General features: G+C 43.4%; 1 protein-coding gene across 1 annotated transcript; it reads left to right on the top strand.

Annotated features, from left to right (window-relative positions):
* The first annotated feature begins 214,107 nt into the window (after positions 1–214,107).
* On the top strand, positions 214,108–1,098,536 carry POU6F2 (POU class 6 homeobox 2). The gene is made up of 9 exons (XM_085607439.1): positions 214,108–214,361; positions 554,761–554,852; positions 561,842–562,070; positions 774,309–774,673; positions 944,779–944,928; positions 1,026,771–1,026,977; positions 1,064,462–1,064,630; positions 1,080,047–1,080,215; positions 1,093,527–1,098,536. The coding sequence occupies exons 1-9, from the start codon at positions 214,178–214,180 to the stop codon at positions 1,094,029–1,094,031; spliced, it is 2,070 nt and encodes a 689-aa protein (XP_085463565.1). The 5' UTR covers positions 214,108–214,177; the 3' UTR covers positions 1,094,032–1,098,536.
* Positions 1,098,537–1,153,433: the final 54,897 nt, after the last annotated feature.

Below are 1,153,433 nucleotides of genomic sequence, written 5' to 3'. Positions count from 1 at the left end.
TCTGGGCGGCGCTGGCTAAGTTTGGTTTTGGACCTGGATTCATTGGATGGGTGAAGTTGTTATACGTGGAACCGCTGGCGCAGGTGGTGGTGAATGGTAGAGTTTCTACCCCCTTCGGGCTTGGGAGGGGCACGCGGCAGGGTTGCCCCCTGTCCCCGCTTCTTTTTGCTCTCGCGTTGGAGCCCCTGGCGGCGTGGCTCCGGTGGGAACCCTCCATGACGGGTATTCGGTGGACACCGACGTTTGAGGATCGCGTGTCACTCTACGCAGATGATATTTTGCTCTATCTCACCTCCCCGCGGAAATCGTTGATAGTGTTATTTGATGTATTAAACTCCTTCGGTCGCAATTCAGGGCTTGTCATTAATTGGGTGAAATCCTGTGTTTATGTGCTGGTTGGCGACCCCCCCCTTCTCCCTCGTGACTGTCCGATTCCGATTTCACATTCTGGATTTAAATATTTAGGTATCCACGTGTCCCTGGATCCGGCGGTCCGTTATGCTCTGAATCTACTGCCCCCGCTCCAGCGGCTGCGGGCCGATGTTGCTCGTTGGCGGAAGCTCCCGCTATCGCCGCTTGGCCGGGCAGCCTTATTCAAAATGATGTCTCTTCCACGCTTTTTGTATGCATTGCAGAATACGCTGGACGTGGTGCCCGCCCGATATTTTAGTGAGGTAGAGAGCCTACAGAGGCAACTAGTTTGGGATGGGAGACCGCGAATTGCTCTCGCTAAATTGACCCTTCCGTGGTATGACGGTGGCATAGCTCTTCCTGATATTAGAAGGTATTATTGGGCGTCCCAGTTGGTGGTGGTGAACCATGGGACATATGGCCCGGCGGTGAACCCCGCGTACGAGATGGATGAGCTACTGTTGCCGGGCAGAGATTTCAATAGAGCGCTTTATTCTACGAAGGGAGGCACTACATTGACAGGTCCTACGAAAAATGCAGTACGTGCCTGGCACTGCGCCACCGCTGCCACGGGATGGACGGGTCGTCTGACTCGTGCTACTCCACTGTATGCGTCTGATGCGTTGGGTGGTTTATGGCGTACTAAGGGCTTTGAAAAATGGGATTTGATTGGAATTAGTCGTGTGGGGGATCTCTGGACGAAGGGCACTTTTAAAACGTTTGAAGCTCTTCGGACGGAATATAAGCTGAGCGATAGGGAGTTCTTTCGCTATGCGCAGATGCGCCATGCGCTACTTTCCGCTTTCCCGAATCCTGCAGATATCCCTGAAGCCTCCCCGCTGGAAGATCGTTTACTTGATGGTTACCTGCCGGATAGTACTATTTCCCTGATCTACAAAAAACTGATCAATACTCGAGCGGACCTCCTCACACATTTGCGAGAGGTCTGGGTCGCCGATGGCCTAGAATTGGATGATGAGGACTGGGTCGCGGCCGTAGCCTCACCGAGGGAGGTAGCCATACCGGCTCGTCTTCGATTTGTGCAGTTAAAGATATTACATAGGGTCTATGTCACCGGTCCCCGCTTGCTTCACATGGGCTACACAAGTGATGGTTTATGTCGGCGTGGTTGTGGCCTGCTTGGTACTTTTCTTCATATTCTGTGGGAGTGTCCGAAGGTGCTACATTTCTGGACTGGTGTGCATGCAGTGATGGAGGAGGTTACGGGTGTGGCTCTGCTCCCTGAGGCTCGGCGATGTGTGTTGAATGTGTGGGAACCGACTGACTGCGATGTGGCACAAGAACGCTGGGTGACTTTGGGCAACATGATGGCTAAAAGAGACATTGCACAGCTCTGGGGCTCCGGTAGGCCTCCCACAGTTACGAAGTGGAAAGAGAATATGGATTGGTGCATGTTCCGAGAGAAAACTGTTTACGTGGCCAGAGGCAAACCTAAGAAATGGAGTAAGATGTGGGGTCCCTGGAATTCCTACCGTGGGGATATATGCACCCCCCCCTTGGTGGTCACACCAGACGCAACGATGTCCCCTTGACTTTGATGTTCCTGGTCTTTTTCCCCTTCGCCTTGCAGGATTGATGACTGATCTTTTCCCTGCCCTCCCCTGCCCTTCTTAATGCGAGTTACTGTGTAATGGGCTGCATTGTCGCTGTTGTCCCCCGCTCATGAGAGAGCAAGTCCCTGCTAATGGAGTTCTTCTGCCTGGTCTAAGTTTCCTTTTGTTGTTTTCATTTACAAAACAGTTAATAGGAAACCTTTCTGTAGTGCTGGGTTCAGTTGTGGGCGGCTGCAGCCGTTACGCGTGCGGTTCGCTCCTGCTCTCATGATTGCTGTATTGTTGTGGTCCTCCCTTTTTTCTACGTTAGCGGCCGGCCCGGACGGTTGTAGGCCCATGACTGTGAATATTTGATGTGTAAATAAAGGTTTTTAAAAAATAAATAAAAAAGTGTAGGTTTGCCTTTGTCAAGCCTCAGTATAATGCTGCATGTGAAGTTACTGCGTACTCTATTGCTCTCGTAATGAGGGTTTAACTATGAAAAATAATCCACAATGTTGCCTTGCACAGGTTGTTGTAACAAAGGGAAATTCTCTGTGTTGCTTCCAACTATGAACACCAAAATGTGAGTGGCTACACTCCTGGATATCCGTTATCTCAAAGTTTAGCAATAACATTTTGCGTAATTATTACAATGTTTAATTCTACAAATAAGCTAACAAAAAAACTTTCTAAAGTTACATTTGACTGTAGGGTTATCACTAGCTTGGTAAGAAAAGCGGCCATGCGAGTCTAAGAAAAAACTCTTCCATACAGTTGCACATTTGTATTTTGTAAAGCACTCAGACACGCTAAAATTTCAATTTCCACTAAATAAATGCTGCACAAATTATAACATACACATTGTAAATGTGTGGAGACTTTGTTTAGCATTACATGCAGTGCTTAATTTTCATAAACATAAGTGCTGGGCTCTCGTCAGGAGGCCATTGCAGCTTTTGCCACATATTTCCCCTGCCATGCTGCCAATGATAGTAACAACTCACGTGCTAACATTGACATTCGTATAAGTGTGACGATTCACCCCCAAAGCTATAAGAATGGCTTGGGCGGTAGGTAATATTCATTTTTAATGTATATTAAGTTAATAACTAACTGTTGTTGTGGTCATCTCTAAATTAGCCAGACAACGCCACCATGTGGCAGACAGTCACATGCCCCAGTGCTGACAATTAAGTGCCGGTACCGAGCACCGGAAACCACTTGCTCAAATTAAGCACTGATTACATGCTTTCCTCTTCTGGAATGTGGAAAAATGTTACTAATGCTCTAGGTGGAAGTTTAACAGTTCCAAGTCCTTAGTATTCAGCGGCTCTCCATTGTACACACAAAAGGTCTTTTCTAGATTTTGGAGGACAGTGTACTTCATACTTTATATGTGGTGAAGTTCCCTATCTGCCAAATAGTTCACCCATTTCGGGTAGTGGGAACTTCCATGTTTGCTTCGGAGGAGCATCAACTGCCTCTGCCAGCAGAAGCCTTTGACCGATGGCCTCAATGACATTTGGCTTCTGGTCAAAGTATCTCAGAAGATCTGATCTATTTGGGGTGGATGTTCGGATGTTTTTTTCCTGTTTGGGACCCCACCAGGTAAAGCCTGGAAGCCCACAACAGGAAAACAAATAAATTACCTCCACATGCAGGGATAAAATTCCTAGGGCCAGATTTACAAAGATAAACTTAGACCTGAAGTCTAACTTTAGACAGCAGCTTTAGCCCCAGCCTTTTGGTTTTGGGCCTCCTGCTTTTTTACCCTGTTTTTTTAGGTTTTAGGACTCTGGGCACTCTACCACTACTGATTAGTGCTAAAGTGAATATGCTCTCTGTGTAAATTGTTATTATGGATTGGTGTTACCATGATTGGCTTCTTTGATTTACCTCTAAATCCCTAGTACAGTGCACCTTGCGTGCCCAGGGCCTGTAAATCAAATGCTGCTAGTGGGCCTGCAGCACTGATTGTGCCACCCACACAAGCAGCCTTGCAAAAGGTTGTTATACCTGCCACTGCAGTATCTGCGTGCAGTTTCAACTGTCATGCCAACCTGGCAAGTGCACCCACTTGCCAGGCCCTAACCTTCCCTGTTCTTACATGTTAGACACCCCTAAGGTAAGCCCAAGGTATCCCAGTGGGCAGGGTACAGTGTATGTGAAAGTTAGGACATTTACTGATGTGTAGTGAAATGCAGTGTATTTCGTTTTTCACTATTGAAAGGCTATCTGTCCCATAGGATAGAATTGGAGTTTATTTATAACATCTTATAAGTATAACTTCCCATTTGGAAAAGATAGAAAGATTGAGTTTAGTATGCCTGAACTGCATCTTTTAGTAATGATGGTTTTTATATTGTGTGTTTGAAAATACCACTTTTAGAAATTGGGTATTTTCTTGCTTAGCCATCCTGTGTGCCTCTGCAGATTTGCGGACTGACTGTCTGGCTTTTGAGTGACAGGGGCTAGGGATGTGCATTCACTGTAGACAGCCACTGCGGGGGTGGGGGGTTGAGGTGTATCCTGCCTTTCCTGGATGAGTCAAGGCTGAGCTGAATAGACCTGGAGTGCATTTAGAGTAGGGGAGGAGATTTCCTTGCACCTGAATGGGCCTGGTCTGCCTTACACAATGCTTTCTTCACCTCCTGCCAGGAAGCTGGACCAGGGAGGACAGAACTTGTTTTGACTGAGCACAGAGCCACTCTGCAACAAGAGAACTAAGAGAAATTGAGTATAAATATTGGGGCCCAGACATCAAAACGTAAGAATACTTCTGGACTCAAGAGGAACCTCTGCCAAGGAGAAGAGCTGGAAAAGCTGAAGGAGACGTACTGCCCCATTGCCGTGTGCTGTCTGGGGTTGGCCTGCAATGGATGTTTCTGCCAAGGAGAGGACAAATATTTTGCAAAACAAAGCTCAGGATGAGGCCACTGGAGTCCTCGTGTGGCCTAGGCCACTAAGTATTTTAGACAGCGTTAGTCAGGTTTCTACAAAGTAAAGTAGTCCAGGCAAGAATGGTTATGTAATATATGGAGGGACAAAGGGTTTTAGTATGAACTCACATTTATTAACAGCATAAACGGAGTATCATAATATAAATCTGGTAATAGTTCAGGTGCACCAGTGCGTGAAGTGAGGGGTGTTTGTGACATTAAAATTTACATCGCATTGACAACAAATGATGTGCAAAACTCCAAGTTAATTAGTAGCGGTAATAGAGTTTTGGTTGTAAGGGTCGACGGTGTTTCGATCTCATGAGTGTGAGATCATCATCTGGACAAGACAAGTGTGAGCAGGTAGAATCTATTAGAGGGAAAACAAAAAATCAAACCAAGGTCCCAGGAAGAGAGACAAATTATGTTAACAATTCTAGGAGTCAATGCCTATACGTTAATTGTCAGATCAATCAGTTCTAGAGAACTTACTGGTGATTAATTAAAGCTGTAATTAGTTGCTGCAGAGCGGACATGTACAAATTAAGGAGGAAAATAGAATCATGATAGGCGACTTAGGAGGAGGATAAGGATTGCGCAAATTCCTCACATCGATGATAATAATGACTGAAAAGTGAAGAGTAACTTAAATTAGTCAGAGCGCGTGTACGAGCGGAGAAGTCATACCGGTGACTTAGTTGGTGTACACGGGTATACATACAGTCATGGACACGCAAGAAGGAGGCATAGTGAGCGCAGAGGTGAAGCATTTAAAAATCCGTAAGCAGTGTTAGTCTGTGGCTGTGACGGGTTCTGGCTGGGGTGTGGGGTACTTTGCCAGAGTTTGTAGTCATGCCCGTTTACCCAGTGGTCTGTAGAGTCAAGATGAGACGTGGGATAACTAAGCGCCCTACTGTGGACATAGGTGTATGTGGGTCTGCAAGCTAAGGACGCGCATGGGGGCCTGGTCAAGAGGAGCACGTGAAGTAGAGTGCTAGCATGCGGCTGTGGTGGGAGCAGCCTGGATTGTATACTTGCCAGAAAAGACCTACCCATTCCTCCTAGACGATTATTTCACAAACCCCCAATACTCGCAGAGACAACAGGCAGGTACCTGGGGAAGTTTTAAAAACAAACAACCAGTGTCTTCTGACTTCTGCAGACTCGCACTCCTCGGACAAAGGAGCTGGTTCCAGCTCCTCCGCTAACAATCCCAATTTTTTAGGCTGAGGCCAGACATTCCAAACAGAGAGAGGGAGGGGGAAGCCACAATACAACTTCCCTCCAGGAGAGCGCCAGACACAGCCGAAGTTCTATCAATGGGTCTACCAGTACTAGACACTTCTGTGACAGGCGACCCTCTTCCCAATAGGGAACCGGTCCCCATCTTTAACTTGTCTAACCATTAACTAGTTTCCACAGAAATCTCAGTCTTGAGCAAAGGACTCTCTTATGTAATCACAGAGAAACCAGATTGGTTCACCATACAAACCAAGCTTTTTCAATTGTTTTGAAAAATAAGACTGAAATTTATTTTCTCGACAGAGAGTCACAACCTAACTATGACACGAAAGGTCTCTGTCCTAAATCCACTTTTAATCCACCGTTTGCCACACTACCGCCAGAGGTCATCACTTTTGAAAACTTAGTCCTGAAGGACTTAGACAAATTGAAAAACCAACATGACTTTATCCCTTACAATATCAGCCTGGAAGAAAAGAAAAGTCTCCAAAACTTTAAAAAATGGACAATATCATAATTAAGCCATGTGACAAAGGAGGGGGTATTGTCATCCAAGATAAAACATCATATGACAATGAGATTATACGCCAACTCAACAACAGGACCCACTATGAACTACTGAGACACAATCCCCTAGATGAGATAAAAAACCTCATCCAGACATCCAGACTACTACTAAGGAAGCGGAAGACCTAGGCTACCTCAGTCATAACGAATTTCTGTATCTCAACAATATAAATCCCAGGACACCACTAATATATACACTTCCTAAAGTCCACAAAAATCAAGATAACCCCCCAGGAAGACCCATCCTGTCAGGCTGTGGTTCTATCCTTGAGCCGCTAGGTAGATACATCGACTTCGTCATTCATGACCTAGTACTGGACACCATAGCATATATGGAAGACACCACACACTTAATCAACTTGGTTGAGCATGTGCAATTTGACCCCACACAAGAACTCATGGTCACATTGGATATAGAATCCCTTTATACCAACATCCCGCAGGACAAGGGTACTACAGTCATTAAAACCCATTTAAATACTAGACCGAGACCACACAAAGTACCGACTGAATTTATCATCTCTCTTTTGGAGATAGAATTAACAAAGAACTATTTTATGTTCAATGACAAGTACTATAAACAGTGCAAAGGTACTGGTATGGGGGCTGTCTCTGCCCCAAATTTCGCCATTCTCTTTGTAGACGCCAAAGAGAAATCATTTGTCTTGAATCAAGCCAATTCACACCGTAACCACATCAGAAGTTGGCACCGATACTATCTATGTTTAAGGGGTGGGCCTCTTATCGGGGTTTTTCCTTTTTTTCTGAGTCAGCGAGAGGAGTCGCACTCTTTCTTAATAGGAGATTAGAGGCGGTGTTGATTCAAACTAATGCGGATACTCAGGGTAGGTGGTGCTGGGTTACGTGTAAATTAAAGAATAGACCATTGCATATTACCTTTGTAAGCTTCTATGCCCCCTTGAATGATCGCCCTGCAATATATGATGAGATGTTTCAGTCCCTACTGATGGTTGGTGGGGATATTGTGATCGGAGGGGACTTTAATATTCTCATGAAACCGAACTTGGATTCTACTACCGGTGGGAAAAAGCAGTTGAAACCTAAATCACTTCAGACAATTATGAATAATGTAAGGATGTTCGATCTTGTTGATCCATGGCGCTTTTTAAATCCTTATAAAAGAGAATATACCTGTTGGTCGGGAAGGCATAAGTCATTTTCACAGATTGACTTTCTTTTGGTTTCCTCAAAATTTAAAATCCAGCATTATCGGATGTTACACAATGGCTTTTCCGACCATGCGATGTTAGCGGCTGAGTTTGTGCTGGAGGGAAGCACGAATACTCAGAAACGATGGATTATTAATAAATCTTATCTCTCTGATGAAATATGGGTTACTTCTCTTAAAAAGGAGATTACGGAGTATATTGAACGAAATATGGAGACAAACCCCATTCATGTTGTATGGGACTCACTGAAGGCATTTATACGGGGGGCAGTTATAGGAAGGGACGCAAAGGAATCAGTCATTTATAGGGCTACAAAGAATCAATTGCAACAAAATATACAGGTTTTAGTAAATCAAATGTATCATAATCCGTCTCCTAAAATACAGAATCAATTGAATGCCGCAAAACGGGCATTGAATGCACATTATTTCGCTAGAAGTGAGGAAACTTTTTGCAGACAAGCCCCAAAAATTTACGAGCATAGTAATTTTACGGGTAAATTCTTGGCATGGCAGGTTAGAGAATGGGCTGCAGCTAATATAATTCGATCTCTTAAATCTCCAGTTAGTGGCGTGGATACCTTAGATCAGGGAGAGATTGGAGCAATTATGTTGTCCCATTATGAGAATATTTATACCTCATATCACACTATGGATCAGGGGAGATTGAACGATTTTTTAGATAAATATCGGCTTCCTACTCTCCCTCAACTGGACCAAGAAGCAATGGCGTCATTATTTACGTTTGATGAATTAGAGTCTGTTGTTAAAAGCCTTCCTCATGGTAAGGCCTGTGGTCCAGATGGACTTCCCGCGGAATTTTTTGCCACGTTCCTCAGTTCTTTTTCTGCGCTCCTTCTTTTACTAGTAAATTCTATGCTCGATGGTGGCCCAATTCCAGCGTCTTTTTACGATGGAACGGTGGTCAGTTTCTTGAAAAAAGGGAAACTAGCCCAAGACCCCAACTCATATAGGCCCATAACATTACTCAATTCAGATTATAAAATTATTACAAAATTGCTCTCTATTCGTTTTAACCATGCTGCCTCGCAATTGATTCATGCAGATCAGAATGGTTTTATTGCAGGCCGTCAGTTAATTACTAACACACATTATCTGATTGAGGCTTTAGACTATTTTGAAACACGTAGGGTTCCGGCTTTGGTTCTCCTTTTAGATGCAGAAAAGGCTTTTGATTTGGTGGTTTGGGATGCACTTTTTTCTATTTTACAGCACTTTGGTATTCCCTCTCAAATCATTACCCTAATTAGGAATTTATATCATGGGGCAAAAGCTCATATTCTGGTTAACTCATTAATTGTCGGCTCGATTTCAGTGCAAAGAGGGACGAGGCAAGGATGTCCATTATCCCCCGTTCTTTTCGCTTTTTTTATCGAGCCCTTAGCAGTAGCAATTAGAAAAAGTAAGGATATTCTTCTACCTATTCCCTGTATGGACAAAATTAAATTATACGCAGACGATATTATGTTGCTGCTGAAACCTGAGATATATACGCAAATACAGGCTTTTTCTGTCTTTACAGAATTCGAAGCATTGGGGGGGGTATCGAATTAATAAAAAGAAAACTGAAATTTTGATCTGTGGTAAGAATAATCCTGAATTGCATTTAGATATTCAGAGCTGTGTTAACAATAGACCCAAAAAGTATTTGGGCGTTCTTTTCTCACCTTTAGTACCTGATTTGTATACATTGAATTTCGAGCCTTCGATTCAAAAAGTCCGTGATATGCTTCTACGATGGAATCCATTGCCTTTATCCATTCTGGGTCGGGTGGCTTTAATTAAAATGTCAGTACTTCCTTTATTTAATTTTCTGTTTTCTACTATATCCTGTTCACTCCCAGGCTTCTTTTTTTCAAAAGTTGAATCTTTATTTTCAGCCTTTGTCTGGGCTAAAATAAAAACCTCGAATAGCTATTAATACTTTATATTTGGATAAGGAACAAGGAGGTCTTGGTCTGCCAAATTTGAAAGACTACTACTTTGCATACTTTACACAGTATCTCTCAAGATTTAAACATTCAATACCTAGAGTCGCTCTGTTTACAAACTTTTTTTTAAATTTAATTTGTAAAGAGACCAAAATTCCTTCTCCTCTTTCGATATTTAAATCACCCAAATTAGTCAGATATAAGGTTCTGAGCTGGTTTTTTTAAAAACGTGAAGTAATGCTGAAAAGGTACTCGCTTCCTTTTTTGAGCTTAATAACTCCACTGTGTGACGCTGTCCTGGGACTCGGGATTAATATCGGGCCAGAAATTATATATAATGGGGCCAGATTTGGGTTTATAACTTTATCGAACTTTGTGAAAGATGGAGCATGGTTGACTATTGATGAGATGTCCATCTTAATTCGTGGAAACTTTCTTCTTATGGGTTCATATGGTTTATTGTATAAATCTTTGGCTCAATCCAATTTAGCACAAAATAGTCAACTATCACATTTAACAAATGACCTTTTCTGGTCCCCACTTTTTAAAAATCCCGGAAAATGGAGAAAAAGCTTAGCACAAAGCAGGGAGGAGGATGTGAGCGCCAAAGCAATAAAAATGTGGCAGAAGCAGGAAAGCATTAAAATAACTGATCATTTTTGGAATACTTTAAATAAATTTAATTTCACGGTTTTGAGAGGTGTCAATTGGCGACACATGCTTTTTTTTAGTAAGTGGCTTTTATATTATACTCCTGCAACTTTGGCTAAAATGAAATGAAATGAAATGAAAAGAAGATTTGTATAGCGCGACTGCTGCCCGAGGGCGTCCAAGCGCTGAGTAGAGACAAAAGTACTCTAAGGCGGGGGTGAGGAGTTTAGTTTCTGAAAAGAAAGGTTTTTAGTTCTTTGCGAAATGAGGAGAGAGTCTGGATGGATCTTAAAGAGGGGGGAAGGGAGTTCCATAGCCTGGACGCATTGAACTCGAAGGACCTACCTCCGGCCCTGGATCTTTTTATTCGGGGAACTATGGCAAGGCAGGCGTTAGAAGATCGGAGCTGTTTGCCGGGGAGGTATGGAGTAAGAAGGGGGTGGTTGATCTGGGGGCCAACTCTGTAAAAGGCTTGGTGGGAGATACAGAGGGCCTTGAATTTTACTCTTTCTCTGACAGGGAGCCAGTGGAGAGATCGAATCCCCGCCTTGGCTGATTCTCTGCGGGGTATCTGTAGTAGTGTCCTGGCTGCACAGTTCTGGGTCCGTTGGAGTTTTTCTAATACATATTCTGGTGCTCCTAAGTAGAGGGCATTATTCAAGCCGAGATTGAATGAGGCCCTGAATGACGATTTGTTTGGCTTCGAGCGGTAGGACCGGGAGGATTTTTTTCAGCATCCGGATTAATCCGAAGCAAGTTGCTGAGGTCTTGGTTGCCTGGGTATTGAGAGTCAGGGATTTATCAAGCCAGACTCCTAAGCTCTTTATATCCTCCTTTGGAGATGGGGGAGGGCCCAGGCTGGAGGGCCATAGCTGTGAGATAGTGGTTGGAGAGGGGGGGCCGAGGAACAGGATCTCGGTTTTGTCCTCATTTAGTTTTAGAGAGGATGCCGTCATCCAGCTTTTTATCTCTTCCATGCAAGATGCAAAGTTGACTTGAGGGAGCCTGCTGTTCTTCTGTACCAGGGAGACCACGAGCTGGGTATCGTCCGCATACGATATGATCTTGATATCGTATTGATGAACGATCCCAGCCAGCGGTCTCATATAGACATTAAACAGCGTGGGGCTCAGGGAGGAGCCCTGTGGTACCCCACAGTTTAGAGGTTTGCTAGTGGAGCAGAAATTGCCATCGAAGACCTGGAAGGTCCTTCCACTCAGAAAGGATCTTAGCCATGCAAGAGCATTTCCAAAGACTCCAAGATTGGAAAGTCGATGTAATAGAGTTTTGTGGCATACCGTGTCGAATGCGGCGCTGAGGTCGAGGAGGACCACTGCCACTGATCCTCCTCGGTCCAGGATCTTTCTTGATTCTTCTACTACGGCTAGGAGAGCTGTCTCCGTGCCATGTTTTGGGTGAAATCCTGTTTGGGAGATATCCAATAGGAGATTTTCTTCGAGGTGTTTAGTTAAGTGGTGATTAAAATACCTTTCCAGTATTTTACTTGCCCAGGGTAACAGAGAGATAGGACGATAGTTATTGGAGTCGTTCGAGTTGAGGTTGGGCTTTTTTAAAAGTGCTTTCACCATGGCCTTTTTCCATATGGGGGGTACTATTCCCTTTTCTAAGGAGCAGTTCAGTAGCTCTAAAAGGGTGGGGAAAATTGTTTGGGTAGCCATGGTCATCGTGAGGGGGGGTGCTGGGTCAGAGGGTGAGCCGGATTTTATTTGAAGAGCAAGGGTTTGAAGTGATTCCAGGTCTAGTGGTGGGATGTCACTCATGGTTATTAGACACCGGAGGGTAGTATCTGTTGAGAGCTGGGAATTATTGATGATTGGGTCGGATGCAGAGGTGGTGAAGGAGGAGTATATTTTATTGATTTTTTGGTGGAAGAAATCAGCTAGATCATTGCATCGGACGGTAGGGTTATCGGCTGACACTAAAGGGGGGGAGATTTTGGAGAGGGTTTTGACGATTTGGTAGATTTCTTTGGGTTTGGATCTGTCGGAAATAATTTTTTCATTGTAGTAGGTGGATTGGGCTTTAATGATCCCAAGTTTGTATGCATTTATGGTTTCCTTGTATCTGACTTTGTCAGTGGTGGTATATTGAAGGCGCCATTTCCTTTCCATCTTTCTACACTGGCGTTTGAGTACCCTTAGTTCATCTGAGTACCAGGGAGCAGTTTCCTGGACTCTTTTTTGTACTGTTTTCCTGATGGGAAGGACGGTGTCAAGGGAATCCTTGATCCACTCATTGAATATCCCACTATCCAGTAGGGGATCCTGAGTAAAAGAGGGTTTCGTGGCCATAAGTTCATTGCCCCATTGCTCTAGAGGGAGTTTTGACCAGTTCCTCTTTATGCGTGGGGTGGAGTTTTTAGGGATATGTTTATGGGTAGACCAGGTGAGTGAGATGAGAAAGTGGTCTGTCCATGGGAGCTGAGTGATAGGCCTTACTGAGAGATTGGGACAGTTACTGAAAATGGGGTCTAGCAGATGACCTCTGTTGTGGGTGGGATTTTTAATTAGTTGCTCCAGTTGGATGGCCTGTTAAGCTATCATTCGGAGTGAATTTCAGGCAGAAGGACATACTTTCGCAGTCCGGGATTGGATTTGGTGTATGGTGACACTGAATTGCGGATTTGTGTATAACAGCAATCCCTCCTCCTGGTCGTTGAGTACGGTCTCTGCGGGCAATCTGATAGCCAGGAGGGAGTGCTTGAATTACATCAGGGTCGCAGTCAGGTGTTAACCAGGTCTCAGTTAGTAAGACAGCGTCGGGTTTTTTCTCGTTGATTAGTAGAAAGATTTCTGCACTATGTTTTGGCAGTGATCGGCAGTTTAGAAGTAGTATGGTGAAGGTTTGCTGCTCAGGGACGTGTCGGTGTGAATGGAGACTGGAGTCACAGCGGGGGCAGGAGGTAGGAAGGGACAGAGGGTGGTGGAGGTGGTGACAGCAGGCTTTCTTGGGAGGTTTAAGTTTGTAAAGGTCAAAATGTATAGCACTACGTCGCCCACTTGTTTCAGATGTACTCAACCAGACTTGGCTAACTGGTCTCATATAATGGCTTTATGCCCTAAAATTAAGTTATTTTGGAAAGGAATGTTCTCTTTGTTTTCTCTTCATTTACATTTTACGATTACTAGATATGAAAATCTAATTATATTTGGATTGAATCCAGAGTTAAAATTGGTTGATTCTATGGCGCAACTTCTGTATATTTTAATAGCAGTGGCTAGATCACTGATTCTTCAGTATTGGAAGACAGAAACAGTTCCACTGTTGATGAATGTTATCAAAAAATTAAGAAAGTTAGGAAATCCGAATTTATTTTTGCACAAAGGACTGGGGCACTGCGTAAATTCACCAAAATCTGGGAATCTTATTTTGACTAAAACTATCTTTGGATTGTGGTAGATCAATTTTGATATTTGTTACTATAATTTAAATCGTTGAATTTTCTCTATGTATGTTTGTGGGGGTCTCTCTCTTTTTGTTTTCTGTTGATGTACTATGTTTAGATCCAGCACATTATTTATGTATGATAAATTGTATTATCTGCTCTAATGGATTGCCAAGAACCCAATAAAAATTATTTAAAAAAAAAAAGAAGTTGGCACCGATACATCGATGATGTGTTCGTGATCTGGCATGGCACTATAGATTAATTAGATTCCTTCTGTGTATGGCTAAATAGCTGCCAACCAGATCTCCGGTTCACCTACAATTGGAGCAATACACAGGTAGACTACCTTGACCTCACTGTCAAACCCTATGAGGGAGGGCTTTACACGACCCTGCACAGGAAGCCCACAGAGCACAACACTCTTCTCCACTACAAAAGTGCCCACCCTAGAGCGCTCAGGGATGGCCTCCCCTATGGCCAATTCTTAAGGATACGCAGAAATTGCAAACTAAAAGATGATTACTTCAGGGAAGCTGACATCCTGTGTGACAAACTTATGAACAGAGGCTACCCAAGATGACTGGTGAAAAGATCCATGAAACGTGCTTGGTTTTCACATAGAGAATTCTTACTTGAAACCAGACCCAAAAAAAACATTTCCTGCATTACCTGCGTGACCACTTTCTGTCCTGCCAGCCACAAAATAACCAAAATAATAAAAAAACACTGGCCCCTGCTCACGTTCATCAACATCACAAATGAGGCTCCCCTATTCTCTTTCAAACGTGGGCGCAACATTAAGGACCACTTATTTCGAGCACATAAACCATCCCGAATTGAAACCCCCCTTATATTCATGTTTCGGTCTCCCACCTGTATTAGGCAATTTTAAGTGTGGAAACTGTGCTAAATGCCCACTCACGAAAGACACCAAAGTATTTGAATATGGCACTGTTGCGCACAAATTGAGCTTCTTTTCGAACTGTAACTCAATGAATGTCATTTACTGTGTCAGTTGTCCTTGCTACCTTATCTACATTGGTCAAACAACTCAAAAGGTCAAAGCAAGGATAAGCCAACATAAAAGCTGTATACGTTGTCGAATCACAGATGCGCCGTTGGTGGAGCATTTCCTGGAAATAGGACACTCTGAACAAGACCTACGCTGGCAAGTGATTGACATCGTTCACCCAAACATCAGAGGCGGTGATCCTCAGGCTATCCTCAACAGACTAGAATGTAAATGGATGTTCAACTGTCGTTCCATTGAAAATGGATTGAATACCCTTGATGAATGGAACATGATTCTGTAATAAGCCCTCCGGCTTTAGTGTATACTCCTTATGGAATTCCTGTGAACACGCTTCTGTATTCCCTGATTGAAGATAGAACACCATTCACTATGAAAAAATGATGTAATTTTTACCCCGTGTTCCTTACCATGGTTATGCACATAATTTAATTTATGCTCCTTGTAAATATGTTGTACTCTCGCTCTTCTGCTTTTATCGATGTGCATATTCCTTGCTGCACCTCTCTGCCTACAGACTAATCTTACACGGCTCTCCACACACTCTTTAATCATGGCGGCTCCAATTTAGCCACTACTCTCACTCACGGAACTAGGCGCGCAGTCCATTGCACAGCAGATGGTGCTGGCTCTGCGCATGCGCGTAACTCTTCACGCACCTTTTAACATGATCCACCTCCTTGGAACAGCACTTGGTGAATCGATCCCGAGCCTTGCTGACCTATCACGCATCTCATGCATAATTAGTACAAGTAAGTTCCGCTCTGGTTGCTCACTCCACCATCCGTAATCCCGTTCCCTGATTCTGCCTCTAATTGTACCCGTCATTCCTTGTACTTCCAGGGATTCATTGAACCGCACTTGATCCCTTCAGAATTCAACCCTCGGCACGGCACTTTCTGATTCATTCGGCTGTGCCCCGCGGCCTCATAAGTAAGTTCCTTTTTTACACCCTGTCCGTGTGCTATTCCATACGGCCCACTACCCACTAATCACCATTTTCCCTTTTCAGTACGCCCACTATTGGCAAACCGATTCTGCCACTCTCCGGGCACGACACAATTCGCTCCCTCACGTCCGGATTAGCATCTACAAATGCCTGCCTTCACAGGCCACTGGCAAATATCCATTCCAGTCTGCACCCACCACAGCCGCATGCTAGCGCTCTACCTCACGCGCTCCTCTTGACCATGCCCCCATGCGTGTCCTTGGCTTGCAGACCCACATACACCTATGTCCACAGTAGGGCGCTTAGTTATCCCACGTCTCATCTTGACTCTACAGACCACTGGGTATACGGACATGACTGCCGACTCTGGCAAAGAACTCCACACCCCAGCCGGAACCCGTCACAGCCGCAGACTAACACTGCTTACGGATTTTTTAATGTTTCACCTCCCGCGCTCTCTATGCCTCCTTCTTGCGCGTCCTTGACTGTATGCATACCCGTGTACACCAACCAAGTCACCAGTAGGACTTCCCCGCTCGTACACGCGCTCTAATTAATTTAAGTTACTCTTCACTTTTCAGTCATTATTATCATCGATGTGAGGAATTTGCGCAAACCTTATCCTCCTCCTAAGTCGCCTATCATGATTCTATTTTCCTCCTTAATTTGTACATGTCAGCTCTGCAGCAACTAATTACAGCTTTAATTAATCACCAGTAAGCTCTCTAGAACTGATTGATCTGACAATTAATGTATAGGCATTGACTCCTAGAATTGTTAACATAATTTGTCTCTCTACCAGAGACCTTGATTTGATTTTTTGTTTTCCCTCTAATAGATTCTACCTGCTCACACTTGTTTTGTCCTAAGGATGACCTCACACTCATGAGATAGAAACGACGTCGACCCTTACAACCAAAACTCTATTACTGCTACTAATCAACTTGGAGTTTTGCACATTATTTGTTGTCAATGCGATGTAAATTTTTAATTGTCTCAAACACCCCTCACTTCACGCACTTTTTTCACTCGTTGTGTGAGCACCTGAACTATTACTAGATTTATACTATGATACTCCGTTTATGCTGTTAATAAATGTGAGTTCATACTAAAACCCTGTGTCCCTCCATATATTACATAACTAGTCTTGCCTGGACTACTTTACTTTGTTGAAACCTGACTAATGCTGTCTAAAATACTTAGTGGCCGAGGTCACACGAGGACTCTCGTGGCCTCATCCTGACCTTTGTTTTGCAAAATCCTTAACCACCCATGGTCATAATACTGGGGTACCCTTGTTCTTTGATATATGAGGAGAGGACAAAGACTTTGCTGTGTGCAGTGTATCCTGCTTGAAAAAGATCTCCAAGGGCTTGAAGTAAAGCTTGCCTCCTGGTCTGATTTGTCAGGAACACTCTACCAGCTCTCGTGAACTTCCTTGCTGGGTGTTCTGCACTGCCAAGAGGAGCCTGTTGCTGTGTTCGGCTTCTTGAGGTTGTTCCTGCTGTTGGAAAGAGAAGCAACTAAAGAAGTGTGAGGCATCTTCACCTGTTTTCGACGCAACATCACTGTGCTGCTGAAGAAATTGACGCAGCGCCTGCTCGCGGCTGGAGAATTCGACGCACACCCAATCTTGTGCACCAATCTCCGAAGTCCGAGATCCCCGCACCAATTCCGAACCAGGCCCTGCTTGCTGTGCGACTGCAAAAACCGACGCATTATGGGACCATGGCTGGAGAGATCAACGCAGCGCCGTAGCCACCGCCGTCCCATCGAGAACCAACGCATCCCCAAATCCCCATTCATCACACCAGGATTCCAAGTCTACAACAATGCCGGGCCGCAATAAGAGACCGACATATCACCTCCCCTTACAGTAAGAAACCGACACATCACCTCCTCTTCAGTAAGGAATCGACGCATCACCTCCTCTGGAGCAAGGAACTGACACATCCCCTTCCCTGCGTGTAAGGAACCGATGCATCACCTTCCCTGCTGACATTTTTGTTGATGATTTTGATGCATCCAAGAAACTTTGTGTTGAAAGTGTTGCATCTATAGTTTGTTATGGACAGAACTGTTTTTACCTTTTAAAAGTCATACTTTGATAACTGTATGTTGGATTTTTGTCGTTTTGGTCTTGCTTGATTTAGATAAAGATTACTTATTTTTCTAAACTGGTGTGTTGTCCATTTGTTGTGTTTTCACTGTATTACTGTATGTGTGCACACATGCATTACACACTTCCTCTGAGATAAGCCCACTTGTGCCAAGGTACCAAGGGGGTAAGCAGGGGTTGTCTAAGGGCATAACTCCCCTACCCTTACTAGAAGCAGGGTCCTTTACCTGGACAAAGGTGCAAACCATTGCCAACTAGAGACCCCCATTACTAACTCAAAGGGACTTAGGAGTAGTATCTTTACTCCTGAAAAGATTTTGCACTCAGAGCAGAACCTCCTTGAGCTTAAAGGTGCTACTCGTAAGTCCCTTTGTGAATACTGAACTGAGGGCCGGATTCACAAAGGTACTTACATGTAGTAAAGTTATGATTGCGGAGTCACCGCACTTGTGGTGGAGTATCCGCACTCTCGGTGGAAACTCCACATTTGGGGCAGAATCTCCGCACTGCAGTTCTCAGTGCGGAGATTTCGCCCCCAGTGACCAGACTACACATACGTAACTTTACTACACTTAAGTACCTTCACGAATTGGGCCCTTCACCTTCAGGTCTAAAGTAAACTTTAGGTTTAAACTTAGAGTGCAGGTCTAAGTTTACCTTTGTGATTCGGGCCCCCAGTGTGTCGGGCCATTTGGAAGTTTGTTTTTGACAAACAAAAAACAAAGATCTTTGCTACAAGGATGTAATGAACATGCCCACACAGCAAATCGTCACTGCCCTCAGTGGAACTGCCGTGGCCGAGGTTCTGTCGAAGGACCGGGGATGTCAGCGTGCCTGACTGATATCTCTAAATATGCGGGCTGTTCCCCGCCGGAGTTCCGGGGTATATGCCTCAGCTGACCTTGCAGAATCAATTAAAGCCCACCAAACTTTAAATAAGGACCAAAGCCTTGAAGAAACCCCCAAAGTATGTGTTTATTGTCTGTATAATACTAGCTTTATTGTATGTGATTTCCAACTAGGGTTGTATCCTCTGGTAATGCACCTATTACTCATTGATAATCTTCATTGCTATCCCTGCAGAAACATACCCACTGATTCTACGACTGCTGATATACCATTAAGGTGTGCCTATTGATGCTTCCTCCTATTGAAAATGTCCAGAAAGGTATTCGAAGACAATAAAAGTAAAAAGTTGCACCGTCCCGGGCTCCTCATGAACAGGGGGCTGCCAAAGGCATGCAATTCTCACTCTCTCATAAGAAGCAGATACTTTACTAAAAGCCTGTTCCATGCTGTGCATTTGAAACCTCTGAGGATCCCGATCATAATTAGGAATCATTCTATCAGTCATAATGATTGCAACTCTGTACATAAGTGCAAGAGTTTACTGCCTGTAGCTCTTCGAATAAAATGTTCTATGCTTCAGAAATGTAATGCGTCACTGTAATTGTTGCAGATATTTCAGGAGTAATTTAATATGCATCAGTTTCCATAAACATTTAAATGTTGCCGATCCCCCCCTTTACTGATGATGCGGTTCTGCTCTTGCGGTCCTAATCTAGATTGCATTGTCAACTGAAGGCTTTTTGCAGATTACTGTTTTTTCAGATCTTTAATAACAAAAATCATCAAAACTAAGGCCATTGGTTGTGGAGAAGACCTGTGTTCCCTGTATAGGCTTTACAGTTCATGATTCTCCTATTGGCATTATCTTCCCTTTTAACTATCAAGGTTTGGGATGGAAGATATAAGTGCTAAAATCTTGACCCAAAACTCAGGGCCAGTCATAAAAGATTTAATAAATTCTGCAATCCCTCCGTGTCTTAACCACTCCAGCTAGCTATATAATGCTAAAGTTGTTTTGGTATCAATCCCCGAATTAAGGGGTCATACAAAATGGTGGACTATACAGACCACCGAAAATACATTTTTGCGGAGGTTTATGTGACTAGGCCTGGGCACTCTTCTGAAGGTGTTGCAAATGAAACTGGATATATTCCTGGTAGAGCAATTGATTGTTCTAAAACCCTTGTTATTCTGGGTCGGTTTATGGATTAATAATCAAGCAACAGTCTTCCAAAAGCTCTTTAGTGACATTTGTGCTCTATCGGGTATAGTGAGCATTTCTTGGCTTGCTGCAAATAGGACAACATTTTATGAATTCATCCTGAGGTATCTCTGGGATTGAGCTTTTCAACCTGTGAACTCAATGTAGTAAAAGATGGTTTCACATTGTCAAGTCAAGATCGAGTCACTGGAGTAGTTGTTTAACTTTCGCCTGGTAATCTACTGCCTCCCGGTAAAACATGGTTATTGGAAGCATATTTAGATCTCATGCGATCCAGGAACATAGAAAGTTATATTTAATGTTGGGGACTCTACCGCTCACAACAAAAATGCCCGGATGCAACAGAAGAAATTGCTCACTCTTGTGCAGCTGTTATGAGGAATCTATTAATATGTTAATGCATGTTCTTCTTGTGTTGTCCCTGATATGAGCCAATAGAAGAAAGTAGTTACTGAGGGTAATCAAAAACCAAGATATGTGCCGTGTTAATGAATCCCCTTGTTAACCATACAGCGCTCTCATAACCCAATCAATGTGCTGAGGCTCGAGCCCTCTGGAGGGAAGGATTACGGAGGCAGAGGCTGAATGCAGAGGCATGAGTGGGAGGGCGATTTAGCTTAGGCTACACTAGTGTTAACAAGTGTGAAGTAAATCATTTAAAGCTGTTATAGTTAGTGGAATTCGATTTGCATCCCTGTGGATTATTTTTACTGACTGCGAATTAATGGAGCTTTTACTTTTCTTTTTCTTTTGTGTAATACCCTGTTTTATATTTGGTTGATGCAGTTCATTTGTATAAATTAGTGATTTTTTTCCATTGTAGCGCACAATCCTCAAATAAGAATGCTGATGATGATGCAAGCATTTCACACTGCGTTTAAAGTATGACAAATATGAAATATGAACAGTCGTGTTGTACAGTTTAAGGCTATTAACAGCACAAAGTAGACTAGAAGTTCAACCGTTATATTTGCGTACAGTCAGTGTCTTTTTAGCTTGTAGATCCATTGTGTTGTTCTGTACCATGCCAGAAAGGACCGTTTCGGGCCTTACATGGCCCACTGCTCTAAAATGTAAAGTTGCAGTGTTTAAATATTACTATTAGATTAAATATGGTAATCTGCTGTGGTCCAATCAAGCACCACACGCGTTCTAAAATCACAAACTGACCCTTTCTTGCACCCCAGATTTACCTGTGCTCACATACACTATATGTCCACATGGCAGAACATGCTTACGAAGGCAATGGATGCAGAATAACTCCTATGTAATGTTTGCCATTTGCAGGTTCTTTCATTTTTTGTTTAAGGACTACTTGACTGCGTGGTGGGGCTTTATCTGGACTTTGGCAAACAGCAAGAAGTGTGGGAACTGGTGCTTATTTAGTGTAAACAGGGCTTTAATGGATGCTCCTAGGCTGTGTTATGGCAACATGTAGTGAACTGAAACACACATGTGAACACCTTCATGTGTAAAGTAGGGGCTGGAGAGCTCTAGAAATGGTCATAGGCTACATGTATGCTATGATTGTGCTTTGCTCGCAAAAAATGCATGCCAAAATCTTGCTCTCAATATTAATACAGAACAAGGGGAAACCCTTAAGGTAAGAAGGACCTGGGGTACTTACTATTTTGAAAAACAATAGGTCCTTCAAAAACAATTCAGAATAGGAGAAATAAATATAGACCAGAATCGGCTCTATATAAATATGCAATGTCCAGCCGGACACTCGAATTTAATAATCAAAGTAATGAATGATTAGACATACAGACAGATATTGAGTGGGACACAGTCCTGCGTCCTTCAACAAACAACACAATTACGGACAATAACACTTAAAAGACATTTTTCAGGCTAAAGAGAGAAGCTTATCGCCGATAAAGAATGAAAGGGCAAGCTTTCAAAACGGTAAACAATCATGCACAAGTTTTTAACACATGTGTTTAACATGCATGTTTGTACAACAAGTCGACGACGTTTCGATCTATTCAAGCAATACATAGATCATCATCAGGACTAATTAAATGACAAGCCTGAGAGTGCACTTCCACGCGTATAGACGGGCATGTGCGTTGCTTCCAACCAGGGAACGGGAGGTAACCGGGTAGGGTTGCTTCAAGGGAGTCCAGCGACAATATGGGGGATCCAAGGATTATGCGTACGCTGGGGCTAGAATCCGTGAATGTTGCCACAATTCAGAGAATTGCGTGGCGGGAACTGGTGGCGTTAACAAGGTATACACTGGATCTATGGCATCACCTTGGATCAACAAGTTGCCTTACCTCAACTCGGACGCCCAGTACCTTGTTAACGGCGCCAGTTCCCGCCACGCAATTCTACCCGGTTACCTCCCGTTCCCTGGTTGGAAGCAACGCACATGCCCGTCTATACGCGTGGAAGTGCACTCTCAGGCTTGTCATTTAATTAGTCCTGATGATGATCTATGTATTGCTTGAATAGATCGAAACGTCGTCTACTTGTTGTACAAACATGCATGTTAAACACATGTGTTAAAAACTTGTGCATGATTGTTTACCGTCTTGAAAGCTTGCCCTTTCATTCTTTATCGGCGATAAGCTTCTCTCTTTAGCCTGAAAAATGTCTTTTAAGTGTGATTGTCTGTAATTGTGTTGTTTTTGAAGGACGCAGGACTGTGTCCCACTCAATATCTGTCTGTATGTCTAATCATTCATTACTTTGATTATTAAATTCAAGTGTCCGGCTGGACATTGCATATTTATATAGAGCTGAAAAATCTTGCTCTCAGTCACAGGATGTATGTTGGGGTAAGGATTCTGAGACCAGGAACACTATATTAACAAATAAATGATTCAAACTGTGGCTTCCAGGGGTTTATTGGTACTGATTCCTAATTCTAAGGCAGTAAGGTATGTGGGAATCTAAACATTTACAGGACTGGTTATTACATTTAAGGAGTCGTCTATGACTGGAAGTGGTAGTTTTACCCACATGGTAAGAGTGGGTGTTTTTCGACAGCAGAGTTTCCATCAGCCGTTGCTGTTTAATTCCCCCCTCTGCCAGAAACGATTAATAAAATGTGACAAATTTACGGTTATCCATTCTGGCACCAAGGTTTCTCCAACATATTAGCTGTATCTGCTTTGGGAGGAGCAATTTTAGTGGAGAACAAAAGTGGAAAATCCACTCATTTCTGTCACTGCTGGTGGAAACCCCAATATCAAGCTATACATTTGGAAACAGATTCCTAACCGTAACTAGTATTTGTAGTGCCTCGTGTGATCTGAATGGTGATGCTTCTTTCATGATTGACAGTGCGTTGAATGCTGGGTGTGGAGTATTTCATACATGCGAGTGCTCTACTCTTGAGATTTGAGGTTCTTGGAAAAAGGACGGAACTGACTAGATCTGGGACTATGCGATTTGAATGTTGCATATGAAACTACCTGCAATAGTTTGAAGATTAAATTAACTTGAGTGTACCAGCGATGTCTGGTTTATCTGTCACCTTAACATTGGTGACGATGTGAAGGCCAGAAAAGGAAACAAATGGAAAATGAAAAACAGGGCGCACCAGAGTAGAAAAATTCAGATATCACCAACTATACATAGCTGTGCAGCCTTGCCGACATTTTACTTTTCCAGTTATGAAACAAAAGGGGTAACAGGACATCTGACTCTGTGAACTGTGCAGAAAACCTGTTTTACTGAAGTGCTCTGTGGTCCATTGATTAAAGCTTGTAAGGTGTCTTCAGTCAGATGGTTCTGCTGTCTGTTTTGAGTGCAAGAGAGGTTGTGAGATCCAGACTCTGGGACCAGATGATGAGAGGCTTATATTGGTTAGCCTGGAAAAAATGCCACCAGAAGGACAAAGAGACTAGGAGTTGCCAAAGATACTGTTCAGGAGAGAGATGTTCCAAGTCTCTAGCTGGGACCAGGTGCAAGCTCGCTGTGTTATATCTGACTTCAGTCCACCCAGAAAGGGGCTCATGCCAAGGCGTGGTAAGGGCAAATAACTGTTGAATTGCGATATCCATGAAGGACAGAAGGGCATGTTCATTGAAAGAGGCAAAGGTGAAAGGCATCTTTTATTGTGTGCAGTGTAGGACCAGAAGAGAAGATCCATTGTGTTTTGGAGGAGGCACAAGTCAGTGTGCTGCATTAACAAAAAGCTGCAGAAGTGTGATGCTCAGGAGAAACAAGGATTGTGTATCCAATGAGGGATAGAAAGGCGAAGATCTCAATTTAAAAACTGTTCAGTAGAGAACAAGAAGAAAAGGTTCAGCAATTTCATGTCTAGTGTTGTACTGTAAACTAATCACCACCATGTGAAAGAGCTTTGACATGTCCATTGCTTCAGGGACCAAAAAAAAGGGACATATATTGCCGTTCCCTGCTGTTTGTTGCATTCAAATTAGTAAATGTAATATTACGATTATTAAGACAATAAGGAAGTACATTGGAATGTGATATTGAATCAGTTATCTTTTCTATGTTTAATAACTTGGAGTACATTTGTTTTCCCTATACTTAGATGTGAATGTGTATTGCCTTAATAACTCTGTATAGAGAAATAAGTGAATCAGAAAATATGATAAAGTCTGAGTTATTAATGATAGACATGTATTATTTGTTTTCCAATGCAACAAAGGTAATTGAAATAGCTTTTTAGGTAAGCAGAATATGGTATTACTTCTAAAGAGAAATTAAGAAGTAATACTGATCATTGAAAATATTTTAGCAGTGTAACATATATAAAATATGATCAATTGTAAGGAATATCAAAATACAATGACATGATTATGCAAGTGATTTTTTCTGTAATGGTCGACTCTATATGTAGTTGGCTTATAATAAGAGATTATTTAAATCATTGTTGGTTATTGTCCTGTTTTAATATATCGATGTTTTAGGGATCAGTGATTGTATGTTTCTGATGTTCTTTTATACTTGAGGAAGCAGGTCTCAATGAAAAATGTTTCGAATGTGGCCGTTGATGTATTAATGTAATCTCACAAACTGAAATTCATCTTTTGTAAGAACTTTGTGAAAGAATGAAAAATGAGTCTTTATGGAAGATGAAAAACATTTAATAAGAAGAAAATGAATTGGGTTTGAGTGGGTATTTGGCCTCTGATTTACAGTGAAATAATCATCCCCATCGTTTTAGATTTTATAACTTTGATGGTAGTTACTACCTCAACCATTGCTGCTTGAGCTCCACTGATGCTATATTTTCAGCTATCGCTATCCGCTTGCTATTAAATTATCTTCAAATTATGAGTGTTCTTCTTCACCTCCGCTTTTTGCACCGAGGCAGATTACCCTCATTGTTTCACAAACCACATTTGGCAGAAGCTAAGGATATAGATTTAGGCTCTGTGATATTTATGAGTCCAGCAAAATATTTTTATGTATCAGAGTAATAAATAATCAATTGCTAAAACTTTGTTGAGTATTTGAAACACTTACTTTAGTCTGAGTGATTACTGAAGTTTGGAGTACTTTCAAATGTACCTTTATAAATGTTATGTTGCTACTTATTTCAGTTACACCTTTGCTTCAAGGACATTCTATTATATCAACAACACAATTGTCTCTTACAGTATCATCATCAAACAGCAGTATCCATGGCAGAGCTACTTCACTATAGCATGACTCCTTCGGATTTGGTTACTACATGACGGGTCCAAACGGGTATGGGAAACAGTGGGTGTCTCATATGGGAACGTATGAACTATAACCTGGTGGAAATTACTGATGAATTTCACCAACAGACCTGTAAAGATTGTTTTAAGTCCTAATGCTGCACTCCAAGTTACGCAATAAAGCCCAATCCTGATGTGTTTGTGCCTTATCTCTCCCACTACTGGATTACCTCATGCTGGCCATGATGGGTGCCAAATAGCAACTTCCGCATCTGCGCTGGAATAATTGTGGGATGCCTGGTCTGCCAATTTGGAGCCCACTCCAGTTGGTCCCTGCCGCCAGTGTCATTGGCATCTGTTTTCTCAAGCAAAACTCAGCTGTTGGGGTTGTCCATTTACCCTTAATGCACAACACTCATTAAATGGGCTTAATCTGCATTTAGTGTAATTATTAGACCCAGCAGGTTTCTAGCCAGTTGGGACGCATCAAAGCCAGACAGAATCCACCATCCTACATAGGATGAGTATGATACCCTTGTCCAATAATGTGTGCTCACCCTTGGGTAGCTTGGCACCGAGCAGTCAGTCTCATCCTCAGGGTCAAAGTGGCACAACCCTACCCTTGCAACACACTGCGAACACCACAACAAGACTCCACACCTTAGTTATAAAACAGTGATCTTTGTATTATACACACATATTGAAATCAACTAAACAAACCCATTGCATATTTACTTTACAGTTATATGCTATTGTAGAACCCTCCCATTAGCAGCAGAACAGCATCAACATGTATGCACTGGTCAGAGGTAGTAATAAAACTCGACATTCCCAATATTACATACCCCATACAGTTGCAATGGTTAAGAAATCTTAGGTTTCGACTACGCCTTGTGACCCAGCCCCTCAGCCAGCACCAGTCAGCAATACGCGTTGGCCCTGCTGGCAACACTGTGATTAGAATATTGGCACCACTTAAAGCGGAAGAAAACAGTGACTTGGTTTTGTCGCTCTAGATTAGGCCTTAAGGCACCAAGCTGCAGCTTCACGATTGTGGGATCACTATCTCCCCATAGGCAAAAGACTATGACACCGGAAGCTGGTGTGCTTCCCATTGGAGAAATGTTTTCTCTCTGGTGGAGGTGCACGCTGCAGTTGCTCCAGTCAGCCAGCCTTGTGTGCCCACAAGGCACAACAAGTCCCCTCGGGTCCATTCACAATATGCTCTGCAATAGAGTACTTTGTGGTGTGAGTCCGGGGAGTGGGAGCCAGCTACCACGGACTGAGGCTGTGTTGTCAGGCACTGTCATCCTCCTGATCTGGAAGCCGGAGACAGTCTAGGATGCCAGCGCAGGGCCTGTGGACTCGGCAAAATCCCCCAACAACCTTCAGACACCACACGCTACGGAGTGCAAACTAGCACAAGTTTCCAGTTGTAAGCACAGGTCCCTCAGGCTTGGCAAACTTCCCCCATACTCGTCGAACTCCTCACCCCAGGCAGGCCACTGATCTTTATGAGCACACTCTTCTGCACAATGTGATTACGGTGTATGTAAGAAAGGTCCTTTTCCCAACTGACAATCACTTCCACCCGTTTCCGCTGCACCATGTGCGGTCCTTACAATCTTGTAGAAATGGGGAGATACTTTCTGTCCCTGCGATCTCGTGGACAGGAAGCCAGCTAACTAGCCCTTAGAGAGTGCTTAGGGGCCCAGGCCATGACGGTTGGCAATTAGCTGCAGTCCAGCAATATCCAGGCAAAATCCACCAAGTGATAATCCCCTTCTTAGAGCATGACAAGCCCCAGGCCACCACAATTCTGCTGAAAATCCAATTGCAGTCCCTCCTGCCCCAATACTTCCTCTTGTCGATATCCCAGCATCGAACCAGTGTAGTATGGTTCCAATTTCAAAAGCTTCTCTCCCTCCAGAGGCCAGAACCCCAGTAGTTATACCCACAATGACCTTTATAGATGAGACCAGTTCAAAAGGCCACCTTTGAAATACACAGGCCTTCTCTAAATGCTGTCCTGTCTGCCATCCTACCCTGGGAGGCTTGATGAATAGTTTTAGTGGGGCCAAGACCCTGCCCCTTGGAATGCATGTCCCAATTCCACCCAATTCCAGTCCCAGGATTGTCCCTCAGAGTCAGAGGTCTGCAGTCTCCTTTATGGCTGTCTAATCAGGAATGCACAAATGTAGCTGTCCCCCCCAGCACCCAGATAAGGATTGGAGACAGGCACATAAGGCCACGAGCACAGAAATGCCCACTTTCCCGAAGTGGTATTTCCACGTTAGTAATGTCGAATCCACTCGCACCACTGGAGAAGAATTGCCATTATGAACTTATCAATATCAAACACTATACTGCCTCTATTCTGCACGTAGGAAATACAGCTAAATAGCCTTTCCACAACTCCTCATGTCAATCAAATGTGAGAAGAAGGCCCCAACGTACCAAACACACCATCTGGGCCCATTCACTACCAGAGCAGGTAGCGCACATGCCCAACCTATTTCCAACAGCGCACACTGTCCCCAGGGAGTACTCACAATTACAAATGCTAGATTGAACACCCACAGGAGCCAGGTCTCGAAATCATGTTGTGAGAATTTCCCTTTAGACGACAACAGCGGACATTGTGAGTTATACATCTTTTAAGTGTTGAGCTGACATTAATGAGTTCAAGCAGACACATTTCACTTATGAATCCATTATCTTCAACAGTTAGTTTCTTGACAATAGCCAACACTGATGACCACAAATTATGAATGTGAGCAATCACATGTCCCATGTAGAAATGTAGCTTCTAGTGTAGAGCATTATGGATAAATGCGTTGACAGTAGTTCACACTATTACATTTCCATTAGGAACAAAATCCTGGTAACCTACCGGTAATTTTCATTACTCCAAGTCCAGGTATTCCCCGATACAGTCCAATTCACCCTCCTGAAATGTGTTATTGATTATATTTTGTTGTGAACCTTTTTTTGATTTAAGCTTGAGTAAAAAACAGGAAGTGATGATGAAAGTTCTTCCCTTTTCTATTGGTTTTTGGCTAATGGCAGCCATATTTGGGGAACTATTTTTGTCAGCTGGGAACAGCTTATGCAGGACGTAGATACTTTCTTGCATCTAAAGACTGGATCGGGGAAGACGGACGAGGAGATAATAAATCATATACCTGATGAAGCAATTCAATATGCAGCAAATCTATGCCTTTATCTCAATGAAATGTTTATTTGTCTTTCATGGATCATCTAAAATGGCATGTCAGGGTCTAGATTTGTATTGGAGCATCCAGTGGACAAGAGGAGTTCCTTTCTAAGAAAAAGAGACGATGCTTATATGAAAAGTATGTGTTCAGAATTGTAAGGATGGTATTTACGGCATTTTATTCACATTAGTTGCTCTTAAATTTTCCTGAAAGTTGCTCATTTGGTGACATAGTTTTCACATTTCTGATGTTACTTTACACGTTTGCTTAACTGAATCAGACATGTCCCTAAAGCACATAAGTACAAGCACACAAACCATCTTTTGCAACAGCAGCATTCACTTGCCTGTTGCCTGTTAATGTTCTCTACGCTGCGGTCATCAACACCATTTTAACATAATTCACTTTTTAAAGTCTTTTACAGACTGGCTCTTTTTCATGCACTACCACCTGATTAAAGTGTAATCTTTTTTATTGAAAACAAATATGAATAAATATGTTAACGCCATGTTTTCTGGATAATGGGCACATAATGTCTCCATCCGCTGAAAAGTGTATCCGTCTCTCACAGAAAGCAGCATTCTGTAGAGGGGATGCACCGCTGTGCTGATAGTTGAAGAAAGCACAACGTCCACAGACTTCAGTTATTCACACTTGTTTTTTGAGATGATAAGATGCATGAGCGACGGCAAGTTGGGTGAATGTTGTCATATAAAATGTAGTTTAAGTAAATTCCAAATGTAATTTGCATCTGCAAACCTCAGAGCATGATTAATCATCTAATGCCAGTATTACGAATAGCTTCTCTTCTGATTATTATAAATTAACTTACTATAGTCCAATCAGTTGTTTGGGAAAGGAGCAAGGTACCCAGGCACATCTTAAGGATTTGGGGGCCCTGGGCCAAACCTATATTGGCGGCCCCTGTTCAGAGCAGGTTTGAATTTATGATTCAGTTTCAGCTCTTTCATACCCTCTTCGGCCAGGTCAATGACAGTATACAGGTGCAATTGTCCAAATTCTAAATGTGTTTACATCTAATATTCAGGGATAGTGATGTATGTTTTCAATAGTGTAACACATCAGCAGTTCACTAATATTATTACAAATAATATCTGTGACACCCTCCAATTTCTCATATGTTTGGTCCTATTGCGACCTAAAAGCACCCTTTTTATGGCTGTTGCATGAAAAATAAACACAATATTTCTCTGCAAAATGTCTGTACTAGACTCTCACTCTCACACATCACCCACTTCCAAAATAAATGAAATGAAAACGGTATTCAAAACAGTCTTTTTAATAATTATTCAAGGTCATAAGGGCAAAATTCTCTGCAGAACAGAGCTGGCTTTATCAAGGGGCCTGTGAAAGGCTGGGGCCAGAGCCCACTTTGTCCATGCCTTAAAACCTCTCTGAAGGTACATCAGGAACAACTTATGTTTAAAAGGGACTTAACTCGCAGTTACTATGCTGCTGAAGTGGCCGATATGAAATGAGAGACCAAACCAGATGGAACTAATGGGAAATTAAAATCCTTCCTAATCAGAATTTATTTTCGGGACTGCACAAGTATATTTTGGTGCTGGGTCTACTTTTCACCTCTACATCTGTACACGTGCAAATGGGTAGCTTCGCTCTCTTTTTTAATTGCATTCTTCATAAAGAGGGCTAATTGCAGGGGTTGGTTGAATGAATGCATGCATGAATGAATTTTTCAAAAGACAGTGGCTGAGAGGGTGAAATCCGTAATGTTGATATCTTTGGGTGACTTACACCTCGTGAGTTTGAATCATGACTGAACCAACTCAGCTTTTGAACGTTCAAGGTCATTATGTTCAGTACCATCAATTTTAACATCCGGGGCAGGTCTGTACAGCAGCCCCAAGAGGGCAGGGGTGCACCAGTAATATAGTCCGTTCTGTAATACCCGTTGTGTGAAAGCACAGTTCACACATACTCATTGTCAAGGGGGTGTTTCCTCATTTGCATGACAGCATCACCAATTTGAAGTTGGTGGTAACCCATTCACAAATGGGAACGGGTCCCCAAGGGCACACTTCACCTTTGAGAATGGTTGAAAAAATATTTTTTAAGACCAGTTAGTTATCCCATGGACCACTACTTACTCTTAAAAAATTAAAAGAAAACTTTTCATTTTTTTAAAAATGTATCTTGTTTTCCTTTAAAGAAAATGGGCTGCATTTAAAAAAAAAAGATTGCTGTATTGAAAAGCACTACACAAAATAATGATGGACCGAATGCTGAATAAATCATACATTCACCCACAATCAACATATCTGTGTTAAATCCATTGCTCTTTTGCTCACCATGCCTTCCCAATTTAGACCCAGCCATGTGCAAATCAGCCTTGACCCTGTTCCTTATGGGAACAGTCCAGTCCGAACTGCCATACCAGGTCCTCTTTGGACTGGGAAACAAGCATCCTGGGACCTGTTTCGATGTATTACCCCTCATCAACCAGGCTGGCTTGAATCCAGTGGCACAGTGAGCAAGGGATCCATGTCTGGGCATACCTATCCCACTTAGGGCGAAAAGTGCTACGTAAACAAATGATGGGCGAAATGCTGAATAAATCATACATTTACCCCCAGTCAAAAGATCTGGGTTAAATCCATTGTTCTTTTGCTCACAATTCCAACCCAGTGTAGACCCAGCCGGTATGTGCAAATCAGTCTTGACCCCGTTCCTTATGGGAACAGGCCAGATATACCTACACAGTAATGCCCAGGAAATGCATAGTACAAATTTACAATTTTACAGGACTGTCAATTTTCCCCATGCCATAGGCCCCATATGTCCCCCATCCCATCTGGAATATGTATTCAGGAAAAGGAAAAATACATATTCCCTCAACATTCAAGTGGTATGTAAAGCCCACAATATCATAACTGATGTTGTGTCGCAATATCCAGGAAGCACCCATGACCTCTTCATGTTTAGACACAGCAGAAAATACAGACGGCTTGAAAGAGGGGACTTTGATGGTGGGTATCTATTAGGTACAGAAAAGAAATTTACAAACCGATATGTGTTTGTTGTCTCCTAGTCAAAATGTTATGTAGCCTCACATCTATGTCTGTTTTGCAGGTGATAGTGTGTATGCCCTACATCCATGGATTCCCCCTCTTCCCAAAATGAATGACAATATAAATTGCACATCATCACACCAAGAGTGTGATTGAGCGGACATTTGGCCTACTGAAAACTTGTTTGCTGTGCCTGCACCAGAGTGGGGCTGCATTACAATATGCACCAGAAATTGCTTGTGAGATAGTAGCAACGTATGCCATCCTACACAATATTGCCACCAGGAGAGTCCTAGAAGATCCTGTGCAACCAGTCCAGCAGCCTACAGAGGAGAGCAGAGCAGTGAAGGGGGAAGGTGCAGGGACCATACTGCCACAGATTATTTTGGGAGGTAAGTCAACTATAAAAATGCATTGTGTATGTTCAAAAAACACAACACCATGTTGATGCATGTAACCAAAATATCCTTTAATGTCAGGTCTGTATTTTGGAGTGAAACAAAAGAAACAGTTGTAAAACAAAAATGCCCTACTGGTTATGTCAACAGACATGAGTGAACTGAACAATCAAAAAGCAAATAATCAAAATAAACTCAATACTTCTTGCCCCTATTGGATGACAGTCTACTTTCTTGTTGTGTTGCAGCATGTGCCGGCTGCTGCTGCATCTCATTGACCTGGCATCTGTAGTGGACACACTGCTAATACTTGATCAGTACTAGCTATCCTGACCTTCTCTGCCTGTAACACCTGCAATGCAGTCAGTCTACATAGCCTCAACTGCAGATGTGATTTATTGCAACCCCCTTGATACATTTTGACCTGTAGATTAACAGACCTTCTACACAGGGTTGCTGCTGCATGTCCTAGTCGCCCAATAGACCAGTTTATGGTGTCCATTCTTGGTGCACTGTGTCTTTCTCTCCGTTTGCGACTGGAGGCAGTGTCTGCAGGTTGGAGACACAACTTCTCAAGAGTTGCTGTCATGCTGTGGTCCATTTATGTTTGGTTGTCGACAATCTGTCTTGCAATGTTTTCAAATCCCAAGCACATATTGTCTTGCGTGCTCTGCAACATCCGATTCATAATTTACATTTGTTTGTATTGCAGGTGTTAAATGTATAACATGGGCTTTTCCAGACATCTGAACACCTGTGAATCCTCTGCTGATTGTGGGATTGATGGAAGTGTTTGTGGCACAGGTCTTGCCCGACATCTCTGTCAACCATGTCCCAACAGATGCAGCTGTTGTGGACTCACTACGGGAGTTATTGAAGGACTCAGTTGTAGTTGGCCCTCATCCTCCTCTTGTGATGCAGGCTGGGGTAAAAAAACAGCTAAGGCGGCTGTGAGATGTGGGGACTCAACTGTAGGTGTGAATTGGGTCTTCCTCCTGATCCATTGAGCTGCCTTACCTCGCTCTACTCTGCCCCTTCTGTGTGTTGTGCAGATTCATCTGTGGTGCAGAAGAACATGTAAATTACTCCTTTTGTGTATGATTGTGAACCACCTAACATACCTTTGTTATTTAGTCACAATATATTTTTTAAATCGCTATTTTCCGTGTCCTACATGTCCCATTATCCACTGATATGCCTGCAGTCAGTGCTACCTTAACATGTGTCTGTAGATTTATGATAAAGTTTTAACAGTACAATGTACATGCTGCACTTACTTGGATTGGGTTCTGAAGTCAAGGTGTCTATTTGTCCAAATCCAGCAACTGCCTCTGCCTCAAGGATGCCTTCTACCAGTGTTTCAGTGACTGTGGGTGGGGGTACTGTGGAAGGTCCGCATCCTAGAGCACGGCTCTCCACCAGGCATGTGGCCACATTTTCTTAGGTCATGATGTTGTACTATCTTTTCCGAATTTCCTCCACAGAGACCTCTGTGACTTCAACAGCATTTATTTTCGCCTGCATGTCAATCCAGATTATTTTTTTTGTGTCTCAGGGACAGTCGTGATTGCCATAGACGCTATTTGGAAGTAGTCAGGGGTCGCAACTGTGACCTGTAGCTTGCTCCCTGCTACTCCTGGCACTTCCTTTGTGACCCCTGGCCTCAGAGGTGTCAATGACGTCCATGGTGGATGCCCTCCCAAATAGCATGTCATGGTGAGTGCAGCATTCCTCAGTTACGATCTCAATCGCCTTCAGAGAAAATCTTTATTTTATTTTCCTTCCCCCTGCCTACTTATCTCCTTCCTGACTTACCATGTTGTTTTTTTGATTGGGGTTGTCCAAGGCAAAAGAGTTAATGGCATTCACAAGCAGCTTGCAGCACCTCCTCTTTCTCTCTGTGCTTCACTGGCAGGCAATGAAAAGCACTTCCTGGGTCAGGGGTGTGAGCCTCAGGGTGTGGCACATGGCCTAGGAAGTGTTTCTCTTCATTTGGTATTGCAATTGCAATGTACAAATGCATTTACAATTTAGGAAATCATAAAATGAGATTCCTAAAACTGCGACTTAAATGATTTGCGAGTCACAGAACAAACCAGTGTTCCCTACGTACATGCCAATTTGTGATTACCTAGTTGCAATTCACTAAAAATCGCAAATTGGTAAACGCAAATTTCACTGTACGTGCATGTGACCCTTAATACTAAAAAGAAGACAAATTAAAGCTTCTTAAGCTAGTGGACAGTGTGAGAACTTTCCATCTGTGGCAGAAATCAATTATGTTTTCATTAGCTGGTACAAGTAAACATGTACGGAAGTCTTCAGAATGGAAAATAATGGTAACTAAAACTCGCACTCTCGCCCTGCACTCCTAATTACTGCACACATTACATCACTCGTGACATCTTCTATGACATCACTGATAATATCACTGCAACATTTGCAAGGAAATTGTTGATAAGAAACTGTGCATGGTGGGGACTGGAATTATAGTAACCTTAGGGCACGAGTTATAGTTGCTTAAATTATCTATAACTCTATAACTGGTTAATTTCTGTGGTTTGTAGAGTTTAAAACCTTACGTTGTCACTGAACATTTCACCTAATTATAACATGATTTTAACGTTTGATTTTTTCATTAAAACAAAAAAAAAATATATATATATATATATATTACCTACTGGCGGTCGCCAGTAGGTAGTTATAGTTAGGACCCTGTTTCCATAGGAAATCCGCAACATTCTATTTTGAATAACTTTGGCGCCGGTCGACGAATCCTCGCGAATTTTTCAAAATAGGTGGGGCGCTCCGCTCCGCTCCTTCCCTGAAAGTCTCGGGGGGATTCGTCAAGCGGGGGCTGAGATAAAAGGGGGGTCCCAAAACGCGTTTTTCTCATGCATTTTTCCATAGGACCTTTAGACAGGGCTACAGCCCGAACGGCTGAACAGAATTACTAGAAATTTGGCAGAGAGGTAGTCCTCAGGTCAAGGAAGTGCCTTTTGTAGGTTTGGTGTAAATCTGTTCAGTAGTTTCTGAGAAAATAGCCTTTAAATCAATATATATATCTGAGCCAGCTTACGGTGCGCTTACGGTACGCTTACCGTACGCGTACGGTGGCGTGCGCGAGCGCAATTCTGATTGGCTCTTAGATCTTAGTAAACATTCGAATCGGTCGAAACCAGGAAGCGGCGGCCGCCATTTCGTGTGTTTCACTCAGAAAAAAAAGAGTGATAACAAGAAAAGGGGGCAAGGAGGAGAGTTACAGACCCCCTAACATTTGTAAGGGGGTCTATGAAGGACAGAAAAGTACAAAGAAAACATTTATTGATTTTTAAAAAAATCGCGGGGTACGCGTACGGTAAGCGTATGGTAAAAAAAAAAAAAGAAAAAAAGAAATGAAAATCAGATTTAAGTGTATAGATATTAGGGGGCTCTAAAAAGAGCCGTTGTGTTTATGAAGTGATTTTTTAGTGGTACCTACAAGTAAGTACCGATGCAGAGTCTAAGGTTCAAGAGGAAGACTCTGTTCCCTTCATCATTGAAGTGCACACCATCTCCTCTATAAATGTCTTGCATGTCATAACGCAAGTTGTTGTGGTAAATGGAACCCATACCATAGTCACGGAGGAAAGCAGAAACAGATTTGTTGACGTGCTTTCTTGCTTTGTCAATCTGCGGACAGAAATGATTGGACCAGTTCCATTTTTGCCTTTGGCATATGTTAGAAAACACAAAGGCAGTTTTAGGGAAAAGTGAAAACAGTTGTGCAAAGGTGTCCTTCATAAGCATTTCCAGACCTACCCCAGTCAAAGTGCCTAGGTCATTGCCACCACAGTGCACTATTATGAGGTCAGGGTGTTGGATGTGCATGAAGGATTTCACCAATGGCATCAATTGGTGCCACTTTAACCCTCTCTGACCAATCCATTTAATGTCTACATTTGGCAAAGCAAGGTCTCTCACCATACCTGTTTTCTCTGCAAACTTTTCACTCCAGAAGACATAGCTGTGCCCTACAATCCACACTGTGAACATCTTCAAAGGAGAACTGGATGCACTCAGGAGGTGTAATTCAGTAGAATGGCAATATGAAAAGAAAGACAGTTTGGAAATGGAGGCATACATATTTTTTTCATAAAAAAAAGAACTGATTGGCTGTTTCATACCATTCTAGAATAAAAACTAGGCTGTATGTGTAAATTAATAGAAGCATGTTTTGTATTGGTACAGAAAAATGTGTTACCAAAGAACAGTACTATGGATTTGCTGTTAGGTTTGAAAAGTCAAGCACTCTTGCTCTGTGGAATTGAAACATTGTTTGGCGAACTTCTGACCTGACTCCACACAGCAGTGTTCCATGAGCTGTTGCTATGGTAGCAGGCAGAAGTCAAGTTGGGGGAAGGGTACTAGGCAGAAGTCAAGTTGGGGGAAGGGTACTTTTGGAAAAGGGTTGGTTTTCAACCAATAGAAATGTGTGATTACATTTGAAAAAAAGGGGCAAGCACTGAGATTTGAAACTAACATGTATATGTGTGGAAAAAGAGAGGGAAAGTTTGCCATTATCTGGTTCTGCTGAGAGGAGAGAGGTGTAAAGAACAGAGATCCTGGCTCTGATAATCTGCTGTTTGAGTGCCACATTTCTTTCACAACTAACTAATTTTAAAGGTGAGTTTAGAGTTTGAGAGGGGATGTATATGGTAAATTAAGAAATGAATAATAGAAATGCAATTCTTTTTGTTGAAGTTGTGTTTATTATTTTCTGTTTTGGGAGAAATTTAAATGTGAGGAACAAGTAAAATAATATGGACTATGTTTTCACAATAAATTAAGGTGTACTGGTATAATAAAAGAATAGTTTAAGGGTTTGAGGTTGGACTCAGTAATGCAAATACATTCAGCATCACTAAGGCTGGTTGCCCTTGCTGGAGTGTAGGCAGACACCCAGGTTACAAATGGTGCTGGTCTGAAAAAGCAGTTTGGACATGTGCTTTTTAAAAAATCTGAAAAGTGGATTCATAATGTGTCAGTCTGTAAAAGTGTTTATCACTTGCCAAAAAAAAGAGCAGTAAGTGTGCTTTCAAATTGGCAAAGAAATTTCGTTTTGTGACTAATGTGAAAACATGACTCTGTGTGCAAATAGGAATTACAGGCAGAGATTTATTGCGTATTGCTCTGGTGATTTCACAGTTGCATTAGATGGAAAGGGGGAGCCATTTTTTGGTGCAGAAGCTGACTCTTTGCACACAGCCAGCTACTTACCATGTGGAATCATGCACAGTATTCACAAGCGAGTGGGGTTTGAGGTTTCAGTCAGTAATGCAAATACATTCAGCATCACTAAGGCTGGTTGCCCTTGCTGGAGTGTAGGCAGACACCCAGGTTACAAATGGTGCTGGTCTGAAAAAGCAGTTTGGACATGTGCTTTTTAAAAAATCTGAAAAGTGGATTCATAATGTGTCAGTCTGTAAAAGTGTTTATCACTTGCCAAAAAAAAGAGCAGTAAGTGTGCTTTCAAATTGGCAAAGAAATTTCGTTTTGTGACTAATGTGAAAACATGACTCTGTGTGCAAATAGGAATTACAGGCAGAGATTTATTGCGTATTGCTCTGGTGATTTCACAGTTGCATTAGATGGAAAGGGGGAGCCATTTTTTGGTGCAGAAGCTGTCTCTTAGCACACAGGTAGCTGCTTACCATGTGGAATCATGCACAGTATTCACAAGCGAGTGGGGTTTGAGGTTTCAGTCAGTAATGCAAATACATTCAGCATCACTAAGGCTGGTTGCCCTTGCTGGAGTGTAGGCAGACACCCAGGTTACAAATGGTGCTGGTCTGAAAAATCAGTTTGGACATGTGCTTTTTAAAAAATCTGAAAAGTGGATTCATAATGTGTCAGTCTGTAAAAGTGTTTATCACTTGCCAACAAAAAGAGCAGTAAGTGTGCTTTCAAATTGGCAAAGAAATTTCGTTTTGTGACTAATGTGAAAACATGACTCTGTGTGCAAATAGGAATTACAGGCAGAGATTTATTGCGTATTGCTCTGGTGATTTCACAGTTGCATTAGATGGAAAGGGGGAGCCATTTTTTGGTGCAGAAGCTGACTCTTAGCACACAGCCAGCTACTTACCATGTGGAATCATGCACAGTATTCACAAGCGAGTGGGGTTTGAGGTTTCAGTCAGTAATGCAAACACATTCAGCATCACTAAGGCTGGTTGCCCTTGCTGGAGTGTAGGCAGACACCCAGGTTACAAATGGTGCTGGTCTGAAAAAGCAGTTTGGACATGTGCTTTTTAAAAAATATGAAAAGTGGATTCAAAATGTGTCAGTCTGTAAAAGTGTTTATCACTTGCCAAAAAAAAAGAGCAGTAAGTGTGCTTTCAAATTGGCAAAGAAATTTCGTTTTGTGACTAATGTGAAAACATGACTCTGTGTGCAAATAGGAATTACAGGCAGAGATTTATTGCGTATTGCTCTGGTGATTTCACAGTTGCATTAGATGGAAAGGGGGAGCCATTTTTTGGTGCAGAAGCAGACTCTTAGCACACAGCCAGCTACTTACCATGTGGAATCATGCACAGTATTCACAAGCGAGTGGGGTTTGAGGTTTCAGTCAGTAATGCAAACACATTCAGCATCACTAAGGCTGGTTGCCCTTGCTGGAGTGTAGGCAGACACCCAGGTTACAAATGGTGCTGGTCTGAAAAAGCAGTTTGGACATATGCTCTTTAAAAAATATGAAAAGTGGATTCATAATGTGTCAGTCTGTAAAAGTGTTTATCACTTGCCAAAAAAAAGAGCAGTAAGTGTGCTTTCAAATTGGCAAAGAAATTTCGTTTTGTGACTAATGTGAAAACATGACTCTGTGTGCAAATAGGAATTACAGGCAGAGACTTATTGCGTATTGCTCTGGTGATTTCACAGTTGCATTAGATGGAAAGGGGGAGCCATTTTTTGGTGCAGAAGCTGACTCTTAGCACACAGCCAGCTACTTACCATGTGGAATCATGCACAGTATTCACAAGCGAGTGGGGTTTGAGGTTTCAGTCAGTAATGCAAATACATTCAGCATCACTAAGGCTGGTTGCCCTTGCTGGAGTGTAGGCAGACACCCAGGTTACAAATGGTGCTGGTCTGAAAAAGCAGTTTGGACATATGCTTTTTAAAAAATATGAAAAGTGGATTCATAATGTGTCAGTCTGTAAAAGTGTTTATCACTTGCCAAAAAAAAGAGCAGTAAGTGTGCTTTCAAATTGGCAAAGAAATTTCGTTTTGTGACTAATGTGAAAACATGACTCTGTGTGCAAATAGGAATTACAGGCAGAGATTTATGGCGTATTGCTCTGGTGATTTCACAGTTGCATTAGATGGAAAGGGGGAGCCATTTTTTGGTGCAGAAGCAGACTCTTAGCACACAGCCAGCTACTTACCATGTGGAATCATGCACAGTATTCACAAGCGAGTGGGGTTTGAGGTTTCAGTCAGTAATGCAAACACATTCAGCATCACTAAGGCTGGTTGCCCTTGCTGGAGTGTAGGCAGACACCCAGGTTACAAATGGTGCTGGTCTGAAAAAGAAGTTTGGACATGTGCTTTTTAAAAAATCTGAAAAGTGTATTCATAATGTGTCAGTCTGTAAAAGTGTTTATCACTTGCCAAAAAAAAGAGCAGTAAGTGTGCTTTCAAATTGGCAAAGAAATTTCGTTTTGTGACTAATGTGAAAACATGACTCTGTGTGCAAATAGGAATTACAGGCAGAGATTTATTGCGTATTGCTCTGGTGATATCACAGTTGCATTAGATGGAAAGGGGGAGCCATTTTTTGGTGCAGAAGCAGACTCTTAGCACACAGCCAGCTACTTACCATGTGGAATCATGCACAGTATTCACAAGCGAGTGGGGTTTGAGGTTTCAGTCAGTAATGCAAACACATTCAGCATCACTAAGGCTGGTTGCCCTTGCTGGAGTGTAGGCAGACACCCAGGTTACAAATGGTGCTGGTCTGAAAAAGCAGTTTGGACATGTGCTTTTTAAAAAATATGAAAAGTGGATTCATAATGTGTCAGTCTGTAAAAGTGTTTATCACTTGCCAAAAAAAAGAGCAGTAAGTGTGCTTTCAAATTGGCAAAGAAATTTCGTTTTGTGACTAATGTGAAAACATGACTCTGTGTGCAAATAGGAATTACAGGCAGAGATTTATTGCGTATTGCTCTGGTGATTTCACAGTTGCATTAGAAGGAAAGGGGGAGCCTTTTTTTGGTGCAGAAGCTGACTCTTAGCACACAGCCAGCTACTTACCATGTGGAATCATGCACAGTATTCACAAGCGAGTGGGGTTTGAGGTTTCAGTCAGTAATGCAAATACATTCAGCATCACTAAGGCTGGTTGCCCTTGCTGGAGTGTAGGCAGTCACCCAGGTTACAAATGGTGCTGGTCTGAAAAAGCAGTTTGGACATGTCCTTTTTAAAAAATCTGACAAGTGGATTCATAATGTGTCAGTCTGTAAAAGTGATTATCACTTGCCAAAAAAAAGAGCAGTAAGTGTGCTTTCAAATTGGCAAAGAAATTTCGTTTTGTGACTAATGTGAAAACATGACTCTGTGTGCAAATAGGAATTACAGGCAGAGATTTATTGCGTATTGCTCTGGTGATTTCACAGTTGCATTAGAAAGAAAGGGGGAGCCATTTTTTGGTGCAGAAGCAGACTCTTAGCACACACCCAGCTGCTTACCATGTGGAATCATGCACAGTATTCACAAGCGAGTGGGGTTTGAGGTTTCAGTCAGTAATGCAAACACATTCAGCATCACTAAGGCTGGTTGCCCTTGCTGGAGTGTAGGCAGTCACCCAGGTTACAAATGGTGCTGGTCTGAAAAAGCAGTTTGGACATGTGCTTTTTAAAAAATCTGAAAAGTGGATTCATAATGTGTCAGTCTGTAAAAGTGTTTATCACTTGCCAAAAAAAAGAGCAGTAAGTGTGCTTTCAAATTGGCAAAGAAATTTCGTTTTGTGACTAATGTGAAAACAAATGTAGTAATATATTTAAATAAAATAAAGGAATTGTTTTTTTAGTTTTTTTCAGGTATTGCTGAAGAGCAGTGAACAAAATTTAAGATGCCTACAAAATCCAGAGTAAAAAAAGACCACAAAAAAAAACTATATTTGAAGACAACTGGAGGACCTAAGTTAGTTGAAGATGCTCATGTTGGGAAGAAGAAAAAATCTTCTGGTAAGCAAACAAAAGATTTTCTAAGGAACATATTCAAAAAAAGGAAAAATGTACAAAATGTCTGTACTGGAAAGAATGATTTCAATCGAAAAGGACAGGAAAAAATTGAGAATTTAGTTAATGCAAATATACCTTCTGCAACTAAAAAGATAAACTTAAACAGAAAAACAGCGTTTAAAGAGATACGTAGAAAAATGTTTCAGAGGAGAGTTATGTCCAATTTGATAAAGGATGTGAAGAAATATAAGCAAAAGGCAAAGTTTTATAAGAGAAAAAAAGAAATTGAAGCCATTGCAGCAAAGGCATTAGAATTAAAAAGGAAACTATTCATTTTAATTTTGAATAGGATGCGTACATTAGACAAAATGGTTAATGTACTGAAATCACATAGCAAAAGGAAAAGAGTAGTGAACAGAACAAACTTTTGTAAAGTGTTTTTAGGAAAATGGATGCATAGTTCAAGTAGTGAACCTTTTTTTAATGAAGAGAGTTATTTTCAAAGTAATAGTTTGCTGCATGCAGTTGACACCAGAGGTCGTGCTTATGAAGTGAAAAATGGTTGCATAATGGAGAAGGAGATAATGGTTCCAAGAGATGAGGTACAAGTGATGGCGGATGAGGCTATGGGGAGACGTCCTAAAGCCCCAGTGTACACTTGGAATTGTAGTAGTATTTGCACTGTGCGTCAGGAATCTATTGATAAATTTCGTGAGTTTCTAAGAGAATATAGCAAAAAAAGTGTGAAACAGAAGATTAAGGTGCTTCAAAGTCTAGATCCATGCAGAGTGAGAGAGAATACTGGTTTGCAGGGTCATTCTCTGGCTTGTCTATCTAGAAAAGTGTGTAGTAGTAGTGTTTTCCATCATTTTAGGATGCTGGCTGTTCATCATACTGAAATGAGAAAGTTTGTGAGACGGTTGTATTTTGCTAAAAGTCCAGCAATAAAGTTAGATGAATTGAATAGGGCTCTGTTCCGTGGAACGGTATCAGATGTAGAGAAGGTTGTTGATGAAATTCAGTTTTGTTACTTTGGTCCTGAACAAAACAGTGCAGAGAAGGACACAGTAAATGAGGAAGAAGTGGAAGAAAATGTAGAACCCTCTGTAAGTAAGACATTTAATGATCACATAACAAAATTTGCAATAATCTCTAATGAAAGACCAAATATTACTTGTATTTGTTGCCGCAGAACTCATTATAGAAAACAAACCAGGTATGTTGATCTCTACAGAAAGAGTGAAAATGAAGATAATTATAAGTGGAAGGATTTTGCCACATATATATTTCTTGAAAATTGTTTTGAATTGGGTGAAGTTCAGCGTATTTGTAAATACTGTTACAACAAGTTAGAGGAAAATAGAATGCCGACCAGAGCTGTACATAATAATTTAGAATTGGATGCTATTCCTGCTGAACTTTCTGAATTAAATACATATGAGTCTATACTCATTCAATGTGTTCATCCGTTCCAGACCATAGTACGTATGGAGCCCAAAACTGGTAAATTACCTCCTTCAGATTTACTGAGAGGTTTAAAAGGTAGAGTGGTGTATTTGCCCTTGGATTTGAAAAAAAATATGGAAACTATTGATGCGGATACTTTGGAAACTGAACCATTAATTATTCTGGTTAATGGTGTACCTACAAGAATAAGAAGATTTGGCAGGAGCTGGTAGATGTACGGAAAGTACAAAGAGCAAATTTGTATTTGAAAAGGAATAACAAATGGTATGAATCAATTTATATAGAAGAAGAAGAAGAAGAAGATTTACAAGAAGACACAGAAACACCAACTGGACAAATTGAAAAAGTGGACAAGTCAAAGGAAGAAGAAATTTATGAACATTTTAGCATACATCCTCTTCATTCAAAAGAAGTTATGGGAGACAATATTGATCTGTTTCAGATGAAGAAAGCAAAAGGAACTCCCGTGAGTGTATGGGAGGAGAGCTTGGAAGCTCGATGTTTTCCCCAGCTGTTTCCTAAAGGAAAAGGAGGACGATACGATGAACGTCCGGAACAGATTCCAGCTTCTGAGTATCGGACTACAAGACTATATGCTGAAGATACCAGATTTCGACAAAGTATTCCTTATTTGTTCCATCTTTTATTTGAAAGCGACTTGTCTGCACTGTCTTATGCAGTAAATCACATTTTAAAAAGTGGAGTACATTTACAAAATGTGTCTGCTAAGGATTTTATGGAGAAAGTGCAGCACCGAGATGATCATTTGGAAACACAACTGATCAATCTGATGGCTTGTCAGCGTGGGACAAATGAATATTGGTACCGACGCCATGGTGAATTAAAATGCATGTTACGGAATTTAGGAACTCCAACATGGTTCCTTACCCTAAGCTGTGCCGAGTACGCTTGGGATGATTTACTGGATTTTCTACGAGAGGCAAATTCAAACATTAAAAACATCGAATACAAGACAGCAGGAGAACTGTGCTCATTGGATCCGGTTAATGTTTGCAGATATTTCAATCATAGATTTGAGGCTATGATGTCCTTCATCTGCAATAAAAAAAATCCACCTCTAGGAGAAGTAGTGGATTTCTTTTGGAGAAAAGAGTACCAGGCAAGAGGTGCTCCTCATATTCATATGCTGTTGTGGATCAAGGATGCCCCAAAGTTTGGAACAGATACTGATGAAGCAGTGTTATCTTACATTGAAGAATATGCAACATGTGCTATACCAAAAAGCACAGAAGAGAAAAAGTTAAAGGAGCAAGTTTTACGTTTCCAAAGTCATCGGTGTGGAAAATACTGTCGACGGAAATACAAGAGCAAAGATAAATACTACACTAAATGTCGATTTGGATTTCCTAGACCTGTTCTTTCAAATGGAAGAGTTAACAGTTTTATGTCATCTGTGAGACATACTATCACAAGAAAATCACCTAAGAATACCTACAACCTTAAAAGAAAAGAAGAATCAAAAAATATAAATGACTACAACCCAGTGATTTTATCCATGTGGAACGCTAACATGGATATACAGTATGTAGCTGACAATTTCATTGCTGTTGCTCGATATGTAACGTCTTACATTACGAAATCAGAAAAAACAGAATTGAAGGAAATGTGGGAAGAGATTTCTCACGAGAAAACTTGGTTTGGAGACAAATTAATAAAGCTTTACGGATAATCTCAAAATATAATTTTTATACACCCATCTGTTGCAATATTTCATTATCTGGTATTTCTCAAGATATCCCCACGAATCGATTCCGTCTGGGACAGATTCATTCAATTGGGCAACTGTACCAAAATGGGGCTCTAATGTCCTTTTCCAAACTTCAAGATATATTGGGTCTCTCCAGAAACGAATTTTTTAAATACTTACAAATTCGTAGTTTTCTGGAAAAAAAAAACCTCTTATATAGTGACGCAATGGAGACCAATGTTGTTATGGAGAGCGGCAGGAGGGATAGTCGCATTGGTACAATCTATCAACTAATGGTCAACAGGCTGCATGATGATCTCGACCAACAAGCCCAGAAATGGGAAAGGAAACTGTGTATAGAAGGGATAGATCTGGCAAGGGCGTTTGAGATTAGCAATAAAACATTAATCAACAGTTCTCTTAAAAGTCAACATTACATGGCATCTCTAGATCTTTACTATACACCGGCAAAACTGGCCAAATGGAAAGCTACGAAAGGTATCAATTGTAGTCGTTGTGGAACTTTAGCAGCAGACTCATGTCATATGTTTTTTAGCTGCTCTGAACTAACTGTATATATAAATAGGATAGAAAAGTTTTTGACTAATTTGCTTAATACTAATATCAAGTTATGTCCATCTGTGATTATTTTTGGCTTATATGTTCCAACTGAGAGCTTATCTGCTGATCAAGAACATTTTCTTTTTATTGGAATGTCCATTTACCGTTTTTGTATTACCTCAAGATGGTTAGATGCTGATCCACCATCATTCGAGCAATGGTTGGGAAAGTTGTTAAATGTTTATAGAATGGATAAAGCAGTGTACAAATTGAAAGGACACAGAAAGAAGATATTTGCTAGGAAACTATGGTCTCCTATTGATAACTGGATTTAATCTAATAACGACCACATCTGTAAAAAGAGATATCTTATGTTTTCTATGTCTCACCGGTTTATTTTCTCTTTTTTTTCATTTATTTCTTACTTGGTTTTGTTAATAATGTATCAGCAATTATGCGAATGATTGTCATTGTTTAAAATGTTTTTCTCATCCTTGTGTTTGTATGCCTCTGCCACTGAAAATAAAAAAAAATAAAAAAAAAAAAAAATAAAACTGTCAGTAAGAAGCTGTACAGTTTCAGTTTGAAGATGTTATCGCATCGAGAAATTGGATTCTACGAATGTTCAGATAGGTTATCTTCTGCAAGTCTCTACTCGAAATCAAGAAGAATAATTTGGGCAAGTTTAGGCCTTGCAGCAATGAGAAATCGGGTACTGAAATCTGTTGGAGAAATTGAATATTTGGCCGAGAATGACCCAGAAAGTACAGATATTTTGAAATCAAACATGTTGGACACATATTACCTAAAGAGAAGTCATCATCTGGAGAACATGTGTCTCTATGAAGTGCTGCAGAACTACATTTATTCACGGAAAGCCACAGAAGACATCAACAATGGAAAATATAAAGTCATTGGTGAGGAAGGATGTTTGGTGAAGCAAACAAAAGGAAGTTTGATAAATCACCGGAAGCTGAATTGCGACACTACTGACAAAAAGGAATTTTACTACTTGGCTCTTTTACAGCTGTTTAAACCATGGCGTACAGAGGATGAACTACTGGGAGAATTTCAAAGCTATGAAGATTCTTTTATTGCTTGCAAAGACAGCATACAATGCAATACATTCACAACTTATCTGCAAATGTTAAATGAAGAAATTGAACAGGAAACTACAATTGCAGCAGAAATAGCTAGAGACAGTTCTCAGGACAGCCAAAGTTCAGGAACACTCAGTCAAGATCCCCTAGGACAACCAATCGTTGAAAATGAAGCATCAATAGCCATGAATGAAGTGGAAACGGCTATGAATCAAGCTCAAGGAGAATTTATAGACTTACAAAATTTGGAAAGACAACTGAACGAAGAGCAGCAACAAATTTATGAAGAGATCAGAAACAAAATTGATCACGGATTTCTACATGAAAAAAAAGAGTGCTCATGCACATCATTTCATCCAATCAGGATGTATGTAAGCGGACAAGCTGGAACTGGAAAAAGTTTCCTAATAAAAGTCATCAGAAGCTACCTACAGCAAAAAACGGATTCTACTTTGTCTTGTGTGGTTACTGCTCCAACTGGGTTAGCAGCATATAACATAAAAGGAATCACTTTACATCGTTTGCTATTGTTACCAGTGGAGCATGAGAACAAAATACAATACAACAAGCTAACTGGAGAAGCATGCTTGGAAGTTTCAAGAGTATTGAAGAAGATGCAAGTTCTCATTATTGATGAGGTGAGCATGGTATCGAACTTAATGCTTGCCTTTGTGCATTCAAGAATGCAGCAAATTCTGAAGTCAGACTATGACGTGTTATTTGGAGGAAAACACGTCATAGTTTTTGGAGATCTTTTGCAACTTACTCCAGTTAAAGGACAACCAGTGTTTAATACTGTGACACATGAAGACACGAAGAAGTCATTGGGAAGCATCGGTAATACAAATATTTGGTCCTTCTTTGAGTACAAGGAACTTACAACTAATATGAGGCAAGCAAACGATGAAGAATATGGAAGTATTCTGAAAGATATCAGGATTGGACTACTCACAGAAGCTGGCAAAAAAGCATTACAGACTCGGCTGCTACATAATTTATTTCCAAAGGAAGAAATAGTTGCAGAGAAGATATACAAGAACATTGCAGAAAACAAAAGTGTCATCTGCTTAATGCCAACTCTACGTGAATGCTCAATATTCAATGAGGAGCTTTTGAAATTGGAAAAGGAAGATATCAGGAAATTGGAAGCAGTGGACAAAATTGAGGATGGAAGAATTACTGTCACATTAACAGGCACACTGAAAAATAAATTGGATTCACTAGAGAAGAAGATTTCCAAAACAGCTGGATTAGAAAAAAATCTATATGTTTGCATGAATTGTAGAGTATTTTTAAGGAGAAATTTGGATGTTGAAAAAGGTTTAGTTAATGGAGCTATGGGAAGAGTTGTGGGTTTTATTAATTATCAGAAAAAAGATGGAATTGAATGTTTAAAAATAAAATTTGATCAGATAGAAGAAGTTAAAGACATTTGTCGTTGTAAAGTTCGTTTCATGCTTGTGAAAGACTTATATGTACGTAGGAAGCAGTTTCCGTTTTCGCTAGCATATGCTGTAACTATTCACAAGTCTCAAGGATTGACTGTAGATTGTGCATTTGTGAACATTGGTTCAACTGTGTTCAAAGAAGGTATGGCATATGTTGCTTTGTCACGAGTGAAAACATTATCAGGTTTATTCATGATAGACTTTGATGATTCAAAAGTTAGTGCTGATACAAATTGTGTAAAGGAGTATAATAGATTAAGAAGAAGCTATGCTCCTCATTTAGGTCAGTATCCTGTGTTGGAGAAACGTGTAGTTTCTCGTAAAAGGAGAAATGAGAATATCTGTAATGAAGATGTAGAGAGGAGGAAAAAAAAGAGGAGTGATGTAATTGCAAGCAAAAAGAATAAGGAAAATGAAGAACAGGTTGTAGGATGTTATTTTGAAAATAGCTCTGGTGTCAACTGCTACGCTAATGTAGTGCTGAATGTTGCATTTTGGAAAGTTTGCAAGAGCAGATAATAGTAAATCAGGGAAAAAGATTCTGTACTGTGCTGAGTCTCCTTTTTGAAAAGCTGAGTAATGATAAAACTCAAATAGAAAGTGCTACTGAAATTAGAAAAGTTTTAGATGTATGTTCAGGACGAACACAGTTTTCTCAAAATGTACAGCAAGACGCACAGGAATTCTTGATTTATTTTCTTCAGGTACTGGAAGAAGAAGGGGTTAACATTGAAAATTTATTTGGTCTCTCTTATAAATGGGAACATAGTTGTGAAAACTGTTATAATATATGTGGCTCTAATGTTGATTCTGAAAGGTTTATTTATTTAACATTGCCAGAGAGTAAAACAGTCACTTTTGCTAAATTAGTTAAAGATGCTAATCATAGCATGCAATGCGGTGAGTGTAAATCTGACATGTTTTCAACATTAATTTTAAAGGAATACAGACAGTATGTAATTTTAATGATGCAACGATGTAGAGCTGATGGTTCAAAATTGGATACTTTAATAAAGAAGTTTACAGGACAGCAATTATCAATTTCAGGAAAAACTTTTGTAACAGTTGCAATAATTTTCCATGATGGACCTACTGTAACTTCTGGTCATTACACAGTTTATCTTAAATGTGAAAAAGGCTGGACACTGTGTAATGATTCCCAATTGATTTTTAAGCAACGTTTGCCTTTTGATTTAGCAAATTCCTATCTAATCTTCCTGAAACCTAAATTTTAGAGAGATTTGACAACATCTGGACAAAACAATTTTACCATTTTATTGGATTACCATTTGGAATTTACAAATAAAAAGATTTAACATATTATCATTTGGCCTAATGGAAAGGTAACCAATTGTAATGTGGAATTTTTCCATTTTTTAAGGAAACTTTGGAAAACCAAAAATTTAAGAAAAATCGGTAACATCTGCACAATTTAAATTTTGGAATGTTATTCGATTGTCATTGGAAATTTTTTCAAAAAAGATTTTTAAAATTACTATTTGGCCATGCGGAAAAGTAAACAATTCTATTGTGGACTTATTTAAATATTAATTAATCTTTCGGAAACCAAAATGTTACAGAGAATCGGTGACATCTGTACAATTTAAACTTTTGTTTTTTATTGGATTTCCATTGGAAATTAAACAAAAAAAGAATTTTAAAATTACTATTTGGCCTAAAGGAAATGGAACCAGATGTATTGTGGAGTTATTTGACATATATTATTGTGATTATACTTCTGAAACAAAAATATCAGACGGTATTTTAAAGAAATAAGTATTGATATTAGATGATATTTTTTAAGAATATTATGCATTTCTATAAAGTTATGTTTATGCAAAAAGAGATTGTGGGCTTTTTTAAAAACAATCTTTGAGATTGTTAATTTTTTTTTGCCTGCTGTTATATGATGAATGCAATTGCTTTCACAATTTATAGTGAAATGCAATATTTTCTGAAAACAGCAAAAAAAAGGCAAAAATATTTTTTGAAAAATATGTAAATATGTGTACTGTATTATTAAATGTTTTATTAAATATTAATACTTTTTTCTTTTTTTTCAGATTGAGATAGAAAATTTTCGAAAACTAGAACCATTTTAAAAGCAATTAATTAAAAATTAAATGAATAAATCTTTTTTTGAGTGGGTATGGTATGTCAATAATGTCATGGTCCCTTTTTTCCACTTCTCTACAATCACATTTGCAGTTTTTAATTGTAGTCTCTCAAGGACCTTGTAATGTGATAATTGATTTTTAGTGTTTTTAAAAAAAAAAAAAAAAATTACGCGTACCGTACGCGTACGGTAAAAAAAAAAAAAAAAAAGTTTTTAAAAACATATATCAAAAATAGATGAAAGGTAAGGTTGGCTCTTAAAAGAGCCGTTGTGTTCATGCAGGGACAGAGGAAAGAAAGAATGGGAATATTAGACGGTACGACAAGTGTGCTGATCTATTTTATTGTTCACTAGGGAAATACTGGTCTCCCTATAAGTAATTAGATCGTGACAAGTGGCGCACCGTACTTCAACCCTCGAAAAACGAGGGTTAATTTCCAGAGGACCAGAAAAAGGAGATGCTCTCCCCACAGATGAAGGGCTCACCTGACCTGCAGAAGAAGGACTCGGCTCTGCAGATGATGGTCCAGGCTGAGCTGCTGTGGATGTGCTTGGTTGACTTACTGAAGGGTTACCTTCAGTAAGTCGAGCATGTGTCCTTCTGTGTACATCCTTAAGGTGTCTCATCATGGTGTGATTCCCAAAGGAATACTTCCTGTCAGGATTACCTCTTGAAAGTACACGCTTACACAGCTTGCAAGTCACTAAGGGTGCATTTACCTTTTGCTGGCCTTCTGGAAAAGTAAAATACTCCCATACGTAAGAGGTCTTTTGTTTCCTCGCTCTCTGCCTCAAGGTAGTGCTGCTAGCCTCACTCTCAGAAGAGCTCTGCTGTTCTGCCATCGTATCACAAAGACAACCCAGCTCCTTCTCCTAAGGGATCACAAGCAGAAATGAGGGGAATGGGTGTGGTGTAGGAGAGTTCTAGAACTGAAAGTAGTTTCAACCAATCAAAAGTTGTGTTTCATGATCACATGACCTACCGTACGCTTACGGTACGCTTACGGCAAAAGTACGCATGCGCGTAAAAAAGACACGCGCTCGCGCGCATGCGCATAACAGTCACTCCCCGACACTTCCGCGTAACGTGCGCGTGTAGCGTACACGCGTACGCGCCCCACACGGAGTACGCGCGGCTACGCAAATTGCGTAACTATACGCAAACAGCGTAGATAAATTACGGACATTGCGTAAACCGTACGCTTACCGTAAGCTTACGGTACGCGTACTAAAAAAAAATTTAAAAAAAAGGAAAAAATGTATTGCTAATAAATTTTACCTGTTTTTTTTATAAAAAATGTTAAAAAAAACATATTGTAGAATTTTAAAAATTTAACCATAGTCTTTAAAAAAGGATAGAAAATTAAAATAAAAATATGTAAAAAAAAAAGAAGAAAAAAAAAATAATTAGCATTTAAAAAACCTTGCAAATTCACTGAAAAAACCATGGGTTTCACACACGTTATAGTTAGGAATTAGCATTTAAAAAACCTTTGAAATTCACTGAAAAAACCATGGGTTTCACACACGTTATAGTTAGGAATTAGCATTTAAAAAACCTTAGAAATTCAATGAAAAAACCAAAGGTTTCACACATGTTATAGTTAGCTGGACATTTCACTCGTAAAAAACCAATGAAATTCCCCCGTTATAGTTAGTTCAGCTAACTATAACTCGCGCGCCCGCAATGCACTACTGATGATGTCACATATTACATCACTCATGACATGGTCAGTGACATCACTCATGACATCACTGATGACATCTCAAATGACATCACTGATGACATTATCCAGGTGACAGAGTGGTAGACCTCCTCTCACCCTAATATAACCTTTGATACAAACATTCAAAAATAGAGACTAAAATTTTCAAAACAATGGACATACCAATAACAGTTACAACAACCTATTCAGTAATTCTAAGATCCACATACACATCCACTCATCCACCAACAATCCTATACAGTCACTCATACATGTACTCACACATCATATGTACTCATACACCTAAACATCCTGTAACACAATCCCACTCATCCATAGAGTTACTCACACATAGTCACTCATGCTAATAAAGAATCAAACATCCATTTACTTGCATATACAGTTATACACACACCAGCACACTTACTTCTACAGAAACTTACACATACTTAGTCTTTTTAACAATCACTTATAGAAACACATACTTATTCATACAGGAACTCTTCCAATCTCTCACTCTCACATATACTCACTTTTAAACACCAATAGTCACATATACTAGTTTAAAACATATGTAGTTACTTATGAAGACACTATTGAGACAGTCATTCACTCACTAACACACCCATGCACACACTCATCCACCCATACAGTCCTGCACACATGCTGTCTTCAACACATACAAACAGTGAGTCACTCATTCATGCATCTATGCACTACGTAATACCCCCCACCGCACCATGAAGACACTCAGACACTCATACTGATACTCAAAAAACCAACTATTAACCTATATAGACACTCATGTAGCTACTCACCAACCCATGCAGCCACTTATATACAAAGTGAGAGACTGATACAGGTATTTACACATTTAAACATTACTCACTAAGCCATGTATTCAAAAAGATACACTTAATCAGTCAGTTATACAATCAATTTTTCAGAAACAAATCATCAATTTAGACACTTATATACTCATTTATTCTTCCATCGACCTTGAGATATACATATATAAAACATATTTAATTTTCAGAAAAAAACACATTCACTGGATGATGTCATCAGTGATGTCATTTGAGATGTCATCAGTGATGTCATGAGTGATGTCACTGACCATGTCATGAGTGATGTAATATGTGACGTCATCAGTAGTGCATTGCGGGCGCGCGAGTTATAGTTAGCTGAACTAACTATAACGGGGGAATTTCATTGGTTTTTTACGAGTGAAATGTCCAGCTAACTATAACATGTGTGAAACCTTTGGTTTTTTCATTGAATTTCTAAGGTTTTTTAAATGCTAATTCCTAACTATAACGTGTGTGAAACCCATGGTTTTTTCAGTGAATATATATATATATATATATATATATATATATATATATATATATATATATATATATATATATATATATATATATATATATATATATATATATATATATATATATATATATATATTACCTACTGGCGGATGCCAGTAGGTAGTTATAGTTAGGACCTAGTTTCCATAGGAAAAGCATTTTTTGTTTTTCCAATAACTTTAGTGCTGGTTGACGAATCTTTGCAAACTTTTCAAAACTTGTGATCAGCTCAGGTCAGCTCCTGTCTTGAAAGTTTTGGGGTGATTCGCCAAGCGGGGGCCGAGAAAAAAGGGTGGTCCCAAAACGTGTTTTCCCCACATTATTTTCCATAGGAAACTTTCGACGTAGCTACAACCCGTACTGCTGAACGGATTTACACCAAATTTGGCAAAAAGGTAGCCCTTGGTTCAGAAAGAGTGATTTTTGGTAAACGGTGTAAATCCGTTCAGCAGTTCCTGAGAAATTAAAAAAATAGAGGTCGGAAAATCAATTTCCCATAGGAAACTTTAGCCAAGGTTACAGCCCGAACTGCTGAACGGAATTACACCAAATTTGGCAAAAAGGTAGTGCTTGGATCAGAAAGCGTCCTTTTTTTAAAATGGTGTAAATCTGTTCAGTAGTTAATGAGAAATTCAAAAAATACTGTTTCGATATCTAGGGACGCGGTGGATTCGTGAATCCTCCGACCATGAGCTTCACTGTGATTGGCTGCCAACACTCCAAACCAGGAAGTGTTGGCAGCCATCTTGTGACTCGGTAGAACCGAGTCACAAGAAAACAGTAAAAACAAAGGTGAAAAACAAGAAAAGGGGCAGGATAGAAACACCCTGACCCCCCAGGCCTGCTCAGGGGGTCCCACAAGGACGCCCAGGGCCCCAATTTATTTATTTTTAAATAATTTTGGCGAAAATTGCGTTGGGGTCGCGAATCCCGCCGAAAATATATAAAAAAACAAAGTGTGGGCTCCCGCGCTACGTTTTCTATAAGCCCCCGGCCAGGTCTCGGGGGCATTGTCTAATGGTTAATTTGTTATTGCGGGAACCCGCGGGGCCCCCGCAGCTCCGGGGACGGCCACCTCCCGGGGCTTGTTCTTTAATTTGTGGCTGGCGGCGGGACCATGGGGGAATTGAGGCTCCCCCCAAGGTCCCCAACGGACAGGCCAAGCCCCGGGGGATGGGGTCCCCGGGGCTAGAAGTAGCCCAGGAGAAGGGCCATGCGACTTCCCTCCTCAATAAAAAAAAAAAATGAGGCAGAGCCCCGGTGGATGGGGTTCCCGGGGCTAATAGAGGCCTCAGGAGGGGGGCCACGCAGCCCTCTCCTTAAAAATATTAAAATATATGTATATATATATATATATATATTACCTACTGGCGGTCGCCAGTAGGTAGTTATAGTTAGGACCCTGTTTCCATAGGAAATCCGCAACATTCTATTTTGAATAACTTTGGCGCCGGTCGACGAATCCTCGCGAATTTCTCAAAATAGGTGGGGCGCTACGCTCCGCTCCTACCCTGAAAGTCTCGGGGGGATTCGTCAAGCGGGGGCTCAGATAAAAGGGGGGTCCCAAAACGCATTTTTCCCATGCATTTTTCCATAGGACCTTTAGACAGGGCTACAGCCCGAACGGCTGAACAGAATTACTAGAAATTTGGCAGAGAGGTAGTCCTCAGGTCAAGGAAGAGCCTTTTGTAGGGTTGGTGTAAATCTGTTCAGTAGATTCTGAGAAAATAGCCTTTAAATCAATATATATATCTGAGCCAGCTTACGGTGCGCTTACGGTACGCTTACCGTACGCGTACGGTGGCGTGCGCGAGCGCGATTCTGATTGGCTCTTAGATCTTAGTAAACATTCGAATCGGTCGAAACCAGGAAGCGGCGGCCGCCATTTCGTGTGTTTCACTCAGAAAAAAAAGAGTGATAACAAGAAAAGGGGGCAAGGAGGAGAGTTACAGACCCCCTAACATTTGTAAGGGGGTCTATGAAGGACAGAAAAGTACAAAGAAAACATTTATTGATTTTTAAAAAAATCGCGGGGTACGCGTACGGTAAGCGTATGGTAAAAAAAAAAAAAGAAAAAAAGAAATGAAAATCAGATTTAAGTGTATAGATATTAGGGGGCTCTAAAAAGAGCCGTTGTGTTTATGAAGTGATTTTTTAGTGGTACCTACAAGTAAGTACCGATGCAGAGTCTAAGGTTCAAGAGGAAGACTCTGTTCCCTTCATCATTGAAGTGCACACCATCTCCTCTATAAATGTCTTGCATGTCATAACGCAAGTTGTTGTGGTAAATGGAACCCATACCATAGTCACGGAGGAAAGCAGAAACAGATTTGTTGACGTGCTTTCTTGCTTTGTCAATCTGCGGACAGAAATGATTGGACCAGTTCCATTTTTGCCTTTGGCATATGTTAGAAAACACAAAGGCAGTTTTAGGGAAAAGTGAAAACAGTTGTGCAAAGGTGTCCTTCATAAGCATTTCCAGACCTACCCCAGTCAAAGTGCCTAGGTCATTGCCACCACAGTGCACTATTATGAGGTCAGGGTGTTGGATGTGCATGAAGGATTTCACCAATGGCATCAATTGGTGCCACTTTAACCCTCTCTGACCAATCCATTTAATGTCTACATTTGGCAAAGCAAGGTCTCTCACCATACCTGTTTTCTCTGCAAACTTTTCACTCCAGAAGACATAGCTGTGCCCTACAATCCACACTGTGAACATCTTCAAAGGAGAACTGGATGCACTCAGGAGGTGTAATTCAGTAGAATGGCAATATGAAAAGAAAGACAGTTTGGAAATGGAGGCATACATATTTTTTTCATAAAAAAAAGAACTGATTGGCTGTTTCATACCATTCTTTAGAATAAAAACTAGGCTGTATGTGTAAATTAATAGAAGCATGTTTTGTATTGGTACAGAAAAATGTGTTACCAAAGAACAGTACTATGGATTTGCTGTTAGGTTTGAAAAGTCAAGCACTCTTGCTCTGTGGAATTGAAACATTGTTTGGCGAACTTCTGACCTGACTCCACACAGCAGTGTTCCATGAGCTGTTGCTATGGTAGCAGGCAGAAGTCAAGTTGGGGGAAGGGTACTAGGCAGAAGTCAAGTTGGGGGAAGGGTACTTTTGGAAAAGGGTTGGTTTTCAACCAATAGAAATGTGTGATTACATTTGAAAAAAAGGGGCAAGCACTGAGATTTGAAACTAACATGTATATGTGTGGAAAAAGAGAGGGAAAGTTTGCCATTATCTGGTTCTGCTGAGAGGAGAGAGGTGTAAAGAACAGAGATCCTGGCTCTGATAATCTGCTGTTTGAGTGCCACATTTCTTTCACAACTAACTAATTTTAAAGGTGAGTTTAGAGTTTGAGAGGGGATGTATATGGTAAATTAAGAAATGAATAATAGAAATGCAATTCTTTTTGTTGAAGTTGTGTTTATTATTTTCTGTTTTGGGAGAAATTTAAATGTGAGGAACAAGTAAAATAATATGGACTATGTTTTCACAATAAATTAAGGTGTACTGGTATAATAAAAGAATAGTTTAAGGGTTTGAGGTTGGACTCAGTAATGCAAATACATTCAGCATCACTAAGGCTGGTTGCCCTTGCTGGAGTGTAGGCAGACACCCAGGTTACAAATGGTGCTGGTCTGAAAAAGCAGTTTGGACATGTGCTTTTTAAAAAATCTGAAAAGTGGATTCATAATGTGTCAGTCTGTAAAAGTGTTTATCACTTGCCAAAAAAAAGAGCAGTAAGTGTGCTTTCAAATTGGCAAAGAAATTTCGTTTTGTGACTAATGTGAAAACATGACTCTGTGTGCAAATAGGAATTACAGGCAGAGATTTATTGCGTATTGCTCTGGTGATTTCACAGTTGCATTAGATGGAAAGGGGGAGCCATTTTTTGGTGCAGAAGCTGACTCTTTGCACACAGCCAGCTACTTACCATGTGGAATCATGCACAGTATTCACAAGCGAGTGGGGTTTGAGGTTTCAGTCAGTAATGCAAATACATTCAGCATCACTAAGGCTGGTTGCCCTTGCTGGAGTGTAGGCAGACACCCAGGTTACAAATGGTGCTGGTCTGAAAAAGCAGTTTGGACATGTGCTTTTTAAAAAATCTGAAAAGTGGATTCATAATGTGTCAGTCTGTAAAAGTGTTTATCACTTGCCAAAAAAAAGAGCAGTAAGTGTGCTTTCAAATTGGCAAAGAAATTTCGTTTTGTGACTAATGTGAAAACATGACTCTGTGTGCAAATAGGAATTACAGGCAGAGATTTATTGCGTATTGCTCTGGTGATTTCACAGTTGCATTAGATGGAAAGGGGGAGCCATTTTTTGGTGCAGAAGCTGTCTCTTAGCACACAGGTAGCTGCTTACCATGTGGAATCATGCACAGTATTCACAAGCGAGTGGGGTTTGAGGTTTCAGTCAGTAATGCAAATACATTCAGCATCACTAAGGCTGGTTGCCCTTGCTGGAGTGTAGGCAGACACCCAGTTTACAAATGGTGCTGGTCTGAAAAAGCAGTTTGGACATGTGCTTTTTAAAAAATCTGAAAAGTGGATTCATAATGTGTCAGTCTGTAAAAGTGTTTATCACTTGCCAACAAAAAGAGCAGTAAGTGTGCTTTCAAATTGGCAAAGAAATTTCGTTTTGTGACTAATGTGAAAACATGACTCTGTGTGCAAATAGGAATTACAGGCAGAGATTTATTGCGTATTGCTCTGGTGATTTCACAGTTGCATTAGATGGAAAGGGGGAGCCATTTTTTGGTGCAGAAGCTGACTCTTAGCACACAGCCAGCTACTTACCATGTGGAATCATGCACAGTATTCACAAGCGAGTGGGGTTTGAGGTTTCAGTCAGTAATGCAAACACATTCAGCATCACTAAGGCTGGTTGCCCTTGCTGGAGTGTAGGCAGACACCCAGGTTACAAATGGTGCTGGTCTGAAAAAGCAGTTTGGACATGTGCTTTTTAAAAAATATGAAAAGTGGATTCATAATGTGTCAGTCTGTAAAAGTGTTTATCACTTGCCAAAAAAAAAGAGCAGTAAGTGTGCTTTCAAATTGGCAAAGAAATTTCGTTTTGTGACTAATGTGAAAACATGACTCTGTGTGCAAATAGGAATTACAGGCAGAGACTTATTGCGTATTGCTCTGGTGATTTCACAGTTGCATTAGATGGAAAGGGGGAGCCATTTTTTGGTGCAGAAGCTGACTCTTAGCACACAGCCAGCTACTTACCATGTGGAATCATGCACAGTATTCACAAGCGAGTGGGGTTTGAGGTTTCAGTCAGTAATGCAAATACATTCAGCATCACTAAGGCTGGTTGCCCTTGCTGGAGTGTAGGCAGACACCCAGGTTACAAATGGTGCTGGTCTGAAAAAGCAGTTTGGACATGTGCTTTTTAAAAAATATGAAAAGTGGATTCATAATGTGTCAGTCTGTAAAAGTGTTTATCACTTGCCAAAAAAAAGAGCAGTAAGTGTGCTTTCAAATTGGCAAAGAAATTTCGTTTTGTGACTAATGTGAAAACATGACTCTGTGTGCAAATAGGAATTACAGGCAGAGATTTATTGCGTATTGCTCTGGTGATTTCACAGTTGCATTAGATGGAAAGGGGGAGCCATTTTTTGGTGCAGAAGCAGACTCTTAGCACACAGCCAGCTACTTACCATGTGGAATCATGCACAGTATTCACAAGCGAGTGGGGTTTGAGGTTTCAGTCAGTAATGCAAACACATTCAGCATCACTAAGGCTGGTTGCCCTTGCTGGAGTGTAGGCAGACACCCAGGTTACAAATGGTGCTGGTCTGAAAAAGCAGTTTGGACATGTGCTTTTTAAAAAATCTGAAAAGTGTATTCATAATGTGTCAGTCTGTAAAAGTGTTTATCACTTGCCAAAAAAAAGAGCAGTAAGTGTGCTTTCAAATTGGCAAAGAAATTTCGTTTTGTGACTAATGTGAAAACATGACTCTGTGTGCAAATAGGAATTACAGGCAGAGATTTATTGCGTATTGCTCTGATGATATCACAGTTTCATTAGATGGAAAGGGGGAGCCATTTTTTGGTGCAGAAGCAGACTCTTAGCACACAGCCAGCTACTTACCATGTGGAATCATGCACAGTATTCACAAGCGAGTGGGGTTTGAGGTTTCAGTCAGTAATGCAAACACATTCAGCATCACTAAGGCTGGTTGCCCTTGCTGGAGTGTAGGCAGACACCCAGGTTACAAATGGTGCTGGTCTGAAAAAGCAGTTTGGACATGTGCTTTTTAAAAAATATGAAAAGTGGATTCATAATGTGTCAGTCTGTAAAAGTGTTTATCACTTGCCAAAAAAAAGAGCAGTAAGTGTGCTTTCAAATTGGCAAAGAAATTTCGTTTTGTGACTAATGTGAAAACATGACTCTGTGTGCAAATAGGAATTACAGGCAGAGATTTATTGCGTATTGGTCTGGTGATTTCACAGTTGCATTAGAAGGAAAGGGGGAGCCTTTTTTTGGTGCAGAAGCTGACTCTTAGCACACAGCCAGCTACTTACCATGTGGAATCATGCACAGTATTCACAAGCGAGTGGGGTTTGAGGTTTCAGTCAGTAATGCAAATACATTCAGCATCACTAAGGCTGGTTGCCCTTGCTGGAGTGTAGGCAGTCACCCAGGTTACAAATGGTGCTGGTCTGAAAAAGCAGTTTGGACATGTCCTTTTTAAAAAATCTGACAAGTGGATTCATAATGTGTCAGTCTGTAAAAGTGATTATCACTTGCCAAAAAAAAGAGCAGTAAGTGTGCTTTCAAATTGGCAAAGAAATTTCGTTTTGTGACTAATGTGAAAACATGACTCTGTGTGCAAATAGGAATTACAGGCAGAGATTTATTGCGTATTGCTCTGGTGATTTCACAGTTGCATTAGAAGGAAAGGGGGAGCCATTTTTTGGTGCAGAAGCAGACTCTTAGCACACACCCAGCTGCTTACCATGTGGAATCATGCACAGTATTCACAAGCGAGTGGGGTTTGAGGTTTCAGTCAGTAATGCAAACACATTCAGCATCACTAAGGCTGGTTGCCCTTGCTGGAGTGTAGGCAGTCACCCAGGTTACAAATGGTGCTGGTCTGAAAAAGCAGTTTGGACATGTGCTTTTTAAAAAATCTGAAAAGTGGATTCATAATGTGTCCGTCTGTAAAAGTGTTTATCACTTGCCAAAAAAAAGAGCAGTAAGTGTGCTTTCAAATTGGCAAAGAAATTTCGTTTTGTGACTAATGTGAAAACAAATGTAGTAATATATTTAAATAAAATAAAGGAATTTTTTTTTAGTTTTTTTCAGGTATTGCTGAAGAGCAGTGAACAAAATTTAAGATGCCTACAAAATCCAGAGTAAAAAAAGACCACAAAAAAAACCTATATTTGAAGACAACTGGAGGACCTAAGTTAGTTGAAGATGCTCATGTTGGGAAGAAGAAAAAATCTTCTGGTAAGCAAACAAAAGATTTTCTAAGGAACATATTCAAAAAAAGGAAAAATGTACAAAATGTCTGTACTGGAAAGAATGATTTCAATCGAAAAGGACAGGAAAAAATTGAGAATTTAGTTAATGCAAATATACCTTCTGCAACTAAGAAGATAAACTTAAACAGAAAAACAGCGTTTAAAGAGATACGTAGAAAAATGTTTCAGAGGAGAGTTATGTCCAATTTGATAAAGGATGTGAAGAAATATAAGCAAAAGGCAAAGTTTTATAAGAGAAAAAAAGAAATTGAAGCCATTGCAGCAAAGGCATTAGAATTAAAAAGGAAACTATTCATTTTAATTTTGAATAGGATGCGTACATTAGACAAAATGGTTAATGTACTGAAATCACATAGCAAAAGGAAAAGAGTAGTGAACAGAACAAACTTTTGTAAAGTGTTTTTAGGAAAATGGATGCATAGTTCAAGTAGTGAACCTTTTTTTAATGAAGAGAGTTATTTTCAAAGTAATAGTTTGCTGCATGCAGTTGACACCAGAGGTCGTGCTTATGAAGTGAAAAATGGTTGCATAATGGAGAAGGAGATAATGGTTCCAAGAGATGAGGTACAAGTGATGGCGGATGAGGCTATGGGGAGACGTCCTAAAGCCCCAGTGTACACTTGGAATTGTAGTAGTATTTGCACTGTGCGTCAGGAATCTATTGATAAATTTCGTGAGTTTCTAAGAGAATATAGCAAAAGAAGTGTGAAACAGAAGATTAAGGTGCTTCAAAGTCTAGATCCATGCAGAGTGAGAGAGAATACTGGTTTGCAGGGTCATTCTCTGGCTTGTCTATCTAGAAAAGTGTGTAGTACTGTTTTCCATCATTTTAGGATGCTGGCTGTTCATCATACTGAAATGAGAAAGTTTGTGAGGCGGTTGTATTTTGCTAAAAGTCCAGCAATAAAGTTAGATGAATTGAATAGGGCTCTGTTCCGTGGAACGGTATCAGATGTAGAGAAGGTTGTTGATGAAATTCAGTTTTGTTACTTTGGTCCTGAACAAAACAGTGCAGAGAAGGACACAGTAAATGAGGAAGAAGTGGAAGAAAATGTAGAACCCTCTGTAAGTAAGACATTTAATGATCACATAACAAAATTTGCAATAATCTCTAATGAAAGACCAAATATTACTTGTATTTGTTGCCGCAGAACTCATTATAGAAAACAAACCAGGTATGTTGATCTCTACAGAAAGAGTGAAAATGAAGATAATTATAAGTGGAAGGATTTTGCCACATATATATTTCTTGAAAATTGTTTTGAATTGGGTGAAGTTCAGCGTATTTGTAAATACTGTTACAACAAGTTAGAGGAAAATAGAATGCCGACCAGAGCTGTACATAATAATTTAGAATTGGATGCTATTCCTGCTGAACTTTCTGAATTAAATACATATGAGTCTATACTCATTCAATGTGTTCATCCGTTCCAGACCATAGTACGTATGGAGCCCAAAACTGGTAAATTACCTCCTTCAGATTTACTGAGAGGTTTAAAAGGTAGAGTGGTGTATTTGCCCTTGGATTTGAAAAAAAATATGGAAACTATTGATGCGGATACTTTGGAAACTGAACCATTAATTATTCTGGTTAATGGTGTACCTACAAAGAATAAGAAGATTTGGCAGGAGCTGGTAGATGTACGGAAAGTACAAAGAGCAAATTTGTATTTGAAAAGGAATAACAAATGGTATGAATCAATTTATATAGAAGAAGAAGAAGAAGAAGATTTACAAGAAGACACAGAAACACCAACTAGACAAATTGAAAAAGTGGACAAGTCAAAGGAAGAAGAAATTTATGAACATTTTAGCATACATCCTCTTCATTCAAAAGAAGTTATGGGAGACAATATTGATCTGTTTCAGATGAAGAAAGCAAAAGGAACTCCCGTGAGTGTATGGGAGGAGAGCTTGGAAGCTCGATGTTTTCCCCAGCTGTTTCCTAAAGGAAAAGGAGGACGATACGATGAACGTCCGGAACAGATTCCAGCTTCTGAGTATCGGACTACAAGACTATATGCTGAAGATACCAGATTTCGACAAAGTATTCCTTATTTGTTCCATCTTTTATTTGAAAGCGACTTGTCTGCACTGTCTTATGCAGTAAATCACATTTTAAAAAGTGGAGTACATTTACAAAATGTGTCTGCTAAGGATTTTATGGAGAAAGTGCAGCACCGAGATGATCATTTGGAAACACAACTGATCAATCTGATGGCTTGTCAGCGTGGGACAAATGAATATTGGTACCGACGCCATGGTGAATTAAAATGCATGTTACGGAATTTAGGAACTCCAACATGGTTCCTTACCCTAAGCTGTGCCGAGTACGCTTGGGATGATTTACTGGATTTTCTACGAGAGGCAAATTCAAACATTAAAAACATCGAATACAAGACAGCAGGAGAACTGTGCTCATTGGATCCGGTTAATGTTTGCAGATATTTCAATCATAGATTTGAGGCTATGATGTCCTTCATCTGCAATAAAAAAAATCCACCTCTAGGAGAAGTAGTGGATTTCTTTTAGAGAAAAGAGTACCAGGCAAGAGGTGCTCCTCATATTCATATGCTGTTGTGGATCAAGGATGCCCCAAAGTTTGGAACAGATACTGATGAAGCAGTGTTATCTTACATTGAAGAATATGCAACATGTGCTATACCAAAAAGCACAGAAGAGAAAAAGTTGAAGGAGCAAGTTTTACGTTTCCAAAGTCATCGGTGTGGAAAATACTGTCGACGGAAATACAAGAGCAAAGATAAATACTACACTAAATGTCGATTTGGATTTCCTAGACCTGTTCTTTCAAATGGAAGAGTTAACAGTTTTATGTCATCTGTGAGACATACTATCACAAGAAAATCACCTAAGAATACCTACAACCTTAAAAGAAAAGAAGAATCAAAAAATATAAATGACTACAACCCAGTGATTTTATCCATGTGGAACGCTAACATGGATATACAGTATGTAGCTGACAATTCCATTGCTGTTGCTCGATATGTAACGTCTTACATTACGAAATCAGAAAAAACAGAATTGAAGGAAATGTGGGAAGAGATTTCTCACGAGAAAACTGTCAGTAAGAAGCTGTACAGTTTCAGTTTGAAGATGTTATCGCATCGAGAAATTGGATTCTACGAATGTTCAGATAGGTTATCTTCTGCAAGTCTCTACTCGAAATCAAGAAGAATAATTTGGGCAAGTTTAGGCCTTGCAGCAATGAGAAATCGGGTACTGAAATCTGTTGGAGAAATTGAATATTTGGCCGAGAATGACCCAGAAAGTACAGATATTTTGAAATCAAACATGTTGGACACATATTACCTAAAGAGAAGTCATCATCTGGAGAACATGTGTCTCTATGAAGTGCTGCAGAACTACATTTATTCACGGAAAGCCACAGAAGACATCAACAATGGAAAATATAAAGTCATTGGTGAGGAAGGATGTTTGGTGAAGCAAACAAAAGGAAGTTTGATAAATCACCGGAAGCTGAGTTGCGACACTACTGACAAAAAGGAATTTTACTACTTGGCTCTTTTACAGCTGTTTAAACCATGGCGTACAGAGGATGAACTACTGGGAGAATTTCAAAGCTATGAAGATTCTTTTATTGCTTGCAAAGACAGCATACAATGCAATACATTCACAACTTATCTGCAAATGTTAAATGAAGAAATTGAACAGGAAACTACAATTGCAGCAGAAATAGCTAGAGACAGTTCTCAGGACAGCCAAAGTTCAGGAACACTCAGTCAAGATCCCCTAGGACAACCAATCGTTGAAAATGAAGCATCAATAGCCATGAATGAAGTGGAAACGGCTATGAATCAAGCTCAAGGAGAATTTATAGACTTACAAAATTTGGAAAGACAACTGAACGAAGAGCAGCAACAAATTTATGAAGAGATCAGAAACAAAATTGATCACGGATTTCTACATGAAAAAAAAGAGTGCTCATGCACATCATTTCATCCAATCAGGATGTATGTAAGCGGACAAGCTGGAACTGGAAAAAGTTTCCTAATAAAAGTCATCAGAAGCTACCTACAGCAAAAAACGGATTCTACTTTGTCTTGTGTGGTTACTGCTCCAACTGGGTTAGCAGCATATAACATAAAAGGAATCACTTTACATCGTTTGCTATTGTTACCAGTGGAGCATGAGAACAAAATACAATACAACAAGCTAACTGGAGAAGCATGCTTGGAAGTTTCAAGAGTATTGAAGAAGATGCAAGTTCTCATTATTGATGAGGTGAGCATGGTATCGAACTTAATGCTTGCCTTTGTGCATTCAAGAATGCAGCAAATTCTGAAGTCAGACTATGACGTGTTATTTGGAGGAAAACACGTCATAGTTTTTGGAGATCTTTTGCAACTTACTCCAGTTAAAGGACAACCAGTGTTTAATACTGTGACACATGAAGACACGAAGAAGTCATTGGGAAGCATCGGTAATACAAATATTTGGTCCTTCTTTGAGTACAAGGAACTTACAACTAATATGAGGCAAGCAAACGATGAAGAATATGGAAGTATTCTGAAAGATATCAGGATTGGACTACTCACAGAAGCTGGCAAAAAAGCATTACAGACTCGGCTGCTACATAATTTATTTCCAAAGGAAGAAATAGTTGCAGAGAAGATATACAAGAACATTGCAGAAAACAAAAGTGTCATCTGCTTAATGCCAACTCTACGTGAATGCTCAATATTCAATGAGGAGCTTTTGAAATTGGAAAAGGAAGATATCAGGAAATTGGAAGCAGTGGACAAAATTGAGGATGGAAGAATTACTGTCACATTAACAGGCACACTGAAAAATAAATTGGATTCACTAGAGAAGAAGATTTCCAAAACAGCTGGATTAGAAAAAAATCTATATGTTTGCATGAATTGTAGAGTATTTTTAAGGAGAAATTTGGATGTTGAAAAAGGTTTAGTTAATGGAGCTATGGGAAGAGTTGTGGGTTTTATTAATTATCAGAAAAAAGATGGAATTGAATGTTTAAAAATAAAATTTGATCAGATAGAAGAAGTTAAAGACATTTGTCGTTGTAAAGTTCGTTTCATGCTTGTGAAAGACTTATATGTACGTAGGAAGCAGTTTCCGTTTTCGCTAGCATATGCTGTAACTATTCACAAGTCTCAAGGATTGACTGTAGATTGTGCATTTGTGAACATTGGTTCAACTGTGTTCAAAGAAGGTATGGCATATGTTGCTTTGTCACGAGTGAAAACATTATCAGGTTTATTCATGATAGACTTTGATGATTCAAAAGTTAGTGCTGATACAAATTGTGTAAAGGAGTATAATAGATTAAGAAGAAGCTATGCTCCTCATTTAGGTCAGTATCCTGTGTTGGAGAAACGTGTAGTTTCTCGTAAAAGGAGAAATGAGAATATCTGTAATGAAGATGTAGAGAGGAGGAAAAAAAAGAGGAGTGATGTAATTGCAAGCAAAAAGAATAAGGAAAATGAAGAACAGGTTGTAGGATGTTATTTTGAAAATAGCTCTGGTGTCAACTGCTACGCTAATGTAGTGCTGAATGTTGCATTTTGGAAAGTTTGCAAGAGCAGATAATAGTAAATCAGGGAAAAAGATTCTGTACTGTGCTGAGTCTCCTTTTTGAAAAGCTGAGTAATGATAAAACTCAAATAGAAAGTGCTACTGAAATTAGAAAAGTTTTAGATGTATGTTCAGGACGAACACAGTTTTCTCAAAATGTACAGCAAGACGCACAGGAATTCTTGATTTATTTTCTTCAGGTACTGGAAGACGAAGGGGTTAACATTGAAAATGTATTTGGTCTCTCTTATAAATGGGAACATAGTTGTGAAAACTGTTATAATATATGTGGCTCTAATGTTGATTCTGAAAGGTTTATTTATTTAACATTGCCAGAGAGTAAAACAGTCACTTTTGCTAAATTAGTTAAAGATGCTAATCATAGCATGCAATGCGGTGAGTGTAAATCTGACATGTTTTCAACATTAATTTTAAAGGAATACAGACAGTATGTAATTTTAATGATGCAACGATGTAGAGCTGATGGTTCAAAATTGGATACTTTAATAAAGAAGTTTACAGGACAGCAATTATCAATTTCAGGAAAAACTTTTGTAACAGTTGCAATAATTTTCCATGATGGACCTACTGTAACTTCTGGTCATTACACAGTTTATCTTAAATGTGAAAAAGGCTGGACACTGTGTAATGATTCCCAATTGATTTTTAAGCAACGTTTGCCTTTTGATTTAGCAAATTCCTATCTAATCTTCCTGAAACCTAAATTTTAGAGAGATTTGACAACATCTGGACAAAACAATTTTACCATTTTATTGGATTACCATTTGGAATTTACAAATAAAAAGATTTAACATATTATCATTTGGCCTAATGGAAAGGTAACCAATTGTAATGTGGAATTTTTCCATTTTTTAAGGAAACTTTGGAAAACCAAAAATTTAAGAAAAATCGGTAACATCTGCACAATTTAAATTTTGGAATGTTATTCGATTGTCATTGGAAATTTTTTCAAAAAAGATTTTTAAAATTACTATTTGGCCATGCGGAAAAGTAAACAATTCTATTGTGGACTTATTTAATTATTAATTAATCTTTCGGAAACCAAAATGTTACAGAGAATCGGTGACATCTGTACAATTTAAACTTTTGTTTTTTATTGGATTTCCATTGGAAATTAAACAAAAAAAGAATTTTAAAATTACTATTTGGCCTAAAGGAAATGGAACCAGATGTATTGTGGAGTTATTTGACATATATTATTGTGATTATACTTCTGAAACAAAAATATCAGACGGTATTTTAAAGAAATAAGTATTGATATTAGATGATATTTTTTAAGAATATTATGCATTTCTATAAAGTTATGTTTATGCAAAAAGAGATTGTGGGCTTTTTTAAAAACAATCTTTGAGATTGTTAATTTTTTTTTGCCTGCTGTTATATGATGAATGCAATTGCTTTCACAATTTATAGTGAAATGCAATATTTTCTGAAAACAGCAAAAAAAAGGCAAAAATATTTTTTGAAAAATATGTAAATATGTGTACTGTATTATTAAATGTTTTATTAAATATTAATACTTTTTTCTTTTTTTTCAGATTGAGATAGAAAATTTTCGAAAACTAGAACCATTTTAAAAGCAATTAATTAAAAATTAAATGAATAAATCTTTTTTTGAGTGGGTATGGTATGTCAATAATGTCATGGTCCCTTTTTTCCACTTCTCTACAATCACATTTGCAGTTTTTAATTGTAGTCTCTCAAGGACCTTGTAATGTGATAATTGATTTTTAGTGTTTTTAAAAAAAAAAAAAAAAATTACGCGTACCGTACGCGTACGGTAAAAAAAAAAAATAAAAAAGTTTTTAAAAACATATATCAAAAATAGATGAAAGGTAAGGTTGGCTCTTAAAAGAGCCGTTGTGTTCATGCAGGGACAGAGGAAAGAAAGAATGGGAATATTAGACGGTACGACAAGTGTGCTGATCTATTTTATTGTTCACTAGGGAAATACTGGTCTCCCTATAAGTAATTAGATCGTGACAAGTGGCGCACCGTACTTCAACCCTCGAAAAACGAGGGTTAATTTCCAGAGGACCAGAAAAAGGAGATGCTCCCCCCACAGATGAAGGGCTCACCTGACCTGCAGAAGAAGGACTCGGCTCTGCAGATGATGGTCCAGGCTGAGCTGCTGTGGATGTGCTTGGTTGACTTACTGAAGGGTTACCTTCAGTAAGTCGAGCATGTGTCCTTCTGTGTACATCCTTAAGGTGTCTCATCATGGTGTGATTCCCAAAGGAATACTTCCTGTCAGGATTACCTCATGAAAGTACACGCTTACACAGCTTGCAAGTCACTAAGGGTGCATTTACCTTTTGCTGGCCTTCTGGAAAAGTAAAATACTCCCATACGTAAGAGGTCTTTTGTTTCCTCGCTCGCTGCCTCAAGGTAGTGCTGCTAGCCTCACTCTCAGAAGAGCTCTGCTGTTCTGCCATCGTATCACAAAGACAACCCAGCTCCTTCTCCTAAGGGATCACAAGCAGAAATGAGGGGAATGGGTGTGGTGTAGGAGAGTTCTAGAACTGAAAGTAGTTTCAACCAATCAAAAGTTGTGTTTCATGATCACATGACCTACCGTACGCTTACGGTACGCTTACGGCAAAAGTACGCATGCGCGTATAAAAGACACGCGCTCGCGCGCATGCGCATAACAGTCACTCCCCGACACTTCCGCGTAACGTGCGCGTGTAGCGTACACGCGTACGCGCCCCACACGGAGTACGCGCGGCTACGCAAATTGCGTAACTATACGCAAACAGCGTAGATAAATTACGGACATTGCGTAAACCGTACGCTTACCGTAAGCTTACGGTACGCGTACTAAAAAAAAATTTAAAAAAAAGGAAAAAATGTATTGCTAATAAATTTTACCTGTTTTTTTTATAAAAAATGTTAAAAAAAACATATTGTAGAATTTTAAAAATTTAACCATAGTCTTTAAAAAAGGATAGAAAATTAAAATAAAAATATGTAAAAAAAAAAAGAAGAAAAAAAAAATAATTAGCATTTAAAAAACCTTGCAAATTCACTGAAAAAACCATGGGTTTCACACACGTTATAGTTAGGAATTAGCATTTAAAAAACCTTTGAAATTCACTGAAAAAACCATGGGTTTCACACACGTTATAGTTAGGAATTAGCATTTAAAAAACCTTAGAAATTCAATGAAAAAACCAAAGGTTTCACACATGTTATAGTTAGCTGGACATTTCACTCGTAAAAAACCAATGAAATTCCCCCGTTATAGTTAGTTCAGCTAACTATAACTCGCGCGCCCGCAATGCACTACTGATGATGTCACATATTACATCACTCATGACATGGTCAGTGACATCACTCATGACATCACTGATGACATCTCAAATGACATCACTGATGACATTATCCAGGTGACAGAGTGGTAGACCTCCTCTCACCCTAATATAACCTTTGATACAAACATTCAAAAATAGAGACTAAAATTTTCAAAACAATGGACATACCAATAACAGTTACAACAACCTATTCAGTAATTCTAAGATCCACATACACATCCACTCATCCACCAACAATCCTATACAGTCACTCATACATGTACTCACACATCATATGTACTCATACACCTAAACATCCTGTAACACAATCCCACTCATCCATAGAGTTACTCACACATAGTCACTCATGCTAATAAAGAATCAAACATCCATTTACTTGCATATACAGTTATACACACACCAGCACACTTACTTCTACAGAAACTTACACATACTTAGTCTTTTTAACAATCACTTATAGAAACACATACTTATTCATACAGGAACTCTTCCAATCTCTCACTCTCACATATACTCACTTATAAACACCAATAGTCACATATACTAGTTTAAAACATATGTAGTTACTTATGAAGACACTATTGAGACAGTCATTCACTCACTAACACACCCATGCACACACTCATCCACCCATACAGTCCTGCACACATGCTGTCTTCAACACATACAAACAGTGAGTCACTCATTCATGCATCTATGCACTACGTAATACCCCCCACCGCACCATGAAGACACTCAGACACTCATACTGATACTCAAAAAACCAACTATTAACCTATATAGACACTCATGTAGCTACTCACCAACCCATGCAGCCACTTATATACAAAGTGAGAGACTGATACAGGTATTTACACATTTAAACATTACTCACTAAGCCATGTATTCAAAAAGATACACTTAATCAGTCAGTTATACAATCAATTTTTCAGAAACAAATCATCAATTTAGACACTTATATACTCATTTATTCTTCCATCGACCTTGAGATATACATATATAAAACATATTTAATTTTCAGAAAAAAACACATTCACTGGATGATGTCATCAGTGATGTCATTTGAGATGTCATCAGTGATGTCATAAGTGATGTCACTGACCATGTCATGAGTGATGTAATATGTGACGTCATCAGTAGTGCATTGCGGGCGCGCGAGTTATAGTTAGCTGAACTAACTATAACGGGGGAATTTCATTGGTTTTTTACGAGTAAAATGTCCAGCTAACTATAACATGTGTGAAACCTTTGGTTTTTTCATTGAATTTCTAAGGTTTTTTAAATGCTAATTCCTAACTATAACGTGTGTGAAACCCATGGTTTTTTCAGTGAATATATATATATATATATATATATATATATATATATATATATATATATATATATATATATATATATATATATATATATTACCTACTGGCGGATGCCAGTAGGTAGTTATAGTTAGGACCTAGTTTCCATAGGAAAAGCATTTTTTGTTTTTCCAATAACTTTAGTGCTGGTTGACGAATCTTTGCAAACTTTTCAAAACTTGTGATCAGCTCAGGTCAGCTCCTGTCTTGAAAGTTTTGGGGTGATTCGCCAAGCGGGGGCCGAGAAAAAAGGGTGGTCCCAAAACGTGTTTTCCCCACATTATTTTCCATAGGAAACTTTCGACGTAGCTACAACCCGTACTGCTGAACGGATTTACACCAAATTTGGCAAAAAGGTAGCCCTTGGTTCAGAAAGAGTGATTTTTGGTAAACGGTGTAAATCCGTTCAGCAGTTCCTGAGAAATTAAAAAAATAGAGGTCGGAAAATCAATTTCCCATAGGAAACTTTAGCCAAGGTTACAGCCCGAACTGCTGAACGGAATTACACCAAATTTGGCAAAAAGGTAGTGCTTGGATCAGAAAGCGTCCTTTTTTTAAAATGGTGTAAATCTGTTCAGTAGTTAATGAGAAATTCAAAAAATACTGTTTCGATATCTAGGGACGCGGTGGATTCGTGAATCCTCCGACCATGAGCTTCACTGTGATTGGCTGCCAACACTCCAAACCAGGAAGTGTTGGCAGCCATCTTGTGACTCGGTAGAACCGAGTCACAAGAAAACAGTAAAAACAAAGGTGAAAAACAAGAAAAGGGGCAGGATAGAAACACCCTGACCCCCCAGGCCTGCTCAGGGGGTCCCACAAGGACGCCCAGGGCCCCAATTTATTTTTTTTAAAATAATTTTGGCGAAAATTGCGTTGGGGTTGCGAATCCCGCCGAAAATATATAAAAAAACAAAGTGTGGGCTCCCGCGCTACGTTTTCTATAAGCCCCCGGCCAGGTCTCGGGGGCATTGTCTAATGGTTAATTTGTTATTGCGGGAACCCGCGGGGCCCCCGCAGCTCCGGGGACGGCCACCTCCCGGGGCTTGTTCTTTAATTTGTGGCTGGCGGCGGGACCATGGGGGAATTGAGGCTCCCCCCAAGGTCCCCAACGGACAGGCCAAGCCCCGGGGGATGGGGTCCCCGGGGCTAGAAGTAGCCCAGGAGAAGGGCCATGCGACTTCCCTCCTCAATAAAAAAAAAAAATGAGGCAGAGCCCCGGTGGATGGGGTTCCCGGGGCTAATAGAGGCCTCAGGAGGGGGGCCACGCAGCCCTCTCCTTAAAAATATTAAAATATATGTATATATATATATATATATATTACCTACTGGCGGTCGCCAGTAGGTAGTTATAGTTAGGACCCTGTTTCCATAGGAAATCCGCAACATTCTATTTTGAATAACTTTGGCGCCGGTCGACGAATCCTCGCGAATTTCTCAAAATAGGTGGGGCGCTACGCTCCGCTCCTACCCTGAAAGTCTCGGGGGGATTCGTCAAGCGGGGGCTCAGATAAAAGGGGGGTCCCAAAACGCATTTTTCCCATGCATTTTTCCATAGGACCTTTAGACAGGGCTACAGCCCGAACGGCTGAACAGAATTACTAGAAATTTGGCAGAGAGGTAGTCCTCAGGTCAAGGAAGAGCCTTTTGTAGGGTTGGTGTAAATCTGTTCAGTAGATTCTGAGAAAATAGCCTTTAAATCAATATATATATCTGAGCCAGCTTACGGTGCGCTTACGGTACGCTTACCGTACGCGTACGGTGGCGTGCGCGAGCGCGATTCTGATTGCCTCTTAGATCTTAGTAAACATTCGAATCGGCCGAAACCAGGAAGTGGCGGCCGCCATTTTCTCTCTCGCACTGAGAGTGATTTAAAGCCCACAAACATGTAAAGGGGCTGTTTCGACAGCTCCCACACACATAGGCATGGTGAGGGAGTCCCCAAAGATCCCCCAAGGCCAAAAACGCAATTTTTATTTTTTCGGTAATTTCGCCGATTACGCTTACCGTACGCGTACGGTTAAAAATTCAAAAAAATCATCCACACTCTCTCCACCCCGTGTGCAATTGGTGGCCGAACGCCAGCAATTGTGCATGGCTCATCAATATTAAGAAAAACTAAAATATAAAAAAAAAAAAAAAAAAAAAAAAAATATCCACACTATCTCCACCCCGTGTGCAAATGGCGCCCGAAGGGCACCATTTGTGCATGGCTTATGAAATATACGAAAAATTTTAATATTACCAAAACGAAGTACATCATATGTCCTCCATGTGCGCACGGTGTGCGAAGCGCATCGTGCGTACATGGCCCATCTAGCGTAACGTGGGCACGCGGTGCGTGTAGCGCACCGCGTGCCCACCGTGCGTGCATGGCACTAACTGCGTAAAGTGGGCGCGCGGTGCGCGAAGCGCACCGCGTGCTCACTGTGCGCGCACGGTGCGCGAAGCGCACCGCGCGCGCACAGAACGAACTGCGTTAAGTGGGCGCGCACGCCACGAATGGCGTAAAGTAACTTAGCATTTAAAAAAACGTACAAATTCACTGAAAAAACCATAGGTTTCACACACGTTATAGTTAGGAATTAGCATTTAAAAAACCTTGCAAATTCACTGAAAAAACCATAGGTTTCACACATGTTATAGTTAGCGGAAATTTTACTGATAAAAAACCAATGAAATTCCCCCGTTATAGTTACTGCAGGCAACTATAACTCACGCGACCGCAATCTTCTGCTGATGACATATGTGTCTTTATGAAAAAAAAATATTTGTAATATATGTATAGCTAAAAATGTATGGAAGAAGACATGGGCAAATAAGTGTCTAAATACAGTATTAGCATCAGCAGAGGATTGCGGTCGCGTGAGTTATAGTTGCCTGCAGTAACTATAACGGGGGAATTTCATTGGTTTTTTATCAGTAAAATTTCCGCTAACTATAACATGTGTGAAACCTATGGTTTTTTCAGTGAATATATATATACATATATATATATATATATATATATATATATATTGCAATTGCCTCGAAAAACCAAGGATGACGACGCCGTGTACTGGCTCAATTTCATTTATTGTCCGTTAGCCGGTTGAATGCGTTTCGCCTGACCTGCAGACTTGATCACCAACAGGCGTGATCAAGCCTGCAGGTCAGGCGAAACGGGCTCAACCGGCTGACGGACAATAAATGAAATTGAGCCAGTACACGGCGCCGTCATCCTTGGTTTTTCGAGGCAATTGCAATGTTATGCGGACTTTGCTAGGGTAGTCCACGTTCGACGACGCACCCTTTGATTTGGTGAAGCGGCGGCAGTTTCCCAAGCGCGGAGGAGAAAATATATATATATAAATATAAATATATATGTATATATATATATGTCTACTGAAAAAAACACAGTTTTCAGAGACGTAATAGTTAGTTGGCATTTCACTCGTATAAAACCAGAGAAATTCGGCCGTTATAGTTAGTTGAGCTAACTATAACTTGCGCACCCGCAATGCACTGCTGATGACATCACATATTACATCATTCATGACATGGTCAGTGACATCACTGATGACATCTCAAATGACATCACTGATTACATCATCCAGTGACTGTGTGTTTCTGTAAAGTTTAAATATGTTTTATATATATATGCCAAAGTGTATTGTAGAATGAGTTGGTGTATAAGTGTCTAAATGGATGATTTGGTAGATGCGTGACTGACTGTATAAGTGAGGGATTAAACGTGTCTTACTGAATGCATGGGTTAGTGACTAAACCGTGTGAATGTCTCTATCAGTCTGTCAGTTGGTGTGTAAGCGGCTGCATGGTTTGGTGAGTAGCTACATGAGTGTCTACATGGGTTATTGATTGGTTGTCTGAGTATCTGTATGGGTGCCTGAGTGTCTGTCTGGCTGGGTGGGGGGTGTGTGACTGTGCATAGATATGCGAGTAGGTGATTCACTGGGTGTATGGGTTTAAGAGTGCATCTGTGAAGGGCTGTATGGGTAGGTGAGTGTGTGTATGGGTGTGTTGGTGAGTGAATAGATGTCTCAGTGGTACATGTGTGAGTAACTACATATGAGAGAGGCAGTATATGTGAGTGTTGAATTATATAAATGACTATATGTCAGGGTGAGTGATTGTGAGAGTGGCTTGATGGATGAGTACGTGCTTGTATCAGTGATTGTATAAGAGAGTAAGTATGTGTTAGTATCTGTATGAATAGGTGAGGTGGTGTGTGTATAACTGAACAGGTGAGTAAATGGGTGTGTGATTGATTCTTTGCATGACTGACTGGCTGTGTGAGTATCTCTATGGATGAGTGGCGGTGGGTGAGTGTCTGTATAGGTGTATGAGTGCATATGATAGTGCTGTATTGATGAGTGACTGTATGGGTGAATGAGTGGATGTGTGTGTGTAGACCTAGGAATCAGCAAGTGGGTATGTAGTAACTAGTATTGGTGTGTCTATGGTTTCGAAAATGGTAGTCTGTATTTTGGAGAACGTGTATCAAAGGTTATATTAGGGTGTGAGGAGGTGCATCAGATTACAACATGGATGTTGTCATCAGTGATATCATTTGAGATGTCATCAGTGATGTCATCAGTGATGTCACTGACCATGTCATGATGTGATGTCATCAGCAGTGCATTGGGGGGGCGCGAGTTATAGTTAGCTCAACTAAGTATAATGGCCAAATTTCTCTGATTTTGTACAAGTGAAATGTCCAACTAACTATAACGTCCCAGAAACCTGTGTTTTTTTTTCAAGTGACTTTCTAAGGTTTTTCAAATTCTAATTTCTAACAATAACATCCCTGAAACCTATGCATTTTCAGCGAATCTCAAAGCTTTTTAAATGCTAAATTCTAACTATAACATCCCTGAAACCTATGTTTTTTTCAGTGAATATATATATATATATATATATATAGCCATGACCCGGGGGATGGGGTCCCCGGGGCCGAAATTGGCCATGGGAGGGGGGCACACGCGGCCCCCTTCCCGTATTATTTTTAAAACAGGGGTCAGTCCCTAGGGGATGGGGTCCCCAGGGCCCAAAAAATGGAAAAAGAAGGGGGGCCACACAGCCCCCTTCAAAATAATAAAAATTAAAAAAAGAGACCGCCCCCTCCCAGCAACACTCTATAAACGCACCCTGTGGTGTGTTTTAAGTTGGGGAATTAATTCCCCTTCAATCTTGAGGGTCCCTGGGGGCCAACTAGCCCACCAGGTTCCTCCAGTAAGCGCCACAGGGCTGCGTTGCAGAGAGGTGCTCTGAGGCCATGCCCCTTTTTACACCTCTCTGCAACGCAGCTCTGTGGCGTTTACAGGAGGTACCTGGTGGACTAGTTGGCCCCCAGGGACCCTCAGGATTCAAGGGGACTTAATCCCCTAACTGCACTTACAGTGGGTTTATCAAAGGTTATATTAGAGTGTAAGGAGGTGCATAAGATTTTCACGTGGATGATGTCATCAGTGATGTCATCAGTGATGCTATTTGAGATGTCATCAGTGATGTCATCAGTGATGTCACTGACCATGTCATTAATGATGTAATATGTGATGTCATGAGCAGTGCATTGCGGGTGTGCGAGTGATAGTTAGCTGAACTAACTATAACGGTGGAATTTCCATGGTTTTGTAAGAGTGAAATGTCCAGCTAACTATAACGTCCCTGAAGCCTATGGTTTTTTCAGTGAATATATATATATGTATATATATTCACGAAAAAAATATAGACTTTACAGAAGTTATAGTTAGAAATTTGCTTTTAAAAAACCATAGAAGTTCACTGAAAAAACCATAGGTTTCAGGGGCGTTATAGTTAGCTGGATATTTCACTCGTACAAAACCATATAAATTCCTCCGTCATAGTTAGTTCAGCTAACTATAACTCGCGCCCCCGCAATGCACTGCTCATGACATCACATATTACATAATTTACGGCATGGTCAGTGACATCACTGATGACATCACTGATGACATCTCAAATGACATCACTGATGACATCACTGATGACATAATCCAGTGACTGTGTGTTTCTGTAAAGTTTAAATATGTTTTATAAATATACCAAACTGCATTGAATAATCAGTGGGTGTATAAGTGTCTGGATGAAGGATCTACGAGGTGTGTGACTGATTGTATAAGTGACTGATTAAATGTGTCTTACTGAATGCATGCATTAGTGACTAAACTGTGTGAATGTCTGTATAAGTGTGTCTGTTGTTGTGTAAGCTAGTACATGGGTTAGTCAGTAGCTACATGACAGTTTATATGGGTTACTGACTGTTTGCCTGATTATTTGTAGCAGTGTCTGAGTGTGTGTGTGGGTGGGTTGGAGGAGTGTGACTCTGTGCATAGATGTGTAACTAGTTGATTCACTGGGTGTATGGGTTGAAGACTGCACGTGGAAACAGCTCTATGACTGGGTGAGTGTGTGTATGGGTGTGTTCAAGAGTGAATGGAGATCTCAGTGGTACATGCAAATAGCTACATATGTAAAAGGTAGTTTATGTGAGTGATGGTGTATATCAATAACTATATGTGACAGTGAGTATTTACGAAAGTGGCTGTATGGATGAGTGTGTACTTGTATCACTGATTATATAAGAGAGTAAGTATGCACTACTATCTGTATGAATTAGTGAGGTGGTGTGTGTATAACTGTATAGGTGAGTAAATGGGAGTGTGATTGATTCTTTACATGACTATCTAGGTCTGTGAGTAACTTCATGGATGAGTGGCGGAATGTGACTGTTTGAATAGGTCTATGACTGCATATGATAGTGTTGTATTGAGGAGTGACTGCATGTATAAGTGATTGTATGGGTGAATGAGTGGATGTGTGTGTAGACCTAAGAATCAGTGAGTGGGTATGTAGTAACTGGTATTGTTGTCTCTTTGGTTTCAAAAATGGTAGTCTGTATTTTAGAAAGGGTGTATCAAAGGTTATATTAGGGTGTGAGGTGGTGTATCGGTTTATCACGTGGATGATGTCATCATTGATGTCATTTGAGATGTCATCAGTGATGTGATCAGTGATGTCACTGACCATGCTATGAATGATGTAATATGTGACGCCATGAGCAGTGTATTGCGGGGTCGCAAGTTATAGTTAGCTGAACTAATTATAACGGTGGAATTTCTATGGTTTTGTACAAGTGAAATGTCCAGCTAACTATAACGCCCCTGAAACCTATGGATTTTTCAGTGAATTTGTAAGGTTTTTAAATGCAAATTTCTAACTATAACTTCTGTAAAATCTATGTTTTTTTCAGTGAATTTCAAAGGTTTTTTAAATGCTAATTTCTAACTTCAATGTCCCTATACCCTATAATGTTTTTTAAGTAAATTTTAAAAAGACATGTATACTTTTTATAGTGAAAACTAACTTAACAGTAGACTTTTATAACTTATAATTATGGCTTCTGGTTTTATGATATTTATTTTTGGGGCAATTCCGTCTGTATTTATGCAGATTTTGTTTTTAATACTTGTATCTGTATTTACCCATATATATTTTGGGTTTTGTGTAAAAATGAATCTGAAATGAGTATATTTCCACATTTATTTGTCTGATAAATATGCACTCATGTCTGAAGGACTGATCATTTTCAGTCATATAAATACTCTCAGATGATAAAATATGCACAACCTTGATATTAAAATGTGCATGTTTTCTTTTATGAGCATATATGTTGCTGTTTAAGGCTCTTTACTAAAATTCTTTTATTGTTTAAACCCTTTTACTTTTAGAATGACAGACCTATTGGCCTGATAGTCATGATTGACAGCATTTAGAATAGCTTTAAAAAAAAAATCCGTTTTTATGCACATTTTAAAATAAATACAGAGAGGAAAATAAATAGTTTTCTGCCTGTATTTATCTGTAAAAATCAGTAAAAACGGAAAACAGGAAGCCCTACTTATAATTTAAAAATGTTTACAACTTAATTAGCAGTAAATAACATATAAGTGTAGTAAAAGTGTGACGCAGCGCCTATAATACCTGACTTTGAACAACAGTGTTCACAGTTCGATTCCAAGCTCGAGCAGCATGTTAGCCCACCACTATCTCACTATGGGCAACACCTTGCTTAATCTTCCCAACGCCCCCGAGCGCCGGCACACCTTTCCGGGGATAGATGTACGCTTTACAAATGCTGGAATTTTTTTTAATTTAACAGCATAGTGATGACAAATATTAGCACGTATTATTTTTTCTTCTATTGTGAACAATATTTTTTGTATGTCTTCTATTTAGATGCTTTTAATCATGAGAATGCAAATGACACAGTTTGCCGGGTGACAGTTTTTAAACTCTCCAACATATGTACATATTAAGGACCTTATACGTGTTACGATGGAAATCGAAACCTTTACAGCTTCATATTTTGTAACTTTTACCGACACGTGCACAAGTTAAACAGTTAAAACGTGAGCATGTGTAAACTAAAAAACGTGACATCTAAATAGGCGGAGCTGCATCTTCCTTCCATAGACTGCTCAATAACCAAAAAGTATATAAACCACACCCGTTGTTCGATTAGTTTCGGTTTCGCGAGTTATTTATCCGTGTCCATTCTGTGATGCAGGTTCCCTTTTGTTGTGTCGGATTCTTGTTTTGCGGCAACAAAACATATTCCGGAGTTGTAAGTTGTTTGATTATGGCATAGTAGATATTTATAATACATAGCTATTTGTCAATATTTAAACATTTTTACCTAGAAAAAAGTGTTATTGCATGTTTTTGCCTTTTTTTCTGTAACGGCAGCAGCTTGTTTTTCAGAAACAGACAGATTACAGCAAACATTGCTCCTTTTCTGGCTTCTTTCAGCTTATATATTGTGACTTTCGATATTATAATATTGAGACTGGACTTCACTTCAGAGGTGTTGGTGATCCATCGGCGCAAACCCTAAAGATTTATGATTAACATCACCAGCTTCCAGTTGTTAGTCTGTTTTCCCCTGGGGATCCTATACTGTCAATATGTATATTATAATATGAATATTCATGGTGATCTCAGAGGAGTTCATGACCCGTCGGCGCAAAGAGTAAAGATATATAAGTAACGTCAGCTTCCAGTTGTTAGTCTGTTTTCCCCTTTTGATCATATAGTGTAAATATGTATATTATAATTTTCACAGTCATAATGATCTCAGAGGAATTTATGACCCGTCACCACGAAGATCAAACATTTCGAAGTCCCGGAGAAAAGAAGCTCTGAAAATATTCACCACTCGAAAGTATTTCGTTATTCATCTTCTGTTGTATTCATATTTTTTTTTCCTTTTCTTTTTACTGTAACAATGGTGTCACTCGTTATATTGTAATAGACTGTCCTATTGTTACAGAAGAGGAATTGGAGACTTGTCGGCGCCATCTGAAATACAGCTTACTAAGCTTTATAACATACTTGATCAGATATTTTTTCAGTGAGCATATTTTACGAACTTGCAGTCTAAAAAAATATAGCTTTCATACATACTTTCTTACTTTAAACATTTGATAAACCCTACATTTCTGAATGTTATTTTCTAATTTCTATTTTTCTCAGTTGCGGTTCCTATTCACCTTCTCCCTATAGAATATATAAGACCAGTACTGTATATTTCAATAGTACTTTCCTATATATTCTGAAATGAGTACGTGATTTGTTAGAGGAACAGTGTGCGACCTCTAAGCACTACGACAGAATGTTTCCGAATTCTACAAAATACAAACTTGAAAAATGATAATGCATACATTTCTATGTAATATGAAGTCATTTGTGATAAACAGTTTTTACTTATTGTTCTGACCTCAGATGATGTAGTGCGGGAGTGTTTGTTGTAGCACTTCTTTTCTACTTTATCAAAAAGTAACTGATGCCCTCTTAGATTATCAAGAATATGGGGCAACACTTTTACAAACTATAGCAGAAAAAGGAGGGTGTGGCCACGCTTAAGTGATATTTTATGAAATTCCATTTTTATTTGTCACCCCTTTAATATATACAGTGTCAGTAAGAAAATTCATTTGTAATTGCTAAATAAAAACTGTTTGAAACCTAAACTCAAATTTTTGCTGCACAACCGCACCTCCCCGTCAGAAAAGTAAACACCACATTATAAGTAAATAGTGCTCCTGGGAAGTATCCCACACGCAAACTTAATAAAAAGAAGACCGCAACACACTCTGGTTTTTTTCCGCCATGATTTGCACACCCCACGGCAATTATATAAATGGTCCTTACAATATAAATAAAACAATTTTTACCTTCACAATCCCTCTCCACCACCTTGTGACCACTGTACAGATTTAATAGTGTTCCTACCCTCCCCTCTACTACTCTTTTTTCCCGTACTCCTTTGGAAGTGCGTCACAAAATGGCTGACGACAGTGAACCATTCCCACCCAATAAGGAGCAAACTTGTACTCGGAACACTTTAGCCAATAAAATGTCCATGTTGTTGTGCAGAGGAGGAGGGAAATGCTGTCAACACTTCTACTTTTAATCCTTCACAGCCAATGAAAATTAAGCTTGGGAAGGTCCCGCTTGGAACACGTTACTCAATGAGATGTCCCTAATACTGCGCGGAGGAGGAAGGAATCGCTGACAACACTTCTACTTTCAATGGTTTACAGCCAATCAACATTAAGCTTGGGGAAATCCTCCTTGGAACACGTCACCCAATCAGATGTCCCTCCTACTCCACAGAGGAGAAGGGAATACCTAGCAACACTTCTACTTTCAATAGTTCGCAACCAATCAACATTAATCTCTGGAAGGTCCTCCTTACAACATGTGAGGCAATTAGATGTCCTTGCTACTCTGCAGAGGGGAAGTGAATGGCAGGAAACACTACTACTTTTGATGGTTCGCAGCCAATGAACATTAAGCTTGTTGTTTGAACACCACAGCCAATTAAACGCTAATTTTGTTCCGCGCACAGATACAGAACACACCCTCCCACATATTAATACATTTCCTGTAACAAAGTGACTCTATCCGTGATAAAAGTGAACACTGCATAATCAGTAAACATTATTCCGCATTATATTAAAGGAAGGCCGCACTACGGCGCATTGTTGTTTTCCCAATATAATTTCCACAGCCTACTGCACCTCCTTCCAACATAAGTGAAGATCCGGGACTGCGTGGGCCCCAGCAAGCCCCCGCTTTTATTTTTTTAAGAAATACCCCCGGGACCTAACCCACCCAGGGGCCTCATTAAAATAAAACGCGAGAACCCGCGACCCCAGCACGAATTGCACATTTTTTTAATGCTTTTTTTGGCCATGGCGGTCCTTCCGGGACCCCCTAAGCAGGCCTGGGGGATCAGGCTGTTTCTACCCTGCCCCCTTCTCTTGTTTTATATCTTTGTTTCTCAGTTTTCTGGTGACTCGCTTCTACCGAAATTGGCTGCCAACACTTCCTGGTTTGGAGTGTTGGCAGCCAATCACAGTGAAGCTTGTGCAGGGGACTTAGGCTCCACCCAGATATCGAAACTTTTATTTTTCTCAGCAAATACAGAACGGATTTACACCATTTAAATAAAAAGTTGCTTTCTGATCCAAGCACTACCTTTCTGCCAAATTTGGGGTAATTCCGTTCAGTAGTTTGGGCTGTAGCCTTGCACAAAGTTTCCTATGGGAAATTGATTTTTTCACTTTTATTTTTTCAATTTCTCAAACACTTCTGAACGGATTTACACCATTTTTAAAAAAGGTCGCTTTCTGAACCAAGCTCTACCTTTCTGCCAAATTTGGGGTAATTCCGTTCAGCAGTTCGGGCTGTAGCTCATCGCAACATTTCCTATGGAAATTAACATGGGGAAAATGTTTTTGGGGATCCCCCTTTTTTCTCAGCCCCCACTTGACGAATCACCCACAAACTTTCAGGATAGGAGTTGACCTGGATAGACATTTTTGGGGGAGAATTTCGCAAAGATTTGTCAAACGACCCCAAATTATTAGCAAATAAATAAATGCTTTGCCTATGGAAACGAGGTTGTAACTATAACTACCTACTGGCGACTCCAGTAGGTAATATATATCTATATGTATATATATATATATCTATCTATATCTATATCTATATCTATATATATATATATGTATATATATATATATATATATATATATATATATACATACATATATATATATATATATATATATATATATATATATATATATATATATATATATATATATATATATATATATATATATATAATATATATATATATATATATATATATATGTATTTCACCACAAGTTGCCCTGGAGGATGAAAATTAGGTTGAGAATGAACCCCAAATCCCAGCATGCACCACGCAATGAACTGTGGGAGTCAGGAAATGGGTGCAAACAAAAGCCTGTGATAAAGGCGTGTGAATGCTTTGAAACGTGCCAGCAAGGACTGAAAACAATCGGGCTGGCATGCCGGTTTCTTTTTCAATAAATGGTTTTGATAAACCTATCTGTTGGAGGAGTGCATCCTTAATGCAGGGCAACTTGTGGTGAAATATATATATATATTTCACTCCAAAAATAACAAAGGTTACAGAGACGTTATCGTTAGATTCACATTTTACCCACACAAAACCATAGAAATTCACCAGTTATACTTATGTTAAGAAACTAGAACTCATGGCCTAAAGGTACTTAAAGGCATGAGTTATAGTTTCTTCAGATAAGTCTCACTCTAACTGCTGAAATGCTATGGTTTTGTGTGGGTAAAACGTGAACCTAACTATAAAGTTCCTGTAACCTTCATTTTTTCTGTCTGTTTTTTAACGTGAAGTAATATATAATTGGATCCACTGGCATCCTCGGGTATCCGTGGTTACTCACGGGTACTTGCGGGTACCCGAGGATCCGTGCCCCTTGATATACAAAGTTTTATTTCTTTATTAACTCCAAAACTAGTGAACCGATTTACACCAAATTACACAAGGGCTCTTTCTAGACAAAAGGGTAGCTTTCTGTCAAATATGGTGTAAATCCATTCAGCAGTTCAGCCTGTACCCATGTCTAAATATTGCAAAGTCCCCTTATACATTGCATGGGGAAATATCATTTTGGGACCCCCCATTTTTCTTAGCCCTCTCTTCAAAAATCACTGCAAAACTTTCCATGCAGAACCAGTTTCTGTTGCAAAATGTTATGAAGAATCATCAAACAGCGCCAAAGTTATTAGCAAAACAATAAACACCTCATCTATGGGAAAAGTTGGTCCTGACTATAACTACCTACTGGCGATAGCCAGTAGGATATATATATATATATATATATAGGAAAAGCATTTTTTGTTTTCCCAATAACTTTGGCGCCGGTTGACAAATCTTCGTGAAATTTTCAAAACTAATGGCCCACTCCGGTCAGCTTCTATGCTGAAAGTTTCGGGGCCGAGAAAAAAGGGGGTCTCAAAACGTGTTTTCTCCATGTTATTTCCCATAGGAAACTTTAGACATGACTACAGCCCAAACTGCTGAACGGAATTACACCAAATTTGGCAAAAAGGTAGCCCTTGGTTCAAAAAGAGACCTTTTTGTTAAATTGTGTAAATCCGTCCAGTAGTTCCTGAGAAATTCAGAAAATAGAGGTCAAAAAATGCATTTCCTATAGGAAACTTTAGACACTGCTACAGCTCGAACAGAATTACACCAAAATTGGCAAAAAGGTAGTGCTTGGTTCAGAAAGCGCCCTTTTTTTAAAATGGTGTAAATCCATTCAGTAGTTGCTGAGAAAATAAAAAAATAAAAGTTTCGATATCTATGGTCGCGGTGGATCCGCGCACCCACCCGATCACGAGCTGCATTCTAATTGGCTGTCAACACTCCAAACCAGGAAGTGTTGGCAGCCATCTTGTGCCATTTGAGATGTCATCAGTGATGTCATGAGTGATGTCACTGACCATGTCATGAGTGATGTAATATGTGACGTCATCAGCAGTGCATTGCGGGGGCGCGAGTTATAGTTAGCTGAACTAACTATAACGGGGAAATTTCTATGGTTTTGAACGAGTGAAATGTCCAACTAACTATAACGTCCCTGAAACCTGTGTTTTTTTCAGTGAACATATAGATATATATATTCATACATATATATATTACCTACTGGCGGTTGTCACTAGGCAGTTTTAGTTAGGACCTAGTTTCCATAGGAAAAGCATTTTATTGACTTGCCTATAATTTTGCTGTCGTTTGATCAATCTGCATGAACGTTTGCAAAAAAAGTGTCAAAGTAGGTTCTGTGTATCATGGAAAGTTTGAGGGTGATCCTTGCTTTGAGGACTGAGAAACAGTGGTGTAAAATAAGGGTGCCTTTGTAATGTTAATTTCCATAGGAAAGTGATTTTTGTCATTTGGTTACAAATTCATTCAGTAGTTTTTGAGAAATCTAAGCCCAAAATTATATACAGTTCTCTGGACGCAGATATTTCACATCAATTTCGCAATTAATCATAACAGCGTGCGCTAACAGGAATGCTGTTATTAACTGGATGCAACCTGAACAGAAGGTTGCGTCCGTCATTTTATCTATCGGTAACCGTTCCAGGGGCAAAACATTTCTGTGGAAGCAAATATAAGGGGTCAGTTTCTAGGTACTCTGACCCCATGTTTGAGAAATGTAAGTGTTAGTGAGACAAGTTATGTGTCCAAAATACATTTTTTTAATCACGCACAATATTCTTGATGTTGCCATGACTGCCAGCGCAGCCCATCTGTTGAGAATATTGGGGGGAAAAAAATATAGATAGATAGATAGATAGATAGATAGATAGATAGATAGATAGATAGATAGATAGATAGATAGATAGATAGATAGATAGATAGATAGATAGATAGATAGATAGATAGATAGATAGATAGATAGATAGATAGATATTCACTGAAAAAATATAGGTTTCAGGGACGTTATAGTTAGTTGGACATTTCACTCATACAAAACCAGAGAAATTCGGCTGTTATTGTTAGTAGACCTAACTATAACTCGCACTCCCGCAATGCACTGCTGATGACGTCACATATTACATCACTCATGACATGCTCAGTATCCAAAGTTAGTGAGGTCACAAGGAGTCAAACATTGGAAGAGAAACATGAGAAAACAGAGAAAGGCATGGAGGACAGCTCCACCAGTGTCATTCTTACTTACAATACCAACTCTGAAGGAATTTTTAAGGTCCTCACTAACAATTGGAATATACTGGCAAGTGACCCAACGATAGGACATAGTATGTAATCTTGTCCTAGGGTCACTTATAGAAAAGGACATAGCCTGAGGAACATTCTAGTGAAAGGAGACATCACATTGAAACATTCTTTGACACAACACAGTTTACAAGAGTTTTTCCCATGTGGACATTGCAAGGTGTGTTGTAACAGCTATATGAACATAATATATGAGACATATATGGCAAAAAAGACAATCACCCAGTTCCTTACTTGCAGCTCCACTTTTGCAATTTATGTATTGGAATGCCCCTGTGACCTAAGATACGCACCACCCTTATAGTTAAGAAAAGCATACTTGAGCATATGAGGGCAATAAATAACAGAGACATACATTATCTCATAGTTAGGCATTTCCAAGTGTATCATTTATCAAACAGTTCCCTCTTGAGAAAATGTGCTATTGAAGAGGTACTGCAGAACCTATGGGTGGCAATAGGGATGTCCAACTGAGTAAGAAAGAATCCAGGAACATTCAGGATCTAAAGACCAAAAGCCTTGGGGGGGGGGCACAATTTGGATGAGTAGCTAAGAATACACCTACATGAGAATTAATTTGTAGTTTTGTATCCCAGCAGAATCTATGATTGTATGTAATTTTGGTCCGTAGATTATGAATAGCTGTTTTGATTGGAAAGATTGGTTTCATTAGATCCATGCTTTGTGGATTTGCTATTCTTGACTCGCATGTATAGCAATGATTATGGTATGTTCTATTTCACAATTTAGTTTTGAAATTTTCTATTTGTTTTTACCTGACATTTGTCTGGTTTTATCATTTAGGAGGAAAGTAAGGGGCCCACTCTTGGTAGGAGGCATCAACAGGGGTCCCTACCCTTTTCTCCAGAATCACGTCTCCGTGATGAAGGGTTCACAACAGATAAGACTGTTTGATTTTCCTTTCGAACTTTTGGATTTGGGTTTTGAAATTAATAGTATGTTTATTCTAATCACAACGTATTTGAAGTGTGGAACTTTGACCAGTTGGTTTAAACAGACAACTCGAACTTGGTAATGCTAACACAGTAGGAGTATACACATGACCACTCGATACCTATATTATTGTATCCTGACTGTTGAAACGCGTTGCGTATGCATTCATTGACTACGAGGAAGGATGTTTAAGAAGTTTTCTTTTCTATATCTCTCTCCACTTTTAAGCCACTTGGCATGCACAATGCAATCTACACATTAACAGATCGCTATTAAGGATGTACTGTTAAGCCACTCGGCATTCATTTATACAAATGATCACTTGGTTTGTCATGAATGTACTCAACCAATATATATGCATACTTCACATCACAACATATCTGCATTTGGAGGTTGCAAGATGGCTGCCCTAGATGTTGATAGGTGTTCCATACGAATTTGTGGAACACAATAGACATCAGTCTATACATGATAGAGAGAGTAATATGTGAATTAAAGAAAAGAATCCTTGCACATACACGAGCCACAAAAAATAAAGACAAAAACAATGCAGTGGCTAAACAGATGGAGCTACACAACAACAGCAACTGGAAATCCTTGAAATTTTATGGATAGAGACAATGTCCGAGGAGGAAATCGAGAGAAATTACTGCGACAAAAAGAATTACGCCATATTATAAACTTCAGGAGCATGACACCGTATGGCTTAAACTAGTCTGAAGAGTTATATATACATAGGCTTTCCTGTTTTCAGTTTCTATTTTTGGTAAATTCTGGTGGGGTTTTTTCAGTGTTTTCAAGTGATTTCAATACCTTTAAAAAACAGTGGTTATCAGTGGTTACACATTTTCGCGCCATTAAAAACTACAGAAACAGTGTTTTTCCAGTGTTAATGGAAATTTTTGCCTTTATTATTGCTTGCTTTTTGCACTGATAGCACATGGTATATAGACAGTGTAAGTATAGTGTATATGAGGTCCAAATAGATTTTTGCAAATTAAACTTATTGTAGTACACCATACAATACTTCTTCAGTGAGTCTTTGGTTATGTATGCACGCTCTTTCCTTCCCATGTAAACTTCTGTGAAAAGGCCCTCTCAACATTGGCACTTGAGATGGGCAACGCCAAAACAGCCAGTACACAATTTGTTAACTCTGGCCACTGACATTGCTTTCCATGCCAATACTGGTTCACTTGAAGAATGCAATTCTCAGGGCAGGTTCTGCAGCATTTCGCTGATCTGGGCGCTTATGCTCTCAGAGTTAATGAAGGGGTCAAAAATGAAGCAGCACTTTTTGAAACTACTGAGGAAATTCCCCTTTACAGAAGGGATCTAGAACAGAGTACCACAGTGAGGTTGCATTGACTTCAAATGCCATTGGTGGTGAAGAACATTTCTATGCATCATTGCAAGCCATTTCTCATACATTGCAAAATAAAAGTTCCTGAATTGCTCTTCATCATTGCTTTGCTTACCAAGTGGCAAGCACTCTAACACGGAACATGTTGCAGTGCCAAAGTCCCTAAAGGTGTCGCCCAGCCTACTCTCAAGGAGATGTTTCACATCTACACCAATTATGATGAACACTTGGCAGACAAGGGTGTTTTCAGACTCTAGTTTGTATTATGTCCACTACAGCAGTTATGTTTTCCTGTAAAAATCTAAGAATGCAGTAGAGTGTCGTTTTTTTCACATCACTATCAATATGTGACGTGACCAAAAATCCTCACATTTCTTGCCTTTGGCATCATCACTTAGCAACAATTCTGTAAACGGTTGCCACATGGATAATGTAGGATTCATAGCCCCTTGGACTGAGAACCATCAGCTAAGGGAGACAGATGGGAAGACTCTTTCGTTGATGCCACACAAAGCACGAAATGATAAATATTTGCGTTTTAGTTCCTGTGCATAAGAAAACAGTGCACCAGAATGGACTAAAAAGTCATTAGAATTCCTCATTAACTCTGAAGATTGTTAAGATGCTTTCAGCATACCATCTAACAAGTGGCAAGGCTCTCTTACAGGGAAGCACTTCAGCTCAGGCATCAATTTTGACAGGTCATCACACAACTTTTTCATATACATAGCTGAATCACTGCAAATACAAACAATATCACTCCAATCTTTGTTGAACTTGGAAAGAACCTTTTTTGCAGCGCATTCTAAGTGACACTGCGTTCCATGTTTCCAAAAGTCTTGTGTCATGTTTTAACCACTATCCCAGATGCTTGGTGATAGGGCTCTTTTCACATATACTCGTCACTATACCTTGCATTGAATGTTTAAAGCCTGAGGTGTTGGCAATTTGCCTACTATCAATACTGACTCACTAGAAACTGGGGGCTGATGTATTAAGGGTTTTTACCCCTTCTCTGTGGGTAAATGTGATAACACATATTGGAAAAGATTCTTATGAAACCAGCCATTTTACCTATCAGTGAAAGAATCAAATATGATTTTGATATTTCCTGATTCTCTACAGTTTTTAAAATAATTAAACAACACCTAAAACATGCTTCTAAACTCTGCATCTTGAGACCAAAGACCACAGAACTGGAAAAACAAAAGGAAGAAGAAACAATATTTTAGTGGCATCCCTAAACAACAAAACTCAAGCAGAATAATGTTAGCCCAGACTTTCTTACTGCTAGCTTGTATAACAAAGTTACATTGAATTGGCCCCTTCAGGAAGGAAAAAAATTACTCCTTCACTCCCTTTTTCCTTTCTTTGAATGGCATTTAGTTTGTGGTTGTGCAGGTGTTTTTTCAGTGTTTATATGTTTTCACTGGTGAGGGCTATTTCTCTTTCAGTGGGTTTTTTTTTCAGTTATTATAGGTTTAAACCTAAAACCGGACAGCCTATATATACATCTTTAATAAACTGAGGATCAACACAGCAGTAATGAAATTATGGAATTAAATTCAAAAACAGAAAATCACTATGATGGAGCCCGAGAAATTGATCAAAGAACATGGTAGGACTATCTGGATCATTGAGATTGTCTCATAATTCCTGGCAGCATAATAATATAATGATGTGAAAATCAACGAAAGGGTTACTATTAACTTAAACTATCAGGATATGCCCACTGGAGGGCGGAATCATTGGATAACTGTGGTCTAGACCTCATCCTTACGAAGGTCAATGAGAGATACTGTAATTGGACCTAAAATTATGTTGTGCTCAGAAAGTAGACCATGAAAAATATTAACAACACGAGTCTCAATTTTGAACTTGATGTATCTGTGGCATATTGCATACAATAATTAATTGCTGTGTGTAAAATAATAATTTGACTGTATGGAAAAGTAATTATCCATTGTCAGTATTTTAGCACGCTCTCAGAAAACGAGTAAATTGTAAGGGGACTACGTCTCCCAGGAGTCTGTAGGTAAATACCCTATTACTCACAGGAAATGAGGTCATAGCATTTCCTTTGAAATGCATGTTTATAACCCAAGGGTTTTGTGCAAAACAGACAACCGTGATCAAGTTAACGGAGTGAACGAAACGCGTTGGTTGGGTCTGTGTTTGCGGATTTAGAATGATTGAAGAATAAATGAATTATTGATTGATAACCTCTGGAGTGCGACCCTAATTTTCTTTGTTGTGGAGAAATTGTGGCAAAAGTGCTCCGTGCAACACGCCCTGTATTTAAAGGAGTTATTGTTCTCAATTCCACCACCTGTTTCCAGCTGAAATACATTTCAACATTTACCAATCTCAACCAGGCTTACCACATAGGAAATGATCTCCCAAACCAGAACTCTTTTCCTGCCTTCACTGCGTGTGTGAATGTTTTTGTTGCTTTCCCCTCATTTTGAGAAATAATTATTTGCAGAGGAGGAGAAAGAGGGCTTACAGGCAAATGATCAATATCTTTGCCATGAACAACGAAGCTGTCATTGGCACCTGATGTGATCTTTGACATGATTATAGGCTAGGAGCAGGAGCTTGATTCTCCTACAGCTCGCTTCCAGTCTATCCTTATTCTCGCTTAACTCCATGGCTACTGGATCTATTAGAGGATCTCCTCTGACAACATTGGCATCTCACAGGCACGCTCATGTTGCCTGCATAAGGTACTGAGGTATATCAACAGAAGAGTGCACCAGTTTATCACCACACCCCAGTCACCAGTGGAAAGGCAAAGGTTGGTAAAGGAATGCTCTGCCTTTGCCCACTTCCATCATGTACTAGGTGACATTGACTGCACCCATGTGGCACTACAGCCGCCTTACCACACAGCACACCTTTTCTGCAACAGACATCACTGCCATTGAATCCACATGCAAGCTGTCTGAGATGCCAGGGGCTATTTCACTGATGTGTAGGCTGCATTTCTTGAAGGATGCCTAGCAGCTTCATCTTCCAACTGTCACTTCTTGCAAGTTGGTTTGTTCATGAGAATTCTTGTGGCTTTTGGGTCATTGTTAAGTATAAACACCTCACACTGGGGCTACATGTGCATGGGGTATACCGTTTTTAGACTTCTCAATCATCATTATAGCGCAATACACACAGATTACCCTCAGATCTACTGCATGTTTGTTGTCATGATGTATTATAGATAGAATAGAGGTCAATTTTCACACTTTTGACATTCCTTGTTGCAGATGATGCCGAGTATGCTCTCGCACCCATCTTCTCACACCCTACGGACAGCCAAACACAGAACCTCAGCAGTGGTACCATAGGACACACATGCCCACACGAACCAATATATAATACACTTTTGGGATCCTTAAATTGGGATTCAGATGTCCTTACTGTACAGCGGGGTGCTGGTGTACTCCCCAGAAGTAGTGGGCAAGATTGTTGGGCCAATTGCACATCACCGCATGTATTGGCTATTTAACCATTTTTTTCTTGAGCTGCTAGTTTGGTGCTGCATTCCCTCTCACATGTGGAGTCTCTGCCCCACCTGCAAAATCTCTGTCTTGTATATGGAGCAGTGACTCTGCAGTTGGGCGGAGATTTCCACCTACCCCTACAAACAGGAAATGGCATACAGGACGAGGAAGTCAGACATTTTGTGCTCATTCTGATTCATACTCTCTTTTCACCACAACACAATCCTCCTCCATTCTACTGTTTCTTCCACTAATCCTGACCCCAGCATGGCTGAAAGACTTGATGAGAAGGCCCCACATTCACTGACATGCAATTAGAGACAATCAGCGAGGGGGTCATTGACAATTACTTTCAGCTCTATTGTGACCTTTAAACCTAGCTGAGTAATTCAGCGTGGGCCCGAATCTGGCGAGATATAACCATGTGCTAAAGTGCAATGGGTGTCCACATCTGTCAGGGGAATTTCTACTGCAAACACTAGAAGGACCTTCTTTACTAGTCCAAATCAAGGTCTGGTACATTATGGACTTGTCCTCCCAGCCACATTCTTCGCACCCCTGCACGATACCACTTTATAGGAGGCTCCTGAGAGCTGCCTGTCACCTCACTCCTTACTAAACACAGCTGAAAGAGTTTGGGCAGAAGAGAATTGTTAAAAGCATATTAGAAAATGCACTTAAAGGCGTATGTGCTTTGAGAGTGTTATGTCATATGTTCACTTTGAACTTTGTTCTAAACTTCCATGTTGCATTTAACATGTGCTATTTGTGAAAGGTTTGTTAATTTTGCATTGGTAACATGGATGTATACATCTGATCATGACATTTTGGAACTGCTTATAGATTTCTCTGTTTTATGGCAACACAACAGTTAAAATCCATATTACACAAGTGTGATCTGTTACATTTCCAGTTTCTCAAGCTTAATTTATGTGGTTCTCACTTTGAGCATGTTTACTTTACTTCCTAACCACCATATATTTGTTACCTATTGCATTGCATTCCAAATTCACACATGTGTGAATCATATGGTAAACAATGATCATAGTTCATAATCCTTCATGTAGCTTGTTGTCTTATACGAAAAAACTCTCATTTCATATAACCAATCTGTGGAAAATGTTGAAAAACGTCTTTTTCAGCTTTCAACACAGGAATAGTCAACTACATAAGCTTCTATTACAACATTTGCTCCTTTGAATGTCGTATTCCAAAGATATCTTAACAAATATCATTTATAACTATTTGGAAGGGCACAAAAATTGGAATCAAAGCATAGGATTGTGACACGATTTTAAAGACCACACAATATTAGCACTTGTAATACAGCACAAATTATCGCTTTTATCTAAAGTTGTGCTGGCATGCATATTTGAACAGAAGAATTCAAAATATCTCTCTGTTCCTACATTCCTTTGCAGTGGACAGGGCTGGATAATCTTCATCCCAGCAGGAACTGGGCAAGCAAGAAGGTTCTTGACTGGGAGGCTGGCTCAAAGTCTTTACACCACCAATGAGGGGGTGGAAGCCACTACGAGCAGGAATAGTGCGCCTGCCTGGAGACAGACTTGATCTGTCACCAAGATGCTGCAGAGACTGAAGAGGCAATTGGGGGTGTAGGGAATGTGAATACTTCCAGCCAGGAGCAAGCAGATTTCAGGTCTCTTTCTGGCCTTGAGCAACAACAGTCTGTGGTATTTAAAAAGCAGGACCCACCACCATCTGGGCTGGCACCTAGCCTCTTTTTAATTCCAGAGACTCCCATTCCATCGGGACCTCCAGCTACACCCCCTCCACAGGTAGCATTTCCTCCTCCTTGTAACTGTATATTTACTGTAAAACAATTAATATTCTAATAACTTTAATATATTATAAATATATAAAAATTAACAAATATATATATATGTATATATACACCTATAACATAAAATCTAATGAAAAAACATTATATTATTACAATATTTAATAATGTTTAAACTTACATTTTGCACTCCATTGACTGCAACAGTAGCAAAAGTGTTGGATAGCATAGCGGTAAAAATTACTATTCCCACTCCAGTGAGTGCAACAGTAGGGAAAGTGTCGGATAGCGTAGGGGTAAAAATTACTATTCCCACTCCAGTTAGTGCAGCAGTAGGGAAAGTGTTGGATAGCGGAAGGTAAAAATTACAACTCGCCCTAAGTGCGCCAGGTATGACCAGACGTAGGTCCCGGGCTCACTGTGCCACTGGATTCAAGCTATCCTGGCTGAAGAGGGGTGAAACCCCGAAACCGGTCCTAGGATTCTTGTTTCCGGTCCAGGGAGGACATGGCTTAGCAGTTCAAGCTGGACTGTTCCCATGAGGCACAGGGTCAAGACTGATTTGCATACGACCAGGTCTTAACTGTGGTGGCATGGTGAGCAAAAGAATGATGGATTTACCCCAGATCTCTTGACAGGGGGTGAATGTTTTGATTTGTTCTGCATTCCGCCCATCAATTGTGTGTCATTTGCTTCCTCGCCCTAAGTGCGCCGGGTATGCCCAGATGTGGGTCCCGGGCTCACTGTGCCACTGGATTCAAGCTATCCTGACTGAATAGGGGTAAAATACCGAAACTGGTCCTAGGATGCTTGTTCCCAGTCCAGGGAGGACCTGACTTAGCAATTCGGGATGGACAGTTCCCATGAGGCACAGGGTCAAGACTGATTTGCATTTGGCCAGGTCTAAACTGGGGTGGCATTGTGAGCAAAAGATTGATGGATTTAACCCAGATCTCTTGACTGGGGGAATGTTTTGATTTGTTCTGCATTCTGTCCATCAATTGTGTGTCTTTTGCTTCCTCGCCCTAAGTGAGTCGGGTATGCCCAGACGCGGGTTCTGGGCTCACTGTGCCATTGGATTCAAGCTATTCTGGCTGAAGAGGGGTGAAACCCCGAAACCAGTCCTGGGATGCTTGTTTCTGGTCCAGGGAGGACCTGGCTTAGCAGTTCGGGCTGGACTGTTCCCATGAGCCACAGAGTCAAGACTGATTTGCATATGGCCAGGTCGAAACTGAGGTGGCATGGTGAGCAAAAGAATGATGGATTTAACCCAGGTCTCTTGACTGCGGGTGAATGTTTTGATTTGTTCTGCATTCCGTCCATCAATTGCGTGTCTTTTGCTTCCTCGCCCTGAGGGCGTTGGGTATGCCCAGACGTGGGTCCCGGGCTCACTGTGCCACTGGATTCAAGCTATGCTGGCTGAAGAGGGGTGAAACCCCGAAACCAGTCCTAGGATGCTTGTTTCCGTTCCAGGGAGGACCTGGCTTAGTAGTTCAGGCTGGACAGTTCCCATAAGGCACAGGGTCGAGACTGATTTGCATATGGCCAGGTCTAAACTGGGGTGGCATGGCCAGCAAAAGAATGATGATTTTAAACCATATCTCTTGACTGGGGGTGAATGTTTTGATTTGTTCTGGATTCCATCCATCAATTGTGTGTCTTTTGCTTCCTCGCCCTAAATGCGCCGGGTATACCCAGACGTGGGTCCGGGCTCACTGTGCCACTGGATTCAAGCTATCCTGGCTGAAGAGGGGTGAAACCCCGAAACCAGTCCTAGGATGCTTGTTTCCGGTCCAGGGAGGACCTGGCTTAGCAGTTCAGGCTGGACAGTTCCCATGAGGCACAGGGTCGAGACTGATTTGCATATGGCCATGTCAAAACTGAGGTGACATGGTGAGCAAAAGAATGATGGATTAAACCCAGGTCTCTTGACTGGGGGTGAATGTTTTGATTTGTTCTGCATTCCGTCCATCAATTGTGTGTCTTTTGCTTCCTCAACCTAACTGCGCCGGGTATGCCCAGACATGGGTTCCGGGCTCACTGTGCCACTGGATTCAAGCTATCCTGGCCGAAGAGGGGCGAAACCCCGAAACCAGTCCTAGGATGCTTGTTTCCCGTCCAGGGAGGACCTGGCTTAGCAGTTCAGGCTGGACTGTTCCCATGAGGCACAGGCTGAAGACTGATTTGCATATGGCCAGTTCTAAACTGGGGTGGCGGCATGGTGAGCAAAAGAATGATGGATTTAACCCAGATCTCTTGACTGGGGGTGAATGTTTTGATTTGTTCTGCATTCCATCAATCAATTGTGTGTCTTTTGCTTCCTCGCCCTAAGTGGTATGCCCAGATGTGGGTCCCGGGCTCACCCTGCCACTGGGTTCAAGCTATCCTGGCTGAAGAGGGGTGAAACCCCAAAAACGGTTCTAGGATGCTTGTTTCCGGTCCAGGGAGGACCTGGCTTAGCAGTTCGGGCTGGACTGTTCCCATGGGGCACAGGGTCAAAACTGATCTGCATATGGCCAGATCTAAACTGGGGTGACATGGTCAGCAAAAGAATGATGCTTTTAACCCATATCTCTTGACTGGGGTTGAATGTTTGGATTTGTTCTGCATTCCATCCATCAATTGTGTGTCTTTTGCTTCCTGGCCCTAAGTGCGCCGGGTATACCCAGACATGGGTCCCGGGCTCACTGTGCCACTGGATTCAAGCTATCCTGGCTGAAGAGGGATGAAAGCCCGAAATTGGTAATAGGATGCTTGTTTCCGGTCCAGGAAGGACCTGGCTTAGCAGATCAGTCTGGACTGTTCCCATGAGGCACAGGGTCAAGACTGATTTGCATATGGCCAGGTCTAAACTGGGGTGGCATTGTGAGCAAAAGATTGATGGATTTAACCCAGATCTCTTGACTGGGGAATGTTTTGATTTGTTCTGCATTCTGTCCATCAATTGTGTCTCTTTTGCTTCCTCGCCCTAAGTGCGTCGGGTATGCCCAGACGCGGGTCCTGAGCTCACTGTGCCACTGGATTCAAGCTATTCTGGCTGAAGAGGGGCGAATCCCCAAAACCGGTCCTAGGATGCGTGTTTCCTGTCCAGGGAGGACATGGCTTAGCAGTTCAAGCTGTACTGTTCCCATGAGGCACAGGGTCAAGACTGATTTGCATATGGCCAGGTCTAAACTGGGGTGGCATGGTGAGCAAAAGAATGATGGATTTAACCCAGACCTCAAGATTGGGGGTGAATCTTTTGATTTGTTCTGCATTCCGTTCATCAATTGTGTGTCTTTTGCTTCCTCGCCCTAAGTGCGCCGGGTATGCCCAAACGTATGTCCCGGGCTCACTGTGCCACTGGATTCAAGCTATCCTGGTTAAAGAGGGGTGAAACCCCAAAACCGCTCCTAGGATGCTTGTTTCTGGTCCAGGGAGGACCTGGCTTAGCAGTTTGGGATGGACTGTTTCCATGAGGCACAGGGTCAAGACTGATTTGCATACGACCAGGTCTTAACTGTGGTGGCATGGTGAGCAAAAGAATGATGGATTTAACCCAGATCTCTTGACAGGGGGTGAATGTTTTGATTTCTTCTGCATTCCGTCCATCAATTGTGTGTCTTTTGCTTCCTCGCCCTAAGTGCGCCGGGTATGCCCAGATGTGGGTCCCAGGCTCACTGTGCCACTGGATTCAAGCTATCCTGACTGAAGAGGGGTAAAATACTGAAACTGGTCCTAGGATGCTTGTTCCCGGTCCAGGGAGGACCTGGCTTAGCAATTCGGGCTGGACAGTTCCCATGAGGCACAGGGTCAAGACTTATTTGCATATGGCCAGGTCTAAACTGGGGTGGCATTGTGAGCAAAAGATTGATGGATTTAACCCAGATCTCTTGACTGGGGGAATGTTTTGGTTTGTTCTGCATTCTGTCCATCAATTGTGTGTCTTTTGCTTCCTCGCCCTAAGTGTGTCGGGTATGCCCAGACGCGGGCTCACTGTGCCACTGGATTCAAGCTATTCTGGCTGAAGAGGGGTGAAACCCCGAAACCAGTCCTGGGATGCTTGATTCTGGTCCAGGGAGGACCTGGCTTAGCAGTACGGGCTGGACTGTTCCCATGAGGCACAGGGTCAAGACTGATTTGCATATGGCCAGTTCTAAACTGAGGTGGCATGGTGAGCAAAAGAATGATGGATTTAACCCAGATCTCTTGACTGGGGGTGAAGGTTTTGATTTGTTCTGCATTCCATCCATCAATTGTGTGTCTTTTGCTTCCTTGCCCTAAATGCGCCGGGTATACCCAGACGTGGGTCCCGGGCTCACTGTGCCACTGGATTCAAGCTATCCTGGCTGAAGAGGGGCGAAACCCCGAAACCAGTCCTAGGATGCTTGTTTCCGGTCCAGGGAGGACCTGGCTTAGCAGTTCAGGCTGGACTGTTCCCATGAGGCACAGGCTGAAGACTGATTTGCATATGGCCAGTTCTAAACTGAGGTGGCATGGTGAGCAAAAGAATGATGGATTTAACCCAGATCTCTTGACTGGGGGTGAAGGTTTTGATTTGTTCTGCATTCCATCCATCAATTGTGTGTCTTTTGCTTCCTCGCCCTAAGTGTGTCGGGTATGCCCAGATGTGGGTCCCGGGCTCACTCTGCCACTGGATTCAAGCTATCCTGGCTGAAGAGGGGTAAAACCCCAAAAACGGTTCTAGGATGCTTGCTTCCGGTCCAGGGAGGACCTGGCTTAGCAGTTCGGGCTGGACTGTTCCCATGAGGCAGAGGGTCGAGACTGATCTGCATATGGCCAGGTCTAAACTGGGGTGGCATGGTCAGCAAAAGAATGATGCTTTTAACCCATATCTCTTGACTGGGGGTGAATGTATGGATTTGTTCTGCATTCCATCCATCAATTGTGTGTCTTTTGCTTCCTGGCCCTAAGTGCGCCGGGTATACCCAGACGTGGGTCCCGGGCTCACTGTGCCACTGGATTCAAGCTATCCTGGCTGAAGAGGGATGAAAGCCCAAAACTGGTAATAGGATGCTTGTTTCCGGTCCAGGAAGGACCTGGCTTAGCAGATCAGTCTGGACTGTTCCCATGAGGCACAGGGTCAAGACTGATTTGCATATGGCCAGGTCTAACCTGAGGTGGCATGGTGAGCAAAAGAATGATGGATTCAACGCAGTTCTCTTGACTGGGGGTGAATGTTTTGATCTGTTGTGCATTCCGACCATCAATTGTGTGTCTTTTGCTTCCTCACCCTAACTGCGCCGGGTATGCCCAGACGTGGGTCCCGGGCTCACTGTACCACTGGATTCAAGCTATCCTGGCTGAAGAGGGGTGAAACCCCAAAGCCGGTCCTAGGATGCTTGCTTCTGGCCCAGGGAGGACCTGGCTTAGCAATTCAGGCTGGACTGTTCCCATGAGGCACAGGGTGAAGACTGATTTCCATATGGCCAGTTCTAAACTAGAGTGGCGGCATGGTGAGCAAAAGAATGATGGATTTAACCCAGATCTCTAACTGGGGGTGAACGTTTTGATTTGTTCTGCATTCCATCCATCAATTGTGTGTCTTTTGCTTCCTCGCCCTAAGTGTGCCGGGTATGCCCAGACGTGGGTCCCGGGCTCACTCTGCCACTGGATTCAAGCTATCCTGGCTGAAGAGAGGTGAAACCCCAAAATCGGTCCTAGGATGCTTGTTTCCGGACCAGGGAGGACCTGCCTTAGCAGTTCGGGCTGGACTGTTCCCATGAGGCACCGGGTCAAAACTGATTTGTATATGTCCAGGTCTAAACTGGTGTGGCGGCATGGTGAGCAAAAGAATGATAGATTTAACCCAGATCTCTTGACTGGGGGTGAGTGTTTTGATTTGTTCTGCATTCCTCCCATCAATTGTGTGTCTTTTGCTTCTTCGCCCTAAGTGTGCCGGGTATGCCCAGACGTGGGTCCCGGGCGCACTGTGCCACTGGATTCCAGCTATCCTGGCTGAAGAGGGGTGAAACCCCGAAACCGGTCCTAGGATGCTTGTTTCCGATCCAGGGAGGACCTGGCTTAGCAGTTCCGGCTGGACTGTTCCTATGAGGCACAGGGTCAAGACTGATTTGCATATGGCCAGGTCTAAACTGGGGTGGCAGTGTGAGCAAAAGATTGATGGATTTAACCCAGATCTCTTGACTGGGGTGAATGTTTTGATTTGTACTGCATTCCGTCCATCATTTGTGTGTCTTTTGCTTCCTCGCCCTAAGTGCGCTGGGTATGCCCAGACGTGGGTCCCGGGCTCACTGTGCCACTGGATTCAAGCTATCCTGGCTGAAGAGGGGTGAAACCCAAAAGCCAGTCCTAGGATGCTTGTTTCTGGCCCAGGGAGGACCTGGCTTAGCAATTCAGGCTGGACTGTTCCCATGAGGCACAGGGTGAAGACTGATTTCCATATGGCCAGTTCTAAACTAGGGTGGCGGCATGGTGAGCAAAAGAATGATGGATTTAACCCAGATCTCTTGACTGGGGGTGGACGTTTTGATTTGTTCTGCATTCCATCCATCAACTGTGTGTCTTTTGCTTCCTCGCCCTAAGTGTGCCGGATATGCCCGGGCTCACTCTGCCACTGGATTCAGGCTATCCTGGCTGAAGAGGGGTGAAACCCCAAAACCGGTCCTAGGATGCTTGTTTCCGGGCCAGGGAGGAGCTGCCTTAGCAGTTCGGACTGGACTGTTCCCATGAGGCACCGGGTCAAAACTGATTTGTATATGGCCAGGTCTAAACTGGTGTGGCGGCATGGTGAGCAAAAGAATGATAGATTTAACCCAGATCTCTTGACTGGGGGTGAGTGTTTTGATTTGTTCTGCATTCCTCCCATCAATTGTGTGTCTTTTACTTCTTCGCCCTAAGTGTGCCGGGTATGCCCAGACGTGGGTCCCGGTCTCACTGTGCCACTGGATTCCAGCTATCCTGGCTGAAGAGGGGTGAAACCCCGAAACCGGTCCTAGGATGCTTGTTTCCGATCCAGGGAGGACCTGGCTTAGCAGTTCGGGCTGGCCTGTTCCTATGAGGCACAGGGTCAAGACTGATTTGCATATGGCCAGGTCTAAACTGGGGTGGCAGTGTGAGCAAATGATTGATGGATTTAACCCAGATCTCTTGACTGGGGGTGAATGTTTTGATTTGTACTGCATTCCGTCCATCATTTGTGTGTCTTTTGCTTCCTCGCCCTAAGTGCGCTGGGTATGCCCAGACGTGGGTCCCGGGCTCACTGTGCCACTGGATTCAAGCTATCCTGGCTGAAGAGGGGTGAAACCCCGAAACCGGTCCTAGGATGCTTGTTTCCGGTCCAGGGAGGACCTGGCTTAGCAGTTTGGGCTGGACTGTTCCCATGAGGCACAGGGTCAAGACTGATTTGCGTATGTCCAGGTCTAAACTGGGGTGGCATGGTGAGCAAAAGAATGATTGAGTTAACCCAGATCTCTTGACTGGGGGTGAATGTTTGTTTGTTTTGCATTCCGTCCATCAATTGTGTGTCTTGTGCATGGTGGGGTGGCTGCCTGCGGGGGGCGTTAAGTGAAGACCGTGGCGTGAAGACCGTGGCGTGAAGACCGTGGCCACAGGCCAGTTCATGTGGCCAACCGAGTGCTGTAGATGGTTGAAGGTTGTACATGGTGGGGGTTGGCTGCCTATGGGGGGTTGGCTGCAGGGCCTGGCTGCAGCCACTACGATGCTGTTCATGGCAGAAGGCTGTGTGCATCGGAGAGTGGCTGCCCAAGGGAGGTTGGCTGCAGCCGGGAGGGGGGGGGGGGTTGGCATAGTAAAGTATGATAATAAAATATTACTTTGTAAAAAACCCTAGAAATTTATTGACAAGGTTAAAGTGAGGTTATAGTTATGTATGGTAACAATACCTTACTTTGCATTACAAAAACCTTTGAAATTCACTGCAAAATCAAAAGGTTAAAGTGACATTATAGTTAACCCTGGGCGTAGTTCGCGTAGTAGCGCTACGTGTAGCTATGCAAAGTGCACTTCGCTCTACGCGAGATACTCGCAGCACTACGCGAGCTGCATAGTGCACTGTTCGCGATGATTGCACAGTGCCGGATGCTTGTCTGCACTGTGCAATCATTGAACACGGCATCTTGCACAGTGAGAGCTGTCGTTTTCTGCTGCTTGAGTAGATTTTTACTCAAGCGGCAGCTTTCTCAATGCGGCCTGGTAGTTTCTCATCGCGAGCCGTCGCGAGCATACGCGACCACTCGCAATGAGAAACCTGACCTTCCCGCGTTGAGAATCTCACCGGGATGTTTATTTTCCACGCTCGCGATCGGCAACTTGATGTTGCTGTTCGCGAACGAGAAAAAAGTCTCGCCGGGATGTCATTTTGCTCGCTCACGGTCGCCAACTTGCCGTTGAGGACCGCGAGCAAAAAATTCCAGCTACACTACGCTGCGCGTTTTTGCACTGTGCTAAGTGCAATTCGCGTAGCGCGAAGTAGCACAAACTACGCAAACTACGCGAGCATAGCATAGCTGTCCACCCAGGATTAATTATAGTTTGGTGAGAATGTTAGTTTAATCATAACCTTTTAAACCAAGAACACACTGAAATTCACCAGTTATAGATATTTCAAGTAACTTTAACTCTCGGACTTGTCATGCACTGCTTATTACCTCACATCTTACATCACTCATGACATGTTCTATGACATTATTGATAACATCACTAATGACATCATTGAAGACAACACTGTGCATGGCAAGGGTGCGAGTTCTAGTTACTTAAAAAATATAAACTAATGAATTCTAGTGTTTTTAGTTTAAAATGTTACATTCAAACTGACATTTTCATCTAACTATATCATCACTTTAACTTGTTTTTTAATTTTATATATATGTGTATGTATAGAGATAGATAGATAGATAGATAGATAGATAGATAGATAGATAGATAGATAGATAGATAGATAGATAGATAGATAGATAGATAGATAGATAGATAGATAGATAGATAGATAGATAGATAGATAGATAGATAGATAGATAGATAGATAGATAGATAGATAGATAGATAGATAGATAGATAGATAATAGAAGTAGTAAACTCTGGGTAGTTCCCAAGTTTTAGGTAGAGAGTGGCTCCTTTATATGAAGCACTCTAAAACTGTGCACCTAAAATGTCTGTTTTTCTAGCAGAGTTTTAAGCATGGGATTAGCATATGCCATCCACACAAAGTCATTTGCCATTTTTGCAGCAAGGTCTTTAAGCATAGGATTAGCTAGTGCCATCCATGCTGAGATGAAAAATTACAAAAGCATTTTAACACACTCTCTGCTAGAAAAACAGACATTTGAGGTGATTGGTTTTAGAGTGTCAGTGTAAGAAAGTGGCTCTGTATATACTGTTCCAAAATAGGTATAGTGTGCACAGAGTCCACAGTCACCAGAGGTTTGGCAGAGGCTAAAGTTAGATATAACCTTACTCTCTAAAGTGGTAGCTTGGTCGAGCAGTAAGGCAGTATCAGAGGACAGTGTAAAGCATTTGTTGTACACATTCAGTCAGCAAATGGTCTCACACACTCAAGAACTGAACTCTAGGCCAATGGTTTCTATATAAAAAAATATATGGTTGTTTTATTTTTAGAAACAACAATAGGTATCAAAGTATACTTTCTCAGAATGAGATGCCTTAGTTAAATACTTTTCAATAGGCAATAGACTTTTGAATGCAATAGTTACAGTTGTTGCCATAGGCAACACAATTTCAAACACAATTATACATTGAGCTCAGTGGGACTTTCTAGTTAAATGCAATAGATTACTTTTTAGAATACTTTTCTTACCAAAGGACTGGATCCTAGATTCAGTCCTGGGACATCTCCTGTAACCCCTTCGCTGCCAGTCCTTTTCTCCCTCCTGTGCCATGCCCTTTTTTGGCTATTTGGGGTAGAGTGCGCTGAGGCCCCTGTAACTTTTTGACCACATAAGGTATCCACGCCAAATTTGCGTCCTTTTCTTCCAACATCATGGGGATTCTGAAGGTACTCAGGGTTTGTGGAATCCCCTGGAGGGGTCACAGAAATGAGCCAAAATACAGCAAAATTTAGTTTTTGGGGGGAAAAATGGGGAAAACAGTGCTGCAAATGAAAGCATCTGGGTTTCTCCCTGCAAATGTTATCAAAAAAGGGTTTGTGGGGCTGAAATCACCATTTTCCCAGCTTTTAGGGAATACCAGACTTTTGTCAGAAACCCAACATTTTTTACACAGTTTTGGCATTTTTCTGGGACATAGCCTATTTTTGCTATTTTTTGTGCTTTCGACCTTCTTCCAGTTAATGGTAGAAATGGGTACAAAAGCAATAATGGGTCCTGGAAAGCTATACATTTTGGAGAAGTAGACAAAATTCTGAATTCAGCATGGGGTCATTTGTGTGGATCCATCAAGGTTTCTTTATAGAAACTAACAGTTAAATATAGGATAAATTGAAAATTTGTTGGAAAAAAAAAACCTTTTGTGTCAACGCTTTCACCTGTAACTTCTTCTAATTATGACAGCTCTTTGAAAGCAATATACCGTTACATCCGCTGGACATTACTGGTTGTGGGGATATATAAGACTTGTAGGTTCACCAAGAACCCGACGAACCCAGAGCCAAACACTGAGCAGCAACTTGCAACGGTTTTTTATTATGTACCGGGTATATAGTAATTATTCTGTAAAAATGTGTACATGGAAAATCGGTATGAAAGACACCTATGTATTTCTGAAATGGGGACAAAATATAGAGTTTAGAAACAGTAGATATTTGCACATTTCCGAAATTGGGAATACTCATACTAGCATGAGAATTATCAGTCATTTTTTAGAATGACTTCTTTTTTACACAATGTCTTTCATTTGGAAGGCAGAAATGCATCGCAAGTCAATAGGTAATAACAGTTCCTTTACAAATCTGAATTACCCTAAGTCTCCCGATAAAAATGGTACCTCACTTGTATGGGTAGGCATAGTGCCCACCACAGGAAATGGCTCAAAACCCAACGTGAACACACCACATTTTCACAATGCAAAATTACTCATTTTTAACAAAGTGCACACCTCAATTTTGTAGCGAAAAATGACCCTTTTTTGGCAAAGTGCCTAGCTGTAGTTTTTGAACCATAGCTCTGCCGGCACCTAGGGAAACCTAGCAAACCTATACATTTTTGAAAACTAGACACCCAGGGGAATCCAGGATGGGGTGACTTGACTGCCTCCCACCAGGTTCTGCTACTCAGAATCCCTTGCAAACCTAAAAAATTGCCAAAAAAAACAAATTTTCCCCACATTTCTCTGGTGGAAAGTTCTGGAATCTGCGTGAATCCACGACTTTCCACCCACCCCGCGTTCCCCAAAGTCTTCCGAGAAAAATGGTACCTCACTTGTGTGGGTTGGCCTAGTGCCCGTGACAGGAAACGGCGCAAAACGCAACGTGGACACACCTCAATTTCGCTGTGAAAAATGACCCTTTTTTGGCAAAGTGCCTAGCTGTAGTTTTTTAACCATAGCTCTGCCGACACCTAAAGAAACCTAGAAAACCTATACATTTTTTAAAACTAGACACCCAGGGAAATCCAGGATGGGGTGACTTGAATGCCTCCCACCAGGTTCTGTTACCCAGAATCCCTTGCAAACCTAAAAAATTGCCAAAAAAAACAAATTTTCCCCACATTTCTCTGGTGGAAAGTTCTGGAATCTGCGTGAATCCACGACTTTCCACCAACCCCGCATTCCCCAAAGTCTTCCGAGAAAAATGGTACCTCACTTGTGTGGGTCGGCCTAGTGCCCGCGACAGGAAACGGCGCAAAACGTAACGTGAACACACCTCAATTTCACAGCGAAAAATGACCCTTTTTTGGCAAAGTGCCTAGCTGTAGTTTTTGAACCATAGCTCTGCCGGCACCTAGGGAAACCTAGCAAACGTATACATTTTTGAAAGCTAGACACCCAGGGGAATCCAGGATTGGGTGACTTGACTGCCTCCCACCAGGTTCTGTTACCCAGAATCCCTTGCAAACCTAACAAATTGCCAAAAAAACACATTTTCCCCACTTTTCTCTGGTGGAAAGTTCTAGAATCTGCGTGGATCCACAAATTTCCACCCACCCCGCGTTCCCCAAAGTCTTCCGAGAAAAATGGTACCTCAACTGTGTGGGTCGGCCTAGTGCCCGCAACAGGAAACGGCGCAAAACGCACGTGGACACACCTCAATTTCGCTGTGAAAAATGACCCTTTTTTGGCAAAGTGCCTAGCTGTAGTTTTTTAACCATAGCTCTGCCGGCACCTAGGGAAACCTAGCAAACCAATACATTTTTGAAAGCTAGACACCCAGGGGAATCCAGGATGGGGTGACTTGACTGCCTCCCACCAGGTTATGTTACCCAGAATCCCTTGCAAACCTAAAAAATGGCCAAAAAAACCACATTTTCCCCACATTTCTGTGGTGGAAAGTTCTGGAATCTGCGTGGATCCACAAATTTCCACCCACCCCGTGTTCCCTAAAGTCTTCCGAGAAAAATGGTACCTCACTTGTGTGAGTCGGCCTAGTGCCCGCGACAGGTAACGGCGCAAAACGCATCGTGGACACACCTCAATTTCGCAGTGAAAAATTAACTTTTTTTGGCAAAGTGCCTAGCTGTAGTTTTTGAACCCTAGCTCTGCGGGCACCTAGGGAAACCTACTAAACCCACACATTTCTGAAAACGGACACCCGGGGGATTCCAGGGAGGTATGGCTTGCGTGGATCCCCCAACGTTTCCTTACCCAGAATGCCCTGCAAACCTCAAATTGAGCTGAAAAAATCTCCTTTTTCACACATTTTTTTGTCGGAAAGTTGTGGCATCACCGGGCTGACACAAATTTCCTACCACCCAGCGTTCCCCCGGGTCTCCCGATAAAAACGGTGCCTCACTCGTGTGGGAGGCCCAAGTACCCATATGACAGTCAAGGGCCCACAATGTAGTAAGGCGACATGAAAATTGCCTATCTCAAAACGACCTGGTTTTGCAAGGGGGGTCGCTTGGGTTTTTGGCCCGGTGCTCGGCGACCACCTAGGGAAACCTACCAAACCCACACATTTCTAAAAACTAGACACGCGGGGAATTCCAGGGAGGTATGGCTTGCATGCATCCCCCAACGTTTCCTTACCCAGAATGCCCTGCAAACCTCAAATTTAACTGAAAAAATCACCTTTTTCACACATTTTTGTGTGGGAAAGTTGTGGCATCACCGGGCTGACACAAATTTCCTACCACCCAGCTTTCCCCCGGGTCTCCCGATAAAAACGGTGCCTCACTCGTGTGGGAGGCCCAAGTACCCGCGACAGGCAAGGGCCCACAAACAACGTAGTGAGGCGACATGAAAATTGCCTATCAAAAAACGACCTGGTTTTGCAAGGGGGTCACTTGGGTTTTTGGCCCGGTGCTCGGCAGCCACCTAGGGAAACCTACCAAACCCACACATTTCTGAAAACTAGACACCCGGGGGATTTCAGGGAGGTATGGCTTGCATGGATCCCCCAACGTTTCCTTACCCAGAATGCCCTGCAAACCTCAAATTTAGCTGAAAAAATCACATTTTTCACACATTTTTGTGTGGGAAAGTTGTGGCATCACCGGGCTGACACAAATTTCCTACCACCCAGCGTTCCCCCGATAAAAAAGGTGCCTCACTCGTGTGGGAGGCCCAAGTACCTGCGACAGGCAAGGGCCCACAACGTAGTGAGGCGACATTAAAATTGCCTATCTCAAAACGACCTGGTTTTTTAAGGGGGGTCACTTGGGTTTTTGGCCCGGTGCTCGGCGGCCACCTAGGGAAACCTATTAAACCCACACATTTCTGAAAACTAGACACCCGGGGAACTCCAGGAAGGTATGGCTTGTGTGGATCCCCCAACGTTTCCTTACCCACAATGCCCTGCAAACCTCAAATTTAGCTGAAAAAATCACCTTTTTCACACATTTTTGTGTGGGAAAGTTGTGGCATCACCGGGCTGACACAAATTTTCTACCACCCAGCGTTCCCCCGGGTCTCCCGATGAAAACGGTGCCTCACTCGTGTGGGAGGCCCAAGTACCCGCGACAGGCAAGGGCCCACAATGTAGTGAGGCGACATGAAAATTGCCTATCTCAAAACCACCTGGTTTTGCAAGGGGGGTCACTTGGGTTTTTGGCCCGGTGCTCGGGGGCCACCTAGGGAAACCTAAATAAAATCCATCACCCTAAAAAAAATTGCATGAAAAAAATACCTGCCGTCAAGTGGGCTTTCCGCACCCCCTGAAGGGGCAGATTAGGGGCCAATGCCCCATCTGCCCCCGGGGGGGGCAGAAAGGTGGTAATGATGGTGGGTGGGTGGGGGCATTGGCGTGCCCGTTTCGGGCAGCCTCCACCCTAAAAAACACCTTCTAAAAACAAATCCCTTGTGTTTTGTGGGCTTTCTGCCCCCCCGAAGGGGCAGATTAGGGGCCAATGCCCCATCTGCCCTCCAGAGGGGGCAGAAAGACTAATGATTGCGGGGGGCATGGGCATGCCTGTTTTGGGCAGCCCCCACACTTATTTGTACTTTCTAAAAAAATCCCTGGTGTCTAGTGGGCTTTCCGCCCCCCCGAAGGGGCAGATTAGGGGCCAATGCCCCATCTGCCCCCCAGGGGGGGCAGAAAGACTGTAGTAATTGGGGGGGGTGGGGGCATGGGCCTGCCCGTTCTGGGCAGCCCCCACCCCTATTTTTATTTTTATTTAAATTCCCTGGTGTCTAGTGGGCTTTTTGCCCCCCAGGGGGGCAGATTGGGGGCTACTGCCCCCATCTCCCCCCCAGGGGGGGGCAAAAATACTCAATGGTGCCAATTTTATATAGGGGGAGCAAAGGACCTTGCCCAAGGGGCCGCTCCCCCCTCCCTGGTGTCTAGTGGGTGGATCCCTGCTTGGGGATCGCCCTCCTGTGGCGATCCCCAAGCAGGGATCCAACGATACCTCTCCCGTCTTTCTACGTGCTCAGGGGGCTGAGATAGCCCCCTGAGCACGTAGAAAGTGAAACTGAAATGAGCCTCTTGGCTCATTTCAGTTTCACTTTCAGTGTAATGACGTCGGCGCGACGTGCGCGCTGATCGTCATTACACTGAAAGCAGGGGGGTGCCTCGGAAGCTGGGGAAGCTCTTCCCCAGCTCCCATGGCTATTTTTAGTGAAAGGGAATCCCTCTGGTGCCCGCACCAGAGGGATTCCCCAGAACTGTGTGCCATGACGAGTCCAGCTCGTCATGGGCACACAAGGGGGTAAACAGTTGAGTAAACACGTTTTGGTTACTGTTGTGATTTTTAAGGAATATTATTGTATTTTAAAAGTTGACACTTTTTTACATAGAATCACCAATGTTATCCTATGGGAGGAAATTCACATAGCAGGTAAGTAGGGTTATCGTTACTTTTTCTAACTCAGTGTTGGATCCTGGATCCAGCACTGGTGCATCTCCTGTAAACAGTTATACAGGCGATTTGTAGCAAATATTTGTAAGTTTCAAAAATCGACAGAAGAATTTCTGGCAAAAACCAGGCAATGTTATCCTATGGAGGGAAATCAAGTTAGCGGTAAGTATGGTTTTAATTACTTTGCAGGGTCAGTGCTGGGCACCAAGATCCAGCACTGGGATCTCTCCTGATAGCAGGTGAGTAAATTCATTTTCGTTATTCGGCTGATTTTGGATGAATGTTTTAAAGTTTAAAGTTTCAAAACTCGACACTTAAAAGTATTTCCAAGTGAAACCAGTCAATGTTACCCTATGGAAGAAAAGTGAGATATCGGCTTTTGGGTAGGTACTTGACTGGCAGAGTTAAGGTTCTGAGCATAGACTCAGGGGTCTCCAAGTGTCAGGTAGGTAAAGTTGTTACACCCTCAGCGGCACAGGGGCAGCCGAGTGCAGAATGAGTTAGGCTCAATGTTATCCTATGGGAGGCAGGGGGCCCGTGGTTGGTGGCTGCTGGCTAGCAGGCCACGTGGCTGTGGGAGCTGGGCTCCTGGTCACTTACTCAGGGCAAGTGGGGAAGTAGATTAGAGTAGAGGTTGCGCTGCCAGGGGCACTTGGGCTGCTGAGTGCAGGGTGCTTTTGAGCCATCGGGCACTATATGGATTTCAATGGAGAAGCTCAGTGACGAACAAAGGCTGCAAGCTCGGGGAAAGTTGTGGCATCACCGGGCTGACACAAATTTCCTACCACCCAGCTTTCCCCCGGGTCTCCCGATAAAAACGGTGCCTCACTCGTGTGGGAGGCCCAAGTACCCGCGACAGGCAAAGGCCCACAAACAACGTAGTGAGGCGACATGAAAATTGCCTATCACAAAATGACCTGGTTTTGCAAGGGGGTCACTTGGGTTTTTGGCCCGGTGCTCGGCGGCCACCTAGGGAAACCTACCAAACCCACACATTTCTGAAAACTAGACACCCGGGGGATTTCAGGGAGGTATGGCTTGCATGGATCCCCCAACGTTTCCTTACCCAGAATGCCCTGCAAACCTCAAATTTAGCTGAAAAAATCACATTTTTCACACATTTTTGTGTGGGAAAGTTGTGGCATCACCGGGCTGACACAAATTTCCTACCACCCAGCGTTCCCCCGATAAAAAAGGTGCCTCACTCGTGTGGGAGGCCCAAGTACCTGCGACAGGCAAGGGCCCACAACGTAGTGAGGCGACATTAAAATTGCCTATCTCAAAACGACCTGGTTTTTTAAGGGGGGTCACTTGGGTTTTTGGCCCGGTGCTCGGCGGCCACCTAGGGAAACCTATTAAACCCACACATTTCTGAAAACTAGACACCCGGGGAACTCCAGGAAGGTATGGCTTGTGTGGATCCCCCAACGTTTCCTTACCCACAATGCCCTGCAAACCTCAAATTTAGCTGAAAAAATCACCTTTTTCACACATTTTTGTGTGGGAAAGTTGTGGCATCACCGGGCTGACACAAATTTCCTACCACCCAGCGTTCCCCCGGGTCTCCCGATGAAAACGGTGCCTCACTCGTGTGGGAGGCCCAAGTACCCGCGACAGGCAAGGGCCCACAATGTAGTGAGGCGACATGAAAATTGCCTATCTCAAAACCACCTGGTTTTGCAAGGGGGGTCACTTGGGTTTTTGGCCCGGTGCTCGGGGGCCACCTAGGGAAACCTAAATAAAATCCATCACCCTAAAAAAAATTGCATGAAAAAAATACCTGCCGTCAAGTGGGCTTTCCGCACCCCCTGAAGGGGCAGATTAGGGGCCAATGCCCCATCTGCCCCCGGGGGGGGCAGAAAGGTGGTAATGGTGGTGGGTGGGTGGGGGCATTGGCGTGCCCGTTTCGGGCAGCCTCCACCCTAAAAAACACCTTCTAAAAACAAATCCCTTGTGTTTTGTGGGCTTTCTGCCCCCCCGAAGGGGCAGATTAGGGGCCAATGCCCCATCTGCCCTCCAGAGGGGGCAGAAAGACTAATGATTGCGGGGGGCATGGGCATGCCTGTTTTGGGCAGCCCCCACACTTATTTGTACTTTCTAAAAAAATCCCTGGTGTCTAGTGGGCTTTCCGCCCCCCCGAAGGGGCAGATTAGGGGCCAATGCCCCATCTGCCCCAAAAATACTCAATGGTGCCAATTTTATATAGGGGGAGCAAAGGACCTTGCCCAAGGGGCCGCTCCCCCCTCCCTGGTGTCTAGTGGGTGGATCCCTGCTTGGGGATCGCCCTCCTGTGGCGATCCCCAAGCAGGGATCCAACGATACCTCTCCCGTCTTTCTACGTGCTCAGGGGGCTGAGATAGCCCCCTGAGCACGTAGAAAGTGAAACTGAAATGAGCCTCTTGGCTCATTTCAGTTTCACTTTCAGTGTAATGACGTCGGCGCGACGTGCGCGCTGATCGTCATTACACTGAAAGCAGGGGGGTGCCTCGGAAGCTGGGGAAGCTCTTCCCCAGCTCCCATGGCTATTTTTAGTGAAAGGGAATCCCTCTGGTGCCCGCACCAGAGGGATTCCCCAGAACTGTGTGCCATGACGAGTCCAGCTCGTCATGGGCACACAAGGGGGTAAACAGTTGAGTAAACACGTTTTGGTTACTGTTGTGATTTTTAAGGAATATTATTGTATTTTAAAAGTTGACACTTTTTTACATAGAATCACCAATGTTATCCTATGGGAGGAAATTCACATAGCAGGTAAGTAGGGTTATCGTTACTTTTTCTAACTCAGTGTTGGATCCTGGATCCAGCACTGGTGCATCTCCTGTAAACAGTTATACAGGCGATTTTTAGCAAATATTTGTAAGTTTCAAAAATCGACAGAAGAATTTCTGGCAAAAACCAGGCAATGTTATCCTATGGAGGGAAATCAAGTTAGCGGTAAGTATGGTTTTAATTACTTTGCAGGGTCAGTGCTGGGCACCAAGATCCAGCACTGGGATCTCTCCTGATAGCAGGTGAGTAAATTCATTTTCGTTATTCGGCTGATTTTGGATGAATGTTTTAAAGTTTAAAGTTTCAAAACTCGACACTTAAAAGTATTTCCAAGTGAAACCAGTCAATGTTACCCTATGGAAGAAAAGTGAGATATCGGCTTTTGGGTAGGTACTTGACTGGCAGAGTTAAGGTTCTGAGCATAGACTCAGGGGTCTCCAAGTGTCAGGTAGGTAAAGTTGTTACACCCTCAGCGGCACAGGGGCAGCCGAGTGCAGAATGAGTTAGGCTCAATGTTATCCTATGGGAGGCAGGGGGCCCGTGGTTGGTGGCTGCTGGCTAGCAGGCCACGTGGCTGTGGGAGCTGGGCTCCTGGTCACTTACTCAGGGCAAGTGGGGAAGTAGATTAGAGTAGAGGTTGCGCTGCCAGGGGCACTTGGGCTGCTGAGTGCAGGGTGCTTTTGAGCCATCGGGCACTATATGGATTTCAATGGAGAAGCTCAGTGACGAACAAAGGCTGCAAGCTCGGGGAAAGTTGTGGCATCACCGGGCTGACACAAATTTCCTACCACCCAGCTTTCCCCCGGGTCTCCCGATAAAAACGGTGCCTCACTCGTGTGGGAGGCCCAAGTACCCGCGACAGGCAAGGGCCCACAAACAACGTAGTGAGGCGACATGAAAATTGCCTATCACAAAATGACCTGGTTTTGCAAGGGGGTCACTTGGGTTTTTGGCCCGGTGCTCGGCGGCCACCTAGGGAAACCTACCAAACCCACACATTTCTGAAAACTAGACACCCGGGGGATTTCAGGGAGGTATGGCTTGCATGGATCCCCCAACGTTTCCTTACCCAGAATGCCCTGCAAACCTCAAATTTAGCTGAAAAAATCACATTTTTCACACATTTTTGTGTGGGAAAGTTGTGGCATCACCGGGCTGACACAAATTTCCTACCACCCAGCGTTCCCCCGATAAAAAAGGTGCCTCACTCGTGTGGGAGGCCCAAGTACCTGCGACAGGCAAGGGCCCACAACGTAGTGAGGAGACATTAAAATTGCCTATCTCAAAACGACCTGGTTTTTTAAGGGGGGGTCACTTGGGTTTTTGGCCCGGTGCTCGGCGGCCACCTAGGGAAACCTATTAAACCCACACATTTCTGAAAACTAGACACCCGGGGAACTCCAGGAAGGTATGGCTTGTGTGGATCCCCCAACGTTTCCTTACCCACAATGCCCTGCAAACCTCAAATTTAGCTGAAAAAATCACCTTTTTCACACATTTTTGTGTGGGAAAGTTGTGGCATCACCGGGCTGACACAAATTTCCTACCACCCAGCGTTCCCCCGGGTCTCCCGATGAAAACGGTGCCTCACTCGTGTGGGAGGCCCAAGTACCCGCGACAGGCAAGGGCCCACAATGTAGTGAGGCGACATGAAAATTGCCTATCTCAAAACCACCTGGTTTTGCAAGGGGGGTCACTTGGGTTTTTGGCCCGGTGCTCGGGGGCCACCTAGGGAAACCTAAATAAAATCCATCACCCTAAAAAATATTGCATGAAAAAAATACCTGCCGTCAAGTGGGCTTTCCGCACCCCCTGAAGGGGCATATTAGGGGCCAATGCCCCATCTGCCCCCGGGGGGGCAGAAAGGTGGTAATGGTGGTGGGTGGGTGGGGGCATTGGCGTGCCCGTTTCAGGCAGCCTCCACCCTAAAAAACACCTTCTAAAAACAAATCCCTTGTGTTTTGTGGGCTTTCTGCCCCCCCGAAGGGGCAGATTAGGGGCCAATGCCCCATCTGCCCTCCAGAGGGGGCATAAAGACTACTGATTGCGGGGGGCATGGGCATGCCTGTTTTGGGCAGCCCCCACACTTATTTGTACTTTCTAAAAAAATCCCTGGTGTCTAGTGGGCTTTCCGCCCCCCCGAAGGGGCAGATTAGGGGCCAATGCCCCATCTGCCCCCCAGGGGGGGCAGAAAGACTGTAGTAATTGGGGGGGGTGGGGGCATGGGCCTGCCCATTCTGGGCAGCCCCCACCCCTATTTTTATTTTTATTTAAATTCCCTGGTGTCTAGTAGGCTTTTTGCCCCCCAGGGGGGCAGATTGGGGGCTACTGCCCCCATCTCCCCCCCAGGGGGGGGCAAAAATACTCAATGGTGCCAATTTTATATAGGGGGAGCAAAGGACCTTGCCCAAGGGGCCGCTCCCCCCTCCCTGGTGTCTAGTTGGTGGATCCCTGCTTGGGGATCGCCCTCCTGTGGCGATCCCCAAGCAGGGATCCAACGATACCTCTCCCGTCTTTCTACGTGCTCAGGGGGCTGAGATAGCCCCCTGAGCACGTAGAAAGTGAAACTGAAATGAGCCTCTTGGCTCATTTCAGTTTCACTTTCAGTGTAATGACGTCGGCGCGACTTGCGCGCTGATCGTCATTACACTGAAAGCAGGGGGGTGCCTCGGAAGCTGGGGAAGCTCTTCCCCAGCTCCCATGGCTATTTTTAGTGAAAGGGAATCCCTCTGGTGCCCGCACCAGAGGGATTCCCCAGAACTGTGTGCCATGACGAGTCCAGCTCGTCATGGGCACACAAGGGGGTAAACAGTTGAGTAAACACGTTTTGGTTACTGTTGTGATTTTTAAGGAATATTATTGTATTTTAAAAGTTGACACTTTTTCACATAGAATCACCAATGTTATCCTATGGGAGGAAATTCACATAGCAGGTAAGTAGGGTTATCGTTACTTTTTCTAACTCAGTGTTGGATCCTGGATCCAGCACTGGTGCATCTCCTGTAAACAGTTATACAGGCGATGTTTAGCAAATATTTGTAAGTTTCAAAAATCGACAGAAGAATTTCTGGCAAAAACCAGGCAATGTTATCCTATGGAGGGAAATCAAGTTAGCGGTAAGTATGGTTGTAATTACTTTGCAGGGTCAGTGCTGGGCACCAAGATCCAGCACTGGGATCTCTCCTGATAGCAGGTGAGTAAATTCATTTTCGTTATTCGGCTGATTTTGGATGAATGTTTTAAAGTTTAAAGTTTCAAAACTCGACACTTAAAAGTATTTCCAAGTGAAACCAGTCAATGTTACCCTATGGAAGAAAAGTGAGATATCGGCTTTTGGGTAGGTACTTGACTGGCAGAGTTAAGGTTCTGAGCATAGACTCAGGGGTCTCCAAGTGTCAGGTAGGTAAAGTTGTTACACCCTCAGCGGCACAGGGGCAGCCGAGTGCAGAATGAGTTAGGCTCAATGTTATCCTATGGGAGGCAGGGGGCCCGTGGTTGGTGGCTGCTGGCTAGCAGGCCACGTGGCTGTGGGAGCTGGGCTCCTGGTCACTTACTCAGGGCAAGTGGGGAAGTAGATTAGAGTAGAGGTTGCGCTGCCAGGGGCACTTGGGCTGCTGAGTGCAGGGTGCTTTTGAGCCATCGGGCACTATATGGATTTCAATGGAGAAGCTCAGTGACGAACAAAGGCTGCAAGCTCGGGGACGAAGATTCTTCAGGTGTGACCACCACTTCTAGAGGTAAGTTGGGAAGGTGTAGGATAGGTAGGCACACAGGAGCTGGGCACAGGAGGCCGCAGGGCGCCGGGTGCAGGGGTGTCTTTTCGCATCAGGAAATCTTACCCTCAGCTGGTCGCGGTTGGAGGGGTCCCTGGTTCTGAGGCTGCAGGCGACGTCAGGAGCGTCGAGGTGGGTCCTTGGGTGCTGGATTCAGGGTCACAGTCGCTGGGGGGACGTCCTCATGGTGTTTGTCCACTCAAGCACAGGCCAGGCTTGGCGGGTGCAGAGTGTGCAGGGTTCGCGGTTCCTGGCTGGTGCCTGGGGCCAGTTACTTGCTTTGAGCAGTACCACTGCTCGTGGGAGTCCCACTTGGTTAGAGTCACAAGGCAGTCAGGTCCTCTGGGGTTTTTGAGGTTACTGGCCACTGGAGACGCCAGAGTTTAGCAGGAGCAAGTTCGAGGGTAGACAGGCCTGTAGGGCTGGGGCCAAGTCAGTTGGTGTCTTCCTCTTGTTAGCAGCTGCACGGCAGGTCTTCTTTCTTCTTGTTCTTCTTTCTTGTTTCGGTATCGGGATCTAAGGAAGGAAGGTTCAGGGTGCCCCTAAATACTAAATTTAGGGAGGTTACAGGTGGGTAAAGGGCAGGGACCAATGGGTCCCTTCCCTGGGGTAGGTACACCCCCTATCCTGCCACTCTCCTGTGGGAGGGGGGCAGTAGCCTTGTCATGATTGGGAAGGGCTCCCCATCTTCAAGATGGTGAGAGCCCGGAGATGTGATTCATCTCGCCTCCTCCACCTGAGGGGTGGGGTTGGCAGAGGCTGGCACACCCCCTTTCCTTCCTGGGGGTTTTGCGCCAGTCTTCCCGCAAGAGAGGGGGTCAGAATTGGTGGGGGCCAGTTGCTGGGTACAGCAAGTGGCCTGGGGAAGCTCACAAAGGCAGCAGGCCTTTGAAGCTTCTCCTGCCCATCCTGGGGGAGGAGACCTAGCACTTTGCCCAGGATGTGCATTGTTGCAGGCCCAGGAGAGCGGATGGCTCTCTACCCAGTGGTCCAGCAACATGTCTGCTGTGTGGCAGCCTAGACAGCCCCTCAGACAGGACGTGGATTGTAGGTTAGGTTTCAGGGGGCAACTCTAAGTTGCCCTCTGTCGTGCATCTTACATTAAATCCCACACTGGCATCAGTGTGGGTTTAATGTGCTGAGAAGTTTGATACCAAACTTCTCAGTCTTCAGTGTTGCCATCATTATGCTGTTGAGTTCGTGTTGACGACCTCCCAGCACCATATACTCTTAATGGCAGCACTGCACTTACAGTGCCCAGGAATGGACCTGGGTACTGTAGGGGCCCAGGTCTCAAGCACCTGTGCCCACACCACTGGCATAGGGCACCCAGCTAGAGGGGTGACTGGGGTATGCCAGAGCAGTGTGTGTTGTGGGCATGGCACACAGGGATGTGTGCCATGTTGACTCTCTGTTTAGTTCTGCACCCAGACACTCAGCCTGCAAAGGCAGTGTGTGTGTGTAAGGGTACAGGGCCTCTACGGGTGGCACAATAAGTGCTGAAGCCCTTAGGGGCCTTCTCTGGTCACAGTGCCCTGGGTACCTATGGTACCATTTACCAGGGGCTGACCTGTGGCCAGAAATGCCAATTGGGTTTAGGCTTCAACACAGTTTTAGGGAAGGAACACAGGCCCTGGCCACCTGATTGGCAGGAGCCCAGGGCACACTCAGTCAAAGTACATCATCAATTCAGCAAAAAGTGGGGGCATACCATGCAAGAAAGATAGCACTTTCTCACAGTCAGTGGTGTTGTAGAGTGTTCCATATAAAGGTGCCACTCTCCACCTAAAACTTGGGAACTACCCAGAGTTTGTGTGTGTGTGATATAACATGTTACAACTCAAACATTAATTTCTTTCTTGCTGTTTACAAATTGAACAATGGATTGTGTGTCAGCCAGAGGAAATGTTTAGTTTGTCAGAAGATGCATTCTAGGCTAGAATGTGCTTTTTTAATGATTTACACTTAGAAGGTCAACAAAGAACACAACATAAGTGAAACTTTCCTGTATAGTAAATGCAACATCAAACATTCAACAGTGATAACAATTTGAAACATGCTTTGTAGATTTAAAATGTACAGATTTTTATTTCATAAAAATGGTTACAGTGAATGTGTTAGGGATATAGGAGTAATTGGTGACAAAGCTACTATAATGTTGAATTATTTTCTTTCTACTCAATGCTGGTAAAGAGCATATTGAGACTGTTCTTGTGTTGTGTATGGGCAAAGTTCTGTATCTTTATTCTATTTCTTCCTTAAATCACAAAAGTGTACACAATAAAAATATTACAATCATAAAATGAGTGAAGCACTCTAAATAGCGCCACTATAAATAAAACAGAGCTGGTTAATTGTAACAATGTGAGAATAAAATACTTTAAAACACGCATACTATAAAATATCGTAAATTGCTCCTGAAAAAACATTGTGCAAACATGGTTTATATGGTCACAAAAACAATCAGTTTAAACATAGAAAGAGTGGTCATCACCAGTGCCGAATCCCAGATAGGAAGCGAAAGATAAAAAAACATAAAGTTGGAGATTGTAACAGTTGAAAAAACAGAAAAGCGCTCCTTTGCCTGACGTTCAGAGGAAGAAGAAGCAAGAGGATATACTGATAATGTAAGCTGTTAAATCTTGGGCAGGTCATAACGATATGAAAAGTGTTGGAAATAGAGATGGTATCACAGGAACATGCCTGTAAATCCAAAACTTTTGACCAAGCCCCTATAGACAGCAACAGCTGATAAAAACAATTATAACCTGAAATAGGTTAGAAACCTACAGTAGAAGTTGGATATCCCCAAGTTTAAATACAGTTCAATCTCGGGACTGTTTAGACCATGAGAACCTGACGCATAGAGCCCTTGTGCAGGGAAGAGGCCTCTTGCTCTGCTGCCACCCTAGAGAGATAGACCTACTTTATCAAAGGAATATCTCCCTTCACAATGCGCCCATGATGTGCAAAGATTTCTGGGGGGCCCAATAAAGTAAGAGTTTATCTAATGTATGAGAATCATGGAACATATGATCCAGGCCTAAACAATCTTACACTACAGACCTATTACAATTCAGTTCCTCCTTTACCCAAATGGACAACCAAAATATGTGGGGACGTAACCCGATAAAATCCGAAATGTACCCGAACCCTGTCTATTCTTGGACAATCTCCCTAGGTGTGCCCTCAGGGACTTTTAGGAGGCCTTTTGAAAAGGAATTCTTGATAAGGTGTGATTGGGCGACAGGCACCACACCCCAAATATTGTACCCAAAACAGACTGCAGTGATGCACTTAGCCTTGTATACTTTAAGCATAGACTCTAAATGTGTGGCCTGAGCAGCTTGAGAAGACGCTAATGCCATTGATGGCTCTTTTGAGTCTGAGGGTGGTTTTTTGAAGCAAAGGTTGGCAAGTAAAGTGGATATCCAATCAGATCCAAAGATGAGCGAAATGCTCAACCCCAACAATGCAATTGCCCTCTATCACAAAACTTTTAGAACGGGTGTTTCTGGGACAACTACCATTACATAAGTCTTGGAATAATTGGTGGTTAAATCCAGACCATTCATAAAAGTAACAAAAAAATCAAAAAGGCACCTTAGACCCTTAGCCGTGTGTGCAATTAAAACAGCATCATCTGCATATAAAAGAACAGGTAAGGGACGAGTGCCCACGTTCAGGACATCTAGCCCGTGACCCAATACTGCTGATTCCAGGCTATTAATATAGAGAGTGAAGAGGAAGGTGGACAGAATACACCCCAGACTCAAAGGCTGGGAGCATTCTCCATTTGGCCCGTATCTCACAGAGGCAGAGGCCCTCACGGAGGTTGTCCAAAAAGGAGACCAGAGCTGGCTCAACCCCCGTGGACCCCAGCACAGACCAGAGATTGCCTCTGTTGACTCTGTCGAAGGCTGAGCTGAGGTCCATAAAGACCATGTGAACTGATCCTTCTTTTGCCCTAGTGTATTTTGCGATTAGCAAATAAAGGTTTAAGTTCTGTTCAACAGTACCCCACCCTTCCCAAATCCCATATTGGACCTCCAATAACACATTATTTTCCTTTGCCCAGGTGATTAGGTGATCCAAGAGGACTCACCCTAAAGGTTTGACCTCATTAGCCACCAGAAAGATAAGTAGTTGAGTTGGTGATGTTGGAGGGTGAGGTGCTGCAACTGAACATGATACTGGGTGGAGCTGGCAGATATGTGATATTGGCAGGAGTGTCTCCATTTAAATGCCTCTATAGAATCTCTGCAAAGCATTGCCTGTGAAGAGGGAGATTGGCATTTATCGTCCCACACATTTGTCTGCTCATAGAAAAACTGAGCCTCCCAGACAGCAGCATTAGCCATGTTTATCCTCCTCCCACAAGCGCGGCCATCTGACATGAACAGCAACGTCTCCAGAATGTAGAGGGGTGCTATTGATAGGGATCAGGGTGTATATAATATCCTCACTTCCACGGATAGAGTAGTTTCACAGTTACACGCACCTACACTCATCACACACTAGGGCCCATTTCACTAACATACGCTCAAATACTCTACCAGCATTGAACCTGTAGAAAGAAAACTCCTAAACACCCCGCATCTATATCGAGGTCGATAAGACCTGGTTATTGTAACTGTCTAAACATGATCTAAACAATCTATACAACAATAATCAAATAGAGTACTCAATAATTGACAAGAAATAATAACCAACACCGTATTCAAAGTTATGGTACTTTATCTAAAATTAGTCAAAGTAAATCAATCAGAATAAATCATCATTCTCATAATTACCTATTCTAGCTAAATGTCAGAATGGGTCAGGACAGGTCTCTCAGTAAAGTCTCTCGAGTCGCCGTCCTTTCAGCATCGATCCACACCAACGCAGGTTTGGGAAGAAAATGGCAAAGTGGCCTAAACCCCTCTCTAGGCTAACAATTTTTATAGTATTTTAAACAAAGGAAAGAAACAAAAGTATTCATCGCGTCCGCTGAACCTCTGAGCAAAGCGAGAGGGAAAGGATGTAGCATCGCTACATTTGGAAAATCTCCGCTCAGGAAAAATCACAAAAATAAAAAGACAGAACAGGAACTGAATATTAAAAGTATCTTCTCAACAATCACATTTCCTCTGGTGAGCTCAGAGTTCAGAGTCTTTCTTTAAGGCTCCTTTGTTTTCCAAGGCTGCCAAGGCTGTCCCAATGCATCTGGAGATTTGCCCAGAACTGCTGCTGTCCTCACGGAAAGTTTTAACCAGGCAAGGACTGTGGACAGATGACTCGCATCCATATTCAGCAAGGCCTTTTCCATCACAAACTTTCACTCGAGACTAGGCTGCAAACGGCGGCCATGTTTGGTCAGGCCACAATAGGCCACAATAGACCATCTTAATTGAAAGAGACAAAAACAACGTTACCACAGCATAGTGATTAAACAGTGTTAACCCCACTAATACCCTTATGTGTCTGTAATTATCTAGCCTTTGCAACACAGAAAAGCATTAATTCAAAAGCGTTTTGTGCTTTAAAATAAACAGCACTCAGCAACATTTAAACATGTAAACATGCACGTTATTATTAATTAGCACACATACGCGTTCCCACGTGTAATTCTCTCTTGTTAAAACACACATGTTGATCAGTATAAAACACTTACACAAAACAAGTAATTAATAATTAATGATTAGTGTTAGTTCGACAAATAGACAAACCAGAGCTTTTAAAACCCGATTGATTTTCAAACAGAAAATTCTGCTCTAGCAATCCCCCCTTTGGTGATTTTATCACCAAATAACCCAAAAACACACAAAAAAAATTAGTGAAAGTTTTAGTCCCATTTTGGGAGAAATCGGAAATGTCTTTTTCTCCTTACACAACACTACACACCAGTCACTCTTTCATCATCCTTCTTTGTTTCTAAGTAGACACTCTCCCTCAATTCTTCTAATTCAATTTCTTGTGGTTCTCTTTTCAACCTTTTATTTCTCTTTTCATTATTTCTTTTGATCAATTTCTTTTTCCCTCCCCTGTTTTTACAACACAAACACACTAATCTAAGTATCAATAAAGCAACAATTATATAAGATAAAGGAAACAATATCTTACCTATAATAGTACTACCTATTTTTGCAATAAAACTCTTAACAGCTATCACCTTATTAGCTAATTTAGTCCAGATATTTTCAGCTTCAAGTGGTACTAATTCTTCATGCAAATCAGTAATATTTTTGATATAGACCTTCAGGTCTTTGCTTTCGTCAGGAATGTAAGTGCAACAATGTTGAACTTTCAGCATTCCACAGACTCCACCCTCCTTGGCTAATAGAATATCAAGGGCAAGTCGATTTTGCATTGACATGGCACGTACGGCAATCAACTCCGTATTTACCAAAAGAAACCCTCCAGCAGTATTTGTCGACAAGCGATCCACCACTGTTGACAGTTTCCGAATCCCATGAGCATTTAAAGAAATCCCCACTGCTGGAATTAAAGCTCCAAAAATGTCACCTACTATTTCAGACCAAGTTTCTCTCTTGAAACGCATTAGTAAATTAATATGTTCTACATCTTCTATTCTATCTATATGAAAGATCTTTGGAAAGACCAGGCCCACATAACACGTGCCATACCAATGTCAGGCAACTTGTAATAAGCCTTGTTCCCACAAACATAATACACTCCTGGAAAAATTGTATCTTCTCCACCTCTGAAACCCCATCCTGTTGCAATGAAGTATGTATCATGACATTCACTAGTCCCAACAAAGTATGTATCATATTGAGACTTCCTTCTTGTAATGCACAGCTTACCCTTCTGTGGTGCATCTAGAGCTAAAGTTGGACTAGCCCCATTTCTCAATTCTTTTCCCATCTCAATGTCCCAAATTGTCTCACTCACTTTATATTTCCCTGCTTTCTCATGCATGCTCAATCTCCTTTCCTCTACCATATTTAGAAAAGCTTTCTCCTCTTCTTTCAGACTGCAAGTTAAATTATTCTTAAAAATGTAATCTAATGTTAATTCTTCTTTTTCAATAAAAATCTCACCAAAAAATGTTAGCTTCTTTAGCTGGATTCAGCTCTTTGTTCATTGGCAAGTGCCCAAAAATACTATCTTTGTTAGACATCTTATAATCTATTTTCCCTAACAAATAAAAAACACTACTCAACACACTACAAGAAATTCCATACGTAGCTGGTAAATGGTGATAAGTAACACCCTCTGAAACGGATGCAGACAACTGCAAACAGACGTAGCAATCCCTAACTTCCATTGTCTTCACATATTCGTATAACAGCTTCGAAAAAACATTACTAGAAAAATCATTAATTGACCTATCTTTATGTACGTAAGTATTACTAATTCTAGTCGGAACTACTTTTTGTGAACTCTTCTCTGCAAAAGTCACATTCTCAGTGTGTATTCCTAAAGTGTCTAATGTAACCCTAAAGGTAACTAATAAAGCTAAAACACCCCATAATAGCATTAATAATCCAGTACAGCAGCAGCACATTCTACACCATCTTCTTAAGAAGGCACATCTACTTTGGTTATTCTCTGTGTTAGCCATTTTACTACTTTGACCGTGTCTTTTGACTTAGCCTCTACTACTCCACTACTTGAGACTTTATAATTTGGATTATTTCAAACAATCAATTTCAGTTTTTCTTTTTTCCCACTTTCTCCAAGTAATTTCTTCTGTTCACTCAGTTTGGATATTCATCATTTTTCACTCCAACTTCTTCGACATCAAATTGTATTAGATCTCCAACAATATTATCCTCAGTATCCGACTTTTCATCAATGTCAGTCAAGATAACTTTCAGGATTTCACCAGTATCTTCCTCAACCACTTCTCGTACGGTCTCCTCTGGATTTCCTTGACTTTCTGCCTCCTCACCTTCAGACAGTGCCACGTACGTCCATTCCAGCGACCTATACTTCTGGTTAGGTTTTCTTATTCTCTTGATCCCTTCTGGTTCTTGTTCTTTTGACTCTTTTCTCTTTTCACCTTTTACTGGATTCTGACTCGATACTTCATTCACTTGTTCAGCTTTCGAGTTACTCGCTCTTATCAGTCTGTATCTCAGCCTCTTTATTCTGTTGTTAGGCCAAAGATCTCCTCTCACAACCTTTTTCGGTCTTGTTTCTGTATTATTTCTCTCTCCAATCCAAGTCCTTTTCCTCAGAACTCGACCCTCTGATTTCTCATTTTCATTTTCATCCGATTCTGTTTCAAATGCCTCTTGTTCTTCAGCAGTTCTCTTTCGCTCCACAGTCTTTTTCACCACTGTTTGAGACTTCCCTACTTCTGTCCCTCCTCGGGTCTCCGACACGCAATCTTCTTGCTGTCTACTTGTCCCTTCACCTAGCTTATCAAGAATGTTCCCTACACCTCCTTGGGGGTCTTCCGCAATCTGTCCCTCTCTATCTTCTTCTGACCCTGCTTCTTCAGGTACAATCTCAAGTGGTTCTTCAATCTCCTCCTCTTCTGATTCAGGAGTAGTCTCTGTGGAATCTCTCTTTTCTTTTCTTTTTCCTTCACTGCTTTCCGGAACTTCAAGCTCTTTCACAGAATCTGATCTTTTTCCCAAGACTTTCAATGGTTCTCTTGAAGTCTTCTCTGACTCTTTTACTGGTTCTGTTTCTTCATCATCACTGGAATCTGACTCTTCAAAATACTCCTTACCAGTTCCGTCTTTCGGGTTTGGAACTCTCAGAGTATGACTCGCATGCACCCAATTTTTCACACCAGCACACTTTACTGCAGTTGTCGTAGTTAGAATGACTTGTCTCGGCCTTCCCCACCTTGGAACCAAGCAATTTCTTCTTCTGTGCACTTTAATCCTCACCCAGTCCCCTGGACTCAGATCATGAGCTTGCTTCTTCTCAAGTGTGGTAGCTTCTTCTCCAACCTGGTGAAACACAGAATGAACTGCGTCAGCCAGGCCTTTACAGTAATCCAAAATCATGTCATCAGTTATTGTCATCAACTTATTTGCAGGTACATATGCATGTCGCATTGCACGTCCCATTATGATTTCGTGCGGACTTAAACCAGTAATTCTATCTGGAGTAGATCTAATAGTCATTAGCACTAGAGGCAAGACATCTGGCCATTTCATGCCAGTGGCTAAACACATCTTACCAATCCTGTTCTTGATTGTGCCATTAATCTGCTCAACCACACCAGAAGCCTCTGGCCTGTATGCACAGTGTAGCTTCTGCTGTATGCTCAATGCTTCACAGATCAAACTCATGAGTTCATTATAGAAGTGTCCACCTCTATCAGACTCAATCGTTACTGGAAACCCGTACCTAGGAATCAACTCTCTTAACAGTAACTTTGCCACTGTTATTCCATCATTCCTCCTAGTCGGATAGGCCTCCACCCATCTCGAAAACAAGCAGATTACCACTAGAACATACCTCAGTCTGTTCACTTGGGGCATTTCAATGAAATCAATCTGCATTCTTGTAAAAGGACCTCCTTCTCTGCCTATTGTTCCCAGACTCACCACTGTCTTTTTCCCAGTGTTAAATTGCTGGCAAATCAAACATCTCTGACAGATGCTCTCTGCAATTGTCCTGAACTTTGCATTGTACCAGGTCTGCTTAAACGACCTGATCATCGCATCCCTTCCCAAATGTCCCTGTCCATGATACATTCTTGCCATTGACGACAGCATGGAGTTCGGCATTACTGGTCTGCCATCTCTATAGACCCAAACATGGTCTGTTTCTCTCGGGGCACAACCTGCCTTAATCCAGTCTTTCTTCTCTTCCTTTCCTGCCTCATCCTGCAACTGTTTCACTTCATCCCACGTCTCTAAGACATTAGTAAACATCACAGAACAAAAAGACATTTCACCTTCTCGTTCCCGATTAATGGACTGGTTGTTTTTCGCGCAATATTGCGCAATGTCATTGGCATAACGATTTCCAACTGTCACAAAATCATTTCCTTGTCCATGAGCAGCACACTTCACAACTGCTAACTCTTTAGGCAACTGTATCGCTTCAAGTAATTTCCCAATCATTTCAGCATTCTTTATTGGAGTCCCACTCGACGTCAAGAAACCTCTTTGTAGCCAAAGTTGGCCAAAATCATGCACAACTCCAAATCCATACTGACTATCAGTCATCACAGTCGTCCTCAAATCTTTCCCAATTTCACAAGCTTTTGTCAATGCCACTAATTCCGCAACTTGTGCAGATTTCACTCCTTTCAATGGTGATGCTTCCATAACCTCTGAAACTTTGCACACTGCTTATGCTGCACATAGCACACCCTCATCATTCCTCAGGCATGATCCATCCACAAACAACACATGATCACTCTCATGCAAGGGAAGATCCCTTATGTCTGGTCTCGGTTTTGTACAGTAATCAAGCACATCCAAACAATTGTGATCATCTTCTGTTTTCACACCCACATTTTCAATATCCGGCAACAATGTCGCTGGATTCACATTCACACATCTTTCAAGAGTCACATTTGATGCTCCCAGAATCACTTTCTCATATTTAGTCAGCCGACTATGTGACATGTACTGGGTTCTGCTTCTTGTCAAAAGAATTGCCACATTATGAGGTACGAATACCCTTACAGGATATCCCATTATGATTCCCTCACTCTGTTCCAGGCTTCTGCATGTTGCAGCCACAGATTTCAAACAACCTGGTAAACCTACAGCTACAGGGTCAAGTGTCGATGAGAAGTACGCAATAGGCCTCCTCAGCAATCCATGCTTCTGAATTAACACTGAAAGTGCACATCCATTCCTCTCACTGCAGTACAATTCAAACTCTTTTTCGTAGTCAGGCATACCCAAAGCTGGGGCCTCACACATTCTGCTCTTCAGCTCTTCAAATGCTGCCATTTGTTCCCCATCTAGTTCCAATGGGTCTGTCATCTCACTTTTTGTCAGCTTAATCAGTGGCTTTGCTATCAGAGAAAAATTAATTATCCACTGACGACAATAACCCACCATACCCAGGAACATTCTCACTTCCCTCTGGGTCTTTGGAGCTTTCATTCCCCTGATGATTTTGATCCTGTCATCAGTCACCTTTCTCAGACCTTTTTCAATATTATGTCCAAGATAATGCACCTCTTTCTTGCAAAATTGCAATTTAGCTGGAGATACCTTTAACCCTCCATCTGCCAGATGATTCAGTAAAGCTATGGTATCTACTTCACAAGCTTCATGCGTCTTTGATGCCACAAGCAGGTCATCAATATACTGCACTAGTACTGAGTTTTCAGGCATGATTAAGCTCTCCAAAGACTTTTTCAATAACTGATTGAATATCGAAGGACTCTCTGTATACCCCTGTGGGATACGACACCATGCTAAAATACGCTGGCCAAATCTAAATGCAAAAATCGGCTGGCTGTCATGATGCAGTGGAATTGAAAAGAAAGCATGACACAAATCAATCACTGTATACCACTCAGCATCATGTGGAATCTGATACAAAATCACTGATGGATTTGGCACGATAGGACAACACGCCACCACAATTTGATTAATTTTTCTCAAATCCTGCACAATCCTAAACTTTCCATTAGGTTTCTTTAGCCCCATTATCGGCGAATTACACGGCCTACTCAGTAGTTCTCTCAGAAATCCCTGCTGAATCATTTTCTCAATTATAGGAGTTATTCCTTCAATTATTTCTGGTGTCATTTTATACTGAGGAATGTTAGGATACGTAATTCCCTCTTTCACTGAAATTTTCACAGGATCTACATTATTCATCAATCCCACATCCTCTCCAGTAAAATCCCAAACTGCCCTTTTCAACGTGTCTCTCAGCTCTTGAGGCAAATCCTCCGGATTAAACACAGCAAATGCACCAACCATTTCACTTTCTCTATTTCCTAGAGTCATTCGGTACAAAACATCCTCATCTGGTGTCTCAAAAGCTATTCCATCCGGTGTACAGAAAATTGTGCAGTTCATTTTGCACAACAGATCCCTACCTAACAGGTTCACCGGACTAGTGTCACAGACGATAAATCTGTGCATGTCTGAAAATTTCCCTATTTGTACTCTTACCGGTTCAGTAAGACGTGTCCTGATTTGTGTATTAGCTACACCAACTACTTGGATTGCTTCATCCGAGAGAGGAAGATTTCTAATATCTGTTGACCTGACAGTTGATCTTGTCGCACCTGTGTCTACCAAAAAAGTAACACTTTCTTCATTTATTTTCCCATCTACAAATGGTCCTGCCTGGTCTATTTCTAGAGTCGCACCAAGTATGCACTCTTCCTCCTCTCTTCGGCACCGTCAATAATCACCCTCAGACTCACTCCCTTCATTCTTTAACAAGTACTGTTGTACCTGGTTAGAACGCCTTGGTTTGTTTACCTGTTCATCATTGTAGAATCCTGAATCCTGATTATACTTTTGTGACCCTCTATTCTGCGGCAAGGGCGGTTTTGGCTCTTGACTCTGCTGTCTCACAACTTTCAGTTGTTGCTGCTGTTGATTATTTCCTTCGTTCTGCACCTGTTGATTTAAGGATTTTCCCTCATTATTCACTAATGGTGGATTGGTACATTCTGATCTCCAATGTCCCAGTTGGCCACAGTTGTGACATGGGAACTTTTTTTTAGCTTCCTCAAGATTCCCCTTTCCTTTTCCTGCATATCTAGGTCTATTCCCTGCATTATTTCCTGCACTATTCGCCTGTTCCACCAACTGTGCTTCCTGTCTTTCCGCAACCTTCACTTGTGCCCACATTGCTTTCTCTTTCAGCTTTCTCTGCTTTGCTTCAATTTCATCACTGAAGTATTTCGCATGTCTCAGAATCTCATCTATTTTCTTACTCTGCCAGTCCACTGTGTGTTCACGAATTCTCTCACTAATCTCAGGTCTCAGGCCATATACAAATCTGTATACAAAATGACTCAAATCTTTGTCACCCAGGTGTTCATCTCCACTGAATTGTTTAAAAGCCAGTATCAGCCTCTCGTAAAAAGCATGAACTGATTCTTTTGCTTCCTGTTGTGTTCGATCTATTTTAACCCAGTCTGTCTCTTTTGGAGGTACTTTACTCTTCAGGTATACCATCACCTGATCATACATTCTCATTACCTCTGGATCTGGTGCTCCTGTTCTCGGATCTCTTGGATATTCCTCAGTAGGCCAACTCACAACTATTTTACTCTCAGTCCACAAGTCTGCTGGAACAATTATATCAAACAGACTATTCAGGTCAATCCACAGCACTTTTGACAATTTCACAAACCTGTCTACCTGCCTATACCACTCGACGGGCTTTTCTCTCAATCGAGGGAAATCATTCGTAAATGATAAAATATCCTGTCTGGTCCATGGAACATGTACATATCCTCCTCCAGGTATTTCTCTCATAGGATAATTATCCACTGGTTTCTCCTTTTCTCTCACAGGAAATGCTGAATAAGTCCTATCCTCTGATTCTTCTCTCTTCTTGTACCACCTATCCTTCCATTTTCTACATCTCCCCATCTTCGCAATAATGCGACCATTTCTTTAATCTGTCCTGTTCTACCAGCACCATTCAGATTTTCTATGTCTTTGTCTGTAAAATCCATCCTGTAAGTTTTCTGCAAAGCTTTCACTTTATCGATGTCAACTCCCTGTTCATTCGCTATTGCTCTTAACCTGTCATATGTATTTCTCGCTCTCCAGGTAATGTTTTTACACATAAACAACAGCTCACCTTCATGATGATTTTTAAGAATCTCTGTTGGGGGGGAGGAGCCTAGCGCGCATCCAAGATGGTCGCGTGAGCACAGGGCTCCCCGGACCCTTTCTGCTCCTCGGAATAAATCCTGAGAATATCCTGATTTGGTGTATGGAATCTGAGAGATGAAGACCAGCTGACTATATATCTCTTTTCAAAACTCTAATCGGACCTGGGAATCCTGAGTTATCGTCGCCGGAACTTTTGGGACCCACTCGACGGAGGTGGCCGGGGTGAAGGTGACCCGTGGGGCCGGGCTGCAATTGAACAACAGCGGCCTCAGCGCGGTGCCAGTTACCGATTCAGCACTTTCGGTTTCGGTTTTGGCCTTCAGGAGATCAGCTGGCGTGCGTGCTCGAGGTGGCGAGGTGCCTCCTGGGCCTCTGCCCGAGGTTTGCTTTCATCTGCTACTGGCGGGTCTGACGCCTCCGACCCCTACACCGACAGTTTGTGGTCCTTTCGCGGGCACCCGCGCACCCCTTGATCGGAGGTCCCATTGAGTGACTGCGCTCACATGGCGGGCAAAGGGGGTCCGGAGGGGCGCAAGACCAAGGCTTCACTGCGCGGGGGAGCGGTCCAGAGCAACAACATGGACCGCTATACCCAGGGCAGGGGGTCCCCTGGCGCTGCTGGCCTTTCCCCGGATGCTGCGGGGGGAGGCACGACCGTCGCTGCGGAACCTTCCCTACAGGACATTATGGGTGCCATCGAGGGCATCAGGGAAACTATCGCGACGCAATATGAGGCCCTGGCCCGTAAGATCGACACTGTCGCGATCGACGTCACCCTGATTCGGGCCGACCTCTCTAAAACCAACGAGAAGGTCCAGGCCCTTGATACACGGACCTCCACCCTGGGTGCGGAGGTGTCGGATCTGCGGGCCGCGCTTGGGGACATTAGAGTGGTCAACGACCATATGGCCCGGCGGCTTGAGGACTTCGAGGGACGGGCCCGACGCAACAATATCCGCATCATTGGGGTACCGGAGTCCTCCGACAGCCGCCCGGTGGACCTCGTGGTCGAGGAACTTATCCTGCAACAGTTGTCCCCGGTTGGCCTAAGCAAATTCTTCGCTGTGGAGCGGGCCCATCGAGTTCCGGGCGGCCGGCCGCGGCCGGGGGCCCTCCCGAGGCCTATCGTGGCTAAACTGTTCCACTACAGGGACCGCGATGCTATTCTTCAGGCTTCACGGACCCGTGGCCCGGTCCGCTACGAGAACTCGACCATCAACTTTTACCCGGACTTCACGCAACTGGTCCAGAAACAGCGGATGGGATTCCAGGGGGTGAAGCGCCGTCTCCGCGAGCTAGGCCTGAAGTATTCGATGCTCTACCCGGCGAAACTTCGAGTGGAGCATGGAGAGCGGACAGCCTTTTTTGACACTCCTGTGGCCGCAAGTGACTGGCTGGACTCGCTGCCGGACGGGGGTGGCTGGCCCGGGCCCTCTGGGGGCACCGCAGGTGACGGGTCCCCTTAGACTGACCTTTGGTCCTTGCTTTTGCGGTTTTGCACTGTACAGTTGGGTCTTACTTCTTTTGCATACTGTGTTTTACCAGGACCCGTGAGGGGTGCGGGCGGGTTCGGGTCCCTTTCCTCCTCCGGGGTCTTTTTGTAGAATGGGGTTAGTGGGGCGACAGGCACACTGCAAGTTGGGGGGGGTCTTTGGCCCGCAGGGGTGCAGGGTGGGGGGCGTTGGACTTGGGGTGGGGTTGGGGGGGAAGAGGGGTTGTTTAGTTGTGTGTTTTTTGTTTACAGGGCGAGGTATTGATTTTTATCCAGATTTGGGAGCGGTGCTGCGGGCTGGGGGCCTCTTGACCCATTGGAGGGGATGGGGGGAGACGGGTTGAGGCTTATGTCGTGGAACGTCAATGGGTTGGGGGACCGCATTAAGCGGGGTGTTGTACTGCAATATTTGCGTCGTTTGACTCCTGATGTGGTGTTTCTCCAGGAGACGCATTTGGTCGGCAATGTCTGCCATGCGATGAACAGGGGGGGATACCGCCTCGTAGCCCATTCTGGTTTCACAACTGGCTCCAGGGGGGTGGGCATTCTCCTGCGAGCCTCCCTTCCGGTGGAGATCACGAGGATAGTCTCGGATGACAGAGGGCGCTATGTGTGTCTGATTGGGAGGTGGGAGGGGCAGCCCCTTACCCTGGTTTCAGTCTACGTCCCCCCGGGCCTCCAGAACTCCACCTTTACTGACTTGGGTCGAATGCTGCTTGACCTCCCGGACGGCCTCCTGCTCATGGGCGGGGACTTTAATTCTGTGGTTTCGGGTGAACTGGATCGTCACCCGCCGAGGACCCTCCCCGCTGCCCAGTCATGGCTGGGTGGGATGTTGGAGACCTTCGGCTTGGTGGATAGTTGGAGACTAATGCATCCGACCCAGTGCCAGTTCACCTTTCATTCGGGGGCGCATGGGAGTCTCTCCAGGTTAGACTACTTCCTTATGCCCGCGGCGCAGACTGGTCGGATTCGAGAGGTCAGACACCTGGCGCGTGGTATCTCCGACCATTCTCCGCTGTGGCTTGTCTTTGACACCGGGTCGCGGTCCGCAGGGCGGATAGCTCCCATTAACCCCTGGTACCTGCGGGACCCTGTGATTCGTGACAGCCTGGTTAAGGCCATGGACCAATACTTCAGTGAAAACGAGGGGTCGGTGTCGTCTGCGTTGTCCCTTTGGGAAGCCTTTAAAACTGTTATACGTGGACACGCCCTCGCCCAGATAGTGGTGGCCAAGAAGGTTAGGAGCGAGGCGGTGGTGAAGCTGGAGACTGACATCTCGGGGCTGGAGTCGGCCTTGGAGGCGAATGTTACTCCGGACGGGCTACATGCCCTTAGCCTGAAACAGTTCGAATATAGGTCCCTGGTCACTGACGCGGCCAAAACTATGTATAGGGAGCAGCAGGGCCGATTGTATGACGCGGGGGACAAGGCGGGAAAGTTGATTGCATGGCTGGACAAAAAGGAGAGAGTGAATCGTGTGGTCCCCGAGTTGCGTGCTGCGGATGGTGCGTGTGTGACTGAGCCGGATGAGATTGTGGAATGCTTCGCTGACCACCTCCGGGCGGTGTACTCCCCGGTGACTGACAGGGACGAGGATGACTCTCGCCTCCTACTGAGAGATATTGCTCTGCCCGGCCTGTCCGTTGAGGACCGGGAGCGGCTGGACGCCCCCTTATCGTCGGATGAAATAGCGACCGCGATTCGTTCCCTTCGCTCGGGCAAGGCTATGGGTCCTAATGGTCTGCCCATTGAACTATACAAATTGCGTCCTGATAAGCTTGCGCCCTTCCTCAGCCGCATGTTCCGCGACTCTCTTGCGGCGGGTTCCCTCCCGGCCGACCAGCGCTTGGCCACTATAGTCGTTCTCCCCAAGGAGGGCAAGCCGCGTGACCGCTGTACCTCTTACCGGCCTATTTCACTGCTCAATGCGGAGCCTAAAATCCTGGCGAAAGTCCTGGCCAATCGATTGTTGAGTGTCGTGTGCGACCTTATTCATCCGGACCAATGCGGCTTTATCCCGCACCGCAACACCGCTCTTAACTTGCGGCGTCTGCACGGGGTCCTCGCCAGGGCGGAGCTCCTCACCGAACCGGCCGTGCTGGTTTCTTTGGATGCCACGATGGCATTTGACACTATTGAGTGGCCATTCCTCTGGGCCGTCTTGGATAAATTCGGCTTTGGAGAGGGATTTATTGGCTGGGTGAGGCTCCTTTACACGGGACCCATGGCTCAAGTGGTGGTGAATGGGCGGGTCTCTCGGCCCTTTGCCCTCGGCAGGGGCACGAGGCAGGGGTGCCCGTTGTCCCCGTTGCTTTTTGCTCTCGCCCTGGAGCCACTCGCTGCCTGGCTCCGTTGGGAGCCCTCGCTTGGAGGGATCCGGTGGGGCCCGGGCTTTGAAGATCGGGTCTCGCTGTATGCGGACGACATTCTCCTGTATCTCACCTCACCGCGGCAGTCACTCAACGTCCTCTTTGACGTTCTGACCTCCTTTGGGAACAATTCGGGTCTCACGATCAATTGGTCTAAATCCTGCGTTTATCCCATCGCTGGTGGTCCTCCTCTCCTGCCGCCTCGGCTCCCGATTCAAATATCTCTGAGCGGCTTTAAGTACCTGGGGATATACGTTTCGCTGGACCCGGTGGCTCGCTACGAGCAGAATCTTCTGCGTCCACTTCGGCGACTGCGTGAGGACACGGCCCGGTGGTGCAGGCTGCCCCTGTCCCCGCTGGGTCGGGCCGCGCTGTTTAAAATGATGTCCCTTCCCAGGTTCCTCTATGCACTCCAGAACTCCTTCGACGTTATCCCAGTGGCCTACTTTCGGGAGGTGGAGAGCCTGCAGAGGAGACTGGTGTGGAACGGCCGGGCGCGTATTGCTCTTGCCAAGCTCACTCTCCCCTGGTATGACGGGGGCATCGCGCTTCCTGACATTCGCAGGTACTATTGGGCCTCGCAGCTATCTGCCATTAACCACGCCACGTATGCGCCCGGCTTGAATCCGGCGTATGAGATGGACAAGTTCCTGCTTCCCGGCGGGAACTACAACAGGGCACTTTATTCCCGCCTGGCTGACCGGACCCTTACGGGTCCTACTAAGATTGCTGTGCGGACCTGGAGGGCTGCCACTGCGGCCATGGGCTGGAGTGAGCGAATGACATGTGCTACTCCCTTGTTTGCCTCCGACCGCCTGGGCAGCTTGTGGACCACCAAGGGGTTTGACCAGTGGGACACGATTGGTATTAGCACAGTGGGAGACCTGTGGCACAAGGGCGCGGTCAAGACTTTCGCGGTGCTCCAGGCCGAATACGAGCTGACCGACAGGGAGTTCTTCCGCTACGCCCAGGTTCGACACGCCCTGCTCTCGGTCTTCGGGGAGGGGACCAAGATCCCTGTTTCCTCGCCCCTCGAGGACCGCGTACTTGACGGACATGTCCCTGATAGTACTATTTCTTTAATTTATAAAAAATTGATTAATCACCGGGCGGATCTCCTGGTGCGCCTTCGGGAGGCTTGGACTGGGGATGGGGTCGAATTGGACGACGAAGACTGGCAGTCTGCACTGTCGTCCCCCAAGGAGGTTGCCATTCCGGCTCGTCTCCGGTTGGTACAGCTCAAGATTCTCCACCGGGTGTATGTTACGGGTCCGCGCTTGGTCGCGATGGGATTTTCCGACGACGGGCTCTGTAAACGAGGCTGCGGGCTCAACGCCACCTTTCTTCATATCCTTTGGGAGTGCCGCGAGGTGGCGGACTACTGGCGCCGGGTCCACGCGGTTATGGGACAGGTCACCGGGGTTGTGCTGCTGCCGGAGGTGCGTCGCTGTGTCCTGAATGTGTGGGAGCCCAATGACTACAACGCGGCTCAGACTCGGTGGGCGGCCCTAGGGAACATGATTGCCAAGAGGGATATAGCGCAACTTTGGGGCGCTCAACGGCCGCCCACCGTGTCAGTATGGAAGGAGAATATGGACTGGTGTATGTTTCGGGAGAAGACAGTGTATGTGGCCCGTGGCAAGCCGGGGGCATGGGGTAGAATTTGGGGTCAATGGAATGCGTATCGCGGAGGCATCTGTACGCCCCCCCTGGTAGACACTGATATCGCCATGTCCCCCTGACCCTTGACGGCTCCTGGCGCTTTTTGTAACAACTACATATGGACGTTCATCTCCCTTGACCCCCTTCCCCCCCCCCTCCGTCCCCGGCCTCCCGGTACTCCTCTCTTTAGCGGATTGCTCAAATGTTCTGACTGGAGTTTCCCGGGGGGAGCCTGAACCGCACTGGTATCCCTCGTAACTCGCCTTTTGTTTTTATTGTTTTTCCTTTTGTTTCTGTTTTTGTTGGACTGACACTTGCTGTTCTTCGAGAACTATCTTGAGCCACTGCGGGGCAGTGCCCTGGGAACTGACTGCAGCCTTGATATGTGTATATTTCCTTATGTACCTAGCGGCCGGCCCGGGTGGTTGTAGGCCCATACTTGTAACCGAATTATTGTTCAATAAAAACTTTTCCAAAAAAAAAAAAAAAAAAAAAAAAAAGAATCTCTGTTGGAACTGTCCCTGCAACAAGCTCTTCTAATTCCACACGTAACCTAGCCACATCAATTGCTTGTGAATCTTTATCCCTCTTTTGAAGAACTTTCATCCAATCATTCAAATCTTCAGCTGTAATTTCAGTAGTTTTTCTCACTGGAACCACTTTCTTTTGCGGTTCTAAAATCGGCATCCCTGAACAACTAGCTTCACTAGCATCCAGTCCTTCGCTACATGTGTCATGTCTGGATTGTCTCAGATCACTACTCTCCGTCCTTCTTCCTGAATCTCCTGAGGGACCAGCTGAACTTGTTAACTTATTCCCAACATATGGAATCACCAAACCGTTTTCACTTGTTCTCTGGTTATCAAACACAGGCATTATCGGACCTATAGTTACAGGTACCGTAACAGCTTCCAGATTCTTTGTTAACTCCCTAATCTTTTCAGTTAACTCTGATGTAGTTCTGGCTAATTCTCTTGTATTCCCATTACCACATCGATTCTCTCTCTCCCTGAAAGGATTACCACTTCTTAACTCAGGTGTCACATTTTCTGTCTCAGTGATACACACTGTATCTCTTATCGGAGAAACAATTGGTGTACTCTCTTCTGGTTCTGGTCTATATGGAGGTGGTCTCTTGTAAATCATGTCATTCAAGACCTCATCCTCATCCTCATTAACTCCATATCTTCTCACTTCTGACTCAGGAACCCTCTCTGCTCCCCCTTCAACTGTTCTCATCGGATATAATCCCTCTGACATACTAGCATCTCGCCATCTTTTCATTCGATCATGATGAGTTTCACGATCATGTCTCCTCCCGAACATGTACCTGTAATGTCCTCCAGACCTCTGCTTTTCTCGCTCATGTACTTCCTCTTCCCATTCCACTAAAGCCTCAAACTGTGTCGGCCTTGGTTTTGGTTCAAGACATAACATCTTTTCCTGTAAATTTCTCAACACGGCCAGATTAAATGAACCATGTTCTGGAAATGCTAGAACACCATCCTCTTTGGTATACCTAACCCAGTTCTCCAACCATATACAGGTATGATACCCATATCTTGCAGCCATGAAGGATGCAGGTGTTTTCGCTGGAGGTAACAACTCACCCTCTCTTGTCTTAACATCTTTATCCTTGTCAAACCACCTTTTGATTCTTCCAAAAAATGTTTTCTTCTTTTTCTCTTCTTGGTAATACATTTTAGCGTTTACCAAAACTTTCTAATCCCTTCCGTATTATAAATATACAATACGATTTTTAAGCCAATAACAGCGCGACTCACACTAACGCACCAATCCTGGAGCGTCTACGTCACTAGAATAGCTCTTCCAATCCTTGCGCGGCTCACACCAACACACCAATCCTAGCGCGAGCACTATTCTGATCCACTATCCAATCAGAGCGCGGTCTCTATGACGTCAGCAGCCGCTGCAGTCTCTGTCTCCTGTCTCCTGTCACTCGTCTACCCCTCCTTTACAAAATCTCCCAGTAGACTTCGTGTCAAAACTTCTACAAAATCTATTAGTTACAACATATAAACATCTCCATTGTCTGCTTCGCTAACCACAGAATAGTAAAGAAAATCTATTTCACAAGAATAACGGACTTTCATACATTCCTTAACTGATTCCTCTAGGACTTGTCCAAAGAGTCTTACAATCAACTAAATGTATATGCATTCACGCACATTCATACAAGAAAATATAGTACATACACACAAAATCCTGCTTCCCGAGAACAGCGAACAATCTGTCCCACTACAGAATTATAACACACGTCAACCAAGCAGCTTACCTCTGCCCAGTTCCTCAAACAAGCTCAGAGAATACCTATTACTTCTCCCGCGATAAGCTTTAACGGTGAACCTTACAGATCCCTGGGACTTAAGACCAGAGTTTCACAGATAACCTTCGCTACCATACGCACTCCTTATATACCAGAAATATATCTAATAGTAACATACGACAATGTCACTAATTCCGAACCCAAACAATTTGACGCGCAACTTCAATTGTCACACGTTTTCCTACAATCCCGTCTTTCCCGAGAGCAGCATATACTTCCCTCTGCCCTACTACGGAACTGCTACTAGCTCCCAAATTCCAGAAGCACTACATATAACTCAACATGACGACTCCAACATATAGTATTAGTACATATACCAGCATCAATCAATAATCAATAATCAATAAGCTAATGTACAAGCAATCTAATCAGATCAAGACAATCATCAATAACCATCCTCTGCTACCAGGAAATTGATAGGGATCAGGGTGTATATAATATCCTCACTTCCACGGATAGAGTAGTTTCACAGTTACACGCACATACACTCATCACACACTAGGGCCCATTTCACTAACATACGCTCAAATACTCTACCAGCATTGAACCTGTAGAAAGAAAACTCCTAAACACCCCGCATCTATATCGAGGTCGATAAGACCTGGTTATTGTAACTGTCTAAACATGATCTAAACAATCTATACAACAATAATCAAATAGAGTACTCAATAATTGACAAGAAATAATAACCAACACCGTATTCAAAGTTATGGTACTTTATCTAAAATTAGTCAAAGTAAATCAATCAGAATAAATCATCATTCTCATAATTACCTATTCTAGCTAAATGTCAGAATGGGTCAGGACAGGTCTCTCAGTAAAGTCTCTCGAGTCGCCGTCCTTTCAGCATCGATCCTCACCAACGCAGGTTTGGGAAGAAAATGGCAAAGTGGCCTAAACCCCTCTCTAGGCTAACAATTTTTATAGTATTTTAAACAAAGGAAAGAAACAAAAGTATTCATCGCGTCCGCTGAACCTCTGAGCAAAGCGAGAAGGAAAGGATGTAGCATCGCTACATTTGGAAAATCTCCGCTCAGGAAAAATCACAAAAATAAAAAGACAGAACAGGAACTGAATATTAAAAGTATCTTCTCAACAATCACATTTCCTCTGGTGAGCTCAGAGTTCAGAGTCTTTCTTTAAGGCTCCTTTGTTTTCCAAGGCTGCCAAGGCTGTCCCAATGCATCTGGAGATTTGCCCAGAACTGCTGCTGTCCTCACGGAAAGTTTTAACCAGGCAAGGACTGTGGACAGATGACTCGCATCCATATTCAGCAAGGCCTTTTCCATCACAAACTTTCACTCGAGACTAGGCTGCAAACGGCGGCCATGTTTGGTCAGGCCACAATAGGCCACAATAGACCATCTTAATTGAAAGAGACAAAAACAACGTTACCACAGCATAGTGATTAAACAGTGTTAACCCCACTAATACCCTTATGTGTCTGTAATTATCTAGCCTTTGCAACACAGAAAAGCATTAATTCAAAAGCGTTTTGTGCTTTAAAATAAACAGCACTCAGCAACATTTAAACATGTAAACATGCACGTTATTATTAATTAGCACACATACGCGTTCCCACGTGTAATTCTCTCTTGTTAAAACACACATGTTGATCAGTATAAAACACTTACACAAAACAAGTAATTAATAATTAATGATTAGTGTTAGTTCGCCAAATAGACAAACCAGAGCTTTTAAAACCCGATTGATTTTCAAACAGAAAATTCTGCTCTAGCACTATCTGAGTGGTATTGGGAGAGAGAATGATGAATTGGGGAATACATTGTCCTGACCCAGGTTGTTTTGTCCCTTAGGTGATTGAGAGAGAGACCAGAGATGGACCGTGGTTTAAGAGCTGCGTGAAGGTGTTTTCTGTGAGAGCGGAAAAAGCAGCTGTGGTTGCTTAGCTAATGAATGGACACTGGTAGTCCTCAGAAATTATTTAGGAGGAACACTGCTGTCCAGGAGTGGAATTGTGTTCTTCATGATATTCTGTGGGGGGGCGACATTGTCCTGAATGTAGTTCAGGTCCTCCTCCTCCACATTGGCATGGTTCTGCTACTCCTCATTCTCTTCCCGGTGAGTAGTGCTGGCCGCTGCCATTGTTGCTTGAAGGAGGATTGCATTCTCGCTTCGGATTGCCCATCGTCCTCCGTTGTAGATGGTTCTGCATTATCATCCGTCACAGTGTCCCCAGTTCCTGGAAGAAGAAGATTTCAACAGTTAAAGCACATCATATCCAGTTTGTCAACATTTCATCCCAGTACTTTAATGAACATTGTTCACCATGTGAACAAAAGAAAATGAAAAAAATTAAGATTTGATATAGGGATGGAATTATTATGGCTCGACAATGTGGTCACCAGCTTCAGTTACAGATCTGTGATTTTTGGAGATCCCCTGTGAGGCCATCTGTTGAACCTGTGTCCTTGTCATTGTTTTTCCAAAGTATCTCCAAATACTACAGCTAGAGAGATAGAAATTATGTACAATGAAGGTTATTCATCTACAAAATTCTTCAGGAGCTGAAATACTGATACATTAGAGATACATACATGAAAGGAAAATAAATATTCCCATTAAAAAGACTTATAACAGTCAATAGCATTACAATACAGAGCCAAATGATGCATTTAAAGGGTTAATGAGAACCGAAGTAAAGAACATAGATTCTCAATCTGACAAATGTTAGAGGGCCTAATGGCTGCAACAAAGATGTCCCCTGATGACATTGTCGTTGATGTCGTCAAGGTGAGCACCAGGGGCATCTCTTTGACAGAAGTTGAGAGAAAAGAGACTTGCATAAAGAAGTAAGCTATCCAAAATCATACAAGAAGATTCTATATAAAGGGTTAAAAGAGTTGTTTTAAGACACACAAATATTAATCTCCTACAACTTAAGATAAGATAAAACAGATATCCTACAGTACTACCCTTAGATTTGCAAGTCTAGGTGCCATCTGAAAAGACGATATATAACTGAGATCAAAAAAGCAAAAGATCAGTCACTTAACATAACAGGATCTACCCGCTGTTTGCTGTGTAATGACAGTCTTGGTGTTGCTGCACTACTAGGAGCAGAAGTTGCAGTTGTGGCCAGTGGTGGAGTTGACAACAATACAGGACCATGAAAAGGTTTTTAAAATGAGAATATTATAGGATGAGAATATATGTTAAGGCTTCATTTGACTACAATTAAAAGCCATTCAAAAACACTGTTGAATATATATTGTTAGGATTTAACTAAACAAGTGATAGAAATAGGCTATGCTGTGTAAGTGAGTTTGTTAGCTTAAAGACATACCTGTGTGTGTAGGGGAGTGACTATGCAAGACCTTCCCTGTGTATTGCACTGCTGCAGCTGCAATCACTCCTCTCCCAGATGAAGCTAACATTCAACTTGTAAGAGATGCTATATGAAAGAAGTGTATAAGAAAACAAATTTAAGATGTGATAATTGATAGGTGTTATGTGAGAGGGTGGTTTAGCGTAGTACGTGTAATGTGTGCCAAACAGTGCAGGTATAGTAAAAGAAAGGTGTAGGTGAGTGACTGTAGATTTGCTTTCACTGAGCAAAAGAGAGAGAGAGAGGGAGAGAGGGAGGGCAAGAGAGATAGAGAGAAGGGGGGGTTGGATTCTTACCTGGTAAAACATTAGTGTTATTAGAAAGAGGCAGCCTATATAGCAAGTGAGGGCGCATTGTGGTGAGGACAGCTTCCTTGAGCGGGGTGAGATAGAGACGGGCTCCAGGTGTCCCTTAAGACAGAAGTTTAGCCAGTTGAATCCAGGAGAAATTCTCCTTTATCTGCCTCTCTCATCTTGCCATTTGTTTTAAGCCGGCCACAGTGAGGACCTCCTTCCCCAATGCGTTGACAGTCTGTCACCTTCTGCCATAAGGCTGCTTTCTTTTTTTTCACTGAGGGAGAAGGGAGAAAGCCCATACAGTTGTTTGCTGTATTTTGCAATAAACTTAATTACAAAGGCTGTCTCCTACTCAGTGTACTTTCTTTTCTTCTTGAGCAGGGTGGTATGCATACTCATGTCTGAATATCGGTAAGACAAAGAGGAAAAAGGAACATCCTCTGATGTGGACAATATTTATGTTGTTAGTAAGGAATAAGTGTCAGGTGTATTCAATTGTTTTAGGTGCATATAATTTCCCATTTTCATCCATGCAGAGGTTTCTGCCCAGTAGCAGAGGTGCCGCAAAGTGTGTGGAGCACTCTGCCTGAGTGTGGAAGTTTCCGTCTTGAATGTAGAGGTCCCACAAAGTTTGCAGAACATAAAATATGGTAAAGAATTTACTAGCAGTAACTTTACCATCGTACATTATGTTTTTTCAGACTCCACCCAACAAACTGAGGTGGTGGAGACATGCAAGTCTACACTTTGTAGTAAATTTTACACTCATATATGGTGAATATTTTTAAAGTAATACATTTATTGAAAAGTGTAAGAGTAAACTTACATGTGCAGATTTATTCGCATGTGCATTTCCTTTTGTAAATAGCCCCCTTTGTCACCACTATGGCATATAAACTCATGGGGCCCGATTCACAGAACAAACTTAAGACTAAATCCTAAACTTAGTGCCATTCTGGTATTGACAGAATGCACCTAGTACTTCTGGTATTCACAGAATGAACTTACTACTTTTGCTATTCACAGAATGAACTTAGTACTTTTGCTATTCACAGAATGGATTTACGACTACTAAACTTACGTCCGCACTCGAGCCGGAAAAGGCGGAGCTTCCGGGCCGGAGGCGGAGCTTCCGGGCCGGAGGTGGAGCTTCCAGCCCGGAGGTGGGGATTCCGGCCGATTTAGCTATGGCCGAAATCTCCGCCTCCGGGCCAGAAACTCCGCCTCCGGCCCGGAAACTCCGCCTCCGGCCCGGAAACCCCGCCTCCGGGCCGGAAGCTCCGCCTCCGGGCCGGAATTTCCGGCCCGAGTGCGGACGTAAGTTTAGTAGTCGTAAATCCATTCTGTGAATAGCAAAAGTACTAAGTTCATTCTGTGAATAGCAAAAGTAGTAAGTTCATTCTGTGAATACCAGAAGTACTAGGTGCATTCTGTCAATACCAGAATGGTACTAAGTTTAGGATTTAGTCTTAAGTTTGTTCTGTGAATCGGGCCCATGCAGTTTTTTTCAAGTACCTTCATCAACAGTGTTGGACTTGTCATCCTTGGTGTGGTTTTCCCCCTAACTTTTTTCCTTCAACCCTCCTGTTTACTGACTTCATTTTTGCTGACTTTAGGATTCTGTGCATAACCAGCATTGTGGTAATTTGTGCTCTCTCCCTAAAACATGGTAGAATTGGCTTATACCAAATTGGCATATTTACTTTACTTGTAAGTACCTAGTAAAGTGGCATTACCTGTGCCCAGGTATTGTAACTTACATGCTACTTGTAGGCCAGCAGCATTGATTGTGCCACCAACTTAAGCAGCACTTTAAACATGCCTCAGGCCTGCCATTGCAGCCTGATTATTCTGTTTCAACCTGCCATTTTGGACCTGGCAAAATAAGCCTTTTTCCAAGCCCAAATCTGCCTTTTTAATATATGTATCTCTCCCCTAGGGTAGGCCCTGGACAGCCCAGAGGGCAGGGAGCAATGTATTTAAAAAGTTGTGCTGGTAGTGAAAAACGCTTTAATTCGTTTTCACTACTGCAAGGCCTACCTCTCCCAATGATAATATTGAAGTTACCTTATTACCTTGAATAAGCTGTAACTTCCAAATTGGAACAGGTAACAAATTCATCCTTGGTGCTTGTGGAATTGTAATGAAAAATCCTAACTTTTGGTGAAGTCCGATTTTAAATTAGAATTTTGAAAATGCCACTTTTAGAAGGTTTGGAACAAGGGGTTGGATCTTTAGATTCAGCATGGTTAGATAGCATAAAAGTATACAATGGAAATTATACCTTGTCTGAAACAGTTTAAAGCTTAAACTTTTTCCACATAATCAGTAATTTATTTAGCTTGATCATATTGGTTTATTATTCAATTCAATTCAATTCAATTCAATTCAATAAAAGCTTTATTCGGAAAGCAGGGCACATCCATAAAAGCAAAGTACAAATACAACATATTAAAAATTCCAATTATAATATTACATTCGGGTTTTTAACAAACCGATGAATTCATAAAGGAAATCTCTTTCAGTGTAAGAACGATTAGACACGGAGATAGCAAGACATGTCAGATACAAAATATCTTGTTTATGAACAGAATTCATTTGCATATTCATTTGGAAATATAGTAATAACACGCAGTTTTTAAAAAAAATTAGTTAGGATACAGCTGCCAATCAGAACATCAAGGTGTTAAGATTAGAGATTTGCTCTGTGCCTTATACAAAATTTTAAGAACTTTGCAATATTAAAGCATATTGCAGGGGAGTCCAGCATTTGTAATGCCAGCAGAGCTGGACGGCATTCACGTATTGACATTTGCTGCAGAAGAGGTTTCAGCCACCGTTTTCTGGGTTCAGAAAAGTATTTACAGAAAAAAGTGACATGTAAAAGGGACTGCAAAGAGATGTCATCGCAGGGACAGGTGGAAAGATCCCTTGACCAGTCATTTGGGTTGGGGAAGGTGATTAATCGGTGAAAATTATTGAATCTAAATCTAGTGAGTAAAAAAACATCATAGATTGGGAAATTTGAAGTCAGGTAGGGCTCAATTTTAAAAGAAGTTTGTATTAGTAGAAAATGCTGAACAGAAGGTTTGTTGGCTTCTGTAGCCAAACGGAGATCGTCAAGATGTTTTAGACACTCCGCCTTAAGTAATTTTCGGGGAGTCCTTAGCATGTCATGTCGATCAGAATAGAAATTGGGATGGCCCAGGTCATTGAGGAATTTTTGGACATAATGTAGCCAGGGAATTTTTGGGGAATAATCCAGTTTTTGACAATCCTTAATGATTTCTTTGGTTAAAAGCAGCTTTTCTGAGGTCCAAATACGGTGCCACAACAGGATCGGTTGCAGTCGAATAAGATCGGTGATGAATGGCAAACCGAGTTCTTGGTGGCAGGAATAGGTAGGTGAAGATTGAGGGACTGATAGTAAATATCTCAGAAAGCTGTTTTCAGTTTTTTGGATGGAATCTACTCGGGCGTAACCCCATATGCCCGCACCGTAAGTGGCGGTGGTAATGCACTTTGGGCGGAAAATTTCCAAGATTTCTTTCGGGGATCTCTTTCCAAGTCTCCGGGTAAAAGACACAAGAGCCATTGTGGCCTTCAGGAACTGGTGGTTTCTAGTCTCAATTGCCCTTTTCCAGGTCCCCCTTTCGTCTATCATCACTCCTAAATAGGGATAGGTTGTTGTGTGTTCGATCTTAGTAGTGGTAATAAAGGTGCCTGGTCCCTTTAGTGATTTTTTGCCAGCGGTCATAATGAATGTTTTATTTGGATTGATTTTTAGGTCTAGGTTGGACATAAAGTTGTAATAGCGGGTCAGGGAGCGTTGTAGATCTAATGGGGTACGTGCGAGGATTACCGCGTCGTCAGCATATAATAATGCAGGAATTGGGCGGTTATTGATCAGAGGTAGGTCCTGGCTCCCTTCCAACATGGCTGCCTCCAAGCCGTTAGTATAGATCTTAAAAAGGAAGGGAGCCAGGACATAGCCCTGTCTAACTCCCCGCTCTACCCTGAAGGGTGAAGATAGTTGGCCCCCTGTGCCGAACCTCACTCTTGCAGTGGCGCCAGAGTAGAGTTCTCGGATGTAATTAACTGGGGTCTTGTCCACCCCTATGTCTGACATAATGGACCATAGTTTTGCGTGTGAAACGCAGTCAAACGCTGCAGAGAGGTCGACATAGGCCATATGGAAATTGCCTCCCTTTGCGTTAACGTATTTCCCTCTTAGTAAAACTAGATTCAGGACCTGGTCGATGGTACCCAGGCCCTCCCTAAAGCCGTATTGAAGGTCGGAGATGATGTTGTTATGCTCCGTCCAACATTGTAGCCGGTCAAGTAAAACACGACCCACCACTTTGCCCAAGGAATCAAGCAACGAGATGGGTCGGTAACAGGACGGGCTGTTGCGATCCCCCTTTTTGAAGATTGGAACCAAAATGGACTCCGACCAGGAGTCCATTGGTCCAGTCTCACTAGTGGCTTCCAGCACACTAAGTAAGAGGGGGGCCCATAGATCAGTGTTGGACTTATAAAGGTCTACGGGAACCCCATCCGGCCCTGAAGCCTTCCCTCCCCGACTGGCTTTAAGAGCTAGGATGATATCTGCCAGGGTGAAATCAAGAGGAGGGATGTTGGATGCATGAGTGAGGGCTGGGGTGATCTGAACAGAAGGATGTGAAGATGACGAAAGTGGGTGTGTTAGACTGAAGATATGCGAGAAGTGATTGATCCATTCGTGCTCAGTTATTGCGACCTCTACGGTGCCACGTTCTTTTGGGCCTGAGAGGAATGATGAATTAATGACCTCCCAAAATGCTGAAGAATCCTTTAGTTTGGAGCTGGTTTGTAGGGCAGACCAAAGTTCTTCTTTTAATTCTTTCTTGCGGTTCTTTAAACACTCATTATAGAATTTTCTGCATTGGGAAACCTCAGTTTTGTCTCTCGGGTCTCTCTTTAGGGCCAATTTGAGTGCTTTATATGCATTGGAGCAGGTAGAGTTGAACCAACTAACTGTTAAATTATTTTTGGATTTAGGGAAAATAGTCAGAGCCTTGTTTATCTCGGTGATAATGATTTTAAAGTTTGCTACAACTTCGTGAGAAGAAGAGGACTCCGCCAGGCAGGTTGTGAAGGCTGCCCTGTTCCCTGCTATGATCTCTTTCAGAATTTTTTCAGGATTAATGCGGGACCATTTTAAGGCATAACCATTTGGTCGGTTCATTGACATATTTTCTTGGTGAAGGGAGTTTTGTACGTGGGTGGTGGAGCCAGGTAAATCCAATGTAATAGAAATGGGGAAGTGGTCACTGTAGACGCAATCATGAGTAGAGAAGTTTGTAATTAGATTGACTGCACTAAGAGACAGTAATATGAAATCTATACAAGTCAGAGCACCTCTGCCATGATATGTAGGGCTTATCTTGACGGTTGGGGTTAATAATTCATTAGAAAAAGTAATTTGTAGGAGGGACATAGTTTCGTTCATCAACGAACCTTTGATAGAATGGGAGAAATGAATAGAAGGGGATTCAGTGTGGTCCATAAACCCGCAAGTGATGTTGTTTTTCTCGCATAGTGGTAAGTTGAAATCTCCTCCCCATATTAAGATGGGATTTTTAACTTGGGGCTGGTTGTAGTACTCTATAAGGAAAGCGCGGATTTCTTTCAACATACCAGTCAGTTGAAAATCCTGCAAGTTGTTGTAAAAATGTATAATCAAGACATGGGTGAGTTTATTGAGTATTATGGATATGATCTGGTAATTAGGTTCAGATTTTAAAACACTAATGAATTGACCTGAAATAAGATTCGAAATATAAGTCACTAAACCTCCCTTGGCCCGGCCTGAGGGTGAGGGAAGCGCAGGAAAGAAAAAAGTCCTGTAGCCGTTTAAATGAGTGGAAGAAAGGGCCCAAGTTTCCTGCAGGCAGAGAATGTCATACCGCCTTACAAATGCTAACCAACCCTCATGGTGAATTTTGGAGTGTAGGCCTGCATTGTTCCAAAAGGTAATCCTAACTGAGTAACGGACAGGAAGTTTTACTGTACTTTTTAATAAGGTAGGTGGGAAGGATTTTTGGGCAGGATAAGAAACCTCAGGGATAAGGGTCAGTTTAGAATCTGAATGAAGTATAGTTTGTGGGTTAACTTGAATATCTGTGGGAATTAGGGGAGGGACTGAAGTGACTTGTGAGTATGTGGAAGGTAAGAAGGGTTGGGAAAGGAATGGGAATGGTGAGTGGCTCAGTAAGGAGAACACTCCTTCTGGGTTAGGGTTAGGTTGGGATAATATTTTGTTGTTTACTTGTGCGAATTTTGGAGTGTAGGGAGACTTATCGGTCATGAGTAGTCAATCTACTTCCTCGATTTGTGACAGTGATTCAAATCTGTTTTGCGTTAGAATTGAGCCGTTCGATGATTTTATTAGATGAGTGGGAGGGCGGTAGAAAAATCCAAGTGGGACAGAGGAAATTGCAGTTAGATTGGGCGAGGGATCTTCCTTTTGTGCTAAGATGGAACGAGCAAATCTGGGAGATCTAAAATTAACGATGATACAGTCGCCCTGGATGGTTTTTTGTGAAGGACCAATCCAGGCTGCTATCCGTGCCATGATTATTTGATTTGTATTAAGCACATTGAAGTGTCTATGTTTGACTAGCCAATCCACCACTTTGTTTCGCAAAGAGGGCCAGGGTTCTGCCACTCGTTGGTCTAGGGGAGGAACACCAGTTAAAACTACAATGTATGGACAAGTGGCAGGCGGCAAATTTGGGCGATCTAAGTGTGAATGAGAGGTTGTGGTGGAGTTATTGGAATAGCTAGTTGGGAAGGCTTTGTTTTGTTGAACGTGTATCATGGATAAGTTCTTGTTTATCGTACTCCTGTTTACTAGAGGGCTGTTGGGTTGTTGCAAAGTACCGTTGTGCGGAATGTTTTTCTCGGGTTGACGAGATGGATCAATCGAACGGGTAATGTCAGTAGAAGGAGTAGGAAGATCATCGGGTCTTGAAGCTCGTAATCTAGGTGGATCTTTAGCTTCTAAAGATTGATTTAACTTGAGCTCGAAGGACCTGAGTGTATCGTTCAGTTTGACAAGGAGACTGGAGGCCATGGCGTCAAATTTATGATCAAGAATACTTTTTAATTCTTCTGCTAGGTGGTTAACATTAAGTTGTGGGTTAGAATCAGATAAAGTTACGTTAAGGGTGGGCTGGGGAGTGGAAGAAAGTTGCCCTTGGTCTGTTTGGGTGCCGTGAGTTAACATTTTTGATTTTGTAGGGTTGTTGCGTTGTTTTTTTGCCCTGCTCTTTTTCTGGGTAATCCCTGAGGTCGTGTCTTGAGGATGTTTCGCTTTCCCTCGAGTTTGTGGACCCTTCGTAGAGAGTATGACGGGGTGCGGGTGAGTGTCACTGGTGACAGATAGAATTTGTGTAGTAGGAGGGGAAGGTATGGGTGGGGAACTAGAATAAGGTATTTTGGTAGGGGAGAGAAGGGTACTGTGAGCCAAGTGACTGGGCGGGAGCTGTTGGGAAGGGTCGATGGAGAGTCTGCGTTCTATGAGGTGTATCTCTTTGCTTATTATTGAGTCGGCCCGAAGGAAGTAAGCGTCCAAAGTCCCCGCGGAACAAATGCGCTTTTCCATAGTTTTTACACGGATAGTAATTCGGAAACAAAGTCAAGAAGATGACCAAACCTAATGATACAGGCAGAACGTAAACCAAAGAGTACTCACAGAGGTATAGCCTGTGTTGTATGACTGCAGGGAGTGTGGGTTGCCTATAGTCACGAAGCGGCATGGGTGGGGAACAGCAAAGGACAGACTCCTGGCCCAGCCCGCCCTTGTCCCGGGCTTCTCCCGGCACGTCCCGCGCGCGTCCTCGCGGGAGGAGGGACCAGTCGCGGCTTTGTAGCGCCTCCTGACGCGCTCCAATGGCGCTGGCGGGAGCGTCGCTGCGGGGCTGCTGGTCCTTGTGATCCGGTCCCGGTCAGGGGGAGGAGCGGCAAAGCCCGGCCGGCACTGGAGCCTGAGGTGGAAGTGCACCTGTGCCTCAGCGGGGCTCTGCCGAGATCAAGGTTGTGTCCCTAAAGATGCGTTCGGTTTATTAACAGTTTGCTATCATCGTATTAAATAAAATTTTGACCAAGAGGTATTTTGCATATCATACACTCATAAACATAAAACGCAAAAGGCATTTCGTACTGGGAAGTTGAATGCATTAACTCTCATAAGGAGTCAACCCTTAAAAATATGGGTTTCTCCTTTTCTCAGACAAGGATTTGTTTCCCCTCCTGGTCATGATAGTATTTAGGAGTATGGACAGTTCAAAAATATATATTTACTCCTTACCATGGTGCTGTTTAATGAATTGAACTGGTGAATTTTGATGTATTATGACTTTTTTTGATTTTTTCAAATTTGTTTTGGAGATTTATGCGTTGCACAAACATAATTAGTACTGTGGGATAAGCAAGCACATTGGATATTAATTTATGGTTATCAGAACTCTCATATTTTTGGTTGAGACCACCCTGATGGATCCACCCTGCCAGGGTGTGGATAGGTGCCGATGATGAAGCATGCCAGTATTAAGTGGGTGAGGCGTCTACTCCAAAATCTTTGGATTTATTCCAGGACCTCCTTTTTGGGAAAATTCAGTCTATTTCCCTGTATGTGGTTGTGAAACGATCTCATACCAGCCACAGGGTCCAAAACCTAAGCATGCATGTTGAGGACCATTAATGCAACTGTATTACCAAGAGGATCAACTTTTCAACTAAGAACAACCTTCACCTGCTCAGAGTGTCATCCCCAAGGGAATTAGTGCCAGGGGACCACTCGACACAAGGGCCTGATTCCCAACAGGGTCACTGGAGTCTCCCATGAGGGTCACACATAAGGGTCTGAAATGAAATCCTCATTCTGAAAAGAATCCCATATTTCGAGATACATAGCTCGGAGATGCTCCCCTGGCTCAATGTGTTATCTGGATTCTTATTCGTCTGTGTATTCTGTAGTCGTATTCATGGGATTCCTTAGAGAGCTACGTCCATAGAACATCAATTCTGCGTAAAACTTTCACCCTACACCGTCTAATCAAAATGTTCATTTACTATTTGATAGGAAACGGTTCATAGAATGCCTTTTTCGAAATTGCCTTTTACATGTATTTTTAAAGGTGAACGACAGCTATTTTGAAATGGGTTACCTGCTGGGTATTATACAATAATTTGATAGATTGTGTTCCCTTCACCCCTTCCCTTCCAACATCCTCTCACTGACTGAAGTTCCACTTTTGATGGTAAATTGATCTTTGTGGAGGTTAACCCATGTTCCCTCTTTCTACCGCTGTTTTTTCCCTCTAACATTCCTTCCCCTCATTTCGTGCTTAATCTCTTTCTCATTGTTTAGGGGGCATGCTCCCCAACAACCCTACTTCACCGTTTTTTTTAAATTTGTTTATTTACCCTCATCAAAGTGTTTCTACTTTCTTCTTTTGGGGGTTGTGGAACCCTCAGTGTCATAATTTTTCCTCCAAACCATTCCCATTCCCTGCGTAAATCTACCATTGTCTACTGGCTTCCTTTTTGTGCTTTAATAGTAAAATTACTGTCCCCTGCTGGAATATTTTTCTGCGCGTGGGCTCTCACTTTAAAGATGTAAATTAAACACTTCCCTTCAGTTGTTTTGAGGCAAAAACAGAACTCCAAGATCGATCCAGTTAAAATATAAAGCTAACTTGTGGTAAAATGACACTTTTATGGAAGTGTCATATAGTGAGAAAATATAGCCAGTTTGTGGAAGAAATGTAAGGGCGTAAATGTACGAAAAGCGTGAAATTAAATTGCGAAGGGCAGTAAGTATAATCTACAAGAGACTACTTTCTGAAAGAAAAAAATCACTATAGAGCAGAACACGTCTTCTAATAAACCAATCCTGGAGTCAGCAGAGTGTGAGTAAAGTTTGTTTTAACTTTAATACATAATGCATGCATTTTCCAGTTTATTAAAATAATATGAACTGTCTAAAATCATAAAAGTAAACAAAATGAAAACATATAATTTAAGAAAACATGCACATTGTTTAGGTTATTAATCTATCACTCACAAGTCTTAGACTTGCAATTCCATGCAGACACTCTGGGAAATTTGCCCGATTAAAGTGCTGCACCTGGGTGAAAAACATTGGATTAGCTTCAAGGGCCGCTGGATCTGCCTGTAATGACCAGTGTCTGTTCGTGGTTCTGAATAAGCATGTAAGCACTTCTTTAATCATCTCTAAACTAATTATATGTCTATGGATAAAGGGACTTTACAAGAGTTCACTGATACAGACCCCTGAATTCCTTTCACTCTCCAGAAGTAGCTTTTAAGTTCACATTGAAGAAAGTTTGCGGGGTATGAAGAACTGTCTAAGACCGTGGTACTCATAGTACGGCCCGCGGGCCACCAGCTGCCCGGCAGGCCTTCCTTGGCGGCCCGTGGACTTTACAGTCAATGTAACCATGGCCCCCCATAAACCCAATATTACCAATGACAAAAGAGAGTGAAGAGGGAGAGAGAGTGTAGAGAGAAGAGAGAGAGAGTGAAGAGAGAGAGGGGAGAGAGGAGAGAGAGTGGAGAGAGAGAAAGAGTGGAGAGAGAGAGTGGAGAGAGAGAGTGGAGAGAGACTGACTCACTGACTGACTGAGAGGCTGAGAGACTGACTTAGAGAGAGAGAGTTACTGACTGAGAGAGAGTGACTGACTGACTATGAGAGAGAGTGACTGACAGAGAGAGAGAGACTGACTGACTTAGAGAGAGACTGACAGAGAGACTGACTAACTGACTCAGAGAAACTGACAGAGAGAGAGGGAGAGAGAGACTGACTGACTGAGAGAGAGAGAGACTGACTGACAGAGAGACAGAGACTGACTGAGAGAGAGAGAGAGAGAGAGAGAGATAGACGTCAGTACTTTGTGAAGTCAGTACTTTGTTCCAGAGGGAGAAAACAACAAAAGATTGCTGTAGGGGAGAAGCAAGGGAAAGAGCACGAGCTAGAAAAGGGCAAAGTGAAATAAAGAGAGAAATATTGAGGAAAGGGCAGAACATGCACTTCTGTGAGTGGTTAACACAAATGGTAAAGAAATAAAAAGAAAAGTTGTTTGCTGATATCAGCATTTTAAGGAAACAACACATTCAGTCAGGGTAAAGCTAAATTCCTCTAGGAGTGGGACCAGCACAAGAATAGAGAGGAAAGACAAAATCAGGATCTGGCAATGGAATGGACAAAAAGCCTTGCAATCATGAGCAGGGGGCTGAACCAAGGCCCACTTTATGTAATATTTTATGCAAAGCTGTGAAAGACTTCTGAAGCTGTCTATAGCGAGCACACAAAAATGATCAGAACAGTCAGCTACACTGATAGTGCCTATGGGTAGTAGATCCAGGGCGTGTGATGGCAGTGTGGTAGCGTAGATATGAAGGTGTCCTCTCTGAAGGATGCTATGCCACCGGAACTCCAGCCAACAAAAAAGTAATCTGTCATTTTGCTAATTTCTAAAACCCTAAAGCACAAAATACTTCAATGCATGCTAACAACTATTTGTTATGTATTTAAAGCTTTTATTATATGATAGCATATCACAGATGAAGATGCAGTAAGTAACATTAATATTTGACATACAGCATTACTATTGACAAAAATAAACCCTTACACATATCAGGGAGAAAGGATTAAGTAAACGGAGAAAGAAGGGATGGTCTTCACCACCATGGCAGTTTGTCATTTGTATTGCTTCTGCATGGCTGAATCACCACCCCGTCCTTCCAGCAATGGCAAGGGTGTTTCTTAGAGTCTGCACTATAAGAGCGTAAAGGGAGGATGGCCAGGTGGAAGGGGAAGAAAATCTGGGGGGGCCCTCTCAGACTGGCCTCAGCGGTCATGGAGGATGCTCCATGAAGAAAAAGTAAACTCTTGGAGTCCTCTTGACTTTCTTCAGTTTTTGGTCCTTGCCTTTCTGCCATTGCATTTGCAAGATATTGCATACTATTGTGGGGTTAAGGGTTGGGCCAAAAGTAACCCTCTGATGGAATTGGGGTCAAAGTGTGTATGAAGCTATGCAATGCCTCTTAAGATTGCTATTGTGTGCTAATAAAAATGTATTAAATGTGCTCTTTATAGTTACATCTGCTTTTGAAATGCAGCATTGTCGCATTGTCTAATGTGTTGAAACAGGTTTAATTATTTTTACTCTAGCCCCGCCCCCCCACTGACCCTGCCCCCCACTAACTCCACCCCTACCGGTGCAGCCCTCAGCCGCAAACCACACTGTAATTTTGGCTCCCAACAGAAAGTTTGTGAGGACCCATGGTCTAAGAGATGTTGACAGCACCACTGATTTTACTAACATCAAAATGTATTCTAGGCAAATTGCTTCATATTAGTCACGCTTCAGCCCTTTCCTCTAAAATGCTTCTTCAAAGTGCTCATACTTGTAGGACTGCACATGAGGTGCCAGTGTCTGTCTAACATACTTTTAATATTTTTGAGGATCAATAATTTGCTCATACGTGTTACTCTAATGGACTTTGGCCTTCACCTTAGATTTGTAAGACAAAGGAGAACTTTTTGTCTCCTATAAAATCTTCTGGCTGCAAAGAGAGAGACCATTTAATGAGGAATGTGATTTTCAGATCAATCTTACCCCTGAGAAGTGGTACCAGAATGTCGTTGTCAGAATATCATCTGACATAAATATTATGTCCTCAATAGCATCTACAAAAATTATCATCCCGTTTCAGTTACTAATAGAAAAGCTACATCGAATGAGATGATACTTTTGTAAACAATATTTAGTTCAAGTTATTTATGTCAAATTATATTAGTTAATACGATATATAACCACAACCACTTTAGCTGTCTGCCAAATTAGTGAGATCTTCGTATCTCTCCACCTCTTCTAAAGATCCTGCGACTCACACTCTCGATTATATCTCCCACTGTCTCTGTGCTTGGTTTTGCACATTATCCCATCTTGCGGTATTACTTATGGGCTCTATTTATAGAAAATTGCTTCTTTTTACAAATATGTGGCTTCCTGTCATCTGAGGCTGCTGCACCTTGATGAGTGCAGTCTGAGTTGTGTTTTTGTGGCCGACACAAAAAGCAGGCAGCATCAGGGTGGACTGACCATAAGGGGCTTCTGGCGTTTTCCCGGGAGGCTTGAACGGTGGGGTCGATTTTGGTGCTGAGGACCAGTTTTGCAGCCTTGCTGCAGTATCGGCCCCCAATAACAAAAGCAGTAGCGCTTCACACTTGTATCTTCCCCCCTGCACATCTCCCTCCCCCTGGTGAGTGGGCTGATCCATCAAAATTGCCAGGGCTGCTTTGGGTTTCCAGTCCGGCCCTGGGAAGCATGCACACGCACCTGAGTATTTTTTTGTTTTTTGTGTAGAGAAGAAAGAGTGTCTTTGCTTCCTAGCTTCCTATTATATGCTCTCTTGTATATTGGCTATGTAAAGGTAAGTAGATTTTGAAATGCTGATTAAAGTTTAATTTACTGAATGGTTGTTGACAGTCTGAAGCTGTCATCTGTGACCACCTGAGTGTCTTTGGTGCCTATACCATACTTTGTTGTAACCTGCACCATGAGGGCCGGGCTCAGCCCAAAGGTCATAAATAAATGGGCTAGTGGTCGCTCGTGGCCACTGCTGAGACTATCACAGAGTGTACATGTTTCATACTGCATTGCAGCGCATTCTAGCAGCGTTAGGCCCATGCGTATCCTCGCAGCTGAGGACATGAAACTAGCGACGAGAAAGACGGTTCTTCCTGTGTGCTGGGAAACCCGCTGCTCTGCAATAGTCCGCATTGCACTGCGTGGTACAAACTGAAGGGTTTGCGGCCTTGAGGCTACGGAGCCACAAAGTGTTCCTGTGATCAGCCAGCATCGAGTGTTTGCCCACCTGCTTGGAGAGAGGTATTTGTCCCAGTCTTGCAGCCACCTCCATTCCTGCCGTGCACCATTCACTCATCAGCAGTGTTCCTGTCAACCAGGTTAGACGTATTGCTGCTGTACAACAGCACCACCTATCGGCCACTCCCCTGCACCTAACCCAGCTCTTCCTGTCAGCTGAAGAAGGACTCATCTCTGGAGAGGGAGTTGCCACGTGCCTGCAAGGCCCCATGAGGCTGATTGAACTGCTGCCAATAAGACCGGGAAACCATACTGTGATAAGAGACAATGATGAGAGTTACGTTGTTTCCATCTGGAGGGCGAGACCCCGTTCTGAGCAATAGGTGTGACAGCTGTCACCTTCATCACTTTGGTCCCTAAGGAAAAAAAAGCTTGACTGTTCCAATATATTAAAGGAGGGAATACAGGACGATAAGGAGAGAACAGCAGTGCAGTGATATTGCCTGAGTGACTGTCCAAGGCAGAATTACAAGAGAAACAGGATACCCAGGGTGTAAAGAAATACCAAGTACAACCGGTTTACATATACAGAAACTGCATCTGAACACGTCACGATGATGGACCAACATCAAGGCCCAGAACCAAAGCGCCTAGCCCCATATGCACATGGCTCAGTAGCAGCGCTATCACCATTTAGCAAGCTGGCTCACCCCACTACTGAGGTGCCAGGATGACATTCATGGATCGGACACTTACAACACTATTTACGCACCACCCCTGAAACTAACGGAGTAGTGATAGGGTCTTTGCTGATATATTTTGGTGGGGCAGACCTATACAAATATTTTGAGAACTTAACCAACAAGGGGGGTGCTGATTTTGACACAGCAGTAGCAACCCGAAATAGACACTTCGACCTGCTGTTGATTTCAGATTCCAAGCACTTCAAACTATGCCAGGCTTGGCAGGGGGAAGATTAATCTGTCGAAATGTTCTACACCTGGCTAAAAAAGTTAGCAAGCACATGCATGAACATCAATCAACCAGAAAAGATCCATGCCCAAATAACCCAGGACTGTAAATTGGCAGTGCTTAGGCGACTTATACTGAGGCAACTGGGAATCTCCCTGGATGACATCCTAGCCCGTGCTCATGTACTGTCCAATAGCAGGGCAGATGATATAGAGTTAGCCCTAGGAAGGAGTGCTGTCTCGGGAGGGGCCTCAATAGCGGTAAAGGTGAAGGAAGAAAGTTGATGCGATCCAGAGATGCCAGGGGCCTACCCGCCTGCGAGTAAGTCAAAGATGCAAGGTAATTGGTGTGGGAGCTGCGGTCTGGAGTATTGGGCACTGAATGCCTGCCCTGTGAGAGGGCGAGCCTGTTCTACGTTTCTACACACGGAAAGAGTAATCACTCTGCTTTGGTGTTTAGAAACAAGCTGCAAGGGGCCCGGGGAGGGTACCTGAGCAGGACATTTGTGGCTCTGTGCCAACTGTCTCTTGATGACAGGGGGACAGAAGATACACCGATGCAGGCACACAAGGAGGTCCCTGTACTGTAGTGCATCGTTTTTCCCACCTTCTACTTAAGAAAGACAGGATATCTATTATCCGCATGTTATATATGACGTGTGTGACATATTATTGCCACACCCACTTAGCGCTGGGACACTCGTCTGAGTAGCTGCGCGCTCTACAAATACCCTGTTAACATAACATAACATAACATAACATTATTATTCAGCCACCTCTTTTGAGTCAGCATAGAATTGAAAGGCGTTTGGAGAAGAAGAGGGCCATTGGAATCACAGATATTTTTTGTCCAATGCAGCTGCTCCAGCTGCAAACTGCAGAGAAGCAAATTTGAACTCAATGCGCTAGCTAGCACACTTCCATTCATTTAGCACAACAAGAATAAAATACTCCATAGTGGATGATGCCTTACTCATTAAACAGAGTTATTTATTTTCTTTTATCCAGACAAAGTGTCTATGTGGTGTACTTTTTTTTTAGGAATCTCAAACAAGAAGAAAGAAATCCCTCTATTTTTTAGGCTAAAGCCGGCTCCTTTCAGCCAGTCAGTGCTTATGTGAGGCATGTGTTGTTAAAAACATGTTCCTGTGACTGCCTTTCCTAATCACCAATAGACCTAGGAGACCAGCAAATATACTTATACTGTGCCACTATATAATTTTAAAGAACTGTTTGCACAGAGCATTCTTTACAATTTTTTTTCTTTTTTTTCTTTCTTGATATAGCAACTCCTGCTGGTTCATCACCACCACCGACCCGGCAGGAGATCGCAGCCTGGCACCAGCAGCAGAGACAGGAGGCCACCAGGGAGCACTACCAGTGGCTGATGGACAAGGTGGGCAAATTGCTTCATATTAATCACGCTTCAGCCCTTTCCTCTAAAATGCTTCTTCAAAGTGCTCATACTTGTAGGACTGCACAAGTGGTGCCCGTGTCTGTCTAACATACTTTTAATATTTTTGAGGATCAATAATTTGCTCATACGTGTTACTCTAATGGACTTTGGCCTTCACCTTAGATTTATAAGACAAAGGAGAACTTTTTGTCTCCTATAAAATCTTCTGGCTGCAAAGAGAGAGACCATTTAATGAGGAATGTGATTTTCAGATCAATCGTACCCCTGAGAAGTGGTACCAGAATGTCGTTGTCAGAATATCATCTGACATAAATATTATGTCCTCAATAGCATCTACAAAAATGATCATCCTGTTTGAGTTACTAATAGAAAAGCTACATCGAATGAGATGATACTTTTGTAAACAATATTTAGTTCAAGCTATTTATGTCAAATTATATTAGTTAATACGATATATAACCACAACCACTTTAGCTGTCTGCCAAATTAGTGAGATCTTCGTATCTCTCCACCTCTTCTAAAGATTCTGCTACTCACACTCTCCATTATATTGCCTCGCATATGCCCCTGCCCCTTGGTCCAGTTCCACCAGCCAACCACCTACACCTCAAGCTTCCAGGCCACACCATCGTCGCTGGCAGTTTGAAGCTGCCATCCCCATGCCGCCCCATTTTGGGCCACTCCCCCATCACCATGCGCTGCCCGAGCTGGCACGCTTGGTCCTTAGAATGGCATGCCTCTAGCCCTGCAGCTAACATCTGGAGACCCTCTTAGAGAATTCCCTCTTCTAGCTCTTTTTTACATTTTTTGTTTTGGTGGGAGCGAGTTGTTGTGGGTGGAGAGGTTGGGAATTTGGGAAGGGCATTGTTGGACAATTTGGACATGATTTATATTTATTTTGGATATTCGTTGGGGATGGGGAAAGAATGTGGGAGAGGGGAGGGCCTGCTGTGGGTGGAGATAGTGGTTTTTATTAAATATATGTTAGTAAAGGGGAAATCTTTATAATTCACTTTATGTCTGAAGTTTTTTTGTGTGTTTTAGCTCAACTTTGCACTGATGCCTTTTCGTGCAGCCTATCTTTACTATTTCTTAAAGTGTCTGCGAGTTAGGAGGGTAAGCTGCCATTTCCTATGTTGCCAACAGAAACATAGATAAACAATTAAGTTATCACATCTGCAGTGCAAGTTATTTACGCACTGAGTAAAGTAGTTCACTTCACCTCGTAGTTCTCTTATGTGAATAGATGCAGTGATGGCTGGCAGCTGCCTCCCTCAGTCAATCTTCCAATACCTTATTGTAGGGTTCTCCAAGGTGCCTTCTTTATGGTAGTGGTAGTGCTCTAACAGAGAAGGCATCACAGTGAGGTCCCACTCCTACCTAGGTGATCTCCATCTGCAGGAATAATCAAAAGGATTACACGAAACTAAATTGAAAGAAAAATAGAGAATTAGTAGGTTATACATATACATTTATAATACTGCTTTAGAAAGACTGACTACTACCACCATTGCACATCAAAGAAAAGAATAACAGATATTATAACAAAAACCAGCAATAATAAATTATTCTGAGCAATGGTGACCGTGGAATTTGGAATCCTCAAGTCAGGGAAAATATACTCAAAGTCTGTACTCTGTAGTCGACAAGGTTCAGTGTTTTATTTATGCATAACAAAGGCCTGAAATGTTGACACTGAGGAATGACATTCTTTGTGGTTGGGTAAGTAGGGCAGGTGTGGTCTATTGCTCAGGAAATAGACAAACCCGCAGTGAGTTGGTGTCGCATTTAACCACATCAGCCGAACCACGTTTGTGATCTATTTGGTGAATAATAAAAAAAGACACACATCCCAAAAAATCACACCGCCCGGGGAAGAGGGTTAAGGGTTTGACAAATGGATGGGAAAGGGGATTTTGGGAAGGTGTTACAAAGACAACAAACACAACACATGAATAATATTCATGAGGGCAATTTGCAGCACACCATTATCATCAATCTGCTGTGGAAGGAAACGAAGGAATGAGTATGACACAGTACAGTTAAATGCATTTGCAAATAGTCCTTCTGCCCCAGAGACACAAGTTATCAGAGATAGCTAAATGTTCTGTCTTCAGCTGTGAAAATATTAAAATGTTCTTGATAAAAGAAAAATTATACTGTATTGCCAAATTGGGTGGCTCATCTGCATTCTCCTCGGGAATGTCCATCACTCTTGGGCGCTTGTCTGGACCTGTCCGGTAGGTAAGCGGGGGTATTGTGCTCAGCTTTCACCTTTTGTTTGTGCAGGAGCCATGAAAGCCTATGAATTGTAAAACAAAAACTGTATTGTAGAGTCAATGAGAAGGACATATGGAAGGTAAGGTTCATGAGGAATCTACCAAGAAGAATCAGAAACAGGGCAATAAACAAGATATCTTGGAGTTTCACTTTTGCCACCAGTGCAACACACATACTCAGCAGAATTTCCCAAATCATCATACCTCTCTCCATACCACAAAGCTGAGCACTAGGTCCCAGAGTCATGGCTTCCCTTTGAAGTTGATAACTTCCTTCTTATAGCTTTTAATGAGGTAGTCACACCCTGAGTCCTTCCAATCTCCTCCTGAGTCCAAATAACTCTATCTCAGTCCCGACCCAAGCATGATAGACGTGTAGTGCACTGCTTTTGAAGAACAAGTAGACAAACAGAATTGCAGTATTTTGTATCTGCTTGCGTTTGTTAACTAAAGTGATTGGTCTGGTCTCTGAAGAACCAGCAAAAAGGAGTGAACCCTGCAAGAATATCGCTTAGTGTGAAAGGGCCAATCACCTAAAGGAAAAAAGGTCACCCTTCAGGCCCCAAACATAGCAAATTGTCAAAATCAAATTTACAAATTAGTTGAACACCTTCCTCACTGTCTGCCACCACATGAATCATCATCGTTCACAATCACTCAATAACATATCACTCTTTAGTGCAATTATTAACTGTTCCAACCTAAACACTGTGGTAGGTACACAATCGCATCTCCTCTTTGATGCAAGCAACACATTGTAATTTGGCAGTCTTGTAAATCAAATGCTATTCTGGGGCAGCCCTTCTAGGTGATAAAAAAAAGAAGGATAGGAGTGTACCATATAGGTTAATTTTCTCTAGGTAAGTTTGTAAAGGCCAAACACCTTCAGGAAATATGATCACACATCAGGCACCAAACATTGCAATTTGTCAAAATCAAATTTCTATTAATTGAACATCCTCCCTCACTATCTGCCATCACATAAATCATCAATCATCACTCATGATCACTCACTCATTGTTGTAATTACCTCTTCCAATCCAAGCACGGGTAGGTTAGGTAGTAGGTACACATTGTATCTTAGATGCAGGCAATACATTGGAATTTGGTATTGGCACTCTTGTAAATCAATGATCTTCTGGGCAGCCTTGTTAAGTGATGCAAGAAAGGATAAGCATGCGAGGGAGGCAGGCATTGTCTCCAATGTCATGAAGGAATTATAAGAGCTTCTTCACTGCACACTGGTCTCCAATTGCAATTCCGCCATATATGGGACTAAGAAATGGTGGGGCAGCATAAATCTGACACAAACATAATGTTCCGTCTGCTACTTTTTTTTGCATATAAAGAAGTTCAACTAATAATAATTAAAAAGTTCTATGGTGGCACGGCATACTCAGTCTGGGAAGTAGAGTTTGTCCTTAAACTCAGGTGGTTCACCCATAAGTTGGTCAGCTAACACACTTGATTCTGACCAGGCCTCCTCCTGTGCTGTTTTAGGAATGGTGTAATTGTGTGGTATGAAAAGCTGGTTCATTTTGATCATGGTCAATCTTTCCATGTTTTGAGGTGAGAGACTGGTCTTTCTTACTGTAACAACTGCACCAGCTGCGCTGAACACATGTTCAGCAGACACACTGGCTACAGGTCAAGCCAGATAATTTATTGCCAGCCCTCTGAGCTCAGGCTATTGACGGATCTTCCCATACCAATACATCAATGGGCTTTGGTCCACATAAACCTATTTTGGATCATCCATATACTCCTGGAACATCCTCTGAATAGTCATTGGTGCTGCCACTTGCTCAACCTCTTTTGCCATTGCCTCTGCACTGGACTAGCTCAAATGCAGAGGTTGGGTCCGATATTTCTGTTGCTGTTGTTGGTGTTCTGATTGCTGGTGTTGTCTGCTATGATATGAGACTGCCCTTACTGGACGTTGATGGCAGCACCCCTTACCTGTGGAGTGGGACTCTAAGTTTCAGCCATTCTTCTTCCAGGTCTCCGGTTTGCTCACCAATACACCTCTTGTATTTTGAAACATCCAATTCAGAAAAAGGAATGAAAGTGGGCAGAATTTTTTAGACTGTTGCTCAAGTAGTGTGGCACAGATGTGCTCTTTGGACGAGATGATATCATGTTGCAGCCTTGTATTACAAGCCAAGAGAAGGATTAAGCTCTCAACCAGGAGGGTTGGGAGGGGCCAGGCAGTCCAACATGGCGGACGAGTCCCAGCCTGGCTCCCGTAGCCTCGTCGTAATCCTACACAATCCTGCCGGTAAATCCTGAGTCCGCAACATATCTGTTGTCCCGATCCCTGCGTACCCTGGGCTGCGTTTTGAGACCCCTGGTGCTGCAGTTCACGCTGGACTGTTCCCATGAGGCACAGGCTGAAGACTGATTTGCATATGGCCAGTTCAAAACTGGGGTGGCGGCATGGTGAGCAAAGGAATGATGGATTTAACCCAGATCTCTTGACTGGGGGTGAATGTTTTGATTTGTTCTGCATTCCATCCATCAATTGTGGGTCTTTTGCTTCCTCGCCCTAAGTGTGCCGGGTATGCCCAGATGTGGGTCCCGGGCTCACTCTGCCACTGGATTCAAGCTATCCTGGCTGAAGAGGGGTGAAACCCCAAAAACGGTCCTAGGATGCTTGTTTCCGGTCCAGGGAGGACCTGGCTTAGCAGTTCGGGCTGGACTGTTCCCATGAGGCACAGGGTCGAGACTGATCTGCATATGGCCAGGTCTAAACTGGGGTGGCATGGTCAGCAAAAGAATGATGCTTTTAACCCATATCTCTTGACTGGGGTGAATGTTTGGATTTGTTCTGCATTCCATCCATCAATTGTGTGTCTTTTGCTTCCTCGCCCTAAGTGCGCCGGGTATACCCAGACGTGGGTCCCGGCTCACTGTGCCACTGGATTCAAGCTATCCTGGCTGAAGAGGGATGAAAGCCCAAAACTGGTAATAGGATGCTTGTTTCCGGTCCAGGGAGGACCTGGCTTAGCAGATCAGTCTGGACTGTTCCCATGAGGCATAGGGTCAAGACTGATTTGCATATGGCCAGGTCTAAACTGAGGTGGCATGGTGAGCAAAAGAATGATGGATTCAACGCAGATCTCTTGACTGGGGGTGAACGTTGTGATTTGTTCTGCATTCCATTCATCAATTGTGTGTCTTTTGCTTCCTCACCCTAAGTGTGCCGGGTATGCCCAGACGTGGGTCACGGGCTCACTCTGCCACTGGAGTCAAGCTATCCTGGCTGAAGAGGGGTGAAACCCTGAAACCGGTCCTAGGATGCTTGTCTCCGATCCAGCGAGGACCTGGCTTAGCAGGTCGGGCTGGACTGTTCCTATGAGGCACAGGGTCAAGACTGATTTGCATATGGCCAGGTCTAAACTGGGGTGGCAGTGTGAGCAAAAGATTGATGGATTTAACCCAGATTTCTTGACTGGGGGTGAATGTTTTGATTTGTACTGCATTCTGTCCATCATTTGTGTGTCTTTTGCTTCCTCGCCCTAAGTGTGCTGGGTATGCCCAGACGTGGGTCCCGGGCTCACTGTGCCACTGGATTCAAGCTATCCTGGCTGAAGAGGGGTGAAACCCCAAAACCGGTCCTAGGATGCTTGTTTCCGGTCCAGGGAGGACCTGGCTTAGCAGTTTGGGCTGGACTGTTCCCATGAGGCACAGGGTCAAGACTGATTTGCATATGTCCAGGTCTAAACTGGGGTGGCATGGTGAAAAAAAGACTGATTGAGTTAACCCAGATCTCTTGACTGGGGGTGAATGTTTGTTTGTTTTGCATTCCGTCCATCAATTGTGTGTCTTGTGCATGGTGGGGTGGCTGCCTGCGGGGGGGGTTAAGTGAAGACCGTGGCGTGAAGACCGTGGCCACAGGCCAGGTCATGTGGCCAACCGAGTGCTGTAGATGGTTGAAGGTTGTACATGGTGGGGGTTGGCTGCCCATGGGAGGTTGGCTGCAGGGCCTGGCTGCAGCCACTACGATGCTGTTCATGGCAGAAGGCTGTGTGCAGCAGAGAGTGGTTGCCCAAGGGAGGTTGGCTGCAGCCAGGGGGGGGGGGGGGTTTGGCATAGTAAGTATGATAATAAAATATTACTTTGTACAAAACCCTAGAAATTGATTGACAAAAGAAAAGGTTAAAGTGAGGTTATAGTTATGTATGGTAACAATACCTTACTTTGCATTACAAAAACCTTAAAAATTCACTGCAAAATCAAAAGGTTAAAGTGACGTCATAGTTAACCCTGGGCGTAGTTCGCGTAGTAGCGCTACGTGTAGCTACGCGAGATACGTGAACTGCATACTGCACTGTTCGTGATGATTGCACAGTGCCGGATGCTTGTCTGCACTGTGCAATCATTGAACATGGCATCTTGCACAGTGAGAGCTGTAGTTTTCTGCTGCTCGAGTAGATTTTTACTCAAGCGGCAGCTTTCTCAACACGGACTGGTAGTTTCTCATCACGAGTGGCCGCGAGCATACGCGACCACTTGCAATGAGAAACCTGACCTCCCCGCGTTGAGAATCTCACCGGGATGTTTATTTTCCACGCTCGTGATCGGCAACTTGATGTTGCTGTTCGCGAACGAGGAAAAAGTCTCGGCGGGATGTCATTTTGCTCGCTCGTGGTCGCCAACTTGACGTTGAGGACCGCGGGCAAAAAATTCCAACTACACTACGCTGCGCGTTTTTGCACTGTGCTACGTGCAATTCGCGTAGCGCGAAGTAGCACAAATTACGCAAACTACGCAAGCGTAGCATAGTTGTCCACCCAGGATTCATTATAGCTTGGTGAAAATGTTAGTTTAATCATAACCTTTTAAACCAAAAAAACACTGAAATTCACCAGTTTCAAGTAACTTTAACTCTCGGTCTTGTCATGCACTGCTTATTACCTCACATGTTACATCTCTCTTGACATGTTCTATAACATTATTGATAACATCACTAATGACATCATTGAAGACAACACTGTGCATGGCAAGCGTGCGAGTTCTAGTTACTTAAAATATATAACTAATGAATTCTAGTGTTTTTAGTTTAAAATGTTACATTCAAACTGACATTTTCATCTAACTATATCATCACTTTAACTTGTTTTTTAATTTTATATATATGTGTATGTATAGAGATAGATAGATAGACAGATAGATAGACAGATAGATAGACAGATAGATAGACAGATAGATAGACAGATAGATAGACAGATAGACAGATAGATAGACAGATAGATAGACAGATAGATAGACAGATAGACAGACAGATAGACAGACAGATAGACAGATAGACAGACAGATAGATAGATAGATAGATAGATAGATAGATAGATAGATAGATAGATAGATAGATAGATAGATAGATAGATAGATAGATAGATAGATAGATAGATAGATAGATAGATAGATAGATAGATAGATAGATAGATAGATAGATAGATAGATAGATAGATAGATAGATAGATAGATAGATAGATAGATAGATGTAGTAAACTCTGGGTAGTTCCCAAGTTTTAGGTAGAGAGTGGCTCCTTTATATGAAGCACACTAAAACTGTGCACCTAAAATGTCTGTTTTTCTAGCAGAGTTTTAAGCATCGGATTAGCATATGCCATCCACACAAAGTCATTTGCCATTTTTGCAGCGAGCATTTTAACACACTCTCTGCTAGAAAAACAGACATTTGAGGTGATTGGTTTTAGAGTGTCAGTGTAAGAAAGTGGCTCTGTATATACTGTTCCAAAATAGGTACAGTGTGCACAGAGTCCACAGTCCCCAGAGGTTTGGCAGAGGCTAAAGTTAGATATAACCTTACTCTCTAAAGTGGTAGCTTGGTCGAGCAGTAAGGCAGTATCAGAGGACAGTGTAAAGCATTTGTTGTACACATTCAGTCAGCAAATGGTCTCACACACTCAAGAACTGAACTCTAGACCAATGGTTTCTATATAAAAAATATATGGTTGTTTTATATTTAGAAACAACAATAGGTATCAAAGTATACTTTCTCAGAATGAGATGCCTTAGTTAAATACTTTTCAATAGGCAATAGACTTTTGAATGCAATAGTTACAGTCAGTTATTGCAATAGGCAACACAATTTCAAACACAATTATACATTGAGGTCAGTGGAAATTTCTAGTTAAATGCAATAGATTACTTTTTAGATTACTTTTCTTACCAAAGGACTGGATCCTAGATTCAGTCCTGGGACATCTCCTGTAGACAGTTGAGAAAAAATGTTTTGGTTACTGTTGTGATTTTTAAGGAATATTATTGTATTTTAAAAGTTGACACTTTTTCACATAGAATCACCAATGTTATCCTATGGGAGGAAATTCACATAGCAGGTAAGTAGGGTTATAGTTGCTTTTTCTAACTCAGAGTTGGATCCTGGTGCATCTCCTGTAAACAGTTGAAAACATGCGTTTTTGTTATACAGGCGATTTTTAGCAAATATTTTTAAGTTTCAAAAATCGACAGAAGTATTTCTGGCAAAAACCAGGCAATGTTATCCTATGGAGGAAAATCAAGTTAGCGGTAAGTATGGTTGTAATTACTTAGCAGGGTCAGTGCTGGGCACCAAGATCAAGCACTGGGATCTCTCCTGATAGCAGGTGAGTAAATTTGTTTTCGTTATTCGGCTGCTTTTAGATGATTATTTTAAAGTTTAAAGTTTCAAAACTCGACACTTAAAAGAATTTCCAAGTGAAACCAGTCAATGTTACCCTATGGAAGAAAAGTGAGATATCGGCTTTTGGGTAAGTACTTGACTGGCAGAGTTAAAGTTCTGGGCATAGACTCAGGGGTCTCCAAGTGTCAGGTAGGTACAGTTGTTACACCCTCAGCTGCACAGGGGCAGCTGGGTGCAGAATGAGTTGGGCCCAATGTTATCCTATGGGAGGCAGGGGTCCCGTGGTTGGTGGCTGCTGGCTAGCAGGCCACACGGCTGTGGGAGCTGGGCTCCTGGTCACTTACTCAGGGCAAGTGGGGAAGTAGATTAGAATAGAGGTTGCGCTGCCAAGGGCACTTGGGCAGCTGGGTGCAGGGTGCTTTTGAGCCATCGGGCGCTATATGGATTTCAATGGAGAAGCTCAGTGACGAACAAAGGCTGCAAGCTCGTGAACGAAGATTCTTCAGGTGTGACCACCACTTCTAGAGGTAAGTTGGGAAGGTGTAGGATAGGTAGGCACACAGGAGCTGGACACAGGAGGTCGCATGGCACCGGGTGCAGGGGTGTCTTTTCGCGTCGGGAAATCTTACCCTCAGCTGGTCGCGGTTGGAGGGGTCCCTGGTTCTGAGGCTGCAGGCGTCCTCAGGAGCGTCGAGGTGGGTCCTTGGATGCTGGATTCAGGGTCACAGTCGCTGGGGGGGACGTCCTCGTGGTGTTTGTCCACTCAAGCACAGGCCAGGCTTGGCGGGTGCAGAGTGTGCAGGGTTCGCGGTTCCTGGCTGGTGCCAGGGGCCAGTAACTTGCTTTGAACAGTACAACTGCTCGTGGGAGTCCCAGTTGGTTAGAGTCACAAGGCAGTCAGGTCCTCTGGGGTTTTTGAGGTTACTGGCCACTGGAGACGCCGGAGTTTAGCAGGAGCAGGTTTCGAGGGTAGACAGGCCTGTAGGGCTGGGGCCAAGTCAGTTGGTGTCTTCCTTTTGTTAGTAGCTGCACGGCAGGTCTTCTTTCTTCTTGTTCTTCTTTCTTGTTTCGGTATCGGGATCTGAGGAAGGAAGGTTCAGGGTGCCCCATAATACTAAATTTAGGGACGTTACAGGTGGGTAAAGGGCAGGGACCAATGGGTCCCTTCCCTGGAGTAGGTATACCCCCTATCCTGCCACTCTCCTGCGGGAGGGGGGCAGTAGCCTAGTCATGCTTGGGCAGGGCTCCCCATCTTCAAGATGGCGAGAGCCCAGAGATGTGCTTCATCTCGCCTCCTCCACCTGAGGGGTGGGGTTGGCAGAGGCTGGCACACCCCCTTTCCTTCCTGGGGGTTTTGTGCCAGTCTTCCCGCAAGAGAGGGGGTCAGAACCAGTGGGGGCCAGTTGCTGAGTACAGCAAGTGGCCTGGGGAAGCTCACAAAGGCAGCATGCCTTTGAAGCTTCCCCTGCCCATCCGGGGGGAGGAGACCTAGCACTTCGCCCAGTATGTGCATTGTTGCAGGCCCAGGAGAGCGGATGGCTCTCTACCCAGGTGTCCAGCAACATGTCTGCTGTGTGGCAGCCTAGGCACCTCTCAGACAGGACGTGGATTGTAGGTTAGGTTTCAGGGGGCAACTCTAAGTTGCCCTCTGTCGTGCATCTTACATTAAATCCCACACTGGCATCAGTGCGGGTTTAATGTGCTGAGAAGTTTGATACCAAACTTCTCAGTCTTCAGTGTTGCCATCATAGTGCTGTGGAGTTCGTGTTGACGACCTCCCAGCACCATATACTCTTAATGGTAGCACTGCACTTACAGTGCCCAGGAATGGACCTGGGTACTGTAGGGGCCCAGGTCTCATACACCTGTGCCCGCACCACTGGCATAGGGCACTCAGCTGGAGGGGTGTGAAGAACCAGGGCATTATGGGCCTGGCGGCGCAGGGCACACCTTAATCTCCTGAGTTCACCTGCTTTGTTGAACAGAGACACAGGACATTCTGTTGAGCGTAGAAGATCAGGTTTATTAGCTGCAGCTAAGTAGAGTTGTCCCAGAAGTACACTCAGTATGTTCTTAGGAGACTGCCACTTTACTCCGTGGCGCACAATCTTTTATAGCACATAGATTTACCAAGAACACTCCCAATGCATACATGGTTATCCAATGAGAAGAGTTTGAAAACAAGATATAACCAATGAGAAAAGTTTGAAAACAAGATATCAAGTAACCCAAATAAACCTCTCTTCCAACTGTTTTTGTCACCCCTCCCCACAAGTTAATCAGTGGTAGTGTCTACAACTCAACTTGCAGGTGGCAGGACATTCTGTATGCTTTGGAGGACAGTTGTGAAATGAGAGAATACAAGTAGAGAATAGCGAAGGCCAGAAGATAAGATAAAGTCAGGGAAGAATGGTGTGAACCGACAGACAGTTGAGACAGGGTTTAGTCAAACCAGACGAGGATTAGTGGACTCAGCCAGTCCCTGACATCAGTCTCGTAAACAGAGGCAGAAGGTTATTTGACACGTTGCAGTAAGATCAGCAGAAAAACGTCGTTCATTGTGCTGCCTGAGTGAGGGCAACACAAAATGGCGGTGGAACACAAAATGGTGGCTGAATACAAGCGAGATCGAAAATCGAATTTCCTCAGGTGACTGAGGTATGCCAGGGCAGTGTGTGTTGTGGGCATGGCACACAGGGATGTGTGCCATGTTGACTCTCTGTTTAGTTCTGCACCCAGACACTCAGCCTGCAAAGGCAGTGTGTGTGTGTAAGGGTACAGGGCCTCTACGGGTGGCACAATAAGTGCTGAAGCCCTTAGGGGCCTTCTCTGGTCACAGTGCCCTGGGTACCTATGGTACCATTTACCAGGGGCTGACCTGTGGCCAGAGATGCCAATTGGGTTTAGGCTTCAACACAGTTTTAGGGAAGGAACACAGGCCCTGGCCACCTGATTGACAGGAGCCCAGGGCACACTCAGTCAAAGTACATCATCAATTCAGCAAAAGGTGGGGGCATACCATGTAAGAAAGATGGCACTTTCTCACAGTCAGTGGTGGTGTAGAGTTTTCCATATAAAGGTGCCACTCTCCACCTAAAACTTGGGAACTTCCCAGAGTTTGTGTGAGTGTGATATAACATGTTACAACTCAAACATTAATTTCTTTCTTGCTGTTTACAAATTAAACAATGGATTGTGTGTCAGCCAGAGGAAATGCTTAGTTTGTCAGAAAATGCATTCTAGGCTAGAATGTGCTATTTTAATGATTTACACTTAGAAGGTCAACAAAGAACACAACATAAGTGAAACTTTCCTGTATAGTAAATGCAACATCAAACATTCATCAGTGATGACAATTTGAAACATGCTTTGTAGATTTAAAATGTACAGATTTTTATTTCATACAAATGGTTACAGTGAATGTGTTAGGGATATAGCAGTAATTGGTGACAAAGCTACTATAATGTTGAATTATTTTCTTTCTACTCAATGCTGGTGAAGAGCATATTGAGACTGTTCTTGTGTTGTGTATGGGCAAAGTTCTGTATCTTTATTCTATTTCTTCCTTAAATCACAAAAGTGTACACAATAAAAATATTACAGTCATAAAATGAGTGAAGCACTCTAAATAGCGCCAGTATAAATAAAATAGAGCTGGTTAATTGTAACAATGTGAGAATGAAATACTTCAAAACACGCATACTATAAAACATCGTAAATTTCTCCTGAAAAAACATTGTGCAAACATGGTTTATATGGTCACAAAAACAATCAGTTTAAACATAGAAAGAGTGGTCATCGCCAGTGCCGAATCCCAGATAGGAAGCGAAACATGAAAAAACATAAAGTTGGAGATTGTAACAGTTGAAGAAACAGAAAAGCGCTCCTTTGCCTGACGTTCAGAGGAAGAAGAAGCAAGAGGATATACTGATAATGTAAGCTGTTAAATCTTTGGCAGGTCATAACGATATGAAAAGTGTTGGAAATAGAGATGGTATCACATGAACATGCCTGTAAATCCAAAACTTTTGACCAAGCCCCTATAGACAGCAACAGCTGATAAAAACAAATATAACCTAAAATAGGTTAGCAACCTACAGTAGAAGTTGGACATCCCCAAGTTTAAATACAGTTCAATCCCGGGACTGTTTAGACCATGACAACTTGACGCATAGAGCCCTTGTGCAGGGAAGAGGCCTCTTGCTCTGCTGCCACCCTGGAGAGATAGACCTACTTTATCGAAGGAATATCTCCCTTCACAATGCGCCCATGATGTGCAAAGATTTCTGGGGGGGGCCCAATAAAGTGAGGGTTTATTTAATGTATGAGAATCATGGAATATGGAACATATGACCCAGGCCTAAACAATCTTACACTACGGACCTATTACAATTCAGTTCCTCCTTTACCCAAATGGACAACCAAAATATGTGGGGACGTAGCCCGATAAAATCCGAAATGTACCCGAACCCTGTCTATTCTTGGACAATCTCCCTAGGTGTGCCCTCAGGGACTTTTAGGAGGCCTTTCAAAAAGGAATTCTTGATAAGCTGTGATTGGGCGACAGGCACCACACCCCAAATATTGTACCCAAAACAGACTGCAGTGATGCACTTAGCCTTGTATACTTTAAGCATATAATCTAAATGTGTGGCCTGAACAGCTTGAGAAGACGCTAATGCCATTGATGGCTCTTTGGAATCTCAGGGTGGTTTTTTGAAGCAAAGGTTGGCAAGTAAAGTGGATATCCAATCAGATCCAAAGATAGGAGAAATGCTCAACCCCAACAATGCAATTGCCCTTTATCACAAAACTTTTAGAACGGGTGTTTCTGGGACCAACCACCATTACATAAGTCTTGGAATAATTGGTGGTTAAATCCAGACCATTCATTAAAGTAACAAAAAAATCAAAAAGGCACCTTAGACCCTTAGCCGTGTGTGCAATTAAAACAGCATCATCTGCATATAAAAGAACAGGTAAGGGACGAGTGCCCATGTTCAGGACATCTAGCCCGTGATCCAATATTGCTGATTCCAGGCTATTAATATAGAGAGTGAAGACGAAGGTGGACAGAATACACCCCAGACTCAAAGGCTGGGAGCATTCTCCATTTGGCCTGTATCTCACAGAGGCAGAGGCCTTCACGGAGGTTGCGCAATAAGGAGACCAGAGCTGGCTCAACCCCCATGGATCCCAGCACAGACCAGAGATTGCCTCTGTTGACTCTGTCGAAGGCCGAGCTGAGGTCCATAAAGGCCATGTGAACGGATCCTTCTTTTGCCCTAGTGTATTTCGCGATTAGCAAATAAAGGTTTAGGTTCTGTTCAACAGTACCCCACCCTTCCCAAAACCCATATTGGACCTCCAATAACACATTATTTTCCTTTGCCAAGGTGATTAGGTGATCCAAGAGGACTCACCCTAAAGGTTTGACCTCATTAGCCACCAGAAAGATAATTAGTTGAGTTGGTGATGTTGGAGGGTGAGGTGCTGCAACTGAACATGATACTGGTGGAGCTGGCAGATATGTGATATTGGCAAAGGGTGTCTCCATTTAAATGCCTCTGTTGACTCTGTCGAAGGCCGAGCTGAGGTCCATAAAGGCCATGTGAACGGATCCTTCTTTTGCCCTAGTGTATTTCGCGATTAGCAAATAAAGGTTTAGGTTCTGTTCAACAGTACCCCACCCTTCCCAAAACCCATATTGGACCTCCAATAACACATTATTTTCCTTTGCCCAGGTGATTAGGTGATCCAAGAGGACTCACCCTAAAGGTTTGACCTCATTAGCCACCAGAAAGATAATTAGTTGAGTTGGTGATGTTGGAGGGTGAGGTGCTGCAACTGAACATGATACTGGTGGAGCTGGCAGATATGTGATATTGGCAAGGGGTGTCTCCATTTAAATGCCTCTATAGAATCTCTGCAAAGCATTGCCTGTGAAGATGGAGATTGGCATTTATTGTCCCACACATTTGTCTGCTCATAGAAAAACTGAGCCTCCCAGACAGCAGCATTAGCCATGTTTATCCTCCTCCCACAAGCGCGGCCATCTGACATGAACAGCAGCGTCTCCAGAATGTAGAGGGGTGCTATCTGAGTGCTATTGGGAGGGAGAATGATGAATTGGGGAATACCTTGTCCTGACCCAGGTTGTTTTGTCCCTCAGGTGATTGAGAGAAGACCAGAGATGGACCTTTTGTTTTAGAGCTGCGTGAAGGTGTTTTCTGTGAGACCGGAAAAAGCAGCCGTGGTTGCTTAGCTAATGATTGGACACTGGTAGTCCTCACAATGTATTTAGGAGGAACACTGCTGTCCAGCAGTGAAATTGTGTTCTTCATGATATTCTGTGAGGGGGGGGGGCGACATTGTCCTGAACGTAGTCCAGGTCCTCCTCCTCCACATTGGCATGGTTCTGCTACTCCTCATTCTCTTCCTGGTGAGTAGTGCTGGCCACTGCCATTATTGCTTGAAGGAGGATTGCATTCTCGCTTCGGATTGCCCATCGTCCTCCGTTGTAGATGGTTCTGCATTATCATCCGTCACAGTGTCCCCAGTTCCTGGAAGAAGAAGATTTCAACAGTTAAAGCACATCATATCCAGTTATGTCACCATTTCATCCCAGTACTTTAATGAATATTGTTCTGCAACTAAAAAATAAAGTTATCACCATGTGTACAAAAGAAAATGAAAACAATAAAGGTTTGATATAGGGATGGAATTATTATGGCTTGACAATGTGAAGTCACCAGCTTCAGTTACAGATCTGTGATTTTTGGAGATCCCCTGTGAGGCCATCTGTTGAACCTGTGTCCTTGTCGTTGTTTTTCCAAAGTATCTCCAAATACTGCAGCTAGAGAGATAGAAATTATGTACAATGAAGGTTATTCATCTACAAAATTCTTCAGGAGCTGAAATACTGATACATTAGAGATACATACATGAAAGGAAAATAAATATTCCCATTAAAAAGGCTTATAATAGTCAATAGCATTACAATACAGAGCCAAATGATGCATTTAAAGGGTTAATGAGAACCGAAGTAAAGAACATAGATTCCCAATCTGACAAATGTTAGAGGGCCTAATAGCTGCAACAAAGATGTCCCCTGATGCCATTGTCGTTGATGTCGTCAAGGTGAACACCAGGGGCATCTGTTTGACAGAAGTTGACAGAAAAGAGACTTGCATAAAGAAGTAGGCTATCCAAAATCATACAGAAGATTCTATGTATAGGGTTAAAAGAGTCTTTTTAAGGCACACAAATATTCATCTCCTACAACTTAAGACAAGATAAAACAGATATCTTACAGTACTACCCTTGGATTTGCAAGTCTAGGTGCCATCTGAAAAGACGATATATAACTGAGATCAAAAAAGCAAAAGAGCAGTGATTTAACAGGATCTACCCGCTGTTTGTTGTGTAATGACAGTCTTGGTGTTGATGCACTGCTAGGAGCAGAAGTTGCAGTTGTGGCCAGTGGTGGAGTTGACAACAATACAGGACCATGAAAAGGTTTTTAAAATGAGAATATTATAGGATGAGAATATATGTCAAGGCTACATTTGACTACCATTAAAAGCCATTCAAAAACACTGTTGAATATATATTGTTAGGATTTAACTAAACACGTGATAGAAATAGGCTATTCTGTGTAAGTGAGTTTGTTAGCTTAAAGACATACCTGTGCGTGTAGAGGAGTGGCTCTGCAAGACCTTCCCTGTGTATTGCACTGCTGCAGCTGCAATCACTCCTCTCCCAGCTGAAGCTAACATTCAACTTGTAAGAGATGCTATATGAAAGAAGTGTATAAGAAAACAAATTTAAGATGTGATAATTTATAGGGGTTATGTGAGAGGGTGGTTTGGCGTAGTACGTGTAATGTGTGCCAAACAGTGCAGGTATAGTAAAAGAAAGTTGTAGGTGAGTGACTGTAGGTTTTCTTTCAGTGAGCAAAAGAGAGAGAGAGAGGGAGAGAGAGAGAGCAAGAGAGAGAGAGAGAAGGGGGGTTTGGATTCTTACCTGGTACAACATTAGTGTTGTCAGAAAGAGGCAGCCTATATAGCAAGTGAGGGCGCATTGTGGTGAGGACAGCTTCCTTGAGGGGGGTGAGATAGAAACAGGCTCCAGTTGTCCCTCAAGACAGAAGTTTAGCCAGTTGATTCCTGGAGAAATTCTCCTTTATCTGCCTCTCTCATCTTGCCATTTGTTTTAAGCCCGCCACAGTGAGGACCTCCTTCCCCAATGCGTTGACAGTCTCTCAACGTCTGCCATAAGGCTGCTTTCTGTTTTTCACTGTGGGAGAATGGAGAAAGCCCATACAGTTGTTTGCTGTATTTTGCAATAAACTTAATTACAAAGGCTGTCTCCTACTCAGTGTACTTTCTTTTCTTCTTTAGCAGGGTAGTATGCATACCCATGTCTGAATATCGTTAAGACAAATACGAAAAAGGCACATCCTCTGATGTGGACATTATTTATGTTGTTAGAAAGAAATAAGTGTCAGGTGTATTGAATTGTTTTTAGGTGCATATAATTTCCCCATTTTCATCCATGCAGAGGTCTCTGCCCAGTAGCAGAGGTGCCGCAAAGTGTGTGGAGCACTCCGCCTAGAGTGTGGAAGTTTTCAACTTGAGTGTAGAGGTCCCACAAAGTTTGCAGAACATAAAATATGGTAAAGAATTTATTAGCAGTAACTTTCCCATCATAAATTATGTTTTTTCAGACTTCACTCAACAAACTGAGGTGGTGGAGACATGCAAGTGTACACTTTGTAGTAAATTTTACACTCATATATGGTGAATATTTTTAAAGTAATACATTTATTAAAAAGTGTAAGAGTAAACTTAGATGTGCAGATTTACTCGCATGTGCATTTCCTTTTGTAAATCGCCCCCTATGTCACCACTTATGGCATATAATCATGCAGGTTTTTTTCAAGTACCTTCATCAACAGTGTTGGACTTGTCATCCTTGGTGTGGTTTCCCCCCTAACTTTTTGCCTTCAACCCTCCTGTTTACTGACTTCATTTTTGCTGACTTTAGGATTATGTGCATAACCAGCGTTGTGGTAATTTGTGCTCTCTCCCTAAAACATGTTAGAATTGGCTTATACCAAATTGGAATATTTACTTTACTTGTAAGTACCTAGTAAAGTGGCATTACCTGTGCCCAGGTCCTGTAACTTACATGCTACTTGTAGGCCAGCAGCATTGATTGTACCACCACTTTAAACATGTCTCAGGCCTGCCATTGCAGCCTGATTATGCTGTTTCAACCTGCCATTTTGGACCTGGCAAAATTAGCCTTTTTCCAAGCCCAAATCTGCCTTTTTAATATATGTATGTATCCCCTAGGGTAGGCCCTGGACAGCCCAGAGAGCAGGGAGCAATGTATTTAAAAAGTTGCCCTGGTAGTGAAACACTCTTTAATTCGTTTTCACTACTGCAAGGCCTACCTCTCCCAATGATAATATTGAAGTTACCTTATTACCTTCAATAAGCTGTAACTTCCTCATTAGAACAGGTAACTAATTCATCCTTGGTGTCTGTGGAATTGTAATGAAAAATCCTAACTTTTGGTGAAGTACTGGGAAGTTGAACGAATTAACTCTCGTGAGGAGTTAACCTTTAAAAATATGGGTTTCTCCTTTTCTCAGACAAGGATTTGTTTCCCCTCCTGGTCATGATAGTATTTAGGAGTATGGACAGTTCACAAATATATATTTACTCCTTACCATGGTGCTGTTTAATGAATTGAACTAGTGAATTCTGATGTATTGTGACTTTTCTTGATTTTTTCAAATTTGTTTTGGAGATTTATGCTTTGCACAAACATAATTAGTAATGTGGGATAAGCAAGCACATTGGATATTAATTTATGGTTATAAGAACTCTCATATTTTTGGTTGAGACCACCCTGGTGGTTCCACCCTGCCAGGGTGTGGATAGGCACAGATGATGAAGCATGCCAGTATTAAGTGGGTGAGGCGCGTACTCCAAAATCTTTGGATTTATTCCTGGACCTCCCTTTTGGGAAAATTCAGCCTATTTGCCTATATGTGGTTGTGAAACGATCTCATACCAGCCACAGGGTCCAAAACCTAAGCATGCATGTTGAGGACCATTAATGCAACTGTATTACCAAGAGGATCAACTTTTCAACTAAGAACAACCTTCACACTGCTCAGAGTGTCATCCCCAAGGGAATTAGTGCCAGGTGACCACTCGACACAAGGGACTGATTCCCAACAGGGTCACTGGAGTCTCCCATGAGGGCCACACATAAGGGTCAGAAATGAAATCCTCATTCTCAAAAGAATCCCATATTTCGAGATACATAGCTTGGAGATGCTCCCCTGGCTCAATGTGATATCTGGATTCTTATTCGTCTGTGTATTCTGTAGTCGTATTCATGGGATTCCTTAGAGAGCTACGTCCATAGAACATCAATTCTGTGTAAAACGTTCACCCTACACCGTTTAATCAAAATGTTCATTTACTATTTGGTAGGAAACGGTTCATAGAATGCCTTTTTCGAAATTGCCATTTACATGTTTTTTAAAGGTGAACTACAGCTATTTTGAAATGGGTTACCTGCTGGGTATTATACAATAATTTCATAGATTGTGTTCCCTTCACCCCTTCCCTTCCAACATCCTCTCACTGACTGAAGTTCCACTTTTGATGGTAAATTGATCTTTGTGGAGGTTAACCCATGTTAACCCTTTCTACCGTTGTTTTTTCCCTCTGACATTCCTTCTCCCTCATTTCGTGCTTAATCTCTTTCTCATTGTTTAAGGGGCATGCTCCAAAACAACCCTACTTCACCGTTTTTTTAAAATTTGTTTATTTACCCTCATCAAAGTGTTTCTACTTTCTTCTTTTGGGGGTTGTAGAACCCTCAGTGTCATAATTTTTCCTCCAAACCATTCCCATTCCCTGCGTAAATCTACAATTGTCTACTGACTTCCTTTTTGTGCTTTAATAGTAAAATTACTGTCCCCTGCTGGAATATTTTTCTGCGCGTGGGCTTTCACTTTAAAGTTGTAAATTAAACACTTCCCTTCAGTTGTTTTGAGGCAAAAACGGAACTCCAAGATCGATCCAGTTAAAATATAAAGCTAACTTGTGGTAAAATGACACTTTTATGGAAGTGTCATATAGTGAGAAAATATAGCCAGTTTGTGGAAGAAATGTAAGGGCGTAAATGTACGAAAAGCGTGAAATTAAATTGCGAAGGGCAGTAAGTATAATCTACAAGAGACTACTCTCTGAAAGAAAAAAATCACTATAGAGTAGAACACGTCTTCTAATAAACCAATCCTGGAGTCAGCAGAGTGTGAGTAAAGTTTGTTTTAACTTTAATACTTAATGCATGCATTTTCCAGTTTATTAAAATAATATGAACTAAAATCATAAAAGTAAAAATGAAAACATATAATTTCAGAAAACATGCACATTGTTTAGGTTATTAATCTATCACTCACAAGTCTTAGACTTGCAATTCCATGCAGACACTCTGGGAAATTTGCCCGATTAAAGTGCTGCACCTTGGTGAAAAACATTGGATTAGCTTCAAGGGCCGCTGGATCTGCCTGTAATGGCCAGTGTCTTTTCGTGGTTCTGAATAAGCGTGTAAGCACTTCTTTAATCATCTCTAAACTAATTATATGTATATGGATAAAGGGACTTTACAAGAGTTCACTGATACAGACCCCTGAATTCCTTTCACTCTCCAAAAGTAGCTTTTAAGTACACATTGAAGAAAGTTTGCGGGGTTTGAAGAACTGTCTAAGACCGTGGTACTCATAGTACGGCCCGCGGGCCACCAGCTGCCCGGCAGGCCTTCCTTGGCGGCCCGTGGACTATGCAGTCAATGTAACCATGGCCCCCCATAAACCCAATATTACCAATGACAAAAGAGAGTGGAGAGGGAGAGAGAGTGTAGAGAGAAGAGAGAGAGAGTGAAGAGAGAGAGGGGAGAGAGGAGAGAGAGTGGAGAGAGCGAAAGAGTGGAGAGAGAGAATGGAGAGAGACTGACTCACTGAGAGGCTGAGAGACTGACTTAGAGAGAGACAGAGAGAGAGAGAGACTGACTGAGAGAGAGAGGCTGACTGTCTGAGAGAGATTGACTAGGAGAGAGAGAGAGTGACTTGCCGAGAGAGACACTGACTGACTGAGAAAGAGACTGAATGACAGAGAGAGAGCGACTGACTGAGAGAGAGAGAGACAGAGAGACTGACTGAGAAATAGAGAGACTGACTGAGAGAGAGAGAAGGAGACTGACTGAGAGAGAGAGACACTGACTGACTGAGAGAGAGAGAGAGAGAGGTTGACTGAGAGAGAGAGACTGGCTGACAGAGAGAGAGACGGACTGACAGAGAGAGAGTGACTGACTGACAGAGAGACTGACTGAGAGAGAGAGTCTGACAGAGAGACTGACTGAATGAAGAGACTGACTAAGAGAGACTGACTGACTGAGAGAGAGAGAGAGACTGACTAAGAGACAGAGAGACTGACTGACAAAGAGAGAGACTGACTGAGAGAGAAAGAGACTGCCAGAGAGAGAGACTGACTGACAGAGAGAGAGACTGACTGACAGAGAGACTGACTGAGAGAGAGACTGACAGAGAGACTGACTGAGAGAGAGACTGACTGACTGACAGAGAGAGGCTGACGGAGAGAGACTGAATGACTTAGAGAGACTGACTGACTTAGAGAAAGACTGACTGACTGACTGAGAGCGAGAGAGACTGACTAAGAGAGAGAGAGAGAGAGAGAGAGAGAGACTGACTGAGAGAGACTGACTGACAGAGAGAGACTGACTGACACAGAGAGAGACTAACTGACAGAGAGAGACAGAGACTGATTGACTGAGAGAGAGAGACTGACTGAGAGAGAGAGAGTTACTGACTGAGAGAGAGTGACTGACTGACTATGAGAGAGAGTGACTGACAGAGAGAGACTGACTGACTTAGAGAGAGAGTGAGAGAGAGACTGACTGACAGAGAGACAGAGACTGACTAAGAGAGAGAGAGAGAGAGAGAGAGAGAGAGAGAGAGAGAGAGAGAGAGAGACGTCAGTACTTTGTGAAGTCAGTACTTTGTGCCAGAGGGAGAAAACAACAAAAGATTACTGTAGGGGAGAAGCAAGGGAAAGAGCACGAGCTAGAAAAGGGCAAAGTGAAATAAAGAGAGAAATATTGAGGAAAGGGCAGAACATGCACTTCTGTGGAGTGGCAAACACAAATGGTAAAGAAATAAAAAGAAAAGTTGTTTGCTGATATCAGCATTTTAAGGAAACAACTCATTCAGTCAGGGTAAAGCTAAATTCCTCTAGGAGTGGGACCAGCACAAGAATAGAGAGGAAAGACAAAATCAGGATCTGGCAATGGAATGGACAAAAAGCCTTGCAATCATGAGCAGGGGGCTGAACCAAGGCCCACTTTATGTAATATTTTATGCAAAGCTGTGAAAGACTTCTGAAGCTGTCTATAGCGAGCACACAAAAATGATCAGAACAGTCAGCTACACTGATAGTGCCTATGGGTAGTAGATCCAGGGCGTGTGATGGCAGTGTGGTAGCGTAGATATGAAGGTGTCCTCTCTGAAGGATGCTATGGCACCGGAACTCCAGCCAACAAAAAAGTAATCTGTCATTTTGCTAATTTCTAAAACCCTAAAGCACAAAATACTTCAATGCATGCTAACAACTATTTGTTATGTATTTAAAGCTTTTATTATATGATAGCATATCACAGATGAAGATGCAGTAAGTAACATTAATATACAGCATTACTATTGACAAAAATAAACCCTTACACATATCAGGGAGAAAGGATTAAGTAAACGGAGAAAGAAGGGATGGTCTTCACCACCATGGCAGTTTGTCATTTGTATTGCTTCTGCATGGCTGAATCACCACCCCGTCCTTCCAGCAATGGCAAGGGTGTTTCTTAGAGTCTGCACTATAAGAGCGTAAAGGGAGGATGGCCAGGTGGAAGGGGAAGAAAATCTGGGGGGGCCCTCTCAGACTGGCCTCAGCGGTCATGGAGGATGCTCCATGAAGAAAAAGTAAACTCTTGGAGTCCTCTTGACTTTCTTCAGTTTTTGGTCCTTGCCTTTCTGCCATTGCATTTGCAAGATATTGCATACTATTGTGGGGTTAAGGGTTGGGCCAAAAGTAACCCTCTGATGGAATTGGGGTCAAAGTGTGTATGAAGCTATGCAATGCCTCTTAAGATTGCTATTGTGTGCTAATAAAAATGTATTAAATGTGCTCTTTATAGTTACATCTGCTTTTGAAATGCAGCATTGTCGCATTGTCTAATGTGTTGAAACAGGTTTAATTATTTTTACTCTAGCCCCGCCCCCCCACTGACCCTGCCCCCCACTAACTCCACCCCTACCGGTGCGGCCCTCAGCCGCAAACCACACTGTAATTTTGGCTCCCAACAGAAAGTTTGTGAGGACCCATGGTCTAAGAGATGTTGACAGCACCACTGATTTTACTAACATCAAAATATATTCTAGGCAAATTGCTTCATATTAGTCACGCTTCAGCCCTTTCCTCTAAAATGCTTCTTCAAAGTGCTCAAACTTGTAGGACTGCACAAGAGGTGCCAGTGTCTGTCTAACATATTTTTAATATTTTTGAGGATCAATAATTTGCTCATACGTGTTACTCTAATGGACTTTGGCCTTCACCTTAGATTTATAAGACAAAGGAGAACTTTTTGTCTCCTATAAAATCTTCTGGCTGCAAAGAGAGAGACCATTTAATGAGGAATGTGATTTTCAGATCAATAAAACCCTGAGAAGTGGTACAAGAATGTCGTTGTCAGAATATCATCTGACATAAATATTATGTCCTCAATAGCATCTACAAAAATGATCATCCCGTTTGAGTTACTAATAGAAAAGCTACATCGAATGAGATGATACTTTTGTAAACAATATTTAGTTCAAGCTATTTATGTCAAATTATATTAGTTAATACGATAAATAACCACAACCACTTTAGCTGTCTGCCAAATTAGTGAGATCTTTGTATCTCTCCACCTCTTCTAAAGATCCTGCTACTCACACTCTCCATTAAATCTCCCACTGTCCCTGTGCTTGGTTTTGCACATTATCCCATCTTGCGGTATTTCTTATGCGCTCTATTTATGGAAAATTGCTTCTTTTTACAAATATGTGGCTTCCTGTCATTTGAGGCTGCTGCACCTTGATGAGGGCAGTCTGAGTTGTGTTTTTGTGGCCGACACAAAAAGCAGGCAGCATCAGGGTGGACTGACCATAACGGGCTTCTGGCGTTTTCCCGGGAGGCTTGAACGGTGGGGTCGATTTTGGTGCTGAGGGCCAGTTTTGCAGCGATGCTGCAATATCAGCCCCCAATAACAAAAGCAGTAGCGCTTCACACTTGTATCTTCCCCCCTGCGCATCTCCCTCCCCCTGGTGAGTGGGCTGATCCATCAAAATTGCCAGGGCTGCTTTGGGTTTCCAGTCCGGCCCTGGGAAGCATGCACACGCACCTGAGTATTTTTTTGTTTTTTGTGTAGAGAAGAAAGAGTGTCTTTGCTTCCTAGCTTCCTATTATATGCTCTCTTGTATATTGGATGTAAAGGTAAGTATATTTTGAAATGCTGATTAAAGTTTAATTTACTGAATGGTTGTTGACAGTCTGAAGCTGTCAGCTGTGACTACCTGAGTGTCTTTGGTGCTTATACCATACTTTGTTGTAACCTGCACCATGAGGGCCGGGCTCAGCCCAAAGGTCATAAATAAATGGGCTAGTGGTCGCTCGTGGCCACTGCTGAGACTATCACAGAGTGTACATGTTTCATACTGCATTGCAAGGCATTCTAGTAGCGCTAGGCCCATGCGTATCCTCGCAGCTGAGGACATGAAACTAGCGACGAGAAAGACGGTTCTTCCTGTGTGCTGGGAAACCAGCTGCTCTGCAATGGTCCGCATTGCACTGCGTGGTACACACTGAAGGGTTTGCGGCCTTGAGGCTACGGAGCCACAAAGTGTTCCTGTGATCAGCCAGCATCGAGTGTTTGCCAACCTGCTTGGAGAGAGGTATTTGTCCCAGTCTGGCAGCCACCTCCATTCCTGCCGTGCACCATGCGCTCGTCAGCAGTGTTCCTGTCAACCAGGTTAGACGTATTGCTGCTGTACAACAGCACCACCTATCAGCCACTCCCCTGCACCACACACAGCACTTCCTGTCAGCTGAAGAAGGACTCATCTCTGGAGAGGGAGTTGCCATGTGCCTGCAAGGCCCCATGAGGCTGATTGAACTGCTGCCAATAAGACCGGGAAACCATACTGTGATAAGAGACAATGATGAGAGTTACGTTGTTTCCACCTGGAGGGCGAGACCCCGTTCTGAGCATTAGGTGTGACAGCTGTCACCTTCATCACTTTGGTCCCTAAGGAAAAAAAAGCTTGACTGTTCCAATATATTAAAGGAGGGAATACAGGACGATAAGGAGAGAACAGCAGTGCAGTGATATTGCCTGAGTGACTCTCCAAGTCAGAAGTGCAAGAGAAACAGGATACCCAGGGTGTAAAGAAATACCAAGTACAACCGGATTACATATACAGAAAGTGCATCTGAATAAGTCACGATGATGGACCAACATCAAGGCTCAGAACCAAAGCACCTAGCCCCATATGCACATGGGTCTGTAGCAGCGCTATCACCATTTAGCAAGCTGGCTCACCCCGCTACTGTGGCGCCAGGATGACATTCATGGATCGGGCACTTACAACACTATTTACGCACCACCCCTGAAACTAACGGAGCAGTGAAAGGTGTTTGCTGATATATTTTGGTGGGGCAGAGCTATACAAATATATTGAGAACTTAACCAACAAGGGGGGTGTTGATTTTGACACAGCAGTAGCAACCCGAAATAGACACTTTGACCTGCTGTTGATTTCAGATTCCAAGCACTTCAAACTATGCCAGGCTTGGCAGGGGGAAGATTAATCTGTTGAAATGTTCTACACCTGGCTTCAAAAGTTAGCAAGCACATGCATGAACATCAATCAACCAGAAAAGATCCATGCCCAAATAACCCAGGACTGTAAATTGGCAGTGCTTAGGTGACTTATACTGAGGCAACTGGGCATCTCCCTGGATGACATCCTAGCCCGTGCTCATGAACTGTCCAACAGCAGGGCAGATGATATAGAGTTAGCCCTAGGAAGGAGTGATGTCTCGGGAGGGGCCTCAATAGCGGTAAAGGTGAAGGAAGAAAGTTGATGCGATCCAGAAATGCCAGGGGCCTACCCACCTGCGAGTAAGTCAAAGATGCAAGGTAATTGGTGTGGCAGCTGCGGTCTGGAATATTGGGCACTGAATGCCTGCCCTGCGAGAGGGCGAGCCTGTTCTACATTTCTACACACGGAAAGAGTAATCACTCTGCTTTGGTGTGTAGAAACAAGCTGCAAGGGGCCCGGGGAGGGTACCTGAGCAGGACATTTGTGGCTCTGTGCCAACTGTCTCTTGATGACAGGGGGACAGAAGATACACCGATGCAGGCACACAAGGAGGTCCCTGAACTGTAGTGCATTGTTTTTCCAACCTTCTACGTAAGAAAGACAGGATATCTATTATCAGCATGTTATATATGACGTGTGTGACATATTATTGCAACACCCACTTAGCGCCGGGACACTCGTCTGAGTAGCTGCGCGCTCCACAAATACCCTGTTAACATAACATAACATAACATAACATTATTAATCAGCCACCTCTTTTGAGTCAGCGTAGAATTGAAAAAGTAGTTCACTTCACCTCGTAGTTCTCTTATGTGAATAGATGAAGTGATGGCTGGCAGCTGCTCCCTCAGTCAATCTTCCAATACCTTATTGTAGGGTTCCCCAAGGTGCCTTCTTTATGGTAGTGGTAGTGCTCTAACAGAGAAGGCATCACAGTGAGGTCCCACTCCTACCTAGGTGATCTCCATCTGCAGGAATAATCTAAAGGATTACAGGAAACTAAATTGAGAGAAAAATAGAGAATTAGTAGGTTATACATATACATTTATAATACTGCTTTAGAAAGACTGACTTCTACCACTATGGCACATCAAAGAAAAGAATAACAGATATTATAACAAAAACCAGCAATAATAAATTATTCTGAGCAATGGTGACCGTGGAATTTGAAATCCTCAAGTCAGGGAAAATATACTCAAAGTCTGTACTCTGTAGTCGACAAGGTTCAGTGTTTTATTTATGCATAACAAAGGCCTGAAATGTTGACACTGAGGAATGACATTCTTTGTGGTTGGATAAGTCGGGCAGGTGTGGTCTATTGCTCAGATAATAGACGAACCCGCAGTGAGTTGGTGTCGCAATTAACCACATCAGCCAAACCACGTTTGTGATCTATTTGGTGAATAATAATAAAAGACACAACTCCCAAAAAAATCACATCGCCCGGGGAAGAGGGTTAAGGGTTTGACAAATGGATGAGAAAGGAGATTTGGGGAAGGTGTTACAAAGACAACAAACACAACACATGAATAATATTCATGAGGGCAATTTGCAGCACACCATTATCATCAATCTGCTGTGGAAGGAAACGAAGGAATGAGTGTGACACAGTACAGTTAAATGCATTTGCAAGTAGTCCTTCTGCCCCAGAGACACAAGTTATCAGAGATAGCTAAATGTTCTGTCTTCAGGTTTGAAAATATTAAAATGTTCTTGTTAAAAGAAAAATGATACTGTATTGCCAAATTGGGTGGCTCATCTGCATTCTCCTCGGAAATGTCCATCACTCTTGGGTGCTTGTCTGGACCTGTCCGGTAGGTAAGCGGGAGTATTGTGCTCAGCTTTCACCTTTTGTTTGTGCAGGAGACAAGAAAGCCTACGGATTGTAAAACAAAAACTGTATTGTAGAGTCAATGAGAAGGACATATGGAAGGTAAGATTCATGAGGAATCTACCAAGAAGAATCAGAAACAGGGCAAAAAACAAGATATCTTGGAGTTTCACTTTTGCCACCAGTGCAACACACATACTCAGCAGAATTTCCCACATCAGCATACCTCTCTCCATACCACAAAGCTGAGCACTAGGTCCCAGAGTCATGGCTTCCCTTTGAAGTCGATAACTTCCTTCTTCTAGCTGTTAATGAGGTAGTCACACCCTGAGTCCTTCAAATCTCCTCCAGACTCCAAATAACTCTATCTCAGTCCCGACCCAAGCATGATAGACGTGTAGTGCACTGCTGTTGAAGAACAAGTAGACAAACTGAATTGCAGTATTTTGTATCTGCTTGTGTTCGTTAACTAAAGTGATTGGTTTGGTCTCTGAAGAACCAGCAAAAAGGAGTGAACCCTGCAAGAATATCGCTTAGTGTGAAAGGGCCAATCACCTAAAGGAAAAAAGGTCACCCTTCAGGCCCTAAACATAGCAAATTGTCTAAATCAAATTTACAAATTAGTTGAACACCTTCCTCACTGTCTGCCACCACATGAATCATCATCGCTCACAATCACTCAATAACATATCACTCTTTGGTGCAATTATTAACTGTTCCAACCTAAACACTGTGGTAGGTACACAATCGCATCTCCTCTTTGATGCAAGCAACACATTGGAATTTGGCAGTCTTGTAAATCAAATGCTATTCTGGGGAAGCCCTTCTAGGTGATGAAAAAAAGAAGGATAGGAGTGGACCGTATAGGTTAATTTTCTCTAGGTAAGTTTGTAAAGGCCAAACACCTTCAGGAAATATGATCACACATCAGGCACCAAACATTGCAATTTGTCAAAATCAAATTTACTATTAATTGAACATCCTCCCTCACTATCTGCCATCACATAAATCATCAATCATCACTCACGATCACTCACTCATTGTTGTAATTATCTCTTGCAATCCAAGCACGGGTAGGTTAGGTAGTAGGTACACATTGTATCTTTGATGCAGGCAATACATTGGAATTTGGTATTGGCACTCTTGTAAATCAATGATCTTCTGGGCAGCCTTGTTAAGTGATGCAAGAAAGGATAAGCATGCGAGGGAGGCAGGCATTGTCTCCAATGTCATGAAGGAATTATAAGAGCTTCTTCACTGCACACTGGTCTCCAATTGCAATTCCGCCATATATGGGACTAAGAAATGGTGGGGCAGCATAAATCTGACACAAACATAATGTTCCGTCTGCTACTTTTTTTTGCATATAAAGAAGTTCAACTAATAATAATTAAAAAGTTCTATGGTGGCACGGCATACTCAGTCTGGGAAGTAGAGTTTGTCCTTAAACTCAGGTGGTTCACCCATAAGTTGGTCAGCTAACACACTTGATTCTGACCAGGCCTCCTCCTGTGCTGTTTTAGGAATGGTGTAATTGTGTGGTATGAAAAGCTGGTTCATTTTGATCATGGTCAATCTTTCCATGTTTTGAGGTGAGAGACTGGTCTTTCTTACTGTAACAACTGCACCAGCTGCGCTGAACACATGTTCAGCAGACACACTGGCTACAGGTCAAGCCAGATAACTTATTGCCAGCCCTCTGAGCTCAGGCTATTGACGGATCTTCCCATACCAATACATCAATGGGCTTTGGTCCACATAAACCTCTTTTGGATCATCCATATACTCCTGGAACATCCTCTGAATAGTCATTGGTGCTGCCACTTGCTCAACCTCTTTTGCCATTGCCTCTGCACTGGACTAGCTCAAATGCAGAGGTTGGGTCCGATATTTCTGCTGCTGTTGTTGGTGTTCTGATTGCTGGTGTTGTCTGCTATGATATGAGACTGCCCTTACTGGACGTTGATGGCAGCACCCCTTACCTGTGGAGTGGGACTCTAAGTTTCAGCCATTCTTCTTCCAGGTCTCCGGTTTGCTCACCAATACACCTCTTGTATTTTGAAACATCCAATTCAGAAAAAGGAATGAAAGTGGGCAGAATTTTTTAGACTGTTGCTCAAGTAGTGTGGCACAGATGTGCTCTTTGGACGAGATGATATCATGTTGCAGCCTTGTATTACAAGCCAAGAGAAGGATTAAGCTCTCAACCAGGAGGGTTGGGAGGGGCCAGGCAGTCCAACATGGCGGACGAGTCCCAGCCTGGCTCCCGTAGCCTCGTCGTAATCCAACACAATCCTGCCGGTAAATCCTGAGTCCGCAACTTCATATCTGTTGTCCCGATCACTGCGTACCCTGGGCTACGTTTTGAGACCCCTGGTGCTGCAGTGGACTGCTGAGAAGCGGTGCTCCAGGCACCCAGGACCAGAGTGGCATGTGCGGCCTGACTCGTGACTGCAGTGGTGAGCCGATGCTGGAGTGTGCTGTGGTCCCGGAGTTGTGAAAGGGCCCGGCCCCCCGGGCCATGACCTGACAATATCTGCAACCCTGTTGGGCGACGGGGTGCCATGTGCCTGTGCGAGCCTTGGCCTCGGCCTCCTTGGTTTTTTCTGTCCTATGCCAGGACCGCGGAGGAGGGCGGAGGTAATGCCCGGCCGCGACACGTGGACGTGGGTGCTGCTGGGCGCCCGTGGGCCGCTCGCGGCCTATGAGCCATGTTAGACATTGTGCAGCACATGGTGGCAATTCCTATCCTCCTTTCATCCACGAACTGGGACACGATCCGGAGACCAGGTGAAGCAGGTGAGGAGCGGTGGGGACCCAATGCCCAGAGTGGTACAGAAAACTGTCTGTTGTCTGGTGTAAGCTACTGGGATGCAGGCTGACACCGATCCACCTCAACAGGCCATTATCCTGGAGTCCTACTCAGCAGCAGTGTAATAAACAGCAGGTATTGGCTACAAAGGGCCCGGATCACTAAACAGATCATATAGATCCCTGCTCACTGCTTTGTACCCATAGGGCCATGCCCAGCTGCTGAATCACGGTGACCAATCACACTCAACTTGCCTGACTTTAAGATGGCTGCCAAGCTTCAAACCCATTTCTCTCCTACCATCCTCGTCATCTCCTCCCGCCCGTCTCTGGACTCAAAACCTTTGGTCACTTCCTGATCTTCACTCATCCGGCAGAGCCCGAACCACTTCGCTGATTTCCGGTGGAGCTACACCGACAGCTATAGGGGAGATTGGGTCTGGCACACCGTTATGGCCGTCATCTACCCAGCCGGATTTCGGACATATTTTCTCGTCGCTTCCTCCGCTGTTGTTTTCTTACTATTGACCCTTTGAACCTTTGGCCCTGGACAAGTATGTCAGTTTTGATGCCTATTTGCAGGGAACGAAACGTTCCACCGGCTGTGGAGACCTAGCTTTTTGACCTTTGCCCGGTGGAGCTACCTTGTTAGCTATAGAGGAGTTGGGCTGCGGACTTCCCCTTGGCCGTCACCTACCCAGCCGGACACTGGGCAGACTTTCCTTCGTCTCTACACCGTATCCCCTTCCTGTTACCCATTTACTTTACCCCTCTCACTCTTCTACGCACCACTAATCAACAGATGTAACTTGTAATCTTATGTATTTTTTTGTAACAATGTGTTTTGTAACCGTTGTAACTTTCCTCATGCAAAGCGCTCTGATACCTCCGGGTCTAGCCAGCGCTATATAAAACTCCAGTAAATAAATAAATTAAATAAATAACCAAGGCACACGCTTCTTTGTTTTAGTTCACACATGCGAGTGAGAACCTTTCAGACACCTTCTTTAGCTGGTCCTATAGCAGATGCAACAACGGAATAGCTTGGCCCATTGTTGCTTCCTGTGTGAAAACCTTAGAGGGCATAGCATCTGTGTCAGGCATTTGACTAGGCCCCATATGTCCACTTCCATGGTCATAGCTTTCCCAATTGCATCCCCTTCTCTTTGAATGACATAGTCATTGATCCGTTTGCACTGCTCAAACAGACGTTTGCAACACGTAACAGGTCAAGATCCAATGTGTTGGCAACTCCTGTTTCCTAATCCGCAATTGCTTCCGGGCTTTAAAAGAATGGCTGAAATGAGTGCCAATTCTTCTTCAGGTGGTCAGTTTGTTGATGACTATGTTTTCTTTTTTGAGAAAGTCTTGCACCACCAGGTTGATGCAATGCATCAAACACAGGACCCTGAAATAGCCACCATCTGCCATGGCCTTGACAATGGTACTGCCATTGTCCACGGCAACAAATACAATTCTGAGACCTCTGGGTCACAGTCATTCAGACATCTTGCTGTTAAATTCGGGCATGATATTTGCAGCTGTATGTGATTTCTCCATGGCGCACATGGCTACTGCTGCATGCCGCCAAGCACTTTTAAAACTTTCTTCAGGGCCAAGACCTGTAGATGGCTTTTGCTTTACCCCCACAAAAGAGATCCAGTTTGCAGTGATGCACATGTAATTAGTTGCCTGACAACTGATCCACATATCTGTTGTCAGGTGGATAGTGTTTACAACACTTTGCTGCAAAGTTTGTCCAACCAACTGCAGCACATCGTGATGCAGCGCTAGAACAGCAACTCTGCAACAAAGGTCCGACTTGGAACCTTACATTTCGAGCAGATGGCTGGCACAAATTCTAAGAATCCCACTCCTTCCACAAAAGAAAATGGGAGGAGGTCCAACACTAACAATTTTGCCAGCTTCCCATTGTACAAACGTGCCATTGGATGGTTGCAGTCGTAAGGACCCTCCTGCCTAAACATGCCCATAAATGTAACATGTATTTTCTTCTTTTCTGGAGCCACTGACACAGGAGACTTTTGAGAAGTAGGTGGGCGTAGACTCGGTGTACATCATGGTAAGACTGTCACTGTATGCCATGGTGTATCCACCTTACTCTGAGTCTTCTTGTGCCATTGTGCAGTCCCTGAGGTGGATGATTCTGCTGTTGGACTAATGGGGACAGGGCCGCTTTGCGTGAGGATGTCACCCTCTTCTTCCTCATCATCACCTCCCACTGTGATTGGACTTCTAGCTGATGTTCCCTGGCTCTCCTCACCTTCACCAACACAACCACATTCATCATTGTTTTTTAAGGTGCTTCTCCTACTGGATTGCGTAATATTTTTTCATGTGGGTCATTTGGCCTCAAGTACCGCAATGTGAACCAGGCTTACCTCGATGAACAATTGTGTGGCAAATGTTGCATACCGCTATGTGCTCCCCAGTGGGCTAACCGTAAACAAAGCCCCAAATATGGGAGAATTACTTTTTTTTCTGGGTCACAGCCAATTCCTGAAGGACAACTGGAGGTAGGTTGGTGTGTCGTCGATTGGCTCTCAGCAGTGCATACTTCTACTGAGGTAGGGGTTGGTGCAGGTCTCAGCTGGGGCTTTGCAGATATGGGAGCTGGTGGTGCTTCCTGTGCACATCCCTCGTTGCAGGTTGAATAGTATTGTCAGACTCCTCTGTGCCACCTTTCACAATTACTAGATCGTCGTCACCCTCCTCATCATCCCCTTCCATAGTTCTAAGGGTTTCAGGAACTTTTCTTTTCCCTTGCCTAGCATCTCTTGGACTCTGCCAGGTTCCACTCCAATTCCCTTTCATCATAATCAAAAGTGGTGCTTAGAAAAGATTGTGGAGTAGTACCCTTCCTTTTCTTAGCTGAAGATCTGGGAGTCAATTATTATAAAAGAGGAGATTCTTGCTCAGCAGGAAGCTCGACCTCCTCTTCTGCTCCAACTTCAGGAAGATATACTGTTGCTGGATTCGGCTGCTGTCCACTTTGCTCTGGTTCCTGAAATGATTGAGTACTACTTTGCGAAAGGTACAAATCCAATTCAGCGTTACCATGATTGCAATGGCTGCCTCACTGACAGACTTTGTCTTGGGCTTAGATTTGGATGGTGCTGTAGTTGCGGGAGTGCTGCTCCCAAGTGACTCTCTAGAAGACGGTCCGGCAGGCACACGTCTCCCGAAAAAGGTTGTGGTCAGTAAGCCACTGGTGGAAAGCTGCTTCTTCTCACAGACCACTTTCTTGGGACCAACTTTCTTTGGGGCCATCTTAAAGCTCTCAGTTGGCAGTGGCACTAATCTGCATAAGTTGAAGAGATTTGAGTATTGCTTCACTGTATAGGCCTTCTGTTTGGCAGTACTGTGGGTGATGTGTTTTCTTCTCTTATGCAACTAAAAGCAAACAAGCAAGAAAAAAATCTAGTGAAATGTGGCATTGTTGCAGTTTGAGTTAGTATAGACAAAGGCAATATTAGTGTGGTTGGTTACTTAGGTAATATTAAATCAGCCACTTTAAAGTCAAACCACACAACCATAGCATAAAATCTCATTTCAAATCAGGATAACACAACATACAGAAATAGCTCTTTGCTTTATATCCATATATTCTGAAGAAGACACGTATGGCACTCAGAGAATGGCATGGGTAAATGGAATAATAAAAACTTTAAATAAAAGAAAGGTTAGTATGCACCTATGCCAGGTAATGTAGTCCAAGGGAATATGGAATAATCATTAAAAAAAAAGAATGATGCCGATGTGTCTGCAGTGCACTGTAGCCAGGGTGTCCCGGAGAAAATGGAATTATACCTAGAAAACACAGAATGCTGTTGTGCAGCTGTGCGCCTATGGTGGATGGATGGATGGACCAACTGAGGCAAAATGCCCCCGAAAAAAACTATTGTCTACAATTAAAATTCAAAAACAAAAAATTTTAAATTACAATAAATTAAAATAAAAAATTAAATTAAAAAAAAGATCAATAATTGGCAATGTTTGCATGGGTGGTTGAGACGAAGCCTACTGTGAGGCAAGGAGGTGCAAGCAAAATGAAAAAATAGAAAAAAATGCATGTAATATATAAGCACTGTTCCTCCAAATTATATTCTTAATATACATGTACTACTATGATCCTCAAGCATATTATTAAACTGATATCACATCCATCCATACAAGCCTATGGCAAAGGCACACATGCTGGATGCAGAAAATGGCTGCCAGCTAATGCCACATGGTCAAATAACAGCAGCAAGCAAGGAGGCATGGGGAACAAAGAACACATGCAAGCCTATGATAAAGGCACACTAGCTGGATGCACAAAATGGCTTCCAGTCACTGAAGAGTGGAGTGAGGCATGGGTGAATACAGGCACCCTTATTATTTATTTTATATATTAACGATTTAACAGCCCATTTATGTTCCTCTCATCTAGACATACCTAAAATCGCAGACAACTCCTGTGCTACTGTATGGTAACGACGCGGTGTTGCTAGCCCTCACCCCAAATGTGTTGAGACATCAGGTGGACTGTTTTGCTTCATTCATGCAAAACCTGAAACTAAACAACAACTATACTAAGTCACACATTATGTCTTGTGGCTCGGGTAAATTAAGGCTAAACAAAATTAGCATCACCTGACAAGAATTGACGGGTGTTGATAACTTTTGTTATCTAGGGTTAACCTTCAGCGCATCAGGGTCATGGAATCCCCATCTTGCTCAGGCTAGCCTTAAACTAAGCAACACTGCCAGCACAGTCTGTAACCTTATTAGACCAGACATGAGGGGGGCAGTCCTACCACCATTGATGGTATATAATTCACAGTGTATCAGCGTACCCATTTATGGTGCAGGAGTTAGGGGTTTTAATAAATGTTGTTGCTTACAGGCTGAGGAAAACTGCTTTTTGGGATGGTTGCTGAGCTTACCACCAACCTCGAGTCTTATTACCCACTTTGAGTTAAACCAGGGATTCATAGAGGATAAGGTTCAGCTGGCACCGCTTCTACTATGGGATAGCAATTGGTTGAACTCAACAGCTAAGCTTTGGAGGACATTATACTCGACTACCTAACTTTGGACAAGGTCTATTCTAGACCAAGGTTAAGCTATATACGGGACACTTTAGGATCCCTGGGTTTATCTTCCTGGTTCAATGAACCTAGTCGTATTCCCAAACATGCTAAGGGGGTGGTGAACGTTTTATCCAAGGACCATTGTGCAGACACAAGATTGAAAAATTAGGTTTCGGATTATTGCAGTCTTTTATAAACAGGCGAACCTCCCATGTACTTATCTTTGGATTTGTCAAAATGGGAGCAGTCACTTCTCTTTTGCTTCAGAGCAGGGTCAATTCATTGTTCCTTGTTTTTTTTTTTTTATTTAAACCCAGAGGGAAACATAGTATCCACCTGGCCATGTGACAATTAATCTGCACAATCACTATTGCCCTTTATGTTCTTCTGCAAATTGCACAGCTCAGAACGAAAGCACTTTCTGACACTTTTGTACGGAGGCTAGCATTCCGACACTGTAGACTAGGTCTCCTCCACTTACAATTCCTATGTTTACCTGAAACTGCTTACTGTGTCTGCGCTTTTCTGATAGCAGCCATTAGGGCCAGAAAACTATGATAGGTTAATCGTTTAAATCATATGTGCAATGAGGGTCAGTATTTTAAGTTTGGCTGATATTTTTTGGTTTAATTTCGGGGGATAGCAGGAGTGCATAGAGGACCCGATCAGAGGCTTTTGTTCTCTCTCCTTTTCCATCATTTTTTTCAAACCTTGGCCAATTTCTGTATTAGAGTAATGGTGCTTTAAAATCGAATCACGATTTGCACTGTTTTCTCTTTTTAAGCATGGTTATATGATGTACTGTGGAATTTTAAAGCTATGTATGTATATATAACTTTTTTTTAACTATTCTTAACTCAACACAAGATAATTTTTAAACTTTAGGTGAAATCATGGTCATGTGCAATATTTCTATGTACTTTTCTGGTATACTTCTAATTGGACTAAATAAAAATATTGAATTGAATAGAATTGAACTGTACAAAGCAAGGAGGCATGGGGAAGGCACAACACATGAAAGCCTATGGCAAAGGCACACGGGCTGGATGCACAAAATGGCTGCCAGCCACATGGTCAAACAACAGCAGCAAGCGAGGAGGCATGGGAAACGAAGAACACATGCAAGGCTATGACAAAGGCACACTGGCTGGACGCACAAAATGGCTGCCAGCCACATGGTCAAACAACAGCAGCAAGCAAGGAGGCACGGGGAACAAGGAACACATTTTAAATATAATCCAATGCCATCCTAGCCCAAAATAATGTTTAAAACAACATATACCACAGAAACATCTGTTTGATGAACCCATGACTAGTATTGGCCTGGGCATACTGACTGAATGGCCCCTTGGCAGACTAGGCCACAGAGTAAAATAAATAAATATTGCAAATTTAACAAACATGGAGAAAATCTACTTAACTGTGTAACATTGTTCCTTAACAAAAAAAGAAAAAATAAATGCAAAAATATAACTAGGCCCCTACTGAAAATGCAGGCCTCCCACCACAATAAATTTGAAAAATTCAAATAAAAGTTCAAATAAATACTGGTGCATGCTCTCTACCCAACAACCCCCTTATATAAGAGTTTTTTAACTTACTTGTGAAATCTCAATACAAAGTCTTTATATTCAATGTTATATATGCAAAGAGAGGGATCCTTCCAGCTCCATATCCAAATGAAAAATGGCCAGGCAATGGACAAAGCACTGGGAGGAACCTGCTGGACAGGAACAGGAAGTTGGAGTCTCTGTGGCACTTCCTTCCTGTTGGAAAAAAATAGTTTATAAAAAGAAAGGCTTCTCACATGAAAAACAACTTGAGCTGTCCGTTGAAGAAGAAAACCCACTTGAAAACATCTTTTTGTAGATTTAGCTGCTTCTCGAGCACAAAAGCTACTCGAGTGGTGCGCTTGCGAGTGGCTCTACATTGGCGGCCGGAAACCGTGTAAGTGGACAAGTAGTCTCACATGCGCTCGCTAGCTGCCCAAGAATATCATGATGTGAGTGAGCGTCAAATAAAAATCTCAAGCGAACAAAAACAAAAACTCCTCTTTAGGCCCTGAAGGTATAATCCAGGAACTCCGTGCTCCGCCACGGAGCACAGAGTGCCCGAATTCCAAAACCTCCACGAGCAGAGCAGAGTTCACTGCCTGGACCTAAAATTAACCTGTGCTCACCCTTTGGTAGCAGGGAGCAGTCAGGCTTAACTTGGAAGCAATTTGTAAAATATTTGTGCAACACTTCAAATGTTAAATCAGTGAAAACAACACAAAAAAAGATTCCACACCAGGTTAGGAAAATAGAAATTGATTTAATAAATTAAATAAGGCAGAAACAACAAAAGTCCAATAAGTACAACTTGAGATATTGAAATTGAAATTCTATGGGGAAAACTAGTGCCTAGAAGCAAAAAGAGCTATTTGGGATATATTGGTCGCGCCGGACCGGGACTAAGCCAAAAGTTCAGGCAGACTAAAATCAAGGGCAGTCCGCCTATTGGGACGCAGTTAGGCCCACTGTACCAAAGTACCATAATCCTGGTTGTGGATCGTTCGCATTGATCTGCATCGAAGATGTGTAGCGCAGCTGAGGTGATGCATCCGTTCTGAAGTGGGGCAAGGCTGCTGTGCGTGATCCTGATGCTTCAACGTTGAGCATCTTTTCAACGGGGCTTCTGATGCAAAATCCAGTGTTGAGGATGTGAGGCGCAGCAGGAGCGATCCGTCGGTTCTGATGAGGGGTGAAGCTGTGATGTTGAGATCTGGCATCATCGTCGAGGCTGCCGTCAATGAGGGATGTGAGGATCTTGCAGCAGGTAGTGTGTCGTGCAGCAGCGGTTCCGAAGGCGATGCGTCGGTCACAGTGTCAGGAGGCTGCAGCAATGTGAGTCTTTTGCAACAAGTTCAATCCACGCAACAGCTGCGATGCCTCGGTTTTGCTCGAAGATGCGCCACTCAGCCAAGGAGATGCATTGGTTCTGCTCAAGGATGCATCACTCAGCAGAAGATGCATCGGTTCCACTGGAGATACACCTCAGGCCCACTTCCAAGGAACCAGGACTGGGGTGGCATCCCTTGGCAGGGCAGACTCACAAGATGGAAGGGTCTAGGTGCAGCGCTAAGAGACCTGTCGGTATACATGCGCTATATAAATTCCCCTACAAATAACAAAATAACAAAGAAGCAGGTAGGTTGGAAGCCTTTTATGTCCTTTATACTTCAGATCTGATGGCCAACTAGGTAGCCCTTGGAGTCACTTTGTGTTCAATTAATGTAGGTCCAGTCCTCTCACCTAGACAGGAGAGCAGCAGACCAGCAGGTCAGCAGAGTGGCAGCCCTTTCAGCAGCACAGTCGTCCTTCTTCCTGGCAGAGTCTTCACAGGTCCAGAAGTGTACTGAAGTGGTGGTGTCAGAGGTCCAGTATGTATACCCAGTTGGGCCTTTGAAGTGGGGGAGACATCAAAGACAGACCTTTGAAGTGCACAGAGGCTGTGCCCTTCATACCCTGGCTCCAGACCCACTACAGGGGGGTATGCAGCCCTTTGTATGTGGACCAGGATACCACCTATTCAAGTGAAAAAGAGGCTGGGTCCAGCTCCTCCCTCCCATCCTGTCAGGATGGTCCATCAACTCACACCTAAGCTCCCATTGTGTGTGGCTGTCTTGGGGTATACACAAAGCCCAACTGTCCCTCCCCCTAGACATGTGATCAGAGACAGGCAGCAGTCACCAAATGGCTGAAGTAAGAAAATGCCAACTTTCTAAAAGTTATACAACAAACAAATGATGGACGGAATGCTGACAATGCATACATTCTCCCCCAGTCAAGAGATCTGGGTTAAATCCATCGTTATTTTGCCCACTACACCACCCCAGTTTAGACATGGCCATATGCAAATCAGTCTTGACCCTGTGCCTCATGGGAACAGTCCAGCCCGAACTGCCAAGCCATGTCTTCCCTGGACCGGAATCAAGCATCCTAGGACCGGTTTCTGGCTATCAGCCGTCATCAGCCAGGATAGCTTGAATCCAGTGGCGTAGTGAGCACGGGTCCCACGTCTGGGAATACCCATCCCACTTAGGGCGAAAAGCGTTACAACAAACAAATGATGGACGGAATGCTGACAATGCATACATTCTCCCCCAGTCAAGAGATCTGGGTTAAATCCATCGTTATTTTGCCCACTACACCACCCCAGTTTAGACATGGCCATATGCAAATCAGTCTTGACCCTGTGCCTCATGGGAACAGTCCAGCCCGAACTGCCAAGCCATGTCTTCCCTGGATCGGAATCAAGCATCCTAGGACCGGTTTCTGGCTATCAGCCGTCATCAGCCAGGATAGCTTGAATCCAGTGGCGTAGTGAGCACGGGTCCCACGTCTGGGAATACCCATCCCACTTAGGGCGAAAAGCGTTACAACAAACAAATGATGGACGGAATGCTGACAATGCATACATTCTCCCCCAGTCAAGAGATCTGGGTTAAATCCATCGGGCTGGACTGTTCCCATGAGGCACAGGGTCAAGACTGATTTGCATATGGCCATGTCTGAACTGGGGTGGCGTAGCGGGCAAAAGAACGATGGATTTAACCCAGATCTCTTGACTGGGGGAGAATGTCTGCATTGTCAGCATTCCGTCCATCATTTGTTTGTTGTAACGCTTTTCGCCCTAAGTGGGATGGGTATTCCCAGACGTGGGACCCGTGCTCACTACGCCACTGGAGTCAAGCTATCCTGGCTGATGACGGCTGATAGCCAGAAACCGGTCCTAGGATGCTTGATTCCGGTCCAGGGAAGACATGGCTTGGCAGTTCGGGCTGGACTGTTCCCATGAGGCACAGGGTCAAGACTGATTTGCATATGGCCATGTCTAAACTGGGGTGGTGTAGTGGGCAAAAGAACGATGGATTTAACCCAGATCTCTTGACTGGGGGAGAATGTCTGCATTGTCAGCATTCCGTCCATCATTTGTTTGTTGTAACGCTTTTCGCCCTAAGTGGGATGGGTATTCCCAGACGTGGGACCCGTGCTCACTACGCCACTGGAGTCAAGCTATCCTGGCTGATGACGGCTGATAGCCAGAAACCGGTCCTAGGATGCTTGATTCCGGTCCAGGGAAGACATGGCTTGGCAGTTCGGGCTGGACTGTTCCCATGAGGCACAGGGTCAAGACTGATTTGCATATGGCCATGTCTAAACTGGGGTGGTGTAGTGGGCAAAAGAACGATGGATTTAACCCAGATCTCTTGACTGGGGGAGAATGTCTGCATTGTCAGCATTCCGTCCATCATTTGTTTGTTGTAACGCTTTTCGCCCTAAGTGGGATGGGTATTCCCAGACGTGGGACCCGTGCTCACTACGCCACTGGAGTCAAGCTATCCTGGCTGATGACGGCTGATAGCCAGAAACCGGTCCTAGGATGCTTGATTCCGGTCCAGGGAAGACATGGCTTGGCAGTTCGGACTGGACTGTTCCCATGAGGCACAGGGTCAAGACTGATTTGCATATGGCCATGTCTAAACTGGGGTGGTGTAGTGGGCAAAAGAACGATGGATTTAACCCAGATCTCTTGACTGGGGGAGAATGTCTACATTGTCAGCATTCCGTCCATCATTTGTTTGTTGTAACGCTTTTCGCCCTAAGTGGGATGGGTATTCCCAGACGTGGGACCCGTGCTCACTACGCCACTGGAGTCAAGCTATCCTGGCTGATGACGGCTGATAGCCAGAAACCGGTCCTAGGATGCTTGATTCCGGTCCAGGGAAGACATGGCTTGGCAGTTCGGGCTGGACTGTTCCCATGAGGCACAGGGTCAAGACTGATTTGCATATGGCCATGTCTAAACTGGGGTGGTGTAGTGGGCAAAAGAACGATGGATTTAACCCAGATCTCTTGACTGGGGGAGAATGTCTGCATTGTCAGCATTCCGTCCATCATTTGTTTGTTGTAACACTTTCTAAAAGTGGCATTTTCAGATTTACAATTTAAAATCCGACTTACCTATAAGTTTGGATTTTAAATTGTGATTCCAGATACACCAAACTCTTAAAAAGTCTACCTATTCACAATTGGGAACTACACATATAAAGTGTAATAAGGTAGCCCCACTGTTATCCTGTGGGAGCGATAGGCCTTGCAATAGTGAAAAACAGTGAAAAACTATTTCAAGTGTTAGCCAGAAATAGCAGTGTAAATTGCACAAAGTCTCTGCAATGGCAGGCATGACATGGTAAGAGGGCTACTTACATGGCTGGCACAAGCACCCGACAATGGAGCTAGCAAATGGCAAGCTATGGATGGGCTGAAGCTCATAGATTAAACACAACACATCTTTTAGAGACTGCGCATGTGCTGTATATCCCGAACCTAAAAAGGGACGGTTAGGTGTAAGTACAAAAAGGGAAGGTTTGGGTCTGGCTAAATGTTTATTTTGCCAGGTCCAAATGGCAGTGTACAATGCACACACAGGCTCTCTATTGCCAGGCCTGAGATATGTTTAGAGGATTACTTACATGGGAGCACAAGCAGTGTTGCAAGGCCACTAGTAGCGTTTAATTTACAGGCCCTGGGTACATATAACGCACTGTACTAGGGACTTATGAAAGTAAATTAAATATGCCAATTTGGTATGAGGCGATATTACCATGTTTAGAGAAGAGAGTGCATGCAATTTAGCACTGATTAGCAGTGGTAAAGTGTTCAGAGGCCTACGGCCAACAAAAACAAGGTCATGGCCATATTCCAACAATATACAACATGAGTTATCCATACGCCCCATGGAGACCTGGATAGTGTTTGTATCAATCAACAATGTCCCATGGAGCATCAATAAGAAAAGACCTAATCTGGTTATTCTTACAATACTGCAAAACCATCTATTGTATGTACAACTTAAAAAACTAAAGAAAAAAGAAAAAACAAGATATAGCCATACAAATTCTAGAATGAGATATATTCAATGCAGAGTGAACACACAATGCTCGTGAAAATCAAGTGGACGGAGCAAAGTGGAACACATGAAAACAAAGATCGGCGAAAAGAAACAAGTAATTCAATATTGTGCTTGAATGTAGATAAAGACCAAAATGTCAATAAGAGATCATTGCACAATAAGTATCCTTCTTCAGCTGGATAAATGTCAACGGCATTTCGACCTTCCAAAATGTAATAGGTCATCATCAGGACAGAAGGACTAGGAAGAATATGATTGCTGCCTGTATCCAATCCAGGGGTAAAGTAGCTGCACGCCAATTCGTCCACAAAATGTAAACCGAAAGGCGTCCATAAGTATTACTGCATAGAGCGAAGTCAGGAGGCAATAAGCTGTAGGGAAACAAATACCTCTTACAGGATGATCAGTGCCGGGAAATGGCGCACAAAGTCACGTGGGCTAAAATAATGGAAACTGTAGAACAAGCATTGGCATAGCCAATAGGTCTCGCCTTTGGGACCGTATACGTTTTTAGCCATGCAACACTTGATGTTGTTGCACCAAGGAAATTGTGCTGCATAACTCAAAACTTATAAGGTCCCAAAGATGAGACCTATTGGCTATGTTATTTTTATGGTGTGTGCTTAAAAAAGTAAAAGATTTAAAAAAAGCAAAAGCAGTGGGTGCCCCAAAAAGGGGCAGAAAATCTGGGTGGCCTGGAAGACTTACCGAGGGTTATAAGATAAACACTGGGATGTAACTGGGATATTGTCATTTATGATTTAATGGAAGAATGTAACTCTAATAGAATGCAGAAATGGAAAAATGTAACAATGCCATATGTCTGTTCTTTATTTGTACAATCATCATATAAGTACCAATAAGAGAGTTTTCAAAAAAATGCACAAGCTTGCTAGTACCAAACCTGCCGGCTTTGCCAATGCATTTTTTTTATTTTTTTGTATTGCTGGCTTGAGGCTTCTCTCCTGCTTCTTGCAGGAATGAAGGTGACCTTCTAGTGAAGAATACATTCCATTCCTTCAATGGAAGTTAGTCGCGTTCATCTACAACTAGTATGGGCAAGGCCAAATGTCTGGCCTTTAATGGCTGCCTGTTAACATATGGCAGAGCTATTGGCTTTGCCAAAGCTTAAACAGTTATGTTTCCGTCAACAACACGACTATGGTGTAATCACATTTGTGAGAAGTCCAGTAAGTCACAGGTGCAAATAGGTTCCATCACCTCCAGAGCTGAAACGAGAAGTAAGAGGCTTTTGGAAGTCTGATTGCTTGTTGTTTTTGTTTTCTGTGATGCATCCAGGGAAACGTAGTAATTGGAAGCAAGTGCTTTTTCCTAACTTCCACGGTTATTGGTGAGTACAGGAAGAGGACAGTGAGAGTTTACTGTCATCATTTGAATCTACGGGGAACAACCTTTACAACGCAGTCATTACATCACACTACATTTACAACCCAGTCATTACATCGCAACATCCTTTACAACGCATGTCACTACAACGCATGCATTACATTGCATGTCACTAAAACGCATGTCACTACAACACAGGCATTACATTGCATGTCATTACAATGCATACTATTACAACGCATAGTACCCTTACACTATCCAACACTTACCCTACTGTTGCACCCCCTTGAGTTAGAATAGTAATTTTTACCCCTACACTATCCAACACGTACCCTACTCTTGCACCCTCTGGAGTTAGAATAGTAATTTTTACCCCTACACTATCCAACACTTACCTTAAATGCAATGTAATATGTAATAGTATGCGTTGTGCTGGTATGCGTTGTAAAGGTATGATGTGATGTAATGGAATGCATTGTAAATGTAGTTTTAAAAAACTAGTTGAAGTGGTGTGCGATGTAAATGTATGCGTTGTAAAGGATGTTGCGATATAAAAACTGCATTGTAAAGGCCTGCGTTGTAAATGTATGCATTGTAACATCATACATTCGAATCTACTTTATGAATCAAGCAATGTCCGCATTCGTGCCTTGCAGGTATCTAGAAGAAATGTACACTAAGAGCGGTATAGGAAAGTTTCAGAATGGCGGTGGTCCCTTGGATATATCCGATCTAAAGGATGCAAATCAATGTCCAATTAAAGCTCTTGAAGATTAAGTTTTTAAAAGGTTGATATATGTACTGTAACAATTGGTGCAGGTGGTAATCTTGTTGCCTTGGCGCACAGTGTAATCATCTAACATAACAAACATTCACCCCATAAAACATGACCTCATCTAACGTGCTTAACCTCTTCAGTGCCCATGACGAGATAGTCTCGTCATGGAGCACGGTTGCGCTGTGCCCATGACGAGACTATCTCGTCATGAACCCCACCCACTAGTGCAACGCCCGGCACAGGAGGGGGAAAGGGTGTGGCACTGAAGGGGTTAATAATACAACTGTTTACTAATGACATCGGAATGTAAAGTGCAATCATGTGTTTGAATCTCTACCAGGGCCGACTAAGCTCGTCATCCTTCTGAGTTCGATTAACTCAAATGCATTATATTGGACTATAGCAAAGATCTTCTTTCCAGCTTTACAACGCAGTAGGAGCGAGGACAAAGGGGAAGGGTGCACAAACACGAGCACCTCAGCCCACACTAGGGCTTGTGCAGGTATGTAGGTCCCTGACCGCTCCTAGAGCACGCGAAGGGCGGTGAGGCAGATGGACATATACATGGTGCCTACGGAGACAGCACACACAGACTGGCGACACCGTGGGTTGTGTGCTGATAATGGCTTCTGCAGCCACACTCCGTGCCTGAAATTCCTGCTATTTCCTCGGCTCACTTCACTCCTTTAGAACAGGAGGCTATTATTTTTAAACGAATCAGGGGTGAGGCATTTTGGGTAAATTGTGTATTTTATTAGCAGCCTACAAAAAGAATTTGGAATGCAAATTAATTTCTTCTACGTCTATTCTGCAATAGGTGGTCCTAGGTTACTGGAACTAAAGGGAAGAAGGGTTGCAATGAGAGACGGGGGTGGGGGGGAAGGGTGCAAAGAATGAGTTATAGAAGTGAAAGACAAGGGCACTGGGGTAGCAGGATATGGAGGAAGAGAAAGATGGGACTGACGGGGAGATGGTTGGAGTTCTTAGAAGGGAGAAAAGAAGTATGATGGACAGAGTGAAAAAAAGAATGGTGACTTAAATTAGGGCGGAACGGGGCTAGAGGGGGGTGGTCAGGACCTGAACAGTCGCTTGGACTGTGGAAACGCAGGAGCTGGAGAACAAGGAGGGTAGGCCATGGGGCGAGCAAGAGCTAGAAGACTAGGGACTTGCGGCAGTAATGCACTAGAAGGAGAAGCAACCCAGTGGCAGTGTATGGGAGCTGTCAGCCCTGCCTAAAAGAAAACAAGCATTGGCCGCACGGCTCACTGAGAACATCAAAGCGGCCGAAAGTGGCTGAAAGGGGAGAAAGGAGTGGTGAGTGCAAGCCGAGGTGACAAGAAAGGCTGGGCGAGAAGGGAGGGGGGAATGCCAGCAGCAGAGGAGCCTGATTAAAGCTGATGAAAAGGGAGGGGAAGAAGGGAGGAGGGAGTGCGAGTAGCAGCTGTTCATGTGCACGCCATCGTGCACTCAAGCTTCAGGCCTGAAATCATGTGGGTAGCACTTTGAAAACCCATATACTAAATGTCTCTCCGAGCAGCGCATGCGCGCTGGCTCAGCGAGACCTAAAAAAGGATGCACAAAAATAGTGCTTGCTCAGAAAATAAGAAAAGAAGGAAGCAATGCAGGGCAGTGCAGCGCAAGGATTTTGCTATTTCTCACGAATTGGGAGACACTACAAACAAGGAATAGCCATAGATGAGGAATCAGAAACTCTGGAAACAAATAGTCAGACAAACAAGAACACTGCTACAATGACCAACCATGGACTGAAGGAATCAGAGGCTTACTTGAACTCACTTATGGTCATGTGTCAGGTGTTCATAATGTTAGCACCTGCCAGCCACAGTTGTGCTGTTTCCTCCAAACATCACTGGCAAGTCTAGAGATTAAGCAGTGAGGAGGGAATTATAGGAATTAAAGTCTTTGATATGTAAAGCAAACAAGCTTCCTCCAAACCTGGCATGGATCTGAAATGAAAGGAAGTTGAAAATATTGTTGAAGAGGCTGAAAGTCAGTTTTCGGATGCAACACAAAGTCAGAGAGATTTGTTGAACCTGGGAAAGTCTACAAGGCATTCCTTCAATAAGTAACCAGAGGGCGCAGTGAGAGAATCATGACATTGAAGTAGTGTTTGTTGTGAACACAACCCCAACATCATCTAGAATTTCACACAACACAGAACATTGTGAAAAAATTCTCCTAATATTTGGGAATAAAAAAATTAAAAAAGATCAAACATTTCCGCTCAGTCTCTGAAGCTTACTTAGATCTTGGGTACTATATCCCAGAACATAAGAATTTTGGTCATCCTTAATGAAAGAGGATAACTTATGATTTGACCATCACTCTCAACAACATTAAACCATCTTCATGGTTTGCAGACCTGACCCAGGCAAAAATTGTACAAAAAAAAAATACGTGTGTTCACCCATCACATTGCCAGCTTAAGGAGTAGCCACTGGCTGCCTCAAATTCGGCCAAATTACCCCATCGCAAAAAAACACATCAACCTCAACATTCCTTGTCCAATTTCTAATCTCCACCCCTTTGTCAAAATCTTTGAACCTTGTCTAGCCAAGCAACTAACAAACTACACTGATGCAAACAACCTTCCTAACAACCATCAATCAGGCTTGTTCTCACTGGTGTGTACTCCTTTTTCCCAATAAAACTTTGTACTTCATGCTTCTCACTTGTGGGATGATTGTTTGTATCCCTTTTGTTACATTTATCGTAACTGATGTCTGCTACTTTCTCCCCTTACAGCTTCTGTATCTATATGTCTTGCAGAACATGTGTCATTAAGCGCTCTGGTGCCCTTTAGTCTATTTCGCTCGACATAAATATATAAGTAACTAAATGAGTAGCAATACATACACCAATACAGGAGACCTTTCCAGCTATTGAAAGCCACGAACCCCGAAAGAGAAATAATTTTTTCACACAATAACTTCAGGGCAGCGGACCAAGAAAGATTTCTTGCCAGTACCAGTTTTGCTAGTTGACTAGAACTCAGGCATCGGGCCTTTTTGAGCCTTTTTGTGGACATCTGTGCTCTTTTGTAAAGACTCTGGTGGTCTTTTGTTTTTAATCCTCTCCATTCAATCTTCTCAAAAATTGGTTAGAATATTTTTATCCTGCGGTGACTCTTTAGTAGCTGTTTTTGGGCATTTTTGTATGTGGCGTGCTTCTAGGCACGTGAGTTATCATCTACTACCCTTAGAAAGGCTATATTTTTCCTCTTTTTTTATGTACATTCATTTTATTGGCCTTGTATTGATCTCAAATGCCCGAACGAACGGACATATCTGTAAGTAAAATGTGTGTTTAATGATAAAAACGTAATTATAATTAAAATATTAATTTGATGGAAATTCTATTATTCATCATTACGTTTTCTGTGCCACAATTTATCATGAACTCTTACTACACTCTCAAAACTTTCACCCTTGCGTTCAGCCAGGGTGCCCCTGGTTGAACTAAATGTTACTTTAGTGACTAAATGACATCATGAATTGTGAGGCCTGGTTTAGGTGGCCCTTTTGCGCTAGCCAACCCGCCTTTTAACATGGCCTTATTACAGCAACGTTTCAAGTGAGATATGTTTACACATAGAAAGAAATGAAAGAAGACAAAGGTCAAGAGGGGCACAGAAAGCAGCGTATGACTATGATGGAGGGACCTAAGGAAGAGAAGTAAGAGAATAAAAAGAGGAGCACTAAAATTAAATGGCCTGTTGCATTATGCCAATTAGGCCATGGGAAAGGGGGCTGGTTGAGGAGTCAAGGATGTCAGATATTCTTCTTGTTCGCTTTGCAAATGGCTGAATACGCTCAGTTCGCTCTAGAGTGTGCAAAGAAGATAAAGGTCAATGTGGGTGACTATTGCTAATGTCAACCAAAATACACCACATCCCACTGTCATGTCTCCACAGAGAGGCAGGTTAAGGATTTGTTATGTCATGTTGTATTATGTGTATTTTTAAAGCACACCATCACCCGCGAGGGTATCCCCGCGCTGAGTTGGTGTGTGTGCCTAACCCTGCCTATGGTAGGTTGGCTAATTGAAAAGCCAGGTCTTCAGCTTCTTGCGGGACTCAAGAAGTGAGGAAGAGGCACCTATGTGTAGTGACAGTTTGTTCCACTTTATGAGAGATGTAGGAGAAGGCTTGACCGCTGGATCTGGTTTCTGAATGCATGGGATTTGTACAACTAGGAGTCTGGATGAGCAGATGTGTCTGAAAGGTTTGTGAAAGCAGACGGGATTGTTGAAATATGCTGGGCCACTGTTATGTGATGCCTTGAAAGTGTGGGTAAGTAGTTTGAATTGTGCTTGTTTGTGAATGGGGAGGTAGTGGAGCTTCTTCAGATGTGGTGTGATGTGAGTACAGCATGGGACTTTGAGAATGATTCTGGCTGCCAAGAATGCCTGACCTCCTGATCTGGTTCTGTGTATGCCTAGGATGTGTGCGAGTAGGAGTCCTGTGGAATGGAGGTGTCTGGGTGGTTGGTGTAATGAGATGTCACTGTTCATGTAGGTGAGGCCTAAGTTGTCTAGTGCCCTGAATGTGGGTATGAGGAGTTTGAAATGAGCATGTTTGTGTATCGGGCCAATGTAGCTCCCTGAGGTAAGGTGTGATGTGAGTTTTGTGTGGGACCTTGAGGATGAGTTTAGCTGCTGAGTTCTGGATGGTCTGGAGTCTTCTAGTGAGTTGCTTGGTGATCTTGGCACAGGAGGTGTTCCCATAGTTTAACTTGCTAGTGACTAAGGTGTGAGCAACAGTTTTTCTAGTGTTTATTGGGACACATTTGAAGATTTTCCTCAGAATCTTCAGGGAGTGGAAGCAGGGTGCAGTGATGGCATTGACTTGTGCAGTAATGTCCAATTTGCTATCAATGATTATTCCAAGGTTCCTGGCGTGGGTGCTGGGTATGCATGTGGGTCAGAGTTTGCCTGACTACCAACTACAGTCCCATGATGAGCTATTCTTGCTGAAGATCACTACTTCTGTCTTGTATGTGGTGAGCTTCAGACAGTTGGCTTTCATTCATTTGGCTACTCTGGTCATGCAGGTGGAGAACTTGTTTCTAGTATTGCTTGTCTTATCTGAGAGGGGGAGTATGAGTTGAATGTCATTGGTGTAGGAGAGGATATTGATATTGATAGCGCAGAAAGAGACCACATATGCTCTCCAGTACAAGTTTAACCTTTTACTTACAAGTATGGACTCCAACTCCACGCTATATTATCTTCTTCTTCGAGGCGACAGACCTTTGCCACCATGAATGGATGGAAAACAGCTCTAATTAAAGTGATCATTGGCATCAATTACATTTAAGTTCAGTCAATGATGAGTTTTAGGAAAGTTTTAAAAATGGTATTTCCCATTAAGAGATTAGGAAATTATTTTTATTCTTTTATTCAATTAGTAAGTCAAGTAATTTGGTTATCGAAATCACCTAGAAAATATGGCTAGAGTTATCAATATAGAAAAATAGCAGCCTGTTCCATAAAGGAATTAATCCGTATTCAAGCTAACAGGAACCTAAACTATTACAACCCATAAAGAGATCCTGGAAAAGAGCAATCTTAGATGAGCATCAAAACTCAAAGTCTAAAGTTAGTGGAACTCCCAATAAAGAGTAGTTCTTGAAACTCAGCTGAGTCTCATCTCTCCAGAAGCATTAGTATACAGTCACAGCAGCAACTGCACAAAATGAAGTCTCAATTGGGGAAAATAGAAAAACAGATACAGCAGAAGCTGCATCCGTCAGAGCATAGGAAAAAATGTGACACCTGCACAGTGTTAGGCAGCAGCAATCACAATCAGCAGTATCTCACAGCAAAATGGCAAGTGAAAATGCAAAGGGGAATAGCACGAATGGCTGCTCAGGGAAAATGGCTGCAATGCAATGCTCACTAACTAGGAACATGCACTATTATAAAATACATAAAAAGACGTTATTACAATGTTGCTCCTCCAGATGGTCTCTTCCAATGAAAAGACATCCTCCATCGGTAAGCAGTCCTGTTCCTTCTTTCCCACGGCAAACACGTGAAGTTCACGATCCATTATCAGAAAAGTATCATTTCATGTTAACATTTGTACAACTGGAACATGCTAGCCTTGGTTCCCAGGGAAAAATATTGCAGTGTTCAGTCTATTACTTGTTAAATGTTTCACTGAGCAACGATAAACTAACCGAAATATAGAAACATTTACTCCCAGATCCCATTAGGTAATGGCAGTCAATAGCTTATAAGCATACATTTATTGTTAAAGCACACTCTCTATTCAATATTATATGAACATATGACAATGAAGGAAGTTCAGTTCTAGTTTATCAAGAATATGTAGCTGAAGAAAATAATAAATTTTATAAACTCGGCACATTCCACAGTTATGACAGTATCGAAGCAAGTCACTTTAAGGTCAAACTATTGAATACACTTGTGCAGAGTTCAGCATTTTCCTAAAAGCATCTATTTTTTAGAAAGGAAAAGCTTACATGAAGCCTGGCAATAGGAATGTCAGATTAGTGCATTCTGCACCATTTTCTACTTGACATTTTTAAATACATTTTTCTGTTGAAACCTAAGGTAAATTAACCTAATGATCGATTCATTTTTATAGGGAATTTTATGCATTATCAATGTCATGTGCACCAATAATGTTGGCCAGAGGGAACATGTATGTGTTAAAGAGGGTGTGGCTGAGTGTTTGACCTTGGGGCACTGTGCAGATACGTTTGCAGGCTTCCGCGGAGTAAGTTGAAAGCCTGACAGCCTGTGTTCTATCAGTTAAGAAGGAACAAATGTAGAGGAGAGAGGGTCCTTGGATGACCATTTCGTGCGGTCACCTGATGAGGATGGGGTGTGAAACCATGTCAAATACTGCAGAGAGGTCCAAGAGAATGAGGGCTACTGTGTCTCCTCTGTCAAGGATCATGCGGATGCTGTCTGTGGCGGTGATGAGTGCTGTTTCTGTACTGTGGTTGGGCCTGAATGTGGACTGTGTGGTGTCGAGGAGCTGGTGGCTGGAGAGGCATCGGTTGATCATTGTTCTAAGGCATTTGCCAAGTGTGCTAGGAGGGAGATCGTTCTCCAGTTGAAAAGCATGACTGGGTCAGCAGATGTTTTTATGAGCAGGGGCATAATAGTGGCAGGCTTCCAGGTGTCCGGTAATGAGGTCGAGTCGATGGAGGCATTGAGGATAGGTGTTAGTGCTTGGCTGATCGGCAGGAGTCTTTGGGTGAAGGTATGGTGGGGGTAAGGGTCAGATGGGGACCTAGAGTGGATGGTCTTCAGGGTAGCATCAATTTCGAAGGTGGTAACTGCGGACCGCAAGGTCCTGTGTTCTTCGGCTGTGATGTGAAGCTGAGGTGCGATGGTGATAGGGTCTGGTTGATGGTCAAAGTTGCCTTATGTGAAGGTGATTTTGTTACAGAAGAATTCCGAGGGCTTCTTGCAAAGGTCTAGCAAGCTGTTGATTTTGCTGTAGAGGAAGGAGGTGCGGTGAATTATTTGATGATATTGAACATTACCCTGCCGCTGTTAGTGCCATTGTCAATGTGATCTGCAAGAGCTGTGCTCTTGGTTTTCCGTATGTGCTGGTGGTAGAGTATTAGGACGTATTTAATGATGATTATATTTGTAAGATCTTGACTTGTTTTCTATTTGCGCTCCAGTTGCTTGCAATGGGATTTCATTAGCCTGAGTTCCTCTGTGTACCAGATGGTCTGTGACTGGACTCTTGCCATTGGACTATGCTTGAGGGGAGCCAGGGATTCGACACCTGGTGATCCAGCTGTTGAGGTTCTTGGATTTCGGCATGTTGCTGGTTTGCTCGATCTGTTGTGTAGAGAAGGGTAAGACCACTCCTCTTCTGTGATGCGTTTTATACAGTGGTGGCATCTCTGCATTGTGATTGGTAAGGGGAGCCTGGCTGTGCTTCCTTTTACTGGAGTCCAACGGAGGAGAGCAGGAGCAGAGATGCGGGACCCGGTGGAAAGGTAAGGTGTTTTTAAAAAAAAAAAATTACATTGCATCCCCCCTCAACCTTCCCCGTGCCTGCTGGTTTTATAGCTGTGGTTGGTGGTTTCGGTAGTGATAGCTCTATGGTCGTGTGGAATGGTTATGCTAAAACTGAAAAGGGCTTGGTTTGTCTGGTTCATAATTGTTGGCTTGCTGACTGTGATGTTGCTGATTGAAGAGAAAATTGAGTCCAATATGTGTCCAATGGTGTGGGTGGGTTTGGTAATGTCTTGGGTGAGGCCATGATTTCTGAGGTTTTCTGGAAGGGCCATAGAAGTTATGTTGGTGTGGTCTTCTATGTGAAAGTTAAGGTCTCCTTGGAGGTTGAAGGTGCTGGTTTTCATGATGAAGGATTTCCATATTTCTGATGCAATCATCAAAGCAAGTAACATATATATATTTTTTTACAGAGTTTTATGTTGTGCGAGCTTGACCCAAATCGGATATCAGTGCGCTTTACATAGCACCAGTTGCATTACATGAGTACACATTCATGGTTTGTTAGGCACGGGGAGATTAAGTGATTTGCCCAGAATCACAGGATGTTCAGCGTCGTCGCCAAGACGCGAACCCAGTTCCTCAGTTTCAAGGACGACCGCCCTAGCCGTTAGGCCAACTCCTCTCCCCCAATATAAATACATAAAATACATATAAATCATTGAACTTCTCTGAAAACTGTACCAAAACTCAACAAAATGCATAACACAAACAGGAATAAATATGAACCCACGTTTTATTTACCCAGACTTGCTATAGCTGTGTTTATGTATCTACTTATGCATGTATGTAAGAACCAAGCTGCAAAGCAAGGGAGGGCAGAGCGTAGCAGAGATGCCATGGGCCCTGGTGCAAGCAAGGAACATTGTCACTTTGACTGCTGCTGGGGTAGCAAAATACAGCAATTACCAGTGCTCAATGGGGCCTTCCGAGCTTTGGGGCCAGTGCCCCTGTGACTGCTGCACCAATGCCAGCTACGACGCCGAGGGAGTGCTGTACAAAGGTGGCTAGTGGGGAGGACTGCAGAGAGGGTGAGGGTGTGTGTGTATGTCATAAAAATATTTTCAGCTCTCTAAATTAAAATTTCAGTTTCCTGTTGTTGCACTGTATTATCTTAGGTTAATGTAATTTCCTAGTGTTAGAGTAAACTGGCATCTACTGAACTTTACTTAAGTGTGTAGTTTCACCCAGTCGCGGCCGGCATGACTCTCGGGTAGGGGGGTCTGTGCGGGAGGGTAAATAATATATAAAAATTAATTTACCTTCCCGGGTCCCGGGACGTTGCGGTTCCTGGCCGGGATACGTTTTCCTGCTCTCCTGCTGAACAGGAAGCAGGCACCCTCCCTCCCCCGGCCCTAGACCAATCACAATGCTACAAAGACATTGTTGTGAATGGTGGGGATGGCGCCCAGCCGGGCGCCTATGGGGAGACCATTTTCTCGATGTACGCTGCATGCAGCCTAAATGTAGACAAGGGAGAGTGAGCATCTGGTTTGGTCGGCCCCAGAGAGCCAACCAAACAGTCAGGGCCCGCAACATTGGGCAAGCCACTCCTCCCCAACCACCCGCCCGCCCGCCCCCAACCAGGCATACCCTTCTGCTTTCTCGCAGTGCGAGAAGCGAAACATAAAATTGTAGTTTTACCATTTTATGTTTCTGCTTCTCTCACTTCGAGAAAGCAGTGGGGTGATGCTCCTCCGCACTAATAAGGAGCTGCCCCTGGTTTCCCCCCCTCGAAGTTCTTAAAAACGAAATGTACCCATATCGTAGAGCTCTGTACCTGTCTTGTAAACGTGGACCTGTGTGTATCCGGCCCTCAGGGTCACGGTGTGCACGCTACAAAAACCACAGCTAAATGAATGAATAAATGCACGCGACCGTTTCATCGCATCTGTCCATACGCATCAGAGATGAGTGACCTTAAATAACGTGGGGTCACGCTCTACGTGGCAAATAATAGCAGCCACGCTTTCAAGACGGCCAAGCGTGGGAAGAGACTGTGTCACGCCTGGTGAAGAATTACCCATAATCCGCGAGCGATGGTCTTGTGACACCAAAGTATCAGTCAAAATACACGCCCCATGCTAGGGAGTAAATAAATTACATGCTAATACCCCACCGACGGTGTATGTTGACAATAATCTAAATTGATCACACCGGCGATTGCATTGATTATGTTTCACGAATTCCCAATACATTTAGACAAGTCCAATTTGTTTGCCCAGGAGTTCAGAGCGGTGGTGGTGGCTAAAAAGAGAGCCACCGATCGGGCCGCTTGGCCGGTGTTTGTGGCGGTTATCTGCAATAATCTAATGCTGACAGGAAGCAGTGTTTTATTTGGTAATTAACGGCGTGGAGGGGAGCTGCCATGTCGCCTCTTAAAACTGGGGAATGTGATGAAAGATGCTATCTGCAGTCCCGTCCTCTCCACTTGTGTTTAGGATTGTCAGAATGAGAAATGTCAACATTATGAAAGCTCAGCTCTGCTTTTGATATGAGAAAACCCTTCAAAGCTACCCTTTCTCCCCCACCCTCACTCCCCTCTCTGTATAAAGCTCCTTTTTTCCCCTCCCTCTCCAGCTCGCTTGCTTTCTTTTTATTCACCCTGTATTGTCAGCTGGCAGAAATATAATTCTTGCCCCTCTTTCTTTCCCATTACAAGCCTCCGTTTTTTGTTTTATTGTATGTTTCACGGCCCCTAATGCCCCTCTGGAAATTACCTTGTTTAAATGACAGTGTCTCCGAGGCATGAATCCTTTCCACTCTCGCCCTCCGAGGGTTGAAACAGCCAACAGACTGTAAAGAATAAATAATAAAAAAGTATCGATTATTTTGATGACTGTGAGATTCAATTAAGTATTAATTTTGCCCTCCAGTGGACCTATCAAGGCATTCAAACAGGGGCAGGCTCGGCTGAGCTAAATGCGTGCTGAGTGCCTCGGCCCTTAAATAGGGAGAAAATGTGTTTACGTACAGTATTTGAAGCCGAGTGCGCTGAGGCACACAGTCCAACACTTAAGTGCTGTGCAAATTAAGCCCCGGTGACAGGGACATTGTTTGCAGCGGTATGGGTATTGACTGCAGAAGTGCCTTTCATGACAGTTTAAACTATTTGTATTGATTAACATTTTCATAGATTATCATGTGTCATATCAAATTCACTTTTCAGGCATGAATACATTAAAAAAAAAAGCCCCCCGGGCGGACATCGACCAATGTGGTGATGGTACACACAGCAGAGCGCGCCAGCAGCCAGCCTACTCGCAGGCTGGTCACCTGCTCTGTGCACAGGAACCACTTAGGCATGAACTTAGCAATAAATAGCTGACAGACAGTACGGCGGGGTCACTCGTTTCTTTTCGGGGGGTTTCATTGTTTCCTCGTCTCTTCCTACCGGTCTCCCTGCTTGGAGAGCGAGTCGCGCAGGTGTGGGAAGCAGCGACACCGTGCTCGACTCCCTGCCCCCAAAACGACCCCTCGCTGACCGAGGGGAGGCCAAATCGCGCCAGACAGTCGGAGGCCGTTTTTGTCTTATTATTTGGAGGTTGCTCAATGCCCCGGGGAACTTTTGAAAAACGTGTGTAAGTATCCACCGTGCGTGACATTTTCTTTAAAAAAAAATTGGCACAAGGTTGCTTGTTATAGGAAAAAAATAGCAATTAAGCACTTTGCTAGGCATTCGAGTTTTGTTGACTGGCAGTATGGGAAACCATAGTGTTTCGTTTATTTTTGTAAATAGCCCTGTTTTTGACCGGGTCCTCTTTCTGTTAATGTTCCCAGAATACGTGTCAGTGTTGCATGCCGCGATAGTTTCAGGCGTGCGCCTGACAAGTGCGCGTGGGGCGGAACAGGAGAAAGGGGCAGGTGAGAAAAAGGTGCACACCACGATCAGAGGAGGCACTGGTAGTTCCATTGGTATTTTTTAAGAAGTTGCCTCCCCGCCAACATCCAGAATCCCCGCATGGCCGCTGAGCTTGAACAGGGTGGGGGGGGGGTAAATGAAAAAGGCACCGGATCCGTAATAGCTCTTCACTTGACTGCAGCCGGCAATAACAGCGGGAGCAGCCGCAGATAAGAGCGCCTCTGCGTGTGTGCCTGAGAGGAGCAGAGAGCGTCCCCCCGACAGCGCTCTGACACTTTTTTCCCCCCTCTCCCGGCTCCCTTTTCTCTCCCCCACCAACCCCTAGGATCCAATGATAGCTGGACAAGTCAGCAAGCCCGCGCTGCTGTCGCTGCGGAGTGAGATGAAGGCAGAGGCGAGAAGCGAGGAGGCGGCGGCGGCCACTTCAGACGGAGAGCTGAGCGAACCCCCGAGCGAGCCCCTGCCCGAGTCCGCGAACCCCGATGACAGCCAGGAGGCCCCCGGCAAGCTCTTCGGTGAGTGCGCTTGAGTGTTTACATTTTTTTGCAGAACAGGGCTGTGGTGTCCCGCGGTGCACCCCCTCCTTTTACTCCTGCCATGGTCATTTATTGTATACCGACAGCGCGCTAGTTTACATTACAATCTATCCATGCCCTGCCTAGTGAGACCCACACTGCGCAGGTAAATATGGAAACATAAAAGGGTACGGAATGACACTTTTTCGCTCCTCCTTTCAACATGGCTTTAGCGCTTGGAGCCTATCGGTGTGAACAAATGGCCCATTGTATATTTCAGGCGAAAACAGGAGCAATACATTAGAAAAACCTAAGTTTTATTGACAGTTCTAATGTTTTATGTTTGGCCTGCACTATCAGTGATGCCGAACAAAGCGCATCTCGGGTCCTTGTAATAATAAAATGTCTATTATAAAAAAATCTAAGGAAATAAACAAATCTAGCATTCCGTGCCAGGATGTAACTAGGGGTGGCAGGCGCAGGCGAAGCCCGCAGGTGGAATGGTGGACGGGCAGAGAGGGCAGTGGCTCACACGCACAAAGTTTGTATCCGAAGAAGAGAGCAAACTTTTAATGTTGTGTTGGGCCTCTAGAACATAGATCAATACACGAGGAGGAGATTTCATTGAACAAACACAACAAAAAAACATTGTTGGAACTTTTCAATCTCCCACCAAACTGAGGTAACCATGTGTGTCTCCTTGCTATGCCTTTTACTGTCCCTTCCACCCTTGTTCGCTATTAAGCGCTCACCTGCTATATTCTGCTGAGTCCACATACTATAAATATCCTTAGTAAATATAAAACAAAATAGAACTATATTTCAAAGTGAAGTTATTAGAGGGCCATTCTTAAATAAAAATTAAGTTAGGAAAGAGTCAAAGAAGACAATGCAGTTAGAAAGGTAATTTTCTTTATTCAAGTATCTGGTTATTACAGTTGCTTTGGAGGTGCCTGGGACTCTGGCTCGAGTGCACCAGGCACACTTCAAGGGGAGATTTTAATAGCAGGTTGGGCTTCATAAAAGAGCGAGCCATCGGGGTCTGTACCCTACCAGTCCCACCTGATCACAGACACCTGTAGAGCGCCACCACCCGCGCACCTGTGAATCCTGGGTGAAGAGGTGCGCAGGCATGCACAGGCGCCTGCTTGAATGACAGGCACCTCAGACGCCTGGGCCGCAGCAACCCTGTAGTGAGTGACATCCAGTCAGAGGGACTGATCTGATGTTCACTGAAGTGTTCCACCTCATTCACCCCAATAGCTCAGTGCCATATATCGAGGCTAGGCAGAGTGCGCGCGTGTGGGCATCATGGCCTGTCATCTTGCAGTCCAAGAGCATTCTTTACGCACATGATGGTAAATGGTAGGGATGTAGGGGTGACATAGAAAATTACCCCCCAAACACACATTATATGTATATATATATATTTAGAGAGAGAGAGAGATAATGTATATAGATTATATAAATATGTTTGTGTATATATATATATAAATATATGTATATATATGGAGAGAGATAAATAGATACATATACATAGTACTTATTGAATAGTTTACTTATCCACAAAATAAGTCCATTCATACATAAATTGTAGGTTGATAGTTCCACAACATAATATGTTTCTTTCTTTCCAGCATGCCAGCTAGGACTGCCATGTATAGTTGTCATACATTCTCATTAAGACATAATTAGTGTGTTCTGTCTTTGCATTTTAGCATATTTATACATGTAAATTTAAGGTTCTAGAAGGTGGATCCATCTGTCGTGATTTTGGGGTATTATGAAAATATAGACCATGGTGTCCAGTTTGAAGTAGGATACATGTGTTGAATATTTACACACAGCTTGGCTGTAGGTTATTCAACTCGATAATGTGTCAACACGTGATATTTACGCCTTATACAATTATGCAGTTTGATAAAAATTCCATGCGGTTGAGTCCTGGGGAAAGATAGGTGCTCAGATCTTAAACTTCGATTATCCCTAACATTAGTACTACAGAAGTGATATTCATTATTCATCCATAGTAATATAGTATGCTAAATTATATTCACCAGTGAAAGGTCAAATAATATACAACAGGCAATATATAAATAGTAAATTCCGTACATGTCCATGATTCTTTTGAAAATGGGATGCTATATTTGGCCATTTGAGCAGTCTTGTAAAATTATCTTTGATTCTTTTGAATTTGCGTATAATTATTTTTACTGGCAGGGAAAACAACAATGTCTGTTTACACCTGTTCCCTGAAAGTTCCTGTTTTGATTCAATTCCTTATATTGAAAGCTAGTGATCTTGCTTACACCTAGAGGTACTACATGTGATAAACGTATAAACTGTCCATCTCTTTAAGAACCTTTTTAATCATCATGCCTAAGACAGAACTGTGATGATCAAAATAGAAAGGACACATGTAAACTCAGCACAGTAAATATGTATTTTATGCAAGAACTTAACTAACAAAGCTTGCATTTATTTGGTGGGCAAGGACAGCATTTAATATAAAAAATATTTGTCATGATGCCTAAAAAAGGATAAAGCATATGGGCATGTGGCAGACTAACCTAATTTACTTGTGCTTGGTTCTGTACATAGTGACATGTGATTAATTGTGGAGGGACTGTGTGTGACCTTAGGTGCACGCGGTGTTACCAAAGTCATTGTCAATGAGTGTCTGCCCTGAAGCATGAATGTGTTTTCTTGGAGTCTGCATGTGCGTACTGTCGGCTCAGCATCTCGCCCTGTCCACACAGAACAGCACCATAAGGCTGTCGGAAGGCATGCTCAGCCTCAGCTGAGGAGCAAATGCAGGTCCTTGGAGCACACAATGCACAATGCAGTTACTTTCATGGTGGCCTGGGTAGATTTAGCAAATCATGTCACAACCGAATATGAATGACAATGTTATATCGCAGAAAAGAACGCTCTAAGGGAAATATGGGGTCATACACATGTGTCAACTGTCAAAGTGTTACTTTACTTTTTTTTTAACATAAGGTATGTTGATTTAGGACCACACTTTCTTCTAAAGTCCCTGAAGGGAAGAAGACCTGAAAGTGTGCACCTAGAAAAAACTCAGACGTTGGTATTTTGGCGACTTGCTTTGCACCGTTCTCTTAGAAGAGCGGTCATTTATTGTCTAAAGTGTGCTCATGTGATCTAAATTTAAAGATACTGTTTAAAGTCATCCTTTCACGGCTGCTCTCCTGCTTTCTAACACAATTCAATTTGTGTGCCCGTTCTAAAACGTTCACAAAATATCCCCTCAAGGTCTTTGAAAAAGGCATGCTTTTATTGTGAGGCGTGAGAAAAGCAGACCTGGCAACATTTTAGAAGCTTGCATTTATCAGGAACAATTTAATATTACTAGCAGAACCCAAGCACATGCAGATGGAACATGAGGGGACCTTGTAGAAGGTCATGATGTATTGATGCAAATGGCGGGTTGAAGGTTAGAGTTTGTTCATAGCATGGTCTGTCCTTGTTATGGCAAAAAAAATGTACCCTTGGTTACTTGTACTTAAAGTGCTTTGGACAGGACGTATTTAATGGTTTCTTGTGTAAGAAGCCTGAAGCTAAAATGTAGTTCAGAGTGACCTTTATACAATTAAAAGATTTTAGGCCGCATATATTTATAAAATGAGGCAAAAGGTACTAAACATCAACACAAACCACTGTCTTTTGTGAAATTCTTTAGTATCGAAATTTCTTTCTTGTGGAGTTGTGAGGATAGGTACAGATGTCACCAGGTTAGTGGCAACAGTTGACAAGTCCTCCTTTGAAAAACAGACAACAAGTAAATTCCTTCTTTCTGCAAGGCCACCTGAAAAGAGGCTGCCAGAAACAGAGGATGAAACGAAGAGTGTATGTGTCTTCAATCCTGTGGTTAGAGCAAACTTTGAGAAGGTTTTACTTCACCTCTGATCCACATGACCCTCTCTCCACAGAGGTTCCAAACCCCAGGTGGCTTGTCTCCGATGCTTAACTTGTGCCGCTGGTTGCAGGTTGTGTGCACCAGAACTCATTTCTGGGGATGGAGACTTGTTTTTTATCATCAGACTTTGAACCAAAGCAAGAAAGAGAAAAGTTGAAACTGGAGAAAGAAAGAGAAAGGGCAGGGTGGCTAGAAAGTGACAAAGGAGAAATGAAAGCATGAATGATAAATAACCTGCAAGAGTGAGTAAAAATAGACGGGGCGCGGCAGGGATGAGAGAAAGAGGCATGTGGCATCTAGACTAAGTAGCCTCGATGTTTGTCAATCCTGCCATTTGGCAGCACCAGCGGACTACTAAAAAAATTGGACCACTGTGTTTTAAATAAATAAAGTAATTAACCAATGAATTATTAAATAAATACATAAGCACTGCCTACATCAGTGTCATGTTAACAGAGAGGTTTGCTTCCAGGGCTCTTTTTTATTATTTGTTTTTGTTTTGCCAGAACTCAGAGGGTAGCAGAATACTTCCATTAAGGGTCATGGTACGTTGGTGTGTTGTATGCAAGGTCTTACCTTTTGCACACGTGCCCTCACCATTGAATGGAACTGATGATGGGTCTTGTGGTTAGAAAATTGGCCCTAAAGAAGTTCTGAATTTCAATTCAGTCCCTTTGATAGTACATGAGACGGTGCCAGTAACATACATGTACTTAGAGGGCAAGACATTCTTCATAACAACTTAGCATGTAGAACAAGCTATAGGGAGATATTTCACAAGCCATAGCAGGTGTGAAATTGTGCACATATTCTTACTGTTCATTTTCACGGAGATAACGTTGCCCCAACACCATAGTGGAGAGGAAGTGTACTTTTCAAGATTCTCCTGTATGCGTATAGTTCTGCCTGGTTATTTGCATGTAGCATAGAATCTGCACCAGATAACCGCTGCATGAGTAACTTGTGAACTACAACATGATGTTACGATAGTGACCTGCCGGGAGATGTAAGTGCATCCATGCAGTAAAAGAAACACAGATTAACGACTACCTTCATAGTTCTGCGTAAAAGCCGTCCTCCCATAGTCCTACTTGGGTAAAATCTGTGGGCATGCAATTTCTCACTGACTGGCACCCACTTTTTTAGCTTCGGCACTAGAGGTTCACAATATTATGACTGTGTCAGCCAAAGCTAATGTTCTGCCGCACATTGCATGTTTTTCACCACTGGTTTCATTTTGCTATTTTAATTCTATATTTGCGAAATGCATGCTTTCTATATAAAAGTGATCACATGGGCTCGCGAAGAGCTTCCTCAGCATTTAAAAAAATAAATATAAGACCACCTGTGTTCACTTGATGTCCTTTTGCCGGCATGCTTTGGACTTTTGTAGCCTCTCAAAATGAGGCAGGTGTCCTACCAATTGATCGGTGTTGCTGTACTGCATCTAATTGGTTTGCTCTCTTATAACACATGGACATGCTCTTTTTGGTCCCCAAGTCCCGAAGTGTTTGTATTTGTTTTGAGTGAGTTCTTGAGCTTATCAACTCCTTCTGTGAATTTACTGTTAGATATCTCAACGGATGGTACAATGTTCACGTTTTTAGAATCTATACTTGGATGAATGTCAGGTCTTCGCATTTGTTGCTAAGGGCACCCTGGAGAATCATCAGCGCATGAAAAGGAATGAGGGGTGCTATATTAATTTCAACCCCACATACAGAAGACTTTCTTCTTGCATAGGGTCCGACAATGAGACAGAGCATAGATTCACACCATGACTGTCTCAAATATGTAAGTGTTGTTGGAAAAAGGGGCGTGGATGGTAAGCGGGTGAAAGAGCTGCTAGGACATGCCATTGTATTGTAGCAGCCTTTCAAAGCGTGTCTGCTCTGATGCACTAAATCCAATTCCAAAACAGGTGAAAACTCGCAAAAAATTCATGAAAATTACTCCAGATTCAGTTTCAAATGGACCACAAAAACCCGCAATATTTTACAGAACACTTCCCTCCTGCAATGAGTGTTAAAAGTCTGCGACATTTGTGGCTGTCCTGTAGATTAAAACGTTGGGCTTGCTTTCCTGATATTTTATAAAGAAAGCCAAGTTTCTCCTTTGATGGTATTCTGTGGCAAAGGTGTTTGCAAACTATTCTAAGGAATCCCTGTGTAGCCTCGTTCTCCGTCTGTCTTCAGGATGCCTGTTGAGAATGCGTTTACCCCATATTGTCATTGTATCAATGGTATTGTAACGTCAAACAAAAGGAGTAAAGCAAGACCGCTTGCATAGCCTGCAGTATGGCGCAAGCCGCCGCTAGTCGTAGGTGAGAGCCTTTCGCCTCTGCTGAATGTGGGCGCCTTATTGTGTGTCTACAAGACTCAAGTGCATTATTTCATCTTGTTGAGATCGAGCAAACCATTTTTCAAATCTTTATCAAGCTAAAATAAGCAGAGCAAAATCAATTCTAAAACAGAGCTATTTGTTCAATGCTCATGTCTGCCTCTGAAACAGACCTTGGTTTGCATTGTATAGTTCATTAATGTTTCCACATCAGAACCATGTCAGAAAGGTTTCGCTGTTGTTTCACCAAATCTTTTATTTCATTACTAACAGAAGGTTCATTGCTTGAATACACTCCAGTTTCATTCTGTTGGGACTCTACTGTTCCATGAAATCTCCTAGATTCTGAGTTTTGTGACTGTATGCATTTAACGTCTTGTCTGTGACAGATGACATTGACTTAGACTCCATGTGGTGTAAATTAGAATGGTCCGAGCATCACTTTCCTGACCTTAATGTCGCCAATGATAACTTACAAGGCGGTCATCAATACGTTGCTGCATTATCATTGGTCTACTTGTGAACAAGCCGTGAAACTTACCACGCAAAAGATTACTACGTTGTTGTTCTAACACAAAACATTCTGAAATTACTTTTTGGTAAAGTTTGCTTTACAGGTCTCTTTTTTTCAGGTCAATTGAGTACCAATTTATAAAAAAATATACAATTTCATGCTTTCAAGGTTTGCTTAGATTTTAATAATACAGGATGTTGTTGTGGGTACTGTAGTAGGTTCTGCAAGAAACGGTCTGGCTTCATGATTTGTCATGACGATGGGGCTCTGACCTTCATCATGTGGAGAGACGGCAGTATAGCGACAACCGGCTGTCATATGGGACTCCAGGGGCTTGGCAGAGTCCGGCGGGGTCTCAACCATCCCACATGGTCTAGGTTTCTGCTTCTCTGAAGGCCAAAAATGCTAAGATATGCCTGCATCTATTCTCATTTGCAACATCTGTTTGATTCTGTTTAAAATCCCAAACCTCCCTTTCACGTGCAGCCTGAATAAAACATGCCTTGCTGGTACTGCTGCAATGATATTGACTCATTAAAAAATACAGACTTTAAAATGTATTTCTTCCTGCAGACTTCTAAGGTGGAGGCTAACGCTGATGTAGAGGGAGAATTTATTATGGCAGGCAGCGTGTGAGTGACTGACAGCACTGTATGTTTGTAGGACTAAATTATCTTTAAAAGAAAATTAAATAGCTCAAAAAAGTTTTAACATTTCAAGTTCAGTTTATTTGCCTATGAAGACAGTCAAATCAATCAACTTTTCTGTCTTTGAAAGCTACAGAAAAGGAAATATATTTTTATGACTTTTTCAATGGTCTCTTCTGATGGTATGTGCGCTCTGCAATCCTTTAGCAGGTGTGAACACTAGAAACACTCAAAAAAATCCATCAGCCTTTATCTGAAAGTGAAAATTATAAAACCTTGTGATTAGTTTTGTAAGTGTTTAATGCTGTTCTAGGAAAACTAATTTGTTAGTGCTAAAGTTGTACAGGTGGTTGCAGGTGGTGGGCACCAGCACTTATTTTGGGGGATCGGGGCACATTTTTCATCATCATACTTTGGTCCGGAGCAAAAAAGAGAAAGGCAGAAAAGGGAAAAAGGGAAAGAAAAAAGAACCTGCAAGAATGAGGTAAAGTAACAGGATGGTGGAAGAGAGAGACATGAGGTGCAATCAAGACTAGGCTGCCTCAATATCCAGCAAGCCCTGCATCCAGCAGTCCCAGCGATTGGCTTAGAAAAACTCTGGCCTATAATATTATTATTATTATTATTATTATTATTATTATTATTATTATTATCAATAGTATTTATTATTTACAAATTTAGCACAGGCTTCCTTGCACTTTTAACTTCCATCCACTGATTGCAGATGGAAACACCCCGGTCTTGCTTTCCTCTAAGTGAACAGCACACTTGCTTGTACTCTTCAAAGTCCCGGGTGTGAGGATGTGAGTACATGATGAGCCATGAAATACAAAACTAAGACTTGAGTGGCATAGCCAGTGCTTGAAATGGAAAAATTAAAGTGCAGGTACTTTGTGCCAGAGTACCTGCTATTTTCTGAGAAGTGCCGGTTCTCCCCAATTAAAAGTATTAGGTCTCTCCTGAGAAGTGCTGGTACTCTCCTCCCAAAATAAAAAAGTGCTGATACTCCGTACCGGGTAGTATCGGCCCATTTAAAGCACTGGGCCGGCGTCTGTGGCGCAGCAGAACACGTTGAATCACCTCAGGCTTCTGGCAGGCTAAAATTGTTCCCCGGGCTTGTTCTGTTTGTATGTGCTTTACATTTTTGCTCTTAAGGTAACTGGCAAGGGCCAATACACCGATTTGTATGAGCTCTCTCAGTTTTTGTCCAAGTAAAAACGCTGCCTCCAGTGTCCAATTTCGAAAGTAAGAAAGGTAACTACTATTCCACGTTCCTCCCAAGCTCTCTGGCACACGTAACTCTGAGAAATATATCCTATAAGAAATGGCATGTGGGGCAGGCAAGGTCACCGAGGGGCTTCTTTCACTCACACATGAGTTGTGGAATCAAATGCATTCCAGTTCATTCAAGAGTTGGAAAAAATCCTGTTCTTCCACAGCATGTCTTCTGCATCCCAATGCCCTCCATTCCTCACTTCTCTCTCACATAATCTCTCTCTCTTTCTCTCTCTCTCTCTCTCTGTCGGTCTGTCTGTCTGTTTGGCTGTCTGGCTGTCTATCCATCAATCTAGCTTGAGTAGCTCTTCTAAAAGATCAGCTGTAGAGAGCCATGGCTAGCATAAAAGGGACCTCTCATTCCTGCCCTTTGCCTCATATGTATTCTAGAACTAAAATTACAAATGAAAAAACTAAATTAATTGGTTCTGTAATTAGCAACATGATTCTTTTCACTTTTGAAACTTCACTTTCTGCACCCGCCCCTTCCCATCCTGGTACCTCAATATTATATACTGCACTGACCAAGGTGACTTGTGAAACAAAATGCTTTAAAGATGTCAGAACGCTTTGCTGAGTGTAACCTGCACAGTGTGTTGGTGAATATATTTGAATGAAAGTAAGTTATTACTTAGAGTCAGACCCACCAAATTTGGTTTCTTGATGGAATATGAGACGATCCAGGAATGAGGCCAGTGTGTTGAGGGGGGGGGGGGGAGCTGTACCACATGTCATAGGCTGCTAAAGTCTGGCTCCCCCTATGGAGTCTATCCCTAGACCTACATCACTCTACCACTGCATTTCATTAATCAATCAAAGTTGTTAGTGAGAAGAGCAGAAATAATACATCCCATGGGATCACTTTTCAAGGTGCTATTCACCTAAGAAGCAGGTCTTTAGAGTCCCACAAGAAAGAAGCGGTGGTGTGAGAATCTTGGTCCTCAGGTAGGGTCTCGAGGACTTTTGCAGCCAAGCATTTGGGCGGGTCCAGAAGAAGAGGAGCTTTACTCCTTTTTTAGGAGTGATGCCCATGTGATTGCGAGTTTCAGTGCTGGAAACCCGCTGATGTTGGATTGAGGTTTTTACGTGATTGTGATGCAGCTTAACTCTAGTCGACAAACTTTATGTTGTATGTTGCCTCTGATTTGTATTTTATTATGTTATTGCAGAACTTGAGTATTGCATACCATCTAAAAGAGACAAAAAGGAAAATCTGTACTACCAGATCAGAATTGCACTTTTGTACAAATACGTACATCTTTTGTGGAACCATGCATTTCCTGTTTGGTCATTTCTTTTTAAATTACATGCTTTGAATTCAGTGGGTTAAGAAGATGTGAATACAGGACTTGTGCATTTTAAACATAATCTTTGCACCACAGCTGTTCCCATAATTTTGTTCTGTCTTGTTAGAAAAAGTGCACACATGTGAAGCAGTATGCCCCAGGTGGGATACTGCTTCATCTGATAACGACTGATGTTCCCACAACTAGTTTTTACTGATGCTCGAAAATCACACTTGATTTTACTGGAGGGAAAACAGCTGGTAAAATCTGTTAAGGGTTGGACTGCAAGCGCAATCCGACCCCAGGCATTAGCCCCTGCCTGACCCACTTTAAGGCATGGGGGAGCTTGTAATATTCCCGCCTGCCTGGCCACATACCCCCCTTCCCTCTGTATCCCTCACTACTCCCTCCTCCCACCCCAAGACCAGCACTGCCCTCTACACTTACATTTGCCACCTGCTCACCTGAACATACGAATTAATCCTCATACAAGAGGAACAATCATGCGAAATATTGCCCAGTAAAACGGAGTCTGCGCAGTTATTCCCCATTCCATGTGATTTCTTTATAGTAAGCAAATGTAGGTGCAGAGATACCATCCGGTACAGTAAATTCTGGTATCTCTGCACCTAAATCTGTGCTATCCGTATTCACAGTCTTAGCAGAGGATCACAACTTTAAACCTAAAATTATGCTTGAAAACTGAAAGACTGCATTTATTCTTTTGATTCGTGATCCAGATGCATTCCTTCGGTGCTGCTAATGTGGGCAATGCCTTTGGTGACTCTCTGGCAGTGCAATGTGAGGGGCAGTCTTTACTTTATGATTCTTATGTTTACAATGATTACTTGGACAATTGGCAAAGAGAGTGTTGGTATTGATTAATAGTTTGGTGTAATGATTCTCCATTAGGGCTTGATGTGGTTAAGATTGTTATAATTGTTGTAAGGTACTTGTAAGTGACATGGGCCAATACTATCAAAGATGGATTAATTGACTTATAGTGAATTAAGTTAGTAGAAAAACATATGTGCTGAAGACGCAGGGAAGAATGATAAAATTATGTGATTAGGATTATGATTAAGGGAGTTCATTTGTGAATATATATTGTTTGCACACCTTTTTAAAACTTATATAGCTATATTGCATAAAGATGATTATCAGCATGCGATGATTCTTTGCCCATGCACACCTTGATAATGGTAGCATTATATTCTGAACTATACAACGTTTTGATTTTCTAATTGTAAATTTGATAGGCCACACTTGTGTAGTAAAGAGGATGTAGTAGGCTTATAGTAATCACACCAGTGTCCAATTAATGAGCAAGTACCACAGTATTTGGGTCGAATAGAGAGCGATCCCGTGCCTACTGTGAGAAAGCCCGCTCAAGTGGGTGAAATGGCAGTGTGGTGGAAGAGTCGCACTTTCTAACCAGCCGTGGCCTGTGCAGGTAGGAGCGGCGGGGCAGTGGGGCTGGGTGGGGGGGGGGGTGTATTTCGACAGAAGATGATGAGGGAAACTTAAATAAATACTACTTTTTCCCTCGTCATCGTCTTGTCGAAATCCCCCTCAACCCAGCCACACCTCCCCACCACTCTTACCTACACAGGCCAAGGCTGGTCCTAACATGAAACACTGGTCATGTGTTTTGCGCATCGGAGCATTTGGACAATTTGTTTGATGAGGAAAGAATTAATAACTTTTTTCAGACCATACATGGCAGATCCAAGAGCAGCAGTTTACTCTTTGTTTGGACATGACATCACGTTACTACTTCCTGTATCGCAGTCATGATTTAAGTCAAATGTGACTTGATGTCATGTATCTCAAATATCATTGAGATAGGCGCTGGTGGGGGGTGATTGTTTTCCATGCAGCAGCAGATTATAGTCCTAATGTTATTACAGTGTGATGCTGAATTTCAGGTAGAACTATTGCTGTAAATTTGTCCTGAATATTATGTAAAAACAATGACAGATACTAAATACTCTAGGATGAAAATGTGATTTGATGGTTAGAGTCAAGCGCATTTCAATGTAATGCTCAGAAAATTCAAGCAGCCGTATGCGAGTATTTGTAACGTCCATAGATACTATCAAGTGAAACAAACCTCAAAAACAGAATATTATGGAAAAGGGCCTAGCCACATTTATGAAAACACCCACCGAGTGACAAGTCAAACTGTTGAAGAGTTCTGGCAACATACAAGATGGCTTGTAGACCCAGCATTCCCGGCTAGCTGAGACACTTCAAAGCCACGCAGAATCCACGTCCTAGATAGGATGAGTATGATACACGTGTTCGATAACCTGTGCTCACCCTTGGGTAGCTTGGCACCAAGCAGTCAGTCTTATGTTCAGGGTCCAAGTGTAAAGTATTGGCACAACACCACCCTCACATCACATTGTGTACGCTACACAAAAACTCCACCCGTTTGTATAGAACACTAGTCTTTGTATTACACACACATGGAAATCAAAACAAGATACATATTGTATACACACTTTACAGTTATATGCAGTTGTTGAACTTTCCCATTAGCAGAAGTCAAAATGAGATACCCATTGTACATACACTTTACAGTTATATGCAATTGTTGAACTTTCCTAATAGCAGCCGAATGACATGAACATATATGCCCTATTCAGAGATATTCATCCAACACGACATTCCTCAATATTGCATACCCCTAACAGTTGCAATGGTCAAGCAATCACAGGTCTTTGACTATGCCTTGTGACCCAGCCACTCAGGCACTCAGCTACACCAGCCAACGATACATGTTGCCACTGCTGGCACCACGTTGATTAGATTGTCAGAACCACCTAAAATAGAAAGAAACAGTTCTTTAGTTTAATCCATCCAGATTAGACATCCAGAGGCCCATCTGCACCTGCATGCAGGGACGGCTTTAGGGCAGTGCGACTGGTGCGGCTGCACTGGGCGCTGTAACCTCAGGTGGCTCTGTGTTTAGCAATATCTTTTGATAGGAGAAATGAGGAGCACTTTTGCAGGTGGTAGTGAGAGAATCCAAGGAGGCAACCATGGGACGTGGGGGCGCCAAAAGTCACTGTCGCACCGGGCGCCACCAGCCCTAAAGCCGGCCCTGCCTGCATGAGTGCAGGATCAATATCCCCCGTAGACGAAAGGTTGTGACCCAGAAGGCTGGTGCTCTTCCAAGTCTGGAGCACTGTTTCCCCTCAAGCAGAGGTGTGAGCTGTCATAGCTCCTGACAGCCAGCCGTAGGTGCCCACAAGGCACACAAGACCCCTCAGTCCAGGGAGAGAGAGGTGGCAACCTCGTATGGAAGCTGCGATGTCAGACACTGTTGTCCTCCCAATCTGGTGGTCAAAGACAATCTCAGTTCCCCGCTCAGGTCCCCAAACACTCCTCGGACACCACATGCTCCAGAGTGCAAGCTAGCACAGGTCCCCTGGTTGTAAGCATGGGTTCCTCAGACTCACTCTGCAAGCTTACCACACACTCTTCTAACTCCTCACATCCGGGCACCTCAGGTGAGCTGCTGATCTTTATAAGCACACTCCTCTGCACAGTGTGATGACTGTGCAAATCAGAACGGTGCTTTTCCCAACTGACGATCACTTCTACCAGTTTCTGCCGCCCCTGCGCAGTTATTACGATCTTGTTGAAATGGGGAGATCCTTTGTGTCCTTGTGATCTCATGGATAGGAGGCCAGCCGCCCGGCCCTTGGAGAGTACCTAAGGACCCCGGCCGCGACAATTGCCACTTAGCTGCAGGTCAGCAATGTCCACGCAAAATCTAGCAGGTGATAGTCCCCTTACTGGAGCACAACAAGCTGAAGGCCACCACTAGCCTGCGAATAATCTAGTTGAAGTCCCTCCTGCCCTAATGATTCCTCGTGTCGATATCCCAATGTCAAACTATCGTGATATAGTTACAAATCCAAAAGCAATTTTAACTTCAGAGGCCCGAGCCCCAGTAGTTATACCCACAATGGCATTTGAAGGCACAAACAGTTCAAAAGGCCTCCTTTGAAATCCACAGGGCCTCTCTAAACTTTGCCCTGTCTGACTTCCTACCCCAGGAGGTTTCATCACTATCTTTATAGGGGCCAAGACCCTGCCCCTTGGAATGCAGGTGCCAATTCCACCCCCATATAACTATCCCAGAAAGGCCCCTCAGAGTTAGAGGTCTGCAGTTTCCTTTGAGCCCGCCCTAGTTTATCGTCTTCTATCAGGAATACCCGGATGTAGCTGTCCCCACAGCATCCAGATGTGAATTTGGAGACAGGACTACAGGCACACAGAGCCACAAGTACTGAAATGCCCACTTTGCCAAAGAGACATATCCACACACATAATGTCAGATCCACTCATACTACCGGAGAGGATTCGTCATTACGCACTCATCAATATCAAACACTATACTGCTACTATTCTGCATGTAGGAAATACTGCTCAATAGCCTTTCCTTACATCCCCCCATGCTAATCCAATGCGAGAAGCAGGCCCCATCATACCGAACACACCATCTAGTGCCATTCAGAACCCTTGCATGTTACTCACACACACAAATCCTCTGCCTCTTCCGGCACCACACCCTGTCCCTAAGTAGAACCTTGGCACAAAGCTTTTTAAATGCCATGATCAGTAACAGAAACCTGTACACACAGGGCAAATCTGTGGCATAATCAATGAGCTACCTCCATGGATGGCCCAACCAGTGCTTCCTGCCCACAGAGGTGCATTCAAGTTGCATGCCCTGGTTATATGTCTTACCCTTGACAAGGGACTTACAGCTCACTTGAATCAGCCAATTATTTAGACACCAATCACCAGTATGTATATGACAAGTAAATCACTTTGGCACTGAATGGCAGTCTCAAACGCGCTCAAAGTCATAGGCCAGCAAAACAAGGTCCAAACATGAGGTCGGCAGCCAAAAAGGTTAGGGGAGACCACGCCAACAGATGCCAGGTCTAAAATTGACACTACGACAAACTGTGCCAAACACCCTCCCAGCTCCTCTAAAGCAACTGGCCAAGTGACAAACTGCAAACCCATGAACCTAGTGATGACTCTTCAGCCCACAATCCTCCAATTCTGACAAAGTATTTGACTAACCCCACCCTCCTGAATGCATAACTTCTGGGATGCATCTCCAGGCCTACCAAACCTAAGACAATCCTCGCAATTATTTTTGGGAACCTTTATGTTAACTGACCCTTGAGTTTTTATTGTATGCCACCCTCTGTATTTGTTTCTAGACTCTATTGTTTGGTCTTTATTGAATGTAGGAAATCAGAGATCCAAGAAAACTAAGAGATCACCTACAAGGTTCCATATCTGTACAGACAACTATCTACGAGCCTGACCCACAAGTTTTGAAGTCAGGATTGTAGGAAGCTGGCTCTGTATATACTATACCAAAGTAAAGTATAGTGTGCACAGATTTTAGTGGATCCCCAGAGGCTTTACAGAGGCTAAAGTAGGTAATACTAATGCTCTCTTTTGTGGTAGTGTGGACAAGCCGTTAGGCTTATCAGAGGGCAGTGCTAAGCATCTGTTGTACACTCCCATGCAAAAAATTATTACACTCACTCAGTGACTAAATCCGAGACCACTAGTTTGTAAAAATAGTACTTTTAGTAGATTTATTTTATAGAACCAAAGATACTTTGTTGCAGCAAAATAAGTTTTGCAATATCACTGTCTTTCAATGTAAAAAGTGGACACTGCTTTTTTCAATAAGTACAATGTTATCCCATGGGGGGAAACGCAATCAGCAACATGCAGGTATGTAAACGATTTACGGTATTGAGCATAAGGATGAAGAATCAATACCAGGCAAGGTTGAAGCAAGTGACCTCACTGCCCCGCCAGTGACACTGGGCTGGCCTGGTGAGAGGTCAAACTCGGGTGCTGGTCCCAATGTTATCCAAATGGGAAAGGGGGCAATCGAAGTGGTTCTACTGGTTAAGTAGAATGGTTGGGTAACCCAGTCTCTGGGCATTATTAGCAGGGGGGATGGGGGTGGTCACAAGGCAGCATCAAACATACACCCTCAGCGGCACAGGGGCTGCCGGTTGCAGAGTGCCAACACAGTGTTGGGTGCCCAATGCAAACCAATGGAGAATCTTGAAGTCCGAAAAAGGCTGCAGGCTCAGGGCAGGAGGCTGGACTAAAGAAACCTACAGCTGCACAGGTAAATTTCGATGTGCTGTGGCATCGGGGCACCGTTGGTTAATCTCCCCAAGGCCCAGGGGCTTCGGGTGCAGGGGTGTCCTTCGGCATCAGAAATCAGCTTACCGGTGCAGGTCGCGGTTGGGGGGGTTGTCGTGCAGAGGCGGCAGGCGTGGATGTGGAGTCTAGCAGGGGTCAGCCCACGACGGACTCTTGCTTAGCATCACTTGGGAATCTTTTCTGGGCTGGTGGCCTCTTGGACTTAGGCTGTGGGGATCGGGCGCAGAGGTTTTCAACTTCGCAGCTCCACAGGCAGAGCTTTGCTCTTTAAACTTGTTTTTTATCAGGACAGGTCTGCTGTCCACTGGTGATCAGGAGTCTTTTTAGAAGGCAGGCAGTCCTCTCAGGGTTCTACAGGTCACTGGGCTGCAGGATGAGTCTCTCTTCCGTAGCAGAGCCTTTGGGGGCTGCAGACAGGCCGGTAGGGCTGGCGCCAGGTCAGTTGGTGTCTTCAGTCTTTGCTGCTGCATGGCCCTTCTGTGTCCTCTTCTTAGTAGGTCATCGGTAATCTGAGGATTAAGGTTCAGGGGTGCTCCCAAGTACTCAATTTAGGGGCTTTACAGGGGTTAGAAGGTAGTAGCCAATGGGCTACTTAACTTTAGGGGGACTACACCCTTTGCATGTCCACTCCCTCTGGGGAGGGGGTATACCCCTAACTCTATTAGCTAGAATCCACCAAGACAATATGGAGGATTTTCAAAGGCGGGGGTCACTTCAGCTCAGGGCACCTAAGGGTTGGTCCTGGCTGAGAGAGGAAACACCTCTCTTGTTTACTAATTTTCCTGCCGATCTTGCTGCCAAAAGTGGGGCTTCATTACGGGGCGGGCATCTCCACTAGCAGGAGAGGCCATGGTCAGCATAACAAAGGGCAGGAAGCCTTTGAGGTTCACTGCCATTCTATGGTGGTCCTGCTTGGTGGTAGGTGTGAAGCACCTCCACCGAGAGTAGGCTTTGTTTCTGACCCGCATGAGCAAAAGGTTCTCACCTCAGCCGGTCAGAAACATGTCCAGAGGTGACAGGCTGGTGCAGACCAGTCAAGCACACACTAGTGATCTGGTAGGTTTGCAGGGGGCACCACTGAGGTGACCTATAAGTCCATTTATCAATTAATCCAACAATGAATAAGTCCAACACTGGCATCAGTGTAGGCTCATTAACATGAGATGTTTGGCACCAAACATCTTGGAATTCTGTGAAGCCATCATGGAGCTGTGGAACTCTTAGTGACAAGATCCAAGCCCATGTACTCAGTATGGCTTCACCGTGCTCTTATAATGTCTAAGAATGGACTTAGACACTATACAAGCATATCTGGTCATACAGTTATACCCTCACATGAGGTATGGTGCATCCCGCCTTAGTGCTGTAAGGACTGCTGTACGGGTGACTTACCTATGCCTCTTGCAGTGCTGGTGGGCCTGACACACAGGGATGTGTGCCAGGTCTACTCTTCACATTTATTTCCACCAAAACACGTAGGATGCAGTGGCAGTGTGCATGTGTTTGGTGACGGGTCTCTTAGGGTAGCACAATACATGCTGCAGGCTTTAGAGATCCTCTCTGGTCACAAGGCCATTGTGTGCCACAGGTGGCGCCAATTGTGGATTTTATTTCACAGTTTTGTGAAAGAACAAAGGCATTGAGAACCTAGTTAGCAGGAACCCAAGTGCACATTCAGTCACAGATGCATCAGAGTCAGGCAAAAAGTGGGAGACGGTACTGCAACAGAAACCCACTTTCCTACAATGATGTCCATCAAGCATAGATTTGGAGAGCATAAAACAAGGCAAGACATATATGGAGTGTTTTACTGCAAACATTGAAATCCAGTTGTCATAAGCAGCTAGAACTAATTAAATGTTTTTTTAAAGTAAATCACCCCTGCCACATGCACACAATTAAGAGATTTTCGTGAAGTCAATAGTGGGTCCCTCTTTTCAAGTTAAAATACTTGACTTCTGCAATGAACTGGGGCTCAAGCCACAATTTACTGAGATCCCCCACAACTCCTCAAAGTGTGGCAAATTATATATTGAAGAGTACAGAAGATACAAATGAATCAGGGCAACAAGAAACTGGTAATATTAACACACAAAAGACAAATTAAAACAGGAATAGCCTTTGCAACAGCTTTATAGGCTTGGTTTGAGGCAAGAACAGCACAGAGTGGTAAACAAAGACCTAGATTTGGTAGGGTAGGCCATATAAAAAGTTCTATCCTATACTCTGGCATTACACATTCATGGACAATGCTACTGTAGAATGCTTTTCTCCTCCATACTTTGGAATCTAACATCATTTCGGTTACCAACAGGTCTGGGAGAGATCTATGCAACAGTGTTCACACATCTAGAGCCTTCCCAGACCCCATCATTATCACAGAAGTACTTTTCTAGCTTGCCACTTGCTCCCTGTTGCCAGAAGTTCTGCGTACCAGGGATCTGTTACAAGCTGTTTGTAAGCGCTTTCTTCATCACTTTTTTCTCAAATGGATCACTTCCTTAGCTCGAATCCTGTTTTTTTTCACCCAACTCATTGTTAACTTATTTGTTTATTAGTTCCTTGCCCTGTCACTTTTTTTCTTGAGTGCTTTTCAAATCATGACTTGGTGACATGCATTTATTCTTTATACCATGGCACATTTGTGTTCACGGCTTTCCTCTGTTTTCCTCAGATCTTCTCTCATGACTTCACTATTTCCAACTTTACTTTTCCCCAAGGTTTTTTTCTATGTTGCCCTCCTTTCAGAGGCATTATGTGACACTGAATCCATCCGTTTTAGGTTGTGCTCTTTCAATGTTCGGTTGGTCTATATTGATCTCACTGTAGGATCCTGCCTTCAGTTCTTAAAGACAATGTAGTAGACATTGAGCACCACACAAAATGAAGCTTTCATTCTGAGTTAAATCATGTCCTACCATGATCTATTATCCTAGCATATTAATCCCACCTTTGTACTTTAAAGATGCCACAATCACATTCCGAGGCTGACCCCAGTGCATGGCAGTCTGCATTGTTTGATATTCTGAGATAGAGCATGGGCAGCATAGGCACCCAATCTAAACCAGAGATGCCAACAACCACACAAGGGCACATTCTGCAAGTGAGGTGGTGCTAGCTTTACTTGTTCAATTATATTCTTTTTATGCAAATAGAATTAGTTAGCCTTCTTACAATGAATGTTTTTGATATACCCCTTCAAGTACTTGCTTGAGTGAGGTTGCTACTTTAATTCTGCGTGGCCTCACCACCTAGATCACAGGCCGTAGTAGGGCAAATGAGCCAAAAAAGGCACAGCAGCTTGGCATCAAGCACCAGCTTCAGTCAGCCCTAGTTAGTGTCTCAGGATAGAACACACAAGCCAAATTCAGCACCGAAACTCTTCAGTGAGTCAGCAGCTGCTGAGAAGGCTTCGCCTGGAAGTAGGCAGCAGGCCGATGATTTGTGAGAAAACAGGCCTCGCCTTTGATTGTGAGTCTAGCTGGTGTGTGTTTTGAGATGAATAATACATCAGACATCCTCTTGTTAAAAGAAGGCAGATATCAAATGAAGAAGGCAAAGAGAACAGCCCAGATTCAGTCTTGGCCTGTGTGGTTTTCCCAACCCTCGCGGGCATGCGTCTGACTTTAAGGGGGAGGGGCGTATTCCCATTCGTCACATGGCACCACTTAACACATCTGACTTTTTTGTGCACCCAGGGGAAAGATGGCAAAGAATTGATACTGAGTTGGCACCCTGTCTGTATAAAGCTCCCTGCTGTCAGACTCATAAATGTTTTAAAATATCCAGAGGCAGGGCTAGTTATAGAGAGGGCACTATGTAGCCTTACCACTCCCCGGGCACTATAATCTTTCCGCTCTTTGCGAGCACTGCAAAAGGCTGTGCTTTGATTGCTTATTCCTATATTTTGGCTGAAAGCCTGCTGGGTGTTTCTGTTAAACAAAACTATTCTTGAGGTAGTTTCTAATTCTTGCATTTTCTAAATATTGCGTAGTTTCTGTTTTCCTGCCTGTCTTTGTATTTTGTGGTGTGGCACAATTAGCTTATAAGTATGCTCCATTCTTCATTTCTTTCCGTACAACTACCTGCCATTGTCTTCACTGAAAACATTAAGCTATTATCACGACTTTCAAATAAAAGGATGTTTTTTCACCTGAAAATAATTCCATAAACCACATGGCGTACAGGGTAATATTAATAGTCATCCAATAAATTTATCAGAGCATAATTATTATAAGAAATCACCCTATTATAAGGTATCACATACATTCGGAAGGAAATGTTGTGGTTCAGCAATTTTTTTAAATAATATTTTTAATTTTTAGCAAAAACGGAGTTGTACATTGCTTCTTCAAAGAGGTATTCATTTGTAGATAAAAAAAGATCTGACTATGGGTTGCTATCTTTGGACCTCTCTTGATATACCATTTGTTTAATCCCTGCGCAGTCCTAGCAAATGATAATAGAAGCGGTGTAAGAGTGTAACTTTTAATGTATCCGACGGTGCCAGGGTGGAGGGGAGGAAGAAGTGAAGAAAGGGAGGGAAGGACAGAGTGAGGGGGAAGGTAGGGAAGGATAGAGTGAGAGAGGAACGGAGGGTGGGAGAAAGTGAGGTAGAAAAGAAGTTAACAAAGAAAGCAGGGGGAAGAATGGAAAGGAAGGGACGGAGAATGGATGGATGAATGAGGAAGATGGAGAAAAAAATATTAAATTAAGGAAGCTCTGAAGGAACTGTGAGAGAAAGAACAGCAGAAAACGAAATGAAATATAAAGAAAAAGAAAACAGCATGAGGAAATCAAGCAGTGGTAAAGCCAATAGGTCATGCATTGGCTGCAAGCATTTTCGTCTTGTCAATACTTGCTTTTCTATCATAGGTTTTGTAAAATGTTATTGTTGGCCTAGCTTCCAAGTGCTTACCAATACAAAAAAATTAGTTAAAAGCAAACCAATTTTTTGATTTAAAAACACATGCGTTGCCAGTAGTAGTCTTTAGCACTGAATGGGAAAATAAACAGGATTACTTCATGTACATATGTGCTCCTTGTGTAAGAGCAGAATGCCATTACTCAGAGTGGAGTTAGCCAAAGGCTGAAGTGGACTGACCCATTGCTCCTTGCTGTGGGGTGTAGGAGGCGGAAGAAAAGTAGAAAAAGTTGACAAAAGTGTAGGACACAACAAAAGACCAGTAGATGATTTTATTAGAATCAAAAGGTCTTGCCTGGGAGGGTGGAACACAGAGCAAATAATATAAAGGATTAAAAAAGAAAGAGATAGTTACTTTGTTTCTAAAATTAGAAGCTACGCAGGAATCAGTTGTAATTCTTGGCTGTATGACCAAAAGTATCAAACACGTTTCAGAAACTCTGTTTGTTTCTGTTCAATAAACACTGTACGGTTATTAAAAAACAAAAGAGGTGCCCCTGGACTATAACCGAATAAGGCAGCCACGTACCTAAACCATTGCGATGATTGCGATGACACTTGTAAACATTGATGCTTTATGGGAGCTGTTTTATATAGCAACGATCAGGAGGTCCTGTTTTAAGTGCATATGTTTTAGGGCAAGTTGGAAACAAGCAGTCGATCTACATAGTGCAATGAGCTGGAGTTCCAAGATTAAGAGCACCTGCTAAGGCGTGAGATAGAAACACGCTGGTCCTGCCCCCCTCTCCCAGGGTGACCGCACCCTGATGACACCTGGGACAAATCTAAACATATAGAAATCCCTGTGTAAAGCTTGCTGTGGGTAGAGGAGAAAATTCGACCCCCCCCCCCCCACTCCCCCCTACTGTTTAGGGGCCTGGAGCCTTTATATTTGTAATATCGAAGTGGGCCCCTTTCTGTATGCAGCATAATTCTCTTAGGCCTAACATTTGTGTTACTTTTTCCTTTTTAAAACAGCCTTTACAGCCTCTATGCTGTGAACTCAATACAGCCCAAAAAGCACGTAATTTGCTAATTTATTCTAAAATGTTAGCCACTATACAGATAAATCCATGCCTTTCTCTGAGTTTGGTGTGATCTGTAACATACACAGTGCTTAGTGACATGAAGTTATGTGATTGGCAGTATTAGAGTTTGCAGGATCATGTAAACATATTTATTTTGAAAGTCTTTGACTCTTCGTGGTAAAAGCTGTCAGCGGTATTTCAATTTCTCGGTGATAAATTGTACAGTGGGTGGTATTAGCACCATATTGGTACTCATATACGACAAACACAGGTGGGGAGCTTCAAGGGGGTCCAGTGGGCCATTTGAAGAGAAGCAAGACTGCATCCATGTGGTATGGATTTGTACATTGACATTACACAATTACATTAGATTTTAAATATTTACAATTGAATCACATTTCATAGTTTTTCAGTTTAAGTCATGTTTAAAAAGTGATTTGTTCAGATTCACAAGCTTTGCAGTCAAGTGCAAAAGGCGGGATTAGAACCCAGGGCTCCAGATTCCTAGATCAGCAATTCAGGGTCCGATTTGGATGTCGAGCGGGAAGCCTCCGACCAACTGTCTGAGGCGTTCCGCCCAAAAATCCAGGGTATTCCCTCCGAGCGCTGTATTACGATGACGGCGGTCAAAGGGAAACCCGTGGGGGGATTCCTCTGTTCTGCCGACGGGCTCAAATGTAAAATGGGTGTTTGCGACCGCCCTGTGGGACAGGTAAAATTAGCAAAAAATAAATATGGATAAATACAGACGGAAATGACAAAAATATAAATACCATAAAACCGGGAGCCCTAATCATAATTCTGCGGTCAGAACTACCGACCTAAGGTCTACCGGTTCCAGACCGATACAGTCCGCCCGGCATCGTAATTAGCCGGTATGGTTTTAATACACATCTCTGCACTCATTTTACTGTACAAGATATATTTCAGAATCAAAATACAGCAGACACAAAACTGTTGACATGATCCACCCTAATTTTTTCTTGCCTGATTTTAGAAGAATAGTGCGTCACATTTTTGTGCAGTCTGCACTCAAAGCTGCAATGTGCAATAGTAGCTTTTGAGGAATTGTGCTCTGCAACAGTTTAGGCCAGGGTTCTAACCAAGGGCCTTGGAAAGCTCAAGAGGGAACTCTGTTCATATCTAAAAGGTTTAAATGAAGCAAGTATGTTTATTGTGTCATTTCAGGGTGACTGAGGGCACACATAAAGGTATAAATCAAATCATAATTACAATTTACTCCATTCATTCACACGTGCATCTCATATCACTCATACTCTCATAAAAGGGAAGCCGGGACTTGAGCCGCAGCTGTCAGGCGTGGAAGAGAAGAGAGCTCACATCATAAGAAACAATCTTAGGTTTCAGTAGCAGAACATGTTTTAGTGCTGCAGCGCTCAGCTTCCTTCGCAAAGAAGCCTCATGCGTCATACAGAGGCACTCGACTCCATTGTAGGAAGAGTGGACGGAAAGATGCGCAGAAAACAGGATATGTTTCAATGTTAGAGATATCTTGGAAACAAAAAGTTGCACATGCTCTACGCCGCTTTGTATACGTGCCAGTTTACATCCAAGGCCCTTATCACGAGTGGCCAGGTAAATGTCGTGATATTTTTCAATTGTCGTGATATTTTTCAAAGGCTCCGACTCCACTGAGTCAAGTCAAGGAAAGCTTTATTTGATTGTTAATATACCAATCATAAAAGCACATACAATAAAAACAAATACAAAAATTCATTATAAACTTAACAGATTTGATATAATTTCACATTAAAAATTGATCCAGCAAAAATTTTCAGTTGTGATAAATGCTATCCAAATATGTGTTTCTGGAGGTTAATATACAGATTTTGGTGCTTACTACCTTGCTGCACGTAAATCGACATGTTCCAATAAATACCAGCCACTTTTGCTCAATAAATAGCGGCAGGTATGACCTGCACATGTCTATCACAAAACTCACAGTTGTGATATGTGCTGTAACAAGAGTTACCCCATCTATTGCAATTGGCCAGGGCGCTTGTAATGAGGGTTCAGGTGTTCACATGCTCGTATATATTCTATTTCTTTAGCGCACACCAATACATGGACAGCTGTTTGATCTGGTCCTTTGCAAATTACATTCACATCATTTTAGATTGGTTCAAATTTCTTTCTGTGAAACCTTAATTTTGAAATACAAATAATCCATAAGCAGTAATTCAAAAATAAGGTTAATGTACATCCCATTCTAAATATGAAATAAACGCTTGGCAAAACCCATACCTAATATTTAAATAATATTAACATAAGCTATCAATCAATATTTAGAGCGAAAAAAATACAAAATTTGGAAGGGAGAAAAGAGGAAAATGGGAAAACTTTATCAGCATAATCCTTCACTATATGGCTACCTTATGTCAGCAAATAACATCTATTTAAACCTAGTAAGTATTTCTGTCCTGTTAGTTGCCTACCACACTTCCTGAGATATTTAAAAAGCTGTCTGACAAACGTTGGGAATACCACTCCCACGAATTTAGCTTTTTGATTTTTATATCTAAATTCGAAATAGGAGACCTAACACGTAATCTTTATGTTTGTTCAGTCCCTGGACACATTGTTTTCCAAGTAGGCTAACAATTGCATACAAAATCAGCTCACCTGCTCCTTTTAATACAAGTGCACATTCTGCTATCACTGGCAGCCGCTCCGTCCGTGATGCGTTTCTGCTCGCAGGCAGCCTTCCTGGGCTGTGGAGTGGCCTGTCACTTCTTTGTGGTTGACAGGCAGCAGATTGCAGTGTGGTGCCTTTGGTGTCAACCTGCATCATCAGTTTCACTAAGGTCCTCAGGTTCAAATCCCTGCAACAGGTCGGGCCATGTATACTCACAGCAATAGATATGGGCAGCATTTGAAAGAGTCCTTGTGTCTTTCCATGAGGCAAAGCTGTTGCAGCACGACTAGTCTTCAGTGCTTGATTTGAGCTGGTGGCTGCATGTGGGGCCCACCCGCACACATTTTTGATCACCAGATTTCGATCCAGGACAAGAGAAGGAAAGCCAGAAAAAGGGGAAAAGAGGATGAAGAGAAAGATGGGAACCAGTGACATAGGGAGACATCAGGGGTGAACTGAAACATGCAAGAGTGAGATAAAGGGACATGGAGTGTATTGTGGTGGAATAAAAAGCAATGGGGAGGAATCAAGACTAGGGAGCCTTGGTAATCGGTAACCCCGACATTCGGCATCGCTGGCATTAGGCTCTTGAGGAAAAGTTTGGGTTCCAGAACTTATTCTTTTTCAAATGAATTGCTGCTGTTCTTCCCACGCATCATGCCTTATATGTTCACATCATGGATTCCTCGTAGCTCTGGTAAGGGCCAACATAAAAATAATAGTTGGGCAATTGGTTGCCACTTATGTGATAGTCTTTTCTGCAACGGGCTAGCCAAGTCTCTCGAACCAGAGAAAGAATCTCTTGAGTTGCTTTAATCACACTGATCCTGATATTTACCACAAACATAAATAAAAGCAATATAAATGTCTTCAATATTGCACCATTACATCTGATCCACCACAGTTACCCAACCCAAAATGCTATGGAGAAGGGAAACTGCAATGAAAAATACATTATATTTGCAGATTTCTGATTTAGATTCACATTTGTTTGTGTTCTCTTTGGGCCAGATTCCCATTGCATTTTCTATGAGTAGGTGTATCTTACTCAGGGCCACTGGAATTATGCGGCAGGAGAGGGCCAATTTATGTGGCAGGGTGAGCAAATTGTGCAGCAAGAAAAGGCAAATTATGTGGTGTGATGCGGCACATTTTTTAACAGTATTACTTCATTATTTTTTAATTTTTACACTTGTTTAACACTGTCTCGGTAATGGGTGCACTTCATTAGTACTATTTTAATACGCAAATATAGCAATAAGCAACAGAAAGGTAAACACTCAACCTTTGCAAAAGGCCTTCCACTGCACGGTTACACGTGCCACTGCAGTTTCAGTAACTTTTAAACCATTTGAGCTAGAAACACATTTTATTTTTTGGGTAAAATCTGCAGATTATGCAGCAGATGAAGAACCATGTGGCAAATGTGGCGATCTAGAATTATGCAAAGAATCGCCACGGCCTCACAATCGCATAATTCCAGTGGTCCTGATCTTACTCCAAGCTTGACTGTAACTTACTCATGAACTTCCAGGAGTAAGACTTAATGGCAGTTTCCATGAGTAAGCATGTCTTACTCCTGTATGCTACTAAAACAAAATGCTTCATGAATCAGCATGGATATTCAGATGTATTCAGATGTATCTCAGAATTAAGACATAAGAAAGAAATAATCCACAGAAAAAAGATTTGAGTATAGAGGTTTCTATTTTGAAGTCAAATTTTGCACACCATTTCCTCTAGGTTAATACAACTAGCCTTTCCAGAAAAAAGATCAAGATATTGAAGTTATATATTCCTTCTGGAATTTATAATGTGTGATGAGTTGTTAATCACCCTTCGCTTTCTTGGTCTTCATATGAAACAAGCATTGGCCAAGCCAAATACATCTGGCTTTTATGTGCTACTGCATACAAAAATAGGCATGCAGAAATCCCAGGTGCATGTGTTTTATTTATTTATTTATTTGAAAAGTTTTATTTAGCGTGAACGTGACCCTTGCAGGTATCAGAGCGTTTTACAAGTAAATGAGGCAATGACATACAAATCTTTAAGCATAATAAAGGTACATACGGGATCGGAGAACAATAAACTCAAGAGGCAGAATTCTGATGATCTATACCAAGGATTTGTTCAATAACAGGAGTTTGACTTTTTTCATGAAGGAGATGGTGGAGGAAGTCAGTCTTATTTCAGGGGGGAGAGAGGTCTTGATTCTGGGGGCGATGCCCGAGAAAGCTCTGTTGTAGGTTTTTTTCTTGTTGAAACATTGTGGCTTTTGCAGAAAGGTGCTTGCACTTCAATAGGATCTACAGCCTCCAGACAGCTCAAGCTTGTTGGCGAGATAACTTGGGGTGTTGAAATGCAGAGCTTTGTGCGTGAAGCATGCCTTTTTTTTTGTTAAATTCTTGCTTCATAAGGGAGCCAGTTGTGAGATTTCAGGTCAGGGGAGATGTGATTGAACCCTTTTCACCCCATGATGAGTCTTGCCACCAAGTTGAGTGAGGCCCTTAACAGGGCTGTTGTGGCTCTGGGCAGGCCTGAGAGATTAGCGCTTCCATATTCCAGTCTGTGGCTCACGCGTGCTTGCACAGCCGACTTGAAGTAATTTTGAGGGAGGAAAGGTTTTAGTTTTCGTAGTATGCTAATTTATAGGTTTACTCCTTTTGTGATGGCACTAATGTGCTCCTGCATATTAAGGTTTCTGTCAAGGATTATTCCTAGCGATCTTGCTGACACAATGATTTGTGGTGTACAGTTGAATACTGTTAATTGCTTTATCCAATCACTTGCAGAGGGTATCTGGTTGGGTGGGGCAATTAGGAGGAATTCAGTTTTTTTAATGTTAGGTTTGAGGTGGTTGCATAAGAGACAATTTGGGGTGTTTTGAAGAATAGTATTGAGGGATCAGATGTCTTCAGGGGATGAGATTTTCAAGTACAATTGGATGTCATCAGCGTAAAGATGATAGTGAATGTTAAATGCCCTTAGCATTTATTTCAGTGGTTCCATGAATAGGTTGAAGATAGTGGAGGAAAGAGAGGAGCCTGTGGAACCCCAAGTGTGACCGACGCAGAGTTAGAAAGGGATTAATTTACCTGGACTTTTTGCATTCTGTTTTGCAGAAATGAGGTGAACCAATTTAAGACAGACCCTGATATTCCCATCCTATGCTCTAGTAAATTCAGTATGTAATCATGCTTTACCAAGTCAAAGGCCGAAGAGAGGCCCAAGAGGATTAGAAGTCATGATTCGTTTTGATCTAGCATTTTTAGAGAATCATGAACAATATGTGTCAGGGCCGATTCAGTGCTGTGCCCCGAGCAGAAACCAGATTGGTGCCAGTCAAAGAGGCTGAATTGGTCGATGTGGTTACAAAGATGGACATGAACATATTTTTCAAGAACCTTAGCCAACGTCAGAATGTTGGAAATGGGGCAAAAATTATTATGGTTGGTTGGATCAGCCATTGGTTTTTTAAAAATAGGGCTGACCTGTTCGGCTTTTAGGCAGTCCGGTATTTTACCCGTACGCAGTGAAGCATTTACAATCCTAGTCCAGAGTGGGAGAATATACCTTTTGAAATCATTGAAGAGTGTGGAGGGAAGGGGGATCACTCAAGTGATTTGAGAGTTTCAAGTCTGTAAGCATTTTGAGAATTGTGTTCTGCTCAATTGTTTTGAACAAACTCCAGGAGGCATTATTTTTGAGGATGCATTCTGCAAGGTGCGTGAGATCACTTATACCAGTAGCGGAGATTCTGGTGTTTAGTGATTGATGACATTGATGTTGTGAAGTTTCAGGTTATTAGCTTTTTCCAGGAAGAAGGAGGCAAATTCTTCACTGTTGGCCAGCAGACTGGGGCCAATTGGGGCGAGATTGGGTAGGTTTTTAGATTGCTGTTTGACCAGATCAAACAGTTTTTTGGGGTGATTTTTGGCTTGGTCCTGTTGGTTTCTGAAGAAATGTGCTTTTGCATTTATGATGCTTTTGTGATAGGTATACCTGAGAGATCTTAGCTGTAAGAGGTGTTCCAGAGTTGAAGAGGCTTTCTACTTTCACTCTGCTAATCAGAGGTTGTGTCTTTCAGTATTGAGGCTTTCATTGTACCATGGTTGTGAGTCTTTTGTGGGTAGTCTTTTTAGTTGTAAGGGTGCGGTTGAATCAGGAATATTCTTCATGGAGCTAGTATAGTGGTCTGTGAGCTCTTGTACATCTACCGTATTTTCAGGGGGCATTAGGATGTTATCACTGAGTGATGTCAGTTCGGTGAAATCGATGTTTCTCATATTTCTTTTCCAAATTTTCGATTTGAGTACTTCTGTGGTAGTTGTTCTTGAAGGAATAGTGATGTGGAAGCTGACCTGATGACGGTCAGACCACTTACAAGGGACGATTGATTTCAATTGGGTAGAGTTATCTTTTGCGATGATAAGATCCAGGATCTCCCCCTTATTGTGTGGTGGGCTATTACAAATGTGTACTCAGTTAAGATCTGTAAGAAAATATTTGGGGCTATTGACTATAGGGTCATTCAGGTCGCTCCAGTGTAGATTAAAGTCCCCAAGGAAGATTTGAGTGCCATGTTGACCTGTGTTTGTTGTGATGATATCGATGCTGTTACCTCTACTACATTTGCAGTAAAAGTAAAAATTTACCATATGCCTATGGTACCGTGAATGGGAATATTTGCTGTTAGAAAGAACATGACTACTAATACAGAAATAGTTAATGTTTCTTACCGGTAAAGAATTAAATGTCATCTCATAGAAGGTCTAAAGAGATCTGAAAATGGTATGAGCGTATTCGGAGAAACCAAAGGAGATGATGGACGGAGTGTTGAACATTGCAAGCACTCACCCCCAGTCAACTGATCTGGGTTTAATCCATCACCGTTCTTTAGCCCACTCTGCCACCCCAGTTCAGACATGGCCATATGCAAATCAGTCTGACCCTGTGCCTCATGGGAACAGTCCAGCCCGAACTGCCAAGCCATGTCTTCCCTGGACTGGAAACAAGCTTCCTAGGACCGGTTTCTGGCATTTCAGCCGTCTTCAGCCAGGCTTGCTTGAATCCAGTGGCAAAGTGAGCAAGGGACTCACGTCTGAGCATACCCTGCCAACTTATGGCGAACAAAGCAAAAACCAAAGGAAATGATGGACGGAGTGTTGAACATTGCAAGCACTCACCACCAGTCAACTGATCTGGGTTTAATCCATCACCGTTCTTTAGCCCACTCTGCCACCCCAGTTCAGACATGGCCATATGCAAATCAGTCTGACCCTGTGCCTCATGGGAACAGTCCAGTCTTATTCGGAGAAAACGTGTTTGATTGCAGTAAATGTGAGAAAATTGTTAACATGCATATTAAAAAAACAATACTTGGTTGAACAAGGGAGAGCTGAAATAGAAATGGGTAGTTAATGAGAAATGTGGGTCCTTAATCTGTGTACGTGCACATGCCTCTTACGACCACCCCTTTTTTATGTCCATGGTAACAGCACATCCTATGACCTCGTCATAGTTTGTGCTGATGCTTCGGGGCAAGGGCTATGTGCCAAATTACACAACACCGAGAAGGGATACGACTAACCCTGCATGGGTCTACTTGAGAGCCCACTGAAATACTAGCTGTTGAACTCCTCTCTTCCACCAAACATGCTGCTGTCCATCTGTGGCTCATGAGGCCTTAACAGGAGAGAAGAGCAGGGGCTGTTGGGACACTATATTCTAAATGTACAGGAAATATCCTGCTCCAACTCAATTAGTATTCGATATCCCAGAAGCCCTTTCTCTTCTCTCCCATCCCACTAATTTAGGGCTGAAACAGACAGCATGGTCTATAGAGGACAAATGGAGACAAAGCAGACACCACCAAGCAGCTTACTTTACCAATGAGTCCAACCAGCAGCTTTCTTCAGAGCCTGCCAGTCTTTCAACAAACCGGCAGTGTCTGTGGGGGCGGTCCTCGTGCCAGGCAAAGATATGAGCATGGCAGCCCCAGTGATTAACAGCAATGAGATAGCAGGCCAGATCTACTCTATGTGGAGATGATGAATTCCAAATATAAACGTCTGTGAATGTGATGGATAACTCAGCAACCAAATGCCAGTAGGGGGCTTGTTCTAAACAAACTAATGGCTGAAGGTGCTTGAGCCAAAGCCCCATCTGGTATCATACATGCTGTGTGTTGCACGTTGTGTCGCGGTTTTCATCCTGCGATAACTTCATGACTCTTTTGTACAGACAATTAGATATCAAGGTGTGATAAAACTAATATACCCCAGACAATGGGTCATGAGAATCAATAGACTGAAGAGAAAATAGCAACCTGCCTTCCTTTTTCATAATACCCAGAAAAATGGATCCAGGGAAATGAGTTTTTGAAAACTTTACTCTTAAGAAGTTTCCAGAATCACAGTTAGTTTTTGTGTTCTGTATTGGGGGCCCACAGCAATTCACAGTTTGGGGTCCAATACCCCCAAGCATTGGCCGCCAGCACTTCTGTGCAGAATGTTGGTGCATGGCATAGTACCTTTTTTATGCATGTGCTTGCAGCGCCACCATTCCAGCTACTTTCGCTGTCAGACATGTGGGCAGCTGCTCTTTTGTTCTCATATTGTCTGCATGAGACAGATAAAAACATTTTTTGCGCCTGCCACTGAGAAATGGCGCAGGCGAGACCTGAAAATGGACGCAGCAGGAAGTGTCTGTAATGAGTGACCGCGTAACAATCCGGCACACACGGCGCGAGCTCACTTGTCTTAACATTGGTAATAGTGCTAATTTCCAGGCGCTTTTTAAAATATGCTTCCACATGAGCTCGCAGAGCCCGTAAAAGCCTGGCATGTAAAGTAAATTGTTTGTCACTTGCTGACGACCTGCCATATTTATTGTGAGGAGGAACGGACATTAGTTGGAAAAGCAGTTGTTAAAGGCCAAACAATTTTTTTTCAAGGCGGCAAAGATGTGCAAGGGTTTTCCTTTTTCTAACAATGAGCCACCCCTTCAGACATCAAAAGACAAGATAATAAGACACTTGGAGCACAATTCAAGATTATATTCAACATCTAAAGGCTCATCTCTTGTCAGTTTGCATTTACACTCCCAGGGATGCGATGCTTCTATCATCATTCTGTCAAGAGGAGCCTGGCAGAAGCGAAGAGGGCTCTCATTTCACACACTTAGCTATTTTTTTATCAAATAGCCCACGCTCATTCTATTCCAGCCAAAATGGGGGGATAATTTTTAGAAGGTCAGACACAAGTGCAAAAAATCTCGTATTGATTTGTGCGATTATGAGCATTAAAAAGTGCATTCTTAGGCTAGTTTCAAGAGGTTTCGCTGTTATTTTATTGTGGGGGAAAATTGAATCATTTGTACTCTGTATTGTAAAGCATAAGGAAACGCATAGTGCTCTCACAGAGGGCCAATCGCTAGCCCCAACTGGGCCAGGAACGACACATAGCTAACTCCTCCCATCCTGTAAGGAGAAAGAGAAGGCAGACACCCTGATGTGTGGTTTACTAAAACACAGCTATTTGATGAATTAACATTCAATCAAGGAATGGAAAGCAGTGGCATACACCAGGAATATGAACAGCAAGGAAAGGCATCACGCTGTACAGCAAGTGACACTTGAGATGTATACTATAATAAGAAAACACATTCTGCCATGATTCAGCAGTGATAAATAGCTCAATGTTCAGTATCAACTCCCACAGTTGTATGCTCCTAACAAGGGTCGCATTGCAGACAGCAAATCTTCTTCTATTTACATCCTCCACTGGGGACAATTTCCATTCACCACTAAGGGTCCGTGGCAAATACCGGCATCAACTTCCCTTTGTACAAGTTCCACCCTTGTCTGGGTGATGGCTGAAATCATGACATACACATGAATACAAACGCCACACAAAACCAGGGAACCGCATAACTCCCCATCCCTGCCAGGGCATCTGTGGCCTGACCAGCTTCCAAGCGAAGCCCCCATCAATAATCAATCTCAGGGAACTCCGGGTAGGGCTGAAAAGTCCAAACCACCGGCAGGTCATTTCCATCTCTAGCCAGCTCCGTGCTCATATAGTCATTACTCTCTCAAGGGAACAAATCAGCTAAGTAACCAAAGTTTTTGGGTAGCCCCAATCTTTTCTGCAAATATTTCTACCTCTTGCACCAGGTGAGAGTTAGTGGGTGTGTCACAAAGTGGCCTCCAGCCGCTGGATATGTGTGCCTCATCAGTTGCTGAACATCTGCTCGGAAAACAAGCCCATTGCTACGTCGAGGATGTCCCTTAACCACGCTTGCTCTCAAATGCCAGTCTCACTTTGAGATTTTTGGTTTCGCAAAGGCTTGAAAGCACCCCCTCTCTCACATACCGCGAGAACTGGCCGATTGGTAGGGTAATTTCCTTCACCCCCCCCCACCCATTGTCCTTGGTCACCACCATGCACCCTCACTGCTCCGACCCGTGGAGCGAATAAAGGCGGCCCCTTGCTAGACGCGGGAGTCACCGTCTCATTACTCAAAATGTCAGAAAATTAAAATGCCATCATAAGCATTAGTGTAAATGGTTTCAATAAAAACATAAAGATATGTCAATTGTGCAACATAAGTTGTTGTGTGTAACAGTAAAAGTCAAACCAGTTTCTGCAATGAGCAAAAGTTCCCGAGGTGAATTACTTATACAAGCACACCTGTGATACATTTTCAGAAGGGTGAGTAGACACTGCCAGGCATAGGTGATGTCCACTAACACTCACCGCTCTCCAATGGTACCTCACTGGAATATGGCAATTGTGAGACTCTCTCACGGCGGAGCGCACAAATACAGTCGTCGGATGGGAAGGCGACAAAATGGTGAAGGACTTATGTGCAACACCGCAGCACAATCAAATACACATGCATGAACACACACATATACATGCACACAAACGTGCACAGTCACACATGCACACTCACACATCCATCCTCCTAGAAGAAGAGAATTATGCCCAAGGATTTGTCCCACAATTGCCCAGAGGGCAGAAGCAAATGGCAGCACTGAAGGCATGTAGAAGCATGGGCTATGACACACCACATAATGAAAGAGGAAATTGTTGCAACAATACCTCACAGTATATACACCTTTATGCCATATGAAAAGAGAAAAGGGATATTACTTTTTTACATAAGCACACAATGAGGTGGAAACGATAATCAAGACTTAAAACAGAAGTCTCCTGGTTCACAGCTCACATCTAAGCCACAAGGCCACAAATACTCCTCAGTTAAATGGAAGGTAAACTTAGTGATAGCAGTCCTCAGAGTGGGACACCTACTTTCATCTTTTGATTCAACAATATAAATACTTAAGTGCACCAGGCCCATTATATAATGAGACTGGACCGCAAATATAAGTCTGTGAGTGAAAGCTCTCCATCACATGCTTCATTTTGGGGGACTTAAAGTTATAATTTGAGAGTTCAGTTTTGCAATGTCATGGGCAATCTCACAGAGCCTAATTTACAGAGCTCCCCCAACGTTTGGGGACATTTTTGATTCTTACAAGACTCACAAAGAATCTCAAGAGTGCTTCTGTAAATCTATAGCAATGGTCGATTTTCTGACGTACTGCAAAGCCCCAAATTTTCTTAAGCAGATATACTGCTTAGTGAAACAACAGGCATGGGATCATGCATACAACAGTATTATGCGTTTTGCTTTTTATCTCTCCCAGGAAATAGTTTCCAAATTTGCAACATCATGGGTCTGCTTCCTCACCTTTCCCACCACGGAAAGGAAATTTTTTTCTGCCTTTAACTGGAGAATACTTGCATGATTTCCTGGGCAGGAAAAACACTGCAAGAAGTGTGTGAATGCATATGCACTTACAAGCTTGAAGGCGTTCACCTACTTTTTCAGAGTGCCTATGTGGAAAACACCCACATGGTTGCAGTTTGTCATGTCTTTGCATATGTTGAAAATTCAATATACTGACAGAGTTTCTGTTTTAATAAATATAATTTCAAAGGTGAAATGTCACATAGGCTGGGTGTCTGACCCATGCCCTCACAAAGTGCTTTTTTGTGCACTTGGTGAAACTTAGGTGTGCAAAACGTACGCGAATAGCCCTTGCAGTGGTTTCATGCATCACAGGTTTGTGGTTGCTTGCTAAAGATATGCTATTGCTATTTACACTTCTTGACTTAATAATACGTACAGTAAAAATGGTGCAAAATGGTTTTTGCACATTTACACCGGTGCCCAAATTCAGTATTTTGTCCACGTCTGACACGTTGTGAGACTGCCACTGTCATCAATTTCCTATAATTTTTTTTCTAAAGCAAAAGATTATATTGCAAACAGTATATGCTTACAGTCTTGTACGCGTATATTCCCTTAAGGTTTCTTGTGCTCTCCTTTGTAACGTACCTTTCATGTTAAAAATAATTGCCAGTTCTTGCTCCTAAAATGAACAAGCACTTGAAATGCAATAGGTCTCGCCTTTGGGACCTTATATGTATTTTAGCTATGCAGCATATAAGCCTGGGTGCTGAAACATCTACTATTCTTTAACATGGAGGCAGAGTAAGCACCAAACTGCGTGACACGCACCCTGGCAACGTCTGTGCATTGAGTGGGCATTACAAAGTGCACCCATAACATGAACAAAGGGTTAAATGGGAGGGGGAGGGGGGAGCTGTAAAATGTCAAAAAAAGATATTAAAAAACGGGGGATTAGTCAGCAGATGTAATCAGCGCGTTAAATCGTTCAAATGTGTCTTAGTGCATTAACCGTGTACCTCCACACGGTAGTTCTTACATTTCAAACCAACAGTCTCCCTGCTGGGAAAATGAAAGACATAAATAAAACAAATAAGCAAATAGAAAAATACAGCGCTATACGCTCACACTGATTCAGGTGGTGCATCTTTGCTCTAGGGTGCATCTAGTGGTTATTTATAATACAGCACCTACTTGATAAACCTATAAATGCGTTTTTCACACTTTGTTCCTGTTAACTCGCCTCATAACAGTTGAATACATTTTGCCAATAGAGCTGTAAGAGGCTCAGCAACTGCACTCCAGCTGACAGTGGTTGACTCTAAAGTGGTTTAGAGTAGCCTGCCACTTCTGAACCGAGTCCATCTTGAAACCGCCAGACAGAAATATATACGCATCTCCTCTGTGGTAAAATGGGTGACAAGTGAACAGATCCAAGCATTCTTCTGTGAGTTTATTTACTAACACCGATAGGACTAAAAATTAAGCTTCTCCTACAAGGAATGCTTTTAGGAGGAACAACAGCAGCATTGCTCCCCCCTCACCCACCCGGTGGTCCTCAGCTTCTGAACAGCGATTTATGCACGTGCAAATTGCAATTGGGTTGACCGTGTATACTATGACCCCGTGCATCGCACATGCACTTCATTCATGACCCACAGGGCATGGACATTAATATTGTTGTTAACAATCTTTTGGAATTAGTGTGTTTTTCAAGGTTTGAACGCACAACTGACCTTCGGTGTGGAGGGAACAGATGTTGTTTAATGACATGAACATAGGGTTAAATGGGAGGGGAGTTGTAAAATGTAAAAAAAAGATATTAAAAAACTGGGGGATTCGTCAGCAGACGTTATCGGCTCGTTAAATCGTTCAAATGTGTCTTAGTGCATTAACCGTGTACCTGCACACGGTAGTTCCTACATTTCAAACCAACAGTCTCCCTGCTAGCAAAATGAAAGACATAAATAAAACAAATAAGCAAATAGAAAAATACAATGATTCAGGTGGCACATCTTTGCTTTAGGATGCATTTAGTGGTTATTTATAATACAGCAACTACTTGATAAACCTATAAACGCAGTTTTCACACTTTGTTCCTGTTAACTCGTCTCACAACAGTTGAATACATTTTGCAAATAGAGCTGTAACAGGCTCAGCAACTGCACTCCAGCTGACAGTGGTTGATTCTAAAGTGTTTTAGAGCAGCCTGCCACTTCTGAACCAAGTCCATCTTTAAACCTCCAGACAGAAATATATACGCATCTCTTCCGTGGTAAAACGGGTGACAAGTGAACATATCCAAGCATTCTTCTGTGAATTTATTTACTAACACCGATCAGGAATAAAAATTAAGCTTCTCCTACAAGGAATGCTTTTAGGAGGAAAAACAGCAACATAGCCCCCTCCTCACCCACTTGGTGGTCCTCAGCTTCTGAACAGTGATATATGCGCATGCAAATTGCAATTGGGTTGACCGTGTATACTATGACCCCGTGCATCGCACATGCACTTCATTCATGACCCACAGGGCATGGACATTAATATTGTTGTTAACAATCTTCTGGAATTAGTGCGTTTTTCAAGGTTTGAATGCACAACTGACCTTCGGTGTGGAGGGAACAGATGTTGTTTAACCTCTTCTATGCCCATGACGAGATAGTCTCGTCATGGAGCACGGTTGCGCTGTGCCCATGACGAGACTATCTCGTCATGAACCCCGCCCGCTAATGTAACGCCTGGCACAGGAGGGGGAAAGGGCGGGGCACTGAAGGGGTTAACGGCTCAGCTCCGCGAATAAACAAATGTTTGCATTCGTAGTATGTGCAAACAAGAAGCTATCCTCAAATCCCCTTGACACAGGGCGCGTGCCTAGCAGAACACGCGCTCGACAGGCATCCGCTGTTTATTTTCACATCGCGCATTCACTTTAAAGTGAAAGCGAGATGCAAAAATAAACACGCGGCGCCCTGTCTGCAGACTGGCGCGTGCAAGGCAGCGTGACGAAGCTTTTGATAAGAAACTTAGTCACAACAGCCGTAATGCAGGTGAGCCAGTATGGGTGAGACGGTCAAAAAAGGGAAAAGGAGGCACCCTGGAAAGCTTATTCCCAATGGCGGTGCAGCGTTTAACATAAACGGTGACGCAAGGCAATGGGAATAAGGGGCGGGGCTTCAAGCCCCTTACAGAAACTACTCATATGCATTAAATCTCGCAGAGCGAGCTATGCATGTGCGCAGCAACGCTAGGCGAGACCTAAAAAGCCTTCTTAGACTGCTGTGTGTCCATAAAAGGTGTCTATGAAAGGGGGCACCAAAAACCAGCTTGGCAAGCAATAAATAGTGGCAATAGAGTCTGAACCAGCTTATGGCAGTAGCAGTGCCAAAGATTATCAGCAGTTTTTGGAGAAACAAGTATTTTGTGATCAGTGTTTTCTCCTAAGCAGCAGTAAAACCAAGTTAGCCGTACTTGTCCATAAGAACAATTATTTACGATATTAGTTGTGTTATATATCACGTCGCCTGGGCCACCTCAAAGCGCTAGATGATATAGGAACACCCAGGATGTTAAGAAAGGCTGAAATAGTGTACAAAATTGAGAAATGTGCTTAATTTACTTTTGGGTAATTACTGCAAAACTAAGTAGAATACGCATGATTGCGTTAAATGCAAATCCAATACTTAGCGCTATAGTTTGGAAATGTGGCTTTTGTCAAATTTTGATGCAAGAACACATTTTGACCAAAAAAAAAGTGGAAAAAAGCGAAAGCACCACCAACAGCCACTAGTATTCAGTTGTTGGCGTGCACTCGTGGTAAATTTTCACCACAAAGGGCGCATTTGCAGTAAATATTTACTGCGAATGGAGCGAAATGACACAAAGTGGAAAAATTTGGGGGATTTTCTTGTTATAAGCATAATGTGAAATTCTCAAATGTATGTATTACCAATATTTCACAAATTACGCTGACATATTTTAAATAATGCCTAGGCCTACTAATTATGTGACCACGAACTTCCTTGTAGAAGAAAACAAAGGTTCTTTTGGAGGTTAAGACTCAAATCTAGGAGTTTTGTCGGATCTGTGCACCTTGGGAAGTCTGAATGGAGCGTTCAGTCTGGCGCTAGCCAAGATCTATTGATTATGCTAACATTGTATGTATGATGCACTTACTTATAAGAGCTTTAAAACAACTGTAAAATAGTGAATATGTAGACCTTTATATTCCCACTAGAAGCTCTCCCAATAAATCCAGGGCAGTGACATTCTAATTGTATTATACTGTGTGTTAGTTGCATTTATGTAGCACTTCATGCTCTTGATGAGAGCTGACGTATTAGCAGTAGGGCAGTACTCTATATTACTGGGGGTACCTGGTTGGAAGATTGTTGAATTGGAGCATGACTTCAGTAGGAAATGCTGTGTCATTCATAATTGCCCTGAGGTGCTGTTATACTGACATTGATTGCTGCACTAAGCCATGCAGTGGAGAGGAGAAGACGAGGAATGTACAATATGTGCTCTACACTGGTTTATTGTTTAGCCTGAAAGGGGATGGATTGTGAGAATGAATTATGTGGCAAGTGTTTTGGTATCATGCATGATGAGCAGGCAAGCACACTCCATGTAGCTGCACTTTTGCCTAGAGTTGAATGTACTAGAATGAGAAATACATGTGCTTGGTCCACATCTTAAGTGAGTTTGAGAGGTGAGGAGCAGCCCCAGGAATGCACTGGTTACAGGCAGGGCCAGTAAATACTCCATGGAGTCTATGAAGGAGTGGCAGAGGAGTGACCCATGCCAAGGCACAGGTTACAGACAGCCTTGGTACATGCTCAACGGAGCATACACAGGAGGGATTGAGAAGCAACCCACAAGAATGCACTAAATACATTCAGTCTATGTGACTGCTCTATTGTGCTCACCCGAAGTAACAAAGGACTAGTCCACATTCATGCACTACATACAGACAGCGAATCTACATCCTCTTTCAAGGTTACCTAGGAGTAACAGAGGAACAATCACAGACTTGCACTGGATACAGGCTGGGATGGTCAATGCTTTACTGAGTCTACCCAGGAGTGACAGAGGAGCAGTTCACAAGCATGCACTGGATATGGGCAGACATGGCATATGCAAGATAGAGTCCACTCAGAAATGACAGAGGGCCAGCATGCAAATATGCAGCAGTAACTGCCAGCTAGGGCCTAGAGGTAACAAGTGAACATGCAGGTCTCCAATAAATGAAGTCTGCAAAGGAAAGAGAAAAGCAAATGAAAAATTACACACCAAGGAGGCTATGGCAAAGGAGCTTACTCCTTCAATTCAAATGTAGCCCTTTATCACCCACAAACAGACATGCAAGCGTCATGTAAGCGTCTTTCTAGTGTAAATACAGGTCATAGTTACCACTGACAATCACCCATCACTTTTAGGCAACATAAGCACTAAAAGGGATCTCCTCTGGATATTTCCTTGGAGGGGCCAATGTTGGATTTAGTGTGGCAAATGATCTAAACCATCCCTCTTAGATATGGTCCTCAAGATGAATATAAAAGCACTATGGGTTCAGGAGAAAGGTGCATGCAAGGATCCAGGGGTTTGGGCATATCAGATATTCTGCTACTAGTGTTGTAGGCTTTTAGAACCATGCCTGCCACTCTCAAATGTTTAGCGATCTACTGCATTGAAAAAGTCAGGATTACCTGGGGCTGAAAGACACATCTAGCAATGATGGATCACACTTGTTTGTCACAAAAGTTCATGTGAATCCGATGTCCTAAATGGGGAACTGCAATGGATGACTTTCAGTGTGGTGGACTTGAGTCTTCGTGGAGTGCTACCTCTAGAGCCTCTATGTGGCTCTTCCATATCTTTATTAAATCGGGAATAAACTTCAAACAGTTATAGACCGTCGGATAAATTCTGAATTGGTTTGAATTCCAAGATCCTGACATGCAATATCATTTGGGATTATAGCAAGTGTCCATCTACCAATTTGTATTATGATGTTCACGATGTTCAAACTATCTTTCCACTTGGAGAAGTTCCTTCCCCTACACCACCGCCAATTTCGGCGGGTGTGCCCTCCACATGCTCACAGATGATAGTGAATTACTTCTGCTCATGATAGGAGTGAATCCACAAGCATGTACTGTGTGTGAATATGGCTGCTAAGAATTTGTGAACAATCACAAACTCACAAGTTTATAATTGTTCCCACCCTGGAATACTCACAATATGTTACTTGGAGCAGATTTGCTTGCATATAATATTACACCATGCTGGTGTAGTTTTCACATTTTGTGAGCATGGCATATTTTACATGAAGAGGTGAGAAGTGGCGAATTCCGCACTCCTCTACCTCTGTAAAATAAAAAATCCAGTTCTTTAGACTCTGTTCCATGGGTAGAACTAGAAAACGGTGGATCCACTTATGCGCAGACATTATGGAACAAACAGAACTTTCCTAGACAACACTCCCAAAACCCAATAACAAAATAAACTGCATAGTGGGGCACATTTTCATCAATTCCTCACAATGTTCAGTTAAATGCTTCTGGACCGTTCCCAATCAGGTTTCCTAAAAAGACCTCTGAGAGTCCGTTTGGTACCGATTTCAGGCAGATACCGTACAACGCTCCAGCATGCGGCAACCAAAGACATGGCCTCTCAGACCTGAAGTCTACGTTTAGACCTGAAGTCTAAGGGCCCAATTCACAAAGGAAACTTAGTTCTGAAGTCCAACTTTACCTTTGTGAATTGGGCCCTTGGACTTTAGGCCTAAACTTAACCCCTTCCATGCTCATGATGAGCTCAGCTCGTCATGAGTCACAGTGGAGCTGTGCTCATGATGAGCTGAGCTCATCATAACGGCCGCGGCCCGCCCATGCGCGATAAATTCCCCGCCTGTGTGGGAGAATTAATCAGTGGGCGGGGTCGTGACGAGCTCAGCTCGTCAGGAGCACAGCTCCACTGTGAGTAATGACGAGCTGAGCTCGTCACGAGCACAGCGGCGCCGCGGACCCCCCCCGCACCGTGGGGGAATTACCCCCGCACAGAAGGGGTTAAACTTCAGGTCCAAGTTTACCTTTGTGAATTGGGTCCTCTGTATTTATCTTGTGTCTGACTAACCTATCATAATTAACTGCCATCATTCTGTCAAATTGGCCGATTATATTTTGTTCTTAAGTCAGTCCTAAAACCACTGTACATGATGTAACACGCTTATGGTATTGAGAAAAGATGACCAATCTACCTTGGCCGAAATAATGAGCAGTGCAGAGATTATTTTAGGTTCAATAAAATGTGAAAGCGTTAGGGAAAAACTACAGGACCAAACAACCAAATACTCCTTTCTGAATTAAATAACATGTCAGTGACCAAATCAGATTTGCACCGTCAGTTTGATGCCCTGTTAACAAAGATTCTGACTGGAAGAAATCCAAGGATGTTTGGATAACTTTTAGGATGCAATTAAGCAAACAATTCTAAGTTCCAGATGTGCATTAGGGGTGGGCGGAATTTGCGGAATTAACCTTCGCAAATTATCGCGAGAATGTTTAAAATTATCGCAAACAAGCAGAAATATCGCGAAGATGCGGAAGTTTTTTTCCGGCATGTTCGCGAGATTTTCTGCATGGTTGCGGGTCGCCAACTTACCCATGTGGTTGCTTGCGGGCGCGGCCATCTTGTTTTGAGTTGTTCTCGCGGTGCATGATCGCGAGAAGAAAGACGTGATCGCGCGACGCATGACGTCACTGCGGGCGCGAACTGTCGCGAGACAGCGCAAATGGCTAAAAACAATACAACATCTCATGGAGAACGCGACCGGATCAAGAAAACTTGTCGGCGAACGCAGGGATTCAGGTAAGGCGATCGCGCGCGCGCGAGAATGTATCATTTTACAGCGCGAGCAAGAAACAAATTATCGCCAAGCTGCGGAAACCGGAATTTTTGACATTTTCGCGCTCTCCGCGGAACGCAAAAATGTCAAATTATCGCAATTTCCGCGAACGGAACGAAATTTTTGCCCAGGCCTAATGTGCATCTCAAGCTTCTCCAGATAGGCTTCACTGCGATTTTTTTTTTAATATAGTTAAAGGCAACTGTATAACATTTTAGACTTTTTTGGAAGTCCCTAAATTGCTTTGCAGAAATGTTTTCTAATAAGGCCCATAAAGCTTTGTACAGATAGCTCGTTTTTGTTTTTTACAACGCACCTCTTACGACAGTTTTGCCTTCTTAGGCGCTGTAAATACCAGGTGTTGCCATAATGCACTTTATTGATGCTCAATTTACAGACCTCAGAGGGCATCAGCGGGTGTTAGCACCAGCATCTGACTCACTGAGCCACCTTTCCGGCTCACAATGCACATGATACATTTCATAGACAAAACATCACAACACGTACATTCCTTTGCCTCACAGGTATGTAAAAATTAGACGTTTCGGTAAGATTGCTCACTCTGTTTTACTCTGTTTGACAAAAGGCTTTTTTTACCTGCTGCGTGGCAAATAAAAGAGAGGCGCAGCAGTTCAGGGGCACAATGGCACCGCAGGAGCCAGGAGTGGGACATCCGAGAGCAGCGTTTGCGGATTTCTTGCTATTTTAGCTTGAGAGCCGAAACTCTGGGATTAACGCGCCTTTACTGCGGCACTTAGTCCACCATGTTCCATTTGTACAGTAATTCTCTCCTTGATCTGTCTCAGGCTCAGCTGTGCTCTGCCCAGGGTGAGCTGGTATGGTAATGAGTGTGAGTGCATAGGGGTCCTGCTACAGGAATATTAACGCAGGGAACTTATGAATACCCAAACAAGGGATCCGGCATTTCCATCCTGCCTTTGCACCTACCTGCTGGAGAGAGCTGTTGAATTATAGTACACGTGTGACTGTCTCGAATGTCTCAGCTCCTGCCACTCTCAATGGATTAGTAAAAAATAATTGTGTAGCCTGACACAGGCGTTTATATTGTGTTTGGGAGTCTGAGCAAACACCAGAGAGTGGAAATTGCATTACAGACCCAGTGAGCAGGCCGTGCTGGGGGAAATGGAACCAGAGGTAATGTTACAGCTTATGGACTTATTTCATTTTTGATCCACTTCAGATCTCTTGTAAAATGTATTTTAATCAGAGAGGAACATACTGAATTTGTGGCCGAAATTGATTTCTGAATTGTCAGAAGCCTACCTTTGTCTTCCAAGATTAATTGCATGTGTTTTTTTTCAGCAAATATTTACAAGAGCAGGTTTTTGCCTGCTCTGGCTCTGCCTGCATGAAGGATACTGTGCATAATGAAAGGATTTTAGTTCTGTAGGTTCGCTTCAGCTGAGGGTTCATATTCACCACTTAGGCGGAAGTAAAGACATAATGGGGGTTTGATACTTACACCTGTGTACTCACTTAGGTGGTGTATGTCAAGAGGCCATATACTAGTATTATAGCATTTTCGGTTCCTGTCTCATTGTCTAGCTCTTGTAAAATACCCGTATTTCTCACTTATGCATCAGGATATCGATCTAAATCTATGATATATATATATATTATATATATATATTTTTTTTTTTTACAGAAAAAACAAAGGTTTCAGGGACGTTTTAGTAGGCTTTAATTTCACTCATACAAAGCCAGTGAAATTCAGCAATTATAGTTACCCCAGCTAACTATAACTTACGCCCCAAAATGCACCTCTTATGACCTCACATATTACATCACTCATGACATGGTCAGTGACATCCCTGATGACATCTCAAATGACATCACTCATAACAGTGCGTGTAAGTGTTTTTAAGAGTTTATTGTTGTTAAACAAATATACTAATGTACTACAAAAGTTAGATTGATTAGTAAACTAGTTGTACTACAAATGAGTGATACTGTCTGTAACATGTGTGATCTGAGTGGGTGTGTGACTGTCTGTATCAATGTGTGAGGTGATGTGTGAGTAGCCGTATGGGTTTGTGACTGGATGCATGAGTGACTGTATGGCGAACAAGTGGATTTCTCACTAGGTCTGTGAGTGGTTGTGTCAGTGGTTGTATGAATGTGTGAATAGGTATCTGAATGGTTGTATGGGTGTGTGAGTGAGTCATGTTATGGGTGTGTGAGTGCCGGTATGGATGTGTGAGTGAGTGTGTGAGTGGCTGTATGGGTGTATTAGTAGGTATGTGGGGTGAGTAAGTGGGTGTGTGAGTGACTATATGAATGAGTGACTTGGTGTGTAAGTGGCTGTATGGGTGAGTGAGTGGCTGTTTCAGCATGTGTTTGGTTGAGTGAGTTGGTGTGTGAATGGCTCTATTGGAGAGTGGGTGTCTGTGTAATGACTATAAGCGAGTGAGCAGATGTAAGAGTGCTTGTAAGGATATGTGAATGGGTATGTAAGCCGTTGTGAGGGTGTGTGTGAGTGAGTGTGTGAGTGCTTGCATGGGTAGGTGAGTGGCAGTGTTCAGAGGCTGTATGGGTGTGTGAGTGGGTGTGTGACTGGCTGTATAGGAGAATATGTCTGTGTGAGAAGCTGTATGAATGAGTGTATGGCTGTTTGAGTGGCTGTGAGGGTGAGTGACGGGTTGTATGAGTGGCTGTATGGGTGAGTAGATGGTTATGTGAGTGGCTATATGAGTGAGTGAGTGCGTGTGTGTGTGAGTGTCTCTATGGAGGAGTGGGTGTGAGTATTGGTATGGGTCTGTGAATGGGTATGTGAGTGGCTGTGGGTGTGTGAGCGAGCATACAAGAAGTTGTATAGGAGTGTGTGAGAAGTTCTGTGGATGATGTCATCAGTGATGTCATTTGAGATGTCATCAGTGATGTCATCAGTGATGTCACTGACCATGTCATGAGTGTTGTAATATGTGAGGTCATAAGCAGTGCATTGCAGGGGTGTAAGTTATAGCTAGCTCAGGTAACTATAACTGTGGAATTTCACTGGTTTTGTATGAGTGAAATCTGAACCTAACTATAACATCCCTGAAACCTTTGTTTTTTTCTATGAATTTCTATGTTTTTTAAATTCTATTTCCTAACTATGACGTCCCAGTAACCTTTGGTTTTTAAGTGTATTTCTAAGGGTTATTAGACTAGTACTCCTGTTTGTAGAGTGGTGGAGAATGGGGGCGGGCCTCCGACAAGCTCACAGCAATCCTGCTGTGTGGGATTTACTGGAAGTAACAGGAGGGGTTCTTCCGCATCCAAGTGGACTTCATCCTCCAACTAGTAGTGCACCAGGAGGTGCATTTGCAGAGTGGCGGAGAAGGTGGGTGGGGCCTCCAACCAGCTCTCAGTAAACCCACTGTGTGGGACTTACTAGTGGTAACAGGAGGGGTTCTTGGCCCCAAGTACCCTCAGCATCCAAGGGGACTTAATATCCCAACCAGTAGTGCACCAAGAGATGTGTTTGCATAGTGGTGGAGAAAGGGGGTGCGATTCCGAAGACCTCCCAGCAATCCAGCTGTGTGGGACTTACAGGGCAAAAATAGGAGGAGTTCCTGATCCCCAAGGGCCCTCAGCATCTGAGGGGACTTCATTCCTGAACCAGTAGTAAGCCAGAAGGTGTGTTTGCAGAGTGGTGGACAAAGGGGTAAAGGCCTCCAATGACAATGCTGCCCTGCTGAAAATTAAATAAAATATGCTTTTTTGGTCCTTCAGGGTCCCTGTGGGATCCCTCCAAGAGGCCTAGAAGTTCAGGGTATTCTCACCATGTCCCCTTGTCTGTTTAATTTTTTTTATAGGACTCAGCTCAAGCCGAGTTCCAAGATACCTGCCAACACTTCCTGGTTTGGAGTGTTTTCAGTCAGATTTCTGTGTGAGGACTGGAGGATCCGTGTCCCTATTTATACAAATTTGGATTTTCCTTAAAATATCCAAAACTACTGAAAGGATTTACGCCATTTTACAAAAAGTTCACTTTCTGGACCAACAGCTAACTTTATGCCAAATTGGTTGTAATTCCATTCTGCAATTCTGGTTGTAGTCATGTCTAAAATCTCTATGGGAATTAACATGGGGAAAACATGTTTTGGGATCCCCTTTTCTTGGCTTCCGCTCAATTTATCACCACGAAACTGTCAAGACAGCAGCTAGAGTGAGCGTCATACTAGTATTGAACATTTTACGAGGATTCGTCAAAAGATACCAAAGTTATTGGCAAATGAAAAACCGCTCTTCCTATGAAAACTACAACCTAACTATACCTACCTAGTGGCAACCGCCAATAGGTAATATATATCTATTGTCAAGCAGGGGTGGAGTAAAAAGGGGGATACCAAAATATAAAATATCCATGCATTTTCTGTTTACTTCTTTAGGTAGGTCTACAGCAAAAACTGCTTAATGGCATTACACCAAATTCAGCTGGAAGCTAGATCTTGGTATGCAGATTGTGCTTTATGTGATTTGATGTAAATCAGTTCAGTAGTTTTTGAGAAATTAGGGGTGAAAATAAATTGCATATCTTGGCAGTTGGACTCGCAAGAGTCCTGTGAGCCTCCCATTAGAGCGCAAAATCAAAAATAGAGCCCTGTGATTGGTCAAGAAGTCTGGTTTTCCCTTGAGCCTTCACGCTCTTGCGGGAGTCACACAAGTGCTCTGATTGGCTAGCTGTTGGAATAATAGAAATGTAATGGCCGCCATTACTGTTTACTGTGAAAAATTTGAGGTATTGTGGAACTGAAGTAAAAAAGCTATGTTAGGGGCAGCAGAAAGGCATGCTGCCCCCCTAGGTTTAGAGAGGAGGTGTCTAAGGTGTCTACTGTGAAGAAAATAAATGTATATTGTTTTTAACTCATTTTTATGATCTTGCGGGACTCTTGCAGGATCATGAATAGCCCTAAGTAGACAACGCAAACCTCAGTTTCCCTTTCATACCTCATACGGGCTGCAATGGCTGTGGTATTCATGGGCTCACTAGCAGATGTGGACTGGCTGGCTGGGTCTGTGATGTGGGCCATCCCCCTCTCCTCCAGTGGGATTTGAAGACATTCAGCTCATCATGGTCAGATAAGTGTTACATCCCTCTTATGGGCTTTACACGCTGGACTGGTGGGCTCCATGCATGGTATTAGTTTTAGTACTGGACTATTCCAAGCACCCTCCCTTTCCCCCCCATCCTCCTCATTACACTGGGCAACTGCTTCGCAGTTTTGGGAGAAGGGAGGACTTTGTGTTTCACAAGTGTCTCCCCTTTATGGGAGATCCCGTCTGTTATCTGTATTTTTGTTGTACTTATTTGGCCTGATTGTAATGCCACTGTTTTCCTGGGTTCTGGGTGGGCAATGCACTACCAGCATAATTGGGGTGCTGTTGTGGGTGGGGGTGGAATGGGGATTGTTGTTTTTTAATTTTAACTATATGATTCACCAGCAGATAGTCATTCCAGCATATTTCGCGATAGTCACGCATTGTCATATATTCCATGTCATCTCTTGTCATCTGCCTCTCCTTGGGTAATGTCCTCACTTCCTGAAATGCTTTGAATAAATTTGCTCACATGGAATGTTAAAGGCCTTGGTGACCCCCGTAAATGTTACAAATCCTTGCTTACCTCGACAGGCATCAAATACACGTTGCCATGCTCCAAGAGACACATGTTGACCCACGCCGCACTCCTTGCTTCGGAAGCAAGTGGGCTTCTGATGAAGTGTTCTCCTCCTATTCTACATACACATGGGGCACTCTCATTTTAGTTAAAAAGAGGACACTTTTTATTCTGTTCGGCACTTTCAGTGACTCATGGTTTGGGGCTCCCTGGGCACACAATCGGTCACACTTGTCTGCTGCTATGGGCCGAACACCGATGATCTGGATTACTTCACTACCCTGTGGGAACAAATTCTTCAAGTGGGTTCTACCCATGTCATCTGGGGGGGGGGGGACTTTAATAGTGCCCTTCAGCTGATAGGTCAAATCCTCTTCCTCACCATTACACCAAAACTTACGAGACACTAGCACGTCTGTTTCCTGACCATGGGCTTATTGATTCATGGCGACATGTACACCCTGATGGACGGGAAGGTACCTATTACACAACAGTGTACGCTTCCTGGTCACGACTTGATTACTGGACTGGTTCCCGTGGGGCTACTCCTTGGATACGCCCGGTAGAACACATGGCCAGAACCCATTCAGATCATGCCCCAGTGCGCCTGATAATTGCACCCCCTAACTCGATCGCCACTCCTCGCAGTTGGCGGTTTGTACCTGAGGCGCTTTTGGATACTGTCTTTAGGTCGGAACTTGGGGAAGAGATTGCAGATTTCTTCATGAGGAATAAAGGTTCGGTCACACACATGAGCACTATCTGGGAAGCTTTTAAAGTAACGATACGTGTTTTTTGTGTTTTGAAGAGTTTTGGAGTCCTCAGGGACATCCGTCGTAACCTGCGCCAACTTGAAGGGGAGTTGAAAAAACTTGAACAAGATATGTGGCGTGATACCTCGGGAGTTCAGAGGATTACAAACTCACTGAATACACCACCACGGCGAAGCGAGAAGCCTACTTTTGCGGCAAATACTTCATTGCTCGCAGGTACTGGGAGGCTGGGAGGCCCAGTAGGGCACTAGCGACGGAAATTCATTTGCCCCGCTTTTCCAATCACATTCTGGACATAATGGATAGCGCAGGGGTGCGCCACAGGGATAGTGCTGCTATATTACACACGTTCACATAATTTTATACAGACCTTTATAGCACTCGCAGGTCTGAACCCCCCAATTTTTCTCATTTTCTTTAGGATATACCACTGGGTTGGTTAGGAGACAGCCAAAGGGAATTTTTAGCGGCACCGTTTGAAGATGATGAGTTCAGAGAAGCCATCATGCAGATGAAATCTGGGAAAGCCCCGGGCTCCGATGGACTCCCCATCGACTTTTATAAGGCGTATATTGATCAATTAGTCCCGGTGCTGAAAGAAGTGTACATGGAGGCTCAGGAGTTAAGATCCTTCCGGGTTCGATGAGGGAGTCGCTTATTACATCCCCCCTGAAACCTGGCAAACCCGCAGATCACTGCGACTCTTATCGACCCCTCTCCCTCATCAATACAGATGCGAAAATTCTTGCAAAACTATTAGCTAATCGCCTCAGTCTATTGATGGACAAGTTAGTATTTCCAGATCAGGCCAGTTTTATCCCTGGTAGGGCGACCTCCCATAACCTTCGTACCCTTTTCTCCATTTTGAAAAATGTCGATCCACAACTGGCACTAGTGGCGGTCTTCCTGGACGCCATGGAGGCCTTTGACTCTGTGGAATGGGACTACCTTTTTCCTATTCTTCAATGCATGGGGCTTCCCATAGGTTTTTTAGCATGGATACGCCTCCTCTATACTTCTCCAACAGCAAAGATGTTGATTAATGGTCATACATCCCCTTCCTTCCCTCTCACCCAGGGAACCCGGCAGGGCTGTCCACTGTTCCCCCTCCTGTTCGTCCTTGCCATAGAACCCTTGGCAGCTAAAATCAGGCAGCACCATCAAAAAAAGGCCCTCCGTTGTTTCCTCCGTCTGATCCTCATCTCCATCTATGCAAATGATGTCACCTAATATGTTGAGGAGCCTCTGCAGAACCTCAACCCGCTCCTCGGAGAGTTTGTTTGATTCGGTGGTCTCTCTGGCCTCCACATCAATTGGGCCAAATCTCAGATTTTACCACTCACGGCTTCAGTGACACCATTCCCCACTGACATTCCCATTGTTTGGTGCTCTACTGAAGTGAAATATTTGGGGCTACACGTCACCAGTGATCGCGAGGAATTGACGAGGCATAATTATGGACGCACACTGGAACACATCACTAGCAGTATTACAAGATGGATTGTTCTCCCCCTCACTATGGAGGGACGCCTCTCCCTCATTAAAATGGTCGTCCTCCCCAAGCTCTTATGCTTGTTTTTAAATATTCCTTATTACCCGGGCAGGCACTTCTTCTCTATACTTTGCTCAGAGTTAATCAGACTGGTTTGGGGCAGTAAACAGCCCCGCTTAAAGTGGGACACACTTATACGGCCCTACTCTCAAGGAGGATTCAATGTACCCAACTTTGAATTGTATTATATCTGTGCTCAAGCACATTATGCCCATTATTGGTTTCATCCTCCCAGATATACACCTCATGTAGCAACTGAACATTGGCTTGCAGACCCTATTCCGCTCGACGGGGTCATATTGACTGCTCTCACACTGCGCACGTATGTCGGACCTCGGTAGAATGCACGATTAAGGCTTGGTATGCCACTTACAAGCTCCCATGCTCTACTCCCCGCTATTCCCGCATACCTATCATCTGAAAATGCCTGTCCATTCATCGTTGGGGGGATCTCTACCTGAATGGCACGTTTCGCACTCTACAGCAGTTATTTTGTGATACACAGCCTTCCTCCATGGATATTTTCCTGTATGTCCACCTGCAACATGGTCTTAGAGAGTATACTCCCTCATACCCTCGAGAGCCCCTGGCACTTGCCCCACTACATCACATACTGCGAACTGACAGTTCTGCTCACCTTATATCTACACTTTACCATAGCTTGTACACTGACATGGCTTATGCCCCCTGCGCTTCCCGAGATAAGTGGGTCGCTGACCTCAGCTATGAAATTACTGAACAACAGTGGGTGTTTTGTTGCAGGCAAACTGAACAGGTCTCCTCTAGCAGTCGGCTGCGCATCACACACTACAAGTTCTTGCATCGCATTTACTATACCCCTGTTAAACTTCACAAATACGGTCTATGTGACACAAACCAATGTGATAGGTGCAATGCGGAGGCTGCTGACTTTCTGCACCTTGCTTGGGTGTGTAGTTCAGTCCTTACCTATTGGCAGGCGGTGTTCACCGCACTGGAACTGATGACGCCCTTGAAAATTCCATTGTCCCCCCTTTGCGCACTTCTCGGATATACAGAAGAGATACCAGTGACATACCGCAAATTTGTTTCAATTAGTATACTACTGGTCAGACGACGGGTGGCCTGCAGATGGGGCCGCGGCCGTGCCCCCAAATTCAAGAAATGGATTGGTGACATGATACTCTGGCAAGACCAAGCGTACACTTATGCCGATCTTCTTCCACTCTCATCACGTCCCTGGGATATTTGGGACCCATTTAAATTATATCTCCTGGAGCACCCCTTAGAGACCGGAAATGGGCTATGATCCCCCCCCCCTCAGTACTGAAAGTCGGCCCTGATTAAGACTGGTCAACGAGTATTGTCTCTCAATTATCAGCAACTGTCTTTCAGCTCTACTGATCTGCTTTATCTGATGTTTGCGGGCTTTGGGGACACTTTACCTGTTATGAGATGTCTTTACATTCCCAATGCCGTGTCATAGTAATATTATGCAAAAACCAAAGGAAATGATGGACGGAGTGTTGAACATTGCAAGCACTCACCCCCAGTCAACTGATCTGGGTTTAATCCATTTTCATTCTTTAGCCCAACCTGCCACCCCAGTTCAGACATGGCCATATGCAAATCAGTCTGACCCTGTGCCTCATGGGAACAGTCCAGCCCGAACTGCCAAGCCATGCCTTCCCTGGACCGGAAACAAGCTTCCCAGGACCGTTTTCTGGCATTTCAGCCATTTTCAGCCAGGCTTGCTTGAATCCAGTGGCAAAGTGAGCAAGGGACTCACGTCTGAGCATACCCTGCCAACTTATGGCGAACAAAGCAAAAACCAAAGGAAATGATGGACGGAGTGTTGAACATTGCAAGCACTCACCCCCAGTCAACTGATCTGGGTTTAATCCATCACCATTCTTTAGCCCACTCTGCCACCCCAGTTCAGACATGGCCATATGCAAATCAGTCTGACCCTGTGCCTCATGGGAACAGTCCAGCCCGAACTGCCAAGCCATGTCTTCCCTGGACCGGAAACAAGCTTCCCAGGACCGGTTTCTGGCATTTCAGCCGTCTTCAGCCAGGCTTGCTTGAATCCAGTGGCAAAGTGAGCAAGGGACTCACGTCTGAGCATACCCTGCCAACTTATGGCGAACAAAGCAAAAACCAAAGGAAATGATGGACGGAGTGTTGAACATTGCAAGCACTCACCCCCAGTCAACTGATCTGGGTTTAATCCATCACGATTCTTTAGCTCACTCTGCCACCCCAGTTCAGACATGGCCATATGCAAATCAGTCTGACCCTGTGCCTCATGGGAACAGTCCAGCCCGAACTGCCAAGCCATGTCTTCCCTGGACCGGAAACAAGCTTCCCAGGACCGGTTTCTGGCATTTCAGCCGTCTTCAGCCAGGCTTGCAAGCAAACCTTTTCTTTGGTTTTTACATAGTAATATTATGGTCAAATTCTGCTGCTGTGCATGTAACTATCTATGTATTTTCATTATTATGCTGGTTTTTCCTTTTTAAAACTTTTTTCTGTCTGTTGGGTTCCATGTAAAAATTAATAAACAAATTTTAAAAAAAAGAATGTAATAATGCAGGCTCCACTGGTCTTATGAATCTGATTGTATGTACATTTTAGCCCAATGAGATGTTTGAGTGATGATATGGCTATTTCTAGAGTGTAATTTATACATATGGTGCTTAGCTGAAACTATCTTGCCACCTAGCCTGCTAATTTATACCAGGAAACTGAAGATTGTTTGGCAGGCTAAGGTGGCTAAAACACTGGAAATGGAGTAATCAAACATCCAAATCTAGTAGGCAAATAAATCTATAGCGCCTGCCGATGAGCATTAGAGAAACATTTTATACACTACATACTTATTTGTTTTGTTTGTTCAATAGTTGCTCATATAGTTTGTTAATATAGTTGTAGTTTTTGTTGTTAAATTGTTTTTCTGTAATAAAAAAAGTTTAAAGTTACTTTTGATTTCTTTCTTTATCGCTTATTATAAATTTCAATTTTATTATAGTTTTGCAATATTAACTAAAAGTGGCAGTTCTCAACAGAGAGCATACTCCATTTTATACTCTACTATGGACATTCATCACTATAAAGAGAGATATGTGCAGAGAGAGCAGTCTCTACCCACAACCTACTTTGCACATTTGTTACTCTGCGGCGATGTCTCAGCTGACAGGGTAGTGTGTTTCCTTATCAAAGGGCCTTATTTAGATCTCAGCAGATATCCCGTCCACAATATTACGAACTCTATATGATATAATGAGATCGTAATACGGTGGACGGGATATCCGTCACATTTTTGATGGAGTTTTCCCCTCCGACAAGATCTAATTCAGGCCCATAGTCTCTATAGTTGAGTGCCAGACAGACTTCTCAGCATACATTTAATGACATCCCCACACCTTACTTGCACATCTACCGTCTTGAGGTCAGCTGTGACCTGAGAGGTAAGACTCTTTTTGCACCTTAATTTTCACACCTGTCATCCAAGACACAGGTCACAGGATGGAGGCTAGTCTCTCCCCACACTACTAGGCAGGCTCATCCTGCAAGAGAAATGTATCAGCAAACAGGGCAGTTCCTCCCTACAGCTTACTATGCATACCTATCTGCATGAGAAGCGGTATGAGAAGAGAGACACATTTTTCCCAAACCCTACTACAGACACCTCTCACTCTGGTAAGATATGTTATTGGACAGCTCACTCCCTTCCCAGACACCACTGCGTATCACTGTTAGTCTAGAGAGATGTGTCAGCAGAGAGGCCTCTCCTTGTCAACACCGTACTGCACATTTATGTTGTTCTGGAGGTAGATGTTAGTGGAGAGGATAATGTTTCCCTACACTCTACTGTATATGTCTGTCATACTGGGGAGAGCTGTGAGTGAACAGTCAAATCCATTCCCACATCCTAATATACATGGTTATTTTCCTGGGCGAGGCCTCAGTGGAGAGGCAGTACTTATGCTTACTATGGAATAGTAAATGGAATAGTAAGGTCTCATATGTGAGGTGTGTACCTTCCCCCACTCTACTATGCATACTGCTGAGCATGGGGAAGGGTGTGAGTGGGGAGGCAGTGTCTCTTTACACCCTACTCTACAGACTAGTTACCCTCATGGAAGATGTCAGCGGAGAGGCCAGACTCTCCCAATACTCCACTGTACACATTTGTTAGACTGTGGAGAGGTGTCAGTGAAATTGCAGTGTTACTTTACACTTCACTGTGCACTGTTGTCATACTGTGAAAAGGTCTCATTGGAGAGTGTACTTTCTCCTCACACCCTACTAATGGGGACTATAAGGCATAAGTACTTTAATAGAGGAAAGAGAAAATTCTTCCTCTATAAAAAGGTTTGATCGCTCTAGATAGTTAAAAAGTATTGGGATATGTAAAATCTTGATGCAAGGTGTCACTGGAGAGACTGTCTTATCCCACACTCTATTATAAGCATGTGTAGCCCTGGGTAGAGGTGTTACTGAAGAATTTAGTCTCTCCTCGAACCCTACTAATCACTGCTGTCATCCAGTGAAAAGGCCTAATTGGAGAGACCACTTTCTACGAAGAAAAGTGTAAATTCTTCCCCCAAAAGTTTTTTACCATCTCACAAGATGCTCAAGTGGTCATTAAAAAATAAATACGTAATGTGGGGTATAGAAAATCTTTCTCAAGAGAAACGTTACAGTACAGAGGCTTGTGTGTTTACAAAGTGTAGTACTGACACCCTATGATACAGAGCTATTATGCATCAAATATAGTTTGAATGTTTGAGCTTGCGAGGTGCTTGTGAAAGAGGGAGAAATATACAAGTGAGAGCAGGAGTTTGGGTCCTCCCACTCCTGCGAGACTCTCACAGGTATCAATATTTGAAAAAAAGGATTTATGCCATGAAATAATCACATAATGCTGTTATAGGGTGGCTGTATAGTGTATAATGTTCAGTTACACATAGAACTGGAAGCATGCCTTGATGTTATTAAGGAAGATCCTGTTCCCTTCTGCAGTGAAGTGCACTCCATGTCGAGTAGAGACATCTGGCATATCAAACTGGATGTTGTTATGGTATATAGAGCCCATACCATGAATAAATGCAGAAACTGTTTTATTGACATGCTTCTGGAATTTCTCAATCTTAGGACAAACTCTTTTGACCATAGCCATTTCTGCCTTTGCCATATATTAGAATTTACAAAGTCAGTGTGAGGAAAGAGAGACATCAATTGCGAAAAGGTCTCCTTCATTTGGAATTCAAGTGCAACACCTGTGACTGTGCCTAGGTCAATCCCACCACAGTGCACTATCAAGTCAGGATGCTCACAATCCAAAAGGCTCTCAACCATTGGTACTAATTGATGCCACTCATGCCTCTATGACCAATCCAAGTTATGATCAAGTTTGGAAATCCAAGATTCTTGTCAATACCACAATTATTGACATATTCTCTAGCCCAGTGTATGAAGCTGTGTCCCAAAATCTAAAGGCGAACTATGGTGCAGTATGGATATCTCAGTCACAAGAGGAGTGCTCTGCAGAATGAGTAATCTTCAGGAGCAATTTGGAGCAAAATGGAGTAATATGGGAGGGTAACAAAATTATAAATGTAATGGTAGATTTTCGGCAGTTACAAAAGTAGGCTACGTTTTGACCAACTCTTGTTTGTATGGTGTACAGTTACTTGATAGACAGTATGAGCTTTTTTATTAGCTGCATTTCACATTTTGTTCGATCCCATGAGAGTCTAGCAAGAATCAGATGAACATTTACTGAGTGGCCCTGCCATACGGTCTTTGCCCGATTTCGTGAGCGTCTCAAAAGCTTGATTGTACAGGGAAAGTACAGAGTGTGTATTCCTACAGTACAAGTGCTATTAACTGGTTAAAACAACCATAAAGCAACAGAAATAAAATTGTGAAGGTTAATAATAATGTTAAAATAAAAGCTTTGGAAAGACCATTAAAGTGGATAATAGTACGTGTAATCATTTTATATTCCCTACTCTATTATAGATTACTATTAGATAATAACTGAAAACATGACAAAGAACTATATACAATAGACGACAATGACATTTAGAACTTTATGATCTCGCTAGTGTCCCGCAAGCGTCTCGCAAAGCATAGTTAGCAGCACTAGTAACTAAAACTGCTGTATTTCTGTGTTTTTTTTTAATTCAAAACGTTAATATTGTCACTGAGAAATTCAGCTAACCCTAACATATACACATATATGTATATCTATATATAAATAAAAATTATTGTGTGAGCGTGTGTCTTATCCACTGGCAGTTGTCACTGACTAGTTATAGTTAGGGCCACGTTTCCATAAGAAATATCTTTTTTTGATCTGTTTATAACTTTGACAAAGTTTGACGAATCTTTACAAAACTTTTTAAAAAGTCTCATACACCTCAGCTCCTTTCTGGAACATTTTGAGGGGATCCATCTAGTGAGGGCGAGAAAAAAGGCTGGGGTCCCAAAATGCGTTTTCCCCATTAATTTTTTCATAACAGTGATACCGTAAAAAACTGCTGAATGGATCTACACCAAATTTGGCAGAAAGCTAGATCTTTGTCCAGAAAGTGTTTTTTTTGTCATTTGGTGTAAATTGGTTAAGTAGGGTTTGAGAAATTAAGGTTTGAAATGTAAGCAATTTCACGCCATAGAGGATCCGCCTATCTGACATTCATTTTTTGGGAGCGAGGGGGGCTGCAAACCCTCTCTCCCCAAGCCATTGTTAGGCTGCAGGGATCCCATTCTTTGGGGCGGTTTTCAATACATTTGGGAGGAGGGCACACAGCCATTCTTGGGGCATACACTGTTGCATGAGTGAGGAACTGCAGAGAGGCCTATGTGGGAAAGATTTTTGTTTCTTGTTTGAGTGCCCAGAGGGGTGCTGTTATCTTGTCATTTTATTTATTTTTATTTTAATGCATATTTATATAGCGCAAACTCGACCTGAAGGTATTGGAGCGCTTTACATGAGCACCGGTTACGTTACACAAGAACACATTCTTAGTGATTTGCCAAAAATCACAGGATGCCTAAGCAACCCTGAGGCTTGAACCCTGGTTTCCAGCACCAAAGTCGGCAATCTAGCCATCAGACCACATCCTCTCCCCCATAAGGTACTTGTAGCAGTAGCTGAGTATAGATGACCTACAAGTAATGCCCAGTGAGGATATTAGTGCAAGCCATGAGCTAGCAGGCATACAGGCAGCCATTCAGAGACATTAAATAGTAAGTCTCTTCAGAAGTGTCAACAGGTGACTGTCACTACACATATTAAAGGGCACACACTCGACCAGGTATGGACAGCCAACTTTGCTATGTCTAACCCGGTGGTTGTTCCTTGCCCATGGTCCGACCATAATCTGATCAAATTTATTATCAAAAATCCCACTAGAGCCAAAACCCCCCCTTCTGATGGTAGGGTAGCGAGGACCTGGAACAATACCAATAAAAGTCAATTCCTTGAGACATTGACCAACACAGTCCCGCCTGCCCAATCCGAGATGGTTCCCCTCTGACTTAAAAACCTTAAAACTAGCCCTTTGACAATCCGAAAGGAGGTGGAGAAGTAAATACCTACCTGAGGATAAAATCATCTATTTAGCTGCACTAAAAAACTATAAAAAAGCTATCCTGACCACAAAAGCCGCATATTTCTCCTCCAAAATTGTGACCTCCACAAACCGGTCCAAAGAAATCTTTTTGATAGTTAATGAACTATTCAATCCCAACAGGGTGACATTAAAACCCACGCCTTCTCAAACCTTATGTGACTATCTGAACAACTTTTTTATTAACAAAATGAAGGCTCTTAAGGCTAGTATCCCCATATGTTCCACTCCAGCATGCCTGCCAGCGCTAATGAACTCTTGCACTATTGAACAGATCCCAGGAATAAGTCATGAAATATTTCAGGACCTACTGACCAAAGTAAAATCAGGCTCACCCAGGGATTGCTGCCCCCCCGTCGATACTAAGGGAAGTCTTCTCTGCTCTCCCTGGTCCAGCCATGTCCCTCTTGAATGAGTCAATGTCCCAAGGGTATGTCCCCGACACCTTCAAGGAGGCCGTTGTCATTCCTCTCCTGAAGAAGCCAGGGGCCGACCCTAAAACTGCGATGAATTACCGCCCTATCTCCTTGTTGCCTTATCTGGCCAAGGTACTTGAAGCTCCTGTGGCCAGATGTCTATCTGCCTTTCTGGAACAGTCTGAATATCTGGACCCCCATCAAGCAGGGTTTCGTCCAGCACATTCCACAGAGTCAGTCATACTCACAGTACTGGACACTCTTCGGAAGGAGGCCGACAGGAACTCTCCACAGGCTCTGATGCTGCTGGATCTCTCCGCAGCATTCGACACGGTCGACCACAACATACTGGTCGATCGTGTAGGAAGCACAGGAATCCAAGGCTCAGCACTTGAATGAATCAGCTCCTTTCTGGGAAATCAATCTCAAGTGGTCCACATAGACCAGTTCACAGCCCCCAAGATGAGTAACACTTGCGGTGTCCCGCAGGGTTCCTCACTTTCCCCCCATCTGTTTAACCTATACCTCCTCCCTCTTATCCATGCCCTGAAGGAAAAGAAAGTGCATACCATTAACTATGCGGATGACTTTCAACTGATGTTTTCCATCAGCAACTCCCCTGCATCCATCCACGAATTTCAGACTACTATGCTACTCGTCTGCGATTGGATGAATAGCAATCACTTAAAACTTAATCCAGATAAGACAGAAGTGATCCTAACGGGGGTCACTGAGCCCTTGGAGTCCTCTCTTTTGGCCAAAGAAACTAGGACAGCCTCTCACCCCGTCCTATTCTGCCAAAACCTTGGGGGTAACAATTAACAGTGATCTCACACTGAAGACCCAAATTGGCTCTGTGATCTCAACGTGCTTCTTCCAGTTAAGAAAAATAAGAAAAATCAGTAGATTCCTCACACAGGAAGCTAAAATACAGGTAGTCTTAGCTATGATAATATCCCACATAGACTATGTCATTTCTCTATATTTTGGCATTCCAGCCTACCTAATTAACCGACTACAAATGGTAAAGAACCAGGCAGCAAGACTGATTTTTCAGCAAAACAAGCTTCAACATGTCACGCCCCTCATGAGGAAGCTGCACTGGCTCCCTATAGGCCAGAGATGCGCCTTCAAGGTGGGATGTATCATCTTTAAATCCCTGGATGGCAGGAGCCCTACATTTGTTGACAGTCTCATTCAAAGGCACAATCCTACATGCAATCTGTGATCTGCCCATATGCATCTCTTATCTACCTCCTCCTTCACACTGAAGCGCTTCGGTGGAACGAGGTTCGCCGTACTGGGCCCCAGATACTGGAACTCCCTGCCTCTCGAAATCAGATCCTGCACAGACCTTATGAGCTTTAGGAGGCTCCTAAAGACATGGCTGTTCTGACAGGCATATGAGTAAAATCCCAGGACTCGGCACTCCTTAGAGCAACACCATGAAACCAATCCGGTGTACGTGCACTTTATAAGCAATATTTAACATAACATAACAAGTGTAGCCAGAAGGTATACAGAGGCGCGTAGATTGTCATAAACAGAGGCAAAGAGAAGATGCTACTTGGACCACTACAGGGTAATCTACTGGCATGTACTACTTACAGACAGGCAATGTCACTTGCCCACAGGCAGGCCCTTGACAAAGAAGAGTAACAAAACAGTGTTACAAGTCACTAGGCTATGGCCGAATGTCCAGCTTGACGAATAACATTCAGTGCAATGCTATGACAATTTTGCAGTGCCACATACGTTTTGGAAGGTTGCTGCTAGGGTCCCTTTACAGCGTTAGGAAAATACTGGCTTTGCCATTTAAGGTCTACCCAGGAGAGGCTGGTGAGCAGCCCTGGGAGCAACAGATGAGCAACCAACCCCCTACGATGCAACTCCACCACGGGCATCATAAGCATAATTACTAGTCTCTGGAAGACATTTGTCCTACTTATTTTCCAAGGCAGACTCACTGCCACACCGCTCCTGGATCCAGCAATGTACATGGAGAAAATCCACCAATAGCTAACAATGTGTTATTCCACTAGTGGCTTACAGCGTGTCATTGGTCTCATCATTGGAAGGCCCTGTGGTTCAACTGGAGTATGAAAACGTAAAACCAAAACCAAAACACTTGAAAAACAGTGAACTCTTGCTTCACCACCAGCTGCAGTAAATGCTTATTTCACACACAGATAAGGTATAGCTTGGGGGTGAAGTTGTGATGTCCTGGAATACACTAGCTTCGCAAACCACAAAGCCAGCGAACATCAAGAAAATAAACCTGGGCAAAAACTAGACCTTACAGTGAGCAGAAACAATACATCTGCTGCACAGAGCCGGGGCGCACTGTGCATTAGCTGCTTACCTTTTTTCCTAACTAGCAGTGATAGCTTTAGTCCCTTCTGATGGATGACTTGCATCAAGAATAGGAGGTGGCACGTTTGAACGGCTGACACCTTAGATGACAGCTGTGAACATATATAGTTTATTTATTATTTTTTGTAGTGCTCACGTGGTGAGGGGAACGCATCAAAGCACTAATAAAAACAGAGCATGATCACAAACCTCTGAGATCCCTGCCTGTAAAACTGCACTGATCTCCCATGATACACGTTCTTTGTTGTATCACTGTAGGAAATGCACCAAGCAGGATAAGGGGGCAGAAAATGAGACTTAGTGGAAAAGGATAGAGAACGAAAATGAAGTAAATTCAGTAGGCTTGGGAGAAGAACGCAGATACAGACTAGAAAACAAGAGGACAGGACTAGGCAAGTAGAACAGAACATAATAGAGGAATAGAAAGAAACTGGCAAAAAAGTAGAAACAAGATAGAAAAGACCTGAAAGGTGAGAACCCAGAAAAGGGATGAACATTGGATGAAAACAGCGGAAAAATAACAGGCTTTGTATGCATGTGGAATCTGCAGGTCCTTAGTTTAAAAATGCTAAGATAGTTCAGTGGGATAATGTACTGACAGCAGAAATCCATTTATACACTGCAGAACACCGTTTCTATGCACAGCCTGAATATTAATTTGCTAAATGCATCTACAGCGGTGATTTGTGTGTATGCTACAGACTGCATACTCTAATCTCAGTTTGGTAGTTCATTGGGTTAATGACGGTCCTGTAAAAATGTGTTCATAATGTATTTGTCACAGGATAAAATCATAGCGGTGCAAATCAGTCGGTTAATGCACCTACTGCAGAGATCTTTGTGAAATGTGCCTTACCTAGTGATATATCTCAGTCCTATCAAAGCACTGAGATTGGGGAGCTCTCTGCGACTGGCCATTGCATATTTCAGACTTTCCAGATTTTGCAAGAAGTTGAAATGTTCACAATCTTTACTAACCAATTAAAATCCTCTTGAACTATCGGTTGGTTGTGTATATGGACCAAATATCCTTTTATGCCGCACCAGTGGATGTGTGAATTTGCAACGTCATTCTACTCGCAAATTATTGTCTTTTAAAATTTCACAAAACATGTAGTTTAAATTTTAAAAAAAAAACATCTTTGGCATCCATTAGCAGCTATGGGAAAGTGTTCCGGCTAATGTCTGGCTCAGACGGGGGCACGAGTACCACTTAGTAGTCATCCCTCATCAGATCATTTATCTCTGGTATCCACTCTCCTCTCCTCACACATCCACCCAGGTGTGCAAAGCCCATTGGGCTAAGAGGGCTTTAAGCCAGGGGTTAGCGGAGGAGCATCCCCACTAACTACAAAAAGAAAATGATCATAACGCCATGTTAAAAACGTTACGTTACATTAATTTAATTTTCTTCCTTGAACCAGCCAGGTTGGGGCAGGGCTGGGCTCGCCTGGTAGCGGGAGTAGTGGTTCTTGCTGCACTTAAGTGCGCATGACGGTTTGGCCGGCCGTCTCGGGCTGGCCAAACCGCCATGCGCACTTTGCATGTTCTCCACCTAGGCTACAATACAACCTGGGTTGACAACATGCCCAACCGTCGTGGCTGGCATGACTCGCTTCTGACGCTCGAGGAAGGGGTTGCGCATGGGGGAGATACATTTTAAATAAAAATTAAATAAAAACGTACCTTCAGCAGTCCGGTCCCGTGTCGCGTTGCGTCATCCATCCTCACAGGAAGAAGCCGTAGGGCGCCTCCTTTCCCTCCCCATAGCCAATCACAACGCTGTAATGCCTGCGTTGTGATTGGCTGGGACGCTGACCTCACAGGCGTCTATTGGGAGGCTTTTTTCTCCATGCAGGCTGCATGCAGCCTACATGGAGATAACGAGAGAGTGTGCATGACTGGTTTGGTCGGCCCTGGGGCCATTGGGCTAGCCACTCCTCCCCGATTTGTCCTCCCGCCCACCCACCCCCAACCAAACCCTTCTGCTTTCTCGAAGTGCGAGAAGCAGAAACATAAAATAGTACAAGTGTAAAATCATAGCAGGGACAAAACCTGCTGTTAAGCAACACCTCGTGATTTTCATAAGAACAACAGGGGTGTCATGCAGCTCCCCTTTTCAACAAAAGAAAGGGGAAAGTACCAATTAAAAGGCCAAAGACAATACTGGCTATCTAAATCTCCATCAGTTTTGCTTTCCAAGAAAACATATGTACAGTAGAAACGGCACTAGGCAGACCCCCAACACTTCTAGCAGAAAGTGCAGACTTGAGGTAATGTCCCCCCACCTCTGGTAGACTGGCTGTCATGTACACACCAGTCCTTGTCACACATTAGTCCTTCGAGTACTCTGCAGTGCCTACCATTCCTTCGTCATGAAGAACTTGAAACTGGAACAAGGTGGGGCGGCATGCTCCCACATTTATGCACATCTTCAGGCAAGGGATGTGGATCCCTAACTTAAACTTTAGAATGGGTTTGGGTTGGTTCCCTTTCAAGGTGACATTTTCTTGAGTCTATCTAGGCACCAAATTTGAGTAAAGTGATGCTTCTCGCAGCAGGTAGCGATGGGGCTGGCTCCACATCATGTGCACAGTGATGTGTAAGGTTTCTACATTAGCCTATCACCAGCATTTCTGAGCACCAGTCAGGGTTAGACAAAAAGGCAGGCCTTGCCTAGAGACCTCTCCATCCTGCACAACGAAAACTGCAGTCCTGCACCTCAACTCCACCATCAACTAAAGGACCCATTGTAACCAAGATTACAGTTTCTACCCTTCTCTACACTACCAAAACTGGTGAAATGCAGCTTCATACGAACATAAAAAACATGCAGAAAGCAAACACATTACTGAAAAAGTATGAATTTTGGGCCCTGCAGAGGCACAGAAATGGTAATGACAAAATTTGAGTCCCTTTTCCATGAATTAATTGGAGTAGTTTGAAAGGTAATACGGGCTGTCGTGACTCAGCAGTATAGCTATGGCACTATGAAAATGAAAAATGCTGGGGTTTTTTCATCAGAGTAAATGCTTCCTACCTCAAAGAGCTGATTTGTTTGTAAAATCAAGATGTAATCATTCATAGACGTGTTTATGTATCTACCAATCTTTCGAGAGGGAGGTGCCCTGGACTCGCTATGTAGTGGTTTGTTGATGCTTGGATAGCTGAAATTGCATCTGTGCATCATCTGTGCACTGAAAAGCATTGAACTTTCATAACCCTTCACCACCAATCAGAATAGAGTCTTATCTCAAGTCCATCTTGTGGTATTAAAAGACTCAATGTAATGTTCCATGCCTATGGTGCACCCTTCTGTCCACCGCACTGTCGGCACACCCAGAGTTGTCTTTTGCTCAGAGCATTTTCAACTTTGGCGCCCACCCCGCTCATCCTCTCCAATTGTCTATGTATTGAACATTTGAGGAAAGTGAGAGGGCAAGATTAAAGAGCGACATGAACAGAAAAACAAACAAAAAGCAGACAAGGGCGATAACAGCCTTCAGAATAAAAATTTCAACTCACTTTTCTTTGGACCTAAATCGTAGGGAGACGGCTGCAGGAAGCTCCCGCGGGGCGTGGCCCAACTCTTTTGAATCTCAATTCTTTATTAAAAATGTTCTTTTTTTTAAACAAGACAAATAATGATCAGTAGTCAACTACCATTGCAGAAACATTAAGTACTGGTGATACATAAAAGTATAAGCAGAACAAAGACAGAAGAAAAATCCTCCAAGTGCCGCATGTACATACATGAAAGGTCAGTCGTCTCAAGTAGTCCCAGGTCTAAAAGCTGGCCCTGCCCTGACCCCCCTCCACACACTGTTTGCTTCCTCCTCCTGTCTTCAGGTAGGGAGATGTTGCATTGCCTACATCAGGACAGGATTTTTTGACGTAGAATGAATATTGTGCACAAATGACACCACACCCGGAAGCTTAGTTTTGCAGTGAACCAGTTCAGGTTTAACTTTGCCTTCAACAAAGGTCGTCAAATTCAGGAAAGTTCACCCGCCGAGGCTGCCAGGCATCCCAACTTTGCAGATTTTTGGTGGTGTCGGAAAAATCCTTAATTCGGCCCTAATCCTAAAGTGTATGTTATGTGGTGTAGAGTCTGTCAAGTAATTTAGCAGAGTTATATATTCGTATAGTAAAAGGCCTGTTCATACTACAGTTGGCACTGCAAAGGAATATTTCTCCCACATGTTGTGTTACAGCGAGTAAGTGATAAACCTCCCTTTTGTTTTGAAGCACGGCCTTTGTGCATTGATGTGCCTGAACTGCAGGCAGTAAGGACGCTTCTCTTTGATGCTAAGTGAGGCAAACCCCTCTGTTTATGGGCCGCTTTGCTGTGCGCTGTCAGCATCACATGGCTGCGGCGGCTGTTCGGGCTGAAATGACTTGCAAATGTGGCCCTGGAGAGGGATGCGGTGCTTGTTCAAAGACGAAAGAATAGATTATTGTTCCAGGAGCCCAAATCCTTTGTCGCCTCTAACTGCAGGTGCATTGAGATGATGATGATCCCGTCCAGATTACAGGCCCTGCTTATCCATCTCAGAGCAATTGAAAGGTCCCCCACAGCTCACCCATCCCCTTCCGAGAGCGGCCTGCATATGCGACTGCAGGAATTCAGCACTTACCCTTCACGGGTCAGCAGCTGGGTGAGTCTGAGAAACCTTTTTATGGGGAGATTATTCTAATAATACCTCTTGCTCTGCCAGGCCTCTGCTAGCATATAAGCCCTTGTAAACATAGCGCGGGCAGCAGCACACTCCTTTCACACCCACTGAAATACAGAGGACAATGTACAGATAGTAAACGCCATGGTTCCAATCGGTGATTTAAAGCTCTTTACAGGGTAGATACAGAGCACATTAGGCCAATCAATGATTGTTACAACCAGGGTTGGATTGGGATCAAAAATAGACCTCGGGCTCTCTAAAATAAGCGGGCCACATTTGCGGATTGCGCCTTTTTGCATAATGCTGCTTCAAGTATTATGAAAAGAAGGAGGGGGGTTCTCTAAAAGAGACATGTTTTCTCAACTTCACCCAGATAAAAAAAATGCGGATGCTGCCGGGACTCTTTGTTGCAGGGATTAGTTCACACTTGTGAGCCACACCTGAATATAAGTGAGGCCACTCCTGCTCAGTCTGCATGCATTAAAGGGCCGTACCACTGAGGGACTGCGAATGACACCTACACCCGCTGGTAAAAGGGAGATAGTAGAGTCCCATCTGCTTCTGGAAAGGCCGCTCAGGCCCCCGCTGGGCTGCTGGTGGCATCTGACCAGCACAGACACAGCCCAAATCAGCAACCATGCTGGCCAAAAAAGCAGGCCACAACTGCAACTCCGATATCATCATATTGCCTAAGTGACCTCCTTACCAATCCGACCCTGGTTTCAGCGTTGTTTCATTATTCAAGGCGATTGTCATCTCATCTCATTTCATTTGTTGATATTTCTGTCTGGAATACGAGTGCTTTTAGGGAGAGTGGAGCAGTTTTTGCTATCTCTTTAGCTATCTTGGTACGTTTAGGCATGACCAGGTTCTACCTTGAATTGAGTGATGTCAAGGAAGGCAAATCACAGAAGAGATACAATTGATCAATGTTTCAATGTTCACTACAACTCCCCAGTAATCAAACTACATCCGAAGAGAATCCGCCCTTCAGCCCCCACTCACACATTGCCTTCATTTTCTGTCCCACTGCCCTTGTAGTGATTGATTTAACATTTTAGACCTCGCAAATCACATCTGCAGCATTTTCCTCTTCTCATCTCTCACCCCCATAGTGTCACAGTTCATTTCTGTTAGTTCCTTTTCTTCTCAGAGGAAGGAAGAGCTGAGTGGAAGATGGGTTGAGGTGGGCTTCCCTGTAGTAAAAATATAGGGGCAGATTTACAAGCCCCTTGCGAGACATTTACGCCACCATTGCGTCACTTCTGTGACGCAGCGGCGGCGTAAACCATGCGCCATGTTGCACCTTATTTACAAAGTGACGCATCTAGGGAGTTGCGTCACGTTGTAAAGCCCTGCGCTACATTAAACCGGCGTCAGGTTTAATGTATGCAGGGTGGGCGTTCCGTCGGAAAAAGCCTCAGAAAAGTGACGCAGTGAAATCTACAAGATTTCACTGAGTCACTTTTCCGGCGCTGCTGCGTCAAAACCCTCCGCCTGCTTGAAACAGGCGTAAGGTATGACGCAGCATGTTCGGTATGGGCAGCCCCTGAACATTGCTGGAGTTGCGTCGTGCTTGCGACACGACTCCAGCAATGCGCCGCCCTTATGCCATCAGATGCGTCACGCATCTGTTTATCCTTGCGCCATGATGCGCTGCATTGTAAATGCAGCGCATCTGTGGTGGCGCAAGAGTAAACTTGCGTGACGCATCATTCCTGGCGCATCCCTGCTGATTTGCAGGGATGCGCCAGGAAACATAAATCTGCCCCATAGACTCAAAGAAGAAAGGAAATAAATGCCACAGTTCCTTAAAACAATGAAGGGGCTTATATGTTTCAGGATGTCGATGGAAAAAGAACTACTTAATATCTCATCTATGTAACAAGGGTCTACGTGTGAAAGCGCCAATTTTTACAAGCACCTCTGTCCAAATTGCAAGTGCTCTAGCATTTGCACTTTGGCATAAATCCACCTTTAAAAAGAAGTGGAATACATGCCCAGATATGTGGCTGAAATAATAGGTGTACATGTGGAAATTGGCATGGAAACACAGTTTAAGCATGTTATTCCTCATTCTTTAAGACTTGTAGAGGATCAACTCGTGATCACAGGGTAATCCTGTGACTCTGAATTACATTATCCGTTGGTGTTGGTAGCACTGTGTGCAGTACCAGCACTAATTTATTCAGTGACACTCACTAAGAGAACATAAGTGTGCAAAGGTGTGCATGCTCGCGTGTGGAAGTACTGGTAACAAAATAGATGTGAGAAGCTGATGGCATGCGAATGTTTGTACTCGCCAAAGAACTTTATGGTCTTACCATTTTTAGGGTTGAACCTGCGAGAGCATGCGCTAGACAATGCGCCTCGCTTGTGAGACAATGTTGTTAACAAAAAAGGGCTTGGAGCCCACCCGTTGCTTACCATTTGTTAGCTTACGTGGCACTCTTCTTTACAGCCTTGTAATTCGTCAAACCAGGCATTGTATCATTTCCGTTCCTCTCTGTGGAGTGCAGGTCAAGCACTGATTGAGTCATCTTAATCAGTGCCACTCCGCTGCTCGTGGCATGATGGAGGTACTATTTTGTTCTTTTTAACTTTTAGTGCCCTGCAAACAGAAGGCGTGTGACTAGCAAAAATGTGCCCAGCAGGACAAACGAAACTCTAAAGATTTATTTCCTGTAGTGAACTTTTTTATTTTGCAAAGTCTTCTTTTCTCACTTAACCCCTTCGGTGCTCATGACGGAATGGTTCCGTCATGACCCACGGTTGAGCTGTGCTCATGACGGAACCATTCCGTCATGACCACACCCGCGCAAGATTCCGTCAGCACAGCGGCGGAATCTGCGCAGCATCGAAGGGGTTAATAATATTAATAATAATAACAATAACTTTATTCGATTTGATAGACAAACCATAAAAGCATTTAAATAACAAGTCATTCATAAAATATTTCACAGGGATACATTTGGCTAAAATAGGCTGAGTGAAAGTTTTCTCACTTTTTACTAATTTTTAAAAAATTTTGCTTGTGGGTGCCGTTCTCAAAAGATGAAGATTATTTTATTGCAAACAGCGTTTTTTTTATATGTAATTTCTGAAATAATGCTTTAACACATACTCGTGCGGTACATCCCAATCCATCCCATTCCAATCTGCCCCACTTCAGTCCACGTCAATTCTCTCAACATCACCCCACTCCAATCGAAAACAATCTGTCCCTTTTCAATCCGACCCACTCCAATTCAAAACAATCTGCCCCATTCTAATCCTCCCCACTCAAATCCAAAGAAATCTGCCCACTCTAATCCAAAATATTCTGCCCACTCCAATCCGCCCACTCAATCTTCCCCACTCCAATCCAAAACAATCTGCTCCACTCCAATCTGCCCCTCTCCAATCTAAAACAATCTGCCCAGCTCCGATCTACCCCTCCCAAGTCCACCTCAATCTAATCTGCCCCACTCCAATGCGTCTCACTCCAGTTCTCCCCACTCCATTCAATCCACCTCACCCCAATCCACCCACTCCATCCCAATTCACCCCACATCAATCCACCCCACTCAATCCAATCCAGTCAAGTCCAATCCAATCTGCCTCTCTTTAATCCAATCCACCCCACTCCAGTCGAAACCACTCACCCCAATTCACTCAAATCTACCACACTCCAATCCCCCCAACCCACCCACTCCAATATGCCTCCCTGAAATCTGCCCCACTCAAATTTGCCCAACTCCAATCCAAAGCAATCTGCCCTATTCCAATCTAAAATAATCTGCCTCACTGCAATCTTCTGCATGCCAATTTGCCCCACTCCAATCCAAAACAATCTGTCCTACTCCAATCCAAAACAATCGGCCCCACTCCAAAACCGTCTGCCCCACTCCAATCCAAAACAATCTGTCCTACTCCAATCTAAAAGAATCTGCCCCACTCCAATTCAAAACTGTCTGCCACCCTCCAATTCGAAACAATCTGACCCACTCCCATCCAAAACAATCTGCCCCACTCCAATCTAAAACAACCTGCCCCACTTCAATCCAAACCAGTCTGCCCCACTCTAATTTAAAAGAATCTGCCCCACTCCAATCCAAAACAATCTGTCCCACTCACTCCAAAACAATCTGCCCCACTCCAATCCAAACCAATCTGCCCCACTCCAATCGAAAACAATCTGTCCCTTTTCAATCTGACCCACTCCAATTCAAAATAATCTGCCCCACTCTAATCCTCCCCACACTCTAATCCTCCCCACTCCAATCCAAAGAAATCTGACCACTCCAATCCAAAATATTCTGCCCACTCCAATCCGCCCGCTCAATCTTCCCCACTCCAATCCAAAACAATTGTTCCACTCCAATCCATCCCACCCCAATCCAAAACAATCTTCTCCACTCCTATCTGCCCTTCTCCAATCTAACACAATCTGCCCGCTCCGATCTACCCCTCCCAAGTCCACCTCAATCTAATCTTCTCCACTCCAATGTGTCCCACTCTAGTTCTCCCCACTCCATTCAATCCACCTCACCCGAATCCACCCACTCCATCCCAATTCACCCCACTCCAATCCCCCACATTCCACCCCACTCCAATCCAATTCAATCCACCTTGCACCAATGCAATCCACCCCAGTCCAACCCAATCCAATCTAGCCCACTCCAATCCAAACACCTCATCCCCATCCAATCAATCCACCCAGCTCCAATCCAATCCACCCCACTCCAATCCAAAACAATCTGCCCCACTCAATACAAAACAATCTGACCTACTCCAGTCCAAAAGAATCTGCCCAATCCAATCCAAAACAGTCTGCCCCCTCCAATCTGCCCCTCTCCGAACTTCCCCACTCAAATACAGTACAGTGTGCCCCACTCCAATCTGCCCCACTCTAATCTAAAACAATCTGCCGCTCTCCAATCCAAAACAATCTGCCTCACTCCAATCTGCCACACTCCAATCCAAAACAATCTGCCCCACTCCAATGAAAACAATCTGTCCCACTCTAATCCAAAACAATCCTCCCCAATCCAATCCGCCCCTCTCCAATCCAAAACAATCCTCCCCAATCCAATCCGCCCCATCCAATCTGCCCCACCCAATCTAATTAACCCAGTCCAGCCAAATCCAATCTACCCCACCCCACCTACAATCCACCCTACCCCAGTCCAGTTCATCCCACCCCAATCCAACCCACCTCAACCCAATACACCCCATTTCAGTCTACCCCAGTCAATCCAATCCATCCAGCCCATCAAACTCCAGTCCACCCCACTCCAGTTCAATAGACCCCACTCCAATCCACCCCACTTCAATCCAGTCCACCCTACCCAATCTAATCCGTTACACCCACCCCACTCCAAACCAATCTAACCCACCCTACTCCAATCCACCCCAATCCAATCCACCTAAACCCACTTCAAACCACCCCACTACAATCAATCCACCCCATCTAGTCTACCCACTCCAATCCACACATTCCACTCTATCAACCCACTGTACCCCAATCCAATCCACCTCACTACATCAATCCAACCCAACCCACTCCACCCTATTCTATCCCACTCCACTCTGTGCCACTCCACTCCACACCACTCCACTCCACTCTATGACTGTACAACACCCTCTGCCTCTGAACCACTGAACTCTACTCAATTCTGAGACACTATACTCCTCCCTACTCCACTCTACGACTCTCTACTGCAACAAATCTAGTTTAGGACACTATATTACCCCACTCCACTCTGGTACACTTCATGCCAGTAACTTTTAGCCATGCTGAACAGAAGCCACTCTGGTGTACAACAAGGCAAAGACACAATGCCAAAGTCAATAGCTCTTGTATAGGCGAGACCTATTGACTTTGCGGATGTTTGTTTGACTGGGTGTCATGTACCCTTCTACTGCTGATGTCAGACCTTGCATTGCAGTGCATTTGAGGGACTATTTTCTATCCCGCTCCATGTTTTCCCACATCTTCCCATCCCATCCTCACCCCATCTCTACGTTAAAAACAATCCATCCCCCAATGCTTAATTGCAGCCAGCCCCTAATGTCTCTGAGTGCGCTCTGCTGCTGTGTTAGTCGGCAGCCATCTTCAAATGGTTTTTATAACCTTTTGAAGCTGAATGCCCATGTGTTTACATGCATGCACATGTGTAGCAATCATTTTTTTTCCCCCTCTTTGAAGACCACCATTCAAAATATTTTCGGTTATTCATGCATGCACAGTGACTAGGGCGGAATGGTTTTGTACGAACAAAATTGAAAGATGGCTGCTGCACTTGTGCATGCACACACAGTGGCTATCTTCGAATGAATTCGCTTAAAGGGTTATAAACGAAGTTCAAAGAAGGACACCATGCATACAGGTGTGGCAGCCACATTTGAATGATTTTCTTCACACAAAAGACAACTCATTCAAAGAAGACTGCTGCAACTGTGTGCACACACATGCTGGCCATATCGGAAAAGGACTAGCATTGGGAAAATAGGGCTTGTATCAATATGGAAGTACACCACCAACCATCTACTTGCCTCGTCCAACTCTCCTTCATCTTTGTTTCCTCACACCCTACTCTCCTGTTCTACTGTTTTTCTATGTCTCTCTTTTTAGAATTTATATTTTTCCTCACTATATCCTTCTACAACCTTTCTTCAGCCAACTTATAAAAAACTAAAGCTTGAAACTGGAAGCTTCTGCATTGGGACCTCCCTTCCAAGCTCAGCTTTCAGAAAGTGGTCATGTAGCTGGACAACACAGGTGAGTGCTACCCTTCAGGCACCTCTTCATCTGCAGCAGTTGGCCAGTGGCCCCCATGACCATTAGCAGGAGGTATCCAGGAATGCTGCCTTGTGTCCAGCACTCTCCATGACCAGAAACAGGGGACCTCTGGGCATGCCACCTGGCACTATGTTACTGAATACACTGGTTAGAAGATGGATAACACTCCGTTTGCTTCTCAGCCACCTCACGAACAGGGCAGGTGATTTCTCTACTGCTTGCTCCCCAGCCGCTTTGTGGCCAGAAGCAGTTACATTTCTTTTTCGGCTTGCTTCCTGTCCTAAACATATTTTTCCCGGGAGAGGCATATAATACAGTTGAAGACCACTGACTTAGCTAGTGACTTGGTGGACTAAAACATCAACTTCAGGGGCCTGGCCTGTGTGCAACCAGTTTGAATCATTGGTGGGTTCATTACGTTTTTCACAATCCTTTGGGAAATTTAAATATGTGGGCAAAGTCCACGAATCTTGCTTTATGGCAAATTTGTGGAATTTTGTAAATCTTCAATTATACAATTTGCCTCATTTTCATTCTGCGAGATACTGATTCTCACCCAAAGTTTCAATCGGCACCCAAGGCACTGCTTAAACCAGTACCTTGCTGGCATATAAAATGTTTTGTACTTGAGAAACTAGCAAATCGCATTTAATTGAATTTCAGATATTTTTGTGCACTTTTGCGGGTAAAAATCTCAATTTCGCCCACTCCTAGGGTTATTATTCTAAAGCCAATGCAAATGATCTCAATTGGCTTAGGGAACAATATGCTCAAGCGATCAATGTCAAAAGATCTGCTGTTATTGAGGAACAAGTGATTCATGGAACGGACTGTTATGTGAAACCCAAACACTGAAGATGATTGCAACAGCAGGCTCACAACATGCTGATGTGTATATCAATCTGACACCTGCAAAGTGGTTCTATTCACGCTGTGAAGTAAGATCTCTTTTCTTTTTGGCAGCAGTTTTTAGATGCATCCATGACATATTTTTTAAGGCACTTGATATTGGTAGCTACACACTGTACCTTTGATGCAGTTTGCTGGTGAACAATTTAATCCTGCAAACACTATCACCTCAAAGCAATGTATTCTAAGTTCCTTGTATGTAAGGAATCATCAAGCCGCACAGAGATATTTGGTCAGACGCTATTCCCAGGTATTCCAACCAATGCTTCCAGTATGCTCCTAATCTTCTGTTTCTCCTATTTAATCATGTGTCTTCTTGGTGGTTCCCCCTTATCTGGAATTATTTCAGCTTTTTTGTATCTATATTTCCACAGAAACTCTGTGTTTCTGCTCTATTCTAATAAAACATCTCTCACAACTTACTTTAGTATCCTTGTTGGGCCTCTCTCTGGTTTCCAAATATCTCTTGGTCATTATTAGTTGCTTACACATGCATCGGGCAGCTCTCACTGGTCAATTGCTAATAAACTTTATCACCAACAAGAACTGAAAAACCGACCATCTTTATCATTCAGTGGATTGCCGCAAGCATCCTCGAGCTCAATGGTTTCAGAATAAAATTGATTCTCAGATTGACCAAACTTCAGTCGCTGGCACCACTCTTAGATCGCCTCTAATTCTTTCCCACCCCAACACGTAAAGTCATACATAACTAAGCGACAACAATATATAATCAGTCCACAATGAATTGTATAATATTTTTGGATAAGAAGTGTAACTAAGTAAGTGATAAACAGCTTGACTAACCATAACCTAATCACTAACACTTGGTGCTAACAGAGCAGTGTGCTATGTGTCCACAACGCTTCTGCGCCTCATCAAGGGTAGTAAGTGATATATGAATACCCTAACCAAACCGAAAGTTGGGCCCTACCATTACAACCAATGCTTAGATCTGGTCCGCTGTCATTACACCCAACCCCTTCCACCATTTTAAATTAATTCATCCTTGTTTTCCAAAGACCCAAATCTCCCTCTCTCTCTCTCTCTCACAGGTGCGTGCTTTTATTGGTGTTGTATTTCATAGCCCCTTTTCCATCTTATTTCCAATCGCATTAAAATCTTTGGGGTATTGATTTTTTTCTTCATTCATTATACCAATGTTCATATATGAGTGTCATTCTGGTGGGTCTAGGCTTTAGTATACCTTTAGTAGGCTTTAGTACTCCATCTTCTCATTTCATCTCCCATTGTGTTATAGCTATTGCATTTATTTATTTAGTACTTGTAAAGCAGAAACTATCTACATTTCCAGGGCATCGTGGCGCTAAAGAACCTCATAACAAGTGGACTGAAGAATTCCTAAAACAAGATTATAAGAAAGGACGGATTTATATAACCACAAAGGCAGGGCCGGACTGGCTACTGGGCTTTCCTTAATAAACAATGCAAAACAAATGTTTAAAAAAGTATGCTTTAAAGCTATTTGTTTTGCATTGTTCATTTAGAAGCACCGACAGCACCCCAGCAACAAAATCAGCCCCTCGGCAGTGAACATGGACCCCACCCTGCCACCCCAGCAAAAAACGCCCGGTAGCCAGTCCGGCCCTGCACAAAGGTTATTCTATGGGAGAGAGACACATTTTAAAAGCTTTTCTAAACTTTAGGAGATTACTTTCCTTCCTAAGGTGAATTGGCATCTTGTTCCAGCAGCTAGCTGCGGCAGCAACGAAAGCGTGGCCTTCAAGTGTGGAACTGTGGTGTTGGTATCCTAAGTAGAACTTCAGAAACCAAACTCAGTACACGGCTAGATTATGGCCACTCAAAGCGATCTTTCAAAATACTATGTAAGGATCCATTTATGCATTAGGCATAATGTCTTAGAGATGATCTCTTTCTTTGCCAGCAACAAATGTAACAAGGGCCAGAGAAATATGATTTCAAGCTCCTAGGCCTAAAATGAGCCTGGTGGCGTTATTTGTAACTGTCTGTAGACTACTGATCAAAAAATGTGGGAGCCTTAGGTAACAGGTGTTACAATAAACCAGTTGTGTATATACTTAAACATTCATAATAGCTACTTTTTGCAAAAAAGAGAACTGAAATAAAAACATTTTTAGAATGTATAAGATATGATTGAATTTGTGTGATCATGTAGCATTAAATCTGAGCCAATCTTGAATCCCAGATCTTTCACTAGAGATAAAATTGCTGGTTTAGGCTCAAATGAATCAGGTGCAAAAGGAGGGCTCCAGAACAGCAACGCCCTTTTAGGACAAAGAATGTCTGTTTCTTTCCATTTAATTTTACAAGGTGCTTGCACATCTACCGCTTAGCTTCTGACAGACACGTAAAGAGTTTGAACAATGTCTCTCTCTGATCGTTGGGAGATTTTTAACATTACCTGGGTATCATCAGCATCCATATTCAGATCAAAGACCTGACCTTAAATCAGATTAGCAAGTGAGGTGAAAGCAAGATTTAAAAGAACAGGCGACAATATATAGCCCTGTGGGACTCCACAGTCTAATACCGGACTGAAGAGGAGTGCATACCCATAGAAACCTGAAAAGCTCTGCCCAAGAGAAAGCTTTTGAACCATTCCTATGCCGAGCTCTTAATACCAGTCTTCCTCGAATGATACAATAGGATCAGGATACTAACAGTATTGAAGACCGCAGAATGGTCCAATAGGTTCAGTGCAGCTGGAGTGTCTTTGATATGCACACTCACACAGATCATTTAATTCAGATACTTCTACTGAGTCCATTCTGCCCCCTTTACAGAAACTGACTTGTGATGAGTAAAGTATAATTTTTTCCACCACAAAAACCTCCATTTGGAGATAAACCACTTTCAATAACAACTCAAATAGATATGGATGTTCTGTCATTGGGTTATAGGTAGTCAGGTTCTCAGTTTTCAATAGGGCTTTTAAGAAGTGGTATCACTGCTGTTACTTTAAACTCACTGGGAACCATCCCTAAGACAAAACTTTCACAGGTCTGCACATCATGCCAAACCAGACACCTAGCACACTAACCAAAATTGCCCCACAGTTGTCCTAATCACATAAACAGTGAAGAAAGGAAATTCCTCATTGTATTTGCTAGTCTGGTGAGTGTTCCTCGTCACAGTCTAACATCAGTCCTGTGAGTAAATGAATCTGTCTCAGTTCAAGTACAGACTGCAGGAAAAACAAACAAACACCTGGTACAATTCTTAAAAATAGCAAAGTATAGACTAAAGAACACATTTACCAAATTACTTGAAAGGAAAACCTGTGAGGCATAGACACCTTATTTGTAAGTATGTGTGTACGCTCAAAATATCCTCCTTCGCTCTATAAATACTCATAGTATTTCAGTATTCTCTCTGGCAATCTCTCTATGTTTCATTCACTTGTTTGAAAGCAGTTCCATGTTTGACATGTTCAATGCAAAGGTATGTATTCTGTAGATGAATGTCTTCTTCTAACAGTGCATCACTTTAAGAAAGATAGAGGATCTCATGGAATGGGATGATTGTGATTAGTTAACACATTGCTAATAACAGGATTGTTATGTCTCCTTACTAAGATTGGGTCCCTTTATCCATAATGAACAAATGTGCAAATACATGGTAAAAAATGAAAACAAAGGGTGTCCCATTCTGCTATAGTGGGGATTCCCTCGGGTAACACATGATCTGTGAGATTTATGTTAATTAAACATCTGTGACTGCTTCCAATAAGCAGAATAATACAAGTAATAGGGATACCCACCAGGTAAAAAATGAACGGATAACAGCCGAGCAAGTCCACAAATTGGTGGACCATGAAGACTAATTTATAATTTGCCTTAACAAATAGCAAATAAAAATAACTATCAACTCGCCCATAATTCCCCCCTTTCCCATTGCCTGAATTAAACAACCAATTTTTGTCATTATCTTTTATATTCTGTAGACCGTGTGCACTACTGCCATTTTACTTATGACTTGCCATTTCATCATTGGCCATTGTATTTCCACATTTTCTACTTGAGAAACCATCAATATTGCTTACAATTAATATATTTAACTGCCTGTTGTAGATATTGCTTTTGTGTGTTTTTTATACTTTCTGTTGCTTATAAAATTTGCCCGTAAACCTTACATATAGCACCAGTTGTCTGTTGCATGTTGCATTACACATAACACTACATAGCGGCGCCCGTTTTTACAGGATGACATGGCTTTATTATCATCTCAGTTCCTTGCTCTCTATTGGATGTCTTCATTCCTATTCTGTGTTTGTGTCTTGTTTAACCTTCATTGGCTAGGGTTAGCCTTCCACTGCTGATGTCATGAAACTGCTTTTCTTGCCAATCTCATTATTTGATTTCCGCTCTATGGGAATGTATTTCTTGGTGTTCAGGGTGTGCCTACGCTCATTACTTTGCTCCTTTGGTGCACCCCATCTCTCCACACCCACTCTCCTGCCCAGTGCTCCTCCACAGTGTGCCAGGTGTCAGATGGCACCCTTAGTGATGCCGCTGTCTCTCCACACTCAAACCCTACCGGTGCTCCTCTGTAGCTTGCTGGGCATCTGCTGATGACCTTGGTGATGGTGAACAACCTTTACAACGCAACTATTACAACGCACTACACTTACAACGCAATTTTTACAACGCAACATCCACTACAACGCATTCCATTACATCGCATGACACTACAACGCATTTTTAAAAACTACCTTTACAACGCATTCCATTACATCGCATACTACCTTTACAACGCATACCATTACAACGCATAATATTACATTAAAACCCCTACACTATCCAACACTTACCCTACTGTTGCACCCCCTGGAGTTAGAATAGTAATTTTTACCCCTATACTATCCAATACTTACCTTAAATGCAATTTAATATTATGCGTTGTAATGGTATGCGTTGTAAAGGTAGTATGCGATGTAATGGAATGCGTTGTAAAGGTAGTTTTTAAAAATGCGTTGTAGTGTCATGCTATGTAATGGAATGCGTTGTAGTGGATGTTGCGTTGTAAAAAATGCGTTGTAAGTGCATGCGTTGTAAAAGTGTGCATTGTAACGACATACATCCATGCCAATGCCAGAGGAGTTTAAACTCAACCAGCATTGGCAAACCTATATGGTGAATGGCAATGTTAAAACTGCAGAAAGCAATAGAAATATTGTTTTATATACTTTAAAGATAGCTTCCATGTTGTGTTTTCTTTAAATCTGTTTTTAAAGTTTTTTTTCCTTTTCATCTAAATGTACAATCAGTGAACATCGATCAACAGTGACTTGCAGGTCAAAGGTAGTAAATAACACAATAATATATCCGTACACTTTGAATACTGATGCAGGCATTGCTGTATCTTCTTTACATATGTAGACTTTCTTAAGGAACCTCTCAAACAGTGAAACTTCTATACAGTTCAGAAATATATGCATGGCTTGGATATTACATATGACAGCATATATGTGACAGAGGTGGAATATTTGTTTCAGATATACTTAATAAAGGGCCACTGGAATTGTGCTGCAAGGGAGGGTCAAATTATGGGGCAGGGTTGTGTAAATTACGCCTAAAAAAATGCAAATTATGAGGCATAATGCAGCTCATTTTGTGATAGTATTACCTCATTATTTTGTCATTTTTACACATGTTAACACTATCTGGGAATTGATTGCACCTCATTAGTTCTGGTTTACACTCAGATATAGCAATAAGCAACAAAAGGTGACCAGTCAACCTTTGCAAAAGGCTTTACAGTGGTGGCTCGCATAGGGCATGCTGCGGGGTGGTGGTGGGGGGGAGGGGCAGTGTGGGGGGGTAGTAAACTCAGACATACGACAGAACGGAGGAAAGTAATAATTAAGGTAGCCATCTTCAAAGTATAGGAAACAATATTTTCATATATTGTTGCCTACGTTGTTAACATCGAGAGAAAGAAACAAGGGAGACCCTACTCACTAGGAACCAGCGTATGTAGTTAATAAACGGAAACAGTGGTTCCTGTAGACTACTACAACGACAATGGTAATTATAAGCGCAATCGCAATATAAAAGGGTTAGGTCGATATCCAAAGGAGGAGAAACAATATACAACTCAATGATTTATATATGTAGACAGTAAACAATTACAGAGTTAAAGAATTAAGAATTCATGTGCAGTGAAAAAATAGAAAGGTTACTCACATGGGACCCAGCCGGGTACCCAGTGAGGGGAGCTGACAGAGAGCAGTCAGTTGTAGTAGTTCTCCTTAACATTATAGTTGTATTTGTCCACAGGAACCACTGTTTCTGTACATTAATATGGCAGTCGTACTTTACCAAAGACAGCCATGCCACTTGCCCAACATTGGAAAAGCGAGAACAATTGTTTTTTTGCCAGTGCTTGTTTTTTTTATTATCAGCTCATAACCTCTTGCCTTTTTTGCTTTCCTTAGTTCGTTGTTTTGTCTTTTTTACCACTAATGAGGCCCATACCAAGCAATGAGATTGCGTGACAATTGCAGCCGTCTGTGATTTATAGCTCTGCCAAGATTATGGCTTCAACTACATTACCCCGTTGCTGGAAGTGCATTTGAGTTTTATGATCAGGGATAATACATATGATCAGGAGGAAAATGCATCTGGTTTTAATTACAGCATGTGGTAAAAAGTACAGTTGGTGGTATACCTATACCTAGGCACTAGAAATAAATATTTCTGTGGTAGCCTGTACAGCTATACTACTTGTATATGCAATAGATTCTAAACATGATTTCTATCCATTTTAAAACTAGCTTTGAGCTAATCTTATTTTAGAAGGGCTAGCTCACTTGCGTTTATGTCACTAGAGAACCCACCCTTCCATGGCTCTGATATAGTCATAAGTATGGATCTTGGGGAGAGAGATACAGCACAACCAAGCTTTGTGTCCTCATGTTACGCAACTGGTGCTCACGTAAAGCGCTCTGATACCTGATTTCGGGTCAAGGTCGCGCTATATCAAACTTCAAGTATAAAAAAGCTGCATTAATCTTAACTATATCTACAAAATCTCCCATCAAGGTTGCATTCTGTAATGCCGAATGTAGACTATTGCGTGGCTACAACATTGTGACCAAAATATTGAAATACTACATTATCAGGGAGGTGAGTGCATATAGGTAAGTATAGACTTGCAATTCATAAATCTACATCTACGTACCTTAAAGGTGTATTCATATCGCCAGGATACATATATGTCAAGTTAGGTATAGTAAATCTATACATACCTGTCGATATTTTGGTCACAATATTGGTACCCCTCAATATTCTATACTCAACATCCCAAATCTGCAACCCCATCAGGACAAGGGCAGTGGGAGGGCACGGGCTCCATACCCTCCAACGAGTTTGGCCATCTTTGTGGATAAGCACAGACGTGTTGATCTGGAGATGTGTTAGAATTGTTATGGGGAGTGAAAGCACAGCACTTACCTAGACAGACAATGGTGGGTGGCAAATGAGATTAAACATTTACATGGGAAACAGCCCAAGCAGATGACTAGACACCATAGCAATGCAAAAGCAGTGTCCACATTTTCACACAGAGGTTGGGCAGGATCGGTACTCTGAATATTGCCTGTGTGATGTGGCAAATGGTTTTCCCTTGAACCTATGCATAGACATATGCCAAAAAGCAACAGCCAATGTAGTGTTTTCTGAATTACTTGTTACCTCCCTATGTGCCTCCTTCCGGCTTTTAATATTTAAACGTCTTTCATTATGTAACCACCATAAGTAACACATTGAGGTATGAAACGTCTAGCATAGATATATTTTGGAATGCCAGACTTGAGTGCAAACACTTCCTTTTTAGGTCTCACCTAGGCAGCGCGCATGCGCTGTCTCTCCGAGACTTCAAATAATCTGTATCAGGGGTGAAACTCCCGGGTAATTTCTCCTGCCGCTTGCCATTTGTTAACTGTGGCATTGCTGTTCTTAGCAGGCTTATGGTTGGCTGTGGATGAAGCAGCACCGCCTAAGTACAGTTTTCGTCTGCTTTCGTGTTTTAATTGTGTCTGAGGGGAACTTTTTTTAGGATTTTTGCAGCTCAGCATGCTCACTTGCATACATAATTAGCATGGAGCCCGTCACGAGCGCTGCGCTGTTAATTATCCATAATCAGCACGGCGCTCGTCATGATGCAATTTTATACACACTCCGTTGTATTTTTATATTCATTTAATTATATTTGTTTTCATATGCGTCCGCTGTTGAATATAATTAATTGCACATACATCACAAACGTGCAGTTCACGCATTTTTTAAACTGCCTGCTCCTTTAAATCCTGGCTTGCGTGCAGCAGATGCTGTACTTTCACTCCGCCCTCTTCCCCCCTTTCCATGCTGGATTTGTCCAGGTCCGGAAGCAGCAGCTTCTCGTCTTCCCTGCGGCCATTGAACATGTGGGACTCCTGTGACCCACAGCACTCTTTACAGTAAGTATCGCTAAGTAGGGTAACAACTTGTTGTTACTGGGAGCCGGTTTTATTGGCAATATCGGCCCCCAGTATCAAAAGTGCCGGAGCAGTTTTTCGCACCAGCTCCCGACTCCGCTGTAATTGCCATGGCTGTCTTGCCGTTCCCAGTCCAGCCCTGTTTGTAAGGCTGACAGTTGAAACTCCAAAGTGGCTGGTAACAAATTTACTGTCTGGATCAGGAATTACCTGGCGCTCGTGCAGCGGTCTGTTAATTTCTGCACTTCCATATTCATCATTTAAATATTGGTTGAGTCAACCAGGTTTTGGTTCAACTTAAAGCTTGTTTTCATTCAGCAGCGGCAGCCGCTGCTGGACTCAGAGGGGTCGGCTCACAGATCGTGGGTGGGGTGAGTGTGCCAGCTGCTCTCTGATCCCAGAGACACATTTAACTGTTACAACTTTCGGGCTATCATGTTCTTTAAACCTGACTGACTAAATAAAAGGTCATAAACCTTATTTAAAAAATTCACCCAAAGTTTCTGTGTTTAACAAATGTAATAAAAACAATTCCAAAAACGTTCTGTAATACATTGAATCTTCAAAGTCCAGGGTGAAACATTGAAACAAATTACATTGCATGTCCAACTGGAGTGCGACAGACAATACAGAGTTGAATAAACAATTATTACTATGTGAGTTTCCCTAGTGTAGTGGTTATCCTGTTCGCCTTACACGTGAAAGATCTCTGGTTCGAAACCGGGTGGAAACAATTTTACTTCTTGTCCGAATTCAAAGACGATTAATAGAATATAGTTTAAAAGAAATTATCTGTCGAAGGCAACGTTGGTAGTAAACTGCTATTAATGATGTCGGAACAGACAAATCCAACCAGTGAACTCGCTGTTTTCAAGTAAGGGTTGCCTAGAAATTCCGTCATAGCTTGGCCTGAATTGTAATTTTATTCAGCATAGCTGTTAAATGAATTGAAAGTCATATGGTATATACACAGCTGATAGAGATACACAGTAAATGATGGCCTGAACTAAGGTTTGGCTGGGAAATAGGCATTCATTCCGTAATTTGGAGCAGCATAAGTCACTGTAAGTGAAATAAACAAGCATTTGCAATGTAATAGGTCTCTGATTTACGAGAGTTTGAGCTATTGGCATTGGAAATGACAATTCCTTTTATTTATGTGTTGATTTTTAAAACATAAATAAAAGGCATTGTCATTTACAATGCCAATAGCTTAAACTCTCACAAATGCGAGACCTATTGCATTGCAAATGCTTGTTCTATTTTGACTTGACTGGCAATGCTCCCATTAGCTACGATGCAGAATGTCCTGCAGCTGAAGTTGTGGGTCACTGGTAGAGCCCTGGGTCAGTAATTGCTTTCAGTGCATGCCCCTGCTGTTTGCCCAACAGAAGGAGGCAGTAGGAAGAAATCTGTCAGACCACTGTGCCTCTGAAGTGCAGCTTCTCCATTGTCCATTGGCCTCGGAGTTTCCACAATTATGCCAAAGCATAACTTTAAAATTAAGGCTAATAAAAAAGCGACAAGAATAGGTTTTGTGCCAGAAGTAATCAGTGAATTTAGCAGTAAAATATATTTAAGTATTAAAAATAAGAGATAGTGACGGATATTTTTAAAATATAGAACAAAACTAACATGCTAATAAGGTATTATATAGTGTGTTTGAAGTGAATTCGAGAGGCAGTGTGGGGGAATAAGTAAAAATATTATACTTATTGAAGAAAAGTTACAGGAAAAAATACAGATCTTTTTCACTTGCAATGAATTTCGTTATTTATGGCTTAACAATTACCTTTGCAAATAAATGGTTAAAGGTATAAATCACTCTGTTTCATTGTTTGAATATTAGGTATTAAAGATTTCCTCAAATAGTGAGATTTTAGGGTACTGTTCTTGAAAGAAGACATTTTTTGGGGAGAAACCATTTGCAAAATCTTTTTTACTGAAAATTTCAGTTGCATTTTTTGCACGTTTTGCGAAGGAGAGAAACTCTGTTAAATTGCAGAGTTGCCCAGCTTCACAAAAGTTCAATGCAAAAATTATCAATTGTGCACATCACAGCGCTTGAGGTGTTTGGTGGAAAAACAATGGCTTCAGAAAGATCTAGACCATGCTGTACCTGACTTACCTCACTGTCTTGCCCCTTTCTAAGCCTGTGAGCTCAGAAAATGGGACTGAATACCAAAGCAGAAACATTGACCAGATGACCAACTTGGTATACCTGACCTCCAGTCCATCAAGGTCGGCCTAAAATAGTTCATAGGACTTGATTAAATGCGAACTGATAGTTTTCAATTCATATCGCCAGTTCACCTAATACAGTTTTAATTGGTTGGATGTCATTTTTGCTTATTTCGTTTTTTCTCTCTATTTAGGGCTATCGTTAGCCAAGAGCTTTTGATTTTGATAAGTGTGATGTTCTTGTAAGGGCTTTGAGTCAACCTAAGTCATTCATTAGTTTATTAGTCTGTTACTGTGTCATTAACATTTTTCTTCTGTCCAATGCACATACAATATTGGGCAATGGGCCAGCCCATTTCAGCCATTGGCTAACTTCATTGTGAACGATGCCATTCAGTTCTCTCACAAAGAGCACATGAAGTAGTTCCCGTCATTGTCAGCAACTAGTATAGCAATATGTGCTTTTTGAGCCACAAAGTATTTTGCTTTTAGCCAATGTTTTTTTTTTTTTTCATAAATTGCTGAGAGCCTGGTAGTTCCCACAACCAATTTTACATAAAACAAGACAAACTAAGACAAGCAAACAGATACCCAAAAGTCTGGTAAGCAATGCCAGACCTATTAGCATTGCCAATACTTGTTCTGTATTGGATGAGAAATGTTATTGGATTTTTTGCTTGACTTAAAAGTGGTGGAACTTTTGGAACTGAACGCATATTTCATTTTGGAATTAGGGAACTGAACACATATTTCATTTTGGAATTACGGAACTGAACACATATTTCATTTTGGAATTACCTGCTGCTTGTGCAACAGCAACCGGGTTTAAGCCATTTGACTGACACTTGGATTGAGACCTAACAAAGCTGTGTTTATTAAGTTGCTAAAGGTCCTCCCCTTTTCAAAATTAATAATCCACTTTCTGACAGTACTGATATCAAACACGGCCTCTCATCAACAGTGAACGTTTTTTACATATTTACTTTTCTTCCCATAGCTCTGTCATTGTTTGCTATGTTTGGTAAAAGCCAACCATTGACTTCTTGTCATAGCAAGGAGCCCGTATATGCATTGGCAAAACCAAGCTAACATATAAAAAACAAGCATGCATGCTGTCAACGTGTTAACCCTTTAAATCAAGCGTATTTATTTTGCCAGTGCTTGTTTTTGGTTGTAATGGCCCCGGTTTTGCAAGCACGAGTATATGTTTAACGTTAAAACATTCTTCATCAGTCTCACAAAGTTTTACATTAATTGGCAGACAGAAGTAATTCTCCCTAAAATTGAAGAAAATGCACGCAGAAAACATTTCATGTATGGTTGGAGCTAAAAGTATATATCTGTTCAATTAACTTTGTTTCAGCCTTTCTGCTATGGAGGTTTTTTTTGTTTAAAAAGCTTTGATTTCTGTGCCTGCTGTGATATTGAGTTAAAAAACAAAACCTTTCATTTCTCTGTTTATTGGTGGCTGGACCTTGCTTTCACCTCAAAACTAGCCTCTTCATCAAGTTGGACAGTTATAAAAAATATTCTCTCCGCAATGTTTGACCGGCAACCAACTCAAGTTTCAAGACTGGCATTAGAACAGTCAGCATTTCGAGGCCGCTGACCTTGCAGTGGGATTGGTTGTCATAGAAGTAACGTGTCAAAATTCGGCATAGTGATCAAGTATAGAATGCTCCTTGTCCTTACCTTAAGGTGGGAGTTGGTCACATGTCATAAAGTACTACCTTGCCCAATAAATTAATGAATACAGAGGAAGCCCGTAGAATCTGTGTAATACCTCACAAACTCTACGACATGTGATATCAATTTTATAGAATTTTTCTAAACATTATCTACCTTTACACTGCACTGAAGGTGCTTTTCACCCAGTAAATAGTGCAGAATACATTGAATGTGAGCTAACATGCATTATTTTCTTAGCAGGATAACAATAGAACCCGATGGATAGAAGTTTGATCCAAGTTGGAGACAAAATAGCACAGCCAGCCAAATAAGAAGACAAAACATGCTTGATTCCTTACTATTAAGAAAGCAAAATAGCGAAAATTGAACACTGTTGAGAAAAGGGAAAAACGTATGTGTTGAGGGAGACTGGTTAAAAACTCAGTTGCTGAATGCTACATGTGCTTGGGGAAGTTATTTCAACCTGAACTGATGCTGGATCAGTTGAGAGAAGTGTTTATCAAGAAAGGTAATTGAATCCCTTAAAACCATTGGACTCCCTCTCTTTGATATTCAGCTCAAAAGACTTTTAGGCAAGGAACTGGATGTGGGTCCCACCAGCAAAGGTGCAGAGATGGTTGATGCTCGAAGCAAACTATCCTTTTGCTGCGGTAGTGAGCTGACCCCAGGGCCAGACTGGCTACCGGGCGTTTTGGCATGCTGCCGAGCTGGGGGCTGATTTCGTTGATGGGGACCTGCGTGTGCGGAACGAAATTCGTGTTGCTTTGTTTATTTCGAAGCACACTCAGGTCTCCATCAACAAAATTAGCCCCTACCTCAGTGACATCAGTCCCCAGCTCGGCAGCATGCCAAAACGCCCGGTAGCCAGTCCGGCCCTGGCTGACTCACTTGTAAAATGACATTTTCAACACCTTTCTTTATTTCCTAATTGGTGGCACTCAGTGGTAGCACCAAAGTGCAACCCCTTACCTACCTTTATTGAAGCGACAATAAGTGGTCTCGGCTGTGCCAAATATAGGAACTTCCTAAGAAAAAGTTGACAAACTAGGCTAGTAGATGAAGGTCTCTCAGAAGTGGTGGATAACTAGTTGTGCGGCCTAAGCATAAACCATATAGCCCATATCGTTCAAAGCATGGGAAGGAAGATAAGCAGTTTTGCAAACAACACTGAGGTCTGAAACCAGATCTGAAGCAAATTATATTAGCATTCTCTAAGACCTTGAAAATAGTCTGTTTGTTTGAGGTAATCGAAAATATTGAGATGGATCCAGAAGAACACAGAGTAGCGAATTCACAAACTTTGGACTCCTGCTTTAGATGTGAGTTGCAACTTAGTGTCCACAAAACACTTTCTTTGCGTAGGTACCTATCCTTCATGAATTCTCAGGAGTGAAACATGATTACCCAAAGAGCAAGCATTGGCAAAGCAAATAGGTTTCACCTTTGTGAAAGCAACTGACTTCGCCAGTGGCTTTTATCCATGTTGTACAGGATAATGGCTGCTGTGCAGCATGGCTAAAACTTAGTGGTGTGACGTGGACCTAATTGGCAAAGAGGAGAGTGGCATAGAGTGAAGTGGCAAAGAGTGACATGGCGTAGGGTAGATTAGTGTAGAGTGGAGTGGCGTAGAGTGGCATAGAGTGGAGTGCTGCACAATAAAGTGGCATACAGTACAATGGCATACAGTAGAGTGGCATAGAGTGGGTAGCATGTAATAGGGTGGTGTAGAGTGACAAAGAGTAGGCTGGCGTAAAGTGGCATTGACTGGAGTGGCTTAGAGTGGCATAGAGTAGAGTAGAGTGGCGCAGAGACCAGTGTGTAAAGTGGCATAGAGTAGACTGGCATAGAGTGGCATAGAGCAGAGTAGAGTGACAAGGAACAGAGTAGAGTGGCATAGAGTTGCATGAAGTGGCCTAGAGTAGTGTGGAGTGGGCTACAGTAGAGTGGTTTAGAGTAGAGTGGAGTGACATAGAGTAGAGTGGTGTAGAGAGGCATGGAGTGGTATGGAGTAGAGTAGAGTAGGGTGGCATAGAGTGGAGTGAAGTAGAGTGGGATGGAGTGGCATACAGTGGAATGGAGTGGTGTGGAGTGGAATGGAGTGGTGTGGACTTGAACAAAATGGCATAGAGTGGCATAGAGTAGACTGGCGAGGAGTGGAGTGGCGTAGAGTGGAGGGGCATAGAGTGGTGCAGGATGAAGTGCAGTAGAGTGGTGTAGAATGGAGTGGCATTGATTGGAGGGAGTGGCATAGAGTAGAGGGGCTTAGAGTAAAGTGGAGTGACAAAGAGTAGAGTGGTGTAGAGAGGCATGGAGTGGAGTGGCAAGGAGTGGTGTAGAGTGGTATACAGTGGAATGGAGTGGTGTGGAGTGGAATGAAGTGGTGTAGACTTGAACAAAGTGGCATAGAGTAGACTGGCATAGAGTGGAGGAGCATAGAGTGGTGCAGGATGAAGTGAGGTAGAGTGGTGTAAAGTGGAGTGGCATTGAGTGGAGGGTATGGCATAGAGTAGAGTGGCATAGAGTAGAGTAGAGTGGAGTGACATAGAGTAGAATGGTGTAGAAAGGCATGGAGTGGAGTGGCATAGAGTGGAGTAGAGTAGAGTGGCATAGAGGGGAGTGGAGTAGAATGGGATGGAGTGGCATACAGTGGAATGGAGTGGTGTGGAGTGGAATGAAGTGGTGTAGACGTGAACGAAGTGGCATAGAGTGGCATAGAGTAGACCGTGTGGAGTGAAGTGGCGTAGAGTGGAGGGGCATAGAGTGGCGCAGGATGAAGTGGGATAGAGTGGTGCAGAGTGGAGTGGCATTGAGTGGACGGTGTGGCATAGAGTAGAGTGGCGTAGAGTGAAGTGACATAGCATGGGGTGGTTGAGCGTGGAGTGGAATAGAGTGGTTTGTTGCAGCATAGAGTGGAATGGAGTGGTATAGAGTACAGTGGCATAGAGAGGAATGGTGTAAGAGTGGAGTACAGTGGACTGAAGTGGAGTGGCATCGTGTATAGTGGTGTAGAGTACAGTAGAGTGGCACTATGTGGAGTGCAGTGGAGTTGAGTAGACTAGAGTGGGGTGGATTGGCATACAGTAGAGTCCTGTGAAGTGGAATGGTGTAGAGTGGCGTGGATCGGTGTAAAGAAGAATGGCATAGAATAGAGTGGAGAGGTATAGAGTGGCTTGGAGTAGAGTGGAGTGGCATACAGTGGAGTGGCGTACAGTGGAGTGGCATAGAGTAGAGTAGAGTTGAATGGTATACAGTAGAGTGGTGTAAACTAGAGTAGAGTGGTATAGAGTGGCATACAGTAGAGTGGAGTAGCATAGAGTAGAATGGCATAGAGTAGTACAGTTTTGGGTCTAAGTAACTAAAGCGTTGATAGAGGCACATACAGGGTGAAAACAAAATCAATAAGAAGCTGTATGCTTTTGTTAAAAGTAGCAAAGCACATTGCATGTCCAGGAATAATACCGAAACCCTTATAAAAACACTTATAAAACTAGCATTGGCAAAGCCAATAGGTTTCGACTATGCAAGATTGTTAGAAATGGGATTTCTGGCTGGCTAGGGCTTGCGCCTAAGCCAGGCAGAAACCACCACTCTAGTCAGGGCAAGGGAGTTACACGCTGAAGATAACCTCTGCTCACCCCCTTGGTAGCTTGGCACGAGCAGTCAGGCTTATCCCAGAGGTAATGTGTAAAGCGTTTGCGCAACACACACAACAGCATCACACTAGGCACACCACAAAAGAAACTCCACACAAGGTTATATAAAAATAGCCTTTGTATTATCCATAAACACATTAGAACATAATTACAATTGTACACTGTGCCACCTGGTACTAGGCAATACTTTACAGGGGACTTATATACATGACAGGGCCAATCGGGCCACTATCCGAACCATCAGAATGCAAGTAGTGAAAATAAAACCACCAGTAACTACTGGCATTAGCACTTAGGCATAACCATCATATCACAACACTTAGCAGAAGCATATTATGCATCAATCATTTCGGCAAAAGATCCTAATATAACATGTTATGCAGAACATAATATCACATTATGGCCCCTCTTAGGAAAAAACTGCACCACAAGTCAAATTATCACATTAGGCCCCCCTTAACATAGCTGCGACCGTCAGGCCGACTGGCCTCAACTTCGGGGGCCCCTCCTGGGCGTCCCACACAGCCCTTTTACACAAGTGGGGGGGAGCTTGGGACAGCGCGTGTTCCTCAGGCAGCTGCCCGCGAACTGGCGGTGCAGCTGCGAACACCAATTTGTGCCCCCAAACTTAGAGCACCTTCAGAAAGTTATTCCTGCAAGGGCAGCTGCCCACTACCACTCAGGGCAGCTGCTCCATGCGGCCAAAGTGATTCCCTTGACATTGCAGCTGCCCACAATCTGGCAGTGCAGCTGTACAAATGGTCACCGGCACCAACAGTGCCTGGGGAGCCCCTTTCACCGTGGTCCTCCTGGTGCAACTGATAAGCACCCGCAACAAATGGCCACCCGCAGTGCCCAGCACAGGCCCCACTCACCGGGGCCATTCTAGACTCTTTCCGGTCTCCTGCGATCTTCGGTGATGCGGCTGGACGTCTCCCTTTGCAGCGCAGTCCTTTGGTCACATCTGCCTCTCTCTCGGGGACTGTCTCACGAGCCCGCGAGGCTCCGGCTCTTCCCTGCTGCCAGGCGCCGCCTGCAACCAGACTCCTCCTCCTTCTTCTGCCGGCATCCAGGCAACACGCGGGGCTTCCCTTTCCTCCCGGGAGCCCCGCCCACAGACAGGCGCAGCCTTGCCTGCCGTCCTGGCCACAGGGAGCGAAGTCTACAGGGGTTCCACACTCCTCCTTTGGTCCCACGGGACAAAGCAATGCGAGGTGGGCTACCGCCAGAAGCTAGGCATGGGTACTGAGCTCAGCCTCCTTTGTCTCTGTTTTCTTCTCTGGGCACCATGCGGGGTTCCCACCAGCAACACAGGAGCCCTGCCCACTTCCAGGCACAAGCTTGTCTGACTTTCTGTTTCGCCGATCTCAGCGAAGTCTCTGCCAATTCTGTGGGCCCAGGAACAATAGAGCCAAAAATGCCCACCACGGGCTCCTGGCACAGCGCTTGCCCTTTGTCAACAAGCAAGAGCCCACTTCTAGGACTCAAAGGGCCAAGAAGACAGATTGCTCACCATGTGCTTGATGCATATTACCCCCTAAGGTCTAGAGGGGCAGAGCTGGGCCCAGGCAGGCCAGCTCACAGGGCCCTCCAGTGGAGGGGCAATACCTCATGGCGGTTTCTCCTGGGGCCCAGCAGTCCAAGCAGGCACACTGCTCCAAGTAATCACCAAAGCACCCAGACATGGGGTCACATCCCCAATATTTATATCAGGCTTTGTCTTTGTTCTGCCCTGTCACAGGGCTTGGGGAACCAGTCCCAACTGGTTCTGGGGGGTACTGAAGCACTTTCTATACAGTCGCAGGGAGATTTCCTGATACCCCCACACTCAGTGGCCAAAAGTAGATAGCTTCTTCGGGTGGTATGCTCAGTTGCACCACTGTCATCCAAATAATAAATTCAATTGGTTAAAGAGAGCAGTCACTATTTCAATGAGCATGCCCAGCTAGGCATGCACCAGCAGTGCCAGCTGGTGGAAATAAATTGATACTTGTATAGCACACTACTCACCCGCAAGGGTCTCAAGGCGCTTGTACGAATACCGCTGTGGAACCCATCCTGGCTTTCCCTGTGAGGCATCCACTCCTGGGCACCCTCCAAGGTGGAGGCCAGGCATCCTTAGCGTTGTGGGGGCCGTTGTGGAGATTAAGCAAGCTATTGCCCAGAGTTGCAGAGAGGAACTCCATGATTGGAACAGGCACCGAGGCGAGAATTATCAGGTCCGTGGAATTTTGAGCCCAAGACCCGCCGAGGCGGGGAATTGAACCCTGGTCCCGGGCTAGACCCCTGCATCAGGGTCTGCCGCTCTAATCATTGAGCCACACTTCTCCACTCATTGAGCCACACTTCTCCACTGAAGACTGGAAGACACTGCCTCTCACTACTGGGGCCCTAGGTGAAGTTTTGTCTACCATTGAGCAATACACAGCTCCAATGTACGAAAAAAGGACCATTGAAGTTTGGTGGAAGGGATAGACAGGAGTTCTGCACAGGGCACCAGAAATTCCTTTGCATGGGCACCAAGCTAATGAATATTTCACAACCAGGCCACTTAAATGTGTGTCTTACACAAAGGTAGTGATAAAATTGTTTTCTCTAATGATGATGGTAATAATACAGACTTATAATAAAGCAAACTGCTGCTTATAGGGGTGTCCTGTCACTGAGAGGGCTAAAACAGCTGAAACAATTATTTAAAGTGGAAGAAAAGATGAGAAAAGAAAAGTTTTAAGTATCTTACAAAAAGCTGATCTTAGATAAAGTGCAAATGGAGGACAGTCCCCTTCTTTTGAAGCACGGAAAGAGAAAGATTTCAAGATAAATTCTTATGTTGGAAGATGGTGTTTGTAGTCCTTTTCACTCTATGAAAATAAGAATTTACCTTGAGATCTTTGTAAAGAAATCACATTCCCTTTGGATGAAGGAGGTTTAAAACATATGTATCCAAGCTCCACACATACTATAGGAGGATATATTTGGATATGATTACCCAAAGATTCAGTTACAAACCGCGCAAGGCATTTTCCAGATAAGATACACCAGGATTGTGGTGATAAATTACAACCATGATGAAGTCCGTAGAGGACGAAACACATTGGCTGGGCTGAACATTTGTGTGTATCTGCAGAAGAATAAAAATAAATCAAGAAGTGTTCAAACCATGTGACTCCTGTGCATGATTAATGATGACTCCAGCTGATTCTGGTTGGACTCATTAGAGATATTGTGGATACTAATTGTGATATCTTGATGTTATAAATGATGGAAATATTGAACATAGAAAAGATTTGATTATGATAATCTAATTCTTATCTTTAAGAATATCATATGCTCAGACAACAGAAGCTCCTGCTCTATCTTTGTTAATAGGCTTTTCTATGTGGTGATTCTTTGGCAGGAGGATCACAACCAGTTGAGCGTTTATATTCACATTAACAAAAATACTTATAAGCACAAGTGCGATGGTCTTGTAGCCTTATTGCCTGTTTTCTCTTTTGTAAGAAAGGAAAGTTTAATATTGATTTTTGGGATATGAAGATAGGGCATGGAAAAACAATGAAGAGTACAAGAAAACTCATAAGGAGTTCATTTCAAAAGAAGATCTGGAGAGCCCTGAGCACAGATGGTCTCATGATAGAAACAAAGCATGTAATATATGCAATGCTTCCCAATAGGAAGCTGGCAGAGTTTTATTTAGTCCACTGGAGATGTGCGAATGGCAGAGAAGCTTAAGAAAAATCCCAACAGATGAGTTCTGGACCAGCTGCAGATGAAAAAGTAAATACTTTTAGAGTCCTAAATACAACGAGTTTGCACAGTGAATCCTTGGAAGAATAACTTACACAACTACCTTCTGACAGTGTCTGGAAAGAAGGTGGGTGTTCTCCCTGATAATTTTTAGAGAGAAAAAGGCAGCAAGAGCAAAGACCAAAAAGGATAATTGGGTGTCGAAGTACGCTCCCATGTTTTTGTCAGAAACAGCTGAGGGCTCAACGTGGTAGGCCACCAGTTTGATATCTATGTATATCTCAATGATCAGGATTTCAGTTTTTTCTGTGTTCAGCTTTAAGTATTTGTGGTGCAGATACTCGGTCACCTGGAGGAAACCAAAATAAAAATCGGAGTGGGCAATACATGAAGATTGGTCCGGATGTAAAATGTTTTGGGTGTCATCTGCATAGGCAATTAATGATAGCCAATAGGAAGCAAAGAGGTTGTCCAGATGTGTCACATAAACCTCAAAAAACGTAGTATATTGCATCGAAGATGCCAAACACTAGATTGAGAGGTTGGCAAGAGTGTTGCCTTGGGTCCCACAGTCAGCCAGTCACTTGATTGAGATCAAATGGTCCACAGTGTTGAATACTGCCAGCAAATCCAGAAATCCTGATCAATTCTCATGCTAAGACTGTTGGCAACAGAGTGCGATGCTGATTCTCTTCTGTGAGAGGGCCTTAATCCAGAATTCCAGAATCAGTAGGATGGAGAAGGGTATTGGCTTCAATGTAGGAATAGAGCAGAAGGGTCACATGTTTTTTAAGAGTTTAGTAGCGAGAGGAAAAAGTGAAATAGAGCCAACATTGGCAAATTCAGTGGGATCTCACGAAGGCTTATTCATAGAGGCAGAGCCAAGGTCTTTTGCTTTGACACTGACGACACTAAAGAAAAGATCTTCACCAAAGAGCCTCTTGAAGCCGCCTGTTGGGAATTGCATCTCCCACGCAGCATAGAGCACGGTCCGATTATGAAGCATGCCAGCTTGGTGGCTAATGATTTGTGCATCCTGGAAAGGATACTCCCTGGATTCTAAAGAAACAATCGAAGTGATGAATTCCTCATTATTGACTGTTCTATCTATATAGTACCACATACACACTGCGCAGTTACACCAGAACAAAAAGGAACTATTTCATACTAAAGAAAGCAGGCAAATTTTAAGGCTGGGACCCACACTAAGGACCTTAATGACAAGGATTTTGGCATACCTAAACTCAGATAAAAATCAGTTTACAGATGTTGATTTACAATCAGGATTTACAGAATCAAAATAGTTTCAATATTACGCTCTCAAGTTGTATCTTTGAATGTGGAAATTGTGGATTTCAGTGACTGAAAATTAGTGGGATTGTGGGGTCTTTTTGGCCATTCTACCTGGAGACACAGCTGAACAGTCCCAGGTTTGTGGACATTTACATCCACAATGCAGGTATTTTATAAATGTGGTCCTGTAAAGGATAGGAACAACTGTGTTTCAAAGGTTGGAAATGAGTGCGTATTAACCTATAAGGGATGAAGGCAAAGCTACGTGTCTAGGGATAAAAATATTTTGTTCATGAAGAAACGCCAAACTATATAACTGTGGTCATACACATTTTTTGTCATATCGCCATATGTAGAATTTTCCACCTGTTATGCATGCATAAATGTATTACGCCTGAAAAACTACAACTATCATAGTTTTCCAGAAATACTGCTGGGATTTGGCATAAAAAAAATTGAAATTTGCCCACTGAATAACGGTGACTCTGGAAGCAAATATTTGCTGTTTCCTATCGATCCATTATTAATCGGATCCCTAATGAGAATGTGCCATGTTTTTATTTCACTAATCGGGGTTATTTCCACTAGACGGCTGAGTAAGTACTTTAAAAAAAGACCCGCGGCGTGTATTTTCCATCAGGAGTTACTTTGCGTTGGGTTCGCTACTGAGACGTTTACATCAAGGCAGCAAAGGAATGTTCACACGAGGGCATCCAGGGGGTTTTACACTGAAACACACAAGAGCACTTTACAGTAAAACAGGGAGTCTTTTGCACCAGTGCACACTTTAAGTGCTTTACATCTCGATATACAGAGCACAGAAAATTCTAAAGGCAGTTTCCTGACAAATATGTTGTGCACACAGACATAAACTAATTTGCAGAGACCTTGAATGTGGAAAACAATGACCATGAACTTCTGTATGCATCCTTGATGTTTGTCAACAAACTTTTGCCTTTCTGCCTATTAAACATATGGCGCTGAGCTGCTGCTATTTCCAAGCCTGCGCCGAGGGGATTCAGAAATGCCTGATATTTTATGAGATGAAATTAGATTTCTTTTCGCTTTGATTATTCCATTGTGGGTCTGAAGTTATTTTGTGGTGCCCTTCACCCTCTCCTCTTTCATTATTTATAAACCCCCCACTCTGAGCACTGACCAGTAGTAATGTGTAACCTTCTGTCCTTCCGCCTGATTCCTTCTCTTTTGAAACCCAAAGATTGAAGCATATATTCGCTGTCTTTCTGTACAGAAATAAAATAAAAAATAAGATTACTTTCTGGGATTGAAATGGGAAAATGGGAGCGAATCTTCTCTAATTCATTCCCCCACAGACTTGCTCAAAGGAAAGGAGTTCGAGAGGTCTGCATTTGATATTCATTGTATCAAAATATATTTCCATGAAGGAGATAAAACCACACCTACGGTATAGAATATGTAGGGGAGGGATAAAAAGGCATGGAGCAAAGATGTACACGAAAATGTATGTGTACATTATGGCATATAGAAAATTAACCATCAGTGTAGTTGACTGCCTGTCTGCCTTCCTGAAAGTCTGTCTGTCCTTTTGTTCTTCTGGCTGCCTGCCAGATGACTCTTTTGTTCGTCTGTCTGTCTGTCCGTCCATCCAGTCATCTGTCTCTCTATCTATTTGTCTGTCTGTCTGTCTGACTGTCTATCTTTCTGTCCATATGTCCATCTGCGGGTCTGCCGGCAGCGAGTCCAGCTGTCTATCAATCTGTCTTTCTAGCTAGAAAGCTAGCCTGCTGTCTGTCTGTCTATCTAGCTACATGAGCTATCTATCTATCTATCTATCTATCTATCTATCTATCTATCTATCTATCTATCTATCTATCTATCAGTCCAATTATCCAGTTGTGGGCCCGTCGACAGCCTGTCCAGCTGTCTATCGATCTATCTTTCAAGCTAGCAAGTTAGACAGCTGTCTGTGTGTCTGCCTTTCCAGTGCTTAATTTGACCCAGTGGTTGCTGGTGGGTCCCATAAGCACTTATTTGCGGGCACCAGCACTCATTTTTCCTAATTAGACTTCGCCCCAGAGAAAGAGGGAGAAAAACACCAAAAAGGGAGAAAGAAGGAGGAAGAGAAAGACGTAAAAACAGTGACAAAAGGACGAAACTGAATGTGTTTGAGGGATAAGGAATGTCTGGTGGTGGATTAAAGATGCATTAGTGAGCAAAGTTTTGTGCCCCTGCAGTAATTATTTCGCAAATTAAGTGCTGTCTATCTATTTATCTATCTATCGATTTCTGTTTGCATGCTTCTGTCTCGCTCTTCCGCCTACATCCAAAGACAAAAAGAGGGATATGAGGCAGTTGTTTCATATATATATATATATTCACTGAAAAAACCATAGGTTTCAGACATGTTATAGTTAGCGGAAATTTTACTGATAAAAAACCAATGAAATTCCCCCGTTATAGTTAGTGCAGGCAACTATAACTCACGCGACCGCAATCCTCTGCTGATGCTAATACTGTATTTAGACACTTATTTGCCCATGTCTTCTTCCATAAATTTTTAGCTATACATATATTACAAATATTTTTTTTTCATAAAGACACATATGTCATCAGCAGAAGATTGCGGTCGCGTGAGTTATAGTTGCCTGCACTAACTATAACGGGGGAATTTCATTGGTTTTTTATCAGTAAAATTTCCGCTAACTATAACATGTCTGAAACCTATGGTTTTTTCAGTGAATTTGCAAGGTTTTTTAAATGCTAATTCCTAACTATAACGTGTGTGAAACCTATGGTTTTTTCAGTGAATTTGTACGGTTTTTTAAATGCTAAGTTACTTTACGCCATTCGTGGCGTGCACGCCCACTTAACGCAGTTCGTTCCGTGCGCGCACAGTGAGCACGCGGTGCGCTTCGCGCACCGCGCGCCCACTTTACGCAGTTAGTGCCGTACACGCAAGGTGGGCACACAGTGCGCTACGCGCACCGCGTGCCCACGTTACGCACCGTGCGCACATGGAGGACATATTATGCGCTTCCTTGTGATAGGTAATCTGTTAAATTTAATTTGTAAGTGATGACAATAATATGCCATGCACAGAGAGTGTTTTTTTTTATTAAAATTTTTAGCGTAAGCGCACCGTACGCCTACGGTAAGCGTAATCGGCGAAATTTTCAAAAAATAAAAATTTACCGTTTTTGGCCTTGGGGGATCTTTGAGGACTCAACTAACATGGCTATGTGCATGGGCGCTGTCTAAACAGCCCCTTTATATGTTTTTTGCCTTTGTTTACAGCCCCCCCCTCAGAGTGCGAGAGAGAAAATGGCGGCCGCCGCTTCCTGGTTTCGACCGATTCGAATGTTTACTTAGATGTAACAGCCAATCAGAATCGCGCTCGCGCACGCCACCGTACGCGTACGGTAAGCTTACGGTAAGCGCACCGTAAGCGCACCGTAAGCTGCCACAGATATATATATTGATTTAAAGGCTATTTTCTCAGGATCTACTGAACAGATTTACACCAAACCTACAAAAGGCACTTCCTTGACCCGAGGACTACCTTTCTGCCAAATTTCTAGTAATTCTGTTCAGCCGTTCGGGCTGTAGCTCGTTCTAAAGGTCCTATGGAAAAATGCATGGGAAAAACGCGTTTTGGGACCCCCCTTTTATCTCAGCCCCCGCTTGACGAATCCCCCCGAGACTTTCAGGGTAGGAGCGGAGCGTAGCGCCCCACCTATTTTGAGAAATTCTCGAGGATTCGTCGACCGGCGCCAAAGTTATTCAAAATAGAATGTTGAGGTTTTCCTATGGAAAAGGGGTCCTAACTATTACTACCTACTGGCGACCGCCAGTAGGTAATATATATATATATATTCACTGAAAAAACCATAGGTTTCACACATGTTATAGTTAGCTGGACATTTCACTCGTGAAAAACCATTGAAATTCCCCCGTTATAGTTAGTGCAGGCAACTATAACTCACGCGACCGCAATCCTCTGCTGATGACATATGTGTCTTTATGAAAAAAAAATATTTGTAATATATGAATAGCTAAAATTTAATGGAAGAAGACATGGGCAAATAAGTGTCTAAATACAGTATTAGCATCAGCAGAGGATTGCGGTCGCGTGAGTTATAGTTGCCTGCACTAACTATAATGGGGGAATTTCAATGGTTTTTCACGAGTGAAATGTTCAGCTAACTATAACATGTGTGAAACCTATGGTTTTTTCAGTGTATATATATATATATAAATTCACTGAAAAAACCATAGGTTTCACACATGTTATAGTTAGCGGAAATTTTACTGATAAAAAACCAATGAAATTCCCCCGTTATAGTTAGTGCAGGCAACTATAACTCACGCGACCGCAATCCTCTGCTGATGCTAATACTGTATTTAGACACTTATTTGCCCATGTCTTCTTCCATACATTTTTAGCTATACATATATTACAAATATTTTTTTTTCATAAAGACACATATGTCATCAGCAGAAGATTGCGATCGCGTGAGTTATAGTTGCCTGCACTAACTATAACGGGGGAATTTCATTGTTTTTTTATCAGTAAAATTTCCGCTAACTATAACATGTGTGAAACCTATGGTTTTTTCAGTGAATTTGCAAGGTTTTTTAAATGCTAATTCCTAACTATAACGTGTGTGAAACCTATGGTTTTTTCAGTGAATTTGTACTGTTTTTTAAATGCTAAGTTACTTTACGCCATTCGTGGCGTGCGCGCCCACTTAACGCAGTCCGTTCCGTGCGCGCACGGTGCGCTTCGCGCACCGTGCGCGCACAGTGAGCACGCGGTGCGCTTCGCGCACCGCGCGCCCACTTTACGCAGTTAGTGCCGTGCACGCACGGTGGGCACGCGGTGCGATGACAAAGCAAGAAAGCACGTCAACAAATCTGTTTCTGCTTTCCTCCGTGACTATGGTATGGGTGCCATTTACCACAACAACTTGCGTTATGACATGCAAGACATTTATAGAGGAGATGGTGTGCACTTCAATGATGAAGGGAACAGAGTCTTCCTCTTGAACCTTAGACTCTGCATCGGTACTTACTTGTAGGTACCACTAAAAAATCATTTCATAAACACAACGGCTCTTTTTAGAGCCCCCTAATATCTAAACACTTAAATCTGATTTTCATTTTATTTTTATTTTTTTTTCTACCGTACGCTTACCGTAAGCTTACCGTACGCGTACCCCGTGATTTTTTTTAAAATCAATAAATGTTTTCTTTGTACTTTACAGTCCTTCTTTGACCCCCTCACAAATGTAAGGGGGTCTGTAACTCTCCTCATTGCCCCCTTTTCTTGTTTTCACTCTTTTTTTTCTGAGTGAAATACACAAAATGGCGGCCGCCGCTTCCTGGTTTCGGCCGATTCGAATGTTTACTAAGATCTAAGAGCCAATCAGAATCGCGCTCGCGCACGCCACCGTACGCTTACGGTAAGCGTACGGTAAGCGTACCGTAAGCGGGCTCAGATATATATATTGATTTAAAGGCTATTTTCTCAGAATCTACTGAACAGATTTACACCAAACCTACAAAAGGCACTTCCTTGACCTAGGGACTACCTCTCTGCCAAATTTCGAGTAATTCTGTTCAGCCGTTCGGGCTGTAGCTCGTTCTAAAGGTCCTATGGAAAAATGCATGGGGAAAATGCGTTTTGGGACCCCCCTTTTATCTCAGCCCCCGCTTGACGGATCCCCCCGAGACTTTCAGGGTAGGAGCGGAGCGTAGCGCCCCACCTATTTTGAGAAATTCGCGAGGATTCATCGACCGGCGCCAAAGTTATTCAAAATAGAATGTTGAGGTTTTCCTATGGAAAAGGGGTCCTAACTATAACTACCTACTGGCGACCGCCAGTAGGTAATATATATATATATATATATAAAATCACGTTCCAGCTTGAGTCATGCTGCTTGAGATGCACTCAAACGCCGACTTGGGCCTCAGGCCGCAGCCCAATTTTCAATGTGAATGAATATTTGAAATATATACAAGATATTTTGATATTACTTACTCCCATAACAGTTAGTGGTTCTATAGAAGTGGCAGTGAAAACAGTTTGTTTTGTGAATCTTGAAAAGTATGTCCTGATCTCTGTTAAAAGTTGGATCTGCAATACATTGATGGGAAGATGATGATGATAAACGGGCCATATATAGATAAACACAGAAAGAGATGATAAAATGGGCACATACAGATAAATCATAGAATATTTGTTTTTCTCCCTGAATAACACCACAAAGAAAACAATTCTCCCATTTGCTTCGGAATATCAGGACCACTGCAAAGATATGCCCCACTGGAGTCTACAACAGAAAGCATACTGATGAAAGAGTAACTCCAGTACAGAGTTCAATTTAATTATTCCTCATGTTTTTAGTACCCAGACGTGGATATGCTGAGCAGTAAGTTGAACAGCTTATCAAGTATTACAAGGTAATGGCAAAAAATGTTTTTAATAAAAATATTAATATTTTATTTACATGTCCTCAAATGTCATACTTTAACAAGGACTATGAGGAAGGAGCATTCATAATGTTATATATTAAAAACCAGATAATAATAACAAGAAAACAAGCTTTGAAAATGCAATAGGTCTCGCCTTTGATTAAGTTAAAGCCATTTGCTTTGCTAATGGTATTGTATAGCAAATCAAATGGCTTTAACTTAATAAAAGGCAAGACCTATTGCATTTTTAATGCTTGTTCTCAATGCAATTGATTGGAAGCAGGAACATGTACCTAACAGAGACACTAATGAGTATACACCAACCTCTTCTCGTGTGAAAAATGCAAGACCTTGGGAAGGTAACAAAATGTTCTTGAGTAAAGAGCTGACTCTACTACTTTCTGCAATACTCGCTTCTTTATGCCAGCTTCAGAACAAAGCTGTTCTTACTAAGGTGCTTTGGTTAAAATGTGCAATGTACAACACAGGATAACAAAATGGAAGTTTTTTTTTTAAATCCTGTCATTGTCCAGTAATCATAAGGCTTTGCTTGGTGAGCTTCAAGTAGATATATAATCAGAATCGCAATTGATTAAGCAACAGTGTCTTAGCATTGGTTAAGGCACATATGTAAATTCACGTTATCAATGTGCATTAACAATATGCTGGTTTATGTTCTTAGTATGAAATGTCTGATATCATGCTTTATTTTTTACCATTGTTGTGTAGGGAGGGAGCATGAGTTATGCGAGGGGGCTCACTGGCTCCTGTGGGGGTTAGAGTCCCAAATGGTCTCCGCTTTGTTTAAAAAAAAAAATTAAAGGTACAGAGCTTGCCAGATTAGGAGATTGCCTCAGTCTCCTACAGCTCCGGCGTGCTCCCTTTCCTGGGCTGCTAGTGAAGATTCCTTCAACGGCCCAGGGTCTGACTTGCCAACGGGGAAAGTGCAAAGCAGTGGTGCACTCTGGCCTCACCCCAGGCTGCAGTGGGCATAGTGAAATCCATGACTAAGCTGGGATGTGATTCTGACTGAGGCATGGCGGCCTTTCTAGATGTCGCCACCCAGTAAACTCATAGAGTGCGAGGTGGCCAAGAAGGTGGAACAGAGTGTACTCGGCTCCTAAGAGAAGACACAGGGAATTTAAAGGACTGCTTCTGTATTCTAGAGTTTCCGAGGGAAGAACTTAGCCCGCTGGAATGGCATAGTATCAGTGTGGCACGGGAAGAGCATGGCTGCACTGATACAATAGACTCAAACTTCAACTAACTCGTACTGAAGTTATCGGCTGAGCAGTCAGTTGAAAAACCTTCTAGATGCATAACCATGGCAAGACAGAGAGTGGTTGAGTCGACCTCCTTCCGGGCTGATTCGAACCTGTGACCTGCAGCAGGGTGCGAACAAATCTGGTACCAAGTGTTCAACCCACTGAGCTACCTAACTCGCATCGAGTGCTGTGAAAAATACAAACAAAAGTAACAGAGAACAAAGACTCACCTCACTAAGGAAATCCTGTGCCCTCAGTGTTGGTGCACCTGAAATCCTCTTCAGATATAGACCTGCCCCGGTTTCCTTGCCCGGTCCTCGCGTGAAGCCTCGCGCCAGCTCCTGGGGTCGAGCGGTGGCTGCGCGCGCCGTGGGGGATTCCTCAGCACTGCCGCCGGGCCCTTCAGCCTGTCTGGGAACAGTTCCAAACTCCGACGGGGGAGGTAGGGAAAGCGTAAGCACGCCGCCATGCACGCGTATGGACAAAAAAATGCGCGCGCGTGTGCACATCCCTACGCTAATTAAAGCAAACAAAGATGGCGTCGGATGTCCACATGCGCGTGCATTTTTTTGTCCATACACGTGCATGTTTAGCTTTGTGAATGGCGAGAGCAGCAATCTTTGTCCATCTGTACGCGCATGCATTCAGCTTTGACTGAATTGAGCGCATGCGCGCTGCTAACACCAGGCAAGACCTAAACATAAAAATTTAAAACGATGTCAGTGTCGGCCCTAAAAACAAACAATGTCTAATACAGACTACGAACATACACTGAAGTAAAATACATCTTGGTTGTCCCATCAATCTCCATGCATCAATGTTTTAGGCCCAAAATGTTTGCAAGCAAGGACAATCATCAGGGCAAAAGTGAAATTCAATTCATTAGCACCACCTCATTGCAAGCAGACTTTGTCACTGGGAGATGTGACATCATCAGTCCCACAATACTACTTCAAAAAGTTCATGCGGTCTTATTCCTTAAAGGAAAAAACTTCATTTTAATTATGATGTACAGGTAATGATGACTAATTACATGATTAGCCGAGGATTCAATTGTGCCACCTTGTTCGATGAAGAAAGTTGTAAGTAGCAGATACCATCTTGACATCAAATATTAAGGCAATAACAATTAAAAAAATAAATGCATCCAACTAATGGATGTGACATTTTACCACCAGCACCCCTGGCATTGAAGCCATGTTTGCTTCAGTGCACTACAATGGAAAATAAACGCTCTTCAAGTGTAGCCTAGGCCTTGCTTGAATTAGCCTTATCATGGTGCAACCCACCGGAGAACAATGATTTGATAATGTGGCATTTTGAAAATTGTAATTTAAAATCCGAATTTACCATAAGAGAGGACTTTTCATTACAATTTCAAAGACACCAAACATGAGCTTGTTACCTGTTTCCATTCAAAAGTTGCAGCATATTAAATGTAATAAGGTAACTCGAATAGTATTCTATGGGAGAGACAGGCTTTGCATTAGAATAAAACTAATGTAAGAGTTTTTCACTTCCAGGATATGTAAAACTGAAAAGTACATGTCCAGCTGTGTTAAAAAGGAAGGTTTCTTTTGCCAGGTCAAAATGATAGTTTAAACTTGCATACGCAGGCTAAAATGGTAGGCCTGAGATAAGTTTAAAGGGCTACTTAAGTAGGAGGCGCAATCAGCACAATCAGTGCTGCAGCCCCACTAGTAGCATTTACTTTATAGTCCCAGGATACAGGTAGGGCCACTTTACTTGTATTTACAAATAAATTAAATATGCCAATTGGGAATAGGTCATTCCTACCATGTTTTAAGGAGAGAGTACAGGCACTCTAGCACTGGTTTGCAGTGGTAAAGTGTGCAGAGTCCTAGGGCCAGCAAAAAGGAAGCCAATAAAACAGGAGGTTGAAAGACAAAAAGTTAGGGGGAAGACGGCACCAAGGATGCATGGTATAACTCCAAGTGGCTTGATCAGCCATTGTTGACTGCAGTTGTATCACTCATCTGCCTAGTTACTGAACAACTAACATTCATCCATGAAGAAATGTGGGATCATACTTTATGGCATGTGAATCACAATTGCTTTATTTCTTAGGTGATGAGGTTACTGAGGCTTTTAAGATTATTGTTTTGGGACTAGTGTATCTGAGGAAAGAGATAACTACTAAACGCAGGTTTAGGTATCTTCATATTATTCTTGGTAAGAAAGGCCTATTTTAACACATCTAGAGGCAAACGAGTGATGTGATATTACATCTGACTGCACTCATGTGACCCCGTCTGCCAATACTTTAGTATGCAGTGACCATTCAATTCGATGTACCATCAATGAGCTCTGAGGTCCTTTTAGTGTTAGGCTGCATAAAAAGAAGCCTTATGTTTCACTGCTGACTGGCTCCTAATGGAGTGATCGTGTGAAAGAGTGTTGATTGGTTCATAATTGGTGTCAATCATTTAAATGAGGCTCAGTGACTAGACCAGCAGCTACACACCGGCAGATGCTAATATTGATTTATCCGAGCTTTGAACTGCTTACATCATTAAACTTAGTAATGCGGGGGCTACCAAAGCTGTTCATTTGTGCCGGTGCGTGTCTGCGGGCGTGTATGTACGCACAATAATAATTATACTGAGATATAAATATATAAAACTAGGCACCAATGCTTTAACTTTAAGTACCATCTTTAATGTCGGTTCCCACAACAGGATGAAACGATAAATTTGTATGTGCAGATCGCCTCCGTGGAACCTCCTCGGGAAGTGGGGCATAAAACAGCATTAGAAGCGCGTCCCCTGGGGCCGGAGGGCCGCACTGAGGCCTGCTTTTCTGAATGGTCTCTGTCACTCCTTTGCAGCTAATGACTGAAACGGGATCCAATGCCGCGGGGAGCTTTTAATTTCCTTTCTATTTTCCCGACCGACCGATGGAATGCAGAGTGACAGCTACCTTTCGGCCGAGCTCATTAACAGATTGTGCCCGTGCCCTGCACGCGCACGTGCTCCGCGGCCACGCCAGCCGTCTCTGCCTCGGACAGCAGCAGAATTGCTCGAATTAGTCGACCAGAGGCGCAGTAGTAAACGTGCCTTGTATACCTGGAGGCGAGGCGGGAGCAGAGCTGTCTCGGGGCAGAAGGGAAACATGTCTCCTCGAATAGCTCAGGAGAACCTGGACTTATATTTTTTGATGAGGCTCCATCATAAGCGGATGTCACAATGAGAGCTGTATTGGAGACACTGGTTGTCAGTCAGGGCGAGGGGCAACTTCAAGGAAATAATTGGAAAATAATTTTAGGGTACATATGTTCTGCGAGGCGTATTAATGTTGATAAGACATGATATTTGCAAATGATGCCACCATTTGGCCCGAGGCGCTTATTTTGCTGCACGTGTACAATAAAAACTGTAATACCAGCACTCACCGTCTCAGTGGCAGTAGTTTGAGAGGAGGATGTGTGCTTAGACTGCCACCACAAAGAGGCAGGTATTGTTTTTCAGCATGTTATTTCACTCTATATGTAATTTGAAGCCAGCTGGAAGACTGCAGTGCAGTCGCTGCTGGTATGACTCACGGGTGGGGGATCACACGGGGCAGGGGGGTCACACGGGGAGGGACGAGGTTTAATTTAAAATTAAAATAAAGTTTAAAAAAAGTTAACTTACCTTCACCTGCCCGGTCCCGCGGCGTGTCTGCTTCTCTCCTGGAAGCAGGAAGCCTCCCTCCCCTCCTCTAAGCCAATTACAACGCTGTAATGGCATTGTTGTGATTGGTCGGTACACCAACCAGCCAGGTGTCTATGGGAGGCTTTTTTCTCCATGTAGGCTGCATGGAGAAAAGGCAGAGTGTGCATGACTGGTTTGGGTGGCCCCAGAGGGCCGACCAAACAGTCAGCACCCTCAACAGTGGCAAGCCACTCCTCCCCTGCCCTAGAGCAGGACAGCCCACCCGCCCCCAACCAAACCCTTCTGCTTTCTCGCAGTGTGAGAATCAGAAACATAAAATGGTATTTATTATAAATACCATTTTATGTTTCTGCTTCTTGCACTGCGAAAAAGCAGTGGGGCGACGCCCCTTCGCCCACATGGAGGAGCCGCCCCTGCTGCAGTGTGTACATTATGACGAACTGTTTCACTTTCAAAAATTGAAAATTGGCACAGTGTCATTTGAACAAAGATTTCGATGAACTGAGAACTCTGTAAATTCATAATTAAGATTTTAAGACTGGAGAAGCTGCATTTAAATTTATTGACTCATGCTATGTCATTGATACTAGAGGGGTGGGCTACAATTCTGCTTAAATGCTGAATGGATGGAATTTTAAAGGATTACACACTGCAAATTTAGTTTTGCCCTCCCCTTGCTGCTCTCATGAAACATGCCACACCCTTCCTATCCCAGATGAGATGAGCGAGGGATCTTTAGGTCGATCTCTTTGAGTCCATCAAGAACACTGGCAAACGTTCCCTGAATATGCGGGTCAAGCTACTTGGACAAGGATTAGCCTGTTTTTTGGCTGAAACGTCCCATGTCCCTTTTGCACAGCCGAAGCATTTGCTTCTGGTCACAAGGCCTTGAGTATTTCTCCCAGTGGTGTAACTCCTGAAAGGTGCCAAAAATTCCACTTGTTTTGTCACACTGTTCCAAAGAGTAGTGCGGTCCTTTGCTAAACTTCGCACATTCATCAGTGTATCCATGAGCAGCGTTACTCTATAATGCAGGAGCATCATACATTTGATAGATTGATGCTTCATTTACAGTGCTAAGAAGGTAGATGTAGTTTACACTTTGACCAAGGAAATAGCTACAAGCTGCCTGTTCAAAAGCAACATTGTCTGCTGAGGAAAAGCTGTGTCACGGGTGTAAGGCAGGTTCTAACAGCCCTTGTGGTGCAAAAGGGGGCAGCAACCCTTCTGAGTGCCCCCAACCAGCTACGGGCCAATGAATCTGTAGGATATGAGAGACTAAGGGGCCCCTTCTCACATTCTGTAGGGGGTTCCATCATTTTGCTTTATGGCCCTGTCCTGTGAAAGAGATGGGGAAGTGGGTCAGCACAAGGCAGAGATCCCGGGTCAAACTTATTGTCCACAGATTCAATTTTTCTCTCTTATCCCGTCAGTAGCCTTTGTATTTGTTGCTTTTGTTTTTAATCTGTGTTTTCACGCTAATTTAGCCCATGCTTTCACGAGTCCTTAATAGGTCATGCTATTGCTTTCTTTGTCAACAATTGTTTTTGCAGCATAGCTGCTGTATCTTTATACTCTCATCACTAAATTAAAGAGTTCTAGATAAAACCTTTTATTATCGCATTGTTAAAATGAATTAAAGAAATACAACATAGACCAAACAAAAGAACAATAAAATGGTAATAGGCAGTGAAAAAATATAACACCTAATACCTATCTCTAAGGCCGTCAGCCAGATAAAGTGTACATAAAACAATATGGCTACCATTATCTTTTGTAAAGGTAGACATTATCTTAAAAACAAGGAGAGGGGGCTCTCAAAGCCAAAAGGTTGGAGCACCCAGGAATACAAGTATAAGAATATGTGTACCTTTTGGCTATAGATCAGAAATTACTATCCTTTCAATCATTAAGCAAGCTCATATATCCACTCCATTTTCCACTCAATACTGAATCTATAAGAAGCACTTGTCATGAAACAAAATTGGTAAAATATATCTGTATTTTAATAATCAATGTAAATTCATCAAAAGAATCACTTATATAACACAGTAAATCATACACAAAAACTCATACACAATTAAAATGACAAAATCGCAAAACGGTTTTTTGCAGTTTAAAAAAAAAAAAAGATTTTTTGCATTCTATAAGAAGGAGAACAATAATAGACAAGCAATGTGTCATACATATGTCAATTTGGATTAACCAAAGGCAGTGTCAGACATAAGTCACTGATCTCTGTCTCTCCCTAACTGCACCAAATTTAACACATTAAAGAAACAGGCGTCGACGCGTTTCGGTGGTGAAAACTCCACATAGGACCACCTTCCTCAGGACCAAAAATATTTTCTCCTTGTGTGTATATGTGTTCAACTACGATGTCGAATTCACCGGTACAACCGTACTTCGCCAAGAATGTCCCCTACATGGGAGTACTTCTAGAGTCCTTGACGGATGGTTCAGAACTTGCATAAATTACTTAATACTTGTCAAAGGACTCATAGAAAAAGTAGACTTCAATCCGAATTCATATTAGTGGCCGGAACAAATCTCGGTTGCTCTTTTATCTGGAACCGCATTCATTCCAATTGGGTATAAATCCATAGATCGCGTTTTCTTATTATTGTATAGGGGCGAGCATATATTTTGTCGTCTCCCTTTATGCGTCGCTTGTCGGGGTCGCGTGTTCGTTCCTCCCTTTATCTTTTATTTCTCCCACTTTACTGTGTTATATAAGTGATTCTTTTGATGAATTTACATTGATTATTAAAATACAGATATATTTTACCAATTTTGTTTTATGACAAGTGCTTCTTATAGTTTCAGTATTGAGTGGAAAATGGAGTGGATATATGAGCTTGCTTAATGATTGAAAGGATAGTAATTTCTGATCTTTAGCCAAGAGGTACACATAAAGGTAGACATTAGCCAATCACATAATGCCTTGTCATCACTATCTACCATGGTACTATTGTGAAGTACCATGAGATTTCACAAAATTACAGTAGCCAAGATATCACTAAGATAAAATACCTTATAACTTTAAAAATACTTACCCTACTTACCTGTAATACCCAAAGGATCATCTACACAAAATAATCTATATTCCTGCCAAATTTAACTAAAATGTGTTCAGCATTTTTGCGCTACACGCAATACAAAAGTCTATGGAAAATGCCTTGGTGGAAAAGTATATTTTGGGACTCACCTTTTGTCATACACCCCTGTTGGACTTTGCCCTTTTTGCAGGGTCATCCCTGAACGTTTTGCCTTCCTCCTAGTCTTTTGTCTTACATGGTGTTGGTGGGTTTAGGACTCTGGGCACTTTAGCACTGCTGTCCAGTGTATAGTGTATGTGCTCTCTGTAGTAAACATGGTAAGATTGGTCTACACCTGTTTGGCGTTTTTAATTTACCTGTCAGTCCCTTGTAAAGTGGTACCTCAGATGCCCAGGGCCAGTAAATTAAGTGCTACTGGTGGGCTTGCAGCGCTGATTGCGCCACCCACGAAAGTAGCCTTTCAAACCTGTCTCAGGCCTCTGCCATTGCAGGGCCTGTGCATGCAGTTTATTGCCGCTGTAAAGTGGCACATAACGTGTGTGCCACATTTGTGACCCCCATTTTACTGCATGTCAGTCACCCCTAAGGTAGGCCCTAGCTAGCTCTATGGGCAGTGTACATTGTAGGTAAAAGGTAGGACATGTATCTTAATTGTGTGACATGTCCTGGTGGTGACAAACTGCCATTTTGGTTTCACACTGCTGTGAGGCTGCCCTCTCATAGGAATGCATCGGGGATTCCCTGATAAGTGTTTCAGTGGTAATTTCTGATAATAGAGGAGAAGCGTGGTCAAGTTTGGTATGTTTGGAATAGTAATAATGAATGCTGCATAATGGTGTGCGCAGATTTATTATCACTATTTTAGAAGTGCCACTGGAGTGACAGGGACTGGTGAGCTGCAGTGGCTCTAGAGGAGCTGGGTGAGACAGCACTAGGCTGAATAGGCAGATCTTCATTTGGAGTAGCGGGAGGAGTAGACCCTGACCCTTAATAGGTCTCTGCCTGCCGTGTTCAATGCTGGCTCCGCCCCCCTGTGGTGTGTCTGGGGCCAGAGCTTAACCTGACAAAGGAGGGTGTGAGCACTGTATAGAAAGTGCTTCAGTACCCCCCAGAACCAGTTGGGACTGGATCCCCAAGCCATGTGCCAGGGCAGAACACAGGACACAGGAATATAAATATTGGGTCTGTGACTCCATGTCTGTGTGCTGTTGGGGCTTACATTTGGACCTGCAGCCGGCAGGCAGCTGGACGGCTCGGAGGAACCCGCCACATGGACTGACCTGCTGCCTGTTGGGGGAGCTGGAGAGACTCCCCCTCTGTTGGAATCCTGTGTGTTGGCCTCCCTGGGCCTTCATTTCCGCTCTTGTGGACTGCTCCGTGCTTAAGAGCCCATCGTGTCCCCTCCTTGGTCTCCCTGCTGGAGACAGGCGGAAGAAGGGGGAGCAGCCATGTGCCGGTCGGAACCCCCCCCACGAGTGTGGTGGGAACCCTCCCCGTGTCAGGGCTCGAAGTCTGGGAGCACCGCAGAACGAGCACGTCAAGTTCCCCTTCAGTGTGGGAGAAGGCATCTACATTTGGGCTGAAAAGATTGGCTGTGAGTGAGTGAGTCGTAACCTGGCAACCAGCCCGCAGTGGGGAAACCAAAAGCCAGGTTGGGGCTGTGCCTGATTGTGGGCCGAGCCTCGCGGGCTTCCAACCTGTCGGAATACTGAGATCCAGGCCAGTCAGACAAGTATCCACGGAAGTGAAGAGAGTGTCTAACCACTCCTACAGGATATATCCACCTCTAGTAGCTACAATAACATCAGGTGGAGAGATATCCAGAGGGAGTGGAGAGACCGAAAGAACCACCAGGGAAGCGGGAGCAGTCAGGACCAGTTGAGGGGCAAAGCTGTGTGAGAAAGAACAGAAAGGACATATAAGTATCAAGATATATGCTGGAAATAATGAGTTAGCTAAGTGATTAGCGGCATAAGTATCAAGAAGTATGCTTTCCCAAACTCGCCAAAAAGCTATTTCAGTTACGAGGCAAAATGTAGTTTTCATTTGAGGAGTAAACCCGGGAAGGGTTTACTAAGGAAGAGTAGGGGGTAATCTGAGCTCTTCACCCAGACAAATAGTCGGCAAGCTTATCACCTTGCAATGCCCTCCTGGAAGCAAGATGGAGTCCCAAAGGAAATAATGAAGTATATGATTCCTCCGTTAAAACAAAAGGTTTTCTTGTCTGGAAGCCGTGTGCTTTAGCAGTTCGTGAAAGCGGTTATCTTAACACTCTTCGTGCAAGGGAAAAAAAAAAGGCTCTAGAGGCTCAGAGGCAACTTGCTGTCTCTCACGGGTTATTTACCAAAGTTCGTGTGCTTAGAACAAAAAGCGGACCGGATTCCGAGTATCCAATCCACCTTAGGACTCAAATGGTAATCCTCAGAGACGAGCCACTTATGTGGGTTGCAATATTTCTTACTCCATTATGATGGTCAAGGTCAAACAGCGGTACGCAATGTCCTGGCGTGAGAGATATGCAAACAGAAACAAGGAAGTCAATAATCAGCGCTTCTCCGCGTTATTCACAGTAAGCACAGCGCGCCTCGACTTGCTGAGGTGAAGCTGGCGGTAACGCTAACTCGCGTAACCGAGAATGGGAGTATCTTGAATTAAGGAAGCAGGCTGTAGATCAAGGTTACGGGACCGGGAGCTGGGCGGGGATTCCAAAGGGAGACACGTAGCAACGCGTCCTTGCGGTACTGGGCTTTTGGCAATTCGCCAACAAAGGAGGGGCAGAAGACAGCGCGTCCTCGCACTGCAGCGTGAATAAACCGGATTCCAAAACAGGATGTAATCGCTAGCAAAGAGTTTCTTCTGTTCACAGTCCTGTTAGCGATCTTGACTCTCGAGATTCGGGTCAGTTACACAAGAAAGGGGCGTGGTTCAAACCTAAAAAGGAAGCCAAGCACCGGACAACAGGCGTAGCCTGTTTATATCCCAGAGAGTCAGCTGACCTGCATTTCAGATCAGTATTGGAAAGCATACAGGGTGATAACCCTCACAATGCATGATGGGAGATGTAGTCTTAGGAGTGTTAGAAACCACTGGAAACGAGATACAGGAAGCTTGGTGGTTGACACAACCAATGCGTCTCCCCCGAGAGTGAGATCCCTGACTTCCGCTGCCAGAAGCCAGGCAGAATCAGAGGCCTGTCTGTGGGCGTAGCTCCCTGGAGGAAGTGTGGAGACCGACGTGGCAGCCCAGTGAGGGAGACACGTGCCGAAAGGAGGAAGATCCTTGCCGGGACCAGCAGCGCGGAAGTGCAGGCTTGGCTGGCATCTGAGCCACACAGACGCTGGCAGCTGCCTTTTCTTTTTATTCCTTCCAGCACCAGGGGCATTCTCCATTTACCCAGACAGGGTGAGTCGCATCCCCTGCCCCTTTGCTGGCGGAATCGAGCGCAAAGCCAGGTGAGGAGCCGAGTCGGCATCACCATACATGGCCAGGGTAGCAGCTGCCCCGGGTGGTAGTGGGCAGCTGCCGGAGTAACCCTTGGCACCATGGCCCTACTTTTAGGGGCAGAGCCCTTATTGTGAGCTAAGGGAGCTCTCGGTGAACCTCGGCGGAGGCCCCCAAGCCATGGTGGAGGAAGGAACCTTCACCATACTACGGCACAGTCTGGGTAGAAAGTGCCGAGGGATGAGACTGCCATTTGTGGGCCAGTGGGCTCCCGGGGACATGGGGGCATGATAGGAAATGTATTTATGCCTGAGAGGGGCAGGATGTGTAGTAATGGTGCACTGCACTACTGCTGATACTTTGTTATGCCCCATGAGATGGATGCATAATGTGTTTATGCCTAATGTGTATGCATAATGTCTTATGCTGTGTTGGTAATGTGTGCCCTCTGAGAAAGCAGTGCAGTGACCTGCTGATGCTAATGCCTAATATAGTTTATTTATTTGAGTTTTATATAGCGCTGGCTAGACCCGGAGATACCGGAGCTCTTTACATGAGGATCCACATTGTTACAAAGTTATATCAGTTACAAGTTACATCTGTTGCAAGAAAACATTTAAAGAGCATAGAAGACAAGATAATGGAGCGTAGAAGGGTAGGGCAGTAAGGTGAAAGGGTAAGAAGGAGATACGGCGGAGAGACGACGGAGAGTCTGCCCAAAGTCCGGCTCGGTAGGTGACGGTCGAGGGTTTATGGTTTATGTCTAAGTGCTGATACCAGTAGTTACTGGTCGTGGTGTACTACTTGTATATTCTAGTGGTTCTGACAGTCTCCGATTGGCCCTGTCCTGTATATAATCCCCTGTGAAGTATAACCTAGTGCCAGATGGCCCAGTGTACAGATGTGATTATTTTCTAATGTGTTTATGATAATACAAAGGCTATTTTTTATATAACCTTGTGTGGAGCTTCTTTTGTGGTGTGTCTAGTGCGTCGCTGCTGTGTGTGTGTTGCGCAAACGCTATACACATTGCCTCTGGGATAAGCCTGACTGGTCGTGCCATGCTACCAAAGGGGTGAGCAGGGGTTATCTTTGGTGTATAACTCCCTTGCCCTGACTAGAGTGGTGGTTTCTGCCCGGCTTAGGCGCAAGCCCTAGCCAACCAGAAATCCCATTTCTAACAACCCCCTTGACCAATCACTGGGAAATTTTTGTATCATCTGCCAATGTAGTAAAAGCTATAAGTCTGCAAAGTTTCATTTAGATTCATCACACTGATGCAAAGTTATGAATGTATTTATAACAAACAAGGAAACCCAAAGGTATATAAGGGCCATGGTTACAAGTATTTATAAGGAAAAAGAGGTCCCTCACTTCAGAATACTACCAAGTATAAACCATAGAAGTAACTTTATAACTTTCCATATTCACAAAGGACATTTACGAGTAGTAAATGCTCTTTGTGAATACCGAAGTCATAAAGTTAGATTTTCGTCTCACTTTACTTTTGTGAATCGTGTCCAAAATCTTTAAGTCTTCCTTTTAACATTTTTCAGGACAAAAAATGCTAATCTAAAAACAACCACAAGAGGATTAGGAAGTGCTTAAAAAAATAGGTAAGATCTCCAGGGGTCATGGTTCCAATGATTCAGGAAACCCACTGTTTTTTTTTCCTAATGTTGCTGGGGGTTTGCAGAACTCCCTGCAGCCCCTCATAACATTGAAATAATAGTGGTGCCCCTTCTAGGCACATTACCAAAACCAAGAAATATGTAAGTAGGCCTTGTAGGGCATTTTTCAGGCTGTCCCACCCGGGACACTCTCTGCTTTTTGTTTAATAAGGGGCCGAAGGGGAGCCCCAGGGCCCTGTGGCCCCACCTGTTCCCTGCAGGTGCCAGAATAATTATGTTTTAAAAGAAAATGTAAGTTTTTTTTTAATGGAGTTTTATATAGCGCGGACCTTACCCAAAGTTATCGGGTACCAGAGCGCTTTACACGAGCACCAGTTGTGTTATATGAGGACACATTCATTTCTGTGAGGCATGGGGAGATTAAGTGATTTACCAATAATCACATGATGTTGCGCGTCCTTGCCGAGACTCAAACCCAGTTCCCCAGATTTGAGGTCGACCACCTTAGCCGTTAGGCCAACTCCTCTCCTTGGTGCCCACTTGGGAAACCTCACAATTAGCGCCTTTTGGGGCCTTCATAGGGAGGCCCAGGATCCCCGCAGCCCCATTGGCTCCCCTGCTTGCGTCCATTGCAGGTGCAGCAGTTTTCTGTTGCTCCCACCCAGCAGGCATAATTCACAGTTTTTCCCCTGCCTGGGGAATGAGGTCCTCGGGCTATAAAATGGCTGTGGGAGGAGGTCTGCATGGCCCCCTCCCTATCTATTAATCTGCGGCCCCAGGGTATGGTTTGGGGGGCCATGCTGCACCTTCCCCTTAATTGGGATGGGTTCCTCTGAGCCCTTTAGGGATCAAAGAGGGAGACCATGTGCCTACTCCTCTTAATTGTTTATTCAGCCCTGGGGAATGGGTTTTTTAGGCTTGGGAAGAGGAGCTGTGTGCCCCCTCACCTTTAATAAGATATCAGCCTCAGGGATGGAGAACCTAGGGCCTCCTAGAGGCTTGAGGAGGGGGGGCATGGGCCTCCCTCCCCCTTAATTATCAATGCACTGCCCTCCCAGGCCCTGGGCCACCCCAGGGGGTAATATTTTGAAATACGAAGAACCCGCACTTAAAACGTTTTTTACTATGGATTCAGGCATCCTCTGCACATTTACTGCAACGTTTAAAAGAAAAAACATTTTTTGCCTTCGGGCTAGGTGGTCAGGGTATCCCTATCTTTCCCCTTTATGTCTTTTTTTTGCATTTTTTCTAGGACTTGGGACTGAGCACTAAGTTCTTTAGATGACTGCCGCCATTTCCTTGTTGATGTGGTGGCAGCCAATCAGATCTTAGCATGAGATCTGTCAGCTATGGGGATCCTCCGCGGCGTGATTTGTACAAAGTATTTGAGTGTTAGTTGCTCAATAGTCTATTAAATGGATTACACCAAATCACAAAAAGCACTCTTTCTGGACAAATATCTAGTTTTCCACCAAATTTGGTGTAAATCAGTTCAGTTATTTGGGCTGTAACTGTGTCTGAAGTTCTTTTGGAAAAATGAAAGGGAAGAACATGTTTTGGGATCTCCTGTTTTTGTCGGTCCTGCTTGATGGATCCCTCCAAAACTTTCCAGTTAGTTGCTGAGGTGAAAATAAAATTGGGGGAAAAGTTTTGTGAAGATTCGTAAAACAGCGCCAAATGTTTAAGCAAACCAAAAAATGCATCTCCTATGGAAACATCTCTACTGTCCAAGCATAGGTGTTTGTCTCTGTTTGGGAAACTGTGAACATCAATATTTATTCAACTTATTTTTTAAATGAAGGAAAGACTTATATGGCACAACACTCACCTCTCTGCTCGTAGGCATTGCAAATTACGTCTTTTTTTATTGGCTTTCTCCCATTTGCTGCTCATTCCTTCCAGATCATATTTGGTCATACTTATCGAAACTTGATTTAATAAGGTTATTTGTTTTCTCCCATTGACAATACTCATAGTCTGTGGCCTCTTGTGATATGAACTGCTGTTATCACAGATCCATGTCCTGCTTGTATTTTGTAGGCTGATCCCATATGATCAAATGTTCTCACTATTCCCCTCTCAAACAAGTCATCCATTTGGGATATCTCCACTCTGGTCTATGTTTTGGTTCTCACCAATCAAGCAAGTACGTGAAGTTATTAACATACGCCGTATCAGCAGTTTTGGGGTATACGCCTCTGTCGTCAATTTTCTTTTGAGGTATCTTCTACAACAGTGCCATGTGTTACGCACTAACCATCTCATCTCTTTGTGAGGTTTCTATATACCCCACATTGTGTCAGCCAGTCCTCGAATCGAGCAAAGAATGCAGTTAGGCATTTTATGGTAGTTTTTCACACTGTGAGAAGCTGACCTGCTATACAATGTCCACTCATGTATGTGGGCACGTTGCACCAGTCCAGACAACCCTTATGGTGATTTAAGAGGTCTTAGATAACCTTAGAAAGCTCTCCAAGTGGTAGCTGTGGAGAGCAGCCTTTAGGCGTAGTCCAGAAGCAGTGTAAAGCAGCGTGTTTTACCAGACTGCAATCTTATATTATAGATTAAGTGAAAAAGAACAACACAGAGTATTTATAAAAATATGTATTTATTACGTTCAAATATCTCCTACTCGGAGATAAACACAATGCACACAATACTTTAGCAAAGAAACACAATAAATAGCACAAAATACACAGTGGACCGCAGGAGGGGACCAAACCAAATACTAAGAAAGTGGTATAAGAACCACGACTTGGATCAAGACAGGGTCGAGAGGATGTAGAAGTGCTGGGGATCCAAGGGGAGCCCAAAAGAAACAAATGTGATCCCCAAGTGGACCCACAGGCCGGAGGCATTGGAGTCGTGAGATGACCTCAAGCAACTCACCAAAAGATGCAGGCCACAATGCGCACGATGTGGTATGGCTGAAGATTCTGGTCACTGGAGGTGCTCAAGGTTGGGGCTACTTGGAGCCCGAAGATCTTCTTGAAAAGAAGTTAACAAGCCTTGGCAACTGCAAATTGATGCTGAGCACAGGGGTTTGGTTAATGCAACCCCTATGAGGGATACTGGCCTCAAACATGGTGAGAGGGCAGGTCACGCCTCAGGAGCTGTGGAAATCCAGTCAAGAGGAGCTCAGGATCAGCAGACTGGTCGACTTAGTTGTGGTGCCATAGAATGCAGGGGAGTGACTACTTCACTCCAAGGGAGATTTCTTCAAGTGTCTTTGATGCTTCACAGGCCTTGGAAGGATCCTGTATGATGCACAGCCACAGACAATGCAGCAGACCGGCAGGGAGATGAAGTCAGGCCCAAATCAAGTCCAGTGAAGTCCAGAGTGCCGAGACAGTAGAAGAGCAGTGGTATCTGATCTGAATCTTATCCCACAACAAATCTAGGGACCTACACCCAAGTAAGCCCTTAAGTACCCTAGGGAAAGGGTTGGGAAGATTCATAGGACCCTCCCAGGGGAGGTTCTGAACAGGGGGGGGGGGGAGATTACTCCCATGTCCTTTGTCCAGTTTTGTTCCAGAGAGGGAGCCAAAGGCTCCCAGGACTGGTTTGAACTGGACTATGAACAGGGACACCAAATGTGCCCCTCATTCACACTGAGTGGCGCTGGCAAGCGCACCCACCCCATCCCAAAACACTAAATCCTGTCTGGGAGGTGGTCACACCTCCCTGTGGCAGGATGCCTTTTGTTCTGCCTTCCCCTACTCGAGCTTGGCTCAAAGGCAGGAGGGTAGCATCGTGTCTCTGGTCGGCAGCAACCATTTTGTGCTGTTCGGGTCAAGAAGGCTGACACCGGGAACACTGAGAGCTTATACGAGGGCTCTTCCAGTGCTTGGAATCATACTCCCACACTGTTTACGGTGTGAGGGTATGATTCCAACATGTTTGATACCAAAATGATAGGATTCGTTGCAGCCAGTTTTGAGATGGTCATCGCATAATTACCCGGTGCTCCTCTATATAGTATATGGCTCCTTCACTGACAACCCAGGAGAATGGATTCAGTAGGCTGCAGGGGTGTCCTGCTCATGCAGGGGTACCCTCCCACTTAGAACCAAGCACCCTGCTTTCAGGATTGCAAAGGCCTGCTATAGGGGTGACTTATAGGTTTTAAGTGCAGTGACCCTAGATATAGGAAACCTATATCTTTAGTAAGTGGTGCAAGCACCAACTTACACATGCTGCAATGGCAGGCCTGTAGTTCCATTTTGAATGGTCTCTTATGGGTGGCATAATACATGCTTCAGCCCATGGGAGACCCCTGGGGTACTTATGTCCTGGGTACATGGGTATCATATACACATGACTTATAAGGGTACCCCAGTATCCAATCAGGGGTGTACCTAAGTACAGAACAACACAATGAGGGGAGAAAGCAGATAGACTGGGGTCCTGATTAGCAGGATCCCAATCAGACTAGTCAAATACAGCTTAGCACCAGGCAAAAAGTAGGGGTAGGGGATAGAAGCAGATTCTACTTTCCTACCCACTCTTACATATTTGGAGCTCTGAATGGGTTTGTGTGTAGGTATCAGGGTGGTGCTACCTGCAAATGTAAGTGAACAACCACTAACTCTTAAATTTGTAGATAGTAACATTCCTCTTGCAGGTAGTTTCCTACCCAGAATACTATCGCAAATCTACCTCTGTCAAGGGCAGTAATAATAGCTTTTCCAGCCTATGAATGGGGAGGGAATTCCCCATATTTTAGCCTTGAGTACTGAAAGGGATTGCTTCATTGGGAATATATTTTAGTTATAAAGAAAAAGAAAATGAAGCGAAAAGTGCAAATGTGCATTAATTTCACATTATATGTGGCTGTTTATATGCATTTTCACAGTTGTACATGTTTTATGTTATGTTGTCATTTGTGATTGATTTGTCCTATGATAATTACGAAGCTTGCCTTGCATTTACTTTCCACCGACATGAAATTTCCATTATGCACAAACTTGGTATTCTAATGTGAATTGTTCCTGCTCTTAACTATTTAATATGTATTTTATGTATTTTGCATGTTCTTTTTTGGCCCTAGTGGCCGAAATAAAGTTAATTTGACTTGACTTGACATTTATTTCACCCTTTGATCATAAATTTCCACCTGGTGAAAATATTACATGCGAGAGCTACTATAAGTCTACGAGTAGCATAGATTTTCTCAGGGCTGGGCTCGGGAACCAAAAGAAGCCCTTGAAAAAATGCTCGACCCCAAACACGGTCTCTTCGGACCACCGCTCTCTTTCCATCCATTCATTCCCTATCTTTCTTTTACTCCTCTCTCTGATCACTTTCTCTCTACTTCCCCTCTCCCTCCTTCTGTATCTCTCTTGAAGCCTCCCCTGTTCCTGCTGTAATTGACCTTGTGGAGTTGGGGAAAGTAAAGAGGTGCCAGGAGCGCCACTGTGCTTCAAAAACTGGCCTCCAAGAGCTCAATTCCACTAGGGAACTGAATTTAAAGGCCTGTCCATCTCTGGATTTCCTGCATTGTTTACAGAATTGTTTCAAAAGCATGGAAAAGTTGAAAACGTATTCCAGACATAGGACCGCTGTTAAGGGAGCAAGTGACAGATAATAGGTCCCTGTTTTTGAGAATAGATTCAAAGGTGAGGTGTGAAAAAGGGTTCATTCACTTTCTTTTCCTAAGATAATAGAGTAGAGAACTAGTGATATTGGCTGGTGGCTGTGGTCAGAGGAATTTCCCATCCATCCCCCACCCAATTTACAACATGTGCGCTAGCTGGAAAATAAAGGTACGATCAGGGAGAGATGGGAGGGTTGCACCAACAACAGATAAATCCCAAGAAATGCTTAATTGGACTAGTTTACTATTGACTACTATACTGCCCTAAATGACCATACCCCTCCCTCCCCCCAGACCAGGTCAAGGGGCATTGGGTCTGCGTACAAAGTTAAGACTGGTAGCTTGGCATGTGTTCTGTATGAATAAAGTCTCATCTGAAAGTAATATTCGTGGGGTTACTTAAAAGTTTAGTTACTATTGTGTTAGCTGAAAGCTCTAGGGATGGGAAGCCATTGTTAGCGTGGTAACACATAGACGCACAGCGGTTGGAAAAATAAGTCATTACCTTGACCTCCTTCTCTGCCATCAAATTGTGAGTCCGTGTGGTGTAGGAGAGCGGCACATCATGGCCCCTCCGTGGGGCACAGACTGCACCAATTTCCAAAGGAGATAGTGGTCAAATGTATCAAACGTACTGCACCAGTTCAGCTATATCGAAAATGTGCAAATCTTTGCGGATTGAAAACTTTAGTGTTTTCATGATTTTCTTAAAATTAATTTCCATAATTGCGCATGGCAAAATGTCACTAAAATGATGTGACACTGGGCATTGCAATACTTCAATAATTTGCTAATGGTGCATGATATACATTATGACATCACCAGCACCAAAGTCAAGGTTACTGAGTGTGGCTAAAATCCGCTCATATCATAAAAGAGCTCTTCTAATCACGAAGTTGCAAATGTCAGCTTTTAATAGGCCCATCATATCTCGTGTTTGTGTTATGGTGCCTTCCACCTGAATTATCCCCATTTACTGCAGTAGTTTAGCACAAAATGGAAAGGAATTAGTCTCTGGGTCTGTCTTGAACTTCCATCACTGGTGTCATTACTGTGTCCTGCATTATTATGCTATAGTCCAACAGACTTTACGATTGATTGGTGCTCAATGCTGGAAATAGTGTCATTTGTTCATGTTCCAACGCATCTAATCTTGCTAATACATATGTCTGAAGCATGAGTTTGCTAATTCCATCTTTTATCTGTGAGTAACCATAGCTTGCTACAGACTTACATATGACTCATGACCAAATTCTTAAGTTAGACTTACTCATGGAAACAACTTTGGAACTCAAACACCTATTGGCTTTCAATTTAAATGTAGTGCGACCCGAGCAATAATATATATAAGTAAGAAACATAGATAGTCGGTTCTGCTTTGTGTTTTTATAACTTTCATAAATTGTATTAATCGCACGTATGAAAACTGGGGCTTGTAATCCTATGTCATAAAAAAGCAAAGGCTCGTTTTTCCACGTCTTCGGGGCTTTAAATGTCACCAGGGTAGCAGTGGGTGGTTTTTCAGCAGTAATTGACTGATGTTATGCATGGCTTCCTTGTCGACAGTTTTACATGCTCTATATGTAAGACTCCTAAGTGATCTACTGACAGCTTCAGCTGTAGATTGACAATCATTTGGATATTATAATATCTACAGAAAAGGGCGACACAAAAATGCATCTGCTGCAATAATGTCACTGTGTACTTCGGATCAGATTGGCAAAACGTTTTAATGCATGCCTGATGTGTGCATGTAAAAAGCCGGACATGAGGAATGTTTGCCTTACAGACTTAGCAAGTCACAAATAATGAATTCCCTATGTAATCTTGTGGAAGGTTCATTTAAGCTTGTGGACATTCAACAATGTGTGTAGCTCCTCCACAGTCATCACAGACAAAAGAGCAGAAAAGAGTGCTCCAGGGGAGTGGCCCGAGGAGTGGTTAGGGAAATCTCATGCAAGTGAGGAGTTATGCTATGTGTTATGTTAATGATACTTAAATAGCGCACTAATCCCTCTTGGTGCTTGTGGTGGACACTCAAACAGCCATAAATTTGTGGATTTTCTCGAACATTTGCTATGTATTTCCCACACTTATGCACACTGCTAAATATATTTATCTGGTAAATGCTGGTGAAAGGCGTGTAATCAATGGCAATGTGTGGGAAGGGCAAACTTTACATGAGAAGAAAAACAGTGTTTGAAAGTTTTTAGTTTAAACGTTTTATTCATTTTATCACCCAAGAGATAACTGGATGTATGACAATACAACACAAACATTTACAACGCATGCCTTTACAACGCAGTTTTTACATCGCAACATCCATTACAACACATGATTTTACATCGCATGCCATCACAACGCATTTTTAGAAACTACATTTACATCCATTCCATTATAACGCATACCATTACAATGCATATTACTTTTAGGGCAACAGTAGGGTAAGTGTTGAATAGTGTAGGGGTAAACATTACTATTCCCACTCCAGAGAGTTGAACATTAGGGTAAGTGTTGGATAGTGTAGGGGTAAAAATTACTATTCCCACTCCAGTGATTGCAACAGTAGGGTAAGTGTGGGATAGTGTAGGGGTAAAAATTACTATTCCCTCACCAGTGAGGGCAACAGTAGGGTAAGTGTTGGATAGGGGAGGGGTAAAAATTATTTTTCTCCATTACTTACCTTAGTTTGCATTGTAATGGCACGAGTTGTAGTGACATGCGTTTTAATGACATGAGTTGTAGTGACATGCGATATAATGGCTGCGTTGTAATGGCATGCGATGTAAAGGATGTTGTGTTGTAATGACTGCATTGTAAAAGTAGTGCGATGTAATGACTGCATTATGAAGTTTGTTTCCCGAGATAACTTACTGCAATATTGCTTGTTCTGCAACAACCAACCCCCCTGTCCCAACACCTCCCCCCAGCCCATTCCAACGCGTACAACACTGCCTGAGCAGGGCAATTACCCAGTATATTAACTGATTTAAGGTGTTTCCCTGGATCTCCCATGTCATGAATGGTTACGTTGTGTGCATCACCCCCCCCTTTTTTGTTTGCTTGCTCTTGACATTGTCTATGCCTAAAAAAGTTGTAGTATTCTGAGTTTGTTATGGTAGCATCATAAGTGTTCCAGCTACCAGAAGAACTCCAGCATCTGGACCCAGACTTTTGGAAAGTTTGCTTCTGTGCCTGTAATATTATGCATCAACTTTTGAATTGCCATAGTTCATAAAACTGTCCTTCAGTGCCCCGTATCAATTTCAATGTCCAATTTGAAGAAATAATTTTTTGGGCTACACATCATTTACAATACCAATGCCCACAATGCCCTATTAATGCCGTCCAAATCAGGGTGCTTTAATCCCAGCAACAGCACACTAATCTCAATCTGTAGAGGGAACACTAAAGACCCTTTATATGGGCTCGCACTACTTTCCAGGATACTTGAATAATCGAATACTAGGGAAGTTCCACCAGTAAATGAGTCCACTCCCTCCAAGCACCTCCAGCATGTATCTGGGCCACGCAGAAGAAATTTGTGTGGATTGTGCAGGGTGAGCTAGCACTGGTACATTATGTTTTAAGTGAGTTCCCTATATTGGATGCTCCTAAACGTCATACGGATGTCTCATCTTTCCTGATACTTCCAGTGATCTGCTAGCATGCATTATCTTATAGATGGCTCCTGACCATGCTGCTTAATGAATGGTTTAAATGTTGTTAACTGCCTGGTAGAAGCCATTTTGTTTGTTGGTGAGACTCCCCAAACTGAGTAACTACTGCAACCTGTCTTATTCGGTGATCTGGAACTCCACTTAACAATTCAAAATAAATGTAAACATATCTTTGTGGAACAAGTCTGCTAGTGTCCCACATTCCCCCCTTTTTCCACTGCTTAAAGATTTATCCACACAGAAGTGTAGGTTGGTATGGAGAGACGTTTTGGGTGGTGTGAGTATTGTCATCACGGTATAATTGGCTACACTAGCCCATATCTCCAGAGTTGTCTTCAGTGGTGTGGTAATATATGTAATAGCTGTTCCATGTCTTTTGTCTAGCCAGGTACCACAGGATCTATGAACCACTTCCTGGTCCATTAGCATCCGACGCTTTTTAGTCTCCCTAGCCTCCCAGCTGCTATGACTCAGAGATGCACTGCTTGGTAATATTTCAAGATGTCAAAACACCACAGCCACCCCCCTTTCCCTAGAGTAACTAGAGTTCTTCTGCTCATGCTTGCTTCTCCCCTGCCTGAAAAAAACTTCATTTTGTTATGATGTGAGCCGATCAGTCCACCCTGTAGGGCAGACACTGGGAGAGACTGGAGAACATATAGAAAGTGTAAATATGCTGAGCTTAAGTATGTGTGTCCTACCTAACCATGATATATATAGTCGACACCACCGCCTCATGTTCTCCTTTATATTTCTTTTCAACATAAGTTTTGTTCATAAGGTACAGCTCCAAGTACTTCATCTTTGAGCATGCTAGCCAGCAGAGGGTACTGGGACTACAACTTTTACACATATTGTTGCTTGAGGAAGATATTGTGTAACTCTGATTTATGAACATTTATTTTAGATCCTGATATAGCTTCAGAGCTCTCTAGCAAAGACAATAGAGCCATTATGGATGCCTCTGGTTGTGTCACAATTGGCAGGAAATCCTCAGCAAATAAGCAGCCTTTGCATATCTCTCCCATAGGATGATCCATATGGTATCTGGATGTGTCCATATAGCTATAGCAGAGGTGACAGCGGACACCCTGCCTTGTACCCCTTTCTAGGTGAAATTCTTCTGATCTACATCCGTTTGCCTTTCTTCTGGCCCTAGGAGCTTTATAATTTGCTAGGATACAACCTAATATGTTCAGTTCTATGTCTATTTTCCAGAAGACTGCAAACAGAAAGTTCCAGCACTCTTGAAAAAATGCTTTTTCTCTTTCGAGCAAATAAGGACCACTAGGATTGTCTTCTGCTTTGTCTTTTCTACCAAGTGTGGTATTCTTCTCATATATCTCTCTCTTGCCTATTTAGGATGAACCCCACTTGGTTACCCTTGATTATGTAGGACATACAATTGTTCAATCATGTTGCTAAAACTTTGGTAACAACTTTCCTGCCTATGTCTAATAGCACAATAGGTCTGAAGTAGGCACATTCTCCCAGGTTTACTACCCAGTTTGCATATTATTGTGATTTCGCCTTCCTCCCTTGTGGGTATCAATGTGATATCCGCTTCATGCATTGATGTAGTCACCCCTACTTCCCCGATGAATGCATTAAAGAGATTAGCTAATACATTCCCTAGCTGTTGCAGGAACATTTCATAAAAACCTACCTGGATTCAATCTGGACCCGGGGCTTTAATTGGATGAGTAGTTTTGAGTGCTTGCATTGTTTGAAATACACAGATTGGGGTTTCCATTCCATGAAGCCTTTTTGGTGAATGTACGCTTTATAAATATGATGTAACATAACAATGATAAAGTCCTGTTACGTATGGGACAGTGAAAGTATGCACAAATGTGTCTATTGCCTCTTTCCTAACTGAATCTTTTTTATCTTGCTCTCTCATTGCACATCTCCTTGTGGGGTAGTTGAGTGTCAATAAGTCGATCTTTGCTTTCTGCTGTTGCAGCCCCCTCACCAGCATTGTACCTATTTTGTCACCTTTATCATACATGGTTTGCCACAGTTTAAGCAGTGCCTTCTCAGGTCTTTTCATTGTAATGATTGGGAGTTGACCTCTCAAGAATACTAGCTTCCTGCTTGTGGAACCTGTTGATGCTCTTTCTTCCTGTGATTCAAGTGCACGCATGACCTCCTTCAGACTATCCATCACTAATCTACTCTACCTTGCATCCTGTGCTGACAGGTTTAGCGCCACCCCGCCTACTGTCATGTTCATGGCCTCCTACCATGTTGCTAAGGAGGTGCCATATAATATACCCTGTATGAAATATGTCTCAGTTGCGTTGTTTATTTCCATTTTCTGTTCAGGGTCCCTAAATAGTCTCATGTCTAGCCCCCAGCTCTCCAAAGTGTGGCCCTTCCCTTCAACTGCCAAGTGCTCTCTATGTGGATGTGGTTGCTATGGATAATTATGAAATGTGTGCCTCCTTTAGTGGCCAGATGCCACAGATAGTACATGAATATGAAACATGAATATGGGAAAAAACTTAGAGTCCCTTTCCTCTGGGTGTAGTACGTGCCATGTATCTTCTAGGTAACATTTTTTGAATTTAGCTTTCAGATTCAGAGACATGGCTTCTCTTGCCCATCCTTTTCTATGCCCATCTGAGTCCCATACCACATTGCGTGCATCCACAAGTGCCTGTGCTGTGGAGATACTATCTTCTTGAGGTTGCACACTTACCAGGGTTGTGCCTCATGTGACGAATGCAATACTTGTGTGGCATTGGAACAAACTTTTGACTATTGGAATTATTTTTTACATAATTTACGGGTTACGACTGGAGCAGCGTATAGCTCCATAATTGGAACATGTGACACCTTATTGTGTTATTTGTCGTACCACAGCTGTTCCTTTTTGTAAGACCATCTGATATAATGTACTTACTTTATGGACATTGGATTGCACTAATAGACGTACTACATGGACAGACTCCGCATTAGACTATAGTTCGTCATTATTCCCATTTTTGCCTTGAAAAAGTCTGAGTACAGACGAAACACGTGTCGGCTAATCGTGTGCTGGGAACATTTAAGAAACCAATAAAAGACAACGAATTCTTAACTGATGACTCTCTTTGGACTACCTGAATGTTTTATATATCATGTGTCTCATTGTATTATCCTCGTGTGTGTTGTAACTAATTTGACTTCGAGAGTTATTTAATACTGGTCCAATACTGGTTTTCGGTTTATTCTACATGGTATAGGTGTGCTGTAACAGCTTCCTTTTTGTGTATATTGATATGCATGTTATTTTATAACGTGTGGGTTGCACCTCTGGGTAGTAGGTGTTCGAAGTTACCCTAGCACCCTGTTTCAAATATAGCAACATGATTGACATTTCTCACGCGCATTACTGTTAATTTAAGATACATTGATCTCATTGATGTGTGGTTCTTTCCCTCGTAGGGAACACTACTACCTATCTGCCTGTTTTCTTATGAGTCCCATACCATGTTCAGTTCCCCTCCTAGATTCAGCTTGGGTGCTAGCATTTACTGTTTTCAAAATCATTTGGGGTGTAATCATTTACCATCATGATATGCGTATCCACACACTGTGCTTAGACTGTTACGCACCGGCCCTCCAAATCAGCAGTCACCTTCAGCTTGTCTCGATATATCCCCTTTTTTCATTGTATGCTTAGCCCATGGTTTTGTGATGTTGACCTGTTTGTAGGATATGTGTCTTCTGTAGGAACTAAGGACCTGATTACGATCTTGCCGGACGGTATATCCATCACGTCTGTCAGCCAAGATCATAATCAGGCCCTATGTGTCTTGACCATTACTTAAAATATCTCCATATGGATGCAATCTCTTATTTGGAGAATGTGGGCCCCTCACTTTAAGTGATATTAGTTTGAATTACATTGGTATGTACTTAATGTGCTTAAATAGTCTCAGTAGTGGGCTAGCCAGCAGCCTACCCATTGTCATCTTCCACTCTTCCCTTCAGAAGTTAACTTGGTCAACTTGGTCCCAAAATAACCTCCTTCAAGGCAATTACGAAGAATTATGAGTCCCTCACTTCTGCCCTCTGTGCTCTCAACTAGCTTCCTGGTGCCCTTGTAGGTGCCACTCCTTTCCACCACCTTTCTTGCTGTCCATTGCACAGCCCTCCTTCTAAAGTTCTACCTGCAGTTCATCAACCTTTTTCTACATATCTTTGCTAATCGCTCTTATCGTTATTCAGCTGTGGTGTCTATTTTCTAGTGTCCCCATCAATGTTCTGTAATGCTTTCTGGCTCAAGTCCTCTTCCATCCCTCTGGCCTACTGGAGGGTGCTGTCAAGCCATCTGAGTGGATGACTTCATCATATGGATGTAGCAAATCTCAACCCTCTGCTTCAGTTATGATTGTGAGATCTTTGACCTGTCTTTGGAAATGTAGTCGAAAAATGTGAATCCACCTATAGTGGATGTTTTCTATGCTATTGAGTAGAAGTGCCTTCCATGCTGCAATGTTGCTGCCAAGGAATCATGGTACGGGTATGTTGAACTGCCCTCAAGCTTAATCTCTGGTACCTGCCATGCTTCCTGGAGGAGATTTTATGTTGTGCGGTAGTCTGACATTTGGTTACTGTGTCCCTGGGTCCCACGTTTGTGTCTTTGAGTCACCTACCGACCCTGTATGCTTGTATGATCCCCCTGGGGAAATCTTGTCCTGTTTTTAGGAAGGTGTGAAATATGTCAGTGAGCCACTGGTAAGTATGTCTGTTCTTTCTATGTCTCTCTTTAGGTTTCTAAACCTGATGTTGTCCTTAGGAGATCTACTCTTCAAGCCTTCACATTTGTCCGTGAGAATTTTTGCCATCATCTCTAAATGTGGTACTGTTATATATAATGATTGATCAGTTGGCAGTAGTTACCTACAGTTGGTTTTCAGCCATCCCAAAGCTTTGGTTTATTGTTTACAGGCCCTTCTTCGCCTCAATGATGTCTTTACTGATGACTGTTCGAAATTTGCTCAGGCTTTCCGCAAAGAGCTTCCGCAACTCATGCCCTTAGATCCTCCTTTGTCAGTGCTTGATTTGGTTTTGTGGCCATATCATTTTGTGATATTATTCACTGACAGATGGAGAAACCAATGAATTTCACTTACTTCTTGTTGGATTGGCATTAAATACCACCCTTAGTGCATTTCCATCATGGGGACCCCTAGGAACCACTTCCTTTCTGTTTGCCAATTGTTTGGTGCCTGATGGATGATGCACTATACTTAGTTTTCCAGGCTCTGTTGCCCACTTCTCTCACTGGGTTTTCTCTGACTAATAAGTTTTAAGTGATGCATCGTACTGACTTTATTCTTGGTTTCTCTGTGCGCTGTGTCCTTGTTATTGAGCTCCCATTAGTCGGAAGAGAACACCTTACACTCCTGCGGTGCACGGATCTTGCTGGAGATCTCCCAGTGGAACACATTATTTTGCAGGCCCTCATTTCTCCTGCACTGTAGGGGATTGTAACTGCGGATCGCCACCTCATCTGCTTGCTGGGTCCTTGCTGTTGGCTTTTCTGCTGCTGTGCTGCTTCCAGTGAAGACATGATGTGGTTTTACAGCTGGGCCACGATCACCACCATTTTGCCTGCACTCTTACCACCCATCTCTGACACTGAAAGGTCTTCTCTTGGTATCTCCTCTGAGTGCACTGGCCCACATCATTCAGCAACACAGATGTTTGCTCATATTCCCTAAGTGTTTTTCTCCATGACAGTTTCTTGTTTAGGAGGATTGGAGGGTTGTGAGAGTTTGATGTTACAAAGCTCTTCGGCAGGCTCTCTTCATGGTGGCCATCTTGCTCAGAAGTCTGAAAGTTATTTTAAACAATTTGCCCAACATTACACATGCAGATTCCTTGCATTGTGGAGATTCTGCAAATGCAAGGTTCAGGAAAAGAGAGTATCTCAGAAAATTTAGTTAGTGACTTAGTCCATTGTAAATATCTGCAAATGGTACAAAGTGTTTGCGAATTGCGTCCATCATATTGAGAAACCACAATATATTTACGAAAAAATTGTTCATTCTCATCATCAGGCACTTATCCTAAAAGGGTTGGAATGGATTTAGAATAGAATAGAAAACTAATAGTCTTTGAAAAACGTATTGTTAACTTGTTATTCTTAAGTTATTGTACTTATTCTTAACATGCACTTGTATAGCGAACAATATGACTTTGCAGGGCTTTGTAGCCATTCAACGTACAGATTTATCTCTGATGTTGAGACGTAGTGAATATTTATGTTGTCTCAGTTGTGTCTTGGCACCATTGAAAGGTAGATGATTTACAATAAGCTTCATTTAAATATTATTTAAAACGGAATATGAGATACTCGAGTCTTCTGGGGCTCTAAGGAAATTACAACTTTTATACAAAGGGACTTTAAAAGAAACAGAAAATGTGAATATGTAGCAGTGCTTATTGGTAAACATATGTCCTTGAACTGATACATTGGTGTTTGCAGAGTTCTGAATTCTTCATTAGTTACTCAATTGCCTATATCCTCGGAGCGGGGTTACTGTAACTTGCCATACTGGAGCCATTACCACTGTGGCCTGCAGTACATTAAATGTGTGGAGTACAGCAGCTTGATTTATACTTTCCTGTGACATGTGATCATGTGAAGCGGGCTGTAATTCAATTACACAGGTTGCTTGAAAGTGAGAGAGGCTAGAAGCCTGTTTTCCCCTAACCAGTGGCACGCATTATCTACAAAGCCATCACGACCAGCCCCACCTTTATCTGGCTGTAAAGCTTAGCATCTTCGATTGCTCATGGCACACCCATAGCCATTTCACCATGAGACTGTAAATAAGAAGTGCAAAAAAGAAAAAACACTTTAAGGCACTCACTTTGAGGAGCGACATCCGATAACAACTCCGTAACCATCAGAACTTCCGCAACCCTGCTCCAGTTCCAAAAGAGCTGAAGGTGCACCTCTTTTCATCGCAAAAGTAACTGTCTGTCTGCTCTCAGAACTCAGCTTCCCATTCAATCAGTCGCTGATCTTATCCTTGCCTGTAACCCTCTACACTGCTCTAAAGCCTTTTGGCTACGTTTGTGCTATTCAAATATATTACATGTATATGTACATAATAGCATTCCTTCATACATACTGGAATCAAACTTTGTATAATTTCTGAAACAAATCTGATTTTACAGTTTTTCTTCACACTAAACTTTTTAACTTGAAGTCTTCCTTTTTTTATACTCATCCTAGGTACATTGAGGTATTTATGCACTTTGTCCTACTTCCAGCACCATTTATGCCTCATTCATTTATATGTAGACGTGGAAGTGCATATAAGTTTGAGAAAGTCATAGCAAATTCCCAAAAAAGGTATGACTTTTCAGTTGCATTTGCACAGCATCATTCCGTCCACCTCCGTAATATTCCCCTGAGAACACCTGCAACTATGCTGAGAGAAGCCACTTTCAATTGGTGAGAAATTCGTAGACGTGAAATTTCACTTATCGGTAAGCCACTGGAATTATGCGCCAGAAGACCAAATTATGGATCAAGATTGGCTAAATAAATTATGGGGTAAGAAACTGCCAATTATCCTGCACAATGCAGCATATTTTGTGACACCATTATGTCACTATTTTGTCATTTTTATTCTTGTTATCACTGCCTGGGCAAATGTTTCCTTACAAGTATCAGTTTAGCACTTAAATACATCAACCAGCAACTAAAAGATGCCCTGCGCAGCAGAGACCCTGCCTCTGCGTGACAGCAGGTGGAACAGAGGTTTTAGTAACTTTTCATCCATTCAAACTGAAACACATTTTTTTTTCAGTCTAAATTGTGGAGAAGATGAAGGATCATTTTGCAAGTGTGGCAAATGCACAATTGTGCAGAAAGACTGTGAACTCAGAATCACATAATTCCAGTGGCACTGTGTATAACTAACACCTTTGCATGTAAAATTGGCTCTGTGAAAAGTCTGGCAAATTTCCAGACTGATTGTCCGATTTAAACATGGACAATAAGCTTGGCAAATTGAGCTCTACGTTTATACGTGATGTACCCCAAAATATATGAAAAAAGCTAAACAAGTGACGCAGAGAGAGTCCTTGTTTCGCGGGTTTTCTTTCAGCCTAAGAGTTCATAAATTCGCAGCCACACACACCCTGCGAGCTGTCTTCTTCCATGCCATACTTGGTTAGTAGTTTAATCCAAAGCCTCCAGACACCTGTGGCAGAATTGATAATGTAAACGATGTTATTCGCTTTTGTTCTGCGTTAGACACCCATGTGTATGACCGTTTTTTTTAACTTTTTTCGACAAATAATAATTAATTCAGTCAGCTATTCATCCAGCCCGGCATTTATTTATATATTCATTCTTTACTTCATTTCTTCAGCTGATAACTTTAGCACAAGAATTTTAACTTATTTCCTAAACGACATTGTTTCTGTACTACGTTTATACTAATAAATAATGTCATCGCCGTGCAGCTTCAAGATATTGAATGTGCATGATTTATCATAATTAGATCATCATTTTCTCTTTTATAGGTTATTAATATTTACTGCCTAGTCTTAGAATGTGCAGACATTGTTTCAAGGAGAGGCATTGTGTTTCTCTGCTTTTTTACAGTGCATGTCGTCCCTTTGGTACAGTTCTGATTAGCACCTATGATTTAAGGATTGGAGGAGAGTCGTTAAAAAATTCATGGGCTAAATGGCGGCACTTGGGCTTTCGATTAGTTCGCGTTACAGAAGGGGATTGTCGACTCTGCGCGCTTCCCACCTGCTGCCAGGCCGCGCAGCGCGCGCGGCGGCAGGCCTGCATGAGGCAGGTGAATCGAGCGCCGAACCACTTTCACAGCCCAGAAAGCGTGACATTCCTTGTTACCAGCGGGAGGAAAGGCTAATTGAGAAGTGTGTATAAAGGCTGTAATGAGAGCCATTTACATGTATTGATTAGAAGCCGGGCCACCAGCTCTCATTTATCACCATCAGCAGCTGTGAAATCTTTCCTCACGCCGATTGGCACGGCTCGTATTCCCGCTTCTCTAGTTCTTTATTGCTTTTTTTCTCCTCCTGAACCCCAATGCAGATCCACCAGCTGGAATGGCCCTGTAATTACTCCGACTCCTCCACCAGCTGCTGCGATTGCCAAACTGCTGGAGTGAAAAATTCCATCCCGCATTTCCGATTTTTTCACATTACCGCTGCATAATCATATTTGACGAATAATTAACCCGGGTTAATACTTCAGGGAGCCATTTGCAAGTAAATTGATAAGCTGAGTGCTATGAAAGCCCACGAGGGCCAAAGGCTTTAGGCATCGGCGCGCAACAGCCGCGCAGGCGGCTGTTCTGTTCAGCGCATGATGCCCCTGGTTTACCTCAGCTGTCATTCGCCTGTAGCCACTGCGCTTCAGCACCTCAGGTTTAGGGTGGGACACATATTTAACTTTTAATTAAGCTAAACAGACATAAGGCAATCAAATCGGTAGTTTTTGAGCAATGTATTTCTGAGAAATTAATTACTGCCTGTTGGAAATTTGCCTTTCCATCAGGGTCACCCCAGACTTTTGCCTTCTGTTGCTGAACCCGTTTTTTGTTGGCCATAGAACTCTGTGCACTTTACCCCTTTCAATCAGTGGGAAAGTGGTTGTAGAAAGGTGCGGCCGGCATCGGACGCGCCGATAATATGGCGGTCCTGCCGGCCCCCGACGACTCAATGGAGGCGGGCCTGTCGCGCACAATAGTGACCCGACAGGCTCGCCATACTCTCATTGGCGACCCAGGTCGTGGCTCGGAAGTGAGAGAAATCACTTCCGGGTCACGCAAGTCGCCAGCTCCCGCCCCTTCCCTGAGGGGCGAGTACTCGCCCCCAGATAAAAGGCTGGGGAGTAGAGGAATCTTCCTCTTTGCTCTCCGCGCTCCCCAGCCTTGTCGTGCGACCTCATTAGGAGGTCGTAGTTTTTAATATTTGCCCACCCACCATCCCCTAGAGCAGAAGAGGAGTTGCATGCATGCAATTGTCTTTTTCATTCCAGGTTTAATGTGTAAATAACTTGTTTTTCCCATTTCTAAAGTAAAATTGTCGTATTTTAGTGTGATTCCGTGGTCAGGCAGTAAGGTCATGATTGGTGAACTGTAAATTTAAGGTCCTTAGGGGGCGGCGCCATTTATTGAATGGGGTCGCCCAAGGGAGAGGGACAAGTCTTTCCTCCTAGAACTCTCCAGGGGCAGTTACAGCAGTTGTGGCTGTATGGGTGCGGGGGAGGGGGGAGTTACGCTTTTCCTAGGCTAGTTGGCCATCCCACACGTGCACTATTGCGCCAGAAAAGGGCGCAGAACTGCAAGGACCCCGATGGAGATAGTATACAGGGCGTACGGGGGTAACTGGGGGGGCGGTACCCTCACGGTGAACGGGCCCTCTGTGCATGCGTACTCAGGCGGGAGGGCGGGGTTTAATTGATAAGGATCTGACACCAGTTATTAACCTTGCCGTAGTCTCAAACATGGATACGCAGAAAATGATTGCCATTATGATTTATGAATGATGTATGCTTAGATTCGGATAGGAATAACTTGTATTAGAGTTGTGTTAAGGATAGCCATCTGATATCTGTACATTCTAATGTAATCAAATGTCAATTGTGATTATCTGCGTAAATTTATGTTAAAAATGAATATTCACTAATTGATTAATTTTGTAATAAATACGGCCGGGGGTTATCTACGACCCCCTTTTCCAATTAAAGTCTTGTTCCTGATATTCTGTGGGTCTGAACAAGGGAGGTGGGGGTATAGGTAGTACCAGGCCATATGCTAATTGGTATCCCCCTGATTGGCACATTTAATGTGATTGTAGGTCCCTAGTATACATTACCACCTGTACCCAGGGCCTGTAAATTAAATGCTAACTGCAGCACTCATTGTGCCACCCACAAATGTAGAACTGCAAAACATGTCTCCAGGCCTGCCACAGTAGCCTGGATGTGCAGTTTTAAACTTCTATTATGACATGGCAAAATACACCTTTTGCAAGGCATAAAATATCCTTTTAAATACTTATCAGTCCCCTCTAAGGTAGGCCTGAAAAGCCCATAGAGCAAGATGCATAGTATTTAAAAAGTAGGACATGAATATTTAATGTTTTATATGTGCTGGCAGTGAAAAACCTCTAAAGTCTTTTTTCACTGTGGCTAGACTGGCTTTCACATTGGTTATCATTAGGTCACAGTATTACACTTAATAAAGGCTAAATTAAGTTTGGGAGTAGCTAAAAAAATGGTTCAAAGACTAATTTTAATAGCAATTAAAATCCAACTTAATGGTCAAGTCAGATTTTATATAACTGCTTTGGAAATTACACTTCTAGAAAGTGTTCATTTCCTCCCTAAAAACAAAATACTTTCCTGTCAGTGTACAGCTGTCACCTGACCCCCTGATAGCTCCCCTGTGGTAAGATGTGTATTGGTCCCAGACAGCAGACAAAGGGCACTGGCAGCAGGGCCGGCTCTAGGGCAGTGAGACCAGTGCCACCGCACCGGGTGCTGACTCGTCGAGTGGGCGCCTGTTTGGAAGTATTTTATGGTTTTGAAAGCACCTGCTGCTGCATTGCTTGCCTCTGAAATTTTCATACAAAAATAAAAATATCAAGATAACTCGGTGATTAATGTTCTTCCGTGAGAGAGAAGGAGTTGTGTCAAGTGGAAGTTTTAACTAGTTTTATGGTAGCACAGAGGGTTACTGTGCCTGCTGCATAAAATGTGTACCATGCAGATCACAAAGTGCATATAGTTTAAATAGGTCAGTGCTTTTATCAGAGAGATCCTTTTGTTACTAGCAGTGTAAATGTTAAAATCCTAACATGGAACAGTGAGCTAATAACTGTAATCGAAGAGCTGCAAGCAAACTGCAAGGTATAGATTAGAGCATTATGATGTTTTCCTCCATCTTTCATTATTCTAATGTTTCAAAAATGGTTAATTTCTGTAAAAAAAAAAAGCATTATTATTAAATGTAACCCCCAACCGTGGTGTTATGTTTTAAATTCCGAGTCTGTGCTTCTCCAGACCAAGCACTCTTAAACTATACTGTCTACCAGTAGGGATGGCATGGGACTCCTGCACTCCTACACCTTGTAGTCCTCTGTATTATGTAAGATTTCCTATACACTGATTTACACACCTATGATTGATTGTCTCTGTGTAGTGTTTGTGATGTAAAGTTCTCTGACACCCTAAACTGGTATAGATGGAGCTATTAAATACATCTGAGAGAGAGAGAGTGGTTATGGAGATTTGAGGGGGTACTGTTAAAGGGTAGTAGTGTGGGAGTCTGTGGGGGCACCCATGGGGGGCGCCGACAAACATTGTCGCACAGGGAGTCACCAGTGCTAAAGCCGGCCCTGACTGGGAGTGTGGAGAGAGACTCCTAGGATGGCCTGGGGGCTGTGTTTCAAAGGATGATTACCCTATCACTGGCAGATGAGGCCCACACCTAGACCTAGTCCCTTACGTTTCTCCAGTTAGGTTGGCTCCAAACCCAGAGGGGGTAGAGGAATTGACCAGAACTGGTTTAAGGGATGGACAATGACTTGCCCTCCACCCACAGCCTGACACTTGGCATAAAAGTGAACTCCACAGTCTTGTCCTCAGAACACTCCTAAACCTGTGAAGAATCAGAAGAAGGACTGCCATGCTATACGAAGAACATGAAAGAAGACTAGAATTCCTTGCTTTAGACTTAGGACCTTGGAAATGACCCTGAGGGTCAGTTGGCCGGCCCCCTATTTAAGCTACAGGGACACAACAAGCTCCAAGGGCCTTGTCCTGCAGCTGACCAGTACTAAGTAGATCTGTCCTGGACCCTGCTGCTGGCATCTACTTGAGTGCGTCCCAACCCCCAAGTGGAGACCCCCAGGCCCTGGATTCTTTATTGGTGTTAGAGTGTACTCTCCCATCCCCAAACTGCAAGAAGTGAGACTCAGAAACGTTTCACCAACTTTCTGCCTGGAGACCTGACGGATACTAGAATCACAGTCGAAGCTGAAGATTTGGCATCAAATCACCACTCAGCCTCAGCTTGCTGGTTTGCCCTGCTGAAGGAAATCTGACTTCAAAAAAGTTTCCAAGTCCAAACGTAGAGAGCTTCCTTGGTGTAGTGTCTTAAGGCTATGAGTGCTGGGACTCTGCGGTTCTGGGCAGACGCAATGAATGAATTACTTAGTCATTAGGGAGGTGTTACGGTGTGGTTAATAACAGTTATGAGATACTGAAAAGCTTCAGTTTGGCTGTTGTACGGTGATGAGTAAAGACATTGGTTACGAGCTCCGTGTGTGGTGTATTCATTTTGCATGCTCCTGGGCTGAAGAGAATGCTACAACTGGTGAGCAGTGCAGGATTTGTGCCCTGAAGAAATGAGACGCTCTCCTTGGAAGTGTGCAAAGCTACAGCAAACTCCTTGTGAGTGCCACGTGCGCCTTTTTGATGAGAAGCAGTTCAAAGTCGGCATGCGTGGAATCAAAGCCTGCTCCAGCCCACATACAGCTCTCAAAGAAGTGGGAGGCCCTGCAGAGGAGCACTTTTGAAAGTCCACCAGAAAACCCTTGGTATGGCCAGAAGAAGGCATACTGTGCTGCGCCATAACGCCAAGCCATCATTCACACAAAGCGATGCTAAACGCAGTGACAACCAGGTACGAGAAATTTACTCACCAGTGACATAAAACGCTTTGCGTTTGTAACAGGGGTAGTGATGACCAGACCTGGAGAAGAGGCAAAGTAGCAAGTAGCATTCACTGTGGTCTGAGTCTCAATTCAAACAAGGAGACTTAAACACACAGCCTGCTATTTTAGAAGTCACAGGTTGGACCGAGAGTGATAAAAACAGGCAAAAATGACTCGAACAAAACAAAAAGATGAAAGCAAAGACCACAGCATGCAAAAAACAGGAAACCCACTTACAGTTACAGAGGAAGAAGGCGGAGCACAACCTGTGAGAGGCCAGGTGACCCGAACTCATTCATCAAATTGGTACTTCCAGATGGTGCTGATTCAGGTGCACAACAAATGCTGTCAGAACAGCATATGCTGTCAACAGTGAAAGAAAGAAGCACAAAGTACACAGTAGCTGCTTTCCTCAGGGCACCGCCACCATTCAGTCCCACCAAAAAGCAGAATTAGTGTCAGTTGGACCACGTAGATCGAGACCTTTGATGACTTCATTGATCCTCTGGAAGTACATAACAAGAAAATCCTTAAATATTTAAAGAATCTTGCTGGTGATGGAGTGAAAGAAGTGATAAAAAAATCTCACCATAGACTGGGACTCTCGTACCATTAAATCAAAGAAGCATTAAGAGTTAAGTTCCATCCAATGCCAAACTTCGACTTTTAAAGGTACATTTTCAATCAAGCAAGACAACAAGTTGGTGAAACGATATATGAGTTTGTCGAGAGTATTGCCATTGTTATCAAACATTGTACATTTAGTGAATTTAATGATGAAGCAGCCATATGCATCAGAGTCATTGATGGATACCTTTCGGACACGTTCAGAAGAAGCATGTTGAGAGAGATGTTAAGTTAAACAAGCATTTGCAATGCAATAGGTCTTGCAGTTGTGAGAGTTTGAGTTATTGGCATTGTAAATGGCAATGCCTTTTATTTACGTGTTGTTTTTTAAAACATAAATGAAAGGCATTGTCATTTACAATGCCAATAGCTCAAACTCTCACAACTGCGAGACCTATTGCATTGCAAATACTTGTTTATTTTTACTGTAAACCATGTTGTACAGCAGCTTGTGCTGCTGTGCAACATGTAAAAAAAATTGGCAAAGCCAATAGATTTCGCATAGGTGAAACTTACTGGCTTTGTCAATGTTTGTTCTCAGATGTCTGAGTCTGGGAGTGTGTGCCTGTGGGAGAGCCTCTTTCAAAGTGTGTCAGTGTAGTGCTGTGAGACTGTGTTTAGGAGTGTTTGGCTTTGAGAATTAATCTTTAGGAGCATGTCTTCAAGTGTGTGCTGGTGCGAGTGTGTGCATGTGAGAGCTTCTCAGTGTGTTTGTAAATGTGTACCTAGTGAGTGTGCCTCCAGGTGTATGTCTCACAAATTGTGTCTAGGAGTGTGTGATGGTGAGAGTGCATCTTTCAGTGTGTGTCTAGGAGTATGTGTCTGTGAGAGTGTGTGAACCTGCGCATGTGTCTGGAAATGTCTGATTGAATATGCGTGTTTCTGGAGCGTGGGTGTCTCTGGGTGCGACGGTGTGCCTGTAAGTGCCTGGATAGCAGCATCTATCCAGGAGTGGATGATTACCAACCAGTGTGTTTGTCCCGGTGTGTGGGGTTACATGCGTCTGCGAGACCGTCTCTGTGCCTGATTCCTTGGATCTGCAGCTATTGCGATCAGTGGTTACTTCACTCACTGATAAGCACATGTCCAAGGTCGACAGGAGGCCGAAATCTAATGTAAACCTCAATTAAAAAGATATTTGCCGTAGCGGTGCAGAAGTAGTATTATGGTAAAAAAAAACAAAAAGATACGTTTTAGCATCACTTTGCTCATTTTAACCTCAGTGGAGTCAATCGAAGGGTAGGCTCACGCATTGAAAAAAATGAGATTCATCCCACATGACATATAACTTCTGCAATTAAGCATCTTTGCCAATTTGAAATTGAATAAAACAGATTACGCTTTATAGAAATACATTTGCGTCCCTAGAAACAGATAATAGGTCGGTTTGGTGATCCCTGTGCTTCAATAGACCATGCCTCCTGCCCTAGGAATTTATCACGAAGGAGGTGCGCCGCCAGATTTGATGAAGTGCTCGTAAATACCTCTTATTTGTCACAACCATTTTGCTAAACCACACATTGAAGCGTACTCGCATGTCCCCCTTGGGGTTGTGATATATATAATGTTCAAGTCGATCTGTCAAAAAGCAGCTTAGTGAAATAAAGCCTTTTAACCGTAGTGTAAGCACTCTCGGAGAGCGCACGGTGCAGTAAAACATGCCCATTTGCTCCTCATCAAAGAGATTTGGTTGCTCTCACAGAGCTGTGCTATCGCAGCTACAGAGAAGATTATTTCTTCTCAAACGCTACTGCAGGGTGCGGGTCTATGAAGTAGACGGGCTGATAGATGAGATCACTTCAATACTGCAACAAGTGGTGCGCGCGCCCCAGAGAGCGATCTGTTTTCAATTATCGCACCCGTGTCTGGGCACGATAATTGAAAACAGATGTCGGCGTGCGGGTAAGAGACACCAATAGGCCATGGGTGGAGCAACACAACCGCCTTTGGCCTATTGCGTGCTGTCTTTCTGAAAAAGACGACTGCAAACGCCAATACCGTGGACCAAAAGGAATCGCACACGCATGAGCGTGTGCGATTCCAGGGTCCGTTTTGGAACCCTCCACAAAAGGACTCTCGCCTGCGCGAGCAGTGCTGCACACTGCATCGCTAGTTGCGAGACCTAAAAAGTACTAACGGCTGCAAGACCCAAAGAAAGAACAGATCTGCAAGGTGATGCCATGGAAGATGGAACAGCCGAGAGAGAATTGGCTTCTCATGAGTATCATTACATCGGCACAGCTCAATATCGAAAACAGATGAATAGGTCATCAACTTTATTGTAAGGTCCAGGACACCAGCGGCCTTATCCATTGAATAGATTGTTGCAGATAAAGACATGCTTGCCCTTAAAAGCATAATTTCAGCACAGTCATGGAGAAAAAGTGCTCGACCTCCGAGTGACGATGTTGAATTTAAAAAGTAAAAAAAATTGCAGGATCAACTGTCTGTCACTAAGACTGCTTTGTGTTAACAGGATCAAGGATCATCAAACCCGAGAGTCTGAGACTGCAGGTCAATGAACTAACCCACGAAGGACATTGTGACATTGTTGCCTCCAAAAGAGCCATGATGGATTAAGTGTGGTTTCTACAACTGGACGAGAAAGTTGAGAGGGAATTAAGGAATGCCACTTATGTAATTGCCTTTCCCTTAAAGTGACACAGCACCCACTAACTATGTCTGATCTTCTTGCACATGCGTGGCAAAGAGTGGCCATTGATTTCTTTGGGCCACTAGCGAATTGACATCATCTCATGGTCGTCACTAACAGGTATTCCCATTTTCCTCAGGTGGAGGAAAGGCCTTCAACAACCCATGACAAGGTCAGTGAGCAGTTGGACAACATCTTTGCAGCATGGGAAATCCCTGACATTCTTAAATCTGACAATGATCCACCGTTCAATAGTAAGGAGTTTAAGGAGTTTCTAACTAGACTCAATATCAAGCATCAAAAAAGTACACCCTTTTGGCCCAAAGCCATAGGTGGCATGTAACAATTTATGGGCACCCTAAAGAGAGTGATCTAACGTGCATCGACGGAGGGAATCATACTGAATCAAGCATTACGTCAAGTCCTTCATGCCTATTGTTCAACTACTCTCTCCACCACCAGTGAGAGCCCTGTCACCTTGCTATTTGGGAGAGCTATGAGAACCAAAGTACCACAGTGGACCACTGAATGAACTAGGAATGCCGATGAGGTTTGTGCAACTGACACTGCTCAGAAACATCAAATGAAGACATAATTATCAGTCTCAGAAAACTCAGGAGATCATCTTCGACGAAGGTGACTGGGTTCTTGTCAAACAAAAATGGAAGAGGAAAACAGATCCTCCGTTTGCTGCTGAGCCTCTGACAGTTGTGCTGTTCGGAGCTATTTTTAATTCAAACTTTAGAAACTCATATCCCTGGTTGTACATATTGGATTTTATTTATTAAAATATTCTCTATGTTCCTAATTTGGTTTGGTATTTATCTGGCATTGTATTTTCACTCTATCACTGTTTGAGTACTGCATTCATGCTTTACTCATTGCCTCTGAGTTTACCCTGACTGCTTTGCTCCAAAGTACCAGAGGTTAAGCACTGGTTTATTTAGTGACCTTTATGGTTCACCCTGACAAGGATTGTGAATATTTGAGGTGGGTCCTCACCTTCCTCAACTGATACTCCAATTTCTAACACTGTCCTTAGTAATACTGTTTATGAGTGTCTTACAAAGTTCTTTTGTGAACAGTGATTTACATAATGCAATATATATTTACAACTGTGGAAGATCTGCAACTATAGCAGATTTTTCATAGTCAAAGGTTTAGCATTAGGGGGGGAATTTTGGTGTTCTAAGGGGAGGGTGGCCAACGAGAAGATAGTGAACAACCATAAACATGTTAATTTATTGCTATTCAAATCATTCTCAATAGTTTTTAATTGCTTCATTAGCACCTATGAACACCCATATTTTCCTGATAACTTTTATCTGTTGTGAACATGTTCCTTACTTTTCAGATTACTTTTGACAATAGGAAGTTTTGGAAAACATAAAACATATTCACTGAACAAGAGTCATGAAGTAAGAATCTCTGTGCAGTGGGCGCAGATGAAGATAGTAGTAACCCTGTGTTGCGCCCCATTTAAGGACATTAATAAGGGGATAATTTACAGTTGGTAGGGTATTTGCCAACTGAAAATTAGTAGGGTTCTCTGCCTTCAAACATCTGGTTCCTGCACCACACACAGATGTGGCCACTTATTTCACATTGATGGAGCCTCAACTGGCTCTGCTGCTGATAAATCATTGATGGCAGACTGATCCAGCATTTTCTGGGCCTACACTCTTACCACTTGTCCTCTGTGGGACCCTTATTATTCACACTGAGGAGTGAGGAGAGTTAGTGTTTCTCAAATCATATTTAATTAACTGTGTACCCCATTTGGCTACACAACAATGACCAGGAATGCAGTTAAAGCACACAATATAAGTAGATTCACTAATCCTAGAATGGATGCCCTTTAGAAATAATGTAAAGTGCAACATTCATTTAAATGTTGTTAGACCACACAAACAACATGTGCTGAGTCCATGTTCATGTCAGGTTTCAGTTATGAAATATAACGTATTTGTGACGTGTAGAGGATGGTGTTTTGAATGTGGCTTCTCACCAATAAGCCACACCCAATCCCTGCACTCCCACTTGGGAGGCAAATATACCACCCCTGGCACAGCAAGACTTCAACACAAAACAAACTGCACCTTTTGAAAAGGGGTTTTATTTAACAAAACTATCACTATCACTTTTAGAATAAGGCTTGGGGTTTGTTACATAATACTCTCTAAACAAAGGCTATCTCAGATACCAAATGCATAAGATTCAAATATATGTAGCAAAATTATAATCTAAAGGCATGAATCAATAACTGAGCAAACTATAATACTGATTAATAAACAGGCAATAACTGATATAAGATAAGATACACTGGACGTCCTGCAAGAGATCAGAAAGATATATATATATACACATTAGAGGATCACTCTGGATGTGCACCTCCCACACCACAAAGAAAACCCCTCAAACGATCAAAGCCACTGACCACACATCACAATGGCAGTAACCACAAAACTGAATACATCACCTAGCATCTTAGCCCACTTCCAGCCGGGGGAGCCTTCACGCAGCCGGGGATCAGAGCTTCAGAAACCAGGGTCACTCCGAGATTGACACGTCTGCTCTCGCTCGGATTCCAAACTCCCAGCCTGCAACCCTCAGCTTTAAACACACTAGAAGATTCGTGAAAGACCTCCTCCCACCGCCAGAGGAATTTTACCAGAACTGGCCAAGTTCCAAGCAAACATCCTCATGGCAGTAAGGAGCTCTAAAGTCTCTTCCTCCATTCGCACTTCTTCCAGCCTCTGTCTTGACAAAGCTCTCACAAGGCCTTCCACAGTACACTAAACAAAAACAATCGCTCAGGAAAACAGCAAGACCTTGAATGTGAATAACCCAAACAACTTGCAAGCACTGCTGTGCACGCAGCAGTAAGGCAGAGTCAGACATGAGGCCCTGTCAAAGGCAATAGTCAGCACCTATAATTCTCATCCACACAATTTACAAGCACCACTGTGCACACAGAAAAGTTTGAAGCAAGGTAAAGTCAGAAAGCAGGATGACATGACGCCATGTCAAAGAAAGACAGCAAGATTACAGGATAGAAGAGAAGCAGATATATGCAGGACAATCCTACATTAAGGCTTTGGCAAAATGACACACTAAACTCAGTTAAAATGGTGGTAGTTGGAGGTCATCATAGGGTGCCAAACCACAAGAGAGGCTTTTTCATTACAGATGGGCAAACTTGCGCTGCACCGAAACAATCTGCCACAGAGCACTGCCTTTGATACGCCAGAAGACAGGCCTTTTTAAGTTTGATTCCCAGTGTAGATTTTCTCTTCCAAAATCTGCCATGTGAGGCATTTTGTAGGAAAAATTAACAATGGCCCACATGCACAAGGAATAAACTTCCTCTGTATCAGGGACTCTGATGAAAGTTCTTCATTTGTGTGCACAGAAACACTTTTGTTGGGCATGTTCTATCGCTGTGGCAATATTCTTTATATATAGTGGGCAGTGTTGTGCCTGATGGGTGAAGGCAGGGCTTTGGCCACCCTTAAAGCCTAAGTGGATTGGCCGTCTGTATTTTAAATGACCCCCAAAGGCACTTGCCCCAGTGGCACTACATAGAAAGCAAAAGGTGTAAACTAATGAGGTGATCTGTGGCTTTAACCACGACTACAAATATCTGCATATAATTTGCATGTAACAGGTTTGAATCTAGGCAGGGAAAGTTCTATCTTTCATCCTTCCAAAGTGTTTTTTGAAGGTGGTAAATAAGATAGGTTGTAATGGTCCCATTTATTTAGGGTCCAAGACATAGTTCAGAATTAAGTTTTCACTAGAAAAACAGTCCCAACATCAATGTTATTCCAATAACTTTGTCAGGTATTAGACCAAAACAATGTCTTTGTTTCAGGCATTGGACAGATCATTATAATCAGTCCTTTAAATTGAAAGTTAAAAGTGTATGTACTCACTAATCCAAAGTACCTGCTTGATACTATGATACTAAGAATGCAGGTACTCTCACATTAAAAGTATGCACCTCTGCTACGAAGTGCAGGTACTCTCCCTTTTGCAAACTTAAGAAGTGCATGCACTAAGTACCCTTGAATACCTGACTATTTAAAGCACTGGTTACAATCCATTGGAGCCTACAATTGCTTTATAAAAGCCTGTCCCTAATTTTCTTATCACAGTCGAGTTGTTTAATAACAAAATGAAATAGCTGCTCAACTGTATTAAGTTATAACAGCTTAGTTGTGACACCATTAAGCCTCCTGCAAGAGCCAGCTTCCAATGTGAAAGACAGGTCATAGAGCATAATTGCAGCTGTAGTTTAACCAATGAAAATGAGAGCTAGCTTTTTATTCTTCGGATATGTTATTGTAAAATGAAGAGTGATCAGCAGAAAGGAGATACTTATTGCAACATTTATTTTTGCATGTTGCAGATCATTGAAGGAGATGTGGCATTTATCTATGTTTCTACACATTCTGAACAACAGCATGTTTCAATCTGATGTACATACTTATGTTAATATGGGTTTGCAACAAATTAGTCATTTTTGCTATGTTAAATATCACACTACAGATTCTTCTTGTATTCTTCATGTCTGCACCTATACCATTTATTTCATGTCAAAAAGCAAGACACTAAGGGCCTGATTTCGATGTCGATTCTGTACTGGGACTGACCGACCTCCTGTTGCCGCTCCCAACCCAGCTATTAGGATGCGAAAGAACACTGTTCGGTCGCACTCCTATTCATAACAATAGGAGCATGCATTCCGACCAGAATGCATGTTCTCATTGTAAAGAGAAGAGGAGCAGTTCATCCCTGCACCCCGTGGCAGGCCCCTCAAGGGGCCTGCCACGGGGTGCAGAGATCACCAGGGGGCACCCATGTGTCGGAAAGGCTGGCACAGAAAAACTGCTGGAATCCAACATTGCAATCCCTCGGGCGGAAGGAACCCGCTGGAAGCCATTCGGAAATCCAGTTCGGATTCCTTTCCAACCGACTCCATCCAAAGGAGTCGGTTGGAAATGAATCCGAACAGCCGATTACGATGCCGTAGGAAACTACTTTTTCCTACGGCATCGTAATCTGCCGCTAAACATTAAAGCAGTTTGTGATAAGAGTGATGGTATGGCCATGTATGGTGAGAAATAAAATACCCTCTGTCATATGGTAAAAGGATATTACAATTTACCTTTGATACCCATGACCATATAGGAAATCCTCAGTAGCTTGTAATATTCTTAGAATGTGTGAAGGGGTACTTTATCTCAATGTTATCTTCCTCTACAGATTATTTTCAGTTGCCCTTCCAACTTTGGAAATACAGCGCCGCTGTATTCATTCTCACTACATAAAGGTGTTGCTAACTTATGTGAGAATGTACACATAGTTGATAACAGAAAAATGGTTCGCAAAGGCAGAGGGTTTGGAATATCAAGATGAAATATATTAATAACTCGATTCATGCAGCAGTTGCTTTCACAGTTTTGCTGCTTTGGAAGGATGAAATACAGAGTTGGCACTGGCAAGATTAAAAGATGTGACATAGAGGTTTTACACATTTACCAGATGCAAGGCCTTAGATTAATAAGCTACTTTACTGAAAATGGGCCCACCTTTTACCCATCATCCCTAAGGAAATAGTAGATCGGATACAAATTGCCAAAAGATGCCTTTTAGGAGGACAAAAATAACTTGAGGTAATTGGAAGAATGAAAGTCTAGTGCCTGTTTTATTCCTAAAGAGTGAATAAACTGACAAATGTACATACTGTATGGAAACTTCATCAGTGAGTTTAATCACAAGCTAAGTACAGATCTAGGAGAGAGGTACATTTGCATATATAACTGTATGCTATGATATCAAGTTATTGTGCTGTGCTAACTGACATTTGTATGGCCTCGCTGTGCTCTGGGTTCTTTGTCTAAGTCTTCCCACGGTTTTGCTTATTTCCCAAGTAAATAGCCTCTCACGGTTTCTGAAAATTGATTTTGCAATTTCGTTTTCTGACTGGTGTAAAACTGTGCTATGTTCTGTTATTTTACAGAACTTCTTTTCGGATTTGTATTTACCATTTTTACTAACACATCTTCTGAGTTGAACAAATATTATTGTCCTGTTCTGTGCCTTCTACTGTTTCTCAGTGTGTCCTGTCTGCATTCTTACTTTCCAAGTATTCTTGTACACCATGTCTGCAATTTGTTTCCACTATTTTCAAGGGCAGCCAAACACCTCTAACTTTATTTCACATGAAACCATTTTAACACGAGATTTTCTGAGACTCAACACAGTTTTTGTACTCCATACTTGTCATGGTTTCCATGTCTTGCTGTTAAATACTTAGCGAAAACGTGAAGCAGTAAATACAGTGTTTTTCAAACGTATAGGACAAACTAGAAGTCGTGGCATGTCGTTCATGTTACGTTCTTCCGGGTAATAAAACATACGTTATATGCTATCAAGCTTTAGCCAATTACATATTGTTCTACCTGGTAAAGACAGTGCGCGCGTTGCTTCGCCCATGGTGGAAATTGCACAGCTGACAAACATAGAAATCAGACTGTCAATACGTGGGTGTGCGTCGCCACGTGGGGCAGCGCGCGAGAGAGACGTTCCGTTCACAGCTCAAATGCAGCACTAAGTGAAATCAATGGGCAGCCGATCGAACACAATAGGCCGCATATTGATAGAATTAAACACCGCCGTTAAACGTGGCTCTCTCCATTGATCTGACAGAGCATGGGGCTGCAGGCTAAAAGTTGCCCAAAGCCTTTTCATCCTTTTATGTTCCATTGCTCTCGCTCTGTTCGCAGTCAAACAAAGCTGGTGGAGATGAATATATTGCTTACAGTTTACCAGAATTCCCTCGTGGTTTCAGAAGCAGAAATCCCTCAATTCCGCTCTCTGAGGGAATGTTAGAGACTGATGGCAGGCCTGATGCCCCCGAGCAGATTACGGCCCTGGTACACAAAGCAAAAGAAGGGTGCATTTTATGGAATCTGTAGGGACATTTTAAGGATTTCGGGGGCCCTAAGCCAAAGGTATTTTGGTGACCCCTGTTCAGAACAGCTTTGAATTAATGATCCAGTTTCAACTCTTTCATGCCCTCTTTGACCAGTGCACAGTCACCCTGGTTCAAATTCTAAATCTGTTTGCATCTAATATTCAGGGATAGAGACATGTTTTTTTTCTTCAATATCATAATGCAGCAGTAGCTCACTAATATTATTTCAAATAATCATTGTGATCCCTTCCTATTTCTCATATGTAAGATTCTGTTTTGGTCTAAAACACTTTTTTTAATGGATTTTGTATGGTCACATTAAAAAATAAATTAAAGGAAAACAGTATTTAAAACAGCCTGTTTAAGAACCGTTCAAGGTCATCAGGTGAAGACTACTCTACAGAAGAGAGCTGGCTCTGTCATTAACCATCCCCACCCAAAAAGGCTGGAGCCCTGGGCTTAAAACATCTCTGGGAAAAGGGGTGTTAGGTAATGTGTGGAAGAGGCTACAGTCTTCATGTGAGCTGGCTCTGAGCCCCCACAAGACACAAACAAACAAGATGCACAATGGGAAACTGGATTTTGTGAAGATTCGCAGGATTACCCTTCCTAGCTTGGTTCAAGCAGCCTGTAAATCTTGGACTAATGATTTCTGGCAGGAAGGCAAATAATTTTTCAATGCAGCAAGCAGGAATGTCTACTCTTCTCAGAATCCAGGCAGATTTCGTTATTGGAGTCAATCAAACAGGGAGTTTTGAACGGTAACTCAAATAGTCATTGGTGTTGTGATCCAGTCACCACTAATGAAATTTCAAGGTTTCTGACTCCCAGATTTATATTACAGTGATGCACCTGTCCTAGGTACATGTTTATTGCATCATACTATTACAGATTTCGATTCACACAATTCCTTAATTGTCTGTGTTAGGAATGGGGGTCTCTAGTTGGCAATGGTTTGCACCTTTGTCCAAGTAGGGACCCTTGTTTCTGGTCAGGGCAAGGGAGTTACGCCCATAGACAACTCCTGCTCACCCCCTTGGTAGCTTGACATGAGCAGAGAGGCTTATTCAGAGGCAGTGTGTAAAGCATTTGTGCACACATACAGTAATACAGTGAAAATACTACAAATGGACACCACACCAGTTTAGAAAAATACGCAATCGTTATCTAAACCAAACAAGACCAAAACAACAAAAATCCACACTACATATACCAAGATATCACCCAAAATAGGTTATTCAAACAAATAAAGCTTGTAGCAACAAATAACTCCACCTGAAGCTATTATGACGTTGTGACAGATAAAAATCCAAAGTACGGCGCCGATTGTGAGTTCCACGGCGTCGGACGCGGAGTCGCACAGACTCCCAAAGAACAGTACCTTGGCAAACGATGAAAGCAAAGACGGTGCACAGCATCGGGGAGGTGATGCTTTGTTGGCGCCTTATGACCACAGGGGAAGTTTTGCATCGGTTCCTTAGGACCTCAGGGGAGGTGAGGCCTCAGTTCCTTACTGCGCTGAAGGGGAGGTGAGGCGTCGGATCCTTACTGTTGTCGGGGAGGTGAGGAGGCGGTTCCTTACTGTTGCCGGGGAGGTGATGTCGCGATGGCAGCGAGGCGGCCTCCTTACACTGTTGATGGATTCAGGAAGTCACCTACGTTCAGTATCGGCTCCGCAATGATGAAGCACCAGTATCAATGAGGTCAGAGCTGCGGTGCGAGTTGGGGCGGTGCATCGTGAGCGTCACAAGCGGTGCCCTCTGCTCCGGTGCAGGCAGCAGCCTCGGTGACGGCATCTGAGTCGATACGGTGTGGCATCGGCAGGCATCGTGACTGCAGTGCAAGTTGGGGCAGTGCGTTGTGCTCTTCACAAGCGGTGCCCACAGCTTTGTTACGGGTCACGGCGTCGCTTGCCAGCATCGGTGTTGCAATTTCCCTCTGTGGCAGCTGAAACAGCCGTTCCATATGCAGGAGGACAGAGGAAATGAAGTCTTTGTGTCCCTGAGACTTCAGAGCAAGAGGCAAGCTCTACACCAAACCCTTGGAGATCTTATTCAAGCAGGATACACAACACACAGCAAAGTCTTGGTCCTCTCCTTCACAGAAACATCCTCTGCAGGCCCACCCCAGACAGCACACAGCAAAGGGGCAGTACTTCTCCCTCAGCTTTGCCAGCCATTCTCCTTGACAGAGGTGCCTATTGAGTTTTGAAGTAATCTAAAGTTCTGGGGTCTGGGCCCTAATATTTATACAACATTTTCCTTTGTTCTCTGGTGGCAGAAAGGCTCTGTGCTCAGCCAAAACCGGTTCTGTCCTCACTGGTCCAGCTTCCCGGCAGGAGGGGGAGACAGCATTGTGTAAGGCAGACCAGGCCCATTCAGGTGCAAGGGAATCTCCTTACCCTACTCTAATTGCAGCCCAGGTCTATTCAGCCCAGCCCTGACTCATCCAAGAAAGGCAGGACACACCTCAACCACACCAGGGGCTATCTACAGTGACTGCACATCCCCAGCCCCTGTCATTCCAAAGGCAGACAGTCATTCCACAAACCAGCAGAGGCACACAGGATGGCTAAGCAAGAAAATACCCACTTTCTAAAAGTGGTATTTTCAAACACACAATATAAAAATCATCTTTACTAAAAGATGCATTTATATATCCTGAGTTGAGGCATACTAAACTCCATCTTTCAATATTGTCCCAACGGGAAGTTATACTTATAAGATGTTATAAATAAACTCCCATTCTATCCTATGGGATAGATAACCTTTCAATAGTGAAAAACGAAATACATTGTATTTCACTATCAGGACATGTCACACACACCAGTACATGTCTTACCTTTCAGATACACTGCACCCTGCCCACAGGGGTAACTTGGGCCTACATTAGGGGTGACTCACGTGTAATAAAAGGGAAAGATAGGGCCTGGCAAGTGGATGCACTTGCGAGGTTAACATGGCAGTAGAGACTGTGTGCAGACACTGCCGTGGCAGGTCTGAGAACCTTTTGCAAGGCTGCTTGTGTGGGTGGCAAAATTAGTGTTGCAGGCCCACTAGCAGCATTTGATTTACAGGCTCTGGGCACTCACAGTGCACTGTACTAGGGACTTAGTAGTAAACCAAATAAGCCAATTATGGAAACACCAATCCATACTAACAATTTACACAGAGAGCATATGCACATTAGCACTGAACAGCAGTGGTAACATGCTCAGAGTCCTAAATCCAACAAAAATAGGGTCAACAACAGAAGACCAAAAAGCTAAAAGTCTGGGGATAAACCCACTGGAAAAGCCAGATCTAACAGTCTGTCACTGTCTCAGTGTTTACAGCTGTGTCATACCTCCCAACTCAAGCTTGGCTCTCTCAGTTTAAATCCCTGAGTATTAGAGAATTCATCCCCTTGCACCAAGACCAGGCCGAGTCCCTCTGCAGTACTGCCTGGATCCACTGACTCTTTTTGGCTGACCTTCTGAATAGGGAAAATTGCTACAGATTGTATTTATCCACAGACATCACAAAGATTACTCTCTTTTATGCTGGACCTGGTGAGGCTCGTTCTTTATAGTGGCAGCTCAATGACAGGGCTCTCAACTAACGTGAAGTGACCTCAGTATCTGACAGAAATGTGTGTGCCTCAGAAATGCATTGCAGCTGAGCTTAGGCAGAATATCTAATTACTGTTATAAGAATATTTAATGGCCGGAATGTAACTTTAGTTATGTATGCCCTGTAAAGATTGTTTTGATACCATTTTCTAAACAAAACGTACAAATTACATGTCAATTTGCATTACATATAGCAGAAAATATGTCATGAGGCTGAAGTTGCCAAGAAAGCAAGCATTCCAGATTCAGGTTATGTTTTAGGAGCACAAATACACCCTTCATCCCTCTTCCCCTACCTCTAGTCTGTGCAGTTGTCCACGTTACCTGCACATAGAAATGTACCTTACTGGGGGGCAGGTATAGAAACTTGGAATTAAATAGACCACATGCGTCTGAGCCTGTTCATCAGACTAGAGGCGGGTCTGCCACAGCGTTGAAGTTTTAATATTGACCTAATCCTATTTGACTCCACAATATCAGCTGCCAACATGTCAAGGTAAGTAGCTGTGGGCCTATTGCATACCTTGCCAATAAGTTGGTAGTCAATGTTGTGGAGTCAATACTATTGACATTGATATTGTGATATTCTGCTACTGTAGCCACTGTAATGGTCAAAATAATAAATGTGCAGAGCAAAAAAGGGTGGAAAGAAGAATTTGCCCACATCTACTTCTCACATTTAGGAAATTCACAAAGATATCAAAGCGTACACATGAAAATCTGTACAAATCATACATGACAATTGTGCTACATTTTGCATTGATAAGTGTCTACAGTGCAAACAATTAGCATTTAGCTTTTTTAGTTCATTAATCCATATGAAAAAGTTTTTTTCTTGTAGAAAAATTCCTTCATCTACACCACCTAAATATATGGTGGTGTTTGAAAGGTTATCATGTTCTACTTATACACACGAATAGGAAAATTTAGTCAGGTTTTCAAATTGACCAACAAAAAAATAATCTCCACTGCAACTCATTATATGTGTTAAACCTGCCATCTGTGGTGTGGTGTTCCCCCAAATGTGTTGCCTTCACTCATCCTGTTTGCTGAATTAATTATTTTGCCTTTTGGACTCTGTGCACTTCACAACTGCTAACCAGTGCTAAAGTGCTTTTCCACTCTCCCTAAAGCATTGTGAATTTGGACTATACCTAAATGGCACATTTAATTTACTTGCAAATCTCTAGTAAATGATACTAAATGTATCCAGAGTCAGTAAATTAAATGCTACTAGTGAACCTGCAGCATCCATTGAGCCACCCACTAAACTAGCCTTTAAAAACATGTCTCAGGCCTGCCACTGCAGACTGTAGTGCCATTTTAAATTGACATTTCGACCTAGCAAAATAAATCTTTTTCCAAGCCTTAACCTTCCTTTTTAATACATATAAGTCACTCTTAGAGAGGGCCATAAAGGCTCATAGGGCAGGGTGCATTGTATTTAAAAGGTAGGACATATGGGTTTAAGAATTGCATGTCCTAGTAGTAAAAAACTACTAAAGTTATTTTTCACTGTTGTAAGGCCTATCTCTCTCATTAACGAACACTGAGTTACCTTATTTCTTTTTTTAAGTGATAACCTTGATTGGGAGCAGATAAAGATATGGTGTTTGCAATCAAATGAATTGTAATTATGATCCTCTTTAATGGTAAAGTTGGATTTTAAGTCACAATTCTGAAAATGCCACTTTTAGAAAGTTTGAATTTTCTTGTTCTAACCAGGTATGCCTTCTACCTTTGTTGTGGGTCATATGACTGTGAATGGTTGTAAAGCAGAACCATGCATGCCTAAACCACATGCGACTTAACAAAGCAGTGTAAACGATTACTGTGTCATTACCACGCATTCCTTTAGCAAGCAAGCCATTACAACGACTTGCTTTCGGGAATCACTGGACTTTGGAATAGAATAAATTGGTATTCCAACTCCAGGCTGTGTATTAGTAGGGAAGGTGTTGGACTTAAAATTTGGCACAAGTTCAACATTGCATTCCCTAAAGCAAGTCATTGTAATGACATGCGGGCAAAATAAATGAGTGGTAAAGACACAGCTGTTGCAGTGACTGCGTTGTAAAGGCACTGCACTGTTTGACTGCTTGGTAAAGGATTTTTTCCACTGTGAATAGGTTGAGGTCTGTGTATTACTTCTAGAAAGTTGCACAAAGGGAATCAGGTGTGGACAGGATGTGCTATCCTGCCACAATGACCTGGGGTTGGAGCTGTGCATTGCTCCACTTACACTTTAAAGGGCTTGCCTCCAGCACACACTCAGGGACCGGTCTTTTGTCACCTCAGATTTCTTGGAGTCTTGACAGGGAAAGGGAAGCATTTCCCAGAACCGAATGTGAAGGAAGTATAGGGTATCACCCTACTTCAAAGCTGGCACTAGCAATAATTATTGGAGCTCCAGAGCCAAATTTTAGTACACTCCTGGATCTGTGGACATCACAGAAGGACTGCTACCCGAGGACTGCCCTGTTACTTTAGGCCTGACTTGCTCTCCTGGAAGGAAGACTGGAGCGGCTCTCTTCATCCCAGGCTAACCTGAATGACTCCAAGGATCTGCTGGCTGACTCCTTTCTCAGCTACAGGGACAAAACAAGCTCCCTGCATCTGCCCACCTGACCTTCTGCCCTGAACCTGCAACTGGACCTTCTTAAACCCTGCTGGCCTCTGCTCGATTGAGTTAATGAACCCCAAGAGGTGCCTCCTGAGGTCCTGAACCCTAGGCTGGCATCAGCTGAACTTCTCCTGTTAAGCTAGGCGAAATCCTCAAGAATTTGGCCCATTTGTGCCAAGACTCTGCCCCCCTTAAAGACCTCCAATGTGAAACTCTGGTGAACCCAAATCTTCGCACTGTGACCACCAGCGATGACTGGCAACACAAGATCTGCACTATAGCACGGCGACTGCCAACATGAACCTCCAGCAAAAAACATCTGCGATCGGATCTTCACACTATATATACCTAAAACTTTGAAATTGCATTTTCTCCAGTTCTACATATTCAATATTTGTCATACTGGTATCATTTTATTGAATACAATTTACTCTATTTTTCTTGTGTTGAGGTTTCACTTTCTTACTGTTTGTATGCTGCATAAATACTTTACACTCTGCCTCTAAATTAAGCCAGACTGGTTTGTGCCAAGCTACCAGAGGGTTAAGATCAAATTCACTTAGTGACTTTTATGGTTCACCCTGACACGGATTGTGTTTTTAGCCTGAGTAAGGTTCCACCCTCCTTCAACTAATAGCTCAATTTCTTACAATACATAAATTGACTCCATAGATATTCATTCAGGACAGCCCAGCATTACTTTCACATGTTCATTTATTTGTGAACATGGTGTTTACTGACTACAAAGCATTTAGTTGAATTATGTAAAATTTGTTGCAAAATCTGGGGTTAGATTTTGTGAATTGGAAATAACAAGATCGATGTGCTACATATTAATGATAAAGCAAAAATGTCTTGGCAATGAGTAAAGATCATAATTAGAACCAAAATAAAAAAAACAGTGGCTAAAGGTGTTGTTCCTTGTTTGTAGCAATGGGCACAATCAAGGTAAGACTATGACAAAGTGAAATCAGGAGTCAAAATTATACATTTCAATACTCTTTTGTCAGTATAGGGTGAATGCTCAATATAGAGTTTAAGCAGTAAGACAATCCATATCATTGGAATTTTAATACCGAAGTTGAGACTTCCAGTTGCATGCATGCATTAAATAGATTTACATAGTTCCATTACACCACAGAGAACATACAGGGGCTTTATGGAGAACTTATTTGTGAACAATAAAAATATTTAAACACACAAAAGGGGGGCATTAGGAGGTTTAAAGACCTGCAAGAGACAACTCCCCTCTATCACAATTCATAAACGCCAGATAGACCCCTGGGGCTGGTAAGATAGAGAGAGTGTGCTGGAGTATCCCTTTTACAGGACAGTTCCCCTCACCCATCCAAAGGTGGCATGCTTCATCACTGGGCAACCTCCTTGTATTACAAACCTGGTTGTAATGCGGGCTACAACCCCCTCTCTAAGAGGGAGGAGCTCAGGGATGTTTTCTGTGTCAGAAAAGAGGTATCCTAAAACCTATAGAAGAGCAAGGTGTCGTGAAGGGAGCAAATGAAAAAAGTGTGTGAACTAAAACTAATGCTGTGGAATGCCAAGCTCAACTTTAATGGGGCGTCCAGAGGTTAGGATTAAAACAAAGAGCATAGAACAGTGGGGGTCAACATGTTTCAGCCTTCTACTCTCTGTAAAGGTGTAGCGGCTTTCTTCAGGACCGACAAAAGAGAACAGCGTGGAGTATTCTCCCGACATTCAGATTAGGTAGTGATTATACAACACCAGTGGATGGAGTGGTTCGTCACTTCAAAATGTAGAATCCATTGGTCATTATGTTACCTGTAAAGAGATAATGTGTTCCAATTTGCACACACAATTATTTAAGACTACTCTCTACAAATGATTATCAAATGGGTAAGTCAATTAGTGTTCATAATAAAGTTATCAGTAAATCAGACAAAGCGTCATGTTGGCAATCCAGCAATAAAAATGGCTTACCTGTTATTACAGGTAACCGCATGACACCTTGACCTCTGCGTAAAAACTCAAGGTGGTATCCAGGTCATATTTTGGAGAACAAATGGGACTTTTATATCTCAATGGCCTAATTCCATCTTAGAAAGCACACACAAAGTAAACACGCCAAAAGTTTCAAAGATTATTGCAAAATGGGCCTGCACTTAAAAGAAATGGTGCTAGCTAGAGATTCCCCTACTCAGCAGGGCAGAACTATTTAAAATAGTAGTACAAAATCATGCCCTGTGGTTACCTAACTATCGCTCATCATTTAGCCCTTGTGAGTAACTCTAAAGGGACCAGGTGTTAGGTCGAGCACATAGTGTTGGTAGTATTGACGATATCTTAGGGGGCTTTTTGTGTGACAAATATGCTAAAAAGAAAAGAAAGGAAAATAGTGGCGGATCTATTCGTCTTGCCCAATCTTGCAGCACGATGTGAAAATTAGCCTTCACTCCCCAGAAGCAGAGAGGACGAAAGACCTCCGGTGCGGAAAACTAATGGGCACTAAGAACATTGAGACATTACTACCATGCATATACATCTCCGTAATGTCCGAACTGGGACGGCGGCTGAGCGATATTATCATGCAATTGGCACAGTCAGAAGAGCAGTGAAAAAAGAGGAGCAACATACCGCTACGATCTGATACATCGGCTGCTTATTTGTGTCTTGAAAGGGTGAGCTGGCACGACTCCATGGCAGCTTTGTACTTCCTGGTATGAAGCACTAGCTCCGCCCTCCATCAAACAGCAAACTACAAATGGAGCCAAGACATGTAGGTCCTACATCGTAGTGACTAAGTACTTCCTCGTTTGCAAACACAACTACGCCCCCCATCAGGTGACAGTAGGGAACGCTGCAGGGAGGGACGGGATGTGTAGTTAGGGGGAAGAGTTACACCAAGATTAAATGTTTCCTTAAGTTAGAAAACAGACCTCCACCCCTATCTAATGACAATGCAAGGCACTGAAAACAAAGGAGGGGACAGGATGCATCGTTCTCTCAAAATATAAAATTAAGAGAGAGGCATGGTTATAAAGTGCATATGAGTATTTTTTGGGGTTTTACAGAAGTTACTGTTCTTGTAATAAATAATGAATGGGAAACATTTCAAGTTTTGAACAAGCTTGTCCCATCATTTTTCCCATTAAAGATGTCATATGGGAGTGTGCACCTAGCTTCTTCTGGAAAGGATGCTTCTCGGTAAGAGGTTTTGAGGTATATTCCAACCAGTGTGCTCATCTTTGTCCCACCATGGCCATGCAGAGTTTTTAAATGTTTTTAAATGTTCAAGCCTATAGTAGTGGACAGATTTCTTATAAATAGCTGATACTCAATGCTGTCAACTGTTCCCTATGGACTGCCTTATAGTTATTTAACCCAACCCATAACCCATATCAGGATCGGGATAGACTAAACCACGGGATCTGCTCAGTTAAGACCGAGGCTGGCACTTTGAAGAGTCTAAAAACCTAGGGTTGCTCTTTCCTAAACTGATATTGTGTCATATTTGTAACGGATGAAGGGGTCGTTGGTTTGTCTAATAAGGTCCATTTGAGATTATTGGCATCATGTCCCTTTTCTAGAAAGTGTGTTGTCATTGTAGTTATCTGCTTCTTGCAACGAATGGGGCTTTTGTGTTCCAAGGTGTGTGTTTTGACTTTCCTAGTGCTCATGCCTCAGAACTCATGGGCATGTAATCAGATAAATGAGACAATCTGTTTTTGCTCCCAAAGTCTTGCAGTACCTATATCGACGGTTGTCGAGTGTGAAGTTTGAGCACACACACTGCAGGCGCCACACGGAAAATGCCCACTAGCAGGTGGAAGGTCCCATAAAGTGGATTGTTGGTTTATAGTCTGTGTCCACGGTCTTGTGTGTACTAATTTGTATCTTAAGTTAGTACTTCTTTTAAATGCAAACATAGGTTTAGGTAAACATTGTGATTCTTTTTTTAGAATTTTCCAGTTCTTGGAAATCGATTTATGTATCTTGCTTGATGTACTACTGAAAGTATTTACTCAAATCAGTGGGTGGAGGAGGTGGATAAGGTGTTGTTCCTTGTTAGTAGCAATGAGCTCAATGAAGAAAAGAGTATAGCAAAGTGAAATCAGGAGTCAAAAGTATACATTTCAATACTCGTGTGTCAGTATGGGTGATGCTCAATACAGAGTTTAAGCAGTAAGGCGCTCCATATCTTTGGAATTTTAATATCGAAGTTGAGACCTCAAGTTGCATGCATGCATTAAATAGTTTTACATAGTTCCCGTATACCAGAGACAACATTCGGGGGCTTTATGGAGAACTTATTTGTGAACGATAAAAATAAAAGAGGATAAAACAATTGAAGTAAAGTCAGAGTGGGAAGCCTATTTGGTCAGTAAGAAACATGGTCTTTAATTTAATAAAATAAGGAGATTGTCTGTGTTTCCTAAAAGTAGAGTGGATTGAATGTTGATAATTTGCTCTGGATCACTGCTTGCTTTATTCCTAAATTTTGATATGGATCAAGCGATGTCTTGATGGAACCACCCTCGGTTCCTCCACAGTTGTCTGGCAATGTGTACTAATTGGCCAATTATTAGGGAACCGGTTCATATGAAAATTTGGACTGCCAAAATACTGTACCCCACAAGAGTGTAATATTAAGTGAGGGCAAATCCATGATGAGAATTGGCTATTTCGAAGTGTGTTTAGCCTTGAAAGTTTGTAAATGTTCTAAATTCGTCACTTGTGGCCATTCACAATCTCCTCATTGATCCTTTCACACACTGGATATTCACTCCTGCCATTTCAGCTGGCATAAATGAACACTGTGTGGCAATAAACATTTGCTGATATAAAAAGCATTTAATAAGTGTTTTTCCGTAGTACGCCTGGAAAACTGCAACGTGTGTAGCCTTCATGTCATAGTTCTGGAAAGTACTGTGAATTGGTTAAAGTCCAATATGTATAGATATAACTCTTTAGCTTCAAATTTACCAAGGTCTTTTAATATCACTGCCTATATTTTCATATGGTCCCCAAGGGCTGCATGAATTTGATCTTTTTATTTTCTCTCAGTTATTACCCTGCAACCACATTTGCAGTTTCTAGCTAAATTGCCTAGCTTATATTTTCTATATATTTCACCACTATATGATGCTTTGATTACCTTTCTTCAATTTACCCACCTGTGACTTGTCTCGTAGAATAGTGCTTCATGAAATACTAAAGCAGTTCCACATTTTCTTTTACGTTGCACAAACAGGATATACCACAGACTTTTTCTGAACAACAAATGAAAAGACATCTCTGTCCTTTTAAAATATTCTCACAAGTTTCTTTACGTTCAGTTGTTTTGTCGCAGTCTCAATTGTGGTGGCCTTGATGTACCGCAACGGGTACACAACTATGTAAATTTGGTTCATTGCACATAATTTATAACTGAACCGAGAGGTTTTTGTTTCGGGTTAGTGCAATGAGTCGTAATGAATATTTAAACAGTGTGTCGGCCTTGATGTACCGACACACTGTTTAAATGTTCATTACGACTCATTGCACTAACCCGAAACAAAAACCTCTCGGTTCAGTTATAAATTATGTGCAATGAACCAAATTTACATAGTTGTGTACCCGTTGCCTACCAATGGCTTTTGATAAAATTGTACAATCACCTACCTTTAGGTAAATCTTAGGGATCTTTCCATGAATAACTCCCTGGACAGTATCAATATCAAATTACAAGTTATACATGAGAAACTATGCATAAAAGAGTAACTGTCATGGAATAAATGTTAAACGAACTATCAGGCAATATGCCTTGCATTAATAATGTAGCTATATTTAAAAGTGAAATGAGGACATGGAAAGTAGAATAGAGGGAACAATCTGTGACTCTGTGGTCTCTCAGAAGGTGCAAAACTGGACCAGATCTACTTCTTAGTAAGAAAAGAAAATAGTAGCTTGTAAACTAACCAAAATTAGACACTGATTTCTCAAAGTGGTATGCTCATGTATTTCTTGAAACATGTCCAAATCATGAGATTTTAAAATAATCAAGAGAAAAAAAGTTAGTGCTGGGCTCGTCATAACCTATTTATAGAGCATAATTTAACAAAAGCATACAAAGAAAATGATTTGTAGATATGATACCAATACTACAAGCATTAAATTTCTGGCATGACGTTGCCCACCTCTGTATTGCACAGTACAGAAAATATGTTGTATTGGACAATATGTATTCCAATTGATAAGGCCTACTGCACACTGACAATTACTATGCTTTGCCACATCATCCCTGCTGCAGCCATTGCGTGCGCACTCCTTTATGCCGCAGCCCTCCTGGTGCCTGCAAAGGTTATGGGTAGGGTTAAGGGTAGTCCACCTACACATATTCATAAAGCAAACATCTATATTAACAATGTGCTCGATGTCCATCTTTAACAGGATCAGTCTCTGACAGAACCCACAGGGGACAGCTGGTGAGACCATGAGATACTCATGCACCCTCTTCAAGGAGAGAACTTTATAGACCACTGCAGGAAACCCTGAACATTAGCTCATTGTTTCAGATGGGAAATGCACTGGTGATTGACTTCATTAGTTTGAACTGAGTGCAGAACATCGCACTAAGGAAGCAACTACTGTTGTAGAAAGGTGCCACGCAGTTCCCAAATAAAGGTGTGCCTGTAGTTCAAGGAGTATCCTATTTTTCCTATATTCATTTTCCCAATTCTTTCTGCAGAATGTATTAATATCTCATCGTGAGTGCTCAGTGGCACTGAAAATGGATGTGGTGTTTATAGCAAGTTAACTTTAACATGGTTTTATTGTGACTTTTTGATTGGATGGATGTTGGCTATTTTTTAATTGGACGGATGTTGGCTATTTTATCCACAACAAATTAAAAGTATCAAAAAAGTTCCGAGTTTTACACAAAAACCCACATTCAGAAACTTTGCTAACTTCACGTGGGGCAGGCATTTTTTTTGGGGGGGGGAGGAGGTTGTGTGGCTTATGTAATACATTCTCAAACAGTCTTTTTGTTGAATGAATCAATCCCATAAATACTCTTAATAGATTGTTTCTAAAAAATATAACATTTAATCCACCCAGTAGTAATTCGCATTAACAGCAACTGCAGCAAGATCGTTCTACTTTTACCCGGTGTAAAATAATTATAAATGATGGAAACAGGGTCAGCCTAACATGGATTTCATTGGTTGCTTTAAATGTCTGTAGAAAAAAAAATATGCAATCATACAGTTTACTTATCTCAGTTAATTTGGGAACAGGCAGTTTAATTACTACTTTTCAATTGAAATATAATCACTTAATTAATTGCACAGAATGGACTCACTCCTTCAATAAACCCGACCATATTCAAAAGAAAATCATTAAATTAAGAAGCGGTGTTTATCTAACCTAAAATAGACAACTGCAAAGAAAGAAGAACTAAAACTCATCCCCGAGAATGATATAAATGCTCATTTTCTGCGCATCTTTTTTCCACATAAAACCGCCCCAGTTGTATCTGCTTTTCTTAGACCCCATGGATGTGATGGTCAGATTTACAGAGGTAAAAAGTAAGTATTTAAATTTCATTCTAGGTCGGTCTGGTGTCTGTCGGAGCGGAGATAGAATATTACTGTACGTCAAAACTGTGTTAAATTGCATGTGCTGTTTAGATGACCTTGCCAAGTTTCACTTTATTGGTTAAGCTGAGAGTTCAAAGTTCAGTTCAGGACTTGTGGCCTCACTATTTGGCTTTTCTGCGTTTCAGAATATCTGGTTTAGTGGAGAGAACCACAGTCCCTTACAAGGGCTGGAGACAGCACTATCCATCATAGAATTGTCATGGGAATTGCTTTTTTCATGTCTTGTGATAATTTAGTATCCTTGCAATGGTGTCAGTGGCTGGGCCCCAGCTCCTGCAGGAAGCAGAAGAAGTGAACAGAGATATGCATTCCTCCATTTTGATTTATTGACGGTCAACACGGCTAATTAGGTAGATTGTTAAAAAGAGCCATTTTAACAGTTTTTTCTTCAACAGCTTTTTTTTGTATTATGGGGGAAGGAAGATAGAATCTGCCCCTTTTGTGAATTAAGTATGAATAATACTTACAGTTTATTGATAATATTACCACCTGCATGATCCTTCTGTCTAACTACGATACCTGTACACATCTGACAGATCAATGTAAAGCATTTTTTCACCTTTCGTTGCGACTTGAGTGTTGAGCTATTGCAAGGGTTCCGCATCACCCATGGAATCTTCCCGCTAGCACCTGCATCTGATATATGTTCTCTTGGCTTCCTGTCATATGGTTAAAGTGGATGGGAAGACAGTGGTGCACACATCAGCAGCATCAACAGGAATGAATACTCATAATCAGAAAAGATGAGCAAGAAATCTGCCACAGACATGAAAAGATAAGTCTTTGTACATAAATATTCAGGAATGTTTATTAAATCCTACTCAAGGATCTGGAACCAACAACTAGGTTTATGAAACACTTTTGTGTGTTGATTTGACTCCAGAATTTCACAGCCAACCACTACTTTATGCAGTGACACATTTTTCAACCCCTTATGATATTCATTTCACACTTCACTCTCCAATCTCTCGTTAGTATCACAAACTCTCTAATTGTCAAAACATATGTCATACCCACTTCTCCACCATAAATACCTTATCCTCCAAAGCTCGCTCCCATCAACTGCTCTCTTCTAAAATGCACCTTCCAGTACTAACAAGGTCTTACCCCACCCCAGAAACTATAAAACAATCCTACCAAACCCTCCACCTACTGCCCCATTACCCACCTCCCTTACCTCAGAAAAATTCTGTAGTGGGCTAACATCATCATCCAGTCATAGGGGGCCCTCCGATTGCTTCAGACATTTAGTATGGTATATCCACCTATTGCAATACTAAAATAGCAACCTTCCAGGTGGTCAAAAACACAACCGATACAGGGACCCCTGTCTCTGCACTCTCTTAGACCTAACAGTGGTCTTTGACACAGTTGACCATTTCTACACGCATCAAATTCAAAGGCATTTGCCTGATCTATGGGACTTGCCACTCCACACAGCTTTTTCTTCCTTAAGCTTGAGACTGTGGCTGCACATACATTATGAACCTACAAACAAGCCTTCTACATCAATCCATCATGAATAAAGAATTGGCTACTCTTGCTTCTGACATTTTCCAATTCCTAGCAATGCTTCCTTCAATAGCTAAAATGAACACCTTTTCCATGGGCCTACCAATAACAGAGTGATATCCTTTTGCCTGCTCCCTCCACCCTTGCCCCCATTTTTTATTTTTTTTAAATCTGTTTTTATTAACTTTTCAGGTTACATGTACATGAAAGACAATGTACTCTTATAACTATCCATGCATGAGATCACGTATCAATAATGGAAACATATTTCTGGTACATGAAGTTTGAGCGTTTCAAGTGTCCATGGGGCGCCCATTGCACCAGAATGCATGCGAGTCCAGTAATCAGCTAATTTCATGAAAATTACAGGTTGCAGTTCAGTGATAGTATAGTTCCATTAGTCCAACGCATAAAGTCTTTCAAATGAATCAGTGCGGACTTCTGAACAGATGTCGAGTAATTAAAACAGTCAAAACCCAACAACCTCAACATAGACCAGTGCTGGTGTAGATATCCCCACCATCCCTCTGTTCCCCCCTCCCGCTTCACATTACAGGCTGTTACTCCCTAACAGTGGCGCCAGCTGCGTTCACCTTTGGTATCTGTTCAAATATTCATATTCATGGAACACTACGGCCACACATGGGCACGGCCTGCGCTACCTACCCTGGGTCTGGATCCCTCCCCTCGGGTTGTTCCCCTGGGCATTCCTCCTCAGTTCGCTGAAGTGTCTGGAACAATCCCTCCCATTGAGCAGCTATGGGCTCCTTCCTCAATCCCAGTGTCTCTTCCCAGCGGATGGCAGTTCCCTCTGCTCTAGCCCACGCGGAGAGCGAGTGCCTCCATGCCTGTGTATGGGGCATGTCTTGCGCCTTCCACCTCTTGGCCAGAAGTCGCTTAGCGACCACTAGCCCCAGATCAAGAAACCAAGATGTTACTTTGGTGGCCGGGGTTCTGCGGAAGTGGTGCAGCAGGTAAACAGTCCAGTCAAAGGGTATGTCGGGACCTGTGCTTACGCGCAGTAACTCACTGATTGTGTGCCAGTATGCAGGTAATCTACGGCAACTCCACAGCATGTAGACTAGACCAGCCCCAGGTTCGGCGCATCTAGGGCACACTGCATCCGTGCGGTGGAAGTACCTATTGATCGCCTCGGGTGTGAGGTATGCCCTATGCACAATGAACAACTGTGTTTGTCGGAACCTCATATTTCTGGGTATGCGTACTGGGCTTTCCAATACCCGTTCCCACTCCTTGTCCTCTAGTTGTCTCCCCAGGTCTAGTTCCCATTTGCACCGAAGAGGTTCTAGGGTGATCGCCGAGTGTGTGCGTAGTGACGCCGCGAACCATCAGATTAGACGCCTGCCTCGCCCCATAACGTGAAGATACTGTATGGTAAGGTGCTGGCTGGGTTCTGTGGACATGTCTCCCCATTTAGCGGTCAGGGTCGTAATTAGTGAGCGGTGTGTTAAGAATTGCCCCGGTGGTAATCCCCCATCTTCGACCAGGGAGTCATACGGGATAAGCTCGCCATCGCGATATAGGTCTACCAGGGTCTGAATGTCTGTGTCCCACCAGCATGTGAGTGTGAGAGAGGTGAGTGCCCCTGTCCCGCTAGGGGAGCCTTCCAGTGGTATCGCCGGTGCGTAGGGGACCGAGGCTCTGGTTAGGAACAGGCTCCTACGATAGCATCTATCTGCCACTGCCAGAAGGAGCGGAGTCGGCGTCGCAGACTTGGTGGCCAGGTGGAAGAGCGCGAGTATCTGTTATACGGAACGTGGGGGTAGTATAGATGTGGTATCTTCCCGACCCTTATTCGCAAACCAGCGGGCTATCCACTGCAGCTGAGCAGCTAAATAGTAGTGCTCAAAGCAAGACGTGGCAAGCCCCCCCTGGTCCTTGGGGAGATAGAGCTTCGCTAGTGACATCCTGTGTCGACTGTTCCCCCAGATGAGGTCTCTAAGTAGTTGAGATAGTTTGTCAAAGAAGGCCACGGGGACATATAAGGTCAAGTTAGCAAAATAATACAGTAACCTGGGGAGAATCTGCCAGTGACTGTTACTCGCAATGTGCTACAGAAGCGCACTTGTGCCTTGATGGCCGTGAAGGCCCTGCCCAGATTACCATCAAAAAGGTCTGCCGGCTGACGGTATATCTGGAGTCCCAAGTATCTGAATGTGTTTCCTCTCCACTGTACGCTCATACCATTAAGGATGTATCCTGGGTCTTGTCCCCCCTCTCCGAACGCATAAAGACAGGACTTGCTGGCGTTCACCCGGAGACCCGAAATGGCGGCAAAGTCTTGTAAAGTGCGGGCCAACTGGGCTGGAATATCATCTATGTCTCTCACGTATACCATCAGGTCGTCGGCATATAACGACACTTGGTGTACTGCATCTCCTAGAGGTATGCCATCTCCCAATGTTGCGCGCAAGGCCGCCGCCAGGGGTTCGATCGCCAAGGCAAACAGGAGTGGCGAGAGTAGGCACCCTTGCCTGGTACCCCTGCATATTGGTATGGTGCCAGACATGTACGGACCCAGCCGCACCCGAACCGTGGGGTTCTTGTATAAGAGGCCCACCATATGCAGAAATCCCAGTCCCAGATTGTAGCGCATCAACAATGCCAACAGGTAACGCCACTCCAGGCAATCAAATGCCTTTTCCAGGTCCAACATTAGGCAACTTGCTCTTGGCCACTCCCGTGTACTGTCTGTGGCTACTCTGAAAAACCTCCGCAGGTTTAGCGAGGTGCTTCACTTGGGCACAAATCCATTTTGATCCCTGTGGACCAGGTCGGAAACCACTGGTGTCAAACGCTCAGCTAGTACCTTGGCAAGAATCTTGTAATCGACGTTAAGGAGTGCTAACGGCCGATAAGATCCCACGTCTGTGGGGTCTCAGTCTGGTTTGAGCAGAGATACCAGGTACGCCTCACGCATCAAGGGGGGTAACATGCTGTTCTCCAACGCCGTGACGTAAAGCGTATGTAAGTATGGCACAAGATGTTCCCGGTAGGCCTTGTAGAATTCGGTGGGCAGACCATCCGGACCCGGTGTTTTCCCAGATGCCATTGATAAGATCGCGTCCCCTATCTCCTCCAGGGTGAGGGGACAATTAAGTGCCTCCTGATGTCTTTCTGAGGCTGTGGGTAACTGGGCCTGCTCGAAGAAACTCTCCAGGTCTTGGCCTGAGCAACGGACTCTTGATCAATACAGTTGTGTGTATAATGATCTACTATGACCCTGTGAATCTCCCGTTGTGTATGCACTAGGACTCCCTCTGGTGTGCGCATAGCTGCAATTGCTCTCTTGTTTAAATAGCCAGGTGAGGAGGTGGCATGCCCTATCCGCAGTGTCGTGTGTGCGGGCTGTGTGAGCCGCGTAGTTATGACATCTCAAGTGCTCCAGGAGTTCCGCATGTTGTGTCCTAAGGTCCTCCAAACGGTTCGAGTGCCTGCCTCCTCCTTCTCCCTCACGTTCATATTGTAGCAATTGGGATTCAAGGCGGGAAAGTGATTGTGCTAGCTGCTTCCGTATGTTCCACGTGGCTCCTAAGCAGTGGCCCCTAAGTTTTGAGGGCATCCCATTCCACTAGCGCACTACTCACTGTGCCTTCGTTGAGATCAAAATAAGGATAGTTGTCCCTAAAGATGAGCGGAATTCAGAGTCTTTCAGCGCAGTGGGTTGAAGACGCCATGTGGGTATAGGTGGCCGAACAGCGTCCCAGCAGAGCTGGAACCACAGGAGGTTAAGATCGGAGTGTGTCTGCCCCAAATACTCCGACTTCACGACCAGTGGCAGCAAAGACTGGGACCCCACCACCCTATCTAGCCGCACATGTAGGTCATGCGTCGCCGAGTAATAGGAGTAAATACGTTCAGTGGGGTGGAGGATCCGCCACATGTCCAGCATTGCCCAGTGCGAGAGCCAGTCTGTGTGCGCCTGCGCATTAGAGACGGCTGATGTTTTACGGAGAGGGGGGAAGGATCTATATAAGTGCATGTCAAGCACTGAATTGAAGTCCCCTCCCAGCAACCAGGGAAGCCCAGCGTAGGGGGTCAGCGCCAGTGACAGCTGTGTTAGGAATGGTACCTAGCCGACATTTGGAGCATAGAGCGAAGCCAACAATAGGGGTTGCCCATTGAGTGTTCCGTGTACTAGAGTGTACCTGCCTTCAGGGTCTATAATCACACCTGTTCTCAACCAGACGAGTGTGCCCCTAGTGTGAGCCGAATACTAGGGGTGGGCGGAATTTGCGAAATTAACTTTCGCAAATTATCGCGAAAATGTTTAAAATGATTGCAAACAAGCGGAAATATCGCGAAGATGCGGAAGTTTTTTTCCGGCATGTTCGCGAGATTTTCTGCATGGTTGCGGGTCGCCAACTTACCCATGTGGTTGCTTGCGGGCGCGGCCATCTTGTTTTGAGTTGTCTCGCGGTGCATGATCGCGAGAAGAAAGACGTGATCGCGCGACGCATGACGTCACTGCGGGCGCGAACTGTCGCGAGACAGCGCAAATGGCTAAAAACAATACAACATCTCATGGAGAACGCGACCGGATCAAGAAAACTTGTCGGCGAACGCAGGGATTCAGGTAAGGCGATCGCGCGCGAGAATGTATTATTTTACAGCGCGAGCAAGAAACAAATTATCGCCAAGCTGCGGAAACTGGAATTTTTGACATTTTCGTGCTCTCCGCGGAACGCGAAAATGTCAAATTATCGCAATTTCGGCGAACGGAACGACATTTTCGCCCAGGCCTACCGAATACACCGTTCCATACACCTGCCCTCTCCAACGCTTGAGCAGTCTTTCTAATTACGGCCATGTTATGTGCGTTTCTTGTAATAGGGCGATTCCGACCGAGTGTCTTTGGAAGTAGGCAAATATGGAGTATCGCCGTGTGGGAGTGTGCATGCCTCGTATGTTCCACGTGAGTATGTTAACTCGCGCCATTGCTAGAGTGGATGGTCATCTGGGAAGCTGGGGTTGAGGTATGTCTTAGTGAGCGTGAAACTTGGTTAAGCGTGTGTGCACCAGTCTGAGGTAACAATAACAAGGTATAAACTGTGAACAACATAACGTCCAGGGCGAACTTTGCGTGTTTGTCCGTCCAAACTTCTGTGACCTTGCATAGGTAACTACTCCAGTGTGTGACCTGGCAGGGTGTGTGCGCAAGTAACAGTCTACCATGGCTGTCCCCTCCTTACCGTATGTGTGTGGTGCACCACTGAGAAGTGTCGCCAGTTTGGCCTGCGGAGCTAGTAAGGCTCAGGTGCAGATTCAGGGACCGTCGCGTGCAAACCAGCCGTCTGCGGGGGGACCCGAGAGATGCCTGGCTATAAACTGGGTGGTTCCCTGGCAAAACCTAGCGGGCATGTTGAGTCAATAACACTGTTGACCAGCCCCGCCCCCAACAGATCATGAACAGATCCATATTAACAAACAGTGAGCTACTTGCGTCAGCATTCCGCCGCATAGTTCAGCATAATCGTATTCTCAGCCCAGAATACCGTCAGCAGTCTGCGGGGTGACCTCCGGCGGGCAGAGGTCGTCAGAAATTTCAGTTGACGATGACGATGAGCTGCTCACCACCAATGTGCGTTGCGCATAGGATTGCAGGCGGTCTTTGGTATTCGGGGTGCAAAGTGTTGTGACTGCTTCTAGTACGTTTTGACGCTCCAGTCGCATTTTCTCTGGACTTGGGACTACTGTTCTTGATGGTTTCCTGCGTGATGCCTTTCGCCGTCCGTGCCGTCTGTCTCTCTTGCCTGGTGAGGTGTTGTCTTCTGGATCAGTCGGTCTCGTTCCCGTCCATAGCCCCGACTCTTCAAGCCAGTCCCATGCCTCCGCTGGCGAGTCAAAGAAGTGAGTTTTACCCCTCTCAACCACTCGCAGCCTGGCAGGAAATAGTAGCGAGTATGGTAACTCTAGTTCCCTGAGCTGGCGTTTCACCGCCATGTAGTTATTTCTGCGGCGTTGCACAAGAGCAGTGTAGTCAGGGAAGAACATGACACGGCTGCCACCCATGGTGAGGTCGTCTAACTTCCGGACCTCTCATAGCACCGCATCCCTGTCTCTGTAGTTGAGGAGTATGAACAGGAATGGGTGCGGTCGGGCTTCCGGTCTCGGCTTCTGTGTTGGTACCCGATGAGCTCTTTCCACTGCAAACTGTGTCGACAGTGTTCCGTGTGGCATAAGCTTGCGCTGCCAGTTCTCAACATACTGTTCTGGGTTTCGACCCTCCTCTCCTTCCGGCAATCCCACAGTGCGAATATTGTTGCGACGAGAACACCCTTCCGTGTCCTCCGCCCTGTCCTCCACGGCATGTATGCGATCCATCATGTCTTGCAGCGCCGCAGCGTGACTGTGAGTGACTGGCTGTAGTTCCTTGAGCGTTTGCCCTTGGGCGGAGACTTTGTCAGCTAATTTGTGGTGGTCCGCATGCAGGAGCGTGAAGTCCGAGGCAACTTTATCAATTCGGTTTTCCAGGCATGTCCTGGTATGCTCTAAGGCGGCCCATATTTTCTCCACAGCGCAAGTCCAATGTCTGAGGCAGTTCCTCTGGAGGCTCTGCGTGCTGCGGCTGCCCCGGCGTGCTGTCCGCGGCCCCTCAGCCGGCATCTACCCTTCGTCCGCAACTGCTGGCTCCGCAACGCTCTGCTCCCTGGGGAGTCCTCGGGACAGGGCGGCACCTGCACGGGCCACGTCTCCTCCCGCCAGGCAGGCCCGCCAGCGCACCACAGCCCAGGTCTGCACCGCAGGGGTATCCGCTCTCCCCCTACGCTCCTCACCAGGTAAACAGCCACATTGTTCGGATCCGCAGACGCCCAGCGGCCCGCGGGCCTCGCAGCACTGCACTTTAGTGTCACAGGTGGCCCCGCCGGACGGTGCACCTCTTGTGGCAGCGAAGCAGCCGCGTCCGCTTCACATACAGGGGCCGAAGTCACGGGAGAAGCCGGTCGCGCCCCACTCTCCGGCGGGCCGGTGTCACCATGGCAATCTCAGTGCAGGCAGCCGCCGTCCGCTGAGAGTCCCCGCTGCTCGGCGTCACCACGCGGGATCCACGTCCGCCTTCTTGTCTGCAGCCGCGGCCTCAGTGATGAAAACGGCACAAGAAGGTGTTTTCTTGCTGTGGCAACTCGTCCGCAGTCTGTCTCCACTTGTTACCAGCGTGGATGGCGCACCAAGAGGATAATATTGTCAGATTATAGGGGATATCGGCCGGAGCGTTAGGAATTCGCGTCCACCATGTTGGCTGGCTAGCCACGCCACCTCCCTCCACCCTTGCCTCCATAACTCTCTTTCTGAACGATCCACTTAAAAAGTAATATAATCATAGTACCAGCTAAGCATATTTGTTGACTTGTGTTCTCAACCATTGAAAGAAGATGTGATCTTGCATACCACACGAAATGTATTCATACGCACATTTATCTGTTTTTACAGGATCTCTTGTGGTGTGTAGGATCACATCATCTTTTACTGACTGACTACTGGCATATAAGGTCAAACACAGATGACACAATACCTATGCTTAATCCTATCTAAGTAATACAGGGTACTATCAAACTCTCCTTTGCCTATCTTCTGTCCAGGTTTATGTAGTCCTAGTGCACTGCTCGTGGCTGTAACCTTCGTTCCCTAAGGGTTCTATTGCACATCCTGAGATGCTGCATTATTAACAGTAATGTTTTATTGTTCAACTTAGAAAAGAATTGGTAAAAGTACTAAAGGAAGGGCTAGCGGAGGAAAAGAGCCAGAGTAAATGAACAGCAAACTTGGGCCCAGATTATGAGTAGGAAGGATGCAGGTGTGGAAGCACTTGGTGGAAGGAATTTTCGGATTCTGGATAGTATCTCCACACCCAAATCTGTTTGTCATGACCTAATTCCCCATGGAATTCTGATTAATCATGCAGATCTAGTTTTCCAGGTGAGGTTTTGTGTGTTACTCCCTTTTCCATGTTCAAAATGCTCTCACACGACTATCTGTAAGGAGTATGCAACAGACATAAAATTCTAAGGTCATATTATACCAAATTTCAAGACATTGAAGTGCCAGTTCATTTACAAGAAACTTATTAATGCAATTATTAAAACAATTATGTCTGCAGACATAATTATTAGAGAGAAATGGAGTTGAGAGGAGAGGTGTGGATAAAACGATTTTAGTATGAAAACTTGAGCTGAGGTGGATGCTGCCGTTAAAGCTTTATAAACGTTCTGCAATAGGAGAAGGGATAGGGCTGGTGGCCGATCCAAATAAGAGTAGAGGTTCTTAGGATAGGCGTAGAGGGAAAATGGATAGAGAAAGGTGTTAGGGAAGCAGAATAAAAGAGGATGTATATTGAGTTAGTTTAATGTATATTGCGATCATGTTGATTAATAGATGGAGCCTGAATGCTTGATTAATTGCAATGTCAATGGCTAAATGTGACAAGATAGTAACTTACATAGAACTGTCCTATGTTTCTGTTGTACTTATCCAGGAAAACCATTGTATATGTAACGAGAGACAAACAGTGGGTGCTACAATTTGGAGTTAGATAGTAGTTGCAAGTTGCAATATCGGTCTTAAGGGCCATATTAATTATCAACACACAAGAGATGTGTGTAATATCAACCTGGATTTGACAGAAGATAGTTACCAATAAGTCAAAGAAAAGGTGTTGTAAAAGCAAACGCAAGGCAAACATTAAAAATAATGCTGACATTACGGGCTTTAAGCCAGCTGCTGAGGAGAGACCACACAGGGGGGTTAGTTTATGTTTTTAGACATAAGGCGTACAAAATAAGTGAGTTTACTCTTTTTATCTTTTGGTATATATGAACCAGCTATTCAGAATCTGGTTAACAACCAATAATAATACTTCTTGACTTTTATAGTCGAAAAAGTATAGCATATCAAAATTTTAATTTATCATATTCAGTACTCTATTTATTGTGGGGTGCTTTAAAACCTCATAAGAAAGACGAGAAATAACATTATATATTTTATGTAGAGAAATAAACAAAAGACAAAAGAATGGGAGGATATAACAGAGTGTTAAAAAGACCAAAATTAAAACATTTGGTACATTTTACCCAGAATCGATTGTCAAAATGAACATAAGGGAAGATTTAGTGTTGAAAACTTTAGTGTGCACAGAGTTTTGGAAAAAAAGGTCCAGACAAATTAAAACAATATATATTGATGCAAATAGAATTTGCGAATACAGCGTGAGATTTTTGCCTTAGCAGGCCAAAGACAAAAAGCCTGACACAAACAAGCAAAATTCAGGAGGGTACCCTGTATGCGTCTCTAAAGGTCAAAAGGCCTTTAGAAACATTTTTATTAGCTACAAGGAGTTATACACAGAAGAAGACAAAGAGTGAGGAGAGGGCCAATGAATATCTGGATTAAACAAACCTCTGTTATTAAACATAGAGTAGATTAGCATTTACAGAGAAATTCATCAAATCAATCCACGAGGTATAAAACAAACATGATTGTCGTGTTTAGCGGTGGCCCCCCCCAATGACGACAGACACTGTACTTTCTTCTTCAGCTCTTTATTGCTGCCGTCTCCTTCGCCGTCCTTACTCTAACTGCCCTCTCCTTTCCTCACGCCTCCTCTTCCCCTTGCTCCTCCCCTGCTCCGCCCCTTCCACTACTAGACCGCACAACGGTACATCTCCCCCTTTGTTAACAAAACAACTCACGAAGTATTTACATCTCCTCAATTAGCCGTTGTGGCTGGCGAATTGTTTGTCGTGGTCTGAGAGACCGGCCTTCTGCTACCGCGGTGGGGTTGTCTCCACTTCCCTCCTCCAGGGCAGTGGTAGTTTCACGTCGCTTCTCAGTCTGTTCAGTTCTTGGTGACGCTGGCCGCGACTCAAGCGCTTCCTGCAGAGCAGAGCTGCATCTTTGAAAGTGAGACACATTTCGAGTGATGCGCCTATTGTCTGATTCTGCCGTCAGCATAGTTCCTTTCTGTCGAGTGACTGTCAGGGGCTCTGCTCTAAACCTACTATCCGTTTTCTTGCATTGTTCCTGCTTAACCACCACACAGTCTCCTTCTCGGAAAGAGAGCGACCGAGCTCGTCTCCGGCCGTCAGCATATGTTTTCATGCCTTCTTTGCGGGCCCTATTGGTAACCACCATTTCTCGATGGATGCGACTTGGGGATACCGGTCGTAGGGCTCCTTCCCAGGTGGGTATCCGTGTTCGAACGGGGCGCCCCAGCATGAGTGTTGCTGGACATTTGCCTGTGGTGGCATGAGGCGTCGTTCGGTATGAGCGGAGCACGTCATTGAGGGCCGTTTGTAGATCTCTTCTGTCAAGCACTGCTTGCTGGAATGTTTTCTTGAGAGTGGCCATGAACCTCTCGACAGTGCCGTTGGCCTGTGGCCATAATGGTGTTATTCGCCGGTGTCGAACATCCATTAGTTTCATGAAGTCGCTGAACTCCTGCCCATTGAACGGAGGACCATTGTCCGTTTTCAACACCTTGGGTACTCCCCAGGCTGCGAACACTTCGTCTAGGACGGTGAGCGTGGCCGCTGCTCCGGTGGAAGGGACAAATCGGGCAATGGGGAATCTCGAATATTCGTCAACTATCAGCAGCACATACTTGCCCGACTGCATGGGACCGTAAAAATCCATGGCTAGTTCCTGCCACACTCCCGATGGTAGTGGTGTCATTTGAAGCGGGGCCGGGGGATCACCACGCCCTACTACTTTACTTGGCACTGCGGACAGTCTTTAAGGGTAAGTTCTACCATTTTGTCGAGAAACGGGAACCAGACACGCTCGCGAAGGGCCCTCTTGGTCGCAACCACGCCTCGATGACTCTCATGAGCCAGATTAATGACTCCCTGACGCAGTTGTTGTGGGATGACGATCCGGTGGTCTCTCAGGAGCAGGCCCTCCGCGGTGATGGATAGTTCCTCGCTCACGTTCCTGAACGCCTGCAGCTCTTGACGCCTTATCGGATCATTCTCTTCAGGTGTATCGCCATGTCGCCACCGATGTGTTTGTACCCTACGGATCACCCTTTGTAGCAGCTCATCCTGCGAGGTGGCTTGTTGGATAACTTCTGGCATGGGCCACTATGTGACGCTGGTCAGTGTCCTTATCGTATTGAGCTAGGATGGCACCTAGACCGACGGGGCTTGCGTCCACTGTGATTTCGGTCATGCGGTCCGGGCTGAAGTACGCCAAACTGTCAGCTTTTCCTACAGCTTGTTTAATGTCCTGAAATGCTCGCTCACACCCTGGAGTCCACTCAAATGTCTGTCCTTGCTTGGTCAACCTTCGGAGGGGGTGACTGAGAGTGGCGTAGTCCTCAATGTACTGTGAGCAGTAGCTCGCCATGCCCAGGAAGGACCGCACATCGCTGACATCACGTGGGCTCTTGGTGTCGTTCAATGTGCTCACTTTGTCTGGGTCAGGCTTCATCCCCGCCCCGGAAAAGATGTGTCCAAAGAACTTCAGTTTTGCTTGATGGAACTCGCATTTCTCTTTGTTGAGTGTTAAATTTGCTTCCAAAAGGGCATGGCAGACTCGGTCTAAGGCTGTGTCATGAGTTTGGATGTTTGCCCCATACACTAGGATGTCGTCACTGTAGTTCAGTGTGTTGGGGATATGATGAATAGTTTGCCGGATGGCTTCTTGGAATATCTCGGCAGCTGATGATATGCCGAAGTTTACCCTTTTGTATCTAAATAGTCCCAGGTGCGTTGCAAACGTTGTAATGTACCGAGAGCCTTCGTGGAGTTCCAGTTGATGGTACCCTTTGTTCAGGTCTAGTTTGGAAAACACTCGCGCACCATTGAGTGCGGCTATCATGTCACTCAAGTGGGGCCCTGGGTGGCGCTCTCTCTCGTTGGCTGTGTTGGGCATGCGCATGTCCACACATAGCCGGACTTTTCCCGGAGTTCCTTTCTTTGGGACAATCACCACTGGTGACACCCACGGCGTGGGGCCTTCTGTACGCTCAATGATGTCGGCTTTCAGTAGGTCTTGCAGTTCGTCTTCCACGGCCTGCTGAAGGTGGAAAGGAACCTTCCGAGGATGTTGGGCCACAGGTCGGACCTGTTCATCGATGTGGAGGCGGATCTGGCCCCTGTTCATTTTTCCGAGTCCTGTGAATAGTTTCGGGAATTTGTGGATAATGTCGCTGTCGTTGGTGACGCGGTAAAGGATTTCTACCAGTCTTAGTCGTTCGGCCGTCGGCAGGCTGAGGAGACAGTCCGCCTCCGGCCCTTCTATGACATGTATCACAGCTGGGACAGATGTTGTTTGGTGTCTCAGTATTGTTGGAAACTTCCCAAGGCACGGAAGTGGCTTCCTGGACATCCAGGTGTAGACACGGACGTGTGCAGGGCTCAGTCGGGGGCGAGGGTTCATTTTCCTGTACTCTGTCACTGGGATGTAATTTAGCGACGCCCCACTGTCCATCACAAACTTCGTGTTGTGTTCACCGACGCTGATATCCAGTCGGGGATATTTTTTTAGTTGGTCTGGGTCGGCGATCATGTTCGCGTACTCCACCGAGTACTCTCGCTCGTCCGAGGTTGACCTAGAGTCTCGAGACGGAGATCTCCTCGACCACCTTGATGACCGCGACTCCCTGCTAGAATGGGAGGATCTTGACGATGACTTCTGGCGATCGTGCACTGCTCGCACATGGTGCCGGCGGGTGTCGCTTCGTGACGACTCAGGTGCATTCTTGTCTTTCTCACGGCGATACTCCCCGCACATGGCTTCAAAGTGATGGCTTCGGCCACACTTGCGGCACTGTTGTCCCATAGCTGGACACACTCCGCTGTGTGGAAAATCATACCCACATCTGTAGCATCGTCTCGCAGTCGCCTTCTTCGCGTGATCATACCGCCTGCTCCTCCTCCCTGAGCCTGGCTGCCGATGTCCAGGGTGGCGGCAGTGCGATGATGGCCGGGCGTGTCGCTCACGTTCTTTCGACCCTCGGCGGGGGCGACTGGTGCACACTTGACATACTAGTTCCTTGCGCTCTGTGCAGCCTGCTTCCATGGTCTTGGCCTGTTCCTCGGCCTGGTCATGCACCCTCGTCAGTTCCTCAATTTCGTCTAGGGTGTGACTCTTCTTCAATAGTTTTCTTCGGAGAGTCTCCGACTGGCAGCCGTCGATGACGCGCGATCGGATGGCGTCGTCTGTCGAGAACGATTCAAAGTTGCAGTGGCGCGCCAATCGTCGTAGTCGCGTTATGTAAGCACCCATTATCTCATCCTTCTCCTGACGCGCCCGCTGGAACACATACCTCTCGTAGTCCACATTCTTCTTGTGTACGAATTTTTTATCCAGGGCTTCTCGTACCTTGGCGTACGTTCCTGCATCCGCAGCAGGGATTTCCTTGATCATTTTGCTGACGTCCTTCCCCACAAGGTTGCGGAGCGCAATTAGTTGATCCTCATCCCCGAGCACCTTGGAGCCTTTGATGTAGTCTTCAAAATCCTCGATCCATTCTTCCCAGCGAGGGCCCATGCTGCTTCCGACTACAAGCGCCAGGGGCTCCGGAGGGCGCAGGTGCGATAGTCCCATGACAATGGGTTTCGCCTCTTGACGCGTTGGTGATCCTTGGTTCGACATTGTGGGTCACGTGTGCTTGACTCAGCTCACTTCTGTCAGCTCCCTTGCTCTCACCTGTGCTTGTTGCTGAATTGTCTTGACTTTGCTTGTGCTTGTTCGTTTCCCACTTGCTTTTGCCTGTGCTTGTTGCGAAATTTTCTTGGCTTTGCTCGTGCTTGTTTATTTCTCGCTTGCTTTTGCCTGTGCTTGTTGCGACCTTGTCTTGAACTTGCTCGTGCTTGTTTGTTCCCTTATCTTGGCTTTGCTCGTGCTTGTTTATTTCTCGCTTGCTTTTGCCTGCGCTTGTTGCGAACTTTTCTTGGACTTGCTCGTGCTTGTTTGTTCCCTTATCTTGGCTTTGCTCGTGCTTGTTTATTTCTCGCTTGCTTTTGCCTGTGCTTGTTGCGAACTTGTCTTGGGCTTGCTCGTGCTTATTTGTTCCCCCTTGGTGACTCTTAGACGCCTGACTTCAAGATGGCCGCCATTTCACTTTAATGGGGGTGTCCCTCTGAGGCTGCCTGGTTCCAAGATGGCCGCCGGATCAACACACACGCAGGGCCTCACACAAGGCTCAACCGCTACTCTCTCTGCCGGTTGCACTGCTATCGGAGCCTCACTCACCAGCTCCGTGGGATCGCAGCCGGCGCCAGGCAGGTGAGTTTCACTGCTGCTGCTGCTGCTGCTCAGGCTCACGCGCGTCTTCCACCTCACATGCGGGGGGCTCTCATACGGCGAGGTCGCTCTTGCTGAGCACTCAACTCTCGTGGGGGGGGAGTGAACTCGAGCAGGATTAGAGTTTCTCCCTACTCCTTACGTCCTCCTTTCTTCGGCCCACTGGCCCCGGTTCAAGCTCCGGTTGCACCACGCACGTGTTAGCGCTCCGGCCGTCTTCCTCAGCCACCCGCACTCGGGCGGGCTCGATCACACGTTGGGGTTCGGGAGAGCCTGCCGCTCATCCCACCCTCGTCGCCAGCTGTCGTGTTTAGCGGTGGCCCCCCCCAATGACAACAGACACTGTACTTTCTTCTTCAGCTCTTTATTGCTGCCGTCTCCTTCGCCGTCCTTACTCTAACTGCCCTCTCCTTTCCTCGCGCCTCCTCTTCCCCTTGCTCCTCCCCTGCTCCGCCCCTTCCACTACTAGACCGCACAACGGTACAATGATGCCCAATGTTTGATTAATATGAAGATCTCAAAAAAGGTTTGCTAATATCTGAGGAATTTGACATGCATGTCCTCTTTTATGTTTGCTCTATATAGAGGTTTTATTTACAGAGAAAAACATTATTCTATATGTAGATGGCATTCTTCTGTGGTCATAGAAACTTAATGGGAAGGGGGTAGTATGGGAACTATAATTGTTAGATTTTGATTACTTATACAGCTTTTCTATAAATAGAGAGAAAACATTTAATGTGCACTAAAGCTTTTCAATTCTTGTTATCAACTACTAAGATATAAAAATACCCTTGGAATGTGGTAATTTATTTCCATCCTGTTTTTGCAGCAAATGCATAGAGATGAGAAACAATGGTAAAAGGTGGTTTGTCTTTAATATTATAAATTAATAACTTTATTTAGAAGAGTATTTACCCACATTTTTTGTTTTTAAGCCAAATGGTACCCATATACACTGTTGGGAAATGTAGTTTGACTTGCAGATAGCCACTGATGGATTTATTTGGACACATAAAAATGCTAGCAACAGGTGGAAGAAGCTGAGTCATCCAAAATTGAGAGACGGCTAGCACTAACAACATTTCCACTTCATTTATGGACCGCACATTTTAAAAGGATGATTATGATAAGCAAGACATTGGTAGAATAGGACCATCACTCAATCAGTAGATTTCTAGATTGCTTCTTGTCACCTGTGAGGGTATCCAGGTGGCAGGGTCCCATTGATTAGCTGAATATCCAGGTCTTCAGGGACTTTCGGAACTATGAAAGAGATGGGGCGGCCCACAGATGAAAAGGTATCTCGTTCCATGTCTTTGCTGCTAGGTAGAAGAAGGAGCAATTTAAGCATCTGCTATGTCAGATGCAGGGGGTGAGGGTTAACAAAAAGGGCGCGGAGTGGAGTTGTCTGGTGGGCTGATGAAAGTACAGGCGGTGATTCAACAGGCAGGTCCACAGGTGTGTAGGGTCTTGAATGCGTGGGTCAGGTGTTTGAACTGGCATCTTTTCTGTACAGGGAGCCAGTGGAGTTTCTGAGGTAAGGGGTGTTGTGGATTCATCTAAGAAGATCCAGGACGAGTCTGGCTGTGGCGTTAATTATGGTCTGTGATCGTTAGAGAAGGTGAGCTGTGATCCTTGCATAGAGATCGTTGACATAGTCCAGTCGGCTAGAGATGAGGTCCTGGGGGATTGTGCATCTTTAGCTTTGGGGTAACCATTTAAATATCTTATGAAACATGCAAAGGGTGAAGAAGCAATAGGAGGAGACCGAGTTGACCACTGTCGTCATGGTTAGCTTGTTGTCCAGAATGATGCCTAAGAACCTGGTCAGTGGACGTAGGAGTAGGTCCAAGTTCTGAGGGCCACCAGGATGAGCCCCAGAGGGAGCTTTTGTTTCCAGACATCAGTACCTCTGTTTTGTCCATAATATCAAGTTCTTATTTTATTTTATTTTAAATTAAGTATGCTATAACATAATGTTTAACTGCTTTCAGCTACATTAAAATAGGTAAAGATTAAACTTTATACACTATTGTTTATGGACACAAGAAAGGAAATTGATTTCCCAAACTTAGGATCATACTTTTCATTACAGGTAGATCCACATTTGACAAAAATATTTCTCTGTGGGGCACAAAAGATAATGGAATTAAAAATACCAGTTTATTATTATATAAGACACACGACGTACATGAAATAACAGCAGAATAATTAAGACTGTTCTCTAAAGATTAACCACTTGGCTTTTAAAAGAAGTGAAGTGTGCGTTGGAAGAATTGTTCCTCTCATCGGGAAAATGTGTGATGTATGGTGATGAAAATAATTAAAGGATAAAGAGGTTTTTGTCAATAAAAAGAAATAAATTAACTTTTACATAATTTTATGGAAGTAAATGCTTATGCCTACATTACAAGTGCCCTAGAAAATGGTTTGGATTTTACCAACCCCTAAGCGTAATACTAGTGGCCAGGTAACTTCGAGAATGGGGAAAATCTGAGCCATTATATGGGTCAGCTAACAAATGAGGAATTGCTGGTGAATAGATAACTCTTGGTCTGTTTCCCTATAATTGCTCATTTGTACCTAGATTTTCACATAGAGATTTAGCTGTTCTCAGCAACTCAAATCTCTGTGTCAAAGTAAAATATTTATAATTCTGATAGGGCCAGAATGTCACCCCCACATTCGATTCAAGAGGCACTCATAAGAAGAGCCTAACACAAAAGTAGGGAGCTTATTCATTCATTGGGAAATTAAATTATTCCTAAGGATGGTTTGAGGTTTTTTAAAAATCATTGTGAAGTCTATAAAAATCCATCAACCCACCTAATATGTGGAAAAGCCTATAGTTTATTTTCCTTCGTTACTCAAGAATTGGAAACATTGACCAAATAAGCATTCCAGTAGGTGCAAACACATTCTGACAATCTCTCAAATATTGGTACTTCTGATGCTTCATTTATTTTCATTTATATTAATATTTAATTGTTAAAACAGTTTGGTACTGAATTAATCTGAAATCACCAAAAGGGCATTTCAAACTGTGTCCTACATTTGTAGTAAAGATTCAATAAAGTATTTGGTTGCTCTATCTAAACTCCCCATAATCAGTGTATGATAAACACTAATTAGAAAATATTGCAAAAGTTGTAGATGTAGTCATTCTGTGACATTTTTATGCCCAGGGCATCCGATCTTGAGTTCTTTGCATTTATTCCGTTCAATTGGATGAATAGATTGGAAGGTTCAAGCATGTATTAGCACATGTACATTTCACTCATACTAACAAATAGACTTGTTTACAAAAGAAAAACACACTTTTATAATTCACAAAATTCTGTTTTGGTCTCCTAAAAGTATTTACTAACATAGAGGTTTCTGTGATGTAAATCTCCTCCTGTCAGTGAGGAATGGTGGGCAGGAATGCTGTGGAAGTATGTGAATACTCAAAAGCTAACATGTTTGCTAGTGTTCCTGAACACTTTTTCTATGTTTTTTCATCCTGTAAATGTCAAGGGCAGGAGTAAATCTCTTTCAAGGGTGGGAAAGTGAAGTAAATACACCCTCCCCAAAAAACATGGAGTGTGTACATGGGCCATTTTTATTTCTCATTGAAAAATCTACTGTTTGTGTTTTCATCTGAGAGAAAGAAGTTCAGGAAAGCTTAGCAAGCCACAACTAGTGCAGGACTCCAGGTATGACATGGAAAAAAGCTGTTGATTCCAAACAGTCATATATTTCTAATCATGTAAGTAAGTAAATTGAGGATTGGAAATCGAGACCTGTTTTTGAGAAAGAGGCCTAATATATAAAGTGCTTTACAATTTGCTAGGAATGTCTAGTGAGTTCCTTTTTTTTAGTGTTGTCATTTCCCTAATCCAGAAAAGTATGCAAAGTACAATTCAACATTTAAAAAGGAAGCCAAAACCTCTGTCCCATTGCACATTTTTTTGTTTTCTTTTTGTCTCCATGGGGAAGATATTATTCTCAGAGGTGAAAACTATTTGCACACACACCCACACAAAGTTTGGGGGTGATCCGTTCCCTTCCCACCGTGGACTGAAAAACATCTCTGACTATTCCCACCATAGCAAAGAGTCAGAGAGAAGTTTGTGAATAGCTACACATTGACATGTTTGTGGGTGTTTTAAAAGCTGTCAAGGTTAACCAAGCCTTGAAACAGTCACTGTCCTCCTCTTGGTTGGGATGTGCGCCTATGAAATATTACATGAATTAAGGGTAATATTCCTCTGTTGTAAAAGATTTAAGACTGCAAGCATTCACAGAAATCTACAACTTTATCCTATTTTCATTACCAGCCATGTTCCATATTTTAAAGGCAAGTTGCTGGTTTATACAATGAGGTCATATTGCTTCTTTCTCATGGAGTGTGGGTACAGTTCATCAATCTCAAATCCATAGTATGTGAGTTAGACAACAGATAAGGACCCATTTGAAAGGTTTTATATAGGAAATGCTTCCACTTCATTCTAAAAAAAGAACAATTTCCAAGTAATGTATGAAATAAAGATTGAGCCAGGAACATAGATAAAAACATCGAAATTGTAGAAAGCACTCTCTTTGAGAAAGCATTTCATATTTTTTCCTTAAACATAGCATGAAATCATCTTATTTAGCTTATTTAAGTGAGACTACAATAAGGTGAAATGGAAGCTGTGACAATAAGTATTGCTTTATGGAAACAATTTCAAAATTGCTTTCTACTTACGCGGCTGTTGTGTCTTGTTTTGAATGTAAATGGAAAATCATGAACTGGGTTTGTAAAGCTTTATGCAACTCAGTGGAACTGTCATTACAGATACAATGTGAAATATCAAATGCCTCAAAGCACTACTGTGGGAAAGGTGCCCCTTCATGTCAAGCATTTTTTATCTGTGGAGAAAAATGAAAAATAAGCATTGTGAAAGCCAATGGGTCTCACAATTATTATGTGAGCGCTGGGCTGTTGGCTTTGTCAATGTTGGTCTGTAAAGTTTTTCAAAAGCACACGAAAATACATTGAAAAGTGCTGGAGGAAAAACAAACACATACCTTATCATATCTCAAAACTGTACATTGAATTCGATGTTTTCATTCTTTACAAATGGCATAGTTTATTTTGTAACCACTTTTCAACAAGAAAAGTCTGAACAGAGCTTAAAAAGAATAAGGAAGTGTCAGAAGGTATAGGAAATCCTTGCCAAATCTTGATTAACTTTACACATACATTATCGATTTGGTCATTTGTAGTAGTCCAGGGAGGAGATTTATGGACATTTAGGAGTAGTGTCATGCTAGGTGCATTTTATTCTTCAGATGCCAGCTGAGTGTGTACACCAGATGGCCCTTCAGACAGTGCCTTTGTGGGTCAAAGTTGTGCTTCAATGCAATATGTGCAATGCAGTAAATGAAACAAAAACAACTCAAAATATTAATTCTCAAACAGTTTTCAGTAATACACCTGAAAATCTGCCACTGTCAGAGTTTCACGGAGCAATCCTGTGATCTTTGAGAAATCAAGAAGTCCAAAATGTACACTGTAAAGTAGGTGTAACCTTACAAGTGTAGATCCAGTTTTATTTTTCAATCGGTCTCTCAATTTTTTTTTTACTTCAGGTTGTACGCATTTATTCCCGACGAACAAAAAACCAAAGGACACAGAGAAGCCTGAATTATTTCTAATAACTTTGAGTATCTTTGTAGAACATGTCTTTGTTAAGCTACTTTCCTGATGAAAATTGAAAACTACAAAAATCAAACAAACTGGTAAACCACATACTATTACTTTTAGTAGTTTTATAGTTTCAAACGTTTTAAATACAGACCCATTTGGAAAAACGCTGCATTTAAATTTGTGCTATGTTTTTAAAGAACTGCATTTGCAGATGTTTAATAAAAAAAATGTTCAACCAAATCAAGGATAGATAATGAAGTATTCCATATAAGACTTCATGATTAAATTCACATAAAATGGTAGCACATTATTTGGTTAAACTCAGCTACCATTATTCCCTATGTATTTAAATCCCTAGATGAAATGTAGCTCTCGCAAGGTAAGAGTTTTCTCTCTTATTTATCATCACAAATGTGACACCTTCACTATTGTGGCAGATCAGGTCAGTTTCTTCGATAAATGAGCTGGGTATGGGTGTACAAAATCTGGTAGCCCCTCGCTTGGGATACTTATGAGATTCATGTGAATTTTTTAAATATAATAGGTTATATGATTAACTTTTTACAATGGCAAAAAAGAAAGACAAAAGTGCTGTTGCTTCTTCTTTATGAAATTACACTGCAACAAGCCGATCCTCTAACAAACCAGCTTCGCAAGTTAGCTCATGCACCTGATACTGCGTATTTAAGAAACACAATGTGTCAACCACTCTTCTAAATGTGAAGCATTCTTTTAGTTAGAATGCACCATCGTCCCTGGTGGTCACCATAAAGTTGTAATAAATAATTTGAGTGCTAACATTCCATATTCATGACCAAAGTGAGGCACTCTTGAAAGCCACATTGCTAGAATGGCAGATGAAGACTACATGTATTTTCCTACTTATAGTATCTATGTCGGGATACGCTCCACAGGACCCAGTAGCAGCAGAAAAAGGTCCACCTCCCGATACCACCAACACCCCCTGGTAATTACAGGGTGTTCGAGTGATCAGGCAAGGGAAAGGATAGGGGAGGGACAGCAGGGGAATAGAACCTGTAACAAAAAGAACACCGATATAATCAAAAATGCAAGAAATCCTACGCTCATTTGGTCTCACTAAAGAACTCGGATGTACCTGGGATGGAACAGGGCTGGCTATCGTCCTAAGGAGTAGGCCTGGGCAAAAATTTCGTTCCGTTCGCGGAAATTGCGATATTTTGACATTTTTGCGTTCCGCGGAGAGCGCGAAAATGTCAAAAATTCCGGTTTCCGCAGCTTGGCGATAATTTGTTTCTTGCTCGCGCTGTAAAATGATACATTCTCGCGCGCGCGCGATCGCCTTACCTGAATCCCTGCGTTCGCCGACAAGTTTTCTTGATCCGGTCGCGTTCTCCATGAGATGTTGTATTGTTTTTAGCCATTTGCGCTGTCTCGCGACAGTTCGCGCCCGCAGTGACGTCATGCGTCGCGCGATCACGTCTTTCTTCTCGCGATCATGCACCGCGAGAACAACTCAAAACAAGATGGCCGCGCCCGCAAGCAGCCACATGGGTAAGTTGGCGACCCGCAACCATGCAGAAAATCGCGCGAACATGCCGGAAAAAAACTTCCGCATCTTCGCGATATTTCTGCTTGTTTGCGATAATTTTAAACATTCTCGCGATAATTTGCGAAGGTTAATTCCGCAAATTCCGCCCACCCCTACTAAGGAGTATACCCAACGTCGGTAGATGAAAAGCATATCTGAAACGAGACACTAAAGGTCATTACCACACTTCCCACAAGCCATCCAATCATTTGAACTTATACACACACATACGTACCCCCAGGTTCTCGGAGAGAAGACAGTACTAATCTAAAAGGGTACTAATCACCCCGGAAGTGTGCCATCTTCCAGGAAAAGTGGGGGAGATAGGATCCACCAAGCAAAAGATCAAGTCAAATCCGCTCCCGCACAAAGGTAACAAGATTCAGACCCCCCTCTAATTGTTCATGGGGTGTTTTCCAGATCCAGCAGTTAAATACACATCCGTAAGTTTTCCAGGGCCACGGGTAATGTTTGTACACTCTCACCAGCACACACGGAAGTACGCGGTTCCTTCACCGCAGTACTCCGCTGTGCATCCACTAGTTCAAAAGCACACACGGAAGTACACGGTTCCTTCACCGCAGTACTCCGCTGTGCATCCAATAGTTCAAAAGCACACACGGAAGTACGCAGTTCCTTCACCGCTGTACTCCGCTGTGCATCCTATGCCTCTCACCAATAGTTCCAAAACACACACGGAAGTACGCGGTTCCTTCACCGCTGTACTCCGTTGTGCTGTGATGACAAAAAGGCTTCAGTCTCCACACACGGTAATACGCGGCAGCCGCTCGCGGTATTCCGCTATGGTAATAGTCCAAACAACACAGAAAACCCCGTGAATGGCCGCGGCCGCTCACGGAGCTACTCACGGGGCGGGATACGTTGACGCCGGAGTTCAGGAACCTATACCAGTCTACTGAGGCGCCAGGACAGGGCTTCCGCTACCAACCAGCACTCCCCACCTCAAGGAGGAGCCAAGGCAACTTCAGAATTACGTGCGCAGGCCCGCGCATGCACAACGCTTTTATCCCCTCCCCTTCAAGCATCATGGGAGTTGTAGTCTTTACAGGGATTCGCGAAGTAGGCGCCGCTACCCCTGATCCCTTACAATCTAATGGGAGAGATTCCTACTTAAGTCCAGCATCCCTTGCAACAACTGTTGTCTCAGACTTTCCTTCTGCTCTGTTGCATAATACCTCCATATTTTTTAAATAGTAACATTAAGGTACACATACATGGTTTTTAAATTTTATGTTTAGAGTTGCTGGAAGATTTTTCGCAAACTTATCTCCTTAACCAATGGCTGGCCCCACTGTGTAGTTATTGTTAGGACAATGTTTCCGTAGGAAGTTGATCTTTTAGTTTGCTTATAACTTTGGAACCGTTTGACAAATCTTCACAAAAGACTCATTCACTTTAGCTCCTTCCTGGAAAGTTTTGGGGTGATCCGAAAAGGGAGGCAGAGGGTGGCTGTCACAAAACATGTTTTCCCCAGGCAATTTCCAATAGTAAAATTGGACATAGCTACAGCCAAAACGGCTGAACAGAATTACACCAAATTTGGCAGAATGCTAGATCTTTACAAAGAAAGCCTGCATTTTGTGGTTTGGTGTAACTTTGTTTGGGAATTTTTTAGGAATTAAGGCAGCCTCAACATCAACAAATATGTTGAAGCAGCCATTGTAGGGCTTTGGGACACAGTTCCCTGTCATGAAAAAGTATTTAAAGAGAAAAGGATATGGAGGGCACGGTAGGAATACCCTGACCCCCTAGGCTTGATGGGGAGGATCCAAGAGTGATGGGCCCAGGACCAATACATTTGTTAAATTCTGTACTGTAAAACTTTTGAATTATGGGGAAGGGGTGTGTGGCCCACCTTCAAGAACCATTTCAAGTCCCCAGGGACCACATTCCCTGAGGTGATAACTATTTAATCAGTTGGGGAAATTGTTTTGGGAGGGTGCGTGAGGCCCTCTCTTCCCAAGCTGTGGTACAGCTCTGGGACCCCATCTCTGGGGCATGGCATATTTTTGTTGGGTAGGAGGCCATGAGTTGATTTCAGCCTGGCTTACTGTTTGTATCCAGGTGACCCCATGCCCTTGTACACTGTTCCTGCCTGTAAGAGCATGAGCTTGGAAGATGCCAGAGCTCCCACCCAGTGGGAGTAAGCAAAAAGGCTCACCCTGGTGGGAGACGAAACCAAACGTTTCTCGCTGCCCACACTCTCACAATTGAGTTATAGTTACTTCAGTGCTTGAGTTATTGTTACTTCAGTAAATTATGACTGGTGTATTTTGTGGTGTTTTTAGTTTCAAATGTTATGTAGTACATGAGATTGCCACCTTACCATAACATCCCTTTGACCTTTGTTTTTCTTCAGTGAATATTTTAATGAATAGATTTGTGCTTCTATTGCAAGTGAGATCCACCAAATAAGTTGTTTCAACCTTTCATTTTTCTTAATTCGCCCGTGTCTTTTCGTCAACATTTGCATCTCATTGCTTGAACGTGCACTTGCTTAAAAATCATTTCAATAGTGAATTCAAAATACGGAAATAAGAAAATATGTATTTGTAAAACATGTATTTAATGTCTATGAAAATGTCACACTGCATATCTTATAAAAGACTACATGAAACAATATCATTTAAAACATATTTTATAGAAAGTAACAGTGCAAATTAGAACATTTTAAAACACACTAATGATTGCCATGGAGTTTACAATATGCTGCAATATATAATACCAAGACATGGAGATAAATGTTATTTCAGGCACCTGTAACAGCAGATTTGAGAACCATCTGAATGTACATTTTCAGCATTCTGCACAGAAAGCGAAAGTTTCTAAAATTGTTTTTCCAGCCACATTCCACCTATTACAAACACATTCTGTCAGCTAGGTAAACACGTTAGTTCTTTATTAGGATCTGTGTAGTGATATGTGGGTTGATAATGTAATAAGAATTGTCTCATGTACTGAAAATGAATCTCCTGGGTAGATATCAACCAGCTAGAAGCCAATCAGGATTCAATCAAAATGCAGCATTTTGGTAGCGTGTAGTGGTCTGCTTTACCGTAATGAATAATTCCCTAGAGAATTTGACACCCTCTACTGTGGAGCCCCAGAACTGCCTCCACATCAGAACTGTAACTCACACTTCATTCTCCGTAAGTGATGTCAGTTAGCAGCTTTTTTCTGGGTTATTAAAGTAACAAAAATAAAGTACTTCTTTGATTCCACCACTGGTGGAATACAACCAATGGTATAAATATCTAAGGCCACAATTTGCATACTTCTGGGACCTAGTAGTTAAATGCTCTAAAATATATTGATGACTGAATGGCACAGTCTCCATGCCACTTAGCTTCTGAATGGGAAATATGTTTCATAAGATTAATACTCCATCCAGTTGTTATTTGTTCTACTTTCCACTTTGGTCAGTAGACATGACCTGAGCCTTAGCCTCCCCAGAAGAAAAAATCCACCCAGGAGGAGAACTAAATAGACCAATATACGTTTTTGATACCATATCTGATACCTTCTAACCATCAAGATCCCTAATAAAAAGGATGCATTTGTACGACATTCTCCTTTGTGCATGCACTTTAAGGCTGCTATTCAAACCACATTTTGGCCTCTCCAAAGTTTACATAGTAGGACCACCCTGTGTGTGATTTTGAAAACTGTAAGGTCGCCAGGTGACATTTGATGGAGAGCTACGTTTGCCTTATGCTCTAAGGTGAGCTTCCATCAGAGAAGGCACAGCAATTGAAATCCTAATGATCAACTTGCCTTTATTGAAACAAAATCACACACACACACACACACACACATATATATATATATATATATATATATATATATATATATATATATATATATATATATATATATCACATCTTGCTCCTCCTCGATTCGCCTGATTCCTGTGCGCAAAGAAAGAGCGCGGACCACCGGAATTTGTCACACTGCAATGTTTATTGAAACTCCCAAACAATTGCAGCAGTCATGACGCGTTTCGTCCCTCACTGGGGACTTGATCACATGACGCGCTATTAGCTCGGACAGTTTTTTTATATACATTTGACTTTTTTCTTTTTACTCCCACGTGACTTTTGCTTAAAGTGACCAGTGCATTTGAACAGTCAGGAAATATATAAAGAGGTATTGCCAATCTCCAAAGGCTCACCCTAGCAAACTGTATACAACGTATATTCATCCGTGCTAATGCAGCTTTTTTGTTGTTGTAAATTCGATGTTACCAGTACCTAATATTCATGAATAAATAAATAAATGTATAAATAGCAAATCATGTAGAATATATGAATATATAAATAAATAAATATATAAATATATACATCAATTACAATGAATGTATGAATAGAGAATTTATGCCTGCTGGTTATGTCTTGTCCCGGTTTAAATACCTAAAATCACTCATAAAAATATGGACTGGATCGGATACTGCTAGTAAACACATTTTTGCCTCCTCTTTTAAATAACGGCATCAAGCCCATTATTTATTGTCTTTCATTTTCCCTGCTGTTTCTGTGTGCAAAACTGTGTAAAGAAAGTGACATGTGCTGTGTAAACAACTCTGGGGCCGATTCTGATCTGGGTCGGAAAGCACTCCGACCGAGTCGGATCCAGAGTGTTTTCCGACCGAGCCGGACCCCTACAGTCCGACCGAGCGAGTACGATGCGCACCTATGCTGTCGGACTCAGTTCAGTCTGACTCCCATAGAAGTCAATGGGAGCCAGTCGTACGACGCGTACATGGGCTCCCATTGACTGAATGGGTACATCTCGAACAAGTGCGCCCCATACAGTGGGTACGTGTCGGTGCCACCCGCACCGTACATGCCTGTGTTGGGGAGACCCATAGGTCTCCTCCTGTGTCCGAGTCGTAGGGCTGCGGGTGTCAGGGGGTCCGACGCGGACCCCCAAAGTCCGACTCCGGGAGCTTTTGCGAGCCAGACACTCCGGCTCACACAGGCTGTCTGACACGTGCATCATACTGGCTCGGTTGTAAATCGCATCCATTGTACGCCACGGTTAGCTTCCGACCAGGCCGTACGGGGTGGTTCGGACCCGGAAACGACTCGGTCATTGAATTTCATGTAGCTCGCATCGTACTTGCTCGCTCGTACAGCTGAACGAGTCGGCCGGAAAACATGTGTACGGCTCGTAGTTTCTATGGCCGAACCCGATTCGGTGCCCTTCCGACCGAGATCGGAATCGGCCCCTCTGTGTATACTGTGCTAAACTAAATAATTTAAAAAGATTTAGGGGCGGGATGGGCGGCCTGGCTATGCTATTGAGGAAATCTAGAAAAATCTAAAAAATCTAAATAAACATATATATGTATATACAATGAACTTTTCATAATCACATGGTTAAATTCATAGAGATAAAAGAAAAAATCCCCATTTACAATTAAAACCTGAAACTTTTAAATGTATAGACTGGCGTGTAATTCTTCCGTGGCATTCAACCCCTTTGGGTATTTGGTGTCGAGATTTAGAATGTATTGCATTTCCAATTTCAAATATATTCAAGCTCAAGTCCACCAAATAAGCGCTTCAGCACTCGGGAGCGGGTGTGGCGACAGAGTGGCGGTGGGTCCACGTGATTATCTCAGCTCGCGCTTCTCAAGAAAAGAAGATGCCGCACTCACGGTTGATATCACTCGGTGTTTATTCAACAGAAAGCAGGACGCGTTTCGGCTCGCGCCTTTTTACCACAATGTTTACCGAAAGGAAAACACAATTTTTATTCTCCATTTGCGCATGTGCAAATGCGCTTACGGCATGAAAATAAAAAATGGACTTGAATGGTAAAACACTGCAAAGGCATCGCCATTTTTGAGTGTTTTTTAATTGTGATTCTACATGATTCAAACATTCATCATATTCCTTGAAAACAGCTAACATTTCATATTTTGTCATGATTGTAATATCGCTCTATATGAGTATGCACACCGTTTTTATAATGATTAAATAATCTGATGTCAAAATATTAGTTTTACACAAATTAAAAACTAGAATAAAAAAATCTTATATCACAATTGTGACTTTGCCAGGTTAGGAAAGATTCTTCCTTATTCCTTGTGTATCAGCCACATATTATTAAAGCCCTATATGGCCCTAAACTCAATTCAAAGGACATTTTTCTATTATTTAAAAAACATTCTCAAAATGTCGGCATCATTCATATCTATATTATTAATATACTTGGTAACGGCGCATAAACCCTACATGACATAGTTGTATAAGAAATTGACCAAGCTCTGAATGAGCCTTTGTGGTGTTTAAAACATTTGTTTGAAAAATCCACTGAATTTTTTTCTATACATTTCATGAGCAGCCTTCACCTATTCAAATATAAAAATGTTACCAATACTTTACCATTCGAGAACATGGTGCATAAAAAGTACAAATATTAAATTGAAATCCAATTAATTTAATGAAAATACCTTAACCTAAATGTATGGCCAATTCTTCCTCAGTGTTGAGACCTCTAGGGGGTCTTAGTCGTAATTTAAGTTCTCTGTTGCCTCCTCTCTCATTCAGCGGGACATGATCAATACAAAAGAACTGTAATAAGCTTCTGTCACTGTCATGTGATTGGGCAAAATGCCTGGCAACAGGATAGGATGGATCTTTCTTTTCTATGGCTCTGGCATGCTCCAAAATCCTTTTTTTTGTGGAGTGAATAGTGCTCTGTATATACATAAGATTACAGGGGCATAATAAGCAATACACGCAAAAGGGAGTGTTAAATGTTAGAAATGTACTTATCTTCCTGTGTTTCTCATAGCCTGGTTCACTGTATGTTAGTGTTTTGCTGCTGTGTTTACATGCCTTGCAATTAGTGCAAGGAAAAAATCCTGTCAACTCACTTATACGTGGGTTCCTTGAACCTCTGTCTAATTGACTTTGGATCAAATTATCCTTTAGTGACCTACTTTTCCCGTATGTAATTCTACGCTAGTCTGACAAGTTTCTTCCTATTATTGGATCTGTCTTCAGAATGTGCCAATTTCGTTTAATTATTCTAGACACATTTTGGGCTTCATCTGTAAAGGTTGTAATCAGTCTGAACTCTGGATTTATAGTACTAGTTGTTCCTTGTGTTTTATCTTTTAATAGAGACTTCATAGGAATTCTATCAACCCGTTTAAGTGTTGAATTTAATAAATTCTTAGAGTATCCTCGTGTTTTAAATCTCTTAATAGCCTCTAGGGCTGCCTGTTCGAAATCTGACTGTCTCGTACAGTTTCTTTTCAGATGTAAAAGTTCCCCATATGGGATACTTTTTATTAGAGGAAAAGGGTGACTAGTGAGGGCTTCCAAAATTGAATTCCCAGCCGTTAGCTTATGGAACAGGGAAATGCAAATTTCACCCTTTGCAATGAAGACTTTTAGATCTAAAAAATTAACTTCTATGGCACTTATTTCCCCACTGAAGTGTAAGTTGACATTGTTGTCATTGAGTACTGCAATGTATTGTTCCGCCTCCTCTCTAGATCCTTTCCATAGGATAAATAGGTCGTCTATATAGAGGTGCTATCCAACTATACAGGAAACCCATCTGTGGTTGTCATCAGCCCAGGCCACCTGCTTCTCCCAACAGCCTACAAATAAATTAATGTAGCTGGGGGCGAAGCATGTGCCCATGGCGGTACCTTTCAATTGCATATACAATTGTTGCTGAAAGAGAAAGATATTATTGGACAGGCAAAATGTGACAAATTCAAGCAGCATTTGGTTGTGTTCAGCTAGTTTTAGCAATCTGCCCTTTAAAAAGTATTCAATTGTTTCATTCCTTGGACATGATATATACTTGTGTATAGACTGGTTATGTCTAACACTATCATCAACATGTCGGGTTCCCAGCAAATATTTGAAATTATTCTGATGAAATCAGTTGTGTCCTGCACATGAGTTGACAGGGTCTTTTAGAAAGGGGGACAAAAAGACATCAACACATTGTGACATGTGTTCTGTACGTCCCCCATAGAGGAAATAATGGGACGGCCTGGAGGTTTACTAGCGTCCTTGTGCAACTTTGGGAAATAATAAAATGTTGGTGTTGTTGGATGTGCACAATTCAAAAAATCCATTTCTTCATGATCAAGCATCCCTTGACTAAACCACTTGTGTATCAATTCATTATGTTCCATGACACTTTGGTTGTATCTTTCCTTGGTTATTCTTGCATAGCTTACTGTATCTGATAGCTGACGTAATGCTTCCAAGATGTACTAATGTTTAGTTGTTAAAACAAAATTTCCCCCCTTGTCAGATGGTTTAATTATGATACTGGCATCCTGTTGAATTCCCAAAATTACCTTTTTCTTTTCATATGTGAAATTTGATTTAAGTCAGTTTCCTTGTGTCTTTTTAAATGTATTCATCCTCATTTGTTGTAGATCAATCTTTACTGCTTCCTCATAGGTATCAATAGCATTGAACGGTGTATTTGGTGTAAAGTAGATTTAATTTTAAGCCCTGATTTGATGCATTTTTGGTCTATACCACCGATTTCAATATTTGTTATCTCTTGTGTTCCACAGATAAATTCTTCATCCACCAACGTTTGAAGGAGATCCATGTCTTCTCCTGTCAAAACATCCGTCGCAGTTTGTGTTGTTTCAGAGAAAAGTCTAGGCAGAGGTTGATCTAAATGTCCTTGCATTTTCAAGAATTTATACAATTTCAACTTCCTTGTAAATAGAAAAAGGTCACTCCATGATTGTGTGAATTCAAACTTTTGTGTTGGGCAGAACGTAAGTCCCTTTTTGAGTGTTGCTTCTTTAAATTTGGTTAGTTCCCTTGATGCTAAATTAACAATAGTCAGTTCATCGGTATCATCTATTTCCTGACACTTTTCTTGCTTCTCGTCTGTGAAGCTATGCCGCACTTGCTGACGCCCCTTCACCTTGTTTTTCTTTTCTTTGTTGATTTCTCCGTTCCGGGGGTTTGCCCCGTCCTCCCCTTTGCCACGTCCGCCGCATTATTTAGAATTCCTCGTGAAAAAGGGAGCTTGGAAGATTTTGATCTGCCCCTTCTTGTCCTGATTGTTCAGCATGTTATGTCTGATTCAGAGGTTTCCTGTTGTTCAATCGTTTTGCGTGTAACGTTTGATCTTAAAGCTCTTCTTGGTGCATCATATATATATATATATGTATATATATATATATATATATACACACATATATATTTCGGCCCCTCTCCTTCGTGACTCCAAAAGGCAGGCACCGGCACCATGGTATTTGAATTAAATTCTTCTTTATTTACGGCAAAAATTACAAGAGACTACGCATTTCGGTGGTGACTCACACCATGTTCACATAGTGCAGCCACCATTTTCTTTCTTCTTAAGTACTTCATTGCTCACCTATACTCCGTGTAAACACTGAAGATATACTTATAACAGTGATCAAAATAATGTGCAGTGTGCTGGATTAAAGTGCACACAATTTCTTTAAAGAAACTAGGTAACATGTCCCACCTAGCAAGATATTGCATCACAATTTCAATACATTACTGTTAGAAATGGGGGTCTCTAGTTGGCAGAGGTAGGTACCTTTGACCAAATAGGGACCCTTGCTTCTAGTCAGGGTAAGGGGTATACACACTTTAGATAACCCCTTGGTAGCTTGGTATGAGCAGACAGGCTTATCCCAAAGGCAATGTGTAAAGTATTTGTACCAACACTCACAGTAACACAGTGAAAACACCACAAATGGACACCACACCAGTTTAGAAAAATAAAATATCGTTATCCAAACTAAACAAGACCAAAAAGACGAAAATCCAACATACAGTTACTTAGTAGAATGTCTTTAAAAAGGGTGTTGCAAAAATAAACTTGTAGATTATAAATGTGACACTTTAGTCTCAAAGTACCTGGGTTACGTAACGCAAAACAAACAAAAGGGGCGCAGAGAAGGCGATGCGTCGATTCTTTCTGCGTTCTAGATCCGATGCGACAAGATGGCGAATCGATGCGTTGCGGCGATAAGGTGCGATACGACAAAATGGTGTCTATGTTGCGATGCGACAACGTGAAGGCAATGTGTGCGATGCATGCACGCCCAACGGCCGTGTGGTGAACTCGGTGGTTTTCTGAGCCACGACAGGCCCTGTGACACGATTTTCCTGCGTTGCGGAAGCGATCAGCGGCGGCACGCTTCCTCAGCGATGCAACGGCCCAGCGACATGCTTCTCCGGTGATGCAACAGCACCCTCTATGGCGGCGGCACGCTTCTCCGGTGATGCAACGGCGAACAGCGGCAGCGGCAACACGATTTCTCGATGATGCGACAGCGGCTGCTGCTGCGGCATCATGCTTCTCTCTCGTTGCATCGCGCTTCCAACTCCCAACATCAAAAATGCCTCACACACAGTTACAAGCCCTCCTGGTAGACTGGAACTCCCAGCAAGGAAGTTCAGGGAAGCTGGGGGTGAAGTCCTTTTGTGCCTGGGACTTTGGAAACAGGAGGCCAGCTCTTCTAAGGCTCTTGGAGACTTTTCTTCAGATGGACACAGCACACTGCAAAGTCCTTCTTCAAGCAAGGGACACATCACACAGCAAAGTCCCTTTGTCCTCGCCTCAGTAGAAACAGCAAACTGCAGGCCAACCCCAGACACACAACAAGGGCAGTACTTTCCCTCAGTCTCTTCAGCTGATCTTCTTTGGCAGGGATTCCTCTTGATCACAAAGTAGTCTAACTTTCAGGGGTTTCAGCTCTCATATTTATACCCCAAAAGTCTTTGTTCTCTATGTGTGAGGGGTCCTGGACCAAGTCCAAACCAGTTCTGGGGGCACTCTGCCAGTGTACATGTTTTTCCTTTGTGATTGTGGGCCAGGGCCATCAGACACAGGGCAGGGGGTGGAGCCAACATCGTGGAAGGCAAGCACAGCCCTATTCAGGCCCAGGTGCTACCCCTCCCACCACCCCAAATGCAGATAGGTCTATTCAGCGTAGTGCTGACTCACCCAGACTCCTGGAGCCACTCCAGCCCCTGTCACTCTCCAACCAGACATTCAATCCACAAACAGGCAGTGGCACACAGAAAGGTTGAACAAGAAAATAGCCACTTTCTAAAGGTTCTATTTTCAAACACAATATTTCAAAAACATCTCTACTAAAAGATGTGTTATCAAATTATGAGTTCAGGGATACCAGGCTCCAATTTTCTATCTTGCTTCTATGGGAAGATATGCAGGTAAACATGTTACACAGCATTCCCCATTCTGTCCTATGGGCAAGATAGCCTTTCAATAGTGAAAAACGAAATTGACAGTATTTCACTATCAGGACATGTTACCCACACTGGTACATGTCCTACCTTTCACATACACTGCACCCTGCCCAGAGGGGTACCTTGGGCCTACCATAGGGGTGTCCAATGTGTAAGAAAAGGGAAGGGTAAGGCCTGGCCAGTGGGTACACTGGCCAGGTCAACATGGCAGTTAACAAACTGTGCACAGGCACTGCAGTGGCAGGCCTGAGACCTCTTTTCCGGGCTACTTATGCGGGTGGCACAATCAGTGCTGCAAGCCCACTAGTAGCATTTGAATTACAATTACCAGCCCTGGCACACTTGCACTTTACTACGGACCTACTGGTAAAACAAATATGCCAATCATGGATACCCAACCACAATAACAATTTACACAGAGAGCATATGCACTTTAGCACTGATCAGCAGTGGTAAAGTGCCCAGAGTCCTATAGCCAACCACCACAGGTCAGGAAAAACAAAGGAGGAAGAAGCAAAAAGTTTGGGGATAACCCTGCAAAAAGGGTAATTTCCAACAATTACAATTAGCAAAATTGGAACACATGAATCAATGAATTCCAGCATGCAAATGACTTTAAACGAAATATCATTCATGCTCAAAGTTATATTAATTTATGGACTGAGTTGGATCAGTGCAATCAAAATCTTTCTACCTTCCATACATTAAATTCATTCTAACCCTGTGGTCCACATTGAATTAAATTAGAGGATTTCCAGACCCTGCTAATTTATGACAATTGCCAATAATGCCATAAAATCTTTACATCTCCATTGAATATTGTTGACACAAATTTAGCCCCATTGGCCTACATCAACCATGTTCAGTGTGGGTTTACAATGGTTCGGTTCTAGACCAGTGTCTTGGCCATTTGACCTGGAAGGATATCATCTGATATTAAAGCTTATTGTTATAAACCCATTTCTGCCCTACCAAAGGTTACTCTCATGAGTGACAAACTGAAAAAACTAAAAAAAAGTGGGGGGTGCTCACTGTGATACCTAAACTGAAAATAATGTAACATAAAACTACAGATCTACACCTATGTACTTACGGCCTATATCAAAATGGGAGACTGGGAACTAATCAATAAAATTGATCTATGGCATAATTACAGGTGCACGTACAATTCAGACCGTTTGGAATGTAGCTGTTCAACATTATTATGTAGCAAGACTCCAGTCTTCGCAGTTTGCTTCCCTGTTGCCACCCCTTATGTTCTCCAGGACCGAATCTAGGACATAATAGACCAGATCTGCTGCTTTGCCCCTATGTTTTTCGTGTATATGATGGGCTACTAGATAGCTTTTGTCCACCCTGGCTATGGCATGTAAATGTTGTAAAATCCTTACATGAACCATGTGTATTGTGCTGCCGATATACACTTTGGGGCATGTGCTCTGTGAAATACACACCGCATAGTCACTCCTACAATTATAGGAGTGTCGGATCTTAAATGGGGTATTGTACAGAGGCCTGGAAAATTCCCTCATATTCTGGCCTATTGTAGATGCCTTGTGCCTGTGGCATTTCCTGAACCCTACATTTGTAGTAAGCCTAGTCTCTAGCTTAACTATCTCAGGGCTACTGACACACAGTTCACCTTGCATGGCTTTGGCCCGCCTGTAAGTGAGGAGTGGGTTCTTGGACACTGATTTGCCAATAAATGGATCACTTCTAATTAAGCTCCAATGGTTGTTTGTGATGGTATACTTTACAACCTGTTATCATTCTCATCTCACCCGACTGCTTGCTTTTCTGCTTTTGTCCATGAAGAGCAGTGTTTCCCTAGGTTTAGTTTGAACCTTTTCTTTGGAACAGTCCAGTAAAGACTGATTGTAACCTCTGGATCGAAATCTCAGCTCTAATTTATCTTGTCCCTGTACCAAAAACTTCTCATCACTGCAATTCCGCTTCATGGGGAGATTTTCTGCATAGGGAATGCTGTGCCACAGTTTGAGTGGGTGAAAGCTCTACATGTGGAGAATCAAAGTACCCGCAGACTCCTTTCTTTGCGTTTTGGTTTGTATCTTGTTGTCTTGAACATACACCTTAAAGATCTAAAAATTCTACCACACTATTACTGATCTTACATGTGAAAGATATATATATGCATTAAAGTTTCAACTAGAGCAAGTGAATCGCCAGTGTCAGCACCAGCAATGGCAGTAAGTTGCTCAATATATAACACCCATTTCATGAACCGTGTGCTAGGAGAAACAAATACTTTACATAGAAATACAAAACCAGATTATTAAGCTTTTGCATTGTCTTTGCATTGCACAAGGCAGTGAAAGGACAATGCAAAGGCTTCAGTAAGATTTACAAGCCATACATGAGGTGATTTGCAAAAAAATGTAATGCAACACAGTGGCTTGTGCTACGTTATGTTACAGTTGGAGCTGGTAGGTGTTCTATGGGTAAAGCATGGGCGTTCCAATGCCTCTACCCAAGAATTTGACACAATTTCAGATTTGCAACATTTACAAAGGTTTGGAATTGCCTCCGATCTGTACAGCTCCCTGGGGCTAGTGTAGAAAGGAGAAAAATATGTTTCTCCTCCTCGTTATTTCTGCTATCTTTGCAGTGCACGATGCATTCTGCATCAATCATAGAAAGAGGAAAATTATTCTTTTGATTGTTTTTGTGCAAAAAGGTATTGCTTCCTGCAAGTATAGCTATCCTGCCTGTGATACAGGCACCCTTACAGCATGGAGCAAGGGTACCTACATTGATGCTAGGCAGCACACAGTGCACCAGCTCTAGGATGGCGCAGAAATGCAAAATATCTTAGTAGATATGGCAGACTTCTGCTCTCTCCATTTCACACAACACAGCTCAGCAACTTTGCTTGCTGCCCAGCGTTGCGTGAAATGTTAGTAAATATGCCCCAAAAAGTGCATCAGAAACCCTGGCCTGAATCTTCATCATCCTCAGGAAATGTAATGGCAATCATAACTAATCCCCATCAGCACAATAAGTAACTAGGAGAAACAGTGCCAGTAGGTAAGAGAGCTAATATGGAACATTGTGTCAAAAGAAAACACTGTGTACCACGAATAAGGTGCAAAGTCATGGGTTATACTGTGTCAGGAGGCATGTTGCCACTCTGAAAACTTGGACGGCGAGAGATTACTGAAATAAGAAAGACCGTCGGTGAAAATGAAAGTATGTTACCAATACTGTGACATTTCGTAATGTCAGTAAGAATGTTGTAACAATGATTGTGGACTCAGACAATATAAAGAAAACTTTGTGGAGGCACCACGCGATGGCATAAACATTTACTATTCTCTTTCAAGACGCATTGCCTTGTGTTCTTGACAATATCCTTCTTAAAAGATTAATCTTTGAGTGCACAACCACAGCCAATGCGTCTTCGCAGAAACGTCAAACTTACCCTTTTTGTATTTTTTTAGTTCCAGTGCTTTCTACTTACTGGAATCAAGATCATTTCACTTGTGCGAAACCAGTTTTGTAAATCTCTATCAATATTGTTTCTCATTCGGTTCTGACAGACACTGCTTGAAGCAGGCCATAAGTTGTATTGCTTTTCCCTCAGCTGTTAAGGCCCTTTTTAGATGCATGCGCTGCAATGCTTCAATCTCCATCGTCATACCGACGCACACTCTTTTTAGATTTTAAAAGGACCATGCTACAGCTTCAAACCTGCGTATCGCGGTGTTTGAATGTCCGTGAGCTTAAACCACAGACTATTGTTTTATGGAGTACCGACCCTTCACAATAATTTGTCATGGCCATGCCACCTGGAATATATGTAAGCGAGTATTTACTTGCTTTGTGTGGAGTTGTGATGACCCAAGGTGCAGATTCCCTGAGACTTTGCATCGGGTTATTTTACATTGTTGGTGCAGATTAACACAAAATCTATTTTGTGATTAACAAAGTCGAGCAAATACTGATTTGCATAGCCTTGCATGGCTTAGTAAAAAAACAAAAAAACAACGCAACTCAGTTGATAGCGCTGCTTCGCGTCCGGTAGGAGGTACATGGGTGGTGCATGGGCATATTTACAAAGACTTGTATACAATGGTTTGAGTCAAAATGGTACACCTACTTGTTGCATCCACCCATGTATTTTGATGCAAACCCATATTTACAAAGACTTGTAAACAATGGTTTGCGTCAAAATGGTACACCTACTTGTTGCATCCACCCATGTATTTTGATGCAAACCCATATTTACAAAGACTTGTAAACAATGGTTTGCGTCAAAATGGTACACCCACTTGTTGCATCCACCCATGTATTTTGATGCAAACCCATATTTACAAAGACTTGTAAACAATGGTTTGCGTCAAAATGGTACCTCAACTTGTTGCATCTAACCATGTATTTTGATGCAAACCCATATTTACAAAGACTTGTAAACAATGGTTTGCGTCAAAATGGTACACCTACTTGTTGCATCCACCCATGTATTTTGATGCAAACCCATATTTACAAAGACTTGTATACAATGGTTTGAGTCAATGTGGTACACCTACTTGTTGCCTCCACCCATGTATTTTGATCGGAACCCATATTTACAAAGACTTGTAAAAATGGGTTTGCGTCAAAATGGTACCTCAACTTGTTGCATCCACCCATGTATTTTGATGCAAACCCATATTTACAAAGACTTGTAAACAATGGTTTGCATCAAAATGGTACACCTACTTGTTGCACCCACCCATGTATTTTGATGCAAACCCATATTTACAAAGATTTGTAAAAATGGGTTTGCGTCAAAATGGTACCTCAACTTGTTGCATCCACCCATGTATTTTGATGCAAACCCATATTTACAAAGACTTGCAAACATGGGTTTGCGTTAAAATGGTACAGCTAAGTGTTGCCGTCGTAACAAGAAGAAATGTCTTCATTTCTCCTAATACTTTCCCCTTTGCATATGTGCTATATTCCTCAACACACATACAAAGAGAAAATATCCCTAAAGGATAGTTCCTGTGCTGTGTGAAATGTAGTGAACATGCCTCCAAATATGCAAAGCTTGATGGTGCTGATTAGAACTGGCATATTTTGCAAGGGTTCCTGTGTTGTGGCCAGGATAGTTTTTGTGCAGGGAGGTATTCTGCACAAAAACTATCCTGACAACAACACAGGCACCCTTGAGACATAATGCAATCATGCCTGTGCAGGCGCTAGATAGCCACAAGTGTGCCAGTACTAGTAGAGTGCAGAACTGTGCCGTTTTTTTAAAAATATGATGCAGTTCTGCTCGCTCCCGTTCACCCAACGCAGCACAGTGCAACAACCTCACTTGCTGTGCTGCTTTGCGTGAAATGTTGTGAATTTTGCACACCATAAAAAGTAGTTCTTTTTTAGGCGAAGTCCAGCTGTTTAAGTCTCAATTTGTAAAATAGTTGCACTTCAGCAACCAATTTTTTTATTTTCATGCCCACTTGTGATGCAAGTCATATGAATTTAACACAGAAAAATTTGTTGCTTCACGCTAACATCCAGAAATCCTAAAGTATGGGCCACACGTCATAATAATCAGTTTTGCAGTGTGCAAAGGTTAAAAATTATGCATTGCCATATTTACAATTATACTCCTGCTGATGATGTCATTGGTTACACTGCGAAAAAATACTTTTATGGGGAATGTTTAGCATTGCACTTTAGTGCAAAGATAGGTCTGCTGAGCCTCAAGTGGGATTTCTATGTGTAGTGCACCCTCCAGTGCAAATTTCGTCGATAGAATGAGTAATCAAGAGTAAGCCTCAGAACCTATGTAATTGTGCATGAATTACACTTCTATCAGGTAGAAACTACACTTGATGTTCCACTTGTCCCTAGTTAGCACCTGCACCTGGTTAAATTTGCTGTTAGGGTTTTACACAAACCAGATAAAACTATTTCAGTAGATTTAGCTCTGCATGAAAACCAACAGATGTTTGCATTATTCCCATATTGTTATGTACTTGCATAGATAATATGGAAGTTGGGGGTCAAAGGTTGATCAGTGCTGTCATTTGACATTGTGAAGCGCCATTACCATCAGTGATCTTCCACACAAACTTATAGTAAGTGAGACCCTTAAACCGCTTCTGCTTGTTGTCAAATGAGCCGTGGATAATTACCTGCTAGAGACACCAAGCTTCTGTCAATAGAGAACCAAGCTTAGAATCCTGGGGCAACAGTGGTAGGATATCTAAGATGGTAGTCGCATAAAAAAGCTTTCAAGTGTCCTTGTGGTACGTACCCACCACGGTTGAAGGAAGGACAGGGCATCAGACTCATTGTAGATCATTTTTCACATTTACTGCCTTCAGATACTCTTGAGCATTCTACTCTTCAGTGGTGCGACTAATCACTGGCCTCCTCTAGCCATCTGTGTGCGCTCAGTCAGCTGATACCGTATGGAGGCCACCTAGTGGTCATCTTTGAGCTCAGTTAAGATTTCTCTTTCCAGAACCACTCATCAAGGATCACGCCTGTCTCCTGAATCTTTCACTGGCTGTACTAAAAACACACAGAGGCTCAAAAGTAATAGAACAAGCCTGGCTATTATAAAACTACTAATGATAACTAGTTGATATTCATGTATTCCAACTTCAAAATCACAATAAAATGTGATGTCAGAGCGTTCTGCCTTCTGTGATAATGTACTATTAATCTTATCTAGTTGACATTTCTGTGTTTTCGTTCTTGGCATTCAGTAGGACCTACCATGTATGAAGTAGGACTTGCCATGTATGAAGGTATTCTAATATGCAGAATATGTTTATCACATTACCAAGGATATAATAGTATTGAAGAGCAGAAAATGGATAAAACTTCCTCAATATTGCATGAAACCCTTTCCAAAGATGGCTACACACACTTCTGCAGAAAGCCGATGTCACAATAATAAGAAGCCATCCATGACCATGACAGGGTTGAAAAATGGTGAGGGCTTGCATTGACAAGTTGTGAGATCCTGTTGGCCAGTAGCGTAATGCAAAATGATGGGGCCCCCCTGCAGAATGTGATAGAAGTCCCTGAGTCTCTCATGTCTTCACAGATATTCATTAGCCTTGGGTATCTTTATGAGTTTGGTAGTGCGGGAGTGGGACGCCCCACACTGCCAAACCCAAAGCTGCCTGCCGGCCAGATTATGATTCAAATCATTGTCTGGTGGGTGGGCAGCGCGTCAGTCCCAAGGTGGTGCTGCAAAAAATACTGCCTATAAAGGGCATGCCATGCTGGAACTGGGGGGGGGCGAGGTGCTTGCACACAGGGGGGCAAAAGTTGTGCCCCCCTGCATGCACCTTTCTGCATGGGGCAAGGGAGGCCCTGTAGGGCCCCTTTTGTTTCCCCACTGCCAGCTTTTATATGGCGGTGATGTAAGGCTGGCGATTGGGAAACTTAACAAAAGCATGGCGGTGCCAGGGCAGTGCCACCAGCATATTCTGAGCCCCTGACCACCGTGCCATCACCAGGAAACATGATTCTCTGTTGGTTGATACAGTAAAATGGCAGTCTGACTGCCAAACTTATAATATGGCAGTAGGACCACCGGTAAGGCGGTGGCTGGACCACCACCACCGTGCCCCCACGTGTCTGGTGGACCATGGACCGCCAGACTCATAATAAGGCCCTTGGGCTGAAAGGGGGCCCACAAAATAATTGAGGAGCCTCATGAAGGGTGGGACTCCTCCTGGGCTGCAGGGGCTGCAGGGACCTGTGTCATGCCCCTGCTGTTGACAGGCCTGTTGAACAGATGCTCAATATTTTAATTTATTGGCCAGCAAGCCTACTGTCATACATTTCTTTATACCTCTGGATAGGCTTTCACTTAAACATTTGCCTTTCAGCCAATGAAGGACAGCTGGCAGCGAATCGTATCTCAGAGCGCCCTGAAGTGTGTGTGAAGGGAAATCCTGTGGTGTGAGGACATGTAATGTGGAAGAACTTTGACTCTTACCGGGTTTGCTGTGCTTTCGTCAGAATAACCCCTCAGATTAGTTTGTAAATTTGTTCACAACTTTTTCTCACAAAGGTACAAAAGTGAAGGAATGCACATCATAGAAGTAGGGTCGGATCAAAGGCCAGCTCCTAACTCTGAGTTGACTGAAAAACAGTGGAGACTATGCAATCCAAGGCATTCCACGAATGAAGAGCAGTACTTTTTTGTGTTGTTCCTCAACATCAGTGCTTTAAATAAACAGGCATTTCTATACTGGTACAATACATGTCTATGTCTATATGGCATAATTCATCACTTACTGTACAGTACTACATTATAGGTATATTTGAAGACCCTGAAGATTTCTAAGACCCGGATAAGGTATGAGACCGCAGGCTGGGTTCCTTTATAAGGTCATATGACTAGGAAGTGGAGTGTAATGTCTTTTAAATTTAAGGTCAAGGATTGTTTTATCCCGCATAAGTTTTGGGCCCTTTCAGCTTGTAAAACGGCCTTTTACACTCCTTAAAATAATAATATGGTTTTAGTGCTTCATACCACACCTTTGCTAATTCCACATTTCAGTCGTTTCTACATGCTATAAAGTCTGTCTTGAAGGAAGAATGGTTTAACCAATCAGGGTGCGAAAGTGTGGCCTTCAGATTACCTTAAACTTTAGAGGTAGGTGTTTAACTGACCGAGCTATTTCGGAGAGTGAATCTCGGTCCACTTTTCAGAAACTTATTTTGCTTTTTTTGGGAGGGCAACTAACTCAACTTTGTTAAATTGTTCTTTTTTCCATTTCTTTACTTTTCAGCTTTGCAAGAGTTCTGGCTCTCATATGCCACTAATAAATCACCTTTCTATTTGCCACTTCACCTTTCTATTTGTCAAGAAAGAATGCTTCATGAATTGCTGATGCTCAGCGCAGGCTCCAAAGCAGAATCTGCTCTGATTAGGATAGAGTGAGGAAATTGAAGAGTAGGACCCAAGCAGTGTCTCTGTGTCCCAGTAGTATTAAAGAGTGTTTTATACCATCATGCTGGAGCACAGGGACAATTTTAGTGGTGCTGCACACCTACCCTTATACTGGAGAAGGTGGCAATTGGAAACAACAGGTGGTTGTGACATTATTAGTCTGTAATAAATTATTAAATGGAGATAGGTTAGTCCATTACTTATTACAGGAGCACTCTCACATCAGAATGCAGCTGTAACAAGAAAATACTCTTAAAGACAAGGGGGGGAACCCAAATTAATAACCCTCTGGCATCTGGGTATATAAACAGTAATAAGAAAAATAATGCCTCGGGACCAATCGTGCAACATATATTTTTAGGTGAGGGGATAAATAAATTAACTCCTCCCTTAAGTTATATTTTTTTAAAGACAAACATGTGGTATTCTATTTTACATAAACGTCAAGGGTAATTCCAACCTAAACACAAATATTTTTAATACTGTTTTTAAATTGTGGGAGTGTAAGTAATATTTATTTTATACTTAGCATCTTTCTCACAGTTATATACAGATTGATTTTTTAGATCTATATACATGAACATTTACACAATTTACAATACTTACATACAAAGACAAAGAAACTGAACATATACATATCAAAAAAGCCCTATTATTCAGTTAGGATGCCTATAAGATTATTATACTAGAACATTCCTTTCTGTGGAAGATCACTCCTAAAGAGACACTTTGAGATCTCGTAATTACAATCTCTACAATATCGAAGTACTCTTTTCTAATTACTCAAAATAACTCCAAATCAAACGAGTGTCTTCAAAATCGTTGTCGACGCGTTTCAGCCAAATCAATCTTAAGGTCTCATCAGGACTAGGGCACCTGAACGTATAATTTCATAAAGTTCAACCTAATGGAACAAATTAAATATTCCTTTTTATATGTTAATACATTCATCCTTGTTTTTACTTATGGTTTTATATACACTATATACACATAGGAACATAACACACACAAGTGACATTCATTTTGTTACCAACGCTGAAGTGGCGGACCACAACCAAATTATAAAAAATATAAAATAAAACACACCCAATTGTGTCTTTCCACCTATATATATGTGTTCTACCTTATCATGAACGTGAAGTGAATCCAAAGAGAGCCCTTTGTGACTGTTCATTCTAGCCCTTTCAAACTTCGTGTGGTACAATGTCAAAAGCCACATATATTACCTCTTTTCATCAAACAATCTCTACAGGTAAACAAATGTGTTTCCTTTATTCTTATTTTCTATCTAGGAGTGCTAGAAAAAAATAAGAGCCACATTAGTGGAGTATCTTCGTAATTAAAAATAAGAAAACAAGAAAATACAGCACAGTGCAGTGGTATAAACACCCACTGTTGTCCATTGTTTAGCCCTATTCATGAAAGTTCAACAAAACCTGAACTTTCTAATTTCAGTCAGTGTCCATTGTTAGCTTCACCCTGCAGACAACATCTTCACAATATGTCTCTATATATTACCTACTGGCGGTCGCCAGTAGGTAGTTATAGTTAGGACCCTGTTTCCATAGGAAAACCGCAACATTCTATTTGGAATAACTTTGGCGCCGGTCGACGAAGCCTCGCAAAATTTTCAAAATAGGTGGGGCGCTACGCTCCGCTCCTACCCTGAAAGTCTCGGGGGGATTCGTCAAGCGGGGGCTGAGATAAAAGGGGGGTCCCAAAACGCGTTTTTCCCATGCATTTTTCTATAGGACCTTTAGACACAGCTACAGCCCAAACGGCTGAACAGAGTTACTTGAAATTTGGCAGAGAGGTAGTCCTCAGGTCAAGGAAGTGCCTTTTGTAGGTCTGGTGTAAATCTGTTCAGTAGTTTCTGAGAAAATAGCCTTTAAATCAATATATATATCTGAGCCAGCTTACGGTGCGCTTACGGTGCGCTTACCGTACGCGTACGGTGACGTGCGCGAGCGCGATTCTGATTGGCTGTTAGATCTTAGTAAACATTCGAATCGGTCGAAACCAGGAAGCGGCGGCCGCCATTTTCTCTCTCGCACTCTGAGAGGGGGTTGAAAAACAAAGGGCAAAAACATGTAAAGGGGCTGTTTAGACAGCTCCCAAGCACCTAGCCATGTTGAGGGAGTCCCCAAAGATCCCCCATGGCCATAAAGGGAATTTTAATTTTTTCGAAAATTTCGCCGATTACGCTTACCATACGCGTGCGACAAAAAATATTTAAAAAAACAAAATTATCCACCCTCTCCCCACCCCATGTGCAAATGGTTTCCATGAAGGGCACCATTTGTGCATGGCATATAACAGCAATGAAAAACTAATATATTACCTGTCACAACGATGCTCATCATATGTCCTCCATGTGCGCACGGTGCGCGAAGCGCATCGTGCGTTCATGGCCCATCTAGCGTAACGTGGGCACGCGGTGCACGTAGCGCACCGCGTGCCCACTGTGCGTGCACGGCACTAACTGCGTAAAGTGGGCGCGTGGTGCGCGAAGCGCACCGCGTGCTCACTGTGCGCGCACGGTGCGCGAAGCGCACCGTGCGCGCACGGAACGAACTGCGTTAAGTGGGCGCGCACGCCACGAATGGCGTAAAGTAACTTAGCATTTAAAAAACCGTACAAATTCACTGAAAAAACCATAGGTTTCACACACGTTATAGTTAGGAATTAGCATTTAAAAAACCTTGCAAATTCACTGAAAAAACCATAGGTTTCACACATGTTATAGTTAGCTGGACATTTTACTGATAAAAAACCAATGAAATTCCCCCGTTATAGTTAGTGCAGGCAACTATAACTCACGCGACCGCAATCCTCTGCTGATGACATATGTGTCTTTATGAAAAAAAAATATTTGTAATATATGTATAGCTAAAATTTAATGGAAGAAGACATGGGCAAATAAGTGTCTGAATACAGTATTAGCATCAGCAGAGGATTGCGGTCGCGTGAGTTATAGCTGCCTGCACTAACTATAACGGGGGAATTTCATTGGTTTTTTATCAGTAAAATGTCCAGCTAACTATAACATGTGTGAAACCTATGGTTTTTTCAGTGAATATATATATATATATATATATATATATATATATATATATATATCTTGAATACTCCTCCGCTGTCCTTCGTTCAACGGCAATCCCCAAGGATGGACACAAACCCAAAACTGTGTGCAAAATTATTTCGTCTTTATTCCAGATGTCGCCATAACGCGTTTCGGCTCGCCTGAGCCTTGATCACATGACAATGGCATCGAGATATTGCACGCCTTTTAAAGTGACAGTACATCAGTAATCTTGATCACGTGACAAGCATTGCGCGCAACTTTTCAATGAACATAAAGAAAAGCTTAACCACATTCTAATCTAATACATGAAATTGGACTTGGTTTCTATATTAACGATAATAAAATAACTGTTTGTTTTTCTTTTTTCTTTTCAAATGTAAACATTGTTTAAAAAGATCTCTGTAAAATACCGTCAATTTGTTCATGGTTTAAGTCATATGCCCATGCTTGTAAGGGTATGTCTATATAATATACCTATACAATCCTTTGCTTGTGTTCTAATACGTGTTTCATGGTACTTGATTAAAAGCAGAAGTAATAAAATATATAAATATTATTTCTGTAAAAGTGCAATGTACAAATACACCCAATGTGATTAAAAGAAAATTTAAAATCTATATATTCGAACAGTTAGATGTTATTGTGAGAGATTAGATTCTTAAGGAAAATTGGACCTCGTAATGATATATATATATATATATATTACCTACTGGCGGTCGCCAGTAGGTAGTTATAGTTAGGACCACGTTTCCATAGGAAAACCTCAACATTCTATTTTGAATAACTTTGGCGCCGGTCGATGAATCCTCGCGAATTTCTCAAAATAGGTGGGGCGCTACGCTCCGCTCCTACCCTGAAAGTCTCGGGGGGATCCGTCAAGCGGGGGCTGAGATAAAAGGGGGGTCCCAAAACGCGTTTTTCCCATGCATTTTTCCATAGGACCTTTAGAACGAGCTACAGCCCGAACGGCTGAACAGAATTACTCAAAATTTGGCAGAGAGGTAGTCCCTAGGTCAAGGAAGTGCCTTTTGTAGGTTTGGTGTAAATCTGTTCAGTAGATTCTGAGAAAATAGCCTTTAAATCAATATATATATCTGAGCCCGCTTACGGTACGCTTACCGTACGCTTACGGTAAGCGTACGGTGGCGTGCGCGAGCGCGATTCTGATTGGCTCTTAGATCTTAGTAAACATTCGAATCGGCCGAAACCAGGAAGCGGCGGCCGCCATTTTGTGTATTTCACTCTGAAAAAAAAGAGTGAAAACAAGGAAAGGGGGCAATGAGGAGAGTTACAGACCCCCTAACATTTGTAAGGGGGTCAAAGAAGGACAGAAAAGTACAAAAAAAACATTTATTGATTTTAAAAAAAATCACGGGGTACGCGTACGGTAAGCTTACGGTAAGCGTACGGTAAAAAAAATAAAAATAAATAAATGAAAAGCAGATTTAAGAGTTTAGAAATTAGGGAGCTCTAAAAAGAGCTGTTGTGTTTATGAAGTCATTTTTTTAGTGGTACCTACAAGTAAGTACCAATGCAGAGTCTAAGGTTCAAGAGGAAGACTCTGTTCCCTTCATCATTGAAGTGCACACCATCTCCTCTATAAATGTCTTGCATGTCATAACGCAAGTTGTTGTGGTAAATGGCACCCATACCATAGTCACGGAGGAAAGCAGAAACAGATTTGTTGACGTGCTTTCTTGCTTTGTCAATCTGTGGACAGAAATGATTGGACCAGTTCCATTTTTGCCTTTGGCATATGTTGGAAAACACAAAGGCAGTTTTAGGGAAAAGTGTAAACAGTTGTGCAAAGGTGTCCTTCATAAGCATTTCCAGACCTACCCCAGTCAAAGTGCCTAGGTCATTGCCACCACAGTGCACTATTATGAGGTCAGGGTGTTGGATTTGAATGAAGGATTTCACCAATGGCATCAATTGGTGCCACTTTAACCCTCTCTGACCAATCCATTTAATGTCTACATTTGGCAAAGCAAGGTCTCTCACCATACCTGTTTTCTCTGCAAACTTTTCACTCCAGAAGACATAGCTGTGCCCTACAATCCACACTGTGAACATCTTCAAAGGAGAACTGGATGCACTCAGGAGGTGTCTTTCAGTAGAATGGCAATATGAAAAGAAAGACAGTTTGGAAATGGAGGCATACATATTTTTTTCAAAACAAAAAGAACTGATTGGCTGTTTCATACCATTCTAGAATAAAAACTAGGCTGTATGTGTAAATTAATAGAAGCATGTTTTGTATTGGTAAAAAAAAATGTGTAACCAAAGAACAGTACTATGGATTTGCTGTTAGGTTTGAAAAGTCAAGCACTCTTGCTCTGTGGAATTGAAACATTGTTTGGCGAACTTCTGACCTAACTCAACACAGCAGTGTTCCATGAGCTGTTGCTATGGTAGCAGGCAGAAGTCAAGTTGGGGGAAGGGTACTAGGCAGAAGTCAAGTTGGGGGAAGGGTACTTTTGGAAAAGGGTTGGTTTTCAACCAATAGAAATGTGTGATTACATTTGAAAAAAAGGGGGAAGCACTGAGATTTGAAACTTACAAGTATATGTGTGGAAAAATAGAGGGAAAGTTTGCCATTATCTGGTTCTGCTGAGAGGAGAGAGGTGAACACAACAGAGATCCTGGCTCTGATAATCTGCTGTTTGAGTGTCACATTTCTTTCACAACTAACTAATTTTAAAGGTGAGTTTACAGTTTGAGAGGGGATGTATGTGGTAACTTAAGAAATGAATAATAGAAATGGAAATTGTTTTTGTTGTAGTTACACATGGTGGTTTCATAATGTGTCAGTCTGTAAAAGTGATTTTCACTTGCCCCGAAAAAAAAAAGAGCAGTAAGTGTGCTTTCAAATTGGCAAAGAAATTTCGTTTTGGGACTAATGTGAAAACATGACTCTGTGTGCAGAGAGGAATTATAGGCAGAGATTTATTGCGTCTTGCTCTGGTGATTTCACAGTTGCATTAGATGGAAAGGGGGAGCGAATTTTTGGGGGAAGAAGCAGAGTCTTAGCACACACCCATGTGCTTGCCATGTATAGTCATGCACAGTATTTACAAGCGAGTGGGGTTTTCAGGTTTCAGTCTGTAATGCAAATACATTCAGCATCACTAAGGCTGGTTGCCCTTGCTGTAGTGTAGCAGTCTGGACATGGGCTTTTTAAAAAATCTGAAAAGTGGATTCATAATGTGACAGTTTGTAAAAGTGATTTTCACTTGCCCAAAAAAAAGAGCAGTTAGTGTGCATTCAAATTGGCATAGAAATTTTGTTTTGTGACTATTGTGAAAAGAAATGTAGTAATATATTTAAATACAATAAAGGAATTGTTACAGAGAATCGGTGAGATCTGTACAAATAAAACTTTAGAATTTTATTGGATTACCATTGGAAATTTAATCAAAAAAGAATTTTAAAATTACTATTTGGTCTAAAGGAAATGAAATCAGATGTATTTTGGAGTTATTTGAGATATAATATTGTGATTATACTTCTGAAACAAACATATCAGACGGTATTTTAAAGAAATAAGTATTGGTATTAGATGATATTTTTTTAGAATATTATGCATTTCTATAATGTTAAGTTTAAGTAAAAAAAGAATCAGGGCTTTTTTAATACAATCTTTGTGATTGTTATTTTTTTTTGCCCGCTGTAAAATGATGAATGCAATTGCTTTCACAATTTATAGTGAAATGCAATATATTCTGAAAACAGCAAAAATAAGGCAAAAATATTTTATGGAAAAAAATGTAAATATGTGTACTGTATTATAAAATGTTTTAAAAATATTAATACTTTTTTCTTTTTTTCCAGATAGATATAGAAAATTTTCGAAAACTACAAACATTTTTAAAACTATTTTTAAAAAAAACAAATGAATAAATATTTTTTCAGTGAATATGGTAAGTCAATAATAATAATTGTAGTCTCTCAAGGACCTTGTAATGTGTTTATTGATTTTTAGTGTTTTTAAAAAAAAAAAAAAAAAAAGTACGCGCACCGTACGCGTACGGTAAAAAAAAATAAAAAAAAGTTTTTAAAAACATATGTAAAAAAAAGATGAAAGATAAGGTTGGCTCTTAAAAGAACCGTTGTGTTCATGCAGGGACAGAGGAAAGGAAGCATGGGAAAATTATTCAAAGCGACAAATGTGTTGATCTATTTTGTTGTTCACTAGGGAAACACTGGTCTCCCTATAGCAAATTAGATCTTGACAAAATGTGCATCGAATATCAACCTTCCGAAATCGAGGGTTGATTTCCAGAGGGCCAGCAAAAGGAGATTCTCCCCCCACAGATGAAGGGCTCACCTGACCTGCAGAAGAAGGAGTCAGCCCTGCAGATGATGGTTCAGGCTGAGCTGCTGTGGATGTACTGGCTTGTCTTTCTGAAGAGTTACCTCCAAAAAGATGACCATGTGTCCTTCTGTGTACATCCTGGAGGTGTCTCTTCATGGTGTGATTCCCAAAGGAATACTTCCTGTTAGGATTACCTCTAGAAAGTACACGCTTACACAGCTTACAATTCACTAAGGGTGCATTTACCTTTTGCTGGCCTTCAGGAAAAGTAAAATAATCCCATACATAAGAGGGCTTTTGTTTCCTCGATCTCTGCCTCAAGACAGTGCTGCTAGTGCTAGCCTCACTCTCAGAAGAGCTCTGCTGTTCTGCCATCGTATCCCAAAGACAAACCAGCTCCTTCTCCCAAGGGATCACAAGCAGAAATGAGGGGAATGGGTATGGTGTAGGAGAGTTCTAGAACTGAAAGTAGTTTCAACCAATCAAAAGTTGTGTTTCATGATCACATGACCTACCGTACGCTTACGGTACGCTTACGGTACGCTTACGGCAAAAGTGCGCATGCGCGTAAAAAAGACACGCGCTTGCGCGCATGCGCATAACAGTCACTCCCGGCACTTCCGCGTAACGTGCGCGTGTAGCGTACACGCTTACGCGTACCACGCGGAGTACGCGCGGCTACGCAAATTGCGTAACTATACGCAAGCAGCGTAGGAAAATTACGGACGTTGCGTAAACCGTACGCTTACCGTGAGCTTACGGTACGCGTACTAAAAAAATAAAAAAAAAAATAGAAAAAAAGTACTGCAGATAAATTTTACATGTTTATTTTAAAAAATATATAAAAAAAAACATATTAAAGAATTTTAAAAATGTAATCATAGTCTTTATAAAAGGTAAGAAAATTAAAATAAAAATATGTTAGAAAAAATAGAAGAAAAAAAAAAATTAGCATTTAAAAAACCTTGCAAATTCACTGAAAAAACCATGGGTTTCACACACGTTATAGTTAGGAATTAGCATTTAAAAAACCTTGCAAATTCACTGAAAAAACCATGGGTTTCACACACGTTATAGTTAGGAATTAGCATTTAAAAAACCTTAGAAATTCAGTGAAAAAACCATAGGTTTCACACACGTTATAGTTAGGAATTAGCATTTAAAAAACCTTAGAAATTCAGTGAAAAAACCATAGGTTTCACACATGTTATAGTTAGCTGGACATTTTACTCGTAAAAAACCAATGAAATTCCCCCGTTATAGTTAGTTCAGCTAACTATAACTCGCGCGCCCGCAATGAACTGCTGATGACGTCACATATTACATCACTCATGACATGGTCAGTGACATCACTCATGACATCACTGATGACATCTCAAATGACATCACTGATGACATCACTGATGACATCATCCTTGTGATAGAGTGGCAGACCTCCTCTTCCCCTAATAAAACCTTTGATACACACATTCAAAAATAGAGACTAAAATTTACAAAACAATGGACATACCAATAACAGTTACAACAACCTCTTCAGTAATTCTAAGATCCACATACACATCCACTCATTCACCAACAGTCCAATACAGTCACTCATACATGTACTCACTTATCATATGTACTCATACACCTATACATCCTGTTACACAATGCCACTCATCCATAGAGCTACTCACACACATAGTCACTCATGCTAATAAAGAATCAAACATACATTTACTTGCATATACAGTTATACACACACCACCACACTTACTTCTACGGAAACTTACACATACTTAGTCTTTTAAACAATCACTTATAGAAATACATACTTATTCATACAGGAACTCTTTCAATCTCTCACTCTCACATATGCTCACATATATAAACCAATAGTCACATATACTAGTTTTAAACATATGTAGTTACTCATAAAGACCCTATTGAGACAGTCATTCACTCACTAACACACCCATACACACACTCATCCACCCATGCAGTCCTGCACACATGCTCTGTTCAACACATACAAACAGTGAGTCACTCATTCATGCACCTATGCACTACGTCATACCCCCCACCGAACCATGCAGACACTCAGACTGATACTCAAAAAACCAACTAATAACCTATATAGACACCCATGTAGCTACTCACCAACCCATGCAGCCACTTATACACAAAGTGAAAAAATGATACAGATATTTATATATTTAAACATTACTCACTAAGCCATGTATTCACTATGATACACTTAATCAGTCAGTTACATAATCAATTTTTCAAAAAGAAATCATCCATTTAGACAGTAATATACCCATTTATTCTTCCATCAACCTTGAGATATACATATATAAAACATATTTAATTTTCAGAAAAACACACATTCACTGGATGATGTCATCAGTGAGGTCATCAGTGATGTCATTTGAGATGTCATCAGTGATGTCATGAGTGATGTCACTGACCATGTCATGAGTGATGTAATATGTGACGTCATCAGCAGTTCATTGCGGGCGCGCGAGTTATAGTTAGCTGAACTAACTATAACGGGGGAATTTCATTGGTTTTTTACGAGTAAAATGTCCAGCTAACTATAACATGTGTGAAACCTATGGTTTTTTCACTGATATATATATATATATATATATATATATATATATATATATATATATACATATATATATATATATATTTTTTTTTTAATACATGGTTTAGTATTTTGTCTTTAATCCAGTATAGTCTAGTATTTTTTCTATTGTTTTCTATAAAATGTTCCCTTAATGCCACAACATAAACAATAAGGAGTAGCATGTTGAATATGTTCTTATATTGGCATTTCAAATTTCTGTTGACATTTAAAACCTTGTGTTTTAAGAAGCCTTATCTATCTATCTATCTATCTATCTATCTATCTATCTATCTATCTATCTATCTATCTATCTATCTATCTATCTATCTATCTATCTATCTATCTATCTATCTATCTATCTATCTATCTATCTATCTATCTCTCACTCTGTCTCCCGCCCTATCTATCTATCTATCTATCTATCTATCTATCTATCTATCTATCTATCTATCTATCTATCTATCTATCTATCTATCTATCTATCTATCTATCTATCTATCTATCTATCTATCTATCTATCTATCTATCTATCTATCTATCTATCTATCTATCTATCTGTCTATCTGTCTGTCTGTCTGTCTGTCTGTCTGTCTGTCTGTCTGTCTGTCTGTCTGTCTGTCTTTCTGTCTGTCAATCCCAGTAGCGGTCTCCACCGAATAGCTATGGTTAGGACCACATTTCCATAGGAAATTCATTTTTTGTTTATCCTATGTCTTTAGTGCCAATTGACAAATCGTTACGAAACTTCTCCAAAGAAGTTTATCCACTTCAGCCTCTCCCTGGAAAGTTTTTGGGTGATCTGTCAAGCATGGTTCGAGAAAAAAGGGGGTCCCAAAACATGTTTTCCCCAAGCAATTTTCCATTGGAAAGTTGAAAAGCGATGCAGCAAAAACGCTGAATGAAATTACACCAAATTTGGCAGAAAACTAGATCTTGTTCCAGAAAGTATGCTTTTTGTGATTTGATTTAAAATATGTTCAGCAATGATTGAGAAATTAAGGTTCAGAATTTATGTAGATATCACACTGTGAAGGATCCGCAAAGCTGACAGATCTCAGGAGAAGATGTGATTGGCTGCCACCACATTAATAAATATTTTAGGTATTGGGGCCTTGGTCCCCTTCCTGTAATAAAATTAAAAAAACATATAGGGGACAGGGTAGGGATACCCTGCCCTCCCAGGCCTGGTGGGGTCCAAGAGAGGCCCCCCATGCCTTGTGCCAAAAACACAGTTCCTTTGTTTTAATGGTACCACTGATCCATGGAGGATAAGCATATCCTCAGCAATGTTAAAAAAATGAACTCCCCCAAGGTGGGCTAGGGCCCAGGGGGGAGTGTAGCTGATATTTATTTTTGGGGGAGAGGTACATGCAATGGACATCTTACTTTACGTTAAAGAGTCCATAACAATTCACTGAAAAAAACAAACGTTAAAGCAACGTTATAGTTAGGTGAAAATGTCAGTTAAAACATACCATTTTATACAAACAAAACCACTGAAATTTACCAGTTATAGTTATCGGAAGTAACTATAACTTGTGCCATAAAGTAACTATAATCCAGTCCCTTGCATCACAGCTAATTTCCCCGCACATTACGTCACTCATTATATGTTCTATGTCATCAATGATAACATCACTATAACATCCAAAATGACATCACTGATATCAACATTTTGCAAATATATATTTATATATCTATATATTTATCCATATATCTATTTCTCAAAGGTGAAAGTAACATTATAGTTAGGTACATTTGTCTGTGACAACAATAACTTTTTAAACAAAAAAACACAGAAATTCACCAATTATAGTTAGCAGAGCAAACTATAAGTTTCACCCCTGCCATGCACTGCTTATGACCTCACATATGACACCATGCATGACATGTTCTATGACATCATTTATGACATCACTGATGTCATCTCGAATGACATCATTGATGAGATCACTGATGACATCATTCAACGAGTGTGCTAATTTGTTTCATAGTTTAATTAGGTGATTAGAGGTAATGAACACATTATAAATCTTTCTATTGAAGAGTAACTCTGTGTGCAGATGACAGTATCCAGTATTTCAAACACAAGTTTTTTGGTTCTGCAGAAATAGTTTCCTACAGGGCAAAGATTCTACGTAGTAGATACCAAGGGTCTCATTACGAGTTTGGCGAAATGTGAGCAGGCTGCTATGCACGCCCCACTCTCAAACCACCAAACTAGACCGCTGACTACCCGCCAGATTAGGAGTTTTCTTCTTGTCTGGCGGGCGTGGGTTTAGCAGTCCCAGGCCGTGACTCATACAAAGGCACTGCAATGGGAATGACAAAGTCCGTTCCAGCACGGCATGGACTGGTGCAGTCCATGCTATGCAGGAACTGGGGTGGATTCACACAGGGGGGCACACCATGTTGCCCCCCTGCATGCACCCCATGGCTCTGACGCTTAGTTTCTTCACGTCCACAGTTTTCATGGCGGGTTCACCACCATGAAAACTGTGGTGGTGAGGCAACTTGTAATATGTTTTGCGGTGCCGCAGAGGCACTGTCAGCTAATTGCAGACCTCAGACTGCAAGACTGCCAGGGATAACGAACCCCTGGTGCTTGCAGCAGTTTCATGGAGGTCGGACCACTGAACGCAAAATACGACAGTCATACTGCTGGTGTGGCTGTAGCCTCACCTCCACTGTGGGTTTGGCAGGCCCCCAAACTCATAATCAGGCCCTTAGTATTGTAAGCAGCCTTGCGTATTAGACAGAATGGCCTTGGCATGATAATTTCTACATAACGTGAAGACAGCGTCTCACCAAGTCAAATAATAATTTAACAGAACATTGTTGAAGGGCTGGGTAGGTTTTTTACATCAAAGAGGCGATTGTAAATTAGTAAAAGAGGGTATTCACTTGTTTAGTAGTGCGTGGAGTGAATGGTCTCTCCTCTGACACCCCTCTCTTTGATGAAGTGTGCATATAGGATTTGGGGAGAAACTGACCTCTGTGCTGACACCCTTCTCTTGGATTACATATCTGTGTGTAGTAGAATGAGTAGAGGGACTGGTCTCTGCTAAGAATTCTCTCTCTGATAACAGATGTGCATAGCAAGGTGTGGGGAGAGACTGGCCTCTCTGCTGACACCTCTCCATTGAATGACAACTGTATAGTAGAGTGTGGGAAGAGCCTTTCCTCCTCACTGACAGTTTTCTTTTAGATGACAGATGTGAGAAGTAGGGCTTGGGGTGAGACTGGTCTCTCTGCTGACACCTCTCTCTCGAATGATGGTTGTGCGTAGTAGGGAATAGGGAGGAACAGACCTCTCTGCTCAGACCTCTCTCTTGATTGACAGGTCTGTGGAGTAGGGTGTTGCAAACGGGCCTCTCAACAGAGACCTCTCCCTTGGATGACGGGTGAGTGTAGTAGAGTGTGTGGAAGAAATGGCCGCTCCGCTGTGATCTCTCTCTTGGATTATGGGTGTGCAAAGCATGATGTGGGAGGGGCTAGCTTCATTTGTGAAACCTCTCTCTCGGATGACAGCTGTGTGTAGTAGGGTATATGGAGGGACTGACCTCTCTGCTGACACCTCTTCCTTCATTGACAGATATGCTTAGTAGTAGAGTTTGGCGAGAAACTCACCTCTCTGCTGAGATCTCTTTCTTGGTTGACAGGTGTGTGAAGAAGTGTGCTGCAAGGCACTGGCCTCTCTGCTGACACCTCCTCCTTGAATGATGGATGTGTGTAGTAGAGACTAGGGATGGACTAGCCGCTCTCCTGAGAGCTCTGTATTGGGTGACAGGTGTGCATAGTAGGGTGTAGGGAGGGACTGACCGCTCTGCTAAACCTCTCTCTTGGATTACAGATGTACATATTAGAGTGTGGACAGGCACTGGCCTCTCTGCTGAGACCTCTCTCTTGGATGACAAGTTTGTGTATTAGGGTGTGGGGAGGGAGTGCCCCCCTCACTGACACCTTTCCTTGGACAACGGGAGTGTGTAGTAGCGTGTGAGTAGGGACTACCCTCTCCATTGAGAGCATTATCTTAGATGAAGGGTGTATGTAGTAGGGTGTGGGGAGTAACTGGCCTCTCTGCCGAAACCTTTCTCTTGGATAACAGGTATGCGTAGTAGGGTATAGGGATGGATTGGCCTCTCTGCTAAACTCTCCCCCTTGGATAACCAGTGTACACAGTAGAGTATGGAGAGGTACAACATTCTCCACTGAGAGCTTTCTCTTTCTGACATGTGTGCCTAGTAGGGTGTGGGGAGGGACAAGCATCTCTGCTGAGATCCCTCTATTGGATGATGGGTGTACATACTAGCGCTGGGGGATGGAGTGCCCTCTCCACTGACACCTCTGTGTTAGACTACAGATGTGCATAATAGTGTTTTTGGAGGGGGTTGACCGCTCCACTGACACCCCTCTCTTGGAATACATATGTCCGTAGTAGAGTGTGTAGAGGTACTGGCCTTTATGCTGAGACCTCTGCCTAAGGGTGACAAGTATGCAAATTAAGGTGTAATGTGGAACTGGCCTCACCACTCACACCTTTTGCCAAGGTGAATGGCATATGTGGTAGGGTGTGGGGAGGGAGAACCCTCTCTATTCAGGTCTCTTCCCCAATTGATGGGTGTGAATAGTAGGTTCTGATAAACAAATACCATCTCCATTAAGACTACTTCCTACAGTGACAAGTGTTCTGCATTCTGTCCATCAATTGTGTCTCTTTTGCTTTCTCGCCCTAAATGTGCAGGGTATGCCCAGAAGTGGGTCCCGGGCTCACTGTGCCCCTGGATTCAAGCTATCCTGGCTGATGAGGGGTGAAACCCCGAAACCGGTCCTAGGATGCTTGTTTCCAGTCCAGGGAGGACCTGGCCTGGCAGTTCAGTCTGGACTGTTCCCATGAGGCACAGGGTCAAGCCTGATTTGCATATGGCCAGGTCTAAACTGGGGTGGCATGGTGAGCAAAAGGATGATGGATTTAACCCAGATCTCATGACTGGAAGTGAATGTTTTGATTTGTTCTGCATTCCGTCCATCAATTGTTTGTCTTTTGCTTTCTCCCCCTAAATGTACATAGTAGAGTATATTCAGAGATACTACTTTTTACTTTTCACGATCCAGCTAGATCGCAAAATTATTTAAGAAAGAATGTAAATTTGTTTCCATCACAGTATTTATGTCTTACAGGCCTCCTCTCAATAACTAGTGGGACAGGATGCCTTTGTCCTGCCCCTTAATATAGCTTTTTTACTTCATTCCCACAACATCATACATTTTTTACAGTTAACAGTAACGGCAGCCATTTCATTTCGAGACCTCCAACAGCCAGCCAATCAGAGAGCTCCCTTCCATTGGACTCGTGGGAGTCTCTCGGTCCCATGGGAGCGAGAAGGCTCAGGGGAAAAATGGGCCTCTCGACCAATCACAGGGCTCCATTTTTTAATTTGTGCTCTTGCGGGTCGCTCGCGGGACACTCCCGGACCCAGCTGTCCAGATATATAAATATTTTTTAACCTTAATTTCTCAAAAACTACTGAATGGATTTACACCAATTCACAAAAAACACAATCTGCTTACCAAGATCTAGCTTCCTTCCAAATTTGGTGCAATTCCATTAAGCAATTTTTTCAGTAGCATACACACCCCAGAAACCTCCATGTCCCACTTTTTGAAGGTTCTTCTCCTTTCCTTCAGTACATATATATATAAAAATATATTCACTGAAAAAAACATAGGTTTCAGGGACGTTATAGTTAGTTGGACATTTCGCTCGTACAAACCCAGAGAACTTCGGCTGTTATAGTTAGTTGAGCTAACTAAAACTCGCACGCCCGCAATGCACTGCTGATGACATCACATATTACATCATTCATGACATGGTCAGTGACATCACTGATGACATCACTGATGACTCCACTGATGACATCTCAAATGACATCATGCCTCCTGCAGGACCCGGCTTTACTTTTGAGCAAGGGGAGCTGCTGACATGCAGCTCCCCTTGCTCAAAAGCAATTCTGATTTGCTTTGTTGAAGCCAGAGCAGGTTTCCTGCTCTCGCTTCAATGAAGCAAAGCAGGGTTTGCTACGGCAGGGGGGGAGCCGTGCTCCCGCCCTGCCATAGCAAGCAGCAATGTCCCGGGGGTGGGCACCCTGGGACATTGCAGGAGCTGGCCCTGGGTGGTGGCGGTCCCCAGGGCCATCAAGGGCTCCAGGAGGGGGGCCGCGCGACCCCCTCTCCTACTGTTTAAAGCCCCGGGGAGGTGTTGGTCCCCAGGGCCCAGAGGTCCGTAACGGACCCCCATATTAGCATATTATATGCCCCGGGGAGGTGGTGGTCCCCGGGGCAGAGTGGGGAGGGGCAGGAGCCCTCCTACTTTTTAATTATATTTAGGCCCTTGGGGTGGTGGCAGTCCCCAGGGCTTGGGGGGCCACGAGGCCCCCCGTTTATAATTATTAAAAGTCCTGGGGAGGTGGCGGTCTCCGGGGCAGGGGGGGGTTGGTACCCCCACGCATTTATACATCAAGCCCCAGGAGGTGGCGGTCCCCGGGGTAATGGGGGCCACGTGCCCCCCGCATCCAGTTAACTGAGCCCGGGGAGGTAGCGGTTCGGGGGCTGCGGGGGCCCCGTGGGCCCCCACATAGTAATTGGTGATTGCCCCCGGGACCTGGCCCACCCAGGGGCTTATAGTAAATAAATCGCGGGAGTCCGCGCTTCATTTTTCTTTTATTTTCTCGGCAGGATTCGCGCACCCAGCGTAAATTCTGCAGTTTAAAAAAATATATATGCTTTATATGGCCCTGGGGGTCTATGTGGGACCCGTTGAGCAGGCCTAAGGGGTCATGGTGTTTGTACCCTGCCCCCTTTTTTTTAACTCTTTTCTTGTGACTCTGTTACCGATATCGATATTTTTATTTTTTAAATTGCTCAACAACTACTGAACGGATTTACACCATTTAAAAAAGGGCTCTTTCTGAACCAAGACCTACCTTTTTGCCAAATTTCATGCAATTCCGTTCAGCAGTTCGGGCTGTAGCTTTGTCTAAAGTTCCTATGGAAATTAACATGGTGAAAATGCGTTTTGGGGCCCCCTTTTTTTCTCGGCCCCCGCTTGACGAATCACCACAAAACTTTCAAGACAGGAGCTGACCTGAGCGGGCCATCTTTTCTGAACATTTAGCGAAGATTCATTAAACGGCGCCAAAGTTGTTGGCAAAACACAAAATGCTTTTCCTATGGAAACTAGGTCCTAACTATAACTACCTACTTGCGACCGCCAGTAGGTAATGTATATATATACACACACACACACAATTTTCTGACATACTTTTCACGCCACTTGAGAGTGTTTTGCTGACTTACAGAACAGAATATAATTACAAAAGACTGCCAATTTTTTATCAGTGGTGGCAACAAGAAGTGGACAATGTCTTGAAGAAATCCATCCAAGTATGGGGTTGGTCAAAGTCTATGGCAGGAGTTTGCATTCTTTTGGCTAGCAGAATGAGTCATCATTAACTAATTAGTTATTTTTAGAAATAGGGGTCTCTAGTTGGCAGTGGTAGGTACCTTTGTCCAAATAAGGACCCTTGCTTCTAGTCAGGGTAAGGGGGATACACACTCTACATAAGCCCTGCTCACCCCCTTGGTAGCTTGGCATGAGCAGACAGGCTTATCACAAAGGCAATGTGTAAAGTAATTGTACCACCACTCACAGTAACACAGTGAAAACACCACAAATGGACACCACACCAGTTTAGAAAAATAAAATATCTTTATCTAAACTAAACAAGACCAAAATTACAATAAACCAACATACACAGTTAAAAATATGACTTTCAGAAAGGTTTCAAGAACTTGTCCCATAAAAACCTATGGATGCGTGACTTTTCACCAAAGTACCTGTAGATGCGTCAAAGTTCTAAAAACCAAACAGCCTCAGAGTCGGAAAACGAAGAGATGCGACACACCTGAGTCCATCGGGAGGCGATGCGACAGTCCTGCTGCACGCAGAGGAAGGGTTACGTCGAATCCGGTCTGTATGGGTAGTGATGCGTCGAATCTTTGTGACGGTTCAGTTCCGCAGGTAATGCATCAGATGAATTAGCCACACAGGCACGATGAGTGGAAATCCAGAATGCATCGGCGATCGATGCGGCGGCGCCGAGCGGCGCTGCGTCGGTCCTCTTCAGCCGCGATCCCTCAATGCGTCGATTCTTGCAGCTACAACAGGTGCTGCGGCGGTTTCCGCAGCGGCGCGGCGATTCATGGAAATTCTCCTCACGCCGTGGAGATGCGTTAGGAAAGCAGCCGCAAGAAGAGCGATGCGTCGATTTCTGTAGTTCTTTAAGTTTCTTCTTTCTTTCAGCTCCCGAACAGCAGCAGCAACCTCCAGAGTTCCAAAACTGGCACAGGCACCTCTTAGCAGGTCAGAACTCACAGCAGCAGAGTTCAGGGGAGCTGGGGGTGGAGTCTTTGTGTCCCTGAGACTTCAGAACAGGAGGTCAGCACACGTCAGGCCCTAGGAGATCTCCTTCAAGCAGAGGACACAGCACACAGCAAAGTCCTTCTCCTTTCGTTTGGCGGAAACAGCAACTGCAGGCCAACCCCAGACACACAGCAAGGGCATTACTTCTCCTTAGTCTCTCCAGCTCTTCTCCTTGGCAAAGGTTCCTCTTGAATTCCAGGAATGATCTTAAGTCTTGGGTTTTGGGTCTGATACTTATGACCCAAAATGTCTTTGTTCTCTTTGTGCAAGGGGCTCTGACCCCAGTTCAAACCAGTTCTGGGGGGCACTCTGCAAGTGCACAACAACATCCATTGTCAGTGTGAACCTTGGTTCCAGACACACCAGCATTGTGGAAGGCAGGCACAGCCCTATTCAGGTACTGGTGCTACTCCTCCCACCACTCCAAATGCAGATCAAGCCTATTCAGCCTAGTGCTGACTTATCCAGACTCCTGGAGCTACTGCACCCCGAGCCCCTGTCACTCCAAAGCCAGACAGTCAATCCACAAACAGGCAGAGGTGCACAAGATGGTTGAACAAGAAAATAGCCACTTTCTAAAAGTGGTATTTTCAAACACACAATTTAAAAACCAACTTTACTAAAAGATCTAATATTAATCCTGAGTTTAGGGATACCAAACTCCATTTTTCCAACTTACCCCTATGAGAAGATATGCTTGTAAAATATTACAAGGCATTCCCCATTCTGTCCTATGGGGCAAGATAGCCTTTCAATAGTGAAAAATGAAATTGGAAGTATTTCACTATCAGGACGTTACACACACCAGTACATGTCCTACGGTTCAAATACACTGCACCCTGGCCAGGGGGGTACCTTGGGCCTACCGTAGGGGTGTCCAATGTGTAAGAGAAGGGAAGGGTAGAGTCTGGCAAGTTGGTGCACTTGCCAAGTTGACATGGCCATTAACAAACTGCACACAGGCACTGCGGTGGCAGGCCTGAGAAATCTTTTCAGGGCTACTCATGTGAGTGGCACAATCAGTGCTGCAGGCCCACTAGTAGCATTTGATTTACCAGCCATGGCACACTCACTGCACTTTACTAGGGACCTACTGGTAAATTAAATATGCCAATCATAGATAGCCAATCACAATAACAATTTACACAGAGAGCATATGCGCTTTAGCACTGATCATCAGTGGTAAAGTGCCCAGAGTCCTATAGCCAACAAACACAGGTCAGGAAAAAATAGGAGGAAGAACCAAAAGGTTTGGGGATAGCTCTTCAAAAAGGGCCATTTCCAACAGATAACCTTTTGCCAACGTTGCATGCTCCTATTTCAGAAAAGGTCACATATTTCATGAACCTTCTCCTGTTGACCATCCATCCCTTGGTGCACAAATCCTGCTATATCACACAAAACTTGTCGAAGGCACATAGCTCCCTCTGCACATTTCCATGAGGTCAAGAATTTAGGCACACTGTTTTATTCTTTCTTGGCAATCCAACACAAGGTTCAGCATGGAGAAAACTTGTCCCATCCTATGCGCAGCCCGGCTTGTCCCAGAATCCATTTCTTGGACGTTCCCTGCCTTGCTTAAAAAAAAAAGCGAGGGAGCGGCACACAGGAAATTTGGTTCATTTTAATCTACAAATATTGTATTTTACATCTCGAAAATTAGATACCAGATTGAATGCGGTGGCCGATCACAAGGTGTTTAAAGGTTTAATCGGATCACAAAGCGCTACGGGGCGTTGAAAGCTCAGTGAAGCGAATGCTAATATTGCATTAGGCACTATGTAGCCACGCAGGATGCTCATACTCGGTGTCTGTGGGGAGGATGAGTTGCAAAGATTTCAATTTCAATAAACAGATTACGCAGTTACAGAGTGTACAATTAGAGGGGTGGTAATGAAATGGTTATGCACTCCCTGGTCGATCCTCTGGTATTTTTTAATTTTGTAAATGACATCAGAGGTGTACTGAAGGGACGAGCATATGCGTTTATTCATTATTGATTTCCTTGTGAGCACATTTAACATTACCTTTTATTGCAAATCCAGGCATTGCATCTGGAATACAGTCTGTCCCTAACATTATCAAACTAGAAACACGCAGTGGGAGTTCAAAAAGGAAGTTATCCTCCGCATAAAAGTGTTAAATATTAATGTAAGCAGATTACTACAAATGATTCAAGGTTGTGTTTAATTTACAAATGCCAGCGCTTTGTATTTGCTTTTCAATCTTACAAAGAATAAACACTTCTTGTGGCTCCCCTTGGAGAATAATGCAATTTTGTGTTTCTGTTGTCTGCGCTTTCTCTTGTTCGAAGCGAATTGAAAATACCAGTGGTGGTCAGTGGCGCTGGAACAATTGTCACATGGAAGGCGCTGGCCAATTGCGTCACCTGACTAAAGGCATGGGGATATGTGACAATCTGCCTTTGCTCACAAAATAAAGGCCGCCAGAAAAAACACATTTGAAAGGCTCCTTTATTATTTATTCTCCATGTCTGCTATTCCAAGGCTTATGGAGGCGCCGCAGCACCTCCTGGACGCCTCGACCCAGGGCCACTTGAGGTGGTAGGAAGTGAAGAAGGATTTGTGAAATTCACAAAGATGTCACCTATGCGCCTTCCAAGGGCACAGGTTACATGCAACGCAGTGAGTGTATTTTGGTAGGGACATAAAGTGCTAAGATTTTTTTAAACCAAAAACTGGGACATTTCAGAAACATAGAAGTAGGACTGCAATTTTGCATTGATAGTGAGGCACAGAACACATTAGTTTTGAGCGCTCACCTAGATAGAAAACAGAGACAGCTAAAAACTAAGTAAAAGTAAATGTTTTGCAGATAGCAACACCTGACAAGGCGTGCTAACTAATTATGTACTGGAATACGTGAAAGCTTGCTCCCTCTCTGTTCCTTCGACCCTCACTTAAAACTGGGACACATACTAAATATGCTAACATTTGCCAGCACAAATGGTGAAAAACAAGGACTGATCCAGCAAATACTGAGCGCCTGGTCACCCTAAACAGACACCCAAATTCAGGCCCGGAAAAAAGAAATGCACACATGGGTTTTTACAAGAGTAAAGATGGCAGAAATCTCATAAGCTGCACCTTGCTTTATTTGAATTCCCTTCAACGCGTTCACTATCATGGTGACGCCTTTCTATGGCACAGACAGACACTTTTGGGGAAAATCCACCAGAACCATGACTAAGAACACAAAATATGCTGGAATTTTCACCACCAGTGGTGAGGAAGATGTAAATTAGCTACACTTGTGGATAAGGTTTTATTTCCATTCATGTATTTATTTATTTTTTTCTTATTTATTTGTTTATTGTTGTAATTAGTACACTTCTTCCAAGGCCTGATTTTAAGGTAAAGAAAGGAACAGAAAAAAAGGACAGAGCTTAAATGAAAAGGGGAAGAAAACAACTGCTAAAGTTAAGCCATCAAAACTCTAAATCAGTATATTATGTTTGGACCTCGTCTTTCCATTCTACCCAAAAAAGCCATAGTGATTAACAAGTACTTTTATTACACCAAAACGTATTATCGTGAAATATAAACATGCAGCAACCTGTGTGTCACAGCACACTAGTTAGTAAACCAGGCAGCTAGCACACATTTGTGTAGTAATATTATGTGTTGAAAATTTGGTATGTCCCCATATTGTTTCAAGGCAGAGCTCATCTGCGTCAGATGAGTTTGGATTGGATGGGTGTCCCCCTTTACATAAAAATTGTTTCAAATCCTACAAATATTACATTAAATTGTCTTATTAGTGAGACTGTATGAGCTTTGCAGTAGTGTTAGAGTTGAGATAATTTCTCTAATTACTCTTGGTCCTGATTAAATGCCACTAGACCCGTTAGGGGCTACCTCAGGCAAGAACCATGTCGACCTTTTGCACCACACAGGCCCTTTAGGACTAATGTATCCAGTTAGGGCTTCCTGCTTTTAGTTAGGTTAGTGCACCCTAGGAATAACATTTAGACAATAGGGTTTCCCTAGACCTATTTTAAAAACCACCTCGCACTCACTGCACTACCTAGTCCACACACCCACATGCACCCAACGGCTTCATCAACAAAACATCTCCGCTAAAGAGCCCCTTCGAGGGTGCCCATCGGGCATTGCAGTGCCGGCCCGACGAGGAGCAGGCCCACTGATGAAGCAAGACATCTTTTGGGTGTGTGAGGGCACTTCTTCACAGACCTAAACACTCCCACCCACACTTAGGAACTGCACACCAGTCTATTACACAAGTTTATTGTTAGGGAGTATGTGTGAAGGACCTGGTTAGAAAGCTCCTGATTCCTCTTGTTTAGAGAAGTGCAGGGATGAACAGCACCTTACATTTCCCTATCGGTCTATGGCCGTATTACATGCTCCCATAGGGAAATACAGGAATGTGACAGAAAAGTGTTTGTTCACATCCTAATGAGGCAGTCGGGATTGCCGACCAGAGGTCGGCTGCTCCCAAGACCGAGACGGTGTCGGGCAGGCTTAAGTTCGCCCGACGTAATTAACCCCTTCATGGTTTTGGCAGCTGTCAGAAGAGTCAGGTGGCTGCAGGAATAATGTTCCGGCTCTGCTAATGGGGAGGGTGAAGGAGCATCTGGGTTCCCGCTCAATACAGAGGGTTTCGAAATTGACAAACTGTGAGTGGTCTTCTTAACCTTTGGGCCAGGGTATGTTAAAGGACACAAAAAAACTTAATAGATTGAGCATAGAAATATTGCCTTGTATGCAGCAGAGATACATTGATTGGTGCAGTCACACAATAGGGGCGCTAACCACCTCTGCCTGAGTCATGATATTTATATATGGAATTTGTACTGCTAAAAGATAAAGGCCCCAAAACCATACCTTTCACCGTTATGCCAAACGTTTCTTAGTGGAGTGTGCAATTGGTATATATTTTCCTTCCCCACATAGTAGGTAGAGCCCCTAACCCACATATTAAAAATTATTTGAAGACAGTGGAGTGCTTACACCTTTACTTTATGGCCAATAATAGGTTACGTAATGTTAGAAATGTCATTCGAAACAACCATAATAATCAGTAAATGCTCTATGAAATGCTACAGAGTGGTTCTTTTATTGCTGAGACTCTTCTATTCAGTGTTTCAAAGCATTTAAATCTTACACTTCAATGTGCAGGCACTGCACCATTGCTTACCTGTATAGCATTATAGAAGTAGTCATGAGTGACCTTTCTGTAATCCCACAGTACAGGACTACCACACAAACAGCTGGTCGGAGCACTGTTTTGCAGCCCAGTACGCAAACAGGAGGGCTGCCCATTCTTTGGTTATATGCCTTCTTGCTTGTATTCCTAAATGTCTAATAGATTTGATCTTCGTCTGGCACAGTAAAAGACTTCGGTATTTGCTACAGTTGCACATTTTTCATTATTTAGATAACTTGTCGATGTACTACTGGACTCAGTCCTGAAGAATGCGTGTAACATGTAAAGGCCAATACCTGCACCGAAACATGTTGACCTGGACATGAAGCGTGAGTGTTTTGCCGGTTGGGTTTAGTTTGTGTAGAGAAGGTTGTAATAATATTTGTATTGCTAAAATCTGACAGAATTATAGTGAGTGCTCAGATGTACACATGGATCACAATACATTTATATCTGTAAAGGTGATTGAAAGAGAGCTGTTTTAATATATATGCGGCTGGCACATAAGCATGATGTGTTTTGCTGATAAGAGTAATCAATGATAAAGTTGAAAACATTGTGTTGCTATACAGTGCTTTAGTTTCCAATAAGTTTGAGTTACAGAGCTGGTGTTCTTCAGTTCCCATAGCATACCTGTGTGGACATCATTTTACCTGGTGGTTATAGCTGCATTGAGTAGGGATAAAAACAAAATCTGTATGTCGCTCCTTCAATGTATAGTTATATTTACGATTTGGTGTGCAGTAAAAAACCTATAAATATATTGAAGACAAAATGTCTAATTAAATAAACAAAAGTTGTTTTCTTAAAAATGTAAATGAAAAGGTTGACTGAAAAGTAACATTGTAAAATGACATAGCAAGAAATGAATGAAACCACCTTTAAATATTGCCACTGTGTTTATAGTAAGGGGCATCGGGTAAAGGGGCTGGATCCGTCCTATCAGAGAGAGCTGCAGAGATAGAAGATGCAGCCTGGATGGTGCTGGGGAGGTGGGAGAATAGAGACTCAGGAGAAATGGAAGTAAAAACACACAAAAAAGGGTGTTTGGGACGAGTAAAAAAGAAAAAATGAGATGGGGCATGGGGAGGTAGAAAGTTGGGGAGGGTACCATACAAGGATGTGCAGTGGGAGGCTTTATCTGTGGGCAGGTGGTATGGGGTTGTCCACCCCACTTAGTGAAGGAGCAGTGACCTAAGGCCTGAGGGTCTGTGAGGGATGTCCCTACACAAAGAACCATAAATAAAATCACATATAGGGCAAAAATAAAATTTTATTTTTTACCAGTCAATAATTACCTTAGCATTAAAAGCAAGACATTTCTGAAAATGGCCAAATCTAGTACACATTTTATCTTTTAATCTAAGATTAACCCCATTCACTTTTTGGTATTTAGAAGAATGTTCTGGCAAATCGGACTGTCGAAACTGTGTACCCTTTGTGTATTAATAGTTCTGGGAAGGATGTAACCAATTCTGCATTTTCTTCTCATTCTCCTTGTTAGAAATGGAGGTCTCTAATTGCCAGTAGGATTCACCCTGTCCAAGTAGGGACCCTCCCTTCTTGTCAGGATAGGGAGTATCATACCCAGAAAACCACTGCTCACTCCTTTGGTAGCTTGGCACGAGCAGTCAGGCTTTTCTCAGAGGCAATGAGTTAAGTATTTGTATATAACACACAGTATCACAGTGAAAACACTACAGATGGACACCACACCACTAAATTAAGGTATCTTTACCTAAACCAAACAAGACCAAAACAGCAAACATCCAACATACACAACTCAAAATATGACTTTTCAAAGGTATCAAGCAATTCTGTTCATAGAACTCCATGGATGAGGTGATTTTACACAAAGTGCCTCAGATGTGTCAAAATCCACGAGGCAAAACAGCCGCAGACGAGGGAAGCGTTAGAAAACACAGCGATGCGTCAGTTCCTGAGTCCACGGGGAGGCGATGCGTCAGTTCTGCTGCATGAGTGAGAAGTGTTGCATCGAATCTGGACTGGAGGTGGAGTGATGTGTCAAAATCCAAGACAGTTCTGGTCTGCAGGTGATGCATCAGAAAAACTTGGAGCACAATGAGATGCGTAGAAATCCAGATGCGTTGGAGGTCAGTGTGGCAAAAAGGCCCAGGCTGATTTCTTTAGCCGCGGTCCTGCGATGCGTCGATTCTTTCAGTCGCACAGCAGGGCCTGCGCCGAAGTCTGTGCGGGGGTCTCAGACTTCAGAGACATGGTGCGCTGAACTCAGGCTGCAGCAGTTTCTTCGGCCGCTGACAGGCACTGCGTCGACTTCTTCGGCCACACAGGAGCAGTTCGTGGAAATTTCTCAAACGCGGCAGTGCTGCGCCAGACAAACAGGTGCTGGAAGGGCAGTGCAGCGATTTTGATGGTTTCAAGCAGGTCTTTGCAGCAGGAACAACCTCAAAGTGCCCAGAACCGGATTTGGCGCCACAAGGCAGGTCAGAACTCACAGCAGTGGAGTTCAGGGATGCTGCAGATGAAGTCTCTGATGGCCCTGAGACTTCCAACAGGAAGCAAGCACACACAAGCCCTTAGAGAAACTTCACAAGCAGGATGCAAAGTAAATTCCAGTCCTTTTCCTTTCCAAAGCAGAAGCAGCAACTGCAGGCCAACCCAGCAAAGCAACACACAACAAAAGGGCTTTACTCCTCATCACAGCTCTTCAGCTCTTCTCCTTGGCAGAGTTTCCTTTTGATCCAGAAGTAATTTAAAAGTCTGAGGTTTTAGGTCCAATACGTATACCCCTTTGGCTTTTGAAGTAGGGATATTTCAAAGGATTTTCTTTGTAGTGCACAAGTCCTTGTCCTGCCTGGTCTTGGCTTCAGACACACTCCAGGGGTAAGGAGACAGCATTGCGAAAGGCCAGGCACAGCTGTATTCAGGTGCAAGTGACAGCTCCTCCCACCACTCTAGCCGAGGAAGGCCCATCGGCCTGGTGATGGGCCTTCAGGATATGTAGAGCACACCTCAACTCTCTTTGTGTTTGTCTAGAGTGAATGCAAAAACGGGCCCCTTTCAGTCTAACCCAGATGATTCCACGGGCAGGCAGAGGCACAGGATGGTTAAACAAGAAAAATGTCCACTTTCTAAAAGTGGTACTTTCAAAACACACAATTTTTAAAACCACCTACACTAAAAATGTGTTTTTAAATTCTGAGCTCAGAGACCCCAAACTTCAGATCTCTAGCTGTTCCCCATTAAAAGTAACACTTGTAAAATGTTACAAGGCAGCTCCAATGAGAGCTTTTGGGGGAGCTAGTCCTTGCAATAGTGAAACACAAAATTGGCAGTATTTCACTATCAGGACATGTGAACGCATATCAGTACACCACATATCCTACCTTTCCCATGCATTGCACACTGGCCCTGGGGGTACCTTGGGCCTACCTTAGAGTTGCCTTACATGTAGTAAAAGGGAAGGTTAAGGCCTGCCATGTGGTCACTAGTAGCATTCAATTAACAGGCCCCTTTATTAGGGACTTACCAGTAAATCAAATATGCCAATCATGGAGAACCAATCAGAATTACAATTTACACAGGGAGCACTTGCACTTCAGCACTGATCAGCAGTGGTAAAGTGCCCAAGGTACCTAAACCAGGAAAAACAAAGTCCAGCATAACAATAAAAAATGCAGGAGGTGGAGGCAAAAAGATAGTAGAAGCAATGCCATGAATGCCAGATCTAAAACTCCTTTTCTTGGTGATAGAACGGAAAACACTTACCTGGTTATCTTTTTGTACAATACCATTCTTCCCCTCATCGGAAATACAAAGTAATAGTGAATTTATATTTTGAGTATAAGTGCTGCTAACAAAAAAAATTCTTTGCCTTCCACAAAAAGGCACATGGAATTTTATTTTCCAGTCACATTTTGCACAGATATACCAGTTGACCTTGCATTTCTAGACGAGTTCATAAAGCAGCTATTACTGCCAAATCGTCCAGCAAATATGTGTGTCTTACATACAGCAGCACATAAAGCACACACTGCAGAGATAAACATTTAGAGAATGCATGAATACTTCCTGGAAGTAAGAGCCATCATCAGTGCAGTATTTCTTTTCTCCCCATCAAGTTGTCTCTACACACCATTTGTTATCCTGAGAGTGCAGTCTGGTCTACCTCTCTAGAATAAAGTAATCCCTGTCATGCGAGCCAGTATGTGTATTCTCAAACATGAATGATTCTAATAATCACCCCATTGCAGGTAATTAGTATAACAAAAAAGGATGCATATGCTAACTTGTCTCATTAGCTTTAACCACCCATTAGCTTTTCGCCTGCTAATTTACAGCTGTGCCTACATTAGAATTATCATTTCACCTGTGTTTCTTGATGGAAAGGGCCTACATCCCTGCTTTGCATAATAAACGATTGAGCAATGCCAGTTGTTCGGGAGCAAATTAAAATTTGAAGTGTGCTTGCACCTGTCTAGATTACCTGGTGAGAGTTATTTTGATGTAGTATTTCTTTCGTACACAGGAGAAATCATTGTTTTTTCAGCCTTTAAATAAACCCACTTGATATATTTTGAATGGAGAACTTTTGAATTCATACCTTTACTTTTCAATAGTTTGGTTTTACAACAAACAGATTAAAATTACAATCTGAGAAGGCAAAACAGCATTTATCAGCAATGAATTAAAAAACATTTTTAACAGTTCTGCACACCCAGTCCAGACTCAGTCATAAGCAAAAGTGGCTAGTCAAACAACGTAGCAAGCCCGCCGACATCTGACGGAGACCCTATCGGCATCTCCCATTTGCAAAGCAAATACATCTCTCTGTCAATATACCTAGGTTTTTCTTTAATTCCAACAACTCGGAGTCTCTGTGGGTAGTAAAGTACCTTGTCAGTTCATGCTTCCTGAATTCTTTGTCTCTGTTTTATGCCAATTGTATCTTTTTTTATACCTCAAACCCACCACGCTCTTTATAACTATGAAACTTCAGTAAGGATGTTTTTTGTACTCCATACTATCAGAAGCAACCCTTTTGCTACCTCTAACAACAGCAAGTATTTTACGGAGTATGTTGTACCAGGGATAGGACACCTCAGTGGTTCGCCCCATCAGAATCACAGCCGAGTACTTAGCCAGTGAAAGGTCTGTGACAACTTCAGTTGCCTCTATAAATTCGTCCCAGAAGTTTGGAAATCTTACTTTTAGATATTTTCATGGCTAACCGTCTGTTTCAGGACAATATCCTGTATACATACAAAAGTATTTATTTTATAATACCAAAAATAAAGTTTCAACCATAAAAGATTTCACAGCAATAAGTATGGTAGATAGACCAGAGTGGGAATGGTGGTCAAAATAAATCCAAAAACAAACAGATGTAGATTTATCACACCAGTTGTACTGATCTCACTGGCAAAGGCAGCCACAGATTTAAAATAAAATATTGCTCTGTCTAACGGGGTAGGAAAGCCGGAAATATGCATATTTACAGAAGTATGCAAAGTTAAACAATAATTACTCACGTCTCTTTAGTGGAGGTGGATGGCATTTTAAGGCTTTTTTGGATGCTGTACAGTTGAGATTTTGAATTCCTGGTGGTAAAGAGTTATAGCAAAGAAGGACTAGAAGGTAGCTTGCAGGCAGCACATGGTGAGTTGGTTGTGACTAAGAGGTTGTTGTTACTAGAATTTAGGACCCAAGTTGGTGCATAGCGGGAAAGGGAATCAGAGAAGTAGTTGGGTGCAATGCCATTCTCTGCTTTGAATACCAGTGTTAGAAGTTTGTATAATGCCCTGTGTTTTTGTGTAAAGCCAGCCAGCCGTATGGCGATATGATGAGGCAGGAGCATGCCTAGGAACAATGTGCCAAGTACTAGAGGCAAAATATAGACCCTTGTGGAGTGGAACCATAGAGTTTTGGCGAGGCTGACTAGATGACTAGTCTACTGAGTACCAGTGAGTTGATGAGGATTCTAGTTGGTTTAAAGGGATTGTATGAGCATATCTTGCATCGGGTGAGTATTTGATATTTTGTTGTGGTAGTTCTTTTAATGGTGATGAAAAGTTCAATTTTCATAGAGAAGTTTAAGCCGGTCCAACGTCTCACCAAAGAGGAAGCAAATTTCAAGGTGTCAAGGGGAAAACTAATTATAGTTCATTATTGCGGTACTGTAGCAATAAGCTTAAAATTGTATAAAGTAATATTTAATGAATTTTGAGATGCAGTAAGTGATGTCATCAGATCTTTACTCTGGTAAAGTTAAGGATGCAAGACCCTATTCTGCAATTGTTGTTTTAAACAGCGTTTGTGACTTTATAATAAAATAGAAGGATTATTTTTGGCACTCTGTGAAGAATTTAGATTGTATTATCAAATTTTTTGTAAATTAATTCTGTATTTTACAATTATATATTTTGTGGTTGATAGAGGATTTTTTTAAACTCGTTTTAATGAAACATTGCTCATCATACAACATGTGCAGGAAATGAACGTAGAGTATCATACGTTATACCTAGCAATGAAGATCTACATAGTCAAGGCAGAGCATGGATATGCATCAATAAAGGAACTTTTACGGCCTATTGCATTTCATGTGGCTTTCACCATCATCTCAACAGGAGTGGCCTACCCTTTTCTCCCAGCAATATCACCCCCTGTCAGTAACCTGTAAAGTCATGCCAAACCCCCCATACATTCTCCCATTTCTTGGGGCAGCACCTGCTCTGGTAAACTACATGCTCCGCCCTCTGGCACCAGTCGAAGTCTGACTCCCAATCATTGCTTTTTTGTGGAACAGCTATGCCCCATGCCCGTCCTATGTTGCACTTGGCCACCCCCGCAGCCGCCACCAACCATATCCTCTGATATCTGAACCAGGGCTCCTCTCCTGATATTGTCAGGAGGAGCAATTTTGCATCCATGGGAACCTCCAGAGACAAAACCTGGGACATTCCCTCAGTGACCGTTCCCTAGTACTTGTATATCTCAGGACATTCCCATAGGATATGGAAGAATATGCCATCTTGGTTGCACCCCTGGAGGCATAATGATGTGTGTGCTCTTACTATATTATCTAGCAGGGTTGTAGAGTAGAAGGACCTATGGAGAATCCTAAGTTCAACAAATCGCAATTTCCTGTGGGCTCTGAATGGCTTCCACTCAGTCGTCGTCTATATCGCCTAAGTCTCCGGTCCAGGCGTCTTTCAGCACCACCAACAGATCTAGTTTTGTTCATATGGTAGAGATCGCCTTGCTGGTTATAGGCTCTATGAGTAAACGGCCCTCCGAGGCGATGCCCTCTAGTACATGTCTCCTAAGGACATGTCCCAGTTGTAGGTATCTATATTTCTCCAACTCTAAATTTTTGGCTCCCTCCATAGCCTAACCACAGTCTGGGTGTGTGTTGGAAAGTCTGATTCTTGTTTCCTACGATAAAGGATCGTCTCATGCCGTCTGTGGCCCTTGGTCTCTCTATCTCCTCGATAATTGGGTTCCTGATGGTCCAAAAAAATCCAGGCACTTCAGGATATCAAGGACTGCTAAGCCACCATCATATACCCCCCTCTGTAGCTTACAGAGCACAATGCGTAGGTCCTTCCATTCCATAACAGTAGACAGGCTTTATGGTTGATTTTCCTAAAGAACTCGGGTTTCATAGAGAGCTGCTCTGCCCATTAAAGATGGTAGGTTCCTCTAGTGGGCTACATCCCCATGGAGCCTGTCTAATTGTAGGAATAGGTTTCTGTTCAGGAATTCTTGTGGGTCTCAGGTGACATAGATTCCAAGGTACTGGAAGCCCTCTAGGACCAATGGTGCTATGCAGTCAGCTGGCAGCTTTGGATTTCACCTAACAGGGGACATACTATTGATTTAGTCCAATTATTTGATAGCCCAAATAGTTCTTAAAGATGTCAAAGACCTGCAGTATTCTGGCTATGGAAAGGGATGGATGAGTAATGTAGAGTAGGGTGCCATTGGCATAAAGGGAGATGTGATCCTCCCAGGCTCCGTCAGCCCCCACTCCCTGTATAAGTGGGTCTTGACAAATCCAGGCCGCCAGTGGCTCAAGCGCCAGTGCAAAAAGTATGGGGGAGATGGGGCATCCCTGCTGAGTGCCCTTCCGCAGGGCAAAGATGCAAGATACCCCTCCGTTGACTCACACCCTATCCAGTGGGCTCTGATATAAGAGTTTGATCCAATTACAAAAATACAGTCCAAAGCCCAATTTGGCTAGTATCGAGGAGATGTAGTTCCATTCAATACTGTCAAATGCCATTTTGGCATCTAGTGCGATCAACACCGCCTGTTCCCTTCAGGGCGGCTTAGTCATGTGTTGTACTCCATTTAGGCATCTCAAATTGAGGTGGGTGCTTCTATGCAGCATAAAGCCTGACTAGTCAGGGTGTATAATTGAGGTAATAACTCTACATGGCCTGGTTGTCAGGACTTCCACCAGTACCTTAACCTCACATTTAGTAAGGATATGGGTCTATTAGAGCCACAGTCTGCCGGTTGCTTGCCCTTCTTGTGTATAACAACAATGGTGGCAGTCCGCTGATTTTTTGGCAGGCAGCCCTCCTTGCGTGCTGTATGGAACATAACTAGCATATGTTTGGTATCTTTATCTGCCATCCCCTTATAAAGTTAAATTGGCAGACCATTTGGCCCAGCCGCCTTCCCAGACTGTAGGTCTCGTATCACCAGAACAAGCTCCTCTTCTGTCAGATCAGCCTCTGGAGTCTCCTTCTTCTCACCTGTAAGTGCTTGGAAGGTGATATCCTTCAGAACTTCAACGCAGTCCACATCAGTCCTAGTCGTTATGGGAGTGCATAGACCCTCATAGTAGGTAGCAAATGTGTCTGCTTTGGCTGCACTGGTCATCTGTAACTCACCGGCCGTATTCACAGTTTCTATCACCCAAGAATGGTCCTCGTCCCTTCTATCTAGCAACACCAATATTTTGCTGCCCTTATCCCCAATGTCGTACGGGCCAGCATTTTGTCACCAGTGCATGACTGTGCCCTATTCTCTGCCAATGTATGCGTATCCTGCTGTCGGAGGTGCAACAGGTGGCAACAGTTTGCCCTTCTGTCCGTCAATTCTTTGGTATCTAGTGCTGCGATATCTCGCTCAATGGCTTCACATTCAAGTTTATTTTCCTTCTTTTTGCCCCCCATCAGAGCCTTGGTCTGGCCACGCAGAACCGTCTTGCACACCGCCCAAAGGATACAAGCTAATTCTACTGTCCCCTGATTCTTGTCAAAGTAGGAGTCTGTTCCTTTCCTAAGCTTCTCCTTGATGTCTTTGTCTCGGAGATACAATGGGTATATCTGGGGGCCAGTGCAAAGTCTCGAGTCAGTCCGTTCAGTAGGACCCCTACTGGGGAATGAGCAGAGATGCACAGTGCATGATGTGTCCCTCCCAGAAGCTGTTCGCGCACATATGCTGAGGAAAAATGTGATTGAGGCGGGAAAAACTACCATGCATGGTTGAAAAGTATATATGCTGCTGTGGTTTTGGGGTATGCAACTGCCTTAGGTCTATCAATCCTAATGCTTCTAGGAAGGGTTGTAGTGGTCCCACTTCGCCCTGTTAGATAGCTTTACTCATTTTATCCACCCTGGGCTCTAGTACTGCATTTGTGTCACCTTCCAGTATAAGGATCCTGGTTGGCATTTCTAAGAGTGGGACATTAATGTCCAGAAGAGTCATGGCATGTAATCTTGGTGGTATATATAGGTAGGACTACTGGAATAATGCTATTGTGCAGCCATGGCGATTTTCACATAATTATTGATTTGCTGCATTTGGCACATAATCTATCATCTACCGCATAATCTGCAGATTTTAACGAAAAAATTGTTTCTAGCTCAAAAGGTTAAAAGTTGCTAAAAATGCAATTAAATTTGTTGTTGTGCAGTGGAAGGCCCTTTGCCAAGACGGACTGGTCATCTTTCTGTTGCTTACTGCTATATTTGGATGTTAAACTGGTACTAAGGATGTGCACTAATACCCTGAGAGTATTACCAAGTTTACCAATGATGAAATAATTAAGTAATTCTATCACAAAATGTGCCGCATTAAGCTGCATATGTTGCCTTTTCTTGCCGCATTATTTACTCAGTCCTGCCACATAATTTGGCCATCTCCTACCACGTAATTCCAGTGGCCCTGTATACAGGGAAATGATGTTGAATGTAAGGCCCTCCCATGTTCCCGACAAGGCTTGATAGCGGCCAAGGGCGTCGTGCCACATGCAGCGCGAGATAAATTGTATTGATTTCTTGATTAGGACGTCCGTACCTCACGAGTCTGTGGTATAGCCTGCATGCACCAGTAGTGTGTAGCCGAATCTATCAAGAGCCTCATAGTGAATACCCTGGTGGTGTGTTTCTTGGATTACCTCTAGGTCAGGGGCGTGTCCACACAGATGTAGAAACACTAGAGTGAGCTCAATTTTACTGTTCAGACCATTTACATTCAATGTCCAAAGGTTCAGCCCCCACTGCGCATGTCCTGCCATTGGTGTAACAATGATGAGTGTATAGATGTCTGCACTCTAAAGGTGTTCCCTATCTGCATGATCCCCCTCTGTTCCCTGTAGTGTAGCCTCATGCTTCCTGACCTTCCTGTAAATGCATGGCAATTGAGATGAGTCAACATAGTGATTAACAAAAACCAGTTGATTCACAGCCCAGAACTCCCCATCTTCCTGCTGTCCTGCATCATGAGTCGAAAACCACACACCGCCCCAACTTGCAGAGTGCCTGTCGGCCCAAAAGAAGGTTGATAGAGAAATTTTTATTTGTAATTTTAAATTTGCCAAAATATATTCAAATATTTACCTATTTTTTTCGATATTGACAATGACAGAAGAACCGCTGTATAGTCCCAAATACCTTATAGGATGTGATGTGTAATATCAAACAGATCACTGTTTAGACATTCATTTTTGCACATTAACAAGTGACTGGGCAGAGGCAAGAGAATACAGCATACCTTTTCTTTGCAGCTTAGAGGTAAAAGAGACTAGAGAAAAGAGGTGTCAATGTATGACCTCTCCTCGATGACCTCTATTCTCAGCTGCTGACCATGTATTATATCGGAGAGGCATGACTATTGTATGGTCGCTCAGTGCTGCCCCTTACGCCTCCAATGCAAATAGGCCCCTAATAACATTTGAGAACCTAGCTACTGTTTGCACCCATAACAGGGATAGCATGTCAGCTCCATCTTGTGCTGGATGTGTTTACCATTCTAGTACATAAAAACTAACTCAAACAGAGAAGAAGGAAGAACAAATTGCACAGAAAGGCAATTTGCAGACCCCAAAATAGATGAATGAATGAACAATTTGCTTGTGCTTCCCCATTCCGCGGTATCAAGCTTGGAAATGGATGCAGATTGTGCAACCACAATTACTGTACTTTTGCAAATGGTAATTATTAGGTGCGCACTTGCACCTTTGATTGGTGCCTGATTGTAATTAGAGCTATGGAAAATGCCTCTTAAAAAGTCCACTCTGAACATTCGTTATACATTCACTTGTAGAGGGCTGTGAAAGATTTGTTTTTTTTGGGACAGCCAGATTGACTTAATATAGAGATGTTGAATGTTATGAAATACATCAAATTCAAATGAAGGACATTTTCTTCAAAGCTTGTTGCATTTTGAGATTAACCATAACGAGATAGCAAAATACATAGAAGGTTGATGCAACTCTAACCCACAAGAATGGTGAAAAGTGGGCTACCTTTGGGGCCAACAAATCTATTCCTAGATCCCTCATCACCATGTCAAGTGCAGTGTTTTTTCTGAAGAAAAAAGAGGAAATCTGATCATTATCTTAAAATGACCATGCATTTCTATGTACCTATTTAAAACGTGGAAATGCTATGCTGCTGAAGGATGTGATCACTCCTTGGTTATAGCTGAATTTTAATGGGGCTACTGGTGCAGCCCAGCCTTGCCCATTCTTTACATGTCACAACTTCATAACATATAGTTCATGAATGTGCATTTAGCATATGATTGTTATATGGTCTAACGATATTGAAATAAAGTATTGCACTTGACATCATTATTGTGATGCATTTACTCTAGGACTGGTGAATGTATTCACACTTTGTGTTTAACCATATTACATGAGAAATTAATAAACCATCCTTACTTAGTAAATATGTATTCAATATAAAGATGGATTTGACTTTCATAATGTGTGCCTTAATACATTGAACAACATTTACTATTTAGATAACTATATAACAACCATCCTCATATATGTAGAATGTGATTACACTAGAAACGATAAAGAGTTAATGTAATTTGTTCAATAATGTTTCATATATGACATTTAAATGTAGTTAATAGCCATAGTTACACATAATTATCTAAATGATTTACTGTATGCCACATGTAATCTGAATCTAATGTACTAGGATTCACATTCATTTGTGTTTAAATGTGCACAGGCATATACATTGTGCTAATACTTTGCGCTGACATTATAGGCCTATAATTCTTCATGCTGCATAAATATTGGTTTTCATTTTTTGCTAACAAGTCATTTCCTTGCAGGTATTCTCACACATTGCTATTTGAAGAATAGATACATTACTGTACTATCGATAGAGAGAAAGAGCCTGAGAAGAAGACCTTGGCAAAAGAACATGGAGATCCACAGCGTTAACTGAAAGGCCTATTCAGCAATGTTGCGACCTGTACTCTGTATGAGAAGACAATGTCATTCCCATGTTCAGTGTGGGATACGTGGAAACTGTTGCAGTCTACAACGTGAAAATTGGTGAAAGAGAACAGACCCCTGATGATGTGTGCAAAGGGGTGTTGCCCAAGAACCCTTGTGTGTTATAACTTGGTGTTCACACCATTAGAAAACAGATGCCTTTCAGATGCTTTTCAGATCCCTTCAGAGCATTTCCTCTCTTGCTTGAGCACTTGTCATTGGACTTTGAGAGGTTCATACCTCTATGCTTTCCTTGATTCTTTGCTGTAAAGAATCAAGGGAATAAGCATAGCGGTCTAAGGGCCAGATGTACTACCAATTTTAGCATGCGCAAACGGGTTAGCGATCCGTTTGCGCATGCTAAAATTGGTATGGTCATGTAATAACACAATTTTGCGAGTCGCAAATGAATTGTGACTCGCAAAAAAGTGTGTAGAGACTCGCTCTTTGGAAGGGGCGTAAACTTCCAAATAGCGACTCTCTAACCCATGTACTAATGTTTTGGAACCATAATTGCATTTGTAAAACACTCGCAATTACCACCTACTTCAAGTAGGTGGTAATGCATTCGCAAATGGGAAGAGGTCCCCAGTGCCTGCCCTCACAAAATGAAACGAAAAAGTACAATTTAAAAAAATTAAAATAAACCCGCTTTATTTAAAAGCAGTCCCAGACATGGTGGTGTGCTGACCCCAGCAGGCCACCATTCCTGGCAGGGCCAGCCATTCCCAATGAGGTCGCAAATGCGAGTGCCTCGTTAATATTAATGAGCCTCGCATTTTGAGACCCCATTGGGAATCGCAGTCGTACATAGTAAATTGCGAGTCACAATTTGCGAGTCACAATTTGCAACTCTCAATCGAGTGCAAATTGTGAGTCGCGATTTACTAGGATCGTACATCTGTCCCTTAACCTCTTAAATGCCAAAGGAAAAGTGACTTAGCCTCGGACATTCTGAACTCCAGTTATTTCCACCAGAATCTCCAATACCACCTCTCGGTTTGCATCATCAGAGGCTGCCTTGTCCATTCCATTCGCACGTTGTAGGCTGCAACATTAACTAAATATCCCAGGCCAGACATGTGAACGACATCGTCCTTGGTCGCCTATGGCTCTAGTAACATTAATAAATGGAGACATTCAGTTAATGCTCTGGCTCTCACTGTTCGTTGCCAAGGTCTTCTTCTCAGGCTCTCTCTTGGTCACTAGTGCAGTATTATATCTATTCTCAAACTAACATTCCATGTGAACGTACCTGCAAGGAAAAGACATGCAAGCAGAAAATGAAAAAATTGAATTTCATGCAGAAAGAAATACAGGCCTAGTAATGTCAAATTAGAGTATTAAATCAATGGAGCTCATTTAATATAAGTGTGCACATTCAACCACACACTGAATGAAACCTGTCAGAACATCAGACTCATATTACATGTTACATACAGATGAAATAACTTACTTTGAGTATACGTCTCTAAATGTGACTAAGAGCTACATTATAAGTGCAAATGGGAAACTTTAGTGCACACATTACATAAATCCACTGTTGTTTCTCAAGTAAATACATATTAATAGTGTGAGAATGGTTTTCATCAGATTTCCTAGAAAATATATTAAATTTAATATGATTAATGTACACAGCATATCTATGAATCGCTAATCCTACAGTGAATGCACTGCAATAGTGATGTCAAGTGCAACACTTTAATAATATTAGGACACATAAATATTAAGTGCTAATTGCACATATATATCACATATTTGTGATGTGTAAGAATGTAGCCAAAATTAATGCTGCTCGAATACTTATGAGTGAGAGTGTGCCTGCCGACAGGTGGCTCACCTGGGATATATAAATATCTGTTGTGTTGATAGATTGTACTTTTTCCCCATGCAATACCACATTTGTAAAGCAAAAAGGTACATTTGTATCCGTCGATTGGCGGAGGAAGCACAGGAAAGAACTTGGCATCCCTCATCTTCACCCTCTCTCTCAAGCCCTTAATGCCTTAATGTCTGCTAGCGGCACCCGCTTAAAGGGCCAGCATTATCAATTGTACGTTCTGGTAAAATTGTGGGTAAATGGTCAATGTAACAGAGCAGCCCAAGGTATGATTTGAGACATTCAGAAAGTGAAGGGCTTGTTTATTTTGATTGAACGGTATTGCAGTTTCTGAGACCCAAGGTGTGTCGTGTCTGGTGCGGGCTGGGGTGGCTAATTACATTTCTAGCTCTAATTCTGCTAGAGGTAGAATTAGAGCATTTTTAATTTGCCGACACTTTTGCCAGTTTCGACTTTTTTCAGCCTCTGCAAAAGCAGATATAAGGGATAGAAGCTTGCCTTATAAACTATATGAAACCCAAGCATAAAAAATGTGAAACTCGTATTGTAAAAATAGCGAAAGCAGTGCTCAGCATTTAAGAGGCACAATGTTGGGGTGTGTTCGCCCAGACTGGGGCAGGGTCCGTCCCAATAACTTGAAAAGGCAGCTAGTGAGTTACCATTGTTTAAACATATTTACTGTAAGTGCAGAAATTCTCCTTCTCTGTAGTAAATACTCATAACACAAGCCAGCTTCCCTTATGTCAGATGTTATGTATGTATATGGTATTTCTATAGTGCAAACCTAGCCAGAAGGCAGCGAAGTGCTCTACAGGGTCAAAGACAAGCATAAAGTCAACTAGTGAATGGAGAGGTAGCTGGGTTGTGAACAGCTAAAGCATAGTGATTTAGGGCCTGATTGCCAGATTGGCGAGTGGGATACACCGTCACAAACATGATGGATATCCTGTCCGCCGTATTGCAAGGTCCATAGGATATAACGAAAATTGTAATTTGAGGGATGAGATATATGTCACATTTGTGACGGAATAACCCTGTTCGCCAAACTCGTAATCAGTCCCTTAGTGTTTTTTGAAGAGGTGTGTCTTCAACTCTTTCCAAAACAGGAGCAGTGTTGTAGCAGTCTTGAAGGAAACAGGAATGTTGTTACAGATAATTGATGCATAAAAGGAAAAAGTCTGCTTCTCAGTCAGCAGTTTGATGGTGTCCTGGTTGCCAGTGTGCTGAGAACCATTCGAGATTGTGGGCTTGTTTGGAAGATACGCAGGAGTCCTGGTCATGATGGCTTTGTAAATGATGGAGCTGGTTTTAAAGATGGTATGGGCTGGCTAGGAGAGCCAATGGACTTCCATCAGGATGGGGGAGTGGTGATCAAATTTCTTCAGGCCCCGATGAGATGTGCTTAAGCATGTTGGATGCTCTTATGGAGTGACAATGCGTAGTCTGGAAGGTCATGGAGCTCGGTGTTACTGCCATCCAGATGCGCGAGTACAAGGGCTTGAGCACCAGTTATAAAGACACTTTATCGACTTTCGCTCTCTGGAATTCTGCTTTCTGGTATTCCTCTTTCTTGACTTCATCTATTATATTGTTGTACCTGCTGCTGTATGAGCAAGTATGATGCAGAAAATATATTAGAAGAATCACATGCTGAATCAATAAATGTTGTATCGCAATAGAAACATCTTCTTTCCTCATATCTCCAGTGTCTCTTCACCACATCCTCCTTTGTACATCTGTCTATACCGTTTCTGTTTTCTTCCCTCCTTTTTACCTCTCTTTGTAGGCCTCCACTTTCATTTTGTCCAGTCTCCCTTCTACCGCTTATTTTGTTCCTCTGCCTAAATTTCTCTTTTACAGTCTCACACACATTTTCTGTCTCCATTTCTCTACTTTTTCCCCTCATATTCTTTTTCCATCTCTTCCAACAATCTCACTTTTTTTCACTCCTTTACTGTAAATTGCTCTGTTTCACTCTTGTCCTCTATTTCTCTTACTTTCTCCCCACCCCTCCTCAACAAACTCATTCTTCCACTAGTCTCATCGCTGTTTTTTCCTTTTTTTTCTTATTCCCACCTCCATTCCAACACTTTTAGTAATTTATCAAAGTCTCCATCCCGATCTCTTTCTTTCACCATCTCCTTTTCCTACCTTATGCCACCCTTTGTTTGCTCTCATCCTTTCTTTTGACTTCACATTTTGTTAACCATCTGACTTCAAGTCCTGTCCCTCTTTTTCTGCTTTCTCTTTATTATAATCATTCTCCCCTTCCTCTCATATTTGCTTCTTTCATTTGCCTTTCCCTTCCTACCTCTTCTTTATTGTTATCTTATTTTCCTCTCCTCTCACTTCCTTTACTCACGTACTAACATGTGTAATCCTTTCCCTATCTTCCGTTGTCTCTCCCCCACCTTTGCTTGCTCCTCCTTCTTTCCTCCTTTTAATTGGTACTGTCCCTTCTTCCTCTTATTTCCTCCCTCCCATTCTCCCTTTCTCATTCAACTTCATCTTTGCCCCTCACTTCTCCATTCTCAAATTACCTCTACCTCTTTCTTGTATTTACTCTTAAAGGCACACTCAAGTAACAATAGAGCTACTCTGCTTCACTGAGGAAGGGAGAAGATAGAAAGCTGAGATCAGGGTCTGATAGTAATGAGTTGTCTGGAAAAGGGCACATTGTATGGCTCTCAGATACAGAGGAGGAATAGTACTGTAAAAGGAAAAGGGTCTCCTAGAGACCACATATGGTGATGTTACTTCATGTGATTTCAATATTATGCAAATTGACATGTTTGAAACCTGAAAAAATGCTACCTCTGTTGGTCATAGAATGCTGGCAAGCACACAGTAAGATTGACCCAAGTATAGCACAGGCATTTAATCATATACATCACTGAGTTAAGATGCTACCCATTAAGGTCAGTCATAATACACATAGGAATCTATCTGCCTCACTGTCAGCAAAAATCTTTCTGATTGCACATGCATCACGTTATGACTTGAAGTCGTGACATGAGCATTTATAATATTACTCAAGGCGTCATAAATTCAATGGTATGCAATAAGGCAGTGACAATCTGCTTCAATGGTGCAAGATACTCTGACTGTTTATAGGCTTTTTCATAAGCACAGTCAAGTTGAACAAGAGGGCTGCTTTTTGCCTTTTAAGAAATGTTACACTCAAAACAAAATGACTGAGGTAACTATGGCTGCTAGTCACTGATAAGGCTATATGCCTGATCTGTGTATTATGAAAAGTCCTGATAAAGGAAGTAAGTAGTAGTGGATATTAAAAGTGGATTGTTAATACTTTATATTAAAGCCTACAGAGAGGTATAATACATGGCATCTCAGAAATTGCCATAGTAGCTAAGGGGTATGGAGTTGATTACCCTCTCTGAGAAACTGTGGAGATGGAAGATTGAGCCTGTGAGGATCCCTATTAGGCTCTCCTGGGAGAAATTGTTATTTTTCATTTCTAGCTCTACTTATTGTATACATTTGTAATGTTGTGACTGTATGCCTGATGGCTACCTTGTGGGAAAGCTTACATCTGGTTCAGTGTGCTTGTGTTGATTATGATGACAATCTGAAAACGGCCCCTTTCCTGTATGATGCCCTGAGCCCTAAAATACAGCCCCCTAAAAACAACTTCCACCTCAGACCCCCTGCCTGAGCCCTAAAATCAGACCCCACCCCCTAAAACCTCCCCCCCATTCCCGCCCTGGCCCAGGCCCACTGCTCCCGCTGCCTGAAAACTGCCCCTTTCCTGTCCCCTGCCCTGAGCCCTATAACTCCCGAACCCCCCCACCATGAAACTACCCCGAACCCTCAGCCCTGAAAACTACCCCAACCCATAAAAACTACCCCCCAAAACCACCCCACTTACCTCACCACGTAGAGCCACAGCCTCTCCCGATCCTTCCTTTTCCTGCTTCCCCCAGCCAGCCAACAACTAGACCGTGCTTAAAGCAAGCGTGGTTATGCTTGCGATGTCAGAACATGCATGGCTGAGGCCGCGGTGTTCTGACTGTTTCCCCCAATCACAACACCTGGAAGTAAAAGATTTTCACTGTGATAATCTTTGTTAAACCCTTTGCTAGAGATTGTACATTGTTCTGCCACCAGTTATTTTGTACATTTTTGTAATTTTAGAGCTGTATCCATAATGGCTCCCAGTTTCTGCGCCCTACAGTAGGCCTGTGTTGGTTACGGTATCAAGCCATTGGTATAGACTGTAGGCCTTAGTTCTTTGGAAAAATTATTTCAGATTCAATATGTTTGGGCTGTTGATTATGAAAAGTTACATCAAAGCCAGTAGTCCTGACTTACTTATTTTGAAAAATGTGTTGAAGGCCATAGGCATTTAAGGGTGAATTGTTATTACAGTGTAGGCAGGAATTTTGTTACATGGATTCTCACAGATTGTCAGAGTAGCCAAAGGTCTTGGAGTTGGTGAGCCTTTCGAACAAGCAGAGGTGATAAAAGATGTGTACTATGATAATTCTTATTTGGCCTTCTTAGAGAGATTTTATATTGTTTGCCAACTGTAATTTTCTAAATATTAATAATATTAGTATGGCATACTTGATGGTTGCTTTGTGGAAAACCTTATGTTGGATACAGTAGGTCTGATTTGGTTAGCTTTGTAACATAAGTGTATATAGACTTCTTTAAAATTACAGTGGCACAGTGGCAGCTGGTGATATTTGAAAGTTTTGGAGCGTAAAATTATTGTCGTACTGCACTACGGCGAGCGAGCGTATTGAGCAAGCCCGAACAACTTCTGGGGTGTTCGGGGGGGGTTCTTCCCGAGATAATTTTGAAAAAAGAGTGGACAAATGGTGCCTTTTCAAGCAAACTTGAGGAAGCAGGAAGGTTAATAAAGCAAAACGATTGAATTATTTATCATTTAAGAAATTGCCAATTTTTATGAGCTATAGAGGACAATCTTTGTGCATTCCGATGTGGGGGGGGGGCATATTGTGCCTGTGTGTGACTGCCCCATGTGTGATTAGTGTGACAAAGTCACTCGGAGGATTGCTTGCTAAGTGGCTAAACGACTACCCTGTTCGCTACTTTTTGGAATGCTAGGCGGCTTATATTGTTTTGAAAGCTAGGAAAGTTTTGTGGCAAAGAAAGGAGGACAAAGGGGCATTGCCACCACCAAGCACAACGGAATTGAGTAATTAATTGCCACTCTTTACAGACCCCCACCAATCCACCACCCTCCCTCCTGCCCACACCAAGGATTTGGTAAAGACCAACCGGCAGTGGGAGACATTTTTGATTTTTGGGCAACATGAAAAAACAAAAGGTGCTCCCATACATCCTACATTTTAACACATCTCCTGTAATTTCACATATCCAGCTAAGTGACATTTTATTATTAAGAGTGTCCAGGCACAAATTCAACAGCATTCACAGAAAGATTCACAGGCTGAACAAGTCACAGAATCAGGGCCAGCGGGGTTTATCACTCACAAATTAGACATACAACAATGTCAAGTCCACCAGTACGATGTCTGTTGTAAACATGCAACTTATGGTGCGATAAAGGAAATTTCAGGGGAGTTACACTGCAAAAGTTAGTAAACACTGCAAACTCGTTCAATTCATTTCAGCCTTATTTCGGTTATTGAATCAACCATAAAACCATAGTAGTGACACAAAATACAACAAAAAGTCTTCAGAAAGATCCTCATGTGGCACAGTCTAAATACATTAAGACCCAAAATTCCAACAGCGCACGTGGGTTATTAAAAACACGATATCTGTAAACGCATCAGTTTCGAGTATTCACAACATTCTGGAAGTCGTGCTCATAATCAGTTTCTCCTGCAAACAGCCAGAGCAAGGGCCTTTCCATGGAAAGGAAGTGGGTGCGCCACATATGTAAGGGGCGATGTGGTGAAAGGGCATTTTGTCATTGGGAAAATGTTTGATTATGGAGAAACTGTGAAGTAAAAAATGTTTTCCTTTTCGAATCCAATGTTTGCTAATTCATTCACACATGTTATTGGTAACAACTACCAAGATCAGGTATTCACCAAAAAACACTCCTTATAGTGGAACACTTGAATGCAAGGCAACGTAAATTTATAAAGAATCAATTAAATGATTTATTTAATTCACAAGGTTTCTTTAACCACAATCAGATCATAAAAAATGCATTGGTTTTTAAATAAAACAAAGACACATTAAAAACAAGTTAAATTTAAAAAACTACTAAATGAGACAAAAGCACAAATCAAGGAGATTTTGAAAAAAGACAGTCAATTTGTCATAAATCCGTTAATTCGGAAACTTTGATGTTGGCCGCGATCGGAAGACGCGGAAGTAGCTGCCCGGGAACGTAGATCGTCGGACTTTAACAGCCACGAATTGATTGTACCCGGAGCAGTAAAAGAATCCCTAACAGCTCATAATTGTTGAACATAAGGAATAAGGTGACCTACAAAGAAGCACAAAAGATGTCCTTTGCCCACACCCACGAAGAACTTTGAAAGCCCAGGGAAGTGTTTAATTGAAAATACCATTCCCGCAGGAGCGCAGCAAAACCAATCAGGAAACCTAGTGCGCTGGTCGCACAGGCAAACGTTTATGGATAAGGAGATTCCATTTCTAATAGTCCTGAAGAAGGAGGTCACAAACTTCGAATAACCTCCGAAACGCGTCGACGCAATCACGTTATGTTAAATTTGGAAGGGGGCATACAATACCTGTGTCAAATGAGGAAGTTAACCCTTATTCAATTGTTGCCCATTATGTTTCCGAATTAACGGATTTATGACAAATTGACTGTCTTTTTTCAAAATCTCCTTGATTTGTGCTTTTGTCTCATTTAGTAGTTTTTTAAATTTAACTTGTTTTTAATGTGTCTTTGTTTTATTTAAAAACCAATGCATTTTTTATGATCTGATTGTGGTTAAAGAAACCTTGTGAATTAAATAAATCATTTAATTGATTCTTTATAAATTTACGTTGCCTTGCATTCAAGTGTTCCACTATAAGGAGTGTTTTTTGGTGAATACCTGATCTTGGTAGTTGTTACCAATAACATGTGTGAATGAATTAGCAAACATTGGATTCGAAAAGGAAAACATTTTTTACTTCACAGTTTGTCGGAGCTCTATTTCCTTTTCGAGAATATAGAGCCCCTCTCTTACCTTGTTTTAAATGATTATGGAGAAAGCAAATTTCCTCCATGCGTTCGTCAGCTGCAAAAAGGAGAATTTGGGGATATATGAGTTTCGTAAGATTCTCCAAATCCCTAAAATGTAAGAACTCTATAAACACTCCAGACACAAATCTACAAAGCATAGATTCACGCCTTTTGAGGTATTTTTAAGTCACTTTACCAAGTCTCCATTCCCATGGTCAAGTACTGCAGAAGGACCGAAAGTCTACAATCTATGCCCAGCAATAGTCTGACTTGCAGGGGTATATTTTAGAAACATTTTCCAGCAATTTTCTAAATGCCGTATAGTGTTAAATCATGCTACCGAGCTTTTGTATTGCACTTTGGTCAGTAGTTAGTTTTGGCATCAATCCCGATGATTGCTATATTCTGAAATCACATGGTGGTCGCTACCCTTAAATCCACCTGACCAGGTAAAAGGTAAAGAGGTTAACGCTCTGAATGGAGGGATTAAATACTGGCCTAATGGGGGAAGGAAGGTGGACAGATGCTATTTGCAAAAGCTTTCTAGAGGAAGCTGGAGTATAGTCAGGCCCTACATGTGGCCAAATAGCAACCAATGGGAAACACAAACTATTGGCAGACATTAAACCCAGTACTTAAAAAACAGAAAAATGCAGTTCAAATAATTCCAGGACAGTTCAAATGGAGGTTCAGAAACACCTGGAGACATTGTTTCCACATATTAAAAACAGCTCCTCCATTTGCAATCTCGGCATCAGTGTAACTCCAGATTGAGATTAAGGATCCCACTTAATCTGTATATACTAGATAAAATCCACAATTCGGCTATCATCATCATCAAAGCCACTTTTTCAGTTAATAAAAACCATGAAAGTACAATACATATATCAACGTACACTACATAATAAAAACCTCTAAAATACAAATCATCAATTAATATGGGTGACCTAAAAAGAAAAATATTACAGGGACAAATTTCATTACATCACCTTAAAACCCTAGCATCCAGTAGTTCGTATATAGCGGTAAATCACCCCAATAAAAACAAGTCACAGTTAAAAATGCCAGCATAAAAACGGTAAAAACCCTAAACATGTAGGCACAGTTGATCCGCTTTAAATATTTATCATGGGGTGCCGTTTTTTCCTAAGTCTAACAGCTGCAGGAAACTTGCAATGTTAAAAATCTCCAAATTCGGCTAACTGCGGGTCATGAGGAGACCAAAGCTCCATGCTCAGGGTGGGGGCAGGGCGTCATAAGCACAAGGTTACCAGGACACTGATATTTGCTGTACCTTCTCTCACTATAAAATGTTAATTGCCTGGAAAGAGAGAAGCCACTGGAGGAAGGAGACAAGAGCGGACACTTGGACCAATGGTAATGGCTTCCAGGGAGAAGGAAGCGTAAGCCAGCTCCTCTATGTGGGTTCAAAAGCAGACACAAGAAACATAAGCAATGCACAGAGATTAAGCTCTAATACATAAAAACTTTACAGTTCATATCATCCAGAGAAGTTCAAATGAATGTACATAAACATCCAGCGGTACCATTTCCACATAATAAAAACAGCCCCCATTTACCATCTCAGCATCAAAGCAACTTCACATTAAAATGCAATTTATCACTTTGTGTATTTAAAATCCATAAAATGCATAAACGTGCTAATTGTGGGTTACCTAATCTCTATGCTCATGGTGAAGGCAGACTGTCTTCAGTAAAATGGAAGAATTACTCTGCTCTTTCCTGTGCTAGCTATCCAATGCCACAAAGAAGCTAGCTCAGCTAACCATATCTGGCCAATTTCAGGGCACTTTAGGTTTTATCTTTGTTTTTATTTTATGTCACTATATTTAGAGCAGAAGAAACCATAGTTTTTAGTTAAAGGTTTTTTTCAAGGAATTTAGTTTTTCATGATATACTTTATCATGTTCCATCCACCACTGCCTTTGGTCATGCGCAGCAATGGTTGGTTGTGTGACTTGGCCTTTGGTCAGGCCCTGTGACCAGGCAACCAACTCACTCTGCACAATGCTTTCCAGTGTGCACAGTGTGGTTTGGCTGCAGACCTCAGCCCAACCTCTAACCCTCCATTGCACCCAACCACAGTTGTGTTGCTTAAAGAACATCCATGTATTTGGACATTTTTAGCAGGCTCCGAATGGAGTCCCAAGCCAGTCTACAAGTTATTGATCCAGCTGTGTTCGGCATCTAGAGTACTCAGCAGCTCTGGAGACAAGGACCATCCGGGTTTAATCTGTGCGCTGGCGATGGCCTTTGGGCACCCCAACAGCATTCCTCATAACATTAAAGGTCATTCACAAGGTGAAACATGAGCAACCAAACTGGCTACACCACTGCGCATGGCACATTCTAGGAAAGTGCATTAATGAGAATGCTGTGTTAGGAAACATTTCAAGGTGCACACGTTGAGGGTGATATAAGGAACCATGTCACCAGTATGTTATGTTTTGAGGTTCCTCTAACTGCCTTCCTGCAGCGAAGCCACCAGTGCCCACATTCGACACCTGTCCTAGGAAGGTTGGTGTCCTTGTCCTACGACTACTGTAGTGCCGCCCAGATTACTGTTACCATTTGCATCCCAAATAACATTTTGAAACCTTTGCGAATGAACCAACGCCTCTGGAAAACCTTTTACTCAAGCCACCACCTAGGAATGCGCACTACAGCCTCGCCAAAGACCTTCCAAACATGGCATTTCCTGCATCGGTCTGCGTGTGCTTCAGACCTTGTTCTACTTTTGGAAGCACATTGTGTGTGCCCCCGGTGGCATCAAAGGGATGAAAAATAACAGCACTGGGAACTATTGCCAAATTAGTGTAAGATGCACCCCTATCAAAAGCCACGAACAGTTGTGGCCAGCATGACTTACCTTCCCCCGGGTCACGTGCCACTACCTCAGCTTCTGCTGCTCCTGGCCGGGTCCCGCATCAGGAAGCAGGCTTCCTCCCTCCCCTCCCCAAGCCAATCATAATGCTGCAATGGCAGCCTTGTGATTGGTGCGGACGGCGCCCAGTCGGGCGCCTGAAGGGAGGCCATTTTTAGGTCTCGCCTAGGCAGAATGCAAGCGCTGCGCTAGGAGATGACCTTTAGAAATTGGTCAGCTCTTTTCAAGCACTCGTGCTTGTGCTGGCAGGAGCAAGCAGCGGCGCGTTCGCTAATTGAAAACAGATGGCCCGCGCGCCCCTGCTCGCTCCCGCAAGGTGGTGTGCTTGAAAACAGCTGTTTGAATTTGCCTGGTTGCCCTCGCTAGCCCTTCTCAACTGCTTGTCTTGCTGTCGCTTTGCAAGCACTCGCTTTCCCTTTTCAAAATGTTTTGTTTAATAAAAATTGTGCAGACTGCTTGTTTTGCCTTGAATGGTCCCGCACCGTTTCTTGCTCTCCCGCGGCCGCTCTTGTTGAAGAATCTTTCCAGCACCCGCTTTTCAATATCAACCTTTCTTTCAGGAAATTCAAGCGCTTTCACCCGAAACCCTCTCTCAACTAGGACTCACCTCTCACTTTGCAGTGCAGTAACTCTTTCATTTGTTTGTGTATTTTTTCAGTATTTCTCGCTCTACCGCAAGCAGCACGCAGAGACATCATTTTTGCATGTTTATGAAGCACTACTAGAGTGAGCTGCGACTTGGCGCTTAACCGGAGGCAGTGAACAGAAGGGCTTATTTAGGTATTACTAATAAAACTTTAGTTTTTATGTAATGACTTTGTAGACTACTTTCTTGGAATCGTAATCTACCTGTAACAGGGACTAATTTACCATTCGGTTTGTTAGGCCCAGTGTGGGATTAGGACCAAAGAAACTCGTCTGATGCCATAGAACGTGGTATGGTACACCTTGTTGTCAGAGTGGTTTACTGGAACACTCTAGACCGCTAACTGATATGCTTTAAGCTCCGTGTGACAGACTGGAGTCTCGGAAGTGTAGGAGACGCGCATGTCCTTTCAGTTACGGTCCCTCCCTCGCTAGGTCCTCACCACGCCACTAGTCCTTACAACCAGTTCTATGTCACTTCCGCTCTAAACAGGCATGGAACAGGGAGAGAGGTTGTTGTCGTCCAGGCTGGCGTTGTGACGGTGGCTTGCGGAATCAGCAGGTACTGTCTGGCCATCCACGTGGATGTGAGCAATGCGCATGGATGTGAGAGATGCACCGAGTTTATGACCCCGCTTGGTGTGATTTTTTTTCTTCCAAATTCAATATCCTATTCCGCTAACATTTCTGAGCTGAATCCAGGTAGACTCAAAACACTTATCACGTCAAACAAATCTGCTCCCAAAACCATGTCCTGCGCACTTTATTTACATAAAATACACATTCGCGAGGTGCTTAATGATGTATTTTGGATGTTGTCGTTTATTGTTCGGGAAATCAGGTTGTGGTTTGCTCAAAGAGACCATGTTGGTTAAGGATAAGTGACACGCATTGGTATCAACTGCCAACTCCATCTTTTCTGAACGGATTAGCCAAAGTGTTTTTTCTAACAAATTCTTCCAACTTAATTTGTATTGTCACATTGTATATTTATTTAGAGGTTTTTATATAGCGCGAACTAGAACCGAGACATCGGGTATCAGAGCGCTTCACATGAGCACAAGTCTCGTTACAGAAAAACTCATTCTTTTTTTTTTGTTAGGCACGGGGAGATTAAGTGATTTCCCCGAAATCACAGAATCTTGAGCGTCGCTGCCAGACTCGAACCCGGTTCCCCAGCTTTGAGGACGACCTCTCTAGCCACAAGGCTACACCCTCTCCTCAAAACCTGTTTGTAAAATCTTTAGAGAAAAGAAAATCACCCCAAGAAAAGGGTGGCAGTTTTCAGCTCAACAGATGACTAACTTCTCGAAGCAACTACATGATAATTAAAAAAAATTAAGTTAACTAACATTAGCGCATGGAAAGCGAGCAACCAACTTGTAAAGCGGCCTTCACAAGCAAAGACTTGCTTCACTTTCTTAGTTTCCTTGTAAATAAACAGGAACTACGCTGTGGCCCCTGCGAGCAGGTCGGTGCTCAGCCATTCCCAGGAAATGATGAGGCAGAAGGGCCGCTCCTGGCAATGGTTGTTCTCACATTATGTGACCAGAGATGCTTGTGAGGAGTGTCACTATTAACAAAGGTCCCCGGCTGCAACTCATTGTAAAGGGCCACATCCACTAATAAGGTTAATCACGATGCATATCTATGGCAACCAACATTAGTAAATAGAACCGGGGTGCCCTCTGGTTTACTGATAGAGCTGCAACTGTTCCTTTTCATCTACCAATAATCTGATAAAATCACGTGATTGGGTTCTTTTCAGGTTACTTCTTGTTTACCGTTTTTTCCCACCATTGAAAAACGCAGAAAATTACATCATTTAAGGTTTCTAAGAATTGCTTACATTTTAACGTAGTATATTCCAGTAATGCTGTCTTCCTTATGATCTTTATACAGTGTGAACCTTTGTTCATAGGCTCTATCAGAAATATTCAATTTCACAACAGCACCTTAATTCATATTTACAAAAATGTAACAAGCATTGGCATAGCCAACAGGTCTCGCCTTTGGGACCATATAAGTGTTTAGCCATGCAACAGTTGATGTTGTTGCACCAAGGATATTGTGCTGGATAACTAAACACTTATAAGGTCTCAAAGGCGAGACCTATTGTCTATGCCAATGCTTGTTTCTATGTAGGCTTCATGCAGCCTAGCAGCCTACATAGAGAAAAAGGGAGAATGCGCATGACTGGTGACTTCATGTGTATTGTAGGTTATGGCCATTTTGGAAGGGGTACGAATTTCGTAGCGGACGCTGCATCGCAAAATGCGATGCAGCGCGCGCTACGAAATTCGTTTTATTTATTTAATTGTTTACTTACCTGCAATTATCCATATTCCGGTTTTTAGAACCCCCCACCCTGCCCCTCCCCCTCTCCGCCTTACCGCCCCACGGAACTCCCTCCACGGGCCACGGCTGACCCGGAACGGTAGCTGGCCATATCAAGAAAAGAACGTAGCATGGTTACATATTGTGGAGGGGAGGTAGAGGACAAAGCCTGAACCTTGGCTGGATGTGGAGTCATTTCCTCTTCCTTCCAAAGAAATGGGCCCATAGAACTTTAGTTTCGTTTCGGGAAATTCACACTTTTCAGCATTGCTAGGCCTGGCTTTTCCAGTGGGTTTATCCCTAGACTTTTTGCTCTTTGACTTCCTGTTTTTGACCCTGTTTTTGTTGGTTTTAAGACTCTGGACACTTTACCACTGCTGATCAGGCAGGAGTGCAAGTGCTCCCTTTGTAAATTGTGAACATGGATTGGTGTTTAAGGATGCATGAAGTTGGACCCAAGAGGAAACTTTGCCAAGGAGAAGAGCTGTGAGGAGGAGTACTTCCCCTTTGCTGTATGCTGTGTGGGGTTGGCCTGCAGTTGCTGTTTCTGCCAAAGAAAGGACAAAGACTGGAACTTTGATTTGAACCTGCTTGAAGAAGCACTCCATGGGCCTGTGTGTGCTGGCCTCCTGTTCAGAAGTCTCAGGGACACAAAGGTTTCTCCCCAGCTCCCCCAAACTCTGCTGCTGAGAGTTCTAACATGCCAGGAGGTGCCTGTTTCAGTTCTGTGCCTCTGGAGGTTGGATTTGCTGCTGGGAGCTGGAAGAAACCTAAAGAACTGAACAAATTGAAGCATCGCTCATCTTGCGGCTGTTTTTCTGACACAGCACCGGAGAAGAATCTCCACACATTGCCGTGCCACTGCCAAAACTGACGCAGCACCTGTCGCCGCTGTAAGAACCGATGCATTGAGGGGTAACGGCTGAAGAAACTGACGCAGCGCTGCTCGTTGCCGCCACATCGATCACCAACGCATTTGGATTTCCACGCATCGTACCTGTGCGGCAAGTTTTCCAGACGCATCACCCGTGGATCGGAACCGTCTTGGAGTCGACGCTTCACTTCCGCTACACGCCGGATTTGATGCATCACTTCTCTTGCGGTTAGCAGAACTGTCACATCGCCTCCCCAAGGTCTCAGGAACTGATGTATCTCTTTGTTTTCGACCCTTCCCATCTCTGCAGCTGTTTGGCCTTGTGTATTTTGATGCTTCTACAGATACTTTGTGAGAAATCACGCATCCATAGTTTTCTATGGACCAAGTTGTTTGAAATCTTTGAAAAGTCATATTCTTATTACATGTATGTTGGATTTTTGTTGTTTTGGTCTTATTGAGGTTAGCTAAAGATACTTTATTTTTCTAAACTGGTGTGGTGTCCATTTGTGGTGTTATCCTTGTATTACTGTGTGTTTTGAGCACAAATACTTTACACATTGCCTTGGGATAAGTCTGTCTGTGCGTGCCAAGCTACCCAGGGGAAGAGCAGGGGTTATCTAAATTGTGTATCCCCCTTACCTGACTAGAAGCACGGGTCCCTATTTGGACAAAGGTACCTACTAGAGACCCCCATTTCTAATACTTTTCAAAATTTCTTTTACGCTGACAAAAAGTTATGTAGTCACTTTTTTCAGATTAATATTATGGTTTATTTATGTAACCTTCTGTTTTTTACTTCTGCAGAATATATGCAGTTGTGAGTGTGTGTTTGTTTGTATATTCCGGAAAACATCTGTGCAACTCTTTTTGACCATTTAACTTTCCATGATACATGCACCTCATTAATTACCCCTATGCTGACACTCAAAATGTGTGTATCCTTATCTGCCCCTTGTAGCGTCTTTTCAGTCGGGGTAACTGCCAATGACTATGCCACACATGGAGCTTGGTATCACGCATCTTTATTTGTCTGCGTGTAATCACAAACCCAACATTCTAAAGCAGCCTTCACTACAATACACTCTATTCATTACGGCATAGCTCTACGGAGTTTATCAGGAGCCAAAAGGTTTCTTTCATTGCTAACTCTCAAGGCACTACACCCCGTTACAATATTAACACTAATAATACAGTTTAGTGTGGCTGCTAACCAACTTGAGTGTGCTGTTGTGATAGGGGCTGGGAGAAAATCCCATGCAGCAAAAACCCAAGTTTAACCAAACAAGTTTTTAAACCTTTATGGAAACAATTGATTTGTTACTCATGGTGTATGTGCAGAAGTAAGGTGTTCCAATATTTAGGGGCGAGGTAATAAAAGGCATACCCCCTCATAAAGTATGACTGTTGAATGCAAGGAACATTTCCAAGACAGGTATCCTCTCAGTGTAGATTTCAACCGGGGCCATATTTGGTATGAAGGCCAGTACCTGAATTGCATGATGGAAAATACATACAGATTTAGAAATAGAAGTGCTGAATTGAGATGGGTGAGTGAGCCATACAAGAATCTGTGTGTTACACTGTTTGTTTGTCTATTCATACATGTGATGTGGATCAACTCTGTATCCCATAAGTGCGATACAATTTGTGTTAATAGCATATTTCTCCATTAATTATGTTGGAAGTTTCTGTGCAACTGTGTGACACTTGAATACCAGAAAGAACACAGTGTTCAATAGGTGTAAGATATGGCACTCATTTCTCAATAAATAATCTCTTTTGCTCTTTAAATATATACAAGACAATATGGTGTATATTTACAAGAGGAGGTCAGTCGCTCTTGACCCATGGAACGTGGTGCAAGTGGGACGCAAGTCCAAAATGCGATTTATGAAGCCACACAAGGCCACCTTGCATGGCCCTGAGTGGCTTCATAAATCTGGAGTAACGCAATGCAGAGCAAATCACTGTGTTGCATTTCTCTGCCTGGGAAGGCCTTCCTTGGGCATTGCATGGGTGTTCCCATGCAACACCCATGGATTTTGATACATTCCCTGATTTGGCATCACTGGCAGACCTGGGAATGTAATCACACAAGGGGGGCTAGAGGAGGTTTAAGGACCAGCGGGCACCAACTCCCCATTCGTACTAACACATCACAAAAGAAGGTCCGGGTTCGTAGGGAGGTCTAGCGTGTGACTCAGGATATCTACGTGTGTAAGCTGGGGATTCCCTTTTTAAGGACAGTTCCACTCACACACCAGTGGTGTCATGCTTCATCATGGGGGACCTCCTCACGTGAGAACCTAGTCCTCACGTGGGCTAAAACCCCTCGCCGCGCGGGAGGAGCTCAGGGATGTTTTTCAAATAGAAGGTGGGTATACTAAAACCCCATGGTGGCTCGGTGTGTACTGAAAGAAGTGCAGTGCTATGTTGTGAGTAAGTACAAATAATTAAAACTGGCTACGGGGTCAGCTATGGCGTTACTTTTTAATTCTGCCACCCCGAGTCAGGATTAAAAACAGAATATCACTCGTAGGACAGGTGACCGGATTCAAGTCCCCTGTGCTCTTACATGACCAACATGTTTCAGCCTGATAGACCTTAGTTAGTGTCACGGCTTTCTTCAGGGTCGGTGATGTAGCTACTGCATAAAAAAGTGAAAAGTGCGTATAATAACGTGAATGGAAAAAAATAAGTGAAACAATACTGAATCAGGATAGTGTTTCACTGTTCAATATGTTCAACGTATACCCTATGAGGTATACGGAGTTCACCACATCTGTCACGGCCACTTGTCCTAATGGTGCGGGTGCTGCAACCACAAAAACTGCGGTTCCCCAGGTCGGCAGCGCTCGTCTGGTGGCAGGTAGGAGTCCTGGGAATGTGCCAGAAAGATAATCCTTTTCTTAGGAGGCTTAAGAATAAAAAATATCTTTATTTCTCCTCATTACTTCCTCTTTCTATGTGAAAAGAATATGCCTCCCAGGATTGTCTTTGTGCCGGAAGTTGCCCCTTCCTGCTCATAAACAATCCTGCATGCAATGTAGGCACATTTGCCCTATTTTAAAAACGGCACCGTCCTGCCATTTCCCTGTCACCAGCGTGCTGCGTGGCTTTCTTATAAATAAACGCCAATATATTTATTCTACATCTAATGCTTGCTTTTCAGTTTATCTCTGTGAAAAGAAACATATGCTTATGAATACATTGTACAATAAACTAAGAACAAGGGTCAAATGAAATGATCTGAGAATGCACAGAACAACCAGAAATTCAGCAGAGTGTTTCATTCACAGCAGATCTTCCATGGTCTCCACAGCGTGCAGAGCAGCAGTAAAAATGGTTACAAAGAACTCTCATTTGATTTGACCCATGTGTATTGTGAGGAAATAACTCGCAGAGATGATATTCCCAGTTTGCAGTATGTTTTAGGAGAAACCGACATATTGGCAATGTATGTGGAATTGTTAAAAAATATGTCTTGTTTGGGTGAGGTTGAAACATTTAATCTGTGAACATTGCTTTTTACAGTGTCTTTTGACTATGCCTTTCCATTTGAAAAAATACATATTTTATCATATGTCAAAAATGGTTTTTATACTTCAACAAGAAAGTTATTTTTTAGTGCATAAATTGTTATGAGGCATCTCAGTAGCATCTGGGAGCTAAAAAAATATGTATACTTAAGAGAGTTTAGAAAAATCCTCGTTTGATTAATTATGCTAATTTTTCCAACCAATTACCTGTGTAGTTCCAGAAAGTGTTTTACAAACTTACTTTGTGATTCTGAATTAATTTTTGTCAAGGAGAATGAAAACATTTACAACCATGATAGTATCCCTGAAATACAAACAGTTTCTGTAATACAAATCGGATTTGAGATAGATATACATTTTGCAAACATTTGCATAAAGATTCACTATCCTTCTTTAGCATGCTACTTTCTTGGTTCATAAAACAATAAAATGAAAAGTCTAATACGTTAGAAAATAAAATATAATTCCTTATAATATGAGATCTATATCAGCAGATTTGTATACTTGAGGCATATGCATGCAGATAAAACTTATTTTTCATATGTGATTATCATATTATCTTAAACATCACAAATTGAAAAGCTTGACTTTATAATGCTCTTGAATAGAAACTCAAGTCAATAATGCATATGAGCGAGGATCCCATTGTAGTTTCACATTTTTAGAGCGTTTACAGTCGAGTTATCTCTTTTGATGTTTGCAGTATCTATGTGCTTCTAGACCAGTGCTGCCCAAACTTTTTAGAACCACAATCCAATCTTTAGAATGACAATCGTTTGTGACCCATCTAGTGTTGGTGGACATGAGGCAGGCGATTATTTAATGTAACTAAAGCATTGTGTGACAGCTAATGCTAATATGTGGAAATCAGGTTTCATTGAATATTTACCATTTGTGTATCACCAAGGAAAGTGTCTTGATTTGTTTTGATCCTAATAAAATCTTTGTTTCCATTACAGTTCAGAGTTACAAAAAACATGTGCTTAATTTGTGCTTTCCAACTGCTGAATGTGCACAGTTCATTTACAGGTATTTACAGTTTGTTCCGTGCTACAAAAGAAATTACATCCTACAGCTTTCTTTTCACACTCCCTGTACCCCGGCAAGATTGTCACATAAATCACTTTACTTTTGTCTGACTGCAAGATGAGAGAAGTTTGTTAACATCAATGCACATGTTAAAAACATAAGCAGCAATTTGTCAGAAGACAATCTGACCTCTATCTTTAAAGTTTTGAAAATGTGACAAGGTACATACTGAATTTAAAGGCATCTTTATTTAAAATCGGTTCATGACCCACCAGTGTGGGTCAGTGTGGCAAACACTGGTTTAGACTTCATCATTACATTATCTTTTAGAACAAGCTCAAAGAATGGACTTTGTAAAAAAAAAAAAAAAACTACATCATTTTATTAATATACAGATCCTAGGTTCATGTAAGATTCCCTCTTTTATCTTGGCATGCAGGGTTGTGTTTCTGCTTTTGAAATGTATTACTGACTGATACATAGCATATAACTTCCTAGAAGAAAGACAACGTGTCTTTCCACCCTGTTTTCAGTCTCACTTATCAGCATTGCTCAGGGGGGGGTAAGATGAGATGGCAGCGGGATGACTCCCACAGCAGTAGTGCCTGCAGTTATCGCTATTTCAATGCTTATATTGCTGCTCCAGTGGAGCCGGATTGAGCCATTTCTAGCCAATGGTCTTTACATATTGCTTTACACAGAAGGGCAATGTTTTGTTTCAAGGGCTCCTTCCACAAAATAACTATCACATTTGATTTTTAGCATTTTCGACTATTTGATAAGCACAGTGCATAATGGTTCACTAAAAAACAGCAAGATTTATTCTAAAGAACACCGCTTCATATGCAGTTAAATTAAAAGTAAAATAAGTCATTCAGAGTACACGTTTCAGCTTTGCACTCAAAGGCTAGTGTTTCTGAATTTTATTTTCAATGGGTCACAGTACACTCAATGTTTTTAATAGCAAAACAGAATGTTTAGCAAACGTTTACTCTATTGATCTTGACTCATTGTACCAGTGGTCCAATAAAATGTATTTTTCAATATAAGTTGTGAGCGCGCTAACTCTTAAAAAATCTGCATGATAGTAGCACCCAGTGCATGTGTGGGAACCGTGTTGTCCTCATAAATTAATGAGGTAATGTGTCCCTTAGCATAAGATTAAAAAAAAATTAAAAAATACAATCAATAGAAAAGACTGATTCAAAAAGGAATTCTAGATCAGTAATTTAGGAAAAACATTAATGTTTATTAAAATATCAAAATGCAATACAGAAGACAAAGTAAAGCTCAGTTTGTTCAATAAATCAACACTAAGGCATTGAACTAATTTGCCACAAAGGCATTTAGCAAATTTAATAGATGCTGCAATGAGGAGCAAAATCTAATAAAATAGACTAAGGGCCTGATTTAAATATTGATGGACAGGGTACTCCCCACCAATACAGTGGTCCGCCTTCCGCATTTACATGCGGATGGACCTCAGGGTTGATCTTGGTGGAGATTATTATGTCTCTGCTGTGATTAATCCCCTCTGACATCCCTGGGGAGTCAGGGCCATCAGAGAAATGGCTGCATGTCTGCACGCCCAATTTAGATTGGTAGACATGTAGTCATATTTTACTGTTCATGGTGATAAGGAACAGTAAAAACATTATAATGCTCCCACCTCCTTGAGAGAAACCTTCCATGGTGAGGGGAGCAGTACTTTTTTATTTTCAAAAGAATATATTGTTTTCGGATTTTATTTTTGGAAAGAATACTGTTTGCTACAGGGCTGTGTCCTTTCGACACAATCCTATAGCAAACAGTAAAATGCATTGACACAGATCGCCGTTACTGCGGTTCCTGCCAGTGCCTTTATAAAGGATCACCAGGTAGCTAGCCATTAATAACTCTAGCGGGCAGAGTAGTCTCAGCCTGGCGGATGTAAAGTCTTCTCCCAGGCCAAGGGAGAATACTCCATCCGTCAGAAAATAAATCAGGCACAAAGTCCAAATTATGCAGTAAATCGATAGAGAACGTGACTCACCCCCAAATTCAAGGGACTAACATACGATTTTCTAACATTGAAAGCAATGAGAAATGCAATGTCAGCATTGGATGAGCAGATGTAACAGTATTGACAACATATCACATTTCAGCATTATAAAACGTCATATAATACCACTATCCTAACACTAACTCACTACCCTATTGATTCGCCTCTCCTGACCTAATGTCATCGGAATGTGTTACAATGAATAGTGGAAAGACTCATAGTTGAACTGTCTTTAACAAGCAAGTTAGAAATGCCTTGAAAGCAACAAAAGTCAAAAATGAGAAAACATAAACACACAATGAATATTATAAATCAGCAGCCATGTTCTACAAGATAGTCGAGACCTAATTGATGCCTAGTTAAGCAAAGGTCAGTAAGCAAAAGATGTTGGTGAGTGGTGTCATGTAGGCGTTAAATTGGGGTGAGGATGTAGCCTAACAGCTAGAGCTGCTGACTTTGGTGCTGGGGAACCAGGTTCAAACCTCAGCGTCGGCTCAACATTCTCTGATTCTGGGCAAATTACTTCATCTCCCCGTGCCTAGCAAAAATGAATGTGTCCTTGTGTAACGTAACTGGTGCTCATGTAAAGCACTCCAATACCTTTGGGTCGAGTTTGCACTATGTAAATCTGCAAAAAAAACAACTCACTTATACATATCCTCCATTTAGTTTCAACTTCATTAGATTCATGTTAAGAAGCACAAATCAATCAAATCATGAAATAGCTCACACACAAGGCTTTCTCACTTTCACTTAACCGCATTACAATTTAGTTGGAAGGTAAATATGTTATGTTATGTCTTGCCATGTCACGTCATGTTATGTTATGTCAATTTGTAGAGCACACTAACCACCTGTGATGGTATCCAGGCAGTTGAACTGGTGTGCGGGCATATGGTCTCTGCAGAGCTATTCGAAGGGCCAGTTCTTTAGAAGTGGGTAGGAGGCTCTGATGTGTTGTGGTAGGTCATTAATTATTTTGGGTGCGATGCCGAAGAATGAGCGAACTTCTGTTCTGCTTTTTTAAATGTTGTGGTGTATAGACGAGTGAGAGTGAGGCTGAGTGTAAGGGTCAGGTAGGATAGTGAAAGTGTAAGTGGCTGTAGAGATATGCTGGTTCAGTGTTGTAAAGCGCTTTGTAGATGTGCATGAGGAGTTTGAATTTGCTGTGTTTGGATTGGGGAGCCAGTGAGGCTCTCTGAGGTAATGTGAGATGTGGGTGTGGAATGGGAGGATGCTCATGAGTCTCGCAGTCGTGTTCTGGTTATGAGTCAGAGTAGGACCTGCTTGGAGATTCTGGTGCAGAATACATTACTATAGTCGACTCTGCTTACATGACTGTGTGTCTGGTGCTCTGTGGCACTCACTTGAAGATATTTCATAGCATTCATAGGATATGGAAGAAGGAGGATCTCACTACATTGACCTGTGCCGTCATATTGAGAATGATCCCTAGATTTCTGGCATGGTTGTGGGTGTTGGTGTTGGTGCTAATTCTGTGGTGGGGTCCCATGGGGAGGTCTTGTTTACAAAGACCAAATCTTCAGTCTTTTTCGGGTTGAGCTTCAAGCAGTTGTTTTTCATACATTCTGCTACCATGGTTATGCAGTTGGTGAAGTTGGTTCAGTTGTTGGTTGTCTTGTCCATCAGGGAGAGGATGAGCTGGGTGTTCTCATCATAGGATATGATGGTGATGTCTTGGAATCGAAAGATGTTGGCGAGCGGTGTCATGTAGACGGTAAACAGGGGTTGGCTGAGGGACACTAACTGTGGGACTCCACAGATCGAATTCTTGATCTCCGATTGGGTATAGAGCCAGATGAAAGAGCTGTCAGAAAAGTAAAAAGCCGGTGAAAGAGAAAAGAGCTTCCAAAAAATAGGTGAATGAGAAAAGAGCTCTTGAAGGAGCGAAACGGGGTGAATGAAAGAAAAAGATAAACAGGTAGAGAGAGAGAGAGTAGAGGTGTGAGGGAGAGAGAGGGTGAGAGCAGAAGGAGAAAGGAAAGGGTCTAGTCCAAAACAGCCTTGATTGGTCAGAGTATTGGTAACAGTTTAGTGGGAGTGTATACTACAGCACAGAGCTGATGAAAAAATAAGCCATAACACAAGATCTGTTTTGTTGCATAAAAAAATCTTAATTATCATTAAAATGTCATTTTGAACATTTAACAAAGATCGCTGTTGTTCCTATTCTAAATATTTGCCCCTACAGCAAGGTGATGCTTCTTACGCCCTTGCCCTGGCACACACTCCTTCTCTGTAGTACTCCTGAAAACTGTTTTTGAGTTGATTATATAAGGCTGGCCACAACTGCGCTGTTGAGCCTGCCCTAATGAATGGGGAGCTGGAATTAAATGCCGGTATGAAGTAATATCATCTTGCAGCACCCAATGCTCATCTGTCAAGTATTTTCACTGGCTAATTTTAGGACCAAGAAGAAGGTTGTTAGAGAGGCAAGCAGGAGCAGGGCTGAGAGCATCTGCAAATGGGCTAGGAAGCCTGGGCCACCTCCCTTATTTTAGTCTTGTGGACGACCTCCATAACAACCCAAAACCTGATATGCCTGGCAGCATCCCTTGTAGGACTGGACCCACTATACTGGTGATGGTCCTCATGGGGATTGTGTAGGGTGACCAGATGTGCCTTTTTTTCTGAACAGTCACAGTTTTTCAAAGACAGTCCTGACCTCCCAACATACTTCATCAAATTAAAAGCATGGCCTGGTTTTCACAAAAGGCAGGGTTCTTCACATCTCTTTAATACCTTTTCTGTCATGCTTCGAAACAACTCATCAGTAGGGTTAACTTCTATTGTGCATTTGAGGAAGGGATGGTCGATGGGTAAATGAGTGTGCACAACATTTTAACTAATGTGCAGGCTTACATTTCCACCAACCCTTTCTTGCTCAATCATACAACAGACAGATGTTAGCTGCTAACTCATAGTGAAGCACAACAGGTGTTTAAGTGGAGGGAACGAGAAGAGGTGGAGACCCTCTGCCGAAACCCAGGCTCAGGAGCCTTTCTCTGAGCTTCACACTAGCATAGGTGCTGGGGGGTGAGGAATGAGAAGTGTTATTCAAACTAAAACATTATTTGTTGTGTTTTAGGATAAAACCCTTTCAGCAAGATTTCCCCAATTCTAATAGCTGTATTGATATTTTAAATGCGACCCTGGGTGTTTTCTTCAGTAGGGAATGAAAATAATTCCCACTTTAGATTCATGTGTATCTCCCTACCACCGACGCTCTACAGAAACTCATATGTTTGCTTAACCAGTCTGGGTTGCACCATTTCTCGCTTTGTCACACTTGTGACTTAATCATTGTAAAGATCACAGGATTCAAAGGAAACCAGACTGAAGGCCTAACCCTCTGACATGGGGAAAACCTGCTGTCTCATTTTCTCTTTAATGAACTAAACAGCACTTTCTGAAATGGAACAAAGCTCACAGCCCCTGATTGCCCATTTTACCTAAAATCTGTTTGGTAGAACTATGAGATATGTTTTTGAAGGCCTTCAGCTGTCAATTAATGCTGTCACTATTGTCCCTCTGTGTCCAGGAGTGACAACATATAGTTCAACTTCTTTAACTAGGACCTGTCCAGGCTTTTGGCTTTGAAAATCTGGTCATCCTAGGATTGTCCTGTCACATCTATGTTGAATCTTTTCCCAAACCACGCTCATCTGTGACACCCACCCCTTCTCTGATCCCCATTACCTTATTTAGAGATCCCAATGGAATCCCAAGAGTCACATCATTTTCAAGCATATGGAAGCACCTAAACAGTGCTCCTTGTGGACTTGGTTTAGTTTGTTCACCTTCAGGTAGTCTTCAATTCTTCTTCTTATTTCTTCTCCACTCAATTGCCTATAAACATAAAAAATGTAAACTGTGTCATGGAAAAATATTAATTTGTGGGAAAATATCTACTAAGATATGTATAGGCACTGAAATGCAAAACACGCTGCACTAATACAACCAACATTAGTCCATAAAAACATGACCACAGCAGCCCAGGAGTACTCTTCTCAGTGCCAGTTTTTTCTACAGGTTTTACCATTTTTGGTGGAGCTAACTAGTTTTCAACATCTTTGAGATTCCCATATATGTTAGGAATTAAGAGATATATGAAGTACCTAAATCAATATTTCTGAGCAAATAAAAGGACTTTTTTTAGACATTCAGAAGGAACCTAGTTTGTCATGCTTGGAGTACAGTAGGGCTGTTGCAAATAGTGCAATGTTTGGTTTATTGGCATAAATGTAAGGCTTAAAAATTCAATCTAAAAGATTTCAGTTGAAAAGTTTTCCTTGTCCTGTTGTCACATTTAAGTGTTTTCATGTTTTTGTCTGTGTTTAAAATTTGTCATTAATTGTCATATGTTGTATGTTGTGTTTTGGTCATTTATACTTTTTTTGTTCGTAATTGTGATCAGAAAGAATAATGTTTGTAAAAGGTGGGTGTGGATTGTAAATAATATGATGTTTGTAAAAATTAGAATTTTTTGATGCATGAAAAAAGAAAACAATTTCTTAAAAAGAAAAATAAATTGTCAAAGTTGAAAAAAAAATTGGGATCACATAGAGTTGTTCTATGTGCTATCCTTATAAATAATTGACCAGAAGAATATCAGTATTGGCATTCTGTTACTGCACAATATGGCAACCGGATAGGAGACATACCTGTTGAATGAGGTGGGTGAGCCACTGGAGCTACTTGCCTGGCTCTGGCTCAGCTCAAGATCCTCTTGGACACTCAAGCCCAAAACAAGCCAAGCTTTCATGTAACTTTTGCCTGCCACCCACTTTCTATCCTTAATGCACCAAGAATAAAAGCAAAGGTTTAACCGTTGATGTAAAACAGGAGAGACAGAGAGATACCCATCTAGTGGCTTAATTGCACAATGTGAAATCAGAAAATGTGATCAATCCCAGCTTCCCTTCCTGACCAAATTGTGTGATCCTAGGCAAGTATTTTATTTCACAGTGCCTCCTTTTTCTTTATTATTGCATGTGAGAGCACCTTGAAATAAATGCAGTCAGAATGCATACTCTGTGCAAACCTCTCTTGAGTTTTATTTAATAGACTGTAAATCGATGGATGTGGCTTCGATGGCAACCCCAGTCTCCAGGCAGAACATGGGCAAAATGTTTCTAAACCCCACTTCTTGCAGTTTGGGAACAGAAGGAGTGCACTGTAACCACAGCCAAGGTGCAGGACCTGTGGGCATCACTTGGGAGTTAGGACTAACTCCAGCAGAGACCAAGAGGAGTGTCCAGGGCAGGTCCATTTGGAACCGATTAACTGGAATGTTAAAAAGAGAGGTCTCTGGAAGCTTGTTTTGTCCTTGTAGGTCACATATGAGGTCAAAAAAGAAGAAAAAAGAACTAACAGAAGGTGTTCAGTCCGTTCATGGAGAACCAATAGCTACTGAATGCTGTAAGTAAATGAAAACCTCTTCAGATAGTGAGTGCACATATGAGGTCAGCCAACTGACTGTCAATTCCAAATTAGCAGTATCAAATCCAACTTGACCACTAAGTTAGATTTTAAATTACTAGTAAATTATTGCTAGGCACTTTTCTAGCTATTCCCAACTGAATATAGTACTTATTAAAGGTAAGAGTGTAAACCAGTGTTAACCGATGGGAGAGCTAGGCCTGCCACAGTGAAAAACAACTTTGGAGGGTTTTCACTGCCAGGACATGTAGAACATTAAATATACATGTCCTACTTTTTAATTACTATGCAACCTCCCTTATGAGCTCTTAAGGCCTACCTTAGGTGTGGCTTGTAAGTATTAAAAATTAAGATTTAGGCCTGTCAAAAGGTTTATTTTGTCAGGTTGAAATGGCAGTTTAGAACTTTAGGAGGTGGCACAAAGAGTGCTGCAGCCCACTAGTAGCATGTAGTTTACAGGCCTTGGGTAGATGTGGTACCATGTACTAGAGACATACAAGTAAATTAAGTGTGCCAATTGCCAATTCTAATATCTTTAGAGAGGCAAGCAGAAGCACTTTACCACAGGTTAGCAGCTATAAAGTGCACAGAGTCCTATGGGCCAGCAAAAATGGAATCCAGAAAAGAAAGAACAAATCAGGGGTAATACCAAGCAAAAGATCATCATTTCCAACAGAGAAGAACTTAATGGAGATAGTGGTGCAGTCCGTTGAGTTCAAGTCACCTAAATTATGTCACACTGCTCTTCCCCATGCAAGAAAGTGAACAGTAGGAACCCTAGATCGAAACAGCAGTAGTCACAGGAGCATGAAACCCTCAGTGCTTACCTAATCTAGAGTGTAAACAGTGCTCCTGCAAACAAAGGATTGAACCCCCACCTATGTCTCAGGGGATTACTGAGACCCACCTGCGGAAGTATTGATTCTTTTTTAAGACTGATGGGGAAAATACCTTCTCCCAGTGGGCCTAGCAAAATGGCAGCAAAGCATAAATCAGCCTCACAAAAAAGGGTATAAAAGCCCACTTCACAGAGTTTAAGACCAAATTTGATCAATCGCTCCTAGAAGGCCTTATGGAGCTTAGAGAAGACATTGCAAATGACATTGTCAAAGTCAAAGGTGAGATGCATAGTAAAACCATGAGACTGGACCTGGCCGAGAGCCAACTCCAGGCTTTTTGGGAGATGGACCTATTGATCGAAACTACAACACGTCCATCTAAAAGCACTAAACAAATCGCTAAGTGAGGTATACCTTGAAAACAGGTCTTGAAACAAAAGAATTCAAATCCAAGGTCTGAAAGAAAACACTGAAGAGAAGGACATGATCCTATGTGTAACAACTATTTCATAGAGTCCTAAAAAGCAACTTGATTTTCACATTGACCTTAAGAGTCACCTGGACACCCAGCCTGCATCTTGCCTGTGGGCTCCAGTTCCCACTTGTGCCAGACTAATCCAGTGACACCGTCGCTGCCTGGATTTTCCCGCCGGGGTTTTCCCTACCTGGTTTCCCACTCTTTGTTCTTCCCACCCAAAAACGCCCTGTCCACCCCAGGACTTAGTTAATGCAGGCCTCAGCATGACCGCATCAGTAGACACCTGGAAGGCTGGCCTGCCACTTGCTTGTGGCCTCTAGTTCCTGCTTGTTACAAACTGATGCAGTGATACCACCGCTGCCTGGGTTTTCCCTCTGGGCTTTTCCCGCCTGGGATTTCCCTTTCACCGTTCTTCCACCCAACTGAAGACCTGCCCACCCCAGGACCTACCTAATGCAGGCTGGCGCACAAATGCATCAGTAGGCACCTGGACAGTAAGTCTGCCACTTGCCTGTGGCTTCCAGTTCCTGCATGTTCCAGACTGATCCAGTGACGTAGCTGCTGCATGGGTTCTTCTGCCGGGGTTTTCCCACCCGGATTTTCTGATTCACCGTTCTTCCTGCTAACAGAAGCCCTACCCACCACAGAACCTACATAATGCAGTCGGCAGCACGACCACGCACTGGGCGCGCCACTGGCATGCCAAAGGCAAGCCCATCTGTGTCCAGCCGTGCCAGGACCACACACAGTGCCATGAACCATGGCCCTCCTGCCCCGGAAGTTACACCATCACTAAGCTCTACACCCTCTATCCCAGACGCCACTACAAGCACTGCCACTGTGTTGACCCACACTCCATGTTAGGACATTTCACCTGCACCCACTGCCACTTCATGTGCCACAGCACACACACCAGCCCACCAACCAGTCCCACCCTGAACACACTACAGACATCACCTGAACAAAAACACCAACTTGCTTGCGCCCTACTCAATACACGCTCACTATGCACACATTCCATCAAATTATGGGACCTAATCAACACCCCCCGACATCATCTTCCTCAGCGAGAGCTGGCTCAACCCCACATCCGTTACAGACATTGCCACAGTGATCTCAGATGAATATGAAATCACTCACCAGGACTGCACCAACACGTAGGGAGGAGGAACAGCCATCCTCCACAAAGAGAGCGTACAGTGCACCACCACCAACACCACCGTCCCCATGGAATATCTCAACTTCAAGCTTCACACAGATGACAAGACAACCATCAGAGGCGTCCTCATATACCAACCACTAGGCCAGCACCCCAGCTTATGCAACACCATCACAAACTTCATTGCGCCCCTTGCATTAGACTCCAAGGACTACACCTTCCTCAGAGACCTAAATGTCCACATTGAGGACCCCAACGACAATAACCCCACACACCTCCTCGACAGTATGAGCAACCTCGGATTGACCCAAATTGTCAATACCCTACACACAATGCAGTACACATGCTGGACCTCATTTTCACCTCCACCAACTGTGTCAAATACAGCCATGTCACAGAACTCACATGGACCAATCACTCCATCATCCAATTCAGCATCTCCAGCCCCCGCATTGTCACCCCCAAGGCGACCAGCGCCCGCCACCAGAGGTGAAACAAAATCTCAGAGACCAGCTGGACAGACGCCCTCAACACCCCTAACCCCGCTACCGCCACCAATCTAGAACAGGGAGTGAAGAACGTTAACGCCAGGATCACCAATGGTGCCAACGTCATTGTTCCCACTAAGAGCAACATTCAGAGAAAATCTTCCAAAAAGCCCAGCTGGTACACCCAAGAACTCAGAACAGTGAAAAGAGGCAGCAAACAACTAGAGAGGAGATATTGCACCAGACTTCAAGACCTCCCTAAACCTCTTCCACCGCCTTCTTTCTGAGGGCAACAAAGAAGACAGTCATAGCTGCACACATCAAAACCAGTGCTAACAACATCAACAAACTTTTCAACATTGTTAAAGAATTCTCCAACCCAGTTGCCAGGGAAAACAACATCACACCCTCACAGGAGCTGTGCGACAACCTCGCCAGCTTCTACCATGACAAGATTGCAACCATATACAGAAACTTTGAATCCCAACCCACACCTACAGACTTCCTCAACAGATACGCCACCACTGCAACCAACACGAACCACAGACTGACCACCTGAAACCTCCTCTCCACCAAGGATAACACCTCCACCATGAAATCCATCCACTGGGGAGCTCCCTCAGACCCATGCCTGCACGACAACTTTCAACCTAGGACACCAAAGGATTGGCCAGGAACTCACCACCCTGCTCAACACCTCTATCACCACCGCAACATTTCCCCATACCTGTAAACACGTCAAAGTCAGACCACTACTCAAAAAACCCTCAACAACCCCAAAGAACTCAAAAACTACCAGCCAATCTCCCTGCTCCCATTCCCAGTAAAGGTACTGGAAAAGTTCATCAACAAGCAACTCATGACACACCTGGAGCAGAACCAGGTACTCGGTGCCTCTCAATCCTGCTTCTGAAGCAATCACAGCAGGAACCACTCTGATCGCAGCCACTGACGACATCCAAACCCTTCTCGACCAAGAAGAAACAGCAGCTTTGATGCTCCTTGATCTCTCAGCAGCCTTTGACACTGTATCCCACCACACGCTGATTGAAAGACTCCACTGCATCGGCATCCAAGGGGATGTGCTCAGATGGATCACCTCCTTTCTCACTGAAAGACTCCAGAGGATCCACTCCCACCTTTCACCTCTGAACCCAAGAAGATCACCTGTGGTGTCCCCCATGGCTCATCTCTCAGCCACACGCACTTCAACACATATATCACCCCGCTGGCTAACATCATCAGATCCAACAGTCTCACCATCATTTCCTACACAGACAACACCCAATTCATCCTCTCAGTCACTGACGACCCCACCACCACCAGAAGGAACTTCCACCGATGCAATGCAAGCGTCACTGAACACAGACTATACGGAAGTACTGATCTTCGGCAACAGCAGAAACACATGGACTGACTCCTGGCCGCCATCAGACACAGGACCCGCACCCACTCCCTCCAGAGACGCCAGAAACCTCAAAATCATCATTGACAATAAACTCACTATGAAATCACAGATCAACGCCGTCTTCTACGCCTGCTTCCTCACTCTGCGCATGCTAAATAAGCATTTCAAATGCTACCCCTACACACAAGACACACTGGGACACAGGCCCTCATCACCAGCTGACTGGACTAAGGTAACGCCCTTTCTATAGGAATCATCTCAATCTCCTACAGAGACTTCAGACCATACAGAATGTTGTAGCCAGACTCATCCTCAGCATTCCGCTACGAACTAACATCACACCCCACCTCAGGCAATTTCACTGGCTCCCCGTACAAAAGGGATACCATTTCAAGCTGCTGACCCATGCACACAAGGCTCTACACAACCAAGGATCCCTCCTACATTAACCACCGCCTGAACTTCCACCAACCATTGAGAAGACTACGCTCGTCCTCCCTTTCACTTGCCCATACTCCCTACATCAACTGAAACAGAAGTGGAGGACGCTCCTTCTCCCACATCATAGAAAAGACCTGGAGCAGCCTTCCCATGCAACTCCGGACCATCACCTCACATTCAGAATTCTGAATGGGTCTCAAGACCTGGCTGTTTGTATAAGCCTCCAGGACCTGCAAGTGCGCTTTATATATTCTGAATGATTGATTGATTGATTGATTGATTGATTGATTGATTGATTGATTGATTGATTGTAGAGGGTGGACACAATCTACCTGAGACCAGGACAAATGAAAATGAGCATCCAAGAGAAATTGTATTGAAGCTCTTCTTTTACACTTTTAAAGAGAATTATCCAACAAGGCATTGCACTACAGTGCTGAGTTTACTCATGCGTAATTGAATGTGTGCGCTGTATATTTACCCTTGCCAGAATGCTTTTTGTGTTTGATATGAAATTTACTAAATAATCTCAGGAGTTCACCAGGGGAACTATGACTGTTGCAGCTTATACTTATACACATAGTGCTAGACTCCTTTGTGAGTTGGGATTTTACTCCAGAGCAGGAGGAAACGTACAGGAGTAAATTTCCAACTTTTTTCTGAATCGAATCATCTGTATATAAATGTGCTCACTAAGTACCTAGACCTGGGGTTGGTGTTTGTGGGTTTAAAAAGTGCAATAAACTAAAAAGCAAAATAACCCTGTATGGGCATCAAAAACAAAGCCTGCATGACTGTAAATGGTCAGCTATGGAAGAGACCTTATTTACACTTTGGTGGGCTAAATATTTAGTAACAACATGGCAGACATCCCGTCCTCTGTATTATAAGTGTATTATAGTCTATGGGATTTGTAACTATGGCCCTTGTAGTATGACAGACAGGATATCTGATTATTAAATTTGGCACACTCGAAATAGCTAGATATACACAAAACTGAAGATTATTCTAACCTGGCACAATCATGAAGTTACGTTTCTGCTTGTCATTACATACATCCATTATATAATCCAATCTGCAGATAGTAACCCCGATTTAAATTCCATGATTTGCGCGAAAGCTTGTTCATAAGCTTACAAGAAGTAAACTCAGAGGCTTTAGATCTCAATTCCAGCGGCAAACTGCGAGCCGTGGAGTTCACATTGTCCATTTCTGTTTTTTTTGTTGAATGACTGCCTTCCAGTGCACTGCATAAGCACCAGAAAACACTCCATTCTGACTCCAGCTCAAAGCTCTATGGGGTACTTCTCTTTCATTTTCTCAAAATTGGAGCCACTTAATATGTCTGACAAATGTGAAATCTCAAAAAACAATTACATGAAATTGGTTCACCGCACCAGGTCATATTATGGGCTCGGAAATGCCGTAGCTCAAGCTGGGATGGTTTAATACAGTTCTTTGTGTAACACAAACTTGACCACAGGTTTCGTAAAATACCTATTGGATTACACGCAGTGCAGAGCCTGTGATCTGAAATTTGCTAGTTAGCACGTAGTATCAATTGCAATGTAGAAATGCAGCCCGCGCCTCTCAGGGATGCGAATAGGAAATACAGCATTTACGTTTTTATGTTAACTCTCTTCATGCAGCAATGGTTACTATAGTCTAACATGTGTACAATGCTTATTACCCCTCTGTGTAGCACTGAAAGGCTTACCCGCATGTGTCGTAATGTGCTGTCTAGCAGGGCTTCAAGTAGGCCGGGTCCTGCCGGTGCTCAGCCCCGCAGTTCTAAAACATGGGTGCCGAGACGAGTCCCTACCAGGTTTCCCATTTTTACCCTCACTCTCAGGGTGAAAAAAATAATCTTAGCTCTGCAGCAGTATCACCCTTCACTGCCTTTGATGTAGCTTCAAAGAGACTCGTTATAGTTCTTTCACAGTCTCGTCATTTCAGAATGGAAGCATTTTCAATATTATATATACAACGAAGACATAGTTATTGCTAATTTATCGTATGCAACTAACAACAGCTGGCAAAGCCAATAGGTCGCTGTTGTTGCATGTGTATTGTTACTTGTTATATCATATCTGGATGCAATGATAGAAACAGCAAAATACCAGCCGGGCAACACACTATACTAAGCACAGATTTTTAGCGTAAGCCACGCCCTTAATTACAGTGGCCACGCCCCTTTGTGCGACCATCGCATTTTTTTCATCCCACTTAACGCCCTGCCGTCTGTTGACTAATACACTGAACACTGGATACCTGGGCTCTCTTCCCGGCTCCAGCACCTGACTTAAACTCTTATGATCCTCTGTTTCTAACATTTTTCAGTGCTTACGAAATGTAATACTATTGGTGTTATGATTATATAGACCTCTGACCTCCTGGTCAGGGACTCTGCTCTCCTCTCCAGCAGCTCCGCTGTTGTGCTGCTGCCCCCTACACCTCTCAGAGTTGGTAGGTGTTCAAGGCCCTCCTCCACCCGCAGGCTCCTGCCTGCGACTCATCCCTGGTGCTCCAGTGGGAGAGCCTTGCTTTTCTGCTGGTCCGCTGTTGTTTGTCTTGTGTTTGTGCCCGTTTTCTGTCTTTTGTCTGTCTTTTTTGTTATTTGTGCCTTTGTAACTGTCATTTCTGTATTCTGTTTATGTTGTCTGTTTTTAATTTTTTTAATTGTACCTGTGCCGTTGCTGTGACTCCCGTGCCTGTTTCGCTGCCCTTCCCCGCCACTGCTGCCTCCGAGGCCACTCCCCCCTGCTGGTTCCTGCTCCCGCCTACAGCCTCCCAGCTGCGCTTCCCTTCCCCTTCCCTATCTAATGGCGGCCGCTGAGCAGCCGTGCGCGAAGCGGGTGCACCTAAGGTGCACCAAAGGCAAGCTAGTCTCCGCCCGTCCGCAAGCCCACCGCGACCAACGCCAGGGACCCTGGTTCTCCGGCGCCCCACCGGTACGACTCAGCTGCCCTCCACTCACTCAACCCTCAACACTCAACAACTGCCAGTGGTGTACGCCAAACACCACCCACTGCCAGTTCTCCTGCCGACACTACCAACAATCCTTCACCATCATCTGCACCCCAACGACCGCCGCACTCATGCCGGACGCCAGCACCCCCAATGCCCTCAGGTGCATCCTCCTCAATGTGTGCTCCCTGCACAGACATGCTGTAGAGATCGGGGCCCTCCTCAACACCATCTCGCCAGACGCCGCCTTCTTCACGGAAACCTGGACCAACTCCAGGAAGGTCTTGACCCGCTTTGTTGGTCCAACTTTCGTCCTATTTCTCTTCTTTCTGTGTTCTCTAAAATTCTGGAACGGCATATTAATACCTTACTTTAGTCTTTGTTAGAACCTCTAATTTGCTTCATCCATCTCAGTCTGGATTCAGACATGGTCACAGCACTGAGTCCAATCCCCTTGGGGGTCACTGAGCATTTCAGCCTACAACTTGACTCAGGGGGAACCTCGGCACTCATCCTGTTGGCTTAGTCAGTAAGCGTATTGAGTTTAAGTCCCTCTGTTACATGTTTCGCGTCAAATGGGGCCTTGCTCCTTCTTACATTCAAAGTCTACTCACACTCTATGTTCCGGTTTGACAACTGGGTTCTTCCAGTCTTTCATTTTTCTCAGTTTCCAGGTTTCGGTTGGCCCGAAGTCGCTCCTTCTCTTGTCTTGACCCCAGGCTCTGGAATGCCCTTCCCCTTGACCTCAGAAACTGTCAATCCTTGTTAGCCTTCTGTGAGAATTTAAAGACGCTGTTGTTTAGTGACTCTGTTTGACCTCCCTGTTTTTTTTCTCTGAATCTTTTTCTTTATTTCTGTTCAGCTGTGGCGGCCTCCACACATCCAGCGCCTGGAGACCCTGTTGGATAGAGGTGCGCTTTATAAATGTAAAATACATACAATACAATACAACTCCACCTCCACCCCCGACATCGCCACCGCCATCCCCAAAGGATATAAGATCCTGAGGAAGGACCGCCCAGGAGGAGGACTCGCCATCGCACACGAGAGCTCCCTTTGACTTACCGCCTCCAGCACAAGCGACTCACCATCCACCACCGAACACCTCTATTTCCAGACCCAGAATAGCCCCAGAATGACCCTACATGGCACCCTTGCTTACAGACCTCCCAGACCTCGAAACGCGTTCACCACTACCATCGCCGACCTCATCGCACCCCACACCATTGCCTCCATGGACTACATACTCATCGTAGACCTCAACTTCCACCTCGACAACCACAGGGACCCCAACTGCGCCACCCTCCTGGATAACCTTGCCAACCTCGACTGAAACAGCTTGTTACCACCCCCACCCAGAAGGCAGGATACATCCTTGACCCCATCTTCGCAGGAGGTATCAACATCCACTTCAGCCACACCATGCAGCCACTCTGGATGGACCACAACATGTACACTGCTCTTTGGGCAAAGCCACACAACGTGGTGCATGCGTGACACAACTCAAAATTGAGATTTATGAAGTCACGCAAGGCCACTTTGTGTGGCCCTGAGTAGCTTAATAAATCTGGAGTAACGCAACGCAGTGCAAATCGCTGAATTGCGTTACTCTGCCTGGGAAGGCGTTCCATGGGAGTTGGTGGGTATTCCCACTCAACTCCCATAGATTATGATGCATTCCCTAATTTACCAGAACTGGTAAATCTAGGAATGCATCAAAAAGTTACGCCTTCCCAGCGGAGGAGTGACAAGGAGAAATGTCTTTATTTCTCCTTGTTACTTCTCTTTTCTGTGTGCTCCATCCTGCAGCACGCATAGAAAGTCTCTCAGGATTATTTTTGAGCAGGAAAGTGTCCCTTTTTGCACAAAAACAATCCTGCATACAATGGTGGCACCTTTGCACCATAGTGCAAGGGTGTCTGCGTTGGTGCTAGGCAGCTAAAACAGTGCCAGCAGAGGGTCAAGGACAGGAGTGTTCTGTATTCTTTTAAATATGGCACATTCCTGCCCTTTCCCTGTCACGCAGCACAGCACAGCAAGGTGGCTTGCTGCACTGCGCTGCGTGACATTCACATAAATATGCCCCCAGTGTACTGCAATCATGCGTTTCACAAGCGGTTCCTTTGTCGCATCATTAGGAGTGACATCTAGCCTACTTTTCTTCTTGGCAGTACTCCAAATACCATTGAAAAATTCAAAAGTGTAAATCACTAGTTGATGCACAGGGGTGTGTCGCTACCCAACTAGGATTGTTATATAAATACCAATGCACAGGATAACAAGATGACTGGTACATCACAGAAGCTAAGGTGGCATGATCAGCTCCTGGATGCAAAGTAAGGATCTACACGGGAAAACCATCAGCCTAAGGCCCACCAAAAGGATGTATACTTTAACAAAACCTTACACTATCAAACTGACTTTCCTGTGCATCATAGACATCAAGCCTGCAACAAAAAGACAGATGCCCCCCTTGCTCTACCCTAAAACACTCTCACATAAGCACACCACTCAACACACTCTAGACAGGCCACACAACAAACTAACAGCCATCATACATGCATGGCCTACTGCAAATCAGACAAGGAATGTACACTACTAAGTGCCTCACTCATGCAAGCAACACAGTATATGCGTATAAATACAACAAAATTATGTATGCCATAAACCTAGAAATTACCCAGGTGAAGCTCAGTGGACACAAATCTAATATTTTTCTTCTTAATTTAACATGTTTGAGTGCTACGCACTAATTTAGAATAGAGTTGAAAATGCCACACATAAAAGATTTCACACCTTAAAAATAGATTTTGTTAGGGTATGAGGAATAAGCCATTTTATTGGGATTACATAGATTCCTTCAGCATCAGTGTGATATATGTAATCGGGAAATGTTGGTGCAAACCTGCACATAGGCTGGTGCCATCTCGTTAATCTGCCCAGGGCATCTCTACAGGTCCTCCATGCATGGTTTACTGATAAGCATGTCACATCCCACTGCTGCCCTGCATACTGATGCAGGTGGTATCTCTGGAGAGCTCCTGTCGACATTTGTTTAGGAGCTATATATCCCTGAAAGTGTTATTATGTAACCGGAGCAAATAGAGGACATTGTGAGCGTGGAGGGAACCTAGATAAATAAGCGAGGAAAAGTGAGCTATTGATTTTATTGACTGGTCTGTTAACTCCTGGCATCGCAATAAAGCCTTATTTATTTGTGTATCGAAGACTCAATTACACAGATACATATCATTTTAACAACCAGGTTATTTACTGAACAGGGTAATTTTAGCTTCATAAATAATATAGATCTAGAGTTTCTTGGGCTTATGTTTATCCTCTGGATATATAAAATTAGATGTGCAGAAAGGAAGAAATCTCATTGCAGCTTCCAGTGCTCTGGGAGAGCCAGCCAATTCCTAGAATACAGATATAGACGTGTATGGAATTAGTTCCTTTTGAAGTTACAGCTTGAGGAGCAAAGAGACTTTTTTTCTCCAATCATTGCCCGTGAGGTTTCAAGGGATACATACATTAAGATGTCTAGGCCCAGTGTGACTCAGCAGTTTAAATCAGGATAAAGGTGCTTTACGCCCTGGGTATGGTGGCCTAGCAAGTTTGGCATTGGCCTTATTGCAAGCTACGTAACAGGGCCCTCTCACTAAGGTGACATCTCAGTCAGTCAACTACGCCCATTATGCCTCAAACTCCTTTGACATCGTCTGCAAAAGTCACTACCATTCTCAGACATACACTATTATATTTTCACTCCTTGCACTGCATTTCTGCAAGTCAAAGCTATAACCCTGAAAACATTACCAAAGTCAATAAGATTGGCCCTGTGGAAAGTGGATGCACTCAAGGACGTAACATGCAGGGACTCCACACTCAAACTGCTGCCCTCACATAGGCACACCCCCTCATGCTGTACTTAAAACGTTCTGTGCTTCACTATGCACAATGTTCAACCTATACTCCAATTACGCTGCACTCACAAAAGACAGTGTTAATCCTGCATTCTCAAAGGCTCGCCTGTTACAATGCACTCATAAAACATAGTGACTAACCTGCACTCACACAAGCACAATGCTCACACACAGGTACAGCGCTCACAGGAAAGGAGCAGAGTTGTAGTAGATGGTGGCATAGGAGGCACAGGTTGAGTATCTGGTGCATTGGTCCATTGGTATAATTAAATAAAAAGCTGTTGAGGTAAGCTACACTGAAGCCTAAATGTCCAATGAAGATATCTAATCTCCCATCAGCCACACTTGGACCAGTACTGCAGTCTATGTGAGTCTGATCTTTGTGAACTTTTGCAAGGAAGAGTCTTGGTATAAAACAAGTCCCACTTGCCTTCTAAAAATCAAGGTGGTGATTTTCCTGCAGTGCAAGCTTATGCTAAAATTAAGAAAGAAGAAATAAAAGAAAACCAAAACAAAATCATATGCCAACTAGCATGTTACTCAATAAAACAAACAAAAATGTAAGGCTTCGCACTGGTCTGCTATCTCAAAAGAGTAAAAATGATTGTGTATGCAGATTATCGTTGATGGTGGCATGGTTTTGAAGCTTGCAGCAGTGATGCTTGGTGCTCTGCATAAAAAGGTTGTGGTCCTGTGCAGCTGGAGCGGAGTCTCTGGTACTTCTCATTACTCAATAAGCAGTTGTATTCAGTTGCAGGTGAGTTGCTGGGGGATTAACTAAATGAAATATCTCCTGAGGTCGGACTCCTCTGGATGCATGGTAACACAGAGTAAGCTGGCAAAAGACTGTTACTCAGACTACAACAAAGCCAATGATTAAGGATAATTGTATGTATGCTGTGCTAAAAGGGTGAACCAATATATGAATGAGACTTTCTGATGAATAACTGAGTGGATGTATCCAAAACCAATTTTCTGTACACCAGATTATGTATTATTTTTCAATGAACAGGAGGCTGATGAGTCAGCTAAACACTATGTTGGTTAGACCTAAAACACACAGAAATAGAGCCCAGGGAGCAGGAGCACACCGGGTCCTTAGCTCCCATGCATAAGACATACAGCATCACGGTCTTCCCTGGAAGACATGGAACACGTGTGAGACTGCAAGACCAGTGGAACCTTGATTCAAAGGCATGGAACAAGTATGATACTATAGGGCCACTGTGAGCGTCCTTTAAAGAAGGGGAGCAAGGAGCACACCGGGTCCTTAGCTCCCATGCATAAGACATACAGCATCACGGTCTTCTCTGGAAGACATGGAACAATTGTGGGACTGCAAGACCAGTGGAACCTTGATTCAAAGGCATGGAACAAGTATGATACTATAGGGCCACTGTGAGCGTCCTTTAAAGAAGGGGAGCAAGGTTGGCACTGGCAGCACTATTTAACGCATTTAAGCAGCATTTCAGATTTGGCACAAGTGTAAGGAACAGCACTGGGTTGTATGAGTGCATGCTTGACTCACACGCTTAGCAAGATTTCCACACTCAAAAGAGGTAAACCACCGGGCACAAATTACTCTTCCCTCACACCTACAGAACACATACCGATCTGGACAGAAACAATCAAAGCTTCCCTCACATGCACAGAACATGATCAGCATTTGCAGCAGTAGTCCGTGCCTGTATATAAACTCACACAGACAATGTGCAGCATTTGGAAACAATGTAAGTTACCCTCACACACAGCACAGGTGCAAGATGGGTTGCAGCAGGGCAGGCTAAACTATCCTCACATACAAAACAGGTATTACACTGGCAGCAGCCTCTAAGCTTATTACAGGCCCAGAATACACAGAGTAAAGTATAGAGGTGGGCGAGCCACTGAAGGCTCGAACCAGATGCTAGGCTCTGGTTCAGCTCAAGGTCCTCTTGAGCCCTCAAGCCCAAAATGAGCTGAACTTTAATGTGGCTTCTGCCCGCTACCCACGCTCTAACCTCGTGCACCAATAATGAAAGACAAAGCACAATGTCAAACAGAGGCAAGAAAGGTATGCCAATCAACTGGTTGAATTACAGAGTGCGAAATGAGAAAACCTAGGATTAATCCTTGCTTGGCCACTTGACCAAATTGAGTGATCCTTGTGTGATCATAGGCAATTGCTTTATTTTCTTGTGCCTCTATTTTTCCATTATTGCATTAGAGAATACCTTGAAATACATGAGGATGTGTGCTGTACAAAATGAATTATCTCTTGTGTTCGACTTAATGGACCATAATGTTGGTCCATGTAAAACAAATATATAGCCCACTCTTAGGGTGCAGAATGACAACTGACTTTCGTTCACTATGGGTATTGTCTTTGTAGTTGGGGATCGGGGCACAAATGTTTCTGAGTTCACTTTTAACTAATGCTTATGAATGCAGTGATATAAATTGATGTACTTATGTAAAACGCTTGTTAAAGAAATATGCTTTAAAAAAAATTAGACACTTTATCATCTTTTTACATAATATTTGTCACACTATTTCCATGCCAAATGTCCCCATGACTCACCCTGTGCCTGAGTTATCACAGCCAAGACGGGCTCTTAGAACCAAGACACACCCTTTGCTCGGTTCTCCCTGTTAATTTGTTGGCTCACTCACCTCTTGTAACTATAATAGTTACTCAAGTGCACCCTCTCTCTGTATCTTGCTCAGAAGAGCAACATCTTGTTTTCCGAGATTCTGGACAGTTTCTACGGGTCTCAGAAGGATAACTATTCCTAGTTCTGGTTTCAATAAGGAAGATTGTACATTAGCAATCCGAAGAAGGTATTTTAAAGTTACCTGTGCATTTTTTAACATAAAATGAAACAAACAATACTCAAATAATACATTTTCCAGGTCCAACACTTTGTCTTAAGTAAGTCTATGTTATTTTACCAACCTTCATCAACAACCCTCCACAAGTCAAGCTGAACGCAGTGATTACTGTAACTGTCTTGTCTTGAGAAACCATGCAGCAGCATGGGCATATCTTCTCCTTTGACATCTGCAGGTAGCAAAGGCCAAATGGCACAGTCTGCATATGCAAAAGTGAGTATGCGCACTGCTCTGCCATTCAGTGTGTGCACAATGAGGTCTTTGCACTGCCCCCACAGGTGCTCCAGTGGATTCTGCTGCTTTGAGTCTAACTTCTGCAGCTGAGGGAATTAGAACAAACAATAAGCTCCCAGTGCTATAGGCCCATACCCATCAAGCAGGAGAGTGGTATGAGTGTATTATGTACCTGATGTTGCATTTTGAAGCACACACTAAAGCATGGTGTACAAATGTGTACATACGTACAGTTATACTGATAAAACTTATAGCGCAAGAACAATAATGTGTGGAAATTGGGTTTCAGTGAATATTTGTCAATTGCACATCACCAAGTAAAATGTATTGATTTGTTTTGATCCTACTAAAATCCTTGTTTCCATCACACTTCAGAATTAGAAAAAAAACCTTCATTTGAGCTTACCCAACTTTTTATTTAGTTTAGAATGTTTGTACAGTTCATTTATTGGTATTTAAATTTTGCTGTGAAGCACTTCATTTGTGCTTTCCCAACTTTTTATTTATGCTTAAATGTTTGTACAGTTCATTTATTGGTGTTTAAACTCTGCTGTGTGATAGACGAAAATGACTAACTACATACAGCCTTTCCTTTAACACCAGCAAGATTGTCACATAGTTCACTTTACAAAGCCCTCACACTTGGCATTAAGATAAATAAAAGTATACACCAGTCTCCCTGTTAAAAGATTAAGCAGCAGTTTGTCAGAAGACTAGACTGACCTTTGACCTCTGTCTTTGAATGCCCAGCAAATGTGACAAGGTAAAGGCAAAATTTAAAATCATATTTAATGTTCATTCACCTACTCAATTCCAGCAGTGCCTGGCATAGTAGGTGCTCTCACAGGGCTCAAGGGGCTGTTGTAGTTCAGCCACCTCCCATCTCTGGGCCCCGGTGCATTGCACCGGCTGCACTGGTAGTGGTGGCCCCTTCTGGGTAACTAGTTAAAATCTATCAAAGGCTGCTGTTGATTTAAGTCAGGGATGTCCGTATTAGTCCAGAAGAGTTAGAAGCATTCTCAATTTAAATCTGAGTCTGTGAAACCTTTTTCAGATTCCAACCTCACACCCTAAACTGCTGCAATTACCCAGATGCAATGCTTGGCCCTATCCTTTTTGTTCAGCTACATTACACTTAGTATCGCAAAGAAAGAAAGGCACATGCGGGTGTAAATCCAAGATTCTGGCTCATGAAATTAGACGTTGGTGACATTTACGCCTGTTGGATATTAGTAGCGCAGAAAATATGCCTGGATAGTAGACATTTCACAGTACTAAGTTGTGTGATAGAAATGGGGATGTGGATAATCAATACGGGGGGGAAACGGTTGACAACTAGCAAAGCAAGGTGGTGCAGAAAGTCATACATTTGTGAGTATTCAACTACGCGGGTCTTTTTTTCATGCCATTTACAATCAAAGATGTATTTTAAAAAACCTTCCTAAAGATTTGAAAACGGGATGAAAACGTGTCTCAAGCCCCCTCTTTTTTTCCTAGGTGTTTAATGACAGGACTTATAGCTCCGGATAACATAGTTCACCCAGTGGTCGAAGTGGGGGAAAGAAAGTAGGGGAACTGTGGGCGGAGAATCAGAGGACGGGAATAACCCATGGATTGGGTCAGTGGGCGGAGTCAGAGGTATGGCAGACAGAGCAAAATATCCCCATTTTTAGTATTTGTTTCCCATTTCACTAACCAGTTACAACTTATTAGGTTATTTAATTTAACCAATCGATACACATGTTTAAGGTTTAATATGACTTATTGCCATTAAAATACTTTCACAAAGTGGGATACGTTTCCAATCACAGAATGTCCCAAATATCCTTAAAAGTGGATTTGCAAGCCATTTGTCTCTCAGCCATGGAGTTTCTGTCATCAGCACTTCTACTCCCTTTTTCCACAAGAGCAGTTCAAACATGAATGGCAAAATATCCTAGTTTGCAAATGTTTTCCACATAATTATGGCTCTGTCATATTTGCCACATCTGCTGCATAATCTGACGATTTTAACTAATAAATTGTTATAGCTCAAACGGATCAAAAGTTACTAAAAAATGAAAATGTGTCTTGTGCTGCTGTGAAGTTGAGGGCCCTTTGCAAAGGTTGACTGGTCACCATTCTCACTGCTGCAGTTGTATGTTCCACTGGTACTAATAAGGAAAAATCTTTGCAGAGACTGTTAGCATGTGTAAAAATGTCAAAATAATAAAGTATCTGAAAATGTACAGCACCACTAATACCAGTGTAGGGTGTCAGAGCACTTTACATCACACATATTACACAGAAACAATCAATCATACGTGTGTAAATCACTCTATAGGAAATGTTACATAAGACAAAGGACTACAAGGTGTAGGAGATCACATGACAACCATACTAGTAGGCAGCATAGTTTAATAGTGATTGGTCTGGAGAAACACAAACTCAGAATTTTAAAATGTAATACCATGGTTGGGGGTTCTCTTTAATAATCAGAATTAATTTCTACCCAAATGAACCCTTTTTTGCAACATTGTGATAATCAAAGACTGGGGAAAAAAACACAACGCTCTAATTTATACCTTGCAGTTTGCATGCAGCTCATGACATACATATGGCAGTTAATAGCTCACTGTTCTATGTTAGGATTGTAACTTATTAACCTCAAGTAACAATAGGGTCTCTCTGACAAAAGCAGTAACCCACTGACCTATTTATATCATGTGCACTTTGTGATCTGCATGGTACATGTTCTTAGCAGCAGGCACATTAACCCTCTGCACTTCCTTTCCATGAGTGAAAACTTCCACTAGACAAAACGCTATCTCTCTCTACTAAAAACATTCATCAATGGAGTTATCATGACATTTTTATTGTTGCCGAAAATTGTTGGCGGCCAGGAAGGAGGCAGCAAGTGCTTTTAAAACTATATTATACTTACAAACATGACGCCCCCACCTGAAGTCAGCGCCCGGTGCGGTCGCACTGCCCTAGAGCCACCCTGCTCAAGGGTCCTGTGACCTCAGTGACAGAGTCACTGTCACTCTATGGTGTGCTGCTTCATAGGCCTGCCCGCAAGACTGGAGGTGAACTTGATGGATTGTGGTGGACAAGCCTTCAAGGTTAACCCACACTTGCCACTGCTAGGGTCCACCTGCTGGTGCTAAGACACCAGGGCTTTTAAGATCTTGTGGGGCCTTCTAGGGTCTAGCATGGGAATGTGCTCCCTCAAGGGGAGTGGTCTGGTGGACTGGTCATGAAAGCTGAACCTGGTTCCCTAGTTACAAATTCAGCAGCTCTGACCATAGTGCCACATCCTCTCCCCCACTGAACACCATACTGCCCCACTGAGAGAAACTTGCACTGCACTGACTCGCTATAAACACCTGAATGTGACTCAATTCAAATTACGCACTAGACAAGAGCAATATGCTGCCTAAAAAAAAATTAACAACATCCTAGAAAAAGCAAACACTCATAGGGAATGCAAGATTAAGTAAAGCATGTGAAATGTGAGCAGGAACAGCATGGTGACCTTTTTCCTTTTACACTCATTATTCAGAAATTAGTGAGTGCTTTTGCCTGCAAAGTTAAGGCCATGACTACAGGGCCCAGAAGGGACCCGTTTCAATGCCCATTGCCTATATCCTTACAAAACGTAAGGAGTATGGTTTAAAAAGACCACATTCGTCAACACACAGCTGCTGTACACATTTTGTTTTCCAATTCACCCATCAAGCAGGTATTCAGTATCTCCAGGAAAGGTGCACTTTTCTACCCAGGGCAAACAATGTTGTTCAAAGAGAGACGAGAAAACAAAAGTAGCGCTTCACTGGCAAACACTGTAAAGTGGCGCTAATGTGTTTAGGTGTGAATAAATCAATCTGGCCACCTTGCAACCACTCAGTCTTTCTTTAGTTAGATAGTTATTTATTTTTCATATTTGGAATGTTTTATTTCTCTCCATCCCGAGGCTGCACTTAGAAATTTAAAAAATGTCAGCCAAAGACAAAGTTTCCAGCAAAAGTGTTTTTCTCTTTTGGATCCATTTCACAGAGGAGTAAATAAACGAAAGAAGGAAAGAGAGGGTAATACCCTTTCTTGAAGTCTTGGTTTTCATTAAATATGGAGGAGCAAGACAAAAAGAAAGGGAAGAGGGGGAACAAAGAGAGGGGGGCATCTGCCAGTGGCAGGAGAACTGGACACTGTCCTGGTCTTCTCCGGGCACGAAGGAAAAGACAGAGTCCTTTTCCTTCTCTGCCCGTTCCGCCCGTCCCCTAAAGCCGAGCCTTAACTATAGCCTTGGCGATTTCTGCCATCCAGGACACATGTTTAAAATGAGAAAGTAGGGGAACGGAATCTATGTCATTAGAGAAGTAGGGGCACGCCGTGCCCTGCCGATCCCGCCCACTTCGACCTTCACCTATGGAGATCACATTCACACAAAATGTAACCTGTTAAATCACATTCGACCGGACATATTTGTGTACATTCCTATGTAGAGTTTTAGGGAGTTGTGTGAATACACAAGTTGTATGAAATCTAAGGAGACTACAGTAAAAAAATAAATATAGATATATAAATTTCTTTTAAAAGCATGCAAATTGGTCTTTCAGTTCACACTATTGTGTCACACAATTCAGCGTAACTGGAGCAAGCATAGGTTTTTCCACTAAAATCATATATGAAAGACTAAAGATATGAGGAAAATCCTCTTAAAGGTGAGCTCGGCCACAAACCTATGTCAAAAGGCTTTCAAAGCTTCATGTGGTTTTATTAATAGCTAACTTTAAGGTGATCATTTAAACCAATGAAAACCACCTTAGCACACCCAACCTCAGCCGCATTCATGCATGCATTTGCCGTGCAATCTTCTCTCATGTTGTTGGTATTACAAGTTAGAATAAGATCTAGTGTATCTGTTTATATTTTTCCGTTGTCATGCCCGCGAGCCTCCCTGGGCCAGATTTACTGAGGGCTTGCATTGACATTGCATCTCTTACTGCAACGTAAACCCTTAACTAGGATTTACTAAGCCATGCAAAGCCACCTTGTGTGGCTCTGCGTGGTTAGTAAATCCAAGGTAACGCAAGGCAGTGCATTTGGCTACATTGTGTTACATTGCATGAGGGAGGTGTTCCATGAGTGGAGTGTGGGTGTTCCCATGCATTCACCCATGGATTTTGGCGCATTCCCAGATTTGCAAGAGTTGTAAACCTGGAAATGTGTCAAAATGGTATGTCTGCCAGACCCAGGCGTAATGAGGAGAACCTGGGTATCCTGATGCAAAGGTGCCTGCATTGGCACTAGGTAGCTCACAGTGGGCCAGCGCAAGGAGGCAGCAGAAATGTACCATATCTTTGTAAATACGGGGCATTCCTGATGTCTCCCTTTCACATAACACAATGCAGCACAGTAAGTTGCTTTGCTTTGCTTCGTGAAATGTTCGTAAATCTGCCTCATAGTGTCTGGGAGTCAATAATGTGGAATCCAAGTACTACTTTCTTTTGTCTAGTTAATGTGTTTGTTAACTGATGAAGAGAGTCACATGCACAGGGTGTTACTTCATGAGACCCTGGGTTCAGGGTGCTTGAGGTGGGTAGATCATTGGAGCACGGATTTTGTTTTGGAATAGTTGGCGGCAATCGTTTCGGCTCAGAGATATTGCTTCTTGATGTCCTTCAGTTCTTTCGGAACCAGTTCAGCAGGACAAAAGCCAGTTTATAAATATGATCCTTCAACAACCGATGACAGATGCATTTGGATGATGGACTGGTCACGAGAGCTGATGACTTTGAAAAGAATTAAGATCTTGATTGTCATCTGTTAAGTCACAGCTGCAATGAGCCCCATGTGTAAAGTCATCAACATCCATGAGCCAGGAAAGCATAGAATCCTCTGCCTTTGGTCCTAGCTTTTGATAAGGGATATTTGACTGCTGTAGTCGTGGTGTCCATCATGTCCAAAGTTTTGCAGGGATTCAGTGTCCTGCTATTCACTGCAGTGATGCCACAGGTGCGAACAATAAAACATTTTCACTGCTATAATGTTAATACGTGAAGCATCTATACCCCCAGTCTTTCCTGCCACACCACTGTGTCTACAGACCTGAAGGAAGGTATGTAATGATGCCTGGCGCGTTGCTATCATCACCCACCTCTCCCCTGCCTCCTGAAAGTCTGTACAGATCCACAGGAGACAGTAGGTCTCACCATCCTTGCAGGGAGCTTTGACAGAGCTGCTTCCAGCAGGATGCCTGCTTCCTGCTCTCTTGTTGAGAATGAAAAGCAGAGCCCTTGAGGATGACAAAGGCAAGAAGGCCAGAGGGAGGCATGGGAGGGTGGCATGATTCCAAGAAATATCTGAAAACATGTGAAAGTGGGAGGTGTCTCAGGACTGGGGGCGTGTGGGAAGTTGTCAGGTATTTGAAACAGTTTTACGAAAAGAACTGGGAAAAGGCAACGGGTAGATGTGTAAGAGTGGAAGAATATTAGATGTTATTTTTTACTTGTAAGAAGGGTGAAGAAGTTTGAGCAAGATGGAGAAGAGATATTATGTCTGCAGTACGCGACTGCTTTCCACTGCATAGTTGTTCCAGAAGATCAGTTAACAGGAGTATAACATTGAAGATTCATTGGCATTCATAAGATAGATTTTTCCACTCTTGTTTTTGGAGTTCCATGACATGCAATCCAAGCTTTGCTCTTCTTTTCAGTGATGCATGATAGTGACAAGCAACCTAGTTCATTTGTCTAAAGGCTAAAGATAAAAAAGCCAGAAAGATTACAAAAAAATTGTAAAACAGATGGTCATTGACATTTTTGAAAATGTGATGTTTAGCGTCACCTTGTGATCATATGAATTTCAGAAAGTTTGCTAATTTTATTTCACAATCATATACAAAAATATGGCCTCGGAACGAAAAGATGTTAAGCTTGTTGATTTCCAGCTGGTGCTGAGAATAAGCTGAGCGGTATCCAGTGAAGGCTTGCAACAGTTATCCTGAGGTCAACGCTACTGCTTAACAGTTTTTTTTTGCGTTTTTACTTCTTTAAGTGGGAAACAGCTCTTCTCCTGTCTTTCAAAGTCAAGTTTTCTGGATAGGTTGCACTGCAACTTCTCAGCCCTCTACATTTGTATTTCTTTTAACGTTTAGCAGATAACGCAGATATTCTCCACCTTATTCATGCTTTAATAATATGAGCTAGTCCAAGATGACAATGTAGTATGTGTTTGCGCGGTATTTTGAACCAGTGCACCACTACAAGCCTAAAATGTGCCCAACTTTCCCATTTTAAAGCAAAGTGATGTAAGGTAAGGACTGTGAGACTGGATTTATGGTCAGAGACTTCTAAGAGGACACAGCCTCTCCAAACCAAGAAGGTAGTTCACGCTGTTAACGAAGGAAGATCTCTTCCTTTAGCATGAACCCCCTAAACTATACAGAGATACCACACCACCTTAGGCAAAACCAGGCAACCTCCTCGATCTGGCTGGTGACAATCCTAGACAAAAATTGATTGAGAATTTCACTTCCTATTTGTAAGATTCCCTGAAAGATCCCAGAAAACCCCTTTAATCCCTTTTTAGGTCTTAGCCACAGATAGTTTTTCTCTGTGTTGAAGAACTGCTTTTCACAATACATATGATACACTTAGAATGGGCTTTGTGTCAGCTCCTACCTTCTCACTACATGGCTTTGTTGTTTATTTCAGGGCTCTGCTCTTGATTTGATGGTTTCATTCCCAATCTTGTGTCTGTATCACCTGGTAGCATTTCGGTCTCACAGAGTTATGATTAGCGAACTTGTATCCTTTCATGGCTGACTAGAGGGGACTCTTTCTCTTTTTTTTGCATTGCAGCGCTCCATGTCTTATGTTGGTCGCTTCTATGCTTGTTACAGCAGAGCTCCTAATTCCCACCTCCTTAATTCTCTAATCACTACACACATTTTTCTTCACTCCTCTTTTGCTCTACGATGCTCCCCAACTGCTCTGGCATTCCTCAATATTCTTTGTCTTACTCCATTCCCCATTTCTAATTTTTTTATGTTTATGCTTTTTTACTTGGCCCCTTCGGCTCCTAACATCGCCCTTTAGTTTTTGGGCACTCTCACATGACTTCTTTTTCACTTCTAATTTACCACTCTAAAAAGGCCATCAGCCATGTTTGAACAGTAAAGTTAAAAAGTCAAAATGTTCACTGGTGCATTAAGCCATATGAGTATGCATTGCTGGCCAACTTGGTATGGCATCATGTAGATGTATGCATCATGACACATGCGTACCCATCGGTGACCATCTTGGAAGGCCTTTTTTCAGGAGAAAATCCATTTCAAAAAGTCCATTCATTGTTTCTCATGAGTGCATATGTGTCAAGACACATGCATGTGCTGCGTCCCTATGCAGTGGCTGCGCTTTTGGCATTAAGTGATGCCAATGCGAGCAAGCATTGGCAAAGTCAATAGTTCAGCCTTTTGCATTCGAGACCTATTGACTTTACCAATGCTTGTTTTGAAGAGGAAGTCATTTCAAGTTAGGAAGGACAAATGGATCCCATAGAATCTTTTCTGTAAATTTATCTACCCTACCATGATGTGTAACAGTAGAAACAATAACCCCCTTGGGAAAAAAATCAAGCATACATAGATCTTGCAGGTTGGCAAACAATATTCTTGTCTCTTACCTTAAAGATTTTTTCGTTCACAGATAGGTACCACATCCACATTAATTATGCACAGAGCTTTTTTTTATTTATATAAAAAGAAGCATGCAAAAATCCATTTGCAAACTGCTAGTCACCATTATTGTCGATAAAACTTTTCATATATTAAAAACATGCAATATTAAAAAATGGAAGTTCTACATTTACAAATATGAATTAAAAATAGAGCAACCCCACAATGCAGAACAACAATTAATTAAAAAAATACAAAATCCTTTATGATAATATAATTCAAAAATTGGGAGGAAAACACAAGGCAGTACACACATCAATTCCAGTGTTGCTGACCTGCTTTAAACTCAATATGTCGTGTATCACTCTACAAATCATCTACCATATGACAATGTATGGCGGATCCTGCATGATGTAAAAATATGTAGAGGCATTTCGATGGTTCTTGTAATATAGTGCCACCTTCTTCAGGACAAAACTAAAATAAATAATCTCCCACAAAGATTCACAGCTAGACGAGTAAAAACCTGGATATAAGAGTAATGACAATTACTCCACTATACATTTCCAGCAATTTAAAAGTCGTGGTGCAAAGTCTCAGTGGTACCCAAAACATACTATCATTTTATTTCTCATGCATGCCACATTACTTAAAAGTGGCTTCCCTATAGACATCGCTCATCCTTCCCATGCATTCCTGAGGCAACATCTTACACCATCGTATCACCATCATACTCTTATATCTATGGCTTCAACATTGAAATACCCTAGGATTATTCGCATCAGTGTTGGATACACCAATATCTATGGATAGTCCCCTAGTTAAGGTGGACTCCACTTGGCCTTCATCAAGTGCATGCTACTTTCGTGTGCAAGCATTTCTTGCATAATCACATAAAGCCAATTTTACACTCACCAACGTGAAAAAGAAGTCTGTTCTATTCGGCCTTTCTTATCTTAAAAAAGTGCCCAGAAGGATTCTTCTCCATTTTAACGAGTTCCACGTGTTATATGGTCACTGTGGAGGAGCAAGAAAAAATGGCAATGTTTTTTATTTCTCTTTTTATTCTTTCGAGAGATCCCACCACTTTTTTACCACCGGGGAATATTTGTGCTATCCCAATTCTTACCTTTTATGTTAGGTAATAGTCAGCCAGTACCAACCCATCCACGGGGCTTTGTTTTATTCTGTTTTTTTTTTAAACAAAACTTACCACAGTCGCAGTGGCAAGGGGTCTTAATCCTCCTCCCTTAGTGTCTGGGATAGGGCGCATGTTGCCCTCGACCTGGATCTAACAAATAAAAGGAATAATTCTATGGGGTAAATTGAAATCTTGTCAGATTCCAAATCTATTATGCAATATTAATTTATTTGTTTCCTTACCATTGTTGGACTTTTCCCTTTTGCAGGGTTATCCCCAAACGTTTTGCTTTTTCCTTCTATTTTTCCTGACCTGTTGTTTTTGGTTTTAGGACTTTGGGTACTTTACCACTGCTGATCAGTGCTAAAGTGCATATGCTCTTTGTGTAAATTGTGAACATGATTGGTTCTCCCTAACTGGCATATCTGATTTACTGGTAAGCCCCTAGTAAAGTGCGCTAAGTGTGCCAGGACCTGTAAATCAAATGCTACTAGTGGGCCTGCAGTACTGATTGTGCCACCCACATGAGTAGCTCTGAAAAGGTAACTCAGGCCTGCCACTGCAGTGTCTGTGCGCAGTTGTTAACTGCCATGTCGACTTGGAAAGTGCACACACTTGCCAGACCCTAACCTTCCCTTTTTCTATATGTAAGGCACCCCTATGGTAGGCCCAGGTTACCCCCTGGGCAGGGTGCAGTGTATGTGAAAGGTAGGACATGTACTGGTGTTTTTGACATGTCCTGATAGTGACATACTGCCAATTTCTTTTTCACTATTGAAAGGCTAGCTTGCCCAGTAGAATAGAATGGGAATTTATTTATAACATCTTATAAATATAACTTCCCATTGGGACAAGATAGAGAAATAAAGTTTAGGCTCTCTGAACTAAGAATTTAATAACACATCTTTTAGTAAATATGGTTATTAAATTGTGTGTTTGAAAATGCCCCTTTTAGAAAGTAGGCATTTCCTTGTTTAACCACTCTGTCTGCTTCTGCCTGTTTGTGTATTGACTGTCTGGTTTTGGAGTGACAGGGGCTGGGGAGGTGCATTCTCTTAGACAGCCACCGGGGGGGAGGGTTGATGTGTGTCCTGCCGTTCCTGAAGGAGTCAGGGCTGGGCTGAATAGATTTGGGCTGCATTCACAGTAGGGGAGGAGTTCTCACTAGCACCTGAATAGGCCCGTCTACATTTAGATTGGTGGGAGGAGATTTCCCTTGCACCTGAATAGGGCCTGTCTGCCTTAAAAAATGCTGTCTCAACCTCCTGCCGGGCAGCTGCACCACAGAGAGCAGAACTGGTTTGGACTGAACTCAGAGACCCTTGCACAAAGCAAACAAAGACATTTTGGGGTATAAATATTAGCCCTGAACTTTACACAACTTCTGCAATCAAGAGGAACCTTTGCCAAGGAGAAGAGCTGGAGAAACTGAGATGAAGTAATGCCCCTTTGCTGTGTGTCTGGGGTTGACCTGCAGTAGCTGTTTCTGCCAAGGAAAGGAGAAGGACTTTGCTGTGTGCTGTGTCCCCTGCTTGAAGAAGATCTCCAAGGGCTTGAATAGAGCTTGCTTCCTGTTTTGAAGTCTCGGGGACACAAAGACTTCACCCCCCAGCTCCCCTGAACTTCCTTGCTCGGAGTTCTGCCCTGCCAAGAGGTGCCTGTGACTGTCTTGGGCCTCTGAAGGTAGTTTCTGCTGTTGGGAGCTGGAAAAGCAATGCAACTACATGAAAATCGATGCATCACTCTTTTTGCGGCAGTCTTTCCAACTCAGCACCGTGGTCCGAGAAGAATCTCAACTCATCGCCGCGTCGCTCCCAAAACCTATGCAGCACCTGTCGCCGCTGCAAGAACCGACACATTGAGGGGTTGCAGCTAAAGAAACCAATGCAGCGCCGCTTGACGCCGCCGCATCAATCACCAACGGATTTCCACGCATTGTACCTGTGCTGCAAGTTTTCCGGACGCATCACCTGCGGATCGGAGTCACCTCATAATCGTTGCATCACTTTCCCCCTGCAGACCGGACCTGACGCACAGCTTTCCTGCTTGCAGCAGAACTGTTGCATCGAATCCTCAAGGTCTCAGGAAACAACGCATCTCTTTGTTTTTTTACGTCTCCCATCACTGCGGCTATTTGGCCTTGTGTAATTGTGTCACAACAGCAAGTACTTTGATAGAAGTCATGCATCCATAGTTTTCTATGGACCATGTTGCTTAAAACAATTTTTAAGTCATTTTAGTAATACTTGCATGTTGGATTTTTGTCGTTTTGGTAATGTTGAGTTTAGATAAAGATACTTTATCTAAACTGGTGTGGTGTCCATTTGTGGTATTGTCACTGTATTACTGTGTGTTTTGAGTACAAATACTTTACACATTGCCTTTGGGATAAGTCTGTCTGCTGGTGCTAAGCAACCCAGCGGGTGAGCAGGGGATATATAAAGTATGTATCCCCCTCACCCTGACTAGAAGCAAGGGTCCCTATTTGGAAAAGGTACCAATGCCAATTAGAGACTCCCATTTCTAACAACCATCAAGCTGAAAGATGCCCTATTTGGTTTTCAGGGGTCATTCAATCCATAGGCAAATTCAGCAGAGGCTTCTGATCTGTATATCAAAGCATTAGGTCAATTTGGCTGCCATTAAATTTACATTTACTAGTAACAGTTTATTTGAAATAAATCCAGCTTTTTTTTCATATTTGGGTTTTAAAGTCTCACTCATTTCACTTTCTCCTTGTGCATGATCTCGTGCCTTTATAGTTTAACCTGCATAGAGCCAATTCGGCATGTGACAGTCCTTGTTCACTCACTCACTGGATCAAATGAAAAAACCTCAGTCACTTTCATAACTCTGGATCAAAAAGACATAAGTGAAGCCTAGGTTTAGATTTGAGAGGTTTGGCTTCCTTTTACAATATATACAATTGTAGATATGTATCCTGGAAAAAAGCATAAAACGTATTACATTTGTGAACTGGATCTATCATTCCTAAAAACATGGTCGAATCGCAGGTGTGATAGCCACACTCTTGCTAGCTCTATGCAGCAAACAGGATTCTTGTGAACTTTGACCTCTTGTGTGTTATATATTTGCTACATGCCCCTGCTTGGGCCTCATATGCAAGCCCCTTGCACTGCCGCTGCATCCCTTTTCTTTTGACGCAGTGGCAGCGCAATCCGGGTGCCATATCTACGAACTAACGCATTGGGTCCAAAGCGTCAGTTTGTAGAGCCCTGCATCACATTATTCCTGCGCCATGCAAAATCATGTAGAACTGGTGCAGGGAAATATACATTTCATTGCGTCACTCTATGACTTCACTGCGTCAAAACCCTTACGTCTGCTCAGACCAGGCATAAGGAATGGCACAGGGATTTTACAATGCGACTCGCCTATGTGTTCTGATGCATTGCTGGAGTTCCATCAGTTTTATAACCAACTCCTGTAATGCGTCCCTTTTGCATCAACAGATGTGTCAGAATTTCTGATGCATCTGTTAATCCTTGCACCGAGTCTTTTATTGTAAATACAGTGCATCCATGATGTCACAAGGACATTTGGTGCAAGGAAACTGACGCATCGATGCCCATGCATCTGTTTCTTGTAAATGAGGCCCTTTGTTTCCATTTGCAAATGTGTGTTAAATAACAACGTTGCCCCATTAGCCTCGGTAAAATCAAAGATGCCAAGGCAAGATTTTGATCCAGTAGCTTGTTTCCCTTGCTGCGCATGCATGACACGTTACATCATACACCATAACAACTTCAGCGCAATAGCGTTTGCTGGGCAAATGTTAATATTCTGCTCAGGTTTTTCATATAATTTTTTTTTTTTTTACAAATAGCGGTTGGCACGAAGTCTTTAGTTGCTCCCAAGTCCCTGCATGCGTAATAGTCACGTAATCACTTACTGAATTTCTGGCACAAAACTTCACATAAATAATATGACAAATGGAAGCCGCTGTGGGTTTGTGTTGTTGTGTAATGGAGTTAAAATAATGATAGGGCAATAATGTAATAGGATTCCGCGAAGCCCTCACTCCACTTCACTTTAAGTGGAGCTAAAATCTCAGAAATTAGATGACAATAAAATCATGCTTTGTAAAAAGGATAAAAGAATATGTTACCTAAGTCTATTAGTGACATAACACGCTATGAATGCACTTAAATTAATAGCGTCTTTTACGAACGGATACTTTTCAATCACTGTAATGCGGGGAAAAATAATAAATGCTACATCGGTGTAAAAAAAGTTCCAAAGAATGTAAAAATAAACGCTGAACTGCTTCTTTCCCGTTAACTACCATTATCGTTTCTCCATTGCCCCCGTTAAGCTACTCCCCAGAACTTTCTGGTCCTTTTAACACATATGAATTGTATTTTTTACGGCTCCTAATGGTCTAGGAACAATAAACGGTTTGTAGGGAGTTGTTGAACATCATAGATGGTATGTGTTTTCAAAAACATATTTTTAATCACACTTCTTAAGCAAAGAGAATGTAATGCCCGGAATCACGTTTGAATAGCAACTTGGTTGATGATCCCCGCACATGAAAAGATATTGGTGATGAGCTTCCCTTAAATGGTCAGGTTTTTAACCTGCACTAATTGGGGTTGGGGTGGTGGGCACCTCAATTCTGGACTGTGTCTGTTACTGCAGAACTCATGCATCGCATCCGAATGTGGGGGAAACAGTGTCAGCAGCAGGGTGGCGGCCCCTCCAACATGGAGTGGACCGAGGAGTTCAAAAAGCTGCAGAGCCAGCCTGGCACAATGCTTGGGAAGACTCTGCCATGCTTGAAAAACATACCCGCTCTGAACCCATCGCCAGCAGCTGCAGCGGAATAGAATGGAGCAGGCTAGAGAGCCACCAGTGCACTGATGGGCATTTGGTTTTGGCAGCCGCCGGTGTAGTGCTTCGAGGACTGCTTTGGAGGAACAATGTCCTCACTTCCTGTGTTCCTGGATTCCCTCCCTCTGGGGTCCATGGACGCCTTGCTACCCTAATCAAATTCCAAATCCCATTATCATCAATTCTGAAGGCCTTTTTCAACAATTTAATCACTTTCTTCGAAGTGAAATCTTGGATCATAGGGCACACCCTATAGGTAATCTTATGTTCACCCAATCCCCCACCCCTAATTGGCGTAGTTCTAGCAGAAATCTTGAAAACATGCACACTCTTCCATACAACCTGCATTCTCACTTCTCCATAAATCCTCACAGGACACGCCCACACCTTCTTGAACCATGGCAACCAACTGGTAGAAATCAGCATTCTTGGTCTCCTTCCACGAAATTAATCAAAAAGAGAGTGCCCAGTGGTTGAGCGGGAACAGGTCCTGTCTGCTAACAATCTCCTTAAGTTAATTCTTCCAAGAGAGACCATGCATTATCTGCTGCTTTACCAGACAGCTTTGTCAGGCAGGAATGATCTAGCCAAAGTCAAGTTTGTTTGCATAGTTAATTAAAACCAATGTATTCCAATAAAAAACATTCAGTTACATTTGTTTAACATACTGGATTGAAACATTAAAACCCATCCACTGTAACAACTGGAGCAATTTTTGCTGTACACTATGCAATTTATCCTGCGTTAAAGTACAATTTTAATAAAGTGCAACATGAGAGTGAGTATCTAATAGTGAGCCTGTGGACAAACCCATAATCTCAACTTATTTTTTACCCCTTTGCAGTGGATAGTTTGTTCTAGTCTTTACTGTGTCTCAAAGTGCTAGTGCCTTGTGCAAACCTAGAACCCATATGAAATAGATACAAGTTTTACTGTAGATAAAAGGATGTCTCCATTAAACCCCTCAGCTCCTTTGGCTAACTCTTCTTCCCATTAGCAGCGAATAAATTAGTCCTATCCGTGTTCTCTTCTAAAGTGCTAATTACTCAATCAATCAATCAGGATTCTTATAAAGCGTGATACTCACCCATGAATTACGACAGTGATGGTGATTGCCTGAGGCACAGAGGCAGGGAGTTCCAGGTTATTGCAGTGAGGTAGAAGACGGATCTTCCTCCAGCAGTCGTCTTGTGAATCCGTGGGATGGTGGCCAGGGCCAGTTGGGTGGAGCAGAAATATCTGGTGGGAGTGTAGAAGGAGAGGCATTAGTTGAGGTTTGCAGGTCTGGCGTTGTGGAGGGCTTTGTAGGAGTGCATGAGGAGTTTGAAGGTATTTATTTTGTTGATAGGTAGCCAGTGAAGGTCTCTCAGGTAGTCAGTGATGTAGCTGCGGCGTGGGATGTTTAGGATGAGTCTGGCGGATCCTTGTGCAAACCTAAAGAATGGCAATTGCGACATTTAGAAGAATGACCAGCTCAAACATAAATAAAGTGCAAATGCTTTATCGATTTCTACGGTCTTGAATAAAAAACATCCTTGCTGGGTTCCTGCCCCCTTATAGCAGATTTTTATTTCACTTGTTCCATTTCTTTTAAAATCATCTTTAAAAATGTTACCCCCTTGCATGCCAGGGGAATAGAACTGCTGCTTAACCAGGTGATTACCGCTTGCCTGCAAGTCTGAATTTTCAAATGTAAAAACCTGGTTTCAGGTGTTTTTTCCCATTCCGCCAAGGGCCCTTGGCACACCCAAAAAATATGTACTAGCGATTTTTGCTTGTATTCGCAGAGTCGGCAGTCTTGATTTTGCAGCTTATCTTTCCAAGCATGTATGAGATCTTTGATTTCCATAAAGACAAAAGAACATGAACTGATGCTTAAGGGCCCATGAGACGTGCGCTGAAAGATACTCCTGAGGCTGCAATTTTTTCATTTTTTTATATGAATTAATCACTGCCCAGGCTTGGCGTCTTCTTTGGAAAATGTCCACCAGAAAATGTATGATGCATTTTCAGCTTGAGTGACTCACACACTAAACGTGTGGCCATCCACAAGAATGAATAGGTAAGAGGTGACATGTTCTCTGGGTAATGGGGCTACCAAGTCGATTTTAACCTCTTTCCAAGCCAAACCAGGCAGATGTAATACTGCATGGGAGATTTGCTCATGTTCAGCCCCTTGTCACTATTGCAACACTCTGCAAAACCATACATCACCTTTCAACTGTCATGTCAAGTCTTGGCGTGTTGTATCTATTCATTAGTTTAAACTATGCCCAGATGACCCATATGCCCAGTTTTACAATTTTGCCTCTCAGAGAACCTGGCAGTACCAATCTGGTCAAGCAGAACAGAAAAGCCCTGATTCACACAGAGCTGATCTCTCACGTTCCAAAATGGTCTCAAATCATCCATTTTGTACTCCCTCTTGTGCCAAGCACACCTCAATTTCGACTCAACCTGCTTTAGACTGACATCACAATCCAACTCCCTGCTCAATTCTTCTGCAGTGACTTACTCTTCAGTGATCTCACACATACTCACATTCATTTCCTCATACCAATGACTTTCCTCATCATTCTTCAACTCTACATGCAGCAACATAGACAGGCATTCTGCTAGCACCATTGCATACTTCAGGATTAAATTCAACTGAAAAACTAAACTCCTGGACATCAATAACCCAACCTCTAATTCTAAATGAGACCCAATCCTTTGTAAGTAAACATCTCACACAAAGGCCTATAATCTGTTCCCACAGTAAATCTCTTCCCCTACAGAAAATTCTTGAACTTCTTGAGAACACAGTGCACTACCAGAGCTTTTTATTCAATGATGGTGTAATTGGACTCCATCTTTCACAAAGATCTTCATGTGAATGAAGTAGTGATCCTATATCCCACTGACTCCTGCATCGTAACTAAACTGAGAACTTTAGAACTAGCATCGGTAACCATGGAGTTGTGCCTGCCTCGCACAAATGCACATTTGGAGCAGCCTGAAATGCCTTTTTTCTATTTTCAAACTCAATCTGACATTCGGCAGTCCAATTGTAAACAGATGCTTTTTTTAGTTTCCTTTTGTGATGGGTCTCATCTGCCCAATCTTTACAAAACCGATATAAAATTCCAGCATGGATATGACAGCAGCTCATACTTCGAAATAGAGGAAGGAAGATTTCACATTGAGTCCACCGTCTCCTTTTTTAGACAAATACCTACAGCAGAAACCATGTGCCCCCAATTGCAATTTTTGCTATGATCAAACTGGTACTTTTTTGCCCATAGCATAAGCTCTTTCTCCTGAAACTGCGCCAAGACTTTCCTCAACCTTGCATTATGTTCACTCCACATCTTGCCTTAGATCAATATATAGTCTTCAAATCATCTCATACCTCCACTACCCTCGAGAATTGTGCTCACTACCCTCTGAAGAGGCTGAAACTTGCCCAAAAGGCTTACATAAGAGGTATAACACACCATAACAGTGATAAAAGATGTGAGCTTTTGAGATATTACATCACTCATGATGTGTTAAATGACATCATTGATAACGTCAATGATGGCACCTCAAATTATGTCATTGATGACATTAATGATGATACTATGTAGTCATTGTAAAAACATCCTATATGATTAAGAGCTTGAAGTAATTCAACATGCTACACCTGTGTCCAACTTTGTATCACAAATTTCATAACCTTTGACCACATGCTTGACACAAATCACATCTGTAAGTTCACCAACATCTGGTGGTTGTTACCCTCTGTTGACAGTATTCACCCAACTAACAAATGAGATGTGTCTATTGACTTTAATGGGCCACCCTCTTTTTAAACCTTAAACACCCTCCAAAAAAAGAGCTCATACACAAATTCATCCTAACGGGATCACTCAATTATAAATAGGCCACAAGGTTCATAAGCATGCATTCGACTTGTATAAGACACCTTTTGCCAGACCCCATGGAGAGCCCTCCGGAGTCAATGACTTCAACTTTAGAACCATGCTTAAAACCCCAGTGTGAGTTAAATTACCTGTGTGTGTGTGTCACCGCTACATTCTAGATGATTCAACAATCTCCAGTGCCTCAAAATCTTCAGCGAATTTCTGGAAAGGAAGATGTACACTTTATAAATGTCATCCTTACACAGAATTTGTTTACAGCACTGATTTACAATTATTAAACATGGGTATGTTCCCAGACATCCACAATAAATCTATACTGTTTATGACTATGATGTTATCAGTGATGTCATCAGTGATGATATCAATAATGTGATTTGACAAATCATCAGTGATTTGAGATTCGAGGTCATAAGCAGTGCATGGTGAGGGTCAAATTTATAGTTAGTTCACTAAACTTTACCTTGCAAATTTCGGGGCTTTTCAGTTTGTTAAACATTAGTTCTTATCTCATTTTAATATAAAATATAAAATTATAAAATATTTAAAATATTAAATTTACTGTTATTTTAACCTTTGGTTTTTCAGTTAAAAATATAATATAACTATATGTAACGGTATCCATCTTCTTCAACACACACATATGCTACTAGAGATGATTCAGTTACATCTCACAGACAATATCTTTGTCTTTAAAAAGCAACATTATTGGCAAATGTATGGAACAGCCATGGGCAACTGTTTATCCCCAGCTATGCAAATGTATTCATGGGCTGGTGGGAGGAGCAGGTGGTCTGGTCTGAAGAAGAATACACTAAGAATGTAGTATTGTGGTTGAGATACATTGACAATTTTTTCCTGATATGAAAGGGTTCTGCTTCGGCATTGACATTGTTCGTGAAGACCTTGAATCGTAATGATTTAAATTTAAGACGAACAATGAGGAATTGTCAGAGCAAAGAGAAACTATAGTACTGAACACTCCTTTCCTAACACATGAAGAGAAATGATCAGAAAGTTCAGGAAAATAGGGTATTTCAGAAAGATCTTTAGTAACTTCGTAGACAACATTAATGAAAAAAAAGTAATTGGGAATGGAATGTTTCACAAAAGAGAACAATCTTCTCAACTACGGTTTAGAACTACCTATAACACACATCCAGGATTCTTTCCAAGCATTTGGAAATCCTAAGAGCAGGCACTACGTTGCAGGACATAATAGGACCCAAACTTCAGATCACATATCACAAATATCCATCATTTAAAGATAAATGAGTTTGCAGCCACCTATAGAATACTACAGTCCAGAATTGGATGCCACCCAGTTTTGTCATTTATCCATATGGACACTGCAAAACATGTAAACACAGCGAAGCAATGGCTTAATTTTTGGATTGTAACTCACGCAAGGTATGTTCTCCAAAACAATGTGCGTCCTATAGACGACTAGTACACTTCAAAAGAATTTCTAAAAATATCAGTCTAATTGGGGATGAAAAAAGTCCTTTTTTCTAAGGACGAGAACCCTCACTCACCCAAAAGTGACATGCTTCATCATAGGGCTCCCTTCTTACACCGGGGCCGCAAGGTCCCAGGTGTGGGCTACAACTCTTCAAAGAGGATTTCGAAGTGGATCTGAGGTGTTTTGAGTAGAGAGGGGCCAAAGTATTCGGTGAGTAAGGGTAATTTTTGAATTTCTATTGGAGTGTACTAGTCGTCTGTAGGATGCACATTTAGAGAACATGCCTTTTGTGAGTTACAGTTTGGACAGGGAGTAGTACGCTACCCTGGGGCTTCTCCCTTAGATCTTTAGTGTGTATTTCTTAATTTTTGGATTCCAACACCGTTTGCAAATACTGTATGAAAAAGTACCTTACTTATCAAATTAAATATATGGTTTATGGTTTAATTTTCCTCTTTCCCAAATTGTATGTTGGCAGTACTATTTTTGTTGTAAAAAAGAGAATTCTGGAGCATATTGAAGCCATAAGTCATTAGGCCTATATTTACAGCACTGCTAAACACTTTAAGGATCATCATCACAGTGACTGGACCAGGCTGAGTTTTTGTTAGGATAAAACACGTACCTGGTCATATCAGAAGGGGTCATAGAACATTAAAATTACGAAGAATAGAATCTCATTTGATTATTGATATTAACACCATTACCCCGTTTGGCAGGAAATGCGATGAGGAAATGTTCATGCATTTATAATGTTTTGGTCAAATTATAATTTTCCCTTTGATGACATGATCATGCTTTGTACATATGGTAATGGTTTAATTGCTGATATTTCTTGATATTCGTCTTTTATGATATATTGTAATATTGTTTTATGGAGAAGACATTAGAATCATCTTCGCAGTGTTGATTCTTTCTAATCACAATAGAAAAATATTTTTTTGGCTTGTGGCCTTGGAATTAGCTGATGGAAGATGGTCTTCAATTATTGTCAGATCGCACCTATTTGAATTATAAGTGGGAGGTTGTTACGTTACTGTATTTGGACACTTGAACATCTATCTCTAACATTGGATATTATTATTATGGGAGGGAACTGATCATTCCCACTCCCACAGGCTTCTGCATATGTGATCACCAGCATAAGGATTCCCCACACCCACTTAGAATCATGTCTACCTTCTTAGTCTACTTCAGTAATGCTTTTAGTGCAATAATTCCCCACACCAACCTTTTAGATCACCATTAGCTTTGGGGGGATATTAACTTATGGAAAATATAGCCTCAAATGATTTTCCCTGGTGGTGGATTACATCTCAAAACATAACCTTTGTTTGCATATATGATTTATTCTCTTCTGTAACCATCCCTCAAAATTATGTCTGTTTGGATGTTAACGCAGACTATGAAGAAGGAGTCTGTTTTCACTTTTCTTTATTTATGTTGATTTCTTGTTAGAAGCATAATCATGTGATCAAAACCGCAAAGGTCAAAATGCGTTGTGACTCTTGGCATGAATTAATGTAATAAAGTAAACTGATTTCTGCAACCACAGAGTGGCCTGCTGGTATTACATTTGGGTACATTGTTTAATTGAGAGTGGGTGGTTGGCAATCCCACCAGCAGGCACCATCCCCGCTTCCTACTCGTATTAGTATAAGTGTATACAATCATCTATTCTTTTTCCATCTTCCTAGTCCATGGTTACATCATAATTATAAAACATGTTTCATATTGGTGGCTTTATGTGCCTTTTACTTGCAGGCCACTGGGATAATTTTTAACTAGGACATTTTTCATCGATGGACCCCTACTGTATGTTACGGCAGGTTTCTTGGGTACTACCCCTCCGATTACAGGGTCGTTCCAGATCAAGTGCCAATTTCTTTTACTTATGTTTTTAACTGCTCCTTCCTGTTTGTTGTATTTTAAAATAAATCTAAAATCACCAGGGTCATTTAATGTTTCACTCACCACAGGTTTCTTTTTGGTGAGGAGAATCTCCCTAGGTGTTAGATTGCTTTTCATGAGGGCTGTATCCCAAAATTTTTTAGTGTAACCTCTCTCTTTGAATCTTGTTATGCACTTTATTTGTGCCATCTTAAGATCTTTTTCATTGCTGCAGATCCGCTTTAAGCGCATCAATTCACCGTAGGGTATGCTTTGGGCTAGATGCCCTGGGTGTGCACTGCTGGCATACAATATTGCATTGCCGGCTGTGGGTTTTCTGTGGAGTCTGGTCTCAAGTTTTTCGTTATCGACATATACCTCAACATCTAAGAAATTCACTGTGGTTTTACTGATAGATGCGGTAAAATGTAACTTGAGTTGGCTCTTGTTTAGTCTATTTATGAATATCTCAGCCTCTGTTTGAGTGCCCTGCCACACCAAAAAGAGATCATCAATGAACCTCCACCAAACTTTTTATATTATTGTTCATGAATTCCTTCATGAGAACCAGCTCTTCCCATCAGCCCATATGGAGACAAGCGTAGCTGGGGGAGAAGCTGGCTCCCATGGCTACACCCCTTAGTTGTTAGAACAATGAATTTTGAAAACATAAAAATGTTATTTTTTAAACAAAATTCCACAATATAGATCCGCATGTTAGTGTGTTTCAAATGCTCAATACCTCTACTTGACAGATAAAATTGCAACGCCCTTAGGCCATCCTTGTGTCGAATAGATGCATAAAGTGAGGTAACATCTACTGTAATCAGAAAATAGTCCTTTTGCCACTTGAAGTTGATCATTTTAGCTAAAAAGTCCCCTGCATCTCATATATACGATGTCAGTTGTTGGACATACTCCTGTAAGAAGAAGTCAATATAGATTGATGTTCTCTCCAATTAACTGTTTCTATATATGTATATATACACACACACACTCCTGTTGGAAAAGGACGATGCGAACCCGGAATTTGGTGCAATTCTATTTTATTGAGTGCCCAGCGCCGCCGCCATAACGCGTTTCAGCCCTCATGGGGCCTTGATCACATGACATGTTAAAGGAGCGGATGCAAAGTGACAGTGCTAGAAAACGTGACACATAATCATCATAGACATGGAAGAGTTGAAGTACTTGTCCACATTCACCAAATTTGATTTCGATGTTACAAAATAAACAGTTCAAGATTATAGGTGTGCAAAATGAGCAATTACGATATAAATATCATAAAATATGTAGGTAAATAAATAAATATTAGTCAAATACATATAACGCTCATAAAAATTGCCAACATAAACAGGCATAAAAACCCGGTACATTGGATAAAATGCATTAAAAAGTAAAACAAATGTAAACTTTTATATATATATATCTCCTAGTGCGAGTCGCCAGCAGGTCATTATAGTCAGGACCATGTTTCCGAAGGAAAAACATTTTTTGACTTGCCTATATCTTTCGCCCCATCTGACGAATCTTCGCGAAATTTTCCCAAAAAAGTGCCCCAGTGAATCTTGTTGGGCATGAAAAGTTTTGGAGTGATCTGTCAAGCGGGGGCCGCGAAAAATGGGGGGTTAAAAATAGGTGACTTTTCCATGTTATTTCCCGTAGGACCCTTAGTCGAAGCTGCAGGCCAAAGCCCTGGACAGAATTGCATCAAATTCGGCAGAAAGGTTGACTTGGATGGCAGATAAGTCTTTCAGTTATTCAGTGTAAATCCGTTCAGTAGTTGTTGAGAAATTTAAAAATAAAAAGTTAATATCTCTGGCCGCAACAACTTCACGAAAAAAGACAAGCTTGTGCAGGGAAATACAGAGCTCTAATAGGCTGCCAACACTTCAATCAGGAAATGTTTAAAAAAGAAATGGGTACAGGGTAGGAATGCCCTGACCCCACAGGCCAAAACAGCATTAAAAAAAGAAACAACATAGCGATATAAACAAGTGCGGGCTCCCGTGCTTGTTTATAATTAACCCCCGGGTGAGCAAGGGCCCGGGGGCATACCTTAAAAATAGGAGGGGGCACACAGGCCCCTCTCAAAAGCCTTATCAAAGCCCTCGGACCTTCAACTCCCCAGGGTATTAGTTATTACGTATGTGGGAGGTGCCCTCATGGCACCCCGGCATCCCGGGGACCACCACCTCCACAGGGCAAATGTTTTTAACTAAAGCAGGGAGACCCATGGCTCTTGCTTGTTGGAAGCGGAGCAGAATTGCTTTCACAAGCAGGGAGCTGCCTTTCCAGCAGCTGCCTGTGTGTGAGAGCAATGCCAGCTGCCGCAGGAGGTGGGGAGCTGTCAGGGACCGCAGGGACTTTCAGTCTCCCCCTGTAGCCCCCAATGAAATTCACTGGGTGCCCTGGGTGGGACCAGTGCAAAAACAACAATTGATGGACAGAATGCAGAACAATGTCATACATTCACCCCAGTACAGAGATCTGGGCCTCAATCCATCGTTTTTTTGCTCACCATGCCGTTCCAGTTTGAACCCAGCCATATGCAAATCAGTCTTGACCCTGTGCCTCATGGGTACAGTCCAGCCCGAACTGCCAAGCCAGGTCCTCCCTGGACTGGAAACAAGCATCCTAGGACCGGTTTCAGGGTTTCACCCCTCTTCAGCCAGGATAGCTTGATTCCAGTGGCATGGAGAGCACGGGACCCATGTCTGGGCATACCCATCCCACTCGGGGTGACAAATGCAAAAACAACAATTGATGGACAGAATGCAGAATAATGTCATACATTCACCCCAGTACAGAGATCTGGGCCTCAATCCATCGTTTTTTTGCTCACCATGCCGTTCCAGTTTGAACCCAGCCATATGCAAATCAGTCTTGACCCTGTGCCTCATGGGTACAGTCCAGCCCGAACTGCCAAGCCAGGTCCTCCCTGGACTGGAAACAAGCATCCTAGGACCGGTTTCGGGGTTTCACCCCTCTTCAGCCAGGATAGCTTGATTCCAGTGGCATGGAGAGCACGGGACCCACGTCTGGGCATACTCATCCCACTCGGGGTGACAAATGCAAAAACAACAATTGATGGACAGAATGCAGAACAATGTCATACATTCACCCCAGTACAGGGATCTGGGCCTCAATCCATCGTTTTTTTTGCTCACCATGCCGTTCCAGTTTGAACCCAGCCATATGCAAATCAGTCTTGACCCTGTGCCTCATGGGTACAGTCCAGCCCGAACTGCCAAGCCAGGTCCTCCCTGGACTGGAAACAAGCATCCTATGACCGGTTTCGGGGTTTTACCCCTCTTCAGCCAGGAGAGCTTGATTCCAGTGGCATGGAGAGCACGGGACCCACGTCTGGGCATACCCATCCCACTCGGGGTGACAAATGCAAAAACAACAATTGATGGACAGAATGCAGAACAATGTCATACATTCACCCCAGTACAGAGATCTGGGCCTCAATCCATCGTATTTTTTTTTTTTTTTGCCAGCTGCCGCAGGAGGTGGGGAGCTGTAAGGGACCGCAGGGACTTTCAGTCTCCCCCTGTAGCCCCCAATGAAACTCACTGGGTGCCCTGGGTGGGACCAGGACACCCACAATGGACGCTGGGCCCTGGGGGATAGTGTCTCCTAGGCCTAAATTGGCCTGGGAGGGGAGAGGGGGACCCTCCTCCCCTACAGTAAAAAAAGTAAATAATAAAAGTCTGGGCCCCAGGTGATGGGGTCCCTGGGGCCATATTCAGCAGAGGAGGGGGGGCCATGCAATCCCCCTGCCCTACTCTAAAAAAGATTACAAAATAAAAAGGCTGGGCCCTGGGGGATGGGGTCCCCGGGGCTGAAATCCACACAGGTAAGGGGGGCCACGCAGCCCCTTCCCCTAATAAAATACATTTATTTTAAAAAGCTGGCCCTGGCAAGTTACCGGAGGCCACGCCCTCTTTCATCACCACTCTGCAAATGCGCTTCCTGGTGCACTGCTGTTTGTGGGATGAAGTCCCCTTGACTCCTGAGGGTCCTTGGGAGCCAACTACCCCTCCTGTTACTTCCAGTAAGTCTCACACAGTGGGATTGCTGAGAGGTCATCATAGGCCCCCCCTTATCTCCATCACTCCGCTAACACGATTCCTGGTGCAATACTGGTTGGGGGATGAAGTCCCCTTGCATGCTGATGGTCCTTGGGGTGCAGGAACCCCTCCTGTTACCTCCAGTAAGTCCCACACAGTGGGGTTGCTAAGAAGTCTTTGGAGGCCATGCCCCCTTGTCCCATCACTCTGCAAATGCACCTCCTGGCTCACTACTGTTTTGGGTTGAAGTTTCCTTGGATGCTGAGGGTCGTTGAGGGCCAAGAACCACTCCTGGTACCTCCAGTAAGTCTCACACAGAGGGGTTGCTGTGAGCTGGTCGGAGGCCTCACCCCCTTTCTCCAACTCTCTGCAAACATGCTTCCTGGCACACTACTGGTTGGGGGAAGAAGTCCACTGGGTTGCTGAGGGTGTTTGGGGGCCAAGAACCTGCCTTGTTACCTCCAGTAAGCCCTACCCAGTGGGATTGCTGAGAACTCATGGGAGACCCCGGCCCCTTTCTTCACTAGTTAGGATATAGAATTAAAAAAACATTAAAAATGTACTGAAAAAAATGTTACAGGGAACTTATAGTTAGGAGCTAAAGAATGTAAAAAGTAGAATTTCACTGGAAAAAAACAAAGGTTATAGGGACGTTATAGTTAGGTTCACATTTCACTTGTACAAAACCAGAGAATTTCAGCAGTTATAGTTAGCTGAACTATAACTATAACTTACACCCCTGCAATGCACTGGTTATGACCTGCTTATGACCTCACATATTACATCACTCATGACATGGTCAGTGACATCATTCATGAAATCACTCATGACATCTCAAATGACATCACTCATGAAATCTCAAATGACCACTGATGACATCATCCACAGAACCAGTCACATACCCAGTTATACACCCATACATCTCATACACCCACTCCCACACAATCACTGACATTCCCATTCACAGGCCCATACAAACAGTGACACACCTACTCACTGATCCATACAGCCACTAACACATCAGCTCACCCATAATATAACCACTAACATACATATTAAGCCACCCATGCAGCTCACTGATCAATACAGCTACTCACACATCCACTCATACAGACACTTACACACCCTCTCATACACCCATACAGTTATTCTCATACTGAATCAGTCACCCACACAGATGCTCACATGCCTACTCACTCACCCATACAGTCACTCACCCATACAGTTACTCACATCACACATCCACTCACTTAGCCATAGATTTGCGAACACATGTACTCACTCACCTATGCAATCACTGAGGCAAGCAGATTCTCTCTTATACAACCCCTCTCACACTCACTCACTCAAACAGGCTCTCACACACCCATTCACTCACCGATACAGCCTATCACGCGCCCTCTCACTCACCCATAGAGCCACATACACACCCATTCATGCAAACATACAGTCACTCATATACCCTGTTACTGACCCATATAGCCACGTATGTCCCTCCTCAGTCACCCATTCAGCTACTCATACACCCTCTCATTCACAATTTACAGCCAGTGACATGCCCACTCACTCACCTATACAAAAACTCACACAGCCACTCACTCAAGTAAACAGTTTCACACATACCCACTCACTCTTCTATACACCAGTTACATACCCACTCACTCACCCATACAGGCACTCCCACAGGCACTCACCTTAGTATATATGTTTAACAGTCAGTTTTTTTAATGCTCACAATCACTGGAAAATATCATCAGTGATGTAATTTGAGATGTCATCAGTGACGTCATCAGTCGTGTAATTTGAGCTGTCATGCGTGATGTCATGAGTGATGTCACTGACCATATCATGAGTGATGTAATATGTGATGTCATAAGCAATGAATTGCGGCGGCGTATGTTATAGTTAGGTCGGCTAACTTTAACTGCTGAATTTCTCTGGTTTTGTGTGAGTGAAATGTGAGCCTAACTATAAAGTCCCCGAAACCTTTGTTTTTTTCCAGGGAACACAGATATATATGTAGATTGTGGGTGTTTGTGTGTGCGCAATCGTGTGCATGAGCATGACTAGTACGTGTGCCTGTGCTAGTGGATGTGCGTTTGTGAATCTGTATTGCTGTTTCTATTCATATACACATAAACTCAGACCTCTACATCCATTTCTAAAATATAGTTTTCCTTTTGTGACTCATATGACCATAAGGCTGAATTGAAGATGTCTGATAGACAAAAACATGCTGACGGTGAACAGTGGCAACATCTTGCGCTTGGAAGAGGGTTTTATAGTTTGATCTTTCTGGCATTTAGCAAGCTTAAAGAAATTGAAAGAAAAAGAAGTTTAATTTAGAAATAACTTCTGCCCTGCTTAGCTAGCGATCAGCTGCACAGCATGAAATAATAATGCACTCAACTGTTCAATTTCTAATAAGTAACCTTTATCATCATTGAGCTGTGGCGCGCTAACTGCAAACTGTGGGGATGAACACTTGCGGAAGGTGACGGGTTCACTGGGCCCTTAATGCTATGATATTTGTGCTAATGTGCACAGCACAGACACCAAAAGTTGCGATACTAAAGGCAGAACTCATAAAATATTTACGCCCTATTAAAAGGGAGTTTTTACGATGAGAAAGCCGCTGTGGAACTCTGAATAAAGTACACGAAGCAGCCATGTGGTTTACACTATGCTGTGTATTGTCAGGACCATGCTGTTCCAATATCAGGGTTGTAAATTCAGAAAAACATATTGCTCGAACAGATGAGTTAGATACATATAGTGTTGGGTATTTATAAAACACAATGAATAATGTACGGAAATGACAGAATTATATATTCACCTAAATATTTACTGATATGGACAAGTATTGATCAGACTAATGTAATACCGGAAGGTGATAATTATTTCAGTGTACAGGAAAGTCCCCCGGATGCAGATCTGCAACGAGAAAAGCCCTTTCCAAAACATTTTCATGTACTTTTGACCTTCGTGAAAGTAGCTCTCGTGCAACAAAGAGGAGTCACTCTTGTACCTGGATCTAAGTTACATATATGAAAGTAGTGCCCCCAGCCCATGCCATTGTACTAGGATAAGCCACCATATATGTTTGTTTTATTGAGAGAAAGGACTTCGCAGATAGTACCACTGTTATTCGCTGCTTTATTTTATGACCCTGTGGCCGGGAGTGCAGCACCTGCACCGTGGCTCTCAGCCAAGGGACGGCCCCTCCCCTCCTAAGTGCCACATAAAGGTTCTGTAATGCTTTACTGCAGTCACAGTCATCCATCGGCTCACCCACCTGCACTTTCTGAGTGGCTGTAGCAGGGACAGTGAGTGAAAGGGCGTTTGGGTTGTCTCGCCCCGTGTAAGGATCGCCACTTCCTAGCTTCCAGCCATTATGTGGCCGATCTGATCGACCAGTGAAGACAATCCCCAATTACAGATTAAACCTTTCGAGAAAATAGTCCTAGAACGAGTCCTGTGGAATCCTCTAGAATCCTAGGCTGCTAGAGGTCCCAATACCTCTTAGGTATTCCAAACTAATGTAGCCTCTAAAGATTTTCCAAGATTTTGTTTTCGAAAGAGGAAAGAAGGCTGAGGCGTACTCCATAGGGAAGGCTGCACAAGAAAGGCTTGCAGGTTGCAGTTTCATCTGGGCCAGCATCACCAGAAAGGCGAGGTACAGCGGCACTGTTGGACAATCAGGAATTCCACTATGGCATCAGTATCTTCACCTAGTTGGCATTAGGGACAAAGGCAAAGCAAAAAGAAATGAGAAACAAAAGCAAGGGATCCGGGCACCTCTTTCAGTTACATTCAACTACTTGAGCGCAGCAGCAAACTTGATCAGGAGGGAGGAGACATCTCTGGTGTGGTAAGGGGCAGAGGTCTCTGGTACTGGACTCACCCTGGGCGTGGGCAACTTGACACTAGCAAGACCAAGAAATGGAACAGTTCCCTTTGGTTGAAGTAATCACTATCATCAAGCTTAATGACATTTGGACAACAGAGGATTTTATGTACACCATTAACACAACAAACCACAAACCAACTACACTTTTGTGCAATGCAAACATTGAAGCAAGTGGTGAAATCAAAACTGGGAATATAAGAGAGTAAAACTGGACTAGAATTGCGAACAAGGCCATTGGTCTGTGAAAATAGGAATTTAAAATGAGACCTCCAAAAATAAAAATGGAAAGGTTTTTATATTTAGAGTTTAATGACAGGGCCACATGTCCCATACCAATAACGTACATTTTTCTCAAGCTTCAGGAACATAGAGCAAAAGGGTGCGAGGGCCATAGACTGTCATATCATGGACTAGCTTTTATAGCCCTCAAAAACTGTCTCTTCTGGGCAAAGCATGTGTTTACAGGTTCCGGGACTCTTCCTGTCTTTCTGACATGGTTTCCCTCTTAGTTCACCATTATCCTTTGGCCTCATTGAACCTCTCATATCTGTAGGCCTCCTTCACACAGAGGGTTGTAAAAAAAACATTTTCCACCACATGACTTTGCATTAACAGCATTTGTTACACCTTAAAACGGGTCAAAATCCCTTTTCCACATACCACAACAAAGCAATCTGATGTAGACCATTCCTTGGTTTCCACTCACTGGATTATTCTTACATCTTGTGTCATGATTGCACCTAGGCCAGTTTTGTTGTAATGCCAAGTCCTTAGCTTTGCCTTTCAGGCTGCCAATTGGCTTTACTGCAGCTATCTTTTGGCCCCACTGCCATCTCTTTAATGTTGGGGTAATTCCTCTTTATATTTCACAATGTTCCCTTTGGCAAATATTGAATTTGCACCCTCTGCAGTTGTAAAATTACTATTAGTAAAATTAAACTTGTGAATACCAAAAAATAGTAAACTTAGACAAAAGTGTAAGTTTAACTTTGTGAATCAGACCCTAAGTGTTTAGGTGGCATGATAATTTGATTCTTCTTTGGGGACCCTGGTTGCACAGTGCTGAGCTATTTTAAGTCCTGCTTCCCACACGTTCTCGGATAAAAATATAATGGTATACAGTAGCATAGGCCAATCATTCATAGTTTCAGGTTCATTCAATTGTCGATTGTCAGTTTTCTATAGTTTACAGTATTACTGATATTTAAGACTGGTAGATCAAGGATGGATCAATCCAAGACTAACTACCCCTAGTGAAAGCAGCAGCCCACAGCTTAACTTGGTTTCTCACTAGATATTTGTCTGGTGCCATTTCCCCCGTAATCTGTTTCTTCCTCTACCAATCAGCTGTGGCCAAATTGCATGGGCATATTTTTTCATCTCCTCTAGAGCTGTTCATGGGAGATTCATGCGCGGCTAGCCATGCAGATTTGTTGATATACCATCAGGGACCTTTTACTCAATATACAATATTACCAAGATTTAGATCTATGTATGCTGTACAATTTTATCAAGAGCGTTACCTGAAAGTTAACAAGCTTTTGAAGAGTAGTTGTGTGTCTGTGTTTTAATGTAGTATGCAATTGTTATTGTGGACTGTTAATTTACTCGAGCGGCCTGTGCAGGTAAGAGCAGTGGGGTGGTGTAGGGGGTATTCAACAGACAACGATGAGGGAAAATTAAGCAAATAATTAATTTTCCTCGTCTGTCAAACCCCCACTGCGCCCCACCGCTCTTACCTGCACTGGTCACTCCTGGTTAATTGTTTGTTGTTCTTTTCTATTTTGCTGTTTTCAAACAATTAAAAATTGCTGAATTGCCACTTGTAGGAAAGCCTTGAGCTAGTAGATCTTAGTGGCTCATCCCTGATGAGAGCTCATTACTTCGAACCTCAGATAGCTACTTCGGTCTCCTCCCACTTTGCTAAATGGAAAGAAAGTGACTTACAGTGCAGGAGAGTTCCTTTAGACTGCTCACACTGTGCTATCCTAGTCCTAATGGAAACCACGAATTTTCTGCTTTTTACATTGAACTGTCATTTCTTGTGTACTTCCCATCTAACTTATTTTGGCCTCTGTGGTGTATCTCTGCATTGAATATAGCAGGGATTTTATTTTGGACCCTAGTCTCGGTTGTTGTGTATTGGGGGGTGGCTTTTGGTGAATTTAAAGGATTCTTACAAGCTATCCTGCTGCAGTTATAGCTGCCTTAATGCCACAACCCTGTATTTTGCTTTTGCTGTTTACCTTAAGGACTTTGGGTCAGATGTGTGTACAACTGGTCTCAAAATACTGGTTACATTTTGCAACTAGTATTTTTGCGACCAGTATGGTCATTTGTGAACTTACCTATATACTAACAGGTTGGTTCGTAAATTACTGATTCATAGGGAGGTGCAATTTGACCTACCTCATGAATATTAATGAGGCAGGTCGCACATTTTGACCCACTAGAATTCGCAGCTGTCACAGGGATGGTGGCCTGCTGAGATCAGAAAACCACCACGTTCGTGATTGCTGTTAAATAAAGTAAATTTGTTCTTTAAATGCGACCCAGTTTCCTGAGAGGGTAACGGTATGTGTTTATACAAAGACAATGAAAGTATAATTTCCGTTTTTAAGAGTAGGCAGTGGTCCACTGGACCACTGCCTGCTCTTTTGAAATATTTTTTTCAACATTCACAAAGGGGAAGGGGTCCCTTGGGAACCCCTTCACATTTGTGAATGGTTTACCCCCTCCTTTGAAGAGGTGGTAAAAGATTAATGTTTTGCGACCAAAATGTTGGTCACAGAACATTAATACGTACCATTCCAATTCGGTATTTGAAAGAGACACCCTAAACATGCCCATGCCAAATACCGAATATGTATTTGGTCAAAAATCCAAATTGCAATTCGGTAATGTGTAACCAAATTGCAATTTGTGTTTGATGCATAAGAAAAGCCCTTTTTGCAGTTGCAAACAGACTGATGCTGTGAATCAGGCCATTAGTGACTGCAAAAAGGCTTCGTACATCAGGCCCTTTTTTTTTTAAAGGGTGAATTAACTGTAGACCTTGAAGTGGTGTCATTGCTGTAGATCAGAGTGGAAGAATGCAGTTTCTTCTCTATTCTTTTTATACATGTTACACTTATATTTCACTCCAAACACTTGTACACTGATATTCACCCTACTCCCCTAATGCAATGTATATCAGGGCCAGACTGGGCGTAGCGGGCATCAAGCATTTCCCCTGTAGACTGGAAGGGTGGGTGCTGGTTTTGCAGAGGTGGGGGCCGGTTTTGTAGCATTGCTGCAATACCCGCCACAGTAACAAATGCAGCAGTGCTTCACACTTGCTGCCCCCCTTACCAGGGGGCTGGTCCGACAAAATTGCAGGGCTGCTTTGCGTACCCAGTCCAGCCATGATGTGTGTGCCAAGGCTCCATTCTTGCCACTAAACTCTTCAGGCTCTATATGATTTGTAGATTGAAATGATCCATGGAAATTTGCTTTTTAAGTACTCTAAATTCCCTTTTCTATTATTTTAATATCTGTATGTTTTCTTTTTTTATTAATGGCATTGCAAGCATCTTCCTTACCATTGCCCCTGTCAGCATACTCATCTGTCCCAATTGCTTGCGCCAAAACTTTGAATAACAACAAGTGAACAAATTGTCTTTGTTAAAACCATCACTGCCACTCACAAAAATTACATCTTCAGAGTACATTCATTTAGTATCAGTGATAGAGGCTTAGTGCTTTTGTGCATGACAAGAAAATAAATAGTCTTCATCATTCTATGTGAATCTACTAACTTTGAACTAGCGATTCTCACTGCGGGTCTAGTAGAGATGACGGAGGAGCCTTGTATGCACAAGAAACAGAAGACGTGTGTCCCTCTACATCTGCATCCATTATATTCCCACAGTAAGGGAATGCAGTGTGGGCACTACAAAGAAACTCCCTCTGTTGGGTACAATTTGTGCTCGCTTCATTGTAGACTTGCAACAACCAACAACTCAAATGTACTTTGGTTGGCTATCATTTTCTTGCAAACGGCACTTAATGTTATTTTATGAACAGCATTTCTACCAAGTCTTCTAAAACAGCCCATAGCCATTTTAGAGCTAATGCTTGAACAAGGATAGGCAAGAGCTGAAACAACCCCAATAGATGGATGGAAATGAATTGGCCAGACTATTTCCATGATCAAAAGACCCCAACACCATAAGCTAAAACATTTGCTGCAACTTGCTTTGGCTTGCTTAGAACACTAAGAAAGCTTTTGAGATAGCTACCTGAACTATCGCGCAGGATTATGGTGCAAGGATTGGTCATCTCGCATCCAGATTATGGAAATTTCCTATATCTGGGAAGTCCAAAGGCTGTTATCAAGAGATTAAAGGTTATCCAGAATGTCGCTGCCCGCATACTTTTGAAAATCTCTAAACATCAGTCAGCATCTGCCCGACTGGCAAGCCTGCACTGGTTGCTGGTGATTAAAAGAATACAGTTCAAAGCTCTGTGCCTAGCCCATCGAGCGATGTATAATAAGTGCCCAATGTTAATTCAGAGACTTCTCTCCCCTTATAACTCCTCATAAAAACTGCACTCTACCAGCCAGCCAGCAGTTGTTTGCAGTGCTAGAATAAACAGAACTAGAAATGGAGGGCGTTCTTTTGTGTTCCCAGCCCCCAAGCTCTAGAATGCACTTTCCCAGCATCTTAAGAAAACAGAGTTCAAACTCAAATGTAGGAAATTGCTAGAAACTATCCTGTTCAAATAATTGTATTGTTTCAGCCGAGTTACCTGCTGTTAACCTAGTGTTGGGAGACCCTTCTGGGTGGCTACTCACTTTGGTAAATGTTGTGAATATAATAGAATAAAATTATTCATGTTTTTGGGTTTGCCAGTCTTTTGAGAAGAATAATGTACATAGAATACACGGAGAATGGTGCATAAGCACTTAAGTGAATGGTTGTGCCATGGTTGTGAGGGGGCTGGGAAAAGGAAGAGAAAAGTGGGATAATACGGGCAACACAGCCAACACATTTTAATCCATCATAGTCTATAAACTATTAACTCTGGTATAAAGGGACGATTGTAGCAATATTGACATTTGATATTTGATTACGGAAGAACAGTAGATGCATAGTCTACCAAAATTATCCTGACAGTGATATTTGAACATTAGTAGTGTTAAGCTCGCAATATACGCTAAACTCACATTGAAACGTCTGGATAATTATGTTCTGGTTTGGGGAGGGGACGTTTCACCAGAAGGAGAATAACAAACTTGAGGCAGGTCGGAGATGTAATACTGAAATAAGTCAAGTATTAAAAAAAACTGCGAGGAGAAAGTCCAGAAGCTAAACATGTATGCAGTTGACAAAAGGAGACATAGGGAAGAAAATTTAGGGGCATTCACATTCCTATAGGGAAAAGTAAGTACACCAGGAAAACATAATTCAGTGATAGACTACTTCTACAGCTTGATATCACAGTATGAAACTGGAGCAGTTGGCTAATGTTACTGAGGGCCCAGCATCCTTTTCCTGTCCTTGGATATACCCAATTTGTGGTAGATGTGCACTCAATGGGGTTTAGGTTGAAGGTGAGGTAATAAATCATAGTTGCATCCATTTTTGTTTGACATTCACTTTTTATTTGAAGGTGAGTAATTCCTTATTCAGGGAATAGAGAGTACCATTTGATGTGTGGAATAGGCTTTGAGAACAGCCAAAACATGTTATGCCCCCTCAGGCTGATATGCCTGGAGCTTTCTCAAGGCTTGGAGAGAAAGAAAGGGGCATATTATCAAGCGCTGCGTTAAAATTATCGCCGCCTTAGCGGCAGAAAACTGCCGCTAAAGCGGCGATAATGGCCGTGATAATATGCAGCAGAGAATTCCAATAGAAGCCCATGTTGACACCAGAACATGGGCTTCTATGGGAATTCTCCAGGGCACATTATCAAGCCCATTATCGCCGCTTTAGCGGTAGTTTTCTGCTGTTAAAGCGGCGATAATTTTAACGCCGTTTGTTGATAATATGCCCCAAAGTTCCTTCAGATCTTCATTTAAACAATGGTTTCAATTCTGTATATATCTTTGTCCATGGGTTAAATCCATCTACAGCGTTATTTGTGTGGTGATAGAGCGCTCTACCACCACGCCAATAATGCTTTAGTGAAACTGGAGCAGTAAATTTCAGGAACAACTTTAGCACCTTTAATTTTCCATCGGGGTGTGTGAATGCATGAATTGGTCCAATGACATATATGAATTCAGAAACGTTCAAGGAAAATATAGGGGACAGTACTAAAGATTTATGGTAGCAACGCTTGAAGTCGTTGGGAGATGGGATGGGTATAATGATCCTTAACCAACATCAGATCCTTGCGGTGAATATATAAAGTGTACTGGGTGCACAAACTGCTGCTTCCTCTGTTTATTCTTTGAATTCATCGCACATTGCTGTTTCAAATGGTTTGCATGCCCCCATGTAGTGAATTATTGCAAAAGCCCTCTGAAAGGGTGGCTACATTTATGAGGGTGCAGTCCTTAATATTAATGGGGTGTTAGCCATTCGAATCAGGAAAGATTGTTTCCCCTTCTAAGTATCTGAATACTTTTGGAAGATGATGCGTCTATCATTCTTTCGTTCTCAAATCTCGAATGCCAACTTTGGTACAGTTGACACTGTAAACCAGAGTCAATAGTTTATAGGCTGTGATGGATTAAAATGCAGTGTTGGTTTTGCTTTGCATTGTCCTACTTGTCTATCCCTAGTCACTGTCCACTCACATCCACTTCACCACAATCGTATCACACATATCCCATTACTGGACATATTCGGAGGGTTACTGGTTCTTCCTCTGAGAGGGTATTTTCTGAACAGTTTCAGCACAAATCTCTGGGCATTTGGAATGGGGTCATTATGGTCTCATCAACCCATTGGCCAGTCTCAACACAAACACTTGGAGCAAAGGCGGTGTACCCTACATACTTTGTGATGGGCTGTGAGAGACCGATCAAGGAAGTTCTAGTCTGATTTAAGGACACTTGCAGGATATATAAAATGTACCTTCCCTATATTTGTAATCTTGCAGAAAGGCTTACTTGTTGTGGACACAAAACATGCCATTATCCTTATAGAATTGTGCAATGGAGTTTACCTCCTGTACCACGCTAATGTGACAACTACTTTTATCAATGACCACACAAGTAGACACACTGAGTTACATTACAAGTCATCGCATTTAACGTAGTTCAGCAGCTGTTTCCTCATGACCTAATCTAATGATTTGTTGTGTGGCACCCATCGAATCTTCAGTGAAATGCAAGAATGATACTAAAGATTGAGAAGCAAGGAAAATAAAAAAGCTAAAATATTTGTATTGTATGCAGCAGATGTGATACAACATGTCATCAGGAAACCCTCCTGAAAGGAGCAAAATGTAATTAAGTAAAACTGAAAACATTATAAAAACCAAATGTATGTTTAGTTTCACAAATTATAGTTGCCATAGCAAATGTATGCAAACCGAAGTGCACGCAGGGGAGCAAGATCGCTCCATTTGGCCTTGATACTATGCCTCTAGTTATGGATTTTCAGTTGACAAATTTGTGGGTTACATTTGACCCAATATGAACAATAGACTTGATAAATATGATCTGTAAACATTTTCATAATTGGATATGCCATTGTTCGGCGTGCACTATGTGATTTGGCATCACTAAGTGCGGCATACATTAGCCAGAGAGAGATGCAATTTCTCAGCTGCAGTACTAATATGTATTATATTATAGAGGCAAGCAATGGGATGGCATGCTGATAGCTCTGTTGGTGAATCCAACGAGTTCAACGGGAGTTTGGATTGGACTGCAGTGGATTTCATTGGATAGGATTGCATTGGCTTGGATGGGAGTTCAGTGTTTCTCCAAGGAGGAGCCAGGGACTGAATATGTGTTAGTATATGTGTCATTTGTGTCAGAGCCTCTGTGGACCTGATTCACAGAACTAACTTAAGAGAAAATCCTAAACTTACTACCATTTTGGTAAGGCACTTACTCATTTCGGTATTCACCGAAGTTAGGAGTCCTAACTTTAGGACTCCTAAATGCCTTCTGTGAATACCGAAAGTCTTAAAGTTAGGATTCTTCTCAGTTTAGGAGTAGTAAAGTTAGGACTCCTAACTTTACTACTCCTAAACTGAGAAAAATCCTAACTTTAAGACTTTCGGTATTCACAGTAGGCATTTAGGAGTCCTAAAGTTAGGAGTCCTAACTTTACTACTCCTAAACTGAGAAAAATCCTAACTTTAAGACTTTCGGTATTCACAGAAGGCATTTAGGAGTCCTAAAGTTAGGACTCCTAACTTCTGTGAATACCGAAATGAGTAAGTGCCTTCTGTGAATACCAAAATGGTAGTAAGTTTAGGATTTTGTCTTAAGTTAGTTCTGTGAATCGGGCCCTGTGTTTTTGACTTCTTCTCTATTCATACATTATCCCACCAGTCTGTACCACAACAGTATGTGCTGAAAGAGAGGATGCCTGGGAGTGTTGCAAATCAAAACAGAAGGTCACCGACCTCTCGATACCGAAATTTGAACTGCTTCTACAATCACAGCTTCGATCTACCGAAATCGTCTCACTGACATTGTTCTAGATACCCATACGGCTCTGAGTCTGTGTGCATAGGTGATTGCACTTCTGATGATCTCTGTGCAGTTTTGCTTGTATTTCTGGTGATATGTGTGCCTGTAGACCTGTGTGCAAAGGTCTCTGTATGCCTGTTGGTAAGTAGATACATAGATGTCCAAAAGCTTCTGTCTGCATATGAGAATGTGGCTGTAGTCAATGTGTGCACGGATGTGTATGGTACTAGACACATGCAGTATACAAATGTCACAGATAGGTTTAGCTAATGCTTTTTTAAAGAAAAAAGCCGCAACCCAGTTATAAATTTTGTGTGAGGTACTCACCTCACATTCTACAGAACCCGATCTCCTGATAATGAGTAGTTAGCTGTGCTCACATCTTGTTACTTATAAGACTATACACTATCCAGTAGCAATAAGGTTTGTAAATTATTCTGGCATGTTGTGTCTCAGAGTGAAACCTACAGATCTGTTCTCTAAACCTCAAATAAATTCTTTGTTGCCAGGTAGTTTTGTACACAGACCTTCAGTGGACTCAAGGACACTCACACAGGCATCAGGCAAGGTGCTTCAGGCCTGCAGATCTGTTTTTCTTCTTCCGACTTGTTCATTGGCTTGCTTTGTTCCCCCCTCTACGAAAAGGACAGCATGCATAATTTCACAGAAAATGTGTGCCAAGCCATAATCATAAACATGGACCTGCGTGTCGCTTCATCTTTCCTCAGGAGCCGCGCTGTGGGCGGACGGTGAAGACAAGTGCAGCATCACGGTAACTACTATGGAAAGAGGACTGTCTCCTTGAATAAGGCACCCCATTAACAGTAATTAATGCAATGTGATGGGAGGGTGCTAATGCGAAGGTAATTAGATGCCTCGTTCACTCACTGACGGAGTCTCTTGCCAACTGTCTTTGATGGACTTCTGCAGGACTGCATGTTTTTTTGTCGAGCAGATTAAAATGGCTGCCTCTTTGCAAGTGTCCCTTTTAAACTCTATAAACCTGAACTATTCTAAATTAAAGAGAAGTTTTATGGAGTACGATTCATTTCTTCAAGCTTTCCTGGCTGATGAGGTGTGATACCCCGAAACCGGTCCCAGGTGCTTGTTTCCGGTCCAGGAAGGACCTTGCCCGGTAGTTCGGGCTGGACTGCTCCCATGGGGAGTAGGGCCAAGACTGATTTGCGTATGGCTCGGTCCAAACTGGGGTGGCGTGGTGAACAAAAAATGGTGGATTGAACCCAGATCTGTGACTTGGGGTGAATGTTTGATTTATTCAGCATTCCGTCCATCATTTGTTCTTTTTGCTGATACCTGAATGGCATTTGCTCAATAATTTGTTTCTGTGTGAGGTTATGAGGTTGTGTGTGCTCATTAAAGATAATATTTTTATTTTCATTCCTAGGGCTGTATTATGCATAGGGCACACTATCCCTCTCCGCACCTTATTACAGCAAATGCTTTCCCCAGCATGTCAACAAACTCTCCCCTGTTTTCTGGCGCACATCGCATTAGTGAAAGGTGGAGTGACGACTGTGGGAAGCCTCTGGTCTATCTTTCACTGTGCAGGTGGCAACCCAGCGTGCTATTAAAGGAGGACAGATATTCCCCCTGCAAGCATGTGCTGTGAGTGACTGCACCTGCCTGCGGTGGGGTGCCTGAGAGGTACTTGGGACTCTTTTCTCCCCTTCTAAGGCATACCATCAGAGCTGCACTAATTGTGCATCATGTCATTGTGGCATACAGTCAAAATGCCACCTAATAGCTCCTTTGCCTCTGTGCCAAGTCTGCAATATGGTGTAGGAACAAAAGCAAAGGATTCCCCCATGCAAAGGAGGGAACACTCACTTGAGATCACGCTGAGCCACATATAGCGCTGGCTTAATCTGTATTACAGAAGGGGTCTGACTAGTGTAAATTATTCTTGTATTCCTGCCCCTTCTGTAATTCTAAAGAGGGCCAGGGGCGCAGAAAGCAGGTACCCATGCATGTTGACCCCTGAGACATTTAGTTTAATATGGTGCCTGACTTACAGCACCTTCTTATTTTTTTAGATAAAGAAATTAATCACTTCCTCTCCAGCCAGAATCTACTTAGCCTCCCTATTAAAGAACATGCCAGTTACATTTTCTAGATTTAGCAAAATGGTGAGGTAAGTTTGTTGATGGGGCGCTAGTAGCCAAACACACTCAGAAAATCCACCACTGTCCTGAGACCAGAAATCTCAATGCATACTTTTGTAAGAACTGGTAGTTGTGGAAACTGGGATGGAACCTGGGACAAAGCGGGTAAACATCGTAACACGTTGATAATTCATGTTGAGCATTGGTATACCAGATCATTTTTGCTTTCACTCACATTGATTAGTTGCAACAAAATGCATATTCTATGTTTCGAAAGAGCTTCTCTTGTGATGCATGCACACATTGTGATTTAGGAGCTGCATGGATCACACTTGAAAACACTTTAGATTTGGGAATGCACCGTATTCTTATTAAGCAGATAGGCTGAGGTTGTGGGTGATAACATATAAGGAGAATCGGATATGGTGTGGAAAAGAGGCAGATGATGACGTGGTCAAGAAGTAGATGATTTCTGCTTTAGAGGACTTTAGTTTACTAGTATCTGATTGCCACCCTGTGACAGATGGCAGGAGGCTTTTGGAGATGTTTATATAAAGGAGGGAAGTGAGCTTGGGAAGAGATAGAAAGATGTGTGTGCTGTAGGCGAAGAGGTGGCAAGAAAAACCAAATGAGCTGGTGCATGGTCAAGGGAGAAAAAATAGAGGGAGATATGGGGTGTCCCTAGGGCTGAACCATGTGGGTCTCCCACTTGTAGAACTGTGGAGGTGAAAGGTGAGAAACATTAAAATACTGAAAAAGAGCAATTGGAGAGAAAAGATGAAACCCATATTAGTGCCAGGTCCTTGATGCCAAGATTGACTAGTGTGGACATTAGAGTGTGGTGAGGGACCGTGTCAAAGGCAGCAGGGAGATCAAGACGTATGAAAATGGAGTAGAGGCAATTGTGGTGGACAGGTGTTATAAAACTGGACATATGTGAAAAGACTATTTATGTCAAGAACAGATTAAAAGGGATTTTGCTGATTATGGGTGGTGATGAAAGCAGTGAGGTGGTAAAATCTAGTCATTCTGTTAGTTTGGAGGAAAAAGGTAGTATGGAGACGAGACAGTAATTGGCAGGAATGCATGGGTCAGTCGTGCATTTCTTTTAGCAGTGGTATGACTAGAGCTAACTTGAAGTAGATTAGATATGTGTCTGTGATGGGAGAAAGATCAAAAAGTGTTGCCATGCATGACAGAATATATGACAAGAGAGTCTGAGGTTTGAAGATACAGAGACTGAAAGGATCAGAAAGTGCACACACTGGGTTGGCTGATTTGAGTATTTACATCTTGTAGTGTATCCACTCTATCAGTTGGCCTTTTACGAAACCTTCACTAATTGTCTATTCGTTTTTGCACTGGTCTACTGATATATGTTTTTTTTCTGGGGTGAAAATTTGGGTGCCCTAAATAAATAATATTAAAACTCTTCTAGTGCATACACATTGTGTTTTATAGTAGTGTCATGAGAACCATCCCATTACAAGAAGATGTACACATTAATTGATAGTTTGGAAAATTTAAGTGTAAATAAGAAGCACAGCAGAGACATCCGGATACCTCCTGAGAGTAGGGAAGCAGCTTCAACATGTGATGATTACACATGCTTATCACTATGGCTCCTTTCCAAAAGTCTCAGTGCAGTTAGACTATCTTTTTCATAGAGAGAGTTCTGGCAGTGTACAAAAGCTGTTATCATGAAAGAGCACCTGAATTTTGTTGTCAGGGTGGTACTCAACAGAACCTTTTGATTACAATTTCCTTACATTTCACATTGCTGCATAAGACAGACAAGGGTCAGGAGTATGAGATGGAGTAATATTGTTAAGTTTCCTAAACATCGAAAGTTTGCATATTATGTGACTGTACTTGGCCAATTTCTCAGATGAAAATTGAACTGTAAGGCATAACTCACATACAGAAATCACACAACATACCAGCAGCAGAAAACATCTTGCATTCACAGCACACTTAGGGCCCGATTACGATCTCGCTAGGAAAGCCCTACGTGTGACTCGGATCCGGAAGGCTTTCCTAGCAAATTGCATGCTGCGAGTCCGAGAGACCGATTCCGATGCATCCGTAGGGTGACGGACTCGGTTCGCTTGGAATCCCATTGAACTCAATGGGAGCCCATGTACCCCAGTACAGTACACAGGCTCCCATTGCAAAAAGGGGTGGGTGGGAAAAAGTGTGCACCCTGTGGCAGGCACCCCATGGTGCCCACCATAAAACACATGCATGGAAAGGGAGACCCATGGGTACCCCCCTACGACTAATTCGGAGGTCCCCAGGTTAAGGGGGGCCTACCACAGCCCCTCGAAATCCGATTCCCACAGCTTTTTCATCCCAGCAAAACCGAGTCGATACTGCTGTCCAAATAGTGCATTGTACTCGCTCGTTCGGAAGCTGGCTCCATTGTAGGGCACGAATCAGCTGCGAACGAGTCGGGCTGACAGGGTCGGGTTCGGCAACGATTCGGTTGGCGCATACGAGATCTTCGCATCGTACTTGGTCATCCGGAACGGGGGACGATTCGGTCAGAATCATAGGCTCCAAATCAGATTTGCTTGTTCCGTAACCCGTCTGGAGTCCTTCCGACCGAGATCGGATTCGGGCCCTTAGTTTTCACACATCTGCTGAGAGATTTTCTACTCAAACCACTCCACTGTAAGAGAAAAATTACATGAAAAAGCATAACCACCAAAAAAGAAAACACAATTATGGCTTATGCAAAACATGTTGTTCAGAAATTGCACAAGATTATGCTTGCATAATAAAAAAACAACCAAGTCTATTAAGAATTAGAGAGTCGGAAAGGTTCTGAGTAAAACACAATACAATGTCCAAAAAAGGTTGTACGGTCACATGCCATTTGAATAAAGATAATGAGAAGGAAGGCTTGGGAATGAGAACATTTCCATTCCTAACCTTTTATAGTGAACCACGAGTCCTTATTTTACAAGCAAAGTCAAAGGTCTCAAGCAGAATCCTATATCTATGCACACAGTTTAGATCATCTCAAAGGCCCAACTCCCAGAAACTGATATTTACTAACTTCAGCATGTTTAGCAATGTCGGGGATTTCTTACTATGTAATGGGGCACAGATAGTCTGTTAGTAAGTCCTTGTAAGGGTGGCCATTAACGAACAGAGCTCAAATTTATTGTGTCTTTCAAAATTCTAAACAGGTTAAAGGTGATATTTTCTGTCCAAAGGAATCTGATAAATGCTTTTGCAAACCAGCTAAACTGATGACAAACCAGGGGCGGCTCCTCCCCCGGAAAAGGAGCATCACGTTGCCTATTAAGAGTGCAGCAGGCAAACACAAATAAATAAGATGGCATTTCAATGTCATTTTATTTATATGCCACTGTACCGGCTCACGCTGTGCACAGTGCGAGGGTGGAGGCAGGGCTAAATCCTGCAAATGCAGGATGGCAGCACTGGTCTACGGTGCGCATGTAGGATGGGCCGGCAGTCTTGTGATGGTCAGCCCAACATGCGCACTGTATACCCAGCAATTCAAAGGCTGTAAAAAAAGCCTGGGGATTGCTTGCACAGGCCCCCAGCCTCAAAATGAGCGTTGGTTGAGCCTGCTCTCACCAATCCTGGAGCTGCTTTTACAGCATAACAGCATCTCCAGGATTGGTTGGAGATGTGTTCCACAAGCAGGAAGGAAGCCCTTTCTTTTCCTTCCTGCTCGTGAAAAGCTAAGAGGAGTTCTGCGGCGATCATGCTCCCAAATTTATGGTGAGTCGCGCGGCTTCGCAACCCACCATTTTTTATTTACTGTAGATGCCACTGTGTCAAACACACCTGGAGAAGCTTCGGGTTTTGAAGTCAGGGGTGTATCTTAGTCCCTTGAGACTGGGGGTGTGAGCCTGCGATCTGCCAACAATCACTGTCATCTACCAAACTAAAAGTGATAACGTGACGAGAGGAGAAGGAATGGATGAGCATCTGGCATGCTGTGGTAAGCGAAATTTGGAAGCCTGGGTAGGGTTTGGAGTGCCAGTAGTGGAGGGCAGTAAAGTGAAAAGTCTACATCTTTAAAGACCTTTCAATCTAGCTCAACATTGTGATCTCTATTGAGTGTAATAAAAAAAGATTGGAAAAACTGGCATAATCTGTGTGTAGTCGCTGGTCCCAGGTTTCAACGCCAGCAAAATAACATGTCAATGTAAATGTTGCACTGAAAGAGTAAGAAAGAATGAGAGTGGGAACCTAGAATCAGGGGGCAGTAGAGAGCATTATAGAGAACATTTTTCAGTTCGAGGGTCCTTATAAAGTTGAGGTTCTGAGCGTGGAATAAAACCAGATCACAAAAAAAACTAAATTTTTGATGACGTAGTGCAATGTGGTGTATTATTTGTACACATGTTTACATTGCATATGTTTAAAATTTAAAGATGTAAGGAGATGCAACACTTTTCCTACAATCACACGATTAGAACCCACGTTAGCAAGTACCAATGTTGATTTGTAAATTTGAATATAGAGGAAGTAATGAAGGCCACTTCTCAAATTGTGGTGTAAGGCGCAAGAGCCTGTCTGCAATTATGGTGCTACCTATTTCAGTGCTCCACATTAAACAACAACACATTGTTTTTCCCAACAATATAACGAAATATTTTAAATTAGAAAAGACACGTGAATAATCACATACAGACCTCAATTGCCCTGCTGAGGATGGGCAGCGGGAAATGATGAACAAATACATTGAAGACTTTAATCACAGTCCTTGCTCCCTCCCTATGAAAGCATAAAAATATACAGAGGGATGTCAAGTATACTTTTGCTTTAGTCTCCTATTTTACCTTATCCTCAGGAAAAATAGAAGAGCTTTTTCCTGGGGCCATTGATATACCCTGTTGTCCGCTTTCACAACATTGCAAAGCTGCTTCAGAATGTGTGTCTATTGTCATAAACAGGAAAGAGGTCTGCACAGGACAGGCAGGGGCATAGCCTGGTCAGTAAGACAGAGGGGGGAGGTAAGCTTCAGATTTTCTGACAATAATGCTATAATATCATGTTATTTATTATATGATAAGCAGTGCATGAGAGGGGCTTAAGGGCCAGGGAAAAGAGGAAGGAATGTGGATTGTGAGGGATACTTAAAAAACACAGTATTTTGTAAATAACCATGTTTTAAGACTTTCAGAAGTGAGATGAGTACATGTTTTTGTCTGAGAGAGTATTTAAAAATCCCAGGTGAAATCCGAAAGACACCTTACCATGCCCGACTGAAAGCTTCTGTACCCAACTGTGTATTAAATAATACATTTCTTAGGGGGGTGTAACACACCAAACAACACCCCTCCATGAAATACGCACTTGAGGACAGGAGAGAAGCACATCTTGAACTGTCAGGTCATCATACTTGTATTGTATTGTATTGTATTGTATTGTTTTGGTAGAGCGCAAACAGCTGCCCCAGCAATGAGGCGTCCCGGCGCTAGAGAAACCGCAAAAACCCAGGCCTGAGCGAAATAAGATGAAGGGAATTAGGAAAGAGGGAATAGATGCGTCTTAATTGCTTTCCGGAACGCCGAAAGACTTTCTATGGAGCGGATGTATTGCGGCAGACTGTTCCATAGTTTGGCTCCAAGGACCCTAAAGGAGCGGCCGCCCATGCGGCAGAGTTTTATGCGCGGAACGCACAGGAGGTTTTGGTTGGAGGAACGCAGGTTACGTGTCGGGACATAGGGGGTGAGGAGTTGTCGAAGCAGTGGAGGGGTATCCAGTTTGATGATTTTAAAGGTAATAATGAGGGTCTTGAATTTAATTCTGGAGTCCACAGGTAGCCAGTGTAGTTTTTGGATGGTCGCTCTGGCTGAACATCTGTGGGGGAGGCCGACTAGCATTCTAGCCGCAGAGTTTTGCACGCGTTGGAGTCGTGATATCTCTCCTTTGTTGGCGCCAAGGAGGAGTACATTGGCGTAGTCAAGACGCGAAAGGATGGTAGCCCGAATAATAAGTTGGCGAGTCTTGGCGTTAAAGAAGCCTAGTATGTGGCTGAGACTCCTCAGCAGGCCAATACAGGTGCCAGCAACTTTTTTGGTGTGGGCCTGAAAGTTGAGTGAGGAATCCATCCAAACTCCTAGGTTTTTAACTAGGGATTTGGGAGGTGGGATGGTGCCTAGGAAGGACGACCACCAGTGCTCATTCCAGAGGCTGGTGTTTTTGCCAAGGAGTAGCACTTCTGTTTTACCAGCATTGAGCTGTAAACAGTTATCTGTCATCCATTGGGCTACTGCGGAGAGACCGTTTTTAAAACTGGAGGAGGCGATGGAAGGGCCTTCTGTAAGAGCGATGGCCAGTTGTGTGTCGTCGGCGTACGACACCAAAGTCAGTCCCCATTCTTTGGCCACTGCTGCTAGAGGTTGCACGTAAAGATTAAAAAGGGATGGGCTCAACGCAGAGCCCTGCGGAACTCCCTGTGCAATGGGGTGAGGTTTAGATAGAAAGGGGGGTGCTGAGACCCAAAAGGATCTGTCTTTGAGAAAAGATCGGAACCACTCCAATGCGTGGCCAGATACTCCAAATATCTCCAGACGATTTAGAAGGATATCATGGGATACCGTATCAAAGGCCGCGCTGAGGTCAAGGAGAATCAGCGCAGCACTTTGACCGGCATCTAAAATCGTTCGGAGGTGCTCTGTGGTGGCCAGAAGAGCAGACTCAGTACTATGGCCTGGTCTGAACCCATTTTGAGATGGGTCCAGGATGATGTTTTGGACCATGTGCTGGGATAGAGCACTGTTCACATGTGCTTCAGCAAGTTTGGACAGCCATGGGAGCAGGGAGATTGGTCGAAAATTCTCCGGTTTAGATGAATCTAAGGTGGGTTTCTTGATAATGGGTGAAACCCACGCTTGCTTCCAGGCAGGTGGTACACTTGCTGATGTTAAGGAGAGGTTCAGAATAGAGGTAAGTGAAGGTAGAAAAAAGTTGAGTGACTCTAAAAATTGGGCCGGGCGCATGGGGTCTGCCGGCGAACCAGATTTAACTTTCCGGCATAGTTTGGTAAGGTTGTCAATGGAAATTTTCGGGATGTGAGTCAGGGTAGTATGGTTGGGGGAAGGAGTAGGGTTTTTGGAAGGGCTGTGGGAGCGCTGAGGAAAAGAAGTATAGATTTTCTGTACCTTGTCGACAAAGAACATAGCAAGATCTTCGCATTGTTGTGCGGAGGAGATACTAGGGAGGGGGGATTTGCCGCTCTGAAGTTCTTGAACGAGTTTAAAGACTTCTTTGGCAGGGGTGGGGCTGGATTCGATTTTGTCTGCATAGAAGGCAGTTCGCGCAGCGCGGATGGCTTTATGGTACGTTTTTAGTTTTAGTAGATAGTTGGATTTTTCTTCGTTGTTATATTCCCTTCTCCATAAGCGCTCGGCTTTTTTACAGTCTTTGCGCATGGTTTTGAGGGTGTCATTATACCATGGGTTGGACGGTGAGTTGCGTCCTTACATCCATTTTGCTGGGATGAGGGCGTCAAGTCCTCCGGTGATCCAGTCATGAAACGCGCTATAGGTTGCGTTGATATCAGAATTGGTGTCATGGTGGAAATCCCCACGGGTGGTGTGAAGATCGCTGATTGAAAGTTTGTGCCATGGTCTTTTTAGACGACGAATTGGTGCAGTTTTGTGCCTAATTTTGTTGACTAGAATGGACAGTTTGATAAGGTGATGGTCTGTCCATCCCATTGGTAAGGGTGTCTCTGCTTTAAGTTCTTCAATGTTTGTGAATACTGGGTCTAGAATATGACCAGCTAGATGCGTTGGAGCTAGAATGAGGGAATTAAATTGCAAGGCAGAGAGATCAGCGAGAAGATTTTTGATCGTGGCGTCATTTAGCAGGTCAAAGTGAAGGTTGAGATCGCCTAGGATGGTAAAGTTAGAGTTTTTTGTTACTAAAGAGTTTGCTGTCTCGAGTAGAGCCTCAATGAATTTTGAAGCAGGGCCAGGGGGGCGATAGATGTAGAGGCCCGACACAGTGAAGTTGGGATTTATTATGATTTTAAAATATGCACTTTCACAGTCGGGCAGTTCTTCCTTGGCGAATGAACATGAAAACTGTTTCTTATAAATTATGGCGATACCTCCTCCTCTTCCATCCCTATTAATGGTCGACATAAGGTAGTCGTCTGGTAGCGTGAGGTTAGGTATGGCAGAGGTGCCGTCCCATAACCAGGTTTCACAGAGGAAGAGGACGTCAGGGTTTTCGCTCTGTATGAGGGTATTGACCTCAAGGTGGTGTTTGGATAGTGACCTGACGTTAAGATGGAGAATCGTGATGGGGGTAGTATCGGCAAGCTCTAGTAGCTGTTGAATAGTGTGGGGGTTGGCCGTAGTAAAGTCACAAGTTTGACATTGAAGGCAGGTGAGACCAAGCGTACCTGTAATGTTTGCGCAGGACCGTCCAGGATTCCCGGCAAGTAGTTGTTCCCTGTCATAATGAAGGGGTGCTGATGGAGAAAGGCCAGGGGGACTGGCGAGAGGCGATGACTTGGCGAGGACGGGCGAAGACGGGCTTGCCTTAGGCGCGCCTTCGGCGCGCAAACGGCGCTCCCGCTGTGCTCGTCCGCTGCGCTTGCGTGGGAAGCACATTTAGGGAAAGGGGGGGGTGGGCGTGGCCTGTCAGGTGGGCGTGGCCTCGCGTGTGCAGCGATGGCGGCCGTGAAACAACTATCCCACGAAGCAGCGCTAGATCCGCTGATTGTGGGGTGCCTGCTTGGCGATTAGCCCAGAGAAGAGCTCAATGTGAGATCCAAGTTAAAATAAGTTACAGCACAAAAATTTAAACAATTTTAAAAAGCGAGCGAATAACACCTCCGGCTTCCGCCTCAGAGGTTTGGTTTCCAATGGGCGCGCTATCAGTCAGCGCTTTTTATAGGCGGGGGGGCGTGGCCTGTCAGGTGGGCGTGGCCTCGCGTGTGCAGCGATGGCGGCCGTGAAACAACTATCCCACGAAGCAGCGCTAGATCCGCTGATTGTGGGGTGCCTGCTTGGCGATTAGCCCAGAGAAGAGCTCAAGGTGAGATCCAAGTTAAAATAAGTTACAACACAAAAATTTAAACAGTTTTAAAAAGCGAGCGAATAACACCTCCGGCTTCCGCCTCAGAGGTTAGGCTTGTGGATTAACCCCTCAGTTCCACCTCCCCAGTGATGTATGGGAGAAGGAGTAGGGCTATGCCTAAACCAATACTGTGCATGTTCAGGGCGTGCCCATCTTTGCTGCAAATGGCTAGTGAATCCTCACACAGACACTGCCACATCTGACTGGGAGTCGCAAGTGATCAACCAGGAATTTTAACTATTGAGGCTGGTGTTATGCCCCAAACATCCCCCATTATCCACCTGTTTACTGTGTGTATGTTTTGTACGACTAATGAGTGTTTAATGAGATACATTATGTATTGGCTGGAATTTATTTGATGGATTGATTTTGAAGCTTAGCAACCAAAATACCTAATCTTGGATTTGGCTTTCCTTGGTACCTGCAAGCAATGAGGACGGCTTGACTCCAATTGAAATATTCCTGTTAAGTTGCACATGGGTGTAAATGGGCATGGTTGACAAACTGCATATCAGGCTCTGCAGGCTGCGGGAGCTAGCCATGGCTGGTGCGAGATCCCTCCGCTAACAAATTGAAGCACTAATCCTGGTGAGGCATACCCCGCTTCCTTTACCTGAGAACCACACATTGCACTGATGGCAAACATCATATAACTATGCATGACGGAAGTAGTCTACTACAAAAACTAATCCAGGTCTAAAAAAAACAAGGGCATATGAAAGCAATTGCCCCAGTAGCCCTAGTGATCAAAAGAGATGTGGAGGTGATCCATCCAGCATAACATGAAAGTACATTAGAAAGTCTGATTCCCCCATATTGTTTCTCCATATGTTATGGTGTATAGCGTGCGGTCCTGATGAAGATGTTTTTTTATATCTGATACCACCGAAACGTACGTTGACTGTATGTTTGGAAAACCCCAGCCCACAACAACAAAAGAAATTGGAGATCGTTCCTAAACATATTCTAAAGTGTATGTGAGATCAGGCTGGGGCACAAATGAGAGGTTGTAGTGTGAATGTGTTTGTGTGGTGTTTGAAGTGGAGAGTGATTTAAGATATGAGGGAATACACAGTAAACACTATGATGTACAGTCTGTATATATTAGTGTGCAATATATTGTGTTTCTGTTTTTGTATATATGTATTTTTGATGAAATAAAGTGAAACTTTTTTACCAAATACCTACATTTGAATGGATAAATACAATTGTAAATATTGGTGAAAAAATAGATAAGATAAAAATGACTAACAAATGAAATAATAACACATAAATTCAATTTCATGTTGTTGTATTTGAAGTAGTCGTTGGTTGAGACATTGGGCATGGAGAGGCAATATTGAAGGTATAAAGGTCAAGTGGGAACTTTTGCATCATTTTGTCTCAATTTCCCCCCTCTTCCCATACCAAGAATAAATCTCCCGGAGGTACCTTTTTTCTATTTTGTGACAAACTGCATATGCCATGTCCTTATTGTACATGCCTTTAAATGTACAATATTTAAAATGAAGATCCAGCCACAATCAGCAGACACATTTACTCAGGACTGTCGCTGGTTAAGGTTGCGGGCGTATAGTACTCAATCGGCTACAAGATTGGGCAGAAGATAATAACTTTCTACCTGAGCTATAATTCAGCTCTAGACAGGGTCTAAGTACAGTAAAAAAACACAGTAAAATCTTACTGGGGAAGTATACACTGGCTAAACAGGGCAGATTATACCCTGTGTTCTTCGATTTAACTGCAGCCTTTGACTGTGTAGTGCATGTCAAACTGTGAAAGATATTGGCAGGCATGGGGGTGGGCGCCCCATTAGTATAGTTCCTGAGGCAGCTCTACAGCGATGCGAAAGCAAGGGTTCGATATGTGGCTATGGGTGAATGCACTGCACCGTTCAAAGTGGACAGGGATGAGTCCTGGCACCGTTTTTATTTACACTTTATACCAATGGGTTGGGCCAAGCCTTGGTGGATCAGTTGCAGGACCTGCCTCAGATAAATAATCGTTCTATACCTGCCCTTCTGTATGCGAACATTGCAGTGCTGATGGCCCGAACACAATTAGAGCTTCAACGGGCACTGACAAACTATACCGCGTATATGGAAAACTTGGGTCTTAGCGTGAATTTGTCAAAAACTTTTATCATGAAGTGTGGGAGAGGCAGCACACACACAGGGACTTATTTATTTATAATAAAAAGGTGGAATTTAACAAGATTTTTTCTTACTTAGGTATCCTTTTCGACCAGAAGGGGACATGGACCCAGGCAGTCAAAGCCAGAAAGTTACTATTCATGAAAGCTATGGCAGCCCTAACTAACTTCGCAAGGAAGTTGGGTGAAAGACTGTCGTTGAGATGTTGCATATATATCAGGCAAAGTGTGTTACAGTGGCCGTATATGGTGCGTGCGTGTGGGGGACTGCGATGCTAAACCCATACAGCTGGTGGAGAAAGCCTTTATTTAATTTTTATTGGCCGTCCCGAGCAGCAAATCTAATTATGTATGTAACTCAGAATTAGGGTTACCGTACATTTCGGACCTAATAAAAGTCCAACCTTCCCTCTTGTGGCACAGGATCTGGACTTCCTCAAAAACCACTTTTAAAATAGTGAGAACATAAAAGATAGTCTTAAGCTACAGCGCGCACTTGACATCCACTGCTAAAATACATAGAAAACTTTATGAATGATCTTGGACACCTGGAATATTGTGATGACCCGTGGCCCATAATCTCTGTCTCCAGAAGGTATTTTAGAAGAACCTGCATGACACATCTGGAAAAAAATTGATATTCAGCAGAGGATTCAAGACCTACGGTACAGTCTAACCAAATGATATTGACCACTTATGGTATTCAGCCGTACCGATATATCTTATCAAGTGGTTATGACAGATTCTTACTGACCCGTTTTAGACAAGGGATTTTCCATCATTTAACAAGTTTCCCTATAACAAACGATTGGTCCAAAATATTGAATAACTGCCCATGCGACGACATGTCCCAGCAATCGACAATACATGTATTTTTATTTTGTAGATGTTACGAAACACAAAGAAGGAGATGGATATTACCCATCTTAAGGTTGCTGGGTCTGAGACAATGTCGTCCAGCTTTTTTATTATTACAATTTTCAGATAATGAATATTTTACAAGGTTAATCGTATCCTTTTTAAAAAGTGTAATCAAATGTAGAAAAACCATTACTATATGAAGTTTTTGAAGCAACCTGAATGGAAACTTAGAGACAGCCTGCTTTTTAACTTTGTATTGGTAAAGTTTAGGACCATGTAATTAATATCTGTTTTTTATTATGTATGCTTTTATGATTTTCATGCAAAAAATCGAATAAAGCTTTTATTGATTGATAATCAAGACTCCCTATTGAAAAGGGCCATTTATGAATGTGGTTCTTAAAAATTACAATGCTAAGATACGTAAAACAATGGGAATACTTACAAAATGTCTTAACTTTCGCAATGCATAATTCATCCGCAACTCAAATTCCCACTTGTTCAAGCATAATATATAACTAAATCAAATATTAAAAATAAGGCCCAAAGGTCACTTTGCTGCATTATTGGTATACCGGGGGAGCCTTTACCAATTACAGGAGGTCAGCTAGCGCCGGTTATTAAATGACAGCGGTCATTAAAAATGCCAAACATATTCTGACAGAATTCACTTCATAAAATGTCAGCAAGTCTGTGCGTTTTTATTAGTTTGCTCCTAAATCAATGTGCAAATTTCCAAGGCGTGCTTGTAAGTATTCCCAGAGCAATGTCCATTTCTGTCTCTCTGCACAAAAAGTATTACAAATTAATCAGATTTACAGATTTCTGCATAATAGCTTCTCACACTTATTGCTTAACCCCATTTTAAAATGTTGTTATGATTGACACTTTTCAGAGGAGATGGACGTATATTGAATAATATGTAGCAGTCAATTTCATTGGTGGCTTAATTCGTTGAAATAATTTCTTTGTATGTGTACTCGTCTTCATTATTTACGAACCCATGCCCTTGAGCCAAAAAGGAATAATGTCTTTTACATGAACTGGTAATGCCTTCTCTGAAATGTGTAGGCGTGTCAGAATGAGTCTTTTGTGCTTCTCTTTGGCGGGCGAGTTAATTGGCCTAGAACTGCCTCTTCAACTCGGCGATTTATGCCACACGTCAAAATTGAGGCAACTTCACAAGGGTTTTTCCTGAGCCCAGCCTCCGCTCCACAAAATACACCAGGCTTCGTCCTCGTGTGTGTCTCTGAAGCAGCTCTGCGTGAATCACACCAAACCCTGCCCGGGCTTCCCTCCACCACCCAGAATTGGGGGAATGAGCCTCTGTAAGGCAGGAGGGGGTTCAACCCCTTTATTAGGTCTCGCCTGACCCAGCGCATGCGCTGGTCTGGCGAGACTTATTGAGAGGGCTCCAAAAAGTGCTACCAGGCCAGCCTAGAGCTACAGTGCATGTGCGCGGGCGCACGCTTTACCGCGATTACTTTCACTTTAGCGGCCGCATATAGGTCTCGCTTTTGGGACCTTATAAGTATTTAGTTATGCACTTATAAGGTCCCAAAGGCGAGACCTATTGGCCATGCCAATGCTTGTTTTTTATTTATTTATTTATTATATTTTTATATCTATCGACAAAATCATCTGATCCACACTATCACGAAGCAATATATCAGGACTTGATATTCTAGATTCAATATTTTTGTAGATCTGTATAAAAATAATCAATATTTTGACAAAACTACCAGGAGTCCTCTTTGTGAAGGATTTGCCTAAATTGGCATCTCAAAAATTCACACACCTCACGTGTGCCATGAAAAAACTTAACTCACAGCCACTCGTGCCCTCAGTCATTCACAGACTCTCACACACACTGGATCACTCATTTGCTACATCACTGTGAGTAATTCTACGGTTTAAACAAGAGAGTGAACTGATGCATTGGCCACGCTGTGAAATCACCTGCGTGCATTGCATTATTAATTGTGCTCGATGGACCATGTGCTGCTGGGCCGCTTGCCTCTTACACTTCATTCTGAGTTCTCGTCCACCCTTCTCCTCATGCTCCCCACCCCGCACAACAACTAGCTCCAGTGTTATCCATCCATCCATCTTCTTTATATTTTCTTATTGTTGTTGTTCTTTTTCTTCTTATTATTATGATAAGTGCCTTTTGCTTTCTTTTTCTTGCTTTGGATGTGCTTCTTTTTGTCTTTTTTTTACATTTTAATTTACTGAAATGGTCATGTGCCATGTTAGATTGGTAAATTAATACTTGTCCCTTGGATCACAACGCATGTTGAAACACAGGTGACAATGACTGCGCCTCTACAGGTTACGAAGCATGTGTCATGATGCACATGTGTGCATGTGTCACAATGCATGTGTGGGCCTTGGTGGCTATCTGGGAATAGGTTCACTTGGCACATGATAGGCAGCAAGCAATAGCAAATCCAATAGCTTGACCTTGTAGAGCTGCAACCCAATGGTTTGACAATAACTGTTTCTCCAACCCATAAACTCCACACAGTTGATCTTGCTATCCTAATCCAGAGCAATTTGTCGTGGCTCATGTCTATCTCCCTTCGTACTCTTTCCAAAGACTCAATTCGAGACTGTCCTTAAACCTCCAACTTTGTAAAGCAAGTTAGGGGCTGATGCCGCTCACATGAGTGAGCGGCGCATTACCAAATACCAGGATACAAAAAGGTAATCTATGGAACCAATCGACAGCATTCAGTCCTCAGCTCCATGGTGCAACATGTAATCAGAATTGTTGGAGATCTGTATCAACCAAGCAATGGGAAATAAGCTAGGCTCTTCACATTCTGCGTTGAACTAAGGCAATCGCCTATTGCTGTGACCTTCGCAGTGCGCCCATGATGCTTCCATCAATAAGTTCTGATCAGGTAGTATGGACAGTGGCCAGTGAAAAGCTTTATGGTTATGAGTGTTATGGTTATGAAATTGAGCTCCCTTCTTCCGACGCACATCTTTAGGAAAAAATTCAAAAATAAATCTAAGATGTAGTGACATAATACTAGAAACATGCCTAATACAATATAGCAATCAGCTCGTATACAATGAATTTAATATCATGCCATGTTTGGCATGGTAATACAGCTGAACATATTGCCTACCGAAAATTGGCTGAATCTTTTAAACCATTAAAATGAAAACCCTGATCTTGGGGGTGGGGTGTTGCTGCAGTTAGGTGAAGGGAGAGTTTTAGCAGGCACCATTACATGTCACTCATTCTGGCATCCTTATTCTAAAATCTGCCGTCATTGGATATTCAACATCTGCCCTGAAACTGAAAGCAGATACTGGGGTGGGGGCATAATATTACTGTTCTGGGCCTCTTCTGGCTTCCAGCTATACAAAGCCGTAACCGCTTCGAGTCAAATTTCTCAAAACAAATAGTAAATGACATTATTACAATTACATCTCCATACTCATCCAGGAATCATCTAGATCAGGACGGGGTGGACGGTGGGGGATGAATAGTTACTTGTACCAATTCTAAATTCATTACAGTTACTGTCTCCACGACTCTACCTTAAGTTTTCCAGTTAATGACCATTGTGATGGGTTTCCTTTTTAGCAAAAGTGACTTCCGCCCCCTGGCAAGTGTCCACCTACAGGCTTCACATAGGCAACCATACAGGTCATCAAGGAGTAATGAACTATAGCTCCCACCATACTGAGGCAGGCTTGAATGCGCAAAACCGGATTTGAGAGCTTGTCAAACCCCATTGTTGTCATTGGTTCTCTACTTGCATACTACATTCTCTCCTCTGCTGCCCTCTGCAGGTGACGAAGTTCATTGGTACATTATAGTCCATTGGGGTTTTTTTTTTTAGCTCTGCTGAAGGGTATTCAGCAAAGGCGCCAAAGATATTGCATTTTGAGAGGTACATCTGTAATATGTACTCATAACACATGGATCTCTCCGGCGCTGCTTCAAAAACAGCGACTAATTTGTTTCACAGCAGATATATGAGATTCAGACAGTCAGGCTTTATTGAGCTATCGCGCGCTGGATGCTGTTCGCTTCTGTATCAGATTTGCTTGCGATTTGTGAAATTAGAATTGCTGTTGCTTGCTTAAGCATAAAAGATACGACGGTTCCCACAGTCACGGGGCAGCCATGTATGTAAATTGTTGTATAATGCAGCCCACATTAAGCCGGCGATGACGGGCTCGGTTGCACTGCTGTCAGATCGCTGTAGCTCCCCGCGCGAGACGCCTGGTCGGGACAAGTGTTCGCATAATTTATGCAGCTGATAAGTGAGTTGAGCGCGCGCGTTATTGATAAGCCACTTAGGCAGCGCTTCGCCGCTTGATGCCTTGTGACATCACACCGAGCGCGGAGCGCCGCGCGCGGATCCCGTGGGCCGCGGTCATTAACGATAGACTTTGTCATCCCGTTACAGGGGCCAGAGGAAGCGCCGCACAGCCCGACACAGTCACTGGCGACCAGCATCAGCCCGGCCACTCGCACCCAGGATTCCCAGTTGGGCCTCAGGTGAGTGCACCGCCGCTCAGTTTAAGGAAAGCAGCTTTTTAGCGGGGTTCTGTAACTCTGCACCTTCAATGGATGATGTTTGGTGAGCATCAAGCCAATTTAGTTGTGGCGGGGTCTTCGTTGTCGTGCTGTACCTTTCGATCAAATGACAAAACATTTTTCAGCAGAAAATGGGTTTCAAGGCAAAGTTGTGGGAGGACCGCATGTTCGGGGTCACTGGTGTGATACGATTACACTCTTGACCTCTGTGGCAAACGTTTTTATAAATCTTGGGAGTAATTTAATGTAAGAAAAAGTGAATGCAATTTTTAATGCTGCTTCGGGTTATTGAGGTTGACAAAACTGTATGCTGAGCAAAAAAACGGTGGCGTTTATAGAGCAATATGTTTGTAATTGTTAATGCGCTGCAGCAGCAGACTTGAGAGTTGTGAGCCACATCCCAGGATGAAAGTAATATGCCTCGTTCCTTCCAGTGCATAAATGCCCGATAGTAAGGTACCTCAAAGTGAAGGGAGACCAATGGACATGTCTGTCGATCTCTCCATCTGTCCGTCTATATGGCTGACCAGTTCCTCTGCCTGTTCTGACTTTTTGTCTTTCAGTGTGTTTTATCTGAATTATCTCTCTTACCTATTCTTTTTGCTCGACCTGCTTGTCTGTGTAGCCGTCTTTTTGTTTGTATGAATGCATGTGAGTTTGTTTGTCTACTGGTTTGTCTGTTGGCCTTTCTTTTCATACAAGTCTTGCCTGCCCCATCAGTCCTATATGTCTGCCTATCATATGATATGTATTTAACTATTAATCAATTAGTGTCCAAGGGACAGGAAGACATACTGGTCTCATAGTATTTCAAACAGAAGTGCCTTAGAAAAAGTGTAGTTTTAGGTTTTTCTTGGTAGTCACACATTTTTTTGTGGCTAATATGAGTCGAGATGGTACCAGGGTCTTTTAAAGAGGGCCTTAAGCTCCAAGGGACATCTGTGGATTTTTGGAATTAGTCAGTTTTTTTTGTGATGAAAGTAAGGTTCCATTTTGTGTCTTTAGCACTGTTAATATTTTCGGACCTTATCAAGCATTGTGTGTAAAAAAGTTAATGTATTACATCACTACGACCCCATAAGGAGGTCCCCGGATATACACACGGTAACTCTGCTCCACTGAAGTTATGGAAACCTGGAGAAACTGCAATTCCGGAGTGGGGGTGGGGTTACTGGGTATTACATGTGGGATCCAGAGGGCTCCCTTAGAAATGAGGAATTACTGGGGAAATCAGACATTTTGGTCCAATTTCCTCAGGTTACTGTTCATTTTACCTTGTAGTCATCTTCCGCAACCAGTCGGGGTCTCTGGGTGAAAGACACTAGATTTGTGGACTTACTGTGAATCTCGCAATTCCAAAGGGGCTTACAGTCCCAATGGAATGAAGTGGCCAGTAGCGGTCCGTGGAGGGAGTTCCGTGGAGCGGTGATGCGGGGCGGGGAAATTTAAACACCGGAATATGGATGAACGGAGGTAAGTACACATTTAAATAAATAAAACGAATTCCTTTGCGCGCGCTGCATCGCAAAATGCGATGCAGCGCGCGCAACGAAATTCATTTTATTTATTTAAATGGGTACTTAACTCCGTTCATCCATATTCCGGTGTTTATATTTCCCCGCCCCGCCTCACCGTCCCACGGAACACCCTCCACGGACCGCTACTGGAAGTGGCCACTCATAATGATTTCGATTTTCATTCTGGCTCCTGGATTCCCATTTGGTGTAGTCTTTTAACATATTTTTGAAGACTATGAAATTGAATCTTTGACTGTAGTGTATCTGTAGTCTTGCCTCTAGATATAGTCACAAGGTCCCAAGATAGTTATTTGTGAGGAATGGCTGAATTTCCTTTAAAAAGTTAGGTAGTAATGGCCATTGCAGCTGGTTTCAATAACGTGACTTTCCACAGGCTGCGTTAAGTTGAAAAAGCAGCCTGAAGTTTTTGTTTCCACTTAAACTCATGTAGCTGATGTCTGTAGATGATGGTTCATGTGATTTGAAGACGCTGGTTGCTTACATCAGCATATGCTTAAAACTTATTCCAGACTGGGGTAAAGTGGGCTTAAGTAGATTCATATAAATAGTGAAAGGAATCACAGACAGCGCTGAAACCTCCATAATTCTGAATGAGACCAAGGGGGGTGGGGTGGTAAAATAGCTGTGCATAACTGTGAATTCCCTTTCAACTAGGAGTTATAAACACTATTTTATTTTAATAGATAAACATCTTCAATTATTTGTTATTCTGACAATAGAAAGTAAAAAAAAAAAGTCCTTCAGCACCTTGATCTACACTGTTGCTGCACCTTTCTAGCATTATAACAGATTTGAAAGGATTTAGCAGCCACAGGGAGTGTAGGCGTTTATGCTTTCCTAATATGAAAAATTGCAATTTCCAAGTCTTGGATGGGCCTGAAGAGCAGTTGAAAGTCAAACAATTGCAAATTAGCTTTGATGGGGCCTATTCACAATGGCATTTTGGAGTACATAAAGCAGTACTCCTGTAGTGCTCTCTTGCTTGTTCTTACACGCCTTCAGAAGTTGACCCCAAAACACGTCATATAGGAATAAAGTGGAAGTATTCAGGGAATAGTCATGTACAATTGGAAGTCTTAAACGTCTAAATTCAGATTTGAATTTTGATTTGATTAAAAAAGTTTTGGACCCGTTTCTACTCTTCCAGGTTATCAAAAGAGACCAGTCATTAAAAATTGAAAAAATAAATGTTTTTTATTTAATTAAATAAACATAACCATACATACAGGGTTCCTATTTCTGATAATGTGGTAAGCACATAGATATTACAGAGTAGGATTTAGCGGCGCAATAGATAGGAATTCATTGGTTAATGCAGAGGGGAAAATGAGATGCCTTTGTTGAACCATAATGCCCAATGCCATCATGCACTTTTATATGTCATGCTTATTTTGATGCAGTTAACATGAATGCACATGTTACAGTGACAGCACGAGTGCCCCTATAGTTATGTGTAGATCGCTTAGCCCATAGGACTTTTTTTTTTTGCTTTGCTAATCCCCGTGGTGCTTTTTGACCGATGCAGACAAAACATTTTAAAAAGCAAAAAATTAACTTTTGGCTGATTCTTGAAAGTATCATAAAGCTTTGTGAAAGGCTCAGTACCATATTGTGATTTCTTATGTTAACTCACCTAAGTTATTTTCTTGGTCTGGCTTGACAGCGCAGCTGCCTGCACGAGCTATTGCTACCAATTCTTTGAATATACATTAAGTGGGCTGTGGCTCTGCCTAAAGGAACATTCCTCTCTCACCTCATGCAGTTTGCTGCGTGGGGTATCACTCTGCCACCAATGGAGTGCTTGCATTCCAATGCATGAGGGACTGTTTTGCATTTCAAACCACACTGCAACTTCACATAATACATTCTTTATTTCATAAATGCTTTGTATACAGAATGCAGTACCTTTTTTTTTCCTTCTAAGACACCGTCTACTGCACTTGTTGTAGAACACCAAAAAGTGTCGCATGTGCACTGCAGGAGACATTGACTGCATACAGTTCCAGAATACTGAATATAGCCCCTTTCATTGACACCATGCAATGTCCAATGACACCATCCATGGCCCAGTTCTTTCAAGGAACCATTCACTGCCTCAAAGACAATCTTAACCACAGAATAGTTTTAGAGACACTGACTGTATTCTGCTGCTGAATATCTACTGCCTCCTTCCAGTACATCATACACTGCTCACAGGACACTCTTTATTGCCCATCTCAGGACTTCTTTCACTTTACCCTGGAGATGGTTCCCCTTACTGGAATAACACTGTCGTCTCCCCAGAGGGCAAAATGAATACATCTGGCTTTACTTTGGAAACTCAAGAAGGCGGCCATTCATTAATGCAGTTTGCATAAATTAGTACATTAAATCCAGAACTATTGGCTACACCAACGCTTAATGAATTAGTAACAAAAACAATGGCTGGGAAAAAAACAATAAATTCGTCGGTCATTTAAAGTTCAGCATCTTCTGTGTGCCTTTCCATTCAAGATGTAAATCTGGTCAGTAACTTTTGAGATAGTTGTAAAAATAACACTTGCTCAAGCAGGGGTATCGAGTTCAACTTAATGTTTACCTTAGTTCTGGATTCACACACAGGAATGCATCATATGAACTTGGAATATGATTGCCTGGTCGGAGCTGATGCAATTTTGTGATATTGCAGTATATCTTTGCACTGATGTCAAATACTCGGGCATGGTTGTGATAAACAAGTTCTTGGAGCACATGAAGGGCCGACAAAAATGCTATATTTAGCTGAGAATTTTGCCAAAAGTCTATCTACAATATGAAATATGTTTCTTTGAATGTCATTTTGAATTGAGGTGTATTCATGCAGCTCTTCATCCTATAGCTTTAAACATAACCTTAGACGTAACAAATAATTTACAAATGGTAACGGAGGTGTTAGCACAAAAAGCACACATCACTGTTGTCAATACCAGTAGGAACGAATTAAAAAGGTCCTTGGTGGTGCCCGAATGCATCAGGGATCATCCACCACAGTCCCTCACACACTGACAACCGAAGTTATGCTGTAACTCAATTTAAACAATAAACTAAGCACTCAATATTTATTGATCAAAACAATCAGAATTATTGATGAAGAAAAACAAGAATCCAATGTGAGCAAGTCCTTTTTTTTCGCTATGAACAAATGCAAGAAGGTACGTTGCGATGTATGAATAAGACCACATTTTTATTCATAATTCATCAGTACTTGAAATTGATTAAAGCTCACAAACAATAATTTGTTTGTAGCCGAAAAGTTTCTTTCTAATGAAATTTCTTCAGGGCTTCAGGAGTCTATAGAAATGTAGGCCTCAGGTGCTCGGCGTTTGTAACAAGCACCTATCATTATCCTCCTCTGACATGAGGTAAGGTGAGTGTAAGCATCTTGCCGTGCTTTCAGCATTCAACCATGAACTCGCCTGTATCACTGATTGTATCCCAAAGCTGATTTTAGCAGTTACAGCAGTATAAAGTATACACAGGGTGGTACTCTGCTCTCCTATTGCTATACACAGCCACCCCCCCCCCCCCCCCACCCCCCGAGGTCAGTGCCCATCCCTCCAGGTCAGCGTCCAGTGCGGCCGCACTGCTCTAAAGCCTACCCTGACTGGATTGGGGGAGACAGCCAGAGGTCACCTCATGCCAAGCACTTGAGTATCTGGGATGAGCACAACAAACACAGGGCGTGCGCAAAGGACAGGTTTAGTTCCAGGTATCCCATGGGGGCTGAGTGTTTGTTGCAAAAATGCATGTTCAAATGTCAAGGCATGTGGCCAGTATTTTCTGGATGCAGTCAAAATCAATACTCTACTCTACAGGTACTGGGTAAGAAAAGAATGTACCCCGTGGTACTGGGGACTGAGCATTGAGTGAAGAGCACTGGCCTTTTATGCCAGAGCCCGATGGAGGTGATAGGTTCTGAAAGCATGGCATCTGCAATGTTAGTGAAGGATGTGATGGAATACTCAGAAACGTTGGCCATGCTCTGGGAATTTAGGTGAAGGGAACTGGGCACATGGTGTGACGTAAGCTACACTCTGATCCCTGCACCCACAGCCCATCTCTGGATGTCACAGGCTATGTCATGCAGGCTTTCGAGCATGGGGGCAGGGACTGGGAGCAGGAGGTGATGCTGTTCACCAAGATCCCAGGAAACTGGGTGCAAGGTTTTGCAAAACGGCAAAGGCCAAACCCTGCGGCTAGTGTGCCCAGTGGGTACTTTGAGCAGAGACCTATGTTTAGCAAATACAACTAAATGATCCCATGAGAGATCTTTGTTAAATGGAAGTTTTTATTGTTTAGTCAATTCTTAAAACAGTGTGTGTTACACTAGATGGATCCAGAACTTTAAAAAAATGACTGGAATTCATCGTCGATGGTCAACTGTGCAAGCATAACACTGTCATGAAACGCCCCCGACCTCACACGTCACAAATAATAACAATGAAACCACAGCAGAAGCACATAATACATCACCACTGAACCCCTTAATAATATAACTAGTGCTGCAAGTCATTGTGTTTTTTTATCTGTTTATTGAAAGAGAAAAGATAAGCCATGGCCTGGATATGAAGGATGCAAGGACGTCTTTATTTTGAAAACGGGAGCGCAGTCTTCTAATTGTAATAAATAGTTTTGAGGATATGTATTGCTACTGGATAATTACAACAGCCTCTTGTGTCTAGCTATTCCATGGAAGGACTTCTAGTTCTTGACAGTAGTGCTCCATCCTTCCACTTGCTCTTCTTTGTTGGCGGTGTTTGTACAGTTTCATATGTCACCTTTCAGTCACTTCAGAGCACTGCCAGGAATAACCGAGTCTGACGGTGGTGTATCTAGATTCCATACTATAGGAAAGCAAGCTGGGTTAGTTCTGTTTACACACTGTTTCAGAAATGTATGTATTTTGGAGCTGCTCTGGATCTGCAGTGATTCATGACTTGAATGCTCTGTGGGTAGCAAGATGTGCAGATAGATAGATAGATAGATAGATAGATAGATAGATAGATAGATAGATAGATAGATAGATAGATAGATAGATAGATAGATAGATAGATAGATATTTAAAACCAGTTCTGGTGGCTTAGTGGACTAATGCGCCCACTGTAGGGGCCTGTATTCGACCTCATGGTCACAGGTTCAAATCCAGACGGATCCATTTGTCCTTCAGAGGTTGATAAAATGAGTACTGTTGAGTAACAATTAACATCTGTTATTCAGTCCCAAGATACCCTTCTGGGTGAACGTGTGCGTTTCAAATACACGTTAAGTTATATTTTTTTATACATATATTTCTTGCAAGCATGAATAATCTCTAAAGAAATATTGTTTATAAATATAAAGAACTTTTAATGTCTTATTATTTCAAGAGAATGATTATCATTCCTTCCTTTTCAGTCATTACTGACAGCACAACAGTTGGCCTCTGCAGTTGCTGGGGTGATGCCAGGTGGCACTCCAGCCCTGAACCAACCAATCCTCATACCTTTCAACATGGCTGGACAGCTGGGTGGCCAACAAGGACTTGTGCTAACTCTGCCTACTGCCAACCTCAGCAACATCCAAGGGCTGGTGGCGGCAGCTGCAGCAGGAGGCATTATGACCTTGCCATTGCAGAATCTACAAGGTAAGCCCTAACACACAGGTTTACAGGGAGATGGTGCCCTGTATCCTGTACTTTTACTGACGCCATTCAACTGATGTGTTCAGAGGATTCACGCACTAGGAAAGGCTTCACGCGCCCACTTGTATTGATGCACACGTAGTGAAGATGTACAGCTGAGCAACTTCCTTTAAATTAGCCATACTACAAAAGCATCTTTCGTATGTCGCTGTTATGGTATCAACACTTTTGTTATACATGTTAAGGAAGTCAATGACAATCTTTGAATCATAACCAAGAGGATTAATAAAAACTGATTTCTGGTTTTGCCAACCCCAATCTTGTGGATACTTCATAATGCCTGCAGGAATAGGCATTTGCCTGCCAGCTCAATCATAAATGCAATACAGAGGCAGACAGGCAGATGCGGGGCTAGCACGGGTTCAAAAGATGAACAGGCCCTCGATAGAAGTGGGAAGAGTGAAATTGATGGTAAGCTAGGAAGACACAAAGTGAAAGGCAGTGGAAAACCTAGTGACCATGAAGGAGAGGAAAGAGCCTTTTTCAGGGGGTTGGGCAGTGACTACGACGGTGATGGGAGGGAGCAGGTAAGGGAACAGCTATGGCCAGAGGGGGTGGGCCAATGCTGTAGAATGGACCAGGTGATACAAAGTGAGAGGGAATAAGTGGACAGTGGTGGCGGCCAAAAAGAAGAAGAAGAAGCTGAAAGGCACAACAGCAGCAGTGAAAAGTTAAAGAATGTGTGAGCGAGAGGGAATTTGAAATGTGGGCACCTCCCTTGTTATGCAGAGGTCACAAAAAACCTGCATTGCCGAAAGGGCCAGTAACCTACATGAGACTTCATAAAGCATTTGACACAGATGTGGATCTCAGAAAAACTCGCATCAACTCAAACTATGCACACACGTCTGTGTGCAGCCACATTATCTTTCTGATGTTTCTTATGCTGGCTATCGCTTTACAGGCAGCCTACTGCCAAAGCTCTAATCCTGACGCATTTAATCTTGTGTGTAATATTGAGTTAACACCACACGAACCAGTTAAATTATGCACCTATGTAGGGCGTCTATCCCACCTAATTTATTCCACCAATATTGTCGTTGTATTTTATGTAGTCCTTCCATTGTAACCTGTAAATCGGCCTCATGTGATGCGCTCCGTCCAGTTTGTGCGATAGAAAAATGGTATTCAAAATAACTAAAACTTTCTCTGTGCACATGGAGCATGATGTAATTGCATAGCGCATAAACTTCAAAAATGCTTACAATGGCTTGACACATCTACTTCCGCACACTGACAGGTACTGAATCGCACATGTCAATATCCCCACTGCCAAATTCGACCAGTTTGTGCTGCATACATCATGCACAATATATTAATTCATTTTGTAGCTTCCTTTAGTAAAAAATCGACTATTCCTTGATTAAATGAGCTTTGTTACATACCAACACCTGTTGGAGGAGCTGCCTTGCCCACCCTCCTGTGTGTTTTAATACTTAATGCCCACATGACCCTCTTGTCGGTCTGTACTAGAGTTGTAAATGGTTTTCACTTTAATGTTTAAAATAATGTCTCTCTCCTACCATTAGGTTACACTGAGGAACCTGTCACTCATAAATCATGGATGGAAAGGGCACGCAAATGCACAAATTTAGCTTGTTTAAAATGTGAGAGTGCATGTAAAGTAGGGAGACTGAAGATTAAAATAATGCAGAAACAGCACCGAGGAAAAGCATGCACAACAAAGTGGGGGAAGAGGCTTTCTACCGAGAGCGGGATGATGAAATCTTAATGAGGAGCGAGCATTATAAAAATGCGGCCTCTCATTCAAAGTGTTTGCACTTATAAATGCCTTCGGGATTATAAATAAACATAACCATGCAGGGCCGGGAATGCCATGAATTCGTTCTTCTTCCTCCAACTGGAAGGTCTGGTCACAGCCCACGAGCTGTGCAGGCCAGAGCAATGAGAGCATACTTCCTTGCAGGTACAAATCTTGATGAGTGATTGGCACGCGCTCTTAAAAAAGCAATGACTTCTTCAAAGCAAAAGTTTTCTTCAACCCTATCTATGTTTGAAAGACATTGGAAAGATTACAGTACGGTGTCATAAAACAGTTTCTAACTACAGGTGTTATATGGGGTCAGAAACAAATTAATTTATGATGGTAATCTCAAATCTTCATTCACAGATTTCGGATTTATATAATTTTTCATCCATGAAATACACATACAACAGTCGGAAATCTTCCTCTTTGCTGTTGGCAAATTGTTTGATGTAAATATAGTAAAGGTGGTGAAAAAATGGGTATTTCAAGGTCCACAGTGTGATCACTGGAAATGCTAGAAGCACCACATACATGTGTCTTTTGAACAACCTCACAAACATTACAAATGCATTTCTTGCCCTGAATGGACATATCGATTTCGATCCAAAAATTTTTTTAAAACAGTGCATTTGGAGAGTGCCCTAAACGTGTCATTGTGTGGAGGATAAGGTAAGTTAGAAATTGATGTTTATTCCCAGGTTTTCATTATTCTATTGTTGCTAAAAAGATTGTGTGTGTGTAGAAATGAATTCTTATTAGTAAAGCCAACCCTAACTCCTGTGTTACATTCTGAATCCTGAGTTTGTGCTTCTGGACGACCAACCACTCTTAAAAAATGCACACCGGTATTGATGGCATGTGAATCCTACCCCTTGTAGTCCCCTTTGTGTTATGTAACATTTTCTATACACTGATTTACACTCATATGATTCATTGTCTCTGTATGTGTGTACATGATGTAAAGTTCTCCAACACCCCACAGTGGTGTGAAATGCGTTATAAAACAAATGAAATACTTGTGAGAGAGGACCAGTGGCGGCTCACAGAGGTAACGCCCCACGGCGTTACCTCCGCGAGCGCCACTGGAGAGGACCTATGGAGAGATGAGATGCACTGTTGGAGGGTGATAGTGAGGGAATTATCAAAGAGCCCATAAATAGATTGTTGTATCCTGGTGTAATGTAAGGTATCACTTACTATGTTTTAAAAGCTAATACAATTGAATAAATACTGAAAAATTTGCTGTAGAATGTATCATTTTTGCCATTAGTTCCTAAGTTTTTTTGGGGAGAAACCCCCAAAACTCCCTTGTAGTGGTCAGGATCGCTCGCTATTCACCGTAAGGGGACTGGTCTGACAACATTTGCCAGGGCTGCATTTGGGTTCCCAGTCCGGCCCTGCTTGGCAGATATGTATTGCTGTAGGAGGAACTTCATAACACATTGGTTTGCAAATATGGAACAATTTAACCAAAAGTAAAATTAAACCACTTATTGGGACTGCCCTGCTGTGATTCCTGGGACGTTGCAAAATGGTTACTTCTGCAAAAGTGCAGGTCACATACCAGAAAGAAAGCTGGGGTTCAGCAACACTGGGAATCCGGATAGGCCAGTCTTTAAGCACACCAAAATCCACAGCCTGCAGGCCAAGCAAACTCATGCTTGGTGGAGGCTGGAAGCCTCAAAAGGTGTTTATAGGCAACAACTTAGTTGTTATGACAAGTTGAAACATTTAAATGTTTCAATATGCTCTGTGCCCAGCTGCCTTCAGAAGCTGCTCGTATAGAGAGAGAGGAATGCAAATGCCTGGGCCTCAATTCTTGTTGGTTCTTTTGCAGCCACTGAGGCCAGCGGTCACAAAGGAAGTGCTAGGGGTTGCAAGGGGCAAGCTAGGATCGCAACAGTGCCCCCTGGTGACTAAATATCCATATTTTCACCGCCCCCCCAGAGGTGTCAGGCATCCACCTGCTCCCTGCCCTGGCCCCAACTTGTCTGGGGTCACAATAGAATAGTGAAAATTCTTTGTGAGAGAACTCAGGCAGTGCCCTTGTGGTGTGCTGGTGTGGTAGGTGACAGCTACTCCCCCTTGCTTACTCAGAGCGACTTATGCTGCTAAAACCTAATGTCCCTTTCTCTCACTGTCTGAGAGTAATACACAAAAGTCACCTGCCAGCTACACCAAGTCGTGTGACCCAGGAACAGGCTGCTGGGACAAAAAAATGTTTTTCTTAAAGTGACATTTTCAGAATTGTGATTACAAATCTGGCTTTACCACTAAAGAGAGCTTTTCTGTAGACATCAAGCTCGACGTGTCTACCTTTCTCCAGTTGTAAGGTACAGCTTATTCAGTGTAATAAAGTAACTCCAATGTTATCCTATGGGGGAGGTAGGCCTTGCAAAAGTAAAAAACTACTATAAGAGTTTTTCACTACTAGGAAATGTAAAGCTTAACAGTACATGTCCAACTTTTTTAATACACTGCACCCTGCCCTGTGGGCTGGTTAGGAGCTACTCTAGGGGGACTTATATGTGTAAAAGGAACGTTTGGGCCTGACAGAAGGAATTTTTTGCCAGGTGGACATGACAGTTTTAATACTGCACACACAGGCTGAAATGGCAAACCTGAAACATGTTGAAAGGGCTACTTAAGTGGGTGGCACAATAAGTGCACACCCACTAGTAGCCTTTAATTTACAGGCCCTGGGCACATGTAGTAACACTTCACTTTAATAGAGACTTCTAAGTGCAATAAATATGCCAACTAGGTGTAAGCTAATTCAACCATGTTATAAGGAGAGAGAACAAACACTTTAGCACTGGTTAGCAGTGGTAAAGTGCGCAGAGTTCTAAAGCCAGCAAAAACGAGTTCAGAAATCAGGTGAGTGAAGGCAAAAAGTTTGGGGATGAACCTCTAGAAAGAGCCAAGTCCGACAGTTAGCCAAGGTCTGTTGTGAACTGACCGATTGCCCCATGATGTTTGCTGTAGTTGGCCTAAGAAAAATATGAATGACACAACAGCAGATTAGTGAATGAAGAGAGCTAGCTGAAGGCCCGCCACATAATTATATTGCATAACTATTTTAGTGAAATCGAAATAAATTGGCAGACTCCAAAGCTAAAGATGTGTTCCAAGTGGACAAAATAAAGAGTAAAAAAATATACATGTAACTGCACCTGAAGCCCAGTCCTGCCAATTGACTACACGGTGGACAATCCGTAGGACAACAACTGGAGCACCAAATAGAGTGCATGCTTGAATCTATAATTTTTGTAAATCCGCTAACTATAAACATACAAAATAACTGCATTGTGGAGAAACGGTAGGAACACAACTAGGGCACCAATTCGAGTGTGCACATAAATCTATGAACTTGCTGATTTCCAAATCCCCTTCTTGGATTTATATGAATTCGCAAAAAATTAGAAATCTATGCAAGAGGTGGAATCCTCTTCCAGGCCTCAGTCATCTGCAAAGTAAAGCCCTGCTCTTAAAGTTGCAAGTGACGTTTTGAGTAGAACAGCAAGAATCATATTTCCCCCATTGATGAGGGTTGAACCATGATTATGCAGTACTCTAATGAAACCCTCAAAGACAATGAATGGCTTCATGTTTTGTTGTGAGATTCGAAATATTAATCTTGAAGTGTCTTATGAATATCAAAAGTTAAGTTCTTTGGAGAATCCTTTTTCTGTCGATTAAACCGTTTTTAGGCTTGTCTAATAAGAATCTCATGTCCACAAATAAACCAAAATTCAGTCTAATCCTGACCCATGCACCAAGCAAAATTCAAAAGGTTTACATAAGGCTGAAGATCTAAAAGGGCCATTCAGTCCAGACCAAGGTATGCATAAGGCCTCAAATTAAAGTGGGGACATGCACTACCTCTTGTGTGGGATGACTTTTTTCTTCAGTCTGACATTCTGCAACAATTCATGGCAAAGGGGTGTTTGCCATGAGTACATAGTTATAATTTACGTAGTATTTATTTGTACAGGGGCCTTCAAGCATGTCCGTTCTATTACTGATGACCCTGGTACTACTCCGAGATATAAACAATTCGATTAATGCAGGGGCGTACCACAGGCCCCCGCAGCCCCCGTGGAGCCCCGAGCTGCAGGGGGCCCCCCGAGCTGCAGGGGGGCCCCGAGCTGCAGGGGGCCCCCACAGCACAGTACTCTGGCCCAAGAGCTCAGATTAGATCCGGAGTGGGGGCCCCTCCATGTACATGGCAGGGGGGCCCCTCAACTTTGGTTACGCCACTGGATTAATGTGCAGCTACCATGGAAATCTTCTGATCCCTGCTTCTGTAAAAGCCCTGGGCAAAGGGTTTTTCACTATCTGACACTGCTCCATAGAAACGCAGACGTAAAGCAATTCTCTATCAGAGGAACTCTCTTCCTTTGTAAAAGAAAACACTGTCCCTCAAAACAAATGAATGAAATAGCATATGAAACCGTACAATGTAATGTCACACCCTTATGCCCTCAAAGTAGAGATCCTCTGCGGTGCTGGATCATCCAGACTGTGCCTGGTGGATCATATTTTATAAAGGAAACTTCATTTTTCATCATGTGCAGTGAGGTGTGAGAGCCTGACTCCAAAGGTGGCTTTAATGACAACTTCAATTCGTAATTGATTCAGAGGTGTTTCTATTATTCTATTATTCACAAAGTGATCATTTGTATATTTCAATTTTGACTGAGAAGACACAAAGTGATGATGCAGGGACGTACCCTGTGATGAATTGTGTTGCTACAGAAAGGCACTTGATTGACCTTAATCGGCACAATGCTGATCCTGGCTAAAGTCTGTCTCACAAAACACACATACAGCCCCCAATACCACCCATGACTCTAGTAACCAATGTTGACATAGTATGAATTTCTTTTTATGTATAGTGCTTATGCTAACATTGCCTGGGGGCTATTTCAAAAACATGTTAATACGACCCACAGGTTTTAGGACAGTGGTTAGAGAGTGACAGTAGATCTGATGATAGTTATTTATTTAGAAGATTTATACATTGGAAAAAATCATGTAAGCCACTTCAGAGCACTGCTGTTATGACCAAAAGCAGCCCAGACCACAAAAGGGGATTTTAAAGTCCTTGCTCTGTTTCACGAAGTACACTTTATAGCATATGTGCTGTGGAACTAAAATCCATAACTGTAAGCCTTGTACATGTAGGGATCGCCCATTAAATAATTTTAATTTTGGGTGAATTCAAACTAAATTGTCCCAATTGGGTCTTGGTCAATACTGATCTGCATATGATTGGTCCCTGTCTGTAGTGCCACAAGGAGAGAAAAACACATGGAATTGATGCAGCCCAGTAGCAAACAATAATTCACATATTTCATCTGCCACTTTTTGGTTTCCCCCATTTGCCATGAAAGCCACCATGACAGGATAGTGGATGATTGTTAAGTAAAGTGCATAAATACGTATGTTTACTGTTTTTAGTGACGCACATTGTATTTACATTATATTGTGTGCGCACTACTTCAAAGAAGGAGCTTAACCCCTTCCCCGCTCATGACGGAACCACTCCCTCATGAGCCACGGTTGCGCTGTGCTCATGACGGAGTGGTTCCGTCATGCTGCGGCCGTTGGCCGCCGCTCCGCCCATGCGGCGCTAATTCCCCACCTGTGTGGGCGATTAGCACAGTGGGCGGAGACGTGACGGAACCACTCCGTCATGAGCACAGCTCAACCGTGGCTCGTGACGGAGCGGTTCCGTCACGAGCACAGCGCCACCGCGCTGCCCCCAAACCCCCCCCAGCGCCGCGGCGGAATTCCTGCCGAGGCGAAGGGGTTAAAGTGAAAAACGGATTTCTTTCAATGGCTATTAAATCATTAATTAAATAGTCATGGGGTGGTCCACTTAATTAATAGAGTGAGAATGAAGAGCAAACAGATTGATTCTTTTTTGTGTATTAAGTGATCATGAATATGGAATTTCCACTACAGTAAGAGAGCATTCAATATATACATTAATTGGTGGGTTGGTCTATATAATCAGTTTCATTAATTCATCCGCTTTGATCAGTTCATGTGGTCAGAAGCACATTCTTTAATACAGAAATTAGCACGTTTTTGAAGAGGTTAGGGTGTAATTAAAACTCCAGGGATAATGTGGTGGGGTATTTACTCGTTTGTAGTAATTTCTAGAAGGTCATGTATTAACCCAGTAAATCACACATGCCTTTGTAATCCTTTGATGCTGTAGTGAGGATGTGGAAATGACCAGTGAAAACCAGATGTTTCTCCATTTTTACAGTCATACTCTGACTGCCGGTAATGATAATAACTTTGCTGCATAGCTGTTTTATTTACTGCCAATTTCATGACAATGCCTTGGTTTCTTTTTGACGTACTTTGACCACAGCATCGAGTTCAAGTAATGCTCATTTACAATATCTCATCTAATTAAATGGGTCAGAGCCGCATGAACAATTAACCACACAGACATTCAGTGTGACAAAGGAGCAACTTGGATGTCCTCGGCCAAGTAACCTGTCCTACTTCTTGGTGCCCTATATAGGTTGTTGTGGCTGTAGAGACACCCAGTACGGAATCAACATAACCTCTTCTCCTCACTTTGCAATTCCCCTAATTTAAAATATTCAGGCGTGGCCGGCACGAGTAAGAGGGGTGAGGCGGGACGGGGTGGGGGGAAATCGACAGATGACAGGATAGGTAAAATTAAATAAAAAATTAAATAAAACAACTAACCTTGCGCTCACTGCATTGCTGAGGCGGTGATGCCGCGAGCGCAAGTTAAGTGGTTTTATTTTAATTAATTTTACATATCCCGTTGTCTGTTGACTCCCCCCACACTCTGTCCCGCCCCACCTCCCCACTGCTCTTGCCTGTGCCTGTAAATATTGCCATACTCTTCTAGCACAGAAATCTAGGTGAATTAAATTAGCATTATTAACAGCAGCAAAGGCTAGAGCATGCATGCCCAATGCTATCACTAGTAGACAATGCCATCTTCAGGAGGGATTTGCTAATATGATCTTTTCATGTTAAACAATGACTCAGTTCTAGCCTATGTATTTAAGGTTCTTATCTCCAGAGCTCCAAATTAACAGAACTACTAACCAATACTTTGATATCTGATCTATTAATTTGCTAATGTTTTCAAAGGGGTCCTTTTCTGACATGTATTCTATATTACATTTAAAAACCTCTGCAGTATATTTTTTGTGCAAGTTAATATATCTGCATAATCGAAGCGTGATAGGGGTGATATGTCTGTTAGCAACTGTACCCACTGTTCCACGAGCAAAGAGGCGCCATCGCACGGTGACATCAAATGGGGCAGTGCTGCCTCTGTACGCTGTCCCGCTGCATTAGAAGTGCTTGTTTGCGTGTATTAGCAAGCTTAGAGGTACCATTAGGATTTAATAAGGAGATATAGCAAGACATTCTATATCTGAACAAATACTTGGGAGTGCAGGGGGCAAGAAGGCACCGCTGCTGCACACCTTTTGAGGATCTAAACCGAGCTGTATGTTTATCAATCGACCCTTTACCAACTTGATCATATAGATCCGGGTATATGTATCTAAGTATGTTTGACAGTGCTCGAAGCAACTGTTTATAACTAGATTTGGATGTAAAGAGAAGGGCCCCCTACTGCGAGGATATGGTTCCTTAATGTAGGGAATTCACAATAATTGTGCAGAATTAAGGAAACCAAACAAAAGAATAATGCAAAGATGATAATACATACTGTCAATGAGAGCCCAGAAGTGACAATGATTATAGCAAAAGTACAAAACAGTTTTTATTATACATCAAAAATGTGTAAAAACAATGTAATCATTCTTGCAAGGGCTAACGTATCCATCATGCACACTTTCAATCATACACTCAAAAATATACAAACATATAAAGATTTGTGAACAATAATATATAGATAATAATTAGTGTTACACAGATTGCATAAAAATAGTGTGGTGGTGTGCAAGAAGGATTACATTGTTTTTGCACATTTTTGATGTATAATAAAAAGTGTTTTGTACTTTTGCTATAATCATTGTCGCTTCTGGGTTCTCATTGCCAGTATGTATTATCATCTTTGCATTATTCTTTTGTTTGGTTTCCTTAATTCTGTACAATTATTACTAGATTTGGGCATTTAAGTCAGATTCAAATAACATTATAGATGCAGTTTTCAAAATAAATCCCACAGTGATAAAAAAGTATCCATATTCAGCAAGAATCCACTCAAGGGTTACTAGTTCCTGTTTTCATTTTAGCCTCTTTCTTTGGCATAGTTAGTGACGTAGAAGCCTTCACAAGCCTAGAGGTTCTAATGCCTACATTTCCTGAATGGAAAGTGGGGCAATTGGAAAAGCCATACGAATTAAATGTTTCATACCCACAGCTAAACACCAGCCGGTGTGACAGGTTGATGTCTTCTGATGGTGGAGGAGTGTCACTGGGCGCAAGGGAAGGTGGAAGCGTCAAATCAACAAGTAATGTTAGGGTACCCTGAAATGATAGAGTCAGAAACCTACAGTCTCAAACTCTCTGATATTATGGAACTCATAAGGATACTTTTATAGCCTCTCTGCTAGTGTTTGGGCTCGAATCGTCTGCATTAATGTTTTTGCTAGCTTTACTTTCCTTGTTCATAGTTATCCAAGTGTGTCTAGGTGCTCTAAATGCACCCTGTATACTAGTTTTCCTGCAGATACCTTTTGTGTGCATTTAATAGAGGGGTACATAAGAAAGATTTCTACTTCATGATGAAGGGATGAGTGAGCTTCTCAATATCAGAGGAATACTCCTCAGCGTCCTGGGTTTCTGGTGAAGGTGTGCATTTCCCAGGATCTTCTGTTAGTGTTTTTGCTGTAGTCATAACCTTAACACTGGTGAAGATGCCTTGCGTTTATGAAAAGGGATTAGGGGCGAGAAGGAGTTTGGAATAACACATCGAAAGGCATTGCATTCCAGCATTTCACAAGTTCATCTGTTGATTGTCTTATGTCAGTGAAGTTGAGGTTGTCTTTGCTTAGTGTATTTTTACCCCACTAGACTACAGTGAGATTATTTACTTATTTAGGTTTTAATGTATTTATTTGAAGAGTTTGATGTAGCATACATCTATTTTCAAGGAGGAGAATGATTTTCTATTGCAACCGAATCGTTCCACTCCAAATGTTTTGTGCATCGTACAGTATGGTGTGTAGGGTCCGACCGGCACCTGAAAAGAGATAGCAGTGAACATTGGCATCCTTTTTGTCTAACAAAGCACTTTGACACTATTTTCTACATTTCTCTGTCTGGCGCAGCCTTTCAGAACAGTGTGGGCATGTCTGTGAATTCCAACAGTGGAAGAATCTTTGTTTTAGAGCAGATCTCTCAGAACACACTGTTGCTCTTACTTTGTGTGATGAGGGCCACAAGGGTTTGGCTAGCCACACTTTGAGATAAGCCACACTTTGAGAACTCTTTTCTGGAGTACATGAGTCCCTCGTAGATCCGACATGCCCTCTGCTGCACAGTGCCTTTCATTCAGGGCAAACAGTACAACAGTGCGTCTTTGATGTGCACTGGTGATGCAGAGGACAAAGAGCCCTTTCGACCTGAAATAGTAGCAGCAGGAATCTACACAGAAGCTACTTACCAATATTCTCGTTGAATTTCATTTTCACCAGCAGACTGTACAGAGCAGTTCTTAGTTATTGCTGTCTTCTTACAAATACAGATTGTTATAAAACCCTAACGCAGGGACATGTTTGCACAATGCTGTCCGCCACCAGCCAGACTAATAAGTGTTTTTCAAGCACACAATTTAGTTGCTCGCCATGTGAAATGTGGTAATCTCTGCTATCACTAGACCATCGGGCACACACAGCCAGGTAATTATTGGGTAATTACACACTAATGTTTGACATGCTAAGTACCGTGCAATCACTAGGTGGCTATCTAGCAATTTCTTTCTTTTCAAAGCACAGCCTTAGCTCCGGCTCCATTCAGCGTGCAATGTAATTGTTACTGAAACTACATGGCCACTTCAAGCATTATGCAAGAACATGTCATTACTCCATGGTTACTTGGCATTCGTCGTCCAATTACGCAGCAGTCACACGCCTGTGTCTGGTAAGGTAAAGTGTTATCGACTTCCCTTCCAAAGGGCTTTTTATGCATTGATTTGCTGGCACTTTTTAAGAATGGGCTGCAACATTTTCTTTTTAGCATGAAGAACTTTGAGGCCCGTTGTTCTTTTATGGGAAACAGGCTAAAGGACAATAAATAAACAACTACAGGAGACCGTTTACAACTCCATATTAGACAGCTGCTGCAACGTTTTGACCTGTTCACGTGAATAAAAGATGTATTACTATTAATGTTAATAATTACTTACAGTCTCATGGGATGTCATTTATATAATGTCGGGGTGGTTATGCGGTGCAAATCGCACCCTGAGGGGCAGAGAAGTTTTTATATTGATCGAAGGTGACATGCAGGTGCCTGGTGGATTCCCAGGGCGTAGGGATGTTTACACGTGGTGGTGAAAAAGACAAGAAAATGGTATAAGGCAAACACGTTTTTGCATTAAACAGTCAACTTCAATATAGTCCACACAATAGGTAAATTTTAGAATGTAATGTATTTCTATATTATCTAAAATGTTGTAAAGCATGTCACTTAGCCTGAAAAAAGTAGAAAGTTAGACCATGAAAATTCTGAAGACATGAAAGTTAAAGTGCAGGCAAAGTGTGTGAAGTGTTCTTTTTCACGAATTTTCTGAACTGAATGGAGCCGGTTTCCAATCAAAGCTGAATGCTGAGGCTGTTAAACCTTTGGGCCTGGGATACCCAATGCTCTTCCACTATATTTTAGTCTTTGAAAGGTGCATTGTTGGGTCAAGTGAGCCAAGTGGGATCATAGATTCCTGGTTACAGCATAGTGGTGGGCAGGTTCCTGAACCTATCCTGGATCTTTGACACAATACATCCTGTTCACCAATAAAATGGGAGCCGATGGAGAGCTTTATCGGCTGGCTTAGTGTCATCCTGTTTCTGTTTATGCAGTCGTATTCAGGCTGCCTGATTTTATTCTGTTTGCATTCTGATTAGTGAGCATGGCAATGCAAGCATTATCCCAAAGTTGGAACATATATTAGAAGGGCTTCAAGGGACTCTATTGGCCATGTTTACAATTGACCTTTGGGTGGCCTTCAAAGTAGGGAGGAGTTTGTGGATGGTCTACCGTCTGATTTTTAATAATTCTTAGTTCAAACCGGTTTAAGCGGGGAGGGTCCAGTGGGCCAATTTATGACTGTATGCCCCTCGAAGCAAGGTTGCAGTGCCTTAAGCTCAAAGATGGTTTGGCTCAGGTGTAGAACTCCCGGCAGTTAAAGGGGCTTCCTGAGGGTTAAACTCAGTAGAGGTTAGTCTTTTAGCATTTCAAATTAGTCTCCATTTCAATATGGAATTGCTTGCCTTTTCCAAGATTCAGAAAGAGCATTTTAAAAACCCTAACTCAGATGCTCTTCTTCTGGTCTGCTTCTACAAGCCCAGTTCTTTTCAATCATCTGGTTGCTGGATCACCTCAGCTTCCAGAAGCATGCAACCTGAGCAGACAGGCTTCTGTTTGTGGACCAGTAAGGAAGTTGACTTGTACAAGTCTGAAATCAAGTTGAGGAAGAGTCTCTCTTCCCACCTACTCCATCAAACATTTCAAGGGTGCGAGGATATGATGTATCTTCCGCCTCATGGTCGCTTTAAAAGTCTTTGTTTTGTTTCAAAGTCTTTTCCCTAGATGTTGACTAGGATGCCAGAAAAGCACAGTAAACTGGAAATCAAAGTATGCCACTTGCAATAGATTTCTGGCAAGATACCAGTAAAATACTTGACGCACCAGTCCTAAAGTGTTCATTAGCATGTAGGTATCCAATCAAACTAAAGAAACAGAAAGTCAGAAAACTGGCAACACCACTACAGGACCAAGTTAAGACATGCTTAAGCTTATTTACGGTATTCTTTTATAGCGCAGCAGCTAAAATGACATGGAAATAAAAGATAGTTATGCTGAACTGAGATTTTGCATTAGAATCAGAATATGACTCTGTGTTAAAATGGGAAATATGTGAGGATGTAATGTGATGCCTCTATCATTTGCAAATGTATAGTGAGAGTTATAATGCATAATGTTGGACAGTTTCCAGTGTTGTGGTTTTCACTGGTCTGGACATTGGTTAAGGTGTGCAGATACAAGATGATTATAGGTCTCAGAAGGATTTCTGCGTTCCTTTGATGCTGCACACACGCAATGTATAGAGGTCTAGACTTGTACGATTGGGGTCCATAGAACAGTTATAGCTTCGTTATGCTTGCAGTATGGACATTTGACCAACACATCATTACTGATGAGACACTTTGCACCATTGTCCCTCCTGCCAGTATGGGCATTGCTAATGTGATCCTTTGAGGCCAAATACTCTTTGACTTTTTAACTTTGCTATTAATCCCCAAAATATACAGTCTATAGTAGTAAATCTGCAAGTTACAATACTTTAGCTCCCCCGTAGTCAAGTAAAGAGTGTCATTAATAATAAAATGTAAAAAATCATGAAAAACTAATAATAAGAGGGGGATGTATCTGAAATTAATATTAAAAAAGTATGAGTAGGAAGTGGTTAGACCACCGCCAATATAGGCATTCCCCCATCACAGTAGCCTTGTCCAGCACGTCATCTGCCCCAACACGTGCGCCTCACCTCATCCCACGTCTCATTGCCCCCGCCCTTCTGCCAAGGCTACCATTGGGAAATTTCCACAACACTCCCCTGCACATTATCCCCAAACGTTTTCCACACCGTGCCCCCGCTGCCTGCTTTGTCTGCAGCATACCGATCTTGCAGTTGGAATTGATTCGCAGCCACAGAATGCAAAATGGCTTCTTCTCGAGAGGGACATCCTTGTGCTGGTAAACAGCATAGATGTGCGGTCTGCACCTGTGAAATTGTCACCTGGCTTCGCCTTTACAATGTATCCAAAAGTAACAGACTTTGTTGGTGAATGTTTTACCATCGATTACCTCTATTTTTGGCTAGTCACAGGCAATGAGCACCTGTGCCAAGACACTGAAGAATGTCTGAGGATTGACATGGAACTGTCAAACGTGTATCACTTAGTTTTAACAGAAGAAAAAGGTTCCTCTGTGATAGAAAATGAGTCTCATGTAAGCTCTGAAATTCATCTTGTTCTCTTCAAAACCTATACTAGACATGGTGGGTTTATCTGCCAGGACACGCCTTTGCCTCCTTTTAGATAATCTCAGCGAAGGCCCCTTTTTCCATCTTCACACACAAACGTCTGTGCAAGCGGGTTTGGGATTCGTTGCAGAGCGCATCACTTCTCTTAGTTGTACAGATAATTATGTGTATTATTACATATGCCCAACATTTCTCATCTGAAACCTTAAATCGATCGATCTTTAAGAAACAGAAAGTGCAGGGTAGCTTCAAGTCTGTTAAGGTTATATGAACTTGCCATTCAAATAGGAGTTAGAAACAAACGATAATTAGTATGCCTACAGGTCGTAATAACTCTACTTGCTACTAAATACCAACTATAGGAGTGAAATTCAGGCCTGCACTGTCCGTTTTTTCCACAGGGCATTTCCCCAGTGGGCTGGAGCCACTGGAGGCCGGTTTTAAGGCTCCTGGCTCCCCTGCCACTTTCTCCAGCTTCCCTGGGTAATCACACCCAGGTGGGGACGGGCTGGAGGCTTCAGGAAAGAGAGAGGAAAGAGAGAGCGCAAGAGACATATGACAGTGGAGGAAAGGATACATGTTTTCATTTGGTTCACTGGTAGGGCCCTAGCGAAAATAGCTGACACTCACTAACAGAAACAATGTTAAATTTTAGGGAGACACATATTATGCGATCTCTCCTTGGGTTAGGACAAAGCGCACGTTTCCTGGCAGACCCAAGATTGTGAAGACTGAAATATCTTAATACGAAACTTTCTCTTTCAGTTTTGCACAGCCAAGGAAGGATCAGTCAAAACCAAATTAATGACTGTGTTTTTCACCTCATCTTTCAGATTCAGCAATTACGTTTTTCTGAAAACTAGGCTGGCCTGGAAACAAGAAACCTGAATATTTGGAATTTGTGTTACAATAACTTAGGGTAATGAGCTTGAGATCTCCTTTGATACTGCCTAACCACCTGTCATCATTGCCCAGGGGTATTTAATTCTCTCATCTCCCTAAAAAGCCCATAAATGAGCACATGCTATTGCAGACCAAAAGGTTGACATTTCGGTTGTAGGAACACTGATTTTTTCAAATGGAGTTATGCAGTCCTCATTCATTTGTATTCCCCTTCCAGGAACATGAAATAGCTTTCAGAGCCTCCAGGAAGGCTGTGTCTCACTTATGTATTTTAATGAGCACCAGTGTCAGCAATAATCAGAATGATGTTTCACTTAGAGGAATGGCTTCTGCCCAGGTGCTTCTCGCAGTAACATACATAACCAGGACAAACATGACAGGGACCCATATTAGCCATGCTTAGGAGACATCTCTGCAAGCCTCAGCCTCACAGTGTCTCCAGCCTCAGATGAGCTGCAGGCCTTGTGTTCAGCACTGCATTATTGCTGCCACCTACACGGAGGTTGTACAGTCTCTGGGCCTGCTTCTCTGGGAGGCAAGAGAGCATCTCTAGGTGGGCAACAAGCAGTGTTAGTTGAACCTTCACCGGAGAGCAATAGAAGCGCTGCTGACTCAAAGCAATTCGATTTAAAGTCACCAATGCAGTCAAAGATAGGTAGGCGCTGTACACAAACAACTATATTCATTTTACATCCTGCAAGTGGCCCGATTAAAGAACATTTTGTACACCTAAGTGAAACTTAGATGTCCGCTTCCACATCCTGCACCTTCATAGTCAATCCTTCAGGTGACTGGATTATAACATGGGGTAGGTTTATGAAATGGGTTTTAAAAATGGTTAGGCAGTTTCCATTGAGATTGTTTATAATGTTCAAAAAGCATTGGGAAAGCTATTTCATCTGAAGTTGTGCTATGCTAAAAGTTGTTTTGTTGCTGCATTGCTTATGTAAAACTTTATTGTTGGGGGGCACTGCCAGACCTTACCAATATATAAAAAATGCTACAACAGCAAAAGTGTTATTGGGTCTCAAAAAGCACACATTGTCATGGTAGTCCCTGGCACTTTGTGACAGAGCTGAACGTGATCACTCGCAGACAATATAGCAAATGGATGAAGTGGGTTGACCCATTGCCCTATGCTGGATACTCTAGTGGGTGGAAGTACAATGTGAATGACACAACAAACGGGTCCATGGATGGAAGAGGCGGGCCGAAAGCTGCTACATTTACACATAATTTAAGTGATATCTAAGGTTCGTGGCTGGCACCAGACCTACACAAGAGTGGAGAAGCAAAGGAGTTGCACAGTTATTTTCTCAGGAGAATTTGTGACAAAAACAAGGGTTGGTAAAATAAAGGTCCCTGAGTCAATTGAATAAAGTTTAGAAAATAACACTTCCCAAGTCAAAGCCAGGCAAGTTTCGAATGTTATTGCTTAACACTTGTCCGATAAAAAATTCCAAGAAGAAATATGCGAGTGGATTTCTGAATAGTCTGAAGCTGAGCTAGAGTATATTGGAAGACCACAATAAACATAATACCCATAATGAAGACAGGAAGTTATTAGAGGTGGGCAAACCACCAAATTGACAGGGAGAACCGAGACAAAGCCATGCCAAGGGGCCTGCTTCACTCAAAAGGTCGGTGCACAGGCTTACCCATGAAAATGTCTGGTATACAAATTCTGCAACAAACATTTAAAAATATAATAAAGTCTCTTGAAAAAAAAAGTATGGGCCTCATTTATGAAAAGTGACGCATCACTGCGTGAAAACAGTGATGTGTCACTTTTCACTGCGCCCTCCCTGCGACTCCAATGATGTGTCATATTTACAGTATGACGCATCATGTCGCAAGGAGTCACAGATACCTCAGTATTTCTGACGTATCTGTAGGCGCAAAAGTGACGCATTGCTGGAGTGTGTCACCAAAGTGACGCAACTCCAGCAATGTGTCCTTTTACATGGGGCAAGCCCCATGTGAAAGGGCCAGCGTCAGTCTTACGCCTGCTGTGAGGCAGGCGCAAGATATTGACGCATTTGCACCCTAGAAGTGGCGCAGTGAAATCTCGTAGATTTCACTGCGTTACTTCTACGATGCTTACTTACGTGGGAACGCCTACTCTGCATACATTATACCTGACGCACGTATAATGTAGCGCAGGGGTTTACAAAGTGACGCATCTACCTAGATGCGTCACTTTGTAAATATGGTGCAACAAGGTCCAGTTTTTACGCCGCTGATGCGTCACAAAAAGTGACGCACCGGCGGCGCAAAAGTGACGCAAGGACTCATAAATGAGCCCCTATGTATTTTAAATGCGGTAGTATTTCACTTTAGTGGTGCTTGGAGAGGCATTTATTAAAAGTGATACTTTTTAAACATGAATGCAGAAACATTCCTGCCTCCCATCACACCGAACGACAATGCTGTAAGTTATCTAAGGCACAAACCAGTCGTCCTGTACACCCTATATGTGGTCTAAATTCTTATAATACAGGAATCAATATGATAGTCTATAAAACGTTCAGCTGAACCAGAGCGAGGCATCAAGCTTGAGCCTTCCGTGGCTTACCCCACCTCTAGAAGAGATAACTGCATGAAGAACAGTTTTGTGATGTCCATGAAAGCAAAGTGGTGTGAGTGCCAGTGGGATTGTTAGGAATGAGTTCTTGGGGGGGGGGGGGGGGGTGAGTGTTGAAGTACTTTGTAGGTATGGGAGATCAAGTCGCTTGTCCCGCTTCAAAGGAGGTGAGTGAGCATGTGCCCCCTAGGGCACTGGAGGGGTGATGTGCCCAGTGCCTAATTTGGTAGTACTGTAGCCTAGCAGACTAAGGACCTTGAAGTCTTGTTTACACTGAGCAAACGTCTTAATCTTGTCGCCCTCGAATAGGTCACAGAGAGTGCGACAATCTCCCTCCCTCCAGTCTATGAAGAAGTGAACCTGCAATGCCGGGGGTGAACTCCTGATTGCTTTCCAGTGAGGTGTTTGGAGAGAGGAAGGTGCTGAGGCGTCTCCTAAGAGCAATTTCGTCCCAGATTTCGAGGACTGTTTTGGTGGTTACAGCTATGTAGGTGCTCCATGGTCGGGCATGTTTGCGAATCCATGCCAAGTCCCAGAGGGTTCTACACGACACCGCCCAGTCCACGTGAAACCAGTGCTTTTAGCTCTCTCAGACAACTCATTTCTAAATGTATTGTAGGTGGGTCACCCAATAATATTTAAGAAGGTTGGGGTATGCCAATCACCCCCACCCACCGATCTCTGGGAAGCATCAATACGGAGTTGGATAGTCTTGGGCCTTTCCCTCCCCCGATACAGTTGTGAATGCACCGCTGGAGATTGAGGATAAACGTTTGCCAAATATCATGTGGTTCAAATATGGTTAATTGGCATAGGGAGGTGGGTGTTGTAAGGAGAGTCTCTCCAGTGCACCCAACGACCTAAGAGGAAGAAAAAGGAAGTTTGGCGGGAACACAAGATATAGCCAACAGGGTCGAACTACTCCATTCAAGTCCTGGAACGGCCAATACTCCTGCGAGTGGGCCATTCAAAAGAAGTCACTTTCCAATGGATTGATTAGAGGGGGGTCGTGAAGAGGAATAGAGTCTCAAATGCTCCTAGTCCCGCTGCCTGCAACAACCATGGTAGGAAGCAGCCCAGAAGGGGCAGCAGCAGCTCTGGGGTGTTGGGTTAGTTCATTCTCCTCTGGGTCCGACGCTGTCAAGGTCATCACTAGGCCGCTTGCGGAGTTGAACTCCATTGAATTCAACGGAGTTACCAAAAAACTCTGCCAAATTCTGAGGAGTACCGCACACAGGCAGAGTACTGTATTGCTCGGCCTCCACAGTGCTATTAGTCCAGTTCCACCTTGGTGCGACATCACCTGCGATTTTTAATATCACAAGTGCCCTCTGAGGTGATGCCCCTGGGGAATGCATGGATTGGACTTTTCAAGCCTGGTTGTCCAAGAAGAGTTCGTTGATGATAGAAAGCACCATATGAGGGGGAAAAACAAGGTGTAGAAGTGAAGAAGAGCTGGTCCAGTGAAAGGCAGTGGCGGGTGCGCCAGAGGCAAGGAGAGTGCATTGAAATCTAAGTGACATATTTGTCACCAACCCAAGTCGGAGGTTTCATTACAACATAAGCCTCACTTTTTGCCCCCTGCAAAAGAAATCAGATTGTCTCACCTTTTGAGTCGAGTCAGGTACCTTAAAGCTGCAAGCGGCAGAAGCCATCAGGAAGCTCAATTAATGACTACTGGCACGCTAGAACTGGCAAAACTAGAAAGACGGCAGCGATACTCTCCAGAAATCATGATTGGTTAAAAAAACAAAAAGAACCCACCCACTAAGGAAGTGACTGTTCTCAGCACTCCGAAAATGACCGCTCCAGCAACTCTATGGTTGTCCCTAGTAACCCACTTCTGGAAGCAGGCAGGTCCGGGGCAGGCTCACCTCACCTCTGTGAGGGAACAACGACACCTCTGGAGCCCCCTCAGTTGAAGCCATGTGTCCCGGAGCAGAGAGCTGGTCTTCCTCAGCATAGTGAGAGCAATATTCTTGCTCAAGTGCATGGAGCACACCTGCGCGGAGTTCTGTGGTGGAGTAAAAACTTCGAGAGCCTCAGTCATGAGTCCCGGAACCTGGTACTGAAATCATAGTACCGGTAAACTCGGCTCTACGGGTTGGCGGAGCTTTTGCTGAACCCTGTGCTCCAAGCAGAGCACGGAGTGGTCAAACTCCACAAACTCCACGGCAGAGCAGAGTTTACCACACACACCTAGTCATCATGGAGGGCCCTGTTATAGGTCCAGTGAGTGCAGGTTGAGCCCCAAATAGTGACATTGACTGTCTGATCTCAACCTCCTTCACAGTTGCGGACAGGTGGTAGAGCAACTCTGGGGGAGAGCACCCGGCTGCTCACCGCAAGACATTGCTTGATGGGGAGTTTGATCTAGATTGATTCAAAGGTCGAGGGGATGGCTGAGGGACCTTTCTCCAGGTTGCAGATGTACTGGATGATATCTTGTTTGGCCTCTTGGGAGGGCTGGTCGCTATTGTGTTTGTGGAAGCATGAGGCCTGCACTGTAGTCCACTGCGGTTTCAGGGGTTGCCAGTTGGGGGGCCAAGGCAAGTGCAGATCCTCCCCCTCCAAGTGGAGACCAAGCCCCGGAGTTGTTTGGCCTCTCTCAAGGAATGAATGGTTCTACACCTGCCCCCCTGGTGAAGATGATCGTGAAGGGGTCGCCCCACTGACATCCAATGCTAAGGTCTCTTAGTTTATCCGTGATTGGTTTAAAGTCCCTATGTTTCCGCAGTATGATCAGAGCGATGTCCTGGAATAATTGGACCGTGTGTCCTCGAAGACTATGTCCACCTTCTTCCTTGGGGCTTGAAGGATAGCTTCTTTTTCTGTGAATAAACGCACCCTTGTTAGGATGTTCGGTGCAGCATCTGAGTGACCCGGAACCAGCGCCACTGGGTGGGCTCTAATTAGCTTCAGAGGGGAGGCATCCCCTGAAAGACATGTGGCAAAGGAGAGAGACAGGCCCCTCTAAAAGGCTTTAAAGTCTGGCAGCGGGGGTATGGCGGTCTGCAAGACCGTCCAAACACTAATGCGCACTTCCATCTCTCAACCTAAGCTGTGCTTTACAGCTTAGTGGAGAACAAACAGAGGGTCATAGAAACCTTAGTGAGCGCCTAACTAAGGTGCTCACACCAATCACGGCACTGCTCTCATGCTGGGTAATACCAGCATGAGAGCAGCATCTGGATTGGCATAGGGGACCCTGTGGCAAACCGGGAGTCGAGGAGCAGAGTCCAGAATAGCACTGATGCTGCAGAATGCAAGTAAGCATTTTTTTTAATTAATTTCCCCCGCGCTCCGCCCCAGACAGCCCCCCCCCCCGCGCTGCCCTCCCCTCGCTGCCCATCAACTAAATGCTGTAGTTACTGACACTAGTTGTATCCCAAATTGCATTCCGATGTGCACACCAGGCAGTGTGCAAATTGCACGCGCCTGGTTCGGGAATAGTACATTGGGCCCATAGTTTACTTGCACTGACTGGTCCAATCCGCTGACACAGGTGCACAGGCAGCTTTTTCTTTCATGCTTCCATCAAACTCCGGCAGTTTCAGCAGTTCACCCGAAGTCATCTCTTGCAGTCATTATTTCAACTTGTGATTACCAGAGGTGGAAGGCACCGCTTGACTTGAAGGGCCGCTTTGCATGCTGCAGTGTGCATCAGCTCTGTGCGCCCCCTTGACTGCCCCTCCAGCACCTCATTACCCAGCCCCCTTCCCACACAGAAAGCCTTCCGGGACAGGCAATTTTAGAAAATTTGGGGTCTGTTTTTACACCACCTTACTGTTCTTGTATTAAGTGTCAAGGAGCTGAAATTGGCTGTTTTACAAAAATGGCTTTGATGCTAATAACATACAATTATCATTTCTGTCATAACGCGGCGGCAGAAGAGCAGGATGAGAGGGAAAGCGTTCTGTGTGAAGTCACAATCTTTAAGGGCCACAGACTCGGAGGAAGGGAGTAAATAAATAAATACATGTCATCGTTTGATCCCTTTGAACACAAATGTGTTTTAAAAGTTTGACCAAGCAAAAACAAGCTCGGCAAACTGTGCGGGCGTGGAATGGGAAGAAGCGCGCGCTCTCCCTGCGTTCTCATCTTGGTAAAAATAACTGCCCTAATGTGCAGAGTAAACAGTTTAAAATGATGGGAACTTGAAGGCTTGTATACATTATTTATGTAAAGAACAGAAAATGCCAAATAAGGTTATTATAGATGCAGCACATGCTTAACAGGCTGTGTAGGGAGGGCAGTGCTGCAACGCATTAAAAGTGTCGCGTTTGTGAAAAAGAAGGGCGCTACAGCCTCCGCGTAGGAGCCTTTGCTTTGAAAACCCGTTGCCTATATAATGCATATGTGGGAGCTGTCTTGGAAGAAGCTTCTGGATCAATACGCTCTATTTAACTGCCCTCCACAGGGAGAATCTTTGGGTAACTATAGTGATTGGAAGGGATAATGGAATCCATTTTCTTTCAGTGTCAACGTCAGTGTGATATTCTGATTTTAACTTTTATAGCCACCCTTTAAAAGCATGTCTCCTAAAACTTCCAAATAATAATTTTCATGGTGAAAGAAGCCATGCAACCCCACCTACTGTTGTCATCTGGAGTCACAGAATTGTGCACATTCACCAACAAAGTGCAATTTGTACTTTTTGTCCAAATGCTACCAGCTACCTCGTCTGAAAAAAGTGAAGCCCTTCCTACTCAAAAATAGCCCCTAGCTTCCGCTCTAGGACGACATCACATTCAAGACAGGCTGCATCAGCGACAGTGTCAATGGAAATAACACCAGACATCGCCAGGCTGGAGATGAACAAATGACCTGTGGAAATGACCAGAAGGCCGGCTGTCTCCAAATATGCACCTAAGATCTAAAACAACACCCACCTCAACAATGCAAGTGTAACAACTCTCCTGCTATTCAGAAAGCACCTTAAGGTGCATGCTTTCCAAGAGATCTGCACCCCGACTCCCTTCCAATGAAAAGGATCCAGTGTAAGCTGCTTCATTACAAACAACCTTGATTCATACCTTAGGGACTCATACATTGTACATCAGCTCACAGCTAAATGCCTGCAATATAGGTCCATACTTACTTACTGTTGTACCTAACATCCTTGGCGTGGTTTTCCTTCAGCTTTTTGCCCTTCAGCCTCTTATTTGTGCTGACTTCATTTTTGCTGAATTTTGGACACTTTACCACTACTAACCAGTGCCAAAGTGCTTGTGCTCTCTGCTTTAAACGTGGTAACACTTTGGTTTGCACTACTGCAAGGTCTGCATCTCCTATAGGATAACAGTGGGTTAACTTATTACACTTGAAATGTGTGAACTTTCAATTGAGAGCAGGTAGGAATGTCGAGCTTGGTATCTAAAGGAATGCAATTTAAATTCCTCTTTGATGGAAAGGCCAGATTTGAAGTCGTGATTTGGAAAATGGCACTGTTAGAAAGTTGCCGTTTTCTTGTCCTAACCATTTGGTGCCTGCAGTCTGTTTCCTGGGTCACATGACTAGCTGTACCTGGCAGTTGGCCTTTGTTTATTGCTCCCAGACAGTGAGAAAAAGGAGCATAGAAGTTAGCAGGATGGGCCATCTCTGACTTGATGCGGGGGAAGAGATGTTACCCACCACACTTACACATCACAAAGGGTCTACCTGGGCACACTCACAAAGGGTTTGACACTAGTCTATTGTGACCCCAGGAAGGCTGCTTCGCAAGAAAGACTGCTACTCTGTTGCCCTGCTGCCTTACTGCCTGAGGAAAAGGACTGGACTTGTGTCTTGAACCCAGGACAATCAGAGTGACTGCAACGGCTAGTTAGCTTGCCCCCTCATCAGAGTCTCAAGAACAGAAAAGGTTCCAACCACCTTGAACCCAACACCTGGACCGAACTCCCAAGTGGTGCTGCCCCAGTCCTGGACCCTTAAGAATAGAGCCTGAAGGTGCTGTGACAGTCCAGCTGTGGTCCTGTGGGGAGAACCAATGCAGGGTGACACATCTCCTCACAGCTCCACTTCAGACCAGTCTCAGTATGACACTTATCCGATACCGGACATCTCATTGCAGCCCCCTCACAACTACCTAGGCTGATGCATCCTCAACACAAGCCTTCGCATCATAAGATCCTCATCAACAGCAACCTCCACGATGATGCAGCACTCCGCCGCTATGCAATGCAACTTTCACACGGCATCATGCAGTACTCCACAAACCAGGACTTAAGGTACTTTGTTCAGCAGGTCTAACTGGGTTCCTGTATCCAACCTGTGCTTCATCATGGTTAGCCTGAACTTGTGACTTTGTTTCGATGCAGCATGACCAGATAACCACAGTTAGTGCTTTGCTCTTCTAGGCACTATTTTTACCTACAAATTTGAAAGTCCATATCTCCGGTTCTACTGATTGGATTTTAGTCTCAATATCTGAAAAGCTTTTCTAATTTTCTAAATTGTTGTGGTATTTTTCGTGTGTTGTGTTTTTTTACTTTATTACTGTTTGAATAGCTCCATAAATATTTTACACATTGCCTATAAGTTAAGCCTCACTGTATTTGTGCCAAGCTATGAGAGGGTTAAGTGCAAGTTCTATTGGGGTTTGCTTGTGTTACTTCCTGACAGAGATTGTGATTGTTGTTTGAGTAGGATTTCACCCCCACCTCAACCAGTTACCCAATTTCCAACACTAACACACATGCATATGCCTTTCCTTGTTGATGCACTAGTGTGTCAACTATGCATGCATTCACTCTGATTCGCAAACTGTCATAGTAAGATAATCGCAACATACAAAATGAACTAGCGCAATTCAAGCCTGAATCACTTAAATACAGATTGAGGGGCAATATGCCCCTCCCAGATGTGTGGCTTAGATCCATTAGGTGCAGCTTTGATTTCCTTCAGGACCTGCAGTATGAGTGAAGCTGCTGAATTAGTTTTTTCAGCTAAGCTTCCCTCACTACAGAGAGAGCAGTGGAAATGCTCCACATCAGTCTAATTCCACCCATACAACCACGTCACTCATGAAAGAACATTGAAATATGTGGCCCTTAAATTATCCTAACATGTAAATGCACAGAGTTGCATATAATACCCTTACTTACAGATAGAAATGCACTTCTGTATTTCATCCTCATATTGTTAATGATTAATGGAGTACAGGGTCTTCAATGCAGGCAAATACTTCTGGCCTCCATCTGCATTGCAACGTACCACGTGACAGCTCTACTCTAGCTCAGCAGGGCCGGACTTGCAGTAGCGGGCACCAGGCGTTTTCCTGGTGGGCTGGAAGGATGGGGGCCGGTTTTCAAGTGGTGGTGGCCGGTTTTGTTACTGGGGCCCGATTTTGCAGCAGTGCTGCAATATCGGCCCCCTGTAACAAAAGCAGCAGAAGTGCTTCTCACTAGCACCCCTGGGAGTCCGGTCCAGCTGCATTGCCAGGGCTGGTTTGTGTTCCCAGTCTGGCCCCAGTAGTTCAGGACTTCCTCCGTGGTACAGAAGACGTGCAAGGGGCATATTTCAGCGTAGTTTACAAATGCACAAAATCTTTTGAAGATTCACCTCATGTGCAAAATGTGTTTTATGAAAAATTATTTCTGGGCTGAATCTGTTAAGTTATCATGCGTTTCCTTTGCAAACATCAAGTAGCTGTGCAAATGTAACTGTATGCCCACAAATGTTTTGTCCAGTTTCCATGGTCCATTCTTTCTATGATGGCCAAACAACAGCATGAGGCAAGCTTCACACTGTGACATATTATTATGCTGAAAGAACTGCATGCATTTGCAACCCTGGTTGGGATCTAAGATCACCTTTCATTCTGCCTCCTTCACATATCAACCCTGCTTATAACTTATCCCAACCTCAAATTCACATCTCCTGAATTAGTCCTCTTGGTGCGATGCTTCTAAGATTTCACAAACCATTGCAATCCCCTTCTCTTCTATCACCTCTCATCAACTTCAAGAAGATCTATCCTTCCAAATACAACCAAAACAGCATGGATGTGCTAAATAATCAGCTATTGCATTGCTCCCAACACCACTTGCCATTAAAATATGCCTCGCACAAATATTAAACAGAAGATTTCAACATGTCGCCTACACCCGAAATCAGATAGACATACCATATTGGCTGCTTCTGGATTATTCTCACATCACTAGCCACTAAATGTGCTACACAGAAATATCACTGGAGAACATATTAGACAAAATATATATCCAGGACAGCACAAATATGCCATTTAGTGGTGAAGCACGTCACTACTTATTGTACAAAACACTATGAGATGCTGTTAAATGGTAGCGGCAGTTTCAGTCGATAATCTTTCAAGTATTTGCCCGGCGGTAATCGCCTCTCATACCACTCGATAATTTACCAATAAAAGAGGCAGGCGCCGGAGACTGGAAGGCAGGAAACAAAGTTTTATTCCGTCGGAGCAGAACACATCAGATCAGACAGCAAGGTATCGTCACGAGGTGCTCTAACTGCATCTCTGAGACCTGGTCTCTTATACACTGGTTTATTGCTTTATTATACATAGTATATTCTTGAGATTCCCTTGATGCCTGAAAGAACATCCCCTGAAGCCCCCGGCTCAGATCCGATCCCACACATAGATACAGTAGAAGTTCCCACCCTACCCGCAGTGGGAGATGGCTATCGCGCAGCAGGGAATTCCGCTAATTCCCGGGGGTGTGTGCAACCGGCCGGGTCTCAGAGGGTAGGGGCTTTGATCTACTGTAATCCCTTTGATGTGGGGTGTTTCCCTTACAGTAGGGGCAACAAACTGCATCCGCAGGGCTAGGTGATGGCCTGGGACTAGTTCAGACAATGGGGCGCAGAGGAAGGGGGTTATCAAAGGAGAGGCATGACCATGTATGGGTTGTCGGTCGGAAGTGGTTCCGTAGCAGGGTCGCGCAGAAGGAGAGGGTTTATGGCCTGTATGAGAGAGCGGGGGTGGCCAGCGCGCGGGGGATGCTTGCAGCGCCAGGGGAAAGCGCTGGCGGTCGAGAGTGAGCGGGGAGAGAGTGGGGTGCCTAAAATGGCGGCCGTGCATTCGCTGTGCGTGGCGCTGGGGAGAGGCAAGATGGCGCAGATAATGTTCAGTTTGCACGCTAAATTTCCACAGTCCTCCCTTTTAACATGTCTCGCCAGCTTGCCTAGTTTGGATCTATCCCCATAATACCCCGTACCTCCACCTCATTCAGAGCTTTCATCCGCTCAGTTTCAAAGTCCAAAGTCTTAGGGCAGATGCAGTTCATAAAAAGCGAACATAAAGGTGGCAGACACTGAATCCCCAAGCAACATCCACATAGTATCATGATTGGTATGAGGATGAATGAAAACAGCCTCCATCCCCAACCTTTAATAGCGTCCCAAAACCAACTCCCCAGTGACCATTCCTCTTGTTCTTGATGGACCTCTGTGGACAGTCTGTGGAGGTGTTCAATTGCTTTGTAGACTGAGGGTGAGTTATCCGGTACGTAGGTACAACAGCTGGACCCAATGATGCGGCATGCTCCTCCGCGGTCAGCCAGAACCACATCTAGAACAAGGCGGTTCTGGAGAGCCACCAGGCGGACGGCCTGAAGCTCAGCGGTGTTGTTGGCGAGGGCGCCAGCTGTAATGTTCATTGCTGTTTCGACTGCCTGGGTTAAGTGGCGGATGGCACGGCTGTTTGCCATCGGACCCCAGAGCGGAACAAGACCCTTTACTGCGTCCATGAACTGTGCTCTGGTGGAGTCGGTTTGTACAATGTCTTTGGCACGTTTCTGTCGGTGATGGTTTGCTGGAGCCACATACGTCGGAGGAAGGACAAAGGCGATGTAGCAGGTGCCTCCCCAACCTTTCGGGAGCCAGGTGTAGGCCTTAGTACCACACACGAAGTACATATTCGGGGAGGCAACAAAGGAAGGTGGGTCAACTGAGTCCAATGTTCGGGTGATGAGGCAGGAGCTGTGGCCCACCAGCTGTGTCCCCAGGCCTTCGAGGCATACAGATCCAGTGATGTTGATGACGGACAGGGCCACTGTTAGGGTGGCGGCCGTCCGTTTTCGGAGGTAAGAGAAGGTGGGTCTGGCTGGATTGTTGAACACTTGCATTTCAACTCGTTCTTTGGCAGGGATGTCCATGTGAAAGGAAGTGTTCGATCTCAGAGGGCAGAAGAGGGCGGAAGTTCTACCAGTTTTGTTCAGCCAGAACCCATGGTAGAAGTGTGACATGGTTCTGCCGGAAGTGGCATTGTCCTTGTAGCTCTCCTGCAGGAGGATCAGCCAGGCGAGGCAGGAACCATGGACAGAAAAAGGTGAAGGGATGAAAGGGATTGAGTGCCCAGTGGCATGTGGTAGCAATCCACAGATCCAGCAGTTAGTGGCGTTGGTGGCAAGATTGTGTTGGTGGAGTAACTGCACAAAAGAGTTATTCCAGAACTCCTTACGCCTTTCTCGGAGTTGGGGTGAAAGTGAGATCAGATGGTGTTCTTTCGTGGTGGTAGGTTGAACGGTAGTCAGCAATGTCTTATGAGCGGGTGTGCTCTCCTCCATGATCCAGAAGGTAACCACGAGTAGAAGGCAAAAGAGAAGGGAAATGAAAAGTGCTATTGTCTTAAAGCTGTGCATTCGGTCAGTCTTTGGGTTTTTGAAGTGGATCTTCGGACGTCCGGTTGCTTCCATCATCTTCATGTCGGGCGCTTCCATCACCTTCAAGAGACTCGGTAGCGGGCAGAACCACAGACTTTGTTTTAGTTTCTCTCCTGGTGGCCTTTGAGGTGACTAGGCTACCGTTCTGAGATTTCCACTTAGCCTGTGGTCTGCTTAGCCGAAGTTCTCTCCTTTCGTCGCAAGTTATACCCTTCTTTGGATGGCACAGTGGGATCGGGATATTCAATCAACTCAAGTGTCTCTGTATCCGGGCAGCGGCTCAGGGATGGTCGGTCTTTGTCCAGTAGTTCCTCTTGGGCGGTGATGTTGTCCGTGGTTGTCAGGGTCGGTGATACCTTCTTGCAGTGGTGTGCATGCAGCCAATTGCGTTTCCCCTCCACTCGAAGAGCTGTTCGGGTGGTGATCAGGACTTGCAGGGGGCCCGTCCACCGGGGCTCCAGACTCTTGGTGCGCTGGAAGTTACGCACTAAGACGAAGTCACCGGGTTGGATGTCGTGTCCCGGGCCCCTGGAAACATCGGGAATGGCGTGCAGCACCTGCTGATGGATAACAGACAACGTCTTAGTTAGGTTATACAAATAGTCAGACATGAGGACGTCCGGGACGTCGTGGATGGATGATGGTTTTGGTGCAGTCCAAAGGTTCATGGGCCGCCCAAAGACGACCTCGTAGGGGGTTAAGTGGTGTTTGGTGGGGGTGGAACGCATTGATAGCAATGCTAGTGGGAGAGCGTCTGGCCATCTTAGTCCTGTGGTGGCGACTATTTTTGCTATCTTAAGCTTCAATGTGGCATTGTGTCGCTCAACCAGGCCTGCAGATTGGGGATGGAAGACCGCATGGAACTTCTGTTTTACACCCAACCCTTTTAAGATGAGTTGGATAACTTCGGCTACGAAGTGGGGGCCATTGTCGCTCCACAAAATTCGACAAAGGCCGTATCGGGGGAAGAACTCCTTCAGTAGTACTTTTGCGGTAGTCATAGCGGTGTTATCATGGGTCGGGTAGGCTTCCACCCACTTGCTGAAGGCACACACAACGACAAGCACATACTTTAAACCTTGGCACCTTTCTAGCTGAACGTAGTCCATTTGTAGGACTTCAAAGGGGTGATTGGGGACCCCAAACCCTCCCCGGGGTACAGCAGTTCCTTTCCCAGGGTTGTGTTGGAGGCATACTAGGCATTGTTGGACCAGACGTTTGGCTGAGTCTGGTATTCTGTCGTTGTGCCAGACTTTGGAGATGAGTTCGATCATGGGGGCAGACCCTATGTGTGCGGGGGAGTGTGCCATGGTCAGCATGGGGATCAAGTATGAGTCGGGTAGCAACCATTTGTTCGAGTCTTTAGTTCGCCAACAACCGTCATCGTCCTTCAATCCCACCCGGGCCCATTCAGTTAATTCGTGTGGTGTGCTGGCTAGTTGGATATCCCTAATTGTTTCCCTAGCATCCTTCCATTTCTCAGTTTGTGACCTGGTCACGTACATACGGGTCGTGGACCTATTCTCGGCTGTGGTTCGGGCAGTAATGTCAGCCAGTGCATTTCCCTGACCTATAATGTCTGTCACCTTCTTGTGTGCCTGGCATTTGATCACAGCTATCCGTGTGGGGAGGAGGACTGCTTCGGTCAGGGCAGAGACTAGATCTCCATGCAGGATGGGTGTGCCATGAGAAGTCAAGAATCCCCTCTCTTTCCATAAGAGCCCGAAGTGGTGAACTACCCCAAAGGCATACTGACTGTCTGTGTAAATGTTTGCGGTTGTCCCTGCTGCCAGGATGCAGGCTCGTGTGAGGGCAATTAGTTCAGCCGCCTGTGCGGATCGCTGTGTGATGCGGGCTGTCTCAACAACTGTTCGAGCTGTGGTGACTGCATAGGCAGCTGAGGTGGTGCCATCAGGGAGCTTGATGCATGAGCCATCCACCCACAGTTCTCCGTCAGGGTCCGGGAAGGCAGTATCCCGGAGGTCAACCCTACTCTTGGTTTGTTCGTCGGTGAGGGTCACGCAGTCATGTATAGGGGATGCATTGGGGTCAGCGTCAGGGAGAGGTAGTAGAGTAGCTGGATTCAGAGTGGTGCATCGTTTCAATGTGATATGGGGTGCAAGCAGAGTCAGTTCATACCCAGTCAGTCGTGCGCTAGTCAGGTGTTGAGTCTTGGTTTGGTTCAGGAGGGTATCAACAGCATGGGGTACCAATACTGTGAGGGGGTTCGAGAGCACGATCCCCTCACTTTGTCGGATAGAGACAGCAGCGGCGGCTACTGCTCGAAGGCAGGCGGGCAAGGCTCTGGCTACGGGGTCGAGAGTGGCAGAGAAGTAGGCACAAGGGCGTTGCTTAGGGCCTATGGACTGGGTTAGGACAGACAACGCACATCCCTCCCTTTCGTGGGTGTAGAGGGAGAAAGGTTTAGTGTAGTCTGGGGTTCCTAGGACTGGGGCCGAGCAGAGGGCGTCTCGTAATTCTTTGAAGGAGGATTGGCATTCGGGTGTCCAGGGGAGGGGGAAGGGGACATCCTTAGCCAGCAGGGAAAGCAGAGGCTTTATGGTGAGACTGAAGTTTGGCAACCACTGTCGACAAAAGGAGGTGAGGCCCACTAGGGATCGTACTTGCTTCTGAGTTTTGGGAACAGGGGTTTCTAGGATGGTTTGAATTCGGTCAGGGGTAAGTTTCCTCCCGTCTTTGGATAGTAGGTGGCCTAGATAAGTTACCTGGGGCTGGCAGAATTGCAATTTCTTTCTGGAGACCTTGTGACCGTTCTCCGCAAGGAAGCGGAGGAGGTGAATGGTGGCTGTGACGGCAAGAGGAGTGGTGTCGGCCGCCAAAAGAATGTCATCGACGTACTGTATCAATACCACTCCATCGGGTAGTTGGACTGCATCCAGTTGCCTCTTGAGGGCTTGGCTGTAAATACTGGGACTCTCAGTGTAGCCTTGGGGTGCCCTGCAGAGTCTGTACGAACGGGCTTTTAAAGTGAAGCCGAACAGGTAGCGGCTGTCTGGGTGGATGGGGATGGAAAAGAATGCGTTCTTGAGGTCAATAACAGTAAAGATGGTGGCAGTGGATGGAATCAGGGTGAGGATGGTGGTGATGTCTGAGACTACGGGGTACTGGGGTATGACTACTTTGTTAACCTCTCGCAAGTCAACAATAAAACGGTAGGCTTTCTCATCCCCCTCGCCTTGCTTCTTTACAATGGGTAGGATAGGGCTGTTGCAAACATTACTCACTACTTCTTCTACCACTCCTGCCTCGACCAGGGACTCGATGATTTCCACCAATGCCTTCTCGCCTTCGGGTGATATCCGATACTGTGGAAGCTTTGGGAGCACTGCGTCCGGTCGGACGGTTATGTGTACCGGGTCGATCACCATGCGCCCTACATCTGAGTCGGTTTTAGCCCATAGATGTGAAGGTAATGTGTCGAGTAGGGACATATCAGCATCGGTTATAGAGAGCATACGCCGTGTGTGACAGGGTCTGGACAGATCTGGGTTATCGTGTAGGATGACTCGAACTCCGTCTGGGGAGCATCTGATAGTGGCTCGAAAATGTTTTAGCAAATCAAGTCCCATAATAGCATCGGGGGTGTTGGAGGAGAGCAGAAAGGTCGTGTCAGTGGTGTTATCTTCTAAGTCAAAGGAGATTGGTGCTGATAAGGGGTTAGTGGAGGGCGTTCCGTCAAAGCCTATTGAGGTTACGTGCGAGCCAGACAAGGGTGCCCTAGGAATCAGTCGTTTAGATAACGCACTACGTGTCGCCCCAGTATCTACCAGGAATGGAGATTTTGTGCCCAAGACCTTAGCGGTGACGTAAGGACCTTGCTGGTCAACACGGAGTTCGACTGGATCCCTCCCTTGCCCCTGGCGGTCCTATGCGAAGCCATGAGTGCTCTCATAGTCGGACTGCTGACACTGGTTTTGGCGGGGGCGATCAAAGGTGTTTGGTCTGCCTGGCCTGTCGTTGATGGTGTTGTTCGTGTGCCCTCGTCCCTGTCCTCTATTTCTGGGGTCATATGCTGTGTCTCTGGGGTCCCTATTCTTGTTTATTTCCAGAAGGACCGGGCACTGGGATTTCCAGTGTCCGAACCCTCTACAGAACGCACATTGATTTCCATCTAAGTCTCTCCGTCCGTTGTAGGGTGTAGGTGTATGGTCTCTAGGGGGTAGCTTTCTAGGGGCGGTTGGTTGGTAATTCTCTTTTGGGGGTTCCCTTCCTATGGTCACCCCTTGCAACTGTGCTATCATCACCCTCTCCTTTAATTCCTTTTTCTTCTTCTCTGACGCCCTATCGTTCTCGTTCTTCTGGTTTTCGTAGTATTGGGCCATCTGGAGAATTGCTGCGGGTTTGGAGGCTGCCCAACTGCTCTCGCTGGTCTGTAGCTTCTGGGAAACTTCTTGAGACAGACCCTTTACATAATTCTGGACAAAGAGGTGGTGTCCGGTTGCGGTGGTCATGTCTTGGCCACTGTAATCGGAAAACACAGTCTCGAATCGGGAGAAGTATTCAGACACATCCTCCTGGGGTTTCTGGCGGCAAGCCGTCACTATCGACCAGTCTACCTTTCTTTCTGGGATTAGAGTCTTCAGCTTTTGTACAATCTTGTCTGGGAGCTCTAAGATGGCTTTCGGGGGTTTCTGTCCAGGTTCTCGCTGCTTGTCTATGGTATCGAGTTGTATCCAGGTATACCCGAACGGCTCAGCGTGGTCAACTTTCCGGATTTGTTTCCACACATCAGCCGGCAGGCATAGCCCAAAGAACAAGTCGATATCTGCCAACGTCATTATCGTTGAGCCTAAGGCTGTACCCAATTCAGTGTAGAAGGCAGTCGGGTTCTTTCTTAAGTCGGGTAGAGTCTTTCTAAAGGTCAAAATATCTTGCCGGTCCCACGGCTGGTAGACCCAGTTATATACAACCCTTCCCTTCGCATCTTGGTGGTTGATGTCGTCGTGTGTTCCCTGACCCCGTGGGGGGACCCAGTAGGGGGCAGCTTCTTTAATGGGCATCATGGCATCGGCCCTTCCTCCCTGGGGCTTAGTTGCTATGGGGGTTTCTGTTTTGGTGGTCTGTCCATGTTCTTTAAGGTGTCGGTAGACCTCGAGTGTACGAGTGAAGAGGTTCGTTACATCGCCCTCTCCTTCTTCCCCAATGTCTACCTTCCTATATAGGGCCGCTAAGCCTTCGGGACCTTTATCGTGGTATCTGTCCTCATATGCATTCAGGGCGTGATAACAGAGCCGTACGACGAAGTGTCGTCTGCGGCTGTCGGCATACGAGCTATACACGTCTGTTATATACTCCTCACTTTCTTTTCGCTCCACCAGCGTCCCTACTATCCTATCGATTCCTGATCTTTCATCCTTAGTTAATCGATTCATTCTGGTGGACTCTTTCTTTCCCATCTCATGGTCATCTAGCGTTGTAGTCGACATCGGGTTCAGTATAAGAGGCTCAGCCGGCGCGGAGGCCGTGAGGGCCGAGGCCCCTGTACTGCTTTCGCTCGTGTTCGGGGGTTGTGGGTGTTGCACTACTGATTGGGAGGGTGCATACGGAGGGGGCATGTAAATGATCGGGGGACCTAACAGTAATTCGTCATTCGTTCGCTGCTTGGAGGACAACTCAGGGTAGAGCAAAGAAGGGGTCCTAACAGCGTACTGGCCTGAGGTTTTGGGCTCCTGTCTTAGTTTAGTTTCCTTTCTCTCCTTTATGTCTTCTTCTAACTTTTTAGCGGCAAGGTGAGCTGCCTTTCGTAATTCCTTTTCTGCTTTTACTTCCTCCCTCTTTTTCCGTTGTGTCGCTTCTTTGCGCCACATGCCAATACTGTCAAGCATAGTAGGCGTCGTCTTATTGTTACGCAGAGCTACTTCTAGCGCTTCTATCTTGCGGTCGTCGAAGGATCTCATCAGTGGCCACTGACTTTCGGGGTCCTTCTTGGTATATTTATGCCACAGCTTGCTATAAGCTACGGCGACTAGTCCATATTTAGTGAACATGTCCTTATTAGGGGTGCCTTCCAGTGGAGCCGGGTGGTTCACCTCTAATAAGCGGTCCGGGCAGAACCAACTACCAATCAGTGGGGAGAAGATAGGCATGACGGGTTTCAACGGGGACAAAAGTCAGCACTACCTATCTTTTCACTGCTTGCAAAGACTAGACAGAATATCTCTATTCCTCGTTATTTGTAAGCAGAGAATACCTCCAAAGAACCAATATCGAACAACTAGTGTTCGGACAATCAATCAATCAATCAATGGGGAGATAAAGATAGGCACGACGGGTTTCAACGGGGACAAAAGTCTGCGTTACCTACCCTTCACTATTTGCAAAGACTAGACAGAATATTCCTATTCTACGTTATTTGCAAACAGAGAATATCTCAAAAAGCACTATTCTTCAAAACAATCAATGTTCGGACAATCAATCAATGGGGAGATAAAGATAGGCACGACGGGTTTCAACGGGGACAAAAGTCTGCGTTACCTACCCTTCACTATCTGCAAAGGGAGAGAGAGAGAGAGTATTTCTACTCCTCCCCGTTTGTAGACAGCGAATATCTCAAAGAGAACAATCAATGAGCAATACTAGTATTCAAACAATCAATCAATTATTTCGCACTTTTGTCGTATTTCACGACCTTACCCGGACCGCGTGGACAGTTTCTCGTCTTCCGCCTCCAGCGCCCGATCGTCCTCTATTCTCCGTATTTGCCGCGGCACTCCTGATGGTTCCCAGTCAGGACCGTAGATCACTCGAGAGAGGTCTGCTCGGAACCAGTGAAGTTCGGATGATCGGCTGCCAGACGAGGGTCTATTGGGCAGGAGCTCTCCCGATCGTTGCAGTCGTTCACTCTGTCGTCGGGACCTCTCCCACTGGATCCACGTGTCGCTGATGGGCCCCACGTTGGGCGCCAATTGTTAAATGGTAGCGGCAGTTTCAGTCGATAATCTTTCAAGTATTTGCCCGGCGGTAATCGCCTCTCATACCACTCGATAATTTACCAATAAAAGAGGCAGGCGCCGGAGACTGGAAGGCAGGAAACAAAGTTTTATTCCGTCGGAGCAGAACACATCAGATCAGACAGCAAGGTATCGTCACGAGGTGCTCTAACTGCATCTCTGAGACCTGGTCTCTTATACACTGGTTTATTGCTTTATTATACATAGTATATTCTTGAGATTCCCTTGATGCCTGAAAGAACATCCCCTGAAGCCCCCGGCTCAGATCCGATCCCACACATAGATACAGTAGAAGTTCCCACCCTACCCGCAGTGGGAGATGGCTATCGCGCAGCAGGGAATTCCGCTAATTCCCGGGGGTGTGTGCAACCGGCCGGGTCTCAGAGGGTAGGGGCTTTGATCTACTGTAATCCCTTTGATGTGGGGTGTTTCCCTTACAGTAGGGGCAACAAACTGCATCCGCAGGGCTAGGTGATGGCCTGGGACTAGTTCAGACAATGGGGCGCAGAGGAAGGGGGTTATCAAAGGAGAGGCATGACCATGTATGGGTTGTCGGTCGGAAGTGGTTCCGTAGCAGGGTCGCGCAGAAGGAGAGGGTTTATGGCCTGTATGAGAGAGCGGGGGTGGCCAGCGCGCGGGGGATGCTTGCAGCGCCAGGGGAAAGCGCTGGCGGTCGAGAGTGAGCGGGGAGAGAGTGGGGTGCCTAAAATGGCGGCCGTGCATTCGCTGTGCGTGGCGCTGGGGAGAGGCAAGATGGCGCAGATAATGTTCAGTTTGCACGCTAAATTTCCACAATGCCACAGACAAAAATATATTACACTAAATACCCAACGTAGAGCTATTCATCGCACACCGTTGACACACCAACCGCTGTAACTACTAGGCCACTCATTCGCTGGCTGGGGGATCTGGGCGCAGTAATACCACCAAGAGTTATATCTATGTGGTATTGCCACCAGCTTCAGGTGTTCCCCAAAGCAGCACTACTGAAACACTGAGTTGCAGTGGTTGGAATGTGGCATAACTTGGTAGTGCCACATTTCCTTCTGTTGCCTGAGCTGTAAAATGATATCATTTGCACCATAATCCTATCCTCTGGAACCCTCAAATGTACAGCTTTTGCCCCCCAAAAAGTAAAAGTATCCATCAAAAGAAAGTATTTAAGGGAAAAGGTTAATTTAATCAGTTTTAATGCACATTCTTTCTGAATTGACTCTCAAAACCTCACTCCTCTTGATATCAGTTGTAAGGATCCCCACATCTGTTGTAGATGTGTTCAGTCTTCCCAGCAACACACAACATAAGTAGGAAGTCTGGAAATGATACACCATCTTCCTCTCTTTCTTGATCTTTTCAGTTTCCAGCACTTCTGGAGTTCTGGAAGCAGGCTCCCTAGCAAAAAGGCGACTGTCACCAGCAGGCAAACATCTCCATAGCCCTGTTTCTAGTAAGTGACCAGTTTCTCACAGTTTTGGGAAACATGCTCTGTAAAACAAGGATTCGGCCAAGAGCTAGGAAAAACTGTTGCAATTTTCCACCAGCAAAATCTTCTAACCATTTTGTTTAGTTTTCTAGTGTTCTAGTGACTCTTGGAATTTGAAAGGGGATATCCAGTTTTCCATTAAGAGATGTCCCTAGATAGTTTCTACAAACGACACTCACCTTTTAAATTTATATAACATATGTCTTACTCTGGTATAGTTAACTGTAGCTCTAAATGTCTCCCGGGTCCCTTTTTAGCAAAATTCGAACAAAATGGAATTTTCCACAGCTGAGGCAAGGTTTCTCCTGCCACCCATCTCCAACGCTAAAAAGACCAAACCCACCCTCTTATTACAAAAGCATTCCTTTAACACCTCTGGCACAGACACTTGCAGGGAAAGGATTCACCAGGTATAAGATAGTTCCAAGATGATCATGTAAAGTTAATAGCAAACAATTTGCAATTTACTGGAAGTGGCAGATGTGTCATTCCATCTCCCCCATCACCTCTTGTCATTCATGTAGGATGTATTTTAATGTGAAGCAGGGGGAAAGGACAATCAAGACACTTGGTACATAGATTTGCTTTCCAGCCCAGAACTGTGACAACATCGAGAATACATTTTTCCATATCTCATAAACTGTAAAGTTAAAGAGGTTATCAAAGGAGAGAATGTGGCCTAACGGCTAGGGCGGCCGACCTCGGAGCTGGAGAACCGGGTACGAGTCTCGTCAGGGACGCTCAACATTCTGTGATTCTGGGCAAATCACTTAATCTCCCTGTGCCTAACAAAAATGAATGTAACTGGTGCTCATGTAAAGCGCTCTGATACCTTCGGGTCTAGTTCGCGCTATATAAAGCTCCCCAAAAAAACAACCAAATCCGACTTTAGAATTGTGTGTTTTGGCGTTTCTGCATGAAGGCTGAATATTAGTATAAATCACCACTTTCACATTCTATTTGGAGAGTTCTCCTGCCTGAGACGTGGCAGCAGAAGAGCCACTAGCTGACAGTGCTGAATACCAAGCTAAATATTTGTGAATTGATGAGATAATTTATCTTCTCATATAGTCTCATAGCTGGCCAAAAAACAAGAAATTGTGGCCTATAGTTCTTTTGTTGCCTTACAATATGTTTGTTATCACACATTGTCAACCTAGTGCTCCACAGACACTCTCTATAAACTCTCTATGAAGAGTCGGCATCTCTGAATCCTACATCCAGCAAAGCTGTGGGGGTGATACTGGCTGGTCAGCAGGTAAAAGAAATTAGAGAAGGATACAAAATAAGTGTTAATGCTGCAGTAAGGCAGTGGCAGCAGTCAGACAACTGATAACATAATACTAGGTCACGGCTGTACTTTCAGAGAAGATTGACAACTAAACATGAGTGAAAGCATTATTAAACCCCAGACATGTTATACTGTGTTAGAAACCACCATTCGAGCATGTTTTATCGTGATCAATTGTTGGAGCCGGTCCTCTCTGCAGGATCACCCTCAATGTTTTTGCCTTCACCCTCCTGTTTTCTAAACCTGTTTTTGCTGGCTTTTAAGACTCTGCACACTTTGCCACTGCCAACCAGTGCTAAAGTGTGTGTGCTGTCTCCTTTAAACATGGTAGAATTTGCTTTCACCAAAGTGGCTTATTTAATTACTTGTAAGTCCCTAGTAAAGTGGTACTGCATGTGCCCAGGGCCTCCAAATTAAATGCTATTGGTGGGCCTGCAGCACCGATTCATTGTACCGCCTAATTAAGTAGCCTTTTAAACATGGCTCAGGCCTGCCATTGCAGCCTGTGTGTGCAGTTTTCAACTATCAGTTTGACCTAGCAAAATAAACCTTTTTCCAGGCCTACACCTTCCTTTTTAATACATATAAGTCACCCTAGGGTAGGCCCTACACTGCCAGAGGTCAGGGTGCAGTCTATTTTAAAATTGCGACATGTACTTTTACCTTTTACTTGTCCTGGTGGTCTAAAACTCTTTAATTCATGTTTTACTGCTGCTAGGCCTGCCTCTCCCATCAGATCGCATTGGGTTAACTTTTCACATTTAGTAAGTGATAACATTCAATTGAGAGCAGGAAGTAATGTGTCTAAAGAATTGAAACCCTCTTTAATGGTAAAGTTAGATTTTAAGTCACAATTCTGAAAGTACCAGTTTTAGAAACTTGGCATTTTCTTGTCCCAACCATTTGATGCCTGAAGCCTGTATTCTGGGTCACATGACTATGTGTAGGTGGCAATAGGTCTTTGTATACTGCTCCCAGACAGCGGGCAAAGGGGAATAGTAGCGGACAGTACAGGGGATGCTATCAGCTACAACACTTGTACATCATAAATCCTCTACCGGACCCTAGTTGTTTGTGTCACCCAGGAAAGCTGGGGCCAGGGCAGGGAGGCAGAAAATTCCAAGCATCTATGGGGGTGAAAACCTCCAGAACCTTCTCCTACTTCAAAGTTGGCACCAGGTATAAATATTGGACTCTCAGACCCAACTGTTCATTACACCTCTAGACCTGTGGAAGACTCAGAAGGACTGCTGTGCTGCTCTGCAAGAAGGACTGCTACTCTGCTGCCCTGCTGCCATGATGCCTGCATGTAAAGGACTGGACCTGATTCTTGGTCCCAGGACTACCAGACAAACTCCGAGGACTAGTTGGCTGGCCTCCTGATTAGGGCCTCGGGGACAGAAAAGGCTCTAACCACCTTGAACCCAGCACCTGAACTCTGTCTGATGTGAGTCTTGCCCACTGAAGTGGTGCCACACCAGTCCTAGACCCTTGGAGGTGGGCCTGAAGGTGCTCTGCCAGCCAAACTATGGTCCTGTGGGCAGATGAGCCGCAACACAATGCATCACCTCGCAGCTCTGCTTCGGAACTGCGGTAGCGCGACGCATCCCCGCCGCCGGACTTTGCATCGCAGCCTGCAATCTCCTTGGAAATGCCGCTGTACAACACACCATCAACGCAGGACTCCACATCACAGCCCCACATCTCCTCGAAGCCCCTGCTGAACAACACATCCTCGATGCAGGATCTCATAAAGCTTCGTAGCCAGGGTTTAAGGTACTTTGTTCAGAGGGCCTAACTTAGTCTGTGTGTCCGACCCGCAGTGCATCGCGTTTGGCCTGAGCTCATGATTTTGTCCCGGTCTGGCACAATCCACATTTGACGCTTTGTGCTTCTAGGCACTATTTTTATTTAAAACATTGAAATTGCATATCTCTGGTTCTACTGATTGGATTTTTTTTGTTTTGGTCGCCAATGATTTATTACATTTTTGTCTAAATTGCTGTGGGATTTTTCTTGTTTTGCTTTTGCATTATTACTGTTTAAGTGCTGCATAAACACTTTACAAATTGCCTCTAAGTTAAGTCTGACTGAGTTGTGCTAAGCTACCAGAGGGCTAAGCACAGGTTAATTTAGAGTTTGCTTGTGTTTCACCCTGACAGAGATTGTGGTTGCTGTTTGAGTAAAAATGTATCCCTCTCAACCAGTAACCCAATTTCCAAATAGGACATAATGCAAAAAATGAGGTCCCCCAGCAGAATGTGATGAGGGCCCCTGAGTGTCCCATATCTTGTGGATAGTCATAAGGTATGGGCTAAATGGAGGGCCCCCTGAAGCCTCCAAGGTTCTTCTAACAACACAGCTGACAGCACTTACTTTTAATGTTATGGAGATGCTGAGATCCCTTTACATTAGATTTTTTTTGAGTAACCTCTGGTCTCTCTGGTTGTGAACTTCAGTTAAGACATGACTTTTTCTGATATTAATTTTGTAGACAGGCATAATTGAGCTTATTTTGTTGTAAATTGTGTTTGAGAAATTGCTATGTATTGTTGTTTGCATGTTATTATGTGACCTATATTTGTCCATTTTAGGTCTCAGCTAGACAGCGCTTGCGCTGTCTCTTCGAGAGATGTTGTATATATTTTGTGGGCTTTAGCCTGCCCATAGGCTTCCCATTTTATAACTCCATCATCACTCTCTTATTCTTTCTCCCCATTTGTCCATGGCATGCATTTGTCATGCCCCTTGCTGTGTTTAGCCTTCTGAGAGAGCAGGAACCAAGTACTATATCAATACACTGGTCACCATTTTAGCATGTCTTTTACAAACTACTTCTTTCTTTCATGAAAAACAATTGACACATCGGTCATGTTTTCTCACTCACTCTGCACCTTTTTAGTAAACATGCCTGTAAATCTTGTTTTTATCTTGTCACATTTGCTTTTCATTCAAAGACCGAGATCAAATGTCAAACGCTGTTTTCAGAGGGTGCCTGTTCTTTGCTCCCTCCCTCATCGCTGCTTCACTGCTTGCTTTCTTTGTATTCTCAGCTGGCTCCCTTGCTCACCCCCTCTGTGTTCCCCTGTCTTCCCTCGCCCATGTGCTTACACCCACCCTCATTTTATTTGCTTCATTTTTCCACTGTCCGTTGCTTCCCGCCGTCCATGTTGTTGCTTGCTGTTTTTGCTAATTCTATTTTGTTTGCATTGTGAATGTTTGTTCTTTATAGTTTCTGGTAACTTGAACTGTGTACATATGTCATCTCTTGGCGATGGTTACACGTATCCCACAGAATGAGTCATGGAGCGCACCTAAGCAGCAGAGGTTTGGGCCGCGGCAGGAAGATGTAAGTGAAGGAATTGCATACGCATTGCAATCCGTTGCCATCCGCTAGAGCAGAAGCACTGAATTAAAGTTGTGAGGTCGTAGGGAATGCAGGGAGGACCCCATCTCCTGTCTTTACTAGAAGGGATACAGGGGTTTCTATGTTTATGTTCTTTCGGGCTACTTGTGATCAAGACTGGATCTTTCGGGTCTTCATTGGTGGAGTGATTTGAAAGGATTCACAGTTTGCACTGCCCAGCATTCAATACTATTCTATCACCGCAGTTGTAGGGAAACCTTTCTTAGGGCTGTAGAATTTGTGGACACAATACCACTCAGATTTGCAATCCTTCCCATGCACGTTAGCCTATGAGTCTCATTGTGTTCTGCCTTTTTGCAGCCACTCTACCATTCATCATTAGCTTCCAGTGGTTGCACAAAATTGCCTATGCCTGGTCCAGATGTCTTCAAAGTGGGCCGGTGGCAAGTTATCTCTGGGGTGCGTCAATCTGTGATGAAGGGAAACATTTATCAGGCACTTAGGAAATGGGTAAAACATACTTAAAACGGTGCTGTATTTTTAGTGGGCCACTCCATAACAGTAATCATTAAACATCTTTTGTCACTCATATCCTAGCTGGGATTAGGTGTTAAAGTTGGGGAATGGGGTGGTGAGGATAGGGGCCTGCAGATAACCATCAAAATCTCTCCACTATTTTTTGATAAAGGATCACACTGTGGTTTTTTACAGTTTTAGGAATTCTGGGCTGCCTTTGGCATGCTAGCCATCATGTAATTGATTACATTTCCAAATGGGATAACTGAACAAAACTCCACTGTTTGGATTGTTAATTTTGTTTAGGCTTGCCAGTTTTATAGAATAATTAGGAGCAACATTCTCATTCCCTCCTTCCCCCACCTCCATGATTTTTAGGTCGAAGTCTACCAGACAGCACAGATGTCTGGTTTGCTAATGACATCTTTGAAGACATTGGCTTGGTGTTTTGTAACTCACATTTGCTTGCTTTCTGATTGCTGCTTTACTTGTTTTAGGCTGTCCAGCTTGAGTTTGTCCCTCCTGTGGAGCATAGCCTATTTACTGCATTCTCCTTCCACTAGTGCTCGCTTTCTGTAAACAGGCATATAAATCTTGTTCTTAACTTGTCACATTTTCTATGCATTCAAAGACAGAGGTCAAATGTCAGGCGCTCTGTCTTATGAGGGAGTTTGGTGTTTACTTTTCATTCTCTGACTTCAAAGTGAAAGTTTTTATGTGATAATCTTGTTGTGAAAGGAAAGGCTTTATTCTAGCATACAAAAAATTGAAATGTTTGTAAATGATCTGTGCATATATTTCTGATTATATCAGAATTAGGCAAGCACAAACGAAGCATATTTTGTTTTGTGATTCTGAAGTGTTGTGAATTGTTTAATACAATCAAAACAATGCACTAGGTGATGACATTTCCACATATCATTAGTGCGCTGTATACTTTTATCAGTAAAACTGTATGTCTCTGCAAATGTATTGGTCAATTTAATTGAAAGTATGTTCTCTGTAATGGTAGTGTGCTATTACCCCATGCATGCCCCACTCTACACCACTACACTGTACAACAATCTATGCCCCTCCAGTCCATTCTACGACCCGACACTGTGCTCCGCTCCACTTTGCTGAACTCTGACACACTACATCACTCCACTCTGACACAATTTGCTGCACTGTACAACATTTCAAAAACACATTGACAAAGCTAATAGCTCTTGCATAGGTGAGACCTAGTGGCTTAGCCAATGCTTTTTGACTTTGGTAGTGCTCTAGAATACTGGAAAGTAAAATACAAAATGTGGACTAGGGAAGCACAAAAATAGAGAGCACGGAGAGAGAAAAATTTCTAACATAATTATTTTAACCTCTGTATAGGCCGTTCTAGTAGTTGACAACAACAAGTACGTTTTTCCTCCTTTAGTTTATCTTGAGCTGTTGCATGTCATATACGTTGCCTCTCTTCATCTCCCCAGAGAGGGATGAATCAGTATTTCTTTTTATCTTTTGCCTGTAGTGCAATAGCAGACACACTGCTAGGCGCAGTTCTTCCAAAATCACCCTGTTTTGGTTTTGCCAAAGTGATATTCTAGCAAATTACATCTCCCGGACGTGACTACCCAGGCATGCAGCGAACCGTGCTGTCTCAACCCTAGGAGAGCAGCATGTTACCACTAACCCAGATTCCCGTCATGCACCGCCTTCTTGAAGCGCTCGCGCTCCCCCGTGCCCTGTGATTTAAGGAAGGCAATTCCTTGCAGTACATATTCACCGTTTGACATGCGATCATTTGAATTTGCTCGGCTTTGGAGTTAGCACACAGGGGAAGACGCGGCAATGCGACATTAAATAAATAATAGAGATAATCTATCTATCTCTCTCTCTCTCTCGATATATATATATATATATATATATATATATATACTCTTCCACGTGTCTCCAAGCTATTGCAGCGAGCATATCACGCGCCGGGACTGTGAAGACACAGAGTGGTAATTTGATTGATTTGTTTTGACAGCAGCCTCATAATTGAGAGTGAAAGGTGTCAGCGCAGATGAAATATTGTATGAGCCACATGGAGAAGGCAGCCCCAGCAGCAGTAGCGACTGGAGTGTTATTTCCTTTGATATCCCACAGTTACTCACTTCGAGTTTATTATAAAATCATGAAAGGTATACAGCTTTAACAACCAGCGAGCATCTCTTTCATCCCTTCTTCCTCTTTCTCTCGAGGAGCGAGGACAGGAAGCTTTCCGGGATCTTAGACAATAGACGCTGACAGCTGGATGTATGATGGATGCAGTATGCAGGGCAACAAACCCCTAATTCGCAGCTCCCCCGGGGCTTGGCAAGTGCTGTGTCTCTCGTACCGAGGGCTCAGTCAGCGAGAATTTTACCTATAGCCCGAGAAGGAAGTAGGTCCCCGCAGAACGACAATCAATATCATTTCTGGCATTTCCATGAAAAGAACATTTGCCAACGTCACCCACTTTTCCCAACAGAGTGCGAGATCCAAAATATCCTCCTTTGTTCTGGAGCATCCTAGCAGGGTGAGTTTGCAACATGGCCGGTAATGTAATTGAACCGCGCTGTAAGGGCGAGATTGCGCCAGCTCCGAGAGAAATGTGGAGACATTTAGAGGAAAACTCTGAAAGTAGAGGAGTGTTTGCCTTATTTGGTCCCCTAGTCATGATGCAATTTTCAAGAATAGTTGAAAGGGGTGGCAGGTGCACCTTGCAATGCAGAAGATCCTTAGCGTTTCAGATCCATTTTCTAATGAAGATGCATAAAAAAGGCACTGATCGCGACCAAGGTAAATTTGTAGGTTTCTCAGCAAGAAATTCTTATGAGGGCGCTTGCCTACTCCTCCATATTGGCACTGCATTTCAGGTGGAATGTTTTAGGGTTAATCAGTTAGTATTCGAGGTATATATTAATAAGTCGAGTATAAATGTACATTTACAAATGTATTGACCTTTAAAAAAAATTGCATAGTGAAAATGTTTGTCCCTGTTGAGCAAATATTTTCTTTACACCCTCTTGCACTCTGAAAAAGTGGGAATGTGAGGCAACCTTTCGACCCATTTGCACACTTTATCCAACCATTTTTAGGGTCAATGTAGATGCTTAAATGGAGTTGAACACTACACACTGGAAAAGTTTTTGAAAACTCATGAAGTTACAACTTTGTGAATGCTTACTGTTTTTTTTAGAGACCACTACTTCCCATCACTACACATATGCTTCCAACAGTGGACACTGTGCCCTACTGACTGATTTTCCACCAGCTGTACATTGTGATGCTGAAATTCCATTTAAACTATTTCAGTGACTCAAGATGTGAAATTAAGAATTGTAAATCGCCTTTGAACCCCAAAGCTACACTTAGATGTGCAAAGACCCTTTGTTCCAGGGATCATTTTGGAAGACATACGGGCAAGCGGTACTATAAGTGGGTCAAGAGCTAATGGGCCTGTGATAGCTATGGATTTCTGATATAGTAACAATAATGAGGGACCGTCTGTAGACAAAGCCCACCCAAAAATGGCCGCTGGCTGAGTCTCTAGGCAAATAGATCACAGGCTGAAAATCCAAGTCAAATTGGTTGTAAAACACAAGAAGCATAGCTGGACGTTCCAGGTAAAATGACTGCTGCGAGTGACCAAGACCCAGCAAATCCTAGCATGATAGTACCATGAAGAGGCTGCCAGCAGTGTCAAGAAGTACTTAGAGTAAATGAGGGACAGGAAAGAAAAAGTCTGTGGCAGGGAATGTTCAGCAGCACTCAGGCCACAGTTGTGCTCAACCCAAGGTGCCAAATTCATCAGGATTGCTGAAAGTACAAGTTCTACACAGGAGATGGACGAGGGGGTGGTTAAAACAGGGAGTCAAGAGTAGCCATGAACAGGTGTCATAAACCGCCGGTTCGATATCTGGAATGTGCCTTCCACACAAACAGGTGAGCAACTTGATTCCCTGTTGTGTTTCCCAGGACACAAATACCAAGGGTCCTATCTTTGTAAATTTTCAAGATCCGTGAAATACCAGTCTGCCAAGAAATACTAAAGGAGAAACAGGATATCAGGCTGTGGGAACAGTGGAGTGTGAGGGCTCATGGGAAAGAAGACAGAAGGGGGCAACAAGCAACATGTCTGCCAGTTGCAGGATTGAGCAGAAGGCTCCAAGAATAGGGTGTTGGCCAGCCTACTATCTTTGTGGGGTAATGTCCTGTATGGTATGATAGGTAGACATGACTCTGAAGGACAGAGGATTTCAGCAAGGTGGATGGTGTGGAACTGCAGAGCCAGCAGGGTCATAGAAGAGGTATTAGTGTGGAAATAAATAAATCAAGAGGAAGGTGCAGGGAGCTGATGAGTGGGGAAGTTGTTAGGGGCATATAAAAGGGGACTTATTCCAAAGGTTTAGTAACTGGAGCCTGGTTATCTAGAAAAGGGGACTGCAAGAATGGATCAGTCGAGGGGTTGCTTGCTATGGTTTGTCAATCTGGGACTGTGTTGGAAGAAGGGCAGCATTTGCAGATAAGGCATTCAGCCACTACAACTGATCATTTATTGTGTGAGCTTGTAGTAAATCGGCTTGTTGAGCTATTGGAAAGAGAGAGTTTGCTCGGTTGTGATACAAGCTGTGGTTCAGTTCCAACAAAGTCAAACACTCTAGTGCTGTATTTTGTACTGGTAATTGGCTGAGTTTCTTAAAAGAATCATAGAAGAATCCCCACACATTCTACTCCCTCACATCATTGATGGATCACCGAGATCCAGTGAGGTACTGTAAAAGTATTCCTACAGTGTCCTATCAATTAGGATAATACTGCCCAAAGCCACCCTTTCCTGCCACCGCATTGATCAAAGTAACACGCCCTTTTGAGTCACACAGCCTTTTCCATGCTAGGGAATAAGCCTGTTGTAGCATGTGTGACCTTCCAGAACTTCCAAGAACATCTCTTTGGCAGTTCCCTTTGGATACCTATTTACCATAACAAAATACGGAATACAGAATTCCCTGTTGTGGGAGATGCACTTTCGTCATTGCCCAGCATTCTTGACAGTAAAAGAACACTGGCAGGGGGCAGGGTTTTGTCTGTGCAGGGTCATTATAAGTGGCTATCTGCCTTTGACAAATGACTGTCAAACTGATTGAGCTGAAGCCCAAGAAGTTTTTTCTCAAGAGGTCTCCATTCTGCAGCAGATTCACACCTTTTGCCTCCTCTTAGAAGATGTGGTGGAAACGAATTAATGCTTCAGCACTGGTGGGAGCCCAGTCAGAGCACCGATTTATACCCATTAGGTTTACAATGGTTTTTGTAAAACAGGAAAGTAGAAACCTTATAAAAAGTAATTGTTGAGGTATATAAAATAAATATAAATCCATGTTGACTAATGACATTTATTTTCATCAGTTACATGATGCGTGACCGACTTTCACATCTTTTGTAAGCTATGGTAAGAAACAAATAGGATTTTGATACTATGGAGCAATACCAACATATATACTCCTGCAGCGTTGTTGGCAGCATAGCATTTTAGCCCATGTTACCCCTTCAAACGTACAAGTGTGTCACATGTTAGGTATCGCCTATTGATGCAGCGCATGCGCTGCTCACGTGCTTGGCGAGACCTATAGTCGTCGGTTTGGTGGCTGAAGGGGGACAGGGAGGTGCACGCTCACGGCGCCCGGACAGCCCATGTGCACGCTCACAGAGTCTCTTTTAGCGTGTGCCTGGACAGCCGAGATGCACGCTCACGGTGTCTCTTTCAGAGCGCACGGCCTCAGAGACTGCAGGCTCAAATATCAGCCACATTTTGGGAACAACAAAGCAGGTCCGCATACAAAAAAGACACACCAAAATACACAGCAAGCAGAACGCGAAGCAGTGCAACATCACTACAAGCAAGTAAGCAAGTGAACACGTTATATTTTCTTTATCTCTCACAGACCAAAGTGAGTGCCCATGAACTGTCCCTGCTGTTGACCTATCTCCCCCAGTCCACCCAGGTCAACTGACTGACGTCACACCAGCACACAATAATGTTGTGACTCGTGCCTAGTTTCCAGCTGTGTGCAATGGTGTTGGGAACGCTCTGAGCTTTGCTCTCTGTGCCTGGATGACTCTTGTGTGACTGAGTCCTTCATCCCTGGAACTTCTCACTCCCACTCTCCCGTCCCGCCAGCGCCTCACAGCACCAGCATCACCCTCGGCGTCACCCTTTCAACCTCCTCAGACTCGTTACACTTGTAACCAGTGCGCTCCACTGTGTGCGTAAAGAAAACATGTGGGCTGGCCCTCCTGCAGCACCTATGCCGACGACCAGCTCCAAACTCCCACATCCACGAGATTAGATGTTCTAATTTCCTGCTTCCACGATTCAAGGAGCAGAGGGGAAGACATGGAACGTGCTGCTTTTTGGTTGTGGACTCTGACATTGCTCATCGGTGTCCAGCGCAGCGCTCCAGCCATGAATGGCCCAGCCTGCCTGCGTGCTACTTTTCCTGTTGGTCACTCTAGGGCAACATTCACACAGGATGCATAAAAATGTGTGATAGAACAGTCTTGCCTAGCATTGCGACAGCCGGGCCAGTCCATATATTCCCAGATCAGTCACTCTTTGGCTGATTGTGACATACTAACAGACCAGGCACTTTTGCATGGACCAAAAGCAGTCCATGCAAAAGTACCCAAACCATTCTTGTTTGTCGGTCTGTCTGTCTGACACTCATTTTAGTTTTTTCTGCTTTCGTTTTTTCTGCTTCCATTAATCCCCAGGAGCTGGAGACATAGACAGCAGCTTTCCACTCTCAAAAACCAGCCTTCACCGGCTCCAGCCACCCGGGAAAATGCCCGATGGGATAAATGGTCAATCCGGCACTGAGGCCAGCGTTGAGCTGTGTAGCAAAAGCAACCCCAGAAAAAGTTGTCATAGCAGCCACCAAATTGCAGAAAGCAAGAGAGTGCAGCTCGCTTATGAGATCCCTGACCACCACATTAAACTTTTGTACAAGAACTGGTCAAACAAATAGTCTGGCCTTTTTTTGTTTCTGATATCACACTCACAATAGCTCTCCCACATATACCAACATCACCCATTTTATTACACACACACATACATTGTCAATCATGCAATGTTCCAGCCCACACAAACATAGAACGTTGTGGCGGGGGAAATGGTGCTCATGCACACAATAACAATTGCTCTGAAAGGCTTCTCTCCAGCACCTGCCCCACCATCCTATTTGATGTAGTCGGCTGAGCTGGGCTGTCAGTTGGTAATCCAGTTCCATCCAGGTAGGGCTCAAGTCGAGGGTAGACGCAGGTAGACGCCATCTACCCTGCGGCAAAACTGGCCACTTTCAGAGGAGTGCCACATTACTTTCCTACTTCTCTGGCATTCACATATGCTGAACTTGTCCCGGTGTAATTTTCTGACACTGGGACACTTTCAGCAGTGCCTGCACATTGTCTGCTTTTGTTCTATGCTGCCACGTGCAGGCGGGAAAGAGGTTTATCAGATTCCAGCTTTGCCCGTAACAAAAACTGGAGTTAAGGGGCCATGAGGCCTCTTTTTGTTGGAGTATCCTGGCTGGGAGCTATCGGGAGCCTCACCCCTAGATGCAATGGAGGGGAAACAAAGGCTCACATCTTATCACTTCACAGTTATTTAAGAGAGGAATACTTTTGACTTTGTTCAGTCCCTGTATATAAGTGATATGCATACACTGTAAGAATGTCAGATCTGTTGGTCGCCCCAGTATTTACACAAATAACAATTTCAATACCAATTTTCAAATTGTATTTCTTTTATAGCACTTTAGCACCACTCATCCCAATGCAGGGTGTCAAAGTGCTTCACATCACATGTACAGATTATACATTGACAATAAATCATATGTGTGTACATCAATATAAAGGATGCGTTACATAAGACAGTGCCGGTTACAAATGTGTAGGAGCCACATGTCCTTCAGAGCCCAAAGTGCTATATTAGAAGGATTGCAATTTATGAACTGCCGGTAACAAAAGCATCTCTGTCTTAAAAGCAGTAACCCACTTACGCATTTCCGTAAAATAACAAGCATTTGCAATGCAATAGGTCTCGCATTTACACGTGTTTGAGCCATTGACATTGCAAATAATAATGCCTTTTATTTTTGTTTTTGTTTTAAAAACATAAATAAAAGTCATTGTTATTTACAATGCCAAGAGCTTAAACTCTATTAACTGCGAGACCTATTGCATTGCAAATGCTTGTTTTTGATGTAAACACTATGCAGCTAAACTTTAATTTTGAAGGCACTGCGACTGCTGATCTACCCAGTTCTAATGTAACATGTTCAATCTAAAAAACGTGTTGGCAATATGCCATGACTGACTTTCAGGTGATGTTCTAAGTTTAACGATGTGTGTGACTGGTGAGAGAATTTACTGCAGCTTTACCAGCTTACACAGTTTGTATGCTCTTGAGACTGATTTTTGGAAAAATCAAATATGCCAATAAAGTCACTATGGCCGTTTATAGAGAAGGCAAGACTGTCTAACAGTCCCTCGCTGTAGAGAGCTCCCAAACACCACCCCCACCCCATGCCAAAAATCAAAGGGAACTATGCAAAGAGATGTATTTCTTACAGAGCCTTAAACAGAGATTTCGATTGTTATTTTACTGCCTAGGTTCATCCAAAGTAGTGCAGCACATAATTGTGGAGCAAAGAATGCCCTTTTCATCACAGTTCTTGTGCGTGTCATGCAGGGGTTGAGCTGTATTAGCTTGGGCTATTCCCCCTTTCAAATGTGGTTCACGAAGGATGGATGGAACCTTCATAATGCATTCCATGAGTGCCTTTTCTGCCCATGGTTTTATTCGGTGAATGCCATCATTTAGTCCTACCATTCTCAGTGTTCTCAAATACATATTTGATGCTGTACTACCATTCATTTTCTAACACTTTTGTTTATAGGTGATACAGGTGTAGGTTTTCAGCAGCAAGTAAATGCCTTGGTTGAAAATATGATAAAACATCGAATAACATTAATCCAATTAATGTATTTTTCAAAATGTACATCAACATAAATATTAACATTGATTACAAAATCTGTGAAGCGGGAGAAGTTGAAGGCGTTTCTTTAGTGGTATGCTTTGCAGACCATCTACAAAAGGGTGTTTTGTAGAGCTGGAGGATGAATTACTGTGATTGATAAATTGCCTTAAATGTTTTAATTCTGTGCATGGTGTGTTCTTAGTTATGCCACTAATTTACACTTCTAACATTGCCTTTTTGGGTAGAAGTGTGGAGGGCCCCTCCTAAGAAACCATCCACTAAGGATAAATAGTTTTCAAGGTAAACTCTGGAAAGAAATTCACGGAGAGCCAAGCATGGTCCCTGCACTGGATTTAAAATGTAAGTTGGGTTTATTGGAAGTGCGTTACATTATTTCACTAAGGTATCACTAACTAATGAAGACTCCAGGTATTTGGAGATCTTACGTTTACATTCTGCCAAATACATACATGTTGCCGGTCCTTCTTTCAATGTCTCTGGACTGAGTACCATTAAATGCAGTTAATAGTAACATCAGTAAAATTGGTAGTGCTTAGAAAGGACAGAAATGTAACGTGAAGCCCTATATCATACATTTCTTATTATCAGTGTTACTGTGTGTTTAATGCTGAGTGAACTATCACAATACTGCAATAAACAGATTAACTAGACAAATATTCTGCTAGTGAATGTATAGAATGATATTTTATATTCCATCTTTGGTGATTCACTCATTAAGGGGCCATAGCAATGGTTAGATCAGATTTATGATTTATAAACATCTTAAATGCAATCATCTCTGGTAAGAAATTGAGAAAAAGATTGATACAGTGTCAGATATAAGTTTGAATTTGTCATTACATATTAGTAACTCTCTCTCCAATATATATCCATCTCCATCTCCAAAATGTTCTTACATTTTTAATGTAAATGAAAACATTCAGGACATTTGTTTGCCTCATATTCATCTATGAATACATATTTGTGACTCAAATATCTAAGAATTAAATTTCAGATCTGCCTCTAAAAGCGATGGGTTTTAAGTGAATTCTCTCAAAATAGCTTAAGGTTTTAAGTCTAAAAGGATATTTTTCACAAATAGATCTGGTTGATTTATAATCTGTGCGAGTCTGGGTTGTTGGTTGACTGGAGTGTGAGCCCGGTGAAGCAGCAGCCACAATCTCTTGCAGGGTGAACCACAAAAAGTAACTAAATTAACCTGTGCTTAACCCTTGGTAGCCTGGCACAAAAAGCAGACAGGCTTAACTTAGAGGCAATGTGCAAAGTATTTATGCAGCACACAAACAGTAATAACGTGAAAACGCAACACAAGATAAACCCCAAACCAATTTAGAAAAATAGAGTACATAATTATTTGACACCAAAATAGCAAAAATCCATTCTGTAGAATTAAAGCTAGTGCCTAAAAGATTAGAGTGCTAACCTCGGACATCTGGTCAAAGTCAAAAGTTACGACTGACTGCAAAGGAGCGCAGTTCAGCTGCAAGAAGTGGATTTGACCCGGTCAGCGCTTACCTTCGGTCTTGGAAAAATTCTTGAAGAAAAATGTCTGAGAAGGTTGAAGTTTAGCAGGGCAAGGCTGCAGGAGTGTCCGAAGATGAAGCGTTGTCGTCGGATGGCTGTGGAGTGAAGCTGTGGTTAAGATTTTTACCTTCAGGCTTAAGACTGATTTAGATCTTAGTGGATGGGTTACTACGTCATAGTGATGACGGATATCTCATCTGCCGAAATGTAAATCCCACACGAAATAATGAGATTTGTATTTTGACAGATAGGATATCCATCACCGTTGTGATGGAGTAACCCACCCACCAAAATCTAAATCAGGCCCTTAGTCGCCAAAATGGAAGTCGAAAATCTCCAGCGGGATGAGGCAGAAGACTGTAGCCAAAGAAGGTTCCACAAGGTCAGATTCCTCTTTGACAAAGGACTATTGAAACAGATTTTCTGCTGTGAAGAACGTAGAGGGAGAAGCCATGAAGTCAATCGGACCAGTGTTGCACCTTGGGTGGATAGGCAAGCAGGTTGGTCCTGGTCTCCTCCTGGTTCTCAGAGAACTGTTTGGCCAAATGTTGTCTACGTCCTCAGTTTTGGAAATTGGCCGCCTTCCTGGGCACCTTTAGCACCACAAAGATCCAGGAGTGGATAGAGACCTCTTGAGGATTCAGAACTCAAGCTGGGTCCAGATGTGGGTTCAAGATGATGGGAGCCTGTCATGTCCCTGTCGCTCTGAACAGGAGGCCACCAAACTAGCTCGTGGTGTCACTTCTTGCAATCCTGGGTGCAGGTGAAGATGCAGGGCTCTGCAGCAGGGCTAGCCTCTGAGGATTCAATGCAGGTGCCAGGCAGAAAAGCAGTCCTTCCAGGTACAGCAACAGTCCGGCAGAGTGCACAGCAGGTCAAAGCAGCAGGCAGTCCTCTGAGAGTCCTTTCACAGGTCCAGAAGTGAACTGAAGTGTGGGTCTGAAGGTCCTATTTTTATACCCTGGTGCCCTTCTTCTGGAAGGAGGGAGACGCTTCTGGAAAGGTTCTGGAAAGGTTCTTTGAAGTGCATAGAACTCCCTGACTCCTCTGCTCTGGCTCTAAGCTAGCTGTGGAGACAGGAAACAACCTATTCAGGTGTAATGGGGCTATGCTCAACTGCGCCTATCCCCATCCTGTCAGTGATGGCCCAATGAAGCACACCTAATCCCTCTGTTGTGTGACTGTCAAAGTCTACCTGTCAGTTACATGAGTACATGAGTATTGTATTTCTAGAGAGTAACTTCCACTCCCAGAGGAGTATCCTGGCGCTAAGCAGTAATGAATGTGACTGACTTGACCAATCTTGGGGAAGCGATGTGTCAAAGAATAAGTGAGTTGCACAAGGCATCAAAATGCTATAGAGCCAAGTCTTGCACTGCTGTTTAAAAATCATTTCTGAATCTGTAAATCTTAACTGCCTGGGAAGCTGGTTCGAGGCCCAACTGCCCAGAACTGTGAAGGATTATCCTCCTTGAGTTTTAGTCTGTACTTATGGGGTTTGATTAGGTTAGCTTGTGAGGACCTAAGGGGACGTGTCATCCTATGGTGGCTCTGGAAAAGTAACCTTTTGGCCCTAGTCCTCTAAAGGCTCTGGGTTTTTTTGAAGCACCCTTTTATGGACTGGCAGCCAATGAAGTACTTTCAGGGCTGCTGATGCCAAGGATGATGAGGGAGTTTTGATACCAGTCTGGCATGACACCCTGTCATGTGACCCAAGACAAGCTGCAGGCACAAAGGGCTTAGGGCAGGAAAATACCAACTTTCTAAAAGTGCCATTTTCAAAATTGTAATGAAAATATCCGACGTTACCATTAATGAGGGTTTATCATTACAATGCCATACGTACCAAACATGACACATTTACCTCCTCCTAATTAGGACTTACAGTTTATTAAACGTAATAAGGTATTGCCAATGTTATCCTATGGGAAGGGAAGGTCTTATAGCAGTGACAAATACATTTGTGTTTTTTTTTTACTACCAGGACATGTAAAACTTAAAAGTACATGTCTAACCTTTTAATTACAAAGCACCCTGCCCTATGGGCTGTCTAGGGCCTACCTTAGGGCAGTGCTAAATTTATAAAATAATAACTGCAAGGGCCCTGACCAAGAGGCCACTGCAGCTTGCACCACCCATTACCCTTGTCATCACTTCCAATGACAGTACGAAAACAGCTAATAACCATCTCTCTCACTTGCAAGTGCAACATTTCAGATTATTTCAGGTCCCCAAAGCTAAAATAAAGGTTGGGGCGGCAGGTAGTAGTACATTTTTTATGTCTATTGTATTCCTAAACAACCGTTCTGCTTATCTCTAAATTAGATGAGCAGTGACACCATGTGCCAGACTGTCATAAGTGTGGTTTTGACAATTAAGTGCCAGTGCTGAGCACCAGAAACCAATTAAGTGCTGGTGCTGAGCAATGGAAACCACCGGCTCAAATTAAGCACTGCTTAGGATTAACTTTAATGTAATAAAAGGGGAGTTTAAGGCTTGGCAAGGGAGTTTAAATGAAAGAAAACTCAAGCACAGTATTTGCTTGAAGCACTGCGTGCACTAAGGGTTAAATATAAACAGAATTTATATTCACTTCTTTGCAATTTTTTCAAATGAAAAGCAACAATTTTTTCAGAAAATGCTCATGCCATGATTGATTTGTTCTTGTAAAACATGGAACATGGATTTATCGTCAGAATATGTATAATGCATAGCCATAGTAATTTATTGTGATATGTGTTGATAATCACATGGAATTATTTTTCTTCAACAAAGATGTCATTTGCTTGAAATCAATCGTGGCTGAGCATTTTTTGAAAAAATTGTTGGTTTTCGTTTGAAAAAATTGCAAAGAAGTGAATATAAATTCTGTTTCTATTTAACCCGTAGTGCACGCAGTGCTTCAAGCAAATACTGTGCTTGAGTTTTCTTTCATGTATTTTCATGTGGGACGAGCAGCCCACAGATCTCTGCGTAGCACACTATAAGTGTTTAGTCTCGTTTCAATTTTGAAACAGCTTGTTCAAATTGTTGTCTAAATTCTGGAGTGCACCATACACCCTCGCATGTTCATTAGTTTCAGGGAGTTTAAATGCCAAGTGGACACGGCAGTGTGGCCCTTCATTCAAGCTGCAAAGGCAGGCCTGGGACATGTTTTAAGGTGCCACTTAAGTGGATGGCACAATAAGTCCTGCAGGCCTACTGGTAGCATTTAATTTTCAGGCCCTGGGTATATGGTATACCACTCTATAAGGGACTTACAAGTAAATGCAATATGCCAATTAGGTATATGCCAATCAAGCCATGTTTAGGGAAGGGAGCACAATCACTTTAGCACTGGTTAGCAGGGCAAGTCACCGAACTCCAGAAAGATGTTATCTTCCATTTTGGTATTCAACCATACTTATGCTCCAGTGAATTTTATATCCAGATAGGTCTTTCTCTTCTACAGCACTCAAATAACTATTTCTTTATCTATGGGACTCTTTTTTACTAAACGGCCTCTGGGCTTACCAAACAGCAGCCCTACTTTTACATGTCCTCTTTCAATGAAAAAAAGACTTTTCATTCCATCCAGAACAAAGGTCTTGGATGGGCAACCAAGATATCAGAATGACCCCTTCTGTCCTATATACTTACCTCTTGTTTCAAAATACTCATTTTGATGTGTGGTTCTGCTACCTATCTCCCTGTTGTGTTGCTGCTTTGAAAAGGATGATCCAGCCTCCTCTATCTCAAAATGAGTTGTCAAAATATCTAATGGGCTTCATTGTAGATATTTGATCCAAAATGTCTGCTATCATCGATATTCATGCAGCTTTTAATCACCAACAAGCCTATATCTCAATTAAGAAGTCTGCTGCTTTTTAGGACCATCCCATCCTCTTATCACCTGCAGTCGGAACCCTTATCCAAGTTCCCAGTTGAGTCTGAGCTGCACTTGTCCTTCAACTTAGCTCCTCTGCAGTGGCAGCGGCTCCCGGAAAGCAGCAGTGAGGCAGGGAGGGGGTAAGAAGGTTAAAAAAAAGAAAACAAATCACTTTCCTGCCAGCTGGCCGGCCACCACCGCCTCTCCTCCGTCCTCTCAGTCCTCTTCTTGGCTTCTTCTGTGGAAACAGGAACCACCCATGCTCTCAGGCCCCCCCATAGCCAACCACAATGCTGCAATGCAGCGTTGTTATTGGCCTAAGAGCCATGGTCCGGCCCTCAGCCAGGGAATGGGGCCTGGGCATGTTCTCCACGCAGGCTGTAATACAGCCTGCATGGAGAATATGCAATGTGAGCATGAATGTTTGCCTCCCCCTGCTCTGAGAGCAGAGCAGATCTACCCATCCCGCCAAGACGCCGCAGCAGGGACAAATAAAATGATAATATCATGGAGTTATTATCATTTTAGTTTTTCCTTTTTTTTCACTGCAAAAAGCAGTGGGGCAATGCTCCCTCGCCTTAGCGGAGGAGGCCCCGCTGCTCCTCTACAAAACTCCACTCCATTTGCCCTGAATGGTTCACAAGCAGTTGACGGCCTCCATCAAACAGCTCAGCCATGGGCACCATCTTGGTCTTTGCAACGTAACAGAGGGTAAGCTATCTTGCAACAATATACCTGCTTATACATTCAGAGGTAAGCTTTTCAGAGTTAATACGAGGCACTACTTTCTTTACAATATCCTTATATTGAGATTTGAGTGAATAATCCACACAGATCTCCCAATAGAACTTCTGAAAGAAAAGCATGTGCCAGATTTGAGATGAGAACATCTACTCCACATTCTGCTTTCTCAGCTCACGAACGCTGTTAGAAATAGGATCCTTGCAGCCTAACGGCAAAGGTAAGAAGACATGTGTAGCTAAAGCTGCACTTCTCAGGTGCTCTTCTTCTCTCCATACCCAGAACCTCCAGTTACAGAAAGAAGGGTTGTCTCTGTTTCTCACTTCAACCTCTGAAATAAGACAGAGTAAAAAAGAACTCCAAGAATTTCTCTTTTTGTTTCTTTCCTAAAACCTTGCTCTGCGTATAATCATCCTTCCTGGATAGTCTGTCTGGTTCCTAAAGTCCATATCCCGCCTACTCTTGATTATGAATCCATGAACATAAGTAAATGTGACTTTTTGTCAGTGTCCCATTTAAAATGCCTAACTACAGATTGATCCTGATTTAGAGCAGTTATTGTTGGGACGCAGAGGACATTCTTAAGTCAGGTAGTTTGACCATAGAGCAAATTAATCAGGCAGTTTGCCACTTAATGCACTTCATCATGTTTCCAAATCAGAGAAGGAAGCATGGTCCTAGGTCTGTGGCTGTCCCGATAGCCTTACAACTATTTACCCGCCCAGCACGTCATGGATGAAGGATGACTTTGCATATTCACAAAACAGATAGATCCTCTTATGGGCTGTAGCAGCTTCTCAAATAAAATGAATTCCTTCAAGTTTTTTTTTTAAGATACGATTTTCTAATGCACATTTAGGGCATTTAAGAGTTCACAGGGATGTGTGTCCTGAGCTTTCAAAATCAATCTATAGTCAGACATTTTAAATGAGAATTGATTTGGGATTGACATGGTCAGTAGAAAGAAAAGGAACTCATGGAGGGGAGTAATAAAACATTACACCAGGAAAAACGCAGGTGGCGAGCCAGTGGAACTAAATGTCCAGCCTTTAAGAATTCTGTAACATTTCTACATCTATCTACGTTCTGCATGAGCTGTAATGTTAGTGGTAATTTTATGGGACTGAACTGAAATGAAAATGGTGTTATGCGAGATTGCCTACAACACAGGACTGTGTTCGGTGGAGAGACTCGTATGATTTCTTCTATGTCCCTATAATATGACTCATTGCACTTTTTACAGAGGCTGTTGTTGAATTTATTCAGCCTTTTATTCGAAGTTATTAAAGAAGAACATAAGCGCTCAGACATACAATTTAACAGTGCATTTAGGAGCAGCACGACTGTTACCGCTTACAGCACTATGTCCAAGAAAGAGACTCTCAATGTGAACTCAAGTAGCAAGCGTTTCCGGTTCAAGGCTTTTCCCTGTGAAAGGGACATTGAGCGATACAATACAATAATCCCTCCTCTTTGTCACCTATTGGGCGAGAGGGTGCAGCCCAGACCCCTGACAGTAGCAGAGTGTGAACATGGCTGCTTTAATGAAGCTGAAGGACATTTCAATTTAAACCACAACCTTGCAATAAAAACTATGAACGCCTAACTATACATTGTTTCTCCCCTACCCTCCACCCCTATGTTCCACCCTCAAACTCCACCCAGCCAACTCGCCTGGGGGCACCACACCTCCTGGTGGTTGGCTGCCCCCCAAACTCCTATTTTTTGTCAGTTACTGAATAGTATCTGCCTTGAGGTTTTGTAGGGTAAGTGTGTGGCTTCCACCTGCTTATTTAAGGCTGTATGGTTTTTATTTGTTATTTACTGCATCAAAGTTTTGCAATGTTCACGGTTTTTGTCATTCTCGAAGTGTGCAACATTTCTCGGTGCAGGTTTACCTTTGCTCTTTCAAAGTATTTCTATCCATTGCAAGGTTATTTTCGCCGCATTGTGAGATTATTTCCAGTCTAATCAAGTAGTCAAGCTTGACTATTTATGTTAAATAATGGCATGTTTATATATATTCATAGTACCCATTGTCCCTTTGGCATGGCTTCCCAGGGAGGTGGAATAGCTTCTCCCTTTAATTTGCAGACTTTGTTTCTGCAAGCTTACCCTTTTGAGAGTTTTTCTATGCACTATAGCAAAGCGCACAGCCTTTTTCTCTGCTAGATTAACGTTTGTAATGTAATTTATCGCAAAACATGGAGTTCCACCGTTTTACCCTACAACTTTGCAAATGTTGCAAAAAAATATTTGTAACTTTGCACACTCCTATTTTAGATACCTGCTAAGTGAAAACATGGGGCTTGATATCAAAGTATTTATTTTCATGTTTGACTCGGGTGGGGATAAGACAGATTTGCTTCTCTTCTGTGAAGGCACTGCTTGCCGCATCATAGTGCTTTTATAAATTCACCTTAACCCATGTTGCACAGCAGTTCAACTATAACGGATAGCAGGAGTGGGTTGGGAAACAAACACAAGGGACGTGTGGGGAGCAACACTGAGAGGGGGACGTGGTAGGGATCACCAAAAATGGTAATTGGGAGTGGGTGGGGTGAAAAAAGCAAGATGAGGGAGCTGGACACAACTGCAAAGCCATGCACTCTTGAAGAGGGCAAGTCCAAAATTGTTTTAAAAGTACCTGGAAGAGCCTGCGGCCAGTGGAAGGACACTGGTCACATGCTGTAAACCGTACTTGGTCCAAGCTCCATGGCAGACACACAGCTAAAGAAGCCCCGGGGGGGGGGGGAGTACAAAGCAGCAGCAGGCGCTGACCAATCGGAATCAAGGAAACAAAAGCCAGCCAATCAATGGGAAGTACTGGTAAGTAATGGGCGGGCTCTAAGCTCCTTTTAAGGTTTTTATATTTTTGTTCTGTATACAAGGGATTTCACAAGCATTCCACTGTGCAGGCAAAACCTAAAAATTATTGAAAGAAATGCTGCTAAAAGTAATTCTCAGTGGTTAAGATCTCTTTAAATAATTGCACTTTCCCCTTACTTTGCTGTCAAAGTTAGTTACTGTAACCTAGAGGAGTGTGCCAAGCTATCTGTCTACGGTCATTGTGCCATTGTTTATACTAACCGTATCTCACTGATGACAACCAATCAGGCTGAAACAGATCTATATCCTGTTCAGAAGGAATGTGACGTACCATGTCAGGTTTGAGAGAAGGCAGCCTGCATAATAGCAACATAAGGACATTGCATAAAAAAATGAGGTGATAATATTTAGCATTTCAAAACTTTAATGTGATGCTGTAGATTTGATTACAAAGGGCACAATGGAAATTTAAATTTACTACCTAGAGTGAACTTGTGGTGAGGCTGAATACTCCTTGAGTTCCTTCAAAGCAGCTGAATTTTGGAAAAAAATAAGCCAGCAACTTACCCAAACAGAAAAAGCAGGATTGCTAAATTATGATAAACAATGGATTTACACCTTTTTCAACATAAATGTAACTGTGGGTGTAACTCCCATAATTACATGTGGCGTAATCATTGAATTACCTAAACAATCTACGAGGTTCTGAGGAATGAAGCGAAAAGAGTCATTCTGCATTTAATGCTATTTTCTTAGACCAGAATAGCTCCTTGCATTCAAAATAGATGCAAGATGCACTTTGCGCTAGAAAAAAGAGATGAAAGCACTAGAACATGAATAGCAATGTGAGCAGTCGCTTGTGCTCACTAAATGTGATCTTGGGGTATAATTTTCCCCTGACTTACTCCAGCCATTAAGCACTAGTTTCTTAGGCCAAAATGCACCCTTGCATTAAAAAATAGTGCTAAGTGCAAAACAACATGAACATCAGACTAAGTTCATTGTTTCTGTTCTAATTTGCCCCAAAACAATTCTTAAATACATGAGTGGGCATAGTAGCGTAATTACTGGTAATTTCATGCCCAAGAATAACGCACATTTACCAATAATACTGCCCTTACTCTGGGGTAAATAAAATTAATCCAAGGACTAGATAAATCATGTACAGAAGGCTTTCAATGATAAATTTGGAAATTGTGTTTGGTGGTAAATTCATGAACTTATTTTTCTGGTATATACGTTGGCATATTATATTCACAGCCACTGGAATTATGTGGCCATGAGAGGACTAAAATATGTAGCTGGCTTGACAAAACTATGTGGTAAGAAAAGGCACATTATGCTACATAATGTGGCACATTCTGTGACAGTATTACTTCATAATTGGCTAATTTTTTTACATCAAAACTGTCTGGACAAAGGTATCACCTCATTAGCACCATTGTAAAATCCAAATACAGTAATATTCAACTGAAAGATGACCAAGCAGCTGTGTGGCAACATGTGTTGCTGAGATTTTAGTAACTTTTTTTTTTTTTTTTTGAAAAGATTTTATTGTGCATAAAAGGGTTACAAACACGGGCCTACAACCACCAGGGCCGGCCGCTAGTAGTCAAAGTGTTCCAGCATATCAGAAAACAATGGCTGGCCCACAGGGGCTCCGCACTATCACAGTAAATCAGACTGCACATAAAGGAAATCAGAATACACACTTTAAGTATAAATAACGACAAAAAAGAAAAATACAAAAATACAACAAACAAGGCGAAACGACTTATGAAGGGCGGCGAACACCAGCCGGGGGAGTCAACACCCAACCACCCGAGGGCGGTCAATAAAGGAAGACCTGAGAGGGAGGGGGGGGGGGGCAACGAGAGAACCAAATCTGTAATCCGAAGTACGAGATGCACAAGGAGATTTTAGTAACTTTTAATGTGTTTGAGCTGGAAACTATTAGTTTCTCAAAATCCGAAAATTATCTGGCAGATGATGGAATTTGTTGCAAATCCGACAAATTCATATTTATGCCTTGCAATAACATAATTGAAGTTGCCCTGATTATAATACAGTGTATTCTATTAATTTCTCTATGTGCTCTTTTATCTTTGAAATGTGTCGAATCAGACTATCCTTCCTAAAAAGTTCACAATTTTGAAGCAAGAAATGCTCTGAAATGGTATGACTTAGGGTTTTTAAAATGGCTGTCATCCCACCTTACTTGCCTCCTGACCATTTTACCTTTGCTCTAGAGATTGGGTTGCAAGCAAGACTCGCGTGTTTTCACAAAGACTGCCTGTGCACAAGTCAGCCATCTCGGCTTCATCTCAAGGATGATAGGAGAAGAAAGAGTGAGCTGAGGGGTCTGAGGTACAATCCAGTTAAAGAGTGCAGTTAAAACAACACTGTGCAGGTGTATGTCTTGATTGCACATGTCTGAGGGGCATAGTTCAACTATGGTCCCCTCATACAGTTACAAATCATGTTATTTAGCAATCATACTGCATATGCCTCTGGTAGCACAGTATATCTGCTAAAATGTGGCTGTCAGGGCAAATGTCAGTGCATCCTTAAGAGCAGTGAGAATCTACACAAAGCAGCAGCAGGATCCCCAGCTCTACCCCAGCTTCTTATAGCACTGTGCTTCAGGTCCTATCAAGAAGCTGTGAGCTCCTCATTTGGGAATCATGGCTTGCTGGTTACAATGTCCAGCACCAGATTAATGTTACAAAGGAAGCAAATATATATATACTTTTTAGACGTGCATGTCTTTGTTAAGGATGGCAAATTAGAAACTAACTTACACAGAAAACCTACAGCCAGCAATGCAGTACTGCACGCAGGTAGTGCGCACCCCAAGCATCTCATCCGCAGCATTCCATACGGTGAGCTGCTTAGACTGAGATGGATTAGCAGCTGCAAGAAAGATCTTGTTACAGCACAAGAAATTAGGAAGCTGAGGTTTCAGGAAAGGGGATACACCACACACTGCATTGACGCAGCCATCCAAAAGGGTAGGTCCAGACAACAGGAAATCCTCCTCAGAAAAGACATTGAGGAAACTGTAAACCGACAAAGGACATAATTAAACAAAAAGAAGGGGAGAATTTTAGATTCAGCTTAAAGTTCAACAAACACGAGAAACAGGTCAGAAAACGTATACCTAAAAACTGGCCTCTTGTTCTAAGTGACCCCACGATTGGTCATCTGCTCACAAGAAAACCAGCAATCACTTACAGCAGGGCAGAGTCCATGAAAGATATCTTATTCCAGAATGACCCAGGTGATCCCAGTAAAAGCTTGTGGCTGACCCAAAGAAAGGGCTTTTTCAGGTGCAAAGTATGTAAGGCGTGCCAATATAGCAGCAATAGAACTACATACAAAACCCCTTTCAGTGACAAGGAAAGCCCTATTACCAAGTCCCTTAACTGTAAATCTGATCATGTCGTCTATGTGCTGGAGTGCCCTTGTGGGTTGCGTTATATTGGTAGTACAATACTACAAGGACACAAGAGGGTACTCCAGCACAGAAGAGCCATAAATATCGAGACCAGGCCTATCCAGTAGACAGACACTTCAGTGAGTTCCATAACGAGGAGCTGAAAGGACTGAGCTACTTTTTAATAGATTCGGTCCCACCGAGTAAAAGAGGCGGTGACAGAGAGAAAACACTCAGACTATTAGAGGCCAACTACATTGTCAACCTCAATACCAAACAACCAAGGGGTCTGAATGCCACTGAAGAACTCCACACTTGTTTATAATGCCTGACGGCAAAATAACATCACAAGGTCATAATTTTAGGTAGGCGTGCTCTTAACTATCATTCATGAACTGTGTTGTAATGTAGACATTAGTCGTTATAGTCTATCTGCCGCCGATACACACATTTTTCACACACAGGGTGTGTTTCTAGTTTTTTAAAACATGGTCTTAGAATTTTTAACACTATAGTATTATCTTGCACGAGCACATGCACTTTAAGTCAACAGGTTTACATGGAATTGTTTACATTAAATGTACTGTTATTGTGAAATTTGCACCTATCTGATTTATTAATAATGATAGCTAATTTTAGGTATCAATATCTTGGTATTTATACCTAAATGTACCACATCTAGTATTTTCAAATGTATTTTACAAATACCCAGTTGCAACTATCAGTTTTTAAAGGTTTTAGCAAATTGCAGTACTCATGTAAATTTAATCGGTTGTGTTAATTTGGTTTTACCATTAACCACACGGAAACTAAAGCAAAACAATCAGTTATGGTATTTTACCTGGACTAGTGTATTTCAACAGAATTGTTTTGCATAGTTTCCCCAACAACCACCATATCTGTCATCCAGTTCCATGATTGTGAACCAAATGCACTTGTCACTTTTAGGGAACACTGGTTGGGCAATGAAAAAAAGAAAAAAAGAGAAAAAAAATGTATACAAAACTACCCACTTGACAGAGCATGTCATGTGATCAAGGCCCTTGACGGGCTGAAACGCGTCATGGCTGTGAGGTCGGTGAGCAATAAAGAGTTAATCTGTTGCACTATTTTGTAGTCCGTGCTCCGTTTTTGGAAAGAAATTCTGGTGTGTTGACGGAGTGAATACTAATATATATATATATATTGTAGTAGAGACAATACTTTGTCTCGCCTAGGAGACAGTCAGAGATTTGTCTCATGGAACCCGGAGTTGGGAGGGGGGCATTTGAGAAACTTCTCCTACCATCCCCGGGCATTCATATGTGTGCTGGGGTGAGGCATGTAGATGTCAGGCCTCCATGTAGATGAGACTTTTATTATTTTTACCCCCTCTACTTTTGGTGGTATTCAGAGGCTGGAGGAGGGCATGCAAGGACTAAAAATGATCTGAATTATTTTATTTGTGCAGTGATGGCAGTGATTTGAAGGACCTTTGTGAAGTGATGAAGACTAGCCCAGTCCTCCATCTTGTCCGGGCTCATGCTTCGCATGCATCGGCATCCCAGGCCAGACTACTCTGATGAGAGCTTGAGCAGGAATGCCTAAAAACAATACAGAAAGACAGGATACACTATGATCTATCAGACCAACCTGTTCCCATTAGTGACACTCAGGAGTGCCTAAATGAGTGCAATGAGTATAATTTGTATTACTACACACAGTGGATTCAAGCAAACATCACAACATCGAGAAATGCCATCTGGCTTGGTGGTACCTCTCATTATTATTATCTTTTGGATCTCTCAACTTTTCACTTCTGTTGTGGTCAAAGGCAGGGGCCTCCAAACTTTTCAGTATGAGGGACATATCGTACATTTTAAACAAATATTCACCAACCGAAAAAAATCTGTTTGATATATAAGAATGAATAAAATTTAAATGAATGAATATGGTTTGCTTGGATCTTTATAAAGGAACAATGCATGCTTAAACTGAGAAATGATATATAATGAGTGAAAATGGCAGACATTAACAAAAGCTCTGAGAAAATAATAAAAAACTGTAGATAAGAAAAGCAGACTATTCATATTTAATTAATTTTAAATACTTAAAATTAACACATTTACATGAAATTAGAATTTTTCCACTTCTGTGGAACACAATTAGAAAAATAAATATGCTCCAAGAAAGATCTTCAGTAAAACAAAGCAAAGAAATTCAATATTACATCACTCATGACATGGTCAGTGACATCACTGATGACATCACTGATGATATCTCAAATGACATCACTGACACAAGCATATTGCCAAAAAGCACACTAGGTCACTGGAGACATTTCCTCGTGCTTCATTACGCAGCTGTAGTGTAGAATACATACTGTACATTTAACTCAAGGAGGTAGCACTTAGCAATTAACCAGTAAAAAGAACTCCACATGGGTAGATATTTTGTGCAAAACCATGGAATCTTATTGGATAGAAGGGCAGGTGTGGTTTCTTTGTGGTTGAGTCACTCACATAGCTACTGATGCACCCACACAGATATTTAGACACCCACTCACACACTCAGGTCCTCACAAGCCAACTGACAGACCCACTCAGACACTGTCACAGACACACTAAGAAACTCACACACCAACTCAGAGACGCACTAAAACACTCACTGAGATACTCATTCACCCATCCACAGACAGATACAGCCACTCACAGACCCACTCAGACACTTATACACCCACTCACAGACTCACTCAGACACCTACACCCCCTCACAAACCCACTCAGACACTCATGCACCCACTCACAGACCCATTCAAACACTCATGCACCCACTCACAGACTCACTCAGACACCTAAACCCACTAACAGTCCCACTCAGACACTTATGCCCTCACTCGCAAACTGACTTCAACACTCATGGAGGAACTCACAAACCCCCTCAGATACTCTCACATATACGCACAGACCCACTCACTCATTCAGACACTCATGTACCCACTAAGACACCAACTTAGACTCTCATGCATCCACTCACAGACCCACTGAGACATTCACACACCTACTCACACACTCATTGACACACTCACACACTCACTCACATACCCACTGGGACACTCATGCACTCACGCACAACTCACTCTCCAAGGTTAAAGGTTACAGTTAGGAAATAACATTTTAAAAATCTATAAATTCACTTAAATAAACAAAGGTTACAGGTTGTTATAGTTAGGAAACAACATTAAAAAATACCTTAGAAATTCACTGAAAAAAATGAAAGGTTACAGGGACATTATAAATAGGAAATAGAATTTTTAAAAACTTTAGAAATTCACAGAAAAAAATAAAGATTACAGGGACTTTGTAGTTAGGCTCACATTTCATTCATAGAAAACCATAGAATTTCAGCTGTTATAGTTACCTGAGCGAACTATAGCTTACGCCCCTACAATGCACTGTTTATGACCTCATATTACACCTCTCATGACATGGTCAGTGACATCACTGATGACTTCTCAAATGACATCACTGATGACTTCATCCACAGAACCACTCACACACTCACTCACACCCCACATAATCTGTCGTACACCCACTTACCTACCCATACAGCCACTCACACACCCCCTTACTCATTCACAGAGAAGCTCGCACACCCACTCACTCACACATACAGTCACTTCCTTACCCATACACCTACTAACACAGCCACCCATGCACTCACTCATGTAGCCACTCACTCACCTATGCAGCTACTTCCACTCCCACTTATTCACCCATGCAGCCACTCACACACCCAATCACTCACCCCTACAGCCTCTCAAAAGAGCCACTCACACAACCACCTATATACCCATTTACCCATTTACACATCCATACAAGTACTTGCACACCTACTCACTCACCTATAAAGGCACTAATACAGACACTGAATGTGCAATATAGCTACTCACACACTCACTAACTTACCCACACACCAACTCAAACAGCCATACTCACCCATACACCCACTTACACACCCAGTCACTCACACAGCCACTGATTCACTGATACAGCCACTCACACACCCACTTACAGACCCATACAGCCACTCACATATCACTCACCCACCTATATAGCTACTCTCATGTTCACTCATTCACCAATACAACCACTCACTCAGGCACTTACTCACCCATACAGCCACTGACACACCCACTTTTTCACCCATTCACCCTCCCATACACCCACTCACACACCCACTCACTCCCCAATATTGCCACTCACATAGCCACTCAGTCACCCATACAGCTACACACATCCACTTATTTACCCATATTGTAACTCACACACCTACTTATTCTACCATACAGCTACTCACACCCACTTATTGACCAATACAGGCACTCACACACCCACTTACATGCCCATATAGCTACTCACACACCCATTCACACAGGTATACAAACAATCACACAGCCACTCACATCATATATGCTTCAAATAGTTTCCATCATTAGTAGTACACAAATTATACTAATTTACCTTTTGTGGTACTTTGGTATTTATTTTTAGCACTCAAGCTTTTAAAAACACTCTCAATCACTGGACAATGTCATCAGTGATGTTATTTGAGATGTCATTAGTGATGCCACTGGCCATGTCTTGAGTGATGCAATATGTGAGGTTATGTAATGTAATGTAATGTAAATGTAATGTAAATTGATACTTGTATAGCGCACTACTCACCCGCAAGGGTCTCAAGGCGCTTGTACGAATACCGCTGTGGAACCCATCCTGGCTTTCCCTGTGAGGCGTCTACTCATGGGCACCCCCAAGGTGGAGGCCAGGCATCCTTAGCGTTGTGGGGGCCGTTGTGGAGATTAAGCAAGCTATTGCCCAGAGTTGCAGAGTGGGACTCCATGATTGGAAGAGGCACCAAGGCGAGAATTATCAGGTCTGTGGAATTTTTGAGCCCAAGTCCCGCCGAGGCGGGGAATTGAACCCTGGTCCCGGGCTAGACCTCTTCATCAGGGTCTGCCGCTCTAATCATTGAGCCACACTTCTCCAGTGCATTTTGGGGGCGTAACTTATAGTTAGCTCAGGTGACTATAACTGCTGAATTTCTCTGGTTTTGTACGAGTGAAATGTGAGTCTAACTATAACGTCCATGTAACCTTTGGTTTTTTCTGTGAATATGTGTCTGTGTGTGGATATGTTTGTGCAAATGTTGAGTTAAGAATAGTATATTTCTACTTAGCGATATATAGATACCTTTATAATATTTATGTTTGTTGTTGTTATTGTGGTATTTTAGCCACAATATTGTGTCAGTACTTTTTTTTCTCGATATTTTGATATACAGACAAATTTACTTTCGAATTTTTCAGGTGAGAGAACCCCAACGAGGCTGACATGCCAGACCACTAAGTAATAGAATAATACATTAGTGCTGGGTCTTAATGGCCCCATTGTGTTGATGGCTTATTAAACAGTTATTAAAAACATTGCACAGCAAAAAAGATGCCATTGTCCATATTGCTTGTAAGTGTGATTGGGAGATCTCTCTCCCCGCCTTCTCCACCCACTATAAGCCTTGGCAAAGTCAGTCTTGCTTGCTTGGACGACTTGCTTGGTGCTACTTCGGCCTGGTATTTGTGACCCACTAGTTTCTTAAGTCCCCAACTGATATGTTCGAATTGCAAATGCTTTTGTAAATCAACCCTTATTGATGCACCGGTCAAATCTAACAAGCAGTTATATCACTCATTTGTTAATGCATACACTTTGTGTAAGGCAGGCAGCTGAGTTAGAACTTTCCGTCCATTTGTTAGGATTCATCTTAAAGGAATGTTTAAATAATCCACATGCACATGTGTCTAGCCCTTCCGGTAGTGTGCAATGACATCGCTAATAACTGAAGAATAATGATAGGAGTCAATATCAGGCATTGGTTTTCCATCCTGTCCATCTGAAACAATATCCCAAGGTACATGTAACCAGTGAATGGTTCTAAATGGACCCTTAAGAAGCATTAGCCTTGTACAGACACGATTTGAGAAAGAGATGCTAAGTGGGTCTTGCGGTTGCTAATTGCAGCCCAGGGCATAATTATCCTTTTAATTAATAGCTGCTAACTCAGGGCCCTTGACTCTTGTGCCATTGCGGAAGTTAATGACTCCTGTTCCAGGAGTGCACTTGGTCAGACTTGCACAGAGTGTCAGCAGGGTAAACAGACCTCAGAGAGTAGCCAGTGGCTCTGATGCTCCCCAAGGAGCCTTGCCTTGGAACCACAAGTACATCAGGCAGCGATCAGATAACCTTTCCACAACCACAAAGTAGCTAGCAGGGGTTTGGGAGCCGAGCAAGAGCCCGGCTCTTTTTCAGCTCTCTACAATCTGAGTAATTGAGCCTGCAGAAAGGCGAGGGCTTCAGTTGGCTTGAACTCATAGCTGCAGAAGTTGACATTGTGCAAAATGCTACGTTCTTCCATTTTGCTAAAATGCTCCCTTTCACCGGTCTGTATTGTACAGTCTGTTGCATTACATTACTCACCATATGCGTCCTGAGCCAAAAGTGTGGATGTACAACCACAGGAAATAAAATGACCTCATGATAATGCCCTCTAGCACATTCATGAATACTGTTAGAACATGCCTCCACCGAGGAGCAGGCTGTAGAGAGCACCGTTTGCTCAGGGGTAGACGGAATTATTATTTTCACCTGCATAGTCAGAAAACGTCCCACTTGGCAAAGGTGGGTGAATAGCCCTGCTTCATATTACATGATATTTCACTTCACCTGGCGCTAATTTCTTACAGTCAGGTGTCCTGCCAGGAAAGGGTTGCGGCTTCTGCATGTGTAGAATCTGCCCATTGGCTGCTTACTGGGAGATTTTACGCACTAGTGCTCGGGGCTGCCCTTGCCCTAAGTGGCAGATGTTAACTGGTCGTTGCTTGGCCATCACATCTGGTAAAGCCACACTACCATAAGTCTTGTCCCAGAGGCTTTTCTTTGAAAAAGGAACACAAAGTGCACAGTTGGCAAAAATTCTCGTTTTGCAAGACTACTTCATTGGGCTTGGGGTGTAACATCATGCTGGGTACTTGTAGGTACGATAGCCACATTCAGGTTCCCTGATACAGCACTGTGGAATCACATAAGATGTGGGGCTGCCTTCCCACCAGTTATGCTCACTTCCGAAGTGAGTTCATTGGCCAGAGAACCCGAACATTTTGTTTCACGTTCTAATAGGAATAAGAATAATAAAGACAGATGTAAGATAGGAGCTATCGGATAGTGGAGGACAGTGATGTTGAAGAATCTCCAGCGACTATTGGGTTCCCAATTTTATATGTCTTATAAAATAGTGGACTGAGTTACGTTGGTGATTTCCATCGTTATGTTAAAGAGTGGGACATGCTTGTGGTACATGCAAGGCGGTCAAAAGCAAACTGTGTGAAGGGAGCTGTCTCTAACGTGTCTCTTTCTTTCTCATGATAGCGCACAACTTTAAGGTTAGTTTGATGGAACGCAAAGCTGTCTTTATTTAAGGACCCAGGAGTCTAGAAACGTATTCAACTTTCAAGAAATTAATATGTGTGGTATGCAGACTGCCTTCTAACAGTTTTTAGGTTTCACCTGCTTGAGAAATCTATTGTTTTTAATGTAAATCTACATCCTGCCTCCTCTCTTTCCTGGCTTCCAATTAGTTCCTATGTGTGCAACTTACCCTTGCTCCATTTCTATTGGCTGTAGCATATTTTCCTGCATTTACCAATGCTAGATCCTCGTTTGCTTCCTGTATCAGTTTCCTGCTGCTGAAATGCTGTTAACATCCACTTTGGTGGAACTATAATTTCATAAAGTGTTGCCTTTTACCATTGCAGCATATTTTTATAACAATTTATCACCCGGAGCGATTAACTGATTTGCATAGAATCACAGGATGTTGCGTGGCACCGTGGAGACTCGAACTGGGATCTCCAGCTCTCAAGTCAGCAGCTCTGCACGCTGCTCCACATCCTCTCCACTCCTGTATTATCTGTCAGGGAGCTCTTTCTTTCTCCGGATGATGATTGATGAAAACAGCTCTTTATTCATTACATAAGCAAAACCAATGCATTACAAATGCTTGTTACCTTTTGAGACAGCAGTAAGAATTTCACTTTTCTCCGCCCAGAAAAAGAAAGCGCAAGCCATCCTTTCTTCCCACCTTGCTTATGGTAAGTCGCTGTACTAGGCAAAATGTTAGCTTACTCATCTTCAGGTCATTCAGAACTTCTTATCTTGGCTTTCTGTTAATCTAAGTCTCCAAGCACACATGTCTTACCACATTCAACTTCTCTTGATACCAGCGGCTAAGCGAGTTTTTTTCATTCTCTGCCTGATCTTTCGAGGTATTTATGGCACAGGATCTGGTTTACTTCAGCTCTTATTGAACCTTAAAGATTGTGTTCCCTCTTGCAATCTTTGTTTCTCTTCAGGGTTACTCCTAACGTTGATTAACTACCCCGAGAAACTCAATATTAGCTGCAGAGGAGCTGGAGAGGAGGTCAAAATGTAGAAACATTTGAACATAAACAATGCTGTTAGAAACCTGGATGCCTTCATGGCCCCTGTGACTAGGGGTATAAGCGACAGTGCCAGGGGTACCTTGGGCAAGCCATGGTAGCCTCTTTGCGGCGTTGGACACACATACCCTTACCATCGCAAAAATCAGTATGTCTAAGATTCACGTCATCTTCCTACCTGACTGCCAATAGTGGAATGCCATGCCTATTTCTCTCAAGACCTAAGAAAACAACCTGCTTTTAAGTAAAGATCATAACACTTGGTTGTGTACATCACTTATATAACACTGTTCTCCCGTCTCTTAGATACTTTCTTGAGAGTGGCGTCGGGTCAACCTGTTTGGGGTGCTATTGCATTCTCCAACCTTTAAATGTAAATCCAATGTTCTCTCTTCCTCTGAACACTCTCCAATCCGCTGCACACTGTAGTGGCTCAGATCAGGGTGGCACTGTCCCATCTTTACAAACACACTAGTTGCAACCACCATTTTGCACATTCTCCATTTGCCACATGATTGCCAACAAAATAGCATTTATTTGGTCTGCGGCATGTATGATAGAGGCACTGTTTTAATTTTTTGCCTCTCTTTGAAAACATTATATTGCCCCTTCTATTTTGCCTACAGAATCTCTTTTGATTATCTGTAAACCTTCAGGCTTCAAAAGTCTCACTGCCTTATCTGAAAAGGATATTGCAGATCACTGTGAAGTTTCAAGACAAGGCTGAACTCTGAGATCCATTACAAGGTCACATTTCATTCATAGAAAACCATAGAATTTCAGCTGTTATAGTTACCTGAGCTTACTATAACTTACGCCCCTGCAATGCACTGCTTATGACCTCATATTACACCTCTCATGACATGGTCAGTGACATTACTGATGACTTCTTAAATGACATCACTGATGACTTCATCCACAGAACCACTCACACACTCACTCACACCCCACATAATCTGTCATACACCCACTTACTTACCCATACAGCCACTCACACACACCCTTACTCATTCACAGAGATGCTCGCACACCCACTCACTCACACATACAGTCACTTCCTTACCCATACACCTACTAACACAGCCACCTGCTCACCCATGCACTCACTCACATAGCCACTCACTCACCTATGCAGCTACTTCCACTCCCACTTATTCACCCATGCAGCCACTCACACACCCAATCACTCAGCCATACAGCCTCTCAAAAGAGCCACTCACACACCCACACAACCACTTTACAAGGGATTTTTGGCTACACATTTCAAGGATTGTGCAAGCAAACGAGGAACACCTATTGTTTGTCACCAGTAGTGTGTCAATCAGGACAGACTTGTAGAGGTACCGTAGAGATAAAATGATACGGTGCCAATATTGCCAGGGCATACGTAGGCTCCCTCTGCCCAATGACTTTCTCTGCTGCAATCTAGCTGTTCAGAAGAATCTCAGACTTGAACCAGTCCCTTTATACTACATTCACATAAATTTGCCGTACATCAGATCTGGAGAATTCGTCAGTGTCTACAAGATGCGCTAGAGCTAAACTGTGTGTAATCCATTTGCACAGGAGCATCTCAGAGCTGTTCCAATCATCTTCAGTTTTGCTCCAAAACAAGTACCATTGTGAATTCAGGACAGTGAGATTGGTGTGAATCTGGGAAGCCTGCATGTGCCTCCTTTTCCGCAGGTGGGTAGCTATCTGCGTATGGCAGGCGCAGTGGCACGGGGGTCCACTGTACCCCATTTATGGTTTATTTTACTAACAAATCACAAAGATTATGGGGCCCATTCATTTTCTTACTTTGGAGACTATTGTATCCTTGCTACTCGACTGCATCTCATGGTGCTTACCAGAGGGAATGTTTGCAAATGAGGCCTATTGTGTTTCTTTCCATGTGTTGTGTGGCTCCCAGATCACTTATGTAGGATAGCTATCTCCGTCATGCCTGCCCTAAACCTAAAATGATGTACATGATTCAGGCAAGTGATACCAATATTTCCCGCCTTCAAATCTTGACCCTGCTCCTTACCCTCTCCTTATTTCAGTCGTGCCATCGCTGATGGCACAGACAACTTATCCGGGATCTCCGGCCGCCCTCAGCCAATGCTGTTTCATTTTCGCCCCGGCGGCTCCAAACGGCGAAAGCCGCAGCCTCAGCCATTATGGAAATGCCCCTGCATGTGAAATTGTCTGAATGTCGCTTCTGCTTTTCATTTTTTACCATTTCACACCTTGTCCACGTCGTGCGCAAGCTTGTAAGTTTCCAGTGCATACATTTCTTGCGATGATATATGGTCCTGGTGGAAAATTTCATTTAGTGGCGGTGCCCTTTGGTGAACCTGTTGCTAGTCAGGGAACATGATAAGCGTATAAGTAGCGTGCTACTTCATTTATCATACATCGTTCTGGACACTCGGAGGGCTCATATTCCATTCTGCATTCGCGCCAAGGGAAGCGACTAAACTAGCAGGCAAAATCTGCAAATAAATTGTCAATTCATAGCTCAAGAATGCATTACCCCCTTAAGAATTACTCATAGTTCATTCCAACGCCGGGTATGTCTGTGTTTGTAAGGTCGGTAAGTACATTCTGTCTAGTATTAATGCAATAGAAGATATGGATAGGATAAATCATTGTCTGGTGTTTGAAGCAGACCAGCATTAAAAACCTATGTTTCTAATAATCCCTCGGAAGGATAAATAATGGACCGTATTGCAGGGCTTTATAAAGTATATCTCTGTTTTTATTTTTGTAATGATTTACATATTTTGTGCCTCATCTCAGTGGCCCTATAGAGTACCCGATTGAGAGCACACACATGCTATCTTCTCTCTGGATCACATATATGACAGTTTCAGGTCCTTCACTCTTCTCTTACTAATGTGCTTGACCCCTGACCTGGAAGGACAGCCATCCCTCTGGCAGGTCTACCAAGCTCATCGTTTCTAGATGAACTATTCGCACCTACCAAGCAATTGTTTAACGTACAAAACATTTTCTATTTAATGAAGGAGACACCCAGCTAAACTCATTTGAGACATGTCACGTTTATACAAGCCACAAAGAGCTGCCAGATAGTCTAAATCTTTAACAGAATTTAAACATCTTGAGGTCCTACATGCAAATATAACAAGAGTGAAGGAACTAAGACAGAACTGTACATAAATCGTCAGCTCTCCCATCCTGCCCAACTCACAGCCCGCCCCCCTCATTTAGAGGTGGGGCATCCACCAAATTTCCCTTTTGGGATCCCCATTTTTCTTGGCTCCGCATGATGGACTGGCGCAAAACTTTTCATGAAGGAGCCATGGTGCAGATTCACCAAACAGCGCCAAAGTTATTAAAGAAACAAAAATGCCTTTACCATGGAAACTGACCTATCTATACACAGTGCTAACTTCCACTGTGCTATCTATCTATCTATCTATCTATCTATCTATCTATCTATCTATCTATCTATCTATCTATCTATCTATCTATCTATCTATCTATCTATCTATCTATCTATCTATCTATCTATCTATCTATCTATCTATCTATCTATCTATCTATCTATCTATCTATCTACCTATCTATCTACCTACCTATCTACCTATCTATCTAACTATCTATCTAACTATCTAACTATCTAACTATCTAACTATCTAACTATCTAACTATCTAACTATCTAACTATCTAACTATCTAACTATCGATCTATCGATCTATCGATCTATCGATCTATCGATCTATCTACCTATTTATCTGTCTATCTATCCACACACAGCGGCTGAGTTTTTTCGGCACTTCACGGAGTTCCACGGAGCAGAACACTGCAAGCTCCGTGCAGGCCTAGATAGATCTGGACAGCTCACTGAGGCCAAAACCAAGCAGTGAACCCCCATTTTAATGAAGGTTACACTTCGCTTGAAAAAAAGTACTGAGGAAAGAATAGGTAACCTTTTCACTGACAATGTGGTTGTTCTTTGTACATATCTTCATTTACATTTGTTTCCAGGTGGTTTCGGATGATCCTTTAAAATGAAGTCATTTCCCCAGCAAACAGCGTTTAATGCTTACACCAGGATACATTGTCCATTTTTGACACAACAGAAAGCTTTTACGTGCTGCAAGTATTGCAACAGGAACAAAGATAACATGGGAGATGAGGGTAGATAAGGGAAGAAATTGCAAGATTTAATGAGCAAAGGCGGTTGATGATTTTCATCTGACAACTGTAAATCACGAAGTCCTTGGCGGCAAATCAGATCTGGCTATTCACTGTCATTGGTTATATTCAATAACAAGACATATCAAGCAGTGAACATTCTAACAGAAACACGGGGACCTTGCTTTAGGCCTGGCAGGGAAAGAGTGTGAAGCAGTGTACGAAAATTGTCTCTTAAAGCGGTGTAAAGTTACTACTAGTAACTTTGCACATGTAAGTGGGGCTCTCTGTACAAAAGAGGGTGGTGATGGACGGAGCATCAGAACCAATCAAACACTCACACCCAGTCAACAGATCTGGGTTTAATCCATCACCGTTCTTTAGCCCACTCTGCCACCCCAGTTCAGACATGGCCATGTGCAAATCGGTCTGACCCTGTGCCTCATGGGAACAGTCCAACCTGAACTGCCAGGCCATGTCTTCCCTGGACCGGAAACAAGCTTCCTAGGACCGGTTTCTGGCATTTCAGCTGTCTTCAGCCAGGCTAGCTGGAATCCAGTGGCAAAGTGTGCAAGGGACTCACGTCTGAGCATACCCTGCCAACTTATGGCAAACAAAGCGGTACAAATGGCTCTCTGCCATCCTGGTGGACATCTCCCAATGAGAAATTATACGGAAAATAATGAAAGTTGAATATTCTTTAAAAAATGTATTTGATAAATGTATTGTATAATATGAATGTAAATTAATTAAAAATATGTATTGGTAACCTAGGACTTTAACAAAAATTGATATACATTAACTCATCAAAAAAGATGTGCATTAACAATTCTTATAAATATTTATAATTGATTGTGTGCACCTATATATTACTTGCAGTACTCAATAAAAATATATTTTTTTTAAACAATTCTTATAAATATAATATTTCACTAATAAATACTTTTTAAACAACATTTTGGGGGGAAATCTCACCCCTAACATGTTTTAATATGTAGTACATTTTGCTAAGAAATACATGTTGATTCACTGTAAAAAAAAGAATTTTTATAAAAGTTCCAAATTGTAATTTACTTTCCAATTAACCGTATAATTATATTTTAAAACAAAACAATAAAGTAAATAATAATGATACATTATTTTTAACAAAGACATAAATATATAGTGTGTGTTCAGTACCTCTGGATGGCCAAGTGTGGTGCTTGACTTACTCCAAGGCTGGGCATGCGTAACATTTGCATCTGTTTTGGCACCTTTTAGGGTTGCAGTAACATTAGTGGGGCAGTTTGTGAATCAGAATGGTCTTACTTTTTGGTTGGTGTGGACTTGCATAAGCATGTTCCTCCCTAAACACCTCCTTAAAATTCCCTTAAGCCCTCTTATAAATAACAGGTATTCCCCATTTTCCAACCACTCCCCCTTGTCCTTCCCATATTTACTACACATACATGTGCCTACGTGTGCTGAGATGTATGCCACCTTGCTGGAGATGCTTGCGCAGCAAAGAGTGGAGAGGCAGAGGCAAAGGTAGAGAGGTCTCCAGTTGTAGGCTTGTGAATAGCATTTTGTATAGGTGAGTAGTACTAGCGTAGTACTACTTTACGTATTGCAAAATGGGGTTTGTGAATAGGTTCTGTTGCCTTCACAGAAGCAACACAAATTATCATGTTTTCGACTGAGTTTTAGTTTCACTGGTGAAATTTGTGCCTGAACAAACGCCAAAAGTTGGAATTCCGCAGGGCTGATGGTGCACACTTCAGCAGATTAAAACATTTCCCCCACTACAAGAGAACTGCAACAATGCCACTTACTTAATGTTCACTATTGGTGCACATTCTGACACTGAATTTGACTCCGAAATGCAAAAAAACTTTAAAATATATCTGAGGTATACTAATTATGTACAGTCTCCATTCCATAGATAGATATAGAGGTTTTCATGCACATTAGCCACATTTCTCCAAATGAGGTAACATTAGCCACATTTGCCCATTCGAGTACATTCACTGCTGTTAACGTTGTTGCAAATGTGCTCTAGTCCATTGTTTTTTTTTAAATAAAAAATATTTGTATTAATTTTAATAGAGGTACTTCATAACTTTGATAGCATAAAATAGTGATATTCTTTCTACATGTCACATATAATACATTTACAATCTAGGATAACATTTCGTACCCTACTGTAACAAATCAAACTTATCCAACTAACTAGGCGGTACCAGATTCTCCCTTCACGTCAAGTCACCTTGCAGTCCGCTGTAGACAATTGTTTGTGCCATTTGCACCTCCAGTTCCAATCCCACCTAAATAACATCCAATCCCACCTAAATCACATGATTCGGGTCTCATTCATCGCACACTAACATTTAAAATATGTAACAGTATCCCATTGCAAACCGTTTTTGTGTGCTGTCTTGTAATGTCCTAAAAATTCTTTCCACACACCGCATATCATCAAATCTTGGTTCTTGCAGTCCTGTGTGGTTTTCAGGCCCCCGCATGCCCACTGCAACCCACGCCCCTGGTACAGTTAAATGTTCTTAGCACAGAATGCTACATCTTCTGAGAGATGGGTCTGCCTTACACTGAGGATGTAAAAGAGAAGATTTAACCTGGGCCTGATTCTTGGCACCCAAACACTACTTGGGTGGACTGGAAACAGTTTCAGATGTTGTACCACGTGACTGTCACTGTTTTCTGTACATCAAATTGCATGTCAAAATGAAAGCCCAAAGTAATAAAAAGAATATGAACCCTATAAGCAATCTATGCTCAGCCAATTAATGGCTCATAGGCGTTGCAGTTTGGTTTAGAATCGATTGACAATAAGCACAAAACCCAGCAAGTTGTGCATTACTGAGAATTGTATACCAGATGGTCTGCCTTCTTGCCTACCCTCTCGAACCTGCCATTATTAAATGCATAATTGATGACAGTGCATTAATCGGTGTCTATACAATTCTTGGGGTATTTGTCAAACACAATGGGGCATGCTTTGACGATGACAACCAGTAATACGAGACAGGAAGACGTAGTTACACAAACATGCTCGGTAGTTCAACGAATGACATGACTTACAATACTTGCTGAAATATGTATTCAATGTATGTTCTCTCCCTATTGTCTTTCCCCTTCCTTCATGTGCACTTTTACAGTCAGTATGTCCTTGCATTTAGGCAATCACTTCACATAAATTTCACATTGATGCTGCTCTGTGGAGGAGATCAGCTTTTCAGCAAGGCTTCATTGGGATTGTTTCAAATTGCAATGGTCAAATCTCTTAAAAAGCTGACTTTATAGCAGCATAATGGCTTTGGGTGAGTCAGGCTGGGAGAGTCACTCCCATAGTATAAACAATGGGCCGCAGTATAAGACAACTGAGTGAGTTTATCTTACTTAACCAACCTAAGGAAGCAAGCCTTCCAAAAAATATCTTATTTATAGAACTCACATTCTGAAAATAGACAGCCAGAATTGTATCTCTTATTTCTTATTCAGAATACACATTTTAGGCATATAATTGAGGAATTATCTATTAGAATACAGCATTTGCTCTTTCATTTAACAACGCTTTTCATTTTGAAATATTGTAGAGGGGAGGAGCTCTTCAAAAATATTATGGAAAATAAAAAAAAGAGAACTAATGCTGTATAGTAGGGTTAGTATTTGGAACAAAAGATATATGTACCACATTAAATCTCTAATTATATGTTTTCAAATTATACTAGAAAGCTGCACCCCACCTGTAAAGCTAAGGATTATATTAATTACTGACTGGCTTATTTTTATGTGCTGTGACATTTGTTACTGTTCAAAATGAACATTATCACTGATTAATTAAGACTCTCAGACCCGATGAAAAGATGTGTGGAGAGGAATTGCCATGGGGAACTTCGCATCACACCCTTATAAGTGGCTTGGGGTTTCTGCACCTGAATTTTGTAGGAGCAGGTACACCAGGCGCTATTTTCTAGGCAAGGAAATGCAATTGTAAGATCTCGCTGGGAGTTGACTGTAGTGCAGCTCGGCCCCATCACCCACCTGACCCGCTGCCAAAGCATGGGGAAGTCATGTAATATTCCCTCCTACCAGGCAACAGCTTCCCCTTCCCTCTCCCAACCTCCAAACCCCCCTGGGTCCACGCCTGGCCCGCACTGACCTCCTTACACACTTTTGACACCTGCTCAGATCAGGGGGCAAAGATGTGCACAAATATGTCCCACAAAACTGGGAATTCCATGTGGAATTCCACCTAGTACATTCAGGTTGACATAGTTATTATTCATTCCGTGGATTTTCACTCATATTAAGAGGAACTATGTGTGAAAATACCAAGTGATAGCAGAAATTCCAAATACCCACAACTTCCACTTACGTTTCCTCCTTATTCTTAATTGTGGCCTCAGTAGCGTATATACAAAACATAAAAGTAGTCTAAGCTTTTAATCAAACAAAAATGAAAAATTCCTTGATGTGACTCATAATTGTATATATTAACACACTGGAAGTTCAATGACAATGATCATAAACCCTTATGGATTTGTCCTAAGCATGCAGTAATGTATTGCAAATTTGTAACATTCCACATTCGCATCAACATCTATTCACTTATAGTAAGTGGTAGATATTAATAAATGTATACAATTCTATATTTTCTTTTCTTTTTACAGGTGCTTTTTTGATGTCAGAACACGTTGTAATAGGAAAATTACTTTACTAGTACATCACTAGTTGCTTGTAATAAGTTATTGCGAGAAATTAGCGGCATCATGGTGTCTACTAATTCATCATCATCATCTCTCAGTTCCAGGGCTCCCCTCCTCCACCACCTGACCCGTGGAAGAAGGAGTTATTTTGCTGGCCACACCCCTTTTCGTTACACCTCTGTCATTCCACAGTACAGGACGCGTCAAGGCCTTTCTTTATTGAGGAGAGGGCTTAGTGGGGTTTTGTTATATCATAGGTAAGCTGAGCTCATGGCCCAACGTTCAGTAACAGTCCCTCCAAAATGAATAGTTTAATATTTACTCCAGTCATCAACTTGTACCAACGGAGGATTCGAGTGTTTTAATACTTATGGGCTTCTCAGACAGAATGTATGAAACTTAGATAAGGGAATGAAAGTAATAGGTTTCTCAGAAGTCTTCTGGTACGTTTTTGACAGTGGTCACGGGACGTTGGGGTCTAGGCCCCCAAATGTATTCATTTGAGCTTCTACAACTTGTCCCCTCACTCTCACAGCACACTGTCTCGAACAGATATTTGTCATTTGTTCAGCACAGGTACATGTATTACCTTTCAGTTTTTTAAAATCTTTGACATATATGCCCTTTGGAAGAACATATGCACATACGTTATTTAATAGGTTTGTTTAGAGATCTCATTCTCCACAAACATGTTTAGCAGTTCTATTATAAAAAATCTCGATTAAAACTATGTTAGATTTTTTAATACAGTACACATCGAAATATCTTGTAGCCCTCTCTCAATCAGAACACTTGTGCAGTGGAAGACAACATTCGAATCCCTTTTTGGAGCGTTGAGTTCCATGTTATCCCTTTCATGTGTGTGTTGTTTTTGTGACGTACCGTGACTATTAATGGACCAATACTAGGGCACAGGTTTACAAATAAATCACTAAACCCAGCATGGCAAGTGAAGTTACTGCCTTGTAAGAATCGGAGAGAGCGGAACAGCGCCATGTCTACAAAGAAGTGGCACTGCTCGGCTCTCTCCTTGTGCTGGTGCACCTTATGCTACCATGCGCCAACGCAGAGCAAGTTTGTCTGTGTTGCAGACAGCATAATTTTTTTGCAGGTCGGAGTCCCTTCGTGCACCAAAACTATGCTGAAAGGCAATTTCCTCTTTGTAAGTGTGCTTCAGAATGCAGCACATATGCAGATGGGAATAAATGAAGAGAAATTTAGTTATCTGTCCTTGCTATGCCAGCCTCTTGGATGCAAAGGATTTTGGTTCAGATTCATGTCTACAAGTCTTTGTAGATATTGATGTACGTTTAAATGCATGGATGGATGCACAGGAACACTTATGCTCCACCCATGGAGTGCCTTCTTGACGCAAAGTAAAGCAAGGCCGAGAATTCTGATGAGTTACCTTACTTTGGGTTACAATCCAAACCAAATCGTGATTTTCTTTGGATTGTAAATACCAATCCAAGACTTTGCATCGGGTATGCCTTAAAAAAGTAAGGCAAACCTGATGCATTTTTTGGCAAATCTGGGTCCAATTGTGAATGTAAGTGCATTTCTACTGGAGTTATAGAGATGCATAATGTAAAGCGTGCACATCACTGGCTAGTCAGTATTGAGCGTACTAGTAGCAGTGTCTACCACAGTTGTGTAACCACCAACCAGGAGCCCTGTCATGCTGATTTACAGCCTCTTGACCTTTGAAGAGAACCGAAGAGGTCCTGAATCCGGGACAACTCCTTTGGCAGAACTACTCTTGCAGTTAACATGTATGACCTGATTGACTTGAAGTCATCCAAGCAAGTCTACGTGTTTGTACATATGAAGTGATTGAAACTCCATTACAGAGATGCACACAAATATCTTCACATTATATATTGTGCTCTTGTTGGCAGATGTTAAGGAATGCAAATCAATGAGTCCCTTCCTGGCTTCCTGATAGGTAACAAAAAGATGGCTGAGTAGGTTAAAATGATAGAAGGGAAAGTGTTTCAATGCCATACCATCACTAAACAAGCATTTGCAAAGCAATAGGTCTCGCATTTACGCGAGTTTGAGCTATTGACATTGCAAATAACAATGCCTTTTATTTTTGTTTTCGTTTTTAAAGCATAAATAAAAGGCTTTGACATTTATAATGCCAATAGCTTAAACTTGCGTAAATGCGAGACCTATTGCATTGCAAATGCTTTTTTTTGAGGCAGCGGTGTAAAACTACTGCAGCATGTGTTTATACCCATACGACCAAAAAGCTGGAGGGCATGTGTTTGAGCTGATTGTCCATAGCCGCGTCGGCCTGTGACTAGCACCTATTGAGTGGAGGGAGGAGGGGCTAGACTGAGGAGCGGAAGTGAGCATGCAAAGGGAAACAAAAATTTTTGGTTTAAGGCCCCCCCATATTATACTGAGATATGGGGGGGTACTGTAAGGCATGTGTATGTGCCGCGAACAGTCTAAAAGACATATTTAGGTAGTAAGGGCAAATACACACGGCAAGAGCGTATTAATAAATGGGTAGTGGGACGCTGTGGGATAATGTTGTGCGCAAGATTATTGCGGTAGTACAGTGCGGAGATGCAAAACTGTGCGCATGCTATATGTATAATGCTGTGTTTTTTGGGTTGTGGCTTGAGACTCTTACACTATTTGCTAATAGTTACATTAAAATGTAACCAACAGGGGCACATAATGTAGGGAGGAAGGAGTGGATGGGACGGAAGAAGCGAACGGAGGTGGATTTAAAGTGTGTGCAGGAAGCTGTTTTAAATCACCGAATGAGGCACATCAAATACTGCAGATGGCTGCTTGTGTAGTGACCAGCACCAACCTGTAATTGAGGGAGGAGGGGTCCGACAGGGGAAGGTAAAAAGCAAGGGGCAAACGGTTGTGTTGGTGTAAGCCCTCCAAATTGTCCTGCAAGGCAGTGAAAAGTTCTTTAGTGCATATGTGTGGGCCATGGAAAGTATGAAGGGCAAAATTAAATCCTGATGGTTTAATTAAATGTGGAGCAACCGATTAGCATGTGGGTAGAAGCATCCTGTGGGATAATGCTAGCCTTGCATTAGCAGCAAAAACAGCACATCGTCTGTGTGCACGTATGCCACGCTCTGACCAGCACCAACATAGACCTGAACGCACCCCCTACATGTGTTCTACCAAAACACTGATATGAATAATTTGTTTTAGCAGCAATTTGGAGCAGACGGTGCTTTGCCCTTGGTGGTCGGACGGCTTGTTTGTAGTATAAATTAAAGTTGTAGGTAAAGTAAGTTGCGCCACTGGAAGAAATGAGGTTACGGTGCAAGGGGCATTAATTTTAGCAGGTAAGGAAGAAGCAGGGATGGACTTACTTACAGGAGAAATGGGAAGAGTGGGCGGGAAAGAGGGTTTTTAAAAGTAGTTTTAATACAGGGCAGAGGTGGCAGGTGCCTCATGGGGCAGAATAAGGAGTCCGAGCCAGAAATGTGATCTTGGCGGGATCCCTGTTAGAATGAAGTTTTGATAATGTGTAAGCATGTGTCTTGACCTTTTTTTCTGGAAGGGGAGGGGGGGTTTGTGCTGAATATGCGGCTTTGTATTGTCCACAGTTTATAAAGCCTTCCTAGAGTACAATTGCCTGTAAGTGTGGAAATCTATTAATAAGGGCAAAATGAAAGGTGCAGAAGCCGATTAAATGTGGGTAGTGATACTCTGTGGGGGAATGTTTATTCTGGGTTAGCGGCTTAAAACTGCTACAGCGTTTGTTTATACCCACACGACCTTTTGATCAGCATTAGAAAATGTCAAAGGAGGGACAACACGGGGTAGGTAAAAAGCAAGTGAAGGGCGAATAGATCCATGTGGCAAGGCGCTGCTAGATGGTGTGAAAGATAAAATTTGGAAAACAGTGTTTGAAGCAGCCTAAAAGGGCTGGAGAGCATGTGTTTAAGCCGACTGTTTATAGCCGCGTCGGCGTGTGACTAGCAGCAATCGAGTGGAGGCAGGGCCGGCTTTAGGGCAGTGCGACCGGTGCCACCGCACCGGGTGCTGGCTTCCTGGGGGCGCCGTGCTTGAAAGTTTCTTATGCTTTTGAAGCACCTGCTGCAGCGTTGCTTTCCTCTGGCACTTACCCGGCCTCACATAAATGTCACAATAACTCCTGTGATTAATTATCGTCCTGGAGAGAGATCAGCATTTTTCATAGTTGAGTTTTTGACTTAGGTGAAGTTAGTGCAGAGGGTTAATATGCCTGCTGCAAAGAACGTGTACCAAGTAGATTACAGAGTGCGTATGATGTAAACAGATCAGCAGGTTACTGCTTTCAAAAGAGGCAACCTTTTGTTACCTGCAATTTATAACTTAAAGTCCTAATATAGAATAGTGAACTATTAACTTTCATCCTAGAACTGCATACACACTGCAAAGTATACATTATTAGAACATTGATTAATGTTGCAAAAAGGATTAATTTGGCTAGAAATCGATTCTTATTATTAAAGAGAACTCCCAACTATGCTGTTTCTTTTTCGACTCTGATTTTGTGCTTCTCCACACCAAGCACTCTTAAACTATACTGCCTATCAGTATGGATGACATGTGACTCCTACACTTTTAGTCCTTTGGCTTATGTAACGTTTCCTGTACACTGATTTACACACGTATGATTGATTGTCTCTGTGTAATGTGCATGTGATTCAAAGTGCTCGGACACCCTACACTGGTATGAGTGGCGCTATATAACTAATTCAATGCATCTGAGAGTGTGGTTATGGAGACTTCGTCACTGTTGTAGGGTGCTAGTGAGAGAATCCGTGGTGGAGCTGGTCATTGGGGGGGGGCGCCAACAAACATTGTCGCACAGGGCGCCACCAGTACTAAAGCCGGCCCTGAGTGGAGGGAGGAAGGGCTGGGCCGAGGAGAGAAAGTGTGCGCGCAAAGCGAAACAAAAATCTGGAAGGTAAAACCCCCCATATTATACAGAGATCTAAGGGTAAAAAGGGTACTATAAGGCATGTGTATGCGCTGTGAACAGTTTGTAAGAGAAATCTAGGTAGTAAGGGCAAATACACGAGGCGAGAGCGCATTAGTAAATGGGTAGTGTGACGCTGTGGGCTAATGCTCTGTGCAAGATTATTGCAGTAGCAGAGTGTGGAGATGCAAAACTGTGCGAGTGCTATATGTATAATGGAGGTGGATTTAAAGTGTGTGCGGGAAGCTGGTTTAAATCACCGCATGAGGTACATCAAAATAGGTAGTAAGGGCAAATACACGCGGCAAGAGCGCATTAGTAAATGGGTAGTGTGACGCTGTGGGCTAATGCTCTGCGCAAGATTATTGCGGTAGCAGAGTGTGGAGATGCAAAACTGTGCGCGTGCTATATGTATAATGGAGGTGGATGTAAAGTGTGTGCGGGAAGCTGGTTTAAATCACCGCATGAGGTACATCAATGTAGGTAGTAAGGGCAAACACACCTGGCAAGAGTGCATTAGTAAATGGGTAGTGTGATGCTGCGGGCTAATGTTCTGCGCAAGATAATTGCGGTAACATAGTGTGGAGATGCAAAACTATGCGCGTGCTATATGTATAATGCAGTGGTTTTTGGGGAGTGGCTTGTGACCCTTACACCGTGTGCTAATAGTGACACTAAAATGTAACCAACACGGGCGCAGAATGGAGGGAAAAGGAGTGGGTGGGAGAGAAGGAGCGACCGGAGGTGGATTTAAAGTGTGTGAGGGAAGCTGTTTTAAATCACTGCGTGAGGTACATCAAAAACTGCATGGGCATGCGTCTGGGCCGTGTAAAGTACGTAAGCCCCAATTATTTATTATACCCAAAGTCGAAAGTGCAGAAGCGGATAAGCAAATGTTTGATTTGCATTAGCAGTTTAGAAGCAGTATCAGCACAGAAGACCAATGATTTGGATACTATATTTTGCATATAATAAAGGGACGACGAGTCCGACGCCGAGAGAAAGGCAGCACAGAGCAAACAGAAGTACACTGTGGGGCTATGCTTGATTTGCATTTGCAGCTTAAAAGCAGTCAGAACGCGGGGAGTAAAGAAAGTGAAAGCGCGCCATGCGCGCGTTCTGCTAAGACGCTGTCATTGCAGGAAACGCCCGGGGAACTTTGCAGAATGAAAGCAAAGCAGCGCATGCATATGTCCTGTCCAGGTGCGTTCACATGCCCTGTCTGGGCAGGCACGCCGAAGGAAGACAGGGAGGGAACCAAACATGCTTCCCTCCCAATAAAAAGCACGGATTTGGCAGGCGCGCCAGAAAGAAGCGTGGGTGGAGCTTCCACCCTTGCTTCGCAAACCAAAGCGATGACAATAGATCTCTCCAGGAGCGACAGCGCATGCGCTGCGTCGCTAGGCGAGACATAAAAAAGGGTGTCAAAGTAGGTAAGGTTTAGTGACAAACATGCGGTTCCACATGATGGGTCTAGGTGCAAGTTAATAGTCCTCGGGAGCTTGGAATAGCACAGCAATACTTATTCTGAAGTAAAAGTTAAAATAATTGTTTTATATGCACACACAGACAACACAGATGTTGATTCTGTCACCAGGAGTGATGAACACCCCACGTTTTAAGTTGATGAGCTCCTTGGGAATCATTTGAGTAAACATGTATTTCCCAGTAGAGAGGGGAAAAATGCCTAGACAAATGTAGCAAAAGAACTCCTATTTATCCTCCGTAACAGAGGAACATCTTCAATTTAAATTCTTGCTGTTTGGAGCAAGGAATGTTGCTAAAATATATGCCATATCTGGATGAAGCTGCCCATCAGGAGGTTCATTCAGCAATATGGCACTACTGCCAAACCATGCTTGCACTTGAGAAGCAATTAAGAGCTGGCATCCCCCACTAGGAGTTGCAGTTACACACTGCACCCACCTGAGGGGAAACCCCTGCCTCCTTCTCAAACTATGCCTGGTCCTCTTCAATGATATGTGGAGCTGCCGGTTCATACCACAGTTTTGTGTTTCACTTGCTTACTCTCCCAGGCCAGGTTCAAACTCTCAAGGTTTGCACTTGTGGTAGGGAGAGGACATTGTTTACATAATATAATACACTGTCACTGTTGGGTGCACACACTTTAGAGTGTACAGTGGCATAGATATCTACTATAGCTCATTATGTCTTAACGCAGTCTATTGTTGTTCCCCACCACTAACCAGGCTTATCTGAAGTTACTATGAGACCTGGGGCCAATTTAGTTATTTATTTAAGAGTTTTGTATAGCGCTGGCCAGACGCAAAGGTATCAGAGCACTTTACAACATTAGCAGTGGAAAGGTTACATAGTATGGCAGTAGTATAAGTGTTGATTCATGACAAGTCGAAAGTATTGGCGCGCTTTACAAAAATTGGTAGCATAGTCAAAACGTAATGCTGTGCCCTCTGGAAGCACCTTTTTTTAGCAGGGGCGATAAGTAGCATGTTCTTGTAAGCATTGGCCACTCAAGCACTTTCATGATTAATGAAGAGGGCAGACTTACTTACAATTCAATATCTATTAATAGATGTTGAAATAAGGCGGGCCCCTGAAAAGCATGGGGCATTAAATCCACTCTGGCCACCCTGTGTGATGACCCTTAAACTAAAAGTAGGTACAATGAAAAAAAGAAAACATACGAACCTATCAAACCATACAACCGGCACTGCAGGCACCTTTCCTTTCGCTGAACTCACTCTACCACACCGGCACTATTCTGTTTTGCAGGTAGAAAAACTAACATTTGCACTTCAAGACAGTGATCAGATTACAAAACCCGAGTCAAGAGCAGTCGATTCCCGCTGGCACATTCTGATAGAACCCTTCTTGAAGTCATCCCAAAAGTGGCCCCTCATGGAACGAAAGAGAAGAGAATGAAAAAGTAATGAAGCCGAGGATGGTCGCAACTCGAACAGAAGATGCCGTCCTCCCTGGATCCTGGAACATGTTTACTATGCAGGGTTTTTCAGATGGGGGGATTGTGGCGCGCTCTCTTCTCAGCAGCGGTCTGAAGCGTGTCTTTAATGTGGAATAGCGCCTTTTACTAACAATGCGCGGCTCCACCTATTCACAGTGCACGCCGAACTCCTCTCAGAAGAAGGCCCCTGGGAGTGTGTACAAAATACAATGTTCACACACACAGAATCTCCTCCACCGGGGCCGCCGCTCCCGAGGACGCGACGCTGCCTGCGCGCGGAGCCTCTTAGCAAAGGATGCTGCTTTCTAGGGAAAAATCCAAATTAAAAAGTTTCACTTGCTGCGAACAATAAAGGCTGCTGCGCCAGATCTGTTTCTTAAAAAGTCACTCCGTAGGAAAGGAAGGAGAGACACTCTGTAGGGAATACGCGAAAAAAACGAAGTAACAAAGATTAAGAAGCCCAGGACACCAGCAGCACAGGGTGGGGGTTTGTAGCCCCCAAGGACAGAGCCTTCTATGGAGACAGTGAGCTTCAGGTAAGCTTTTCTCTCCATGAGCATTTCGCTTTGATGTGATACGCCCGCCGCGGAAACTATACACGTCACTTAATTTGAGATACACAGCAATTATTTTTTTTGTTTTTAAACTAGCGTCTACTTCGTTTTTTTTTTTAACCTAAGGCCGCGGGCATGCTACTGACCGTGAATAAAAACCCAATCTTGCTGTGACAATCAGGAAATATCAGCAGAGTTTCTTCACGAGCCCTTCCCAGCTGCCTTTAAATGTAAATACGATATATGTCTGTTCTGAGCCTCAGCATTCGGCTTTTTCCCATTCCCGTTAAATCACACTCTGGAAATGAAACACGCTTCAATCGGGGGATTATATAATAGCTTTGATTTTTATTTATATATTTATTAAAAAAAATAAAGAGCTAATGTACATTGGCCGGTGTGTTTGTCCTCCCTCGGTGCATCGTAGTAAAATAATTGGAAGGCGGCTGTGGTGAAAAATATATGACAGCTTTGTAGGACATAAAAAGCTGCCTTTTTTCTTTGCACCCTTTTGTAATTGCCCTAAACCCCACAATCATAATTGTTATCAAAAAATGATCCCCAGGAAAGGCTAATAAAAGGTGCGAGGGCTTTTTATGGGGGCTGAAATACTCTTGATTCCTCCAACGGCCACGGCAGCCACTCAATCTCGCGCGGCTTTTAGTGTCAGCCAGAAAGCACTCAGTCACCGCTGTGCATCGGGCCCGCAGTATTGATTTTTCCACCGACTGAAACGGCCATATAAGCATACATTTTGCATGAGGCTCTCACTTTGTAGGCTCTGCTTTGGTCAGATGACACATGATGTGAACATGAAGAGTGTATAATCACAATGCACGGTCAACCTGCAGGGCACCGGAGCGCTGTCTCTGGCGGCCGTGAAGGACAAAAGCCAGGCTGGTGAGAGGGCCGCATCTTCAGGGTGATTAGAGGCGCGCGCCGGCCCCGTGGTGGCAGCGCGGATCCTTTGTTTGGCCCCATCCTCGGCGCCTTTGCACCCGCCTGTAGTAAACAAGGGACTACAGCCCCAGATACTGATCGTGTCTGAGGTGGGGAGTAAACGCAGTTCAAATTACTGAATGGAAATGACGCTGAACACCCTCTTAAAGCATCGGGCACCTGTGCGCGCGGTCACGCTCATGCGCGCGCACCCAGGACGCGCCCCATCCAGAGCCACTTCTTCATACCATTTATTCCAAGTCAGTCCTTGACACTGGGTGTCACAGGGCCGCGTTTGATAACACCTTTGTATCAGACTGTAAATATCCTTCCATATCCACTTATTCTGGAGGGGATCTGGCAGGCGTTTGTTAAACGAAGCATATATATCAGTCTAGTTTCCACCCGCGGTCTGGAAAAAAATGTCCTTAAAAAAACACACATCCACTTGCTTTCAATTTTCCACTTCAGGCCATTCTCCCGACTGCAGATGACATCATCTCAGATTCAGATGCATAGAAGCCAGGAATTTGGGTGAGGGAAAAGGGTTTCTGGGGAAAGTGAATATTTTCAAATTAAAAACACGTTGTGCATTTACAGCAGGGGTTCCGCTTTTAATAAAATGTACAGCCTTGATAAATGGCACACGCTACTGTGTGTCATTTATCTTTGAAAGTAATCATAAGAAAAATTCAAATAAAAGAAAGTCAGTATTACTATTAGACTGTCTCATAAATTAACCAGTACCACTTCAGAGTTTTTAACCATTACTCAGAGTGTACCCCTTACAATCATTTCAAGTAAAAGGTTTCACCATTGTCATCATTATTTCATATTGACCAGGTGAAGGAGGTGCTATAAAACTAAAGTCTGGCTTGCATTTAAGCCCTTATTGAAATCTGAAGTAAATTTGGAAAGGAAAGAATGCATAGGGGGTGAACGAATAACATTGCCCCCAACCACCTCCACCATGAATTTTAAAGTCCTGTGGAGAGTTCAGAAAACAGAGAGTTTTTCCGTAGGAGACAGAATGCTATTCCTGTTATGGGTGTTCAGAGGCATTCGAGTGCAGAGTCAGGTACTTGGACAACATAGGGCATCATTACGATGCCGGTGGCACCACCACCAACACCAACAGGGCATCGGAGGCGGTCAGATCAACAGACAGCCCTTGGGCTGACCGCCGCATCATGATGCAGGTGGCTAGACCCTTGACTGTTGGGGGATGGACCTCCACCTCTGACAGGATCTACTGATCCTGATGGGGCTGCGGTCAGAATCGTGATCCTGAATGGAGGTAGTGCCTGCTCAGGCACCGCCGTCAGGATCATGGTGTCCCTTTCCGACTGCCTGTTGATGGCGGTCCCACCACCATGAAAAGGTAGCCATAAAAGGACTTTGGGGGCTCCAAATAGGGCCACCGTTCCCCTTGGGCCACTGTAATTTGGCCCGGGGGCACATGTAGTGCCGCCCACGCACATTCATGCACCGTGTGACAGGCACCACATGGTGCCTGGCACACCGTGCATGATAAGGTTGATCACATGGAGCTCCATGGCTTACTTTCAGTTACCAGCATATCTGCTAGTTGGACCAGTGTGAAGTGGAAGAGTTGGGTAGGCAATGCAGAATCTGTTCACACATTACAGTCGGCAGTCAATGATGATCCCTGCTTCTAACCCTAGTCCCCCTGGAAGTGAAGATCAGAGAAGCAGCCGATGGTGGCTGGATGTTCTGAGTACAGATTCATTCTGAATACAGAGAATAGATAACATCATCAAATTCTGCCCATTTATTTGTATAACACTCACTACAACGTTAATTGCTAATAGATGCTTTCAGCAGATGGAAGTTATTAAGTATGCCGGTAGACCAGGAGGGCTTGGAATTAAAAATTAACATTAGTCTTCATTTGAGGCCAATACAAAAAGCAAAATAATGTGAGGGTTCACACTAGGCATAAAGAAATCCTAGTTAGAGTATGGAATCAAAATTAACTCCAATTCTGTAGAATTAAATTACTTTTGAAGCAGTGGCTTCTGATCTTTTCTGTCTAGAGATATGCAGGTAGCCCTGCTCTTCATTGGCTAGGAATGGAACCAGAGGTTGACCTTTCAGAATGGAGCTTTAAGAGCCTTCTTAAGAATACTAAGCAAAAACAGTGCCAATGGACAACCCCGGAGCACAATAAATGGTATTAGAGCTGAAGACAATGTCTGGTCCTCCATCGTCATTACCTGTTGCCCCTTGTTACCTCCTTTTAAAAATAATCCCAAACACTCCATTGTCTGTTCTGTAACTCATGGAACAAGCCAGGGCATAATACAGGCCCATGCAGTCTCTCTTTGAAATATAAGAGACTCGAGGCCCCTCGTCACATTCTGCCGAGAAGTGGGGGGGAGGGTGTGGGTGGGATCAGTTCGCATTACGCCCCTGCAACAAGTTACAAATGAATTAAAAGACACTGATGATCTAATGTGACAAAGGTTTCTGACAGATTAAGTAGAGTTTCATCAATAGATGCTTCATCTGCAATATCCAGTACATCATCACAATCTGTAACCTGAGCCAAACGACCCTTATGTTTTGGGTGAAATTCCAGCTGTCGATGTCAAGCAAAAATCTGGCTCTGCACAGGCCTGGAGTTGGAGTTCTTCTGCCACAAACACCTCAATGACCTCCTTGTTTCCTAAGGATACACCCACAATGGAATTCATAGGTTCTGATCATGAGTAATGTGGAGCAGAATTACCCTATGGAATTCCACTCCACTGGATGACTAATGGGCCAGTGTTCCCGCATCCATTGTTTCCAGGTTTGGAACACTGGACTTGAATTTACTGGGTGGTAACTATGCATGCTAAAATTGCATGAGACTTTGGCTGCAACAGCAGCCAAGCCACATCGCCTGATTTTTTTTCTGTTGGGTGGAGCCTTGATTGCTTCCTCCTGTCAGACCTTATCTGCCCATCACTCCCCTAGTCCCCACAACCTCTCCCCAGCCCCAACCCACACAGAGGCCTCTGCACCATGCAGTATTTACATTTCTTGATCAGGACCACAGTATACTTATAATTAAGGGATGAGAGTAACCTACCAAGCAGTACCTCGGTGCATAATATGATTAGGCCTGGGCAAGATTTTAATTATGTGGCAATAATTGGAGTAATTTCAATAATTACACATTACGCAAATTTATGCCAGCTTGAGTGATTAGGAGTAAATTGGGCCATAAATCTTACCACAGGAGCATAGGAAAAAAAATGAACTAAGAGAGAGCAAGCAAGGGTTGGCTTCTGGTGTTCGGGTTTTGTAGCATTTAGTGCTATTGTCTTAGCGCAGAATGCATACTTGAGGCGCATTTTGGACACTAGGGTGCATTTTGTACTCCGAAAATAACACTAAATGTCGGATTATGCTTCTCTTGTAATTAGGCATAATTACGAGTAATTTTGCAACAGTTATGAGTGTTAGACTTGGCATCCCGTGACGTGGTTTCCCCAGACTGTTTGCCTCTACTGCCTGCATTTTTGACTGTGTGCTGGATATAATTTTTGCTGGCTTAGATGCTTTGGGCACTTTGTCTATGCTGATAAGTGCCAAAGTGCAAGTGCTCCCTGTGTAAATTGTAATTATGATTGGTTATCCAGGATTGGCATATTTAATTAACTGGTAAGTCCCTGGTAAAGTGCACTGTGGGTGTCCACGGCCTGTAAATCAAATGCTACTAGTGGGCCCGCAGCACTGATTGTGCCATCCACACCAGTAGCCTTTCAAATGTGTCTCAGACCTGCCATTGCAGTGTCTGCACATGTAGTTTTAACTGCCATGTCGACCTGGCAAGTGCACCCACTTGCCAGGCCCTAACCTACCCTTTTCTGGCATATAAGTCACCCCTAAAGTAGGCACAAGTTACCTCCATGGGCAGGGTGCAGTGTATGTTAAAAGTAGGACATGTACTGCTGTGCTTTACATGTCCCGATAGTGAAATACTGCGTATTTCGTTTATCACTATTGCAAGGACTAGCTCTCCCATAGGCTATTATTGGAGCTGTCTTGTAACATTTTGCAAGTGTAACTTTTATTTGGGAAAAGCTAGAGATTTGGAGTTAGGCTCCATGAACTCAGAATTTGATAACATACCTTTGAGTAAAGGTGGTTTTTAAATTGTGTGTTGGAAAATGCCACTATTAGAAAGTGGATATTTTCTTGTTTAACAATCCTGAGTGCCTCTGCATGTTTGTGTTTTCACTGTCTGTTTTGGAGTGGCAGGAGCTGGGGAAGTGCATTCACTCTAGACAGTCACAAGTGGGTATGAGGGGTGCCCTGCCTTTCTTGGTAGCCTGGCTGAATGGATCTTTCTGCATTTAGAGTAGTGGGAGATGTTTTCACTAGCACATGAATAAGCTGTGTCTGCTCTGCACAATGCTGTCTCCACCTCCTGTAGTGAAGCTGGACCAGGGAGGAGATAACTGGTTTTTACTGAGTTCAGAGACTCTTGAAATAAAGACTTCAATGAGAAAATAGGGTATACGTAGTAGACATTAAACCCCAGAACTTTAGATTACTTCTAGACTAAGAGGATCCTGCCAAGAAGAAGACCTGAAGACCTGCCAGGAAGAGTACTGCCCCTTTGCTGTGTGTTGCTTTACTGGGTTGGCCTGCAGTTTCTGCGTCTGTCTGTGGGCAGTGAAAAGGATTGGACTTTCGCCCTGCTGTTGTATCCTGCTTTAGAAGATTCTCCAAGGTCTTAAAGTAGAGCTTGCCTCCTATTCTGAAGTCTCAGGGACACAAGGACTTCACCTGCAACTTGCTAAACAGAACCTGGATCCCTCTGCTGGACTCCTGATTGCCAAAGGGTACCAATTCCAGTTCCTGGACCCTTGGAATCATGTGGTTGATGCTGCAATCCAAGAAAAACAACACCAATTCCGTCCGCCGACAGTGATGCTGCAACCTGCACCGTGACCGTGGGCACACCTCGTGAAGTGCAGGATGCACCGCCGTGCCTGCACTGCAGCTCCAACACCTGCTGATGCCTAAAAGATATTGATCTCTCTGACCCCAGAGCTTGCACTGCCACCGGTCACCACCAGCGCCTGCACCTAGTCCTCACAGAGCCGATTACTGATGCGGGTGACTTCCTGAACTCATCAACAGTGCACTGCTGAAAGTGACTTATGCCTCACCACCGACGCCACCTCACCTCCCCTGCCAGCCTGGACTCAACACCTCACCTCCTCGTGAACTCGACGCATCGCCTCTTCTGTGGCCCTAAGAGCCGACTTTGCCTTGGTCATCGACGCCTCACCTTCACGATGCCATGCACCATCTGTTGACTTTGTTTTTCAAGGTAATATTACTTGGAGGTCTGTGTGACTCTGTGGCTGGCCCGCACACCTCGTGGTTGTGCCGTAATTTGAATTTTTGCCTGTCACGACATCCTAAAAGCTCCAGTTGGAGCTACATGTTTCTACAAGCTTTATTTTTGCAATATTCATTCTAAAAGTGATCTCTTGATATATGTATGTTGGATATTTGTCCATTTGGGTCTTTGTTGGTTTAGATAAATATACTTTATTTTTCTAAACTGGTGTGGTGTCCATTTGTAGTGTTTTCACTGTGTTACTGTGTGGTTATGTACAAATGTTTTATACATTGCCTCTGAGATAAGCCTGTCTGCTTGTGCCAAGCTACCAAGGAGGTGAGCAGGGGTTATTGAGGTGAGATTTCCTCTTACCCTGACAAGAAAGAAGGTAACCTACTTGGACAAGGTGCTGTGGCGTAGCTAGGGGGGTGGGGCGGAGGGGGCGGTCCGCCCCAGGCGGCACTATTTTGGGGGCGGACAAAGGCAATGAGATAAGGCTCGGCTTGCTTTCGTGGACGTTCGGGGACGGGCAGAGAAGGAATAGGACTCGGGCAATGTCCTCTTCTTTTTTGCGCTGCTCCCCCCCTTCTCTTCTATTATTCCCTCTCTTTCTGTCTTTCTCCTTACTTACTGAAAACCGTAACTTGAAGAAACGGTTCACAAACTCTTTCCTTCTTTCATTTAGTTGCTTCCCTGTGAAATGGATCCAAAAAAGAAAAACCCTCTTGTGGGACATGCCCTTTTTCTGACATTTTTCTATTCCAAAGTGGAGCGGGATGGAGAGAAATAGGTGGTTTTAAATATGAAAAATAAATACATAACTAAATAAAGCAAGGCAGAGTGGTTGCAAAGTGGCCAGATTGGTTTTATTCACATCCAAACACATCAGCCTCACTTTACAGACTTTGCAGTGAAGCGCTACTTTTGTTTTCTCGTCTTTCTTTGAACAGCATTGTTGTCCACAGGTGGGGAAGTGCACCATTCCTGGAGGTACTGCAATACCTGGTTGATGGGTAGATTGGAAAACAAAATGTGTACCATGGCTCTGTTTATGGATGTGGTCTTTTTAAACCATACTGCTTACGTTCATTAAGGATATAAGCAATGGACATTAAAACGGTTCCCTTCAGGGCCCTGTAGTCATGTCCTTAACTTTTCAGGTAAAACCACTCACTGATTTCTGAATAGTGAGAGATCGTTAAGGTAACCATGTTGTTTCTGCTTACATTTCGCATGCTTTACTTAATCTTGCATTCCCTATGAGTGTTTGCTTTTACTTTTTTTTTTTAGGCAGCATATTACTCTTATCAAGTGCATAATTTGAATTTAGCCACATCCAAGTGTTTATAGCAGGCACAATTAAGTTGTAGCTGAAGGCAGTGTGAGTTTCTCTCAGAGGGGCAGTATGGTGTTCAGTGGGGGAGAGGATGTGGCACTATGGCCAGAGCTGTCGAATTTGGAACTGGGGAACTGGGTTCAGCCTTCATGACCAGTCCACCAGACCACTCTACTGAGGGAGCATATTCCCATGCTAGACCTTACAAGGCCCCACTAGACTTTAGAAGGCTTGATGTCTTAGCACAAGCAGGTGTACCCTAGTGGTGTCAATTGTGAGTTAACCTTGAAGGCCTGTCCACCACAATCCATACTGAAGTTCATCTCCAGTCTTGCGGGCAGGCCTACGAAGCAGCACACCCTAGAGCAACAGTGATCCAGTCACTGTGACTCTGTCACTGAGGTCACATGAACCATGAGCAGGTTAGGGCGGTGCGAACGGTGTGATCGCACTGGGTAGCTATTTCGGGTGGGTGCGTAGTGTTTGCAAGTATATTATGGTGTAAAAAAAACTTGCTGCCTCCTTCCTGGCCTCCAGCAATTTTCAGAAACAATAAAAATGTCATGATAACTTCGGTGATTAATGTTCTTCCTAGAGAGAGATCAGAGTATTGTCTAGTGGAAGGGTTGACTCCTGGAAAGGTAGCACAGAGGGTTAATGTGCCTGCTGCAAAGAACATGTACCATGCAGATCACAAAGTGCACTGCTTTAATGGGGGGACCATGATGAATGGTCATTTAATATCAGCTGTAGATGATGGATCCCTGAACAGTGTCATGTATGTGCATGTTTGCATTGTGCTTGCTTGTATAAGCTTTATTCGAGACAATTCTCATAAAAGCACATAAAATCAACACAATTATACAATAATACATTATTACGGATTAAAAATTCATTAAACATAGAGTACAGCTCATACAACATTTGCATATAAAAACCATATTTACAAATAGTATTACATTAATCATTGTTGAGAGGAATACCTTGTTACCTGCTTCCCCCCAGGGACCGTCTTCTAATTGCCCATGCCCAACCCAGGTATTTAGCTACCCCTATGACTATCGAATCCTGAGTTGTTGTACGTAGGATTCTTAGAGCCACTGTGCTGTCTCGTGTCCCCAAGTTTTTGCATACCGGCGAGAGCCATTTTCTCCTCGGATTCACATAAGCGTGGCATACGAAAAGAAAATGGCCTATGCTCTCCTCGGCATTTTCGCATGCTGGACATAAGTTATTGGTGGGTCTGTGCCAGCCAGATGTCAGTTTCTTGAGGGGGATAGATCCTGATCTTAGCTGAAATACAAGTTTCCTGTCCATTGGTACCGTGATGTTGTCCCAGTAATTTTCCAGGGCAGGATAAAATTTTATCTCCAGGAAGCGACCAGTCATAGAGTCGGCCCTGGTGTCATTCAGCATCTTACCGCCAACCCAATCCCAGTATTGTTCTTTAAGGGATTCTTTGCTAGGGAAGATCTCTCCCTCAGGGTTATTCCAAAGATTTGAAAACCCTAAGTTTACTAACATGGACTTCAGATGTTTTAGCCATTTTATCTTATGGAAGGTATCTTCCTTGATAATCCATTGAAAACCCTCCGCATATTGTCTTATTTCTGGAGTCGTCCAGAGACGTCTCCAGTAAAGGACTGGGCGCAATCGGGCTCTATCTACAATGGTGCGTCTACCTAACTCCAAAAACAGTGGGGTTAAGGGGGTACTCTGTGGGAGTCTTGTAATCCCTCGCATAAACTTGTTCTCTGAAGTCTGAAGAGCCGCTAAACCATCCCAGGCCCATAGCTCCGCGCCATATAATGTGGCACCCAAAACCTTCGCGTCATACACTGTTAATGCGGGTTTTATGGGTTTTGTTTTGGATTTGCGGTGTTCCCCCCTTAAAGCACCAGAAAGCTGCTGGTGCTTTAAGACCACTTTATCTACATGATGCGTCCAGCCAATGCCCTCTGCGATCTGTACACCCAGGTACGTAAATTCTTTGACAATGTCTAACCTACTACTGTTTAAGGTTACCTTGGGGTAGTTCCTGCGTCCGGGGGAAAAAGCCATTAGTTTTGTTTTTCCCACATTTACCTCTAGCCCATGCTCAGTGCAAAAAGCATCAAAAATGTTTAATGCACGTTGCAGCCCCATGGGGGTCTTAGACAAGATAAGAGTGTCGTCAGCGAACATCAGGATCGGAACCCTAGTGTCTGCTAACGATGGGGCATCAACACTAGCCTTCAGCATCCTCTCAACGATTCCGTTAATAAATAACGAGAAAAGTAAAGGGGCCATGGAACAGCCCTGTCGAACACCCCTTTCCACTGGGAAATCCTCTGTTGTCTCTCCACTTCCACCCCACTGGACTCTAGCGAAGTTGGATTCGTGCAGTCGCATAATTAATGTTAGCAGATCAGCAGGGATCCCCAACTTTTGCAAAACCAACCATAACTTAAACCGGGGGACTAGGTCGAACGCCGTCCGCAGGTCGACGAACGCAACGTACAGGCAGCCCCTTCCCAGTACAACGGTCTTCCACCTTAATATGGTAAAGCGGAAGACCTGATCAATGGTACTGGTTGCTCGCCTGAATCCCGCTTGGTATGGAGAAAGGGCGTTGTTGTCTTCAACCCAGTCCATAAGCTGGTTTGTTACCGTTCTCCCAACTACTTTCTGTATGGTGGCTATTAAGCTTATGGGCCTATAGTTTGCAGGCAGTGAACGATCTCCCTTCTTGTGGATGGGGATAATGGTTGCGCCTTTCCAGAGGTCTGGGACCACTTCCCCCTTGGCTAGGGCATTCGCTACAAGGAGGGTATATCTCGCCCATCTGGTCATATCGTATTTAAAAATATCAGGTGGAATGCCATCTGGACCTGGCGCCCTCCCACATTTCGCGGAACCAATGGCAATTTCCACTTCTCTAAGGGAGAACAAATCGTCGGTTGCATAAACCGGTGTTATACTATCAGCTGCCACAGGATGGTTAACTTCCGCGTACTGAGGTCTGAAGTAATCAACCCAAGCTTCCTCTGCTACATTGTTGTCTGGCTTCGCAGGACCGGCTCCACTACCCCACTTGATGATTTTCCAGAATGCCCTGGAGTCTTTACTATCAGAGGCCTCTTTTAGTTCGGCCCAGTGGCCTTCATCCCAATTCTTTTTTGCACGATAGATGGCCATCTTGTACAGTTCCCTATTCTTTGTCACAGCGGCGCGGTCCCTATTCCTTATGGCTTGTCCCAGGGCTAATCGTGCTGATCTACAATGACTATCAAACCACCTTCCCACTTCTTTAGATTTCTTCCCTTTCCTTTTTTTAATGAAGAAGCATGGTCTCAGGAGGGAGAATAACTTATTGTGGATTTCGGTGATTCCACTATCACCTGGAACCACTGGAACCGCTGTTTCCATCGCGGAAATTGCACAATCAACAGCATTATTGATGTAAGTCATAGTGGCCTCGTTTGCCAGTACCTTGGGCCATTTTAACCTGCGTTCATCATTACTCATAACAGGGGTTTCATCGTATATCACTAGAGGGTTACCCGCACCAGTATTCCACCACCTATGAGTCACACAGAGGGGGTTGTGGTCACTTTCAACCCGGGGCCTAACTGTCATGTCAACAACCCCTTTCCACAGTTGGAGACTGCACAAAATGTAATCGATTCGGCTCCTGTTGATGCCATTGTCAAAAGTGTAGCTGCCCTCCTTGTCCCCAGGTGTCCTCCCGTTCAGTGCTCTTAAGCCATGTTCCATACAAATTCCATTCAGTGATAAGATCTCTTTTGTCCATCTCCTTACAGGTTTTAGGCATAGAGGTGGTACTCCCCAGAGATTGTCCTCTTCGCTCTCCAAGAGGTCATTTGTACAGTCCAGAGGTTCAAAAGTCCTGTTGAGGTCCCCTACAATTATCATTACACTTTCCTGGGACTTGGTCTCAATGGCAGTAGACAACAGCTCAATGGTGGGTAAATTGGTTACGTTGCTACCTCTCACGTAGACATTGTACAAATCTATTAGTTGACCCTTTGCTACGGAGATTCTAAATAATTGCAAATCACAATTTCCCAGGTCCAACATTTTGATGTTGACCTGCAGGTCCTGTCTAACCCAAACAGTTAAGCCTCCCTTGGGCCGCCCTCTTCCCCCTTTTGACGCTGGTATACAATAGTTCAAATAACCAAGACAGAAAAGGGGATCACAAGCCCAGGTTTCTTGGAAGCAACAGATGTCATACCCACTTATAAAATCCACCCAGGATTGGGAATCCAATTTACTTGCCAGCCCAGCGACATTCCAAGATAAAAGCGTACCAATGCTAGCATCTAGCCCATCTCGGGTGTTAGTCAATGAAGATACTTGGGCTAACATAGGGCTTTCAGTAGAATTAGTCTGCCTTTCTTGGTCATCTGTCGGATCCACTGTCGTATTGGCTGGGTATGTTATCTTGGCATTTGTATTTAGGGTTCCCAGTCTAAAACCACCTTCTTCGACCAAACCCCCCGTCTCGATGTAATTGACCAATAAGTTTGTAACAGTTGTATTACCATGAACATCACATTGCCCTTCTGGCTCGTTAGTGTTCCCTCCTAAACTGTCAATACTGGTTTGTCAATATCCCCATCCCGGCTCCTGCCATCCTACATGAGGGTTGTAATATGTGTAAGTGGTATGATTATGACCTACAGGAGGAGGTGGTAAGGGATTGACTGGCCATGATACAGTAGGGGGAATAAGGGGTTCATTGAGTAAACTAGTCGTTACACTAGTCGGTCGGGGGTAAAAAAAGGTAAGGTCTACAATTCCGATACCTCCCTTATTTGTTCCCCATCCCTGCCTTGTTATCCATCCCGCCACCCTTGGGTCTTGGAAATTGACCACTATGCAATCCCCACCCAAGGTTTTCGATGTATATCCCATCCAATCTATTCTCCTTACCCCTATGATTAGCCCGTCGATGTCACCAGGCAGAGGACGGTTTTCCTTTAGCCAGTGCATGATCTTGTTTTTGAGCATCTGGAAAGTTTCTCTCTGTCCTGGGGGTAATGGTGGGACGTTTATAAGAACTGCTACATAGGGAAAGGAGTCTGGGGTGAGATTAATTGGTGGTTTTCTGTAGGGTTGTTTTGCCACGGGCGGTGGGATAGATTTGGGAACTTGGGGGACATATTGGGGGACAGGCTTCAGCGCCTGTTGTTTGTTATTTATTTGGGACGGTACTGAAGTTTTACCTACCAACAAACCTGTGTTAGCCCTATTCCCTCCCACCGGAATATTCTGAGCTTTCTGCATGCTATTAGTTACGTTTGCGTTTGTTGGTACTATTCCCGCTTGGTGACACACTGTAGCCTCAGCACTCGTTGCGATTGGTGGATTTTGTGTCGGGGGGATTGTGGGCTGTGTAGGGTGTATTAAGGTCGACTGAGGTAAATCAGGGCCAACGTTTGCTCTCTCTGTTCTGTCTGAGGATTTTGTAATGGCTTTAACTGTAGGTTTGCTCAGTTTGGGAGGTAAAGGAGAGCTATTTCGGGGATTTCTTCCCTTATCCTGAATAACAGGGTTGTTTAGGACCTGAGAGTTTGTGCTTACTTCCACCCTATTCGCTTTAATCAGTGATTTTGTGGAATAAAAATTGTCTAGGGTAGTCTGTTCAAAATGGTTTAGCCTATCTACAAGCTTTGCAATTCTATCCTCAATGGGGGTGAGTAGTGATCTAAACAATTTTTCCAGTTCAGGGAGAACAATTACAAGTGATTGCTCCTTATCCTTACATGGTACAGTGGAGTCGGTACAAGGATTGTCATCTCCGTCCTGGCTGTTCAAGGAGACAAGATTAGTAGGTGTAACACTTTCTGTGCTTTGAGTTTCGTTAGTAGCTACCTCTCCTGTGTTCACGAGTTTATGTAACTTCCTGAGTTTTTGAGGGGGTTTGACCACCCTTTTACATTTTCTTACAGATGCTGGTCGTTTCCGTTTGGACCCGATTTTGGGTTGGGCCAATGTAACCTGGACGCCAGAATCAGTGAGCGGTGCTGGTAGGATTTTGCCGCCACAAGGATTATTTAGTTCTATCACAACATCCTTGTTTGGTTTTTGGGCCTGGACCTCAAAATGGTCGTTTACAACTGGCAGGCTCACAGATGACAGAGGAGTTACCAGGGTGGGGTAAGCTAGATTTGAAAACTTATCCGTTGAATTCTTAAGTATTTCGATTGACAGCCTACGCTCTGCGCGCTTCTCTGCCAAGGTCAACTCTTTGTCTATTACCAGTGAACGATTAAAGAAAAATTTATCTAAGGGGCCAATTGCCAGTGGACCAGACTCTACAGGAGGAGTTATTTGATGGCTATTTACAGAGTTTGTTGATGTAGACGTTGCCATGTTAAACACTAAACAAATCCAACTTTTCTAAGCCACTTACTGGAGGTGATACTATATGTCACTGGTAAGGGGGGTGGCCCAGCCCGGCCTCCTTCGGCCCCGGACGGCCACAGACGGTCCCGCCCTTGTCCCGGGCTTCTCCCGCGCGCTCTCCCGCGCTGCGGGAGTACTTGTGGCTTAATAAGGAGTATGAACACAATAGGTGGAAGGGGTAGGAGGGGTCGGGGAGAGCGGCCCAGATGTAGCTGATCAGGGCTGGCGGGTGCTCCTGGGAAATGCAGTCCCAAGGAGCTCACGCACTCGCTCGCAGCCCCGTGCAAGTACTTCCCTCGGTGTCCCCTTCAAGGCGCTGCGGTCAACACTCCTCACGCAGCGGGACCCGCGGAGCGGGTTCCGCAAGAAGTAGGCTGGCAGCAGGCGATTTCCAAACGGGCAGAAACAAAAGCAGCAAGGCATTGTGCTGAGGGGATTACCAGGTAATTGTTCACGCAGCTCTCTGATGGATGTCACATGCGGTTTTTCTGAGTCCCCAGATAGATCATGCAGTCTGTGTGTTCTCTTTTGTACTGCTAGTCACTGCCAGTCACCGGTGTATTCAACTGTGTAGCCTTGGACCGTGTCATGTATGTGCATGTAACTTGCATGATTGAGGTAATTATTAGAGGTGATACTACGTGTCTCTCGGTCCTCTTTCAAGTGCTTGCCGTCTTTTTTCCCCAGCAACCCCGCCCACCCCCCAGGGGGCGGCAATCTGAGGGATAGCCCCGGGCGCCACAAGCTCTAGCTACGCCTCTGACAAGGTGCATACCTCTGCCAACTAGAGACCCCAAATTCAAACAATCAATAATTATGCTAGAGAGAATTATGCCAGTTATGCCCACCCCTAATTATGATATCAGTATCAATTAGAGGTTGTCATAGTTATTCCAAATGCCATATTTGAGTTTGTCCACAGTCTGGTGTACTAAACTTGTAAACTACCAAAAACAATTACTTATCATTTTCCAAGGCTCCTGCAACTATCAAATCAAGTCATCAAGTCATCAGTTTACTTTCATAAATCACTTTACAATTGAATTGATTGTTTTTCTCTTTTAAAACTTCAAATTATGACACTCCTTTCTCCGATGTAAAAAAGAATATGCAAACGACAATACATCCACTAATTGTCTTAAGTATGTCTGTAAGGTATATTGGACATGGGTTTCTCCATTTTCAATTACTTTAATGTAGGAGGTTGACTTTTGAAACAGTGAACATTTCTGAGCAGTCTTAAACTTGTCAATGACTTGGTAGCAGAAGCACCGAAGGAGCATTTTTGATCATTTTGACATCTTTGGATCATTTGTTGGTTTTGAGTTCAAAGTGCTGAGCTTCCACATCGGCCACTGGCCAATGTGATCTAATTAAAGATATAGGGCCTTCTTCACAAAGCCAATCTGAGAAAAAAGTCATACTTTATGACTTTTGGTATTCACAGAGGTAATTTATGAGTCATATTTTTACATCTGCAGTCCGGCCTGAATCTTCAGCTCAAGCCGTACTGACCGGCGCAGGCCGGAATCTCTAAATCAGGGCAGAATCTCAGGCTGGATGAAGTGTAATGAATTGGCCAGAACGCAATTTTTACAAACAGGAACATTAGGAATGTGAGATAAATGGCAGAGGAGGTCATGAAAATCAGTTTGGGCAGGAAAAGGGGAGTGGCCAGTCACTACATCACATCCCAGAAAAGTTTGCTCCTTTGCATCATGGTACATGCATTCCACAATTTGCGCTCCCCTCAGTGTACAATGCAGTACACATAGAAACAGCAAATCAGCATGAATGATTGTTTATGTGCAGGAAGGTATTCTTTCCTGCACATTAACAATCACTAATGATGATTTGTAACTCCTATGTATGTTGCGTTGTGCAGTACACATAAAAGTTGCAAATCGTCATTTTTGTAATGATTATTTATGCGCAGGAAGGGACGCCTTCCTGCACAAAAACAATAATTCATGGCGATTTGCTGTTTGTATATGTGCTGCACAATGCAGCACACAGAAACAGTAAAAAGTGAGGACAAGTTAAATATTTCTGCTCGTTCAGTCATGTTAAGACTAGGTTTTACCTGGTCTTAATTTTGAAGCTGCCCCATATTTACGCCACGCTTGTAAATAGGGGGGCAATGTCAAACTCAATGGGTGTTTGCGGCGGAACGCCCACCGCAAACACCCATTACCCGACCCTTTCATGCTAAGTGTAGCGTAAAAGGAAGCCTTATTTACAAGGTGGCGTTAAGCCATATTAAATGGCTTAATGCAGCCTTGTAAATAAAGCAAAGAGATTATCGCCAGAGGAACGTCACGAAAAGTGATGTTCCTGTGGCGATTATCCCTTGAAAATATGCGCATAGGGGTCCCATTGCAGATGCTGGTGGGCACTCGATTACAAATCCTCAAAAATCTACTCAGCAGAAGGTGAGCATCTGAGAATTTACATGTTGTACAAGTTGTAGACAGGGAGCAGAAAATTCACTGTTGTTACTACCACACACTGGAACACCACATCTGGGTCATCAGGGAGAGTGGTGACTACTTTTAAGCCCTGATTACGAGTTGGCCGTAATTTGGTGTAGATATTCCAGGGTGCTAGAATATCTAATTCGGCTGCTATCCCGGCACAAATTTATGTCTATTGTAAACTTTCTCTCTGGGATGGGTAATGACTGCACAGACCCTAAATCACCTGCTCCTTATCGTGAATTTTTTCCCATGCTGAAAGAAAAGCAACAACATTTTCCACCTGCACTAAGTACGTGGAAAGCCTCTGTTGGAGGGTGTGAGCATGGAGTTGGGGCAAGTAGCTGTCTGTCCAGAAGGAGCCTTTTCTGCTCCCCGTACTGCTGTGGAAGTCAAGAAATGGGCTTGGGCTGTGCTGATGCCCGCAGCCTTGGAATTATCAGGTTTGACGTTTGCACACATTAAGGGGCCGATTACGGTGTCGGGCGGAAGCCTCTTCAAGATAGTCAGATTCTCCTTGACCGTGTCAGAGCCCTTCCAACCGACTCGGTCGGTTTACAATCCGCCCGACCAATTGCGATGTTCGCGGTCGGAAGGTAAACCGTGCGGTCATTCCAAATCAGTTCCAATCGGCTCTTGGAGGATTCATGTCGGTCGGAACTGCTTCGTACAACTTAATGGACAGCGTTTCCAACCGTGGGATTATGATGTTGATTTCCAACAGCCTTTCCGCTTTGGCCTGTCCAACACGAAAAGACTGTTGGAAAGTGACTTTGGGGGCCCTGGCAGGGACCCCTTCATCCTGCTGCCTCCGGTTGGGGGACGAGGGGGTACATAAGGGACGCCCCCTGTAAAACTCTGCACTGTGTGGCAGGCACCATGGGGTGCCAGCGACAGGGTGCAGGGATTTACACACACACCCCATTTCCCCATTGGAGCATGTGTTATGGACAGTTGTTGGGCGGAACACAAGCTCCCATAGGAAACAATGGGAATCCGAACGAACAGTGTTCGATCTCATCGTAATGTGGCGGGCGGAACCGCCGACCGCGAGTTGGTCGGTCCCTATCCGAGTCGGTGTCGGGTGGAAAGTTTCCGCATGTCATCGTAATCGGCCCCAAAATATCCAATTCTACCAATAGTTATCCCAGTGTAATTCCTCCAACCGTAATCAGGGTCTTAGAGTCTGACAATGCAGCCAGCATCTGATGACGCGTCTGAAAATGGTGTGAGTTGTGTAGTTCAGTTTAGTGTGCTAATACTAAGACCCAGGAAACTATTATCATGGCATAGCATGTTCTTTAGAAATAACATAACATAGCATGACATAACAGAATGTCAAGAGAAACAGATTAGACAATTCATTACCATAAAGTCGTAATTGGTCTTTTACTTATCACTAAAGAATGGCATTTGTCTCAGCCTCTCTCATATCAAAACGTGACCAATTTGTGAATTATGATATTTACTCTGTAATAAAATAGACATTTATTTTAATGTGATGTGTGGTTAAAACAAAGCATGAACTAGTGTGCTTGTCGTTTCCAAGATAAATGCCTGAAATAAACTGACTCTCCTTGTAATCTGGCAATGGTTCGTGCTGTGGTGGGCATACAGTGTGAGTGCGAAATAATTGCTTGGCTGAAACCCCACCAGAGATAGTTGCTACTTATGTGTAATAGAAAAGCTGTAATGGAAAAGCATGTTCCCTGAAATGAGAAAGAGCCAAGAGAATCCTGACACCAGACTCGAAACATGAGGTCCTGACTGGGGAAACATGTTTTTAAAGTAAGCATCCGGCGAAACGTACATATTGTCTGCAAGCCTGCAAATATTTCCAAACAAACAGAAGAATACAGTTGGAAAATAGGCAGTCCTTTATCTGCTTACATTTTTATGTGTGATGTGGCGTTCTAATGTTATCCTATGTGGAAGATCAAGCAAAACATATTAAATGTTACATATTAATATTGATTAGGGACCCAAACCTTTTTCCGAATCCTTTGGCAGTCATATATGCTAAAATAACAAGAGCACGCCAGTGAACTCATTAAATATCGTAGTTTCACTGGTGACTCCCAAAGATCAACGTTACATTGGCAAAGCAAGGCAGAAACAACACACAGGCCTCGATTACGAATGGTCCTATACTTTCGATGGATCTGGTACTGGGAGTTGCCCTTCTATTCCCACCAGTCCTCCCACAAATATTATCCGCCTGCACGCATCAGACAGAAATGATCTGAAGTTTTCTCCCCTGAATGGGAAAATACATGCCAAAAGACACAGAATTTCCAGGTCCAATCCCTTATTCACAATTCCAGGGTGAAGAGCTAGGAACAACCCGAATCCTCAGCCTGAATTGGAGATTCTAGCCATGCGGTATCCCAGCACCAAATTCCGGCCAACTCGTAATCAGGGCATGAAAGTGGCATATGTTTCCACATAAAAGTGGAAACGCATGTTCCTGATAGCACAAGGCACAATGCTCCAGGGTGTGCCTGTCAAAACAGGGAATTCTCTGTTGTCCGTCCATACCTTGTGCACCATTTTAATTCTCAAAAACTTCCATTTCGATTAAAATAGGCCCCTGTTGTAATCATGAATTCTGACTTAATCTGTGTTTCTTACAGTTTGTTTTCCCACTCCCCATCTCAATATCATGCTACGCAGTTTTAATCTTGGTTGTAATGTAGTGTCCTCAAACCGACCAGTCCACGTGCACTGTATAAATGGTCAAGTAAGAAATTAATAAATGAATAAATAAAATAACATTTTGATAAACACAGACGTTTTTTTTTAATTTATTTAATGCATGGGAGCAGGGTTTTAGAGGTCCTTCAAGCGATTTGCAGACAAATATCATATTTAAAAATAATATATTTGTGATCCTTTGACAGGCAAATCCTCCTAACGAGTTTCTATTTAGAGATTTCAGTTTTCTTTTTACTTTCCCACTTCCTTTTGTCAGTAAATGCATCTCCGTGCATGAACATGCACTGGATTCAAAATCATTTTTAATGTGAGTTAAATATAAATCAGTGATTAGCCATGTTTAAAGATATTTGTTCTATATAAAAATAACTCTCTGAATATCATAAAAAAGACTGCTTTCTTAAGTAATTGAAAAAACTAATTAAAAAACATAAAAAAATAAGTAACATTGTAAATCAGACAGAAAAACAAGGCAACTTGTTAAAATCACAGTGAAACCTGCCAAGTACAACTCAACTATGGGAACACTTTCAATATATAAATAATATACAACACATGGAAAGGTGTGTTTTGGGAGTTCATTTATTTCAAGACCTTCTATCAAGATGAGAACCATTTTCATGTCTTCACCACAGGAAAGCGAATGATTCTAAAACTTGTCCAGCAGTATGTCTCCCAGAGCACACATATTCTGTGAGCCATGTGAACATTCTAATCTATTACAAGAGCTCTGTGAGGTTCACATGTAGCTGTTATGGGTAGAAGGTGTAGTGATAAGTGGGTTGATACTGTAATGAAGCTTGTTTTGGGATCTTGCTATGAATCTCCTGGGAATATATTGACCAGCTAGTAGCCAATCCAAATGCAGTGTTTGGTAGTGTGCGGCTGTCTGATTTACAACTGTTATTAATAAATGATTGCTCACTCAGGGTGAAGTCATGTAACTGAGATGCAACAGGGACATTTGTGATATGCATTTGTGCTGACATTTGCTGACAATGGTAACTATCATCATTGCGAGTTTGCATGAAAGAAGCAACTGCATGTTCTTCAATCCTGCCTTTGAACAAATAAACATTCAAGGGGGTCTTCCATCTTAAATTATTAACTTTATTTTGTTTATATCTATAGCTTTAAAAACACATTTTTCACACAAATGGATTATTTTCCTAATGTTTTCAACACAAGCATTAAAAAACTATTTGTTAAACTTTCTAGGTATTCTTGTGACTATTGAGACCCTAACATCGGCTTTGAGTGCAAACATCTGAGAAAATGGCACCAAAAACAGGCATCTACTAAGGGGCCGATTCCGATCCGGGTCGGAAAGCACTCTGACCGAGTCGGATCTGGAGTGTTTTCCGACCGAGCCGGACACCTACAGTCCGACCGAGCGAGTACGATGCACACGTATGCTGTCGGACTCAGTTCGGTGGGACTCCCATAGAAGTCAATGGGAGCCGGTCGTCAGACACGTACATGGGATCCCATTGACTGAATAGGTACGTCTCGAACAAGTGTGCCCCCTACAGTGGGTACGCGTCGGTGTCACCCGCACCGTACATGCCTGTGTTGGGGAGACCCATAGGTCTCCCCCTGTGTCCGAGTCGTAGGGCTGCGGGTGTCAGGGGGTCCGACGGGGACCCCCAAAGTCCGACTCCGGGAGCTTTTGCGAGCCGGACACTCCGGCTCGCACAGGCTGTCCGACGCGTGCATCATACTGGCTCGGTTGTAAATCGCATCCATTGCACACCAAGGTTAGCTTCCGACCGGGACGCACGGAGCGGTTCGGACCAGGAAACTACTCGGTCGGTGAATTTTATGTAGCTCGCATCGTCCAAGGAAGACATGGCTTGGCAGTTCGGGATGGACTGTTCCCATGAGGCACAGGGTCAAGACTGATTTGTCTGAACTGGGGTGGTGTGGTGAGCAAAATAACAATGGATTAAACCCAGATCTGTGACTGGGGGTGAATGTTTTGCCATTGTGCAACATTCCGTCCATCATCTTGTGTGTTTTGCTGTTCACCCTATGTGGGAAGGGTATGCCCAGACGTGGGTCCCGTGCTCACTACGCCACTGGAATCAAGCTATCCTGGCTGATGACGGCTGATAGCCAGAAACCGGTCCTAGGATGCTTGATTCCGGTCCAAGGAAGACATGGCTTGGCAGTTCGGGCTGGACTGTTCCCATGAGGCACAGGGTCAAGACTGATTTGCAAATGGCCATGTCTGAACTGGGGTGGTGTGGTGAGCAAAATAACGATGGATTAAACCCAGATCTGTGACTGGGGGTGAATGTTTTGCCATTGTGCAACATTCCGGCCATCATCTTGTGTGTTTTACTATTGGGACCCTAACATCGGCTTTGAGTGCAAATATCTGAGAAAATGGCACCAAAAACAGGCATCTACTAAGGGGCCGATTCCGATCCGGGTCGGAAAGCACTCTGACCGAGTCGGATCTGGAGTGTTCTCCGACTGAGCCGGACACCTACAGTCCGACCGAGCGAGTACGATGCGCACGTATGCTGTCGGACTCGGTTCGGTCGGACTCCCATAGAAGTCAATGGGAGCCGGTCGTCCGACACGTACATGGGATCCCATTGACTGAATAGGTACGTCTCGAACAAGTGCGCCCCCTACAGTGGGTACGCGTCGGTGCTACCCACACCGTACATGCCTGTGTTGGGGAGACCCTTAGGTCTCCCCCTGTGTCCGAGTCGTAGGGCTATGGGTGTCAGGGGGTCCGGCGCGGACCCCCAAAGTCCAACTCCGGGAGCTTTCAGGCTGTCCGACGCGTGCATCATACTGGCTCGGTTGTTAATCGCATCCACTGCACACCACGGTTAGCTTCCGACCGGGACGTACGGAGCGGTTAGGACCTGGAAACTACTCGGTCAGTGAATTTCATGTAGCTCGCATCGTACTTGCTCGCTCGTACAGCTGTACGAGTCGGCCGGAAAACACGCGTATGGCTCGTTGTTTTTCCGGGCGAACCCGATTCGGTGCTCTTCCGACCGAGATAGGAATCGGCCCCTAAGGAGAAAACAAAACGAAGGATGTATTGGTTTATTGGTCTATTGGGTTAAAGTTATTTTGTATTAAAATAAATGCCGGTATAAGTAACACTTTTATGAAGGTACACAACCGTTCAACTTCTTGGATAGATATTAGGAAACTCTGTACACCTATGAAGCAAAAGAAACTGACAGCTGAACACTTCAATTAACATTAGTCATCTAAGGCATATTCGTGGGCAGCTGCAAAAGGATATTTACTAGGTGTGGGTGAAACTCGTGGAGTTTCACTCCATGGATATTACCAGTGTTACATAAAACCTCCACGAGATTCCACAGAGTTCCGCCAACTGGCGGAAAACATGCAACTCTCGCTGCAATTTAACACCAGTAGTGTGAGCAGTGCTGAAAAATCAGCGTGAACTGCACCATGCATTGCACTAGAGTGCGTAACCATTCAAGTTGATTTTCCTGCAGCTCGAGTAGAAAATCTACTCCATAGGCAGCCCTCTGATCGCGACTGCCCATGGCCGCCAACGTTAGTAAATCACGCTCGGGGATGCCAAATCTCGCTCATTAATGCCAGTTTCCATCTTCTGGAGCCTCATGGGCGAAAAAGCCTGCCACGTGGTGGAATTTGGCCTGAACACCGCATTAAAGAGTAACGTGAAGCAACCAAAATTCCGCTAATTCCGCGGGTGGAAAGAAACATTCCAACCAACCCTATTATTTACATGAAAGCTGTCATCGGACATTGCATGTAGTGTCATACATAGAGTTATGAGTGAGTCCCAATAAAATGAGGCAAAGAGGTCACCCATCAGTAAGATAATAATAACTGATGACTGAGTTATTTTAGGATACGTGACAGTTCTAAGTGACTTTAAGACCCATGAACATCTACATGTATTTTTTTGTCAAATCTTTGTGGTGAACTTTCTTTTAATTGCATTTCATGTGTGTCAGGGCTATGAAATGTATTACGAAATGTGGGACACAAAGTTTGGACACAACCAGAACAGCAAAATGTGGTCTAACCACTATGTTGCATCAAAATTTTACAATTTTGAGAGATGACATTTCACTTTAGTCTGCTTTGCAGAGCACAACATTTACCTTTCAGTAGTTTGACACTGCCTGGTGTTCTCAAAGAATTCAAACATTTTTCTAATCTCTAATTTATGCTGACAAATTATTTTTGAATACTAATGATTTTTATGATGACTATAGTCATAACGCATGAATTATTAATGTTGCTCTTGAAACAAATTTATTTGGAGGTCTAGAAGTGTGTTTCTTAACATAGTTTAGATTGTGCCACATTTCAGCAGAGACACCATTTTATTAATATGGATGCTGTTTTGGTGTTCTGTTCATCTTGCTCCTGCTCATTACCCCCCCCCCCCCCCATCAATGTCCCCCTGTGTGGCTTCTCTCCCCACAGTCTTCGTGGAGCACAGGACATTGTGGCACAATTGGTTATTTTCATTAGAGAGCATGTATTGTGAATGAAACTTGTAGGAAAGTGCCCTTTTTAGGTCTCGCATATGCGTTGCAGCGCAACGCGCTGCCATCGCTCTGCGAGGCATGCTTGTACACACTATACTGGGGGAAGCTTCATTTAAGCTCCGCCCATCTTTTGGATTGGCTTCCATCTTAAATGAGGCCTTCTGATTGCATTTAGGCTTGTTGGTCCCTCCTCCTCACGTCCATGTCGTCATTTTTAAACGTCCGAGGCTATTGGCCCCTTTACTCCAACTGTGTTTTCTTCCTTGTCTTCCCCCACCACCCACTCCCTCAGACTGTAACCTTTTGCCCCCACCCCCGACCCCCACCCCACTCCCGTTCGTGCCTTCTCCGACGCCCTCCCTCCCGTTTTCAATGCAATAGGTGTTGCGTAAATACAACTCCTATTGCATTAGAAATGCTTGTTTGTTGTGGGATTGGCTGGGAGAATTTGCACTATTTTTTTGTGTCACGGGCTGCTCTCCTCCCTCAGCCAGGCCGGCCATTCAGAAAGCATGTATGTAGTTCGAGTGTTCTCTAGTGCACACATCCCTTCCGGAAAAAAACAGCTCTCAGATAATTAAAGCATTTAGTTATTTATATGTAACTGTTAAAGTAATAAAATCAAAATTAAGCTTCCAATGTGCTTTAAGCTAAGTTATTAAGCATAGATGTATATAAGTTTATTATTTCTACATATTTTAAAATAAAACATAGCTTCAAATGTCGTTTGCTTTTTACAAACAGTAAACTTTTTAAAACTTCTTTTTAGTAAAAAAATGTTTTTTACAAACTTCTGCAGACAGTAAAAAATGAAACTTAGACATGGCGGACAGAGGTAACACTCGCACTCAGCCAGATCCTGAAATTCTCCGGTGCATCTCCGTCCGTCCTTTCTCTGTTTCCACTGCTGTCACTCAGTGTTCGCCACGTGACCCGGAGGTGTTCCCGGCTGGTGAGCTAGTTTCTTTGCTGTTTAAAGGGTGGCGGCAGCAGTTGGAGGAGCGTGTGACCAAAGGAGAGGTGAACAGGCTGCGGGCGGACAGGTCGACGCTTTCAGTGCTGGTAGCTAGAAGGGTGGGTGTTCCTGACCCCATTTTTCCAAAGTGGAGGTGTCCGGCAGATTTTTAACACAACACTAGTGATAGGTGCACAAATGTGCTTCTGCGGCCTACATTTGCCCAGTAAAATGCTTCGTAGTGTGTGCCTTTAAAATTCAAATGGTGTCTTATTTTGGGCTTCTTGCAGAAGTCAATCACACTGCCATACACCAAGAAGAAGGAAGCACCTGATGAGCTTTCACCCGCTGTGCGCCTCTCTGCCTGTACGTGAGGCTATGCACAGTTCACATAAATGCTCTGGACTTCCGCACCCACGGCAATATTGCCTGGCCGCCACAGGGCCCAAGTAACACCACTGCATAAACATTTTATTTTTAAATATTTTGTTCATTAGCGCAGCGTGCACAACAGGCTTCTACCGAGCATATCTTTTTGTTCAGTACTCCAATTGTGTCTCGTTTGTGCTGCTTGTAAAAACGATGGATTCAGGCCCAGATCTCTGTACTGGGGTGAATGTATGACATTGTTCTGCATTCTGTCCATCAATTGTTGTTTTTGCATTTGTCACCCCGAGTGGGAAGGGTATGCTCAGACGTGAGTCCCTTGCTCTCCATGCCACTGGAATCAGGCTATCCTGGCTGACGAGGGCTGAAAGCCCGAAACCGGTCCTAGGATGCTTGTTTCCAGTCCAGGGAGGACCTGGCTTGGCAGTTCGGGCTGGACTGTTCCCATGGGGCACAGGGTCAAGACTGATTTGCATATGGCTGGGTTCAAACTGGAATGGCATGGTGAGCAAAAAAACGATGGATTCAGGCCCAGATCTCTGTACTGGGGTGAATGTATGACATTGTTCTGCATTCTGTCCATCAATTGTTGTTTTTGCGCTTGTAAAATCGTAGCACATCATGGAGACGGAAGCACCTCCACATGTGTGTTACTCACCCTTTGCCTTGGCTGGTAAAGGGCTTCACGCACTTTTCTTTCAATGGCCTTCTTCATCCCGTACTCCTGTGGGCTTGAATTGACAAACTACACATTTATTTTTTCCCTTGGCTCTATTACTGTGTACTGTCCTCTCTACGTGGCTTGGCAGCTTACGAATCAAGTTATAGTCTTTGTGGGAAGATTAAGATCCTGTTGTTTATGGCAACTGACTCACGGTGTGTTCCACATATGCCACTGCAGTAAAAACCTATGAATGCATTACAATTAGCTTACAGTGTAAAGGTAGCTTAAAGGCAACGTTACCCTTTGTGATAATTAGAAACAACTTGCGACAAAATGGTGTTGCTTTATGTTTTTTTCGAGTTCACGTTAAAAAATGTATTTATTTATTTTGAAAATATGTTTACAATTTGCTGTTGTGGAAATTAAAAGAGAGGATGTGGCATAATGGCCAAAGCTGCTGACTTTAGTTCTGGGGAACCAGGTTCATGTCTCGGTGTCGGCTCAACATCTTGTGATTCTGGGCAAATTACTTAATCTTCCTGTGCTTACCAAAGGTTTACGTGACCTTGTGAAATGCAACTGGTGCTCATGTAAAGCGCTCCAATACCTTCGAGTCGAGTAAGCATTGCATAAGAAAGACTGCAAAAAAACAACAACAAAAAAGGCAGCACTCCTTTCAGTTTTTGTATTGGACAGTGCAGCTATATCAAAAACAGCAAGAGCCCTTTTTCTCTTCCACATTTCTTCTTCTCTGTTTGTTTGTTCCTAACCATATCTCTCCTTAAAAGAAAGTGCTGCTAAATTAAAGCGCATGTATCTGAGCTTGTTAAAGTGCCAATAAGTATTGTAGGTGCTACTCCACCATATTACACTTCGCAATGCAGTACTTACATCTGAGGACATGGTAAGTGATCACTCATCACTACTTTTTATGTGGATTAAACACGAATCACAGAATATCATTTACAGTGCCAAACTAATAAATGCGAGACCATTGCATTGCAAATGCTGGTTGACATGGTTATCCCCACTTTTTGCCGTAGTACTGATGCTTTTCGACTGAAAGTGCACTGGGTCCCTGCAAACCAGGTCCCCAGTGCCAGCACTCTTTCCCTTAAAATAAGGCAACTGTCTAATTGCAAACACAATTGGAAATGATTTTAGCACCCTTGTAAGTCCTTAGTAAATGGTACCTCTGGGATCCAGGGCATGAGTACTAAAGAGGGTCCCTATGGGCTGCAGCATGTATTATGCCACCCTAAGGGACCCACGCAAAAACTACACGTAGCCTGCCATTGCAGGATGCATGAAGTGCTGCAAACCATTTTGAAAACATGGCATGGCACACGTTTCCTGTGTGCCATGCATATGTACACTGCATATACTGTATGCAAGTCACCCCTACAGCAGGCCTTAGAGTCCTACAGAGGGTGCATTATATTATACGTGAGGGCACATATGCATGAACAGATGGACCCTGTGATATCTGGTGCCATTACTAGATATTACAAGTGATCAGGTAGCCATCTTAAGGGCATTTACTGGCCACTGGTCAGTATGAGTTACCTAGCTAAATAATGGCTGCACTGAAACCAATGGTTTTTGGTATCAAGCACCTCATCCTAATAAATCTGTACTGATGCCAGTACTAGATTTATTATGACATGCACCTAGAGGGCACCTTAGAGGTGCCCCCTGAAAACCTACTAGGCCACTAGTGTGCTGAATGACTGGTATCACCCAGCCTGCCACCACAGAGAAGTATATGCAACAGTAGGGAAAGCGCTGGACACCAAAGGGATAATATTTACTATTCCCACTCCAGTGTGTCCAACAGTAGGAAAAGTATTAGACACTAGAGGGATAAGATGTACTATTCCCACTCCAGTCGGTGCAACAGTAGGAAAAGCATTGGAAACGGGAGGGGTAAAATTTACTATTCCCATTCCAGTGTGTGCAACACTAGGGAAAGCGTTAGACTCAGGAGGGGTAAAGTTTACTATTCCCACTCCAGTCTGTGCAACAGTAGGGAAAGCGTTAGACTCAGGAGGGGTAAAGTTTACTATTCCCACTCCAGTCTGTGCAACAGTGGGGAAAGCGTTAGACTCAGGAGGGGTAAAGTTTACTATTCCCACTCCAGTCTGTGCAACAGTAGAAAAAGTGTTGGACTAAAGAGGGGTAAAATGTACTAATCCCACTCCACTCTGTGCAACAATAGGGAAAGCGTTGGACTCAGAAGGTGTTATATCTAGTATTCCTACTCCAGTCAGTGCAACAGTAGGGAAAGTGTTAGACTCAAGAGGGGTAAAATTCACTACCACCACTACAGTGTGTACATCAGTAGGGAAAGCATTGGACTTGTGAGGGGTAATATTTACTATTCCCACTCCAGTGTGTTCAACAGTAGGGAAAGCGTTGGACTCAGGCGTGGTTACATTTACTGTTCCCACTCCAGTATATGCAACATTATGAAAGTGTTGGCTCTGGAGAAGTAAAATGTACTATTCTCACTTCAGTCGGTGGCAACAGTAGGGAAATCGCTGGGCTCAAGATGGGTTAAATTTACTATTCCCACTCCAGTATATGCAACATTAGTGACAGCGTTCGACTCAGGAGGGGTAAAATGTACGATTCCCACTCCAGTCCGTAAAACAGTAGGGAAAGCTTTGGAGTCAGAAAGGGTAACATTTACTATTCCCACTCCATTCACTGCTACAGTACAGAAAGAGTACTTCACTTCAAACAAATAACATATTTTAACAACTCTACTAAATATAAAAAAATATAAAAATATAAACATACAAACTAAATACCTAAATTTAAAAATAAAATAAAAATAACATAAATATTACAATGTCTTTATAATTATTATCAAATGACATAACATAAACATAACATAAGTATTTGTACAGCGCACTTATCACCCATGAGTCTCAAGGCGCTGAATAAAAGATGTTTATTTTTACCCAACTCAGGTGCCGATTCCGATCCTGTAAAACCCGGGTACGAACCGTCGGACAGAGCGTTTTCTCCGTCCGACTCGTACCCGGGAAAAACACCTTACAAACCCACAAGTACGATTCGTACAGAAACACCAATTCCGTACGAATCGTAAAAAACACCGACCGGCTATAAGATACCCACAAATCGGATCCGGGACACCGCGTACGCGACATTCGCACGGAGTCAGGCAGCGTTTTACGGATCAGCAAGTACGATTCGTACCCACAGCACTTTGCACGGCAACAATTTACGGGACCCAAAAAGTGCCGGAAAAGCTAAGTATGCCACGATGCACAATGAAAAGGGGGCCCGGTACGCACCGTACCCCCATCCCTACAAGTCCGCACCGTACCCACAGCCCCCCCATGTACACACCGTACCCCCAGCCCCCCCGTATGGACGGAGCGTACCCCCACCCCCCGTAGGTAAGGAGCGTACCCACACCCCCGTAGGTACGGAGCGTACCCCCAACCCCGTAGGTACGGAGCGTACCCACACCCCCGTAGGTACGGCGCACCGTACCTATGGGGGTGGGGGTACGCTCCGTACCTACGGGGGTGGGGGTCCGCACCGTACCTACGGGGGTGGGGGTACGCTCCGTACCTACGGGGGTGGGGGTACACTGTACCTACGGGGGTGGGGGTACGCTCCGTACCTACAGGGGTGGGGTCCGCAGCGTACCTATGGGGGTGGGGTTACGCTTCGTACCTATGAGGGTGGGGGTCCGCACCGTACCTACGGGGGTGGGGGTACGCTCCGTGCCTACGGGGGTGTGGGTACGCTCCATGCCTACGGGGGTGGGGTGGGGGTACGGCGCGTACATGGGGGGGCTGGGGGTACGGCGCGTACTTGGGGGGGTGGGCTGGGGGGATGTGTTCGGCGCATATGCGGGCACATGTTTGGACGTCTCCATGGTTGCCATGGGAGTTCGCTCCGTACGGTGTTTTTTCCATACGGTTGTGCATTCGGACGGACGGGACGGATCGTACTTGCGCGCTCGGACTTCAGTTTACCGATTCGTACGTAAATTAATTATGCAATTCACGTAATTAGTTATCAATTAAATAATGAATAATTAAAAATGAATTATTAATTAATTATAATTAATTTACCTCCCAACCTATACCCTAAAAACCACACACACCCTAAAAACCAACCACACGGACCACATCTAAAACATCTTAAAAAATAAATTGGTTACACAATTTACATAATTAATAATAATTAAAAATAAATGATTATTAATTTACTTCCCGTCCTGTACTACTACAAACCCTACAACCTGCTATGACACTAACAATTTGAATAAACAATTACATTAAATTTAAAAACCATTAGAAATTTGCAAACTATAATAAAAAACATTAACAATAATTATACAAACAAATTATAACATATACAAATAACACATATACTAAAATAAAAAAACACAACTAGTTGGCAGTGAGGGCTAAACTACGGGCGCACTGGTGTGTGATCTGGGAATTTCTATAATGTTCCAATCACACTCAACTTAAAGTGGTCCCACTGCCACTGGGCCACGTCCAAACAAAGTTCCAACGTAAGAAAAAAGGAGAGTGTAATTATCAATCCTTAATAATAAAATAGTTCACAAAGGTATCCTCTCGATCCATACGCTCTTTATCATCCAATCATAAATGGTCTCTTGGGAGTCTTTTAGTTGAATTAACAAATTCTAAATTTTATTAAATCCATGATACATCAACAGAAGTCAGATCAATCTAGCCAGTAGTCAAATCAATCCAGCCAATGCATTTTGTCCAATGTGGACATCATCAGGGCTGTAAATTCAAAACAAGCATATCAATAATCATGGTCATTTCAAACCTATTCTGTATCTACATGATATATCATTTGAATAATAAATATTTCATGAAACCCCCCCAAAACAACCCTCAAGACTCCCTGCCTGTATACAATCTTTTTGTATGTTTGAAAAGCTTTATTTGAATAATAACAAAGAATACAAAAGGCCAGCAATACAGAATATAACAAATTGAAATAAGTGTCTAATAATAAAATGACTAGCGGGAGAAGTAAAAAGAAAGCTGGGAGAAAAGGGGGAGGGAGGAAGGAGAGGAAGGAGTAACTCTTACACAATTGATAAACTATGAAATGGCATATCTACAAAGGAATGTGAACTATTATTATAAATATCATTAATAAAAAACAATAAGTCAGCAAGGATTAGAAGAAAAGAACAGAGAAGATAAATATTTACGGAGGCTTAAAATTTTCCGCATTTAAACGTTAACGCCAGTTTGTCTAAATAAGTAGTAAGTGGCAGCCAAAAGAGTTCCCTATTAACCATTGGCCTACAAGAGGAGTCAAAATCAATATCAAGCCGGTGAAAATGGCATATACTATTCCACCAATGTCGGACAGAAAGCTTTGCACGCGTTTTCCAATTAAGAGTTATGTGTTGAAAAGCTAAAGCTAACATAAGGTCAACAAGACCATGTTTATGAATGGGTAGGTCTAAGGAGTCAGACAAATTTCCAGAGAAAAGAAGAGGAATAGAATACGGAATGAGAATGTTAAACAAGCGAGAAATGTAGGACCATATCTTCCCCCAAAAGAGAGAAACTGAAGGGCAAAGAAAGAGAAGATGCATGAGATCAGCATTAGAAAAGCCACAAGTCCATCAATTTGCATCAGTAGAGTGAGTAAACTTAGCTATAGAGACAGGAGTGAAATAAAGTCTATGGTAAAGGAAAAACATAGATTGAGTAAGAGAAGCAGAGCGAAAGATTTTAAGAGAGCGGGATCAAAGTTTGTCGCAGAAGTTGATAGTCCATTCACATTCCAGGTCAGACTCCCATGTACGCTCCAATTTAGTTTTAGGACGATCAGGATTAGGAACTAAGAAAAGTTTATGGATAAGAGAAGCCTTGGGTAGAGAGAGGAGAACTTTGAGAAAGGAGTTTTGATCGGAGGGAATAGGGAGAGAGGGAAGAGAATAGAAAGTATCAAGAATAACCGCTAGAATAGAGAATTTCTGGAAAAAGGAGCGAGGGCAATGAAAAGTAGTTTGAAATTGGGGGAATGAGCATGAAGATAAGCCATCGAATAGATCTCTATCCCAAATTATTGAATAGATCTCTAACCCAAATTATCCCCTTTAGTCTCCAAGATTTCCAAAAGATGGGTCTATTATTAATAGTAATAAGGGTGTTGTGCCGAATTTGGGATTCTCTAGAGATAAGTTTTGGTCGGGTCAAAGGCTTTAGTAGGGAACAAGTATGTTTAAACAAGGGGAGAGAGGTATGGGGGTTTTGACAGAGAAGGCTAGAACTTCCCTTAAAGAGAAGGGTAATAGCAGTGCACGTTCCATGGAAAACCACAGGGGAGTAAAAGAAGAAAGTTCAGACAGGAGCCACTTCGAGGCCTGACGGAGGCAAAAAGGATTAATGATAAATGCGAAAATCTGGGAAATTCACACCCCCATTAGATTTTATCTTGCGTAGAAAAGATAAGGAAATTCTGGCTTTTTTGCTTTTCCAGAGAAATTTAGAAAGGCAAGAATCAAGCAGGAATATAGACAGGAAGCATGGAAAGAGCATAAATCAATATAGGAGTAATCATCATCTTCATTGAGTCTACCCGGCCCCACCACGAAAGGAAGAGAGTGTTTCAAGATGTGAGTAGTTTGTCAACCCTAGAAAGAACCTCAGTCATATTTAATTTAACAGAAGAGGCGATGGAGTTGGAGAACCACATACCTAAATATTTGATTTTGGAATTATTCCACGCAAAACTGGTAGAAGAGAAGGAATGTGGAAGACAACATTTTGTAAGTGGGAGAATTTCTGTTTTATCTGAATTGATTTTATAGCCGGAAACTAGGGAAAATGAAGAGAACTAATTTAATAAAGGAGGAATAGAGGTTTCGGGATTGGAAATGAAAAGGAGGATGTCATCCGCATAAGCGGAAATTTTTAAATGTTGCTCACCATAAGAGAAGCCGGATATAGAAGCATTGTTGCGAATTGAGGATAAGAAGGGTTCAAGAGCTAAGATGAAAAGAAGGGGGGAGAGAGGACAGCCCTGGCGAACACCACGCAGCAGGGGAAAATTAGAAGAAACACAACCATTAACAAGTACCGAGGCTGTTGTGGCCAAAATATAATAAAGAAATAAGTGAAATCAACTTGGGACCAAAACCATGCCACTTCAAAGATGCAAATAAAAAGGACCAATCAAACCGATCAAACTCTTCTCAGCATCAACAGAGATGGCCGCCAAGGATGTGGAAAGGGAAGGAATTTTGTTCAAAACGTTCAGCAAGAGACGAGAATTATCCGAAGTCAATCTGCATTCGACGAAACCACATTGCTCCTTACCCACCAGATGAGGCATAAGAGGTTCTAGGCGTAAAGCAAGTATTTTGGCAAACAGTTTATAGTCTACATTGACCAGAGAGATCGGGCGATAATTTTTACAAAACATAGAGTCTTAACCTTCTTTATGTATAAGACAGATCGTGGTTTCCTGAAAAGTGCCCTCCGTCCTACCGGAGAGAAAGAATTATTGAAAAAGATGTAAGAGTTTAGGGAGTAATAAATTAGAGAAATGTAAATAAAATTCAACTGAAAAACCATCTGGACCGGGAGTTTTCCCTTTTTTTAAAAAAACTTTTAAAGCACTAAATAATTCATTAAAGGATAAATCTGTTTCAAGGTCAGAAAGATTAAGGTGATCGTTAGACGGTGTTGGAAGTTAATTAAGGTAATATTGAATAAGGGTGGAGGAAGGGGGATTTTCCGGGATATAGAGATCTTTCTAAAATAACATAAATTCCTTAAGAATGTCTTGATCCTTGTGAATGGGAGTACCCTCTGAGAAATAGATGGTATCAATTAGAGTACGATCTTTACGGAACTTGAGATAATGTGCTAAAAGTTTACCCACTTTATTACGTCCACCGTAGTATCGAGCACTACTACGAAGAAGAATGGATGATGCATTATCAGCCGTGGTTTTATTAAAGGCTAATTTGGCACGAATAATGATATTATATAATTTATGTTCTAGGGTTTTAATATGTGCTAGGGTAGCTTTTTGTTGTTGGAGGAAAAGTTTCTACTTCTTTGAAACAAAGTCGATAATAAACCTCCTTACTGTAGCCTTAAAAGAATCCCATAGTATATGAGGAGGGGAATTGAGTTCACTGTTTAGGTAAAAAAATTAATTGGCAAAAGTAATGAAAGAGGAAGAAAAAGACGGGTCAAGGAGAAGAGAATTATTAAAACGCCAGCGGGAGGACCTGGGATGTGAAAGGAGCAGATCAAGATCTGTTACAATTGGGGCATGATCAGACATGACAATAGGTTCAATAGAGGAGGATAATAGATTTTGAGATAAAGATTGAGAGAAAAAAATATAGTCTAGACGGGAGAGAGAATTATGGGGAGGAGAGAAGAAAGAAAAATCAAGAGCATCAGGGTGGGAGAGTCTCCAAGCATCTACAAGGTGCACTTGGAAGATAGTGTTGAGAAAGTGTTTATGTGTTTTATGAGGAACAAAGCGAACCTGAGATTGCAGTCGAGAAAGGGGTTAACAACTTGATTGCAATCACCTCCTAGTATAAAAAAATCATCTCTAAACTGAATACACTTCTGTGTAACCAAAGGCCAAAAGAACCAGTCAGGATGGGTGGGGCCATAAACATTAAATACGGTCAAAGAAATATTAACAACCATCTACCTTCTGTATCAGTCTCTTGCGATATAACTGTATAATTCAACTTCTTGTGGCATAAAATAACAACCCCATTTTTCTTATTGGAAGTAGGGGAAACTAAAACTGAGCCCACCCAACCTTTTTTCAGTTTTAATGCTTTGGGTTCTGTAGGGTGGGTTCCTTGCAAGAAAACCAAGTCCGGATTATAAGAGGCAAGATGGGAAAGTATTCTCTGTCTCTTAATTGGGCTAATGAAACCTTTCACATTCCAGGAAAAAACTCTGAATGCAAAACTATCAAGAATACATAAAGAACAATATATGCAGCAGTAATAATATAAGGTAAGAGATAAAGAAAGAGAAAAGGGAGAAATAATAAGAAATCACATGAGAAAAGAAACATACAGGAAGAGAAAAGCAAGTCAATCAAGGGAAAAAAAGGGAAAGATACGAAAAAGAGGGAAGAGAGGAAGGGAAAAAAGAATAAGAAGAAGAGGAGACAGTACATGTCAAGGTGACAACTGTAATACATACCTTTCGGGGAACAAAGGGAAGGATGAGAAGTGACAACGGACAACGGAAACAGCACACCCAACAAAGGGCAACACACCACACCAGGATATCAAATAAACAAGATGATGATCGGTAACATGGAGAGGAACATAATAAATTCTATAAGCCTGTAAAGGGAAACAAAGAGTTATTCAAATAAAATAAGAGGGAACAAAGAGTCCAAATAATATAAACTATAACATCGACTTCAATATAATAATAACAAAAGGAGCACTACAGTCAAGATCCACAAATAAACAAGAGCAGGAGCAGGAACATGAAAAGAAGTAATGTAAACTATCAATGAACCTGTAAAAGGAAACAAAGAATTATGCAAAATAGAACTATTAGAACAATGGAGTCCAAATAGTATAAACTATAACAGTAACTTCAATGCCGTAATATAACAGAAGAAGTACGACAGTCAAGATCCAGAGGGAGAAGGAACCGTCTCCATTGAAGTAGTAGAGTGAGATTGGATAAATCTTCAGAGATCAGCTGGGTTCTCAAAGGTGGAAGTCTTGTTAAGGAAGGTGACCTTGAAGAGGCAGAGATGAAACAATCCATATCTTGCACCTAAGGAGAGAGAGCCAGACGAAGATCCAGAAACTTCTTCCGTCGTTTGGCAGTCGTTGAAGAAACATCCTGAAAGATAAATACTTTGGTGCCATGGCAGGAAAGATTCTTTTGGATTTAGCAGCATTCAGTACCAGCAGAAGGTCAGTAAATTGCAGGAATAAAATAATTATTCCACAAGGAATAGATGGTGAAGATGAGGAAGAAAGACGAGGACCCAGTCTATGAGCTCGTTGTAGATTCAGTTTAGTTGCAGAAGGGAGACCCAAAAACTGCGGCAAGAAAGAGGTAAAGTACGTGACAGGGTCATCACTCTCGAGTCCCTCAGGAAGACCATAAATGCGTAAATTATTACGATGATTTCTATTTTCCAAGTCTTCAGTCGCTCTTCTCAGTTGTAAGATTTCTTTCTCCAAGGAGAAGATTCTAGAAGATGAATCCTGTACTTCACTGAGTTGATGTTCTACCACAGTTATGCGGGACTCCATAGAGGACCATTTATTGTCTAACATTTGCAGGCGACAATTGGTTTCCTCAATAAAGGGTCGGAGGGCGCGTAGTTCCTCCCAAACCATGTCTAAGGAGACCGGAGAAGCAGACTGAGGGGGAGAGGGAGGGTTCTGCTTAAGTCTCTTGCCGGTGGTTGAAGGCAGCGGCACTTTAGATGCCATGGTGGTGGAACTCTCTGCAAAAGTGGGACAGTCCCCGTGTGGTGATAGCACAGATAGACAGGAAAATTTGCTAAAAGTAGTGATGCTGGACCCAGAAACAGCAGGAGCTTTCAATTCCGATTTTTTGGCATGGTGGAGTAGGCGTTTGCTTCTACCCATGAAGTGTGGTAAAGAAAGCACAAAGAAAATAATGGCATCACACAGGAGAGAGGGCAAGACACCTCAGAAGAGACAGCAAAATCGACAAAAATGAGGACCTCCCACATCAAAACGATAGTCACTGAGAAAAAATACTTAAAACATGCATGAAACGTCGAAATAATGCATTGTGGGATGTCATGTGAAGACAAATGAAGAAAAAAAACATCAGGGAGAGACACAAAATGGCGGCCGTCACCTGCACAAAATCACCCCTTCCTCATGGAGACAAACTCTGGAAACAGCATCCTCCAGAAGCGCCAACATTCTGATTCAGGAAAATGCCAGCATATCAAGGGTAAGGGCAGCAGAACTGCTCCAAAGAAATGTACGAAGGCCGGCGCGATGCGAAGCTCCGCGCTAGGCGGCCATTTTAGGTCACGGTGCGCACGACTCCTCATGCCTGTATACAATCTAAACATGAAGATCCTATAAACAACCGGTACATTCTTAACACATTCCATCATGGGATCACCCCTTCCAACTCATGGTTTTTCAATTAATTCATTTATATGTATTATGTTCATATTAGTCCCCATAAATACCAACTGCTATATCATCAACAGCCTATCTATATAATCCTTCTTCATAGCTTATTCCATTATATTAACTTCCTCATACTTATAACAAAGTGTCACCTTATTCCCAATTATTCACACAAAAATGTATTACCTCATGGTCAAACGAGAATCACAAATTATATTCTTCAATAGGTTGTACCCACCCTGGTGCATTCTCCTCTAAACCTCTTTTTTGTTATTATTCCCATCTAAAATAAAAGAGAACAATATCAACAAAATAGATATTTTTCTAAACGATATTAACGACATAGATATTTTTGACATCGATATTTCTTACCTTAGAAAATCAACATTCTTGTCAATGATTTTCCTGCATCATGATATTTGTGGATCATGATAACAAAATCTCGATATTTCTGCATCTCAATATTTTTTACTTGATATTTTGTCTGAATACCATTCGAGGCGTATACCTCAAAACAGTTCTTCGACTGTATTTTTCTATCTTTACAAAGATCTATAATTCCGAAAGTACTTATCTGATTCCGATGATCTTGGTGTCTAAAATCTGTGGTATGTTTCTAAGTTGGTCTCGAATTTCTTCTTGAATGTGTGTCTGATTTATTGACTCTGTGTGAAGAGCAAATGCTTAACACTACCCTCTGATAAGCTCAAGCTGCTCAACCACACTACAACCAAATAGAGCACTTGGGATTATTCATATAAGACCTGTAAAACAATAAGGGTTGTCTGTACTTTTTGCATGGTGTGCCCTTATACTGGAATTACCACATTAAAACTTTCTTTGTGTACTGAAAATATCACTTTTACTTGGTCCTTTCACTGGAAGTTCTGATATTGTCTGCCAGCATATTCTAGTGTATTGGTCTTTATTTGAAAAAAATGTCATATTGAGCTGTACATCTATGGATTATTCTGTTGCTGAGGAAGCTGATGGATTTTTCATTTCCTAAGAATTTGGTTAGTGTTACATCTACTCTTATGACAATTATTATTCTGATTTGCTCTAAATGTGTTATCACTAGTCATGCTCTGCTGGATTTCAGGCTTTTACTTACTACCTTTTCATAATATGTGTATAAACACCTATGGCTTTGTGGGGGACGAGAGGCTTTTCATTTTCCACATTGAACTTTGAGAGGTTTTCCCTTTCCTACTAGAGCTTCTACTTCTTTCCTTTGTGATTCCGTCAGTCATATTGAGAGACTTATCTTTCTAGATATGCTGTTTTTATGACTTTTGTTGCTTATTGGAACTTTAATTCTGATTTTTGACTATATATTCTGTAGCTAAGCCTTCATGGCATTTATTCTACATTTCTCTCCAGCTGCAAATTCCTTACCTTTGAATTTCCCCAGCTGTCAGACTGGATCTGGAAGATTTTTCGTAAGAAGTACCCCTGCACGTTGGTAGGTGCCATTGATCGGCTCTGTATGCTTTGTTGGAATCGTCCACGCCAGAAGTGATGTCTGCAGCACATATATATGCACCACCTCAGCAACCTGGCATCAGTTTTTTTTTTCTGTACCAGCCAGCACTAATCTGGAGAAGCGTTATCCCCGATTTATTTTTTGACTGGATTTTTCCAATGTTTTGTTGAGAGTTTTTGAGGTTTTCCTCCCAGTGTGTCATCCAGAAAGACAGGTTTTAAGCCCTGCGGACCCTATCACTGGCCAATGTCGGTGATGGACCTGCACATTGTCTGTCTGTCGTGTCTCGAGTCTGACCATGACACAAAGTCTTGCTTCGATTTCCAGACCATGAACCCGAAAGCTTTGAGGGAGTGGTCCCTGAAGCTCATGGCAGCCCGGCATGCAACTTTGCTAAAATCAAAGTGCTGGTTGAGGGAAATACCCCGGGACAGTTCATGGAGCCCAACGTCATCATTGTCCCACTCCAAATCCTCAAAACTTTCAGGTAAGAGGCACAAGAAAAAGAGTAAGAATTTGAAGTAGTCTTCAACTTCTCCTCATCCGGTGGCAACATGGCGAGGGAGCATCAACACTTGAGCCCTGGTTCTCCGGAGCCTGTGCCTAGGCGAACTCCACACCTCCCCAACTTTCCAGGAGCTGGAGCGACCCTTGCACAACTCAAAGAGTTTTATGAGACTATGCTTCTCATATTTGGGTGGCCGGCCCCGTCGACATGTCTCCTGGCTCCATGGGGTCAGAAGAGGCCCCATCTGGTTCGACGCTGATTGCTCCGGACCTGCGGGCCCCCAGGGACCCGTTCCTGGGTCCGGACGAATGCCAGTCATACAACTCGGCCTTCCCCAGTGCCTGTCCCAATGCCAACGCTCACATTCCTATTTTGATCCCAGACTCCGACACGGAGGTGGATGGGTGTTGCCCGATGCCGACTCCAATGCCGGCAGAGCCTTTGCTCCAAGATCAGAGCCTGAGCCCTATCCCCATGGGCTAGGACTCAGGGAGGAATGGGAGGGGTCGCTGGACCCTGAAGAATACAAGTCATGCGAAGAGAACCCTAATATGCACTTGTCTGAGGCATTGGGTGACGCAAGTGGTTTAGATACTTCTCCAGACACTGTCATGCTTTTCCCCCTACCATGGTTACAGAGGAGGGAGCCTCATACACAATGGTGGTGTGAAAGGTGGCTGAGGTCCCTGACCTTCAGTTGTCCTCAGTGGCAGTCAAGACCAACTTCTTGATAGAGGTGCTGCCACTGGGATTCTCCTCATCCGAACCCATACTCCCGTTCCATGATGCCCTCACTGACGTCCTGTTGGGGATCTGGTCCAAACCCAACATTGGATCTCCTATGAAAGGACTATCATTCACCGCCACTGCCCCACCCCAGGGGACCCAAACTTCCCCATTCTGTGGTGCTATGCCTGGTTGAGGACGACTTGCTTTTCAGGGGATGCCCAAGTTTTCCCTATGGACAAGCTCTTCGATGGCGGCTGCCTCTTTGGAGACAAGGCAGATTTGGCACTGGAGCGCTTTAAGGACTCAGGCCTCTCGGCAGCCCATGTCACCTCCAATCTGCCTTTCAATCCTTTTGTGGCTATGGAAGGGCCTCTGCGTGAACGAGGGCATGATACCCAGTGACCTCGTGAGTCCGGTAGCCAGTGGTCTGATCCATCCACCCCCCCAGCAGCTGCAGCCTCCAAGCCCTCAATCTGCCCCTTAATGATCATTGACATCCAGTTGGCAGCAAGATTCACCATCACCTGCCCGCTGGCAGTCCATAACATTGGACAGGTGTGTCTTACAGATGGTCCAAAGTGGCTACTCCCTCCCCTTCAAGACTACCCTCCCTCCATGCCACCATCGCACGACCGGCTGACGGAGGATCATCTATCCTTACTCCGCGAGAAAGTCATGGCTCTCTTGGCCAAGGGATCCATAAAGACGATTCCGGTGCCAGAAGTAGGCTTTGGTTGCTATTCCTGCTACCTTCTGGTCCCCAAAAAAAGGACATAGGCTTTTGTCCTATGGATGGTATTGTTGGACCTGGAGATGCCTATTTCCACATTTCCATTCTGCCTGCTTTCCAGCGATTTCTTCAGCTTATGTTTCAATTCACTGTGCTCCCCTTTGGCCTTCCCAGTGCCCCTCAGGTATTCACCAAAGTGACTGCAGTGGTCGCAGCTCATCTGCAGAGAGCAGGGGTGCCAGTCTTCCCCTACCTCGATGACTGGCTGTTAAAGGCGGGCTCTCCCCAGGTTGTCATCTCCCACCTCCAAACTGCACTTGCTGGGGTTGACTTTAAAAAACGTCCTGAAGTCACACTTGACTCTCTCAGATGCTCCCTTTCATCAGTGATATTCTAGACACAGTGCAGTTTCGGGCTTAGCCTCCTGAGTGGTGACTCTGGGATATTCGGGCTATGATACAGATGTTTCAGCCACTATCCTGGATTTTGGTCAAACAGACCCTGAGGCTGTTGGGACTCTTGGCCTCCTGCATCCTGCTTGTGACACATGCCTGATGACCTATGCGGGCTCTGCAGTGGAACCGGAAGTTTTAATGGGCACAGTATCAGGGAAACCTCTCCGACATGGTACAGATCTCAGAGGGAACTGCAAAGGACCTGCACTGGTGGCTTATGAACTGCGATTGGGTCAGCAGCAAACCCTTCTCCTATCCCCATCCAGAGCTGACAGTAGTGACAGATGTGTCACTCCTGGGTGACCAAGTGGGAGAGTTGGAGATCAGAGGACTCTGGTCTCCGGCGGAATCCAAACTGCACAGCAACCTGCTGGAGCTCTGTGTGATCCGACTGGCATTAAAAAACCTTCTACCCTCCATCAAGGGAAGTCTAGTGCAGGTGATCACGGACAACACCACTGCCATGTGGTACTGCAACAAAGAGGGTAGGGTGGGGTCATGGACCCTTTGTCAAGCCTGCACCACTGGACATGGCTAGAACAGCACGGCATATCCCTGGTGGTTCCACAACTGGCAGGTTCGCTGAACGCCAGAGAGGACAAACTCAGCCGTCGATTCCTCGTGGATCACAAGTGGCATCTCCCCTCAGGGGTGGCACAAGGTCTCTTTCAGAAGTGGGGACAGCCTTGGTTAGATATGTTTGCCTCTGTCGTGAAAGCACATGGAGTTTCCAAGGCGGCTCATGCTCAGAGACGCTTTTTTATCTCGCCTGAAGGTCAGGCTTCCTGTACACCTTTCTGCCCATACCACTCCTGCCCAGAGTTCTCCAGAAGGTCATTGAGAACACTTAGCATTACTTGAAAGCTTTCACTACAAACCCGTTATGTGAACTCTAGATGTGGAGGTGGAGATAAAGGATACTTGACTGGGAAACTTATTACATCTGATGTGAATTTTAGTGGGGTCAGTCATGGGTTGATGGAGGTACAATGTCCGCAGGTACATTGAGGGCGTGGAGTGAGGGTGAGAGGTGAGCATGTAGGAGTCAGTTGGCCCGCAATGTCGTTTTGGTGCACGGTACATGTCTTTAATTGAATACCAACTAAATTCAGTTAGTATTTGGAAAATTCAGTGTTGGAGCAAACTTTGAACCTGTATAGGAAAGAATATTGATTGGATAAGCAAATTTAGCTGTATGTGCCATAAGTAAATTAATTTACTAGATCTTCCTTTTTTACTGTAGTAGTATCACCATTTATTATGACAGTGCATAAAAATAGCACGATTTATTGAGGAGATACCTTCTAATGGGACCTATACAGAAGAACCTATATATACATATTCCCTTGTGGTACTGCTGGAGAATTCTCCAAAGCGTTTTGGAAGAAAAAAAATACATTGTTTTAAATTGCGTTGCACGCTTTAGTGTTGAAAAACAGAAAAAGATTCTACATTAAGAAGAACCTCAAAGATGAAGGCCAGGCTTGAAGCACACTTTCATTAATACTGGATGGCAGGAGAGCAGCCAAGTCCCAGATAATGAGGAAGGAGCTGCAATTTTTTTAAAGCTATCTGGTGACAGGGAAAACAAAAATGACATTCTGCTGACGAATGAGGAGAGTTTGACCTAGCCTTTCGACCCCTGACAATCAATCTTACCTGCTGCTTCATGAAGAATTATAGCTGTGCCACTCACATTTGACTCCAGATTTTTACTATTTCCTTTTTTTATGCCTTTTTCTTTATTGCATGGTCCAAGAAGATGAATGTGTGTATGTACCACCGAGAACAAATACGGGGCACTATGGAAGGAAAGGAACAGCCGTAAAATGCGTTGGGGCCGTTCCAACTTGTCAGGAATGTGTTTTATTCGCCTGACAAAACAAAATGAATAAGTTACCTGACCCACCCTTTTGGCCATGCTGTTTTCAATGGGAAAATCCAGCAGAATAAATAAATCAGGCTCTCGTTTTCTTCACAGCGTGAAAATAAAAAAATACGGAAAAAGAAAATAAGTGAGATCAGAGGAAGGGGCAAATATATTAAAGGAAACAGATTTTTCTCCCAGGAAATAAAAAGCCTGGTGCGGGAGACCTTGAGTACTTGTGGTTAGCTTAGTAAAAAGTATAGGATCTATATCAGTGTTATTGCCCAAGATTGCTGATGCAGAGCTTTTTTGCAATGATGGGAGAGAGTGCAATGATAATTGGTCCGGTTTATTAGGTCTGGACTATAGACAGATTTAGCTGGTTTACAGCCTCTTGTAGTCGTAAATAAAAACATATACTAAATGTTAAAAAGACGCTGAAGGTCGACAGGTGGAGGGGCGTTTTTTGTCAACCCTCTTCATCCATTGGTTATTTTACCTGTCGATGACATTTCTCTTTTGCCCACTGCAGCATATTGCATGGGGCCACATCAGCAATGGACTTTCTTGCACTGTGAGTGATGCCATTTTTTTCCTGTTGGCATATGCACAACTGCCTAAAAGGAAGTGCACTTTAGTGCTACGGAATGTGGGAAATACTTCAATGTGCTAATGCTTTTTGTCTTTCTGTTCTGTATTGCTGTTTATTTTTTGTTCATGGTTGCGCGTTTAAGCTAATTCTCCAGGTTACCGCCATTCAATGCCAAGAGTGCTCTTTCTTTTCACCAATAAGAATCATATTTTCTTTTGATGTACATTAGAACTTGATAAGCTTTCTGTACATGTTCTATCTAAGAACGCCTGTTTGATAGGAGGGATCTGCAACTTTTCTATTAAAATTATATGTGGTGGGTAAATTATGTTTACATTTAAAGTTGGTATTGGAAGGTCGTGACTGCTAAGTTTTGGCAGCATTTAATAAAACATATTTTGTGACCTATGTCACAAAAATTACAATAATTAATCATCACATCAGTCCATTAGGGTCACAGCTATTGGCTTTGCCAATACTTGTTTAATATCTTGGGTAAATTTTCTTCTATTTCCAGTATGCGAGGTCCCCAATGTAGTTTTTCGCAATGTGCTTATAATTATTTGTCAAAGCTGAATGCTGATACAGTTTTGTCCTATTAAAGATATATATCGACACATGTACATATAAACTATAAATATTTTGTGTGTGACGTGTTGGGATGGGAAAATACCCCTGCATGGTAAGAGACATGTATCCCTGCCCTGAGTGCCCAACTGTTTTGTTGTCTGGCTCCCTATTGCTGATTTGTTGCCGTAGGCAAACACAGATCATGCATGTGCCCCATGTCATAGGCCTGTCCTATGGATTGCAGTCCGGGAGGGGTACCCAAAGTGATGCCCTCATAGGGGGAGAAGGCTACCGCCTTCACCAGGAGTTAAGCAGCACACGCCGTGTGGTTACAGCATACCGTGTAGTGATCAGTAATAGTGAACAGGACACTTTTGCCCTGTGACACTGGAGTGAGGCCTACAGGCTCACTCCCCTTTTTAAAGCCTCAGCTGCTGTGTGCTTAACTCACTCCTGGCCTACAGCAGGTAGATGTGGAAGTGTGTGATGGAAACTTGCTCAGGGCATGTGTACTTGCAAGAAGCACCCTACACAAGTGTGGTACAGTGCACGCATAGCAAATTTGTGTATGCTGGCAGTGTGCATTATTAAAATACAGAGAGCTGCAGTACTGAACATTGTGCACAGACTGAATATAATTGCTGCATTCTAGTTATGCTTGTAGTGACATTATTCATGAGGCTACCAGTGCTGTGCAGTAAGTGTGCTGTGGATGTACACTGACTGCAAGTGTACCTGTACTGGTACATTACATGGATGACCTTGGGTTCCATTTTGGGAATGCCAGGCCTGCCTGGTGGAAAACATGAGTAGAGGAATTCCTTCATACATATTTGTGTATTGCTGCATTCTTGTAAGCTGGTAGGGACATGCATTGGAGGATGGGAGAGTAAGGCTCTCTGTGTGCATTTTAAAGGGCTCTTTGATTAAATGATAGCTCACAAGGAAGGGGCCTGGACACATCTCAGAAAGAGGGAGATGCACTTGATAAAGGAGTCATAAAGGGTAGGGCCGGGTGCCCAGGATTAACCTTTTGATGCACATAACGCTGCGGCTGTCATCCAGGTGTGAACTCTGGTCATTCCCATGAATGGGTTCGCTATACAGCTCCCTGCTGTAACAGACATCCTTCAGAAGGAAGAAGCAATGGGAAAGATGTACATTTCAAAGAATCAGAACCCCAACATAAAACTTCCAAAACTCAGACACTAAATTGTATTTTTTGTCTGGAAAAAGACTATAAGCAGGGGAGTTTGAGACCCCAAAGTTTGTCATCTGCCGAGCAGACAGTAGGGATGTGTGAAGAGGGAAGGTCTGCGAGACTTCTGCCTGTGACCAGGACTGGGGCTCCAAGCCTGCTAGTCACCCCTGCTGGGCGAGGGGACATCACCCAGGGAAACCAAGACCACCAGTCCTGGAGCCTGGAGCATCAGAGTCTGCCTGCTTGCCAAGACCAGTGTGCCCTGTGAGGAAGGGGAGAGAGTTGGAAAGATCTAGGTCCAGAGAAGAGCCCTATTTTGAGGACTCCTTGTGCAAGGTATGAGGAACCCACTCTTGTACTGATCGGGCCATGTGCTGGATTTAATTGACTACCCGATGTACCAGGATGGGCCTCCATTGACTGAGCAGAGGAGCGAGGATTGTGTGGAAGCTGTCAGGCCTGCACAACCTTGTGGTGGGTGTAGAAAGCTGGAGTATTATGTGATGATGGTGGTTAGGCTTTACCATACAATACTGTCACAGACCCAAAATATGGTCCTTGGTTTCACACTAATAAATACTTATGCTCTGTCCTTGTGGTGTGGCAAACAGCAGTGAGGCTTTACTAGAGGAACATGTGTTAAGCATTTCAGAGTACCAACATGGACACTAAGTAATTGATACGACTTGAGGAAAATCACTCAGGGTGGCACAAACAGTGCTGCAGGCCATAGGCACCCCTTTACCACCCATGCCCTAGGCAACACTGATACCATATACCAGGGACTTATAAGGGGGTAAAGTCCATGTCAATTGGGGATGCCAATAACTCACATCAGTTTTAGGGAGAGAGCACTGGTTAGCAGGCTTCAGCGCACTGTCAGGGTAGAAAACCAGATGGGGGCAAAATGTGAGGGGACATCTGCAAAAATCCCTGTATCTTACAGTGAGTGACCCCATGTGCCAGAGAGGGGGGCCACCATAAATATCAATTCCAGGTCATCATGACAGACCCTGTGAGTGCTATGGCAGTGACCCCGTATGCCAAGAGGGCTCATCGGAAACGCTGAGGCCAAGGGTTAAGGCCGTCACCCAGGTCTGAGAAACTGCTGATGTGACCAAAGCAGGTCCAGACATCACACTGCAAAATGCACCAAAGGAAGCCTGAGGATCAAAGAAAATTGGCGTAGCCTCATCGATCAAGGAGATCAACCTACCCTGCGAAAGGAAATGTGACTTACCGTGCGATCACCGGAGCGGGATCAACCCTGATTGTTAGAACCAGTTGGTAGCATGGCTCAAAGCAGAGAGTCATTGCCTGCCAGGTGCCTCTGCTTTTGACCACGCACTGCCCAACTTTGCCGAATGCAGTGCAGGACTTCCCTGCACTGCTGAGGGGTTCCATACCGCCAGAGCGCAAAGCCATGAACTGGGCCTTTGGGGTCTCAGGGGACATACTGCGATCGGTACTTCGACCCTGTAGATTCTTGTGACTGAACTTTTGAAAAGAGTGAGAGGGGAGAACTCTTGAGTATAGCCTAGTGGTTTTCATTCCCTGGATGTGGCCATCAGTGAATGGGGAATAACATCGAACCCGTTGCACTAAAGCTAGTGTGACAGGGAGTGGCCTGACAATTGTTAGAGTCACGACCTCAAGGATTGTATTGTTGCTTTTGAATATCATTTACCTTTGCATGTGTAGAATAAGAATTACAAATATTTCTTTATAATAGTACAAGTGTGTAAACATCTTGCGGGGAAGTAAATACAAAATTAAACTTTACATTGTTGACGTGCTGCTATTGTAGATTTGGAGACTGTACTTCATCTCCTTTTCTGATGCAACTTCCCATTTCATGCGTTTAAGGCAATTGCCAAAAACGGACAGTCAGACGCAAGTCATATTGATAAATCCTTTGTCAATAAAAATAGACAGATTATACTTTAATAGTAAGGAAATAGATCATTTGTTTTTGAAAAAAGTTATGCCTACTCCTATTTGGATTTATGATTAGCAATTTTAGAGCACTGATCCAGCAACAGTACAGAAGGCCACCTTGACAAATAACTACAAAATAAACCAGAAACAATTTACATACAGTGGTTTCAAGTAGAGATAAGAGATGGGGATAAGAGGACAGAAGACATATCAAGGACAGGTAAGTCCTAGGAAGGAGAGTAGGCTGAATGGCAGGCATATTTCTCTTGGAGACAATGGCCGGTTCTTGGGATGAGGTAAGTGAAAAAGTAGGTGAGACTCTCCAGCTGTGCTTCCCAATAAGAAGCACAAGAACTAACAAAGAGTCTAAATGGGACAACAGTAGTAGGCTGTCCACTTTGACTCCTTCCACCTCACACAAGGAGCCAGCAGAGCACAGCCCTTCTTGCTCAAACAAGTAGTCAGGAAATTAAAATGCCACCCACTTTGAGCCACTGCTTTGATGGCACTAAGCAAGTGAAGCAAGAGAGCCTCACCCTTGCTAGACCCATAAGAGCTCCCTTGTCTCTTTCATCCATGCATCTATCCCTTTATTCTTTCACTCTAACATCCACCTACTCATATCCACCATTTCACCTTAGCATTCTACCATCCAGTTATTCTTTCACCCCTCATTCCATTTTTCACCACTCCATCCATCCATTGGTCATTCCATCAATGCATCCATTCACACATCCATCATCTATGTACACATTCATCCATACACCCATGAATCTATCCATCCTATTTCTTGATCATCCATCAGTCAGGACTTTCAACCATAAATTGAGCCTTTTGTCCATCCATCCATCCACCCATGCATCCAGCCACTCACTCAGATTTCCATTTACTCTCCCCCTTTCATATGTAAACTTGTGGGTCTACATATGCAGATTTGTAGGTGCAAGTGTGTGGAGTAGATTCTTGTCGGTTTGTTCAAAACGGTGAGAAATTTACAAGAAGTAGTGGTAAGGGATTACTATTTTACATCCTTTCACATGACTTAGTGAATCATCCTGAAATCTCCAACTCCCTGTTAATAAAAATGCAAAGAGAGCACAGTCCTTTGGATGTGTAATCATTGTATGTGACTAGTGTCTGAATATTGCCATTTTAGATGTTTTTGGGCAAATTCATAAAACCACGTAAGACAATATAACTAGAGTACTAAAGGCCAACTCATTTTCATACCCCAAAATGGCTTTGTGAATAGGGCCCAAGTCTCAGGCAATTATTGAGCACTTTGGATATGCAGCCTTTCACCCCTTAGGGACTAGTGCACACACCACTGTAATGAAAATATGCTCCCGCTCAACAAGAAGGGATATATTAGGGGGCCAAATCAACAACGGTATTTGTGAGTACCTGAAGGAATGCTACGGAGTTACTACTTCATACACTCATAGGCTCTTTTGGGAATCAGCCCCAAAATGTCCAACACCCTATTAGTAAAAGTGCAAAGAGGGCACAGTCCTTTCTATTCGTATGAACTCCAAATGAATATTTCAAGAATATCTTCATTTTAGATGTTTCTTGACCCGACTGTATTTATTTTTTACACTTTGCAAGAGTAGAAAATAACTCCCCCCTCCAAGAAATTTAACCCTGCCTAGAGGTGTGGTCTCTGCAGTTTTTCACATTTGTTATCCCTGTTGACCAATCAACTATTCGTTAGGAAGCCAGGAAAAGCACCGCTGAGTCACCTGCCTAGCCTCTCACCCAACAACCAGCGCTTTGAGACCCTCAAGGATGAGTAGCCGCACTATGCAAACCCCTGATTGATTGAGTGAATGTGCAAGCCCCCTTCGTGAATCGGGATCCTCCACACGGTGTAGGATTTGTACCAGTCTTTGCAGATCTTTGTGATTCTGCTCTAGTGTGGTGGTTGAAGTTTCTGGTACAAAATGAGTTCACGTTCAAAAGTACTCTCTTTCCTCAATTATGACTCTCTGATTGAGGCACGCGCCCTTGCTGCAGCGCTACCAGCCCCAATGCTTGATTTGCAAAGGTACAGACTTCACTATTGGCAAATACAATTAATTATTGCCAGGGCCCGTGCACCTGACCCCGGGACAGCAGGGCGAGTGTAGCCTGTGGTTCGTTTTGCTTTCAGCGGGGTTTGTGCTGCAGTCGCCATGCCGCGCTCCGTCGGCAAGTTGCAGGCTTCACCGAGGCTGCATACAGATGACCTTGGGGAGTTTTTCTAACCTTTATAGACAGCAGTATTTTAGCGGCCACGCGAGAGGCTGAGATGCGGCTGCAGTCTTGCTGACATGAGAGGAACCCGCCGCCCATTTACTGCCACAGCATGCCATAAAAGTTAAAAGGAAAAATGCCATGTGTGCTTAGTCATGAGATTTCATAGCTACTCTGTGTTCTGCCGCACCCCAGACATGTTCATGAGGGGCTTGCAAAGCTCAGACCCTATAGAACTGTTTCACATTTTGGAAACTTGCAAGAAATCGAGTAGTCGTGTATAGAACTAACTCTCAATCACACGCATTTTGGTATTAAGATATTAAAAGTGTTTTTTAGCTCTACTGTTCATCTGCAGGGACATTGCACAGCAGCATCACAACTATTCTGGGGGGACACAGTCACCAAGATTTTAATGTGAACTCTTGTAGTATTTCTGAATTCTAGGAGTAAGTCAGGGGTATTCTTGTACACCACTGTCTGCTGTACATTCCTGGTGTGCGCCATGAGTAATCCTGACATACTCCTGGAATCCATAAAACCAAGTGTACTGCAGGAGTATGTCACAGCCAAGTCTTTTTGCCTTGGACCGTTAGTGCTCTGGGTCTTCTGCCTTTAGAATCCAGGCATTTAAGGAGCAGTTGTTCACCCTCTACTATTTCCCTCTAAATTGTGGAGAGGAGCAGGAAGCTGGGACAGGTCTAAAATCACTGGGTTGGTGTGATCAATAGTGGACGCTTTCAACAACTTAGAACAGACTCCTTTTTCAACAAGTGCGGAATCAGAGAGAGTTGCCTGGGTGCAGTCAGCCCTAAAACAAATTTGTTCAAATGCCCTGAAGGTATGTGGGAAAAGGGATTTTATTTTGGCTACTGAGACAAAAATAAATATTTCTTTAAGTAACTGATAACGCCGTCCTCTGGGGGCTACTGACTTCATTTTAAATAACCAGCAGCAGGAATTCACGCCAGAGACCTCGTTTCCTAGCCGCAATAGTTTTCTGCACGCTTGCATGTACATTGCGATGGGAAGTGCATGCACTGTTTTTGGTATGTTTTAATTTCTGTGGCATTTTTGTGCTCATTTAAAATCTTCGTTCTCTAAAACCAGCTTAAAATGTTTCCAATTCCTGCATATTGCATTCAGTTGCCGCAAATAGGTTTTCATCGGTTGTGAATTCTCGTAGTCATTAATGAACATGCTCCCTTTTGTCCATTGGACTAGCATGAAAATGCATAGATAGGAGGTTTAATAATGTGTGTATGTTACATAAAAGTTAGAGTACTGGAAACATGTATGTATCAAACTAGCCAAAAGTTCTATGACATCAAAGAGGACAACGCTACAACTAGGTGACCTCACGCTGCAAAGAGTGAGTAGAGGCAGGTAGGAAGGTGGTGGGGATCCGATAGTGATGTCACAGCAGTTCTTTGATATAACAAGTGTAGTAGCTGCACAGGTCTGGTGCTCCAATTTTATTGTTATTAGCTGTGATAGCTGGACCGCTACCAGGATAAGCAATAACTTATGGACTACAACGGGTGTTCTTTAATCCCAAAAAACAATTTATGCCTTTAGCTACTTTGTGTTCATTTTGGTAAGGGTACAGCAGATCCTACAACAAACATGCTTTACAAAATACATGACAAAACAAAACAAGTTTTGACAAACTCAAAAGGCTGGCAGCAAATGCAGATTTATTGGATTTGCCAGTGCTTATTATTTTATGCTGGATATAGGGAACATTGGACCGTAAGGCAACATGTTTTGATACAACTCAATCTGGATATCTTCAGATCAGAAGAAACTTCCCCTCATTGAAGAAGTGGTTTTAGCAACGTCTTTAGCCCAGTGGGATTTTATTTTTGCAAATATATCACTTTTTGCAATGACTTTGTCAACCCTGACAAGAAAAATGCTTAAACAATATGTTTAAATTGATTTACACATTGTAGTATTTAACCTAAGAAAAGTAGATTAAGAATAGCCTGTTAACACTCACTTCAGCCGAAGTGGGTGATATTTATTTCTTTATACAATTTTTTTTAATAAAACAACTCACAGAACATACATATATTGATACTATATACACACATACTGAACAGTAGAAAAGTGCCTCAATGTGACCCCAGTGAAGTGACCATAACCAACATGTGATAAAACACAAAGTGACTGTATAAAAAGTCAGGTTATTGGAATTTCTACAGATGTCCTTTGGAAATTTCCAAGTAAGACGAGAACTATAATGTGCTCCCGTATTTTAATGACTATCCTATATATGTTGTCGACGACGTTTCGAGTCCAATCTAGATCTCAGAGTCTCTTTAGGACAGTAAGTTCTGGAGGCTGAGGGCACTTAGGCCCAAGACTAATGCTCCAATATTAACAATAGGACTGTTGCTTTAAAATTATAGTCTAGGGGGGCTCGAGCCCCCCCACACTGCCCCGGGGACCACCACCTCCCGCGGCACTAATAATTTAAATCCGGGGGTCCGTTGCGGACTCCTGGCCCCGGGGACCACCACCTCCCCGGGACTTTAAATAAGATAGAGGGTGGCAACGTGCCCCTCCGCCTGGAGCCCTAAATGGCCCTGTGGACCGACACCCCCCAGGGCCAGCTCCAGCAATGTTCCGGGGTGCCTAACCCAGGACATTACTGTTTGCAATGACAGGGCGGGAGCGAGGCTCCCGCCCTGTCATTGAAAACACTGCTTTGCTTCGTGGAAGCGAGAGCAGGAAACCTGCTCATTGGGGCTCCCCCGCGGTCCCCAACATGAGGCCAGGTCCCGGGGGATGGGGTCCCCGGGCCAGAAGTGGCCCAGGGACGGGGGGCCACATGCCCTCCCCGCTTGGAAAAATAATAATTAGAAAAAAAAAACGAGGCAATGCCCCAGGAGATGGGGTCCCCGGAACCGTAATCGGCCTCAGGAGGAGGGCCGCACAGCCCCCTTCCCTTTTTTTACATTTTGTTTAAAAAAAAATGGGTCATGCTCTGGAGGATGGGGCCCCAGGGCCCACAAAATATTAAGAGAAGGGAGGCCACACAACCCCCCTTCTAATAAAAAAAAAAAGAAAAGCCGGTATCTCGCAGGAGGCCCTGCCCCCTCCCTGCACCACTCTGCAAACACACCTCTGGCACGTTCTAAGTTGGGGGATTAAGTCTCCCTGAATCCTGAGGGTCCCTGGGGGCCAACTATACTATTTGACAGTATACCTGGTGTGGTGTCATGAAAAGAAAAGAGGGTATTTACTGGTGCTGCGTTGTTTGCCGTCACTCACTGAAAGACTGTCCATGATGAAGGGCGCCATGCCCGAAACGCGTAGACAGTGTTGATTTTAATGAAGACTGTGTGTGCGTGGGCTGCTCCTGAAAGTTGGCGATACTTACCTGCATGTGCTTGGTCAACGGAGGGGCAACTCTTTCTTTCAAATATTGTGGTCGAGCCTAGATCATGGCTGAGCACTCCCGCAAAATCAGGGCGGGTCCGCCACGATGTATTTCGTCAGCGAAAACGGAGCAGGAAGCACCACGGAAAATGGGGGACAGCTCTGCAGTACAATGGATATCCTCTTTTTTATGAACTTACAAGTGAGATGATGGTGGTGACCCACTTGGGGGTGATGATACACTACCAGTCCCATCATGCAATTTAACAGTATACCTGATGTGGTGTCATGAAAATAAAAGAGGGTATTTACTGGTGGTGCGTTGTTTGCCGTCACTCACTGAAAGACTGTCCATGATGAAGGGCGCCATGCCCGAAACGCGTAGACAGTGTTGATTTTAATGAGGACTGTGGGTGCGTGGGCTGCTCCTGATGGTTGTTGATACTTACCTGCATGTGCTTGGTCAACGGAGGGGCAACTCTTTCTTTCAAATATTGTGGTCGAACCTAGATCATGGCTGAGCACTACCGCAAAATCAGGGCGGGTCTGCCGCGATGTATTTCGTCAGCGACAACGGAGCAGGAAGTGCCACGGAAAATGGGGGACAGCTCTGCAGTACACTGGATATCCTCTTTTTTATGAGCTTACAAGTGAGATGACGGCGGCGACCCACTTGGAGGTGATGATACACTACCAGTCCCATCATGCAATATGACAGTATACCTGATGTGGTGTCATGAAAATAAAAGAGGGTATTTACTGGTGGTGCGTTGTTTGCCGTCACTCACTGAAAGACTGCCCATGATGAAGGGCGCCATGCCCAAAACGCGTAGACAGTGTTGATTTTAATGAGGACTGTGGGTGCGTGGGCTGCCCCTGATGGAAGGCGATACTTACCTGCATGTGCTTGGTTAACGAAGGGGCAACTCTTTCTTTCATATATATATATATATATATATATATATATATATATACACATATGTGTGTGACAGAGGGGCACTCACAAATATAGCACTGCTCTTCTGCACATCCGTGTCAAGAACTTTCTTTCAGCCTTTGCCTCATGTTCACCTGGCACCATTATTTAATGGCTGCTATCATTGCCTGTAGTTTTATGAATGAAATCACTTCATTATCTCCCCCTCTGGTTTAGTTCACGCTGGCATTGCATCAGAGTGAAATTGTATTGTCAAATGCAGTGTTGACCGCATGCGGGAATACCCTCCATTTGATGAGATCTCGGTTCAGAATGATTGGTTCCTTTTAGTTATATTTTGTGCACAATGTATGTGCACTGAGTGTAAGGTGAGATCTGCTCGAAGTGTTTTCAGGCAACATGTCTGGTCGAATTTCTTTTAATCTCAACTGCCCTCTCTCTGAAGCACAGAAACCTAAATCTGAGATTGTTACATAAAGCGAATATAGATGCTCTCTTTCGCTACGTAGCTCATTTCTTCTGCGTTGAACAGGGTGGGTGTCTTTAAAATTCTCTTCTCATCCCTCATGATCGTTAGTTTTTCAAATGAGTGATCGTTCCTTTGTTTCACTTCCATGGCACTCTTTGCCAGAGGTAGTTTACCATAGGGGCCACAAGGGTGGTGACCCACTAAGCCATCACGCCTCACTCTGCATCTCATTGCTTAAATATTGCTGCTTTAACATTAAAACAAGTAATTTATTTGTTTGCATGTAAAAGCTGCAATATCACCTCACCAGCAGAAGAGAGCTCCATCCGCTGAATTGTGTATGTGTCAGGCAGGGGCTGTTACAGCCTGTCCTAACACAGATGCAATACAAATCTGACATGCTGCACTTGCGTCAGGCAGTGCAGCATGTCAGATAATGGTTACTTTTGTGCCTGTCCATCCTGTGCCCTTATGGCCTATCATAAGCTATGATATAGGTAAAAAAGATAGCCTTCCATCCTATCTGAGCTTCTGATTGGACACAAGGTAGTGAGTCTCCCTCTGGCACCTATTGTTGGATCTCATAGTTTGGTTGGGAATTGTGGTAGCTGTTTGAAGTGTTGCGCAAAGTACATGTCATCTACCCCAGGTAAGTTCCCACCTTGGGTGTATGAGTGCCTATGTATCTGCCTGCGAGCGAGTGCCAGTGTGTGGGTGTATGCCAGTGTGCGGATGTATGTGTGAGTGTTTGTGTGTGTGAGGTTGTTTGCGTTTTCTTAGCGGGCCAGAGCAGCAGACAGTGGAGGTGGGGGACCAATGGATGATGAGGAAGAGTCGCTACGGGCCTTTGACATGTTTGACATGCAATGAAACAAGGATCAGGGAGTCTGAGGAGTGGTGCACTTGCTGGCAGCCGAAAGCAGAAGTTGTGGACTGAGACCATTAAGCGGTGCCCTGGCCATGAGGTGAGGGAGGAGAGATCACCATTGGCGGGAAGCTCCAGACAGGTGAGACCACTGCAGAGGCCAGTTCTTCAACATGTTTGTGCGTGACGCTCCGCTTTTGGAGTGCAGCATTCCCGCCAGCGGTGGCTACACTTGGTGGGGCTCTTTTTATATGTCATGTGCCTCAGGGCTGTGGGAGTCAACACAGCCAGAATTGAGTACTGCTCGCCGTGGAGCGCTTCGGTGCCTTATCAGAGGTAGTGGGCGCTGCGTGGATGCAAATGCAATTGCAGTTACAATGAAGCATTTTTAGGGAGAAAACAGTAGGGTGAATTTCTTTGGCACGCAGAGGCGTTTCCCTTAGGCATATGGGATTGCGTCACATTACTGACGGGTTTTTATTGGGGTGAGAGTTTTTCAACATGAGTTTCTTGCTGCATTCACTGTTCCTTTCATTGTTGCCTTTTACTTCATGCTCTTGGCTTTCATATTCATCAGTACTTTGTGTTGCTTGAATTTCTCCTGCTTCGCTGAACCAAAATGTGGCTAGATGCTTGTTGTGCATGGAGCAAGTTTGTGATCTGTAGCATTAAACGGAGGTATGTCTTTTCTTCCACACATGACCCGAAGTCATTTGTTTTAAGGTGCACTGATGTATGATGGTAAATGAGGATGGAAGGGGGTGGATTGTGGTTGGTTTTAGGTTCAGTGAAATGGAGTCTTTGCCTAGCGTCACATGGTATAGTGAGACAAAGAAGCCAAGGCTTTCCATTTCCACACTGTAGTTTGGTTACTGGTACGTCAAGGTTTGGCTCTCTGTCCTTGATTCTTGGAAGATGGCGCTGGAGCATTGGACAGTAGATGCATACAGTGTTGCGTTTTTCAACGCAGGGAGATCTGCTCCGATTTGGAGCTGCTTCCCTATGTTCCATGGTTGGCAGCTTTGTCCACTGGGCCATATCGCCTCCCATGTTTTGGACATGGACTAGAGACATGCCCCCTCCACAAACCTCCAAACTGATGATGATGGCATTGGTGAACTGGTGGGAGGCCTATTGTAATGCACACATGTGTGCCCTAGATTCTTGTTATACATGAAGCAACATTATATTCTATTGGATCAAACACATGAGAGATTTTTGTGTGGCGCTTATCCCGGGCTCAAGTGTTTTGGGTATATTTATGTCTGGTGAGGAAGAGGGCAAGGCTCGCTGAGGTGGAGTGTTTTCCTAAGATCATATGGTTTGGTTTCGGGTCTGGGTTCTGGGATTGGGCCTATGATTTTCGCTTCCCTATTGTGTGGTTCAGTCAGTAAATGGGTGTGTCGTGCTCCACTTTTGCATCATGGGATTGTGCTTTGTGTTTCATTCTTTGCGCATGAGGTTGGAGAGTGGGTGGCAGGCAAGGGCCACTCTGTGGCTCGGTTTATTTGGGCTCGAGTGTCCAGGAGGACCTATGGCTGAGCCGGGCATCTAGCTCAGGCCTGCGGTGTCTCACCCTCTAGTTGGTTTTTTAGGTCAATATGTGAGATCATTATGCTGTTTTTTTGTTTTCTTTAAAGCTTTTTTGGACTGAGGGCTCAGTCAGGGTCATGGACTTTGTTTGACCCCACCCTTTTCTAGATTCACCAGTCACCACTGCTCTATGCCAAAGTCCTATGCAGAGTTAAAAAAACTTACACAACGTTCTAAAATGCAATGTGAATAATATCAATGTTAACAAGTTAAGAGCAAGACAAAACTTCTGACATCATTTTTGTCATTTGAACTTTGAACATAGTGAGAACAGCTGAAAGAGTAAGACATTATATGCCCAGGAGCTAGCAAAGAGAAATAGAACGATAACATCTAGAAGAATAACATGTGATAAATGAAACAAAACACTTTGTGATGATGAAAGATAGGCTAATAAATGATAACGAAGATCGATTATGGTAAATTAGCAAGAAAAATAAGGGAAGAAGAAAATAAAGAATAAATAGGAAGAATGGGAACTGGAGAGCCAGCATAATGAAAACAAAAAAGTTGAACTATGAGAAGAAAAAAGAATCCAAAACGGGGTGCAGATAATAGGGAATAACAGACTAAGAGGAGCATTTGCCATTGTACATCGAACTACAGTGGTTAAGAAACGAGAAAACAGCGAAGACTGTATCGATAACTACAGAATGTAGGCAGCGTCATTTAATTATTGTAAGAGAATGTGTAACTAATTAAGTGTTCTTGAAAAGAGAAAGAACCCATTAAAAGAGTGGTTGCCTAAAATAACACCACTTTTAAGAGTGAGTGAGTGTGTGTTGACAGGCACATGGACAAAAGAGAGATTGTGAAAGCGCCACAAGCGCAATGCGGCTCTCCAGCTTTGCTCACGTTCATGGTCTTCTGCTGAGAAATTATTGGTGTGTGGCCCCTGCAAAGGATAGAGGTGGTTCACTATTTTTAGGGTGGGTCAGAGGCATATTTTGGTGCATACAATACTGTAATCACCACCAAGCAGGTTGCCAAGTAACTACACTTCTATCAAATCATAGCATCATCTTCATCAACTTGTCTACCCACAGATAACCTGCCAGCCACTTGCTAGTTAGTCCCATCAAATATGCTCACTATAGGGGATACGCCTGCATACTGGACTGCAGGATAAGAGTGAAGGCGTACACAAGACAACTATGTGAGTAAATTTGCCCTGTAGAATCTTGCAGGCTGACTCTTCCTACCATACCTTCCTTTCTTGACGTGATTTACAGGTGGCTTTTCAGCTCAGATGACACTCTGGCGTAATTTGGATGATGTAAAGAATTAGAGCCAATTATCTGTTAAATCCTCAAAATTCTTTGAGTAGATTTCTCTATCTGATTTCACATTTTCCTGCCAGTTATTGGCCATATCATCCTCATAAGAGGTTTGTAGTCCTACAACTTCACCTTGCAAGTCGTCCTTCAAATTTCCATCCCTAAAAAGAATAGAATGCAAGATAAAGTATCCACAGGGCACCAATGGAACTAACAAAGTCAGTGTTCATGTGGCGGACAGTTGCCGCGGCTCAAACTAAAATTAGACTCTCATGATCCGAGAACCAAGCTCTGAGCAGATTTGCGGACCTACATGATGTGGGTTATATACTAGACTCAAATACACAAATGCAGAGTTGCACTACACTTATAAGCAAGCAAATCTTTATTTGAATTAGAGGCCAAAAAGTGAATGGGTTGGATGAGGGAGAGTGATGGCAGTAAGAAAGTAGAGGTCGCAACAAGGCAGTGTAAACACATTGGTGCACTTTCACTACTTTTCACCAATGTCTTGGCAAAAGGGATGGAGGGGATGCCCATTAAGCCGAAGACCCAGCAATATTAAGGTAGGAGATACCCAAAACATGATCTGAAGCACAAAAATGGCAAGTATATTCTCTATTCTTATTCACTCACCACACAAATTTGTATAGATTCTCTAAAAAAGTATTTTTGCAGACAGGAGAAGATAATTAGTTTAAATTGGCACACATTTATACTGAGTCAACACGTTTCTTTCAATGCACATCTGCTCTCAGAAAATAAAATATATAAATAGTTCTTGATGTAGCAGCTCACACTTAGAAACAGTTGACTGATTATGTAATGAAATGCATCAGATGTGGAAATAGACAAAAGAAAAATTCATTAAACAATGTACAGAGTCCCTAAATCCATCTCAACATACAATTTTACAGCCCCAGCAGATCATGTTACATCAACTTCTGCCTCCAAATTACTGGTAAGGTGTAAGATCCGAATAAGACCACATAAAAGGTTAAGGACAAGGGATGGATCTAGAGGGCCAGCACATTAAAGGATAGAAACACTTTAAGAAGAAGCCTCTACAATGCTACACAAGACATGACACAAGATGGGAGAAGATCCTGAAAAGAAAACTGCCCCATCAATCAGAGATCAGACAGACAGACACAAAACATCTCCTAGAAAAAGACATGGATTACAGACATCTATGAAGTATTGAGGTCCAACAACATAACTCAGTTCCCAAAAAAGGCTAGATGAACCGTTAGTAGTCAATTGTCTGTGAAAAACAGGATAGAAAAAATATAAATAGAAAGCAATATATTCACATTGTTGATTGATTGCATATGATTTCGAGAAGCCTTTCTGACAATGGTATGGTAATAACAAGTTAATAGATGGAAGGTAATATAATTGGCCAAAGAAAGTGATCAAAACGTTGAAAAGAGTATGTGCATTTGATAAACGAATGCAAACACAATAAGTGCTCACTTTGCCAATGGATTCAAGCTAGCCTGCCTGATGAGGGGTGAAACCCCGAAACCCGTCCCAGGATGCTTGTTTCTGTCCAGAGAAGACCTAGCTTGGCAGTTTGTGCTGGACTGTTTCCATGAGGCACAGTGTCAAGACTGATTTGAATATGGCTGGGTCTGAACTCAGGTGGTGAAGTGAACTAAAGAACGATGATGGATTCAACCCAGATCTGTGACTTGGGGTGAGTGTCTGAAAACTTTCAGCGCTCCGTCCATCTACTCCTTGTGTTTGCTTCATTCGATAAAAGAGGTAGGAAAGTGTCAAGGTGACAGCAAGGAGGATGACAATGATTCTCTCTCTCTCTCTCTCTCTCTCTCCGCCCCCTTGCTAACCTTCTGTTTCTCCCTATCTTTCTATCTTTTGCTATCTCTGTTGCTTTTTCTATTATGCTGTTCTGTCATGTGGAGGAGCAGGAAATTGTTGAATAGGTTGTCTGTAAGGACATGCTACTGCTAGTAAATGAGGCCACGACCAGGCCTTGTATGTTTTTTTGCCAAGTAGACATGATCTGCGTCTCCTCCACATTGTCACTTCGCAGGGGCCCAGTATTAGCAGGCATGCATCTGGGCGTCTACTAAGAAACCAGTAGTATGAAAGTTGTAGAAACCTGTCCCATCAGTGGTCCAGAGGTTAGGCAGGCAAGTGCCATACCTCATATTTAACTTTATATTTTCTTTCTACCTTTACATATGTTCCATTTTCCAACTCAGTAAAATTATTTATTTGATAAAAAATTGCTGCCTCACAACCAGATTGCTAAGCAGCTTGATTAAATGTATTTACAAAAGGCGGTGGCTTGTGCTCTAACAGTGATTATTTAAGATTTCTTACACTACATTTATATAACCAAATACCTGTCAATACCAATATATATTTTCTGGCTGAGTCAAATGTAAAATTTCCCCCACACCTGAACCACTGTTCTCTACTCTGTGGTTAAGTAACACAAGCAGAAGAGTGCGACTCAGGGGATGGGAAAACATAGAAGGACAAAACAAGAAAACAGCTGCAGGCAGGATGCCACCTAATCATGGCTCTCAAGCATCTTAGGGGCAGTGGTTTGGTTAAATAATTTTCTGATATGTAATCAAAGTAATCTTACCAACTTTAGCAAGAGTAAGAGCAGTGATTGTAGGGTAGATTCCTTGGGTGCAGGACAGAAGCCAATGAGGGGAAAGAGAGACCACCTTCTGGAATCAGTGGAATGGGCCGAGTAGTACAATTAGCAGGAAGCACCAAGTTGAAAGCTGGCTAGATGACAAAAGGAATCTGCAGCAGAAACAAGAGACAGCCATAACGAACAAAGCTCATGACATGCGAGAGAATGAAGAGAGAACAAAAGAAAGGTGCAAGGAACAGGTGCCAGTGAGCGAGACTAGAGGGCAGTGGTATAGCTTCACAACAATTAATGTTGCACATCAAGAGGTAGTATTTCACCACAGCAGAGGAGTATGCTTTTCACTGGTGCCTTGGTAGTTCCACATCTCAAACCTAGAATTAATTTCTTGAAACCCAGTGGCCCATCCACCACAGACCGGTCCTCCATAAACGGAGGGTCAGAAGTGCAGGGATCCACCAACTTCCTCTAGTCTGACAATACCATAACAAATAATAGCCTGTCAATATTCAATACTGCCTTCAGGTAATTTATTTTAAAGACAGTTTACCTAAGGCCAAGGAGCCTATATTATTATTATAAATTATGGTTGGTTAGATGATAAGAATGCCTGTAGTAACCACAGGGACAGTGGTTGTAGTTTAAGTCCTTTATTTCTCAAGATGATCAGTACACATCCATAGAGTAACCTCCAGCTTCATCAACTGGCAGCATTCACAGAGTCTCTCAGTGATGTCACTCTAATGACATCACTGAGTTCTACAGCATTGAATAGAAACTCCACACATCTCCCCCTTACAAAGAGTTTACAATAAAACAATCCAAAAACAACAACAACTGTACAGGTTAGCATTCATAGCAATAACAAAACATTCATTAATCCTAAGAGATACAGAAATATAATCATTCAAAAGAATTTGGGACATCAATCTTGCACAAGTTCCCCATGCTCCATATTTTCCCATCAGCAAGAGTTACCACATAATTCAGTACCTTTACCACTTTTTGAGGTTTGGAAAACTTACTTTCCCCTTTTTTAACCAAGCCCATTCTTTTAGTGATCACCCAGTCACCAACTGCAATTTTTATATCCTTCACTCCTTTTCTCTTATTATAATCATCTTTCTTTCTTTCTTGAGACTCTCTAACTCTTTCTGCAATTCTTTCTCGATCTACCCACACCTGATTTTTCTTTTGTTACCATACAGGTGACTCTTTCGTTGCTGGTTCTCTCCCTTTTAAAGCCACAAAAGGGGATACACCTGTGACAGAATGTGGAGTTACTCTGTGTGCCCACACCATTTTATTTAACTCTTCTCTCCATCTCAATCCATTACTTAATGACAATTGGATATTGTCCATTATAATACGATTCACTCGCTCAACCAACCCGTTAGCTTGAGGCCTGAATACTGCCACCCTTTCATGTTTGATACCAAGATTAGAAAGAAACCTTGCCATTATCGTGGAAACAAGTTGCACTCCATTGTCTGTAACTAAGCATTTAGGTATTCCCTCTTCCAAAAATGCACTCTTTAAAAAATCAATGACCACCTCAGATGTAATATTTTCTACAGGCGTTATCATAAACCACTTGCTATGGTAATCAACTAGAACTATTAAGAATCTACTTCTCATACCCAGCCTGTTAATAGGACCCAAAAAATCCATTGCCACTTTCTCCCATGGCCGATCCGGAACGTCAAGGGAGCCCAGAGGAGGCTGACGAATTACTCTGCATTTATCACTATTGCAACATGGCTGACAGTCTTTTACAATTGCTTCCACATCTCTGTCCATTTAAGGCCACCAAAAACTCTGCCTCAACCTTCTTTTACACATGCTTCTACCTAAGTGTCCTTCGTGTACCAATTTAAGTAACTTTCCTCTAAACATCTTAGGAGGAACCACTCGGTTGCATCTCAAAACTCTGTTCTTGTGAATGCTTAACTGGTCCTTAACTTTTAAATACTTTTTCAACTCTTCATTTATATCAACTTCACTATTCCAACCATCACGTATGACTTTTTTAAGCACCATGTACTCTTCATCCTTGGCTAAAGCTTCATTCCATTCTTCCTGTTTCAATGCCAAAGTCAAATCATTAATGTCGCACATAGATTCTACTTCATATACCAAGAATGAATCTTCCTCCTGTCCCTCAACTGGCATACGCGACAAACTCGCCCTAATCTTATTTGGCTTCAGAATTGTTTAAATCTTCGCAGTTTTCAGACAAAACGTTTGATTTGAAGTTTAATAAATTAAACCTTCACCAGCTTTGTGTCACTTAACTTTTTTTTACGTTTGGCCACAATTTAACAGCAAGTTTAATTATCTTCACCATTGGCTGTAAATATGAATATTGAAACTCCACAATTATTCACTTCTTCAATTCCATACGTTGAAGTTTCCCATTATGTATAAACTTGGTAAAATCCATTAAATATACAGCTTCTTTTGCTTGTTGCTTCACGTATAAACAAGCATTGACAAACTCAAGGTGAAGATGAAATATTTCTTTTACTCACAGTTCATCAGCAGTACTTCCAAAGTCAATCTGCTTTTCCAGGGGTGGAGGTCACTCAATTATCTGCCCTCTGCGCAGTCTCCTTCTCGTCGCCATAAAAATGTAGTAACCACAGGGACAGTGGTTGTAGTTTAAGTCCTTTATTTCTCAAGATGATCAGTACACATCCATAGAGTAACCTCCAGCTTCATCAACTGGCAGCATTCACAGAGTCTCTCAGTGATGTCACTCTAATGACATCACTGAGTTCTAAAGCATTGAATAGAAACTCCACAATGCCTCTTGCAGAACAGCATATTCCCTATGAAACTTACATATTGCTAACCTTGTTAAATTTCAACTTTTATCTGAAAAGCAGTTTAAATCAAATTTATCAAGGAATAACCACAATTACAATATGGCAATGTACATATTATTACATCAGGACTAATTCCCACTGAAAGTCAATGTTACTCTAGCTTGCAGACTCTATGCTAGAGATTCTCAAATGTGTGCCTGCATTATATTGGTATTTTATTTTGCCAGCAAAAGAATCTGGCAAACATAATGTGGTAATATATTTTTGAATATGAAACAAATGGGTGCAAGAGATTCAATTTGGGATGTAAGAAAAATGGAGCCTCATGCTGCAAAATTACTATTTAGACACAATCAAGTTAATACAACTAGACCAAGTATCAATCAGAGGAAATGCCAATGCAAGAGGAATCTGAAAACCAAGAGAAGGAAAAGGAGTACATAATAGGACGAACAAGGCTGGGAAAGAAGAGATCAAGCAGAAGAAAGCTAAAGAAAAAGACACAATTTGATTCACCCTTTCTTTCTTTCTTTAATCTTTATTTCGACTACAATGAGTCATAAAAGAGAACACAGAGTAACATAAAATTACACAATTATTACAATCAAAGAAAAAAAGATATATCCATCATACACTTTATAGCCGACAAAGAATACTAATTAGTTTGCAGACACAATTAGTGCCACTTGCCAGGAAATCAACATAGCAGAAAAAATGTGAAAACTAGATAATATCATATTTACAAATACTTTCTTCTAGTTTTCCACATTGCATCTAAGAATTTGCTGACAACGTAAACGGTTAATGGTGATAAATCCGTTTTTAGTATTCGATAAGCCTCCATATATTTCCTAAAACCCCATTTTTTGCACAGGGGAATAATCCACTTTCTTCTAGATGCTATATATAGGGGACAGAAAAAAATTACATGGATATCATTTTCAGGCTGAGCAGTGCAAAGGGGACAGTTAAGAACAGTTGAAGGGTGCCATCTGTTCGTAAGAGCACGAATAGGAAGGGAATTATATCTCCATTGGAGATAAAGCTTTCTAAGAGTTGGAGGATAGATATCATTCAGCACTATCTCAAACTTATAATAATCTTTCATTAGAATAAATGAACTTGTCATGGAGCCCAAATTATCAGAGATCAGCCAAACCGACCGGTTTCTTTCATAATACATCATTGCCAAAGCTTTGCGCGATATGGTCTTGGATGCAAGTTCTGGAGAGCTCCATAAGGAAGGGCAGCCAAAGCTATCAAACTCAGCCCTGATATATCTTATCCAGGGAAGATTTTGTATAGCTTGGAACTTCAATAAATCCAAGAATTCTAGTCTGTAGCTATTAAGTTCGGGGGTTATCCATAAACGTCGCCAGAAGGTTAGGGGCTTTAAGGCTAGTTCCTCCTTAATAGATCTAATTCCTAAATCTAACCTTAGGGGGAGAAGAGGAGTGCTGGAGGGTAAAGATGATAATTGTCGTAGAAAATTATTTTCAATAACCATAAATGTTTCGAGACAATTATTGCCCCACAGTTCCGCCCCGTAAGTTGCTGCCGCTCTGGCCTGTACTTTATAAATTTCTAAAGGTGGACCAATAGGTTTTATGTAGGAGTTTTTCCAAAGTTTGACAATCCCCCCAGTTTTCTGCGTTAATTTTAGTTGGGATTTAGTTTGGTGTTGAGTCCATAGGAAATTTTCACTTATAGTCACTCCCAGGTACTCAAACACCCGAACTCTCTCCAAGCTAACTCCATCAATAGTTGGATTTGGACGGGATTTTCTTGGAGGATTCAGAATCATAAACTTTGTTTTTGTAGTATTGATTTCCAGACCCCTATCCTGACAAAAAGAGACAAACCCATCCAATACCCGCTGGATGCCCATGGGGGACTTGGCGAGTAACAAGGTGTCATCAGCAAGCATAATCGCCGAAATCCCGACCCCAGCGAGCTTTGGCGCGTCTCTATTAGGCACCATGTTTAGATAGGGGATAACTCCATTTACATATAGGCAGAAAAGGGTGGGAGCCAGGACACAGCCCTGGCGCACACCCCTATTAACAGGGAAGCTAGATGATAATTTTCCCTCTCTCCCACATCTAACCTTGGCGAAGTTATCAGTTTTGTAATCGAATTATAATGTCAAGAAGGGGGCGTGGGATTCCTAATTTACGAAGAACAGCCCATAGCTTGGTGCGTGGGACCAAGTCAAAGGCTGATCGAAGATCAACAAAGACTGTGTATAGGGATCCACCCTCAACCGTGACAGTTTTCCAATAGAGCATATTAAACCTAAAGATCTGGTCAATAGTGGATACAGATTTCCTGAAGCCAGCCTGGTAATGGCTCAAGATCTCGTACTCATCAATCCAGTCCAATAGGCGATTGATAATCAGCTTAGCAAAAAGTTTTTGGGCTACATCAATAAGGCTGATAGGCCGATAATTGGCTGGGAGGAGGGGCGATCCCTTCTTATAGATTGGAACCACCTCCGCACCCAGCCAAGTAGAAGGTATCTTCATGTCCCTAGCAATTCCATTATATACAATTAAAAGATAAGGAGCCCAGACTCTTGGTTCATGTTTATAAAGGTCACCAGGGACCTTATCAAGACCAGGGGCCTTACCCGCGGGAAGTGCAGCAATAGCAGTCTGGACTTCGAGAATAGTAAAACTAATTGGGTGAGGAGCAGAGTTATCACTCAACGGCAATTCAGATGGCAAAGGAACTATACTTGGGGATTGATTGTTATATAAAAGTCTAAAATGATCCTCCCAGACTTGTGGGGCAATATTCGGACTAATGGCAGACACCATGTCAGATGAACCGGTAGTCACGATCTTCCAAAATCTACAGGAATCTCGATCCGCCAAAGCTGATGTTAGATCGGCCCAATTCTGACTGGCCCACTCAAGTTTAGCATGGTGGGTCAAATAGCGATAAGTACGTGGTTTACATTTAATGAGATCTCGCTCGGCGTTTGCCTTTAGCGCAGTCATTAATTCAGCTTTTGCCAGTCTACAAGCTCGATTATACCATGAATGTTTCCTATATTGGTATTTCTTCAAAGGAGCTAGGGGATTCAGAATATTTCCTAAACTTGCATAAAGTGCATCATTATATGCGGCAATCTCACTATTCGTATCCGGGGCTAATTCAGACTCAATAAGGTCAGCCATTCGGTCCAGAGTTGAACTAACATTCACGTAAACTCTGGAAATGTCCTCAGAGTTGCTGACCAATTTCGACCATTTCACCCTCCGTCTGTTATTTGAGAGGGCAAGAGTATCTGTTCTATCTAAGGTCAGAGAGGGTTCAGTTGGATCCAAACCAAATAAAGCGAAGTCCAAGATTAGAGGATTATGGTCACTTTCTCTCCTGGGAAGCACCACAAAATCCAAAACTCGGTTCCATTCCTTGCACCTGACAAAGATGTAATCAAGGTAGGCCTCTCTACCCGATACATTAAAGGTAGTCTTTGGGGGATTATCAGATTTGGATCGCCCATTGCAAGCTCTAATAGAGTGAGCCAACGATAAAGAGGTGATTTGAAGAGCCAATGGGGTCCATGATCTTACTATAGGGCCAACTACTTGTGGAATTTCCCAAGAGTCATCCTCCTCTTGGTTTATGGCATCTAATAATCCCTCTAGGGGTTCAAAGTGGGAGTTGAAGTCCCCACCCACCACTAAAGGGATTCCCTCAGGTAAATCCGCCAATACCATAGATAAGACATCCACAGCCCTTGATTCTGCCGATAAACTAGTCGGTCTAGAGTAAATATTAATCAGGGCCATTTGTGTCTTAGCCTGCCAATTCAATATTATGGCTTGAACTTCATCAGATCCTGTACTCAGGGCAGTAGCGGTACAGCCCAAATGAGTTGCCACCCAAATGGAGAGGCCTCCAGATGGTCGGCCCTTACCTCCCCAAATTGCCGGAAGAAAAATGGAGGCAAAACCCACTCGATGATGATTAGTCCTGGCCCATGTTTCCTGAAAACAACATATATCATGTTGATCTATGAAAAGACCCCATTCGGGACAGTCAAGCTTATTTTGGAGGCCCGCTATATTCCAAGAAAGAATCTTTAATGAAGATCGGGCACAAGGTGGGTCAGTAGGTGTACCAACATTATCTGAAATGGATATAGGGTCATTGTAGATGATGTCATTTGATGATATCGCCACAGTCTGTACTGAAACTAATTCACACTCATCTTCGTTGGGATCGTTGGGATTAGTTCCAACTTGCAGTTAATCCACCTCTTCAAGAGGACTAAACCTATTTTGGCATGGGAAATCGTGAACAATAGGCTGGTATAGCCAGGAATTATCACGGTTCCGAGAGCTAGCAGAAAAAGAACTGACCCTTGTCCAACCTTCTACGTTCTCAACATGTACATTGTTATTTGATGGGGGATTAAAATAGGAGAGTGGTAAAGGTTGAATACAAGTCTCTCGCTGTTTCCCCCTCCAATTAATGATATATGATACAATATCAGGATCTCTGAAATTCACCAGAACACAATCGCCCTTATAGCGTTTAATTGAGTTGCCCAGCCAATTAATCCTCCTGACCATCAAAATAGCAGCAGTTGCAAATGACGGGAGGGGCCTATGGGTATTTAACCAACTAGTGACTTTGTTTTTAAGAGAGTCATAGGTTTCTAAATCAGGGTTGGTACACTTAGGAATTCCGGCCAAAACTAGTACATAGGGGGCCGCCTCGGTGGGTAAATTAACCACATCCTTCCAGCTTAACTTCCCCTGAGTATTAGTGTTTGTTCCCTCCTTAGTACTATGGATATTTAATTCACCAGCATTATCCGTAGGCCTAGGTTGGACAGATGGACGGTTCTGTATTGGGCGAGGATGATCAGGAATAGTCTGTGGTGGATTCAAGGATCGAGACAGAACCTTTCATACAGAAGGCAAACTGAAGCTAAAACATCGCTACTTGAGAAATGTCTAAGTTTCACAAACCCCAAAAATTAAATATGGTTCAAAAGAAAGTTGGCTTGTACACATTTCTTGGAAAATTAAGTCTAATAAAACATTATGCCATAGTGGGCAAAATAATAAGTGTGAAAAGAGGATCAAGAGATGTGGCTGAGGGATTGCATACTGAAATCAAAGATTTCAACTTTTACATATGCTCTGGTCCATAAAAAATGAGAAATAAAAGGAATTAATGATTGAATGTATGGAGTGGATCCAAGATTGTGGCATGCGTATTAATAAAGAGGGTCATAGCGGTATAAAAAGGAAGCAAAATGATGTCCTGTATTACCAGTTGTGAGCGAAATGGACCTGTTCTATAAAATAACAGTGGAACAAATTGAGAAACTGGAGCGAAGTATCAAATATAATCAACGTGTTATTATTGATCAAAAGTGAAAAAAAGGATTTAGCAAATTACAAAAGGCTTCCAGAACAATAAGGCCAGCAGATAAAGGTGGAAATATAGTTGTATGATGGGCGGAGAAGTACAATACGGGGCTGTTGCAGCCACTGATGGGTCAAATTAAATATTACAGGGTAATGAATAATCAAATAGAGAAAATCAAAAAGGAATTTGATAGCAAAGTGCTGCACTACTGCAACAAAAGATTGATTGACAAAGCATATGACTATAATAAAGAGGACTTCCTGAATATTCCAATGCCTACTTTCTTTCCTAAGTGCATAGGAACCAGTAGAACCCTTGGAAAGACCCATAATTGTATCAACTGGAATATTCTCAGCATATATAAAAGATATTATGGATTTCTTATGATAAATTCAAGGTAAAATGATTAGTATACATGCACATTTTCAAGTACTGTATGAGAATGCTCTCAACCTGGGGTTCACATATCAAATAGGTGAGAAGAGAATAATGTTCCTGGATGTAAAAGTGTACTTGAACTATGGATTGATTCACACTACCTTGCACTGTAAGAACACACCAACAAATATTGTTCTCCTTGAAGCTAGATTACTTCAACCTTCACTCAAATGAGCATCCTATGTGGTGAGCTACTGAAGATTACACATGATTGTTTATCTGCAGAACTATATACAGCAAAGACAGAGGAAATCTGAAAAGTATCAAGAAGAAAAAGTATCAAAAGAAATTATTTAAAAATACTCAAACAATAGCAAAGGATCTACTGATTAATAACAAGAAAATAAATTGGAATTTCAGGGAGAATCAACAGTAAGGTTTATAACTAAATGTATACTGGAGTCAGAGAAAGTATAGAACACACTGATGTAAAATGAGTTAATCCTGACAAGTGGTGAATAATTGAAAAAGGAGTTTCGGACAGACCATCAATGATATGTGCTTCAGCAACATCAATTAAACATGATAGTAAGAAATCACTTCAGCATGGAGGTTAAAGTGAATAACTGCTCAATCAAAATATGAAATTTGCAAAAGGATAATATGTGGAACTGAATATGTGGTGAATGCCCAAATTTGGTCCAGCTCTAAATGTTACATTACAAATACAGAATGTAAGGACTTTGCACACCCAATAGCTAGGCATGCACACACATTTTGTTTGCTGAAGAAATCAAAGGTTAGAATAGAGTTATAGGTGAGGAGGGTAGCAAGATATTTACTTAGGTTTTTGTCCCAGGACTATCGCGGGATTGCAGTGGGAGTCCTACGGGTGAACACGGGGACCTGCTGGATCCTACGGGAGTCCTGTAAGATCACAAACTATAAATAACCTAAAATAACTGTAACTTGCGCCCCAGCCATGTCATCAATGATGCAATTTCAGATGTTGCAGTTATGTCATCAGTGGTGTCATAGAACATGTCAAGAGTGAAGTGTGATGTGTGATGTAATATGTGAGGTCATTAGCAGTGTATTGTCAAAGAGTCACAGCAACAAAATATTAATAGTGAGCATATAGGCTTTCTCAAGGGGTGAGCATGTACATGTATATAAAGCAGCTTTATACTCTTTCTCTAAAAATCCCTAATATTATTACTCTAATGTATATTTCAGTAATTTACTAAATGCATTGTTTAAAAATAGCAAATTCTATAAAAATGTTTAATTACATTTTAATTAAAAACATTTCTGTAAGTTTTTTATTCAACATATTTTTAATATTGCATTGTGTGGGTTGAACATTTTTGAAAGAAAGACTCTGAGACATAATGGTTTAAGTTTTTTTTAACAAAACCAACATCGCTTGGAATCTTTCTTTAAAAACGTTTCAGCTCACTAAATGCAATCATTAAAACAACTACAAAAGGGCCTTGCATTCCAAATGAAGGACATAGAACTCCAACTGGAAGTGCTTTAAAAAATACGGTAAGTTCTCCTCAGGTCATTTATTCAATGACCCAAGAGACTTAGGGCCTCATGTAGGTAGCCAAATACCGGACGGTAACGGACGATTTTCGGTAATTATACCGTTACCGACCGGTATTTTGGCTTTTGAGATGTAGGGGGAGAATTTCTGTATTCGGAATTTACCGAATCGGTATAATTACCGATTCGGTAAAATTACCGATTCGGTAATTTTACCGATTCGGTAAATTCCGAATACAGAAATGAGATGTAGGGGGACTGTGTGGTGTGTGTGGGGATTCGTTATTTACCACCAACTAATAGTTGGTGGTAAATGACGAATATGTGTGTAAATGCAATATTTTGCCCGTAGATGTGTGCAATGTGGCAGACACACATGCCCTCAGGGCATGTGCACACATGGCCGAATCAGGGGTGCAACAGGGTGTCAATGTGACACCCTGCCACCCTTGCATGTGCTCCCCCATTACCGAATCGGTATTTACCGATTCGGTAATGAGGCATACCTTCCCATCAATGGGAAGGTATGCCTCATTACCGAATCGGTAAATACCGATTCGGTAATTACCGAATTTTTCCGAATCGGTAATATTTACCGACCAATTACCTACATAGCATTTACCACTTCATAAATACCGAATCGGTATGATTCGGTATTTATGAAGTGGTAAATGCCAGCCCACCTACATAAGGCCCTTACTGTTTTTTTCTATGTTGCTAGGGGGGCTGCTACATACTTTGCAGCTCCCCACAACATTAAAACAAAATGCTTGGTGGTGTCCTTGCTCCTTGTAGGGACACCACCACGGTAAAAGAAATGCAAATAGCACTTGCAGGGCATTATAGGGGCTCTCCTCTATGGAGCAATGAATAATAAATGAGCGGCTCCTGCTAATTTATTGTTAATTTTTGAAAAAAACATTTTTGCAGGTGTCCCAGTGTACCCAAATAGATATAAATAATGACTCCGGGGCCCCGGCCCACCCGAGGGTAATGATAATTTTAATAAAAACAACACGTGGCCGGCAGGATCACAGCAAAAAATTGCAGTTGTTTTTATACCCCTGGTCCCTCCCCACTAGGGCTAGCAGGGTAGGGTATCCCTACCAAACCCCTTAAAATGTTTTAAAAAAACTATCTCAGGGAAGGGGACTAAGGGCTTGATTACGAGTTTGGCGGTCTTGGAGCAGGCCGCCATTCCAGCACCCCACTCCAAGACTGCCAAACCCGTAGTCTGTCCGCCTGCCTTATTCTCATTGGAATACAGGACGGGCAGTCCTGCGGCAGCGATCCCAAGGCGATGCCTTTCAAAGGCTAACATCTGAGCCTTAGAAAGGCACCCCAATGGGAGCACCACAGCATGTTCCTGCACCTCATGGACTGGCAGTAGCAGCAGTCCCATGGCAGTCTGACTGCCCAACTCGGAATGCAGCTGTGGGTTTGGCGGTCCATTGGACCGCCAAACTCATAACTAGGCCATAAATCCGCAAATCCTTTGATGGCTGCTGCAACATTTTCTTTCAAATTGCGGCAAGTCAAGTCTTCTCACGGAGCCTCACTCCCATGGAAGCGAGTTGGCCCAGGGGAAGAAGCCCCCGGGCCAATTAGAAAGCTCTACTTTTTTAAGTTGAGCTTGCAGGACTCTCAGAACCCAACCGTCCAGATATACAAATATTTTTGGTTCTTAATTTCTCAAAAACGACAGAAGGAATTTACACAAAATCACAAAAAGAATGCTGTCTAGAGCAAGATAAAGCTTTCTACCAAGTTTGGTACATTCAGCCGTTTTGGCTGTAGCTCTTTAAAAAAAATCCTGATGGAAAATGCATGGGGATTTTGCTTTTTGGGACCTCACCTTTTTCTCAGCCTGCCACTTGATTGATCACCTTGCTTTGTCATCCTGAGACAGGTCAGGGTTACAACTGGGTACGTGATTCCCAGTAAAGAGTAACGTAGGACTTTTACTTTTGAAAGACTCTCATCCTATGAAACTAAAAACCCAATTTCTTGAAATCTTCATTCAGGGGCTGATTATGATTGCGGTGAACCCGCCACCGACAGGCTGCCGATGGCGGCTCACGGTGATCTTGTTGCCTTTTCCCTTCTGCCATATTTTGATGGCGGGCGGGTTTGTGGCGGGCGGGAACTACGACTGTCACAAATCCGACAGGCGGTGCACGCCCTCGTCTTCCAATGCATGCCGGCGGTGCCTACCAGGCACCTTCGGTCTGATTACGATGCTGGATTCCCACCAGTCTTTCCATGGTGGTTCACCCATCATGGAAAGGCTGGTGGGGATGGACTTTGGGGGCACATTGCGGGCCCCCATTGAGCAGGGGCAGTTCGGTTTTGCACTTGAGGGGCACCAATGGTGCCCCACTACATTTCCCTGCACCATTTGGCAGGCACCTTGTGGTGCCTGCCAAGTAGTGCAGGGAAATGCAAAACTTGCATTTTTTCCATTGCCGTGATTGCTGCAGTCAGCAGCACCCACCTCAATGGAAAACATGGCACTTGCAGCCGTAGTGGTGATGGCCACATTGTAATGCAATATGTGGGACCGCCCATCCTCGAAACAATGGCGGACGGACAGGAGTCCATCCGCCATCGTAATCAGGCCCTAAGTTTTTTTCATCAGCTATAGTTCGGGACATCTGCTACAATCAACATATTTTTGGTCAACATATAGGACCCAGTTCATAATGTAATTTGAGCAGCTAAATTGAGGCTTGGGAATTAATGAATATGTGAGGGCAAAGTCCCATTTCTGATTCCCATTTCTGTCAATTTATTATCTTAACCTGATACCTTTACTTTCATACTTCGGAAGGAAAGTGTAGGTCTAGTGACAAGATGTCCTGTGGTCAAAATAGATGTATGATAACTCTTTTTACATTACTTTTGCATGCATGTTTTAATTATATGAATTGTATGATCTTGTTTATGGTTTTAATTGACTAATAAACTTACACTGTCACCCATTTCCGATTCCAAGCTCACAAATGGGATTTGCTCAAATAGAACTTCCACCAGTACAGTGAATTTTAAATGTGAGCACAAATAGTCACAGTGCCAGGGTTTTGGACCTTCTTGGGAGAATCCTACAGAGAACGTTAGCAAGCCCCTAGAAACATTCATGTTTCTCGTTATTTGCATGACATTATCTGTTTGTCGGAGATTGGTAGCTACTTTCCCAACATGAAAACATCCTGCAATGGCAGGACTAATTAACTTACAGGGTATTAATTGGGAAGGAACAGGAGTAAAAGCATTTTCCCAGTGGTGAAACAAAAATAAAAGAAATATACACCTGTTACATATACATGTGTGGAAATGATCAAGTTTGTGATTGACCCAGGGAATCTGTGATTATTATAAATTCCAAACAATACTCCAGGAATTATTTGCAGTTTCCTAAGTATTTGCACCAAAATGAGAGGTAAGCCGAATTTTTCCAGATAGGTTTTCTGAATCAGATTCATAAAGGTGTGCCATGTGCTTATATGTTTATTCTATTTAATTTTAAAATATTTAGCATAAAATGGAGGAGCCTGATCCACAAATGTAAACTTAGACCAAATGTCTAAGTTCAGACCTAAAGTCTAAGTTTAGACCTAAAGTTTAACTTTACTACTAGACTTTTTGTCTAAGTTTAGACCAAAATCTAACTTTACTACTAGTAAAGTTAGACTTTTGGGCTAAGTTTAGACCAAAATTCTAACTTAGACCTAAAGTCTAACTTTACTACCAATAAAGTTAGACTTTTGGTCTAAGTTTAGACCAAAAGTTTAACTTAGAACAAAAGTCTCACTTTAGTAGTAGTAAAGTTAGACTTCAGATAGTTAGAATTTATTGTATGGTGGCTGAGATGTGTAAAAAAGTACTGAAGTTCCGCCACTTGACCCCAAAAAGAATTTAGTTCTTTCAACCCCCAAAGCTAGAACTACTACCAAGGGATAATATTAACAATGAGCAGGATGCCATTAAAGAACGTCCTTTTAAAAACAAATTAATTACATTTTAGGCTAGGCCCAAATTAAATTTAAGGCAGGGAGGCCAATTGTAGAACTAACCTGTGGGATTATTCCATAAAAGTGCCAAGTAGAATACATGCATCCTTTCAGGTAAACATGCGCAGCAGAGCAAACTGGGCCAGATTGGTAGAGAAACTCATAACCGTGCACCTATAGGTCGAATAGAAAACATGAGTGTCGATTCACAAACGTTTCCAGAAGCATGTTTGGAGACCTGTGATAGTCAAAATGCACTTTCTAAAATTTATTCTTTTCTCCATGTGGAGAAAACCCTTTCCCTACACACCACCAATGTTGGGATGTTCTGACCCGCAGCCTACTTTGGAAAGGGATTTACTCCTACCATTCTGAAGAGTAAATAGCCAATGTTTTGCACAATTGTAAGGGGTCTAAAATGAGTACTTACAAGTATGTTTATCTTTGTGATTGTGAATAAATTGACAGTGTAATCCCAACCTTGTTGGAAGATTTACTGAAATGAAAATGTCTATGTGAGAAATCCTTTTACTGGTGCAAAATCTACTTTTATGAATTCAGAAATTGGGGTTGCACTTGAGAAAAGGCTATTTGAGTGTGTTGGCCAAACTTTCACATGCAAATAACTGTGCTTTGCTCCATTGTGTCCTCTCTTGAAACTAGTGATAAAAAGGATGGCAGAAGAGGGTACTGAGCTCTATTCACAATGGTAAATTAGCATGTATATATTTTCTCATGTGTAAACTTACTACTACACCCAGCAGTAACTATACACTTTTTTGTTATTGACCATTTCTGAGTGTATAATTATTGCTAGTTGCAGACTTACCTGGCTCCACCCCATCAAAATAGGATTTATGAGTGTAAAGTTACTATTAGTAACTTTCCTCACATAGAAGAAGGTCTCCATCACCCAAGCAGAGATCTCCATATGGTAGTGTATATAGAAAAATAATAAAGTTTAATAACTATATAAAAAATAAAAATGTAAACTAACCTAGGCCAAAAAATAATAAAAGTTACAGCACAATACCTCAAGTCAAATGTGAAATAAATATTTAAATACCTAAAATATGATAATTACATGTATAGTTATTATTATTTAAATTAAAAAAATTCCAACCATTAGTATCATGTATCAGTATATTTAATTATTATATCATTCATTCCATTAAAACATATTTGTTCAATTACTTTTTATTAATGTTAATGTTTCAATGAAAGTCTAAATTTTTTCTTTATTTTTAAACAAAACATGAAGTATTATTTTAATAAAAAATCATTTTAAATTTGATATAACTTTTAATACTTATATGTGTGTGTTTGTAAATTAAAATTTGAAATCATTATTTTACTTAATATTATTTCTCATTCATGATCTTTGAAAATCACTGCCACTATTGTTTTTTTAGGAGTGTGTTGCACTTCCTATGAATGCCTTTGTGTGGTGCTGGACTTACTGTTTTGAGTCATGTTTGGCTGTAGTCATTTTAGAAGTATATTTTGTGAACAGCAACGGGCTTACTTTTTTGTGGGTGAATGTTTGTAGTTGCATGTCCCTCTCTCCATTCCCCTCACTGAGCCACTCCTTCAAGTTCCACCCATGTTTACTATGAAAATGTGCACCTAATTGTGTAGAAACCCCTGCAACTGGGGCACAGAACTCTGCACAGAAAAGATAGGATTAGTGGAGTTCTCTGCACGCAGGTTTATGAATAGCATTTTGTAGTACGTGAATAGTAATACTGTTGTACTACTAAGGGCCCGATTCCGATCCGGGTCAGAAAGCTCTCCGACCGAGCTAGACCCGGAGTGTTTTCCAACCGGGCCGGACTCCTGCAGTCCGACCGAGTGAGTACAATGCGGCCGCATGCTGCCTGACTCGGTTCGGTCAGACTCCCATAGAATTCAATGGGAGCCGGTCGTACGACGTGTACATGGGCTCCCATTGACTGAATGGGTACGTCTCGCACAAGGGCGCCCCCTACAGTGGATACGCATCGGTGCCATCCGCACCATACATGCCTGTGTTGGGGAAACCCTTGGGTCTCCCCCTGTGTCCGAGTTGTAAGGCTGCAGGTGACGGGGGTCCGACGCGGACCCCCAAAGGCAGCTTCCCAGACGTTTTGCGAGCCGGAAACTTCGGCTTGATCCAGCTGTCCGACGCGTGCATTGTACTGGCTCGGTCGGAAATCGCCTCCATTGTATGGCACGGTTTGCTTATGGACGAGACGTACGGAGCGGTTCGGACCCTGAAACGATTCGGTCAGGGAATTTTGAGTTGCTCGCATCGTACTTGCTCGCTCATACAGCTGTACGAGTCGGGCGGAGAACACGCATACGGCTCGTACTTTTTCCGTCCGGATCGCTTTCGGAGCCCTTCCGAGCGAGATCGGAATCGGCCCCTAAATGTACTAGAAAGTGTTGTTTGCGAACATGCCTGCAAGATTCTACAGTAGGAACAAGTGTCCTACATATAGCTTTAACCAGAAACTCATTTTTAAAGCATTTCCACTAGAGACAAAAAGAATTTATATATTTTTTAGGTTGTAGGCCTTTGATGGAAATGTGTGTATTTTTAGCATCTCATTGTACTTGCATTTTAATGTTTGAGATTAATTTATTGATAGATTGCTGTGCACATGCTTTTGTTTAGTTTTTTTTATATTGCATGTTCTTAAAATACTCTTAAAGTATTGTAAGGCTGTTAGCTGAAACTATAAATAAATTAACTTGAACACAAACTATGCAGGGCATTTGGTATGATCATGGCTGGACTGGAAATCAAAATCATCCCAGACAAAAGGTTTCAAATCAGCCTCACACTACAGAAACATCAATGAGATGGGGCAATGTGGGCTTTAATTGCAGAATCATGGCAGTTTATCCTGCTCTGAAAGCAGCCGTCTAGCCTGCATCCAACCAGATAAATGCCAGAGTGGCAGAATGTCCAGTCTGCCCAGGGTATCAAGAGCACTGTGCTATGAAATAACCCTGACTCCATCCATAATCCAGAGGGGATTGTTAGAGTGCATTCTTGTTCAGATAGAATAGATTTATTTTTGTAATTGCTATTTGAACCTGTTGATTGCTCCACTATTGGGTGAGTATATGCTTACTTTATTTTGGCACAATAGAATAAAACACCACCTGCAATCAATTTCTCACCAAAGTCCTACATTTGCCATTTACAAAAGGGTTTCAACCAAGCAGAAAGTGTGTAAATTTAAATGTTTAGAAAAAAGTCCAACTTCCTACAACTGTCCAAATGTCCAAATCAGAAGGCAGCACCATTTTGGACATAATTTTGTCAGCTAAAACAAACTCATTGATGCAAATAAATGTGCGTTCTTCGGTGGTCGTTTGCAATGTTTGTACCTGTGAAGATATGAATGTTGGTTAAACACCTTGATTCAATACAGACAAGAGCAATGGTGCTTTTTTATGAACGTGACATGTTAGCCTTTTCAATAGCAATACACAGTTGAATGCATTCTCCATTTCCTTTACTCATCGTAATAATGGAATAGTTTGATTTGGTCTTATTATTAACAGCTTGCAAAGAGTGGCAAGACACACATAGAGCAGAATTACCCCACGCCACAGATTCAAACACATTCGCGAAATTACCCCACACGACAGCAAATACATGGCCATAAGGGAAGTCATGTGTTTGGCCCATAATATAATGAGCCACCAACCATGGAGAAACTTTAATACTGACCCCTGTATACCCAGTAAAGGGTGAAGGAAACAAATAACATGTCAGCAGGGCAGGCAACTTTAAATAGCCCTACTCAGCAGCTGGACCTCAGAAGTGCAAAAGAATAGGCCAGATTATAAATATACAGTAATTGTGAGATTTGTTCCTATACTGAGCAACATCTGCCTGGAAGGAACCACCCACCCCAGTCAGAATAGATCATTAGCTTGTGCTTAGAATTAGTCAGCTGGGCACACGCTTAACCCAGCAGAGGAGTCTGCAGGTGGGCAAAGACATGGTACAGTGGATGGTCCCAGAGGTACCAGCCAGAGTCTTAGCTTCCGCTCCAGCTATCTAAGGAGTTGTGCATCCCCATCATTGATGAAAGAGAAAGTAAACAGGCATTGACAAGGTGATTAGGTCTGGGCATAATATGTTAATGCATGCAGAATTTGCAGATTAGCGGGAGACATACTGGATGGAGCCAGCAGAGAACTAAACTTGTAAAGTAGTCTCTTTTACAGTCCAAAGCAAGCCCTTGAGTGCAGGTGGAGGATACACATAAATACGGTGACAGGGGCCTTGCTGCCATTGGTGCAGCAGGTGCAGTGCAGTGGGCCCAGGGCCCTGAGGGGCCATTGAACCCTGATGATTGTTGTAGTTTACCAATTCCAATTCCAATTCCAAAAATTCTTTATTTCGGTCATATAGACCATAAAAGATGCAATGAAAACATTACAAACATTAAAACATTATTAAAATGCATTTGAATAAAAACGACTCTCCCAGCGAGGAATGGTTTAAAATTGCATTTAGAAAGTTCTTTAAAAAGTTCAAGGGGCTTCAGACGATTTTTTCTTTCTAATCAGCCATATGGCCATAAGAAATTTGGAAACAGCAAACACAATGTGGCCCAGGGTACTAGTTTTCAAAATCCTGTATGCTTGTGCATACTCTCTAAACCCCAGGTTCTTACAGAGTGGTGCTATCCAATATTTTCTGGGCCTTTGGTATGCAGGGCACACAAACAAGATGTGGGGGTCGTCTTCCACATGGTTGTTACAGCAAGGACATGTTTTATCGCCCCCATTTGTCCACTTCGAGGTGTATGAATTGATAGGTAGTGTGCTATACCTCCATTGAACATACAGTTTCCTTGCCAGGATGGGAAAGATAAAATCCATAAAAGGTTCAAAAACATAAGAATTTTTGGATTCTAAAAATCGCAAAGTTAGGGTGCCGCTATTTTGAGCGTCCATCAAATGTGCAAGGGACCTGGCTTTGTAGATTTGTGCCAGAGCTTTGCGCGAGATTGTACGGCATCCTCGTGCAGGGTCCTCCCACAGGACACGGAGATTAATAGCAGACAGTTCGTTTTCCACAAAGGTGAGCCAGGGGATTTTGCCGCTGGAGTTTAAGCTCATGACATGGGTGAGATCCTCCCTATAATGATGGAGTTCGTCCGTAGACCAGAGCCTGTGCCAGAACTTCACTGGCTTTGACACAAGCTCCTCTGCAATAGGGGGGAGACCCATGTCCATTCTTAGAGGCTGGAGTGGCGTGGCACTTGGAAGGGCTAGAAGGCGCCTTAGAAAGCTATTTTCCACTATTGATAGGCCCTTCACCGTTTTATGTCCCCATAGCTCACTGCCATATATGGCCACAGCCTTGGCCTGGGTCTTGTAAGTTTCAAGGGCCGGGCTTATGGGCTTGAAGGAAGAAGTGTTAGCCACTTTCAGGATTGCACCCGACAGTTGGGATAGTTTGGCCTTGGATCGTACTATCTGTCGATCCCATGCTAAGTTTTCCTGCAGTGTAACCCCCAGATATATGAAGGTGGAGACCCTCTCAAGGCTGGCGGTCCCCAGGGTAGGATTGGGCCTAGTTTTAATTGGTGGGTTGAAGATCATGAACTTGGTCTTTTCTGTGTTCACCTCCAACCCATGCTGATGACAGAAAAGACCAAAACCATCCAGGATCCTCTGGATCCCCATTGGGGATTTTGAAAGGAGGAGGGTATCATCGGCAAACATGATTGCCGGTACCCTCCTACCTGCCAAACAGGGGGCGTCGTTGTCCTTGACGTTTTCCAGGTGTGAGATGACATTATTGATGAATAAACAAAACAGGGTCGGTGCCAGGACACAACCCTGCCTCACACCTCGGCGCACAGGAAACCTGGATGAAAGTCTACCATCTTTCCCACACCTAACTTGCGCATAGTTGTTCTCATGCAGCCTAACCAAGATGTTAAGTAGCTGGGGGGGAATTCCTAACTTTTCCAACACCTCCCAAAGTTTCCTGCGCGGGACTAGGTCAAAGGCTGACCTCAGATCCACGAAGACCATGTACAATCTCCCGCCCTCGATCCTCACCGTCTTCCAGTAGAGGAGAACTAGGCGGAAGATCTGGTCCATGGTCGACGTGTTTCTCCTGAAGCCAGCCTGCAGGGGACTCAAGATGTAATTTTCCTCCACCCAGTCTAATAGATGGTTCAAAATAAGGCGCGCAAAAAGCTTTTGGGGAACATCTATCAGGCTAATAGGCCTATAATTTGCAGGACTCAAGGGGGACCCTTTCTTATAAATCGGAACTATTTCAGCCCCTAACCAAGAGGAAGGGATCGCCATACCTCCCAAAATAGCATTGAAAAGGACAAGAAAGTACGGGGCCCAGATGTCAGGGTGATATCTGAACAAATCACCGGGTAGCTTGTCCAGCCCCGGTGCCTTCCCCAGTGCTAAGCCCTCCAGTGCCAGCTTCACCTCCCCCAAGGAAAATTCCAAGGCCACATCTGGCAGGCAGGGGGACTCCACCACCATCCCTTCCGGCCAGAGAGTGGTTTCTTGATATAGTGACCCAAAGTGAGCCTCCCAAATAGAGGGGGCAATATTGGGTTCTACTGCGGATAACAGATCCCCTGTTCCATTGTTTACCAGAGCCCAAAATTTTCTAAAGTCTTTAGATTTAAGGGCTTCAGACAGGTCATGCCAGTGATTCCAATCCCACTCTGCCCTTGCGTTGGCCAGTACTAACTTGTACCCCCTCCTAAGGGCAGCGATCTTCACCTTATCACTACCCTCTTTAATTGCGGAAAGAAGCTCAGACTTAGTTTTCCTGCAGGTGGAGGTGTACCAAGTCGGAGCACGAGTCTTTTTCCTTCTAATAGGCAGGGCCGGATTGAAGACATCTGCAAGGTCCCTTACTAGGGCCTGGTGAATGCCAAATAGTCTCTCATTGTAGTCTGAGGGTCTAGATTGGTTAATGAGGGCATCCACCTCCTGGAACCTGGGGAGTGCTATACCATAGAGGTTTTTTAAAGCTTCTTCTTTATCAACTAGCTTCCCCCATTTCACTCGGCGCCTGCTTGTGGTGAGTAATATGTCTCCCTGGTCGATTACAAAATCGGTAGTTAGCATCCCTATGGCAGGGGCTGGGTGCTAGATCTCCAAGAGAAGGGAATTGTGGTCACTGTCTGTCCTTGGGATCACTCTAAAATCTAGAACTTTGGGCCACTGGGAAATATCTATAAAAATGTAGTCCAACCTTGACTCATGTCCCTTTTTGTTGAAGGTGCACACCGAAGGAGTGTCAGAAGGGGTGCGCCCATTACACGCCCTCAGTGCAAAGTTCAGGGTGAGAGAGGTAAGTTGTACTGCCAACGGAGACCAAGCTTTGGGGTGAGGTGATGAAGAAGGAGGGACTCCCCAATGGTCATCCTCGGCAGTAAAGGCACCCTCTATTAAGCCCTCCAGGGGTTCAAAGTGGCAGTTAAAATCTCCTCCCATCACTATTTTCAGGTTACCTGTCAATTGCCCTAAAAAAGATGAGAGATCAGCTAGGGTGGGGGATTCTTTACCCACAGCGACTGGTCGAGAGTAGACATTAACAATAGCCCATGTACTTTTGTCAGGCCATCTGAGGAGCACACACTGAATGTCCGGTGAAAGTGAGTCCATTCCAACCACCTGACACCCAATGTGGCTCGCCACCCAGATTGCCAAACCTCCCGAAGGTCTCCCTCTCCCATTCGACTTTGCCGGGATTTCAAAAATGTCATATCCCCTCCTGAGCTGTGGTACCCTAGCCCATGTCTCTTGGAAGAGGAGTATGTCACTTTTGCTGACCAAAGTTTCCCACTCCGGGGTATCCACCTTACTTGAAATGCCAGCTACATTCCAGGACAGGATGGTCAAACCTGGACCTTGGAATTGGGGACCTGCTTCACTTAGTGCAGACGGGATGTCATGTGCAGAATTACCCAAGTCACCCAAGCCAGTGATAATGGGCGACCGGGTGGGTAATTCAACAAACTCCACCGATTGCGTTACAGCAACAGTTAATGTGTTTGGTGGATCCTCATCTAAAACTTGGGTGCTTCCCAGTGTGGTCCCCCCGTTTTTTGCAGGGGCCAGGGACCTTTTTTTATTTACGGGAACAGATGTACCTTCCCCCCTAAATGTAGACCCATAGGCAGAATTTATTGGGTGTTGTGGAGTGTCCCCCCTTATTGGTCAATCTACTTGGTCCAGACAGGAGAATCTATTCTGAAGGACAAAATTACCATGGGCGGGCGATGAGTTGTGCTTGGGTCTGTACCGTGAACCATCTACGGCGAAGCCCACTCTGGTCCAACTCTGTTCCCTCCCCACTACTAAGTTGGAAACATTTGGATAAAAATGTGAGAGAGACACTACGTCTATGTTGGATTTATCCGGCCTTACCAGCCAGTTGCAAATGTAAGGGGCAACTAGTGGGCTTTTAAAACTAATTATGATACAGTCCCCTGCCCTGTTTTTGGGGGTAGTTCCAATCCATGGGATCCTTCTGACCATCAGCACATCACCTTTGATGTTAGAAGGGAGGGGCCTATTAATATTAAGCCAACTAATTACCTTATTACGAAGTGAGTCCTGTGGCTCTCTGGTGTCGCCAGTGAGCTCAGGAACTCCCACCATAATCGCTGTGTAGGGCACAGCCTCAGGGGGCAAATTAACCGCCCTGCGCCTAGTGTTAGGACTAATGGGGCGACCAGTATATTCATTGTTGGCTCGCCCCCCACTCATTGGGAGGGGTAGTGTTGGTTGCTTAGATCTTCTGGGTGCCGGGACAGGGGGCCTAGACATTTGTAAAGAGGGCAGTGGGGGAGCATGACTACCTGTAACACTATCTTGTGCCCCAACCGGGACCTGTATGCTTGTTCCAGCAGTAGATGGTCTAATCCCTGCAGAATCCCGGGGAGCCGTCTGTGCACTTGGACCCAACCCCCTGCTAGGACTATTCCTGTTATGTGCGTCTTCTATAGCCTTGAGTCTAGCAACTATGGAATCCAATTTTACAGACAGGGGCTCCAACAGGCTCCTAAGGATATCCCTAAAAGAGCCAATCAGAGCCTCTGTCGCATTTAGAGGATTTCCACCGAATATAAACGGGCCAGAACACCCAGGTACCACTTTGGCTAATGACGAGCCTGATTGATCAGACCCAATTCCCGGGGAGGTAACCACGGGAGAAGCCGGAATGCCTGAGCTAACGTCTAATGTTGGGTTGATTTTATCCACTTTGGCCCTTTTTGCCCCTCTGAGTTTCCTTAACCTTTTCCTTTTCGGAGGATGGTAGACTCTACTGCCTACGGGATCTGTTGGCGCTGTAACCTGCCCTTCATCCTGCACCTTAGACATTTCCGCACAGTTGATATACGGAGTGGTCTCCACCACCCCCGAGGGGCACAAAGACTCACTATCCCTCAATAGATTGGACGGAGTCCTAAGTTGTTGAAGGACTGTCTCGATTGTCTGATCGATACTATAGATAGATGGGTGGCATCAAAGGGTGTTGGAGTACTAACATCAATGGATGAAGAGTCCGAGGGGACCATTGAGACTGACACATTTTCTAAATTTACCTCAAGGAGAGTGTCTGATGCTGTGCGACCTTTACTAGCCGCAGCACTAGTCTTCGGAAAGAATTTGTCCAGTGTGCTAGAGCACTGTTGGATAGCCTTACTCCTGGATACTCTAGTAGCCATGGCGAGAGGAACAGTCAAAGCCGCAGGCTGATGGAGTATGGAAATGATCCTTGAGACAGGGACAACGTTAGAGAGGGGGCCCGGTCCGGTCTCTGCCGGCCTCTAATGGCCTAAAACGGCCCGCTCTTTGCCCGGTCTTCGCCCGCTTCCTCGTCCGCGCGCGTCCCGCGTACGCGTTCAGGGCGGGGTTAAAGTAGAGGAGGAAAGAAGGGGGAGAAGGGGGCGGGAAGAGGAACCAGGTGCGCGCGGTGGATGGCGCAAGCACTTCTGGACCTCGCAGTCCCGCTCCCTATGCAGGTGACGTCTATGGTACTCCCCCAGCCAAGGTGACCGAGCCGCAATGCTCCCAGGCCACGCAGAGGGTCTTGAGAAGGGCTCCGCTGCTGTTATAGCCCCTCCGACGACAAGAACACTATCCTCACTTCCTCCGCTGCACGAGCGGCACCCGCGCCAGCGGGGGCCGCGAGGAGTTAAGTACACAACCAGGAGGGTCCAGGGAGAGTCCAGGGAGGTCCGAGGGAGAAGGGGGCGGGAAGAGGAACCAGGTGCGCGCGGTGGACGGCGCAAGCACTTCTGGACCTCGCAGTCCCGCTCCCTATGCAGGTGACGTCTATGGTACTCCCCCAGCCAAGGTGACCGAGCCGCAATGCTCCCAGGCCACGCAGAGGGTCTTGAGAAGGGCTCCGCTGCGGTTATAGCCCCTCCGACGACAAGAACACTATCCTCACTTCCTCCGCTGCACGAGCGGCACCCGCGCCAGCGGGGGCCGCGAGGAGTTAAGTACACAACCAGGAGGGTCCAGGGAGAGTCCAGGGAGGTCCGAGGGAGAAGGGGGCGGGAAGAGGAACCAGGTGCGCGCGGTGGACGGCGCAAGCACTTCTGGACCTCGCAGTCCCGCTCCCTATGCAGGTGACGTCTATGGTACTCCCCCAGCCAAGGTGACCGAGCCGCAATGCTCCCAGGCCACGCAGAGGGTCTTGAGAAGGGCTCCGCTGCTGTTATAGCCCCTCCGACGACAAGAACACTATCCTCACTTCCTCCGCTGCACGAGCGTTTACCACTTCAACATCAGTCAAAGGGCCATTTTCCTTGCTTGCGCCAGGGCCAGTGCCATTCAAGCTGCGTTACTGTTAGGTGAGATATGAACTGGGCTGAGCAAAGATGTGATCGATAAATTCTCAAGTCATTGGCTAAAAAAGTCTTATAGAAGAAAGCCAATGGTTGACACGGTCAGACCAGAGCCAACACTATTTATATGTTGTTAGCAATAAGTCTCTTTAGCAGCTGCACTGTCAAACCTAGACCTAAAAAGATGTTGATGGACAAAAAAAAAAAAAAAATGAAATTCTGCTGGTATAAACGCAATTAAATTCCTCAAGCTCAGCCCACATAGCGCACACAAGGATTTTCCATGGGACCTTGTGTAGATTTTAAGCAATGTTTCCAGGTTTTGAAATTTTGAGTTTCATACTAAAAGCAGTCAGTGTTTTCGTAGCGATTACAATGCTATTTTTTCCATGTGACTTTCCTTTAAATAATGTGAGATCTTTAAACAGCTATTTTACTAGCCTGCATTGCAATTTTATTAAAGAGATCTTATACAGACTGTACAGCACTGGTGTGTAAAAATTGTGTTAAAAATACTGTCGGGTAAAATGGTGAGTTCCAAGGTCCTAAGTAAGTTTTGATGCATGTGAATTGATGGTGTACTCGTGATTGAGAAGACAGCCTAAATAAAAATAAAGTTTAAAGAAACTGTTGGACTAAAAGACTTTAATTGAGCGGATGACCTGCTGACCTTGTGCTCAGAGAACCCCTGCGATCTCCTGTCCAACCTCTGCGCCTTGCATCTATGAGCAGATATCATATAGGGGAAATATACACCCATCAAGATGAATTGCTCTTCTGTGTGCCAGTTTAGCATTTTCTGAGAAGTCTTGAAGGGAGCAGGTCTAATCACAAAGCCAGCCTCTCAGATACATCTTTGCTTGCTTACAGTTCATTTATTCATCTTGAAAGTTACCGAGCCTTTTCATCCTCGCACACCTGGGGGTTTGGGAGCCCTGCTCAGTACAAGTAACAATATAAACTGTAACAAAGGCCTGCGAGGGAAGCAGGACAGGCTCGTTACTGGAAAAAAGTGAGGTCGGTCATCCTGACAATCTTAACAGGATGACAGAATTTATGAAGTACCACACCAAAAGAGCGCAGTTACCTGCGGCCTCGCCAAATAATAAGCCCACGCGGGGCCCATACTTATTCCCTTTGAATGCATTCCCCCCTTCTTCCTGTTCCTTTTGTTATCCCTTTTCCGCCGTGGTCTGGTGCGATGTGCCCCAGGACAAGCTCCTCTCACCTCTCTTCTCCTCTCTAAGGCTGTGCATTTCTGAACCATTATCAGTTTTTTGTTTCATTGAACGAGCTACCTGGCCCGACACCCCGGAATGAGGGCATACTTTGTCGTGCCAGGTAGATGCATGGCACTGAGAGGGGGGCATAGCTTGTTGTTTTATTTTAAACGCAGATGAGTTAGATCATACATTGTCGTCCCCGAAAAAGAAATAATGTGTATGGCACATGATCCCGGCCACTGGAATTATGTGATTCTGCAGGTGCGGCATTTTCATGGTATAATTATGAATTTGCCACATAATCCACCACCTGCTGCATCCCCTTCAGCAAAAAAAGTTGTTCCTATCTCAAACGAATCCAAAGCCACTAAAAAGGTGGCAGCATGAGTTTGCACGCAGTGGAAGGCTCTTCACAAAGGATAACTGGTTATCTTTCGGTTCTTTATCTTTGTACCTGGTTGTTAAATTGGTACTATTTGTAATTGTAATTCGATTTATATAGCACTTACTACCTATGATGACGCGTTGAAGCACTTTTCCTCAAGTAGCACGCTACTCTGGAACCCAAAGGTTGATTAGTGGTGGATTAGTAGCGGGCAATATAAATTGTTATTGGGAGTGGTAGTAATGTGACTATGTTAGTTTGATGAATAGGATAATGGACAGATAGAGAAGGGAAGTGTTTAGAAAGGATTATTTGGAAGTTCATAGTAATAAAAGAGGTTTAGGAGAAGACAGGGAGCCTGTTAGTTGGATAAATAGGATACAGGATGAACAGAGGGGTGAAGAGTTTGGAAAGGTTTATTTGGGTGTTCATAGCAGTTAATAGATTTGGGATGAGTCAGAGTCGAGGTTGAGAATATTTTGGAAGAGGAAAAGGATGAGTCAGAGTCATGGTTTGGTGAGATCATTTTTTCTTCTTCTCGGCAGTGGGAGGAAAATGCATAAATATGTAGATACATGACCACACATAAAAGGTATACATACATATAAATTTTAACATGACACGTTTGGGCAATTTTACTCAGCATGAAACTGGTGCACAAATCTAAGGGTGCTTGCTTTGCAACAGACAAAGACTACCCCTTTTTAGGTCGAGCCTAGACAGCGCATGCGCTGTTGCAAGACCTGTAGTAAACAAAATATGGAGTGTAATCCCGCCTGTCGCTTGGCATTGGCTCACTCCTCCGTTGCACAGCTTTCCTGGGTCATTATTGGTTGGTGCTCCTTCTACGTCACTTCTGTTTTTAGCAGGCAGCACCGACCAACTACCATTGAGTTACGCTATCGGTCTGTTTCTGTTTCATTTATGGACTACTTCCTTTATTTGTTGTTTTTGAATTGCCTGCCATGGCGCACGCTTCACTGGCCGCCGCTCAACTTAAGGTGAAGGACAAACGTTTATGTGCACAGGTGCCACGTAACTTTTTTTATATGCTTACTTTGCGCCGTCGCTGTTCAATGCATGTTAATTATTGCTTTCTGCCCGTGGCGGACGTCTATTGGCACCGCCACCCCTTCTACTTTTTAATTATTTATTTCCGCTCCCAGGAACACACAGCTATATGCATGGGCGCCGTGCTTTATGTTTCAGCACGGCGCCCGATTTGCTCTTGCACCCCTTGTTAATAATTTTCGTGTGAGATCATTTGTCTGCCCCAGTGACACATCTGCCTACCACGCCTGTGTGCTTGTTTTAACAGCGGTCCGAAAGTTTGCACCTTAACTAAGGTGTCTTACTTCCACATGCAGAAATGTATGCATGTGCTGCAACAATTTTTCCATACATAGGCACCAACTACTAGTATAGCACCGCAGCAGGCGCCTTGTCTCAGCACTGTAGAGAACACTCACATCCGCCCTCTTTCTTAACCCCCTTTTCTCAGCACTTCAGGCAGAGGCATCGCCTGCTGCAGCTTTTCCCCTCAGCTTGTGCCGAGGATGTGGCACTGTGCTATGTGCTCCTCGACAGTGTGTAAATACAGACAGCAGATATGGGCCAGGGACCGTGGGTGTGCTGGCTGCTCGTTTGAGATGATGCCCCCACAGGAGGAATTGAGAGCCGAGAGTTGGTTTTGAGCAAGAGGACCCAGGAAGTTGGGGCGCTGCTGGTGGGGTGGGTGATGTAGGTGGTTTGAGACACCCAGAATCATCGCCACAAATATATGGCCGTTGTCTATTGTATTTGAGCCCAGGGCTCTCATAAGAGTCTGGGCGTCTTTTTGAAATATATTAACACGTGAATGTGTGGCAACTTCAGCTGCACAAACATTTTATACACGGTGTAGCTAAATACACTGGGGCAGATTTATGACGACTGGCGCATCCCTGCATATCAGCAGGGATGCGCCAGTTATTATGCGCCACAGCTGCGCCACCATGGATGCGCCGCATTTATAATGCGGCGCACCATGGGGCAAAAACGGCACAGATGCGTGACGCATCTGTGCCGAAAAGTGGCGCATTGCTGGAGTTGCGTCGCAAGCGCGACGCAGCTCCAGCAATGATCTGGGGGCCCTATCTGTACAATGCTGCGTCAATCCTTACGCCTGCTTCAAGCAGGCGCAGGGTTTTGACGCAGCATGGGCCTAAAAGTGACTGAGTGAAATCTTGTAGATTTCACTCAGCCACTTTTAGGAGGCGTTCCTGCGCCGGAACGCCCCCACCTGCCCTGGAACGCCTACAAGTGGCGCAGGGCTTTACAACGTGACGCATCTGGGAGATGCGTCACGTTTGTAAATGCCCCGCACCATGGCGCAGGATTTTCGCCACTGCTGCGTCACAAAAGTGACGCAACGGCGGCGCAAAAGTGCCGCAAGTGCAACATAAATCTGCCCCACTCTTTATAGACGAGCACTTAAAACTCATAGTTTTTTCGTTCTTTTGAAAGTCCAGCAAATACACTGATAAAGGCCAGGCTCTGCTACATTGCCCATCACTGCAGAAAGGCTGTGTTGCGCAAGCCCCTGCGTCTGCCAAAACTTGTACAGACCACACGTAGTGTACACTGTGCACTTATACCTGGGCCATCACAGATCTAACAGACTAACCCCAGGAGCATCCAGAAATGTGAGTTTAGGCAACGTCCCACAGTCAGTGTGCGTTAAACGTGAAAACAATTTAGTAATCCTCTGTAGGTCATATCGTAATTGTGCTCTTACACCCCGTGTGCAGTAATTGCCCCAGTGCCATCTTTACGTAGCCCATGGTAGCAGCATTTGGTTAGAGGCGTGGTCCTTCATCCCCAACGGCAGTCAGGGACCAAAAACAGGTTATATGACCCAAGTGGCCATCACTTCTGAAGCAGGCAAGTAATATTGACAATGTGGTAAAATTCTGTGCGCTCAAAAGTGACCAACATTTCACACAATACTATGTGTCAGTCTCATTCACCAATGCTGTCGAATGAATGAATGAATGCCTTGAGAGTACAGGGGGTCAGGGACCAGCACTGCATACATTCTACAGATATGATTGCGGACCTATTGTGCACCTGAGCACCGGCGGCCAACACTGCAGAGATAGTAGGCCTGTGAGTTTTAGTGACCATCATTTGTTCCGTTGTGAAATAATTGTACGCATGTATGCCTAAGGACCGGCGCTTCAGAAATATTAATTTTGTTATTCCACTGATTAATACTGCAGGTTCTAGCGCTGCAAGTGTTGTGTGAGCCCCGGAAACATGCACTGTATATTCATCTCAACCCAACAACATATATTGCAGGCTTGTATAACTCTCAATGACCAACACCGCAAACTTGGATTATTGCCCCACAGACAACAGATGTATGTATGTACAGTGACTTCAGCAGCTTGGCATGTTAAATCCAGCATGACCAAAAACTCAATACGTATCTGAGTAGCCAACTTTGCAGAAATAAAATCCCTGGGCTGCTGTGCCTAGCACTTCAGAAATCACGGTGCCGCACTGCAAGTTGTGTATGAGTCATATGTTGTAGCACTGCACTCGAATGTGCAGGAGCCTCTGTGTTCAGCACTGGATCACCCTGTGTAAAATACGATGCACACCAACTGTATACCCCCAACACATTTTTTAAGGCATCTGCGCCACATTTTTGTACCGTGTTGTGCTTTGCATATTGTGCCACTGTTACTTGCATACATTGTTCAGTGGGTCTTACAGTTGCTCTCCTCAGCCTCAGAGTGCACCCTCTTGCCACGCTGTCTCTACAACATAGCTTAAACACATTTGCAAAGACAATAGCTCTGGCTAAACATTTATAAGGTCCCAAAAGCGAGACCTATTGGCTATGCCAATGCTTGTTTTATGTACAGTGAAATTTGCCAGCATTGACACAATACTGAATGGCTGGGATCCAAACCTTCCAGATGATACAAGGTGAAGACTGTAACTTTCTGTAGGCAAATCAATTAGGCACACAAGCATGAGGCCAGCACATACTTGATTTGAATTTTGTTACTTGCTGTGACACATTACCTACTTTCACTGTTTGCAAGGGCAGCCGCACGTGCAGCAGGCACAGATCGACAACAAGGTGGACCAGTCACCCTTCTACATCTCAAAGTAAATTGAAACACACCAACCATACGCTACAAGAAAGCGATGCCAGTATCAAGGCTACCACAGCATGACACTATTTTCTTGTGGGCAATGACTATGCCCCAAAGTTTGCTTTGCCTTTGATACAAACTCAATCAATCCTAATATTCTTGCAAAAGACCTCCATGCCTTTTAATGTCTTCATTGTTTGTTTTAATTAAATGCTCAAAAAGTCTGGTTTAGACAGTGGCGGCTCCCCCATTAGGGTGTGGGGGTGTCGCCCACTGCTTTCTCACGGTGCGAGAAGGCAGAAACATAAACGGTAAAAACGACGATTTATGTTTCTGCCTTCTCGCATTGCGAGAAAGCAGAAGTGCCTCTGTGCTTGGTTGGGGGCAGGAGGGTGGGCGGTCCAGCTCAAGGGCAGGGGGGGAGTGGCTTGCCCACTGTTGTGGGTACTGACTGTTTGGTCGGCCCTGGAGCCTGCTGGCTGCTTCCTGCAGCAGGAACACGAGGACTCACCAGTGACCGGCCTGGAGCGGAGGCGGTGCAGTACCTCGGCACTCACTCAGGTAGGTTTAACGTTTTATTTTAATTGTTTGTTTATTCTCCCCCGCCGCGACACCACAAACCAAGTGTTATATCGGGTACATGTAGTTTTTATTTCCCATGCCCCATTAATAATGCTTTACAAACAACGTGTATGACAACTTAAAAGTGTGTCTATGGCTTTGGAAGAGTTGTTCCCTTCAGTTGAGGCAAGTTAATAGCTCTGTCGCTATTCTGAAACAAACCGGTGCAGTTCACTTAACAGGGCAAAGCAAGATATGGCAACCTTGCTCCCTATGTAGCTGTGCTTCGATACTAGTCAAACTAACAGATATTGACAGGCAACACGGTATATACAACACCCATTGGGGCAGTTTGATTGAAAAAATCATTGCAGAATGTCTCAAACACAGTACAGGCCCCTACACAGGAAGCGCGGATTAGCTATACCAGATTAAAGCTCTGCTTGTTAGCGTTCGTAGTCCATTGTCAGATGGACGGGCAAAGGGTAGGGGGCTCAAAAATACCCCCACTGCCACCTAAAAAGCGGGCAAGATGGCTTGCGGAGTTTACCGCTCGCCACTGACACCCACCGTCACTCTCAGATCACAAGGTCGGTTCCGCAAGGCCATGTCAGTCTTCCAACCCTGAGGGGTTGGGACATACACTACCATTAAGTTGGAGGGTGATAGTAAAACAAATTCCAGGACTGAGGGTGCACAGACGATAGTGCTGATTAAATCGACCTCAGAACAAAGATACCTTTCTTTCAATGAAAACTAGCATTGAGGTTTGATGCGAAATGACAGATGGTGACTATAACAACTCGGCAGAAAGGTGGGATTCATGAGAAGCGGTGGGGAGCGTCCATCTTTCAGTAGAGCCAGGGGCCCCCTAGCCAGGGGTCCAAAATGTTACGTTGCAGAGGTCCCGACTTGAGAACTGGGGTACCTGGTTCGAGTTTCGATGTCGCCACAACATCCTGCGATTCTGCGCAAATCACTTAGGGGCATGTGTATCAAGCGATTTTGTATTTGCAAACGCTGCAATTCGCAAGAAAACAGCGTTTGCGAATGCAAAATCGCAAAACGCGATGTATGAGCCTTTTTCGCATCGCACAAATAAGGAATCGCTAATTTTGCGATTCCTTAAATGCTATGTAACAAGCACCCAAGTTGTGCGATTTCTCCTTAAGAAATCGCAAATTACCACCAACTTCAATTTGGTGGTATTTTGCGAATTCTTTCAAAAATGCACTTTTGGGCATTTTTCTTGGTGCCATGTGGCACACATTCATGCCCTTATGGCATGTATGTGCGCCATATGCACACACATGCTCATTTCAGGGGTGCATCAGGGTGTCATCATGACACCCTTGCACCTTTGAAATTATTCTGAATTTGCGATTAGCAAATTGCGAATCGCAATTTGAGAATGACTTCCCATTCATTTCTATGGGCCTCCTGGCCCATAGGAATGAATGGGAAGGTATTCCTTGATTGCGATTTCGCAATTTGCTAATCGCAATTAAGGAATATTAAGAATTCGCAAAATATGTGCGAATTTTTAAATACATCCCGTTTTGCAATTCTCAAATAGCGATTCTCAAAAAATCGCTATTTGAGAATCGCAAATACGGTTTTTGATACATATGCCCCTTAATCCCTAAGGCTCACAAAAACAAAAATATGACCTTTCCTTTTTGTAAGGTAACTGGGGCTCCTGTAAAGCGCTTCAATGCCTTCGGTGCGAATTGGCGCTATATAACACGGAAACAAACAAACATTTTTCATAGTTTGTCATTGTGCGCACTGAAATTTTTCTTGTGTGCAACTTCATAAACTTGCTGTGCCTGTGATTGTGAAACCCATGGTTATGCGGCATGAGGGTTACACTTTGGCTGATGTTTCCACTCGTTTGCACTCATTGCTCAGCGCTCTGACCTCCAGAGAGCTGGCTTAGTACTATTATTGTGACATTTTGATTTACATGCGGGCGAGAGGGGACACTGCAAGCTGTTTCACAGTTTTTCACAATGGACTTGGGCTGTTGTATCATTCCGTCTGACTCCTCCTGAGCCCTGGCCTCAGCCCTGTGTGCTTTCTTTATGGCCTGACAAATGGCTTGGATGCAGCCTACACAACACTCACTGGTTTGCTCGAAGCAGGCCTTGTCAAATGCAAGCAGTAACATTCAAGCTATTTGTCAGGACATTCAAATTCAAATTCAAAAAACTTTATTCGATCATTGATTAATAATCATAAAAGTACATACATACATAAGTAATAAAACATGAGGGTACAGCAGGTTTTAAGTTAATCACATATCAAAAAAGGGTGCTTTTCCTCAAGCGTATCGATTTTAAAATATATACAGCAGTAAAAAAACAGATGTCCTGTGAATTAAGTCCAAATAAAAGCCCCATGGCCGATACAATAGTGGATACATTATATTTTTTGAAAAGCGGTTTCAGATATACTTTTCGAAGGTAGAGATAAAGAGGGCATAACAATAAAAAATGCTCCGTACTTTGCTTTGTGGTCCCATCACACGGACAGGGGGCAGTAGTATAGGTCTTCATTACAGGATACGCAACAAGCAAATGAACAATCCCCATCCGTAATCTTGTCAATACATATTGGTGGGATCGGATAGTAACCAATTTAAGGTATCCTGAAAGCCCCATTTCTTCCTTAGTGTATCTGTCGTAAAAAACATGTGAGGAGAACTGAGCAGTAGCTGCGTTACGCTTCACCATGCTAACCCTCAAAAATTCATGTTTAATCTCACTCTTCGGGATATCTAAAACACAAGAAGGGTTATCACGCACCGTGAGATTAAAAACATCATTAAATGTTCGGATAATATAGTTAAGCCAGGGGATGCGGGAACATTTGTCCATGTGAAGACAATCTAAAATAATCTTTCTTGTAAAACCAGTCTGTTCCTTAGCCCATATAGATCTCCATACTAACAGGGGTCTTAATCTGATCAAGTCAGATAGATGTTCTAGACCAACCTCCTGATGGATCAGCTTTGTTGAGGCAGAAGATGGTAAACACAGGAGTTTTTTGACAAATTTGTTTTCCTCAACCTGGAGCATGCTGTTATTACAATGGCCCCACACTCCTGAGCCATATAGGGCCAGAGCAACACATTTATGGCGATATAGGTACAACATGTCTGGTATCCGTCTTGAGCCTAACTTGGATGCAAACCTAAATATGCCAAAAGAACACTTGGCCATTTTGGCTCTTACATTAATCATTTCAGGTGTCCACATCCCCCCACTGTTAAAAGTGATACCCAGATAACAGAATTTGTTCACCACTTTTATAGTTTGGTCCATAACTGTGAAGGGCCTTAAATTTTTAATTTTCTTCCCACAGGGCATTATAAAAGTTTTCGAATTATTAATTTTTAATTTTCTCCCATTAATAAAATCTGCAAATTTATTCATAAGTTTTTGCAACCCTAGAGGGGTTTGTGAGAGCAGAACCGCGTCATCCGCGTAAAGCAATATTGGGATGGAAAGGCCGCCAGCAGTCGGTGCATCTGCACTGATGGTCCGTAGTTCCGACTCAATTGCATTAATAAAAAGGGAGAAAAGAAGAGGTGCAAGGACGCATCCCTGCCTAATTCCAGAACCTACTTTAATACTGGGTGTACACTCCCCCGATTGCCCGTATCGTATCTTAGCCGTCAGATTCCTATAAAGTTGGGCCAAGAAATAGATAATATCCTGTGGAGCACCCATGTCCAACAAGGTTGACCACAGAAGGCCATGGTCAACCAAGTCAAAGGCACTGGTCAGGTCGGCAAAGCAAAGAAACAACGAGCCTTGTTTAGCCCGTGTATATTTGCATATAATAAGGTCTAAATTAATGCACTGTTCTATGGTGCCTAACCCCTTGCGGAATCCGTACTGAGAATCCGCAAGGATCCCTTTATCTTCTACCCATTCCTCCAGGCGACTCAGTAATACCCTACTCATAATTTTTAGGGAAGCAGTGAGGAGAGAAATCGGGCGGTAGTTTTTTGCCTCACCCCTCTCCCCTTTTTTATACACCGGGATAATGATTGATTCCCCCCAAGTCTGTGGGGCCGCAATCATTGCAGCAGCATTAAAAACCTTTGTTAACAATGGGCTCCATATGGAAATCTCGGCTTTATAAAGGTCAACGGGTACCCCATCAGGGCCCGGCGCCTTTCCCCCCTTACTGACCCGGATGGCAGCATCCACCTCAGAGACTGTGATATTAAGAGGTATGGGGATAAAAGCCAGGGTTTCCCTATCCCCCCCTACAGCTAGTCCTTCGGGGTTAAAAATACTAGTAAAATGAGCCACCCATTGTTCCTCAGATACCTGGGCAGACATTACCGGGACTTCTTCATTTTGGAGGAAGGGACTATTGACAGTGGACCAGAAAAGCTTGGTATCCTTAAGATCCACTGCCTTAGTCAGGTTGTTCCAGGCCTCTTCCCTTAGTTCCTGTTTCCTATCCCTCAGATGAATTGAGTATTCCCTTCTGAGGGTTTTAACTGCTTCCTTATCTCTGGGTTTACCCTTAAGAGCAACTTTGAGTCTTTGTAAGGATTTAGTACATTCCCTGTTAAACCATCCCCCGTTAATCCTAGGGCCCTTTGGTTTTCTTCCAGTTAAGATTTCTGCAATGTTTTTATTAATGATGTCGAAACTAGCTAGAATATCAGCATTATCCTTTTCGGGTTCGAAACAGCATTCCACCTCATCTATACAATCAGACACAATGGTACATAGTAAATGTTCCTCATTTTGCCTACCCCATTTAATTCTAGGGCCATTGGGTCTATGTGGAACTACATCTGTCACTGCACAATGTAACGCCTTTACTTTATCCCCCCACAAGGAGAGATACATTGTTAGACAGTTATGATCGCTTAGGGCTGGGTCTACTATTACGGGTAAGGAACAAAAAGCTGTAATACTGGAGGAGACAATGAGGTAGTCGATAACCGTGGCACAATTCCTACCAATAAAGGTCGGTACCGAATTGCCCTCACTGTCTACGCCAGGTAACATAATGCATAAATCCATTTTAAGCATAAGAGTGTTTAGGGATTCCCCATAAACCGAATGTAAAAAATGGGTCTGATCTTCCCCCACCTCATCCCCATGCCCACACACCCTTTTGCCAACAAATGGGCACATGTGAATGTTGAAATCTCCGCCCCACAAAATATCAAAAGACACATCACTGCGCCCATATAACCTTTCCACCTCCACTTCAAGTTCATCAACCATATCTGTTTTTGAGTGGTTAAAGACATTGTTGTAGTGGTTTATAACTAAAACATTTCGCCCATTCCTGTGTTGTAACCACAACAACTGAGAGTGCAGACCGACGGTCCGGTGGATTTTTACTCGAACCGGTAACCTCACAGAGAGCAATATCACCATTCCACCACTGGCTCTCCCCATGTTGGATGGCTGAGCATGGCAATTATAGGCAACATACCCATCAAGATAGACATCTTCGGCCGCCCAAGTCTCCTGGAGACACAAGATGTCAAATTGGGTTATAAATTCTAACCATCCTAGACGATCTATCTTGTTATTCCACCCAGCAATATTCCAACTCGCCATCTTATATCCCCGTTCTGTTAGACTAACAGCCTCAATAGATGGTGGGGGTAAGGTGTGGACATGGGTTACTTCCCCTGGCACGGGGTCTTCAGATAGTCGGGTCGGACTTGTACTTCCATTGGCCGGGGTAGGAGTATCTGAGTTACAGTGAAGCTGCCCAGAATTACGTGTATTACCCCCAGAGCTACCAGTAGCATTGTACCCATTGGGTGGGTTAATATCAGTTGAGCCTTTTTCCCCCGTGCCTACACCCGTGTCTCCCCCTGTGTCTCCACAGGATTCCTTATCCCCCTCCCCTGTGGCTCGATGGCATCAGTCACAGTCTTCCAGGCCACTAAACACGTCAAACCTGTTGGTGGTATCTAGGGGTGTAAAAGGTTTGAGATGATCCATTCTCCTGTGTGTTAGGGAGTTGTACCTTGGGCCTATAGTATTCCACCCATACAGATCTACAGCTATAGGTGGTTGCTTGTCGTTAAATATAGGGCCGTTATTGTAAACAGGTGGACGATATGGGTTTGAGAGCATTTGCCTCAATAACGGGGGCGGGGGGGCTCGCTGTGATTGATGATTAGGTGGGAACACCACTGAGCGAGGATAAAAATATGTTAGGGGACGGGGGGTAATAGATTTACTACCATGGTCTGACGGCCAGTTAAGTATAAAATGGACGGCATTCTGATCTCTAAAATTAATGACCACTATGTCTCCCTCAATATCTTTAGGTCTTCCTCCCAGCCAAGGAAGGCGGCGGACATGGACAATTTCTCCATTGATATTATTTGCAATAGGTCTGTGTAGACTTAACCAATGCGATATTTTATTTTTCAACTGGACAAAGCCCTCCCGTTTGTTCTTCTCCAGCTCTGGTACCCCAGTAAGGACTACTACAAAGGGTACAGCTTCTGGTGGGAGTTCTGGAAGGGGGCCCTTGTTATAATTACCTCGAGCCGGCCGCTCGTTTCCTCTCTCTCTATTTTTATTCCCTGGGGCTTGACCAAGATTATTCCGCTGTCCATTAGACGTTACAGCCAGGGACAATGTGGGTTTACTGTTAGGTCCAACAGGGTTACTCCCTGATGTACTTCCACTCATATTATTTGAGGATTGAGGCAGAATGGTAGTCTGAACAGGGGTAGGTATAGTAGTTATAGCAAAAATACCTGATGAAGAGGGTAAAATTGGGGTTTGTATAGGGGGATTAGGCAACACTTTATTAGTCACTATCTTGGTTCCCAGTTCATGTTCTATCTTCCCAAGTCTGTCTTCTAATTTACTAAGTCTATCTACGATAGCCAGAGTATAGGTCCTCATTATAGACTCTATGCTATCGATCAAGGCCCTGTTTGAAGGTTCCTGTAACGTCACCACCGTGGGGGGGCTGTCGGCGGTGAAGATGACAGGGTCGGTAAGGGGAGTTACACATGGATGCGTAGGTGATATAACTATCCTTCCTTTATCTGTTACTTTAACCCGTCCTCCCCTAGTACTGTCGTCCTTTTTAATGCCAAAGTCTGCAGGATTAATTTTCCTCTTTGGAAGGTCAGATTTTTTACGCCTTTTTGTCGGAGGAGGGCCATAGATTTTAACTGGCGTGACTTTTTTTGCCCTACTTTTAACTACTTTTGTTTGTTTAGGGATAGGGGTAATTTGTGCTTTGGTTATAACAATAGATTTGGTTGTACTGGGAGTGGTAACAATGGTTGACAGTTTACTAGTAGTGCCTAAGGGTTCAAATTCGCTCGTAGGTGTTCCCTCTCTAAATATTAGAGGGATACTGTCCTGCGAGGGGATGCAGATATTTTCAGTAAGAGTTCCGTCCCCCGTAGAGCTAATTAACACTGGTGACACCGGGAATGGTCTATTCTTTAGGCTTTCAACCGACCGCCGTCGCTCAGCCCGAAGTTCTTCAAGGGTGGGGGTAGTTGGAGAATCCAAGAGAGTTTTCTTAAAGTAATTATCTAATTTCCCATTTATCAAACTCACCGGCTTCTCAGGGCCAGGCAACCCCGGGGTTTGTATTTCGATTGACATAATGATTGGTAATATAATGTACCCCCCAGGCACTTACACAATAGTCCTAGGCTGTTCGGTAATCGACCAGGGATTCTGGCCCAGTCCAGTCTCTGTGGGTCTATGAGGGTCCGCCCTTAGTCCGGGCTTTGTCCCGGGTGATGTCCCGCACACGCGTCCCGCTGACGCGTAATGACTGCAGGTCTTATGCTGACTGTGGATAGAGGGGGTGGAGTCACGGGAAGAGGCGGCAGGTGTGCTCGATGGGACACGCACAGCCTGCTGGGCCTCGCAGTCCCGTCCTCCTGCACAGCAGCTCCCCACTCGATTTCCAATGCCCAACGGGGCTCCTTGCACACAGGTTCAAAGATGCAAATGCCCAACGGGGCTCCAGAAGACAGCAGGCAAAACGGATCAAAGACTCCTCTGCGAGCGGCACCCGCGAAGCGGGGGCCGCGAGGGGTTATCAGCGGTCAGCAGGTCAGCAGGGGGCGGAGTCACGGGTCAGCAGGGGGCGGAGTCACGGGTCAGCAGGGGGCGGAGTCACAGGAAGAGGCGGCAGGTGTGCTCGATGGGACACGCACAGCCTGCTGGGCCTCGCAGTCCCGTCCTCCTGCACAGCAGCTCCCCACTCGATTTCCACTGCCCAACGGGGCTCCTTGCACACAGGTTCAAAGATGCAAATGCCCAACGGGGCTCCAGAAGACAGCAGGCAAAACGGATCAAAGACTCCTCTGCGAGCGGCTCCCGCGAAGCGGGGGCCGCGAGGGGTTATCAGCGGTCAGCAGGTCAGCAGGGGGCAGAGTCACGGGTCAGCAGGGGGCGGAGTCACGGGTCAGCAGGGGGCGGAGTCACGGGAAGAGGCGGCAGGTGTGCTCGATGGGACACGCACAGCCTGCTGGGCCTCGCAGTCCCGTCCTCCTGCACAGCAGCTCCCCACTCGATTTCCAATGCCCAACGGGGCTCCTTGCACACAGGTTCAAAGATGCAAATGCCCAACGGGGCTCCAGAAGACAGCAGGCAAAACGGATCAAAGACTCCTCTGCGAGCGGCTCCCGCGAAGCGGGGGCCGCGAGGGGTTATCAGCGGTCAGCAGGTCAGCAGGGGGCGGAGTCACGGGTCAGCAGGGGGCGGAGTCACGGGTCAGCAGGGGGCGGAGTCACGGGAAGAGGCGGCAGGTGTGCTTGATGGGACACGCACAGCCTGCTGGGCCTCGCAGTCCCGTCCTCCTGCACAGCAGCTCCCCACTCGATTTCCAATGCCCAACGGGGCTCCTTGCACACAGGTTCAAAGATGCAAATGCCCAACGGGGCTCCAGAAGACAGCAGGCAAAACGGATCAAAGACTCCTCTGCGAGCGGCACAAACTAACAAATACAGGGCCTGCCTGGTGACAAATGTTCTTGAAAATGCACCATTTGCCCACTTTTCCTCCCAAAAAGTTCCCATGGAGAGAATCCTCTTGATCCCCTTACCACAGTCGGGCTTGCTCGCTACAGGGCAATCATCCCTAACTTTTACGCCCCACTACTTTAAAATGTCACCAGCCACCACTGGGTTTAGATAATCCTTGCACGGAACGTTTCCATCGTTTTTTGTATTTTTAAAACTTTCATGACGATTCTTTTGTGAGAATCGGCATATTCGTATTTTGAGACTAACATACGGAAGAGGCATGTTGGTGCAGTGATTTATTGTGGTTTTATCTGCTCACAACCTGTATCAAGACATCAGCTGTAGCATTTCTTAATTTCTGCAATAAATCCACCTCTGTCCTGGCTCCACTCCTGTTACGAGCTGCCACTATTGAAATACGCTCAAGCACTCGCTTCCTTGAACTTGAAACGCGACTTACAAATTCAGCCTTGTGTCTGAGAAAATAACAGCATATTAAGCTAAATACCTACCGCAGTCCACGCATGTTTGGGATACTGGAGAGGGGTTGCTTTTACGATCCTACCCGGATGCAAATATAATGTTCAAGATCAGACGCGTGGTGGGGTGCGGGCACGCCATGATTCAAACCCCTGTCTGCATATAACTGCGTTATGAAAGGGAAACACAGTGCCTACTGAACAAACAACGTGCTTGACGTCAACAACTTCCAGTGTTAGCAGTATCACCTTGTGGCAAAGCTGGCCTCCGATTAAGGGTCGGGAATAGAATGTCACACATGATGCCATCAGCTGCAAGTGCATGAGGCACACCTATTTCTCGCCCTAGTATGCCATGTGTCAGATGCAGAATATGAAATTACACATTTGAATATTGGGAGAAATAAGGGCGCTCTCTATATGCTCACCTGCCATCAGATATATTTGAACTTATCATAATTAAACGTTTCTGTCCACGATACCCTATTGAAATATTTAATAAATAAATGAAGAAAATGTCTTAACCTTAAACCTACCAGTGCCAAATTCCTAATTGTACACAATTTTATTACCTACCCTTTGCCTTCATAAAAGGTCACACACAGATTGCTAGAGAAGGTAAACTATCAGCTGGGACATCTTAGTGCTTCAGAAGTACTCACATAACACCTAGTCTCACTGGTTCGGCATCGCCTGTTTTGTTATTGGTGTGCATTGACTGGTACTTTTACCCAATTCCATTATACTGTATTACTATAGTTGCAGTTGGAACAGGAACCTGGTGCAAAGTATTTGTGCTGATTTATTCTGTTATACTGTACATGCAAAAAGAACAGATGATGGACGGAATTAAGCATTTACCCCAGTCACAGATCTGGATAAAATCCAACATTTTTTGTATTGCCATGTCAATTCGCGTTTGGACCCTGCCATATGCAAATCAGTCTTGACCCTTCTCCCCATGGGAGCAGTCCAGCCCAAATTGCCAGGCCAAGTCCTCCCTGGACCAGAATCAAGCATCCTGAGACCAGTTTTGGGGTATAACCCCTCATCAGCCAGGCTGGTTTGAATCTGGTGGCATAGCGAGCACAGAACCCAAGTCTTGGCATTCCCTTCCCACTTAGGGCAACAAATACAAAAAGAACAGATGATAAACAAATCAAACATTCACCCAAAGTCACAGACGTGGGCCCATGCTCACTGTGCCACTGGATTCAAACTAACCTGGGTGATCCCACAAAACCGGTCCTAGGATGCTTGATTGCATCGCTTTATCTTTTTGGAATGCTATCACTAAGAAAATGAATAGCAAAAATTCAACAATTCACAGCAGTATGGCTCAAAAAAATGTTTGGTTTTCCACTGGAGCATGATGGCTAAGTACAAGAGGAAGCCACATCATCTGAGGATAGAGTGTGCAGGACACTGTCTTTCATCTAATTTAATGATATACAGCTGGTGAAGGACAAAGGCACTTACTTGTGGCTTTTTCTTACTGGTGGGTTCATGTTTACCTATTTTATGTAATAAAGAGGATCAGAATTTACTTTGAGTGAGTATATATACACACACTCCACTATATATACAATATATATATATTACCTTGCCTCTTACTCCTTACACTTTTGAATATTTGACAATGAGAATTCTGCACCTCAAATTGTATAAAACCAAGAACAATTTATTTAAACTTGAAGTGAGCAGGTGCAGTGATCAGAATGTACTTTACAAATCACTGTCCGCAAAATATATGCACTAGTCACTTTAATGTTAGGATCTCTTTGCTTCTGTTTTAAACACATAAAAACAATAACGTACTTTACATCTTAAGACATGTGTTTCTAACAACGACATAGACAACAATCACCCATGATGTTTTACAAGAGATGTACTCTTTCTTAAAAACTTTTGCGTAGCTTGCACATTAACATATGAATCTATATGTATCTATCTCAGCCTGAATTGAAATTGATTGTAAATATATGCACTGTTTGTCAGGATTACTTTTAGCCTAGTCTTTCTTCTAATAGAAAGAATTGCAGGAAAACACACTGAGCACTTTAAAAGAGACATTCTAGGCACCAGGACTCTATGGTCCAGCAAAAGGCTGGGAGCCGAAACGCGTAGACCGCCCTCTATCGTTTTGTAATGCACTATGGTTTAATATAATAAAATAGCACATACTTGAACCCTCTGAGTGTGGTGCTGTGATCCTTCACTGAGTTTGGTTGGAACAGAGGGATTTGGAGCACATATATATATATATATATATATATATATATATATATATATATATATATATATATATATATATATATATATATATATATATATATATATATATATATATATATATATATATTTTTTTTTCCACTGCAACAAAAAAAACTAAAGTGACATTATGGTAAGGTAAAAATGTCAGTTAAGACTTTAGAACCACTCTAATTTAACACATAGTTTATTGAGCTAACTGTAAATTGCACCCCACCATGTACTGCTTGTGACCTCATAATTTACATCACTCATGACATGTTCAATGACATCATTGATGACATCTCAAATTACATCACTGATGAAATATTTTGATGTAAAGTAAGATTTTATCACCATACCTAACAATGCCAACCCTAGCCACTCATGATCTGTTGCCGCGCACTGCATGTGGTTGGCCACAGAGCCTGGTCTACAGTCAGGACATGCTCCCAACCCCCTGTTAGCAATCGACCCCCTGATGTCCACTGCCTGCAGCCAGTCCCTACAACCAACTACATGCGGGCGGCCAACCCTCCGCAGACAGCCAATCGCACCCCACACATAGTCCAAGGCTGTGCATGGCGTGGGGTTGAGTGCAGGCTTGGCCATCACAATATATGGGGTGTCATTTTAAATAAGGCCTGGCCATGGCCATGACTATATAAGAGGCTTACATTTAAAATAAAAATGGTCAAAACATCAATTAATAAAAAGCAAGCCTATTCACTTTCTCAGGAGGTCAGGACATCACTATATGTACATATATATATGAAGCAGACCCATTGACTTTGTCAAAGGGACAGCCAATTAATACATTAGCCACTTGCTATAATTTACCATTAAAAGCAATGAAATCAATAACCATAATCCAATGCATTCATTTTGAAAACACACATGGCAATATTCTTTAATAGCAATTTTCATGAAAATATTTTAAATAAGGCACTTTTAATAAAAATAATAACTATAAACAATGTTTTTGAGTCTTACTTTTACCATTCCTCAGGCCACAAAATGCAGACATACGACCAAGCACAAAGGGTCCACACATTGCAGCAGGAGAGCTTACAGCTCCAGCACAGAGTAATGAAAGTAATGGTAAGCTATCCTGGGGTCAATGTCAATGTGTTTTTAAGCTTTCCTGAGGACTGCTGTGCTCTTTGCAGCTCCCTACAACACTTACAGTGATAGTTTATGGTGTCCCTGCCATTCCCTAGAACACCACAAAGAACTATAATATTCAAAACAAAGCCCATGCAGGGCATTATGGGGCGCTCCAGGCAAGTGCAGTGAATGTGAAATGAGCGGCCTCGCCACTTCAATACTGAAGCGGTGAGGCTGCAACACTTTTTTTATTTTATTTATTTTATATTCTGGGTGCCCCGGTCACATCCAGAGCAACCACTATCTACCTTTTTTTAAAAAAAGCAGCCCCGTCAGCCCTCCCCTGTGCTGCTCTGCCAAATGTTTCTGTTTGGTGGGTGCCCAGTTCCCACCCGGTGAGCCCACTAATGTGCTGCCCAGCCAGCTCCCCGTCTGCTATCACATAACTTCCTTCTACCTGCCAGTTCCCTCCCAGTCATGAGAAGTGGGAGCGGCATACCGCAATGTAGGGGTTGAACTGTGGCATTCCCCCTTCCTTTGGGGTCTTGGGATGGGGTCTCTAGATTCCTCTCAGCAGAGTGTGGCTTCCGCGGGGAGATGAGAGCCCCTGGGGGCTGGAAACACTTCAGGAAGCGGGACCCACACTTGCCAACTCCCCAAATGTAAATATAAGATAAAAAATGTGCAAATACCCAGGCCCTGGCCCACCCCGTGGGGATGTTATTGAAAAATGGCATCCAATCTATTTTTAAAAAGTTTTCCTGTGGTACTATGGGACCATGTAAATGTGCTACTGCAATTTTTTTTTTTTTTTGTCAGGGGCCAGGGTATCGCTATCCAAGGCTGAGCACACTACCTCTAGGTGGGCAGAGTGAGGGGTAGGTCACACACAAATCTCTGTGTCGGACACTGTAAGTACCTTAAACCATGATGTCATGCTCTGGATATTCAAGGTGTGTTTGCCTTGTTTTTAAACTGTCTATCTTGATCTATGTGTTGCAGTTAAAGCTGCAGTTACTATGAGGTCCTCTGCATTGGCTTAAGGCACCTCCATTTTAATACTAGCTGAGAAAGAAGTATCTCTACCCTTAGCAGTGTGACTATCATATAAGGTACACAAGGGTCTGATCTTACATGTTGTTGTTGTTTATCTTGTAGTATTACCTGCCATCACCCCTGCGTCACTTGCCTGCTTTAGTATTGGTGGCACATGCCACTAAGGAGCTATGTTAGCACTCTAAGCACGTTGTCAATTCTTAGCATACCGATCTTGATAATGAGTACCTTTCTATGTTTCCTAAAGAGGTGCTCTCCATGTATAGACTTTCTTTCTTAAGGTTGGAATGTTAGATATGAGTAGGGAATTTCTCTACAGGTACATATGACATTTTAGTATCCTTGGAGATCACCAGACATAACCTTGTTATTACCAATTCACACCCTTTGCCACACACATCACCAAATCCCACACACCTGCACTCATCATTATGGCTAAAAAGAAAAGATCTCCGCTAAAGAGTCCTCTCGTGGGGCCTTTGGGGCGTTGCAGTGCCGGCCCCACAAGGAGCTAAGCCCAATGATGAAGTATGACACCCACATGGGTGTGTGAAGGCTACATCTTCCAATAAGGAAGATCCGGTCACTTTTCATTCATTCCATTCGTGCTTCTTCTTCAGAGGAACAGCTACCTTCTTTTTATTTTGAAAATAATCCTTTGTCAGACCTAAACCTTCCTTTTTAATACTTGTAAGTCACACCAAGGTAGAACCTAAAGGCTCATAGGGCGGGGATGCATTGTATTTAAAATGTATGACATGTGTTCTTAAGTTTTTACATGTCCTTACAGTGAAAAACCCTAAAGTTGTTTTTTACTGCTGTAAGGCCTATCTCTCCCATTGACTAACACTGGGTCATCTTATTATATTAAATAAGTGAAATCTTTGGATTAAGTTGGCACTTAAATTAATTGTAATTTAAAATCCTCTTTGATGGTAATATTGGATTTTAAGTCCTATTTGTGCCTGTGGCAGTATCTTGTGCCACATGACTGTGAATGACTCTACTGTTGGGGTTTGTGTATTGCTTTCAGACAGTAACACCAAGGGGGCTTCGGTGTGGACAGGCTGGGCCATCCTGTCAGGATGGCTGGGAAGAATGTACCGAGCCCCATTTACATTTCAAAGGGCCTTTCCTCCTGCACATGCAAAGGTATCTGATGCCATGCTTGCCCTGTGTTTTGTCACCCAAGACATTTTGGAGCCTTGAGAGGGGAAGAGGAAGAACTTTCCAGAACCAGATGTGGGGGTAGAACAGAAAGCTCCCACATGTAAAGCCTGGCACTAGGTAAAACATTGGACCTCCCGAGACCCTCATCAGAACACTACTGGACCTGTGGAAGTTACAGAAGAAGGACTGCCCAGCTGCCAGAGGTCTGCCCTGCTGCTTGAAGGACTGCCTTGCTTTCTGAGAAGCAAGACTAGACCTGCATGCCTTCATCTCAGGCTAACCAGAGTGACTCTAAGGGTCAATTGGCTGAACTCCAGTGGGAACTACAGAGGCACAACAAGATTCATAGGACTTCCTGCAACTGCCCAGCTAACCTGCTACATGGACCTGCCTGAGCCCTGCCGCTGGCCTCTGCCCAGAGCAAGTCCAGATCCCAAAGACGTGCCCCCAGGTCCTGGACAATTGTCTGGCATCAGAGTGCACTCCTTCCTGCCTAACTGTGCGTCCCTTCAAATTTCTGACAGCGTGACACAGCTCGATGCAGCGCCTCACATCCCAGCCTCTCACAACTCCTGACAGTGTCGTCATTAGAACCGGTGCAACTCAATGCAACTTGATCCATGACATCGCATTCCATCCCCTCGCAGCTCCTGATCAGCGACCTCATCAGAACCGACACAACTCAATACAGGCCAGACTGCATTTTCCTCTGCTTGGCATCCTGCCGAGGGATGCAGGATTTACCCTAGGACTTGTTCGACTATTTACCGGAATTATTTGTCATGACCTTCTAGACGATAAGCCCATACTATTTACCGTTGTGTTCTTGCCTTGAAGAAGCCTTGGCCAGCAGGCCACTGGGCGAAACACGTGTCAGCTGTTTCTGTTCTCACCTGCATTTTTAGAAAACTACGAATAAAAAGGACAAAATTACAACGATCTTTGTGCTTCTTTCCGGTACCCCACAACTATAGACCATGTTTAAGTCGCTTTGATATCAACTCAACCTTTGGGATTACACCAACACTGAGATCAAAATGAATTCTGTAGGCACCAAACCCTTTCAATTTGTAAATATTTATCTAATTTCAGGTGTTCTTTGGGTGAAACCACCGATTAAGGTTGTGTCAGAGCTATAATTTGGGTCTTGTCTATTTGAGCGTGAACCCTGGTGGCACCCATTTGCCTTTCCATGAACACAACTCAATACAGGACCTTGCATCACAGCCCTCATAGCTCCTGATCAGAACTGACTCAACTCAATGCAAGACTTCGCATCGCAGCACCACACAGCCCTTGATCGGAACAGGCGCCGAGCATTGTAAAGTCTTGCAGAAAGGAGATAAGGTACAATTCTCGGTTGGACTAACCTGGCCTCTGTATATGTCCCACGCTTCATCTCGGTCAGCCTGAACTTCTGACTGACTGTGTCTTGATCCGTTGTGCCCAGACAACCACAGTTGGTGCTTTGTGCTGTGAGGTGCTATTTTCACGAAAAGCTTTGAAATTGAATAGCTCCGGTTCTATCGATTGGATTTTTTGTTGTTCTGGTATCATTTTATTTATTAAAATGTACTATAGTTTTCTAAGTTTGTTTGGGACTTTTTTTGTTTTGTCTTTTCACCTTATTGCTCTTTGTATGCTGCATAAATAATTTACATATTGCTTTTAAATTAAGCCTGACTGCTTTTGTGCCGAACTACCGGAGGGCTAAGCACAGGTTAATTAGTGACTTTTGTGGTTCACCCTGACAAGGATTGTGGTTGTTGCCTGTGTTGGACTTACACTCCTCTCAACCAATAGCCCAATTTCTTACAATTATGTTGTTTGAAATATGGACTACTACCCAAGCGATCAGAATGTATTAGTAGGTGTAAGAATTTAACGTTTACAGTGGAAATGTAATTATTTATTAGAAGAGCTAATGCCTTGGAATATGACTTGAAAATTCACGGTGTGGTAATAATGTGTTATGAATGAGAAATGAGAAGTAATAAATAATCTCTTATATCCACCAATAAAAGGTTAAGTACTAGTTTATGTGATATTTTTCTAGATTGCAGGTTTTCCCACTGCTTTAATGACAACATTTATTTGTTTGTTGGCACTAGCAAACCATTTGAGTTTCATTGCTCTTAAAGTATATCAAATCAGTCAAACTGAAGGGCATAATTTAAAATGTATCTTTGATTAACTGATGCTTTTGATAGTTACATATCTTTGAGTGACAAAGTCCCAATTAAAGTGACACTTTTTACAGGTTATGAATCTTTAAAGCGTTTTCTTTTCATTCATTTGCATCACATATTCTGGCAGTGTCTTAATCATATGGGAAGAACCCCATTATGGCATAGTTGCAAGCAATGCCTACATTGTGATTAATGTTACAGCAAACAAATGATGGACGGAATGCTGACAATGCAAACATTCTCCCCCAGTCAAAGGATCTGGGTTAAATCCATCGTTCTTTTGCCCACTACGCCAACCCAGTTTGGACCCAGCCATATGCAAATCAGTCTTGACCCTATACCCCATGGGAACAGTCCAGACCGAACTGCCAGGCCGGGTCCTCCCTGGACCAGAAACAAGCATCCTGGGACCGGTGATTAAGGCATTGTTGTCAATCGGACCCATGTCACGAGGATAGTTTTCACCCAAGCATGTGATTTACTGATAACCCCTGCATAGGGGTTGAAAACTATGTTATAGGGAATGGGACAATGTGATAATCAAGAGAAATTATCGACTTCAACTGCATTGTAAAGGACATGAGGTACCCCACACCTGTCCAGGCGGTAACATTAAAATAATTTTGTTTGCTAAAGTAAATGCTGTTAAATGGAGTATATGAGCTCGCTCAATATAGTCCTGATGCTTTCAGTCACAGGTTATTTGCAAGTAAGCCGATGGTTGCACTATTAATATAGTGACACTGTCCTGGTGCTAGACCTGTCAGCCTTAGGGTAACCTTTCCCCAAACCTTTAGCCTTCACCCTCCACTTTTTGCTGAATTCTTTTTTGTTGGCTTTAGGACCCTGTGCTCTGCTTGTTCTCACATCCTAAAACATGGTAAAATTGACTTAAATCTGATTGACATACTAAATCTACTTATAAGCCCCTAGTTAAGTGATATACCATATACCAAGGGCCTACAAGTAGGCCTGCAGCACCTATTGTGCCACCCACTTAGCTAGCCTCTTAAAACATGTCCCAGGCCTCCCATTGGAGCCTGAATGCAGTTTTAAACTGCCAATTTGACATGGCAATATCACCAGCCAGGACTACGGGAGACCACATCAGATTACTAACGGGAAATTCATCTATACCAAAATAGGACCACAGATTATACCCCTCCCGATCCTCGATTCTCTGCCCAACACTTTAATTTAGTGTTTTTATTGACAGAGTGTCTGTGAGTATGCCAACACCATAGCCACACACCTTAGCGCGTGTGTAGGCATTTCACTATTTCACGTGGCGATTTCACTTTTGCCACCCACAATTTTCACCCCCCTGGTCCTCAAGAAAGCCCACCTATCTACCTTATCGGGCTGAAACATGTAGACCACATCATCAGACAATGAGGAACAATGATATCTCCCCAGTAGTCGCATCACATATTTTTAACTATATCCTGGGCCGTCATTAATAAAAACTAAAGGCAAGGATTCGCAGGGGTATTTTTAAATCACAACACTTCACAAAAATCACACCACACCAGCTCCGCTGTAACCAGGCGTTGTAGCACAACCGGGGGGCATTGGGCCACCCAGTTGGGACCCCTATGATGAAGCATGACACCAACTAGGCTGGTGTGTGAGGGGTCTTTTAAGCAAACCTAAGGGTTCCTTGTGCTCACTACAACAGTGATTAACACACATTCATTCAGTGGGTTCGTCCACATTGTTTAGCCTAACATAACCCCCTTGCCAAGACTTAACCTCTTTTATTGCATATAATTCACACACCTCCAAGGTAGGACCCAGATTGCCTATAGCGCAGGGTGCATTTTAGGCCTGGGCAGTGAACTTCACTCCGTTCGCGGAGTTTGTGGAGTCTTCTGCACTCAGCAGAGAGCATGGAGTGCTAAAACTCTGCTTCGCGTAGTGAAGCAGACTTTTTTTCCTTCTAGCGAACAGTAAGTTGGCAAGTACAAGCTGCTGAATGGGTAGAATTTCTACCCTAGCAGCAGGAAGATCAGCCCGAACAGCAGTTCGCACTGCACTCCTCCACTTGCGGAACTCCATGGAGTTTTTTTGTCACTTCGCAGAGTTCCGCATAGCAAAACTCCTCAAACTACGCCCAGGTCTGGTACATTGTAATTAAAAAGTTGGGCAGGTACTTTTTAGTTTTACATGTCTTGGTATTCAAAAACTCCTAAATTAGTTTTTCAGTACTGTGAGGCCTACCTCTTCCATAGAATAACAGTGCGTTGCCTTATTAAGTTTAATAAGTGCTAAGTTTTGCTTGGGAACCGGTGAAGATTTCTTGTTTGGTATCTGAGAAATTGTAATGTAAAATTCTCTTTAATGGTAAAGTTAGATTTTAAGTTACAATTCTGAAAATGCCACTTTTAGAAAGTTGGCATTTTTCGCCCCCAACTATTTGGTGCCTGCCGACACATGGGACACATGACTGAGTGTACTTGACAGCTGGGTTTAGATGAGTCTGGATGGACCATCACTGGCAGAATGTGGGGCGGGGCTGGGCTCAGCCCCACTTGCTACTGAATAGGCTGTGCCCTACCTTCACACAATGGACTTGTCACCACTGCATTGTTCATGCAGCTAGCTTGGAGCCAGGGCGGGGGAGGCTAGAAACATCGAGCACTTCAAAGGGAATTTTCTAGAAACTTCTTGTACTTCAAAGAAGGTACCAGGTATAAAAATAGGAACTTCAGGCCTACTTTTCAGTCCACTTTCTGGACCTGCTGAAGGACTCTCAGAGGTTTTCCTGCTGCTGTGGCCAGTTGTGTACTTCAGAAGACTGCTTTGCTGCACCTGGAGGGACTGCTCTGCTGCCTGAAGCCTGCCTTGTACCCTCATAGGTCTACGCTGCTGCTTGAGCCTTGTTCCACGGCTGAACTCAGGAGTACCAGAGTGACTCCAAGGGCTACTTGGCTGGACTCCTGATCTGAGCCTCAAGGACAGAAAAGACTACAGCCATCTTAAACGTACACCTGGACCTAGCCTGAGTAAGTCCTAACACCCCAAGTGGTGCCCTTCCAGCCCTAGCCCGTTTGTGGGGGTGCTAAAAGTGGCCAGATAGCCACAATCCCACAATCCATAACTTGGGACTTGAACATATTTTAGCAGAAAACTGCTCTGAGAACACAGAGAAAACCAGGAACATCCTGGTCGTTTTTCCACCCAGGCTGCATCACCGGTCGGCCAGAGACTTAGCATCAGCTCCCACTACGATCTTCTCCACTGCAGAAAATCCTGTTCAGCATTCCTTTGCCAAAGGGTATCTGGCCTCGTGGAACTCTCATCAGCTACAGCCTCCAGCTTCATCCTGCTAGAGACTTTCGGCTTCCAAGAAAGAGACTAAGTCTGAACGTAGATATCTTCACGGCGACTTCATCCAGCTGCTTCCTGACGATGACGCCCCCTCCTCTGACACCGTCCGTAGCCTTGCCTCACTGAACTTCAAATTCTCTGACGCCTTTTTGCTGAAATTCCTTCTAAATATGAAGGTAAGCACCGAATGGGCCCAAACAACTTTCTGCATTCGACTCGCATTCCGTGCAGTCAGCCATATTTTTCAACTTTTACCTGGTCTCGCGCAGCTAGACGTCAGTGTTCGGTGCATTGATCTTTTAGGCACTAGTTTTTACTTTAAACTTAAAAATATCCTAACTGCGGTTCAACTGATTGGATTGTCATTATTTTGGTGTCAAATGATGTATTAAAATTAACGCTATATTTCAAAATTGGCATGCATTTTTTTGGGTGTTGAGTTTTCACTTTATTATTGTTTGTGTGCTGCATAAATATGTTACGCATTACCTCTAAGATAAGCTTGACTATTTGGTGCAAATCTACCAGAGGGTTAAGCACAGGTTAATTTACTTACAGGGATTATGGCTGTCTGTTGTTTGAGGAGGATTAACACCCTGCTCAACCCACAACCCAATTTCTCACTCGTGGCATAAGCAAATATCAGTGAGGACCGCAGAAAAGCCTTATTACCAACAATAAACCACCAAGAGTACCTCTGTAAGGCCATATGCGTGGTGATAAATCGAGAAGAGACACAAATACACTGCAATTATTTGGAGTTGCAACCTCTGTTAAAGTGAAAAAAGAGGCATTCAGAAATCTATTGGTGCATTATGTAAATTGACCTGAGAGGGCAACATTGCTTTTCACTTCAGAAATGCAGAACGGCAATAGTTTTTACACTTCCAGCGCTAGTATATATAATAAAACAAGCATTTGTGAAATCAACGTATCTGGCTTTGGCAAGTCTGTGATTCTTTTTTATTATTTTATTTTTTTGCAATCAAAAGGAATAGGTATTAAAAGTGTAAAAGTAATTAAATAAAAAAGCCAGGGAGCACATGTTTGCAAAGAATCATCCATAGAAAAACTCCATTGAAAAAAACATGAAATGACAGCAGAACTAATAACAGAGAACTCACTACTTGACATTTCACTGGAACAAACTATTTTTTATGTGGAACTGCTCGTCATCAGTAGCAGGGAAGCTAGCCAATGGCTGAAATGGGATGACATATTGCTGGTGTTTCTTGCTGTGATGGGTGGGAACCATCAAATCCCTTCTGTAATTCCGAATGCCCAGGTGCGGGGTTAGCTCTTGTGCATTTGTCAGCAAATATTCCCTATTTTGAATAGGGATTGGTGGTGTAGCAAGCATGCCAAGGACCATAGCACAAGCCAGATTTTTTATCAAAAGGATTTTCATCTACTCTGAAGCAAGATCACCTGTAAAGGTGTGACATTCAACTTGCTAAAGCCTGTGCTGTGCCTGTGCCTATGTAAATAATACAACAAACATCACATAAAACATGGTAGAGTCTCTTCAAAATAAAAATAAATGCAATTTTTTAACATGGGAGTGCTTTAAAAATGATAGGGCATAATATAGCACTGCACTGAGAAGTACTTATTAAAAATTATAGTTTTTTTACAACTGGTAGTATTACCATAGTGCCTTTCTATGCGATAATGAAGAAAAAAGAGTATTGGTGAAATAAAGTATTTGCTTAAGAACACACAATTCAAGTGTGGAAGCTGCAATTTATCCAGGTTTTCTGGTATCACTTTGCACAAAGCAGCCAGGAAATGGACCTCTATTTGTCGTTTCTTATATTAGGGCTTAAGTTTTTACCTCTTAGTTAAATTTGTGCAATTTCTAAATACAGTGGGAATTAAATCCTAATGCTGAGCACTTTACATGAGCACGAGTTACATTACACAAGCGCACATGCATTGTTTACAGGCACGGTGAAATCAATTGATGTGCCCACAATTACAGGATGTTCAGCCAACGCAGAGACTCAAACCCAGTTCCCAGTTATACAATCGGCAACTCTGACAGTAATGTCACATCCTGGGTAGAGGGAAGAAGGCAGGCAGGTGGACGCCACATGTAAGCTTGGCTCGCTATGGGCTCGAGGTTCCAACAGGACTTTGAGCGAGCCAGAGCCTGGCTTCAGGCCTGAGCCTGGCTCGAGCTTTCAGTGCTCGCCCACCTCTAGTGCAAGACAGTGATTGAACAAAGAACTCCATCCAGAATCAGGTGCATTCTTTCTAGGCATCAGAGTTGCCCTGAATGGGATAAATACCAGGTCCACGATGAAATATTTCTATTAGTATACAAAGTTTGTTATTGCTTTCTCGGTGAAGGCAAAACTACACTTCCCACTTGTGATCACAGTACTCCTTTTCTGTCTGTATTGCTCTGTTTCACCAAATATGTTCATTTGCTTATTTATTCATGTATATTTATGAATGCATGTTTTTATTTATAGTAACTTTTTATAGAGCACTGCATGTCTTCTTTCGGTTACGTCAGAGGGCTATTGTTGGAAATGGCCCTTTTTGCAGGGTCTTCCCCAAACGTTTTGTCTTTTTTCCTCCACTTTTTGGTGAATTTGTTTTTGTTGGCCTTAGGACTCTGTGCACTTTACCACTGCTAACAAAGCTAAAGTGTTTGTGCTCTCTCCTTAAAACATGGTGATATTGGCTTATCCTTATTTGGCATATTTAATTTACGTGTATGTCTCCAGGAAAGTGCACTACATGTGCCCAGGGTCTGTAAATTAAATGCTACTAGTGGGCCTGCAGCACTGACTGTGCCACCCATTTAGCTAGCCCTTTAAACATGTCTCAGGCCTGCCACTGCAGAGCCTGTGTGTGCAGGTTACATTGCCATTTCGACCCGGCAAAATAAACCTTTTGCCAGGCCCAAACCTCCGTTTTTAATATATATGTCACCCCTAAGGTAGGCCCTAGACAGCTCTAAGGGCAGGGTGCAGTGTATTTAAAATGTTGGGCATGTACTATTAAGTTTTACATCTCTTGGTAGTGAAAACTCTTCAATTCGTTTTTCACTACTGCATGGCCTATCTCTCCTATGGGATAACATTGGAGTTACCTTATTACATTTTATAAGTGAAATTTCCAAACGGGAAGAGATTGCCTCTTCACGTTTTGTATCTCTAACTTATGGTGAAGTCGGATTTTAAATTGCAATTCTGAAAATGCTACTTTTAAAAAGTTGGCATTTTCTTGCTTTAGACATTTGGGGGGTCATTAGTATGGCGGGCGGAATTTTTCCACCCGCCATACCCCCGGGAAACGGGACCGCCCGCAATGCATGCGGCGGTCCCGCAACTACAATTAAGATGCGCCTGCCACACTGGCGGGCGCATCCTGCATTCATGATATTGCGGCGGGCGGTGCTTTCAGCACCGCCTGCCGCAATGCCACAAAAGCAAGTTGTGCCTTTCAAATCACAACATGACAGGCACCGCGGTGCCTGCCATGCTGTACATTGAAATGGGTACCATAGGTACCCCCCCATGTGCACCCCCCACCCCCCAGAATCCCCAGGGGCCCGCTACGGGCCCCCAATGTCAAAGTCCGCATGCCTTTCCGTGGCGGCAAAGGCATGTCCCCGCCTGCATATTAATATGGGCGGTGTCTACCAGACACCGCCACCATGTTAACAGCTTTTCTGCCCGGTAGGCAATCGGGCGGATTCCCTACCGGCGGAAAACCAATGGTCTTTCCATCTGCCGGGGTCCCCCCGCCATAGTAATATGGCAGGGGGAATTGGCATACGGGCGAAAAAGAATGTCGTGCGGATCGCCACCGCAATGCGGGCGGTGGCATTCCGCCCGACATTCTAATGGGCCTCCTGGTGTCTGCCTTGGTCACATGACTGGGTGCAGCTGACAGCTAGGCTTTGTGTAGTCCTCCTAGACAGCCACGCACAATGGGAGCTTAGGTGTGACTAGATGGGCAATCACAGGCAGGATGGGAGGGAGAAGCTGGGCACAGCACCACTTACACTTGAATAGGTGGTGTCCTGTCTTCACACAAAGGGCCCAGAAACCCTGCACTGTCACTTTAGCCAGCTTGGAGCCTAGGGCAGGGGAGGAAGGAAATGTCATGCAGTTCAAAGACATTGTCTAGGAGCTTTTCCCACCTTCCAGAACCAGGGCACCAGTGTATAAAAGAAGGACCTCGGACACCAACACTTCGGTACACTTCTGGATCTATGGATACTCTTCCAGGAAGAAGAAATGCTCTGCTGCTGAACTGCCACTGTAAAGAAGCTGCTGCCGTGTTATTCTGACCTGCTGCCTACTGCCCTCTTGCCTTGGGAGGAAGAACTGGGTCTGTCACCCATCTTGAACCCAGGACCTCTAGAGTGACTCAAAGGGCTAGTCTGCTGGCCTCCTGATCTGAGCCTCAGGGAAATAAAAAGGCTCCTTTACCAGTCTTCAGCAAGGTACTGACCCCCAGGTGGTGCCCTTCAGGTCCTGGACGCTTGACGTGATTCAAGGGATCTTAAAACCAGCCTTTTGGAACCATGCCCCTTGCACCAAAAATCAGTGTGACAAGCCGTGAGCCCGTCTCTTCACACAGCAAGCGTTGATTGCTGCAGAGGACTGCCAATGCGAGCTCCAGCCTGCCCATCCACAACACCTGGCCTGCTCCTCACGCTATGCCAACAACCGCAAGCGATGCCCTTCTTGCTCCCTGTGGCCCTCCAACGTGAATGGGACTCTTGGCACAAAACGTGAGAAGGTAAACCTTCAGCGGGACTAACCTGGCACTGCATGTGACCCGCGCTCCAATGCGGTCGGCCTGAACCTTTGACTTTGACACAGTCTAGCGCAACCAGATTGGTCCTTTATACTTTTAGGTACCATATTACAGTTTATTCTTAAAAAATTCACAACTCCTGTTCTACTGATTGGATTTTTGTCATGTTGGTGCTATTTTTATTAAATAAAACTCAGTTTGTCTGGTGTGGGATGTTTTTGTGTGGTGGTTTCACTGTTTTAGTGTTTGAAGTGTTGCACAAATACTTTACACATTGCCTCTAAGTTAAGCCTGACTGCTCTGTGCCAAGCTACCAGGGGGTGAGCGCAGGTTAATTTTGGGTTGCAGTTTGAAGTTGCGGGTGCCTTACCCTGACTAGGATTGTGGTTGCTGCTTGACAAGGGCTAACACCTCAGTCAACCACTAACCCAATTTCCAACAGTTATGTACTAACATTTGTAATTGATGAACCTTTTATTACCATTTCTATGTCAATTTTTGGATTTATGGCATTATTTTATACTGATGTGGTAGTGCGTTCTTGACATAATTATGACCCAATCGTACTGTTGGACCGGATTATTTCACCTTTATCGCTCTTCAGTGTATCAAGAATTTGCCATGATATTCCAGCTGCATTGATATTTCTTTTTTTGAAAACTTGATGTTCCATACTAATCTTGTTTCTGCAAAACGTATCACTGGAATGTCTGCAAAATATGAAATATATGCATTGTTTTCATTTGATTACATTCCACCCACTGTCGTGACTGCTCAGTAGACTGTTCACAGAGGCTGAGACATCACTCAGAATCATTGTACATCACTCAGAAATGATGCCAAATCTTCCGCTTTTGATTGTATTTCTGCTGCCAATACTCCGTGCCAGAAAGGCAATTGTAGAGTTTAATCCTGCCTCTTTCTTGCGTAGTAATTGAAGTGGGTCTTGCACACTAAAGTACAAATTAAACTACACGCTACAAAGACCACACATCCTTTGCATTTCCTCAGTACATGCAGCCACTGTACTGTACCTGCCTGTTTCATCCAACAATCACAGCTTACTGGTTTGTGATGCCAGCCCAGGGCTTAAGCTGTACAACCAATCACTTTGTGACGGAAGCGTGAAACCTGAACATTTTACACATTATCCCATGCTGGTTTATTTAGCATAAATCTCCCCACACTTTTCATTTTTTTCCCCTCAGTGGCCTTTGAGTATATAATTGTCATTTCAAATAGTTTGCATAGCCATAAAGTCTCTGTACAAGTAGATAGAGTTGCACTTCATCAATTAGTAGTATCTTTCTAAGCATATTTGTGATCAAAGTTTGGTTTCATTGAAATGTAGGTATGAATCTGAATTCTGATTGATAGATAAGAACTTTCTGTTTGTGATCAATTAATTTGCCAGAATGTTATATACGATGCATTAGGGGGCAATTTGTTTTTATCCAAAGCATGCAACAAAAAACAACAAATGATGTCCGGAATACTCAAATAATTCATCTGTCAACAAACACTGTTTCCACAGCAGAAATATCGTTTTATTCAGGAAGCTATGTCTTAATTTTATTTTTTTTAAATAAGGAGATTTCTTCCCACTAAAAGAGATAAGTGACTTGAAAGCAAAATCAAAATTCGGTTTGCCTAAATTGAAATTGGTAATGAAGTCACAACTTTTAAAAAGGTAATGTCAAAAAGAGTAATATACAGTGAAAGAAGGACGTAACATTGGAATTTAAAATGCCACAATAGGAGATGAATCAAAGGCATTCAAATACAAAATAATAAAAACAATGTGACAACATAGTCAACATGTAAAGGAGGATCAATTGTTTTGATTGATACTGACCAATGATGATAACGTGAGAAACTTACTAGCTCAAAAAGATTAATATGAACCTCATAGCTCCTCTCTCACAATAAAATTGTTAAAGGAATTTACTATATAGTGAAGGCTCCATAGACTGGGTGGATAAGCAAAACGAGTGAGATTTTGTGAACACATTAAACTCTAAAATCCACATTTTGTATGCATTTTCAAAAGGAAAAAAGTCATAAATAACCATTCTCACCCAATAATCTCTGCCATAAATAATTTGCGAGGCTGATTTCTTCTTCAGCTTTTTTTTTAGAAGATACCTTCTTTTTTTACAGGGCATGGCCTTGGCATTAAAGAGAATTGGAAATAAAGAAACTGAAAATAGGCAACTGCTAGTGATGTGGTGTGGAAGCATTGACTAGTAACATACCACAGCATTGACTAGTAATAGACCACAGGAAGAGTCTCTAATAACATCATTTTGAGTCTTTGATTGAAGAAGACATATTGAAATGGTGCCAACAGATGTTATTTAAATATACTGAATTAGTATTGACAGATTTTGTTTTTTTAAACAAAGCAGGGGTTCAAATATGGGGGAAATATGTGCCCCCAGTGTGGCTTATCAATACGTCATATTTAGAAGAAAAATGTATGTTTGGTGGCTGCATACTAATATAGACATAATTTCAGATTTGACCTTATCTGGATGATATCCTTTTACATTGTAGTGGATTGGTGGAGGAATTAAACATATTTATAAACTAGATGATTGAACAAGACACTAACCCATGGTTGATGTGTACATTTTACAATCGTTTTTGGACTAATTGATATTTACGAAACATGGAAAATGTCAAAATACTCTGTTCAGAAAATTATCACATCACAATGCTTTATTACGTTTTACAGACAACCACAAAATAAGCGTAAAGGAAAATCTGTCATATGTACAGATTTTCTTTTAATGAGGACAATTGTACCTGAACAAAGGAGCATGAAAAACATTCAAGTGTTCTAAAACAAGAACTGCTCCACAGACATTATCCCAATAATCAGGAAGTCATTTAAAAGGGATAATATTAAATTAAAGGTATTTAACTACAAACTGATGACAAAAATGATAAAACATATAAAACGATCAGCCACAACTGAGGGATGCACTGGCATCAGATGCTCAACTAAAGAATATATTGGACAGCAGGGCTGCTGAAAATTAAATACTGGCTTGAAAAAAATGGAGTTACAGAAAGAATATTGAGGATCAATGAATTTACAGCAGACAGTGCCCAAAATGAGGAGCTCAAACCTAAAACAATTAAATGTATCAATCTACCCCTGAGAATTATACAAGGAATGAACACTATTTGAGAAGAAACTGTACTATTCACAGTACTATTTACATGAAATGCTATAATGGTGTTACATTTTCTTACAAACTGTATGGCATGACAATTATTTACTAAAATCCCTGTGAGATAGAAACTATTTAAACAAGAAGATTTTATGATGCATTTACAGGATATTATGTAGATGGATAGTGTGTGAAAAAGATGCCTCAACGTGTTCAGATAATGTTTAAGGTTGTAATTTAAGAGGTGTGCATTATTATAAAGATAGGTGAGGTGTTAATAATTTCAAAATGTAGCTCTGTTTTCAGAAAGTGAAAATGTACAAGTGCAGAAACAAATGAATTACAAAATATAATAGAAATTATGTTAGCAGTATAAGAAAGATATGAAGTGGTATTATATATAAACAAAGCTTCCTGAAAAACAAAAACATTAGATTTAAATACAAATTTACATTAGAGGGAGGTTCAAAGCATAAAGATAAATCATAGCAGAACGAGAGACAGCTATGTGAGACAATGTCAAACTGCTGGATCAGAAAACGAAGATTATGCCATCCGAATGAAAAAATCGGAATATTCCCACGGTTAGAAGGGCTTAACACTTCTGAAGATTCTCTGTTTTGTTTTCCCTGTCCATTCGCACTCATTTTCTTTTTCCCCTTGTTCTTGTCCACATCCTTTTGGGTCAACTGGTATACAAAAGGCGTTTAAGCAGCCTTTTAGAAGAGAAAGAGTGCTGTCAAAATAAATGCTCTTTAAAGCCTTTCTCTCTCCCACTGCAGAATGATCAAATTCGTCGATAGATCCCCTCTCTCAGAGTGATCAGGGTAAGACTGCATTGCAGCTTTGTGAGATTGTGCAGGCCACTCCACTACACCAGTGCGAGCTTAATACATCATGGCCCTGCCAAGCAGTCTAGATCCTGTTCCTGTCATGGCACGCACTGTGCTAGTGCACGCTGGGTTGAGGAACATTTTATACAGGCACCCCACATCTTTCAACAAGACTGCCCTCTTAGGATGCCTTATGCTGAGCTGCAATAGTCCCTAACAACTGAGATTTGTAGACAAGTCTGTACAGATTGCCAGACATCCAAAAGTTGCAGAACTAGTGACACTTGGTATGCCACTGTGGAGAAGATACACAAAGTAAATCAGAGGGCCGGACACAGTCCAGCGCACTCACTGGGCGAAAGAGTCAATCAGTGGAAGCAAGTGGAAGCTGGAGGTATTTAAACTTGGCTTGAGGCCTGCTTTATTTTACAAGTATTCATGTTAAAAGGCCCAGAGCATCTGTGTACATTATCCAATAGAATAGAAGAACCACAGATATGAGTACTTTTCATTTGTTAAACAAGTCGGATGCTATGACTTAGAGCCTTGTTGTTTTTTGCTTAGATATATGCAGGTACTTTTAAAACATACTAGTGACAGGCATCATGGAAATATTTTCCAGCATAACCTACTTTGGCAACTAACAATGCCAATGAAGAGCATAGGCAATCCATGACCTCATACTTTATTTTACTATATGGGTATTATTTAGTTAACTAGATACAGTTCTTCATTATTACTGGTCTTGTCTTCCGATGCTTGACATTCATGTTGGCAGTGTAAAATTATTAATACACACATTTGAAATGAAATTGTTTTTCATAACTGTAGAGGTAATGTAGTAGATATCAAACAGCAGTGCATCGGGCCGAGAACAAAATATTCCTTCACTGTCCGGTATGAAGTGTGCATATTGTGATGCTTTGTAACTCAATAGGTGAACTATTTTCTTTTTCTTGGACAGCTACCTCATCCTTAAACTCACAGCTCCAACAACTTCAGCATCTACAGCAACTGCAGCACCAACAACAGCAGCACCAACAACAGCAGCACCAACAACAGCAGCATCAACAACAGCATCATCAACATCATCAGCAACACCAAAATCAAAGCCAACAACAAGCGGGACAACACCAGCATCAATCCCAGCAGTTACAACAGCAGTCACCGCAGCACCAACAACAACATCAGCAGCAACCAAACCAAACGCAGCCTCAAAGCCAAAACCAACAAACACCTGCACAACATCCATCAAGCTCACCTCAGAAAACCAGCCACTCACCAGGACGTAGCCTTCCATCACCACTCACACCACCAAATCCTCTTCAGGTATGTTGCTGTGCTGCTAATCATTACTCGCACACTAAATGCAGTCCCCACTGGACAGCTTCCCCCTTTGAAAATGGTGCTGATGTTTATGGACTCGAGGGGGAATACTGCCTGCTTCCTCCGATGTGTTCCCAAACAGGGTTATTTTCAGTGGCAGCCAGTGCAGGTACAGCGGTGGGGTAGGGGCAGGGGGTGGGAAGTCAACAGACGACAGAATAGGAAAAATTTATCAAATAAATAAATAAAACCAATTACCTTGCGCTCGCCGTTAGTGTTTTTTTCTTTTTTTAAATGTAATTTCCGTATTCTGTCATCTGTCGACTTTACCTCCCTGTCCCGCCACTGCCCCGCCACACCGCTCTTACCTGCCACAACTGTTTATTTTAAAAATAAGACAAGTCTAGCCTATTAATGCCCATGAGCTGCATTTTAAATAAAAAATATTTCCTAGTTGTGAATGCAAATGCAGGGACAGCAGTTTGTGGTCCCTCACAGGCCCCAAATCGTGCATTCGAAGCCATTTACTATATGTTGCACATTCTCACCTGCTTACTTAACATTCATTAGGAAGGAAGTTTTGCAGCCCACTGTGAATGGACAATTTGTGATGCAACATATTAGTACATTGATTGAATATCAAATTGCATAGCGATCACAAACCAGTTAGTTATGATTGTCCATCCCGGATTCTTACTTAGAAAGATTTTTTTACTGTCAAATATTGGAGGACTTTGGAAGTATCTGCAAATATCCTAACACCAAAACAAAGGTTGAAGTTAATTTAGATACCCCAAGCATTGTACGAACCAAGCCTTTGTAAAGTTACCAATCTGCGTACTTAGTGATAGCCAGGGAGAATATGGCAACTCCTTAGACAATTTAAGATCAACAAAAAAGGTAAATCAATTAAATGTAGCTAAAAAGTTAAACGTTTAAAAAACATGTGGGGCATGACCATTTCCTTTAACATGGTACTCAAGGTTCTCTGAGCCAAGACAATTCCTGTGCCCCAAAAACTTGAATGCCTAAAAAGACATGTGACTGCATGAAGGCCCAGTGAACAGACACCAGGAATCATTGACTCATGACTTTGATCGTGTTTTGAAACATACCTAAGGGACGACTCCTGGCCCTACACATACGGTGCTCAGTTCCGTAAAGAAGCTCCTAAAGTAAGAGTGTAGGAAACATGGTTGATAGAGCATGGGGGAATAGAAGGCAACCCAATGGAGCATATGAATGAATCATTTATTTGAACATTGTGCAACGTGCCCTGTGGGCTATGCTTGTCACCCACCCTGTAAGCACAGGTCTTAGGCAGAGGCAGGAGATTCAATTCAACAAAACAATTCGTAACATGGCCAAAAAGTGCTGGCCCAATCAAGTATAAGGCAGACCCACACCCTGAACTGGGGGGTAGCACAAGGAGGAGAATATCATCCATGGTTTAGGGTACTGTAAAGGAGAACATGCACTGGTACCCTCTACCTACTTCCTTCTTGACCACGTTGAGGCTAAAGAATATGTTGCCTGAAGCATGACCCCTCCATGATAGCAGTGGTGAGGAGAGGCAATCACTTGGGGAGCAGGAGGAAGGTAAGATGTGACCAACATGAAGGAATCACAGAGAATACAAAGGATTGATGGGAATTGTAGTGCTGCACCCTGAGCGATGTGAGGGGTGATGAATTGGGTATGTGAGACTGCTGGAATTGTACAGCACTCTACCTCCACAAGCTCTTGTGCACCACATCCTGAAATCCGAGGCACAAACAGGAAAAATGAAACATTTTCTCTTGCAGCATGGTGCACAGACCATGCAGCTGGTTCAGCAATCAAACAGCTACATAAGTGAAGCAGGGTTGAAATTCTAGGTTTACAATGATACATTTTTGCTGGTCATGTCCCTGACTCTTTGGTGAAATCCTGTAATCCCTGGACAACTAAGTGGCTGCAGGTGATGGTTTCTGCTCCTGGCTAACAGCCGAACAGAAGTGGATGTGAGAGAGGTAACGGGCACCATAGCCTGTACAGAAAGCCTTCGTTAAGGGTGATCAGACTCTTTCCTTCATTGTGACAGTCCTGATGGACAGTGGGAATAGACGCGTCCATAGGGGATGTTTTGCAAAATAGTTTGTTGTGACTGTCTTGGAGACACCCTCTGACTGTGGAAAGAAAAAGTCATGGTAGCAAGGAAGAAAGAAACACCTTCAACAAAAGCAGATCTAAATGACTGTCAGCAGTTTCTGCAGAAGTAGTGGAGCAAAGATCATAAACAGAAATGGATAGGTAGAACTTTTCAGAGTAAAGAAAAGGTTCAAAGGCTGTCCTCAGCAGGTGCATCAACAGAGAAGAGGGTTGAAATCAGGAAATGTGAAAATGGAAGAAGATGAAGCTAGTGTGGTGGAATATCTACTACTCCTATTTGCCCTGATCCTACATTTTGAATAGTAAGTGGAGGTCAACATAAAAAAGGGTACACAGAGTGCACCGGTGAAAATGAAGAAATGACCCAGAAGTGCATTTGGGCTCTTCTCTAATACCTAGGTGCCCCTGGGTTGCCTGAAAACTCATGCAAACAGCCTTTGCACCCCTGGGGCACTTTCTATAATATGGTCACATCTGGTCTATTTTTTGCTTGATCATTCTATTTTGAGAAAGTAATTATAATTGCAACCTGCAAATCAAAGGTTAAATTTCAGCGGGTCAACTTGGCCTTTAATCTGTTGAAGGTACCTGAAATGGGTTAGATGACAAGGACACCTATAATTCAAGCCCTAAGATACAGAGAATGCTTTGGAATGTGATGTGGGAATATAGTACTTTACAAAAATATTGGACTTGATTACCAAATAAAATCAGAGTATTATGGACTGAGGTCACCGCCTTGACATGTTTCACAGGTTTCCAGGTATACTTCTGGGAAGGTAGTGTCATGTTGCCATTGCGATCCCATTCTGATGTGCAGAGTTCTGCGTAGCAAAGAACTCCACACAGCTTCTGTTCCTCATCCACAGGGAAAATGTTTTTAGCCATTAACATACTCCTCAATCTACACCTACGTCGATTCCTCTTTCCACTCTGTAAAGCGATTTAGGCCAGCCTTTTACTAGACTAAAGGGTCTACCATTTTCAGGGTGGAAATGGTAATAAGTGAAGTTTTTGAATAGGCTCTCACAATTTAATCGCTTTTGCTATTTTGCACATTGATCTTGCCGCCATTTTGGTTAGCGGTCTAGTTGCTGGACGCTTCCTATAAATGGGCTTGATGATTTGACCCCTCGGTGTTGTGCTTTAGACTGTTTGAGCTGTTTTAAGGCTCTGGGGGCATTTTAAATCGTTTTATCCTACTTTTATTCACATCGATCTCTGCACTTTGACTGCGTTATTTCCGCTGTATTTCCAGACTGTAAGGAACTGTGTTTAAGCTCCGGGGGAAGGGGGGGGGGCGGGTTGTGCACTTAATCGCTTTTGCTATTTTACACATTGATCTTGCCGCCATTTTGGTTAGCGGTCTAGTTGCTGCACGCTTCTCTCTACATTGGCTTGATGACGCGACAGCGCAGCATTGTGCTTTAGCCTGTTTGATTTGTGCTAAGGGTCTGGGAGCATTTTAAATCGCTTTATCCTGCTTTTAACCACATCGATCTCTGCACTTTGACTACTTTATTTCTGCTGTATTTCCAGAATGTTAGGAGCTGTATTAAAGCTCCTGGGGGCACCTATTCACTTTTGCTATTTTGCACATTGATCTTGCCGCCATTTGGGTTAGCGGTCTAGTTGCTGGACGCATCCTATAAATGGGCTTGATGACACAATTGCGCAGCTGAAGGCGCGCCAAAGGCAAGCCCGTCTGCACCCTTCTGCGCTTGACTGGGGCCATGGGCCACAACCCCTTCCCATTCCTCCACAGGTAAACGCGTCTATACATCGGACCAGCTTCAACATCTAAGGGGGGTCACTAACGATAATTGTTTGCACTCTATTTCTCCTTTTAGTGACAAGTCCCTTTGCTCCCACTGTCCTTTTAAATTCTGCCCATCCTTCAAACCCCAAGTCGCTCTGCCTAACCAGGAACTCTACAAAATGTTCCTGTTAATTTGTAGGCCGCTATCCAAACACTCAGCAGAAATCTTCATCTTGTTTGAAGAAGAACGCCCAGAAGCTCTGTTTCTAACTGAAAAGTGGCTCAATAATGAGTCAGACCATGACCTCGTTCAAGCCCTCCCCACCTGGCTACCACATTCAGAGGCTAGATCGGGAATCAGGCAAAGGTTTTGGCATTGCTCTTATACATAAAAATCAGCTTAAATGTCACATTATAGCAGGCCCCTTACCTGATTGCGAGAACCTCTCCTTTGCGATAGAATTCTCTCCTACCCTCACTTTCTCAGGTATCTTAATCTATCAACTCCCTGAGGCCCATGGACAATTTTGTAAACTTCTCCCTGAAATGACAGGCAACCTAACCACCTCCCCCTCTAACTTTACGATATTGGGGGATCTCAATCTTCACTTTGATGACCCCTCATATTTAGTCACCTCTGAGTTAGTCAGCGATCTGGCAGTTTTTCAGCTCAAACAAAAAGTTACTGGTCCTACCCACTCCAAATGCCACTTACTCGACCCTATTTTTTCCAATATTGACAAGTTATTGGTGATGGATCCTATCCCCGTGCCTTGGTCAGACCACAACCTGATTCCTTTTGCCTGGGTCACCAAGCGCCCCAACCTTCCTGTTAGCCCGGTTAGAAGCAAGGAACGTTTATGGTCTAAACTCCCGCTAGAACAATGGATCTCAGTCCTCCAAGATACCAGGCCGATCTGTGACTCAATCCCACTGGCACTAACGACAATTTTAACAAGTGGATTGAATGTTCATTAGACCGTGTTCTCCCCAAAAAGTGTATTCGGAATAAAGCCAGGACTAATATAATGCCGGGGTATTTCCCTAAGCTCCGTGAGCATAAACAAGTCTGTAAAAGACTTGAAAGAACAGGGAGAAAGGACTATTCCTTATAAAACAAACTAAAATATAGGGAGGCCATCAAAACTTATAAAGCGGAAATCAAATCTGCGCAAGACACATACTATGAATAAAAAATCACCCTGGCATTCAACTCTCCACGGGAAATCTTTTGCATTGCAAAGAATCTTCATTATACCATCTCTTCCCCAGTTACCACTGATGGTGCCTGTTCTGGCTGTAATGAACTGGCAGAGTTCTTCCACAAACAAATTCAAGCCATTTATACTACCTTTCCTCATACGGCTTGCCACAGCAATCCGCTATCTTTCAACACTGTTCCTCAGAACATTAAGCACCTTCTGGAGGAAATTCCTCTGATGGATCTCAAGTCTCTAGGAATTATCTCGGCTCTGGTAAAGTCAGGTCCTCCCAGAGACCCAGCACCCCCCAGTCTTCTGAACCGAGTCGCTGGAACAGTCTCCCCAGTGATATTGGAGCTGATCAATTCCTCTATCTCGACTGGAGTAGTCCCCCCACCGTGGAAATGTGCCATGGCGAAAGCATTGCTAAAAAAGCAAAGTCTCAATCCTGATCTCCTGGGGAACTATCACCCCATTTCCCTCCTTCCGGGGATCAGTAAGATTGTTAAGAAACATGTTAATTCAGTCCTCTTCACATTTTTGGAGTCTCACAATCTCCTTCACCCCTCCCAGACTGGCTTTGGACCCCAACAGGGGACGGAAACAGCTCTCTTAGCAGTAGTCGAAGAGTCCAAGAAAATCCTAGACTGAGGAGGCACAGCGGCCATTATCCTTTTAGATCTCAGTGCGGCTTTCAACACACAACCACAATACCCTGGTTCTTAGACTCAGGAATCTCAGGGTGGCTGGGGGGGGGGTGCATTGCATGGCTGCAATCCCTCCTGGAAGACAGGTCCTTCCAGGTCTTTGAAGGAGATAATATCTCAAAACGTAAGTCTCTCAGCTGCGGTGTTCCACAGGGATCGTCCCTTAGTCCCACTCTGTTTAATGCATATATGCGCCCGCTAGCTGAGGTGGTTCTTCCTTTTGAGGGAAAGATAATCACATATGCTGACGATACCCAACTCGTCGTGGCCTTAAACCATTCTGACAACTCCTCCCCCTGCCTGGGCCCATGCCTGGAAAAGGTGGCCAGGTGGATGGAGCTTTCATATCTGACATTGAACGGGAATAAGACGGAGCTGATGCTCCTAGTCAACTACCCTATCTTTAATGCAGGATTGCAGTGGACAGACTGTCCCGACCCTGCTCCTGCCCCTAAAAACCAGATCAAAAGCCTGAGCATATGGCTTGACTGAGATCTGAATTTCAAGCATCAAGCTTTGAAATTGGTGGCCACTTGCTATGGGAATGCCCTTTATCTGGGAGCTCCCCATGCAACCATCTTGAAGCTACAGATTGTGCAAAACTGTGCAGGGCGTATGCTCCTCTGGATTCCTGACCGCCAAACCACCAAACCAGCACTCAAGACCATTCGCTGGCTTCCCATACTGGAGAGAATTAAATTTAAGTCTCTCTGTATAGCGCACAAGTCCTTAGAAGGGAAGGGACCGCCTATCAACCGCTCCATCATCTCAACCTACCGTCCTAATAGGTGCTTGCGCTCTGACAACCTTCGCCTGGCCTTAGTTCCCAGAATAAAAAAGGCGAGAAGCGGTAGCCATCTGTTTTCCTATAATGCTGCTAGGCGGTGGAATGCCCTTCCCCATCACATTTGTCATGAGTCCAACAATTTAGCCTTCCAGAAACTTCTCAAAACATGGCTTTTCCTTAATCTTGCTCAGTAATCGACCATCATCTGTGCACAGCTGCCATTAGCGCTGGGATGCCCCTGGGTAGCTACGCGCTCTATAAATATTTTTTCAGTCAATTTTCCAATGGTAATCACGCTCAGAACCCTCATTTTCCCAAACCATGAGGAGGATTTACAGGTTTGAGGAACTTCACACTTGTGGCAGAGTTCACTGCACACCAAATGGGTTTACAAGTGCCAGAAATCCCTTTGTGAATTCCTGACAGGTATAAAACGAGTACATTTGGTCATAAACGAACCTTTATGACTCAATTTACCTTCGTGCATAAGGCCCATTCAGTATATATATTTAGGAACAATAAATGCTGTTTTTGAATTTTTGAAAGGAGAAGAAGATGCTTCAGAAATGGGAAACTTAAAGTTCATTTACCTTCGTAAGCACTTATTTTCTGAAGCATTCTTGTAGTAGTTTGAGTCCCATTTTTGTGCAACAGCTAGAAAGGCTTTGATCAGTTTTATACGCAAAAGCAAGCTTTGCTCCTGGAAAATGAAAAATAAGCTAAATTCATATATTGTATCTTCTGTCGTGATGATCTTTATGAACTAGAATGAAATGGTTTCCAGCTTGTAGAATATTAAAGCAATACGGATCAACTAAGCGAAAATCTGACAGGCTAAATTCAATTTCAGATTTCTTGATATTTCTGTGGGCCGTATCCTCCTACATTATTCAGAATCTGTCTGAGCCATATTAGTTTAGAACAATCCAACCTAGAAAGATTGTCATTGAAGGCCTGTAATTTAGAAGGATGTTTGTGTTTGTTTTAGAAAAAATCTGTACGATAACAACCATTATTCCGAAAAAGTGAACAGAAGCTGTCATGTCTTCGGAGACTGAAATGGAATGAAAGTGACTTGCTTAGGTATGCTTTGCTGGGGCTATCTCGAGGAATAAAAAATAATAATAACTCTGAAACCGTGTATAATAGATTTATATTTTCGTTCACATTGTATTTTTTGGTGTACTTCTTAATATTTATCCTTTACTTGATTTTGGTGAAATGCGTTCATGCTAGGAAACAGAACTTTTAAGATAACATAATAATATTGGTTGAAGTAATATTTATCTAAAGAAAGTTCCTATGTCAGGCTTTTTTGCCGGTGTCTCTGTCTGTATAGGTTAGGGGTCTCCAACCTTTTCTGTAATGAGAGTTACTTCTGACCAGTAAAGATTGTCGAGAGCCAAGTAACTTGTGCGTCAAAATCAATAGGTGCTGCGGCAGAACACCCACCGCAACACGTATTTCCCACCCCTTTCCTGCTAAGTATAGCGTGAAAGGGTGCCTTATTTAAAAGGCAGCGTTAAGCCATGTTAAGTGGCTTAACACTGCCTTGTAAATAAGGCAAAGCCCATATCGCCACAGAAAGTCAAAAAAAGTGACGTTGATGGGGCGATAGGGGCTTGTATACATGCCCCTTAATGTCATGTAGCCCAATACTATGGTTTGACCAAAATACTGTGACTAGGGTACTATGATAGGGCTGCCATGTGCATCAGTGAGTGCATAGTCTTTGGGGATGTATAAACACGTGTGTGAATGAATGGGATATATGTGTATGGGTGACTGAGAGCCTGTGTTGTATGTACTTGTGGCACAGGACATACCTTTCCCCATATGTGGCACCATTACATGTACAACATAAACATGCATCCTTTTGTTTTTTTAAATTGGAGAAAGTTAAAGTGGATAAAAATGTTCGGCAAAAATGTTCATAGGAAGGTAAGATTTTCTGCACTTGATAGAACACTCTTCTGCACTATAAATTCCTCCCATTTAAAAAAAGGCTGTATTTTTCAGTTATGAATATGGCAGCGTGTCTACCAGCCACTGGGAGTGAGATGCCTGCTGTGTGTAAATGCAACACTTTGAAATGGGAAGAAAATTCAACTGAACAGTTAACTTTATACATGCATTACATACAACTCATCATTACATTTTCTACCATGTCAAAGTACCTTTACAAATAGTAGGCATATTACTCCTGTTGCAGGGATTCTGCACATACACAGAACTATGCGCAGGAAAATGGGACCTCGGTGTATAGGGACTAAGCTTTCCCACCACCTTAGCGCCCACAAACCCAGGACTGACTAGCTATAGTGTCTCACTCGCTCTCCTACACACTCATAAAGAAGCAAATTATTAGACACCCCAGAACACAACACTCCTGAATCTCTCAGGAATCGCGGTAACAAGACACACCTTTTCGCTCACACTCTCGTACCTGTCCACAATAAGAACTGACTGAAACATGAATATAGTTTAAAATATTTATTTCAACTATTGTGCTCTAAAACGCAGTATACGAGCCACAACCAGCAGCAAAATGCAGAACATCAATACAGTTAGAATTGCAGCAAGGCCATATATCATAAAGTGAGATATCATCACATAAAGACAGTGGATAAAGGACTAAAAGGCCTAACCACCCTCTCCTTTGTAAGAATAGTTATTATTATATAATAGAAGATCTTTGGGCTTTATCAGCAGACCCCATACCTTAGGCTCTTCTCCCTGGAAAGCTCCCTCTCCAAGTGTGTGTTACCTAAACATGCATCCCCATAATATCAAAGTACGAGTTTCATGCAGCTGCTGTGTTAGCATGTTTTGTCTAGGTGCTAGGGACTGACCAGAACAGAAGGGGCATTGTTTCTCGACCTTGCTCACAGTGTTCAGACTAAACTCCAGTAACCCCCAGAGAACGAACAAAGTAGACGGTTCTCATGTGAAAGGCATAAACAGAGTCTTGCAAAAATAAAGGCTTGTAGTAACATGCGCAAAAGCAGCATTGCGTTTGCTGGGATCATGCCAACTTTGCGATGTCAACACGTGGCACTCCCAGTAGCCTATAGCCATGGTGCCATATTTATAACAGGAAAATACACTTATTTGTTTAAAAGTGAGGATTTTAAAGTAAAGAAACATGCTTCGTAAAACCTTAGAACTTAATTGGTGTACTTTAAAGTAGAGAAAAACATTAAGACAATGTTTCAAAGAAACATTTTTCTTCATTTTAAATTTCTCCCATTTGAAATAAAATGACTGTATTTTTCAGTTACAAATATGCCTCTGAGATAACTGCTGTTGGTAAGGGGACCCTTTGAAAAGGGAGAACATTAAAATGAAGAGTTAAGTTAATCATTAAGTTAACACTTCATTTTAATTTTCTCTCATTTGAAAGCATTTAGAAACATCATTTTGTTCTCCTGCTCCAAAATCGAATTGAGATTGGCTTTTATTTAAGAGTTAAATACCTCATTGCTTCAGTTCTGAACCTCTGACCCACATGGGTCATAAATCTTAGTAGAGCACTGCTCATTATCAGGCTCTGCTAATAATGTAAAACAATGCAAACACAATAAGATGATGGATGGATTGCTAAAACTTTTCAGTCACTCACCCTCAGTCTTCTTTGGTCTGGGTTAAATCCATCATCGTTATTTAACTTGCTTTGCCACCCCAGTTCAGACCCAGCCATATGCAAATCTTTCTTGACCCTGTTCCTCATGGGAGGAGCCCGAACTGCCAAGCCAGGTCTTCCTAGGACCGGAAACAAGCATCCTCGGATCGATTTCGCGGTAACACCCCATATCAGCAAAGCTAGCTTGAATCCATGGGCAAAGTGAGCATGGGACCCACGTCTGAGCATACCCTGCCAACTTAGAGCGAACAATGCAAACACAAAAAGATGATGGATGGAGCGCTGAAACTTTTCAAACACTCCCCATCAGTCACTATTAGATCTGGTTTGAATCCATCATCGGTATTTATCTCACTTCGCCACCCCAGTTCAGACGTAGCCATATGCAAATTAGTCTTGACACTGTTCCTCATGGGAACAGTGCAGCCTGAACTGCCAAGCCAGGTCTTCCCTGGACCGGACACAAGCATCCTGGGACCGGTTTCAGGGTAACACCCCCCCATCAGCCAGGCTAGCTTGAATCTAGTTGCAAAGTGCACCAGGGACCCACGTCTGGACATACTCTGGCAACTTAGGGCAAACAGTGCAAACACAATAAGATGATGGACAGAGCACTGAAACTTTTCAGACACTCACCCTAGTCACTATTAGATCTGGGTTAAATCCATCATCGGAATTTAGCTCACACCCCTCATCAGCCAGGCTAGCTTGAATCCAGTGGCAAAGTGAGAAGGGACCCATGTCTGAAAAGTTTCAGCGCTCCATCCATTATCTTATTGTGTTTGCTTAGTTTGCCCTAAGTTAGGCATGGTATGCCTAGACGTGGGGCCCTTGCTCATGTTGCCACTGGATTCAAGCTAGCCTGTCTGATGAGGGTTGTTACCCTGAAACCGGCCCCAGGATGCTTGTTTCCGGTCCAGGGAAGTCCTGGCTTGGCAGTTTTGGCTGGTCTGTTCCCATGAGGACACGGGTCAAGATTGATTTGCATATGGCTGGTTTTGAACTGAGGTGGTGAAATGAGCATAAGAACAATGATGGATTCAACCCAGATCTATTAGTGACTGGAGGTGAGTGTCTGAAAGGTTTCAGCACTCCGTCCATCATCTTATTGTTTTTGCTTAATAATGTAAAATAAACATAGCCTTTCCTTATCTTTAAAAGGAAAATGCAACACTTATTTTTTGCAGTGCTTAGTTAAAAATTAACTGAAAGCTGGGAGCTTCTCTGAAGGTTTCTGTGATGATTTTGTGGTGTTAAGTGCACACAATAAAGTGTGTGATTGTGTATTTTGAGATCTACACAGTCACTTAAAAGACTCCAGTCAAAGGCCCTCCTGGTTCCCACAAAGATTAGATAGTAGCCTACATTAAAAGCATCTGTACAGATTCACTCAAACAACCTTATTTTAAGGAACATTTTGGCAAAACCCTAAAAACAAGTGCAAGTCACCAACTATGGTTTTCTTTGCAGCAATAATTCCCCAACGTGCAAGGCTCATGACATCATGAAGACATTGGAAATCAAATCATGGATAACATCACTAACAGCAACACTAATGACATGTCCAAGGAGATCACTGACTCCTAAGCGTGCACATTTTAATAGCTGATGCTATTCTGGGAATGCATTGGAATAATGTGGAAAAATCATGGTACTAGTGAGGGATATTATGGCATTTCACGAGATTTGCACATTTAGGCCATATGGTGCAACTCATAGAGTGTGTGATGGCCTTTTGTGTCCCTGTAATATTTGGGAGTGCATCTGTGGTCTGGAACTTGAACCTTATATTCTCTGCAAGGACATCTTTAGGCTGTCAATGAAACTGTAGACTGCTGGCTCAATGCACTCTTTTTGAGGATATCTGTTTAATCTTTCAAAGTATGCTTTATTCGAAATTCATTCATAAAAGCAAATACAAATATACAATAAAAACAATTCATACAACATTTTAAAAAATAGAATTAAATTCCAATCAATTATATCAGAATACAAGACATACTTCTTGAAGATTTCAAACTTGATTACTGATCCTATTTATGTAACATACTGTTCTATTAAACAAAAGAACATTTAGAAGAAAATGGTAAGAATGGATTAATACAGGGATAGTTTAAAAAAGGTATATAAGTTAAGATGCAGACGAAATGACATGGCAGAGAATAGTCAGATGACTAGCAATCTCTATCTAAACAAGAGAATAGTCAAAAAGCTAGCAGTCTCTTTCTAAGCAAGAGAATAGTCAAGTGACTAGCAGTCTCTATCTTATCGACCATGCCCACCCTAGGTACTTTGCAGTGGCTGCTGAGATCCAAGTCAAAGTGCTGGTGCATATAATACGCAAAGCGATAATACTACTGGTGGTCCCCAGATTTTTACACATCGGGGACAACCAGATGCGCCTTGGAGCAGCGTAAGCTTTGCACGAAAATAAAAAGTGGCCGATTGATTCTTTAGTAATACCACAAACAGGGCAGCTGCCACAGGATCCACCTTCCCACTTCGCTGACAGATATCTTAGGGGAAGAGCGCCTGCTCTAAGTTGGAAAAGGAGCTTTCTTTCTCCTGGCTTGGTTATAATGTCCCAGTAGGGTTCTAAACAGGGATACATCTTGGCCTCTAGGAATTCTCCAGTCATAGATCCAGCTCTGGAGCTACTCCAATGCCGGGAGGCAACCATCTCCAAGTAAATGTCTTTTAGAGTGCTTTTTGATGGAAAAATTGCTCTCTCCGGGTCTTCCCAAAGTGAACACAAACCAAGCTCAGTCAAAGTTGTCTTAAGTGATTTTAACCACCCAATTTTGTGGAATACATCAGATCTTATAATGTCTAAAAAGCCCTCGGCATAGTGAGAGAGCACAGGAGTCGTCCATAACCTGCGCCAATATAAGATTGGACGGAGCCTAACCAAGTCTGAAACTGCTCTTCTGCCCAAATCATATTTGAGGGGCAACAGGGGGGTGCTTTTAGGGACACCCGTTATAGCCCTGAAAAATTTATTTTCAGAGGATTGAAGCACAACCACTTTCTCAAAGCCCCAGAGCTCAGCACCATAAAGGGCGGAGCCTAGAGCCTTTGCTTCATAAACCTGAAGGGCAGGTTTTACTGGTTTGGTTAAGGATTTTCTATGCTCTGCACAAATAGCACCGGACAATTGCCTATGTCTAAGTGTGGCAATATCAATATGGTGCCGCCAACTCTTATCGCTGGAAATATGTAAGCCTAAATATGTGAAAGTATTCACTACTTCTAGCGGGCGGTCGTTCAAAGTAATTTTAGATTTAAAATTACGATGGGGATTAAAAATCATAAGTTTTGTTTTGGCTGAATTAACTTCTAAGCCATACTCCCCACAAAATTGATCAAAAATAGACAAGGCACGCTGCAAGCCACTAGGGATTTTAGATAAAATGAGTGTATCGTCTGCAAACATTAAAATAGGAATTTTAATCCCAGCTAAAAAGGGAACATCCACTTGGGCAGAGAGCGTGCGGGCAATAACATCATTGATGTACAAAGTGAAAAGAACAGGAGCCATTGAACATCCTTGTCGAACTCCTCTCTCAACTGGGAAGTCCACAGTTACCGAGCCTAGTCCCCCCCACTGGATTCTTGCAAAATTGGATTCGTGGAGTCTCATTATGAGAGATAATAAGTCACTAGGTAGTCCCTGTTTCTTAAGGACCAACCCTAGCTTAGACCGGGGGACAAGGTCGAAGGCAGCCCGCAGGTCTACAAAAGCCGCATACAAGCTGCCCTCACCCAGTACGACGGTCCTCCAGTGCAACAGGGTGAAACGAAAAACCTGGTCCACCGTATTTGTGGACCTTCGAAATCCTGCCTGGAAGGGTGAGAGGGCATTAGTCTCCTCCGCCCAGTCCAAAAGCCTTTTGAAAATCACACGCCCCACAATCTTTTGAATAGTGTCAATGAGGCTTATCGGTCTATAATTGCCTGGCTGGGACCAGTCACCTTTCTTGAAGTTAGGTATAATTACAGCACCCTGCCAGGAAGTTGGTACCGCTGCACCAAATGCAATAGCATTCATAAGAAGATGAATGTACTTACACCAGCGCTCTTTATCATTTATAAATACATCAGCTGGGACACCATCGAGATCAGGAGCACGTCCCGAAGCTACTGAGCTAAGGGCCATCATAATTTCATCAGCACCAAAGAGGTTGTCTTGGAACTGATTTACACTAATGTCTGGCCCTGACACAACGTTGTTTGGCTCAGCATACTGGTATTTAAAAAATTTTACCCATTCTTCTTCTGGGACGTTATTGCTTGGGGGACCGGGTAAACCTGAACTTCCCCATTTGACAATGTGCCAAAATAACCGAGAATCCTTCCTATCACTAGCTACCTTTAACTCAGACCAGTGGTGCTCATCCCAGGCTTTCTTTGCCTTGGATATACTAGTTTTGTAATCTTTTCTGGCAGATTTGATTACAGTAGATTGTCCACCCTTGATAGCATTACCTAAAGCCAATCGTGCATCCCTACACTGATCGTTGTACCATTTTGCAGATTTTGGGGCTCTAGCTCCTTTGTTTTTCACAGGTTTAAGGAAATAAGCCTTGATAGTGCAAAAAAGGGTGTTATGAATTCCTATTATCTTGTCCAAGCCAGTGCTAAGTGATTTAGAGTGCTCTATGGCCAATATTGCTTTATCAACCTGATTGCTAATATTAGAGATGGCCTGTTGGTTAGTCACTATATTTTCCCACCTTAATCTACGCATGTCGTTGGTGGGGACGGTCAGGGGAGGGACCATCTCAGTGTGGCCAATGGGCTGATTGATATGGGACCACCATTTATGGACTGCGCACAGGGGGTTGTGATCACTCTCTAACCGCCAGACAACTTCCATGTCGCAGATCAAGGGCCATAATTTAAGACTACATAAAACGTAGTCGATCCTGCTGTTATATCGCCCGTTGTCAAATGTACTGGTCCCATTTTTGTCACTACGGGTTCTTTCATTTAGGGCTCTTAGACCCTTTTCATAACAAAGGGCGTTTAGACTAATCACGTCATCAGTCCAACGCACAACCGGGGTGAGCTCCAGTTTAGGAACTCCCCATTGCCGGTCCTCTTCGTCCCCAAAAAGATCGTCGTCATTAACTAAGGGTTCAAATGTTCTGTTGAAGTCACCCGCTATAACAATATTGTTGTTTAAAGAATGGGTATCAAGGAGACAACCCAAGGCTATTAAGACCTCAGTCCTCCCTCCCCTGTTACTCCTAACATAGACATTATAAATATCCAACATTCCTGATTTGTCTAACTTTATCTTAATAAGTTGAATATCTCTATGGCTGGTATCTATAACTTTAATGACTAACTTTAAACTCTGGCGGACCCAAATAGTTAATCCCCCCATAGGTCTCCCCTTTAAGCCCTTTAATGCAGGAACAACATAATTCAAGTGTCCCTGCACAAAAGATGGTTCACATGACCAAGTTTCCTGGAATATGCATAGATCAAAATTGTTGACAAAACGTATCCAATCTTCAGATTCCAGTTTAGAAGTCAACCCTGCAATATTCCAGGAAAATAACTTCCCCGTTATAACCTCAGTGTCAGCCAAAAGGCTGGCAGAAGGCAGAGAATCAGGGACAATGAAATGATTGGAACAAGTATCTACACTACCTTCAGGTACTTGAATTCTCAACTCACTAGGAGTTGAAAATGTATCAGAAGATGGTTCGACAGGGGCTGATGATGAACCCTTGGGATGATTAAGTCAGTCAACATCTTCAAGGTTTGCTAGTGCCTCATATCGGTTACTAAGCGGTATAAAAGGATTGGGCTGGCTGCAAAGTAGGGCCCCTGAGTTAAAAGTGGGAACTGATTGAGGACGAGGATAAAAGTAAGTCAGTTCCCAGGTGGTAATGAGAGACTTCGCATGATTTGTGTGCCAGTTAAGAATGTGGCTCAGAGCTCTAGGATCTCTAAAGTTAACTATAATGATGTCCCCGTTTATATTCTTTGGAGTGTTACCCAGCCAGGGTAGACGCCGAACATGTACAATTTGGTTCAGTGACTAAATATCGAGGGACAAAATATCGAGTACACAAAAAATCGACACCAAAATATAGAGGGACAGAATATCGACTCCCTATCTACAAACAGGTAAGTACTAAAATATTGATTCCAAAATATAGACTGTCAAAATATAGTTAGCCAAAATATCGAATTTTTTACATGTATTAAAATTAATATAAAATTAATTAAATATGAAAAACAATTAAATAAAACATACATAATATAATATAAAAATGCTTAAAATGTAAACATAATATAAGTAATTTAAAAAAGTCGAGATTTTGTTGGATAGTGAGAGCGTAAAAATTACTATTCCCACTCCAGTGAGTGCAACAGTAGGGAAAGCGTTGGATAGCGTAGAGGTAAAAATTACTATTCCCACTCCAGTGAGTGCAACAGTAGGGAAAGCGTTGGATAGCGTAGGGGTAAAAATTACTATTCCCACTCCAGTGAGTGCAACAGTAGGGAAAATGTTGGATAGCGTAGGGGTAAAAATTACTATTCCAACTCCAAACAGTGCAACAGTAGGGAAAGCGTTGGATAGCGTAGAGGTAAAAATTACTATTCCCACTCCAGAGAGTGCAACAGTAGGGAAAGCGTTGGATAGCGGGAGGGTAACAATTACTATTCCCACTCCAGAGAGTGCAACAGCAGGGAAAGGGTTGGATAGCGTAGGGGTAAAAATTACCATTCCCACTCCAGAGAGTGCAACAGTAGGGAAAGTGTTGGATAGCGTAGAGGTAAAAATTACTATTCCCACTCCAGAGAGTGCAACAGTAGGGAAAGCGTTGGATAGCGGGAGGGTAAGAATTACTATTCCCACTCCAGAGAGTGCAACACTAGGGAAAGCGTTGGATAGCGCAGGGGTAAAAATGACTATTCCCACTCCAGTGAGTGCAACAGTAGGGAAAGCGTTGGATAGCGGGAGGGTAACAATTACTATTCCCACTCCAGAGAGTGCAACAGCAGGGAAAGGGTTGGATAGCGTAGGGGTAAAAATTACTATTCCAACTCCAGAGAGTGCAACAGTAGGGAAAGTGTTGGATAGCGTAGAGGTAAAAATTACTATTCCCACTCCAGAGAGTGCAACAGTAGGGAAAGCGTTGGATAGCGGGAGGGTAAGAATTACTATTCCCACTCCAGAGAGTGCAACACTAGGGAAAGCGTTGGATAGCGCAGGGGTAAAAATTACTATTCCCACTCCAATGAGTGCACCAGTAGGGAAAGAGTTGGATAGCAGAGGGTAAAACATACTATTCCCACTCCTGAGAGTGCAAAAGTAGGGAAAGTAATGATTTAAATTTAAAATAAGATTACATTAATGATCAATACCGATAAAAAGTTAATTAAAAATAATTACCAATTAATAACAAATAATTACCATTAACAAATATTAAGTATCAATTGATAAAAATGTATTACCAATTAATAATGATTAATTCCCAATTAAAAATGAATTATCAATTATCAATACACATAAATAAAAATATTAATATTTACTTTATTACAATTAATTTACTTCCCACCCAATTCCCCTATAAACCCACAACCCCCTCCCAATAATAAAAAATACAATTAACATTATTATCAATTAATCAATTAATAAAAATAATTTAGCAGTTAATAAAAATTCATTAGCAATTCGTACAAATTAATTACCCATTAACACAAATTAATTACCAATTAATAATTAATTATCAATTAATTATCAATACACATAAATTAAATAATTAATATTTACTTTATTACAATTAAATTACTTCCCACCCAATTCCCCTATAAACCCACAACCCGCTGCTAATAATCAAAATTAAAATTAACATAATGATCAATTCATCAATTAATATAAATTAATTATCAATTAATAAAAAAATTAATGACCAATTAATAATTAATTTAAATATTTAAATATAATTAATATTTAACTTACCATAATTAAATTACTTCCCACCCTATTCCCCTATAAACCCACAACCCGCTACGGAATTAAATTACGCAAAAATTAAATTACATAACATTCATTAGTTTAAAAAATTTAAACATACATTACAAACATAATACATAATTTTAACACATATACTACCATACATAACACTAAAAAAAAATCGATATTATGGGATTCTATATTTTTAAAGTCGATATTATGGAATTCTATATTTTTACATTCTATATTATGGAAATCGATATTTTGTACCCCAATTTCGATATTCTGACCTATCTATATTTTGATTTTCGATATTCTGTCCATTCTATATTTTGGAGTCGATATTCTGTCCATTCTATATTTTGGAATCGATATTTAGGGTGTTCACCGTAAAATGTCCCCGTTTATATATGAGGGAAGAGGGCGATTCTGCTCAAGCCAGTGAATCACTTTATTTTTTAACTGGAAATGGCCCTCAGCTACACCATCCTTTAAAGTTGGAACACCCGCAAGAACAACTACCAAGGGGACAGCTTCTGGTGGCAATTCAATCGAAAAAAACCTGCGCTTCTTTGTAATAGAGATTGGAGTATTAGCTTTGCTATCGCATGTTATGCCTTTTCGTGTTGCATTGTTCCTTCCCAGTGTAACTCTTTCTTCATTTAAAATGGTGGGTTGCGTTAACTTCGGGAGATTGGTTCTTCCTACATTGTTGTGGATTGCATTATTAGTGTTTGAGTGATTTTGGGAAATGAGCTTTGATGGTACTACAATGGGGGGTAATACGACAGAAGCTGGAACAATAGGGGGCGCTATGATTGGCTTAGCAAGATTCCTGATTAATTCCCTATTATTATCTATTAACAGCTCGACTTTATCAAGCCTTTTGTCAATGGATTTTAAACTCTCAACAATAGGTGACATAAGGGATTTCAATAGCTGTTCTATATGACCCAATAACTCTGTAGTAGTTGTATCTTTTACAGAACAAGATGCAAACGTAACTTGGGGCAATGAGTTAACGGCAGAAAATGTAGGACCTTTGTCAGTAGAAACCAGGTCGGAGTTACAAGTAGGTTTATTTTTATTCTTTAGCAGCTCAGAATCTACCTTTCTCCTTTTTCTAGGAATTGGGCCTGAATTTTTGGCTTGCCTGGATAAATTAGCCTTTTGAGGTAAAGGCTTAGTACCTTGAGGAGGTGACCCGTTTAGTGACCCGTTTAGTGCAGCTGATTCAGGAGATAAATTAAGGGGTATAAGTGAAGCAATTGCAGACGTGACTCAATTATGGAGATTAAATTTCGAGATGGTATTGGGGAGTCGACATTACTAGAAATACATAAAACTTCTTTGTGGGAGGGTCCACTCCCAACTGGGGAAGTGTCTAAATGAAAGGGGGCCACGGGGAGAGGCGTATTTTTAATAAGCTCGATAGAGCTACGACGCTTCGCCCTTAATTCCGCAAGAGTGGCATCCCGTTCATTTCCCGAGATGACTTTAAATAAATAACCATCAAGGGTCCCCTTGCCTACACCATCAGCCATATTAATAGTACTAGAGCAATAACCCGCTACAGATAATACATACAACCAGACCCACAAAAACAAACCAATGTATGATTTACATATACTACATAATCATTCCAAAACAAAAAGTAACAAAATAGGAACAGTAAAATCCAAAGATTAGAAAGTAGGCCCGGCCCGGCCTCCCTCGGCTCCGGAGGGCTACAGAGGGCCTGCCCTTTGCCCGGGCTTAGCCCGGCGCCGCCCGCGCGCGGTCCCGCGATGCGGGGGGCGGAGTTATTTTTAAAGCGCCTTCGGGCGCGAAATGCAGGGTGTCCGCCTCCGGAAGTTGCAGCAAGGGAGCCTGGGCACCGTAGTCCAGCAAAGCCTCCACACAGCGGTCGCCGCTAATCCCACAGCGACAGCGGGAGGGGAAGGACAGCAATCAAGGACTCGCCAGCCTCCTGGGAAGCGCCACAAGTAGGGAAGACACCACCGGCTTTAAACCTCCTCCTCCTTCTTCCTGAAAGTTTATAAACGTTCGTGGGATCAGTGGTCACCAGATTTATCCTGAAATTTCACCAGTCCTGTGTCTTGCTCCAGACTCGGTCCACTTCACATGCAGGGTCCTCTTCAGAAATGCTGCCGAAGGTGCCACCTTGCTTCTGCACCCACCCTTCTTCCCAGTTGGCGCAGTCAGATGCTCCTTGCAGCTCTGTCTCAAAGACTCTGCCTTGGCAATTCCAGGGACAAACTGCTTCACCAAGCAGGTGACTTAGGGCTTCTGGACGCGACTGCACCGCCCTTGCTACCTCTGGTTCATGAATCAGCGTCTGCTTCTCCCTCACGCTCTTGTCACAGCTGCTGTTCGGGGATATCTGTTTGTTGTTGTGGAATTTCATTGGAGACGTCTACTGGCTGTTAGTGGAAGTACATATTTTTTTCAACATGCTGTCTCTTGAGAGGCATCTATTGGCTGCAAAGGGAATTGACGACATTCATCTCCAGGTAATCTAAGTGAAAATATGTATTTGATGTCAGTGTAACTACAGCCTCCTATCTACAAGTCAGTGGATCTGCATCCTTTCGCCTCGTGTAATCTCTGTGAGAATATATCATTGTTGTTAGGAGAACCGCAACCTTTCTTCTCTAGGTGATCAGTAAGAGGACAGCTGCTGAAAGTCAGTCAAGCTGGAACCTTTCCATCAAATGTCATGTGTACATCCTCATTAGATATATGAATTATGATGCAACTGGTTGTGCTACAATCAATGTAACTACTGATGTTATTTATGGTGTTGTTTGAAAATCCACCATTAAAGTCATATATGATGCCTTAAGGTGTGCATTGGAAGGAGTTGTTGATGTGCATGTAACCCAACTGAGAAATGTCAGTATTTTTTCTAGATTTTTGGTTCAAACCACAATGCCCTTTTAACTAGTATTTGTCAGAGAAATTAAAGGTTTTTGTTATTCAAAGGTTAGTATGTAACTTTACTAGAGAATGATAACAGCCCTTAAATTGCTTCACTGAATGTAGTGTGATTTGTAAGAATGCTGGCAGTACCGTCAGAGCATGGAATATGGCCATGTCCTTCATGGAGCCCACATTAGTCATACTGGCCGGTTTTACACTGTGAACTGTGCTGGCAGTCCCCACAATGCATGCCTTTTCACTCAGCACTTTGGGTAGAGCGCTTCTTCTACCTCCCTGCCGCACCTACAGAGTTTGACATCTGGTCTAGCCCAGCAAGCCCTAAATAATAGGTTTGTCCTGTCATCATTCTCACTGTCATCAAATGTCATTGGGCACAGACCCAAGGCCAGTACACATATCTATAATTCACAAAAGGCAGAAACATGGGATAGGAGACATGGGTCATGTCCTCTAGCTATGTCAGCAAGTGCATGGTCTTTGCAAATTCAAGATACATTGTAATTGGGTATACCAAAGGGAACACTGAACAACTTGTCAGGAGAAATCGTATCGCAAGCAATTCCCGACCCACCTAAAAGTTTACAGTTATTTTTCAATCTTGCATTTGGAAGGTATACATCTTCCTCACCAGTGGCAAATGGTGATAAGACACACAGCTTATTCCAACTATTCAACGTAAAATGTTAGGTGTGTCAGGCAGTTTTCTGATGTCAATTCTTCCTCTTGGATGCTTTTTGTTGGTAATATAATAAACTGGTTACCAGCTTCTATTGCAATTTAGATTGACAATGTCGCAAGGCATCAACCTTCAATTTAACTTATAAAAGTCTTCAGAAGAAGCACTTGCTGTTGGAGGTCTCAGCTTTAGATACAATTCTACAACTCCAAAGGGTGTAAATGCCAAACCATTCATGGTCTCTCCCCGCACATCTTACATCATTGTGAGTTTTAATGACATTGAAGCCCTGGTCGACTGCCAGAGTATGTGGTGCTCATTTTAAATGACAGTGAAGACCTCCCTTTTAGAAAGTATCACAGGCTCTGGTGGAGAACTAATTAGTTAAGCTGCCTCACAAACAGTGGTGGCTCCTCCGCTAAGGTGGAGGAGCATCGCCCCACTGCCAGGAAGCAGCAAAAGAAAGGAAAAAATAAAATGATAATAACATAATGTTATTATCATTTTATTTTGTCCTCCTGCTGCTGCAGCTTGCATGAGGGGGCGGAGCGGGGCTGCAGAGCAGGGGAGGAGTGATAGAACACTCCTATGTGCGCAATGACTGTTTGTTCGGCCCTCTCGTGCCACCCAAAACAGTCATGTGCACTTTCCCTGTTCTCCATGCAGGCTGCATTACAGCCTGCGTGAAGAACATGCCCACCCCCCCCAGCCCCTGGCTGAGCTTCGTGTCACGGCGCTCAGACCAATCACAATGCTGCATTGAAGTGTTGTGATTGGCTGCGGGGAGCGTGGGACCCTGGTGCTGCCTGTTTCTCCCAAGAAGCCAGGAAGGGTAAGTAGGAGAGGCGGTGGAGGCCGGCCAGCCAGCCGGCTAGGAGGTAAGCATTTCTTTTTTTAACCGATCCCCCACCCGCCTCACTGCTGCCGCCAGGTAGCAGCCGCGACTGCTTACAAAGTGGTGGACCTCCACCTGCTTACAAAGTGGTGGACCTCCACCTGAGCACCACAAGGCCATATTTTACACCACCTGATAGGGTAAGTTTTTCACTGTTATACCAGAGTTCCATGCATAAACCACATGGTGATATTTATAGAAGCACAAAATAAAGCCAGTACACCTTCACTGAAAATGTTGTATAGGTTTATCAGGAAAGCATGTGTAGGTAGGAAAAAATGGACCAAGAGAAAACCAGAGAGTGCAGGAGGTAGGAGTCCAGGAGAATGGAATGAAGGTTGGCAGCAAAATTTATCAGTTTTCTACAAAGACTTAGAATTCATTTTGCACAGTTTGAGAGATGCGATGGCCGACTAGTATTATATTTTCAATGGCAGTTCGGATATAATGATTTAATGAGCTACCTTTTTATAGATGTTTTTATTTATTAGCCAACGCTATCAATTAAATGTAATGACGCAGAACACAAATAAATACTATCTGCATCATTCAGTGGATTTAGAATTGGAAATAGATGTTGAATACACTAGTGTAAGGCTAAGTTTCGTACGACCAACAACCAATAGTAATGACAATAGTACAGAAATTATAAATTCAAGATGGCCTCCATTTGTAGTAAACAGGCCAGTCACATTGAAGTCTGCTGATAAAGAAAGAAATCAATTACAAGGTTTAAATCAGCTTATATTGAGGTAAACAGCACATAGCATAATGGCCAAGACTTTTATTGTTAATGCCAAATAATGTTTCTTCAGACAGTCAGAGTTCGATATGAATGATTGAGATACATTGCTTTTATAACAGTGTTGCTGTGAACAGGAAGGGTTTTGGAAGCAGGCTATGTAGTCATCCTAATATTTTGAAGAAAATATATTTGTAAAACAATCTATGTCCAATTATACTGATCATTTTATGAGAACAATAAGATCTCAGTAGTGTGTATGAACCCTGAGCGCATGATGGAATACTAAGCTAATAGTATTTGTATAGTTTCGCCTACCCTACATTACAATAACTTTGCAATTGTCAAAGAGTACTCAGACAGACATTTGCAATTTGCAATTTCATTATTCATGTTCAATTACTTAAAATCACTACATCATAAAACATGCACAAATGAATTGCTGAGTTCAAAGACGGAGGTATGAAAACGAAGTTAAATGAGTAAGAGTTTCAGCAGACTAGATACCCCAGAAAAACAGAATTAGATTACACTGTATTTATAATTTTGAAAAGTTAAAAACTTTCATGAAAATGCTGACGCATACAGTTTTTAAATGATTTTCATAGTACATCCATGATTACAAAGAGTGGTTGGGTCACCTAGGTGTCCACGAATATCCCGAATGGCTTTACGAAGACAAAGTGCTAATGCCGATGATTAAAATGAATTAATCTAATTCATAATCTGAGCAGGTGCAGTTAGAACGCCTTAGGTGGACTGCAAGTATCCAAGGTGGCTTTATAAGGATTGAAAGTACTCTTGTTTTGAAGATCCACCTAAAGAATGTGTGGTGGGTGAATCAAAAAGTGTCTTTGCAGAATTAACTAAAGTGTGTCCCATTAGTCTCCTAGAAGTTCTGAACAGAGGTCAGGTTGAGTCTCGGCCATTAAAGCCAGCGAGGGATGGAGTGCTAATCTAATGGCATCGGTACATTTTCCAAACCTTGCTAGGGTCGCAAGAGTGGATTGGGAGAAGCACAGATCTGAGGCCCTTTTCAGATGTGAGTCCCTTAAGCCAGTCATAGGGGATCTATCATGCGACGATGCTCACTATCAAGTTCGGGACAGCAACACAGTAGATAAAGCCAAGATTCGTTGTGATAGTTGCGCAGACTACAGGATCTTTCCTCATTTTCCCCTCTCCAGGAGAGGCTGAAATCAATGATTGACAGTGCAAGGAGGCACATGTATAGGATTTTACTGCAGGTGAGGGCAACTAGTGCTTAGTGGAAATAAGGCTGTTCTTTCCCAACCATATAGGAAGCATTGAGTACCTCCGTGTTCACAGAGCGACGTAAGCTGCTCATGTCCTCTTAAATTGAGATGTTTGTTACCTGAGCGTTCACTATCCTTTTCCAGAATGAAAATGAGATGTCAAAGTGATAGATCCTGCAAGATTCAATTTTTAGATTTTTAATTGTTTCTGCTACGTAATCATGCCACGGGTTGTTAGATATTTCAAATACTGCTTTGAGTCGCACCTTGAGGGAGTTCTCTAGTGCCTGTTGGGTCCTGATATAATGTTTCAATAGTGCCCCTTGGCATTCAATATCTTGTCTCACAAGGCCTAACTCCAGTTTGAACCTCGTCTTTCGTGCATGCCGAGGTATGTGGAAGATTTGTTTGTATGCTCTGCTTAGAATGTTGCCAGTAGTTTGGATACCATAGTGACCATAGTTTAAAGATAGAATCGGTTTGGCTTTTAGAACTCTTATCATGGGGTCTGCCGATAGACTCAACCGGCAGCTATTTAGGCGGTTTAGGCCAAGGACAACACATGTGCCTTTGATTTTTAGATGCTTCAGGTGTGCCAATGGTTTGGCCTCTTTTGTGAACCAAATGCCTAAATAGTTGCATTTTGTAACTGTAGTTATTTGTAGATTGCCAAGCTACCAATGATTGTGTTTCTTTTGGTGAGTACCTGCCGAAAGATGATGAGTTTCGTTCTTCCTTGGTTCACCTGGAGTTTATTGTCTTCATGATATGCGTGAAGTGTACTAAGAGTTCTCCGCAGGCCTGACTTTGTATGGACCATGATAACGATGTCATCTGCATACTGCAGAATTGGGAGTCTTGATTACCCTAGCCTGGGTGCAATTATGTTGGTACCTTCAAGTCAATGGTGCAAAGATTAAAAAGGAGGGGGCTCATGACGGATCCCTGTTTGAGGCTTCTATTGGTTGAAGTTTTAGTGGTGGCTGTGGTGGGGCCAGTCAAAGAGGAATTTATTTAAATGATCTAAGTGGTAGCAATTGAGACAATCAAACCATAATAATGCATATTTACAGCCAAACAAATAGATATTTAACAATTGCAAATAAAATATTAAAATGTATTTTAGAATTTGCTATTTTAAACTATCATGGTAATCTAAAATATTTTTGGTTTTCTGAGCCACATAGTTCTCGTTCTTGGATGCATGCTAAGGTAAGGAGCTAGTGTAGATGTTTCTCAGGGGTCAAAAGCCCATTCCATTCCCTTCCTGTTGTACCAGTGGATATATTGTTTCATTGCCCCTACATTTCACTTTGCCCAGGCTTTGAACCTGTAAGCTCAAGCGGACGTATCAATTGATTGTCATAGAAAACCAGTAACTCTATTTCCAAGTCAGTGACAAATGCGGCTATGGCATAAGTCATATGGGATGTTGCACGCCACATTAAATTGCATTTTAGTAACCTGTGACATTATATTTAACACATTTTATGTTGGGATAAATGTTTTATTCTTATTTTATTTAGTAGTGCACTTTTATTTTATATATTTTTTAAATTAAACACTTTTGACAAAGTGCTGTAAAAGTTCTGCGTTTTGAAGTGAGTAGTTGTCTGGGTCAGTATCAGCGTGAGTAGACAAACATCTCTCCACTAAACTTTGAAGGCCTGGACTGTGTTTTTTCAAAAGGTAAGAAAGTTTGGCACCATTGCAAGCACGCCTTAATTATGCCCTGGTGAGCAAGGTGAATAGATGTGCATGTGAGCGCTAGGCACTATAACCTGAAAAAACTTAATTATATTAAAAGAAGACGCAATTTCTCTGAAGGAATGGAAGCAGCCAGCATGGATTCTTCTGTGCCTCATCATATAACCACATTTCCTACAACCAGAAATGCTTAAGGAGGGCCAACACTTTGCAGGAGGGATTACTTTTAGATACGTTAAACCAACGTCACCTTCCCACCAATAATAGGTGTCAGACCTATACTGAAAACTAACAGTTGTCCTGTGGAAACTTGGCCTATTAAAAAGATGTTGGAAAAAGTTTGTATTCTGACTGAAAACTATCCAGAGAAATTTGGTTGTCGCCCGAGATAGTTGACAAGAATATTTTGACCTACCTGTATTGAACAGTTGCTCAAATCTGTCCATTAAGAGTGGTTTGCAACTTCAAGAAAAAAGGACTGCCTGATATCTTCATATAAAACTCTGGTCAAGAGGTTAGGAATATTTATTAGTTCCTGTCACTGGTCAACAATAATTAAAAAACCTTTTATAAGCCTTTTGGATAAGCCTTTTGAATAGTGGCCAATTGTGGCCCCTGGGAACAGAGGGTCGCCAAGTCTATACCTCTAATACTTGGGGCAAGGGCGCTACACTTTGGTAGTTAGCAACTTAGTGTCAGCATTTTTCACTCAGGAAGTGGGTTAAGCACTGTCAATGAACCACAAAAAGGTACCCTGTGTGTGTCCTCAACCATGAATGAGAGAAAATAATTTTTCTGAAGAGCTAGGCTTAATTGTCACACGCCGTTTATTAACAGATTTAAATGATTGTTGAGGAATTAGCAACGACCACTCCTGACGCTGGTAGAATAATAGTAATGTAGCAGAGTTTAGGGCATTGATCACTTAAAGCAAACAACCCTTGCAGTTGAAACTAACCCCTTACTAAGGACCTCAACATTCTACGACAGCATTCGAGAAAATGGAGTGGCAGAAGAAGGTGATAGGAGGAATAATTGATGGTAAAAACGGAATATTCAACAGTAAGGTGGATAGTACCAAATGAAGACTTAATGGATGTGATTTCTGAAACATGCAGACATGTCCAGAATTAATCACATTAGACCTGTTAGCATTGTGTGGTGGCAAGATCTGGCCCAATGGATTTAATTGTGTAAGCATTACCCATAAACTGTTTTCAAATGACACGCAAACGCAGGGGTTCAAGAACCCATCCAGTGAATGATGTCACAATACATCTAAAAACCTCAGCTGACTTTATCAAACAAAGCAGAATTCTAGAATGCTTACTGGTAGTGACTGTTGGAGATGGGAGACTGGATGACCCCTTTAAGAGAGAAGGTGCACAAGGAAGAATGTGCCATGGTTGGTTGTGGGGGCCAAAAATGTAATAATAGCTCACCCACAAGTAAATGTCATGTAAGTGTCCGCTCGTGGGAGTTCTTTGGAACAATTCACTCATTTGGGGACACGAGGACAGGGCTCCTCTTTAAGTCAGGATGTTTTCACAAGAGTGACTGAACACTTCTGATGCTTATGAGATTTGCTTAGGTTAATGCGCTGATTGCTGAACTAGAGCTGAGTGTGTTTTCCAGTGGCTGATTGATTAGTGCCGCAGGTCTTCACACTTGAAGCTGGCACTTGACTCGAGAATTCAGCCAAGTCTTTTACTCTGAAATTTATCTTAATTAGATCTGAAAGACCTGCCACAGCAGAACAGTCACACCGATTAAAATGAAAAACAGGAGAAATTACTGATCAAATTAATCATAATGTCGGGTTACAGCTGTAGGTCCGATGTAATTTGCCACTCCAGTGAGTTACATCAGCCCAGGCACAGGAAAGGCAGCAGGTTTTATGCTGATCCGTAACACCACCCAACTCCGGGCAGCCCATCAGGCAGCTTAGTCCACCCGCACTGTGCGCGCGCTCTGACCTCAGCGCGCCGCGAACAGCAAAGGCGGCAAATACAGGAAGCGTCCTTCGTCCCGATGACTGCACTGCAAAATGGCGCTGCATTTAGCAGTTAATGCGATTTCTGCTCCATCTCCATTTGGGGGAGCCAACTATCTGTTGCAAGAACAGCTGCTGTAAAAGTATGCAAGGGAAAGAGTGATGCTCCTCACAGAACTACAGCAAAAAGACAGTGTGGGCAACACGGTACTACAAAGAGGTGCTGGTGTACCCAAGGGCCAGTTTATTTTCTGTAAATTATATGTCTTTACTTCTTACTGCAAATTCATGACTGCCCTCAACATGTATAGACTTCTCTGTACTGCTTGTAATATGGTATATTATTTTCCTGCTCGTTTTCATCTCCTTCCTACCTCACCACTCAAGGACCCGGCTGAAAACAATGTGAACTTGATTGAACGGTAAAGGATAAAAGAAATTCAAAAAATTATTTATGTGCAGGGTGCGGATTCAAATTTGAATGCGGTGTCTTGATACTGTTTCAATGTAAATTGAACCAGGAGTAGAAATGTGTTGTTCTCTATCGACCACCCCTGATTCCCTCATAACTTGCTCGCCGCAATACTAGACTGTAGGAAGGTTAGCTTTTTATCATAGTACCCATAGTTCAGACACATCAATTGTTCCTGTGAGACTTTTAATTTTTAGAACCAAAATGTTTTTACTTTAATCTTTTCCCGCACATATTCGGCCAAAATGTAAATTAATGGGCAAATAGATTTCACAGACTTTTGTCCAAATCTCCCTTTATCTGTTCTCATATGTTGATAGGCAAGTCACTTGTCTACAGCCATTTATTTTTGTCAAGGACTCCTGAACGTAGCAAGCTGCAATAGACCCCCTTTTCCCATGTCTACCCTAGTATGTGTCATGTATTAAAATAATCCCCTCATTATTGAAAACAAGTTTTGGCAAAGCCAATAGGTCTGGGGTAGTCTTCCAGCCTTATGGGTTTGTCAATGCTTTTTTTTTTGTCATAGCTTGTGCAAAACATAATTGCTGATAGGGATGCCAGACCCTCACCATTACCAGAAAAGGTTAAAGACAACATTTGCTTGTTAAAAAAGAAACCCAAAACATTGCCACACTAGTACCTGGCACTGAATGGAACTACTTTGTGTATGGCTTTGTTCCATGTGAAAGAACAGAATGCCATCAGTGACGTTAGCTAACGGTTGAAATGGGCTGACACATTCCTCCATACATTATGCTGTAGTGGATGTATGGGTGTGTGGGTGGCTATATGGATGTGTTAGTGGGTATGTGACTAGCTGCATGGGTGAGTGAGTGGCTGTGTAAGTGGCTGTATTGGAGAGTGAGTAGGTGTGTGAGTAGCTGTATGGGTGAGTTAGTGGCTACATGTGTAGCTGCATAGGTGCATGAGTGGGTTTTTGAGTGGTGGTATGGGTGACTGAGTGGCTGTGTGAGTGGTCATGTGGGTGAGGGAGTAGGTGTGTGTGTGGCTGTATGGGTGAGTAGCTATTTGAGTGTGTGTATAGGTAAGTGAGTGGGTGTGAGTGGCTGAATTTAGGAGTGAATGTCTGTGAGTGGGTGTAAGGGTGAGTGAGTGGGTGTGTGAGCGGTTGTATGGATCTATGAATGGGTATGTAAGTGGTTCTGTGGGTTGAGTGAGTAGCTCTGTCAGTGGCTTTATGGGATTAGTGAGTGGGTGTATGAGTAGCTGTATTGGTGAGTGAGTGGCAGTGTGAGTGGCTTTATGGGTGAGTGTGTGGGTGTGTGACTACCTGTATGGGTGAGTGAGTGGATGTGTGAGTTTCTGCATGGGTAATCGAGTGGCTGTAAGGGTGTATGAGTGGATGTGTAAGTGTCTGCAAGTCTGTATGACTGGCTGTGTGAGTGGCTGTATTGGTGACTGAGTGGGTGCATGAATGGCTGTGCGGGTGAGTTAGTGGATGTGAGAGTGGCTGGATGAGTGAGTGGATGTTTGATTGGCTCTATGGATGAGTGATTGGTCATGTTAGTACTGGTACGGTCTGTGAATGGGTATGTGAGGGGTTTTGTGGGAGTGGGTGTAGGTGTATGAGAGATTCTACAGGGATATGAGTGGGTGTGTGAGTGTTTCTGTGGAGGATGTCATCAGTAATGTCATTTGAGATGTTATCAGTGATGTCACTGTCCATGTAATGAGTGATGCACTATGTGAGGTAATAAGCAATGCATTGAGGGTGTGTAACTTATAGTTAGCTCAGGAAACTATAACTACTGAATTTCTATGGTTTTGTGCAAGTGTAATCTGAGCCTAACTATAACATCCCTATAACCTTTCTATTTTTCAGTGAATTTCTATGGTTTATTTAATTCTATTACCAAACTATAATGTCCCTTTAACCTTTGTTTTTTTCAGTGATTTTCTAAGGTTTTTTAAACTTTTATTTCTGAACTATAACGTCCCTGTAACCTTTGTTTTTTTAACCCTGGACGTAGTTCACGTAGACGCGCTACGCTACGCGAAGTGCACTTTACACTACGTCGCGCTACGCGTAGCTACGCGAACTGCGTAGTGCGGTAGGGAAATGCTGTTCGCAATGATTGCACAGTGCTGGATGCTTGTCCGCACTGTGCAATCATTGCAAATGGCATCATGCACAGTGCAAGCGGTCGTTTTCTGCCGCTCGAATAGATTTGTACTCGAGCGGCAGCTTTCAAAACGGGGACTGGTAGTTTCTCATCGCGAGCGATCGCGAGCATACACGACCACTCGCAATGAGAAACCTGACCTCCCACAGAATCTTACCAGGAGGTTTATTTTCCACACTCGCGATCGGCAACTTGATGTTGCCGATCGCGAACGAGGAAAAAGCCTTGCCGGGATGTTGATTTACTCGCTCGCGGTCGCCAACTTATTGTTGAGGACCGCGAGCGAGCAAAAAATGCCCGCTATGCATTTTTTGCACTGTGCTACGTGCGATTCGCGTAGTTCGCTATGCACACTCCGCGAGCTTAGTGTAGTTTTCCCCCCAGGGTTAGTTTTTTTCATTGAATTTCTAAGTTTTTAATGCTATTTCCTAACTATAACGTCCCTGTAACCTGGGTATGTGAGTAAGTCTGTGAGTAGGCACTTGAGTGTCTGATTGGGTCTTTGAGTGGGTGCATGAGTGTCTAAAGGGGTCTGTGAGTGGGTGTGAGAGCGCCTAAGTGTGTCTATGAGTGGGCTCATGAGTGTCTGAATGGTTTATGAGTGCGTGTGAGATTGCCTTAGTAGGTCTGTGAGTGGGTGTGTGAGTGTCTGAATGGGTCAGCACGTGGGTGTACTAGTGTCTGAGTGGGTGTGAGTGTCTTAGTGGGTTTGCAAGTGCCTCCATGAGTGTGTGAGTCAGTCTGTGAGTGAGTGCATGAGTGTCTGAGTGGGTCTGTGGGTGGGTGCATGAGTCTTGAGTGGGTCTGCGAGTGGGTGTGGGAGTCTGTGAGTGGGTGTGTGAACCAGTACATGAATCTCTGAGTACATCTGTGAGTGGGTGTGCAAGAGTATGAGTGAGTCTGTAAGTGGGTGCATGAGTGTCCGAGTGGGTCTGTGAGTGGGTGTATATGTCTGAGTGAGTCTTTGAGTAGGGGCATGAGTGTTTGAATGGGTCTGTGAGTGGCTGTGAGAGTGTCTGAGTGGTTCTGTGAGCTGATGCATGAGTCCCTGAGTGGGTTTGTTAGTGGATGTGAGAGTATCTGAGTGCATATGTGAGTGGGTGCATGAGTTTCTGCATGGGTCTATGAGTATGTGAGAGTGTCTCAGTACATCTGTGAGTGGGTGTGTTAGCGGGTCTGTGCGTGGCTGTGAGTGTCTGAATGGGTCTGTGAGTGATTGAATCAGTGTCTGAGTGGGTCTGTCAGTGGGTGTGTGAGAGTCTGAGTGTTTGTCTAAGTGTCTGTGTGGGTGTGTCAGTAACCATGTCAGTGACTGGGTCACGACACAACTGCACTGCTGCTGTGTAATGGAGCACGAGTAAACATCACCAGTTACCTTGTGTGCATTTTGGCAATGTGATTGTCCCTCGTGCATCTTTATCAGGGCCACTGGAATTGTGCAGCAATGAAGGGCCACATTATATGGCAAAGTTGAGTAAATAACACTGCAAGAAAAGGTAAATTATGCTGCATAATGTGACACATTTTTTTATAGTATTACTTCATTCTTTTCTCATTTTTAAATTTGATAACATTGTTTGGGCATTGCTAGCAACTTATTAGTACCAGTTTAATACCCAAAGATTGCAATAAGCAACAAAAATGTACCTAGTCAGTCTTTGTAAAGGGCCTTCCACTGTGCAGCAATGCTCTTCGCTGCATGTATAGTAACGTTTGAACCATTTGAGCTAGAGACATTTTTCTTGTTAAAATTTGCAGATTATGTGGCAGATGGGAAATGGGAAATTATGTGGCAAATGCTGCAACTCTGTAATTATACCAAAATCACTGCAACCACACAATGGCCACAGCCAGTTTCCGCCCAAGGAATCCTATCCCCCAGGGCCCTGCCTTCAAATGCTGGGTGCCCTGGAGCCCATCCAGGTCACTAAGTCAGCACCGTTGGGGATGGACCGGGGGCGGCCTGAATGCCCCAGCAGTGACTGCCAGCTCCCTGCCTCCTGCGAGAGCCTGCATTGCTCTTACACATAGGGAGCTGCTAAACATGCAGCTCCCTGTGTGTGAGAGCAATTATTTCATCTGGGCAGCGGGCAGGTAAACAGACTAAAACTACTCTCTCAGCAAGCGGGAGTGGTTTCACAGCTCTCGCTTGCTGAGTGAAGAGATCAGAAGCCGTCAAAGCTCCCACCAAGTCAGAGCAAACATCTATGTCCTGGGGGGGGCCACCCCAGGACATAGCAGGAGCTTGCCCTGAGGTGTGGCACGCCCCAGGACCAAATATGGTTCCAGGAGTTGGTTTGCATGGCCCCCCTCCTTTGTTGTTTGTGAGCTGGCCCCGGGGTGGTGATGGTCCCTGGGCCGTCTATGGCCTGGAAGGGGGGACTGTGTGGCCCTCCTCCCACCTTGAAAAGTTTTTGGGGGCCTCAGAGAGGTTGTGGTCCCTGGGGCTAGGGGGTCCGTGAGGCCCCCCATTTGTTTCAAATTAGCCCCCAGGAGGTGGTGGTCCCCAGGGTCCTCAAGGCTCCCTCATTTCTTTTTATATATCCCCGGGGAAGTGGTGGTGCCCAGGATTTGGGGGGTTTCACCCCCCCCCCAGAAGAGTGATTATTTTAAAGCCCCAGGGAGGTGGTGGCCCCAAGGGCATGGGGAATCCGTGTGACCCAACTACATAGAAACATAAGACCCGGGGAGGTGGTGGACCCTGGGGCAGAAAAATGCCCCAGGATGGGGCCCCATGTGTGCCCCCTCCTTGAATTTTAAAATATGCACACATACCCCTGGGACCGGGGCTTTAGTATAAACATGCGCTGGAGACCGTGCTTGTTTGTTTTTTTTCTTCATTTTTGCTGCAAATTCATTGCAAAATACATTTTTTCAAATGTTTTTTTGCCTTGCTGGGGTTCCTGTGGGACCCCAAGATCAAGGCTTGAGAGTCAGGGTGTTCCTGCCCTGAACCCTTTTCTTTTTTTCCCAAATTTTCTATGGGACTCTGCTTCATAGTTGGGATTAAGTCCCCTTGGCTTTTGAGGATCCTTGGGGGCCAACTACCCCTCCGTTTACCTCCAGTAAGACCCACACAGCTGGATTGCTGAGAGGTCCCCAGAGGCTACGCCCCCTTTCTCCACCACTCTGCAACGCGCCTCCTGGCGCATTACTGGTTGGGAGAAGAAGTCCACTTTAGTCCTTAGGCCCTCAGGAGTAAAGTGGAATTCCCCTCTTCCCCGGGGTGATTTGTGCCCCGAAGTCCCGTCCCTTGGGGCCTGGCCATTATTGCAAAATGGGGGAGGGAGGCCGCACGAACCCTACTCCGGGGCGATTTCAGCCCTGGGGTCCCCATCCCATGGACCTGGCCATTACTTTATTTTTTTTTAATCGTAAAACAGGGGAGGGGGGCGCGTGGCCACCTCCCCGGGACGGTTTTGGCCCCAGGGACCCCTTTCCTCTGGGGCCTGGCCTTTTACAGATGGGGGCAGCGCGGCCCCTCTCCCCGGGCCGAATTGCGCCCCGGAGACCCCATAACCGAGGGCATGCCCCTTTAAAGTAGGTGCCTCTGGGCACCCACTCACCTCTGGGACCGCGCTGAGAGGCTGAAAACTCCTGAGGTCCCTACCGCCTTCCCGTGTCTTGCGGGAACCGGCACTACTTTTGGACAGAGGGAGCAGCTGAACATGCAGCTCCCTCTGTCCATAAGCAATTCTGCTCCGCTTCAAGTTAAGTAAGCGAGAGCATTTTACATGCTCTCTCTTACTTGAAGCAAATTACCAGAATTTTAGCTCACTCAAAGTTGTCTTCTCATTTTTATCCTGTTTCGAGTTGCTCCTACTAGCCATCATCTGACTAGGACCTTAGGCTTGAGATGATACAAATCACAGCAGACAATTACCTATTAAGAACAGTTGGTGGAGCTAGCACTGCAGACCTGTTTGATGTAATGTTACCTAAGTAGGCAGTTGACAGAAAGGTCAGGAAAGACCCAGTGAGTGGCTTCTTCTTCAGTCAGCACCAAGGGAGAGGGGCAATGGGGTCTTTGAAGGCCCCACACCCAAGCACCAGACATTTATTTATAGACGCTGAAGGAAAAATGCCTTGTTTATTGATGAAGCAGCTTGCCCTACAGTATATTTAGTTTTGACTTCAAAACAGGTCCTCTGTTTATCTAGGGCTCCATTTAAATTTTTTGCCGCCAGACCTCTAAAAACGTCTTAAATGCGAGCCTCACAAGTTAGGAAGAACGCACCACTTAGAAATGTTGTGGTCACAATCGAATTACCACCTAGTTCCTAGTTATGATGATCAATTTTGCAAATATTCATTTAGTGAGATTATTTTATAGTACAGAACACAGAAATTATGCATGAATACCTGTTAGAGACCTGGCATTTTAGTGGGTTTATCTCCGGACTATTTGCTTTTTGACCTCCTGTTTTTGACCTCGTTTTCGTTGGTTGTAGGACTCTGGGCACTTCACCAATGCTAATCAGTCCTAAAGTGCTTATGCTCTCCATGTTAATTGTGTTATGGATGTCCATGATGGGTATATTTGATTTACTAGTTAGTCCATAGTACAGTGCACTGTGTGTGCCTAGGGCCTGTAAATCAAATGCTACTAGTGGGCCTGCAGCACTGGTTGTGCCACCCAAATAAGTAGTCTTTCAAAGGTGTCTCAGGGCTGCCACGGCAGTGCCTGCACTCAGTTTTTACTGCCGTGTCGACCTGTTAAGTGCACCCACTTGCCAGGCCCTAACCATCCCTCTTACTACATGTAAGACACCCCTTAGGTATACCCAAGGTACCCCCATGGGCAGGGTGAAGTGCATGTGAAAGGTAGGACATGTAGTAGTGTGTGTTGCTTGTCCTAATTGTGACATATTGTGCAATTCATTTTTCACCATTGAAAGGCTTTTTGTCCCATAGGTTAACATGGAGGCTGCCTTGTAACATCTTATAATTGTAAGTTTCCATTGGAACATGGACAAGAGAATTGAGTTTAAGCTCTTGAACTCAGAAGTTGATACCTCATCTTTAATAAAGGTAGTTTTTAAATTGTGCGTTTGAAAATGCCACTTTCAGAAAGTGAACATTTTCTTACTTAACCATCCTGTGTGCTTCTGCCTGTTTTTGTATTCACCATCTGGTTTTGGAGGGACAGGAGTGGAAGATGTGCATTCACTCTTAACATAAGGGGGGGATGAGGTGTGTTGTGCCTTGCCTTGGGGACTCATCGCTAAGCTGAATAGACCTGGTCTGCAATTAGAGTGGTGGGAGGAGTTTTCACTAGCTCTTGAATAGGCTGTGCTTGCTCTGCACAATGCTGTCTCCACCTCCTGTAGTGAAGCTGGACAAGGGAGGACAGAACCAGTTTTTACTGAGCTCGGAGACTCTTACAAAAAGGCTACAGAGAAAACAATTGGGTATAAATATTAGCCCTAAAACCCCAGAACTTTAGATTACTTCTGGACTAAGAGGACCGTGCCAAACAGAAGAGCTATCTGGAGGAGTACTGCCCCTTTGCTGTATGTTGCTTTGCTGGGTTTGTCTGCAGTTGCTGCTTCTGTCTGTCGGTAGTGGATGAGGGTTAGACATTTGCCTTGCTGTGGTATCCTGCTTAAGAAGAAGATTCTCCAAGGGCTTGAAATAGAGCTTGCCTCCTGTTCTGATGTCTCAGGGACACAAAGAATTCACATGCATCTTGCTAAACAGCACGTGAACTCCCATGCTGGACTCTTCATTGCCAAAGGGTGCCTCCAGTGATGCCGCGACCTGCACCAAGGCTGTGGGCACCATGCATTGCCCTGCCTGCACTGCAGCTCCAACACCCATCAACACCTGCAAGTTATCAAACTCTCCAATGCCATTGCTCGCACCCATGCCGGTTGCCACCACACCTGCATCTCGACATTGAGGAGCAGATAATTGATGTGGGTGACTTCCCAAACTCATCGACACATCACTGCTGAATGGAACAAATGCCTCACTGCTGACCCCGCCTCACCTTCCCTGCCAGCCCAGATTCGACACCTCATGTTGTATATATTTAAATCTACAACACAACACTTAAGCTAGAGATGTCACATTAAACACTTGTACAAAATTCTGTAGTCATCGTGTTTACCGGAAATAAACCTTATCTTAGAAAACCTCTGTCACACAGAAAAAGGTAATGGCATATTGGAAAAAAATTCAACACAGCAAAATAAAATCCCTGTTCAAGCCAACCTCTCTATTCTCCCAGTGAGGTAGTGAGGTCAATGCTCATGGGTAAAAGCCTAAACGGCAGCCCTGTCCCAAACCATGATACCACTAAAGAAGAGAAAAGAGGTGGAACAATGCATTGTTCATCAGGGCTAGTAAAAAATGAGTGACAACAACTTCATTTATTACGGTTCGCCCAAAGTATGTTCTTATTTAAATGTATTTGTATGGAAATGTTATAGGAGTAGCTGCAGCCTCAGGTTCATAGCTTTGTACTCTATCAATATTACATGGACATTTTCCTTTCAGGACACCTTCATTCCTTAATATCTTTAGAGAAAGCTACAAATTAATAAAATGTATTCACATCAGAAAAGGTTGTCATCAGCGGTGTAGAAAGTTCATCCATTTATCCCTTAGAGGATTGAGGTATAGAGATGTAAATCCAGAGATTTAGGTTATGGGAGGTTTAGATATAGGTGCCGATCACGATCCGGTAAAAAAATTCCCCGTACGACTCGTATCCGGTCTTTTTACCGTACGAATCGCACAAGTGCCGTACAAACTGCCGATTATGATTCGCATGGTAAAAAGTCCATACGAATCGCATTGGGAAGTATTCCCCACACGTCCTCGGGTCGGAAAATGTGTCCGACACGTCCACGGACGATTTACCGTACAAATGTGAAAAGTGAAGTCCGACCGAGAAATTACGATCCATCCCGTGCGTCCGATGTGACAACCGTATGGAAAAAACACCGTCCGCACCGAACTCCCATAGCAACCATGGAGACATGTGCCCGCATACGTGCCGACCCCCCCCAGCCCCCGTACGTATGCGCCGACCCCCCCCAGCCCCCGTACGTACGCGCTGACCCCCATCAGCCCCGTACGTACGCGCCGACCCCCCCAGCCCCCATACGTACGCGCCGACCCCCCCAGCCCCCGTACGTACGCGCCGACCCCCCCAGCCCCCGTACTCCCACCCGTGTATGTACACCCTTGTACGTGTCGAACCCCCCCCGTGTATGGACACCCGTGTACGTGTCGAACCCCCCGTTTTATGTACACCCGTGTACGTGTCGAACCCCCCGTGTATGTACACCCGTGTACGTTCGAGTCGTACCCCCACCTGTGTATGTACACCCTTGTACGTGTCGAACCCCCCGTGTATGTACACCCATGTACGTGTCGAACCCCCCATGTATGTACACCCGTGTACGTGTCGAACCCCCCGTGTATGTACACCCATGTACGTGTCGAACCCCCGTGTATGTACACCCGTGTACGTGTTGAACCCCCCGTGTATGTACACCCGTGTACGTGTCGAACCCCCACGTGTATGTACACCCGTGTACGTTCGAGTCGTACCCCCACCCGTGTATGTACACCCTTGTACGTGTCGAACCCCCCCGTGTATGTACACCCGTGTACGTGTTGAACACCCCCGTGTATGTACACCCGTGTACGTGTCGAACCCCCCGTGTATGTACACCCGTGTACGTTCGAGTCGTACCCCCACCCGTGTATGTACACCCTTGTACGTGTCGAACCCCCGTGTATGTACACCCGTGTACGTGTCGAACCCCCCCGTGTATGTACACCCGTGTACGTGTCGAACCCCCCCCCGTGTATGTACACCCGTGTATGTGTCGAACCCCCCCGTGTATGTACACCCGTGTACGTTCGAGTCGTACCCCCACCCGTGTATGTACACCCTTGTACGTGTCGAACCCCCCCGTGTATGTACACCCGTGTACGTGTCGAACCCCCCGTGTATGTACACCTGTGTACGTGTCGAACCCCCCCGTGTATGTACGCCCGTGTACGTGTCGAACCCCCCGTGTATGTACACCCGTGTACGTGTCGAACCCCCCGTGTATGTACACCCGTGTACGTTCGAGTCGTACCCCCACCCGTGTATGTACGGTGCGTACCCCCGGGGGTACATACACGGGGGGTTCGACACATACAAGGGTGTACATACACGGGGGTATGACTCGAACGTACGGGGGCTGGGGGGGGTCGGCGCGTACGTACGGGGGCTGGGGGGGGTCGGCGCGTACGTACGGGGCTGGGGGGGTCGGCACGTACGTACGGGGGCTGGGGGGTACAGCGCGTACGTACGGGGGCTGGGGGGGGTACGGCGCGTACCGGGCCACCTACTCTGGTCGTTTCGCGACGTATTTCGCTTTTCCGGCACTTTTTTGGTGCCGTGAAAATATTGCCGTCCGGACTGCTGTCGGTTCGAATCGTGGTTCCTGGGTCGTGAAACGCTGCCTGACAGCGTACCGACGTCACGTCGCAGCATTCCCGGTGCACATTCGTATGTATATTTTCGTCGGTCGGTGTTTTTTACGATTCGTACGGAAATGGTGGTTCCGTGCGAATCGTAATTCCATGTTTGTGAAGTTTTACGACCGGGTACGAGTCGGACGGAGAAAACGCTCCGACCGACGGTTCGTACCCGGTTTTTGCCGGATCGTAATCGGCACCATAGTCTGTGGGAGTCTCACTGCTTGTGATTGTGGTTAAATAATTGCTGTTCTTACATCGGTCCCATGGCACATGTGTGTTTTGAATTAATTTTGACTAGATATTCGTATAGGATTTTGTACTAATGTTAGGGTAATTGATTGTGCCCTATGACAAAATAAATAAGATATTAATTCCTCCGTACCTATTTTCTTTGCATATGATATTGTTCTATACCCAGATATAGGAGGGTAATTTGGGTAAACCCCTTGCTTTTGCTACATTGTTGATTACACTTTTTCAAGTGCGAGAGTTTTTGAGTATAAATATTTCATTTGGTTTGTTAGTCAAAATACTTTTGGAAAAAACGTTTCACATGCTGTGGTTACTTGTCTTTGGAGCTTGATGAGTGTATGATTAGTTGTTTATTCTTTGCATTTCTTTTTTGCATTATTCATACATACACATGGTTATATAGAATGACAGAGCAGCACATGGTTAGCTACTCTGAGGAGGAAATAAACAAACTGAAGCAAATTCCATCCTTATTAGGTGGAGATCCGGTGGGGTCTGATAACCTTAGCTCTGATTAAGGAGATCGGCTCATACAATTGAGAAAGAAAAATACGAGAACACAACTCCATGCGCAAAGCATTATTAGAATACTTAACGACTAATACTATTCCTGCAGGACTGCAGGTAAAAAACATGCCTGTAATTTTTGTGAATGATAAACCATATTTGCTTGATTTCAGTGGGGTGGGCACTAAATGCTCTCGAGACTGGAATGTACTTTATATCCAGACAGCGCTTAAAATTAGCGAAAAAGAACTTAGGAAATTAAAAAACTAGAAAGAACAAATTTGGAGCGATACAACTATAGCTGACGCCAAGTCATTATTGGAAACCATTGAGAAAACATTAACAGACTTTAAGACCCATACTGTAAACTTAAAAACCTCTAAAGTGACTAAAGATATAAAGAGCTTCAAATTGGATTCGGTATATCCTTATCTGAAAGAGGATTTTTTCAAGAGTAATAATCCCAGCTCTTTAAATTAACAGTATAGAGGGAGATCACATACTAAGTTTTGGACTTTTTCGGACGCCTCCTCGGATTCTGAGCAAGGATCTGGAACGTATTATCAGCCATGCCAACCATATTATCAATATCCCAGGGCCCTTTCTTTTTTAGACAGAGGTGGAAACAGGGGCAGGGGATTCAGAGGGGGATGGCGAGCTCCAGTCCAACAACAGAATCAAGAACAGGGCTACTTCAGAATGAGACAGAGAGTATACAGAGGATAGATCAAAATTTGATGTTGAATGGTCAAACCACCAATGAGCTGATGCCTATTTACAACCTATCCACATACTCTTTGTCAAATGTGGAAACAAAGATACTACAAAAAGGTTAGCATTTGTTCCATTATCTGTACAAGATCCAGGAGATACCAAAACAGAGGTCCTTCAATTTTTACAGAAAATTAGACTTAAAGTCTTTTTCTCAAAAAACAGTGAAGTCCCAGAAAAAAAAATTTCAGTGGGCTTAAGAAAAAGTCTCTTTTTGTCCAGACAGTTCGATCCTGCCTAATGAAATTCTATTGTTTGAAGATCAAATACTGCGGAAGATAGATAAATGAAATGCCAAACGGATCTTCTTTAAACCTAATTTTTTAATAAACGAACAAATAGCTCTAAAAAGCCTGGCAGAGAACTCCCTCATGGTAATCAAACCTGCCGATAAGGGAGGGGGGAATTGTTTTGTGGGATAGCGACAAATACGATGAAGAGATTATGAACCAACTTAACAATCAAGAACACTATTGCCTTATCTCAGACAATCCTACACCGCATCTTAAAGCAAATGGAGGCTTTAGAGCTGGGATATCTGTGTAAAAAAGAATATGAGTACCTTAATTTTACCCAAAAAAATACCAAATATATACGTACTTCCCAAGGTACATCAAAATGTTGAACAACCGCCGGGTAGACCGATCATTTCGACTTGTGGGTCCATGTTAGAACCCCAGGCGAAGTATATTGATTTCTTCCTGAAACCATTTGTGGTTCAGACAAGAGCGTATATAAGAGACACCATGGATTTGATTTCCAAAATTTAACATTCGGGGGCCGATTCCAATCCTGGAAAAAGGCTGTACAAATCGTTGTATGGAGCGTTTTTCCCGTACAATTCGTACCCGGTAAACTTTTCTTACAACCTAGGAAGTACGATTCGTACAGAAAGCCTCTTTCCATACAAATCGTACAAAAGACCATACAGCTAAAATAAACCAACGATTCTGATCCGGAACAGCTTGCGCGCGACGTCTGTATGTATTTAAGCAGCGGTTTCCAGCCCAGCAAGTACGATTCGCCCCTACGGCACTCAGTACAGCTCTTTTCTTACGGGAGCCAAAAACAGCTGTAAAAGCAGAGTCCCCAGGGGTACGAGTCGTACAGGCATACACCCCCATGAGTTCTGTATGTACGGTGCTAACCCCAACATCACGTATGTACTGTGCGTACCCCCAACATCGCGTACCCCAACATCACGTACACCAACATCGCGTACCCCAACATCGCATACCCCAACATCGCGTATGTACGCACCGTACATAGGCGATGTTGGGGTACGCGATGTTGGGGGTACGCACAGTACATACGCGATGTTGGGGTACGCACCGTACATACACAACGCACGGGGGTGTATGCCTGTAGGACTCGTACCCCTGTACGACTCACACCCCGGGAACAACTCGTACAAAGTTCGCTTCGTAGCGGGTAATGGCATTCCCCGTGTAAGGGACGTTTTCCGTACAAATCGTAAATCGGAAAGCGGGTCCGGATCGTACTAGTACGGTTGGACTGTATTTTTACAATTTGTACGGAAAAGTGTCCGGGTCTGTCTGGTACAACTTTTCCCGATCCGATTTGTAAGGATCGTGCCGATCCGTACAAATCAGATCGGGAAAAGTTGTATTTTTCCCGTATGAACCGTACTTCACGGGTCGGATGGGACTTGTACGATTTGTATGGAAAAATTTACCGATACGAGTCGGACGGGAAAAAAAAATACAGAATCGGAATCGGCCCCCGGGTGTTCAATAGGGACCAACAGTTGTTGGTCTCTTTCGACATCGAAAGTTTATACACAAACATTCCCCAAGATGAAGCATTGGTGGTTATGACCATGGTCCTGGACAAGAAACCGAGACCATATAAGGTACCAACTGAGTTCTTAATAGCCCTAGCCAGGATATGTCTAAAGAATAACTTTTTTGCCTTTAAAAATGATTTTTATTTACAAGTTAAAGGTGTGGCTATGGGGTATTGCTTCGCCCCGGAAATAGCCAACCTTGTGATGGATTGTTTCTAAATGCAACACATTTTTCAAGAGACCACCCCCTTTAAATCACACATTTTAAAATGGGTGCGATTTATTGATGATATTTTTATGGTTTCGAAGGGGAAACAAGAGGAGTTGGAACAGTTTCATATATGGCTAAATTCCCACACCTTAGACCTGAGATTTACAAAATCGTCAAGTAATGCCCACATTGATTTTTGGGATGTCTGGATAATTGGAAATGAGGGAAAACTAGAGGTGAGTTTGTATACCAAGCCAACTGATCCAAACACTCTGTTGGAATACACCTCTGGACATCCTAGGAATCTCAAAGATAATTTGCCCTATGGGCAGTTTTTGAGAATTCGTCGGAACTGTTCCAACAAAAACGACTACTTTAAGAATGCAGAAATTTTGCAACATAAATTGTGTGATAGAGGCTATCCCAAGAAAGTGGTCTGGGCAGCACTTAAAAGGGCCTGGTTTAAACCGCCTGAAAGCCTTTTAACACCTAAGACCAAACAGGTCTCTGAACAATTCACATGTGTTCTCACATTCAATCCCAAGGCTAATAAAGTGAAGCAAATTATCTCACACAATTGGAGATTGGTCGAACATCTCAATATTCCCAAACCATCTTTGCATTCCATAGAGGTAGAAACCTACGACAACATCTAGTGAGAGCGGCACGCCCACAACCAGTTAAGAAAGATGTGAGGGGCTTATTGGGTCTTCCAGCGCTGTTAGGGCATTTCAGATGCAATAACTGCGGCGCATGCCCACAGACAAATGATTCTAAATTCATTATGAATAATAACAAAAAGCATATCCAACAAAGTCTGTCGAATTGTAACACGAAAAATGTTATGTATTCAGTGATATGTCCATGTGGGGAGGCATATATCGTGCAGACGACCCAGGCTGTTAAAATGTGAATATTACAACATAAATCGCGAATACGATGTAGAACACAGGGAGCCCCATTAGTCCAACATTATGTGCAATGTGGACACAATGAGTATGATCTAAGTTGGTCAGTACTCTTAGTAGTGAGACCACAAAATAAAGGACACCTTCAAATGACGTTGAACCACTTAGAGGCACGCATGATTGAAAGATACCAGACAGCAATAGAAGGGCTTAATGATTGCGACAAAATCTGGGCATTGATCTAAGGTTTGACACCACCGGAAATAGGTTTAGCTGAAGTATCCGTATGAAATTTCAGTATTTGTGTGTGATCATTAGGAGGAAAGTTTTGCTTCCTCTGTACATATTGTATGACCACTGTATATATTTATTAAAAAAATCTTTGTATATAGAATTGTATTTTCGTATGTTTAATATGTGTATTAGAATGTAAGTCCATGTTTCACAGAGCGTGCTGGAGAATCAGATGGAAAATATTTGTTCACCACAGTTTATTTTATTTTATTTTCCACTTCTTTGTATCATTATTATTTTTCACTTCTTTCTATTTTTTTTCTGCTCATGACACTGGATGTATTCGGTGGACTCTGTTATTTTATTGCCCTGGTATTATGTATCTCTTGAGAGACATGATTGTATAATGGCTGAATGCATAATCAGTGGTTATTTCAGGCCTTAAAGATCCTTATTGTAGGAGAACAACATCGCTTGAGATATCGTCTGTCTAATTCCATTGTTTGTTGGTCACACTATTCGCTATTCCGGTTTTAAGATCAGAGTTGTCCGTGATCATTTCAGTGATGCGGGGATGGCTTAGCAGCATTTACGATACAGACTACACTGAGTCTGTTTTACATGTTTATTTTAATTTACGTCTTTATGTAATTTGTCATGCCAGCCGGATTATCATAAAGCAGTGTGATTTCCACGTCCCTGTCTGGCACACGTGGAAACGCTGCTGGAAAGGACCGAAGAACTCTGTCGTGATAGACCGTTTAACAAATAGGTAAGAATGACACACCACCCTTTTTGATTACGCAAGTAGTATTGCTTGTGGTACAATTAGTATAGTGAGAGGGTGTTTTTTTTTTCAACACAGGTAAACAGTGTCTGTACGAGGGACACGAGGGCTCACTAGGAGCAGACATCCGTTGTTGAGAGAGGTATGTGACGATTGTTTTTTGGTGCACAGACTTATAGACGAATGTGGTTGTAATTTACATAGCGGAGAACAGTGTGTTATATCAGCCTGTTTTTTTGTAATCATAGGTGATTGTACCGGATCTTGGATTCAGGGAGTGTTTTCCCTCAGGAAGATGGTTGCTTTAATTGTGACCCACACATGATATTTCACTTGCGAGAGGTATGCCCATTCTGGTTCTCTAAGCATGGTTTCTATGGGTGCACGTGTCGCGTGAGGCTGTTTGGGATCAAATGGTAGCCATTTTTTCACAAGCACTCCATTTTTTCATGTTTTCTTTCTAAACGGATTGGGTACATTATTCTTATTTATCCCCCTCTTTACCATCTTTAAATTTTTTTGGTTGGCCCTGTGGTGCATCTCTGTTTTGTAGCTGAACCGAGACCCAGAACATTGTGTATAATCAATGGGACAGATGTGTATGCTAATATACATGTATTGTATGGATTTTTTAGACTGGTTCCATTGCCCTTGTCCTGAGGAGGCCAAGAAGAAATTGAAAGCTGAAACGCGTCCACGTCAACATTTCTTTGTAGAGGAGTCTCCATTAAAATAAAAATGTGTAACTTAATAGTTTGAAGCACAATAAAGTAAAGGCTTTAGAGGTGTTATACCTCATGTACTTTACAGACTACCTCTGAATGTATCACCCAGATTTAGTGCGTGAACACTATTTATCATCAAAAAACCTTTTTGGGTATTGGCAACGTAGAGTTCAGTTTATAATTGTTTGTGTTTTTTATGTTAAATATAAATGTATTTTTGTATGCGTTTATGAATTTCAGAATGATTTATGTTCAAAGATCGGTCCCATGGCACATGTGTGTTTTGAATTAATTTTGACAAGATATTCTTATATGATTTTGTACTAATGTTAGGGTAATTGATTGTGCCCTATGACAAAATAAATAAGATATTAATTCCTCCGTACCTATTTTCTTTGCATATGATAACTTACATGAAGTGCAGCAAGGTTTGATTCCAAGATGAAACAAACACAGGGAAATAGAGACTGAAGTGAAGATTACAGTGACAGGGAATAATCCTGAGTGCTAGTTGACTGATCAAATTGTACATGCCTGGAGGAATGTGCCCTTTTTGACATGGTCACCCCCCATTTTTTGCCTGATATTTCATGTGATTTTGACTAGAAGTGCATGGTGTTCCTGCAAACCAGGTCCCCATTGCCAGATATCTTTCCCAAAACTGTGCAATGGATTCCCCCAATTGGTGTTACCTTTACTGCCCTCTGTAAGGCCCTAGTAAATGGTACCCACGGTACCTAGGGCCTGAAGTACTAAATAGGATCACTCAGGGTTGCAGTACAAATTGTGCACCCTATGGAGCGCCTCTCCAAGCTCATGCAAACTGCCACTGCAGACTGTCTGTCTTGGTGTAGACAAAAACACGACATGGCGCAGCCTGGGTGCCCGCCTGCTGACACTGAATGCAGTATAAGTAAGTCACCCCTACAGCAGGCCTTACCACCCTTAGACATGGTGCACTATACTGAATGTGAGGGCATAACTTCATGAGCAGATATACCTCCATACTGGTCAGTTCCATTACTGCCAATACAAGTGATATGGGAAGGCATTTTAAAAGCATGTGCTGGGCATTGGTAAAAATGAGCTCCCCAGCTACATGATGGCTTCACTGAAAATAGGGATGTTTGGTATCAAACATCTTGTATTCATAAACCCACACTGATGCCAGTGTCGGATTAAGTAATACATGCACCCAGAGCGCCCCTGAACGCCTATCAATTACTGGTGTGCTGACTTACTGGTTTTTGCCAGCCTGCCACCAGAGGTGGGTTCTGACCATAAAATAAATAATAAGACCATAAAACATAAAACAAGCCAGCTCAGGCAGAGAGTGCTTTGTACTCCCCCCGCCCACAGGATGACCTGCAGATTAGTATTCCAGGGTCGGGGAGCTTCAAAGAGGCCCACCGCTTTTGGTATGCTAATCTGGCTTCTGTCACAAGAGAGGAAACCAACCCCCTTTGTCCAGAGCCCTTTTGCACCTGGATAGGCAGGACAATTAGCTAGGCAAGACAGTTGTGTCCACCCTCAGGTGAGTACCACCTCTGAATGGGGCTACCTGAAGTGGATGCGACTTTTCAGAAGTTACCATCTTGGTGATGACAAATTTAGGATCTCTGAGAAAGGGTTATGCCGGCGTCCTGCAAGAAGATGTCATATAGGGGACGGAGTGACCCCAGGAGTAAGTAGCCAATTGGCTATTGCCCTATACTCCCCTAGTGCCCCTAAATTCAGTATTTAGGGACGCTCTGGCACCAGGAAATCAGATTCTGCCAGCCAAAAGAAGGGCAGAAGAGCCGCGAATGCAGAGGAAGCAACTGACTTGGCACCAGCCTTGCCAGCCTGTTCACCTTTCTCAACAATTGCACCAAAGTCATCTCGCCTTGCAAGCGACAGATCCTCCAAAATCTTGGGGGACTGTCCGAACTTCTCCAAAGACTCAGCTACTTCCATGGAACAGCGGAGCTGTTCACCGGCATCCTTCAGATATCAAAGACTGAGCTGTGAGGCTCCATGACTGCAAAAACCCGACACCGGAAAGCACCACTGCACCCGAGCCACCTAGCCTGAGCTGCCGTGGGCTAATAGTGCCAACGTGGCCCCCAGATCCTGAGGACCTACGAAGAAGAAGGACACTGAAGAGTGGAGAAAGAAGGAGATGAAGGACACTGTAGAGCGTTGAGAGCAGAAGAAGGCTGCTGTGCCTCTAAATCCAGCAGAGCTGCTTCCCTGCATCCTGCAGGCACCCCCAAAGAAGACTGTGAGTGCTCCTGACTGCAAAAACCTGACACCAGCAAACACCACAGACCTTGTGCTTCCTAGCCTGGGCTGAAGTGGGCCAACAGTGCCAGCATGGTTCACCCAGACCTCCAGAGACAAAGTCCACCTTGGACTGGCCCACTGTGGATTTCCTACCACCGCCTGCAGCCTCTATTTGCAGGCCCCCTCTACCGCGAATGCTCTTGGTGATGAAAATCCGACACTTAAAGACACCTCTGCACGCGTCACCCTGGCCCCTGCAAAAGAGGACCAAAGGCATCCCCACATCCCGAGCATCGGAAGAGTTAAGCACCTTTGTTGGTTCAGCCCGACTTGTCCCCCAGTCCGAGCCTGCAGCCTCTTTTCCAACAGGCCGATCTCCATAGACTTGAATGGGGCAACTGACGCTGTAAGGGCCCCTCTGCACCTGGCTGCCCCAATACTGCCCAAAGTGAACTGTTGGTGATGCCTTGGAGCTTGCCCCATGCTCACCTTAAGTCTAAAAGACTGGTCCTGTAAGTAGCTGTGGAGTGCCTGAATGCAATACATGTTTTTCCTCCAGATGTTAACAATACCACGAAGTGCTTCAACTACAATTTAAAGTATCAAAATCACCCAACGCTAAAAAATACTCCTCTGCACCTGGACGCCCAGTGCCTTCTGAGTTGACCCGTTGGTGTTGCCTTGGACCGTGGGTCACGTAAGTTGTTGTTAAGTGACCGTCTACAGCGTATGTTTTTTTTCTAAGTGAACATTGCTGCAAAATGCTTTAATTACGATTTAAAGTATCAAAAACGTGTTTTCTTCAAACCTGCTATTTAAAAAAAGTACTTACCTGATCTTGTTGATCATGGTTCCTCAAGTTATATAATGATAAGTGCTATTAGTATAAATAGGTGTGGATCTCCTTATTTAGCCATGTGTATCATTTATTGGCTGTGTGTGTGCAGCGGATGTCTAACACTCCTCTCTGATAAGCCTAAGGCTGTTCAACCACACTACCTCCTAGAAGAGCACATTGGGATTGCTACATCAAGTCCCTATCCACTAGTAAGGGAATACCTGGACTCTTTGCACGGTATGAATCACTGACAGAATATCGAAGGTCAAAATATCGACCTACAAAAATATCACAGCAAGAATATCGAAGTCCAGAATATTGACATCCTCTCTACATCATGGTAAGTACAAAAATCTCGAGAAAAAAAATAATGCTGTCAAAAATATCGTTGTTAAAAATATCGGGTTTTTTAAAGTTAAAAAAATAATGTAAAATAAAGTAAACAATACATATAATTAAAATAAACATAGTTAAAAATATTTTAAAATGTTTAAAAATTATAAATTATATATATAATTTATAAATACATTTAATATATACATATAATATATACACTTACTTATTAATACGTCTTAATAATAAGATAGTGGAGGGAATAAAATTACTATTCCAACTCCAAACAGTGCAACAGTAGGGTAAATGTTGGATAGCGTAGGTGTTAAAATTACTATTCCCACTCCAGTGAGTGCAACAGTAGAGAAAGTGTGGGATAGCGTAGGGGTAAAAATTACTATTCCCACTCCAGTGAGTGCAACAGTAGGGAAAGTGTTGGATAGCGTAGGGGTAAAAATGTCTATTCCCACTCCAGAGAGTGCATCAGTAGGGAAAGTGTTGGATAGCATAGGGATAAAAATGACTATTCCCACTCCAGTGAGTGCAACAGTAGGGAAAGTGTTGGAGAGCGTAGGGGTAAAAATTACTATTCCCACTCCAGAGAGTGCAACAGTAAGGAAAGTGTTGGATAGCGTAGGGGTAACAATTACTATTCCCACTCGAGTGAGTGCAACAGTAGGGAAAGTGTTGGATAGCGTAGATGTAAAAATTACTATTCCCACTCCAGTGTGTGCAACAGCAGGGAAAGTGTAGGATAGCGTAGGGGTAAAAATTACTATTCCCACTCCAGAGAGTGCAACAATAGGGAAAGTGTTGGATAGTGTAGGGGTAAAAATTACTATTCCCATTCCAGTGAGTGCAACGGTAGGGAAAGTGTAGGATAGCGTAGGGGTTAAAAATAACCTACTTATAATTAAAATAATTTTGTAAAATAACTAATCTTTTAATTACTAAATAACAATAAACTAATTATCAATACCAATGAATAATTAATAAAAAATAATTACGAATCAATTAATTAACAAAAAAGTAATGAAAAACCTAAATAAATAATATTTATTAAAAAGTAATTACCAAATAAAAATCAAGTAACAATAAATTAATTTTCAATACCAAAAAATAATAAGTATTAAAAAGTAATTACCAATTAATAATTAACACAAACATTAATTTTCAATACCAAAAAGTATTCATTATTAGAAAAATTAATTTCCAATTAATAATTAATAAAAATTAATTAATTATCACTACACAAAAATAAAATTAATTATTACTTAATTAGGATTAAATTACTTCCCACCCTATTCCCCTATAAACTCACAATCCGATCCAATAATAAATGAATACACTTAATATAATTATCAATTAATCAATAAATATAAATTAATTACCAATTAATAAAAAAGAATAATTAATTAACAATAAATGAATTATCAATGCCAATAAAAGAATAAAATGAATTACAATTAAATTACTTCCCACCCTATTCCTCTATAAACCCACAACCAGCTACAGAACTAAAATGCAAAATGTAATTAAAATTAATTAATAATTCCTAAAAATTATTAATTTACTATAATTAAATTACTTCCCACCCTATTCCCCTATAAACCCACAACCCGCTACAGTACTAAAACGCATAATTTAATTAAAATTAATGAATAATTCCTAAAAATGATTAATTAATTTACTATAATTAAATTAATTCCCACCCTATTCTCCTTTAAACCCACAACCCGCTACAGTACTAAAACGCATAATTTACTTTAAAAAACATTACTAACTTCTAAAAAATGTATACATATATTTAAAAACAAGTACAACACTTAACAAAAAATATGTAACAAATAATTATAAAATACATAATAAAATACATAGCACTAATATAAATTTTTGCTATCGATATTACTAACTTCGATATTAACAAAAACGATATTTCTTACCTTCAGGTTGATATTCTGGGCGTCGATATTCTTGATTTCGATATTCTGTCCCTACGATATTTACAACTTGATATTTCTGTAGGTCGATATTTAAAAGTCGATATTTAGACTGTGCACCGCACGGTATACCTCTTTTTGGTATAGGATATAAAGAGTAGGGGTGGGCGGAATTTGCATAGTCGCGCTACGCAAAGCTCCGCGAAACTGTAAAAAATCTCCACGAGCACGTAGAAATTCCGCGAACATGCGGAATTACTTGTTCTGCCCGTTCGCGAAGCTTTTTTCCTGTTCGCAAACGCTGTTTGCATGCTCGAGGGGAAAATATCTTGCGAACATGCATTTTGAAAGCGCGAACAAGCAAATAATTCCGCGAAGCCACGGATCGTGGAATTATTAGCAATTCCGGGTTCTCCGCGGAACGCGAAATTACCCAAACTCGGCAAATTCCACGAGCGGAACAGAATTCACTGCCCAGGCCTAATAAAGAGCTGCCCTAAGTAGGAGAGACAAAGAAGAGTTACTGATTTTTTTTTTTTTATTATCTATTTTTAAAAAAAATATCTTTATTGAACATTTCAAATGGTTCACAAATGTACACTGCAAGTAATATGCTTTTTGAAGATAATACAATAGCGCAATTTAGCCTAAGTCTTGTTCACTGTTCATTACTCTGCATACTGAAAGTAATAGGAGCTTACAGGAAGTACAGCAGGTCTTACAGCTGAAGTGTACAAATTGCAATCCCAGGCCGCTAGTATCGATTCTATTAGATGCTACCCAGTGCAGTACCCATTCCACCGCCCCCCCTAAGACCCTCCCTAATCAACACCCCCACAGGACAAAAAAAACCAAAATGCAGCTTGGCAGACTAACCGCCACGCTGATGTACCTGCATCCAGTGTGTGTCGGGCCTAAGAACCCCAATGAGGGGCTTGCCCCGCGGGGGGGGGGGAAGAAGAGGGGATGGGACAGGGGAGCAAGAAGAAGGGAAAGAGGGAGGGATGGGAAGGAGGGGAACCAGATACACATCCGGGGAGGGGGAGGTGAAAGTGAAAGGGCAACACTCTTATAGAGAATGAACGGTCACGAGACTGCCTCCCACTACCCCTCCGTACCGCTCCCCTGCAAGCTGTTTTGTGTTACTGCCGGGTCGACTTCATCCCCGCCTTAAATTGTTCTACAAGGCCTGCCCAGTCCATTGCAATCGAACGCTTCCGCTGTCCCCTATTCTCCTCCCGGTATAAAGCCTCTCTTTCAGCTACCGCCCATCTACCCACCTCCTCACGCCAAGCGCCCACCCGCGGCACTAGGGTTGACTTCCAGCATTTTGTTATCATACGTTTAGCCAATATTAGTGCCACCCTACAAATCTGCACATCAATTTTGCTTTTTTGGGGAGAGGGAATAATCCCAAGAGGCAGGCCTCGATGGTGTCCCATGGTGAGCGCTCCGTCAACACCTCCAGACCCCGAATAACCTCTGACCAAAACCCCCGCAGTGGTGGACAATACCATATCATATGTAAGAATTCAGCTTCAGCTGCCCTGCAGCGCGGACATGCCGCAGATGCCGCGGGGAACATCTTCCGAATCGTTGCTAGGGCAAGGTATGCTTTATGCAGGATAAACAACTGGATCGTTTTTAAGCGCCAATTCCGAGAGACTCGCCGGGGATGCTCTAATATTTGTGCCCATTCCCTAACCTCCAATTCCCGCCCCAAGATCAAGTCCCACTTCTGCCGAAGATGTAGCAATGGGATATGCAAATGTTCTCTCAAGCCGCGGTAAAGCCAGCGCACCAGATATCGGCCATGTCCCATAATGTGCAATGACCTCAGCAATTGGAAAGTCGGAGGTTCTGCCTGATCTGTGTACCAATATGTTCAAATGAAACGCACTACAGCCGCATGCGTGAGAAATAAAGTGTCAGGCACCGAATTGGTACGTGCAAACTCGTCATGCTGCATCAGTTGACCCTCGAAAAAGAAGTCCCCAACGGTCTCCACCCCCTCCTGGGTCCACCCTCGTATTTGGATCATCGATAGTACCCCTCGCCTAGTAGGCAGTCCACATAGAGGGATATTCGGGGTGTACGGAGATGGTACCCTCGCCGTCCTTTTTGCCTGTGCCCAGTAGTGCAATGCGACTTGCAACAAGTAAGGAGGGTCCCGCAATCTCTGTGCACCTGGACAGAGCTGCGACTGAAGAAGCCCTCGCTTTAACAAGTTTGGAGAGTACCCAATTTCAAATAGATTCTTACCTGCCAGCCAATATGCCAGCCACTGTAACTGTCCCGCTATACAATATAACTTAAAATCGGGTGCCCCCATACCTCCTGCAGTACTGGGCAGCTGTAGCTTTGCCAATGCCAATTGACGCCTGCCCACCCCCCAAACCAAAGATATTAATAACTTATCAAGCAGTTTAAAAATCCAGGCCGGTAGGACCACCGGTAAGTTCACAAAATAATAAAGGAGGCGGGGTAGCATAACCATTTTGAGTTACTGATTTGTTATGAGCATTAAAATAGATTACCGATTGGCACTCTAAGGCCTCAAACTATGATGCACTGTTGCCTCCATCATCTTCACTGACCACAATAAACTTACTTTGAAAAGGTATCTTATGCATTGCCTTTTTGGTCTAATTCTTAAATTGGGCCGTATTCACTGAAGAAGGCATGAAGTCCTACATCTACGTTTAGAGTAAATGTTCTACTTATTTAGGAGATCACAGAGACTTTGGTGCCGATTCCGATCCGTTAAAAAATATTTCTCTACGACTCGAATCCGTATTTTTTTCCGTACGTATCGTACAAGTCACGTCCGACCCGTGAAGTACGATTCGTACGGGAAAAAGTACGTACAGATCGGCCCGTTCCGTACGAACCGTAGCGGGAAAAGTTGTACGAGACGTACCCGGACATTTTTCCGTACGATTCATAAAATGACAGTCCGAGCGTGCAAGTACGATCCGGACCGGCTATCCGATTTACGAATCGTACAGAAAATGGCCCGTACACGGGGAATGACTCTACCCACTACGAGGCGAAGTTTGTACAAATCGTAGCCTGGGAAAAGTTGTTCCCGGGGTACGAGTCGTACAGGCCCCCCCACCCCCGTATGTACGCACCGTACCCCCCCGTATGTACGCACCGTACCCCCACCCCCGTATGTACGCACCATACCCCCAGCACGTAGCGCTGGGGGTACGGTGCGTACATACGGAGGGTGGGGGTACGGTGCGTACATACGGGGGGGGGCCTGTATGACTTGTACCCCTGGGGAATCAGCTTTTACGGCTGTTTTTGGCTCCCGTAAAAAAAGAGCCGTATGGAGTGCCGTAGGGACGGATCGTACTTGCTGGGCCGTAAAACGCTGCTTACATCCGTACGGACGGCACGCACAGGCTGTTCCGGATCTGATTCGTAGAGTTTTTTTACCCGTACGGTCTTTTGTACGATTCGTACGGAAATAGGCTCTCTGTACGAATCGTACTTCCTAGGTTGTACGGACAGTTTACCGGGTACGAGTCGTACGAAGGAAACGCTCCGTACGACGATTCGTAGGGCATTTTTACCAGATCGGAATCGGCACCTTTGTGGGGCACTCAATGGAAACTGTGACTACTGCGGATATCCAGAAGTGTTCAAATGTAACATTTTATACACACGCATAAACACAACATGTTAGCAATTATACCCCTGCAGAGAACTATCTACTCCTACACATCCACCAGTTCTAAGTTTGTTTTCACTCTATATCCACCCTGGATTTGGACTTAATCTTTCTTTTAACAGGAGTAAAACAACAACCATGTCCAGAATGAGAATGGGTCAACTAAATGTTACTGAAGACACACTAACTCAGGTTTGCGGGTGCTCATCCTTGTAGGTAGGCTTTGCCACTGTCACCGTTGGTGAGCAAATCTCCTCCTACATAAAATGATTAGATACTGGAGACTTATTACTTTAAGTGCCCTTGGTGCGGTTTGATATAACAGAAGGGGCTGCAGATACTTGTGCTTCCCCTCCGGTAATAGAGATCATGCTGGTGCATAGGTAGTGACAGTATGATATCAAAGGGGCATCCATGCAATGAGGGAAACATTTGGCCTCTGTGTCCGGAACGTATTATGGATGCAGGTGTAGAGGCAAAGAGTCCGTAAGGAGACACACTGACTGTGTGCCACAAGGATGTGACACATAGTCAGTGTGCCTCCTAAAGGTTCCCCGTGTAAGTGGTAAGATGGGATACCATGGACCCCTCAGGCATCTCTCTGGAGGATGTTGCAGTCACTCACAGCATCCACCTACAGGGGATGTCTGCCACTCTATAAAGAAGGATGGGTTGCAGCTGCACTGTGAAAGACAGACCAGCAGATACAGTCATCCATCTTTCACTATTGCACTGTCACCGGGGCAGCGGCTAGTTTGCAGATGCCCTGGAGCAGCAACTAATCTGTATAATAAGGTGCACTGTCCATGTTTGTTCCTGGCACACATAGGTAAGGTGTGATGCAGTGCAAACAGGAATTGTGCACTCTTTCTTTAATGTGGCTCATGGTGGTGTTTTGCCTGTGAATAAATCTAAGCACAAGAGTTTCTGCTTGCTTTATGAATACCAAACATAAATTTGCACTCATACATGAAGTAATTTCAACACTATGCCCCAGATTTATAAAGATGTAACAGAATAGTGTGCAACACCCAAAGTGACTGCGCTGCATGAAGGGGAGAGCAGGAAAGCGCTATATCTACAGGGATATGGCACCATCCTGCTCTATCCCTAGTGCGCTCACAATAGTAAGACCAATAGTAAAAGCTTTTGCTTATGCTACAGGTGTGTTTTTTAAATTGTAATGTTGTGGAGTTTTCCTCGGTGCTTTCGACCAGTCTGTAATGAAAGGTTGTCAAAAATTAATTTCTCCTATCGTAGGAGGATCGCCAAATACGTTTAAGCGCTTGGAGAGCTCCATGCGTACAGAGAGGAATCGGTGGCTTAATCCTAAAATTAAAGGTTGTTGGAGGCAAGAAAAATAATTACATGCTCAAAGCACGGATAAAGAAAACTTTTTTTATAATAAATATGTAGGTATTTGTATAATTAAAGTCTAATCATGCATAAATGCTGCTGACTAAACCAGAAAATGAGATTGTTGGCAAGCAGGACTGCAATGTAAATGCCACTTTTGTTTAATTACTTATAAGATGGGAACAGATATCCCTTGCAGATGAAAAGCAAGGAGCAGTGACAATAAATATGTATCAGATGGGAGCGGATTGTGATGTGCTATGAATGAGATGGGTGTGTTGATTCACGCGGCCACAGTTGGAGGCTCTGCTTGCTGCCTCGAGTGGGGTGTGACCAAGTGTAATGTTCTATGTAAATTGTTGAATTTAGCGAGGGGTGTGTGAGAGGTGTAACCTCTTCAAGCACAATATTGTGTCTACTAGACGCTATGAATTAATATCCTGCAAATTTGAAACACACTTTTCTGTTTGTTTTAGACCGGGTTTCATAAATGAAGCCAACCTATTGTATTGAGAAGCCAACATTTTGTATTGATAAACGCAGTGAAACATCTAAACGAAGTGATGCTGCAGATACAGACAAATCTGACCCAATGAGCAAATGACATATGGATTGAGTCGCGCATTATGAGTTTTAGGTCAGAATATCAACTTGGACATGATCATTACAATGGTAAAGTGAAAATCAGTCTGATGGGTTACAGCAAACAAGTAGAATGTGAGATGATTTTGGATTTAACCACCATTCTGAATGACAGAACAATTTTGTTGGCATTTGGAAACTAGCAGAGAAGTTAAAAGAATTTAACAAGAATCTTCTAAATAATACAAAATAGTGGGGACCGTAAACTGAACCCTGAGAGACCCACGATAGTAGGTAGGAAAATAATACGGCCTCAATCTAAGCATGAAATGAGAGACCCGAGGCAAATCAAAACATGTAACAATTCAAAGAGGGGCAATGGATCCTACTACAGTAGGATAATCATCAAGTTTCAACAAATAAGCCAGTAGGAGAACCGTAGATGGATTACTGAATGAATCGCATGTTGATGGTAAAAATATCTACGTTGTTAACATCGATCTTAAAAATATCTATGTTGTTAATATAATTTACAAAAACATAGGGGTCTATTATGATGGCGGGCAGACAAAGTCCGCCCACCACCGTAACGGCAAAAGGGACCGCCCGCCAAATGTGCGGCGGTCCCGTGATGCATATTAGGATGCACCCGCCAGAACGGCGGGTGCATCCAGCATTTTGTACATTGCGGCGGGCGGTGCTTTCAGCAGCACCCGCTGCAATGTAAAAATAGCATACTGTGCATTTGCATGCACAGCATGGCAGGCACCGCGTGGTGTCTGCCACGTTGTGCATGCAAATGCAGTGGGGTACCATAGGTACCCCCCATGTGCACCCCCCACCTAAGGCACATCTCCGCCTTCATTGTAATATGGATGGCGGTGTCTTGCAGACACCGCCACCATCTTCAGCCTCTTTTCCGCCTGGTCGACTCGTCGACGGGCGGAAAACCGGCGGACGGTTCTTTCCGTCCGCCAGGGTCCCCCCCGCCATGGTAATATGGCAGGGGGGGAATGGGAGGCGGGCGGTGGGTAATGGCGGGCGGATCGCCACCACCATACAGGCAATGGCGATCCGCCCGCTATTGTAATACACCCCTTAGTTGTTAATAATATATTTTTTAATTTTTTAATGTATTTTAGTATATATTTTAATTGTATATGTTATGTTGTTTGTATAATTATTGTTAAGGTGTTTTTTAATACAGTTTGTACATTTTTAGTTGTTTTTAAATTTAATTTATTTATTATTGTTTTTAGTATCGTAGCAGGTTGTGAGGTTTATAGGCAGACGGAGGGAAGTAAATCAATTATAATTAATTAATATTCATTATGTAATTAATAATAATTATAACATTTCCAATTACTTATGTTAAGTGTGTAATTACTTTTTTAAATTATGTTAAGTTTTAGGTGTGGGTTGTGAGGTTTGAGGGGTATAGAATGGGAAGTAATTGATTATGATTAATTAGTATTTAATTTGGGATTATTATTAATGATTTAATTGCTAATTAAATATGTAATTAATTCAATTATTTATTTATTTTGTATGAGTTGTTTTTGTTTAGTTAGTTATATATCAGGTGCGGGCTGTTGAGCTTGTAGGGGTAAAGAGTGGAAAGTTAATTAAATATAACTAATTTATTATCAGTTAATTGTTATCAATTGTTTAATTGCTAATTAAATAAATCATGTAAGTAATACCATTCGTAATTATATATTAAGGTGCCGATTCCAACCCTGTAAAACCCGGGTACGAATGGTCGTATGGAGCGTATTCTCCGTACGACTCGTACCCGGGAAATCCACCTTACAAACCAGCTAGTACGATTCGTACAGAAATACCATTTCCGTACGAATCGTACAAAACTACGTACGGCTAAAAAATACCAACAATTCTGATCCGGGACATCGCGTACGTGACGTCCGTACGGAGTCAGGCAGCGTTTTACGGACCAGCAAGTACGATTCGTGCCTACGTCACTCCGCACGGCTCATTTTTTACGGCAGCCAAAAACTCCCGGGAAATTGAGTGCGACGCGAATAAGGAGCACCGGTACGCGACGGACAGCCATGGACCCCATCCTACGTTATGTTATGTTATGTTATGTTATTTATTCTTTTGTATAGCGCACGGCTACTCAAAAAGAGTGTCCCGGCGCTTTTTTTTTGGAAAAGGAAGGCTGCAACACAATAACATAACACCATTAAAAGAAAAAACAGAATGCCAGACAAATACATGCAAGAAAAACAAACTACTGAGTAAACAGCCAGGTTTTAAGGCTTTTTCTAAAAGCTAATAGGCTGGTAGCTCCCCGCAGAGTGAGCGGCAGAGAGTTCCACAACTGTGGCGCCAGCAGTCCAAAAGAGCGGCCACCCAGGCGAGCTCTCTTCACGCGCGGAACAACCGCCAAAAACAAAGATTCCGACCTCAAAGACCGGGTCGGCTGATAGAAGACCAGTCTCTTTTGAAGATACTTCGCTCCCACCGCGTGGAGAGCTTTGTAGGCCAGAGTCAGAGCCTTGAAGGCGATCCGCTTCCGGATAGGGAGCCAATGCAAGGTTCTCAACAAGCCAGATGCACTGGCCCGTCTATTTAATCCAAAGATTGCTCTGGCAGCAGCGTTCTGCACCACTTGGAGCCGCTGCAGCAAATACTCTGGCAGGCCCAGGTAAAGAATGTTAGAATAATCCAACCTGGACCCGATCAGAGCCTGCACTGTCAGTTTCCTATGCTCCTCAGACAGCAGGGGAAGGAACCTCCGCAGCATCCTAAGGATGCCGAAGCAGGTGCCCGACACCCCGAGGATCTGGGCTTTAAATGTTAGCCCCTTATCCATCTTAACCCCCAAATTCTTGGCGACTTGGGAGGAGCAGGACGGAGGAAACATATCAATCGGCCACCAGGCCTGCCAGTCTGGCTCAGTGTCGCACCCAAAGAAGAGTACCTCAGACTTATCGGAGTTGCACTTGAGGCTGTTCAGTTGGAACCATTAAAAAACAGCCCCAAGGCAATCCCTGATACTCTCCCCATCAAAGTCTCCTCCTCTCTTACACGAGAAGAGGAGCTGGGTGTCGTCAGCGTAGGATACGATCTGGGCCCCATACGACTCCGCTAGTGCCGCCAACGGGGTCATGAAGATGTTAAATAGGGTCGGGCTCAAGATAGAGCCCTGTGGGACCCCGACTCCCAGAGGCGGCATCACGGCGGAAACTGGCGAGGCCCAGACCGTTTGCCGGCGGCCGGCAAGAAAGGAGGAAAACCAGCCGAGCACCGTCCCCCGCAGACCTATCTCAAAGAGTCTTGCGAGAAGGCCATCATGGGGGACGGTGTCGAACGCCGCCGACAAGTCCAACATCACCAGCATGGCTTTGCCCCCAGAGTCCAGGACACCTTTAATGGTTTCTGAGACCTCAAGGAGCGCAGTCTCTGTGCTGAGATGAGGACGAAAACCAGACTAGGTAGCGTGCAAGATCTCGTTGGTCTCAAGAAAATTGGAGAGCACAACCTGAACGTGCTTTTCCACAATCTTCGTGAGAGCCGGCAACAAAGAGATGGGCCTATAATTGACCGGGGCCTTCGGGTCTAGGCCTGGCTTTTTAAGCAATGGAATCACCATCGCCTGTTTCCAGGCGTGCGGGACCACTCCCTGACTCAACGAAAGATTCAGCAGCGGGTTTGCTAATGGATTAATCACCTCCGCAACTTTCGCTAAAAAAATTTAGCAGGGCATGGGTCGAGGGGCGAACCCGATTTAAGATTGCCCATTAGTGCTAAAGAGTCGGGAGCCGAGAGCGAAGGAAACACACTTAGCGTCACACCAGGCCAAGCCCGCGGGGATAAAATGGCTTCAGGATTAGTCTGACCCATGGGCCCAGGCGATGGAAAAGAGTCCTGTATGCGTTGGATCTTGCTCGTAAAAAAGTCAGCAAGGTCCGAAGCCCAGGTACCAGACGGTTTTTCATCCGAGGTGTTAGACCATGGGGAAATAAATTCTCTCACAATGGAGAAAATCTCCTTGCAGGAGTTAGAAGCAGCTTCTATTCTCCTTGCAAGATACGCTTTTTTTTCCAGGCGAATGTCCCGGTGATAGGCCTTGACCACCGTTTTATAGGTCAGCTTGGCTATAGTATCATATTGTGCCCGCCAAGCTCTCTCGGCCACCTTACACTGCTGTCGCGTAGCCGACAGTGCTGCGGTGAACCAAGGCGCAGAGACCCGTTTCGGTGTCAGGCGGGGTGTCAGTTCCGGGGCAAGATCATTCAGCCTGTCTAGAAGCCAAGCTTGCAGGGTCTCCAAGTCCCTATCCAGATCGCCCGAGAGGGAGCATGGATGATCCACAGCAGCCTGAGCCAGCATCTCTGGGGTCACACGATGATATGCCCTATGGACACGACCCTGTTGCTGTGCCAAGGCAGCCACCGGTTTGACTGTGCCTTTGATCGTAAATTTGGCCAGCAAGTGGTCTGACCATAGTACTGGTATAGTCTCAATCGCCCCGAGAGGGGAAGACGAGAATACCTGGTCAAGAGTGTGCCCCTTCTCGTGCGTAGGTTCCTGCAAATGAGGAATCAGTCCCAGCGGGGCCATAGCCTCAGAAAGTTTAATGGCAGCAGGGTCAGACGGATCATCCATCCGAAAGTTGAAATCCCCTGCCACGATGCAATGTTCCGCTTTCAGGGCCAGCCCCAACAACACGGAGTCCAGATCTTCAAAAAACGTACCGGGTAAACCAGGTGGTCTATACACGAGTAATCCCTTAACAGATTGATGTGGAGACAGAGTAATAGAAAAAGCGAGGGTCTCTGAACCTCGGATATCCTTCACTGGCAGGATCACACAAGGCGTGCCTTTCTTGACCACCAATGCCACTCCACCACCCCTTCCCTTAGCTCTATCCTTCCTGAAAATTTTATAATCCGGCGGGATTGCCGTAACTACATCAGGATTGGAAAATTCACCCCACCACGTCTCAGTAAGCATAAGGCATAGTGGCTTCACTGTATCTAGAAGCTCAAATATGTCTTGCGCATGTTTGCACGCCGACCTGGTGTTTAATAGCATGCAGCGATAACCCACACTGAGGGTGTTCTTATTGGGGCGTGATACCTGAGAGCGGATAGGGCGCCAGCCACAGCCAGGGCAGCCGCGTTTCCCGCCATGGCGTCCGGGAAAGACAGTGCGACAGCCTGCGACCAAGGTGTCAAAGGAGCGAAGTTCCCCAAGGGAATACTGCAGCACTGGTGTCCCAGGGGGGCACATTCCAGATGTTTAGAGCCCTACCCGCTGCTCCGGTCGCCTCCGGGACGCTGACGGGCGCAGACGGGCGCAGACGGGCAGGACTCTGGCGAGACTCAGGCGTAGCGAAGGCACGTCACCGCTGCGCGTGACCGCTGCGCTACGCAGATGGTGTTATATAGGCGTGACAGGCAGAGCACTAGAGCGCTCACCTGGATGTCGAATGAGCGTTCCAACCCGCTCCAAGATGGCGGCCAAAGTGCGCGCGGGAGCCCCGTGAGCCCCGTGAGCCCGGACCCGCCGAAACAGCGGTGCAAGTTCCACAATTTTAAGGTGCAAGTGAGGGCCAGGGAGGGGAACCCCCTAATAAAAGCAGGGAGAAAAGAAACTAAAAGTTAACCAAGATAGAAAACAGGGAGCTTAAAAACTCAATGTGCAGCCAGCAAACAAGCGTGTATGCGCAACAAGCACTAGATGGCCAATGATGGTCACCTCTTCCAGGCTGACCCGCACAAACCCCACACCTAAAATAGGTTAACCAGGCGGAGCACTAGAGCGCTCACCTGGATGTCGAATGAGCGTTCCAACCCGCTCCAAGATGGCGGCCAAAGTGCGCGCGGGAGCCCCGTGAGCCCGGACCCGCCGAAACAGCGGTGCAAGTTCAACAATTTTAAGGTGCAAGTGAGGGCCAGGGAGGGGAACCCCCTAATAAAAGCAGGGAGAAAAGAAACTAAAAGTTAACCAAGATAGAAAACAGGGAGCTTAAAAACTCAATGTGCAGCCAGCAACGTGTCATCCCAGCCCTCCTAGCCTACGACCTGGTGCACCGAACCCGACGCACACGCCTCAGAAGGTGAGAACAACACCCATGGGTCAAGGGGGGGTGAGGGGCATGAAACATACCCCCTACACAAATTAAAACATACAATATGGAGGACATGCATTACCTCCAGGGTCTGGTCACTTCGGGGGGCGTGTCCACCAATCCCTGCGTACCGCAACAACGGAAGTGGACGTGTACGCGTACCCGTCACCACTACAATGGTGGTAAGGACTGTACCCACTCCCTCAGAGCGTGGGTACGGTCCATACCACCATTGTAGTGGTGGCGTAGGTGTACGCGTGGTACGGACCGTACCCACGCCCTCAGAGCGTGGGTACGGTCCGCACCACCATTGTAGTGGTGACGTAGGGGTACGCGTGGTATGGACCATACCCACGCTCTGAGGGCGTGGGTACGGTCCGTACCACGCATACCCCTATGGTACCACTACAATGGTGGTACGGACCGTACCCACGCCCTCAGAGCGTGGGTACGGTCCGTACCATGCGTACCCCTACGTCACCACTACAATGGTGGTACGGACCGTACCCACGCCCTCAGAGCGTGGGTACGGTCCGTAACACCATTGTAGTGGTGATGTAGGGGTACGCGTGATACGGACCGTACCCACCCTATGAATGCGGGGGTATGGTCCGCATCACCCGTACCCCTAGGGCACCAGTACATTTGTGATACAAGGCGTACACACGGCACAAATGTTGGCTTAGGGCCTGGTGCAGCATATATCCACTATATTGGGGTGTGTGTATGCCCAGGACAGCAGTGTACTGCACCAAGGGTGTGGGTGGGTGGGTGGGTGGCTGCTTAGGATTCCCAGCAGTGGACAAAGACATGTGAGGTGTGGGTGCCTATCACTCCCAGCAGTGGACAGAGACATGTGAGGGGTGGCTGCCTAGGATTCCCAGCAGTGGACAGAGACATGTGAGGGGTGGGTGCAGAGGAATACCAGCAGTGGACAGAGACATGTGAGGGGTAGGTGCAGAGGAATACCAGCAGTGGACAGAGACATGGGGGTGGGTGCCTATCACTCCCAGCAGTGGACAGAGACATGTGAGGGGTGGGTGCAGAGGAATACCAGCAGTGGACAGAGACGTGTGAGGGGTGGGTGCAGAGGAATACCTGCAGTGGACAGAGACATGTGAGTGGTGGGTGCCTATCACTCCCATCAGTGGACAGAGACATGTGAGGGGTGGGTTCAGAGGAATACCAGCAGTGGACAGAGACATGTGAGGGGTGGGTGCCTATCACTCCCAGCAGTGGACAGACACATGTGAGGGGTGGGTGCCTATCACTCCCAGCAGTGGACAGAGACATGTGAGGGGTGGGTGCAGAGGAATACCAGCAGTGGACAGAGACATGTGAGGGGTGGGTGCAGAGGAATACCAGCAGTGGACAGAGACATGTGAGGGGTGGGTGCAGAGGAATACCAGCAGTGGACAGAGACACGGGGGTGGGTGCCTATCACTCCCAGCAGTGGACAGAGACATGTGAGGGGTGGGTGCAGAGGAATACCAGCAGTGGACAGAGACATGTGAGGGTTGGGTGCAGAGGAATACCAGCAGTGGACAGAGACATGTGAGGGGTGGGTGCCTATCACTCGCATCAGTGGACAGAGACATGTGAGGGGTGGGTGCCTATCACTCCCAGCAGTGGACAGAGACATGTGAGGGGTAGGCGCCTATCACTCCCAGCAGTGGACAGAGACATGTGAGGGGTGGGTGCAGAGGAATACCAGAGTGGACAGAGACATGTGAGGGGTGCGTGCAGAGGAATACCAGCAGTGGACAGAGACATGTGAGGGGTGGGTGCCTATCACTCCCATCAGTGGACAGAGACATGTGAGGGGTGGGTGCAGAGGAATACCAGCAGTGGACAGAGACATGTGAGGGGTGGGTGCCTATCACTCCCAGCAGTGGACAGACACATGTGAGGGGTGGGTGCCTATCACTCCCAGCAGTGGACAGACACATGTGAGCGGTGGGTGCAGAGGAATACCAGCAGTGGACAGAGACATGGGGGTGTGTACATCATTATCAGATGACCACAAATCCATGGGTGTATGTACGCATCCCTAATTTTCGACTATGTTGATAGTGCCATAACAACACATCACTGACAGCAGTGTCCCACTCCCATGAGGATGGATGTCTTTCCCCCACTGCATGACACACCACATGTGGGTGTGAGGACAAATGACACATGCATACCCACCCCTGGCTGATGCAGCACAATACACACACAGAGATCATGCCACAAGACTGTACAGTCATGTCAATGCCTACTAAACTAAGAGAGCCAAAGGGAAAACACACTGTCACGTACATCCCAGGACTGATAGGAATGTACAGGTGCTGGGACAGCCACCAAGATGTTGTCTCTCATGGAAGGAATTGTGAGTCAGGTGCCCAAATACCCTTCCGAACAAGTACCATATGTGTGCTAGGCTCGGATTACACACATGCATAGTGCGGAAAAGGGAGAATTTCTCCATGAAGGCATGTCAACATACTCAATACACAAGTACAGTGACTAGCAAGGATGGCACAGACGATGCAGCCGGAGACATTGCAGCAGGCATGGCCATAGTTGAAGGGATCCGTCACCAACAATTGTGCAACTCTCTGCAGGGAAGATGTCAGGTGCCACGGAGGAAGGGACACTCCTTGGTACAATGTCTCAAAAAACAAATAGCACACATGACCAAAGATCCTTTGCAGAGACCTTGTGATGGCACGCAGATCCCATGGTCCACCTCATGACCATCAGACTCAATCCTTTGCCAGAAACATAACACATTACCACAACCCCAACTCCTGGAGCATCAGCACCAACATCAATACCTGAAATGCAATAGTGTTCAAAGTAAAAAGAAAATGCTTTAATTAGCATAATTGTTTTTTTCAAGAACACTATATACAAAGGCCAGTCCAGAATTGAAGTCCTTGGGGGGGACACATGGGCACGCGTCTCCCCTAGCTTGCCTGCACAGTGGAACCCTCAGGTTCGTTGACTGGGGGGGGGCATCATGTGGGGAAAGACCAGGCACCGCAGGGACAGGAGGTGTAAGGGTAGGTGTGGTGGGTGCAGGGCTGGACGCCTCCACCACAGGGGGTGGGGCAGCGCCAAAGGTGGAGGTGAGCTCGGCGCTGCACACTTCTGCCAGGGCGTCCAGAGTATCCCATGCACCAGAAGAAACCACAGGCACAAAGGAGGGGGGGGTCGGAGGGAATGGGTGCAGCGCTTCTGGGGGAGGGGGTGGACATGGGGGGGACTCAACTCCCCTGACACAGTGGGGCTGAGGCCCAGCACGGACATGTAGCTCTCCTTGTCTGACTGTGTGGCAGGGGAGCCAAGGGAAGTGCTTTTGGAGGGACTAAGTAGTGAGGCATGCGGACTCAGACTGTGGCTGCGTGTATGTCTGTGTGCCCCAGACCCAGTGGGTGAGCCTTTATCCCCCTGAGTGTGCTTGCCAGGAGGTGTGTGCTTGCCCTTACATGGTGGTGTGCTGCCTGTGTCTGGTGGGGTGCATGCTTGGGAATGTCTGGGTGTGCATGGGACAGGCATGGGAGTGGGAAGTGTGGATTGGGCTGGGGTAGGGGGGGACAAAGCGCTGCAGGAGACTCACTGCTGCCATCAGTGAAGAGTCCATGGACCTCAGCAACATCCGTTTGTCAGACATCGTTGCTGACATGCCCTCCATGAACGACACTATCTGTGTCAGCAGTGTGGTGTGGCCATGGAGGACATTCAGCATCGATGTCTGGACAACCTGCAACTGCCGCTGAATGTCCACAGACTTTGCAGTGAGGGCAGCAGGGGTGACAGGGGCAGGGGGTGCGGTGCCTGGCATGAAGGAGAAATGGTGGTGCCCTGCACGGACAGAAGGGACCAGAGCAACTGGGAGGGTGGTGATGGGAATGGAGGAGGCGGGGACAGATGTTGTGCTGCTGCCAGGTATTGTAGCAGCCTCTGCCCCCTCGATGAGTTCAGCCCGTCAGCGTCGTAGTCGGTCTTGCCACCAGACAGGTCCTCTGCCTGATCCCCTCGCCCTCCGTGCCACTTGCTCCCGCAGACTCGGCAGCACTGGTGGCACCGGTGCTGGATCCCTCCTCCAGGTCCGTGCAGGTGTCTCCCTCGGTTTCCTCCGATGATGCTGTGTGCAAGGTGAAGATACAGAAAATAATCAGTCACCTGTATACATCTGACACATGAGTCCAAACAAAATAGGTCACAGTGCATATCAGGCAATGCATCATGAGTAACATCTAGATTACTCCGCACATGTGTAAGCCCTGTACTCCCCAGTTGGTTGACCCACCATGCCACTTGGAAACAAGGAAAAATAGGACACAACAGCCAAAATCTTGAATTAGAAATATACTGAGAAGCTAGTGTCTGGGAACAGTTGAGGACAGCAATACTATGAAGGCATGCCACCTCTTGTTTACTGTGAAAGAAACAGTATTGGTGCACCCAAGGCTAAATAACAGACCTCAATGCTGAAGGTGTCCCCACACTCAGAGACCTGTAAGTACTTTGGAAACCCAAACGAAGTACATTTTGATCCCTTGGGAATCACACCACTTTACACAATCTACATGTTTAGAATGTGTGAATGTGCCACTTTGTGAACAGAACACACATGTGCCTGTATAAAAGAAGTCACACAAGGAGGTGCACACAAAACTACATTTACACAGTCATTGTATGAGCTGCCAGCCTTATTCAAAGAAGCCACTGTTAGAAAGAAACGGGGTTTCAGAAAGTACATATACATGGGACCACGGCGGTCTAGATGACTTGACACTCATAAGTTGGTATCAGCAACAACCAAGGACTTACCCAAATGCCACCACACTGTGGGAACATGGATATGTATAATCTGAAAAACAGTCTTATTCGAACTGTGCCTTTCTTTAAAATGTGCCAGCGTGTTCCCTGAAAGTGTAAAGGTGGTTTCTTGTGCACTTCCTTGGGAGACATCTGTCATGCAGGCACATTATTGTCCTTCACAACAAAACATCAAAGTCAAGCATTGAAAACATGAAGACATGTTGACAAGTGTAGTGAGTGCCAAGGTCTAAGACTTTTGACTAACAACTTGAATCATGCCACCTGTCACATGGCCATCCGTACCATGATGATACAGTTGCCAACACATCTGACCCACTGCCTGTCATGTGGAGTGGCACACATGTCCAAACACAGGACAATACATAAGCTAATGGGCCTGCAATTGTGTTGGAATAAGGCACACCTGCAGTGAGGAGACACCCTCATGGCAAGCCAGAATGTCCACACAGATGTCAGCACACAACGACAAAACTACGTAGCATCTGGACCACACAGTGGTGCCAAAAATGGATGAGCAGGAATCATGTATTTAAACTTTTGACACATGCTGCAAAGCACAAACATTAAACTCTGCACAACATCACTGGGTCACTGCATGTTGGGTGTCTGTCCAGACAATTATCACACACAGGTCAGACCTGGCAAGGAGACATAAGGTTTGGACATGTAGGCCTCGCCCGCACAAACCCCCATACCTGAGACAATGTGATTGAGACAGATCAAGAAGTGACACCTCTTAATCAGGGTATACAAAAATGTGCATCAAGAATTCCCAAATGTACTCCACATCACCTCGTGAGGCTGCCAACACATATTTGTAACAAACAACCATCAACAGATAGTTTTGAATAGACACACAGGCACTGCCCAGTGTGAGTATGCACAAGCCAAATGGGGTCACCCTGTCCAGTGGACACATGTAGCACACTTTAGATAAATACAAATGAGGCCAGGGAACAATGCCACAGAGGCCAACCTATGCTGAACACACAGAGAATGGGCACAGTGTTGGATGACACACATGATTACGAGGCAAGGGTGTCTCAGGGGACTGTAGTGGGCACACTGCTCCATGGTCCTGGAATGATCTGACTAACATGAGCAACCGTCTCAGCACTATGCATATCTTTCACTCATGCACATCATGTCTGAGGCCACAACATCGGTCATGCATGCTGCAAGTCTGTTCATTTGAAACCTCACACTCCTATGTTGAGACTCAGCATCAGTGCCAACAAATATGGACCCCCAAATGACAGGACAGGGCACAGGCAAGGTACCAACACATGTCACATACCACCCCCACACATGATGCAGAAAGCAATGTGCACTTGGATTAACTGGCAGCCTAGATGACCATGTGCAATAGTGATTACACACAGACCAGGGAACACATGTCAAGGAGGGGAAGGGAGGAAGAACAGCACCGGTTGACTTGGGGGAACAGGATATGCACTGCACATATAAACCCTGGCAGTGTATCCCGGCGACTGAGCACTTCCAAAAGCTGGTGACACACAACAAACACACATGTACCTACCCCCTCCTTGCTGCTGTCTCTCCTGTTACTGCATATCCATGTCAGGGAAGACCACCGCCAGGACACACCTCATCTGGTGGGTCAGGCGTCGGCGCCCGCCGTGGGGGCGTGGAGGTGAGTCCCCCAGCTGGACCCGGGCGATCCTCCGGGTCCAGCACCAGATGTCCTGCCACCGTTTCCGGACTTGGGCTAGGCGCCGACTCCGACCCTCCACCGATCTCACGGCCCTGACAGCCCGCTTCCAGATCTCCCCCTTCTCGTAGGCAGTTAGCTGTGAGGATGACAAAGTGAGACAACATCACTACATCAGAGAGACACACATTTGAACATATTTGATATGTTGAACAGGGCATAGGATGCTGCCAAGGAATAGCATCTTTGTCATATGGACATTGGCCTCTGTGGAAGCCCCAATGCACTACATGGCATTGAAAGTTCACAGGTGGCATGAGGGGTGTGACACACTCCATGATCATGGCACACACTGTGCATCACAAGCAACACCAGGCTGATGGACAGCACCACCAAGCAGTTACATGCCCCAGGCCACTGACGCAACCTCAGCAGAGTACACATTCACACACATTCACAGATCAATCACCTGCCATTGGCAACATCGGATACAAACCTCACTCTGCACATGTGCCACTTGCCTGTGGGGTGTCACAGGTGTGGGGCTAGCTCAGCAAGTCAGACACACAGCACGGCTTACTTCTCACATCAGATGGGTAGAGCTGTTGCCTCCTCCATGCAGCTGTGGTGCAACACTTCACATAGACACTCACCCACATGACAAGGAACATTCACACACATCAATGTCCAGGGGGCGTACACATCACTTGGACACTCTCACCACAGCTCCACTCAACTCACACACATCTGTGGGTACAGACACCTGTCACACCGGGGGGACCACTGAATCCCCTCAGGACTATAGACAAAAAATGCCACAAGGATTAGCCAGGCTGAATGTGTCATGCACTATGCAGTGAATGTCACAGTAAGCACAATGCAAGTGAGGAGTGCACACATGAACTACATCATGCTCTGCATGGGAGACATAAGCCATTCCCCCCCCCCCCGGGACCCACTCTAAACAACATTGCATGTCTGTCACACCTGGTCACAATGCCAGAAGTGACAGTCACACAAAAGGTGCACAGTCAAAGGTAGTGGAGTCAGCACTCATCTGCTCCCCTGGTCTCCCATACAGGCTGGTGTACTGTGGGAGGATGACATCCAGCAATGCCTAATTCTCCTGGGTGAATGGCTGGGCCCTCTCCACAGACCTTGACATGGTGCCAGAGGAAGCACAGACAGCAGCAGTGTTGTCAACAGGAAAGTTGTGCAGGCAAGTGCCCTCTCATGGGTTCTGGTTGACTTATATCTGTCTTGCTGAGGGGCATTCATTTGGAGGAGTACATAGTGATTGGTCAGATTCATTTGCATCTTACGTTTACTCCAATCCCTTTCCACATACACCAGTGACAGCATTTGCATCGTTCAAATTTTGAGCATCATGTCAAGTCAACAACCACTTTGCAACATTGTATTTTGTGGCCAACTGACTTTCCCAGGACACCTGATGGAAAAATTTGAACTGAAAAATCTGTATCCATGACAACCAGCATGCATTTAGTGCCTAATACTTGTCCCTTATGTGTCCCCTATGTAATTTTCAAATCCAAACACAGGTACAGTGCGTTTCACACATACCCCTACGGCACCACTTGCACAGTGCGTTTCACACGTACGTGTACGCACTGGTAGTACACGTACCCGTACGTGTACTACCAGTGCCTACACGTATGTGTCCTACCAGTGCCTACACGTACGGGTACGCACTGGTAGTACATGTACCCGTATGTGTACTACCAGTGCCTACACGTACGTGTACGCATTGGTAGTACATGTACCCGTACGTGTACTACCAGTCCCTACACGTACATGTGCTACCAGTGCCTACACGTACGTGTCCTACCAGTGCCTACACGTACGGGTACGCACTGGTAGTACACGTACCTGTACGTGTACTACCAGTGCATACCCGTACGTGTAGGCACTGGTAGTACTCGTACGTGTAGGCACTGGTAGTACACGTACGTGTACTACACGTACGGGTGCGCACTGGTAGTACACGTACCCATACGTGTACTACCAGTGCCTACACGTATGTGTACTACCAGCGCCTACACGTATGTGTACGCACTGGTAGTACACGTAGCCGTACGTGTACTACCAGTGCCTACACATACAGGAATGCACTGGTAGTACACGTACCCGTATGTGTACTACCAGTGCCTACACATACACGCACTGGTAGTACACGTACCCGTACGTGTCCTACCAGTGCCTACACGTACGTGTATGCACTGGTAGTACACATACCCGTATGTGTACTACCAGTACCTACACGTATGTGTACTACCAGTGCCTACACGTACAGGTACGCATTGGTAGTACACGTACGTGTACGTGTACTACCAGTGCCTACACATACGTGTACGCACTGGTAGTACACGTACGGGTACGTGTACTACCAGTGCGTACCCGTACGTGTAGGCACTGGTAGTACACGTACGTGTAGGCACTGGTAGTACACATACATGTGTACAGTTCGTACCACGCGTGCTCCTACGGCACCACTACTATAGTGATACGGACCATACACACGCCCTCAGAACGTGTGTACGGTGCGTTTCACACGCTTACACTGTTGATAGGATGCGCACACGAAAGGAATGGAGGTCTCAGACTCGCACAAGGATGTACATCAAGTCATTGTCATTGCTGTCCTACATGTGTAGGGCCTAGGTGTGTCAGGCAGTGATATTGCACATGTCTCCTCATGTATTTGCACAATTGATGTGTGATGACCTGTGTACACATGTCATGTGTGATGGGGCACTATGTGGCACACTTCCCCTTCACACTTTGCACATGTGTGCATGTAGTACAAACGTGTCAAGCACAGCATAACTGGTATGGCACAGGCACCACCACCCGCAACTGTCCCCTGATGCCAGGGACAGGGACACTAACAACTGACATTTAACGACCAGCGTGCACCGATGTGACTATGTCATGTGTTCCCATGAGCTTGCTGTTGGTGTTCCATCAACGGCATCTGCTGTTGCTGCATCCAACATGTGTCTGTGTGTAGATGGGCATGGCACACATCTACGCACACCATGCCACATGTGGATTTCCACGTAACGTGTGTCTGTATGCATCGAACATAATATTTTGACATGAGGACATATCTGCGTTGTCTCAATGTCTGTGTTTTCTGTTTTCACGTGTACCCCTTCATCGCAATGTGTGTGATCTGTACATTTGACATTCCATGTGATCTGTGCGTCTAGCTTGCCGTCAGCTGTCTGTATGAGATGACATCGTTCAAATGCAGATATGTGGATGTATGTCACTCTTGTGATGTCTCTGGCTGTTCACTGACACTGGCCCACAGCTCGTTTCAGGGCATGTCATGTAGACTTGGCAATCAACGGGTGTAGCTGGCTTTTCGTAGGAGTATCACCTGGCTGGCATACGTGTCCTGGATGTATTGCACAGACCAGACTCTGTATTTAGCAGATGTGTATTAGCAGTTGAGCATGTGCTCAGTTCATTGACATTGATGTTGTTATGTTCTCACTCTTCGTTATTCATTTCAATTTTCTGCACGGCACCACCTGTCCCCAGACCAATGCCAGACTTGGGTGCCATGAGGGAACGTGGCTGCATACGACGTTACAGATTCACCCAACAGTTGATTGAGGACTTGACCGCCAAGCTGGCACCACACCTCCAACCACGACACAGGTATCCTACTGCGCTGACCCCCAAGATGAAGGTGATGGCAGCCCTACATTTTTTTGCCACAGGTACATTTCAATTCACCATAGCTGATGTTGATGGCATGTCTCAGACGATGTTCAGCCATGTCCTGCATGATGTTTTAGCAGCCATGTTGGAGCACCTGGATGAATTCATTCATTTTCCGACTCCTGAGGAGTTGACAGTTGTCAGGGGTGATTTCTATGCCCTGGGAGGGATGCCCCATGTCATTGGGTCCATTGATGGGACACATGTGGCTTTGGTACCACCACAGGCACAGGAGGTCGCCTATCGCAACCGTAAACATTACCACTCTATAAATGCCCTTGTGGTGTGTCTTGCTAACATGCTGATTTCCCATGTCTGGGCACATTTTCCAGGGTTAGCACACGATGCCTACATCATGAGGCGTAGCAGGGTGCCACAAATGATGCTGCGGCTGCACAACGAACGAGCATGTCTTGTTGGTGGGTATACTCTGTTTGTCCTGTGTTTTGCGGTATCTTTGTATCTTACGGCATCTCCTGACCCACTTCTTTACATGATGTTTCCATGTAGGGGACTCTGGCTATCCCAACATGCCATGGCTGATGACGCCTCTCCGCAACCCAAGATCAGCTGCAGATCACCGTTACAACAATGCACACGGGCAGACCAGGCGAGTGATTGAGAGGACGTTTGGCCTCCTGAAGAGCCGATTCCGGTGCCTTCACAAGACAGGCGGGTCCCTCCCATATGCACCCGCAAAGGTCTGCAAAATCTTCCTTGTGTGCTGCATGCTGCACAACATGGCAGTGGAGAAGGCAGTGCCACTCATCCTGGAGCAGCATGAGCAGGAACATCCACCCGTGGAGGATGAAGGGCTTGGTCACAAGGCAAGTGAGGAGGAGGAGGAGGAGGAGGAGGAGGAGGAGGAGGAGGAGGATATCCAGAGTCAGCTCATACGCAACTTCTTCTCATAATGGTGAGTCACTGGGTCTGAGTGTGCACGCTTGGAGCCTTGTGTGGCATGTGTTGCAATGTGTGTGTCCAGCTGACTGTATGCTAAGTGACTTAGATGTGTGTTCTGATGTGTCAATCGAGTGATGCTGTCATTCCACTCATTTTAGCTGAGACACAAAATTTTCAATTCGCATGGTGACAACATTATTCCTATAGAGTAAATGACCATGTATGCGGATAACAATCTTTTAGCTAACTTCTTGTGTGTCTGTCATCCACAGGTTCTTGCGCATGTTGTCTGGTCGTGTCATCGTTGGCCTCCTGCTATTCCCCATGAGTATTGCAACGTGTGCTGAATCAGCGTTCCATGCACGGACATGGGGAAAAGTCATTTTGGGTAAGGATTGCAGCAAGGCATTTTGGGGGTGTTACATGTTTGGAATGTGTGGGGACTGCTCCTGTGCATGTTGGGTTACCATGCATACATGTCGACTCACCATGGGGCACATGACATGTAGCATGACTCCCATGAATTGATAGTCAACCTTCGTGACAGTCATCTGTAATGGTTTGTGGATTCTGATGAAGGCATCAATTTGTGTAAAACTTCCCTCAGAAACATACGGGATGCTACGGGTGGACATAGTGTGGGACGTCCCCATAAGAGTCTCAATGGGGAATTGCAGCCTCTCCGTGTGCAGCAGGGGGTGTTTGGCTCATCCCCTTAACTTGTGTGCCAGGCCATTTGGATTTACTACATCTGTGTTGTGAAGGGGGTGTCCAGTGTAGTTCCCACATGTTCAGCCAAATGACCTGTGAGTCTGTTCATATTGATGCATTTCCCTTAGTGTGAGCCGGAGTAATAAAGGGGTTCCTCACCCTCCAAGGTGCCTCATATCTGTCAATGCAGGTCTCTTGCCACTTTGCATGCGGCATCTCTGGCATAGTTATCAAATATTGTGCATATGAGTCTATGTGTAGTTTGGCTACATGCATGCAGTTCTTCATGGGTTAGAATCTCTATTGTGCATGAAGTCCATGGTTGTGTATGTATTTGGGCATGTTGGTCCCCACGACGGGCCGTCAACGCCTGCTGAGGGTGTGTCTCCTGTGCGCAGCTCGGCCTTCTGTTTCCTGATCCTGTGTCAGTCATCTTTGGTGATTGTGCATCCATTTTCTCTGGGTGTGCCATGGGTAACCGGACACTCCTTCCTTTACATACGCCTGTTGCAGTTGTCCTTTCTGACATCCTTGTCTTTGTGTGCTACTTTTGGCATAGTTTCCAGGACATGCCACCTGCTGCTGCGGCCCCTGCAGCAAGGGCCCACAAAGTAGTGGGATTCGGCAACACGCACGCCTCAAAGATGCTCCTCCCTGCCTCCCTCCACCCATTCATTTGGCTGTCATCATCTTGTCTGTGCCACTGTTGCGGCCACTCGGTGCCAAAGGCAGGACCGTCAGCACATGCAACATGCACATTGCATGACCCTCATGTCCTTGCATGACCCACATCACACTACAGTCTGATGTTGCAGCTACCTCCCAAGCAATGTCCATCCGAAAATCAACCGCCTGCTCTCAGGCATACCCTAGGCGCACACACAACACCTTTGCATGCTGAGTGTGCAACTCCAACTGCCTACATATCGCTGCCCCGCCTTCCAGGCCCTGTCACACCAACCAGATCATGTCCCTCCTACTCCACACCGGCTCCGTCCACCAGCAAGGCCATGGGAGTGGGACTCAAGCCTTCAGCATGTAGTATAGTGGCGTCATCTGGCACATGGCCCACGGATCATCTTTCAGCGTGTCAATCTTCAATGTGTCCAGGACCCCCCTCTCCACAGTCACATGCGCACACAACCTCATCATCATGTCGTATGCCATTGACACCCAGGTGCTCCTCACCCTCACCAAAGACGCAGCCATTGCCAGTTCCAACATTCAAGAAGGCATGAGGTCCGTGGATGAATGGCTGAACATCAGCCACCTGAGGCTGGACTTGTACAGGACTGAGGTAATCATCTGAAGATTGTCCCCTTACAGCTGGCTCAACTCCTTGTGTCCCACCCGCAGGGGCCCTACACAAGCACCCAGTGGCCACGCACACAAGATGGTGTGCCTCATGGATTTGTCACTCACATTTGCCATGCAAATCACCAGCATCTGTACCTCATACTGCAACACCCTCTGCATGATGCACATGATCCACAGATAGATCCACTCCAAGGAAAGACAGACCATCCCCCAGGTCCACGACACCAGCCGTGTCAACTACTGCCATGCCCTCTACGGAGCAAGTACATCCAAACTCACGGGAAACTTGTCCACAACTCAGCTTCAACATCCCGCACCCCATCCACATCACCGTCCACCAGAGATAGCTGCAAGGGATCACTGTGTGCTGTTATGTTATGTTATGTTATGTTATTTGGTATTTTTATAGCGCACAGCTGCCCCAGCAAAGGGGCGTCCTGGCGCTTTGACAGATGCTATAACATAACACACAATAAAAGGAAGAAATTAACTAGATACCGGGAACAGGAAGGTTTTAATCGCCTGCCTGAAGGTGAGTAGATCTTCAAGAGCACGAATGTGTACAGGGAGCGAATTCCATAGGCCTGCCGCTAGCACCCTAAAGGAGCGGCCACCCATTCTGCTCAGCTTGAAGCGTGGACAGATGGCCAGATGAAGCCCCTCCGATCTCAAGGATCTCGAAGGCATATAGGGTGTAAGAAGAGGAACAAGTGCCGGCGGCGAAAAAGATTTCATAATTTTAAAGGCCAGGCACAGCGCCTTGAACTTAATTCGCTGTCTGACCGGAAGCCAGTGCAAGGCCGTGATGGTGCCAGACACTGAACAATGTCTGGGAAGGCCCACAATGGCACGTGCCGCGGCATTTTGTACTCTTTGGAGCCTAGAGGCCTCCGCTTGATTCACCCCTAACAGCAATGAGCTGCCGTAGTCCAGCCGAGAAAGTATTGAGGCCTGGACTACAAGCTGTCTGGTAGGGGGATCAAAGTACTTTAAGACCGGCCTAGTACCACGTAGAATTCCGTAACAAGTAGCAGCCACCTTCTTGGTGTGATCTCTGAAGGTCAGCGCAGAATCTACCCATACTCCTAAATTTCTCAGTCCAGCGGCTGGAATAGGAGTGACACCAAGCTCCGGTGGCCACCACTGATTTCCCCATAACTCCGCATGCTTACCTAGAACCAACACCTCCGTTTTGGCGGCATTCAACTGAAGGCAGTTGGTGCGAAGCCAACCGGCTACTGCCAAGAGACCCGCACGGAATCTGGGGGCCTCCACCTCAGGGTCTTCACTAAGTGTCACCGCTAGCTGTGTGTCGTCCGCATATGAGGCCATCGTGAGACCCCACTGTTTGACGACACCAGCCAACGGTTTCACATAGAGGTTGAACATTGTCGGGCTCAACGAAGATCCCTGTGGTACCCCGAGCTCCAAGGGATAGGTGGCAGATTGACCAGGTGGTATAGCCACTTTAAAGGAGCGGTCTGCCAGAAAAGACCGAAACCACTGGAGAGCGACATCCGTCACTCCCGCCTCCTGTAAGCGTTGGATAAGTATATGGTGGGACACAGTATCGAAGGCAGCGCTTAGATCTAATAATATAAGCGCTGCAGTATGACCTGAGTCAAGTACCTGGCGAAGATGTTCCGTGATGTAAAGTAATGCCGTCTCGGTACTGTGTCCTGACCGGAAGCCGTTCTGACTGGAATCCAGAATCTGGTTACGAACCAGATGCTCGGACAGAACAGAGTTGACATGGGCTTCTGTTACTTTAGCAATCCAAGGCAACAGGGAGATAGGTCGATAGTTTTCTGGCAATCGGGGGTCAGAGTTGTTTTTTTTAAATATCGGAGTGACCACTGCCTGTTTCCATGCCGCGGGTACCGTTCCACAAGACAATGACATATTGATGAGATTCAATATGGGGTCACGGCACAGCGGGGAAAGTGTGTTAATGAAGGCTGGCTTTAACGGGTCCAAAGGAGAGCCTGACTTGACCTTAAGGCTGAACCTGTCAAAGGCCTCAATAGACAGTTCAGGTAAAATGGCCAAAGGCTCAAGATCTGTCGTGACAGAGGTAGAAGCCAGTCGATCCTGGTGGAGTGTGTCGAACCCATGATAGATTTTTGCCACCTTCTCCACAAAAAAGGAGGCCAATTTATCACAGTGCGAATCTGTGCAAATCACCTCTGATGAAGATCTGTTTTTCATAAGGTGCTTCAGTACCTTGAAAATCAATTTTGAAGGATTGGGGCTGGTAGCAAATTCATGAGCGTAAAATGCAGCTCTTGCTCTGCAGATAGCTCTATGATAGAGCTTCAACTCAGTGAAATACCGAGTTTTCAGCGCAGGGTCATAGGAACGTCTCCATTCCCTCTCTGTTTTTCGGCAGGATTTCTTCAGTTCTGCGAGAGACTCATTATACCAGGGGCTCGGTGTTTTTGTCCGGCCTTTCGACCACCGCAGAGGTATAAGAGAATCCAAGGCATCTGTGATCCAAGCGCAGAACTGTTGATATCCTTGATCCACATTAGTAAAGGTACTCAGAGGTTTTCGCTCTAATATGCCGTAGAATTCTTCCAACGTAAGCTTATGCCAAGGCCTTTTAAGAATAGGCCTGTCTGTAGGTATAAAAGGCTTATCAAGGGCCGGACAGAAAGCTTCTACTAACAAGTGATCAGTCCACCCCATCAACCTCGGTTCTGACAGCCTTAACCCATCTAGTGTGGAAAAGAAGGGGTCAAGAATATGGCCTCCCGAGTGGGTTGGAAGGGTAACGAGCTGAATCAGTTGGAGAGCTTCCAAATCCGCCAACAAGGAACTCACGGTAGTGGAAGACCCATTATCAAAATGGATGTTGAGGTCACCCAAAATATTAAAATTGGCACAGCCGAGTGCTATAGGACTGACCATATCGGCCAGCGCAGACCTAAAGACCGAGTCATTGCCGGGGGGACGGTATACAAGTAGGCCACTGAAAGTAAATTGATGGGAGAAGGCGACTTTAAAAATAGCGCTTTCACATGCGGGTAATTCTGACGGCTTCCATTCCGCCGGAAAACAGGACTTGACTGCCATAGCAATACCACCACCTCTTGTGGTCCTGTTAGAAGTGAAGATGGTATAGTTCTGGGGGAATGCAAGATTCAATATGGCGGAGTCGGAGTCCTGAAGCCAGGTTTCTGTCATTAAAAAAACATCGGGATCCTCTTTCTCTATCAGGTCGTAAATAGACAAATGATGCTTTACAAGTGATCTAACATTAAGGCACCAGATACGAAGATCTCGCGATGCAACATGTAAACGTGTGACTGGGATGGTATCGTCCAAGGAGCGTATTTTAGTAGGGCTCATCAGAGACCAGCTTTTACAGGCGCAGCTGTATGGGCCAATTAAAGGGTCCACAGGCTTACACGCACCTCCTTTGGACATTTGCCCTATGGCCAGCAGCTCTGACCGTGTGTAGGACAACATACCTGCCAGGAGCGGCTAAACAACGATGTGTTGAAGCACAGAGCCTGCCCCGCCTCGCGCTGCCTCGACGCGGACGAGCGCAGACGGGCAGGACTCTGGCACGACTCCGGCTAAGCGACGGCGTCACCACCTGCGCGTCCCGCTGCGCGGGAAAGGGGAGCTTTAAGTAGGCTCGCCAATTAAAGCGCGAGCGCAAGGACGCTCCAAGATGGCGCCCAAAGCTATCTTCCCATTCCCTACCCAAAATGGCGCCCACAATGAGCCACCCCCGGGATCCAGGCACGCCAAAACGGCGGTGAGGGAGCCGAATTATGTGCGGTAAGAGGAGGGGGCCAAGACCCTGCTAAAATCAGGGAATAAGTGCAGAAAATAAAATTTAAACAATATACCAAACGAGGAGAGTTAAAAGCGTTAAAAGCGCAGCGAAGCGCCTGCAGCAGCGCCAGCAACAGCGTGTGCCCAGTCAAATGAGCATCTGTCAAGGCCTGCCCTGAAACTAGATTCGCCTTAAGTAGGCTCGCCAATTAAAGCGCGAGCGCAAGGACGCTCCAAGATGGCGCCCAAAGCTATCTTCCCATTCCCTACCCAAAATGGCGCCCACAATGAGCCACCCCCGGGATCCAGGCCCGCCAAAACGGCGGTGAGGGAGCCGAATTATGTGCGGTAAGAGGAGGGGGCCAAGACCCTGCTAAAATCAGGGAATAAGTGCAGAAAATAAAATTTAAACAATATACCAAACGAGGAGAGTTAAAAGCGTTAAAAGCGCAGCGAAGCGCCTGCAGCAGCGCCAGCAACAGCGTGTGCCCAGTCAAATGAGCATCTGTCAAGGCCTGCCCTGAAACTAGATTCGCCTTAAGTAGGCTCGCCAATTAAAGCGCGAGCGCAAGGACGCTCCAAGATGGCGCCCAAAGCTATCTTCCCATTCCCTACCCAAAATGGCGCCCACAATGAGCCACCCCCGGGATCCAGGCCCGCCAAAACGGCGGTGAGGGAGCCGAATTATGTGCGGTAAGAGGAGGGGGCCAAGACCCTGCTAAAATCAGGGAATAAGTGCAGAAAATAAAATTTAAACAATATACCAAACGAGGAGAGTTAAAAGCGTTAAAAGCGCAGCGAAGCGCCTGCAGCAGCGCCAGCAACAGCGTGTGCCCAGTCAAATGAGCATCTGTCAAGGCCTGCCCTGAAACTAGATTCGCCTTAAGTAGGCTCGCCAATTAAAGCGCGAGCGCAAGGACGCTCCAAGATGGCGCCCAAAGCTATCTTCCCATTCCCTACCCAAAATGGCGCCCACAATGAGCCACCCCCGGGATCCAGGCCCGCCAAAACGGCGGTGAGGGAGCCGAATTATGTGCGGTAAGAGGAGGGGGCCAAGACCCTGCTAAAATCAGGGAATAAGTGCAGAAAATAAAATTTAAACAATATACCAAACGAGGAGAGTTAAAAGCGTTAAAAGCGCAGCGAAGCGCCTGCAGCAGCGCCAGCAACAGCGTGTGCCCAGTCAAATGAGCATCTGCTGCAGGATGCCTTTCACACTCCTCACACACACTCAGGAGGCAGTCAACAACCCCAGACCCCAAAATCAACCTTGTACGTCTGTCATCCAAGACCCCGTTGGCCCAACTCTATGTATCTGAACTTGGCCTGGCCACCATTCTTCACATCCACAAAACTCCAGCATGAAGGAGATGGTTCTCCCACCTGGACAAACATACCTGGGACTCCTTCCCCGGGAACCTCCACATGAGCCATGACCTCTAGGCCTTCATCATCCTCTTTCTGATTGGTGTGTCCGCACAGTATTGCAAGCCCCCCCTCAGCAGCTTGAGGCCATCACGGGTGAGTATTGGGCTCCCAGGCTGTATCGGATGATAAATTATGACCCATGTGTGTCCTGTACCGGACTCAGATCCCAGGGTATGGATGGCTGGAGTTAGTTCAACACTCAGGCATAGTTTGACATTTACTCACACGTATGTTGTGGACTAATGCAAAATGACTGCAACATCTAATAGTAAATAAATCGTTTTATTCTCGGTGGGGTGCGTGTTTTGTTAGAAAAAAATAAGGTGCTCTACCGGGTGCATAGAATCCAAAGTTCACAGGGGGAGATGGGATCCTTGGCATTTGAAGTCATCAGAGTCCAGACCACAGTGTTGGTCATCATTGGTCAGACTGTGACCAGCAAGTCCATGTGGCAGAGAATGTCAGTGAATGATGTGCTGCTGTTGCGCATGAAGGCCAGGTGCCAGGCCAGGTGACCTGGGAGATGTGGATGGTCCGCTGCCTTTCACGGTCTTTTCCGTGGACGACCCACCTTCCTCCGGGTACCCTCAGAAGCAGGCCTTGACGATGCTTGGGACGCTCCGTCGGACGAATCCTCCTCCTCCTCCTCCCTCCCTGTGGCTGGTGTTGGTCTTCGCCTGGTGGCACAGGGAGGGTTATGTCCGTTTGCACCGCCAGGAGCTCAGCCAGTCTTCCCTCCATCCGTCCTTGGTGTTGTTGTTGACTGGCGTGTTGCTCGGCCTGCTGATTCTTAATGTCTGTGAGGGTCACCACTACCTGACTGATGGCCCTGGTGTCTTGCCGGTATGCCTCCATGAGCTGTCTGGTCAGGTTCTCGCCTCCGCCTGCCTCCACTCCCACCACCCCTGCCCACAGGAGCCTGGCCTGCCGTTGTGGGCACATCGGGTCTACGGGACCCCTGAGAGATGGCAGTTGCGGTGTTGTCTGCCTCCTCCTGGATGCCCGGCAAACTTTGTCCCTCCAGGTCAGACTGGCTCAGTTGTTCAGTGTGGGCAGGGCTCCTGGGTGTCTCCTGGGATGTGGCAGTAATGGGGGTGGTGGTTGGCACAGATGTACCTGAAGCAGGTGCTGCAGGGGCTTGGACACCAGAGGGGACAGGTGGGTTGGGGTCATCCGCGGAGTGTTGTGAGGTGTCGCTGCCGGTGAGATCAGGTTCCTCCCGAGACTGGGACTGTGGTACTTATCCCCCATTGTTGGGGGGAGATCCATGACGTTGCCCTGTGTGTGAGAGAGAGACAATGTTAATGCTGTTTAATGCGACATCCATGTTTCATACATATTCTAGTTGCCACAGTTCCTCCAGGTAGTTGTATGTGCCTAGCATTCACATCAATGTTCACTTGTGGATGGGTATGTTGCAGGGGACTGATTGAAATGTTCTCCAGGGTGTTTGACATGTCGAATTTGGGCTTGGATGCTTCTTTGGCTGTGGCTTGATCTTGTTGTGTCACATGTCCATTGTGAGAGTGGGTAACTCCATTGGTTGCCCCGGGGGTGTGTGCTTGTGTAAGGGGTTAGTGATCATCCCTCAGCCCTACACTGTTCAACATCCACATGGACCCCTCACACAAGTGGCCTGCCACCACAACCTCAACATCATCTCCTACGCCGACGACACCCAGCTCATACTCTCCCTCACCAAGGACCCTCACACCGCCAAAACAAACATCCACGAGGGTCTGAGGGCCATCGCCGACTTGATGAGGAGCGGCCATCTGAAAATGAACTCGGACAAGACGGAGGTCCTCATCCTCAGACCCACACCCTCACCCTCACCCTGGGACAACTCCTGGTGGCCGACCGCTCTGGGGACAGCACCAACACCCACCGACCACGCAAGCAACCTAGGATTGATCCTCGCATCCTCCCTCTCCATGTCCAAGCAGGTCAACGCCGTCTCCTCCTCCTGCTACAACACCCTACGCATGCTCCGCCGGATCTACAGGTGGATCCCGACCGAAACAAGTAGAACAGTGACAAAGGCCCTCGTCAGCAGCAGACTGGACTATGGCAACGCACTCTACGCAGGACTCCCATCCAAACACCAACGGCGGTTACAACGCTTCCAAAACGCCTCCGCACGACTGATCGTCAACGCCCCCCGCCACAGCCACATCACCCCCCTCATGAGTGACCTGCTCTGGCTCCACATCGACAAGAGGATCCCCTTCAAGCTCCTCACCCACGCACACAAGGCACTCCACAACGTCGGACAAGCCTACCTGAACATCAGACTCAGCTTCTACACCCCCACCCGCCAGCTCTGCTCCGGCAGCCTCGCCCTCGCAGCTGTCCCCCGCATCCAACGTACGACCGCCTGCGGCAGATCCTTCTCCTACCTCACCGCCAAGACCTGGAACACCCTCCCAACCCACCTACGACTGACCCAAGACCTACTTGCCTTCAGAAGACTCCTCAAGACCTGGCTCTTCGAGCAGTAGTGGAACCCCCCCCCCCCTCAGTGCCTTGAGACCCTCATGGGTAAGTAGCGCGCCTTATAAGTACCCTGATCGATTGTTGATTGATTAACGGTGCCTGCTGGTGGGTGTAGTGTGATTTGGCAGTGGGTCTCCCAGGTGATATATCTGTCCCCCCATGGAGCATGCTGCCATGTCAGTGAGTGTGAGTTCCTGTCCTAGATATCTGAGCTTGTTGTGTTTTTGTTTGAGTTTGCAGCGGTCACAGGAGGGCCTTGTGTTGCCTACAGCAGGGCAAAGTGTCAGCTACCATTTCAGTACTTTGCCAGTCCCTGTGCATTTAGCATGGTGCATGGGTATGTACCTGGGCCATATCGGCTGAGGGCAATGGTGTCTGTTTCTGAGTTGTACAATATGTTTTGTGATCCCCACCCTCCCAGCATCCCGGACATCCAGTCTTGGGTTTGTGGTTTGTGAAGCCTGGGACATGGCATGGCCTTGCTTTGTGAATGGGGCATACACATGTTAGTGGCATGAGCGTTGTTTTTGAGTGTGGTTGTGTCCGGGGAGGGCTTGGGGGTAGGTGAGTGCATTTGTTGTAGTTGGGGTGTGGATGTCATTACCCCCATGTTACGTAAGTTGTTTGTGTACTCACCCGGCTCAGCAACTCCTTCGACTCCGTGTACTCCCACCGGCGGAAGCAGGGCCATCACCTTCTCCTCCCAGGGATGGTAATGTACCGGTCTGTGGGGCAGCCCACCTCCAGTCATGTTGCTCTGGGCGTAGTCCTCGTTCATTTTGCACTTGACTGCCCTCCGCAGATCGTACCACCTGGCTTGGCATTCATTCCTGGTCCTTCTGATGGGCGCAACAGCATTCACCCGATCGACGATCCTCTGCCACAGGCATGATTTTTCGGCTATGCTGGTCTGTCTGACCAATGTTCCAAAGAGCTGTGGCTCGACTCTGATGACTTCGTTGACAAGGATGTCCAGCTCCTCCCTTGTGAACTTTGGATTCTTGTCTGTGGGCATGGTGTGGAGTGTGGGTGTGGATGGTTGTGGGTGTGTGGGTGTGAATGTGTAGGTGTGTGTGTGAATGTGTAGAGGGGGGTATGTGTGAAGGAGGTTGTGTGAAGGTGTGTAAGTTAAGGTGTATGGGTGCAGTTGTTTGTGTGTGGTGTCTGTCAGCAGTGGGTCTGTTGCAAAGGCTCATGGTTTGTGAGTGTGGGCCCTTTTTATTGGTCCATTTGTGGGTGTGGCTGGGTTTGGAATTTTGGTGGGTGTGTTATAAGATGTGGTTGTGAGTTTGGGCCTCTGTTTGCCTGTTTGGATGTGCCAGGTCAGTCTTTTAGATGTTTTTTCTACTGTAGACGTATTTTGTGGTGTTGTGCGAGTCGAATTGACCCTCCTTGTCCTGTTTTACAGTGTCCTGGTTCTGTACGAGTCGTTTTAGCGTATGTAAGGTGCATACATACGCGATGTTGTTGTACAGTGCTCACATATGCAATGTTGTTGTACGGTTCATACATACGCGATGCTGGGGTATGGTGGTGGGGTACGGTGCGTCCAAGTACGGGACTGGGGTACGGTGTTGGGGTACGGTGCGTACAAGTACGGTGCTGGGGTATGGTGCGTCCAAGTACGGGGCTGGGGTACGGTGGTGGGGTACGGTGCGTACAAGTATGGGGCTGGGGTACGGTGGTGGGGTACGGTGTGTACATGTACGGGGCTGGGGTACGGTGCGTACATGTACAGGGCTGGGGTACGGTGTTGGGGTACGGTGCTTACAAGTACGGTGCTGGGGTATGGTGCGTCCAAGTGTGGGGCTGGGGTACGGTGGTGGGGTACGGTGCGTACAAGTACAGGGCTGGGGTACGGTGGTGGGGTATGGTGCGTACGTGTACGGGGCTGGGGTACAGTGGTGGGGTATGGTGCGTAAATGTACGGGGCTGGGGTATGGTGTTGGGGTACGGTGCGTAAATGTACGGGGCTGGGGTACGGCGCTGGGGTACGGGGCTGGGGTACGGTGCATCCAAGTACGGGCCTGGGGTACGGCACTGGGGTACGGTGCATCCAAGTATGGGGCTGGGGTATGGTGGTGGGGTACGGTGCGTACAAGTAAGGGGCTGGGGTACGGTGGTGGGGTACGGTGCGTACATGGATGGGGCTGGGGTATGGTGGTGGGGTACGGTGCGTACACGTATGGGGCTGGAAGATGGTGGTGGGGTACGGCGCATACACATACAGGGCTGGGGTAGAGTGCGGACATGGGGGGTACGGTGCTGACATATGGGGGGGCTGTACAACTCGTATCCCGGGCACAAGTTTACACGGATATGAGTGGTACGGCGTTTGCTCTGTACGGGGCCTTTTCCATGCGCTTGTGTTTTCGGAAGGGCCGTCCGGATCGTACTTGCGCGCTCAGACTTCAGTTTTACGATTTGTATGTAAAACTGTCCGGGGACGTGTCATAGACTTTTCCCGAAGCGATTCGTATGTATTTTTCACGTACGAATCGTACTTCACCAGTTGTACGGGACTTGTACGATTCGTACGTAAATAAATACGGATTCGAGTCATACGGTAATTATTTTTAACGGATCGGAATCGGCACCTAGATGTGTGTTAATTATTGTATTTTTGGTTCATTACTATGAATTATCGAGCTGAAAGTTATGTAAAATGTATTATTATTTTATAATTTGTAAGATATATTTTGGGTATGTGCAGTTGAGTTTGTAGGTGTATAGGGTTGGAAATTATTTAAGTTATAGTAAATGTAAAAACATTTTTTTAAGTGTGTTCTTTTTTATGTTATGTGTTAATTGTGTTATTGTTTTTAATTGCAAATAACATTATGAGGCCCATTAGGATGTAGGGCGGATCGCCTCCGCCCGCATGGTGGAGACAATCCGCCCTACATCCTTCCCCGCCCGCCACCCATTTACCCCCGCCATATTAGTATGGCGGGGGTACCATGGCGGACGGGAAGACCGTCCGCCGCTTTTCCGACCGGTCGACAAGTCGACAGGGTGGAAAAGGGTTTAATATGGTGGCGGTGTCTGCTAGACACCGCCACCATATTAGCATTGGGGCGGAAACATGCCTTTTCGTGGCGGCAACGAGGAATTCTCTTCTGGGGGCCCATTGTGGGCCACCAGGGTATTGGGGGGGTGGAGGGTGCACAGGGGGGGTACCTATGGTACCCCCCTGCATTGTCATGGACATGGTGGCAGGCACCTCGCGGTGCCTGTCACCTTGTGCATGACAATGCACGCAGTGCATTCCCAGCATTGTGGCAGGCGGTGTTTACAGCACCGCGCACCACAATGCTGGGAATGGAGGATGCCACTGTGGCGGTGGCATCCTAATCGCCGGTGCGGGACCGCCGCACCACTGGCGGCCGGTCCCAGCACCGCTAGCACGGCATCCTAATGGGCCTCATAGTTTTATATTTTAATTATATGAATAGTATTTTTTGTAATTTAAATTATTTATTAAACATTTTGCTTTTTTAAAATTTAAATTTATATATTTTTTTTAATATTTATTTTCCTTGTTATTTAATGTAGTTATTCAAATACTTTATTTGTTTGAAGTTTACTACTCTCTACCGTTGCACAGACTGGAGTGGGAATAATACATTTTACCCCTCCGCAATCCAACGCTTTCTCTACTATTTTACAGAATAGACTGGGAATAGTACATTTTAGCCCTCCTGAGTCCAACCCTTTCTCTACTGCTGCACAGACTGGAGTGGTAATAGTAATTTGTACCCCTTCCTGAGTCCAAAGCTATTCCTACTGTTTCACAGACTGGAGAGGAAATAGTACTTTTTACCCCTCCCGAGTCCAACACTTTCTCTACTGTTGCACAGACTGGAGTGGAAATAGTAATTTGTACCCATTCTGAGTCCGAAGCTTTTCCTACTGTTTCACAGACTGGATTGGGAATAGTAAATGTTATCCCTCCTTGGTCCAACCATTTCCCTACTGTTGCACAGGCTGGAGTGGGAATAGTAAATTTAGCCCTTCCCAAGTCCAACACACTGGAGTGGAAATAGTAAATTGTTACCTCTCCTGAGTCCAACCCTTTCTCTACTTTTGCACTGACTGGAGTGATAATAGTAAATTGTATCCCTTCTGAATCCAACACTTTCTCTACTATTGTACAGACTGGAGCTGGAATAGAAATTTGCACCCCTTCCGAATCCAACACTTTCTCTACTGTTGCACAGACTGGAGCAGGAATAGTAATTTTTACCCATAATGAGTCCAATGCTTTCCCTACTGTTGCACAGACTGGAGAGGGAATAGTAAATTTTACCCTTCCTGAGTCCAATTATATATAGTTTGTAATTATTTAAATATATTTAATTCTAGTTAAAAATTAATATATTTAGGGGCCGATTACGGTGTTGGTCGGAAACTGTTCTGAACTAATCGGTCTCGGAATTGTTTCCGAACGAATCAGTGGTGCGAGTCCAAACGTCCAATGAAGATGCTTCCCAACATCGATCGGTTGGACTTGTATTGACTTCAATGGGAGCCTGCGTTCCGAACGAGAACACAGGCTCCCATTGAAAAAAGGCGTGGTTGGGGAAAACCTTGCACCCTGTGGTGGGCACCTCATGGTTCCTGCCACATTGTGCATGGTTAGGAAGAGGGGTACCGTGGTTATTCGCCTCACAACGGCCCCCCCCCAAAGACAGATTCCGACAGCCGTTTTATGTTGGGCAGACCGAATCGGAACGGCTGTCCGAATCGGTAATCGTAACCGCTCGTTCAGAAACCGTGTCCATAAAGTTGTTTAAGCACAAACTGGATGCTCTTGATGCTCTTATAATAAATGCCATTTGTATTGATGTTCCTGATTCCTTTCAATTTTAGAGCTAACGTGGGTACTCCTGTGGGCCATTACAGGAAGTCAATGATTATCTGAAAATTAGGCCACCTTTACCCATCAATGATGCACCCAGTATTAAAATGTGCTGTGCATCATTGGGTCATGATTTATTACAGCTCTGAAATATGTATGTCACAATGTAAGGTGTCAAACTATCACCCAGCAACAATATCGATTGCAGGATATTGACTACCGCAATAAGGCCAAGGTAGGTGCATATAAGTAAGAGTGGATTTACTTTTCTGAGTTCCACAGCTATGTAACTTGAAAATATAGATGTATAGAGCAGACTGGCCATTTTGCCGCTCTCATATTTTCGCAGTGGATGGCCCGTTATATTTTGCGGCTGGTTTGAACATTTGTACTAAGACTGATTTTTCTTTCCAGTCCGGGCCTGTATTTTTATATATTGCCAAGGTACATATATGAGGAGTTAGGAATAGTAAACCTATACTTACCTATATACACTTACCTTCAAAGTATAGTGGTAATTGGTATACTGCACTCAACATTGTTGCAGGATAATATTAAAGTCTCAATATTGTGGTAGGATATGGCTTGGAAGAATGTGGAAAGACTTGTGAGGGGCCACAGTCCACCATTCCTTTAAGCTATTATTCCAGAATTACTTTAAGGTACATTCAATCCCACAGATCATATTGTTCTCTGTGCTTCTTACAAAATAAGCTTCCTTGAAGAAGGAAACCAGCAGTTTCATAGCCCTTTTTCAATACTTTTTTGAAGTGGTTACTCTGTATCTTAGAATGTTTGGCAGTAGAACAAAGCAGTGATTAGCAGGTATCCAGTTTGTATCTCAACATGACTGAATCAACCTTCCAGCTTTGCTAAAGTCGTAAGCTGACTTCTATAATTTGGGCAGTAGTAATATCTGTTATTTACAGCTCTTAGTAATAGTAGGAATGCAGCATGAAGTGCTATATAAAAAAAGCTTATCGTTATTATATTCCACAATATCCCCTTTTTTGTGGAAGCTGGCATAGCTGCAGGTCCATAAGGTAATAGTCGTCCGATAAGCGACAATTATGGAGAAGAGAACAATGGAATCACACACCATAAAATGAAGAGTTGCCCATGGACTTTACACTCTGATGTGACATCAGTTTGATAAAGTTTCTAGTTCGAAAAATGTCTACTTCTGGAGCTAAGCAGAATACATCATAACTGATAAAAATGGTAGGGTTCTAACGTAACCCATAACATGAAGTGCTATTCCCACGCAGCAAAATGCTTAAACGCTTTCCTATATATCCTTGAATAAAAGGATCCATTATTCAAAATCCTAAATCCCTATCATTTGATAATGTGTAGGTGTCCTTGCAGATCTTTCACTGCCAGAGAACATATGATACGTTTAGAAAGATATTATTTTGATTTAATGTTGTGTTATTTGAAGAATTATTCATACTATTCTTTCCCTAAGGGATAACTTGCCAGTGGCATAGAAACTGCTTCCATATTCTAAAGATATCATGATTATTTTCTCAAGGAATCAGTGCACCGTGAGAATTCACACAAAAAGAAAAGCTCAATTTATTTAGTGCTTATAAAGTAGTTTTATATGCGAATGATCACACTCAGGACAATACATATGTAACTGTGAAGATATAGTGCATTAAAGAAACATCAGGGGACTGTGCCTGTTGATTGGTCAGACACGACATGAGACGGCATAAACTCCTGTACAGTGAGGGTACCAAGGATATCATAGGTATTTGCATTGGAAGAAGATTGAGGAGAACATATCATGTTAGAGTAAGTATACGGCCTCCTTTTACTTCTGCTATATGGGCCTACATCATCGGTACAGGATAGAGACAGCATTGGTCATTGCCCTTGCTGGGATAAGGCCCATGCTTATTCATGGTGAAGCAACAGAAGTGATTCTGTTGAATCTTTTCTCAGCATTTAACACCATGGACCACGGGGTTTTGATACAGAAGCTTATTGAGTGTTTTGAATCAATATGTTGCATTTCCAGACTCCTTTGCTTCACCTTCCTTCAGATCAGCTTAGTACCTCAAAACTCCTCTATATCATCTTTACTCGTTACCTTTTGTATCTATTTGATCTAGGCCAATTACACACGTTCACCAGCAGGCAGGATAAGCCTACCTAAGCATTGAGAATGAAGGAATGTTTTGTGGCCATCCATCAATGGATGCAACACACAACTTTCTGCTACACAAAAGACAGAGCTATTTGTCTTGTGTAACAGTGCTGCTCAGTTCGACAGCACCCTGTGGTCATCAGGGTATCCCTCAACTCCTACTCTGAATGTTAAATCTATAGGGGTCTTCTTAGATCAGGAGACATCATTTGAGACTCAAATCGTTTTTTCTGATTAGGTCTTGTTTCCATATGCATTTCTCTTCAGGAGTATCCTCCCATACACTTCAAGACCAGATTTGCTTTTTTTGTGAGAAATTGGGTTAATGGTTGCCTGGGTGTGAGCCCTGGTCCAGCAGCAACCACAATCCTTGCCAGGGTAAGGCACAAGAAAACCCCAAATTAACTTGTTCTCAACCTCCTGGTAGCTTAACATTTAGCAGTCAGGCTTAACTTAGACAAAAGACGTTCCTTTAGGCTTAACTTAAAGGCAATTTGCAAAGTATTTGTTAAACACTTCAAACAGTAACACAGTGAACACACCTCACACAAAGATCCCATAAGAGGTTAGAACAATAGAGCAAAATGTAATAAATAAAACAAGACCAAAACAACAGAAATCCAATCAGTATAACCAAAGTTATGATTTTTTAAAGAATAAACTATAAAATAGCACCTAACAGGATAAAGCGCCAACCGCGCCTGTCTGGTTGCGCAAAGTCAAAAGTTCAGGCTGACCATGATGGTGTGCATGTCAAATATAGTCCCAGATTAGTTTTGCTGAGGTTCTACCTTCTCAAGTTTTATCCCAAGAGTCCTGTTAGAGTCGGAGAGGGTCGCAGAGAGCAATGACAATGTCACAGGCGGTTGTCGGCGTGGCATGAAGAATGGGCGGGCTGGATCTTCACATTGGCAGTCCTCCACGAGCTGTCAATGCTGCTGTGTGAAGAGAGGGTATGCCAGAAGCTCGCACGTGGCGCAGTCTCAGTGCGAATGGGCCCGTTTGTGGGCACAAGGAGACCAAAAGCTGGAGTGAAGAGCCTGTGAGCCACACAAGGATCTAGTACCTGAGAGGTACCACTTGGGGGTCAGGAACGTGCTGCGGCTGGGTCCAGAAACTGGCTGGGGGGCCTTTTATATCTCTGAGGCTCAGATCATGAGGCTAGCAGACCAGCCCTTGGAGTGAATCTAGAGTCCTGGATTCAACATGAAGTTACTGGTCCAGTTTTTCTTCCACTGGCAAGATGGCAGCAAATCGGCAGAGCAGCAGTTCTTTAGAGCAGAAGTCCAGCAGAGTGGCAGTCCTTGTAGCAGCACAGCAGTCCTTCTTACTGGCAGAGTATCCACAGATCCAGAACTGTACTGAAGAGTTGGTGTCTGAGATCCTTCATTTATACACAGTTGTGCTTTTGAAAGGTATGCCTTTGAAGTTCACATGCCTTCCTGGCCGTGGCTCCAGACAAACTGCAGAGAATATGCAGCCCTTTGTGTGGAGGCATGTTAGACATGATAGCCTTAGGGTGGTCTTCTCCCCAACATTTTGCCTTCCTCCTTGTTGAACCGGTCCCTTTTTGCATGGTTATCCCCAAACTATTTGTCTTTCTCCTCCTATTTTTCTGACCCTCTTTTTGTTTTCTTAAGGACGCTGTGCACTTTACAACTGCTAATTAGTGCTAACGTACGAGTGCTCTCTTCTTTAAACATGGTATGATTAGTCTACACCTGTTTGGCATATTTAATTTACTTGTAAGTCCTTTGTACAGTGGTATCCCATATACCCAGGGCCCGTATATCTAATGCTACTAGTGGGCCTGTAGCACTGCTTGCGCCACCCACAAAAGTAGCCTTTAATACATGTCTCAGGCCTACCACTGCAGGGCTGCCTGTGCGGTTTACTGTCACATTGACTTGGCAATTAAAGCTACTTGCCGAGCCCCAAACTCCCCTTTTATTACAAGCTATCCCTGTGGGCAAGGTGCTGTGTAAGTAGAATGTAGGACATGTGCCTCTATTGTGTGGCATGTCCAGGTAGTGACAAACAGCCTATTTCATTTCTCACTTCTGTGAGGCCTACTCCTCTCATAGACTAGCTATGGGAATTCCCTTAGGTGTTCAAGTGGCAATTCCTGATGTGTCCTAGTTGTCAGTCAGCCACAATACAGGAAGGGCTGGGTGTGACATGAGAGGCATCTGCATCCATCTGCATACTGATAGTCTTCCATGGCTCGGAGAAAGGGAATCAGGGCACACTTACATTTGTATAGGCTATGTTCTGCCCTCCCAGTGCTGATTTACCCTCTACTGACGCCTGGAGCCAGGGCTGCATTGAAAGGGGTTTGTATTATACTTGAAAGGTTTTCTTATAAGTTGCCCCTTGAACAAAGCCATTTTGGAGTACAAGTACAGGGGCTATCATACCATGATTTTAGAGCACTTTTGGAACTGGGACTGAACCTCTGTCAGAAGGACTGCTGTGATTCACAAAGGATTCATCTGCTGTGGTCCTGCTGCTTACTACTTACTGGGTGGCCTAAAGGACTTGTTTGCTTGCTGCCAGCTGCTCCCTGACTTTGGGTGCACTCAGCCCTGCTGGGTTACCAGGAGGAATCACCATTGAACTATCTGCCTCATTGTGCTGGCCTGCCTGTCCCTTTGTGCCCCTCAAGGGCTTCCCAAGGAGCCCAGCATGTGGGGATTACTCTTTCCTGCTCCTTGGCATCCCCTCTTGTGCACAACTTAGCCAGGCAAGAGCGTGCAAAGCGCTGCCTATGATTCTGCTCATTAGCAGGTGTTTGTAGCGCTCTATTTTTAAACCAGAATTGGTGTGTGTTTCCGTGCTCCAGGCTCCTGTTGCTGCCTCAAGAGAACCCCCTCTGCGAGGTGTTGGCTGCTGAGAAAACGCTGTGCTGAGTCACGAGCTGCCTTCTTGCTCAAAGCATGCTATGAGCCTCCCCGCCAGGTTTTGTGCGCTATACTCTCTATGGAGGCTGTTCTGCGTTCTATGCCGACATGTGTGGGCAGATCCAGCCTCTTGGGACGAGTGCTTGCAGGGCCCACGCTCCTACCTACACAATAGTGGTGTGTGTGCACTGAACCTACCGGGCATGAAGGAAAGCGGCTAGGTTCACTGCCTTCAGCTGTGTGAATTCTGATGCGCGCTGGGTGTGCTCTGTCTCTAAATGCTTTAAAATCACAACTTATCGTAAAGTCGGATTTTAAATTGCAATTCTGAAAGTGGCACTTTTAGAAAGTTAGCATTTTCTTACTTTAGCCATTTGGTGTCTCCTGCCTGTCTCTGATCACATGTCTGGGGTGGGTGGCAGTTGGGAGGGAGGAGCTGGACCCAGCCCCACTTTCACCTGAATAGACTGTGGCCTGTCCCCACTTTAAAGGCACAACTGGGTATAAGTACTGCATCTCAGACAGCACTACTTCAGTACACTTCTGGACCTGTAGGAACTGCCAGGAAGGACTGCGTGCTGCTGAAGGACTACCACTCTGCTGGACAGCTGCTTTGTTGGACTCCAGCCTTGCTTGCTGCCCTGCTGCCTGATGTTCCCCTGCCTGGGTGAAAAGGACTGGACCTCCATCACTTGAACCCAGAGTGACTTCAAGGGCCAGCTGGCTGGCCTCCTGATCTGAAGTCTCAGGAACATAAAAGACTTCCAACCATGCAGCTTCTGCACCTGGACTCTGGACAACTGTGAGCCTGCCCTGCCAAGTGGTGCCCCCTCAGTCCTGGACACTTGGAAGTGGGTGTAAGGTGTTTGTTCCAGCAGAACCCACACATCTTCTGACGAACACACTTATCGACGCTGCTGCACAGATCAGAACCAGTGCATCACCTCTGTTGTGTGGATCAGAACCGTCGCATCTCTTCTGTTGCATGGATCAGCACAGACCCATTGCCACTGTTGTGAGGACCAGAACCAGCAAATCACTTTTGCTGTGTAGATTGGACCTAATGTATCACCTTCGGAACATCCACTACGCGATGCCCTTCGTGGCGCAAACTCTTCACATCCTCATTGAAGGTCATCTAGATGATGACATCAAGCCTCCACATTGTGGGCCATCACTCATTAGAGCCCACGCATCACCGCTACTGCGCGGATCAAGATCGGCTCATTGCCACCGCTGCATGGATTGGCAAGAACTCACCGCCTCGCTGCACAGCGTATCTTTGACGCAACCACGATCAAGAAACTTTTGTTCAGCAGCCCTCACTGAGTCCCTGTGTCCAGCCCACGCTCCATCGCGGTCAGCCTAAACTTTTGATTTTGTGTTGATCCAGCGCAACCATATATCCCAAATAAGTGCCAATCACTTTTAAGCTCAATTTTACAGTTTATTCTTTAAAAAATATTATCTCAAGTTCTGTTTTTTATATTTTTGTTGTTTTGGTCTCGTTTTATTTATTACATTAATTTCTACTTTTCTAACCTGTGTGGAATCTTTTTATGTGGTGTTTGCACTGATTTACTGTTTTAAGTGTTGCACACATACTTTACACATTGCCTCTAAGTTAATCCTGACTGCTCTGTGCCAAACTACCAGAGGGTGAGCACAGGTTAGTTTAGGGTTTGCCTTCTTCTTTCCCTGACTAGGATTGTGATTGCTACTTGACTAGGGCTCATACTACAGGAAATATAAAACCCAATTTCTACTAAGGCAGGACACAGCCTATTCAAGTGTAAGTAGGGATGTGCCCAGCTTCTCCCTTCCATCCTGGCAGTGATGGCTCAACCAGTTATACCTAAGCTACCTCTTGTGCATGGCTGTCTAGGAGGAATACACAAAGCGCAACTGTCAGCTACACTCAGTCATGTGCCCCAGGTACAGACTACAGGCACCAAATGACTACGACAAGAAAATATCAACTTTCAAAAGTGCCACTTTCAGAATTGTAATTTGAAATTAAACTTCACCATAAGTTAGGATTTTAAATTGTGACCCTGAGACATCAAACATGAACTGGTTATCTCTTCCTATTTGAAAACTGCGCTTATAAAATGTAATACGACAGCTCCAATGTAATCCTATGAGAGAGATAGGCCTTGCAGTAGTGAAAAATGAATTTAAGAGTGTTTCCATGCCAAGACATGTAAAACTTAAAAGTACATGTCCTACTTTTTAAATACATTACACCCTGCCCTCTAGGCTGCCCAAGGCCTACCCTAGGGTGACTTGTGTATATTAAACAAGAATGTTTGGGCCCGGCAAAAAGTGTATTTTGCCTGTTCAAAATGACAGTTTAAACTGCACGCACAGGCTCTGCAATTGTGGGCTTCAGACATGTTTAAAGTGATACTTAAGTGGGTGACACAATCAGTGCTGCAGAACGTCTAGAAGCATTACATTTACAGACACTGGTCATGAGTAGTGCAACTTTACTAGGGACTAAGAAGTAAATGTAATATGCCAATTAGGTATAAGCCAATTCTACCATGTTTTAAGAAGAGAGCACAAGCACTTTAGCACTGGTTAGCAGTGGTAAAGTGCACAGTTTCGTAAGGCCAACAAAAACAGATTCAGCAAAAATAGAGGAGTGAAGGCAAAAAAGTCTGGGGATGACCCTGCATAAAGGGCCAAGTCCAACACTTCTATTGACACTACATGTGTTATTCTAAAATCAACTTTTGAAACTACCTTTACCAGGGTCTGCTTGTTTAGTTATGGTCGGCTCTACAATGGTTGCATGACTTTCTAGTCAAGATGATGTGCAACCTCTGGTAGCGCAATCATGTTTAGAGGCATGGAAAGAGCTGCACCGACTGCAAGTGGAGTCAATTTTGAATGCCTTATTATAGCCTCAACATTTTCTACATATGTGCAATTTCTCCCCCCACCCCTCCAATATTTTGTACCTTTACAATCTAACCCATTTCCTGTGCTCAGAAAACATGGGCTTCTGCACTTTGGCAGACACTCCTTTTAGTATGTAGGCCCCAAGCTTTGCAATCCCATTCCCCTGCATTTAACACAATATTAAACCATCTGACATTTCATTTTGAAAGGCTTTCAAAATGTTTATGTTTTGTTTGTTTGTAGGTTATTATTACTGTATCTGGCTGTTGGTTCCTTTTTCAAATGTTTCAGTGACATTTTGTCAGGAATCTGCCATCCTGCCACTAGGTGCCTTTATCCCCAAATATGCTGTTATACACTTCTACACCTTGCCTTGCCAGAACACTGTAGTCCTTTCTGTCTCCATACCATACCACGCTAAAACCAGGTTGGTGGTATTCTATTCGCTACCTTGATTCTTGGATCGCATGGCCTTTCTGATCTCTTTATATCTGCATTCTAGACTTTTCGCTCCCTTTGCTCCCACCCTTACCCTTTTGCTGGCTTTCTTGTGTACTGTGCTGTGTCTGCTGTTTTCCCTTGTCTTCCCCTTTCCAAATCCCAGTTCTGCTTTCCTTTCAGTGCTGGTTCCCTGATTCCTTGCACCTGGTTGATTCCTCGCACCTGGCTCTCTCCCTGCACATGTTCTCCTTCCCTGAGCCTCCAGCTATTTCAGCCATGTGAGCCCAGAGGACAGCAGCTCACAACTGACTCTGCTGCTGTGTTTCCTTGCTATCTGTGTGATCTTCCAGCTATATTTGAAGCTTGACTTTGTTTTCATTGTTGTTTGATTCTGTGTTTCTGTTCTGATTAGTAATTTGTCTCTGTTGCCAGTCTCATATTTGTCGTGCCTCTTTATTTCCCTGCTTGCCTTTACCCTACATCCTGTCAGCACACATCCAGATCTATGCTGTATGTGCAGAGTCCTTGCTTGCTTTCCAGTGTTCCTGTTCTGACTGCATATTCCTGTACTGTCCTAGTTAGTGTGCAGATGCCTCTTTCCTTCCCTTTATACCTTGACCCTAGTTCTGACTGCATACATCCAGATCTGCCTTGCATATGCAGATTCCTTATTCCTGTGTTCCTGCTCTCACTGTATATTGCTGTCCTGTCCTAGTTAGTGTGTAGAATGCCAACGCACTCAGTTCTGTGTACTCCAGTCCTGTTTCTGATTCTTACTCCAGTCCAGAGTTTCCCTGATCCCAGTGTATATTCCTTCTACTGTTCTCCTTTGTCTTCTTCTGCGTTTATATTATATTATGATTTTCATTGCTTCTAAGGGTGCCAGTTAGATTCCAAGGCTTCTGGGTGTCTCCCTGAACTCTGTGAGATTAGTCTCTTCCTTCCCTTCTTGTAAGACCTTTTTCACCTCACAAAGAGATCACTTCCAAGGAGCAGACAAACTGTCTTTTGGATAGTTTGTCTGTTGTTTCCCTGCTTTGCCTTCCTGTTTTGTACTTGTGTTATCGTTAGGGGTTACCCTGCGGACTTTTTGTTCTATATTCACTGCCTGTTTTGCTGCCTCCTTCTATCCTGCTTATTTCCAAGCATCCAGGTACTCTACTGTTTGTACTTAAACCCCTTCTTTAGAAAGCCTTTGTCTCCCTGACAGTTGTCAGGAACTAGCTAGATCCCTGACAGATTGTGAGCCCAACCTAATCAGTTCTTGCCAAGATGTTTAGCATCAGATCCAGAGTGTCTGAATATGTAGGCAGACAACTATTGCCAAGGCAGTGCAGTTCCTTATAGCCTGCTGGGAAGTTCTGTGATTTAAGAGACCAATTCATGAAACAAAACTCTCACTTAATGTATCAGATCAGGGTTCCATTGTGGTTGGCCTCAAACTTTGATTCTTTCTCGGTCAAGCGCAACCAGATGTCTCAAATTGTCGCTATATAGGTTTTTAAACGCTAGAAAGTGCATATTCTTTCAAAATCATATTTCCGGTTACCTACATTAGATTTTTGTCATTTTGGAGTCATTTTAATTATAAAAATATTTCCTATTTTTATAAATTGGTTGTGGATTTTTATTATGTGTTGTGTGTTACTTATTTAATGTATTGGTGTTTTTAAATGCTTCACACACCTGTCTCCTAAGTTAAGCCTGTCTGTTCATTGCCAGCCCCCAAGGGCTGAGCAAGGGAATAATTTATTGAGACCTTGCCTGGATCTCATATTGCTTTGGTGACCTTGTTGCTAGTGGAAGGTGCATACTTACCCCCTGCTAATAATCCACCTTCCAACATCCATCCTGCTCTTGTAACATCTTCAGAGAACAGCCTGAGCAAAAAGAGAATACTTTCTTTGAATTCTGTGAGATTTTGATAGGACAGCTTAGGCATGAAGAATTTACAGTTTACAGTGGCTCTACCTTTTCCAAAACACAGTTCTGGCACTGCAAGTGCATGCTCTCAGACTCCTGTACCTCTTCCTGAAAATAACCTGTCAGTCAATCAGTTGATCACCGTGACCACAGGCTATGGTTTCAATGACAGTACAAACTCAGATAGAAAGGCTCCTCCAGTCATCATGGACACTACTGATTTCTGGCATTCTGATGCTGTCAGGGATCTGCCATCTGGCCACTAGGAGGCGCTCATGAAGGCCATCTAGTATCCTGCCTTTTATCCCTAAATATGATGTTATACACTTCTACACCTTGCCTTGCCAGATGCACTTCACATTCCAGTCCAGGCTTCTACACTACTGCCATGATGCATCATGGTCCCTGTGGTCCTTTCTGTCTCTAAGCCCTACCACGACGATGCCTTGGTGGTAGCCTATTCTCTACCTTGACCCCTGATCCCACAGCCTAGTTGTTTTCTTTATATTTACATCTTGACTTTTCACTTCCTTGGCTCCGACCCATACTCCGTTCCCGGCTTTCCTGTATCATCTACCATGTCTGCTGGTTTACCTGGTCTTCCCCTTTTCAAGTCCCAGTTTTGCCTTCCTTTCATTGGTGGTTCTCTGATTCTTTGCACCTGGCTGATTACTTGCACCTGGCTCACTCCCTGCATCTGTGCTCCTTCCTTGAGCCTCCCTGTGAGTGCAGAATGCAGCGGCTCACAGCTGACTCTGCTGCTGTGTCTCCTTGCTACCTGTGTGATCTTTCAGCTATATTCCAGGCTTGCTTATGTTTTCAATTTTCATTGTTGTTTGTTTCTATGTTCCTTTTCTAATTTCATTCATTAATCTTTATTTCGACTTCGTAAAGTCATAAAAGAAGAACATTACAAATAAAACCAAACACTACAAAGTAATATACATCATTGAAAATTGTTGATGAGAAATTACAACATCTACAAGAATGTTGACCAGGAAGCAGGACATCATGTAATACAGTTAAATTTCATTTTGTCAAGAAAGTTCTTCTAATAATCCATACAGCAGCTAAATACTTGCTGACAGCAAATACAGTTGAAGGGGATATGTCCGTTTTCAACAGTCGGAAGGCATCCAAATGGTGCCTAAAACCCCAGTTTCTGCAGATGGGAATAATCCACTTTTTCTTGATTTCATGTAGAATGGACAAAAAAACAATACATGAGTTTCATTTTCCAGCTCATCATTACATGCAGGACAATTTTTAGGAGAAGGTGGATGCCAGCTACTGGTAAGAGCTCTTATTGGCAATGCATTCTGTCTCCATTGGAGGAATAGTTTCCTGAGGGCAATGGGGTTAATGTCATCCAGGACTGTCTCAAGCTTATAGTAGTCCTTCATGGTTAAGAAAGTAGTAGTCATCATCCCAGTTGAATCATTTGCTAAAAAAGCAGTCAAATTACGTTCGTTATACAATGCGACCAGAGCTTTACGGGATAGCGTACTGCAGGCCTCTTGAGGATTTGTCCACAGGGCCGATAGACCCAAGCGGGATAACTCATTCTTTATGTAAATTAACCATGGAATTGTTCGCAAAACTGCGTGCTGAAAAAGTTCCATAAATTCGGCCCGGTAGCACGAAAGTTCGGGGGTTACCCAAAGTCTCCTCCAGAAAGTCAAGGGCTTCACACCTGATACCTCCTTTACTGATCTTAGACCCAGATCGAGCCTAAGGGGGAGAAGAGGTGAACTCGCTGGTAGAGCAGCCAAGTTCCGTAGGAACTTGTTTTCCGTAGTAATAATTTCAGGGGCACAATTATTGCCCCAGAGTTCGGCACCATATATTACTGCCCCACGCGCCTGAGTTTTGTAAATTTCCAGTGGCGAACCAATCGGATGTGACAAAGATTTGTTCCACAGACTTATAATGCCCCCCACTTTTTGTGTTAATTTTAAGTTTGATTTGATCTGATGATGAGACCATGTCAGCTTTTCGTTCAGAGTCAATCCCAGATACTCAAAGGTATGAACTCTCTCCAGACTAATACCGTGGATGACAGGGTTAGGGCGGGTTAACCGAGGGGGGTTAAAGATCATAAATTTTGTTTTGGCTGTGTTGATCTCTAGCCCCCTGTCGGCACAAAAAGAGACAAAGCCGTCCAGGACTCGTTGGACGCCCATGGGTGTCTTGGCGAGTAACAGGGTATCATCTGCAAACATAATTGCTGAGATTCCTGTACCTGCGAGTCTTGGGGCGTCCCTATTAGGGACCTGGTTCAGGTGGGAGATTAGTCCATTTACGTAGAGGCAAAACAGGGTCGGTGCCAAAACGCACCCCTGCCTTACCCCCCTGCCAACGGAAAAACTAGATGATAAACCACCATCACTCCCGCATCTAACCTTTGCAAAATTATTAGTGTGAAGGCGGACTATAATCTGCAAGAGAGGTTCTGGGATACCTAATTCCCGCAACACAGACCAAAGTTTCGTGCGGGGGACCAAATCAAAGGCTGTGCGCAGATCGACAAAAACTGTATAGAGAGAACCCTCCTCAACCTTGACTGTCTTCCAGAAGAGCATACTCAGTCTAAAGATCTGATCAATAGTTGAGACGCTCTTTCTGAAGCCCGCCTGATAGTGGCTCAGAATCTCAAACTCCTCCATCCAGTCCAAAAGACGATCGAGGATTAGCCTAGAGAAGAGTTTCTGAGCAACATCTATCAGGCTGATTGGCCTATAGTTGGCGGGGAGCAAAGGTGACCCCTTTTTAAAAATAGGGACAACTTCTGCGCCAAGCCATGTGTAGGGAACTGGCATACCCCCTGCAATTGCGTTAAATATCATCGTAAGATAGGGTGCCCATACTCTCGGTTCATGTTTATACAAGTCACCAGGAATCCCATCCAACCCAGGTGCTTTACCAGCGAGAAGCATAGATATTGCGCGATGGACTTCGCTAGAAGCAAAATTAACCTGCTCTAAGCCAGCAGGATCACCCATGACAGAGTTAGACATAGAAGGATCCAAGCTGGGATGTTCCTCCCGATAGAGGATACTGAAGTGTTCTTCCCAGATTTCGGGGGCGATATTTTGTTTCACTGCTACTTCTGGTTCAGCTCTACCAGTAGACACAGTCAACCAGAATCTTCGGGAATCTCTAGCCTGAAGGGCAGATGTTAACCTGAGCCAATTTTCTGTAGCCCACTCGAGCTTTGCATGATGTATTATATTCCGATAGGTTCGTCTTCTATGTTGGATATCATCCCTACTAGCTTTCTTTTTTAATGCGTCCAACAAATCACGCTTAGCCACACTGCATGCTCTGTTGTACCATTGGTACTGTCTAGCAGTCCTATTCCTACTAGGGACGTTAGGGTTAAATATATCAGCTAGGCTGGTAAGTAATTCTTTATTAATTTCAGCCAATTTACCATAGCAGACAGGGGAGGGATATTGGTCCATTAAGGTATGGACGTCATCCAATGCTGTACCTACCCTAGCATATACTTGGGATAATTCCCCTTGATTACCAGCCATTTTGGTCCATTTAATCCTGTGTCTATTATTGGTCAAGATTGCTCTATTTTGTGCCAGGGATTTAGGTGGTGGTACAGAGTCACCAGGGCACACACCCAATAAAAAAACATCCAATATCAGGGGATTGTGGTCACTTTCCCCCCTTGGAAGCACCACAAAGTCACATACTCTATTCCACTCCTTGCACTGGACAAATTAGTTATTGGTCTATGTTGCCAGTCTCTTATTTATCCTGCCTCTTTGTTTCCCTTAACCCTCTCAGCACACATCCAGACCTGTGTTCTACATGCAGATTCCTTGTCTTGCATTCCTGTGTTCCTGTTCTGACTGCTTACTCCTGTCCTGTCCTAGTTAGTGTCCAGAATTCCAGTGTACTCAGTTCTGTGTACTCCAGTCCTGTTCGGGATCCTTATTCCAGTCCAGAGGAGGCCAGATCCCAGTGCCTGTTTCTGAGTTCCTTTAACTGTTTTCTTTTGTGTTCTTTTGTGTTTATATTGTTTTCTAATTTACATTGCTACCCAGGGTGCCAGTTAGATTATAAGGCTTGTGCCTTAGACTGCTGGGTGTCTCCCTGAACTTCCTGAGATTAATCTACTCCATGCCTTCTTGTAAGATCTTTTTCACCCCACAGCGAGATCACGTCTAAGGAGGAGACAAACCTTCATTTATGATACTTTGTCTGTGGTTTCACTGCTTTACCTTCCTGTTTTGTACTAGTGTTATCTTTACAATTTACTCTGCGGACTTCTAATTTCATAGTCACTGCCTGTTCCAACCTGCTTCTGTCCTGTTTCCTTCCTATTGTTTGTACATAAACCCCTTCTTTTGAAAGCTTTTGTCTCTGCATAGAGCAGGAACCTCTATTGCGCTGCCTTGTCCTGACATCAGCCAGTCTCTCTGACAGTTGTCCTGAACTAGCTAGAACCTTGACTCAGTAAGCCTAAGTTAGCCATGTGTTTTCAAATAATAATAATGAGAGTTTGAGGAAAGAGGTGCGAGACACAAAGCGCTGTTCTTGGTTCTTGCTGTGTGTGAGTCCCTCTTGCTATTAAAATCCTGTGATAAAGCCACAGGGGACTACAAAAAGGGAAGAGAATTCTCCTTGGGGCCAGAGCAGGGACAGTTTGTGCCTGTAGGCTGAGGCAGCGAAGAACGGTGGTTCACAAAGATTCACTTTGAAATATAGAGCATAGACTATAGAAGGTTCAAGGAAGTGTAGAAGAAAAATGTATACTGCTTCCAGAGATTAACAGAAGTTCAACACTCATACCTTATTTCGAAGACAGTCATCAATAGACAAAGAAATATCATAGTGCCCGTTTATACCATACCACGAATCATGGTAAAAAAGGTGTCACGTATAATCATAATTACAGGAGCAAGGGCTGGTAGAAAAAGCAAGTACTCAATAGAGTTAACAACACAGAAACCCTACATTCTAATACACAAGGCAACACAATAATCAAAGCAGCAGTACCGATAAAGCAGCTTTATACCCCAAATACAATGCACCTCCTTCTTTATAGCAAAACAATTAAGCATGAACACATTAAATGTGGTGCATTTGTGTAACTCCACATTTGTTTCTTTTAAGTATTCTTCCATGATGCCAAAGTCAACTGTATCCCTTCTTTGATGAGTCTGTTTGTCCATTCAAATTGGCCATTGGAATTAGGTGAATGTAGCACAATGTTAAATTGTGCTATAGCCACAACTCTTAAAATGCTCCTCAGTTTTTGCAAAATAGGTTGTGTACCAATGTTTGGAAAATCCCTTAAAAAATGTGATTGGCACATTTGAAGAAGTTTCTCTTTTAAACAAATAATGAATCAGTTTAGTTAATCTCTTTATTCCGCTACTGATTTAGCCATAAAATTGAGCACAGTTGTTACGGATAGCATACCAGTGAATATAAACTCCATTTAAGGTAAGAATCATTCACTACAGCAATGTAATGTACAATTTCAGGGAAACATCTAGCTGGCAATGTCAACTGTAATTTTTTCCCATGGACCAGGCATCACAGGAACAATACTCAAAGATGTTTTCATCACGGAACAATGTTTATCTGACAAAAGGCATTCTGTAGAAGTATTCACACAAAAAACGCAATAGAACTATCCAAGCAGGGCCACCAATTCTGTAACCTATGAATTTTCTTTTGCACTTTGACCCTTAAATGACCCTCAAGAGCACACTGTATAACATGCCTCCTAAAAATTCTGGGAAATAAATGTATATCATCTTAGCACACTTCCACTTTCCTCAATTAACTCTCAAGAGGCCTGATGAAGACCATTGTTACTTTTGGTAAAGATTTATTGCCGGGCCAGCCCTCTTTAACACACTTAACCACAATCTAATACACCACATCACTGAGACAACGTTTTTCTATTCCTCAGGTTAATTGTTCTTTTACTTTCCCTCACAGCATCAACTCTAGCAAACTCACTCATCAGCAGAAAAATCCCTGCCATGATCTTCTTCTTTAATTAAAAGAGGCAATCGAGATAAACAAACCACTCTTACGTTGGACCCACTAGGAATCTATTTAATCTCAAAATTAAACTATTGTAATTTTGAAATCAAATACTCCAATCCTGAGGATGCTTTCATACACCTTTCTATTCCCTCAAGTAGGTGAATGGTTTGTGGTCAGTGCACAATTCAAATTTACTTCTCCATGAATATATTTTGAGGTTTTAGTGTGTGTACTGCCAAAACACATAGTGAAACCTTGCACTCAATTGTGATGTAATGAACATCGGCTCCTTTCAGGGTATGCATCAAAAATGTGTCCCACTCCCTGGCACATACCCCATCAAATTGCACTGCATCAACAATAACATAGCATTTTCCACTTGCAACAAAAGGTTTCAAAGCAAGTAAGCAAGTGCTTTGTCACTTTTACTTCTTCCTCAACATTTATGATAATTTTTCCATAATGATTGCATAACCATAGACAAAGCAAGCACATATTCACTTAACCCAATAAAAGAACATAAAGTGTCCTTGGCTGTAGGTGCTTTAAAGATTGACTTCATTAAATACTCCTTAGATTTGACACAAAGTGTTCCATGTTTCTGCTGAATTTACAGAATCCATTCTAATGGTAATACTCTAGTCTCTCAACGTTGCTATTACTTTAGCAAGTGTCTCATCGTGTTCCATTAGTGTCTTAGCAAAAATGTAAATATCATCTTGGAAGGCCTACATCCCAAAAATATTCTTTTATAACACATCCATAAGTTTCTAAAACACATTGGCTACAGATGTGAGCCCAAAAGGTAACTTAAGCTACTTAAATACTCTGGAAGGTGAAACAAAGTTGGATATGCTTGAGAATCTGATGACAGGTTAACCTAATGGTAGACCACCTTCAGAGTGATGGTAGTAAAAATGTTAGTATTGCCCAAATCTTTAGGCATCTCTTGTAAATTAGGGTAATGGATAACAGTCTACAATAAAAATTGTGTTAAGTTATCTTAAATTTGCACACAGTAATATCTCACCCATATTTTTCGACCCATATTTATCACCACTCTTGAGACCCTTTCAGATGAATCAGTTAGTGTAAATATGTCATTAGTCCACCTTTAAGCCAGTAACTCTTTATATTAATTATGTTTAAGGGTACATTACTGACTTTAGGCGCATCAGACATGTCAGTCTTCTGTAAGCCTATTTTATGTACAAAACCTTTACAAGCTGTATTCTCTTATCAAATAATTTCTTATAACTTTTCAAAATGTCTTTTACTCCCTTTCGACTGGTTATTTTCCACCAACATGAGTGGGCCCTGCTCTTCCATCCCTAATCTAATTGGGAAATGTGTACCTGGCCCAAAATGATCCCAAATTTCCCTTGATTCTGGCAACCCATTTCATCCCTTTTCATCTACATAAACCTTGGTTTGAAAATGGCATGCCATTAACTCCAACCAGTCCTCAAATACAGCATTATCTCAATTTGAAATACCCAAACATTTTGCGTTTGACATCTTTGGTAATCAATTTCTATTGCTCCATTTTTCTGAAAGGTTAACTCAGATAAAATACCAATTGGTGATCTGGATTATTTGGTCAGTCACATCCACTTTCACCTGCCCAGTATACAGTTTACAAAACTTTCCTTTACGTGGTTGAACTGCATTATAAGTAGTATTGGTTAAAACCACATTCAACATTGTAGTTTCCATTTCTGTATTACTAAACCTGTTTTCTAAAAAAACTACACTGGAAGTTCTTGCTTCCTTAATAATGTGGTTTACACACACTATCTTTTAACCACCCAGTACACCAACGCATAATGATCAATTTTGCTACATTTATTTCATTTCTTTCCTTGTGCTAGGCAGCCATAATATTTACTCAGGTGGTTTTGAAACACACACGTACAACACGAAACCTCTTTGTCAGGCCAACAGTTTCTCACCTGCATTTCCTTTTCATTGTTTTTCTCTTTAACTTCAATAGCATCAATCTGTGTGTAACTCATCTCCTCTCCATTGGTGTGTTCTCTAGAATAGAGCATGGATTTTTTTGCAATTATTACTGTTTCTTCTAATGTAGGATTCCTCAAGCATAATCATTTTTCCTATATTTTCTTTGAAAAATACCCCAGTACAAGATGAGCACTGTTTCTTCTAATGTAGGATTCCTCGAGCATAATCATTTTTCCTGTATTTTCTTTGAAAACTAGTACAAGATGAGCACTTACATAGGTTTCTACTGCATTCTCAGAGATGCATTCTAATTCTAATATACACAAGATTGCCAACTAATAACACGATCACTTAGCTCCCCTGTTTCTTTGAAAAATAATTAAAACACTCAATCACCATGTTTGGATCTTCACCAACTTGCTTTTCAAGACTGTCAATAGCATTTCTGTACTCACCCCATTGCCCAATGGTGTGGAGAGGATTCTACTTCAGCTAGGTGGTCAAAACATTCCTATCAAGCACCATCCAAACAACTAAACAAACTGAATGTTACTTGTGCATAAGTTTGTTTATGAACTGAACAAAACAAACATTAACGATTACCATGCTATCATAGTTTCCAAAATACAAGTAAGCACAACAACCCTATTAATGTGTTCCTCAGTTTCCATATTCCTTTGTTTTTTTTAAAATCCAAAGTCTAAGCATACACGTTCTTGCATTCATTGACATGCCCATACTCCAGTGTCCAACAATCTATTGCACAACGGTCATAGAAGCTGGTCAAGAATAAACTCACCATCGCTTCAATCAATAGTCTCACACTTCCAAAAATGGAGGACGTAAATGGTTGTTGTGCCAGTGATGACAAAGAACGACCTCAACAAGACTTGTTCAGCATTAGTACTTTACTGCTGTGTTTTGCCTATAACAAGGCTGTGAAATGATGTTGAGGTTACATAATGACACAGGTAGCATTGAATAGACCTGTTCAGCATTAGGCCTTAACTTGCTACAATACGGCAGTGATGTGATGATCTACTGCTACAGCATTGGTCTTGTTGTCACTGGTAATGAAACACAGTGGTACGACTGAGGCTCCTAAATTAGCAGATCATTGCTCTCCACATTGCCTCCCTATGTGCAGCTTATTAGTGTGCCTTGATTCCACTACCTTCCCACTTAGGCCTTGATTTTTTCTTTGGTAGGTGGCCCGCTGTCCGTCAGGGTGACGGAGGTCTTTGCTCCATCACGTGGCTGGGCTACTGCTCACCATATTAAACGATTTCCCCCGACGCTACAGAGATCTCTGTGCCATCACAATGGCTCCTTTGAAGGCACTGAAAGTTTGTGAGTGTCTCCCATGTTTCAGGCGGCCACTCTCTATACATTTTTGTTTTAAAAAAGCAAGCTCTTAAAGTCTACAATTGTTTTTGAAAAACAAACATTTATTGTGATATCCTGGGTAATTTCACCCAGCTTGTAGGAGTTCTATTTTTCTGTTCTGGACACCAGAGTTTCCCTGGTGGTCCTGAACAGAAAAATACATCAGACCATCCACTCAAAAAAGAGTGGACACTATAATGTACCTACATTAACTGTGGTGTAGGCTATCTGATGACAGAGCCAGCAGGTGTGCTGCTGTCAGAAACATGATCGTCCATCTAACTCAAAACAGGGCAGCTGAACTGTAAGTTTGGCGGACGGGGTAATCTCCCACTGTTGTGGGAGATGACCCTATCTGCCAAACTCTAAATCAGTTCTTTAGTCTGCATTTGGCTGTTGAGACACTGTAGTTGTATGTAACCTGACTGAAACTCAGACACCTTGTCCCCAAACTGCAGTTCCAATGCATACCAGAATTAGGGAGAAGCAAACCAATAAGTTGCAAACCAAGTTTCATAATTACAGGACTCTGTGCTGACAACAGTTCACTCATGCAGAAGTGACAGGTACACTGTCACCACCAACAAAACAGTCTATGTGCACTGACTCAACAGATTCCTCACTACTAAACCAATGCGCAAGACTTCACATTTTATGTAGCAGCAATACCATAAAAGCAGCAATATACTCCAGATACGCCCCAGGTATTATAAACATATATCAAAATCCTTTGTCACCTCACTTTCTGCTGGAAGAGCTAAATCTACACTATCACAAAACAGTGGACTATATCAAAGGCCCACCAGAGTGAGAGATCTTATTAGGAGAGAACAAACTGGAAATGTCTTTCCAATAGAACAGCCACCAGACGAACTTCATCAGCCATGAATTCACTAAATCTGCAAACATAACCATCTCTATTCAGCTGTTAGACAATTTCACCTCGTGCTACATAAAATGAGGAGAATCATACCATCATAAAAATGCACAGCCAAACAAACTGATGTTTTCCACCACACAGCAGTTGTAAATTACATTAGGAATGGAATGTGCTGTCATTCCTATTGAGAGCCCATGTCTATTGCCCACACGCCCCGGTTCCCCTCCTTTCTCCACATATTAATCCTTTAACGTGTCCCTTTAATGATTGTATGTGATCAGGGTAATTGACTTGTTTCGAAAAAACATAGGGCACTTGGTGTCTTCTTTGGAATCCGTCATTGACTTTGACTCAAGCTGATCAGGGTATAATGAGGTATATTGTGAACTACCAGTTGTTTCTAGACGTGCATGTTTCAGATTATTGCACAATAATTAGAGATGTTTGCAAGATCCTTTTCACCATTGAAAGGGATGGTCTCCAATATAAAGAAGAGACAAATTAGCAATGAGAACATGCTTTAACAGAAGTAAAAAGAGAGAGGGTAGCACACTGAATGTCCCATTAATCAGTGTAGTAATGGCACACCCAGTAACTACTGATGCCGCCAGATGAGGTATTTACTGAATACAATGTTACCACCACATCATTCTGAGTTACACATCTCAGAATGGGGAGTAACCTGGAATTCTGAATGTTGTTTCCTGTTTGGAGGTGAAAAACTCAAAATGTGCTATATTTACCTAGCACACATCCTATCAGATGTTACCTGCTGAAAATGATGCAGAGAAAACTGTATTCCAAATTAGGTACAAACCACTGTTTATGTCCGAGTTAGAATTTCTTGGAACTCTGAATGAGGCTCCGAGAATTTAACTGAATCTGAATGTTACTTCCAATTCTCAAGTAGATGCAAACTTTATGATCATCATGTTTGTGAAATTTTAATTTCAAAGAGCGCAGCAGAAATATTCCACTTAATGTAGGTTTTGTAGGTTAACAACTGGTGAACAAGTGAGCAAGGCTAAGATTTATATAAAATAAAATTGCTTTAGAATATCCAAGATAACTGACATTGTATTGGCAACGCTATAGAAAACCCAAAATGCATCATAGATTATAGGTAAACAAAAGTGGACGGATATGTTGTCATATTTATCCTATAATTTATTGTGTTTAGACGCATAATATTGATTGTCCATCTATGAATGTTTGTAGACTCACCTTGACTGCCATAATATACGTAAGTCTCAGGGGCTGTTCTTAATAATCTTAAAATCGAACAGAAGGCAACATCTGGCATAGTTCATGGTCTAGCTGCACTTCACCCCATCCCTGTCGGCAGTTGTGAACCAGGAAGCTTCAAGAATCACAGGCTCGTTGTCCCAACGTCCAGGGCTAGATGTCCCTTGAGCTGGCCTTCAGGCTGAGAACATGAGGTTTGTTGTGAGGGGATGACATATCTTTACAAAATGACTCAAAGGAAGGTGCATTAGCACAAAAGGTTTACTGCTAAATGCACCTTAAGACATACTTATAAATACAATGTAAACACTTGCAGAGAAGTTGCCCTAAACTAGCAGGGGAGCCCCCCTCCCCCGTGGCCCAGATTTATCAAGGGCTTGCGTTGCCCTTGCGTCACGCAAGGCAATGCAAGCCCTTATGTTAGATTTACTATGCCACACAGAGTCAACTTGCGTGCCTCTGCATGGCGTAGTAAATCTGGAGAAATAGAAGTCGCTGTTTTGTATTACTCTACGTGGGGAAGGCCTTCCATGGGTCGAACGTGGGTGTTCCTATGCATCCACCCATAGCTGTTGGTGCATTCCCAGATTTATTAAGACCGGTAAACCTGGGAATGTGTCAAAATGATACGCCTTCCCAGGTGAGGTGTGACAAGGAGAAACATGTTTATTTCTCCTCATTATTTCCTCTTTCGAAGTATACTACATTCTGCGGCATGCATAGCAAGAAGAAAATGCCTCTGAAGATTGTTTTTGTGCAGGAAGTTGTGCCTTCCTGCACAGGAACTATCTTGACTGTAACGCAGTAACCCTTGCAACATGGTGCAATGCATCTGCGTAGAAGCTTGGCAGTCACTAGTGCGCCAGTGCAGAGAGAGCAGGAATGCAACCTATTTGAATAGATATGATGCATTCCTTATCTCATTAAATCAAGAGGAGGGAGAAAGAAGGGGTATGACCCACTCAGCTTCTTTGTCTTCAACGTTTAAATATCAATGGAGAGTGGATCACAGGTCCTGAAAGAACCAGGGTTAGTAGCAACAGTACTAAGTACTGTTAAGAAACCCTCAATCACGTGTTCGTACACAGGTGGAATTCTAGCGGTATGTTCGATTATCCGCTATTTGCTTGACAACGTGACAGCATCATCATCGGGTTACTGAATGCTTCCTCCACCCGGAGGTAATTCCTCTGGTTTTTTCAGTTGTGATCAGAGAATCAGAGAACCGTGTTAGGTGTGTAGTGAAGTGCTATAAGGTGAGTGAGAAAGGTTTAAAAGACTCGTAGAGTCCAGTTTTAAAATTTTTTATGAGACTGGATTCGAGTTAGGTTAAAAAATACTTGTCGTGCACAGAATAGACTAATTAGGGTCTAATGCACTAAAATGATTATGTGTCCAGAAAATAGGTCGACATGTTTCAGCCTTATCTCATGCCCCTAAGGGTCATACAGGCTTTCATCAGGACCCTAGTGTATGTGTAGGAGGTTCCTTAATTTAAAGGGGTCTCCCTCGTGAGATGGGTGAGTCCCGTTATCTCACCAGTCAGTTTGAGTTCAATTCGAACCTATATAAAAAAGGAGTGTGAGGAAATAAAATAAAATAATAGTTAGACATACAGTTCGTGTATGTGCTGTCAGGATGTTCAAAATTCGAGACATCAACTGTCATAGCAATTATAAAAGGCAATGCTTTTTACATGTAACATAGCCAATTCGGCCAATCATTTTCATTCAAATGCAGTAAAAGGCAAATTCAGCCCTCCCTTCAAAAGATGACAAGTTGCAAAAACAAAAACAAGGACATTAACAAGTAAATCACCAGATAATTTTGATATTACGAACAAGAAAACTGTCCCAATGGGTCACTCAATTCTAGGCGTAGAACCTGTCCTAACGTGAATGATATTTTGTAGGTAGTATCAGACTGTACGCCAAACAGTTAATCTAATTTATAAACATGGCAAATCTGTCTCTTGGGGAAATGAAGAAACATACACATCATGCAATGTTGACGATCAACAACGCCAAGTACACACCAGGAGCATGACAAATACGAAACAAGGGACCAACGCAACAACCTCATCTTTAACTTAACCGACATACCTCTCACTAAAGAACAAGTTGATATTCTTAATAAGGGGCTTAGTTATGTCCCTACTCCACCTTTGGATGTCTTTAAACTTCAATGTGAGATTGCCGAGTTTTGTAGGAAGATAAAACTGAAGGCTTTCTTCAAAGATCAAGAAGATTTCATGAGTGACGGCGACACCAATCTACGCCGCAAGTCTACCTTTTGCCCTCTTAACCACCAAGTACCAATGAGATAAGGCTGAAACATGTCGACCTATTTTCTGGACACATAATCATTTTAGTGCATTAGACCCTAATTAGTCTAGTCTGTGCACGACAAGTATTTTTTAACCTAACTCGAATCCAGTCTCATTAAAAATTTTAAAACTGGACTCTACGAGTCTTTTAAACCTTTCTCACTCACCTTATAGCACTTCACTACACACCTAACACGGTTCTCTGATTCTCTGATCACAACTGAAAAAACCAGAGGAATTACCTCCGGGTGGAGGAAGCATTCAGTAACCCGATGATGATGCTGTCACGTTGTCAAGCAAATAGCGGATAATCGAACATACCGCTAGAATTCCACCTGTGTACGAACACGTGATTGAGGGTTTCTTAACAGTACTTAGTACTGTTGCTACTAACCCTGGTTCTTTCAGGACCTGTGATCCACTCTCCATTGATATTTAAGCATTCCTTATCTCCTCAATTGATGTAGCGCAGCAAGTTGTCTTGCTGCTTTGCACTGCGTAAACTCTTAGTACATCTGGTCCAAAATCTTTAATGTAGTCCGGCTCATCTGGCATTTTCCCTATGACGCTTATACTCAGTGGTACCTGCCTGATGATCGCTGTCATTAGATTATGTTTGGTACATTAAACCTATTGCATACTTGTCTTTAAGAACCAGCACCAGAATCTCTAATAAAACCTTTACTTAGGTATATGCACTCTGAAGAGAATTAGGATCTAGTAATATATCTAGAACAGCAATATAATTTAGCAAGCCCACAGTAATGTAGACAGCTCCTGAGGAGGTGAAACAATTGAGCAGAGCCCATCAGCCCTGGATTGGGCTCCCTCTGTTCCTTTCTTTAATGGGAGCTTTGTGACAGAAGAAAGTGCCTTTTTTTAAACCATTTGCAGCAAGTAATGCTACCCATAACGGTGATGTTAAAGCTGCAGTCTGGAGCACGCACCGCTTCATTTGAAACTCAATTGAAATCAAACGTAAAAACAAATAAAATGTAAAAGGGTAAAAAAGTAAACAACACTAAACATTCTGAAGAATACACCTGCTGACCGCTATCTTTTTTATTTTATATTACTAGGACCATGCTAAAAAAAAGTGCTAGTTCCGTACACCATGCTCATAATGCACAAGATTGCACATATTATTGGTATCAACATAATGCGCCACAAACAAGCGACTTTTAAATATGTTTTTGCAAGAAAGCACATTTAAGGCTTGAGTGTTTCTGGAGAAAACATATACTTTTACCCTGAATTACAGTACTTCCCAGAGAATGCAAGTACATACAGCATCTGTGTGCTTTCAGGAGATAGATAAAAAGCTGAAAAGTATATAGCAGTGAAAACGAAAAGCAATGGAGAGCCGCAGAGATATTTTTTATCACAAAAGAAAATGCGGGTCGTATGATTATATCAATTACAAGTTTCTTTCGTAAGTCTACCATTTATGTCTCTATTTTTCAGCAAGACTACATACATTAGGATAAGAAGATGGTGTTACTGCCTTTTACATTCCACTGCTAAAAACACTTTGGGCATCTGTGTGCTACCATTGGAGATATCATGTGAAAAACCAAACTAAATCCCACAGCGCAATTGGAAATGGCACCTAACAGCTGCATAGAGTGGCCCAAGAGCTGCCATTTTGTCCCTTTTAGAGCTTCAAACATCATTTGATCGAGAACAGGTATGTAATCCGTGGCTGTTCCTGCACAGAAGAAAGGCCTAGCTACTGGATCAATTGATTTGAAAGGTAGCCTCATTAGACCTTGCGATGGTCACACGGTATTTTTGTATCTGATTGCACTATGTGTCAGACAGAAGAGTCATCGTTGATGTTGCCTATGGTGGTTGCTTTTAGTTATAGATGAATGTGATGTTTTCAAGCATAAGAGCATAAAATACAGGATATTTAGAATACCACTGCCATAGCATTGCTATTCCAATGGCGAATTCAATTTTTTGTGTGACCATCTTGTATGTGTGTGACTCATATAGAAAACGTAGCTACACACAGCTGTGTGCATATGTAGACAGATTTGAGGTTTTAAGATTGAATGGTTCCAACAATTATCATAGAAAATTTGATTTTTTTATTGATTGTTGTATCAATTCATAGAATCGGTTTCAAAAGTGGTAAAACATAATCAAAGCACCTAAACCAACAAGTGTTTCGCAACAAACACAATAACTGTGTGCCCTTCATCAGGGCTTTACAAAAACTGAGGATAATCAAATCTACTGGGACTTAATAAGATTAACAGTTCAGAAATCGATGCACTATTCAAAATCAGATGGAAGAATGATTTATTGGTATTTGCATCTTTAAATTAAAGGTTAATTAACAGTGAACACATTACGTTTCCTCATTGTATCAGTACTAAGGTCTGCATCATAGCCACCTTATGTAGAATAAGGAGGGGGGCCAATTGAGTCACACACTGTGTGTGAGTTGGGTATTTTACAGAAGGTAGCTCAAAGAAGAGGTGAGGGGGGAGTGGGGGTAGTGTATGAAGGGTGGAGGTTTATCACAGAGAGTGGCAGACCTGTAGGTGGGTGGGAAAGGGCAGATATTTAGGGATGGCTCAGCATCTGGTTGTTTGCCCTGTGAAAAGATGTTGCTTCAAGAAATCGGCGTTCATGTCTTTGGAAGATATTGAAGGGATAGATCCTGGCAGATCTGCACTGAGATTGCATTCCAGTAATACAGGAGAATGCTTGGCTTCTTCTCCTTCCTGCATTTCCAAAATTCAAGTATGTTGAGGGCAACATAGTTGTGGCCTGTCAGATGTGCTCCAGAGAAGATCTCAATCTTGTCCGTCATGCATGGTCGGGTGCCAGAGTTACCTGTCTTGGTAAAAGTGCTTTTGGTCCTGATAGTGATGAAAACCACTGGAGTTCTCTTAGCACAGTGATCCTTTTGTATATATGAAAACCTTTAGTGAAGCATGTTCTTATATGGAGGATACTTTTCAGTTGAGTCAGATAGATTTCAAGGACACTGTCCAGAAAAGCTATGCATCCATCAAGATGGGAAAGGACAAGAGACTCTAGACCCTGACAGGAGGCCCTTAGCACTGCAGCGCAGGGTCAGTTAATACCAGGGACTTTTAATCCTTTGTGACATGAGCCTGGAAGATGCGGTTGAAATTAATATAGAAGTCATTGTACCATGAGCTGTTTTTATCCAAGCAAGGATCCACGTGGCTGAGATACCATTTATACCCTTTCAAACTGCACTCCTCCCACTTGGATGAGTGATCAGAGGACTTAGATATGCCCCCCATCCCAAGCACCGATCAATGTCAAAGAAGTTGGCACCTTATTAAAGACTTGACATTGGTTATGGTTCGCATTAAGGCTTGGGGGTGGGGTAAGGGTCTCTTAATTATTTTATTTCATGTAATTCGATTTCTGTGTTTTTAATTACTAAACAAAAGTGAATATTTGTATCACAAAAAATTGTGTTAGGGGCGAGTAAATTAATTTGATATGCATTTAAATAACAAATTATATTTAAGCATTACAATGAAATATTGAACATTGACTATTTTTGAGGTAGTGTTAGAAATAAGGTAGAGCGATATTACATTCCTTAATTTCATATTGAAAATATTTACTCAATGCTAAATTCTTAAAAATTATATGTTACTTTTGGTAGGTAGATCAAGTTAAGTGTGGTCAGAGTAGCAACAATGCCCCTAACTTTGTTTGTCAGTCCCATGTGCCCTCAATGTGCTCCAGCTGGTGGGAAGGTCAGTCACACCAAGTCCCTTCAGATACAGGAATTATCCCAAATCTCACTAGTCAATCACTGTGAGCACTATTAAAGAACATGTGGTAAGTATTCCATGAAGTCCATTAGCTTTTCTTTTATTTTCTCTGATTCATCCAAAACTTTATAAGGCTCTTTCACTTAAACTTCTTCTGGACTTAGTATCAAGTATATATTTTTCACAGTATGAATCATGCTATCAATGCATTCATAATGTTTTATTATTTCCAAAGACTGCTCAGTTAATAAATGAACGGCCATAGTGTGGGCCACGATAAGAAGCATAATCAGACTCTCTGAAAGCTCGGTCCCGAATTCCCATTTCATCACCATTAAACTGCTGCTATATGTATTGTACTATATTGTAAAATTTATATAGAGCCTACTACCACCATGTGGAGCCATGAGTGCTTACCTACAAGGGTAGCATGCTACACCGTGTAAGGTGTGTAGTTGGAAGGGTGTTATCTTTGTGTTGATTCTGTGCAGGCTCTTTGTTTCGATTCTTTATGGGAACTGTTTCCATGTTTCCATGTAATGCGTGATGACCACTTAACATGTTATAGGATGCAGCCCTTAGCAGTGTGATGGATGAAGAAATGTGAGAAATAGGCCCGCACATGGTTCTTTTCAGTAGGCTAGTAGCTTTAAACATCTTTACAGGTCCCTTTTTTACGAACATACTCCACAAAGCTGGTTTCCACACTGCACTAGTAATTAGATTAAGTAATTTTCTTTATTCCACTGCTCTTTTTCACTTTAAAGCACATAAAAATGGCCAATTGTCACTTCTTCATAGCCAATGTTATATTGTAGAATATATTTTTAGAATAAACAAAAATACAATTTATTAAAACACTTTATTATCAAAATTAAAAGCCTATTAAAAATATCACCCATTAGCTGAAAATAATACATGATAATAATCAACTTTTTCAAACCCTAATACTTAAAAAATATACAAATAAATTTCTATTGTAGGAATCAATCTTGTTCTAATTCATCGCTTCAATCAGACATAAGACATATCATCTTTTTATGTCATGATCGATCATGCAAGTCATATTACACAACTTTATTTGGTATGATATAATTGTGTGTTATCTTCACTATGCCTTTTGATCATTAGCACTTTTAATTCAGTATTCTGTGCATGCAAAGCAAACTATTTTTCATTCAAAAAGCTCTTTTCCCTAATAGTGTATCACACTTCAAGCCAACTCTTCCTGAGAATTCTCCTTCTTAAAGATGCTAATAATCTGAGGGCATTTGAAGACACTGTTAATAGACAAGACAACAAGAACACTGCAACCCGAGATCTTATCCATGATCATATAACTCTTATTTGGATTAGCACTTTGAAACTCAAGTCAGCAGTCAATGGATATCTCAATAACACTAGTTAATAGTATCAATTCTGGTTGTAAATATCAGTTTAGAAAACATCCCCCAACAAAGCTATGGTACTCACATCCAAGGATATCCACTCGTAAAAACCATTCCTAATTCTTGACTTTCTGTGGAAGTTTAAGAAATAACCTCATTCTCTGTGACTTCTTCAGGTGTTATCATATATCTCAAAAACTTTAAAAAAACTTTCCCTAGTAAATAGTTCTTCTATTAAGGTTTATTAGTTGTCAAATGTTGTGACTTAATTGGGGTTTCCTGTAATAGTATACACGCTAACCTTAGCCTCAACAACTAACTAAAATAAGGGCATAATTCCAGAGGATATGAAACACTTTCTCTGAAGAACTTCCCACTTTGATTCGATAGAGGGATAGATAGTGGGGCGATATTTGCTTGGATGAACTTTGGGTCTGATTTAAGCTTTGGTGGATAGGTACTCTATCCATCAAGGTGATGGAGGACAATATCTCCATCACCCTGATGGACTACCATCTGCCAAAGTAAGAGATGGCCCCCGGCCCAGTGATGATTTCTGCCCCTTGAAAGGAACAGCCATCAAGGCTGTTCCCTTTAAGATAGAAAAGGTTTTGGTGTACAGTCACCATTGGTTTTTGGTTTGTTTCTAAAAAACAAAAAACATTATTTCTTTTTCTTTTTTTCTCTCACCTCCAAGTTCTATCTGGCAGTGAGGGATAGAAAAAAGGACATTACAACATCCACTCTAAATAGATTGGGTGGTGTAATGCCTTTCCCCCCACTGACCCCTACCCCACCGGGCCGTAGGAGGAAGCTTTCGGTCGATGGAGCCCATGAGGCCTCCATCTCTAAAATGCTTACAGTCAGCCCACTGTAAATGAGGCAGGTGGATCGAGAGTTTGGAGCACTGGTTACTTCTTTGAGTTTATGACTGATTCCTTTGGCTGCCAACTCTAAATTACGCTCTTTTAATTGTCTCCCCATATATCACGGTCATTGTGCGATGTCAAGAAGCAGTCGTAGTGCGCATCTTTTTGGTGAAGGACTACATTTGAGTCCTCTAGTGACTAGCAATGTGCAGCAGGTCTCTTCAGTTATTCCATTCCTATTCAGTTGATGATGGGTGGTTAATTGCTGGGGACTGAACAGTACGGTACAGTACTGTATATATCAAAAAATATATTGTCCACACAACTTTTGCAATGAAGTAATGCAACAGTGAGCTGAGCTGTGTATCAGGAGGCAAAACGAAGCAAGGATTTCTCAACTTCTTTCAACACTTATTTTTAATTTTTTAAAATTTTACCAGTTAACACTATTCTATATTGAATAGCTGAAAAAGTAATACAAATTCCATTGCACGTTTATAGAATACAAACCAATTCTTATTTGCATCCATATTTACTTTGAAAGAACTTCCCTTATAAATGGGAGTGGAAAGGCGCAAATTACCTCTTTCGAAGATGAAATATTTTGCCTTATTTGCGTTGATGTTTGCCACTTCTGAACCTTTAAATATTGAGTTCAAACTATAAAAATATCACATCCTATTGATTGCAAGGATATTAAAGTCAGCCAGAAGCTGTACGTGTATGTCAAACACTGGCAATATTAGCTGTAAATGGCAGAAAGAAGGAAGAAAATGATATGAGCGTTCATAGCAGACGCTTCAGCTTTAAATTGCTCTTCAGCATTGACAAGCAGTAAATTTGTCACTGACGTTTGTTTTGCCAGTTTTAACCAATTCTTATCTCTGTTTTTATTAGAATCACATAACGTTTTGTACAAAGCACAGAAAAACACTAGTCCTTCAACGCACTTACCCTGACACATAAAACTGACCAATTATCTATCAAGATCGAAAACAATTTACGTATTGTAGTGCATTTCAACTGCGTTTATATAGTGCTTACTACCCCTGACGAGGTCTTGAAGCACTTTTCAGCCAGTAGCATGCTACTCCGGAACCAAAAAAGGATGAAGTGGTGAATTAGAATAGAGAAATATGAAATTAATTTGAGCGGTGGACATGTGAGTGTGTTAGTTGAATTGAAAAGGATAGTGGAGGGATAGAAGAGGTAAGTTTTTTGGGAGATCAGAGCAGGAGGAGGAGGTTTGGGATGAGTAAAGGAGAGATGGAGGGGTGGAGGGGGATTGGGGAGAACGATGAGGTATCGACTGAGGAAAGGGTTCTAAAAAGGCTTGTTTGGGAGATAGGAATGGTAAAAGAGGTTTGAGATCATGCAAGGATGGGTGTAGGAGGGAAGCGTCTAGAAAGGGTAATTTGGGGGATCATAGTAGTAGTAGAAAGGGGTTCAGGGTGAGTCAGATAGTGAATGTACAGGATATATTGAGAGAGGTATTGGATGAGAAATAGGGTAGTGCATTGGAGATGCTGAATTAGGGGTAAAGTATTAGGGTGAGATATAGGGTAGTGCACTTTCGAACACATTCTTTACAATGCATGAAAAATGAAACACCAACAAACATCCTGAATCATCAATTTATGGGGGTCCAAATTCTGCAATAAATGGCACCTAGTGATAGAATGCATTACAATGCCATGGAAATTGTTTTGATATACAATTGAAAACAACATTATATAAATGGTGCATGGAACACATTCTTTTAGAATACTGAGTGATGGGAGACTTACAACTGTTAATCCTATTATTCCTCTGTTAAAACTAAGGTAATGACACTTTACGGAAGGTCTATATAGTTCTAAAAGAAGAGGAACAATTCAACATGTTCACGATCTTAATGAAACCCAAGGGCATAGCTTAGCCACTGAGATTTGGCGGGGGAGGGGCCTTAAATTTCTCAACTAAAAAATGCAGAGGGCTGCAAGGTAGAGGGGTAGATGGCCAGGTTTTGGGGTGGGCTGTTTCCATGATGCACAGGGACTGTACTGATTTGCATTATGTGGGCCTCTGTCTAGAGTGGCACAGTGGGTGAAAAACAATGGCTTGGAAAGATACCCCAAGCTATTGCCATGCGTAGACTATTTGGAAGCATTCATCCCATCACCTTTGGCTGTTTGATTGACAGTAATATGCCTGGAAATCTGAGACTGATCCGGCTTTCCCAAGTTTGTGAATTAAAAAAAGTAGTACATATGCACCCATTGAAGTACGTCTCTGGGTGCAGATTTGCAATTTTTTTGGTATGCCAGTCACCTTATATTTTTAAGTTTCTGCTCTAAAGAATGAATACGTCAAAAGCTCTTAGTGAAATGAGAACGATGAGAAAAACTGAGCCAGGCATAGCAGATCTGATTCTGGCCCACAGACCCAACTACCAAGCCAAGAATGCATTTGGGTGGTGTCACACCCGAAACACCTCCATAAATCTAAGCCCCTACTCATCCCACCGGGACCTGTTAGCTCTCCCTAGGAACTTGCCTATGGTCCTGTACAGCACAATGGCCTGGCCTCCATGCCCTGAAATCACTTCTTTTAAATGTATTTTCATTGCACACACTCTTCTTCATCACTGCTACAAGAAGCCTCGATGGTATGGTTGTCAAATTGGGGAATGTAGGTAGAGCACTATGCTTTCTTCCTCATCTTTTACAAATCGTTTTATCAAGTGACTGATGGTCTAAATCTAAGCCTTAGTTGCTAATAAAAGTAGGCGCACCAACAAACTAATAGGGCGAACAGAGCCAGAGCCGAGCCAAAGGTGTGACACGGTTCTAAGAGTTCGTGCAACACCCAAGCAAAGAAAATGTTTAGCATGTACATTGTGCAACAAACATAATGTAAACATTTGTTATTGTCTCCTTAAAATTCAAAACAGTGTATTTCTTTAACATTCGGAAGCGTTTCACCTTGTGCATCAGATCATATCACAGCATAGGCAAACATTTATTAAAAGTGATAGTTTTTAAACATATACTTAGAAACAATGAGGTATCACCTCCAAATGACACTGACATTAGTGAACTAAGAGGCAAGTCAGTAGTCATGTAAGGCCTAAACATGGACTAGATGCTTATTATAGACGGAGCAACATTTTAGTCCATTAAATCAAACATAAGAGGTGCTTGTACAGCGCACATCCTGGACTCAAGTATTTTAAAGTGCTCTCATATGTGATAACAAAGAAAAAGGAGGCTCTGCAAAATAAAATGTTTGCCTAGGGTCGCTCAATTTGGACAAGCAGGGAGGCTGGTATTGATTCCATGTTATCTGGTTTCACAGTTTTAAATTCAGCCACTAGATGTACATCTCTTTTTCTCTCTTTCTCCTGCTTTACATCAAAAAGTCAATGTGTTGTCTTTCATTATTGGCAGAAAAAACAACACAGACATAGCAGGGCCTCAGATCCAACTGTAAATCCAGGAATGCATTCATTTGGGGGGTGTCACACTCCAAAAACCCCTCTGAAGCCACGCTGCTGTGAAACCCATCTAAATAGTCAACAATTCTTCTGGTAATCTTGTGTGGCTATGGGCATCCTTGACATAGTTTGCAATCCTGTGTAGCAGTAAAGATTGTTCAATAGTTTTAGATCTGAATCATTTATTAATCTAATGACCATAATGAGTTTTTCTCTCATGCTCTTAACCAGAGCGAGCAGGAACAGGTTACACCAGAATGCACCCCTAAAATGGCTTTTATTTGTACACTGAAACACATGGATAGGGGCTTGCGTCACACACAATGAGTCTAATTCACAAAGCCATTTTGGACCACAAACCTATATTTACATCCATAAATCACTCAATTTAGGCCTGTCAGGTATAGGCAATCATTTTTGTGTACCTCAGTGTGATGCCCTATGTGCAGCGAGAATGCTCAGATGTGGGTCCTGAACTCACAGTGCCATAAGACTCAAGTTGCACCAGACTAAAGTGGCCCAAATAGGCTGAATCTGGTCTCGGGTTGCTTCTGTTCCTGTTCATAGTGAAGCTAGCATTTTCAGGCTGGGCTATTCCTATTGCAGCCGAGTTAGAACTGATTTGCATATGGCTGGTTGCTGTCTAAAGTGGCATGGTGGGTCTGAAGAATGATAGATTAGAATGTGGCCTAGAGAAATTACCAGCAGTTGATATTAATTCAAGCATTCCACCCACCACTTTTTGTGTAACTCAGATTTTCACAACAGGGAGCCATTAATGATTTTTCTACTGCTTCACTCTGCTACTGTATAGTAAACCCTACTTAAGGGTTGGGGATCGGCCAGATCAAGTCATGGTTTTCCTTGATAGTTTGTAAACAACCACAGATTTGTGAGTAAGTTGGATTTCACAAACTCCTATTTGACTCTTTACCACCCTGGAAATGATCAGAGATTTACTCCAGCAATGGGCTGGGCTAACTCTTTTTCCAGGGTTCAAAGGGAAGTGGAACACCTCCGGATATCATCATGGGGCTTATATGGGAAAAGGTTTTTCCACAGAGAAAAATGTTTTCCCTATTAAAAAAGGAAAAGATTGAAAAATTAGGTTAAAAATAAAAATAGAATTATAATACATTAAAAAACAATTAGCCACACAACGCACCTTTGAACAACAAAAAACACAACACATACAGACTCATGTATTACAAAAAATGATGTGCTCACACGCTGTTAATCAGAGTAGGCAGAGCTCACTGTTTATTCCTGGCATGTTATACTGACTTTCATTTGCTTAAAGAATCATATTGAAAGTAGCCCACATTACATACTAATGATTCTATTGACAGAGCTATTTCTTTACTCCAATATGGCCCGATTCACAGAACTAATCTGAGACAAAATCCTAAACTTACTACTTTTGGTATTCACAGAATTCACTTACTACTTTTGGTTAAACTTACTACTTTTGGTATTCATAGAAGGCATTTCTTAGTAGTAAAGTTAGGAGTCCTAACTTTACTACTACTAAATGCCATCTGTGAATACCAAATGTAGTAAGCTTAACCAAAAGTAGTAAGTTTAATCAAAAGTAGTAAGTGCATTCTGTGAATACCAAAAGCAGTAAATTTAGGATTTTGTCTCAGATTACATCTATCCCCAAACATAACTTTGTTTAGGACTATCTGGTGTCATAAATGGTTTTACTGCTGCATAATTGTAAGACTTTAAACAATTAGTTACATTGAGTAAAATTTCTAAACCCCCTCAACTCAGGCCTTAAAGGCTCCCATGATAACATTTCAACCCAATTGGCTAAATTAGCTCAAGAAGGATCAACTGCCTCACAGCATCGGCCCTTGGACACTGACGGGCCTATTTACAAGCCATAGCCACAGGAAAGTCACTTTTAGTGACATTCCTTTGGTGATATGGGCTTCGCCTTTTTAACGTGGCTTAACGCTGCCTTGTAAATGAGGCACCCTTTCACGCTATACTTAGCGTGAAAGGGGTGGGCAATGGGTGTTGTGGTGCGTGTTCCACCACCAGACCCATTGATTTTGATGCTGCCTCATATTCACAAGGGTGGCGTAAATATGGAGCAGAGACAAAATTAAGACCAGTGAAAACCTGGTCTTAACCTGGCACAACGAGGAGAAATGTTTAATTTCTCCTCGTTTTTGCTGTTTCCATGTGTACTGCGTTGTGCAGCACACATAGAAACAGCAAAACACCATTGATTGTTTATGTGCAGGAAAGTGTCCTTTCCACATTCCTGCACATATACAAGCATCTTTTTTTTTTTAAATGACGCTTTGCAACTTCTATGTGTGCTGCATTCAGCAGCACACATAGAAGTTTCAAAATGCCATTTCAGATTGTTTATGTGCAGGAAGGGACACCTTCCTGCACATTACCAGTCCTTCCCCTCACCGCAGGCCTACGTTGGTGCTAAGTAGCTACATTAGCGCCAGCACAGGGGGAAAGGCAAGGCTGCACCGTATTCTTGTAAATACGGTGCAACCCTGCATTTCACAAGTGGCGAAACGCGACATTAAGCCAAAGAGGCTAACGCTGCGCTCTACCACTTCCTTGTAAATATGCCCCTGAGTGTACTGCAGCTGCACATAAAGTCTCAGGGCAGACAGAGGCTCCTGGCCCCTGAAGAACTGCAAATCCTGTTGCTGGGATGAGGGTCATAGCGATTTGTACGGTGGTGGGGTGGGCAGGCCCTGCCACCGGTAAAAGTGTCTGACTCCTATCCGAAACTACCTGTTATCAATCTCCCTCCTGCAGCTTATCCCTGTGTGATAATACTAGTAGGTGTTCCTTTCTTGCGTGAGAATTAGAGAGAGGATCAAAAAGAGCTCACTAGCAAGTGCCTTAATTGGCTGGCTCTGCATAGAATCTTTCCTCTCTCACTGTTCAGCAAAATTCTACTCACTCGTAGGGTGGGCTGGTTAGGATTAGGGCGGGTGGACCAGGAGGAGACTGTGTGATGGTTAATTTTAGAACCCCCCAGGTAGGACAAAGATTACTATTCAATCACAATAGGGCCTCGAACGTAGAAACTTCCATAGGGTTGTTGCCACTGGGATATTTTTACAAGTCAACCAGAACGACTTACTGCATGTGGCTGGAGCTGGAGCAACTATGATCGTCCGGATGCTGGTGAGTGTAGCTCAGGAGAGAGAGCCAGCACCTGCCAGGAGCTGCACGTGTGAACATGTGCAGCCTGACTTTGCCCATCCAGGCCAGGGCCATACTGTACCGCTGGCAGGGTTTGTACCACCTGAGCGGGTAAGCTGAGAACTGGACCTGCCATCCCCAAGGGGATATACCACCTTTGGGTTTTGCAACCCTATTTGACTCTAACTGACTACACTGTATTGGCTCAGTCCAAGAGGGGGAAGCCCTGCAAACAGGGCCTAATAGTTTACATTCCCTGGATGTTGCTGCATGTGAGTGGGACAGAACAAACTATTGGGAACTTTGTAACTTGGGGTGGCTTGACAGCTACTAGGGTGCCTACCTCACGGGGGGGGGCTGTGTTATTGCACACTGAATGACATTTAACTTTGCATGTGTAGAATTAGAATTAAAATACTTCTTTTATACAAAATAAGTATTGACTGGACATTGATTTATTGTGGGTACTACGTGCACATTGAGTTATGTGTTGTGTTCCCTAATCTGTACCTACACTTCTCTCGGAGGGAGTCAGATGCCCCTGTAGCATTTCGATTTTGTACAGGCACAATCCCCCACCCTTGAACGAAGAGGGGGATAACAACTGTTCGAGCCCTAGGGCGGGACCAGGAGTTTGAATTCTGTATTCTGTATTGTTTTTCCAAAGTACTGTCCAACTTGGTCATGATTTATTCATGATGCAAAACCTCCTTTTCACACAGAGTTGCTTCAGACGGAGAGTGTGCACATTGGGAATAACATTATGGCCGATCTGAGCGGCCCTGTGCTCCCGCACCAAAAATCACTAGGTGTTGGACTGCCAGAGCCAGTTATCCGAGAGAAAAAATGCACCTACTTTCGCTACACCTGGTAATTTGTAGGCCTGGGCTAAAAATCCGTTCCGTTCGCGGAAATTGCGATAATTTGACATTTTCGCGTTCCGCGGAAAGCGCGAAAATGTCAAAATTTCCGCATTCCGCAGCTTAGCGATAATTTGTTTCTTGCTCGCGCTGTAAAATAATACATTCTCGCGTGCGCGCGATTGCCTTACCTGAATCCCCGCGTTCGCCGACAAGTTTTCCCGATCCGGTCGCGTTCTCCACGAGATGTTGGATTGTTGGTAGCCATTTGCGCTGACTCGCGACAGTTCGCGCCCGCAGTAACATCATGCTTCGCGCGATCACGTCTTTCTTCTCGCGATCATGCACCGCGAGACAAGTGAAAACAAGATGGCCGCGCCCGCGAGCAACCGCATGGGTAAGTTGGAGAGCCGCGACCACGCAGAAAATACCGCGAACGGGCGGGAAAAAAACTTCCGCATCTTTGCGATATTTCTGCGTGTTTGCAGAGATTTTTAACATTTGCGTGATAATTTGCAAAAGTGAATTTCGCAAATTCCGCCCACCCCTAGTAATTTGGCTCTTGCATGTCATTCCTCATTTGCGGGCCCCGTTTTAGGGGTGAAGCTACTGACTGAAAACGTGTATCCAAATCCCTGTAACTGACCGCCTCCCACCCTCTCAACACGTGAATTTCACATAAAGAGCGTCGTCTTAAATGCAGGCAACTTGCAGACCCGCTTCCGATGGAGTTTGCATGCAGTCTTTTTATGAGCAGGATGTACTCATAAGCATTTCTAGCGGCATTTCCACATACATGTTCGCAATTGGTGTCTGTCGGATTCGTGTGAAGCCCCGAACAGTACGATAAAGAGCACATGTGCAGGGGGCAGCAGGATGCTGGCTGGGTGAGCACCCTATATTTTCTCATGTCACACTTGATTAGGTTCATGGGGAAGTGGAAAGAATACAAAAAATGGTCTTATTACCGCAGTGTGCCATATCAGCCTCTTTTCCCTATGAACGCAACATTAGCTTTGTCCAGAACTCTAACTGCTTTCTACAGTTTGTTGGATTCTAAAGCAGAAACAATTTTCCAAGCTAGGCTGACCTTCAGAGTAATGAGAAATGAGAGGAATTTCTCTATATTCCGCAAAAATTTCGGAGCTGGGAAGGCAGATGAGAGAATATGCCTTTTTTTCTTGATATGATGTGGGCGCCTATCTAGCACTTTAACTCTAATTCCTTTCCATTTGGAGAAATATATGGATGGTTGCACGATCTTACCCAAAAATGAAGAAGGCAAGTGTACTGTGAAGCAACAGCGCTGTACTTGAAAAGTTTTATTTTCACATCAACAATACCGTTTAGCTTTCGAGTGAAATAAGCATTGTTCTCCCCAAAAAGTGGAGTAACTTTCATTTACCTTTCTGCAGTGGTTCAGGCGATGGATCTCTGCCGGAACTGGGATTCATTCTTCTTAGTTCTGGCATGAAAACCTGACACTCCTTCGAGATGCAGCATATGGCCCCTTTGCTTTCCTGCCGGGAAGGCATAATTGCCTAACTTGTCTTCAGCTTCTTGTATTTTTCACGGGCCACAGACCTTTTCTGCCCTCAACTAGTGATTGTTTTTTGTGACTGGCGTAAATGCAAGTATTTCATATTACTACATTCTTCGTGAGTTTCTATTCCCAACATTTTGTACATTTATAGCTCTTTATAAATGCTTTTTATACCCTCTGTTGTTCCTGGTCCTCTCTGCAGGGTCACCCCCAAACATTTTGCCTTTTACCCTCCCATTTTTGCTGAATTTTGTTTTTATTGGCCTTAGGACTCTGCACTTTTCCACTGCTAACCAGTGTGAAAGTGTTTGTGCTCACACCCCTAAACATGGCTTGATTGATGTATACCTACTTGGAATATTTTATTTACTTATAAGTTCCTTGTAGAGTGGTATACCATATACCCAAGCTGTGTAAATTAAATGCTACCAATGGGCTAGCAGCACTTATTTTGCCACCCACTTAAGTAGCACCCTAAAACATGTCCCAGGCCTCCCATTGCAACCTGAGTACAGATTAAAACTGCCATGTCGCATTGACATTTAAACACCCTCGTCAAGCTTAAACTCCCATTTTGTTACATATAAGTCACCTCTACAGTAGACCCTAGGTAGCCCAGAGGGCAAGCTGCTGTGCAAATAAAAGGTTGAACATGTACTTTTCTAAATTTTGAATGTCATGGTAGTGAAAATGTCCTACATTTGTTTCTCACTACTGTGAGACCTATCCGAGGCCTATCCCTCCCATTGGATAACACTGGGGATTCCTTATTACATTTAATAAGCTGTGATTCCTAATTAGGAGTAAGTAGATATGTCATGTTTCATACCTATGACACTGTAATGATAAACCCTCTTTAATGGTAAAGCCGGATTTTTAATTACAATTTTGAAAATACAAAGTTGGACATTTTCTGCTCTTAGCCCTTTGTGCCTGCAGTCTGTCTTGGGTCATATGAATGGGTGTAGCTGACAGACTTTGTGAATTCCTCCCAGACAGTCACATAATAGAGGGATTAGTTGTGCTTCAATGGGATATCTGCTAGCAGGATGGGGGCACAGCTGAGCACAGCCCACTTACATCTGAATAGCCTGTGCTCTGCCTTCACACAAAGGCCCTAACGGCCCTGTATTCTGACTGCAGGCAGCGTGGAGCCAGGGGTGCACTTTCTCTCCAGAAGCTTCTCCTAACTTCTAGCTGAAAGGCACCAGGGTATAAAAATAGGATCTTCAGACTCACTCTTCAGTTCACTACTTGACCTACAGAAGGACTCTCAGAGGATTGCCTGCTGCTGTGTACTGCTGTGCACTCTTCCAGACTGCTACTCTACCTGCTGGGAGGCTGTCTTAAACACTCAGAGATCAGCCCTGCTTTTGATTCCTACACCTACACTGGCACCCAATACTACCACACCAGAAGTGACTCCTAAGGCTAGTTATCTGGACTCCTGTTCAGAACCACAGGAGCATAAGAGGCTCTGTCTTCGGCTACAGCCCTCTGCTTTGTCCCACTCGAGTTTTTTGACTTCCATTTCGGCAACTACATCCAATTGTCTAAATGTTCACTTCGGCTTCGACCCAAGACCATCCGACAATAACGTTCCCTCCTCGGACACCTTATGCAGCCTTGCCACACTGGACTTTACCAACTCAGACGTTTTTCTTCAGAATTATTTTAAGTCTGAAGTTAAGCTCTGACCAGTCCCAATCCACTTCTATCCAAACTGCTCTCCATCACAGCCGGCCTTAACTTTCAACTTTGACCCAGTCTTGCGTGACTAGATGACAGCGGTTGCCGCTTTGATCTTTTAGGCGCTAGATTTCACTTAAAACTTTATAAATTCATAACTCCAGTTCTACTGATTGGATTTTTGTAGCTTCATTGTAAAATACTTTATGAAAATGTACTCAATTTTGTATATTAGTTTGGGATTTTTCTTGTATTGTGTTTTCACGTTATTACTGTTTGTGTGCTGCATAAGTACTTTACACATTGCCTCTAAATTAAGCCTGACTGCTTTTTGTGCCAAGCTAACCAGGGTTATGCACAGGTTAATTTAGTGACCTTTTGTGGTTGAACTTGCAAGGGATTGTGGCTGTTGCTTGACCAGGGCTCACACCCTAGTCAACCAACAACCCAATGCCTCACACCCTCCTTTTTTCTCCATGGTAGTTGTTCCCCTCAAAAAACACCGTAGCCAGACCATCTAATACAAACACGTTCCTTCATTTTAAACCTGACTGACTGTTCTAATCTGTCCTATAGCGCCGAGACACCCCCGGGTAGTTGTGCGCTTAATAAATCGCTTAAATAAATAAATAAATAAATGATCGTGATCTACCAATCCTAAATTTACTTTCCTTTACAAACACTTCAAGGGCCGAATCACAAAACATTTTTGACTGGCGCTATTTAATGTCCTTGTGATAATTTAAGGCAGTGCTTGGTGCAAATACATTTTACTACTCTATATTGTAAGCAGATAGTACAGGTGCTAGTGTGGGGATGTGTCCACACTGGCTGTATCTGGGAAGATGACTGCTAGGAACCTGCCATATCAACACAGCACTCCTGGCATATAATGGCTGCACTCATAGCATATCTTAACGCTATATGAATTAAAGTATATGTGTGATACAAAAATTGATTTGGATCTGTTTTAGAAACCTGTGTATTATTTTATCAATCTTGCATTTAATGTTTACTCTTTCTTTTAGTGTTGATATTTTGAATTCAGTGGTGTCACTACTTTAATGCCAATATGTAAATAGGTCAAGTGACAAAACATTCTCTAATATCATCAGCATCAAAAGGTCATGTGATGTCACTTCCTATGATGTCAACAGTTGACCGTTAAGATGATGTCACTTCCGCTACCCTTGTGCAATTTCGAGAATTGACGTCCATGTTGAGCCGGGAAGTGTAAGGTGGTGGAGGAAAGGGTGATAAGGTGAATAAAGACTAGGTAGCCTTGGAATATAGACAGCCACGACATTCAGTAGCACCAGAAAACTTTAGGCCGCTTATATTTTTTGACAGGTTAGACACTGACAAAATCCACTCCTAGGCCAAAAAGTAAAAAGGCGGACGGCAAAAGGACTAGCTGTTACTTGCAGCCAGAACGACAAGGCAGTAGTACATCTTTAGAAATACATTTCATTTGTCCAGGCCTGAGTCTCTTGAATGTGAATAATTTTCTGCAATTTTTTAGCAAATAACAGTTGTAAACAGTAACAGAGCACTGAGCGCATATCAGATGGATGATAATTTTATTTTCAAAAAAGTAAATGTGGCATTTCAAATAACTAAGAAGCGTATCAGTAACCAGGACGTTTCAGCGCATTTATATTGATATGGACGAACCAGTCAACATAGCTGAAAGCTCAATGGGAAAGTGGAAAAGTACTTTGGCTTATTGAAAGACTTATATTTGTAACATGAGAAATACATTCTCTGTGAAAATTGGCACGAATGCAGAATAAATGGAAGCTACACCGGTAAAGTGCCCAGTTAAATATGTGCTTCAGGTAAACAGATACAAAAGATGTACTTTGCTAAGCACTCTGCTGCTTTCCCTAACTATTGGTTCTACTCACGAAATGCCTTTGCCTTTGAGCGATCTCATCTTTATTTAAAATTGAGTTCCACTTCATTGAAAATCACATAGGGTCCTTTTAGTGTCATTTACGATAGTAGAGATTGAACAGCCACAGGCGTACTTAATGCGACAAGTATGTGCCCAAATGGCATAACTGTCTCCCAAGAGCTGTGGAATGGCAGCCATCTGCCTACAGATTTCCACAAAGGCTGCTTCACAAGACATGCATAGGGGAAAGATTCGAGCGAGCATCCAGGTGCCAGATGCACCAAAAAGTCAGTTTGCTATTTCCTAATTGCAAAGTTTTGCTATTTGCAATTAGGAAAATCGCAAACAGGTACTCACACCAGTGTCTCAGGCACTGTTTGCGATTCCCGATGGGTTGCAAATGGACCTGCCTTCCCAATATTCATGAGCGAGGTCGCAATTTCCGACCCTTTGGGAATGGCTACAATTACAGGGAAGGTGGCTTGCTGTGGTCAGCATACCACCATGTCTGTGAAAGTAATATTTATTTTTGTAATGCAGCTCATTTTCCTAAAAGGAAAATGGGCTGCATTACAATAAGAAAAAATAAAAGTTTTCTTTTCATTTTTTAAGAGTAGTCAGTGGTCCGTGGGACCACTGCCTGCTCTTCAATATTTTCACCCACATTCACAAAGAGAAAGGGTATGCAACTTCATTCTGTTCGCAAAACATTCATACATACCAGTGCTATACGGTAGTAGGCAGATACACCCTAAACACGCCCCTTCCTAATAACGAAACACAAAATGCAGTAACAAGCTACTGAGTCGCATTTTGCCTTTTGTACATGGCAAAATGCATTTTACCGGTTGCAAACGCCCAGATGGCCATTTGTGACCAGTAAAATGGTTCGTATATCTGCCCCATTGTCTTTATATTGCCTCATTGGTGCCTAAAAAGCTGTGAATATCAATAGCGGGCACCAAGTTAAGTTAGCGAAGGGCTAGATCAATGCAATTTTATCATTGCACTTTCACCAGGTTTAATGCTAATTAACATAACACAAATGTCCCATCAATGGGGCTGCACAGTTCTGTAGCTCTCCGGCGTGGCTCGAGAACTGAGTTTCATTACCATCAAGGACCTCACTACAGTAATTTCTTTGAATCCATCCTACGGTGGACCATACCCTGAAGATCTTCTTTCTCGCTTTCTTCAAATTGGGCTGTCCCTTCGCTTTGTCCTGAGGAAGACCCCCTGTGACTACTAGATGTGAAGCTTGGAAGCGTAAATCTAGGCTTATCTGTATGCAAATACCTTTCAATAGTTTGCCTCTCGATATATTGGGCCTGATTCACAAAGGGCCTCCGCCCTCATGGCAGAGGCCCCGCAGTCATGAGGAAATTTCCGCGCTCGGGGTGCAATCAATTCCTATGGTGGAGATTCCGCCCTGAGTGCGAAGATTCCCCACGACTGAGGAGCCTCCGTCACGAGGGCAGAGGTCCTTTGTGACTCAGGCCCTCTGTCCTCGATATTCTTGCCTCTTGATTTTGTTGGTGTTGATACTCAGGAGTACAACCAGTTTATGATGGGGCTGCTTATTCCAAATTACAGCTAATGTTTAATAGGAGCCAAGAGTGAAGCAAGATGCACATATATAGTAACTATCTATCAAATTCCAATCACATATTGCATATATAAAACAAAAAAGTAATTGGGTGTTAATGAGGTTATTAAACATCTTCAATAAAAGATTTTATTTTTACAGCACGGAATTCATTTAAAGTGAAACAATGCTTGAGATAATCAGATTTGCATATCACATAAAAGGTTTTAAGGTGTTTTAAATCAAATTTTAATATGAAGGCTTTTATTTAATAGGAAAAATAATTCAGCAAAAGCTATAAAAATTCACTCAGAATTGACTCATCCATTAGATGTATACACTTTGGCACTCATTATTAATGACCAGATATTAATGGACCTCTCAGGTTACTCAATTCAGACCGCGCTTGTCCCTGCTCCAGAAACGCCGTCATGCCACATTACACAGTAGGCAAGGAGCAGGAACCATTGCAAACTCACGCCGCAGGAAGCCACAGGAAGCCGCAGAGGCCACAGAACAGTTCCAGGCCTGGAGCATGGATCTTGGAGCCTGGCCCAGGAAACTAGGGGACATTATTGCCTGTATCGGTGGGGGAAATACTGAGTTTGGTGAGGGCAGCTGCTGTCGGTTGGCACGCTTAATTTTGAAGATGGGTGAGCCTATGAGGATAGCGGCTATAACTGAGCCACCCTGCCTCGGGGAGCAGAGGCAGTGCGCAGCGTACGGTGCTGTGGCCAGGGCCCTTAGGGTATTGCTGACTGCATATCCTGCATATACCGTCCTTACTGCCGTCACCTGCCAGTGCTGCCTGCTTCCTGTTTGCCCTTGTCCCTTTGGTGATGAGTCGGGGTGTTAAACTTACTACCACCCTATTGTGGCAAAACTGAGGAAATAACAAGAGGAAGTAGCAGAGTAGAGCCTATAATTAACTTGTTGTGCTGCTAACTCGCCCGGTCATTAAGTAGGATTGGGCAAAGGTGGATATTGTGGTGTTTCTGAGGTGGTGTTGGTAGTCAGGTAAGAAATAAGGGCTTCCTTACAACATATACTATAAGTAAAGTAGTGAGCATCACCCTTTCATACGGCCCCCAGCAAGTCTTCAAGGGTCTGTTTGACAAAGAGTCCAGTTAAACTCCCTCAGTACAGTGACGAATAATAGTTCTGAGCAAGCAAGTACAATGGATGGCGGCTCAGGGCTGGGGAAAGCACCTGAGGTGGATGAAGGTGGGTCAACAGGAGCATCAGCCCTTGTGAAATCAATTAAAGAATATGTGGGGAAGCATTTTAGGGGTATGCTGCCCAAAAAGGGGAAGGGAAATCTATCCTCTGTTCCACCAACTCCTTTCCCTCTCTCATCAGATACAAATAGAATAGAGCTAAACAAGTCTCTATCCCTGCCTGAACAGGGGGATAGCCCAGTTGGAGCCCAGATTATCTTCATCACCTTGCTTACATTTGAGGGAAACTGGGCAAGTAAGCTCTCAAGAAGAAATCCCTGAGTCGCAGTGGAGTCAAGAAACCCTTGATTTGGAAGAATCTGCCATCAGTGGAACGCTAGGAAGACCCTAAATGTTATGGGCTTTAGCCCAGGCTACGAGCTTGGGAGGACCATGTCAAGCCCTATAAATATGATCGAGGATCTTTTCTCATGTTCCCATCTGGCATTGCCGTTGGCTCATGCCCCTCATCTTCAATGTTATGGTCCTAATTCAAAAAACTTTGCAGGGCCTTTTTTAGGCAGAGGTAGTGAGCACAAATGCATTGAAATCACATAAGGTTAGTCTACAGTTGATTGCCTCTGAACTGAAGCAGATAAATGGCTATATGCTTAAATTGGTGAGACCCGTTGAGGGGAGGGATGTTTTGCTTTTCTGTGTGGGGGGGGTTGGCACTGGAGGATTAGAGGGTGAGATTGCCAAATCCACTGTTGTGGCCCTAAGTTCTGAAGGGCTGTCCTCAGTGTATATATCTAAATATCCAATGCTAATAAAGAAAAGAGGCTGTCGATATGGCTACTCCTCTGGTTTGGGGCATCTACGACTGAACAAACAAATAAAAAAGGGAAGTGCAGGGGTGACAGTAAGAGGTGGAAATAAGAAAACCCCACATGTAAGGCAAAAGTCCCAACCCACAGACAGAAGTTCAGAGAGGAGAAAGGGAGATACTGCACCTATTAAAGGTGGATTATCTGCCCAGCAGCCAGCCAATCTTAGTAAAAACACATGTAAATGAAAGAAAAAGCGCCCCCCCTCCCCACCGGGCTCAGCAAGTTGGCCTGGCTGGCAGATTCCTGAAGGAGCTCCAGGGACGTCAGAATGCGGGATCTATTAAAGAAAACCAAAGAAGGGAGGAACATAAAGGGGGAAGGAAGGTACATGCTCCTGAGGTTAGATTTGTCCCAGAAGAGCATCAATATACCAGTAAGGTCATGGAGGAGGGTGCTCCTCCCTGCCTTGGACCCAAGGAGGACCGGGGGAAGGAAGCACATTCCCCATGGGTGCACCTAGAACCAGACCTAGGAAACAGTCGAGAGAAAAGATTAAGAAGCTATATCCCTTAAATAGGTCTCAGCTCCCCAAATTATTCTCCTTTTGCGCAAGTCTACTTGCAGTCTCCACAATTGATCTGAAACAAGTGGGCTTCTTGGAGAATAGAGATGGTAAGGACGTTACGAAGATCTTGCTGTATTCAGGGTTAGTTAGAGACAAGCTTCTTAAAGCAGATCCAGAGTTAAAACTCCAGGGGGTGAAAAATTCTAGCGAAACATCCTTAGAACAGGCTGCTCCCCAAAGCCAGGGTTTTTTTAAATTTCACGGAGGCCTCGAGACAAACCAAGTTAAAAGGGTTCTGCCAGAGGGTCACGTTAGATATTTGCACATAAAGGAAATCAGTGAAGGCAGACTCCAAGTTGTTTTGCTCTAAGAGGATGGATACAGCTGTAGGGAAATTCCTTTTGATCAAAATAGGCACGACAGTCCTGGTCGGATGAGGCTGTGGATGAATAGGCAAATTTAAGTAATGTGGATTAGTGATGGGGTTCCCTGCACAGCATCAGTTTGTTCTCCTGGAATTCTCTTGAGTTGAACAATATTATAAAGTTGTAGGTATTTGGAGAAATAATTGAACAGTATATAATTTGGGCTTCAGAAGACATGACTGTACAGAGTGCCACCGCAGAAAGAAGGCTTTCTGGGTGTCAATCTGAAGGCAGAAGGTAATGCTTCGGGACCTCCCTCGGGTGGTCTGTTAAAGTTGGTATCCACCAAAATGTCCTAAAGTATAAGGAAAGTTAAGACACAGAGTAATTGGATTCTCGCTTGTGAAATCAAATTGGCAAGTGCAAGCTTTGGGAAGAAATGCATCATTATCCTGAACGTGTATATGCATGCAAGAAGTATCTGTAATTACAAGGGAACTATTGAAGTGTTCAAAGAGGATGTGGATAATATAGGTGCACAGTACCCCAAGATCTGATCATTCTGATGGGACATTTTAACCATTAACTGCTCTCCGAGATTGTGGAGGCAAAATATAGAGATTGTCTAGCTGCTTTTAATATACAACATGTCTGTTCCTCACCAAACAAGACCTCAGGTAGAGATGCAGCTTTGTTAGACTTCCTTATGTCAAACGGCATGGTGAGCCTAAATATTTGAGTGTCCAGGGACATCCCTGCAAGGAAAATGTTCCAGTATGGTAATCAGAATTGCCCAATTGATTATGTGTTTGTAATGTTATGGGCATTTGAATTCATTAGAAAGTTTGAGGTTCTTCAGTAGGAGGGGAGTGATCATTACCCATTAAGTACAACCTTGTCTGCCTAGGGTATGGCACCTAGGCAGACAAGGGACCTCCCTTTAAAGGTTAGATGCTCGAAGTGTTTGCAAACTAGACTCTCAGAGAAGCATCTAAGCCTAATATAGGCCCTTCAACTCAAATATGTAGGATCAATATCTTGGACAAAACCATCTGTCTTCCTATCCTGGTATGATGAAATAATAAAAAAGGTTATTGCTTGCCTACATATAGAAGTGACTACCTTTCATACCACACGAAATAAACTTAAATCCATGAAGAAGTATAGGAGCTGTTGGTTCGAAAAGAGTGTAAAATATTAAAAAGTAATATTCGAATGCTTGAAAGGCACATTAAGGTGCCGATTCTGATCCTGTAAAACCCGGGTACAAATGGTCGTACGGAGCGTTTTCTCCGTACGACTCGTACCCGGGAATTCCACCGTACAAACCAGCAAGTACGAAGCGTACAGAAATACCATTACCGTACGAATCGTAAAATACACCGTACGGCTAAAAAATACATACAATTCCGATCCTGGACAGCGCGTACGCAATGTCCGCACGGAGTCAGGCAGCGTTTTACAGACCAGCAAGTACGATTCGTACCTACAGCACTCCGCACGGCTATATTTTTACGGGAGCCAAAAAGTGCCGGAAAAGCTAAGTACGCTGCGATGCACGAGGAAAAGGGGGCCTGCTACGCGACGTACACGCCATCAGCCACATCGTACGTGTCATCATGTACGGTGCGTACCCCAACATTGCATATGTACAGCCCGTACCCCCACCCCTATATGTACGGCGCGTACCCCCCACCCCGTATGTACGGCGCGTACCCCCCACCCCCGTATGTATGGCCTGTACCCCCCACCACCCGTATGTACGGTGTGTACCCCCCACCCACGTATGTTCACACCGTACCCCAGGCGTACCCGCGTATGTTCACACCGGACCCCAGGCGTACCCCCCACCCGCGTATGTTCGCACCATACCCCAGGCGTACCCCCAACCCACGTATGTTTGCACCGTACCCCAGGCGTACCCCCCACCCACGTATGTTCGCACCGTGAGGATTGGGGTACGCCTGTGGTACGGTCCGTACATACACGAGGATTGGGGTACGCCTGGGGTACGGTGCGGACATACGCGGGTGGGGGGTACGCCTGGGGTACGGTGCGGACATACGCGGGTGGGGGGTACGCCTGGGGTACGGTGCGAACATACGCGGGTGGGGGGTACGCCTGGGGTACGGTGCGAACATACGCAGGTGGGGAGTACGCCTGGGGTACGGTGCAAACATACGTGGGTGGGGGTACGTGCTGTCCATACGGGGGTGGGGGTATGCGCCATACATACGGGGGAGGGGGGTACGCGCCGCACATACGGGGGTGGGGTGTACGCGCCGTACATACGGGGGTGGGGGGTACGCGCCATACATACGGGGGTGGGGGGTACAGTGCGGACGTACGCGGGAGGGGTGGGAGGCTGAGGGGGGGCCGTACGACTCGTACCCCTGGCACAAGTGTACTCAGGGTAGGGCTCATACAAAGTTCGCTCCGTACAGAGCCTTTTCCATGCGCTTGTGTTTTCGGACGGGCGGTACGGAACGTACTTGCGCGCTCGGACTTCAGTTTTACGATTCGTATTTATTTTTCACGTACGAATCGTACTTCGCCGTTTGTACGGGACTTGTACGATTCGTACGTAAAAAAATAAGAATACGAGTCGTACAGGAAAAAAATATCCAGGATCGGAATCGACCCCTAAATATTCAAGAAATAAAAAAGGGGGGTTACATCTCTGTAGTTTAAAGGATGAATATAAAAATCTGGTCACTTGGAAGAAGCAGGAATCAAGTGCAAAATGTTGGGAAGCAATGATGGAGACCATACAGACTAAAAATTTAAGGACATTTTGGAGGTTGGTGCAGAGTGGGATGGGAAATTCCCAGGGACAAATGTCTGGTTCCGTCAGTGAGGACGTGTGGGTAGAATTCCTAGAGGATGCCTATAACAATGATCCCATATCTGTGCAGAACCCTTAAAGATTCCTTATTAAGAAGGAGACAAAAGAGAGGTTCACAGAGCTAGCAATCAAGCAAAAAATTGAAACGTTAAAGCTTACACTGGCTGATGATCCAGATAACCTGCCGGCTGTAATTACAAAAACAAACACGGCATGGTAGTCAAGTTTGTTTCATACCCTCTTCCAGGAAATACTTTCAACAGGAATATTTCTGCACAGCTCGAAGGGAGCAGTGATCAATCCTATATATAAATACAAAAGTCGAGTTTGCCCTCGCAGGAAACTACAGGAAAATAAACCTGTTGGTCGTAAGTGAGAAAGATTTCTCAAAAATCCTCTTCGGGGTGTTAAAGAAGTGGGCTGAAGCAAACTTTATTATCCCTCAGGAACAGGGTGATTATAAGGAGAACCACTCAACAATCAACCATTGTTGTAGTTTTTGGGCCATTGCTAAGATATCTATAGAGCATTGTGGAGTCCTGTATTGTTGTTTTGTAGACTTCAGCTCTGAATTTGATTCTGTAGATCGAACTTTGCTATGGGAAGAATTAACGTCATGCAGGATCCCAAATGATTTGCTTTTGATCTTGCAGGAACTTCACAGGTTGAACTGGACAATGAAGGCTACCTTACTAAGGGCCAGATGTAGGTAAAATCGAAATACCGAGTCCTCAATAGCGAATTTTACCGATTCGTAATTAAGAACTCGGTATTTCCAAGTAGATAAAAAAATCGTTAAAAAATACCGATTCGTTAAAAATCGTTAAAAATCCCTCCAAAAAATACCGAATCCCCATTACCGAATCGGTATTACCGATTCCTTAATACCGAATCAATAAGTAGCGCATTCGGTAATTTGAAAAATCTCTATTTGTTGAATCAGCCAATCCTGTGCTACCTCATTACCCCACAACCAGGAAGTGGCCACACCCATGCAGGTGCACTGATCCTGAAGCTGTTGGAGAGGCAGGGAGCACAGCAAACAAGCCAGGAGCAACTTTCCCAAATTTCTGCTGACAACCAAGACCAGAAATGGACAATCAGGATAAGGATAAGGAGGCTGGAGAGCACAAAAGGAAACACAAGTTCAGTGAGAGGGAGCTTGATGTCCTGATTGAGGAGGTTACAAAGGACCATGACAAACTGTTTGGTAAAAATTCCCTGCACGTGCCTGAATCACAGAAGAGGCAGATATGGCTGGTCATCCAGGAAAGGATTAATGCCATAGGTGTCACCCAACGCTCCATTGAAGAACTTAAAAAACGCTGGTGTGACCTCAGGAAGCGTGCAAAGGAGAGGTTGGCAGAGAGAATGAAGCAAGCCAAGCAGACAGGTGGAGGGAGATCCACAACACCTGCAGCAACTGCCCTGGATCTCCTGGTTGAGTCCACCCTCCAGCCGGAGAGTGTGAGTGGGATTGGGGATGCAGACAGCTCAACCAGAGCTGGCAACTGGCAAGGTAAGATGCATGCACAGCATGCTGTGCCCCCCACTCCCTAACCCCAATCCCCAATGAGGCAGTATGATTCCCACTCCAGTACATGTTTTACTAAAAACCAGCAATGCATTATGGGAGAGGTAGTCAGAAGAAACACATATCCTAACAGCCAGTCCACTGAACCCAAATGCATGTGACACACATCAGCAATTAGCAAGCAGAGGACAGTCAGTTTGATTGGCAGTAATGAAATGTATTATTACGCAAATGCTGCCAGACAAGTGAGCAAATGTACATTCTGTCTCCACAGGTGAGCCATCCCGCAGGACTGCAGAATGGGACACAGGAAAGGGACACAGGAGAGAGAAAACACAGGAGGAGGAGGTCACCTGCACAGCCCAGTCCACCACCACCACCACCACCATCACCACCACCACCACCACCATCACCACCACCATCACCAGCATCACCAGCATCACCACCGCCACCATCACCGCCACCACCATATAGAGCCCGGAGGCACACAGTGGCTAGCCTCCAGCAGATGGAGGTGTCCGAGGAGGCCAGTATGGGAGGCCAACAATCCACGCTGGCAGCGGATGACAACAGTGCAGGCACACAGTCCCCCTCCGAGTGCGCCCACACAGGTGTAAGACGCCGCAGGGCAAGGGCAGCCAGTCCAGTTGCACAGGGCGAGGATCAAAGTGTATTCGCCGGTCTTGAGGGGAATATGCTCAAGGTGCAGCGCCTGCAAGGGAAAGCAATCTGATCAGTGCAACGGCAGATGGTCCACATGAATAGACACATGATGGAAATCAAGGAGGGCATGGACACCATGAACAATACTGTGGCCGAGGGCATGAGGGACATATCGGAGGCAGTGAGGATGCTGTGCAGCAAAATGGATGAGCATCGGTTGGCGAGGCGCAGGGAGCACCATAAATTGGACAATTACACTAAGGCAGTGAACCGCCTCTCCACTGCCACCTCTGTGCTCTGCAGGCGCTCGATGGCCATGCAGGAGGAGATGGCCCACTGCAGCCGTGACGTGGCAAGGGGGCTGGTCACAGTGACCACTGCACTGGAAGTGCTATAAACCAACCAAATAGCAACTACAGGTGCAGGTGATGGGGGGGGTAGTGAAGAGCCAACTAGCCGCAGTAGCATCACGCCCCCGATAACCGAGTCCAGGAGGCGCAGCGAACAGCAAAGCGCTGCCACAGGACAGACCGCCAGTGAGGACAGTGTGCCCAGGGAACGCATCAGTGCTGGGTGTGGGCGCAGGAAATAATGCCAGACATCACCTAGTATTGTGAAATGGGTGATGTAACCCATTTTGCCTTTTGAATGTCCATTGCATATTGGGCTTGAATGTTGAGGCCTTCATGTTGTGGCAGTGTGCTATGCTATTAAGGTAAATAAAACACCGTCACTCAATTACCGTAACTGCCTGTGTCTCCTTACTCACTCAGAAATAGTTGCATGTGATCTCAGCACGTCTGTGTCTCCCATCTGGTGCTGCAGCCACACCTGCTGCGCTGTGCTCTGGCTGTGGACAATCCTCACCCTCGTCCTCGGAGTCAGTTAGTTCCACTGCTGTACCTCTCTTTGTGGCAAGGTTATGCAGCATGGCACATGTTGCAATTATTTTACAGCAGATGATGGGGCGGTACTGACGTGCATCTCCGCTTTTGTGGAGGCAGCGGACCCTGCTTTTTAGGAGTCCAAATGTACGCTCCACCACATTGTGCGTCGATCTATGTGCCACATTGTATCTTCTCTCACTTGGTGTAAATGGTTTGAGGTATGGAGTCATGATAAATGCCCGCACGGCACATGCGCTATCACCTGAGTGAGAAAGGAAGTGACATTAATAACAGTCACCAACACATTCATCCGAGGTATATATCAGGGTGTGTCACATTGATTTACCTAGCAGGTATCCTTCAAATTCGCCCCCAGCCAGGCGTGTGTAGATCCCACTGTTCCTGAATATTTAGGAGTCATGGGTACTCCCTGGAAATTTGGCTACAATGTCAGTGATGATGTGGTCCACATCGCATATTACCTGCACGTTGATAGAATGTGTAGATTTGCGGTTCCGATATATGTGCTCTGTAGCTGCAGGTGGGCAGATTGGTATGTGTGTCCCATCAATGCACCCTATTACATGTGGGAACTGTGCCTTTTGATAAAAATCCATCTTGGTTTTCTGCAGTTCCGCCTGTGTGCTGGGGAAGCGTATGTAGTGATGCATTCTTTGCATCATGGCATCCAGGAAGGTGCTGAAAAAACGGGACAGGCAACTCTGTGACACACCACCTGCCACAGCTATCACCCCCTGGTAACTACCTGATGCAAGTAGGTGCAGGCTACAGAGCACCTGCACATGTGTTGGTATAGCGTGCGCCCTTGGTGTCTGATGCTCCAGGAGTGTGTGCAGGTCCCGTATCAGGTCTAGGATGGTTTGGGGGTCTAGCCTGTACCTCTCATGGATTACAGCCTCAGTCAGTTGGAACAGTGTAACGCGCAGTCTGTACATGCGTTCCTCCCGTCTCCAGATCCTTAGTCCTGCTGCTTGCATCCGAAGCCGCCCTGCAATGACGTACAGGGCCGCCATTGTGTTCACACTGTTGCATTTTGGGGCTGTTTAAATGCAGTGCTCCTGATTACCAGCTGCTTTGAGTCAGTGGTAATTAGTGATTCCTAAATACCGAAAAATGGAAAAATCAGTATTATCGAATTTTGGTACATCGATTTGCTAGTTTTTAAGGATTTCTTAATTAGCGATTCGGTATTTGGGGTTTCGGTGTCTATTAATCGCAAATTAAGGATTCGGTAACTGGTTTCCCTTATTTTTACCGATTCCTTATTTGCGAGGAGGTTTGGTGTTACCTACATTGTACATGGCTAAATACCTGTCAGTAACGCAGAAATTCTGTGATTTTCTGCGTTACCGACCGGTATTTAGCCACCTACATCTGGCCCTAAGAGAATTAATTTAAAAAATGGCCTGAGACAAGGGTATGTATTGGCACCAACACTATTTTCCCTGTTCCTGGCCAATCTTCCAAGAGTCCTCAGCCTACCTAACACGTTTAGCCCAAAATTGAATGGCGTACATATTAGCTGTCTTTTACATGCGGATGATTTAGTGATTTTCGACCGGACAGAAATTAGGCTTCAGAGACAATTTGATATATTTGCAGCTTACTGCAAGGATAACAACATTAAAATAAACATGGAAAAGACCAAAGTGCTCCCAATAAGTAAGCAAAGGAAAAACCTGGAATGGATAATAAATAAAGTCAAAAATAGAGAGAGTCAAAAAATACACATATTTAGTGGTGTGGTTTTTCCATGACTTAGGATTGAAGGATCACTTTGCCTCAACACAAGCTAAGGCACTCCAATCGATAGTGGGGCTGATGAAATTTGATAATCGCTATGGGAGGCTCTCCTTGCGACCGGTGATTGCGGCCTATAGGGGAGTGAACAGAAAGGTTCTGGCACTGATACCATTATGACATCTGTATAATTTGCAAATGTGATTAATTTTATATCTTGTGGAGCAAATTTGATTCCCTTAATTTGAGGTTTGGACCGATGCATTGGACATGGGGCTCTAGGGTGATGGACGATACCTCTATTTATGGTCTCCCACTGTGAGTGGAGCCCATTAATCCTGATCCTAGCTCTGGTGTTATAGTATCATAGTAGCACACTAGCAGCCAGACCACAAACTTGTCTCTCAATCCCAAGGCCTGCAGCATGTACAGCATAAAATGCCAGTCAACCATGTCCAATGCTTTTTCAGAGTCCAGGTGACCAGTTTAGATTGTTTGGTTCCAGTGGTGCTTATGTCCAGGAGATGAAAGGCCTTTTTTATATTACCTCCTGACTGACATTCATGGATAAAGCACAATTGATCAGGATGTACCAGCCTCCATCAATGGCTATAATTGCAATGCTGTGACTTTAGTGAAAATGTTCGCGTTGACATTGAGGAGGGACATTGGTCAATAAGGACCATAGAGGAGTGCAATTTGGATATAGCAGTGATGACCTACTCTTTTGTTGTGGGTTTTTTGGCGTTTTCTCTGTCCTCCTGTCATAGCTTAGGCAGGGCAGATTCTGCCAGGTAAGTGGCTTGGGATTGTGGGTCCATAGGCTCCTTGGTGCAGAGTTGGGAATTAAACTCATTTAGCTATTTCTGTGTCATGGGTGTGCACTTGTCCATCTCACGATTGAACCCAGAGATGACACTCTTAGACTCACATGCCCATAGCAAGTTTGCAAGTAGTTTGCCTGATTGTTTACCTAATTTGTAATCCTTATTCAATAATTTAACCGTTAAGTAGGCTGTCCAATCTGTTTCTAAAGTTTAAACTAACCTTGAGTTTTAAGGACTTTCCACTAGACTTTTTGTGAATGGGTCTGCTCTTTGGTTTGTTCAAGTCTTCTGAGCTCTTCAGTTAGTGTCACGTGTAAAGCCTCCTGCATTTTACACAGGCGGACCACTTCCGCTATGAAGTTCCGTCCGAGGACTGCTTTTAGTGCATCCCATAGAGTGACTGAGTTTGTGTCCCCAATGTCATTGTGTTTGATACATTCAGCTATACTGGCCCTGTTGACATTGCATTGACATTAAGGAGGTAAATTGGATGTTATGAACTACGGAGGGGTGTAATTTGAATATAGTAGTGAGGATCTACTCTTTTGTTATGGATTTTGTTTAGGTTTTCTCTGTCCTCCTGTCGTAGCTTAGGCAAGGCAGATTCCACCAGGTAAATGGCTCAGAATTGTGGGTCCATAGACTTCTTGGTGTAGAGTTGGGTATAAAAACTAATTTAACTTTTTCTATGTCCTGGGTGTGCTTTTGCCAATCTATCAATTGAACCTCTGAGATACCAATATTAGTGACTGTTACGGGGTCTTTTAATAGAGACTCCTGGAATCACTACATTCCCCTTTACCCCTGGAGCCTAGGACGCGTGTGGGTTAAGGTGCATGCGACAGGTCCATGGTCAGAGAGTGTGAAGGAGTTCTGGGTAGCATCAGTGAGGCCAGGGAGCAATTGCTTGTCTAGAAAGATATAATCCAACCTGGCTTATATTCTGTGTGCCCAGGAGTAGTGACAGTAATACCACCCCCAGAGTTGTCTGGTACTCCAGGCAGTTCCTTTAGCAGCAGTTTGCCTGTTACAGACAGTTGTGGAACCCCCATCTTGACTGGTTTGCATCTGCCTCTTAAACAAGTACCTGGTTGAGATATTCTCCTATTATGATTGGCAATGGCGCCCAGGTCATGAGAGTACAGACAGTCTTAGTCAGGAAGTGTTTCTGACCTTGATTGGCACTATATACAGGGGGCAGCATTAGCGCTTGACCTCTTAATGACCCCTTTAAGGCCACTCATCTATCCACTTTATTATTAGTGTCATCTTCACCAGCAGGAGGTTTCTGTTGTAGAACAAAATCCCTGCCGTTGCAATCCTTTCCTCCCCCAGAGGAGAAATATTGTCCAGGGAAGCCCTTAGACTTCAAATGGGCTAGGTCTGAAAAGGTTGGTCTCTTGCATAAACCCAATATCTGTGTACAGTGTAGTTAGTACATAAAGAATAGAGCACCTGGGGGAGGAGCCAAGATGGCGACCGGAGCAGTCGCTTGAGCGCCCGGCTCCGTCGGCCCTTGGCCTCGGACTATCATCCTGATTCCTATCCTTGCCGATTTTCGAGGTGCAACGCGTGCGACGACGCGCTGACTGCGCCGCCGCTTTCCCGAAGTCTTAGCCCGCCCGGATGCCGGAGTTTTTGGTGCCTTTGTTCCCCGCCCTGGACCCTTGCTCTACTGTGGCCTCGGCCGGCCCCCTGGAAGCGTCGCAGTCACCGGACCCGCTGGTGCAAATCTGAGCCCGAGGTCCCGATCCCGCCTCACGCCACGTACGGTCGCCAGAAGAGCCGGGAGAGAGACGCCCGGACACCTCCTGTACCCTGCGTCTGACGGGCTGGAGCCAGAGGGTAAGCCCCGGTGTGGCGGGTCTCCTACCCCGCTCTGTGGACCACGCCGTGGAAGGCTGCAGACCCCCTTCTTCTATGGTCTAGTCGGCTGCAAAGAGCGCCCGAGGGAGGGGAAGAGACTGCTGGCTTTCACCTGTTGCGGCGCAGACCTGTTGGGAATTGCCTCCTTGTCACGATCCCCCCCCCTGGCCACGGTACCGTTCAACGGTAAAACATGGCGCTGATTGCCTGCTCGCTGCTGGGGGGTGATGCTCCGGTCTCGCCCGCTGCCCGCTTCGCCCTCCCTCTACCAGACTCCAGCTCCCCAGTGCCGTCCCGGATTGCTGCCGTTGGGGGGACGCAGCCTCCGCTGACATACGGCTCCGTTCTGGCTGCCCTGCGGGACTTTCGTCTGCAATTGTGTGTCGGCTTGCAAACGCTGAGTGAGCGGTTCGACTCTACACTGTCTGCTGCGGGCCGTGAGCGCCCCGTTTGTGATCAACAAGACGTGAGTCTGCCAGTGCTGTGGCCCTCCTGCGGGGAAGCAACGACTGGGTATAACGGTGCTACACTGGTGTCTGCATTTGGCTTTCCCGGCGCTCGGGATCAATCGCTCTCCTGCTCAATGGCAGATACTTTGTTTCCCCGGTCATTGCTGCCTGCTTTGTTGTTGCCTGCCTCACCGTGCCCGCAGGAGTTTCCAGCTGAACTACACCTGGCGACCTCGAGGAACCGTTCACGGTGGCCTATGACTCCTTTTATGTGGAACTCATGTACTTTACAAGCCAGGTCTGGATTTTATATGGTGTGCAAGGGGACCTCCATAGATGATCGGCGGCCATTTTGTGACTCTACTTCTCCATCTTCTCCCAAGTGGCCATATTGTCTTTGTCTGTTCGGGATGGGGGGCATTCAAGAGGGGGCGGGTCTAATCGTACGCCCGCGATCGGGCCAGGGCTAGATTACTTTCTATCATCATGGCTTCACGGCCGGGCTGGACTGGGACTGGAATTGTCTACTTATGTTGTGCGCACTCGTCGCGATCTGTCTGCCTTCATTTCCGTGGTGTTACATGCTATCTTCCCACGACCGCCTTCGGGTGTAGTGGGGTTTCAGTGTGTGGAGGCTTGGTTGGCCGGTGGTGTCGGGCGCTCCTGAGGATACGTGGGCTCCTCCCCGCCTCCTTTCTTCTTTCTTCTCTTAGTTTCTTTACTCTATTCCTACTTTCTCTCTCGTCTATATTTCGGGTTCATTGGGCGACAGGCACTATGCTGGGGGGGGGTAGGCCATAGCCTCCGCATTGGTGTAGGGTGGGGGGGTAATTTACTGTTTCTTCTTAGTTCTATGGGCCTCTTTCTTTCATGTCTCTGCGCTATACTTGTTTCGATTCGGGGTCCGGGTGTGGGGTGGATTGAGTGGGGGCGGCTTTTAGGGGGTGCGTATTTACTACTGTGATGATCCTGTTATCTAATTGCATCGCCTTACTGTATGAGATTTTCTATGGCTGTTTTAATGATGCTGCTGCTCTCCAGTGTATGAAGCCGACTTGCGGACTCGAATCTCCTTGTTTCTATCCTTTACTGACTTTATTCTCGATAAAAAAATTTTTTTTTTTTTGAAAACCTTAAAATTAACCTTCACTTCTCCTTCCCCCGGTGTCAAGGATCCCTCCAGTGTATGAATCCTGAATCGTTGCTAATCTTGACCTTGCCGCACAGGGAATGTATTGTTTGCCTCTGTGCTCAACCGTATTGTGGCCGGCCTGATGGTTGTAGGCCCGTATTTGTTCTTTTACTCTGCACAAATAAAGGTTTTTAAAAAAAAAAAAAAAAAAAAAAAAAAAGAATAGAGCACCTTTCGAGCGGGATATTGAGCTCCTTGACATTGTATTTGGTGATATTTAGTGGGCCGTTAATCACAGTTGTGGGTAATGGATCAACACAGCTTTGACCTGTCCCTTTGTATGGTTCCTGTGTGACGGGTGGCAGTTTGGCAGCAGGTTTCCACGCCACATTTCTCCCCAGCCGCTTGATAAACAAAAGCCTGACAAGGTAACTGTTCAACAATTAACTGGAAAAGGTGTTGAGCCTCAATTAAGAGGTTGAGAAACATCTTATAACAGTTTCAGCCACACACAAAAGGTCAAGAGGAAAAAAGAGGACTGTTGACGTCAGTCCATGCGGGCATCCTTTTCAGCCAGTGGCCACATATTGTCTTGTAGGTCTTTTCTGCTTTCCACTGCTGACTCTGTGAATTAGTCAGTGCTGCTGTCACACCGTCATGTGATGTCAAGTGTCTTGTTCACCCGTATTCCTTGTGATAGGACCAGAGGACAGCCATCCAGCAGATTGTGCATCCAGCACGCCATTCACTTTCTATACTTGTTCACATCCTACTCTGCATCCTGCTAGTATTTCCTTTTGTTTGGTGGTCTTTCATCTGCCGCACCCCTCTGCCAGCCGCTGTTCATGCAGGTAAGTGCGGTGGGGTGACGTGGGGTGGTATTTCGAGGGATGATGCAGAGGGAAAATAAATTATTTATTAAATTTTTCCTCTGCATCGTCTCTCAAAATCCTCCCACGCTACCCCACCACTCCACCGTTCTTACCTGCACAGACCGCGGCTGCCCTGTGCTCTCCTCCATTTGGGGCTCTTTGGGTGAGGTAGGTCAGACTGTGGCATGGTACCTGTTTTGGGGGGAAGCACACCCAGTACCTGACACACCTCCCTTAGAGATTTGAAGGCCCACCTTTTAATCTGTCATTTGAAAAGCAGCTGAAATGGTGTGTTCCCATTTGTTGTTATTGTCTTTGAGAAAAGAGGTGACAGAGTGGAAGCTGCACAATTTCATGAGCGTTATTGCTTATAGATCTTGGAAGATCTGTATTTCATATATGTTGATACGGATTGGGCCCCCTGGCGTTGCCACCTCGAGGATTGCCTCCTTGTCCTTGAAGTGATGAAAGCAAGTCATGATGCCAGAGGGGAGCTTTGAGCTGCATGCTCTTGCTCTATGGGACTTGTTGATCCACAGTGGATCAGGATCATGTTCCTTGAAAATCATCTCTGTTAAGCCCTGGATGTATCTTTTAATGTCTTGTGCCAATGGCACGCCCTGATGTGTAAGTTACATCACCTGGTTAATTTCTTTAGGTCCTCTTCTTTTTCCTGGAAAGCTATCAAGTGGTAGTTTATTCTCATTAGGCAAGAGCAGTCCTCCTTCAGGTCTAGGCATCACTCATCTTGTGTTGTGTCCAATCAATCTATTCTGCGACCCATTTCATCAAGGTCTTTCTTCATTTCTGACAAGCTTTCTTTATGAACAGCTTGGACCACTCTGGTCTCATATTTTAGGTCCCTGAAGAATTTGGTGGAGATCTTTGATTGTGACAATGTATTTAGGTCTTGTAGCTCCCATAGTTGGTGGATTTCTCTTGTCTATTGGGGGTGCTGCGTAGTGGGCCAATCGTAGTTAGGTGTACAATAGTTCGGCGTTAGTCAGTTCAACTTCTCTGGGTTAGCCTGCATCACCCCAAGCACCGCAATCAATGTATTCAACTCAAGATGATGGCTAAGGGTAGTATTGCTTGCAGCTCACTGGGTTGGTCAGCTCAGTAACTGGGCACCAGGGGAGATCCTGGTGGCCTGCCTACCTTAATTGATCCTTGGGGCTACACCAGGATTGAGGATGGGGTCCATCCCCCCTTCTCTACACCGGTAGTCTGTTTCTAGGCACCTGTTTTTCAGTGGCAGAGGCAGCAGTCACATCCGAGAGATCACTTTGTCAAGAGGTCTGAACTTATCTTAGTGGGCTGGGGAAAGCTCGCAGGGCCACAATCAATTCACTCCTCGCCGTCGCTGGCCTATTCCGGGCCTCCATGTGTTTGGGGACACTCTGCCGGGGTCCCGCCTAGAAGCTCTCATCACACATCACTCCCAGCCTTTGTTCACCGTCTCCCTCAGGACTTGTTAGTTTCATCTATGACCCTCTGCCTTGGGAGTCAAGTATTTGGCCCAGTGCCCCACCACTGAAATTCGATTTATGCAGTTCTGAGCGGGCCTAGCCTGAGATCTCCACTGTCAACCGGCAGCAGCCCCAAAATCCTGCTTAGCTAGTCAGGCCATCTCCCTCATGTCCGTTGGGGACTGCGGTGTCTAGCACTGCTACCTGCTCCAATCGTACCCTTTGATTGCTGCTTCATGTAACTTACTTGGCTATATAATAGGGAGTCCTACGAAACTTGAGTGGAGCCTGCCTCCTCCCTCTGTATGCTTGCAGGTGGAGTCCTTCTTGCATCCGCTAGGCTCATTGCCACTTGGGTGAAGAAATGAAATGTGTACCTTATGCAAAGTGTAAACTACGTCATGCAGCAGTGGGTGGTAATTTGAGCAGGCAGGGGGCGGGCAGTCCGCACATGCACACACATACATCCTCACCTATCTCCATGCACACTCACACACTCATACATTCACAAACTCACACATACATCCACCATTCACAAGCACATATATATACTCATACACCCATTCACAGCACTCATGCACAAATACACATACATTCATACAACACACATGCACCCAACATTAAAAAACAACTTGCTGGGCCACTGGCATTAACAATGGGTGGCGGGAGGAAAGCCCCAGTGGTTTCTGGACAGTTGGGACTGCAACCTCCTCTCATTGGCTGATCTAGTTATGGGTTAGCCAGAGGAGGTGACAGTCCCTTACTTGTCACAGGTTTCGATGGGCTTCATGAGAGTGCTGCCCCACTCTGTGACGATGCATCACTGATAGATACTTGGCCCTGGGCACTTCAGGGCTTAAAACTGATGTGCCCAGTTATGAGTCTATTTGTGAAGAGCTCCCTTGTCATGAGGTGGAGAACTTTGAAGTGCTTTGCCAGGCTGAGGACGTCACGCCCACAAGACTAAAATCTTCAGCCCAGAGAATTTCATCTCAGGCAGCCATGCACCTGCGCATTTAGCTCATGTACAGCACCTGGCTTTTTGACCCGAACATGAGTGTCTGTCAGACTGACCATTGCTCACCCTGACAGACACTCTTTGTATCTGCAAAAAAAGTGGGGGACGGGGCCCGCCGCCTTTAAGAACAGGCTGCGTTTGACACCAGATACCTGCATAAATTAGGACTTTTTGCTGATTTCCATAGATTTTCTAAGACTTCTATAATTTTCGCATTAAAATGTCTATGTAATACTACGGTCAGATTCATAGTTTTTCATTTTCACACTCTATTTCCCCAAAATAATTATGTTTCCCATTTCCTACACACATTTTGAAAAAACCTCGCAGATTATTGCACTTTTCTGCAGCTTTGACTGGCTCATTTGGATGTAACCAAGTAGTTCAAATAAATGTTGAAAGAGTGTTGCTCAAGCTATTTAAAAAAAACTCAAAAAGTTACCATTGTCTTTGCTGTGAACCATATTTGTATTGCATGTCACTTGTCACTATTGTGGTATTCCCCTGACAACACCTATTTTTGCATGACAGTTCTTACATTTTTAAATTACGAGTGTTTAATGTAAGCATGCACTGTGTACATGAAACAGTGTGCTAATGCATTCCACTTTTCCAATTCCACTTTTCAAGGTGCATGCTTGACTTGAACCTGTGCTTTTGTCAATTTTATGGTTTTGAAGCTAGGAGGAGTCACTCGTATTACTTTGCATCCAGTAAATACTGGTGAATATTTACATACTCCTATGTGTTAGCATCCACGCGTATTTTTCTTTTCAATTATAAATGTGAAAATCCCACTTGTGTTTTAAACCGATTTTTTGGTCAATTGCTCTCACTTTGGAGAATTTCCTTTGATTGTTTCCTAGCATTCCTTTTGCACTATCTTCCTTAAGTAAATTGGGCAAATGTGTACACAAAGGCATACAAAGTAGTAGTATACCTTTGAAGTGTGTTGAAATTAAACACTGTATTGAAGAACACAGTGCAACACACATATATTCCCTGGGGATCAAAGACCATATATATATATATATTCACTTAAAAAACCATAGGTTTCACACATGTTATAGTTAGCTGGACATTTCACTCGTAATAAACCATTGAAATTCCCCCGTTATAGTTAGTTCAGATAACTATAACTTGCGCGCCCGCATCCACTGCTCATGACGTCACATATTACATCACTTATGACATGGTCAGTGGCATCACTCATGACATCACTGATGACATCATCCTTGTGATAGAGTGGCGGTCGCGCGAGTTATAGTTATCTGAACTAACTATAACGGGGGAATTTCAATGGTTTTTTACGAGTGAAATGTCCAGCTAACTATAACATGTGTGAAACCTATGTTTTTTTAAATGAATTTGCAAGGTTTTTTAAATGCTAATTCCTAACTATAACGTGTGTGAAACCTATGGTTTTTTAAGTGAATTTGTAATGTTTTTTAAATGCTAAGTTATGTATGTATTATTATATTTTTTATATATTTATATTACAATAAGCTACCTATGTATATAGTTATAGATTGACTGTATCCTGTAATATGGAATGGCTCGTTTACATTTTTTTTTTTTTTAAGGTTTTTCACCGTGCGCGCACCGTGCGCGCACCCCGCGATTTTTTGAAGAAAAAAAAAATGTTTTTTTCACCCTTCTCTACCCTGCCCCCTTTTCACGTTCTCCACCTTTCTTTTTCACTGTCACACACAAAACACACAAAATGGCAGCCGACACTTCCTGATTTCGACCAATTCGAATGGTGACTGACATGTAACCACCAATCAGAATTACGCTCGCGCACGGTGCGCGCTTATAGATATTTATGTACTTTTAACTGCAATTTTCTCAGGAAGTACTGAACAGATTGACACCATATATGCAAAAGGCACATGCCTGACCTGAGGACTACCTCTTTGCCAAATTTCAAGTAATTCTGTTCAGCCGTTCGGGCTGTACCTTCGACTAAAGGTCCTATGGGAAAATGCATGGGGAAAATGTGTTTTGGGACCCCCTTTTTTCTCAGCCCCCGCTTGACGAATCACCCCGAGACTTTCAGGGTAGGAGCTGAGCGGAGCGCCTCATTAGTTTTGAAAATTTCGCGAGGATTCGTCAACCGGCGCCAAAGTTATTCAAAATAGAATTTTCAGATTTCCTATGGAAACTCGGTCATAACTATAACTATCTACTGGCGACCGCCAGTAGATAATATATATATATCTTTGCACTGTAAAATATACACCTCTTTGCAGCTGTAGAGGATTTATTGACCTAAATGGGGAAGTAAGTGGATGGTTATATCTATGTAGGTTAATATATTGCCTCAGGGCCATCAAACAATGCTATATGGTAATTGCACTATGGAAAGCCCATTGACATACTAAAGCATGAGTGCTTCAGACAGGAGTAGCCCTCTGGGATTGAATTCAGTTTTGTTTTGCAGATTTGATGGCTCTATTTTCAATACAGTTTAAGTGTGTTTTTATTGACATGCCAGGTTGATAGCATTGATGCTTACGGGCCAGCATGGGATTCTGCAATTAGTATCCATCATTCATATGCCACTACCAATGCACATAGACCCATCTCAAGGACGAGTTTATCGCTTCTGCTGTGTGGTAAGTTAAACTAAACCGTAATGTTCATTCATAAGAAATGCTGCCAATATTGTTGAGGTCTCATGTATGGAAAAAGATTAGGGCCTTAATTAGGGTTTGGAGGGTCTGGAGGAATGCTGGAGCCCAGCACGCCTACTGCCCTGCCAAACTCGGGGTTTAGGCGCTCTGTTTCGAGCCACAGAAACCACAGGGTTACTGGTGGCCTGCATGTGGAAGCCATTTAACATGTTGCCACCGGCAGGGAAAGTGTAGGCTACCACATGCAAAAGCTCCCTGCACATCGGTGTCATTTGCTTTTTGTTCATAGAAAACAAACTCACAATTTGAGAGTTTATTTTATTCGCACAAAAAATGTTTTCCGAACACGCACTTTAAACATGGCAACCCACTTGCTAACCTTCAGTGCTGTAAAGGGAGGCAGTTCACTTTACAGCAGAGACATAGGGAATCTCCAGATGTGGCCGACAGTCCTCATCAGAGTGGTGGAGGGCACGACCTCCACACTCCCCTGGTGGACAGCCTGGCAAAGCCTAAATAAGGCCCTTAGTCACTTCAGATGTCACATCATAAAACTGAAGATCTGATGATTGTGCAAAAATATTTGCAGCCTTTCCTGCTGAGGACACATGAAACCATATCAAAGATACCTCCAAACAGGAGAAGACATGCAATCTGACTTGCAATGCACACACACTCCTGCAGGTAGCTATCACATTCTCATTAAGAAGCTTTGTAAACATACCAGAAGTAATGAGAATGAAAGGCAATGAACTTTGTAAGAGATGTGGCGATAGGTGAGAGAGGTGAGAACCCGCCAGAAATAATAAACATAATTCGTGTCAAGGTAAACCACAAACGTCTTTAAATAAACCTGTGCTTAACCCCCAGGTAGCTTAGCCCAAAAGCACTCATCTTAACTTCGAAGCAATGTGTAAAATATGTATGCAGTACTCAAATGTAAATAAAGTGACAACACAACACAGGAAAAATCCCAAACCAATTTAAAATAAATATAGTACATTTTCATAAATAAAATTACACCAAAGCACCCAAAATCCAATCATTAGAACCCTGAGTTATACATTTTTGAAAGTTTAAGGTTCAAATTAGTGCCAAAAAACATTAAGCGCCACCTATGGTCATCTGATTGTGAATGACTGGGACAAAGCACAAAATTAAGGCCGACCGCAATGGAGAGCGGGCAGTACAGGCACCAGGTTCATCTTGATGAGAGATTTCCCCTTTAAATGTAGTCTTTGGAATGGAAGTCAAAAATCTTCAGTGGGGCAAGGCAACAGACTGTCGCCGAAGAAGGCTCCATGTCATCAGTTAGCCGCTGTGCGAGGTCTCAGTGAAGCCACTGTCTTAGCAGGAAAGCTCCAAGGGGGAGAAATGTGAATTTCGCTCCAGTTTAAGGTCCCTCGCTGGCCGGATACTTTTTGCGCCTTCACACGGTGAAGATTTCTACCTTCGGACGTAGTCACTTTTTTTTAGAACTTGGATTCTTCCAGCGGGGAAAGGGTGCAGGTAGTAGCCGAAGAGGGCTCCACGTGGCCAGACACCTTCTCCAGGAGGTCCCACTGAATCAGATCTGCTGCTGTGGAGAAAAATGTAGTCGGAGGAACCTGAATCTTTGGTCTAGTGGTGATGCACCTTTGTCACATCAGCTTGTCAGGTTGGTCCTAGACCCCGCTGGTTCTCTGAGCAAAAAGTTAGCAACATTTTTCCTAGTATCATTTTTCAGGAAACTTCAGGACGAGGACACTTTGATTCCAGTCAAGGATCCAGGGCCTTGGGGTCATGACTCACTCCAGCATAGATCAGCAGAAGGGTCTTAGACATCTCCTGGTGGAAATGACTACGTGGGAATGCAGAAACAAATGCAAATTAGAGTTTACTGTGTCCCTGTAGCCCAAACAGGAGGTGATCCTTAAGACCCTTGGAGTTGACTTCTTTGTCCTGGAGAGCAGGTCCAGTTTTCAAGGCTCTTCTCTGGTCACAGATAACACGTACAGCCCTTCTGTTCTTTCACAGGTTCAAAAGTGATCTGAGAAGGGTTGTGGGGATGCCACATTTATGCACTGTACCAGCCTATGGGTGGAGGAAATTCCTGGCCAATCCCTAACAAATTGGGTAAAAGTTCCCAGGGTTGATTGTACCTGCTTTTGCAGCACTTTCGGTGTGTCAGAGCTTTCTGTGCCCACCCTGACATATGGCCATGATAATGCGCATACCCTCTATTGTGATCATTCCAAACCAGTTCTGGAGCAGCTCCTAACCCCTACTGAGTTTGAAGCCAAGATGACTAGGATGACAAAGAGGAGGCAGGTCCAAGTGTGACCTACATCTGCGAGAAAGGATATAAACCATTTGAAACTCAGGAAGTGGTAGGCACAACCCCCAGGCCATCCTGCTTAAGAAAGAAAAACTCATCTCCACACTTAAGCATTTTGTCTTCTGTCTGGGAGCAATACACATAACACACAGGAGAGCCATTAATAGTCCGTTGGCTCTGGACACTGGCAGAAAAGCACATTTGGCTTAAGCAAAAATCAACTTTCTAAAAGCGCCACTTCTAAAATAGTGATATAACATCTGACTTGTAAATTAAGGTTACAATTACATTACAATGCAAATGAGTCAGTGAATCATTCTTCTAGCTGCTCCTAAACTGAAGTTAAGCATTTTAAATTGTTATAAATTAACTTAGGGTTTTCCTGTGGGAGGGCTAGCCTTGCCACAGTGAAAACAACTTTCGAGTGTTTCACTGCCAGGGCATGTAGAAGAAAAAAGATACATGTTCTACTCTTTAAACACCATGCACCCGGCCATATGGGCATTTAGGGCCTACCTTGGGAATTACTTGTAGGCATAAAAAATAACGGTTTAGGCCTGTAAAAGGTTTATTTTGCCAGGTCAAAATGACATATGTTACAGCGCTACTCTAGTGTGTGGCACAATGAGTGCTGCAGCCCCCTTTACCTGCCCTAGGTACTTGTAGTACCATTTACAAGGGACTTATAAGTAAATTAAATGTGCCTGTTAGGCGTATGCCAATTTACCTATGTTGGATGGGAAAGCACAAGCACTTTACCTCTGGTTGGCAGAAGTAAAGTGCACAGGGTGCGAGGCCAGCATACCCAGGTTCGGCATAAGAAAGCTAAAATCTGGTGGAATGCCACGCAAAGATGGTCCGCTCAAACAAACTTACATTTCAATCTAACATTCTGTAAAAATGACTTGGTGTCTCTCATAAAATGACTATAAGCACTCTGCACATTCATATTTAGATGTGATGTGATGAATATGGAATGGGCAATAAGGTACAGCAGTCCAGACCTATAACGTTAGCAATTACTTAAGAGTGTTGTTTTGCAGTGTCAGTGCTGCTGTCATATATAATATCATTAGATTTCTGACTTCTGACTGTAGTGATGATGCTATATATATTATCAGTAACGTTTTGGGAGAGTGACAGCTGTGTGATGTGAAAGACCGTATTTCACAACTTTACTCAAGCACAATAACATTAAATACTTTTAAGTTAAGCTTGCCTTGTAATTTTGAAAGTCTACTGTTTCATTTATGGATCAAATCTGATCTTAATGTTGTGGTATCTAAATATCATTGTAATTGCTTTAAACAGAAAGGGATGTTATGTTATGGTATATTGTAGTATGTTATGTTATTAGTATTTGTGGTTGTACAATGTACACCTGCCACTGATTTGCCCTTCACTATGAAATGTCCAGAAGGAGCACTGCTCTATAAATCTGGGCTCTCAGGTCTCTGGGTTGAATACTAGTGTGGGTAAGTGAGAGTGAGAATGAGAGAGAGATAGAGAGAGGCAGAGAGACAGAGAAAGGGAGTGAGAGATACAAAGAGAGACAGGCAGAGAGGGCAACATAAGTGAGATACGTCTGGGTGACTTGCTCATTTGTTGCAATTGATTTCGGATGTAGTGGACAGCTGCCTTGGGCAGGCTTGTAGGTTGCTTTTGAAGGTTGCTTGTGCAGTGTAATGTTTAACCAGCATTTCTTTGGTGGGTGTGTAATGTGTTCTCATATGGAATAATGTCCATTCACGGTTAAAAACAGGGCTTACTGCATGCAGATGTGGGCTAAGGGTGGGCTTTTGTGAGAGAAAAACTTTGAATGGTGATATGGTATGGAGGCAAGGGGTGCATAAAGAGGGAAGAGGGGTGCAGAAAGTGGCACGTGGGGTGCAGAAGGAAACAAGAGAGCTGCAGAAAGAAACAGAAGAAGTGCAGAAAGAAAGAACAGAGGTGCACAAAGAGGCAAGAGGGGTGCCGAAAGAGGCAATAGGGGGGCAAAAAGAGGCAAAAGGCGTGCAGAAGGAAGTGAGATCTGCAGAAAGAAACAAAAGAAGTGCAGAAAGAAGGAACAGAGGTGCAGAAAGAAGCAAGAGGGGTGCGGGAAGAGGGGTGTGAAAGAGGCACGAGGGGTGCAGAAAGAAACAAGAGAGGCGCACAAAGAAGGAACAGAGGTGCACAAAGAAGCAAGTGAGGTGCAGAAAGAGGCAACAGAGGTGCAGAAAGAGGCAAAAGAGGTGCAGAAAGTAGATATGATGTGTAGAAAGAGGCAAGAGAAGTGCAGAAAAAGGCAAGAGAGGCGCAGAAAGATGCAAGAGTGGCTTGCACACCATTAGTACCAATTTAACACCCACATTTAGCAACAAGTAACAAGTAACCATTCCAGGTTTGCAAAGGACCTTCCACCACGCTGTAACACTTGTCGCTGCATTTTTGCTAACGTTTGAACCGTTTGAGCTACAAACAAGGCTTTTTTGGTCCAAATCTGCAGATTAGGCAGCAGATGATGGATTATGTGGCTAATGCAGAAAATGTATAATTGTGCGAAAGTCGGTGCATAATTTCAGTGGTCCTGCTCATACCTCTGACTAGGTCCAGAAGTGCTCCTCAGTGGTTACTTCTTTTTTTGTCTCATTGAGCTCATAATTTAGCTACTAAGGAAACGAGGAAGACTAAATCTGAGGTTACCACTCCACAACATAGACTACCATATCACATAATTACTCTCGATAACACATAATTCCACTCTACATAATTCCTATACACTATATACCACATACTTTCTATCCACATAATTTCACTGCACAACCTACCACATAATTCCAATACACACAAAGTACATCCACTTCAGTCCAAAAAACATTAGTAAAAAACTTTTAGATTTACAATGCTCTAACTCTTGCAAATGCGAGACCTTGTACATTACAAATGCTTCTTTAAATGGTTTGCAGAGTGGTGAAGAAAGGGGCTTGGGCCTCCGACCAGCGCTCAGGAAATCTACTGCGTAGGACTTACAGGAGGTACCAGGAGAGCTTCTTGGCCCCAAAGTCCCTCAGGAGTAAAATGGACTTAATCCCCCAACCAGTACTGTGCCAGGAGGTGCGTTTGCAGAGTGGTGGAGAAAGAGGGGCGTGGCCTCCGAAGACCTCTAAGCAATCCCACTCTGTGGGACTTAGTGGGGGTAATAGGAGAGGTAGTTTGCCCCAAGGACACCCTTAGGGGCAAACTACCCCTCCTATTACCTCCTGTAAGTCCCACACAACAGCATTTCTAAGTTCTCATAGCAGGCCATGCCCCCTTTCCCCACTACTCTGCAAATGCGCTCCCTGGCGCTCTCTTGCATGGGGATTAAAGTCCACTTCGCTGCTGCGGGTACTTAGGGGCCAACTAGCCTACCCGTTTCCTCCAGTAAGCCCGACACAGTGGGATTGCTGAGAGGTGGGCACAGGGCACGCCCCCTTTGTCAACCACTCTGCAAATGCACCTCCTGGCGTGCTCTTGGTTGGGGGTGAAGTTCCCTTGCCCCCTGAGGGTCCCTGGGGGCCAACTAGTCCTCCTGTAATCTCTAGTAAGCCCCACACAGCTGGATTGCTGATAGTGGTCCGAGGCCACGGCCCCTTTTACACCACTCTGCAAACGTGCCTCCTGATGCACTGCTGCTCGGGGGATGAAGTCCACTTTAGTCCTGAGGTTCTCAGGACACAAGGGAACCTCATCGCCCCACCAGCAGTGCGCCAAGAGGCGCATTTACAGAGTGGTGTAAAAAGGGGCGAAGCCTCGGACCACCTCTCAGCAATTCCACTGTGTGGGGCTTATTGAAGGTACCTGGTGGGCTAGTTAGCCCCCAGGGACCCTCAGGATTCAGGGGACTTAATCCCCCAACCCAGAACACGCTAGGAGGCACATTTGCATAGGTGTGCAGGGAGGGGGCAAAGCTTCTGGCAAGTTGCCGTTTTTTTTGTTTTTTTTAATTTTAGGTAGGGGGCTGTGTGCCCCCCCTTCCATTACCTCTTTTGGGCCCCGGAGACCCCATCCTCTGGGGCCTTAGCCGCCCCCTCCCCAGGCTGATTACAGCCCCAGGGACCCCATCCCCCGGGACTGGACCTTGTTTTTTTTTATTTATAGGGGAGGGGGGCCATGCGGCCCATCTCCCCTGGCCAGTTTCGGCCCCCGGGGATCCTATCCCTGAGGCCCGGAAAAACCTTTTTTTGAAGAAGGGGGGCGGTGTGGTCCCCCTTCCCTGGGCCACTTTTAGCCCCGCAGACCCGATCCCCAGGAGCCTGCCCAGACTATATTTTTATAATTGTGAAGAAGGGCCGTGTGGCCCCTCTCCTAAGGCCAATTTTGGCCCCAGGGATCCCATCTCCCAGGGCCAAGCCTAATCTGTTTAAAAAAAATATATATATCAAAACGGAAGGGGAGCCGAGTCGCCCCCCTTCCTTGATGGCCTGGTTTTCTTGATGCGCCTGGGGGGAGCCCCAATGCCCAGCAGTCCCTGCTGGCTCGCCACCTCCTGTGGAAGGCAGCATTGCTTTTGGACAAAGGGAGATCCTGACATGCAGCTCCAGTGTCCAAAATCAATTCTGCTTTGCTTCTTGGAACCGAGAGCAGGTTTCCTGCTTTCGCTTCCAAGAAATAAAGCAGTGTTTGCTATGGCAGGGTGGGAGCCGTGCTCTCGCTCTGCCGTAGCAAATGGCAATGTCCCGGGGGTGGGCTCCCCGGGACGTTGCAGGAGCCAGCCTTGGAGTGTGGGGGTCCCCAGGACCATGGAGGGCTCCAGTGGGGAGCAGCACGGCCACTCTTCCATCATTTGCACAACCCCGGGGAGGTGGCGGTCCCCGGGGCCGGGGTTCCACAATGGACTGCCACACTTCATTTATGTATGTTACGGGGAGGTGGTAGTCCCCGGGGCAGTGTTGGGAAGCGCAGGAGCCCACACTTCTACAATATGATTGGAGCCCTGGGGATGTGGCGTCCCCGAGGCTTGGGGGGACCCGAGAGGCCCCCTGCCCCTATTCAAGTAAAGCCCCGGGGAGGTGGCCGTCCTCGGGGCAGCGTGGGGGGAAGGATCCCCCCACCCATTTTTTAGTTAATGAGCCCCGGGGAGGTGGCGGTCCCCAGGCTGCAGGAGGGCCGCGAGCCCCCGACACATAATAAATAAAGGCCCGGGGAGGTGGCGGTCCCTGGGGTTGCGGTGGCCCCGCGGGCCCCTGAATATTGTTTTCTCATTGCCCCCGGACCTGGCCCACCTGGGGGCTCAAAGAAACAAAGCACGGAGCCCGCGCTTCATTTTTAAAAAATAATTCAGCCGGATTCGCGCATCTAGCTTTTTTGGGCACTCTGGGTCCTTGTGGGACCTCTGACCAGGCCTAGGGGGTCAGGATGTTTCTACTCTGCTCACTTTTTTGGGTTTTTTTACGTTTTTTTACTGTTGTCTTGTGACTCGGTTTAACCGAATCACAAGATGACTTCCAACACTTCCTGGTTTGGAGTGTTGATAGCCAATCAGATTCAAGCTCATGCTCGGGAGGGTTCGCGAATCCTCCTCGGCCCTCAGATATCAATATCTTTATTTTTTTAATTTCTCAGGAACTACTGAACGGATTTATGCCATTTAAAAAAAAGCATGCTTTCTGAACCAAGACCTACCTTTTTGCCAAATTTGGTGTAATTCCATTCAGCAGTTCAGGCTGTAGCGTTGTCTAAAGTTTCTACGGAAATTGACATGGGGAAAATGTGTATTGGGACCCCCTTTTTTCTCATCCCCTGCTTGACGAATCACCCCGAAACTTCCAAGACAGGAGCTGACCTTAGTGAACCATTACTTTGAAAAATTTTGCAAAGATTCGTCAAACGGTGCCAAAGATATTGGCAAAAGAGTAAACACTTTTTGAATAGAAACAAGTCCTAACTATAACTACCTACCAGTAGATAATGCATTCCCAAACACTTCATTAATTTTAATGAACTTCTTTTAATGTTATTTAATTTTGTGAAACATTCGCTGACCCCACATGTAGGTCTTACAAGAACCACTGCTCTAGAACATTTATTTTATATCACCCAGTGCACGAATACAGTTCCAACATGTGTCATTCCTTCTGAAGGTGACCTACCTAGGTTTTTTCAATCAGAGATTTAGCCAGTGTGCTAAAGTGGTGTAAATAGTCTGTGATCCTGTCTTCCATTTCTAACCATGTATGGAGTTGGCATTTCTGTTTCATGATGAATGAATCTCAAAATAAAATGCATTTGAAAACAAAAGAATCAATTTTTGTGTGTCAGAAATTCTATTTGGCGTGGAAAAAATGGGCCTCGCAGTGTGCAATTTTTATAATTTGATTTCATAATGGGCAGAATCTGATTTGTTTTTATAGTGGCCATCCCACAATGGGAGTCACTAAAAGTTGTCCTTAATTTTGTGGAATAAGACTGACCAAGACATATTGTAAAGGAAAATAATGCTGTAATCTATAATGTCCAATTTACTGAGCTGCAAATCTTGGCATCAAGCAGAATTTTCCTGAAATAAATTGCACCTAGGATTTCAAAGAGAATTTTTTGTGTGAAAAATCCAGCAGGGTGTACAATTTGCACTTATATTGTAATCCTTATTTTGGCAGCAACTCTTGTTTCCACCCGGTCCTGGATTATACGAGGAGCTGAGATGAGGACACTTAAGGAGATTAGAAAACTTTATTTCCTGCTGCTCCAAGATTAGACAAACACTTGCTTACCATCTCCTCTTAGCTGGCACTGATCCAGATGACAGCTGAACTCTAGAGCTGGCTATAAGCACCAACCTGTGAATACATTTTAAAATATTGATAGCCTTCTAGAACCATGACAGATGTATTTAATGTAAAACAAAGTTATTGATTAAATAATGCTAGATTTGCTGACTAATGTTCCATACAACCTCATGAGATGATTAAGCCTTAGAAAGCTTGCACCTTCACCAAACAGTTAGTTTGTGCACAATGAATGGTTAGATGGAGTTCTGCAGCAGAGCTTAGGCATCCCGTATAAAGTGATTGATTAAAAATCTTTAAATTCGCACTCCTATTTTATGAAATTTTTATAAATAGGCAAATCAATTGCAAGTCCCACTCTGAGCCCTAAATCCCAGTCCCCAGACCAAAAAAACGACCCCGACTCCAGCCCCCGCAACCAGAGACCTAGAACAGGCCCCAGCCCTGAAAACTGCCCCTTTCCACTTCCCTGAGCCTTAAAACCTGTCCCCAACCCTAAAAGCTACCCTGACACCAGACCCCCACCCTGAGCCCTAAAACTGCCTCAGCTCTACAAACTACCCTAAATTCCTCCTACCCACCATGAGCCTTACAACCCAGCCTCAGCCCTAGTTACCAAGCCGCTTCCCGGTGTCTCCTGTCCCAATCTTTCCTGATCCTCTCCCCACCCATCCGCTCTGCACCTAGAGCACTGACTGCCTTAACCACACATATGGGTGATTAAGGCATATGTGTGGTTAAGGCGAGCGCTGTTCTTTTTATTTGTAACTTGATTGAGTCCATTTCACTCATTATAAGTTTTTGACACAGCGTAGCGGATTTAACTGGCGACTAGACGAAAGAATACACCTAACCGTTCCTGAAATTTGGATGTTTAAAAGAATGTTACGTTACAATTCTTGGAAATTTACAAATTAAACGTTGATACTTTGTTTTGCAGGAACGATATAAATAGCCTTGAGAAAACCCTGGCTTTACGCACCACATAGGGCGAAACACGTGTCGGCAGTTCCCTTTCTTTTACAACGTTTTCTATAAAAAACTTATAATGAGTGAAATGGACTCAATCAAGTGACAAATAAAAAGAACTATTCTCACTCAAACCTACTCGAATTGTGTTACATCCAAATAAGGAATTAGCCTACTGATGGGTATATATACGTGTTTGGAAAGGAGGAACATATGCTCACAACTCTTTCTCTACTTGTCCTCTTGAGGCTGAAAAGGTCCAGATTCATATCCCGATTCAGGATCTCTGGACCGTTCTCTTTTACCCTAACAGGGTATACGAGGTACCTCATGCAGGGATTGAGCCGGGGTGATTTACATACGACAGGTACCTATCCGTATTGGCACCCATAATCTAGAAAATGATCGACAGGAATCTGATTAGCAGTTGTTGAGAATAATTCAGGAATTACATTCACACTTTTTTTGGTAAGTGTTGCTTCATGGCTCAGGCATTGAAAATGGCATGTTTCTTGCAAAATATGGATTATCCAGTTACACTTGATTTGCGCAGACTGTGGCCCCCATGCCAGTTTTCTTCCCAGAGTCATTATATGACTTTATTTTCACCTGACTCTAAAGGTTCTACTTGGTCCGGCTTCAATTTTCCTGATTCTGCATACTTACTCACTTCCTGCTCAGTTGTTTTTGGTTCACCAAGTTTCCTGCACCTCCCACTTGCTGGTGATCTTCTAGGTTTTTTGATCTGGTGTCTTATTTGGCAGGGACCTCTTTGCGTGCCATTTTGGGTCTTTAGGGCACACTTGCACTTGAGTTCTGGGTCATTAGGTCTCGCCTGACCCAGCGCATGCACTGGTCTGGCGAGACTTATTGAGAGGGCTCCAAAAAGTGCTACCAGGCCAGCATAGAGCTACTGTGCATGTGCGCGGGCGCGCGCGCCACACTTTACCGCGATTACTTTCACTTTCGCGGCCGCACGGTCGCTTTGATGTTTGACCGTGATCGCGATCGCGATCACTTTCACTTTCGCGGCCACACGGCCACTTTGCATAGCCAATAGGTCTCGCTTTTGGGACCTTATAAGTATTTAGTTATGCAACTGTTGCATAGCTAAACACTTATAAGGTCCCAAAGGCGAGATCTATTGGCTATGCCAATGCTTGTTTTTCTTTGCAAGAAGAATTCCCTCTGGGCCTGCTTGCTGGGGTTGCTTTCAATTTGTGTTAGTGACCTGCCTGCCATTTTATTTTGCTTTTTTCTTAGGTGGCCCATCTGAGTTTCTCATTTGCACTTGCACCCTTGTGCGGGTACATTTCTTCTAGCTGCTGGCCTTTGCGGATCTGTTTGTGTCATTGGTGCACTGCCTCAGTGTACCACTTTAATAGGGCTCAATCTGCAGTTGTGGTTTTGACTTTATACATCTCTGGCATGTGCAGTTCCTTCTATGGGTGTGCTATTTAGGGCCCAGTTCATATAACTGCTCTCTTGCTGTTGCATGGTGGAGGCTTACCTTTTTGGTACATCCTGAAAGAGTAAGGACTATAACGAGGAACATGGATAAGGTGAGAATTCATAGAATGCTTACTGGTAATCTTTCTTATACCAAGTATAGGTATTTGTTGTCACAGCTCTGTTACACATCAACTTGTTCCTCTCAGTGTCACCCCTCTGCCATATTGTTAGAAATGGGGGTTCCTTGTTGGCAGTGGTATGCACCCTGTCCAAACAGGGACCTTTCCTTCTAGTCTGGGTAAGGGAGTTACACATCCAAGATAACCCCTGCCCATCCCCTTGGTAGTTTGGCATGAGCAGTCAGGCAATGTGTAAAGCATATGTACAAAACACATACAGTAACACATTGAAAACACTACGAATGGACACCACACCAGTTTAGAAAAATAAACAATTTATCTAAACCAAACAAGACCAAAATGACAAAAATCCAACAATACAAACTCAAGAGATCACTTTTTAAAGGTTTCAGCAATTCTGTCCATAGAACTGGATGCATCAAAGTACCTTTGACAAAATAAATCCAAGACACAAAAACAGCTGCAAAGGAGCAAAGCATTGTAAAACACAACGCTGCATGGATTCTGGAGTCCCAGGGGAATAGGGGAATCCGTTCTGCTGCATGCAGGAGAAGTGTTGCGTCGACACCTTACTGCGAGGATCTGCGATGCATCGAATTCCGAAAGTGGGTCTTTTCTGCAAGACCTGCAAGATCTGGATGCTCTGTAGTCGATGCTAACAGCCTCAGACAGGCGCTGTGTCGATCCTTCAGCCGCAGCACAGTGATGTGATGGTTTTTTAGCCCCACAGCAGGGCCTCTGTCGGATTGAGAGCAGGTATCTCGAACATCGAAGACAGTACTCAGGACTTGGGCTGCAGCAAAAATGGAGCCATCCAAACCGGTGCGGCGTCATTGCTCCCAGTCGCGAACAGGCATGGCGTCAATTCTCCCAGCTGTGAACAGACGCTGCGAACAGGCACTGCGTTAAACTTTCAGCTGCAGCATGGTGATGCATTGGTTTTTCAACTGCACAGCAAGCTTGCAGCAGGAAAAACAGGCACAGAGGGTTGCTGCATGGATTTTCTTCTTCTTTCTGCAGCAAAATCACCTCCAACAGCCCAGAACTGGAATTATCACCACTTGGCAGGTCCAAACACCCAGCAGAGGAGTCCAGGAGCTTCAGATGAAATCTTTGATGGCCCTGAGACTTCCAACAGGATGCAAGTACGCACAAGCCCTTGGAGGACCTTGATAAGCAGGATAGAATGTACAGTCCTGTCCTTCCTCTGCCCAAGGCAGAAGCAGCAAGCAGCATCGCAGCGTAACACAGACCAAACAGAGTGGCAGTTCCCCTCCTACAACTTATTTAGCTCTTCTTCTTGGCAGAATCTCCTCTTGATCCAGAAGTGTTCTAAACATTTAGAGTCACAGGTCCAATACTTATACCCCATTTCGCCTTTGAAGTAGACATACTTCAAAGGATATTCTTTGTAGTGCATAGTTCTTGCATTGTCCTGTTCTGACTCCAGACACACTACAGGTGGGTGAAGACAGCATTGTGAGAGGACAGACAGAGCCCTCTTCAGGTGTCAGTGACAAGTCCTCCCACCTCTCTAGCTCAGGATTGCCCATCAGCCTGGTGATGGGCAATCAGGATATGCAGGACACACCTTAGCTCCCTTTGTGTGAATGCACAAACATCCCAAACCAGATGTGGATTCCACAGGCAGGCAGAGGTACAGGATGGTATAGCAAGAAAATGCCCACTTTCTAATAGTGGCATTTTCAAAGAAAATGCCCACTTTCTAACAGTGGCATTTTCAACCACACAATTTAAAAAACACTTTCACAGAAACGTGTTTTTAAATTCTGAGTTCAGGGAAACCAAACTCTAAATCTCCATCTCTTCCAATTAAAAGTTACACTTGTAAGGTGCTACAAAGCAGTTTACATGATAACCTATGGGAGAGATAGTCCTTGTGATAATGAAAAAGGAAATTGGCAGATGTGAGTCCCGTGCTCTCCATGCCACTGGAATCAAGCTATCCTGACTGAAGAGGGGTGAAACCCCGAAACCGGTCCCAGGATGCTTGTTTCCGGTTCAGGGAGGACCTGGCTTGACAGTTCGGGCTGGACTGTTCCCATGAGGCACAGGGTCAAGACTGATTTGCATATAGCCAGGTCTAAACTGGGGTGGCATGGTGAGCAAAAGAATGATGGATTTAACCCAGATCTCTTGACTGGGGGTAAATGTTTTGATTTGTTCTGCATTCCGTCCATCAATTGTGTGTCTTTTGCTTTCTCGCCCTAAGTGCGCTAGGTATGCTCAGACGTGAGTCCTGGGCTCACTGTGCCACTGGAATCAAGCTATCCTGGCTGAAGAGGGGTGAAACCCCGAAACCGGTCCTAGGATGCTTGTTTCCGGTCCAGGGAAGACCTGGCTTGGCAGTTCAGCGGACTGTTCCCATGAGGCACTGGGTCAAGACTGATTTGCATATAGTCAGGTCTAAACTGGGGTGGCATGGTGAGCAAAAGAATGATGGCTTTAACCCAGATCTCTTGACTGGGGGTGAATGTTTTGATTTGTTCTGCATTTCGTCCATCAATTGTGTGTCTTTTGCTTTCTCGCCCTAAGTGCGCCAGGTATGCTCAGACGTGAGTCCTGGGCTCACTGTGCCACTGGAATCAAGCTATCCTGGCTGAAGAGGGGTGAAACCCCGAAACCGGTCCTAGGATGCTTGTTTCCGGTCCAGGGAGGACCTGGCTTGGCAGTTCAGGCTGGACTGTTCCCATGAGGCACAGGGTCAAGACTGATTTGCATATAGCCAGGTCTAAACTGGGGTGGCATGGTGAGCAAAAGAATGATGGATTTAACCCAGATCTCTTGACTGGGGGTGAATGTTTTGATTTGTTCTGCATTCCGTCCATCAATTGTGTGTCTTTTGCAGGGTATTTAATGGTAGGTAATTGATCATCTTATAGTTCTCAATATAAACAAAATTAAATGCAGTTATCAGTAGTTAGGCAACAGTAGGCTACTGGGCTATTAGAAATCACAGCTCTTCACATGAGAATAATTCAGGTTTAGGAAAACATCCACTCACATAGTGCAATATGAAATAAGAACCTAATGGAGCTCGGGCTGTTAGTGAGAGATGTGTGAGTTTACTATGAATAAATCTTCTGTAGGATAAAGAGTTTTTATGATCGCCTGATTTGGCATTCAACTTTTGTGTGATGTGTGATTGCAGATAGCATCTGACTATCCTTTTACATTTCTGTGGGTAGGTACTGTAAAAGTTGTTCTGGAGAGTTTTAGAAAATGATGGACATTCTTGGAATAATACTCATTAGGTGCCCATGTACGTGATACACAGGTGTGTATGATGTTACCCCATGTCTACATCCTAGTCTGCCACTCCAAACTCGCTAATTTCTGTGCTGGAATTATTTACCAGAACTGGTAGACCACTGTTCCTTTGTGACCAACCACCCACATCCCTTTTAGCCTAACACCCTAAGCAACATTACAGAGATTATAAATTGTCTGTTATTTATAGTTCTTCTCAAGAATTTGTAATGAATTGAAAAGCTATAAGAGTGTGGGATAGTACGACATGTCTTTTTGCTATTTTTAAAGTTTGATGTCTTAGTTGAACAGTTCTAAAAATAAACTAAATTTGTTTTAGAAAATTGATTTCATGAAACGTATTGCTATGATTTGTTGCTTTAGCTTATTAGCAACACATATCTAATTCATTTTTTAACGATTTTTAAACGGAGATTTTCTGTAAAACAAATGTATTTTGTAGAGTTTAATTGCTAGTTTAAGATTTTAGAACATTTTACGGAGTTTTGAAAAGGTGACATTAGTTCATATGGTTGGCATTAGTTAGGAATTGTACTATTGGTATTTATAAGATGTAACATTTTATATTTTTTAAAGATTTGAATTGTTAGCTAAATAGGTTAATAGGTAAAAGTTAAAACAGTTGTTTCAGAGTTGCATCGTTACAATGGTAATTGCTAATGATCCTATAAAAAATGAAAGAAACATTTCAAACATTATTTTTATTAATGAACCTTAAAAAATAAGGATGAATGTCAAAATTGTAAGGGGCAGCGTTTATTTATTTTTTTCGAAAATTAAGAATGGGCTTGGTTTGGCTTTGTTGCATGTTTCAGACTGAATCTCGCCACTCCATATTTAAGGATATGCGATTTTCATTTTACAACACACTGTTCAGGCCTTTAGTAATCTTTTCATCTTCGAGGCAACAAACATGACATCTTGTCACACAATGCTTTTCTCTATATGTCCTTGTGCCAAACTTTGTGATATTGGAAGGAAGGGCGAAATAATCTAGGGAAAGCTATAATCTAACTATTTTAAATGGGGGTCTATGACTGAAAAAATGGCCATTAAATTTACAAGGCGCATTTCGGATTAAGTGCCCTTTTGCATTAATAGAAATCAGTTCTGCCATTGTTTTTGTAGATATTGGATTTGAAATAAGTCATGCTGAGTACTCAGAAGCATGAAAGCCAATATTCCACAAGCCTTTCTAGTTTAGTAACTCATTCTGTGTGCCTTGGTTAGGATGCAATTATTTTTAATTATGCATCAATAATTTGTCAACATTCTCATGTTTCTTTCATTTCAGATGGTCAACAATCCCCTAGCAAGTCAGGCAGCAGCAGCGGCAGCAGCAGCAGCCGCCATGGGCTCCATAGCAAGCTCCCAAGCCTTTGGCAATGCACTCTCCAGTCTGCAAGGGGTTACAGGTCAACTAGTGACTAATGCACAAGGACAGGTGAGTGTGAATGAATTAAAACATCAATATATTAATTTCTCTGAATGATATTGTAACAGGAAATATTATTATAAGGAATGAGAAATAACTTTGTATGCAACCAACAAACTATTATTCCCACCACAAAATGTTGTAACTGTATGTTTTCATCTCTAATTGGAAACGAGTAGAGAGGTAAATTTCATGAAACAACCATATTTCTGTCCATCCCGTCATTTAAGCTCTAATTAGGTGAATGAATCCGATGAATAAAAAGGTATTACATCTATTCTAATTGGATTAACCTCCAGTGTGAAGCAAAAGTTTTGTCATCACACCAGTCCCTATTTTGTGCCGGTGGTTGCAGGTGGTGGGCAGAAAGTGGAGGAAGAGAAAGATAATACTATGGGAGCAAAGGGTGAAAGCAGGGATGGAAAAGATTCTACAAGTGTGAGATAAAGAGACAAGAGGTGTAGTCGAGGAAAGAGGCATGAGGTGGAACCAATGCATGGTAGCTTTTGTATTCAGCAACCCTGGCATTCAGCAATACCCCAGCACTTTTTATTTTTGGGTTTTGCCTACAAGACCGCACATGGAATGTCTGTTATGAGACATATTGTCAGTTTACGGTGGGCTTAGAGTCCATCCACTTTTTACCACTGGATAACTTTTTTTTTTCTAGAGTTTTATATAGCGCAAACTAGACCCGAGAAATCGTGGGTATCAGAGTGCTTTACATGTCCACCAGTTTCCTTACAGATGGACACATTCATTTTTGTTAGGGACGGAGAGATGAAGTGATTTGCCCAGAATCACAGGATGTTGAGCATCGCTGCCGAGACTTGAACCCGGTTCCCCAGTTTAGAGGTCGATCGCTCTAGCCGTAAGTCTACATCCATCTCTCCTTATTTGCCTGATTTGTATTCTCCAGCTTGCGTGGGCTTTACTTCCTCTTTTTTTTTGTGTCCCTCCACTGAGCATGGATGCACTACTTGTATCCTCTCACTCATTGCTTTCCAAGCACTACATTTTTTTTCAGCCACATTAAAAAAAGCTTTTACACCTTTTTTTTTTAGTTACTAAACCATATCAGATTGGTAACTAAAACAAAAAAATCAACAAATCTTGTTGTAGGTGTACACACGTGTGGTGCGCCATCCATGTTAAAAACTTTTTTTTATGCTTTAGGCACAGTATCGGGGTTGCCATTAGCAAAGTCAATAAGTTCCAAAGGTGAGACCTATTTTGCTTTACCAATGCTTGTTTACAAATGTACTAGAGTTTCAGCTAGCTCGGTGCTAGTCACAAAATTGGAGCCCCTGAGTATGTATGTGATTGTGAGTACCCTGCAACAACCCAAAAAACTCCAGCATTGCAACGTTTCCATTCCTAGTGAACAGGCTTCTCAATCAGATTATTGAAACAGTAATCTCTAATTCTGAAGGTGCACACAGTTATGTTTCACCCACTAAAAGCTCCCATTTGGACATCGGCTGGTTGTTGATTGCATAGCAAGCTCAAATGTCATGCCTGCTAAAGAGAATTAACATTTTGATTACAGAAGAATGTAACATATGTGGGATACAGCAATCTTAATACAAATCCTTGTCCTTATTTTCTTATTGCATCAGAATGTGCATGCACCTAGTTTCTTGCAGTTATTTATTACAGGCAATTAGTGGCATCACAGCGGAGCTGTCCTTCTCAATGGCTACTTTCATAGCATAGTATCATTAGAACCTACAGCGCCTATGAGACGAGAGCTCTCGGCTTTGTCAATGTTTAGCCATGTTGTACAGCAGTCTGGCAGCCGCGCTGCATGCTTTTTAATGCTTTGGCAAAGCCAATAGGTCTCTTCTAAGACAGATATTGGCTTTGGCGATGTTTTAAGCCATGTTGCACAGAAGCGTGGCTGCTCTGCAGCATGGCTGAAAGTTAAAAACAAAAAGCAAAAGAACTATGATGCTGGGCAGCGCTGGCCATGTCATTGCCTTTTGTTCCATTGGTACATACTGTTTCGACTTCGAGAGAATGACATGCTGTGCTGGCTAGAATTTAAACCCTTTACACTTTATTGTCGGTTTACCCACAGAGCGTCTCTGCTGTCACTGAGCTTTCATATATAAAAGTGGCTCTCTGGGACAGCTGAGGGATAGAAGAAATGTGAATGATTTCTGGAAAGCTGGTTTTCCATTGAATTCTCCTTCTATTTTTTTCTATATTCCTAATAAAAGGCATGTATTAGAAATAGCCTCACAATATGTTTCCTCCATATTTACCATAATGCAAAACTCTTTTTGTATCGTGATTTGCATCATATCACATAGCACAGATTACACAAGCAGTAATAGTGGTGCAGAAAGGCTTCTATTTTGTGCCAATGCAATGTTTCTATAATATAGTAAATATATCTGTAATGTGACTGATCAGTTCTATCATGTTCTTGTATCCTGCAAACTGTTTTATAAGTGCAAAACAAATAATAATTACAATAAATATATTTATTGAACACAATACTAAAGGGAGCTGACTTTGGCAATGTCGCACAGCCGACAATGTCACACAACTTTCAGAGTTTCATATTGAAAAAAAACCAAAACATTTGGGGCAAATTGCTTTCTCTTTGATCGCATTTTAGCTATTTTCATCAAGGACAGCGTGTAGGATTCTGGAAACCTGCCCTTCGTCTGTCCAGCATGGGGGGGGGGGCGCGAACAGGCGTCCTCAATTCTTCTGCCCCCATCCTTTCTGGGACCCAGAAAAATGCTGACCTTGTCATATTTACTGGGTGGGGGCAGAATTGTTCCATCTCGACACTGAGGGCTGAACGATGAAGCTTGTCAGAGTGGAGCCCTATCTAATGAATCATCTTATCGCAGGTGCACACCACACATATTAAAGGAGGATTGTCTGAGCAGCCTGCCCTCTACAGTAACCTTTCAATGTCTGCTTTAACCCTTGTTTCAATCCCTTTTCATCAGAGGATCACTGCTTTCAGAGAGCCTTAAGTGGAGGCCTCTCTGAAGCCTGATATGATTGCTGCAACAGTGGGGCATTAGGGTGGAAGAAAAAGAGGCTATAATGCGTGTAATTGGCAGTCATATTATGTGGGTGCTTGTTTGGGAAAGGCACGCTTAAGGAGCTTTACCTCTGGGAGGGAATGCTTCTCCTCACAGTGGGCCCTGGCATGTGGCATGGGTTTCCTGGCAGGGCTTCAGTAAGAGCACCAGACACAGCTCTTTAATGCTGCCTTAAATGCTTATTTGTTCTTGCCATCATCTAGCCAGTCATTAATAAAATATTTTCTTGCCATATTTTTTTCACCTTAAATGTGTGCAGACACAAATAGTGCACCATATCACGTCAAATGCACACTTCCCTGTGAAGGCACAACGCCACACCTGCACTGTACACAGAGTTTTAGTGAAACGTGGAACAGCTGTTTGAAGCTGCTGGTCCACCTTCCACTGAAGGCAGCAACATGGCCCCTGTTTCAATGGGGCAGAGATCCCCCCGCAGTCAGGTGCAGTGAGTGACTGCACCCACCTCCAAAAGTGTGCCTGGGACCCTCATGCCCTGCTTACAATGAGTACTTTGAGGGGGATGGAAGGGCTGGGGCAGAAACCCTAGCTGTGTTACAATTCAATATGGTGCATGGTCAGTTCACCTCCTGACAGTCTTTCTTACCTCTGCACCTACATCTGTAATATGGCACGGGTGCAAATGATCCCTCTTTGCATGGGGTGATACCCCTGTGCAAAAGAGGACAACAACATCTGGGATCATGCACAATTCACGCCGTCATGATCTATACTGCACAAGGGAGCCGCACAAGTGTTTGCCATGGGGACCTAGAGACACAAAACACAAGCTGAAATGCCCCTTGCTCACCTAGGGTACTATGTATAATGTGGCCCCAGGTGCAGAGATACTGGCTTTGTCAATGTTTGTTTTGGTTTTGGTATCCTTTTTGGCAAAAAATGCTTATAAGATGGCTGGTCATGCATGCACGCTCAAGGGCACGTGGAGGCAGCCAACTTGGAATACCAATATAAAGAATAAGAAAAAGCATTCTAAAATGTCTGCTGTGCATGCGCACATGCACAGGAATGCATAGGTGGCCATCTGTGAATGGTTTAGAAAACATTCATAGATAGCTGCCTGCTGCTTTATTAGTGGTGGGTAGGGGGCAGGTGGCGGGGGTTGTAAATGGATTCTGGGGCAGAGAGGTATTTTAAATAAACAGAACTGCTGGCAAAGGGTTGAACAGGTAGAATGAGGAGATGCTAGGAAAGGGTTGAGCAGTAGATTGGGGAGAACGAGAGAAAATAGTCCCTCATTTATTGCAATGCAAGGTTCTGACACGAGCAAAGGAAGGATACAAGCCATTTAGCTGAAAGGCAATAAGATCAAAATGCTCCTCTGGGCGATACAAATATAAGAATAGGGTGATAAACTATTGAATCAGGACTACGGTACTGAATAGACTCAAACCAGTGGAAACACAAGCAAAAGGCATACCCAAAGCCCACTGGAGTTTGGAAACAGTAACTCCGTTACAAACAGTCAGTTTAGGGCTGGGTCATCAACCCTAAATCTGTATTTTGCGTTACTCTCATGTCATGATAGAGGCATTGCAGTCAGAAATAGAAAACAAAAATCTGAAGCAGGAAACAGGAAACTCACTGAGATGACATCAATTCCAATTTTATTAAGATACATTTGTCCCATACCTTTCAGGATCAGGAGAAAATTAAAACCCCCTATTCAGAAGTAAAACACTCCATTTGAAACCTTCAAACCTTTACATGCATGATTGGTGAGAGCAGTGCTTAATTTGGGCCGGCAGATGCTAGTGGGACCCACAGGCACTCATTTTTGGGGACTGCCATGTGCTTTTCCTCATCATACTTTAACTCAGTACAAGAGACAGAACAACACAAAAAGGGGAAAGACATAAATAATCAGGAAGTGTCTGGTGGTTAATAAAAGTGGCTAGAGGTAAAATTCAGACTATACATCCTTGAAATTCAGCACCCCAACATTCTGATAGCCCCTGCTGTGGGCTTCTGCAGTAAACTTTGGGCACCGGCACGAATTATTTTAAAAATAAAGCACTAGATGAGAGTTAGAAAGGGGTTAGTAGGAGCTGGTTGGATTCAATATAATTAAGGCTCCCTGTTTTCCGTTTTCAATGATTTTTACAGATAAATACAGACAGAAAACTATTTATTCTCTTGTCTGCATTTATTTTTAAATGTGGATAAAAACGGAAATGGGGTGCTTTTTGAGTGATTCTAAATACACTTTGCCATGACTGCCAGGCCAATTACTGAGTGGATTGATAGGTAATGGGGTTTTAATAAAATAATTTTAGTGAAGAGGCTTAAACAGCAGTAGATATGCACAAGGCTGATACTGAAATGTACATATTTTCATATAAGTGCATTGATGTATCTTCTGTGGGTGTTCATATCACTGAAACTTGGCAGGCATTCAAGCATGACTGCATATTTATTGGTTAAATAAATTTAGAAATATACCAGTTTCAGCTTAATTTTGTTCACAACACCCATAAGAAATACGGATAAATGCAGATAAAGTTGTCAAAAATAAATATGGATAAATACATATGGAAATTTCCAAGAAATAAATACGGTTAAATCGAGAGCCCTAAATAATACAACAATTTTCCGCTTATCAAGCTGTATATATGAACAACACACTCTGGGTCACAAATGTATTTTGCTCCTCTAAAGCTAAAACCCATAAGGTGTGAAGGACAGGAGTTAGTGACCATGAAAATGAGATATGTATTAAGGGCAAAGGCCACCCTCATGCTAATTACCCGAGTTCTTTGTCCTTTAAGGAAATTCAGATTGTAATTAACAAAGGTGAGCAAGGCCAAAGTATCGCTGCTTGATAAGTTGTGCTGTTAAACATTGTGCTGTGCTGTGTCTCAGGAGGAGTGGTGAATCAAATACACTGTGAATGAAGGGGAAAAGGTCCCCCTTTCTGCTGCAGCACCACAGCTCCAACTCTCTCTGCAGAAGCACAGTGTGGCGGCGAGAGTTGCTTCTGCAGTGAGATGGCCAAAGCTTTGCTGCTGCAGGAGAGAAGACTTATTACCTTCCTTCTGCGTCTTCCTCATCCCAGCCCTGCCACATGGACCTACATCTCCTGTTTCAACAGAATTCACCCAGTTCAAAATAGAAACTATCCCAGGCCAAGCTCCTCCCACCTGAGGTCAGGAAGCAAACTTCCCATGGATAAAATAGTAGGGACCTGACCCAGAACTTCCTGTTTTGTATTTACCCAGCAGAATCCGGGCAAGTGATATTGCTGTCCCCAGTAAGTACCCGCATGCTCCCATTCAGATTGAATCTTGGGTTGCGACCACTCTCTGATAAAGTGGGGTTACGTCCCCTACTATATTGAGGGAGAAATTGCCATACCCAGAGCTCACCTCCTATCGTGGGGGTTTGGAGGAAATCTTGACTAGACCTGGTTCTTTAGATATTCCATGGATAATGTATATCAAGGTCACCCTATTGGAGGCAGGGTTTGTGAGTCTGTGGAGCTCCCCTAGTTTATCAAGGGCCACTTCCAAGTCACTGCTTAAACTAGCGTTTTGACATAATAAAGATTCAGCGCTACTCGCTCAGCATAGCTATGGACCTCTGACAGAAACCTTTCTCTCAGTCAAGGTCTCGTATAAGAGCGAGAATTTTCTAGATGAGATGCAACCGCCATTGGCTAGGCGATTGCATTTGAAGTTACGGCATGGAACTCTTTCCTTTGATTCATATACAGCTAATTGGGCCCATTCTAAAGAGACTCCTGGTGGCCTCTGCCCAATGTGTGGTGTGCCTAAAGAAACTGTTGAATAGGTCTTGTTTTTATGTCCTTTATACATTAACTGCAAGAAAATGTGTATCATTCCACTGTGTCGAAGTTTGGGAGTTAGAGAACTTAAAGAGGCCACTAGGATACTTAAACTTGATGACAATTACTTAATCGGGTTTGGTGTAGGTAGATTCCTGTTGGGAATGTGGAGATTAAGACAAAGTGTGGACAGGTTTGCTGGTAAAAGGAACAGAAGTTACTATATATAGCCTATGTCGTCATCTTGCACCAAATGGTGATGTACTGTATGATATATGGCGAGCACCACTTATCTCATTATGACTAGTAATGCATTAGCCCTCATGGAAGTTTCCCTGTGAGGAACACCCAGGAATTATTGACTCTGCACAGGACACTTCATGATGTGATGTGAACTAACTTGCATATTTATGGCCTTAAATGTGAAGTGCTTTGTACTGAATGTGCTCTTGTTGCCAATAGATGCAATCCAACTAGATCTGTTTATAATGATGCTTTATTACATAAAGCCGTTCTAAAGTGATTGAGAGATAGCATTATATGGTATACGGCCCGGGCATATGTATTATCATGACTTTTTCCCATGTTTTTAATGTAAGTTTTATCAAAGTTGGTTTTATTGTTTTTTATGTTATGCCATTGTTTTACCTTGCTTTTATGGCTTTGTGTTGCAATAAAGCTTGTTTGATGGTGATATTGCTATATTTTAATTCTTATTTCATGTTATTTTCTGTGGTGTGGCCTGCAATAGTGGCGGCACTAAGGCCATATCGGGACCTCCATGTCATCTGAATGGTATGCTACCTTCTCCACAGAGCGATTAGAAGGTAACCTCTGCCATAATACCAGTCACTAGTTCAACAGGGATGCAGGGCATTGCTTTTTTTGGTATTGAAGGCTTTCGGTTTGCCTTCTCGCAGCACCTTTCCCATGTTGGGACCGCTGCCTGCCCATTCCAAGATTGTAGCTGTCTCGCATTGTTGCCCCAGTTCCTGAATCCAGTTGCTTAGCAATGAGAGAGGGGCATTTAGAGCATCTTGCCTTCTATACCTAGGTGACTATTGTAGTCATGCAGGGGAAGCACATTTCCCAAAGAAAGACGGAACCGGTATCCTCCTCTTGCTCTTCAGAGGGGATGGAAATGCTAATGCCACAGGTTACTCCTGGCCCTTCTTCTGCCATTGACTTCAATGTGTTACAATGGAGGGTCTCTAAAACAGGACTTGTTTTTTTGCTGTAGGAAAGAGACAAAATCTTTACCAGTTCACAGCCAGGTATTTTCCTGAGAATGGTTGTATATTGAGAAAACGTCTTTTCCACTATTTTTGACAAAATGTTAACCCATGCAAGGGTTCCCTGAGGAATTTCCTTTTTCAGTGAAAGTAGACTTAATGGCAGGCTTGGCATCTAGCGGGTTAATTATTTCAGACGACGCCTCTCCTTCAAACCAGGTGGATAAAAATGTGGCACCAGCAATCAAAAAATCTTTTTCTTCAGCTAATTTCACTATCTGGGCAAGGGCATATGCCACCACTGATGTACAGTCTTTGATTTAGGACTTTTATGCCATGGCAGAAGAGATTAATGAAGTGGAAGTCATCAATTCTAGGCTGGCTTTAATGGAACTGCAGGTACGGTTCCTCTCTGATATCACCTATGGTTCCTCATCAGCAGCGGTCCTTCAGCAGGTTCTTCTATATCTTAGGGCCATCACATTAGGATGAGGTCCTGGAAAGCAGGCAATGCCCAAAAATCTCTCTTAAGTCATCTACCTTTTACTGGGTCCAGTTTGTTTGGTTCTCAGCTAGAAGACCTCGTGAAGAGCAGCAGAGGGCCACAAATTGTTGGTTCTGGGGCAACCTCCAACTAGAAGAAGGGGTTTTGGTTACAGTAGAGCTTTTGAGCAATCCACTTCTTCTAGAGGTAGTAATTAGCACTTTTGGCCAGGGGTCACAGTCAGGGCGGTGCTTCCTTTGATAAATCTCAGCAGCAGTCAGCTAACCCTCCGGTTGCACCATCCTCATCAAAATCCTGACTAGCCTTAGGTGGGGGAAGGATGGATCCAGGTATTTGTGGAAATTTAGAAGAAGGACATCTCAGATGCATGAATACTAAATGTTGTAGAACACGGTTATAGAATAGAGTTTTCTTCCCCTCCCGAAGCCATACCCACTCTTACTCCGCAAAATCCAAGGAAACGACAAGCCCTCAAAAAGGAAATGCAAGATCTACCAGAAAAGAAGGTGGTTATTCAAGTAACTCCACTGGAAAAAGGCAAGGGTTGCTATTCCATCATGTTCTTAGTCCAGATTCGAACAGGAAACTTCCGTACAGTTTGGACCAGAAAGCTGTGAACCAGTTTGTGCCTTAAAAGAGATTCAAGATGGGTAGTCTCAAAGACATATTGTCTCTGGTTTTCTCAGGAATGTTCTTAGTTTTTATTGATTTAAAGGATGCTTATTTTCATGTCCCTCTGTGCCCCAGTTCTTAGAAATATGTAAAATGTTGTGCTTTAAGCCATCTCTATCAAGTGTGTGCCCTTCTTTTTGGCTTCAACTCCTACAGTGTTTCCCAAGACTCTGGCAACCTTGGTGGGTAACCTTCATTCCTGGGATTTGTGCTTTTCCCATGCTTGGATGATTGGTTAAAATTTCTGCTAATTCTTTTCTTATGGGTACAAGACAGTCCAATTGGTGTGTGAAACACTAACAGAGCATGTCTAGCTCATAAACTGAGTACAATCAGATGTTGTGCCTTCCTAAGAACTTCAGTACATCAGAGCTGTGTTCAACACTGCGGTGGGCAAAGTGTTTTTGCCCCCATCTCATCAAGACATGCTCCAGTCTCGCTGACGAACTCTTTTGCAACTTCATCAGGCTAAGAAGGCATGGCAGCAGCTCAGTTGTTGGCACCATGGTCTTGTCTTCACCTTCACCACCTGGTATATCATCTTCTTCAATTTTGGAGTCCGACTTCCCAGAACTACTAAGACTAGGCCTTGGTACCAGTTTTACCAGACATTATTAATAAACTTTGATGGTGATTGGATTCCAACAATCTCAATAAAGGAATCTTGCTCTCTACTCCCCTTCTTGTGACACTCACTTCGGATGCAAGCAGTCTGGGGTGGGGGCCACTCTGGGGAAACTATTAACTCAGGGTCCGGGGATGGCTTCAGAATATCCCAACCATGAATTGGAAGGAGCTGAAAACAGTGTACAGAGCTTGACTTCCATTGTTCCCTCTGACTAGCAGTAAACCTGTGTTAATTTTCACAGACAACCAGGCAACCCAAGCTTATGCCAACCACCTGAGGAGTGCTAGAGTTCTCCCTTTGACCCAGATAGCAGAGAAATCGGGTTTGGGTGGAGACCAGATGACTCTCTTTGACAGTGATTTATCTTCAGAGGAAGGAAAATGGGTGTGCGGATTGTTTGAGCTTCACATTCCCTTCCTCAGTGACAATGTCGCTTTACCCGCTTCCTTTCCAGGAGTTAATCTGAAACTTAGGGAACCCTGGCTGAACCTTTTTGCATCTCCCCAAGACACTCAGCTTTCAAAGTTCTGCTCCCTTCTTCCATCCAGGTCAGCATGGAGGGTGGATGCGATGAGATTTTGGTGGCCGAAAAGCCTCCTCTTTGCCATTTCTCCCTTCCCTCTGATTGCCAAAGTCCCAGGCAAAATCAGGGATGAGAAACCAGAGGTGCTTCTAGTCAGCCCAACCTTGAACTGTCATCCTTGGTTCCCATTACTCAAGGAGCTGGCTTGCACTCCTCCTTGGATTTTCCCCGTGACTCCCTATCCTCTCAGATTCCCATTGCAACCGAAGAGGAGGTCTGTAAATTGAGGTTGGAGGCCTGTGGGGTCGCCCGGACATTGCTCCCTCAATACAAAATTACAGAAGAAGTAGTAGTCTTAAAATATATGAGAGGCATTGGAAAAGGGATGGCTTTTTGTTAGGTCTGGCAGTCTCTACTCTTCTTAGCCAGTGAGTGGCCATTAAAGCTATTGGGGACTGTTCTCTAGCTGTGTTCAATCCATTGGCTTCAAAACTGCTGAGAAGTTTTTCTTTGAAGTGCCCAGTAGTGCATACTCCTGCCCTCAGCTGGGACTTGCCTCTGTTACTCAACATGCTGCATGAGGCCCCCTTTGAACCTCTTTCTTCTATTTTTTTGCAGCTCTTAACTCCTGACTTTCTTCCTGGTTGCTATTGCTTAAGGGAGGAGATTAGGTGAGATTAGCGCTCTGCTTTGTCATGACTCCTTAAGTCGCTTCTATCCAGATAAATTAGTTCTGCATCCTGATCCATCCGTTCATTTCAAAGGCATTTTTGACTTTTCATTTGTCTCAGGACATTATTCTCCCTACCATTTTTGCTTCTCCTATACGCCGTGCGAGGCCCTTCTTCACACATTGACTCTTGAAAGAGCTCTCTCTGTTTACTTGGAGAGAACAGCAGCTTTTAGAATGGTTGACTTCCTTTTTGTGACTTTTAGTCAAGCAGAAAAGGGACATAGACCTACAACAGCCACCCTAGGCCACTGGGTTAGGAACTTAATTTATTTAGCTTGTCAAACAGCTGGAGTTTGTTCATGGCAGGGGTGGGCTGAACTTGCGGAGTTTCACTCTGCAGAATTCCGCCAAGTTGCAGAAAAACTCCCTGAGATTCACTGGAATTCCATCAATGGTTGGAAAATATGCTGGTCACGATGCAATTTAGTGCTAGTTGTGCGATCTGCCCTGAAAATCAGCGTGAACTGCAACAAGCGTTGCGCAAGAGCACATGCCCATTCGAGTTGATTTTGCTGCTGCTCAAGTAGAAAAGCTACTCGAGTGGCAGCAAATTTACTCAAACTGCAGACCTCTCTGATCACTCTCCCTTGTGTCCACCGGTGTTATAAAATTACACTGGTAGACTCTGTGGCGACTGGGCATCGTGCCAGGGGCCAGCAAATCTGGCTTGCACTCGCAAGCACTCATTGTGGAGCCTTGCGTCGTTCCTTTGAGGCGCAAACAGCAGAATAATTCGGGCACGTATCGATTGGTGGAAATTGTCAGGAACCCTGCGTTATAAGCATAGTGGGGAGTTACCCAAATTCCATCGGTTCCATGAGCAGAATTATAATTCATACCGGCGCAAGTTCATATTTGCTCCACAAAAGGCATGGCTTCATCCTGGGCAGCATTTTAAGGGTGCTACCCTAAAATATAGTTGTGCTGTTGCCCCTTGGGCTACTCACCATACTTTTAATTTGGTATTATAAATTGAAGTTGGGGGCACGTTGTTTCTTTTTCTTTGGATCTATTGTGCTTTCTTCAGTTTTCTAATATATTGGCATGTATTTTTTATTAAAGGTCACTGTTTGCATTCCACTTCCTTGTGTTTTGTCAGATTGATTTGGTATGCCCTTCATATGTGAAGACTGGATCAAGGAAGACAAAGGAGGAATGTAAGGACTCGATTACTTACTGGTAATCTTCATTACTCCGAGATATAGTCTTCCTCATCCCAGTCCTCAACCCTTTCCTCCCCCACCCCCCAAGTTGGGATAGGTGTTCTGAAAATTTTTTTTTGCTATATTCAATCTGCTTTGTACTATCAGGACGTTCTGGGCCTGGTTCTTCTCATATTATGGACCATGGGAAGTATTCTTCCCGAGGCCAGGTAGGAGGGGCTTGGCCTCTGAGAGTTTATTTTTTGAGCTGGGACAATTCTGCCAAAACAGGAGACGTTGCTCCATATTTCAGGACTGGGACAAGGAAGGCTATGACTGGGAGTAATGAAGATTATCGGTAAGCAGCTAAGTCGTTTTCTCTGCACCAAGAGTGTACTAAATTGTGTACTACATTTGCTTCTCTCCCTTTGCTAGCAAGGCAAATGTAAAGCATCATTGGCAGAGGTGAAGTCTGAGTGCTAGAAGAAATTATATAGGGATGGTGGCGTGACAAAGGTCACACAGGCAGCACACACCAGAGGGGCAGGAAGCTGGCAGCCCATGTCTTGATTGGACTTTGGCAAAAGAAACATTCTGATTAGTTGTCTGGCTCTCAACATGCCGCTCTAAGTACAAATGTTCAAGATTAACTTGCCATTTCATTTGATATTTGGCATAGAATTGTCATATCAGTAAACGCACAATTGACAAAAAAAGTCATAAACCTGTACACAGAGAGTTTTGCCCTCCAATGTGTGCAGATTTATGACTTTTGGGCATTCAAAAAATCTATCACAAGTTTGTATGGAAAGCTGCTCCAGTTACAATTTTCTAGGCAATCATCAGGAAAATGTTTGTGAATTCCTGTTTTTGCATCTACATATCCATCTCTTTACAATTGTATGTGTTGCAATGGAATTTCTTTCGCCTAAAAGATAACATATTTCCCTGTGGAAAAACCCCTTTGCCTATCACACACTAACTATGGGGTATAATCCTTTCTCACCCAAGAAATAATTTACTCCTGTCCTTTAGCAGGAGTACATCTCTTGCCATAGAAAAAGGTCAGAGAAGTTTAGGAATAACTCACACACACAAGTTTGTGGATGTTCCCACTAGAGCCAACTTCCCAAGGACATGAACTTCCCATCCCTTGAAGTAAATGTACTCAATCTTAATCTTAATATTACAATATTGTGGGTTAGTATTACATCAGTAAAAGAATTTATGGGTTTAAGTTAAACTTTTGTGTATACCCTTCCCTCCTAATTCCAATTATTTGCACATGAGGCCTAAATAGGAGTAATTTTCATTATCAACATCATCTTCTGTATAAGAAAGAAGGGAACTGCTCCCTCTTTTTTGTTTAATTTGTAATTATTATTTCGTACTGTTTCCTTTATTTTAAGTTGTATTTCTTTTGCATGGATAGAGTGGTCAGCATAGTTTGTTTTGCCGTCACATCATCAGCATTGAAAGACCAGATGGATGTTCTGGTCCCCTGGGCTTGGGTGATTCCCATTAACTTTCACTAAGGTTCTGCTAAGTATCATTTATATGTAAATTAAATAAATCCATGGTTTATGGACTGCGCTGCTCCACTGAGAGGTGGACTTCTTTAGTCCACTATGTCTGTTCTTATCTGTGTGCTTCAATTCATCAGTCCAGAGATTCTTGTTGTCCTGAATTTGGAGGTCTATACTGGGCCAGAGGAGCACCTAATCCATAGGACCCTGACCCCCCAGGTTGACCCCGGTGACGCCCCCACGTAACCCAAAAATCAAGACTTGATTATCATAGTTGTGGGTAAAAAGAGGCCGTGTTTAATCAAACAATCACCAATAAACAAGACAATACTTATCCACTCAAAATCACATTTCCTGAGATGCATATTTATCAAATAGATCAATAAGCAGTATTTACACTTCATTTTTGATCTTAGCATCCTAAACTATCAGCAAGAAATGACAGATTTTTATTTATTTACAAAATTCTCTATCGCTACAGCACGAAGGAGCCCTCTGGCTCGCGTCCTCCAACTGAGAACCACGCAAGGTGCGATCCACCTGCGTCCTTGAGAGGTGAGCCCCTGCCATCTGGTCCTTGTCCGCAACCCTAGGGGCCCACCCCTCCACCACTAGGCTGTCTAAGGGGAGGGCTCGTAGTGGATATCCAGGGGCCGCAGCCCCGTGACCTATTTTGTAACCTGGCATCCTTGCCCCCAGTCGGTGTCCCTGTTCTCTCCGGGGTGAGCTTACCATCTCTCCCCAGTGCTGGCCTAGGGAGTATGCCGGAGGACTCCAGTTAACAATGTAGGTCCATTTCCATGGTCTCCTTACCGCAACACACAGATCAATTTCCTACAAACCCCCAAAACTCTAACTCTAGGTGATGGGTCGGAGGGAGATTGCGAAGCAGTCCGAGTGACCCGGGGCCAGCGCTGAATGAAGAGAGGACGAGGGCCTGGACCAAGTGCCCTAAATAGGCCCCCACCTACTCCTCCCCTACCAGCACCGGTCCCGGGCAGAAGTGACCTCCGAACCTGCCCCGGAAGTAATTCCCACCTCCCTCCGCCAATCGGGTGACCCGGGAGTTGGAAGGGCGGGGCCGGGGTCCTGGGGCACCGGATCCTAATGGCACGCTTTTCCTATGGATCACCCTTTTCCATAGGACCCGGACCCCCCAGGTTGACCCCGGTCCCACCCCCACGTAACCCACAAATCAAGATTTGATGCCCATAGTTGTGGGTAAAAAGAGGCCATGTTTATCACCAATAAACATGACAATACTTATCTAATCAAAATCACATTTCCTAAGATGCATATTTATCAAATAGATCATTAAGCAGTATTTACATTTCATTTTTTGATCCTAGCATCCTAAACTATCAGCAAGAAATGACGGATTTTATTTATTTACAAAATTCTCTATCGCTACAGTACTAAGGGGCCCTCTGGCTCCCGTCCCCCAACTGAAAACTTCGCAAGGCTCGACCCACCTGCGTCCTTGAGAGGTGAGCCCCTGCCATCTGGGCCTTGTCCGCAACCCTTGGGGCCCACCCCTCCACCCCAGGCTGTCTAAGGGGAGGGCTCGTAGTGGATACCCAGGGGCTGCAGCCCTGTGCCCTATTTTGTAGCCTGGTGTCCTTGCCCCCAGTCGGTGTCCCTGTTCTCTCTGGGGTGAGCTTACCGTCGCTCCCCCTCAGTGCTGGCCTAGGGAGTATGCCGGAGGACTCCTGTTAACAATGTAGGTCCATTTCTGTGGTCTCCTTACCACCACAAGGACAACCAGGGCCAACCGGCCCTTCGCCCCCCCCCCCCAGAATAAGTTTCTCACAAACGACCAGATGCCCTCAATCCATAAGTCTGTTCCAATGTCCGACAAGTGAACGCCATTGCGATGGAAAATCTGGTCCCCTCTGAGCAGTCGGTGCGGTATGTGGCACAGGCGGCCCTGCCTGGAACACAGTTTGACCAATTCTCCATTCAGGCTTTGCACTGAAATGTTCAAAGCCCTTGACCTCACTCCGGGCCTCCATGTACCCCGCGGGATCATAAACGACCATGCGATCCGTGCCCCAGGGACTGTTCTTCCCAACCATGCGAATTCCGTCAGTAAAGGCTCCCTGACAGCCCGTCGACCAAGGGCCACCATGTCGTTGCCTCCCAAAGGCAGAATGATTAAATCCGGGGACTGGAGTCCCTTTTGCGCCTTCGACTCTTCCACCAACTGCTGCAGCTGCGCGACTCGGAGGCCCCCAACGCCCCACCAGTGGAATGACATCCCTCCCAAACCCACCGGTTTCAACCTATGCTGCTGTTGCAATCGGTAAGCGCCACGCCACACGAAAGAGTGTCCCAACACCCATATTACCTTAGAAGGCATGCTACTGCAGGAAGAGAGAAAATACGTTAGTATGGCCATGCACAGGCTTTATGAGCCATATCACAATAGGTCAGGACGCACATAGCGCTTAAAACATGATGAAGACCATTGACCCTCACGCTTCACCTTGTTGACTGACAGACCTGCACCCGCGGCCAAGGTTGCCGCACCAAACCTGAATGAGTGTGTAGAATAACGAGTGGGATCAATGCCCCCCACTCTCATGGTGCACCTGAACACTGCCCTGAACTGCTATCTTGATAAGCACCCTCCCTACTCCTGGATAAACAAGGTGAGCTTCTGCCCCTGTGGGCGAATTGCCAAGTAAGCTGCCATCCGTGCAGTCCGAGTGACCCGGGACCGGCGCTGAATGAAGAGAGGATGAGGGCCTGGGCCAAGTGCTCTAAATAGGCCCCCACCTACTCCTCCCCCCCCCCCCCCCAGCACCGGTCCCGGGCGAAAGTGACCTCAGAACCTGCCCCAGAAGTAATTCCCTCCTTCCTCTGCCAATTGGGTGACCCGGGAGTCGAAAGGGCAGGGCCAGGGTCCCGGGGCGCTGGATCCTAATGGCGCTCTTTTCCTACGGATCGCGCTTTTCCATTGTCAGTAAGGAACCAATGCACCACCTCCCCTGGGCAGCAGTAAGGAACCAACACATCACCTTCCCTGGCGGCAGTAAGGAACCAACACATCACCTCTCCTGGGAGTAAGAAATGGATGCATTGCTTTGCTTTTCCTACGCCTCACCTCCCCTGCGCCTTCTTCATCTTTGAATTTTAAAGGAATTCACAGTACTTTGTCCTGAAAGTGACACATCCATAGAGTCCTATGGACTACATTTGCTTAACCTTTGAAAAGTGATATCCTTACTTGTGTATTATGGATTTTCATCGTTTTGGTCTTGTTTTATTCAGATAAATATTGGCTATTTTTCTAAACTGGTGTGGACTCATTTTGTTGTGTTTTCACTGTGTTACTTTGTGTGCATGTATGTATAAATGCTTTACATATTGCCTCTGAGATGAGCCTTACTGCTCGTGCCAAGCTACCAAAGGGGTGAACAGGGGTGTTAGTCCCTCCTTAGTACAGCCTTGTCTTCATTTGTAACCTCCCAAGGGTACTGGCCCCTTTACTTCGGATGTTACACGGTAAGTGTTATTTAGTTTTGTAAGCACTATTTTCTTTATTGTGTTTCTCTGACTGCAGGCACAACTTGCTTTGCTTACGTTTTGGCACGTCATGCGCGCTTTCACTTTTGAAGCAGCCGGGACAATGGCGGCTGCTTGTTTGCAATGCCATAGCTCCTGCATTTAAGTGTCAGATGCAGGACCTATGCAGGACCTATGGCATTGTGTGAGAGCTTTTGCATTGTAAATATTTTTTTACCTGACGCTCACTTCATGGGCCGCCAGGGGCATACGTTTTGTGTACACGCGCATTACTTCAGCACGGCGCCACTTGTCCATACATATCTATAAATATACATACCTATGCGGTACATATCTCTTCAAAGTACGTGGATGTGGAGTTAGGAATAATAAATTTATACTTTACAATATGTTCTTACCTTTTGATATTTTTTCACTCGATATTATGTCCTCGATAGTTGTATGCCACACTATTGTTGGTGTCAATATCCTCTACTACATAGATCTAGTTAGGCCTTGGATTGCTTTCTCCTCTAGCCACAATAAAAGACAGACTTCTGCTCTTTTAAAGGAAGACTTTTACCTGTAAGTAATCCTGGTGTAACACAATTTCTTCCCTCTTTTTGGGACGTTGTATGTCAGAATATGATGTACAAATATATCTTCCTACAAAAACAGTACGGACTAGATTTTCGACTAATAAAATATCGTGAATGTAAGTATATAAAAGTAGGTACAGAATAACATTGCCTTTTGTTGCATTTGTATTGATCGCCAGTGATGTTTGAACCTATATGCATCAGTGAGTAAAGTTTCCAGGACCTATTTTCTCAAAATGTTTGTGTACAATCCTTTGGAATATGTAAACCGTTTAAAATCTTCCAGTAAAACCACAAATGTAACCATTTTGTAGTTCTCGATTCGTTTTTTATCTTTGTATCTTTCTATCTATTAGGTGTATTTCGTTTTCATCAGTGTCTTTTAGCCCGGCGTGTGTGATTTATGGCGTGCCTGATTAGCTTTTACAAGAAATAAATGAGGTGCTTACGCTGGTTGTGCTTTAGATCAGTAGCTCCCCAAGGGACCTGATCTATATTGCACGTGTGAGAAAATGATTTTTTTCTGCATAGAAGATGAAGGAAACGCGCAGACTGCTGCAGCACCCCAGTCATTAACTAAGCAGAACCCACCCTTTAGAGCCTTTTAATCCACAATTAGCCAATGGAGCTAAATACACGGAGCAGGGCCAAGGGGGCAATTAGGTAAGACGAGTGGTGGCCCCACTGCTCATTATTCTGATGAGAGGGGCACGCGCTTGCTCCCCGGGCGCCTTGATGGTAAACGGTGCTAATGAGGCCTGATGGATTCAATGCTCCTAACAAGTCTCTCGCCGGCGAGAGTGATTACACTGGAGGTAGACTCGATGGGACGAGCTAGCTTTGTAGTGTCTCAGCTGCTGACACTCGGCGACATAATCAGGTCAGGCAGCCGGTCACAGTCGCCTGACGAGGCCGCCGCTCTGGCCTCGTTCTCAGAGTGCTTTATTCAGGACCCGGCCAAGGGCGTCTCGTGACTCGCCCCATCCTTCCGCTCTCTCTGCTGAGGATCAACTCTCAGGCTCGAGGGCTAATGAGATCAAAAATGTTCATCAGCTAAAGAGCTCGCGAATTTAAAAAGAGATGAAAACAGAGCATTGTATTTTCGAGAGCGCAGGAAGGATGGGATTGTGAACCCGAACGAAAATAGGACAAACTGGGCACACCAAGTCTAGCAGACACTCTCGAGCGCAGTTAAGCGGGTAGATTGAGCCCATCAAAAAAATGCATGGTGGTTTAATGCTGTCCACCAGCTTCCATGTGTCACTGAGTTGTATTTGGATACCTTGTTTATACATGCAGAGTATGCATGGCCAAAGTAAAATGATTTGCAAACAGCGTTTCATCATTTGAAGGACACTTTGTAAGCATGGTGGACTGGTACAGCAATCTCTAGCAACCAAAGGTAACAGAGCACCAGTCAGTACTGTAGCACAGTGCTATTTTACATCCCAATGCAACCCTGCTTCTCCGTTACTACTACTAGCACTAACGGAGAAGCAGGGTTGGATTGGGATGTAAAATAGGCCTGGGCACCATAAAAAAGTGGCCAACATTTGCGGACTGTGCCTTTTCGCAAAGCACTGCTAAGTATTTAAAGTATTATGAAAAGGAGGAGGGAGGGGGAGTCTCTAAAAGAGGCATATTTTCTTAACTTCACTGAGATTTAAAAAAAAAATGCATATATTGACAGGAATCTTTGTGCACATATTAGTTCACAATGGTGAACCACGCCTGAATATAAGTGAGGCCACTTCTGCTCAAGCCCCTCCACTGCTGAATCTGCATACTTGAATGGGCCAGCCCAGCCAGAGACTTTGAATGACACCTCCTCCTTGTTGGTGAAAGGCAGGTAATATAGGCCCATCTGCCTCCAGAAAGGCTGCTCAAGCCCCCACTGGGCCGCTGGCGGCCTCTGTAACAGCACAGACACAGCCCAAATTGGCCTCCACGCTGCCCAAAAATGCGTCCCACAGCTGTAACTCAGATACCTGCCCATTGCCTTACCAACCCCATCATAGTGATAAGTAGACACTTGCTCTCCAAAGAAATGGGATGCAACTTCTAAGCCAGGGGTCTCCATGCTTTTGTGTAATAAGAGCTGCTATGTACCATACTTATGTACAGTTAGAGCTACTTATGTACAGTTATGTATGTACATGTACTTATGTACTGCGCCTGGATACCCCTACAAGTGACAAAGAGCACTATACAAATCTACTGATTGATTGATGGATTGATTGATGTCTAATAAAAATCTTCCAGAGATGTAATAGTAACTATATAAGACAAGGATATTTTAGTGGCCACAACATGTACGATTACAAGTAGGTAATCATCTCAGTACATCAGACGTGGTTGTCAGCAGTAATGTAAAATATTCATACCAACGTGGAATGCCTCTACATTGGTAACACAACAGCTATCACTGAGATGCCACTAGCAGCAAGTTAATGTCAGTAACAAGAGCTCCCCAATACTGTTTCATTTTTATCTCTCAAATATCAGCTTCAAATACATATTGGAAATTCAACCATTTTTCCCCAAACTTCAACTTATGATTTCTGAAAATATACAAATTTTCATTTCGGATACATACTTCTCAATATATATTTCACATTTGGGATTTTTAGTCAGGCCAAGTGATTTTAAAGAACTAGTACAATAGGGAGATAGCATCCCATGGGCTTTAGTAAATAATTTGCACTTGCACTTTAATATGAAGAACCCCGGAATGGGCTACAGGTAGGGAAATCAACATCTTCCCCTGGAACTATGTAAAGATTCGTCGATGTTTGAATGAATCTAATGGGAGTAATAATGCATTTGCACTTTATTGCTAAAACAATGGTATTGTGTTCAAGTAGTAGGTTGAATAAAGCTTGCACTTGTGTACTTGCACTTTATAGCAAAGTATCCCAGCCTAGGAATAATGCACTTGCACTTTACTGCTACAACTTGCATTAGAGTGATGCATACTTAGTGGAGGATGCCACACTTCCACACATATTGCACTTGAAGTTTGTTGGCAAGAAAGGTACTGTGTGAGCAACCAACTATAATGAAGCAATAATGCACATGCACTTTACTGTCATAAATGTGATTAGTGAAATAATGCACTTTCACTTTAATGCTATGAAATTTACACCCTTTAAGGGGGCCAATAGAACCATTTCAATAATAATGCATTTGCACTTGCACTTTACTAATTGTGAATTGTTTACATCGAAGCATGCTGTGTAGATAAATTGAATGTTCTACATTAGTAATACTTATCATCAGCACTTGCACCTTAACTAAATAAGGTGAACCAGTATGTGCACAGCACATTGTATATTTTCAGAGATTCAGTAAATTAAAGTTATTGTCAATTGGGTTTCCTAAACTGTTCAAAGGTATAAGTAAAGAAATGATAAAAATGAGCAAAAAGTAAAAATGACTGGAAAAAGTTTAAAAAGAATTTGAAACAATATATAATGCAATTTTGAATGTTAATTAAGAAATATGATTGGTCGCCTGAGTTACCTGTATGGCTGTGTGAGTGTCTGTGAGGATGGTTGATAGGGTCTGTGACTGCTTGGATGGATGAGTGAGTGGGTGAGTCAGTGGCTGTATGGGTTAGTGAGTCCATATGTAAGGGGCTGTATAGGTGACTAAGTGTGTGTATGGCTGTGTTGTTGAGTGAATGGATGTGTCATTGGTATATGGGTGACTAAATGGATATATGAAAGGCAGTATAGATGAGTGTTGGAGTAAATGAGTGACTGTATGTTTGAGTGAGGGATGTGATACTGGCTATATGGGTGAGTGTGTGCTTGTGTGAGTGACTGTATAGGTGAGTGAGTATGTGTCATTATCTGTATGAATACATAAGTGGGTGTGTGTATAACTGTATAGGTGACTAAATGGCTGTATGATTGACTATTGTTGAGTGAATCGTTCTGTGAGTAGCTCTATGAGTGACTGACAGTGTGTGAGTGGCTGTATGGGTGTCTGGGTGGAAATATCAGTGGGTGTATTAGTGAGTGAGTTGGAGTATGAGTGGCTGTTAGTGTAACTGAGTGAATGTGTGTGTAGACCTCTGAATCAGTGAGTGGGTGTGTAAGTACTGGTATAGTGTGACATTGGTTTTGAGAATGTTAGTGTGGAAGTTGGAGTGGGTGTATGAAAGGTTATATGGGGGTGTGAGTGGGTGCGTCAGAGATTTTGCAGATGATGTCATCAGTGATGTCATTTGAGATGTCATCAGTAATGTCATCAGTGCTGTCATTTGAGATGTCATCAGTGATGACATGAGTGATGCCACTGACCATGTCATGAGTGATGTAATATGTGAGGTCATAAGCAGTGCATTGCTGGGGCGAGAGTTATAGTTAGCTCAGCTACCTATAGCTAACAATAACAGCTGAATTTCACTGGTTTTGTATGAGTAAAACCTCAGCCTAACTATAACGGCTCTGTAACCTTTGGTTTTTTCAGTCAATTTCTAAGGGGTTTTTGAAATTCCATTTCCTAACTATAGTGTCACTGTAACCTTTGGGTTTTTTCAATGAATGTCTAAGGTTTTTTAAATGCTAATATCTAACTATAATGTCCCTGTAAACTTTGTTTTTTTCAGTGAATTTCTATGATTTTTTAGATTATATTTCCTAACTATAATGTCCCTGTAACCTCTGTTTTTTTCAGTAAATGTTAAGGTTTTTCAAATTCTATTTCCCAACTATAATGTCCATGTAACCTGTGATTTCTTTATTGAATTTTTAAGGTTTTTAAATTGTTCTTTCTAAAATTGCTCTATAATGTGTATTTTTACAACTTTGTATTTTCTTCAGTGGATTAATAAGAGTACGTTTTTTTCTTTAAATTTTTTATATTCGTGATGACATCCCGATACCCATAGTGATGACACAAAAGTTGGATGTTTTTGAGGAAGTCTGAAACAGATATATAGACAGATTTTACTTAATAGTAAATACTAGTTGTTTACTAATGTAAAGTTTAAATTTGAGTTTGTATGATGATTTTGTGAAAAAAACCTCTTCAATGTGGCGTTTTGTAAAGCAACCTGCTTTTATTCACCTACATATTCACTTCATCCAATCAAATTTCAAGTTTTTTCAAACCACCAGCACACATGCATTTTCACTGTCTTTCATAGTACCAACTGTGATAATCAGCTGCAGACCTGTCCTGTGTGCCACTCCTCCTTCCTATAAGATGCTTAGAGTGTGGACTGTGGACCACAGCTATGTATATTGGGCTAAAGAGGCTGCTAGAGACAACGGTATTGACAGAGACTTGGGTTTGCCAAATGTGGAGATTAGCTTGTTTGGCCAGAGAGGATTACATTTTCAGCAGCTGCTGGCTTTAGTTAAAACTATTGTGGATTTCCAAACTCCTCACCTCATGACTGTGCACGTGGTGGCAATGAACTAAGCACATTGACTGGGGTACGGTTGGAAATCCTAATGAAGGATAGCTTTGCAGAACTGATGTGGAATTTCCCTCACACTATCTTGGTGTACTCTAATCTATGCCAAAGACAGAAATAGAAATGATCAAATCAATTCTGTCCACAGATTTACAAATGGAATACTGAGAAGAGGAAGAGCAGTTCCTATGGGTAGCTGATTGGGGAGAGGGGGGAAGTAGGGAAGAACAGGTCTTTCTTTGTAATGCCCTCACACACCCCAAGGGATGTCATGCTTCATCATTTGGGCATTTGCCCCTCGTCAGGCCGGCGCTGCAATGCCTGACGGGCTCCCGAAACCGGGGCTCTTTAGAGATTTACAAAGCCAGGAAACATGTTACTAAAATAGTTTCTGCTTTCCTCAGAGACCATAACATGGGCTCTATCTACAACAACAAAATGCTTTTTGACATGCATGGAATATATAGAGGTGATGGAGTTCACTTTACAGACAAAGGGAACAGGGTGTTTTGAGGCCACCTGAAATTTTCTATACAGTCTTATATGTAGCAGTCTTATACACACTTTCAACACAAAGCCTCCTGTCAGAGCCACCTAGGAGCCCAACATTTATTTTCTTGTTAAATGATTTTTGGCGGGAATTCTTGAAATTTGCAGTGATGGCTTGATGATCCTGATCACCTAGCAAAATCGCAAAACAAATGCAAACATTCAATGACCACCAACACCACATTCAAAAGTTATAACTTACAAAATTAATTCTAACTATTACAATAGACACTTTGCTAACTTAAAGAACATGTTTGTACACATATATTTCTAGTAACTTTAAAAAAAACTGTGTTTGAACCCTCCTTCCTGTTTTCGTGATGATTACATTTTTAGCCTTGGGAACCATTCCCGATCTATAAAATGGCAGACACAACCTTCTGTTCAGGTTGCGTCCAGCCAATCAGAGCACTCCTGTTGGCGCGGGCATTCGTGATTAATCGTAAAATCATCTCCAAATATCCGCGGCCAAAAATATCACTATAATTTTCAACTTAATTTTTGCAAAAAGTACTGAACGGATTTACACCAAATAACAACAAGCATTGGCATAGCCAATAGGTCTCGCCTTTGGGACCTTATAAGTGTTTAGCCATGCAACAGTTGCATAACTAAACACTTATAAGGTCCAAAAAGCGAGACCTATTGGCTATGCCAATGCTTGTTTTAACTGCTACAATCTATTTAAGCCTCACGGAGAAAATCAAAGCGGCCGTGCGGCCGCGAAAGTGAAAGTAATCGCGGTAAAACGCGGCGCGCGCGCCCGCGCACATGCACTGTAGCTCTAGGCTGGCCTGGTAGCACTTTTTGGAGCCCTCTCAATAAGTCTCGCCAGACCAGCGCATGCGCTGGGTCAGGCGAGACCTAAAAAGCACAATCTGAGTAACAACATCTACCTTTGTGCCAAATTTGTTGTAATTCCATCCAGCTGTTCGGGCTGTAGGTTCAACAATGCGTTAACATTAGAGAATTAACATTATAAATGCACTCTTCTATCATGCCCCTATTTCTCAGTCCCCACTGCCCGGATCACCCCCAAACTTTTCATGATACACAGAACCTCCTTTGACACACAGAACCTACTTTGACACTCACATTCAATGACTGTGTGTTAAAACTAAGAATGCAATGATGGCTATCCACAGTTGCAAGGCATTATGGACATTGGAGTCCTGTCAATATGGGGACATTAGGATCATTGACCTACCAACTCGAATATTGCTAAAGTGGGTGCATTAGCAATATATTGCTACAGATTCCTGGTTATTAAGAGTGCCAGTTGATATCCTAAACAGCAAGTAACAGTGAAGTTTAACTTATGAACGACAGTGTTTTTACAATATGTCTGCACTCTGGTGCTCCTTCACTATTTGATTTTGCAGTATATTTAAATACACAAACAACTGCCCCTCGAAATTTGCATATGATTAAAACGCATCTTGCTATGCTGTTATAATTATAAATTACTGTTGGTTTACCTGCTGTAATTAAAAACGTACCTTTGCCCACTCTTGATTGGAGGGCTTATCTTTCATGCAGTTGAAAGTGAGTGTTTTCTCTGGCGCTGTATTTAGCGGTGACATCGCTACAGAACCTCATCCCGCCAGGCTGGGCATCTTTCTCGACTAGGTTCATTTGGTTTATATATATATATCTACATATCTACACACATATTTTTTTTCTTCAAACAGTCCCAATTTGGCGCGCACTTTGCACAGCAGGTGCCCAGGTTTCGAGGTCGGACTTAATCTCGTATTACATTATTTGACAAGGAATCACCGCACTCCTCCAGTTTCCGTTATTCAGCTTATTTATTTAAGCGCAATAGCCACTACCACCATCACCAACGTTTCAACCAAGAAATGGTCTTGTTCACGGTTAGTATTGTATAAGCTGTCCATATTAGCCCATTATGAGGCATTATGGGACTAGTAGTGTTTCCTTTGCCAAAGTACATTTATAGGAACATAGATTCTTGTTTCTGATTATGGAGATGAAGAGTTATTTATTTATTTCTCTAAGTGAGACTTTGTTTGTATATCCTTACGTAATGGATCTCCCAGAGAGTATTGTCAGAGTCTCTGTTTTTGTGTTATTAGTTAACCTGGTGTTGATCATATAAATCTGCTTTTCAGCTTACTTATACGTTTTTTAATCCGCATATCGTTTGATTGCTGATTTCAAAAGACAGTCTGTGAGAGCAAAGTGCTCTTATTTTTTCTGTCCCCTTGATTAGGATCTCAATTTATAAGTGAATGTGTAACTCTTTATGCCCGTTCAGGCCAAACAGAGTCTTTGTCTTAAATCTGACAATGAGCCTTGATTCCAGTCTTCTTAGTTGCAGAGTACGGTTACCACCTCTCTCGTTCTTTTTTACCACTGCGATTCCAAAATATTTGATGTCTCGCCACTCAGTTGTATGTTGTTGGTGTATATGTTTGGAAATCGCATAGTTCATGTCCATGTTGTTGATCGCCCTTAGATGTTCTAAGATTCTCTTTTTTAAGGGACAGATTGTGCTTCCGATGTATCTTTGACCACATCGGCACTCGATCATGTAAACAAAGTATGATGTGTCACATTTTATTTTGTCTCTGATATGGAATACAAACAAAATCTCACTTAGAGAAATAAATAAATAACTCTTCATCTCCATAACCAGAAACAAGAATCTATGTACCTAGAAATGTACTTTGGCAAAGGAAACACTACTAGTCCCATTATGCCTCATAATGGGCTAATATGGACAGCTTATATAATGACAATAGAAAAAGGACTCACACTAACCGTGAACAAGACCATTTCTTGGTTGATACGTTGGTGATGGTGGTGGTGGCTATTGCGCTTAAGTAAATAAGCTGAATAACGGAAACTGGAGGAGTGCGGTGTTCCGCAGCTTCTCAGCCTTTGTCAGCTACACACGGACACGGACCACAGATTTGGTGCCAATTATTTCGTGTTTATTTCTTTGATGCCGCCATAACACGTTTCAACTCCTTCGAGTCTTGATCACATGGTATATATATATCTCGCTCCGTTTTCTGCCTCAGCTTCCGCACTCGGGTGCCCTGTCACACGTATTAACGACAGCTCAAAAAATAGACCAGCACTTTTTGGAGAGGTAAATCCTCACTCAGGATTTATTAGCACACAAAACAAACGCGTTTCGGCGACACGCCTTTCTCAATAAAGCCTTCTCTGAGAAAGACTTGTCACCAAAACGCGTCTGTTTTGTGTACTAAAAAATCCAGAGTGAGGATTTAACCTCTCCCGAGAGTGCTGGTCTATTTGTTTGAGCACATATATAAATATATATATATATATATATATATATATATATCTCCAATCGAAAATGCCCTACGCTTGAAGACACCACACACAACGTGAAATAACACCTCTTTATTCTTTGGCAGGCAGCAACACAATCAAAATCGACCACCCAGCGTATTTCTTTCTCATAATCGCCATACGCGTTTCAAGAACAATTCCCTTGGTCACTGGCTTAGGTTCAGGTGGAGATCAGCTGTTCACGTTGTACACTTGCGATCTTTATATGGCATAGTCCCGCCCCCATGGGCGTGGCGTATGCAACAGTGCATTGTGGTTATGGTAGTTCAGGTAAATAAAATCCCTAGTGGGAAACGCTGTACTTCTCCCTTAACTTATAAAATTCCATTGGGTCGCTGATAAGGGCAAAGTGATGTGCTGCTTTGCTTGTGCCTGTCAAAGGGGGCTGCGTCGTTCCTGGTGTGCTTGACAGTGATAGCGCACCGACCTGCATCAGTCTGCAGTGAGGAGTCTTCGTGGCCTGAGCCGGCCACCATATATCCAATCGAAAACGCCCAACGTTGGAAGACACCACACACGACGTGAAGTACACCTCTTTATTCTTTGGCAAGCAGCAACACAATCACAATCGACCTCCCAGCATATTTGTTTGCCATAATTGCCATACACGTTTCAAGAACAAGATCAGGATCCCACAATGAAACCACGGGCACAGACTCTGTATGAGATGCAAAAAGATGTATGTTTAATTCAAAGGCATGTGAAGATGACGCGTTTCGACCGCAAGCCTGCGGTCTTGTTCACATAACGCGCTGTAGTAAATGACCGGGTTTATATGCATACATAGGCCCAGTAAGTGACTCTTCTATTTTTACCATAAGTGAAAAAATTATGACGTGCTCACATAGATGCTGAAATACAGGCTAGTCATTCTCGAGTCATGACAACATGGAGGAACGCACAGCAGAACGATAACAGACATGAATGACAGACTGACATGAAATAACTGTTGTGATTGAGCCCCAACATTCTCTATATGTAAAGTACATAATCATGGCACTAAATAGGAGCTATTTGAAAATGAAGTGCAAGTGTGCCCGTATGCTTGAATGCATCACAAATGTATTTACGCGGACCCAGGTGACAACGAGATATATTCCCTATGGTCTGAGTGTGCAGTGAAAGTGCCATGCCTCGCCGGTGCGCAATAATATGAGCTCATTTGGTGAAAGTGGGCTCTAGATGAGTCAAGAAGTAGACTGAATGTTATCGTTGCGTGGAGACAAGTGTCAACACGAGAAGCAAGAGTAAGGATGAAATGAGAAGAAACTCAGGTATCTAGGGTGAAAAATACTGGATCAACAAATGTGGTGGGTGCCTGGAATAGTGAGGCTCCAGTAGAGGACGTAGTCAGTCATAATGGGTATACTGTCTATCTGCGATGCACAGAACTCGGTAGGCTGAATGTGAGTGGGCAAAGGTGGCCACGTGGTGGGGTAATGGTAATATGCCAGTGCGGGGGTCACTACTGGGTCAAAGATCTGTCAAGGAAAATGGTAATATAAAATAAAATGAAAGGAGTGCGGGAAGATTAGTGAAGTGCTGAGGTGCTGAGTATATACAGAGTGAAGGTGCTCTATAGTAAAAGATAGAAATCAGACTATCAGGTCATATGTGTGTGGTTGAGTGAAAGTTGCGTGTAAGAGTGAGTTTAAAAACAATCAACAGTGAATATGTATCCTCAAAGTTCGGTAATGGCATCCCACCATAACATTATGAGCAAAAATGGAACAGTTATGCTCAATCCAGAAAAAGCATAAATACAGTATATACAGTCAATGCAATATATACTATATGTACATTTGGTGCGGATGCATGAACCCAGAGAGTGGACTAATTGGACCTATAAGAAGTTATGAAGGTCCTCGTTCATGTTGAGCCCTGCAGGTGTCTTGGTGTTGAGCTCAAGAATATATCTGGACTCTGGTTGGCGCAGTAATCTCTCCCTGTTACCGCCTCGTCTAAGTGGTGGCACGCAGTCAAAGACAAAGTATTTGAAATGTTCCAGGTTATTGCTATGGACCTCTTTGAAATGCCGAGCCACAGGATATGTAGCATCATTGTTTACTATGGCCCTGAGGTGTTACAAAATGCGGAGATGCACCTGCAGTTTGGTGCTGCCCACGTATCTTAAGCCGCAGTTACACTCTAGCACATAGACTGCGTACTCTGTCCTGCATGTTAGTCTATGTTTGATATCAATGGTTCAGCACAAAACTGGGTCGTGACCTGACTTACCTTGGTTCCAAATTTGCAGGCTCTGCAGCTGGTGCATTTTAAAAAAACCTTTGTTTCCTGGTAACCAGTTGGTTTTGGAGGAAACTTCAGGACTGCTGCTGGCTAGAGCATCCCGCATGGAGAATGCCCTCCTGTAAGTGATGTTTGGACGCTGTGCTACCATGGGTCCTAGGGTGAGATCAGATTTGATGATCCCTCAGTGTTTGTTAATAATGGACCTGATGGCACTTTCCTCTGTATTGTGTGTAATGATCAGGCGGGTGTTTACAATGTCAGGGCCTGATGAATCAGAGAGCGTGTCGGAGTCATCGCGAGTGGTGGAAGTTTTACCTTGTAAGAGATCATCTCAAGTGATGGAATTAGCTTTGTTTGTGGCAGTTATGATATCTTTGTCAGAGTACCCTCTAGATTTGAACCAAGTGTGTGCAGCCCTTTGACATGTAGACAGGTCAGTAGTGGAGCTGCAGATTCTGCGCAGGCGCAACATTTGCCCATAGGGAATGCTAGAAATGAGGTGTCCGGGGTGAAAGCTGGACGCGTGAAGGGTGGAATTGCCAGCTGTGTCTTTTCTGTGGAGCGTTGAGTTCAGTGTGTTATTGGAGACATATAGCTTGATGTCTAGGAAGTCTACTTCAACTTTACTCATGTTTACATTGAACTCTAAATTGAAATCAATCAAGTTAATCTCCACTATAAAGTCTTGGGCACTTTGGATGGTGCCCTGCCAGATCACAAAGACAGAGCCAGCATTTGATGTTATTATTCCACGCAGCTGAGTGTTTGACCCTGAGAACCTGCTCCTCCCGCCGGCCCACATGAAGACATGCGTTACTTGGGGAGAAGTAGGCTCTCATGGCCACCCCCCTGAGCTGTTGGTACACTTTGTTTTCAAACATGAAGAAATGGTGCCTAAGGCACCAATCAATGAGGAACATAATAAGTTCATTGTGCTTGAAGCATGTGATGGGTCTTTTCGTTAAGAAATGCTGGCAAGCGGACAAACCATTCGGGTGCCTGATACTGGTGTAGAGGGAAGTAATGTCGAGAGACATCAGTACATAATCATCAGCCCAAGGGATATCTTTGATTTTCAGAGGGAAGTAACTGGTGTCTCTGAGATATGTGGGTATGTTGATGACAAGTTCCTGAAGGAAAAAGTCGACATATTTGGAGATGTTTTCACAGGCACACTTACAGGCTGAGATGATGGTGCGCCCTGGTATTGGAGAGGTGTTTTTGTGTACCTTGGGAAGAAAATAAAGTACAGGAAGCACCTGGTGTTCATTGTAGAGGAAGTTGAATTCATCCTTGGAGATAATGCCTTGTGTTTTGCAGTTGTTGAGGCATTTTTTTAGTTCCTTCCCACTGGCCCCAACTTCTTTCAAGGTAGATATCCAGTAACACGTGGTGTCCTTGAGATGCCTGTGAGCTTCCTCCATATACATATTCTTGGGCCATAAGACGATGTTGCCACCTTTGTCTGAATTATTGATGATGATATCGGTTTTACTTTGAAGTTTTTTCATTAGATCCGTGTATTGTTTATGTTGAAATTTGGATGTCTTGAACGTATAGTGCGGTGGTGTAGGTTCCTCAGTTCTTCTATCATGACATTATTGTAAATGTCTATGGCGTCTCTAGGCATAGTTGGGGTGAAGGTGGAGGGTGGTTTGAAAGGAGTTTGAATATTCATAGGGATTTCAATCCCAGCATTGTGGATCAGTTGTTGTGTGGAGGTGTTGCCCTCTGATGACTCAAGCTCAGCAAGTGCACGTATGGTGGGCTTGTCAGATACTGATATATATAAATTCACTGAAAAACCATAGGTTTTACACATGTTATAGTTAGCTGGACATTTCACTCGTAAAAAGCCATTGAAATTCCCCCGTTATAGTTAGTTCAGCTAAATATAACTTGCGCTACCGCAATGCACTGCTGATGACGTCACATATTACATCACTCATGACATGGTCAGTGACATCACTCATGACATCACTGATGACATCTCAAATGACATCACTGATGACATCATCCAGTGAATATGTGTCTTTCTGAAAATAAATATTTTTTATATATGTATATCTAAAGGTTAATGGAAGAATAAATGGGTAAATAAGTGTCTAAATCAGTGGTTCCCAAACTTTTTCGACCTGTGGCTCCCTTAACCTAATTGGCAGTTGGCCGTGGCTCCCCACCATTTTTTACTGGTAGGGGGATGTAAGCCCGACCTCGGGAGTACTTCCAGTTTTCTCCCTGAAATTAATTGGGATGAAGCCAATGAAGGTATGTAAAAAGACAAACTACAAGCGCAAGAATGCACTACTAAAAGCTCAAAAAAGAGCCAAAGAGCAGCTATCTGCATGCCTGTTCTGTGCATTAAAGGAAGCTTGCATTGTTGCAACCTCTGCTGTATCTGTTTTATGGTCAGTTAATTACGCTTTGTAAAACTTTCAATTATGAAAAAACCTGCTAAAAGCATCTTCTTGTTGCTGCATTTCCCCTTCAGACATTATTTTTCTCCCCTCTCTCTGCCTTTATGTCCTGCTTTCCTTCTCTTCCTCTTTGGTTCTTTCACACTTTGTTTTACCCCTGTGTATTCCTTCTTCCACCGGCTGCTTGCCCTTGTTTTCTCAGACCGAAAGTCTTGGTGTCATTTTTAGTTTCCTGTATTTCTCATCCCTCTACACACTCATCTTCCCAGAAATAAAACACATGTGGCCCAGTCTCCGCCCCCCCCCTGGCTTACTGAAAGAAAAATACATTGATATGCAGCCGCTTTTATGTTATGGGCTCATAAATACACAGATTCGTGCTACGTTGCTGCGATGCCCCGCTACAATCAGGGCTACTGGAATAATGCAGCCGTGAAAGGCCAGGCCAGATTATAAGGCAAGAAAGGGGGCGTATGCGGTAAACATGTAGAACCTCTTTTCATTACAAAGCACCTCTACAGAAGATTAAGCACATTTTATATTTATTATGTATGTGTCTCATTAGGAGGTTTGCTGGGATTGACGAAAAAGGGGCATAAAAAGATGCAACATGTTTGAGATTCTTTGATACTCCGAGCGCCTGTTAAAATAACTGCATTAGTAAGAAGAGTGTCAGTGACGTAAATATGGGTTTGTGTTAATAATTTAATAAACGTAATAGTGATAAAGAGGTAATCACTGATCCGCCTGCCCCTCACATCTTCCATTGAAGTGGTTCAGGTTTTTGTTTCCTGGTGCAGACAAAAGCCCTCCCACAGTGCATCACATGGGAATGGTCACACCCTTTGGGCAACATTTCCAGCTCTTTAAAAGACTAATTACAGCAATCAGCGGCGCCCCTGGCTACTCTTAACGGCGCTCCCGGGCGCCGTGGCGCACAGTTTGGGAACCACCGGTCTAAATGGATGTTTTTTTTAATTAATTGTATAACTGACTTATTAACAGTATCTTAGTGAATACAGTGATGTAATATGTGACATCATCAGCAGTGGATTGCGGTCGCACGAGTTATATTTAGCTGAACTAACTATAACGGGGGAATTTCAATGTTTTTTTACGAGTGAAATGTCCAGCTAACTATAACATGTGTGAAACCTATGGTTTTTTCAGTGAATTTGCAAGGTTTTTAAAATGCTAATTCCTAACTATAACGTGTGTGAAACCTATAGTTTTTTAAGTGAATTTGCAAGGTTTTTTAAATGCTAATTTCTAACTATAACGTGTGTGAAACCTATGTTTTTTTAGTGAATTTGTATGGTTTTTTAAATGCTAATTTATGTATGTATTATTATATTTTTTATATATTTATTTTACAATAAACTACCTATGTATATAGTTATAGATTGACTGTATCCTGTAATATGGAATGGCTCGTTAAAAATGTTTTGGTTTTTTTAAGGGTTTTTCACCATGCGCGCACCATGCGTGCACCGTGCGCGCACCCCGCAATTTTTTGAAAAAAAAAAATGTTGTTTTCACCCTTCGGGGTCCTTCAGGGACCCCCTGACAAAGGCTAGGGGGTCAGGAACTCTCTACCCTGCCCCCTTTTCACGTTCTCCACCTCTGTTTTTCACTGCCACACACAAAATGGCGTCCGACACTTCCTGATTTCGACCGATTCGAATGTTGACTGACATCTAACCACCAATCAGAATTACGCTCGCGCACGGCACCGTGCGCGCACAGTGCGCGCATATAGATATTTATGTACTTTTAACTGCAATTTTCTCAGGAACTACTGAACAGATTGACACCATATATGCAAAAGGCACATCCCTGACCTGAGGACTACCTCTTTGCCAAATTTCAAGTCATTCTGTTCAGCCGTTCGGGCTGTACCTTCGACTAAAGGTCCTATGGGAAAATGCATGGGGAAAACGCGTTTTGGGACCCCCCTTTTTTCTCAGCCCCCGCTTGACGAATCACCCCGAGACTTTCAGGGTAGGAGCTGAGCGGAGCGCCCCATTAGTTTTGAACAGTTCGCGAGGATTCGTCAACCGGTGCCAAAGTTATTCAAAATAGAATTTTCAGATTTCCTATGGGAACTCGGTCCTAACTATAACTATCTACTGGCGACCGCCAGTAGATAATATATACATATATATATAGATATCACCAAGCATAAGCTTCTGATTTAGTTCACTGGGCTGCACTCAAGAGAGCTTCTAACAGCTAGCTTGAGAGCTTCCAGTAGCTCACGGGCTACTCATTGGATAAGTCTGATCTAAGCTGTCCACTTCTAATGCAGGTAGTAAAGGCCTCTGTTTCCAGAGGCTTTGTGTAAGGTATTTACTGCCTTTTAGAGGGGCTGTTCATATCACTTAATAGATGTGTGCTTCAGCTTTCTGATTGGCTATGTCTTATGGTGCTCATCATTCAACATCAGACATATGACACTGTGAAAAATCTGAACCAATTTAGGCATGTCAGAAGTTGTTCTGAGGCTCGGGTCAAAAATTTCATGTTAGGCCCCAAATAACACATGCACCCATTTCTTAGCTAAGTTAAGCTGCAGCATACAAGAAAAAACGGAAGTTCCAGAATCTGATGCCATCTAGTGGCACAACCGTGTTAGTTGCTTCATCATTAACTAAGAGCGCAGGCTTGCTTCAAAATCTTGAAATAATTTTTGCAGCATGAACGCTGGTCTTAACAAAAGCACGATTATGCAGCTGCATGTAGCTAGTAATTGCAGTGGAATAGTATGGGGCAATGAATAACTGGAACACAGCCTGTGCAATTATCAGTGTCTAAAACTTTTAGTTTACTCGGTGCAATGCCATATGTGCAACTGGCATGCTCAAATATGGGGGCTGTGCTTGTTGTGCCACATAAGTCCGTCTTTACTGAGGAATGGTAACAAGGACAAAACTGGTCTAGGTTGCTAGTTGACTCGTTCAGAGAAGTCTGTCCTGCCACTTTGGGTTGGGTTGTTCAAGGATGCCACACATCACCTTTGTTATTTTTCCCATGTACACCCCTAGCCTGTATATGAAATAAGGAGGGTCAGACACACCCACCACCAAAGAAAGGAGCACTCCGAGACAGCACTTCTCCATTGGATTATCCATGGTTATCCCTTCCTTTGCTGTGGTATCTCTTTAGCTGATTGAGTAAACAAAATCTACATATACGTCGTGTGTACCTTGCTTCTTGTTCGTGGTACACCGTAAATGTCACCCCAGGAAGCCCCATCCCTTCTCTTTTGAATTGCTGTTAGCATTGTTTGCGACATTGTCTTTCTATGTTTTACGCTGACAGATTTCAATTTAAAGTGCCCAATTTTGGGGCAGGGATATTATTTAAATTTCCTAATTTTAGGTGGAATATTTTGAATTCTGCAAAATTGGACTTCATAGCTCTCCATGCATGGCATTTTATCTGTCTGTCTCTGACATCCTAGAATGCAAGACCCTTCTTCCAGGAAGATTGCTATGAAGAATTAATGATACAGTTTGAAATAGTTCATCCTACACGGGCTGCCTATTCAATTGAGTTTAGCTTAGTCACTCACCCAAAAACAGAAGATTATTCGGGAAACATACATATCTGCAAGGTCCTATTTATTCTGTCATAAAAGATAATGGGCTGAGCAATGGAGCTATAAGTCAGGAAGTGGGATGATTTCATATTCTGTGGTCAATTTTAGAAAAGAAAAATTTCAATCTGGTCTATGCATGACAATGACCCTGACAACAACAAAACTGGACAACCCGTAATCAGTGTACTTTGTAAGGTATGGGTATGAAGAAAGAAAGCCAATGTGCCTGCAACTACACATACAGCAGTTCTGACACTTCCATCCCTCTTGCACACACCTTGATCCAAAGCAGCAGCTCGAAATTAAGTGAGCAGGGACAAATCTCTCTTCTACTAAATCTTGTTTTCAGATCTGATCATTAGATGACTTTATGCAAATGCTCGAACTTTGGTCAAAGTCTAATTAACAGATGCCAAAACTAATCTTGGGCTGCTTGTGGTCCCATTCCATAAGAACCTAAGCCCATAATTACAAAGAGTTTGCGTTGAAATTGTGTGACTTTTTTGATGCACACCAAATGCAAAATCCTTTTTGGTATTTACAAAGCCATGCAAATGCCCCAAAAAATAACAGCGCAGTACATTTTGCTGCCATGCCTTATTCTGCATCAGGTAGGCATCAATGGGTGGTCAACCCAATGATTTTGATGAAAATCCAGATTTATAAAGAGATCTAGGCACAATGTCTGCCAAAATGGTGTGGCTGCCTGAGGCTGGAGTAACAAGAAGAAATATTTTTATTTCTCCTTGCTATTTCCTCTAAGGACGGATTAGCCTTAAAGGATAGTTTTTGTACAGGAAGGTAAACTTTCAGATAGTTTGGTGCAGAAAGGTACTCCTTCCTGCACAAGAATCCTGACCACAATGAAGAAACCCTTGCACTACGGTGCAGGGTTGCTGGCATAGGCAGCTCAAAGTATGTTAGCATACGGAAAGAGCAGAACTCGCCATTTCTTTTAAGATATGGTGCAGTTCTGCTCTCTCCAGGTAGCACAAACAGTGCAGCGAGTCTGCCTGCTACGCTGCTTTGCACCACGTCTTTGTAAGAAAGCCCTAATCTGGCAATGGAGCAGAACCAATGGTAATTTGCATATGGCTGGTCTCTGTCTGAAATGACATACTGAGTGAAAAACCATGGACTGGAATGCAGTGCTGAGCGATTTCCAGTGGTCGAGACTTTTGCACGCATCCACCCTTCATCTTTTGTTCTCCTCATTGAGCTGCCCTAAGTGCAACAGGTATGCTCAAATATGTTTTTTGTGCACACTGTGCTGATAGATGAGGCCCAACTAGGCCAAAGTCATTTTCGGGTAGCTTGGATCCCTGTTCAGTGGGGCCTGATCTGGCAATTTTGGCTGGACTGGTTCTTTTAGACTCACTGGCAGTGGCTGAGACTTTAGTAAGCAATTTACTCATCGCCTTTCTGTTTTCCTCATGGGTGTATATGCACAGATACTCACAGTGAAAGGGAAGCAATGCCATCAGTGTCTCTCAGGCACACCCTCCACTACGGTGTTTGAATGGGCCTGAAAGGCCACCGAGAGGATGTGGCGCTGTTCTGCTCTCTTTTTGCACTGGTGCACTCTAGGCAGCTGTACACCAGTGCAGACACCCTTGCTCCATAGTGCAAGTGCATCTGCATTGTTTGAAACATAGGTTTTGTACTGTAAATAAATCCTTCCAGTACAAAACCTATGCTTTAAGGCATTTCCCTCTTTGGAAGTGTGCTGTATAATGCGGCACACATGCAAAGTGGGAAAAACTAGAAGAAATTAAAAACTTTCTCCTTGTTGCACCTGCCTAGAGGAGGTGTAAGATTGTGGAGCATATCACCGTCTATGATATTCGAAGATATGGATATGGATTTGTGTCAAAACCCACAAGTGGTTGCATGGGAGCACCCATGCACTACCCATGGAACACTCCCTTGACGCAAAGTAACGCAAGGCAGTGCATTGCACAACTTTGCATTACTTTGGGTTACAATACGATGCAATAGTAAACCCCACCTGAACATTTTACATCGAGTAGTGTTAGAAAAGTAATGCATACCCAATGCAAAGCATTTGTAAATCTGTGCTGGAGTAGCTTGTGACCACCTTTTCAGATTTTTCCTGCTTTCTCCTTGTACATACGTCTACACCAATAATTAATGCATGCACTGAAGAAAATGCTTCAAAGCATTAAGTGCACATAATATGGTTGTATCCTGGCACAAGCGAAATTGTGTACATAAGAGGCAGATTGCAATTTAGGTGCACAGCTGCAGATTGGGACGATCTATCCTTCAGTGAGGGTGCTCGGTGCACACAGTTACAACAAGCATTGGCTAGGCCAATACGTTTTTCCTACTGAAAAACATTGGCTTTGTCAATGTTTTTTAAATGGTGCACAGCTGCAATAGCGGCTGCGCAACATAGCTTAAAGAAAACAGCACTATGACATAGCCAGCATTGACTGTGTCACAGCACTTTTTTTTACTTTAAGCCATGTTGCACAACAACACAGGGGTTGTCAGAGTCAAACAGCACAAGGAAGTGAAAACAGAGGGCCTCATTTATGAAAAGTGACGCATCACTGCGTGAAAACAGTGATGCGTCACTTTTCACTGCGCCCTCCCTGCGACTCCAATGATGCGTCATATTTACAGTATGACGCATCATGTCGCAAGGAGTCACAGATACGTCAGTATTTCTGACGTATCTGTAGGCGCAAAAGTGACGCATTGCTGGAGTGTGTCACAAAAGTGACGCAACTCCAGCAATGTGTCCTTTCACATGGGGCAAGCCCCATGTGAAAGGGCCTGCGTCAGTCTTACGCCTGCTGTGAGGCAGGCGTAAGATATTGACGCATTTGCACCCTAGAAGTGGCGCAGTGAAATCTCGTAGATTTCACTGCGTCACTTCTACGATGCTTACTTACGTGGGAACGCCCACCCTGCATACATTATACCTGACGCAGGTATAATGTAGTGCAGGGGTTTACAAAGTGACGCATCTAGGTAGATGGGTCACTTTGTAAATATGGCGCATCATGGCACATGTTTTACGCCACTGGTGCTTCACAAAAAGTGACGCACCGGTGGCGCAAAAGTGACGCAGGGACTCATAAATGAGCCCCAGAGTACCTGCTGGCCAGTGGAAGGACGCTTGCCACAGGAAGCAGTAGTTGGTCCATGCTCCACAGCATGGATGAAGACTCCGAAGTCCAGGACGAATCCTGGGGCAGGAGGAGCTGCTGACCAATAAAGAGAAAGGAAACAAGAGTGATGTGGGAGACAACCAAAATGGTAAGTTAAGGTAATTAATTGGTGGGCTCTTAGCCCCTTTAATGATTTTTTAATTTTTATTTACAAGAGATTTTGCAAGCACATAGCAAGGCCTGTGCCGGCGAAACCTAACAAACAAATGGCGAAATACCCGCTGCACTCCAGTGGCGTTTCTGTAACACATGAATATGAGTATAATTGAATGCGTCTTTGTAATCACCCCTATATGTGAAGATGGGCTTCTCCCCCTTTGATGATGCACTGAATGCATTCCATTTGCTGTGCACTGACCTGGCTCACGGGCAGCAAGGTTATTTCTCAGCAGGCGTCACCTACCTTTGCAGGCTGTCTTGTATGGACTTTTCCGGTTTAATGTCGCAGCTTTAAAACACACCACTTCAAAGATTTAGGAAATTATCTGCCTTGAACGTAGAGCCCATGCGAACAGATCTAAGGATGCTCGCTGTGAGCATTATACAAAGGACCGCAGAGGACACTGAGCAATGAAAGATAAATGCCCGGCGCTGTTCGGAGTGTGGAGTTACACTCGTCCAATACGGAGCACGATTCCTTGATACTAAATACATATTTCTTTCCCTGCGTCTACCAGGAGCGGGGAAGGAAGTGCTGTCACGGCGCATCAGGTTCCAATTCGCAGTTAATGCTGTTTGATACTGCGGCTGTCAGGGGGTCTGCGTGGACACAGGCGGTAAACGCCGCGCTCATTGGTCACCGTGCAATATCCATTCTCGAGCGCAATAAACGACAGATCAGAAACTCGGACTTCATTTCATGGTTCGGCTTCACTGAGACTGATTTAGGGTCGAGGAGACAAAGCAGTGAATATATCCGCCGAGGCCTACCTCACTTTCCAGTCAGAAAGTCTCCTTTAATTTCCCAAAACAATGGCGAGGTATCTTTTGTGAAATTGTATTTTTCATGAAATCGTTCACAAAGGAAGCTGTATATTCTTTTGTGATGTGTGCTGGCCCGAGGGCACATCTGCGTATATTGCGTAAGTGTCACCCTATCCACTTGGGTATCTTTGCACTGGCGTAGCTACTGTTAAAGCAGCAGGAGCGGTGGCAACGACCCCCCACCCACCTGCACGCCGCTTTTTACCACCCAAATGCGGCATAGGGGCTCTTTAAATGCCTGCATTAGGTGTTTGACATCCTGTTTAAGTCACTTCATGTTAAAGGGACTCTCACGGATGTTTATCGACAAATGTTTAAAAACATTTCATCGAAACAAAACTGTGGTTTCAGGGAAGGGGGCGGGGTAATAGTGTGCCCCAATGAGAGAGTTAGTTTTTATTATACAGCATCGCTGCAGAGAAGGGCCATTATACTCCTTGTACATTTTTTTCAAGTCACCTGTGAATCTGCTGCATGTTTTTTAGTTTTCTCTCATTTTTGCACCTTGCAATCTTGTGAGTATTTCCTCGTCGGTCTCCCTGCAGGTCTCAATCCTTACTCTGTGATGGTGAGATTAAACTTTGAGGCGGGTGCTACTTCGCTACCCCAGAAAAAGGGCCCAATTCACAAAGGTAAACTTAGACCAGAAGTCTAAGTTTAGGCTTGAAGTCTAAGGGCCCAATCACAAAGGTAAACTTAGAATTTATGTCAAAGTTTACCTTTGTGTATTGGGCCCTTAGATTTCAGGTCTAAACTTAGACTTTACGTCTAAGTTTAGCTTTGTGAATTGGGTCTAAAATGTTTAGCAAGACCTTCATTTGCTACATAAGGACTCTCGGCTCCTGCCACTCCCTCTTTTGTCTGTCTCCGTCTGGAGGCAGGGGACCTGATTCACAAGGGTAAAATTACACGTTTGTGCAAGTTTGCCTTTGTTTACTATTCACAAAGGGATTTACAAGTTCGGTGTCTCCGCACATGGAAAGATAGGACTGTCCTATCTTTTTATGTGCAGCGATTACATACTCGTTAAGATTCTACTTGTAAATCTCTTTGTTACTAGCAAAACAAAAGTGTAAGTTTACCTTTGTGAATCAGGCCCACGTGGTTTGGCAGTGGTGTGTTCCTCAGGTCTGTATATTCTCGTTCGCCACTGTCACTTTGCTTCAGCAGGAAGATCCTATACACCTCAGGATTCCTGGGAGATCTAACCTGGACTGAGAGCCGCCTGTTCATGCGCTCGGAGTGCACTTTATATATGTCTGAATGAATATGACTCATTACAGTGCATAGTAATACAACGCGTGCCATTATAACGCGGGTATTACTACGCGTTGTCATTACAATGACATGCTATTACATCGCATACTTTTACCACGCATATTCCTTTACCACGCATGCCATTACAACGCAAAGGCATGCGTGGTAAAGGTATTCTCATGGTAAAAGTATGAAAGGTTATTGACACTACACTGCCCTAGCCTAAACCCTAATTTAGTATCCCTGCATGACACTCCCCCGACCCCCAGTCCTAACACTGCCCTGCACAACTCCCCGACACTACCCTAAACCCTAAAACACTACCCTACACTACACAGACACCACAACACTACCCCAAGCACGACTCTCCCCCTTCCCCCAGTCCGGTCCCTACACTTAAACACTACCCTGCACGACCCCCCTGGCACTACCCTAAACCCTAAAACACTACCCTACACTATACAAACACCACAACACTACCCTAAACCCTAAAACACTGCCCCCAGCACGACCCTTCCCTTCCCCAAGTCTGGTCCCTACACTAAAACACTACCCTGCACGACCCCCTGACACTACCCTAAATCCTAAAACACTACCCTACACTACACAAACACCACAACACTACCCTAAACCCTAAAACACTACCCCCAGCACGACCCTCAGCGACCCCGAGTCCAGTCCCTACACTCAAACACTACCCTGCATGACCCACCAACACTACCTTAAACCCTAAAACACTACCCTACACTACACAAACACAACACTACCCTATACCCTAATACACTACCCCCAGCACGACCCTCCCCCCACCCCCAGTGCGGTCCCTACACTGTAACACTACCCTGCACGACCCCCCGACACTACCCTAAACCCTAAAACACTACCCTACACTACACAAACATTACAACATTATTTCAACACTACCTTAAACCCTGAAAAAGTAACCCCCACCCCAAGACCAATCCCCCTTACCTCTCTCTCCTCGTGGTTCCTCTCTCCTGGTTCCATCGTCGTCTGAGGGAATCCAGAGGTGGCAGAAACGTGTCAATGTTCCTGACAGACACTTCATGACTGCAGGGTCCTAATAGCCCATAATCATATTTTAATCTTGTGTTAGGGGGACAAATAATAAATATTTGCATAGTCTACATCCTTACAATTGTAACTCCCTAGTGACTCCCATGAAGTAAGGATAACATATTAGTATAAAAAGTGCATCTTGTTTAGAAAAAATATCTTATTAACAGAGAGAGCAGGTTACTGTGTTGGTTACTGCGTGTTTTCTAGAGCTCTGGGAGGGTGCACTGTCGAAGCCCATAGTACCTCTCACTCCCCATTTTGGGTTTTATTGCCCTTGCCTGGGCCCTAGACGTCTTTCATTCCCCCTTGTTGCTTGTTTGGGGCTGTGCTTGGTGGGCTAAAAGTTAACATCTCGGCGTCACCTTTTGTGATTTGTCTTCCTTTACATGACCCTTTGTGCCATTGTATGGAGTTCTGTGCATGCAACTGATGTTCTTTATGTGTACCAACATTGTGGTTCTGGGAGTTCACTGCTCGCTTATGTGCCATGTTTCATCTCGAGGTCCAGAGCTTGAAGTCTGGCTGCTCTGCTTGATCTTTCCTGTTTCTGGGCTTACTGACGTGTCACTCCTTAATTATGGTTGTTGTAACGTTTGCTGTTAGGAGCATATGGGTTGTTTAAAGAAGCAGTCGAAGTGCATTAAAACAAGTATGGAACTGTGATGCTGGGGGCTATAGGGGCAGGGTACGTGAGCATGGGGACGGGGCCAAAGACTTGTCTAAAAAAGCAAAATATTCTGTAACTCTTTTCAGTCTTTCACCTTCAGGTAACTACTTATAAAAATAATGCACAGCTAAAATTAAAAACAAATGCAAGTTAAGCTAAGCAGTGAGAAATGCACTGTTGTACAAACACTGTTGTACATTATGAACTCTCTCTTAGTTAATGCACTGAAGAGGTCTGTGTCTGCTACCAGAGAGCCACAGAATTGAATCCAGGTTGGTGCAGAGAAGAATAGGGACTTGTGTATGTTTAGCGCTAAGAGGTCCCAGTCAGTGACAGAAAGTACTGTGAATATGTAAGTCATTATTTTATGCTTGCATTGCACGCAGTAAAGGATAGGCTGCTACAAAAAGTGCAACAAAGTTTAAGATAAAGTGTTTCCAAAATATAGATTTTAGTAATAACCAAACTGCACATAGTGCATTTTGTATAACTGTCCTTTAAAAGCACAAACTTGACAGCTCAGCTGGTATCTTCCTTGCAATGCCACTCAAAAAAGAATACATCTTTGTCATCAGGAACTTTCAGTGATTATACAAATGAAAGCCAATACCAGCTTCCAAGTACCCTTTACATTTGCAGATTAACAAATTGTGCACATTAACATTATTTGAGGCAAGCAGGTACCCTAGCAAGAAGGCTTGCTTAGCGGTCTGCTCCTTCCTTGGTTCCACAGCACAGGAGACTAGTCTTTGCCTTACACTTCAACTGAAGCATTTCAGCTGCCGGAATTACCCATCCCAGTACAGTAGTCTTTTTTCAAAAAATAGGAAAACTGTTTTTCTTAGATTCAAAAAGAATGGGCACATTGTGCCCCTCAGATCCCCCCACTTTGACCACTAGTTTAAAGGGTCTACTGATTGTACTCATTGTCTTCATTTGGGACTGTGTTCCATACCTTGTGCGCTACTGTGATATTGTTCAATCTGTTTTCAAGAGGGTGAAATATGTGGCCACTTAGCCTTTCTTTTAAATTGCCGTTCCAGCACATGCCCCCTAAAGCCTTTGGCCTGGCTTTCAGTTGACTTGCTGATTGCAGGAACTGTGGCAACCTCTGGCACCTCTGCTGCTGGGTCGCAGTGGTAGGCACCCATGGAATTCTTTTAAATGGCCTTGTCGAAACAGGCACTGGCAGGTGGCCATCTGCTTTGTGACTTGGCTTGTGTGATCCCTTGTGGCTCTTTGCCTGCTATTTCTTCCTCTATTCCCTTCTGTCTGGGACTCTTCTCTCTGCCAGCCCTTGGACCTCTTGTTTGGTACCTTGCTGCTACTTGGACAAATGGCAGGGTGTTTGTTCTGTTTTAATTGGTGGGAATCACCTGCGCGCTAATGGTTCCGCACTTGTGTTGATAGATTCTGTTGTCAGGTCTTTCCCATTTCTTTGTTGTCACAGGAGTTTCTGTCACAGGTATATTCGTTCACACTGTTTCACTGTTCTCTTTCTATTTGACTAAACAATGTTTATTGAATGCCCAACTCTCAGTCTGCAGGTTGTGGTTTGGGTCCCGCTCTTGATATTTTACTCAGGCTTCATACATATCACAACACACTGGGGAGCCCACAAATATAACATTCGTTCAATGCAAAAATAACAAGCAGCACAGCAAATAATCAAGAGATAATTGTCATTTCAACTGACCAGAGCTCTCGCCCAAAACAGCCAGCTGGAGCATGAATTGCTAACATGCATGCATGCAAGTCTGTGGGTGCAAACACGTGAGAGAAGTTCATTGTTTTCTGCTAAGCTTATGGAATGAGGAGGTGGAAGGATCTTCTCAAGGTGAAAATGCAAGAAGTCCTTGAAGCAGAGATACAATATATAAATACACTGCGGACTTGATTCATTTTCGCAAAATCGTGCTTCTGGTTGCCAATATCGAAAATGAAGTTATGCTTTACTACAAGATGCAGAAAATGCGCACATGCACTACCTTAAATAAATAGCTTCTAGGCCTATTAGAGACATGAATCTTAGCAGGAGTATTGAGGCTAAAGGGCACTATAGCTTAATAGGAAAACAGCATTCATATTTAATTCTAAAACATTTCAGTGCACTCTGTGATATACAGGTGAAAAGAGACATTGACATTATAGAAACACCAAATTATGTTTTCACAACGTGAATCATTTGTTATTTCAAAGTTCTCATTCATACATGGATGGTCAATAGTTTCATGTGGTATTTTGTCCTTATTTTCCTTATGCAGGGTTTCATTTTTCCCCTGTTAGGGTTTCTATGTGTTTTTCCCATGTTTGGCCTTGTGATTGAATTCTTTGAATCTCTTACTCCACTTTAGGGTCCGGTTCCACTGTTACTATGGTCCAGTTTTAGCTTTCTGGGCTGTTTAAAAGTGGCACTCGTTGTAAAGTGCTTAAGGTATCTGCCTCTCACTCATAGTTTGAAAGTTTAACTCCCACTGTTTCCATTGACCTGTGCTTGATTGTATATCTGAATACTCAGACATGTCTTCAAGGTCGCTGTATAGGCTTGATCGGTTCTAGAAGTGACAATTAGCTTCTCCCTGGGACATTCTTGGATTCTGCCTTCTGCTTTTTACGTGGTAGCGGCTGTCACTGTGCTTTTTCTCTTATGGTGGAGCTCTCTTTCTGCTCTCTGCTTCTGTTTACCCCCTTTTTGCTTCCATTACTGGCTCGAATGTCTGCGGACAGTCCCTGGGACCAGTCTGCCTCTATATACTGTGGTAGATTGGCCGCAGTCAGGACCTGCATGTGTGGTCTCCCAGTTTCCTTATTTTGTGAACTTCTTTTTCTTGGTCTGGTGAGCTGCTGCAGTTGTCCACTTTGGAACAACTACCTCCTTTATTGCTTCCCTGAACTTATCTATGCTGTATGTGTCTGAGACAACACGAGGTGTTTCCTCTTTATTTTTGCCATAATTGCTTGTATATTCTCCACTGGGTGTGTAGCTTGTTATTTCCTTTGGGCACCGTTTTCACGACTTCAGGGTTTTATTGTGCTGTTAGTTTCATTATGGTTGGATCACCGTCTGGTTTGAATGTTTATGACTGATTCTGGAAGTTCCAGTTCTTATTCTGGGTTGGTTATCCTCGGGTGGTGGTTGACTCACCTTTGGGTCCCCTGCTCCAACCTAGCTTGTGTATGCTGTACTTTAGCATCCATTGGTGGGTTTGTGGGTTTCTGCTGTTTCCACTCTTGGGTTGGAGTGACATTTGTGGCCTACTATAGAATTCTCTAGCTCTTTGTCTGGATGTTGAGGGTGTTTACCCTTTCGCCCTTCTAATCCTGCTTGCTATCTGATGATCGCACAGTAACTTCTTGGGTTTTGATGCTATAGAATGTATTTGGCTTCAATGTCCTGGTGAAGTTTGTGCTCTAATGTCACCAGGACAGGGTCCATCTCATGTTGAGGGGTTGTCAGGGAAAAAGTTGCTTTGCTGGTTTCCCTTTCTGGCAGGCTGCTTGTTTTGGGTTGTAGGCCATCAATATATATTTCTGTTGCTCTCTGCCTAGCGGTCGCTCTTTGCCTTGAAGTTCTGTTGATCAGCATTGGATCACAATGTGTCTGGCCTTCTTTATCTGGTTGTTCCGATGGGTTGGCTCTCCCTGATCTCACTTGGTTGTTCTTCACGCACAAGGGGTTTCTTGCCTATGCTTGTTCTTGCAGAGACCTTTCATCTTCCTGGTTCATTGCTTACAAGGCTTAAGTTTGGTCTTGGTGGGTCAGTTTGTTTTATTCCGTTTGTACTACAGGTGCACATGGATTCTGTTGTTACTCGCTTTAGCTCTGCCTGTATTTTTCTTAGCACAAACTCCTTCCTACTACTTGTGATTTTCAGAAACATCTTGGGGTTCTGTCTGTTGCCGGATCAGGTCTGTCTTTAGGCTTTCTAGTGGTATCTTCTGCTTTGTCCAAAGGTGTAATGGCAAGTCACTGATTTTGTCCTGGTCATGGTCTGTCAGTTTCACTTGCTTCTGGCAGCTCATGTGAGTCCTTGTTGATGCACTATGTGAGTCTGGCTAGGACTTTCTGTCTCTTGCTGTTTTTTTCTGTACTACTTCCCTGGCATGATGTTCTTGCTTGTGGAGGTCTGTGGCTGGGCCGAGAGGTTGTGGTTGTTGTTCAGCTGTTGATGAGCATATACAAGTCCATTTCTTCTTCCCAGACTTGGGATTTCTGTTTCTTGTTATTTCCTGGGCTTAATTTGAGCTGATGCTTTTAGGTGCTCAGCACCGGCACTTAACTGTCAACACTGGTGCTTATAACAGTCTGTCATAAGGTGGCGCTGTCTGCATAATTTAGAGATGACCACCACAACAGTTAATCATTAATTCAATATAATTTAAAAATGACTATTACCTGCCAACCAAGCCATTCTTATAGTTTTGGAGGCATGAATTAGTCCGATTTGTCACACTGTAGGAGTGTGATGGTTATTAGTTGTGTTTGTACTATCATTGACAGCATGGCAAGGGCAATGTGTGGTGCAAGCTGCAGTGACCTCCTGACAAGAGTCCTGGCATATATTCTTTTTTACCAACTAAGCACTGGTTATTTCTGGCTGTTAGGGTTTGCAATGGGTGTTTGCCCTTTGAGTTTTTTCTGATGGATGCATTGTCTTTTGCCATGGCTTTTCAGGTCTGGCAGCAAGATGCAGGGTGACTGTGCTTGTAATATCCTCATAGAACAAGGACTGGCACAAGGAAGGTGTCAAGGAGGCAATGGCCAGATTGCTTGCTGGTAATCTTCATTACTCTAAGTCCAGGTCTTCCTCATTCCAAGCTGCACTTCTTTCACTGCTCCCTTGATGCCCTTCTTAAACATTTGTCTGGTTTGCTTTTGTAGAGGATGTGGTTGGTGCATGAGTCCTTATTTAGCCTTATGAGGGTGGAGTTAAATATTTTTTTCTGGAGTAGCAAAGTACTGCGTGTCTCGTACCCTCATAAAATCAGGACTGAGGCAAGGAGAACCTGGACTTGAAGTAATGAAGATTGCCCGTAAGAAGGTGGGTTTTTAGAGACAACCTCCCTAAAACACAAATGCTCTGGAAATGGAGTGTAAAATTTGTCTCTCCCTTGTTATAGGTTAGATTTTGAAAATTTTGGATTTAGGCATTCATCTTTTCGGGCTACCAGAACATCTCATGGAGCAAGCACCAATATTGTAGGAAACTCCTATTTTCCACATTATGACCTTTAGCACAGGGTTGGTGCTAAATGTAAGAGAAAATATGTAATTAGCTTTAGTGCTTCATGTTCATATTGCTGGTGATGCAAAAAATCATCTGGAGCAATTGGTAAATCATGCCTTCTCCCTCTCCCCACCCCTCTATCTCAGTGTTTTGTTTGCTGTCTTGAGAATTAAAAAAAAATGATTATATTTTGCAGTAATTATTAATGGACCAAGCTCTTCGTTTCAAAAACAAGGATAAATTTACCTTTTTTTAAAATTCATGATCACACACATATGATTAAAAGCGAGCTATATTTGTGATGTTTAAGTAGTGATTCACTCATAGTGAGAAAACTATCATTTGGAGCACAAGCCGACAGAAGTACCGTAGTACATAGAAGAAAGCTCAGCTAAACAAACTTTACTGGGAAACCATATGAGATGGCCCCAGAAACTGAAATTCACGAAATCATTTAAAAAATCGCATTTAGATAAACCATTGATAGAATTAAAAGGCTGAGAGAGATAGAACCAATAAGCTAGGCCTCATTTAGGATGGTTTAGTATAGGGGCACAAAAGCACTGGAAAAACCTCAACTAATTGGCTCTTCTATGAGAGTGTTTGAGGCCCTGCTCCACCAGTCCCGAAGGATGCAGGACGGGGATTGGTTAATGGTCTTCTACATTCCTCAAAATAAGTGCAAGAGAGGACTTTAAAGCAGCCCGGACTGGCCGTAGCGGGCACCAGGCGATTACTCGGTGGGCCGCCAGGGTGGGGGCCGGTATTTGATCCTTGGGGAGCTATGTTTGTTACCGGGCGCCGGTTTTGCAGCACAGCTGCAATATCGACCCCCAGTAACAAAAGCAGCTGCAGTGTTTTCTACGCACGCCCTTCCTGACGAAATTCGTAGTAAAGGCATGTGTGCTAAAGTTAAAAAAAAGCGTAGGATTAAAAAAGAGGGCTTGGGGGGCATCCCCCAAAATGAAATTTAAAAAAACGCACCCGATTCCGTCATTTAAAGAGCGATGTGGAGGAAATCGGCATCGTTCGAGGAAACGGAAGGACACTTCCGCTTCCTCTTAACGACGTGGAATGTCACCAAGGAAAAACGAGGAGAGGAGAGGTAAGGGGGACTGAGGGGGTGGTGTCACGCAGGGGTAAATTTAAAAGGAAGATTTTTAGTGTGATATCCTTTAACAAGAAAATGCCATTAACATGCATAATTCAACAACGAAAATCGTTGTAAAAGTATGCGTGTTAAAGGCATTTTCGTGGTAAAGGATATGCGTGGTGATGGCATTCGCGTTGTAACGCATGCGTGGTAAAGGCATGCGTTACAACGGAATGCGTTGTAAAGTCATACAACCTCGAAGGCTTTGCTACTCGTGCCAAGATACCAATGGGAACATAGGGATCCCACATTAGATACTATATTTGTGTGGGGGCTTGTTAGACCTGGCATCATTGGCATGAGTCTCTCCTCCATTTTTTTCTGTTTGCCTCCTCTGTTTATGATGTTTTTGCTGGATTATTGCTTTGGGCACTGTGCCACTGCTGATCAGTGCCACAGTGCAAGTGCTCCCTATGTTAAATTGTTACATTGATTGGTGTTACCATGATTGGCTTGGTTGACTTACTGTTCAGACCCTAGTCTAGTGCACTGCGTGTGCCAAGGGCGTGTAAGTTAACTGCTGCTGGTGGGCTTGCAGCACTGGTTGTGCCACCCACAGAAGCAGCGTGTAAAATGTGTCTCAGGCCTGCCACCGCAGCGCCTGCGTGCAGTCCCTGACTGCCATGTCGACTTGGTAAGGAAACCTACTTACCAGTCTCTAAACCTTCACTTTGCCACATTTCAGACACCTCTATGGTAGGCCCTAGGGCAGGGTGCATTGTTGGTAAAAGGTAGGTCATGCCCTGATGTGTGTGGCATGACCTAATAGTGAATTACAGCCATTTTCGTTTTTCACTATTGAAGGGCTACCTGCCTCCAATAGGCCAGACTGGGCAGACTGATTATTAACTCCATTATAATCTATCTGACTCAGGGAGCATGGTAGCAAGTCGAGTTTAGTATCCCTGAACTCAGAATTTAATAACACACCCTTTAGGATGGATGGTTTTTAAATTCTATGTTTGAAAATAGCACTTTTAGAAAGTGGCTATTTTCTTGTCCAACTATCTACCGGTCTCTGCTGGTTTGGTGTGTGTGTCAGGGGCTGGGTGGCTCCAGAGGTCTGAATGAGTCAGTGTGGGGTGAATGGGGCGTTTACACATAGAGTGAGGGAACAGTAGCCTGCCCTGCCTGACACAATACTGGCTCCGCCTCCTGCTGGGCGACTGATAGCCCTGCTCCTGCCAGTGACAATACTGGCTCCGCCTCCTGCTGGGCGGCTGAGGACTCTGCCCTGCTCAGTGAATAGGCCAGGTGCCTCTGCCTGGCAACACCCACAACAAACCTGAGATGGGGGGAATTTCCCTGTTTGGACAAAGGGAACAAAGGAGAAATGGGGTATAAGAGAAGGACCCCTGAACCAAGAACTCAGATCACTTCTGACAAGGAAACCTGTACCAAGGACAAGAAGCCTGCTGATCTAAGGACTTGCCTCCCCTTTCTGCCAGAGTGCTGTTTTGCTGTGGAGGAACCTGAAAGCTGCTTCTTTATTTTTGCCAAGGAACAAGGAGAGAGGAACTTGGTGTGTACTCTCTGAACACTTGCTAGGAAATCTCCAAGGACTGGAAGAGTGCCAGTCTCCTGCTGAAGTCACAGGGCCAAAGGACTTCACCATTTGCTGAATTGCTGGAAAGTGTTGTTTCCAGTACACAAGGGAAAATCTGCAGTCTCGACGCCGCCGACGCCGCCGAATCCAGCTCGACATCGTGAGTAACGGCTCCAGTGTCCCGAGCCTTCGACGCCGGCCGCCGGGCCCGATCGACGCCAGCAGCAACGCCAGTGAGCAGTGGGTATCGGCCCCAGCTCCAAGTGACCCCGTCTCGACGCCGGTATCGACGCCAGTGAGGAGTGAGTATCGGCTCCACCTCCAAGCGACCCCGTCCCGACGCCGCTGCTGATCGCATCGACTCGACGCCCTTCTCGACGCCGTGAGCGCTGCTCCGGCCCGACATCCCTCGACGCCGCTGCGGATTGACCCGACTCCGAGGCACGATCGACGCCGACCTCGACGCCGACATCTCGACGCCGTGGATCCTCGTTTTCTTCGTTTCTCAAGGTACTGTACTTGTGGGGTCTGTTGCGACTCCAGGCTCGACGTAGCGCTCCTCGCGGTCAACGCCGAACCTTGGGAATCTTGTAGACTCGACGTCGTGTGACTCCTGTGGGGGTTACATTGTTGCCAAAGAACTGTGCTCAGAAGAATACTTTGCTAAAGAACTATTTGCCAAGAAGAAACCTTATTTGAACTATTATTTTTCCTTCCAAAGAGTATTTATTAAGACTGTGGTATATTTTTGTCGTTGGTTGGTCTTGTGCTAAGCCTTATATAAAAATACTATTTTTTTATAATAACTTCTGTGTCGTGTCCATCTGTAGTGTATTCACTTTATTACTGTATGTGGTCATAAATGCTTAACACACTGCCTCTGAGATAAGCCTGTCTGCTCTGCCAAGCTACCAAGGGGGTAGCAGGGGTTATCTGAGTGTGTAATCCCCTTTCCCTGACTAGAGTTGGTAGGTCCCTATTTGTCAGAAGTGTATACCTCTGCCAACTAGAGACCGCCGGTTCTAACATTGGTGGTCAGCGGTGAGGATTGAACTTTGCATTTATGACTCATGTGCAGTGATTAGTGTACGCTACATAGTGAAAGCAGACCATAACGCAGCCACAGTCCGTTTGGTAGGATATTCTATTTTTGTTCTCCGCTTTCCTGGAGCTTATTTTCTTAAACACTGCCAGTTTTGACCATGGAGAATGCCGGAGCTGCTACACCTGTGGAGAATGTTGTGGGGGAATTCGATAAGGAGAAGATAGATTCCTACACGCTAAAAGATCTAAAAGGATTTTGCAAGCAGTTTAAAGTTCCTACCACAGGTGTCTCAAAGAAAGAGGGCTTCCTCAAAGCGCTGAAGGCCTGGTTAGAGGCCAGAAATCCCTCTGATCCGGTGGTGGTACCGGAAGAGGAAGAAGAAGAGGAAGAGGAAGAGCTCACAGGTGGGCCAGTGTCATCTCCAGGCAGTAGTGCGTCCTCTAGGAGCCTTTCCCCCGAAGAATTAGAAGACAGGGAGAAGGAGAGGGGGTACAAGTTAGAAATGGCAAAACTTAAATTAGGAGGGCAGTTGGAATTAGAGAATGCAAGAAGCAAGAGAGAAGCTGAAATGGAGAGCAAAAGATTAGATTTTGAGAGAGAGAAATTAGCGTTTGAACGTGAGAAGATGGTGAGGGAGATGGAGCTTAAAACTAAGAGTTTAGAGTTGAATCCCTCTGGTGGCAGCACTCCATCTGTGCCTGCAGAAAGTAGGTTTTATTTTCCTAAAGATGTGATCAAAGATTACAGTAAGAATGAAGATATTAGCCAATGGTTTAAAGCATATGAGTTAGCATTATTGGCCCACCGGGTCCCTGAGAAGGATTGGGGAACGGGGTTGTGGAGCCGCTTTACAAACGAGGGGAGAGATACCTTGTTGAGCCTTCCTGCTGAGGATAGGATGTCTTATACTCATATGAAAGATGCTTTAATGCTGAGATATGGCTTAACTCCAGAAAAGTACAGACAAACCTTTAGAGAATGTAAGAAGTTGCCTGGTACTACGTGGGTTGAATATGTGTCTTTTTTCTGCAGAACCATGGATGGTTGGATAAAGGGTAGCAAGGTTGATAGTTATGATGCTCTTTATGATTTGTTTGCTTGGGAGCACTTGTCTAATAACTGTTTTCCAGAGCTACGCCAGCACCTTGTTGATAGCAAGCTATCTAACCCTAGAAAACTTGCTGAGGAGGCGGACCGCTGGGTCAGTACCAGGGTCCACAAGGGTCCAGTGGGAGACTCAGCCAAAGGTGGGCAGGGTCCCCAGCAGAAGAGTGGGGGGACAGGGGTAAACAGAGGGAGTTTCAGAAAGGGCCCCAAAGTAGTCCCCAAGGGAACCAAGGGAAGGGTTCCCAGCCTCCCTCTTTAAAGAAGCCAGAGGCCCCGACAGGTAAACCTGTTCACAGGGGCCCCATGACCTGCTATGCCTGTAAGCAGGTGGGACACCGTTATTATGATCCCCAGTGTCCCATGAAAGATTCGAATGCACCGCCGCGTGCACCCCCTCGTCAGGTAGCGAGTGTAGCCCTGGGAGGGGATGAGATGGGTGCCCCCGGTGGGTCGGGTCCCGCAGAAATGTCCCTGGTCTCTTTAGGAGACGTGGAAATGGTCCCTCCAACCCCTCTGCCTAGTAACACTAAGAAATATAGGCAGTGGGTGACCATTAATGGCCATAGGGTGGAAGCTCTCAGAGACACCGGAGCGAGTGTGACAGCTGTCAAGTGTCACTTGGTGTCCAGAGAGCAGGTGGTCCCTCATGCATTCTACCCCGTTGTAGCTGCTGACAACTCACAGAGTCAGTGTGAGGTAGCTCAAGTTCCTTTTGCGTGGGGGGGGGTCTCAGGTACTCTTCAGGTTGCTGTGAGGCCCGCCATGCCTGTTGATTGTCTCCTGGGCAATGATTTGGAGGACTCCCCTTGGGCTAAGGTGGAGAGAAAATCGCATCTGGAAATGTTGGGTCTGCCTGAGTGGGTGTGTGCGACCACCCGGTCCATGTCAGTCAGTAAGGGTGTTGATGGGGGCCCGGAGCCTGAAAGCATGGCCCAGGTCCCAACCGTGAAGAGAAGAGGCAGGGGGCGCGGGAAACCGTCTCCCATCGTTCCCGCGGTCCAGGAGGGAGCAGACCCTGAGGGGGATGCCCTGGAACCGACAGGAGAACAAGTGGCCGAACTGGGAGACCTGCCCGAGCTGACCCATTGGCAGCAGGATGGTGGTCCCTCCAGGGAGGAATTTTGTGCTGAACAGAAAGTGTGCCCTTCTCTTGTGGGTATGAGGCAGCAGGCCTCAGCCCAAACGACAGGTGATCAGTCAGGATCACATTGGGTCTACTGGGAGAACGACCTCCTGTATAGCGAGCCTAAGGCTGCTGAGCCTGGGTCAGCCCGTGTGCTGGTGGTACCCCAGTGCTTCAGAGCCTTCCTACTGGGGTTGGCTCATGACGTTCCGTTAGCTGGACATCTGGGGCAGGACAAGACCTATGACAGGCTTGTCACCCATTTTTATTGGCCTCAGATGAGAAGGGATTCAGATATCCATTGTAGGACCTGTCAGACTTGCCAGGCAAGTGGGAAAAGTGGGCGGAAGCAGAAGGCTCCCCTCCAACCTTTTCCCGTCGTCAGTACCCCCTTTGAGCGAGTGGGAATTGACATTGTGGGGCCACTGGACCCCAAGACAGCCATGGGCAACAGGTTTATCCTGGTCTTGGTGGACCATGCCACCCGGTACCCGGAAGCCATCCCTCTCCGAACAGTGACGGCCCCCGTGGTGGGACGGGCACTGATGGGTGTTTTCTCCCGCATGGGGTTCCCCAGAGAGGTGGTGTCAGACCGGGGCACCAACTTCATTTCGAATGATATGAAGTCTCTGTGGAAGGAGTGTGGGGTAACCTACAAGTTTACCACTCCTTACCACCCTCAAGGTAATGGGCTGGTTGAGAGATTCAACCGGACCCTAAAAGGCATGATCATGGGTCTGGAAGAACCAATGAGGCGTAAATGGGACGTCCTCTTGCCATGCCTGCTGTTTGCTTACCGTGAGGTGCCACAGAAGTCTCTAGGGTTCAGCCCCTTTGAGCTTTTGTATGGTCACCCGGTAAGAGGACCTTTGAGTCTGGTCAAAGAAGGCTGGGAGCAATCTCCCAGGAAACCTCCCCAGGATGTATATAGTTACATGCTGGCCTTTAGGAACCAGACTCGGCGCTTCAGAGATCTTGCTCAGGCAAATCTGGAGGCCAGCCAGGAAGAGATGAAGCGGTGGTACGATCAGAATGCCACTCTGGTTGAGCTTCAACCTGGTCAGAAAGTTTGGGTCATGGCCCCTGTGGAACCTTGTGCGCTCAAGGACAGGTGGACTGGACCATTTGAGGTTGGGGAGAAAAAGAGCGATGTCACCTACTTGGTGGACTTGAAGTCTCCCAGGAACCCCTTAAGGGTCCTGCATGTCAACCGGTTAAAGCCCCACTTAGAAAGGTCCGAAGTGGGCATGCTCCTTGCCACAGATGCTGGGATGGAGGAGGAGAGTGAGCCTCTTCCTGACCTCCTGTGTGCAAAAGAAAAAGATGGGTCAGTGGATGGTGTTGTCCTCTCTGACACACTGACCCCTGAGCAGCAGCAAGATTGTCGCCACCTGTTGGTACAATTCCCTGATCTGTTCTCCTTAATCCCTGGTGTCACTCAGTGGTGTGTCCATGATGTGGACACTGGGGACAGCACTCCTGTGAGGCACAAGGCCTACAGGGTGACTGAAAAGGTCAGAGCATATATCAAGGAGGAGGTCTTCAAGATGTTTGCCTTAGGGGTGGTTGAGTCCTCTAGCAGTCCTTGGGCCAGCCCAGTGGTCTTGGTCCCAAAGGCTGCCGCGCCTGGTGCCTCACCAGAACTTCGGTTCTGTGTGGATTACCGAGGACTCAATTCGGTCACCAAGACTGACGCGCACCCCATCCCCAGAGCTGATGAGCTCATCGATCGGTTGGGGGCTGCCCGGTACCTTAGTACGTTTGATCTAACGTCTGGGTACTGGCAGATCGCCTTGACTGATGGGGCAAAAGAGAGGTCTGCATTCTCCACACCAGATGGGCACTACCAGTTCCGTGTGATGCCCTTTGGGATGAAGAATGCCCCTGCCACATTCCAGAGGTTGGTTAACCAGGTATTGGCCGGGCTGGAAGATTTCAGCGCCGCCTACCTGGACGATATAGCAGTGTTCAGCGCCAGCTGGGAGGAACACTTGCGCCACCTCCAGGAAGTGTTGTTGGCCCTGCGCAGAGCAGGCCTCACAATCAAGGCTAGTAAGTGCCAGATTGGGCAGGGTTCCGTGGTGTACTTGGGGCACCAAGTAGGGAGTGGCAAGGTGGCCCCCCTGCAACCCAAGATAGATACCATCCTGGCTTGGGAACCGCCCAAAACCCAGACTCAGGTGAGAGCCTTCTTGGGTCTCACGGGTTACTACAGGAGGTTTGTCAAGGGGTATGGCAACATTGTGCACCCCTTGACCTCGCTGACTTCCCGGAAGCAGCCGAGACTTGTGATCTGGACTGACGCCTGTCAGAACGCCTTTGACACCCTGAAAACTGCAATGTGTACAGCACCGGTCCTCCAGGCACCCGACTTTTCAAAAGAATTCATTGTCCAGACAGACGCTTCAGAGCATGGTGTGGGGGCTGTTCTAGCACAGATGAATGAGGAGGGCCGAGACTTACCTGTAGCCTTCATCAGCCGGAGGTTACTTCCCAGGGAACAAAGGTGGAGTGCGATAGAGCGTGAGGCATTTGCTGTGGTCTGGGCGCTGAAGAAGCTAAGACCCTACCTGTTTGGGACTCACTTCCGGGTTCAGACAGACCACAGGCCCCTCAGATGGTTAATGCAGATGAGGGGTGAGAACCCAAAACTGTTGAGGTGGTCCATTTCCCTACAGGGGATGGACTTTACGGTGGAACACCGCCCTGGTACAGATCACGCCAATGCTGATGGTCTGTCCAGATTTTTCCGCCTTAGTGATGAGGACTCCCTGGGTGAAGGGTAGTTCTCCCCACATTTCAGCTGGAGGGGACACGTGTTAGACCTGGCATCATTGGCATGAGTCTCTCCTCCATTTTTTTCTGTTTGCCTCCTCTGTTTACGATGTTTTTGCTGGATTATTGCTTTGGGCACTGTGCCACTGCTGATCAGTGCCACAGTGCAAGTGCTCCCTATGTTAAATTGTTACATTGATTGGTGTTACCATGATTGGCTTGGTTGACTTACTGTTCAGACCCTAGTCTAGTGCACTGCGTGTGCCAAGGGCGTGTAAGTTAACTGCTGCTGGTGGGCTTGCAGCACTGGTTGTGCCACCCACAGAAGCAGCGTGTAAAATGTGTCTCAGGCCTGCCACCGCAGCGCCTGCGTGCAGTCCCTGACTGCCATGTCGACTTGGTAAGGAAACCTACTTACCAGTCTCTAAACCTTCACTTTGCCACATTTCAGACACCTCTATGGTAGGCCCTAGGGCAGGGTGCATTGTTGGTAAAAGGTAGGTCATGCCCTGATGTGTGTGGCATGACCTAATAGTGAATTACAGCCATTTTCGTTTTTCACTATTGAAGGGCTACCTGCCTCCAATAGGCCAGACTGGGCAGACTGATTATTAACTCCATTATAATCTATCTGACTCAGGGAGCATGGTAGCAAGTCGAGTTTAGTATCCCTGAACTCAGAATTTAATAACACACCCTTTAGGATGGATGGTTTTTAAATTCTATGTTTGAAAATAGCACTTTTAGAAAGTGGCTATTTTCTTGTCCAACTATCTACCGGTCTCTGCTGGTTTGGTGTGTGTGTCAGGGGCTGGGTGGCTCCAGAGGTCTGAATGAGTCAGTGTGGGGTGAATGGGGCGTTTACACATAGAGTGAGGGAACAGTAGCCTGCCCTGCCTGACACAATACTGGCTCCGCCTCCTGCTGGGCGACTGATAGCCCTGCTCCTGCCAGTGACAATACTGGCTCCGCCTCCTGCTGGGCGGCTGAGGACTCTGCCCTGCTCAGTGAATAGGCCAGGTGCCTCTGCCTGGCAACACCCACAACAAACCTGAGATGGGGGGAATTTCCCTGTTTGGACAAAGGGAACAAAGGAGAAATGGGGTATAAGAGAAGGACCCCTGAACCAAGAACTCAGATCACTTCTGACAAGGAAACCTGTACCAAGGACAAGAAGCCTGCTGATCTAAGGACTTGCCTCCCCTTTCTGCCAGAGTGCTGTTTTGCTGTGGAGGAACCTGAAAGCTGCTTCTTTATTTTTGCCAAGGAACAAGGAGAGAGGAACTTGGTGTGTACTCTCTGAACACTTGCTAGGAAATCTCCAAGGACTGGAAGAGTGCCAGTCTCCTGCTGAAGTCACAGGGCCAAAGGACTTCACCATTTGCTGAATTGCTGGAAAGTGTTGTTTCCAGTACACAAGGGAAAATCTGCAGTCTCGACGCCGCCGACGCCGCCGAATCCAGCTCGACATCGTGAGTAACGGCTCCAGTGTCCCGAGCCTTCGACGCCGGCCGCCGGGCCCGATCGACGCCAGCAGCAACGCCAGTGAGCAGTGGGTATCGGCCCCAGCTCCAAGTGACCCCGTCTCGACGCCAGTATCGACGCCAGTGAGGAGTGAGTATCGGCTCCACCTCCAAGCGACCCCGTCCCGACGCCGCTGCTGATCGCATCGACTCGACGCCCTTCTCGACGCCGTGAGCGCTGCTCCGGCCCGACATCCCTCGACGCCGCTGCGGATTGACCCGACTCCGAGGCACGATCGACGCCGACCTCGACGCCGACATCTCGACGCCGTGGATCCTCGTTTTCTTCGTTTCTCAAGGTACTGTACTTGTGGGGTCTGTTGCGACTCCAGGCTCGACGTAGCGCTCCTCGCGGTCAACGCCGAACCTTGGGAATCTTGTAGACTCGACGTCGTGTGACTCCTGTGGGGGTTACATTGTTGCCAAAGAACTGTGCTCAGAAGAATACTTTGCTAAAGAACTATTTGCCAAGAAGAAACCTTATTTGAACTATTATTTTTCCTTCCAAAGAGTATTTATTAAGACTGTGGTATATTTTTGTCGTTGGTTGGTCTTGTGCTAAGCCTTATATAAAAATACTATTTTTTTATAATAACTTCTGTGTCGTGTCCATCTGTAGTGTATTCACTTTATTACTGTATGTGGTCATAAATGCTTAACACACTGCCTCTGAGATAAGCCTGTCTGCTCTGCCAAGCTACCAAGGGGGTAGCAGGGGTTATCTGAGTGTGTAATCCCCTTTCCCTGACTAGAGTTGGTAGGTCCCTATTTGTCAGAAGTGTATACCTCTGCCAACTAGAGACCGCCGGTTCTAACAGGGCTCATTCAAGCTCTTATGAGGCCTTTTTCCCCAGCAGTCAAACAATATACCTCTCTACAGTCCCTCTGTGTTGTCGGAAACTGGGCTCCCATTTTGGCTATATGACCACCACTGCACTTGCCATCACAGCCCTCTCCTGATTTCGTTTTTTGAGCACCTTTATTCTAATTACTCATAATAACCACGTTTGGGGAGCTCTAGATTGCCCTTTTCAGGAAAACATTTGAAATCCTTTTCCTCTTATCAGGTGGATTTGCTTAGAAAGTAGTTGATCTGACACAACCATCCGTGATCTCCTCTGAAAACGCATTTTACATGCATTTGTTCCTATTTTGCTTCAATATAAAACGTTTCCTTGATACCCCAATTTAGCATTTTCAATGCGAAAAGAAGAATCTTTGAAGCCTATTTCTAATCTGAAGGTTTTGTAAAGGCATTATGTAAAGGATTATGTCTTTACTAAATTATGACCACGGGCAAATAAGGTACTCTGTAGCGAACGTCTCGACCAAAGGCAGCGCTCCTTCTCTCGGAATCACTTCATAATTCACTGGTGGCTTGATCCCTGCCCGTCTCTGAGACGACACCCCTTTCTGTGCGAATGAATTAGTTATTGCTTTCCAACCCATTAACCTTTCCTCCTAAATGTTCGTCTTTGACATGGTGCCGTTATATTAGACTTGCAGGGTATGCTACATTAAGTTATGTCAGACTGAATAATGGCGTGAATGAAACTGACTTGTACATACAACTCAGAATGTGAGTTGCTCCCTTCCGGGGTATTTTGGGAAGGTTCCTTAATCGCCAGTAGTGAGAGTAAGTGGGTGAAAGGTGACCTTTCATGACCTACATTTGCGATTGATTAATGGGTCCTGTTAAAACTGTTGTGCATTATTAGCTCGTCAAAAGTTCTCCATTTGTGATTGGTTAACTAAAAACTATGGGGCAGATCTTCAAGAAATGAACGCAGCGCCGTGCCGCAAGTCAATTTGCTACACCCTGCTGCGTTAGTTTCGAAGCCCAGGGATGCGTCATATTTACAACAATATGTCGCATCTCTGTGCTTCTCCCTGTGCTGGTGCACAAACTGCTGCCATGCACCGGGGCAGGCACCCTTGCACCATGGTGCAAGGATGCCTGCCTCGTGGGGAGAAGGGGCACCTTCCTGCACAAAAACAATCAATTGAGGTGATTTCCTCTTCCAATGTGTGCTATAGAATGCAGCACGCATTGAAAGAGGAAATAAAAGAGGAGAAATTAAAACATTTCTCTTTGTTGGACCTCGCTACAGATTAACGATTTCTCGTAATGCTCGTAATGGACATGGGTGTTGCATGGGAACACCCACAGCAACACCCATGTCACTCCCCTAACACGCAAAGTGTTGCGTGAACAGGGGCGATATTTACAAGCACAGGTTAAGTCACGCAGGGTGACTTTACCTGTTCTTGTAAATATTACTCAGCAGGCTGCGCCACCGGTGCGTCACGTAACGCGATGCACCGGCGGCACCAGGGGCTTGTAAATCTGCCCCTATGCTTCTAAATGTCTGTGTTCCACTCAGATTGACTCCTGTGTATGACACATTTTTCGAGATGAAGGAAAGAGGCGGGCATTTTTTCACCCTGTCCCATGAAATGCGTTCTTTCCCTTTGGAGTTACTGAAAGTCCTATGGCATTTCATGCTGGTTTAAAACCTATATTTTACTTAAAGAACATTTCCTCTCTGTAGTTTTCTCATAGTTATTTGTTACAGTCAGTCTGAAGAAACTATTCTGTGTGCTCCTTCTCCAACAACGGAGGGCATTCAGCTGTTGGTTGGCTCTTAGCTGTATTAAGAGGCACGTTTAGAGTTCACCCACACAGCATTTGTGGTGGGAGTAGTTGGAGGCAACATTTTTAACAAAAAACGTTTCCCCCTTTCTGGGGTGATAATGAAGATGTGACAAACCCGTTGTGTATTATGAATCCATGTGGCAAATCTCTATGCTTAATACAAAAAACAGGAACCCATTCCCCCCACTAACACAATGTATGTAGGCAATGTGTCCATAAATGAATTAAACTGTGTCCACAAAATAATAATATCATCATGTATGCAAACCTAATTGTCGTTATACAACCCAACAATATTTAAAGTTGATTCAAGCCAATCAAAACATCTGTGTCAAATACAGAATAATTGGAAAAATACGACATAACCAAGACAGTGAAGCGCCGACGCGCGTTTCGGAGGTCCCAAGCTTGAAAGTGAGCTCCTTCTTCAGGGCGCAAAATACTTTTGACAGTCTCAGTACGGTAAACCAGATACTTTCTTTCAAATACTGAATCAGGATTTACATGTCGGGTATGAAGCAGCAAATTATGTTGAGGGTCTGTGGAACACAAAGGCAAAATAAGCGCAATTTAACACATAGAGCTACAGGTACAGATGCAATCCCAACCACAAATAGCCAACATAAGAGCATAGATCCATCACCAGTCAGTCCGTGTATTAAAGATAACAATAAAGGTGACACAGTATGGGTATCCCGAATTGTGGATACCAAAGAGTAAAGAACGAAGAAAGAACTAACAAGAAGAAAAAAAATTATTATATCGTCCAGAGAATTGGTGTCAAATAGAAAATAGTAAGATAAAAAAGAGAGAAAGAGGAGTGACATGGAATCCAACCATGCAAAGAACCATGCACGAAATATTAATGAATGAAGAAAAAGAGACGAAAGAATGAAAGATAAGCATAGTGACATACTTAGAAAACGGGGAGTCTTCTACTCCAAATATATGAATCCAAAAAGCTAAGCGTCACTTGAGTGAATAGCGTATCCTTCAAAACTGAAAGTAATAATCGTGTAAAAAAACAGAATAATACGATAACAATACAGCATAGAGAAAATAAGTAAATACTGAACTTAATACAGCAAGCGTATCTGAAAGAAATAACCTAAACATCACAGAAAGTGAGTCTAGCAACACAAGTGTAAACAGTGAAAAAACACCATTAACTCCTTTCTTAGGGAATTTTAAGAGAATCAGGTGTCACAGCGTATGCAGTCAACCGTAATAGAGGATGATTTCAAGGGCTGAAAACTGCTCTAGCCCGACAAGACTATCTCTAGTCCCACGTCTATCAAAATCTAAATGGGGCTGAACACCAGGATAAAATCTATCCAAAAAGAAAAAAAGAAAAAAAGAAAGAAAACGCTAGGCAAATGTATAGTAGACTCACCAGGTGTAATCTCAGATGCCAGTAATGAATAAGTCGTCAGAGGAGTAATTAAAATGTAGAATGAGTCCTCCAGAGTCTCTATGTTTCAAGAGATACTGATAGTAAGACCTATGCAATGAGACAAATAGAGGAAGAGCAGGCTCTTAAGGGTGTTATGATGTTCAATGTAAACAAGAGCGCACAGTGCCTCACGCAACAATCATACCTAAGTTTTCGAGCGGGACCCGCACCCAAGATGAATCCACACAGCTGGATGGTACCGAGTACTACATAATAGAGAAGTATGTCCTTCTCAATCTCTGTCGGTCAAAGAAAAAACATGAAAACCACATGAGTGACAAAGATAAGCGGATAAATGCCCTAGTAAGATAGTCATAATGCCGGGGGACAAGGTGGCTAGTATGTAGAAAACTCACCGAGTTTACAGAAGAGATCAAATGGAACTTGATGGTGAAAATACTAACAAAATCCTTAAAAGGTATCCAAGACCTATGGGAGGCAAGTAAATATAGGTGTAAACGCCGTGGTGAGTACATTACAGAAATGGGAAGAGGCAATGGGTAAAACATGCCGACGGCTTACCACGTATGTCACCATCCAGGCCTCGGCAAGCGGGGTCCCTCAATACGGTCCTGGCGGCGTGAACGCCCAGACTCGATCCGCCCTGTTAAAATACCGCGCGGAAATGGATGCGAAGTCACCTGATACGGGCCGGAGGAGCCCATTCATGGAAATAGAAAACGAAAACGGGAACGTATAGAAAGCTAGTGGAAGTCTCACTAAAAAGTTCGGCCATTTTAGCAGAGTGCTGGAAGTATGGAGATACCAATGAGGCGCTAGCTATGTAAAGATCCACACCGATGGATTATCGTGCGGAAAGGGCTAAAATAATGTTTTGCACATCGATGGACTCCTATCCTAGGATACGGAAAAATAAATAAAATACCAGAACTCAAGGCAGATTATGTCTAAAAATCGGCCACCCAGCTCAGATACAAAATGCAAAATGAGACCAAAAGGGAGGGGAAACTCAAAAATGACGCTAAAAAAAGAAAAAAGATGTGAAAATGAGAACCAAAATTAGATGAATATCAGTAAGTACGGCCAAGAACAAAGACAAAAATGCGATAAAGGACAAGAATGGATCAAATAATGGCGTTTTCCCAAGGCAGCGATTAATTAAGTCCATTCTCCACTGTCCGGACAGTATAGATCCAGAATACCTCTCGTTTACGTCTGTAGGCATCAATACTGCCCCCTATAGGGGGTAGTACATGCTCAAGAATGGTCCAACGGAGGTCCTTCACTGAGTGTCCACATTCCAACCAATGAGAGACCATGGGGGCTCCAGTGCGACCATTAGATATAGCTGATTTATGTTAGCTAAATCTTACCCTAAATTCCCTTCCTGTCTCTCCTACGTAACCTTTGTGGCAGGGGCATAGGATAAGGTAAATCACACTGCTGGCACGACAGTTGGTCATGTTCTTGAAATTGAAAGTACGTTTGCCCCAATTAAGGACATGACCCACCATGGCAAACTCACACGCATGGCATTGGCCACATTTGTGAGTTCCCATAACGGGAACTTTACCACAGATGGATTTCTGAACAAACTTGTTGCCTTGGGGTTCTTTAGCTTTGACCAACACGTTTCTCAGGTTTCTGTTGCGTCGAAACGCAAAAATTAGGTTTGGGAAGAGTACTTTTTTGAGAGTCTGAATTTAATATATGCCACTGGGTGTTGATAATTTGGCGCAGCTTGTGATTAATATTGGAATGAGTGGTGACACACAATTTTGTCCTCTGATATAGTCTGTTTAGGTTGCAGCAGGGCTGTTCTGTCGTAATATTTTGCTCTTTTGTATGAGTCCCTGACAAGCCTGTAGGGTTACATTCTGTCTAACAATTTAGTTTTACGTTGTCCTGCATGGACTTCAAAATCTTTCAAAGTAGTGCAATTCCTACGATACCGAAGAAACTGACTAAAAGGAATGCAAATCTCTATGCTTAACACACCTCATTCCAGAACAGCCTGCACTATTGTAAATGGTAATGAATCATATCCTAAAGGGATCATCCATCAAATGATGTCACAGTGGGTTAGTCTGCAATATGTATTGGTGATTGTTAGCCATGAAGGACAAGGTAATGAGAATTGTTTTGTGTCTGCGCTGGATTGAACCTTGATGACATACAACATATGCAGCAATCTATTGCCCTCTCTGAAGGTTCCAGCTCTACAACTACCCTTACAAACATACAGGAGTTACAATCTGGAGGAGGCAAAGCTTGGCCGTGCTAAAGATGGCCTCCTTGTGAGATCTGTCAACCAAGCAGTGTCTAACGAGGTCTGTAACACTGTCTAAAGGGCATCAAAGGCTTTGTCATCAGCACATTGGGATAGAGAAAGTGATTCAGAACATGGTGACGAATATGTAGATGGGTGAGACATTGTGGAGAATTTGTGAACACTATGAATAAGGAAAGATGCCCCGACTCCTCGTATATGACACATACATGAGTCTGCAGTGGAGAAAGGCCTTTCGACCAGCGATAGCCCCTATTACTGCATAAATAACCCAACAAGCCCAGAAGAAAAGAGAGGCTGCAGCTGGCGAAAGTAGTAGAAGGGAGACCATACAAAGGTTATCTGTGGAACAGAAGCACCTGAGCAGAGGGCACAGGATCAGAGGAGAGTGGGCATGTGAAGACAGCACCAAGTCCGGAAGCATCTATGCATGGGAAATAAAGGGGCAATTGCATCTGGATATCAACAGTTAAACATTGGAGCAGTAAAGGCCTCTAAGAGAGACTCATTCTACCTTGATGATGGTACCAATATGGGCAAGACCTTCAATAATTGCCCTTGAAGAAGAATGTCATTGGGGTTGAAGCAGATCACATCCGACATATACCAATGCTTTAAGGCCACCCACTGCTCAATAGTCACAAAAGTCACAAGAAGTTGGTGGACAAGAGACCTCAAAGCCAAAGAGAAGATCCACTGGCTAAGAAATTAAAGGGGGTGACTATTATGGAAGCAGGGCCCATTAATAGTGTTTATACCCACAAAAGAACCAACATTACATTGTTTCCTCTTTGTTCTTGTTGCTGAAACAATTGTGACTAGGGTTTATTTTAAGACACTTTCATTTTATCTCCAGGAAGCTGCAAAACATCAAACAGACCTGAGGAAACCCTAAAAGTTAGATTATAACGCTTGTGCAAGGAGGGGAGCATGACCCACAGTGACAGATTGGTTTGGAGATGTGCCCCATTGATTAGAACAAATTGAAGGGACACTGACAAGAGTAGGTTGCTGAAGCAGACTGTCCACACATTCTCTTACATGCCTAGTGGTGGATAACTGAGTTGTTTGAATTTCTTGTGCTCTCTGTAGTTCAGTGCTAGAGTGGGGAAGATAGAGTGGCTCCTGGAGAGTCTGACTTATAGGAACACGTTGAAAAATTGATCAGGAGACCAGATGTCGCCTTCAAAGACCACTGTTTTTTGAAGCACTTGCAGCTGGTATTAAATTGACCAACGACACAGTAATGATCATTTCAAACTCAACTTTAGACAAAATCCTAAAGAAAATTTCAGCTCTTCACATCACAATGGGCAATATGGACTCTAACATAACTGAGATGTCCTCAAAGATTCAGACAGTCAGAGAGGATATCGCTTCTTTCAACACTCACCTACAAAGAAAAGGATAAAGTAAAAAAGCTATGGAAGATAGAAAGGACAACAGTCTGGACTGGGGACAAGAACGAAGTATGGTACAAATGTTGCAACGTCACAGGTTTGGAAGACCAGTCCAGTTGATGAAGTTTCCATAAAGATGAAGAAAGAGACCCTATTTAGCTTCCTGGTAGATGTGATACCTCAGCCCCTGAAAATCTCCTTTCCAGAATGTATTGATTTCCAGAGAGCACAGAGGATCATTTAATGCAATGCTGCACCAAGCAATGCTCCACATCCTAGCATAAGGTGCCTCCTCCACCACCAACATACAAGATTGATATTGCAAGCAATGAATAAAAGAGTGGTCCCTTCTTGTTCCAGTGTATGACTATACACAACATAAGTTTCTGGCTCTCCTACCACGCTTGAGGAATATAGAAGCTAGATTCAGCCTACAAGAACCAGGGGCGGCTCCTCCGCTATGGCGGAGAAGCATCCCCCCTCCCCCCAGCTAAAAGCCAGAAGAGGCAACCAACAAAAGTGAAATGATAGTAAAACATTTTTAGAATCATTTTATTTGTTGTCCTACAGGCTGCGAGCTGAGGGAGGGTCGGGGCCATTCATCCTGACGCTGCAGCCCCAGGGAAGAGGGGGGAGTGGTGAGCACTGCAAAGTGCTCATGGCAGTTTGGCAGGCCCTCTGGGGCTGGCCAAACCATCATGTGCACTTAGCCTTTTTCCACCCGAGCTGTGTTGTACAGCTGGGTGAAGAAACAAAAATAAGGTCCCAGTCTATGTCTGAGCACCGAACTGAGACACTCAGACCAATCCCAGTGCTGCTCACATGCTGGGAATAGAATTAACAGCATGTGAACAGCACTGGGATTAGGAGTTGGTAGTCTGTGCAGTGTGCAGCGGGCTCCTGACAAGTACGCGAGGATCGGGAGCAAGGAGGAGATCGGAGCAGGTAAGGGTCATTTTTAATATTTATAAAAAGAATTTTTCCTTTACTCTGTATTCCCCCTCCGCTTCAAAATACCAGCGACTGCTACTGACTAGAACCATTTATTTTGTTAGTGTTTATTGATGAAAAAACAATTGAGTTCTACAAACCAGAACAAATGATGGAATTTATGTCAATAAAGAGGCTTCCACTCTAAACACTCACAGGGAACAAGCAAGAGAAAAAGCTCAGGAATATAGCCCAGCAAATGTTCAAAGCCGGAAACTAGAAGACAATGCTGCTGATAGGTGACAAAGAGAGCGCTCAGACAAAGAAGGGCTCCACAGGTTTGTAGAAACTTAAGAAAGAGGCAGAGACAAGTCCCACCCACTTGTAAAATCTTACATTGCAGCCATTGGGAACTTTGGGAAACTTGATCAGGGACCATCAACTTCAATTCAAATAACAGTGGCTGAATGATATCCTCTACAAATGAAGGGCATAGAAGGGGGAAAGGGCTATGTTGAACTATTAGCTCAACATACACTGGTCATTGTTTCTTGCGTTGATGTAGTTGCTAGGTTCCACAACCACTATTTACATTGCAGTAGTTCTAGTGAAGATCTAGAACACTATTTGCCTGTATACATTTGGTCTTGATAAGAGCTCTCTAGCTGATTAAGTAATACACTTTGCAACATGATAGTGGATGACTGAAATCAAAGTCCTCTTGCATCTCGGAGTCAAGATGCTTGTCATGGATTTTGATAGATTGTTGGCATTGGAAGGGACTCACCCGAGTAAGCCCACATGTAATGCTGTGTAAAGTCCTTTGTGTAGAGACCCAGACTAGCCAGGAAGTGAGATGACAGAGAATAGCCCACAGTTAACAGGACTTCAATAGTGTTCCACAAGCTTATTGAGGTAAACTATTGTCTAATAGTAAGATTGCTGTTCTCTAGATTCACTGTAGTGAGGAGGTCCACGCAGGAAGTAGTGATTTAGTAAGATTTATTCAAGCAGGTAACAAGTAGTGTAACAGGTAGTTAAGTTCTGAAGGAGAGCCCCACCAGGAGCAGCCTGTCTGCTGCTCAGCCCATGCCTAACTGTCACTTCAGCTCTCAGTGTCCCAACATTCCGAGGCACATCATGACCCCAACATTCTATTGGGCTTACTGCACGAACGCTGGCAGAGCAGGAGGAGTAAAATACATAACATTACCAAATGCAGGATACTACATATCCCCTTTCGTTCTAACTGAAGCACACATCCAATATGTGAATAACAAATAGCAAGTGAGAACCAAGGAAGAGATAACAAGGAAGAACAGCAGAGGAACAACGTCAAGGAAAGGAGTGAGCAAAGCAGAGCGAAAGAACAGGTTTAAGAAAACGAGGAGGAAGGAGACGAGGAGGATGCAAAGGGTAAAGCAAAAGCCAATGGAGATAACCCAAACTCACGGACATAGAAAAGGTGAGAGGAGAAAACAAGTAACCAGACGACGGAAACAACAAGGGGCAGAAGGACACAGACGCACCAAAGACTAACCTCCTAACGCACCCACTGGCCAGGCAGGCAGGAAGGGAAGAACTAGGCACGACGCAAAACGGACACCAGCCTACACACAGACACAGAGAGGAGGGAAAGCGGAAGTCCTACTGAACAGGGAAGAAAAAGAATGAACAATAACAGGAGAAAAGGCTGGAGACAAGGCAAGACAACAGGCAATGTAAGTCCAGAGACCAAGGATGAAAATAGGTATGACATCACAAGGTAAGCTGGACATAAGAGAAAACGGAGAAGAGGAAAAGAAACACAATAGTGCAACTGATCCTCTCCCAATTTTCAAAAAGACAATAGATCGATAATGAGAGTAACATTGCATTGAAAAAGCAGCAAATCGCTGGGGCAAGATGGCGGCCGGTTGCATCGGCTGAGTGTGAGACGACGGCTTCTCGGTCCCCGGCTCCCGGCTGCAGACGTGGCGCAGGCTTGGTCTTAACTAAATCTCCCCCCTCTCGTGACTGAACATCAAAATCATTCTGCTATCTCAACGGGATGCTTTGGCTATCTAGATTGTGCACTATTCCCTCGGCAATTTTGTGGCGACGCTGCTTACCTGTTCGGCGTCCACTGAGGCTGTTTCACCTTGGAGGCGGAGCCGACTGCAACGATAGCAGGATGCCGATTCGCGCTGGACGCGGCAGAACCCGCGGTCCTGCTGACGCTGGAAATGCTGGAAACGACGGAATCGCTGGCAGTGAGAATTCGCCCAGAACAGGGGGCCGTGGACAGGTAAAAACAAAAGAATTATCTGTGACTGAGAAGAAAAATTTGGCAGGGGGGAAAAAAACTGTTCCTAACATATTTTTGGCCAGTAAACTGAAGCCTAGAAAGAATACGAATCCTGAGTCTCTCTGCTTTGACGACTCACAAGTGGGTGCGCCGCAACCAGAGACAAAGACGGGGGGCAGCGATGCATCCTTGCAACAGAGCCCTACAGATGACACTATTAACAATATTTTGAGCCCAGGGACACTATCTACATCGCCTGCAAAAACCTTGACTTCAATTGTAATTCCCTCGGACTCTTCTGCTGACCCCCTTAGTCATCTGTTTACTGTAGAGAGTCTGCAATCAGCTTTGGATCTCACTACTACACAGATGGACATAGCTGATCACTCCCGTGAGCCCGCACTTAACCTCCCAGAAATCGCTAGCTCCATTGTTTGGGATGCAGCTAAGGATGTTGACTCTGGGGATTTTTTTTCACTATCTGACACTTCGGACGCCTCAGAGGGTGAACTTGAACTTTCCGACAATATGAGTACATTGGGGGGGCGTGGTCAAGCAGCCGAGAAATCAAGGTCATGCCAGTCACATAAGGGGAGCCCACAAACTGTGTGGAAAAAAGATGGGAGAGAACAAAGGTCTAATCCTCAGCCCCAAAGGGACGATGCAGCTACAGGCCTACATTGGGACTATTCCTTCAATACACAACTTGAAGGTGCCAATATTGCTACGGATAATGGCCTGCCTACACCCATGCCTGAGAATAGTACGGTCAATCTCGAGAATATATCATTAGCGGATATTTATCAAAGCATCCATGCCCATAGGGAAGAAACTAGAACCGAGGGTCAGCGCATGCAAGGTGCGTATCGCAAACTACAAAACTCTGTCAGGAGAATCGAAAAATCCTGTACCGAATTCACTACTCGTTTTTCAGAAGCCGAGGCTCGCATTTCATCTTTGGAGGACGAACTGGCCACCCAAAAGGCTACCACTGAGTCCTTACAAGCTACAAAAGACGACACGCTCTGGAAATTAACGGACTTGGAAAATCGACTGCGCCGGAACAACTTATGCGTCATTGATATTCCAGAGGGGGCTGAAGGGGCTGACGTGCGGCAATTTATTATTGAATTATTTACAGAAGCTTTCCCAACATTAACACACTGGAACTGGAAATCTGAAATTCAGAGGGCCCACAGGTTCCCCCTTACCCCCCGCGCCAGACCCGGGGCCAGTAATACACGACCCAGAGCAATATTAATTTTTGTCAGTAACTTTTTAGCAAGAGAGGCTCTTTATGATCTGGCCCGCCCTGATCGAAAAAAGACTGGCAAGGGCATTGAATTTTTTGCGAGACCAGATCACTGCCCACTTACAGTTGAGGCTAGATGGCAGCTACGCCAATTATTACTCCATATAGGAATAAAGGTGCACAGGCATTTTTATTAAATCCAGCAAAATTGAAAGTGATCAACAAAGATCAAGTACGATACTTCACTTCAGAGGCTGCCGCGAAAGCATATTTACATTCACTCAACTAATGTCTGTTGATAGTTGATTTAGTTACCTTTATAACAAAAAAAGAGAAAAGAGGAGGATTACACACAGTGGGACCCTTGCTTATCTATATTTTTTTTATAAGAGAAGCTAATATATATATGTCTGACCGGGGTCCGGCTGAGGAAGCCGGATCTCAACTCCATCGCTGGGACTCTGTGTCCCATAGCCCTGTTTTTGGGGAAGCAGGGTGGGAGGGTGGGGGGGAGGGACAGGGCTTCGGCTGAAGCCTTGCGGGGGAGGGGGGGTACTTTGGGTGGGGGTGTGGGAGCGAGGTGGAGGGGGGTGAAATTTTATAAAAAGGTTCATGGTTGGAATAGTGAGAAACAAGTAGTGCATAATCTAATGATGTTTCTACTGATAAGAACGAGACCTATGGTAAGCCAATTTGACTATTTGACATTAAAGCACTTGCAGCTCTGGAATCATTATGGCAGCAACTGCAACTAGGTGTGGAGTGACTGGCTTACGCATATGTTCTTTTAATGTATGTGGCCTTAACAACCGCGACAAACGCCAGCGAGTCACAACCGAAGTAAGGATGTTACACCCTGACCTGCTTTGTATACAAGAAACACACATTCCTTGGGAGCGGAAGCACTTGATAACTGAGATTGGATATTCTATTTTAGTATGTACACAGCAATCTACAACAAATAGGGGAGTAGCAATTTTAGCTAACGCTACAATACAGGGCACTGGCAGAACCATGGCAGATAAACATGGTAGATGGGCCATCACAACAGTAACAATTAGTGCCCAGATATACACTGTATGCTCAATCTACGGCTCTAACTTTGATGAGGATGAGATATTAGATACATTAAATATAGAATTGGCTCTCTGGCCCGCTCCCCTGATTATTTGCGGTGATCTCAACATACACACAGAATCACAAAGCCTATGCGTGAGTGGTATACAATAAACCGGCAGGAAACCTAAAGTCTTTAAGGCCTTGTCTAATCTGATGTTGGATCACGGCTTGGTTGATGCTTGGGGAACACTTCGTGGATCAGAACCAGGCGGCACATTCTATTCTCACCCACATCGTAAGCTGGTTAGATTAGATTACTTTATCCTTTCCCCTGAGTTGTTAAATCGAGCATCAATTGCGATATCACCAAGAATCACCTCAGATCATGGACCCTTAATTCTGAATATATCTGCCCCCAGAACTGATGTTAAACCCAGGTCCTTTACTTTTGATCGTAAAATACTGATGGAAGAAAAATATGTGAGCCACATGAGAGAATGGATAAAACAATTTTTGACTATTAATCATAATTCCGCACCTTGTGGGATAGTTTGGGACTCATTTAAAGCCGGGATACGGGTGAGACCCTCAGCTTTGGGTTATATAGACAAAAAGGGATAAAACAAGCTATGCACATATTGTATACTAATCTGGTTAATGCTGAGGTAAATTTAGTACAGGGTATAAGCCAGGGCTCTTCGATAGATCTTTTGCAGGCGGAGGTCGCTAGGTGTAAGGCCAAAATTAATCTCCAATGGAGTAAGGACATAGCAATTAAACATAAACTCAAACGTGAAATCAGTTATGAATACGGTGAAAAGGTGGGACACTGCCTTGCACAGAGATTACGAACAAAGGAGAGAGCGCAACGCATCAACAAAATAATAGATACACAGGGCATCATTCGGGAAACATCTAAAGAGATACTTGAAGTATTCCATGACTATTACACTAAACTATACACTGGGGAGGCCCTCGATGGGCTTAATGGGGAGCGGCTCTTACGGGATAACATCGTAGCAAAGCTAGACCCCACCATGGCTGCTACTTTGGACACCCCTATTACTCTTGATGAATTAGAAGGGGCGCTCAACAATTTAGCTGCGGGTAAAGCTGCAGGACCAGACAAAATACCCTTAGAATTCTATAAGATATTCTTTGCTGAAATTAAAGATGAGCTACTTACCACTATACTTCAAGCACAAAAAGGTGCCCCTCCGCCTTCTTGGAAGGAAGCTAATATAATTATTTTCAGGAAAAAGGATAAACCCCCAACCCTCCCTGGCTCCTACCGACCTATATCATTGGTCAATGTGGATGGTAAAGTATATGCCAAAATTCTGGCTGATAGACTTGCAAAGGTCATAATATCTTTGGTATCCCCTAGACAACACGGATTCATACCAGGGCGGGGGACCACTAACCACATTAACCGTGTATTAACAATGATCGACTGGGCCAATGTAAAACATGCTGAATTTGGACTTATCCTTCTCGATGCAGAGAAAGCATTCGACCGGGTTGCATGGGACTTTCTCTGGGCAGCCCTTTCACATGTGGGCTTGAACCCGGATTTTATCAGGGCCATTCGTGTGCTATACCAAGCCCCAACGGCAAAGATCTGCATCGCGGGGTATGAGTCAGAGCCGATTTTGATTTCTAGAGGTACACGACAGGGCTGTCCCTGTTCACCCCTACTATTTTCTTTATATATAGACACATTTTTAAATATGCTGGAGCGCTCCCCAAGAATAGACTCTATGGTCTGTGGGCTGGAATCTTGTCGAGTACTCGCCTATGCCGATGACATAGCGGTTGTTACACCTAACCCTATGGCCGCAATACAGGTAATTGAAAACTTGGCCAATAACTATGGAACCGCGTCTGGTTACAAGTTAAATACGGCCAAAACTCAAATCTTGAGCTTAAATCAACCAATTACTAACGACCCAAGAAATATGACCGAAGTAACATACTTGGGGATTAAACTTCGCACTTGCTTAAAATCAATGGTCGAGGATAATTGGACTAGCATCGAGCGGGCAACTAAAACACAAGTAGATTGATATGAGTGTCTTCATCTCTCTCTAGTTGGTCATTGTAACGTTTTAAAAATGGTGATTCTACCAAAAGTTCTTTATTTTTTTCGATCTGTCCCACTTGAGATTACTCGTACACAACTTCAAAAATTACAGTCAATATGTGCCAGATTTCTATGGGCACAAGGAAAAGCCCGCAGAGCTATGCGCTATATGACACTCCCTCGAGAAAGAGGAGGATGGGCGGTACCAGACTTCACATTATATTACTACGCCTGTATGCTTCAACATATGTGTATATTATTATCTGGGGAAGAGGTGGCAAACATTGCAGAATATCCATCAATATTTCAAATTCTGTTAGGCACTGATGCCCATAAACGTTTCTTTATATCTCTCGAATTTAACTAGTACAAGCGGACCAGATTTAAAGTTTTAATCGCAGCCTTTAAAATATGGAGAACTATAAGGAAATGGTATAAAATCACAAAAATCTCGCATTATACACCAACAACAGCATCTTTACTACTTCCGCCTGTTTTCTGGGACATGATTGCTAAGAAGTGGAGGGAACTTGGCATAACCTGCATTGGGGATTTATATTTGGATGGGGCTATATCATCCTTTACCGATCTCTCCGGGAAATTTGGTATACCCAGAAATGACTTCTTCAAATATCTGCAATTACGAGACTTTTTATCTAAAAGAGGAGGGATAATCGAATCTAACCCCATAGTAGAAGGGATAAGGCAGCGGGTTCGTATTGGGGTGTTATATAATATTCTTCAACAGACCCAAGTGGATGATCTTACCAAACACAATCTGCTCTGGGATATTAGGTTAGGGAGAATAGGCACTAACCTTGAAGAATATATTAACGTTGCGGCAAAGGTTTTTCTCTCAGCCAATCTTAGAACACAATATTATAAAACAATGTTTAACCTCTACTATACACCTGCTAGAATTGCCAAGTGGGGAAGTTTAAATGATGGTAAATGTTTTCGGTGTGGTAGTGAAGCTGCTGACATTGTGCACATCTTTTATACCTGCAGCGAATTAGACACTTTTATTTTTCATATTGAACAGTTTTTACTCGAAATATCAGGAGTAACCATCAAACTATCTGTGATGGATATGCTATTAGGGATGGACACAGAAGTTATACCTACACATCCCCGATATAAAATGCGTTACTTAATTTTCTTAATTACAGCTATCACTAGGCTATGTATTGCCTCTATGTGGCTTCAAAAAGAGGCTCCAATGTTTGAACAATGGCGGGCAAGATTCTTTAATATTTTTTATATGGAATATAATTTATATGCTGTGAAATGCTTGACTAAACAAAAGCTCGGTAAGGAAATCTGGGGATTAGTAATTGATTATATGGGAGACTGAGAACTTTACTCTCCCTATGTAATTTGGTTTAGCTGTATGATCTCCTTATACTCTGCTCTTTGCTGCTAATTCGCTAACACATTTGCATCCGTTTATACTTGACTTTGTTAAATTTCAAACACTGATAAACTTATCTATTGATTCTAAATGTATTATTTTGTATAAGACAACGTGTATACCATGAACTGAAATGAAATTAAAAAAAAAAAAAAAAAAAAAAAAAAAGCAGCAATGTGACTAAATGTAGAAAGGCAAAATCAGCCGATGGGACTAAAACCCATGGCTGTCCTCTACTCCTATGCAAGAGTGTGAGGAGCACTGTAAATGGGACTAAGACCCATAGTGTGAAAGCTCGTGAAAGGACAACCCCCATGTAGAGGTACTATGCAGTGCAGAGTAGAAATGGGTCAAAAACCCCATAAGACGCACCCTGAGTGAGGGTAGCCATGTAAATGTAAATGGGACTAAGACCCATAAGAAGGTGCCTTGTGTAAGGGTACCTGTGAAAAAGTAGATGGGACTGTGACCCACAAAGCTGTACCTTGTGTAAGGGAAACAGTAGGAGGAGTAAAATACATAACATTACCAAATGCAGGATACTACATTCACCTTTCCTCTGAGGCTCCTTATTCTAAGTTTCTCGCTTCCCACCCCTTCCCCACCTCTTATTGCCTTTTCTTTCTTTTAATATTTCACTAGACAACCTCACCCCCATTATTTGCCTGATTCCTATAGATGCCAGATTGATAGATGGGCAAACCATGAGACTTGACTAATCACAAGATATTGGAAGAGACGTCGCTACTCACTCAGCACTACAGACCTGTAATTGATAGCAGCTATACTATTTCATTACTGAGAGACGCCTCAGATACATCACAGTACCCCAGGAAAAGTGGTGTGGCAATATTATTCAGGCCCTCTCTGCCCCACAGGGTGCATAAATAGTGCAGTAACCCAGAGGGCAAATATGATTCGTTAAAACTAAAACACTACGCTGCACTTTTATTGGAGGCACGGCTTATGCACTCAACATAGGCAGGCACTCCTTCCTACTTGAATTTTCCAGGCTCTTCACTGTGTTTGTCAATACACCTGTGGGTACTGGAGCATACCCATCACTCCTATCATAGATAGAACAGTGCCCGCTGACAGATACAATGCGGCAGACAGAGTGCTGCTTCAAGATTTATTGGTGGACTATGAATTGACAGACATCTGGTGTATACTTCATCCCACTGCATGCGATTTCACTTTCTTCTCACCAGCGCTCAACACAGCGACACATACTGATTTGCTTATGTGAGGTTCCTTTAAAAGAGAGGTAGTTCCCACCACAATTCTAGAGAGAGGACTCACAGCCCTATCTTGCTAGAATTAGACTTGGGTGTCACAAAATCACCCACGACGTAATAGATTCTTACCACCATCTCCAATTAGAAAACATTGGACAGGAAAAAAAACTCTGAAAAAGCGCATTGGTACTTTCAAAGAGGATAATAAAGGATCAGTTTTATCTGTCCAAATGCTTTGGAAGGTGGAGAAAGTCACCTGCAGAGAATATCTGATGCATGGCACATCGGTAGCCAAGAGGGTGGCCCTCTCGGAGACCAGCCACCTTCTTGGCCACCGTTGTGTGAACACTCATCACAGAATACAATTCAATAATACCATAGGAAACCATCCCACTTACTGGATCAAAATGTGAGGCATGAACATTTAAATGTACATCCCAAGCAGAGAATCATTGCTAAAACTCAGGCAAAGACATTATAAGATACGACATGGAAACTTCTTGCCTTCCAGTTGAGGCAAAGTGAGTGGTAAATGTTGAACCCTTACATCCGCAAATCCAACGGGATAGTTATAATGCACCCAACTCATGTCTCAGAAACTGTTGTGAAGTTCTGTGAAACTTTATACACTTGAAAAATACCTCTGCAGCTGAGAAAGCATGTCTATGTATAGTAAAAATCCCAACATTGTTTCAGGAAGGGAGGAAGTTCCCTGAAGGAAAGACATCCATAGAAGAGATAGATGAGGCTAGAAAGTGCTTACCCAAATGGAAGGCCCAAGTGAAAGAGGGCTTCCTGTGGGAGTTACAAATAAGCCTGGGTGAAATGTAAATTTTGAGGACATGATTTGCATAATTTCAGAAATTTCATATTACGCTTGTTACGTGAAACTCACAACATTGGCTAATATGCCTCGTTGCACATTCACCGTAATTCACTGTAAAAATTTATCCTGAATGCACAGATGTGATGTTTATTGACGTGAAGATCCTGTTGAATATTTTGGTGGTGAGATTACATACAGGGATTATATCACTCATTCATGACTCCCCCAGATAGATTATCTCAGGATCACATGAGACTGCTGTCTCATTTGTTATGAAATATAAACTTATACCGGATGGAGTTTTAGCAGTCTCATTTAATGGCGAAAAAGCCTTCGACAGGGTCGAGTGGGGTACCTATTCTATATCTGCAGAGCGTGGAGCTGGAAGAGAACTTCATATGAAAAGTCAAATGGTTGTCCAACATCCTGAGCACACAAATCAACTGTAGTGGCTATTTGTCAAAGTCCATAGCTATTAACAAGAGGTACATGCTAAGGGTGTTCCCTGTCACCCCTGATCTTTTTATTGACCCTTGAACCTTTGGCAGCAGTACTGCATACCCCGACAGTAGTCCAGAAAATAGTACAGTGAAAGGAAAGGTAACATTTTTCATACCTAGATGATATTTTATTGACCCTGTCCAACCCTGAGAGATCTCTCCCAGCAATATTTTCATTGATGGATTCCTTTGCCACAGTCTCTGAGTAAAAGTGAACTGGGGTAAGAGTGGGGTTTTGCCTAATTCACTACACAAAACTCGAGCCTGTATCAGTGGGTATGACATGATATGGTTGCCCAAAGGACAGAAGTATTTGTGAATCTTTATGAACAGTGGACTGTAAGGGATGGTTGACAGGAATTTGACCCCTCACTTCAAAATCTGAAATAAGACTTAGTGAAATGGCTCGAATTAGATGTGTCTCTGTGGGGCATGTACTGGCTATTAGGATGGTTGTGGCACCTTGCTTTAATTACATCTTCGGTATGATGCCACTTTTGATACACAGACCTGTTGCGAGAAACATAATGCCTGATATCAAGAAGTTTGAATGCGGAAAGCACAGGCCCCGAATGTATGTACATAGGTTGCGTAGTACTGCCTCTGCTGGAGGATTGCGATAACCCCAAATTGAAGCATACTATCAAGTGCATCAATTATCCCAATTAGCAGATTTTATGAGACCATTAAAATTTAGATTTTTGTGGGTGGATTTAGAACTGCACTCTCTAAACATCACACAGGGGCCCTACTTGCTTACAAAACAATCTTTTTTTATCTAACCTAATCAATTCCGCAAGCAAAGCAATGGGAGAAACATGGAAATAGTGGACAGACTGAGTCCATGGGTTCATCAAGCAGCCCCTTTCCTTATATCATAACATTGGTATTCTAATTGATGGCACCACAATAAACTGGAAAGGTTTCAAAGACAGAGGGGTCCTTACCCTTGATTACATAACAGAGAAAGGGTCCATCAAACCCTTCCTTTATATGAAAATAAAATACTAATTATCACTGTTTCGCATGTGGCAAAATCATTAATTAGTGCACTGTATCTGAAATTGACTGCGCCCAGATCACGAAAAGACCAAATCTTCAGTATTACAATACCTCGAGACTTGGAATCAATACATGGGTATATACAGGGTATTAATAGACGATGATTTTGACAAAGCTACTGAGAAACATACTAGATTACACTTGCAGGTACTCCTGCAGAAATATTACACAGAAATAAAATGGTGTAAAGGTACACTGCTCTCGCATGGCAATATCAGAGAGAATCTAGGTTAAGATTCTTATTTTTTTAAAACACTGCAAGAAAGATATTGGACTGTGTTCCGGATACCCCAGGCTGGAACTCTCTTCCACTCCTCATGTTGGAGTTCCTATCAAACCAGATGTGACCCGATACAAATTTTGTTGCAATGCCTGATTATCTTACCATATTGGACGATGGTCTTGACTATGCCGACTCCTGCTAGAAAGGTTGCTATCCCCTGAATGGCCCACGCAGCCATTACACACGTATCCCAGAGGTAGAGAGAGAAACAGGGCATGCCTATAAATGACTAGTGACCTCATTAGCCTCAGCTATATTGTGACACTGGATTCAGACATCAGTACCCTATAGAGAAAAATAGTTAACAGAAATTATGACTGTGGCATTACATGTTAGAGTGGTGTATGTTTTGAAAATAATCTAATAATCTGTAACAGAACATGGGAACCCATATGGGAAACCACTGGAACTAACTGGGAAAACTTATAGCCTGGAACTTTGCATGTACAAACGTTGATAAATTGTGAAGTGGTACAAACATGTGTCACGCAACTCGGTACACTTTTATGCAGGCATCTTACATAAGAGACTCTTGCCTGGGGGTTTCATTTTTTGCCTGACTGTAATTGAACTATACTCTAAGGATAAGGCATGACTTTCTTGTAACGTTGCACCTACTTAGAATCATTGGCTTTCCGTTGAATCACATCATTTATGCAAAATGATCCAGTCAGAAACCAGAAGTTGCATTAGTACACTTATACTTATGTGAGGTGTATTGCTACATAATTATTCTCCAACCTATACATTTTATTTGAATGCGTGACTTAACCTCTGGGGAGCTATTTGCATATCAATTCTTCTCATGCTTGCTGTAAAAGCTGGACACGATCTAGGAGGAATGGCGGGTGATATATTCTGACTAGATAGGAGAGAACAAGGGCACTAACATTATGTTGGTTGTGCTTGACGTTCTGATAATACTGTGATAATTGGTGCCCCGTTGTGTGCTTTTATTCCTTTGTTCCCTTTATTTGGAGCTCACTTGGTAGATCTAGTCAATCTGTACGTAATAGTGGAATTATACTGATTATACTTAACCGGCACTGGCAAGAGCTGCACGATGAGAGGTGAATTGCTATTGCTTGTTTGTTTGTTTAGCTGCCATTACTATGCTCTGTAGAGGATGTACTTTTATGGGATAATCAATGTACATGTATGGTATTATCAATGTACTGCATTTCTTCACACAAAATCAAATAAGATTCAAAAGTTTACTCAGCTAACTTTACGTTGATCCCTCATGAATCAGCCCCCTCTTATTAGTGACTACATCCTGTTATATGGCGATAATCTATTTATTTTGAACTTAGGTGTTCTTAATAAGGGTGGGTGGAGCTAATGGAGTGTCACTGCATGGAATTCCATGAAGTTACATAAAAACTCCAAAAGATTCCGCGGAGTTCCGCCAACGGACAGAAATATGTATGTTGCACTACTTGTGCTGCAATTTAGCGCCAGTAGCACCAGCGGTGCTGAAAAATCAGCACAAACGGTACAATGTAGTGAGCAAGACTGTGCAGACATTCAAGTTGATTTGTGGCCGCTCAGGTAGAAAACCTACTAGAGGGCAAGCAAATCTACTCAAGAAGCAACCCTCTCACTGCGGCCGCTCTTTACCGTGTGCTACCGGCCGCATTCGAAAATGGCACTAGGGGTCGCCAAATCTCGCTCTCATTTCTAGAGCCTCATGGATAAAAAGTTCTACCACTCTGCGATTCGCAGATTTTGGTTAGAACTCTGCGTTACAAGAGTAGCACAGAGTCACAAAATTCCACCAATTCCACAGGTGGAATTAAACATTTGATGTATTTAAAGCAAGGTGCCACAACCACCCTTAACTCCTAAACAACTCTTTAAAAAGTGATATGTTGCCTAAGCAGAGAGTTCAGCACCATCTAAATATTATAATGAAGAACTAAAGGAATAATCTACACACAACCATCAACATGAATGTGGGGCCTTTTTACACTCTGACAGCTATACTCCATTCCTTCAGGGCAGTGGAGGGATGTACTCCCCTACTCTGGTGAAATGCCGCTTCCAATATTTAGGGGACTCCACCTATATGGCAGAGATCTCTGTGCTCTCAGGGGAGCCATTACCACAGCGGCTCTGCTGTAGGTACTGTAGCTTTTCTTTGGGGGCGTCTTTTTCAATGTACCCACACAGCTAAGATTTTCATTTAACAAATTCAAACTCCTATTTCTGTGTTTACCTATTTGGGACGACAATGGTTTCCTATATAATCCTCATGAAAAGGAAAACAAGTATGTCAGACATCTTCCCTGAATTGGTGGATGGGCTGAGATGCATACACAGATGGCCCAATACCCTTCTGGCCTTCAGTCTATGGTTCGTGCTGGCAGTGCCTGGGGAGGCTTCATCTGCAGAAACAGGTCGCCGTACTTTAAAAGTGAATGACAACAAACCAGGGATTTATCACACAGGTAACTCTTCCACGTTTGTGACAGAGTAACCTGTCCTACAAACTCTGATTAGGGCCCTAAGTCCTTGGTTGATAAAAAAAAAATCATCTGATAAGAGAGTTTACCCAGGTAGTTGCAACACATTAGCATGAATATTTCGTCACTTTTCAGCTTAATCCAGTTGATGCGTCAATGGTGCAGTCAATATTGCCTGTAATAGAGCAGGCAGATTAGTCTCCATGCATGTCTCAGAGGCACTTGAACCTTCAGATGAGAATGGTGCTGTTTCTAGTGGTGAATGCCATTGACATTGACAGTGTCTGGAGGCACCAGGTTTGTTTGTAACAAAAAACAGTTATCTAATGTGAAATGAAGGCTCATCAATACACTTGTTTGTTTAGAACTCAAATTCTATATGTGCTGAAAATATCAGATAATATGCCTAATGTATGTGTTTCTTTGGGCTAGCAGGTCTCCATGATTTTTTTGTTTTTTTGTTTCTTGCAGATAATTGGGACAATTCCATTAATGCCTAACCCTGTGTCATCCAGCCAAGCAGGAGGGGGCGCTCAGGGTCTTCAGGTGCAGCCAATCACTCCACAACTACTGACCAATGCCCAGGGTCAGATCATTGCCACAGTAATAGGGAACCAAATCCTGCCAGTGATCAACACCCAGGGAATAACGCTTTCACCACTCAAGCCAGGCCAGCAGGTAATTTATAGTTCTTTTTGTTCCATTTCCAACTTTCCCAACCTACTAAGTAACCATGCAATGAAATATTGGGTAGAAGTTAAGATGTAAATATGTATCTTAGAGTTTCCTTTGTGCGTTTGACCCACATGTGTGGGTTCTTTTGTTGTGAAACTGGGTCTAGCCTCCTGCAACTAAACTTCCTTTCACTCTGAATCAGTAATACTTAAAGGGAAGTAACCAGTGACTCAAACAAGTATTATTGACAAACTGTTCAGTTTTCACATCATTACCAGTCTGGTATACACTATGCAGTATTGATACATGATTGATATAGGAATGGAAATATGTCAAGATGATATTATTCTCCACAAGGTTTTACAAACATTGACACTCCAATGTGTATTTCCTGAGTTGAACTAACCAGGTATCATCTATAGTTTCAGATTCTTTGAAGCACCTTATAACACCTTGATCTTTATCGGGCAGATGAAGTCAGTTAGAAGTCACAACTCTTGCAATTCACTAATTCACAGGGTTTGCGAATGCTAAATAGCTTTTCCAAATGTACTTAACACATTAATCGGTTCGGTAGCTGATTAACGAAACACAAAATGGGATAAGAAATACATTATGAATCACAATTTGGAAGGTGTGTGGTTGGGCATCTCTTCTAAATCTGATTCACAATGCTATGTATCAATGGTTTCCTACCACAATTTGAGTCAGAAACCATTGATAGGTTACCGACTCCATAACGGAGGTGGTAAGCCATTTGCAAAGGGGAGGGGTCCCAATGGGACTCCTTCCCCTTTGTGGATGTGAAAACGATTTTGGGGAAGTGGGCAGTGGTCCTGAAGACCAGTGCCATCTTGTGCCAAATCTTAAAAAGTCATTAAAAAAAAATATATATTTTTTTTAAAATATTTGTTCTGTTTCCTTTGAGGAAAAAGGGCTCCATTTTAAAAAAAAGCAGCAGGCCACCATCCCTGTGATGACATCTAATTGGAGTGAATCACACTATGCAGTCTACCTCATGAACATTCATGATTAAGGTTAAATTTTGACCCACTCCAAATGGTGATTTTGTGAACCAACCTATTAGTACATAGGTCAAAATTAGAGCTACTTTGCAAAAAGTCAGTGCACAATTTTCAACCTCTTTTTGCGAATCAATTCTTAGTCCATCTCTTGAGACAAAACATTTGTATCATAATCTGGGTTGTACATCACAACATTGTGGGGTAGTACTTTCTGAGGCACTACATTGTGGACCACTATATTGTGTGTCACCACCACATCCTGGTAACATCTATAATGTGGGACAATAAATAGACTGTAATTAGGGCAAGTAGGTATATTTTCCTTTATTATATTTTTAAGTTATCTGTCCTTTTATTGTATGTGTAAGTCTATTCTTTTATTATTGTCATTTTATGTATTTATTGCACTTTTCCTTTCCCCAATCATTACTTTTTTAACTTGCATTTATTTGTTTGAAATATTTGTCCATAATTTAACAGTAAAATTATTTACTTTAAAATATTATTTGACCATATCATTATGCAAAAAGTACCATAAACCTAACTTTTTAAAAATGTATTTATTGTGAGTCATCTAATGCTAACATTGTCCATAAACGTATCGTATTTTCAACAATATTTTGGCTATTTTAAACCAATATTGAATAATTAACTTAACCTTTTATTAATTTATTGGGGTTTTTTTAAATGTAGTAAATATTTTTCTTTTCTGCTTTTTATAAAGTCTTTCTTATTATACAAAATAATAGCCCCAAACATTGTTGTAAACTGTAACATTTTTCTTTTGTTATTTTTTTTGTAATTAACATTCATTTTAAAAAGTTGCCCTTTGTTTCTTTTTTAAAAAGGTATTTAATTATTTCCTAAATAACATTTATCAGTAATGTCATTTTACTCCTACTGTTAAAGGTATAGTGCCTCATGATGTAACGGTCACCACAATGTAGATCCCACAGTGCAATGTCCCACAATGTAGTGGACTTGATGTAGTGGGGGTTTACTGTTTGGCACAAGTCGTAAGAGTGAAAGACGTACATGTTCATCAATAGCCCAGATCATGAGCATGATTTTTGTGGAGCCAACTAGTTGCAGCCAAGGAATATATCAGACTACAAAGGTATTATTTCTAAGCTATAATATGCCCACTATTGGCCATCTGGAGATACCAAGAACAACTGGCAGATGAACTTGACCAAATCTTTGTGAATTACATTTTCACATTAGCATCTCGTCAATGGTCAAACATTCCCAGTGCATCACTTTAAGGGCTCGATTAGAACTTTTGGCAGTGTGGAAGAATGCGGCATGCCACCGCCGTACTCCTGCACTGCCAATAATCGCTGCCACTCGCCCGCCATATTACAAGTAATTTTGCAGTCTGGCGGGTGGGCGGTGTGGCAGTCCCGCAGTGGTGCTGTTTAAAGTCTCATTGTGAGACTTAAACAGCACCACGGTGGGACCACCAGTGCACATTCCTGCACGGGAAGGAATGCACCATGTCGTTCCATTCCTTCCCGTGTAGGAACTGAGGGTGCAAAACTACAGGGGGGCACAACATGTGCCTCCCTGCATGCACCCCATGCACAGGGGTAAGAGGGAGCCCCGTAAGGCCCCCTTTCTTTCCTCACCACCAACAGTTACATGAAGGGAGAACATCCATGACACCGGTGGTGGTGAGAAAGTCGTAATATGCTTGGCGGCACCTCAGGGCACCACCAAGCACATTGCAACCCTCAAACCTCTGCGGGACTGCAGTTCCCTGGTGGTTGCGGTGGTGCAATGGTGGTCCGACCTGCAAAGTACTAATAGTGAATATGTGTCACCCCAGATACACACTGAAGGATCTACTTGCCTCTTTCGTTTTTCCTAGATGGAGTTAAAGTTCTTGTGCTTTTAATACATTATTTTCCTTAAACACTTGCCCTTTTTTATCTATATAACTCAGGCGCTATTTCTGCAATTTTCGATAATTTATTGTTTTGATCTCCATTAGTCAATTTGGATACAATAGCTTTCTTTTCTTTCTTTTTTCTAAGTTAGGGTATTGTGACCCTTACACATGGAGGCGAGAATTTTGGTTGTTGCGCTCTAGTTTCCCGCTAGACGCTACGATTCACAACCCGGAAGTATTAGAGTGACCCGGGCACCGGAACTCCTTTAACATGGAGGAATGACACAGCCTTTGCGGTCTAGTCTCTCCGCACGCTCAAATTGCCTACAACCGGAAGTATCATACCGGCAGGAGCGTATAAATATACTTTTAGCATTTCTACTCGTGCACCGTTCTACTCCGACGGACACACCAGTACAGAAGGCTCCCCTCTTAGGACCTCCTTCACTAAACTATAAGTAAGTTTTACCTTGGCTGACAGTGCAGCTATTAGGGTTTTTTTTCACGGCTTTTTCCTTCAATGTTTTTATTTTATTTTTAACATTACCGTTTCCCTGACTAGGGATTACCATGCGCGGCCAAATAGGATATCATTTAAAGTAGCGCAGCTCTTTTAATGAGCGCTGTCCTTACGTTCTCGTTGACTGTTCATGGTAACTATTTAAACATTAATTATCGCTTAATGGTTAAGGTTTATTTGTCTCTATATACCCTGCGTTCTACTGGATATTGCCACCCCCAAGAGAAGTCACCGTGAACCTTTTAGGCACTTTTTATCTCCCTGGTCTTTACGTAGGATTTATGGGCCAGTACACGCTCTATTAACTGCTTCCTGACTTGTTCTCTGCCTCCCCCGAACTCCTGCACGCCTAAGCTCAGCCTCTTCAGGAACGCTCTGCTAGGCTGTTAACTCGATGAGCGCTCTGTCATCTATTCAATTTACTGAATCTCGCACACTATAGGCGGATTCTATTATTCTTAATGTGTATACTATCCGTGTGAGCCTCAAATTACTCATTGGTCTGTTTATTTAACTGGCTCTTTATCAGTTCAATACACTTTACGGGAATTTCTTTCTCATTACATTACCCTTTCTTTGGCCAACTATTGTATTGTCCTTTACCAACTAAGTTTCTCGTCAGCTTCTATTTATTGCCATTCTCTCTTTAGATCAACTTACCCAGGATCTAGTACAATCTGAGGCATTACTTAGTGTCCTCAATCGCCCATCAACATCAGAGCAAGTGCTCTGTGAGGTTAGTGGCCTCTTAGTTCCACTCACATTACCTATCTCTTCTTTGCCTTAACTCCATCTTAGACAAAGTCATTTACCGTAACTTTTCATTTTCTTAGGTCCATTTTGACTACTCGATACCCTACATTTTACCCTTCATGCGCTTATGCGCTCCATTGGCTCTCACATTTGGTAAGCTTTGTTTTTCCTTACGTACACCTCCGTATTCTTCTGGGATCCTCATCTTCTTTATCACTGCCCTTCTCAGCCTTTTCTCTCACAATAGATGGTTACCATTTTAGATTTCTTGGTCACTTTTTATGGATATTTTTTCTCATTACTCTCCTTTCACTGCACACAATCTGTTACCCGTCTTGTTTCTAAATAGGTCCCCGGTCAGTAAACAACATAACATCTGTGTACTTTGAATCTTTCACTAAATCACTGAGCACAATACGAGTGTTTTTCCTTTACACTTTATTAATTTGATAAAATCTTACAAATCTGTAAATCTATAAATTCTACAGCTATTGCCCTTTGTATGATTTTAAACAGCCCTGAAGAAGCCCATGCTTGGGCGAAACGTGTTGGCTGTGGTTTTATCGAACTCTAAGCATCTCAAGATAAAAGAGCAACTAAGAATACAAGCTTGTGCGTGGACTCTCTAATTAATTGTACTACTGTATAAACACAGTGAAATGTGTAACGTATTGCCTCTCATACCCTTGTGAATGTGAAATATCAGCTGTCAGATGAACATTACCCATGGTGAAAAACATATTTAAACTGCCCATTAAAGCTATTGGATAGTGGAAAAATGTCTTGAAATTACCTAACCAGCTAATTTCAGTAGGTTTAAGAGGTGTGCAAAGTGTTTACACCTGTTTTAGCAGTAGTGTGTGGTAGGAGTGCATGTTTTGCATTTTCCAGTTTTAGCCAGACACTTATCGCTGCCTTTTAACAGATGGTACCTCCAACACAAAAAGTAAAATAAAAAATTAATGTAAACCGTATTTTACATGTTTCTACCCATTTTTAGTGACTAGCAAGGTAATCTGATGGAACAGCACACCTGATGCATGGAACAAAAGTTATTTGCACTTTGGTGTTTTGCATCTGCATTGAACACATTAGTCTAAATGTAAACCTCCTTCTTTGATGGGTAAATCTGGGGAGCAGAGCCAGGTAATGGTTGTCTGACGAAATATCATCTACAAAAATATTGTCGGCAAAATATCTCCAAAACATATTGAGGATACAAATATCAACCATGTATGTAAATTCAAAAATATTGACAACAAAAATAAAGGTGACCACAATATTATCAGAAAAAAGGTAAGTAAATGAAATTTTAACTTTTATATTCTAAAGTAACTTTCAATCGTATGTTAACTTTAAAAATTAAGTAGAACTTACAACAATAAATACATTTTCTAAATTTAAATAATTACAAAAAAAATTAACATAACATTAAAAAACAATATCAATTCAAATAATAAAATGACTGATAATCATTTATCATGTTTACAAAGACTAAATATTAAAATATCTAAAAAATATTTAGAATAACACCATTCATTTAAAAAAGCAATTACTACAAAAAAACAAAAAATAATATATGTATTAATCTATCTTTTAAATTTAAAACATATAATGCATATTAAAACAATTAAAATAAATCAGTTAAAATATTTCACTTGGAGTGTTCAAATTCGCTGATCAACAGGATTGTGAAGGGGTCAGATTTGCTGTTCCCATTCCAATCTTTGCAACAGTAGGGAAAGTGTTGGACTTTGGCTGGGCCAAACTAACTATTCCACCTTCAATCGGGCCAATTGTAGGATAAGTGTTGGACTTTGGAGGAGTCAAATTTTCTATTCCAGTCAGACGTAAGAAAAAGTAATGTTAGCAATGGATTTTGGAGGGGTGAGATCTACTATTCCCGCTCCAATCTAATCAACAGTAGGAAATGTGTTTATATTTACTATTAACCACTCCAATCTGACCAATAATAGGAAAGTGTTGGACTTTTGACAGGTCAGATTTACTATTCCTAACTTTTTAAAATAAAACATTACATTTAAAATTTAAATTAAATGTAATGTAGAAATATCTGTAAAATAATGAACATATTTAATAAATATAAAACAAATGACATGTATTTTAATAAATGTAAAATGTATACTACAAATGAAATAATTATTCTAATATATATTTTCTCAATATTATCAAGTAAAACAATTCCCACCCTTCCACACTAAAAATCAACACTGACAACCAATTGGAATTAATATATAAAAAAAATGAAGAAAATATTAATGTACATTAAAAATTAAATAAAACAATAAACATTAGTACAGTTAATAAATAACAGATGAATTAACACAGTAAACATTGATACACCACTTAAAAATTTATTAAAAAAACAAATAATTTAAATATCATTTCGGTATGTACATAATAATTCATTATTAGTTCAATACATTAATTCAAAACATTCTTAATTTAAAATAATTATTTACAAATTAAAATCCTTCTACTTTAATCTCCTGCAAACCCAACAGTGCACTACTAAATTTTCCAATTAAAGTCAAAAAAGTACATCTCATACACAATTTTACAAAATATACTAAAACAAATTAAACACAAATGTTATTACAATACTATTAACTGTAAATAAAACCTCATGGGAAATAATGTTAAATGAAAATATTTAAAATTGTTAAAACTATAAATAAATATACATTAATATATACATTAATATTTAAAAATATTAAAATAGAACACATTAAGGGCCGTTTAGGATGCGGCACGTAAAGGCTCCAAGGGCCGCATCGTAATGGGCTGATCGGTTTCCTTTCCGACCGCCTCATTATGATTATGATGGAGGCGGTCGGAAAGGAAACTGGCCAGTCATTCCAGCTGGCTTCCGACAGGCTTGGAAAGTCTGTCTGCCAGTCGGAAGTCGGCTGTTAATCTCAAGGGCAGGCCTTTCCGCTCTTGAGATAACAATGCACGTTTCCGACATGGTTTCTATGCCGGCCTGTCCAACATGGAAACCATGTCGGAAAGTGTGTTTGGGGGCCTTTGGTGCACGGCCTCCGGTTGGATGTTGAGGGTGCCCCCCGTTGATCCCTGCACCTTGAGGTGCCTGCCACGGGTTGCAGGGATGAACCGCACCTCCCATTTCACTATGGGAGTATGCATTACAGACGGTTTCCGGACGTAATGCATGCTCCCATAGTGAAATATAGGAATGCGACTGAACAGTGTTCGGTCGCATCCTAATGAGGCTATCGGGACCGCCGACTGGGTATCGGTCGGTCCCAGGACTGAGTCGGTGTCCCCGAAACCCCAGCCAAAAGACTTCGGCTACCTCCTGTCACACACCGCCTCCCCTGCCACCTCCACCTGCTCACCGATTGGGAATCGCTCTCCATGCTGGATACCACAGCCATCATGACCTCTATTCACTCTGAAGCACCAAACGACCTCTGCCTCCACCATGCCGTCAATCTGGGACATAAGAAGGTCAGTAGCGCATTCACCAACGATCTTCAGCTCATTCAACACCACTGCCACCGCCCCTGATGCATTGAAACACTTAGGGCCCGATTCTGATGCAGTTAGGAAAGCATTCCCACGTAGGGGCCGAGTAAGATGCGGTTAGGAAGGCCTCCTAACTGCATTTTCTCCTTCCGAATCGGACTGGGAATGTGTCTTCCCGACCGAGGGCCAGATTACGATGTGATTAGGAACATAGGCTCCCATAGAAGTCAATGGGAGTCCAACCAAATTGTATCTGGAAGCATCCAGTGGGTTGGACTCTCTCGATCTGAGTCCGTCGGAAACCATTTCCAAACCAATTAGATTGGGAAGCTTTCCAAACCACATCAGAATCAGGCCCTTAGAGGTTAAATCTCTGCTGAAGACGCCTTCCACCAACCCCAGCAAGCTCAAGAATTACCACTCCATCTCCCCTTCCCTTCCAAGATCCTGGAGAAAGTCATAAATCACCAGCTCACAGATCACCTGGAAGGAAACAACCTATTCAACGTCTCCCAATCCGGCTTCCGCATTGCTAGTCGCAATCTATGACATCAGATCCATCCCAACCTAGGCGAGACAGCAGTCCTGATCCTCCTTGACCTTTCAGTGGCCTTCAACACCATATCCCACCACACCCTCAACCACCGCCTGACCTTACACGAACCGATCAGAGACAACTCCGACCTGCCTCCCTCGCCCATGCACACATCCCCTGCATCTGGCTGAGTCACAGTAGAAGTCTTACTTTCTCCTACCTCGCCGCCAAGTACTGAAACGACCTCATGCTCCACCTCCGAACCTATCATTCGCTGGCCGACTTCAGGAAGGGACTCAAGACCTGGCTCTTTGACTAAGGCTTACTAGATCTCAGTGCCTGGATACCCCTGGGGTGATAAAACGCGCTATACAAATAATGATTAATTGATTGATTGATTTAAGATCTAAAATGCACAAAAGGCATGTTTGCACAATCAACAACCTTAATTTGAACATCCACAAATGTGATTTACAAAGAAAATACACAAATTGTTTATTTACCTCAGAAAGCCAAAACATGTTTCAAACATAAATAGCAAACATTGCTGAACCCCAGTCAAAGGAGCTCAGGCCCACAATGCAAGACACTTGCCTGATTACCCTCAATGCATAAGACATAAGAAGATGTTGTGTACCTGCAGAGACTGGCCTGCAACATATACAAAAGGAAAGCAATATTATCAACCCTAACCACCGATCACAGATTAATCCATGGACCATGGGCTGTAGAGGATCTACAAGAAGCTCTCAACCTCATAATATTGCAGCTGTGCCTAAAACACATACCCATGCAAGACCTCAGGAGCAGGATTAGACCACACAGGCAAAGAATGCCCTGGTAAAGGACTACTCAGTGACTACATTGACTGTGAATGCATTCAGAAATTCTGTTTCAAGAGAAGGGTGATCAATGCCCTCCTATGCCTAATCATGCCTCAAATCACATTCAAGAAAAATAGCTCTTAAACCCTTGGTGATGCTGTCTCTCAATAATTATTAAACAAATAAGTTGGGCCCCGCACTTATAGTGATTCAGCACGTACATTAAGCTATCCTTACCCTCTTGTTACATGATGCCAACTTTCACAGCATTCTCTAAACATTGCTGAAGCTCCTGGCATGCTGCAACGCTCCTGGCATGCTGCAGCCATGCATACTTCTAAGTGAATCATTCATCCACACAAACACTTATGACCACTTGCACTTCAAACCAGTTATGATTCTACCTATGTATGCGGTCTGAAGACATGTCTGATGACACCATAAAATAAGCACAACAAACAAAGTAACAAGACATATGTCTTGACAGGAGGCACCAGGCATCAAGAAGTGCTTTGGCGGTGCTCAAATAATTATTCACACCTGTGCATATGTAAGAGCCAAGTACAGCTATCGAGAATAGGTGACCCGCTGCAGGTATGTCTCATGAGTCACAATAGGGTTTTTAACCATTGAATACCTATCCTGGATGACCGGCAACAATGTCAACCAGAGTCCGTGTGACAACACACTGAAAGCACAGGCAGTCAGGCAATCACCATAACACAAGTATCTTGGAACAGTCACTGAACATGAGGAAGTGTAAGTAGCTAAGGGGATTCGTGGCTGACACAAATACAGGTAGGATTCCACAGTCACCTATAAACTTCTGTAGGAATGCATAAAATACTGATAATCCTCAGGAGTCTTCTTGTTATTGCCAGTGGATATACACACACAATTCATACCAGACATCCTGCACAGGATTAGGCTAGGATTAAAGGGCCAGTGTAGTCAACAAAGGGTTGCTCTGATCTCTAAGAACAGCCAAAGCAGTAGGGATTGGGATGGACATGTGGGGGGCCCATAGTGCCATCTACTCCAAACGGCTGAGAAAAAAACATCCAGCAGTCCAATAGCATCATGCTATTCAACCAATAAAGTAATTCTTTTTTGTTGTTCTGTCTACATTCTATTGTACACAAAAATATTGTCCATTCCCCTTAAATTTACAGTCATACGTTTTCCCTTACTATGACTTGTAACTCATGCAGGGCTGCCGACTCCTTCCTTGACCTTTCCCTGACCAACTGCACTTATCGCACTTCCAATCTATGACCCTTCACTCGAACTGTCTATGCCCTGGACCCTTGTTGGTAACTCAAGACCCTCTTGAATGCCTAAGCCCTGATCTTTGCCTTCTTTCTCTCCAAACCTGTTCTTGAATCCCCTGACCCTGGAGATTCTGCAGCCTACCAATGTGTTGGGAGAGAATATCGCTAAATCATCCATGGGCTGACCCATACTCTCTGGGTTTTGGAAAGCTGCTACATTCAGCTTAACCCAATTCCACTGAACATCTGAGACAAGACATTCTGACCTCATGGAATGTCACAGCAGCAGTTCTAACCTCAGGTGTGACTGTCTATGCTCTTCCTTCATCTTAGGTTGCATTTGGGGGTGCAAAACTCTTGCCATGTGTTGAAAGCAAGCTTGAATCTTTTTTTCATGTTAGTTGGTGTCCATTCTTGAAAGATGAATTTGTGTGAGGCATTGCTGTTCACATGTCTATTAAATATGGGTGTAAGTGTTCAGGTAAATGCTAAGAAATACAGGCTGTTAGTGTGCCATAATTCATGTTGCTTTTAAAGACAGCAGGAAACCTTCGAAAATTCATACACATCAATTTCACACATTAGAAAATGGTTGGTAAGAATTGTGCAATGGGAGATGAAGATGTGCTCAAAGCAAAAGCTGGCTTTAGAGAGAGATCTGGAAGGCTAGACAATCTCTACGACCATACCAAATTTTTTTTTCAGGGGAATAAAGTCATGGATTGATATACACTTAGCTTGTTTTAGAGTAGCTTTTCCATGGTTAGGTGGTGGATAGCATGGATCTGCTGTCTTTTTTTCAATCCCAGCCAGCACGTATTGTACACAGCGAAGATACCACTCTTCCAGGAATGGCACACTTTGCGGGGTGACACACCGGATTCTGATACTCTACACGGACAAGAACTGCATACATTGCCCCAAAATTTCAAAACACAAGAATTCAAACGCAACACAGGCAGATCATTTAGGATGGGATACAACCAATCAAACTGAACATTACCTCACGAGGCAGAAGCCCTGATGAAGTCATGGGGTTACACACAATTGACACAACACATTTTGACTGGGATTAAAGATCTTTTAAGATAAAGAAGTTTGGGATAAAAAGACCAATAAAAATAACTTTGTGGAAATACTTTTAACGAGTCTAAATGACTTATAGTAGTGTGGGAGCATTGCACTGTATGATGTTTTGGAACGGCTGTTCTTATTTGGAGAGCAATGGTGTAGCTGGTCTCCCTTCTTGCTGAGCACCTATAAAGGTTTATATCCGGAAGATTGAATTAAACTTTGTGAACCATATTTGTACTTGGCATTGGTGAGCTCTATAGGCCATCGGGCTATCCAGAGTTGAAAAGTTCCCTATTGTGATTACAGCTGTTACAGAGATTGTTAGCTTATTTTATCACATTGCTTGCTACAGTTATGGTGTTGGAAAAGGTGTTGCACTCTCTTTGATAAACAGCAACCCTCTAGTCACTTCAGATATCCCAAACCTCTTCTGATATATCTGCCACAAGGGTGCTCCTTTCCTTGCTGAGCACTAATTAAGCATTTCAGAGCTCCCCACAAGCCAGGATGTTGCTGCCACCGGACTGGTCCTTCCATTCAGAGCCCGAAGCAACCACCACTTTAGAGGCCTTCCACACCATACCCCATGGATGGCAGTAAAGCATTACAGTTTGAAAGGCACGTAGAGGTTGTTCAGGATTCCGAACGGTCATTCCTTTAATACAAATGTTTAATTTCTATTAGAAACCTTTGGCATCACTAGCAAGCATGCCAATTCGTGACAACCTCAGTATGGCATCCAACTGACGTCCTGCACCCCCCACCCTCACACCATGTCATACAAACATGGTTGACTCCATTGGTGCCTGGTGTCCATTGGCAGCACCCAAGTTTAGGGAGTCAAGGGGGGGAGGCTGTGGGAGTCCCTTGTCATCAGGCATGTTGCATGATGAGCTGGGGCCCCCTCATGAAGGGCCTGCTCACCTGAGTGGAACAGCTTGGTTGGTGGGCATGCACAGCCTGGTGTGTTGGAAAAGCTCTGCTTCAAAATAGGGGAGGTCTGAGGCCTTTGAAAAATGCTTACAAGCTACCACATCACTTCCAGGTTTGTCAGTGGTTGGCCTTTATACCGTTGTTGATGTGTTTTCAGTGTTGGCTCAGGGGTGTGTGAACTGGAGCCACCTACAGAACAGACATTAAAAATTTGAATGTTTTGGGAAGGCTGCCCCTCAGGGTACAGCAAAGGTGCATTAGCAAAACTGCTCAGCGTTCATACAGGCTGCACTTTCAGCAGAATAAAGTTGTGCAAGGTGAGAAGGCATCAGGAGGAATGGTGACAGCTGCAAGATGGGTCTGGGCACTGCCCCACAGGGTGTGAAAATGAGCCTAACAGAAGAGCGCCCTCAACTTCTAACACTACTTGTCCTCTGTCAATCATCAAATTGAATATTTGTTTCTGCTTTGCCTGATCTTTTATACACAATGATGCAATAATGTCCTTCACACACCCCTATGTCAGACATGCTTCTATTATCAGGGACCATTTGAGACCTTCTAGATATGGTGACTGAACTCCCTTGGTGCCGCTTGGTGATTTATTGGTCAAATAAGAGAGGCTACCTTTCGACCTAACATTTATTGAAAAGGACTTTCTGAATTAATCTTTTCTGGTCTAGTTCAAAATCTTCAAAAACTGGTTTGGCCAGCATTAGCCCCTTTGGGAGAGGACACTTCAGCAGGTCATTTGATGTTCTAGCAGTTAATTATCAAAGGCCCTGGTGTGCCAAAAGTCAGCTTCAATGGGACCTGACCCTCTGGATGTCCATGTGCTCTTGTCATTGCTTAGTGATTGACAAAGGTATACCCTAATATTGCCTGGCCTCAAACCAAACACACTGGCCCAAGTATAATGCCTCCTCCTTTTAAGTAGGTGTACCAATCTAAGGGATCTTAGATTGGATTAGAGATTACTGTGTTAATTGTAGCTGTAAAGTTGGATTTCACAATGAATACTGTGTAATGAGGTAAATCTGAACATGCAGTTAGGATTAATGAGTGATGGTGCAAATCTGAACATACAATATGAATTACTGAGTGATTGGGGAAATCTGAACATTCTTGAGGGTGGCAATTCTTGACTTACAGTGGACACTCTCAGAACAGTGATGCCCATGACTACTATAATGGTTCCAATGACACACTGATGTCAATCAATGCAGAATCACTTTCACCTATATCATAGCAAGACATATTGGCTTCTTCAGTGCTTGTTTAACTTATTTTGTTACCACAATGAGCGTTTCGTACTCATTACATGTTGTCTTCTTCAGTGGACCTGTGTGTGTGTGTATGCGAGCATGTGTTACTATGAGAACAGGCAGTTTATTGCAAATCCTGTGACATGATTTGAGGTTATCATTTTCAAAACTACATACATGGCCCAGTGTTCCATCCTAGCAACACATTGGGAAGATTATAGGAGGGGGGTAGGTGATTTCCCCTGGGGCCAGAACAACAACCCCGCAAGAGACCAAATGTTGTCATGAGAGAAAAACATTTCAGGTCTTATTTATTACACCAGCATAGACAAACTTACAATCCAATTTGTACCCATAGGAAAATCACATTTAAAAGAACAGGTGTGCAACAACGTTATTTACTGCTAATGATAATATGCGTAATTACATCATAAAACTTCAACTAAAAATGCTGAAAAATCATATGAGCTCTTGAAGCTCCCTCTAGTGACCTTACCGCTCCACATACCTCACATTAATCAGGCAAAACAAAGCTCATGCCAAATGTAAAACTTCTCCCCCACACCTGCCTGGACCCCCAACATCATGCCAGAGGTGCCTCCAACCCTGGGGACCCCAGAGACATCTTGGGAGATAATCCTGAGCAAATGTGCCATAACCAGGTCCTCATGCAGATGCTCAATTTTTCCACACCATGGGGACCCCAAATTAAATATCCTATGTAAGGCCTGACCAGCCGTGTAAGCGCCCCCAGCACCCAGGTACTGAGGACCCTCAGAACTCCACACCAGGGGTAAGAAAACCAACGGCAAAATATTGAATTTGTTTAGGTGTGTAAATAGTGTTGTTAGATCTGGCATCCTTGGTGTGGTTCTCTCCTAACATTTTACCTTCAACCCTCCTGTTTTTTCTGACTTCGTTTCTTCTAGCTCTAAGGCTCTGCACACTTTACCACTGCCACCAGTGCTAAAGTGCTTGTGCTCTCTCCTTAAAACATGGTAGAATTGGCTTGCACCCAATTGACACCGTTAATTTACTTGTAAGTCCCTAGTAAGGTGTTACTATATGTACCCAGGGTCTAGAAATTAAATGCTATTATTGGGCCTGCAGCACTCATTGTGCCACCCACTCAAGTAGTTTTTTCAACTTGCCTCAGGCCTGCCGTAGCAGCCTGTGTGTGCAGTTTTAAAATGCCATTTGGACCTGCTAGGGCAAACCATTTGCCAGGCCCAAACGTTCCTTTTTAATACGTATAAGTCACCCCTAGGGTAGGCTCTACAAAGTATGAAGGGCAGGGTGCAGCATATTTTAAAAGTTTGACATGTACTTTTAAGCTTTACATGTCCATGGAAGTGAAAAACTCATACATTTGTTTCTCACTACTGCAAGGCCTACCTCTCCCTTAGGATAACATTGTGTTACCTTATAACATTTAATAAGCGATAACTTTTAATTGGGAGCAGATGGACAGTTCGAGTTTGGTGTCTAAAGAATTGTAATTAAAAGCCTTTTTTAATGCTAAAGTCAGGTTTTTAGTTGCAATTCAGAATATGTCACTTTTAGAAAGTTGGCATTTTCTTGCCCTAACTATTTGGTGCCTGCAGCCGGTGCCAGTCACATGATTCAGAGTAGCTGGCAGTTGGGTTTTGGTTATTGCCCCAGGCAGGGAGACAAAGGGTAGCTAGGTGCTGGCAGGATGGACCACTCTGAGTTAACAAGGGAGAGGAGCTGTCACCTACCACACTTGCCCATCACACAACCCTTGCTTGAGCACTCTCACAAAGGGGTTGTCACTAGTCTTTTATGACCCGAGACAAACTGGGGCCATAACTGGGAGGAAGAGGATGCCTGACACCTCAAGGGGTAGAAACCTCTAGAAGCTTCCTCCAGATATAAGTATTGGACCCTCAGACCAACTCTTCAATACACGTTGGGCTTGTGGACTCTGCCAGGAAGAAGAACTTCTGTACTGCTCAAATGACTGCTGTTCTGCTGGACTGCTGCTCTGAAGGATCTGCTGCCCTGACGTGCTGACCTGCTTCCCTCTTGCCTAGGTGAGAAGAGAATTAGACTCCAACTTCACCCTCGAGCCCAGGACACCAGAGTGACTCCAATGGCTAGTCTTCTGGCCTCCCTGCTGGAACTTGTTGAATGACTTTTGGCTGCTCTTGCAGAGCTACTCATACTGGTGGTAGTCCCACTTGTATATAATTGTGGACGCCATGGCTGAACCTGCGCCCAATTCCCGAACGCAGTTGCTTGATCTTCCTGAAACCTGGTTGGTTTCTGAGTAGGTGAAGGTGTAGCTAGTGCAGTTAATTGAAGAGTCACCCAGGATGAAGAGAGCCCCAGACTCTTTGCCGTGGCCACAGTGTCAGTCTCATGGAGGTGGGTAGGCAGAACCCGTTCACTAGGGCGTGTGCTTTCTGGCTGTCTGTGGTTATTCTTTTCCACTGAAATATTGTTCTTGGCCTGTTTGGGAGGTTGAATAACCTTGCTTATGGGTTTTTAATCCCCTTTGGAACTGTCCCCAGGCACCGAAGCTCTCGTGTCTGCTCCCTATTAACATTTCCACCAGAAACAAGAACCCCAGGACCCTCTGCACATGTGGCTCAAAAGTTTCCTTACCGCCCAAAGAATGCCACGTTCATACGTTCCTACCACCATCGACCTCCACATGAAGGGCAGTTCTTCATATGATTGCAATGTCTTTGTGGGTCCTGACTCTGTTACCTGACCTTGTCCGATTTTGTCCTTCAGTTTTTTAGATACTTCTACGACACCGAAAATGTCCATGTTATGATGGAAGGCATCTTTATGTACTTGGGGGATTTGTCTAACGCGGGACACCGTATCCCAGCTGATTATCAGCCGTGACGTCCTGGAATGCTAGGTCTGGGATGTTGCGGGATTTGCTGTGAGGGCCCATCAGGAGTCGACGATGTACAGGACTGTTCCTCGCTCTCCCCCGAAGTGTCTTCGGCGATACTGAATCAATAAAGAAGACCTTCGTTCACGTCAATACGTGTGCAGCGGTCTCGACAGTTCATTATATCGAAAACCTAAAATGATATTCGGATTACAGGTTGTTTGGGTGCAGCTCCTTTCCAACTGTACTTCACCCTAATAATGCCCTTCTGCAAGATGTGCTTCTTTTCTGACGCACATCTGGACTGTACTGCACTGTATTTACATTGCTCACGCTGCTCTGTATTCATCTGGCCCAGAACCACAGACTTTATCTCTGTTCTTGGCTGGCCAAACTAAAATAAAAAACGAAACCAAATAAGTTCCAACGGGTGTATTGATGGGCGGTGAGTACATCTGATGATGGTGGTACTGGGACAGGGTATTTGACTAGCCGCGCCTCATCTTTAATGTAAGGAAGTCAAATTCAATTCAATTCAAAAGTATCTTTATTCGGATATTAAAACATCCAGAAAAGAACAAAATATTTACGCATTCCAAATACAATAAATTTGAGCAATTCATCTTAAAATATTAAAAAACAACATGTCTGATGGACCATTCCAAGATATTAGTAGCAAAATTGGGCCCAAGATTTATACTAAATTACAAATTCATAGTTTTGTTTTTTTATAAAGTGCAGTAAAATAACATCTGTGCAGGTAGGGAATACCAACTTTTTGAGAATAATTAAAATGCAAGATCGTAGTTTACATAAGATCAATCAAGTTAAAAAAGCCGTAGCCTGATTAAAACAAACTTCTTATAACATCCCAAGTACTGTAAACGTTACAGTTCAACAATTGTGAAAACTCCATACATCATCTCCTGTTCTGTATACAGTGTAAAACTATCATACGGGGGGCCTTTTAGTCCGGGTGCCTCAACAACAGCTTCCGGCAATCAAACTAACTTACGCCTCCCTTCTAGATTTCCTCAGTTTCACAGCTAATCTTAGAAAATTTACAGTACAGAACAATGTGAAGGGTTCCACGGACAGTTTTAGGTATAAGAGAGCTACTCTCACCTGGGTAAATTTATTCGCTCTTAGGATGGTTTTTAAAAAGAGAGCCCGCGGATATTCATAAAATGGACAAAAGAATACAAAATGTAGGGTATCCTGTGGAGATCCCAGATCGCAGCCACAGGGACCCTTTGTATCAATTTCTTTCGTATATCCCGCGGGAACTGCTAAAATATGGTGTAAGAGATCCAGTCTAAATCTGGTCATTAAAAATCTATCATTTTTGTTATAGATCAGTGCCAGGTAGGGTTCGAGACCTACAACAGATTTAGTTAATATATGAGATCTCACTGACCCTTTCAGAATTTCACTATCTTCCCGGGCACAGGCTATCCGCCTCATGTATTCTGCTTTTAGCGTGACCTTTAGCTGCGGTGTTAGTGCCGTTGGTTCCTTGAAATATTTTGCAAAACCCAGCCACTCCAGTTTATCCTGAACATATTTAAGCCATGGTATCTTATGACCTTTATCCCTGTTAATACAGTCTGTTAGTATTTCTCTGCTTAGACTTGCTTCAGGGTTGGTCCAGCTTTTGATCCAACACAGTAATGGCCTGAAACTTAATCTGTCAGAGATATACGGGATCCCTAGCTCCTCATGAATAATATGGGCCGGTGTACTTTGAGGAACCTGCAAGATCCTCCTAAGAAACTTATTTTCCTCTAATTGAATAGAGGCCACGTTTCTAAATCCCCAAACCTCACTCCCATACATAATTTTAGAACAACAAATTGAATTATATAAATTCAATATTTCCAGCACTGACCATCTACCTAATCTCGTGGCACGATTCATAATTGAGCCCATAATGCTCACGTGCTGTTTGCATTTTTCAGTGGTTAGTGCGTTAAAATTGAGATGTTTGTCGAAGGTGATCCCTAGATAGTTGAAGACCTCGACCTTCTCTAGTTTGTGTCCCCCAATTTTAAAGGTAAAATTCTTGGTTGGTCTTTTCCCTACTTCCATAATGTAGGATTTTGTGAGGTTAGGGGATAAATCTAGATTTGCCATGAACTCGCAAAAGCCGTCAATAAGAGATTGCAAATATAATGTAAATAAAAAAGGCGCCAGGATGCAGCCTTGTCTCACACCCCCTGTGCAAGAAAAGTGGTCGGTTAGATTCCCCTCGTTACTATACCGAACCTGGGCTGTGGTACTCATGTGCAATGATTTTAAAATGAATATCAAGCTCAAGTCTACCCCTAGCAACTCTAGAATCTCCCATAATTTCCCTCGATTGACCCGGTCGAAGGCTGCTGTTAAGTCCATAAAAGCTAAAAAAACTGTACCTTCGCCAGCCACCGTATATTTTGCGACCAAATTATATAAATTGAGGCATTGGTCAGTAGTTGAGCGGCCCATTCTAAAACCATACTGGGTGTCTGTGATAATTTCCTTTTCCTCCGCCCAGTCCATGAGACGATTTAAAATCACCTTCCCTAGCACCTTTGCAGACACATCAATTAAAGAAATTGGTCGGTAACATTGTGGGTTACTCTTATTTCCCTTTTTAAATATGGGAACAATATGGGCAGTTGACCAGGATCTTGGCAGTCCCTCTTCCACGGCTGTATTGAAAATTCTCACTAATATAGGTGCCCACAGCTCGACCTGTGATAAGAATAGATCTGGAGGAATCCCGTCTGGCCCCGGGGCCTTGTTTCTTGTCAGGGCACAAATTCCATTTTTAACTTCATCCACTGTAAACTCCACCCATGAATTTGGCAGAGTTCCCACCTCTGTGGCTAATTGGGTTGGAATGCTGACATGATTATACAGCTTACTAAAATGAGAAACCCATTCTTCTGGGAGGATGTTACAGGCCATCTTCTCGCTATTTGATGTCTGAAATATTGGATCGTTTATCACCTTCCAGAATTTAGACATGTCTCTCAGCTCCGCTGCCTCCTTTAGGTTCCCCCAAGCCTCAGATTGGATAGTTTGTTTCCTCCTTTTTATGGCCAGCTTATATTGGGCCCTGCATTCCGTTATCCTTCTCTTATCTTTCGGTACTTTTTTAAGTGCCCGTTTTAATTCTCTTTGGGCACTGGAGCAGGCTTTGTCAAACCATTTCGGTTGGCTGTTGGACATGGGTGATACTTTAGCCCTGAGTAACTTATCGATGTCCCGTGCCATATTTATAAAGGCGTTTATCAATTTTTTGCCTTTCACCTCCTGGTCTAAACACATCCAGATCCCACAATCGGGAGTTGCAATAAGATTTTTATAGAATGCTTCCCCATCTATGTTAGACCAACGTATGCGCCTGCCTTGATCAATTGCAACAAGTTTGCCCCTCGTCATACTGGCCTTTGCCTGAGACGATGAATCCTCGACCATCAATGACAGCACCAAGGGGTTATGGTCACTAAAAATGCTAATCTGTATACTAAAATCTACAATCCTGTGTTTAAGATCATTCGAAACAAAAATAAAATCAATAATGGTATCCCTACCTCTGCCTTTAAACGTTGGGTTAATAACATTAGAGTTAGTGGGCTTAATTAAGTCCATCGTGGGGATTAAATCATATGAGCCCAGGATATTACCAAGTTTACTACCTTCTAATGTATGTTCTAGATGCCAGTCCTTGGTAGAGGGGCAGAAATCCCATTTAGCCCCTTCCCATTTTAAGTGTGGGCATTGATGGCAATTAAAATCACCCGCTAGAATCAAGGTTGGGGGGTTATTTCCCCTAGAGTGTAAGTCTGATAATCTATCCTCAAGCTCATTCAACCTCTGCGTTGGCTGAACTGCATTATAAAAATTTATTAAGACAAAACTTAAGCCCTTCCTGCGATAACTAATACCCTGTAAATGATCCGAGCTCCATCCCAAGACCTCCCAGGACCCTTGTAGTTTAAGAGACACATAAATCATTAGTCCCCCTTTTGCTCTTCCCATGCTAGATTTCCGTGCCGGTACAAAAAACGTTTTATATCCCTCTAAGTGTACAACGCTACTATCCGTCTCCCACGTCTCTTGAAGACAGATAATATGGAATTTCTGACTATAGTCCAACCACTCCTTATTTTTTAACTTGGAAGATAATCCTGCAATATTCCAAGAGGCCACCCTAAGTTCCTCCGCCTCGTAATTTGTTATCCTCCTGTCTAGGGTGGACTGATTTTGGTCAAGGGGCCCTGCCAAGCAAGTCCCTCCCGATACCACGCTATAAACTACAGGAGTTGGTGAAATTTCATTTTCCCTAATGGAAAGTTCTAGAGTATTTCCCGTGATATCCAGAAATTCCCTGTACTCTAAATTAACTGAGGGAGATAGGGGCTCTAAAAGCTCTTGGTGGTCCAGTCAGTCCAGTTCATCCATCACTGCTGTCTCACATAATGGGGTGAACCGGTTAGGGCCAGACCACGGGCTATTATTTCTTGTGGTAAGCCTTTCCCTTCTTCTCCAATTCATTTGTCTTTGCTCGGTTAAATGGTCCCTGTAGAAAAAATTAAGTGGGAGCATTTTTATTGTCGACCCACTATCGAAAAACCCACAGCTAAAAGCAAGTAATTCTTTTACCATTTGCGGGTCTCTGAAGTTAACAATAACGCAATCCCCTGGGAATTTTTTCTCTGATGGTCCAACCCAAGCTACCCTTCTTGCCATGAGGATTTGAGTATTCCTCGGATTAACTCCCCTCACGTTATTATGTAACCAGTGGTTAATTTTGTTTATCAGGGAGCTTGTCGATTCTTCTCTGTCGGGGTTTTGGGCTGGAACTCCCGCCAGGACTATTGTATATGGGCAGGAGGCTGGGGGCAAGTCCAATGTCTGAAGACCTGGAGTGCTCTTGGCCTGTGCCGCTGGCAAACTGTGAGCTAATACCGTCCCACTATTCTTACCCTCCTGCTGTGGTCTAGGGATTGCAATGATGGGGGGTGTATCTCTATCTTTGTTCACTATAGTGTCTGCTCTCATGTTGCTCCCTACCAGCCTGCTATTATGTGAATCAGCACTGGCTGGACACAAGTCGCTCCTCAGCCCCTCCTGACTCGTGATTATTCGGGCCACCGGATGTTCCCTATTTTGTGCATCCAACAGTCTGATTATTTTCCCCTCTATTTTCTTAATATGTTCTACTAAGGGGGCCAAGTGTTTAAGGAGGAGGGCTTCTATGTTGGACTCTAGTACTTTCGTTGTCTCCATTAGCCATTCCTTTCTAACTGCCGGGGAGCAGGTTTCACATTGTGTACAAGTAAATCGGGATCTTGTGTCCTCAATAGCCATGGGCTCATTCCTAAGTGTACCTTTTTTCGGTTTATTGCCATTTCTGGTTTTTTCGGGTCCTTTGCGATGTGCGTTTGGCAGGGACCTTATATTCGCAATAGGGCCAGGTGCAAGGGGGGGGTCTGTCCCTAGTAACATTTTTTTCGATCGGGTAATCACTTCACTTTCTCTCCCTAGTGGGATGTCAGGTTCTCTTTCTACCCCAATGGCATTCCCAGTTTGTTCTTCAGCTCTAATTTCCCTGGTACCCGGGGTTGGTTGCTCGGAGACTCCCGACACCGTCACATTTGGTCTCAGGGGAGAAGAATGGTGTTGACAGGGGGGGGTTAAAGACCCCTCCAATATTATTACCTCTTGTTCCCCCTCTACTCCCGTAGCTGTATGAACTTGTACTGTGGTCACATGCTGGGTGTTACTATGGGCTAAGATGTTCTGACCTTCAGGGGTACTCCCCCCAGGTGTGACACACTCAGCAATTGTCCCCAGTGAAGATCGTTTGTGGGCCAGGAGGGAATCAAGAGATAACCTCCGCTCCGTCAATAATATTTCATGTGAAAGTAAGGATTCTGCCCGTGTGATGAATGCATCTAGGGTTCCCTTTACTCCTCCCCCTGGTCTACTCTGGGGTTTTTTCGTTTTTCCCATGGTCGACCTTTGTCCTCCCGCTTTTATAATATCGTCTAACAACCGCTTTAACAACCGGCGAGCTTTAACCCTTAGTCAGCCAGTTGTGGCTAGCCAATACCAAGCACGAAACAATAGGTGTTGTCTAACAGCAATGTATAGCCCACAAAATACCCCCCTGTAACTTATCTCTCCTGTCCTCTTACAGATGTGACAATGATCTGGAATTGGCTCGAGGACCAAGAGTTTCAGCCCGGCCCGGCCTCCTCCGGCCCCGGACGGCCACAGACGGCCCGCCCTCTGCCCGGGCTCAGCCCGGCGCCGCCCGCGCGCGTCCCGCGACGCGGAGGGAGCCTCTGTTTTTTATAGCCCCTCCGGGCGCTGAGCAAGCCGGAAGGAAGTCCTGGCTGGCGCTGTGAATGCCGGGAGCTGTAGTCCCCCCCCACTGCGGCCAACAAGCACTGGTGGCGGCGAGGGGAACCGACAGCGTGTGCGTCCCGTCCCTGGTGGTCTAGCGGCGTTCCTGCGTTCCTGCGGCGTCAAAGCAAGACAAGGTGAGTCCCCCGCTCCACCGAGGGAGCCTCTGTTTTTTTATAGCCCCTCCGGGCGCTGAGCAAGCCGGAAGGAAGTCCTGGCTGGCGCTGTGAATGCCGGGAGCTGTAGTCCCCCCCCACTGCGGCCAACAAGCACTGGTGGCGGCGAGGGGAACCGACAGCGTGTGCGTCCCGTCCCTGGTGGTCTAGCGGCGTTCCTGCGTTCCTGCGGCGTCAAAGCAAGACAAGGTGAGTCCCCCGCTCCACCGAGGGAGCCTCTGTTTTTTTATAGCCCCTCCGGGCGCTGAGCAAGCCGGAAGGAAGTCCTGGCTGGCGCTGTGAATGCCGGGAGCTGTAGTCCCCCCCCCACTGCGGCCAACAAACACTGGTGGCGGCGAGGGGAACCGACAGCGTGTGCGTCCCGTCCCTGGTGGTCTAGCGGCGTTCCTGCGTTCCTGCGGCGTCAAAGCAAGACAAGGTGAGTCCCCCGCTCCACCGAGGGAGCCTCTGTTTTTTTATAGCCCCTCCGGGCGCTGAGCAAGCCGGAAGGAAGTCCTGGCTGGCGCTGTGAATGCCGGGAGCTGTAGTCCCCCCCCACTGCGGCCAACAAGCACTGGTGGCGGCGAGGGGAACCGACAGCGTGTGCGTCCCGTCCCTGGTGGTCTAGCGGCGTTCCTGCGTTCCTGCGGCGTCAAAGCAAGACAAGGAAGTCACCGAATGCATGCAGTGGGTACCGCTGGCACAGACTGGCATTTCGTGCAGCTAACAACTGAGGCAAGCCATTAAACGGTTTATGCTTGTGCCATAACCTGGAACAATATATGTAAATTTGGGCAGTACATTTTACAATAGTTTTATTTTTGCCTCGGAAAGCGTACTTGCTATCCCAGTTTGGGGCACAGAAACAACACACAAGCGTTCCCATTGAGCGCGTGCTCTGAAGGCTGGCAGCACAAAACAGCGTGCCTGTGATAACGCCCGCTGCAGTCATCACGCGAATTATTACAACTCAGTGACTGACAGCACTGCGCGGCATTCAGTCTGCGCGGCACACGGTGAGAAGCTGCCAACGTCGTCGTGGGGCAAACATTTGCAGAGATTAGTTTGAGCCTCTGACGCACCTCCCAGCGACGCCTTCCTCTGTGCCCTTCACTGTGTGCTGTGCTGGTACTTTTATATTGTGTCATTTCCCACTGCGTCCACCCACCACTCCTGCCAAACAGGCTTGAAACCATGCTCATTAATTATGGCAGACGTTTCCAAACACAATCCTAACCTGCGTATTTCCGCTTCCGTCCTTCGATACAAATAAGCCCTTTTATGTTGTAAAAGATAAAAACAACACAACTCTAAGGCACACGGTTCTAATTTGATGATATGTAACAGACCTCCATTTGCTCATTAAAAGGGCAATGTTTCTTAATATGTGAGAGGCTTATTACAAGTATAAAGTGAAGAACTCGCTCTCTGGCGTTTAATGCCTGGGTGATATTCCCTACATGCGCTCAGTCGGTCAGGTACTTTTGACAAGCATGGGGCTGGCTTTGAGGTTTCCCATGCATCATTCATGAGCCATAACTGGTCAGAGAGAGGGGAAGGCTGAGTTTTCTTTTTGATCAATTCACACTTCTGAAGAAGTAGAGGCTTTCATCCATTAGCAGAAAGATTCTCACACACGTCTGCAGATATTCAATAAATACGGTGTGCACAGTGCTCCATAATGTAGGGCTTCATTACGGCCTTTTCAAAAGAAAATCCTGTTATGAGTTTATGTAGTAAGACTCACAAACTGACTTAGGATGTTACTGGCAGTATTTCCTTCTGCCAGGTCTTGGTGCACATGTCCTACACCACACTGGTGCTGGGAAACCCATGTTTATCCAACAGAGCAATGCCGACCAAGTGATCAGTGTTCCAGAGGCATCATCCGTCATATATGGGACATCTCACCTCTCTAGTGTATGAATTCTAAATGGGGTGACCATATTTCATAAATGTTAGGCAAGCCCTCTCACACCAGCCTAGGTGCTGTGCTTCATCCTAGAGCTGCTTCAATAGTCAGAATTGATTATATTGATGAATAACCCCCCCCCCCCCCTATGATTATAGGGAGCGCTCTTATTGAGGGAGGTGATAGTGTGGAGATCCTCCAGATGGACACGCACTGTGAATAGGTTGTTTGCAGAGACTGCTCACTACGCCACTGGAGTCAAGCTATCCTGGCTGAAGAGGGGTGAAACCCCGAAGCCGGTCCTAGGATGCTTGTTTCCGGTCCAGGGAAGACCTGGCTTGGCAGTTCGGTCTGGACTGTTCCCATGAGGCACAGGGTCAAGACTGATTTGCATATGGCCATATCTGAACTGGGGTGGCGTGGTGAGCAAAATAACGATGGATTAAACCCAGATCTGTGACTGGGGGTGAATGTTTTGCCAATGTGCAACATTCCGTCCATCATCTTGTGTGTTTTGCTGTTCGCCCTATGTGGGAAGGGTATGCCCAGACGTGGGTCTCGTGCTCACTACGCCACTGGAGTCAAGCTATCCTGGCTGAGAAGGGGTGAAACCCCGAAGCCGGTCCTAGGATGCTTGTTTCCGGTCCAGGGAAGACATGGCTTGGCAGTTCGGGCTGGACTGTTCCCATGAGGCACAGGGTCAAGACTGATTTGCATATGGCCATGTCTGAACTGGGGTGGCGTGGTGAGCAAAATAACAATGGATTAAACCCAGATCTCTGACTGGGAGTGAATGTTTTGCCAATGTGCAACATTCTGTCCATCATCTTGTTGTGTTTTGCTGTTTGCAGAGACTGCCCTTTGACAAATGTGTGTCTACAAGGGGGCCTCTTGGATGTTCCACCATGGGGCATTTTAACCCGATCCATTGGGGCCTCACTTTCTAGAAATAAGCAAAATGCATGTGTACCTTTTCATGCTACCTAATAGAAATAAAGGTGAGCCAGATCTATGAGTGGGATTTATTGTCAAATTTCAGAGATAGTCCAATGTTTGGGATGCCCACACTATCACTATCCGTAATAAAAGTATTCTCTATTCTCATCGGGAGACCATTCGTCACTGTAATCATTTCTGATAAATGGCAGATCAGTGATGAAGCATGACTCCTAGATTAGGATATGAGGGCTTCCCTAACATATTTTAAAAATACATTCATACCATTTACAACCAATACAATATACATATGAGATGTTCAATATACTACAGATATTTTCCTTGGGGAACCCCAATCATTGGGTCAGTATGCTTTTTGTTGGATAAGCATAGTGACTGGGTGGATGCAATCTACAATGGCTTTTTTTCCTCCCATTCCTACCCACTCCCCTAAATGCAGAACTTTTGTTTGCTACTGTTGGAAAATCCATCACATTCTGAGATTTTCCCTTAAGGCCGAGGATGTTTCTACATCAAAGTGGCTGTCTCTGGGAAGGGAGGGGCCTAGTTGGTGGCGAAAAGTCTAGCAGAAATAAAACCAGTGCTGGTGGATTTCCTCATGAACTATGGACACAGAGACAGTACAAACAGAGTGGGAGTGCGTTGCCAAATTCCATCTGTCCAGGCTCAACAATAAGTAGTGCAGTGCTTCCAAGTTTGATGATAGTCCACCACTGTATACATCGCAGTCTTTCACCGACTTACCTCCCGCAGATATAGTGGTGGAGTAGTCACTCATGGCTGGGTGGCTACTCTGCCACCCTTTATGGTGGAGTAGTCGCACACCTTGTCTGGCAGAAGTGCTCAGATTGATGTTCACTAAATACAGGGCTCAGAATACCCCTGGATATGTGGACATTAGATCTGCCATACCAGCCCTCCTGTAAATCAAACAATCATTAAGGAAGAAGAGTGTGCTGTGGGTGACATTGCCATGAGTCATGAAAGCCAAACCGAAGGTGCCCAAGACAAAGGTGGAGGCAGGAGTTAGGTTTTTCGCTGGGGCACAGGCCATCTGATTTGGGTTTGTGTAAGTGTGGGCCCTGCCTACAGGGCTCTTGTGGGAACAACAATCGTAGCATATCTGGAAGGTCTGAGCTACTTGAACAACAAATGTTGTGTACCGACAACTAAAAATGGTACGACAAGCAGTGTTGCGGAGCTAAGTTGCAATGAGGTGTAGAAGAAGTAGGGGTGGGCAGTGTTTTGAGAAGTAGGCAACATTATTGGTAGCATGAATGTATAGAACCATAACATACAAATGACTCCGTTAGCCTGCCTAGTATGTATTTGCAAAGTGTAGCGTAAGCCACTGGGAGCGTTATTATCATTGTGTTCTTTAAAGCAGTAGCATTTTGAAAGTGAAAGCATGGTACAAAAGCCATATAATCTGATTTTACAAGCATCACCATAAATGTAATCAATTAATATGGTTCTGTTTTGAAATTCAATGTACATGCTATCCCAGCTCTCGGACTACAAGAGATTTCACAAAATGCCTCGCTACTCAGTCCTTCACCAACACACAAACACCCTCAATTTTGCCTGCACTGTTGTCTAAACAATTTGACATTCTATGAGCCCTGAAAATGCATCTTTGTCCTCGTCTGCTGCCCCCGTGCTGAGCCATCCGCTGCACAAAGCTTTTTCAAGTGGCTTTCACCACACAAAGGCAATCCAGGTGACCAAGCTACCACCATGCACCACTGCGAGCACCAGCATGTCAATAATAAGGCATCTCAGAGCTGCCCCAATAGACATCTCATTTAGTTGCACGTGTGCTGATAACATTGAATTTGACACATTGACAGTGCTCTGACCATAAACCTCTATAATAATTTACATCATGCAGAGATGCCCCAATGCTGAGACATAAACAGAGCACTCACAATCCACCTCTATACTGACTTCTACATTGCACTGATATCTTACTAATGGGAAATTTGGGGAACTTTTTACATTGCACTGATATCTCGCTAATGGGATATTTGGGGAGCTTTTTACATTGCACTGATATCTCACTAATGGCATATTTGGGGAACTTTTTACATTGCACAAATATCTCACTAATGGGATATTTGGGGAACTTTTTACATTGCACTGATATCTCACTAATGGGATATTTGGGGAACTTTTTACATTGCACTGATATCTCACTAATGGAATATTTGGAGAACTTTTTACATTGCACTGATATCTCACTAATGGGATATTTGGGGAACTTTTTACATTGCACTGATATCTCACTAATGGGATATTTGGGGAACTTTTTACATTGCACTGATATTTCACTAATGGGATACTTGGGGAACTTTTTACATTGCACTGATATCTCACTAATGGGATATTTGGGGAACTTTTTACATTGCACTGATATCTCACTAATGGGATATTTGGAGAACTTTTTACATTGCACTGATATTTCACTAATGGGATATTTGGTGAACTTTTTACATTGCACTGATATCTCACTAATGGGATATTTGGGGAACTTTTTACATTGCCTTGATATTTCACTAATGGGATATTTGGGGAACTTTTTACATTGCACTGATATCTCACTAATGGGATATTTGGGGAACTTTTTACATTGCGCTGATATCTCACTAATGGGATATTTGGGGAACTTTTTACATTGCACTGATATCTCACTAATGGGATATTTGGGGAACTTTTTACATTGCACTGATATCTCACTAATGGGATATTTGGGGAACTTTTTACATTGCACTGATATCTCACTAATGGGATATTTGGGGAACTTTTTAAATTGCATCGCTATTTCACTGCTGAGACATCCGCAGAGCGCTCACAATGCATTTTGTTTTCCTTCTACCATGTACTGATATAGCAGTATTGATACAGCTGCAGAGCATTCATTTTCAGAAAGGTAATTATTATTTAAAAAACATTTGTCAGGGTTGTGCAGAAACCATTCATTCTTGTGATACTGTGGCTGTCTTAACAGTCACAAAAAGAGAGGCCAGGCTATACTTTATGAGAGGGAGCTGGTTGGAAGCTGTGGGAAATGGGGGGTCATTTGGGACACACTTTTGCTGGTATGAATTCCACACAGTCTGTACCGGAGCAATGAAGAATGTGTTGTTTCATAGCACCGAACAAGGTTTTGTATTATCAGGCTGCCGCTGTCCTAAAGGTCACAAGATGGAAGAGTAAATTAAAAACCCATTTTAAAGTTAGGTTGAAATACCGCCGCCAGGGGATCGTGCATCTGTGAGGTGCCAGCGGAGGAAAATTTACCTGAGGTAGACTGTTCCACCACTCAAAAAATAATTTCCCTTTTGTATTGTTGACTACTCCTATAGTAAGAATGTGTAAGTACTACAGAGAACCAACGAAAAAGGAAAAAAGTTTATAAAAGTTTTTTCATAAATTTGACAACACGTAAACTGAATATATATTCTTGTTATTTTATTATTTGTACCTTTATGAAAATATTTTTTCTCTCAATGTAGTATCCGTTTAAAAACTCTTTAGATTACAAATCATTGTGTACATTTTATAGACAAACATTTGAAGATAATATCTTCTGCAATAATTCTTTATGCAATTATTAACATTAATCCCAAAAATTTCTCATGAAACTCACAACATGTCATTCATATTAAAAACAGCTAATTATTAAAACAAATCCACTGTGTCCGCTTGTTGCCAAATTTATGAAAAAACTTTTATAAACTTTTTTTCTTTTTCTTTGATTCTCTGTAGTACTTACACATTCTTACTATATGAGTAGTCAACAATACAAAAGGGAATTTTTTTTTTGAATGATTACAATACCCGGTTCCTTTTGGTAAAACCTGGGAAACTCTCTTCTTTTTTTCAGAATGTTCCACCACTGCAGTGTAATGCAAGTAAATACGCCATATGGTCATGGTTGTGTCTCCACTCATGTGACCAGGCACTGGAAATGTGGTCTAACGGAGAGGTACACCTTTACTGCTCCCATTGACCTTCCAAGGATATGCTGTGAGGTCACCATGCTTGAAATCCTTTGTACAGTTTTTCTGTCATGTTTTCATTGTCTTTTCCCGTACAGACCTTTTTAGAGGTTTATCTACTAATGTTGTGGTAATTTTATTTTCATTACTGCATTGCCACATACTTTCAGAGTTACTGGGAACACTTAATAAAGAGTGACACCACTCTTTCTATTCAGTGTTTAACCCACTCTGATTCACAGTGGAAATGCAATCTAGAAAGGTGGACTTACGCCCTAATTACACGTTTTACGAAACTCGAGGAAGTATTTAACGTATTCGCAATTGCCATCTATTTTGGGTGGGCCATTACCACGTGCTAGAATATATTTTTTTTTTAAAGAGTTTTATATAGCGCGAACTAGACCCAAGATATCGGGTATCAGAGCGCTTTACATGAGCACCCGGTTCCCCAGCTTCGAGGTTGACCGCTCCCCAATACCTCTGATTACTAGTTTGCCGAGGAACGATGAGGATTTACATGCAGAAAGAAGTATTTTTCACTCCTATTCCGTGTGTATCAAAGTTCTTCCACACATCTTCAAGAGGATTGCCATGCCATCATTTCTCATGGGGAAATTGCATGGGTGTGATGCTTAATTTGGAATTATTGTGCTTCTGCAAAGTCCTGTTCACAATGAGAGTGGAATTCCCATCCTTAATTTCTGAACAGAGGGGCTTATTTACTGTAGTCACGTTTTCCCATATTAAAAGTGACGCACCAGTGGCATAAGGGGCTTGTAAATAAGCCCCATCGTGTTTATGTCCATGAACTGATCACTATCATACAATTTTACATTATAAGCACAACTGCAAAATGGGAAGAGTTCTGTACTGTGCCTGTAAACCACAAAAAATATTTTCGAGTACCATTCCACTCAATTTCCATTAACGTATAAGTGCACATGTCGGTCAACAAATGTATTCAGAAAAGTTTCAGCATTCCTATGCAATACGGCTGTATCGTCTTACAACTTGCATCAAGGGTAGGTAGTGTGGCCCTCAAAAAATGTGGCTTAGTCAAAAACCTAAAGAAGCAATAACATTTGTATTGAATCTCTCAAATGTAAAATATTCAATCTGAAAGTGAGGGCCAGGAGAAAAAGACAAACGGAAGGGTTTTGCAGTAAGACAAATGGATACAAACAGATGGACACACCTGAACCTTGCAGCAATACAGACAGACAGACAGACAGACAGACAGACAGACAGACAAACAATCAGACAGACAGACAGGTAGATAGATAGATAGATAGATAGATAGATAGATAGATAGATAGATAGATAGATAGATAGATAGATAGATAGATAGATAGATAGATAGATAGATAGATAGATAGATAGATAGATAGATAGATAGATAGATAGATAGATAGATAGATAGATAGATAGATAGATAGATAGATAGATAGATAGATAGATAGATAGATAGATAGATAGATAGATAGATTAGCAGCCTTATATACAGGTGTACTGCTCAGCTGTAAAGTGGACAGACATGCCGACTGACAGAGAGTCAACTAAAGACAAACACAGTTAGATACAGATATTTAGAAAATTGACTTTTCTCAGTATTTGATATTTGGTTTCCTGTAGTGAACATTTCCCCCAGTGAAGTAGCACTTAACTCCTGGGTTGCCTCAGGCTACATCAACGTGGATTCTGCTCTTTGAGTACTTCAGTCCATTTACAATTCATTTTGGCGTAGCAAAATAGATCAAAATGTACTATATAAAGCAGAATACACATTTATACTGCCACAAATTGTAAACTAGTAACCATCATTATAGGCCATGTACAGATGGTCAACCCAACAAACTCAAAAGAGAAAGCGCAGCCAATAAAAGTAGGAAGTTCTTCCAATATGTAAAATCTCATGAGCTCCTCCTAATACTTACATTTCACTGTGTGTCCACTGTCGAAGATGGAGTTTTGCAAGGAGACGAGGCGTCAGTTTTAGGGATTTTAGATATTTAACAGTTGATTACGAGATGAAGAGGGAGGGGTAGAATCAGTTTAGGGTAAGGGACATTATTTACTCGAGCTTATCCTAAACATTTCTCTCAATTGCTGTGATTTTAGCACCCATCACGGCTTTTAGAAGCCAGCTTACCATTCTTTCTAGATGTGCATTGTTATGCTTCTACTGGACAATACACAGGAGTAAAAAATATAAAACTCCATAAACATGCATTGTAGCATTTATTCTCCCTGTTCTGTTGCCAAATACTGTTAGAAAGCATTACTATTAAATGCTCTTCTGTTACTAATGTTTACTCATATGATACATGTTTGAATACTGGTTCTGTTCAGTCATGGAACTTCAAATGACTAAAATACCAAATCGGAAGTGACTTCAAACATCTTTTGGCTATGAACGGAAACACGTGGTTGGCACCATTGACCCATCTTAAGCCCCTCAATAGCCTTCCCTTGTCTTCTCAGAAGCAAAGGAGTGTGAACTAAAGAAACTTATGGAACTGGGTTTAATTTCTGATCCTGCTGCTACCTTGATGAACCCCAAAACCAGCAGCAGCAAAGACAGTGCCAGGGTTATCAAATGACATCCGTATCAGCTGATACCCCTCGTTAATCTAATTTGTGTGCTGTGGTGCACGATGAATACTCACGCTTTATGCTCCGTTTCTGTGCTTAATGTCCTGATGGCGCCAACATGTTTTGCAATGAAAGTTGCATTTCCGGCTATGACACTGGCCAAGCATATCAAAACAACGAGTACATGATGGGAGCTAGGGTCAGGGATACCCTTCCTGCACATAAACAATCATCCCTGCAATGCAAGCACCCAAGGGTGTCTGCATTGTCAATAGGCAGTTTTTTTTTAGAGCTGGCGCAAGGGAAAACACAGGGATGCACCATATTCTTGTGAATAGCGTGCATCCCTATGTTTTTTAAATGACACAGCATGGCGCTTCTAAATTGCTTGCAGCGCCGCACTGCGGCATTTCATTGTAAATATGCCCCAAAATGTGTTGTCAATTGCAATGACTGCTGAAAGGAATCTTGTATGTAATACTTTGTAACATGTATTTGGGTGCCTTTGCTGTGCTTAATATGGTAAAAAGCCGACACAACTGGCTCATGTACAACTGCACTCTCTGGATGCCTGTCCAGGGCTGAGCCTTTCCTACTTTTCTCAGCGTGTAGCACTAAATGAACTTCCTGAACAGGGGCGTAGCTTGGTCAGTAAAATTGGGGTGTGAGCTTCAGATTTTCCAACAATCACACTGGCATATAGTGTTAAAAAACATTGTACGACAAGCACAGTGTATGGGAGTGGCCCAAAGGGCAGTGGAAATTAGAAGAATGCCGACTGGTAGGGGTACTAAGAGAAAACACAATATTTTGGAAAAAAAACAACATTTTATAAGAACTCTCAAACCAGAGTGTGTGTGTATTTGTGTCCGTGTGTATGTAAAAATTCCTGGTGAAATCTGACCGACACCTCACCATACCCTACTGAAAGCACCTGGACCCAACTATTTATCAGAAAATACATATTCTAGGTGGGTGTAACACTCCCCCCCCACACCCCCCGAAGCTACGCCCCTGTTCCTGAAGTATAAAATTCCCTATGAATAAGGGGACTCACAGATCAGCAAAATCGGAAGAAGTATAGTGAAGTTCACAAAGTGGAATGAAGAGTTCCCTGTGACCAAATCTTCTTAAATGGGACTTACCCATCAATTTCCCCATACCACCAAGTTCCAAATCCCTTGTCATTTGCCTAAAAAGCAGAATGTAAATCGTCCATATTTGCCTTAAAAAGTAAATTTTTATTTGCAAATAATTTCTTTGAGTTTGTCTTTGCTTCTGCCATGGCCATGGCGTCGTATAATTTAACTTTAATCAACAATTGTGAATTAGCATTCGCTGTTTTTTCGGCCCCTGCTGAGTAAAGGTTTCACACAACATAAATGAGCCTGATCCATAATACTTTGATCGTTAAACAAAGCAGGTGTTGGGTCAGCTTTAGTTGTTTAAATAGTCCCATTTAGATCTCAAGTCCTGCTACAGGAGGTTCTGGTTTTTGGTGGATGGACTGAGCTCCCCATAGAATCTTACAATAGCACAGGCACAAACCAGAGACTAACTTAACTAAAGAAACAAGGGTGTCATGTCACTCACTAACAGTAGAAAGATCTCAAAGAACTTAAGATAAGACCAGTGATCTGTGCTTATTGCAATATAGTAGGTCAAACTCTCACTACTAAGCTCCTGAAACACGTGCTGAGGTGTCAGGGGGTATGCAATTGTTTACGTCTCTCACTTTGTTCAGAATGAAAAGTGAGCCATTCTTAGGTGCCCTTCTTTTTTTGTTTACCTGTATCATTATCCGCTTGGTTTGTGGCATGCAACACCTCACACTTTGTCTGTGAAGGCTGCCTTGCAGCTCAAGCCACTCTACCAAAGGTGAGCCACGGTTGCTCTTGTTGAAGCCTGTTTGTCTCTGTGGATCAATCTCTTTAGGCAGTAAGAGAGCTCAGTAATAACTCACATCAAGGCAGTCAGCTATCTCTCTCATTGACTGCGACTTGGCTGCACTCAGTCATTCACAGTACCAGAGTACCACTCTGTGGTTCGTTACTGTCAGTGGCATCTACAACTTACTGGTGTGAAGATGCGTCCTGCAGCTTAGTGAGGCATAGTGCCATGTTTGGTCTGTTGCAGTTCAGCACCAATGTGTGGTTTTGGAAAGGATAAGTAGTGTATACACTTCTAATCTCCTATATTCTAATGTGGTGGACTGTCATTATATGGTTTGCTCTAGGTAAGTGCTGTTCTGTAATTTACAAAAGCACAGTGTCACTCTATTTTTTATTATCGAGTAGTGGCACTGCATTGTTTACTATGGTTGAGTATCATTCTGTGGTTTACTGCTGTAAAGTGGCATTCTGTGCTTTAGTATTGTACAGCGACATCTGGTGGTTTAAATGGCACTGCCTCGTCGTCAGGTCCTTAACACTAGGAAAGCACTGTTATGTATGTGTTTATTTCTAAAAAATAAAAAAATAATTTAAAAAGGGGGTTTTAGTCTTCAGTTCATGCAGAACATTTTTAATTAACTGCAATAATGAAATAAGCAAAGTTCCCGAGCCACCCCTACAATCCACTATAATCAAACTTTCTAAGAAACCCCCTGTTAGCATCAACATCAGCCTAACATAAAATATTAGCTTAGTGTCATCTTATGGGTTGCAATAGTTCAGGACCATTTTGTGGTTTAACATAATAGTTTTATCCCTGTGTCTTCCACAGTAAAGTGTCATCTTGTATTTTATTTTGGCTTACAGGAGTAGAGTTGTGTTTAGTGTTACACTATAGTAGAGTGCTCTGGTGCAGTTTATTATCGTAGTGTGTTATCCTGTGGTTTACTACAGCAGATTGTCATCCTGTGGTTTATTATAGTAGAATGCTATTCTGTGTTTTACCTTGGTAAAATGCCATCCTGCTGTTTACTGAAATGAAGAGTCCTCCTGTGGTTTATAGTGGTAGCCTGCCACCCAGTGGTCCACTGCAGTAGAGTGTTGTTCCACGGACAATTCCAGTGCAGTACCAAGTTGTGGTTTCTTTCTGTCACTTTACGAGTACGCAATTAATTATGCTATTCCTTCGCAAGTTGCTTTGTCTTTGTAAGACACAACAGTGAAATAATCAGTTTCTATTTTCCAACATTTACAGAGAATTAGATAATTATAATATTAAGTATTTTTGTCATTTAAGATTTCGCAACTCAAGAAAACATTTTTTTCCTAATTCGCTGTTCACGGATGAAAATTCATGTTGATAACAGAAATGACACAAAGCATATTTTCAAAACAAGTCAGGGGATGTGAACTTTCACGTTGGAAGCAATCTCGTGAACAATATACAAGCTTTATATAACCTATTTATTTTGGTCAGACATAAAGGTCCGTTAGGATGGTGGCAGAACTGTGCCCTATCGCCGCACACTTACATTCTCCTCGGTTTGAGAAACACGGCCGTTCTTATTTAAAGAATCCTAGGCTCAAACAAAGTGTACTGTTCGTTTACTGAAAAAAGATTGAGAAACAACGTGAGTTTTTTTTTATCTGTCTCAGACTTTTCATTTTCATCCTGAGATAGATTCGGACTGTGGTATTTTATAATTCCAGAGTGTTTACCGTCTTTATTTCTGATTTTTTTTCTTAATATATACAGTATGCGGTGTGCACATCGTGATATTAATAATCAATGTGATCGTTGTGCAAAAGAGTTACAATATTATACAATATTTAATTAACCCTGTGAAACAATGCTATGGCTTTTGGCGCAGTAAACAGAGAGAGGCTCGGTGCATCTTCGAATGTGGTGGAAATATATATTTCCCCTGGAACATTTGTAAGATGCAGGAGCCCTCCGAAAGTGCCAGATGAAGTATTCAGCATGTGCCACTGGTCAAGCATAAAGATCTGTTCGATGATGGTACGCCGACCTGTTTTTTAAGCATTTATTTTTATTTACTGCTGGCTGTGAGTAACACCATTTTTCTTATTTCAAGAATCGTATACCAGGGAAATTATATTGTGTGTTGATTGAACAAATGAGAGTCTTTATTATTTCAAAATAAAGTTTTTATCTTGAAATAGAGAACTGTACTGCGGAATTGTTATGCTCTATGATACTTCCACAGAGTTTTGACTCCTTAGTCTTTGAGTTTCCTTGAGCAATGAGCTGTTAAGGGCCACTGTTATTGCTGCGGAAAAGAGTTGGAAGCTTCTATTATATAAACTCTACTAAACAAAAGTGCCACTTTGTACCAAGTAGGGCGAGGCTTGGAGCAACTCCAAAGCTCATGTGTGCAAACATACTTTCTCTGGAACATGTTAAAGATGTATTCGACCGCTGCAAAGAGGTGCCCGAGGATGCCCTGGAGCAAGGCCCTGCTCTACCAAATAGTTACCCGATTTCAGAGAGTGTAAAATATTCTCTATCTCAACGTCATTGACATCATTACAAGCGGCTGACATTATTTTGAAAGTCAATCAGGATAAAAACATGTTACCGATTTTGTTAGGTACCCCTAATAACCTCTTTTCACATCACAACTCGCTTGTTTTCGTATCTTACTCTCATGAGAAGACGTAGAAAAGAGATGAAAGATACTGGCATGTTATCCCTGACGTCGGTTAGGACTACCCTCTTGGCGCTTTGTACTGCTAGCAAGTACTGCTTTTTTGTAGTTTAATACCTTAGGATTCATCGAAAAATGTAGTATGATTTTTAACAGCAGATTCATTTTCATGAGTTTTGAAAAATTGACACCCTTGACAGGACCCGTGTTCCCCTGAAGGGCAGGGACATTCACATGTTCACAAAAATGAAAACAAACCTTATAATGATTGCTGGTGCAAATTCACAATATGTCTTTGAGGTGTCCCCCTTTCTGTATCTACCCTCTGCATCCATAGACTAGAACACCTCAGCTGATGTGCTTGGCTCTGCGCTGTCCTATTGGTTGTGCATGGAGGGTGCCGGGTAATAACGATTGTTTCACATTTTAATGTCTAGCTCCACCAGCCTCCGCAGACGCAAGCGAGTCAAGCAGCATCACAAGCCAACCTTCTGCATTTGGCTCACAGTCACGCAGCCATGTCTCAAAGCCCAGTCCGCCAGCCTTCCTCTTCCTCCTCCTCAACTTCCTCCTCTTCTGCTTTGAGTGTTGGCCAGTTAGTCAGTAGTAAGTATCTTTCGTTTTCTTATTAGTCTTTTCTGGCTTTTTTTTCTATTCTTTTGCTTTATCTTGCTTTCTTTATCTGTTTTCTTGTGTTTGTCTGCTGCAGCCATACTATCTTTATGTCCAGTTGAACATGTTAAGCATACACAAACAAGTCTATGTTAGGAATAATAATCCCATATGGTATTTTAAAGTCGTCTCTGTTTCAAAAAAGGTCAGTCCATCCCTAAAAACAGTGGTACTCATTTACAGCTAGATGACGCAGAGCTTCGCTGCAAGCCATTTTGCTGCACCACTTTAAAAGCACAGGGAGGCGTCATATTTGAAACAATATGATGCATCCCTATGCTTTCCCCTGCGTTGGCACATAATTGGCTTGCCATGCGCCAATACAGACACCCTTGCACCAAGGCGCAAGGGTGCCTGCGTTGCGGGGATGATTGTTTTTGTGCAGGAAGGGACACCTTCCTGCACAAATAACAATCATTGATGGTGTTTTCCTCTATGTGTGCTGCAGAATGCAGCATGCATAGAAAGAGGAAAAAATTAGGAGAAATAAAAGTATTTCTCCTTGTTGCACCTCCTTACGCCTCCCCAGGGGAGGCGTAGGATTCTGACGCATTTGCAGGTTTATGAAATGTTGGAAATCTGGGAATGCAGCAGAATCCATGGGTGTTGCGTGGGAACTGTTTAGCACATAAAGCCTGCTCTATAGTCTTTATTAATGCTGGGGAGAAGGTAGCAATAAAGGTTTGCTTTCTATATCGAATGCATAAATAAATGAAAGAATTGAGTGCGACAAACAGCATGATGAATTAGTTTACTTTTCAGATGTAAAATACTCCATCATATTATCCAAGAGGAGCACTTCCTACAAAGGTATGATCAGGGCCACTGGATTTATGCGCTTCTGTGGTGGCAGCCTTTTCTGCATAATTATGGATTTGTCTTATTTGGTACATAATCTATCACCTACCGCATTATTTGCAGACTTTACCAAAAACTAAATGTTTATAGCTCACGCAGATCAAAGGTTACTAAAAATGTGGTGACATGTTCCCGCAAACATCCTTCACAAAGGTTGACTTGTCATCTTTCAGTCTCTTATTGCCGTATTTGGGTGTTATAATGGCACTAATAAAGCAAGATTTTTGTCCAGACAGTGTTACCTTGTGTAAGAATGAAAAAAATGATTAAGAAATATTATGACAAAATGTGCTGTACTACACATCAGAATTTGCGTTTTCTTGCAGCATAATTTAGTCAACCCTGCCACATAATTTGCTCCTCCTCTGCTGCATAATTCTAGGGGTCCAGGGTAGAATATACCAAATAGCCAATAGCATGAAGTGAGGGGGCGGAGGCAATACTCCTCTGGGTGGAGCTAAGCCCACTCTATGAATAGTTTAAATAATCGGTAATTAAAAATTATAATTCCCGCCCCTGTTTCAATTGGTCTAGAAATTTTACCTAAGGCCGCTGGTCCCAAACGGTGGCGCTTCAACAATGCTCTCCTCCTGGATCCAAAATTTACTACCGCTTTCACCACTTTTTTTGATGAGTTTTTTGTGTTCAATACGGACCAATCTCTACCCTTCTCAACTGTATGGGATGCCTTCAAGGCCTCAGCGAGAGATTTCATTATTGGCTTTGTTGCTAAGAGGCGGAAACTCTCTCGCAAATTTACTGAGAACCTTTTACAGGACATCAAACAGTTAGAGCACTCTTTTTACACCTCACACTCAAAACAATCCCTCACGGCCCTCATTAATGCTAAATTGAAATTTAACGAGAAATCGACGGAGGATGCTTCATTATATTTGCTAAAATCCAGCGCTAAATTTTACGGGGGCAAAACAAGGCGGGAAAAATACTAGCTAATTACTTGAAAGTCAAACACAACAGACTTAATATTGAATCCATTTACGACGACCACTCAGATTTAAAGTTCAAGGATGCGGATATCTTGAACAAATTTGCCCTATTCTACAAATCCCTCTATGCCTCGGAATCGCAACCATCCGATCACTCTCTTTCTCAGTTTTTCTCGACTCTCCAGACACCCTCTCATCATTCGCCGGATCTAAGTCTTTTGGAATCAGACCTAACGCAACAAGAACTATCGGCGGCTCTTCAGCTACTCAAAAAAGATAAGGCGCCTGGGCCCGATGGCTTTACAGTAGAATTCTTTCAGCACTTTTCCAAACTCCTATTGCCCAAGTTACACTCTCTTATAACTTTCTTCAATACTTTGGGTTGCTCCTCAGGATCTTTTTCGGAAGCACACATATGCCTTATACCAAAGGAGGGGAAAGATCACAAGTACTGCAAAAATTATATACCTATTTCCTTGGTAAACATAGATTATAAGATTTTCTCCAAAGCCTTGGCTATACGTCTTGACTCCTACTTGCCTGATTTCTTGGGTATGGAACAGTCTGGCTTTGTCAAAGGCAGATTTATCACGGACAATACCAGACTCCTTTTCGATGTTCTGTCTAAATCTTCATCCTTTAAACATCCCCTAGCGGCAATTGCGCTTGATGCTGAGAAGGCGTTCGATAGGGTTGAATGGACTTATTTGTTTTACGCTCTCCGTTGGTTTGGTTTTGGTCCCAAGTTTGTATCCTTGGTCTCTCTTCTTTATTCCAACCCAAGGGCGGCTATTTGTGCTAATGGTTTGATTTCCTCGTATTTTGATTTGGGTAGGGGTGTCCGTCAAGGTTGCCCTCTCTCTCCTTTCCTTTTTAATTTAGCCTTGGAGCCCTTTCTTTCTAAGCTCCGCCAGAATCCAGATATATATGGCTTTCACTCGGCAAGCATTCACCTTAAACTGGCTGCTTATGCGGATGACATCTTACTTTTTATGTCCAACCCTAGTGCCTCCATTCCTGCCTTTCTGACAGAAGTACAGGCGTATTCCAAAATTTCTGGTTACAAGTTAAATAACGACAAATGTGAGATTCTTCCCTTGACCAAGTATACCTTTAAAGCGGATTTTAGCGCCTCAAACTTCAGATGGAGCCCCTCTCATATTAAGTATTTAGGCATGTATATCACCCCCTCAATATCAGACACAGTGGCGTTATGCTTAAACAAATGTATACAGAAAATTTCTGACTTAGTGGCCAAGTGGCATCCACTTTACTTATCATGGTGGGGTCGGTTGGACACGATAAAGATGATGTTGTCACCCATTGTATTGTACACCATCTCAAATATTCCAGTCCCTATCCCTGCCAAGTTCTTTAAAAAGATCAATTCCACCCTTTCTTCTTTTTTGTGGAACTCAAAAAGACCTCGAATGTCTCTAGCTAAATTAATTCGTCCCAAGACAGAGGGAGGAGTTAATTTTCCTGATTTTCAGGTTTATCAAAAAGCTTTCCTTTTGCGACAGGCTTCACTGTGGCTGCTTGATCCCTCAGAGGATTGCCCTCTATGGCTCAGTACAGAGCCTCTTTTCCTTTCTCCCTTCTCCTTCTCAGAGTACCTTTCCTTCTCGCGTAAACCGCAGGCGGTGTCCTCTTCCATAATTAAATTGACCTCCAAGCTTTTAGCTCTTATACCATCTCCCCCCCCCCCCCCCCCCGGACACTACTGATTTTTTCCTGAGTTCAACAATATGGCACAATAAAGACTTAGTTATTTGTGGTAAACCAATCTATTGGAAGACCTGGCGCCGAAAGGGTTTAATATGGATACATCAGCTACTCTCAGATTCAAATTTTCTGACCTTTCATTCACTTAGACAGCGTTTTGACCTGCCTGACTCATTCCTACCCAAGTATAACCTACTCAAGTTGGCTGTGATGGCTAGGTTCGATCAAATCTCTGCTATGTCCCTGACCCCCACTTCCCGGACTTCTCCTTCACAGCTTTCCTCCCTACTTAAGACTAAACCCTCAGCTTCCAGTATATATCAGCATTTACAGGGGATGGGTACCCTTCGACAGAAATCCAAGGTGGAGGACGCTTGGGAACGAGATTTTCAGCTTTCATGGCCAGTATCTCTCTGGAATAACATATGGCTCAAGCTACGTAAGTCTTCCAGGGCAGCTAATCTTACACAAACGCTGTTCTTTGTGTATAACCGACTTCTACTCACTCCCAGTGCTCTAAGCAGAAGTTTCGCATCCACCCCAGATACTTGTTGGTCATGCTCCTCCCCAAAGGCTGATATACTGCATGCGCTATTTTTATGCCCACTTGTACACAATTTTTGGAAGCAAGTCTGGTCCCAAATTAACTTAATTTTTGACACTACATGTCCCTTTTCTATCACTCATATTTGTTTGGGGAGTCTTGCACCGTGGTGGGAGAATGTCCCAGTTAACACTGAAATCATTGATTTGCTGTTAGCGGCTGCTTTTCAACAGATCACTGTTAACTGGAAGGACTTTACAAAGATTTCTTACAAGGCATGGTGGTATGCAGTCTGCCATAATCACAGACTGGACACATCTTTTGTATATCCTATGCAGTTGGCAACTAAGCGTCTAGATCTGTGGTCCCCTGTTACACTTTACCTTGACATGTGTGCCAAACGGTGCTCTCAGCTAAAACCACTCCAGCAGGAGGTTTTTAAGCCCCCTTTAACCCCTTGTGCGTTCCCAGATTTATTTCCAATTCTAATACTGTTATGATTTAATCTCTCTGTATTAATGGCCTATTTCTTATTTATGAGCCTGTTTTTCATTTTGCGCAGTATAATTTATTGTGCTGTAGTGGCATGAACTTATCACATTCTTTAGTCATATTTCAATGAACTACCTTGACAAGCATTTACTGTTATTACTTTTGTATGGATACCTTTGCTTGTATTAATAAAATCTTTCTTTCAAACTTAAAAAAAATTATAATTCCAATACTATTTTCATGCCTTTGTTCCAAAGAGTAAATTGATTAGTGGAAGTATCACTCCATAAATGATCCCCTTACAGGCAATCGCATTTTCTATTCCCGACTCTTTTTTGCACTTTTGTGCATATTGAAGACCTTGAAAAAAGCTCTCGTAAGAAATGTAATCTGGACTGGAAAGGGGATTTCCCGTATCTTCAATAGTAAAAATGTACACGGCATTTAGGTCTGCAAATAAATATCACAATGTCTATACCACAATTGTGGTGTTGTCTCCCACAGCTACGATACACCAGTGTTCCTATTCCTGGAATGCAGGGCTTTAAGTGGGCCGGGTCTCACCGGGTCTGAGCACCGGCAGTTTTTTTAAGGGGGCCTGTCGGGCTGTGTTTTGTGCCCTGGCACAGGCAGTCCGTTTTTTTCCCCAGACTGCAGTGACAGCAGGCACATCGATGTGTGCATGGTGAGCATTGTAGAGGAAGGGAAATCCTTTAAAGAGAGGCATTTCTCTCTGGATTTCCTTTCGCTTTTTGCAACTCAGGAGCAGCAACATTGTTGTGTTGTCACCAGGGCTTTAAGTGGAAGTTTTTTCAATATATCATATACAAGCCATAGTTGCTACTTATTTATCTTATGCAACTAGCAAACATTGACAAAGTCAATAGTCCTGACTTGTAGGTATGATGTGACTTGTTGTATCATATATCTGGACGCAATGACAGGAACAGCAAAATACAAGTCGGGCGGCACACTGTGCTAAACACAAATTTTTAGCTCACCTGTTTAAAGCCACACCCTTAATTACATTGACAACGCCCCTTTGAGTGAGCTCCTAGATTTTTCAACCCACTTAAAGCCCTGCTGGAATGACTTTCCTCTGCTCACCCACCAACCCAGCGATTTCAAGACCTACTGTGAATGCCTGCCGTATGTGTTGAAATATCCAAGGGAAGCAATTGACCCCTTTGTAGTTGATTACCTGTTATACTCATTGTGCCACTTAGGTTTGCAAATCCAACAGATGAATCTGAGCGCCATAAAATATGTCTGAGGAACAGTTGCAAATCTCACAAGGATATGTGCCAAGGAGGTCTCTACTAGGGGATGGACTTAAAGCAGCTAAAACCAGCCCTTGAAAATGTGTTCATAGAAGCCCCACAGTACGCCAAGCGACTGACTCTGATCCTCTTCAGGAGCATTTTGGAGAAACACTATATGTAAGTCTGTGAAATATGCCTTCACGCTAAAAAGCAGCTCCTGGGCCACAGGTTAACTGGATGTCCAACATGGTCCGTCCAGCGCAGTCTCCGTTGAGCGTCATGTCGTTGTACTAGTCAAAACGATCCAGTTGCATCTCATGCTCTCTCTCTCTCTCGCTAATAAATGGCATTAGCACAGCTGCAAGCAATGCAGGTTACCAGTGTAAGCCGTGGTTTGACACTGCATGTCCACACATTTGGGCGTTTGACAGAAAGTGTTTGGAAAGCTACAACTAATATAGACTTGTGCCATCAAGATAATGCTTGAATTATTCCAATTCAGTCATGTTGAAGAGGTAAGAAAAAAGTCGGGCTCAAACAGGAGTATTTCTTTGACTTAGAATCCCTGCATCTTGTTAGACTAGATTATCTATGTGAACTGTTTCAATTCCTTCATCCGGTCAGACAGCTGCATTCATTGGCTGATACTATATTGATTGTTGTACGAAATTGGAACTGGAGGGAAATCCATACAAATTTTGCCGGCGCCCAACTTTAAAAGCAAAAACAACAGTTGATGGACAGAATGCAGAACAATGTCATACATTCACCCCAGTACAGAGATCTGGGCCTAAATCCATCGTTCTTTTGCTCACCATGCCATTCCAGTTTGAACCCTGCCATATGCAAATCAGTCTTGACCCTGTGCCTCATGGGAACAGTCCAGCCCGAACTGCCAAGCCAGGTCCTCCCTGGACTGGAACCAAGCATCCTAGGACCGGTTTCGGGGTTTCACCCCTCTTCAGCCAGGATAGCTTGATTCCAGTGGCATGGAGAGGACGGGACTCACGTCTGCGCATACCCGTCCCACTCGGGGTGACAAATGCAAAAACAACAGTTGATGTACTGAGTGCTTGCAATGTTCAACACTCCGTCCATCATCCCCTTTGGTTTTACTTTGTTCGCCCTAAGTTGGCAGGGTATGCCCAGACGTGGGTCCCTTGTTCACTTTGCCACTGGATTCAAGATAGCCTGGCTGATGAGGGTTATGAACCCGAAACCGGTCCCAGGATGCTTGTTTCTGGTCCAGGGAAGACATGGCTTGGCAGTTCGGGCTGGACTGTTCCCATGAGGCACAGGGTCAGACTGATTTGCATATGGCCATGTCTGAACTGGGGTGGCGGAGTGAGCTAAAGAATGATGATGGATTAAACCCAGATCAGTTGACTGGGGTTGAGTGCTTGCAATGTTCAACACTCCGTCCATCATCCCCTTTGGTTTTACTTTGTTCGCCCTAAGTTGGCAGGGTATGCCCAGACGTGGGTCCCTTGCTCACTTTGCCACTGGATTCAAGATAGCCTGGCTGATGAGGGTTATGAACCCGAAACTGGTCCCAGGATGCTTGTTCCTGGTCCAGGGAAGACATGGCTTGGCAGTTCGGGCTGGACTGTTCACATGAGGCACAGGGTCAGACTGATTGACATATGGCCATGTCTGAATTGGGGTGGCGGAGTGAGCTAAAGAATGATGATGGAATAAACCCAGATCAGTTGACTGGGGGTGAGTGCTTGCAATGTTCAACACTCCGTCCATCATCCCCTTTGGTTTTACTTTGTTCGCCCTAAGTTGGCAGGGTATGCCCAGACGTGGGTCCCTTGTTCACTTTGCCACTGGATTCAAGATAGCCTGGCTGATGAGGGTTATGAACCCGAAACCGGTCCCAGGCTGCTTGTTTCTGGTCCAGGGAAGACATGGCTTGGCAGTTCGGACTGGACTGTTCCCATGAGGCACAGGGTCAGACTAATTTGCATCTGGCCATGTCTGAACTGGGGTGGCGGAGTGAGCTAAAGAATGATGATGGGTGAGTGCTTGCAATGTTCAACACTCCATCCATCATCCCCTTTGGTTTTACAACTTTAAAAACAGCACCCAAAAATGTTCATAATATGCCCACCGTCAAGTTTTTTTCTTTAATGTTGAAAGATAACATTGGTTCTTAGCACTTCTTGTACATTGCACTTTAATTGGGTATTTCTAAACACTGTAGTCTAGAAGGTCTCTACATCTCTTAGCCTGAAATTAACATGTAATAAAGAATTGAATAAGTCATACTCTACAGAGGACCATCTCCATAATATGGACCAGACATGATATTGATTAGAGTATCTTCTACTACACAGCTTGTTTTAGATCCTCCAGCTGTTGTAGATATAACGAATGACCAGGTGCAAATATATCGGTGACCCGAAGAGTGGAGAAAGAGATGAACTACAGTGGACCACCGCTTGCTTTCAATACAATCAGAAGCCAGCCAGATGCGAATGGTCAGATTTACTGACATGGGTGCTTGCCTGGCGAGCAAGTGTTAAGTGTTTAAGCACCATATCCATGCAAACCCTAGCTCCTTCCTCTGGAATTCTGTTCAGCTCACATCTGATCCAGTCTTGGCTACACAAAGTGCTTCATGGCCCAATGTAGAGATTCTAAAAACCTTTGAATCTGCAGCGTGGCACCCCCCCCCCCCCCCCCTTCTGTTTCCTGTCCTGTCTTCTATTAGATTACTCAGAAGACTCAGCCTGACAGTGTTTAGCAGCATGCATGAAACGAAAATAAAAGAATAAGCAAAGGTGGAAGTGGCAAATCCTTCACCAGTGTACCAGCACACACCTGCCCGTCCATGTCTGGCTGTTCTTTCTGTGCGTCTATTGTTGGAATGATGGGGTGTAATACTGTGACCACAGAGGTGATCTTCTGAGCTTTGCATCCCAGGCGGTGCACTGTGGTCATCTGATCTCAGCACCCACTGGGATAAATGAAGTGAGTGCACTGATTGTGAAGAATTCACGATAAACACAAATTGAAACGCCTGGGACAATCCATGAACCAAGTACAACCTCCTGGATGCTGTGAATGGTGGTCATGACAAATCTATCTGTATATTTTTAGATTCATTTTTTAGACTAATAAAATGAAATAATTTACTAAACATGTTATGTATCAAAACATTTCTTTTACACAGGTTTGCACATTCTGTGACTGTATATAGGTTGGATTGGTTTATATTTTGTTTTCATTGCAGACTCTTTATTTTTTTGGGGTGGAAGTGGGGGGCAGGTGCAGATTATTTTGTAATAAGGTGGCTGTACGTATACTAGGGATCTCTTGATCCCCACCTTTTTGTTATTAAAGCATCAGTTATTAAACCACAGAACAATGTACAAAGATGCATGCAAAATGTAAAATTTCAGATAACTAGCTTAAGAATAATTTTCTATCATAGATATGATCAGCAAGTCCCAATAGCAATGAAACCGCTTGATCGCACTCATAGTCAGATTAATACTTGGTTGCATACAGTAGCAATTTCTAAAGGAATTCTACAGGTGAACCCCTACCAGTGTCATTTCTTGCAGCAGCTAGCCACATTTAACTGCTCAGTGACAGTGGCCATAGAAATAAAATAATCAAACGTATCCAGAAGCTGCTATGCATATACTAGGGATCTGGTTAGTTTTACTTGTTTCCATTTTAGTCATAAAAAATGTTTCAGAGCCTGGTTATGTGGACGTTTGCACTTTTAATGACTCTTTTCTGGGAGCGGCAGGTTTATTGACATAATATTTCCTTTTCCCTATTAAATATCTAGGTAATTTCCCTCGTGGTTTTTCAGTATCTCACCTGTTTCTTTTTTGTAATCATGGCATTGGTCGAGCAAATTTAGGCCTCTATTTTTTAGGTTGGAGATATATCGTACTAATTGTTTGTGGCTTTCGTTTCTGTTTCTAATTTTATTTTTCATAAAGACGTAGGCATGTGTAAGATAGGATTCCAGCAACTCTTCTGGGTTTATCTCGTCTCTTAATTTTACTCACACTGTGTTGACAGTACTTTTTCAAAAAAAAAAAAATCCTATCCAGAATTGCACCTGGCTGTGTCTGGCTATGGTAGCATTGGAATGTCAGCACATCGAAGAGTTAGGGGTCACTAGTTAGTGAGTTGATTAGTTAGTGGGCTGAAAATGGCTGCGGTAATGCTGCATGATGTATAAAATGAGTCTCATGGGCGAACAGTAGGTTCCACACATGGCTTGATGTGTGTTTGGGCCCTTTTAATAGTACTTTTGAAGATATGATTTCTAGGTTCTTTATTAGTTCTGGCTATTGTTTGTCTTAGAGCTATCCATCCATTAGATAATGGCCCTAATTAGGAGTGGCCCATCTGAAAAGGCGATTATTATCCCACCTTTTGGAATCAAGGACAACGGGGATTGGACTTTAAATTGTGCGATAATTATCACCCAGTACACATTGTGCCCTTTAAAATGGGGATTTACATGCACATTTTGGTGTGTTGGCCACAAATTCCACATGTATCCCTATTTACCAGTCATTTTCTCCTGGTAAAATACAGCAGGTTTTACCTGCCGAAATTTACTTGGGGAAAATTGCAATGCAGGTTGTGATTCTCACAAAACGTGTAATTCCAATTTCCGTGTGTTAGACCCAACGGTTTTGGGCTGGCTAAGATGCATTGAAGCCTGTCAGAACCCACCGTTCCAAATAAAATGAGTACGGAACACTTGTCGGATAACCTGTGCTCACCCTCTGGTAGCTTGGCACTGAGCAGTCAGGCGTATCCTCAGGGCTCAAGTGTAAAACTTTAGGACAACAACCCCCTCTCACAATATACTGTGTTTGGCACAAAAAAATCAATCCTGTATGTATACAAACACTTGTCTTTGTATTACACACACACACCCTGAAATCAAAACAAGATTGACATTGTATATACACTCTACAGTTATATGCAATTATGAAACTTCTCTATTGAAATCAAAATGAAAGACAAGTTGTATATACACTTTACAGTTATAAGCAATTGACGGACTTTCCCATTGCCGAAAGGTGAAGCAGTCACTAGTCTCTGACTACGCCTCATGACCCAGCCCCCCAGTCTTTCAACTCTACCAGACAATGATACAAGTTGCCCCTGCTGGCGCCCTGTTGACTAGACAGTCAAAACCAAACACAAGGAGATGATGGACGGAGCGCTGAAACCACCTAACACCGAAAGGAACAGTTACCTAGTTTTGTCCATCCGGACTAGACCTTCAGGCGCCCGACATCCCCTGCATGAGGATGGGATCACTATTCCCTCCATAGACAAAAGGTTATGACCCAGGAAGCTGGAGCGCTCCACATCTGGAGAAATGTTTTTCCCTCAAGCAAAGGTGTGATTTGCCATAGACCCCCGGCAGTCAGCTGCAGATGCCCACAAGGCCTACAAAACCCCTCTGGTCTCATCATGATGTTTTCCAAAACAAAGCATCCTATGGTGTGGGTCCAGGGAGAGGGAGCCATTGACCTTGGACAGAGGCTGCATTATCAGGCACTTTCATCCTCCCAATCTGGAGGCCGAAGACAGTCTCAGCTCCTGCTCAGGTTCCCCCCACACCCCACGGACACCACACGCTCGATCACAGGTCCCCTTGGTTGCAAGTATGGCTCCCTCAGACTCTGCAAGCTTCACCTGCACTCCCTGAACTCCTCACATCCCAGCACCTGAGATGGATACTGATCTCTGTGCACACACTCCTCTTGCACAGTGAGATGATAGTGTATGTCAGGGCGGTCCTTGTCCCAACCATGATCACTTCCACCTAACTCCGCCACACCCAATTAGGCTAAGCAAAGACAGATAATCAGGCTTAGGCCTTGATGGGACAACAAGACAGTGGAACCTAAAAAAATTTGAACACGAGGCCACTAACAGATTGATACACTTTGACACTCACTTTCTGGTTATTGGTACACCTTTGGGGTATAGGGGTAAAATCCATATTTAAAGCCATTTTGGCTTGGAGTCTCTGCTCAGCAACATGTCATTAGTTGTTGTGGCTCTCTGCTTCATATCAGTTCGAACTCATGTATTCAACCCTCACGGTTGTTGTTTTCTTCCCTTATTTCCTTTATATTAGGTACTCCTTCAATTCATCCAGTCTGTATTTGGTTGTGCTCGAAACCCTTGGGTATCTTTCTCTCTCGTACCTCCTTAGCTCCTGCCTGGTCTGGTTTGTGGTAGTGTCCTAGGCTTCCTGGCTGGAATCTTGGTCTGCTGCTGAAACCAGTAAGCCTCCTGTAACTGCATATTTACCTGTGACCTTCTGTTTACTCCTACTCTCAGACCAGGGACAAACCATTCCTTCAAGCACCAAGTTTTCCCTGTGCTCTTTTCACCTGTGATGGACCAGGCCCAGGGTGAGATCCAGTGCAGTGTTTCTCTCTCACTCCATATTTTCACTGGAGTCCTACTGCAGGTGTGTTATTCCCTTTTCCACCCTCATAGGTGTTCAGGAATGTCAGGAGCTTTCTGCGTGTCTGATCAACAGTAGCGGCTGCTACCGAACAGGGGTGGCAGAGCGGGGGAGAGACAGGGTGACGGAGGGCTGGGGGGGATCAAAATACATTTTAAAAAAGCACTTACCTACACTGCCGACTGCCACCCGCCCCATCTTCTTACTCCGTCCTCCTTCCGCAGGAAGCATGCCACCTCCCAGACTCCCCTGACCAATCACAACGCTATTGTCCTGAGCACCATGGTTCGGCGCTCAGACAGGGGCTGGCAGGCTGTGCATGTTCTCCATGAAGGGTCTAATACAGCTTGCAAGGAGAACATGCAGGGTGCATATGATGCTTTGGCCGACTTGAAATGGCTGGCAAACCATCATGCACACTTTAGGTGCTGCCACCACTCCTCTGCATGTGACGCGGAGAGCCCACCCCGCACCCAAGGTTTCAGCTACAAGCTGAATACAGAAAACAAAATGATAATAACAAATGTTATTATCATTTTATTTTTTTGTATGCAGCTTGCAGTTCAAGCAGGTGGGCTGCTGATCAATAGGAACCTGACACTCCTGCAGCAATCTAGTTAAGGACTCCGTTGTGATTATTGGGTCGAGCATTCGAGACCTCTTGCATACACTTTAGTATATACTTATATGTGTATGTACTTTGCGGGCTCTGGAGATCAGCCGTAGGACTTGTCTGCTTCTGCTTAGGGACTTTTTTTCTGTTCAATTGCCTTTATTTAACTGTCTAGATAGAAAACGACCAGTAGAGGTCAGTAAAATACCAGAATTGCTTTCTGCTGAGGGACTTTCTTTTTTTAAATTTTTCTGGCAACTGCCTCTATTTAACTTTCTTGATAGAAAGCAACCAGCAGAGGTCAGTAAAATACCAGAATTACTTTAGCATTCTCTAGATTCCAGCCAATAGAAATTGTCTTCCACGAGCACCCGTAGACAATAATATTTTTTTCAACTCTTGTATTTTCAGTGATATGCCCACCGAAGGCCCTGATTTTTTATTTAAAACAGAGCATTGGACTATACCATTTCCCGCTGAAAGGCAATATTTCTCTGCATGTGTTCCCATCACTGGCATGTCACGCAGTTTGGTGCTTACTTACATGTTAAAGAACAGTAGATGGTTCAGCACTCAGACTAATGTGCTGCATAGCTAAATAAATATGAAGTCCCAAAGACAAGGGGCCCGATTCACAGAACTAACTTAAGACAAAATCCTAAACTTACTACCATTTTGGTATTCACAGAAGGCACTTACTCATTTTGGTATTCACAGAAGGCACTTACTCATTTCGGTATTCACAGAAGTTAGGAGTCCTAACTTTAGGACTCCTAAATGCCTTCTGTGAATACCGAAAGTCTTAAAATTAGGATTTTTCTCAGTTTAGTAGTTGTAAAGTTAGGAGTCCTAACCTTAGGACTCCTAAACTGAGAAAATCCTAATTTTAAGGCTTTCGGTATTCACAGAAGGCATTTAGGAGTCCTAAAGTTATGAGTCCTAAATTTAGGACTACTAAATTGAGAAAAATCCTAATTTTAAGACTTTCGGTATTCACAGAAGGCATTTAGGAGTCCTAAAGTTAGGAGTCCTAACTATACTACTTCTAAACTGAGAAAAATCCTAATTTTAAGGCTTTCGGTATTCACAGAAGGCATTTAGGAGTCCTAAAGTTAGGAGTCCTAAACTTAGGACTACTAAATTGAGAAAAATCCTAATTTTAAGACTTTCGGTATTCACAGAAGGCATTTAGGAGTCCTAAAGTTAGGAGTCCTAACTATACTACTACTAAACTGAGAAAAATCCTAATTTTAATGTTTTTGGTATTCACAGAAGGCATTTAGGAGTCCTAAAGTTAGGAGTCCTAAACTTAGGACTACTAAATTGAGAAAAACCCTAATTTTAAGACTTTCGGTATTCACAGAAGGCATTTAGGAGTCCTAAAGTTAGGAATCCTAACTATACTACTACTAAACTGAGAAAAATCCTAATTTTAAGGCTTTCGGTATTCACAGAAGGCATTTAGGAGTCCTAAACTTAGGACTCCTAACTTCTGTGAATACCGAAATGAGTAAGTGTCTTCTGTGAATACCAAAATGAGTAAGTACCTTCTGTGAATACGAAAATGGTAGTAAGTTTAGGATTTTGTCATAAGTTAGTTCTGTGAATCGGGCCCAAGGCCAATTGCATTGCAAATGCTTGATTTTACTTTGAGCTGTCATTCTCATGTGCAGTTTCATTGGGCAAATCTCCAGTGTCCTTCCTATTTCTTTCTTTTGTCACATCTCACTCTGGTGCGGTTCAGACTTTGTCCCGTGATTGATGTCACTACGAATGTCCATCTATAATCCATTTGCATAATTAAGCTTGCCAGACACTGAATGCATATCAAGATAATTATCCTCTAATTTTTCGCCAGTGAAATGTTTTCCACCGCACGCCATAAAAGTGGTGGGAATAGAGTGAATTGTATTCTATTTAATACCATTTAAATAGGAGACGTAAACAATAAGAAAACGTTGAAGGAGTTTACACAACTTTTACAACCCTAACAGAGAAAAGAAGAAAAGTGGTGTAATTTCATGAACTGTGAAAATTAGAGATACAGGATTTATTTTCTTATATCATCATATGTGGACTGAGTTAACCTATGACAGTTAAGTCTAGATGTCCCACTATCTGCAGCCACCACCACAAAATATTAAAAGCACTTCCTTCAGAACAAAAGCAAGAAGCCCTTACAGTTTAAATTACATGGAGGACTAGCTTCGTATTTGCAGTCCTTTCAAGTGAACTGTCTCCTGTGCTTAGGACTTATCCGAACCGATAGATTGCTACTTAAATAAATTACTTTCTTGTGGGATATAATTCATTATAAAATTTCACTTTTTCGTTTGTTTGTCTTAGGTAATAATATTTGAATGCACTGAAAGCACAAATAACCTGTAAAATGCACAAAGTTCATCCTAAGCTTTAAGACGCTCAAATATTTTCACAGACCCGCAGATGACCAGCAGCGAGGTAGATGGTGTGAATCTCGAGGAAATCAGAGAATTTGCCAAAGCTTTCAAAATCCGGCGATTGTCCCTTGGACTGACACAGACACAAGTTGGTCAAGCTCTAAGTGCCACAGAAGGCCCAGCCTACAGCCAGTCTGCCATCTGCAGGTAAACAGTTAAATGACTACTAGATTGTTCTGTATGAGTGGGAGGAAGGGTGTGGTGTGTGTGTGGCTGTGCTTGTCCGTACGTACTTTTTTTTTAGTAAAAGAATAGATGACCATGTATGTGGGTTAAATAATCTGGGCCTTATTTAGAGTTTGCCGGATAGGATACTCCATCACAAACACGTATTAGAAATGCTTCATAGCCTCATATCTATTTATCAATCTATCTATCTATATATACACATATATATATGTATATAATGTATATATAAATATATAGATATATAAATATATATATATACACATCTATATTTGTATATACATACATATATATACATATAAATATGTATATACAGAGATATATATATATATACATATATATATATATATATATTCAGTGAAAAAACCATAGGTTTCACACATGTTATAGTTAGCTGGACATTTTACTGATAAAAAACCAATGAAATTCCCCCGTTATAGTTAGTGCAGGCAACTATAACTCACGCGACCGCAATCCTCTGCTGATGCTAATACTGTATTTAGACAATTATTTGCACTTGTCTTCTTCCATTAAATTTTAGCTATACATATATTACAAATATTTTTTTTTCATAAAGACACATATGTCATCAGCAGAGGATTGCGGTCGCGTGAGTTATAGTTGCCTGCACTAACTATAACGGGGGAATTTCATTGGTTTTTTATCAGTAAAATGTCCAGCTAACTATAACATGTGTGAAACCTATGGTTTTTTCACTGAATTTGCAAGGTTTTTTAAATGCTAATTCCTAACTATAACGTGTGTGAAACCTATGGTTTTTTCAGTGAATTTGTACGTTTTTTTAAATGCTAAGTTACTTTACGCCATTCGTGGCGTGCGCGCCCACTTAACGCAGTTCGTTCCGTGCGCGCACGGTGCGCTTTGCGCACCGTGCGCGCACAGTGAGCACGCGGTGCGCTTCGCAGTTAGTGCCGTTAGTGACGCACGGTGGGCACGCTGTGCGCTACGCGCACCGCGTGCCCACGTTACGCTAGATGGGCCATGTACGCACGATGCGCTTCGCGCACCGTGCGCACATGGAGGACATATGATGCGCTTCGTTGTGAAAGGTAATATTTTTATTTTTCACATCGTTATATATATGCCATGCACAAATGGTGCACTTCGAGCACCATTGGCACATGGGGTAGGGAGAGTATGGATATATTTTTTTTTTTAATAATTTTTACCGTACACGTACGTAAGCGTAATCGCCGAAATTATCGAAAAAATTAAAATTCCGTTTTTGGCTTTGGGGGATCTTTGGGGATACCCCTTAACATGGCTAGGTGCTTAGGAGCTGTCTAAACAGCCCCTTTACATGTTTTTGGCCTTTGTTTTTTAACCCCCTCTCAGAGTGCGAGAGAGAAAATGGCGGCCGCCACTTCCTGGTTTCGACCGATTCGAATGTTTACTAAGATCTAACAGCCAATCAGATTCGCGCTCGCGCACGGCACCGTACGCGTACGGTAAGCTTACCGTAAGCGCACCGTAAGCGCACCGTAAGCTGGCTCAGATATATATATTGATTTAAATGCTATTTTCTCAGGAACTACTGAACAGATTTACACCAGACCTACAAAAGGCACTTCCTTGACCTGAGGACTACCTCTCTGCCAAATTTCAAGTAACTCTGTTCAGCCGTTCGGGCTGTAGCTGTGTCTAAAGGTCCTAGGAAAAATGCATGGGAAAAACGCGTTTTGGGACCCCCCGAGACTTTCAGGGTAGGAGCGGAGCGTAGCGCCCCACCTATTTTGAAAATTTCGCGAGGATTCGTCGACCGGCGCCAAAGTTATTCCAAATAGAATGTTGCGGTTTTCCTATGGAAACAGGGTCCTAACTATAACTACCTACTGGCGACCGCCAGTAGGTAATATATATATATATATATATATATATATATATATATATATATATATATATATATATATATATATATTCCCGATAAGTTGCCAACATATACTGTTGTAATGTTTTAATGGTTCTTACATTGAGCGATTTAGAAACAACCTTCAACCATCTTAGGTTCATGTGCCCAATGGAATAGACTTACAGATTGCACCGCCATAGTGACCCGAACCTCCCTAGGAAGTAGACCCATAAGTCAGTGGCACACCCTTCCTGCTGGCCTTTAAATAGTGGCTGAGGTTCTCAAAATGAGGGACCTAAATTGCCTTTGATAATGGATGAAGGGACTTCCAGCTAACTCCAGGATACTAGTGGGTGCTAAAGAGCATAGATGCACATTGAAAGAAGCATTTATTTTGGAATGGTATGTCCAGCTGAGACGGTGCAAGGAACTCTTCCCCATCCCCACTGTAAAATCCAGTCTGGCACATATTATGTGAGCCCAGATCCTTTTAACTTTCACAGGTGTCAACTCGCCACCTGAAGAGAGCTGAACTTTAATCTGCGGCTCATTTGATGAGGCCATGGACAGGGTTTACCATCAACTAGCATCACACCAGCAATATTGTCAATTTTTAAAGATCTGATAAAGTCTCCATCACATTATGCCAACACCAGCTCGCTGTCAGTGCTAATCCCAGTTTTATCCTGTATGCAGTCTGGCAGTGTCTCCCACTTGCTGAGATTTCTTAATGATCTACTAAACCACGTCAGTACATCACCTCCGACACGACTGTGGAGGTGTGATTGTTCTTCTGTTTCTGAGCAAACTGCTTCTCTCTGAATCAATCAATCAAATGAGATGTGTAGAGCACTGCTAATCACAATCAATCAATCAATCAGGGGATTGTAAAGCGCGCTACTGACCCGTGAGGGTCTCAAGGCGCTGGGGGGGGGGGGCAGCTACGGATCAGTCGAACAGCCAGGTCTTGAGGTCCTTCCTGAATGTGGGCAGGGTCGGGGAACATCTGATGTTCACCGGGAGCTCGTTCCAGGTCTTGGCTGCGATGTAGGAGAAGGCTCTCCCGCCTGTTCTGTTTCTGAGGATGCAGGGGATCTCTGCCAGGGCGAGGTCGGCAGTGCAGAGGTTCCTCTTGTGTACGTGGAAGGATACTCTCTCATTGAGGTATTTTGGTCCGATGTTGAGGGATTTGTAGGCGTGGGTGAGGAGTTTGAATGTGACCCTCTTCTCGACGGGGGGCCAGTGGAGGTCTCGTAGGTGTTGGGTCATGTGTTCATGACGGGGTGTCCCGAGGACGAGTCTGGCTGCGGTGTTCTGGATGGTCTGGAGCCTGTGTAGAAGAGTTCTGTTGATTCCGGCGTATAGGCCGTTGCCGTAGTCCAGTCTGCTGGTTATGAGTGCGTGGGTGACGGTCCTTCTGCATTCAGGGGGGATCCATTTGAAGGTCTTGCGGAGGATGCTCAGGCAGTTGAAGCTAGAGGAAGCGACGGCGTTGATCTGGCGGTTCATCACACACTAGGGTATCCAGGCACTGAGGGCTTCTGCTGCTGGGAGGAATCAGTTGAACAGCCAGATCTTTAGAACCTTTCAAAATTCCGGCAGAGAGGCAAAGGTCTGGAGGTGTTCCAGGTCTTGGCGGCTAGGCAGGAGAAAGAGCTCTTGCTTTGGCAGGTGCATGGTGTCTGAGAGAAGGAGAGAGAGGCGGAGAGCGGGGGTCTGGAGGGCTAGTGGAAGTTCAAACGGTGGTTGATGTAGGCTGGTTCCTGATTATGCAGGGCCCTGTCGGCGTGGGTCAGCATCTTGAATTGGCTCCTCTTATGGACAGAGAGCCAGTGGCGTTTCCTGAGGCATTGGGTGAGGTGGGTCCCTCTGGGGAAACCGAGGACGAGTCTGCCTGCTGAGTTCTGTATGGTCTGTAGTCTCTTCAGTAGGTGCGAGGTGATTCCTACATAAATTAGAGGCTTTAAGTTTGCTACCTTTTTGAAAATGTGTTGACTGACTGCATCTCCCTCATAAATCTGAGCATACTAGAAAAGTCCTGCAACTTTTTGTTTTCATTACAATTCTCATTCAACCATCAGTGGTTTGACAATGGACCAGAGCTTTTATAAATCCATGTAGGGTCGGCATTCTCACAACCACCTCGTGTCAACTCTTGAGCTAAGATAGCGGTGAGCATGTTGAGTATGTTGGAATACCAAATAGGTTGCTTTAGGATTTTGTTTGCTAGTAGTTAGTAAAGATCTTTTACAATAGGTCCCCCAACCATATACTCTCAACTCTAACTGAGAGTGGCGGCATTACCTCTCTTGAGTATTGCGACTATCCTTTATCATAATTGCCGCAAGTAGCTCGTACAGCGATCTTCACCGCTCGCGAGCGCGTCCCAGCTACGCAAAGCAAGAAGCAAATGTTCTAACTTCCATTTGCTAAATTGATGCCCCAGCATGAATCTTTTATCACTAGACTGAAGTGAAAATTATACCGCCTCTGACCTAAAATGGATGAAAGATAATGCCGTCTCGACTGATTTAGAGCGGATCTTGGATAAAGTAGTAAGACGTAAATGCGGCGTATGCAAGTATGCATGTTACACTAATGCCATGCTTATGCATGAGCTAGCAGGCCCACTTAGGGAAGAGCTGTTTCCTCCTGGGCCCTGGCTCGGGGTCTCCTCCGTCAAGGAGAGGCAAGCTACCAGCTCGGAACTCATTCAAGTGGATTTTGTTCTTAGAGATCCTGGAAACGCTCTGTCTTTTTATCCACTCTTTATATTTTTAATGTATTCCCTACGGAAGCGGAGTGTACTTTTCCTGCAGTTTAAGACTAAACTTATAAATAACATCAGTATGGGGCAGTGAGCTGGCAGCTCGCATTTTTCTCGACGGTTTTCCATAAAACCCATTGATTGTTGTATAATACAAAGAGCTCCCGTCCTTCGGTCTCCCCTACTGTTTTTTCTTATAAGTGCCGCGCAGTAGAAAATAACCTTTATCCGGTCTATACAAGGAGGCCACTGCTGTGAAATTTGTTTCAAGACGTGTATATCGTTACACCAAACACCAGGTAGCCAGCATCAACAAGCGGACGGAGCAGCATTGATATGTAGGCTTTTGTGCCCTGTTGCAAAGCTCTCTGTTTACCTTCTGCAGCTCAACCCCACTGAAAGCTGCAACGTTTATTGAGGCCAGCTGCAGCTGTTTCCTTCTTTTTTCCCCCAGGCTATATTTGCGTTGGATTATATAGACTGATATAGTTTTCTTCATTTTCGGTATCCTCATTTTGCATATCGAACTTTGAGTATTTTTTATCCTCACATTTGTTTTCACTTCCTTGTTATCCCTGCAGAATTCAGTATCTGTGAGGGCACCACAGACAGGGCGTATTTTTTTCCCTTTGCGTTTTTCCTGAAAGGAGGCAAAATGTCTGGATACATTTTTGGTGTTCAAACACGGATTCCTGCATGTTGCTCTGCATTGACTTACAACTTAAAGATGATCACTCGTCCTGACCCGGAATAATTGATGCTGTTGGAATTGGTGGTGTCCATGGGGTGAATACTAGGCCTTTTATCGGATCGATCCTCTCATAATTGGCCCCTGAGTGGGTAAGTGAATCCTTTTATGTGACTCAGGGAATGTGCTACAAACCGAGAGTGAGATTTTATTCATGCGTCAGCTTTTATATAGTACTTGAAACGGTATCAATCAGGCAATGTGAAACCACATACAGGGAGATACAATGGAAAACGGCAGAAGAGCCCTTCCATCAGTGCCCATCACATGTTTAACCATCCCCAACAACATGCTTTCATGCAGGATACATAATGCCTTCCTAGTCAGTTCCTTCTAAGAGCTCAGGGTTTCAAGGCCCACCGTGCTCTTTCTGAGCAGAGTCGTCTCCACTTTCCACCATGGGCGGCCACAAGTGGACAACAATTCAAAAAAACATTTTTTTTTCTTTTAATGTTGAAAGATTAAAGACCTGGGGGAAAAGTAAAAAGGTTTGTTTATTCAGGCTTATCACAGGGTGGAAGCTAATGGGTGAGACATATACACTCAAGGGCACGCTCACACGGTCATTAGTCACAGGAAGGCAGCACCGTAAGGGCACCACATCAGATCGCAACAAATAGCCAGAAAATACTAGAAACATTGCCTGTTTGTTAAGGACAAGGAATGCACCATTGGCAAAATTCTACTCTTCAAATCTTTGCACCATTTATGCATTGAGCATCATATTCCGACTCTCTCCCCCTAGCCAGGTGTAACATTCAAGCACCTGCCCTGGTACCATTGGATCTTTCGGCTATCTTCAGCCATGGGGGAATCCCTTGATGGGATTGGGATTTTGGTGTCCGTGCAAAAGTCATTGTGTCTACCTCACTTCACACTCTTACTTAGGGCCCTATTACGACTTGGGCTATTGGACCGCCACAGGATCGCCGGCGATCAGGCAACTCAACCAGCCCTTACTGGGATCCTATTGCCTCTGGGCATGGGATTGCATGCAGGGGGGCACATGTTGTGCCCCCTGTATTTTTGCATCCACTGTCCCTCTGTTCCTGCATTGAAAGAAATGCACAACACTGTGCATTTCTTTCCGTGCAGAACCAGGCTGCGGTGGTCTCATAGCAGTGCATTTCTAAGGAACACCTATGTGCCTCAGATGCGCACCGCTGTGGCGCTGTCGCGGCAGGATTAACTTGTAATCCGGCGGGTGGTCTGACTACAGGTTTGTCGGACTTGCATTGGGGCGCTGGTGTGGAAGCCTGCTGCAAGACCTCCAAACTCGTAATAAGGCCCTAGGTATCAATTTACTTCCACATGCGATTTCAGTATATACCTTCGTCCTGCATCCACTGATCTGTCATCCCTGGTGCTTTGTTCACCTGCTTAAACTATGTGTACATCGCACTGGACACTCACTGTGTGTTCGCCTTTTTTCACACGCTGTCTCCATCTTCCTGTAAACCCTGCATGTTCCACCGTCTTCTACACATCCATTTTGCTTAACTCCTATCAAACTTTCCCTCTTTATCACTTCTTCCACACACCCTTTCATATCCACCTCGCACCACACTTTGCCATACTACGTCCAACTCTGTGCACACTTTCAATGTGTCCACCTCCCTCAACACTCTCTTTGTGGCCACCTTCCTCCCCTTTCCCTCGAAGTTGTCTTTCCACATTCTTCTTCTTTTTGCACCTTCCGCTAAATTTGTACCATCCTGTTGCTCTACACTTTCTATGTCCATCTCCCTACACTGTCTCACTTTGTGTCAACCTTCCTCTTCACTCTATATTCCTTCCCTGTACTGTCCTGCAATGCATCACCTACCTCCAGTACACTCACCTTTAATATAGCCACTATGCATACGCCTCACCGTGCAGAGAGGCTCTTTGGCACCATGCTCCCTGGAATTGTTTGTTTTTGAGGGATCGTGGTAGACAGTGACTGTCATTATATCCCAGAGACAGGGTAAATGAGGGTGTGGAGAAGGTATCCATGACAGGAGCAACAAAGGTCACTGGTAGGAGTGAAGAAGAAGCCAATGAAAGGGTATTGGTGGCAATGTACCGAAAAAACTCCAGTCAGTGGCTTAGGGTGTACAGTGTATGGCACAGTACTTGAGAGATGGAGGGGGTGGGATAACACCTGAACTGTCAGTGTATGAGTGAAAGTGTGACTAGACAGATGCATTGTGAATCAGTGTCATACAAAATGAGGCTTCGGATTAGAGACACATCCGTGGTATGGGTACAATGGAAATGTTTAAAGACCAGTTGAATGCTTGACATAGTTTGCTCATGGTTGTGCCATATAGTCCAAGCAAATATACATGAAGTAAAGACCAATTTTCACACCTAACCATGTTTGCTTAATGTGCCGATCTACAGGCTGGTCATCAGACAACTCTCACTGTCTCCAGGCATGCAATGACCTAATACTGCCCTATATATTGTACACCGTGTGGGACTAGTCCCCAAATGAATCCCTTGAAACGGTGCCACCCCCCCATAAGAATGAATGACTTCTCCCAACCTGCTTCCAAAGCAGTCAACTTTCCAAACAAATATTATTCAAAATACGTGACCTGATAAAACTGTGCATTTGTTATGCATTGAACTGCTTCCCACACGGTGCATCCTAAATTCCCTTGTAATCTCCAGTGAAAGAAACACGTGGGGGCGATGGGCAGGTGGTGAAATACACACATGCGCATAGCCCTGTCAGGAAAGTCGGACCCACAATAGTACTGCATAGACCCACAGAGTCATTAGGCATTCATCATTTGTTCCCTCGAATTGGTTCTAGGTGAGAATCTGTATTTCCGCCACGCTGTTTGTCCAGGCTCCCCCTCTGCGTGCCTACAGAATGGTCGCTGCTTGATACTGACAATTGAGCGGAAGGCACCGGATCATTAGAAAAGCCAACACTTCCTATCCGTACACTTTGCAAAGCCTTCCTTCAAACATGGAGTTTGACTTCGCCAAGCAATCAGCTGTCCCTGTGATGAACAGCGGAATGCAGGGCAGTCCCGCTCTGCAGTGCGCTGTCCTTCAGCATCACTAAAATATCTGAATGAGGAAATAGGGTTGCAGTGCGTCTTGAAAGGGCCACAGATTAAACAACTAAGCCCCTTGCACCGCCGGTACGTCACGTTTTCCTATATTAAAAAATGACGCACCAGCGGCACAAGGAGCTTGCAAATAAGCCCCTATATCCCACAAACTGAGATGCAGAGAACATTGAAATGAGGCCCACAAACACGTTTTTTCCCAAAAACATTTTTCTTGATATCACAAAGTAAGTGGTGGCCCGCTGCGCAACACAGGTACAAGACACATCACCTTATGTAGCATGACAACAGAGCAGTAAAGCAACAATGCAGAGAAACACGGTATAATAACACTGAGCTGTACACCAAGACCTGAGCCTCTCATACCACTTGTGAACTGAGTGTGTCAAGGCCGCGTAGGTGTGTATCTCCGAAAGTGGACCATGGCCTGTCTGTGCATGGGTTCCAATGTATGCCCCTAATCGTGGCCCATTCCTTCCAGATTATATAGTGTTTTCTGGGGGCATCCCTTTGCCAAGCAAATCAGGCTCTCCAGTCCCATACGATAATCCATACCATTAGCCCATGACTCTGTGGGGGTGCTGTGTCCTTCCAGACTCTTGCAATATCCCTTTTGGCAATAATCAAACCCAGTCATAGTAACGTAATTTAGTATCGAGTACCCCCTAATTCGCAAGTGACATGTAAAAGAAAGAGTTTGGGGTCACAGGGGATATTCCAGCCCAGCACACCCTCCAACCATCCCAGAACCCCATTCCAGAAGTGAGAGTGTGCTGGGCAAACTCAGAATGTGTGGGGTATATCTCCTTGTGGGTCATCACACCTCAGACATTTCCCCATGGCTATTAGGCCCATGGGTTGTTTCTGTGCTGTGGTGAGGTAAACCCGGTGGAGCAACTTCAGCTGTATCAGTCTAAATACGGATGCTATTACCGCCTCTCTAGGGAAGCTAACACACTTTTAACATGTTACAAAGACAACATTCTATTGTATTGTATTCTGTTCTATTATAGTATTTCCATAGCTCCTGCCACCCCTATGTGTGACGCTGAAGTGCTTATTCCCATGCAATAGCAAGCTGCACCTTCTAGGTGTGTGGCTGGATGGATGTTGTTTTTGCCCTTCTGAATAGTTTACCAAGGAACAGGCCATTAGATATTGACATGCAGTTTACTTGAGAGGAAAGGGTGAGATTCTTGAAGACTTGTCTGAGGTTTTCAGCTTAGTAGATAATATCTTAGTGCCAGGAATTGTTTAGAATGCTTCAAACTACTTCCAATGCACACGTTGTGTGAAGGATATCTGCTTTTATTGATATATTGTAGAATCCTTTTCACGATAGGCGGTTGAAGGTGGTGAGGGATGTGAGTTTGTTGGTGTCCACATTTGTGGTAGTTCTGTCTTGAGTAGGAGGAGTAGTACTTGTTTTGTCTTTTAGATAGTTTTCTATCTTTTCCAGTTCTGAGATCATATCCATGGAGATTTTGTTGCAGAAGGCTTGTGACCATGGGACCTTTGTGTTTTGGCACACTGGATTGCAGGCTTCTACTAGAATCTTTTAGAATTCCTTTGAAGGCAGTTAATATTATTTATACGTGTACAGTAGTGTTGCCTTTGTGTGGTTCTGAACCAGAACTACAAAAAGGAAACACTACTGTACAAGCATAAATAGAGATAGCCAGTTTGTAGGCTCTGTAACCGTGACACAGTATGAATTTGTCGTTTTCATCCCCTGATTTCCTCCACTTGAGCTGTAGGATGCTGGTTGTGTTTTCATTCTTCTGTTCTTATCATTATTCCAAGTGTCTTCCTCTTGAGATTAACCCTGATAGTGGGCTTCAGTGGTATCTTGTTGTCCAGTGCACTGGTGGGTACATTTTAAGGTGGCATATCGATTGGTGTCGTTTTGAGGTTGGAGTTAAGAGATACATTTTTTTCATTGCCTGTATGTGAAGTTATTGTTTATGGGTTATGTTGTCTTGGAGGCGCTGTTGTAAAACAGTATGTTGATCTTGAATGTATTAATGGGGTAGTCACTCTAGATGACTGGGAAACTGTCAATCACCGTTGCTCATCCTAGGGGGGAAATATGATGTTCGCGTTATGACAGGGGAAGCGAGTTGACCCATATATGATTTGTTAGATGTTGAAAGTCTCAAGATTGGCCGTGACTGCAGCGGTTTTTATTAAATCCATTTTGTCAAGTGAAGAGTTGAGGTCTTCTAAGATGTATAGGTTGGGTGGTTTAGTTGCACCCTATAATGTTATTTTCACTGTTTCACCTGTCTCTGCACCTTATAGTTTATTCCTGGTAATTTATCCCTTTGCTGTAATGATATAACAAAGCTGTATCCCACAGCCCCTAGATATTTGGGACCTGAAAAATAATTTACATTCCAAGCATGTTCTTTCATGCACAAATAATACATGAAATCTCTTCCACATTAGCCCTGAGAGAAATATACTTTACCCAAGTGAAATATTGCGTAATTCCGAACTGTTTGTGTTTGCAATTTTTGCGTCATTTTTTCCCTCTTGGTTATGCTTTTTTGCGTATATTTTCACAGCAGGAAACTTGTTCGAGCAGAAAATATCTCACAGTTACTGTGAAAGTGAGGCCTCGAGGCAATTTCTGCTTGAGGCAGCCTTCCTCTGGTATATTGTATGATTTTGGGGTGTACTGTATGCTGTTGTGTACTGTTTTCACGCATACTCCCAAAAAATGCATTTCATATAATATGCATAATTTTCATGAACATTACATGTATTATGCAGGGTAAATAAACGGTCAGCTTTGCGAAGGAAATAAATTCTCAGTTTCGTCCAACTCTGCCTCATACTTCAATTAAATGAAATACTAGATGAACTGTCCCAAATCCCCACAGAATTGCCACTTGTCTGATTCAGTAAAATCTGTTTGAAATAATTAATTCATACATGACTATTTGACGAGAACTGTGTTTGAATAGCATAAAATATTTCATAATCTTAAATTGGTTTTTCACCAATCCTTAACGGCACCTCACTGGGGCCATCTGGGGTGTGGTGGTGAGGGGGGAATGAAAAAGAAAAAAAAACACTTACCTTATTTTCTTTCTGTCTGGAGTCTGGCAGCAGAAAGCACCCGAGCTCCCAGGCTCCCCTAAACCAACTACAGCACTGCGCTGCAGCGTTGTGATTGGTCTGAGCGCCGTGGTTTGGCGCTCAGGCGGGGAATGGGAACCTGGGCATGTTCGCCACGGCGTTCAGGCAGGGAATGGGAACCTGGGCTTGTTCTCCACGGCGTTCAGGCAGGGAATGGGAACCTGGGCATGTTCTCCACCCAGGCTGTAATGTAGCCTAGGTGAAGAACATGCAAAGTGCGCATGACTGTTTGGCCGGCCAATCAGTCATTGCTCACTCACAGAGTGTGCCCACTACTGCTCCCTTGCTCTGAGAGCAGAGCAGAGCAGCTCTTCCCCACACCAGGAAACGGAAAACTAAAATGATAATAACACTGGTTATTATCATTTTAGTTTTCCTTTGAGTACTTCTCGCAGAGCAGTGGGGCGACGCTCCTACGCCTTAGCAGAGAAGCCACCACTACATCTAAAAGTCAGTGGTAAATGATAAAACACTATCATGGCCCTCATAATGAATGGCCCCTTAAAATGACCTTATTTCTTCATCCTAGAATTACTCTCACTAGAGAGATCAGTGTAATTCCGGAGCGCGAAAATAGCAGGGAATGCAAGATTTTGGGAAATAAAAATTAAAATGCCTCCACACCAGTTTAGTCTCCCTGCCCCAGGAGTTTCACACACATTATCGCCTGCTAAAAGCAGCTGAAATCTCTGCGCAAAACATATAATTTATCATTTCAATGGGCCCGGAAACTCACAATTGCTATTAATGGGCCACTGTTAATGAGGGTTAAGTTGGCAAGATGGGTTAGAATAGCTGATCCATGCCAGAATCTTAGGATAACCACTGAGAATGTAAAAGATTTCCATTTGTGTTCACTGCATTTCAATTTACGTATTCTGCATTCCCTGGAAATGTTACATGGGTCGGACCAACTTGGACCGACTTTGACACCACGGCTTTACAAATTCCAAAAGTACACCACATTTTAGTTTATTATTGTGTTGGAAACTTAGGTAAAGCACTGCAAACCATTTTATGGTAGTCTCAGGACACTTTGGGTCAGATACATAAAAAAGTCCAGATTGAGTCAGGATGAGCTAATCAGCCAACATTAGTATATAATTAGCTGATGTAATGCATTTTCCATACATGGTAATAAATAAAAGTGGTAAAGCCTTAAAGGAGTCAGAAGAAGAGTCCTGGGGGCAGGCGGTAGCTGGTTTTAAGCGCTTAAATGCAGGCCAGGGTCGAAGCAGGAGACAATGCTGGCATAAGTGGATAAGTGAATATAGGTCCTAAAGTTTGTAGGTATTACATTGTATATGTGCATGAATGTTTTGTTTTAACATTGTGTGAGTACAGACACATCAGTAAAATTGTTTGTTTTATAATAAACACAGATTATGAGCTTCCCATTTCTTAACTTCTAATGTCTCTGTTGGTAGTTCTCTATGATTGTGTGTCTGTGTGTACATGTTTGTGTATGTGCATGTGCAATCTTGAGTTCACTGCATATGGGTGGGTGTGTGGGGGGGGTCTGTGAAAGCCAGTTTTGACTAAAATATTCCTACTGTAGCTGACAGTTTTCATAATCCATGTAACTTACCTCTGCCAGTCAAGTAGTCAGGTAGGCAGGAAGGTCCCACCTGGCAGAGCATTGGTGTAAGACTCTTCTTTCTCAATTTTCCCTTAGACACACCATCCTGAGAAGCCACTTTTTCCTACCACAGGAAGCCCAAGAGAACACTATAGCTAACAGTCTGACAGCCAAACTGAACCCTGGCCTTTTGTATCCTGCCAGGTTTGAAAAGCTGGACATCACCCCTAAAAGTGCCCAGAAGATAAAGCCGGTGCTTGAGCGGTGGATGGCCGAGGCTGAGGCCCGCCATCGGGCAGGCATGCAGAACCTGACCGAGTTTATTGGGAGTGAGCCATCCAAAAAGCGCAAGAGGCGCACCTCATTCACACCGCAGGCCCTAGAGATCCTCAACGCCCACTTTGAGAAGAACACGCATCCCTCAGGGCAAGAAATGACAGAGATCGCAGAGAAACTGAACTACGACCGGGAAGTGGTCAGAGTTTGGTTCTGTAACAAGAGGCAGGCCCTGAAGAACACCATTAAACGTTTGAAACAACATGAGCCCAACTCGGCCATACCAATGGATCAGCTAACAGACTCAATGGAAGATAACCCCTAAAACTGTTTCACTCTTCGGACTGTACGAGAAAGCTCACGTTTCCACCCTTGTAAGTAAAAGACTAAGTGAATCACGAGATTGGCGGAACAATTTTTATTGCCAGTGTCTATGAAACTTTTCTAAATGCACAGCACTCGGTGTTTGTGTGCGTGTGGTAGAAGTAGTTACAAGAGGATAACAAAAAGAAAATACAAAACACAGGAAAAGAAAAATGAACTTTTATAAACGGACTCAAAGTAAACCAAATAACTGTACATTTTTTGTGAAGTATTACAATGTGAACACGTTTAAACAAAGCAAAACTTGTATCTGTCATATGAGAATACCAGCCTGCCACCTGGAGTAACCATTGTAGACTCTGAGGTGGCAAGTGTTGATTCACTATGATAACTTTGAACCAAAGGCAGAGTCATGCATTGCAAACTTGATTGTCCGTCTTCTCTTTTCTGAGTGTAAATGGTATGGTAGCATTTCTATATTTGTACTTTTCAAAAAGATATGAAACATTCTCGTTATGGCTTTTCTTTCCTCAAACTGTCTCTGATTGGAACTGGTTCTTGTAGGCTCCATTACCCAGCTCTCACCATCTGACTTGTCACATGCTAGGTACCACTCTTTTTATTATCAGATAGACTATACTGATCCCTGTGGTTCTGTGCCAAAAAGAAGCTTTTTATTGCTGTTGTGAATTTTTTAATTCAAAATTTAGATGAGCCGTTTGTTATTTTTGTTTTGCCTTCGCCTTCCCGGGCTGTTTCTTCTGTCTCATCTACGACACATTTTGAATTTTTGAAAGCAAGGTAAATTTCATAAGGATTTGCAGACATCTTTGCAAACATTCAACAGAAGACCAGGAAAATGGTGAGTTTGCTCTTTTGGGTTTCCCTGAGTCATGGCACATTGAAAATGTCAAAGATATCAACCGCTATAGTCAGGTGGTCTTGAGCATTGAAGGTGTGAATCACAAAAACACGGCTTTATGATATGAATTAGCGTTATTGCTTCAGATCACTTGCTTCTTAAAGTTCTACTATGAAGCAATGTCTCTCCAAAGTATTATAGCCAAAGATGCCTCTTTAAGGTCCAATGCAGAATAAAATGAAGAATTCAATTCATCTCAGCCAGAAACATTTCTGACCAAATTACGATTTTGTTTCTCCAGATGTTGGACTGGTGCTTTTAATAGGACAGTAGAACAGATTCTGTAGGTTGAGCATGCATTGTATCACTTAATGTGTTATGTCAACTGGCTAACAATGAAGAACAAGAAATGGAAGTGTATTGAATCTGGTACACAGATGGTAGATCAGAGCCGGCAGTATTGTGATCGGTTTCCGTCAGCGAATCAGAATTGGAAATTGATGTAATGATGCTGGCTTCAGTCTGTAATGCTGGGCGCCTCTCCTGCCTCTCTCTTAGGACCCAAAACAGCTGTGTAGGGGAAATGGTAGAGAGAAAAATGTGCTCTTGGTGAGAATGAAATGGCTTGTCTTCCTACAGCATCAATTGTATAACCTAAGCCCATGAGGTCAAGTGAGAATGGTCCACATCTAGACTCAAGACGACAGTCATTATCCACCATTTGACCATATTCCTTTAGGTTATACTCTCATTCTCTTTAGGATATGACCTCAAGAAGGAGGAAATTCTTCATGTGAAATCATTAACTCAGCTTTTTCTCCACAATTGAAGCTACCATCACAGGTCACAATATTTTATTACAGTTTTATACATTTTGTGGTGTTTTTTAAAATTATTTACAGGGTACCCATTTTAGAAACACGTTCTTCCACTGTACATTGTGCCATGGAGCCTACCAAAGGTCCCTCCACTTTTAGCAAATCCAGCGTCACAGACAGAAAAACAACTAACTCAATTTCTAACAGCTTTGGATTGACTCACCTCTACAATAGTCACTGTGTCTTTCAGCATACCATATAATTGAATGCTCTTTAGGGCCAATTTCAAATAGATAGATTGTCGTAAATCACTGAAATACAATGTTGTACCTTTAAGAAATGGAAGCATGATGTAACTAAAAGGGAAAGGGTGTAGAACTGAAATCACAATGGAGAAGTAGAAACTTTATGACCACTTTACGTACACCAATCTGGACAGAGACTTAATCGCTGACAGACGTTTTTTTTAGTATACTGTGAGTGTTTTCTTTGTCAATGGTCTGAAAGTATATTGGGAAGTCTAGAGAGACCAAAATATAGAGGGGTGATAGTACATGAAAGAGACAATATGTGCGATAATTATAGTTGTAAATGATAATGCATGAGTAAACATTAGGGCTCAGAAATGATATTCCAGTGGGCTGCAGTGCCACAAAATGTGACAAGATGCTGAGTAGTCGTGTTAAGCCCCTGAGAGCCATTTTTACATTGCGACTGTGAATGGCTGACCAAGCTTCATAATCTTTATAGTTAAATGTTACGGTGACTTATGAAAATAGCCTTTCCCACCGTTTCTTCAACAAAAGAAAATATACATCATATTTGGTCATCAGAATTCACTCCCCACACATCTTTCCAACCTTTCAGGAATTTCTAAATCTTTAAAGACTACCAATAATGTGAAATCTATCTGCCACCCTTCTAAACAGCTATTCTAGGGAAAATCCACCAAAGACTTGCCATTCTCTAAAAATAAGCAGACATTCCGCATCGCTGAACAGTAGGCATCAGCTACCACTGAGAATTATGAATCACTGGGTCATCTAAGACTGAAATTCACACGCTCTAAGTAGTTACCCAACACCTGACAAATTGTTGTTGATCTCTAAAGAGGCAACAACTAAGACTCACGGCAAGCTGATGGATAGCTGTCAATAAAAATTGAAACTTAGGGCATGATTTTGAGTTTGGCCAACGCGTACTCTGTCACAAATGTGATGGTCATCCCATCCGCTATTTTACAAGATTTATAGGATATAATTGACTTTAATAAGGTGAACGGCCTATCTGTCATGTTTGTGACACCATGGCCTATTTGCCAAAAATCTGAATCAGGCCCATCATTTCCCCCCTCCAGCCCCGACTCAATGGCTTACTGCTAAGAGTCACTCTTACATAGGCATTTGTTTTTTATTTGTGAGTGATTCCCCAGAAAATTGGGAATAACCCACTATTTAACATTACTCATTATTGCATTATCCATTTTTAGCTTCACCTGATACTGAGAATCTATCAAGGTCACCTGCCAAGAACAGGTCCAGCCAGGCACAAACAATACACCCCACTTGGAAAATCCTGCATGCATTGATCCTTTTTAATTGCGGCTACTTACGTTATTTCATCAAATGTCTTTACAAGAAAAGACCCATGAACTCAACAGTACAAGGTGTGGCGAGATCTGGCAAGGTGTGGGATAAGGTGTGCAGATACAATCGACAGCCATCTAACGCACGCGTCCCTGAGTTATATCAGTACCTACACAATTACAGGGCTATAGTAAGGCTACAGAAAGGATTGAGGTTTGGGTAAAGAACTATTTCAGTCGTTATACAGGACATGCTGGTCCCTAAGCACGGTTTCACATACCACCATATCCAACAGTAGGGTTTGTTTTCAGTAAGATTGCTTTGGACATCAGAAGAACAATACATGCATAATCTTCGTTCACCTCACGTTGCCATTGAAGTGGAGACCAGGAACGGCAAAAAGAGCCAAAAACTTACAAGTAGAGGCGTTGTTAAAAACTCAAGCTATAACCAAAAAGTAATATATCGAATGCCTTTGCTCATTTTCTCAATGCTGGACCAAAGCTCAATGTTTGTAGGAATATGCACATTGTATAGATATGGCTAAAAGTTGCTGACAATCTCGCAATACTAAACTGTTACTATAAAAGCTAAAATGCAAAAAAAATGTAAAGGACTGTCAATCATTGTTTTACCTCAGCACTCGACTTCTCCCCAATTAATAGCCGACATCTCAAACAGGACACACGAAGAGGAGGAAACGGCTATCCATCTCAATGCTTGGCTGTAAAAAAACAAAAAAAACAAAGATCTGTATCGTCAACATTTTGTAATGATCTGCTTTTATTATTTGTCACGTGGTTTGCTTGATTCCAATTTGAGATTTCGTGTGGCACTTGTGCTAAATTATTGTTATAAAAATGATTTTTACTTTTTGTCCCCTGTGGGACAGCAACAGGAGGGTCACCAGGGTCAGCGATAAAGCACTGCGAAGAGTGGTGCTGCTTTTTCCATACATGAAGCATGCAGCCGGGAGGATGGCTGGACAAAAACAAAGTATGCTCCATGCTACAACACCATATACAAAACAAAGAAGAGAGTCAGCGGGGAGAACTCATGACCAGATGCCCAGATGGATGTTTCATTCAAACCCCCGCACTGCTCTGACATTGAAACCAAAGCTGATTTACCTGCACAGGTTGCTTTACATTTTATAGACTGGAAAAAACTGTACTCTATCTAGAGCAATATCTGTATGGTCAGTAAAAGCTGCACTTTGTGTATTTCTTAACAGCTTCAGATCTGTCACTTTTAATTTGTACCATAAAAACAATAAAGAATTGTTTGACATGAGAGAACGTCTGGACCGTCTTGCACTTGCGTCAGGTGTCCTGCGGTTCCTGCAGTTTTTCCTTTATTTGTCTCTAGAGTGGATATCAGGTTTGATTGATCCTCCCCAAACCCTTTTGTCTTTTATGGGATGTCCTACTTAGGTGGATTAGACATGAGTCAATGGTGCTCAATTAAGTACAGAACCAGGAGAGTAGAAATTATATTGCAGCTATCTCAAAGAACCAAAATTCCACCAGCATCGGGTCCTACACTCTTACCTGTCGTAATGGTGTTTCTGCTGCTGCTCGTACTCTTCTACCATTTCTACATTGTGTCATCCACTATCCCTATAAGTACACAAGTCCTAATAATGGGCCTGAGCCAGTTCATGCATCCCATTGAATAACTCATTGTGTCTGATCCTCCCTGTGCCCTATGGTGGTGTAGTGTCACAAAATAAGAGACAGAGTGAGAACTAGGCCTTATTCACTTTGAAGCTTTGGCCTTTTTTGATGATTACTAAAGAGAGGATTGACTGGGATAACGATTCTAAAAAACCTTTGCTTCCTGGTAATTTAAAACATCAACGTATGTGATCCTTTGTCAGGTTACACCAAACTGGTGTGAAGGATCCAACAGAAGCGATCCTGTTTTTCATCTCTCACCACCCCCACTAAAGCCGACATATGGAGAAATTTGTGGACCAGTGGAAGAAGCAGGTAAAGGGAATAGGATATGAGAGGAAACAGAGACACAGCGCCATAACAATTGTCTCATCTGTTTGGCTTGTCAGTGAGATATGCGGAATGTAGTGAATTCCTACAAGTTAAAGAGATTTTAGAATTAAGAAATTTAGAAAGCCAAGCATAACTGTAATTGTTACTGGATATATCGAAGCACGTTCTCCGTGTAACCAACACTCTAAACCTCAATATAAAACTGGTAATTCCTGAAATATAAACATACAAAAAATAAATATCTCAAAGAAGCATGTGCAGTAGTATTTTTCTCTAAAATGTGTGTAAATACCTCAAGTTTCTCACTACACACTCTCTTGTGGAAAATGAGTTATGATTTCTACTTGACTTCTATTGAACTGTAAAATTACCATAACTTTTAACATCCTATTGTTCCCTAATCTTAGCAATCGTATATGTTTATTAGAACTCTAACACCTTGTGCATGACATCCATAAATACATATTCAATAATCCACCTAGAGTTCTCCCTCTTATTTTACAGAGTAATCTTAATAGAAATAAACCAGAGTTTTAACAATATAGAAAATGGTCAAGACAATATTTCAAAGCTCGTTCTCAGCAACAACACAACTTCAGGATACGTTTCTATAATCCAATTGTCCGTTAACAAAAAAAAAATATTTAGGAAGCAATGGGTCTCTGTGAGGCAATTCATAATCAATGTAGTGAGGTTCACTCTGCAGTAACATTGTAGCACGATTGCCTGGCACACAACACCGTGAACCACAAGGAGAGCTAAATCTGACAATAAAAGATGGCTGCCATCTTTCTATGACACATAATAGTTTGTGGCCTGATGGGAATTGTAGTTCAATTCCAGCATGCTCCTGTGTGGCATGTCTTCTGTGCGTTTGCAGCTTCAGTTCAAACTGTGCCTGTACTTTGCAATGTTAACCACCCAGGACTTGACTTTATGCACACCATTATGGAATCTGGGTAAATTAGAAACAAATACAATGGCTCAATAGGATTCCTTTATGATGTGTACACTATATACATATCCAACATATACCTACTGGTTAACCATTTCAACAATACATAATTAATTCACACATAGGCCACTCTTTGTCATGTTGTATTAGTGTATCATCATAATACTAAAGCAATTAGACATTAGTGCAGAAGGTAAGGTGCTCAGAACTGATAATTGCACAATTTTTATATGTAGGTGCGCATATGACACCAGGCCTGTCAAATCAACTAGTCCAGTAACAAAGTAAGAAAAAAATCATTATCTTTTTTCAAAAAAGTTAATGAATAACAACTCTGGTTTAATGTTGATGTTTCAACCGTATTAACGTATTGTCCGAATCAAATCATGAAAGGTGCCCTTCATCTAATAACCTGTAATGCCCTGTATCTAATAATAGCATTCGAAAAGAAGACCCTTGTAGGAAAGTGGATTATTAGTAGGTGGGTATTCGCCTTCAGCTAGTAATAATATCACAATCACTAATAGGTCCAGTCAATTCTCAATAAATTAATCCTTGCTCAACCCTTGGTAACTTGGCAATGAATAGTCAGGCTTAACTTAGGATACAGGTAAGTTGTAAAGTACTTGATATCACCAAAACAGTAAATAAGTAAAAGACAGAGCACAATCAAAATCCAACACCAATTTATAACACTAGAGAATATGTTCATCTTTAGAATGACACCAACACAACAAAAATCCAATGAAAGGAACCAGAGATATGTATTTTAAAAGCCACTCGCGGCTTTCTGGCCATGCTGGACCAGGACAAAAATCAAAATGTTAGGCCAACCACAATGGAGTGTGGGTCAGATAGGCTGAATGCTTGGTTCCAGTCAAAAGTTTACATTCGTACACAGTCTTTTTCTTAGAGCTTTTCTCTCGTCAACAGGCATGTCGCCAAGTCCCAGAGCTTCTTGGATCTCAAGTTCAATCCACGATGGCGGCCTGCTGCAACTCAATGCATCACTGAGTATCTGGAAGTCTTTGACCTCGATGTTGATGGTGAGGTGCTCCTGAGCCTTCAGTGGGACAAACCAGCAAGGTCAGGCTGATTCTCGAGTTGATGACAGTGGCCTGGCTCTCAACGTCAACCTGGTCTTCTTCTGGAGCTTTTTATCAAAACTTGTTAGAAAGTTCCCAAATTTTCAGAACTTCCTTTTGGTTGTTTCCTTTGTTTGGGAAAGTATCCAATGGCACCAGCTAAGAATTCAGAAGTTCTGGATTGCTTCTTGGAGGTCTGCAACACAATCTACCACAATGGACCTGGACAGTCCAGGAAAATCCTGTTGTAGCTGGTCAGCTGGAGTAGTCCTATCTTTGTCTTCTGCAGATGGTTTCTTTCTGCAGTTTTCTACCCGTTTTTGCTCAGGGAGTCCAATTCTTTTCCTTGAATCAGGCACAGTCCTTTCTTTGTGAAGCCTTGAGAGTACAGCAGGTGCAGTCCTTCTAAGTGCAAGGCTTCTGTGGTGCAGTCCGACGGTCCAGCAGGGCGGTCCTTCTTCAAATGTCCCAGGCAGTGATCTGAGGAGATCCTGCAGCTCTTCCATAGATTTTCTTGAGTTTGGGCTGTCAATAGGGATAAAGTTACCTCCCTCTGCTATGACCACGTCCTGCGAATTGTGGGACATTTTAGACCCAGAACTCACTGTTCTCCAAAAATCAAAATGGAGAAAATCTCTCCTTGAAAGGTGTGTCTGTGTAACCCAAACCACATGTGTAGCTATCAACTCAATACACTCCCCTTCCAGCCCTTCTCCCAATCTAATTATTGGGGCTCCCATCTGGCTGGGGATCATGGAAGTGTGGGCTGGCTTGGGTCTTACAACTGTATTCCTGCCTCTGAAGTCCAGCTTATCTCCCAGCCCCCTTTCTCTCCCTGGCTCCTCCACAAATCTCCTCCCATCAAATTGGCTGTATTATTTCAGCCCCAGACCTGTTCACACCTGCTCAGGCTGTCAAAAGCTAACCCATCAGAGGAGGCTGCTACAGGGCTGCTTTCGGTAACTGCAGGAAAGTTTCAAAACTAATTCCTGTAATAGTTAGAATAAACCCGAACTTGGCAAGATTTCGGATTTATTGTAACTATTATTTTGATACTTTGAATGACATTGCCATCAAGCTTTAAAGCAAAGATAGATTGTATTAAGTTTAGTAAAGCCTTCCCATGTTAGCCTATGGGGTAGCCGCACTAATAGAGGAAAACAACTTTATTTATATTGTCCCTGCTTTTTTATAACAGTGCACCCTACTATTGGGGTACCTAGAGCACAACAAAGAGGTGAGATATGTAATAAAAAGGTAGTTTTGGACTCTGGATGCACTTTTAATTCCAAAGTCGAATTTGGGCACAGTTATATTTGAAAACCAGCCTGCAAGGCAGTCCTACCTTTAAAATGACACCAGACACCACAGCAGTGCACACTTAGTGCATTGAGTCCACTGGATTCTCTAAACCTACCATATACTAGAGACTTACAGTTAGGTTGTCTTGGCCAATTAGAATTATACCAATTACCATATACGTTTAGAAGACAGAGCACTGGCCCTGTGCCTGGTTAACACCCAGGGCACTTTCAGAGTCATTAACCACCAGTATCTGTTACGAAATGGGGGTGATCAGGGCAAAAAGAATGACGTTACTACATCCTCACCGCCACAGATGGAAGGTGATGGGTAAATAACCTTCACCCGGGTAGTCCTCTTCACCTAAGTGGAAAAACCTGGAACGTCCATCTGCATTGACATGGGCAGTCCTAGATCTGTGCTCCACTGTAAAGCCATTCCCTGTAGGGAAATGGACCACCTCAACAACTTTTGGTTCTCCCCCCTCATTGCATGAACCATCTGAGAGGTCTGTGGTCCGTTTGAATACGGAAGTGAGTAACAAACAGATATGGCCTGAGACCACAGCAAAGAATTCCCTCTCAATGGCACTTCATCTTTGGTCTCTGGAGAATAGTCACTTACTAATGGAGGCAATTGGTTTCTCTTGGCCCTCTTCATTTACTTGTGCCAGTACCGTCCCAATCCCTTGTTCTAAAGCATCTGTCTGTACCACAAATCCTGATTGTAGTCAGCGGCCAGTAGCACTTGTCCTGAACACATAGCCTCCTTCAGAGTGTCAAAGGCCTTCTGACACTCTTGTGTTCAAATGACCTTTTTGGGCTGCGCTCCTTCATTGGAGGTGAGTTCTGTTAGAGGAGTCACAATGGTCCCATAGTTTATCACAAACCTCCTGTAGTACCTGATCAGGCCAAGAAAGGTCCTGACTTGTGTCTGGGTCTTAGGAGCTTCCCAATTCAAGATGGTCTGGATCTTGGGCTAGAAAGGTTTTACATGGCCTCCACCTACAAGCTGGCCCAGGGAAAACCACTGAACCTTGCCCTATCTGGCATTTGCTTGTCTTGGTAGTCAGACCAGCCTTCAGGGCCTGAAGCACTTCCTTCTTGTGGACCAAGTGCTCCTGTGAGGTAGAACTGAATACAGCTATTTCACCCAGATATTATGCACTGAAAGTTTCCAACTCAGACAGGACTCTGTTCACCAACCTTTGAAAGGTGGCAGGAGCATTCTTCAAGCCAAAGGGCATCACCTTGAACTGAAAGTGGCCCTATCGGGTGGAAAATGCTGGCCTCTCCTGTGCTCCTGGACTTAGGGCAATCTGCCAGCATCCTGAGGTCAAATCAAATGTACTCAGGTACCTTGCAGCCCCCAACCTGTCAATGAGCTCATCAGCACTAGGTATGGGATGAGCGTCAATCTTGTAGAATGCATTAAAACATCTACACAAAACCTCACTTCATTCTTTCCCCTTTGGGATTAGGCTTGGGTACCAGTACCACTGGATTGGCCCATTGTCTGTCAGAGGGCTCAATTGCCCCCAGCTGCAGCATCTTGGCTACCTTAGCCTTAATGCTGGCTTCGACCTGGTCAGACAACCTATACAACTTGTTTTTGACAGGCAGGCTGTCACCAGTGTCATCATCATGGACACACCAAGTGGTGAGTCCTGAGGACAGGGATAATACTCCAGCAAACAGCTCCAATACTTGTCAGCAGTCGTTTTACTGCTGGTCTGTCAACTTGGTAGAGAGTACTGCTTCCTCCACTGACCCATCTTGTGCATTGGTGGAGAGGAGGTCTGGCAGAGGATCACCCTCCTCTCCTTCATCTGTGACCATCAGTATGGCCGTGTCTGCCCTCTCTTGGTGGGGTTTCTGTCTGTTGACATGGAGTACCTTGTGGGGACTCCTGGGGATTCAAAGATCCACCAAGTAGGTGACTTCATCCTTTTTCTCCAGAATTAGGTAGGGCCCAGTTCACTTGTCCTGGAGGGCCCTGGGAACCACAGGATCCTACAGCCACACCAACTGTCCTGGATGATACTCAGGTATAGTAACCTTCTGGTCTTACCAAAGCTTGATAAGCTCTTAGCTAGCCTCCAGGTTGCGGTTTGCTCTCCTCATGTACTCTGCTGTGAGAACCGCAGGCCTAGCACATAATCCAGCACATCTTGTTTGGGCTCTTTGAGAGACTTCTCCTAAGCTTCTCTAGCCAAACACAATGGCCCTCTTACAGGATGGTCAAACAGTTACTCAAAGGAGCAAAAACCAACCCATTTCTAAGGCACCACTCTGTAAGAAAAAAGCAGGCATTGGAGGAGAACATACCTGAGCTTGTCAGATAAGCCCATGAACATGGCCTTCAGGGTGTTTTTGAATATTTCCACCAGACCATTGGTCTGGGGATGATGTGGGATGGGGAAAATGTAAGTAACATTACACAAATCCCACATCATCTTCAGATAGACTGACATAAAGTTAGCCCCCCCTGTCTGAGACCACCTCCTTCGGAAAGCCCACTCAGGGGAAGATGCCAAGTGAGCTATATTGCTTCTGGGTGTCTAGTGGCATAGTTTACTACCATCATGATATATCTGTTCCCAGAGGCAGTTGGCGAGTCTTGGGGACCAACAATGACAATCCCCACCCTCTCAAAGGTAGTGGTAATCACTGGCAGTGGTATCAAGGGAGCCTTTGGCTTTCCCACTGTCTTGCCACTGGCTGGACAGGTGGCACAAAAGCCACAAAACCCCTTTACCTTGGCAGACATAAGGGGCCAGAAAAAATGGTTGACTAGATAGTGGTGTAAGTTCTCGAAGGGACAATTGGCCAATATGTGCTCCTTCATGAAGAAATTGTTTAGCTCCTCATAGGTACTTACCTGGTCACCCTTTATCCAGCCCTCTAATGCCTTGACAGATAGGTCTACAAAGTCAACCTAGGATTGGGTAATGATTATTTTGATACTTTGAATGATATTGCTAGCTAGCTCCAAAGCAAAGATAGACTTATTAAGTTTAATAAAGCCTTCCCATGTTAGCCTGTGGGGCTAGCAGCACTACAATAGGGAAAAACAACGTTGACTTTTTTTCCCCTTCCAGGGCATATAGAACATCTTTTATATTTTCCCTGCTTTTTCTAACAATGCACCCTACCCTTGTTGCACCTAGGGAAGACGTTAGGGGTGACTTATATGTAATAAAAAGCTAATTTTGGACTTTGAAGTATATTTAATTCCAAAGTTGAATTTGGTTACAGTTTTATTTTAAAACCAGACTACAACCTAGGCCTGGCTTTAAAATGACACCACATAAGTGCATTAAGTCCACTGGGGTCTCTAAACCTAGATGCCCTACCATACAATAGGGACTTATAGGTTGGTTGGCTTGGCCAATTAGAATTATACCATTTACTATATACCGTAAGAGAACAGAGAACTGGCCCTGGGCTTGGTTAGCAGAGCCCCTCAATAAATGTCTACAGACCATTCAACTAGAAGAGAGTTCTTGGGACAAGACACAACACAACTCAGTTTTGAATCATTGAGTTGATCCGTGAACCAGGGTAATTGTTGCTGCCATCACAATGTGTAATCACATCATATAGAGCTGAAAAAATTATATAAAGACAATATCAGTTGGAGTAAAAGTTTTCCCTGATAAACAGTGTTTATCTCTGTGTTTATGTCTATTCTGGTTGGGCTCTTCCTCTCTCAATAATTGTAAAGAAGATATAGAATCTAGAGCTGGTGAAACTGTTCAGAGGAATCATCCATTGTCCAGAGGAACTATTCGTTTTGCAGAGGACACTAAATAAGTACATTAGACAAAAACGAAAGACACTTTAGCTGAGGAATGGCACATATCAATGCAGGGGGAGTTTCATTCTAGAAGAGGCGACGGGATTAAAGAAGGGCTCCAATAAAACTGCATCCAAATGGGAACTGAATTGTAGGCTCAATTTTATTAACTAACAGTCACAAAAACACTTATAATTAATTGTACTTCATAGTAACCCATAGCTGCATTCCAGAGTCTCATAGTAAGAGCCTTCCATTTTTCAAACTATGCCAGATCAACATCTTTTTCTGTGGAATCCTATCTCACATGCATACACTCTCTGAAAGAATGGATACTATTGTATCTCTATCACCTAGTAATCTAGTAGAGGAAGTCTCAATTGCACAGAAAATTGTGCCAGATCAACTTTGTTAGGTAGTCACAATGACATCTGGTCTAACTACTCTGCTGGAGCTGGTGGGAACGTCAGCCTCTTCCAGGCCATACTTCTACCCCCATACAATTCCATGTTGGGGTAGTCAGTTTGTGGGAAGGTCAATAAATTAATCAGTCATTTGTTGAGTGTGCCAAATCACTTGTGAGGGTCTCAAGGCGCTGGGGCTATTTGCTGCTGCGTGGAGATGGTTACTCAAACAGCCATGTCTTTAGGTCTTGTCTGAATTGTTGATGTAATTGTGCAGTCCTGAGATGCAGAGGGAGGTTATTCCAGGTTTTGGCTGTCAGGTGCAAGAAGGATCGTCCTCTGCTGTAGGCTCGGCAGATGTATGGGGTGTCTGTGATGGAGAGAGAGGCTGATCGGAGGAGTCTGCATGGTTGGTAGAAGGTTAATTAGCATTAACTACTTTATGTTATCTGCGCACCACAGCAGGGAGATGACAGTCTGGTGAATGAGTTAGCTCAAAATCATAGTAAACAAAATGGCATGAGAGCTGTTCTTTTCGTATTAACACCTCATAGTGACATCCAAGCCAAATGACAGTCATTTCATATGGCCGCCCATGTCTACCTTCAAAATGCTAGCATTGTATCTGTTACAAATAGAGTAAACCAAGATGTCAGACCTCCGTTCTAAGTCAGTGCACTGGTGCACAACACTCACGGTGTATATATGCAGAAATGGCCAGACACACATAGCACAAAAGCAAATATCACTGAACTAACCATCACCGTGGATCACTGCGCCCAGAAGACTAACCGTAAGTAAAGTACAAAACAGTGCCTGATTCTATGTTGTGTTTTACTGAATCCATTTCTCCTCTTTAGGTTTGTCCTCAATGAAAACTCAACACTCTCATTTGATGTAGACACCCCCACCCAAAGAACTCCCTAAGATGTGTGAGGGAAATCTGAAATGAAATGAAGAACTTTACCTAGTGAAGCGTGTGTACAAAATCAGCAGCTTCCCTTGAGTTCTCTGAAGCCCCTTCCACCTTCCAGGCTAAGACATACTGCAAAGACCTTGTGTATCCCTGATTTCATGAAAGGCCTCAGCATCATATTACTGGGAATCTTCCACTAGTAGTGGTGGAGCGGATTTGTGGATATGGACCCTTCGGGTTTAACCTGTACACATGTTTAACAGGATGGACTCTTCCTGTATTGGTGGGACCAAACGTAAAGCAGATGACCCCACTTCCTAAATGATCTTAAAAGGGCCCACAATTCGAGGCATAATCTTGGGGTGGGAGGCCAAAATACGAACATAAGTAATAGAGAACTAAACCTATCTCCCACTTGATACGCATAAGCCTTTCCTCTCTGCATGTCAAAGGCCTTCTTATAAAATGCCCTAGCATTGGTTATTTGAGATAAGGCCGATTTTTTTTATATAATGGAATTTCCGAAGTAAAAATGTGACTTAGAATACAATAGTAAGCGACAAGCTAGAGATGCCCTAAACCTATGTAAAAAATATAATCTTACAATGTGATTCAAAAAAGATGCTCCAGTTCAGGAGCAATGGATGGTTTGGTCAAAAATTCAAAATGTGCCAATTTTGTAAAGTAGTTAATGACCACCAGAAGAGTTGAATAACCTTGGGAGAGAGGAAGGTCTACATTTAAATTTTGTGTTTGGACTATAAATACAATTTGCTTGGGCTTTCAAGCCTTGCTTCATAGTTCTTTGATTTGTAAGAATTCATTTTTCACCGTTTATCTTTCTGTGAGTTTCTTGTACCTAATTGATGAACTTTTCATCGCTAGACTTTTGAATCTTTGGTGGAATGTCTAACACTGAGTTACAGTATGAGATAAAGCAAACACTTGTGTGATGATGCTGGAATAGAATGTTAAGGGTATGATGCAATGGAGTTATGGTATTCCAATGTTCTGACTGGAGCCAGTATCAGTGTAATGCTGGAGGTTGTCATGAAGACTGATACCAGTAAAGATCTCTATCTTTAAACTTGGAACTGGACTTATTTATTACAAATTGGCGACGAGGATGGGAACAAGCAAGCAACCTTCATCCCTGGAACGACACTGATGTAGAAATCAGTGCTAATGAGGCGATTTTAACGAACCTGACCTGAGCTGTTGAATTGGAAAAGAAGGAGGTAAACTGACGATTTTAACAAGCCTGAGCTAAGCTGTTGAATTGGAAAAGAAGAAGGTAAACTGACGATTTTACTGCATATTTGAACTGGAGCACTTGAGCAGTTGTTGTTAACCGCGTTACGGGATATGAGACAGTTAATAGTTTGGTAATGTTTTGTAAGCGTGCCTCGAATGATGAACAAGCCGGTGTAAGGAAGTTTGGAGCACGGTAATTGGAAGTACTCGATTCCTTAAAAGTAATTAAACAAAGTGCGTGTTGACAGTGCGCGTGTAGGAGGATTAGCGCGACTCAAGCTGTGCCTTCGAAAGTAAACACATGCGCGCGAGTCAAGCTGTGTCTTCGAAAGTAAACACATGCGCGAGTTAATGCAGCGCGTGTTGACAATATCCTCGGTGAAGGAACTCAATGAAGATTAGCGCGAGTCAAGCCGCGTCTTCAAAGATAAACACAGCGCGAGTTAGCGCAGCGCGTGTTGAAGGAGCTCAACGCATGGCAACAGTGCGCGCGCGTTAAGGAATTCATACCACGATTCAAGCAATTAAATAATTACCTGCTCTGTTACTAAGGTCAAAGATCGGCGGAATCTCGGATAAGCTGGAAACAACAACGCTGGTACGAACAAGGAACTTGTAGATTCGTGGAAACAGCAGAAGGACTAACAGTAAAAGCCAGATATATGGAAAACTGAAAAAGGACTTGCGTGCAAATTGCTAAGAGGAAAGAAAACTGAATTTCACGTTGCAGTGTATACAGTGACTACCATGATTGATTGTTTTAGTTAATTATTTTAATTAATTGTTTTAATTAATTGTTTTAATTAATTATTTCAGTCAATTGTTTTAGTTATATTTTATTCCTATTCATACTTAGAAAATGTCTGATGATTCAATGTCAGCTCCACCAAAATTTTTGCCGGTGCCTGGTGATCCCATTATTCCATGGAAAAGATGGAAAAATATTTTTTTCACTTATTTATTGGCCATTGGTGGAGATAAATATGGGCCTGTTAGGAGGCAAGCCATATTATTACATCATTTGGGTGTTGAAGGGAGGCGCATTTATGATGATTTGCCAGAAATTTCTCTGGGGATGGGTGATGGGCAGCCGGTAAACATTTATGAAATGTCATTGCAAATGCTAGAGAAACACTTCTTGCCAAAAATTAACGTTGTGTTTGAAAGACATAGGTTTTTTTCTAGAGGACAAAAGTCTGATGAGGGCGTTGTATCTTATGTAGCGACTCTTCGAGGGTTAGCTGTCACGTGTGAATTTGGAATATTGTGTGATTCGTTAATAAGAGATCAAATAGTCAGATGCACGAATAATAAGAAGGTTAGAGAAAAGTTGCTATCAAAGAATCCTACTTTAGAAGAGGCTATCCAGATCGCTAGAAGCATGGAAGATACAGACCATTGGATCAGAGAGATAGATAGTGAAAAAAAAAATTCAGATACTCCGTCAACAGTGATGGTGAAAGAAATAGCAGCTGAGGTAAAAGACATAAAAAAAGATGTTAAGAAAACAATATATAAGGGGTATGGAAGCACATCGATTAAACAGGTAGAGCGAAGGCCAATAATCTGCTACAGGTGTGGATGTCCTGGGCATATAAGTTCAAGCTTTGCATGTGGTGCCAGGAATGCTACGTGCAGGTCTTGTGGAAAGAGGGGTCATTTGGCTAAGGCCTGTAGGTCCAGAGGGAATGTTCCGACAACAAGTGTGAAAGAAATAGAAAATGAGGAAGAAAATTGTGGAGAGATATTTTTAACTGTTGATGGAATTGAACTGGGAGATCGCCAGTTGATAGAGGCAGGCGAGAAAGATAATGTAGATGTGATTTTGAAAGTCAGTAATAATCCGATGAACTTAAAAATGGAAAGCACAGGAAAACTGGAAAAGCCACATTGTGAAATTACTGTGGGAAAGGGTATTGTGAAATTATTGGTGGATTCAGGGAGTTTATTCACTCTCATTTCAAAAGATGCTTTTGTGGGAAACTTGGGTGGAGAAATGTCTGAACTTACAACCCCGGATGTGAAGGCAGTAGGATACGGGGGTTCTAAAATCAACATTGTGGGAATGCAATGGACAAGCATAGTTTTTGAACAAAGAGGGGTATATGGAAGAGTATATATCACGGATGAGGGATCTAACTTACTCGGGTGGAGACACCAGAAAGATTTGGGGATAATTTTGAATCCTAATGCGCCAGAACCAGTAATGACAGTGGAAAACAATGTTGGGAGCAAGTCTTGTGATGGAGATACAAAAAATGATTGGGGTGAAAAAATAATGAATAAGTACTCCAAAGTGTTTGCTGAAAATCTGGGTATGTTGAAGGGTTTTACGCACAAGATTGTGTTAAAAAACAATGCGAAACCTGTGGTACATAAAGTAAGGTCTGTACCTTACATGATGAAGGAAGCCTTGCAAAAAGAATTGGAAAAATTATTGCAAGCTAAGATTATTGAACCGATTGAGTCCTCAGAGTGGTTATCTCCGATTGTTGTAGCTCCTAAGGAGGGTAATAATATTCGTTTGTGCATTGACTTACGAGATTTAAACAAAAATATATGGGTAGACAGGCAACCTTTGCCCAACATTGGAGAAATGTTAAGTGGGATGGGTGGGGGTTGTGTTTTCAGTGTTCTGGATATGTCATCGGCGTGCCATCATGTGAATTTACACCCAGATTCACGACATTTGACCTCATTTGTCACACCACTAGGGGCATTTCGCTACCGGAGGATGCCATTCGGTCTGGCATCGGCTTCCGCAGTTTTCCAGAGAGTGATGCACAACATATTGAAGGGTTTGGAGAGAGTGATGTGTTTTCAGGACGACATCTTGATAGTGGGGAGGTCACACAAAGATCATGATGAGATTATGGAGAAGGTTTTATGTAGGGTTTAGAAGTATGGATTGACGATAAAGAAAGAGAAATGTCAAATTAGATTGGGAACGGTTAATTATCTGGGTCATCAGATATCGGCGGAAGGTATAAGACCGAAAAATAGTATTGTGAGAGCAGTTAAAGATGCACCTTCTCCGATCAATAAAGAGCAGTTAAAATCTTTTCTGGGATTGGCGGAATATTGTTCAAAGTTTGTTCCCAATTTCAGTGAGATAGTGGAACCTATGAGACTTTTGTTGAAAAAGGGAGTAGTTTTTGATTGGAACTTGGATTGTGAAAGAGCATTTGAAAATTTAAAATCTTATCTTGCAAGAGCACCCGCGTTGGGGCATTTTGATCATAGGAAAAGAACTATTGTGGTTAGTGATGCAAGTAACGTGGGTATTGGTGCTGTGTTGTTGCAGGAGTCTGATGGGGAAGAGAAAATTATAGGTTTTGCTTCCAGGAGATTGCAGGGTGCAGAGAGGAATTATTCCACAATTGAGAAAGAAGCCCTTGCATGTTGTTGGGCTGTAGCGCATTATAGGTATTATCTGTGGGGTATACCTTTTGTACTGAAGACAGACCATAAACCTTTGATTCATTTATTCAAGGGTGGTCGGGGTTTAGATGGTAGTGTGACTCCCCGAATTTCTAGGTGGTTGACATCAGTATTGGATTATAATTTTATTGTAGAGTATGTGCGGGGAAAAAAAAATGTCTTGGCAGATTGTTTGTCCAGAATGCCAGTGGAAGGAGATTCTGGTGTTGTAGATGTGGAAGAATTGGTCGTGGAAGTTGATGGTCAATTTGCCATAAGTCAAGATGAATGGAAGGAAGCGGTGGAAAAAGATGAGGAATATAAAGGATTGAGAGAAGTCATTATGAATTGCTGGGGTGAGTCTGATGTGTTGCTTAAGTACAAACAATATTTACAAGTTAAAGACGAATTGAGTCTACAAAACGATAGAATTTTGCGTAGAAGTAGGATTATTCCACCGAATGTGTTGAGAGTTAAGATATTGAAGATTGTACATGAGGGTCATCTTGGAAGAAGTTTAACCAAGCGGAGATTGAGAGAGTCGTTTTGGTGGCCAGGGATGGACAAGGATGTGGAAAACATGGTGAAAGAGTGCTATGCATGTAGCAATAGTGACAAGATGAAGATTACTAGGAATCCTCCTTTGAGGTGCATGGAGCATCCAATGAAACCATGGGAAAAAATAGGTTTGGATATTTTAGGCCCAGTTGATAAATTGGGGAGTAATAACCGATTTTTGGTGGTATTGGTGGATTACCATAGTAAGTGGTTCACGTGCAAATCTATGACAGATGTGACTTCAAGGAATGTGATAACGTTTTTGAAGGAAGTTTTTCTGGAAGAAGGGGTGCCTAAGACGCTTCTGACTGACAATGGTATTCAGTTGGTTTCAGTGGAAATGGAAAACTACTTGAAAAATATAGGAGTTTGTCATGAGAAGGTTGCTTTGTTCCATCCTCAGGCTAATGGGTTGGTGGAGAGAGTCAATCGTATGATTATGGAAAATATTCAACTTTCATTAGCAAATGGGTTGTTTTGGAAAGATGAGTTAAGAAGAATGATGTGGGGTCATAGGATCACTCCTCATACAGTAACAGGGGTTTCTCCTTTTGTTGCGTTAAGAGGTAGGGAGCCCGGAACGAAAGAGTCACCAATGTGGTTGCAGGATAAAAAACAGGTTTGGATTGATAGAGAAGGAATGAGGTTAAGAGTGCAAGAAAGTCAAAAGCGGAATAAAATGGAGTATGATCAAAGGAAGGCAGTTAAGGAATTGGTCTTTAACAAAGGTGATTGGGTGGTGGTAAGGAGGTTTGGTTTTATAAAGAAAGGTGAAAGCAAATTTTCTCAACCATGCAAAATAATATCGGTGGAGGGTTCTGTAGCTCTTCTTGAAGATGGAAGGAAGAGGAGTGTGGGTGATTTATGTAAGGTAACTCATTTATGAAATGTTATTAAGAAGAGTTGTGTAAAATATTTCATGTGTGTAACGTCATTAAGGGGATTTATGTGAGTCTCCATTGATGAAATTTTAGTTAAGGAAAAATTAGCAAAGGAAAACATGTATGTTTATTTGTATGTTTATTTTTTTAGATTGCATTGTTTAATTGTCTATAGGGGGGAGATGTGTGATGATGCTGGAATAGAATGTTAAGGGTATGATGCAATGGAGTTATGGTATTCCAATGTTCTGACTGGAGCCAGTATCAGTGTAATGCTGGAGGTTGTCATGAAGACTGATACCAGTAAAGATCTCTATCTTTAAACTTGGAACTGGACTTATTTATTACAACTTTGCCTTTTGTTTTTCCAGGGCATCAAGACATATCATCATCAAATCTTTAAAAATGATGGAACAGCTAGCATACCTTACATTGCTGCAACTCACTGCCATTACAAAACCCATTTTCATTATGGTCAGTACACACCATCACTTTATGTTTTGCTTCCTTTAAATAGTACCACCATTGACTAAAGGTTTATTTCACGGCCAGCAACTGTACCATAAATGATATAATTTCTCCCTGTAGATGAGGGATGGGTAGAGGATATGGTCTAATGTCTAGAGCTGACGACTTTGGAACTGGGGAACCAGGTTTGAATTTTGGTGTTGGCTCAACATCCTGTGATTCTGGGAGAATCACTTAATCTTCCTGTGCCTACTAAAAATGAATGCGTCCTTGTGCAATGGAACTGGTGCTCATGTAAAGTGTGCCAATACCTTTGGTCAAGTTTGTGCTATATAAAACTGCAAAACAAAGAAATAAATGAGAGAGCTCAAGAAAAGATGGCTAAAACATATTCTTCATGTTCACAGTGCCATTAAGATCATAATGCCCCTCTGGCATGTTCTTAAATATGTTTCCACATTAAAGATGATTTAACAATCTGGATATCTTAAGATGGGAGCTGAGATGAACAGTCTTCTAAGAAGAGGGGAGGCTTTTTCCTTTCTTGACACCACTTGGGTTTAGTGTCAGCTTTGGTGAGTTGTGTGAACGCTCCCACAAACATGGAAATGTTTAAACTTCTTTACATCTTTAGGCATGGACATTCCGGGACTGCCTACACTTTAGCTGGATCAATTTGTATTCCCTTCTCTAAATTTACTAGTCTCTAGAAACTGATTTTTCAACTTCACACTTTTCTCCAATCTTGCATACAAGACATTTTTTCTGAGTCTAGACAAGACGTTTCTTATATTTAGTCTAGCAAAATCACCATTCTAGATGTTCCAACGCTGCTGGTGGATTGCAGAGACTAAACACCATGACTGTATAGTCAAAATATCTGCAATGCATGTTGGCAGCTGTTTTCCACACACCACCCTTTTTTATCAAATTAAACTAAAGGCACCTCTTACATCTAGTTTAGAGAACATGTCAACAGTCTTTATCTCGTCAATCAAAACACAAATCAGAAGCAACAGATATCTATTGTGGATTGTTATATTTCTTGGGTTCACAATTGTCTACACAAGGCCTGAAGGTACCATCAGATTTTAGAATTAAAAATATCAGAGCCACAGCTGAAGACAGGGAATGCCTGATTAATTCTTTTTACTATCCTCATTTAAATACTCCTTTAAATCTTAATGTACTTTTACCATTAAATGGTAAATCTTCCCACAAGGGATCACTGCATTTGGAACCAAATCAGTTGGTCAATCATATTCCCTTTGCGGATTCCGCGATCCAACAGCCCACCCAATTTAAAGTGGGTGGTCAAATGGTCAGTTTTCACCACCAGGACAACTCCCAGGGTATGGTGATTATTAGTTTTTGTATTTTCAAAAACAAAATACCTATTTGGGATTTTGTTTTTGAAAATACAAACATTTTATTTTGACGGTACCATCTATAATAATCTTAATACATTTTCCGAAACTGACATGATGCCGATTCCTGCCTATATTAAGAGATGTCCGCCGGGCCAGTGGAAATCTCTAAATTCGGAGTACGTTTTTTTTCAGTCAGCGTGACAGAGCATTTTATTCTGTCAACCTAACAGTGCAAATACTGGACTCTGAAGTATAAATCAGGCACACTGTTCTTTGCAATTAAAAAAGGTGTGGAGAAGCTGGTAACCTGGTTCTTCCAGTCACTGGTGGGGTTGTGTAATATCAACCAAGAAGTCCCTAGAACAATCAGACATGATGGAGAATTGATAAGTTCAAATATAATTGATTCAACATGTCCATCCGTAGTCACTACCAACAAAGTGGCTTATGATATATCTCTGAACGTCAAAGATTTCCCATCTATGCATTAAATTGGTTCATTTATTTGTTTTCCCAAGACAAAATCTCATCCATTTTCGGAACTATATAGTCCATAAAACACTGTGATGCCCTAAAATCAACTAAAGTTAGTCTCATGATTAAGAAGAAAATCGACCCAAAATCACAGAAAAACTGCTTGGAAGACAATTGGGGAATCTGAAGTCCAATAAGAAGGAAAAACTATTAAGACAACGTGACAAACACCTGCATATGGAAAGCAATGGATAATGGGTTGGTGGAAGCTGGGTGTAAGAGCTAGACTGCTAACCTACTGTATACTCACTTCCAGGTTGGAACCACCATTTTTGGTGCATTTTAGGCAGAGGCAAACATAAGCCCAAAGTTGTTGTGCAGTAGTTACCTGGCAATGTTTCAGATAATTTTATGACTTCCCATATTTACAGTTTGTCATTGTTTATGATCCCTGCACAATTGTTTTGTCCCAGTTTGATTCCAGTATGTAGTGAAGATAGGCAGCATTGCTACAATGATTGTCTTGTACTCTACCTCCTCAGTATTCTGGATTGCGTAGTGTCCAGAGGATACGCACATGTATTCCAGCTGCTGTTGGGCTCGTCACAGCACCTTCACCCATGTAGACTGGTAGACTACATTCTTTCTTCTTTACCACACTGTTTGTATGCTAGTGTCTTAATTCTTTGTAACTCATGTATTTCTGATGTCTGTCCAAAACCACACCTCCTTCAACCCTGTTGTCCCTACAGCCTCCTTCATCTTAATGCTTTGAAGTACACAAATGCCATCTATCTCTCTCGCTCTCTTTCTTGCTTGTCTGTCCCTTTACTCTCTGGTGCTCTGCTTGATCTGTGTATCCTTGTTTCATTCGACAGAGAGGGAGTAGGAGGAGCAAAACCCACATCCTGCTAAGCTTAACAGCTAGAAGAGAGCAAGGGACTGTAGGTGTAGTTAGCCTGACAGGTAGATAGTAAGGGCCAGAGTATAAAACTATCACAGAGCACAACGAGGCACCTAAAGTTGCTGCACTGCATTGCTTGACAGGGAAGGAGCAGGAAAGCACAATATCTACAGAGATGTGGCACTATCCTGCTCTCTCAGTAGCACCAGTGCACAACCAGACAACCGAGTGCCACACACACACATCTGCACCACGGTGCAAGGGTATGCGTGAGTGTAGCACATGTTTTGTCAAGAGATGTCCACCCTACCCCAGTTCACTACTGAATACTATGCTTAGACTACATTTAAAACTTTTCCTAATTTGTATGTGTGCTGCATAGTGCAGCACACATGCAAAGTGTGAAAACTTAGCAGAAATAAAAGCATTTCTTTATAATGCCTGCTTTCATATGGCATATATTTTTGGCACAAAACCCTGTATACTAATGTTAGTAAATAGGGTTTTGCATCAAAACACCCATGCACCACCCATGGAATATCCACTTGACACAGAGTAACGCCAAACAGCGCTTCACACTGGTTTGTGTCACTTTTTCTTAAAAACCAACCCAAATACCAATTTGCATTGGTTTGTAAATCCTGAAAACGATTTTGCATTGGGTCTGTATTATAAAAGTAACACAAACCTGATGCAAGACCTTTGTTAATCTGGCCCTAAGTCTTTTATAACCATTACCCACTTCTCAATAGCAATGGGCCATGATTTCAATGGACTTCAAAGTAGAGCTTCCTGATTCATATGGTTTCACTGTTTAGTTGGTAGTTGTACACATTAGGACATTTCATCCCTGACACATTACATTAGGACATTTCATCCCTCTTTGAAAACTTCCCATAGCGGTAGAACTAGCTACAATACCTTTAGAGAACATTGTCAGGCTCCATGATCTTCCAGTGATCATCCTTACCGAATGACGTTCCTTATATACGGCAAATTGTTCACTATAAATCTATCCCTATCTGATGAACATGCAAAGTTAATTGAGGAATATTTACAATGTTTCCTTGTGCTCTCTCCTTTAAACATGGTAAAGTTGGCTTACACCAAATTGCCACTTTTAATTTACTTGTAAGTCCCTAGCAAAGTGATACTACATGTATCCAGGGCCTGTAAACTAAATGCTACTAATGGGTTCTACAGCATCTATTGTGCCACTCAACGTAGTAGTCTTTTAAAACATGTCTTATGCCTGCCACTGCAGCCTGTAGTGCAGTTTTAAACTGCCAAATTGACCTGGCAAAAATAGACCGTTTGCCAGACCTAAACTTACATTTTTAGTACATGTACGTTCCCTCTAAGGTAAGTCTTAAACAGCCTGTAGGGCATGGTGCATTGCATTTAAAAGGTAGGACATGGGTTTTTAAATTTTACATATCCTTGTAGTGAAAAGTTCTTAAATACCTCTCCCATAGAATAACATTGGATTACTTTATTATATATTTAATAAGTGATAACTTTTATATATGTAATAAGTGATAACTTTTAATTGGGAGCAGGTAGGAATATTGAGTGTGGCTGCTAAAGAATTGTAATTTGAGTCACAGTTCAGAAAATACAACTTTTATAAAGTTGGCATTTGCTTGTCCCAATCAGTTGCTGCCTGCAGCCTGTATCCTGGGTCACTTGACTAGTTGAAGTTGGCAGTTGATCTTTGTGTATTCTTTCCATACAGTGAGACAAAGGGCGAATAAGTGTTGTCAGGATGGGCCATCTCAATCAGGATGAGGGTGAGGAGATCTCACCTACCAAAATTTCACTACAAAGTCTCTGCTGCAGCACACTCACAAAGGGTTCTACACTAGCCTAATGTGCCAGCAGACAGACTGCGACCAAAGCAGGGAGGCAGGAAATTCCCGACACCTTGTAGGGGGAAACTCCAGAAGCTTCTCTCACTACAAAGTGGGCACCAGGTTTAAAAATTGGACCCTCAGACTCACTCTTCAGATCACTTCTGGACCTGTGGACTATATCAGGAAGAAGGACTGGTCAGCTGTGAAGTCTGCTGGTGCTCAAGACCTGCTGTGCTAACTAAGGAGTCTTCTGCTGCTGTGAGCTGCCCTGCTGAATCCAGCCTGCCTGTGTTGACCCAGAACTCCAGGAAATCTCCAAGGGTCCGTCAGCTGGCACCCTGTTTAATCCACAGGAGCATAACAGGCTTCTTCAATACTGACGCAACTCAACGCACCTTGATGCAGCACGACACAGCTTGCCACAAACACAGGCCCAGGTCGATGCATCTTGTCCTCTCCGCTGACACAAGCCCTGGTGGCTCCTTCAAAGCCATTGCAGCTTGACTCTGACACCAGCCCAGTGCAACACATCCTATTCTCTGTGCCAGTGCATTGCAGTGCAAGGAGCAGCTTCCTCGACGACACCGTAGTGCCTCTCATTGCAAGCTCCTGTTGATGGCTTCATTGGCTCCACTGCTGCGTGATGCATCTCGACGCTGTACCTCATATTGCAGCTCCTATTTGATGACTCCTCTACACCGGCCTTCGCAGCTCGAAGTAAGGACTTTGCATCTCGACGTTCAGGCCACAAGGTACTTTGAAAGTGGAATTAACTAATTTCTGTGTCCGGCCTACACTCCATCGTGGGAGGCCTGAACTTGCGACCAGATAACTGCGGTTTGCGCTTTTTTTTGCTTTTTAGCCCTTGATTTCTACAAAACCTTTAAAATTCACAATCTCTGAATCTACCAATCGGATTTTTGTCATTTTTATGTCAAATACATAATAAAAATGTACCTGATTTTCTAAACTGGTTTGGGATTTTTCTTGTGTTATTCTTTTCAGTTAATTGTTGTTTGTTTGTTCCATAAATTCTTTAAAATGTTAAGCCTGATTCCTTTTGTGCTAAGCCACCAGAGGGTTAAGCACAGGTTAATTTAATGACTTTAGTTGCTCACCCTGAGGGGGATTGTGTCTGTTGCTTGAACAGGGTAAACAAGCCCCCTCAACCAACAACAAAATTTCAGTAAACAGTAAAGTCGGATTTTAATTCTTGAAAGGCCACTTTTACAAACTTGGCATATTCTTGTCCTAACCATTTGGTGTCCTGGGTCACATAACTGTGAATTGATGGCAGTTGTAGTGAAGTAAATGAGGATCAGGTCCACGTAGGTTTTTGAAGAATAAGTATTTATTTGGTAGATGCTACAAGGTATCAAGATGTTAGAAGGATGTAAATAAAAACCCCACCAGGAGCTGTCTCCTTACAGCTCAGCCCCAAGCTCCCAACTGAATTCACCGAGCTAGGAACCCAACATTCTAATGTGTCATCATGAATATCAACATTCCACATGGTGACAGCAGAGGATGAGCAAGACAGGATGAGTGGCAATCACTACAGTATCCCTCCCAGACAGGGAGACAAAGAGGGGCTAGGTGTTGACTGGATGGGCCTCCCACCAGGATGGGAGGGGCAGAGCTGTTCCCTGGCACACTTGCATCTCAAAGGGCTGCCTCAAGCACACTCACAAAGGAACTTAATACCAGTTTTTTATCACCCTAGACTACTTGGAGACTACAGTGCCTCTAAGCCTGACTGCTTTTCTGCCAAGCTACCAGAGGGATAAGCACAAGTTAATTTAGTGACTTTTGTGGTTCACCCTAAAAGGGATTGTTGTTGTTGCTAAAGAAGGGCCTCAGCCTGCTCAACCAAAACCCCACTTTGGAAGAGTTAGTCCATGGTATTATCTCTAATCTGCTTATTTTTGACTTCCATTCCTGTATGCTCCCTCATTGTATTACTCAACCTCATGTTCTCTTAGTCACTTGGTTATTGCCAATCATTAGGCAAGTCAGGCAATCAGCATATAAACATCTTTTTTTTACTTTTTAGAGTTTTATATAGCGCAACGAAGATTTCAGGTATCAGAGCGCTTTACATTAGCACCAGTTTCGTTACAGATGGACACATTCATGTTTGTTAGGCATGGGGAGATTAAGTGATTTGCCCAGAATCAAAGGATGTTGAGCATCGTTGCTGAGACTCGAACCCGGTTCCCCAGCTTCGAGGCCGTTAGGCCACATCCTATCCCCTTTCTTATAAGAAAACAGCAAACGGTCGTTGACAAGCTCCCCCGCAGTACAACACAAGTAGGAGATTAAGTTTAGCGAATCATGAGATTTCTGTCGGTCCAGGTACACATTAAAAATTCAAAAATCACTCCGACCTTTTTAGGGTCCTGGCAGGTCCTAGAGGTAGTATTAGCAGTCAGATAAAAATTGTCAGAGAAAAGGAGAATTCACCCCATCATTCATTCCTCAAGGGTTAAGCTACAAGGAGCAGTTCCAGATTTCCCATCCCCTCCTACAATAGTCAATGGGTCACCTGAATATGATGTGGAAACTCTAGTGGGTTCTCAGATTAGGCATGATGAGTTACAGTATTTAATGGTATAGAAAATGTCACTGATGGTTCATGGGATCCGTTTCCATTGTACACGCCTCGTGTTTGGTTAGAGAATTTAATTTTCATTCTCTGTTTAAATATCAGTACATCACCCTAGTTATCCCTTACTACCCATAAGGAAGGGAACATGGCATTTAAAAAGTAGGACATGTAAAAGTTGTATGTTAAACATGTCTTTACAGTAAAAAAGCTCTAAAATCTATTTTGAGAGTAGTAGGGTTGGATGTTCCACAGAAAAGCATTGCAGTACAATAGCAAATGTAATAATGTTATCTTTGCCTAGGATGCATCTGTTTTCATCCATATGTATTTTGGGTTTTGTGAAAAAAACTGAAGCTGAAACCACATTCATTTAGCCAACAAAAGTACACGGATCTCTGAATTTCTGACTAGTTTCAATAATATAAATACCCATAATCAATATACATGTATGAAAATATGCACATTTTATTATCAAACGTATACACATCTGCAGTGGTTTAAGTCTCATCTCAAACTATCTCTCTTTTTTAACTACTTTGCCTGTCAATTCACACAGCACTTGGCCTGGCAGTCATGACAACCAACATTTATAATCATTCAAAACTGAACCTAATTTCCATTTGTATCCATATTTTTAAACATAATAAGACAGGAAAATACATGTTTTATGTCTGCATTTATCTATAAAAATCCATTAAAATCCATAGAAACTGAAAAGCATGAGCCTTAATTATAAACAGCTCACGAATAAATAAAGTCCTCCCAATGGTGAATGAAGTGAAATAGTACAGTTTTCGAGCTATGCATTGGGTGAAGAACCATTGCTGTTGTAGAATTCATGCTGGTTAAAATACGGGGTTGGTAAAAATCATGTAATTCCGTTTAGAGAAATCACACTGAATTACTTAAAATTCTCTGAGATTATGTGTAATTATGTGAGAAGAGTAATTCTGTATTTAGTGGTTTGGTCTTAGCGCAAAAATGCCCCCTTGCATTCAACATGGACATGAGTAGAATTAAATGCAACGAAACATGAATAGGAGCAGGAGTATCTGCTTGCCCTCACTAAATGTGCATTTGGGGAAGGATATTCCCCCAATTTACTCCCGCCATTTAGCTCTATTTTCTTAGTGAAAAAATACACCGCTGTGTTCAAAAAGGATCCACAAAGATGCATTTTGCACTTAGAAAATAGTGCTAAAGGTAACAGATAATAAAAAGCAGGGTGAGCAGCCACTCATGCTTGCAAAATATGCTCTTGCTGTAGGGTTTTTTCCTCCATGCGAGTGTAATCACATTATTAGCTGTAATTCTGCATCAAAGAGTAATGTGAAATTACTGAAAGTACTCCGATTACTCCAGCGTGATTGAAATTACTGTCAGGCATAATTAAAACTACAATAGTCCATTACTAATCTCCAGTAGTAAGCTTTCTGAGGGAAAGAGGAGTTCGACTCATTATCTACCTAGACGACATTCTCATTATGTCGCAGACCAAATCAGAAGTCCTAACTCACCTATCCTGGACCATAAATCTCTTGGAAAATGTGGGGTTCATTGTAAACACAGAGAAGTCTGTCATGTCTCCCTCTCAGGAACTAGAATTCCTTGGTTTCCAAGTAAATGCAATCCTGTCCCAGTTAGTTTTACCACACCAAAATGTTTTGAAGATAAGGAAGGAACTGAAGTTGTCTTATCCAAAGATTCCATCCTTCTGAGGGACCTAGCACGAGTTCTGGGGCTCTTCTCCTCGTCAATTCAGGCAATCTCTCCTGGTCCCCTCCACTACAGACCTTGAGAGACTGAAGGCGTGGGGCTTAAGGATAAGTCTTTGGTACGGGGACATTCTTCCCCTTTCCAAAGACGCAAGACAAGATCTCCTATGGTGGCAGATGAACCTAGAAGCTTGGAATGGCAAGGCCATCTTCGGGAACCTTTCGGACTTCATCCTGGAGTCAAATGCTTGCAACCGCGGTTGGTGAGCACGTTTAGGAGAAATGGAAACTGGGGGGAAATTGTCCCTAGAGGAACAATCTCTTCACATAAACTGTTTGGAGATGCTAGCGGGTCTGCATGCCCTGATGCGCTTCAGGGAGCACTTCGCGAATTCCAACACCCTGATTCACCTAGACAGCTCCTCAGCTGTCTCCTATATAAACAGGTTTGGGGGAGCGAAATCCAAAACCTTATCAGATATAGCAGCTCGAATCTGGTATTTCTGCTAGCAACACAAAATTACTCTCAGGGCAGAATGTATCCCAGGGGTATCAAATGTAAGGGCATACGGGAACTCAAGATATCTCAGACTTCAGCAACTGGATGCTACATACAGAGCTATTTTGCTCGATAGACAATCTTTGGGGCCCTATACAGTTGGACCTCTTTGCCAGCAGACCAACTTGTCAGGTTCTGCCTTACTTCAGCTGGAGACCAGATCCGTGTGCCCTGGCAGCGGACACCTTCCTACAAGATTGGGGAAAGATGGGGCCTTATGCCTTTCCCCCTTCTCCATGATACAGAGAGTGCTATAGAAGGTGAGACAGGAATTCTCCAATATCATTCTAATAACTCCTTTTTGGAAGTCCCAGGTGTGGTTTCCCGGGGTAATGGAACTCTCAATAGACATTCCACGTTTTATCCCAGCATCCTTGGGTCTGCTTCTGGCCCAGACGGAGAAGAGCACCCTCTTATTCTAGAAGGGAAGATGAACCTTCTTGCTTGAAGGATCTCAGGGGTTCAGAGAGATATCCTGGCCTTTCAGGAGATGCTAAAAGCTTATTGGAGGAGTCCTGGGCACCAGGCACCAGGAAGGGATACCTGGGCATCTGGAGAAAGCGGTGTAGTTGGTGCGTGGAGAGGAATCTGGATCCCGTGGAAGCCCCTGTTCAGCTGATAGCTAATTACTTACCCCATCTTTCGATTCCGGTCTTTCCTACCGAACTATAAACTGTTATAGATCCGCAATCTACTCAGGTCAAACTCTGATAAATAATCTAGTGATTGGTAGTAATGCCTTAAATAAAAGAGTCATGAAAGGGGTTAGATTAAGAAGACCCCCTAAGTCTCATTATAACTCTCTTTGGGAAGTAAATTTGATTTTCAAGCTTTTCTGTAATTGGCAAGACAACACTCTCCTTTCTCTCAAGAAAATCTCCATGTAACTTGCTACTCTACTTAACGTTCTTGAGAATTCTAACAGGTTTTAGTCTTCTGATGGTGTTCATTTTGACATTTGGAGGTGAACTAAGACTATGTCAGAGTCCATATTCTATGCCTTTTTTCATGATTGTGAAAAACTGTGTATGGTTAATTGCATGAAAGTATATGACTTAAAAATTCAAAGTCATAGGGTGGTTGGGGTTGATCAATTGCTCCTGTCTTATGTTAGACCACATAAACCAGTTTCTAATGCTACTTTGGCAAGATGGATTCGTTCAATTATGAATGAAGCAGGTGTAGATCTCGCTAGATTTAGTGCTCACTCTTCAAGAGGAGTTATGGCTAGTAAGGTTTTCTGGGGAGGGGGTCCTCTCTCAGAAATTCTTAAAGCAGCTGACTGGTCTAATGCTGGTACTTTCGCTAAGTTCTACTTAAGACTGGTAGAGCATGTTAGTAATGTAGCCTGGAGTGGCTTTAAACATGCATAATGGTAGACTCCGGTCTTGTAATGAAATGACTATTCTCCAATTAGTATGCAGAGAGAATCTTGATGTCATTAAAGAAAACGGAGGCTAACATTATCCCACCTCCCTCTCTCGAGGAATTTAGGTTTCATTATTTTGTCTCTATTTATTAATGTTTTAACTCTTAATGCAAATGTCTTTTTCTACTCATGTTCTATTACTTGTTTGTTTCCAGTACTTCCTTACTGTGAGAAAGGTTTTCATTTTAGATCATAATGCATAAAAGCTTCTCTTACCGAGAAAGATGCGATCTACCACTTGGATTGTGCAGCTAAAAAGACGAAGATGATGCAGTGCACAAGATACTTATACTGCTTGTCTGAGCATTCTTTTACGTTGTGATGTGTTCAGTGTTCTTTAAAGGGCTGCATGTTTGGGCAGCAAATAAAAGTAGATGCATACTCTAGGAGATACTCTAGGTGAGACTAGAGAGCGCGAGTATATATGCGAACATTGTTGTGTTGTATGTGTTTTTAACTTTGTTTTAACAGTGGGAAAGTACTTTTAACAATTTTAAAGCACTTTAACTGTTTTAATTGTGCGTTTTTAATAAGCCCCTGCGGAAATTGCACATGCTCAATACTGTTGTAATATCGCAAGCTTACCGTTCGTGTGCCCGCCCCGGTCCATCACGGCTGAGTGCCGCTTGCTGTGGAGGGCGTGGCTGAACGTTACAGAGCACATCACTTCCGGGCTGGGCGGCAGAGGCGGGGCTTCCGCCGGACTGCCTTTAAGGTCCCACTGTGTTCGCGATCGCGCAGAGATACTCTAGGTGAGACTAGAGAGCGCGAGTATATATGCGAACATTGTTGTGTTGTATGTGTTTTTAACTTTGTTTTAACAGTGGGAAAGTACTTTTAACTATTTTAAAGCACTTTAACTGTTTTAGTTGTGCGTTTTTAATAAGCCCCTGCGGAAACTGCACATGCTCAATACTGTTGTAATATCGCAAGCTTACCGTTCGTGTGCCCGCCCCGGTCCATCACGGCTGTGTGCCGCTTGCTGTGGAGGGCGTGGCTGAACGTTACAGAGCACATCATTTCCGGGCTGGGCGGCAGAGGCGGGGCTTCCGCCGGACTGCCTTAAAGATACCAATGTGTTCGCGACCGCGCAGCGGACGCGCACAGCGGGCGTGCCGCTGGCACGCCGAAGGCACGCCAAAGGCAAGCCCGTCTGTGCCCGTCCGCGCCCGACCGGGACCTAGGGCCAGAAACTCTGTCTCAGTGACCCCTACAGTAAGGTTACAATACTCTAAACATACTTTACTGACTCTACGACCAATGGTCAACACAGAGTGTAGGCATACCACTAACGTGGACAATATGGAACCCGTATGCGCACATTGCAAAGAGAATCTGCTACACATAGTGCCTTCATACATAAAAGCTACTACGCAACTTGCTCTTCTTAACTGCAGGTCACTAACTAAACATAAATATGAGATAGCCGACCTCATCACAGATAGAAGCATTGATGTCCTATTCCTGACAGAGACTTGGCTCAACGAACATGCTATACCAGACATTAAAGATGCCGTTCCCAACCATTATCGGATAGTTAGACAAGATAGAGAGGGCCAAAGAGGAGGAGGGATAGCTATTATCTATAAAGATAATATATCCTGTGAAATCAAACCAGCAGACCTAGAAAAATGCGAAGCACTCTTCTTCACCCTATCCATCGAAAGAGGGAACACCTTGACGGGGTTCCTTATATACCGCCCTCCGGGCCAAGCTAATCAGTTTGTGACCAGTCTGGAAGAAAAAATAGTACAACCAGTGCTGAGGCATAACAAATTTATAGTTCTGGGAGACCTAAACTTACATTTTGACAATATAGATAGTAAAGAAATAAACGACATCTGCAAAGATATGTTAACTCTGAATTTAACTCAGTAAGTAGAATCTCATACGCACCAAGGTGGTCACATACTCGATCCTAGTTTTACTAATTCGAAGGAAATTGAAATAGGAACACCCTGGCCGATACCGTGGTCTGACCATTTTGTGGTCCCCTTTAAGATGTCAGTACAGGGAATAAAAGTGTTGCCCACGAAAGATACAATCACCACTAGAAAGTGGAAAAATTTTGACTCTTCATCCTTCGAACACGAACTCAATGTGACGAGGCCGACACTAGACACTAATTTAGATATAGCAAATGAACAGTTTGAGATCTGGATCTTAGGGGCGTTAGACAAAACTGCCCCTTGGAGCACCAGAACTCCTCAAAGAATAAAAGCCACCGCACCATGGTTCAACGAAGAACTTCGCGTGAAAAAAAGAGGATGCAAAAAGGCTGAACGAACTTGGAGAAAAACCTATTGTACTGCATCCAAAGAAAAATATAATAAGGAATTAAAAGCCTACCACGCGTTAATAAAAAAAACTAGGCGTGATTTCTACACAGACAAAATCGATAATGCTGGAAATTCGCATAAGGAATTATTCATCATATTAAAATCCCTCAAAAACAAGGAGGAGGAAGATGTTATAACCTCCTCCAAAGAGATCTGCAACCAAATAGCAGGCTATTTTGCTGACAAAGTCTCCAGAATATATGAGTCTTTCCCAATGGAAGCTCAATTGGGTGGTAATCAGCTCCCCAGTAGCCAGGAAGAATTTAGGGGAACTATACTAAATGAATTCGTAACACCTGAGAAAGAGATACTGATAACTATGATTAAGGGAATAAAATCAGGATCCCCTCATGACCCTGCAAGGCCGGAGAGAATAATGATGGGTGTCAATACGATAATACCATTGATCTCTGAACTTATTCAATGCTCACTAAAGACTGGGATAGTCCCCTCGGGTTGGAAAAGGGCCATTGTAAAACCGCTGAGGAAGAAACCCTCCCTGGATTTCTCCGTATTAGAGAATCTGCGTCCTATATCACTACTACCACTGACTGCAAAGTTAGCAGAATAAATCGTAAATAAACAGTTAGTAGATCATATGGATGCGAACGCGATTCTTCATCCTTCACAATCAGGTTTTAGGAAAGCACACTCTACAGAATCAGCTCTGCTGATGGCTACTGAGACCCTGAGAAAATTTGCGGATGAGGGGAAGACAGTTGCGCTCATCCTGCTGGATTTGAGCGCAGCTTTCAATACTGTCTCACATCTCCTAATCCTACAGAGATTAGAAGCGTGCGGCATACGGAAATGTGCACTTCAGTGGCTGACCTCCTTCTTAGCCCAACGAAGTTTCCAAGTGGCACAACTATCACACATATCGGATAGTCATCCTTTGAAACAGGGAGTCCCTCAGGGTTCCACCTTAAGCCCTACCTTGTTCAACATATATGTAGGACCACTAGCCGAATGTGTACAAAAACATGAGGTATCGATTGTATCATACGCCGATGATACCCAACTAATAGTATTATTATCCCAAAATAGTGATCTGGCTGCTATCCGTTTATCTGAGTGCCTTGAGGAAGTGGCACTATGGATGAATAACCACTGCCTAAAACTGAATGGGAACAAAACAGAGGTCCTAGTAGTTGGCAAAACACCTAACATATGGTCCTCTGCGTGGTGGCCAAGCTCATTAGGACAGGCCCCCCTTCCCAAAGAAGAAGTGAAGAATCTTGGTATCTGGGTCGACGCCAAATTATCATTCGACAGCCAAATACGTAAAATTGCGGGAAAATGCTATGGAACAATGAAAACTTTAAGGAAAGTTGTGGACCTTCTCCCCGTAAAAACCAGGAAAACGGTTGTTCACGCTGTAATCACATCCCAACTAGACTATGACAATGTATTGTATCTGGGAGCCTCTAAAAAAGGATTCATGAAACTGCAGAGAATACAAAATGCAGCTGCCCGCCTAGTCCTCAGCTTCCCCAAGAGAAGTAATACGAGGAAAGCTCTGACCACCCTACACTGGCTGCCCATTGAAAAAAGAATCATGTTCAAAGCTATGTGCTATGTACACCGCATTTTGACAGGTAAGAGCGGAAGCCGGGAGCGCGACCTGACGACATTTTAAATATTGATTGTAATTGTTTGTTTGATCCTGTGTTTTTAGCTCTTAAAACTCACTCACCATCTGACTCCGGTTCCCCGCGCAGCCGACTTAACGCTGCGGCGGGAGGTTACCCAGCAATCTTCACCCCCTCACGCCACTTTGGCGAGCGCCGAGGCCACGCCCCTTTACCGAGGCCACGCCCCCTTCCAGAGCACACAAATAGACGCTGATTACAAGCGCCTGCCCTGTGCTATTGAGACCTCCTGAGGCGGAAGCCGGGAGCGCGACCTGACGACATTTTAAATATTGATTGTAATTGTTTGTTTGATCCTGTGTTTTTTAGCTCTTAAAACTCACTCACCATCTGACTCCGGTTCCCCGCGCAGCCGACTTAACGCTGCGGCGGGAGGTTACCCAGCAATCTTCACCCCCTCACGCCACTTTGGCGAGTGCCGAGGCCACGCCCCTTTACCGAGGCCACGCCCCCTTCCATCTTTCCGCCCCCTGCAAATCATGTGTCTTCATCCAACGCGCAGCGGACGAGCGCAGCGGGCGCGACGATGGCGCGCCGAAGGCGCGCATAAGGCAAGCCCGTCTGCGCCCGCCCGCGTCCGAACACACCCAGGGCCTAGGCCACCTTGCTATCTTGGGCTACTACAATATTCATCGGCCAAATTACATGGTCTTCACGGTCCCTGGCCTCTCGAAGCCTCCGTGACTACCCACATCATTATGTAACAACAACAAAAGAGCGTGATGCAATCAAAAACTCGGATGTACCTTAGTACACCATGTGCTTGGAAAAACGTGTGAAGAAAACAAAATCAATCTGATGAGAAAATAAAACCCTCACTCACCAACATAGTTGGTGACATGCTTCATCATGGGGTTTTAGCCAGAGTAGCCTTGTGCATCTCTGGTGTGCTTCGACGCTTCAAATTAAGGCGGAGCAACAGTATCAGACTAAAATAAAGTGAAGTGATAAGTGTGAAAAAAGTGGAAAGAATTTAAAAAACCATGTGTCGTACACCAAAACACTTTAATAGTGACGAGACAGGCATATGTTAAAAATGGTGAAGGATAATTCCTACTGACAATTAATTTGGTCAGATGTATCCTATGAATGGTCAGGCGGTCGACATGTTTCAGCTTATAAGGTGTTTGTTCACTAAGCTTTCATCAGGACCTATTTATACAACACAAAAAACACCTTGGCGGTATAGGCTCACTAAGGCCTACCCTAACCTCAGGTGCAGAGAACCGATAGACTCACGGTTCCAGTGGAGGTCTCCCACAGTTCTGGAAACAGACCTCGTATTTCTGAAAAAAAGGGATTTCATTAAGGAGACACATAATAGTTGTCTTATATTCATCAGATATACACGAAGCCAAGTCTAGGAGACCGAATCAGTCCCCACGTTATTAGCATAATCTGATTAAACTTATAGCCATATTCTGTATTACCATCAGAACAAGAAGATCAATAGAATTATCAGACTTTGTTAAAGTGCCAAAATCCAAATAATCGAACTGAATATGGATAGAGTATTTTCACACTTTGATCGATACTCTGGCCAAACTAGATTCTTAGTGTTGATAAAGATCACATATATCATAGACACTGTTAAAATTGCTTAACAACTTCGAAAGAGGAAAGCAAAATTTGAAATGAAAAAACACTGGCAGCTTACGTATAAAAGAGTGGGTGTGCGCTCCTTGGGCAAAAGGCGGATTGCGGGAATACAGAACAGCTGTGGCAACAGAGGGAGAAATACGGGGTAAGCGTTAGAAATAGCGTCACACCGTCCCTTACACAGGTTGTTTACTACAAAATTCTGTATGGTATAGTTTTGAGGGGTCGCATTTAGTGGGAGGGTAGTACTTACATCATCCAAGTCCACAGCCAGCAGTCTGCACCTAAAAGGTCCGCCGAGCCCGGAGGTAAAGGCATAATGACGGGCTCAGGTTTAAATGCAGGTATTCAGCCGCTGCCGACCCGGAAGTGAATGTGTCAGTATCTCCCAACACGTCTCTGAGCTTGAGACAGAAAAGAAGGACTGTATGGATGCAGTCTACTGAAAACGCTAGAGCGCTAAAGGCTCTTCTCAACATACAACTTTATTCAACTCACAAATGCCGCACAGCGGCCACTTGATATTTTCAATCCGACTGCCGACTGTCATCTATTTTCCAGAGCGGTTACGGAGATTCAGTTAATTAAAAAATTCATTCCCCCAGAGATTCCGCAAAATCTTGGGTTTCATGACAAATCAAAACCCGATCTATATGGTGAGAATGATCGGACTCATCCATAGGGTTTACAAAGTGCGAAATACCACAGATGATCAAAGACCCAGAATGGCCATAGTACAGAGTAGGTACTTAAATCAAAAAAAGGGGGGGGGGGGTTTTACACCCATAATGATGAACCTGGATCTGTAATTTAATTTTAGCGTTTTAGCACTGTGCTCCAGGGAATATTGTCATTAAGTCCTGACAGATGTGTAGACAACCTATAGACCCAGCGTTGTTCTTTTTCGAACAGTGAAGTAGATTTCACCTGTTCGATAATGGTCCAGTGAAGATCGTCTGCAGTGTGGTTCTGACGCAAGAAGTGCTCGGTCAATTTAGTTGTACTTCTTTTGCATCGGACATTACTCCGGTGTTCACCGATCCGTAGTTTAATCTTTCTTGTAGTCATGCCCACATATTTGAGGTTACATGGGCATGAAATAAGATAGATTACATCTGCAGTACCCACATCATTAACCTGGGACTGACAGCTCCAACCGCCTCTTTCGTTTCTCCTGCCCCGGCTCACCCGTTCCCTCTCCCCCCCATTTCCTGTCCCGACTCTCCTATCGGGCCCAGACATACTTCTCTCTCCATTTGCTACCTTAATACGCACTCTGCAGTTAAGCATTGCCACAAACTCTCTGTCCTACTTGATTTCCATAAACCTGACCTTTTATTTCTGACGGAGACCTGGTTCCGTGATAGCTCTCTCCCTATCCTATTAGCATCTCTCCCCACTTCCTACTACGCTCTCCGAGCGGACCGGCCACCTGGCAAATCGGGCGGGGGGGTCGCCCTGATTGCTCGGAAGGATCTTCCTTTTCAGCCTCTCATCTTTCCCCCGATTGGTACATCTGATTTCCTAGTCGTTCGCTCACTTTCCCTTAACGTACCTCTCACTTGTTTGCTCATGTATCGCCCCCCCCTACCTTCTCAAACCTTTCTTGCTGGGTTTCAGGAGCTTGTGGCCACCCTAGCGGTTAACAACTCTTCCAGCTAGGCGACTTCAACTTTTGGCCCTCCCACCCAGCCGAATGCTCCACCTCTAAAGAATTTTCCGAAACCTTACGCTCCCTTAACTTCATTTCACATGTCCACTCCCTACGCACACCCAAGGTCACATCCTTGACCAGATCTGGTCTCTGAACTGTCCCATTATGTCCCTATCTATTTCTCCCTGCCACTGGTCTGACCACTCCCTGATTTCCTTTTCCTCTCAACTAGGCCCATTTACCAAGCCCGCGCACCCTAAAAACATCTGGGTACGATCCTGGGGTCGGGCAGATATGGCTACTCTAGCCACCTCTCTCTCTTCCTCCAGTCCAGACCTATCTGGTCTGTCCACTTCAGAACAAGCCAATTCCATTAACACCTGGATACTATCAGCCTGTGACTCCATCGCCCCATTCAGGCGAGTCTCCTCTAGACGGACGAACGACTCCAATCTTTGGTTCAATGATGAACTGAAGGCGTTAAAGCTCTCAGTTCATCACGCTGAACGAGGCTGGAGACGACAGTACTGTCCCATCCTTAAAGCCCAGTACACCTCCCTCTTGTTGCAATATAAAAAATCTATTCTGTCCACCAAAAAGGACTACTTTTCCTCTAAAATTCTAGTCGCTGAGAATAAGCCCAGAGAAATTTTCTCTATTATCAATAAACTTGCTTACTCCGACAGAACCACTCTCAAACCTTCCCCATCACAATCTCTCTGTGACTCTTTGAACTCTTTTTTCCTGGAAAAAATAGCTACAATCAAAGCCAATATTCCCCCCCCCTCACCCTCTTTTCTCAACCCGCCCTGTCCCCCCATAATGGCCTGTTTTGACTCTTTCCCTCTTCTAACAGAGGAATCCTTTCTCTCCCTCCTCCCTCTGGTCAAATCTGGGTCTCCACTTGACCCGTGTCCTGCCCATATTCTCTGTCACATCTGCATGAACTGCCCGCTACCCCCGCTTACTTTTCTCAACTGCTCCCTATCTCAGGGCGTTGTTACCCCTACTCTTAAAACTGCTATTATCTTCCCTATTCTCAAAAAACCTGGCGCGGACCTCTCTGTCCCCGCCAACTATCGCCCCATTTCTCTGCTTCCCTTTCTAGGGAAAGTTTTGGAGCGACATGTCACCAGAGCACTCACCACCTACGTGGAAGAAAACCGAGTTTTAGCTCCCCACCAGGCCGGTTTTCGTCCAGCCCACTCCACCGAGTCAGTCGTGCTTTCAGTACTTGACAACCTTAGAGAGGGATTGGACACTGACCTCCCCCAGGCCTTGGTCCTACTCGACCTGTCCGCCACCTTTGACACGGTGGACCATTCCATCTTACTTTACCGTGTCAGAGCGGCAGGGATCGGCGGCTCGGCCTTGGTCTGGCTGTCCTCCTTCCTAAGTGATCGCACCCAAGCGGTGCGTCTGGGCGATTTCTCGGCCGATCCACGGAAAGTGTTATGTGGGGTCCCTCAAGGCTCCTCCCTTTCCCCATTACTTTTCAATCTGTACATAGCTCCCCTCATTTTTGCTCTTCAGCAAATGGAGGTCTCTGTATATAACTATCGGATGACCTCCAGCTCATATTCTCCCTATCTCAATCCCCTGACTCTAAATCTAACTTCCAATCTACAATGCTCTTCATCCGGGACTGGATGAATCACAACCACCTAAAACTTAACCCAGATAAAACAGAGCTGGTTTTGACAGGTGGTTCCTCCAGTCCCTGGTCCCCCCTCGTTTGGCCCTCTTCTCTTGGATCCCCTCCTTCCCCTTCCTCCTCCGTTAAAACCCTCGGCATTAAACTCAATGACCAACTCACTCTGCCCTCCCAGGTGAGTTCGGTGGTTTCTTCCTCCTTTCTATCTTTCCGAAATATTCGCAAGGTTTCCCGCTTCTTCTCTTTCACGGCCCTAAAACTTATTGTACTAGCTATGGTCATCTCTCGGTTGGACTACGCCAATGCCCTCTACCACGGCATGCCCGCCTATAACGTCCGACGACAACAGCTGGTCCAGAACCAAGCCGCCCGCTTGGTTTATAACCTCACTAAATCCCACCACGTCACTCCCCTCCTAAAATCCTTGCACTGGCTCCTCATTCGCGAACGCTCTCAGTTTAAGGTGGGCTGCCTCGCCTTCCTAGCTCAGCTAGGCTCTGCTCCTGCATTTATCTCTTCAGAGATCAAACCTTATGCCCCTGCCAGGGAACTACGTTCTTCTTCTCAACACCTGCTGTTAATCCCCCGATTTCGTCGAAAAAAATGGGGAGGCTCAAAATGTTCTACCCTTGCCCCCATCTTCTGGAACTCCCTCCCAGCCCATCTCAGATGTTCCACCCAATACTCCCTTTTTAGAAAGGCTCTGAAAACCTACTTATTCTCTAAAGCCTTTCCCCAATAAGTCAAGTCCCTCCCCTGCTTTCCTTTGCCTCTCAAGGACTCAGTGTACTGTAGCGCCATGAAACCGCCAGGTGTACGTGCGCTTTAAAAATTATTTAAAACTCAAACTCTTCAATCGTCTCGCGCCCAAGGGACTGAGCAAGTTCTTCGCGGTGGAGCGGGCCCACAGGATTCCGGGTGGTGCGCCCAAAGTGGGTGCTCCCCCGCGGCCTATAATCGCCCGACTCTTTAACTTTCGGGATAGGGATGCTATCCTTCAGGCGTCGAGGGTGGCCGGGCCGCTGAAGTTTGAGAACTCTAATGTCAGTTTTTACCCGGACTTCACGCAAGCGGTCCAAAAACAACGGCTGGGATTTTTGGGCGTCAAACGGCGCTTGAGGGACATGGAGCTGAAATATGCCATGTTATTCCCGGCTAGGCTGCGGGTTGAGTTCCGGGGTCGCTCACACTTCTTCGACCGGCCGGAGGCGGTTGGAGACTGGTTGGATGCCCTGCCTTGGGGACAGGATCGGGACGGTCGGATGGCGGAGAGCGGAGAGGGTTTGGTGCAGCAGGACTAGAACTTGGTTCCTGGGGATGGACTAGACTGGTGACGTCTTGTACCTTGGCTCAACTGGACTCTAGTTTGGGACACTATGCCCTTCAAATGCTTGGAGGTGGTGGGGAGCTTATCGGGGCCCTTTCCTCCTTCTGGGTTTTTTTTTGTGGTATATGTTAGGGCGACAGGCACACTGCGAGTTGGGGGGGCTGTTTGGGCTCAAGCAGGGGTGCAGGGAGGGGGGAGTTGTGGTTGGGGGATTGTGGGGGAGGGGGGGTGTTGGGGACTGTTTGTTTGTTTCGCAAGGCAATGTGAAGTTCTCTGCTGACTTGTCCGGGTTGTGCTTTCCGGGATGTGGGTATCATGCACGGGAGTGGGGTGGGGGGTAGGGGATTGAGAATCCTTTCGTGGAATGTGAATGGATTGGGGGACAGGATCAAGCGCGGGGTGGTGTTGCAGTTTTTGAAACGGATTTCGCCCGACATTGTTTTCCTGTAGGAGACACATTTGATTGGGAACTCCTTCCATGCCCTAAATAGGAGGGGCTATCGCCTTGCCGCTCACTCTGGTTTCACTTCTGGCTCAAGGGGAGTGGGCATTTTGGTTAGGGCCTCTCTCCCATTGGAGGTGGACGAGGTGCTTCACGATGATAGGGGGCGCTATGTGGCACTGGTGGGGAGATGGGAGGGTAGGACTGTTTCGCTCGTTGCTGTTTATGTGCCTCCGGGGTTACAGACGGATACATTTGCTGATTTGGGGCATCTGGTCCTGGGACTCCCTGGGGGGGTTCTGGTGTTGGGGGGTGACGTTAACGCTGTTGTATCCGGGTTGGAGGACCGCCGCCCCCCCAGGGATCTCCCTAGGGCTCAGGCCTGGTTGGGTGGCTTTCTGGACACTTTGGGACTTGTAGATTGCTGGAGATTGATGCACCCGGGACAGGCCAATACACCTTTCACTCCGGGGCCCATGGGAGTCTCTCGAGACTTGATTACATGCTTATGCCGGCGATCCAAGCTGGGATGATTGGGGAGGTGCGTCATTTGGCCCGAGGTATTTCTGACCATTCCCCTATATGGTTGCAACTGAGGGTTGTCCCTGGGGCAGAGGGGAGAGTAGCGCCCATCAACCACTGGTATTTACGTAACCCTAAGATCCGCGCGGAACTGGTCAAGTCCACCGATCACTACTTCAATGATAATGTGGGGTCGGTGTCGTCAGCTGTCTCCCTATGGGAGGGTTATAAAGTGGTGATCAGGGGGCAGGCCTTGTCACTTATCTCCCATGCTAAGAGGTGCGGGAGAGCAGAGGTGGTTCGCCTGGAAACTGAAATAGCTGAAATGGAGGAGGACTTGGAGCGGGGTGTTACTGATGAGAAACTGCACGTTCTCAGCCTCAAACAATCAGATTATAGAGCGCTAGTCACGGATGCCGCTAAAGAGATGAGTAGAGAGCAGCAAGGACGACTGTATGATGTGGGGGATGAGGCCGTAAAGTTGATTGCTTGGTTGGATAGGAAGGAGAGAGCGAGCAGGGTGGTGCCCGTTGTGGAGAGAATGGATGGAGTGCGTGTGACTGACCCTGTGGAGATTGTTGACTGCTTCGCGGATTATTTCCGCGGGGTATACTCTCCGGTTTCTGTGTGTTCGGAGGAGGATTCTCATCTGTTGCTTAGAGACATTGCATTGCCAACCCTATCGGAGGCTGATGCAATATTGATGGAGGCGAAGTTGTCGTCAGATGAGATCGCTTTGGCCACTCGCTCGATCGCGTCTGGTGAGGCTGTGGGTCCTAATGGTCTTCCCATTGAACTATATAAGTTGCGTCCCGATAAGATAGCGCCGTATCTTCGGGACATGTTTTTCGCGGCACGTGCGGCAGGCTTCCTCCCCCCTGACCAACGTCTCGCCACCATAGTTGTGATACACAAAGAGGGGAAGCCGCGAGATCGCTGCGCCTCCTATAGGCCCATCTCGCTGTTGAACGCAGAACCCAAAATTCTGGCTAAGGTATTGGCTAATCGGCTGGTCCGGGTCGTGGGCGACTTGATTCATCAGGATCAGTCCGGTTTTATACCCCATCGGAATACCGCCCTGAATTTGAGGCGGTTGCACGGCGTGCTTGCTAGAGCGGAGTTTATACGTGAGCCGGCCATCTTGGCATCTTTAGATGCTACTATGGCGTTTGACACTTTGGAGTGGCCATATATTTGGGCCGTGTTGGCGAAATTCGGGTTCGGCCCTGAGTTTATTGGTTGGGTAAAATTACTATCTGCTGACCCACTGGCTCAGGTTGTGGTGAATGGTAGGGTGTCGGCTCCCCTCACACTGGGGAGAGGTACGCGGCAGGGTTGTCCGTTATCACCCCTTCTCTTTGCACTTTCTTTGGAGCCTCTCGCCGCCTGGTTGCGTTGGGAGCCGTCGCTGCGGGGCATTAGATGGACGCCGGAGTTTGAGGACCGTGTCTCCCTTTACGCGGATGACATCCTTCTGTATCTTACCTCTCCCCGACAGTCGCTAATTGTATTGGTGGACGTATTGAATTCCTTTGGTCGCAACTCTGGCCTGGTCATCAACTGGGCCAAGTCATGTGTTTACGTCCTCTCGGGCGAGGCCCCCCTTTTGCCGCGGGATTGCCCTATCCAGATTGCTACACTGGGGTTCAAATATTTGGGAATCTTTATCTCTCTGGATCCCGCGGTCCGCTATGAGCGAAACCTTCTCCCTCCCCTCCAGCGATTGAAGGCCGACATCGCGAGGTGGCGACGACATCCGCTCTCGCCGCTCGGACGGGCGGCATTGTTTAAAATGATGTCGCTACCTCGCTTCTTGTACGCTTTGCAAAATACTCTAGATGTCGTGCCAGCCCGTTATTTCCGTGAGGTGGAGGGTCTTCAGCGCCAACTGTTTTGGGACGGGCGGCCGCAGATCGCTCTCGCCAAGTTGACGCTCCCCTGGTACGATGGGGGGGTCGCCCTCCCCGACATTAAAAGATACTATTGGGCGTCTCAATTGGCGGCGGTGAACCACGGGATATACGGTCCTGCCTCGAATCCGGCCTTCGAGATGGATAAATTACTGCTCCCGGGTGGGGATTATAATAGGGCGCTGTATTCGGTGACCCCGGATGCACGGTTGACAGGACCCACGCAGGTTGCGGTACGTGTGTGGCATGCGTCGAGTGCTGCGATGGGGTGGAGGGGTCGCTTGACTCGGGCGACGCCGTTGTATGCCTCCGAGCGGCTGGGTTGTTTGTGGAAAACGAAAGGCTTTGAGAAATGGGATATGATTGGTATATGTAAGGTGGGTGATCTTTGGGCGAAGGGGTCTTTTAAAACGTTTGAAATGCTTAAAACTGAATACAAATTAAATGATAGAGAGTACTTCCGGTATGCACAAGTTCACCATGCGCTGTGTTCGGTCTTTCCGGACGTTGCTGCTATCCCCGAATATTCCCCGCTGGAGGATAGAGTGTTGGATGGCTATGTGCCCGACAGCACTATTTCTCTGATCTACAAAAAAGGTATTAATGATCGCGCGGACTTGCTGATCCGTCTGCGGGAGGCATGGACGGGCGACGGCTTGGAACTGGACGATGAGGACTGGGTAACGGCGGTGGCCTCCCCGAAAGAGGTGGCGATCCCGGCCCGCTTACGATTCGTACAGCTGAAGATCCTCCACAGAGTGTATGTCACGGGGCCCGGTTTGCTACGTATGGGTTACTCGAGGGATGGATTGTGTAAGCGTGGATGTGGCCTGTCGAGTACCTTTCTTCATATCCTATGGGAATGTTTGGAGGTTGTGCGATTTTGGAACGATATCCACGCCGTAATGGAGGAGGTCACGCACGTTGCTCTGTTGCCAGAGGCTAGGAGGTGTTTGTTGAATGTCTGGGAACCGAATGACTATAATGTGGCACAGACGCAGTGGGTGACTTTGGGGTACATGGTGGCTAAGCGTAACATTGCACAGCTGTGGGGCTCCCCGAGGCCGCCCACGATCGCGGTATGGAAGGAGAATATGGACTGGTGTATGTTTAGGGAAAAGACGGTGTATGTGGCGAGAGGCAAGCCTGGGAAATGGACTAAGGTATGGGGTCCATGGAATTTATATCGTGGACATATCTGCACCCCGCCTCTGCCGTTAGAGGTCGATATTGCTTTGTCCCCCTAGCCACACATTCTGCGGGATTGTGTGAGGTGTGTTGCATGCTTTGTCTTCCCGTTGCCCCCCACTACCACTTCCTGTCAAGAACTGCTTCGGACACTGTACGTTGTCCCCCGTCCTGGGAAGCGCACGCTGCTATTTCGGACTCTCATTGCCTTGAGTGTGTTTTGTATTTAATAGAAAATGAAACTGTTTTTTCCGATTGCTCTCGGCCTATGGCCACGGCCTGTTGCATGTGCTCACGAACTGCCGGGAGCTTCGCCTCTGGTTCATTTGAATGTGTGGCGTTGCATTGCGGGCCCTCGGGCTCTGTAGCGGCCGGCCTTGGTGGTTGTAGGCCCTTGTTTGTATTTTATTGTATAATAAAGGTTTCTTTAAAAAAAAAAAAAAAAAACTCAAACTCAAACTCAATCATCATTCTTCACAAAGTTCAAACTAGTTTCCTCATCATTAGTCTTTTTCAGCTCATGATTGTTCTTCTTCCAAGTCACTTTAAAAAATTAATTCGCAACAGTTTATTTGACTAATCTGTATCTGTCAAGACTGCCCGAGGCTTCCATAATAGGGCAGGCCCAAGGGATATTCAGGTGCTGGTGAGGAGGGACAGTGTAATCAGATGAGGGGCATAGCAGAATGTAGGTAGGATTATTTCCCCCTCCCCAACTTGGCGACAACATGCACACTCATGCTGTCCTCTCACACTTTACAGGGGTCTGAAACCCACTCTCATGAAACTTCGTAATCTCAGGGTAGCACAAGACCATTTTGGGCATGGCTGGCTATAAAAGCCATGCCCACCGCTAACTGGTTACATAGACCCTGGGCACAATACACCACCATTTTACATGTTCACGTTTAAAGTTAACATCTTTTTTAAATGCGGACTTTTAACACACATTTGCTTGAGCACCTTTATGGGATAATGTTCTAAGAAATAGATTTGCTTACACTTACACTTCTTCATAGGCATATCATCAGGCCCGTCAACAGTCTGTACAAGGGCTAAGTTCACTGTGCAAAATGTAATTGTTTGTTGCTGTATGTTCGGCAACAGCTCTGCAAGGTTAGAATAAACAATAACAGCCAGACTAGAACTCCGGCATAGAGAGTATGGGTGAAGTGCATTATAATACCTCTCCCAGTCCTTTGTTTTGGGAGAGGAACATTTCGCTAGCACTGTTAAGGTCACCCCATGCCGGAATTCCAGCCCAGCTGAATCCTGTTACCATCCTGAGGACAGTAGAATGCTCTACACCAAATACGGGCTGCAGTTGACACATACTCTCAGGCAAATGAGGAGTTAGACCACTCTAAGGCATTCTGGCAGATCCGCCCACCCTATGCATATCAAGATAGGAAGTGCTAGGAAGGAGAATAGATATAATTATATGTATTCATATTATCAATTTAACAGCACAATGGTTGAACTGTTTATTATCTTTACCATTCTTGTAATGCTGATGACTGTTTTGTTTCCTTCTGTTGATCATTGCTGCACACATATTTTACACAAGCACCGTATTGCTTCAATGAACGCTTGAAATGCCAATTTGAGTATTTCTTGTGTTTCACTTTGGGCATGCCTGAGTTATTCACGCAGGGGTTAGCTAGGTCGCCACAATTTCCTTCAGGAGTCAGGGTTGTCTGAGGTTGCAGACACCATCTTGTACGCTGTAAAGTTTAGAGGTCCACATCGTGCACTGTGAGCTAAACAGGATTTAGGTCAACATATTCTGATGGTATGCACGGGCTTAGTCCCTCATAATTTTGATGCTTATGTAGCCCAAGTGCACAATCTTACTGAAAAAGTAGGAACCATATGACACACGATGCCTATTATTCCAGAACTTACCTGAATGTGAGACCTTCCGTTCCTCTGCAGTGATCGGATCCAGTTTTGATGATAATACCTGCTTCCAGTGAATCCTTCTTCTGCAGAGCAGAATCCAGATGGCCTGTCAGAAAAGAAAGAATAAAACACCTGACAACTATTCCACAACCCAAATGCTAATACACGAACCCTCAGCGCAAGGAAAGCACACACTTACCATCCTCGGGAGGACTCTCTTGCACTATCAGGATCAGATGCACTTCGCAAGTAAGCCCGTATAAAGTGGAGAATACTTCAGTGACATTATTCCCTGACTACTAAATATGGGTAAAAAAGAAAAGGGCTTAATTTATGGCGATCTAACAGGCACGAAGGTTGATGGGATTACAAAATATTTCTATGTTTCCTGCACACCTAAAAAGCACAGCTGAGAGCACAACAATGTTTTTCGGAGAGCCCTCTGAGGCCTGGAAATGGCTAGAGGCCTGTGGAGGCAGGGGCGCAGCACATGTCTGCTCCCCCATCCACTTCCTTTCCCGGCCTAGGAGGAGATGTAAGAAAAACAGGGTGCCCCGAGGCGTCCAGACTCTGAACTGAATGGGACAGGGCACCCGCAGTGCTTGAGATGAGGAAGTGGGGGGCGCCAGTCTGGAGGATATAGTTGTGTGCTCTCTGGCATCTGCGCATCGGAATCAGACTCTGATGCGCCAGCCACGATGTGGGATCACCTGCCTCATGGTACTCCCCGATCAGCGGACGACCTATGAGAACTTGGTAGGCCGTACACATGAAAGGTTGGGGCAGTTGGAGAGGGAACCAAATTAGAGGTTCTTTATCGCCTGCTTACTGCGTAAAACACAGAAACCAAGAACTGCCCGTACGGCTCACAGTCGCCATACAGTGCTGGGGAAAATGTGTCGAATTAACCCCCAGTAACCCTCTATAATCTCTAAATTTGTAGTGGATGGCTTACCATACAGGGACTGAGATTCCTTTTTTATAGTGCACCAACTGGAGCACTGGACCAAGACTGGCATGTTAACGATGGGCGACTATTTTACTGAGGGTATCCTAACTCCGCTAGACTACTTAATAGCAGGTCATGGACTGGCATCAGGGCAATTTCTAATTACGGAGCACTGACATGCACAAATGTGACAGACTAACTCCCAGGAGCCTCCCCACCACAAGGTATTGTAACAGCTTAAGTCCCTGGAGAGCAGCAACCACTTGATTACCTGGCTTTACAGGGCAGTCAGTGGAATGGTCCCAAGGTGGCTACCTAATTTCAAAAGCCAATGGGATGAGATTTTCAGACAGAAGATCACGGACAAGAAATTGGAACATATGGTGGCCTACACCCAGAAAGTATTCCATAGCACAAGATTAAAGTTTACGCAATTTAACATACTGCACCAAACATACGTATCCCAGAGGAGAATAACAGATACCTATGGGGGTGGCCTACAACCCTGCCTGAGGTGGCAGTCATTGACTGTGAATTTTTTCCACATGGTCTGGTCCTGCCCGGTGATGGAATCTTACTGGACACAAATCGTTTGCCACTTGGGGATACAATGTGTTGCTGTCTGAAACTAACACCTGAGATCTACCTTTCAGGCAACTTCTATTGACCCACTCCTAAGAAGGCGGGCAATAGATCGCTCGATATTGCCCTGGCCTTGGTCAAGAAATTGATCACCAGACACTGGAAAGGGAGGGTGGGTACCAAGTATGCAAGGTTGCAGGCTAAAACGGAAACTGAGGAGGAGGCACTTCCCCGGGAGGAAGCCTGTGGGATACGCAGACCCCCTTTCTTAGACCTGTGGGGCCAGGTGCCCCAAAGCTTCACCAAATACATAGAATAATTTGAGGCACAGGCTGTAGAGCATTCTGAATGAGAGACAGGTAGGGTTCTTTGGGCCGCTGGGCCTGACCACTGGTGGATGGTTGACATGAAGGCAAAATCCCCCAGAGAACCCCAGTGCTATAATGAAAGGGAATGCACTAATAAGAGACCCTAAGTTTGCGATACCTCTACTGAAAAGTATGCAATTGGCTGATCATGTGCATGTTATAACTGTTATAATGATTGTTATGATTATAGGAACCGTGTTCATACACTTTTCTGTATTGTACTAACTAGATTCTGGGCAAATCACTTAATCTCCCTATGCCTAACAAAATAAATGTGTCAGTCTGTAACGCAATTGGTGCTCATGTAAAGCACTCTGATACCTGATACCTTTTGGTCAAGTTCGTGCAATATAAAACTCCGAAAATCAACAGAATAATCCTCTCACCCAGAAGCCTAAGCCATGACATAGAAAGTCCATCTGCAGAGCCCATGCTGACAGTACTCAGGGCAAAATTAATTCCAGCAATTAACTATGGCCACCTGGCCTTTGCGGGCGCACTAGAGAAACCCATCACTGCAGCCCAGTCAAAAGCTTACAAAACCGTGCTGCAGGCGCCTAGGTAAGCCAGGAACACTAGGCTAAGGCTGGAAATAGGACTAAACAGACCGGATCTGGCACTACAGGGGGACTTAATAAAATGTTATATCAGGGTGCTTAAAGACCCCGACACTTCCCTCAAGCATTTTGTGAATACAATTTTTAACGCTGAAGGATCACCATGGCGCACCAAGCTGGACCAAGCAATGGGAGTACTGAAAATAGAGGCAGAAAGTATGCCCCTACATGAAATCCCACACACTGCCTGGACTAATGCAGTAAAGCGATAGTTCCAGTCCATCTCGTTCGAACTGGATCGCGTTTCACTCCGGTACAGCTCCCATACACTGGCACTTGATAGCTCGTACATCTCTGGGAAAGCTCCACCTTATCTGTGAGATGCACTCTCAGTCCAAGCTAGAAGGAAAATTATGTTTATGCGCTTAATAGCCCGTAAAATATTGGACTTCAACCCAACATGGGCATGAAAGGGCAACAGAGTTACCTGTCGGTTATGCAACTACCATAGAGAATCCTGGTTACATCTCCTGTGCTGCTGTCCCACTCTGGCCAACAATCGCAATCATTTGATACGCCCCATCTTATAGGATAAGGGCTTTAGAACTTGTAAGGATGCTTCGGACTGGTGCTTTTCAGAAACAACCTCCTGTCTACTTGCCAGAGTAGGCAAGTTTACTCACCAAATTAGAATCGCACTTAACAACCAGGATCAGAGAGCGAAACCCAGGGACACCACCATTCAGTAACCAATTCAGTTGGCGCCTGAGCTCCACAAGCACTCGTTGAATGTCATTCAAGCCGGGGTTATCCTCACATGCACAGTCGGACTATTATAGTGGTCATGGAGCCCAGTTGAGAGTTCACCAACAACTCCCAATTTAGACAAGTACCACAACAGAGGTAACAACCTCGACGGATCGCTAAAACTACTGACCTTTAAACAGGACTAACAAAACAATTGGAGTGAAGTTTCAGTACAAAGTAGCTGATTACATATTTTAATTCTCTTTTATAAATATTGCATGATTTTAAAATGACACGAAGTAGCATCAGGGCACATGCAGGCATTGTGCACTTTAATCTTGAATGCTGGGAAACTCCTGAGGAAAGGTGGATTGGTGGAGGGAAGCTTCTCATGTGTTTTAATCTGTAAAGAGTTCAAGTAATCGTATGGTTACCAATAAAAGTTTGATTGACCATGGAGTTAATTATAGTCTGTTACAAAAATAAAATAATGTTTGAGTTGTGCTAGCAGAACGAGAACCATTATGAATCTTGGCCCACACAGATTTCCATGTTTGAGGAGAGAACTCTTGGTGAAGGTCCCTTTCCCACTGTAATTCAAAATTGGATTTTGTTCTTTGTATAGAAGAAGAACTCAAAGTTTTATATATGCAACATGCTTTCATTTGCGAGGACAAATCTGGGGTGAAAGAGAACTGATTTGTGTGAAGTACAGTAAAAGATTGTGAAAGAATTTGAAGAAGGATAGTCTTAAGGTAAAGATACTGAGTGGCATAATAAAAGGAGATTCCTTAGCTTTTTTTGAATGTTATGAAAATCTAAAAGAGAATCATTAAAGTGTATATGACCTATGGTTGTAATGCCTTTGGGTATCCATTCTTTCCATGAAAGAACTCTATTTTCTAATTTAATGTACTTGTTATACCACAAAGGAATTTGAACAAGATTTCCTGGATAGAAACTAGAATTAGTAATCAAAGGTGTGGCAATGAAAATAGAGTTAGTAAGTATGGGCGTAAAGAAAGCCTTCAGGGGCTGAGAAATATATACAGCTTCCCTCAATGAAAATGGTGTAATCTGTGAGACCTTCAATTGACACCAGATTGTCGGTGAAACAGGAGGAGCGGCCGAAAGGGCAGTCAAAATTTGTTTAAGTGTGACAGCAGAGTGGTATTGCCTAAGATTAGGGAAGTTGATCCCTCCGTTATCTTTGGACAGGTGAAGTTTTACTAGAGAACTTCGTGGTTATGTTTATTCCACAGGAATCTAATTAAAGACCGATTAAGAGGTTTAAAAAACATGAGTGGAAGTGTAATTGGGAGCATGAACAAATAGAAGTCTATTATCGGTAACATCATCATCTTAATCGTGGTTAATATACCTCACCAAGACTAATAAAGAGGGTACGAACACTCAGCTAAGGTTGAAATTTTTGAATGAACTTCAGTAAGTCTAATTTTAATAATATCTTTAATAGTGTTGGAATATAAAGTACCTACATATTTAATATGTTTAGAATTCCATGTGAAGCCAGTATCTTTAAACATGTCAGGGAGACAATATTTTTTTAAGGGCATAACTTCTTATTTTTTTATATTAAGTTTATAACCTGAAACCGCTGGATATTCATTTAATCATGAAAAAAATCAGGAAGTGTAGTGGATGGATTAGATACATATAACAAAATATCATCCGCAGAGGCTGTGAATTTTATCTCCATATGCTTAAAGTGATAACCTGAAAAGGTTTGAGCCTTACACATTTTTTCCAAAAAGGGATCTAAAGATAATATGATTAAAAGAGGGGATAATGGACAACCATGTCTTGTCCGTAAGTGAAGGGGGAAAACGTGACTGATTTTCATTAACCCAAATAGAGGTAGAGGGCTCTGAGTACAATAAACAAATATATTGAAGGACATGAGGACTGAAACCATGCCATTTCAATGCTCCAACCATAAAATCACAATTATCTGGATCAAAAGCTTTTTCAGCATCCAGAGTTATAGCTGATATATGGAAGTTCAACTTGGAGGCCATATGTATGATATAAGAAAAATTCTAAAATTGTCTGAGATATAGCGTCCTTTGACAAAACCTTATTGATGTAGACCCACCAATTCGGGACTGACTTGATTGATGCGTAAGGCCAATATTTTAGCTAGGATCTTACAATCAGTGTTAATAAGGGAAATAGGTCTATAATGACTGCATTGAGATAAATCTTTATCTTTTTTCGGAAGCAGGCAAAGCATAGCTTGTGGAAATATACCTTGTATCTGCCCTGTGGTTAAGAAATGGGAGATTAGGTATAATAAGTTTAGAACTAAAAGATTTTTTTAAATTACAGTAAAATTGAACAGAAAACCTATCGTCCCAGGATTTGTATCCTTTGGAAGTTGAGTGAGGGCATTTATCATATCTTGCTCAGAGATTGCTGTATCAAGGGATGAAAGGTCTACTATTTAATCGGGTGATTTGGGAATTGTTTGAAAAAAAGCATCCACGTTTTCATTACTGGGAGTGGACACAGGGGTATATCATTTAGCATAGTTTTCGGTAAAACACTCCAGTATTTTTGGAATCACTGATGTGTCGGACTCCATTATTATCTGTTATGGATGTTAATTTAGATTTTCGTTTTTTTTATTTAAGGTAATTGGCTAAGAATGTGCCTGCTTTGTTAATGCCACTGTACATTTTAGCATCAAACTTAAGTAGGCAACAACAAGCATTGTCCAATGATTGTTTGTTATATTGCATTTTAGTATTAATTAGTTTGGGCAAGGTATCAATTTTTTTTTTATAGAAGAAGTATTCATGCACTAAGGATTTCATTTGTTTTAAAAGGTGCGAAGATTCTTTGAGACCTTTTTTTTTAATTGCAACATAATCTATTATGAAACCCCTGGCAGTAGCTATAAAGGGGTTCCAAATAAAATGAATCTTTGTACCATAGGAAAGATTAACTAAAAACAATAGGGCCTTATAAAATCTCCACCTACAAGAGTGGGGAATATCTATAGGGGTATCCATATTTACTATGACTGCAGCGTGATCTAAAATAAGGAGAGAGCCTATCTCCTAAATTCATAAATTGGAGTGCAATTGAAGTAAAAAATATATAATCTATTCTGGAATGTGAACTATGAATGTGAGAAAAGAAAGTAAATTCACATGAGGGTAGGAGGTTCTCCATACATCAACTAACCTTCTAGAAGAAATAGCTTTCCAAAAAGTTTAAAGCGTTTTGTTGGGAATGAACTTAGTCTGAGAACGACATTCAAGGAAGGGATCCATTAATTGATTAAAGTCACCACCTACTGTGAGATTTTCTGATGAACAAGAAGACAAAAATAAAGAAAGTTTTTCTCAAAATAACAGGTCTACTCCATTGGGACCATAGATGTTACATAGAGATAACTGGGTATCATTAATCTTAATATTTAGTAAAAGCCATCTTTCAGCATCATCTTTAACTTCATTCAACAAATTAAAACACAACGATTTATGTAGCAGTATTATAACACCATTTTTGTTATTTACAGGCAGAGAACAAAATACAGTTCCCACCCATTGTGAACACAAACAAATAATGTATTTCTCCTTAAGAGGTGTTTCTTGCAATAAAGCATTGTGGCAATTTAGTTTTGATAGGTGAGTTCATACTCTTTGCTTCTTGATTGGACTACGAATGCCTATAACATTCCATGAAACAATATGTAGACTGCTCAATAAAAAACATATCAAAAACCATCACGCTACTAACATTTATAAACCTATAGTATGAACAGTGCACAACAATGAGAGAATTATAAAAGAAGAACTGGTGGGAATGATACTGAAACAGGTTGCTTAAGGAGAAAAGTGCTACATAGAAAAAGGTATGATGGAGTACAGAGAAAAGTATATAGGGTGAAGTAGAGAGAGAAAGAAAGTAAGTAGGGTGTAAGAAAATTCCCTGATGGTAAATAAAGAAAATGATTACTGAAAGTCAAAAGACTTTAGTCATACAAAATAAGAATAAAAAAAATAATAGTAATGGAACTAGAGGGAGCAAGGAGACATAGGCCATTCTGGGTAAGGAGCACTGAGGAGAAGAGAATATTCTTGAGAGCAGTTAAAAGAGGAACATTTAGTATGTAGAAAAGATGAAAGAAAAATAGAAAACAAAATAAACAGAAAATGATAATGATACATCAACAAGTTACAAAAGGAGACTTACCAAACATGAAAGGAGACGCAAATTACTGGACAATACGTTAACACAGGAACAATAAACAGGGAAAGAAGGAGACCTGTAAGTAAATAGAGAAATTAAGCTTATGGAGTTCCATTTCTTCCCCCTTGTAGGTGTCTATAAGTTTCCTAAGTTCCGCCTGGTCTTCGAAAGTTGTACTTTTGTCTTTGTATGCAGACTTGAAAAACAAGGGTGGATAAGGCCATAACGAGTGTTCATACATCAAAGCTTTGGGATGAGATCTAAAAATTAATTTAATTGATTTGCAGTGAACCTGGAGACACCCCGCCTGAAAAAAATCTTTTGACCAGCCCAGAGTATTTGCTTACGTTGCTTAGCTGCTGTGAGAACTGTCATGAGGTCAGAATATTGAAGAAAAAGAGCTATAATCCCTCTCTGTCTGGTAGAGTTTGAGGTATGTAAAGGGCCTATCCAATGTGCCCTATGAATGTTAACCTCAATAGAAGTTTGAAGACCAACTAATTTAGGAATATGAAGCTTCAAAAAGTTGATAACGTTTGGCCCTTCAGAATCTTCCGGTATGCCATTAATGCACAAATATTACGCAGATAACAGTTTTTTAGGTCCTCCATTAATTTCCTCATAAGCAAGGAAGTCAACTTTTGCAACAACATCCTGTGCATTACAAATTCTCTGTTCCACCTATGTAAGTCGTGAATCAAGATGAGACCATTTCTCCTTGATTCTCTGAAGAGCAGTACTTGCCTCAACCATAAATGGTCTCATGTTTCGAAGCTCATCCATAAAGTCTTCCACAGTCAGAAGCAATGGTTATTTATTTGGAGAAATGGGTCTTTCTTGACCCATTTATTAGCATTTCCACTAGAGTCTTTATGTCCATTAACATTAGAGGCACTAGAAGCTTGTGATTTGGACGAGTGCGCAGCCTCCGTTGTTATTTTGTAGCAGTACAGAAGTAGCGCGCACAAATTCCTTTTGAGATTCAACCAAGGTAAATAAGAGTGGACAAATATTTAAAACTTGTGGCAGAGAGGGAAGGCCGGCGAAAAAACAAGAGAGTATCCATACTGAGAGAAAAACTGCTTGAAAACAATAATGGCAAATGCGCATTAAAAATAGTATGAGGAGCCATGAAATGATATAAAGCAGGCTGTAAAAAAGAAGAATAAAGAGGATATGACAATAAAAAATGAAGACATTCAACTTACTCTTTCCATGTCAACTACTGTGAAGAGGTAAAAACATGCCGGGACTGTCTTTATAATGGCAGTCACAATTATAAAGAAAACAGGAGTGGCGGGCTAATTGCTTTTGTAATTGCTTTTGTAACACTGTTAGACCATGTAGAGGTCTCCAAGCTCACCCCGCTGCTTCCCACAATTTTAGACAACATTAGCGAGGTCAGAAACAGATGTAGCTTCAATTGAAGCGTCCTCCACATGAAGAACTCCTCAGTGGCACTGGAGACATGATACTGGGTGGCCATCTTATCTCTCTTCTGCAATCCAAATCTCAAGCCTATTACACTTTTCATCCGATGCCTCACAGAAACTAGATTGGCCTCAAGTATGGATTATGACAAAAATCTCTTTAGAAGGATTACCATTTCTCTCAATCTTATTCACAAAAAAGTCAGCATGGGTCTTTTTAATCACTTTATATGCTTTAATGTCCGTCATGGTTTTTTTTTTTTTTGCAATAGCATCTTAAGATTTTCTCCATGTGCGTTCAAGCACCTTCTAGCACTTTTTTAATTAAAAAAAATTCACATCAAACCATGGAAGCAGAAGCCTATTTTCTGCTTGCTTGCACGCGCAGGGATCAAATCATCCAAGACAGGTGCTAGCAAGGAGATCAGCTTTATTACAGCTATCTCAATGTTGGACTCAAACTTCGGAATTCTCTTCTTGATCAAATTACAAAAACTCATGCCATCTACTTAATGCCATTGCATTTTTAGTTTTGACTTTTTCCACCTCCAGATCACCTGAGGTTGTCAAGCTTATTGGGTCTGACCATTAAAATGAAAATAGGGTTGCCCCGGTGAGGTTAGACAGGTGTGAGAAAATAGGATCTAGCACATGTTCCGCCTCATGTGTGGGCCCTGCCAAGAGTTAGGACAGTTGAATAGACTCCAGATCACTAATTAAACTTGATACTTGACTAGAGCTGTCTTGCTCAAAATGTTAATTAAGACCACCAAAAATATTAGAAATAGCCAATTTCAGAAATAATGGGCAAATGTAATCCACCCGAGTTTCCGATAAACATATGTCTGGTCCATGGTGTCTGTAAACAGTAAACCTGAAAAAGTTAAATTCTTATTCATGTATATCTAGTGTTTTCACACCCCAGAACATTAAATTGATCCAGCCAGCAGATAAAAAGATCCTTATGAATGATAGCAATATAGTACTTTTGTCACACCTTTTGATGGTATAACCATTTGGAAGCACTAACGCTACCTCTGCATGAGCAAGCTGAGAAGGCCATATTTCGGTGAGAAACACTACATCAGGTGAATAATCAGTAATAAAATCCAGATTTTCTTTCCATGGTGGCGAACCAGTGAGCGACAGTTAATAATGAACATAGTGAAACTCATTGGTTTATATCCCTTCCTTGCAGGTTTATTCCAGGATATGGGGCAAATTGTAAAACCGCAGTGCTTACGTAAGAAATCAGTCTGGGCCACATGTACCAAATTTGGAAAAAGCGATTACCTAATTGCAATTTTCTATGAATCACAATTAGGTAATCTCTATTCCCAATGTATGAAACTCCATGAGTTTCATTTAGCAATTCCTAAGGGGTTGCAAATCGAACTACCTAATTAATATTAAAGTGGTAGGTCGAATTTGCGATGCCCTAGGAATCACTAAAACCACGCATATGGTGGCCTGCTAGGGTCAGCAGGACACCATGTCTGTGATTGCTTTTCAATAAAGCATTCTTTTTGTTAAAATGCATGTTCCGGCATGATGCGGGGAGTCGGCAGGGACCGTGGGGGCCTTCAGGCTCCCCCGTGATCCCCATAGGAGAGGCCAGGCCCCAGGGATGGGGTCCCCAGAGCCAAAGGTGGCCCAGGGAGGGGAGTCACATGGCCCCCCTCCCCTTTAACAAAAAAAATATATAAAGGCCTTGCCCTGGGGGATGGGGTCCCCGGAGCAGATATTAACCTGGGGAGGAAGGGCCGCTCTGGCTATGTTTTGCTTTGCTTTGTTTAGAACGTTATAGTTAGGTTCAGGTTTCACTCGTGCAAAACCAGTGAAATTTAGCAGTTATAGCTAGCTGAGCTAACTATAACTCACGCCCCCGCAATGCACTCCTTATGACCTCACATATTATATCACTCATGACATGGTCAGTGACATCACTAATGACATCTTAATTGACATCACTGATTACATCACTCATGACATTATCCATAGAATCTCTGATGCACCCACTCACACCCCAATATAACCTTTCACACACCCACTCCAATTTACACACTACCATTTTCAAACCCATTCACACACCCATACCAGTACTTACACAGCCACACCCTGATTCATAGACCAACACACACATGCACTCACTCACCCATACAGCCACTCATATACCCACTCACTCACTAATACAGCCGCTGACATATCCACTCATACACCCATACAGCTACTCACACACTGAGTCAGTCACCCATAGGGCTACTCACACACCTACTCACGCAGTCATACAGTAAATCACACAGCCACTTACTCACCCATACAATTACATATACACTCACTCACTCATACAGATATTAATATACTCACCTATACAATCACTCTCACATTCACTCACTCACCCATACAGCTACTCACATACCGATCACTCACCTATACTACCTTTTACATGCCCAGTACACACCCATATACCACTGACACATGCATTCACTCACCAACACAGCCATACCCACATTCACTTACCCATGCAGCCCCTTACTCACAGACTCACTAACCCATACAGCCACTGACTCACCCATTCAATCAACGATTCAGGCAGTAACACACCTCCTTAACTACCCACACAGACACTCAGACACCCATAGAGGTATTCAGACAACCACTCAGCCATAGAGAAACTCTCATACCCACTCACACACCCATAACGCCACTTAGACACCAACTGACAGACAGATACACACATTCAATCAACCAATCACTCATCCATACACTCACTGAGACACCTAATCACTCACTTGAACAGTTAGTCAGGCACCCACTGAATCATCCAATCAGGCACTCATAGATCCACTGACTCACCAATACACATTGGTATATATATTTAACACTCTTAAACTTTTAAAAAACACTCACAGTCTATGGATGATGTCATACGTGATATCATCAGTAATGTCATTTGAGATGTCATCAGTGATGTCATCAGTGATGTCATTGACCACGTAATGAGTGATGCAATATGTGAGGTCATAAGCAGTGCATTGCGGGGGCGCAAGTTATAGTTAGCACACCTAACTATAACTGATGAATTTCACTGATTTTGTGTGAGTGAAACCTAAGCCTTTATGTAACGACCCT

This window comes from Triturus cristatus, chromosome 5_2 (genome assembly GCF_964204655.1).
Source record: "Triturus cristatus chromosome 5_2, aTriCri1.1, whole genome shotgun sequence".
NCBI classification, from domain to species: domain Eukaryota; kingdom Metazoa; phylum Chordata; class Amphibia; order Caudata; family Salamandridae; genus Triturus; species Triturus cristatus.
Note: the sequence above shows the minus strand (reverse complement) of the source record. Positions and strands in the feature narration are given on the sequence as shown.

Excerpts from the sequence above, each read along its gene's own strand:
- POU6F2 (XM_085607439.1), top strand. The coding sequence starts at position 214,178 with ATGATAGCTGGACAAGTCAGCAAGCCCGCGCTGCTGTCGCTGCGGAGT. Across the intron at positions 1,026,978-1,064,461 it reads CACTCAAGCCAGGCCAGCAG|CTCCACCAGCCTCCGCAGAC; the intron begins GTAATTTATAGT and ends TTTAATGTCTAG. Across the intron at positions 1,080,216-1,093,526 it reads AGCCAGTCTGCCATCTGCAG|ACACACCATCCTGAGAAGCC; the intron begins GTAAACAGTTAA and ends ATTTTCCCTTAG.